Source organism: Aulonocara stuartgranti (assembly GCF_965226115.1).
Source record: "Aulonocara stuartgranti genome assembly, chromosome: 19".
NCBI classification, from domain to species: Eukaryota; Metazoa; Chordata; class Actinopteri; order Cichliformes; family Cichlidae; genus Aulonocara; species Aulonocara stuartgranti.
In genome coordinates this window covers 19,882,738-20,955,814 of record NC_138955.1, presented here as the reverse complement: position 1 = coordinate 20,955,814, position 1,073,077 = coordinate 19,882,738, and the positions used below count along the sequence as shown (strand labels likewise).

General features: G+C 44.3%; 23 protein-coding genes and 1 long non-coding RNA gene across 76 annotated transcripts; 9 read left to right on the top strand and 15 right to left on the bottom strand.

Annotated features, from left to right (window-relative positions):
* The first annotated feature begins 4,937 nt into the window (after nucleotides 1-4,937).
* lgals8b (galectin 8b) lies at nucleotides 4,938-9,023 on the top strand. Of its 2 annotated transcripts, XM_082516811.1 has the most exons (8): nucleotides 4,941-5,194; nucleotides 5,357-5,445; nucleotides 7,567-7,777; nucleotides 7,854-7,973; nucleotides 8,046-8,072; nucleotides 8,155-8,243; nucleotides 8,332-8,497; nucleotides 8,580-9,023. In XM_082516811.1, the coding sequence occupies exons 1-8, from the start codon at nucleotides 5,156-5,158 to the stop codon at nucleotides 8,727-8,729; spliced, it is 891 nt and encodes a 296-aa protein (XP_082372937.1). In that variant the 5' UTR covers nucleotides 4,941-5,155; the 3' UTR covers nucleotides 8,730-9,023. The 2 variants fall into 2 exon arrangements, with proteins under 2 accessions (XP_082372936.1, XP_082372937.1); XM_082516810.1 differs by having other exon boundaries at nucleotides 4,938-5,194; nucleotides 7,854-8,072.
* A 1,583-nt stretch (nucleotides 9,024-10,606) lies between these two features.
* On the bottom strand, nucleotides 10,607-68,477 carry LOC309695848 (palmitoyltransferase ZDHHC14-like). Of its 5 annotated transcripts, none has more exons than XM_082516794.1 (10): nucleotides 68,420-68,477; nucleotides 65,486-65,780; nucleotides 46,730-46,890; nucleotides 31,331-31,483; nucleotides 25,422-25,559; nucleotides 21,702-21,750; nucleotides 19,631-19,733; nucleotides 17,708-17,817; nucleotides 15,772-15,877; nucleotides 10,607-11,599 (listed from the first exon to the last, which is right to left on the bottom strand). In XM_082516794.1, exons 1-10 carry the CDS (start codon nucleotides 68,460-68,462, stop codon nucleotides 11,129-11,131), a joined length of 1,629 nt encoding a protein of 542 aa, XP_082372920.1. In that variant the 5' UTR covers nucleotides 68,463-68,477; the 3' UTR covers nucleotides 10,607-11,128. The 5 variants fall into 5 exon arrangements, with proteins under 5 accessions (XP_082372920.1, XP_082372921.1, XP_082372922.1 ...); XM_082516795.1 differs by having other exon boundaries at nucleotides 10,607-11,554; XM_082516796.1 differs by lacking the exon at nucleotides 68,420-68,477 and adding an exon at nucleotides 66,365-67,113.
* Nucleotides 68,478-74,577: 6,100 nt separating this feature from the next.
* LOC309695839 (AT-rich interactive domain-containing protein 1B-like) lies at nucleotides 74,578-264,055 on the bottom strand. Of its 12 annotated transcripts, none has more exons than XM_082516764.1 (23): nucleotides 263,907-264,055; nucleotides 259,679-259,782; nucleotides 209,363-209,566; nucleotides 190,615-190,794; nucleotides 176,956-177,060; nucleotides 125,134-125,431; nucleotides 113,793-113,879; nucleotides 109,825-109,998; nucleotides 100,750-101,071; nucleotides 99,699-99,839; nucleotides 93,082-93,206; nucleotides 91,498-91,601; nucleotides 89,481-89,675; nucleotides 88,718-88,933; nucleotides 87,442-87,664; nucleotides 83,553-83,694; nucleotides 81,248-81,417; nucleotides 80,293-80,425; nucleotides 80,064-80,183; nucleotides 79,878-79,953; nucleotides 78,411-79,137; nucleotides 77,988-78,118; nucleotides 74,578-77,761 (listed from the first exon to the last, which is right to left on the bottom strand). In XM_082516764.1, exons 3-23 carry the CDS (start codon nucleotides 209,555-209,557, stop codon nucleotides 75,977-75,979), a joined length of 5,649 nt encoding a protein of 1,882 aa, XP_082372890.1. In that variant the 5' UTR covers nucleotides 209,558-209,566; nucleotides 259,679-259,782; nucleotides 263,907-264,055; the 3' UTR covers nucleotides 74,578-75,976. The 12 variants fall into 12 exon arrangements, with proteins under 12 accessions (XP_082372890.1, XP_082372892.1, XP_082372883.1 ...); XM_082516766.1 differs by lacking the exon at nucleotides 263,907-264,055 and adding an exon at nucleotides 263,517-263,785; XM_082516757.1 differs by lacking the exons at nucleotides 259,679-259,782; nucleotides 263,907-264,055 and adding an exon at nucleotides 244,514-244,631.
* Nucleotides 210,542-271,617, bottom strand: kbtbd11 (kelch repeat and BTB (POZ) domain containing 11). 2 transcript variants are annotated; one of them, XM_082516793.1, is made up of 3 exons: nucleotides 270,827-271,617; nucleotides 268,269-270,286; nucleotides 210,542-210,615 (listed from the first exon to the last, which is right to left on the bottom strand). In XM_082516793.1, exon 2 carries the CDS (start codon nucleotides 270,193-270,195, stop codon nucleotides 268,282-268,284), a length of 1,914 nt encoding a protein of 637 aa, XP_082372919.1. In that variant the 5' UTR covers nucleotides 270,196-270,286; nucleotides 270,827-271,617; the 3' UTR covers nucleotides 210,542-210,615; nucleotides 268,269-268,281. The 2 variants fall into 2 exon arrangements, with proteins under 2 accessions (XP_082372919.1, XP_082372918.1); XM_082516792.1 differs by lacking the exon at nucleotides 210,542-210,615 and having other exon boundaries at nucleotides 266,826-270,286; nucleotides 270,827-271,615.
* Nucleotides 271,618-273,387: 1,770 nt separating this feature from the next.
* Nucleotides 273,388-318,961, bottom strand: arhgef10 (Rho guanine nucleotide exchange factor (GEF) 10). 3 transcript variants are annotated; one of them, XM_082517202.1, is made up of 30 exons: nucleotides 318,673-318,961; nucleotides 312,013-312,122; nucleotides 307,815-308,165; nucleotides 305,765-306,109; nucleotides 304,952-304,988; nucleotides 304,764-304,852; nucleotides 304,422-304,478; nucleotides 303,906-304,093; nucleotides 303,454-303,570; nucleotides 302,737-302,848; nucleotides 302,426-302,535; nucleotides 302,261-302,338; nucleotides 302,001-302,180; nucleotides 301,135-301,251; nucleotides 300,815-300,907; nucleotides 300,155-300,325; nucleotides 299,513-299,658; nucleotides 299,236-299,420; nucleotides 296,216-296,331; nucleotides 292,950-293,077; nucleotides 291,637-291,737; nucleotides 291,290-291,411; nucleotides 288,880-288,966; nucleotides 287,963-288,189; nucleotides 287,716-287,873; nucleotides 285,128-285,270; nucleotides 283,704-283,878; nucleotides 275,703-275,825; nucleotides 274,235-274,729; nucleotides 273,388-274,151 (listed from the first exon to the last, which is right to left on the bottom strand). In XM_082517202.1, exons 2-29 carry the CDS (start codon nucleotides 312,047-312,049, stop codon nucleotides 274,248-274,250), a joined length of 4,275 nt encoding a protein of 1,424 aa, XP_082373328.1. In that variant the 5' UTR covers nucleotides 312,050-312,122; nucleotides 318,673-318,961; the 3' UTR covers nucleotides 273,388-274,151; nucleotides 274,235-274,247. The 3 variants fall into 3 exon arrangements, with proteins under 3 accessions (XP_082373328.1, XP_082373327.1, XP_082373329.1); XM_082517201.1 differs by having other exon boundaries at nucleotides 305,765-306,112; nucleotides 318,673-318,960; XM_082517203.1 differs by lacking the exon at nucleotides 303,454-303,570 and having other exon boundaries at nucleotides 305,765-306,112; nucleotides 318,673-318,958.
* A 918-nt stretch (nucleotides 318,962-319,879) lies between these two features.
* Nucleotides 319,880-323,624, bottom strand: cln8 (CLN8 transmembrane ER and ERGIC protein). The gene is made up of 3 exons (XM_082515075.1): nucleotides 323,518-323,624; nucleotides 322,603-323,228; nucleotides 319,880-322,256 (listed from the first exon to the last, which is right to left on the bottom strand). Exons 2-3 carry the CDS (start codon nucleotides 323,140-323,142, stop codon nucleotides 321,930-321,932), a joined length of 867 nt encoding a protein of 288 aa, XP_082371201.1. The 5' UTR covers nucleotides 323,143-323,228; nucleotides 323,518-323,624; the 3' UTR covers nucleotides 319,880-321,929.
* Nucleotides 323,625-325,338: 1,714 nt separating this feature from the next.
* On the bottom strand, nucleotides 325,339-666,875 carry dlgap2a (discs, large homolog-associated protein 2a). 13 transcript variants are annotated; one of them, XM_082517190.1, is made up of 16 exons: nucleotides 531,944-532,099; nucleotides 519,286-519,340; nucleotides 518,816-518,863; nucleotides 471,741-471,794; nucleotides 379,288-380,432; nucleotides 368,418-368,632; nucleotides 359,758-359,826; nucleotides 358,563-358,722; nucleotides 357,708-357,924; nucleotides 350,904-350,963; nucleotides 343,292-343,677; nucleotides 334,885-334,973; nucleotides 333,585-334,024; nucleotides 333,417-333,508; nucleotides 330,124-330,276; nucleotides 325,339-330,012 (listed from the first exon to the last, which is right to left on the bottom strand). In XM_082517190.1, the coding sequence occupies exons 1-16, from the start codon at nucleotides 531,959-531,961 to the stop codon at nucleotides 329,806-329,808; spliced, it is 3,408 nt and encodes a 1,135-aa protein (XP_082373316.1). In that variant the 5' UTR covers nucleotides 531,962-532,099; the 3' UTR covers nucleotides 325,339-329,805. The 13 variants fall into 13 exon arrangements, with proteins under 13 accessions (XP_082373316.1, XP_082373317.1, XP_082373318.1 ...); XM_082517191.1 differs by lacking the exon at nucleotides 350,904-350,963 and having other exon boundaries at nucleotides 531,944-532,100; XM_082517192.1 differs by lacking the exon at nucleotides 359,758-359,826.
* LOC309695974 lies at nucleotides 452,362-454,843 on the bottom strand. Its single transcript, XR_014273277.1, has 2 exons — nucleotides 453,165-454,843; nucleotides 452,362-452,998 (listed from the first exon to the last, which is right to left on the bottom strand). It is a non-coding gene; the product is annotated as an uncharacterized lncRNA (long non-coding RNA).
* On the top strand, nucleotides 532,236-540,269 carry erich1 (glutamate rich 1). 2 transcript variants are annotated; one of them, XM_082517205.1, is made up of 6 exons: nucleotides 532,236-532,854; nucleotides 533,446-533,586; nucleotides 533,667-533,813; nucleotides 537,645-538,031; nucleotides 538,452-538,649; nucleotides 540,028-540,269. In XM_082517205.1, exons 1-6 carry the CDS (start codon nucleotides 532,836-532,838, stop codon nucleotides 540,162-540,164), a joined length of 1,029 nt encoding a protein of 342 aa, XP_082373331.1. In that variant the 5' UTR covers nucleotides 532,236-532,835; the 3' UTR covers nucleotides 540,165-540,269. The 2 variants fall into 2 exon arrangements, with proteins under 2 accessions (XP_082373331.1, XP_082373332.1); XM_082517206.1 differs by lacking the exon at nucleotides 532,236-532,854 and adding an exon at nucleotides 533,010-533,065.
* LOC309695073 (uncharacterized protein) lies at nucleotides 543,442-547,038 on the top strand. The gene is made up of 2 exons (XM_082515482.1): nucleotides 543,442-543,664; nucleotides 544,491-547,038. Exons 1-2 carry the CDS (start codon nucleotides 543,614-543,616, stop codon nucleotides 544,773-544,775), a joined length of 336 nt encoding a protein of 111 aa, XP_082371608.1. The 5' UTR covers nucleotides 543,442-543,613; the 3' UTR covers nucleotides 544,776-547,038.
* Nucleotides 548,534-561,100, top strand: LOC309695072 (uncharacterized protein). Of its 3 annotated transcripts, none has more exons than XM_082515479.1 (12): nucleotides 548,534-548,771; nucleotides 549,325-549,458; nucleotides 551,249-551,845; nucleotides 552,085-552,137; nucleotides 556,657-557,198; nucleotides 557,453-557,549; nucleotides 557,663-557,726; nucleotides 558,267-558,327; nucleotides 558,494-558,590; nucleotides 559,659-559,775; nucleotides 559,857-559,916; nucleotides 560,008-561,100. In XM_082515479.1, exons 2-12 carry the CDS (start codon nucleotides 549,419-549,421, stop codon nucleotides 560,095-560,097), a joined length of 1,818 nt encoding a protein of 605 aa, XP_082371605.1. In that variant the 5' UTR covers nucleotides 548,534-548,771; nucleotides 549,325-549,418; the 3' UTR covers nucleotides 560,098-561,100. The 3 variants fall into 3 exon arrangements, with proteins under 3 accessions (XP_082371605.1, XP_082371606.1, XP_082371607.1); XM_082515480.1 differs by having other exon boundaries at nucleotides 548,534-549,147; XM_082515481.1 differs by lacking the exons at nucleotides 559,659-559,775; nucleotides 559,857-559,916; nucleotides 560,008-561,100 and adding an exon at nucleotides 558,714-559,629 and having other exon boundaries at nucleotides 558,494-558,630.
* On the top strand, nucleotides 562,103-578,420 carry LOC309695071 (CD109 antigen-like). 2 transcript variants are annotated; one of them, XM_082515478.1, is made up of 33 exons: nucleotides 562,103-562,207; nucleotides 562,340-562,494; nucleotides 562,579-562,607; nucleotides 562,705-562,938; nucleotides 563,040-563,162; nucleotides 563,252-563,291; nucleotides 564,066-564,147; nucleotides 564,239-564,329; nucleotides 564,443-564,566; nucleotides 564,646-564,755; nucleotides 564,832-565,023; nucleotides 565,265-565,366; nucleotides 565,447-565,509; nucleotides 567,423-567,593; nucleotides 567,687-567,839; nucleotides 568,466-568,532; nucleotides 568,617-568,701; nucleotides 572,015-572,132; nucleotides 572,269-572,382; nucleotides 572,579-572,797; nucleotides 572,926-573,067; nucleotides 573,506-573,682; nucleotides 573,831-573,912; nucleotides 574,015-574,246; nucleotides 574,353-574,524; nucleotides 574,637-574,827; nucleotides 574,983-575,132; nucleotides 575,219-575,284; nucleotides 575,727-575,863; nucleotides 576,321-576,477; nucleotides 576,691-576,793; nucleotides 576,865-578,109; nucleotides 578,156-578,420. In XM_082515478.1, exons 1-32 carry the CDS (start codon nucleotides 562,128-562,130, stop codon nucleotides 577,050-577,052), a joined length of 4,149 nt encoding a protein of 1,382 aa, XP_082371604.1. In that variant the 5' UTR covers nucleotides 562,103-562,127; the 3' UTR covers nucleotides 577,053-578,109; nucleotides 578,156-578,420. The 2 variants fall into 2 exon arrangements, with proteins under 2 accessions (XP_082371604.1, XP_082371603.1); XM_082515477.1 differs by having other exon boundaries at nucleotides 567,423-567,839.
* A 1,757-nt stretch (nucleotides 666,876-668,632) lies between the features above and the next one.
* col12a1a (collagen, type XII, alpha 1a) lies at nucleotides 668,633-721,562 on the bottom strand. Of its 5 annotated transcripts, XM_082517185.1 has the most exons (67): nucleotides 720,925-721,562; nucleotides 720,195-720,296; nucleotides 717,172-717,277; nucleotides 713,667-713,786; nucleotides 713,440-713,583; nucleotides 712,924-712,977; nucleotides 711,576-711,839; nucleotides 711,322-711,486; nucleotides 710,921-711,094; nucleotides 710,527-710,817; nucleotides 709,824-710,426; nucleotides 709,084-709,362; nucleotides 708,728-709,003; nucleotides 708,365-708,637; nucleotides 703,834-704,103; nucleotides 698,708-698,974; nucleotides 698,400-698,592; nucleotides 698,167-698,291; nucleotides 696,711-696,860; nucleotides 696,493-696,612; nucleotides 696,246-696,410; nucleotides 696,010-696,156; nucleotides 695,605-695,744; nucleotides 694,948-695,077; nucleotides 694,127-694,272; nucleotides 693,500-693,629; nucleotides 693,276-693,412; nucleotides 692,457-692,586; nucleotides 692,228-692,367; nucleotides 691,889-692,021; nucleotides 691,696-691,719; nucleotides 690,856-690,995; nucleotides 689,271-689,400; nucleotides 688,986-689,125; nucleotides 688,771-688,900; nucleotides 686,981-687,123; nucleotides 685,705-685,834; nucleotides 685,461-685,603; nucleotides 685,243-685,372; nucleotides 684,570-684,689; nucleotides 684,295-684,441; nucleotides 684,103-684,219; nucleotides 683,867-684,019; nucleotides 683,686-683,760; nucleotides 683,469-683,608; nucleotides 683,235-683,358; nucleotides 682,992-683,135; nucleotides 682,605-682,769; nucleotides 682,333-682,371; nucleotides 682,073-682,211; nucleotides 681,351-681,493; nucleotides 680,884-680,993; nucleotides 676,953-677,111; nucleotides 676,662-676,739; nucleotides 675,880-675,966; nucleotides 675,373-675,426; nucleotides 674,977-675,072; nucleotides 674,572-674,625; nucleotides 673,614-673,667; nucleotides 673,301-673,354; nucleotides 672,712-672,783; nucleotides 672,595-672,630; nucleotides 672,451-672,517; nucleotides 672,179-672,361; nucleotides 671,934-672,011; nucleotides 670,689-670,859; nucleotides 668,633-669,439 (listed from the first exon to the last, which is right to left on the bottom strand). In XM_082517185.1, exons 3-67 carry the CDS (start codon nucleotides 717,239-717,241, stop codon nucleotides 669,312-669,314), a joined length of 9,333 nt encoding a protein of 3,110 aa, XP_082373311.1. In that variant the 5' UTR covers nucleotides 717,242-717,277; nucleotides 720,195-720,296; nucleotides 720,925-721,562; the 3' UTR covers nucleotides 668,633-669,311. The 5 variants fall into 5 exon arrangements, with proteins under 5 accessions (XP_082373311.1, XP_082373310.1, XP_082373309.1 ...); XM_082517184.1 differs by having other exon boundaries at nucleotides 720,195-721,562; XM_082517183.1 differs by lacking the exons at nucleotides 720,195-720,296; nucleotides 720,925-721,562 and adding an exon at nucleotides 718,624-719,154.
* A 539-nt stretch (nucleotides 721,563-722,101) lies between these two features.
* LOC309696091 (cell cycle control protein 50A-like) lies at nucleotides 722,102-727,340 on the bottom strand. The gene is made up of 7 exons (XM_082517204.1): nucleotides 726,858-727,340; nucleotides 726,039-726,158; nucleotides 724,935-725,042; nucleotides 724,757-724,844; nucleotides 724,475-724,618; nucleotides 723,755-723,964; nucleotides 722,102-723,107 (listed from the first exon to the last, which is right to left on the bottom strand). Exons 1-7 carry the CDS (start codon nucleotides 727,098-727,100, stop codon nucleotides 722,914-722,916), a joined length of 1,107 nt encoding a protein of 368 aa, XP_082373330.1. The 5' UTR covers nucleotides 727,101-727,340; the 3' UTR covers nucleotides 722,102-722,913.
* Nucleotides 727,341-728,211: 871 nt separating this feature from the next.
* Nucleotides 728,212-753,929, bottom strand: LOC309695152 (filamin-A-interacting protein 1-like). 3 transcript variants are annotated; one of them, XM_082515639.1, is made up of 6 exons: nucleotides 753,699-753,929; nucleotides 739,545-739,822; nucleotides 739,058-739,231; nucleotides 738,649-738,827; nucleotides 729,499-732,304; nucleotides 728,212-728,827 (listed from the first exon to the last, which is right to left on the bottom strand). In XM_082515639.1, the coding sequence occupies exons 2-6, from the start codon at nucleotides 739,815-739,817 to the stop codon at nucleotides 728,621-728,623; spliced, it is 3,639 nt and encodes a 1,212-aa protein (XP_082371765.1). In that variant the 5' UTR covers nucleotides 739,818-739,822; nucleotides 753,699-753,929; the 3' UTR covers nucleotides 728,212-728,620. The 3 variants fall into 3 exon arrangements, with proteins under 3 accessions (XP_082371765.1, XP_082371766.1, XP_082371764.1); XM_082515640.1 differs by lacking the exon at nucleotides 753,699-753,929 and adding an exon at nucleotides 752,682-752,872; XM_082515638.1 differs by lacking the exon at nucleotides 753,699-753,929 and adding an exon at nucleotides 742,480-742,551.
* Nucleotides 753,930-759,901: 5,972 nt separating this feature from the next.
* On the top strand, nucleotides 759,902-787,011 carry tfb1m (transcription factor B1, mitochondrial; the record flags this gene model as incomplete). Of its 3 annotated transcripts, none has more annotated exons than XM_082517178.1 (8): nucleotides 759,902-759,983; nucleotides 764,186-764,332; nucleotides 764,854-765,005; nucleotides 765,189-765,297; nucleotides 765,398-765,549; nucleotides 765,874-765,993; nucleotides 785,062-785,189; nucleotides 786,056-787,011. In XM_082517178.1, the coding sequence occupies exons 2-8, from the start codon at nucleotides 764,200-764,202 to the stop codon at nucleotides 786,342-786,344; spliced, it is 1,083 nt and encodes a 360-aa protein (XP_082373304.1). In that variant the 5' UTR covers nucleotides 759,902-759,983; nucleotides 764,186-764,199. The 3 variants fall into 3 exon arrangements, with proteins under 3 accessions (XP_082373304.1, XP_082373306.1, XP_082373305.1); XM_082517179.1 differs by lacking the exon at nucleotides 759,902-759,983 and adding an exon at nucleotides 761,104-761,173; XM_082517180.1 differs by lacking the exons at nucleotides 785,062-785,189; nucleotides 786,056-787,011 and adding an exon at nucleotides 776,526-776,789.
* Nucleotides 776,862-778,855, bottom strand: LOC309696086 (claudin-20; the record flags this gene model as incomplete). Its single annotated transcript, XM_082517181.1, has 2 exons — nucleotides 778,414-778,855; nucleotides 776,862-777,769 (listed from the first exon to the last, which is right to left on the bottom strand). Exon 2 carries the CDS (start codon nucleotides 777,588-777,590, stop codon nucleotides 776,862-776,864), a length of 729 nt encoding a protein of 242 aa, XP_082373307.1. The 5' UTR covers nucleotides 777,591-777,769; nucleotides 778,414-778,855.
* Nucleotides 787,012-792,922: 5,911 nt separating the features above from the next.
* Nucleotides 792,923-867,898, bottom strand: tiam2a (TIAM Rac1 associated GEF 2a). 5 transcript variants are annotated; one of them, XM_082515065.1, is made up of 28 exons: nucleotides 867,808-867,898; nucleotides 867,607-867,704; nucleotides 832,528-832,621; nucleotides 830,628-831,809; nucleotides 827,481-827,925; nucleotides 827,041-827,213; nucleotides 826,508-826,732; nucleotides 823,798-823,983; nucleotides 823,425-823,568; nucleotides 820,716-820,772; nucleotides 815,598-815,774; nucleotides 815,021-815,125; nucleotides 814,849-814,927; nucleotides 814,674-814,763; nucleotides 814,372-814,590; nucleotides 812,391-812,485; nucleotides 802,570-802,803; nucleotides 802,042-802,110; nucleotides 800,440-800,565; nucleotides 799,580-799,688; nucleotides 797,588-797,767; nucleotides 797,281-797,399; nucleotides 796,864-796,972; nucleotides 796,518-796,576; nucleotides 796,321-796,423; nucleotides 796,011-796,104; nucleotides 795,177-795,331; nucleotides 792,923-794,921 (listed from the first exon to the last, which is right to left on the bottom strand). In XM_082515065.1, exons 4-28 carry the CDS (start codon nucleotides 831,801-831,803, stop codon nucleotides 794,218-794,220), a joined length of 5,232 nt encoding a protein of 1,743 aa, XP_082371191.1. In that variant the 5' UTR covers nucleotides 831,804-831,809; nucleotides 832,528-832,621; nucleotides 867,607-867,704; nucleotides 867,808-867,898; the 3' UTR covers nucleotides 792,923-794,217. The 5 variants fall into 5 exon arrangements, with proteins under 5 accessions (XP_082371191.1, XP_082371190.1, XP_082371192.1 ...); XM_082515064.1 differs by lacking the exons at nucleotides 867,607-867,704; nucleotides 867,808-867,898 and adding an exon at nucleotides 853,635-853,892; XM_082515066.1 differs by lacking the exons at nucleotides 867,607-867,704; nucleotides 867,808-867,898 and adding an exon at nucleotides 835,904-838,263.
* On the bottom strand, nucleotides 855,641-900,430 carry scaf8 (SR-related CTD-associated factor 8). Of its 5 annotated transcripts, none has more exons than XM_082515071.1 (20): nucleotides 899,875-900,430; nucleotides 898,885-898,968; nucleotides 882,603-882,647; nucleotides 882,330-882,491; nucleotides 881,942-882,098; nucleotides 881,708-881,835; nucleotides 881,430-881,606; nucleotides 880,991-881,070; nucleotides 880,548-880,887; nucleotides 880,279-880,388; nucleotides 879,961-880,154; nucleotides 879,745-879,845; nucleotides 879,384-879,497; nucleotides 879,067-879,223; nucleotides 878,617-878,747; nucleotides 878,273-878,414; nucleotides 878,147-878,194; nucleotides 877,810-878,031; nucleotides 875,961-877,710; nucleotides 855,641-855,803 (listed from the first exon to the last, which is right to left on the bottom strand). In XM_082515071.1, the coding sequence occupies exons 1-19, from the start codon at nucleotides 899,902-899,904 to the stop codon at nucleotides 875,975-875,977; spliced, it is 4,158 nt and encodes a 1,385-aa protein (XP_082371197.1). In that variant the 5' UTR covers nucleotides 899,905-900,430; the 3' UTR covers nucleotides 855,641-855,803; nucleotides 875,961-875,974. The 5 variants fall into 5 exon arrangements, with proteins under 5 accessions (XP_082371197.1, XP_082371196.1, XP_082371198.1 ...); XM_082515070.1 differs by lacking the exon at nucleotides 855,641-855,803 and adding an exon at nucleotides 874,571-875,323 and having other exon boundaries at nucleotides 899,875-900,429; XM_082515072.1 differs by lacking the exon at nucleotides 855,641-855,803 and having other exon boundaries at nucleotides 874,571-877,710; nucleotides 878,273-878,435; nucleotides 880,548-880,679; nucleotides 880,776-880,887; nucleotides 899,875-900,428.
* A 1,050-nt stretch (nucleotides 900,431-901,480) lies between these two features.
* Nucleotides 901,481-943,660, bottom strand: LOC309694831 (connector enhancer of kinase suppressor of ras 3-like). The gene is made up of 25 exons (XM_082515074.1): nucleotides 943,390-943,660; nucleotides 929,167-929,330; nucleotides 925,574-925,776; nucleotides 924,595-924,682; nucleotides 921,198-921,239; nucleotides 920,259-920,378; nucleotides 920,044-920,103; nucleotides 919,415-919,483; nucleotides 919,174-919,320; nucleotides 917,793-917,917; nucleotides 917,258-917,439; nucleotides 917,069-917,155; nucleotides 916,600-916,850; nucleotides 914,458-914,495; nucleotides 911,119-911,161; nucleotides 907,070-907,123; nucleotides 906,638-906,677; nucleotides 906,012-906,181; nucleotides 904,850-904,923; nucleotides 904,650-904,721; nucleotides 904,481-904,545; nucleotides 903,358-903,482; nucleotides 902,531-902,873; nucleotides 902,060-902,250; nucleotides 901,481-901,951 (listed from the first exon to the last, which is right to left on the bottom strand). Exons 1-25 carry the CDS (start codon nucleotides 943,439-943,441, stop codon nucleotides 901,751-901,753), a joined length of 3,006 nt encoding a protein of 1,001 aa, XP_082371200.1. The 5' UTR covers nucleotides 943,442-943,660; the 3' UTR covers nucleotides 901,481-901,750.
* Nucleotides 943,661-945,600: 1,940 nt separating this feature from the next.
* qpct (glutaminyl-peptide cyclotransferase) lies at nucleotides 945,601-954,614 on the bottom strand. Its single transcript, XM_082516617.1, has 7 exons — nucleotides 954,396-954,614; nucleotides 952,217-952,363; nucleotides 951,613-951,894; nucleotides 949,471-949,638; nucleotides 948,778-948,877; nucleotides 946,895-947,011; nucleotides 945,601-946,802 (listed from the first exon to the last, which is right to left on the bottom strand). Exons 1-7 carry the CDS (start codon nucleotides 954,525-954,527, stop codon nucleotides 946,621-946,623), a joined length of 1,128 nt encoding a protein of 375 aa, XP_082372743.1. The 5' UTR covers nucleotides 954,528-954,614; the 3' UTR covers nucleotides 945,601-946,620.
* A 973-nt stretch (nucleotides 954,615-955,587) lies between these two features.
* mocs3 (molybdenum cofactor synthesis 3) lies at nucleotides 955,588-961,744 on the top strand. The gene is made up of 13 exons (XM_082516283.1): nucleotides 955,588-955,808; nucleotides 956,898-957,030; nucleotides 957,103-957,195; nucleotides 957,518-957,638; nucleotides 958,763-958,837; nucleotides 959,014-959,131; nucleotides 959,209-959,317; nucleotides 959,401-959,463; nucleotides 959,908-960,071; nucleotides 960,250-960,297; nucleotides 960,849-960,945; nucleotides 961,049-961,156; nucleotides 961,539-961,744. Exons 1-13 carry the CDS (start codon nucleotides 955,716-955,718, stop codon nucleotides 961,694-961,696), a joined length of 1,380 nt encoding a protein of 459 aa, XP_082372409.1. The 5' UTR covers nucleotides 955,588-955,715; the 3' UTR covers nucleotides 961,697-961,744.
* A 404-nt stretch (nucleotides 961,745-962,148) lies between these two features.
* On the top strand, nucleotides 962,149-998,094 carry prkd3 (protein kinase D3). 2 transcript variants are annotated; one of them, XM_082516282.1, is made up of 19 exons: nucleotides 962,149-962,575; nucleotides 963,241-963,872; nucleotides 980,658-980,796; nucleotides 984,646-984,777; nucleotides 985,307-985,464; nucleotides 986,346-986,538; nucleotides 986,623-986,700; nucleotides 986,778-986,964; nucleotides 987,807-987,930; nucleotides 988,134-988,211; nucleotides 990,759-991,035; nucleotides 992,117-992,169; nucleotides 992,558-992,630; nucleotides 992,717-992,823; nucleotides 992,934-993,095; nucleotides 993,913-994,011; nucleotides 994,101-994,368; nucleotides 994,763-994,848; nucleotides 995,293-998,094. In XM_082516282.1, exons 2-19 carry the CDS (start codon nucleotides 963,597-963,599, stop codon nucleotides 995,464-995,466), a joined length of 2,664 nt encoding a protein of 887 aa, XP_082372408.1. In that variant the 5' UTR covers nucleotides 962,149-962,575; nucleotides 963,241-963,596; the 3' UTR covers nucleotides 995,467-998,094. The 2 variants fall into 2 exon arrangements, with proteins under 2 accessions (XP_082372408.1, XP_082372407.1); XM_082516281.1 differs by having other exon boundaries at nucleotides 962,150-962,575; nucleotides 986,343-986,538.
* Nucleotides 998,095-1,007,534: 9,440 nt separating this feature from the next.
* foxa2 (forkhead box A2) lies at nucleotides 1,007,535-1,010,173 on the top strand. Its single transcript, XM_082517001.1, has 2 exons — nucleotides 1,007,535-1,007,935; nucleotides 1,008,606-1,010,173. The coding sequence occupies exons 1-2, from the start codon at nucleotides 1,007,864-1,007,866 to the stop codon at nucleotides 1,009,773-1,009,775; spliced, it is 1,242 nt and encodes a 413-aa protein (XP_082373127.1). The 5' UTR covers nucleotides 1,007,535-1,007,863; the 3' UTR covers nucleotides 1,009,776-1,010,173.
* The last annotated feature ends 62,904 nt before the right edge of the window (nucleotides 1,010,174-1,073,077 follow it).

The following is a 1,073,077-nucleotide window of genomic DNA, read 5'->3' as shown; positions in this document are numbered from 1 at the left end:
TAGTCAACAGGGTCGCAAGAAGTGTGTGGAAAAACCAAGGCGCCAAATAACTGCCCATGAACTGAGAAAAGTCAAGCATGCAGCTGCCAAGATGCCACTTGCCACCAGTTTGGCCATATTTCAGAGCTGCAACATCACTGGAGTGCCCAAAAGCACAAGGTGTGCAATACTCAGAGACATGGCCAAGGTAAGAAAGGCTGAAAGACGACCACCACTGAACAAGACACACAAGCTGAAACGTCAAGACTGGGCCAAGAAATATCTCAAGACTGATTTTTCTAAGGTTTTATGGACTGATGAAATGAGAGTGAGTCTTGATGGGCCAGATGGATGGGCCCGTGGCTGGATTGGTAAAGGGCAGAGAGCTCCAGTCCGACTCAGACGCCAGCAAGGTGGAGGTGGAGTACTGGTTTGGGCTGGTATCATCAAAGATGAGCTTGTGGGGCCTTTTCAGGTCGAGGATGGAGTCAAGCTCAACTCCCAGTCCTACTGCCAGTTTCTGGAAGACACCTTCTTCAAGCAGTGGTACAGGAAGAAGTCTGCATCCTTCAAGAAAAACATGATTTTCATGCAGGACAATGCTCCATCACACGCGTCCAAGTACTCCACAGCGTGGCTGGCAAGAAAGGGTATAAAAGAAGAAAAACTAATGACATGGCCTCCTTGTTCACCTGATCTGAACCCCATTGAGAACCTGTGGTCCATCATCAAATGTGAGATTTACAAGGAGGGAAAACAGTACACCTCTCTGAACAGTGTCTGGGAGGCTGTGGTTGCTGCTGCACGCAATGTTGATGGTGAACAGATCAAAACACCGACAGAATCCATGGATGGCAGGCTTTTGAGTGTCCTTGCAGAGAAAGGTGGCTATATTGGTTGCTGATTTGTTTTTGTTTTGTTTTTGAATGTCAGAAATGTATATTTGTGAATGTGGAGATGTTATATTGGTTTCACTGGTAAAAATAAATAATTGAAATGGGTATATATTTGTTTTTTGTTAAGTTGCCTAATAATTATGCACAGTAATAGTCACCTGCACACACAGATATCCCCCTAAAATAGCTAAAACTAAAAACAAACTAAAAACTACTTCCAAAAACATTCAGCTTTGATATTAATGAGTGTTTTGGGTTCATTGAGAACATGGTTGTTGTTCAATAATAAAATTATTCCTCAAAAATACAACTTGCCTAATAATTCTGCACTCCGTGTGTGTGTGTGTGTGTGTGTGTGTGTCCATATATCACTGACTTTCAGCTTGTTGTGTGTTTGTGGACATATGACTGACTTTAATTATTAAACATTAGCACATAAGTGTCGTCATATTCAGTACTTTTGACAGTTCACTCTTCGGCCGCTCCAACTTATTAGGGAAATTCCACATACATAAATGTCAATTTCAAAACTAAACCCCATCATTTAATTTGTTTTTGATTGAAATTGAATATTACTTAAACTCTTAAACTTTTTTTATTGGAAGTTAATTTATCATTGATTGAAATTCATTCAGAAATGTTTAAGGAATGAGCTGTCACAACTTTCAAGTACAAAGTTGTTATGAAGTCTGTCACATTCCCCCCCTTTTTTCTTTTTTTTTATCATTTATTTATTTATCCTTCTTATTTCATTGTACTGTATATTGTTACTCTTATTTGCCTTGTATGTCTACTGTACAAACTGAACTGGAATGACTGACTGTTCGCTTTATAATTTCAATAAAGTTTTGAAAAGAAAACCCCTCTTCGGCCGCTCCCTTCTGCCGTAATTTGCAGCAAAATTATCCACACCCACCGCCACGCTATGAATTGTGGGATATATGGGACCACGAAGCGTGCACCGGACCACGCTTGATATTTGGGGAAATCGACGGCGCATTTGGAGTATGCATTTGAAGCACACTTCGAATTGGGACAGCCGTCGTCGCGTGGCGGTGACGTAACCGCACTTAAAATGCGTACTTCATTGGGACACAGCCCCTGAGTTGGGACACAGCCGTTGGCACCTGCGTGAGTTCATCTCCATGAAGGATGTCTGCTTTGTCCAATCAGGATGAGCCTTCCACCTGTCAGGAGCCTGGTGGCTTCGGAGACAGATTTTTCTATCCTCCAAAACAAAGCATGGCAAAAAAAAAGTTGGATATAATTTAACAAAAGTCTCATATGTTGAGGGTGTCACGAACATATTGTCTTGATTTGACCAGGTTGGGTCTTCTCAGTGCTGTTTGAGCTCATTAATAAAGTGTAGGCTGGTTTGGTTCAGTAGGACATGATGAGTGATGACTGTGTGTCTTTAAATAAGAAACAACTGACAGGAGGCGATACGGTGTGAACTGCTCTGCATGAGACAGAAAATCATTTTGATTAAACATCTGACCCACCGTCACATCTCCGTCACCAAACCACATGTGATAAAGGAGAACCTGGTGTTTATATGAGATGTCCTTATTGTTCCATACTAAGGCTCTGTGTGGGGAGAAGAGGTGAATCCTGTGATCACAGGTCGTGGTTTCTCCTGATGATGTGCCACGTCCAGCACAGCTGAGGTGCTGCGATTGGCCTGAGGGACCAGATCTCCTCCACTCCTCTTTGATGGTCTCAACAGAGCCTGAGGAACTCATTCATTTATTCTGCAGCTCTGTTATCTTTTCATCAGCTTCACCGTCTCCTTGAAGACTGAGATGAGAGCTTCACTGATGGCTCTTGATTGTGTTTTTTGAATTTGATCTCTCGTTGATTTTATCACAAATATTATGAATGATATTGTTTTGGTCTTAGACACCTGAGAAGCTGCTCGGGTAGATGATGTTTCTTTGTGTTTGACACACAATCGTCCAATCTTAGATTTGCATTATATTTATATTATATTTATATTATATTATATTATATTATATTATATTGACCTATCATGAATAAATGGCGCCCTCTAACGGTCACTTGCTGTAACTGCTGCAAACGTGTTAATGCTTCATGCATGATCCTGCCGGGATTCCGTAGTTTTGCTTCCACATGTCATCAGGACGAACCGGCAGCTTCATACAAAAAGAATAAAAACTCAGAAATCTTGTTTAGTTTAAAAACACGAGACGTTTAAACTTCACGTTAATATTTTTTAAACTAACAAAAGTTATAAAATTATTAACGAAGGTTTGTTGTACTAATGTTGTACTAATGTTCGCTCAAACACACGTTTTAATATTTGGTTTGAAGACTTTATACAGCCTGAACATCATCATCATCATCAGCATTATTATTATTATTGTTTCAAATACTTCCCGCTGCTCGTCTTGCCTGCAGGTGAGGACCAGGTGTTCAATTAATTAATTAGACTCTTTAAATCCTTTGAATGAATCCTGATATTTAATTAAAACACCGGAGATCACGTGGGTTATGTTCTCTTTTTTTTTTTCAAACTTTATTGAAATTACAAAGTGAACAGCCAGTCATTCCAGTTCAGCCTGAACAGTAGACATACAAGGCAAATAAAAGTAACAATATACAGTACAATGAAATAAGAAGGATAAATAAATAAAGGAAAAAAAGAAAAAAAAGAAGTGAAAAAAAAGGGGGGGGGGGGGGGATGTGACAGACTTCATAATTTAGTACTTGAAAGTCGTGACAGCTCATTTGTTAAACATTTCTGAATGAATTTCAATCAATGATAAACCTTTTTTATTGGAAGTTAATTTAAGAGAGTTTAAATAATATTCAATTTCAATCAAAAACAAATTAAATGATGGGGTTGAGTTTTGAAATGTACATTTATGTATATGGAATTTCCCTAATAAGATATAAACATTGACAATGGCACATTTTTTTTCTTTAGTTTCAAAATAAGTGATAATGTTCTTCCCTTCAATTTTGATTTCGTATGTTGTCTTGCACAGTATATAATTTTCAAGCTCTCTCCAAAATGTAGCACTATATGAACAGCCATAAAACAAATGAGTAACACTTTCAAGTTCAGTTTTACAAAAGGTACATTTTCTATCAATGTCACAGAATCTTGAAATGTACATGTTGGATGGATATATGTTATGTAATATTTCCAAATGTAATTCTCTAACTTTGTTTGTAATACAAAATCTAAAAGGAACAAGCCACGCTTTATCCCAGTTGATATTATCAAAAATAGCATTCCAAAAAAACTTCCCTCTTGGAGTTATTTTCTTTGCATTATACAAACATTCTCTAATATGTTTATTGGTGCATTTGTTGCTTAAGAAATCAATACCATTTATATAAAGAGTGTTAACGGATGCATGTGGTGTGTTCTGTTTTTGTAGCTTTTCATCAACTCAGTCAGTCCGCTGGGAACGGACTTTATTACAGAGCTAAAATCTTTAAATTTGATAGGGAATGTTTTTTCTGTAATAAAGTCATTGTAACTAAGTAGCTGGCCTTCAGAGTCAAATAAGTCTTTTAAATAGATTATATTTTTATCAATCCAATTCTGCAAATATAGTGATTTGTTCCTCTTAGTAATACATTCGTTATTCCAGATAATAGATCTATGTGGAGAAAAGTTATGTGAATAACATAATTTCCAAGCCAACAATGCCTGTTGATAAAATGCAGACATTTTAACTGGTAACTTTGATATACTGTAACTACAAGACAATAGGAAGTGTAAACCTCCAACATTTCTAAAAATGTTATGTGGAATGAAATGCCATAATGATCCAGGAGATTTTAAGCGTTCTTTTAGCCATTTCACCTTAAATGTATAGTCCAGGACCCATGAAGTCCAGAAGGCCAAAACCACCTTTATCTTTAGGTCCACAAACAATGATTTTTTTAGATGATGGTGCTTATTCTTCCATACAAAGTTAACAAATAAGTTATTAACATTTTTACGTGGGTTATGTTCCCAGGTTCTCAGATAGATTATGACTGACGTCATGTACTTCCTGCAGGTTCACGTGACGCTCTCACGGTCACGTGGGTGGGCTTCATCCGTGTTGTTGTTGATCGGGTGCCGATCACATGGTAGGATTTTGCGCATGCGCGAGCTGTTAATGGCTGATGGAGAGAAGATGCCCACTGCCTCCATCCCCGTGTAGCGCAGGAGAGCTCCAGCCCGCTCCCGTTTGGCGCGCATTGCGCAGACTGCCGTTTTTCTGCACAGCTGCAGGCCGCAGTCCGACACGAGAGGCCCGATGTCCGTGGCTAACGCTAAACACACGGTTCTGAATCCGGTAAGCGGATTATTATTATCATCATCTCAATCAGCCCTCTGATGGCTGCATGCTCTGCTGTCTGCACGCATGCAGTTTCTAGCGCTGTCCGCACATCTGTCTGTCTGACCACACTCGAATGAAGACACGAGGCTCTCTGAGGTTTCCATGTCCGCTCTGCAGGTGATCCCATACACTGGACCCATACCTGGTGGCCTGCACCCCGGGGAGATCATCATCGTCCAGGGCACCGTCCCCCCCGATGCTGACAGGTAAGATTCAAATCAAACAGCAGCAGTTTGTTCTGTTCATGCAGGAAAACTAACAAAGAAAAAATCTCCCCCTGCAAACATTTTCAGCTAAAAGAGAATGAAAGTTGACCCATGACGCTGTTTTCAGGTGTGTGTGATATTTACTGTATTACTGAACTCTTCCATACCTGCTTTGCTTGATTTAAAGTCCACAATAATCCTTCTGTATATTATTCTGGGACTAAGTGCAGCATCTCAGTCCATCCTGCCTGAAACAAGCCCCCTTTGTTCTGATTGGCTGCCCCTCACCTGTCAAGTTTGGTTTATGGATTTTGCTGCAGATTCAAAAACTTCATTTTGTGTTGATTTGTAAAATTATTTATACTTAATAGTTTCACAAGTTGTATAATCAAAGGATATTTAAAGTGCTTATTATAAACTGTGGCACCTTTCACAATCATATAGATTATATTATTGAACCATAATTATTGATCTTTGTATAACTTTAATGTTCTAGCTGCTGCTGATTGAGATGATTTTTATATTGCAGGGTAGCTTGTATCTGTGCAGGTGTGCTGTCACATGTTACCGATGCTGCTCTGTCACAGAGGGGAAATGCTCGAGAACCTGCTGACGTGAAATATTCAGTAATTCATATTTTGGTGAAAGCAGCAGCATTACATGTGAAGCAAATGAGTGAAGCTGAAAAGAGGAAGTGATGGTGAATAGTTTGTTTTTATTGAAATAGTGTTTCCACACACAGCGAGGCCTCCTGTGGTTTGTTGTTTCCAGATGTTACAGCTGTTTTATGTTCGCTGATAAAACGAAACTTAAATCTTTCTGCTGTGAGTTTGTAGCACAAACGTCTCTGACTGCAGGTGCTGTCCGTGGTTCTGATCAAAAGGTGAAACGATGTTGAGGTTACTGGTTATTGATATGTGATATTATTTTGGTGTGTACAGTGTGCGTGGGGGGTTGTGTGTCTGTTTAGGTACGATGTAGCAGCAAGGACCCAAAAACTCCGGAGCCTCTCACAGAGCTGTTCACTTCTCACTCATGCTGGAGACCCAATCTGCTCAGTTCTGTTTCTAGATTAGAGATCAGCAGGTTTGAAATCATCGTCTGCTGGCCAATCAGAAAAGTGCCGCTGTTCCTGGACCCTCACAGGGTCTGACGGTTTTTACCATCCAAAGTCTTTATGTCATGAGCATCAGTGAGAACTATAGAAACTTAATTCCTGATTTATTTACATTTCCTCTTTCCTTAAACAGCTCCGACACTGCAGCTCAATCAAATGTCTCACTCACATCTAAATGTTCCTTTAACCTCCTAGGACCTCCATCCACATATGTGGACATCACATTTTGGGTTATTTAGACCAAAATACTCAATTTTGCTCTACGAGGGCCTGATATCCACTTACGAGGACATTATGCTGCCACTGTTCTATCAGAATTTTAAATGAATATCCTCATATGTGGCTCTGATTTTTCTTAAAAACAAAAATAAGGTAAAAAAGAAAATCTGGTAATTCTTTGTTTTTACATTCATCGGGCCCCAATGAGCCCAAATATCAAAGAGAAATTAAAAATGCTGCTGTGGAAGAGTTCAGGTCTTAGGAGGTTAATGAAGATCCGTTCACTGCCAACTCTTTCCTTCCTGATTCAAATAAACTTTATGAACACAGACTGACTGAGCAAAGCTCTGGATGCTCACACACACTCAGTCTGTATTTAACTCGTCAGCTTTGTCTTCATCTGTACACTCAGCCACTTCACTGTCAGTAAACCTGATTGGTCAGATGCTGAAACCCCGCCTCCTGCTGGGTTTACTGGGATCGCTGAGAAGTTACCCTGGATGTGCTGATCTGTGCACATTCAATTCCAGTTGCAGAGAACAGGTCCAGGATCAGTTTGGCTGATATCAATGAGGTTGTTATTCTCTTCGGTGATCATGCATCGCTCCCAGCTCTGCTACAGTCAGACCACTCAAAGTCTCTCTCTCTTTTCTTTAAATCACATCTGAGAGCTCAGCTGTTCTGCCAACTGGGTTCAGAATAAAAGGATGGAGTTACATCCACGTGGAGTTTAAGTTAAACGTTGATGCACGACATGATTTAATGGGCAGTTAAACTTTGTGCAGGTTTCAGATCGACCTGTCGAGTGGCTGCAGCACCAAACCACGCTCTGACGTCGCCCTCCACTTCAGCCCTCGCTTCAAGGGCTCGCCCTGTGTGGTGTGCAACTCCCTGCTGCAGGAGAGCTGGGGCAGAGAGGAGACGCTCCACCAGCTGCCCTACAAGCGCGGCGCCCCCTTCGAGACGATCATCCTGGTGCATGAAGACGCCTTCAAGGTCTGTGAGCCCGAGCTGGTGGAGATGGTAGGCCTGCATGTGGAACCGAAAGATAACGCTCCTTGTTCACCTGCAGGTGGCGGTAAATGGAGCGCACCTGCTGGAATACAAGCACAGAATTCCTCTGAACAGGGTTGACACCTTCTCCATCTGTGGGAAAGTCAGGGTGAACGCTATCGGCTACATCCCAAACTCAGTGAGTACATGTCTTTCTCATATTTCAGGTTTTTTGCAGCTCGTGTCTAAATGTGTGTTTTCTCCCTCTCAGGCAATATTCTCAGAATCAGGGGACCTGGTGAGTTTTTACCTTTAAACTGCTAAAACTCGATCACATGTCCAAACTCTTATCAGACGTTTAGGTTTCACTGCTGTTTCAGAGCCTCCCTTACAAAGGCAGCATCCTCAAAGGCCTGAGCCCAGGACAGCACATCACAATCAAAGGGCAGGTCAGCATGTATCCTCACAGGTAAACATTCAGACACGTATATGAATCTGTGTGCGAGTTATCCAGGACCGCCCATCTCACAGTGATGCACGCTCATACGTTGCTCCAGTTTTACCGTGAACCTCCGGAACAGCCGGACGGAGAACATTGCTCTCCACCTGAACCCCCGCATGAAGTCCAGCGTGTTCATCAGGAACTCGTACCTGGGTGAGTCCTGGGGTCAGGAGGAGCGGGAGCTGCCCTTCTTTCCATTCTCCTCAGGAGAATACTTTGAGGTAAGGACCACCTGCAGCTTCTCAACGCTTTTAAAGGCCTTCTGCTTCTTCAGAGACTCTTTTTTTAAAATTTCTTCCTCAGATCCTTCTCCTCTGTCAGCCACATCGGTTCAAGCTGGCGGTGAACGGCTCGCACCTGTTCGAGTTCAGACACCGGGTGCAGGACCTGAGCAGCATCGACCAGCTGGAGATCATGGGAGACCTGGAGCTCACCGACGTCAAGCTGTGGTGACTCGCACGGAAACCGGCGTCACCGATGCTCCTGGGTTCTGGTTATCGTGCTAAATTAGCTTAGCCACAGCAACCTGGGCGTGGATGGTTCTAAGCTAGTCTGGCACGGAGGCCGTGGACGGGTCTTAAATGAACGGTTTCCAGCTGAGACTGGATGATGCATGACAGTAAGCCGTGCTGCTGCTGACTGTGGTGTCCCTGGACCGTTTCTTTTCTTGTCTCTAGTGCATCTCTGCTGTGATACAGCCTGTGTAACTAAACCCGGAAATAAATGTGAATGTTAAGAAGCTCTCGACACCTGGCTCTGCTTACGTGTTAATTATAAGACTGTCAGCAAAACAGTGAAATAAATACAAGGACTGCATTCTTCTGTACAGCTCACATAGAAAACAAAATCCAGGAAGTGCAGTTTTTACTGCATCATTGAAGTCACAGCTTTCATTTGCATTAGTTTTTAATCACTTTAAAATAATATTTGAAATACATGAAAATGTCCCACACACCTGACAGGCAGCACTCTGTGCAGCGCGAGATAATAAGATTTAAATAACTGACAGGTCCGTCAGAGGAGCGAGTCCTGCTCCAGTAATCTGAGGTTCCCTCTCGTCTCCTTTATAATCACCTGTGGTTAAAAATGTAACCCAGTCAGGCTGCATGTGTCACACATTATTTAATGACAAACGTGTTCCTGTTATCCTGCTGTTATCATTCAAACCTGAGGATGATCAGCAGCCTTCAGCGATTCTTCACCTCCTCAGATCCATCATCGGGAGCCTTTTTTTAATTTTATAGCCTCACATGTTCGCCGGCCTCCGTGGATTTGGACCCCCATAGCAAAGATTTAAAAGTGTGCTCTCCATAATTGTCTCGCCAGTAATAAAACACGTAAATAAAAACAAAATAAACCTGAATTTCATTCATAACAGAAAGGAAAACATCAAATGTAAAGCTCATTTTGAATTTGATGACAGCAAAACGTCAAAGAGAAAAAGGTTAAAAAGCAGCTGGAGGAACATTTTTCAGCAGCGCAGTCATGTGACTGGGTACTAAAAAAAAAAAAAAAATAAAATACACAGAACAGAGGTTCACAAAAAACAGTTTATAAAATGTTCCTGACACAAATGTGAAGATTTCAAACGTGTGCAGACTTTTAGAAACATGTTGCTGCCCTCAAAATCAAAATTAGCCAATGCGCTTCATCTTCTCAGTTTGAATATTTGAAATGTTTTTTTGTTTATGTTCTATTATGAATAAATTATGGGTTTAAGAAGAATATCCTTAAATCTTATTATTTACATTTTAATTCCTCCCAACTTTCAGGAATTGTGTTTGCAATTCTTTAACTTCCCAAACACAAACATGGTTTTACTGTAACCGCCCACAGAGGGGTCACAGACTGATGACAAGGCTCAGATATTTTTGTGGCTTTTGTTGGTCAAAAACTGAAATTCAGGGATCCTTAAATAATAATGTGATTTTTGTTCGTCTCAGCAGACCAACAGAGAACTGTGAGTCATCACGCCGTCTTTTAGCCTTTAAAGTCAGCCTACAGCTGGTGTGACATCACACTAATGTTAGTAAAGATGAGGCTGATATCCTTTCCTCTTGGTTTCATAAGAGTATGTAAATTTAAATCTTAGCTGCAGTGTTTCTGCTCGACCACAAGGGGGTGGAAGAGCATTAAAGTGGGAGTGTCAGTTTCTACCAAACCATCAGCGTCTTTGGCCACAGACTGACCCTCTGAGGTGTGGACCCACAGCTCTTCTGTTTCAGGCCTTTTCTGTGCGTCCAGCTAAGAGCTCAAAATCATCCATAAATGTTAAAACGTCAGCATCACATGACTGTCACACAAACGCCTTCGATAGAAACGCAGCCGAATGTGATAAAAAGATGGTTTTATTAATATCCACAGGAAATATAATCTGTAAGTTGTAATAACCATAGTACAATACAACAGTCTCTTTTACATAGAAAAGCCTGATGATATGCAACATGAAGACATCAACCATCGCACTGCTGACCATGTCCAAGAAAAGAAGGCAAGAAGACACCGTCCAATCAGCAACGGGCACACAGGAGAAGGTTTTAGAAAAGAAGTGAGTCAGAGCTGCGACGCTCAGCCTTCTCACCCAAACTTTTATTTTGGATTGAAGTGGAACAAAAACCTGAAACGTCTCCTGTGAAGTTTCCAAAGAGTTAACGGATTAAACTTCCCCGGAGTTTCAAACAAAAATAACAGGAAGGATCTTCCAGCTCCAGCTGCAACGTTTGGGAAGAAAAACGTCAGAAGACAAATCTGATTTAGGTCCACAGGTTCCAACAGCTGAGTTTAAACCACCACCTGTGAGCGTGGGTGGGGGTCAGCAGACTTCGGTGATCTCAGTGTTTTCATTGGGGGCGTCAGACGGAGCTGAGCTTCACCAGCCCTCTGACGGAGTCCTCGTGCAGCGAGTCCTGGCTGGCCGGGTCGTAGAAGCCGGCCTGCGTGGTGTGGCTGTGGCCCATGGGGCTGCCGCAGTGAAGCATGCCGGGCGGCGACGGCACTTCCTCTGGCGTAAGGAAGTGGTGCTGGAACAACGACTCCTGCAGGGGGTTGCTGTGGTTGTGTGTGAGGGTGTGTCCATGGACCGGCAGCTTGTCGGCGGCCTCGTGGCAGCTTAAGCTGGAGGTGGAGGTTGGAGGGGTGGGCTGGCCGAGGGGCAGTGAGGTGCAGGGCCCCGTCAGGGCGAGGGAGGCGCGGCCAGGTAGCGTCCCTCCGTTTTCGGGGGATGTGGTTAGGATGACAGGCTCGCTGCTCTGGTGCTGGAGTAGCGGGGTGGCGGCGGCCTGCAAAACGAATTTGGTGCTCTGAATGCACTGGTCTTGGTCACACTGAGAGAAAGCGCCAACGAGGAGAAGGGAGGAGGGAGGGGGTGTGCGGGTCAAAGCAACAGACATTGGGGGGGAGAGATGGCAGTGACGCAGAATTTGAAAATTGCAAAGAAGAAAACACAAACGAAAGGAAGGCGTGAAGACGACAAAGGAGGGAAGGGAGAGAAAGAAAGAGAAGGTGTTAGTGTCCCGTTAGGTTGCAGAGCCACAGCCGCTCAGCTCAATACACAGAGCTGCTATTAAGTCCCTGCTTCATGGCCTATTGATCGCCTCGCTGTGGATGTGTCAATAACGAGCGGTAACTGGGTTAGGACGCCGAGTCGGCGATAACACACATCAGCCACAGAGAGGTTAGCTTTAACCCTGTTAGCCGTTTGTCACCACAAAGTCATCAATATTACAGAGCAGCTGCAGATGAAAAGCCCACAGGGTGTGAGAGGTACCAGAAATTAAAAGCATAATCATCAGGAAGAGCCCCGTGACGCAGCCTCCCGCCCCACACCACCCCAAAGCCTCACGGGGAGGAAATGGGAAGCACAGAGGTTCGTCCTCCACATCTCACCTTTCTGCCTCAATCTCACTGACCTGAAAAGAGCAGATTACAGACATGATGTAAACACAGGCCGAGCGACCTTTGACAGCAGAACAGATGTGCTTTTAAGTGTTATCAGTCCTCCATGTATCGACTTATGGAAGCTAGGCTCAGGTTGTTGCACTGCAACGACAGGAAACACGCTCACCTCCACGTTAGCGCCAGGCTACGTCATCGGTGTTTGATGGAAAATAGAGTGCTGTCAGGCTTTGTGAACACCGACTGACTCATTAGCAGCAAGGCAGAAACAATACCTAGACGGGCTGCTGACCACAGGCCGTGTTGGGCTTTCACATTCCTGTAATCCCAACATTCAGCCCACATTTACTCTGGTTTTGCCTCAGTAGAAGGATACTATGACAGGAAGACAGTCATTTCTCTGTTCCTGAGACGTCGTCAGGAGACGCACTGCTAGGTAAACAGTTTTTGTGTCAGCTCTCGCAGCGTGCTGTACAAAGCTGATTCTACTTGTGTTTCATATTTAAACAAATCTGAAGAGGACTGGAGAGATTAGAGTGACGCGTGTTATTCCCGACAACATTAACGGATAATAAGTCACACAGTGGTCTGGGACATTCGAACATCTGACCCGAGCGCTTTAAAGTCCGGAGATGCTTTGTGAGATCTCCCCTCCTTAAAGTGGGAACTGATGTGAGCCTCTCAGGGAGGCCTGTGATGACTGCAGTCAGTCTCTCTCCTTTTACTGAGTCAAATCCAGAAAGCAGGGTTTGTTCATCAAAGTGCAATGACATCGTTTCACACGCAGTTACCGTGGCAACAGCTTAAAAAGTCTCCGTCGATTTAAAGCTGCATCACAAAGAAACAAACGCGCCTTTGCCAACACGGAGCTAAAAATGCCCGGCTTAACGTGGGACACACACCAACAACTGTTTGCTTTTAATCAAAAATCTGATTTAAATACTCGTTCACACACACACACACACACACACACACACACACACAGGTCCCAGACCTGGACAGCTACACGTTAAGCACTGACGGCGTCCAGGCAAACAGCCAGGACGACTGCGGCTGCTCATCATGACCGCTACAGGAGACAGATGGTGGTTATTTGTGGACGTGCTAACATTGGGGAATGTTCCCGTGGCTTTCAGCCCAACGGTCCATTCAAGAGATCATGACTGATGACGTCAGCGTTTAACATCTCGGTGAGAATAACCAGGACGAGGTCGAGCCTCTGTGCCAACAAGGACACGGCAGAGGGAAAGGTGTTCAGTAGCTGTGTGCGAGGAGGTAAACTGGACGCCACGAGTGTGTCGGGACTCAGCCTGACACTGCACAAAAACCTGTTCACGGCCTGCGGCGTGATTTCGATTCTCATCTTTTCATGAGCCTGCTGCAGTGACAGATGACAACCCCTGGCAAGAGTCAGCGAATCAACACATTTGGATGATGTTCATTCAGCCTCAAACACATTCAACACTTTTCTTTTTTTGGGCAGTAGAAGAAAAATAATGTTGGAATCACTTTGCGGTTTTCATTTCTATCTGCACAAACCTGAATATGAAAGAAGTCTGCAGAGCCAAAATAATGTTTCTTTGTTCCCTGATGATGTAATGTTTCATATCAAGGGCCAGATTTACTCAGCGGGTCGGTTAGGTGTGGTTAGTTTGGGTGACATACAGAAGTTAGTTTTCTAAACACAGATGATCTTCATGTCAATATCAAGCACAAAAAATAAGACGTGCTTTTTTTTTGCACCTGCTGGTGCAATTTGCAGTAAACTGCATCTCAAACTTTGTAACTGTTTAAACACTTGATTTAAATATTTTCTTCTCTATATTTTGTGCAAAGGAAACTCCAAAGACCGCGTCCCTGCCTCCTGTGGAATCTTGGCTCTGTGTTTGTCCTCAATACTGACAGTATTTTGTGTTAGTTTGTGCACAAAGCGTTGGCTAATCTGTAACATAACATAAACAGGTGACAAGGCATGAGCTTATAAGCACATAATGTGCAACAATTAAACTGTAATCAATCAGCTGTTTTAGTTTTTTTTTTTATCATATTTAGATTCAGCACAACAAAATCCATTTGAATAAAGGAAATCATCATTTTTCCTTCACTTAATTTGGAATAAATAGCATTATTCAAAATAATCTGACAGCCAGAATGTTCAGGTGTATTTAATAAAAACAACTGCAAAGTGAAAAAGTTGAACAAGCATCCTCCAAATGTGCCGATTCCAGGAGTTTCCGTAAGATTTCAGAGTGAGCGTCTTATGAGCAGCTGACCAGAAATCAGAGACTCCAGGCCACCACATCAACATAACCCCCACCTGCCGACCTGATTTAAAGAAACACGACGTGGTTCGTGCAGACTCTGAGAACTCGCCTGCTGTAATCTAGAGCAGCTTCATCCATCTCAATCTAGCGATGAGAGACACTAACTGGATTTACTTTCCCAGACCAGAAAAAAACCAAGCTGTGTGTGATTCAGCGGCGTCCAGCCTCCGTGCCTGGGCCCAGCTATCCGGGCCAGCGCGGGATGCCTCTACATTCTTAAATCTGAGATCATCATTAGAGAGTCGACCGTCGGCATCGTTCACGGCAGCCGCACGAGGGCAGGACAACCTGATCCACGCCAGGAAACCAGATTTGTTCTACACGTGTGCGAAAACAGACGTACTTCCTGTCAATGCTAAAATTACAAAAATAATTAACTCATAATTTTTTTTTTTTTTCATGCAAGAGTCGGATTAAAACTATTAAAACTGTTTCTACCTGACAGCTGTAACTTTATATTACTGAAGCACGTCTCCCCTCTCCGAGTCAGTTTATTAGGACGTTTCAGATTTTACAAATAAAGCAACATTTGATCTTCGTTGGTCTAATTCTCCAGCCATACACACTGATAAAATAATCTATGCTAGACCTCTACAATAATAATAATAATAATTATTATAATTATAAACTTCACAATTTGTGTACATGGATCAAAAAGTTCACTTGAAAAGGAGAATTTAGTTTGTTTAATTAGTTCCATATATGAGAAGTAAGAAAAAGTAATTAATTTTTTATTTATAACAATAATAAATATTCTATTTCATAACCAGTGAAATCAAAGTTAAAATTGTATGTAATGCTTAAACAAGCCATTTCACCTTACAGCAGTCAGTGTGTAAATGCTAAGGGCTTTTACTGTGAAAGGAAGGAACAGGAAGAGGCCTTTTCACACGTGCAGAACAAATCAGGTGCAGATTTCAACACTCACTGCAACTTTATATAAACTCTAACGTTAGGAAGCAGCTTGAGGATAAAATGAACCTGAAGGCAGACTCTTTAAAGTATTTTAGCTCATAGTTGCTGAAATCCTGCGTGCTTTATTATCCTGCTCTTTGCACAGGGTGGCTCTTATTGTGAAGCAGTTACAGGTATACACGTCTAAACAACATGACAAAAAACATGAATTTCGTGGTTTAGTTTATTTGGTTATCGTTTCACCATGAAAAGAGATGAAACACTGTTCTGTGCCATTTCTGACAAAGTGATGCATAAAGCTGCATTTGGAGGGGAGAGGGAGGTGGGAGGGGGGTGGTGGCGGCGTCGGTCAACAGTCTTACCGTGTGGCTCTGCTGAGACTGGGTGGAGCCATATATAGTGATACCATTGGTTGGTGGTGCCAACTGTGGCACGTCTGCCTCGACGAAGCCGCGTCTGTCGATGAGACTAATGGGAGAAAAGCCGAGAACATCGTTACCGTCAGCAAACATTACACAGCAAAGGTCACTCAGCAGCACAATAACACAACACACAGCTCCGACAGGCCCGTCCTGCTTTAACCAGAAAGGAAAAGGTCGAGTTGATCTCGCTGTGGGTCAGCAGACGACCAAAGAAAGAAACGGAATGAAACAAATGAACAAAAGAACTTTGTCGCTCTAACAGAGAGACTTTTATTAAACTCTGACCCTGTGGTTTTACTGTTGACAATAAAAGCAAAGATAACTACTGTGTGCGGTGTGAACTATTTTCTGATACCACTGCTGCAGGTCAGGAAATACCAGCTTCTAAAATGATTTAAATACAGTCTCAGATGCACAACACATGACCCGTTCCAGCATGTCATCATTTAACAAACGGCCCTGTGAAAAACTGAGCCCGCCCCATGATTCAGTAGCTTGTGGCGACACCTTTGGCTGCAGTAATTTACAGTAATGATTTTCTGTGACAGTGTTGTCCTCTTTCTTTGCAGCGTTGCTCTCAGTCAGTTGTGCAGACATCTCTCTGAAGGTGCCACTACAGCATTCAGTCAGGGTTGAGGTTGGACTTTCACTGGACCGTTGCTGCCGTGTGTGGGATCACTGTCCTGTTGATGACCTCGTGCCGATACCCTGTGGCTCTGGGCACATTGCCCTCTGACACCCTACTGACAATCGGTCATGCTCGGATGCTTCAGATCAACAAACCACCAAAACTTCTGCTTTTATCAAAGTGCTCACACTGCTGGCTGTTACTTACAGAAGGGATGGTTTTAGTTTTTGTTAAATAATTACTGAGACCGTACTATGTCACCTGAGGTTGTATTTACCTCATTTTAAGAGCAGCTAATCTTATTATGTCCTGATATGCAGCACCTTGGAAGTGAATGAGGGCGTACTTTCTGTTAAGTGTGACTATACAGTCGCTCATCTGTGGAGTGAACCATCATTTCCAACCCAAGGTTAATGCTGCACAGCTCTGCTGGTTAGAGAAGAACCTGCTGAACTTTGCACAGTGATGCCTCCGTGTGATGATAGGGGCTGTTTATCAGCCAAACACAGGCCGATCGGACACAGCTGAGGCATCAAGCTCGATAAGAATTTAACACAAAGTGCTGACGGTGAGCTCCAGCAGGACTGAGCTGGAATGAAGCAGAAACCTGCAGTTTGATGCATTTGAAAGTCTGAGTGGAGAATCTGTGCAGGGAGTAAAACACAAAAGGCTTTTGTCTCTGTGGGTCTGAGCTCGCTCAGTCCAAGAGGCAGGTGAGGCCAGCTGTGCGACACCTGTGGCGCGCCACACACACACACACACACACACACACACACACACACACACACACACACACACACACACACACACACACACGGCAGCCACCTGTGAGCCGAGGACTCACATAAGAACAATGCCGGGGGGCAACGTGCAGTCGCACAGACACGAGCTGACAGCTGCTGTGTTTTTGTTCAATCACATGGGCAGAAAAGTATAAAAATCTAATCAATGTGGGAAACTTTGATCTCGGATTTGGTTCAAATAGGCCTGAAATGCTTTGCAGTATCTTTGCTATGTTTAGAGAAAAGGCTGCAGGCAGGCTCATTTCACAGCAGCTCCTCACATCAAACACTTCTGAGTAACAGTTTTATTTTTGCCTCTGGAGAAAATGGGAAACTACGATGACACCGAGATGGCTTTTTCCCCCCAGAGCAGGGAACGATGGGCTCTTTGTCCTCATCTGACCATCGAGGAACGAGGAATGCGTACATCGCCTCACAGAAACACAAACACCCACACCCAGCCTACCTCGGTGGCAGGGGTCCACACAGCGCTGCGCAGCAGTTGGTGAATATGTTTCCATAGCTGTAGGGGTTATAGTTGTCCTTCCCTCTTTTAGATGACCATGAACCTTTTATCTGCAGAGATGCAAAGCTTCAGTGAGACAGATAAATATCCAAAGTGTCATCGATAAACAGACGCTGCTGTTTGTGTCTAGTCTGGAGCTCAAGCGGGCCGTGCGCACTTCTGTCCCGTGACCTTGAAAATTATCATCGCCATTCTCGAATCAGCTGAGCTCACCAGCGAAGCTCGAGCACCACTCACTCACAGTCTGAGGTGAAAAGGAGTTACAGCTGTGAGTCCATGCTTCTGTGCAGCTAATGAACACACACCATACAGATGAGCAAATAATCAGAAACTCCATTAAAAACGCTTCTTTTAAAAGGATTAAAATGCACACATCAGCGTGTTTGTAGTTCCCAGATTTTCAGGCTAGCAAGGAACCAACGTCACTGAGAACTTTAAAGAATGAATATTTAAAAGTATTTGCCTGTCATATGTAATCAGTCCACAACCACTAGATAAACATAAGACTAGAAAAATAAAGATAAAAAACACAGTGCCGAGGTCCATAAGGGAAGGTAAGGGAAAAAGGGAGGGTAAAAAGCGGCGAGACGGACGGCAAGCCAAGTGCACCGGCGCCATCTTTCAGATTAAAACCTGAAAATAATTGAAACAGTAAAAAATAACAACTACATGTGATGAGCTGGAATTTTAGAAGCTAATTTTGAATTGTATGCTGGGAATATGCTTCTGAAAAAAGTTGGGACGCGGACGTGTTTATGTTGTTTTTTTGCAGAATGTGAAATAAGCCACACCCACACTTCAGCATTAATGAGGCCATTACACGTTTGATTCAAGCTGCACCAACGCACACTCACGGTGTCGGCTCCTGAACTGTTCGCTCTCCTCTTTCCCAAATGGTCCAATTTTGTTACCCATAAATATTTGGTCCAGAGGTCAGTGTACTCAGTGACCCGATGGCTCAGGGCCAGCTACTGGCCTTATGTTACTTGTGAAGCAAACCGGCTTAAACAACTCATCAATATTTTTGATCATTTCTATCAGAATTTAAAATTGAAGAAACCGTTTCAGGAAAATGAAATAAAGAAACGTTGCTTAGTGTTGAGGAAACTGCAGGAAGGCACCGCGTGTGCTGCAGGATGTGAGAACGAGCGTTTCCCCTCACATTTGTGACAACAAATAGAAAAGTGTTCTCTGTGAATAACAACTTTTCAAAGACTTGGCTTCTGTTTCTCCACAGTGAAAAGGCGATCACATGTGTACTTTAACATGGAGACGGAGCCTCTGTTACCATCCTGGGCTAAAATTCAAAGCAGCTGCTCAGTCAGCTTCAACATGAAGAAAAAGTCTTTCACGCATAAATTAAAATCAAGCCTAACCCTGCGAGCCCTCCGCTAAATCTACTTAAAATCTTTCGATTGAAATGATTTGGCAGATGTAGAATATGACGATGAATAAAGACGCTGTGTTGTTGTACTATTACAAAAATGGGCTCGTTTTCTTCTCTCGGGCCAGTAAAGCTCTGATCCGCTGCCTCGGGCTTCCTGTGGGGAGCCCCTCCCCCACTGAGTCTAATCACGTTAATATTAAAACTAACGAGCAGTTCGACGCTGCAGCAGGTGTGACGCTTTAGTATCACACAACTTTTCTCGTGTCGTGTGCCCGCTACTTTCCAGTTGCTGGCACCGAATTGAAAATGAGTGAATGAACCAATAAAAAGATCAAATGGTTTTAGTGCCGTTTCAATTTAAAATAACATTTTATGGCGTTCCTGCCCTTTAAATGGAGTCTGTTAGCACACGACACGTGAACATTCTGCCTCGTTTCTGCAGCGTGTGGTGTAATGCACTTTGTGTCCATACTCACGTCTTCATTGGTGGTCTGGTTGGAGCTGATCAGGTAGGTATGGAAGCCTGAGAGGCCCACGATGGACCACACAGAGAAGAAACACACCACCACTTCCAGCACAGTGACACAAAGAAGTCAAGGAATAACTCTGCTGTGGTGTTCATGCAGTGACAGATGATAATATGAAAGCTCATACAACCCACGGAGCCAGCCCGAACACCGAGGTGCTGCCGTAGCAGCGAGCACACTGACCCACAGCCTGAGGGCCGCCCTCCTCTCGCCAGTACTTCCCAGTTACCAGTTCGTTTGGCTCGTACTGCTCATTTTCTCTACTCCACATACACGCACTGTTCGAGATGAATCCTCTACACAAACAAACACCGCTGACTCTTAATGTGCACTACCTCCAAGGATGACACATACAAATACCCAGACACCATAACTAAGTGCCTGAAGGGCTGCTGGAAAATGCTCAGTAGGTTAGCATCATACTGCATCCTCTCAGAAACTTTACATAATGCCCTCACGCTTTTCTTCTCTCTCCTCCAATCTCTTCCTCCTCAGCAAGGACAAAACATGTCATCATTCTTCGAGCACAAAGGCCTGCTGCGATAGTATCGACTGCAATTCAGCTTTATTAAAGCCCTGTAGGACAGCAGACTTTATCAGCGTGGCTTGGCACATTTCTCTGCCTCAGAAAGTTATCGCACTCAGGCACAGAGAGAAGGGCAGCGAGAGAGCGGCGGTGTGGCAGCCCGTGCTCTGAACCGGATTTGTGTTGTACACCGAGCACTGGGATCATTTAGAGCCGCTCTTCATTTCTACCTCTGAACGGGCTTATCAGTCCTGACCTCGCACGACCCCACGCCGTATTTAAGTGAGAGAAGACATCAAAATGTTTAAAGCAGAAGAAAATGCATTAAAGGGCTGCCAAAATAGTCACGAGCTGCTTCATGATTAAAAGCGAATAAAAGCGAGGCTCTGCTGCCTCCACCTAACCTTCTGCAGTAGAGGCCACATTAACTCCAAATCATCATGTGAACAGTTCACAGCTAAAAGGCTGCGATGAACCTCTTTGCTCAACTTTATCTGACTTACAACAGTCCAGACGTGGCTACAATAAACACAATAATTGTAACAACACCCACACACACCGTCTGAGTCACATGACACAGCTGAAGAGCGACGCAGAGACGAGTCAGAGCCATAAAAATTTCGCTGTCCTGCGTGCCGCGTAAGCCCCGCAGTACAAGACTAATCACATGCATGTAAGTCATGCAAGAGACACAGCTGGAGAAAATAGCAGAGCGATGGAAGGCATGCAGATAAATCTGACCTATGGAATAATCTGCATGTGTAACATCAGAGTAATCATTGGGAATATAAATGTTTGTGAGAACGCTGGCCGAAATTCAGGTTTATACAGAGCCAGTTCACCACAGCGTTCACCTCAAGGAATTTTATATAGAACAGATCCAACAACCAGAGCAGCGCTCGGCATCCTGGGAAGTCCCAGAGCAACCTGAGCCTCAGAAAGACAACCAACGGAGTCACCTGATCCATAAGCTTTAAAACAGAGTTTGAATCTTAAAAGTAGAGATAGTGTCTGCTTCCTGAATCCAAACTGGAAGCTGGGTCCACAGAAGAGGGGCCTGAAAACTGAAGGCTCTGCCTCCCATTCTACTTTTAAATACTCTAGGAACAACAAGTAGGCCTGCAGAGCGAGAGCAACACGCTCTGTTAGGATAACAGCTACGAGTTACTGAGGTCCTAAAGATATGACGGGGCCTGATTATTCAACTAAATTCAGCCAATGCAGAGAAGCTAATTTGGGATAAATATGATGTCTCATGTTCTCTAGTCCCAGTTAGTGTTTAAGATCACATGAAGGTTTTTCTAGTCTGATGATGAATTACAATAACCCCCACGACAATAATCAGCAGTTCTCCAGCATCACTCAGGCAGATGTTGCCATTTTTAACAACGCTGATGAGATGAAGGACAGCAACGATACATGTGTGATTAACGTGACTGCTTAAAGAAATATCCAGGTTTAAGTCGACACCGACGTGGAACAGTGAAAGGATATCTGGCAGGACTGTTTTTGAGCGCGCTGAGGAAGCCGTTTTGATGAGAGCCTGTGAAAGGGAAAAACAGTTTCTGTTAGAGCAGCACGCAGCTCGTGTTTGCTGTTTGCAGAATGTGGGACTTGTATGAGATACTGAGCACTACGCCATTACCTGTTGCAAACACTGTCCTGAGTAAAGGTTAAGAGTTGACAAGAAGAACTGAGCTCAGCCGAGTGTGCCGCTTTAATTGGCTTTCCAATTTAGCTTCCAAGTGTGTAGAGAAGCGGCACAGAGCCAGATGAAGGAGCTGGCCCCCAATAAGTGGTTATAGGGAGCATCTCTACCTACTGTGTTCTTCATTCATTCAGACTTACAAAGTGGATTAAAGGTTACAATCAGTATCTATGAAGGACTGCAGCCACCTGTATACCCACTCTGAGCCAGGAACATTTTTAATCATCCCTACAAGCTAATCCTGACCCACGCTGCTGTTCCCAGCACTCGCAGTCATGTATCCATGGCTTCAGAGGACATTAGTCCAAACTTCGTCTAACTGTAACTCAACCTTAAGCTAACTGCATGTAGCCTTTTAAATAAAAGGGAGATTGCACGTTAACATGAGCACGTAGGTCCATCTTGTAAATTTGCTGCAGTCCCTGAAGGCTGGTGAGGTCAGAATCATACGAATACCACAAAGACACGATCACTAAACCACAGATGATCTGTAGAAACAGTGACTTACAGGATGCTGTTTCACATTAAGACAGATTTAATTTTCCTCTATTGTTTGACAGTCTGGGAGAAAGATGTCAGAGATATGTCGTCAGCTGTGTGGGTTCAGTATTTTTCTCAAATCTATTTTACAGTCCTGTCTGGTAGATGTGGGCATGTTGTGATTCGCTTTAACAAACTCATCTAGAGCAGGTGGATGCCACGATATGAAAACTCAAACACAACTATTCTCCCAAATTAAGAAACACATGCAGATATAATTTTACACTGATATGAATCTGTTGCTTACAGATTCAGTCTGTTGATTGTAATGTTGTCCAAACTGGTGAGACACAATGTTGATGTGCAACTTTTTAGGCCTTGCTAGTTACAATGTTACTAATGTCTAAAATTTGCTCAACAAAATTTGACACAACTTTTCTAACTTGTGTTTTAAAAGTAGGGCTGCCACAAACGATTATTTTGACAGTTGACCAGTCACCGATTATTTTTGCGATTAGTCGACTAATCAGATCATCATCCATTGGACGTAAAACGAACAGCTTATTGCACCAGCAGCATCTGCTCTTATATAACTATCATTAGCTTACAGCTTTAAGTGTTTAAGGTATGTGCTAACTAAAAATAAAGACAAGATGGTAGTTTATTAAACTTTAATGAAATTTGCAGATTGTTTCGGTGAAGTTTAATAAACTCCTTGCTATCTAAAATATAACAGGACACCTATATTCTCCAGCATCTCACACTTCTGATAATCAGCTGTTTATTCAGCTGTGTAAAAACTATAACTTTAATCTCAGCCAAACAGATTTACTCAGGAACAAATAAAATACTGAAAAAAAAGCCAAACAATAACATTTTTAAGTTATCTAAATGACTTGTATATCATGTTTAACCTGAGTAGCGAAAGACAGCGGTGGGTTTGAAAACGATTTGCCAGGAGTCCGGTGTTCTCACGGGCTCTAGTGAGCCTTGACCCCAGCTAGCTATCGAGCTAGTGGGTAACAGACGTCTCCGAAAACGTCGGAGCGCTTTTGAAAATATGTGGTGTCTTGATAACCTGAGCAGATATTTGAGGTTTACACAGTTACATTCTCACCTGAAAATATGTTAAACGTTTATTTTGTGACCCAGAAAGAGTAATATTAAAACTAACTAGCTGCTGCCATTGTTGGAAACTGAGCAGAGCTGGGCCGCGCTATGAATTCTGGGTAGAGCTGGGCGATATGAGATTTTTTCATATCACGATATGTTTTTTTCATTTCAGGCGATAACGATATCTATCACGATATAAGCCAAATAACTATATTTGTAAGATTTAAATGTGCCGTTGCTCACGAGTAAAATGTGAAATAATCAGCAGCTTATTTTGATTGAAATATTTATTTCCCCATAATAAGTTCAACAGGGGAGATGTACTTAAAAAATGAGACTTTTTCAGATAAATAAAGGCAAATATTGCAAACTACACAAAAGGCAGCCGCTAAAGCGTTTAAGTTTCAAAATAGAACAAACAAAAGACTAATAAATTGTCAATTCCACTTAGAAATTATTAATTATAAAAATAAATCTTAGTTTGTTTTACAGAAGAACAGACAAAATTGACTAACTTTTGTCAATATCAAATAAACTGAGAACTAAAAGGAAATTCTCAATCTCTCCTTGTTGTATAGCTGAGCTTTTCAAACAGTTTTAACAGTTACTTTAATCTGACAAAAGCCGAATGACGAATTAGTGCTTCCAGTCAGAGATTGAGCATGCACCGCTTTATTGTATTTCCAGGCTTGCTTTCGACACAATTTACAGTGTGCGCTACTCTGTTTGACTTGAAATAGCCGAAATACCTTCACACTACGGAACTTCTATGGCTCTTCTGTTCGACAATCTCATTGGAACCATCATCTGTTTTATCTTCGGTAACCTTCGGTCACGCTCTCAGTTGATTTTTCTCTAGTCGGCACACTCATTTCCTCCATTACCGGGCGGCACGGCGACTGGCTGCTTTCCAAAACAAATACACATGTGCGGCTTGGCGCTTGTGCTGTACGTAAGAAGTCACGTGACGTGACGCTGCAGCTGTGATTGTGCACTACTTAATTTGGATTGGCTGTTCCTTTTTTTTTTTTTTTTTTTTTTTAAGAGGACAAGAGCAGTGAGGCCTATCGCAATAGTTTAATTTTTCTATCGAGAAAAAGTTATTTCGCAATACATATTGTTATCGTTCTATCGCCCAGCTCTAATTCTGGGACAGCTTCTTCTTCTTCGGGGTTTAACGGCAGCTGGCATCCTTGTAAATGCAGTGCTGCCATCTTCTGTTTCAGTCCGTTATTACACTCTTAAATCCTACTACTTATTCCTGCATCTTTTGGGATCTTACAAAGCTTCAAACGACACGTCGACTATTAAATCAGTCGTTGACGATTTTGATAGTCGACGTAATCGTGACTAGTCAACTAATCGTGTCAGCCCTATTTAAAAGAGAGCAAAGTTCCAGTATGTCCACATCAGTCATTAACTAAACATCAGAGGACCTACAGCTCAACCTTGAGGTTCACCAACAATGTTATTGTTGTACTGCTAATATGTATTCATTTTCTGTCTTTAAGACATGATTTTATCCACCTGATTACACGAGATGAAAACAGTAAACGTCGATAATTTGGTAAGGATTAGCTGTATGAGAAGCTCGACTACACATCTACGATCCTACTTAACGTCCACATTTTGGTCAAAGAAAAAGACCAAAACTGCAAAGGATACAATAATCTGTTTTGTGTCCCCATAAGAAAGGCTCTGTGATATGTCTCGCTCCCCACAACATGAGCAATACCTGAAGACACACACATGGAGCCCAACAACCCGCTGCCTGCTCCCAGCTGGAAATATGGTAAAGAGCCAGAAAGCTGCAGCTTTTCACGACGCCCACTTACAACCTGCTGACTGGAAACAGCCCGGAGGACTGTGCGTCTGCACTACGCCTGAGAGCACGCGTCCTTGTGGATACTTACTTAAAATGATGTGCGTGATGACGAAGGCGAAGATGAAGATGGTGAGGAAGGAGAGCGAGAGGATGAACATGTAGAAGAAGCGGTAGTTCCTCCTCCCCACGCAGTTCCCCACCCAGGGACAGTGGTGGTCGAAGCGCTCTGTGTGGAGAGGGAGAGACGAACAAGTTTATTCCGGTTTCAAGGACAAGCGCACCTAACGTGGCGATCCTCCAACGCTTCGGTAAAACTGGCTGAGACATCACGTTTCTCATAAAGCACAGATGTTCACAAACAGAACCAGGTCACTTCAGTGCAGATAAACAGCACAAATCCTGAACTGTGGGAAACTGGGGGAAAGGGGAAGTGTCCCTCTGGGTCTTGGCATAATAATATAAAACATTTTCACAAAGGACAACCTTCCTATTTATATAACGAGCTAATAGAGAAATGATGTGTTTCTTACATGACTGAGTAAAACTCTCCCTGCCACAGTGGGACGAGGTTAAAGCCAAGAATGTTTGAAATCGACTGCTTGAATAAAATTGCTGGTAATTTTTGATAAACTGCTCTGTAATTCTTGATGTAGTTTGAAACCTTCAGCTGCTTGTGAAATCCTTACCATTAAAAGTCAGCCGGTGACATTTTATTCAGCCAAACTGAAAGCAGCTCCAGGGCACCAATCATGTCACTGATTGCTGTTAGAGCTGTTACTTCATCAGTCTCACTCCACAGTCCCATGTCTGAATGTGGAACACTAGCTGTGCACAGTGGTAGCCCCTTAACTAATTAATCAGAGCCATTATTGGTTTAGTGAGATGACATGACCTCGATTTGTCTCCATGAATCAACGCCTGGTTAAACCGGTGCCTCCCTTTAGACAAACACTGTAAACACTAACAGTAAAAGCTGCCGATCACAAAGTCTGCCCCCGATCGTTACCGTTAGGTGACCGATGATTGTGGAAGAAGGAAAAACATGTTTTATATGGTAATTGTGGGCTCTTTGGCTCAAGGGATACCACAGGGTCGCGACACTGCTTTTTCAAGAGTGTTTTCAGATCTAAATAACATAAAAACAAAAGTTAAAATCCATCCTCGATACACGACTTGACTCTCTTTATCATCTTTGAAAATCAAATTTAGAACTTAAAAATTCAAAGAATCTGCAGAAATGCAGATCCCAGCGCACGAAACAATATTCTGCAGCGATTAAAGGATGAAGTGTAAAATAGACCCGTTTCATCTCGTTACCTTTACACTTTATGGATCAGGTGGAGACTACGGCTAACACAAGATGAGACGGCAGTGATATTAACCTATAACGAAAACTAGAGATGGACCGAGCCGATATTACGCATCGGTCCAATACTGACCTAAATTACTGGATCGGATATCGGAGAAAAATAAAAAATTTAATCCGATTCATTAAATATCACAAAAGCACCTCACAAAACTTGCGACATGGCATAACTCAGCTCATAACCTTAGCACGTCGGAGCAGTGTGCTCACGTGATAGAGCGGCTGTGGCGTGCGAGACCTGTCAGCGGTCTGGTTGAGCATTTGTAGCCTCGCTACCAAATCATTTCATCTCCAAGAAAGTGATCCCAGAGAGAAGTAAAGCAAGTGTGTAAGTCCATCTCTGAATGTTTGTAAAGCATTCCCACATTAAGCTTAATAACTGATATATGGAGCGACTGCCTCTCCCTCCCTATCCTGCCGCTACTTCAATCGTGAAACTGCTTAATGATCAGCTGATCGGCTTTTCTGTCGTGACTCCGTCTCTCTTCTTTGTTTTTGGCCCACTTCGCGCCAGAAAGAGGAAACCAGCGGCTGAACAACAGCAGCACTATTAACTTTGATAAGCTGTTGTAAGAATTTATTTAATATTACTTTCTACACCAGGATCTTTTCTAAGTAGCTGACGGCTGGTAACTGTGCAGGGGCCGATCTAGCAAAGTTTAGCCAGGGGGGCCGATAGGGCATTAACAGGGAAAAGGGGGCACAAAGACATACTTTTCTTTCTTATTCTCAGATAAAATGTCGAGCTTTTAATAAATAATTATCTGAATCTTACACCCAAAGTTTTAATCTGATGTAAAATGTATAGAAGTCCATTACTGTATATAGTAACTGTTAAGTCTAATATACCCTAGTAAGCTATAGTACTTTTTCCTTTGGGAAGATGCCATCTGTGCAGTCTGCAGTTCTGTTGAAGAAAGATGTTGAATCTATTTAATTATTGTAGAAAAATTATTGATTTCTGTGCATTATGGGGTTTGTTTGTTTTTTCGTGCATTAAATTAAAGTTGATTACGTCAATTAAGCATCACGAGGCGGAGGGTGGGGGGTGTTTACTTTTCTTTTTTTTGCTGGGGAGTTGGCAACCCCATTAGGTAGGTTATTTAATATTTCCACTAAGTACTCTTTAACATACCAGAATAGGGAGGATGGAGCAGGTTTATTAGATTGATCAGTGTTGCTGAACTATGAAATATTTTGGGTGCAGTGTATTTTTTTGCATAGACTAGCTTTAGTTTTGCTTGTTTGTTTTTTTTTGTTTTTTTAAAACTTGAGTATCAACTTATACAAAATGCAGCAAGATATTTTTTTAAAAACCGCTTTATTCATTATAAAACACACTATATCGGATTTATATCGGTATCGGCAGATATCCAAATTTATGATATCGGTATCTGACATTATAAAGTGGTATCTTGCCATCTCTAACGAAAACTATCGCCCTCTTGTTTGTTTTGCTTACGTAGTAATGTCATTTCCCTAATGGGGTCATTAAAACTTCATCTAACAAAATAAGCATCAGAAAAAAATGAATCACAGCAAACGATCCTGAAGTCCACCTTCCACAGCATCCACTCACAGCTCAATCACAGACCCCACTGTACACACTGTACAGAAAACAACAGAATACGACTGCAGGGAAAAGGAGGTGGCATCTGTGTGCTTCACTTTTATAAGCTTCCTCTATGACTCCCGAGGGGATAGCCCTCTTAAAAGGAAGTGACTCTGCCATCCTCCTATCCTCCGCTTGCACCAGGGAGGGCCTATCCATTCTGGCTCCTTACTTATTTAAGAGCTTGTTATCCCCCTGGCTTTTAGAGCAGCAGCGGCGGGGAGCGAGAGAGTCGAGAGGCAGGGAAACACTGCCAGAGTAATCCCCATTTACAGTTTAAGAATAAACGCCAATCGAGAGAAGAGGTCCCAGAAAAAGTCTTATCAGTCATCCAGCTCCCAAACCATTTTTCATCATTAGTCGGGTGGAGGCCGAGAGCTTAGAGAGCAGCCTGGAGAGTCGAGTTTATCACCCACACCCACCTGCAGCGTGGAGCCCAACTCTTTGTCCCGTTTCACTTCCCTCCATCTGTGACTCACAGCTGGAATCTAAACGGCGTGTTTAGAATTCATAACCAAGGATCTTTATGAGCCGCCCTGCTCTGTGACCATGTTTGGTTTGGGGAAAGCTTTTTGATTCCATTTTCCGCTCATTTACTTCGCTGTGTGTTTTTGGGCCTTTTCTGCTACGTTTCACAATGTGATTGCGTGCATATAAAGTGCACACATTCATTAAAACGTGCCCCTCTATTTGCCAGGATACCTGCCCTTTTATATCTGCGCTCAGCTTCCAATCTTCCTTCCTGTCAGCGTGCATCTGTCACATCTGCTTACCGCCACATCTTTTTCCCGTGTTTACTACTTCCTCATCTTTGTCTCCCAGGTTTTCAGTTCCTCTTCTGACAAGGAAACAGACAATTCAAAGACTGAGCTGTCTCTGAAGAGTGAGGCGCACAAAAACCCAGATGAGACAGATACAGACACAAAGGTCTCTGCATCTCTGTCTCCATCTTTTAATAATTACCTTGCTGTGCCTCGGTTCTCTCAGGAGACGCAGCATGTGGTTTTATAGAGCAGCAAAACCATCTCAGACGGTTGGTTTCTAATTCCCGTCTACTCTGTGGATGCCAAACACCTCCAACCACACAGTGTCTGCTGTATATTCCCAGAAGGCCTGCATCACTAGCTAAACATTTATATATACAGGTTCATATATGTTCATATGTACAGGTGCAAAACTAAACTGATTGTAAAATCATTTTGAACCAAACAATTTCCAGGATGTAGTTTCCTGTTGGAAAAAACAGGTTTGGTCTGAGTCAGAGGACAGCAGAAGCTGAACAGTTTGCTTTTATCCTCGCGTGTTAAGCCTCTCCTTTTCCATGTTTCTGTGTCTCTTCAGTTCACCAGGAACTAAAATAGCCTGGTTTTCTATACAGAGAGAAAAAATAATGAGGATTGGGGACAAAAACACTAAAACAACAACAACAAAAAAGGAAGAGCCGGACTTCCACTGCTTCTAAGTATCGTCTATAATGACGTGAGACAAAAGGCAGTTGGAAGTGACTTGAGTTAAATTTAAAAGAATATACCAAAGACCTATTGCTTTCAATCCCACACAGGCACACAGCACAGAACAGCTGTTTTACAGCTCTCTGATGAAACACTTTGGCTTTAATGAAACATCTTTACCTTCGTAAACTATTATTTCTTCTCTGCAGGTTGTAAAACTCCCAAAAACACTTTAATGAAACCCGATCTAGTTTTGTTGGGGTAATAACATTTTTTACAAAGTGATGATTTGACCTTTTCACACATTGCTGCCCAGAGACAGCTAGCTTCCACATCTCACTTTAAACCTACATTTCTACTAATAGCCACCAGGGGGCATGCCGGTCTTATTGGCTCTCTCCATCTTTTTATACAGCCTATGTTGCTGATCTGTTCTGCTATTATGTTTTAATATTTTTATTTCAATAGATCCTACTTATTAAGCTTCTCACTGAAACGTATTTAGATTTGATTTTTCTCCATCCATCCATCTTCATCCGCTTTATCCGAGGCCGGGTCGCGCGGGCAGCAGCCTAAGCAAAGAGGCCCAGACCTCCCTCTCCCCAGCCACCTCCTCCAGCTTATCCGGGGGAATACCAAGGCGTTCCCAGGCCAGCCGAGAGATATAATCTCTCCAGCGTGTCCTGGGTCTGCCCCGGGGCCTCCTCCCGGTGGGACATGCCTGGAACACCTCACCCAGGAGGCGCCCAGGAGGCATCCTCGTCAGATGCCCTAAACCACCTCAGCTGGCTCCTTTCAATGTGGAGCAGCAGCTGCTCTACTCTGAGCCCCTCCCGGATGGCCGAACTTCTCACCCTATCTCTAAGGGAGAGGCCAGCCACCCTTCGGAGGAAGCTCATTTCTGCCGCTTGTATCCGTGATCTCGTTCTTTCGGTCACTACCCACAGCTCGTGGCCATAGGTGAGGGTAGGGACGTAGATCAACCGGTAAATTGAGAGCTTCGCTTTTACACTCAGCTCCCTCTTCACCACGACGGACCGGTGCAGCGTCCGCATTACTGCAGCTGCAGCCCCAATCCGTCTGTCGATCTCCGGCTCCCTTCTCCCATCACTCGCGAACAAGACCCCGAGATACTTGAACTCCTCCACTTGGGGCAAGAACTCATCCCCGACCCGGAGTGGGCACTCCACCCTTTTCCGGCTGAGAACCATGGCCTCAGATTTGGAGGTGCTGATCCTCATTCCCGCTGCTTCACACTCTGCTGCGAACCGTTCCAGTGCGAGCTGGAGGCCCTCACCCAATGAAGCCCGATTTGATTTTTCTATTTGAGCTTATTTTGTGATCCTGAATTTGTTTATTGACCATGCCTGGATTTTATGTTTTGGCTGCTTTAACATAAGACTTTCCTGATTCTTGGATGAATAAAAGCTTGTTTCTGACCTCACTGACCTTTAATTAAAATACATATAACCCAGGAAGTGGATAGAGAGCGAATAGATGCCCCAGGCTTGGTCTCGACACTCCAAATCCCAAATTCCTAATCTGCAAACAGCATAACTGCCACTCACCCACACAGTTGTCACAGAGGCTGCAATGGGAGGCACGCGGTGGTCTGAAGATCTTGCAGGTGAAGCAATACTTCAGTTTGACTGTCTGGCCGTTGATGACCACCTCCTTAGTCCTGGGAGGGGGCCTGTAGCCGGTACCGCCATTAGCCACATCTTGGGGAAAATAAAGGAGAGAGACATAAAGATCAAAGAGAAAAGACACCTGATGTCAAAGCTCCCACATACGCTGCAGCGTGCACGTGGCGTTATTGCTGTGGGCGTGTTATCACTACTGCACTGGTAGGGTGACACCAGATTCAAATACATTAAAAACAAGGAGAATACTTGTCACAGGATTACTACTGAAGTGCCAAAATTTAACTCAATATTAGACAGAAAATCTAGTGCATGATGCATGTTATGAAAGGTGATCCTGTCCACTACTGAACTGATAAATCCATTGATAATCCTGGTCTTTACATTTAAAATGATCCAGTTTGCTTTTGAGTGCCTGAATATGAGTAACTATAGATGGAAATGGTTGTAATTCCTAAACAGTTAAAGCAACACTTGCTGAATCAAAGCTGAAAGTCTGCACTATAATCACGTCTTGATCCTGTGTGGTTAACAGAGGCAAAACTACACACCGTGTGTCGCTGTTCAAATACTAACGAACCTGACTGTAAAACTGCACCCAGGTCAGGCACTACTAAGTGGAATTAATACAACAATGCTCAGATTCCATTATGAAAAGAAAAAAGAAAACCGCTGCCAAGCTGCTCTGAATGGCTTCTGGTGGCGGAAGACAGCGGAGATGACAGGCTAAACGGTAAAGATGAGCGCGATGGCGGTCGTGAAAAGGTATAGACTGGATCCCATTATTGCTCTGCTTGCTTTGAGCACTCTTACACATGCTGAGAGCAGGAGATTGTGTGAGTGGGAAGATAATTTTGTGATCATTTACACAGAAGCCTGTAGCATTGCCAACAGAGTGGTGTGTGTGTGTGTGTGTGTGTGTGTGTGTGTGTGTGTGTGTGTGTGTGCGCGCGCGCGCAGGGGGTACGGGCTGACAGGCTTATGTGGGTGTTTGACATTTCTAAAGGCAAGCAGAGGAAATGCAGCCACAAAGTTCTCTTCTATTGAATTTGTCTCATTGTGGTCGCTGCCTACAGAGCGCCATCCCAGTCTCATACTCACACTCGTCCCGTTTCTCTGCCGACTCAAACAAATGAGGGTGAGAACAACTCAGAGCTCTGTTCACCTTCCACGGCGTTAATGCTGCATCGTTTAGGTATTCTTTGCACAGTAAAATCTATATTTAAATTAGCTCCTATCAAGCCAAATAAAGAACGATGATAAGCGGAGGGTGTTTCTGAAGCATCAGAGTAAAATCTTTGTCAAGCACATTCTCTGATCTCTGTAACGCTGGAAAGAAGAGAAAGGCACATACTGACAGACTCGTGTCACGTCATACAGTAATTTTTAGCAGCAGAGAGGCAGAATCAGAAAGTCAAGCACACATTTTTAAATCTGAATATTGTGAGTTCTCTTTCAAACATTCACTTCGGTGTCTCACTACGGGGAGCACTCTCTCAGCGTCATCCTCTGAAGTTTCTACATCATTGCTCCAACCAGGATCGGCTGGCAGTCGTGACGCTTGTGTCACAGAGGGGCCACCCTCCTTCCTTCTTAGAAACCCCGTCTCTCCTGACTGCTAACCTGAGAGCTAGCTTGACGGTCCACTCGAGCAAGCTAACACCTTGGTCATCGGGCGCTAGCGTGGCTCACATTGTCAGTCGCCTGCTCTTCACCATAGAGCCAGGTTGGAGAGTATGTTAGCTGCCACCACACACCTACCGCTAGAGCTGGGCCATATCATACTGTTCACAGTAACACCGGTATAATGTTGGGCAACGATAAGAAAATGAGATATCACGATTAGGGATGGGTACTGGTGTCCGGTGCCATGATGGCACCGGTTCTGACATAAATGGTAGTAACCAGACCGAAAAGCAGCGCACATTTCGGTGCTTCTTTTTCCTGAGCTGTGATACACTTCTAGCCAATCATTTTACGTTTCCGAGGATAGTAGGCGGGGCCAGGTACGTACGTTCTTTTATGCAGAGCTACAGATTAAAAATGCCCAAGGCGAAGCGGTCAAAAGTCTGGCTGTACTTCACAGCAAAATATGCAAACTCAGCAGCCTGCAACAAGTGCTTTAAGCTGATACTGTGATACTGTCAAAGGAAGTAACACCTCGAATCCGATGAAACACCTGGCGACGCATAGCGGGTTTTTTTTTTAAAAGCCGAGAAATGCGCCGTATTTGATGGCAGCAGCAGCCGTTCTTCTCTGCGTGAGTAGCTTAATGTTGTTCGTGTGTAATTTACGTTGAATAGGCTAACCACGTTATTACATTAATGCATGTAAGGTGAACTAGCAAACATCATCATAGCTACATGCGGCTGTCTTCTTGTTTGATGGCAGATACTCCCTTCACCCTGGCCAAAAAGGCTAAAATGACCAAAGAAAAAGAGGGAAACAGCTAAACATAAGAGGTTTTTGGACAAAGTTTGTGTTTTTTCCATTGTTTAAGCACTGCTTCCAGCCAAGAGTGATACCATATATGCCCCATAGCTGCAGAAAAGGCTAACATTGTTATCTTTTTACAAAAAACAGCTGAACATGAGAGGTTTTTGGACCAATTTTGTGTTCTCCATTCTTTAAGCACCGGTTTGAGCACCGTTTGAGCACCGGCACCGTTTCAAAAGTACCGATTTGGCACCGGTATCGGATAAAACCTAAACGATACCATCCCTAATCACGATAGAATAGTGATGTGTCGGTCGCGAACGAAATGGCTCTTAGAGCCGGCTCCTTATCGCAAGCCGTGGGGTTCTCTCTCTCTCTCTCGCACTTTTTTCCCGCTTCACTCCGCACGCGAGCCTTGTGCTTTGGGCTGAACAGAGGGGGGAGGGGCGGTAGTTACACTCGCAGTAGCACAGGAACAGAGCGGGAGGGAGGGAGAAAGAAAGAGAGCCAGAGACAACATCGTCACATTAGAAAGGTATAGTAATCATCCACAACTATTTTCAGTTGCAGATGATAAAGGATTCAGAAAGTTTATTCATGCAGGTCCATATGACAGAGAATATGCATGTTCTTTTTGTTTTCATATTATAATTTATATTTAATTGTGTTGTGGTTTGCAGCGTTTTGTGTTATTTCATTTTTAATTTGTTTTAAAAGGAAAAAGCTGAAAATTTAAATAGTTAAAAGTTGAACTGTGACTAGTTGGTTTTTGCATTATACGATTTATTTATTTCATTTTATGTGGAGTGCATAAATAAAAGTATATTTACAGTGGCCCCTACAGACAAAGCAGCACGCAAAAACTCCAAAACACATAAAAACACAACAGAAGTGCTCCAGGATGCTGGGCGCAGTGTTGAGCTTTTGTTACCTAGTGGCTACACAAGCCAGCAAGTACCAACGACCGGATTTGGTGTGTGGTAGTAACCGGTAAATGAACTTTTTTTTAAAAAATTATTTGAATATATATATATATGAGTGCTTGTGTATAAATACACAAACAATACACACATGCTTTCAACTGTGTAATTTAAGTGATGTAGGTAGCTCTGTTTTGAAGTTCAGTTAACACTAGAAATGTGTTTTGGAGTTTGTACGTGCTTTGTCTCTAGGGGCCACCACATATATTTTTATATAAACATATATAAATAAAACCACTTTTTTTAACATTAGTAATTCCTTTTGTGCATAATTGTATATTATTGTTAATAATAAATTAATTAGAGCAACAAAACAACCTGAAGAGCCGGTTCGGAGCCGAAAGAGCCGGTTCTCTAAAAAGAGCCAGAAATCCCATCACTACGATAGAATATGGGTAAAACGCGTATGTGCAGTGCCTTTGTTTTCATACACACATGGCGGAAAAGCATGGCGGCGACGGAGAATGACAAGGGCGAAACCGGATCGTTGAATGAAACTGATGAACCAGAACTGGTTTGTAAAAATGCTGCAGCTTCAGTGGTGTGGAACTGGTTTAGCTTTCGTCCGTCAGATACACAACAAAGCACTATTTTTGGTAGAGCATGCTAGCGGGCCGTCGTTATTACCGTGCTTTTCAGAAAATACGGCACACTTAAAAATCAATCCTTTGATTTTCTGTAAAGTCGACAGTGCCCCTTATAATCCCGTGTGCCTTATGTATGAATTCTGGTTGTGTTTACTGACCTCGAAATGGTTTTATGTACACGGCGCTCGAAAATCTGTCAAAATGTTTTAGTCCGACTTTGCTAAGCTACGAAGCCGCACCGCTTGATGGATTGTCGGAGCATTACGGCTATCGTAGGCGGAGCGATACGTGCTGTGCTTCAACATACCGTAATATTACCGTATTGTGTGTGTATAAGCTCTTTTTAAGTGTTGTGGATATTATACATTGTTATGCTGAGGATATGTCGGCCAGTTTCCACTGGAAATGTCTTTTGGTTAAACTGTCAGCAAGGAATTTGCATTTGCACTGTTACATTTGTATATTACTGTAATGCACATAATACAGCTGCTTGTTGAAGTGAAAATATATTGAAAGAGGTTTATTGCACTAATAAAGTTGTGGAGTAAAGTATTTTGTCTTGTGTCAATTATATTGTTATCGCAAATTTTCAAAAATGTATCGTGATAAATATTTTTGGCCATATCGCTCTGCTCTACCTGGCACAGCACCTAGCTCAGCAGTCGACACCCCCGGCAAAATCTATTCTGACCCCTGAACCTGGAACATCAGGCACTAAGAAATACTCCAAGTTTACAGTTTTTTCTTTAATTATTTTCTTGCTCAGGTTTCCTGATGTGATTTCCTGTGCTCTGTAAAGTACTGTCAGCTACTGTGACAGTTTTGAAAAGTGCCATAAAATAAAGTTTTATCCTTCTTCATGTTTTCACACAGATGCCAATCTACTCACCGCCCGGCCTTAATCGCCACTATTACTGCAAATCGACAGCATGCACACCTTAAGCAGCCCATCAACATTCAGTGCACGCTACACTCAAAGCAGCTTTTCTGCTGAACAAAGCCGTTCTTACACTCGGCCGACGGGGCAGCCGAAGCTTAGCCTTACATCAGTGTCTAGTGGGAGATCCCTCAGAGAGATAGGCCGGGTCTAAGAGCTTGAAGCGAGATAATAAGGCAGACTGGAAAGTGATGTAACACAACACACAAGCATGCACACGTACACAGTGTGTGCCCACTTACACCCTCACACTCAAAGTTAAATGAGGATTCAATGTCAGCCAAACTGGGCTTGGTGCTGCCTGCTGAGGTATAAAGAGAATCTAATCGCCATCGTGTTGTGTACACGCAAGAGGAATCTGCACAAGGTCTGCTGGAAAACAACTCCGGTACAAAACAAAACAAAACAAAACACACACACACACACACACACACACACACACACACCTCTTTATCTGAAAGCCAAAATTTAAAACTAAAACCAGGTGCAGCACAGAACTAAGAAATACAAAGGTGCAAATAAAACAATGATATAACCCGTTCAAATAGCAAAAACAGGCTTGTCTCAGCAGTATTAAAACACAAAGCTCTTTTTAAAAACATTTGCATCTGTTTGCTATGAGTTTTATAGCAAACGAGTTAAAAACAACAATCCAGTGCAGAACAGAGTCTGTGATCAGTTTCTAAAGGATCAGTATCAGCTGTTGTTAAATATTTGGTCTAACTACAGCCTAACACTTGATTTTAATATGAAACAGCTGCTGGTATGATGGCCGCTGCCATTGTTGTGGTCACCGCGCACACTGAGGCAGGACCAGCGCTTTGTTTCCATTTAACCAAAAAGCAGTTCTGGAACATTCAAGCACGCTGTGGTGATCCTGGTTTGACTTCATCAAGCTAAATAATGATAATAGTAACGGTTAAGATTTTTTGTGTATGTAATATCCAAGTTTGACATTTTTGCTTTTATGAAGCTTTGATGATTTATTTTCACACAGTCTCTGTACTTCAGTCAGTTATAAAAAGACTCTTCAGTGCAGCTACTCTGGACTTTGTGAAGTTCACCTTCTGCACATCAAGTCAAACTGTCATGTCAGACAGTTAAAACCGAGTGGATATTTTTCAAAATGGAACTCCTTTAAAAACAGCCTCACACATAATAATTTAGTAATTACACTTTCCACCTTCATCCAAAGCAGCAAAGCGTCAGTTCAGGACTGACAAAATGACACAAAGTTTGTCGAGTGCATTTCAAACCTAACATCCAGCTCCTTTCCTGGAACATCTGCTTATTTTTGTTTGCCACACCAATCTGCTTTTACTCAGGCTTCATACAGGGAGTGCAGAATTCTTAGGCAAATGAGTATTTTGCCCACATCATCCTCTTCATGCATGTTGTCTTACTCCAAGCTGTATAGGCTCGAAAGCCTACTACCAATTAAGCATATTAGGTGATGTGCATCTCTGTAATGAGAAGGGGGGTGGTCTAATGACATCAACACCCTATATCAGGTGTGCATCAGGTGTGCATTAGGCAACTTCCTTTCCTTTTTGCCAAAGGAAAGGAAGTTGCCTAATAATTCTGCACAGTAATAGTCACCTGCACACACAGATATCCCCCTAAAATAGCTAAAACTAAAAAAACAAACAAACTAAAAACTACTTCCAAAAACATTCAGCTTTGATATTAATGAGTTTTTTGGGTTCATTGAGAACATGGTTGTTCAATAATAAAATTATTCCTCAAAAATACAACTTGCCTAATAATTCTGCACTCCCTGTATGTGTGTGTGTAATACAACTGCTGTGGTCTCTGTTCAGGGGACTGAACTCCATGTTCCATGTTCTTTAACAACTTTTCAGAGTGGATTCTTTCGTCAAAGCTCGGTCTAGAACAATCCAAACTGTTTGCCAGAATGAGAGGTTGACGTGCATGCAGCCTTTCACAGTCACACCTATGATATCTTAGCTAATCTGGGAGGAACAGAGACCACCTACACAGACCCGTGGAGAGCATACTTGTGTGGGTCTAAGACTGTTAGTCTTCTAGACTATGTACTGTGTCTCCGAGGTAAACTAAGAAAGACCATGAAGACTCGATTCTGCAGAGATGTGACCTCTGCCTGTGTGAGATATGACAACTAGGAAGGAGACTGCTGCTGCTTCACCGAGGACTCCTGACCGGAGAACAACGAGACCACCGGGAAAGACCAGGCAAAGACTAGTGCTAAAGTCATTCTTAGGCACGTGGTCCGGCCTGCACCGTGTATCTAAGGGGACAGGGTCAATCCAGGCCAGTGTAACGGCTCCACGCCAAGTTTGTTTGTCACTGTCTGTTATTTCTCTTTTCTCCTGTGAGCTTCAGTGAAACAGCTCTACAGTGACGGCTCTATTTGTGTGCACTCCTTTGTTAGAGTCCCCTGCAGCTCTGTCATCGACTCATCTCTTTCTCCTCACGTCCACGTCACTGTAGATCTGCGAACGAGCCATCAGCAGCCTCGACACAGAGGAGACAAAGACTAGAGAAGATGGCGGTTTTACATCAGCCCCAGTGAAACGACTCCACAGCACACTTGATCATGACACAAACTGTCAAGGGTTTGGATGAACCTGTGTGTTTGTTACATAACACTGCCCTGGGTCTTTGCACGCAGATGCCACATGTAGAAACCGTCACTTCAGACGACATTTAAACACAGGCAGCACCTGTGGCTCACACCTTTGGTCAGTTCTGTTTCTTCCCAATTAGTCGTCTGCACACCTTCCCATGCCTCCGAACAGTTTCTCTGTGTCTCGGCGTGATGATGAACCCTGTTGAGCTTTTCTTTCTTTGATGACGTCCCTCCTTTATCAGGAGATCCATGTAAAAGTAATTCACAGATGCTGAAGTGAAGCTTTGTAACAGAGCCTCTTTCCACTAGCTGCAAACCTTATTACTTATGAGGCCAATAACAATGAAGTCAAACACAAATGTGATCGAGGGCGCTCGCCACCAATGAGCAGAGGGAGGTGAAGCGTGCGGCGGCTTAAGTCTGAGCGTGAATGATGAGAAGACCGTAATTTAAAACAAGGTATTATTCATTCATCCTTGAGATGGGGCAGACGTGTCAGCAATACTGCAGGCAGACGTGGGGTATTTTGAAATTCAAAGAGCCAACCAGGCTTCGGGATGAATTAAACTAGCTCCCAATACAGCAGGTCACTGCGAGAGCATCTCTGATCTCTTCCTAAAGCCTCTGGTGTATTCTGGCTCATTTATCCCCACTTTTTACATTTGGCGAGTTAGCGGTCAAGACTGGGTCAGCATCGACACTGCTCTGTGGACTTCACCATCTATGACCAAACAAATTCAAATCAGTTCCAGCTTTTAGTGGCATTTAACGGTGCAATGGCCAGGATTGAAGGGCCAAATACGCCAGAAGGGAAGAGACGAGCCGTGTCAGACATCTTATGATGCTCAAGAAGCAGCTCGTGATCATAAAAATCATTTCAGGGATAAAAGCTCTTATTTGTGGTGCAGTCTCAAAATTTGCTACCAGCCAAAATACATGAAATGCTCTCAGCAGACCTAAGAGGTGTTAAAAATCCGACGAGCATGTTTGCAGTGTCTTATCACTGCAGACAAAGGAAGCTGTATCTAATGTGATTAAGCTGGCTCCCTTCATAGAGAACGGCTCGAGTTAGTCTCTCTCTGGTAATGGGGTGTGTGTTTGAGCTTGCCATCTAAATCAAGGTTTTGCCAAAGGCGCAGGCAAAGAATAAACACAAAGTAATTAAAAGCAGGGTGCAAGTCAGAAGAGACTTGAGAGTATAATGTGGGTTTGGTGATAAGATTACAGGAAATGTGTTTAATAACTGCAGAACACTTTAGGCCTGTTGTGCTATTACAAACAGTCGTAGTGGACTACTACAGGGTGTGAGCCGTCAACCTCAAAGCATAAAGCTTCAACCTAAGAACATAAAGTGTAAAAATAGAAACAACACAGCACAGTGGAGAAACAGGAGGCACCTCAGCTTTGACTAAAATCGAGTGAACCAATTTGAAATGATAAGTGTTGGATATTTCCCTATGAAGGATCGCGGGCGGATAAAACTGTGTCATCTGCATAACAGCGACACTGACTACTGAAGGATAAAACGAGCTGTGAAATGTGTATCAAGAATAGGGATGGGTACCGGTATCGGTTCTGACATAAACGGTAGTAACCAGACCAAAAAGCAGCGCACATTTCGGTGCTTTTTTTTTTTCCCTGAGCTGTGATACACTTTAGATTCTAGCCAATCATTTTACGTTTCCGTAGGATAACAGGATAGTAGGCGGGCCCAGGTACGTACGTTCTTTTAGAGCTAGGGCTGGGCGATATATCAAAAATTTATCGTTACCGAAATTTATGACTCTCATCGACGTCATTTTGCCCATGTCGGTAAATTCGGTATTTAAAAAAAAAGAAAAGGCATGTGCAGGTTGGCAATGTTCATGTCCCTTTAAGACGCTGTGCTACATTACAGACTTAACGGGGTGGAGTCACATGACTCTACTACCTGTAACAAGACGAGACACGGGTGAACAAATGGAGGACGATTTAAATGTTGAAGCAGCAGCGACAGAGGTAGAGCTGGTGGAGGAGGAAGAGGAGATGGTTGTTTTTTGTTTTTTTTTTGTGTCCCGTTTGGATCTTTAGCCATCAGAATTGTTGTCTTAAGGCCAAGAAAGATGCCAAGCGGATTTATTTTACCAAGTGGATCATCATGGCCTTGCCATATTGGTCCATTTGATTGACCTTTATTATAATTATGAATTTATTTTATTTTCAGTTGCTACAAACGGGACAGACATGACTGGGGGATAGGACAGGGAGAAAGAATGAAAGAAAGAGAGGGAGAGAAAGAAAACCAAAGGGGAGAAGAGACAGTGAGAAGGGGGGAGGAAGAAAGAGAAGAAAGAAAAAAGAAAAAAAAACACCTGGGTCACCTGTATGGAGAAAAAAAAAACAGAAGAGAAAGCAAACAACAAAGAGCAACATAATAAAAAAAAAAAAAAAGAGGACATGGTTGTTAACAAAAAAAATGCATCATCAATCGTTTGGCAACATTTTGGATTCAACAAGGATGATATTGATCAAAAAATTGTTAAATGTAAACTCTGCAAAAAGACTGTTGCGTCAAGTCAAGGTAACACAAGTTCAGTTCAGTTAATAAATCTTAACCACTAAAAGTACTTACTACTATTGTCTTCATTTATTTTCAGTGACATTTTACAGTCCTTTAAAGTGGTAATAATATAATTGCAATGAATAGGTCTAGGGGGAATAATATTATCAAAATAACTGGAGGAACTATGCTGCCTGCCACAGCCCCATCAAAAGAAAAAGAAAAAAACGTTTGTTTTTTTTTGGGCACTTGGGGTGGTTATCGTCCATTTATCGTTATCGAGGTTAACTGCTCAATTTATCGTGATACTGATTTTAGGCCATATCGCCCAGCCCTGTTTAGAGCAGAGCTACAGATTACAAAGTCTGGCTGTACTTCACTGCAAAAGATGCAAACTCAGCAGCCTGCAACAAGTGCTTTAAGCTGATACTGTGATACTGTCAAAGGAGGCAACACCTCAAATCCGATGAAACACCTGGCGACGCATAGCGTTTTGTTTTTTTTTAAAGCCGAGAAATGCGGCGTATTTGATAGCTTGCTGCGAGACCTCACACCGAGCGCATCTACTGCGGGTGTGGTGCCTGTTATCGGACCCGGAGTTAGCAACATCCCCCAAAAACACGAAGAGTAGAGTCCTGGCCCCTAGCCCTGCCAGTGTAGCAGAAATGATGACTGATGATGATGGCAGCAGTAGCAGCCGTTCTTCTCTGCGTGAGTAGCTTAATGTTGTTCGTGTGTAATTTACATTGAGTAGGCTAACCACGTTATTACATTAATGCATGTAAGGTGAACTAGCAAACATCATCATAGTTACATGCGGCTGTCTTCTTGTTTGATGGCAGATGCTCCCTTCACCCTGGCCAAAAAGGCTAAAATGACCAAAGAAAAAGTGGAAAACAGCTAAACATGAGAGGTTTTTGGACAAAGTTTGTGTTTTTTCCATTGTTTAAGCACTGCTTCCAGCCAAGAGTGATACCATATATGCCCCATAGCTGCAGAAAAGGCTAACATTGTTATCTTTTCACAAAAAACAGCTGAACATGAGAGGTTTTTGGATCAATTTTATGTTCTCCATTCTTTAAGCACCGGTTTGAGCACCGTTTAAGCACCGGCACCGTTTCAAAAGTACCGGTTTGGCACCGGTATCGGATAAACCTATACGATACCCATCCCTAATCAAGAACAAAAGGACCTAGAATGGATCCTTGAGGGATCCCGCCTTTAGTGGAACATTTATAACTTCATCCATTAAACTGAGCACAATTCGGTTTTCTGAGTGCTTTCAAACTTTTTTCTTCTCCTGTATAATCAATTAGTCAATCAGACACGAGGAACATCACAGGACCATACACAGAGAGATATATGTACAGCGATAAGGAAAATAAATCATGTATTTCATGTGGTTCTACCTTCAAACATCTAGCGAGGAAAAAACGAAATGTGGCTGTATCCCCTACTGATGTCCCCATCCTTCCTCCAGCAGTCCACGCTTTAAGCCTTCCAAAATCTATTTCCTCTGCTGGCCTTGAGTCTGGCTGGTAGCTTTGGAAAAACAGCGAGGCTGTCCTGACATTCACCAACTGGCCTGGACCACATTAAGTGGGAAAAAGGAAACCGGCAGCTCTGACCATCCTTCCCTCTGATTAATGCTTCAGAGTCTTTCGGATTTGGCATGTGATAGCTGAACTGATGCCAGCCCGTCTAGTCCTGACATATTGGGCAGGCAGGCAGACATGCACACACGTCAAATGTAGCAAACTGAAGAGAAATCAGCTCTTGTCTCAAGTTCAGGTTGAGATAAACAACAAGCTGTGCTGCCTTTCCTGACCTCAGACGTCCTCCTCCAATGATTAACTGCACTAAGCAGAGTGACAGGACAGTGAGAATGTGGATCACAAAAACTGCATTATGTCTCATAACTCTCAAATGTCTGCTTGTCCAAACATGCCGCATATTTGATTCAGGAATTTAGGCCGACCACTCTGAATATCCGCTCACGACGATGGCATCACAGGTCGAGCATCAGCATCGTGAATGCAGGGATGCTGAGAGGCCTCGTACCGTACACACATCTGCCCCTCTGGTGTTGAGCCAACCGATCAATAAGAGCGGTGTCATTTTTGACCCTTGCAGTACTTTAACCTGAAAACATCATTATTTATGTATGAGGTAAGGGATTTATGGCGCTATATGCACTCAGAACACAAAACATGCAATGCATTCAAAATTTCCTGAAATATCTAGTTCTGATTTATATTTCCGTTAACACAATTCGTTTTAGCTTTGGTTACTTTAGTGCTCAACACCATCACCTTGTTTTACCTGGGATTCTCTCTCTCTCTCACACACACACACACACACACACACACACACACACGGCTCGGTCAATATACAAACACAGGTGTCCATTTCCAAAAACATCTCAATTTCTGCTCATTCATAAAACTGAGTCAGCGCCGTTTGCAGAGGTTTGATTTCATGTATCCTAAAGCAGCGTAGTACTGTGGATACTGAACATAAATGTAGTAAATGGTTAAAAAAAGAAATAAGGGTGGATGTAGAGTTGGCTGTAGTAATGCTATAGGAAAAAAAAGAAACCAAAGCAGCACCTGAGCACATGGGAAACAGGCCTGGAGCGGAGCAGAGACATTACATTATGGCAGCGCATGTGAAGTTCCCCCTGCTCACAAAGCTGCTTCGCTATTATGAATATCTGCACAGTTACATAAGCACATATTAGGTTTGAAATAAAAAAAAAAAAAAAAAAAGAAGAGAGATGAGAGCCGTCTGAATCAGAAGATATAGCTGCCAGGAGTGAGTCGTGTTGCAAGTAAGAGAGGAGGAACTGAAGAAGGAGCGCACGACAAAAGCATGGCTGTGGAAATTCACTGACACCTGAAAACTAGACAAAAATGGTTTTGTTTTTTTGCTTTTTAAATCTCTCTTTTAAATCCCAGCTGTGAAGATGAGAGTGCCTGAAAGAGACGGGCACATGCTGGGCTAGTTGTTGCTGGGACTTGAAAGGGATGATCAAGTTAAGAGCTAACACATGTGGCTGCTAATGTCTTGCATATCAAGCTTCCACGCCATCGCCAGAACCAAAAAAAGAACTGTGAGAGCATGCACCCAGGAGGAGGAGATGATAGTGTTTAAATGGAAAAAGTAACAGGAGGCGTGAGAAGAGACAGGAGCTCTATGGAAAACACATTTGAACAAAGTTTTTACCACGTATGAAGCGTGTGCATGTGTGTGAGACCCTCATGCCATTACAGGTGAGGTTCTTTCAAATTGCACATAATAAGATCTACAATGGTACCAATAATTAGGCAGCCTATTAATCTACTGTCATGCAGAGGATTGGATGGAATATAGACTACAATCCTGGAACGTAAAAATTAAGGTGAACACTCTCGTGGCACAGCAATCTTAATATACACCCATAGGTTACCTTAGTGAATGACCGAAAGACATTTCGGCTAATGATTCTCATGTCTGTCGTTTTTTCACTTGGGACCCGCGTAGAGATTTGACTGTAATATTGTTTGAACCTATCCTAATTCATGCAAATCCTGCATCTACAGGTTACAAAGAAGAGTTAAATATGATGGGAATGAATACCAAAACAAAAAAAAAAATTATCGTATGCTGCTTCATGCCTCTAATCATTTCACAACCTGTGCACAAAGAATCAGCCAGACATCAATCATCAGTCTGTGAGTAAGAGGTTCCAGTTTGGAGACCGCCTGCTTGGAAATGCACAGCACAAAAGCCAGTTGGGTGGGGGTAGAGGGGGTAAAGAGGTATTTGGGTCAACATTTTTCATATTTTCGGCCTTTCATTTGTTTATCCTCTGGAATACCAACATAACATACTTCTGCACAACTCTTTCTCAGCCCCGCCGCTCCGAGCTCTCTGTACTGTACCTTCCCTCCAAAAGCTTTTAAGTCTCCTAATGAGATTAATTAAGCCGGTCCAGAGTTTGTTTAATGAGGCCCTAGTGGCCTGAAGCACGGAAAAAGACCCATGGCTGGGAAACGGGAGCTTTGCATTCCAAATACAAAACAAAAAAAGAAAAGAAAAACAGCAGAACTTTAAAGAAGGCTTTAAAAATAGGCTTTGCAAAGTTAAACCATCAGTTAAGTGGTGGTAATCCATTTAGCTACAGAGCAGCTGGACACATTTACAGATCAGTGAGTCAGTGACTAAAATGGATACAGTTTCCAGTGCAAATTCCAGTCTGGAGGACCCTTGATTGTTTCCTTTCCTTCTCTGAATGAAGCCTCAGGAAGCAGACTACACTCCCACCATCGTTGGACAAGTTTAGTGACTTCCATCAATCTTTGTCTAATTCACTTCTGATCAGGTCAGTTGCCTCCCTTTACATTTTGCTTGGATCAAGCTACAAAGCACAACTTCAGCAGCTCTAATTTAAATAAAAAGAATTAATTTCAGTGACTTCAGAGCTTGCCATCACCTTTGATGTGTAATCAAACGTTTGCTACTGCCACCAAGTCTCTCAGATGGGAGAAGCAGCACTTTTAGGCGTGCTCACAGCGAAGTGGGCCTTCATTTTTAACTGCTGTCCACGTTTCTCAACATTGCCAGCAGCCTCCTAGCACTAGCTTGTAGTAATGCACTCGTACATGCATCGCCTCAGTATCTGTGCACCGATACGACATTACGCACGCGGGTTTTTTTTCCCGCATATCAGCTGATTTTGCAGTTTGCTTTGGTGACAAAATAGAATCAAACAGCAGGAAAAAAAACACTCAGTGACACAGCAACAAATTTCATTAACAGGTCCACATCTCAAAATAATCTTGGCTGTTTTTTGACTCATGCTTGTGCTCTGCTGCCAGTAATTCACTTACCTCATATCAAGTATCTCCTAATGCATCAACAGTCTTATCTTTCATATGACAAATTAGATTTGGAACTTATCAAAAGATAATTTATGAGTAAGCGTTACATCAAAGCCCATTTGGTTAAAGTAGCGCCAAGAACTCATCTCATCCTGGATGTAAAGTGCTGTTACAGTCAGTCGGAGCTGGATTCCCGAAAACAAACACTACACACACAGAATGCTCATGAGCCACGTGCTCATGTACCTATAATCTAATCAAATAATAACTAAACAGTGTGATGTGATCAATATAGGTCTCCCTTTATTGTAGCACAAAAATGCAAACTTCAGTTCAGTAACAGGTTTTGATCCCAGTGTTTTGGGGGTTTACCTATCTGCCTCTCCAGGTCGGCGGCCTCGTCTGGGCTGGCCCTGGGCAGCACTCCGGGGTCACTGAAGCTTGTTCTCAGGAGCGTCCCCAGCACAAACAGAAACAGCACACCTCCTATGACCGGGATGACTGGAGTCAACTGCTGCGCCAGGAACGGACAACTGTAGGACAAGGAGAGGCGATGAGGAAAAGATGAGCAACAATGACGGCAGAAACGCAGTCTTGGTGTAACACTGGACAAACGCCGGCAGGCTGCCTAGCTCGATTTAATCGTTAGCACATAACGGACACCAGCGGAGACGAGCGCGGAAACTGATGAAGTGGAAACACCAAACTCTCGCTGCTTAATGACCAGTAAGTGGATATGACCGCTTAATAGACCGACACACATGTAAGAGTCAGTCCCCTGTGTTTTAATCTGCTTTAATGAGACAAACTCACATAATCCCATTAAACATCCAACAGCGCAGGTGGTTATTACAGTAATCACATTTAGGTCCCACAGAGGCAGGACACAGGCTGCTGCATCCCATTTCATCTGTTACACTGTGGTCTGCTGGATCAGATTTGAGGTCCGCAAAGAGGAACTACTCCAGACAAGGACGGCTGAAGGAACATGTGGCAGCCGTATGCTGTGAGGGATGTTGCTGAGGAATGCAGAGCAGCACTGCCACACTGGCAGGACTGAGCACATGCCGCCGACATGTTATGCAGTTTATGGAAACAGCAAACCATGCAGCGTGCGTGTTTTTCCCCCCGTTATCTTTTACTCGCTGTGTGATGTCACTCACCAGTTTTGTGCTCTGTATTTTGAACACATTTTTGGGTAACTGAGCTGTACCCATAAACTTCATGGGCCACTAAGTAAGCACACACACCAGCGAATCAGTAAACATGGTTTTTCATGCTGTACTATGCAGCTCGACTCGTCTTGGAACCAGCCTCGAGCGGCCAGCAGAGAAAGTGCAGATGTTTAGCATCGGCTTCTTTTTCCAGCTCAGGTTGGTTTTATCACGCTGGTCTTCAGATGAAGCACCTTAGGGGTATGATATGTGCCAACACCAGTTAATCTGGAAGAAGGGCGACCGTGGCTCAGGGGGTTGGGAATCGCATCTGTAACCGGAAGGTCGCTGGTTCGATCCCTGGGCTCTCTGTCCTGGTCATTGTGTCCTTGGGCAAGACACTTTACCCTACTTGCCTACTGGTGTTGGCCAGAGGGGCCGATGGCGCGATATGGCAGCCTCGCTTCTGTCAGTCTGCCCCAGGGCAGCTGTGGCTACAACTGTAGCTGCCTCCACCAGTGTATGAATGTGAGAGTGAATAAATAGTGGTATTGTAAAGCGCTTTGGGTGCCTTGAAAAGCGCTATATAAATCCAATCCATTATTATTATTATTATTATTATTATTATTAATCTGCTGAACTGGGCCATATTTAGATTTGCCATGCTGGGTTCTTCTAACGATAGTGGTCTGAGTAGACGCACATTTGAACTGGGATCCAGCGTCTTCTGTCCTCTCATAAGAAAAGAGTGTAGAAGTTACACATCCTGCCGCCATCAGTTCATTTTGGTGTGAAGTTAAAAATAAAATCTAGATAAGAGGCTCTGTGAGATGAATACCAAGTAAAAGATTTTATGACTCAGAAAGACTGAAGCTGACCTGAGCTGTACCCTGGCTGAGTGCAGACAGTCCAGTCCTGCTGCTCTCTGCATCCACAGCGACACAGAGCTCAGCAGAAAACTCTCGACTGTCAGTGGGAGGCTGCAGACGGCACGGCTCCCAGCAGGATGCCGTTTCTCCTGCTCTCCTTGGTAATTCATTGCTTCAAATTTGAATCTCATTTCTTTTACGTCAATATAAGTTTTGAATGATTTAAAAACGCTGCCTTCTCTTTTTAGGACGTGGACACTCTGTGTGCTTCACACCTCCTGCTTCTACACTCACCACAGCAGAGATATCATCCTCTAACACCAATCAAACAGAGCATGTTCTCGTCACGGGACGAGGCAGCAGTGCAGCCCACTTTTATTTATAGAAATCTGAAAAAATATCATCACCAATTCAACTGTAAATATTAAAATGTGCACAAATCAGGCTGCTCTTCACCTCCATGTGTGTTTTAGTGTTTAAATACTCTCATATTGCTCATTGTGCTGTATTTATCACATAGATATGTATGAGTAGTATAATATTTTTTTCTATAAAAACCCAACTAGGGCCTATGCTATAAATTGCAGGTTTTAAACATAAGGCCAAGAGGCAAAGAGGCCCACAGGACATCTCTGCAACACGTGAAGGAGGACACAGATTTTGGTCTTCTAACTGTATTCTCAGTTTAGGTTTTACTGCTCGTCCTGCTGATGAGGACGTCCCCACAGTCTTTCACACTACAATGACAGAAAAACAAATGACAGAAGTTGTCCACCCCCCCCCAATAGAAATTTATGTTTTGGTTTGTTTTTAATAGCGTGTCCACAGTAAAATCCATGAATGTAAATAAAAATAAAAAAAAAACAGGGTATTTTTGGTGAATTACCGAAACCTTTCTGCTTTATAATTCCAGGACAGTGAAAAATGAGCACTGAGAAGGGTTCCTGTAAATCTACAGATCTTTTTACAGTTTAAGCTCACATAGTTGTGCCGACAGATTTCTTTCATTAAATCGAGCAGCATTTTTTCCTCGTGTAGTGAAACACACGTGCAGTTAAATTCTTTTCTTATATTGAGCAGCACAGTGATTAAATGTGCAGCTAAACTGACAGAGGGGAGCATGAGGGGCGGGGACAGGAGAACTGGACTATGGAGCCGGCCCTGCCATTGATCCCTCTGAGCTGGGAGACACAAGCTGACTGGGAAACTGCTCTAAGTTGCTCTACTGCTAAGAAGCTGCAAAATGTGTGTTTTTAGAAACTTAGCTGTAACTGAAAGACTGGAAACAAATCAAACTGCACCGAGAGGACTGTGCTGGTGCCAAAAACACATTTTTAGCAAAGAACATTAAACGTAAAAAATGTTTCCATCGAGCTCGTTCTCGTGTTGACATTCAGAACTTTCCCATGCCGTCCAAACTGCTTTTTTCTCTTGATGGTTTGTTTAACCTTGTGGTGTCTAAGTAACTTTTTCACTTTCTTTAACCTAAAATGCACAAACTAGTAATCTACTCTAAGCTCATTTCAAACACATCCTGGCAGTTTATTCAGGACTCTAAGCCATGTACTTCCCATAATTCAGTAGGGTGTATAACCACGTGTAGCAGCAGCGAGCTGGAGCAATCAGTGACTTTATCGCTCTCTCATATAACTGTGGAGGCGACCCAGCAGTTATTTACATGCAGCTCTCTTTAGGTTAAACTAACCTTAACTAACCCTGGTCTAAACTTCAGTCTCATGGTGACAGACCCTCTCTGTGGCAGGTCCCAGACTCTGGATATCAGATTTGCACAAACGCTCAAACATCATAAATCGTTACTAAAGACACATTTTTATAGTCTGGCTTTAAACACACATTGACCTAAACATTTTGGTTTTAACAGTCGTTGTTGTTTTTGTTATTGACATTTTATTTATTTTTCTATATTTTACTGCATTATTGTTGTGCATTTTATTTATTGTAGTGGCATTTTACAACCAGTGTAGGCCGAGCTCCAGCTGCCAGACAGCTGGCCTCACATCTGACTCTAGAGAGGAGTTCATGGTCTGTCAGGTGCTTAAATCATCAGCCCTCCACCACCGTGCTGACAGCTGGTATGAGGTGTTGGGTTTTCTCCAAAGGTGCTGCTGTTCGTTCTGGCAAACCAGCCATACTTGTTCATGCTTGTAAACAACAGCACTGACGTGAATTGTAGTCTTTAACATGCCAACTTAGGACCGTCTTTTTTGTATTTCTCTGAGCTTTGCAGACTGAGGGGAATTTGCTGTGACATCCACCCAGGAGTGGACGTCACACACGTGAATCCTCCAGATCTGCAAACTGCTACAACATCTGCTTACACTTAATGATAAGATAATCAAGGGTATCTGATTATCCGCTGATATTCTGTCTGTATAACTTCAATAAGCAATAAGTTAAGCTAATAAAACAATAGCATAGCATACAGGGGGATTGTTTTAGCCATTAATAAATGAGCCTGCAGCTTGATGCTGGAGGGTGAATCACAGCAGCTGACAGAGACCCACAGCCTGCCTCTGTCAGTCTACATCTGTCCCATGGAAACACACAATTTCAAAGTCTTGTGTCATTACAGAGCATCTTTTCATCCGCCTGCTCAATCTTGCCTCTATTCACTATGATTGGTCACACACCACATTAATGAATCCTCTAATTAGAAGTGCTAATGGGAAATCGTTACAGTTGTAAAAAGCTTGGCAGACCTCGTGTGAGGGTGCTGCATCTGTAACAATTAACCCAAAGCTGAGATCTGCACAATTCTGAAGTAATCAAAATCAAGCTGAAACGATCATTTAGAAATGAATACATGCTGGACTGCGGGGAAGGTTCTCTTTCTGCTGACCAACAAAGTGCACGTGAATGTGCGCTCTGTGGCAAACAAAAACATGTCTTACATTTCAAAACTTGTCATTCAGCGAATGCCTACAGAGAAGTCTGAGAGAGCAGAGCGAAAACCTGCTGCCTGTGTCCTCAGGTGCTGTGTCTCAATGTGTCAGACATGGGGAACATAATGAAAAGGCAGTCATGTGTGATAGAAAGTGACAGGTGGTTAGAGCTGGGCAGAGATTAAGCACTAAAGCCATTAGAGGAGCAGGACAGGAGCGACATGAAGCCTGCCTCTTCTATCCACATGGATCGATAGAAAAACACGGACATGCTCTAGGCAACCAACATCTCGCCTGGTTTAAGATCTTCCTGACAAAGTCTTTAAAAAAACCTTTATCAGCCACCGAACACGGAGCGTAAAGCCTACAGGCCACTCTCACTGCCTTCAAGCTTTGAAACGAGCAGAAATTCACAAGGAAATTCAAATTTGCATCTTTACTTCTCTTTACTTGACACAAAATCTTATATTTAACTGGGCCTTTGTTGCCATGGAGACGGACAGTATCCAATGTCAGACATGGTAAATTTCGAAGGGGGATGTGGTTACCCTGGAAACAGCCACAGGAGTGAGGCTGAAGCTTCCAAGGAACAAGAAAAAAAACCCACAAAAATACATTAAAAAAAAAAAAAAAAAAGAGACAAGACAGCACGATTGCTTCGATACAGCCCTTTTAGGTGTCTCAAGAAATCGTTTGATTAATAAAGACAAAGAACTGCTGTTGATGTGATCCACAAAGACCACAGGTGAAATCTCAATACATGTGCCTAAATAGGAACAAACAGTGACTTATCTGATGTTGGTATCATCGCAGTGACAGTGAAACAGAAAAAATGCCTGTTATTTATTACAACCTACGAGTTTATGGGCCTTTGACGAAGTTTATGAGCAGAGTGAACTCAATGCTGTGAGTTCACCCAGCTCGCAGTGAGTCTGTTGTGTTATTTTACAAAACCTGTTCATTTCCTCGTTTGTCATCTATACTAAAAAAGACTAATCCTGATAAAAGACGGTGAGCAGTACGGGGGGGGGGGGGGGGGGGGGGGGGGGGGGAATTAACTTTCACTATTAAACGCAAGTTAAAATGAACAGCTGCCCTGTTTGTTTAAACATTTAAAAGGTTTCCACACCAAAGAGGACCTTTGTAAGCTGGCGTCTAGTGAACTGTACAGCAGAGTTTCATATGTGAATGTAAAAATCAAAGCTCAGTTTCAGCTCCTGTTTACAGAAAGTCGGCTGTGTCCACTCCGACACATCAGTGCTGTCAACTAGGGCTGCCACGATTAGTCGACTATCACAATCGTCAACGACTGATTTAATAGTCGACGCGTCGTTTGAAGCTTTGTAAGATCACAAAAGACGCAGGAATAAGTAGTAGGATTTAAGAGTGTAATAACGGACTGAAACAGAAGATGGCAGCATTGCATGTACAAGGATGCCAGCTGCCGTTAAACCCTGAAGAAGAAGAAGAAGAAGAAGAAGAAGAAGCTGTGTCCCAGAATTCATAGCGCAGCCCAGCTCAGTTTCCAACAATGGCAGCAGCTAGTTAGTTTTAATATTACTCTTATTATTCTTTCTGGGTCACAAAATAAACGTTTAATATGTTTTCAGGCGAGAATGTAGCTGTGTAAATCTCAAATATCTGCTCAGTTTATCAAGACACCACATATTTTCAAAAGCGCTCCGACGTTTTCGGAGACGTCTGTTACTCACTAGCTCGATAGCGAGCCGGGGCAAGGCTAACTAGAGCCGTGAGAACACCGGACTCCTGGCTTCAAACCCACCGCCCTCGTTCGCTACTCAGGTTAAACATGATATATAAGGCACTTAGATAACTTAAAAATGTTATTGTTTGGCTTTTTTTTTTCAGTATTTTATTTGTTCCTGAGTAAATCGGTTTGGCTGAGATTAACGTTTTTACACAGCTGAATAAATGTCAAGCAGACAGCTGATTATCAGAAGTGTGAGATGCTGGAGAATATAGGTGTCCTGTTATATTTTAGATAGCAAGGAGTTTATTAAACTTCACCGAAACAATCTGCAAATTTCATTAAAATTTAATAAACTACCATCTTGTCTTTATTTTTAGTTAGCACATACCTTAAACACTTAAAGCTGTAAGCTAATAATAGTTATATAAGAGCAGATGCTGCTGGGTCAATAAGCTGTACGTTTTACTTCCAATGGATGATGATCTGATTAGTCGACTAATCGCAAAATTAATCGGTGACTGGTCGACTATCAAAATAATCGTTTGTGGCAGCCCTAACTGTCACCCATACGAAGGTAGAAATGATACGTTTTAACAACAAATGATCCGACCCAGTCAGTTCCACTGTGGTTCAGCAGCTGCTAGAGGCCCGCTAACATTTCTGCAGGCCCCTCCAGCATTCATGTACATACAACTAAAGAGGCTGAGGTACAAATATAGGGAAAGAAAAACAGTCTTCCTGAACCTCATTTCTAATTTACTAACATCACTGAAGTAAGAGCAGTGTGCTCCTAACAGGCAGCAGGGAGTAAATCCTCTCACTGCACAAAGTGTATGTGAAAATCCGACATGTCACTGATTTCCAGCAATGCCTCTACTGTGAGCTCACTGATGTTATAAAATGATGCTCATTTTGTTAGTTATGCTTCCTTTTAAAAATAAACTAGATAATAAATGCAGGGAAGCTTTACTTCGCTGTGACTGAGCCATGAATATGATGGCTAAAACGCAGAAGTTAGGACCTCAAAAGAGGACTTGACAAACTACCAGGTGATGTCATGGTGGTTTAGATACAGCCTACGCACCATCTGCAAAGGTGACAGATGACTGCTCTCTTTCCAGCTTATACTGATAATTATTTATAGGGACTGTCGGTGAGTGAGTGTACAGCTTGATTTCTCCATCTCTATATTTTGCCGGCAATAAAACTAACAGGCAACTCCTCAGGCAAACACTGTAATGACATGACAGGCAAACAGCCACATCACACAGTAACTAGTAATGAGTTGAATCAGAAGATTGTTACAAACACACAATATCTGTTTCACATTAAACACGGACGCTCAACTTTTTGACCTTTGTCCCTAAAATGCTCTCACGTTGTCCTTCACATACACACATACTGGACGGGGAAAACCAGTTAACTAATTACTTTAAATACTCCCAGTTTAATCTATGACACAGCATATTTTTTGTATTGATAATAAATAAATAATAAATCATGATTAGCAGCTGAAACTCAGCTCTGCATGCTGCAAACATCACTTGTAGAGACAGTCGACAGCTGCTGTCAGATTCATACAATTATAAGATTTCTCCAAACTAAACAAACAGTTGGTCTGCAAACAGACAGCTCTCGTTTTAGCTGCGATGCTCTGTGTAGCACCACTGAATTAAAGGCTCCTCTGTGCAGTTATTATTTCCACAGCATGCCAAAGCTACAATCAGGTATATCAAGCACGCCACATGTAAAACATGAGGGACACAATCTTATGGGAGGAACATGTATGGCTGCCAGTGGAGCAGGTCTGTGCTCAGATTCAGTCACCTGATCTCAACCCAACAGAGCAGCTTTTCAGTTACTGAAGACAACACTGAAGGAAGAGCTTCTCAAGGGAGGACGCACACAACAGTTTTTCATCCAAGTATTAAAACTGCCACTCTATTTAAAATGATCTGAACTCCTTTTGATCCCTGAAAGTTGGGGCTGTAATTCCTAAACAGTTAATAGCTTTTCACAGCTGCTCCCTTAATTGCAAGAGGTTACCACAGCAGATGGATCTGCATGTTTGATTCACCAGATTTTTACTGATGCCCTCCCAGAGATGTATGCCTCCTCCCAGTTTCAAACTGGGGCTCTTTCACGTGTTAACCACAAACTACAGGGGATCCCTAAACAATTTATGCAATTCTTTCATTAAACCCCAGGAATTCAAGCTGAAAGTCTGCACTTCAATCTCATTTTAACTGATGGGATTTAGAATCGCTGTGCTCACGGGCAAAAATATAAAGGCAAACTGTCCAAATACTTTTGGGCCTTGTACCTCAACAGAGCTTTTTCTACTCATTTGCCTCTCAATGGGTGTACTAATCTTAACAATAATCCAATCCAGATTTACCGTTATCACATTTCCCATTAAATCCTCTTATGATGCCGACCAGTTTTTCAAAACTCAGCTGAGAGTTAAGCTTGGGGGACTTTCATCTCTGCTTGATGTGACCATGTGACTCAGCACTGTTCCCTCGCCGTCCTTTCACTGTCACCTGAGATAAACCCCTTTTTTATTTCTTCTTCTGTCATGCAGCTTTGAAGGAAATCTATATCCTGTGATCTAAAAAAAAAAAAACAAAAAACAAAAAAAAAACACGGACATCCTCCTGCACATACGATACCTGGACATTTTTTGTTTTTAAATCTGTGCTTTCACGAAAGGAGACTATATGGTACTGCTGTGCCCCGAGATATCCTCCATGATATCGCAGCACCAAAGTGTCCAGTAATGTGCTTAACAATGTGTTAATAATGCACTTGGAGCACTTGGCTTTGTGGCCTTTCATTCTAAAGTCTCATTACTCATCTGGGCTACATGGATACAAGGCTTTGTCAGCTTTGTTTTTTTATTACATTTTGATTGCTTTGGATGGAGGCAAGGGCAGAACGTGAACCTCCACTTAGCTGCAGGCCAAGTCATTTGTCAATGAAACAACTGAACATGACAAGCTTCTGCAAATGCTTACATTTTTGCCCAGACTGCTTCGTGCATTCACCACTTTCTGCTACACGCCAGAAAAATGTCAGCAGTGAGCGGCACAGCTTCGGTCAGTCGTGCTTTAGAGAAACATCTACAAGAATAACCTTTAAACATGTGCCAGAGGTCCCGTCAGTTACCTCTGGCACAGGGAGCTGGTGCCAGCTCAGAAGAGTGGCATGAAAAACAGTGGGTGCAGCGACGACTAAAGGCTTGACAGAATTCAAAGCAAAGCCTGGACAGACTTGGTGGTTTGAGCGCAGGAGAAAGGCAGAAGAGACAGCTATGATTAAAACGTATGCAGAACACATTTACTTCTAAATGACCCACATCAGACTGTCGGGTTTTTCATTGGGCAGCGGCAACCTGATAACTGGATCGGATATCGCTCCCATCCTGGCTCTGAAAGCCGGAGCAGCTGATCCGTGTCAATGAGACGATCTATTGCTGATCCATTTACTAAACATACAGCAGCAGCAGCGTTGCTAGCAAGAGAGCTGAAACACTAGGCACACGGGACTAGAGACAGGTTAGCGGTCATCTGGCAACCACAGGTCACCAGGGAAAGATGTGTATTCCCCACCCGGGCGGTGAGCGGCAAATTGCTGCCTGTGGATTAAATCGGAACCTACGAAGTTTTTTAGTGATAGCCAAAGAGTGTACGTGGAGTGACAGGAGTTACTTGCATGAACTTACCATTTTCTCCAGCCACACAATAGTTTCAGAGAGCTCCTCCATTTTTGGTGGTGTCATGAGAGTCCCAGCTGATAAGTTTTTACAATGAAGTCTGAACAAAATTTTAAAGCTGAAGTTGAAACGCAAGCCCATCAGGTCACCTCGCTGCATAAACTCTGCATTCTCACACTGAGCTGAAACAACCCAAAGAAATAACCTGAATAAGCTTTTTGTTTCTAATGTATTTTTGTCCCACTGTCTGTCGCATTTCATTTGCCTTATACATAAGGATTTATTCCCAGTCTCTTCCGAACATTGATGAACCCAGCTGATTCATTTAACTCTGGTATCAAATCAATATTCAGCACTGGCAGACGCCTGAGGATGAGGTATCTGAATCGGGGCTAAGATGGAAAAAGTTTTACTCATCACTAAAACAGTCCAGTACGACCTGCCCAGTGTCTGTGTTGTAAAACCAGAGTATCGTGCCGCCAAGTGAACCGTTTCATTTCTGCCAATGAGCTGAGTGGAAGCCAGGGAGGGTAAATCTAGAATGGCAGCGCACTGCTGACAGCTCAGTTTAAGGAATGCTTTTCCTGGGAAAGCTTGTCTACACTGGGTGTGACTGTGGACAAAGACTGTTGTGCAACAGCTCGTCTTGTGACACTCCAAAAAATGACTTTTCATTATGGCCCAGAATGCAACAAACACTTACTATTCTTCTAGGGTATTACTCAGAATCAACAGCGTAGAAACAGACCGTTAGCATTTCATCGTTCTCACTAGGGCTGCACGATTTTGCATAAAATGAGAATCACGATTTTTTGGCTTTGAATTGAGATCACGATTCTCTCACGATTCTCTTTTCCAGTATAAATATTTATTGCATTTATTAATTGCACATCAACTTCGTAACAGTTGAGACTGAACATAAAAACAATAAATAAACATAAAAACAACAAATGTCTCACGTTTTGTTGTTGTACTGCTTGAAATTCCGTCTCCACCGTTGCTCGACGCTGCGTGTATAGAGCAGGTAGTGCAACAATAGAAAAATAGTTGCAGGACGGCACTGTGTAGCGTTTGTCTAGGGTGTTGATCATTTTCCTAAATCCCTCGTTTTGCACCGTGTTGATGGGAGCCATATCTTTGGTCAGGTGATAAGTGATAGCCTCCGTAATTTCTTTGTGCCTGCGGGAGTTCGACGGGTATAGGGAAGCGCTGTATAAGGTTCCCGTTATTGATGTTTGGGTGGTTGACCGGGACGGATTTTCTCCTGTCACTTTCTCGTCATCCCTGACGTGCTCTCCGTTGTTTTTTCCCTGCTAATTTTAGCATCACACGGCACAGCTTCTGTACCACGTGGTATAAGGCTCCGCCCTTGTCATTTGTTGAGCAGGAAGAGTGAGCGCTTATTTTCATGCAGAGTACGTCCCGGATCAAAATGCGGTACAATCGTCGTCGTCTTTTTTTTTTTTTTTTTTTTAAATCGTTGTCATTTGGAAATGAGATCGCGATTTTCTAACGATTAATCGTGCAGCCCTAGTTCTCACTACATTAGATTTGTAGCTACAGGGCACCAACATGGCTTTTGCTAACAAGTCTGATGTATATACATGTATGAGCAGTCATACAAGCACTGGTGGATTCATGAAATGGCAGAAATGCCCGAACGGAACCAGATCCCAGCCTGTGTGTTTGTTCAGCTCTTAATAGGTCGTTGTATAAACCCATTAAGAGAGAACGATTATTTTGGATTAAATGTTTCAGGTCTCTGTACAAGATCCCACTTATGTGCCACCAATTTAAAAAGGACATATTTGTGTCGTGTACACATCTGTGTGTATTTAAGAATCAGTGTTTTTGTGTCCTTAGATTCTTTTCTTAAAGAGTATTTTAATCACAACAATAAGAGCTGTGTGTTTCAGTACCAGCTATAAATAAACCTTTGCAAATCTGAGATTGTAATTTTGGTCCAGTATCACAGATTCAGCTGACAGCAGGTCTCCAGGCTGGTGCTTAGCTAACATTATTGTTACAGTGTTTAGTTTACAGTAAAGTAGTGCTTAGCTGTAAATAAATGAAGGATTTCTGTGAGTAAGACGCTGTGACAGCCACAAAGCAGGCTGGACGGCTGCTCAGAGGCAGCTGGACTTGTTTCTTCCACGGGTCATGTGATCGGCTCAGTTTACCTGTTTGTGGATTTCTCAGCTGACTCACTTTAATGATGAATTTACATGAAATTCGAGGTGTGACTTGGCTAAACTTTGGAGTCAATCCAGGAATTTTGAAAAGGATTCTTTACAATTACAAGATGGAGCAGAATGAAATGTTTCACCTCGGCCTTTAAAAACACACATTAAATGAAACGGAAACTTCAGAGACATCGCGATGATCAGGGGAAAAACATTTAAAAATCAAACCAGTCCATCTGGATCCAGGGATTTAGTTCTTGTATGTTGTACAGGGACCTGTCTGATCTGAGTAGAGTTACACAGCACTCCTGCTGCACACTGTAATTTTTTGCTTCCCTGAGAGCATCCGCTCTTTTCTTTAAGATCTAAATTAGATGTGACTAAACATGTCAAACAGCTAAATCAGAGCCAAACGAATAGCTGTATCGCTGAAAAGAGCAGCAGCCTGCATATGCCAATATCAAGTAAATGTGCCGCCTCATTTTCCTGACCACATACTTGTGTTTTGGCGATTACCTTTTTCTAAGCATTTCCACATGGTAACAAGTGAGCCGTGTCCAATGTTCTCACTGTAAGACAGCAATAACACCACTCGAAAGAAAGGATTAAAGAAGACGGGTACGTGAAAGCTGTTTTCCACATTGTTTTGCTTAAAGTGAAATTACAAAGTCAGTTTGAATGTATGCAAACTGCTGCAGGTTCACATTCCTGTAATAACAAAATCAAACTGTTTCACTGATTTTCACTAAATCATTTTCACCCCTGGTGAAGCTTGTATGCCTCAGCCTTACTGCTCATAGGTACTAAACACAGTACATACATTTATTTAACCAACACACCTGATGGACAGGTGATAAAAAAAGTACAAAAACAACCTGACTCTTTCACCAAAATCAGCACGAGTTTCAAGACAGACAGGGCCTCTGTACTGACAAGAGTAACTTCCCATACATGACAGATAAATGCAAATCAATCATTTCAATGGAACACAAGAACAGCCTTAAACAGTCCAGGAAAAGACACAGCCGACCATTCAAACATACAATGGCGAGCATTAGTTTTAAGGGTTGTAATAAGCCTCCACTGCATATAAACAATATCACCATCATTCAGCAGCAATATAAATACAGAGGCAACAAATGTCTTCCACGCTTTATTGTGCTGCACAGGATTTTTTTTAAGTCTGTCCAATGTGGATGTTTCTGATTTGTCTTTTTAAATCACCATCTGCTTCAAACTGTAATCTGTCTTGAATTAACTCGCCAACTTGGCGTCATTGTCCAGGATGATTTCTTTGTGAATGAATGGAAGCAGAGCTGTAACATTCAAATCTGATTTTACTACAACAACAACAACAACAACAACAACAACATTTTTGTGACTTTGGACTAGTGCTGGGCCATATCATACTGTTCACAGTAACATCAGTTTAATGTTGGGCAACGATAAGAAAATGAAATATAGCGATAGAATATGGGTAAAACGCGCATGCGCAGAGCCTTTGTTTTCATACACACATGGCAGAAAAAGCATGGCGGCGACGGAGAATGAGAAGAGCGAAAGCGGATCGTTGAATGAAACGATGAACCAGAACTGGTTTGTAAAAATGCTTCAACTTCAGTGGTGTGGAACTGGTTTAGCTTTCGTCCGCCAGATACACAACAAAGCACTATTTTTGGTAGAGCGTGCTAGCGGGCCGTCGTTATTACCGTGTTGTTTGGAAAATACGGCACACTTAAAATCAATCCTTTGATTTTTCTGAAAATCGACAGTGCCCCTTATAATCCTAAGCTACGAAGCCGCACCGCTTGATGGATTGTCGGAGCATTACGGCTATCGTAGGCGGAGCCTCGCGGAGTGATACGTGCTGTGCTTCAACATACCGTAATATTACCGTATTGTGTGGGTATAAGCTCTTTTTAAGTGTTGTGGATATTATACATGGTTATGCTGAGGATATGTCGGCCAGTTTCCACTGGAAATGCCTTTTGGTTAAACTGTCAGCGAGGAATTTGCATTTGCACTGTTACATTTGTATATTACTGTAATGCACATAAAAAACAGCTGCTTATTTAAGTGAAAATACATTGATGGGGTTTTTTTTGCACTAATAAAGTTGTGGAGTTGCAAAGTATTTTGTCTCGTGTCAATTATATCGTCAGTAATATCGTTATCGCAAATTTTCATATGTATATCATGATAGATATTTTTGGTCATATCACCCTGCCCTACTTTAGACCTCAATATTTTTAAACGATTTTCACACTGTTACACTACAGCAGCAATAAAAATACAGACTAAGTCCACTACCCAACATGTGTACTATGATAACAGCAGATATGCCTGCGACCAACACAAATGACCTGCATGCTTTGATTGGTTCTTTGGGCAGAGGGAGGACAATAGCCACCTTTGCTGTTGAAGAATTGCCCGTTAGATTTTTAGCTCTAATGTCACCAAGACTATATTTCTGGTGGCTCGGATAGTAGAGCAGCTGTCCTGCAGCCACAGAGATGTTGGTTTGATTCCTCATGCACAGCACCCTACATAATGGATTTATCTTTAAAGGTCATTCAGTATTCAACAGATTGCTCAGTGTCACAACCCAGTCCTGTGTTAGTACCTACATTGCAACAGTCTATAGTTTTTCAGCTGCAAACAGTACTGAAGCCAATTTGTTGTCCTCTATTAAAGCCCCAAACTGTGCTTCAGAACAACCCTTCAAACATCTGCCTGAGTGAACTTTTACGAGACATAAAGGAGAGAAGGCAACATGTGGAACAACAGCCCACATGTACGTCTGGGGGAGCCAGCAACAGAACAATAAACAGAGCAAAGTCTGCCGGTAACTAACAGGGTTTATTGTGCATGGCTGAGCACCCCTCAGACAGACACTAAGAAAACAAGCAGGAAAAAGGAAATATGGTTAATGTAGTGTACACGTCTGCAGCCCTCACTGACCATCTGCTGACTCTTTCTGGGCCCCCGAAATAAGAACGTCTTTAAATACATGTAAAGCCCGTGTTATCAAACCCAAGGCTAAAATGAAAAAACAAGAAAGAACTAATAGCACACGAAGCAACAAAGACAGCAAAAGCCACTAGAAAGCAAGTGAGTAGATGTTCCTCTCTATGCTGACAACCGGGAGCGAGGGAAGGAAAACACAACTAATCGAAATGCATTACAGTTAATGACAACAGAAGCCAATGTGCAGGTCTGCTGACTATCACCCTGTCTGATAAATGTCTCCTTTCAGCTGATGGGAGAAAGCTGGAGGAGGGGAGGCAGGAGGACTCGGCCGGCCTGCAGGCAGGGACAGTTAGACAGGGTGGACAGCGTGAAGCTCAACGTGGCCTCGCGGTTACACACTGAAGTTTGTTTTTTGGTCAGACTGAAACATTTGATTGCTTTGCTCATTTTTATTTATTCATTCATCTTTTTATGGAAGTGAAACTCGTGAGATTAAGAATGTTTGTGCAGGAGCGCACTGAGCGTTGATGTCTGACACATCAAATGAGTATGAACTGATATGTTTTGGACTAAACTGAAGAGCCTACCATCTCAAGGCGCTGCTCCCATTAACCATGTCCTTCTAGCCGACAGATTGATTGCATCTCTGGCACTGCTCTCGAATGGTTTTTATACTTATCCCACATAAACTTCAGCGATAGTATTAAGATCTGCACTACATGTTTTCATCTGCTACTCCAATGTGGCGTCCCTCAGGCTTCAATCCTTGGGCCACTTCTGTTTTCCTTATATGCACATCACCCCACAGCACATTACACCTTTTAATTCTCCCCCCAATTCTAGTTTACTGTGACTTTTTCACCCATCAGATCAGAGACTTTCAGATGTTCCACCAGCTTATTTCAAATCCACAGCCTTCGCAGTTGTAGCCCTTTAACCGTCCTCCTTACATCAGGTCAGTTTACTGAAAACTTTCACTTTGCAACTGTAAGTTTTAAAAACTGCTTTACAAATAAAGAGCTAAACACGTTGTTTGTTTTATCTGCATGGTTCATATTTAATACAGATTCTAAAATCAAGGACTCACTTCCTACTTACTTTCCTGTGTAGTCATCCCCCAAAGGCTCACTTTGAGGCAGGAAAAACCCTGATACCGTCCCTGAAAACTGCCCCCTCTCGTCATAACAAACAGGACAGTGCCCGGCACCCGGCTCCACTTACTGCACCGCGTAGGAAGCAAAGCTGTCCGGTGGGAGGGAGCGGTATCATCAGGAAGCACCTTGCATCCTACATGTGGGTGCCGAGGGAAATCCAGGTTCAAACGGACACTCCGGCGAGTTAACCTCTCATTATGGTATTTTATCAACTGTGTCACTGTACAGGGAGCTGGGTGTTTTAAGTCCAGACCTCCAGCTGTCTGCCCTTTGGTCTTGGGTTAAGTCTGTATCTGCTGAAGTGACAATTTATTGAAAGATGAAGTGGTCCAGAGGTTACAGATGTGTAGCACTGCAAGGGAAGGAGTTCCAATAAAGGGCACACATAAAAATCCATTTCAACCATTCGTTTAGCCAAATATTAGAGCTGAAAATTAGAGTCGCTTCAGTTTTCAACAGATAACATTAATTGCTTTTCAATTAAATCGTTAGTACTATAAATTCTTAAAAACACTTGTTTTCCGGAGCAGATGGGGATATTTTTAAATGTCTTGCAATTCATCTACTCTAATGCAATGCTTCCTTTATGTTTTTTTTTTAATGCAGTTTATCGTAATAAGTGGATATTGTATTACAGTGAAAACTGTTTTTAAGATTTCAAAACTCCATTTACACACACAGTGGACACAATATTAGGAACACTATAGTGTAGATAACATTAACCTCTGCATTTTGCCTATAGAGCATTCTTTAGCTGTGAAGCACTTTACCCTGAGGAAGACTATTTTTGGACTGAACAGCAAACGTTAGAGCAGGACTATTATCTAGCATAGATGTGTTTCAGAGATGGCAGACGACACAGGGACTGTTAAGGGCTAATGAGACAGCTGAGGTCAGAGTCTGTGTATGTGCTGCATTGTGCACTTCCACCACAGCGGGTTTAGTCAGTGATGAGGTGAAGATGAAGGGTTGAATGGAGAATATGCTGACGGTTGATTACAAGTTTTATACAAACAGTAAAAAGAGAGGACTTATTTTAGGATAGTCGGGCTGTAATTCGAGACAGACACTGCGGTCGATTAGCGGTTAGACTGAGAACCTTCACCTGTAGTTAAGCTATCAGTGGTGAGGTTGCCGGCAGCAAAAGTTGAATGATGAGTTGTTCCTTGATAGTTGATCAAATACGTGTTTTTAAACATTTTGGTTATCATAACCGCTTGTTCTGTTTCCAAAACAATCTTTGGCTGCTGTATAGAAATGACACACCAATCATCACTATGACCAGTGGCACGTGAAGTGAATAACACCGATCATCGTGGCACCTGTTAGTGGGTGGGATATATTAGAGAACAAGTGAACATTTCAGCCTCAAAGACGATCTGTTAGAAGCAGGAAAAATGGGAAACTTAAGGATCTGAGCGACTCTGATAAGAGCCAAACTGTGATGCCTATACAAATGGGTCAGAGCCTCTCCAGAACCACAGCTCTTGTGGGGTGTGAAGTGGGCAGTATGTATCAAAAGCGATGCAAGAAAGAAACAGTAGTGAACCAGCGACAGAGTCACAGGCAGCAATGGGGAGCAAAGGCTGGCCCTACATGAGCTGCTGTAGCTCAAACTGCAGAAAAAGTTCATGACAGAAAGGTGCCAGACTCCACATTCACCTGATTTGAACCGTGTAAAGAATATTATGAGTTTTACATATCTATAGATCAGACATCAGTCCCCTAACTGCAAAAGTGCTGTTTCTACAGGTCTCCAAATCTGCTGACAGAGACTGGACGTCCAGACAATTTAGAGACTTCAACCTGTTACCCCGAGGTCCCCTCCTGAGTGTCCATAATCAAAGAGCCATAGCTCCAGATATTTACCCTGAAACACTGCAATGACAGCTCAAGGAGTGTTGTTCATAATGGAATTTTAAAATGAAGACTAGCGACAGCAGGGACCTGATTTTTTGCACAATTCCCTTTGAGAAGGGTAACTTATCACTGGAATTTCATCGGGCAACTCTAAGATGATCAGGTCATTCCAGCTAAATGAATGCCTGCACACAACGACCTGAAGAACTCTAGCTGTAGAGTTACATGAAAATAGTGACGCCGACACTGAGCACTGCCTTTCACCCCTTTAGGCTGAAATCATCACGCAAACCACGTAAACTATAACCTGTAAACAGATTAAGACCAAGGAAACCCACACCCTGTACTTGGCGAGCTACACCTCCCACATAAATAGATAAAAAAAACAACAACAAAAAAAACCCAACATGGATGCCTCCACCTCTCCCATCGGCTTATAGTAACATTTTCCTGATACACCCACTCCACGGCGATGCCGGTGACATAACTGAATTGTGTCTTAGACGTTTCTCTGGCACCTGCTCTTATGAAATGTAATCCTGAATGTTGCTTTGCACAAATAGAAAGCAGATGGGAGCAAATGGGAGACCGCACATGCTCAGTACTTACTCAAAGCTGAAGAAAAGTCCACAAGTGACTAGAATGAGGATAAGGGTGAGGTAGAAAACCCCCGTCTGCTTGGCCATCATAATCCTGCCATCGCAGTAAAACTTATTCCGCCCCGGGAAGATCTCCCACTTCCTCTTCTTTGGGGTCCTTTTCTTGTACGGGGTCTCCATCGGTGTCGAGCTGCGAGTACTGATCTGGCTGTACTCGCACTCTCTCATGGACTCTGACACCCCGAGATGCATCAACAGCTGATTAAAATCCCCAGAGCTGAACAAATCCCGGGGCAGAGCAGCCTCTGTGGAGGAAATACACCAGTTCAGTTTAGCATTCAGGCTAGGAGAGCAACTTATCCGACACAGAAACACAGGGTGGGGGTGAAGAAAAAAAAAGTTTGTGAGGGGTGCAGCACACACTTCCTGTTATTAATAAAACCTCGGCTAAAGCTCACTTTACACCTGTGTAGCGCCCCAGGTCCTGGCTATGGAGCCGGGTTCGTAAAAAATGCAAATTTAGCTATTAAAAAAAGTTAGCTAACTTACGCTCATATTTCACAGCTTAACGTTAACAGCCCCTCTGTTAGCAAGCAACCTGGCTAGCTACGACACGGCAACCGAATCCAAAGTGTCGCTAAGGAGCTAACATGGCTAGCAAGTTGCTGAGATAAGTTCTCGTTATACACGTTGGCCAACTCTGGCAATTAACGACTAGCCCTCTGGCCAGTCATCTCACCCACACACAGTTACAAGTACTGACTTCGATGTTTTTACTCCTAACTGTCCTGCATGGTCCCTGGGAACCTTTGAGGGCACTCTTCGGCTTAACGGTCACAGACATCCCGGGTGGTGTATGTCTGCTCCGCCCGCCGCCGAGCCGACTCACCGAGGGAAAGTCGTCGTGCTGTCGCGTAGCTTCTCCTCTCGTTACCCGGGTTTGTTACGAGCCGAGGACAAAGCGAATGACACCATCTTTTAAAAAAAAATAAGTTTAAACAAATGAGTTTTTAATTTGGCTCGTCGGTTTAAGAAAAGAAAAAAATAAGTTGGTTGTGGAAGCGAAGGGAAATCCAGACACGGTGGGGTGCTCTCAGACGAGCTCCAGCATCCTCAACGAGTCCCTGCGCTCAACACCGACCGAGCAGCCATATGGCCAACTGTTTCTACAGCAACCATCCGCGGATACCGTCAACATCCAGCCAGGGATTTGGAAGAAAAGTTACAGCTTTTCCCGGTAAACGCGCTGCCAGGCCAGTCGACAGCCCTCCGCTCACATTGTGTTCCTATCCACGCACGTCGCTGCCACCCTCGCAAACAACAAATATCAACATGGGAGCAGAGCACACAGCCTCAGCCTGCTCCTCCCCTTCCACCCAGGCTGGAGCCCGAGTCACCACACTGATGAGATGCACAGGGAGGAGGAGCCGATGAAGTGGGGCTTCCCAAAACGGGCTCCGTAATCCTCCGGGTGGTTGTTTCGCGAAAGGTGCGGAATAATGAATCCCCGAGAGCAGGGGTGTGTCCAGAGGGGAAGTGACCGTGGGTGCAGTTTGAACCCCACCGTTGCGCTGTGTCAATAGACTGTATAAAAAGGTGGAGTTGGCTTCAGGAAGAGTAAAACCCAACTCTGCATTCTCTTTAGTGGTCACCAGGGGGCGATACTTGTGGTTGCAAATTAGACAGATTCTATAAAAGTCTATGGGGAAATGACCCTCTGTCCCTCACCTCTGTAAACATTTACCTGATGAACTGAAGGCTCCGAAAAACGCAACTTATTCAATAAATTATCATCATTGAAGGTATCAGAAAGGAGGATGATTCAGGCTATGCTCAGTGATCCAGTTCACCTCTCTTCCCAATCACAAAACACCAGACATGGCAAAACCAAAGACACTGAGCTCAGAGTTGTTGTGATTTGGTGCTGTATAAATAAAGTTGAATTGAAATGTTATTGTCTATCCGATTGTTCAGTCTGACGTCACTAGCCGTGTCTGGGTCTAAACTCCGCTGCAGCTCCATATATCAAACGATCACTGTGGCATTACTGAGAGTTGAAAAACTGTCTAAAGTCTTTCATCTTTAATAAAATGATCAGCGTTCTGCTCTACCAGGTGTAACAATTGAGTTTAACATCCAGGCATCCATGAAAACGGAATTTATGACATTTAACGGAGTTAGAAGTTAGCAGGGAGTTAGCTCGCTAGCTTCTATCTAAATACAATATAGCATGACTGTGGGGTTTTGGAAACAAATTAAAACGTACAGCTCTGCTATCACTTCCAGCATAAATGAAGACAGAAAACTAAACAGCAGTGACGTTTGTAGGGTTACTGAAGTTGGGCTAGCTGGTATATAATGATGTGCTACGTGACCGCTAGCGACACAGCTATGTTAGCATAATATAAACAAGCTAACTTTTTTCCCACTCGATAAAAGTTAATGTGAGTGTTCTCGGTGGTCAGGAACAAATGTAATCGCATGGCAGGATGCTGTAAAAGGACCAAACTTCAGCCAGGAGAACAACTGAGATAATCCATCCACAATACGAGGTTAGTCATTCATATACTGCTGCATGGGCTGGGCTGTAGTTACATCCTAAGGTTTTAAAAACTGAGCTTAAATAAATGATTAGCGGTAATAAAAGCCGAGGGAGGTCAACAGTGATCACTGACTGTTTTAGGAGCTTTTTGAGATAAAATAGAAGAAAATACATAACATTAAACATGTTAACAACACAAAAGCCATATTAAACGCAGACTACTTTAGACCCGGAAGTAGGATTCGTCGCGTCATCACTGAACAACCGGATTGTTCCGTTAAAGTAGGCCCATCTTATTGCATAGCCTGCTGTATTCTCCTTCTTGATACTAATGTGACCTTAAACCTTAAATGAGACCTTAAACTAGCAAGTCAGACCATAAAGTCATGGAAAACGTCTCACTGAAGTCATAGATTACAGGAGCACAGGCTAATATCTCATGCATGTGTACAGAATCCGACTTTTTATTTGTAACACAAAACGCTGCCCCCTGCTGGCCATTAGAAAAATCCTGGTTTAACTTTTCAAACACAGACGCTGGTTTTCCTTCTGTTATCAGATGATAGCTCAAATGTTGCCAGACTTTAAAAACCCAACCTAATGTTGGGGATAAGTTGTACTTTGAACACCTTGCTGTATTTCCAATACAGTAGAAAGATAACAAATAAAGACAGCTATAGTTTTGATCCTTTTAATAAGCACTGGCAGTGTAGGCTCTAGCCAAGGCCTCATTAACTATATTTCTTTGTGCACAGCTCCACCATAACACACCAAAAGCCACCGGGCAGAATAATCCTTTAAAGGTGTGAATACAGACAGCCTCAGTTATTCAGACTCTGCTTAAAAACTATATCTGAATGGCTAATTGGACTGATAGGATCTATTTTTGAAGATTAGTACATTGCTAAAATTGAATGGTGATACAAACCACAAGTGGGCTGAGGAAATCCGATTAAAGGTGCCTACACACTGTGAGACTTTAGCAGTTTTACAGGTTCCTCCAGTGAATCGGGGCCAAGAGGCATGACTGTTTCCTCTGACGTTCATTTCTGCGCTGCAGCTCCTTTGCAGCTGTTGTGATAGGAGTCAGACATCGAACAAACAAGCTTCTGCTGCACCAACTCAACTCAATTTTTTTCTTTGTTGGCATCTCAACCTTTTACCTTCACTTGTGCCACTAGGGTTTGTTTTGGTTTTTTCCACAGTGAGTACTCAAACAGCAAACTCCACTGCTGAGGAATGAAGCCAAAGTGCCAAAAGCTTCTCTTCCTCCAGTCTCGTTCTAAATGAGTGTGTTACTGAGCACTAATTAGAAAGTATCTGTGCCTGAGCAATGCACCCGTACAGAGCTTGCTAATTTAATGTAGCGATCCACCCACTTGTCCTATGATGGGAGCTTTTGGCTCTAAAACACACATTCAAAATCCTGCTCCTCACATACAAGGTCTTAAATAATCAGGCCCCATCTTATCTTAATGACCTTGTAGTACCACATCACCCTATTAGAGCACTTCGCTCTCGCTCTGCAGGCCTACTTGTTGTTCCTAGAGTATTTAAAAGTAGAATGGGAGGCAGAGCCTTCAGTTTTCAGGTCCCTCTTCTGTGGAACCAGCTTCCAGTTTGGATTCAGGAGACAGACACTATCTCTACTTTTAAGATTAGGCTTCAAACTTTCCTTTTTGCTAAAGCATATAGTTAGGGCTGGACCAGGTGACCCTGAATCCTCCCTTAGTTATGCTGCAATAGACGTAGGCTGCCGGGGATTCCCATGATGCATTGTTTCCTCTTCACTCACCTCTCACCTTCACTCTCATGTCTGTGTTCAGATATGAAATTCATTTTTTGCATTTAGTCATTAGTTGTTTGCAACTTTATAAATAAAACTGAATTTAACTGAAATAAATTCAAATGTCAGTCGAACATTGTTAGCCAATGAGCACAATTGTTTAGTTTTTGGTGGCCACTGAAAAGAGTGCAGGTTTATTTATGTTCCTACGGCTGTGATGACTACGTGCAGTGTGAGTGTATACACAGCTCAAGGTGGACCCAGAGAAGCAGATCCAAGTGGCCTGCTGTGGTACTGCAACAAGCAAAGAAACTGAATAAAGGAAAGTTTCACCATAGATTTCTATCATGACTGTTTCTTTAAAACTGATGACAGCACAGCTGAAGCAGCATTTATATATAGTCACTTCATATTCACTGTGTTGTTACTTTGCTGCAGTTCCAGTCAGTTAAATGTGTACTGGTCTTTTGCGCAGCTGCAGGGTGAGACAATAATTCATATACGCAGTGCATATAACACAGACCATTGATATTAAGGTTCTCATATTACACTGATGATTTCAGCCAACTCTAATAAAGTGGTCAGTAAGTCAGTGAAATATTGTGTGTCACAGGTTTAAGTGTCCTCCAGCAAACTCCATATAGTAGGTTGTCTTTATAGTCCTCACCTGCAAAGTGACATCAACCTTCAAAAATGTCCCACAGCATGTCCTCAGAAACGTCCTAACACGCAGGTTAACCAGGAAGGAAGAGCGCTGAAGACAACAAACATTTGCTGAGAGTAAATTGTTTGTTAAATGGAGCCACCACTGCTCATATTTACTGTTTCTACTGAAAACAGGCAGCCATGCTGCACATAACTCGTGCTTGCTGAGATGCCAAGTGCAGTTCAGCAGTGATGCAATTTCCTGTTCGGCTAGATTAGTACAGATGATTTCATCATCAGCCCACAGTTCTTCTGCCATCCATGCTCCCCTCTCACACACACACACACACACACACACACCTCCTCATCATCAGTCACTGGCTGCAATTATCCACTTTCTCTGAAAGGAGCTCTGCTGCTTTTCCTCTAATGTGAGAAGACTTAATTGGCCAGAATCAAACACCATGCAAAGAGGGAAACTGTGTGTTCTCGTTGCACTTTTCTAGCCTGCAAATGCATTTTTGATGTGAAAGCTGGGTGTCGTGTTAGCCATGCCGCGCCCGGTCTCAGGCTGTAGGTTTAACACGCTCCCCCCCGTGTGAGTGCAGAGTGAGCAGCCACGGTGTGCTTTCCGAGGAAGTGGTCTTTTACCCTGCTGCGACATGCTTCCGTCATGCATCTGCAAAGCTTCCACCACCGGCCATGTGAATCCACCAAGTGGCACATGCCACACTTGATCTGCTGCAAAGCTGTGGATGTTTGTAATGGCTGCTAATGATCTGTAAGGCCTCCAGACTAATTCTTTAACCACGGAGCTCGTTAAGCAGCCCGATGACATACGGCAGGAGCCGTGTTTGTGTTGGCAAACGGGTGGACATGATAGGCCCCTTGAGTCAGAGTCCAAGAACAACATAGGCTTGACTTACATCCTGCCAAGGCCTCGTGCTGACAGTATTGTTTAGTTTAAAAAGCTGGACTGGATGAAAGAACACGGCGAGATCAAAGCCTCATCAGGGGGCTAATATACTCTCTATAGTCAAAATTACCGGATGAAGTCAAACCTGACTCATCGCTGCTGCCTTACGTGTACTGTAGCACATCACTAGAAAGGTCAGTCCTGTCTGTTTTGTTTCCACCCAGTGCTCATTAATTTACCTACAAGAGCAGTGAGAGGCAGCAAGGCAGCGGACCCCAGCCAGCGGTAGCCAATGACAGGCTCGGTTTCCTCCCGGCCACCACATCCATCCTGTCAGAGCTCAGTGACTCAGCTTTTCAGAGGCACGGGAGAGTGGGAGGTTTTCTCCTGCGCTTGGCTGCCTACGTGAAACACATCCTCCATCACCAAAAAAGTACAGCAGCCCACTTTCCCTCCAAACTCTGAATGACGGGCTGAAATCAAAAACACTCTGAAGTATGTGGGCGCTATTTATAATGTGCAGGTGTGTACCTGTAAGATGCGCTCAGAAGCATATCAGTCATTTCCTTCTCTGCAGAAACTGGCTTCAGTTAGAGATCAATCAAACTGTTAACCATGTCTCAGGCAGGCTGTAATTAATTTCAAAGTGTCAGTAAGAGTTAAATAAGACGAAGATGAGTGATCACGCTTCTCTGCTGCCAAGCAGCCAGACTCGCTCTCATTCTTTGAAGCCAAACTTGTGATGGGACCACTTATCGGCTGTGTTGTTAACCTCAGGAATGTTATTATTAAAATCAGCCTAAAATAGGACTTGATTTCATACCCATGTTTCCCCTGGCAAAGGAAGACAAGAGAGAGACGTCAAATTCCAACTAAAGAGGAAGTAACGACACTGGGGAGACACAAAAAAGAGAAAACACCAAACAAACTGTAGACTCTATTCAGTAAAAACTCAAACACCCTTGGATAGATGAGTGGCTGATGGTTTGTGTCCTTCTTGGAAACGCTGCAAGAGGACGCATTAAAGTCAGGGGGTACACAGAGTGCATCAGTCATGAGTTTCTGCTCCTAAAAGCACTTCTGATGATCGTGTTTGCACATGTGCATGTCTTCATTAACAGAGGAACCTTTATAACCTGTGATAATTAATGAAACACAGCAGATTAGCAGATTTCTGCAGAGAATAAGAAATTAGCTTTCCATCATTCGTCACAACATTATCATCTTTGATGTAAGCTTGAGACGTTTCTGTGGACTCGTAAAGTAAAAGCTTGTAAAGCTCAAGTTGTTTAAGGTCAAACACAAACTGTGAGTGTTTTAATGTGAAAAGCTTGAAAACAGGGGGAAGCACAGAGTGACTGTTCCTTATATTGTCGGACTAAACTATGATGATGATATGCACATATGTAAGGTTTTATGAGCTCAGTGTTCCTCCTCTGAGAGCAGATTAGAATGAATATAATTCCATCTCTAAAAATACTTTTTCAGATGCTACAAATCTAAATCCAGCTTAGTTCTTTGATTTGTGCTGGTTAATTTTGCACATTTTAATGAACTAATTCCAAAGCGAACTGTAAAATAAATGAAACCAAAATGAGTGAAACTGGTAATTATGGAGGCTTTCTGAAAGCGAGGGAGTAATGTGTATAACAGATGGGAAGCAGCAGCAAAGAGACGGGGTAGCTGTACCTCCCATGTTCCATTGATCTAAGTGTGCAGCACAAAAACAGAATATTTTTAATCACAATTAGCAGAGTTAACTAAGAAAATGGGTGTAAATAACTGAGCTAAACCCTGCATGGTGTCAACAGGCCTGATTTTCAGTGGCCGTGCAGCCACTGCTCGATAGATCTGTTTGGGCTATAACACCTTCATCCAGGACCTCAGTTGTGCTAAACAACAACGTGACAGCACATAATGCCAGGACAAATATGAGAACTTAGCATTGTGTGTGTAGTGGAAAACAAACCACAATAAAGAATAAAGACAAACAGCTGTCTTTTCTCCACGGCTATGAGGAAACGTCCAGACGGAGTAATACAACTGTTCTCATGGCACCCAGTAGTACACTTTCTCCTTGATATTAATACTTATAAATACTTGTATGTTTACCGGATCAAGGCTGTGAGATGAAGTCTTTGGAGGACATTAGTTTGGCTTTGAGTCCAGTGAATCTGAGAGCTGGTGTTTCTGCAGCGCCTGAAGAGTGAGATGATCCATGACACAATAAAATCTGACTCTAACTGAAGGGCGGGACTGATGCCAAGACCTGCGTTAGACACACAGCCCGAGAGCTGCTGTGATGTACAGTTTGTAACGTTGTCCAAGGAACAGTCAGCTTTCAGGAGAATCATCACATTCTGCTGTTTACTCTTCCCAACAGCAACTTATCACCGTGCTCACTTATACACTTTATTAGGGAAACATTGGATATTTTTGCATTAACACAAAGATGTAATCAGCCAATCATATGGCTGCACTTCACAGATGCTTTTGGGTGGTGGTGAGCTGCTGAGGTGTTTTGAATGTGGTGAGGTTTTTGGTGCCAGGCGGGCTGATCTGCTGGACTTTCCCAAACAACTATGGTTAAAATCCAGTGAGCAGCAGCTCTCCAGGAGAAAATCCTTGTTGATGTCAGAGGAGAACTGGAGCTACAATTCACACAGGCTCGCCAAAACTGGACAACAGACGATGGAACAACGTTTCGGGATCCGATGAGTCTTTCTCTGCTGCAACATTTGGATTAGAGTCAGAGTTCGGTGTAAACAACCAGAAGCATGGATCCATCCTGCCTCGTACCAACAGCTGATCATTACAAGGATAGGATGGTGGGGGTGTGACGATGTGGGGATATTTTCTCGGCACAGTTTGGGCCCCTGAGCACCAGCTGAGCATCATTAAAGCTCCACAGCCTACCCGAGCAACGTCCGTCCCTTTAGACCAGTCTACCATCTTCTACACACCAAGTCATGAAGCTCAAATCCTCTCGAACTGGTTTGTTGAGTTCACTGCACTCAAATGGCCTCCACAGCGTCCAGATCTCAATCCAACAGAATCAACGGGGGATTCTCGCTACGGATGCAAATGACAAATCTGCAGGAACTGTGAGACGCTACCAGCTCTCAGCTTGGACCAAACTCTCAGATGTTTTCAGCACCTTTTTGAACCTGTGCCACGAAGGATCCGGATGCAGCCAATAAAAGACAGCCCACGTAAGCAGTTGATGTTTGTTTTATTGGCCTAAGATTGTCTGGACATAATGTAACGTCTCCAGTGCTTAACGATGTTCATCGTACATTTATTCGTGACATGTGCAGCACAGAGTATAAATGTGTATACTGAATAAAAGACAGGAGTCATATGAAAAAAGGCATTTTTTACAATGAGCTTTCAGGATGTTTTGATCTTTTCACGTGTTTTGTTTTCGAGCATCGTGTAGATTCAAAAATATGCCCACTGACATGAACGCAGGACGTGAACAAACAGAAAGATGTTCGGTTCCCTCGCATGGCGTCTCCACAGTCACCCCCTCACCCTGGCACTTCCACGTTTCATTACCAAAGCGATTGTTTTCTCAGCTATAATACAACGCATACAGGATTTTTTTCTTCTTTTTTTGTTGTTTTTGTGTGTTTTTTTTGAACGGTGAAACATCAGATACATCTGCCATGTTCAAATATTTGACCCCATTAACAAAATATGTATAATAACAATACCAAATTTACCAACAATAAAAGCATTTGTTATAATAGTCAGAAAGTCCCGTCTCCTGCTATGCTAGATAAAGACCGAAAGAATCGTGTGTACAACAGTTTATATACACGGTGATGAAAAAATACAGACATAACACAAGTGATCAGGAAACACAAAGTTCATCTGTGAAAGTCATTGAGGCTATGATTGATAAATTAGACGCTTCTCTGACGGATGCTCTTCTCTGATGTCGATTGGCTGGTGCAATGCTGCCTCCTCGTGGCCATGAGCGCACACTGCAGGTGTCAGAAGCTTTTACATCCTCTGGTTTTCAAAGGGACAACTTGCTCCAAAGTCCTATTGCACAACGTATGTTCCAGCGATGGAGACGTTTCAGTTTAAAAACTCTGTGTTTTCTCTGTGTTTTTTTCCTCCACCGCTGTTGGCAAAAAGTTCAAACTACTGTACAGTGTCACATTTTAAATAAATACTCTCCATTAACAAAAAGTTGATGAGCATATTGGCGTTTATAAAACTGAAAAACATCTCATCGACTCTAAAGGAACCACAGAATCGAGCACCAAGATCTGGTGGCAGCTTTGGCTGAAAAAGTAAACAAAGGAAGAAAAGAAAATAATGCCAAACCAAACGCAGCAATCCGACACCAGCAGGTATTAAATATTTGTATTAAAACGAGCTTTCAAATCCCGACATCGCCCAGAAGCTATACATATATATATATATATATATATATATATATATATGTATACATATATATGTATATAGATAGAGACATTTTGTTTATGCAGATACTTCTTTTAAAAAAACACAAACATTTTCTGTCATTTTAATAAATAAAAATAGAAAAACCACAGAAATAGCCTCAGCGTGTGCCGCGCCAGTCCCGCCTCTCCTCATGTCATAACTTCCCCAAGTGAAACAGGACTTGGCAAATAATGGCGACCACTCCCACATTGAGCACCGAGGAGATGGAGATGTCTAATAATCTGCTTTCATACAGTACAAACTCTTTCTTGTTCTCTTGCACTTTGGCCATAGCCAGCAGGCCTTTAGCTGCTCTGCACATCATGTTTATACTGGGCAGGTCCATGGGAGGATGGCCCATGTGCAGCAGGCTGTGAGGGTTCTGCTGATACTGTGCCATGCTAACGCCGTCCTCCAAGAAAACTACCAGGTTACCCACGCTGCCCTTCTGCATGGCAATGGCACGCGCCGCTGTGGGGTCTCCCTGTGCCAGGTGGGAGAGCACAGCCACCGCCATCTCCCTGTACACCTGGGCCTTCCTCTGACCCACGTAGCGCACCAGGACCGTGAACAGTTTCTCCTGTCGGCTGAACGGCGGCGTCGCCAGCAGGAGGTCCAAGTTGCCCTCCTGGATGCTCAGCTTGCAGAGGCATTCCAGCACCAGCCTCTGGGGGGTGAGCTGGGAATGAGGTCCTGCCGACGGAAAGGGGTCCTGGGCTTCGGTTGAGGGGCAAACCATCCAGTGGAGGAGGCCGTCCAGGATGGGAAGGCAGATGGTATCTGGGTAAGTGGAGAGATCCAACTGGCCAGCGATGTTGGCCAGAGTGACCATGGCGTTCTCCCTGAGCAGACTCAGACACTCCCACCACCACTCGTCCTTACTGCTCGACAGCCCCCGCTCCTGCTGCTCGTCTCTTTGGAAGCTGGGAGGTAACCTGTTCCTCTCAGGGTGCACGTGGTGCAGCAGAAGCAGCCTGCCCAGCAGAAGAACCAGAGCAGGGTGGCGGGACATGTCCAAGTCATTCCCCGGGATAAAGGACAGACTCCGGACGATGTTGGAGACGCAGGTGCACCGCTTGGACAGCGAGTCCTGCCAGGCAGATGTGGTGGTGAGCGGAGCCTCGTCCAGGCAGCGTGGCTCATCCTCCAGCAAGGTGATGTGGTCCTCCTCCCCATCTGGGTGCACCCTGAAGGGGTAAGAGGGCAGAGAGCGCGCGGGATGGCCGTAAGCGAGGGCGTCAACGCGGGCGCACAGAACGTCGTCGATAGTCGCGGTGATGTGTTTCAGAGGTTGCTTCTTTTCGTGGTCCATCTTGCTCTCCTGTTTGCTCTCGTTTCTCCTGCCTTCATCCTCGGGCGCTTCGCTCCGGGGTTCGAAGTGTGTCTGAATGTGTGCCGTGGAGTCGCCTCCACCCGCCTGCCAGTGCAGCAGCCCGCTGGTAAACTCTGTGAGGTAACCGGACATGTCATCGGTCAGGTTCTCTTTGTGAACAATCTTGATGGGGAACTTGTCGTATTTGCTGGCTTGTTTGGGTTTATGCTCCGCCTCTGCTACGGGCCGATCCACGGTCTCTGCTTCACACTCTGCTGCCTCCTCTTCTTCTTCTTTTCCCTCCTTTTCACCATCTTCTCCACTCTTGTCCTCCCTGTTAACGCTCATGTTGGACTCCTCTGTTTCGCCGTTCACCTCGGCCGGCTCTGCAGCAACAGGTGTCACTTCCTCGGTGACGCCCTCGGCACGCTCCACCTGGGTCTCCTCGGCTTTAGAGAGCTCAGGCTGGACAGGAGAGCCAGAATCCCGCTCAGGTCTTTCGTTCTGTGCAGACGCTGGACTTGAGGACAGTTTCTTAGTCCCCACCTCAAACTCTTCCAGGATGCCAAAGATCTCAATCAAGCAACGGCGGAAGTACTCGACGATGAGCTCGAGGAATCCAGGCAACTGGACAGAGAAAAATAAAACGTGATCAATGCTGAGCAGAAAGAAGTCAGACGAGCTATCAAGTAGTCCCAGACTCTGAATACGAGCCAAGAATTTTTAAGTAGATATAATACTGCAAAACCTCAGAGGTGCATAACTAACTTGACTCTCGTGGAGTTTTATTGCAAAAGAAAAACAGGATCTAGATGATGATAAAGACAGGCTCTGTTCTGTGGGTTGGTTTTACCTGGGAGAGGTTAAAGGAGGCCACTGTGCTGTCATCGTACAGCAGGATATTGATGGTATCTAGCGCCCACGTGCTCTCTGCCAGCAGGCCAGACTTCAGAGACATCATCACGCGCCAGGCCTCAGGCGTTCCTGGGATTAAAACAGTGGGATTTTTGGAACCAGGAAGAAAAAAAACTGGCAATCAAACGTCCTGAAGATGAGAGGGACGCTAACCAAAGTAGATGGTTGTAATTTCTTTGATAAAATTTGGCTCATGTTGTGCTACCGTTAGCTGACAATGAGCTGCACCAGTGCAGCGATAGGGGAGCTAAAACACCGTTTCTTTTACAGCTGGAAAACACGGAAAACTTCCACCGGAGAAGAACCAGGTTTAAACAAGCTGCAAATATGCTGCTGCTGAGAACCTAAAAAACGATCTTACCACTGTCCTTGGATGTTAGCTTGCGTCGAGGCTTGAGAATCGGCAGGGTGCCCTCCACTGAACCCGGTGGGTAGTTGAGGTCCCTCCTCAGATTAGGAGGAAACTGCCCGATGGGTCCACCGCCCTGCGATCCCATCATGGCCAGGCCGGGTTTAGGCATCTTCATGGGGGACATGAATGGCGCTTTGCTGGGCGACATTCGAGAGTCCATGGAGCGCTGGAAGGCCCCTGGGCTCGGCGCTCTGGGCAGGTGGTTGGCCATGGACGGGGAGTTGGAATAAGACGACGGCTGACGCGAGGACAGGGGGGGCATGCCGCCTGATGATGACATGTACGGAGACTGACGGTGCCACTGCTCCGGCCCGGGCCGCCCGTCCATGTCGTCTCTGCCTATCGAGCCGTACGGGGGCATTTGTGATCCCGGCCTGCTGGGGTAGGGGTAGCCGAGGTCTGTCCTCGAAGGCCACATGTTGGGCCCGTCGGCAGCGTGATTAGGAGGGGGCCCCCCACCCAGCATACTGTGCTGGCTCTGGCCCGAGGGGGCCATACGGTCGCGGGGGTACGGGTAGGGGAACTGTCCCTGGAGCGGTCTGTGTTCAGAGTAACCGCTGCCGTAGTGGTTGTACATGTCCGGCTGCTGGTTGGTGTACTGCATGGCGTACATGTCGCCCTCGTGTCTCTTGGGCGGGGGGCCGTACATTCCATCCAGCGGACGCTTGTAGCCCTGCTGAAGCAACGGGGGAGATCGTTAGCGACGACGCTTAACAAAAAGCAATCACACGATGAAAACATGCTTCCATGAGACGTGCACACAAAGCTCACGAGAGCATCCATTTTTCTTCACATCCACCTGTCAGTGGGCGAGAGGTGAGGCGCGTGGCTCGTACTTCCATTACCATAATTATTTTACCGCGATGCTCCATTACACCTCCAGCCGGGAGCTCCGCCGATCTATCAAAGACTCAGAAATATTCTGAGTTGTGAACTAAATCTGAAACCACGCTCGTGTGGCAGAAACGCAGCAGGACGCTGCAAAAACACGCGATGGCTTCTGCTCAGAGCGGTCACCTAATGGCCAATTACCTCACACTATTTTCCTCCGAGACACAAAGAAACAGTTCTACTCGATACCATAATTACGTGGCTAATAATCTTCAGTTTGACAAATGACGTGCGAGAGAGGACCATTGATTGGCCCATTCATGAGGGTCATTATTAGGACTCAAAACAAGCAATCATCGCTCTGCTTTACTTCATTCTGATGGTTCAAAAAAGCAGAAATTGATTGTGATCACAATGACAACAAGAAACAACCACAGTCACAAAACACATCCCACCCACTGTGCTGTTATCTTATTAATTTATTATCTCTGGGCTGAGATTTGACACTCTAATCAAACGTCTTGTTTACAGCAGGTATGATTACGGTAAAGCTCTGACTGAGAGCGCCGTGACGAGCTGTCTCACCTGCTGCTGTGGGTACATCCCAGATGGATGCATCCCGTACGGCATGCTGGAATACTGCTGACCGTAGCCGTCGTGTCTGAAGCAGAGGACAGAGGGGAAAGAGAGTATCACTCACTGATTGTTACAGAGCACAGGCCTCCAGAGAGGCACGCACACTCTGCTGGAGACACGTACGAGAGCGCTGACCTGTGCTGTGAGGAGTATCTGCTGGGCGAGTACATGCTGCCCTCACTGTTGGAAGGTCCCATGTTGGTCTGACTCCCAGGGGGGCCCATGGTCCCCTCCATCCCCATCATATGGTCCGGCCTAAAGACAGCAGGACATGCTTTACTGATGCTGTGCAGTACACCACGCCTCGACGTTCAGGACAGAATAAATAAGAGGAAACTGATTCCCCCACTTTGTGTTTTTTTACCTCCTGTCGTAGCCCGGCCCGTACGGGTACTGTGACCTTTGGCTCATGCTCAGGGCTGATGGGGGTCGACCATACATGTCCTGCATACCGCTTCCGGGCATCTGGGCTGGAATATAAGGATCGGCTCCTGCCACTGTGGAGGAAGGAAAGCAAAGACCTTAGACTGGACCTAATAATCTAAATTGTATGAACGCGTTAAAGAACAAGGAGGGGAAATGGTTTCATTCTCCTGGAAATATCCAACAGCATCTAAATGTGCATTTCTGAATGCACGAACCATGTTTCTGCTGACCAGCAGGTGGCAGCATGCCTCTATGAATATTCTGCACTTTGCATGATTAAACCTATTGTTCTGAGTTGTTATGCAGCTATCATCCACCATATTATTCATTCAGACTCCATTCTCGCCAGCCTTCAGAGGAGCCGCCATTCTTTCTAAAACTCCCGTTTGTTCTGGAAACCAAACCGCACGAGTTGGTCGAAGCAGGTGCTTCACAGCGGGGGGAAGGATGAAAGGTTGGAAACAAGAGGATGAAAAGGAGGAACAAAGTTAGGATGAGACGCAGACTAAGCTACAAGAACTTAAAACGAGCTGGTGTGTTTTGGATAAAGCGACAAACAGTTCTCATTTCGATTCATACTTCTAGTAGGAAAACACACACACACACACACACAAACACACACATCTGTCCTGATGTGAGATGACACAGTGACAAGATAATGAATTAGACCACTGAAACAGATGAAAGCCCAATGTCTTTGGGATACACGATTCACTGAAATGAAAGCTTTTGCACAGTTTAAAGATGAAGTTGAGAACGACCCCCCTAATTTGTCGTACCTGTGGATTAAATGAATCTCAGAACAACGCTGTTCCCTCAAAGTTCAATTAAGGACAATAAAAATGGAGAATCGGGTTTGGGTGAAGGTTTATTACTGCATGTGTCTCACTCACTCTTCCTCATCCCGGCGAAGGGGTCCTTGGCATCGTACTGCATCCTCATCATCATGTCAGGCATGCTGAGGCCCTGCTGGTACGTAGCCGAGGGGGGCAGGGCGGGAGTCCGCTTCTGGAAGGCCGGGTCGCTCACCTCTGAGAAGGGGTCCTGCACGCTCACACTGCTCCTGGAAGTGAGGGGGGATGAGAGGCACCGACACAACACACTGAATGCTTGGATACAAAAATAATAAAGTTGTCAGTTTCATTTTTTAAGAGCGGGAGTCAATCATGACATATACTATTTGGTCATTTTATTATTTGAGCCGCTCCTCGTGTATTTTTTAATTTTTCCTTTGAAAATAGGAAAAAGGTGCAGAGATGTACTGAAACGTGCAGACATACACAGAAATGCAGAATATGAAACAGTTTGCACATTTCTAACGGTCATCATTTGGTGTGAGCGCTTTTATCCTTCAGCACAGACTCAACTCTCTCTCAGGTGGGTTCTCCAGGATGTTTTAAGCTCTTCTTTGGATGTTTCTGCCTTTTGTTCTCTATCAGGATGATCCCACACTGCCCAAGTAATGCTGAGGTCTGGGCTCTGGGGACACTGATGGTGTTCCCCTGTGTGCCTCACTGCCATGCTCTCCACATGTTACTCCATGGTGGATCAAAATCTGATGGTACTTTTCTGCATTCATGACAAGATCCCAGCACCACTGGCTGAAATGCAGCTCAACCCCCCACCCTGCTTCACAGATGGCTGCAGACTCACTGTTGGACCTCCCCCTGACCTCCTTGTACATACTGACCATGATTTGAACCAAACCTTTTCAAATTTATATTCCTCACACCGTCACACCCATTGCTCTGATTTTCAGTCCAGTTCTTGTGTAATTTAATACCTCAGTCTTGGCTTCTTGACAGCTGAAGGAAGCTTCAGTGAACAGCAGATGGATCAGCTGAAGGTCCAAATACATCTTTCAGGTCCTGAATCAGGTCTTTACTTTTTTCCTGATTCTTGTTCAGTTTCCTCAAATTTTTTTCTGAGATAAGCCAGCTCTTCAGCTCACAGCTATTGAGCTATTTTGTTGGTACAAAAATACTATTTCATGTCAAAGTGTGTTATCTTGGGTACTTTTCACAGATTCAAGTGAGGACAGTAAAGAAATGAGACCAAATGTTTTTGTGACATGAAGAGATCATCTAAAATAGTCTCTTTGCTAGGTTGTCTGTTATGTGTAGAGACAACACAGTTTCATCTGCAAGGAGCTTTTTTATGCATGAATGACTCAGAGGTCAGAGTTATGCAGCTGAACTAACAAAAACATTGCTTTAAAAAAAAACAGGTACGAGGCCTGGATTGAAAACGAGTGAAAAAGCCGTCAATGTCAAAAAAATAAAAACAATCTGAAAGACCTTCAGAGAACTCAGGACCACGTTACAAATGACAAGAGAGTCTGCTCCATGGAAACGAAGCAGAAAGAAATAATGGGCGGCTCAGGACACAGAACAACACAAAATCAACATTTAATTTGAAAAAACTTTTTTTAGGTTTTTAATGTGGAAACAAGGACAGGTAGGTCGCACGCAGCCATCGATGTGTCACATTCAGGACTGTGAAACAGGAACTCGGAGACTCAACAACAAAACTGTTTTATTTTGTGTGAATAAATCGAGTCGATTACTTTTTGTTGGCTTTTGTTGACTTGACTGGGAGGCCTGTGAGGAGGCTGTGGGGGACATGCTTTTTATATTAGATTAAAACACATTAATTAACTGTCCAGCGTGTCCCAGTGTGGCCCTGAAGGAAACGGAGTTTGACAGCCCCGCTGTGATGCGCACGAAAAAACCTTAAATTTAAATGTGACAAGAGGCCGTCAGTCAACTGTGTGCAAAATAAAACCTTTGATCTAAAATAGGAAGCATAATAATGACATCCAGGTAAAGAGCTCAAACACAGTGCTTCTCTCAGGCTCAGCAAACGTGATTGTTGCTGTTTCTAATTAAAACCAGCAGAGATGAAGGCGTGCGACTCGAATCGTCACATAAAGAGCAGAAAGAACCAAATCACACATCCCAGTCTCACCTAAACATAGCAGCACACTGAGAGCATCCCCTTTTATTTCAAGCTCGCTCCACTACGCTGTTGTTTAATTTTAGAGACAATGTTCACACTTTTGGATACCACACATCAACAAACAGACTGCTGACACACAAACGATATCACACAAACACACAACTTATTTAGAGAAAATGAGTCAGCAGCACACGTCAGTAAATGCAGCACCAGGAGCATCATGCATGCGTCTGTGTGTACCTGTTGGGGGGCAGTGGTGTGACCTGTCCCAGGGGGGTGGTGGCAGGTGTGGGGGGCTTCAGGTCCCCCGCTGCCTCTGCTGTAGAGCTGCTGCCAGAGGACTGAGGTGTCTGTGGGCCCTGGAGGGAGCCGCCTGAATGAGCTGGGAGACACAAGTAGGAGTATTAGTTCTGTATCATAAGAACACGTTGACACTGTTGGTCTTCCACAAGTCTTCAGATACGATCTGAAGGTTGAGTTAGAGCTGGTTTTACTGCAGCAATGTGCCGTAATAGGGAGATACCTTTGGGCTTAAGGCCAAAGCACTCGCAGCGATGCCCTACACGAGACATGAGCCTACAGGAGGCGAGCGGAGGAAGAGGAGGCAGGAGGAAGAGGGAAGGATGCCTCCACTCACAGACCTGTTCTTAATGTGAAAGCTGTCTGAAGACGGTTTAGCTGGATTTTTTTGTCTTTGTGTGCCATCGACTTCAAGTGGCGAGCTAAGCTCGAGGCCACAGATGTATCAGATGTAAAATTAAACAGCCAATGTGATGGAATCATGACATGTTCAAGCTAACGCTTCAGAAAGCTTGAGGTTTCACACAGAAACTCTGGGGTTAAGAGCGGGTTAGTGCAAACTTTTGTTATGACACCTAAACTCCTGATGATGAGGAAATCAGAAGAAATTTGAACCCCCAGCCCGATAAAAGCAACGAATCCAAATTCCCAGGAGCAGGTTTAACAGAAGACGTGGACCGTTCCAGTGAAATCATGACAAAGACGGAGACAGAGAGAATATGAAAGTGTCCTAATGAGCATTTAGTGTAAGAAGCCTTTCTCTCGAATATCCTGAGTGGCCTTTCCCTGCACCACACGTTTCCATAGAAAGACTTAAGCTTTAAAAATTCATGCTAATTCTGAATTATTCAATGATACCCTCTGCCTCTACATCACAGGAGACGGAGAGAAGGAGAGCGAGATAGGGAGAGATGGTTATCCCATGATTATGAGCAGGAGGTAGGAGGGGGCAAAGAGGGGTCAGCGAGCATTAGGGATTCTTCACTTCCTGGGATATCCCGGCGTCAAACGGAAAGCACGCGTGGGGAAGTGCAAACAATTGCGGGGTCAGTCGGGGCTAAGAGGTTTACCATTCTAAGAGCGGCAGCGGTGGGGGTGGTGGCGGTATGAGGACGGAGGACAGCGTGAACTTAAGTGCCCTCTGCTCGTCTTTTAGAGCGAGACGTAAGGGGGGAAAAAGTGTGTGTGGCTGTTTGATGTGTGCGCACACAAAAGCGTGTGTGTCAGCGGGTGACATAATCCAGAGGGGTGGCAGCGGTTAAGGGGGAGGGTGGGGGTGGGGTGGAGAAGGGGGGAAAAAAGTCAGTCAGCTGAGCTGTTTTGTGAATGAAAGGTGACGGCGAGGTCGGGTTTGTTTACGTTCTACATTCCAGCCCTCATTAATCACTCCCCACACCCCACCGCCACTCACCCCCACCCGCCCTGCTGGACACGCTCCCTCAGTGACATCACTGGGCTGTCAGTCTATATATAGGCTGGCAGGGAGTCAGTGGGGCAGTTCAAAGCGCACAGAGGCAGAGAGCGCATTAACACCGAGCAACATGAAGGACAAAAACGGGAGGTTTTCCTGGCGTGTGCACGCGCGATACGCACTTCTTTTCATAACACAATTTTCCCTTTTTATGTGCAAGTGCAGTAATTAAAAAGTCTTTTTGCAAATTTATAAATACAAAGGTAATTATGCATATTCAGTCTGCTTCTTAAACATCAAACATTATTGCACGATGGTTAAATTTATTACGTTTCTTTCACTTAAATTAAACTTTGTCTATATTACAAACTGCAAACATTTCATTCTATTCATAGTTTTCAAAACAGGGAAAAATGAAAAATGCCTTGAGTGCATCACTGAGTGGATATTTAATCATAAAACAACCAAAGTGAGCCCTGCAGGGCAAAGACGAACCGCAAAGTTAGTGTCTACAGGAGATCACTCTGTTTTTTAAAGGTAAAGCTAATCAGAGGGCAAGCTTGCCCACTGCCACATTTAATGAAATAAAACAGATAAAAACAGAATTAAATGCTAAAAAAAATCTCTTTCATTTTCTTTCTTTTCTAATAGTAAAGTTGTTCATTAAATACACAGATATGAGCTGGATTGTAACATAAATTGGGGGCTCGTCCGGGCTCCTTTCTGGGAGTTTTTTCGAGGATGAACGATGGCTGACGACAGGTGTTCACAAACTCTCTGCAGTGTGTGGCTGTGCTTGTTTTGCTCGTCTGTTATCCTGGGTGTGGGTCTCACGGTCCTATGATCACTGCAGTTTCAGGGGTATGAGTCTGGCTTGGTATATGAGAGGTCCTGAGTCCTGGATGTGTTCTGCCTCTCTGCTGCTGGTTGGAGTGCAACAGTCTTTGGGCGTTACCTACACCTGACAGGTTTGGGGTAAAGGTCATCTGTGGTTGGCTCCTTTTGCTCTACTGGCTGCTGTTTTTATCTTGATATTTAGAAACAATGTATCCAAAAACTCTGGCGTCACTCTTTGTTTCATGTTGTTGCTTATGGTTCATAACACATTAGGTCAAAGTAAAAAAAAACAAAGCATGAACAAAAGAAAACTGACTATCAAAGTAAAACAGGACATGAACAAATGACCAATACTGAAAATGAAACATAAAAATCAAATCCTAACCATGAAGGAGATGATTCAGGAGGAACACGGATGGACATGATATAAAGACAGAGGTGAAGGAAAACAGGGAAACACCGAGGAGAGAAAAAAATGCAACGACAGAATCAGACTCAGCAACACGATTGTAAAAGTGAAACTCAAATTAGAAACACATGCTTTACTGTAGTCTGAGTGCACTGTGGGCACACTGCTGCACAGACACGTCTCTTGGTCTTCAGAATCGCAGTGCTAGCTGCAGATGCTGCTCTCCACCCACTCTGATGGTGGTGCAGGAGTGTCGTAGCGCGAGCAGTTCACAGTCGAGTGCTGCATACCCAAAAGCCAACCTAAACGTCACGAGCGTCGACCTCTTCGCGTTTTACCTTACAGACTGCATCTCAGATGACGTGCACCATCAGCTGGCAAAATGAGTTTGTGTAAAAACTGAGATGTTTAAATCCCCTCGAATAGATGAGAAGGCACTGAATTATGAATTGTAAAACTTTTACGTGAACTTCTCGCATGTGCATGCATGCATGCGTGTGTGTGTGTGTGTATGCAAATGATGGCTGGTGCTCTTTTCCGCCCACCAGGAAAAGCAATCTGTGGCGTCGCAGGCGGGTGAAGTGCTCCAATGTTCTATTTAAAAGCAAGGGTCACTTTTCTCATCTCCGCTGCAAATTAGAGACGTGACTCCTTCTCTCTCCCGTCCTCGTCCTCCCGTTGTAATTGTGCGCAGAGGCACATGGCTCCAACAGGTAATTCGCACAAACAAAAAGCAACCTTTTGTGTTGTGCTAGTGCACCAAAACAATATTACTTAACCTTCCGACGCAGGGTAATCAAATAAAGGCGAGGCTCCGCGTGGAGGCACAAGTGGCGATCATATCTCGCTCACCTCTATTAAACCAAGACTCATCTCACCAAAGCAGTGTTAATGTTCACTCATCTCTGCGGGGTTCCAGTTGTGTACGTGTAATCAGGGCGTAATGTTGAGCGCTATTTCTAATTTTAAATGTAATCCTAACTGTAATCTAATATTCACTGCTATCGGAGGGTCGTTAAGGAGTCAGATTCTTAGACTTATAAAAGCATCCAATCTTCTAAATGTATACTTCAGATTTCTGCCATTCAGCACGGCTACAGAGGAAGGTCTGAGTCTCTGCACCCCCCATGCTGACAGACTGGAGGCTGAGGCAGTGTGTTATCAGGACTTACCAGGTGAAGGCGGCTGGATCTTGACCTGCTTCCTGTTGTCCCCTCCAGCCATGCTGCTGCTACTGCTGCTGTTGTCCGCTGGCGGGTCTTCTCCCCTCTCCATCTTGCACTCGTAGGCAAACAGATACTGGATGTACTGCTTCTTCAGCGAGCTGGCGGTGCTGCTGGATGTACCCACGTTCAGGGTGCTGGACAGCTCACGCCACTTCTTGTTCTTGTTTACCTGAGTCAGAGAACAACACGATGTTAGGAAGCGAAATGATTGGCACAGATCGTAACAACTGAGATAATTTCTCGGCGCCATCCTGGTAGTATCAGCTGCACACTTATAATTTCGCCTGGAGAATGGGCGATCACATCCTGCTAATCTAATCAGAATAATCAACCCCGCGGCTCAGCGCTCCGTGTTTGCAGGAGTTGCAGGTCACTTGCAGATAATTTTCACGTTGTACGTTTTAATGTAAAAGCGAAAAAATGCACTGTGTTACACAAGAGAAGAGTATGTGGGCCTGACCTGAACACACAGCCTGTTTTTCACGGTGTAGAAAGATTTGCTCGACTAAGGACCTGATTTTAGCTGAGAATTAAACAAACTGAAAGTCAGCAGTAGAAACTGAGGAATGCAAAGGTGATGGGTTAAGGTCAAAAGGGCAAAAATATTACTGGTTTACTAAAGTGGTGAACCTGCTAAAACTATGAAAAGCTGATTCTAGCTGACAGGAAAACACATCTGAAGACTGTCTGACAGGTTTTAGGTGTAAAACAACTACAGATTTGCACTTAGACGGCATCTTTGTACACATAAAGAAAAAAAAACATGTTAAATTTTATGTTTCTCCAAAGCAACGAAACATTTTTCCTAATTTTGTGTTGTTGAACGTCTGCAGAGAATCTGCCTCTCAGGTCCATCAAAGAGCAGAAAACGCCGGCCGCTGTGTAACACGAGTATCTGTCAGGTGTCCGTATACTTTTGCTTCCTGTTTTCCGTCCTTCTGCCCAACCTGACCTTGCCGGTATATTAATTTCACATTTTTATCACATGAGGAATGACATGCTTGGAGCTGGTTTCAGGACGTAGGCAGCTTTCTCTGAGGTTAATTTGATGTATCTCATTCTCCTGAGAACATTTCTCAACATTTACAAGCTCGCCATATGCCGTGGAGATTTATGAAGAATACTAAGCAGCCAAAGAGCGAGCGGAGCGAAATGATTTGGCTGTGTGAGAATACGAGCTCCTCCACATTCAAGTCTGTGTCTAACGCTTCCTGCGCCTTACCATGGCGAGGCCTCCTATTTCCCGAACAGCCATGTAGAGCTTCCACAGGTCCAGCGGCTTCTTGCCCACAGTGGGAAGCTGACTAACAGGTGTGCCCCGCTCCTCCATGAAGTTCAGGTATCGCTCCACCCAGCCTCGCCTCTCCGGCTCTCCACCGAGCTCGTACAGCCGTGCGATTCGGTCGCCGCTGAAGGGAGAGGCGTTAGGGTTGGCTTTCTGGAGATGCACATAAGCAGAGGAGAAAAGTACCTGATTAAACTCTGAATCTGAATATGTGACATTTTATTTGAATACAAGATGTATAAAAGCACTACGTCAGGTAGTTTTTCTGCCTTCTCATGCAGATGCATAATGTAAATAAAGACGTGCTAATTAGGAAAACTCAGAGTCAGTGTATGTTATATGTGATATACAGTACATGCTCTGTTCTACAGGATAGTGTTCTTTTCCACAGTAAGCCACTCTTCCCACGGGCATCATTAAAAATTCATTCCTTATTTACACATTCTGAGTCGGCTGCTGGTTGAATGACCAAGTAAAAATAAATACTTGTCGAAAGCATTTGGTTTAGCGTGTGCAGCCGGAGCCTTTACAGACTTCCTGCACAGAGCATTCAAGTTCAAACCGGTGGAGTTAATCGCACCAAACTTTAATCCTGCTTCAGGAGGTTGCCCGTGCTCTAACAAGCAGGTTTCCAGTGACTACACGGAAACACGCTTTTAGTGCATAAATGCATCCATGCAGGATGGTGTCTGGTTCTTACGGGGCTGGAGGGAGTCTTGAGAGGCCAGGGGGGGCTGCTGATGCTGTCGCTGTCATCTCCGTGGTAGGAGGAGAGGCTGGCGGGGCTGGGTGAGAGGGGCGAGGGCACGGGTAGGGCGCCGCCCGGAGTGGGTGGCTGGGACACGCACTGCTGGGAGCCGCCGCTGCTGTTATTGTTGACGTAAACGTCCGGGAGCTGTTAAAGAGAGAGCAGCGGGATTACTGCTCAGCGCTGCACAGAAACATCTGATTGGCTGAATGCAGGATAACAGTCACTGTGGAAGGCAACAAAAGAAGGCAATTCAAAACCATCAGCTATCGCCTGACGATGCTTTAGCTTTGTATTATAACTGATCCTCATTCCTCAGTGGACCGTGCACACTGACAGAACAGAGGCCTCCGAGGTCAGATGATAGCCGCTGGGTTTCTGGACTGTGGATACAAAAACTACTCAAGGATATTTATGAAATAGGAGATCATTAGTACAGAGGTGCACTGATTAAAGGGAAGACCTTTACAACATCAGAGAATTTGATTTTGAGTGTTTTCCTGACTTTATGAGTGTCGCTACTCGGACAAAAGCATTGGGTCAGACCTCCCCATCTTTGAATTCAGCTGTTTGCAGACATCAATCAAGCACAGAGCCATTCAGCCTTTACAAACATCTGTGAAAGAACAGGTCGATCTCACCGGATGAATCAGAGCGTGGTGCTGTAACAGGATACCACAGATGCAACCAGTCTGCATCCCCCCGAGTTTGTTTCATATCCTGAAGCCAGATCGGCCAAACTGATCCTGACGAATAACGAAATATCAGCGCTAGTCTGTGACAGCACCAAGCGCGCTGTTTAAAGACACCCCGAGCTTCCAGCGGCATTAGGGATTGGTTGTTTTTAATGAAAAATATTATAGGAATTTCCAAGAATAGTTCCTCTGGAATTCCAAAAACAGGACTGAGGTTACAGCAGGACCACAGAAACTGAAATATTTCACAAAAACGAGCTGAAAGGAATTCTTCTCATTCCGAGAGCCGAGCTGCAATCAAACAGTTTACACGGGGCCAGCCTGCAAAACCTCACACACCCAAGCTGGACCTCTTCTGCTTTACTGAAACCATAAGTCTGTGCAGTGTGTGGCAGAGGAACAGCAAGGCTTCATGCATGTGTAAGACGTCTGTATGTAAAAGACTCTATAATGAATTTAACATGCATTTAGTCTCCCCAGTTTAAATGTGTGTCTGTGTGTGTGAGAGGGAGAGTGTGTAAAAGAGGGAACAACAGCTTGACAAGTGCTTCTGGACTGTGTGCAGAACGCTCATGTCAGCAAAACCTTATCGTTCTCCCTCCTCTTCCCTCTCTTGGCAGACAGATCATCTCTTTCGGGAGCACCGGGGGTCTTTCTGGCTGCTCTGACTGCCTTAAATAATTCAGAAGACCTACTACCATAATCAGCAAAAGAAAAGACAGATTTTTGAGGGAAAAGATGTGTAGTGGATGTGATGGAGGCAGTGTGTGTTGTTGTTGTTAAGGAAAAACAAGAGGAGGGGGTAGAAAAGAGCAAAGAGCAGAGTTCTGCTGTTGCTGAGCCGCTATTGTCGGGCAAAATGAGAAGTCAGCAGTGGGTGTGTGACACAGACGGAGAAGGCTAGTTAGAGTGCGTGTTTTCCATCTTTGCGTGCATGTTGTGTGTGTCGGCGCTGTGTTTGCTTGCGTGTATGTACATGTGTGTGCTGCAGATGCCAAGCCCCCTCTGTCTGTGCAGCTTTGGCTGCCAAAACATCAGCAAGAAGAGAGTGCTGAGGGCAAAAACAAAGCGAGGAAAACATTAGGAATGGTAAATGTTAAACAAATCATTAAATATGGTGAGAAAACAACAGCGAGACGGCCCTCTGCGCTGAGGCAGCATCCGCTGATCGGGACTGGTCTGCTTCGTTAGCGGAGGAAGATTAGAAAGAACATTTACAAACGAAAGAGAGGGGAGAGGAAGTGGGAGAATGGGGAAGACTGTCAAGGAGTTACCTTTGGTTTGTGGGGCTCGTTGGCGGGGCCACCGTCATCTTTCACCTCCGTTTTCGGTTTGGCATCTGGGCTCATTATCCCGTCCCCTGACATTCCCGTGGATCCTTCAACAGCAACGAGCAAACGCTGACTCGAAGTAGTTGCACCAAACTTCTCACAAACATAAAATATGCTCTGAATTTGCACATTTTTTTTTAAAGTTTTTCCACGACGGAGCAGAATAAAGAGTAAAGAGAGATTTCAGGCATGTTTGTGTATTCTGCTACATTCAATTGGGTTTAACTCCTTAAATGAATGGTGCCTTCACCGTGTGGACTGAAAGCTGCTGCACAATGGTCTGTATAATGTCACAGGCACAGTCAGACAATGGAAAATGCTTTAATGTCTTTCGGCTGCTGAGCTTCTTTGCTTTTGTGCTCTCAAGGCCTCCCTAAAGCCTGTCCGCCCATTTATCCTGAATGGAAGACAGCCGTATAAAAAGACTGTTTCTTAAGGAAGACGTAGAGAGAGAATAAGATAAGAATCCACTAAAAGCAAGCCGGTGTCAACTTGGAAGAAGTTATTCATGTTCTCACATATTCAAAGTGCGGAGAGAATGTAAAGGTTAGCGTTGACGAGATGTTGGCTGACAAGACGTGTTTCTGTTTTCTAAGATGTTTGTGTGCCTTCATTAGGTTTATAAGTGAAGAAGAGTTGAGATCCTTAAGACTACTTTTCAAAGTGCGAGCTGCATATTTCTTATTAGCAGAAAGGAGAGGTCCTTGGGTGCAAGGCTCCCCTCTGTATTTCCTCCGGTGTACGCTGTGCCGCGGCGGGCAAACCGAAGGCTTTTTACGTGCCCAGGGGCAAACCAGATGAGCTTTGAGGAACCTTGGCGCTCTAATTTGTCATGCGTTCTGATGTATGGCTTTAAATAAGAGCTTCATTTTGGAAAATCTCTGATGTGTGTTTAGCAGCAATGCAGCCGGGCAGGAAAGAAAAACCGAGGCACCGCGTTACGCTCTCCTCGCCGAAGGGCCAGCTCTTCAGAAGAGCGTCATAACGAAACTCTTTAGTCTTTGACTCTGTCATGTGACCTACGCTGTGTCTCTGAGTAGGTGCACTGATAGAAACGTCACTTCGATGCTGCCGTAAAGGTTCGACATTATTGTATCAACATGTTTTCTGCTGATTCAAGACGAGCCAGATTAGATCAGCTGTAACTTCATCTAAGTATCAACTTAATTTAAGCTAAAGTAAAGCTAGGAGGGAAGAAGGAGCGATCCCAACCCTTGGATATGTGTTGAAGGCGGCCTGTAGGCGGGGGTACACGTGTGGATACAAAAGGCTCATTTTACATGTTTTGGGCCAAAACAGCAAAGCACAGAAGCCCGGGAAGCGTTACGAGAGCCATGTGGGGATTTCAAGGTTTCATGCTGCAGAAACACAACTGCATGCAAATAGTGCAAAGATTTAAAACTGCAGCTCAGCTGCGTTCTGTCCTGAAGAAGACGTTGAAGAGAATGTCCTGCAGGGGATGGCAATGTTTGTGGGCCTGTGTTTACGAGCTTTTACCTCTACAGCACGCTGGCATTAGTGAAATACCTGAAGGAGGCATGTTGTAGCCCGGACCTTGTGCGTTGCCTGTGGCTGCGGCGTTGCTGCCCGCCACCTGACTGTAGGGGACAGCGCTGGCTTGGCTCATGCCGGGGCCTTGATAGTTGCTCTGCCTACAATAGAAAGAAAAAAACGACATTGGGAGATTTAGTCGGGATGACTCCAGCTGGATTCACGATGTGGAGAAATAAGCGAGTAACAGTGAAAGCTGCAGAGGAACAGAAGTCACATAATCATACAGGGATGATATTTGGCAGCCTGTCACTGCTGCGCTGCTTTATTGTTGCAGTGAAAACTGAGCTGCATGTATATCTGAGAGTCACGATAAAAAGCAAAGAGCGCAACAGATCCCTGATCAAACACACAGCTCTTCCAAAAGATTGAAGATGAGCACCGAACATCAGAAAAGGAAAAGCTCTCCTATCCTCTGTCTCCTCCACAGCCTCCCTCCCTCTCTCTCTTCCTTCCTCTCCATCACACAAGTCATAATTTAACTAATTAAGGTGTGCTTTTGGAGAGGATCATGTTATTTGTTGCCATAGTGACAGCAAAAATCAATGCCGCTCAGCCTCCCCCGTCTCTCTCGGGCGCTCATCACATGGTGTCGCGAGTGACATCAGAGGGGCTTATCTGCAACCTGCTGAACACCAGCCATCCATGTGCGTTTGATTGAAGGCGGCGTCTATCATTGCATGCCAGGCCGGTGACACAGAGGCTGAAAGGGAACACCGTGTTTGGAACAATTTGCTCTATCTCCTGCTGACTCGAGATTATCTCCCGGACAACCGTATGAAGAGGGAGAAAAGGGACGTGAGGTGAGGAGAGGCCTCAAACACGGGAGGAAGAGTTGCGGGAGGAAGAGAGGTGAGCAGAGGAGGAAAGGAAGGAAGGAAGCCACAGGTAAAAGGCCGGAAAACGTAAAGAAGGAAAAATGTTTATGCGGATTTCTGTCACTCAATCCCCCTTAACTGGCATCGTTCTCTCTTCCACACAGACACATAATGTAATACCTCGTGTTGGAACCGATACACATTGCCTGAGAGGAGGGATTGGCTTGGTAAACCTCCCCATAATCTCATCTCACAGATGTAATTAGTCATAGAGCACGGCTGATGATACATATGTAATCCCTCTATGGGGGCTGAGGTGCACAGGGGAGCTCCGTGGCAAAGAAACAAGCACACCAAATCCACGCTTATCTGGCCCCATTTCCCTATAATGGGGTGGGGCGGCGGCGGGGGCATAGACTCCTTCGTTCGCTGCCTACGTGTTCCCTAAAAAGCTCCGCGTGAGTCAAGTCACAGAAATAAATGTACCTTTTGATCGCTGCACCTTCTCAAGCAAGCAAAAATGTATTCTGCATGCAAACTCCCACAAAGCAGAGCAGGCGACAAGAAATGAGTTTAAACGCGCCAAAAGCCTCCGAAGCTCATTTATCCGCATACTGTAAAAACGCCCCTCACCAGAACTTAAGCTATCTCGTGTGAACGGTGAAAAATCCAAATCAACTACAACAACAACAACAGTGGTTGGTGGTTTTCGACTGTGGCGCTCTCCCATTATGACTAATTCATGTCATAAAAAAGCCCATTAGAAAGCACTTGATGGAGGCACCGCACAGCGTTTAATCACACTTAATATATGCATGTGCCGCCATCGGGGGTTGGGGGGTGGGGGCAAGCACGGCGCATTCATCTTGCTCTTGGGCACCTTTGTGCCGGGTGAAAAAAAAGCATCCTGTTGCCGCAGAGAGAGCGAGAGGGGGAAGAAAGGAGGGATGGAGAGGAAGGAGAGAAGAAAGGAGGCAGGAGGAAATTAGGGAAGAAGAAGCCAGAGTGTGTGTGTGTGTGTGTGTGTGTGTGTGTGTGTGTGTGTGTGTGTGTGTGTGTGTGTGTCCCCGGTGGACCGATGGGGGGCGTATTTTCAGCTCAGGGCCCCAGAGCTGGAGGTAATCGCTGTTCCATGAGACTAAACTGAGGGAACGCACACACGGAAACATCCATCCTAGCACCATCAGTCCACTGCACTCGCAGTTTGTTGTCGAGGAGTGGCCTGAGGAAAAAAGTAGTGAAACAGTGAAGGGAAAGTATGAGTTTACTCGACGAGTGCTGGCTAAGTTGGAGCGCTCTCGTGCTAAAAGGGAAACACATGAAAATGCAGATTTTTCACTCAAGCTTTTGTTTGGGTCTCCAGATTTTAAAAAAAATGACTCCTGTCACTTTAAGAGCGGCAAGAATCCTATCTGGTTAAGTCTGACGTCACTAGCCGTGTCTGGGCCTAAACTCTGCTGCAGGTCCATATATCAAACGATCACTATGGCATTACTGAGAGTTGAAACACTGTCTAAAGTCTTTCATCTTTAATAAAATGATCAGCGTTCTGCTCTACCAGGTGTAACAATTGAGTTTAACATCCAGGCATCCATGAAAACGGAATTTATGACATTTAACGGAGTTAGAAGTTAGCAGGGAGTTAGCTCCCTAGCTTCTATCTAAATACAATATAGCATGTCCTGACTGCGGGGTTTGGGAAACAAATTCAAACGTACAGCTCTGCTATCACTTCCAGCATAAATGAAGACAGAAAACTAAACAGCAGTGACGTTTGTAGGGTTACTGAAGTTGGGCTAGCTGGTATATAATGATGTGCTACATGACCGCTAGCGACACAGCTATGTTAGCATAATATAAACAAGCTAACTTTTTTTCCACTCGATAAAAGTTAATGTGAGTGTTCTCGGTGGTCAGGAACAAATGTAATCGCATGGCAGGATGCTGTAAAAGGACCAAACTTCAGCCAGGAGAACAACTGAGATAATCCATCCACAATACGAGGTTAGTCATTCATATACTGCTGCATGGGCTGTGCTGTAGTTACATCCTAAGGTTTTAAAAACTGAGCTTAAATAAATGATTAGCGGTAATAAAAGCCGAGGGAGGTCAACAGTGATCACTGACTGTTTTAGGAGCTTTTTGAGATAAAATAGAAGAAAATACAAAACATTAAACATGTTAACAACACAAAAGCCATATTAAACGCAGACTACTTTAGGCCCGGAAGTATCACTTAACGACCGGATTGATGCTCTACCATCACTGTCCTTCACTAACCCCCCGTTTATTCCCTAATTACACACACACACACACACACGCACGCACGCACGCACGCACACACACACACACACAAACACACACACGCGCGCAGAGAGAGCTCTCGTCTATTCAGTCTACATGTGTGAAGGGCATCGGAGAAGGCCACTTTCACACCATGGGTGAGTGTGTGTGCCGAAGAGTGTTTGAGCGTGTCCTTGTGTTCGGGTGGGTGCCGTTGCCAAGGGGATGCCATGGTTACGAGGTGCCAGCCAACCAGCTGACGGTGTCTCTCTAGAAGTGGCGGCGCCTTTGTCCTTCATTTGCAGTGACAGGCCGCGCTGACGCCGTCTCGGCTCGGCTAACCGGACAAGACATTGGCGGTGGCGGCCGGATTGCAGGACCGTGTGACGACTGAGCGGCCCTCTCCATCGATCCCTGAGCTCGCTGCGTGTGTGTGTGCAGAAGGAGGCGAAAGAAAGAGCCGGAGAGGCTGCTGGATGGAAGGATGGAGTGGATCGACTGGAGGCTATGAATTATATATGGACCCAATCTGTTGTCAGGGCAGCTTGGGCTCATTGCTCCTCCAAACTCCTGACTCAACTCCCCCTCTCTCACACACACACACACACACACACACACACACACACACACACACTCACAGGGTAAACCAGAATAAACCCCCAACAAAAAATAAAAGGACAGCTTTTAACATATTAAATCCAGAAAAAAAGCTACTCTTCCCTTCTCCCGCCCCTCCTTCCCAAACATCAAACGGCTCAGGATGGATGGATGGAGGAGAAGCCATTTATTTTACCCATCTAATGAAAGCAGAGCGCTCCGCAGCGCTGCCAAGACTGCGAGCGACAAAGCGCCACAGGCAGCATCCCCCGTTCTTGACATTCAAGCGCTGCTCTTATTTATTTAGCAAATTTACTTACTAAGGAGGTCAGAAATGAATTATTTGGCGAGGATTTGCCTGGGAGCACTCTCCTCTCTTCTCTTCTTCCCTCTTCCAACATTTTTCTCCCTTCAATTTCCTTTTTATTTACGGCTCCTTTTTTTTCCCCGAGCTTTGCTCTTCTTCTGCTAAGTGCTTATTTTTCCGACAGTTCGCCGTTCCTATAGCTCCGGGAACTTTTTGTAGAGTGTCGCCAGCAGCGTTGGAAAGTCATTTGAAAACCCAATTCTGTCCTCAGAAGCTGCTGCCAAGAAAAGCTTATACCTTTTAATACTTTGTGTTTGCCTCTTTTCCAAAAACGAAAAATCCCTAACATCAATCTCCCCCCCCCCCAAAAAAAAGTGTACTGGTGCATTTTTCCAAACACACTCCGACCTCACTCGCCTTATTTGAACGTAAACTTTTCACCTCAGCGTTCTCCATGAGACCCACTGAACTGCATCGTCACCAAACTTTATTATGAGGTTCAACAGGAACATCCCTCGACTCTGACTCAGACCCACAAAAGTGCAACATTTGTTTCTGATTCGTGGAAGGCTCGGGGGGGGGGGGGGAAACGCTCCCTATTGTACACTTTGCAAAGATTTAAACGCAGCTCCAACCTGCAGCTGCACGCGGCCCTCTCTTCAAAATTCTGTTGGTTGGTGTAATGAAGCCAGAGTGCGTGAGCCAGCAGAGGACGAAGATGAGGCATGAGAGGCAGAAATGTGGAGGATTATTAGTGGAGATGTAGTGAAGGCATGTGTTAAAGGAAAAGAGGAAAGGAAGCAGAGACCAGTCAGTGATCTCACTGCTCGACTAGCCCCTGATTTGGAAGGTTGGAAGCGGGTGACTGTGGCAGTCCCGGTTAATGCATCAAAGAGCAAAACTAGACACGCGGTACGACTAACAACTTGTTTCTCAGACAGAGAAGAACCGGGTTTGACAATGTTTCACAATGTTGCACTGAGCTCTGGAGCGCAAACAGGGTGCTGGAGCCTTTAACTGCAGGTTTTTCGGAGGCCAATTTTCTCCTGTTCTCCCTCAGATGTTCTAAAGTGGGATCTGAGGAAGAAAAACATAACAAGGCTGTGCTGGAGACAGCGGAGAAGAAAAAGCAAATTGGGAGGAAGAAAGACTGAGCGAGATAAAACAGTCTGGGTAGGAGAACAGAGCTGCACGGAGACAAAGAGGGCGATACAGTTGGTAAAAAAGAGCGAAACAGGTGGGAGGAGAGGGAAGAGGAGCAGACGAAGAGGGATGAAAGGATCGGAATGATCGACAGCAGATGAGAACAACAGCGAAGGTGAGACAGGCGCCAGGCGCTCTGCAAAAATGTCCATCACGACAAAACATTCTGGCACATTTTAGTCTGAAATAAGTCAAAAACACACTTCTGCCAGCAGAGGAGACTAATTTACGTTTTTATCCGAACAACTCGGTATTCTAAATAAAGAAGGCAGCAGATTATTCACATTTGTGAACACCGATCTGCTTTGGAAACCAATAGTTTCATTTGTTGGCACATTTCTCTTTTTTAACACTAGCTAGTTCATAAAAGTCTTTTGTTGTTCTAAGCATCCGGCGTCTGCTCCATTATTTTCTCCAGCGCCGTGGAAGTGATGCTGCGGTTTAAATAAACGCTAACGACTGGCGAGCCGGCACACGTTTCAAAGAGCAGAATCAAAAGGAGACGGCTGTCACTGCACCGGACTCTTTGCTTCCAGTGTGATCTTTGCAGTGCAGCGAAAGAAGGAAAAACACACATTAACGATGGCTTAATGCTGGAGATGGAGATGAAACGGCAAACGAAGGAGCCCGCGGATACTCGCACAGCTGACAATAAATCAAAATAGGTTGAGACACAGATGAAGACGTGAACAGACTTTACAGGCAGATTTGTAAACACGATGCGAGAGAGCGAGAGAGGCCCACCGCAGCCAGCGACACCTCGCTGCTGTCTGAGGGGAGACTGACAGGCCGTCTGATTGGTCCCAGCAGTGGGGATCATGTCGTGCCACTTCTTATTGACAACTCAGCCATCTCTTAACGGCTCAAGTAGCATTTGCATTGCTGCAAGTGAGTGAGTGTGTGTGTGTGTGTGTGTGTGTGTGTGTGTGTGTGTGTGTGTGTGTGTGTGTGGACAGCATTGGGCCTCCCGGATGCACGCAATTAATCACCCCCCTGTCAGACTCCTCCCCTCCCCTGCCTTTCCCCCCACGATGCTGTTACAGTGCACGCAGCCCCGAGTATCTCAGTGTGTGTGTGTGTGTGTGTGTGTGTGTGTGTGTGTGTGTGTGTGTGTGTGTGTGAGATACTGGGGCGCTCACTTGTTGTTGCCATTAGAGTGACTAAGAGAAGCCTGTGATGACTACAGTGATGATGATGATGAAGGTGATGATAGCAATTACAATGGTAATGATGATGACTCTTCTTGTTTTGCTGTCAGACGCAGCGCCGAGAAAAGCCACCATGGTCGTTTTAGCGCGGCTCGGTCACATGACACACCGACTTCCACACACAAACTGATTTTAAGGCACGCACACACACAAGTGTGGTGATGGACGTGGACCTACCTATGTTGATGCGAATGGATGCATGGAGGATGAGGTCGGGGTGGGGGTGAAGGCGGTGGACAGGTGGAGGAATGGTGGGGTGTGGGCCAGCGGGTGGAGGTGGGCTGCGTCTGGGCCGGGGGCCTCGCGCACAGAGGCGTCCTGCAGACCGCCGACAGAAAAGAGAAACCCACACGATGAACACTGGCAAACGCTAATCTGAGCGCCGCCGAGGCTGCTCCCATGATGCATTTGTTAGGAAAAGCGCACCCAGAATGGCGCGAATGCAGAAAGCCATCTTTCCTCTCAGAAGACTGCGATGTTTTCACAAGTTCCCCCGGCAGGGTTCAGCGAAAGTTTACTGCCCACACAATCCCACAACAACCCCTCTGCCTCCAACACTGCGAGCGCTCGTACAGTCAGAGCTCCCGCCCTGATGGAAAATAATACCCTGAACTCACACGCTGTTAGAGCTTCAAAGAGCTGTGCATGTGCGTTAAGGTGCTCGGTGTCACTGCGGTCTCTGGTGTTTTTACAGTCAGTTTGCATTTTTCTTCTCTTATGTTTCGACGGTGCTGCGTCGAGACCGCGCTGCCTGCTCTCGTGCCAATATATCTCTTTTTGCAAGGAAATGGCACTCGGTGCACAGAGCCAGATATCAAAATGTCAGGTACTTTATGAGATGTGTGAAAATAGGGACAGTTGCACAAGTGGCTCATAGAAGAGCGGAACCCCTGAGAACAACTCTTGCCTGCACGTCTGAAAAGAGTCTCAGAGAAAAAGAAAGTGTTTGGCTCAGAAAGCCTCTGCGGGGCTTTTCAGCACACAGACGACCGGCAGATCGATGCCTCTCGTTAGACGCTAACGCACGGCAGAGAAGCTCGACGGCCCAGAATTGTAGCGTACAGTAACCATACGGCACAATTCGCACTAAAATACATTTTTCACCATCAAGACCACTTACAGCTACAGCTGGGATACGTTAGCTCGCATGCACATTCACTAACTCACATGCAGCATATGCACAACTAATGTGCTGAGTTTGCAGCCGGAGCCCTTGCCGCGCTCTTACCTGTTGTGCACTGAGTTGGCAGATCCTGGCACGGCAGCCGCTGCTGCCTCCTGGATCTTGCGATTAGAGCTACCCAAAGAAGGGGGACCCATCCCGGGCCCAGCTGGCTGGGGTACGCTGGGAGAAGTGGGACCGATGGCCGGGTACACCCTGTTCTGGCTGCCTGGGCCGTGGCCGCGTCCTCCGGGCATGGGCTGGCCGGGCCCCTGACCGTGCATGGGGCTGGTAGCGTTCATGCCCAGGCTGTTGGTTATGCCAGGGCCGGGGCCACTGTAGCCGGTGCTGGCTGTGCCGCTGTAGTTGGAGGGCCGTGGGTAGTTGCCTGGAAGAAGACGACATGTGAATCAGCCAACAAAAGCTCATTAAGATCACAGAAAATCAGAAGCTACACAGACGGTGTCCCTGAAACGTAAAACATGGCTCGCTGTCGTTTCAGACGTCCTCCTAAATTCCACGATTTGGCTATGAGAACGGCACAAAATAGCTTCAGTGACATTATTAACAGCAGTCTGTCTTCTGGTATGGTTCCTGCAAATTTCAGACATGCAGTAGTACAGCCACTGCTTAAGAAACCTGGCCTTGATCACACAGTTTTAGCGAACTATAGGCCTATTTCCAATCTGCCTTTAGTCTCCAAGGTTTTAGAGAAAATCGTTTTTAGTCAACTGAAAGATTTTCTAGATGAAAATGGAATCTTTGAGGTTTTTCAATCAGGTTTTAAAACCTTTCACAGCACAGAATCTGCATTATTAAGGGTTTTTAATGACATCCTTCTGGCATGTGATTCTGGTAACCATGTTGTTCTTGTCTTGCTTGACCTAACTGCTGCCTTTGAGACCGTAGACCACAATATTCAAATTTCTCGATTACATGATGTAGTGGGTATTGGTGGCACTGCACTTAATTGGTTTAGGTCTTATTTATCAGATAGAACTTTCTCTGTCAGCCTTCTCGGTTACGAATCGTCTTCTGTTCCTCTGTCATGCGGCGTCCCACAGGGCTCAATTTTAGGGCCACTGCTCTTTTCACTGTATCTACTGCCTCTGGGTTCTATCCTTAGAAGGCATGGGATCTCATTTCATTGTTATGCCGATGACTGCCAAATTTATTTGTCACTAAAACACAAGAATGGCATCTCCATAAAACCTCTCTTGACATGTCTAGATGACATTAAAGCTTGGTTGGCTCTAAACTTTTTAAATTTTAATGAAAAGAAAACAGAAGTGTTGGTGTTTGGATCCAGTGGTCCCTGTGAGTCCACCTCTGTTGATTTAGGATCCCTGGAAGTCTATTTTAAACTTGTTGTTACTGACCTTGGTTTTAAGTTGGACAGTGATTTTAAATTGGACAACCAAATCAGAGCAGTGAAGTCCTGTTTTTATCATTTAAGGCGACTGGCAAGAGTAAAATCTTTTCTTTCGAGGCAGCACCTTGAAACAGTGATCCATGCTTTTATTTCTTCCCGCCTGGACTACTGTAACTCACTTTATGTGGGGGTCAGTCAGTCGTTGCTCTCATGTCTGCAGCTGGTTCAAAATGCGGCTGCACGACTCCTAACAGGAACTCGAAAAAGAGAGCATATAACCCCCGTGCTGGCCTCTCTGCACTGGCTGCCTGTGTCTTTTAGAGTTCATTTTAAAATTCTTATGTTTGTTTTTAAATGCCTTCACAGTCTTGCCCCGCCTTACGTCTCTGAGCTTCTTCATCCCCACATACCCTGTCGGTCTCTCAGGTCAGCTGACCAGCTGCTCCTGGAGGTACCGAGATCCAGGAGGAAGCTCAGAGGGGGCGGGGCCTTCTCTATTGTGGCTCCAAAATTATGGAATAATTTGCCCATGCATGTTAGAGAGGCCCCGTCACTGTCCACTTTTAAATCACATCTTAAAACCCACTTTTATTCCTTGGCTTTTAACCTCAGTGAGACTTAGTTTCTCTTTTAATTGAAGTAGTTATTTAATTAATGATTTCACTCTTTTTTTATTTGTTTTTTATTTATATCTCATGTAATTTTATTTTACAGTTCCAGTGTACAGCACTTTGTGTCAGCTGTGGTTGTTTTAAAGTGCTTTATAAATAAAGTTGATGATGATGATGATGATGATGACAAACTGGAGCTGCAGATGGGTCTTATCAATCACCTCATTTGAGACAAATGGGGTGTGCTTGTCAGCTGGTACTCATATACCTACCACAGTGACACATACAGCAATTTCATCCATCAAGAAAATAATGCCGCGACAGCCGCGGAGCGTAAAGAGCGGGATTACACCGTGATTCACGGCCGCCGCCAACCTGTGTATGCGAGGAGACCCTCTCTGAGGTGTGGCCCGGTGAGTTGTGTGGCCCTGGGAACAATTGGCGAGCTTAAGGCTGACTTTGTGAAACACTTGAGAGGAGCTCTAATCTGCAGTAAATGCTTTCTTGCTGCCCTGGAGTGCCACGCAGCCACGATGCCAGGAGCTTTCCTAAGGCACACTTAAACCCCTCCATTTTGGCTTTAAAAGCCTCGCTCGACTCCAGCCTCAATAACAGCTGAAAGACAACACGCGCATGCAGCAGACACAGCAGCAGGCACCTATACATGTGAGAGCCGTCCACACCCACGGCACGCAGCGCGCATAACAGCGTATTCCCTATTTGGGCACTGAGATTTTTCCACAGGGGACAAATCCCCCGCAAAATAGAAAAGTGGCATCTTCCATTGTGAAGGGGGCTATTTATTTTGATTTGATTAAGGGTGCTTTAGTTGGGCCTCACTGCGTAATCCCCTGAGAATATGTCTGGAAAAGGGGATCAAGTCTCTTTAAAACCTGAAGGCTTTTCTGTGCGCTCAAACGAGGGAAAGTTAGATGACAATGTTCCACGGGGGGGGGAAGAGCGATACTGAATATGGTAATGGCTTCACAGTGTCCTCGAGCTGCTTCGGCAAAGACACTTTCCACACGACATAAGACCGCTTGTCCAACAGAGATGGAGGGAGCACGAGGGGGCGGAAAGAGAGGAAGACAGACAGACTGCGAGGGAGGGGGAAACGCTCCCACCCGCCAACCCCCGAGATAGGATTTATACTGAATCAAAATAAAAGTCTTTCCCATAAAAGTCAGCAACTCCGCCTGAATTTGTCCAGAAATTGTGATGAAATCTACTGTGGGAGATGGGAAAAGAAAAAGCGGATTATTTGTGGGGAGGCTCTGGTGAGTCGGTGAGCTGAGTACAGCTGACACCTGTCAAGGGTTTTGGGGCTATAATAGGGAAGCGTTCAGGAAGAAAGGATGCCTGCTAACGAACACAGGAGGATATGTATGGTGCGCTCTGTGTGTGTGTGTGTGCGTGCGTGCATCTGCTTGATTGTGTGAATGCATGTGTAATACTTTGGAGACCTTGCGAGCACTGAAACACGCATTTCCACGTTTCTTCCACTCATAATGAAGCGGAGACGCTGTGGAAAATCCTGGGAGCGGTGCCCTGCAGCCCGACTGCTCAGCTGGATGAACAAGGCCCCGGTCAGCAACCTCTCTCAGCCCTCTCTGGACGGCTGATGGGACCCACGTCATGGCCGCCCGCCATCTATTCCAGGGGTTCGTTTATAGCATCTGGACTCTGAATTCTTCTGCCTGAAGTCCTAAAAACGAGGAAGCGTCTGGAATTTTCCATCTCAGCGTGTTCACTCGCTGTCTTAGTATTTCTTCTTTTTGCGAGGTGCTAAGCTAAATCTGTTTTGAAAAACTGTGTCATTAAGTCGGCACGCCGCACTGAGGGAACTTATCAGTTTTGATGTACTACCATTCAAAGTGATGTGGGCTCAGTCGCCTCGGCTGACAGCAGAAAGACAGAGTAACTGCGGGATGGGGTTAATGTAAAGCTTTCCTATGAGAGCCTTTCTCTGTCCTGACAAGAATGATTCACTTCCTGAAGGATTGGTGCCGAGCCAGAATGCTTCTTCAAGGACAGATAGCACGCTAACCCACTTTTTAAAATGACTGAGAGCTCAACCTCAAAATCCTATAGTAGGTGTTTTCATAAGAGACATTCGGGCTTTCAATGACTTTGGAAGTGCTGTAAGATTACATTAAAAGGGGAAGATGGATTATTGCTGAGGTAAAATTTTGTCCAATTTAGAAAAAAGAGAAGCAATAATGACTCTGTGCTGATATATTTAAAACGCTTCAGGGGGAAAAGAGAAAAAAAGTACAACTTAATGTTAACTTCCAAATGCTTCCAGAAAAAAGCACATCCTGTCAGGAAATTCATATAAAAATGTGCATCTTTTCTGACTCTGGTTTTATGCACGAGAAACCAGGTTCAAAATGTGCAGTGCTAGCTTTCATTATGCACATGCATACGATGTTAGCATTAAAATGCATTCACAGACGTGGCTCTGCCTACTCTGACTGTTACTCCTGCTGCTCTGGAAACTAAAAGGAGGACAAGGAGGACGAGGAGGATGCCATTTCTTATTTGCACCTTCTCGTGTCCTTGTAGCTCAGTCTTGGTTTCTCGCCTGCTTCTCAGCACTTGTGCCTTTGGGGAGTCTTGGTGGTATTTATAGCGCGATAGAGGGGAGGAGAAGCGCTCGTGGTGCTTCGTTCACAATTACATGGAAATTCCCGGCACGGTCACGCATTTGTTGGACGCTATATCCTCCGCCGGGTTTAATCCCCGCAGTCCCGCGGGAGAGCTGGAGCGTGACCGAGCAGATTACCGTCGACTGCTTCCTCAGCAGGCCGGACCCGCCGACGCTAACGGCCGAGGCGGTCGCTCTGCCGTCTGCGGCGGAGCGAGGTGTGATGGTGCACCCTCTGGACCTGTGAACTCCATCAGTGAGGAGTGGAATGCAGATTACATGGCTACATGCTTGAGCTGCCAAGGACGGGAGCGTGGGCAGGCTGTGCACATGTGGCTGAACACAAATACAAAAATTCAATAGCATTTTTCCTCTTTTCCTTTCTGTGAATGTGGTGGGAGTGAGCTGGGAGAGTGGGGCTTAGTCGGGGAGTGTGTCAAGTATAATCAAGCCGGTAATCATACTTTAGGAAGCAAGGATGTCTCTGTTTCCTCCTCGAATCGTTATGAAACTGCTTTACTTAATAAAATAACTGTAAGTCTGTTTAAAGCTGTTTAATCAGCTTTAGCACTTCCAATGTTTGACATCAGACGGGTCAATACAGACACAAAAAACAGATTCCTTCCTTGCTTCACACAGCTCACTGTTACACTGCAGCTTTCATGTACAGCTTGGTGGGATGGATATATATATTTCTTTTTTTTGCAGCATCCCCTCTTGCCTGAGGCCCCCAAATCTTCTACCAGCCACCTCAGCACCTTCCCCGGCAGGGTTTCTGAGCCTGAGCCGGGCTGGGGTGCGCCTTGGGGCTGCTGAGCTCCACATACTGTCAATTTCCTCCAAAAACATCCACTCGCTCCCTTAGGCATTGGCTTGAGTCATGGCTTTTTTCTTTCTTCTTCTTCTTTTTTTTTTTGGCTGAATTACTCTGTGGCTCCGGCAAGGCACCAAGGCTTAAAAGTCCTGTCTGAAGCACGGTCATTACCAGTGGAGTGCTTAACCCCTGGAGGGGGGTATGTGGTGGAGGGAACTATGCGATGGGTGGGAGAGAAAGCAGAGCTGAGACAGTCTCTGAATCTTTTTCCTGTAATAGCATAATATCCTCCTCCCCCGTGTGTGTGTGTGTGTGTGTGCTTTTCTCAACATGCTGCTCTGCACCGTGTCCAAGTGCAGGTCTTGGAAACAGCTGCTGAGGACATGTGAGTCTCGAGGAGAGCCTGATATCAGCTGAGATCAGGTAAACTTGGGATATAGCGGCCTTTCAAAGCACCACGATAAACACGGAGCAGCTTAAATGTTTGGACCGCCTCACTGCAACAGCTCTAACACACAGTCACAAACAGCAAACCTCTGGTTAGTGTTATCTGATCAAAGATCGCTTGAAAAAGCAGAAAAATATGTAAGTACTATTTGCAGAGAGGCCGTGTCCTCCGGCAGACTCATGTATCACATTAACTGTGTGCAGGATGGAGCTTATGTAGCTGATTACACGAGTCCAGCTACAGTCGTTTACCCGCGGACAACAAAAGCAGTCTTGTAGCCTTTAAAGTTACAGACACCAGACTGTTTTATGTATTTTGCTGAGCTACAAACTGCTTTAGTGTGTGTGTGTGAGAAATGGCTGAAAGACAAAATGCTGTTACCCATTACACATGGAAACAACCTCTCCCAGCACAGACAGGCCAAGAGAAACAGCAGAGCAGAGTTCAGGAACTTGGAGCTAGTTTCTGTGTTGGCTAATTTGCTGGTTCGCTCGGGAGAGGGAAGGGAAGCAGATGGAGCTGTCATTAAGAACAATGACCAACAGCTGTCTGGCCTGTTCGCTCTGCTAAGGACCGGGGCCCTGGCTATGTCCTGGACTCAATATGAAGCTTAAGACGAGTTTACATCAAAGTAAAAATAAGTAATATGAAACATTATGATGTGAAAGTGCACGTAAGTGGTAATCTGAACTCGGCTGTTTACCTGTAAAAATAACCACAGACGGCCACAAAAGGAGTAAATTAGGGGGAAGCTGAAGAATTACAGGACAAGGGTGAATTAAGGGTGTTGGCTTTGGCTCTCCAGCAAGTTTGCATAAAGAAAACACCAGGATACCTGCACGTTTGCTATATCTGCATGCATGAAGCACACATGTGCAGGTCTGAGCAGCTCCTTCTGATTTTGATGGAACATCTCTCCTGACGTCCAAGTGAGATTTCACGCTCATCTGCCTCCAGAGCTTCTCGCAGGCTAGACCGCCTCGCTGTTGCTCTCTGCTTACTTCATTTCTCTTTCTCCTCTCTGCTTACTGGGCTGTCAGCGCAGCCAAAGTCACATTAGGAGATAAGAGTGGGTGGAGAAGGAGGACCAAATACCAAACGCATTAGGGCTATTAATCAAGATTAACAAATGCGAGGGAGACGCCGCAAATTTGGAAAAACACACGCGCGGATGGGTGCATTTATCAAGGTGACACATTAAAACACACATTTACCAAAAAAATACCATAATGTTTGGTCTGGTGTGGCGCCAAAGGCAGAAAACGAACTACAACAGCAGATGTCGACGTTTGCCGGCTGGCTGGGAGTTTCATGTTGGAGAAACAAGCGAGCGCAGAACGTTTAATTACACAAAGCGATCCAAACTTCTTTTTTTTTCCAGTTTTCCTGGAATCTGAGACTCGTCATTTTTCCAAGTTTTTTTTCTCCTGAGAAAAATCTGAAAAAGCTTAGACTGATGGTCAGTGCAACTGGAACGCCACAAGGCTCGTCAGACAGGCCGAGAGAACGTGGCGGAAGATCTGATTACTGCTCAGAGGCCAAAGAAACAATAAATACTCAGGAAGAGATGGATGTGGATTTCCTGCACTGATCACTGCACATTTATGTGACCTCAGGACGACATATGTACACACACAGCACAAAAAGAGATAAGAAAGCCGGTCTCGTGATCTAATATGTTATCAGGATCTTGATCATTAGTAAAACTACAGTAAAAGTAAGTCCTCTGCTTGACTAGGAAAAAACCGCAGATTGTAACTTTTTTTGCATTTGGTGACTGATGGCAACTAGTTCCCATCACCTACTGGTTGCCTGTAGGTTGCAAATTGATTGCACAGGTCACCTGGTAGGAGGCAACAATCGTGGTCCAACTGAGGCTGACTGCAGACTCTCAGACAGACACGCTGCACTCTGCAGAGTCCATCTGCAACTCGACTTTATGTATTCTTTTAACTCTTGAGATGTTTCTAGATGAATATTTCAGCTGTTAGCATTTGCCCTCTCATGTTTGCATGCTGTGCATTTTGCTCCAAAAAGCTTCTTCCTCTGGTTTTTGTGACTCATTCTTGCAGCCGTCTTGTTCTAAACTAAGATCTCCAGTAAACATGAATGAACTGGTTCATTTTATGCACAGCATGTGTCTCATTAGAAGACAGGCCGGCCCCCATCAGAACGAGGGAAGCCATCGTTGCGATCGGTTAAAGGAACACGTTCAGCTTCTCTCTATGGACATGATAACCTACTGCAGGTGTGACACTGGACTGTATGTATTTGAAAGAAATGAAGCTAAAACAGATTCATTATGTTCAATTCTTTTAAAAAACGACTCATTTTTCTTTGAGGCCGATATTTCTCCAGATCATGATTCAGTGGATGAAGCTCGTGACGTGTCAGTCTGGAGCTCATAATCTTATCACGAGGAGGGCCAAGAGGTGTGTCCAGGGTTCAAGTGTCTCATGAATATAGTCTGGCTTTGAATGCCCACGATGAGACCTGCCACACAGGATGATAGAGGACTGTAACAGCTGTGTGCGTCGAGATTGTAGGAAACAGCCAATGGAAACGTCTTTCAAAAGGACTCTTTTTGTATTCCTCATTAGCAGACTGTCTTTGACACCAGTGACACCGAAGTCAAGCCCGGTGTGACGGTGAGCGCGAGGCCAGCGGTAATCAAAAATGACAAATGTGACTCTCCAATCTGGGGCCAAACTCCTGCGTAACCCCTCTGAATGGATGATAGGCTGGACTCGCCCTCCCAGCGGACCAGTCAGGAAGCAGAGGCTGCTGCACAAATGTGATGTCCGTTAAAGTCAGCGTGGGGCCTGTTAATGCTTCTCGTGATTATAATTCAGCACGAAGCCTGACAGCAGTCGCAGTTTTCTCTGCTTTTTTTAAACTATCGCCTGAAAGTTAGACTCTCACGTTTGAGGCGTTCGTGCTCGCTCGACTTTTAACAGAGTTTCTGGTAAACTGACACGTGCTAAATATAGACTCGTGAATCAGCTCTTATGTCTTCGGCAGATTAGGAGCTCAGAGTAACGCGAAATTGCCAGTTTTAGAAAACATTAAACAATCATGATTTCAAGGCTTTTCCACAGCTGAGCCCGACATCCTGCTTTACAATTTCTCACCTTGTGAGAAAACTATGTGAGATCCTTGTTTCCTGTAATAATAAAGGACAAACAAATATTCCAAAATCTTCTGTTCATTTAAATGTTTTCAGACGATCACATTATAGCAGGCACCAACCTTGGTGTCCATACTGAGGTGCGTGTGGTCCGTAAGGGCCCGCGGGGCCACCCTGGGAGTACGGACCCACTCCAGAGTAGAGGGGGCCCCCTGGCGATGGGTGGGGGGACATGGGAGGTCCGGTCTGTGGAGAAGCAAACTGAGAGGCAGCCTGGTTCCTCTGCATGTTGAACCCTGAAACACAAAAACAGGCATGAAAGCAGCAGAACCAGCGGAGGATTTGTCTGAAGCGGTTGTGTAAGTCAACAAAGTGGGACATTTATTCAATTTCCTTGTGTAAAAAGAGCCGTGTTCTGATAACGACCCTAATCTTTTACCTCAGCGCTGGCTCCTGTTACTCGCAGATACACTTTGTGGAGTAATACGGCGCGGTCCAGGTGTTAGACGGCGCATAAAGAAAGCGGCAGGCTGACACAGGCTCGCTCGCTCAGAGAATTTTAGCACGGGCAGAAGCAGAGGGTCAAGTGTACGCATGTTCTGAAAGACGCACGCAGCCCAGTCTGTGCGCAGGGTTGAAAAAAGCCAACCGTTTGCTCGACTCTTCACAGAATAGCCGGCGATTTGACCGCAGCTACTATGTTTTTCTAAACCGTTTTGTCAATAGATGTGTCAGAGCCTCTCAGGCCCAAACTCGCCGGCACCATTCAAATTGACATTTGGAGAGATCCTCGCCTGGGCTTCGCTCTTTCAAGCTGCGCCGTTGGTTTTTAAACCCACAGAAAGGTCTCCCGATCCACCGCGAATGCGGAAAGGTCGCCGGGCGGCCATTCAGAGAAAAGAGAGGTTGCGTGGGTGTGGAAACGAGCGCGTGCGGTAGGGGGATTGCAGATTAGGGCGTAAATGGATCGGGCCCGCTCGACTGTAAACTGTGATAGCGATCCGCTTTGCTGAATGGGCGCCGACTCTTTAGCGAGTTTGGGGTTTAGGGAAAAACGATAGAGTTGGAAAAGTGCAAGTTGACACTTGTTTAATTCCTTGTTTCTGCTAAGAGAGCATGAGAAAATATGAGGAGAGGGAGATGGAAGTTTCACTGCATGATGGCTGTGTGCGCACACACACATGTGTTTGTGTTTCTCGGTGTGTGGGGGAGATAACAGAAAAAGAGAGCAATAAAAGTGTGTGTGTGTGTGTACAGCGAAGAGATGAAGGCCAAGACAGAAAGAGAGGCAGTGAGAGAGAAAGTGTGTGTGGGAGGAAAGACAGTGTAACAGAGGGAAAGAGCGATCGGGGCCTGAAAGTGCTTAGGCTGCGAGTGCTGGGTTTAAGGAGCGAGGACATTATTGTAATGTTTTGCTTCCATTAGGGTAAGGGGATTCTGGGAGAGCAGGAGAAAAATACAGTGTGTAATACCGCACTTTAAATTGCCTGGAAAATGGATGGGGAGAGGAACATTGTGCAGACAGTGCTAAAAGCAAATAACACATTCAAGGATTTTTCTGTCTCTCTGCTTCGTTCGCTCTCCACACTCACACACAAACACACAACACGCACACAAACCTTTCTCTCTTTCGGGCAAAGTGGATGAAGCTCTCAGCCGGACAACAACAGGCGAGCGGCGGAGCACGCGAGAGAAAGCGGGGGGGAAAAGGGACATTCAGCGGATTTATGGAAATGAAGAGTGGAGAGAGGCTCTTAGGGAGGCAGCCACTTGAACAAAGTGGGGCGTGCGTGTAGAGGAGGACGAGGGGGGGCGGTGGGAGGTTTAATCCTAGCTAGGGAAACAGCAAAAACAACAGCCAACCCTGTTAACCTCGCCGTGTTTTCCTGGACTGGGCTGGGGAGGGCGTGAGGTTTACAGGCATTAGAGAGCAGCACTAAATTTCCGATTTGATTTCATCATGTTGGGAAATAACCTTTTACAGTGCCGCTCCCGCTCTCTCCGTCTTCATCTATCCACTCCCTCTGTCTCTCTGTGATGTTAACTGCTCTTTGGTGGGTGATAGAGAGGGAGCATCGCAGTAATTCCATTAAGGTTGCATCCCACTCTTTCAGGGGTTTTTCAGTGTTGTGTGGATGCAGATTTTTTTTCACATGAGCAATTTTGCTGTTTTTAGTAATAGTTGAGAAGTGGCCATAATTGCTGGAAACAATTTTGCAGTTTGGCCAACACATGTGGCTTGTGGGTGAGCGTTCGTATTACGAGCCTTTGGCAGCGAGTCGGGGCCAAAGCTGAAGTGGCTCCATCGGCAGAGCGCACGCTCGGGTCTGAATGAAAGACTTATCTCAATGTTTACTGTGACATTTTTACACAACCGCAATTTTACCATAAGAGTGAAGTTAAAACATGTTGCTGCGTGTGTGTAAACTACATGAAGTGCAGAATATTTTAAACATATACAAACAAGTGTTTGTTGTTTTATTTGCATATAATATTAAAAACCTGATAAACCAGCAGGGACTAGAAAGAGGAACATGAAGGTTTCCTCCCACATTATCTTCTCTTCACTGGCTCCCTGTCAAATCCAGATTTCTTCTTAAATAATCACGACATAAAGACCTCGGTGTTTCGTATCGTCACTCTCACACTGCAGGCTCACTTGTTGTTTCTGGAGTATTCAAGGCCACGCCCACACTAAGCGTTTTTGGTCAAGGAAAACTGAGCTCTTTGAAAACGCTCTCCAAAGCGGATACATTTGAAAACGCCGTTTTCTTGTTGCAGTGTGGACAGCGTAACCGCAGGCTTTTGGAATCGATGACACATTTTAGTCATGTGATGCAGACATGTGACCAATTAAACTAAGACAGCGGAGGGCGTTATACAGCAGCTGTTTGACAGCCCTATTAAAGACTAATATCAGTCTGTACATGCTCCACAGAGCTTTTCTTCAAATTCTTTAATTCTCACTCGCTTTTGCAACTTTGTACTTTTGTGTTACTCGCAGCAACAACTCCACCTCATTGTGAGTCCGTTTAAAAAACTCAGTGGAAAGTAAATAAGTGGCAGACAGAAATGAGGCAGGTCGAATCTGGAACGTAAGTGTTTTCGACCGTTTCAATGTGGACGCACAACTCTGTGAAAACGACTGAAAACGACAGTGTGGACGCGGTTTTCAGAGGAAACGCCGTTTTCAAATGTATCCGGATTAGTGTAGACATAGCCTAACAGTAGAATGGGAGGCGGAGCCTTCAGCTTTCAGGCCCCTCCCAGTTTGGACAGTTGGCCCTGTTCACATTTGTCTTAGCTGATACCATCCTATGCATCCACTGGGTTGTCGCCTATCATAGAAGGTTAAGGCAGTATTTAATAAGCTTGAGCCAGCCTACTGTGCTCAGTGCCTGCAAGCTGCTTTGCAAACCACCTTAGTGTCGTGCAGCGTGATGCTTGTTGTCACGGATGCCTGCTCAGGTCTGGAGGTCTTCCTGCTGCTCTACCTGCCTACAGCTTCTCAGTTATGCCCATGGAAGAGCGACGAGGTCTCCTAGAACAGAACCACAAATCACTGCTGAAGGAATGATCTTCTTAGAGAGAAGCACTCACTATTGTGGCGAGTGGGAAATTCCCACAGTTCTTTCTCTGTCTTTGTCTTTCTTTGTAGCTGTGTCAAATGACTTGTTTACATCTCTTTGCTAACATCTTAAACTCCAAGTCTTCATATTTCCTAAGAAAATCTTTCATTACAGTCGCTGGTTTCGTCCGTGGTGCACTAAGATATCGTTTTGGTCTTCTGTTTGTTACGGCCTCTAATCCTCCTGCACCGCTCGCCTGTGTTTCATGTAAAGAAAGAAATTATTTCTATTTCATCGTCCGCTTTGTAAGTATACAAGCTCTTCATCTGAGCCCGATGCACAATGTGGATTTTCTGTAATATATATTTCTGTACTGTACAGAGCATGTGTGCTAGCCACTAAATGTTTCTGTAAAACATCCTTAAACATTGGGTAAAACAACGATTCCAGTCCTTTAACTTAAGCCTGGGGTAGCTGTGCCCCTGGTAGGCTGACTTACGGGCTAACACACACAGACATACCTCTCTCCTGAGCCATAGGTGAGCGTGTGATTGGCAGGTGACCTCCATCGGGTCCGTTTCCAGAGCTCTGCGGGGCCATGGCTGAACCTGCGGACATGGATGTGACATCTTTGACGTTGTTGTTTTAAGAAAAGCTTTGACATTCAAAGAAAATGTTTAGTGTCATTTAAATTCCGCTTTCTGCACAAAAACTGAAGGAAACAGAAACGGATTCATATTTGTTTTCTGTCTGCTTCAAAATCGATGCAACAATTAAGCCCCGAAGGTCCGCTTTTGTCTCAGACGGACAAAGTTCTCAAAAAGTTTTCTCCCGCTTGATTGACGAATAAAAAAAGGAAAACAATAAGGGCTGCGTATCAAGCTGAAGGTTATTTTTTGACTGCCTTTGTTTCTTGAGCAGCGATTGATCGGGTCAGAGGGTCTGATGCCAAATTTAGCCTTTGCAGACGCACAGCGGGCTCAGCACAATTACTACACATGAAGCTGTTTGTGATTCACTATCAGCTAAATGACAAATGCACTTCCAGGAGACATATCAAGTCATTGGACCCCGTGCCACTTCCTTGTGTAAGCATTAAAGCTGCAGCGATCCCCTATAGAAAACCGGAACCATTCCAGGAGCATCGATCAGGTGGTTGTGCGGGTCTTTGGGCTGCGCCTGTTCCATTGAAATCCAATAGCGAGTTGAGGGTCTGATTAGGACAATGGCAGACAGAGACTACGGCGGATTGATTTGGCCCAGAGGAAGGAGAGAGATGGCAAATTAACCTTTTATCTTCGAATTCAGGCTGGCGACGATGACGGGGAGAAAGGCGAGGGAAACTCGCCGCTTCTGTCTTTCTGTGGATACGATGTGCAGCGAGTGACAGGCAGCGAGTGCAATCATGAGGGAAACATATGTTCTGTGATGACTATCGGTGCGTGTTTTCAAGATTACAGAGTACGGGCTGACCCGTCTCAGTGGGAATATATGAAGAAACTAAGTGTTTCCTCAGGATGACACATGATGAAGTACAAACAATTCTGTCGCTGCTCCCGAAAACTCACATTGAATATAAATCCCTTATTATAGAGGAAACACTTCCCATTATTCAATCACTCAGTAGAAAAGTGCTCTTTCCACAAGTGTGTGTGTGTGTGTGTGTGTGTGTGTTATATGTCTGTCCATAGCTGCGGTAATACATGACTGGAGGTGACACTCTCTCCACATAAACAAACCCAATTAAGTCAACATAATTGCTTTGCATAAAAATACATAAACAACATTTCCATCCAACCCCCGCCCACACACACACACACACACACACACACACACACACAGAAATACTTCCACAAACAAGTGTAAATAAACAGAGTGAAGTGCACAAAGACATGCACGTGAGTGCACAAAGCCACATAGGGTACGCAGCGAAACGTTCGCGCACACTCGCACACAAAGACCTCCTGCCTCACGCATGAATAGATCCAGCGGCGCTGCTTCAAAGAGAGAATATTCGATTAGTTAGTCTGTCACCGTGTTGCAGGAGAGAGGGGGAAAAGTTAGCACGCGAGTGTTGAGGCGACTCGGAGATAACGCTAAAAACACCAGCTGCACGCTTTTATGTGCCGGCAGAAAAAGACAGTGTAGAAACACTCGATCCATTCACAGCTAAATGTACGCAAAAGAAGTCATTATGTGCAATATTACAGCAGCAGCACTTGTAACAGTCTAATAACAGGATGCTGTCATAATCTAAGTCCATCTAACAACAACGTTTCTCTGTACAGCAACTCGACCGCCATCATCTCACAGTGATTCATACGGCTCAATAAATCACTGCCTATTGTATTTATATAGTGGTTGGAATAAAGGGAGTGCAGATAGAGCAGACTGCATGTTCTACTCTCCGTGTGCATCAGTGTACAGTTTATGTAGTAACGTGAAGGGTCACTGCAGGTTAGAGCCGGAGGAGCATGTTCAGCTGCAGTTCTGGTTTCCTCGCTTTAGATTGGCTGGTGGGGAAGACGAGGTAGTCAGCAGGAGTTTAGTGAACCCCTAAACTACGGAAGTCGACCCAACGATGGAGGCCGGCCTCGCTGTGCGTGTGTGTGTAGGGATGCATGCCAGGCACCAGCTTTGCTGTCAGCCTCTGTTTGTTTGGATGGCAGAGCCTGTGTGTGTGTGTGTGTGTGTGTGTGTGTGTGTGTGTGTGTGTGTGTGTGTGTGTGTGCACCACTACCAAGGTAGACCCAGGGAACGCTGCCCTGCATGCTCCACTACTCTCTCCACATACTCATGTAAACTGTCACCAGAGATAAATTAATGCGAAGACAAATGTGTGCGTGAGAGAGGAAGACCGAAAAATAAAAGAAGATTATCGACAAAAGCAAACTGCTGAACACGAGGCCTCAGCTCCGCCCGCTCTGCAGCAAAGACTAAACTTTGTGCACTTTATAATTATTTCACTACCAATTAATGTCCAAACAAAGCTCCTCTCGTCTCTTCTCACATTTTTTCCCCCCTCTTCCCCTCCTGTCTCGGCTCTCGTCTCTCCCCTCCTCGCCATCATTTTTAACAAGGTGCCATTAAATAATTACGTCCAAATAAAACAAACAGGCGCCACGGCGAGTCCTGGCACTTTTAATCCACGCCATTAATAATTCATATGCTCAATCTTTGACGTGCAGCTCTTCCCCGTGTGCTGCCGAGAGACGGAAGAGAAAGCTAAATGTCAGCAGGAGCTCAAAGTATAGCTTCTCCGTGTCCGCAGTCTTCCAGCTGTGGATGAAAATGTAAAACGAATGAAACGATGAAGAAATGATGCCGAGTTCAGGCGATCCTGGTACACGTGTGTGTGATTTAACAACGTTGTTTCCTCTTCGGTGGGAGAGACGGTGATTTTGAAGAAGAGCAGAATTCATGTGTTCATCTGCATGTGCTCCAACAGTCTGGATGTTTCTGGTGCAGGAATATCTCTGCTCTCATCCTCCACTTTCACCCTCTCATCTGCAAATTACACTCTCACAAAGAAATCAGCTCCAATGAATAAAAAAAGGCTTGTTTATCAAATCCATGCATATTCCCTTTAAAGGTTGAGAGTATCAAAGATGGATCGGGCTCTTATTTTTAATTCTCTGTACTTTAATTCTTTTAGACTCTTCTTTGATTGCTGCCTTCAAACACGACTCATTCATAAGAGATCTGACTGCACCTGTGCCACTGTTTGTCTTTAACTCTGACCCTCGGGGCTTTAAGGACTTCACGCCGATTGTGCCGACGGAGAAAACACTGAACCTGCGGCAGGAAGAACCAGGAGATCTCTAACACGGGAATGCTCTTTGGAATGCGGCGGAAAAGTCGAATAACTGTAATTTCCTTTTTCTGTAAAAAGCCACTTAGCAAACACATCCATTTTTGACTCTTTCCTCATGATACAAGGCAGCCGAGCCAAGAGTAATGGGAGTTCAGTGCGTTTTTGGAGATAATGCTCCTCGCTAAAACCCAATCCACGTTTTAAATTTCTCTTCCACGAGGACTGTTGAGGCAACCCCGAGTCTCCTTTGAAGAGAGGGAGTGTGGTCTTTGAAGCTTTTTTCATCAGGGTTTCAAACACAAATGCTGTTGAAGTTCAAAGCTGAGGGAGAGCACTTGTGGCCATATTTCTGTTTTGTTTTCAGGGCCCTGGAAATATAAAGCTTAGGAGTTATTCTGCATGTGTGTGCGTGCGTGCTAATGAAGTCAACCTGAGATTCAATGAAAAAGCTTTTAATAATTGCCAGAGAAAGAGCCGGTGCATTAGCAGACGTGTGTGCACGCTTGCACGTATCAGCCACGACATTAAAACTGTGTAATACTAAAAGGAAGGAGCTCAGACCTGCAGCACCTTTGAGGTGGGGGTTACTGGTGTAGATCGGACTTGTGCACATCCTGCAAACGCTCGAGTGGATTGGGAGCTGAGTCAATAGCTTGGGCTTTTTGCCATCCATCTCCATCTGGGGGTGGGGGGATGGGGGGGGTGCTGCTTGGCCTGCTACAATTTTAAGGTGCACGTGTCAGAGAAGCACCCGCCGAGTGGCACTGAGACCATGACTGTTATTCACCGCTGGTGGATTTGAGGTTGTGGCCGCTCGGTGCGTGAACACACACAAACACACACAAACGTCCAAACTGTTTCTTACAAATAGCCGACCCCCGGAGCAACGAGGGCTATTTTTGCTAAAGTGAGGTAACTGTGTTGAGCACTAATAGACTGACACAGAATACAGAGAAACGGCTGCTTCAGCACCATCTCTTAATACAACCCTCAGGCTATAAATGCACACACACCTGCACCGCCCTGCAAACACACACACACCCAGGTAATATCCCCTATTTGCCGTGTCTTTAGGGGAAAGAGGCAGATAAACAGCGGGCTCCAATAATGGTGGTTTAGATCTCAATGGGTGCGAGTCAATGCCTCTCCGAGCCGGGGGCTAATGTCAGTTAACACTCCCTGTAGGGGACAAACGCAGGCCTGCAGTGGCTCGCAAAACAAGCCCTCTCCCAAGATCCTCATTACTTCCAACGCTGAGCAGCAACTGTAAGTAAAGCAAAAGTGCAGCTTAAGCTAAAAACATAGCGAGCGGGATGCGGGGGGAGAGAGAGCGCGAAGGAGTGGAGAGAAAGCAAGAAAATAGGTGTTGGGGAGGGAAAATAATTGCACACTGTGCTCCGGTTAGGGTTTTCCAGTCGGACAGAGTTAGAATGGGATTTCTCTAAATGGCTAACGCAGCAAGCAGGTGCTGTTTTTCCCCTGTTTTGGCCGACGCTGTGCTTTGTGAATATAATGCTTGCAGGGAGCGCGTTTAGCCGTTTCACTGCGAACACGAGCAGCCTTCAGGACGACAACAGGCAGACAGGGAATAGTTGGCTAGATGGCAGCGGTTGTGCTGCTAGTGGTGATGGATGAAGAAGAATAAAAGGAGGACAAATTCAGAGAGAAAGAGCTGGAGGAGAGATGTGGAGAAATAAGAGAGAGGAACCGAGGCAGAAATAAGGATGGAAAATTCAGCCTTGTTCCTCGGTGGGAGTCCTGTACCACAGCAGCGCTCTGAGCCAAGAAAGCAGAGACAAACAGAGCTGGGGAGGAAAGGGTGGGGACGAGGGAACGCGAGACACAAGAGGGAACATGAGAGAAGGCGAGCACGATGAAAATAATGAGAGAAAGAGAGAGGGACAGGGACAGCCAGCGGCGGTGTTCCCACCACGCAGCCTCTCAGGGAGTGGTGTGACTGGAAAAGTTGCCCAGCAAAACACACTTGCACAAAAACTCGCCCCCACCCTTTTACCCATGCTTTCTTCTAATAACGTGCACCACAAGCAGAGGGGAAATCGAGCTATGGCTGAGCACCCCTGCAGAGCCTGCTCTGGGCTCATGGTTTGCAGCTTTTTGGGGAAGTCATTTAACCGCACGTCCACCTTTTTGCATGCAAGTAAGCGCTCAGGTACCTTTGGGGCATCGCTGCTTAACCTCTGACCCCAGAACAGGGAAAAAAAAAACAACCATCTGTGGTCACTGCCATAATTACAGATATAAAAAAATAACCACAGACTAGGCCGCGCGATGATGTAAAGGCAGGAGTGGATATAAAGCATTTTTCAGGAGATTCACATATGAAAGGACGCTCGAGGTAACATACTGGACAGATCTGGCCTTCCCTCTGTCTATCCCCCCTTCCCCTCTCGCCTCCCCTCGCCCTGACCTCTCTGTCCTTTTCTGGGCCCCGGAAGCTCTTGAAGCGAAGCGCAGATAAACAGCTTAAACTCTCCTGAGCGCTCGCCCGCAAGCTCCAATCACCTTATTAGAAGAAAATAAAAACTTGGAGGGGCTGAGGAGAGATGGAAGAGGGAGGAGGGAGAGCAGGCAGACACTGTTAGCGGGACCTCGGAGGACCTCGGTGGAAGCACAAAGAGTATTTGTGATTTTGTGCAGCAGACAGAGCGAGCCGGCCTGTGCAGGAGTGTGGATGTGCTCTGTGTCAATTAGTAGCTGCACAAAGTGAAAAATATTGCAGTTTGGCCTTCAAAAGCAGCCGGGCACACAGACACAGTGTGCATACTTACAGCCACTGTAGTTTTTTTGCATCACTTTTTTTCCAACAATTATCCCAACAAGACAAAGCTTTAATAACACATCATCACCTTCTTTTTCAGCAGCATGAAAGATTCATCCAAAGTTTCTCTGACACCTGAATGAATTATTAGAAGTGCACATTCACTGCAGAATACAAGACCTTCAGAGTTACTGTGAGGGATTCATCGGAGCAGACCCTCTCGGTTCTGTGAGGTTTTGCTATTTTGTGGCGGATTTAAAAGGTCAGGCCTGTCTGAACGTTTTCTGGAACACGGTGACCTGACAATCTTCTGCCGGGCATCTTTTGGTTTCAATCTGTGGAGGCCTCAAGGACAGAGTGTGGGGAAGGAATAATAAACGTGCGTGCTGAAACATATGTGCTCATCTCTGATCACCTACAGTGGATATCAAATATTTCTATGTCAGATTCTGTGTTGCCTCTTCAGTGATCTTACTAAAGAAGACAGCCACACATTTACATCCCCAACTCCAAGGTAACAGCTGCATCTCTGACACATCTGGAAATGCTCCATCAGTGCTAAAAGGTAGATACAGATTTTAGAGCAACATCTGCTTCATCCAGACATCTTTCAGGGAGGCCCTTCATATTTCAGCAGGACGATGCTAAACCTCCAGAACATCTGCAGCATTGTGAAACCAAAACCAGACAAAGAAGATCCAGGAAGCCTGAGCAGCTCGAATCCCACATCAGACAATGGGACAACATTCCTCTGTTAAAGTGCAGCAGCTGCTCTCCTCTGTCACAGACTGTAGGAAGCTGCAGACCTTTACAGACATGCTGTTGCCATCAAATTCATATTTTCTTAATATAGTTCATTTTTGCACTTTAATGCATCCTGGGGATTTTGCATTTTATAGTGTTGCAGCTTTTTTGGAATTGAAGTTGTACACCAGGGGTCCCCAATCCCAGTCCACGAGGGCCGGTGTCCCTGCAGGTTTTAGATCTCATCCTGGGTCAACACACCTGAATCACATGATTAGTTCATCATCAGGCCTCTGGAGAACTGAAGACATGTTGAGGAGGTAATTTATCCATGTAAATCCGCTGTGTTGGATCAAGGAACATCTAACACCTGCAGGGACACCGGCCCTCGTGGACTGGGATTGGGGACCCCTGGTGTACACACATGATTTTTACAGTCTCCTTCCAATCAGGTCCAAAGGCAGAAGAACAGTGTATTGTTTGCATATGTGGTGATTGAAGAAATGTTCCCTTCCCTTCACTCACTGTCTGCACACCAAAGGAAAGCAAAGAGGAATCGGGGCTGTGTTTGTGTGAAGTTTGATACGTTTCAGATGCAGTCTGGTAATGAACATGTCTTCAGCTCGTTGTTTGGGAAACACGACAGTCAGCCTCATCCTGACAGGAAGTGACGCCACACTGACAGGCTGCCAACCTGGAGACAACCTGTCACACCAACCTGTGCATGCACACAAGCCTAAAAGCAGCCGCTGCGTTACCCACAACTCGAAATCTGCAGCAAATGCAAGTTTTTAGAGCTTTAAACATGCACATAAACGATGCAGCATGTCTGATGGATTCTGGGGCTGCTGGGGTTTTATTAACATAGAGACTAGTCAGCGAGCTTTTTAAAAACTCTGCTCTTCTACTGGATGAACTCGGCTCTCCTTCCCACAGCTAAGAGTCAGCTTTGGAAGCTTTAACACTGGCGTTCCCATTCCGCCACACCATCCATCCGGATGAGAGAAAAATGTCTGCCCGCCTCGTCCCCAAAGTCTCATATAGGGAGAAAAATATTCTGAAGATGCTCTGAATTGCTTCTGAGACACTGGGAGCAAGGAGATGTGTGTGTGTGTGTGTGTGTGTGTGCATACAAGGTAGAGGAAGAGGAGGTGGAGGTTGGCGGTTGAGCAATGTGATTTCTGCTTGACTGTCACAAATCTAGCGCAACAGGAAAATCAATTTATCCCTGTGTGTGCCTTTTTGGCTCCGGGAGAGAATCCAAATAGCAAGGCGAGGCCCGGATAATGTTACAGTGTATTGGATTTGCTTCATGGAGAGACAGCGAGAGGGAGAGAGGGAGAGAGAGGACAAAGAACAGGAGAAGCGAGGAGACGAGGGAATCACAGGCGTGCTGCGGAGCTTCGACAAGATAGATTTGTGCAAGTGTATGGGTGTATGATAGGCTGGCAATCTGTCAGTCTCCACCTCTTTTCACCCCGACTCCTTCTTATTTTCTCTCACACACACACGCGTGTGCAGATGACACCGTCAGTCATCCGAGCGAGCGTATATACAGAGGTGATTTATGTGTTCAACAATATATGTAAAGTCAAACCATGAAATCAAGTTTTTATAGGTATTCGTGTTCTTATGTGCAGCTGTGCGCGCTCACTCCGGTGTTATTCTGCTGGTGTGTGTGTTTGGCAGCCAGGTGAAAGGATGACATAATGAAGTTGCTCTCCTCCGACCGTTGTCAGGGGTAACGTGTGTGCTCATCCATGTGACGTGTCGCATCAGTCCACCGAGTGGGGCCGACAGGTGACAAATAAACACGGGGCACACGCACATGCATGTGTGCATGCGCGCACGCACACTTGAACCTACTTTTTTATATTTTTGTGAATAACTGCACACACTATATAGACCACGTAGAAAGATGAGTGTATTCCAGACCTGCATTCTTCCTAATGGCCAGCAGCTGGCGTCAGCACAAGTCCAGCTGTTTGGCTGCTTTTACGCCTTACTCGCTGCAACATGTCGCTAATTTCAGTCAGAAAGAGAGCTGATCTCATTCTGTCTGCAGTAATCTGTATTTGATTGTGTTGGGACGTCACACAGCAGAGAGCAGGGTCATGATAGACGGAGCTGAGGATGTGCATCAGCTGACCATCAGCTGATCAGTAGGAACTATCAGCTGAGTCCCTGAGTCCTCCTTCCTGCAGTTTCAGATGTGACGACCAAAGTTCTCTCGTGTGATGTCAGGGTAGCTACGTCCACCTAGCATCATGACACAATGTGCTGACATATACAGCACGCCTGTAAATAATTTAATAGGACGAAACCATCAATGCCAGCAGCGCACACTGACGTCAGCCGAGGGATGCAATTTATAAGCGGCTGCGATGTTTCCGCTGACAGCGGCCCTAATGGAGCAGAATGGAGCAGAGAAACAAGTCATGTTGTGTTGTGACTTCTTGAGTGGAGCTGAAACTACTGCAGACAGGTTTTTCACACTAATTAAAGCGTTTATTAATGCTTGTGTTTTGTTGTTTTTTAAAGGGCACTACTTTGAATATTAAAGAGCACGATTTGATGGCACCGGAGCAACACTCTGGGAACAGCGCTCCCATCTCTCCTCGCCGACTTGCTCCGAAATAAAGAGACAACGTTCGCTAAAACGTCCCAACTTGTGACAAAGTGTTAGAAAACCGGGCGTTGGTAATCAGATGTGTGCTAACCACATTAGTTCTCCCGTGTCTCTGCGAGGCTGGCTGCTCCTTGATCTAATCCGAACTGATTGTAGTACAGCCTCTAAAACACGCCAGATGTTGCTCACTGCTCCACGCTTTATCGCCATTTATTTGGCACAGGGAATATTTTTGAATATTTTCTTATTAATCACGTCCCAGCGATCGGTTTCGCTTCCCATCTTTGCCGCTTCACTCCGGATTCTCGTCATGATTCTTGGCACGCGCGCCTGGAAAACCACTGTCCCAGTTTTTCATTAGCGTCAATCACTCCGGTAAGCGGCTGTGAGGGGAACAGCAGGGGGAGGAGGAGGTGGCGGCGGGATCTCGCTCAAGACATTTCGCCCCGCCTCGTCAGAGTGACTGACGGGTCCGAGACATGCCGATGTGCCGGTCAGCCGCTCAGCTGTGAGGAGAGGAGGCGGAATGACAGCGAGGCCGCGCGCACGCTCGCGCGCCTGTTCCAGGCAAATCAAATCCACACTCTGTGTTTATCTAAATGGTTATGTGCTCCACTATGGCCTCGGGAGACAGACAGGCACACCGTGCATTGTCTGATAATCCTGTTGGTGCCTTGTTTAGCCTGCCATATCTCAGATAAGGCTACAAATCAGATGGGAGGTCCTCCACTACCAGTCGCTCTCAATTCATTAAGGTTCCGAGTGGATGGGAAATATCGCCCGGACGTGGATGTCGGATCCACAGGTGGAAGGAAGACGGACGTGATTAAAATTCCCCCGCCATGTAGGGACGCGTTTCTACAACGCTGTGATCAAAGACTTAACAAATGTCTAGTGTGCTAGGACAAAAACTGTGCAGGAAATGAACAGGACATATTCCTGTGCCATAATATTCCTCAGCACTGTGAATTATGAGTTCAAATGGGCCCGAGATATCAAAGTCTAGACGTGTGGGATTGATATTATTTAGTCTTCTGCTGCAGCTTCATCCCGACTTCTACCCGGCAGAATGAAAATTGATCTGGATGGATTACATGCCGAGTTGGAGACGAGGGGAAGAAAGAGATGCTATTAAACAAAGATGTTGGCAGATTTATGCGACGGGTTATCGGCGCCACTCTGAGAAAGAAAGGGGTGAAACTGCTCTTCAAACACCTGATAACCATCTTAAACGAAGACGCTGATTAGGTTCAAGTTTTTGATGCGAAAGCTTTATCCTCACCTCCAAATGGCACGCTGTTATTTGTGAAATCGCGGTTCCGCTTCGGGGTCAGTTTTCTACATGACCTTTTTAAAATCCTATTTAAAAACAAATGAAAACAGCAGCATCAATGTAAAGGTCAAGCAGAGAGGTGGGCGTGATGACTGGGATTTTCTCCAAGAAGCAACAAGTGCAGTGACGGAGCTGCTGTAAAGATGCTGCACAGAAAAAACTCAAACGGAAACATCTAAACACGATCCTAGCCACGCCCCAATCAGTGATGTCACAGCTGCTCGTCTTCATCAGCTGTCAAAGTGCGCATGGCCCGGGTCGTGTTTTGACAGTTTTTTTTAATTTGCTTTCCAACAACAGCCTCGTTTGGTGGCACAAAGCAATTTCCCTTTAAGCTGTAAAGCAATTTTAGGAAATTTCCCAGGGAATCCAAGACGGAGGTACAAGATGTAAAACGCGGCGTAGCGTCTGCTTTCAGCTGCAAATCCTGTCAGTGACAGTTTTGTTTGTTTGCAGTGATTAAACTAATACAATTATCAACTCTAAGTTGCACATTTCATCAAGACGAGATTAGATTATCAGGATACGGATGCGCGTACTTTCTGCTCTAATGGGAACCCTACCTGGTGCAGAGGTGTTGGCAGAGGGTCCGCTGGCAGGTGAGATGGGGCCTGAGCCCGAGCGGGACTGCTGGGACTGAGTGGAGCCGGCCGGAGAGCCGACAGGGGATGGAGAGGGCCCGCTCCTCTGGCTGGGGAGGTGGGGGGAGGCGTGAGGGGAGAAGGGGGACTGTCCCTGGTTACCGGTGCTTCCCTGCTCCCCTTGGCTACTGCTGCTGCTGCTGGAGGAGCCCCCGGCGCCAATGGCCGAGCCCAGGCCAGCCTCCCCGGTGGGGAGGTCGTCGATGGAGCCGGAAAGATCCTGGAACAGAAGAAAAGACTTCCAGTGAGTATTTACAAAGCTCGCTCGAGCATTTGATGAGAGCTGACGTGCAGCAGGTGGCAAATGTAAATGTAAGCTTCAGCAAGCGCAAAAGTTTCCACCTGCATGTCAGAAACGCACAACTGTGCTGCGAAATCCTCCTTTACAACAAAAAGTTAACAATGCAACATATTTCACAGGATTTCATAAGGTGGCAGAGGTTAAAGGTTTAGTTTGCGTGTGCACGAACAAGAGCTGGTGGCTTTTCTGGGAGCTACTTTATCCCTGAGAAAAAGTCACTGCAGTCTTAACGACGGCGGTTAACACGGCAGAGAAAAAAATCCCACAGAAGAAACCGCTACACCGGCTGCTGCGGTGAAAATGAATTGTAATGGGCTTTGGTTCAGACCAAGGGTGAGTTCATATTACAGTTTGCATTCCCTGTGGTGAGTAGAGCGAGTGTGTGTGTGTGCACTTAGCAGATACCCCCCCAAAACAATTCCAGGGAATCCCCGGGAATATCGCTGACAGGATCCTGACAACACAAAGGTGTGCAGGAAGCGGGAAGGACAGCAGACCGGGAGAGAAGGAAGTAGAGAGAAGACCGGATGTGATGTGAAGTGATGAGCTGTGATGGAATGTGATGGCTGCCACACACACTCGGAGGACGCCGGCTCTGTCCCAGCTGTAGATATCTGTGGGGGAAGTCACCTGAATGACCTCGGTTTTCTGGCTGGTGCCTGCTCGGAGAAGGGGAAGGGTGTACGCCAGCTGATCCTACCTGCAGCGCCCGGCCTGTTGACCAATGTACTCGTGAACCACCTGAGCCCTGCGTGCACAGCCACGCCTGTCACCGCACACAGACGGTGAATAAACCCAGATCTATGCCTACGAGCAGAGAGGCTGTCATATCTGACATGTTTGCTGTAATGTGGTCCATTCTACTTAAAGTGGCTTCAAATCATGTGAAAATGGTTCGGCGGTTCCAGTCGAGCCACTCGATGATTTTTAGGGGTTTTGCTGTTTTTCACACCAGCACGCACCGTTTTGGAAGTTGTTAGGAAAGTTTTACAGCCTTCCTACTGACACTGGCGATGGTTAAGATGTGCTGACATGTTGACTGTGGAAAATCTAACACAAGGTGTTGAAACGGCACTTTCTCCTAGGCTAGTCATCAGCTCATTTGCACACGTATTTTCAGATTGTGTTCACTTAAAGAAAGCACGAAGCTTGTTTTTCTACATATGTCAGAGCGAACTCGAGAAACGTGGGCTGAAACCAGCACGCGTGCTTGGAGTTTATCTGCAGCAGAGGCTCTTTGTGTCACAGCGAAACGACTTTTTTCTCCTTCCTCTACCAGCGTGTAAAATCTCAAAAACCGAGACAGGCGTCCCCCATCTCTCTCCATCCATCAAGCGTGGCTTAGCCTGTGGAACTGACAACCAAGTCAGTGTGGCAGTCTGTCCACGGCTGCTTGTTTTGGTTAATGCGATCTCGGCGCTGACACACAAAGCCTTTGTTTTCCATCATGCTGCTGCGAGTGCCCACCCGCTCTGCCAGCCTGCCAGTCTGTCGCCTGGCATTATCTACCCCCGCTCAACTGAGCACACGGGGCACTTGCTTTCCTCTCTCATGCTCTCTCTCCTTCCCTTTTCTTTTCCTCGCCCATGGTACCACTCTGTGTCCCGGCCAATCACGTCAGCCAGTGTTCTGAGCGCAGTGATGTAACGCGCCGCCTCCGCCAATGGGACCGAGTGTTATTTTTTGGCTGACCGGCTGCCTCGGGTCCATGCCGTTTGACACGGAGGGGTTACCGTGAGAGTTGATGTAACCATGGTGATGGCTTTTCCAAAACACTGAGAGCTAGTCGGTCGTACAGCTATGTTGTTAACCCACAGGCTAATTGTGTGAATGGATGGGAATAATTGCATTTCACCTAATTGGGAGCTGTTGCCAGCTTTTCCAGTGGCAGTTTCGGGGTGGGAAAATGCGTACCAGTAATTCGTTTAAAGACTGTTAGGCTCATTTGGATTATACACACACTTGAGCACAGCTGTGTGGCCCGAGACCAAAAAGGAAGAAGCACTATGCAGCCCAAAAAGCCGGGTGCGCTTTACTATAGAAACGCGCATTTTAAGGGACGCTTTAATCGACGTCCTCACCGTCAGCGTTCACGGGGCTGCGTGCTACCTGGCTAACTGGCATGTGCAAAGAATCAAAGGCAGCCAGCGAGTTAACTAGCCAGGCAGGCACGCGGTCGGGGGATCCAAACGCCCAACAATCTGGGGCCCCAATCCAAAGTGGCCCAAATCCAATTTGTTTGGCTCAGGGCTGCAAATTGCTCTGTGCATTGAGTCTCCAAATAGCTGTCAACCACTCCCGCTTGGCGTCCTGTATCGCTTAATTCGCTCCTGGAGCATGTAATTGTCATAATAAGAAAAATATTGAGGTGATAATAACCAGTTACTTTGAGATGCCCCCCCGCCCGGCCTCGAGACACACACACACGCACGCACGCTCGCGTAAATGCGGTCGCATATACGCACACATAATGGGCCGAGACCGCCATCTACACATTTCACACAACATTGGAGAGGCAGTCGCTCATGACCCTTCACCTCGCTGGTGTCGGTGCCTGCCTGCGCTCTCGTTTAGCGCTCCTCTGTTTGTGTGTGCGTGACAGGAACACAGGCTGCCGGGCTGTCACAGCAAGACATGCTTGAGCACTGATGCGGCCGAGGGGACAGATGAGGCAACGCGCACACACACACACACACACACACACTCCCCCATTCCTCACTCATACTATTGACCTGCTCTCACTCTCACACACTCGCACACACACCCTGGGAGGGGATAAGGCATCAGTGTGAAGCAGGGAGCTGTCACATCCAGCAGACTGCAGGCCTTTTCCCCTGACCATGGTGCTGATGTTGTCTCCTCTCACCACACACTGGGAATTAATCAAAGTTGCTATGGAGGAAGGCACCGAGTGTGTGTGTGTGTGTGTGTAAATGTGCTTGTCTGTCTAGACAGGGAGGAGCCAATGGCTGCAGCTTCCTGTGGGCTACAGGAAAACAGAGCAGTGAAGAAACTAGCCTCTCTCCTCTCTTTCCCGTCTACACATAAAGCCTGTTTTTTCTGTCTGCCCCAGTCAGAGGTGCAGCATGGCTCAGGGCTCTCCACCAGCTGGCTCTCCAGCTAACCCGAGCCTGAAACACACTCAAACACAGCAACCGAGCCTTCGAAAACAACCTCCCTCATATGGACTTTTATAACTCGGCACCAAATATAAGAACACGGCTCCTAATATTTTCCTTTGGTCCAATACAGACTCGTTGTCGTTAGCGGTCAGCTCCGTCAAATTACTACACATAAATATTTGATCTCGCTGCGAGAGTCTCTGGGCACACAGGTTGTGAAATATCTGCACAAATGAAGGATTACATTTTTAAAAATTCAGCAGCAACATCTCTTGAAACAGGCTTCCTATTACTATAGATAATCAGAGAACAGCTGTCAGCAGTGTTCACGGGGACTCTGTTTCTGGAAATGATGTTTTTGAATTATTTAAATGTCACTTCTTAATGCTGTTGGCACCACAGATCGAAAGCCCTTCACTGCACTGGGGGAGGCTGTGGGAATACTTCCTATTTGGTCCCTCAGTTCTTTCCGCGGACTTTTGTGCCGTGAACATCTCTCTTCACAGACGTGTAAAAGACTAAAGAGAACCGATCAAACCTTTTTCAGCGGGCGCGCAAACCCGGGAGTATCATTTCAATGTGAAATGTGAACATTACCTTGAATTCTTTTCAGTGTGCATTTCATTACAGCGCTGATGTTTTTTACCGGTGTGACTATACATCCATACAGGACTCGCTTTCACAGGTCAAGAGTGAAATCCATTATGATGTTAAACCTTGAAAAAATGCGCACTCGGCTTCGCCGTGCTGCAGCGTGCACTGAAATAACACCTCGGTGGGCTCGGAGGCCGGTTTTATTCTCCGTTTCTCTTCTCTGGGTAAATACGATGATGTAAACTGTAATTAACTCCAATAGTTATCGTTTGCAGGCCTGAGGGACAGGTCTTCTCACGGCAGCGCCGCGCTCGTTTATCGGCTCCGGCCGCAGTACTTTCTATCTTTATGGTGCACTGGAGACGAAGAGGAAACGCTATTACACAAAGATGCTTTTTTATCCTCTCCCCAAACCGTAGATTGAGGCAAAATCCAAATGAAATGCCATGCAAATGAATCCAAATGGACTGCTGAATGTCTGCGCTCGTGTGTGTTTGAAAGAGGGTTTTAATGCGATGCTCCATGTAGAGCACCAAACCGTAATACCCTTCAATAAGTGCTATTAAGCACAGAAATAAGAAGAGAAATGAGAAGAAGAGAGACACTTTGTGGAGGAAGATTTAACATAACACCCACTCCATAATTTCCCTCTCTGATGTCAATCAGCTGGAATGTGTACCGAGGCTGCGGCGATGATGGTAATTGGTGACGATGATGAGAATTGATAGAAATGAAGATTATTTAGACACTCGCTAGCTGCGCATTATCATACATCGTGCCACCGTTTTAATATTTTTCTTTCGTTCACGCAGGACTGTGCAAACAAGCCTGTGCAGGATACGTGCACGTGGGTGTGCTGATGTATTTATGTGCGTGTTTGTGAAGAGTCTCTGCCACTTCCCGAGGGTATCAAAGTAAAACCTTCTGTGAGGACGAGAGGCAGACATGGAGACTCCAAATACACTCGGGGGAACTCTTTGCAGAGATGTTTGCCATGCTTCAGGCTTGCCAAAAACCCATGTGGGCTTTAGGCTAGCACCCAGCAGGCAGTGAAATATGTTAGCGTGCCAGCCCACAGACCTCTGCCTGGTGCCACGAGCTTCGAGGATGAGTCTCGAGCGCCTCGAGTTTCAAACTGCCAGTCATTTACGCCTGCCCTGGACCGCCACGGCGCCTTTCATTTGTCCACTGACCATGACTTGGCAACAGTCAGACCACAGCACGGTATTTAGGGTGTTATGCTAAAGCACATTAGGATACTCTGCATAAAGTCCTCCATGTTGGTTTGCACGGAGGTTTTATCAGGATAGTGACCTGAGTTTCTTTGTTTCTTTGATCTCCCAGCTGTGGCTTGAATGGTTTTATGCCAAGAATCGTGCATGAATCAGCTCTGTGGATTCCAGTAGTGCATTTTAGCCCTAAGCTCCCGGTTCAGTAAAACCAACCAGATGTCACAGGCGAGCCGATCTGATTTGGAAACACCGAGTCGCTTAAATCCTACTTTGTCATGTATTTCACTCCTACTGTAATCTGTGACCGAGGCTGCGCCTTCATCGTTCGTCGAGGTCACAAATTACACAAGAATTATTATTCCAACAACTTTTCCTGCTGGCGGTTCATCTTTTCTATACAGTCAACGATCAGGACACTTAAAGTCAGTGAGGATGTGATGGTAAGATTGATGCACAAACATTTACAGGTGTACAGGTGTTTCTTTGCACACCTGGCCTGCTGGGCAGCATGCTGTGGAGCTGTTTTAGGTGTAATTAGGTTTTCTAAGCAGTCATAATGCTGCATTTGTAAGGTGGAGCGATGATTCCCGGCTCTAATGTAAATATATGCAGAAGCAACTCTGCACGTTGTTCACAGGACACAGGCCTGTATTATTGAGCAAAACACTAGTTTGAACCACAATTTGTGAATACAGAGGAACTATTTTGTGGTTTAAAGAGCAGCCTGCACTATTTGGAAGTCTACATTGTTAAAGACAGTCCCTTTGCTCTCTGTCTGTTTTTGTTATCCGGAACAAAAGACGCCTAAGAACAAACCGTTCAAGGCTTCCCAAAGTTGTGCAGAGGAGAGCCACAGCAGCACTAAAAAGAAATTGTGCTTTTCTTTTCACTCCTGCTCCCGCACACTTCACAAAGCCTCGACAATCTCTTGATGATACCGCTGCATCTTGATAAGAGCGAACGAAAGCTCTCTTTGTTTTTCAGCACCGGCGCCGGGATGAAAACCTCAGAGCGGTCCTGGAGTTAAGGGGTCAAAGAGTCGTGCGGACGCCCGATACAGGATACCAGCAGAGTCGCCGGGCTGGGGGTCGACGCTGACATCGATTTCACCGAATTAACAATTACTGCTTGTCGTAAGATAGGATGGGGGCTCGCTGAGTGATAACTGCCCGGCTCTTAAGCTTCTCATACTGTGGAGATACGGGGAGGGCCACTTTGAAAGGGACATTTGAGGCCCTATTACCCCTAAGCTGTTAAAGACGCTCCAAATCTAGCACCGCTTGTCTCCAAACCAGAGGGATTAGTGTTGAGTTTCATTCCGATTCCCCTGATAATATGCCAAGCTGTGGCAGCTAGAAGTGCTTAGCCACTGGGTCGTATTCACTTAACGCCCCCCACGGTTCCCAGCACCGGGCGTAATGACAGGAAAGCGATTCGAACGAGCGACATCATCCTTTAAGTGGCTAAATGCACACAGAGGCCGGCCATCTTTGCTCAGGTACAAAGTGGAAGACGCCGCAAACACCGACACCTTTCACGCCACGCTTGGTCATCGGTATGCTGCGGCGGTTTAACGGCGGCCGAGCCCGCTCACTGTCAGAGCTGCTGAAAGTTTTTTTCATTAGTCCGCAAAGGTTCTTCACACTTTAGTTCTTAGTGCACAAGCCGACCACGCACACACACACACACACACACACACACACACACACACACACACACACACACACACCCTATTTGTTCTGCACGTATTGGTTCTGCTAATGTTTTTATTTATGGCATTCCAGCATGACATCCTGCCATCCACCCTCCCCCTCCTCACCTCTCCACTCACCCAAGAGAGAACTGAAAAACAACGCATGACACACAGTGTGCATGTGTGTGTGTGTGTGAGAGAGAGAGATGGAAGGAGAGGAGTGAAATAAAGAAATAAATAAAGGGGCCCAAATTCCTCATTTCTAATTCAACTGCTCGTTCAGCTTAACCTCTCTCTCCTCAGCAATTAAAGCGCACGCCACATCCTTCACGCTGCGTACAGCCGAGGCTAAATAATGCAGGGGGCATCCAGCACCCGCATCCTTTATCATCCCAAATGACAGCCATTTGCATATCTCCCCAGTCAATTAGAGCGCGGCGGAATAATCAGCCCATAATTGGGGGAGAGCGTCGGTAATCACCCGCCCTGGCACACCGACAGGGCCATTGGAGGAGTGAGGGGGGAGAGGTTGGGTGTGTGTGTGTGTGTGTCGGGGAGACAGTCCACCCGACTGCAGACTCTTCACTTCAAACTAACACGTCCAAACAACGAGCCCAACTTCTCCCTGTAATGCTCTCGTCCTCGCTCTTCGCTAATTTGCACGTAGCAGCTGCCTCGGTCTCTCAGACTCGGCCACATTATTTCTAAGCGATATCTTTCATCAAAATGGGCCAGTAAGGAACTTTAATAGCATCAAAACACAGGTTTCGTTCCAGATGTCATTTCTACATCAAAGCTCTGCTGGCGTCCAAGCGGGATTCGACGCTTCGCGATCGCTGACGTCAGTAATATGTTTTATTTCCGTGCCAGCGATTCGGTGCACGGATCTGCCCAAGGTAACGCGGAGCGACATGTTTCTGCCTGCCTGTGAGTCTTCAGTGAAAGCTTTTAAATTCACACCCTTTTCCTTTTATATGGCAACAAAGCAGAACAAGGACCAGCCCAGAACATTGTGAGAAAGACCGCTGAGACACTGGGAGGAAAATCCCTCGCCTGTCCCCTTTAGATGCAGACAGAGTCGTTTCATGGAAGTTTTCTGGGCAGCTTTGAAGTGCAGCAGCTTCATCGCCTGTGTATTTCCTGCTGAAAGGGGAATGACCATTTTTGTCAAACAACGTTTCCTTTAATACACTGTAACCTCCCTTTCCTCAGATGCTTTGGTGCTGTCCTCTGAACATGACAAACAAAAGGATGACTGGAGAGAGAGAGGGAGAACGAGGGGTTGACAGTAATGGGTGCAGAGTGTGTGTGTGTGTGCGTGTGCAGAGTGTGCGTGCACGTGCAAAAGAACATCAGAGAAACCCAGGCAAGGTTAGTTGCCGTCTGCAGCTCCATCCTTTGTGTTTCCCCAGCTGCTTTCTTTTACCCCGTGCCTTTGTGTTTACTCTACCCAATCCAGTTCAATGCTAGCCAGCGCCGCCTCTGTGGCTTTTCAGGTCTACTGCTGCTTTGGAGAGATGAAACACTTCTCCTTGATAGAAGTTGCAAGAAATAAAGACAGGAAGTTGGAGCCTGGGGGGAGGGGATGGAGAGGGACAGTGCGGGGAATGACGGCGGTGAGGATTTGGTGCAATTTAACCTCCACAGACGGGGCAGAGCAGACGATCTGTGAGACAAAGCAGTTCAAACAGAGACAAAAAAGACGTTTGTGAAGAGACCACAGAAAACACAAGAGTGGCAGCGTCCTTTACCGGCTCTCGCCGTCCACAGGAGGAGGAAACATCGATTTCCTTTTCGCTCGCTCTCTCTTTTTTAAGGGGGTGTCTTTTTCTGTTTAATCCACCATTCCTCTACTCTCGGGGGATCTGTGGCATTTCCTGCCAGCCAGCCAGCCCTGCGCTGCATCACTGTCAAAATGACTCTGATCGAAACAGGGGCGAGGGAGGGGGATCTGGTTTAAGAGTCTGGCTTGATTGGTGCATGGCTAAACTCTTCCCCCATTGGACGTTCCGCCTGTCGGCGCGTCTGCCTCGGAAATCTATCAGCCCGAGCTGCCGATCAATAACGGGAACGGTGGAATTTGGAGACATGTCTTATCGTGATCTGTGCACACTAAGAATTTCTGTGCTGTAAATTCATCATTTGCTGCAGCATCAAGGCAGAAAATCACAGCAACCACTGATTATTCTGAGGAACAATATTTGCTCTGTTTGACCTTCAGCTGGGATTATTCTGCAGCTCAGATTGAGGAACGTACATCCATGATTTGTTCACAGAGCTTATTTCTAACTGAAACTGACCCCAAAAACTTCAAAAATCAAAAATGTATACACAGTTTTACTTTTGCTCATTATGAGAATGAAAAATAAAGTAAAGCGAGGTCCTGAGGGCACACGTTTGATCTCTTATGTGGTTTCTACACTGTCTCCATATTCATAAGGAGACCGAGCAGGTGAAAATTGTCGCCACAAAAATTAAGAGAATTATTTGAATATTTAAACTTTTGCGGGACGTTTAAATATGTAAATGTATCGTCTCATTAATTATGCACTCATCTGCATAAATCTGTAATTTGGAAAGAGCAAAACAAAATATAAAAATAATTGTGCTAAAAGTATAAATTGAGTTTGATCATTTGAGTGAATGTTTGTGAGTCTGCGTTCACGAGTTTGTGGCCGTTTGTCGTTACGTCCGCACGCAGGCGGATGACTCCATCTTTCCTGTTGTAGTATCCGTGCATCCTCACGAGGAGCTTTCTAAATGACCGCCGCTCACTTTGGCTGCTGACAGAGGAATAAAGGAGGATTCTCAGGTCGATCAAGTCATATGAGGTTATTACGGCAGACAGACAGACAGACAGCGGCCCTCTCGGGACAGGCCCTCCTCGTCAGCCCACATTTCAGAGCGTTCAAACAAACTTTTTAGCGGTGAAAACAAATTGGGCTCACCATCAAAGAGACTTTTCAAAAAGCCATTTCTCTATGCCAGTTCAAAAGAAGCCCGGTTGGTAAACAGGCATGGAGAATTCACAGCGCAAATATTGCAGGAGGTCCAAACGGCTGGAGCTGCACCACAACAAAGGCGCGGGGAGAAGAAGTGGAGGGGTGTAATTCATCACACGCTCAACAAAAGCAAGTGTGACTGACTGTCCATGACCAAAGAAACAAAACAAAACAAAAAAACTTCTCCTTAATTGGAGAAGCCGTCGTTTTTTTCCATTCCAAAGCCTCTCCATCTTTGCTTTTTTCTCTCCATCCAATTTCGCGCTGCTCAGTCCGTCCTCGCCCTCTACGCCTCCTCCCCAGTCTCCTTCTTTTTTCCTTCCCCTCCCTTTTCCCCCGTTTCTTCATTAAAACAGCTGTGAGTTATTCTGGCCTCCGACTCAAATTAGAAGCCAGACAGCAGGAAGAGGGAGAAAGAATTAAGGGAGAGGAGGCTAAAGAAAAACGGGCCGGGAAGAAAAGGGATGGTTGAGAAGCAGAGAAACCTCTGGGTGCTATACGGCTTGTGAGATTTCTTAACAAACAGACAGGCGGGCAGAACGAGGCCTCGCCGCGCATACCGCCTTCCCATCTACCTCGGGCAAAATCTCATTTGTCGGGGATTCGGCTGAAGACCGGAGGATGGAGAGACAGAGATCGAACGAGAGCGGCGGCGGCAGACTCGAGCCGTCATTAGCTATGCACGAGACAAACTGCTGACACAAAGTCACACGGCGTGCTGAGCGGGGGATTGTGGGTAGGCAGGAGGAATCCATCCCTTCGTCCCTCCACCTGCCTATCGACATCTGCGGCTCTCCCTCGTCTGCCTCCGGTTTTTGCAATTACAATCAAAAGACAGCATCCCGCCCCCCCCGAGCACCGACTGACGGCTTGGATTAACCGAGATGAGGCGAGGCCTTGGGATGCTGTGTGTGTTTGCATGCGTCTGTGCCTGTCAGCAGCCCTTCCTGTCCGTCTCTGCCTGCATCCTGTATTGTTTTGTATGTGCGGCATGCTCCGCCGTCAGGATTGATGTGCCAGCTTCTGCGTTTGTGTCTCTGCCTGTCTATCAGGTGATTGTTGCTTAGATATTTGCAGTGTGGGCTTGTACATATCTGCACTGCTGCATTAGCATGAATCACAATGCAATTATGCATTTCAATTAAATCCCACAGTGTGGATCACTTGGAGGGTTTTTTTTTTTGGCCAGAATCTGCAAACATATAATCAACTGATTTTTCTTTTTTCATCTTCAAAGGCTGATCGATATTAATATTTGATTTAAGCAGCATCTTAACAGCTACAGACAATTTTAAAGAGCACGCTCAGCGCTGTGGCTCTACGTTTAAAAGACACGACAAACACAGACACGGAGAAACGGTACGAATAGTGACAACACAAGCAAATCAAAAATTTGAGGATATGGAAAGAAATCACAAAGCTGTCAGAGACAAAAGAGCGTACACACGCACCCTCCGAATTAACTTCAGTGTTGCGCCGCCACGTCAAACATGCAACCGTACAGAAAGCCGTCCCTCAGAAGGCAGCGGGTAAAGTGAGAGGAACAAAAACACGTCAATCTGCTTTGTCCAAAAGAATCCGAGCTGCTGCGTCTTCTGCAGGATTGTTTCTTTAACTCTTCCCTGTTAGACATCGACCGACGTCATCCATCAGGAACGACAAACGTGACATGACAGCTCTGCTTAGACAGGAGACGACGGCGAGGCCGCGGCGAGAGCGGCGCGCCACGTGCTTCAATCTGCTAATCTCACTTTTTCCTGAAAAAAGGTCGAACGAGGGCAACTCTGGAAATTAACCGCTCTGGCTTTATTTGTTTTTAGTGCTCAATTTTGCCAAGAACCCACAGAGCCCGCCCTAAAGGATGCTCTTAATCTTAGAAATATGCCAAAGTTGTCATTTTTAATTTAATATTTTCATTTGAACTCATTTGACAAATTGGTAAATTCACACAGCAGGCCCTCAGGACATCTGCAATAATTGGATTTTTAGAAACAAAACATTTTTGTGCAGATAGCATCGTGCTTGTGCTGCATACTTGTTTTAGTCTTTGTCTCAGAGTAGAAAGCAAAAAGCTCGTCAGTGATTGGTTCACTGTTCCAACATTTCCAACATGAAGCGGCGCCGGTGATAAGGACGCGGGAGGCCGGACTGACCTGCGAAATAATACACAATCTATAAATACGCCGGCACCACACTGATTCCTATTTACAATTCATACGAGTCGAGCTCCCAGGTTGCATATTCGCACTCTGGTCGGAGACGGAAAGCCATCCCAGATGCTCGCGCTCTACCCGGAACAGACACCGGCCAGCCAACCAGAACGTCCTCACGGAGCCGACGAGCCAATGGCCGCCCGGCTGCGTGCGCGCGAGGGCGTGAGCGCGCGTGTGATGTAAGCGCGGGGAAAGCAGAGGTGACAGCGGCGCGAGGCTGATCTAATAAAGGGAGAAGATGAAACGCTGTCAGATGCTGCGGCGAGCAGCTCAGAAGCCAGCAACGTTTGGTAAAACACACACGCGTCTCCTCCAGACTGGCTGCTCACACACGCACGCACACATTCTGACACACACGTTTCGGCATGATAGACAGTTTCATAGTGTCGTCGCTGAGGTGTTGGCCTATAAAAAGCAGTGCTGATATGATTTAATGGGCGAGTCTTATTATAAGACTGTCGCTGGGCCAGTGTAATCTGGCTAGCGCTCCGGGGCACGGCGCTCAGACACATGCACTACAATACTCGGCAGCAGATAATATTGCCATGTGCTACGTCGCTATTATAAGATAGAGCCATTTGCCACAGCGATGTGCCGTGTGTAAGACTGTCGTTTGGGAAGGAGTGATTTATGACTGTGAGGCAGGAGAATAAAGACAGATTATTTTTATTCATGTGTCTTTAGAGGCCAACTTCATTCCTCTTTTGTTTGTACTGCACTTATTTTTACACCGAATCAAAGGGAAACGGTCCTCTGTGCGAAACGCACTGAGCACCATATGGGCTTTGGGGTATTTATATAAGCTCCGTGGAGTCTGGACCACCCACTCAAAAACTGCACAGTGTCACTTTGACATTGATTCTGAATCTGCACTTAATGGAACGAGATCCTTCTGTTAGCTGTCTTCCAATTTTTGCTGGGACTAAATTGCTATTAATTATAAATAGCGGAGCAGCTGTCTTAAAATATATGACATATCTACGAGGGTATTAGAAACTGCGGCGATATTGCCTCTCCTGCCACTTTTAATATCAGCGCCCTGGCTCCAATCACGGCCTAATAATGGCTTCTCATTACGAGGTGTGTGTGTGTGTGTGTGTGTGTGTGTGTGTGGGGGGGGGGGGGGGGGGGCTTCAATTTCACTACTTAAAAGCCACAGATGACACCTTGTAAAAAGTTAATTTCATTTTAGACATTTGCAGAATAGGGCTGTAAATTTAAGCTCTGGAGGTGCACCGTGAGGCTATCAGCTCTGATAATTGAGATATTGAATAATTAGATGTAAGCAATTTATTATGCGCATAAATGCAAAGCAGGTGAGGGGAGAAGAAGAAAACAGCGAGGCGAGTTTTCAACCATTGTTTCCCGGGTGCAACGTCGGAGCTCAACAGGAGATGGCGCCGCGCTCGCTGCGAGCACAGACGAGCATGTGATCAGATTCAGGAGAGCAGAGGAGGGGGTGCGTTCAGGATCAGGCAACATTACTGACTGCTTCACGAGGCGATCGGCTCTGCTGACGCGCTCGGTTATTAGCAACAACAAAAGTCACAATGTGATCCTTTCCCATGAACACGAGCGCCATCTCTGATGGGTTTATGGATGTTTGATGGTTCACGACGCCATTGCAACGTTCCTAAAACACTCTCAGACACACTTGGAGCTGGCAGATGCTTGCAGCATGCATCCAACATTTTATTATCTGTGTGTGAGCGTGTGTGTTTCAGGGATTATGCGACGCTTATAGTAAATCACTTAAGATGATTTCATTTGTACAAACATAGCTCTGCACATCATAAAGAAATGCATCTTCACACAGCGTGAGTCTGCAGTCAGTGAACAGCAGAAATGTGCTCGTGTCTCCCTCCTGAGGTTTTCTTCCCCACGTCGTTACTTTTTTAATGCAACAAAGGGACTCGCTGCCAGGTCCATCTTTAAACTGCTTTCATTTTTTGCTGTCAGATAAGATTCAGTTGGACGAGAGGAGAAAGGAGAAGAAAGCTTCCACCTGACTATATAACCCCCCTCCTCCTCCGCCCACACACACACACACACACTCACAGCGTCCCCGCTCCCCCCCCCTCCCCCGTTTCTCTCTCATGGCCTCTGTCTTAATTTCACAGGGGAATCATTTGACAGATATTGCCCTTGAAGAGGCAGCCTGTGCCTCGCCATTGAGAGCAATGGGGGGTTGAGGGTTGTTGGGGAGGTGGGAAGAGGAGAATTGAAGGGGGGTGATGGAGGAGAGGAAGCCACAGAGAGTGAGAGTGATGGGGAGAATGAAGGAGGGGGAGTGGAGGGTAAAAAGTTATTAAGTGGATGTGAAAATGCAGCGCAGCCAAAAAGGTTAAGTCTGGAATAGGAAATTAAAACTTGCATCGCTTTTGGCTTTAAATAGATTTGGTTTCATTACGGGCGCCAAGGCCAGTTAGAGTCAAATCCCTCTGGAGGGAGAGGGGGAAGGAAGGAGAGAGGAGGAAGAGAGACGGTGACACGGGAAGACATTGGGAGGCAGAAAGAGAATACGGAACAATGGGAAAGAGGAAGGAGGCAGACTATCATGCAGTTCACATTCATTTTCAATCTCAGGCTGTTTTTCCCCAAACCCCTTTCCACAGTCAGGCGAATACCAATTCTACATACCATTACTGATTTAGTACTTAGACTTTAAGTGGAATCCAAGGCCGCTGCAAAGCATGAATACAAAGAACGCGAGTGGCATTGGCTAACAGGTGTGTGACTATTTTTCTCAATCCGCCAGTTTTTTATTTGCATCGACGTTTTATGAGCCTTCGGTGGCTCAAGTTAATTTTCTGACCCTGGAACGTACGAAACCTGCTCAGACCCGTCGCCAGCCGTTACCGAGGTTCGCCGCGCGGGCCGCTTACGTTTCAGATTTCTGCACTCGAAGTGCGCGTGCACGCCAACACACACCTGCACGGGTTACGCAGACTGACCCTCTCAAGGCTCTCTGGTTATTGCCTTCATGGTCTCCCAGGGAAGGACACAATAGAGGCGCGAGATAGATTGGAAGAGAATGGATGAAGCCGAGGAGGGAGGGGGGAGAGAAAGTAAAAAGAATGAGAAAAAGAAGCAGAGAAAATGTGATAAAGATGGTGAAACAGAGACGGGAGAAGAGGAGACTGAGGGAATGAAAGAATTAGAGATGGTAGATAGTCCGAGGTGTGTGTGTGTGTGTGTGTGGAGGTTACACTCTCTTAAAAGATCTTTATCGTTTGCTACCTCTGGCTATGCAAGTAAACAGCAGCAGTAATGAAACAAAAGTTGGAGCATGCATGAATAAATAGGGCATTTCAGCAGAGTTCAGCTCATGACCATTACGGTTCGGATGATTAACTGTAGGCTACTCGCTGCCTGCAGACTCACATCGCTGCATTTTTCACACTTCTGATTTGTCAGACGCTTCGTGTTTTTAAGCTGAAAGGCTCGTCTCTGCATGCACGCTGACCCCATTTACACCTGTCGCACCTGCGCAGGGATTAATGCAACGTGAATCTATGCAGGCCGCATATCGATATCGGATCAGCAGGTGCGAATGCAACAGTTCTGAAAGCTGCTGCAGTCGATATTTTTATATTAATATGGATTAAATGACTCAGCTTAATGTGAAAGGAGCTGCTTGCAGTGATAAAGCCGTAGAAAATGATCACCTGATTGTGCGCTCGCTCTCAGCTCAGCAGAGACGTTTTTTTAGCCGTTAGTGTCAAGATGCTCGAGATGGTAAGAAAGCTTATTGATACCGCCGGGATCAGATTCCACTGTCTAGATTCAGTCCGCCTGTTCCTGTTAACCTGGTGCATCTGTGCACAATATCAGCACAAGTATTCGACTTATCAGCGTGAGAGGGGAAAGCAGGGGAAGAAGGATGTGAGAGGAAAACAGACGAGCAGAAAGGGAAGCCATTTTCTTCTCTTACTCCGACCTCCTCTCTGGCAGGGACAACAAACGCCTGGAAATAAAAAGAGAGGACAATCTCCCCTCTTTGGCCTTCTCTCCCTACTTGCCTCTCTACTCCAGATTATGAAAATGCGCCAGTGACCCCACAGCTTTCATTGCATATTCAAGGAGGGGGGGCAATGACACACTCTGGATACTTATAAATAAAATAAGAGCGAGAGCGAGAGAGAGGCCAGAATGGACGATTTAAGATGACACACTCTGGTGCCGCTCACACCTTCACCCTGAGAAGGTGGAGAACGGTCCAAAAGTGAGACGCCGTCGACTTGATACCAGATGATTTTTACTGTTCATCCTCTCCAAAGAACAGGTGGGAAATACTTGATGAGAGCAATGTGTGCAAATCTAACAGCAGAGGTGGAACGCTCAGCTGCAGCATAACAAGCTCACTGTTCCAGTGCACGGCTAACGCACCTCACACATATACACTTGCATAAGCTAACGTGTCAAGTACTGCGTGGCTGTCCCATTTTCCCAGGAGTCAATCTGAGCCTGCACGTAAGATTCAGAGAGCGGGCTTGCGTGTGCACGCTCTTTCTGCAACGCTTTATGTCTGTTGTCAGCGAGACATCTGTAGCATCTCCGGGGCGTACCACAGGGTAGCTAGCTACGGTGGCTCATTGGCAAACATGAGGCGTGCTGCTGTAAAAACACTCACTCCAGACAGCAGGGAGGGAGGGCTTTACACTGCTGCACAAGGGTTGAACGGACAGTTTCTGTGTGAATGTCAGCGCGAGCGAGCAAGAGGGTTGGAGGGGGGGGAGAGAGAGTGAAAGGAAAAGGTGCTGAGACAGAAAGTGAAAAAGAAGAGCTGACAGCAGCAGGCGTCACAGTAACACATCATTTCTGAAGACATTTCTTTTCAAACTCGGTCTGACTGAGTGACCAACTGACTGACTGCACACGGCTCAGGTGAAACTAAACCTTTCTTGAATGCTCTGTGATGCATATTGTGAGCTAAATAGCAGGTTGGAGCTGTTGGGAAGTAAAGGTTGCCAGCAGATTGGCAGATACAGGCTCAGGTGCACAGCGCCCACAGCAGCAGGTAGAGCGGGTGGCATCGCATTTAAGGTTAGACCTCAGCCGCCACTAAACTGCTGAAAAACTTTAATATGTTGTTATGGTTAGGGCTGCCACAAACGATTATTTTGATAGTCAACTAGTCACCGATTATTTTTGCGATTAGTCGACTAATCAGATCATCATCCATACAGCTTATTGCACCAGCAGCATCTGCTCTTGTATAACTATCATTAATAATAATAATAATAATGGATTGGATTTATATAGCGCTTTTCAAGGCACCCAAAGCGCTTTACAATACCACTATTCATTCACTCTCACATTCATACACTGGTGGAGGCAGCTACAGTTGTAGCCACAGCTGCCCTGGGGCAGACTGACAGAAGCGAGGCTGCCATATCGCGCCATCGGCCCCTCTGGCCAACACCAGTAGGCAAGTAGGGTAAAGTGTCTTGCCCAGGGACACAACAACCAGGACAGAGAGCCCAGGGATCGAACCGGCGACCTTCCGGTTACAGATGCGATTCCCTAACCCCCTGAGCCACGGTCGCCCTAAGCTTACAGCTTTAAGTGTTTACGGTATGTGCTAACTAAAAATAAAGCCAAGATGATAGTATATTCTCCAGCATCTCACACTTCTGATAATCAGCTGTCTGCTTGACGTTTATTCAGCTGTGTAAAAACTTTAATCTCAGCCAAACCGATTTACTCAGGAACAAATAAAATACTGAAAAAAGCCAAACAATAACATTTTTAAGTTATCTAAGTGACTTATATATGTTTAACCTGAGTAGCGAAAGACGGCGGTGGGTTTGAAGCCGGGAGCCTGGTGTTCTCACGGGCTCTAGTGAGCCTTGCCCCGGCTAGCTATCGAGCTAGTGGGTAACAGACGTCTCCGAAAACGTCGGAGCGCTTTTGAAAATATGTGGTGTCTTGATAAACTGAGCAGATATTTGAGGTTTACACAGCTACATTCTCGCCTGAAAACACATTAAACGTTTATTTTGTGACCCAGAAAGAATAATATTAAAACTAACTAGCTGCCGCCATTGTTGGAAACTGAGCTATGAATTCAGAGCTACTTCTTCTTCGGGGTTTAACGGCAGCTGGCATCCTTGTACACGCAGTGCTGCCATCTTCTGTTTCAGTCCGGTATTACACTCTTAAATCCTACTACTTATTCCTGCGTCTTTTGGGATCTTACAAAGCTTCAAACGACACGTCGACTATTAAATCAGTCGTCGACAATTTTGATAGTCGACTAATCGTGGCAGCCCTAGTTATGGTACAATAAGAATGAGAACCAGGTGTTTAAATGAAAGTTTCACTGCAAATGTCGCTAATTTGACCTTTTGTAACACCTTTATGGGGTTGATTTTTTTTTAAATAATTACGTAAGCTGTTACATTTTTAGCTTAAAAGCTTAAAGCTGGCATTAATAGGACGATCAGGCCGGTGCTGATTAGACCGCTAAGTGTCTGCTAGGCTTCACCTCCTCTGATTCGAGCCCCTGAACTGAACCTGTCCACCATTTTTGTGCCGTCGGCGCCTTTTAAAGCATTTTTAATGGAATTATCTGAACAATAACGTGGCTGCTGTGCTGTAAACTGTGCTAACAAAAAGTCGTCACTCGAGGATTTTATTTGGATGTTACTGGACACTAACTAGCAGGTTTCTGCAGTCCACCCTCCACCCATGTATGTGTAGTGACTTTGGCTCCAGAAGTGCAGGATGGGGCCCTTAATGCTGCAAACGAAGCTTCAAAACTCCACAAACTGCTGGGTGACGGTTCGCCCTGTGGTTTGTGTGCAAACTGTGACTGACAGCTTTTATTTTTCACCTCTTAGAGCAGGACAACTTATTATTTACTCTGCCAGCTTTGCCTCGAAGAATTTCCAATAGCTCCGAGGCAATGAATATGAATGAAAGGTGTTGTGGTGCCAACACACAGGGACTATTTCTTCTGCACAAAGGTAGAAATCTGCATGGCTGGAGCTGTTTTTCGCTCAGCGGCCCTCTGCCGTACAAACAGGTCAAGAACATTTTGGTCAGTTTGTTTGGACGTGATGAGATGATCACGAAACTTTGAATCCGTCCTCGTCTGCGATGTCATTTCTATTTTCTCTGCTATTACCAGCACATTGCCTTTGTGTGTCTTTCATTTACAGCAAGTAATGCGGTGAATAAAGCAAACACTTTGTAGAGACCTTACTCAAAGCTGAGTGTTATTTATTCACTTTCTCTCCTCGCATATTCCAGGTTTTAAATTTGTGACCTTCCTGCTACAGCTACAGAAAACTGTTGTCTCTCAATCCACTCGGAAAGTATGACTAGAATTCAGCGAGAAATGAATTAGCTTATCATGCAGAAGGGTAAAATCAGACGCTTCAGATATGAAAAGGAGAGATCTTTTGATGTTGCAAATATCTGCAAACTGCTCAGCATTGTCTGGACACACACACACACACAAACACACACACTTAGTGAGTGCTTCTCTTGTCTCTTGGCATCCCGTTGAAGGCCAAAGCCAAACTCTAAGTGCACAGCTTTCCATTTAGGTCTAAAATACGACTCTTCTTCCTCCAGCGAGGGAGGCCAGCGCTGTAGCAATGATGAGTGCACTAAGAGAAAATTCTGGTGATGTAGTCTGTGTGTGTGTGTGTGTGTGTGTGTGTGTGTGTGTGTGTGTGTGTGTGTGTGTGTGTGTGTGTAAGAGACAGGAAGTGCACAGGTTAAAGATGGTAAGATGTGATGGGCTGGCTGCCTTTCAAGGCCTATACTTTGTAGCCAGGGAGCTGAGGCTGTGTGTTAATGTGGATGTGTTTTTCTGTATACATCATACATTTTTGTGTGTGTGTGTGTGGTGGGGGGGTATAACCTCACAGCAGAATGGAGAGAGCGAGCACTTCAGCAATGACAAGTAGGTAAACAAAATCATCCGTGCAGAAAAAAGAGAGACCGAGATGGACCCCTAAAGAGGGAAGATAACTGGGATGGAAGCGCGAAGAAAGATAGAAATGGAGGGATAACACGGGAAGACTGGGAGGAGGAGAATATGAGGACAGACTTAATGCAAGAACCAACAGCAGGGAAACTGATGGAAGATTTTAAATAGAGGAAAGTGAAGTGAGTGGCTTCACTGGGATGTATGGAAACCAGAAAAGATTCACTGTTACAAAGAAGGAAGGACGGCGAGAAACACTAAAGGCTAGTAACAATTCAATATCTCGCTGTATAAATTATACAAGCGCCTGCTCCATAATGCATTCACAAACAAATGCAACAAAAGCACAATCGCTGCTGCTCAGCGCTCCAAACGTATCGCTTTTGCATGACAGATGGCCCGTACAGGCGGCAAATGCATTGTGGGAAATCTCAGCGTGTCTCTGGGTCACCGGGGGCCGTCACGTATGGACGCCGGCGTTTTGTGTTTACGGCGTCATCGACAGTAACACGAGCACAGTTACTAATCCAGCCACTCGAGCTAAATCACCGGAGTAAGTAGTTCGTGTTCATGAATATTGACAGAGCGTGCAGAGTTATTATGTTTGAGCATGTTTATTTTATGCGTGTGTGTGTGTAGCATGTGCTGTGCGCGACTGAATTGTTGAACATCTGTATGCACCTCTACCTCCCCGCTCCTATTCCTCCTCTCAGCGTTTCCTCTCCGTCACGATGAAGTCCGTCGCAGGGTCCCCGACCCAATATCCAACGCCTAATAAACTAATACATCATTAATGAGCAGGGAGGGACGGATGCAGAGAAACACAGACGAACCGAGTCCACTGCCAGGCTATAGCAAGCTATTGTGCCACAGCTCAATAGGCTTTCTAACAAGGCTCTGTCCTTGAGAGAGCCTGCATACTAAAAACTTCTCCATCGGCCGCCTCGCCAAGCAAGGGGAATTCATAAGTAGAGGACGGAGAAAGCGAGGCAGCGAAGAGGGGTGGGGGAGGTAAAGGAGGGCAGATGAGAGAGAGAGGTTCTCAGAAATGGGAATGAGGAAGAGAGAGAGAGAGAGAGAGCGGAAGGGACATGAATCAGTCGGCTTTAATTGCCCTTCCTTTATCTTACTGTTTGGTTTGGGTCAGACTGGCTGTCTGACCGGCTCACGGTAATGACACATGATCAATAACCGGTTTATTAGTGTGTTTGTCTGACTGTGCCAGCGCCACGGCTGCTCGTAGTTGCAGTTGGACTCCTCGTGCCAGTGTGTGCATGTGTGTGTGTGTGCATGTGTGTGTCAAAGAGAGAAACCCCGCGGGCGCGAGGGGCCGTAAAAGAAAAAACGGGGCATCGCTTAGCTTTACGGCATCTCCATAAAGATGAGGGAGGGAAGCCCTGGATGCATCCTCTCACAGGTAGGAACAGTGTTTACACAGAAATGACTCAACTTAAACACATCGCTGGACACACACACACACACACACACACACACACACACACACACAGCAAGTAATTTGGAAGGAGAGAGCCGAGAAGCCCTTCTGTCAGTTACGTAGGCTTGCACTCGTGCACATGTGTGCACACCGGCGGGCACGCACAAACTGGGCGCCTCTAAGCAAACAGTGCCGCAGGCCTAATTTGAATGGAGATAATTGAAAATCAGACTTGTTTATCAGGTTAAACAGAATGACAGACACTCACAAAAGGAGGCAGAGAGAGCGAGCTTAGCGAGTATTAGCATAATGCTCACGGCTGAATGATTTCTAGGTCCATTAGGCCAGGGAAGGACATTTGAGAAGTTCACTCTTCATAGCTGAGGCTAAATGCTGAAATATGACTTAATTTCGAGGTGTTATTCTAAAATGATGTATTGGCATTTTGGTGCTGACGCGACGGCCGTGCGGCGAGTTTGAGAGAACACTGCAGATGAAATGAAAAAGAAAGGAGCACAAATACTCGGGAGAGATTTGGGAGTCTGTCCAAGACTTTCATTATCTTTGATGCAAATGATCAGACCCCATAATTAGGCCTCTCATATTCCGCTCCTTCTTTTTTCTCTCCGTCTCCTTGTGATCAATAAAGCACAGTGTGCAGCCGAGCGGGGCGGCGTACCCCTCTTATGGTGTTTACTTCTCTGGAGGCCGCTGTCGTGGCTCCGAGCCGGGTTGTCCCATTCAGAATAAATCTCTCTCTCTCTGATTCACAGGCACACAAAACGTGTTAAACAAACTGAACGAAGCACACGTTCAGCTGAGATGAAGCAAAACAGTGTAAATACTGAGAAACAGGCAGATGGAACCAAAAGTATTAGCAAGATACACAAGAATTAAAGCACGCTTTCAGAAATCTCACATTCAAATAAAGAATGCAATCAATTCCATGATCACCTGAAATCCACTGACCGCCCTGCGGATCCTCTCAACACAAAGCTTTGAATCAGCAAGAGGAAATACAGTAAACAGCAGAAATCCTCGGGCCGCAGCCCAGATCGCCTCAGGACAGCCCTCAGATGATACAACGCTGCCCTCGGCCTAACAAATTAGAACTACACAAAAAAGAAAACACACACTACCTGGAAGGAAAAGCACAACAAAAAGCCCGTTTTGACGCTTTCAGCATCCTAAGTGAAGATGATACTGTGTTAGATTACATGACAGCAGGGAAAACTGGAAACTTAGCGAGACACTAAACAGAGAAACAGAGCAACAAACAGTCTGGGAGAGCGCACACGCTGTGTTCTCACAAAGTGACGGCCACACGTCCTCCCGCCCTGAACCCGACCTCCCTGAATAACCACAAATACAAAAACGTGCAAGCTTCACGCCGGCAGCCGAAGCCCAGCGTTTACCACAGGATACTGCGTCAGAGGAAACCCGACGACGGGTCCAAACTGTAACACGGGGACAGCCTGCATGGGCCACAGATTCGATTCCACAGGAGAAAATAACAAGTCGTGAGAGTGGGGAGCTGACACACACGTGGATGCTGAGGCAGAACGTCTCTCCACGGTGACGGCCTGCTAACAGCTGATTTCACTACACAGATTTAAACATTTAAGTCAGGTTGATGTGATTTAATACTTCAGTAACACAAATGTTTTTTTCCAGGTGGAAAATGGAAGATGACCACGAGACTGGGCGTGGTCAGGGAGGTGTGGCGGTAAGCCTCCTCTGCAGGCGATGGTACACGTGTTTAAAATTAAACAGGGTAACGACCTCAAGCCACTGACACGCACAGACCGGCACGATAACTGTGAACAGCACCGGAGAACATCTAAGGACTCGGTGCAGTTCATCTAGAGGGCGCTGTGGAGCGCAGCCTCCATTAAAACAATGAGACGCTCGGGTTCGGGGTGATTAGGTGTGCTCCACTGAATGCACCTAATCTCTGATGCAGCTGTTTATTGCAGCTGATGTGTAATAAATGCTGCATGTTAAACCTGTAAGAATAAAAAACTGCACTACGGCCCGATTCTTCAGTTTTTTCTTAATCTCACAGGATTTCGGGCTCTTACTCCTCCGTAGCAGCACTTCAGATTAACAATAAAGACCAACGCGTGCCGCGCTGAAAGGATATGCTGGTTAGATGTAGCTCTGCATGACATTCAGGTCAACATCACGACATTAGAACGTTCTGTTTAAATAAAGGTCTGTGTCAGCGCCTGAATGTGCACTGCAGATGATTAGAGAGGTGAAAGGCAAAACACAGGTCATCAGCTGTGTGTGTGTGTGTGCGCGTGTGTGGTGGGATTCCCCTTCTTATCCCTGCGATAGGTTAATGATGGGATTAGCTGCCTTTGTGGAGGAAAAAGAGCACCGGGAGTCATCTGGAGGACTTGCTGTTCGCTCTCTCGCTGTTGTTTCGGATATTTATAGTTTATTAGGTTAAAATACGACTTTAATCAAAACTAGATTTCAAAGGAAGTGCTCTGAATATGACAGATTGACAACACAAAAGTGAGCCAGATAAAACAGGCGCGTAGGCAATAGATCAAAGAAAAAGCACTTCTATACAAGTTAATATCCTGGCTCACTGCCCTCGTGTCAGGTACAGACATCCAAAGGTAAAAGTCAAAGTCAAGCTTCCCATCTCCACGGTGAGGCGGCGTGATTAGCAGAAGGAAGCAGAGTGGGAGGCTCAGCAGCACAACAACCAAAAGGTAAAAGTCAGACATTTAAAGGTCATTTATTGTAAAACTGGAACTAAATTTGAAGCCACGTGAAAAACAAAATCACGCCTGATTTATACTCGACTACTTCCTGCTTTTGGTTGCATGATCTCAGCTCTCGAATGCACAATCAAGTCGCATATATCATCGGCGTGCAACAGAAGCTGTATGACTGTAATGACAAAGGGAGAAAACACACATTTAAACATTAGAACAACACTGGAGCCTCTCAGGTAAACTCAGCGCGCCACACGGCAGAAGACGAAACACGTTTAAGGTACAAACCTCAGAAAGGAGGGAATCTACAGCAAGACTCATACACCCAGAAACAGCAACGAGCCGCTGTTTCACAGACCTGCACGCAGAGTCATTAACAGCAGTTAAACAGACCTGGGAGAACAGCAGCAGTTAAGTTTTAAATGCATGCGTATAACTGCAGAAGACCTCCTATGCAAAGCTTGTGAAAGTGTTACGTTTGCTCCAGACGCGTAACAGAGATATTTAAATACTTTTAAATATCTCTAATATTGTACTTTGATGTTTTATATTGGCAGCCAGTAAATCAGCTGTTAGTCATGTACAGGAAACAGCTTCATTATTTAGCTCTTGTTTAACACTTTAAGGGGATTTTAGAGGAACAGATAGTGAGAAAGAGCGAAGGTTGCAGCTCGTTGACCTTAAAATGCCTCAACCAACACTGATGCGCGTGTCCCTGGAAACCGAGCACGTGGTGATAAGGCAAAGGACACAGGGAGGAAAAAATAATAAAATAAAAGCAGAGGACATTGACACTTAACCTCCTTTGGGAATGAGGGTGTGCAGAGGAGGCGAGGATGAGGACAGGAGATTGGGAAGGAGAAGAAGAAGAGGAGGAGAGGGCAATTTGGTTTCCACTCTCCTCTAATCTAATATGTGTAACTGTGACTGATTCTCTGTCCTAAACCAGGACCCCAGACGGAGGGAAAGGGCACCTAACTTCTCCACTCGCCTGAGGGAGATGAACCAAGGAGGGAGAGGAACTGGAGGAGGAAGATGGAAGCAGAGCGAGGGAGAGGGGCACAATAACGTGTCAGCTCTGGTGAAAAAAGACCGATAGAGCCAATTCCAGAAACGGGAGAGAGATATTCCCAAAGCTTGTGTATTATTGCCGGGATGTTGGACAAAGCAAATATCTAATATGGCGCAGTAAATCCTCGGAAGGTGTCAACGAACACGAGCGCGCTGGCACCAAAGGACGAGGGCTCCTCAGAGAAGCACCGAATCACAAATTTTTCACACCGCCGTGGGAACATGCTGACTGTGAGGCGAAAAATATGTGAGCCCGTCTGAAAGAGCAGCGGTCTGGTCCTGTTTGGCAAAGCTAAGGTTAGCTATTTGCTCTTTTCACAGTTCACAGGGTACAAGAAGACTCGGAAGCAATGGGGGATATTCCGCTATTAAGACTTCCCAAATCCTCCTTTTCACCCTGGGGCAATATCCAGTATGGCTGGCCCCTGCTTTGAGACACTAATACCTACCAAACTGATGCACACACACAGTCATGGTCCTTCATTCTCCATTAGCTTATTGATTTTGGGAGGGAGAAAGGGTTTAGGGTGAGATCTCTCTCTGGGCGATGGCTTAAAAGGCAAGGTCAGCAATGCAGCACAAAATGTTTATAACTGTTTATCTGTAGACGGTGAGAAGGAAAGCTTTGTCATTAAGGCCCAAATTCCTCAAAATGCTTCATATTTTTTAGAATAAATGATTTTTGTTATTTAACAGAACAAAAACAGATCTGAAATAAAGGTCCCCCGTTTTTTGTTTTTTAAAAAACTGCTGCAGCTAATCTGCACATTTTCAGAGGTACAAACAAGCAAACAAACAGCTTCTCACGGTGCTGACTTCAAACACAAGAAGAGCGCTCTGCGTTGGAGTCACTCATCAAATACAGACGCAGTGAGCACGAGGACGAACACAGAAAAAACTGCATGTGCAAATATTTCCATTGTTTCAGCAGCACAGCTTGGGTCTTTAAGAGAACTAAGTGAGGACATGTTAGGCTTCTTTCTGACGGGGTTATCAGCAAAGCTCAGCTCGCACGACTGGTTTTTACATATGTAGCAGGATTTTGCATATCTGGCTGTTATTTTTATTATATGATCAATGTAGCTGCAAACGTCACAGCGACCTTTCTCTCCACAGCTGTGCAGCTCTGAAGCCATCGCAACAGATAAATCCAGGATCTGTGACACATCCACTTGCTCCTCCACAAGTGGCCAGAAGCCCACACATTCTTTACCCGCAGCCCCACATCTGTCCCTCACAGCCACTCGCACATCCTCACGATGCTTTCTCAATGTCAAACCGCAGCACCATCCGACCGCGCGCCGCTGAAGAGCAGGGAGGGAAGCGTTTATGCATTTAGTGTGAATAATGTGGAGACGCACTTAAGCAACTGTGTGTGTGTGTCAGAGATGAGTAGCCATGCACGCTCTTAGATAAGGCCCGCTACGGAGTCCTGAGAGGGACAAGCAGAGCGAGGGAAAGGCAATCAGAGAATCCCTCACTCACACAGCAGCTCTCTCACTCTCTTTATCCCCCCCCCCCCCCACACACACACACACACACAGCTTACATATTCTTCTTATTCTCCTTCAGGGGGAAATCCCTCTGTGGTGTCTTTCTGTCCATGTATGAAGACATATTGCATGACCTAAGGTTGCTGTGCATGATTTCCTCCTGTGTCTGCTGTTTGTACAGCTGAGAGCATAAAAACAACATTAAGCTTCTATTTGCAGATGTAATTAGGACGGACTATTTTCCTGTTTTTGAGCCGCTTTAGAAGACGTTAAAGTGACTCTCTTGGCTGTTTTAATCAATTTAGTAGACTTTGGGGAAAAACAGCAATAAAGCACATTAAAAATCACTTACCTACATGATGAAGGTGCAGCGCATCCAACGGCGACAAAGACACGGAGAGAAAAAAGGAAAAGGCCATAATTAGAATGCGATCAGTACTGTGATATCAGTGTAATTACTCATATATTCCATAGCATTTACATGTAATTATTTCCATGCAAAAACATGCAATTCATTAATTTTACATGGCTGCGTTACAGCCGGCGTTTGGCTTTTAATTACATATATTCCCAGCAATGTGTCCCAACACTGGCGACACTTTAGTGTGCGATAGTGTGTGTGTGTGTGAGAGAGATGTGCTCTATTTAAGAGGTTGTGGGATCATTAGTGCTATTGAGAATCACAGTAGATTTCACAGTCTTATAATGACTGTGTTTGCACATGACAGAGCCCGAGAGGGGGGGTCAGAATTAGTGTTATTACCACAGACATGGAGGGATGGCTGGAGTCGTGCACAAATACATACGAAGAACTTAAACTATAATGAAAGGAAGACATGTCCAGGGCACCGATTGGCTGCTGGGATGACAGTCACCGATTCTGGCCAATAGCGCGAAAGAAACCATCCACCATTACATATGATACGCGCCTGCCACGCAGCCTCTCAAACTCCCCCGTTTCTCTCCTCGCCTCCCTCTGCCGCCCCTCCTCTTCCCCTCTTCCTATTTTCAATCTCTGTGCTCTCATTTTAATTACCCAGAACGACGGCGAGAAGCCTTCGCGAGAAATTAAAAAGGAAAATGGAGAGCAGCGAGGGAGGGAGGGGAGTGAAAGGTAAATAATGGAAGGAGGGGGGAGGTTTTGTAGCTTCAGATGGGATGATAAACAATCCATCGCTTTAAGTGAATTAGAATCGGAGTCGGGGAAGAAGATGGGGGGGGGGGGGGGGGGGATGAGGATGGAGGGAGATTTTTATCATGATGGCAGCGAAAGAAAAAAGGAAGAACAGTGAGGTCACTGAAGGTGAAAAGACTGAAGTGGGATGGAGCAGTCGGTGTAGTGTTAATTCTGTGACACACACACACACACACACTCACACGCACACACACACCCCTTATGGGTGTTGAGAAACCACAGAGATACATTTTGACATTTCCTTCTAAAGATCTATTTCTGTGGAGTGTGTGTGTGAGTGTGTGTGTTTGTGCGTGTGTTATACAAGTGCATGTGTCTCACAGGGACGCTGTAACGTGTCCTTCAGTCTCCCAGGGTGAATGTGCCCCTGCTGTCACGCAGTGCACGTACATGTGTGCGCCTCCCTCCGAGCTTTGCTGCTAGCCTCTGGATTTCTATCAGCACATCTGTGTTGCTGCCACTGTTAGCCAGGCGTGTAACACACGAGCACACACACACACTCAGTGAAAGGAAGGAAGCAAAGCGGAGCACGGAACGGGGACATGATTTCAAAAGCGCTGAAACGAAATCCTCCAGAGTTGAGATCACAGAAACACTAAAAAAAGAAAGAGATGAAAGTGCAGTCACTCTCTCTCTGAGCTCCTCTAACACACAAAACATCGCTGTGCTTTCGTTTTACGGAAGGTAAAAACTCCGCCATCAGTTGTGCGTTTGAAATCTCTGTTCGGCTAATACTTTTTTTCCAGCCGGTCCTCTTAGTCTTGTGTTGGAAAATGATTCGCCGCTCTCATCCCCCTACAGACATTTTAATAATTCTCTCACTTGCCATTCACTCTCTTTCTCCTCAGCCTCGTCATTTCTTCCACCCTCCTGGCTTCCTCCTTCACTCGCTTGTAATTTAAATATTTTGCCTTTCTCAAGTGCAAGGACAAAGTTATTACGGCCGCATTCTCTTTGCCCCGCTTCCTCTCGTTTTCACCCAACCTGCCTTTTCCTTGTCTTCTGGAGAGCGAGAGAGGCTCAGACAGAGGGAGAGAGAGATAATGAGTGTTAAATGAAGAGAAAAAAAGGCTCGAGCGGTGATGAATAAAAGCTGCTGGACAGTGAGATAAATCAGACGCCGAGCAAAAGGAGGAAGGTGACAGACAACTGGCAGAAATGTGCACAGAGATGAGAATGAGGGAGTGAACGAGGAGGGAGATATAAAAAAGAGAGACGGCTAAATCACAGAGATGCGTAAGAACAAAGAGAGAGGGAGTGAAAGTAGCCTGGCTGCAGATCTCCACATGTCATTGAGCCAATCAGAGTTGTGTTTGCAGGAGGAAGAGCAGAGACATCATCTTCCTGCGTCATAAAATCCAGGCCAAAATGTGGCTTGTAATAAAATGAGTCATAAACCTATATATTCCTTAAGTGCTCCTAGACGCCGCTAACTCACTCTGACGTCGACGGGGGCAGATCTGTCAATCTACGGCGCAACAACAGACGGCAAACAGTAAACACGAACACTGTTATTCTGCTTCTGAGCGTTCCAGCCTGGTTTGGTGTCAGCTATGTCAGACTGAATAATGGGGTGAAAACCAAATGGCAATTCGGTCTGATTATCAGGGCGACGGAGAAAGAAGTAACAATTCTTGAATTTAGAGCATTAAAAGCAATTATAGAGAGAGAGAGAGAGAGAGAGGGGAAAATGACGGCCACAGATTGAAAGACAAACAGGAAGAAAGGCGCAGACACGCGGCGTGATGGAACGAGGGGCAGCATGTATGCGCAGACTGCAGCGTGGCGCGCTGTCTGAACGCAGCAGGAAACTCAATGGACTGGGGTCCTTCATTATGCAGCCCAGGCACGGCTGACTGAGGAGCTGCCTGCTTAAACAGCTGAACCAAAATGCATAGCTGACTTGTGACACACTGCCTCACACACACACACACACACACACACAGAGGTTACTGTCTTTAATGCAAACAGAAGCGCTCGCAGTGTGTTTACATCTGCTGATGAACGAGAGCACACGCGGCCATGCACAAATAAAACCGGCGGCGGCGTCACCGATACGCTTTCGCTCATTCTTTCTTTCTTTAATTAAAAGTCAAAAAAGAAGAAGAAAAAGAGGAAGAATGACTCGCACATGTAAAAGCTGGACTGCATAGGAAAGCTGCGACGTTACGAGGAGGGATTACAGCGCAGTGCAAACACTGGATCATCATCGCAGTTCTTCTTAGGATGTTTACATCTGAGTGTGGGCTGTTTCTCCTTCAGCAGCGACGGATCTTTGTGTCTTTAAATTCACAGCTCATTTCCCAAGAAGCTTTCAGTGAGATGAGGAACGAATGGACACCCGTGCTATGCTAACAAACATGCTCATGCTGCCAACTGAGGCCTGTAGGGTCCAAGCTCTGACCTTTGCTGGGACGCCCACTCCTGACTGGATCTCAGTATTGTATGAACACACGTGACCGCTCCAGCTCAGCAATCTGCCCAAACACCTGCTTTTACAGACTCTGCTGCTGATCAGTGCTGACCCGCTTAATTCCTATGGAAGCAGGAAGGCCGTACAGTCATTTGATAAGTACCACGACCGAGCAAGAGTCATGAAGCTGGCTCTCAAATCTAAAGATCTCAAACTCACATCTGCAGAGAAGAACCAATAAAAACAGAAGACAGAACATGACTCGCTCACTGATGGAGACCCAGAGCGTCTTTAACAGCTCACGCCTCAACACTCAACAGACGACGACCTCTGACTGGACCTGCTGCTGACACTGTTTACTTCCTGCAGGCACGTTGGTAACACTGCGCCTGCTTCACTTCTTGCAAACACTGAAAGCTGTCCTCTATAATAAACGGAGCGCTATTATAACACTCCACCTCCTTCCTTTATCTCCTATAGACGACTTTCACCTACAGACCCGAGCGGCTGGAGTCACTGTGACGGCCTGAGAGACCCAAACGTTGAACGCTGTCGTCTTCAGTCGAGCGACAAAACAAGCTGGGAAAGCTGTGAGAGGCTTTTATTTATTCTATTAAATGATTATGATTAGTGCAGAGCTGTCTGCAGTGTAAACACACAGATGTAGAGTAAAATACATGTTTTTGAGTGTGTATAAATACATGGAAATGCACCGGGGACTAATTCGTATAGATGATTCTAAAGTTTACCAGATACATCAGAATCCATTTCTGATTTCATTATCTGACCTTAATTTATTCCAATAGATTTTTTGGGGAAAAATAACTTTCCGCCTTGTTTACATATTCTAATCCCTGAGATGTAGCGGGCTGGGTGTGTGTCTCCGTGCTGGCGGATGCGTCTAATGAGCGATCCTTTCCTTCCAGCGCTCCCAGTATGAAACGTCTCCTTCCACTCCAGTCGTTTACCCGGGGACTGATTCTCTATGAAGTCAATGCTACTGCTTGTTCCAGCGCTTCAGCTTCAAACGCCAACGTGCCTTTTGGGGCTGCGCGCAAATCTGCTCTCTTCCTCTTCCTCTCCTCCTCTTCCTCTCCTTCCCTGCTTTTTGTTCCCCTTTTCAAGTCTTCCCAGGCGTCTACCAGGCTTTGTCTTCTCACTCTTTCAAGTCAAGACAGGTGGGAGCAAACAGCCTGGCAGTTTCTCCTTTTTATCTGCTTTCTTGCTTTCTCTCCGTGGCTGCTCTCTCCATCTTTCTGTCTTCTCCAAATTGAACTGAGAGAAATCCTTGATCTAGCATTTTGAAGGAGGTAAGTCAGTCTTGGTGTATTTTCACACACACACACACACACACACACACACACACACGGGGGGTTGGTCTACTATATGTACACAGACACTCCAGCACCATAAACAAACAATGAGATTAAGCCAGGCTGAATCAGAGAGCTGTGCATCAGGCCTCCTGCACACAAACCAACGACACACATGTTGAATATGAGAGCCACACAAACATCTGAACACAGTGACGCCGGGCCCGTTAGTGTGTTCGTGATGTTGTATTAGAAAAATATCTGAAATAATATGATTCTTTTAAAAAATAATAAGAATAATTTAAACCAATTAAACCAAACCAATTAAGTGTGAAATACTTGTTGATGTGATAAGAAGTGCATCCAAATGTGTGTGCTTTCCATTTTTATTAGAACATGCAGGTGCACACATATCCATCCTGCTTCTTTCTGACTGTCTATATACTGGATGTAATATTTGATGATGGATGATTCAGACAGTATGAACAGTAATTTTACACTCGGAACATTTTTTTTTAAAGCAATCGCACTATAATTACAGTAAAAGACAACTTTGGTTCGTTAGCTCTAATTTTTTTAACTGTACTGTAATTACGACCGAGCTCAGCTGGATCATTTTAGTCACAGGTTCATATTAAAGGGCTAATTTGTATGATTTATCTGTGCAGCACTGCCGCAACGAGCTACGAGGTCACAAAGGCTAAAAGTTCAATTTTATTTCAAAACAAAACTAAAAATTTGCTTTATTTAATGTGTGATGCTCTAGATGGCTTTTACTTTGAAAATACAGTATGGGGATTCTACAGGTGGGGCCCACCCTGCAGTCCCTCTGACTGGATTTTATTTTGTCTTATTTCACAGTCACACAGACACCGCCCTGTGATAGGTTGCCCTCTGCGACGCTTAACTGGATGAGCAGAAGAAAATGAATGGATCGAAATTTCTAAAAATAAAATACAATTAAAATAAATAAAAATCTAAATATTTCCGACAGAAAAAAGAAGGAAGATGTATAAAATATAATTCTCCAAGAGCAGGGATGCTCAAAATTTGCAAAGAGCACAATGACTAGCAAATCTGATATTTTGTTCACAGCACAAGACAAACGTTAAAACTGAGACTTTTTATTATTTCATGAAAACGAGTCATTTTGAATTTGACGGCAGCAACACGTCTCAGAAAAGCTGGAATGGGGACAACAAAAGGCTGGAAAAGTAAGTGGCACTAAAAAGAAACAGCTGGAGGAACATTTTGCAACTAATTAGGTTAATTGGCAACAAGTTAGTCACAGATTAGGTATAAAAGAACATCTAAGAGGCTGTGTTTAATTTCATTGGTCAGGTTGGGCTGATGCTCTGCCAGCTGAGCTGTAGCAGTGACCCTCACCTTCAATATTACTGATTAAAGGTTAGAGGAGGACCTCTGAGGAGCACTAACACTACATATATTCACTTTTACCTCTTAAGGTGGTATGGGCCATGCTAGCTAGTTAGCATGCTAGCTTCAAAGCTATATTGGTGCATCTACACAGAAAAATGTTTCTGCTCCTTTTTAATGGTAAAACCTTTAATGTTGTGAGGTTGCACCTGGTCCTTGGTTTTCTTTCACTGCAATGTCAAACATTCAGTTTTCAACACGTTACACACTCGTTGCCTTGGATGGCCTCATTTGCATGAACTCCAAGCTGCACCTCTCTGTTTGCAACCATACACACTGCAGCTGATGTGGAAACAGCAAAGTGAGACAGAGTACATTTGAAGGTCAGGAGAAGCCTGCTGTCACTGCACTGCTTGCGCTAGACTTTGCATTACTACAAAAATACAGAAGAAGCTTTCAAATCTGACTTTTTAAACCAAGAACATGGGATGGATTTCAAACATACATATATATGTATTATGTTTGATATAACTTCAGCAGAATTTTATTCTGGGCAAAGTAGGGAAGCTTTGGTAGAAAATCAAAAATATTTTAACTGCAAATAAGTCGTAAAACAAATAAACTCTAATAACAGAGGAGTGAGTGGTCAAAGAGCAGAAACAGTCCTACAGCGGAGCGAGTTCATTTATAGGTGAAGATCCTATCAGCACGTGTCCATCAGATATAAACAGAAAGGAGAACGCTCGAGGGGGGGGGCATTCACTCTCACTTTCATTGCTTCCTCTGAATATCTTTATTACTCCCTTCCAAAAATCACCCAATTACAGATCTAATTTTAGCCTCCAGTTGGTGCGCGTTGGTGTTTCTACCTTTCCAACAGATATAAAAAATACAGGTTTAATACAGCACGCAGAGGTCGAGCTAACTAACCTTTGTAGGCTTCACACGGCTCACAATGCACAATCCTGAGCTGAGTACTGTGTGTGTGAGTGTGTGTGTGTGCAGAAAAAAGAGAAAAGAGCAAGAGATGTAACAGCATGCTCTCCCAAAAGAGTGTGTGTGTGTGTGTGTGTGTGTGTGTGTGTGTGTGTGTGTGTGAGAGCAAAGTCGACAGCTTGCATGAAAATCCCTACATTTGTGATTGTGCCTGTGTGTGTACTGGAGCCTAGTGCATTATGTTGCGGTGTGTTTTTCAGTGTACACAACTGCCAAAATGTCATTCCCGTAACACAACGATCATCAAAGCCGTGCTAGCTATCCTAAAGACCATCGAGTGATATTCATAAAGAGCATAGCAGATAACAGCCTTGTCATGTTAGCTTCTCTATAATCCAGACGTCTAGCCTTTCATCTACACCAGTGCGTGTGTGTGTGTGTGTGCGTGTGTGTGTGTGTGTGCGCGTGTGTGTGTGTCAGAGAGAAGATGATCATATATGCTCCTGTTGTTAAGGCTTATCTCTGGGATCAGAGTGATGTCAAAACAGCTGCGTGCTGGCAGGTGACGACGCGTACGCACAAACGCACACGCACGGGCATGTTATCGTTGAAAGGGTTCACATGTTCACACGCCGCGGTGACAAACACGACCACGTGTCAACAGCACGCACACACACACTCTTTACATCTGTAGGAAGCGCACACACACTCACGTGCACGCACGCGGTTTTTCCCTCCAGACAGGTGTAGCAGAGTCAGTCCAGGTATTTGAGCTGCTGTAGCACAGCCAGCAACAGCTTCAGTCTAATTACCTCTGGGACGACAACATCACGCCAGTAGCAAAAGCAGGTGTGTGTGTGTGTGTGTGTGTGTGCACGTGTGAGAGGAAGTGAGAGTCATGACTCTGTATTTCTTTCTGAAGTCACTCCAAATTGAAATGTATTTGAGGAGAGAAATGTTAATAGCAGCCTTGATCAATATTTCACAAACCACCGCTGATTTTCTTGCTAACAGGTCCTCACAGGTAAAAATGTTATGAATATTTTTAACTGAATCCCTCCACACTGACATTTTACTACAAATACATGTCTGCTGTGATCCTTTGTCACTAATCACTGATGCAGAGCTGATCAGCTGCAACATGGACCAGTGGTACTCATGTAATCACATCACAACATTACCTTGTGTTACAAAAGGTTCATATAAATAAATACTAAACACTTTGTGTCTCCTGATTGGAACGGGGGGTGTTTCACTCAGCCTCAGGTTTATATGGTTAACTGGTAACATGAGTAACGAGAAACGAGTAGTGTAACAAACTACTCTGTCCACAGAGTAACTATGTAACTGTGTACACCGAAGGACACAGCGGCAAGACTGGTGGGAGCCAACATGGCCGAACAAACAATGACAAGATCTCTGACTCTCCTCACAAAGTGCAGAGCTACAGCACGACCACACAAACGTGCACAAAACAAAACGCACAACCGCTGCAGCTTCATCTACTGATTCATTTATTGTGTTTTCATTACTCCATGTGTGTCTCCATCTCTGCTTCAGCATTTCCTGCTCAGTCCAATCAATAACTTGTTACTGCAGCATAATGCCTTCCACACACCCACACGGGCATACATCAACATGTACTTAGGATCAAAATGTAAGTGGGGAAACACATGCGAGAGTAATGCACATGCACACATTTAACTGTTTAAAGCGATGTTTTTCGCCTTGTGAAACATGCTAATTTCCAAGGTCTGCAGTAAACAAAAGCTCTCGAGAGGCAGCGTTTCAGCTTTAGAGCCTAAACTCTGTGAGCCCGGAGGAGAACGAGAGCAGGGAAAGAAAAACACGAGCAGAGATATGACGGAAGGGGAGGGGGGAGAAGAGCAGCCATTAGTATCCAGAGAGAACCCAAGCAGGAAATGAAAGTTTAGATTGTGCCCTCATCTGCTGAGATGGGCCTGCTGGCTAACACCATTGGACCTGTCCTTTCATTTATATAGTCAAGAGGAGATGGTGCTTTTCTTTTGTTATTTCACCTCTAAGTGTTCAACATTTACAGAAAGCACAAGAAGAGGAAAAGCTTCAGTTTATTGTTTTGATGGCTGCTTGTGAAAAAGGTCAAAGGTCAGGCTGTCTGGGGTTTACGATATTGCTGTGATCATGAACGATAAAGTAAGACAACGCTGCCGAGACAAAGCATCCCCACTCCAGACTGACACAAAACCATGGGTTGTTTTTAGGAGAAGTTAAAGTGAGTTTGGGGTCCATAACAGCAGATGCTAAGCGACCGCTCTGCTCTAACCGGCCTTTTAAATTCATTTCTTCGCAGTAAACGAGGTAAAGCGAGTCTGCGTCTGCAGCAGCTGTCCGCCGCTCGGATGAGGACTTACAGCGGAAAAGACAAACTTGAGCACATTTTTCAGAGAAGTGATTGCTGTAAACACAGCCTGACTGGCTACATCGATCAGCACATATGAGATCAAAGAAAAAGTTTTTGTGAAGATGGTTTTATGTGGACGTCCACGGCGGCAGGGCGAAATGCCTCCTGGGAAACACGATGCTAAAACAACAAAGTGAGAAGTGGATCGTTTGGACAGTTTTGCATGCATACATTATCAGATTGAATCAGTTCTGCAGCTGATTCACGTCTTTTACCGTTCCTTTTCTCAGCAGCTTGAATCCGGTGACCTCTGACCTCCCCCTGCAGCCAGCCATTGTGCTCGGTGTAGTAACAGTGGGTTTGTAAAAATACAACACGCACAAGAGCCCTCCTGCACGCACACATCCACTTGTGTTTGCACTTCCACTTGTGCACGGCATCCTTTTGTTTGAGCCTTTGTTTTGCTGTTTCTACTTTTTCCCTGGCTGAGGGTTTGAAAGTGATTACTGATGCGGTCCACTTCATTAGCATGAGAACAAAAACAGTGTGGGGAACACATTATCACTTCACAGAGAAAGACCGAGAGCTGTCTGCCCGTTTGTTTACGCTGTTGCATTCGGACATTTTCTGCCAGCGTTGCCACTGCCGTCTCACGAGGATAGCGTTTTCTGCAGGAGGAAGCAGCAGCAGAGCCGGGAGGGGCGGGAGCAAGAAAACACTGGCGGGCAAAGAAGCAAACAGAGACCGAGGTATATTACTCTCATTTGTGTTATGCAAAACCAAGAGTATGCATCCGCCGTGGAGTGAATATTCCAGTTATTTTGCACAAGTATTTTCTTCTTTGGACTGAAACTTGCTTATCAAATACAAAGGAAATGAAAGCCTCCATCGCTGTGCAAAATAAAGCAACAGCCAATCACGTTATGGACATCAACCAATATTTGTACAAACAGGTGGAGCACAAAGTTATCCCAACCATCCACAGGCTGGAAGAATCCACAGATACACACAGCTGCTAATCACTTCAATACTAGTACACAGTTGAATTTCACTCATCTAAGCAGGAGCAGAGACTCCTTTGATCAGGTGTTAGTACAATTATTAACAGCTATTTGTCAGATATTTGCATTAAAAAGCTCCAAAGGGCTCAAATCACAGATATTCCACTGACACGGTGAGTTTATAGAGACTAAAACTGATTTGTGCTCCAGGATGTTTGATTTTCTGGGCACTTCGGGGCGTCTGTGGTGACGGATTTACGTCTTTGCCAGCTTCAGGTGGCCATGTGAGGAACTGCAGCTTCTGGCACTCCTCAGGCTGCCTCTCGGTCTGCATGTTCACAAGCTTTGGGCTGACCCTCACAGACACATGATGAAATTTATGTCTTGCGGTGGCTACGCAATGTAGATGATAAGCAGAATCTGACCCAAGGTTTCTTTGGTTGTTTAATTCTTTCATCATCCAGCAACAAGACCGGCTTTTCGACCGGGGAGTCAAGGCTCCAAGGTCAACTCTGCCAAAAGGTCCTTAAGCAGCACTGCAGCCCCTTTAGATCGTACTCATACTAGATACTCATGCATGCTTGAAAAAGAGAGGTGCATCAATTCTAATCAGGAGACTGGAGGAAAAAAGCAAATGCAAATTGATTCCAGTCACATCACACTGCAGGAGAACCACAGGTCCAACCTGTTCATTGATCGGTGTGCTCCGACTGTGCCGTGACTTGTACAGGTATGTACGCCGCTCTAAATGTTGCTTACTTAAGCCTCGTTGCTGATATCATCTGGCAGGACAAATATGAACCGTAATGAATACTGTAATGCAATGCACATAAAAGCCAATTAACTTTATAGTCTAATAAAATCATGGGTCCAGCCACAGTGTAGCGTTTCTCTGCCAGAGGGACGACAGACCACAACCTGATATTATATTGTCACTAGATTCCATATGGAGATCTTTAATATTTATTGAAACACTTGCAGCACTGCATGGAGAGAGAGCGCATGCACCTTCATGCATGCGTGGCGTTCTTATAAAATCTTCTAGAGAAATAAACTGGTTTTGCCAGAAGGCCCCTAGAGGCACATCAGCCCTGTGGGACGTCCATGAGTACGTAAAGCAGTCCTGAAAACTTGTGTTTTTAAGACTTTTGCCTTTTCTTTGTCTGCCTTCATCTCCTCTCTCACCTCCTCCTGCAGCCTGCAGGGAGGCGTGCAGCCACAGAGGAGAGAAATATAGAGCGGAGCACACCGTGGCACTCCAGAAAAAGCTATTTGGAGCTGGATGACCTCGGGGTCAGCCGGCTGGCCGGTTTCCTGGTTGAAGGGGATTGGTGGGAAATGGAGGCAGCTCTGGTTAGCCAACCACAGCGCACCAAAAAGAAATCAATGACGTTCCATTAAAAAGGTCAGCTGGGACTGACCTTTATGAGCCATCCTGAGTCAGAGAGGAGGAGAGCAGGACAGAGGAGGAAGAAAATGAGAACACCAGACGGAAGGATGAAGCCAAGAGTAATGATTGTTTACAAGTACAGAAAGCATACAGCGTGCCTGTGTTTCACTGTCATTTTATTCACATTTTCCTGGATCTTAAATGTGCATGATTGAAACGAAACACCGAGTCTGATTTCAGACCAAAGCTGTGGTCCACCAAATGAAGCACTTCCGGATTCATGACTTTTCCCGTGTGTCTGTGCCAATCTGTCTTTATTCTGACACTAAGCATTTCTTCCAATAACGGAGCCAGAATTAAGTTGGCCGAAGAGTTTGAGTGGAAATCATTTTAGAGATGGAAAGAAGGAGGAAGAAAATGACGAGGTGACCTTTATTGTCTCCTGCCCTGCTGCTTCCTCATCTTCAGCCAGCCTCTGTGGACCCAGAAGGAGTGAGAATGAAAGAGAGCGGGAGAGATGGGGGAACGCGCTCTCCATCTGGCCTGGTGCTGATGTGAATAATTCTTTTGTCGAACTAATGTGTCTTGGTTCTAATCCTTCTCTTTACACCCTGAGATCTCTAAAGTCTGCTAACATCTAACAGTATTTTATCCCCCTGTCATTACATCCTTCCAACTTCTTGTGATTTCCCTCCATCCGTCTTGTCAGAAACTGACAGTCGAACACGGAGCGCGGGAGACATTAATCATGTTTGATTATCCTCCTGCAAAAGTCAACAGTGAATATCACATATTGAGCGCTAATGTGAAACTGTCATTGCTTCCAGTGGGTGACCTTTAGGTCAAATGCACCAATAGGATCCACAGACTGCTGCTGCAGGATTCTGTGTGTGTCTGTCTGAGCTCAAGCTGCATACACGTGCAGAAGTATAGCCCCCACAGAGGTGCATACATTAATACCAACATGCAAGTGCTAACACAACAGTAATGCAGATAAAAATGCTAAATTAAAATGACAAAATGCTCCATTTTAGCTGAAAGTGGGAGATAATGAGCATCACTAGATTAAAAATCCCCACTCCTAAAACAGAGCACCGCTCACAGTGTCCACCCTGCTGCTTATTCTGAGGTCAAAGGTCACCGAGGCCCAAATGAATGCTGATTTCTCCATCCTGAGTTGACTCACACCGTCGACCTTCTCCTCTGTCCCAGGTTGTTTTTAATTGGGAATGGGGGCGACGGGAGAAGGACGAGCGCTCCTCTAAGCCTGGCTGCTCTTTGATGATGGAAGGATGGCGGGGAGGGCGATGTTAGAAGAGTGCAGCAGCAGATCCTCCTCTCTTTTCCCTCTTTCCATCTCAAACCCTGCCGTCATTCCTAACACACACGCACGCACGCACGCACAAGAAGGCATTTCTCTTTGAACTGAGTGCTGCAGCGTGTTCAAAGCAAAGACGACGGCAAAAATACGGGGGCGGCGAGGGGAGCGAGAAGGACACTTCAAGGTGAATTTGATTTCCACTCCGTTTTAACCGCCGCACGCGCGCCCAACACACGCATACAAACACACGTGCTACCCAAGCCACGCTGGCGAGGAAGTGCAGAGATACCACTGCGCAGCCGCCCGAATACATTCATGCAACGACTGACACGCACGCCGGAGTGTGTGTGAGTGTGTGTGTGTGTGTGTGTGAGTGCAATGCATATTTATGAGATTATCTCATAACCGAGGATCACCTTTAAACTTCTCCGTACTCCAAACTGTCTGTTTGTATATGCATATGTGCGAGATCGAGGTGTGTGTCTGTGTACATAATATGCATATTGAGCGTGTAGGAGCAGAATGACTCATGTAAAGTTGAATACTGCACAGTCCCACGTTCCCAGGACAAAACATCACAACAATACGGTGCACGGCAAAGACTGCTTTCACCTGTGTGTGAGTGTGTGTTTTGCAACTGTGTCCAGCCAATTAAAGCAATCAAGTCGAGTGCAATCCACCCACCAGGCTGGGAGTTCAACATGGGGGCCGGGGCCACCGTGCCAAAATCCTCCGATCCCTGCGTCCACTTCTGCCACCCGCGCTAACCAAAACCGCAGCGTAAACACTTTACGCCACTTCGCTCCGCCGCAGTCCACGCACACGCAGAGGAACACAGGTTAGGTGCAAACACTGGCTTGACAGTATGACAAATATTGCCTTCCATCCAGAACGAATGAGGTAATGACAGGAAAAAAAAGAATCAACGGCTCATTAGAAAGATAAAAACCTTCCAAAGCCCAGAGGGTGAAAGAGAAGGGGGTGGAAACAAGAAATGAAAAAGAAGAGAGGGGAAAAGACTTGAGAGACGACAAATCATAACAGCTGTAACTCAATTCGGAGGCCCTGCTAGAGAAGGCTTCCTTTATGTCTTTCGCTCTCTCTCTCTTCATCTTTTAATCTCTCACTCGCTCCCTCTCTCCCCATCCCAGCTTCTTGGCAATTTTTCCCAACAACCAATAAGCCATTATGTGGCAGTAATATGGTTGCTAATGGATGCACCGACCTGGGAGGAAGCACGCAGCACGCCATTAGCCCAAATGCTATGCAAAGCTATCACAAGACTTTCAAAATTACTCAGACTGAGTATGTGTGTGTGTGTGTTTGCATGTGCGTGCTGATTTATGTGCGAGACGCCTAATCTTCTTGGAGTTCTTCTCATGCGTTTATTGTTTTGTTGAATAAACTGACATTTGCGTTGGTCAGATCGCTTTCAAATCGAGGAGCGACAACACGACGACAGGACGCTATCGACAAAAGCACGAGACTCAACGCCGTGCAGGAAATCCTAAATTTAAAAAGATGCCCGGTTTAAATGCTGCACGCTCCTTGAGCAATGTTTGAATCGCATGTTTCTACAACTTGCACGTACATGAGAGCCCTCGGACCTTAAACTGTGCAGAGAGCAAACATCAAACCGATCACACTTTCGTGTTGCGACGTTTTTAAGCCTCACGGGCATCGCTCACACCGACGCTCCGGTTCTCTTTGTTCCGGGATCAACACTTCAGCACCTCGGGAGACACGCAAGAGGTCACGCTAGGACTTCCATGACTAGGCCACATGTAACAGGAGGGGTGGCAATGATGCAGAACAGAACCTGCTGATTGTATTTTGTTGTGACAGCAAAATGTGCTCAAGGTAATTTTACTACAGTAAACTTTGTTGGTCGCAGCAGTTTTTTGTGTAAATGGACATAAAAATTTGGATTTGGTGGCACACTGAGGCGTTCCCAGGTTTAAAAATAACTCCCAGGAGGCCTCCCAGTAAGATGTTCAGCTAGCTCCTTTTAACATACAGATACCACAAACAGAGATCGACTGATAAGTCCGGTACAACAGCCACATTACTGCTGATGCTGCTGACGGTCCACCTCCTGGTCACCATAACTTCTGAAGAATCTCACGTTTGCAGACTCCTTAAATCTGTCAGGTCCTTGTTTAACCAAACTGAGAGCTGCGCTGTCAGAAGCCTAACCCTTCTCCATACTGCTGCACATACTCTTTATAATATTATATTACTAATGATTCACAAAACTGCATTTAAAGATGGTGTAAAGTGGTAACAAATGCTACTCTGCCATTCGCCTCAGCACAAAACTCTATTGCTCAGGAGTTTCCTGCACAACTGCCAAACACCAAACAGCACACAAAGCAACATGCAAGAGTCGCATATCTGCAACAGGCCGACTCCAAAAACAGAGCCGGCGCAAGGAAACTATGAATATAGCTGCTATGAATATGCAGTTTTCACAGGGTGGAGCAGAATACAGTATAATGAAACGCTCAAGTGAAAGACGATTGTTTCAGGCTTCGGCTAGTTGTCTTAGTTACCATCTGCCACTGCGTTTGGCATTTTTGTACACAGTCCTTCATTAACACAGCAGGTCACATGGGAGAAGTGGACTCGGAGGACTTAATACATAATGAAACAACCAAAACAATTACTCAGTCCACAGAGAAGCATCAATTAAAACTTTGATAAAAATCAATTAAAACCAACATTACTCAGAACTCACAGAATAATTTCCAAGAATTGGAGCTCATAATGAAGCGATTAAAAAGACGATGTTTTCTCTGAACAGAATGGATAATGTTTCTTAATTTCAAGCGCTCCACATTGTTGAGAGGGGAGCTTCATCTCAGCAAAGCACAAGAATAGACACGGGCGACGGGCACGAGGCTCGTGCCTTAAAAAGCCCCGAGCACGCCGGCAGAGGGGATTTTCATGCTTCTCCGAGGTCACAGGTTGCCGGTATGTGCAGAGAACCCAGTCGCACACACTCGGGGAGGAAAAAAAACAGAGCTAGGATTTGTTTAATCGTCTGGCCAACTCTGACAGATGGTCGTACATTTGCAAAAGAGCAGTGCGACTGGAAAATGGGCCATCGGTGACCCTCGTGGTGCGCCTTAGTGTGAGCGCGCTTACGAATGTATGACAGTGTTACAAAAGCAAATGTTGGACAAGCATTGTTTCAGCCCTACTGTAGCCCACTGCCAAGCTCTGATAGTAATAGGCTGGCAGGATAGTAAACAGCAGAAGTGGGCTGAAGAACAGACATCAGACAGGCCTCAATGCCACGAGGAAAAAACCCTCCACACCCCAGTGCTCTCTTCATTCCCGCCTTTCCTCGCCACCTCCATCTTTCTCCCACATTCTGCCTTCTTTCTTCCTGAACCTTCCACACACTGAATCGTACGTCTCCTGTGGTGTTTCTTTCTTTTCCATCATTCGTTACAGAAAATCTGTCCGAGCAAAGCTGGTCTACCCATTCTGCACATACAGTAAATACATACATGTGTGATCTCATGCACATACTGCTGGGACTAACGCTTTGCAACATAAGCAATTAACACGCTGTTGAACTGGCCTTGACATGAGCAGAGAGCTCAATTACAAACACACAGAGCAAAAGATCACACGCGCACGCACACACAAGGGTGCAAATATGAAGCACACACACACACAGACACACACTCTGGCAAGCGTCCAGGCTGAGTCTCGTTGCTTGTGTCCATAAAGCCCTGAGCACCATATCGACAACTGTAATAACTGTGGCTGGCAGGAGACAGCAGATTACAGTAGCAATCATAGGCCCCGAGCACGCACCACACACACACACACACGCACACACCTTCTGGTGTTGTCCAGTGTTTCTTTTCATCAACCAACACAGACACACACATTTCCAGGTCCGTGCTGTACTGTGTGAAGTGATAATACTGACACTGTTAGAGGAATATGACCGACACACCTGCACAGTCTGTGTGCAGGAAACTGTACATTTGAAAATATTTGAGACTAAATCCTAAAAATCACGAGTTATTCTTTCAACACAATTATTTACTGGTGTCATCGTGATAAATAACAACTCTTCTGGAAATGACAGAGCTAAGCTTATCACGAGATGACTCACACACGAGTGTTTGGGGGCATTAGCAGCTAAAGTCACCAGTGGGAAATGAAAGTGGGCAATACTCTCAATGCACTATAAGGTGCACAGGCCAAAAGAAAGCCCAGAAACAACCTGGAAATGGAACCTTTACACATCATGTCCCACTGAGAAGCATTTAGTATTATGCTCTGGATTTGTACACATTACCACACGGACGCTGAGGGTGACTCAGACGTGCATACGCCGGTCACAACAAGTGCTGAAATCAGGCACAGACGGCTCGGCTCTGAGGAGTAGCTCGGCTTTATTCCTCACGTTCCTCGCAATTATCTCATTCTCCTTTGGTTTTCCACCTCTTCTCGTTCCTGCACCGTTGTTGCTTCTCTCTTACCTCTTACTTGTGCTTTCCACCAGCCCCCGACCAAGGAGAAGCAATTTGCAGAGGCAATCCGTCGCTAATTCTCACTCAGAGTTCATGAAAAATGTATAGCAGGCTGACTGTAGGGAGATGCAGATTGGCGCTGGGCCCTCAGCAAGAGCCGAGCTCTGCATTAATGGAACATTATTTTGCACCCTGTTCATACATCTATCCATCTATCTTTGCTTTTTCGCTTCGCTTACCGAGTTTGACCAAACGAAGTTCATAAATATTCCACATCTTAGTAGAATATTAGCATCTTAAACAACCCAAACACTGCTATCTGCAAATCTTAACAACTCTGCATGTGTGTGTGTGCGCGAGTGTGTGTTTGCGTGCATTTGCCTGTGAGCACAGTGTGCAGCCAGCTAAACCTTCTCAAAGATAATAAGAGGAAAAAACTTTATCTTAATCTTTAAAAGGCACGACATGAAGTTTGAATCCAGCTGTGAAATGGGTTGTGTGTGCGCGTCTGAATGCGTCTTAGCATGAATTCGCAGATATGTTTGTGTGTGCACGGGGATGTGTTTAAAGTACACATATCTTATGAGAGTAGATTAATAACAGCACAGTAATGCCATCAGGACTAGTCACAGTGTGGATCATGCATAATAAACCTCCTGAGGAGTTTACACACACACACAAACCCGCACGCACTCACTCTTCCCGTCACTATAGCAACACTGGCGATGCTGCTGCCCCAAACTTCAAAGTCAGATGTAATTTCAGCCTCCCAACAGCCAGAGGGAGCCATGGTGATGACAGACTATTCCCCCTCTGATGGCTCCTTCCTCCCTCCCTCCCTCCCTCCCTCCCCTTCAGTTCTTCCACTTTGCCTCTCTTCCATTCCTCAGCTGGCTCCCTCCTCCCCCTCCTGCCTAGTTAGCCTGCTGGGAGTCCAGGCATCCAGGACCCGACGTAAAAATAAACCCAGAAATGTCAGAAGCGGACGTCTGAGGCTGGGGAAACAGGGAGTGAAAGGAGAAGAGGAGCACAGACAGACAGAAGGCTAGAGAGAGGAGATGTGGCGATAGATGAAGATGAGGGTGGAAGGAAGGAATAAAGAAGATTTCATCCTTTACTTGTTCTTTCCAAGTACAGACACTCATTTCACTTTCTGCCCTTTTTCCTCTGCTGAGGTGGACGTGAGAACAAAGATGCTCAAAAGAGGCAAAAGTCAGTGAGCTCCCAACATTTTTTATTTCAGGCCTCATCACTATCCACCGAGGGAGGGAGATTCTTCCAGATTCATTCACTGAAATATCATTTGGCAGGAGATGTCCGAACTATTAATGAATATAAAATAGATGTTTCCAATCTTCGGTTCAGATTGGCTCAATAAGCCATTTTAACAGTTAATTTAAATATTAATGTGGTAACAGAAAATCACCATTTATAATGGAGGGCTCGGTGCCAGAAGGGTGTATCTGGCCATAATGGCTCACGAAAATGAAATCTATACATCACTTGAGGAGAAGTGTTTGGTGCTCTGACGTCGGTATGAAAAAGTGTTTAATCAAGCGCAGAGCGAACGACCGAAGCGAGGTGACGTCCGGTCGACGGTTTGGGACGAGAGCTTCGCTTCGCATTTGAGAAAACAACGTCGGAGGTAACACCTAAAAAGGACAAGCAAAACCGATAAAGCACGCAGAGTGTCACGTTGGCTTACAGTCGACATGCTGATATAGCGGCGTCTGCTTTCGCACACTGTCACGCCGCAGACCGTACCGCGGACGAACGGGGAGGACAGTTTGGAAGGTGTTAACGCTCGAGAAAATCACGCACGACAAACGGCGAGGGCTCCAGACGTTAACAACATGCAGATAGTAGTATTTAGTATTTATGCAGAACTGTGTGTGAGACCAAACAACAAACTGCTGCTTGTTCTCCGTCCTCTTCGTCCTGAATTTGAACTATTCTGCCAAATCTGTTAGAGGAAATCAGCTTTGACAAAAGCCACCAGCCAGAGGGGAAACTGACGGGCAAAGGATTAAAAAAAAGATGCAGTTGGGGAACATTTCTCTCCTTCTAGGGTCAGTCCACGCTCACCCTCCTCCTCCTCACTTATCTCCCCCTCTGCCTGTCTCTCCTCCTCTGTAGGAGAGGTTGGTGGAGAGGCGCCAGCCGAGTCGCTCTGCTGTTTTCTTAACCAAGTTCATCCCTCTCCATTTCCCTCTCACTCTCAAATCACAAAGCCTGACGCACTTGGAGTGCACGTATGTGTGAGCATAGGGGTAGGTGAGCATGTGTGTGTGTGTGTGTGCGCGCACAGGTTTGTTATCTGCCCTTCACTCTGCTGTGCAGGGCTTCTGTGAGCCAGTCTGTTAAGGGTGGCTGGGTATAAACATGCCCTCCTCTGCAGCTGAAGCTCCCCCCACCACCACTGCTGCTCAGCCTTGTGTTACCAGTTTGTTTAACAACCTGCACTGGCCAACATAGTTCCCCGTAGGTGGAGCAGTGTGCAGCCATCAAATTTTGCCATAAGAAACAAGTGAAATCCTGCAGGCAGAAATGCTTTATTGATCCCCAAAGGGAAATTCTCTTTCAGTGTGTCTGTCTTCTGCAGGAGGATGAGAGTGCAGTGTCAGCTGCTGAGGAGAGCTGCTTGGGATGCAGTGTCCTGCTAAAGGACACTTCAGCAGTCTCCGTGCTTGACACAGAGGAGATTTGAAATGGATGTTGCAAACCGATTGGCTCCTCTCTATCTTTTACTTTACAGTAAAAATGAAGAACACGCCCGTGAGTCCGACTTCAGATGCCACTGCAGGTGCGTCCTCTGTAGGTTAAACACGATACTGGTGATGTACAAAGATGAAAGACCTCCAGAAATCTCCCCACCGATCAATTCCGCTTCCTGTGCATCTGTGTTTTCGAGCCGTAGGGGAACGAATGGTAAACCCCGGGAAAAACACGTGTTCCCGGCTCCTGAGGATCAAAAACACCAGGCGTGTACATGAAACTGTGTGTGCGTGCTAAATGATTCATGAGGAGCAAACGAAAACAGGTTGGCATACAAGCGGAAAAATAGCCTGTCTGCATTTTAGATGAAGTCAGGGTCCGAGGTGAAAGCAACGGTTGTGTACGTGTGCGCGGCGGCATGTAGGCATCCTATGGAGCGTATAGGACGAGCCAGCAGTGTTGGACGAGCGGCACATACGGCGACACCTTATCAATCACTCCTACTCACACTAGGTCTAAAGGTTGAAGGCTGGTGTGACCTCAGCCATCTCCTGTACCTCAGAGTGTGAAACCTGCTTCAGATTAGCGGTCCTATTCTCAGAGCAGCTATGTGCTCACAGCAGTGGCAAGGAGCTGCTCTGGCCTTCAGTGCTGCTGTCTGTTCTAAGAATAGGCTGCAGGGTCCAGGGAACATCTCTGCGTCTGCCTGCCTCCCCCTCCCCACACACTGTTCTCATGTAAACATATAAAAACGAGACCTTCCTCCATAAAATACAATCGATTTATGCTGAATAATTTGCATCGTCATCACGTTTAACCTCACATCTAAAGCCATAATATAAGAGATGTGCTTTTTATTCCACATAAGCGCCACCTTTCTTTTCCTCTCCCCCCATCCCCGTGCTCCTTTCTTCTTCACCTCCCTTGTATTTCGTTGCTTTCCTGCCTCCTTTCCTCCTCTCCTCCCCCCTGCGTGCACTAATGTGGAGGCTGAATCTAACCCTGCTGGATGACATTACTGTGCGCTGCCTGCTGGCCTGTCTGCCTGCCTGGGGACTCTAAAATAAAACACAGCAGTAGGGAGAGCCAGAGTGAGAGCACATACTGTATAGGCTGCCTGACTGACATGCTCCGATAGAGCACGCACAGAAAACGGCTCGCAGAGGACGGAGCGTGCATCAAAGTATGTGCCGAATGTGTGTTTGCGAGTAAAGACTTGTGTGTGTGTGTGTGTGTGTGTGTGTGTGTGTGTGTGTGTGTGTGTGTGTGTGTGTGTGTGTGTGTGTGTGTAGTGAGGGGAGGCGTGCAGGCGTCTCCAGCTGTGCCCTGTCAATCATTTATGACCTAACGCTCGGAAAAGCAGAGCAGGGCGAGGTGGACAGCACTGAGAGGGAGAGATAGTGTTTCTGAATTTTCCCTTTTGTCTGATGGAAAATAAGTAAAGGAGGGGCAAATGAGCACTGAAAGACTTACAAGAATGTTTCTCTGTGTGCGTGTGTGTGTTTGTGCGCGCGCGCTAGTGTGAATAACACACCGCTGCCGGAACCTCATAGCCTGAATTCAACATCCCTCACCTCGAACAAGTGACAAAAAGATAACCACGTTTCACTTCATCGCTTCACGCCCTCCCTCTCTCTCTCTCTTGCATTCTCTTCACCCCACTTCCTCACCTCACCCTCCCACCCCCAGCTCTCACTCTGTCTTTCCACATGGGTGGCCATCCTCTCCCATGTCCCAGAGGATGGGAGGCTGCGCGGCAGCTTGGCAGGCTGTCAGGGGAACGCCAGAGAGCAGGGAACATGAAGTGACTGGAACAGGGATGGGGAGGATTTGGGGTGGGGGCAGCCCACTGTGGAAAGAGCAGCTTGACTTAGCAATGTTAGGCGAAAGATGCAGAGGGCTGCTGACACAGATGCAGACCCCCCCCCCCCCCCCTCAATAGCAAAAAATAAAAAACCTCAACTGCTGCACATAGCTGGAAATAACAAGGCAGCAGATGACATGTCATCCTGTGCCAATCACGCGGGCCGCCTCTAACACGTTGTCAGCCAAAAACATGTCACGATTTATTGACCTGTAATTGCCCCGCACATCCTGCAGAAATCAGAACAATTCTGGAAGAAGACAACACTCAACCGAGAGAAGCACGATTTCATCAAGTTTCTGTGCAGGCTCGGCGGCGGCGTCTGCTGCATCAACACATAGGAGAAAAAAACCCAAAGACAAGAGCACTAAATTACTTTCACATAAAGTCAAGTCACAGCTCCTGGTCACTGAATTATGGGCCAAGTTCATCTGGTCACAGGATGCTCTTTGCTCTGATTTCACCAGGTTGAGTTTAACCAAAGCTAATGTGAAGAGGCTAGTTTTAATTATACGGCGCCAAATCACAACAAACAGTCGCCTCAAGGCACTTTATACACTGAGGTACAGACGACAATCTGACGTCCCCCTATGCCCAAGCACTTGGTGACAGTAGGAAGGAAAAACTTCCTTTTAACAGGAAGAAACATCCAGCAGAACCAGACTGGTTCACACGCTGTGGAAGAGAAGCAGAGATTAATAATAACTGATGATTAAATACAGAGATGTGTATAAACACACAGCATCATGGGACCCCCCCCCAGCATGACTGAGGGAGGATTCAGGGTCAGGAAAGGACTCAATATGTGACTCAATATCAGGACTGAAGCTACGTGGAAACGCACACATACGACCAGCTGCAGGATGCAAGCTCCCTTTTCTTCCCCAACCTACCAGAAACATTAAAGGGACGGTGATTTCACATTAACAATACAGACACTATACAGCGATACAGAATACAAGGCGCTCCATATCTCCAATACATTTTCCGAGTCCCGAGGGGAATGTGATAAGTCACTAAAGCACTTCTCCCTTTGGTCTTCCTTCAAAAATCCCGCCACATCACACAGCAGCCTCGTCCCAAAACAACAACATGACACTCTGCCGACCCGCGCTCCCTCCCTCCTGACGGAGAGAAAGGGGGGAAAAGATGACAGCAGCTTTAGATCTGACATCAAATGCCGGTGAGAGAGTGAGAAAGAGAGGGGAGGAAAGGGGAAAAAAGCGGTTCCATCTCTGCCGTGACAGCTTGCTGGAAGAGCCGAGCAATTTCTCTCTCCTCTTCTATCTATCCATCTCTCCCTCTCTGTGTCTCTCATCAAAACTTGCCGCCGATTAGGATCTGGGCGAGCCACACGCTTTGGATGGGATGTGAAAACACACGGAGAACCCGAGGGGTAAAACGCCGGGATTAAAGTGGCGAGGGAACGCCGGGTGATGGTGGTGCTGGTTCAAATAGATCGGCCCCCGCGACTGCAGTGGCTCCTCGCCTCGTCTCGCTCTCTCGCTTCGGATTCACACACCGATACATCAAGGCCATTTCTCATTATAGCACAAGGGGGGAGAAAGAGCTTTCATGATGCTGCTTTAGAGAGAAAGACAGAGAGCGAAAGGGAAGGAGGCTAAAGAGTGTGGGAGAGTGAAAATGAAGGAAAAAAGACGAAACGGGCCACATACTGTTAGCACATTATGGACACGTGTGCACGAGGAGGATGACAAATAAAGGGCCGGGCAGACCGTCAGCACACACAGACTTCAGAAGTGTCCGTGCACCAAGAATATTACGGCTCAACTCAAGTTCAGACACTTAATTTAGCTTTTCTTGCAGTTTATTCTGCCGTTCCTGGGGCTGTTCCAAAGTATCGAGTAAATTAAACTGCACACACCTCAAGCAGTGCCAATATTTGCAACCATTTGCAAATGTCTATTTATTCTATTCTTGAAAATGCTGCAGAGCTGCAAGCAGAGAGAGATGATGGAGTAAAAAGCGATTAGGTTGGCCAAAAAAAAAAAAAAAACTAGAGCAGCCCACATCTCTCCCTCCGTGGATCAGCCTGGTCTCACCATTTCTTCTCAATTACTCCTCCGGCCAACCTGCTCCATGCTTTTCAGCTCGCCCATACGCCAGCAGGCAGCGCTTGTGGGTTTGCATGTGTGACTGCGTCGTGCACGTAGAAGCAACGTCTGCGTCGGTGCATATGCTTTTCTGCGCTCGTGGCTGTATGTGCGAGCGAGGGGACGGCACTACAGACCAGGACGCGACACATCTGGGCCTTTACGCCTTTGGCGTGGACGCCAGTCAAAACACAGACGTGAGCTCTGAAATGAGCAAACCCCCTGAGACACCAGAGAGAGGGGCAGGTCACAGGGTGAGTGGAAGAATCTGATTGGACAGTGAGGTGGACGTGCAGTCAAAAATGACCATGCATCTTTGAGGTTTGACTGAACGATGAGACTTTTGTGCAGCAGTGCCTTTTTGCACTTTGGTCCACACGACTGTCAATCACTCACCGGCAGACTAGAGGGGCGGTCGTGGGAGACGTTATCCTCATTGTTAGCCTTCCCAGAATTCCCTGGGGTAGGACCCCTGATGCTGTAGTTCTCCTGCTGGGCCTCCTAAAGAGAAAGAAAGAAGAAAGAAGGGAACGCAGTGTCACTGAGGAAAAGGTTAAAAAATAACAGATTTTTTTCTGCGTTTGTTGACGTTACTTTTCGGGCACTGTCACAAAGTATCCACCCGCTTTTCTAAACCGGAATCGCACAAACTCAACACCCGCTTTGCCCGATGGTGGTGATGGACGTTGCCACATAAAGGTGCTCGTTTCAGAGCAGTCTTGTTACAACAGGTGCAAAACACCGTGCCTTTGGGAGACGCTCTCCACCACGCTCTGATATTCAAATGTGGATTCTTGTTGAAAATAGGATTCCTGCTTAAATGCACACGAGAAAAAACTGAGTCAACACATCTTTGTTCTCCTCATTAATACTGGTGGCACGAGCTAAACCGCTGAGTATCCTGGAGCTGACGTATCAGTTACATCACAGATTGAGCGTCTTCAGCCGTGATGACAAGAGTCTGCAAGCGAGAGTGTGCAGAGCGTTGGGTTTGCAGGACCGCAACAAACATTCCCAGTTAGATCAAGTCTGAACACAAAGAGGCCGTTTCACAGGGAGCGCGAGCGTTACAGTACAGGCGGCTGGAAAAGCATCCAAACACACACCCATCAGCACGCCATAGCCACCAATTCATTTCAACCAAATCCTCGCCTAACCACCCACTAATCCTCCAGACATACGCACGCTCGCACAAACACACACCCGTGCACACACTCCTATTGTTCAATCCAAGTCATTTTCTTTCCCTCTGTAATCACGAGCCTATCTAGTGTAAACCAATTTTCTCGCCATTGTCGGAGGTGTTGCCCTCTCCCTCCCTCTGCATCTCTCCCTCCTTCACTCTCACTCTTCTTTTCATTCACCACGACGGTCGTTCCTCCATCACGTTAAGCGTCTGCGGCACAATAGCAACTTGTTAAAGAGCTCCGAGTGGAAGGATTAGTGATAACTGATCGGCGAGACACAGCGAGAGATCACGCACAAGTGCCCGCGTGCACAGTCCCGCGTAATATACAGTACACGCACGCCGCACGCAAACACACGTCTTTGGGTATTTTACTTTGAAAATCCATTTTTCCCCACAGTTTGATTTCTTATCTGTTGTGTGATTATATTGTAGTAGGTGGGCAATATTCCTGTCAGAAAGGTGATATGATTTTGTAGCTGGAGATTATCCTCCACAGCGAGAGATGTATCATGAGAAAATTGATCTATTATTAGAGCATTAAATGTGTAATCGCTTGTGGATCCAGGCTAGAAATTATGTAGGAATAATACGGCACGTCTGGAGATCCTTAAGAAAATCTGATATGGAGTTGGTTTCTTAAGCTTCTGTGTGGAGGCTGCTTTAACAGCACACAGGGAAGGTGACACACTCACTGCAACTTCTACCGTTTGCCTAAATGACTTTTTATACATTGCTTATTGATGCTTACTTATTTTACCTTGATGCCTTTTATATATAAAGTGAAGCACTTTCATTTTTCCTTTTATTCTACGTGGAACACAATTGAACTCAGCTCGCCTCACGTTTAAATACATATTTAAATGATTAAGTTCTTCACTAATGCACCAAATCAAAAACAGCCGAATGCTTTTTAAACACCCCGATGTTTCCTGAATAAACTCCACAGACATTTAAAGTACGGCTCCTGAAGCTGGTCCTGAAGCGTCGCTTTGCTTCATGTCCCTCAAACTGCTTCACATGTTGTTAATATTTCATCACATAATCCTCTCCACAGCTGACAGGCTGTGATTGTTCTGATTTCACAGTTTTACATATTTCACGTTCTCAAAATCGAAACTGGAAACGGTCCAACTGAAAAAAGCGATGCATTATGAAGTAACTGATTGCTTCTTATGGAAACAGGAAACTCGAAATAAGAACGTCACAAAGTGACATTTTTAAACAATATGTTTCAGTTCACATGTTCACACTTTGTGTAGGTGACAAAACAAAGGAGACTGATTATTTCAAGAATTTTAACGGATAACTTGTGTTGTTGTTTTTTATTATTGTGTCTCTGCATGTGGCAACTCTGCAGTCAGAGGTGACTGGATCCATCCAAACATCAATAGCATCGATACCGGTGCTGGTATTGGATATTTTGTTTCAGAATGTAGCTTTAAATAAATTAGTTCTTTTAAATGTAGAAACAAAATCTTTGAACTGTCGCGTCCATTTTATTTTTCATCTAAAACACATTTAAACAGTCTAAAGTATCCAACAGCACTATGCTCTGCGGCTGATGTCGCTTTTTTCATCTGGAATAATAAAAACAAAATGAAATCAGTCCCCGAAATAAATCAAACACGGAGCAATGATCACGCCCCACCAGCTCATCGCTTCATACCAGCACCCCTCCTTAGCTGGAGGGGAAACCCCTGAACAGCACGATGGGACCAATCACTGGGTCACGTGTCCTCCCAGATGTGGGTGTGTGCACGGAGACGTTAACAACAGGCTCACAGCGAAGAATGGAGGTGCTATTTTAAAAAGAAAGCCATGCTAGTTTCCTTGTCAGGGCCCTCGGCAAACCATGTGTTTGTGCACGACCCCCCCGTGTTTGTCACGAGGGGGAGGGAGGGCTGGATGCACGCCAAACGTCAGGCTTTTATTACACAGAGACCCAGCTTAGACACAAGCGCACCTCCACAGGTAAATAACGGCCCGGGGAAGGAGGGAGGAGGAGGAGCGGGGGTTTGGGAGAGGTGGACACGTGCACAGATACAGACGCTCACACACTGAACAGAAGAGCGGCTGCTGACCCAACTCCAATATTTACTCAGGCATGAGTCTCTAGTGTGAGCGCGCGCATACTCGGGGGGATTTCTGTTTTAAGTGGGTCAAAGTGAGGTTCATACTACTGTTTACACTCATGTTCTTACATCATTACTGTCAACTGTAATATGGACCGAGAGGGAGGGAGGGAGGGAGGGACGGGGAAAGGAGACGCAAAAGAAGTGGAAAAGGAAAAAAGATGAAGGCTGGAAAAAAGTGAGAGCGGAACAACATCAGAGGCAAATGAAGGAGTGCTGCGAGTGCATCCTTTCATTTGAGTTTTTTCCAGTCCATTGTCTCAAAATCCCATTTCCCAGCTAATTTAGAAGCTTCTAAAATACACTCAACTCCATACCTTAAGCCTAAGGCCACAGCTAATCCTGTCTTCACACACGCACACGCAGACACGCTCATTCATCCTCCGTGCTTTTGAAAAGACTTCATCTTGGCATAGTAGACACGAACGAAGGATATTGAAGGCAAGCGTTTGAAGTACATGAGGGAATGCAGGAATCAAACTGTGAGTTAAATGCTATTAGACAGCTGTGTGGAGAGGCAGTGTAATATTAGATTTGATTGAATAGATGACTGCTGAATGTGGTGTAATATATAGAGCCGGAGAGGCTTTATGCAGACGTAAATCAATATTGCAGCACCACCTTAATCCCAGCCACTCAGGAGCGCGAGTCAGCCGGCGAGCGGGGAAACGCGTGGCTGTTGCGCGCCGTCGACTTGTTTTCCAGACTTTCGAGCGCTTTTAAAAGTAACTCGCAAAAATTCCAGCCTGGGATTTATTCTGTTTCTATATCGAAATGCCGCCTCATACGGAGGCCGCACTCAAACGGTAATCACGACACGCATCTTACGCTTTCTTTTCTTTTCGGCTCACAGCTCATTTAAGAAGGTTGTATCGGGCCTTTTTGGTTGGTTGCACCGCACACTTTCCGACTCTCTATTCCAGCAGGGAGCAAGGTGAAATGTTGCCTCGCTTTGCTTGTATGAGTTTGATTGTCTGTCTTGGGAAAGAAAGAAATAAAATAAAAAGCAATGAAGCTCGTATGACAGCGAGCAAAAGCTATTTGATGGCACGGCGGAAACAACAGAGAGCGAGCAGAGCCAAATTCAAAGCGTTTAAGTGAAGCTGATTTTGACTGACAGCCGTCTTGATCGTTGTTTCTTTTTATTCGTTCTTGAGCCGTGATGAAAATATGTGGCTTACTTAATCTACGCTGTACATAACATGGATGTGAACATCTGTGCAGCTGTGCCCGCTGTGGGGCCAGCCGTGCCCGCTGTGGGGGCAGCACAGTGTCCTGCTCAAATCCAACCCTGCCTGCTCAATACGGGAGGAAAATGATTTCTCACCAGCATTTTATTTCCACTCTGCTTTCCTCCCCTAATATATTCTATTTATTTCTACTTTTTCTGCTAACCTTCACTCAGAATCTACCCTCCTCTCTGTTTATATTTGCAACCCTCCTCTTGCTTCGTGCTTCATCCGTCGCTCTTCCTGCTTCCATCTTTCCATCCCACTGACACGTCTCCATCACCACCCCTTCCTCCACTCTGATTCCTTTCATCAACATCACCTCCACACCTCCTGTTTCTCTTCTTCCCGTCTCCTCTGCTCATGACTACCAAATAAATTAGTTACCCCCCCAATTCCCCTGCACCTTAGCAAATGCACATCTCCACAAAATCTGACGCTAATGCCATTAATATTCATTAAAAATTAAGCTTAATTGCATGTCTTTAGGAGAGAGGCCCTATTTCTGCACGCACACGCACACGCGCACACACACACACACACACACACACACACACACACACACACACACATGCATTTGGCCACCACCTCTAGCCAAATTACAGCAAGGACAGGGCATCTCTGTTGTCCACATGCACACCCACATACTGTGTCAGTCTGTGAGACCATGTGATGCAAAGGTCACGCTAACCCTCAGCAGAAAAATCACCTGGGAGAAGCTTCATAAAACCCAACCAAGTGGTTCCTGTGGCTTAACATAAAAAAGAAATGAATTATAATAATAATAAAGACATAAACGGAACAGAACAAGTCACAAAACGAGAGAAAACCCACCACCTCACTGGTCCCCGGAGTAAAAGTTGTGTGTGTCATTTATACACCATCACAATCACCCAGCTGGCCTCCAGCCGTGGACTGAGCCGCACTCGTGTTGTTTTGCGAGTCACTGACAATCAAACTGTTGTGCTGTTCAGGTTTAAGGACGTGCTGGTCCGCGAATGTCTTGAATGTCAGTAATTACAGTTGAATACAGTATTTTTTTTATTCATTTGTCTGAGCTGTTAACAAAGGAAACGTTGGTTTAAAAAAAAAAAAAACATAACACACACCCGGGAGAGGCGGGGCGGGGGAGGTGGGGGAGGGAGGCAGGACATCCATATTCAACACCCCGCGTTCGCACACACACACACACACACACACGCGCTCGCACCAATCAGGCTGACTGAACTATAATTGAAGCAACAATCAGCAGTGAGAGCAAACTCTGTGCTACAAAATGGGACAAATCACTGCCGGTTATCATGTTCTTGCCTTTCATATTTTCTTGACACTTGGATGTTTTGATCCATTTTAGAATATTTGAAAGACACTGCTGTTACACGTGCAGTTCAAATGCATTGCTGCTTTTGTCACTGTCAGTCCATGTAAATGATGAACGTTTATTCCAACATACAGCCTGTTATTATCATCAGGGAAAAGGTGACCATTTGAATGGAAATAGCTGCGTTCGCGACGACGTGTGTGCGCTCGCCTATATACTTGATGCAAACACACACGCTCTGCTCACAAGTCTATCTTAATAGGTCCATTTGTAGCAGGACCTGTTCTAGTGCTGTGTCCTTCAGATTGGATTCTATCTCAGCAATCCCCCTGACCTTTAGCACAAAGAGACGACAAGAGAGGACCACACACGCGGACACACACGTGTGCACACACAGCCTCAAGTAAGCTTTCCTGTTTCACTTATACAAACACAGACACACACGCGGCTTGTGTACAGGCCTTCCCCCAGGAGTGATGTCACAGCTAACAGCACTAGCTGCCACTGCCAGGGCTTTCATGTTTTATTCCTCTACACAGGCTAATCAAATAAAAGCCAGTCTTTTTAACCATCTTCACTTCATACAGTCTTTGCAAGTCCCTGTCACCGCCACCCCCGGCCGCCCATTCACTTCAATTGCTTTGGCTCACATTTAAAAGAGGACATCCACCCAAACCGGTGTACACCCACATGACTTTTGCTGAAGCGCGGAGGAACGCCATCGTGTTGGCGAGCTCGACTTTGACTGTGACATTCTTTTTTGGTGTTTTCTCTTTTTCTCCCTGTCTGTGAAGTCTGTATCCAGGAACAAATGTAGCGGCATTTCCTAACAAATGGCAGCTAAATGAGGCCCCTAGGGTGCTGTGCCGCTAACTACCGGCCCCCTTTCTTTCTGAGCCATTATGATTGTCCTAACCGTTCCAAAAACACCTCTCCTGTTCTCGTTCATTTGCATTTGAATTGCAGCTCCGGCTGTACAAAAACAAACATAAATCAAAAAAAAAGAGGGAAAAAAGGGAGAAAAAAAACATTGGCGGATTCTGGCCGAGCAATTAGCGAGTGTCAGTCAATGTGGAGGTAAAAGAAAAAAACCACACGCCCGCACGCACGCACACTAAATTAAAAACATTGTCTCAAACACACGCGGACGCACTGTCACACATGCTCGTACACAGAAGAACGCGAGCTGACATACTGTATGTGCTTTAAATATATATTTTCAAATTTATCATTTAGTTTCGTGCTGAAAACTCATCAAGCTTAAGTGCTCGTCAGCGGTGGCCAATCACAGTGTGGCAGGCCCAGGGTTGCCGTGGCGATATGCGGGGACATTTAGAGGACTCCGATAAACTCTGCCATTTAAAAGGTTATGACAATTAACGCGGCTCTCCGCAAATTACCACTGCCAGACCTTTACCCACGGACGTCTCTCTCTCCCTCTTATCACCTTGCGCCCAGCCTCGCTCGCTCTCTCTCTCTCTCTCCTCCTCCTCTCTATCTCGCCATATGCCCTCCATTTCCGCAGCCTACCCCACCCCTCCCTCCGCCCGCCCCCCCTTCCAGCCAGCAGCACTTTTAATATCCCGTTAATTAACAGAGTTCTTCACTTAATATTCAAATGGTGACCAATTAATGACATTGAACTTTAGGTGCCCCACCCACCCACACACCCACCCACCCACACACCATGCCACGCACACCTTTTCCTGTCACTTCCTATTGAATCTCACACACACACACACACACACAAACACACACACACACACAGCTTCACGGCTCTCATTTCCTCCTCTCCTTCCCCTCAACCTCTCCGCCATCACCAAGGTGAGCTCCCATTTCCGTGTGATTGAAAGAGTTTCGTGAGGCAGCTGAGCAAGTATACAGCGAGGGGGTAATAAAGTCAGAGGGGCGGGGGGGCCACAGAAAGGCACCGTGGCCTTTTAATTAACCTGGTGTGATTAAAAGCGGGGGTGGCGGAGGGTGGGGGAAAGGGCCTGCTGCTGTAGCCGGGTGGGGGCAGAGAGGTGACAGACAGGAAATAGGAAATGACAAACTGGAAGTGGGCCCAATCGATGAACCCGTATGTGGGAATTTGACATGTATGCAAATCTAGTGTAATGTGTTACAAAACGGTGCATTAAAGTAATCTGATTCCTTTGCGTTTGTAAGGTTAGTTTTTCTGCTCGAGATGCAGTTTTTACTTTTTCAAATAAATGTTTACACATTTCCTTCGTCCTTATTTTCTCAACCTCGACTCTTTTGTTCTTTGGTCGTTCTGTTGGAGCTTTGCTGCCGTGCTGGGATCTTTGTCCTGTCGATGACCCAGTTTGAGCCAAGCTTTAGTCACACTGATGGCCTCACTTTGGTATACAGAGGAGGTCCTGGTCCACTCAAATCTTCATCCCTCCTGCACCGTGCTGACAGCTGGTGTGAGGTGCTGGGTTTCCTCATCACAGACAAACATCTGCACTCTGGTGTCGTCGTTGTTCCTGCAGTCTTGTGGTTCTTTCAGATAAAACTTGCTTTCTCCAGCAACCCTACCAAACAAGTCACACCTGCTCAGGCTCTAATTGTACTGACATGAACTTTAACCCCGAACACGCTCTTGGGTTTTTGCAGTTTCTCTGAGCGTTGCACAATCTGACCTTGGGGGGAATTTGCTGGAATGTGCACTTCTTCAGTGCAACAAACTGGCAAAACGTCTGCTTTTACAGATGTGCTCACGCTCTCTGATAACGAATTCATCCAGTGCAGCACCTGGATTAGCAGCACCGGGCTGCTACGACTCTCTGAATTCCCATGGAAGCAGTAAAGCTGGACTTGCCTGTTTTGAATGTATTTTGGGAAACACAGAAACACTCTGCAACGCTCAAAATAACCGGTAAAAGAAAGTAAATGCACTGCTTAACACGCAGAATCACTCAGGGAGTTCTTTAGATATAATTTAAATATAGTTTGGTGTCAGAATATAACATCTGCATCCACCTGGCTGTCTCCCAGTTTTCTGTGCTACTTCTGATATTTTACAGATGCATACACGTCTCTCGCAAGGTTTTGCTGTTCACCTTTTCAGAGTTTTGATGAGTGACGCAACGCTGCACAGCAGGCACACACGCAGCAGTTACTATCCAATTCAAGGTAAAGCTGAAGGAAAGTGCGTTAAAAGGGAGACCTGCAAGCCTGGTCGTGTTTTTCTTCTTTGCTCTGACAGCTGACACGGATGGAAAACCGTTGTGCTCAAGTCACTAGAAAGCATCTAACCCAATGAATCAGCTTCCTCCCATGTAGGTCCCTGCAAAGAGGCCGCGTCTCCTCCAATCAGCTGAGAGTTCATCTATACTAAAGCATCCCTCCCCAGGGGCTACTCTCAGGCAGGAAGGGGAAACAGTCAACAGAGAAATTGGAATCAGTTTCACAAAAGAGAGTGGGATGGGTAGTATTTTTTTTCCACTCACTTCCTTTTCCAAAGGCTAGCAGTCAAATCCAGATGACTCCAGCAGTCACCCACAAACTGCTGAATAGAACATGCAGCATAGAGTTTAAACAAGCCTATATTCTGTTGCATGTAATTACTCTGCAAACATCAATTTAACACACTGTTCCTCAGTGAAACATTAAATAGTGTGGCTGATCAGAGCCTGCACCGTGTCCTTACAACGTTATGGAGTTTAAGTCTGGCAGTTGGCCAACGTTGCATTTCACCCCCTCCAGTCTATCCTGTCACACTGTGCTGTATACTACCCAATAAAGCAAACACGCCATAAAAAATTATCTCCAAATTCTTGAAATTATAGCGCTCTCATTTTCGTTTTTATGAGGCAGAGTGTGTAACACGGTAACAAAATATCACTCGCTTAATCTGCCGTGCGTCAAGCGTAATACAGCCATCAAGAGAAAGAAAGGGCACACGTTTCCTCCTTTAAGTGATTTGTCTCACAACGGAGCTGGCGCTAACACTCGGGTTCGCCATATTTATAGGGCGTCTTTAAACTTTAATTCCAGAAAAACGGGCTTTTGAATATTTTTCCACATAGCAGGAGTAATTCTTGTTACAATTAGATTTTTTAAAGAGGATTAATCCCACAGGATTTGGTGGAAATTGACACGCTCATATAGGAACAATCGAGAAGTTCATGTGGTAAAAACAAGGGTCAAATAAAGGACAAACTTCACTGTTACTCATAATCATGGCTTTAAAAATATCTGCCTTTCTCAAACAGCCATTCAAAATCTACCAGCACATGCACTTTTATTTTTTCAAAGCGCACTCCTTCCCTGGTGGAAAATATATATATATTTTTACTTTTTGTATGAGCCTTGATGTCTTCGAAATGCCTTTTTAGCCTTCTTTGCTCCTTGCAATCAGATGAGGTCACAGCAGTGCAATAGACTCAAAGAAAGGCAGCGTTTTCACTTCGATTTGTTACAAAACCAGCTAATAGCGGTCGGTTGCAGAGCAAATTCTGTGTCAAAGGCAGCTGGAATGGTTCCATCAACTGGAGGATGTCCTCTGGCTAGGGTTAATGGGAGTGGAGTGGGGGAAAGGAACTGCGGAGAGTGCCAGAAGAACAAAATAAAGAACTTTTCAGCTTGGATTTCTCAGAGTAATGGGGGGTCAAAAAACAGGGGTCAATACCACAATGACATCCTAATCTGGCGTGCGCTGGCGATGGCGCGTATGCGTGTAATCCGCTCTGTGCGGCTCGCATCATGTCTCATTTCAGCCCAGAATCACAGACAAAGGTCACCATTTGACCTTTTCGCAGCTCCGAATTGCCGCGGCGCACTCGGCTGATTAGTGTACACGCAGACACAGTGTACAAAAGTGACAGGAAGCCACACGCTCGCTCAGAACAGAAAAATGAAAGCGATGCAGCGCTGAGCTGAAGGCACGCAAAACCTATTTGTAATCTTGGCCGAGCTCGCCGCGTACGTTCAATTTTCCAAACGTGTTTACCTCTCGGATCCAAAATCAAAGCCGGCGACCGCCTTTCTTTGTTCTTTTAATTTATTCTGGTGTTTCCTGGTATTTTGTTTCCCTCTCGAAAATCCTCTCTCGCTCAATCGATGACCAATTAACTTTGTCTTAATGCCACCGCGCTTGCTTGGTTTTGTTATGTTTAAAATGTCATGTTTTTTAATGATCAATATTATGAATTTTCAGTAATTACTGCGGCACAAACTGCTGAAATAATGGAAATGTTTGGCCACTTGCACATGTATGCCTGTACATGCTAAAGGCCCACTTTGTTCCTAATAATATGTAAAGTCTGTCTGTAAATGGCTGCAACATAACTGCATCCAAGCCAGGAGCTTATTAGAAGATGGAAAGAATAAATTTAGCCGGGTCTTTAGTGTGACAGACAGGCAGGAACCAGGAGGTGGCGACTCACTGCCTGCTGTGCTAAAGCAACATTAAATGCTGCACCGTTGTTTCAACACGCAGGAAGGGCGCCGTGATTACAGGTAAAGATGGTGGGAAGCTGCCGAAGGTATCGAGGCTTTCATGTAGCCGTAACAAGCTTGTGCGCCTGCCCTTAAAGGAGCACACTTGCATAACAATGAAAAACAGAGGGAGACCAGCTCCCCGGTCAGCGCAGAAGTTGGCATAGCAACCAATACGGGACTTATCAGCACAGGTGAAATGGCTTTGGCCAATGGGAGGACTCGAGCAGAACTACCTGGTAGCGTGGGTCAATTGCCGCCGTGTGATCAGCAATGATGAAAACACACCATTACTGTCACCAAATGTCAACGCGGCCATGGATCTCAGCCGCTCCCAGTTAGAGTGACTAACGTTTGCTCAGCAGGCTGCACGGTCTGTGTGTGTGAGCATGTTAAGTGAGGAAACAAGAGTAAGAGCGTTTTCAGCGTGAGACAAAAGGCGTGCTGGCTGAAACATTCACTCAGCATGAAAATGACTATATGCTAACACTGATGATTTCCTTTTTTGACAACCTGCTTTTGTGCCAACGATGGCTTTTTGCTCAGCATTCTGTCTCGGTGCGCTCGGTGTTCAAGTCTGCCGAAGAAAGTTTTAATTACGTTTCGGTAAATGATAGTATAACAGCTAACCGCCGCCGCCAAACGGCAGTCAGCCTGCGCAGATACTGAACAACTACTAACGGCCTATCCAGTGCATGTGCTGGATGACGTCTCTTTGCGTGGATGTTCTCTGTAATGAAGGATAACATGCATCATTATAGAGGGAAAGCATCCTGATCCGTGTTGCAGTGTGCAGTGCTCAGTCATGCACTGGCTGCATGCATATCATCACCACATATCTGCAGCTGCACTGTGATGTTACTGGAAATGCTCAATCCATATTAATGCACGCTATTTTATGTACTTTTTTAGTTGCCACTTCAGCCTTTTACCTCACACTGAAGTGCTCTTTTTTTAGGCAATCCTGACTGAATTCAACTAAATGCCTTTATCAGCTACGATCCTGCGGAAGGGCTCGCAGCACCACCGTTTCCATAATCTGACATATCCAGTTCAAACTGATCTTCTTTCCTCCTCTTCAGTCTGTCCTTTCCCGTCCACTTCTTCTGTAATCTCTCCCGTCTTGTCCCGTTTTATTTTCTTTCCTTTGGTCTGTTTTGCTCTCTCTGTAATGATCCAGGGCAACACTGCGAGCCAGAGTCACTCCATGCGGGCTGATAGATAGATCCCTCTGGCTGCAGAGTGGATGGGAAACACATGGGCAGACTTCACTCAAATCTGAAAAAACAACTGCTTGAAGCCAGCTTCCCAGTGGAAATCTTCTACAGAACATCACGCTAAAACTTGGCAGGACGCGTCTCGATCCATATCTGCAGAACAGGCCCTTTGTTGTTCTGAGAATTCGGTTTGCACTGGCAGGCCTGTGCTCATTGAAAATATACAATATGTGTTTATAAGCTATGATTGTCCAATCTCCGAAACACGCATTGCATGCAAATGTCTCTGCACAGTGTGCGTGCTTCGAGAAAACAGTTAAATATTTGAAAACGCAGAGAGTGAGCTCTACCTAAAATATGTCTCATGAATAATGCGAAAGTGTCACAGTACGGCTGTGTGGCAGGCAGGAGAGGACCCAAACGCAAACTCACAGAGACAAAAGGTAAACTCAAAAAACACAGCTTTATTGCTGGCGTGGAGTGGGACACGAAAAACAATACAAAATAAACTAAACTGGAAAAACTAAAGCACAAGGAGCCACAGGGAAAAATCACACAGCTATGATGGAGACTACGACACTGACAAAGAGAAACACAGGGCTTAAATACACAGAGGGATAACGAGGGAATGAGACACAGAAGGAGGGCACAGCTGGGAGAAATCAGGACTGGACGAGACAGAGACGCAAAACTAGAAACACTCACATGAGGCATGGACCTTCAAAGTAAAACAGGAAGTATCACACAGAGACGCGAACTAGACACAGTGGAGACAGCAACTAAGAAACAGAGACAAACCATAAGGCAGAGGTCTAAGAACCAAAATACACAGAGGGAAATACTCAGCTTTGAACACAAGAGACTAGACTAGAGAGAGTAACAAAAGACCAACCATGAGAACATAATGCACAATGCAGGGTGACAGAAAACAAGAAACTCCAACATGCAAAGACACACCATAAACAGAACAGAGGGGGCACAGAGAGACATGAAGGGCAGGGGAGACTTAACATGGGTTGAAACACAAGGGGGAACTAATAAGCAAATCAACATAGGAGGCCTAATGAGCTAAACATACTATAAACATCAAAATGAACTAAAACTCAAAACACTGGGTCCTAAGACCCAGGATCGTGACAGAAAGAGTAATGGGCCTGGACCACACACACACAAACACACACATGCATACACACACACAACTCGGGTTTTCATATCTTGTGGGACATCTAATTGACATAATGCTTTCCCTAATCCTAACCCAACTGTATCTTCAAACATGTGGGGACCAGCATTTTTGGTCCCCACAAAGACATGAATACATGTGCACACACACGGTTTCTCTGTTAAGATGCTTTTTCCAATCTCAGCACAACTCAAACATTAAAAAGATTTGGATGAAACCTTGTGGTATTGATTAATTATGGCTACTATTTATTTTTTCCTCATGTAAACGTGAACGTGTGCACAGCTGTTTCCTGCAGGAAGCACCACTGGTCTCAGTTTAGGGCCCGTGTGCTGGTACCTGTTGCAGTGGCGGCCGAGGCTGCAGGTAGGAGCTCGGGGTTGGTCCTGGAGGAGTCTGATGAGGGGGGCTGAAGTACGGAGGGGTTCCCTGCTGCCCCCCTTGCTGCTGCTGCTGCTGCTGCTGTTGCTGCTGCTGGCTGTACCCAACCATCCCCTGTTGGCCATATGGCACCACCTGCTGAAACAACCAACCACATGACAGTTAGAAGGGAGGTATTAAGGTCAGGACTGAGAGCAAGACTTTCACTTTAAATTAAAAGCAATGCAGAGAGGGTGCCAGGTGCAATTAGTAGGATATCAAAGCAGGTGGCAGGTAACATACTGCAGTAGTCAATCATACATTTGCCAAAAGCAAAAGCATCCCACACAAACTGTCCCTTATCTTTTTTTCCAATTCATGTGATTGTCCCTCAGCGAGAGGCTCTTAATTTAGCTCCGAGCAGGCTGACACGCGCCTCCCAGCAGCGCTCTGCCTAATGAACTCACGCTGCAGAAAACACTAACTTTATGTCCTCTGCCTTGCCAAAGCATCCTGCTCTCTACATTAACTCCGACTCGGACAGCTCGCAGATGGGATGAAGTGCGCCGGATATTACTGTAGTCCCCGTCCCAGGCCGTGACCTTAATGAGGGCCACGCGGATGAGCCACGGCGTTCCAGAGCAAGAGCGGTTAAAAAACTAACTCAGGAGGGCGAAGCCATGCCAAGTGCCAATGCTGCATTACATGGTGGTTATGAGAGAGAATGTGAACAGGGGATGCATGTAACAAGCTGGCACAAATACAAATCTAGCCTTAATCCCTTCTTGTCATTTGTTATGACTGCAGACAGCGCCAGGTGCTCCTCGCTCCTCTGCGGATTTCCTATGGAGGCTGGGGTTTTCTCATCACATGCACACACGCATGCACATAAACACACATTATTAAACAACATTTACGACCACGGGTGAAGCAATATGACAGCACGTTTCATGTCATATTTCTTCCCCATTATGTCATGTGGCTTATTTTTATTCCGCCAGGAGCTCTGCCGCAAACTCATTAAACGCGCACACAGGCTGTAATTTGGGGCGCGAGCGAAGCCGTGCGCCCCGAGTCCTAAAGTTTAAAATGTCCCTTTAAATCTCCTGTGGCAGGCTTGGCAAAGTAAAACTCAAACTCACAGTGATTTATAGAGGATGGCGTTAGAGGGGACTCCACCGTGACGTAACCGCCGCACTGCTGCCTCGTCAGATTAAAAGCAAGGCTGGAGTTTTACTGTGACTCTCGTGAGCGAGGAAACCCACTCGTAAAACTGATGGCTGGTGCAAAAATATTAAAATCTGATCTGGCTGCAGAGGAACAGTTGAGATTATTACATTTCAAACACTTTTGAAGAGTACCTTCCTTTGAGTGGGTCGTAAAAAAAGAAATATTCTCGCCGCACCGGCAGAAGCTTTTTGACTCTCTGAATGGAGATGATTGGACAATGTGGAATACCATTCACTTCAGTGGAAATTTGATTAGGAAGGACAGGTTTCTGCGCACGAGTGTGTGTGAGTGTGTCATTAGGCCGATGAGACAGACAGACAGGGTGAGATCAGTCTAGCTGGCAGAGAGGTTAATAGCATGGCCCCGCTCATGCCAACAGCACCACTGGATTCATTACTGCAAGCCGGGGAAACACACACACACACACACACACACACACACACACACACACACACACACACAGTATCTGATTCCAACATACTCAAGTGAATGCACAGTCGTCTGTTCGCAGGGATTTGCTAAAGTAAGAAATACAAACAAACTCTCTCCCTCTGTCTGTCACACACGCCATTAGCTGTGGATCAAAGCCACTCCGACTTAGCAGAAGCAACTCTATCCCGCGATCAGTGATGACAGGCCGCCGTAACACTGTGGGTCTCGACTGGAATGCTGCTGTTCCGGGATTGGTCAGGATCGGGTCGCCATGGAGATCGAGACCAGACAACCACGGGTGGGTTTCTTTCCTCCTCAGACAAATACGATGACAGGCAGGCCGACGGATACGGACAGACAGTGACAGATAGACGGAGGAGCAGACAGACGTGGGCAGCGTGACAGACAAATCACAGAAAAACAGGTCCAACAGAGAGAGCGTGTTTCAGTTCGCACCTCCAGAAAAGATCCTCTTAGTGCTACAAATACCCTCCTTACAAAGGATGGAAAGCTAAGGAGCAGATAATAAACTACACCGGATTCGGTCTGGTCTTTGAATTTGGATATAAAAATGCAGTTTGGACCCATCAGTGTCACAACTGCTAACTCTCTTTGTTTTCTATTAGAAGGAAGCTGCTGTAAGGGTGTAAATACACTTACAGTTTGAGTCCTGTGAGGCTTTACGAGGTGCATTCCTTTTTATCTGAGGCTACCCGGCTGATTACAGCACTAACAGTGGCTGCATATCATTTAGAGGCCTTGTATTGTGCTCACAGAGACCCTTACATGGATCAAAACCACTGTTAATGTAATTAGTGCTATTACAGCTTCTCCTGCTAGGACTGGTCAAAATGTGTGCTGTGAACAAACTGATTAAATAACTGCACATTTTATTTTTTAAAGCGATGGTTCATTTTTAGTGTGGCTCTTATTGTACTGCTGAGTACTTGGATAGCCCACTGTCCTCCACTGCACTGATTATGAAGTGTGGACACGGATGATGTCGTGGAAAAGTGTGGGATCACCTGTGTGGTGCTCTCAGGTAGGAATCAGGTTCATAAAAACACGAGAATGCACAAGAATTGATATGAATGCATATTCATTCTTTTCATTTATATGTAAATGAACGATGTTTAATAATGTGATAGATAGTTATATATGTGCTCAGGTCAGCTGTATGGTGTCCCTGCGATCCTGATCAGAACAATCAAACGTACATTCATGTGTGAGAAATGATACCAATCGATTCATAGATGAAACAAATCGACACAAGTGGCAGATTTTACAGGTTTGAACAATGTTGGAAATATTTGGGACAGTGTGACAGTTATTAAGGCAGCCTTCGTAAGCACGTCACTAACATCAATACTAACACAAATGTTTTTCAGATACGTATCATGTGGTTCACAGAAACACACACTCTGTCCACAGCGAGCCACTTGGACAGTCTGTAGAGGAATTAAGACTGAATTAGACTCCACAAGAAGTGCTTCATTCAACATCATCATCATCGTATCACAAGCATTAGCAAAGCGAGCAGTGGACTTTCATTGACAGGAAGTGTAAGAGGCTTTAATTGCTGTGAATGGATGGATGGCTGTGGCTGAGTTTCTTCATCCTCTTTCATCACCGAATGCAGAATATGTGCTACTTTCAACAACACCGCTCTCCCAGCTGATCGCCCATTAACCAGCAGCACTGCCGTCTGCATGGGCCGCTCCTACATCAGCCCACTGTTTAAATGTACAGCCAAGGAGTTTATAGCGCCATCAATTCAATTTTATTTTATTTATACAGCGCCAAATCACAACAACAGTCACCTGAAGGTGCTTTATACTGTAAAGTAGACCCTACAATAAAAACACAGAGAAAAACCCAACAGTCACATGACCCCCTATGAACAAGCACTTTGGTGACAGTGGGAAGGAAAAACTCCCTCTTAACAGGAAGAAACCTCCGGCAGAACCAGGCTGAGGGAGGGGCGGGGCCATCTGCTGTGATTGGTTGGGGTGAGAAGGAAGATGGGATAAAGACAAAATAACAAGTATTATTCAGTGCAGAGAGGTCTACTAATACATACTGAATGAAGAAGAAACACCCAGTGCATCATGGGAATCCCCGGCAGCCTACATCTATTGCAGCATAACTAAGGGAGGATTCAGGGTCACCTGGTCCAGCCCTAACTATATGCTTTAGAAAAAAGGAAAGTTTGAAGCCTAATCTTAAAAGTAGAGATAGTGTCTGTCTCCCGAATCCAAACTGGAAGCTGGTTCCACAGAAGAGGGGCCTGAAAACTGAAGGCTCTGCCTCCCATTCTACTTTTAAATACTCTAGGAACAACAAGTAGGCCTGCAGTGTGAGAGCGAAGTGCTCTAATAGGGTGATGTGGTACTACAAGGTCATTAAGATAAGATGGGGCCATCAAAGGTGGTTATTCTGAAAAACAGATTTTCTGTAGTTAAATGAACATTTGAGAATAGCTGCTGCCAAAAACACAAGCAGGTACACAGACAGTCGGGGAAGGCAGCAGAAGAGCCAAACGAGAAGGAGGCAGAAATGCCGACAGTCAGTCAAATGAGTACACAGAGGCAGCAGGCTGACTGGAGGTCTAACAAGTAGCAACCTGTCACTGTGGCTTTGGGAGGGAAGAGAGAGTCATTCAAATGCAGCTTCTGTTTGATTGCTGGGCTCGACTGTATGAATGTACTGTACCTGCTGAGTACACACCAGCTGTCTGAAACCTGATTCTCTTTGACTGAGAATATGCTCGGTGATAAACAGACTCGCTGTGCTGCCGGTTACAACAATAAAAATAACTGCTGGAAGTAGAAAATAAGACCATTTTCTGCCTTTTCCCTCCACTCAGGTGTGTGGAAGCCGACAAAATAACAGTGTGCTTTATCCAGAGTCTTGGCAGGCACACAGTGTCAAATAAATGTCTGTAATGAAATGACAACAGATGTGAAGTGCTGTAGGGAGAAATGACGCAGAATAGACGTCCTGTGAAGCAAATAATTCACCATAAACTGCAGAAACAGTGTGATGAAAACAAAAGCCTTGGCGGCATATTAAGATACAAAGACACAAACACGAGCGCAAACACTGAGAATAACTCAATCAAAAATCTATCAAAACAAGACTCGTATGAAAAGGCAGACAATATCTTCCTGCTCTGCAAATGGTGGGAATAAATAGCTGCGCTAACCCTCATTCAAGGCGGCTGTGTGTGTGTGTGTGTGTACGTGCACATGTGCCTTAAATCAGCCGTTTAAAAACCTTGCACGGAACAAGGCGCTGCTTGTAATTCAATTGGGCCAATGAGCAATAGACAGGAATTTTCATAACACTGTCAAAGCGCCGCTACGGGTGGCTGCTGGCCGGGACCACAGGTTGCCCATTTTTGAGTGACAGATGGACTCAGCCAACCAGAGCGCTAAGCGGTGCCACCACCCCAACCCCTAAACGCACTCATACGCACGCACTGACAGGCCTGACAGGCCCGCACATCACAGGCTCGCCATTAACATTCACGTGCCATTGTGCTCGTCGGCCAAGAAGCTGCTGCTTAAAATGGAAAAGTTAAAAAGTGTTGCAAGAAGCGGGAAGTTCGATGAGCTGACAAAAGACTGAACCAGAGGCTGAAACGGCAAGAAAAAAAAGCAGATACAAAGTGGCAAAGGAAGATGTTTAGAGACAGAGATGGATAGATAGTCGGAGGGGAGATAGAGGACGGGTGTTACACTCTGCCATACTTAAAGCCACAGATAAAGCGATGGTTCACGTGATAAAGACGGAGAGGGACAGATAGAGAAAGCGATGCAGACGCACAGATATGTGGAGAGAAAAAGTAAAGCACAGGAAGGAAGATGAGCCTGAGAGCAGGGATAGGGATAATGCAAAATAGCAATAAAGATAAAACCGTATGAGAGAGGAAGGGCAGCAAGACGGCAGATACAAGAACAGCTCTGGATACGAGGCCTGCGCACGCTTTAAGGATGGATGTGATGCACAGCAGCAAGAAGTCAACAGGCTGGACAGGGCGGCAGCTCAACGAGGCGCTGCTATCATCATAAAGTGACCAAAGAGCAAACGTGAAGTATCACCAGTATGCTATCAGTGTATGAAAATGCTTTATCACATTAGTTTAACTATAAAAAATACCACAGAAAAAAAACAGTTTTCCAAATATTTAATGTTGTTTTTGGCGCCGTTTCATCATCAGCCTCCAATTTTAATTTTTTCATTCTGGGATGAAAAACTCCTTAATTTCCTCTGCATGACGCATTGTGTCCACCAACTAAAAAATCAAGTGGATTCAGCATAAATATTCTGAATAGTCACCAAACAGGCTGCTGTCCCTCTGAGGCCTCCGATCTATACATGCATCACAGCACCAGCCTCACATCATCCAATCAGGACATCATTTATCAATAAAACTGATTTGACCATAACCTAATCCTATAATGAAAGCTGCTGATCAAGGTTGGTCCCAGACAGAGTTAATAATATTAACCTAAATAAACTAAAACTAGGTGTTATAATAATAATAAAAAAACTGTTTGGTAACTGAAATAAAAGAGCAAAAATTCAAAGTTATAAAATGAATGAAAATGAAAGTAAAATATGGAGGAAATGTTCCCAGTTTGGTCTGAAATACAAATATAAACTAAATTACTTTAGACACTTTAGGTCAGCACGGTGTTGAAGTGAGCATACAACAGTCCAGAGACAGGCCTGTACGTTTAACTGGTGATTCTAAACTGACCACAGGTGTGACAGTGAGTGATGGTCTGTGTCTGTGAGTGACTGGGATCGACTCCAGACGCCCTGCAACTCTGAGCTGGCTGACCGGCTACGAAAACGCATGAAAACTGCAGTAACTGCGTTTCCAGCGGTCATCGTTTTTCCTTTTTTAAATGACAAAAGTCTTCTTTAACGACTCCACGGAGCTCCAAATCCCTTCTGTAACACCTCCGAGTCGCTACAGTGTATCTGCATGCTTGGCACCTTCTAACGATCGACGGCCTTTTCACAGCTGAATTACACTCACGCTGGTTAATCATAGCATCATTCAAAGACTGAATGTGACTATGCAAAAGCTGGCTGCATTACAATAATGACATTTGTAAACACAGCGCAAAATGAAACATTGGATATTTCCTTTTCCATATTTACATTCTCCAGCAGGTCGGCAGGTCTTAAAGCGAACTTAATGGCAGATAATCAAAGGAAATTTCAGCGAGGGAGCACAGCGGGGAAAAGGTACGAGAGAAATGGCAGTGCTGACAGATCTGTCAGTCAAAACAATGAAAACGTGCAGCGGTATCAGGATAACTCTCAGGACTGCTTTCTCTAACGTGGAAATAAAAACATTTCAACATCATTTAAATGCTCACACAGAATCACAAAGCCAAATTAGAATTCAGAGGCCGTTATTTGTTGTTGAAATCCTCCAGAAAATGCTACACTTTTAGGAAAAATCACCATTTCCTAATTGTTTGACTCTATCTCGTCATTTTTGGAAACGCTCGGCTCGTTGCCGCCTGTGGCTTGAGCTAAAGATGCTTTTGTTTCATGTTGTGCAGCTGATGCTTTCGACTCAAACTCGGCTCTGATCTTTTGCGGGAATTTGACTTTTTCTCTCATTTTCAAGATGCGCCGACGTCTAAAGCGCCGTAACCGTGCACACGTTCTGCTGCGGCACAAGGACGTGAATATCGCCTCCTGCCATCTCTGCAATGCAAAAGGCTGACGTGCAAAGAACAGCACCGGGCTGCAGCCGTCAGGAGCTTATTATTCCACTCCGGACCAAAACAAATCAACCGGTGTCTCCAGCTTTGTGTGGTGATAAGATCAGCCACTCGGAGTCAATACCACATCCAGCGGTGAATTGCAAACGAAGGTGAGTCCCTTAATGAAATGCAAAGTGTCGGAGGCGAGGATCAGCACCAACGGGCTCATGATTAAACATAAGGGAGAAGGAGAGGGGACGCATCATGGCTCTCGTCATCGCTCTCCTATCTCTCTCCCCCCAAGGTGACGCCGCTCTCCATCTCTCTCTCTCCATACTTCTCTTTGATCTCTGTCTTTGGCTCCTCCCCCTCCTCATACACTGGGAGGCCCTTGACACCTAAGCTCATTCCTCGGGTGCCGGGGGAGAAAAAACTGAGGGAGAGGAGGGATATGCAGCACTCCCATGCCAGCAAATATTAAAGATACAAAAAATAAATTCATTTTAAAAAAGGCACGTGAATTCGCCGGCATTTTTCTGCACAGTGCACTTCATATAGTGCAAGATTTTTCTCTTCCCAAATGAAAACATAAGCCCGTCTTTTGAAGGAGTGTGACTTCTTGACCCGCTGATAGCATCAAATCGCTCTGACGGGCGAGAGAACGCGAGCAGACAGTGTAGCCATCAACTGATAGACGCACGGCGAGCTTTTTTATATTTCCATCTTGGATCCTTTTCTGAAGGCTGCTCTCTGCCCCTCTTTATTTTTCCCTCTCTCTAATTCTCAGTTTCTGCTCGCATCAATTGATGGGGGAAAAAAAACATGCACAAAGGGAGCGCTCGTCGCTGGCGTTTTATTGCTGGCTGACTAGCAGTGGCTCTGTTGTTCTAGACAGAGTGGTAATGGAGACATTTGGAGAGGCAGAGCAGGTGAGGTTAATGCTCTCCGTAATGTGTGTGTGAACAGCCGTTTATTTATTTCATTTTTTCTTTTTTTTGCGAGAGGCTCTGGGCCCTGCGCCACCGGCTCCAAATGTTTTTCACCTACTAAACTCCTGACCCCAATCTGACGCCAAGACAGACAGAAACGCGAGGGGAAATTGAGAAAGAGGCAGTGAGAAAAAAGCAAATGTGATTCAGCGAGGGTCAAACATGGACCTAAATAAGCGAGGGAGGAGGAGGAGGAGGGCGAAGAGCGGGTGAAGTGAAAAGGATTCAAGTGCTGATAATGAGGGAGGTGCAGCCAGTTATCCCAAAATAAAAAGCAGATCGGTGCGATGTCTTGACACAGAATTTCTCAATGATTATACTGGAAATTCAGAAGGAACGCGAAATAACACCAGCTCAGACTCAAACTCGACTCCGTCCTGACAGATAGAAAATAATCATCATGAAATTACCAAGAAAAGAAGGCTCACGACACATGTAAACATCACAACTGAGCGCAAAATAGCCCCGAAACGTCTTTCAGATCAATCATTCCGACGCACGCCGGCTCGGCTCATTTTTCACCGCTTGCTGTGATGACAGGCTTGAACTTGTGTAGGAGTCATGTCAATTACATCTGAACGAGGAGAAGGTGGAGGGGAAGGGGAGGGGTTGCTTTGAGTTGGGGGGGAAAAAAACGCTTTTTCGCCATTAGCGGTCACCGTGAGCTCAGGAGATTATACTCGTATTTTACATCCCCTGCTGCGAGGCTGTCTTTCCGGGATGCTGACACGACGAGGCGCCGCCTTGTTAAATGACAGCGACACAATGGATGGCTGAGCCGCTTCTGTGCGCCGCAGATCAATCAGGAACTGGCGGCGTGATGATGATGGGGTTAAGGGGTTAAGGGCAGGTAGACATTTTTGGAAGGATTGGCTCTTCAGAGGACGAGCACGCAGTGCCTTTAATAACTTATGTCGCTGAAGTCGATCCACGCTAACGCACTCGTAGGCACGCCGCCGTCTCCCTGCTGCCATAGTTCACGGTGCGTGATTTGTTATTTAAAATGTGTAAAGACTACAAATACAGGACACCTGCTCTGCTGTTCTTGGACTCTGCGGGATTCCATAGTTGTGTGCCTACAACTACCATATTAGGGATATCCCCTCTCTATGACATCATAGAGATCCAAGAGCAGAAAAAATGTTCAGAGACCAAACGTTTCGAGCAGCCTCATCCAGGGATCAAGTGAAATGCTGGCCAAGTTATATATGAGTTAAGTCAGCGGTCCCCAACCTTTTTTGTGAGACGGACCGGTTTGTGTCCGACAATATTTTCACGGACCGGCCTTTAAGGTGTCGCGGATAAATACAACAAAATAAAACCGGTAATGGTACCAAAAAAAAGAAGATTTATCCATAACACACCAGGGAAACCGAGTTAACGATAAAACCGATAAAAACCCTGAAAACCATACATTTCACGCCTGAGCCTCAACTCTCGCGGCCCGGGACCAAACCACTCTGTGGCCCAGGGGTTGGGGGCCGCTGGGTTAGCTGTTTCCATGATGCTGACCTCTTTTGATGGTGTGTGTCTGTGCGTGTGTTGGTGGGGGCCCTGAGCTGAGCTGTAATTTCTGTTTGGTGGATGTAGACAGAAAATAGTTCCTCCATCCCAGTTTTGTAGCTCTTCCTTATTTGGGGCTAACCAGGTTATGATTCCTGGAAATGCTGCTGCTAATTTGTGCCCTCTGGTTACATCCTATTTAAGTGAAGGCAGCAAAAGCATGAGATGGATGAGCAGGCCGAGAGTTTGAGTTTGTTTGGAGGTAAACTGACCGTTTACATAAGTAAATATATTTTTAAAAGCTGCTCTCTTGAAAACATTCAAACTTAGATGGACGTTTATTCGCTTGTTTAACATCCAGGCTGTACAAACAGGCCCCATCTTCGGCTGCTCCTGTTACAAAGCAGCAGCCGAATCCAGGTAACAGCGTTATTATGCTGTGCTGTCTCAGATGTTGACGGCGTGTCACATCTCAGCACTTCCGCACTCCGCAGTACAAATGAAGCCCAGAAAGTGAGATGCCAGACTTGACCTGCGTAAGAATCTATCTAATCTGGATGGAAACTGAGATGAATTCTCCGTGAGCCAATTAGAGCAGCCACTAATCCCTCTGTAACTCGGCAAAGACGTAAAGCATCCCCTTTCTTTTCCCTCTCTTTCGCGCTCCCTCCGTTTCGCTCTGCTTTCATCTCCCGGCTCTTTTATCTTATCAGCAGGCACGTATAGAGCGCCGCAGACTCAGAGCGCCGAGCCCGGATCTTTCAAAAACACACCGTTTGTGACGTTTTACACCCGCTCGCCGCGTTCAGCACAAAATAATATCAAATCCCAACATTGCTTCACCTCTCTGAGCAAGAGCGATGGAGGACTAATGCAACAGCGAGAAATAACTGACAGCTGCGTTTGTGAAAAAGTATAATCCACAGGCTCAAATATAAATACACTAATAACTGTGGATAAAACATGTTGCTATGTGTTTGAGCGTAGACACAAGTCCATCTTTCTTGTGCTACAGAGCATATAGAAGCTTTACAGTGACATAACTGATAACATCACTTAAACCACTCTGGATGGGAGGGGTTTTCCCCCACCCCCTTCCAGTTAATGACCATGTAGCATGGGCTCCACGCGGCATTTGATTGGCTGAGAGCCACTCCACAGCAGCGGGGTAATAAAAGTTACAAATGAGAGCAGGCTATTAGAGCCATTGACGTGCGTAGGCTAGCTTGCTAATTAATTGATCCTGAAACTTCATCTGTTCTGTAGCCAGAGAGGAACCCTTAATTAATCAGCCTTTCCATATCGTTGTCTTCCTGTTCTTTCAATCCGGCTCGCTGTTCTTTACGCCCCTTCCTCCTCGTTCCCTCTCTCCTAATGCCTGTTTTAATTGTGAGGTGAGAATGCTCGGGGTCCTGTGGGTTGGTGTGGAGAGCTGGTCTGAAGGTGGAGGAGCTGGAACAAAGACAGTGCGCGTCATGTGCACCGGCGTGGATGACATTAGCGGGGAGCCTGCGACGTTTCAAGAGCTTTTCAAAAGAGGGAGGGCTGTGATGAAGCTGGAGTGGTCCCCTTTGCACCCCACCCCTCCTCTCGCTCCATCTTTCCTGGCAGAGGGGCTGATTTAGTGGGGCTTCCCAGCCATCCGTCAGAGCCGGCACCACAGGCTGCATTAACCCCAGAGACACCCGGGGCCCCTAAGTGCTTCCGAGTGGCCCTCTCTCTCGACGTCGGTGAGGCCACGGACAGATGACTTCTCCACATCAGGACGTGAACGGTTAATGACATCGGCAGCTTTTGGTTAAAGAAAGTGCGTCTGTGTGGAACTTGACGGCAACATGGTGAGGGAAAGCAAAAGACATACAGAGGGCTGAGGGTAACCGATGAACTCGCTCCTTCCCCCTCTGTCTGTGCCTCTACATGGAGACAGAAGGAAACAGTGACTGGATGGAGTCCTTACAACGATAGTTCTGCCTTCAGTTCAGACTGGCTAACTCTGATGCGACACCTGTGGAATATTTGGCTCACAGTTACCGCCTGTGTTGTCCACGTGCACGTCACTTTAACTGACTGACCTCTGAGCACGTCCGCGCTTAATAAATTGCTAGTTGAGATTCCCGTCACGACGTGAGAACTTGCAGTTCTTCAGCTCTTTCATCAGTTTGAGATGTTTTCAGTCAAAAATACTAAAGCAGCGGGGGGTGTAAGTATGAATGTATTAGCCAAAAAATCATTTTTCACCCTGGCACTAATGGATCGCTTAAAGTATTATCTGTGTTAGGTCGTTTTCACAGCAGACTTTCTGACTTGTCATACGAGGACAGGCGTTATTAATGACAATCTTGGATTTTCCTCCCGTTTCCAGCAGTTGGAAAGCGAGCACAAAGCCACCCTGAAACAGAAGCTGCCGACGTTTCTTTGATTAATTACACACAGGTGAGTTTGATACGTGAAGAACGTCAATAAAGTCACTGTAAAGAAATAAACTAAGCTGCGGAAACTTCAACTGATTTCACTTGAAATGAACAGTTCAGGAAATTCCACAAATATTTAGCACGTTTCTGCTAATGTTTCATCCCCAGCATGTCCAAGCTCTTTAATCTAAATGATATTTCTAATGTTAAAACATAATTATTGTTGTTGTCTGTGAATTATGATAATAGAGTATTTTAAAAAAGCACAAATAAACAGTAAAACACTTTATTATTTTTTGATTAAGATAACAAATTACAGTTATTTGCTTCCTGAACAGAAAAAAAATTGTTTCGTTGTTGAAATGAATTTCTGACTTCTCAGACAAGTCCAGCATCTCGCCTCACATTAAGCAGGAAAACCTGAATAAGTTCAGTAAATTGAGTAGTTTAAACCAAAAAACATGAAACAAACGATAAATAATCGACTCTGAGGCCTTGAAATAAAATCAGAGTCGGCCTTCATGCTGACACTTTTTCCTGCGTTGAATTAAAGTCTTCTCGGGCCTATTCTTCCAAAGTCTGCAGCTCAGACGTCTTCGTCTCTGTTTACATGTTTCAGCGTCATCTGTGCGTGTCACTGTGCGAGGCAACGTTATCACAAAACATACGAATCATTTAAAGCCATAAAACCTCCAAATCTGCAGCTCACAGATTATTATTTTGTTCTTCATCACTGCTGAGCGATGGAGGATGCTACCTGGCTAGCTACTTGACTAGCTGCCATTACCCAGCATGCCGTTCAGCAGTGTAATTCTGTAAACGTGCAGTTATTACTGTTGGTTTCACTTTTCACAGATGATTACAGTGTTTGCTCTTCTGTGTTACATTAATGTATATAGAAGACAAATGAGCATAAGCTTGAGTGAGCGTTGAGGACAAAACATAGAAAATAAATATTTTCTCATTAATTATAATGGATGCATCAGGCTCGCAGGGGGCTGGAGCCCATCCAGGTCTGAGGTGGGGGGCACCGAGAGGCGAGCAACCACTCACTCTCCACGAGCGCGTCCTCGGACAGTGGGAGTAAGCTGCAGTACCACAACTGAAGGCCCCACGCAGGACCCCTCGTCCTAACGAGGACTCGAACGCCACGTGATCGATCCAGTATGAACACAAAGCTTTGTCTTAGCATGCTGTGTTTGCAGACGCTTGCAAAGACCTGATGCGTTAGCAGCAGTGGATAATCGCCTCTGGCCCGTGCTCAGTTGGCTCTTTTAAGCAGTAAAATTAAAAACAGTCTTCACATCCTCTGCAAACTCTTCAGCCGTTTTCCTCCTTCGTGCACGTGAACTGAAGTCAGGCCTGCAGCACGAGTGTGCAGGCACCTTTGTAAAGAGCTGCATCCAACACTTGTTGGGGTGTGTTGTCATTATTATAACACATTGTGTCATATTAGCTCGATGTGTGTTTGTTCTGTTAAACTCATCAGGCTGTATTTCAACTGTATGTGAAATGAGATTTGACGACCGTCATCGTAGCACACACAGGAGAGCACAGAGAGCCATGTGAACTTTTATAAAAGTCATGCTGGCAGAGTGTGGGAGTTCTTATTTTTTAATTTAAAAAGAGAGTAATAAATGCTGCCTTTCTTTAACATAAAACAGTGTGCGTTTTAATTATTTCTCATTTACATTAACTTAATCAAATGGAGGATGCAAATGAAGAAATATGTCGTATTAAATGAAAATATCTGAGTTGACTTCATACTGCAGGAAGGCTTTTTTTTATTTTATGGGTTTACAGTGCAGCGATTTAATTCCAATAAATGCTCGAATGTCTACAAGTATTTATAAAATGAAATTAAATGCAGTTGCTTCACATTAGCTTTGTGGTTTCAGCTGTTTTTAGAAGCGCTGTAGGACACACTGCTGTATAAACGTGACAAATGAAGCGAACTAAAGCGGAGACGCGCCGTCTCTGGATGTTGCTTAATATTTAGGAATGTGCACAGCTGTTGCCCAGATGAAAGAAATGCAGCCAAGCTTTTTAAAGAACACTGATGCATTATTGTTCTCCTTCTTCCCTCTGATGATTACTGTGCAAAGACGAGGCCCAAAAAATAATCTCTGCAAAGTGAGCGTGGTGATAAAAGCTATAAAAAGCCCTGAAAGACAGACTGTTTGTGTGGAGCTGCTGTGGTGTGTGCGTGCTGAACAGGTGGCGGGTCAGCCACATTTCCACTTGACTTTAAATGCTTGGCTTCTATTAAGTTGGCCCAGTGTGTAAGGAACAAACAGCCAGCACTGGTAATGGTTTCTGCCTGACCTGCTGACACTTTCACCCCCCGCACGCGCTCCTGCCTTCTTCTCTTTCACTCTCTTTCATTTCCCAGGATATTTTTTTCTCCTGCTCGTTCTCCCACCACATCACTCCTCCCCTCTTTTCACATCAAACACTAATGTTTCCTTCAAATTCCTTTTCCTCTCCATCTGCCAACTTTGACATCACAGGAAATTACGCTTAGAATTGGCGGCACAGTTTTCTTTTTCCGTTCCTTTCCTCGTTTCGACTTCATTCCACTTCCACCAAGCGGACGTATTTTTTTCCTGTCATCCCCAAGACACCCGCCCCCTTCTTCTACTTCCTCCTTCCTCCCCTCCTTCTTCTGCTGATATATTTGTCCTGGCTCCCATCACTCCACGCAAACGTCCTTCGCTGCTTTACATGCGCGCTCCGTCTCTCGGCCTCTCTAACACACTCAAACTGTCTCACACGCATGCAGACACAGCATGACACTAACTACACCTAATGCAAGTTCTAGGCTTATTTGCTGGAGGCTCGTCGGGGTGGAGAGGATTTTTTTCCTTCTCTCTGAGACATCAACATCGAGACTGGCGTCTGTGCGCGCCTCCCGTGGCTGGATTAAGGAAGGAAGCCACGAGAGGAGAATTGAATTGGTGAAATGCATTGTTAACAACGTGTTGGTGTGTGTACGTGCACGCACAATTGCATCGGCATGCCTGCACATATCCGAGCCGGAGGTAACTCCTGACATCAGGCTTCGTGGCCTGAACAGGTAATCGAGGTCACACGGAAACACCGACTCGTCTCAAAACGCACCGAGTGGGTTTGCACTGATAACCTTCCATCAGTGAAAAAACAGATTAAAGATGAGTCGAGATGTTTACATGAATGTTCAGAGAAGGGTTTGTATATGCTTTTAGCTTCTCACCTCTGTCTCCACATAAGCTTTTAATGTGTGTGTGTGTGTGCAGCGTGTAGGTGTAAGTGTGTTTAAATGTCGCTGTGCAAATATGACACCTTTTTAATTGCATCTGTATAGCAAATGCAAACACACATAAACATAGTTACATTTCTATCAAAATTACTACTAGTAACAGAAATAATAACACCGACTTATTAATCAGCTTTAATTTTAACAGCAAATTTTTCATTTTTGTCATAATTTCGGCTTCTAAATTCTTTCACATTTATTAGATTTATAATAATTAGATTATCGCAGACTAAAGTTGATTCAGTAGCTAAAAAATAAATTCTAAAGTTTGTTTACAAACATATCAACTCCTCTCTTCCCAACACGCGTCTTCATGAGAAACAGGAAGCGTTTCCTGGGGAACATCAAATGTGCTCATCGACCTTCCTACACCAGGAGCTTACTTCTGATTGGATCACTTCCAAATTCACCCCGCCCTCTGCACAGCTTCATTAGATGTGATTGGAGCTCGTCTCTGTAAAACGTTTTCATCTCGTTTTTATTCAGCGTCAATAAATTTCATTACGGTTTTTGTCCTCGTGCCTTAGTTTTTATTCAAGCATTGATTGTTTTTGTCAGAAAAAGAAAACTATGATGAAACAAAATTATCGCCGTAATTAGTGGAAATCTAACCGTGCACAGGAGGACACTGTTTTCACTCATTGACATGTGAATTAATGAATTTGGGGGAAGATGGGGGGACTTGAACTGTCCAAGAGCGACCTGTGCTTTCACGCTGCCAGTACCACAGATTAGATTCCAGTAACATCACCAGTAATCAAACCATTATGTGTCAAATTATGACAAAATGGTTAATTACGTGAGCCTTATGCAAAGGATAGAGGTGAGCCCTTACACATATCCAATAACTGCACAGGATGAAATATACATATTACTGTGGAGTTCATATTTAAGACGAATGGGGCTTAATTTTTTTGCAGAGTTTAATCATAATAATGAAAGAAAGTCAAAGAAGACCTTTTAGTCTGGTGTTAAAACCCCCGACACACACACACAGACACACACACACACACACACACACACAGTCGCTCAAGTCCCAGGGAAATCACAGAGATAGACCAACGCAGGTCTTTGTTGACGTCACGTTGCCTGGCAACAACCCAGCAGCTTGGCTGTGACAAGCCGAGGTCTCAGCCCCGAAGTGCGATGCATCATGGGGGATTGTGTGCGCTACGTCTTACATCACCCACAATCCCCCTCGCTGACGCAGCTGTAGTCAGGACTGCTGTTCGCAGCTGATCCCGAGGTTAGGAAAGAGGGCGTGCTGAGAGATGCAATCACGTCCATCATCAGTGCAATTCACGCATCTTTTGATTTTTAATTACCAGTCGCTTCAGGAACAGATTCACTGTATATGTTCCAGTACACATTTTTTTTTACCCCTCCCTGCTCCTCCCTGATCAAACCCCTGACCGCCTTTCTGTAGGTAAGGCTCATTACGCTCATCTGAGAGAGTGGAATTAAACCTCCTCCTCCAAACTCATTACTGTGAGCTAGATTTCACCAGCAGCAGATAGGCAATGCAGCGGTGCTGCTTTTAAAGCCAGAGCCAGATAATTAGAAACTTTAGAAGCACAGTTCCCATGGCTATAGCCAGAGCGAACAACTAATTCTATTTGAACTAATTACATTCCATAATGCTAGGCAGTGATTGCTACCCCAACCACAGCCTCCCATATGTAATCCAGCAGAGGATTTCATCACAAAACACAACCGGGGATGTATTTTTCTGTGTGTCATTGGCTGTATGTTATTACGCATTGGCATCACACCCCCGCTCCCTCATAGCTGTTTGCATTTCATGCTACAAAACTCCTCCCGGGCCTTGATGAGACCAAGTCTCGCAGTGCTGACGCTAACCTCCCAGGACAGCACCGCCTCAGTGCGAGAGCTCCCAAAACATAATAAAAAAGATACAAATCGATGCCTCGATGTATCGTTTTATCAGAATTTATTACCCCTGACCGCCTTTCTCTGGATTTAGACAAATGAGAGCAGCTCCCACAACCTGAGTGGATCAACAGTAAACAGACATTTTTTATGTTTTCAAATGACACATTTTCATTGCATAATAGGAAAGATCGGTCGGAGAATGTGTGTGAACGTGTGTGTGCAGGACCATCTCCTCTGCTGCTGCCTGTACGCACATTGCACAATATTTTTAGACAATACAGGAAGTCTGCCTGTTAGTCAATATGTGTTTCTCCCCTTCTCTCTCTCTCTCTCTTTTTATACTCTCTTGCTATGTGTGGAAGCTCGCTCGCCCAGTGAGAGGTGTTCAAGTCCAGACCAACAGACCAGGCAGACTAAATATAGCCGGCAGTGACAGCAGGGAACACTGTGCTCCCCCCTCTCTCGCTGTGGTGCTCGGCACTGCTGCTTCACTGCAAACTACACTGGTGAATTTAAACTGCTATCTGCACGCACGCACACACACACGCACCGAAGAAGTTCACTTTCTGCCAAAACTGTGGCACACACGTATCATTCACACAAACGCAAAGATAAAAGGGACGCAGATTAATACACACACACACACCATACCAGTCCAAATGGGATTTACTTAAGACTCAATAAAGCAGACAGAAGCACTATTGTCTCCAACACAGACCTATTGTGCTGCACAGAGACTGTGACGTGGGCCGACCGCGCTGCGTCTGTTTACTACACAGAGAGCATTCCACACACACACACACACACACACACACACACACACGTACATGCCTCCAAAAGTAAATAGAGATGCAAAACAAAGTGCACAAATGCACCATCAAACAAGCATTAAGAAAGAACTGGCTTGCACGCACACGCTCACACACACAGCATCAAACCCATCTCGCTCCAGTGGGAGTCTAACGGGAACTGAGTGATGAACAGGAGTGACACCACCACATGCCAGGGTGTGAGATGCGCTGCCTGGTATTTTAGGCTGCGTCTCAAATTGAACATGCCAAGCCTTCAGGGGGAAATCGTTGGATAATGTTCGTGCGAGAAGCAAATGTCCCATTGCAATATCGCTTATAAAGGCAGCTGTGATATCTGGAACGGCACTGCAGAGAGGGCCGACCTATCCGCGATGCACGCCGGAGGACGAACGCGGGTGCAAAGATGCAGTGCTCCGGTTTGTTTGCGTACCTGCTGCTGAGGATACTGCATCCCACCCATGCCCATTTGACCCCTCCCCTGTAGGCTCATCGGGTATCGATGCGGGGGAGGCGATGCGTAGGGCTGGCTGGGGGGATAGGGTCCGGCCCCCGGCTGCTGCGGGGCGGAGTAGGGATTGTTGGCCATGCCGTACAGCTGCGAGCGCTTCATAGCCATGAAGTCCATGGAGGAAACCTGCAGGGGAGAAGAAGAGGGGTTATTAATGCATAGTCAGCATTTGGTTTTTGGCTAATACTTCATTCATGACAGTGCATTGTAATTGCCCGAGAGGCATTCAAATTAATTCATCTGCTATCTGCCAAGTTGGAACCCCTAACTGAAGTCCACTTAGTGCACCACTCCAAACCACAGCCATCACTGATTTATTTCATAATTGCACAACAAGTGAAAGCTTTAAATTAATGTCAACAGATCATAAATGAACAACAAATGGAATTAAATAAGCAAAGATGTGTATTGAGTAGCTATTTGGAGCAAAACTCTGCTGGAAAAGAGCCAAAATAAAATGATTTAATTAAAACCTAAAAGCTCGTATCTTTGTTTTAATGTCTCTGAGGCTTTTACAAGTGTTGTAAATGTTGTTTAAAGCAACAGGAGGCAACGGCAATAAAAACCTATGGCCGCGTTCCTGCAACCAGAGCCCCGCGGTGCCAATAACCACCGTACGACTCGTGCTATACGGCTGCTTACAGCAAACTGGCAGATAAAGCGATAGTTATTCTATTACTGCAGTCGAGTTTATGTACTTCCGAGTTTAAGTAAAGGTTGTGGGTGCAGGGGCGTGGATCCAAGCTTTTGTGACGGGTCATTTCAAACTCGCGAGCTTGAATCCCTGCTCTCCAAAGCCACACCTGGAGAGCTCGCTTCCCGTACGAGCACAGAGGAAAACCAAAGCCAGGACAGAGAATATGTCAAGGGTAATTTATTCCATTGTAAGTACTTCAGAGCCCTTTTACGGGTTGTTTGGGGTCCCAGTGAGCCATTGGAAAATTCCGGTACAGTGCATCAGGCTAATGCTAATCCGTCACCCGCAGCGGCATGTTTGTCTGTCTGCTGGGCAGATAATGCAGACTTCTTCTATCTTCCCTCTTCTTCTCTTTTGTCTGTGCCGCGTAGGATCATGAGTGATTTATGACACTTTGTTCCTACTGTGTCTCTCTCTCTCTCTCTCTCTCTCACACACACACACACACACACACACACACACACACACACTTTCACCACTTCTCCTCTCTCATTTCCAACTAACCGCCACCGACCCCCCCGCACCGCCTCTTCTTTCTCTTCCACCACCAACTCCCTCCTCAGTTCCCTCCCTTCTCCCCAACTCAATATCACCTCGTCTAGAGCGGAGGAGAAATTGCCGCTGCCTCATATTGCCAGGCTAATATCAAGAAGACATGTCAGGGGATGGGAGCACTTTATTCAGCAGGTTACGTGGACAGTTATGGCGGTCCAGCGTTAAAGCGTTCGCGCCTACTGAGGCGTGCACGTGGAATAGTTTGGAGGGGAGAGAGAGAGGGTGATAAAACTGTGTTTGGGCGGGGAAAGAGGGAGCGAGAAAGTTAGCGCTCTTAAAGTAATTTCACAGCAGGTGTGTGAGGAGGGGGGGCTTTCCTGCAAAGGTCTGCATCGCCGGATTTGTAACAGTATAATAATGAACTGCAGACACTCGCTGCCCTTTGCTTTTCTTCCTCCGTGCATGAAAAAACGAAGTGAATCATCCCCCGTGTGAGGGAGGAGGAAGTCACCGAGTGCACCAGCAGAAAGGATCGACAATGAAACATTTAAGCAGAAGAGGAAACGCGACATCTAATCTGACAAAATGATTGCCAGCATTAAACTGAAGAACATTAGGGAAGAATTAAAGTTATGAACCATTGTGAGGAGAACAAGTTTTAAGATGTTTCTGATAGAAAAATCTTTTTTTTACTGACAGACGGAGCGTTTTCAGAGAAAAGTTTGACTCATCGTATTGTATGCTTTTTCTTCTTATTGCTCAAAGAGACAATAAAGAGCATGACTGAGTGAGCTGCTCAGAATACTACAATACAGCTAAAGCAGAGTTAGCTCTAAGTGCATCAGCGCAGTAATATACAGAGTTAAACCAGTTGAACATCAAAGGGGAGATTTGTTGCGAGTATTTTGTTGATATGCTCAAACTGATGCCGGTCATATGTTTCAAATAATGGAGCGGAGGGCAGCGCATGACCCGCTCGAATGTTTGCACACCCACAGCACACAGACAGCACTAAGCGATGAAACGTCCTCGAGTTTCTGAAAAATCCAGGGCACTGTGCCACCCGTGATATGGGACACACACACACACACACACACCCTCCCCAACTCCATCCAGTTCACCAATCCAGCTCAAGAGGTCCTCGGTTTGCCAAAAACGCTGAGCGCAACACAAATAAATCCCCCACACGCCGCTGCCAAGTGTGCACGCGTACAAAAAACATTAAACGCTGCACTTACAAAGGTACTGAGGACGGAAAATAACCTCAGAGTTTTTGGAAGCGGAGAAGTGGACACTCGATTTTACACACACGTGCACATAATCCACGGCTTCAGAGGACACTGCGCTGGTTTGCACCTTCATATCTGCTCATAACTGTGGACATAAACACTGTGCAGCTCTGCACCTTCAAAATGTGTCTTTTTACAATTATTTGTATTTTTTAAATAGTAAAAGAGGTGATGATGACGGGTGCAGACGTTAGTCCTGATTAGGGTCTAATTCCTGCCTCGCAAGCCCACTGCAGGTCCTTGAAGAGAGGCCAGGGCGACAGTGGACTCAGGAGACCCACTTCCACTCGCCGGATCTTGCAAACTCTTTCACTTTCTGCCATCTTGGCTTGTGAACCAAAAGGGGAGTGAGTCTGCATTTTATAGCCAGAATTAAGTAAAAAATTCTTTTTTTACCTGATTTTTGTTTCCCATGAGGCCAAAAATCAGACGTGAAATTAAAATCTGATTACTGACTGAGCCCTCCTCACCTCGTTATAAGGACGACACGTCTCCGTAAGAGTTAGGCCTCCCTGTGAGCAGGGCTGGGAGCACAGACTCACACAGACACACACACAGACACACACAGACTCACACAGACACAGTGGCAGATTCTGCTGATGGCTCTTTGTGTTCTCGCTGCATCGCTCTCATCTCTCTCCAACTTCCTCACACACTTTGGGGGAGATCTTAAATAAAACAGCCACAATCAAATTATATCAGGTACCTCGGTCCACCTTCGACGCACGGCGTTACCACGGGCAAAGAAAAGAAAGAGTATTTTCCGCCTCCCCAAACGGAGCCTCAAATCTGCTCTCATGACAGGTTCCACTAAATGAGATTTCAGCCCACTGCAGCCTTTTCCTAGAGATATGCCCACGATTCCCCTCACAGCACCAGGCACAAAAAACGACAACCATTCCTGACAAATTGAAACGTTATTTTTTTTCCCTTCCCGGAGAGAAATGACTGTACTTAGGAAAAAAATTATGAAAATGACACGAAGTGAATCTTGTTTGTGCCAGGAGGGACAGCAGATAAAAAACTAGAGGGAATACACAGAAATTGTTTTTTATTTTCTTCAAATGTGTTTTTCACTTTGTTCATCTGGGCATGCCATTCAACGGAGGAGGGGGAGGCGGCACGGGAGACAATAGTAATTCAACTGCTAAATTTAAAATTCAATTTATGAACTCCTCTCCAGCGCTGCGACTCTCGTGAGCTTTTTAGTTTTTTTTTATTTTTATTTTTTTATTTTGCAAAACAAAGCCATTAAAACAGAACATGGGTGAAATTACTGTGGGGTGAAACCTGCTAAATTGCTTTTCTGAGCTCAATCGACAACATTTTTATGTTGCGAAAATGATTTTACTCCTTCTTGCTTTAATGTGCTAAGTTGTTAATCAGAAAGAGACAAAACGCTCGACACAAAAGCCTCGGATATGTGGATTATGAGACACACACTGGGATCAAACGAACATAAAACAATATTAGTAAACGGTTATTATTCCAGTCCCATTTCAAATGGAGGAATTATTGGGGAAAACTGGCCCATTTATCCGCCGCGGTGAGGGAATGCGCACGCACGCCCGAACAGGTCCACGCTGCCGTGGCTCGCCCTCACCTGAAAAACAAACTACAGAGGGAAAAATACGCTTTCCTATTCAGCAGGTGCAGGAACGCTCCTGACGCTCGCCTTCAGGGCTGCAGAGTTTCCACTAATATCTCCACTAAGGCAGTTTCCATCCAAGCAACAGTGGAGCAGAATGTGTTCCCTCGTATGATGTTCTTTATGGTCTACAAGCTGCTTTATTGAGACACAGCAACTTGTGAAATTATCTGACCATCAAAGAGCAATTCGCTGAACTATTACGATCCTCGTATCATCTGGCGGTTTAACGTTTTCTCGAGCAACACATTCCTGCAGGTTGGATGGGAGCGTTTCATTTCAGGCCCAGTGCACTGGGGGCTGCAGTGGGTGCTGTCGGGGTAAAGGTCCATTTGGCTGGAAAATCAGTGCCATGTGAAAACTGTAAAAAAATTGCACCTGTATGAAAATCATTGATTATCGTCTGTTTGTGTTGGGAGGACTTGTGCAGAGCAGCAGCTTTAATTCCTGCGTAATGAAAGCGTTTTAGCCTGTGTGTATTTGTGAGGAGAAACAAATAAGGATAATTATTGTCAACGGATCCTCTTTATCCTCTGCGCCGCGCCGGCCTCCGGAGAATCAACGCGCTGCAGCCAGAGCCGGTTGGTCTGCTGGGACAATCAGCCTCGTCTTTTATGTTATTTATTTGCACCGTGCAGCAGAGCGCTCTCCAGCTCCTATTACACTGCAGGGCCCGGCGTTGCCCAGGCCTCCAGAACAAAGCTCCGCATTTCAGGCTTGAAACCCAGCGCGCTTTGGGCCTACTGCTGCACACAGAAAATAAAATGGAAAGGGTGGAAAAAGAAAAGATGGAGGCGGAAAGACAAGAAGAGAGACTGCAGCAGTGGGCGAGTGCAGATCGAGTTCCATATTAATGTGTGCAAATTCCCCCGCTCCTGCTGACTAAGATTAGAAAAATTAATTTCATGGATGCAGAGACAATACTGATGTCATCAAGCGGAGAGGAGAGGAGCAGCACGCCGTTAACTCCTCCCTGCCCGGGCTCCACGAGGAGCACATCAGCCTTTAATATCAGTTTATCGCCTCGTTTCGATGCCAGATCGAAGGAAACACTGACAACAAAACGCCACACTTAGCCCTGACATTTCTTTCTTATCAATTCATCTCATCCTGAAAGCAGAACTGCGGCTGAGCGGCGTGCGCGTTGGCATTCCCGTGTGTGTGTCGCATCGCTTAGAAATTCACTGAATTATGTCCTGAAACACAATCTCATCCTGCATCTCAGCACGCACGCCTTGTTAGTAAAAAGTCTCATAACGAATGACAGTGTGAAGAGCAGTACTGGTCCGCGGGGAGCTAGGTAGAGCCAAATTGCGTTTCCTCAGCCCAATATGCCTGTACGGCACAGGCAGCTAGGCGTGAAGGCTGGCTAGCGATGAGAGGCATGAAATTGTCTGAGGAGAGAGAGGTGCAGGGCGCGACAGCCGTAGAGGAGGCGAGGGAAACGTATACACGCACGGCGGATGTTTCCCAATGGTGCCGTGAGTCGAGGAAGAAAAGCAGACAAAGAGAAGCCAGATAAGAGGTTGTTGTTATGAGGCCGACCGGCGGGCTTTTGTGTTTGGGGCAGCGCGCATAATAGCTCTCTCTCCTCGGAGCCAGCGATCGGTGCGCCCTCCACGATTGACACCAATATTTACACCACGCACACGCACGCGCTCGCACGCACGCGTTAGAGCGCTCAAAACAAACCCACCCCCTCCCGCGTGCTTCGGGAAAAGTTGCAGAGTGTTGTGTTTGTCACGGCCGGCACAAAGACGTCATTAACAGAAGGGGGAGGAGGGGAATGGAGGAGAAGAGAAGAGAGGAAAGGGAGGAGGAGGAGGAGGCGAGCGGCTGCTTCATCTGTCTCAAGTGAGATTGAGGTCGCGGGGTCGCCGGAGCCCTTTTCCTTTGCTGAGACTGGGAGCTGAAGAAGCGGCGGTGAGAGAAAGAAAACAGAGAAAGCCTCGATGACAAAACGAGACGCGGCCGACATGCCAGCGACACGCCATTACAGAAGGAAAACAAATAAAATGCCATCGTCTGCAAACAGTCAAGGAAGCATGTGTGAAAGAACACACGCTGCAAATTTGCCAGCCGCGTCTGCTGCCAGCGTGCAGTTTTCCCAGACTGAATCATTCAGGTTTTCACTGCATAACGAGGAGAAAAAAGACGCGAACACGGGCGGGTTCTGCTGAGAGCCAGGGCCGGACTGGGACATAAAATAGTCCCGGGCGTTTTGACTAGAGACCGGCCGCCATTATAGGAAAAATCATAAAGCCTTTGAATGAAAACAAACGCTGATGTGACAGTGATGCTCACTGTTCTGATGGTATATATGCATCAATCGTTTGTTGTAAGACTCGGATAATTATTTATTAAAAGCGAGACATTTGAAATGAGAATAAGAAAGTATTTCTTTGTGCCCCCCTCTCCCTGTTAATGCCCTACCTGGCCCCCTGGCAACACTTTGCTAGACCCGCCCCTGCACAGTTACCAGCTGTCAGCTACATAAAAAAGGATCCTGGTGTTATTTGTCGCTCAGAAACAGTTCATAACTTCCCTTCAACTCATTCATGTCACCTAAAAGGTAAACCTGTTTCTCCATCACCTGCTCAGCTCTGATGATTCAGTAAGGACATCTCCTGGTTTCATCTTCATGTTTCCCTCTCACCACATATCCAAACCGACATCATGACCAGCAGGTTTACAGCTGTGGCTCCAGCAAACATCAGCTGATACTAGAAAGTAATATTAAATAAATTCTAACAACAGCTGATCAAACGTGCTGCTATTGTTTAATGCGACATCTGCCGGTTTCTTCTTTCTGGCGCAAAGTGATAAACAAACGAGAGAGAAAAGCCGATCAGCTGATCATTGATCAGTTTCATGATTGAAGTAGCAACAGGAGAGGGAGGGTGAGAGGATGAGAGAAAAAGAGGCAGCTGTGCAGCAAAGACAGAATAACTCCAGCTTTGTCTTTTTCATTGTAGCTGAAGTCCGGGACAAACTGTGTTTCTTTTCACCTCAACACCAAACGCGTAATTTTTTCTCTGAATACGAGACGGGACGGTTGGAAACTCTAATAACTAACCTTATAAATAAAATAAGATAAAACAAGTTCAACATCAGTAACATCATAGCACCCGCCCAGCTGTATAGAAACTCCGTCATGCTAGCTAGCACGCAGTACGAGTTATTGTAACTGACTGTAAAAAGTCAGCATAACGAAAATAAACTCCACCTAAACTTGGTTCATATCTGACCCAGATAGACTGCAGGGTAGGGCTGCACGATATTAGGAAAACCTACGATGTGCGATAACTGTGATCAATACTGCGATAACGATATGACTTGCAATAAAATAAATAGCAAAAAACAAACAAACAAATACATAATTTCCGTTTTACTGCAACAGTTTTATTTGATGAAAGCTGCTGTATTAGCAGTGTAAGAACAAAGTGCACTTTAACATTGAAACATTGCTCCCATAAAAAAACATTTCAACTCTTCAAACAGCTCTCTGTGGTTGTGTTGAAGATGATGGTGGAGATTAGTCGTGTTTCCTCTGGTGGTTGCCACGAGTGTTCGGCAAGTTTTGCAGAGCACCTGTGTTTGGAGAATGTCGTCTTTATCAAATCCAAAGTACCTCCAAATAAGCGAGGTACTATTTTTCAGCCTTTACAACTCTGACTCGTTGCTGCAGCGTTGTTCGCTCCCCGCCTGCGTAGGAGGCGGGCCTCTAATCCATTTGATTGGTTAATGCCGTGAAGGGCTCTATTCGACTGGTCAAATGTATAAAGGGGTTTCTTTGATTTGTAAATTCTTTAAAGCACGTGTGTAAACATTTTAAGGTACCCAATTACCGCAGTTTACGTCGTCTTTTGCGATGGGCCCATCGCGCAGGCTGATATCGCGATGACAATAAATTTTCGATTTATTGTGCAGGCCTACTGCAGGTCATAACTTCTTACCTGAAGTTCAGTTCACCGCCTCGGGTCTCTGCTCCTCCTGCCTTTCCGTCATCCACCCGCCAACGTGTTGCATCTGCTGGCCTCCACCACTTGCTAATGTTACTGAATCTGTGGAAGCTCCACAATAGCCAGCACCAAACAACTGAGTTATTTTTACACATCTCCTAGCATCTGGCCAATCCACCGCCTTTCAGTGTTTATACCGTTACGGAAAAAAAACGAAAAAACCCATCGGCCCATAAAAACGAGCCAGCCCATAACCAACTATGCTGAGAGCACAAGTCAAAGGTCAAGATTCCTTTTCTCCTCACGTGTTGAGCATGTTTTTATCAGCTTGCAAGCTCAAATGCTACAAATCAGCATCGTACCACCTTAAAAAAAAGCTTCTCACCGGGCACAGAGCGCACTGAAAAGCCTCGAGGTAAGACCATGTACAGCTACTGCTTTGGACCCAATGCAAATGCTTTCAGGAAAGAGCACCTCCAACAGGGCTGCTTGCCTATTTTCGCATTACTAGGAGGTCTGCTATATTTCCAGTCTTTTCTCATCGCCAGGCGGGACTGACGTCTTTGGCCGGTGCCTGGCGCGACCCCGGGAAGGAGGAGGGCTGCTGAAAAAGCCCATTTCATCTCAGGGCCACAGTGGAACGAGAGGAATGCGCTGCTCTAACTTCGCCGGGCTGCAGAACCCCACGGAGAGCTGCTGTGACACGACCGAATGAAAGAGAGGAAAAATGGGCAGGAGGGAGCAAAATAACAATAACTCTATCCGCCCCCCTCTCAAAAAGGACCTGGCTATTAGAGTAAATGTGCTGCCCTTTTGCTTCCCACGTCTCCCGGTGCCCAAAGGAAATGCTGGCATTAAATATGCAGGCCAGAATCCCCCTTATTCAAGGAAATCACCACCTTTTTAATGGAATGCTGTTGGAGAGAAACTGCTTTTCTGCAGCTCGGATAATTACGAACGAGGCCCCGTATCACAAAGTGTGTTTATGAATTAGCAATGGTTATTCATGATATTGTGCTCAGAGTAGGGTGAAACTACATAAGCGAATACTAAGCGAGCGGACCGACAGAAATGATGCTAAAGGGTCCTGAGGGGGCATTCTTTGCCATCCATTAGTCTTCCCTGTAAGGCAAAGCTTAACGAGCTCCTACAGGCTGGGAAGCTGGCCACTGAAGGAGAGGGAGCAGCGTAAATTATGAATATGAAAGCATGTGAAGCAAGGCCACAATAAGTCCCCCCTTCACATTATTGAGTTCTTGTCTGATGCTTCCTCGTCGATTTCTGACACACAGGTGTAGCGCCTCAAAAACGTCTTCGTGAAGGAATTAATAGCGATAACAATTCGACAGCGTCTAAAAAAGGAAGTTGACAGAAACTAGGTCATCCCTGTGGTGCAGTTAAAGAGCTGCCCAACTAAAAACAAGGATTTACATTCAGCCAGTTTGTTTTGGAGGACTGCCCAGTCCTCCCAGGGTGGAAGCATCCATATTTCTCCTGCGGGTGATCCATCACTTAAGCCCCCCCCCAAGAAAACACAAATACAAACAACAAACAGATATCCTGACCTTCCTTCCTCAGGCAGATATTAAATACTCATTAAAAGTCACCTGAAACCATTTGAACCTAATTGATTTCATTATCGGACTCTGCACGACGCACAAGGTCCCCACGTCTGATAGCTCAGCTGGAAATGTGCAAAGTTAATTAGAAAAAAATTGATTTTCATATCATTTTTTTCCCCTCTGCTCAAACGCCGTGAAGTGACGTGGAGAGAGACGCGCTGATGGAGCTGCGGCGATATTCAGCGTGGATGGGAACATGACGTGTTTATGCCTGCAGAGGTAATGTGTGTGTGTGTAGCTATGACAGATTGTGTACTAGCGTGCTAAGGTAATGTTCTAGCCCCCCCCACACCAGTACCTCTTAACCCCTTCACCTACAGCATGTCTACTCTCCAGCACGACCCCATCTCGCTCCCCACACGGCGGTCAAGGCAGCACCAGCAGATGTGGCCTTCATTTTCTCCCGTGATGAATGCGAGTCTCTGTGCTTCCTCCTCGCTGGGAAGACTTCTCCCAAACATCTCCTCGAGTCTGGAAATAGGCTCCCCTCCCTGTGGCCCCTCCGGGTCACCCTCTGGGAGGCAGAGGCTTTGTCAGTCCAGGCCAGGCCTCCCATCTCCGGGGCTCTGACTGGGAATCAATCACTGAAGTTGGCTGGGAACATGAGGCGGGGGAGCTGGATCGATCAATGAGAGGCTCCAGGCCTGTGGGAGCCCTGATGCATGGCCCGACTGCACACACACACACACCTCTGACTCCAGCTGAACTCCACCATTTACTCCCATCATTGCTAAGCCCCAGGGCAGTTGTGTTTACGATGGCCTGGCTGCACCATATGAATACCATGTGACTGGTAAAACTGAGCGATATTTGCAGTTAAATGACCTTAATTAGATTTCAACGTGAAGTCTCCAGCACTCCTGAGTGTGCACAGAATGAGTTTTCATTTTGTTTTTGCTGCACGAGGAATGAAAAACGGGGAAAAAGCCGCTGAATTGCACTTGTTGTGTCAAGTTGGACATTTGTAAGAGCGCAGCAGATCGAGCCAGAATAACTACCCCGATTGCGACTTGTTTTACACACCAAACCCTGACCGACCTTTAACTCTCAGGTTTTTATTAAGAGCCAGACATATTAAAGGAACGCGTACATATTTCCCAAGAGAGGCTGCGGATCCTTGGCTGCGACACACGGACTCCACCATGTGACCAAATCTGTGAAAGAAAGTGTGCGTTTGTCTGTTCTTTGTACTGAGCTGCACGCCATATATATGACTTTACACACTGTGGATGCAACTTAAAAGGATTCTGAAAATGGCCGTGTGCTAACCATGTTTGAGTGTGTGTGGAAAGGCAGGAATTCACACACACATCAGTATAACTGTAAGTGCACAGCATGCTGCCGAGTGTCTGCCAGTATGAGCGAGAAAATGTGTGCAAGCATTTTGCATGTGTGCGAGCAGTGTGTACCATCTGTGTCCAGATGTTGAGTAGAGAGCAGCCTGCATGGACAGCCAAACAGTTGGCAGGCCTTCTGACAGGCCTGTGTTCCTTATTGATAGAGGGATCACAGAGACAGAAGAGTCAGCCGTGCTCAGCTAGACCACAATATTGTCCTCTCTGCTGTTATTCATCCCAGTCAGCCAGGAGAAAATGGGATGTTCTGAGCCAAGTTTGGAGCTGTCAGATCTGGGCCAAATAAGAGTTGAACGGGTTTCAAACATTTGGAAAACAGCACGAGGAGCGTTTGATTTGTCACACGCACGCAGCCAATTTCTCGAATGTAGAGCAAAAGAATTTCATTGTGTTTCAGTTCTGACACACGTGTTGTTAATGCAGGTAGAAATACGGCTGAACCTGAAGTGCACATCGGGGTGAACGGCAGCAAGGACCAACATGTTTGCAGAGCGGTTGGACTGGTTCCTCGGTTTTTCCTTGACTGACTGCAACACTTAATCTGATAATTTCAGTGTGCTCGCGAGGCCGGCGTGCAAAACAAAGCTGAAGGAATACAGCACTGCAGACAACTAACAAAAAATAATTTCCCCCAGGGATCAATAAAGTATTCTGATTCTGATTCTGATTCTGAACTACACTGCAACAAAGAAGGTGACGTGACAACAGGAAGCTCCTCTGCTGCTTCATTTCTACGACTGCCAGGCAAAAACCCCTTCCCTGACCCCTGACCCCTGTGCCAGACTTATGAAGCAGAGCCGACATTTATGGAGGGCAGACCCTTTTCTGGGAGCTTTCAAGTTCTACAGCCGACAGTTTTGCGAGGGTCATCCGAGAGGAGCAGCCGCGTGTGGAGGCGAGAGCACGCCGAGCCGCCCGTTTTAAGAGCGGCCTCGAGCCTCGGAGGATTCGAGGCGTCGCAAGCTGCATCTGCACGTGTGCGGAAGTGGCACGCAAAATCACGCAAAGATAAAAACAAGTGGCGGAAAACAGCGTATCAGAGAGCGTCCTGAAATTTTATCAGGCGATATCGAGGCTCTCATATCTGTCATCTCTCTTTCATCAAACTCCTCCGTCCCGTATACAAATTATTCATGCCAGCAGCTAAATGTATTCATACCATTCTGTTTACTTTATTACTCCACTTTTATTCTGCTCTTTTCCCCACATTTGTTTACAAGAATAAAAGCCTACTCTGACAGAATTATCCCTCTGCACAACAAAAATAAATCACAGCGCTTGCACACACATCATTCACATTCAAAGAGCACAGCTAAATTATAGATGGCCCCTTTCTCCCCAAATATGCATTTCATTAGCATTTCCTTCGCCTGTTGTCTTTTTCCCCCTATTCTGCCCGCCTGCACACGACCCACTCGTGTGTGTGTGTGTGTGTACATGACTGCAGAACGGGAACAGCCTTGCAGCAAAGCAGGACGCGTCCCCTTTCCCAAGCCTAATTTAGGATTCAATTACAATACTCTTTAAAAAGCGTCGACTTCGCAATTAATTATTTTAAGATTAGCCTGACAGTAATGGGCCTCCCACCGACGCCAGGCAGCGTACGACTGCCCGCCTGCACCCAGGACTGCTGTCTCTTCATTCACTACACACACATGTCTACACACACATGTGCCTTTACTCTTTCATTCTCCGTCCTCTTCTTCCGAGGAAACGGACGAATCCTCCCCCTTCTCACCTCTACCTGCCTTCTTTCCTTCTACCTGGCCTCACAGTTGCGTTTCACTTTGTTTCTTTGCGTTGTGTCACACAGCTCATGTTGCTTCGGCACAGCGGACTGCTTTTCACGAGCCACCGGGGCCTTCTCCCACATCCTCCCGCGTCCCCGGGAAACGTTGACGGATGAGCCCCGCAGTAATGCGCGCACGCACGTCAGCACTCGCGCCCGAAGGCTCACGCACAGCCGTCTGTCACTGCTGCTGCCAGGCGTAAGCGAAAAAACACGCCGCCCTCCGCCACGCTTTGATTGGAGCCAAGCGAAGCATTTTTCCTCCCCCTTCCTCTTCACTGCCGCCGCTGCTTTTTTCTCCCACCCTTCACCACCACCCCCCAAACCTGTTTTTTTTCTTTCCTCGTTTCGGAAATGAATGTCATCATCCATCCCTTTACTCCCGCCGCCACGACTCCCACCCGTCACCCCCGGGCAAACCTCAGCCGAAGCCCCCGATTCTGTTTATTTAAATATTTGATATGTAAGCAGTCATAAAATAAATGTCAGAGAGGGGAAGGGAATGGATATGTGGGGAATGAGGCCATTACGGGTAATGGTTTCTGATGCTCGTCACCCCCACAGTCTAACACCCCCACCCCTCAACCCCACCACACGCAAACCTCCACATGACAGAGCCTGCAGTCGCTGAAGCAACAGGGGAATACAACAACAGGGAGACGGGGCCTGAGCAGTCTGAGTGTGTGTGTTTGTGTGTGCATCACAAAAGCATAGACGCAACAGCTGCACACACACACTCACACACGCACTTGTTCGACTAGCGATATGGAAAATAGGCCCTCCCATGCACAATTGACTTCTAATACATTGTATACTCCTCAAACCATCCATTTGCCAGGCATTGCAATTTCAGGGGCCCTGAAAGCAGCACTTTGCCAGCACTTTGCAAAATACCTTAAAAAATCTGCAGCCTTTACAAACGCGCTCTCACAGTAACTGCCAACTCGAACATGTCTCTTAAAGTGACAACACAGCCGCGTTCCTGGGGATATTGAACGCCGCTTTATCGACTCGCCAGAATTTTCATGTTGGACACAAGACCCCACGCTACCTGCTGTTTAGACACCTCGTCCGCCAATACCATTCCGTGCACGCTCACGTGTACGTCTCCCAGCTAGTGGCACCCGAAGGATTACATGTCTGTGACAATTTCACCCAGGAACTGATAAAAAACGAGAGGTAGGCGGGGTGAACGCATCAAGCGCAGCGCTGAGAGAGAGGGAGAGGCTCTGATGGTGTACTGTGAACAACCTTGAGTTTCTCCTTGATGCTGAGATACTCAAATACTGCAGATCAGCACAAAAAAGAAAAGATCTCCAATTAAGAAGAAAGAAATCACAGCAAAATGTTCATTAGTGCCGATGGTGTATTGGTTTGGCATTTTAGGGCCTTTTATTCTCAGACCTTTGCCTAACAAGCTCCCCGGCCACACCGAAGGGCTGCAGGGGGGACAGTGACATCACATCGGGAGTCAGAAGTCAAGGAGAGGTGTTGCCGGCTCTTGACCTCGTCACCTCTAATTGCTGAAACGTGCTGTGATTTTCCCATTTGTCAGCATGCAGGAATGTCTGCAAGCATGTCCAGCCTTGCCTTGTGATGTAAATGGAGCACACACACTTCTCCAACACCCCCAAACTCCACTTTTAGCTTTCACGCTCCTAATCGTGGCATAAAGAAGCCCGTCCCCACAGCACTGCACATACATACACTCATTTAAACACTCTGTGTCCCTGCTGTCCACACACATGCCTATGATCGCCTTCCTCAAATGCATACCTGCATTTCCTTCACACACACAGCCCTCTGCCCCTTCTGTCTGGGTCAGGGAGCCCTCCAGAGCACCTCGCCCTCTCCGCTGTTAATTACCACTAATTGGCCCTGCTCGTTTTTTCCCCCCACTATAATGAAACCATTCATCTTTACTACTTAATGAGTAGGCAGTGTAGTCACCAGCCAAGGTCACTCACAACTCGCATCCAAACGACAGAAAGAGACTTTGGAAACAACTGTGGGGGAAAAAGACGAGAGACAAAAGAGCAGAAAGAGATAAACGGGCTGTTTCAAACACAAAACGTGAACTTGCACCAGTTTGCATACATGACTTGGCTCTTTGGAACGAAGCCAGCGTGTAAGAAAAAGTTGAGAAACGTCTGGGAGCTGTGGGAGTCTGCAGCGTCCGACTAAAACCACAACACAGAGAGGGGATTTCCAAAGACAGACTAATTAAAACGGGGTTATGTGAATGAAAACAATAGCTCTCTAAAAGCGCCGACCAAAGCCGTAAATATAAAAATGCATTTTCCAAATAAATTAAGAGCCTTCTCTCTGGCTTTAGCACACATAATTATCAAAACAACCCCCCCCCCCCAGTGCAGGACCCCGCCCCGGCAGGTGAGAGGGCAGCACGTTAGGACGTCTCAGCCACCATAAAACACCTAATTAATACTCAACGCCTGAAATATTAGTCAAGGGGTTGTGTTGCAATCGTATCTCGGGAGATTCTAAAAGAAGGCAAGTTATTGCTGGGGAGGAAATAACCACACAGAGTTATGAATATCTGGATAATGATGCCCAGGAAAGCTGTATTTAAATTCCCTTAAAGACACTCGAGTGAAACTCAATTCAGGTCTTCCTAAGGAAAGATAAAACTCTGCACGTCTATATTTGTCTGATGCTGATAAATTACCTGGAAATAAAGTTATAACTCAATGAATGAGAAGAAGATTTTATGGTACAGCATGTTTCACATGTGCAGCGCGGGGTCAGCGGGTCAGACGGGAGGAAAATATCTTTTCTGCGTGAGCCAGGAAGATGCCAGTCTTTGCCTGACAGCCAGCAATTTCTTTTCAGACCTTTGGTCTTTCCCTCAGAGAAGAATGGCCGTGTTGCGGTTTCTCCTTTCAGCCTCGTGCAGCGCAGCAGAAGCGCGAGCGGTCACGTGCTCCGGCGTGGCGATCAGCCCGGCGCGTCAGTGTTTATAGATGGGACGCTCTTCTATGGATTATGTTAATGTGGTATTCCACGCTCCCCTCTGGCATGTGTCTGACATTACAGTAACCTTTGCATGTTTAGCCAACAGTAACTACGGATGTTCATCGAGCTGGGCGGCGTGCACGCGTGTGCACACGCTCAGAAACGCACAGACATGCAGGCACAGCAGCACGGGGAGATTAACTCCACACAGCAAACAAATGCTCTCGCCATCCGTATTGATATTCTTTGAAGGAATTAACATCTTAAAGAAATAAGACATTTAAACACCAAAATAAAGTTCACTCATGTTGTCGATATCTAATCCAGTTCATCCGGTTTGTGTCAAAGGAGTGGCTGGAATGTAGAGCGCACACGTCCGGCTGCATCACGCTCACAACAACAAACTACATTTTCAACACAACCTCTCATCCCACAGACACCAGCTCCAAGCAGTGCGAAGTATGCATCTGTGTTGTGCAGCCACTGAGCATGCATCTCTGCACAGAAGAGGATGTGGTGTGAATGACTTCCTAAATTATTGAGAGAAAATTGATCTAAATGAAGCAGAGTTCAGCCAGGAGTGACCGAGAGCATCCTGTTGTGACCAGTGTCTATAAAGTCCCACAATTTGGGGTTTGGAGAGGTAAAAGATGACAAGATTATGCTGTGGCTCTGAAAAATATATCCGCGTGGTTGAGTGCACGTTTAAGGCCGAGCGCATGTGTGGAAGAGAGGAAAACCAGAAACTCGGAGCATCTCTGCGTTGCATCGTTTTCCTATTTCTGTCTTCCTTCACAAACGACACGCAGCACCGTGCTGGCCGTGTTTGCTTTTTGGTTTTTTTAGCTGAACAAATGGTCCCACCATGCCAGAGCTGATTAGGATCAACTCAAACCAAACAGCAAGATGTGTGACTGGAGAGCAGAGCCTACAGTGTGGTGGAAACAGTGAGAAGTGCAGAGGCTTTGATGTGGAAAGTGACAGATGACGGCGATGATAATTTTGATGATAATGATTTTCTCGCAGGCTGGTAAGAGGATGGTGGCAGCACGCTATTCATACATGAAGTCACACACACACTGTGTGTGTGAACCAATCATTTTTCCTGAGCAGTAAATAAACGCAGGCCTGCATCCACTACTCTCACCTTCACATTATTATAAACAGAGTATCTATGAGCAGGGCTGAAGACAAACCTCAAGGTAAAGAAAAAAAGGGGGATTCTCATGATACAGTGGGAAAATAATGTGCACCAAAAATCTTCTGAATTCCTGAAAACACTGAAGATAATCTGCCAATTAACCTCCTCTCCTCTGCTTTTGTTGCACTGAAATGTTGGACCATTAGCTCTATTGTACAGAAGGAAGTGAGGGAGACTTGAATCTTAAAATGTCACGCTGGTATCTTAAAATTTTCATTAATTGCAGCAATCACAGAATTGCTCATTTCCGAAGGGACCGGCGGCTACGCTTCCCGTTTCCTCTTCTGCTGCCCACAGAGGGGAGAAGGGAAGAGGAGTGTGCAGCCCACAGATCTGCTCAGGATTGTGTATAAATATTCGATAGGACACGCTTACTCTCTAAATACCTCTGGCCTGACCGCTGGTCCCCCGGGAGACCTGCAGAGCTACTGAGAGCGAGGCACAGAAAAGCAACAGAGGAGAAAATACAAAACGAAGCATCTCTCTAAGCAATAAGTGCATCAACGTATCTGTTTACCCGTAGTTACATTTATGTTCCTGAGCAAGAAAGAAAGAGAAAGAAGGAAGCCCCCTCCTGTGGTGCTCGGGGGGTCCGTCCATTCAAGAGCCGCACGTGGCTAATTAGCATATTTGAAAGTCAGAGCAGCGGGGTTGGGGGAAGCTGGGGCGCCACGCCCCCCCTCACATACACAACAGTAAAAAAGAAGGAAAAGAGGAAGCCCAGTGTCTGTGTGTTCGAGTCAGAAATAGTTCTTTTTCTTCACATTTTCATAAAGCTGAAGTCGGGAGGCGACTGGAACCGTGCTGACATTTCCCAGAGTTCACACACTCATTCTCTCGGTAAACTCGGCCAGGCCAACTCCACAGAGGTCGGCGGGCCTCCGTGTGACTCACAGCAGATATCGCCTACATTTCTACACGTGCAGCCTTCCTATGGGCCGTCTGCCTCCTCACACGCAGACAGGACAGCAGCAGACTCTGTGTTTATGTCAGTGCCAAAGGACCTCACGCCTCCTGCAGCAGCTCTGTGTTTAATTCTGCGATTATTAAACAATGAAAATGGTTCAAGTGGCATTAATACGTCTGCGTCTGGTCCATCAAACCTGAGGTGAAGCCTAACAAATAACAAGTCCTCAGAAAGAAATCCAGAACTTCTGACTACTTCATCCACCTCGAAGTGTCAAATCTCCCATATGAACAATTAGCCGTCTTCCCCAAAACTGCTTTGTTTTTTATTTCACGGCCGCCCCCTGACGCCGGCAGCTCGGGGAAGACGGAGCTGAGAAACAGCTGACACAAAATCAACACCCGCTCACAGTAATTAAATCCTTTCTTCAGGGCATTTACTCACCAACCTTTGACTCCAGGGGATGCTGTGAATGCATAGCAGGGCCGGAAGGGGAAAAAAAACAAGTACAATCATTTTATTAGCCGGTTAATAATACACAGGCTTTACATCCAGTGATGCAACTGGGCAGTTTTTTTTTTTATTCTTATTATTTTTCAGGATCAGAATTAATTGGTGTTTTGTGGAAACCGCATGTAGACCAGGGAGAACCCCGGCCTGCCAATTACCTACGCCGGCTCCACGTTTCATCCAAGGAAGATGAAAAATGCTGCGCAGGCCCTTATCGGACACAACAGAGCAAATTAAAATTTCACTCTAGTGTTGCTAATCAGCATCGCGCTGGCTGGCCGAGACAGATGTAAACAAAACAACATAAACAAACGGCAGGCGGGGGGGGGCTGAGGTTGGACTGCTTACTGCTGACGAAAGGACTTCAGCCTGCCACGGCCAGCACATACAAACAGAGGAAAGAAACACAAACACTCAAGGACACCCACACACACAGAAACATCTAAAAGCACAAAGCCCACACACACACACACACACACACACACACCTGCGTGTCCATTTCCTGACCAGACCCCGTGGGCTGTCCATCTGATGCAGAACATGTACCATAAATTAAATTCCAGCAGCCATACTCAGGCCCATCACTATGCACAAGGCTCCCCGAGATAGCCGCATAATACAAAGTGACATTGATGCATTGCTCCCATTATAAAGTCTTTGTTCGTATCACACTAATAATTCATAAGAGAGAAATGTAAACAGTATGCACTGGAGAGCACTGCGAGCAGGGATCATTTCAAGGTAAGCACATTACCCAAGGATGGGATTCGGTCGAGCCTTTGATAACGCAGAGCTACCGAGCTTTGATTTCAATTCGAAGAAGAAGAAGAAAAACACACACAAAGGAAAACACTGAGCATAATAGTGACAAATTAGTGGAAACTGTAAAAATCCATTAATTTTTGTTTTATTAGGTCAGATTTTAAAAGAGTCGCTGCTGTAATTATCTCAGCAACACTATCTCCCTCTTACTAGGCCCTCATTATTATCTGCTAATTGCTTTTTTCCTTCTGTGTGTGTTGTGTGTGTTCTGATTAGGAGACAACAGACGGATGCTCGTCACATATAGGACGAGATAGAAAGAATTTTATTTGCGACGTAAACTTAAATAAGTCGTTAAAATTGCATGTGGTGTTGTAGCGGTGCAATAGTTGCACGGTGTGTGTGAGGAGGAACCACAGGCAGCAGAGAAACACAGGAGGAGACATCCCAGCAGAAAATCTCAAACTACAGCCACAACAATGCTCAGCTGCCCTCCAATCAAACGCAACCCGGGAATTAGAAAAGAAGGTTCAATGTCATTTTCAGGAGTGTCGACACGCACCTGTACACACACACAGCCTTCAGTTTGGTGAATGGCCACTGTAGTGGGATGTTGTTGTGGGGGGGGGGGGGGGGGGGGGGCAGCAGTGTAAATGAGGTGCACTCGTTTTGTTCACAGCTTGCTCCTGAAGAGAGGCAGTGGGGAGGGAAATTGAATTTGAAAGAGGGGAAGCTGTGCCAACAGGTGACAGAGGCGTGCTTCGACCAAACGCACTCTGAAGTGAGGCGCAGTCATATCACGGGGCCAATTTGGAGGCAGTATTATGCACTACACCGCTCTGCGTTTTTCACACAGCCTGTCACAGCGCGCAGGAGAGCACCGCTGCCACTCCAAATATGAATTAAACATAGGCCTTTTGTAGCGTGAATATACCGCTGCTGAAATGTTGGTAGAGTCAAGAAAAAAACAGAGTAGCACACTCACTTACTCCCAGAATGGAAAACTGCGACATAAAACTGGTAAATGTGAGAGGAGTTTCGATGCGTGGTGTGTCAGAATGAACAAAAATGCAGAAGGAATGAAGCTCATGCGCCTGACTGATCTGTCTGTCTGCGATTTAATAAATAGAAGTCATGCAAACAGCCACTAATAATTAGCTATTGTGTTACAGAGTTAAATTGCTCTAGTTTTCTGGTGACCATCTTATCAGTGCATAATTTGCTACGATCAACACAACAGCAATCCCTCCCACGCTAAAACATTCACTTCATTTCCTCAGCATCTAACACAAATTGCCTTTGATTGAAACAATGTAGGCTAATGAACTGCTTTTGTTTTGTGAGAGGCAGACACTATAAGCTGTGCTCAGCCACCTTGCCCTCCAGTCGTCCAGATGTGCCATCCAGCAGTGCGCATAATTTAGTGCGTCGAAAACAACCTCACGATAACGGCTCTTCTGGAGAAACTCTATGATGTTTAGGTTCGGGGTTCTCGACTGGCAGCTACTCCCTCGCCTGGCTGCAGGTCTGCAGGCAGCAGAAATGTTGGGGGGCGGGGGGCACTTGCTCCGTCTCCAACACTGTCACTGCTCATGTCCCCAGGAGGAAAGCATTCAGCCTCAGCTGCAAGAGCATCCAACAGCTTCAGGGGCTACAGGGTAAAAGCTGAAGGAGGGCTTCTGCAAAGCCTTTTATTTCTAAATATATCTATTATTATACTGCATTATATATTACATGGCAATTAAATAAAATAAATAAAAGTGTTGTACAATTTTTGACAATTCTGTTTAATCAGAAAAAATTTAGCCCAATAATTCATTTTTTAAAATCTTCCACACTGAATTCAGCGTGTGTTTTCTTCTGTTGTGGCAGACACTGCAGCCTTTTGCATGTCTGCTCAGCGAGGAGAAAAATAATGGAAATGATCAAGAGCAAGCTAACCTTCAAAAAACTTCAAATATTACACTGGAAGGTCTCCAACGCCACAATGTTCCCAAAAGACGCGAACGCATCACCACTCCAGGAAAAACACCCCTGCAAGAAATCCTCCGGATTTTTCCTGAATGCCTTCTGCCCAGCGGGGCCACAGGGAGCCAATCAGATGGCTGACTGGGTGTCAACTGTACGCCTGGAGTACACAAAGCTTTTAGCTACTTTACCTCCACTATTCAAATTCCGAACAGGGAATAAACAAGACGCGCAGGAGCGCTCCAGCTCCACGCAGAGCGCGCAGAGGAGGACAGGCGCCTTTTCCATGGGCGCAACGGCCGATGCCATTTCAACTGAGCTAACAGACGAATGCTGTAGTTTGTTAGCATGTTATCTTCTACGTGAATTTTTCACGGGTGCTTCGAACACAGCACCACTTCAAAACAGGGCCTTTGGCACCACGTCGGCACAGAGGTGAACCTTCCAGCGCGGCCGGGTTTTAGTTTGGCGCATGAAACTGCAAAACTGAGGAGTACACAACTGCAGTGTGGACATGTAAGCTGTGGTGACAGAACGCGGGCTATTAATGAGCCCATGTGAATTTTTAAAAAAGCAACTCCAATGCGTCTTCAAAAAAAAAAAAAAAAAAAAGAATACATGAAAGAAATACATGCGCGCAGATTTCTTCCCACTGTTCATATTAAAGCCTCAGTCAGAGGTCTGTGCGTATGTGTGTGTATGTAACAATGTAACACGATTTTAAAGGTCACTCACACACACACACACACACACACACACACACACACAGCATCATGAGGACACCGGGGGGCCTCACACAAGTTTCTTAAACTCACCTGCGTCCTGCCGAGGCCCTGCGTTGCGTTGCCAGGGTTCATTGCGTGTGGATGGCTCCTCTGCTGCCCTCCCCAGTGGGCCGAAGTGGCTCCATACTGGGACCCCACGTCTTTTCCCGGGCCCATGCCGGCTTGCTGCTGAGCCGTAGGGCCGCTGTAGTCCTGATAGGCACCCCCGTAGCCCCGCATCATCGGGCTGGGGGACGTCAGCAGTTGGTTGAGGGTCGGGGTCGCCCCCGAGGGATGCTGCTGCTGCTGTGGCTGCGGCTGGGTTTGTCCCGGGAACCTCTGGAAGCCAGCCGAAGCAGCTCCCAGAGGAGACTTGCCGTGGCTCGCAGAGGAGTTGCTGCCCATCATCATGTTCCCAGGTTGCCGACATCCAGAGGGGCCCATCATCCCGTAGCCCCCGCCGCCGTAGCCCGCTCGGTAGGCGGGATACTGGCCGTACTGGCTGTTGTGGTACCCTGCTTCGTGGGAGTTCTCCATGCTGTTATGTGCCGAGGAGTGCGTTATCCCCATCCCGCTGCTTTGTTGCTGCTGCCCGCCATGTTGCTCGTAGCAGGGCCTCGGAGTGTAATAGTTGTTATTGAACTCGGAGTTGTTACTCGGTGGCCCCAAGTTCGAGTGCTCGTACCTGGCGGCCATCATCCTCTCGGAGGGCTTACAGGTGAGCTCCCCTTCACCTTTCCCTGTCATGTGCTGCTGCTGTGGCTCCTCCTGGCCCCCCAACAGGTTCTCTTTGCCGCTGTGGTGTTGGTGATCCGCGCTCCTGTCCCCGCGGGGAACCTGGCCGTTGTTATTGGCGCTGTTGTTACTTTGGATCTGCCGCTGCTGATGTGGCGCAAACTGGCCGAATTGCGGCGGCGGCTGCTGCGGTGGCTGAGACTGAGGGGGATCTCCGCTCCCCGCACATTTCAGCTTGTGGTTCGCGATCAAACTCGACTCCATCGAGGAAGGGCTCGAATTAGTCGACGCCGTGGCGGACGCGAGGTTATTCCCAGCCTTGTCGTGTCCGTCCGGAGCGCCGTGACTCGTGGAAGTTGAATGGACCATGCTGAGCTCGTTCCGGCGGTGATGATCTACATTATTCAGAGTCCCATCTCCAGCAGCCAGCATCGGTCCCGTTCGCTGTCCTGTACCTCCTCCTCCGGATTTCCCCGAATTGAGCTCGGGACCCAGACCGCCGGCTAGTTTCTTATTTTTGCTGTTGGTTCTGGTCGGAGCCGATGCCACTTGCGCAGCCATGGTCACTCCAACATCTCAGCGCGCAGTGACAGCGAGCCCCGACCAGCCGCGCGCGCACAAAATAACACAGAGGGGAGAAAACACGAGCTCAGGGGTCAAAAATAAAACCCGCGGAAAAAGCTTCGCCTGTCTGTCGCGCTGCTGCTGCGGTGGCGTCAGCGAGGCTTCATCTTCAAAGTTTCTCTGGCAGGTTTAAAGAAACTTTTTGCCTTCCCCCCTCCGCCTCTCCTCCATCCCGGTTCTCAGTAATGTGTAGCAGCGTCTCCTGGAGCCCTTGTGGCCCAGCATGGCATGAGAGAGAGCGGGCTCTACCAGCTTATCCACCTCCAGGGCTCCGGCGTGCCTCACATGGAAAATCCGGACTGGAGTAGCGAGCCATTAGGCACGCCGCGTAACGGTCTTTCCACGTTTACAATAATTTGCGAATCGATTTCAGGATAAAAAACGACCCGCGCGGTGCCAAAACGGTGCTCGCAATACACAACATGCCCCCGGAGTCATCACAACGCCTAGCTTTAATTTATCAGCACATCAGGAAACCAAGACGGAAAAGCCGACCTTTAACTTCAAAGTTTGTTTCGTTTTTGGATGAATTTACAAATCACGTCCTCGCGTGCTGCTCCACTCCACGGCGACCCTCCAGACGAGCGCGCTAACGAAACATGAAGTTAGGCTTTGCGAGTTTCTGCGCCATTATCCAGATCAGATTTTCCCTCTCCCCACCCTCCTTCCCTGTCCCTCGGCTCAAGCCAGTTCTCTGCAGCTCTGACAGCAGTCGGACACGCAACCGCAAGCGGTGCGCAATAATGTTGCCATCCGAATAAGAACGTAAGCTCACTTTATAACAGCTTTAACGCCCCAACACCTCCACCACGGTTCCCATCACAGTCTTGTTTTCAACCCTAAATGATCTACTACCTCTCCAACAAAGACACACGGTAATCCCGTAATAACAGGAAACCCAGGAAATCTGTAATAACTATTAATCTATAGGACTAACTGATGCGACAGCAGATAGAAACCGCATTAAACAGGATTAGGTAACTATATGGATGGAATGGAATATAAGTGTAGATTAAAGCTCTTCCTCATCAGGGTCTTATTTGAATACAAGTCTACATTGTTTAATTTCCTTTAATGGATTTACTTTGTCAGAAAAAACTTGTCTGAAATTTGAATGAAATAAAACAAAAAAAAGAGGAGGGGGGGCAACCCCGGTTGCAATGTAAGACCACACGAAACCAAAGTCTACAAGATATGCTACCCCATCAATGGTAGTCAAACATGAATGTAAAATAGTGCTTAGTAAAGAAGCCAGGGTGTCTGCTGGGACTTGAATGAGCAGAGGGTCTGCTTTGATGAGATCAGATGCATTTGATCAACAGAGGGAGCTGCGGATGAAAGAGAGGTGGGGGGGGGGGGGGATTTGGAGATGAGAGTTGTGCTGAGGATGGCCGCGGTAATGATAATGACTGCTGGTGGTGGGAACAAATGTGAGGAAGCCGAGGATGATGCTGACGGTGGAGGTGACTGACTTACAGGCGCGGCGATGCTCGTATTTTTCTAACACATAATTGATGCCTTGGGTCACACGGGTTCAAGCGAGGAGACACAGTTTGCTCCGCCTGAGAGTGTACTCTGTGTTCAGAGTGGGATAATTCACTACCAGCCATGTCCATGACAATGGGAAGACCCCTGCTGGAGGTACAGCGTCAGTACAAGCTGTAGGTTAAAAATATAAACGTTTAAAGATACAAGAAAAAAAACACATAAAAGTGTACATTTGTGGTTCCACCCTCACGATGCACGCACGATAAATATAGCGTGCGACAGCAAGAGGCCCAATCCCACTTTTACACCTGGATGCTCGCTCACGGAGGCAATTTAAACCGAGTGACATCCCTGGAAACCTTCACCAGCCACTTGCCTTTATGAGCCCATACCCAGGGCCTAAAAGCTACAACTCCGAGCCTCTAGAGTCTTCACTATTCAGTATGGTCAGGCCCAGCCTATAGCACCTACAGGCACAAAGACGATGCCATGTTTACATCCTGTGTGCAGGTGACAGGAAGGACCTGTACCAGTTTGTATTAGGAGAAAAAAATGCAGACTTGGAAACCTTGTGTGATTAGAACGAGCCTCATCCCCATCCTTCCCGCTTGCCGTACTTTGCACACATGACGTTTGTGGCTCCCATCAGTGTCCCAGATCAAAGCACTGATCTCATCTAGAGCAACAGCACCACTGACAGTGAGGGGACCTGGGGCATTAGCATATTCTATGATGGCGCCCGGCTTTTCAAGCCGTTGCCTCGGCTGCAGCTCTGGGTGTGCCGCGCTGTGGCTTTGCAACTGTAATTTCCCTCTCTCACTCATTAAAAAAAGCCCACTGTTCTCCTATTAATTCGCAGACACACTGATCTGTTTGAATGGCTAGGATGGGTGTGTGTGTGTGTGTGTAGGAGGAGGGAGGTGGAGGAGGGCAATGGCTCAGCGCATTTGCATTTATGTTTAATTTATAACCTTCAGGGGCCCCCTGATGCAGCAAGATTGAAACAATAACTCCAGACAAACACGGGGAAGAGAGGAGGAGGAGCTGGAGGAGGGTGGATGGAATTAAAAATATACAGATCTGGGATGGTATGTGCTTTGAATGTGTGTGTTTGAGCATGTGTGTGTGTGTGTGTGTGTGTGTGTGGGTGGAGAAGGATGCTGCTGCTGTCTCTGCACGATATGCATACATTTTTGCAAGTATTCGTTGGTGCATCTGCATCGCACACACACTCAGGCTCTCTGACAGAGAGACAGAGGTCTCCAATCCACGGGGGATAACATGCCACGGTGAGTGTCTGTCAGGAGGAGAGCTGGAGCCTGTTCTGGGAGAGTCTGCAGGGATCTCCCCCTTAGCAGCACAGAGCAGCACAGCACAGCAGCACAAGCCTGGCCAAGCACAGAAAGTGGGTCAGCCCGAAACGCACGCATGCACGTATGCACAGACACACAAACACACACGCACGGCTAAGATAGATGCAGCCCTGGTGTCACGCTGTGGGTGTATTTGAAAGAAACAGAGTGCAGAGAGAGAATGCACACATAATGTTTGTGCAGATCAGAGCGACCGCCGTGGTATATTTTGCATTAGCGATGTGGAGATGGGCGCCGCGTTTAAGACGAGGGGTAGATGGCTAAGGAGTAAAGGGGGGTGGGGGGTGCAGCTGAGACAAAAAGCCAGCCAGCCATTGTGAGCACACCCTATGGAAGTGCATCAAATTGATCCATAGCCTTTTCATTTCAGGCTTGGGTAAATAACAGAATTTGCATTGATCATTCTGCAAAACCAGGCAACGACGGGCTTGGGAGCGTACGGCATGTGTGTGTGTGTGTGAGTGTGTGTTGGTGTGGCCGCTAACAAAACACATCTCTTATTCCTTTCAGCTCCTTGCGGAGTCGAGGGCCTCACCAGAGCCCTACAAACAGCTATGATGGATAAAATGTTTTCAACAACACTTCAGAGGAGTGGATGCTATTGTGTCCGCCTGTATACTGAAACACAGAATCATAGAATTCCCAGGACACCGCATGCTCTATTTATGTGTTATGAAAAACATGACTCAAAAGAAAACGGAAAACAGCCATGCTCTACTTTCACTGTCAGCTATCATGTGAAGTGTGAAGAGGAGGAAGCGGATGAGAGCGAGATAGAGACGGGGAAAGGAGAGTAGAAGAGAGTGATTTTCTTCATCCGCAGATCCTATCCTGATGGTGACAGGGGACTGGGCTCTCAGAAACACACCCCCACTTTCTCCCCCTCCAGTACCTCTATCCCCCACTCCCCCCCTCTGATGCCTGTCACTGCTACTCTCTCCCTCCCTTCTTCTGACTGGAGGAGTGTGTGAAGTGTCCCCCGAGAGGCACCGACTCAAAGACGGTATTTACAAGATCCACACTGAGCCCACTTTTAACTGCCTGTGAAGAACTTCTCCCGCCGCCTTTGATGTGCCAACCTAATGGGGAATAGCTTGCCGGCAGTCATTGCATATGTTAGCGAGGCAAAGTGAGCTAATCCGCTAGCATTGCAAGGTAGATTTCAAGCTGCTTGTAGTAACGCTGAATGCTGTATAGTTTTGGTGCATTGCTGCCCCGAAAAAAGAAAAATCTCCACTGGCAAACAGACCCTGACAGGATGTGTGAGCTTTTAAAGAAGGAGCAAAAGGCAAACACTTTGCCTCTTCATAGTGCGTTTAGCACATCCTGACTCGAGGATAAATGTACAAGGTTATTGTAATTTCACTAGCACGGCCTACAGTTAAACTTTACGCTGTTTGAGTCACCTCCATTTGGTATTTGTATCAAAGTGTGTACATGTGCTTTCTCTAATGGCCAGCAGGGGGCGACTCATGTGGTTGACTGTAAAGAAGTGCATCTCATTTTCTCATTTCAAGAATGTTGTTTTGGTAGCATGTAGGGTAAAACATTTAAACCACAAAGAAGCGTATGATTTCTCAGCCAGACAAGGGTCCAGGATGAGCTGGGGGGAGACTCACAGACTTCCCTCCTTTATGCTCATGAGCTCTAGAGACTCAGAGATGGACTCCGAGCAGAGCCACACTGAAAGGAGACGACCGAGATGTGCGGGCGTCCGACTAGGACGCCTCCCGAGTAGCTCCTAGGTGAGGTGTTTTGGACACGTCTTGTCGGGAGGAGGCGCTGGGGCAGACACGGGACTCAGTGGACAGATTTTATCTCTCGGCTAGCTTGGCAGTGACTCAGTGTCCAAATGTGGGGACGTTCGGGATGCTGCTGACGGTGGAGGTGATCTGACTACAGGCATAGTGATGATCATATTCTTCTACATGTACATAGTTGATGCCTTGGGTCACACGGGTTCAAGCGGGGAGACTGAGAGCGTACTCTGTGTTCACTGCAAGCCACGTCCGTGACAATAGGACAGTGGGTGTGGACTCGGTGTCCACTCGGATGAGCTGGAAGAGATCACTGGGAAAAGGAAATCTGTGCTTCTCTGGTGAGACTGCTGTCCCTGTGACCCAAATGGCACAGCTCCCCTGTGACTGACACTTTCTACTGTATGACTGTGCACCGGCAATAGTGAAAATGACCAAAGGAACAACTCAAAAACACGGCTGACCATAAAACAGTGGTCGACATCCTGCTGGCTACGCTCATGTTCTGTTTGATATGATGTGATATCGTTTGGAGAGACAAGGACTGGATTGGAAATGAGTATTTCAGAGGGACAGATCAGGCTGAGCGGTTTGGACATGCACAGAGGACAAAGGATGATGAGGACGGAGCTGCCAGGCAGGAGGAAAAGAGGAAGACCTCAGAGGTTCATGGATGAAGAGAAGGGGGACATGCAGAGGGTTGGCGGGATCGGGAGCAGGCAAAAGATGAAGAAGATGATGATTTTTACCGAGGTGGTAGAAATGTTTCTGCCTCCTTCTGCTAATTGAAAGTTTAAAGGCCATGTGACACTTTTGGGGCCTCGTTTGCTGAGTTAACCACAATTGCACACACATGCACACAGCAGCAAATATCCAAAGGTAAAACACAGATGCTCATCCAACTTAGTTTTACCTTTAACAACGGCAGAGAGAAGGAAGGCTTTCATAACAAACAAAGGCATTTGGAACGATTTTGAATTAGGCTAATTAGGTTTGTGTTTTGTTTGTTGTTCAGGAGGCATGATCAAAGTGATATTTCAGCAATTTGTGTCAGCTCGGGAGAAGGGGGGGAAGAGTTTGGAGAATTCTGCCTATTAATCTCCTCAGGTTCGGCGCTCGGTGAGTTAGGGACGGTAATCAAAACAAGAGAATTATGAATAATGAAAAGCGTTGATCAGAAAATGAAACAAAACTGTAGATTTGTGCTTTATTATAAGAAAATTGGACTCTACCATTTTCCCCATTTTCCTGTTTCCAGCCCCTAAAAGGAGGGGGTGTCACAGTTTCAATGCATGCCAAATCCTTCGTGCTCAGTCTGAGGGGAAGAAGAAAAATCAAAGAGATATGGATGACTTGACCCAGGAGCTCAAAGTCTGAGAGCAACCGGCTGTTTTGATCTTATCTAATATTTATGAATAACTTCCTTGATATTTCCTTCACTCCATGAAGCCGTCCGCTTTTACACTGTTACACAATGATGTCTTAGAGGGGCAATGACGGAGATCAGACGGGGCCCCGGCTCAGAATACTGAGCGCGCTCTCTCAATAGCCTGGGAGGAAACGCAGCAGCGAGCTATCTTACACTCTGTGATTAAAATACAAGCTCCACTAGACTGCGGCGTGTGTTGTGATGGTATTTGTGTCTCTGTCAACGAAGGCTAGGCACAGAGAGGGGAAAACGCCGTCGCCATTTGAGCATGAATATGAGCGTCTCCGTGTTCGTGCGCGCGACTGCGTCCTTTGCGTGTCTGCCCCTACATATGTACGGGTACGATTCTGCAGTGGGCCTGCCTGCGCTTTTCAGAGACGCAGCTGCCGTGGAACCATTCAAGGCTGTTTGGATCGGTAATGGCCTCTGATGCTTTTCACTATCTCTTCACAAAAGTCAAGTGTTCTCAACGTGTTATTTGCCCAAAGTGGCCTTGTTCCAAGGCTCTATTGTTAGCCTAATGGAGGCGAGACGACACCAAGACTCTAATTACGGACACCGACGATCAGCCCTGATAATATTGAGAGTAAAGTGGGTAATTTGTGGCTGTTGTGTTGAAGGCTTGACGGGAGGCAAAGAGAAGGGAGGGGGCGGCGAGGAGGAGAAGGAAGGTGGGGAAGTTGTTTCCTCGTGTCATCACCCCGTCGTCCGTCACCCAATTATTCCCCCCACGAGCAGAGAGTGGAGACGTGGGCACAGCAGGAGAATATTAATGGGATGTGTGACATTACGGTTCCTGCCCATTCAAAAGAAATGTTCTCTTACATTATGGGCCATCAACAGGTGATTTCTCACCGCTCGCTGAGCTTCGTGGAAGTATATCCCTGTTTCATAAAGCGCCGGCACGCCGCAGCTGTGCTCGTCCGTCTTATTAAACACAGATATTACAGTGGGCCTGCTTTTATAGATCCCCGAGCTGGCAGCGTAGATAACCTTACATCCACCTGAGAGATTAGACGTCAATAATAAAAAGTCACGTGCCCCCAACTTTGGCCTTTAGCTCAAGTGCGGCCCGAGGTAAACACCCCATCAGCGCCTGCAACGGCAAGACAGGCACCAAAGCAACTCAGCAAGCCTGTGCCTATTCTGTCAACACCCAAAATCAAAGCCCCTCTCCCTTGAGTGATCTGTCCAAACAATTAAAATGGAACCTCTTTGTACCATCACACTTAACATGTCAGACAGAAAAATGAAAGGAGCCTCGTGTACTGGAGCCGCGTGCCGTCACGCCTCCTGTGACAAGCCCCACGGAGAGAGCGGCACGCCACAGGACTGACAGCACTGTTCAAATTTTAAATATGTTTTGACACAAAATCAAAAGTTGCTCACCATTACGGGGGAGAGATTCCCCCTTTTCTGTGTGATCACTTATTAGACCCCTAGGTGAACGAGGCAGAAATACTGACACCTGAATATTCTCTTTGCGCTTTCTTTGACATCTTGGAGCAGGTCTGGGGATCGTTTCTCATTGTGAGATATCGTTTCGTAGTGAGATTGAAGCTCTGATCTCTCCACATCTGAGGCTCACCGAAAGCCACCAGTGATCAGTGAGGATTCCTGCCTGAGTTGCTCGGTTTTATCTGCCTTCTGCTGTCCAAAGCCAGGTTTGCTGCTGTTCCATCTCTGATTATTATAATACAGAGGACTTGACAGCTTTTGTGCAGCAGCTCTGACAGCCAACGCCGGGTTGTGTCTAGGAACCTGAAAATACGCAGAAGAAGAATCGCTAGGCTTTCTCTGCCTGCTCCAAAGCCAATCGGCTTGATGAATTTGATCCCAGAAGCGCACCGAGTGGACGAGAACTAATCAGCCGGCCAATCCCATCAATCGAACGAGCTGCCATCTGACATTTTCTTGTCATGTGACAATGGCGAATAATACATTTTCCTTTCACATTAATGAGCTCGAGTGGCTTTAAACATAATGGAAAGCGAGACTGTTTCACGGGTCTCGCCGTACTCTACGCATAATCCTGAAGATGAAATTCCTAATCTCCTTCCAAACAGGGAAGAGGTTTTTAAAGCAAGACCCCAATTATGCCCAGCCACAAATTAGCATGTTTAATGCAGCAAAATGTTTTAATAAAGAATAAAAGCAAAGCAGCAGAAAACAAAAGCCAACTGGGTAATAAGATTATCTCTGCCAGGCGCCCAGTGCACATCATTGTAGTTCACACAAACGGAAGAGATTATAAGTCACATTGAAAACAGCCTAATCCGTGAAAGACTCCCGATATGATTACTTTCTATTACGTTTGGTGACTGAGTGCCATGGATTTATCTCAAATCCTGAGGAGTCTTTAAAGTACAGTTGGACATAAAGGCAAAGAGCCAGTTGAAGATTAGTCGAATCCATCTGCGATAAGCTTCGGCAGTTTGGCCACAAACAGAGATAAACACCAATCTGAAGACCAGATGATGTAATACGCATTGGACAGCTATAGATTATCCCCGCAGATCGCAAATTTACATAATGTATCAAAGACGCCGGCGAGTTCCAAAAACCCAAAATGCATCATTTCTGTCGGAGCGGCGACTTAAACGCTGCCGTTTGGTTTATCGCCGTCTCCTCGGTCTCTGCCACAGGTGTGCATCCGCCGCGTCCCGTCTCTGCCGGAGTCGTTATCTGACCTCCTCTTAGTTCCCGACAAGGTCAAACATCTCTTCTTAGGGAGAACCAGGCCTCGTCTGTTGCCGGAGAAGTATCCAAGTCGTACGTGGTGAAGGTCAGGGGCTGCATAATGAACTGGAAAATGTCACTTACATTACTCCCCATTTAAACAGCGGATTTTCCAGCACCAGGAACAAGGGTGATATTTACCCTTTTTCCTGCACAGGCCCGGAGCAAAGAGCCCTCTTAATCCAGCTCGGGGTGTGAAATTGAGTCGTATGTGTGAGGGAATGTGATTTCCTGCTCCCAGAGTTTAGTCTGTTACACCCCAACCCAGCTGCCTTGTGCATTACAACTACACGTGGCTGCTAAAATACAGAAGTGACGGCGCTGACCTTATGATGGAAAATAACAGCTAAATACGATAATAAATGTATGATTGATATTTGTCTGATGCCAAAATATATGCCCGCTGCGGTGACGGAGCAAATCCTAATTATTAGACTGATTATTCACATTTCCCAGCACATTTACGCAGCGACAGGAATGTCAACGCCTGCATAAATTAGCGTGAGAATAAAACAAGAGAGGCGACAAGGCAGGGATGACGAAAGGGCATCCAAAGGAGAATGTTAATAATGATTCCTCTAAAACAATTTCCATTAATTATCAGCCTTCTCGCCAGGGAGTAATATCTACATGCCCGAGGCAGGTTTAAATTGCATAGTCTGCCTAAGAAAAGAGACAAAGACTCCCCAGTGTCCAGCTACTCTCATCCGAACAGGAAGGCTTGAGGAACGCCCAGGAGACAGCGCCACAAAAGCAGAAGCTAAGCTATTAGCACAGCGTCACGTCGGCAGCTGGATCTACCCGATGCTCTTTGTGTTGAACGATGCTGCGCAACAACAAACGGGAGACATGAACGGGCTAGTTTTCACTTGATGATCACGCACACGCCACCTGAAGTGGACAGCACTGCCAGATTGCTGCTGAGTCTGAGCTGCCCGCTGCACAGCTAACAGACAATGTCAAAGGTAGGACGTGAATAATACCATCATTTCATATTCCGACTCCCTGCCAAGGAACGTGTCACTCGGACACCAGGTCACATACCCAGGCAGCATGTGAAGGCAGAGGTGGGGCCGCGAGCTTTTCCGAGAGGAGAGGGAAGGCGGCCAGCTAATGTCACGCACGCTGGCGTCGGGGATCTTCTCGGCCCTCCCCCCCTGACAGTTATTCTACAGCCAAGCTGGCATCTCGCCTCTCTTCGCGGCCTACGTGAACCTGCTTTGCTCGGTGACACCGGGCGTGTCTCCTGGGTACGGGCACACCTGGCAGACTGTCAGCGGGCACAGGTTTTAAGAGAGGGCAAAGAGGGCAAGGCAGGGAGGGGCGGGCGCTCTGGGATATCTTCAGGCAAGAAACGACAGCGCGTAATAAACTCGGAGAGCGAGTCAGCCTTCGCTGCAAGCCTGCGACTGATGTGACACACAGTAAATACTGATTTTATCCCAAGTTACAGACACTGGTGCTTTTAAAGCACCATGCTACAGATCATAACTGTTTAAAAAAGAATTCAAGGATCTTTTTAGCTTGTCATTAGAAAAAAATGAACACCAGCATGTTAGAAATTGACACGAGAATCAGAGTTTTCACACTGATATGAAAACAGTGGATGACAAAAAGATCTCGACTGACGGAACACAGCTTAAATATGAAAAGCTCATTTCTTAAATACATTTACAAATATGCAAAGAAAACAGAGCTGAAGCAGCACACATAACGAAAGCCAACGTTCCTCTCGTTAGAACCTTTCTGATGTCCCAACGCCCGCCGCTCTGAGAGGCCGGACGTCTCATTTGCAAGCGAGGGCCTGGAGAAGAAACGGCTGCCCACTGGCCTGTCCGTCAGAGGGCTCACTGGGGAGAGTGTGTGCGTGAGCTTCAAAGCGTGCATGTGTGTGTTGATTAATATCGGGAGGGCAGGGCAGTGCTCAGGCTGTCGGTGAGAGCGAGAGAGGACAGTTCTGTTCACTGCCGCCCAGGGAAAAGTCTGCTGGCGGAGGGGGTAATGAGCCAGAAACAGGCTGAGAGGAGAGGAAGAGGCACAAGGACAGGCCGGCACACTCCACCACCGACCTCACACATGCACCCTTCACTCAATCTCTGCCTCTGCCATCCCTTACACCCCCCCCTCCAGGAAGCCAAGCACCATCAAGGCTCCTCTCATTTTCTCCTTCTCATTTCACCTTCCTTCCTTCCTTCCCTTTCTGTTCTGCTCTACGTCACACTCCACCTTGAAAAACACATTTGTATGTTTCTGCATGCACACGGTCACAGGTTAAGCATACACGCATCCTTGCACTCTTTTTCACGTGGGCCGTCCCCATTGTGCAAGGTCACTGTGGACATGACAATACATCCAATTACTGTGAACGAGGCAGCGGGTCATAAGGTTACGTGGATTAAAAACACCGAAAAGGCTTTTAAAGGGTTTCTTATTTTGCAGTCCCCCCGAATTCTAATCATTTTGTTAAAATCCTTTCAGTAGGAAATGTTAGTGGTTTATATACAAATGTTATTGAGCTTTTTGTAGTGGATATTTTTGTTTTTATCCAAATATATAAAATCTTTCATTCATGCATCCATGTGCACATTTTATGAACTGCTTACCCACCTCAGGGTCGTTCTGCAACCTGAGCCTGTCCTCACTATCAGTGGGTGATAGGCGGGATGAACCCCGGGCAGCTCGCCAGGCCATCACAGGCCCGTACAACAAACATCATTTGATTTCTTATCCGGTCGTTAAGTGATGACGTGATGAATCCTACTTCCGGGCCTAAAGTAGTCTGCGTTTAATATGGCTTTTGTGTTGTTAACATGTTTAATGTTTTGTATTTTCTTCTATTTAATCTCAAAAAGCTCCTAAAACAGTCAGTGATCACTGTTGACCTCCCTCGGCTTTTATTACCGCTAATCATTTATTTAAGCTCAGTTTTTAAAACCTTACGATGTAACTACAGCACAGCCCATGCAGCAGTATATGAATGACTAACCTCGTATTGTGGATGGATTATCTCAGTTGTTCTCCTGGCTGAAGTTTGGTCCTTTTACAGCATCCTGCCATGCGATTACATTTGTTCCTGACCACCGAGAACACTCACGTTAACTTTTATTGAGTGGGAAAACGGTTAGCTTGTTTATATTATGCTAACATAGCTGTGTCGCTAGCGGTCACGTAGCACATCATTATATACCAGCTAGCCAAACTTCAGTAACCCTACAAACGTCACTGCTGTTTAGTTTTCTGTCTTCATTTATGTTGGAAGTGATAGCAGAGCTGTACGTTTTAATTTGTTTCTAAAACCCCGCAGTCAGGACATGCTGTCACAGGCTGGGTCTTTGACCCAGCGCTCTGAGTTCATTTTGTAATTGTCTCATTTTAGATATGTGATTAGTTTGTGTCATTCCTATTTAGCTTTAGTTAAGGAAAGGCAGTTATTATTTATTGTTTCCTTGGTTTCTATGTTTGAGTTCTTGTATCGTTCATCACGTGTTAGGTCTGTTAAGCTTGTGTTGTCATGTCTAGTTTCAGTGTTTCCTGTTTTATTTTGAAGGAGTCGTGTGTTCTTTGTTCATTGTATTTAGTTTCACTTCCCCTGTCCTGTCATTAGGTTCATGTCAGTCAGCTGTTCCTCCATGTGTTCCCACTTCCCCTAATCACCTCCTGTGTATTTAAGTTCTGTGTTTTCAGTGTGTCATTGTCAGATCGTCTGCCTTGTTTGCAAGCCAAGAAGTTGTGTCAAGTTTCCTCATGTTCCTGTTGTAGGTTTTTAAGTTAATTTAGCTCACCCAGTTTAGTTTATTGTTAGCCTTGCATTTTGCCTTTTGTTTACAGTTATTTTGCCAGCCTCAATAAATGGCTCGTTTTCTGTTATTCAAGTCTTGTTTCACATTTTGTTTCCGTCTGCATTTGGGTCCACCCTTCACTCTACACACAGTCAGCCCTGCTGATTGTGACAGAACGACCTGACAATGACACACTGAAAACACAGGACTTAAATACACAGGAGGTGATTAGGGGAAGTGGGAACACATGGAGGAACAGCTGACTGACATGAACCTAATGACAGGACAGGGGAAGTGAAACTAAATACAATGAATAAAGAACACACGACTCCTTCAAAATAAAACTGTAGTCAGCAGTGCTCAGTGTTTGATTGTATGGTAACTACCATCACTATGATGTTAGCGGTTTAGCACACCGTGAACATGGAAACATCAGAAAGTCTAAACTGTGACTGGCTGTTTGTCTCTCTGTTAGCCCTGCAATAGACGGTCGACCTGTCCAGATGCACCCTGGCGCTCTCCTAGTGACAGGTGGGATAGGCCCCATCGCCCCCCTGGACTGTGACTCGGATAAGCTATTAGGGAAACGAAAAAATTAATATTTGTTGGGTCACCTTAAACGTCACTCTCAATGAATGATACTCTTACTCAGCGTCTTCTGGATGTGCAAGACGGCAACATACTCACGATGTGAAAATACAGCACGGCACTGTTGTGTTTATGCCTTCTTGTACTACCCCCAAGTGGCCAAAAACCGGATTAATGCAGGTTTCATCCATCTATTTCTCTTATCCCCTCTCGCCACAGGGCGAGTGAGAGGCTACACCAGGTTTCAGCTTTGGCCAAATTTAATCCAAATCAAAGCCCCAAAACAGGAGCAATACTTCACCATTACATGAAAAAATAATGTTTTGATAGCAAGTAAATCTCTCTGACCACATAAGCACTCAGACAGTGCTCATAACAGCGCCAGCCTCAGAGAGGTAGGCCATAAAAACACACAACCACAGGACAAAATGGGCCAGCGTGTGCCTTTTCACGGTGGCCGGAGGATGATGAGGTAAACAAGAGACCACGGGTGGAGATTAAGAATAGACGGTCGGTGTTATGGCCGGGTCACGGTGTCAGGGGCTGCTCGTCCTGTCGAGGAATATTACTCTCCGATGCATTTGTGTGCTGCGTGCTTTCTGGGTGCAGGATCGAGCTGTGTGGGAGAGAGGACACATCCACTAAGACTTATGAGGGAAAGCTGGGCACAGAGGGTGAGGGGCAGGAAATAACATGAGCAATTTCATAAATGGAAGGGAGAGGCTGTGACTTCCTAAATCGTCTGTGAAAGACAGGGGGAGGGAGCGGCGAGGTAGGGGGAGATGGGAAAGGGGACATCAGGGAGAGAGATGGAGGGAGCTGAGAGGCGGCGTGATGCAGAGTGTGAAAGAGAAAGAAGAGAGAGGAGGGGGAGTCGGAGGTTGGTGGTAAATGGATGTAACTGGGTGAAGGAGGCAGGGGCGATGTGAGAAAGAGAGAGGCTGGAGAGATGAAAAGATGAAGAGGGCAGATTTCCCACCAGCTGAGTGAGCACCTCTATTACCCTTTCTCTCTCCTTCTGCCGCTTCCCTCTCCTCCTCTATCTCGGTGTCCTATCAGCCTCGGTGTGGCATCCTCTCACATCAGATTAGCTCCAGCCCAGAGAGACGGTTCAAACTCCTCTGTCAAAGTTATTTAAAACACATCCGACGCCGAGGCCTCTCCGCTCCCTCCCGCCGTCTTCCTTTCTCCCCGTTCGTCCTTGTCACGGCCCAAAGTTAGGCTGAGGCTGAAGCTCCATCCGTGGCAGCTCAGCCGGGATGCGTATCTCCCCGTGGTGTTGAAAGTCACTCTCAATCAAACATGAGAGTGCTGGGGAGGACCTGGGTGTGGCAGGAAGGGAGACTGCTGGAGACCAGCTGATATAAGTGTGACCCACATGTTTATGTCAGCGAACTTTATCCATCTGTATGTTCAGACTCATTTAAAACTTTATTGTTTTCATGTCAGAGAGACTTTCTTTTAGTATAAGTGTTTGCTTGGCATCCTGTCCTGCTTTTTTCTTTTAATTCACCACAAATCAATAAAAAAATGTTAGGTGAAAACAGAACACGGCGATCCAATCGAGCAGCTGAGGAAAGCATGACTGTGCATTGCCCAGCAAGCTACGGATGACTCCTGTGAGTAAGAGGAACATCTCACGCTACGAGCCATTGTGTCAAGGCTTCATCCCTCCTGATGAGCGAGGCCAGGTCGGTGTGGTAAGGCACAGCCCATTTTCTGACAGAGACGGCTGTTTGAGCTCTCCAGTCATGGCCTCGGTGATGAATGGCCTTCACTGCCAGAGAAAGAAAGGAAAAGGGGGCCTGGGAGCCCTCCGAGGATCGATACGAACGCACACGAGGACCTGCCTCGCATGTTAAAAACCCTGATCCGGCCCCAGCCCCCCGCTCACTCTCTCCGCTGTCTCCTGCATCACTGACGGACAAACCTCTGGGAGCTTGTGGGCGGGGAGCTGAGGCTGGGGAGGAAAGCTTTAGCGTGTGTGTGTGGAGGCATGTGTATCTACATGACGTGTGTCAGCAGGTTTCCAGAGGGGCTGGCACATCAGCAAACTCAAGGTCGACACACTACCCACAGGTGCAAGACGCACACAGACACACGCGACTTCTGCAGCCCACTGTTGATGCTGTGAAAGGGGCCACACTGTGACATGGTAATTCAGAGGTGTCTAAGGCGATGGATATCCTATTAATGAGCCCAAAACAATGACTAGACTAATGAGCTTATAATGGGAATATTGAATGCATGGGAATGGGATTGGGCCTTGTGTGAGCCAAGAAGGGGACCGTTGAATGAGAGCCAATGCACAAGGGCTAGAGGGCTAAAAGCTCGAGACGAATACAAACTGCGAGGGGCGTCACTGGGGCTAAAGGGGTAGGGCTGCGTGGAGAGGTGCACAGTCAGCCCAAATCAATACACCCCCCCCCCACCTGGCTTGCCTTGTTGGGCCCGTGATATACGAGAGCAGGCAGCTTATCTGAGTATAAATAAAACATGAAAATGCTACAAATTATCAGGCCGAATGGACATAGATCTATTTACTGGGTAATGTTGTATTTTTTATTTGTCAGATCAGTCTGGGGTAGGAGGGCCTGATTGTAACTCTTGCATCCAATTTGAGTCGAGATGCGATTCGGCCCATTTGCGAATTAATGAATTAATCAAAGACTGGTTGGTTTGAGAGGAGGACGAGAAGCCGACCAAGTAAAGCTGTGACGGGCTAATAGCTAGGAAAGGAATTACAGTCCAATCACTCGGTCCTATTCTGCCTTTCGCTGCGAGCCCGGCAGCCCCCTCCGTGTGATTTGATTCCATTTGGAGAGCCTTATTTTCCTCTTGATCTCACACATTAAGGACCTTTCTATTCACCAGAGCAGGAAACGGGGGAGGAAAGTCAGGGCAGCGGAATGGATTAGCACACAGCTGTTGAGACCGGGCAGGTCAATGTTTTAAATCTCTGGCCCTGTCCGGTTAAATCTGCTGGCCTGTACTTCACAGATACTCGGGGATCTAAGAGGGATAAATAGCTCTGAGCAAGATGGTTGACAACATAAACCTCTGGTCTAGGAAGGGGTGAGGTCGTGCCCTGCTAAAAGTGCGCCTTTAGTTGCCAAGTTAGATAATCCTTAAACATGGTTTAAAAACAACAGAGGCTACAAGGAAAGGATCCTAATAGGGAACAGCTGACTGCGTAAAGAAAAACCTTCCTGCGCTTTTGAAATGCTTGAAAGTGTTTACGGCACATTAAGAATAAAATCTACTCCCCAAACGCTCCGCTGCAGGACCAGCACAGATCAGCTGACCTTCAGTGGACAGATGTGTCGGCTGTGTAGTGTGTGTGCAATGCTGAGGTAGGAGATGGAACTTTACCAGCTGTGCATGTCTGCCCAGAGTGCAGCCAGCCAATTATCCCTCTTAATTATCTATTGACAAGATGGAATTGATGTTTTTGGAGTGCTGATTGGATAATCAGGAATTTTGGCCACAGTTATTCTCCTTGGCTGGTCTCACTCATCTGTCCAATCTGGTCTTCTTGTTTCAGTAATTTGCTCAGTTGCACAACATATTCCTACTGAACAATAATTTACGATCGCAGTGAAAGGCGTGGGAGATGTTGCATTTTGCTACCGAGGTTAGCACGAGTGCACACCGTGCAGTGCACGGGTTTAGCAAAACACATCGCCGGGCTTCTCTCCCAGAGGAGCCGTGTTTTCAGGAGCACCAAAGGCAACCTTTTCCATTCTGCTCCTTCATTAACCTCCACCTTTATCTGCAGACAGGCCGATGCTTCTTACGGGGCTCCATTTCCAAACCGGCCTTGTTCCGAACAAAAGATCATAGCCACATTAATTTCTGTCCCTTTTCTCTTTTCACATCAGCAACTCTTCCCCCCCCCCCCCGAGTCTGTTGGAGAGCTCGCTGGCACAGGACCAGGCAGGCACCGGGAACAGGAGAGCACAAGTCTGGAGTGACACTGATTGTGCCTCCTCTAATTAAACCCTACCTGACCCCGGTGTTGAGACATCATTAGTTCTCCGTCGTAATCATCGCAGAGCAGCAATTACATTCTGTTTGGCCCCATTTGCATTTCACAAGATTTCCTCGAACAATCAAAGATGGACTGGGAAAAGAGGAGAAGACAAATAAAGCACAGAGTCCTAAAAAAGCAGCTAAGCTCAGTTTCACAACAGCGTGCTGCAATGGAGCGTTGCAAAATATCACGGGAGCATTCAGATTAAAGGTTAAATATGTTGAGTCTTGGAGGCTGGGATTGTAGTCTGAGAGCATTCTCCCACTGTGCATTAATGCTATCCTCATGTTCTCTGCAGGGACTGGAAGGTAAGCCTCTGAACCACGAGTGTAAAATTCTGCCAGAAACCAGAAACAGGTTTATTGTAGAGAAGCCTGCCTCAGTTTGGTAACGCATGGTGACAAAGAGAAACTGAGACACCAGAAATAATCGCACTCCAGAATACTCTGCTGCAGTGGCACGCTTGCAAAAAGTGCACTAGATAGAAAAGACACACACAGCAGTGCAGAATAGAGCCATCTATGTAAGCATGTACTTCAGGTAAAGTGCACAAGGGCACATCCTCCATCTGTATTCTGGGTGACAGCAGCGCTGTGTCGGGGTAGAGTTTCTCTCCCTGAGATGCCATCTACACAGAAACAGTCGTACGTCACGGACATGAAGGAGCGCCCTCTGAAAGCTCACATGCACATTCGAACACGCCGAAGGAGACTTTTTCCTACCGGCTCCTCTCGTGCCTCTGCCGTTACTAAATCTGACAACGGCAGCAGAGTAAGGTCGTTGTTTTAAGATGAGAATTATGCTGGCAAATACCCTAGGGGCCTCCCGCTTTCTAGGCAGCAGACGATCGGACGTGCAGTCTCATTTCCACGGCGCGGTAAATAGAAATGTTGTCATTCGAGTTCAGTCAACTGAACGGATGCAAAATAACACACAGAAATATGTGTACGCAAAATATCTGCAGCAAAATAAGCACAAGAACATCAGCTCATATTTAGAGCATCCACAAAACTTTGCTCATGACGCTCGCATTCGTGCAATAAACATCGCAGATTATAGTCAGTTCGCTGATCCTCACCATGCAACTCTACAACTTTATCCCCCCTGTGGCCCCCCCCAACCCATCTCCTCTCAAGTGTTTCTAATCTCTAGAAAGTCTGTGGAGAGACACTGCTGTGAGACGCACTCTTCACTGTGACTCCAAACAAGATTATCTGACTGATACCAGGAGATGCATTCACTGTTTAGAGTTTGCAATAAAGCTTTATTATCGCATCATGACGGGGACACTGCAGAGCAGGGGTGTCAAACAAAAGGCCCGGGGACCACAACGGGCCCAGAAAAGTCTCCAACCCAGCCCCACTGGATGGCTTTGAAAAATGTGAAGAGCATAAATTTTGCATTTTCATAAGTTGTGCAGCTTTTCCTGCTGATAGAGACCTCACCACTGCCATTCCCAACTATTAAATAAACAAAAGTTTGCACTTTTCTCTAATTCTACACATTTATTTATTCCTGCTTTTAAACCAGGAGTGTCCAACTCCAGGTTTCAGATGTGTCCTTGATCCAACACAGCTGATTCACGTGGTTAAATGACCTCGTCAACATGTCTTGAAGTTCTCCAGAGGCCTGGGAATGAACTAATCATCTGATTCAGGTGTGTTGACCCAGGGTGAGATCTAAAACCTGCAGCACACCGGCCCTCCAGGCCTGGAGTTGCCCACCCCTGTATACAGAAAGGGGAGTCTCACTGGTCCGGACCCCTTTAGATCAAAGATCAAAATATAATACATAAGTGGAAATATTTTCTGAATTTCAGGAGCGGACCACGCCTCATTCACGCCCCTTCCGGCCTCAGGCTATATAACCAATACCTGCTGTTCTCGCTTTCATGCCCCCCCCTCCTCCTTTCTTCTCTTCTTCCTTTCATTCACTTCTCACTAGTGCACGGGGATCTGCCCGGCCCGGGAACCATTGCCAGTCCTCTACGAGGCCTTCCCCCAAACACAGTAGTCCCAGCTAATGAAACTAAAGTACTGCTACCCTCCACATCACCCCTGCAGAAGCTGCTCAGCCAGGAAAACTCGCGCCACGAAGCTCCCGGTGCAGTTTTTGTGCTGATGTTAGTGCCAGACAAGGTGGAGCTCTGAGGTTGAATGTTGCACACAATGCTCCTCCACATTCAGCAATCTTGATTGCTTTCATAATGCCTTAAGTTAGAAAAATGATAACAACAATAGATTATAAAAGTGCTATCACTCTGCTCAGAGAGAGTAAAAAATGCAGAGTTAAAAACAATAATAAAATCACACTCAGTTTGATGAGCGCTGCTATGAAAATTGTCTTTATATTTTCACTTGACTGGCCCACAATAAGCCATACAATAAAATCCACCTCTTTCTGAAATTGCAATTACTTTGTGAGGAAATGATTCATAAAGGAACAACGTGATAAGAACTGCTAACAGGTTATTTAAGCATGCAGCGTTCGTCGTGGATAAAAACTTAGCTCGTACCATCAGGAGAGAACAAAGTGCATTCTGGTCCAGATTTCACATTAAGGCAATTTAAAATATTCCAGACTGCCTAATTTAGGGGTCGGACTTCTGTGTAACTTAATTCGACAAGATTAATTATACAATTAAATCCAAACTTCTCTCAATTATGCGGAGAAATACTGCCTGCCTGCTCGGGCCGACCCTTCACCTTTGCTGAGGCGAGGTACCTGATAAGCATAATTTTCAACAGGAGAAGAAGAAATTGCTGCCTATTTTGTTGCCGCGCTCGACTCAGCACATTATAGTCCTTTAATTGCCGGCAGACTTCGTCGCCGTGCCCTTGACACGGGAAAGCAAAATGTTATGCTATTCGCCGGCACGTTAGACAACGTGGGGAGCGCGCTGCTGATTGACAGGCCGATCCACTGAAACAAAAGACTTAATTGTGTCAGTTGATTCTGTAATTACAATCGGCAGTCTTGCCACTTCAGTTTCACCGATTCATCATCTGCGACAGGCAAATGCCTGATGACACAATACGGAGCTGGTATCGGAGAAGGGAGCGCCGTCTCCAAACAGGTGGACTCGGCCTGGTTAACCTGACTGAGGCTTAACGGGACGTTACTGCCCAGGCACACTCTCTTTGAAAATGTAGTCCTCTGCTGTCCTTTTATTCACATTGTACCCTTTGCAGCTACACTAAAGGGTCACCGAGAAGCACGGCGTAGGGCCGCTGCTAACCTCCCGCCTGCCTTCCTTTTCATATTTATGTGGAGGCTGCGAGCTTGAACCAGTAGGACGGACTTACAAAGAGCAGGTGGGCTCATCCTCCTTGACAAGAAGCCATTATCAGCACAGTTCTTGGAGCGAGAGAGCGAAACCACCAGGGATGGGTGTAAAACCTCAAAGACCTTCAAAATCCCACTTTCTCCCCTCACTCCCTCTCTCTCAATCCCTCCTTGTCATCATTTTATTTGCCCTCTGTCTGCTCTCTTCAGAGAAGGGGGGGAGGCGGGTGGGAAAGTGGGGTCTACTTGACCTTAATCTGCCCAGGAGTGAGTTTCAGAGAGATGACATGCAACCTCAGAGGTAAAGGGCAATTGTTTTTCCCCCTCTTCTGAGAGCCAATTTACAGACCCCGGGGAGTTTTTCCTGAAGCTGGGAACCATTTCAGGCTCTGCCATTGTTTTTGATTCACTCAGCTGAAAGGGGCTAAAAGAGCAGCCTGGCTTTTCCTTACTCTCGCTCTTCCCCCGCTCCATTTAATTCCATCCACCGCTCCTGTAATGCACGGCGGTACACGGAGAGACGTCTGCGCCACCGCCTAAGAGAACATGTTCCTGCTTCACAGCAACGTCGCAGACGCCTGACAACATCCAGCACGAACACTGATAAGTAAATAAGTCCAAAAGGTGAGATTCAGCCTGAGGAAATGATGATGACGATTGCCCGACTGATGGGCGCTCCGATCAGATCCGCCTAATTAGCTCAGACGTGAGTCAAACGAGGACGACGTGAGGACGTGGCTTAAATGACAGCCGCTGATCGGCTGTATCGACAGAGGCCGCATCAGCATAACGTGCAGAAGAAAGTGCATCCATCTCCCCAGCTATAAACAAAACATCAGTTAAACTGGAAGGGTCCAATCAGCATGCAGCAGACAAATCTGAGGCTTGGATTTTCTCACAAACGCTCTGACAGAAGCGCTCGTATAGAAAAGTCAAGAAGTGCTGCATATTTAACAATGTATAAAGGCAGAGAAATTAGCCACCAGACGACTGTTTTGCTGAGCCAGTGCGAGCCATGAATTAATAATTCGGAGCAGAGTTATAAAGTTATTTGTTAACAGTAAATATTCTGTATGTGTCCCTGAGAGCATGACTTTTTAATAATTTGGGATTGTTAAACTTTAATGTTTAGCTCTATTCTGGAAACAATGGTGCTTAGGCGTAATTGATTCTTCTGGTACGGAGTAATTATGATGGCTGTGTCGAAGTGAAGCCTGATCCACTTGGCCCTGGGTGAGAGGGGAGAGCGAGGGAGGAGATTTGAAGGCGAGAAGGAAAGGTTTGGATATATCTCTTGGCAGACAGCCCGAGTGAACCAGAGGCAGAAAGCAGCACAGCGCTGGGAATAGCCACCAACCCAGAGCTATCGTCTAATCCTGACTCTCTTTTTTGGCCCGTTCGTTCCACGTCTGCTGGTATTTTTTGTCTAAATGTTCTGGGACTGCTAGACTCCATCGACGGTTCTTCCCGGGCCTCTTGCACGTGTCACTCTCCGTGACACCTCTCTGCCATCCGTGTCCCGAAAGCATCTCGCGTCTAGCACGTCACTGCGCCAAAGGCGGCAGACAGTCGATCTCAGCAGGGACAGCGTTTAATCCGTCAGGGCTCGGTGTTAATTACTCACACGTCCACGAGGCTCTGAAGTCAGGCCGAGTTGACGTGTCCTGGCGCTCCTCTTCAAAGGGAACGATCCCACGACCGTGTTTGTCGAAGGCGCGTCAACTTGGCAGATATTAATATGCGATGTAATATGCTCACAAACACATTTGGTAGTCGGGGGTCAGAGACGAGCGGGGTGAAAACAAACAGGCGGCGCAGTCCCTCCTCAGGTAAAGGTCGACTGCCACTGATGGGGTTTCCCGCGGGTCAGTGACACGTACCGCTTCACGGGAACCGCCAGGAGAAAAATGCCAATTGTCTCGTAGGTTGAGTCTTTTTAGCAGACGCACAGTCATAGACGGGTCCCATCTAGAAGTGGCGTAGCAGGCCCTGGTCACAGCTGCTCTCCCCTGCCTCGGGAGGAATTGCTTCCATTTGGCCTGTCACTTTGGCCAGGGCCACTGTGGCTTTTCTCATTTGTCAGCAAGCGGGGCGATCCTTTGGCTCTCATGGTTAATCTGCAGCCGCGGGCTACAGCACGCACACACACTGTTTTCTCATATATAGGCTTTGGTTCACAAGGGTCTTTTTACTCTCCGTATTCAGCAGGGGGAAACAACAGCAACACGGAGGGGACAGACAGAGACGTCAGAGCCATCAAGGACAGATGTGCAGCCTCTTGTGGATCACACAGATATTATGTAGAGTGATGACAGCATTATTTTCCCAGAACCTCTGCAAAATCCTTTTTCTGCTCACTTAGAGCTACAAACAACACACAAAGGTAATTGGACACGGTTTTAGTAATTATCCCCCGACGGAGGCAAAAGCATTGCTTTCACTGTGACACCAGTCTGAGTCTGACTCGCTCATTCTCTTACATGCATGAGCGCTCAGTCAGCACTTGATTACAGGAAGGAATGACTCTCAGAGAGGGATATGAAGGTCCAGATGAACATTCATACACAGAGGTATGGAGCTCTTTCAGCTCAACTTTGTCTCGCTTGCCTTTATTATGATTTAAAGAAATGTGGTGTAATTATGGCACAATAACCCAGCAATAGTAACACGTTAAAGCACAGAGAGAATGGAGAAGTCCAATTAAAGAGCTGTCACACAAGGCTTTGAGGGAAACGTGGCCAACGTGCTGTGCCAAGACCGATCCTATCATTAGAGGCTGGCGTGGCTTTGAGGTACAAATGCTTTCAAGTCTTTCTTTCAGCGAGCTTCCGCCACAGTCAACAGGTGATGGCTCTACTTGATTATTAGCCCGCCTTAAGCCTACTAGCATCAATATGCAGCTACCTGTGAGATCTATATTAGAATGAAAATTTATTCCGATGATCAAAGGCAGTTCAACACCACTTTGTCTCTCATGATAAAAACAAGCAAGTCAAGGCTTCCTTCTTTTAATGCTGAGAGACAAACCGAGCAGCTCCACATGTGCTCAGCTGTCAGAGCAACACCGGATAGACGTACTTTAGAACTCAGGTACTAGATGTTTAGAATCATCCATCAACAGTTTATCCAAGTAAGGGTCATGTGGGTGGAGGGGTGGGGGGGTGGAGCCTAGGACACCCTGGACAGATTCCCGTCCATCACAAGACTAACACAGAGAGACGGGCGTTCATTCACACCTATGGCTCAGTTAGAGTCACTAATTAACCTAAAGAGTACGTCTTTGGACTGTGGGAGGGAACCACGCAGACTCGTGGAGGACATGCAAACGCCACACAGAAAGGCGACAGTGCTAACATCCTTGTCTATAACCACACTACATTCACACGCTTAGTTTAGAGCCTGGACTGTCAAACATGCACTTTATTGAAAAATTCATTTTTTTATTCTCTAATTAAAAGTGCTGTTGCTTCCAGTTTGGATTCGGGAGACAGACACTATCTCTACTTTTAAGATTAGGCTTCAAACTTTCCTTTTTGCTAAAGCATATAGTTAGGGCTGGACCAGGTGACCCTGAATCCTCCCTTAGTTATGCTGCAATAGACGTAGGCTGCCGGGGAATTCCCATGATTTTTCTTTTCAGTCACCTTTCTCACTCACTGTGTTAACAGACCTCTCTGCATTGAATCATATCTGTTATTAATCTCTGTCTCTCTTCCACAGCATGTCTTTATCCTGTCTTCCTTCTCTCACCCCAACCAATCACAGCAGCTGGCCCCGCCCCTCCCTGAGCCTGGTTCTGTTGGAGGTTTCTTCCTGTTAAAAGGGAGTTTTTCCTTCCCACTGTCGCCAAAGTGCTTGCTCATAGGGGGTCATATGACTGTTGGGTGTTTCTCTGTATGTATTATTGTAGGGTCGACCTTACAGTATAAAGCACCTTCAGGCGACTGTTGTTGTGATTTGGCGCCATTGGTCTTTACCTTTAACACCAAGTAGAATCAACCATATTCAGAGTGTATTATGCCGAGCACCACTCTGTTACAGAGCAGCTGTTCATTCCACAATTAAAATCATTAGAGTCTGTTCAACTTTCAACTGATTTTCAAATGTTTTAGATTCTGATTAAATCATCAAATTTCTTATATACGTATATCCCCCCCCCCTCCCCCCCGCCTCACCAAAATTAGGCCTACTTGAACTCAAACTGGGCAGTGTATGAAGTAAACACAGGCTTAATTTGGACTTTAAACCCCCCACTGACTCAGAGTGTCTGACTTTTATCTCAATTTTTAGCATTCAAAGACAGACGTCCACATTCATGTATACTGCTGAAGTCTGCGAGGCTGCAGAAGCGAGCAGCTCCAAGAAGGACAGGCGCTAAAGCAGAGGCTCCTTTACCGCAATAAGACGCCGTTTCTGAGAGCGTCGTCTCTGAAGAAAAAAACGAACCAAAGATGGAGTGTTCCTGTAACTAAGTAACCAGTATCCAGTTTGTCGTACACATTGATCAAAGTCTCATCTTTAATTTACAAATCATTGCAAAATATATTATAGAAAACATCGTCTGAGCGACGGTCATAACTTTTTAAGTATTTCTGACAACCTTAATGTATTCCCAAGTTTAATTATTTCTTAATATTGACATTTCTAATTAAGCGGCATAATTGGAAAGCTTGTGCGCAGTGGCAATCATTTCGGCGTCCGCTGAAAAATTAATATAAAAATTATTAATGAATAGTAGCGCTTTTAATTGCTGTGTACCCATATTCATAATTGCTGCAGCATCCTCCTTGAAATGACATGATGACAAATACGAGTGTCATGTCAGCGCTTTGCTTCTTCATCTCACACCTCAATCAAAGCTAATCCATTTCACCTAGCTATGAACACTGAAACAAATTAAAGCCCCATTTCATTTTCCACCTTCATTAATGCATCTTGTTTCCAAGGTTACAATCGTTTAGCAAGTGTGCAACAAACAAATTCAAAGAAGCACACGCTTTGATATTTGGAGAGGAAGACATGGATGGAGCTTACTGGGAAAACAAATCGGCACAGAGTCTTAATCCTCCCGGATCCAAAGTGTTCTGCACGTGTTTATCACCAAACAAAGCCTTTTTCATCTGAACAAACATTTTAATATTAGACTTCAGGAGCTTATGCCCACAAAATTATGTTCGTTTTTTAAACTTTGCCTTGCTAAAGCTAGACCGGTAAGCGGCTAGGAGTCTGTATGCGAGCGCTGACAGGAGGCAGCGTGAGCAGTAGCTGCAGAGTGTCATTACGTTCGGTGTGTTTCCTCCTGCAGCGTGATGTGACAGTGCCAGACACAATGACCCAATTTGCCTGAGTGGCTCTGGGAAGGAGGACGGGGGGAGCTGCAATAGTAGGCTCCTGCATAAATACTGTACAAAGACTTCAGGCTCTTAGGTAACAATGCAATTTCCTGTATGTAATGCAGTCATGCAGACTGTTTACACACCGCACTTCCCTCTTTGCTCACACATAAAGGAAAAAATAATGAAGAGCCTAAAGAAATCCAGGGGATGGAGGTGGCTGGGGCAACGATGAGTCCTCCGACTAGCCTCTTTCGCATGCAAATCATATCTGAATTTCTCATTAGCATAAATGCATGAGCAGCTTTAAATGCTTTTAATTTTCAATCTCGCCAAGCAGAGGAGTAATTTGTCACTGTCAAGATGGGAGACTAAAAAGAGGAGGGGGGGCAGACCGGAGGGAGCCATGGACTCCACACTAAACTGGAATCACAGAAAATTTCTGATTTACTAATTGACTGATGTGCAGTTCAGTCGAGTTGCCTTGAAGGTGTAAATAATTCTGTGTATATTCAAATGGCAAAAATGAGAGAGTGTGGGGTGGATACGGAAAAGCACATTACATGATGCTTCTCCTCAGGCCATACTTTTCTCTGGTGATTCCAATTTCCAGCCTTTTACGTTATCACTCTGTCTCTCTAAAGGGGTGCGAGTTTGCTGTTTTAGCACATAATCACAGATAATCAACTGGAAATTAAAAACAAAATGTCACATTTTTTACATCTCGCTGCCATTACAGAGAAAGAGGCTGCTCAAAGCTATTCATCAGCGAAGCACAAAACATTCCTGCAGCTTATCACATAAGCAGTTGTAAGTCATTTAAAATTTTATCTCCTTTCTTTCAAGATGTGAGATCAATTGACAGTGCACTCTGAAGTCTAAACCACTAATGCCTCGTTTTTTGAACAAAGCAGTTCAGATTCACACAGACCTTGTTAGCTAAATTTAGCTGTAGGTGAAAACAGGGGGAAAAGATTTAACAAGCTCCCCCATTTAAATGACTAAAACCAATTATGCAAACGTAATTAGTATTCCATAAGAAAACTAAAGGCATCTGCGGCGCGGGGCGAGCTGCTTACCTCCGCACCAGGTTTCCAGAACCGTGCTGCGGCTCGCCAAATGAATTCACTCACCTCATCAAGTGAGCGCCTGTATCACACTTCGAGCTCCAGAAGCTTCAGAAATTTAGGAGACCCGATCAGTATGGTTCCACCTTTATGTGTGCTGTGGGGAATTACTGCAAGATAAAAGAGACAGTGTTTTAAAAGGAGAGAGAGGAAGATGCTAAAAAGGTGTGACATAACAGTAATTTAAGGGTCTCTGTTTTTTAGTGCTGCAGTTAAAAGTTATGGCCAAAGATTATTGACAGGACATCCCATAGCAACCGTACCAACCACACCATCGCCAAAGATGATACCACCTTTTTAATATATTCACTAAAAAGCTGCCCAGAAAATAAAAACTTTATTTGGCTGAAAAAAACAAAACAAAACAGAACATAAAAAGGCAGAGGAAAGAGGAGCTGACAGAGTCCGTCCATCGTCCATCCATCATCCACCCATCCGTCAGTCCATCCGTCCATCGTCTGTCCATCCGTCTGTCCCCATCCATCCATCGTCCATCCATCCATCCGTCAGTCCATCCCTCCATTGTCCATCCATCCATCCGTCAGTCCATCCATCCATCGTCTGTCCGTCCGTCAGTCCGTCCGTCTGTCCATCGTCTGTCCGTTAACCCATCCGTCAGTCCGTCCATCCATCCATCCATCCATCCATCCATCCATCCATCCATCGTCTGTCCGTCCGTCTGTCCATCGTCTGTCCGTTAACCCATCCGTCAGTCTGTCCATCCATCCATCGTCTGTCTGTCCGTACATTCATCGTCTGTCCGTCCGTCCATCGCCTGTCTGTTCATCCGTCAATCCATCCATCCATCCGTCCATCCATCCATCATCTGTCTGTCCATCCATCCATCAGTCCATCCATCATTGTCCATCCGCCCGTCTGTCCATCCATCCATCATTGTCTGTCCGTCCATCTGTCCATCCATCCATCCATCCATCCATCATTGTCTGTCCGTCCATCCATCCATCCATCATTGTCTGTCCGTCCATCCATCCATCCATCAGTCCATCCATCCATCTATCCATCCATCCATCCATCCATCGTCTGTCCGTCCGTCTGTCCATCGTCTGTCCGTCCACCCATCCGTCAGTCCATCCATCCATCCATCGTCTGTCCGTCCGTCCATCGTCTGTCTGTCCGTCCGTCCATCGTCTGTCCGTCCGTCCATCACCTGTCTGTTCATCCGTCAATCCATCCATCGTCCATCCATCCATCCGTCAGTCCATCCATCCATCATCTGTCTGTCCATCCATCCATCAGTCCATCCATCATTGTCCGTCCGTCCGTCTGTCCATCCATCCATCGTCTGTCCGTCCGTCTGTCCGTCCATCCATCCATCCATCGTCTGTCCGTCCGTCTGTCCATCGTCTGTCAGTCCACCCATCCGTCAGTCCGTCCATCATCCATCGTCTGTCCGTCCGTCAGTCCGTCCGTCCATCGCCTGTCTGTTCATCCGTCAATCCATCCATCCATCCGTCCATCCATCCATCATCTGTCTGTCCATCCATCCATCAGTCCATCCATCATTGTCCGTCCGTCCGTCTGTCCATCCATCCATCGTCTGTCCGTCCGTCTGTCCATCCATTCATTCATCCATCCATTCATCGTCTGTACGTTCGTCCGTCTGTCCATCCATCCATCATCTGTCTGTCCATCCATCCATCTGTCCATCCATCATTGTCTGTCCGTCTTTCCATCCATCCATCCATCGTCTGTCCATCAGTCCATCCATCCATCCATCCATCCATCGTCTGTCCATCAGTCCATCCATCCATCTATCCAGCCATCCATCCATCGTCTGTCCGTCCATCTGTCCATCCATCCATCCATCATCTGTCTGTCCGTCTGTCCATCCATTCATCCATCCATCATCTGTCCGTCTGTCCATCCATTCATCCATCCATCGTCCGTCCGTCTGTCCGTCCATCCATCCATGCATCGTCCGTCCGTCCGTCCGTCCATCCATCCATCCATGCATCGTCCGTCCGTCCGTCCATCCATCCATGCATCGTCCGTCCGTCCGTCCATCCATCCATCCATCCATCGTCCGTCCGTCCGTCCGTCCATCCATCCATCCATCCATCGTCTGTACGTCCGTCCGTCTGTCCATTCATCCGTCAAATCATCCATCAGTCCATCCGTCTGTCCATCTGTCCACCCATCGTCTGTTTGTCTGTCCGTCCATCCGATCGTGGCTCAAGAGTTAGGAGTTCGCCTTGTAATCGGAAGGTTGCCGGTTCGAGCCCCGGCTTGGACAGTCTCGGTCGTTGTGTCCTTGGGCAAGACACTTCACCCGTTGCCTACTGGTGGTGGTCAGAGGGCCTGGTGGCGCCAGTGTCCGGCAGCCTCGCCTCTGTCAGTGCGCCCCAGGGTGGCTGTGGCTACAATGTAGCTTGTCATCACCAGTGTGTGAATGGGTGGATGACTGGATATGTAAAGCGCTTTGGGGTCCTTAGGGACTAGTAAAGCGCTATATAAATACAGGCCATTTACCATTTATCCATCTGTCCATCCCTCCTTCCTCCTTTTCCATGTATCCACAACCAGAGAACTGAGAATGACACACTGTCTCAGGTAAGCACAGGTAAGAGTTGGGGGAGATGGGGAGGCGGGTTACACCCCAGACAGGTCGTTCATCCAGGGATAACACAGGTGGATTCAAAGCGTTCTTGTTGTGAGGCAGCAGTGCTAACCACTGCGTTGCCTAAATCCAAAGAACATCATCATTTTTAATTTAAAATTCAAAAGTTTTAGACAATAAAGCTAAAATATAACCCTTTTCCAAAAAACTTAACACTACAGTGAAAACATGAAGCAGAACTCAGGACCATGACATAGTCTAACCAGCCACTTCATTAGTTACACCTTGCTGGTACCAGGTTGGACTTTTTGCCTTCAGACCTGCTGTAATTGTTTATGGTACAGATTCAACAGGCTGCTGGAAACATTCCTCTGAGATTTTGGTCCATATTGACAGAGAGCTTCACACAGCTGCTGCAGATTTGTCGCCTGCATCCATGATGAGAATCTCTCTCGTTCCACTGCATCCCAAAGGTGCTTAATTCGACTGATATCTGGTTGTAGTGGAAGCCATTAGGGTACACTGAACTCATTGTCATGTTCAAGAAACCATTTTGAAACAGTCTGAGCTTTGTGACATGGCACGTTATGCTACTAAGAGAAGATAAGTACTGTGGTTATAAAGCCGTGGTGTTTAAACGATGCTCAGTTGGTACTAAGAGGCCCTAAGTGTGCCAAGGAAATATCCCCCACACCTTCACACCACCAGCAGCCTGAACTGCTGATACAAGGCAGGATGGAGCCATTCTTTCATGGTATTTACACCAACATCTGAACCTACCCTCTGAAAGTTGCAGCAGAAATCAAGCATCTGAAAGCAATGTCCATGTGAACTGTAGCCTTAGTTTGCTGTCCTTCCCTGAGACAGCGGGTCATTCTCAGTTCTCTGGTTGTGTGAGAAAATCCCAGCAGATCAGCAGTTTTTAAAATACTCAGGCCCTTCCTCTCCAAGCTGAGGCTCCATTTGGACTTCGGCAGCTTGTTGTGACCATGTCTGCATGGCTGAACACGAAGAGCCGTTGAACAGATGCACCTAATGAAGTGTAACTAGCATTTTGACCGATTACAAGCTGTTAAAGCAAAGTTAATGTTAACCTTTAAGTAATCAGTCTATGATAGCCCTGGACCTAGCAAACACTGTTTATTAGCTACATTAGCCAGTAGCCAGGGATGATCTCCAAAGTAATGCTACATTGAAACAGGAATTAATAAAATAATAGCGTTCTGTAAAAATACGTTTAAAAAATAAACTGAAGTAACAACTTACATTTTTGCTGAGTTGCAGATGATTTTAATTGTGTAACTATGAAGCTATACATTTATATAAATTATTCTTTTTTTTTTTTATCTCTCTGTCATGAACTAGATTTTCTAAAGCTTGGGAACAGATCCCTGAAGAACATCTAGTTCCCTCTCAGACCAGCTTTATTATAGCCCTGAAACTAACATCTATTCGTTGCGCAGTTAACTCAGATGAGACAATAAATGAGCCAAACGTCATTTGGTATTAGAGGTTTTAGCAACCAACAGCCCAAACGACGCATCAGCCGGTTCTCTAACCACATTATTACATTTCTGACACGGTTCCGCCCTAAAGGTGGAGCAGGCCCACAGGTAATGCAGGATTTTCTTATATAAGTAAGTAGTCGTGCCAAACCTGTTTGAGCCTTCCAGATGATAGTATCTAATTGTAGGTTTCTTATGCATTGTTGGTAAATCCAATTTTAAGTGAACTACACATGAGGGGCTACTTGTTCTGGCTGCAGCCCAACCTGCTTGTAAAGTAGCTGTGACAGTCCAGCAGCAGCTCAGGCACGGCAGGAAAAAGCTTGGTTTTCATCAGGCTCACACTGCCCTCCAGTGCCGACAGAGCGAATTTCAAGAGAAATGTGAACCAATTTCATCCAAAATATGGAAAAACATTATGAAAGAAATTATTAAAATGCCAAAAAACAGAACAATCACCAATATTTCGCCACAGATAAAATTTAAATGCATAAAATATTTATTTACTCCCACCCAAACTCTGGATTTCATTTATATAAATGAAGGCAAAAAATTATTGTTGTTTTGTTGATTGTGCATATAAACAACATGTCTTTGACCCATTTATGTTACTGATGACCCTGCTTTGATTCATGTGGAAGTAACACAGCGGTGACGTCCTTTGGTTCATGCTCTTAAACCACGTTACAGGTTGCTCTGACACAACAAAAACACGAGCAGCAACTGGCGATATCGGCGAGGAAGAACTCCATTTCAGCAGGATAAGACTTCCAATGGAACCAGGCCCTACAGCAGGTGGACTCCAGGCCTCGAAGGCTGGTGTCTGGCAGGTTTTAGATGTGTCCTTGATCCAGCACAGCTGATTTAAAGTGCTAAATGACCTCCTCAACATGTCTTGAAGTTCTCCAGAGGCCTGCTAATGAACTGATCATTTGTGCCAGGTGTGCTGATCCAGGGTGAGATCTAAAACCTGCAGGACACCGGTCCACGAGACCTGGAGGTCCCCACTCCTGATCTACAGGGACAGGCTGGGCACAGGAGACACACCTCCAGACATGCATTGGTATATCTATAAATGTACCAGATAATTGGATTTTGATTTGAGCTTTTCTCAGCACATGTCCACATGCTGGTGCTGTTTGGAGTTTTAAGTGGACCACAGTACACTGTAACTTGTAAGCTGTGTTTATTGATGCAGTATATGTGTACTGTATTGTATTTCATCTGTTTCATAATATTTTATGTAGAATGATAAAATGTCCCCTCATTTCACGAGTAAAATGTTTTATTCAATTCAGTTTTATTTACACAGCGCCAAATCACAAGAACAGTCACCTCAAGGCGCTTTATACTGTAAGGTCGACCCTACAATAATACACACAGAAAAACCCAACAATCAGATGACCCCCTATGAGCAAGCATTTTGGTGACAGTGGGAAGGAAAAACCTTTAACAGGAAGAAACCTCCGGCAGAACCAGGCTCAGGAAGGGGCGGGGCCATCTGCTGCGAGCAGTTGGTAAATTATCATCAGCTCATTCGGGTTGTTCCCACCACGTAGAGGCATTTCCTCTTCCTGTTATTTTTTATTATTTAATTTTTAATTGCTCTTATGGTTTCAGTGATGTGGAGAAGTCTTCAGTCATCCCTCGTTTCTTCACATTTTGGTAGAAAAATCTGAAATAGTTGCAGTGATTTAGTGAAACATGGGAAAACATGCATGACGTTTCTGCATTTCTAACAGCTTTGAAATATTCTATGACCACCTTTATTCTTCAGCGCAGCCTGAACCATCTTAGGTAGATTTCTTTAAGCAGTCATCTCGAATAGCTCCCCGGACTTCTTGAAGGATAATCTCAAGCTCCTCTCTGGATGTACACTGCTTTTCCATTCCGTGTTTTCCTGTTCGGCAATGTTTTTATTGCATCAGCAGTGTGTTTGGGATCATTGCTATGCTGTGCAGGGGTTACCTGCATGGTGGATCACAATCTGCTGGTACTTTTCTGGATTCGTAATTTCATCAACTTTGACAGAGCAAATTCTATGTGTCCTGTAAGTCGAGTCCAGTCAGAGTTATTTCTGTAGCGCATTTTAAATAACCTATGTTGACCAAAATATACACTAGCAAATATACACTATATATATATAACTGTCACTACATAAACAATAAAACTCAAATAAAACAATTTTAAAGACTACGTTTGCATAATAACAGCCAAGACAGTCCACTCAGCTAGTGTTTTAAAGTGAGTGAAAGACTGGAGGGCTCTGATGTGAACAGGTAAGATTGGGAGCCACCACTGAAAAGGCTCGGTCACCTCTGCTTTCAAGCCCGGATCTACAAATATCTAAGAGCAGCCAGTTCGCAGACCTCAGGCTCGGGTAGGATCGTCGGGTTGTCAGGTAAAGGAGAACCAAACTGTGGAGACTCTTAAAAACAAGTCAGAAAATTTAAACTGGATCCTGACCACAGATTATTTATATGACATTAAAATTATACACACACTGCATCAGTGTTTTTTAATACTTGTGAATACAAACAGGCATATCACTGTTGCTTTGTTTAATAACAATATTAACATGGAAAAACTCTTGATAAGGTTTAATAATATAAAAAGATGGTAAATTGTCATAAATATATTCAACACTTCCTGTTATATTGAGAATTAAGTTTGTAGGTCGTTCAGTAATAACTGAATTATGATGAAATCTGAAGGTGATGGAAATTTAGATACATTTATATAAGCCTAAAATAATAACACAGGGTTTCCTGTAATGCCGGGGTGGGGGTTTTAGATGCGTCCTTGATCCAACACAGCTGATTCAAATGGTTAAATGACCTCCTCAACATATCTTCAAGTTCTCCAGAGGCCTGGTAATGAACTAATCCAATTTGTGTTGACCATGGTTTTATCTAAAACCTGCAGAACTGTTCCCCACCACTGCTCCAAAGGTCATAGATTTGGTGCTATTACAGCAGTGTCCACAAGATGGCAGTGTAGCTCCATGGCAGATTAACCAGAAGGCTGGCGCCCTTCCCCATCACCACAGAAACATATTCAAAACACCAGATCAGTTTCAGACATAAAATATTTTATTTGAAGCACTTAGTTCTGATATACATTATCCCACAGCTCGTTTCTCAGCCCACTCCAAATGCCATGAACAGGAAGCCGTTGCCTTGTGTTGCATTAATTCACCGATCATCACAGCAGCAGATTCTAACTACCAAACGCCCCACATAAATTCACAAAATCTACAGGTTCCAGCCGTCCAAATATCAAGACCACATCCATTTTTGTCTGAGTCGCACTGATTGCTCAGAGACACTTCTACAAACATTATCAAAAGCAGTTCGATTTTAGGAATATATCAGCACTAGCTTCCGTACAAAACACCCACTGTGTTACTGAAGCAACCACGAATGCTGTAAAATGTCCAAAAGAAGAGTAGCGTGTGTATTCACGTGCACAGATGCAAGAACAACATGGCTTATTAGCGTTGGTGCAGAATCATCAGGATCTCCTTTTTACTAGACTGACTGAAGGCAATGTAGTGTCAGATCTGACCTTTGACCTGAAAGCTAAGCATGAATTAAAGTAATCAGCTGGCATGTGAATACAAACCTGTAGCAGAGGGTCTTTGTGCACGGGGAGTAACCTGCATCCTTAAACTTTCCTGAACCTGCCTGTGAGCAGCAAACCACAGGCCTGTGTGCTGTGCAGGAATGCTATTGCTTTAGGTTTTTCCTGTAGTGACAAAAGTAGTGAAATCCTTTAAAAAAAAAAGAAAAACAAAAAAAGAAAAGTTAGTGTGTTGGTTTTAATAGAGCCTGACGGGGTAGTTATCTTTGGCTAAATGTAGAGTATGCACCATATGCAAAATAGATACATGTAATTTATACATATTTGATCATAATGGCTTCAATTTCTGATTTATAAATATAAAGCTTTAGCTTTAGTGTGGCGGGGACCTTATTGGGGTGGTTTCGAAAACTTGGTGTTTGAAGAGAACTACACTTCTTCCAGATTCCACTCACAATAACTACAAACAGCATTACAGCAGAAGCACTCGTTGCATAGAACCTGTGTGTGTCGTTCATAAAGCGCACTAGAACAGCTTCCAGCTTCCATCAATAAAACACTCGCTTATGTTACCAGTCACAGGTCAGCTAGTTAATACAGTAATATCTAAAACTACAAAAAAGTCACCAAACAAAATATTAGCGCACAAATTAATCACTTTCATCGTGTCATTATCTGCAGAAACTAATATCGTTGCATTCGTTCAACATTAAAAAAAAAGGTTTGTTTTTAAGGCTCGACCCTGCAGATGCATTACTGCGCCATGCAAATACACACATTCGATTGCAAGCAGGCAATGAGACACTGAGATAGGAAGCTGACATTGAAGAGTGTACATAAGGTCTTCTGCTTATTGCAGGCTTACTATGACACATTTATTGTGTTATTCTCTCTCTCTCTCTCACACACACACACACACACACACAAACACACGCACAGACACGCTACGCAACTCTTTCAGGCTTTTCGGGCAAAGTGAGAACAAACGGAAAAAGAACGCCTTTCGCCTCCAGAGGTGCCCTCAGCGTCTCCTCAACAAAGTAGGCGTTCTCCTCCTCCACTACAAACTGGAGAGTCTGGCTTTTGTTCACGCAGTAGATGCAGTTCCCGATGACGGCACACCTGAAGGGTAAGTGACTCCCGAGCCTCTGCGACATGCAGTCGTGCCACATTTTCACGATGGTGTTGTACTTGAAGACGTTGATCCCCTGCTCGCGGCTGACGTCAAAGCGGTAGATGAAGCTTTTCAGCGCCACCATGTCGGTGGACTTCTTCCTGCTGTTGTTGTAGGGGCACTCCTGCCACTCGTCTCTCTTAGGGTCGTACTTGAGGAGGCGGTAGAAAAGAGAGCCGCCCGATACGTAAATTTCTCCACTGCAGGTGGTCGCCTCGTGGGCCACTGCAAAGGCTCCCTTGGGCAAGGGGGCTACTGTCGTCCAGCGGTCCATTCGAGGGTCGTACTTTTCCACCGTAAACAAACATTCCCCTCCAATGGCATACAGATAGCCATCCATAGATAGGAGCTTTAGCTGGGCACGGGCCTGGTTCAGAGGTCTGACCTCGGCCCAGCGGTTGGTTATAGGGTTGTAACAGAAGACCTTGTCTGAAACCTTGCCTTTGTCCCCGTAGCCCTTTATTCCCCCGGCCACAAACAGGTAGTTATACATGGTGCAGATCCCACAGCCTTTAGTATTTACGTCCTCGGGCATGGCAGTCAAAGGTCTCCAGTCATTTGCTGTCTCGTTAAAGTGGTAAATCATATGGTTCTCCTCCAAAGACCCCACCGACAAGGGGCTCTGTGGCCGGCTGCCACAGCGACTCGGCGGCCGGCTCCCAACTCTGTCGAACACGTCGTTTATCTCTGCAACCATCAGAGTCTTCCTCCCCTCCATTCTCTTCTTCAGAATCAGATCCCTCTCGGATCCCGTCAAACGCCCGTACGCGGCGGGGTCTTTGAGGACCTGGAGGAAGTTGTCGCTCATGAATCCGTAGGCGGTCTCCTTCAGTTCACTCAGCCGCTGCTTCTTGGCGATGGTGAGGATCTCGTAGCAGTTCTCCGCCGTGATTTGTTCAGACATGGAGTCCATAGCTGCCTGGACGGCACAGGGGATCTGCAGGATTTTAGCCCCCGTGATGACATCGACTACATTGTCTTTGCTAACACTGATGTTTGAAGTGTACACATAGTCTATCAACGTGGACAAAGTCTTATAACTGATACCCTTCACTTTCAGGATGTTGCGTGACAGCCGTGCTTTGAAGTAGTCACTCTTCTCAGCTAGGACAGACCTGTGAGCGTTGATCGTCTGCCCACCTACCTCTATGACTAAGTCGGGCTCACTGTGGGGCTGTGTGTTTCCAGCTTCCTGGCTGCCGTCCCTGTGCGCCAGGATTGAATTTAGAGCCGGCTGATCGGCTTCCTGTTGGGCCTGGCTGGGCAGGTGTATGGAGGAACCTGCACTGTAGGACACTTTAGCTCGGGCGCCGTTGGGGATTTCGCCACCTGCACAGTTTTGCTGCATGCCAGCAATGTGATTGGAGCCAGTGTGAGGTGGGGCTTCTGGATTTTCCTTGTCACCTGAAAGGTAAAACCGATCAGCACTCGAGATGTACGAGCTGCCACCTTTCTGGTTATCAGTGTGGTTATTCTCCATCAGGCTTCCATCCAGCAGGTATTCCTTTTCAAACCCTGGAGGAGGGCTGAAGCCGGGCTCATCTTGCAGGAATCCCTGGACGAACCCTGGACATAAATTCCTGTTTTTGTCAGTAAGCGTGATAAAGTCCGAGTTCGCCGTGTGGAGAATGGCATCAGCCTCCACAGTGACAGCCCCTCCTCCCTGCCTGTGGCCCTCAGTCATCTCAATGTACTCACTGGTGATGGGAGACGGCGTTCTCACTGATCATGCTGAGCGGACGGACAAAGCTGTGAGGGGATTCCTCTCTCTTCACCTACAGTTGGAGAAAACAAAGAGGGAATTCAATCAACATCCAGTGGACTAGAACAAAAAGAACCCGTCTGGAAGCTGCAAAGACTTTCTCGCTCTCTAAGGGGCGCCCTTTCTCTAATATCTTGAAAACATTTGAAGGAAAAAGACTTTTGCTGCCAGTAATGATTTGCCATCACGCACAGCCTTTGAGCAACATCTGCAGCTCAACAAAGAAACACAAGTAATCCCGACATGCAGCTTCTGCAAACTGCCCACTGCAATAATCACCCTGTCCTCTCTATGTGGTAATCTGTACACATGCAGAACGCATGCGCATATGGTGGCACTCCGATGGAATAATGTTTAATAGGAAGGAAAACGTTGATTTTTGGAATTGTGTCCAAAACTCCTGTTTGTTTCCTTCAAGGATAACGTCGCTCGAACGAGCCATAGCTGCTCATTCATTAGAACTGAGTCGGATTTAAAGCGTTTTCGTGTAATTGCAACACAATGTGAAATCAAAGCATGGATTTTTGCGCGTTCTCGGTAAACTGCGACCTACCTTCGTTTTCTGGCTGTGATCAACAGCTCGACACCAGCGCTTTCCCTGCTCGTCCCTGCACAAAGCTCAGTTACGTAAGACAGTCCCGATGAAGCTGCGAGCCTGAGCTCCCCGGGACGAGTTCACCTCACGGTCGATTCCGATTCACGGTCACCTTTATTTCTACCTCCGGACACTCCGGGCTGCCGTTTCATCCGCTCATCCTGTAAAATGTGCCGGAGCTCCGCGGCGGAGGCGAGGCAGGGGGACGATCAAACAGTCATCTCAAGTCACACCTCCTTCAGATCAGCCGTGGACGTGTAATTTCCTCCGGTGGAAAGTGCGGAGAGCCGATGCGCGCGTCCAAGCTGGAGCAGAGGACCGCAGTGATAGGCTCCCACCTCCACGAGCACTCCGGATGTTGATTTTTGTTGTCTTTATTTATTTGAGGAACAGCTGGCTGGAGCGAGGTGGTTATTATTGACCCAGACCACGCCCTCATCGGTCGGCGTTAACCCCACACTCAACGGCGCGTGCCTCCATCTGCTGTGCGCGCGCGCTGGACACAGCATTCCTGCACATGATCCGTGTGAGGGGGGACCGCGGGGGGTCAAATATAAGTCCATGTGCATGTAACATCTGTAAGCTCATATAAGCATTACACACACACACACACACACACACACACACACACACACACACACACACACACACACACACACCCCTACTAAAAAGACCGCTTCGGTATAATTCATATGTGATAATACAGAAATAATGAGATCTGCGAAAACTTTGTGACAGTGGGTACAACCTGCAGAGGGTCAGCCGTGACGTCCCCACACTAAGACGTATGGAGGAAAAAGCCCGTAGAGGTCCTGGATGGCTGGGCTCATCCCGGGTAGCCAAAGCATGGCATCATTCCACATCAGAGATGCAGCTCACAGCTGAGCGTCTTTAAAACTAAAACACTGAAAATATATTCAAAGCATTCACCAACCTGTCAACGGAATGACCGCTAACATCAAAAAATGTGAAAACAAATCCAAGAGGCTTTCGCTGCATGAGATACAGTACAGTACAGATTTCTTACACTGTGTTTATACACAGTGTAAGAAATCTGTACTGGTAATTACCAGTGCTGTTGATTCGGGGCAGATGTGGCTTATGCCACATCTGCCCCGAATCAACAGCACTGGTAATTACCAAAGTCATGTCTCATGTTTCTGTTTGGGCTAATCCACCAGTATGCACAAGCTCTCTAATCAAAATGATATTTTTAATGCTAGAACATAATTGTTGCTTTATATTTATTGATAACTACAGTTATTCATTTGCAATCCTGAACAGAAAGATGAATTTCAGCGTTTGAATGTTCAGCTTGATTAATTCCCGACTTCTCATTATGTTCCCACTCAAACCCTGCAGTGTGCACGTGGCAGAACATATACAGGCAGGTGAATGAGCCATGCTCTCTGAGCTCATCTATACAAAATGACAGAGCTCTGTCAGATCAGTTCAGTCCCATTACATTTATGTAACACAGTTTACAACTGATCTCAAGGTGCTTCATACTGCGAGGAAAAGACTCAGAGATAACTGTGTTTGAAGATGTTTCAGTTACAAGCTTTTAACATGGAGAAAGGAGCATTTACTTCTTCCTGAACGGGCTTTTATATTGGTCGCTAAAGCACTGCACTGTTACAGTATTCTTTGCTCATATATATAAAGGTCTTTTTAGTCAAACCGTATAATATTTCATGTTTTTGTTTAAAAGAAGACAGCCTCACAGAGCAGCAGCAGCGTGGGTCTGTGACCTCTCCTCCACGGAGGCTGCATGTCTTAACAACTGACCTTCAGATATAAAAATAGAGGGAAGCCACGGCGAGGGCATCAAACAAATATCAACCCTGTGAGATTAGAGGGCATTCAGCTGGGAGTTTTAATGCCAGATATTTTCAGAACAAAGCCTTGCCGAGGACTGATACAAGCACATGAAATGAGCGTCTCCATGGAAACCTCAGGGTCAGACGGAAAACAAAAGACTTCCCGTTGCAGAGCTGTCAGACAGCCTGATAACTGGGTTACTTACAATGAGATCATCTGTGTTTGACTTCTAGTTAATGCAACATTCTGTAGGTGCAGCATATAAGATACTACCCAGAAAACTCAGATCAGTATTAGCAATCAGGCCGGGCTGCTGAGGATTGTGGGAACATGTCCAAATGTCTATTTTTGTTAGAACTCATAGTGAAACCTGGTTGTGCAATGGTGGACGTGGGCGTTATGAGAGAAAGTGCCTTGACCCTCTCTGCTCCGCAGCAGGAGAAATCCCGGAAGAGCTGCATCAGGCTCAGTTCCTGCCGCCCCTCAGGCACATTGCTAGTCCTGGCATGTACCGATAGCTGCACACAATCACAGCGCAGTGCAAGGTTAGAGTCGAGCACAGAGGCACGCCGACACCCTTTGGCCCTCTGATCGTCTCCGAGTCGTCTCGCACACTGTATGTCTTCACCACCATGTGACCGCCTGTGTGTTAGTGTGCTCCTCTGTAAACCTGAACAAGTGACAAATCTCCACTAAACTTCAAAGGAAAAAAGTTTACTCAATAAAACAACGTTTATAGATTTGTTAATAAACATAATTACATAAAAGGCACGAGAAAAGTATAAATCTTTTATATATATTTTCTTAAAACATTGTTATGCCAGAAAAAAGTGAATTAGGGTAAAAAACAAAAAGAAGAAAATCTGTGGTGTTGGCAGCAAGTCTTTCCTCCCTTTAAGAACAGAAACCTGGCCAGCAGGGATCCTCATCAGGCCTTCACAAACTCTTTATTCATCTGAAGTTTACCTTTTTAAAAATCCCTTTTCTCTGTTAACATAATAGTCTGAGCATCAGAGATGGTACAAGAGGAAATCGTTTCCATAAGGACACACACACACACACACACACACACACACACACACACACACCAGCTCTAACCTTACAACAAACGTTCACGTGACAGCAGATACCTCGCGCGTCTTCAAGCAGTCTGGACCGCCGCTTGTTATCTCCTAATTTCTTTTCAACACTGATTTAAATACTGCAGATCCAGACGTTGGACCTGAAACACTGGAGAGCACTGAAATGTGTTAGCTAGGTTACAGAGCAACGTCCAACACTCGACTGTTTCTGTTACAGGTCCGTCCTCAGTACGACCTTCGGTAGCTGTCATTTCCTCCTGGTTTTTCGGATCTTTGTCCCGTTCCAGTTTAAATAAGACACTTAGTTGCTTTGATTGATCCCAAATATTCTGTCAAGTGTTAACAGTAGACCTTGTTGTGTGCAGCACTTCTGGATTCACCTGAGGAAAACAAAAAGGTACATGTAAGGTTTTCTATACTTCATGTAGACATTACCTGCTGATGACTAATGCTAACCTCCCACCTTGGTGCTGGAGTCACATGTTGAGTAAGGGGATCTGCCAGATCATGATGGTAGAGGTGGTGTCCTCATGGCGAGACTGCTTGGTCTTCTTGTTGACCCTGCGGTGTCCCAGACCTCCAGAGACCACCAAGAGAGAGCTGACATCCACCTTACTTGAGCGGCGGCCTCTCTGGTGATGGGCCGGGTCGTGGAGCACATCATAAAGGGCCCCGTCCTCAGGCCCGTGCTCCAACGAACCCTGGGATGGAGCCAGCGAGCCACAGGACGAGGAGGACAGGGAGTCCTGGAGAGCCATGGCAGTGCAGCCCGCCTCTCCCAGCCACACCCCTCGTCCCTGCGAGGGGGTCGGGGCTGAGTCTGATGGAGGCTGGGTGCTCTCCACATCCTTTGACTCTGCAGGCTGCAGTGGGCCTGACGGCTGGTTACACACTGCAGCGGCGGCGGTGAGGAACTTCACCGGTCCGCTGTGAGCATGTAAGGACACCATGCCCCGACCTAAGAACGGGCACGAACATTCAAAGTTAATCTCAGACTTGAACCTGGACATGTTGTTTATCATAGATGCAGGTACACTCCACAGTACACTATGAACCTGAGTGACACCTCGTTCTAAATGTGATGTCAAACCAACCTTTGTAGCTGTAACAGCTTCAACTCTTCTAGGAAGGCTTTCCACAAGGTTGGGGAGTGTTTATGGGATTTTTTAAAATTTCTAATTCATCCCAAAGTCGTTCTATCAGGACCCTGTGTGGGCCCAGTCAAGTTCATCCACACCTGCACTGGTGTGCAGTCGTGCCATCCCCAAACTGCTCCCACAAAGTTGGGAGGATGCAGTTGTCCAAAGTGTCTTTGTATGCTGAAGCATTAAGGGTTCCTTTCACTGGATCGAAGGGGCAGAGCCCCACTGCTAGAAACCCCCCCCCCCCACCAAACTCTACACTTGGCACAGTGCAGTCAGATGAGTACCGTTGCCCTGGCAACCCTCAAACACAGACTCGTCCATTGGATTGTCAGATGGAGAAGCGTGATTCGTCACTTTGAGAAAACGTCTCCTCTGCTCTAGAATCCGGTGCTTTACTCCACTGCATCCGATGCTTTCATTGCGCTTGGTGATGTAAGTCTTGGTCACCATGGAAACACTGTTCCTGAGCTAATATGAAGGCCACATGAACTTCGGAGGTCTGCTATAATCCCACTAACAGCTGACTCTGGAACATTTAGTGGTGAGGAAAGTTCATGACTGGATTATACACCTGTGCCATTGAATTGACTGGAACACCTGAATTCAGTAACTTGAATGGTTGACTGAATCATTTTGGGACTATAGTGTTGGTCTATTACTGCACCTTTAATGTCTCACAGCAGAAATGAGGACAAAAGTTGCACAATGTAACTTTTGTAGTCAGTGCACTACAGGTCCAAACAGCTGCCCACATACACCCACCATGCAGTGATGTTAGAGTGTTACCTGTTACTTTAGGGATGCCCTGCAGCCTGGGGACAGAGAGCGCTACAGTCACTCCCAGGTTGGTCCCTACCAGCAGCAGACCATGACAAACCAGCAGACTGCTCACCGACACTCTCTGGTTCCCTACAGAAAAGGCAGAAACATCAGTTTAGTCACACCTAAATGAATGAATGCTTTCTGGAGTAAAACCACAGATAGGTGTTTATAATGAGACGCAGCTTAGCAAACGCATCCTCCCACACCGAGCGCACAGTCACAGGGTCACTTTACCAGGCTGCATAACAACAAACCACAGTGCAAAGCAGGGAGGGAGGTACGAGGCAAAATCTCTGCAGCCATCATGTTCAACGCTCACTTGTCTCCAGGGCAACGTAGAGAGGAGCCTAAATAAAAGCAGCTCTTTTCAAGTATTTGAACAGAGTAAGTGAACTATTATAGTCGCTTTGAGTCAAACAAACAAACACAAAAGTGTTACGTAACAGAAGGAGTGAGGCGTAATGCAGCAATTAGCGAAGGAGCTCTGCCTCTATTCAGAAAACTTCGGGCGGTTACAATAGAACAATCTGAGCCGACCTTTCCTGCGGTCACAGACATCGCTGTGAGGCCACTTTGCAGGCTAAAAGCTGCGATTGTTCGGTTAACCTTTCAGCAGCAATAAATTCACCGCCTTTGTTAAGTGACTTATTACGTGGAACCTGGAACTCATCTCAGAACATCTCCACTTGGTGCCGTGAATGCAGTCAGACATATTTATCATATTTTTTATGACTGTAATAAGGATCTGGGGTTTTTGTAAAAACACTCTTCCAGTCCTGCTATGTGGGCGGCGAGACTGTCGTGAGTCATTACTGCTGCAACAGCTTGACTTGAATTTCCTCCCTCAAAGTAATCCTCTCGGGCCTTTAGCCAAAATTACTGCCAGTCTATCTGCCTGACCCTCCCCACTAGAGCTGACCCCTCGCATGAGGCGCACGCTCCACGCTGCCACACTTCCCGGAATCCTGCCAGATATGCGGGCAGGTACTGGGCCTGCGTCTTACCACATGTGCTTCTAATGAGAGTCCAGAGTTAGCAGAAGCACGCAGACTGCCGGTTGGGGGTCTTGCTCAACTTCCTTCTTTCATAATATTTGGAGTTCCCCACCCAGAGGGTGAACTAAAATAAACCCGGAGTGAACGGCAACACGACCAGGCTTTGGCCTTCATCCTTCACCAGAGCACTTCTTTGATCGCCACTTAGTCTTGACAACCAGCAGCAGGACGCCGGAGTAAATCCCAAACACTGCAAAAACACCCTGCATCAGTCTTTCAGCCTGGAAAGAACTCCGATCAGCACATTGTGAGTAACAGCAGCGTCAACTTCTTCTATCGCGCACCCTGAAATGCTGAAGGCAGGTTTGGTCTGATTCATACCTGCAGTCATCAGTCTGTAGGTCTGTGATTGTTAGCCAAAGATCTGGAGACATTAATTTTAGACCTGTGGTGAATCTAAACGAGAAGTCATAATTACAGTTTCTCTCTATTGGCAGAGACATTCAAAGGACGTGATGATAGAAAGGCTTAAAAATGGCCACAAACCATTAGCTAGAAGGTAATGTGGGACACACATATTATCATTTACAGCTTATCAACACAAATAATCCCTTAATTTCAGTGCTAGTCTAGCATCCTGCCAAAGAGAAGAACAGATTAAGACAAGTTATAACAGGAGCTGTTTCATGTTCAGCTGCACAGTTTTCTCCTGTCCACTCGGGCCTTTCAGATCTGAAATGTGCGTCTTTATTCAGCAGTTTGTGCAAAACAAACAAAACAAAAAAACAGTGGCACACAAACGAGAAGAACTGAAGGTGTTATTTACCCCCCCCCCCCCCCCCAATGTTTGCCTGCCAATAGGCCACGCATGGCTGCCTATTTAGGTCACCGAGCGGCAGACAAAGGCAGGCTAGTCCCTCAGCTCAGCAGCCAGCCAGTCGCCACCATCCTCTGAGACATCATCACAGGCAGCCTGCTCCCATGATGGAGTACCACCCTTTGATACGTTTACTAAAAATATTACTCTCATTTTCACCAAGCACTAACTCCATTCACTCTTCTCACTGGGTTTTTCCATATTTCCTTCACTTTTTTACTTCTCACATTCCAGTTTACTTAAGAGGTGCAGCTCTGCACCGAGCTGCCCGCTCACATGTTTAATCCCGAGCAGATCAGGGAGACATGACAGGCAAAAACAGGTTTTTGTTCATGCAGTGTAGATTTTAGGATTTGACTTCTGTAATGAAAAAAGAAAAAACAGAATTCAGAAAACGTGCAATATAACAAATAATTGCCTCCATGCGAGCGATTAGCTGGGGAATTTTCCTACAGGGAACATTTACATACAGTGGGGCAAAAAAGTATTTAGTCAGCCACCGATTGTGCAAGTTCCCCCACCTAAAATGATGACAGAGGTCAGTAATTTGCACCAGAGGTACACTTCAACTGTGAGAGACAGAATGTGAAAAAAAAATCCATGAATCCACATGGTAGGATTTGTAAAGAATTTATTCGTAAATCAGGGTGGAAAATAAGTATTTGGTCAATAACAAAAATACAACTCAATACTTTGTAACATAACCTTTGTTGGCAATAACAGAGGTCAAACGTTTACTATAGGTCTTTACCAGGTTTGCACACACAGTAGCTGGTATTTTGGCCCATTCCTCCATGCAGATCTTCTCGAGAGCAGTGATGTTTTGGGGCTGTCGCCGAGCAACACGGACTTTCAACTCCCGCCACAGATTTTCTATGGGGTTGAGGTCTGGAGACTGGCTAGGCCACTCCAGGACTTTCAAATGCTTCTTACGGAGCCACGCCTTTGTTGCCCGGGTGGTGTGTTTTGGATCATTGTCATGTTGGAAGACCCAGCCTCGTTTCATCTTCAAAGTTCTCACTGATGGAAGGAGGTTTTGGCTCAAAATCTCACGATACATGGCCCCATTCATTCTGTCCTTAACACGGATCAGTCGTCCTGTCCCCTTGGCAGAAAAACAGCCCCATAGCATGATGTTTCCACCCCCATGCTTCACAGTAGGTATGGTGTTCTTGGGATGCAACTCAGTATTCTTCTTCCTCCAAACACGACGAGTTGAGTTTATACCAAAAAGTTCTACTTTGGTTTCATCTGACCACATGACATTCTCCCAATCCTCTGCTGTATCATCCATGTGCTCTCTGGCAAACTTCAGACGGGCCTGGACATGCACTGGCTTCAGCAGCGGGACACGTCTGGCACTGCGGGATTTGATTCCCTGCCGTTGTAGTGTGTTACTGATGGTGACCTTTGTTACTTTGGTCCCAGCTCTCTGCAGGTCATTCACCAGGTCCCCCCGTGTGGTTCTGGGATCTTTGCTCACCGTTCTCATGATCATTTTGACCCCACGGGATGAGATCTTGCGTGGAGCCCCAGATCGAGGGAGATTATCAGTGGTCTTGTATGTCTTCCATTTTCTGATGATTGCTCCCACAGTTGATTTTTTCACACCAAGCTGCTTGCCTATTGTAGATTCACTCTTCCCAGTCTGGTGCAGGTCTACAATACTTTTCCTGGTGTCCTTCGAAAGCTCTTTGGTCTTGGCCATGGCGGAGTTTGGAGTCTGACTGTTTGAGGCTGTGGACAGGTGTCTTTTATACAGATGATGAGTTCAAACAGGTGCCATTCATACAGGTAACGAGTGGGGGACAGAAAAGTTTCTTACAGAAGACGTTACAGGTCTGTGAGAGCCAGAGATTTTCCTTGTTTGAGGTGACCAAATACTTATTTTCCACCCTAATTTACGAATAAATTCTTTACAAATCCTACCATGTGAATTCATGGATTTTTTTTTCACATTCTGTCTCTCACAGTTGAAGTGTACCTCTGGTGCAAATTACTGACCTCTGTCATCATTTTAAGTGGGGGAACTTGCACAATCGGTGGCTGACTAAATACTTTTTTGCCCCACTGTATATCAGAGTTCACGGAACGCTTTGTTTATGAAAATAACAGAAAAAATTGAAATTTTACGGCTGCTGACAGGAAAATTCTGGATTCTGAACCCGACTTCGTCCAATATTCAGACGGTTTTATAGAGAAACTTTATGTCCAGCAGCGTCTCCTCTCATCTGTCTCATTGAAATGAAAATATCCAGAATAAAACTCGAGCAGGCTTCCCAGTGTGGAAACTACCACTACTTACCTTAAATCTCTTTCAGAAACACGAGCTACAGTATACGTTACAGGGAAAAAGATGATGCAATTACAGCGCATTAGCCAGACGTGCGTAAAGAGCTCCCGTTCAAAGATGGGACTCAGCAGAATTGCTCCAACATGCTTGAACATGAGGAGAATAACCCCACCTAGAGCAAGTCCTACTTTCAACACTGCTCCTTTGATCGAGTCAGCCCCGATTCCATCTCCACTCCTGCATTCTGAGCTGCAGAAAAGCCCAAATTGCATTAGGACCTTTCACAGTAAAATGAACTTCCTGCTTTCTGATAAGCTGATATCATTATGACGACTCTGTAAATAAACATTACAGGATGGACAGAATTGCAGCTGAATGAGCGCTCGGTCTAAAAATATCGACGGCCGTCGTGCTGACCGTTCCAAATAGAGTTTGTGCAGAAACGGCACATTTCTTGGTTTCACTCTGTCCTCCAGCAGCAGCCTGCAGGGATAAATGCTGCCACGAAACACAGAGTGGAGTACAGGTGAACTCCTCCGTGTGACTGCTTTATTAAAAGGACGTCGCGACCACACAAGCCGGCAGAGCTCGATTTGAATGCTCGCTGACAGGCCAGAGACTCGGGTTTTTATCAGAGGAAGTCGGCTCTTAATGGCGAGGCCCAGAGGATGAAAGCGCTTATGTGCTGCCGTCTGTCCCACAACCAGCTTCCTCTGTGGTTTCATGGCTTCCATTAGCTAATATGGATAGTGAGGTCCAGAAGCAGGCTGCTTTTATTATTTACATCTGTTAGATAATGAGCACTCCTAACACTGAATGTGAGGGGGGGCTCTCACTCTGATAATGTTATTTGTGATTAGGGATTTCCTTGAGTACACTTTGTTTTTCTAAGTTCAGTGTTTTCAGTGAGCTGCTTTGATTTCTGTCTGAAGTATGATGGAGCAGAAATGCAGTTACGCAGCGCAGCACAGAGTAACTGTGGACGGTGTCACAGCTGTATGTTTCACAGCAGTCACTCACCAACTTTCTCCATCTCAGTTTTTACTCCTTTGATTGGCTTGTTGTGTCATTTGTGTATTTTTCTTTGTGTCACGATTTGTCTTCGTGAAGGTTTCGTGCCAACTTCAGATGTTCTTTGTTATTGCATTTCTGCAGTTTGTTCAACGAGTTTGTTCTTTTGGGCATTTCAGAAATAAAGTTCATCCTTGTATGTGTACCTGCCTCCTGCTGTGTGTGTTCAGGTGCTCACTTTGGCTACAACATAGCATGATCACCTGCTAATCACAGAACACGCCGTCAGTGGAAGAAGAGGTTGGATGCCATCCATCCTTTTCAGGGTCGCTGGAGCCTATCCCAGCTGTCTTAGAGTGAGAGGCGGGGTCCACCCTGGACAGGTCACCAGTCTGTTGCAGGGCTAACACACAGACCGGAGACAACTAGTCGCACTCACATTCACTCCCAGATTCACACATGTGGGCAATTTAGTGTTTCCAGTTAGCCTAACCCCACCAATTGCACATCTTTGGACTGTGGGAGGAAGCTGCAGGACCCGGGGAGAACCCACGTGAACACGGGGAGAACATGCAAACTCCAAGGTTGGATGCTGTTCAGAGAAATATCACAACATTTTAGCCATGATAGAAAAATCAGGTCCCAGGACTAAACGCACACGGGCTCAGTAACACCACCAATGCTGAAGCTGAGGAGTAAACGCAGACAGGTGGATTCACAAAAACAACACAAAAGGTGGAACATGCAGTTCTAAAAGGAAGCCTGACTGTCAACATTTCTAAAAAACTTTCAGCCCGCGGCTGTCGGTGTTTCTCAGGACAAAGGAGGGAAAAAGTGGCTGAAAACTGTTCTGATTGGACCGGATAAATCCCGACTTCGCAGCCCACAACAACAGCTCCCATCATTCTTTGAGGCTGTGTGTTTTTGGGTCACGCTGACATAACGCAGCAGATTACAAGAGTCGAAGAAGCAGGTCACTGATGACTGCGGCACGCAGAGATGATTTCATCTGACCTCGACATCATCAGCAGCAACGTCTGCCTCAAACACATCTGCAGCAGAACGTCACCGAAGGTAAGGACAGCCTTCGTCAGTCACAAAGCTTCCTTGCTACAGGACACGTACAGTAGACTCACTCAAAGGTGTGTTGGGAGTGATGCAAACTCATTTGTTTCTGTGACACACGCACAATAACTGTAACTCCTGTTTTCTTTGATACAAGTTGCTGAACAAATATTTGCTCTGCTATAAAAACTCTGCGCTCAACTGTGGACAAACTGTGCATGAAGCACGGCTCATTTAGAACCATTAAGACCGCTCAGGTCATCAGCTGCAGGTCTTTGAACTGCACCCAGGATTAGATCTCAGCGTGCCGAGGGCGCTTTCTGTTCTCTGGAACACGCTGCATGTGTCTGCATTCACAAACCTGTGTGTGTATAAAGCTTTCTTTTGGTATTTTTATGGTCTTAAGATATTGTGGCCCTACCTAGGGTTTCATTTTTTATGTTTTATGGGAATCACAATGATAAAGCTGCAGATTCACAGCATGTGAAGGAGTGGTTCAGTCTGCAGTGCTGTGGTGGAACCACACAATAACTCTACTCACTCTTCATGACACTCCCTCATAGTTGCATTTAATCTAAAGTGCAAAGATTTACTCCATCATGTTTCTGTCAAAGCAGCTGCCTTTGATTGTATTTGCCATGGTCATGTTGAAGTTCAAAGTATTCTGATTACTCAGGATTTAGCTGTAAGTTTGAGTTGTGGGGCGAGTCAAAGCAAACTCTTCAGTTCGGGATCAGCAACTGGCTCAAGCAGCAGCTCAGCCACAGATACACCATGTGCTGTATGTAAATGTGACGTCACGATCGTGTGACTTATTAAAAGGATGATCCTTTATTTGTTTTTAAAGCGTTTAGATATGGCCTGGATTTCCTTTTAACACACAAAGCTGCCTTAAAATCAACTTGACAAAGTCCAAAGTGTTTTTATGCGGCACCATGAGCAGACAAACTGAGAGGTTTCTGTTTCCTTGTTTAGACTAAGGAGCTTTTGGAAAAAGGAGTGTCACAAACAGAAGCTGCCTGCAGCGATGTTTGCTAATAAGTGGAAGACACCGAGCGTGGTGATGCGAGGTGACGGGGCATGTATCACAGGCCGCGGCTGCTGGGCTGGGCTGGAGCAAATATATCTGATGGGATGGTCACAAGATTAGAAATCGGCAGATTTTGTCAGGCAAACTCACATTACCGAGTGATGCTGAACACACGGGGAGCAGTTCTCACTGTGGTAAAGGTGGCGAGCCTGAGAATCACAATCAAACCACGCGGCAAGGCGGGGCTTCTTAAAGTCTCTGAATATAGTACAAAATGTAACATTCACTGGTCACTGCGTAGAAGAAAGCAAAGAAAAGAAGCAGAGCAGCAGTTTAAGCAGCACATTAGCTGCATGCAACATGTGCTGTTCAAGTTTTCATTGGATAGTGACAGATGGAAGAGGAAGGTCCCAGCTAGGTTTTATTGGTGGTCACCAATAAAACCCCAAATAGACTTGAAAAGTTAAAGTTATTAACTTTATATAAGACTTAAATTATTATTTAAAAAACAGTTTAAAGCTGATCCGTGCTCAAGTCGGGGGAATACGAGCCCAAGTTATGCAAAATCATGCAAGATACTGTATCTAAAAATATGCATGAAACAAGTTGAATTTCAAACCTTCCACTGTAATATTTAATAGTCTGTGGGGATTTGAAATGCTTTGCCAGTCTCAAAGTGAAGATTATGTCTTACCTGGAAGTATACTGTGGACAGGTGTGGCGATGTTGATGTCCTGCAGGTGCTCTAGGGTTTCGGTGTGGAAGAGGCGCAGCGTGGAACCAGAGCTGAAGGCAATCCATATGCCCACCCCGGCCACCACCATGTGTGACACCACCATGCCCTCATCTTGGTGGGCCTCTAACTGCCTCTGAAGGAGAAGAAGGTGACACGAGTTCCTCGTTATCTACTGCAAATTTACTGGAACTGAGACCGAGGGGAAGACCTGAAGACCAGGCGTGCATTCGTCGCGTGACGCCATAACTAATTTCAATTAAGCACAGTCTACATGACGTAAAGGCCAAGAAGCTTTTTATGAGAATATATTTCACACGTCTCAGCAGGTCAAAGCTGTTGTTGTTTACAGTGCACAGGCTGTCACATGTTGGCTGCGTGACTATGAAGTGGAGAAAGCAGCACTCAGCCCACAGAAAGTCTGCCTCACACTGGCTGCAGCAGCCCACCCATGCAGAGCTCTGCCTGATTATGCTTCAGGTGCAAAACCAAGGCTCACTACACGCAACAGCACCAGAGAACGATTTGTCCGACACACGAAGGCGTGTTATTATTTGTGCTGTAAATGCTTTCAGTCGCAAACAAATACGTTTCATGCACGTCTGCTTCACTCTGGATCCTTCTTTCAGTTATTGAGCTGAAAAAAAAAAATTCGTTTTAAATATTTGCAGAGTCTTTGTGAACAGAGACCAATAAACTAGACCCATTCCACCAGCGTGGATTGCATAATCTCACCGTGTGGGCAGGCTCGTATTTGGCTAAGCAGAGTTCATTCAGTGTTTTAGATAAATGTGGAAATGAGGAAACGTGCAAATAGACTTCTGTGTTTTGATTTGATTAATCTTATATTTATCAGATGATTAAAGTTTTAGAAGCTCAGTGCTTCTGCTGCTCCGTCTGACTTTTAGTTACCTCTGTGGACAAAGTGTAAGTGTGCAGTGAGGAACAGAGAGCCATGCAGGCAGGTGGGCCGACATAATGAGCTTAATGAGGCTAAACTGATTATGAGTGAGTGCATGTCAGAGGAAAGTTACTATTCCTGGATCCGCAGCAGGCGCTTCCATTCCCTGAATCCGACCGGGACACACACGGAGCACCATTCATATTCCCGGACTCGGGAGGGAAAGTACTGGGAACGGTATTAAACATTTAGACATGATGGTTTTTCTTTCATTACTGGCGGGCACAGATACTACTAACTTATTTATTTTCTAGAGACACAGACTCTAAAGAGCGACTCAGATTTCCCACAAACATGACAGAGCGATACGAGGCGGGCTGGGGCAGAGACGCAGACAGGAAGCTTTGTTTCCTCCACACAGAGTCTATCTGCCCGTTTCTGATGGACATGTGTTACTACTGTAAGAGAAGCCTGGGCGACATACCTCTACAGAGTGTGCGTGGGTGCTGATGATGAAGACCTGCCCACCCGACGAGGCCCAGAGGTGCTCCTCCACAGCTAGCATGGCCTTCACAGGGAGCACTCCCAGCTTCAGTAACTTGGGCTTGTCGCTGTTCCACGATCCATCTGTGAGAAGCAACGCAACAGTCAGTTAAACTCACTCCACACAAGCTACGCACAAACGCAGGACGCACACATCCAAACATCTAAACATCTGAAGTCGGTTAAACTGCACAACAAGTAAAGTGAAACGACCGACCCGCCTTAAGATTTATTGCAGCTACATTTATTTATTTATCATAGGGACCATAAACCGAGACCTATTCTTCTTTTAGTGGTTAAGAAGAACATTGCACAGTCCATAAACAATCCCATAATAGTGTGTCTGTCTTCATAAATGTCATCTGTAAAGGTCGTCTGCATCTGTAACTGCTCCTGCCGGTAGAGTGGCCATTGATGGTTTCTCCATCCTTCACTATGAATATAGATGGGCTGCGAGCATTAGTCAGAGCTGCGCCGAGTCCCACACACACCTCCTACACACTCTGTTCTACATGTGCACCTACAGCACCAGCTCTGCTGCAGTCAAACACCCCCCGCGGTGGCTTCATAAATCAGCAGCTTGCACTTCTGCAGCGCTTCTGCTTTCATCTAAATTCAAATATTGAACTTGTAAACATGTCTGAGAGTATTTGATGCAAAAGCCTCCGAATGAACGCGAATCCAGAGAGCCTCCACCAGTCCAGATTCCACATTCCCTCGGCTAATCTAGACCAGGAAGCGACTGAGGCCGCCTCGCCGATATTGTTTGTTTAACAGAAGCACAAAGGCAGCTATTGAAGGGAGAGGGATGGTGTTTCAGAGGCGGTGAGGGTGCCTCAGAAAGACTCAGGAAATAAGGTGATATTCCGCCGAAGGAGCTCGGCGTATGTTACTGTAATAGTCACGCTGTGTAGGTGAGTGTACGAGAGAAAAAAGGCAAAAGAAAAGACAGCAGTGCCAACTTGCAGGCTTATGTAAGTCTTCTCTGCTGCGCGTCTGCCCACAGCTCTTCTTTCTTAAAATGAAGCATTTCCTCATGTTAATGTCAGCTACAACAAAGTGTGCGCACGAGTGCACGCGAGCAAACGCTGAACGCTCCAGAAGCAAACCCATCGTTTGCCTTCTAACAAATATCACTGTGGACAGGAGAAAGTGGGTGACGGAGGCACACGTCACAGACCCGTCTGTGACGTGTGACCTTTGCTGAGTCACTGCCTCCTTCCTCCGTCTCTCTCGCAGACAGAAAGTGACTGCGGCTGGACCAGGCCGACTCCACAGCACAGCAGCTCAGCACTGACAGCTTTAAAGACGAGAACATTTCAACCTGTTTGCTTTTTAAAATCTTTGATTTTTTTAGGTTTATATCAAAGATTATAAACTCATAAGCTCTGTGCTTCTCTGGACGTTTGATTTAAATGCTAATCAGGCACAAGCGCAGTCAGTCACCGTGACAAAGCACTTGAGCAGCATTACAACACGAGTGTGGGGAACAGTTTCCCCACCAATGTATGCAGGGTGAGTCATCGATTTAGCATCGAGCATCATGTTCCTGAGACAGTGACGGAGCTGCTGATGGGTAGAAATCATACATATCAAACTCTGAGGGCCTGGCTTTGCTTCTGGGAATTCATTTTAACACACAGGAGGCGATGAACGCTAACAGGCAGCGCACCATCATCCTGGTAACTGACGCGAGGACAACGAAGGGAAACGGCTGCGTACGAAAACAAAGTCTAATGAGGAGTCAAAAAAAGAAATTCCTGAGCAGTTACACACACGCCGAGTGTTTCTTCCAGGGAAACTGCAGCATGGCAGCGAGAATAGCTTTCCTCGTGTTTCCTGTCCTCGGGCCATCATCCATAATCTTTCTATCACTGCTTCTATCTCAGTGCACACAAGCACAAGAAAACAGCAAGAGTTTACTGTCGTTTGGGTCGATGCAGGGCAGCGACTGAGTCACAGAGGTGAATCAAACACGCCTCAGTACAGTGATACCCACACGTACATTTGGCAGCCAAGAAGCACAAGGACTGTTCCTCCCGTTGGGCCTAAATTTGTACTCATTCTCTATCTGATGTGAAAGAAACAGAGACAGAATTAGAAAGAAGCTCATGCTCCCTCTGTTTGCACCGCTATGCAAGCCAAGAAGAGACGGAACAAAAGAGAGAACGTGCAAAGCTGTGGGAAGAGAGCAGCTCATCGCTGCTCGTCAGCGAGGGAAGACGTTAAATAGGTCACTGCTGGAAAACAGACAGCTTTCTCCAAGACTACCAAGCAAATGGAAACAGAATCTCAACGTACAGCAGAGGAGACCCTGACCTCTGACCTCAAGCCTCACAGTTACCCCGGGATTTCCTCGCCACCGAGTCTCCACGGTGCTGTTATTCAAAACTGAGTCACAAACTGCAGGTCTTGCACAAACGTCACATTCAGCCATCACCAAATCCATTTACAGCTACTTAGAAGTATCAGTGAACAAAGTTTTACACAATTTGAGAAGTCCCGCCCCAGGACAGGTGAAACACACACCTTTTGATCTGGAGTAGATTGCCACGGAGCCGCTGACCAGCCCAGCGTACAGGCACTGCTTCCTGTACACCAGGCTGGTGACAGTGGACTTGTCTGGGGTGAAGAAATGCTGTAGACGCACCTTCTTAGACCGCTGGCTGCTCTTGTACACAATGATGCTAAAAAAGATAACATTATATGAATAATCATATTCCACGATGCAATTCTGGGACACGTCTTCGTGAGTTCACTCTGTAAGCATCTGCACCTCCCCTCCTCCATGCCCAGGCAGACGCTGGGGGCATCGCTGGCCTTCGCCGAGGACACTTGGTTATCGTCAGGGACGTTTTCGCCGTTCTCCTCGCGTTGCTCAGCTGGGACGTACGCCATGCAGAGAATCCGGGACTCCACGTTGAAACACTCGGTCACCTTAGGGCTGGAGTTCTGCATGGCCACTATGGCAATCTGTCCCATCTGGTTGGTGCAACTCGCAACCTGGACCAAGATAAAGAGACCTTACAGTTTAACAGATGATCTGTTTCATCTTGAACTGTGCAAAGCTATTAGCAGGAACATGATTTGGCCCAGTTCTGGCAGAGCTGCTTACTAAAAATAGTCTCCCAGTAGTTCAGCAGAATATACGGCCGAGGACAGTTTGAATGTACTGAGGAAAACATGTTGAAGTCCTGAAATCTAAAAGTCTTTACTACAGATTATTGTAGTAACAGTTTAATTACCTCACCCTGTTTATATATCTGCCAGAGCAAAGGCTGCGTTCGCTGTGATTATCATGGTTAGCAGAGCCATTGTTTGCTTTCGGGAGAAAACTTCAGTACTGACGTCATAACTTTGAAAGCCAGATTGTCTTTCTCAAGAAGACGTTTTAAGACACACACAGCAAAAACCCACCATCTGCTGTGCTGACGCATTATAGTGGACAAAGCTCTGTGCCAGGCCTAAGAGTCAGACTCACAGAGACGAAGTTAAAAACTGTCACCTGCTGGAGATAAGACGACTGGAGGACCATTTGGCAACACAAGCTGAGACACACTTAACGCGACTTTGTGCTGCAGCACTCAAGTTTCAGTTCGCGGCTCAGCCTCCATCCACCCTGGCGTGCAGTCGTAGGTTAGGTAAGCTAACTCATGACTTCATTTCTGGATTGTGCATAACAAAGCGTCTCACCCAGACACATCCATGTCCCACCACTGGAGTGTCTGCTGTGCTGTCTGTGTTGATGTGGGGCTCCGGGTTGTGGACAGCACACTCCACCTGCCACAGAACAGGAAAAAACACCAGAGTTTATCTGACACGTTCACAAAGAAATGACTTGACAGTCTCCGCGAGGTCCTCCTGAGAACAAGCGTGAACGTGTTGAAGAGTAAGGACATGTTCATTTAAAAAGTGTGTTTGTCATGAGCTGGCTGTGTAAAAAACACAGCTTTATTAGCTGAATGGAAAATCATACAAAAACACACTGGGACACACCGAGAAACACAACCACGCTGACATATACAGGATAACAAGGGAAGCGAGAACACACGGGGAACACAGCTGACACGGATTAGCATGACGCTGCAGGGGAAGCGGAACTAAACACACGGAACATGGACACACGAGACTTTCACAATAAAACAGGAAACGGTGGAACATGAAGGGGAAACAAAACCTCACACCACAGAGACACACAGACAGAGAGAGACACACACACACAGACACACACAGACAGACACAGAGACACACACACAGACAGACACACACACACACACAGACAGAGACACACACATACAGAGACAGAGACACACACACACACACACACACAGACAGACACAGAGACACACACAGACAGACACACACAGAGACACAGAGACAGTCACAGAGACACACACACAGACAGACACACACACACACACACACACACAGACAGAGACACACACATACAGAGACAGAGACACACACACACACACACACACAGACAGACACAGAGACACACACAGACAGACACACACAGAGACACAGAGACAGTCACAGAGACACACACAGAGAGAGACACACACACACACACACACACAGACACACACACACACAGACACACACACAGAGACACACAGAGACACACAGAGACACACACACAGAGACACACAGAGACACACACACAGAGACACACAGAGACACACAGAGACACACAGAGACACAAACACACAGAGACACACAGAGACACACAGAGACACACACACAGAGACACACACACAGAGACACACACACAGAGACACACACACAGGGAATCTAATAATCAAGGTGCTAAACAGAACAACGTAGACACTATAGAATAAACTCACGGTTAACAAAGTGAACAACAACATAAAACATGATACAAAATGACATCAACATACGAGAAAACTGGGAACTCAAAAAGCTTCGTATCGTCCTGAGATTTTTCCCACCCTCCTGTGCTCTCTGTGTCAAATCTGCATTTCTTTTCCCAAATTCAGTTGCTTCCCATTTGTTAGTCTTTTGTCTGCTTTGGGTTTAGTTTCCTTTTTCGTTCTCTCGGTGAGGCTCAGCCGTCCTCCCAGGTGTCTCCGGTCTGCCCTCATCCCTCATCGCTGTGCGTGTCCCTGGATTTTGGATTCCTTGTTTCTGGCCAGCCTTTGTGTTGTGTTTTGTTGAGAGCAGCGTTCATTTCCTGTCTCCCGTGTCCAGCATTTGTGTCCAAATCCTGCCTGCCACACGGCCGTCTGTGACGGCGTCGCGGTGTGTGAGCGGTGAATTAGACGTCCCAGATTACTGCTTTTTCCCACCAAAAATTCATCACAAGTCAAGTGTAATTAAACTTTGCTCTGAGCAGTTGAATTGTAGTAAGAGAAGTTTAAATAAATCTGATGACGCTGCAGAGGAATTCTTCAAAACAGGAAAACTGTGTTTCAAAATGACGACCACAGCGTTGTTCCACCACAGTGGGAAAAAACCAGTCATGACATCTTTGAGCTAATTTCTCAAGTTGACTCACACAGAGGGATTTATGTGTCTGCTTCCTGAGCAGATAATCATGTATTTACAGTATTATTGATCCAGCTGGTCAATCAATGACAGACAACACCAGGTAAAGTGTTTTTATAATATTAAGAAGGTGAACTCATACTTTGAGTGATTCTTCCACCTTATTGGCTGTTGCATCCAAACTGAGCCCTGACACTGAAGACTAAGTCAGAAGGTATGAACGTTTACAAGCTACAACTTTTTAGCTTCATTTTCTACTCTTGCTGCAATATCACATATTTATAGATAAATGAAAAGATTAACTGCTATTTTCACACCAGCAGCAAATCAGTGAACACCACAATCACATGCAGTGTGCTATTTTTCACTGAGTGAACTAACACGACCAAAATAAAACGACCTCTAATCCATTCGGTCAGGTGAGATTATTTTAGCCAGCGCTGCAAGAAACACCGTATTACTTCAGTGTGGCCTGTGGTACCTGTGAACTACACCTGCCACAGTTATGTGGCATCATTGTGACACAGCTCGAACCAACTGATCCACCGAGTCGCTGCGCAGATGATCGAAGGGGAAAGAAAACAAAGCGCCTCACCTTAAACTCCTGCAGTTTGGACATGACCACGGGCATTTGTCGAAGCAGCAGGGGGTGTTTCTGCTTCTTCATTTGATTTCCATCATCCTCTGCAAAGAACCAGCCCTGCACATTGTCCTCCTCTGACACACACACACACACACAGTTCAATGATGTGAACCACGCAGTGAGCATAAGGAACTGTGACACAGCTTCCTCGCTCTAATATATCTGAGCAACTACTAGGCAGTAATTTATAAAACAGATTTAACATTGCATATCTAATATTTACGATTAATAAAATGAATGATCATCATGTATAGATGCAGAAAGAATAAAAAAAGTAAGAGAGAGCAGGTGTACTGTACCGAGAGCCAGCTTCGCCATCTGCAAGTTGCTGATCCATGACTGTTTGATGGCTGGGCTGAGGGTATTGAACACTGCACTAAAGTAGGTCGGCTTCCCCGCCCTGCAAACAGAGACGACCAAAACACGCATGAATAAAAAAAATTATTACTCGATTTTTTCAATTTTATTTACATAGCGTCAAATCCCAACAGCAGTTGGCTCAGGTTCGGACATGTGCAGAGGGAGAAGGGTGGATGTATTTGACAGGGATGATGAAGACGGAGCTGCAGGCAGGAGGAAAAGAGGAAGACCTCAGAGGAGGATGATGGATGTAGTGAAGGAGGACATGCAGAGGGGTGGTGTGACAGAGGAGGATGGTAGGGCCGGGGTGAGATGGAGGAAGTTGATGCTCTGTGGCGACCCATAAAGGGATCAGCCGATGAAAAAAAGGAAGATGTTAAAGTGTCGGTCTGCAGACAGAGATAACAAGATAACATCCGATTTGTGCCCAAAAACCTTCAGAGATGTTTTAGCGAGATTGTCCTCGATCACGTGCATTTACATTCCTCTAAGCGGCACTTTAATGTTTGAATATTCCTGCAAACAGAGCAACTGAGCAGAAGCACTGCACTTAAACACCGCCTGCATCACAGGAGAAGGCCCGCGTCAGGCTTGAACGATGTCTGCCTGATTACCGAGCGCTGACACGAGGACAGAGCGAGAGGAACGCAGTGGAAATCAATACCAATGATCACTTCTGTAAGGATCTGGTGCGCACATTATACATTTATATATATTCTTGCTGTGTGCGGGTGGAGGGCTCACTGCTGTCAGTGCCTGATGCTGAGATGTGTTTCTGAGAAACGAGGGGAGGGATTAGAGAGCTACAGCTGCCTTTCCAAACATACCCATGGATAATCTCACCGGGTAAATGTAGTCGGGAGAAAGCGAGAGGGCGAGCCAGGAAACAGTTACGCTCACAGGGAATGTGAAAAAGCCAAAACAAGGTGCACCCTTGGGAGGCCACGTGCAGACTATAAGACGGCGTGTAGACGTATGACATGAGCGTTTGTATTCAGCAGCAGCTGGGCAGACTGTGACTGCTAGCACTGATGCACATTTCCACTGCTGTGATTCATGCCTCAGATTAGAGCTGGTGCAGAAACCTGTTTATCCAAACAGGCTCGAAATACATCCAGAGATTGGGGGGGCAGACGGGGAAAGCAGGGTAAAGGGGGATAAAGGCAAACCTAGGATAAACATGAACTCCTGGGGGGGTGAGGAGGATCGAGACATTGAAGCCTGAAGCTAAAAATGTGAGAAAAGCACAAACTTGTCTTGTTTGCCAGGCAGCTGGAGCTGGATCCTACACCGGTCAGCTGCCCTGATCTCCTCCTCCTTCTTCAGTATCAGCCTCTGGAGTCCTGATACCCAGTCTTGGGCCACGGTGGGATTTACATTCTGCAGAAAAGAATAACGGAGAGAGGAGAAACAGAGAGACAAAGGCAGAGGAATGGAAAAAGATTTAAGAGGGAGAAGGAATGGGAATAACAATGGGCCATGGAGGTAAACGAATCCACCTCAGAGTATCACGTCATCAATAAATCATAACAGCATTTATTTAGAGCCATTAGTGCGATTCAAGTTCAAATGAAAGCTATTCCTAAGAGAATCCGCTGCTAATACTGTTATCTGCATTGACTGAAGCCAAAATAGAAAACAGCTGTCACTCTAATGCGCTCTAACACAGAGCTATTACTTATGCAACTTTTGACACATCTACTTTCTAATTCTCGTCGACACGCGCTCGAGGAGACTTCCAGTTTTCGACGCTTGTTGCAGCGGCCAAGTTATTATCATTAGTTTGCTAAATAAAATGCTTTGGATGAATCAACACGTCTACAAATGTTGTCTCTGGCTTAATGTCTCATAAATTATTACAGCGGCACAGATTAGCTCGCATACTAAGCATCTGCACAAACAGGCCAAGAATAAGATTCTACGACAGGAAAATCAGGAAAACCCTGAAGTGACATCGAGACTTGACACGAGAAGAGTTTTGGTAAACACTTCTAATTAAGAGAAGCCTCAACATTTAGAAGTTTGTTTTTAGCCGTGCTCACAAATATCAGACTTTCTCTCCTTTCCCTTTGCATCAGTGTCCAAAACATTTTGAGTCTCAAAAATGGCTTCAAACTCGTGGGGACGGCATTTTGTCCCCATAAGTACAATAACATTCCAATTTGTGGTCCCCACAAAGATGTCTAAACAAGTACACACACAGAGACACACACAGTCTATACTACATCTGATTGTAATGACTTTTGTTAATAAGGTCGCTGCTGTCAGGTCAAATATTTCTCCATCATCCTCCCAGTATCACACTGACACGCTGCTGATACCTGCTCCTCTGTTACTCCTGTTACCTTACAGGACATCAGTGTCTGCTTGGTCATGTGAAACTGACTTCAAGCCACCTTGATGTACGTCCTCCATCATTTTTCATTGGTGTGTTTGACTCTATTGACCTCTGTATTCTGGAAATAATGAATACTTCTCTTTATACTGGCTCAGTTTCCAGCTATTTTAAACAAGCTATTGTTGAACCAATATTAAAGAAACCAAATTTGGACCAAGCAGTTACAGGCCAATATCAAAATGACCGTTGGTGTCAAAGACCTTGGAAGAAACAGTTGCAGAACAACTTAACGTTTTGGAGAAGAACAATGTTCTGGACATTTTCCAGTCTGGTTTCTGCACATTAAACTCCACTGAAACCGCTTTGCTTAAAGCGTGTGGTGACACTGATGGCAGCAGAGTCAGGAGAGTACACCGTTCTGGTTCTGCTGGATCTCAGCTCTGCTTTTGATATTGTTGATCACAGCATCCTGATAAATAGGCTGAAGGACTTGTTTGGGATTACTGGTGTTGTTTTAAATGGTTTATGTCGCAGCTATCTGAGAGATCCTTTACTGTCTGTATGAATCATGTGCTGTCGGAAACATCAGTTCTGCCTTCTGGGGCACCTCAAGGATCTGTTTTAGGTCCTATTCACTTTTTGCTGTATATCCTCGCCTCTGTCAGTGCGCCCCAGGGCAGCTGTGGCTACAATGTAGCTTGCCATCGCCAGTGTGTGAATGTGTGTGTGAATGGGTGAATGACTGAATGTAGTGTGAAGCGCTTTGGGGTCCTTAGGGACTAGAAAAGCGCTATACAAATGCAGGCCATTTACCATAGGCCAAATTATCAGACGTTACAATAATATTTCTTATCATCTCTATGCTGATGACATTCAGTTATACTGTTCTTTCAAAGCTTCTGAGTTTTATAAATTGCCGTGTTTAAATAATTGTCTGTCTGAGATCAAACAATGGTTAAATGACAGTTTCCTCCAGTTAAATGCAGATAAAACAGAAACCTTGATTATTGCACCTGATCACATGCTCTCAGAAATTAGGCAGCATATCAGTTTTTTAGACCCTTCATTTCAGTCGCGTCTCAGAAACTTGGGTGTTATATTTGACAGTTCTTGAGAAACACTCTAAAAAACTTGTCCAGAACTGTTTTTATCATCTAAGAAACATTTCTAAACTCAGACTGGTGTCAAAGGCAGACCTTGAGATGATTCATGCTTTTATGTCTTCTCGTTTGGATTATTGTAACGGTCTTTTTACGTGTCTCAACAAACCAGCTCTGGATCGCCTTCAGACTGTACAGAATGCTGCGGCAAGACTTTTAACTGGTACAAACAAGAGGTCACACATTGCTCCAGTTTTGGCTTCTCTTCATTGGGTAAATTTTAGGGTTCATTTTAAAATTTTAGTTGTAACTTTTAGAGTTCTGCACGGTGAAGCTCCCCAGTACATCTCTGACCTGCTGAAACCTCATGCTACATCTCGAGCACTCAGGTCGTCAGGTCAAAGGTTACTGGTGGTCCCTCGTACTGGGTTTAAAACACGTGGGGATCGAGCTTTTCAGGCACCGAGGCTGTGGGACTCCGTGCCGTTGACTCCTTTAAAAAGCAGCTGCAGATGTTTTTATACAAACGAGCTTTTAATTAATTTTTTCACTGTTTTATATTATTTTATTTGTATTTCTGATTTTATTGTGAAGCACTTTGTGATTTTTATCTGTGAAATGTGCTTTATAAATACATTTTACTTACTTACACACCTGCTTACACCCCACGAGCACAGGCAGGCTTGTGTGTATGCGCAGCTACACGATATGACAGGTTTGAACAGTACAAACCAGGATGCAGGAGACTCCTCATCCTCCTCAGACAAACTGCCCACAAAGGCACATTTTACAGCATCATACAAACACAGAGCAAACTGGTCCTTGTGGACATGTGAGAGGAGGCTTCATGAATATGATTTTAGGTCCCTAGGTACATCCATTAAAAGAACATTAGTGTGTGTCAACTCTCACAACCTTCCAAGAGTATTAATAGACAGGAAATCCCAAAAAGCTCCCATGTTTAAGACTCATGTTCAGTTTGATTTTACCTAAAATGTCGGGACTTTACCTCTGAGACCCAGATTTTTCTCAGACTGACTCTATTTTAGACATAATTAACTATATCATGCAGCGGAGTACCTGGTAGTTTCCCTTGAGGCTGCCAATCATGGTGGAGATCTGGTTGACCAGGCTGAGATCATGGATTAGGTTCTGCAGGTCTTGGTACAGCTGACCGGGGCCCATGTACAGTTTATCTACACAGAAACACATTTTCAGGCGGTTGATTCACATCAAATCAAATGTAATAAAAGTGTAATAATGGCTCATACAGTAGCAAAAGAGCAGCAGTGACTACAATCCCAAATTAAAGTATTACAAACGGACAGACAGCATGGCTCAGAGGAAGCTGAATGAGCAAAGTCAGGGTGATTAGATAAGCAGTTGTCCTCCCACACGGACAGTGACAGCTCTGCAGGCGTGGCAGTAATTCTCACCCCTGTGAACCAGCCAGCGTTAGCTTTCAGGGGACAAACATCTAATGCTGTTTGTTGATGCATGTCAGTGTAAATCATCCTCTCTGTTCCTCCCACCTGTACCTGCTCTATGTGGGCGGAAACAGGTTTCCAGCTTCCTGTCTGCCCCTTGTGGAAGCTAGTAATCCAACGTGATGTTACAGCAACTGTTGCAGTTCTGCATCTATGGAAAAAACACTGCAGCACAGACCGGATTAAAGGTCTGTCAGGGCACCGGCCTCCATCGCTCTCCGTCAGTCAGCTGATCTGCCCATGAAGAACAGCACTTGCAGCAGAGAGCAAGAGGAAAACACTTGCTAAGTCTGCGTGTGAAGGTCTGCAGCGAACAAAGAGTTAAACTGCAACTCTGGGAGATCCAGAATGCCTTCAGCTCTGTTTGCGTCTGTTATTCTTCTCTCCTCTTTCATACTCTCGTACAATAGTCACAAAGTCTGACTCCGACTGCAGCTCCATGGTAACCCGGCCCGGCTCCCTCACGACTGGGCGTTCGGGGGAAATCTTACCCCCGTTTGTACATGACCAGTTCGTTGGTGGTCTCTGTAAGAGTTACTCTGAAACGTTTCCCTCCGAGTTTGCCTGCATGAGGCTGTTCAAATACAGCCATCTTTACACATGCGTGAGCACTACTGCTGGGCCTCCTGTAGACTATATTGGTTTTTGGTTTCACTGATGTTTGCATGACCTCCAATTCAATCGCAGTGATCCCAAAATATATTTCACATGTTTATTTACTTGAAACAATCATGATATCAGATGAGGAATTTGCTCTTGGAGTGTTTCTGGTTTTGGTAGCGTCTGTGCGTGGGTGTCTTTCTGTCTGCAAACACAACAAAAGGTTTGAAGTTTTATCAGAATTTATTCAAAGTAGAAACTGCTTCTTGTTGTTCCAGGCTCGTCTAAGGCAGCTGCACGGCTCATGTGTCTCTTTAAACACTGTGACCAGGAGGCTGAATGCAGGTCGGGACAGGAATAAACCTTCATCATTGAAACATTAAAATTTCTACATGATTTAAATGTCTTTGTTTTTATTGTTATTGCTAAGAAGCCCTATAACCTGCATATGACTGGTCTCTGTGCTAACTTTCTCACACCATCAGTACCATTACTTGCTGTTTATTACGTGTATTTACTAGCAGAAGTAATAAGGCCCAGGCAAGAATATAACCCCATCACAGCAGCGACCATTCCCACAGACTAGACTGGCTCTGTGTAACCCATTTCAAACTGGGTCCAACCTCGTGAATGGCTCTTTGTGAGAGCACCAACTGCCCAGATTTTTCTAACAAAACCGGCCCAGGAGCATCTTCAGAAGCAGGACAGTCACCCCAGCAATTACACGCTTCCTAAAAACAAACACAATATCTACAAATGACACACCGGCCGTGAGAGCCGCAGGAAAACAACTCCAAATGACCGGTGTGCACGGTGGTCTAATTGCAGTGCAGCGTAGGGAAGAGATGACTTAAGCAGAGAGACATGAAAACGATGACATCATAGCTGGAGAGTCCCTGCGTTGCCTTCACTGCAGGCTGGTCTGTGAGCGGATTTTTGGCTGCACACACGGGGCTGAGAAAACAATTGTTTCCACTTGTTAAAAGTTCCTGGATGATGCACACACACACACACACACACACACAGTTGTCCAGGAGCTTTTAACACACACACACACACACAAATCAAGTTATTTCCAGACTAAGTGCATCACAGCGAGGAAACTCTGATGTATTAATGTTAAGTAATGTAGATAATCTCAACATTAAGTTCCATTACATCTGATTCTGTCTGCAAGAACAGCCCCATCATCTGTTAACATGCTGGACTCTCCATGGGAGGCAGATGATGTGAAACAGTGGAGCGCTCGCTGAATGCAGCTTACACTCAGGGAAAAAGTAAAAGCACATAAATAGCAGGTAGAGAAAAGAAGAAGGTGTTTAAGTAGCTGGTGGGCAGCAGGTGTGGATCAGAGATCGATGACAGTGTGACCACTGGCAGGAAAAGTCTGACTGTTATATCAAAGTATTTGAGAGAAGTGGAGAGTCAGTGAGCTCCGGAGCGCAGTGTGTAATCAGCGGCAGTAATTACAGCGCTGAAGGAACCAGCCTTTGACCTCTGCTTGAATTCTTCAAACTTTGGACAAACCAGGGAAAATACGTAATCAAAGCATTGCAGCAGACACCCGGCAAATTTAAACACAGATCGAATCCTGAAATAAAAAGTGCAGCGCTGCGACCGCAGAATGCGACGCTGTTTTTAGGCCTGCTGTTTGTCTGGTCTGGGCCTTTTAAAGTGGCCGAGCAGCTGTGTGTGACGGGGAACCTACTGGAAAGACTGAAATCACCCGACCGGCAGCCAGCAAAGCTGAGGACTGCAGAGGGGAAAAAACACACATGTGCTGGCTGGGAAATAAATATTTCCACTGATGTTTTTAAGAAACGGTGACAGTTTTCAACTCGGTCTAAGGAAGTCGAAGCAGATGCAGTTCCTCATGTCAGAGGACCGACCCTCAACTGCTGATACCGTACGATCCACTAAACTAATGAGTTACTAGATTTGTGCCAAACAGAGACACAAATAAGGTGACGGGCGAGCAGACACAAAATCCCTGACTGTGAAACTGCGTCGTACTTGGCTTGGCGCTGATCACCACTTTCTCGCCCGAATGAGGAGGAGGGAAGCGGCCGGTGTCGGCCATGTCTTCGCTGGACCCGAACTCAAGCACCTCCACGAAGCTCAGAGGCACGCTCCACTTCAGAAGGAACTTCTGGTCAAGTGTTACGCTTCCGCTGCCACTGCCGCTGCCATCCTGAAATCTGAAAAAGAAACGAGCGATGAAAACGCTTTGATATGAAACCCCCCGATTCTCACACAGGTATGTAACTTTGTGGGTTGTGGTCTCCCTCACCGGATGTTGGGCGTGGCACACATGAGCACATCGTTGAGCAGGAACAGGCGTCGCTCCTTGGTTTTGATGATTTCCCCACGCTCGTTGTAGACCGTTTCCACCATGTCGTCTGAGCGGATCAAGTAGCGGCTGCCGTTACTTAGAAGCTGATGACAGAGATGATATGCTACATTAATGCTCTGAAGACGCTAAACAAAAACCCAGCTCGGAGAAGGAATACAGAACAAGCAAAGACTAAGAGTCCTCGTATTTCATTTGGCATTAATGGCTCATTTCACTCTTGCATCCTCTCACTTTGGATAAGAGTAATGCAGCGACTCTGAGAATATCCAGGCTACGGGGAACTCACAGCCTGCCCCATCCAGGCCATCCTGTAAACACGCCTGTGCACAGATGCCAGAGTGGGTGGCTGAAGACAGTCGAATAATTATACCTTGGGGAAAGCTGGTGTTTTTGTGCAAACGCTGTGCTAAGCCATGCACTAAAAATAAGGTATTCAGTCAGGAGAGAAGCTCCAGTGTCTGATGGCCGCCCACACTGGGACTGAGAGAAATGCCACAGCATATGCTAAAAAATAAATCAGCCAAAAGCAAAGTCTCCACCGATCAGTAGACTTTTGGTTCGGCGCAGAAACGTGCAGACCTTGTTGAGGTAGCGCTCGTTCATGGCCTTTGCGATGTGACGGATCTCGCAGCGCTGGTCGGCTTCTCTCTTCTTTTCATTGAGCTTCTCAGCCAGAGTCTCCAGTTCGGTTAGGGCCATCTGCAGGGGCAGGCGGTCTGGGTGACCCACTGGTGTGTTCTTCAACATGTCCTGATGAAGACGAGAGAAAAAAGACACCAGTTTGATGCTTTTTCACCCCGTTTTCAACAACTAATACCAGCCGAGCCCTGTTCTGCCCCACTCCATCTTTCTACATATAACACACATCCTCATAATTCATCCTAAAGATTTAAGAATCGATGGAGAGCCCTTCTACGAATTATCAAGCTGTCTTGATTGCTATTAAACTGGTGTAAAAAAGAAAGAAAGCGGCCCAGTGTTCCACATTTTCACTGATATTTTCCTGCAGCAGACATTAATAGTAAATATGCCGGGGCAACGGGAAGCAGGATTAAAAGAGACGAGGAAAGCAGGTCTCTTCAGAGCAATTCCCCTGCCTCGCTTTGAGCCGCAGCTTTGAAAAACAAAGTGCTGGGTTTATGAATGCGGCACTCCCTCTGCTGGTGAACACATGAACAACACTGCCTGCTGCACATTGCATTTTACTGTGAAGGAGGTGAAAATAAGAGTGAACTATACCTGCAGCAGCAAAATGAACTGAGGGAATCTCTGGATAGGCTTCATCATCAGGCCGTACAGAGTCATTCGGTCACTGCTGGTTTCCTGACGATGCTGTCGGCGACAAGATGGCCAATTGGTGTAAAGACTTTCATTTTGTAAGAAAATCAATATACCAATCTGTTTTAATGTGAACAGCTGCATTTGATATCAGATATATAGCAAAACAGCTTTTTTTATTCAAATGCACAGCAACAAAATAATGAAACAGTTTAATGAGAAACAAACTTCCACTCTGTCCTGTAAGATTAATATTTGACATTAGTGTGTTGGTCTCAAACCTTGAGGAATTCCAGGAATGCTGGTTTGGAGGCGCACGTCTTCCTCACGACTGCCATCGCAGTGCTGAAGTTATTCACATACTCGCGATAGGCGTCCAGCACCATGGACTTGGAGAACTGCACATAAACACAGGGGTTACTTACTGCATCATGTGCTTCAGTTACAGGAAATGACATCATCCAAACCTCTATAAAGATGCAGACCACAGCAGCAGTACCATTAAAAATGTGAATTCACTTTAACTTGTCTATGGTGCTTTAATAAGGTGCAAATATGCTTTTTATAAATTAGGTCTAATAATGCTCATGCTCACAAGCAAAGAGCTGTGTGATATAGTTATGTTACATAAAGATTTACATAAAAAGCTTTTCTGTCTAAGTCATGTTCACCAATAAGCGGTAAAAGTTCCATCAGACGGAGAACTATTTATAGGAATACTGAAAACGATTGATGCTGGTCTGCTGCTGAAAACGGATTTTCAGTGTTTTGTCCATCAGTTTGTCCAGACTGAATCTCCTGAGTGTTGGCTGATGGGCAAAGCGAGACTCAGACGTCATCCTTTCAGCGTGCGGGACAGAAGACGCTCCCTCTGAGGGCTTTTATCGCTTTTTTAACCGCTGAGTGGCACAGCAGTGAGAACTTTAGCTCCAGTGTTATTTAGGTAAAAAAAAATGAATCTCTTCAAGGTTCAAACTTGCCTATGAGGTGACATTTTTTTTGTTTTACTCTAAAAATACTTCAGGTCCAAATAAAGCTTTTAATGTGAAATCCTGTGGTTTTATTATTTGAACTGTGGCGTGTCACATGACAGGCTTTAGATATCTCCGTGAGACGTCTGACAGGAAGTAAGATGGCACGAGCTTACCGACGCCACAAAGACATCCCCAATCATCTCCAGGCTGTCCCACTCCGCCACGCGGCTCGCCAGGGCGATCTGGAACAGGAAGTGGCACTGCAGGATTTCACGCACGCGATAGAAAGTCATCTTCAGTTTCCTGTCACTCAGCAGTCTGGGCTCGATCTGCGACAGGGGCTTCTCGTATTGCTGACGAAGGAGACAATACAAACTGTAATAAGATGCACTTAAGAACCAAAGCGCCAATCACCGCAGCTGTACTCGCATACCTCTAAAATCCTCTTGAGAGAATCGAGATAATTCTTCTCGCTCTCCAAAATAGATCCCAGGATGCATCTTCTGACCAGCTGTGGATCAAACACAGGTTTCCTTCACCAGCGATTTCACAGAGTTAAGCATAACTGGATTAGGTTAGAGTTGGGAAAGTTACAAACCTGCTGCTGTGACAGAGCCTCCGGTGCTGGACACAGTACTGGCTCAACATTGAAACAGTCCACCTCGATGAAGAGTCCAGACTCCTCATCCTCAAAACAGGCCGACTTCTCTAAAAGATTCGAAACAACAGGAAGTAAAGCACTAAAGTCCACCTGAAGAGCAAAAAGCTATGACTCAGCCTCCTAGAAGCACCAAGTGACCACATTTACAAGATTTTCAGAAAACCTGACCTCTGACCTTGAGGCTGAGGTCAATGAGATTTGAACTCCTAGGTAATTGTGTATTTTAGTGTAACTTAAGCAGCACAAACCCTGACAGAAAGACTTGGTTTTGATGAAGGAGCGTCCCTTCTTCACTGCAGCTTTGGTTTTCTCCAGTCCATCTTTGGTTCCTTCCTTGGCAGCCTTCACCAGCTTTTGCATCTTGGATGAGACAGAATGCACCATTACTAGGATTTGAAGAGTCCTTTTTAGTCCAGGTTTGGTTTAGTCTGTCTAAACCTACGGCTAAAGAAGAGCTGAACCGATCTACAGGAGCAGTGTTAGAGGAGGGATGAACAGAATGCGTAACACAAGACGACAGAAGAGCAGAGGCGACCACAGGAGACAGAAACTGGGACATCAGCTAAAAGCAACGTGGTGCTTTTAAGAACATAATGCGAGATCGAGGTTTAAATGTCACAGACATCGCAGTCTGTACAATGGAACACAAAGGTTCAAATGCTTGGGAGACACGGTTGCTGGTGTCTCAGTTTGCTGAAGAATAAACACGTGTTACTTTAAATGTGTCCTTTCGGACGTCCGACGCACGAACATTCAATGAGACAGGTCGACGTGGCAGAAAGGGATGCAAAGGAACTGCTCGCACTCCCACCATCACCACCACCACAAGTTCATTCACGTCACAGCAGGATGAAGGTACCAAGTCAGAAGCAGGACGCCCAGAGTGGAGGTAGCCAGACTGAGTGTGAAGGGCTGGGACTACTTTATCTAGTACAAACACATGAGGTGAGCCTCAGCCAGTTTACCTTCTGCTCGTGTTTCTGTTTTAACTGCTGCAGCTCTACCGTTCCCACTGTGTTTGCCATTAGATCTTTCATCTTTTTCTCATAGTGTTCTTTCAAGCGTGTCAGATCTTGAGAGAGCTAAACAAAAGCAAAGCAAGCGTTACTGGTTACACAGACTGGGAATGAGCAGGAGTCCCACCACGCTCGCCTTCGTGTCGACGTGGTGGTTTTTTAAATAAAGTGATTTTGAAGTGTCAAAACCACGAGGCAAATCATCACAGCGTGCAGGAAGACGACTAGGAGAAGCGAATGGGCTGCATCGAATGCACGAGTGTGCATCGCTGTAAACTGGAAAGAATAAGCACAGTAAAAAAGACACTTTCATAAACTGTATCAAAGACACGCTGCGTTATCCCCGCTATCCTGAGCTGCATGTTTAACGTGCTGACGAGAAAAGTAATCCTTATACACACATGAGTCTTCCTCTGGGGCGGCTTCCCTCTCATGAAGGCGTGGGGCAGGCCGTTCTCAGGCCGACCTTCCCCGTCGCTGGCTTCGTCGTAGCTTTCAAACTCGCTGGAGCTCCAGCCGTTGTCGAGGGAGCTGTTGCAGCCGCCCTCCTCGCCGAGCTCCACATCGTCGTAGATCATCTCATCTGGATCTGTACGAATGAGAGCGACTCGCAGTGATACTCAGAAATACTACAGTCTGGCTATGACCTTAAATGAACTTGAAGTTTCATGATGCAAACGAACACGTGAGAAGTCCCAAGCTTCACTGAATGCAACACTCATCTCATCAAAATATCTAATTAGCATTGATTAGTGACATTAAAGTCAATAAACAAGTCAAACAGGAGTTTTTGAGCCTAAATAAAGTCAAACGGTGACTTTTAAACGAGAAGAAAGAAGCGAAAGTGGACGGGATCAAAAACAGGAAGCTTGAAACTGAATGTGTGGAATGAGAAAAATAAAGTATAGTTCACAAACCTGTGTTGGAGTCGGAGTTTTCTCTGGGCACATCATCATAAATCACCTCATGTGGATCTGAAAAGACACGTGCACGGTTTTTACACACCACGTAACCGATCCAGTAACGCGACAGCCAGGATGCGATGCAGGGAGAGAGCTAGAAGACAGGCAAACGCAAGGCTGTGCTTCCTCAAACGAACGGGGAAGGAAGTCTCCGGGAATCCAGTTGTGTCATAAGAACATTTTAAAAAGATGAGAGCACCCTGCGGGCATGTCGTGACTGCGCAGAAGCAAACGCAGAGAGATGACACCGCAGCAGCACCGCGGTAACTTTGACCTTACTCGGAATTGTTTCCTTACTTTCCATCCATGCGGTGTTGGCAGGATCTGCTGCCCATTTTGCCAAAGCATCCTCTTCTCTGATAGGTGGATACTCTTCACTGAAAACACTTGGAGAACACATAAAAACACATTTTCAATGTAACATGTCCCCGACGTTGCTGTCGATGCACTCTGTGATGAGCACAAACGGCTCGCATGTGACTCACCTGTCAGCTGAGGCATTCCCAGTCCCAACCAGCATCACTGCAGGGAAAATGAACTGTGGTGTGAATCCTGCAGGAATTATTTTCCCCAATCAAACATTCCAAACAGCACATCACAGAACTGCAAAGCTTTTCCACACGTGCCACCAGGGGTCACTGATAATTCCACGGATAATTTAACCTGGATATGTTTTAGAGTAAATGTGCTTCCACAAAACTTCATCTAACATATGTGTCTAATTGAAATTCCTTCTGCGTGCTTCTGTTTTCCTTGGAAGATGTCATAACTTCAGCAAAAGGCCCGTACTGTGTGCATTCATCAAAAAACTGCACAAATGAATATCATGGTTGCACTCTCTGGCTTTGTAACATCTAAAAAGCACAAGTATTTCAACATGGTGTGACCTTGTTTAGATAATTACAGTGTAATTAGGCTCCTGGGACTGCCAGGCCACAAGCTTGGGCTCAGTTACTGCAAGATTTTAGGGAAACCGGAAAATCCTTACAGCCAGCACGGATCTTTGGGGAGGGCTAAATTTAGACCCTACTTCCTTGTGGCAAGGCTTTAGGAAAAACAAGAGAAATAAGAAAGGCCGGGGGGATCGCAGCAGCCGGGACCGCGTTTACGTGTCATAGCTGTGCATCCGTGAGTGAGAGCAGGGAAAAAGGGATTAAAAAACAACTTCACTGCTAGGGAAGATTCAGTTATGGATATAATTTGATAAACATTTGCTTTAACTTGGAAGCATTCGCTCTTAATTTAGCAGCGTTTATTAAAGTCTCCTCCGGGTTTCCCCTGGTGCTCGTTTCATTTACCATCTTCATCCACGGAGAGGTGTCGAATGATGACAGGTGTGGTGTAAGCTGGGGTGATGAGCGGTACTCCAGAGGGGGTCGCATAGCCACACGGGACAGGCACCGAGTATCCCGAAGCGATGCCAGCAGGGCTGCCGGGAGGATCCTGGCCGTCTGCCTCTCGTTCTTTGGGCTCCGTGGGCGAGGGGGTGGGAGAGGCGGGTCTGTGCTGCTGGTCAAGCTGCTGCTGCTGGAAGGAAGTGATGTCAATCACAGAGTAGGGGTTGACTTTGCCCTGGGAGGAGGAACCGGGGGCGACGTGTGGAGCACGAGCGTCGCTGACAGATACTTTCTGGCCTTCACTGACTGCTGAAGGAAAGATCATACAGTTAGCTGACAGTTACAAATACAGTTACATTTAGACAAAGATGGCCTCAAATTATTATATTTATTTGCCTATATAAACTCGACTACTGCACACATTAGAAATGAGCATTAAAAACCTTTTAATGAATGAAATCTTACTTTTTCATAGCTGTCTGATTATTTTGGTGTCTCTCAGTTGTTCATATAAACATTATTCATTATTTAAATACTCTGTTAGACCCATTTCTCCTTCAGAACTGCCTTAAATCTTCAACAAACTGCTGGAAACATTCCTCAGAGATTCATGGCCACCACATCCTAAAGGTGGATTGAGATCTGGTGACTGTGGAGTCCGTTTGAGTACGGCGAACTCATCGTCATGTTCAAGAAACCAGTTTGAGACGATCTGAGCTTTGAGACGTGATGTGGTCTCTGTGCTCACAAAGGCACAGCCATGATCTACACTCCGGTAAGATGTGGTGTTCAGACGATGCTCGTTTGGCACGACGGGGCCCAAAGTGTGCCGAGAAAATTTCCCCCCAGCCGCTCATAGAAGGCAGGATGGATCCATGCTTTCATTAGATTTCCTGTTCTGAAAGTCACAGCAGACACGGAGACTCATCAGAACAGGAAATCTTTTATTGGTGAGCCTGTGTGAACGGTGGCCTCAGTTTCCTGTCCTTAGCTGACAGGAGAGCCACCCGGTGTGGCCTTCTGTAGCCCATCTGCTTCGACGTTTGACGTGTTGCAGTTTCAGAGGTGCTCTTCTGCATACCTCAGGTATAATCAGTAGTTATTTGTGGTTACCGCTGCCTTCCTATCAGCTCGAGGCAGCCTGGCCAATCTCCTCTGACCTCTGGAATCAACAAGGCTTTTTCTCCACTTACAGAGGAGCAGCTGAGGCTCAGGAGGAAGAGCTATGAAGGGTTGGTGCTTTGATCCATAGTTCCTGCATCGGTTAGATTAAAAGGTAAGAAAGCACTTTGAGCACTCAGACTATGAAAGTCCCATGTTTCCATTTAACTGCTGCTCACTGGACATTTGCTATTTTGCATCTCTGTTTTGGGAAAATTCCAGTCCAACCTGAAACAGCTTAGATGTTCACACTGGGGACACGTTTCTAAAATCTTGACTGCTGCTGTGATTTGGTGCTACTTTTATGCAGCTTTGGTTAAAGCTGCAGTGGCATTGTGCAGCAGTGAGCAGTGCTGAAAGTATGAAAACCTGAATGGGGGAACATCACGTAGCGTCTACGCTAGAAGACTTCTGCATGTATGTGGATCTTGCATCTCTCACGAGTGCAAACGATGCTCAAACGGTGAAGTGTAGTGCAGTGGGAACATCTCATCATATTTCAGAATGACTGAGAATAAACAGAGCCCAGCCAGACCGCTGCTGCTGCTGTCGTGCCCTTCAGTGATAAAAGCCAGAACATCTCCAGCTACAGGCAGCCAGATATACAAGGTGTCACCAGAGAGACAGACTGCCCCACTTTACGATCTCACTCGCGCTGGAGCTGAAGGGGCGTGAGCAGAGCCAGATAGGGTACGCACAACATGACAGGGCAATGCAGAGAACCTTTGTCACTGCCAAAAAACAAAACACACACTCGAGGCATTGTTTGCACTTAACTGATTTCCAAACACAACTTTAGTTGGAAGGACTCTCTGTCCTAAGGAAAGGCCAGCACTTCTGGACTGCATACCTGTTGCTGCAGGACGTGTCTCCGTGTCATCATCCAGAGGAGGGAGCGGAGGCGGAGGCAAATCATTCTCCCTGTCATCAGTCCCCTCAGCAGCAGATGTCCCTTCAGCTTCTGAAGCTGCGCCACCTGCTGTGGCAACTGTTCCATCTGCTGATGATGGAGCTGCGGAGGAAGGCACCGGGGGGTCCGCAGTGGGGAAGAGGTCCGAGCGTTGGCTGTTCACAGTGCTGTCCTTGTTCTGATCCCTACTGACGGGGAGCGCGGGCGGCGGGCAGGCAGCCTCGGGGATGTCGTCAAAATCGAAGGGTTCCCCCTCATCTTCATCTGCAAAAGAGATGTCACCTGCCAACACTGGACAGGTTCCAGATGTGCCAGGTGTTGGATTTTAGTTAGATTTAGAGAATAATAGCTATTGCTTTATTATCTTATCATGTAGTGCAAAACTCTGAGGTGACAGACACACTAATTATGAGTTTACCACAATCAGCTAAACACTTTTTGACTGCATGATAATAGTAATGATACTTAAAGCGCTGCTTTAACATCTGTAGCATCATGGGTGGTGCTGCAGCTCTGGAAAAAGAGGCTGAGGACACAGACACAGATGCGCTCTGGGTGGCATTTGAAATCTGCAGGACTGAGCCACATACAGACTTCTAATTAAGGATGGGCTTGACTTTATTGCACAAGCGTCGGCATTGGGGACTGGCACCGAAGCAGCACATGCACTGGTTTTACAGCAAAAACAAACTGGGGGGTTCCAACGCACAGCTAGCATTCAAAGGCATTCACATCAGAGCGCTCAGCTGACAGGAGACAGGAAGGGAACTACAAATATCTTTCCAGTTTCCACACTGCAATTAGGCCAGCAGGAAAGAGAGCTGTTACTCCCTTCAGCGAGGGCTACAGCCTGAGTTTGTGCATTATTCCTGGACGGGGTCCCAAAGAAAACAGAGCACGGTCTCCTGTGTGACACGGTGAGGCCCCCCGACAGCACCAGAGGCCGAAATAGCTCAGCTGGGTGCGCGTTAGACTGAAGATCGAAAGGTCACTGGTTCGATCCCACCGCCACAGTTTTTATTCTTTGCTGTCATGTTTGAAGTCCCAACATTTACACATACTTCTTTGATCATTGTATAGTTACTGCTTACACACAGTCACCATCTAATTAACCACATTCACCTCCAGGCTAGTGGCCAGCTAACGGGCTGAACCCTAACTTTGGTGCACACAGCTGTGAATCAGGCTCTGACAGGTAGTCGTTCCACCTCCTCAGTGTGAGAGAGAACAGCCTGTGATTAATGTTCCCGCTCAACTTTGTCAACCCGTGTCCATCTCCACCCACGGCTCATGAAAACAGAAGTGCAAAGAACAAGCATGGGAACAGAGATGCTATCTGCCCGTTTCCATCGGTGGAGCTGAATGCTGTGGGACGCCGTGATAAAGCACGGACAGCCTTTGGAAACACTGGGATGTAGGATGCATGATCACATGCTAAAAACTGCAGTAATCGGCACTTTGGTGAAACACTCGACAGTGTCACAACAGAGTTCGTTTGATTGGATTTTGCCAGAGCAATAATCACAGATGGCCATTCAATAGTACATCTGTAACTGTGGGCCGAGGAGGTCATTGATAGCTGGCTCGGTGAGTGGCTGTGCATGTCAGAACAGCTTACTTACAGACTGTGCACACACACGATTATCATCTAACGTCTACTTTCAGCTCTTAAAGGGAAATAAAATCTCCACTTTGAAGAGTTTCTTTCAACTTTGTAGTGTTATAAAAATATAAGACTACAAAGTTGAGATATATATATATATATATATATATATTAGGGGTGCAACGATACACAAAATTCACAGTTCGGTTCGATACTTTGGTGTCACGGTTCGATATTTTTTCGATACAAAAAAATGTTCATGCCTTTTTAATTTGTCATTTATTAAATTTTCACGGCACATTCCGCACCACATCTCTGTGCGTTCATCATTTGTTTGAAGCCAGCTCACCTCCTGCAACTACTTTTCCGAGAATACGTGCTTCTTTTGTGGTTCGGACTCCTGACATTTCTTTGGAGGTGGAGGAACATCACAGTAATTGCTTAAAGGAGCTTCTTCGACATCTTTAAGAGTTCTAAACAAATGTCTGTCCTCCTCCTGAAAATCTTATGTATGCAAACACGCGTTGCAACTTCTTATCTTGTGCGCGTTTTTTATTTTGACAGCGAATGCGCACCTGCGGACCACTTATGTGCAGCCCTGGTTATTTAGCTCGTCATATTGCAGCCACAGAAATTCTTTTGTCCATGAAACCATAAAGCTGCACTTTCTTTTTGCCTTATAGTCTGATTTGTCATAACTTCTCCGTTTTGTGGTAAGCTTTTCTTTGGCTGTAACTTCTTCACCCTGACCTGTCTTATTTGGCTCAGCAGAACTGAAACATATATCCTGCTGCTTTTACACACGCACTCACATAAGCTCAGCGATTCTCTGCGCGATCAACCTCTCACATGTTTAAGCTTGCTGCGGGAGATTTCACTTGTCATGTTTGCGTAGTAAGCTAACGATTAATAAGACTATGTCAGAGGAATTGGTGTACAAATTCAAACGTGATTTCAATATGTCACATATTGACAGTGGCTCACCGATGCCAATGACATAATTACCCAGCTACATTTCCGAAAGAATGCAAAAGCATTGACATATATTTTTTCCTTCCTACGATAGGCCGACGGGCAGGGCAGAGATAGATTTTGGTAGCCCGACTGGAAAAATCGCTAGCCCCGGGACGTCGGGCTAGCGATTTTGCGAGCCCTGTATCTGATTGAGGAATCACTCATCTTTGGAAAAGAGAGTTTATTACAGAGAAATGTCTCTTTCCAAAATAAAAGCTATACTATCCGCTATTCTCAACACAGACAGCATCGTCAGAAGGAAAGTTGATAAAATAAATTAAAAATTTTGTATTGTTCCATACATATGCATACCGAACCGAAAGCACTGTATCGAACGGTTCAATATCGATACGAGTATCGTTGCACCCCTAATAAATAAATAAATATATATATATATATATATATATATATATGCATGCAAATGTGGCAAGGAGGCGAGCTGTTCACGCTGACAATATGGATGTTGTTCTGAGGACCCCTCAGCTCCATAACGGTCTGCTTAAATGACTCACTGCTTCTGTTTCGCCTCAGCAACAAATCGAGCGAGCGGCCAGCTGGAGACGAAGGATTTCTCTGGCCTGCGTCTACCCCGGAGGCTTTGTGTGCCCCTGTGCGCGCTGCTGCATCAGTATTCTGCCTCATACTGAAGCACATTGTCTGCTATTCACAGTAGCGCAGCACATTTTACTCTCCTTACTCCCTCATTCCTCCGCCCACGCACGCTACAGCGGTGGATGAGCGGAGGAGAGGAATCTGCGCTGTTGACTCGAGCTGCACAGCTTCATCAACCTCTGAGAAAATCATCTAACCTTACGATGACCTGCAGAAGTGATCAGCTGACCAACACCTGCAACCTCTGTGAAACAAAGTTTCCTCATTTTGGTTAAAGTGGACGTTTTTGTTCATTTTCTGTCATACGTATACACATTTATAAACTATGACAGCTGTGGAATTTTTTAATGATCCCTGTGAGCCAAACTCTTCTTTTTCCTCGTTGGATTTGGATGATGTCAGAGAGAGAAAGGATATCCTTTATATAGAAGCTCCACCCACCTGCCTTTCAAACCATCTTCTTACAGAATAGAGTAGCATGTCTATTGTCATTGTACATGTACAACGAAAGAAAAGAGCAAAACAAGACGGTGGTCTTTCAGGACGAGGCGCTAATAGGAAGTGGATGATTCTTAAACTCAGCTCTCTTCCTCAGTGTGTCTATTGTCCTGTCCCTCATCTCCCCTCCCCTCACCCAGTTGCAGCAGATAGCCCCGCCCCTCCATGAGCCTGTTAAAATGGAGTTTTTTCTTCCCACAGTCACCGAATGCTTGCTCATAGGGAGTTTTGATTGCTCAGGTTTTGTAGGGCCTGTTGTTGTGATTTGGCACTATGTACATAGAATTGAACTGACCAACTGAGCTAACCGGCCCATGAAAACAACACTTTCCACCATGTTTACCAGTTTAAGCATCGAGGAAGCGGACACATGCAAATCACATATGAAGTACGAGGATTTGTTGACTTTACTTTCAGGAGGTGGGGGAGGAAAGTCTTCCATGTCCATGCTTACTGCTCTTCTCCTGCTAAAGCTCTTCAGACATCAGCACGCAGAGGCTCAGTTACACCAACGCACATTCCTACAGGAGAAAAGGACAAATGTCGTTACAGTCAGTTCAAGGAGGCTCATACAACAGAAAAAAAGAGGCCGAGTTTGGCATTTCTAGGTCAGCATATGTGAGCCAGTCGGTCCACAAAAGACCAACCACTTGTTATTCAATGTTACTTAAAGCGGCAGACAGCAGCGTGGCTGTGTTGTCACGGTCTGCTACCTTTTGTATCAACATCTGATTCTGAACCAAAGCGAATTCAGACAAATGAAGAGTGAGAGAAAACAAAGGAAACACTCGTAGAGCTCCCAGGGAGAGCTGATGCTGGCGTGTGTTTATGTGTGCCCGGCATTGTCATATGCTAATGCTGCGTGTGTGTGTGTGTGTGTGTGTGTGTGTGTGATGCCATGGTATGCACAGCCTGTGCTACAATTGTAATGGACACATCACACCCTGCTGCGTGTCCACGAGGAAAACAGAAGCTGTGGAGCTTTGCAGCTAAAGCAAAGTTCATGCAAAGCAGGATTCAGCTTAGATTTGAACTCATTTCTTTGGTTTCAAATACATTCAGAATGCATTACACGAGCAGACTATCAAAAACTCACTTTAACGCTCCAGGATGTGAAATATGTGCTGCTGTAAATTAAAACCCAGGCAGGTTATCATGCAGAGGCACAGGTCAGTGTTGCACTTCTGTCTCAAACAGCAATTATCAGCCACACATTTTGGTCCTTATTAGCATGCTGAGGCAGGAGACCTTTGGACCTGCATGAACATAAGAGGCGTTACATTCCTGAGCAGCACAGGGTTCCTGTCTGATGTGCAGCTTTTATCCAGAGGTGACAGTTTCTGTCAAACAAAGCTGAGCTATTTACTGGACATCTTCAGCTCACTACTGTGCACAAGGACAGATGACAGTGTGGTGACATCATGCTGTGGCATAAAGCAGGCATTGTAGCGCTGTGTGTGCACCATTCTCTATCCATGCAATCTCCACAGCCAGCGTAGCTTCACAGCAGTCTGCTTCTGACTAAGACAAACGTGCAGCAGAACAGAAAACAAGAAGGATAACTCATTCTGAGTCTCAAAGCTTGTTTTGTCTAGAAATAATGTGAAATCCTCTCGCGTTGTCCTCCACTCTGTTCACTGGGCACAAGGCCAGGAGAGAGGATGTCTGCTACGGCTAACAGTGCTAACACAGACAGGTAGGCTGCACTGAGCCTGAGGAGGCCCTAGCTTCATAATGGAGTACAAAGAGACAGGCAGATGCAGCTGCAGCATTAACATATCTTACATCTGTCCATCTTCAGGCTCTACTGTGCTGAAGAACAGTGATATATAATGTTTGTGTTTGATCTTTTTTTAATTATCATGGTATGAAATATTTTTCTTAGACTGAATAAAATCATATTAGCAATTGTCACTCATGTAGGGCTGCCACAATTTTTTGATAGTCGATTATTTTTGCGATTAGTCGACTAATCACATCATCATCCATTGGACGTAAAACGAACAGCTTATTGCACAAGCAGCACCTGCTCTTATATAACTATCATTAGCTTACAGCTTTAAGTGTTTAAGGTCTGTGCTAACTAAAAATAAAGACAAGATGATAGTTTATTAAATTTTAATGAAATTTGCAGATTGTTTCGGTGAAGTTTAATAAACTCCTTGCTATCTAAAATATAACAGGACACCGGAGTAAATTCTCAAGCATCTCACACTTCTGATAATCAGCTGTCTGCTTGACATTTATTCAGCTGTGTAAAAACTTTAATCTCAGCCAAACCGATTTACTCAGGAACAAATAAAATACTAAAAAAAAGCCAAACAATAACATTTTTAAGTTACGGTATCTAAGTGACTTATATATGTTTAACCTGAGTAGCGAAAGACGGCGGTGGGTTTGAAGCCAGGAGTCCGGTGTTCTCACGGCTCTAGTGAGCCTTGCCCCGGCTCGCTATCGAGCTAGTGAGTAACAGACATCTCCGAAAACGTCGGAGCGCTTTGGAAAATATGTGGTGTCCTGATAAACTGAGCAGATATTTGAGGTTTACACAGCTACATTCTCGCTAGAAAATATGTTAAACGTTTATTTTGTGACCCAGAAAGAGTAATGTTAAAACTAACTAGCTGCCGCTATTGGTGGAAACTGAGCTGGGCTGCGCTATGAATTCTGGGACAGAGCTACTTCTTCTTCTGGGTTTAACGGCAGCTGGCATCCTTGTACATGCAGTGCTGCCATCTTCTGTTTCAGTCCGTTATTACACTCTTAAATCCTACTACTTATTCCTGCGTCTTTTGGGATCTTACAAAGCTTCAAACGACGCGTCGACTATTAAATCAGTCGTCGACGATTTTGATAGTCGACGTAATCGTGACTAGTCGACTAATCGTGGCAGCCCTACACTCATGTAATCTCAGTGAAAATTAAAAATAAGAACAATCCAGTGTGATCAAACTGAAAACAACTAAAACTCTGAATCTTTATTTTTATTCCAGGGGCTTCGTACTTGGGTTTCCTTCCTAGTTTTGTGAGTCAGCTGTAACTGCTGTGAGCAGGTAACTACACGACAAACACGCTCGTAACTCGGCTGACACGTTTTAAAGCGAGGAACTGTCAGCCGAAGCCAAACAGAAGCTTCAAAGCGTGACTCATCTCTCCCGTTAAAAGCATTGTTTGAGGTTTAGGAAAGCAGGAAAAGGATGGAAGGGAGAGGAAAGGGACTGAAACGTGTTCTTCTTCCTCCAAAGGCACTAAAGAGAAAAGTGGTTAAAAAAAAAAACTTGTTACTGAAACAGTTTCGTTTCTCATGTTTCTGTTTATTTGTAATATGTGTGAGTGAAGCTGATCTTCTGTCGGTCAGCCTGCAGATTCCTGCATTCCTCCCTGCTCCTGTAATTACTCCCACTTTGGTCCTTCTGCTTTCTTTTGGAGGAAAACTAAACACATTTCCAAATTACACCCTGCGCTGCTTGCGGTGTAGCGTGACTTCAAATGTGGTCTTCACCAAACAAGCACCTGTCTCACCCGTGAAGATGACCTGTAGCACAAACACAACATGACATCTGCAGCTTTGGTCACCAGCTTTGGACTGAGCCACACGAGCTGAGTGTGCGTATCTCACAAACCCTCGCTGAGAGGCCAAATACAGTCACAGTAATTCATTTTTAATTGTACCGCTAATCTATTTGGTGTTTAATTAAAAGGCAGTGCATTGCTGGCTTATCTCAGAGCCGTGATTTAAGGCAGAGTGGAAGACAGCAGAAAAGGTAAAATCCTCTCCACAGTTGATGATACACTCAGCTGAGCGTGTCATTACATGCTGGGGCGGCTGAGCAATGCTGCGCAGACAGGAAAACAGTCATATGGCTTACAGCGTAATGCAGACAATTTGCTCACCTGTGTGCTCCTAATAACCTGCACATGCTACATAACAAACAGCACGTATGTTGCACACAGCAGGAGGCCGAGTGCAGAGGATTAGCTGTGACCTGTGTGGAGTGAGACAGAAACACCACAGCTGTCTTTGTCTTGATCTTAATTTTAAAATTACATTTCTATTAAATCGTGTTTCAAACATGTGAAACTCTTATAATCTTATTAACTGAAGCCACACCCAACCTGTGTCCATAGATGAGGCAGGGTTTCTTATCATGCACTAATCATCTACAGAAATCAAAGAATGACTGACTTGCATTTAAGCTTTTAAACACATATTTATTATAAAAAAGCCACTAACCCAAACACAGAGACCAATCAAAAATATGCGACGCTGAGAGCTCGGCAAGAGGTTTGCAGCCGAGTCTTCTAGTGCGCACTTAAAGACAAGTGGCATTCCACACACAGGCTGAAAGTCATAAACAAAGCCTCAGGGGGGGCGGGTGCTGGGAGAGACAGGCGCTACGGGTGTCTGAGCTTTGCTCTGCAGCTCTGGGCAGAGCATCCTTCTGTTCAGATTACTGAACACAAGATCCCAGGCCTGCAAAGAGAGGCCCAGCAGTCTTAACAAAGTACTCGAAGATGTTTGTGAGGACGTTCAGGGCGCTGCAGCTCTTCATGATCAGAATTCAAGAGTAACAGCAGAGTTAAAAGGATGCTTCTGCTTCTCACATAGGTCACCCTCATTAACACACTTTCAACACAGCTTACTTATACTTTGAACCACACGGTAAAAAATAAAGCGATGAGCATCCAGTAGAGCACCGGGGCTCACACAGTATGTGGGCCTCAACAACACCACCCACTCCAACCACAAACTCGGAGTCCTGACTGCTGGCAAGTTGAAAGCTCAGATCAGATCTGGGACCGAAGGAAATTCACAGGCACATATATCACTACCACAGTAAAGCAAGCAGTCCTCCCTACTGCTCACATGGCCCACCGTTTACTCCTCTCCAATGAATACAACCTCTCCTCACAGCAGTGCAGGATAAAACCCACACAGAACACAAGAAGATAAGTCTGGTCCCCGTCAGCTACTACTTATAATTATAATGCAGCGGCGGTCGATTGTAGGGAGTACACTTCAATAATCAGATGCATGGGGCCGCAGGACTTTGATCTGATTACAGACGTGATTTATTGGGCTTGCCATAATGATGCATCACCCCACCATACAGTATGTATGAAGCGGTCTTTTGCAGGCAGATTCTGTTTTTAATAATACAAACAGCAAACACTGACATGACTCTGCCAGCCTGGGAATCACTCAGCAAAATAAAAGACTGCATTATGTTTCAAACGTGGTGTCCATTTGAAGACAGAGACCGTAAAGTCTTGGCTGTCACTCGTAACTGGTCTCCACCCACCCAGCGAGCCACACCAAAGCTCCGAGAAGCCAACATGTCACCAGAAACACACTATTTAGTGAGCGGTGATGAGCAGCCACTCTAAGGCGTTTTTGTTAACTGGCTGGATTTCAGCTCTGAAGGAATTTTAATGTGAATAGAGCAGCTCAATCAGATTACAATAAAATGACCACAGGAAACCATGCCACTCCTGATCATCAGTGGGCTATGCATGGACTTGAAAAGGGTGGAAACAGTTCCCAAAGCCAAGAATATGAGTGACTCTTAGCTTTACTCATCCCTGGGCAGAGTCCTGAGCTACAGCTCATCTCACAGAGCACGGTGCTATCGCACAAAGGAAGGTAAAGCTCCCTAACAAGCCAGCGCTGTGTCAGTTTCTCTCGTCCACCTGCACGAGAGCAGCGGCCTTTCTTTCCCAGCTGTTGGCGAGCTATGCTGCTAATCCACGTCCCGTCTCGGTGGATGTTTGGCCGAGTTGTGGGTGGACAGTGACTCCATTAACTGCCTTTCGAAAAATGAATGGTATGCTCCTCTGCACGACCATTGTGTGCTCTGGCACCCCCGAGCTCAGTCACGGTAAACAGTAGCTGCTATTGGCAAAGCGGCGCTACAGGCTGCCCTGTCACAGTTACTTAACTAATTCCTGGTATTTCTCCATTAAAACGCACCTGTGTTCACAGACTGCTCCGAGCACAAGTGAGGACACTGAAGTCTGTGCTCTGTGTTCTCATGTTTGCGGCAAAGCTGGCTGTGATCTACAAAAGCATCTTCATAAAGGATTCTACGTGATGTACACGACATTAAGTGACAGCAGGCAGTTTAAGCACAGTAAAAACAGCCCACACTGGTGGAGCTATTAAGCATCTGTATTTACAGGCAGGCCTCTCCAGTTATTTGCCAATCAAATTACCAGCGGAGACTCTTGTGTGCAAGCATGTGCATGTGTGAGCCTTTCTTCCACCTCACCCTCGTCCTGGCTGAATGAACTGGACATGCACGACACTGGACAATACAAGCAGTGATCAAAGCATTCTTTGTATTTCTAACCATCATTGGAGATCTACCAAACCTCGGAGGGTTCCTTGAGGAACTTGACTTTTGTAGTGCAGATAGGCACCTACTAAACCTACCAAAGGCCAAACAGATGAATTAAACTGAGGTTTCACAGCCTGCTCAGACCAATCTTCCACTTGGCTGAAGCTGTGCAGGGCTTTGGCTGAGGAATGCTATGCATGACTACTTGGATCTGCAGCTCTGATTTATCCAGTTATGAATGATTTTTCGGAGTGTCAACTCCACGGGTGGTGCAGTGTTTTCAGTCCACATTTTTGTGTTCATAAAGCTGTTTGTTATCAGTTCTCTCAACCTCATCAAATCAGTCCTAAAACAGCAGTAAGATCAAAGTAAGAAGAAGAAACGTATGAAAATCTTACACGGCAGCTCAGAAACTTGGTGAATTCTTAAACAAACACAGAGGAGAGTTTGTTGATGTAATTCTTGTTCTTAAAGCAGATCGTTTCCGGATTAGGGTGCACAAATTGGCATAAATGCGCATAAAAGGCGCATTAGTGACTGTGTTATTGCAGGTATCTGACAGGGTTTGGGATCTTCTCCGTGGAAACTGACACGCCACGTTATAGCCAACATCTTCCAACACAGTTTCTGCTTCAGGCTGACATCACTGCTCACTTCACCTCACAGTTATCGGGACACATTTGTCAGGGTTATTCAGAACTTTGTAAAAAACCTACAAATGACCTCAACTTACCGTTCTGTGACGTGCTCCCAGGTGAATGACGTAATCCTTTCACAGCAAGCGTTAAACGCAAAACACTTCAGACTCCCGCACAACTTCAAACCTATCAAAACATCCACTTCTCGTCCTTTTTACTTCTCTCCCTTCGGTGCAAGCTGACTTCATCCATGAAAACCCTCTCACCCCCCGTCTCAGACGCTGATTGGCCGCCACAGCGCCACTAAGGGCTCTGATTGGCTGCGTAGAACGCCAATCAAAACTCCGCCGTCTTCTCCGGATTTTATGGGAAAGAAGTTCGAGCAAAGCGGACACGTGACGTGTGAGGTGGCTCCCCCCTCACAGCTGTCCGGAGATGTTGAATGTTGATGTTGAAGGAAGTTTTTAGCTTATCCGTTAAAACCTGAACCGAAAACAACGAAGGAGGGATTTTTGTCCCCGGGAGGCACCGATGTCCACGCTGATGAAGAGGCTGGACTGCTGCTTCACGCGTGATTTACAGGAGCAGACACATAAAGTTAGAATAACGAACTCTGAGCCTTTAACGCTGAAACTTTCACTTTTTTTTTTAAGGACACAATGTTTTTAAGCATTTTTTTTTATAGATCCTTAAAAAATCTTGAGTAATTTCTCGTTTCTCTGACGGAGCTTTTTTTTTCATGTCTTCACTTTAAAATGAAGTATCGCAATAAGCAAAGTGACTCTTCAGACTGTAACATCTGTGTACGAGACAAACCTGCTGCAGCCCTGTGCTGCTGTTCAGGGGGAAATCATCCTTAAATATGCAAGAATGTGCTGACGGTTTATGGCAATGTTGAAAAAGAAATCAATTGAAAACTGGAGGTAATTATTCCCATTGCGCCACCTACAGGCAGATCCTCTGTTGCACATCTTACAGTCTAAGCTAAGCCCACCTCTTTCATTCTCCTCCCCCCTCAGCTCACACTGAGCTTCCCACCCGAAATGTAAGAGGGGGAAGGAACAGCCCTACAATAAAATCAGACATCCTCCCCTTTGAGCAAACATGTTGAATGGCTGCCAGTTAAATGTCACAGCTGCAGCATCTGCCTATCAATTTTGTTTAAAGCCTACATTACAGGTCCTTCAGTGCAACGTCACCCTCTGCTCTCCAGACCTGTGTGAACATGCCCCACTTACATGAATTTCTGGGTCACATGCAGGAGCATGGTGACAGGAGACAAAACAGAAGAAAGAGACACAATAACCAAGGAAACACTTTATTTTGAAACTCGGTAGTTTAAATGAATGCACAGTCCAACATAGATAACACAGAAGCTGTTAGTATATGGCACTGAATTAACAGGACATCTGTCCCACGGTAGTTCCCTAATTTCACAATCTAAATCTAACATGATCAGATTTATTTAAAGTGAGATCAGAGCTACAGCTAAAACAACATTTCACTCTTTACGAAGATGAAATTACTGAAGGTGTGAAAAGCAGAAAAGTTTTAATCTATTGGACTGAGGCTTCGAAGCGTTTTCCACTTTATTTAACACACAGGCAGGAAAACATCTAACGAGGGCTTCACTTATTTGCTGGGCAGCTTTTGTGCAGGCCGAGCCAAAAGGTGTTAATGTGCACGCTGTAGAAAGAAAATTACAACTATGTGCACAATTAAAATGTCTTAAAAAATTAATGAATATAACACATAATTCTGTTTCCCATGTACAATAACAACACAGGGCTATTCTGTTAATGAGAACTAAAAGCAGAGCTGTTAAAGTGGGATATTGTGGAGAAGTTGAACATTTGCAGCGAAAGACAAATAAAACCTTTCCTATGGTTTAAATACAGGAACACACACAATCGCCATTAGTATGTTTTTATAAAAATCCCACACACATAAAATAAAACTCAGTGGATTTTAGAATACACCATAAATAAAGATGGGCTGCAGGGCTGCACCAGTTTAAACCACAGTTATCAGGGTCAGAGGTTTGCTTAGTGTAAGCACTAGTTCAGTATTTTTTCAGCACAGTTAAGCCTTTGTGAAGCGGACTGCTGTGACTCAGTGTAACTCCGCCATGATACATGCTTGTTTCTCTGCTGATGCAGTCCAAACACACCAATCTGATCAACACTTAGTATCTAATAACTTCAATGAGTAAACCTATGAGAGGTCATCCTCAAACATGATCCAGTTTTACCCCACTCAGGCAGCAGAGCTGTGTAACAAAGGGTCCACTCTGGAGTTCACAGTGCTTTGATTTAGAGACACTTCATGCTCACCTCAAACTTCCCTAAACAGACGGAGCAAATTTCACTGTCAATATGTACACAATAGAAACAGCTGTGGGCCGACAACATCTACTCCCAACTCATATTTAAGTCCAGTTTAATTCTGGTCTTTATCTCAAAGCAGATTTTGCTTATTAAAGCTTTTGTTGATCTTAAACTTACTGATTTTTAATGCAGGAGCTGCTCTCATACATATTTTATACTGAAAAAAAGTAATTTATTACTTTAAAAGTGGATACTTGCAACACTTGTTAAAAGGTGTGAAATCGCACCATTGCCAACTCTTTGCTGCATCGATAATACTTGTGTGTATAATGAACCACAAAGTCCTGTTATGAGCCTGGAAAAACCCAGACAGTAATACCAGAGTCCTGAAATAAAACGAAATCGAAATAAAAGCTGTGCAGTGAAAGATTCTGTTTCACACTCTGTTGTGATCATATGTAAACCTTTGTCAGGAGCAAAGTCTCTTTATGCCCTTTTTCCACTAGCACCTACACAACTCAATTACTTAGTTTAAAGGGTTTCCATTAGGTGAGTTTGTGAGGAGCTGAGTCACACCAAAAATGTGACATTGGGAGACTTCATGCCACCGATTGGCCAGGGAGTGATGTCACTGGATGAGTCATGAGAGCGACTCCTTCACAAGAATCAAATCTGCCATTTTTCAAACCCAACAACGAAGGAAATGGAGACACAAACTTCTTTTACCTGAAGTCTGACAAGAAAACGCAGACTGGGACTTTCTGCCCACCTTGCTATGATGACCCCGCCCACATTGAGGTACTACACAATTGTAAAAACTGAGTAGAGTTGAGCTGAGGTGGTGCTAGAGGAAAAGATGCGTTACAGAACAAAGGACTAGAGAGCCCAAGGGGCTTAAAAAGAAGTCCCAGTCTAACAAACGTAGAATTTAAAACAAGCATCCATCAAAAGTCAGCTCCCACTCAGTCTCAAATAATAAAATAAAAAGCCATAACTGAAACAGGAAATGACACCGATGATACTCCTTAACTGGCATGAGGTTTTCCAGAAGCCTCAGGCTGACCGTCGGTGGTGCCGTTCAGTGGGATCGCCTTGTTGCCAAAGTTCCAGTCCACAGGATTAAGAAGCTGCATTGTCTTCTTGTGGGTCCATATGGGGTTGAGGATAAGTGTGAGCAGAGTGAGGCCGGTGAAGAAGAGTATTAGCGGGGGCAGGGGCGCATGGGTCCACAGCTCCACCCGGTGGGTCAAGGTTACCCACCACATGTAGTAAGTGAGTACCATTCGACAGTGAAACATGTGAATCATCACCCACTGGTTGGCTTTCCAGAACAGAGTGCATGCCCAGCCAGCCTGTCAGGGGAGACACAATCTGTCAGACACCTTCTCTTTACTTCACATTCATGCAAAATCTGTTCAGTAAACCAGTGAGCAGAAGGAACAGAGAAAACTGTGGTTAGTGCTTCAGGTTTTTGTTGTTTTTAAAAGGGAACTTCCTCTTTCTAAGAACGTTCTGGTACAGTGAACATAATCACAAGGTGCACAAGACTTAGGAGGAAGCAAAACTTACAAGTCAAGCAAAAGGTCAAGCCAGTGAGATGCTACAGAAAGCCGGGCCTGGACTTACCAAAGATTACGTACAAATACAAGTCCGGAGAATGAGATGAAAGGTACGTGCATGTGACACGATCATGCTTACCTTCAGCAGCATCCAGGATATACAGGTGAATGGCGTGCTCATCTCCAGCAGGAGGGTGACCATGGGCAGGAAGTGGCCCAGGGAATCCCACACCACCGCCCCCACGTATCCCGACAGGGCGAAGAAATGGTGCGTGGCCAGTGGGAGGTCGAATGACCAAAATACCACACTGGAGGCGTGAAGTGCAACATTCTCAAATGCAAAAAAGCCCGTGGCTGTGAGCACGTTAAACCATGACCAGTCTTCCTGGCCCCTCACTTTGTCTCTGGTGATTGAGGAGTCTTCAGTGAGGGCCCGGAGACCGGCTACTGTACTCTGGATCCCAAACACTGCCCGGGTGGCAGCAAGGTTCCAAAAAACCTTTTCTTTGGCCAGCAGGGACTTGTAGGTCTGGCACAGAGACACAGACAGGAGGTGACAGAAGAGGAACACTACAGTATAGAAGCAGAAGCCAAGGCCGATGAGCTGGAGGCGATAGTCCCATAAGAAGTACTCTGCACTGGGCTGGGAGAGGCGGCCGGTGTGCTGCTCGGAGGCCATGGCGCTTTACGGAGGATCACCGAACCTGAGCGCGGGGAGGGTCACCTGAAGGTGGAGCTGCTAGGAGCATGGTGTGTGTGGCCCACCTGCAACAGACAGACAACACACCATCCATTAACGCAGCACTGTGCCTGTGAAAACACTCCACGAAGCCGTGGACCTCGGTACACACGGATCATTTTATTTAAACTCTATGTAAGCCTTCAATCTGTGTTCATTTCATCCGCCGGTGACAAACTTTCACTACAGAGTTCTTCGAAAGAAGAGTCAGAGAAAAGTTCGATGTTAACATCGCGACATATCTCACAGAATATTTAAAAATGATTAAATCTAAAGCAGTTTACTTACTAACTAACACAGAAACGTGTAACTTACCGGACAGAAGCGTTTCCAGGGAGTACAGCGTCCCTCTGTAACCGATAGTACCCCCAAACAGGAAAACTCACATCATACGACTCCAATTTGGTCATGTGACATCCACACAGGAAGTCCAGCCTCGCTGTACTTTGCAGACATCCCATTGGTCAGCGCTGATCAGCCGTAGAATCCCATTGGTTGCCTCTTATTTATATTTTCTGTCTGGAAACAGCCTCTTTAATATTAATCACGATTATCTATTATTACGACCGGATTCCTGTAGAAGAAGTCGCAAGATTCACCTGAATAAACCGCTTAACAAATAGTAAGATAAACAAATAAACCCTCACAGTAATAAATAATATAGTCATGTCAATAAAATGCAACTTTCTGCTAAAAAAAAAGAGAGTAATAAACGTGTGCACAGAACTGCATTTTTAACTATTAGAGGTGTGCTACTAGAACATGGCATGTGTGTCTATCTCCGTCCAGCAGAGGGAGCCCTTGCATTGTGAGATTCAAATGAAGTGGCCTCGCTTACATTTTTCGTGGTTTTGTTTTTGAGGAGTTGATGTGCTAAAGCTTTGATTTATTTTATTTCACTGTATTATTAATGTGTTTTATTTTCATTTGTTGCAAGAGCCGTTTAACAAATAGGAGCGGACCTTGTGTTCTACTCTCACTGGACTCTTTCTCAGCTTCCTCTCAGGTTTACTGGGTAAGACAAATTACCCATTGTTGTTTACCTGGCAAAGAGCTCATAGGTCAGAATTCTGCAGGAATGAAAAGCATTAAAAACATGTAATATCCAGCATATCTTTGCCTGACTTCGACCTTTATGGCCATTACAAGGTCTTTGAAACATTTGGACACGGATCATCTGAAGTTTAGAGTACTGATACTGTACCAGTGGTCGCATTCTTGCAGACAGTCAGCCTGCAGATCTGTAGAATTTATGGATGCTGCCATTGCTGTGGTGCATGAAATGCATTACAAGAATATAACCTGCAAATTTTAAAATGTAGCCATGCTGGGATATAGATTATGTCAATGCTGAATATAGAACTCTTTAGTGCCAGAAGCATTATGTGGGTTGCTTTAAAGAATGGTGTTCAAGGGTAAGCTGAACACATGGGCACTGTCGACTCGCATCAAGAAGCACCTGTGTGATGTTGCGTTTTCTCTCCAAAGGCGTGCATGGGGTCAGGTTAATTGCTGGTTCTAAATTGGCTGTAGGTGTGACCGTGAGCTTGAAGGGTTGTCATCCTCTGCGCGCAAGCCCAGCGACAGACTGACAACCTTTCCACGGTGGACCCTGTGACAGCTGGGGTAGGCCTCGGCTCCCCCGTGACCCTGAATTGGATAAGATTGATTTATAGTAAGCTGACGCACGCTGATCGCTTTTGTTAGATGTGAAAAAACAAAAGCCAGTTCATTCAGTTATTCTTTTATATAAATGCCAGTTCTTTGGTGAACCTCCTGACACACTATGAACATCGGAAAGTAAGTGCACCAATTTCTTTGACTGATGATTCAGAGCTACACTTCATCTTTATTTCACTGCTATTTTCGTTAGCGGGCCACAGATCTAAAATGCATGAAATGTCAAGAGCAGTTTGATGAATTCGTTTAGCTCCCCTCCGGTGAGAGAAAATCCCTCCGCTGGAAGTACAGTTACTGTTAGGAAAGGCATCAGAAAGCTGTAATTCTGGCATACCCACTCCAGTGGATTAAATGCAGTGTAATGTATAATGTCTAAGTTTACGTGAATACTTTTGCTGTGATGATCACAACAGCAGCGAGTTACTGTTCAAAGTAAAAAGGACCACAAAGACAAACTTGTCTCAAACGTTTTCTCAAAAAATTTAATTGCAGAATTATTTACACTGAGTGAACTAAGCAATGATCAACGAGTCAAATAGGCAAAATCTCCCAACAGCTCTGAAAGAATGGAGGAAAATGCATATGGTATAATAATAATACAAAATAAATTAACGATAAGGTAACTTGCACTGAAAGAACGCGCCTTGAGAGATGCACGTGTGGCAGACTTAAATAAATACATAACAAATGTACATCAGTGTGACAGTGTCATAATTCTTAAAAACAAGAATAAATAAGCCTACATTCAAAATCAGTTTTTTTTTTTGCATGCCATCATATCAGCTTAGAAAGGAACCATAACAAAGTGAGAATAACAGCAAAACATGAGCAAGTGCAGAAAATAGTTGTTTCAATGAAGCATATATTTTATATTTATATATCTATATATATATTTCTTTACAAATAATGAATATTTGGCATTATATTCATCCTTCCTATAGATATGATATACAAGAGATGAAAATAGTTTTAGCTAAACAACTACCTTTTTTCATTTTGTCTAGTAATTATAGAGTTGTTTCACATTCCAACTTCTAGGAAGTGTTGTATCAGTGTGTTTCTTTCCATGGCACGATTACCAAAAAGTCCCCTTGAAATAGTTCACGTCATGGGTTCTAGAGTTTAAAGCGCATAGACAGTCGTACCAGAAGTGAGGCCACAGAATGTGTAGATACAAGCTCAAACCGCATGTTTGGAGATGGGTCGGCGACGGCAGTCATGGTTTGATTACGTAAAACTAATGTGCAGTAAGAACTTTACAGTTTGCTGGATAAGTCAAAGACATTGCACTTGCAGTTGGCCGCTGCCCTCCTGGCACTGAATACAGCATTGTTGAAATTTTGTACGCTCGGGGTTCACACGAGGTTTCAGCGGGCCACCTAAAGGAAAGCGCTGCAACTGCATCCTCAAAAGAAGACTCCCTTGGCGCTCACAGTATCGGATTCATGCTGCGCGTCATCCAGAAGGATTCAGCGCAGAATAAGCGCTACAGTCGGCTTCGAGGGAATACAAGATCGCTCTGTGAAAAAGAGTTCATGTGAGAATGCGTTTACACCTCAAAAGAAACGGTGTCATCGATGGAAAACGATTTTCACTGGGAGACAAAACCCAGCCGTCAGAGCAGCGAGGTTTGTCTGTGGGGGGATGAGGGAGGGATGATTTCTGCACAGTTCTTATCTCTAAATGCATCTGTAAATTTACTCACACTCGTCTCCTTATTGCCCTTTTCCATCTCCCCTGGTTCCTTCAAGATCCGACTAGAAAAAAAGGCCTCCTGGCAAATTATGCGATGCGTCTTAAAGGTGCAAATGAAATGCTTGAAACTGAATCAGGTGGCGGTTATACTACGTTTTTCACGGCCCTGCTCGAGATACGTAAGGGAGAAACTCCTCAGTCGTTTCAGCCTCAGCCCAGCAGAAACATGTAGTGCTGATGCTTAAGTTCTACAGTGCAGGCCACAATTCAGCAATACATTTATCAACACAAGCTTTGAAGGGCCTTAGAGGCAGTTTGCTTGATCTCACCAAGGACCCAAAATCTTACATAAGCTGCTTTGCTTAGTCAAAGAGAGGCTAAAAATGACCCGGCGCAGCAGCGAGCGATCCTCACATGAACAGCCTTCCAGCTACAGAACAGCACACAGCACCAGCAGTTTGGGCCTCAACGCCGAGCTCTCGTCTCCTCTAAGCCAGCATATGTCAACCCGAGTCTGTCTCTCTGCCGTCTGTCTGCCACTGTGGCAACAGCAGGGGAACGTCCCCGCTCTGCCAACTGCCTGGCATCGCACACCCAGACGCTTTCCAGATACCCACTGTCTCACTATTAAAGCTCCCTGCCTCTGCAATGAAAAACCCAACAGAATTCGAGCTCGCCGTGTTTTCTTGTTTCATTATTGAAACGCTGTCACTCCATCGCAGACTTTGGTTACCTGGTCATTCTGTAATGTGTTGTCTGAGGTTTGCTACAAGAAGTTTGGCAGATGAGGAATGTGTCATACATGGTAGCTTGAAAACAAGTGTGAATCCCACGTATGCTCGGAGTTTGTCTTCAAGGATGCGTATGGTTCAAAAAATACTGCGTTTACTCAAAAGTACAATTCGCAGGAGCAAAAAGTAAATCAAGGTATCTAAAATACAATTTATCAAACAGCTGATGGCACGGCGATGGCGTGTAGATCTGTGTGGGGGTGCGGCGGGCGATGGAGGTCAGGCCACAGCTGGGTAGTAATAGGAAAATGACGCGCAGACCTTAGATTGACTTAGAGTCAGCATTGTGCTACAAAAACAAGATCCACGCTCACACATCAGCAACAGACACACACACACACTATTCAAATCCAGGGACTTTGTTTTTTTACTGCTATCATATGATTCATATCCCTGAACCCACCCATAATGAAGCCAGGCACTCGGGCACAATTAGTCATAAAAATAGATTTTTAAAGTGATGTACCGTTCAGTGGACAGCGCATTATTTCGACTTGATTATTTGTCTAGTACTGTACTGATTAAATAAAAAGCAGCACCATTTAGTGGGTTGATTATCCCAAAGGTTTTACTAATAGACTTCAGTCTTTAGGTCAATGATTTGACAGCGACATCAGCAACACAGTGGAGCGAACGTCGAAATCACCGGCACCAAAGTTTCATAATTAAGCAGCAGAATTTTAGCGTTTTGCTCAGAATGAATTTATGAGGAACACAATCACGGACCAGGATTGGATCAAACCAGCTATTCCTTCACTGATTACAATAGTTTTACTGGTGTGTATTGCGCCCGTACAGATTGACAGCAAACTATTTTGAGTCGTGGACCCCTGGAGGTCCCCGAACCACACTTTGAAAACCCCAGACCTCTGTAACAGTTGCATATATAGATGTAGGTGATCTTTAGCTTTTGTTTGTGTGGAATTTAGGATTGTGCAAATCTCCATTCACTACTTAAAATTGGCATCGGTGTGCACAGCCCGTTCTTTCTGTTCAGCAGGGCTCTTGCAGAGTTTTAGCTATTTGAGACTTGCTGCTTGCATCCCTCTGGAAAAGCCTTTGCCCCAATTTCATTTCATTATTCCCCATCTTTTCCTAAAGGGTGTCAGCCACAGGGAGACTTCAAACTACACTGAACTTTTCAAGAAATGGGAAAAATTACAAAGTACTTCATAGATTAAAGAAGCGCGTATGCAGATATTTTGTTTATGTTTTGACATTTTTCTCTCCATCACTCCTCATTAACTGTGGCTGAGGGTGCAACTTGAAAGGGCCTGACAGAAGCATGGTGGATGAAAAGACGGCCGTGCGGCGTAGAGTGTGTGCGCGATCAAAATGACTGCATGTGTGCAACAAATCCAGAGGAGTCAAGAGCAAAAGAAAGGGCGGAAAACAGTGGAGACGCAGTGGGGAAACACGATGAATATTCATCCCACTCACAATTCAAAAATACAACAGTACTATTGTGAACTGGGGTATGTACATTTCCCTTGGAAATACAGAGAACTGTAATAAGTGCATAAGTGCATTTGTCTACACATTTCAATCTAAGGAGTTACAGACACTTTCATACTGGTTTCTACTGCATTGACATGATGAACGTGTTGGCACAAGACTTGCATGTTTTCAGCTTCAAGTAAATGTCGATATCTGAAAGTTGGCAACGTGAGATATATAGGAAAGATGTTTGAAATGTGCGCGTTGATGAGCTGATGTCATTCTTCCACCAATCCAGCCCATGAAGAATGTTTGACTACAACCAGATTGGGTAGAAAGCTGCATTTTTCAACACTGACCAGTCCAGAGCTTATTTAGGGCTGCCTGAATAACCTTGGATGTGTAACCAGTGCCACATGCACACAGTTGAGGTATTTCAAGCATTGGCACTTTGCAAAGACTTGAACTTACAACAATTTAGTGATACTTAGCTTCTTATTCCCCAAAAGAAAAGAAATCATAAGGTAATTTTCAAATGATCAAAAAGTATCGAAGGGCTACTAACTTTAACCATTTTTGAACAACTTGAAATAAATAAATCTCTCATTTACTCTTTTAGCTCAAAGGCCTGGTTGCTGGTAGGTTCTCAAAGCTGCACTTTTTAAATGGCACTTTGCAAATGCTGAAAAACTACAGATGTATCCATCCAGGACACTGGATGAGAGAGCTTGTAGGTCGGGTGTCATGAGAGTGAGCTAAGGAGAAACCCAAGCGACTCATGTCAGACATACATTTCTGCTAACACTCGCTCTGGATGCAGGAGTATAGCCTTGGCGCATCCTACAGTCCGCTGGGGTTTTGGCGATGGGCACTGAGGATGGCTATCAGATCAGACGACAGATGGATAAAGGAAGAGTAGAGAGATTAGCAGTCTAGAAAAAGGCTAGTTTTAAAGTTTTGTTTGAAATAGGGAGACACGTTAGCCCCTGACCCGATCCTCTCAAAGTCTAGTCTGAGCCTCTGGAATATAGATCTCGATGCTGTCCGCTCGCTCCGAGGCTGAGTTTTGCCGGAAAGAGGCCGCCCGCTTGGCTGCCATGAGCCGTCGGCGGGCTTCCTGCCGGTGCCGATCTGGGAGGTCCAGGGATTTCTCCCTCGTCATTGCACTCTTCTGTCGAATTGTCTTCTTTGGTACGGGAGCTGGTGCCTTTAGAAAGAAGAGAGAAAGATTAAAATGCAATTTTGCGATTTATTAGAAAATCCTTTTTGTTTGCTCCACATTTTTTTAGGAATCAGTCTGCAAGCAGTGAGTCCTCACCTTCTTCTCTGGGCTATCCACAGGCCTCCAGTTGTTGTTCTTGATCTGCTGCAGCTGGTCAAATTTTATGGTGACGTCATCGATGGAGAGCTGCAGCAGGTCCCAGAACCCAGCCAGGTCCTGAGAGGTGGGTCGCGGCATGGCACTGGGGTCCTACGCAGCACGGGCACAAGAGGAAAGATCAAATACTCTTAAGAGTGTTCAAATGGTGAGGTAGATACTATAATGTAACACCGCACATGTGGGCCACCCTGCTTACTGCACTTCAGCTCCAGTCCACTAGATGTCCTCGTCATATTCAAAACTAGTGATTGAAACGAGGGGCAACAGCTTGTGTTGGAGAGCGGTCCCGTCATTCGTTCATGAATGGGGCCTGAAATACTAAGCCGACTTTGTCGGTGCAGACCTATTCATCACTTGATATCTGAAATGAAAGGAACATCTGACTGAAAGGTGCCTCATTGTCTCAGTAACTGCTGCAGGTTAATGAGTCATGGGTTTGAGTTTACCGTGTGCTGGTCCCTCTTTCTTTCATTAAATTAGCTTCTTCCTTCTTCCAAGCTGAATATTCTTGCGAAGGCTTTTCATGATAAGGAAGCACAACCTGCGTACGCCTGAACAGAATTTCTGAGCTGATTTTATGTGTTGATCGCCGCCAACGAGGACCCGGGTACACAGGTTTGTGCTCTAGGACAATAACGTCTAAAAAACATGATCATGAGAGGCTCTTAAACTGATGCAGGGAGAAAAAAGATTGATGGTCTTGAGGTAAATGTGTGCATATTATTAACCTTTGTTCATTACAAATTCTAATTTAATTGCAAATTTCTTTATTCCCAAATCCAACGCAGAAATGCGATTAGAAACAGGCTCTCTTAGGAGGCTTTGTTTGATTTCAGGGCTTGATGGTGTGGAGCACAACACTGTCACAGCTCAGGCTGCAGCACACCCTGCACTGTATTCAGGATTTTGTTTTTATTCATATATTTCCATCCATGTTTTACTTTATAACTTCAACTATTTCAGCTCCATGGTTTCATAAACTTTGCACCGACCAAACATCTGTGCTGTGACTCGACAACCAGAGATGGTCAAGCTCTAAAACATTATGACATTTGAAGCGTGCAGCAGAGTAGATGTAGTTTTTTATATGATGGGGGCTTGTTATTTAAGTTTTGAAGTTCCCAACTCATTTGGTTTCTTGTGCATTAAGTAATCAGATAATTATTTTTAGCCAAACAAACAGCAAGGAGTCGCTAAAAGGATCTCAAAAATATCATCTTTGGCCCCAAGTGTAGAAATTCATTAACCAATTAAAATGTTATTTCTTCAGCTCTTTCCTAAAGTTGTATCTGTTGCAACATCACACACAGATATTAAACTTACAGTATTGCTAATCATACTTTGCTTACTGTGACTCCATAGGGGTTACATTCGGCTTTGATATTTGTACAGTATTATGAGATTAGCATAATTCTCCTTCATAAAGCAAGCCATTTGAAAAAAACAAAAACCCTAAGATTTCAAACATGAGTGTCCACCATGTGAGGAATGCCAGAAACAGAATTCACTCCTGTTATCTCTAATTACTGAGAGATGGACTCAGAACTCCATCAGCTTTATTCTGACCTCTGTGCCTGTGATGTTCGCCAAACTCCAAAGTCTCAAGGCTTCAAATATTCAGAGCTGGCAGATTTGGAAGGAGTTGGTGAGTTTTAAGCTTCGGCTGTGCCTGTGTGTGCTTCAAATCCTGGAAATTCTCCCAGAGAAGCACTCTGTGCACACCGTTCGTTTTAATTCAGGCTTCCTAAATGTTGATTGAGACGTTAAAGAAAAGCAGGCTCCTAAAACAAGATGAGACATCCTTTTAAGTTTCTCATTTGTGGACATTTCACAAACCAAGGCGGTGTATGAAATATTGTTTCATATGGATTTATGGCATGGTCAAGGTTGCTGGTTTGTTGAGTAAACATTCATAACACCGTCTCCTTCAGGAGGAAATAGTACCTGGCCTCTACCTACCTACCTACCTACCTACCTACCTATCTAACTGTATGCCAGGTGTGAGGGAGACATCAACTCACAGAAGGTAAGACAGTTGCAGAGAAGCCAGCTGAATAGTAGGAATAAGATACAAACCATCAATGCATATGCCTTACCGGTCATCAGATAAACAGCTGGAATAATAAGATGCCCACAAGAGGAGGAGATGTCACAAATGTCAAGACATGAAACCCCTCATTCAGCATGGAGGTTTTCACCCAAAGTCCAACATCCAGACACTCCATGAGCTACAGAAAGTGGGAGGGCATGGATCACTGAGTGTCAGAGCCACAATACAGTATGAAACTTGGAGCACTCACAAGGGCTGCTCCATGAGAGCCTCAGGCAGCTAAAGACAGACGGTGATGCGGAACAGGAGGTGGAAGTGTATTGGATGACCAAGCCCCTGCATGGGATATATCTGCACCATCTACCTACATCTGTACCATCGACAGACAGGGGAAGCGGCTGACTAAAGAAATCCTACCAGTGGCTAGAAAAGGCCAGCTCAAAGGACAGCACAGAGGCTTGGATCACGTCAGCAAAGGAACGGGCCCCGAGATCCAGAACCATGGAGGCAGGAGCTACCACAGCCAATAGGACGCAAGTTACAGACTGTGCAAAGGTTCCCTGGAGACGATCCAGGACATAGCAGGATGCAAGCCATACACTTAGAGGCAAAACCAGTGGCTGTGATAGTGCTGAGGAACATCTGTGCCACACGCACTGCTGGTGTCTCAGATCCATTTCAATAGGAGCCTGGTTCTACCATTACTTCCTCTGTTCCAGGATAAAGCTGCATCACACACACACACACGCATGTATTGTTTTATTTCAGAATGCTCAGGTCACATATAAATGCGCCGAATAGCTATTGATTCTCAATGTTGCACTTTTCCACAATCAATGACATTTTCAGGCAGTTGGATTCAGTTTGTTAGCACCAGCTAAAGTATTAAACGTGTATTGAAGGTTGAAGAACAAAGTGTGGAACTGTTTCTAATGACAAAAGTTCATTCTACAGCACGATCAATATTTTGAGTCTAACACCTTTGTGCCAGATGTAGCTGTGTCATTCTAATTTCTCTCTCTCTTACCTTCAAGCACAGATGTGGTAGGCTGGATCACATGCAGTGTGGATGGTCATGTTATTTGTGTGCTGCAGTTAATGTCACCTACATGTGAGTTATGATGTAAACAGCAGTTTTATTTGTTCTTTACCTACAGACTTTAATAAAATCACATCTTACCAGGTTTTGCTGACACAGCCAGTAGAATTGCTGGAATTTCTGAGACATGAGCAGCTGAGCACTTCCCACTGCACTTCGGATTTTCCCTAGAACTGAATGACACGCAGCATATCAAACAGAGCACATGCAAACTGTTAATTCTGCTCAAAGGATCAGAGATTCACTCACTCTCCTCTGACAGGTCATTTTCTTCAGCTTCTGCCTCCATCTCCTTACACCAGCCCTCCATCCTCTTTGTTTCATTGTGGAGCAACTGCATGAACCAGCTCCCGTCCCTCCGCAGGGAAGGGGACGCCCTCCCCGACTCGCCCGGCGAAGCCGCGTTCTCCCGCGGGGAGGGAGGTTCTAGCTGCCAGGTTGTTTCGCTGGTGGTCTCCCGGGGACTGGGGGGTTCAGCAGGGGTACGATAATCCTCCCGGTAGCTGAAGAGCCCCTGGGTGCGCACGGTCCGCACTGCCCCGTACTGGGTAGGTGTGCTGGGCTCTGAGTGACGCTGGAATCCCCCACCAAACTGCAGGCCTTTGTCCTCCATGGTGGGAAAGCCCTCCAACTCCAGGTCGGCCTGCACAGCTGCAGTCACGCTGTTGGAGCGTTTGAACCTTCCCTGTCTGACGGGCGAAGAGATTAACCTTCCTGCCATCCTTTAAAAAACTCACACCCATCACCCTAGGGACCATTCTCAGCCACGCCATAAAAAGACCATATATCCATATTTTATTCCACTTTAAATTAGCCAACCTTGTAAAACTACTTCTCCCTGAAATATTCATGTAAAGTTTTAATTATATTTTCATTGTTTTAACCCTTCAAATCCCAGTGTTATTACATGAGCGCCCTGTGTTATAAGCCCCAAAAACCAAAAAATGAAACTAAATATTTCCACAAAAAACCAGTTGAAGTAATATGTGATTGTCATTATAAGTAGGCCTTTAGATGGACCAAAGATTGGCACCAACATACATTTTGACCTGCCATTATTTTTTTTGCATTTTTTTTGCAATTTAAAAATTAAAACTTCAAGGCCCTGAGTCTTCATTGACATCCAAGAAAAGAAGAAAAAATAAAATCATATGATGATAATTTGGGGTTGAAAAATAGCGTTTATAATGGAAGTCAATGGGCAGAAAATGGTCCCCAGGGTGATGGGTGTGGGGATTTCTGCTGCTCAGCCATTTTAGGCTGATTTAAGGAATTCACACTGGAATATTAACATTGACAGGTAAAAACTATCCTGTGGCAAGTTTGGTTATATTCCACTGAACACAGTGGAAATGGCAGCCATTTAACACATAGCAGTGGCACAAAAAGGTCCCAAGAAGGCAGGAAGGTTAAAGGCACGGGTGAATGTACACATGCCAAAATGACGAATAATGGCACTGACAGTGGGGCTATTTTCTGCGATACCGAGATCAAACATCAAACCCTGATGTTTTGTAATGATGTGAAAATCCCAAAGCCATTATCTTACCCTTTCTTTTCATCCTCTACCTGGATCCCAACAGAATGGTACTCCCGTGAGCCTTTGCTTTCAGATTCAGAGTCCGTGGCTGCTTCCACCTAATGTGAAGAAAAGATACAAACAGTGCTTCTCATTATGTGAGCTGCAATTCCCCAGTGTTTCTGTGTTTATTGGGTTGGGACTGGACAGAGCAACTTAACGGTGCACAGCGTGTCAGAAAGTAAACATTGTATGATTTATGGAGGCTGCGAACGGAAAAAGACTGAGGTGGTTTTTAGGTTTGAGCAGAAATTAGGCTAAAGAATGAAGCACAGTGTGCTATAGGGTACATTCTACAACGTAAAATGTCCAATAAAGCATTTGTAGTTGCCCAAAAGGAAGCATTAGATTTAATAATGGCACCACACAGCGCCAGCTAAATGTTTGAGAACAACTCGTTCGATGCTTTGCTGTGCAACTATGCAATAAGCATAGCAGCTTCAAATTAGCCACCTTTGCACTCACGCTGCAAGAGCTCAACACAAACACCTCTGAGTTTAGGTCGGGTCAACGTGAAGGCGCTCCATTAGCATGTTTGCCGGACACCCTTACAGAATGTGGACGTGTGCTTCGGGTCATCTTCCTGTTGGAAAACAAATGATGGTCCCACCAACTGGAACCAGATGGGAAGCTGAGCCGCTGTGAATGTTGTGGCTGTTCTACATAAATGGCCAACAGTGTCACCAGCAACATTATCACACCTCCTCTGCCATGCTTCTCAGTGGGAAACACACTTCTCTCACCATCCGTTCATTCTCTCTGCATATCACAAAGATGTGGAACCAGAAATCTCAAATCTGGACTCGTGGGAGCAAAGCCCAGATTTCTGCTGGTCTGCTTCCTTGCCTTTCATGACCCGAGCAGTCTGCTTTGTGTTTGTGTTCCTCTGTGGGCTCAAATTGTGGTCATAAATATTTTGTACTTGTAAATAAGGATTTGTATGTGTAAAAAGAATTTGTGTGTGTAAAAGAGATTTGTGTGTGGACTTAGCCAAAAAATACGTGTGAAACTCTGGACTCAAGTTTCAAGTACGAATTTTGACCCTGTTTTTCTTCCTTTCATCTGATTGGCCAATGTCACGTGAATCACAAATGTAACTATCCAATCAGAGAACAGATGGGTTTGGCTGTTGGAGGGGTGCTTTTTTGAACTGCAGGTCCTTGAAGGGTAATACAGTTTGAAGCTGGAGGATCTCTATGTAAATATCCGATAGCAGCTAGGTCCCCTAACTTTCAGTAGCTGTTGAAAGGATAAAGTTGTGCTATATCAGTGGTTAGAAATACCATTATTACTTTAGGATTAGTTTAACACAAAGTCAGGCCTGACCCGGGACCATGGCTGTGAGTCACAGGCATGAAGGTCCTTTCACATCAGACGCAGCATGTGATGCTAATGCTAACTGCTAACTAAAAGCCAAGGATCCAGAATTTGTTGCGCTGGCTGCTGAGCTCTGTGGGTTTTTGCAGCAGCTCTACCTGTACTAGATGCTAGTCCCTGTATTAAGCAGGTAAACCTGTGACACAAAAATCACCAAACTCGGACGACCACAGACTGTTTTTCTTCGTGGTGATGAAGGAAAACGCTGGGCTGGCATGTAAAAGGGCATTTATTCCCTTCAAGAACCTGAAGCCCCATAAAGCACCCCTCCAATAGCCAAACCCATCTGTTCTCTGATTGGATAGTTAAATTTGAGATTGACATGACATTGGCCAATCATATGAAAGGAAGAAAAATGGGGTCAAAATTCATACTTGTCACTTGAAACCTGAGTCCAGAGTTTCACACGTATTTTTTGGCTAAGTCCACACACAAATCTCTTGACAATGACAATAAATAATAAATACTAAATACTAAATACTAAATACACACACAAATTCTTTTTACACATACAAATCCTTATTTACAAGTACAAAATATTTATGACCACAATTTGAGCCCATACTCCTCTGTGCTTTCTTTCTCACATTTCAGTCATAAAAGCTTGAGTCATGCAGGCTCCTCCAAACAGTTTATGTGGAGGTGTGTTTGCTACTTGAACTCTGAGAGGCAATAATTTGGGCTCTACGTTGAGTGCCACTGACTGCAGAGTGCAGAGCTACTGCGACTCTAGGACTTCCAGCATGTATGCCAGGTGAGGCTGTTTCACAGCGCCTGGTGTTTTTTGGGTTTTTCTGCACTGCAGGAAACAGTAAAATGTTCAGGTTAATGGACTCTAATTTCTGAACTTACTGATGCAATGTCATTTCTCTGTTCTTGGCCTGTGTTTTCTGTAGAGTGGCCATTGTGCCTCAGGATAAAGGGATGACTGCAGATAGCAGGAAATACATTCGAGGCACAACCGTTAGCTGTAGGTGATGACCTCATGAAGGTCATGAAGATAATTTAAATAGTGTGAAAAGCCATCATATATGTGTATAAAGATAAGGTTTCTTTTGAAGCATTTTTAGTCAGTTATGGTAGACTGGATGCTGTGGAACCATCCACAGTGATAGAAATGAGGACATTAGTTTTTACTATGGAGGAGGAGGACAGAGCGGCGGATGATAATGGCTCCTGCGTGGCTACAGTCGGTGGAGCCACATTTAATGACACCTCTTCAGTGTTGACCATTTTGCTCTGCTGTTCTTCCTCCATCCGTTCTTCTTTTTCTCTTCTAATTTCTTTCTCTCACTTGTCTCTCTTTGTCTAGTTTCCACAATGTCTGCTTTGAGTGATCCAAACACAAGCTGACAGCTCTAAGTATACCAGTTCACAGCTGGCAATAAAATGCATCTTGAGTGACCACTTATGATTGGATACGACTTCCCCCGCTCCTCATGCAAATAAAAAAATAGATCGTTTTCTGTTTGCAAAAAGCAGATTACAGCACTCACATCTGCCCTGCATACACATACCTCAGTGCATGACCAGACGCAGCTGCTGTGGCTCCTACAGCGCCCGCTTCAGTCCCTCTCCATGCTTGTATGTTCATGTGAAGTGCGTTTGCTCAGACTTGGTCCCTGATTGATCACATCATCGAGTTATCTGTTCCAGCCTATCAAAACTGTAAACCCCAGTTTCTTGTTTACTGCTTTTCCTCTGTCTACCTGGGCTTTCTTAATAATAATAATGGATTGGATTTTATATAGCGCTTTTCAAGGCACCCAGAGCGCTTTACGATGCCACTATTCATACACTCTCACATTCACACACTGGTGGAGGCAAGCTACGGTTGTAGCCACAGCTGCCCTGGGGTAGACTGACAGAAGCGAGGCTGCCATATTGCGCCATCGGCCCCTCTGGCCACACACCTTACATCACACCTTACATCACCCTCCTCCAATCAGATGCTTGTCTGCCTGCACGTCTCAGCCACTCCTTCACCCACAGCCCACTCAGCACAATCATACCATCTTCCATCTTCTCTCCAGCGGCAGTTATCTACCCCTGCCAGCCAACGCTTATCATCTTCTTCATTACCACTCATCTATCCCCCGTATAGGACTGTCTTCCTGACCTCATTTTTCCCAACACCGACCCTTACCTGAAGTCATCTCCTAGTGAAATATGGATCCACTGTGTCGACACATAAGCTACACAAACATCTGATCTATCCTTCTTTATTTTTATTTGTCCGGTAAAGACTACGGGAAATGAAAGCCCAATCACAGCTGTGATTACTGGAGAGCTGAGTAAGTGGTTCTTTAATGAGGCCCAGGGCACATGTTGACCATATTTTGGACCGGATGACTTTGGATGTGTTCTGAGCGATCAGCTCTCTATTCTGTCGGGTGTATTTATAACCTGAGCGGTGCAGCTTTGATAAGAGCTGAGCGGAGCCTTATGTTCCCTGAGAGAAAGAGAGAGTGCTGTTCGTCCTTTGGTCACCTGGGTTTCCTCGCAGGGTTGTTTAGAGTCAGCTAATCATGGGTTAAATATTTCAGGAACACATTTACAGCATGCATAGGTCAGAAAAATGACTCGTGGCTGTGCCCTGGTTTTTTTTAGCTGGTTCTACTTTGCATTTACCCACAAACTTCCCTCATCATTTACTGGGTGATTTTAAAATTAAAAAATGTTGATCCAGTCTTTGACAATATACCAAAATGTGTTTTTATACTGTGATTTTTTTAAAGGTTAGACAAGCAGGACTTAATGTGAGCATTGCGTCCTCCTCAGGATGAACTCTAACAACTCATGATCCTAGTATGTGAATTTGAAATACCTGCATAGTAAATAATGTTTGTCTGATATCAAAGCACTGTGCTATAGTGCACATAGCTGTAAAAAAACGAGTGCATTTCTCTGCCAATGATATCATTCCAGCCCTCAGGTGTTTCAAAGAGCGCCCAAAATGTCTATAAGAGGCCTTTTAAGCATCTGACATTCATAAATCTCCGACTCAGTGTAGCATTATGACTGTGAGAGTGAACCAAATGCATTGGTTGAGAATATCGTGCAGTTCTGTTGTTTGGAAATGTCAGCCCTACCTTTGTTGTGGAGTGGTCAGTATTAAAGCTCAGGAGTGACATTTTTGGTGAGCTATTTTGTATTCTGTCAGGCTGTTTGGAAGAAGCTATTAGCAGGGAGGAAATGTGCACGGAGCAGCCTGCTGAGGTGACCTCCATTACTCGCTTTGTGTTAGAGGCAGAGCCCAGTCCACCTCATGATAGAGTTTCATGTCTGTGATGGATGAGAGCTGAAAGAAGGCAAAACATCCAGGATGCCGTGCAGTTTGCGTCCAGCAGGCTCTTTAGGCTGGACATACTTTGGCACGTGCATGCAGAAATACAAGGGCGTGCATACATCATCACAGGCACAGAATCAGCACAGGTGTGGAAACTGAAAGCTGCACGGAGCGACTCAGCCTTTCATCCACAACACTCAAACACCACCTGGTGACTTCCTGGAGCCAATGAGTGCGTTTAAGGTTAAAAGCTTTGACTCCTTTTTTCATACGACCTCATTAAGGCTCCAATTAAAACTCTTGCTGTGAATAAATCAATCAGACTTTTGGAATGTAAGCATGTCTGAGTTCTAAAGTGGGAAAAGTGCAGCCCAGATGGCTCTAAAGTGGTCCCAATGGGAGGACCGGAGGAAGTCAAGTCAACACCGAGTCCACAAAGCCAATAATTAACATTTAAAAAATGTGCAGAAATGTTAAAAGTTGACCTCCTGTAGGAGAGGCAGGCTGAGAGGGTGAAATCAATGCAAAGGAAGGATAATCCAGGTTAATTACAGGACTGGGTGAAGCACGTGGATGACGAAGAGGTCAGCTGAATATAATAAATGAGTATTTGCATACTGTAGTTCAAAGACTTCTGGACTATGACACATTATCCAAAGTCATAATTAAAAATATGCTTTGGTGAACTGACACTAAGCTCAATTTCTTAAATTTGTACAACAGCAATTTTGCTTTTCGAATAAAAAATCCCTTAATTGTAAAATAAGAGACTCCCTGGTATTACAGCTTAGTGTATTCAATAATATTTGAGTCTTTCCAGGAAAGGTTTCTGAGAACTTGTTAGAAATTATGGCTCTTATAAAATAAAGCTTTAATTCTCCAACATGAAAGTCCAAAGTGATGGGATGAAACCTTCTGCATCGCTGCTAGGGATACTTAAAGAAACCTGTCTGTCTCAGGCTATATACGGTATATTTCTCATGCTATGATTTACTCACCACAGAGGACCCATTCAAATTGTTCTCATGCAGTACAGTCAGAGTATAGGCAGGTAAATATAATGTTGTTAAAGATGAATGTGAGAATGAAGCATATAAGTCTTCTCAGACTGTAATGTTTTCAACCTAAACATTTATGATTAGATGAACGAGAAATTCTTCTTTCTGCTTATTTTATATTTGAGTCCAGAAGCTTAAATTACCTGCACTGGTAATTTAACTGGACTTTCCACACATCACTGGAGGCAATTTCAATGTCAGTATAATTCTCTGTTACACACACACACACACACACACACACACACACACACACACACACACACACACACTCCTGCATTTTCACCTTCACTTTCATCAAACACACAGCACTAACAGTGGACTCGTTCTCCCAGAGGGTTTGATCGCCACCTCACTGGTGATGGATGGGTCAGATCGCTCACGCACATGTGCTGAATGTGTTGCTTTGCATTTTTCTGAAGTGTTGCAATGAGATTTGGATGTTTCACTTCTGTTTTCTTTAAATGAGCAGTTGGGTGGCCTGTTCATCTTTAGATGGCAGGCTTTGACCCTGGCTAACAGGAAACAGAAAGTGCCAGTACTGCAAATGTGTTGGAGATGAGGAGAGTAAGAATGTGAACAAGGATATCTGAACTTTGCTTGAGTAATTGGGTAAATCATTTCTGGAGCAAAGAGTGAGTAAACCAAGATGTTTACATGAGTCAGGGAAATGTAGCCTGGTTACTGTGAGACCTTCATTAACACTGAGCTCATTTCTCCTCCTAAAGCAACCATTTTTAATGCAAGGCTGGCATTTTACACACAAGATGTTAGCAGCTGAAAGCTGCTTTTAGCAATGCACTAATAACTGCAGATGGCTCAGATGTATATATATAACTGACAGACCCTGGCGTTTTTGCTCTGTCTGCTGTTTATAGTCTCCTAACATTATCACTATGCTTTTATCATTGCATCTGAAAGAATATATATAGAATATGTTAAAGGCTAAGAGCCAGTGCAGCCAATCAAAATCAACAGATAGATCAGAGTGGAATCGTGACTGGGTGGGAGGTCCGTTAAAGGATCACTGTGGGCTGAAGTGGAAGACCAGCACAGAGGCTGTGTACAGACAGGGGCTGAGCAGGCTCTACTCCCTAAGCAAGCTGAGATCCAGGAGATTTCCTGCCTCTCAGTTGTGGTGAGCACCGGGTACTTCACTGTGGTCTGCTGAGCATCAGAGCTGTGAATAAACTGATTAGGAAGGCTGACTTTATGACTGGAGAGGAGGTGGCTGAACAAACTGTTATCCTGACCATGCACCCTCTGGGCCGGTTACAGGACAGGCGGCAGAGCTCGTTCTCTCACAGATTCAGCTCGGCTACTACAACAGCTCTACAGTCACACACACATCTGTCTAACAGAGACTCGTCGGCTCTGCTACGTTTAACATTTTAACCCTGCACTCTTACAATACAAATGATATTTTTTACACACTGACACCACAAACAGGGTTGAGAGGTTGAGTTTAGTGACTTGATTTAGCCATTTAGCATGTGAGTCTGCGGGTTTTGACCCGTAGACCCAGATCAGTGCCGGCCTCCAGAAGCCGTTTGAGGAGCTCCAGCTTTTGTTGCTTCTGTCATGTGTTTTTGGGTTTGTTTGTTTTTACCAGTTTCAGTCTCTTATCATTAAAATCGCTAATTTTTGATGGCAGTAAGAAAACGTTGGAGGCAATTTAGACAGAACAGGGAAATTTGCCAAATGTTCTCCTGCAAATTCTCAAGTTTGGATGCGTGGAAGAATCTCCTGACTACCAAAGGATTACTGTTTGACTTCCCCGTAATAATATTTAACCCCAGCTCAAACCAGTTACCTCTTTTAATCTAATTTTGAAAGAAAACACTGCAGTTAGGATGCACTTAATTTCTTTATCAAAGAAAGATATTCAAACACAGGCAGAATGAAATCAAAAGGTTCAAATTTTATATATGAGCAGGTTTGAGTTTGCAAACAGTTTAGCAGGAACGACAGCCAGCAGAGTGGATATATGTACGTGCACATATTTGTGTGGAGGAAGAATAAACAGGAAAGATCCACTGATTAAGGTAGACAAGTACGTAATAATGAGATGAAAGCAGAAAACCAAAAACTCCCTACATGCAAACTTTAAAACTTTAATAGAACTGATATTCTGCTTTAAATGGCTACGAAGGCGGAGTGAACTGACTCCTCAATCTTTTAAGAGCATCAAAGCAGACACCTGCAAAGGAAGATCAGCGACAGCAGAACCTCGGCTACAGTCGGAGCACGAGTGAGACAAATCCAAAGTAAAATGACTCTGAAGCGGGAGGTGGAGGGAGAAAAAAGGCACAAAGGAAGCGAGAGGGAGAACAATTAGAAAGGGGACCGAGAGAGTCAGTGGGGTTAGACAGAAAGAGAGGCAGGTACAGTAAGAAGAGGAGTGAATGAACCGTGGAGTGAACTACCATTCACTAAAACCTGCTCCAGCATGAGTTGAATCTTAATTAACGGATTGCAGTAAGATGACTCACTCCTGCTATTTTTAGCCCCTGAAATGAGAACGCTGTTTCTCGGCTGAATGTATGTGTGGGAAACTATTCTTTGATGTTATATAACCACACACAGGTTTGAGCAGTGCGAGTTTTAGGACCAGTGAAATGGCATTTTAACCATGCACGCTCATTTGAAGACTGACCTGTATCCCTATAGATGATCGAGGTGTTTTCAAGTACTCCTCAGCCTTTGACACGAGGACGGCCTTATCGCAGGTGAGCACTGAGCTGTGAGAGTCTGTGGACGGGTGTCTTTTTCCAGCCATGACTCTGGCCGCCTCCATCGCTATAGTAACAGCTTTGGTGCTATCCAGGCTGTCGTTGGAATTGTAGAGGCCTCTGCCCGGGGTCAACCCCAAGCTGATGCCGTCGGACGCCCACATCCCACCATGAGGGTGCCTCCCCTCGTGGTGGGCGTCCTGGGTGGACTCGGTGCTACTCTGGGCCGTGATGGAGATGAGCGGTTTGGAGGTGGTGCGTGGCGGGACTGGAGGAGGGGTCTTCTTATAGCTAGGTGTGTAGGTGATGGCTAGAAAAGAGGCAAAAATGAACAAAGCCATTTTCAGAATATTAACATTTTAAATTTACATTAAATTCCCACTGTTCATACTATATGTTTATAGTATAGCAAAGATTTTATGATGCAAGGCAATGATGTAAAAAGATTTGATTTTATTTTGGGAAAAATATGTCAAGGTAACTATAAACTACAATGCACATGTTCATAATAGTGAAATAGTGACGGATGATTTTATTTGATTTGTTTTAATGTTATTCTAAGTTCAGTGTGGCCATAAGTCTGTTTTTAGTTTGGTCTGTTTTCTGTTCAGGTGTGTGTGTGCCTGTTTAGACATCATCGTGGGGACCAAAAATTGGAATGTTACTATACTTGTAGGACTTGTGAGGACGCACACATGATTGGGATTTTGGTGTCAGGGTTAAGGTTAGGTTCAGGCTAAGGGTTAGGCATTCATTTATGATGGTTAGGGTAAGCATCTAGGGAAAGCATTATGTCAATTAGATGTCCTCACTAAGATAGCAAAACCAGAATTTGTGTGTGTGTGTGTGTTTGTAATTCATAGAAATGATCCGTAAATAAAAGTTAATCATACATAAAATCCAGAAATAGAAAAAGAAACAAACTTGGATGTAATAGAAGCAGAAGGCCAGCATGATATTGATAAACACATGCAGATGGTTTGTATCGCACAGATTACTAAATGTGATTTTAAAAAAAAGAAAAAAAAAGTGCTTTTTTATACTACAGTGTATGCTTTTTCATACATAGTATACACAGTACCATAGGCAAAGTTGCCTCCATTTTTTGTAATTTTTTTTAATCAATATTCAAGGACTCTATTTTTGGAGTGTATTTTACACATTAAAAGTGAACCTCTGTCCAAAAAATGCACTCAGTTTACTTCTCATTTACTGTAAGCATCATTTTCTCCCAGTAATTACGGTTAGGATATGTTTGTTTTTTTTATTCCAGTCCATTCTTCATTTGCAGCATTTAAATAACCTTTATCAGATTTGATGGTTTTGTTACATACTTTAAAAAAGTGTTTTGCTTTTCGTTTACAACTGTGGGGATTAAATTGTGTTAAAATGTACAAAACAGTGATGTCATGTTTTGAGACGAGGACCCAGGCACAGAGAGACTTGATGAATTTAAGAATCTTATGATTTAATAAAGAAATTTACAGACTTGCACGGAGATGGTAAAATTATGATGACTGATAACGGAGATGAAGACAACAGACGATGAGGACAGGGAGGAACAGGGGTTTAAATGCACCAAGGAGACACTCAGAGGGAACTCAGGACAACTGGAGACATTTAAGGATGCAGGGACTGACAGAGACGGGGAAGAAGTCTCATCGTGATGAATAAAGTTTATCTTGCCTGGCTGGGCAGCTGCTCAGCCCCCCAAAGCTCTGATCCTAGAATCGCCCCAGTGGGGCATTACATTTGGAAGAAGCTAGCTGCTAAAGAAACAGGTTGCGGGTGAATTAGAGGTGCAACAAATTGAACAAATGAAGCCTCACAGCTCTGCCCAGTAGCCTGAAGACAAGCAGAGAGAATAATGGCTTGTTGTCCACAGACCCATCCAGGGTGTACTACCCACCCGAAGCTGAGACTGAAAAATACTGGAAGAACATCCAGGAGAAAGAAGCGTCACTGGTGGATCTAAGAGCAGACGAGAGCAACCTCCCAGAACAAGAGCCAGTGAACGTCACAAAGACAGCCATCCAACCACAAGAATGAGCTGGACCAGTACCTGACATGATCCATGCCTGCTGACTGACGAAGCTCACAGCACTCCACGATCGCCTGGCAGCACAAATAAGGGTCACTGCTAACAGCAGGCTGGCTAACACAAGGCAGAACCATCCTGACCATAAAGGGTCACCATCGAACTACCTGCCTCTCCACTACGTGGAAGCTCCTCTCAGGTATTGTAGGAACTAAGCTGAGCAGGTACATGAGTCAACACATGAGCACAGGTCAGAAAGGCTGTATAACAGCAGAGGGCCACAGCACCAGCTCCTCAAATACCTCCAGAAGCAGTGCAATGTTAGGAAGCAGTGATCTGATACCCAGCTGGAGTAATAAACTCACCCAGTGCTGACAGGACTGCTGGGATTGGCTTCAGAAGAATTCAGGGACAACTGGGTTGTATTAAATTCAGTTAAACTGGATTGAATTCAGTTTTATTCATATGGCACCAAATCGCTACAACAGCCACCTCAGGGCACTTTATATTGTAAGGTAAAGACCCTACAATAACACCAGCCCTCATCACCACAGCCTCAGGTGTTCAGAGACTGGTTTTTACACATGAAGTAATAACACAGTAAAAAAAAAAAAAGCCGTTGTGAAACGTGAGACTGATCTGACATGGATGAAAACCAGAGAAGTAATCAGGAGTACTCATGTGGAGGATTCTGCTAAAGGAAGGCTGACACGTCTCGTCTTCTTATTCTGCACGTTTCACAACAGAAGGAAGGAGGATTACTTTCTTTCAAGTGCAAATGAGAATATGGACTTAATCCACAGAGAGATGGACTGGGGAATGGGTCACGAATGCCTTCTGGGCTTTGACATGTCTTTATTTTCAGAAAGCTCATCGTAGTTACAGGCCCGAGCATCTGAAGCACGAGCTGTGAGCCGGCCACCTCAGAGCCAAGAGCAGAAGGAAGAGCGACGGCAGAGCGGAAGAACACCGAGTCACGCTGCGGGGCAAGTTATGGGTTATCGTTTTCCTCAACAAAGAGGCAAACTGAGCTGAACTCAGCGTTTCTTGTGTGCTTACATCACACAAAGCCACTTCTTTCAGTTCTAATGAGCTGCCCCGTCCACGCAGGCCCCCCAAACACTAATGTGTAGAATTAATAGCATTTCACAAGTACAGAGCAAACACAAACCTTTTTGTTTGCATTTATCTTAATAAAGAGAGAAATTTCTTGTAACCATCAAAGCCAGCGCTTCACCTGAAACCTACAACAACTTTTGGCCTCTTTCTCACCCCGACTGCAGCTGTGTATAAATAGCTACAGACGTCTGGTCTATGGAGAGTGTTCTGCTCCAGGGACTAAATGACTCACACTGACGGCCATTCACAGAATTAAGTCCTCGTGGATGAAGAGATGCGAACCCGAATAAAGACGGAAAATGGGAGAGAAGGAAAATGTAGAGGTAAGAGAGAAAGAGGGAGGGAGAGTAAATCATTGCAGATATAAAGAGGGATGAAAGAGGGTTTTGTGTGTGTGTGTCATAGAGAGCAAGGATAAATCAGGGAGTGCGGAGCGATCGAGGGAGGAAAGAGATGACCCATTGAAGGGGCATGATTCAGCAGGAGGACCAAAATAGAGCCATTATTAGCCAGCCAGTCGTGCAAAGGGGAGTCATAACTCTTGGTCCCATCTTGTCAGTGGCAGTATTACTCAGCATGTAGATGAAGTGAACACCAGAACATACGCACTGCTCGCTCACTCATTTCAGACAGAGTATTTAACACTATTATTATACATCATGTTCCAACATATGAAGCTGTGGTGATGTAGTGCAAACTGCTCTCTGTGTACGTGAAGCCGAGTGATGTGATGCTCTGTGTTTAGAGGTTGGCGACGTGTCGGGGCGCACTTTGTGTTCTGTCTCCGAACTTTCTGTTTTTTATTCTTTGACTTCATCACGTTTTAAATGTTGTTTTGATTTGACTTTTATTATTACCTTTAACTCAGGGGTGTCAAACTTCAATTTGAACGTTTTTGTTAAAGATTAAATGACTGTTTTTATTCTAGTGGGGGAAAAACAAAAATGTGTGAATGTGTCACAGGGCAGAGGAATGAGCTACCAGAACCTTTTCTGTCTTTTTACACATTCAACATACACAGAAATGCGTTGTTGAAATCGCAGTTCTTTTAAAATATCTCAGGGATTGAATGTTCAGCTAAATGTCGTTACACTGACAGAAAGGGCAGTTTCAGCGATGGGCTGCATGTAGCTCACAGTATAAAGTGATTTTGACGTTCCTGTTTGAAATTACAGGTTCTTAGTGCTTTTTCTACTCGCCTTGAGCACTCAAAGCGCTTTTACAATATGCAATAAATTAGACGTGACTGTAGGGTCCTTTACAAACATCTGCATGTGATGAGCTGTGAGTGAAACCAGGAGGAAACCTCGTCCTTAGTCAAGAGAGCAGTTTCTGATGCTTCAAGAATGGGAACATGAGAGGCTTGAGAGGTGCAACAGACCCATTTTTAACACCGCGGGTGTTTTAAGAGAACATTTTGTGCAATTAGCAAAGCAGCAAGACTGCCAGCTGAAGCAGGACCATCAATCAGGAAACGCAGGGAAATGCCCCGTGCGGGGGCATCAAACCTGAAGGCCCGGGCTCACTGTGTGCTCTTTGTGTTTTTGTATGCAGTTTAATTAATTTAATTTAACCCTTTCAGGCATGAATTATGACAACCTCAATCAGGATCTTTCTCTTAAGTATTTTTATTCATCTTTAAAAATATGTATTTCTCAAAGAGTTTTTTACATGTCCACTTAGGTGGACAACATACGTTTTGACAAACAAATCAATAATATAATATGTCTGTTGTGTTTATGTGCAAGTCTACCATCAACACTGACACAAATACAAGAAAACAACCTTTGAATCCACTGCAGTGACCACTATGTGTGAAAGGGTTAATTATTATTGTTAGCAGTGTTAATGTTAAGGACATTTTATTTTTGCTCTTAGGTTACATCAGTGGATCTGTAAAGAGAGCACACGTGGCTGAGGGGAAAATATGTGAGTGCCGAGGCAATCAGTAGTGCAGCGGTCCCTCGTTTATCACGGCGTTACGTTCTGAAACTAACCAGCGACAGGTGAAATCCACGAAGTAGCCAACTTTATTTTTTACAGTTATTATAGATGTTTAAAGGCTGTAAAACCCGTCACTACACACTTTATACACTTTTCCCAGACAGGCACGAACATTTTCACACTTTTCTCTCTTGTTTAAACTCTCAAAGTTCAAACCTTCGTAGAAAAATAAGTCCAGGATTATAGAAGGAAACCAAAGGAGTGCAAAACGTTTCTTCAACATTGTTGTGTTTGTCGTGGAGAAAACTTACAAACCTACAGTACAGTCACACTTCTAGCATCGAAGATTTATTTGACAAACTGAACGCATTCTGTACTGTACAGAAGACTCGCGGAGGAGACTGATTGACAATGGTCTACAGCCAATCAGGACGCGGATCAAAACAACAAAACAAAACAAAAAACATGGAAAATTGCACAAAAAAAGGCTGCGAAAGGTGAACCGCGTTATAGCGAGGGACCACTGTATCTGTGAGAGAACATCAGCTAAACATGTTCAGGTAGACCTGGCATCAAGTCTGGTATGGCTGTTTTTAGTGGGAACACAAAATCTTCCAAATGTTGCAACTAAACTAAGAAGGTTTAGTTGTGCTTAAATGTTGCATGCATGCATTAATTGGAACATGCATGGTGCAATAAATAAACTGTGACACAAACATGTAGAAACCTGGGAGGATGTAGTCCTCGAGCATACACGAGTACAAACGGACTATATTTGTTTGGGCCTAAATCTGCTGAACCTGTCCATCGCAGCGAGCAGACAAAGTGCAACGCAGAGTGCTCATTTCTAAAAAGTAATCGATGACAGAACCTTCAGAGGCGGCTAAATTTATTCAAAGTAAAAACCATTTTGTTTTCTCTACGCGCAGCAGCCAGGCTGATTAACGTGAGACACAAAGGCAGTGAGTCAACCACTCCATCTCTGTTAGGACCTCTCCATCTATCAGGCTGGCTGCATGCTAACATGGGCGTGGAGTTTGGAAGAGAGTTGAGTGACACGTTGTTAAGAGTCTTTCTCTCCGGCTGGATTTATAACTACGAAGGAAATGCAGCAGTTTGTTTTGCAGTAGGCTTTTAAGAATATGTAAATGATCTGAAGGGAGGCTGGAAGACGAAGAATGATGGTGGATTCCATTATTGGCACTATCACAAGCACTGCAGACAGAAACATTAAAGAAATGAATATAAGAATAACTCACTACAGATAAGAGAGAGCAGACAGGGTGAGTCATTACTCTGACGTACTCAACCACACCTGGAGGGTTTGTTAAAGTTTAAAAGCGTCCTGAGGAGCGTGATGGCTCATTGTGGACAAAAACATTGTTCCTGATAAATAAACCACACGAGTGGCTGCAGACAGTCATTTTATAACCCGTTCTTGATCTGTGGATCAGACGCTCTTCTGTACTTGATGGAAGCCACACTCTCGTGGTCGTATTTAATGGCTTCTGCAGTCAGAAACGGTGCCACCGCTCTGCATTAGCATCCAGAAGAAGAGCATCTGCAGGGCAACAGTTAGCTGCACGCCACTGTGTGTTCTTAGCCTCACGTGTCATGTGACACTTCATTAGGAAGATCGTTAAAACATACAGAACAACAGAGCTTTCAGAGGTGAGCGTGTCCATGTGTCTGTGTGACGTTTGAGAAACTGGTGCACTCATAAATATGCCAAGCAGCAGCAGAGAAAGCACTCTCAACGATTAAGTCTGCCTCAATCAGAATATGCAGGTTTGTTTTAATGGGGCTGTAGTGAGGAAACTGTCCTCTAGTCAGAGCCATCCCAGTAAGCACCAGCCTGCTAGCCATAAGGGTCTGTATCAGCTAGATCAAACCCACTGACTCCCACTTGAGACTAAGGCTACAGAAGGTTTATCACCCATGTCCAGATCGCCCAGTTTAAGAGTCTGCTTTTTGCTAGGCTTGGCTCCAGACAAAACTAACCCCAGCCCATTACTCATGCTGCTAACAGCCAGCCAGTTTCCTGCCAGTTAATTTCCACTCAGTTTTCCAGTTCACCAGTGTAGAACCTCCAGAACCCAACAGTTCCCTGCCCGACCGTGTCCCCACGTCTTTGCGGTCCATTTTTCCATGGCTTTATTTGGCTCTTTGGTTTAACTTGTTCAAGTTGAATTAATTGACTTTGACAGGTAGCTACGGCTGTAGCCTCCTGTGGACCGAATGAAGTTTGTGATGCCATGAATGTGAGTTGGTGCAGATCCTCAACATTATTCTCAACAACAGAAACTATATATTTCTTTCTCTCTCTACTTTCTCTCCTTTTTTTAACAGTGTGCTGCAGGACAACTCATGTTTCATTAAAACAATATGTCACTTTGAAACGGAGCAACAGAGAATGCCCCAGGTAGACAGTTTACCTGGGGTTTGTTGGGGTGTCCAATCAATGCTGCAGGTGGAGGGGAGGCAGAACTGGATCCCTGAAAACAAGGGAGCGATGGGATATTCAGAAGAGGGGGCGTATTTGCCCAAACACACAGTATAATGGATTAACAATACAAAAAGCCATACTTAGATTGGATCCAAGAACAAACTGCAGGATATGAGGATCATCTGGCACAGTGGGAGTTTGTGCTTTATGATTGCTCCTATTGCAGCAGGATGAGCGTCGTGATAGAGTACCATCATTATAATAGTGTAGAAGTGCCCGATTGTTCTCGTTAACACCAAGCAGTAAGCATCTTCTTTACTTCAACTCATTTTCTGATATTTGCTGGGTTATCAGTTATTTCCAGACTTTATTGAGGACACAGATCATGAGTGGGTCCACAGAACAACAATGATCATTTGTCTTTTATTTACGATGACAGCATGACCTCTACAGTTTATCACACTTTATCTTAAATCATAAAAAAATACTAATGCAAGAAAGTGAGGTTGTGATAACCCCGTCTAATGTAAAGTACCCGATGAAGTGAAAAATAATGATCGTATTTGTCACCGTTTGACTCGCTGTCAGAAAAGGTCTCAGCGCTTCCATCCAATTGAACCGACCTTCATCTTGATGAAATTTGAAAATGAAATGAGTCTACAGCAGGAAGCAGTCGAAGCCATTTTGTAAATTAAGATTGGGCAGATAACTTGAGGCCACTGGCTTTTTTTGGTTTGTAATAATATAACAGTAAATACCGTGTTGTGACACACTCAGGTCGGCCGGCGCGTTAGCCGAACACACCTGCATCATTCTGTCTGTTCCAGCAGGAAAAGCCTGGCTTTACGTGCCGTTGCACGCTGCATCCTACAGCACTTTATTTTTGGATTATATGCTACAAATAAAAATATTACCATTACAGTGCATAATAAATAGTGAGCTACTTCTAGTTACGATCTTTGCAAAGGTAAAGGAAGAGAGCCAGGAGAAGAAGAAAAGTGGAGCACTTTATGTCAGTAAAATGAATTCAACAGTAGAACCTAATTAACTTCCCTCCCCTTTGAAAACCTCTCACATTCATCTAATTTAGCAAACTTTAATAAAGTGCTGTGCGCACATTCGACTCAAAACAACAGACGAAAATCCTTTTCTGGCAGCTCACTGATGTTCTGCTGAAAGATCCTTTTTATTCCGTGCACTTTATCAGAGCGCAGACTTCAGTGGGCGACTCCACATAGAGCGCATTAATTGGACAGAGAGCGCAGATATATCTTCTGATTTTTGCCTGGCTGTTCGTTGCTGGTAACAGAATTCTGCGTCTTCGGTGGTACGTAGGCTCCTTTCATTGCACTGAATGTCGAAATGAAGCTATGAATAGAACCGAGTACCTACAGTGAAGCACTGCATATGAAACACAAGGAAATATGGAGGCCATCTGTCATGCACCATTACTACATTATTTTCATCAGTCAGTATCACACATGTGGAAATGCAGCACTACGGCGTGACACATACCTCTTTTCAGGAAGGAATACAATTCGGCATGTCATCACACTTATGTCCCAGTACATTCTCAGTCTTTGATTCCTGAGCGTTAGGATGATAACTTACAGTAAAAAATACATCATCACCTCTGAGCAAAGCCTGTTATTCCAGTGTCAGACAAATGTAATAATTTAGAGCGTCTCTGATGAATTCATCCGTACAGTCCAGAAAATGTGTGCATGTTTGATAGCAAACTGTATGTGTATGCAGGTAACGGTAGCTACATACTGTGACTCTACTGGTTTGCAATTTTAGTTGGGAATGATTGTAAATGCAGAATTATTTTCCAACAAAATGCAGCTGTATGCAAAAGTCTGCCCACACCTTATTTTACCTAATGATGATTGTTAATGAATCCAGACGGCTGAGACGTCAGTGATGTTAGCAGATGCAAACCTCTGCATGTGGCACATTTGATATTTTTTATTATTTTTAAGCCACTGAATTTAAAAAAGTTATTTTTTCTAACACCTGTGCACCGCTGAGGTTGCATTCACTGTAAAATATCAACAGAATAAACAATTTGCTCAAACTTTTGCAAACAGCTGTAACAGTAGAGGATCCCAGTTCCACTCAGCATTGTGCAAACATCATTTCTCATGTTCTTCTCTCTTTAAACCCGTCCATCCAACAGCTCACATAGTAAACAGTATCTCTTTATATAGTTATATGATAACTGCCAATATTTACTTCACCCCACTTTAGAGTGACAATGCAAGTAGAGCTCAAAATAGGTCAAAAAAAGGAAAGTTGCCATAATCATTGCAAAGACGGCTGTGACCTTGTACACTCTGGACTGTTTCTACAGTCTATTAGTGAGCTCTTAAAAGAGTCTCTTAAAATAAATGTGTACAGCATTTGTTATGCAGGATCATCCATTGATTTGAACCAGCACTCTGAGGATGAGGAGTCCTTTCCTGGGAGATGATTCACATCAGAGATGACAACTGCTTCAGAGAGCTTCGTACTGCTATCAGTGAATGTTTATGAAACATTATTGTTCAGTGCATTTATCACTGCAGGAGTTTATGACATTCTCGCACTGTGTTGCAGTCCATGAAATGCAGTTTTGCTGCTACCAATGCAGTCTTTTTCCATGGACGATGTAGAAGGAAGTTCTTGCTTGAATGCCAACAATCCCATGACATTTCGATGTGCACGTCGCTGTAAGTGCACTGGCAGCTACAAACCAAAAGCTATAAATATAATTTTCAGCTACATTTTGCCTGCTGAGAATGAGGTATGAGCTCACAGAGTGAGAGACACATATGTGATTTCTGCGCTGTTGTACTCGTATCTGCCACTCCACAGTTCTACACTCGCACTCCTGTACATCGAGTCTCGCCTGTGGCCCCTCTTCTGCCACCTGTACCACAAAAAGGCCTGCTCAGATGAAGCTGCTTCTGGACTGCCTGGGACATCCTCCTCCACAGGTCCCACAGTCATATGGGATACAGCCACACACTCCAGTATCTCTCCTGTAACATCATCTGACTCCATGGATAGCAGGTCCTCTGAGGTTATCTCTTGGAGATCTGGGCCTGATGATAGAACAGGTTCTGAGGCTGGACTTGTGGGTCCAAAGTCTAGTTCCAGTGATGTATCAGGAGATACCGAACTAGGAGGGGATATTGTGACAGTGACCTGTGGTAGGATGTCATGTAATCCCGAGGCTACGTCCTGAGACATGTGATACTCCGTAGCTGGGTCCAAACAGACAAACTCTGTTGATTCTGAAGGATCCAAAGGGCCCATTGCAGCAGGGTCAACAGATGGTAGAGGTGAACTTGAACTGTCTGACTGGTACATGGGTGGGTCTAAATCCTCTACATTTGATAAAGAGTCAACACTAATGTCAAAAGGCTCTGGTTCAGGATCCATAAACACTGAGTCCAGATCATCTTGATCCAGGGAAGTCAGCATGACCAAGTCAAAATGGACCAGATCAGCGTGATATATAGTGGTGGTGTCCAGTGGTTCTGGAAGAGGTGGCCAGTCTGAGTCTTGAGACTCTTGAGATTCAGGGTTTGGTGGAGTTTCTACAGAGCTGGAAGCAAAAGTTGAGACGGATGTTTTCTCCTCATCAGGGAGGTCGGAAGGATGATCGGGAAAGGTGATAATGGGATCTGGATCTGTGACACTGCCGGGTGGACTCGCAGGATCGTCCGAGTCAAGATACTCTGACACAACAATAGAAGGACATGTTATGCCGCTATCCAAATCAGACAGTGTAACAGGATCAAACTGAGGAGTTGGTGCATCACAGACTGAGGTTGAGCCTTGACTAATGGATACGGGCGATTCTGATGGTTGAAGTTCTTCTTGTGTTGGGTCTGAGGAATCTGTATTTTCCAGTGCTGAACATGTTGAGGACGCAGCAGTAGGATCTTGAGGGCCTGAATCTGGTTTGTCCACAGTGACAACATCTGGAGACTCTGAATCTGACATGATGTCATAATCCTGTTCATCTGGTGGTGACACTGTAACTACAGGGACTGGGTATGGCAGCTGTATCGTATCCTTGTGAATTTGCTTGGAGTCTGGGGGGTTTGTGTTATCTGTGAAAGATGGTTCAGATTGGGGTAGGGAATTATTACGTGGACCTACATCTGTTTGTTGTGGAGTGATTACCATTTCCTGTTCAGGTGTTAATGAACCCTGAGGACTCTCAGGGGCTGTTTCTAAAGAAAGTGGCGCTGTACCGTGGGTGGTGAGTGTTGGCTCATTAGTGGCCATGTCAGAGGAGCTTAGAACTGCACCGTCGACTGCAAGCTCCGATTCAGCTCTGGTGAGCACAGCAGTAACATCAAGTGTCTCTGGCTTGACTGCTCGAACAGAGACAGGAAGTATTGGATCCAAAGAAAGTGGTATGGCACTTTCTACGTACATTGACTGTGGAGAGGCAAGAATGCTCGGGTCCATCGAGAGCTGTTTTGGCAGGCCTCGGCGGGCCCCTTTCTTTTCGTCTTTTTCTTCTGGACAATTAACAGCTGCATCTGCAGTGCTCTGCCTGACCAAGACTTTGCTGCGGGCCTGGGTCCCCACCGATACCTTGGATATTTGGGGCTTTTTCTCTCTAGCCCCCCCAGCGCCTCTATCTGCAGTGGAGGTTCCAAATCTTCCTGCCCCGGGCCCGGGTCCAGGCCCCGATCCCGCTCCAGGCCATGCCCTTGTTCCTGTCCCTGTACTAGGTCCAGCTCCTGCACCCAAGCCTGCCCCAGCTCCAGCGGCCATGTTGCCTCCCTGGGGAGACCATGTGTTATAATGCTGCGTGAAAGTGTTGAAATTACTGTTGAAAGCACGAAGTTCTTTACAGAGGTCCCTCCTGAGTTCAGCTAGCTCTCGACGCATGGCCGAGACCTCTTCCTTCCACTGCATGCTGATAGCGGCAGCCAGTGTAGCCGACTCTTTGATACTGGCCTGGATGGCCTTTGGTGATGGCCGTTCTGGAGCACTAGCTCCAGTGGATCTGAAGAGGCTCGGAGAAACAGGTGGTCCAGACAAGGGTTTGGCTGTAGCCCCCGTGTTGTCTTGGTGGTAAAGCCTGTCTCTTCTGATGGGGCAGCCTAGATCATCATGAGTCAGAGGGACTGTGTCTGCCAAATCCTCATGTATTCTGTCCTGGTCAGGTAAACAAGAGTCTTCCTGCACATAATTTCTGTCTGGAAGACAAATGTAGATATATATATCTGTAATATGGCCAAAGGTGTGAGCAGCTGGAGAGAATGTGCTTTTTATTGTCACAATGCAGTAACATCAAGTCATGCACTGAATGCCATGAGTCAAAATAAGATAATAGCTGAAATGTACAGCAGTGATTATTGTGCCAATCTCCTCGTGTGACTCCCACAGATGTATAGCAACAATATGTCATATTAGCATTTAGACAGCACTCCCATTTTGACTCATTTATGCTGATGGTTTACACTGCCTTCTCATCCTTAATTTCTAGCATGCATTCTTCACATCTTTTCAATGCACAAAGCTGAAACTCCTAGCTCCTGGAACACATCATAGAGAATGGACAATTTCGTCTAATCAGCGAGGTGTGCGAACAGTCCTTGCGTGCTCTTCGGCTTCCGTTTGAGGTAAGGAAATGTGAACTTTGTGCAGTGAAAAGAGGCAAAGATGAGCAAATATTCCAAAGCTTTTCTCATCAATCAGGAAGTACAGTATGAACCCTATTGAAAATGTCAAGTCCAGTTTGACTGACTAAATCGAGTTGCCCCATTTCCAAAACTGGGGCAAAATGCATTGCACCAAACTCTTAAGAGATCTTTGAGTTTACTGAGAAAGCAGTGTAAGCAAACATTTATAGGTATGAAGAATTGATCATAAGCACATCTCCAGATGTCCACACCTCTAACTCTCCCTATTATAGCCCATATAGTTGGATCATGAATCTACTGCGGGAGGAGGTGGAATCCACTTGGACTTCTTGTCCGAGCCGTTTCTCTTCTGTTCTTCCCACATTCTTCATCTGTACAAGGACGTATCCTTTCCTCTGTGAATCCAGCAATCAGGGAATTGTTGAAACCAGCAACAGCTTACAATTTGTTATAATGAATGCTCAGTATCAGAAGTAAATGCATGTTTCAGCTGAGTAATTTGCACGTATGATACATATGACTAACTAGTGCGACAGTTCGGTTACCGCTGTAGTCAGCTGATCCGAGTGTAGACACAACTGTCTGCAGCTCTGTAATATCATCTCGTTGTGCGTAAACGTGAGCTTGAGACAAAATAACTTGTGTGAATTAAACAGTCTGTGAGTGAAAAGCTGCTTTTGCAGCACCGTGTAAACTCGCTTCAAGTAAAAACTTCATGTGGTGTTTCCAGCGAGACGATAAAGCTGCGTGCTCACTGTCACCATGTGGCACAACAAAGAAATATATGCAGTGGAAAAAGCAGCAGGTGTCCTTATTCTGACCTGATTTTTATTTCAGACACTTTCCATTTGTGATTTTCAATAGGGTTCATAGCTTTACTCTTTGATGCATCCAGTGGATGAGCAGATGAAGCACTGTATCCAAAGTACGAACAGCTCACAACTGGTCACTACAAATGCCTCAGTAAAAATGAACACATACAAGAATGATTCATGCAAATATTCTGAAACTGTTTGACAGTATGAGTTGGCACTAATAGTCTTTATGTATCCATAACCACACATCCTTGTTAAAATAAAACGTATTAGTGTCACATGTCCACTAATATATTGTGCAGATTTATGTTTAACCATGGTTACCTGTGGTGGACCTGATGGTGGAGGTGACGGTGGAGGCCATGGGGGGAATGCAGTCGTCATCTTGGGAGTAGCCAGCCTGGATGGCTCGCAGGTAGCTGTGGCTCCGGGTTCGGAAGCAGCCGGGCAGGTCCAAAGCGTCCATGGCCTGGGATTCCACCTCGCTGAACACAGACTCGCACACAGACTCAAACTGGCCATTAATTTCTGTTTCACTCACCTGAGAGAAACAAAGCCATAAATAAGCTCCATCGATCGAGGGTAGTGAGGATACATATTTTTATCGGTTGGCTGTAAACCTCCACTTTTTCTCACTTTAAAATCATAAAGAAGCAGAGTCTGTGAGAAGGTTCGTGGAGTCAAGGTCGTACACTGTCAGAGAGTTCGTGACACATTTGTTGTTGGATTTGATGTGAATGCCTTTAAAACAGCAGAAACTGTTAAACCGTTATCTCTCCACTCTCATTTGGCAATATCAGGAATCAAAGATAAACATCTTGTTCGACTGGGATTAGGAATTAGAGGAAGTTTAGTTGAAATGCTGGGACTCCAAGCAAATCAATATCTCTCTTTTACTAAGGAGATGAATATCTCAGCAAGCCCCACTGGAATCCTTTAATTTGTCCAGATAAACAATGTGCAGTAAAGTGTTGAGACTAAATTTATGTAAGAAAAATTATGCCTGGGCTTTGAAAACAATACTCAGTGCCGTGACAATGAAACTGGGAGAATCGGCCTCTTTAAGTGGGATTTTAAATGAAATGACTTTGTTAAATTTTCCTGGAAATTAAAGCCAACCCCTCTGGCTCCCTCGGGGATCCAGGAAAATCTGTGCAAACCTAAAGGATGCGCACTCACCTGGCTCACTTGGCTAACACAGCTAGCCTGACTGAGGGTGCTGACAGCCCGCATATAGCTCTGATTCCTGGAGCGAAACTTGGGTGAGTTGTAGTTGGTGGAGGGATCCAGGGCAATGCTTGGGTGCATGTCCCTGGTGGCTTGCAAGTGGTAGCTCTGACTGAACAGAGAGAGAGACAAAGAAAAGCAGGACAGGAGTGGGACTACAGCCATAAAGCAAATCAATTAAATATAATCTGACTGATAAACAAGCATTTTGTGTAACACGATGAAGAATTACTAAGCACAGCTGGCTGAGCTTGAGAGGGAGGCTGGATGACACCGTGGCTCTTAGGCTGTCTCTTCCTGTTCCCCCCCGCTACATTCATTCGTGTCCTTAGAAAGGCACTTTGATTTTTGTCGTGCTGAAACATCCAATCAGTGCTTGGAAATGAGGGAAATGCAAATCAGGGGCTAGTTAGTGAGCAAGCACTTTGGAGAGCACCCCAGTGTCAGCCAGGTCAATTAAACGTGCTCCCCCAGCAGTGCAGGAGAGGTGCTCAGAAACCCACGGCTGGTTAGGAATCTGCCGAAGAGAAAATGACTCGGAAGAAATGTGCTTTAAGTAAAATAAAGAATACTATGTGAGCCGCTTTTGGAATAGCAAAGTGAGGTTGGGTTCCCTTCGCCAGATCTATTTCTAATGACAGGCCGGGATGAGTAAGCAGTTTCTGGGCTTTTTATAGAGATAAACGCTGGTGTTTGGCAGCATGAAAATGCCAGTGTGATTAAAAGTCTCCCAATCCATCTTGTGATGCTGTAGCAAGGCCCTGCGTATTTGCAAAGTAATATCAACTTTCTGAACACTCAAAGACATGCTGGGGTAGAAACACCCAGCGATTAAGTGTAAATGTTGTGGTACAAGCACCACATATCTTATTTTTAGCACTATATTTAAAAAAAAACTCTAAAAGCACGCTGATGTAAAGAACAGCAGGAAAAATCAAATCTGCATTGTGTGCATCATTGCCTTGTGCTTTGGCAGTATGAGCAGATTGCCCCAGGTGACCTTTCATTGACTGGTCTTGAGTGTTTGCTCTGTAAGGCGTCCATATTGAATATGTCAGCAGGGCGGCGAGCCAGCTGGCTCTGACATCTGACCGCTGCAACGTGGCAGCAACAGAGAGGCAAGGGGAGGAGCTGAACCTGTATTCACCTCAAGTCTGCAGCAAAATTGGTGATGTAGTTACGCATGTCACTGTTGATTTTATCCAGGCGGTAAGAGCTGTGGGTAGAGAAGAAAACAGAGTTACTGGGTCCCACAAGGAGCTGTTGGATGGATGTGACATCACGGAATGTTTGCTTGGGAATTCTCACCAAAGCGCCGCAAACATTAGGGTGACACCGTATGACCATCATGGCGTTTGTGTGATGAGGAAAGTGGGTGGATGCTACAGTTAGAGTCAGCTGGCAGGTTGAGACAATGTAACACGTTCACACAACGAATGGCAACATGAGGAGTGCGGTACGAGTTGGTCCACAGTCGGTGAAGAAAAAAAAGGATCTGATGATGAATGCTGAACACCACAGCTACAGTGAAGCATCAATCACACTCTCTTTCTCTGTGTGGCTAATTACATTTGGTTAATTGAGCTAAATGAGGACAAAAACACTTTAAACTTTAAAGCTTTTAGCTGACAAGATCAGATAGAAGTGCACCGGCTGATGCTTGAAATGTGCATGACTTCGCCCATCGCTGCCTGTAGAGCTGTCTATTATCAGCAGCAGAGTGAAGGGAGGCTGTTTTGAGAATGCGTCGGCCCTTTATCAAATCATGCCACAGCAAATTTCCTCTAATGTTTCTGATTGGTACTAATGCACTTCCATTGTTGGCCAATATCACAACAGGGGATGATGGGAATCTCACACTTCCTGCTTTTTACGCTGCCAGTGAAAGTGCTGTTAGTGGTTAAACAACGTGCATTTTAAGCCGAAACCATTTCATCCTGGAGCAAAAATTCAAATAATCATTTGATTTAAGGGAACATTAAAAGAATGGGGACAAAAATTGGGAAACATGCTTGGGCGTAGGTGTGTTTGATAAAGAGCAACGCCCTGCAGAGATCTTTACTGCAAATGTTTTCTAGGGTTTTGTCAGTGTGGTGCAAGAAAGCAGCAATCCTGAAATACCTTAAAGAGGTGAGAATGTGAACAGCAGAAAATTGAGTTTAATGCACCTGCAATCGCCGAACCAAGACGACTCACAGCTGTCTGTGATAAGCTCTCGTATATGCTGTTTAAGCCATGAGCGCCAGCATCCAGGAGGCTGCGGTCGTTGAGAACGAGACGCTATGTCGTGGAAGATTAAAAACGCTCATTTTGCTACAGTGCTTTTGTTATACTAGAAATAGAGACACAAAAGTGAAGAGACGAAGCTCTGGAAACAGAAAAGCAGCATATCTATGCATGACACGTCCCACGCAGCCACGAATCAATGAATTGGAATTCCGCTCTTACCTTGAGATCTGAGGGAGAAACGCTCAAACACAATGCCATCTAAATGAGTAATTACAGTATGTTGAATCAAGAATTATCGAAAGCTTTGCCAGTGTTAACTCTGATTAATTATAGCAGCCGGGAGCCAAACAAATGCGAGTTTTTTTTGGAAAGTGCCGTAAATGCGCGTGATTGATCAGCTTGTGCGATCAAAGTCAAAGTGTCGTTTAAAGACAGGGTGGCGGCGACAGATGTCAAGTGGAGAGGCGCGTGTGCGTGTGCACGCGTGTCAGCGCACCCCGTTATCAGATGTGACATATGATTACTGATTGACTCATTATGCTAATGACTCATAGTGAAGTTTGCCACATGCCATTCAGTTCATCATCATTAATACTTTCTTTAAATATCTTTGGCAGGTCTGACCACGGCACAAACAGCCATTCATATTCATTTCATCGCAGCTGTCAGCTTTACAGGACGCGTGCGGCCCGGGCAGGCGTGGGGCGAGCGGATGATCATCTAAAACAATCACCTATCTTCACTTCTCGGCTCCACCCGCTCAGCGAAGCAGCGATGCATTCTTTACTGGTGAGGCGAACAAAGAGGCGACCCCGTCAAACACGAGAGCCCGGAAGAGTGAGGCGAGGTGACACGACTCGACAGGCTGTTCTCGCTTTAACGTGATTTGCTTCAGGGACCTGGTGCTGTCAAATTTGTGTTTGGCCAATCTGTACGCCCCCAGAGGGACATCGAATTGGTACGAGTGCAGAGGAAATCCAACCTGCGCCACTTCTGTCTTAGATCCAATCTAATTCCATCCCACGAGGCCGTTGAACCACAACAGCCTCAGAGCTCTCACATCTTTGACATCATTTACAAACATGGAGCGCAGCGCTACGGTGACACAAGCTGAAAGTGGTCAGACTTTGAAGCACCTCTTGAGATATTAACGTGCTCAGACAATTAAGAAGTATCACTGGTTTAAAATATCACCTGGTGGCTTAATTATGCAACCAAATTAAGTCTTCTTCAGGTCTAATTTCTTTTCAAATTATTGACTTAAAGTGTTCAAGTGTAAAAAGCATCTTTGTCAGTGCTGCATGCAGAGTATAGGCCAGTCAGAAAAACACTTTGAGGGCTGATTTATAAACCTCGGCGCGCTCTTTCATATACAAATAATACACAAAACTTTCAGTCATGACAGTGTTTAGATTAAAGCTGCAGGTCGATCCGTGTCTCCAAGCTGACCTTCTCACATGTTCTTGTGCCTGAAAAAACTTCAAGAGGATAATAAAAATAATAATAATATATAATAATAGTTCAGGTCTTTAAATGTTTCAGGCATCTGGTACTACGGGGTCTTTTGATGTCTGATCTCTGTAGATTTGAAAGTCTATGAAAAGCACAGTTTAGAAGTTCGGGGACTGATCTGATTTACTGCTTTACTGCCACTTTATTAGGTACACCTTGCTAGTACCATGATGGACCCTTTTTCTTTAATTCTTCGTGCTTCAACAGGTTGCTGGAAACATTCCTCTGAGATTTTGGTCCATGTTGGCACGACAGCATCACACAGCTGCACTTCCATGGTGTGACTCTTCTGTACCACCACAACCCAAAGAAGCCAGTCTGAGATGATCTGAGCTTCGTGACTCGGTGCGCGATCCTGCTGAAAGCATGTATCAAAATATCCGCCACTACACCACCAGCAACCTCCACCAGTGAAACCAGGCAGGATGGAGCCATGCTTTCATGGTCTTTACAACAGATTCTGACCATGCCATATAAATGTTGTAGTAGAAATCAGAATTTCGGCATCTTTTCTCTCTCCATCGCTCTTCTCCTCTATTTTTCTTCTCCTTCTGTTAACTGTCTTCCTAACCTCTCTTTCTTTCTCTTCCCTGTCCCCCGGTCCTGTCCTTTCTGATTGTAACAACTCAAAATGAAAAAAATAAAATAAAACCTGAAAAATAAATTATAATAATAAAGGTCAAATAAGATAAGACAATCAAGTGGACCAGTATAGCAAATGCTGTAATGTCTACTTGGGGAAATAAATCTGCTGGGCATTTTTCTTGGCCTTCAGGCAATAATTCTGATCCACGTCCAAATCATATCTGACAGATATTAAAACTTAAATATGTAAAAACACATTTTTATCCAACAGTTTTATTTATTTACTTTCATCACGTTTATATTTATGGTTCTTATTTGTTTGAAAAACAAAGTGAACTCGTAAACAAACACTGTGATTGTATTGTTCTGTACTCAAACCGTAATTCAATCATTCACAGTGTAGGAATTAGTATGTTAATGTAATTGAAAAACCTATGGCCATAACCCGAGGTTAATGGCATCATCAAAAACTAATTGGGGTCACGAGTTATCAAGCCTGGTGTCCAATCAATGACACAGGCTTGCAGGAGTGGGTCAGAGCTACTGTAACACACTCGGGCAATTTCAGTGTGCTCTTCTCAAGGATGTGAAGTGCGAGTTGGCTTGGAGGAGAGAGATCTCTGAAACGTTGGCTACAATCTTCTCACTGAGGGTTTCAGTATTAAACAAGCTGTATATAGAGACAGTTTAAGGCTGGGGCTACGCGCCCCACATGTTGGGATAGCTAACGATAATTATTTTCACTATAGACAGATTTAATAAAAACAACACACAGCATTACGTTAGCATGCAAATACCACTGACTGCTGATATACATCAACTAAGAAGCGGAATATTCGTGTATTTGTGGCAGTTTTGCCGTTGTTTGCTCACACTAAGAGTAAACTGAATTTGTCACGTGTTTTAAAGGTTAATATCAGGGTTTAGTGGCGGCAGGCTGATGCAGCAGGACAATAAACCTTGAACTAAAATTCCATCTTTTGAAGCGGAGCGGTCGGAGCCCTAACCTTAACCTGACGTAGATGTTGTGGAATTACCTCAGGGAGCCGTTCGCACAAGATTAAAGCGCACTGCTGATTGGAGCATTTTCTGTCTGGACAAAATGTTTCCGTTACCTCACACATCTTTGCCATTTCTCTACTGCAACTTCACTTCCAGTATAACGCATGTACACCTGCTCATATAACCAGGCTCTTTTAGTGCCACGCTAAATCAATGCCAAGCTGTTGGATGCCACATTATGATGTTCTCAGAGCGCGCGATCAGTGGAGTATTAGTACTCTTCAGTAATGACACCTTTGGGGACGTTCCTGGCATTTAAATGAATGCACCGACCAACCTTCTCCCGCAGACTAAATGCCATCAATGGACTGGGAGTCAGGGCCCACAGCCTGATCCATGAGTGTCAATACTTTTCTTTCAGCGGAGCCCAGCAGACTCGGTCTAACCGCTGAGAGGGCTATTATTCAGAAGAGCCTTGGAGGACAATAACTGCAACTGATAGCCCTTCCTGCTGTTGCATCTTCATAAATCATTCACTGTTTATGTCTATTTAAAACGGACGGTGATGAAAGCTTTGCAAGGTGTGACAAAAGTTGCATATCTCACTGATTACACAGAAAGAGCTTCTGAGGTAGATGTTAACATGGCCAGACTCCTCATATCAGCATGATCTTCGCTGATCACCAACCATAACATTTCATTTGTCAGTATATATCCTCTGGATCACATATCTGGCTTATTATGTAGTCATGAAAGAGAAGTATTTAACAGTAGAAGCTGGTTTCTGGATATCTGCTGACCTACTTCCTGTTCTGTTATCCTGCAGAGAGACGTCGCAAACACTTTGCCAGAAAAGCTCGCAATTAATCCTTCTGCTGTGCGTGTGTGTCTGTGTTTTCGCGAGGGTCGGGTTAATAGTGGCGAGGTGCATTAATGGATTCCGTGGGTGTTGCCCATGGACGTTTCCACGCTTCTGTGGAAAAAAAAACAAAACCGTGTGATGGAAAAGCCTTTTAAAAACCTGCCTGAAGAGCGAGAGTAGAAGAGCGAGGGACTCATCGGTGTGTGTGGGTCGTGCATCTTACTGTGACTTTCTGACAGTGCATACCACAAACTACGGGGCTGTCACCGGCCACACTGCACACTGAGGTCAGACGCAAGGTCATCTTTGCATAATGCCTCCAATTTATGTCATTATTTGCTTTTAGGCTTGTGCAGACCCGAAGCTGAGCAGACAGACAGTGTGATTTATGCAGAAGTCTCAGCAGCCCTGTGATGAATTTTTCCTACCCGCTCGTCCCCAAGTGGAACACATGGCGCGAAGGAGAAGCTGAACAGGATATACTTACATTATGCAGCAGAGGCAACATCAACCCTGAGCCACAGGGGTCGTAGTTCTGCCCAAATTTCAAATAAATTTAGCAGAAAAGGTGTATTTTTTGTTAAGTATTACAGCTCTATAAACAGGCTCCTCCTATTCAGGGTTTATGTCTTTATTTAGCAGGGTGCTGGACAGTAGTGCTCATCCACCTCATGTTTAAGGTGCAGATAAAACTGAAGATGAAAAGGTGAATGGGGCCGGTGCAGAAGCCCCACCCACCAGTCACTAGTTAACATACCTGCCCCCCAAGCCCCAGGGTAGTTCAGTATTAATCCTGTTACCTGGGTAAGTTTGATCTAAAAATAAGTGTGGTCAAACAAGACCTCATTTTTCCTGCAGCATCACCTGCTCTGAGTGGCTTCTTCAGAGTTTAGTCCACCTTCCACATTATCCCCAATTTTGCCTCCAAGGTTCTTTCTGTCGTCACCTGAACTGAAGAGCACTCGAAGTGATTTTAGTTAACAGGAGAGAAAACAAGTGAATTAAAAGTTAGGTTTAGAAGTAAATCTAAAATGTTTTTACTCTTAAATCAAAGTCTTACTGGAAACACATCACAATCATCGGCGTAGATCACAGAACTACCGCAGAGTATTTGCCTTTGATCTCGTCTGCACATTTTGCCCCAAAGTCTTGATAAAAGGAAAGAAACCATCGAACTGTCTGAAAATGAGAAAGTAAAATCGGGCTTTCTGCGACTGAAGTTGAGGCTGCGGGTCTTTAATGGATCCCGCTGCACTCGACTCAAACCTTGGCTGATAAATGCACTCGATATATGAGAACAGAGGCAGATAAAAACACTGTGCTTTGGAAAAGCAGGTCTGGGATACCCTTTAAATTGTCACATTATTAAAATACACTTGTGAACCTCAGCTATAATTACAGTTTTCACATTCTGCAGAGAGAAAAGAAAGATGGCTCCGCTGAGCGAGATGCAAAAGTGAATCTACTTTCTTTTATTGCCACCTTTTAGAAATGACTGAAAACGGGAATCTGCCAAACACAATGTCTTCATTTAGTGTCTGGAGTACTGTTAAAACACAATTTCAAAACATAAAAGGCAGTATAGTAAAATATGCAAAAAAGGAAACACTGGATAGAATATACAATTTAGTAATAGAAAGGATGTCGTGTGGTGCCTCTCATGTTTATCCAGAGCTGTGTTCAGGTGAACACCTCGTGAAGGACGAGGTGAGGCAAACAAAAACCGACAAATACCTCGAGTCTGTTGGTAACACAACCTAAGACTAAACGTTTAAGGACACAAACAGCACTCTTTAGTACAGGTGTCCCCAACTCCAGGCCAGTTTTTAGATGTGTCCTTGATCCAACACAGCTGATTCAAATGACCTCCTCAACATGTCTTGAAGTTCTCCAGAGGCCTGGTAATGAACTCATCATTTGATTCAGGTGTGTTGACCCAGGGTGAGATCTAAAACCTGCAGGACACCGGCCCTCGAGGCCTGGAGTTGGGGACCCCTGCTTTAGTAACTCATTTTATTCTAATCTGATGGGTTTGTAAAAGCAATAATCAAAGTAACTCGTCTCGCGTCTCTCTGTAACGTAATTGTTTGAGTGAGTTTTTCGCGTGTCTTCAGCTCATCTTATCTTGTAATCCTCTTATGAGTGTTTTCCTCCACCGACAAGTTATCGAAACAAAAGCCCTCAATTTCCTCACCATTTAATAGGACACGTCCCAGAAGAGTGCGCCTAACATGTTCTCACAGCTGATATGAAAACCCATGAAGGAATTCTGATGACTACAAGGTTCAGCCATCAGGGGCTTGACACCGACGTGCTGGTGGGTCAAATATGGAATATTAAAACTGGTGCTCGGGGGATTGTGCACGAGAGAGGTAACAGTGAGGCAACAATTGCTCCTAAGAACACAGATCCATGTTCATGATCTGAAATTACATCAGATGTCAGGAAAATGAACTCATTTAAAGAGGTTTTATGAAGCAATAAAGCTTCCAGAAGCTGGAAAAACTACACTTTTATATGAATGTCAGCTACTTTCAATCAGTCATAAATACAAAAAAAAATAAAATTAAGTGTAATCATTGGGCAAACAGTGGTTTATCCAAGCTGCAAGGAGGCTGTTGTCTTATTTTTACTCTAATTTGACTGATGTATCTCCTAACCGGTCGCAGCAGATGGCCCCGCCCCTCCCTGAGCCTGGTTCTGCCGGAGGTTTCTTCCTGTTAAAAGGGAGTTTTTCCTTCCCACTGTCGCCAAAGTGCTTGCTCATATGATTGTTGGATTTTTTCTCTGTATGTGTTATTGTAGACTCTACCTTACAATATAAAGCACCTTGAGGTGACTGTCGTTGTGATTCCGCGCTGTGTAAATAAAATTGAACTGAACTGAATTGAACTAAAATATAAGGCACTCCTACTCTGACTTCACTTTTCAGACCTCTAACCCAAACCCCATCTGAAACATAAATGGGCACAAAACCGATAACCTCAGAAATAGTAACACCGTTTTGCATTTAAGTCACATTTTTATTTATGTTTGAATTTGAGTTTTCATTATTAGCAGACAGCTCACAAAGGTACGACTGTACCGGGGTTACAGTACGTAACCAATGGTTGTTGGTGACCTATAATGAATTAAAGTGAGAGGAAATAAAGGGATTTTTAGACTGTGGGTGAAAACAGCTGCGGCACGCAAAGGAAACAGACAGAAAGCATGCAAGTCTATTATAATCAACCCTCAAACTAAACTTGTGAAAGTTTAAATAATAATTATTGTTCAAAGTTTTTATGTTTGGCAGCCACAGCGGTATGAACCTCCACAGTTGGATCCCAGAGAAATACTGGTGGACGTTGAGACATTGAACAGAGTGGGATCAATACTTAGAGTTTGACTGGTATCATCATGTTTTTCTTTCTTATTTGCAAACATAAGAAACCATGTGTAGAATATGTGATTGCATAAACATACATGTTTATATTCAGGACATCAGATAGATGTTTGCTTTGTGCAGCACTACAGGGACACTGACTCACTAAACACGACCCTGCAAGGAAAAACTAAAACCGAAAAAGAGCCAAACAACATTAATTACTAAAACTTGTAGCTAGCATGCGTCATACCTCTGGGAGTCCAGCAGATCCCTGGGTCTGATGATGGCCTTGACCAGGGCGTCTGGCCGCACTGACTTCTGAGGCGACATCTTGGGGCTGGAGTCTGACTCGCCGCTCTCCTCGTCCCCCATGGCTTTAACATAGCTGCTGCTCCGCATCCGACGGCAAGGTATCTCATCGTCCTTCCCACCTCCAGGATAACCCCCCCACTCATCCTGGGGCACCTTGTGGGTAGGGGGAATAACAAAGACACATAATAGTTGTTTTTGCTACTTGGGAGCAGAGCATTAATACGCTTTCATCTTTTAAAGCTTTTAAAACAGTGAGCGTTTGGAAGCATGTTTGAGCCGCTCCATGAATGTATTATTCATGATGTTTTTAGCTCCGCTTGTTCCTCACTAACTTCCCGGTTTCCTCCTTTAGCTGCTGATTGCTCTGTACTACAAAGCTGCTAACTTTGTTTTTTTACAGACTTTAAAATGCCCATAAATCTGAACCAAACCTCAGACCTGTCACTGCAGATGACCTCTTATGTATTTGTATTGACAGAACATATTTATTACTGCAACTTTAACAGCCTTTTCCTCTCAGTGTGGCTCTCTTCAGCATTACAGATGCCTGCTTTACAGAGTTCTGCTTTGCTTATTAGAAAAAGTGTATTCCTGATACTTGGTGTAGTAGCATTCATTATGTAAAATTACATTTAAAACACTGAATTCACTGTATTAAATATTTTAAACAATAACAGAGGACAGAGGTTTTTCTTAAATGACCAAGTCAAATATGCAAATCAAACGTTTATTACCATGAGACTAAAAACTGATTTGCAAAAACTAAACATTTCTTTCAGCAGTTTCACAACAACAATAATGAAACAGATAAAAACAAAACCGCGAGCACCCTGCAGCTCAGCATGTAGCACCGACAGAATTAATCTGTTAAATCTTGATTTTCACTCCTGCATATGCCGTCAGACTCCTGAGCCATCGTCTGAAGACTCTCTGAATCCATTCTGTACCAGTGAAAGTGTCACTCGCTGCAACACAACCCCCAGTCACGCACCGCCCTACAGGCTGAGCGGAGGCATCTCCAGTGGTGAGGGAAAAAGTGTGTACTACTATAAGATAACAAGCGGTTGCTGGCAATAGCAACATGAAACTGGTTGCAAAGAGCTTTGTGGAAAACCTGCGGTTGCTTGTAGTTTGCACAGAAGATGCTGATTTGTCTCTAAATATTTTTACTTCTGCTCATCAAGTGTTTGCAGACAAGTGGGTGACCTCTGTACAAACATCAGGCAACCCTGTGATCCTCTATGGGACCAGCCAATCACTGCTGGACAGGGAAAGCATTTTTCCCTTGTTACTGGTAGTTGTGTGACAGGTCTGTGGGAGTGGGGCCTTAGCCGGGTGTACTTCTCAAGAACTTCCACACCGTTTTCCTGGTTTCATCAGGATTCTCATACTGAATTCTGTGGAGTGGATGCAGGGAAGATTAGTGGAGATTATAACCTCGCTCCTCCATATTTACCTGATCTCCATACGTACTCGCCCCCTCGTACACTCCGCTCTTCTTCAGCTTCTCTTCTGCTGTTCCACCTGCTCGCCTGACTACCACAGGAGCCTTTAGCTTCCACTGGATCTCCGGACTACAAACTCTCTCCCTACTTTTGAATCGCATCTTTAAAACCATCTATTCAGAAATGCATATCCTTCATCATGACTCTGTCTTCGTCTACTTTTACATTGTTTAGTTTTTGTACTTTCATGCTTGTTTTTATTTTTCATTTACCTTATGTTTTTATGTTGTTGTACTAACAACATAAAGACCTTGAGGGTCTTTAAAGGTGCCTGTGAATAAAATGTATTATTATTATTGTGTCAGTGAACAACAGATGATTGCACCTTTACTGGACACTGCAGAAACGTCCAAATGTTACTTCTGGTGTGTTGTTATAGCAAACCAAAAACAGGTTCCTGAGTATGCAGCTACCCAAACACAATCTGCCGTCTTCTTGTACTTTCTGCTGATTTTTGGAACAAAGTTTGGCGAGTATTGGTAAGAATATTCTCATCTTTCCTTCCGGCTGTGAACGAGCCATAGCGGTGAGATATTTTCACCAAGTTAACAATACAGAATAACAGAATCCTGACCCCGGTGTCTCACCTTTTTATGTAAATGTAGTTGTTTTAAAACCCTGAAGCCATAAAAGCAGCGCTATAATATTTCCGTCAATGAAGCAACATGCCGCTTGATAGACACTTGAACTGAACCCCGACCTCTGGCACAGTTTGTTCCACCCATTGAGCTATGCAGATCCTTTCTTGATTTCTCGATGAGTCAACACACATTAACGCCTTCACACAGCTGTGCGGTGTTTTAGTATTTCTGCAGTTTGGCCAGGTTACAAACTGCTCAAAACCTCGACTGAAAGTCGGCTGTGAATTTGACTGGGCTGCTGATCATAATTACCGCTGGAAGAAAAGCTCGAAACCAGAGGAGAAAAGGAGCTGCCTCTGCTCGCTCTGTCGTAAGCTATCGGAAGTGGAAGCCTGTCATCGAAACGAGCAGGGCACTGCATATGTTGCAATTTTCATCCACTTGTTAAACCAGGTAATTGAGTATCCACGTGAGAATCACCATTTCCCATTCAGAGCGAGAGCACTCATTGGCTGTCTTTATTGCATACGGAGCAAACAGTTCACACTGAACACACAACATCATGGAGGAAAATTAGTTTCTGAATCATCATCATACCACAAAGGAAAAGCGACTCCATTATGGTACATGCCGTTACACAGCACACAGCAAAGCCATTAAAAGGCTCTAATAGGTTTCTGTATTGAAGACAGTGGTGCAGCTTATTAAAATGTGCTGGGCTAACTTCACCCACTGATATAATGAATCAGTGATGATTGTTACTCCCTCTCTCACTCGCTCTCTTTCCTGCACACATTTTTCTTTAAAAAAAACAACAGAACTGAGTTATTGTGTTGATAACAGCTGAGTCAGGACCTTAGCCTCACTTACAAACACACAGCTGCAAACACAAACCCCTCTTACTCCAGCTTTTCTATTTTGCTTTTTAGATTAACCTCGCTGCACTCTGTGATGTCACAAGCTTAGCTAGCCATGCTTTTACATGATACGACACCGTCAGTCATCATTCTGTGTGGAAGCTGGACTCACTTTCACATCTTTATGGAGATCTCGAGTTTTTATTTTGTTCAATCTGACCGCTGAGCAGTTTTCTTTGATTTCATAGTAACTCTGCCGCCCTGGTTTTAACATGTCCTCAAACCACAACTGAAACACATACACAAATACAAAGTTTGTGTTTTCCTCCAACAATCAGATGTTTCTGAAAATGAACTGGGTGGCAGCTGACTGACAGCGGCAAATGTCAGGAGGAGATGGGCTACATGCAAATGTCATCAATGCATCAGGTAGATGACTGTAATCACTCCCTGATACAAATGCCATCAGCAGGAAAAATAGCAAGTGAAATGTGAATTTTATTCAAACGGGTATTTGCTGCAAATAAAAGAGTTATCAGTTTTATATGGAAAAAATAGAAAAACATCAAGAATTCATCAAAGGCATTAAAGCTGATGTTATATTTATATTCTGGAACGTAAACGGCACTAATCCCGCAGCGTTAACGTGCGCACACTCACAACTGCTAAACTAGTGAGTGTCATCAGATCAAAACATCTTGAACAATCGAGCAATTATTTCCTCGATCATGATCCACGCTTTGTTGCAAAAAGCTGAATACAAGCATAATGTCCTAACGACACGTCCGTGATGTGAGTCAGCTGTGCCAGGCTCTGGGGACGGAGATCTGGTGAATGTGGAGGCCATGTGAGTACAGTCACGGTCATGTTCCAGGAACCAGTTTGAGACGGTTTGAGCTTCGTGGGGTGGTACGCTACGCTGTGGTCATGAAAGGATGGACGTGGACGACACTCAGGTAGGCTGCTGTGTTTGAACGATGCATCTTGAACACCATTACATCGGCCTGAACCACCGATACCGCTATTACGTTGCTTACAACAGTTCTGACCCTACCATGTGAATGCTGCAGCAGAAATCGAGACTCAATCTTCTATTGTCCAGTTTTGTTGATCCCCTGTGAACTGCAGCCTCAGTTTCCTGTTTTTAGCCCCTCAGTGGTCTGCTTCATATCAGCACTTTTATTTCTGTGCTTAATTGCTTTCTGTCTTACATTCACGCTCTGATGGATGCATCGGAAAGCAGCTTGGGGTTAGTGTCTTGCCCAAGGATATTTGGCATAGAGACTGGAGCAGCTAGGGATTGAACAGACAACCGTCCAATCAGATGACCTGTTTTACCTTCTGAGCAACGGCCGCTCCCAGTGCTCACTGGATAACTTCTGTTTTTTGGACGATTCCCTGTAAACTCTGGGGATGTTTTGTGGGAAAGTCCAAGGAGATTAGCAGTTTCTGAAAGACTCACAGCGGTCTGACCGACACAAACAGCCACACCACATTCAAAGTCTCTTAAATTTCCTTTTGTCCCCATTCTGATGCTCACTTTGAACTTCAGTGTCTACAAGCCCAAAAGAGCTGCTGCCAGCTGACTCAGAACCAGGTTACCCAATAAAGTGGCATTTTGTGATGACATCACTGAGGAAGTTGTGTTAGGCTTGAGGTGTTTGGATGTGCTGCACAAAATGCCTCTCGAACACTAACATGTACTCGTGTGTGAAAGGAGTTACAGAAGCTTACTGTGATGCAAAACACACAGTTAACTGGGACATGTACACAGCCATATGGATACACTCTCAAACACACAGCGATACAAGTCATTCATCTCCCCTCCAAAGACAGACAGACACCATCTACCAAATGGAGTCAATGGGTTAATTAAGTCTTGGAGGGGTTTGATATTTTTAGACGTCTAATTAATGAACGGAATGCCAGAGGACAGGCACAAGCTGTGGTGAGATTTGTTTAATTTAAATTAGCTGATAAAGAGGATAGATTCCAGGGTGTCTCCCTGTGAAGATAAAAAACAGTGAGTGGTCAGTTTCTGATCGTACGAGTGCTTCGCTGCTCACCTTGACCTAAAGATCCCACTAAGAGAGGAATTCAGAGGTGAGCATCCAAAAATGTTCCACAGGGAAACTTTGATGAAGCTTCTGATGCAATGATGTGAATACGAGCCAAGATTTGTGGGAGCTGTGTGAAAATTCACAGTGGGAAATTTTACATTTTAGCTTTTCTCTTCACAATAACGGAACTTTAACTTGATTTAATCAACTGGATTCTGCTCAAAAAATAAGAGACGCGGTTCGGGGAAAAATTTTTTTCTCGTACTATAATGAGATTTTTATGACCACAACTCCTGGTACGTGCCCAAGCTGCTCTGACACTTCAGCAATGGCAGCAAACAACCTTGCCTCACCAGCATCTCGTAGCAGGATTAAGCAGACACTGGCACATTTGTGTGTCTACTTTTACTTTGTCTACTTTTACTTTCACAGCTTTGATCTGTGGCTCTGTCGGAGGCCAGAGAGAATGCAGTGTGTATATGTGTGTGTTTGTGTGCTTGTGTGCATGCTGGTAGTGGGGGTAGCCAGGCCCCGGCCAATGCTCCTGCAGTGCTGCAGTGCATTTCATTGATTAACTCTGCGGCTCTATCTATACACCCACTAAGAGACATAAGTCACTGGTATTAAGTAAAGAAATACGCTGGGGCAGACAGAGGGAGAGAGAGAAAGAGTGAGCAATGCACTGTGCAGAAATATGGAGAGATGGCTGATACCTATTGGTTGATGGGAGTTAGAGTGCTCTTAAAGGTGCAATCACTGGTAATCCCATCCACCAGCCTCCCACTACACACCAACGTGGACTCCTCATGTCTCGTGCTGCTTTTGCACAAACATGCAACATTCACAAATCTGCAGTCTCAGTTTTGTTGTTTGTTTGTTTACTGCCGCTTTACATTTTCAGACAAAGTCGTAAAAGTGTAAATAATCGTGCTCAGTAACAAAACGACAGCAGTCATGCCCCGGGAAGATGAAGAGAATAAATTTGTCATTTTGGCTGTAACAGAATCAATCTCATGAATACCAACAGCACTTCTCAGAGTGATTCAAACACTAAAGCTGCTGTATGAGCATCAGCAGAGCTCACAGGGGCAACGAATGATTCCAAGAGCTTAACAGGAGGGTTCTAATCTGCAGACGTGCTGGCAGCTCTATGAACCTGAACTGTGAGCTAAATGGTAACTTTATAAAAAAAAAAAATGCTCACCGGGGCATTTACTCAACGGAGCGCGCTCCTGAACTTGAGATGGTTAACGAGCAACAGCTCAGTCGCTGTAGAATAAAAAGAAGATGTCAGTCTCCTTGCAGCTAGAACCAAATCTGTGATTGCTGAGGGGTTTTTATTTCTGCTGTTGGAGACTGATTGCAAGAAGTTGCAGCAACTGTTGTTTGCCTGCAGTCATTCTCAGCAGATTAGAAAAGGTCTGCAAATAATTACTGTTTATTCTGGTTATATTTCTATAAACAAGCTTGCTGAATGCCTGGGTCATTTTGCAGTTTTTGGGTTCTGCAGGATCAGGATTTGTGGAATAAAAGTAACTGATGTGATTTTCTGTGTAGATAAACGGCAACACAGTTGCAATTTTTGGAATCTTACTATAGTTACATTATCACAAACATATTGCAACAATTAAATTGTTAGATGGTAACCAACTGATCACAGACAGTCCCCGTCTTCAAAGCTAACAAGACTGCAAGTTTACATGGTTGCAATAATTGTGTAGCACTCTAGCATGAGCACATCTGCCACATCAACACTCTACTGATTTTTAACTGATATTCAGCAGCTCGTTCCACCTTTTAGCATGCTTTCATGAAGCTGCTGGCTTTCGGTTTAAGGTTTTGTGCTTTATGAATAAATGCACAAAGTTTGCAGCAATCATTTGAGTAAACGTTGAGATATTTCACAGTGAAGCAAAGCTGTGGACTGACATTAAAATCTCTGAAATCTTGAGGGCCGCAGCATCTTTGTGATGATAACTCGATGTAAATGAGACTGCCCAACATTTCTGCACTAAAAACAGAAGAAAGACATTCAACCAAGACTTTTTCAACTCTTCACCCTTGTTCTGTTGCTAAGAGGTGTCTCAAACAAACAAAAAACCTTTCAGATCAACAAAAGGAAGAACTTCTTACAGAAAGTACACACAAGGACAGATTTTCCTTTTGAGTATTTTGATGACAGATAAAAGAAACGGCATGAGGTTCTCTTCTGTTGTGAGGGGGAAACCTACCTACGCTTTTCATCCTTCACCTACACCAGCATTACAAATACATATTCTTCTCTCCTTCTTATTCATCAGAACTCTGTGCAGTCTGTGATTTTGCTTCCACGTTTGTCCCCTGTGGTAACACCTGTGCTGAATGCTGAATGTACTCATGTGTTCATGTTCATGTAAAATGAACAATATTACTTTTTTATTACTGCACAACTGGTTTATCAGAGAATTCTTGCTTGCGACGAAACTTCTCCAAACAGACTGTTAGACACTGCATATGGAGTGCTGGGGTATTTTGCACCACATGGTAATAATACACTTAAACAGTGAAGAAGTCTTGGCAGGAAACGCCTGTAAGGCAGAAAATATGGCTATTAAACCTCCCAAGAATTAGGATGGCATCATAGCTGGCTATTATTATTGATTTAGCCTGGCTACTGGATCAGAAAAAGGCATTTTGCAGATTGCAGCTTAACAAGTGACTATTTAATGTTTATACCCTGAAACAATCACATTAAAATCAAAAGAAACTTGAGGTTTGACATAATAACACGACTGCAATAAGATGCACGCTGTCACAGTGATAATCCACATCGTCGCCTCCGGCAAACAGAGACAGACAGTCGTCTGATCTTCGGGTTCCTGGGACGAGATCCCTCTACGTAAGGGTTCGTGGCCCGATTGCTATCTGGGAACTCCTTCATAAAAATGCTAGGAAACCCCCGAGTGTGTGTGGGTGTGCGTTACTACAGCTTTCCATCACAGTGCCAGTTTTGTTTCTGCTGCTTTGCACTTTGCTTTTGTATTTTAATCAGCAGCCTTTCTGCCTCTCAAGCCCCACCTTTGGCAAGCCAACATGGCAGTTAATTGGCTTATTAAATCCCACCGCAATGCCCTATCAGCAAAACTATCAAAGACTAATCCTTCCTTTGTACAACGCTACTGTACGAAGGAAGAGGAAGGAACTCTATTTGCTAGAAAAGCTCACTTAATCTGGGCTGAGAGTTGTCAGTAACGCAGAGTTATTGGGTGCAGTTTAATAGACGGTTTTACTTAGAAAGGCTCCAAACCAAAGTGATCTGGAAGTATCTGTGTAGCTGACATATTAAGAGCTGTTTGAATTCTCTAAATCGTTAGGAAAGGTTCTTCAGTTCTTCCTTTATGACCTCCTTTAGTGGAGGATACACTGAGGATACATCCTTCGTGAAAGGAAGGAGATAATTCCTGGCCATAATTCACAGCGATGCAGCATCCGACCATTCATGGAAAACAATAACAAAACCAACAAAGTGTTGCAAAATTAATTAAAAGTGTGTTTTGCAATGCCATAAGATGCTGATACATTTTGAACATGGATTACAGCGTCTGCTGCACACTGCAACGACGGACAAAGGCTGGCCCACACACCTACACGCGCATTACAGTAGATGGTTCAGTGGCTATTAGTGTGTACAGATCTCAGAACGGGCTAATTAGGGCTAATTTGAGAGATGACAGGAAGAGATGCTAATGCCAGGTCTGATTCCCCACCACTTATCATTTTAGAGAAAAATCTTCTATATGAACCCGTCTGTCTTCCCTAATGTCCAGTTCATCCGGCTTCCACGCACAAAGACTCGCACAGACCTGCCACGTGCACAAACATTAACATTTAACTTTATTACCTGCAGTAGGATTTATGGGATTGATTTGTTACAAAGTTGCAAAGTTAGATTACTTTAATAAGTCTATGATAAAAGTCTGTGTCTATAGTTCTACCAAACTTTCAAAGTTTCTCACTCTCTCCGTCATCACCCAAGGACGGCAACAAGGTGACTAGCACCTCATCAAACCATCTGGTGTGTGATAAACAGAAAAAAACACACTTTTTCACGAACACTGCCACTCACACACTGACAGGTTCGGCACACACACTCTCCCTGGATAGGCTTTATGCTGCTGCTGCAGAGCAGACAATTGTGGGTAATCCCAATTCAGCAGCAGCAGGATCCGAGTACTTCTCAATGTGACCCCTCAGTGTGTGTAGAGTATCATTCCTGACTATTGGCTCCATCTCTCTGCCTGACTGCTCCTGTTGATGAGCAACAACAGCAGCCACGGGGAGCATTGCTTTGTTTCCTCTCTTCTGTTTCCTAAAGTATCTCAGCACATCCACAGAGCCATAAACCTCAGCCATATATACGCATCTCCAACTTTCTCTCTCCCTCTCCTTCAATACGTTGTCTCCGAGCGTTCCCTGAGAGCGCATTGATTTTCCTCTGGGGAGGGAAGATGTGTCAAGCCCTGTACGGATCGGATTGATAACGCCGGTCTAAATATAGCCCTGCGGCAGGATATTTTTAGAAGTGTTTATAGTGCTGTGACTCGGACACTACCTCAGCTGAAGACGGGAACAGGTGGGGGTGCCAGCACTGCAACTCTCTCTTTAAGAGATTACTTTCCTTATTGGATATGCAAAAAAACTGGAGTGGATGATGCACCGTCTGCCTGATTCTGTGCTGAAAAACTCATCGTAAAACTCTCAGATGATGACGTGTCGGCTTTTCATTTACAACATTAGGCAATCATACGACACGCTCTCTGCTTAGAGCAACGAGTCTCCAAGTCTGCTCTTTTTCTTTGCGCTGAACGATCGCTTTATTTTGGCTACAGGGAGTACTTACATGATGCAATCACATTTCACATTGTTATATTTGCAGCAGCACGGTTACATAATGTTGTTTTTCTGGCTTGAGTTTGCAATTTGGGATTGAAAGTGTACTTTCTTATTCCATATACCCTGCAGCATGCTTATAAACCCATGAGAACCTTTTGTGAAAAGTGCTGACTCACTGAATTGATCCCTTCTGTGCTATAAGGTCTCCTGCAGAGCCGATCATGGGTCTGAGCTAAATGCTAAACTTTTCCAGACTGAATCCTCTGTGAAATCAGAGAAAACAACACAGTAAAAAAAATCCAGATTGATTTCTGGCCTTTTATTCTCATACTGCCAGCTCTTCCCCTCCAGCACAGATCATTTACAGAGTTAATTGATTTGTCCTGCTGTGCTAGTCCTTTCTATTGCCAGCCACATGCTGAGCCATAGGACAGGTTCACAATGTAATATCCAGGGCAGTGACAAACAAAACACTGTCTTTCAGATCAGCTTTTAAAGCCAACTGAGACGAGCAGCTTTTCTTCTCCTGTGAGCGCAGGCTTGCTCGTCTTTTCTACAAAGCCTAAAGTTCTTGAAAACTCTATAAAACGACACTCAAAGCACTGCAGTGACAGAAAACGAACGCTATCATCGCTCCTTCTGTTGCATCAACATACAAATCAGAGCATTTCATTTAAAAATAAACTCTGTTTGGCGGCATGCAGGTTTGATTTTGTTTGGTCGAAATCTGATGGCCCCGCTTGTATCCCAGCCGGGATGTTGGGGAGTCATAATGGTGCAGTGCAGCTCAGTGCACCAGTGTAACTACAACTATACTACTGCGCTCACTGAAGATGCAGAATAATGCGATGATGTCAGGAGTTCTGAAAAATTACTCGTTTTTGCGTCTGCTGACTAGTCCCTGTTCTTAAACCTGACCAAAGCCAAACTCACCTGTAGATAGTGGCAGGGCCTGAGGTTGGGCTTGAGATCCGTGGGCATCATTGGCTTTTCCAAGTTGAGTGAGGACTTCCTGTAGGCCTCCTTGGCCTGGCTAACTGTCAGCGTTGACCAGGAGCTTCTCTTCATGAACTTGCCCTCTGGCGCCATGGCTATGCTTTCGCAGGCTGAGCACTTCACGTCGTTGTTGCTTTTGGAGGTCTTTAGCGACAGATCTCCCACCATGTGGCCGTGCACAGACTCGGGGTAACAGTGGCTGATGTGGTCGACTGGATGCCGTGACATGACGCTCGGCGTTCTGTATGTGCTGTCGCTGTCAAGGTTGTCATCCGAACTCCACCAACCTCCCGAGCGCTGCTTGCTGCTGTCGGACTTGCGCTCTTTGCTCTTGCTGCGTTTGCTGTGTTTGTGGTGGCCTTGGTGGTGGTGATGGTGGTGGTGCGAGCTTTCCCTGTGTGAGTCACCTTTGGTGCCGTTCATCTTGGAGGAGCCCTCCAGGGAGTGTGACTTTGTGAAAAGCTTCTGTACTGAGTGGACTAAGTGGCGTATTCGCCCGGGGCTTTCGTTGCGCTGCTCTGTAGTCGTGGTCGTGGTGGAGGTGCGCTGGTACTGCAGCGTGTGGAAGCCGTCCCGGTGCAGTGGCATCTGTTTTTCAAATTGGTCCAGGAGGTTTGCTGGGATTCGGTTCATTTTGCCACTGCCGCCGTGCGAGGATGAGCCGCCGTTGTCTCGAGATTCCCTGCCACCCGAGGCGTTCCCGCCACTGTCCCGCGAAGCGCTGCCGTAGTGCATGCGGGGGAAAGTGCTACTGGAGATAGAGTGGTCAGTGGCCGACATGGACATCGGCATCACCATGCACTCAGAGTGGATGGAGCTCCGTGGGGAGCAGCGGTGATGACCGTCAAGGGGGCAGCTCTCAGTGGGGCTGAGGAGATAGGAAGGAGGCCGTGAGTCAACATGGTGGTGCAGGTGGTCCAGGGAATGGTCACAATCAGCCAGGCCGCAGATGTGGGCAGAGGTGGGGGAGGTGAGCTGGAGGTGGGCAGGGCGGCCGCCGGAGAGACCCTTCATGTTCCTGGGTGGAGGGGAGTAGCTGTCCTCATCGAAGTACTGCGAGGGGGACCATGAATACTGTTGGTCTGAAAGCAATAAGCAGAGACAATTTCATCAGAATAAGGGTAAAAAAAGCAGCTTCCCAAAAAAGAAACGCATTTCACACTTAATGATGGGGGAGAAAAAAGCCAAATAACACACAAGTTGGTCGTTATCCAGCTTATTCTCACTCTCCAAACCCACTTTGGCTGCAGGGAGGAAAAAAACAAAAAGTCAAAAAGCAGCAGAGCTGAAATGTGGAGGAGAAATCCACAAATTGCTCTGATAAAATCTCAGCACTCTTAGTTTTCACCTTCTATTCCCGTCTGCGGTGGCATACCGCTGTAAAGATGGGACAAGAGAACAAGACAAAAGAAAGAGAAGGGCAGGCGACAGGTAGGATCCCGCATTGCCATTTATCCAAAGCAAAGTGAAATAATAGCCTATCACTCGCCGGCGCTGGTGTCATCCGTCAAAGCCCCGAGGAGTGTGCCGTGAGGCGTAAGGCCGGGAAGGAGACCTTGGAAGGTGATCTCCAGATGCACCCTCCCTCTCTGCTTCTGTTGGGCATTGTAGCCAAAGATTAAAAACCAATTCTGTGCAATCGGTCACCGAGGTCAAACGTCTCCGCGCTCTATTCCAATGTGTTTAACTTAATCAGAGGAAAGGTTTGCTTTTATGCCTCAGCACTGCATGTTCTAATTACAGGCTCCTTCCTTTAAACATGTCGGGACAATGTCGGTTAAAACTCAGCTTTAGTGGAACGCTTTTTTACAAATATAATTTTTTGGCCTGGTCCTCATTTCCACGTGTGCCAAAAAATGAATGCTTATCAAGTTATACAGGTAAAAATATATTTTTGAGCCTGTGAATTATGAGTTTGCTCTTTTTCATAATATATTGATAATTGCGACTGTCCTCCAAACCTCCTGGTTTTCAACGAGCAGCTGAACAGTGCAGTGTGATGTCATATTTCAAACTTATCTGCAGCCTGTCTTGTGAAATAGGAAACAAACAAATAAGCATATCTCAGTCCTCTTGCCAGCCATTGCTACGCCTCATAAAGCCCATGCACTTTCACTCCCGCTGTAACCCCATAAAATGAAGGAGAGTTTTTATGAGCTACTGTGGAACGGGAGAGAGTGAGGGAATGGGACAGTCTCATATCAGCGTATTAACAACTCTATAAATTCCCAAAACATTTCCATAAACTTAATTCTGATACCTTGATATGAATAAAGGACAGCTGGACCCTTAACCGTCATTAATGCCTCAGTCCACAGGACTAAATCTTCAGTGTGAGTGAGCAGAGCACCAGCAGATGTTGGAAGCTGATAGCTGCCTGTTGCACTGACTGAACGTTTGGAAAATGGTAAGCAGACTGTACTTAGTGTTACTGGCCTCTCAAAACATTGCACCTTGAAATTAAGACTAATAACCTGCAGAGCAATTAAATAGTTGTATAAGCTGCACCGTACAAATGATCTCTGTGTGGTACTTCCTGGCACTATACAGAAGCTGCTGTCTACACGAGGTAGAAATAATCCAGACATTTTTACCTTGCTGCCCACTCAGACCTCTCTGCATCACATTCACACACCAAATGATGCATCAGGGGAAATTTTGGCATTCAGTATCTTGCCCAAGGACACCTGACTTGAAGACTGAAGGAGTGCTGAAGCACAGACTTCCCTTGTGTAATATTAGTTTGTTTGATGGTTTTTTGGAGGTATTGTTATGGGAAAAAGACCGTTTCACAGGACTCTATGCAATACAGTGAAGTACTAAGTACACACTCTGATTGAATAGCTTGTAGAACAGGTGAAATCTCTAACGGCAAGGTCAGGCAGAAACAGCAACTTTTAACCAACATAACTTCATAATGTGTAACTGACTGCAACATTAAACTATGACTTTTATAATGCATTGCTCTTGTGAAATGTCTCCTCTCATAGAGACAGGGTCCTTTAACAGGGTTCAATGACTTCTGCGTTTCCGTTTTATAACCTGCCTCTGTATAAAACTGACTCAGATTCATCTTATCTACATGTTCCTTGTAACGTATTTTGTGAGCACATAGATCAGAAGCCCAGATGTGCTGCACTTACAATAAAATTATGAGAGTTTTGAACTCCAACATCTGCCAAAATCAGCCGAGGAGCGTTTATATGACTGATGCACACTGAGGTCAGCGAAGGCACCACGTTAGTGGATTTTCATGTGCTGACAGTGAAACATTTGAATATCCCTGCAAAAGCTTCACAATCATATAAACTTTACCTGCATCAGTTTTATCTGTGAAATTCCTTTTCAGGTCTTTTCTCCCGGTTAAGGGACTTTCCCTGGGAATATTGAGGATTTAGATTATTTTGTCAATAGTTTGATTGAGTCTCGTACTCGTAGATCAAAAACCTGAGCAAGATCACGAGAACGACTTACTCTGCTGGTAGTGGCTCGTAACTAAGGGTGGATGTTCCCTTTCATCTTTCAAATTGGATCAAATTTATTCAGTTCAAAATAATTTTTAATGAGGTCTAAGATCTCAACCCCTGAGGTGCAGCCGTGCTCTTCTGTTGCTGCCGTCCTCCATCTGTCGAGATGAAAACAAATTCTCGTTGTTTACCAGTCTTACGTGAGGATGTCTTCTTGGCAGCCTGATGTAAAATTAATCCAGGCTACTCTAAGCACGCCCGAGGGAAGAGGTTGCTTTTGTATGGCTGCACAGAACTACGCTGAAAAAGCTCATCAGACGCATTACTGCTGAATGCATTTGAATGGGATAATTCAGGTGGACTTGCTTAGCTTGAGTCCAGATCATTCCCTGCTAGCATGTGAAACAGGAGGATGACGCTGCATTATTGATTGATGCGATGCTACGTTTCTATCTGAAGTTATGTCACTGTCTTACTCCAAGGCTTTTCTTTGACAGCTCACTATTCCTTGAGGTATCTCAGGGAGCTGCACTGAATAAATTACCTAACCGCAGAGTTATGGTACTTCCTGGGATTATACGACAGATGACAGACTCATCTGCCCTCAGTTTCTCTTTCTTCTTTTTCACCTTCTACCAGTGCTGATACCAAATTTATCATCCGCTACAAAAAAAGACAGAAAAAAATAGATTTGTGATCAGAAACATTTGAAAGTTGACTTAATTTTTAGCCAAAGCACCCTGAGCGAGGCAGACAGCTCTCTCAGTGAGTGCACATCCTTCTGGCAAGTACTTTGCAAACAGGGAGACAAGTATCTGTGACATCTGTGGACAGGGAGAGGGCTTGTTGTTTATACACTGATACCAGCACCTGCCATCACATTATTGGCTTCCTGGCAAGGGTGCCAACTGCTTAGAAGCACTGCTAGGATGGAAGCTGAATCCAGAAGTGCAGTGGAAATAGTGTTTGGGGTACAACCATCAAGCTACTGGGCTTTTAGTGTTGATGTGATGATAATAACGACACTGACTGTGCACATGAGAAAAATTAAGAAAAGCTGATATTTGAGAAAACAGAGACCTTTGCTGTTACTCCAGACATGCTAACTTATTAGAGATCAACTCAGAAAAAGGAAATGATCGTTCAACTTAACGCACACACCCTCCACAATCATCCAATATCTGTTTCACCCCTTGACATAATACACATGTCTATAATGCTGTCACAGGCTCCAGGGCTCAGCTGTGATAAACACACCTTCTACCTGACATTAGGTGTACACAGACAGGAAACAGATTCAGAGGAAGACGCTCATTTATTAAGGCCTTCTGTTCTGTGCTGCCACCCCGCCCGCGCGCACAGTGTGAGTAAAGGTCGTTTTGCTCCTCTTAACACATTAGCATTTAAATAGCATTATATCTGCCCTCAGTATCAGTGACAGCTTCCACTCTTCCACTGGCTCAGGCCCTAACTGGAGTTGAAAACAAAGTTAAAAGTTAATAAAGCGCTGCACTAGACTGAGAGATCAAAGGCATGCGACCTTCAGCCTTGGAAGTGGTTAGCGTCGTGGCTAACCGCAGCGCTAAGCGGGACGGGATTTGGTTACGGGCGACTGTGAAGAAGAGTCCTGCTCGTGAAGCAACGTGCGAGGAATAGTTGCAGCATTTTGCATCAGTGGAAGAATCCGTCCTTTCTGAGATGTCAAAAAGCCTGAACTACTTTAGTTCTTTTAATGTGGTTAATTTGGTTGTTTACTGGTTTACCGCTGCAAGAGCAATGAAGACGATTTCCTTAAAGATGGATCGTTTTCCCTGAGAGATAGAGTTTTAAATGATGTAGAAAACAAGTTCAACTTTAACTTTTAAATCGCATACAAAAAAAAGAAACAATTTGTAGAATAACTTCAAAACAACTGCTAAGTTCATTTTAAACCTACATTATTTTTTTATTTTACGATGGGCTCACACCAGCTGTGACACCCATCGTCATGTTGACCCATCAGTACTCGGCACACATTTAATGATTCAGTAATTACTAAATGATTACCAGCTGCAGCAGCCCGGATGGTTTCCACCCTGCGAGTTGTGAGTACTCTGAAAAATCCTGCTACAGTAGGTGATTCCTTCCTTATGACACGCACACACAAAGATAGGCTCATGAGGTGAGTATACATAGTATTGTTTGAAATGGCCTTATCCAGCAGTATCCAATCCAGCTGGCCAAAGTAAAGTCACACCCCTCATTTTCTGAGCAAAACTAATCAATAGAGCAGCTTCCTTATCCATCTCCCAAAGGTTAAATGCAGTCTCCGTAGAATTCTGGCCTTTTCTTCGAAAATCAAAGGAAAGGGAATTGCGTCCTCAACCCTCAGGGCAAATCAGCAATGACCTGAGCTATTCGATTTGAGAAGGAGCTAATGGACAAGGAGACAAAGTAGTAAGTCTGTCAGCTCTGTCAGCCTCGTTATATCTGCCACAGCAGCTCAGATCAAAATAAGGCTGCGACTTACATCTTTGGCAGACATCCTGCTCACTTGTCCATCAAAGCGACAGCACTGGACAATTCATGCGTAGGTCTCGAGTGTAGCATGTGAGCTAAATCTGTACCAGCAGCATTGTAGCTGCTAATGTAATACTCAGCTAAGTGAGCTTTTTCCATCTGACACAGCAATTGGGGACCAATCATTTGTCACTCGTATCTTTTCTCACTGACCATCTGTCTTTCTCCGGCCGTAACACTCGAAACAAACTGTTTCTTTCATGATCGCCGCTGTGACTGACACCTAACGCGGAGACACGAGATAAAAACAGAGCGTCGCAATCACAGCGCCGCGTGGGTCACATGCGGACATTATGTTTGCACGGCTGCTCAGATAGGAGATGCATTGGCTCTTAAATTGGCGTGAGAACGAAATGAAGTAAAATCGTCACGTGACTTCATCACTGATCGTCTGTTGATCTCAGTTCAGAGAAAAAAGAGCTACATTCATGCTGCTTTTATTATCACCGCTGACTAAACACTCCATTGCATAAAGACAGACATATATGATCACTTCCTGATATGTGTGCATGAAAAACTAAAGCTCTGGCACCAAACTTCTTTCACATCGGGGGCCACAAACAGCCCACTTTGACGTTAGTGTGTCAGACCAGTGAAACTCTGTCAGGGAAAATAAGTTTAACTCCACATTCGATCATGAGATATCTGCTGGATCTTCTGTGTTGGTGAGCTACAGTTTTGATTTTCTTTGTGTCTTTAGGTTCATTGAGTTTTGTGTTTGGCCTCTTTCTGTTTATGTCCTACTTTCCTAGTCCCTCTGAATGTTTATCTGTATTTCCAGTTCATGGTTTCTTGTTTGGTTAGTTCAGTCCCTTTTGTGTCCTAGTCTCTGTGTCTTTTACTCAGCGTCTCCTGTGGAAATCAGCCTTGTCTCCATGTTTGGTGACCTTTCTGTCTCCCTGGTCGTGTCCCTGGTTAGTTGTGGTCAAGTTCATTTGTCTTAGTCTTGGTCTACTTCCTGTTTTAATTTGATAGTTCCTTGTCTTGTGTGTGCTGCATTTAGTTTCGCTCCCCTTGTCTTGTTAGTTAGATTCTGTTCACCTGTGTCTTGTTTTCTGTATTCTCGCCTCCTAATTACCTCGGCCCTTTCTCAATTCTCAAGTACGCGAGTCCGTACTCGCATTCTCGGCAAGTACGTACTCGCCGAGAACGCGAGTACGGACTCGTGATTTGTACAATTGGAACACCAGCATACTTGATGATGTCACACACAGGTCCGGAGTTTTAACTGCCGTCCCCTCTTAATTTAACTGTGAGTAATATGTTATGAAGCTGAACTTTAATCACAGCCAAACCAATTTACTCAGGAACAAATAAAACACTGAAATAAACCAAACATTAACATTTAGAAGTGATCTAAGTGACTTATACATCATGTTTAACCTCAGTAGTGAAATCTCTATTAATAAAAATAGTGTACATGTACATACGTGTACATACCTTAATAAAAACAAGCAGGTGAGATGTTAGAACGCTTTTATTTTTATTGTAGTGGACACTCAATACAATAGACAGCTGCTGGGGTTTGGGGTTTGTTTAACCTGAGTAGCGAAAAGACTGCGGAGGGGTTGAAATGATGTGCCGGGAGTCCGCTGTTCTCATCGGCTCTAATAACCCTCGACCTCGCTGTCTGCTATGGAGCTGGTGGGTCACAGACGTCTCCGAAAACGTCGGAGCACGTTTGGAAATATGTGATATCTTGATAAATCAAGCAGATATTTGAAGTTTACACAGCTACATTCTCGCTTGAAAATAACTTAAAAGTTTATTTTGTGACCCAGAAAGAGTAATATTAAAAAGTTTTTAGCCCCGCTCGTCCGCCATTGCCGCGTTTGAGTTTTGGAGGAAATGGATTCTGGGATATTTAGCTGTACCAAGTCCACACAAGTCACCACCGATGCATGTTCGATAAAACGGGCAGAGCGAGAACACATCTGGGACTTTTCCGCGTTCTCGGCTTGATGCGTACTTCGAATTGGAACAGTACTTGGTCTCCGACTGATGACGTATCACGAGTACACGAGAACGCAAGTACACACAAGTACGCATATTGAGAAAGGCCCCTCGTGTGTATTTAAGTCCTCAGTTTCCCTGTGCTCTTTGTTGTGATGTCCCTCATAGGACATAGGATATAGTTTTCCTCCTTAACGATTTGGCATTTTGGTTTCCTCGTTTGTGACCTGCATTACTTTGTAGTTTATTTAAGTTTAGAAATACAGCTGCTTTTTAGTTTACCCACTTTGTTTCCGAGTCCTTTGAGCCCTACTCTTTCTGCCACACAGACAGCCTTGAAGAGTGTGTCTTGTTTTCTGTACACAATAAAGAAATCTGTCAGTTCACCTCTTTGAGCCTAAATTGTAAGAAATAAATACGTAAAATTACAGAAAAAGTTTCAGGCTGAACATTTTTGTTAATTCACAGAAAATGTTGTAAAAAACAGGAACTTTTCTGTCATTTAATTTTTAACTATTACTTAATTTTATTGGTGTAGTATGAACAGCTGTAGGGAAGATCGTTATGTAGGATTCAGTTCAGTCTCATTTAAATAGCGCCAAATTACAAAAACAGTCACCTCAGGCCACAATCACACATTAAAAGTAAAAAATACACAATTTATGTGCTTACACACATTTTCCAAACTGTCCAGTGGGCAGGATTGAAGTGTTTGCTGGGCCAATTCTGGCCCCAGGCCTTATGTTTGACACCCCTGATGTAGAGAGAATCTGGCTAAATTCCTCAATCATAAAAATACCTGTAGGGTACATGGATTTTTAGCTTGCCTACACCTGTGTGATTAACAATGATGCAGTTCTACAATAAAAATAATAGTATGTACTGAAATATCAAAATAATATAAAAGTTTCATAGGTCAGTGACTCTAACAGAATCATTTTTCAGTTATTGACTTATAATGTGAACTAAATGAGTGATAGCCAAGCTCAAAACCTGAAAATATGTTATTACAGCTACAGAACAGCTTATGAAAGATTAGCAAACATGAAAATACAATTTTTAAAAATGTCAGAGGTTAAAAAAAACCTCCCCAAAACTCGTAATTCACAAGTTTAGTTTTCCCAGGATATTAGCAACAAAGTGCTGGGAAGCAGCATGCAACATGCTCACAGCAGATGTAACAGTAGGTGTGTGTGTTTGGACTGTCACACTGTAGCCTCCAGTGGATTGTGTTGCACCGAGTTGCATGTGGTTGTGCTTACACACCTAGATGTGCTGCCTGGATGTGAGAAACGGCGGTGAGATAGAGCCCCCTACCTGCATCCCTCAACAGCAATCAAAGCCTACAGCCTACTATCTTTCTCCCAGCAGGGTGGAGGTTTTCCTGAGAGGATGAAGGAACAGATTATAGTGAGCAGAAGCTAGCGGAGGTTAGAAGGTATTGTCTTCTGAGCTTCTGTAAACAACATTAAGGATTAAGGAAAGACAGTTTGTGTTTGGCTATATGTTTCGGGAGAGTCTGGGGAGATAACGGGTGCAGAGACTGTAAAATGATACCGTCAGAGAGTGAACAGGAAGTATACCGGCAGCTATGCATATTCCCGTAAACCCCAGGAGGGCTCTGCACACAAGTCTGAGGCACTAATCTCTTGAAAAATTATTAGGTTATTGGCAGGCTGTACCAACAGACGTAAAAGGACTATTTCTCTTCTGCGGCGGCGATTTGCACCTACGGTGTGGCGAGCTAAACGCAGCCTTAGTATTTAGCCGCTGAGAGATTATGGAGGCCAGATAAGGAGAAGCCGCTGAATGTCTGAATACTTATCGTGAGCCCGTTAATGATGAAGAGTGTTATCTGTGCTGTGCTCAGCGCTCCTTCGCGGCTCCCTTTCTCTCCGACAGTCAAAGTGGGGAGGGAGCGAGAGGTGACAGAAAGAAATTTAACAAAGTGTCAGGATCAGCGTTCTTTATTCCTCCGAGAACGACAATCCTCGAGGCTTTTGTGCTTCACCAGGTTCCTGCTTCCTCTTTGCTATTTGGATTTTAACGCAATTAATACTTTTGCCGGGAAAGTGAAGCGCACTTCGCTTTGTTCTCTGCTAATTTCATCCCGCGCAACATCACAGGCCAAATCGTCTTGCTGTCTTTGCATCATTTCTTATTCAAACAACAATCTCCTCAATCTAAATCTTTTCATTTACAGCAGCTACAGAAATGGACTTGGAGTGCAACAATGCCCCCACACAAATTCCTGCCAAGTGTGGTTGATTGCATGTGTTTGCATTTACATGGTGGAATCATAAATCCAGCGCAGCAATCCAGCTATGAATAAATCATGCTGAATGTGAATTTCTGCCACAGGAAAAGCCCTGCGTGTGAGAGAGAACCAGAGGCAGAGTAAGCCGCATCTTATGTAACAGCCGGTACTCCATTCCCAGGCAACTTGTTAGACGAGGCCTCAGAACTGCTGTTGCTGTAGCAACGCGCTCTGAAGTTCCCATCCTTTGCTGTCTTTGCAGCCACTGAGGAGTTTCGGGGAAAACAGAGATAATTTGATATCGTCGCACTGTTTATTTGCCGCGACGACACAGAATAAACAAACAAACACGTCAAAGGCAGCCTATTAAAAATCAGCAAGTGTATCAAATGTTTTTATTGCTCGAGTCAGCAGCAGTTTATCGCTGTATCAACTTCCCAGCTCCAGATCGCTGACTGACGGGAAGGTCCGGACTAGCCTCCGAGTCAATCCCATCTCGGAAGCGATTTTTAAAACGCTACAGGTCTGCAAAGCCCGGCAGGCAACCGCGCTCCTGAGTCTGAAGAAGACAATTGAAATCCTTTCCCCTCTAATGTAATTTTCCTCGCTGCAGACCACAGCAGCCCGGGAGTGTGGAGGGTGGGAGCCTAACATAATGATTTTTTTGGAGATGGAAGAGATACCAGCAGTCCACTTCAGATCTTTGTCTCTCGCTCGCCTTTTATTCTCCAAAGTCAGCTGGAACATCAGAAGCACAAAGTCAGTCAGAGTGCTGAATGATTAGCTGTGATGTTAATCTGGACAAAATCAAATCAGAAAAATTAGGCGATAGGAGCAACGTTTACGGGCTGCTACTGATAGACTATTAAATTAATTACCCTTTGGATCAACTGTATGTCGGAGGAAAAGTTCAGATCGGCTACAAACACCTGTGGGTGGATTTGGATGGAGGAAGGTTGAATGTCGCTCAGAGGTGAAACCGGACACATCTGACAGTCAAACGTAATTAGTGTGAGAGCCTGATTCACAGCAGTGCTTCAAACAGCTCGCTCTGTTATCACTGATGTTACTATACAGCTTGTGTTGTTACAAGCCAGGATCTAGCCAGGAGTGGATGTCCCCAGCATCTCAGCACAACGTCAGACCCAACAGCTCCATCTCAGACTTTACAGGCGGCAGTTAGCATGGTAAATGTTAAAGTTCATGCCGGTACGACTGGAAAAAGAAACTGAACAAGCATGGATAGATTGGAAGGATTGCAGGAGAAAACATCTTCCACCTTAAGAGAACGAGGCAGAACGACTTAGCTGCATCTGAACAAGCCACAAGACTTCTGGAACAACCTGAGATCAAAGTGGTGACGTTTGTCCACAGAGCAGCACATTCTGAGGAAAAGGCTGAAAAAGAAAAGAGTCAAGGTGCTGCAATGACCAGAGTCCAGACTTTAACCTGATGCTGATGTGGGACCTTTAGAAAGCTGTGCATGTCACAGTTTTTCCACAATAATGTGACAGACTGAGAAAATCGTATAGAAAACGATTACTTCAGGTTACCGCCACTGAAGCTATTCAGTCATTGTGTTTTTCACAGGGCTCTGGGATTCCTGTGAAACCTTTCTTTGCATGACACAGTCCCGCAGAAAAAATAAATACTCAGAAGATGCTGTGCAGTTATTTGTCTATTTAGTCTGCATGAGTCTCTTTAGGTTTTAGACATGTTTGCTGAACAGTGCCTCAAGTTTGAAAGCAATTAATCATTAAAACAAATCAAATTTCTGTTTCTGAATCCAACAGCTATTTAATCTCAAACACATTTCAGTCAAAGCCAAATAAGCCAAACGAGGATTGTTTTTCAATCGGCAGTAATTTATTTTTGGCAGAATAACTGTTCTGTGACCTTCTGAGCACAGAGGTGATGAGCACGAGCCAAAACCCCGACACCGTACAGAGCAGGCATCAGGGACAGCAGACTCTTTGCAGCCGTCTTTGGTGGGCTGCAAAGAGGCTTGCAGAGGCAGCACTAGCTGCAGGTAGACCTAAACTAATTATCAGCTGATTTGCCAGGATTGAGAGATGACCTTTACCTCAACCAAACTCAATGAAAGGATAAATAATGTGAAATAACCTGTGGGAAGGACACAGTTGATTTTGAACTATTTCTTTGTGCTGGCCTTGACTGATCTTGGCTGGCAGGTTTCATGAATGCCTCCTACAGTACAAACTAAAGCCCCAACAATCGACAGTAATGAGAAGGCCGGTCAATAACAGAGCAAGCTTGGTCCAAAAATGACCTTTGAGGGATGAAAATGATTACACTACAAAAGGTCAGACCACACTCAGATTTTGCATTTTGATAACCTGGACTTTCCATTTTGCTTCATAAAACATTTTATACGCTGTGCAGAAGTTCTGAGAACTTTCGGTTTTTATTAGTCACGTAGAGCCATCGGGGAGGCATCTGATTCATTCTGCAGCACGTTAACGAGCCCAAACACAAAGCCAAAGTCATAAAGAACTGACTTCATCAACAAGAACTGGACAGATGGAGGCTCCCAGATAGCCCTGAACTCGAAAGCATGGAGCCAGGCTTTCTGGGATTACATGCAGTAACAGAAGATATTAAGAGTGCCTGAATCTACAGCACAGCTTTTAAGATGCTTGAAACGGCCAACCTGCTGTTTGCAAACAGTGCTGAAGTGTGCCTAATTTTAAAGGCAGACGATGCTTTTTATTGCCCTTTACATAGGGTTAATAGACAAATAAGCTTGTGAGCTGATGTTATCCGCTTTTACTGTGCACATCTCATAAAGCTGTAATACCCATCTGATTTAAATAAGCAGCGTAGATCAGATATGTAAACTCCCGCCGCCCTGATAGTCAACATCTGAGCAAAGTCACTCTTACGGGGCCTGGCTGGTTTTCATTTGCTTCCCCAGGCAGTCACTAAAACCACATGATTCTAGTAATAATTCAGTGGAGTGAGTGGGCTGATTGAGTTGATGCAATGGTGGAAGGAGACATGGAAAACACGGGTGCAATGCCTGACAACAGCCAGGCTGGATTGGATTTAAGGAAGGGGGGTGTCACCTGATGTTTCACATCTAGAAGACTGACAGAAACCCAGAAACAGTCACAAAGGATGAAATTCAGCAACAAGAAGAAGAAGAGTGATAGTGTCACACGTTGTTTTGAATGTAAAGATTTAAAAACACACAGACAGCAGGGTTCGCTGACTGGTGACAGGTCAACCATGGAGCCCATTTTCACTGGATCTCCCTTCTTTACTCTATTTTTATTTTCATCCCTAAGGGGTCTCTCTGTAGCCTCTTCCACCGAGTCTCATCAACAAGCCATTTTTGAAACTCTGTGAGGTGAGTAGAGATAATTCATCATGTCAGACTGGTTAGCACGCAAGTGTGTGTGGGAATCTGTGCGCTGTCAGAGCGGCAGGCATGTGAGGAAGGAAAGAAAGTGAAAGACAGGTGAGCGTGCAGTTACAGCAACCTAAACTTTTGTCATGAGCGCTCACGCTGTAGAATAAAAGGTGACTCACAGGTACAGTATCACTCTAGGTTCAGGATACACAGGCAATGCAAATACTCGTTCAGTGGGAGCACGTTTGCAGCTTTCTGGTAAAAATAAACCCCTAAATTTCGACTGCTTGCTAAATATTCACATGTATGAGCTGCTGATAAAGATGTTTGCCAGCACTTACATCACAGCTGGGAAGCTAGGCAACTCAAGGTTCTGCTCAAGTTCAACAAAGCTGACATAACTGCTTCAAAAGCAAACCCTTTAAGTGGAACCACTAACACAACAGACCTCCATCCACCCACCCCATCTAGACTCTCCAAGCTTTGAGCTGGGGTTGCTTAGAAACAAAGCTCATGCACATCACAGCCAGGACCAGTGTTAGCCTTAGCCCGGGGCCGTGGATGGGAGATGTGACAGTCACATCTGCCACCATAGCTGTGTCCTAATTCAGGAGTCTGAAGCTCAGTAGTCTGCAGTTCTGGAAAATACCACACAATACGAGGTTTAGTGGTGTTCTGTCGCGAGAAAATAAACCACGGCAATTTAAAAAGTCCCAGCAGCGCTTAACTAATTGCAACCTACTTTTAACTTCATCTTTCTTCTTTCTCGCATGCTGGATAGTGGAAACGGAACAATCCTCTGCATGCTTTATGAAAATATATTTTGTTGTTTTGTGTCAGTTAATTCAGGAAAACGTAGCTTTCACATGTAAGACCTGAAGATCTGGATTGAGACACAGTTACTGCCTCAAACACTTGGTGACCGTCACCATGAATCCAAAGAATTAATACTGACAAGGATTTTTGATGACGAGCGCCTTCAAACGTAAAGAATGAATCCCGATATCTCACAATGACTTGTTTATAATTCCACTCTGTAACATTTCCACATAAACATGTTTTGCATGTGTGCAAAGACAGCAGCCCTGCACTGTGAATACATTTCACAATAAAAGAACAAAATTTGAGGTGTTTTCTTTACTTGCATGGATATCGATGTTGCACGACACAGTCTGCCGCTGTCATGTTAGTAATGCAGGAAGCAAACCCTCACAGGGTAACGACTGCATCGCTGCATCATTGCGCCACTTCCCGATTGGCCTCTTACGTTCGTCCTTGAGGCTCGAGCTTTGAACAACTCCTACACGCTACGTGTAGGCCCCCTGAAAACGAATGAGCCCACAACAATTACTCTCCACCATCGTAAGACAAACAACAGCGTTTCCGGAGCATGGCTGGTTCACCCTTGTTAGCTTTCCTTCTCTTTTTTTTGCCTCCTGTTCTTTGTCGGAGAGATTACTCAAGTCTGAGACAACATGAATTACAAAGTGTTCAATATTTGCAGGAGTGATTCAGAATCAGCAAACTGTTGCACTCAGTGAAGTCTGCGCGGGAGTATGTGAGCCTACTATAGATGAGAACAAGTGCTCTGCTGTCTCTCCACATTCAGTGTTCAGAAAGGGCAGACGGGGGGTTAGGGGAATTATCACAAGACAAGGTGAGAAAAAGTGATGGATTAATGCTGTTTTGCACGAATTAATGAGGGACGTACGAAACATGCTGCGAATCTGTTACACTCAACGGTCAATTTAATACAATTTAATACCTAATTATGTTTCACTTGTCATACTTTAATGCCGCCTGAATGTGAACAATGAGAGGTGCGGATTTAATTGATGTGGGCAGCCTCATTCAGCGCCCCGTTAATGCCACGGGTTTTGTCAGTCTGATAAAGGCGATAGATAATAAGTCATTACCTTGTGTTATTGATGTTGTGTACTTTCAGAGAGTGCGGGGCATCACTCCCCGAGTCTTATTGCGCAAAACACGATTATCAACAGATGACGAGGGACGGGTAGATGAAACTGCTGCGGCCTCGCTGCATTTACATGCGGCGAGCTCCACAATGCTGCAGTAATGAACGTGTTCACGGGTTTTCCCATAAGGCCGAGGAGTTACATGGACTGGATTGATGGCGAAGATCAGCGTGTGCCGCTTTCTCGACTCTGCAGTTCATATCGTGACATTTTGAAGAAAAACCTATAGGGGTGATTTATCAGGTGGCGGGGAACATTGAACTCGGGGTGATTTAAAATTGCTGCAACTGTTTGGAAATTGGTACGCTGCTGTCACTGCGGGCTTGTGTCATCACATGGTGGACCTCATGGAGGGAGACGGACAGATACAGACACCCGAGACAAGTCTCGTTCAACCATCGGCGCGCTCGTTAAAAAGCGCTCAGCTGTCGGCTCGCGTTCAGCTGCTGCACGTCACACGCTTGGTGGGTTGTGATGAGATTTTAACACTTTTGGGGAAGCGTACTGCTGCAGGTGTCAGAGGAAACACCACAGGTTGCATTACCTGCGTGGGCGAACAGTGATGGATTGTTTGATTTGTAGAATGAGCATTAAGTGGGAGTGGGAGTCAGAGTGCTTGGTATTTTTCAGAATAGCTTAAATTAAGGATCTTGGTGGTCTTTGAAAACACTTGAGCTCAAAGGAGTGACCCCGCTGTGATAAAATGGGCGCAATAAAACACTGTTGTTGTTACTGGATCATTTTAAATTCACAGAAACAGGCTTAATTCCCTCATCACATGGTGACAACAGATGTGAGAGAGAAACAGAGTATGGGCACGAGCCGTGGATCCTTCTTGTCATGAAGGTTAACCCACAGTGGCCTGTACTGACTGAGGGATGAATGTTTCCTGTGTTTCCACGTTGGACCCAGGCGCCGAGTTGTTTTAAACACCCTTCAGGGAAGTGGGGTCCATCGGGGTGAGGACACGGTACACACTATTAACACTCCCGCCCTTTCTTGGATTACTGCCATGTCAGACTGATGCCTGTCATCACGCGCGCCTGCCCAAAAAGGCCAGCTATTGCGTCCCGAGGTCAGCTTGCCATTAAAGTCTCTGTGATTAAACACAGCCAACAAACAGGTGTGCTGCTTTCACTTCGGTTCAGGAGCACAGGACGAATTTCCTGAACAAAGAAAGGAACAAAAGGAAGCAAATTTGAGGCTATCACACAGCTACGGTGACTCACATCGCTCACAGTCAGTCAAAGCAACAATCCCCCGGCAGCTGCGAGAAGGACTTCTAAACTGTGTTATCAATAAATCATTTCTATATTCAGTTTTCTAAATAACACTCCTCCAAAGCTCGTGTGGGAGGAGAACGTTTGTGAGCGAATCAGCCTCGCTCACGGATGATTCAAACGGGGGGGGGGAGTCGCAGGAGTGCAATTCTGTCATAATTGTTGTTGAAAATAATGACGGTCCCTTCCAGCAGTTCAAGCTGTGAGCATTGTTCCTTCCTCCCTTATTTATACTCCCTGCTTGAAAACTAGGATGAGGGGGGAACAGGTTTATTTTTAGAAATGAAAAGTGTGTCTCTGGCTCCAGGAGTGCACCTCCGAGGCACGGAGACATGCCTGTCATGGACCGGAGTTAAAGATTTCTGTTTAAATGGACGACGAAATCCAAAAAGAGGACCAACGTGCTAGAGAACATCAAATTAGAGACCGCGGTCACATATTGACCTGAATTGTTGTGTGAGGTGGTTTCCTCAGCATCGCTCAGTTTTCCCAGCCAAACTTTCCATCCCCTGAGCCCGTGTTTGTCATGTCGCTCGTAACTCCTGCAATGAATTCTGGGCCAGTGGGAAATCTGTCCGACTTGCTCAACTCATTTGGTGTTCACCTGAGCTGCACTGAAGTTAACAGCTAATAGAGCTACACATCGAGTGGTCACTGAAGTACTGCGTCCCCAGCTCCCGCGGAGTCGAAAACGTCCTTATTAAAAAAACACTGTCATTAGGGGAGACGAGACAAGCCAGATAGAGAGAGACGCCTTATTTCCTGCTTGCTGATATGCTTTCAAGAATCCAATGTCTTCCCCCAGTGCTACTGAGCCAGATATGTGGCTAAATGAAGAGGCTGCAGAGCATGATAATGAGATTTTGGTGCAGGCTCAGGAAATAGAGGGAAACAACACAAAGTGAGAGGTGGAGTTTGGCAATGGGGGGAAAAAATAGGCCAAATGTTCTACTGTAGGATGTGCGCTGTATTCAGTATCTCCCACGTCACGGTGATTCAGTGTCAGTGAAAGGCTTACCGTCTGTCAGAGGGCACAGAGCGCTGAGTCTCACTGTTACGTAAGGGATTCACGCTTCTCTCTGACCTTAAGCTGCTGGAGCTTATCAAGTGGTAAACAATGCAGCGCAGCAATAAACAGATGAGCGTCGGGTCTGCGGCTCCGCAACCGCGATGTCAAATGTCAGCGACGTCGGTTTGGGCTAAAACGGAAAGACGTGACTCACCCTCATCCCGCAACGTTATACCAAAATAAAACATTGGTACAAAGGAGACAACTGTTCAAGCAGGAAATGTTCAAGAGGGGAAACATTATGTGGAAACTCAGATGGGTGAAAATAGTCGCGCTCATGATTGACCCGTGCCGCTGGCTGACAGTAGCCATCAGTCTTTCGCTCCCGATCCTTTCCTCAGAGTACTTGCAGCCTATACATAGCAACAGGGTGCTTGTGATTCAGTAGCGGCCCAGTGCATCATCCGCTATCTCTGGCCCTGTCTGACGCTTGGCTGGCCAAGCGGTGCATCTGTGGAGGCTTCATGAATAAAAGTGTGGCAATAAACTTTGATTTCAATCAAAAACCCATGCAGACCTTAAATATGGTGAGTTTGCAGTGTGCAGTAATCACCAGCATCTCTAAGGTGCCATCATTTCAGAGAGCAGTGATTCATTTCTTTGCACTCGAGGCTCTTGATCATACAAGCAGGCCCTGGCTGACTAAAGAGAAAAGCCAGCAGACAAACTGCGTGAAATGAAGACGTTCTGCAAACCAGTCTTGTTACAGTAATTGGTTCCTGTTGCTGAAAAGTTCATGGATGACTGGGATGGAACCAGAGAGATGTTCCCACCTTTGTCCTCACGTGAAGCGAACAGAATAAAGAGGCAGAGACGGGGAAAGACATCCAGAGGCCAGAGTGAGGCCATGTTTGGACGTTTGGGAGGAAATGACAGCAACAGCGTGAAGCGAGCACACACTCAGGGGAGAAGAAGACGAAGGCAGGAGAGACAAAAATAGAAGAGAGGAAACGAGACGTGTTCGGTGCCATGTTTTTCTGGTTTTGGTAACACAGGCAGCGGTGAGATATTTAATCATAATTAGGATGTTCCAGTTTGCTATCTCGAGTTACAAAATGTGGACGATGAAGACAGCGAAGGAAAGAGAAGGAGCGAACGGGAGAGAGTTAGACAGCCTGCGAGCGATCATAATAATAATAATAAGGGCCCGGTGCCTCATTAAAGATCGTTTTCCCTCCTAAATCTAAATGTTAATGTTTGGTTAGAGCTGACACTGAATTTGACACAGCGCTCCACTTTAGAGTGTCTGGAATCAATGTTGTCACATGGATTCATAATACCTACGGTGTTATCCTAATAACAAACCGTGGGTAACACAGGAAGTCAAAGCTGTCCTCAACATGAAGAAGAAGGCTTTCAGGAGCAAAGTGAAGGAGGAGATGAAAGCAGCACAGCGGGAGGTGAAACGCTGCCTGAGGGAAGCAAAGGACACCTACAGGAGGAAGGTGGAGCAGAAGTTGGAGAGGAACAATATGAGGGAGGTCTGGAATGGTGTGAAAACCATCACAGGCCACAACACCAAGAAAAGCACAGTGGGGGGGACTGTGGAGAAGGCAAACGAACTCAACAACTTCTTCAACAGGTTTGACCAGCCCACAACCCCCCCACCCTCACCCTCACCTTCACTACAGAGTCCTCTCCCCACTCTCCTGCCTCCCTCGCTTCCCCCCCTTCCTGACACCATGACACCCCCCTCCTCGAATCCCTCTCTCAGCAGCAAGACATCTCCCCCCCTCCCCTCCTCCCAAACATCTCCCAGTGTCACAGTGGATCAGGTCAGGAGGCAACTGAGGAAGCTTCGCCCCAGAAAGGCAGCAGGCCCAGACAAGGTGTGTCCTAGGATGCTAAAGGCGTGTGCTGCTGAACTTGGGGAGCCGCTACAACGAGTCTTCAACCTCAGTCTGCGACTGGGGAGAGTGCCCGCCCTATGGAAGACATCCTGCATCGTCCCGGTCCCCAAAAAGAACCGGCCCAATGAGCTGAATGACTTCCGACCGGTGGCACTGACGTCACATCTTATGAAGACTCTAGAGCGGCTCTTCCTCAACTTCCTCCGACCACAGGTACAACATGCCCAGGACCCACTACAGTTTGCATACAAGGCGGGTGTCGGAGTGGAGGATGCCATCCTGTACCTCCTACACAGAGCCCACTCACACCTGGATGGGGGAAAAGGCACGGTCAGGATCCTGTTTCTTGACTTTTCCAGTGCCTTTAATACCATCCGGCCCTGTATGCTTCAAGAAAAACTGAACAGGATGGAGGTGGACCCCTGCCTGGTGGCTTGGATCTCCGACTACCTCACCGACAGACCACAGTACGTCAGGCTGAAGGACATCACGTCTGACACTGTGGTCAGCAGCACAGGAGCACCACAGGGAACTGTGCTGTCCCCTCTTCTCTTCACCCTGTACACCTCTGACTTCTGCTACAACTCTGAATTATGCCATATTCAGAAGTTTGCAGATGACACGGCCATCATGGGGTGTATCTGGGATGATCAGGAAGAGGAGTACAGAAGTCTGGTGAGGAACTTTGTCGCATGGAGTCACACAAACCACCTGCAACTCAACACCTCAAAGACTAAGGAACTGGTTGTGGACTTCGGGAGGTCCAGAGAAGGTCCACTGCCGGTTCAGATAGAGGGGGAGGAGGTGGAGGTGGTCAACAAGTACAAGTACCTCGGGCTGTGGGTGGACAATAAACTGGACTGGTCATGCAACACAGAGCACCTGTATAAAAAAGCCCAAAGCCGACTGTACTTCCTCAGGAGGCTGAGGTCTTTTAACATCTGCAGGAAGCTCCTGAGGATGTTTTACCAGTCGGTGGTTGCTGGAGTACTTTTCTATGCTGTGGTGTGCTGGGGGAGCAGCACAGCAAAGAAGGACTCATCCAGGCTGGAGAAACTGATCAGGAAGGCTAGCTCTGTGGTCGGCATGAAGCTGGACACTCTGGTGACAGTGGCAGAGAAAAGGACATTAAAGAAACTGATGGACATTATGAACAATGCTGGGCATCCTCTGCACACGGCCATAAACAATCAGAAGAGTCTGTTCAGTGACAGGTTGCTTCTCCCCAAGACAAGAACTAACAGACTTAAAAACTCCTTTGTCCCACACGCCATCAAACTGTTTAACTCCTCTCTGGAGGGGAGAGGGAGGGGAAACAGGAGGACAAAGGAGGGGGGAACAACTAAGCTGTAGTGCCTCTTCACCTCACTGTACAATACCTTGTGCAATACTTTTTGTAAATAGTCAACAGTGCAATAGACTCAATACTTGAAATGTGCAATTCACTTGTATTTTATTTTTTATTCCTATTTATTCTATTTATCCCCTTCGTATATTTTATTTATATTTGTCTCTGTATTTATATATGTGTGTGTGTGTGTGTGTGTGTGTGTGTATATATATATATATATATAACAATTCTGTAACTGTAACTTCGGTCGTTGCTGTGCTTTTTGGAAGTCGAATTTCCCAGAGGAACCCACCCGAGGGATTAATAAAGTTCTATCTTATCTTATCTTATCTGAGTCGGTGTCAGCGTTCCTGTGGAGATCACAGACGGCACACGCTGAAATAAATAAGCACTTTGGAAGTAACGCAGAGAATTTCTGGTTATTTATTGATTACTGATTGCCTGCTTTAATAATCAACTGAAAAGTTATAGAGTTTGTGTGAAAGTGAAGCCTTAAAAGTCACTTCTTTAGAAAACAATTCACAGGCTGTCCTTCGTCCTGTTTGCCAGTTTCCAAGAGGTCAACTCTAATCGGGCCAAATGAGTCGTCCTGGGTTTTACTGGTATAGAAAAGTCACTGAAACATTGTGGATTAAGTCCATCCATCTTCTGCTTATCCAGGCCGGGTCACGGGGGCAGCAGCCCAGACCTCCCTCTCCCTCTCCCCAGCCACCTCCTCCAGCTTGTCCGGGGGAACACCAAGGCCATCAGAGAGATATAATCCCTCCGGTGTGTCCTGCGACTGTCCGAGGGCCTCCTCCCAGTGGGACATGCCCGGAACACCTCACCCAGGAGTAGCCCAGGGGGCATCCTCGTCAGATGCCCGAACCACCTCAACTGGCTCCTTTCGATGTGGAGGAGCAGCAGCTCTACTCTGAGCCCCTCCCCAATGGCCGAACTTCTCAGCCCAGCCACCCTTCGGAGGAAGCTCATTTCCGCCGCTTGTATCCACGATCTCGTTCTTTCGGTCACTACCCACAGCTCGTGGCCATAGGTGAGGGTAGGGACGTAGATTGACCGGTAAATTAAGATGTTTGCTTTTACACTCAGCTCCCTCTTCACCACGACAGAACAGTACAGCGTCTGCATCTCTGTGGATCCGTCTGTCGATCTCCCGCTCCTTTCTCCCATCACTCGTGAACAAGACCCCGAGATACTTGAACTCCTCCACTTGGGGCAAGAACTCATCCCCGACCCGGAGTGGGCACTCCACCCTTTCCGGCTGAGGACCATGGCCCCAGATTAGGAGGTACTGATCCTCATTCCTGGCGCTTCACACTCGGCTGCGAACCATTCCAAGGCGAGCTGGAGGCCACCACCCGATGAAGCCAACAGAACCACATCATCCACGAAAAGCAGAGATGAGATTCTGAGACTACCTAAGTGAAAGCCTTCCACCACTTGGTCACGCCTAGAAATCCTGTCCATAAAAATTCTGAACAGAATCGGTGACAAACGGCAGCCCTGGCGGAGCCCATCACCCACCGGGAACGAGTCCAACTTATTGCCGGCTATGCAAACGAAGCTCTTGCAACGCTTGTACAGGGATCGAATGGCCCCTAGCAACGGGCCAGACACCCCATACTCCTGCAGCACCTCCCACAGGACCTCCCGAGGCACACGGTCAATGCCTTCTCCAAGTCCACAAAACACATGCAGACTGGTTGGGCAAACAGGAAGTTTGAAAGTCATTCCTGAAATCATTTGGTCAGTGAATATTTAATAAGCTAAAAGAGGTGCTGAGGCTCTGTGTGGGTGTTAGCATGCCAAAATAAGAAGCTCAGTATGTGCCTCTGGCTGCACAGTCCATGGACTCCAATTCTGCCTCTGTGTCAAAGCCGATGGCATCTCACCCTCCTTTGGTGCCACTGCTGTGACGCACCAGGTTTGTCACTCCCCCCTTGTCTCATAAAAGACGCTTGTGTGTAATGTACTGTGTGAGCATCATTTTCCTTCTCGCAGGGTAATCATGTGAAGTGGGACATTTTAATCCAAGCCGGAGTCTTCTGAGACCGGGCCAAGCAAGTTTTAAGTGATTACAGAAACATAACCTAAAAAAAAAATGGAAAAAAACCCCCCACAAAGCAAATCCAGCCCCGTCACCCTACACGTGTGCACCGTTACCTCCGTGCTGCGCTTTCCACGGACGCTCTGCAAGTATCTCAGCGATGCCAGCGGCATCAGGGCTGTCGTTCTTTCCTGCTGACTGACAACCAGACACATTTTAACATCTCTGTGCTAATAAAACTTGCAGCCACACAAATCCACGTGACAGCTCTCAAGTTTGAATGAGAAACGAGATAAGCGAGACTCCAATCACGGTGAGCGCTTTCTGCAAATCCAGCCGGCCTGGCAGACCAGTCGGCATACGGCGCGGAGCGTTTAAACAATAACGAATAACGAGTCACCGCCACTTGAAACTGTCAAACCTTGTTAACGCCACTGTAAGCCTCACAGTGTGTGGATATTAGATGGATTGGATTGGTGCATTTGCTCAAAAACAAAGTATGCAGCATGCATGTATTAGTCCTCACAGCTGCCGATAGCCTTCCTTTTACAGCAAGCATGAAACGGGAGCCGGATGACGTGTGCGCCTGGATAAGTATTACAGCACCTCGTGGGAGCATTCCCTATAATGAGACTATTTGCATGCTGATGGTCAGGTGTTCTTGTTATCACCCCCAAAGTCCCATTAAACCACAGGACCTACAGCAGAGTTATAAACAGAAATGAATCCAACACTATCATTCTCAGTTTTAAACGCTGTACTCGGCCTTCGAAACATGATGTTTACGGGCGATAACGATACAAATATTTAAAAGTGTATTCATTGTGAGGATTTCACTGGGAAAGTATTTGCTAACAAGCTGTAGCCGTGTGTGTTTTTACATGAGTTATAAATGGGAGCATTCACAGAAAAACACATCACACGAGGCTTTCCCTTCTGAGGCGCTTCAAACTTTCCCCTGTGTTTCTGCTGCTCATCAGTCTTTTGCCTGGAGTGATGTCGAGCTTTCCCCTCGCTGTCCCATGAGTCTCTGAGCAAAACTACTCTGCGTGCAGACCCCTGCAGCTAGTACCTGGACATCTGCACACACGGGACACGTGCACACCTGCAGATGCTGGCACACACAGAACCTGAGTGTTGCGACGAATTGCTCTGATAGAATCAGAATCAGAATCAGAATACTTTATTCATCCCGAGGGAAATTAGGGAGTTCTTGCTAGCTCTCCCCGGTAACGCGTCTGTATCTTTACGTTCTCATTATTTCAGCCACTGATTTTGGCATTCATGGGGACTCAGACGGAGACAGATCGATGGCGGCAGTTTGAGAAAGCTGTTCCCTTCAATCTTCTTAACAGATACATCCCCACACATTCTCCATGCCTGCACTCAAGCTGAAGCTAGATTAGATGGCATGTAATATCTGAGGGAGCGCCAGTAATGTGACACAACTTTCTCCTTGAAGCCTTCTTCATTATGTTTGCCTGATGAGATTTTATATGTCACACACCCAGCTGCAAGGCTCTTTCTCTCTCGCCATTAAACATTTATTTCAAAATGTTGTGAATGTTAAGTGTAAAACTATCAAAGCTGCGGAGGACTGTGAATGTCTGCGTTTGGCTGTAACTCAAAAGGGGACGAGGGCTCGAGAAAGCAGAGAGAGCAACTTTGGTTACTTGCGATAAGCTCAAAGGATTGACTGCCTGCTGCACTTTTCCTCGGTGCCTGGCAAAGGAAGAAAAAAATTGCTTGCCGTTTAAATAGCATGTTTTGTAAATCCCTCTTCACTGGGCAGCTGCAGGCAATCTTCAGATGTTATATTTTTTCTTCCTCTCCCTGTTCCCTCCTTCTCCGTCTCCCTCAGATGCCTGTTAGTGACATAAAGCTGCTGCTTTGCCATCCTCTCAAACACTAAGCTGCTGAAACGTTGTGTCGCCGCCCGGGGCCGGGAACAGCGCTGCAATCTAATGCTGCCCTGTTGGCCGTCAGGCTGCTCGGCTTCCTGACTGTGTACAGTATGTATTTGCTGTAGGATTAAAGGGACGCCCTATTTAATTTTGGTAATTCCACTTATTGCAGGAAACCCAAACAAAACATGCATTAAGAGGCTCTGACCAGAAATCTGAGGTTGCAATGCAAACTCTGTTTGCCAGCAACCAAGCTGCTCTCAGCATCAAAAGAGTCCAACCTAACGAAACATCTGGAAGTAAGCTCTTTAAAAAATTAACATTAGCCTACTGCAGCTACCTTGTTTTAGTTGTGGTAGCTGCCTGGGTTCTGTGCCACTTCAGCATCTTTATGTACTACTGCTGTGTGATTTATTACTATTACTGAAGGCTGCATTGCGACCTGCTAGCTGCAAATAATCATGTGCAGTTCTGAAAGCAGACAGAAAGAAAACATATTTCTATACGAGATCACTACAGAAAGTGATCTATCACCCTACTGTTACTCATTTTATATTCAAATTTAAAAATCTAGTTGGTGTTGCTTTCAGAACTGCACATGATTATATGATTAATGCTTTCCATCAAGTCTAACAGTCTGCAGTCTATGAACTAACCTCAGCTAACGTCAGCTAACAGTGTTAGCTCAGTGGCTTCAGTAATAGTAATAAATCACACAGCGATAGTGCATTCATGTAGCTTTAAAAAGCAATGACAATATATGAAGTACTCACATTAAGTAACTTAACGGAATACGTAACAAACTACATTTTGGGACATGTAATCTGTAATCTGTAGTGGAATACATTTTAAAAGTAACCTTTCCAACACTGCAGGTGGGAGGCAACGCGTCTCCAAATAATCGAGGACAGACCCGCACTGACTGAACTGTCTCCAAACAGCTGATTCATGAATGGAGACAGGCTGCTAACACGCTGCTATTAATCTGAGTCCGTCTGCACAAAATCCCTCTGCAGTGGAAGCCGTCCTGCAGTTTCTATATGTCATGTTGCAGCTAAATTGCCATCCGGCAGCAACTACGTCAGTGTTTCAGGAGGACTTTCAGTGAGGACTCTGGATGTTAATATGAACGTCTGTGTATGTAGACAGCAACAGAGTTGTGATGTGTGATGATTTATCTCAGTTAATCTCTGCATTGTCACAAACTGCAAACTTGACCTCATTTAATCTCAAACTGATTCCATCATGTTGGCATTTTCTTGCTGTCTTGATGCTTCAAAGTCGCTTTGAAGATGACAGCTGACTGCGACTGGTCTCAGGCCAGGTTCCTGTCACCTCTGACCTAAATATGATATTTATTTATGACCATAATAAAGCAGCCCTAGTGCCTAGAACAACAGAAAAGCATGAAAATACAAATGACTGTCTTGGGTGGTTCCCAATGACAAGTCTGGCATAGACTACAGGAATATTCATATATGTACTAATTGAAATTAGGACTTTATATGGATCATACTGGAAATCTGAAGTTAGTAGCAGGGTTATGTATCCTGAAATTGGAAGATTAATGTTAACTTGGTAAAGTTAACAGCTGTTCTGTACAGAGTTTTCCGTGCAGTAGTGAGGAGATTAAGTCTAAGGAATGTGTTTGCTGAACAACGTACACTACTGACATGGTTGTCAGCACAGACATCTGGAGAACATTGCTAGTAAACCTTAAATTAATTAATTCAGTGATTACAATTTTGTGCAAAGACTAATTTTAGATAAAGGAGAAAGTCCAGGAGCAGAAGGTGCTCCTTATGAGGCTGCTGAGGCTCCGTGTTGTATGATGTGCAGCATCAGTACTCCCCTCACACCTACCAACAAGCTCCTTCTGTATTGGACACTGACCTTGGCCAGTGGTCTGGCACACCGCACGTCCTATTTATCTGGCTAACATACAATGTAAGTGGCTTTGTGAACATTAAAAGGCACATACGCTGCCCGCTTCAATACAGGACAGAGTTTGTGGGCACAGAAGGAGTACAGGAGCCTATCAGAGCACAATAATGTTACTGATAACGTAGAATGTGGCTTTGCTCTCCTGCAGGCTCATGGCTGAAATTGTCCAACACAAAATTACACTAAAAGACATTCGTAGCGTTGATACGATGCAGTTAAGAATAAGACCCGAGAGCCTGATAATGCTTATTGCATTGACTAATGTAGCATGTAAAAAACTGGCTACCCAGAATGAATAATACATGATTTATCCACCAAACCGAACCTCGGATTGTGCAGTATCAGTTTGCAAATTTCCCTCTTTGTCTCTTTTTAAATTTATACACTAATAAAACGGTTTAATGGTTTCTTATTTATTTAAAATAATGAGATCATAAATGTGCAATCCAACTTGAGGCAGCTCATGTGGGACTGTGGGCTGTTCAGTGTCAGGGTCCTGTGTTTCCATGCCCACCATGTGCTCAACAACCTAATTACTAGAATTGCTACCCTGTAAAAACATAATCAAAGACACAATTAGGCTTCACATCAAAACATGTAAAGAAAATAACAATTTCTAAACAAAAAATCCCAGAGGCGAGCCAGCCCAGTCTCCCTTCTGCTTTTCATCTCTTTCTCTAACAGATGCGTGGCTTACCCTTCACCTCCCCCTGTCCTCCTCCTGTCTCAACCATTTTCTTTCATTGTCTCCCTCACTGTGAAGTTCAGGGTCTGTGTGAAGGTCCGGTTAATGATGAAATGCTCCCTTTCACATTTGCTGTCAGTGAGCAAACTGCCACGCATCACCAATGCATCAGCTGAAGGACGGGGCTCTAATTTTGACTTGAAAACAGCTGTGTCTGTGCTTCCTTTGTCCCTGCGCTCAATATGAGACTCTGTGTTAGACCTTGGTGTTAGGTTTTGTATTGTTGATTGTCATTTATGCTTAGAAATATCTACTTATATATGCTTAGAGTTTTATAATTAGTTTTAGATTGGTAGAGGTTCGATCCTTAATAGTCTGCAAACTTTGTGTGCATTCCACTCTGGGAGCATGGGAAGAGGTCGTACCTTGTCTTATTGTTTTATGGTAGGATAAACGTGGCTATATCTGTTTTAGGCTAAGTGCCTTTTGTTTAGATGAACTGTTGGACTTCCAGACCAGCAGGTTTAGGGAAGTCATTTATGGGGTCACACTCTGACCCCACACACACACACACACACACACACACACACACACACACACACACACACACACACACACACAAACACACAGGCAAGGTACTTTTTGTTTGTATGTAGACGTCATATGTTAATGAACCTATGCATATTCATGTAACCTCAATAAAAGAGCAGTGTTACGGGGGAGCGGACGAGAGCAACTGGGGTCAAGCGAAGGAACGTTGTTTGTCCGGTTCTCTCCCGTGCACGAGAAACATGAAGAACTTTGCCTACTTCGTGTCTTGCTTGCTGTGTAATTATATTGTCGTCAACGTTCCAGCGAATAGGTTCAAGCTACAAACCTATCATTAATTGGTCCTTCGAGAGCCGGAGCCCTGGAATCGACATTCACCGAGGGGAGAAGAGACACGCTGAAAGACTGAGTCAGCCAGGAAGTTCTTGTAGTAAAGTCCCGAGACGTGAGAATTCGTCATCGGGCCGGTGGATTAGCTGTCTGTTTTCTCTCCTTGATGAATGACGATCGGCGGGATCCGAGGCTATACTACACGCTAAGCAACACCGAGTAAGTTTAGAGTCCAACTCTATAACTGTACGTCTTCGCCGCTCAGTGGGACGTTGTCCGTGGCCGCTTAGTGGGGATAAAATTCGCCGTCTTAGTGGGGCGATGTACAAAGCCGCTCAGTGGGGTTTTTATGTACAGAAGCATTAAGTCGCAGAGTTGCGCAGTTCGAACTTTTTTGGTTCGCCGTCTTAGTGGGGCGAAATGTAGACCGCTTTGTGGGGTCCGATGCTTTGTGGGGAATTGAGAAGTTCCGCGGGGTCCAGATTGTGCTGGACAATAGGCCTATTTTGTGTTGTTGTTGTTGTTGTGTGAGTGGTGTTTGTGTGAGTGAGTGTGGAGTAGAACACGTGGTCTGTGACGCCAGCTGTTATTGTTATCATGGGTTCCTAAGCAACCAAGAGTGAGTCAGAGGGTGACAGACGTTTATGCTGGACTTTGCTCCTGGCAGCGCAAAGTATTTAAATAAAAGAGAGCGACGGCTCCTTAGCTGTGTGGGTTCACGCGAGCACGGTCGCGCGGGTTTCACGCAGACCTGAGCCGTGCAGTTAATCGCAGGCTTATAAATGGAAGAGATTCAAATGTTAGAAGTTTTCAGAAAACACACCAGCCTTGAAGAGCGTTTGGAGAAGGCCAGCTCACATCAGCAGCACTTAAGATATGCTCTGGTGAATGGCTTTCCCCCACCCCTTACTGACACAAAATGTTTATTCTTTAGCTTGCCCTGTTCGACAACAGCCTGTGCTCCAGACCATAGATTTAATTGAGGTGGATAGTTGTTAAAAGTAATCTGCATTAAGCTTAGGGTTGCTCAAATTCAGTACAATGACATATGAGATGAAGTAAAATAGGTAAATATTTTAACTAATGATGTGCATAGAGGCACTTGACCTGTTTGAAAGACTGTCGTCTTAATATGAGCCATTGTTGAGATATAGAGCACACCTGTGAAAACAACTAATATGCTGAACCCTGTATGAAACATCTAAAACTACATGATGGAGAAGCTGAATTGAATATGAAAGTGCAAGTCTTTGCCACTGTGGGCAAAGCACGCAACCACTGTGTGAGGTTGCGTTGCGGTCTCTTCTGAGCTGATGAGCAAGCTACACATTATCAGATCGAGAGCTGGCTGAGAACTCCTCAAAGAGAGGGAAACAGAACAATGATAACTGTGATAACTGGAGTGTGCAGCGTTTCCGTGAGCAGTTTTCCTGCATCTTGACTCATGTGTGTAGAGTGTTCATAGCATCAGCATTATGTTTTTGTTATTTGTTTTGTTGGGTTGAAAAAAAATTAACTTGTGATCATACTCATGGATCACCATGGCACATATCATCAGCCATATGATTTATTTATGCACATGAAAAAAGTGAGTGTGAATGTGTCTCACGTCACAGTGTTTTTGTGCGCTGTGTAAAAGTAATTGCCTCTGATTGTGAGAGCGGTGATTCTGCAGGTCACCAGCTATTGTAAAGAAAAAAAAAGAGGAAAAAGAGACAAAATTTACATTGTAGATGAAAAATAATTATAGGAAAAAGGGTTTGTGTTGATCAGCCAAGAACAACTACAATCTCATTTTCTGCTTTTAAGAAAGGACTGTTCACAAAAACAGAGAGAGAGAGATGTGTGTTGATTAAGCAGTGAGGATAATAATGAAAATGTTTTAGTTTGTCACTTTCAGGTGAAAAGCAGACCTGAATCAATTTTCCACATGCAGCGGTCGGAAGAAAGTTATAGGTTAACATCATTGGAAACATTCAGGCCAAGTTTCTGGCTGACTTATTTACAGCACCGTGTGTCTCTCAAACTCACAAGCGAGCTCTCACTCCTCCCTGAAGACAAGGAATGCAGCTCCAAAGAGCAATAGCATGGCAGATGAAGAGACAGCAGCAAAGTCCTGAGCAAAGAGACCCAGCAAGCAGCAGCAGTGTGGACAAACAGCATCAGAGAAGAAGAGCAAACCCATCATCCTGCCTGATTGGATGAATGGCACTGTGTTTCCAACAAGCAACTTCACTGTGCATGTGACAAGAACGTTTGAGGAGAACTGAGGAGACTGTAGGAGTTTGACATTTGCCACCTTTGGATTAAAATGGCAAGAAGAGACAGTGGAACATGGGACAAAGCTGAAAGAGAACTGCCGGCTATTGGACTGTTGAAGTGGGAGAGGACACAGAGTGAGAGGACAACAGAGTGAGAGGACAACATATTTAATGTGGGAAATCAAAATTTGGGTTAGCAAACCTGGGGAAAAGAAAACTGACTGCTTAAGTTGGAAAACTGAGAAGGAGTCTGGATATATGCAAAAAGAAACATATACAAAATCACACACACAAGCAGAACATGCATTAACCATACTAACACTTCAAAACACAAGAGAGCTCATGAAGATTAGACAACATCTTAAGCATGTGAGTCTGTTTATTATCTTGTCCAAGTCACTTAGTGTGATGCAAAGACCAGTGGACTCATAGCACATTAGTTAAGAAATGATCAAATAATAGCAGAGAAGTGTGTAGGAAAGGCAGCTTTAAGAACATGTCCTGCTGGAGATGCAGCTCCACAGACATTGATTAAACCTGCCTAATAACACAAACACACATGTAATGAAAATCAGCTTGTTATCTCTCATCAGTGTTAAAATAGTGTAAATTTAACAGACACTTGTTATCAAATGCTGAATTTATCCAATGCTGACAATTGACTCTCTAGGTTGCAGGACAACAGTTTAACTTTCGTGGGAAAAAAGATTCTGGTTTGACCAACCAGTGATCAGACAATAAATTTAGTCGTTGATGTAGTAAATTGGGAGATGCTTTCTGCTTGATTGATGCAGCACAAGTAATTTACTGTATGAGGGAAATTCTATTTTTGTGATAACATTTTGAACATGCATTTCTGTTGTCCTGTCATCCTAGTGGGTTAATAGCTGATATGCAAATTAGTTGATCGTTCTTAGATTAATGAAAGGTGACTGAATTCTAGCACAAGTGAATGGAGTTTGTTAGAGTGGAGACTCTAAAACACTGAGTTTCCTGTTTTGATGTGCGAGTGAATCCTGTATTTAGATACACAACTCTGAATACGTCAGAACAAACTTCTTTTGTGAAGTGCATGACAACATGTCACATGTTTTATGATGAAGGGAAAAAGGAAAACTGAATAAAATGGGTGTGTGGCCTAAATGAGTGAAGAGCACAGACCTGGGGATTAAACTCATAGCTAATAAGACATTAGGCTTATGTTGTGTGTTGTGCAGCTGATGGTTGGTTTGGAGTTAATCTAGCTGATGATTTTTCTTTTGTTGTGAAGTTGAGCCTGCCAATTAGTATGATGGTATGATAAACCATGCTAATGGTATGATTTACCATCCTGAGATGAGGAGCTTGTGTCATGACCTAACAAGGCCTTTTTATTTTGATACTTTCACAGTGCACTGAAAGTTTTGTTCGATAATCTCTGTCGTTTGAGCAGATCTGCACGATTAGAACAGAAAGCGCTGTACGACACGTCGTCGAGAAAATTGTTACAAGTGAGCTTCTCCACATTAAAATGGGCTCAGGAGAAAGCCACCTATCTGAGACAATTAGAAAGTAAGTTCCTGTCCAAAAGGATTCAGCGAGGTAATCCGATCTAAAGTTCTTCTTTTTCTTTTTGACATGACGTCATTTTGCTGAGAGTGGAAACTAAATGTGACGATAGGTTCCACTATCAGCAAAGAAACAATGAATGTATGAATGAATGAGTGAAAGAGAAAAAAAACTGACTGGTAAAAGCTGACAAAAGCTGACAAGACTTTACTGATGTAACACGACTGTGCGAAGTTAACCCCCACCTGACAAAGGTGCAGATGAATCTATGTGTGTTTCCTTTGACAGCCGCAGAAAGATGACGGCAACATTCGAGGTTGCATGACGATTTAACCTTTTAAGTGCCACTTTCTGTGTCTGTGCATCTACCAGGGGGTGTTATTAATGGCTCGAGAGTTGGCAGTTCGCCTTGTAATCGGAAGGTTGCCGGTTCGAGCCCCGGCTTGGACAGTCTCGGTCGTTGTGTCCTTGGGCAAGACACTTCACCCGTTGCTTACTGGTGGTGGTCAGAGGGCCCGGTGGCGGCAGTGTCCGGCAGCCTCGCCTCTGTCAGTGCGCCCCAGGGTGGCTGTGGCTACAATGTAGCTTGCCATCACCAGTGTGTGAATGTGTGTGTGAATGGGTGGATGACTGGATATGTAAAGTGCTTTGGGGTCCTTAGGGACTAGTAAAGCGCTATATAAATACAGGCCATTTACCATTTATTCACTACCTTGTGTTGCTCACAGAGGAAACTGTGAGAAAGTGTGTATACATCTGCGCAGCGCTAACATTTGCATTTTCTTTTCTACAGCATTACAGTTCTTAATGTGGTTTGATCATGTGATTTATAAGAGGACTAGTTAATGTTTTTTTTTTACTACAGGATTTTTGGGTTTATGTGTGAAGAAAACTGTGTTTACAGGTTATGAGTTGGTGATGCTGTTACACTGTGTTGTTGGGAAAATGTGAAGGTTACTTTGACAATGTGAATAACATGTGAGAAATTAGTGTCACTTCTTTCCACAGCTATGGATGGCTAACTTTATGGTGTTTTTATGGCACCTCTGGAACCTGTCGGCCTGCGTCTGACCACCGTCTGACCACGGTCAATGTGTGTTGCTAATGTTTGTTTTTCTAAGAGTGCATGTAGAAGATTCAGCAGAAGCGGACAAGTGACATGAGAAAACAAATAAGAGATGCAGTGTTTATGGAATAGTTGAATATGGGCTCATTAGCTCACCACTTTTGAGCCCATAGTGATTGATGAGTTGAGTGACTTTGCTTAAGAGAAGTCACCGATTACATTAATGTGGACTGAGTACATGGGATGATCCATGTCTGAGGCGAATTATGGAAATACAGTGGGGCAAAAAAGTATTTAGTCAGCCACCGATTGTGCAAGTTCCCCCACTTAAAATGATGACAGAGGTCAGTAATTTGCACCAGAGGTACACTTCAACTGTGAGAGACAGAATGTGAAAAAAAAATCCATGAATTCACATGGTAGGATTTGTAAAGAATTTATTTGTAAATTAGGGTGGAAAATAAGTATTTGGTCACCTCAAACAAGGAAAATCTCTGGCTCTCACAGACCTGTAACGTCTTCTGTAAGAAGCTTTTCTGTCCCCCACTCGTTACCTGTATGAATGGCACCTGTTTGAACTCATCATCTGTATAAAAGACACCTGTCCACAGCCTCAAACAGTCAGACTCCAAACTCCGCCATGGCCAAGACCAAAGAGCTTTCGAAGGACACCAGGAAAAGTATTGTAGACCTGCACCAGACTGGGAAGAGTGAATCTACAATAGGCAAGAAGCTTGGTGTGAAAAAATCAACTGTGGGAGCAATCATCAGAAAATGGAAGACATACAAGACCACTGATAATCTCCCTCGATCTGGGGCTCCACGCAAGATCTCATCCCGTGGGGTCAAAATGATCATGAGAACGGTGAGCAAAGATCCCAGAACCACACGGGGGGACCTGGTGAATGACCTGCAGAGAGCTGGGACCAAAGTAACAAAGGTCACCATCAGTAACACACTACAACGGCAGGGAATCAAATCCCGCAGTGCCAGACGTGTTCCGCTGCTGAAGCCAGTGCATGTCCAGGCCCGTCTGAAGTTTGCCAGAGAGCACATGGATGATACAGCAGAGGATTGGGAGAATGTCATGTGGTCAGATGAAACCAAAGTAGAACTTTTTGGTATAAACTCAACTCGTCGTGTTTGGAGGAAGAAGAATACTGAGTTGCATCCCAAGAACACCATACCTACTGTGAAGCATGGGGGTGGAAACATCATGCTATGGGGCTGTTTTTCTGCCAAGGGGACAGGACGACTGATCCGTGTTAAGGACAGAATGAATGGGGCCATGTATCGTGAGATTTTGAGCCAAAACCTCCTTCCATCAGTGAGAACTTTGAAGATGAAACGAGGCTGGGTCTTCCAACATGACAATGATCCAAAACACACCGCCCGGGCAACAAAGGAGTGGCTCCGTAAGAAGCATTTGAAAGTCCTGGAGTGGCCTAGCCAGTCTCCAGACCTCAACCCCATAGAAAATCTGTGGCGGGAGTTGAAAGTCCGTGTTGCTCGGCGACAGCCCCAAAACATCACTGCTCTCGAGAAGATCTGCATGGAGGAATGGGCCAAAATACCAGCTACTGTGTGTGCAAACCCGGTAAAGACCTATAGTAAACGTTTGACCTCTGTTATTGCCAACAAAGGTTATGTTACAAAGTATTGAGTTGTATTTTTGTTATTGACCAAATACTTATTTTCCACCCTGATTTACGAATAAATTCTTTACAAATCCTACCATGTGGATTCATGGTTTTTTCTTTTTCACATTCTGTCTCTCACAGTTGAAGTGTACCTCTGGTGCAAATTACTGACCTCTGTCATCATTTTAGGTGGGGGAACTTGCACAATCGGTGGCTGACTAAATACTTTTTTGCCCCACTGTAATTGTACACAGCAAAATCTCCAGTGTTAAATTAACACTAGAGAGTGTCTATATGGGTCCACACCTCTGAGTGTTAAATACAACACTGTTGAGTGTTAAATTAACACTTTTGACAGTGTTATATGTTTAAAAGTAACCTAGTCAGTTTTGAAGGTTAACAATGGCTAACACTGAGCAGTGCTGATTTTCTAACACTGGAATATTTCTAACACTTTGAGTTATTTTCCAGTGTTAGAAAATCAGCACTGCTCAGTGTTAGCCATTGTTAATCTTCAAAACTGACTAGGTTACTTTTAAACATATAACACTGTCAAAAGTGTTAATTTAACACTCAACAGTGTTGTATTTAACACTCAGAGGTGTGGACCCATATAGACACTCTCTAGTGTTAATTTAACACTGGAGATTTTGCTGTGTAGTTTACTGATTTGAGAAAACCTGCACATGATATTTGTCTTGCTGATGCTGAATGCTTTATTACTCTTCTGATACAATTGTTTACAAGTGTGAAGTTTGATTTCACTTCCAGATTTTGCTTTCCAGGCCATGATGGTGTGTATGCAGGCTCCTGGCAGAGCCAGGTGTTAAGCAAACTTGATATGCAAAACACGCTAACATCTTTTATTGCAGGTTTACGGAGCTACTCTGGAGGAGACACCCTGATGTTGCCTGGGACAGGATTTAGCTAACCTTTTTCTTTAAGACAGGAATCCAGGGTTGATGAGTTGACTCATGGGAGTGTCCATGCGTCAAGAGGAGGGGTCCAGGATGAACATGAAACAATGTTTTTTATGATTGTTGCAGTGATTTGTGTGATTAACAGTTCATTTACAGGTATTAAACCTATGCAAGTGGTGCATCCATGTTCAGATGAGCCTTTGATGGCCTATAAGTGAAGTTCACTGAACTAAAGAATGTGGTTTGATGATTGTTGACATGCTCTCCAAATAGAAGTTTTTCCTCCTAGCAAGGGAATACAGGTGCAGCAGTCAGAGTATTGCTGAAAGGGATCTCCTGAGAAATCTTAAGAGGCCCAGTGAGAAGCGAGAACCATTCCAGGCATAGCTGACAGCCCAGGCAGTGGTTGAGGTCAAAGGTTGAGCTGGTTGGAGCCCATCATGAGATCAGACTTTGGAGCCACAGCAAGGACCATGAAGCTGCGTTGGAATGAGAGCTGTGCCAAGGGGGATTTCCAGAGGCCAACAGAGGAGATTGTGGACAACAGACGGGCACCTGAAGGATGAGGGGAGCGTGCCAAGCTCCATCGACAACGCAGAGGGAGTCTAAGGATGGCATTATGATTCTGTGGAAAGCACAGGAACCAGAAGCTATGGTGGTGATGACAGCAGTTTCATATGAACATCACCTAATGCTGTGCCACTGTACTGTGCATATGATGACACTCTGAAGGCTGCTGGGATCATAACAGCAGTAAGATAACTGGACCCAGCACCCTTTCCACAGAGGGGTTTTTCTGCAGAGCGTGGACAATGGAGGAGTCATAAGTACCCCCCTCACAGGACGAAGGCCTGAAGTGAGGTAATGGGGGTTGGTAGAGGCCATAAAACTAGAGTGCTGAAGAGGTCTGCAACTTTGGAGATAGCTGAGACCCGTGTTGACAAACAACAAAACCAACTGGTATGTTTGAATGTTTATTCTACATACATTTGGACTCTGGTCCTATGGACAATGATGGAAACAACTGGAAGAGACATTTATGACGCCCTGCAGAACTTAAACCACTCTGCAGAGAGACATGTGATTTGCACACCCGGAGGAAGCATCACCAAGCTGGAATGTTTTTGAAAATGTTACTTTCTTATTTTAACTATTAAATTAACAATTCATTTGTTTGCTCGTAGGATGCAGTTTGCCATTGGATGAGATCAATGAGGAATGGGATAACTGCTGATACATTTGTTAAACTGTGTGCTTTTACAGTAATTTAGGGTGATTTGACGTATGCTGAGTATAAAAATGTTTGCATTGACACTGTCAGACATGAGGTATTCATAACTGGGAACTTTTCTAGCATAAAGGTCAAAAAGGGGGGAATGTTAGGTTTTGTATTGTTGATTGTCATTTATGCTTAGAAATATCTACTTATATATGCTTAGAGTTTTATAATTAGTTTTAGATTGGTAAAGGTTCGATCCTTAATAGTCTGCAAACTTTGTGTGCATTCCACTCTGGGAGCATGGGAAGAGGTCGTACCTTGTCTTATTGTTTTATGGTAGGATAAACGTGGCTATATCTGTTTTAGGCTAAGTGCCTTTTGTTTAGATGAACTGTTGGACTTCCAGACCAGCAGGTTTAGGGAAGTCATTTATGGGGTCACACTCTGACCCCACACACACACACACACACACACACACACACACACACACACACACACACACACACACACACACACAAACACACAGGCAAGGTACTTTTTGTTTGTATGTAGGTGTAACCCAGATCATTGTTTGAGTATGGGATTTCTGATTATTTGTGGTCACTGAACGCACCACTGTGCCGTGCGCATAGCCACTCTCTAGTCCAGCTACAGAGTTTTTCCTTCCGTTCGTCCGATGAGGCGCATGCTGCTCTCGTGCCCTCTACGAGCTGGAAATTCGGGAAAAAGTCTTGTAGCGGTTACAAATGTGAAGCGGAGCTGAGTCCGACAGCATTCGCCATTACACGAACTCCTCTGGTGAGTTAGCGTGCAGCTCATGTTCGTATGAAATGTTTTGTGCCTTATTATATTGCAGCGAGGTATCAAATCTACTGCTGTCATGTTGTTAAGAAAGAGGCTAAATATTGTATAACGTGTGTTATTGGCTGACTGTTAGCAAGCTAGCCGTTAAGTGAGCCTAGCTAATGTCCTGAAATGGCGGCCGACACGAGGTCAGTTACAGTGTTATTATGTTATGCCTAAGAGAACAGCATTAATAAGCATTGTTAACAGCATTTATGTTCTGTTATATTTTTATTTTGACAAACCTGTATTATTATAATGGTAAGTCTGTTAAATAAGCCGTTAGTGACATGGACACTGAGTCAGTGGTACTGAGACTTATGAACATTTCAGTTAATTCTTCTGCACACTTGTGTGTAGGCTGGTTTGTTTGCCCTTTTGGTGCCCTGGATCCTACTGGATGAACTGCCTTGTGGAAGTCCTCATCTGATGACTCTGCCGGACCGTCCTGGCAAATAGATGGTCGTTGCTGCTTGCTGGATGCTATTATTGGATGCTACACCGTTCCAACAGAGCGGTAGGAACAATTCAAAGGGCCCCAACGATGCGCTTTATTTTTCCCTGAGCTCAGGTGATTTTCTTTTGGCCAAAGGACCTTAAAGGATACATATTTGTTTTTATTTATTTATTTTATTTTTCTTATGACACTGAGTGGAAAGACACCACAAAAAAAAAGGGGTTTATTATTTAAAATTGTGTCTAATAAATGTGTTTATGTTAAGTAAGTGTGGTGTCCATTGTGTGCTGGAAGCCTTATTGTTCCTGTGGTGGAGCAGCTACTACCAATCTCCTTTACGAAACTAGCTTCTGACAGGATATAGATATTTGGGATACATTTGATTTCTTGTAACCTATTTTTAGAGAAACTGTGATTCTGGGTTAAACATCGGGGTGAAATTGATGACACCGACACCTAGTGAACTGCCCAAGGTCAACAGTCCTGATTTCCACGCATTAAAGGTTTGGCGTAAGTACAGATTGCGTTACATAGGCGTCATATGTTAATGAACCTATGCATATTCATGTAACCTCAATAAAAGAGCAGTGTTACGGGGGAGCGGACGAGAGCAACTGGGGTCAAGCGAAGGAACGTCGTTTGTCCGGTTCTCTCCCGTGCACGAGAAACATGAAACGTGTGTACAGCGTCTCTTTATGTCTGTCTCCACGTTGGTTGAGTGTGGAGTAAGTGCATATGAGAGCATGAGGGTGGGAATGGATGTTTGTGTCTGTGTGTGCCTGTATGTCTGTGTCTATATGTCAGGTTGGGTGTCAGGCGCCACCTCTCTGGGGACATCTCAGGCCCTCCAAGGTTTGGAGGCCTATCTCCACCCACCACCACTTCCCCTGCCAGTGGCGGACGCCCTCAGGTGTCGGTGCGTTGGTGGTTCTTTGTGTCTGGGGGTGGGCGTCCGGGTACACACCGGCTCACTCCTTGGCGGCCGCTTATCGGGGCCTGGAGCCTGGGGCTCGCTCGGGCCACTTCGGAGGTGGGGTGCCCCCGGCCTCTCGGCCTGGGGCTCGGTCACTCAGGCACAGCGGGCTGCCGGCGGAGCTCACGGGCGCGTCACGGCAACTCCCCCTGGCTTCTGCTCCGCGGCTGCTGAGTGAGCCCTCATCTGGGACTCTCCTCAGCTCTTACTGGGACAGTGGCGCGGCTGCCCCTCTGTTGGTCTTCCTTGGTCTCTTGTGTTCTGGGGGCCTCTGGATGTCTGGAGTTTTGATCTCCTCCATACCTGCTTCATGCCCTGGAGGACGGGGCTGTGGCTCCCCACACTCCCTAGCAGATCGTTACATGGAGAAACCTTTGGAATACAAGCATGCTGATCCACACAGGTATGCACACAGGTGTACACACGGGTATTCACAGACGCGGACTACAGCTTTCTTGGCTGCTGCCTCAAAGCACATTGTGCGCTGTCTATCTTGCGTGCTGCACAATATCGTTTATTATTTAGTATCTACTGATATCTACTGCTAGCTAGTTTATTGTGATGGTGCCGTTTTTTTTATTATGTTGCTCTTTGTTGTTTGCTTTCTCTTCTGTTTTTTTTCTCCATACAGGTGACCCAGGTGTTTTTTTTTTGTTTTGTTTTTTTTTCTTTCTTCCCCCCCTTCTCACCGTCTCTTCTCCCCTTTGGTTTTCTTTCTCTCCCTCTCTTTCTTTCATTCTTTCTCCCTGTCCTATCCCCCAGTCATGTCTGTCCCGTTTGTAGCAACTGAAAATAAAATAAATTCATAATTATAATAAAGGTCAATCAAATGGACCAATATGGCAAGGCCATGATGAGCCACTTGGTAAAATAAATCCGCTTGGCATCTTTCTTGGCCTTAAGACAACAATTCTGATGGCTAAAGATCCAAACGGGACACAAAAAAAAAAAGACGTCATATGTTAATGAACCTATGCATATTCATGTAACCTCAATAAAAGAGCAGTGTTACGGGGGAGTGGACGAGAGCAACTGGGGTCAAGCGAAGGAACGGCGTTTGTCCGGTTCTCTCCCGTGCACGAGAAACATGAAGAACTTTGCCTACTTCGTGTCTTGCTTGCTGTGTAATTATATTGTCTTCAACGTTCCAGCGAAAAGGTTCAAGCTACAAACTATCACTTGGCGAGATTATTTGAATTTCCATTAACACCAGTAAGTGCTTCTCTTCATTCTTTGAGAAAATGTCCTCCCTCTTGCTCTACGTCAGCTGTAGTCACAGCTTAGTAAACGTCGTTTTTTCTCTGAGCTGCACCACAGAGCTCTCTTATTTGGGTGCTTGGAGCCACGTCTTGGAAATTTGTGGGCATCCTCTAATTTTCCCAGCAGCCAAAGAAAAAGCTCTATTTGGTGCATCTTTGATAAAAACTGGAGGAACAATACTTTGAGAGTTTGCACATTAAAAATGACCTAAACAAAGAAATATTCTGCATCAGTTTTTCTGCATGTTCACTGAGCAGCTGCGCTTGTTCTCGTGCCTGTTTCGCAGACTATAAAAAGAAATGTGTGGAACAGAGAGATGAAGAAAACTGCTGCAGGATTATTTTTACTGACCAATTACTTACTTTTTTCATGTAGTGTACAATAAACAAACTGAATTTAAGAGTTTATAACAAACATCTGACATGCTCTGCTACTGTACGGTTTCAGAGTGGGTCCAATCATTTTTATGTGTTGGTGTGAGCTACATATTTATGAGATAAGGAGTTAAGGGTTCCAGTGGGATCTGTAGACCCTGGCTCAGCATTCAGCTCAAACACAAGAGGACAAGATGTGCAAATGTGCATGTTTGCACTTCAATGTCTCTGTATCGCTCTTCCTCACATCACATGCCTGCTTTCTGCCCTTCTCGTGGGATTATCACCTGCAGGCGACGAAGCCTCGCCTGGCCTTGTAAATGCGCTAAATTCCTCTCTGACAATTCTCAGAGCAAACACACAAACACAGAGATAAGAGCTGCGTGTTTTAAGTAGGTTTAGAGTCTGGTGACTGGTATGAAACAAGACGAGTGCGCCAGGCAACAAACGGCAAAGACAGACATTGCTGTGCATTCAGGAATTTAAAGCAGCAAAATATATTTTTTTATTTATGAATTATAGAAATATGAAAGCAGTTGTTCACCAAGAATCACCACGTCACACTGCAGCTCACACTCCCTCCTCTCAGGACTGAAACACAACAGAAATCAGATTTTTACAATCTGGGATTATAAACCTCAGATGACTGATTTACATCAGTTCCTGTCCAGACCTTCACTTCTTGGATATTAAGTATCCGTTTTTCATTAGACATCTGTGGGAGTTTTGTTATTGTAAGCACATGAATTCTAAAGTTTCTTTTCTTGATATTTGCCACCAAAATCTAATCTAATCAAAAAACGAATTTGTGTCCAAGTGAAAATTTGTGCCACACCTATCAAGATGTCAGGCTGGCTGCAGACATGAAGCCTCTCGCTGCGGCCGCCACGTGCAGAGGTACGACAGCAACGAGCTAATGGACATGCTGATGCTATTAGCCGCTCAACACCCAAATGTTTCTGTACTGATAGGACTCATATGTGCTGTACGTCCAAAAACGCTGCTTTAAGTGTGTTCACACATGGTAATGTAAACAGAAATGAATTTGTGTTTTCATTTGACTTTAAATATTTCAGCTTCATCAAACACACTGTGGTTTCTCTCCTGATGCCACCGACAATCACAAATGCAGGAAAAAAGGAGAAGGCTCATGAGTTCAGCTTGATTCCAGCTATCAGCTCAACTCCTCCTCCTCCTGTTGGCTGTTAGGGGCGAATAATCCTGGTTTTCCGACTGTTTATCCAAAACTTTACATTCCTTACATCTGATGTGTATGCATCATTACTGAACAGCTCTTAATGTGTTCTAAATGAAATCTACATATTAAAGAACTTTAACTAAAAAAATAAGTTCAAATGGGTCCAAAATGGGAAAAACCATAATAATAATGTAAGTAATCAAAGAATAAGATCAGGAATCAAAGTGACCATTAAAAGCCGTTTCTCAACCAACCACACGGATGCTCCAGGGCTGGTTTCCCCTCCGGAGGTTCAACAGACACCATCCTGTGCAACATGAAGCAACAGCATGGGTGCCTCTGGAGCTCTTCTGCCCAGATCCACACACACACACACACACACACACACACACACACACACATACATGTCGGGTATTCATATCTTGTGGGGACACCTAATTGACATAATGCTTTCCCTAACCCAACTGTAACCCTGACACTAACCACATTTTGAGTCACAGAAATGCCTTCAAACTTATGGGGACCAGGATTTTGGTCCCCACAAGTATAGTAAAATTCCAATTTTTGGTCCCCACAAAGATATGAATACACACTCACACACACAAACACACACACACTCCCTGTCCTTCCCTCAGGCCTCCCCTCCCGTCTTTGCTCGTCTCAGTGGGAAGGTCAGAAGAACACAGTTATCATGCTCGATTTGATTACGTCTTAATCCAATCAAGCAAAGCAGAGAGAGCAGCATTGATTTTTGAGACACAGAATAATGCTTATTGGGCTTAGAGGCACATGGCTGATTCCTGGACAAGGTTAAGTCCAGAGGGAAATATCATATCTGTCACCGAGCCCATCAGCGAGCATGCTCATTTCGAGGTTTACCCCTCTCACTGCGAGATGCAAAGCACTCTAAGCGCTTTCTATTCACCCATAATTTCCAGTCATTTTTGTTTAGAGAGACTGTTAGTTACAGCAATCTACCAGATAAGACACCAGAACAAAACACATGGAGCACAGCTGTGCAGAGACGGAGGGTCACCTCTCAGAAGTAAAGCATGCAAAAAGGAGGCGATGGTTTTGGACGGGAGTGGAAGGAGACATATGGGAATGATGCAGAATGAGGAGGTGGCAGGAGCTTGAAAAGACCTCTTAATCTAACAGCAGGCTCATGAACTAAGCAGATTCCAGGCATTGAAATACGCCACGAGCATGTTGCACACACACAAGCTCACAAATATGTCTTTGCTCAACTATGTGCGCAACATTGGATGAGATGTGAAGCAGAAACAATCGTGGTTAGTCATCGCTCCGAACATGTGCCCTTCAGCCTTCATGCTGTCAATTAGAGTATGTGCAAAAACATGGCTGCCTCTGGAGTTACACTGTGCGTACACACCCCAGCCTACACATGTGATACTTTGAAATTTGCAGCGCTGCTGTCGAAATGCTGCACAGTAAATAAATAAAAACCAGGGAGCGCTTTCTCACTCTGTGCAGTGCATTTTTGTGTCTTTTATTATTTTTGACACGGAACCTAAAAAGCTGCTCCACACCATTGCTTTGCTGAGATGAAGACTGAAGAACAGGGTGTCTGCAGCAAAGCCTCGCCCCCGCTCCGCTTCCCACCCTCCCCTAATGGCAAACAACAAGCTGGGAGATGACGATGACACGAGCATTTCGGGGAATGGCGAAGCCCACTCACCTTCTGGTTCACCACACAGTGTGCACTGTGATTCTAAACAAGGACCAAAGAGAGATAACAGGAGATTATTAACAGAGGTAACACATATGCGAGCATATATGCTTGAGCATGTGTGTGTGGGGACAAACATTAGCATCACCAGGCATTAGGAAAAAATGGAGGTTGAGCATCCCTCTGCTCTCTGTCACAAACAAAATGAAACATTCAAAGTGAGCAAACAACAGAGAGCCACAAACATTTTTCGAGCTGCTGATGTCCTTGCAGGGCGGTACCCATGTGCAATACAATAGAAACCCAGCAACCATGCATAATACAACCGTGAGCCACACGCGGCCACATAAAAAGGGGAGAAAAAAGAAAGAGGATCATAATTCATCAGTGTCATGTGACAAAACTGCAAACACATACACAGCATTAAATGAAACCCTGAAACAACATGAAATCATGACGATTCATTGCTATAATTATTTGAAAGAAGAGGGTATAAGGGTTAATATGCACCATGCATTTCAGGCTAAACCTAAATGACACATGCAGGTCATGCAAACTAATCATCACCCAAACACACAGTACTACAAGTGCGTGAATCCCAAAACTCAGTTTAAGGGCGTTAAAGTTATCGATCAATCCTTCCTATGAGCCAGGAAAGTGTTGGCAGCTTCCAGGAGTGCAGCGGGATTATTTTAAATGGCCCAGATTAGCAAATATGTTGCTTTGCAGAGGCAGACAGTGGGCTTAACAAGCAGAATGATGATGAAAATGTTGTGTCCTCAGGCCCTGGATTCAAAACAGCTGTGCTGTGTCACTGCGTGTCTCTCTCTTTTCTCTAAAAGTGGCCAAAATTGGCCATGCATGCTTTTTGTTTTTGAAATTTTATTTTGCTGAAGTGCTTTGTCATCTACTCTCCACTAATTAGGGGCTTAATTAGACGATCAGCAACCTTCCATGACTCGTCTTATTTTGTAGTAATCGGTGAGGCTGGTTCAAATCCTTACATACACACTCAAATTAAAATTGCCCCCAAATGCTCAAAGCACTAAAGCGCGACTGCCTTTCTGCCTCGTTGTTCCCACATGAGCTGTCTCACAGGTGAAGAGGCTTACACAGAGCAGTGCTCTCTTTAAAGGTTTTGTCACGGTTCTGGGTCCGTTGGACCCAGTATTTTGAGTTTATTATGTTTTGGTTTATTTCTGCTTCATGGATTGTTTTCTTCTCGTAGTGATGATGATGATTATTATTTCTTGTTTCTGTTTATCCGTGCTTAAGGATTTGTTCTCAGTTATATCTCACGTTTAGTTTAGTTCAGATTCCATGTGTCATTCTGTCTGTCTCTCAGTGTAAAGTCTGCATGCTTGTTTTGTAATTCATGTTTCCTGTTTTATTGTGAAAGTCTTTGTCTTATGTTAGTGTGTGCAGCTTAGCTCCCCCGTCTCGTTAGCCCTGATCTCTCCCAGCTGTGTCTCCCTCCTGTTGCCGATTCCCCCGTTACTACCCTGTGTATATAAGCCCTGTGTTTTCCCATGCTCAGTGTCACGTCGTACCCTCAGAATTATGCCTGTGTGTCCTTGGTCTCAGTGTTCCATCCTCACTCCATGTTTGTTTTTCTGCCAGCAATAAAGCTGAGGTTTTTTGAGTTTCAATTCTGTGTTTGAGTCCTGCATTTGGATCCTCATCTCTGCCTGCCCGCACACAGAGCCCTGACAGGTTTGTTGTTGCTGTCAGTCTGGTTGTAACACAGTCACAAAACTGCCCATAGCTTCTTGTCTGAGCACCGTGGCGGCAATTGGCTGTGCTAAAATTTTATTTACTCTTTCACAACACCTTCCCTGTAAAGCCAGTATGTCTCTTCGTTTATGCATAAGTGTAGCTCAAAAAGCCAAACGCAGAGAGAACTCCAGCGTGCACAAGTCCCTGCGCTGTCAGTAGTGTTTGGGGTCTGTGGGGTTAAACCAGTCACAGTCAGTGCAGGGCTCCCAGCGAAGTGGCAGACAGCAGAAGCCCAGAGAGAATTTACTGGTTTAATTAGCCTTTTTTACTCCCCACTCCCTACAGTGTAATTCCACAGAGTCAAAGCAATTGGCTCTATTAGTTTGTCCTGCCTGTTTAAATTTAAAATGCTCTTGAATTTCCCTGTGTGGGGCCCGTATTGATCAAGGTCAGGCAGTTTTTACAGTATGGAACTGTTCTTGGGTAATTCTTATTTGCTTTCCAATTAGATGTGTGAAGTAGCTGCCAGCATAGCATCAAGAGAAATGATCATGGCTCTGCTTCTCAGGTACAAGAATAAGACTCAGAGCTACGTTGGGTTAAAACGTGGACGATGGCCGTGACACTCAGCTTACATCCTACGGGCCACGTGACGCCCGCCACAGGGTGCCGGCCGGCCTGCAGACCCATACGTTTGATGAATGAGCTTCCAACTACGTTCAATATGGAAAAAGCACATGAAGTGTAAAGTGTGCGTGTTAGTCCCCATAAGGAAATAGTTCCTCTGCATTTAACCCATTCACCCAGTGAAGCAGTGGGCAGCCGCCAGTGCAGCGCCCGGGGAGCAGTGTGTAGGGACGGTACCTTGCTCAGGGGTACCTCAGGGTAGCTGTTCAGTGGAGTCGAACCCCCGACCTTCCGATCATGGGGCCACCACTCTACCTACTGAGCTATCCCTGCTATTGATTGGTGTTAAATCCAGTCACAGTAAAAATGCCAAAGGTGGTTCTACCCAATCGTGGCTTAGCTTTGGGTAAATTAATAATGTCTTTTTGTTTATCTGAGGCTTTATGTACCTAATTTTACATCGCGTTCCTTTCATTATGTCCTGACATGTAAAACTTCCTTTTTGCAAAAAGTCGGTGGTGTGAGAATATAAAAAGATAAATTATCGGACTTTGTGTCTTGTGCTCAATCATCCAGGTAAGTAAATCCCCAAAAGTTGATTCTGTTCATTTGGATGTTTTCAGTAACGAAACGTTTCGTCACTCATCCAAAGGGACTTCTTCTTCTTCTACGTGAAAAGGGAAAGACCATCTCTGAATCGAGGAGGGGGCCTAAGGGTACATCTTTCGCCATCTTACATGCTGTGCTTGCAGCCATTCCCCAACTCTCTGTGAATGCTACTCATGGCCATTGATCAGTGGTTGTTGATCAATAGTCATGAGAATTTGCATAATTAAGATTAAGGAACTGACCTCCCAGCCCTTTGTTCCTTCTGTGGTGCTGCTTTCAGTCATTATGCAAATGTACTGATTATAAGTTTGGGTAAACCTGCAGTCAGCTGAGATTGAAGAAAACACAACGTCCAGATGAACAGAATCAACTTTTGGGGATTTGGGACTTTTGCTATCGATTCATTTTATCCTTAAATATATTTAACTGACTCCCGAGTCGCATTCATTTTAAAACCTGAAGAACAAATCATCACTAAGCTCTAACTAACTTTGTGTCGGGCTGGGACAAAGGCCAGCATCCATCCAAATATAATACTGGGTGTGAAAAGTAACTGTGCATCGCGAAAACAATACAAAAAAACACACCAGCAAAAAGCATTCATCTTATGGCTCTGTGTGGAAGTGAAACCACAAACAAAGTGAGAGTTTTTCCACTGTATCACCAAAGATGCTGAGAAAAGGTTTTGTAGCCAAAGCCCAAACTGCACACTCAACCATGTGAGGAGGAAATAAAAGCTACAGAGGAAGATGACATAACTGCAGCACTTTACAGGCCATGATCGTCGTCACATTTCAAGAACAACTCCAAATGTAGCTAAATAACCAGCCATGTATCATCATCTATACCCGGAGACACGTGAGCGTATTTCAGTGCGCCAGTCTGGGCTTGAATGCAGACTCCTCGCTGCTCTGGAGTAAACCAACTCGCTGTTATTCACAGGGGTCTGCGGCGTCCCACGATATCGCCAAACACAACATACACGAAGAGCAAATCCTTAGCCTTGATCTGATAATGTATTCATCCATAATTAAACACTTCATTTCCATATCAGCGCAGCTTGCTCACACCTTCCCCGGTGGCTGATCTCTCTTTTCCCCTCACTCCCTGCCTTCTCTCCGTTTCTCCCAATCATGTGATGTGTGAGAGATACAGGTGCTAATTAGCTAGTTTTCTTTTTTAATACGAACGCTGTGTTTCTGAGAAAACACTCAGTTATATAAAGGAAGGTGAGATGGGGCATGAAAACTGTGCAGCACAGGTGTGAGGGTAAAGAAAAGCATATTGGAGTTGGCGTGTTTTATCAATGACTCGGGATTTACTGGAAGGAACAGCCTATAAGCTCTGCTTGTTTGCTCTGAGTTGGGCCGCGCACTGATTGTGAGACACAAGCCAAATAAAGGCTTGTTTATTGGGGGCAGAGTCAATCGGCTGTCAATAAAAGGGAAGTGCACAGAAATGTACAGATCATACAGATGAACCCGCAGAACTGCACTGACAGGCTAAAGATAGACCACGTCCCACGTGCTCAGCTTGTACTCTCATCTGTGTATTCGGTTACCACTTTCAGTTTACTTTTTCCTTGAATGGCACGAGCCATCTTCAGCCCCCTGCACACAGCAGCCTCCCCCCTGGAGCTGATCTAGCACTTCTCAGAGGAGAGCGTGAGACTGAAGGCCTCTCACTAAGCTCTGTCTGTGTCTGCAGGGGCTAATTACACTGGACTTCCACATGCTATGCTACTTAAATTATGCGATCTACATGAAAAAGGTTATAAGTAGGCATAGAGGAAGTGCTGATCATACTTTAATGGGTTGATACTTGTGTACACAGGCAATAATGTACCTCAATTTGCTCCTTTTGAATGTGCAGGAGCAGCAGCTCCACTTCGAGTCCCGCTCCTCCAGAGCTCAGCCACCCTTCATATGTGAGCTCTGATGGTTGCCAGGTTTGCTTCATTATGTCAAAGACATGAAACTGGCTGGTGATTTGAAAGTTTGTTTTTAGTGACATAGAAGCAAATAGAAGAAAAAAAAATAGACGCAGTAAATGTCACTTTATAAGAACAGACAAGGAATCAGAACCTCAACATTGTGCAATAATGAGGAGCTCATTTTCAAGAACACTCTTAATTTTCCCTCCTTAGAAGGAAAACAGCAGGTGTCTGACATCAAACAGTTTGAAATCAGGCCTGCCGTCAGTGTTTGTGGATGAAGAATGCTGTCAGAGCGCTACGAGCAGCTTTACTGGTGTGCGACTTTCAAAACAAGGTGCGTCGGAACAAATGGCTAAAAAAGAAGCTTTAAAGCTTTGAGTCCTCTCCTGTGGCTGTGCTGTGAAGAAGCAGTGGATGGTTCAGTGTGGCAGACATGCAGGGATCCAAGCACGACCTTCAGTTATAGGCAAACGCTGTCATTCTGTGGCGAGTAAAAAACTGTCACATGTCAGGATGCATCGCTCGTCTTTTCGGCAGATCTCCGTGGGTACATGTGGTGCTATGAGGCCGCCGATGCTCGAGGCAAGCACATCTCCCTGCAATGAGAAATCCAAACCTCCGCTCCACCAATTTCTGATTTTTTCATGTTTATTTCTGTACAACGAATACAAGACTAATATCCGGTACATGGTCTCGCTGACAGTTATTCCTGTATGTATATGTTTATGAGTCACAATCACCTCCTCCTGTGGAAGTCTTCACAGGGGTCTCTAGATTGTTAGGTAACAGTGACTGGGGACCAGTGGAGTACAGCAGACCTCCACTGGGATAAGGAAGCCATTCTCCTTCCTCTGTCACACTCACGCTTTCATCGTGTCAATGGGTGGATAACTGACAGCGACATCATAAAAAATTCTCCCTGACTGTCACTGATTTGCAGCTTCTGTCCGTTTTTGTCTTGAGCCTGCAGCACATTTGGTGTAAATCTGAATCCAGTGTTGAATTTAGACATTTTAAGCACAGTGAACACCTGCAGCAGAGACAAACAGGAAGTCAGGGACAGAGCGGAGGGTGATGACATGCAGCAAAGGCTTTAGAGTGAAGACTAATCAGAGTTAAAAGGGGACGGCAACCTCCTCGCATTTTGGGAAAATTGGTGTTTGCTTAATGATTGCAGTAATTTCTTTGATGATGGTGATGACCGATTGTAAAAAGTTGTTGTGGCCAAACTCTTCACCCAGAGGCTGAAGGTGCACTGTAATCACCACCAGACTGGCCAAAGAGCAAGTAATTGCTGTCTAAATGCTGCTTTGCAATAAGAAACTCGACTCAACAACGACTGAAAAAAAAACAAGGTAACAACATGTCAGTTGTACGTGTTTTGCAGTTAAATAACTGCCCTGCAGCAATTACATCACTATTTGTGGAAGAATACATTAATTTTTATTTCAAACATATGAGTGTGCTGAATGTAAAGAAGCAGTGTGACCTATTTAAAGTGAATTTCTGTGGATGTCAACAGCAAAAGATTTGCACTTTTGTCATTTCATCAGTTTCTGCCATTTGACCCCACTGACTGCCAACTGACAGCAGACTGACAGCAGACTGACAGCAGACTGACTGCAGACTGACTGCCAACTGACAGCAGACTGACAGCAGACTGACAGCAGACTGACTGCAGACTGACAGCAGACTGACAGCAGACTGACTGCAGACTGACTGCCAACTGACAGCAGACTGACAGCAGACTGACAGCAGACTGACAGCAGACTGACTGCAGACTGACTGCAGACTGACTGCAGACTGACTGCAGACTGATACTGTCTTCACACACCAAAGTCATTCTGAAGGTGGCAACTGCCTGCAAGTGGTTGCAGACCTGATCTCCGTCTTCCAAGCAACAATTTCAAAGGCAATGAGATTGCACGGTCATTGCACACGGTCGCAGTAATTTTAGTTGTGCTGCAGTCTTCAACCACATTTTTCCCTAATGCGACTACATAATTAACCATCAAACCATTGGGTTACTTCAGTTTTCAATACTTGCAAATGAGGTTCTGATTGACAAGCTCATATTAACAGGACATAAACATGTTTAACCTGACTGACCAAACGACCCGCCCCGAGGGTGTTAAGCTGAGGTTTAGTTGAAGTTTGCTGAGTGCATCAGATTTTATGTAAATGAGTGCGAGTCTGCAGGGCCTTTAATCTTTACATATATGCTGTGAGTGTACAGTTTGTAACATGGATGTGTATCCTGCATACGTATCATATGCAAGCATGCATGCTGTAGTGCAGTGAGTGTGTGGGTGGGTGGACACACCGTGTTGTCACAATGAGTGTTTGCACATTAGAAGCAACATTTCATTTTGCAGTTTGTTTCCCATGTTAGTCCCTGAGCCTCACACATAACAGCCTGACTGTGCCGATAAGATGCACACGCCAGACACACGGAGGTGGGAGGGTAGGAGGGATGGATTTGGTGCATGTAGGCAAGAGAAGGTTGGTTTGAAAAAACCGAAGCTAAAACCCATCGTTTTTCTATCAACCCCCCAGGGTCCCGGGTCAGATTTATACTTGGTTTCTCTGAAGTCTCAGGAGGCGAAGGCAGACGAAAGGAATAGGGAGATAAATATTTTAGGGAGCAGGAGAGGATTGAAGTATAAGGGTGAGACTTTATTTGAGTGATTTGCTGCCTCTAAACTGTGCTCAAGTGTGGATGATGGCAGGGAAAGAAAGGAAGACGCGTGTGAAAGAGAAGGACAAGTGAGGTAGGAAAGATGGAAAATGATGGAAGGCCAAAGAGAGCGAGCGAGCTGTGCAGACAGACGCAGACAGTGAGAGTCATGCAGAGAGGATATTGATGGCCTCCTTCACGCCCCAGCAGCCCTCTGTCTTACTAAAGCATCTATCAGGACGGCCGGGCCTCGTACATGGTCATATTGACACCTGCTGATGGAGGGGGGTGTAGCCATAAATGGCACATCACTTACTTAACTTTCCCTTCGCTTTGTCCTCTTTGCTCACTATGTCCTCCCAGCTCATTCATCATCAGGTCCTTTAAACTCTTCTTAAATTTTGTTTAGCTCCAAACTGAAAATGTCTGCTTGTTGTGGAAAATGAGCAGACATTTGGTGTTTTTCAGCCAATTGGAGGGCGACGGAGACCTGATGGGTCATATCACCGAAATACCTGCAATCTCGAGTCCTTTCAGGCAGAATCAGTATAAATCACGGAGAACCAAATGTTATATCTGCACATCTGTGTATTACGACAGTCGTGAACCAAGAAAATGAAATGCTGGAGTCAATTAAGTTTTAATTTTACCCACAAAAATCTGCAGAAATTAAAAATAAATCTGAGAAACACTGCTGGGAATCTGCAGCCATCTTTCACTGCACCAACAGGGAAAGCTTAAAAAGCAGCAGAAGATAGAGATAAACTTTTGTGGATTTTACAGTAGCAGGTGGAGGAAAGGCAGAAAATGATTCTTTTTTCATTTTAACAAAGAATTAAAGTCAGTCTGTTTCGAAAGGAACACGGTCCACTCGTCAGAAATCCCCGCTGGGTAAAAGTGGACCAGCGGAGAGTTCTGGTGCCTTCACTTAACGAACAATTAAATCTGATCGGCGGGTGATGCACATCACTCTGGATTGAGTTCATTTTTGTGTGCTGGCATTGCTTCCAGCTGATGGCATGGACATGTGCAGCTCAGGTGCATCGTGTGAAATGCTTTTCAGAAATTTTTCAAAAAGCTCAAAAATATCAGGAAGCACACAAACTGGTTGCGTGCACTTTAATGACACCTAAAGGCGGGACAGGTAAGGACAGCTCACCAAGGTAACGTCATTGATTTTAATCAGATCTACATGCGTGGCTGAATTATATTTGTGGAAAATATTACAAAACTACTATTCAGAGGCTGCATGACAGTCTTGTAGGCAGTTTGTGCAGATTCCACTGGCTAGTTTGCAGAGAGAAGGCTGTGCTTTTCATGGTCAATGTTACATCACAGGTAGCTGACATCGATTTATACTCATGCAGATGATGGTGGTTAGACTCCCTGAATTCTAGCTTTTATATGGATGGCTGGAAATCAGCTCACAAAGCATCAGCTAATGTTTTAGCTTGGTTATTTGGCTGAATCCAAAATAGCAGGAAATATTAGAGTAACAGCACAGGTCAGCTGATCACAGCCTGCACACACACACCTTGGGGTTCCCCCACCTGCCAAATCTCTCGTTCACCCCCCACCTTTACATCCCATGTACGCAGCCTTTTATACATCTAGCTAACGGTTCTTGTATTTACAGATTAAACCAACAACAGAGGAAGTTCAGAGAATATTTGGCACTAAATATTTAACATGTGCATGTCCCACGGCCACGAGAGGCTTACTTCTGAGCGTGCTAGCACATCAGAATCAGGCGACTCAATGTAAATAACAAAAAAATGAACTTTCTGAAGTGATGTAAATAAAACTGAACTGATGCTGAACCTAAACAGCATCGCTGTTTGTTTTGTGTGTGATTTAGTGACTCATCATTTTAAAACCTCTCCGAATGTGAAAGACATTTTCCCACAGAGAAAGCTTTAAGAGCAAGTGGGAAGGATGGTGTGTGGAAAATCAGCCACTGATGTCTTATGACTGTTATTGTTATAAATCAATAAATGTAATCACTGTCATGCTCTGTTGCAGCTCATTGCCCCCAACGTGTGCGCAGCATTGTGCTCAGTATCAGCAGACGAAGAAGCAGAAAAGAGTCTGTCGAGCATGAAAGTAATCGGCCAGGTCAGTGATGGCGGTACTCAAGCTACTGTCTGTTACTCTTATTCCTTTAGACATTTTTGTTTTGTAGATTCAAAGCAAACAAGACACCAGAAAAGACAAAAATGGGAGACGGGGAGAGAGCTGTGGGAATACTGCGTACCGGTTATCTGCAGGCGTGTCTTTATTCGTCTCCGAAACTACAGAAAAATATTGCTGTGTTTGTTTTCCGTGGAGTTTTCCTTGTTTCAATAATTTTCAATTAGGAAACGAGACAGAGCTGAGCAAATCGTTCCGTTTGCATCCTGAAAATGAGTCTTGATTGAAGTCGGTAATTTGGTTCGAATTGGAAGCTCGTCTGCAAGCACAGGCAGAATCTGTCAGCTGTTAGAGAAAACTCAGACCCAACTCTAGACAAAAGGAACTCGTTAAAATGCAAGCTTTTTGCAGAACATACTCAGGCTGGGTGAACACAGATCTCAGGGGATACTGAGGATGTACAGTAGGTTGGCTGTGTGCCATTAATTTACCGACTAAAGTGTCTCCATTGGAGTTTGAGCGCATGCTAGCTGTCTGCGTGGCTTTTATTATACGTTCCAGGTCATCAACACGATCACAGCGATGATGATTTAATCCTGATATTTAGTGTCGTAGTTTAGCACTGAACAGGACATACAGCAAGTGTGTTTTAGCAACTTAGACCAAAGTAATGGGCACAATTGAGAACAAGCAGTCCAAGCATTATTTCACAGTAATGCCTCCAATATTTCTTGGCTCTTTCAAATGGAACCACAAATATTAACCACACAGCAGGATACAGTCATCCTGTGAGACGGAAAAGTTTCAACAGCTGGATTTTAGAGAAAAGAAACACGACTTTTTCTAAATTACCTAATTTGAAATGCAAACTAGCTTATTTGTAACGCATTAACCAAATTCTAAGATACTGTTGAATCCTCATGCATCGTCAGTCTGTCTTCACTTCACCATCTGCAACGTCACTCAGAGCTATGTCCACAAAATGTTGCACAATCTGCAAATAAACAGCATCAAAGTTTGCCTCAGATCCTCGTCAGGCAGAAACGCTCAGCGCAGCCTCGCACGCTTTGGAGTGGAACCTGGCCATGTCCCCCTCAGCGACGCTGCTGGTGACTTTTCATCTTTAGCCTGCGGTGAAAACGTCGTGTGGAACGTGATTAATCGACAGTTTCTTGTAAACCTGCTGGAGTTTCATCAATCAGCATCATCTCTAAACCACAATAAGTCCAAGAACAAACACAGTTTGACATCATCATGAAAAATCAGCAAAGACCAATTAAATTTGATTTTTAATTTTAGGAACTTCAAAATAAATCAGTTGCACTTTAGCTACATTGTCACTTGGTGTTTCTCATACAGCAAGATCTACCTGTCATGGTACCACATGGTATTTGACTATAACTATTTGGACACTGGTATTTTTCTCATGTTGCCTCTGTACAGCACTACAGCGGATATTTAAATCAAACAATCAGTATGTGAATGAAACGGAGCCTTTGAGCCACTCTAAGCCAGGTTTGATGCCAGCCATCCCAATGTGTTTTATGCTGTAAGGTATCAAACTCCAGCGATATGACGACCATCAGGACAAGTAAAGGTGAGTGTAATGACACAGCTGCGCTCTGTTTGGATTTAATGTCTCTACTGTCTGTAGAAACAAGCTTTTAATGTATCACGGCTACAATAATATAAAGTTACAGACAACTCGCTTGTGTTCCTCCACAAGAGAAAACCAGACATGCTGCATACTTTCTCATGTGTAAAGACTTGATAAAGAGGTGTGTGTGTGTGTGTGTGTGTGTGTGTGTGTGTGTGTGTATATACGTGAATACATGACTGTGTGTCTGCCTTAGAACCAATGGCACAGTGTCACTGCGCTCATCAATCTACCCGCCTTCCCCAAGGATGATGTCACTGGCACCAAGCCTGGCTGGTGGCCCACTGGACTGAGGGGATCGACTCTCATTATCTCCAGTCCAGATTTATAAGGCTGCTGTGCTCATATTTTACAGAGAGGGACATGGAGGAAGCAGAGGGAGGGGATGAGGGAGCGAAGAAAGGATGAGGACAGAGAGATGGAGAGAGTGGGACTGACTATCGGCTATTTAAAGAAAATTCTTCTGGCAATCAGCACGATGAGCAGCATAAGAAATCAAAACCTGTGTGCATGTGTGCATCACTCCTTAGATGCCATATGCTGTCACTGCAAATAGGAAGAGGCTTCACTGGATGCTACTTGACAAAGCAGAGACATCCAAGATAAAGACAAGTTACTCGATTTCTGCTAATTTCCCTCTGTCTCACACACAACCAGCAGAGATCACCACCTGTGCAGATGAGTTATGAGTCGAGCTGTTTGGTAAACAAAAACACATATGTGCTGCTTAGCATACGTCCAAGTGCAGGAGAAAAAATGACAAAAAAAGAGCTGCAATCATAAAAAAATGAAAGGAAGAAAAGAGGGAGCCAAATTCTCTGCATCTTGGAGGGAGATCGGTAAATTGGCACGGCTGGGAAACACCTCTCCTCACCCTCTCCCTCTTTTAGACTCCCTCCATTTCTCTCCGTGTGTCTCCATAATGTCACAACATTGTTTCATGTGATTGGGTGTCTGTATAATGATGACAGATTGGCACCTGGTGTCTTCACAGAGCAGATTTGAGCAGCTACACACCTGCTGTCTTTGGCTCAGACCGCTCTGCCAGGGAACGTTCACGTACAGATGTCATAGCGCACGTGTGTATTTATGTATGTGTGCGTGTGTGTGTGTGCTTTACGAGCGCTGCCCGGGGTATTGCATTATGCTTCATCTCCTGGAATGGACCTAATGGGCCGTGAGGAGAAAGCAGACGAAGCAAGCCCAGAGGCAGCGTACAATGTGTCTAACACCTGGTCAGCCATGTCACCGGGAGGCCATATTGGACTCGTTCCCCATCCTTCTGTCTCTTTGTTAACTAGTAAATGCATCTTGGGCCGTAGCCGGGGTAGCTTTGCTCACAGCTAATTATCCAAGCCAATCATATGCAGACAAGCAACGTGACTGGATTCAGCAGATGAGCTGACGGTCTAGTGGCAAGAATCAGAATAACGATGCATATTTTAATCTACCTATATTATCCTTAATGCAACTCAACCACTGACAGCTCTCTCACCAGAGATTGTGGGCTCTATATGAAAGACAGCACAATGGGAATCGGTGGGTTGTGGGTGCAATCTGTAGCTTCAGGTCTTACCCTGAGATCATACTCTGAGATCTTATGAGAAGTTATCAGCTACACTATCCGGTCGTTAAGTGATGACGTGACGAATCCTACTTCCGGGCCTAAAGTAGTCTGCGTTTAATATGGCTTTTGTGTTGTTAACATGTTTAATGTTTTGTATTTTCTTCTATTTAATCTCAAAAAGCTCCTAAAACAGTCAGTGATCACTGTTGACCTCCCTCGGCTTTTATTACCGCTAATCATTTATTTAAGCTCAGTTTTTAAAACCTTAGGATGTAACTACAGCCCAGCCCATGCAGCAGTATATGAATGACTGACCTCGTATTGTGGATGGATTATCTCAGTTGTTCTCCTGGCTGAAGTTTGGTCCTTTTACAGCATCCTGCCATGCGATTACATTTGTTCCCGACCACCGAGAACACTCACGTTAACTTTTATCGAGTGGGAAAAAAGTTAGCTTGTTTATATTATGCTAACATAGCTGTGTCGCTAGCGGTCACACAGCACATCATTATATACCAGCTAGCCAAACTTCAGTAACCCTACAAACGTCACTGCTGTTTAGTTTTCAGTCTTCATTTATGTTGGAAGTGATAGCAGAGCTGTACGTTTTAATTTGTTTCCAAAACCCCGGAGTCAGGACATGCTATATTGTATTTAGATAGAAGCTAGGGAGCTAACTCCCTGCTAACTTCTAACTCTGTTAAATGTCATAAATTCTGTTTTCATGGATGCCTGGATGTTAAACTCAATTGTTACACCTGGTAGAGCAGAACGGTGATCATTTTATTAAAGATGAAAGACTTTAGACAGTTTTTCAACTCTCAGTAATGCCACAGTGATCATTTGATATATGGACCTGCAGCAGAGTTTAGGCCCAGACACGGCTAGTGACGTCAGACTTAACGACCGGATTAAGCTTGGGTAGCATGTACTGTGGCATGAGGTAACACCGTAAACATGAGAGGTCCAGGGCAGTGACTCCAATTAGAGTAAAACACGACTTTAAGGCTTCATAAAGTTTAAACCATAGACACTTTATTAGCTGTACAGTCGGATGTTTAACATGGGAGTCTGACTCACTGCTGGAATCAGCCTCTAGTGGCCGCTCAAAGAACTGCAGTTTGTGACACTTGTGGGCCGGCCTTATTTTTCAGCCCTGAAGGCTGCTGCTTGGTATCAGCTAACACGGCTCCCAGCAGCTGTCCTCGGGCTGATATGGGAAGCAGGCCACAGCAGCCTGATAAGCTTCTTTCAAACTCCACACTCCCAGATTTTAACATTTTTATTCCATTTCTAACTCTCACTTCTTAGCCATAGTAGGCGATGACAGAGGTGACATCCTTTCGGGCTGTTTATAAATCATTGCCTTCTGGAGCCACAAAAGGTTTAATACAACTGCTTTTCCCCCCACACACTCGCCCCTCAAGATCTACAAATAGAGTTTGATGTGCAGGCTTCCTTTTAAGATCTGTTCATCTTTCTCTGTTTGGTTCATCTGACAACTTTAAGTTCAGCACTCATTCTGCGTTCAGCTCTTTTTTGCTTTTCCACCAACTCCTGAGTTAAATCTGTGCCAAATGCTGCACAGTGTTCACCGTTTTTGTCTCTTTGTTGTTTCGGCTCTTTGCAATCGGTTTTTAAAGATGTCTTTCCTTAATTGCTTGCTGCTGGAAACAACATTATTAAGAGCAGGGAGAGTGAATTAGGTTCTTAAGCTGTGGGCTACAAAACCAAAACAGAGAAAATGGCAAAAAAAACCACTCGATAGACCTGAAGGCAACTGTAGTGCACAAACTTCATCCACTCACAACTCAAAAATAATACCACCCAATAAGGAAACACATAAAAAGCTTTTCTTAATAATGCAAATCGCAAATTAATTCAGCGTGCACTTTTTTTTAGTTAATCTCAGCTGCAACAGCGCAGGCACCTCAAACGCCACATACAAATTTGCAAAAGATCGATATCAACTCGCCAACAGCCTCAGGCAGGTAGGGAAGAAGGGATAAGGAACTACATCTGACTCACAGATGCATAAATAAATCATGCTGGTCCAGAGAGAGGTGCTTGCTTTCAGCATACTCAGTGAATAAGGATGTACATCTACACACTGACACCTGGGAATAAAGGTAAACACCATCACACTGTTCACTGGGCTTTTCCTATAGCATGCTGTTACCTCAGCTGACCTTATGTCTCCTGGAATTAGTGGAGAATGAATCTGCTTCACGGCAGAAAATACAACTACCGTCTTGTGATGTAATGTACTTAGTCAAGGTACACTTAACCACGTGTTCATATGCTGTGGCACTTTTTCTACCTCCAGTTTAGAACCTCCAGTTAAGCTAAAATGCATGTGTTTAGACTATAAGAGCTATCAGGAGTAGGGATGGGTACCGGTATCCGGTGCCATTATGGCACTGGATAGCAACATCCCCCAAGAACTCGAAGAGGAGAGTCCTGGCCCCTGCCAGTGTAGCAGAAATGATGACTGATGATGATGGCAGCAGTAGCAGCCGTTCTTCTCTGCGTGAGAAGCTTAATGTTGTTCGTGTGTAATTTACGTTGAGTAGGCTAACCACGTTATTACATTAATGCACGTAAGGTGAACTAGCAAACACAGTCGTAGTTACATGCGGCTGTCTTCTTGTTTGATGGCAGATACTCCCTTCACCCTGGCCAAAAAGGCTAAAATGACCAAAGAAAAAGTGGAAAACAGCTGAACATGAGAGGTTTTTGGACAAAGTGTGTGTTCTCCATTCGTTAAGCACCGGTTCGAGCACTGTTTAAGCACCGGCACCTTTTCAAAAGTACCGGTTTGGCACCGGTATCGGATGAAACCTAAACGATACCCATCCCTACTCAGGAGTATCCAGGGAAAACCCAAACAGGCATGCAAACTCCACAGGTGGGCCTTGAACCAGGTGCTGGGCTTTGGACTCGAGGTTTTGTCAGTCGTGCTTTGTATTAGTTAGTTCTACTTCCTTTGTCTTGGCTTGATTAGTTTCAGCTGTGTTCCCCACGTTTCCACTAGCTCATTGCATTTTGTATTTACTGTCTCTCTTTGTCCTTTGCTGAGTTGTCCCACGTTTCTGTGTGTCCCCTAATGTTTCCCAGGGTCCTGCATAAAAACATGCTCTTCATGTTTACCTCTGTCCCCTGTAGGGCTGCTCGATTATGGCAAAAATGATAATCACGATTATTTTCACTGAAATTGAGATCTCGATTATTTGACGATATTTATTTAACCCTTTAAGAACTACCATAGAACCAAGTCCGCCAGAGCTTTCTTTTACATGCTGTAGTGCCATTTTTGGGAGCATTTCAAGTTGCTATACATCAATACAACTGTTATAGCCCATATTTTAATAATATGTATGCATTAAGTCCATAGTAATTACATTAATTGCAAAAAAGTGCAATAAACTACAAAAAAATTGAAAATAGTTTTTGTTTTTTTTACATATATTTCTACTTGGGGAAATTTAAGAGGCTTATCCCTCAAAACATTAAATACAAAAAAATTATTTTGGAGATACAGCAATTCTTATATACTGCAGGAAAAACAAAAAACAATCCTATGATGCAAATTTGCAAAGAAAACAGCATGTGCATCAAAATAAACTATTTCCAGCAGTGCAATATGAGTTCTAAGCATCACAGAAACTATTCAGAAAAGTATAGAGTCAAATATGACTTATAAAAACACCAGTATAGGCTTTTAAGGCCTACAATTAAAAATTACTACGTCACTTCCAGTTTCAGACAGGAAATGGCGGACATGCGATAGTTCGCGTTGACGTCTTTTTCAATGTGGGAAGTGTTAGGAACAGCTGATGTGTCTATATGTCAGGTTGGGTGTCAGACGCCACTTCTCTGGGGACATCTCAGGCCCTCCAAGGTTTGGAGGCCTATCTCCCCCTGCCAGTGGCGGACTCCCTCAGGTGTCGGTGCGTCGGTGGTTCTTTGTGTCCGGGGATGGGCGTCCAGGTACACACCGGCTCACTCCTTGGCGGCCGCTTATCGGGGCCTGGAGCCTGGGGCTCGCTCGGGCCACTTTGGAGGTGGGGTGCCCCCGGCCTCTCGGCCTGGGGCTCGGTCACTCAGGCACAGCGGGCTGCCGGCGGAGCTCACGGGCGCGTCACGGCAACTCCCCCTGGCTTCTGCTCCGCGGCTGCTGAGTGAGCCCTCATCTGGGACTCTCCTCAGCTCTTACTGGGACAGTGGCGCGGCTGCCCCTCTGTTGGTCTTCCTTGGTCTCTTGTGTTCTGGGGGCCTCTGGATGTCTGGAGTTTTGATCTCCTCCATACCTGCTTCATGCCCTGGAGGACGGGGCTGTGGCCCCCCCACACCCTCTAGCAGATCATTACATGAAGGAACCTTTAAAAAAAAAAAAAACAAGCGCGTCCATGCTCACAGGTGTACACACGGGTGATCACACCCACAAACTACACCCTTTTTGGCTCCTACCTCAAAGCACACTGTGTTCTGTTGATCTTATGTGCTGCACAATAATGTTTAATATTTAGTATTTACTGTCATATTCCCATATATCATTGTGATGTTGTTTATTCTATTACTCTTGTTCTCTTCTGCTTGTTTTCTTTTTTCTTTCTCAGCAGGTGATCCAGGTGATTGATATATGCATTTTTTTTCTTTTTTTTTTCTCTGCTCATTCTGTTGGTTTTTGTCTTTTGCCCTTCTCCCCCGTCCCTCTTCTCAGCTGTTTCTCTTTCCCTCTTTCTTTCTCCCCTTCTTTCCCCCAGTCAAGTCTGTCCCGTATTCAGTAAGTGAAAATAAAATAAACAATAAAAGGTGAATCAAATGGACCATTACGGCAAGGCTGGGATGGTCAATTTGGTAAAGTAAATCCGTTGGTCATTTTTCATTGCCTTTAGACAACAATTCTGATGGCAAAAGAGCCAAACGGGACAGGCAAAAAGGAAAAAAAAAAAAAAAAAAGGACGTGTTAGGAACAGCTGATCGGATCGGCAAAGCGTGTTTCTGGAATATTATGTTTTGGTTCCTACAAGCGCTTTTTATGCAATTTTTGCAAAGCTTTATGTGGAAGGAAACCGTGACCGAGGACAAGCTGATGGCATAAGATGTAAGTACAACTCCTCCAGTTTCATATGTAAAACAAATTATTGCGCTCGGTTACGGTTCTACAGGGATTTAAAGGGTTAACAATAACAATGTATTGAATAATGACTTTAAAAAGTAATATAAAATAGTGTGCAAATACTGATAACAGTGCAAATGTTTGCAATATAAAAAATAAATGAAAAATGTAAACATCTATGTTTAGTGAACTTTGCAGTGTTGCTCTGTGGTGCAGCTATGACACCATAGCAAAGTTTACACACTATGTCTACTTGATCCACGTCTGACTCCGCGAACCCATAATGTTTCCACACCACTGAAGTTTTTTTTACCTCTTTTCAACCAACGGCAGTCACTCTCCTCTCCAAATAACTTCTGCCTAGCTTTCTTAATTGTTGTGCGCTCGATTTGCCACACGGTGCAGCGCAAGAGTAAAGCACGAGGGAGGGGCTAATAATCGGCTCAGTCATTTTTAATGATCGTTGAAAGCCCAGATCGTAATCGTGATTAAAATTCGATTAATTGAGCAGCCCTAGTCCCCTGTGTTCTGCATTTAGCTCTGCAAACAACAACTTTCCACACCGCTGACCGTGACAGCAGGAACCTTCTTGCTGTGAGGTGACACTGCTACCCACTCCACCATCATGGAGGCTTATACACATCTGAGAAACAATCAAACAGGGTTTACTCTTCTGTTGCACGGTAGCGCCCATTCCTCTTCCATCCAGCTGCCAGACCCCAGATCTCTCATTGCATAATAAATGGATAATAGAAGTGCAGCAGCTCAGTGAATGATTCGAGAAGCAGAAAGCAAGCTATAGCCAGCAGCAGTCAGGCAAGCTTTGTGATTAAATACCCAGTTTAACAGAGTGCCTGTTCAGAGATTTAAACATGTTTTCTGTAGCTGTAAAACATGTGTGTGGTTAAGAAATGGTGTTCGGTCGTGTGCGTGTAATGATATGCTAATTACCTCTGCAAAGGAGGTTGATAGGTTTTCTAAATGTTTGTGCGCTTGTTTGTTAGCTTTGTTTGCTTCTTGAGGAAAACTGTAGCAGTGATGGTCCAGTTAAATCTGGATCCAAGAGTTTGGGAAAAGTGTCTTGACCACAGGGCAGGGCAGCTCTGAATATTTTGTGTTTTCTCTTCGGAAAACAGTTTCAGACTGAGATAAGAAAAATGAGGTAGAATCTCAACCAGATCACCAACTAATCTGAATCCAGATGTCCAGTCGGATTCAGCCTTGGCGGAGGGAGACAGTATCCGCCGTGTGCATGTGTGGCAAAAAACTAAACAAATAAAACAAAAACGTTGCCCAGAAATTGAAGCATGAACCAAACTGTGGACATGGAGTCGTTACACCCGTGCAAGAAAGCTGACACTCGCTCATATGAATCCAGAAACACTGAAGAATAACCAGCACGTAGCAGACAAGCTTTTGTTTCTGGATTTGTTTAAAAAATGATGACATCAATGCTCTTTAATGCTAAAGGCCATCTAATGTGACAATTCATAAAGGAGGAACTCTTCACAGATACTCCTTGTCCGTCTGTAGCCTAGCAACTAACAGACCACAGCACATTTTTCTTTTTTTTTTTGCTCTGCAGTGTTGTACGTTACAGGGAAGGAAACGCTAGGACTCTCCTAGAATTAGAAGACAGATGAAATGACATGTGAGAAGAGAAAAATCATCACCAAAGAGTGCAAACAACTCAGGACAAAGGAGGATCAAAGGGGCTCGCAGTAACTAAAAGCAGCAAACAAGCCCCAAATCACTATTTTGGGTTTTTTTTTTCACTTTATCGCACACATGTGCAAAAAGCCAGTCCACTGAGGAAGGATAAACACTGAAACCTTAAGTCTCCCATGTTTGAAAAAGCCCGTTGCCATAGTAATGGGCAGGGATGAAGAGGAGGTGGTGAGGTGTTTGTGGATTCTCCTTCCTGTATGCAAAGTGTTATCCCTCACACTCCGTCTTAGAGCATATGGATAAATAACCGCCTGGCCGCTTCTATTCCAGACAGGAAGTTGCCCATGACGTGAGGAAGGACCTCCGCTGCCTGCTCGACCTGCGGCCCTCTCTAGGATCACTCGATTATACTTGAAGTCAGAGGCTGAGGCCTGGGGAAGGGTTACCTCTGACAGAGAGATGAATATTACATGGTGTGAGGTCACCCTCAATAGATATGCATATGACTCATGCAGTTGTAGCAGAATTGTATTTGCAAATGCGATAAATATTACATCAATGGCCTCTTTTATGTGCTCGTTACGACTTCACAGCCTTGGCCATCTATCACAGTGTGTTATTTCATTCATAGTCTGATGGCAAAAGAACTGCAGGGATTAAATCATTGGCTTATTCATGCAGCCATTTATTTGGTTTAATCTCTTTGATTCGAACAGTATGAGCTCCTCGCGAGGAGCGGTGGGCAAGTGATAAATGTGGGAATAGCATGCTGATGCAGAGTCTGCTCTCGAAAAATGACCACTGTTCCATCACGGTAGGCCTTGTGGATGGACGAGCAGTGGTGTGCAACCAGGCATGGATTCCCAGATGACTCCCCCCCCCCCCCCACACCCATATTATAATATCAGCTGTAACACACTCTGAGTCATAGTGAATACACACACATAACAACATATGTAATCATTTCCACCCACGAGGTAAAGTGGTGCGGTCATGCAGGCTGTTTATCACCTACAGGTGCACATAGCTCACATGACCTCCACACAGCTAATCTATTCAAGGCGTACATTTGAATAGTGACAGGCTATTGTTTCAGCTAGGCTCCTTAATTGGATGAGCGTGCTAAAAAATGACATCCGGGGTACATTAACCCTGACCTTGTGTTCAAAGTCCCTCGGTTAACAAGCTTTAACCAGTGGACTGACAGCACGGGAGTCCATCAGAACTGTCTTTAAGCAGCCATGACTAAGTGGTAACTGGCTGTGGGCGGGGCCAGCTCAGGTATTAGCAACACTTTGCATTTTCCACTTGAAAGAGGCAAAGAACTACTGACAGAATGGAGTGAATGAAGTACTAAAATAAAGCACAGAAATATTCATCAGTGAGCAGCTTTCCAAAGTGCGGCTGATGTGGAGTCCAGCCTGCACAGAAATGTCAGATAACTCCAGCGAGCCGCACGAGTATTAGCCGATGGTCAGCGTGGCATCACCGGCTCAGCACCTGCAGCTTTTGTAGGTGGACACGCCGGCAGCCGGGTGTGTTCACACGTTTCTGCTTTGTTTTAAACCCACTGCCATGTTTTAGCAGGCGGCCACAGCGAGCCTGGAGAAAATCTAGTTTTTTTTATTCAAAATGAATTGTACCTGATTTTTGAGGACCAGGGGAGCACTTGTTGAATTTGAGTACATTTAAAGCTTTTAAACGGTGGCACTTGAAAGCATCTGAGCTCAGCAACAAAGTCAGCTGATCCCTCTCCTCGTGTTTGCAGTGGACCGGCAGAACTAATCTACTCAAATAACTTTAGTGATTTGATTTTTCTAGTTTCTTGACTAAGCTTGAGGCAAATTTCATGCGCAACATTTCTTATGAAGCAAAGAAATGCATGGAATTGCTGCTGTCTTTACGGTCTGTGACACTAAATTACACGATATTTTGGCCATACTGGTGTCTGCAACAAGCTTTCCCTCCATTTTTATAGATTTAATAACAACAAAAACAACTGACTCAACAAGCGGGATTTCAAAAAGATTTAAAAAGATGAACGTTTTGGCCATTTTCTGAAATAAATAACAATAACATACCTGGCTTATGTAATGTGATTTAAGACCCTTTAATAACACTTAGTAGCTCAGTCATCACTTTCAGCGGGAGAAAGAGATAAAAAATGTTGCGTTTCATCTCCATTAGTCAGTCGTCTGTTTGGAGACAGCAAAGAGAGATTGATGGCCTGGCGAGGATAAACAGCTGGAATTCACAAGGATAAAAGTCAAGTCATGACTCGATGGGTTAAGGCCAAAGACATGGAGCAATACATCGAATTCACAAAGCGACCCGGTAACAGAGTATTAACTTGAGGACAAATCGGTAGAGCAATGATCATAACAAACACATGATGGCAATTTAAATGAATAAGAGGGGCGCTTGAGTGCAAAACCTTAATGTTTAGCATGTGAGATGCATGAATCTGCGTGAGATTAAAGCAAAGAGCTGCTCCGAGTCATAAAATATAGACCACGGCTGCAAAGAGACATGCAGTTTAAATCATGGTGACGGAGCGGTACCGAGTAACTCCTTCCTATCAAAGAACACTCGGGGGACAGGCGCCCTTTGCTTAGGCATCATTTGCATTTTTCCCCACAATGCCAGTGATTTATGCCCCTCAAATAAAAGCCATCATCCACTGGCGGTCTCTATCCCAGAGTGATTTAATTAATGGCAGGCACATCAACTCCCATATGTGGAACATGCCTGGGAGTTTGCTTGTCGATCAGCATCTGCCACCCAACAAAATATGATTCCAATCAATGCTGTAATGGTTTTGAGGCCGAGCATCTAATCAGCCTGGCAGGAGCCACAGTGGTGGCAGGAATGATGGAACATTTGGTGTTTGTTATAGTGTGTGTGTGTGTGAATTATTTCTGTTTCATAACAAGACGGCCTTTGCTGCTGCTGTAAAGCTCGACATCACACTGTAGGCCACAGTGCAGCAAGAGGTGGGAGATCAGGTGTGTGCTTCCGCCTGGAAAAGTAGAAAGTGCAGCTGAACCCGAGCTATTTGCTATTGCTCAAAATGTTGCCTGTCAAATCTGGGCCACTAGATTACCCACAATGCAAAGCAACCACAGAGAGGTCAAAACTTCACACTGAGTGCTCATAAGCTTCTTTTCTAACATAGCACAGACAGTTTTTTGGCCTCAGCCACCACTGCAATTATTAAATGTCATGCAGCTCCCTCTGAAGTCAAAAGGCTTTATGATCCTTAAGATGTGTAAACAGAACGACGTGTAAAGTCTTCAACATTTCCTGTTTTAATTAGTCCCCACGTCACCCTGCTATGCACCAGACGCTGCAGGACAACTTCAAGGATAAAGATTGAATGATATGATCGCCTAGACAGTTCCGAAACAATTCACCTTCCTGTCCCCGAGCAATAGCCAGCCGCTCACCGATGTAAAAAAGTATGCTAGTGATGAGCTCGTAACCTCACGTACTCTCAAATGATTCAGGCTGGCACATCACAGCGAAGATCGATCTCGTCTCTGTTCTATTCATTAACCTTGGTAGGACCTGGGACCATTTCGTGGCCTTTGCGTTTTTTAATTCCACGCCATTTCCACTGTGTTTAATGGAGTATAGCCAAATTTTCAAACATGTATTTTTTTCCCATTTTATTTTAAAATTTCAGTCTGAGTTTTTTAAATGCGCTTAAATGGCTGAATAAAAGGCATACATCCACTATCGAACCTCGTGGCCGATTTGTGCCCCATTGAAACCCATTATAAACGCTATTTTTCACGCCAGAAAAATTACGGTCAAAGGGATCGTCAGGTTTCCAGCTTAGGTTTCGTTTTGGACTACAGGCCTTAGAGTTGTAATTTTTTTATTTGTCCACCGGGTGGCGCCCTTGCTCCACATGTGACGCCTGCTGGAACATACACATGTTCTCCAGCGGCCTGCTCGAGACAGATACCCGGAAAAGGCAGACTAATTTCCCGCGTACAGCAGCAGCTTGGCCCGCTGCTCGTTCCGGACCATTTTCTGACCTTAGGTTCGTTTGAGGGTGCATTAATTTTTTTTAATCAACAGGAAATGACGTATTTGTTTTCACGTGGTAGCGGAAGTGTGTGCTGCAGACACGGGAACCGAACCATATGCTCCGGCGCTGCGCGAAACACACCCGCGGCAGAGGCACTCCTCCCCGGGGGAGCAGGAGCAGTAGCGCCGCCTGGGGACATTTTTGGCTTCTGCAAAAAAAATTAAAACCGGATCGAAATTAATGTTCGTGCCAATCTTTTGTCCATCTAAAGGCCTAATTATAATAACAATAAAATATTACTTCAAATGTTTTTTTTGGAAAATATTTTATGTTTTATGTTTTATGTTTTTGGGGCAAAAAAAGCAGTGCGCTCATGTGACGAAACCGGGATATAAAGGGTTAAAATCCGCGAAATGTAATTAAAACTTGACATGAATATTTCAAGGAGAAGTAGGTCTAAAAGATTGGCTAATTTAAAGTGGAATAAAATATTAATATATAAATTTTTTATAGCACTTTTTGGGCATGGTTGATAGTGTGCATTTTATGAAATGCGCTCCTGGAAAAAAAAAAAAGGCGATCGAAATGACTGTTGGTGCCAATCTTTAGTCCATCTAAAGGCCTAATTATAATAACAAACAAATATTACTTCAAATGTTTTTTTTGGAAAATATTTAGTTTTTTTGTTTTTTGGGGCTAAAAAAACAGGGCGCTCATGTAATAAAACTGGGATTTAAAGGGTTAAAACAATGAAAATATAATTAAAACTTGACATGGATATTTTAAGCAGAAGTAGTTTTAAAAGATTGACTAATTTAAAGTAGAAAAAAATATTGATATATAACATTTTTAGAGCACTTTTGGGGCGGGACCATTTTTTGGTCCCGAGGTTCACGAAAGGATGGGATTTTGAGGTTCTACCAAAGGTTAAGAAAATCAAGACGGATGCCCTGTGAGAGATCGACCTTTATAGGCTCTTGAAATCTTCATGTTAATGTGCAGCAGTGGACGTTATCCTTTGAATTCATTTGACACAACTTCTAAAACAATGTTGGCACATTAGAGATAAGATGAAACAGGCTCTTATTGCCAGCCTGAATCATATCCTAAATGCAAGCTTTCTAAAGCCCAGTGGGCACATTGAGACTTTGCTTCATATGCCTGCTAATAAAAAAAAAGGACCAGTGCCCATCTGTACAGTGCATCTGTTCCCTGAAATCACTCAGACAGTTCAGGACGCTGACACAGCTTCCCCATTGTCATTGACAGAGCTGGTTTACACTTTGGCAAGCAAATCGAGAGCTGTCTTTGTCTAACAACTCTTAGATGACACCAACAGTTGTCTCATTTATCCAGTGGATCTGGATCAAATGAGTTCATCATTTCTCGCAACATGCAACAGCCAGATTGGAGCTCAGGAGACAGAGCATCGTGAAACCCAAACACGGGTCAAATCCAGCGATTACACGGGGCCCGGGCTGTCTGATATCCTCAGCATCTTCAGGTCACTATATCTTTCTTCAACATTAAAATTGCAGAATTTGAATTTTATTTTTAAGTCCTTCTGACTGTACTGAAAACAAGTTCCTGCTTCAGTACGTCTGCTCTGCAGGTTCTGCTGCTGTGGCTCTGAGGTTTCCTGCTCTTTATAGATTTATCCAACTGCATTCTCACATGGCTGCTTTCCAGAATAAAGTGCCACGAGTGACAAGAGCAACATCAGCTTACAAAAACCCACCAAGCTGTACACTACACTGGACCTAACCTAACAGGTGGCACATAAAACTACGCTGGCATTATTCAGCTTTCAAACTTCTTACATTTTATATTAATAACCATTTTTAAATTAGACTTTGATCTTACCACATACAGTATTAACAATAATAACACACTGTGACATAGAGCCAGGGCTCGATATCAGCAGTTAAGAGTGACATTTGTCCATCTCGGTTTGAATCTTTATATTTGAAGTGAACACTTATTTGTGACAAGTCGTTCCTTCTGGCTAATACCAGCCTGGAGAGGAGAGCCTTCCACGGCACAACAGGTGAAGACCTGATTGCAGTTTACTGGAACAATGATTAATGATCCGAGTTGTGCTTATCTATAGTCATGTCTGTAGGTGTTAATGCCAGACATGTGCTGCACAGCAGGTATCACAGCAGCACCACCTGGCCTAATGACCCTGCCTCTTACTAGTCAGCAGGTCTCTGGCTCCATCCTCTACAGATAAGCTGTGAGCAGGAGGATGAGGGGGTGGGTCAGAGGGTTGAGGGGGTGGTGGTTGTCGATGTGTTTTGCTCAGCTCACGCCGACCTGGAAATGAAGGTGTTAGATCGCCACCGGATCGTCCCAGAGGTGTCACGTTCCTACAGAGCCCACGTGGAGAAGGCGTAAATGTGAAAACTGTTTGTGTTTTTTGTTGGACAATAAGATTTGATTTGTTCGGGTCATTGCCATCATTGCTCATCTGTATTGTCGAACGCATTGATGATTTATCTGCAGCTATTAATAGGAGCTTTGGGGGAGTGGGTGTAATTGCATTCTTGTGATGACTGACTGTGAAGGCCAGGAGCAGCTGAAATAGATGGCACTAAAGTGACTCATATATTCTGCACTGCTGTAGCTCGTGGCAGCACATTTGGTCACTTTCTCGGGACAATTATCAACAACCTTCTCTCTAATGTGAGGAAAACAAACGGTGACAGTGGGCAGTCTTGGTCAGGGTTTAGAAATGTGGCTTGTGGATGTTTTTCAACATCTCATTCATTGAAAAGGACTAAAAGACATGTTTTGAACACCCCGGGTGGGGTAAAATCATCCCGCCTGTTGATATGTGTGCTCCTGTTGGAAATGAGCTTTCTGCTGCATCTGCACCCATGCACACAATCCATTATGAGGAGCCACACCATCAGTCTACATGTATCTCATTTCTGCTCCAGTTATCTGCGTGTTTCACCAAATCACTTCTAGTCCAGAGGAAAAAGCTCTCCAAAGTGCTGGAAAGGACTTACTGGACCACTGACTGGAAATGAAAAGTTCAGCTACTGCAAGCGTTTGGCTTTTTACTTAAATCTTATTACTTATGAAAAGCTAATAATTACTACAATTACAAAGACTCCTGATTCGACACAAGTCCATTTTTCCTTTTTGTTTTTAGAAATTTGTAGAAAACGTGAAACATCAGCAGCCTCACAAAGACCTGGAGGCGCAAAGCATAATGCCTTAATGTAGCCATTACTGTAAAAAAAGTGCCCATTAAACACGTGTTAGGTCTGGAGAAAAAGAACGGGCTATTTTAGCTTCATTTTCTCAGGTAAGATGCTGAAAGTGAGCAAAGTCTCCAGTGCCCTCAGGATGTAGAATGCCTTCCTAAATATATTTATTATGTATTTAGCTATTATTACTGGGCTTCATTCTGGTTTAATACTCCTGAGACAGACCTGGGCATTTTCAGTGCCTCAGCCAAGTCATTTATCTACTCTTCCTGCCTTGGCATAGTCATCTCATCCATTAGGACTGTCCTGCCATTCCTCTAACCCAATTGTCCTTGCTACTCTTAGAATTTAGATTCAATTTTGCCTTTACTTTAAATATCTTACAGTTTTCTCTCTGGGCTCTCTTTCCACCCTCCATAGTGGATTTGACCTTTTCACAATGGAGAAGACTGGGTCTGAGGTATTTCACAGCCCTCTGTGATGCTGACCACTTTTCCAGCTTTGACACTTTATGGAAGAAATATGATCTGGCCTGTTCTAATCTCTTCAGGTACCTTCAGATCTGTCACTTTATGCTGAAATGGTCAGAGGTGTTATAAGCGAGAGAGAAACCTCTCGAAGAACCCTGAATAGCAAGTATATGAGCTGACTGTAGACTGCATGGTGTTGAGACTTTATTTTAGACCATTTTATTTTACTCATCATTGATTCTAAAACTTGTGAAAAGATCCGTATGTTCTAGATAATAACTAGAAAGAACTAGAAACTCTTTGGGAAATTGTCTAATGAGGTCATAGAATTAATATCTATTAAACTAGGAAACATAAACCAATCATATCGTTGTGCACTTTGTGTCAGTGAGCAACCTGCTGCTAATACTGCGTATGCCCTCTTTGGCCTTCAGAACCTAATTCTTCAAAGCACAGATTCAGCAAGGGGCTGGAAACATTCCTCAGAGATTTTGGTCCATGCTGACATGACAGCATCTCACGGTTGGTGCATTCATGATGGGAATCTCCCATTCCACCACATCTCAAAGGTGCCTCTAAGATCTGGTAACTGTGGAGGCTGTTTGAGTACAGTGAATTCCTGCTCGAAGCAGCCGTCAGAAGATGGTACACTGTGGTCATGAAGGGATAGGCATGATCAGCAACACTCAGGTGTGCTGTGTGTGCAGCTGGTACCAAGTGGCCCAAAATGTGCCAAGAAACTATCCCCCACCCACAGTACTAAACCACCAGCAGCCTGAACTGTTGGTACAAGGCAGAATGAATCCATGCTTTCACACTGTTTACACCAAATTCTAACCCTACCATCTCAATGTCAAGACTCATCAGACAAGGCAGTGATTTTCCAGGCTCCCGTTGTCACCTTCTGGTGAGCCTCTGTGATTTGTAGCCTCGGTTTCCTGTTCTTAGCTGACAGGAGCGACGGCCGATTTGGTTTCCTGTTGCTGCAGCCCATCATCCTCACGGTTTGACACGTTGTGCATTCAGAGATGCTCTTCTGCATACTTTGGTTATAACAAGTCATTACTGGGATTACTGTTGGTTTCCTATCAGATTCCAGTCTGGTCCATCTCCTCTGACCTCTGTGATCAGTCTATATGTCTAAGTGCACTGTTGATGCCACGTGATTAAGAAACAGTGAAACAGGCGTAACTAATGAATTACAATGTGATGCTAATACATCTGCAAACCTGCTGTATGCAGACTGCAAAGTGAACCGTCTAACTCTACATTAGGGCTGAACGATTATGGAAAATAATCTAATTGCGATTTTTTTGCCCCAATATTGCGATTGCGATGCGATTATTTTTTAAGGTCTTTGTCTTCTGTATTATTAAACAAAGACAAGCAATACATCATATAGTATGGCCAATACTATATTACATTAATTTTAAACTGTTCTTTCCTGGAAGACAGACCTCTGTTATGATGACATGAGGTGATGCATGAATTGATGACTGACATTTTTATTTAACTTCTTCAATCACAACAGTATATTTGAACATACACAATAGTTTATTTTTAGCTTACAAACATCTGAGCATAAAGTGCTGACAAGGAACCCTGGTGTAAACATTAAAATGAAAGTCAGTACAATGTGCAGATTGCAGAAATATACATAAAAAAAAATCAGTGGCTTTACCACACTCAGTTTTTCGACATCTGTGAACTACTAGACAGTCATTCAATTAAAAAATAATATTAAATAAATAAAACGAATAAATAAAAAATACACACATCTTACTGATCTCTGCAGTCAGTAACATTACACATAAAGTGCAAACATAATAGCAATTGTATAAACACACACACAAACACGCCTTTAAAATTTAAAGGCTGTGAAATTGGACGGTCTAGCCTTCTGATCTGCGTCACCGCTGTCTCGGTGGAGTTTAATAAACTCAGCCATCTGCTCCTTGCTATCTAAAATATAACAGGACACTGGAGTAAACTCTCGACCGTCTCACACTTCTGTTTAATAAGTTTTTTGTTTGACGTTTAGTCAGCTGTGTGAAAACCAAGGAGGAACCCACCCGGGGGAACCCCTGTGTGGCCCTGGGACCATAAATGGTCCCTTTAGGTTTTCAGTTACAAGCCATTTGCACTGTGTTGAATGGAATATAGCCAAATTCTCTAAAAAAAAGTTTGGCATAATTTCATTTCAAAATTCAAGTCTGACTTCCTTAAATTAGCTTCAGTGGCTAAGCTAACAATACACATCCTCTTAGAGCCCTGGGGACCATTTTTGGTCCCCATTGACTTCCATTATAAACGCTATTTTTCACTGCAGAATTATTACCGTTAATGTCTTGGTGATTACTCATGTCTCCGTCTCGTTTTGGTCTATGAGCCTTAGAGTTGTAATTTTTTTATTTGTCCACCGGGTGGCGCCCTTGCTCCACATTTGATCCCTGCTGGAAAACAGCGGGCTGCTTGGATAGACCTGCGGGAAACGAAGCCTCATTTCCGGCGTGCAGCAGCGGCTTCGCCCGCTGATCGGGCGGGACCATTTTTCGGTCCCTAGGACCGTTAGAGGGTGCTTTTTTTTTTTTTTTTTTTAGTCAACAGGAAATGACGTATTTGTTGTCACGTGGTATCGGACGTGTGGGCTGGAAAAAGCAGTCCCCGGTGATCGTGCCCCGGTGATCGTCGCGACTTACCCCGGCAACATGCACTTATTTCGGCCTAGAGGAGGAGCATTTGCCGCCTGGAGACCATTTTCTGGTCCTGAAAAAAAAAAAAAAAGGCGATCGAAATGACTGTTCGTGCCAATCTTTAGTCCATCTAAAGGCCTAATTATAATAACAAAGAAATATTACTTCAAATGTTTTTTTTGGAAAATATTTAGTTTTTTGTTTTTTGGGGCTAAAAAACGGCGCTCATGTAATAAAACTGGGATTTAAAGGGTTAAAACAACGAAAATATAATTAAAACTTTATATGAATATTTCAGGGAGAAGTAGTTTTAAAAGACTGACCAATTTAAAGTGGAAAAAAATATGAATATATAATCTTTTTATTGCACTTTTGGGGCGGGACCATTTATGGTCCCCAGGGCTCGGAAGGGGTGCATTTTTAAAGGGCCACACAAGAGTTAATAAAGTTTTATTTAATCTAATAATCTAATAACTTTAATCTCAGCCAAACCGATTTACTCACGAACAAACAAAACACTGAAAAAAGCCAAACAATAACATTTTTAGGTTGTCTAAGTGAATTATATATTACGTTTAACCCGAGCAGCGAAAGTCCGCGGTGATCTGAACATGATGTGCCGGGAGTTGTGCCGTTCTCGGCCGCATCAGTAACCCTCGAGCTCCCGGCTAGCTATCGAGCTGGTGGGTAGAAGACGTCTCTGAAAACGTCGAAGCACTTTTGCAAATATGCGATATCTTGATAAACTGAGCAGATATTTGATGTTTACACAGCTACTTTCTCGCCTGAAAATATGTTAAAAGTTTATTTTGTGACCCAGAAAGATTAGTAAGAGTAATTTTAAAACTTAGTAGCGGCCGCCATTGTTGGAAACTGGAGTTTGGCTGGGCCGCGCTATGAATCCTTCAAATTCGGGGAAAAGGAGGACGCATTTGTCGGCTGCATTCGGAGGAGTCTACGAATTTGGACAGCCCTCGGCGTGTCGCTGTGACGTAATCGGTCTACAAATGCGGCCTCAGGAGGATGCAGCCCATGAATTTGGACATGTCCAGAGTATAATCGCAGCCTTTGCGGTTAGAAAATTGCACTTGATCATGTCGCGATATTATCGCAAATGCGATATATCGTTCAGCCCTACTCTACATCCCCTTTTGCGTGGTCATGACAACATCACACAAACATAAATCAACTTTATTATTTGTTGGAATTTCAAACAGTTGATTTGCACATATTACATCCACCTAATTAGTCAGTTTATCACGTAGCTTAGTGATGTGGCAGCAGCAACCGTTTGCTCATTAACAAACAGGCTAGATCACAATGTGGCACTTCATACAGCATTTAGCTGGTCTCACATGCACCATCTGTGTGTTAATGTAAGATTTCTGAAGGCATGGACAGAGAGCGACACGAGCAGGGCTTCTGAGGGAACATTGGATTACCTTTGAAGAGATCTGGATGGTCGGTTTGTGCGATTTGATGTCTGTTGTATCAAAACTGCACACTTGCATTAAGTCCTTTCTTGGCCAAAAGTCAAAGGGAGACTTTCAGAAAGGATTTACAGGAGTAAATAATTTCCCAGGAAAAAAACAAAACCAAAAAAGCTTTGCTTATGCTGCTGAAAAACTCACTGAGTAAACAAGAGGAAGAGATACTCAGGACACAGAGGAAGAATATGTGCAGAGCTTTGTGGACGTGGGCAGATAAGAGAAAACATGTACAAAGTAAATGAGGAATAGAAAAAGTCTTCTGGATAGAGGACAAGCAGAAAAGGTACAACTACCAGTCTCCTGGGGACAGTCTAGCTCCAGAGGGTCAGTGTTCATAAACTATTTGGATGATGACCGCTTTCAGTGTTCATTAAAGTCAATGTTGGCATACTGTAAGCTCCTTACTTTGCCCCTGAATGTCGCTGCGTTCAAAGATAGACACGCTTGCATCTTTGGGGTTCTTTGCCTTATGATTAGTTATCAATCTAAGCTAGTTAAGCAAATGCATGATGAAAGATGCTGGATTTGGTTTGGTTTAGCTATCAGTACGGTTAGTGTAAAAACGCTCTCTGCATTACAGCGTTCACAGCTGGAAATATAAAACGTTCCACGTTTCAGTCAGTGGACTTTAACCTGGAAGACACCCCTGACCAGGCTCTTTGTTATCTCGGCAGATGACAACACTCACACTTCCTTTGCTGCTCTCTGTCTCTTTAATTCTCAAATCCTAGCTATGATGACTTCATTTTCTCCATGAGTGTGCAGTCTCACCTTTGACCCACAGAATCTCCCCTGGCTGCCTGTCTATAGGGAGCACAATGGGTCCTCAAATCAGAGTTCATACTGAAATGGTTGCCAGAGCTTAGTGTCTCAATTCAACGCACAGAAAAAGACTGATAGCAATAAAAGAGCAGCAGCTTCAAAGGCACAGTAGTCCATCATGAAGGCTGCTATAAATTTAAAAGCCAATTTCAGTTCTTATGCACGACCAATTTTGACCGTTGGCCTTACCAAATGAGGAAGATCAAAGCATAAAAATACACTCAATGCTTGTACAGTAATTGTACAATGTTATGAGACAGCAGGAAATGGCGTGTCACGAATCTAGAGGATCATCATTTAGCCTGGAGAAATAGTTTGCTGCTTTATAAGAAAGCCCTCCGCAAAGCCAGAACATCTTACTATTCATCACTGATTGAAGAAAATAAGAACAACCCCAGGTTTCTCTTCAGCTCTGTAGCCAGGCTGACAAAAAGTCAGAGCTCTTTTGAGCCAACCATCCCTTTAACGTTAACTAGTAATGACTTCATGAACTTCTTCACAAATAAAATTTTTATCATTAGAGAAAAAATTACCAATAATCATCCCACAGATGTAATATTATCTGCAGCTACTCTTAGTACCATCGATGTTAAGTTAGACTCTTTTTCTCCAATTGATCTTTCTGAGTTAACTTCAATAATTACTTCCTCCAAACCATCAACGTGTCTTTTAGACCCCATTCCTACAAAACTGCTCAAAGAAGTTCTGCCATTAATTAATTCTTCAATCTTAAATATGATCAACCTATCTCTAATAATCAGCTATGTACCACAGGCCTTCAAGCTAGCTGTAGTTAAACCTTTACTCAAAAAGCCATCTCTAGACCCAGCTGTCTTAGCTAATTATAGGCCAATCTCCAACCTTCCTTTCATATCAAAAATCCTTGAAAGAGTAGTTGTCAAACACCTAACAGATCATCTGCAGAGGAATGGTTTATTTGAAGAGTTTCAGTCAGGTTTCAGAGCTCATTACAGCACAGAAACAGCTTTAGTGAAGGTTACAAATGATCTTCTTATGGCCTCTGACAGTGGACTCATCTCTGTGCTTGTCCTGCTAGACCTTAGCGCAGCGTTCGATACTGTTGACCATAATATCCTATTAGAGCGATTAGAACATGCTGTAGGTATTACAGGTACTGCACTGCAGTGGTTTGTATCATATCTATCTAATAGACTCCAATTTGTGCATGTAAATGGAGAGTCCTCTTCACACACTGAGGTTAATTATGGAGTTCCACAGGGTTCAGTGCTAGGACCAATTCTGTTTACATTATACATGCTTCCCTTAGGCAGGATCATTAGAAGACATAGCATACATTTTCACTGCTATGCAGATGACACCCAGCTCTATCTGTCCATGAAGCCAGATAACACACACCAATTAGTTAAACTGCAGGAATGTCTTAAAGACATAAAGACCTGGATGGCTGCTAACTTTCTGCTTCTTAATTCAGATCAAACTGAGGTTATTGTACTCGGCCCTGAAAAGCCTAGGAATATGGTATCTAACCAGATTCTTACCCTGGATGGCATTACCTTGGCCTCCAGTAATGCTGTGAGGAACCTTGGAGTCATTTTTGACCAGGACATGTCCTTCAACGCACATATTAAACAAATATGTAAGACTGCTTTCTTCCATTTGCGCAACATCTCTAAAATTAGAAATATCCTGTCTCAGAGTGACGCTGAAAAACTAGTTCATGCATTTATTACTTCCAGGCTGGACTACTGCAATTCATTATTATCAGGATGTCCTAAAAACTCGCTGAAAAGCCTTCAGTTAATCCAAAATGCTGCAGCAAGAGTCCTGACAGGGACTAGAAAGAGAGAGCATATTTCTCCTGTTTTGGCTTCCCTTCATTGGCTTCCTGTTAAATCCAGAATTCAAAATCCTGCTCCTCACATACAAGGTCTTAAATAATCAGGCCCCATCTTATCTTAATGACCTTGTAGTACCATATCACCCTATTAGAGCACTTTGCGCTCGCTCTGTAGGCCTACTTGTTGTTCCTAGAGTATTTAAAAGTAGAATGGGAGGGAGAGCCTTCAGTTTTCAGGCCCCTCTTCTGTAGAACCAGCTTCCAGTTTGGATTCGGGAGACAGACACTATCTCTACTTTTAAGATTAGGCTTAAAACTTTCCTTTTTGCTAAAGCATATAGTTAGGGCTGGACCAGGTGATCCTGAATCCTCCCTTAGTTATGCTGCAATAGACGTAGGCTGCCGGGGGATTCCCATGATGCATTGAGTTTTTCCTTTCCAGTCACCTTTCTCACTCACTATGTGTTAATAGACCTATCTGCATTGAATCATATCTGTTATTAACCTCTGTCTCTCTTCCACAGCATGTCTTTATCCTGTCTTCCTTCTCTCACCCCAACCGGTCGCAGCAGATGGCCCCGCCCCTCCCTGAGCCTGGTTCTGCCGGAGGTTTCTTCCTGTTAAAAGGGAGTTTTTCCTTCCTACTGTCGCCAAAGTGCTTGCTCATAGGGGGTCATATGATTGTTGGGTTTTTCTCTGTATCTATGAAGCGCCTTGAGGCGACTTTTGTTGTGATTTGGCGCTATCTAAATAAAATTGAATTGAATTGAATTGAATAGTCTGCACCAACTGCATCCCCTTTAAGATGCATTAAAATAAAGGGGAAGGGGTCACATCATGAAGAGCAACAAACACAGACAAATACAGATGGGAAGACACTGCTATATACACACAAGAGGGCAATTAAGGAAAGTAGAGACAACTGGGTAATGAAACGCAGGTGACAACAATCAAAGTCAACATGAGAGAAAGTAAAACTACAAATGACTACCAAAATAAAAAAGGTGATAAGCAGTAACTAAATAGGGAAATCCAGATAAAAGACTGAACTAAACAACAGGGGAACTGACAAAGAGAAAAAATAAACTCCAAAACAAAAGAAAATAAGGATTAAAGATTAAATACACTACTGAAAGTTAACAATATGCAAACTAAGAAGCAAACTAAAAGTCCATAAACTCGCAATAATAGATTAAAGACCCAGGATCATGAAATCCAGTCTAGAAGTTATAAAATGAAGTAATATTTTTGGCATCACTCTGGGACAAAATGTTTCTGATTTTAGAGATATTGTGCAGATGTACGATAGCATTCGTGCATATTTGAAGGACATATCGTGGTGAAAAATGACTCCGAGATTCCTCACAGCGTTCCTGGAATCCAAGGTAACACCATCCAGAATAAGTGTTTGGTTAGATGCCATGTTATTAAGATGTTTAGGGCTGTGTAGTTTTATCTGAATTTAGAAGCAGAAAATTAGATGTAATCCAAGTCTTTATGTATTTAAGACATGCCTACACTTTAACTAATTGATTTGTGGCATCTGGCTTCATTGGATCATCTGCATGAAAATATATGCAGCGCTTTCTAATAATACTGTCTAAGGGAACATTGTGTAACGTGAAAAGTACTGGACCCAGCACAGAGCCCTGTGGAACTCCATCACCAAGTCTATCATATATACACAATTCAAACCATTCCAGCATATTTCCTTTAATAGCACCAGCGTACTCTATTTAATATATTAAAATTTTATGATCAGCAGTATCCAATTCTGCACTGAGGTGTAGCAGGACAAGCACAGAGATGAGTCCACTGTCAGAGGCCATAAGAAGACCATTTGTAACCTTCACTAAAGCTGTTTCTGTGCTGTAATGAGCTCTGAAACCTGACTGAAACTCTTCAAATAAGCCATTCCTCTGCAGATGATCTGTTAGCTGTTTGACAACTACTCTTTCAAGGATTTTTGATATGAAAGGAAGGTTGGAGATTGGCCTATAATAAACTAAGACAGCTGGGTCAAGTAAGTCTTTTTAAGTAGCAGTTTAATTAGAATCCCCTGAAAGCCTGTGGTATGTATCCTTTTAATAGAGAGAAACTGATCATATATAAAATCCTAGTATTAATTCTCCAAAAGTTGATTCTGTTCATCTGGACGTAGCGTTTTGTGGGAGAAACGTTTCGTCACTCATCCAAGTGGCTTCTTCAGTCTCAGCTGACTGCAGGTTTCCCCAATCTTATAAACAGTATACAGTATAAATATTGTAGTTCAGAAAGGCGTAAAGGACAGGAGGACTGTAAATAAATATTATAGGTTATTAAAAATGTTGTAGTTAACATTATGTCTTACAATAGTCCTTTGAGGGCTTCTGAGTATTTCACAGATCAAATGAAGATCATCTCAATTAGAACAACAACATACCTTCACCAGCTTACATGTTATCAGGTTTAAGGTGTGTTTTTGTGAATTATAGCAGGGACTCCATCCCCTCTCATTACCTGGTTTATTTTTAAAAGGAGCTGTGTACTGATATACTGGAAGTGCGTCAGTCCAACACAAACACAATAACAGGTATTTCTAAAGTTTTTGGCAGAAAGCCTAATCATTTCCAGTTTTTGCTGCTGCAATCTTCTGGAACAAGTACTGTGCCATCAAGGGACCCTGTCGTCCTGCACTTATAGACTACAGAGAGAAAACCAGCTCGTCTATTTTCATATGCATCTACCAAAGCGCCACAGCTTTGGTCTCCATCTCTACATTATATCACATGGTGGAATCACACACTACACTGCTGATCTTGTGACAAATCAAAATACAATAAACAAATGTACATATAAAAAATTAAGGGAAATGTCTTCAGTTTTAGTCAGTTGGGTATATTTTTATTTCTACACAACCAGCAGAACTAATGTGACTAATGTGTATTATTATTTTCTCTTCAGAACTTAAATCTGCTGCTAATCAATACCACCCACGTTTATTACAACAATAATGAAAGTAGCTGAACTAATGCTAAAACTAATAAAAGGAAAGGGAAATTAAACCATTAAAATTAACTCTTGGCTGCTCCCTTATTTCCCAAAGGGTTACCACAGCAGATGGATGAACACGTATAATTTGGCACAGATTTTACGCCGGATGTTGTTCTTCTCACAACCCTCCTATTTGTCTGTGCTTGTGTCCCCCGAGGCTTGGTTTTTATGACAGACCTTTCATGTGCTGGCAAATGTGTTAACCACTACACCATCAAGCCACTGAGTCCAAACTGAAAAGGCAAAAACAAAAACACTAAACTAAATCTACTGCAGGGCCAACGCGGAGGTCAGCCAGCCACTCACAATCACACCCTATTATGGCCGATTTAAAATGACCAGACAACCCAACATGCATGTCTTTGGATTGTGGGAGGTAGCTGGAGTGTCCAGAGAAAACCTATGCAGGCACGGGGAGTGCACGCAAACCCCACACTTGAAGACCTCACCCAAGCTCATAGATTCAAACCCAAGACCTTCCAGTGTTAACCACCACAGCACCGTGCCACATTTACAGTGCTTTCATGAAATGTGTCCAACAGTGTCATCTGCTGACCAAAAGCAACAATGCATGCAAGACAATGCAACACAGAAGATTTCACTGTGCACATATTAAAAATATTAGGCTGAAAGTCTCTTCAGACATCATGCAAACCTGGTAAGCCAGATTTGTCCTGCAGAAACATAATATTTTAACACATCGCATCTGATTAACACATCTCTCTTCAGTCATTCTCACTTCAGACTTGTAGCAGAAGAAGAAATCAGGCTGATCTGTCTTTCAGTAATGAACGTCAGGAAACAGCTGCAGCTTGCGAAAAAAAAAAATTGGTCCTCTCCAATAATTATTTGCATTAAGGGAAATAGTCTTATGGGACTAGTTTAAGCCTATGAAGAGAAGTCATTTCCTACGCACGAGTAACTGAATGAGCCCTTTTTATGCTGCGCTGTGCCATACATCAATATGTAGCCATTCCTCTCATAAAACAAGTCGTTACACTTTTCAGGAATCTGAAAACCACTGGAGTCATTATCAGCTTCTCGTCCGCGACAAAATTGGAAGCGAGTTTGCATTTGGCATCATACCATGTGAACCGGCTTGAAGTAACGCAGTGAGAAGCTCCCGTGAGGGGGCTGCAGGGATCAAACTGAAGGCAAAATAAGATGCACTGTTGCGGCATCCCTCCACCCACACAGTCACCGTGCTCACTCGCACGCGTGTACTCCAGTCATGGCTGCTGGGGGGCGTACGTGCACAGCTACTGTGTGTCTGATCAGCACGTATATGCCAGTGCACGTGCGTGGGTGCGTTTCCAGTGCACTCCATCATTCATTTCTCTCCTTGTCACTCTTTCGCCCCTTTTTTTGTGTTAATTTTCTCAATCCCTCCCACCTTGTTTTGATCTCTTTCTTCTTTTCTCTCCCACTCGCTCTCAGTCACAAAAACATGCACGTGCACCCATCTATCCACCCACGCACGCGGTTGGCACGGGCGAGTCCCCGAGAACCAGCACGGTTTGGCATGGGGTTATGCAAAGAAATACAAAAATCGTTGCGGCACCACTGCCTAATGGTGTCTCCATGGCAACTAAGGGAGCAAGGCCCTGCGTTGCGGTGTCAAACAAACACGGCAATTTAAACTTTAGTGAAGAAACGAGCTGGATGATGGTCTTGCATCATTACTGTATTTGACACACTTTAGGTGGCGGATATTTCACACTCATGAGTGCATGATGTTTAGCATGGAGAAAGCAGCCTGTGCAGCACACAGTAATACACACTGACTGTGTAGCATTCAGTACAACTCTAACAGACAGCCTGTTATATATGGGCTCAAAATGTGGTCATAAATATTTTGTACTTGTAAATCAGGATTTGTGTGTGTAAAAAAGATTTGTGCATGCGTAAAAAAGATTTGTGTGTGTAAAAAAGATTTGTGCATGCGTAAAAAAGATTTGTGCATGCGTAAAAAAGATTTGTGCCTGCCTTAAAAAGATTTGTGCATGCATAAAAAAGATTTGTGCGTGCGTAAAAAAGATTTGTGTGTGTGTAAAAAAGATTTGTGTGTGGACTTAGCCAAAAAAACCCTGCAAGTTAAAACTACGAATTTTGACCCTATTTTTCTTCCTTTCATCTGATTGGTCAATGTCGTGTCAATCACAAATGTAACATTCCAATCAGAGAATAGATGGGTTTGGCTGTCGGAGGGGCGCTTTTTTTGAACTGCAGGGGTCCGTTCTTCGTACCTCGCTTACTACATCCAAGATCAAATCATCGCGCTAACTTTGAGCTCGCTATCCCGGTTCTCCGAACACACCTGTTGTTGACGATTAGTACAGCTGGATGAAGTAATGTGAGATCACCGGGTGGCTTAACAGGGGCTACGCATCGATAGTAGAAACATTGATCGGCAACCCTCTGATTGGTCGGCGAAAATGTCGAAGGAGCGCGCTCTGTATTTTTCGGCAGCAGAGCAAGAACTCTTGATTGAGGGATTTCAGGAGTTTCAGAGTTTAATTAAAACGCAAGGGAACACTGCAAAGGCTGCAAAAGCAAGGAGAGAGGGCTGGCAGAAAGTTGCTGACAAATTAAACTCGTAAGTAATTTAATAATAATAATAATAATAATGGATTGGATTTATATAGCGCTTTTCAAGGCACCCAAAGCGCTTTACAATGCCACTATTCATTCACTCTCACATTCACATACTGGTGGAGGCAAACTACGGTTGTAGCCACAGCTGCCCTGGGGCAGACTGACAGAAGCCAGGCTGCCATATCGCGCCATCGGCCCCTCTGGCCATCACCAGTAGGCGGTAGGGTAAATTTATTATATTATATTACATTATATCCTCTTTCACATTAGAGCCACAACAGGACCCACTAGAACATGGGAACAAGTAAAAGTGAAATATAAGAATATTCTACAGAATGGTAATATTTACTTAGCGAGGTACGAAAAACGGACCCCAGGGGCCTGTTCTTCGTACCTCGCTAAGTAAGTTAGCTGGATTTGATTGTTGACGATTTCGCGTGATCTTGGATCGTTCGGTTCCCCGAAACTCATCCGGGACTTGCTGTCATAGCAACAGAGCCGTAAGCGTAAACCTGCTCGGGAGCAGGTTTACTTTATGTAAACAGGATTAGATCGCGGCCACGCAGGTATGTCCGCTTCATTTATACGAAAGCAACAGCGATATTCCACCACTGTTTCACCATAAATAAATAACATCAATGTAACTAAAGATAATGCAGCACTTGATCCTTTTATTGATGTCACACAGATACATACAGGTCATTTCCTAAAAAAGGGAAATGTACTATTAACATTCTATTACATGTATGTGATTATTACAGATGTAATTCATATTTCAGAGTAGTAATTGCAAATCACTTCGTGTAATCAAGATGAGAGACCACGGCTATAAAAGCGAAGGTGGATTTGGGAAGCCTGTCGCAGCCATGTCCTGTCCGTTTACGCGAGAAACCCATTGCGGAAGGTGCAAGATTGATAAGGAGAGTCCTCAGAATCCAGCGTATATTGCGGGACAGACAGGATCCTTTAGCTCAGCGCGACAGTGTGCTCATTGAGAGATATCGATATTCCCGTGAGGATATTATTTACTTAACCAACTTGTTGACGAGGGGGTGCAGGACCACCACCTGTCTTTTTTTTGCTCTGCCCTTTTCTTGGTTGCTGTTATGAACAAACAAATAGATTATTTCAGGGTCTCTTTCCAAGAGACGAAAAGCAATATAAGTGATAAATATTACCATTCTGTAGAATATTCTTATATTCCACTTTTACTTGTTCCCATGTTCTAGTGGGTCCTGTTGTGGCTCTAATGTGAAAGGGGATATAATATAACAATATAATATAATGTAATATAATATTGGATAATATAGTGTAATATAATAAATCTATGAATAAATAATAAAGTGACTGAATAGTGGTATTGTCATGCGCTTTGGGTGCCTTGAAAAGCGCTATATAAACCCACTCCATTATTATTGTTATTATTGAATTACTTACGAGTTTAATTTGTCAGCAACTTCCTGCCAGCCCTCTCTCCTTGCTTTTGCAGCCTTTGCAGTGTTCCCTTGCGTTTTAATTAAACTCTGAAACTCCTGAAATCCCTCAATCAAGAGTTCTTGCTCTGCTGCCGGAAAATACCGAGCGCGCCCCTTCGACATTTTCGCCGACCAATCAGCGGGTTGCCGATCAATGTTTCTACTATCGATGCGTAGCCCCTTTTACGACACCCAGTGATGTCACATTACTGCGTCCAGCTGTACTAATCGTCAACAACAGGTGTGTTCGGGGAACCGGATTAGCGAGCTCACGGTTAACGCGATGGTTTGGTCTTGGATGTGTCATTTGATCTTGGATGTAGTGAGCGACGTACGAAGAACGGGCCCCTGGTCTTTGAAGGGAATAAATGCCCTTTTACATGCCAACCCAGCGTTTTCCTTCATCACCATGAAGGAAAACAGTCTGTGGTCGTCCGAGTTTGGTGATTTTTCTGTCACAGGACTACGTGTTTAATACAGGGACTTCTACAGCCTTTTCAACAGCGCTGCGGACGCGGGGGGGGGGGGGGGCGGCAGCGCAGTGTTTTCATTACAAAGCTTTCTTCGTTATGAATTAGCATATATGTTTTTATTGAACATTTGAAGAACTAGCAAAAAAAACCCCACAAACTCTTGTAGTTCACATAAAGTCAGAGATAAAAACGACAAGGAGCAGGTGCATCTAGTACAGGTAGAGCTGCTGCAAAAACCCACAGAGCTCAGCAGCCAGCAACAAATTCTGGATCCTTTGCTTTTAGTTAGCAATTAGCATTAGCAGCACATCCTGCGTCCGATGTGAAAGGACTTTTATGCTGCGCACTGTGACTCACAGCAGTGGTCCCGGGTCAGCCCTGACGTTGTGGCAATCCTAAAGTAATAATGGTATTTCTAACCACTGACATACCACAACTTTATCCTTTCAACAGCTGCTGAAAGTAAGGGGACCTAACTGCTATCGGATATTTATATAGAGATTACCCTTCAAGGACCTGCAGTTCAAAAAAGTGCCCCTCCGACAGCCAAACCCATCTGTTCTCTGATTGGATTGTTTAAAGGAAGAAAAATAGGGTCAAAATTCGTACTTGTAACTTGCAGGGTTTTTTTTGGGCTAAGTCCACACACAAATCTTTTTTACACACACAAATCTTTTTTACGCATGGACAAAATTTTTTTACAAGTACAAAACCGATTTACAAGTACAAAATATTTATGACCACATTTTGAGCCCATAGGTTATACACATTTTTATTGTTTTTGAATTATACTGTGAGCATTTCCCCAATTAATCACATTTTCTATGTTTTGGGAACATACTGGACACTCGTCTGTAATGTCAAAGTGAACTTTTTTGCTTCAAACGAAGGTTTTTGCACTGGATGACACATCTCCAGGACAGCAGGAGGACAAGAGGATAACGCAGAAGTGGCTCTCTGAAATAAAACTGTTCTCACATGAAGAAGAGCATTAGTCATTCTGGCAAATTCCCAAAAATGACATATTTTAATATTCACTGGAGTAATAATCACTCTGATCTGTGCGGTGTAACCAGAGGGAGCCCAGGTGGATGTATGAGTCAATAAAACGTCACATAGTTGTTAATTTCTCAGCTTCGCGCTGACGCTGGTTATTATCATTGCCATGGCAATGAAGTCTCCCCAATCGATGACAATGTGATGATGAAATACTACATTAAACTGCATTTAAGGTGCTTTAAATTAACAGAGCAGTCCAAGTACCAAATAGCCCCAGGCTGCCTAAATATAACCCAACCTCACCCATAATATATGATGGAAATATGTGAACGAAGGAGCAAAGATCCAAAGCTTAGCTAAACCAGAGCTACAAAGTGAAGGCACTGGCATGACTGTGCATTAGTGTGGATTTAAAATAATTTTATATAAACTGGTTATTCATGTTCTTTTCTAATAAGCTAGAAAGGTAGGAAGCCAAGTGTAATGAGTTCTGTGCAATAATCAGCTTAATACTGTATTGCACTTGTGATCTGACCAAATTGCCTATTTAAACTCCGAGTCCAGTATAGTCAGGTCGATTTACTTACAGGGCACATTTATTGAGTTTAGCAGAACAACAAGTGAATGCAGCATCAGAGTGATCCATCTCAAGACGTCGTGTTAATGGTAATAACGATAAACGGTAAGTTATTTTTATTCTCCACCTAATAATTCTAAAAAAACAAAGAAAACAAAAACTGTAATTCATGTTTCTACACACACGCACACACACACACACACACACACACAGCCCTTTGTGCTACCTCATCCTTTGACTTTGAGGCACAAAGGTGTGTCAGCTAACTGTCGGTGCAGCTAAAGGGAGAAAGCATCGCAGTTGGAGCAGCTTATTCAGGTGAAACTTTTAAGAAGCAAGCCCAAGCAGTGCTTTCAAGTAGCAAAGAGCTTGTTCTGTTTCAGTGCATGAGTCATTTGGCTTTAATGCTTTACCTGTGGCTCAGAGGCTGGGCTCTGGCACGGACTCAGGATGCAGTGCAACCTATTGACTGCCCAGGGACAGAGAGAGAGAGAGAGAGAGAGATAAAAGCAGAGCTATAGTGGACTGAGAGCGCTGGTGAGTGACAGACACACAGAGAAGGAGAAGGGGGAGAGATGCCAAGGCAGAAGAAGAACAGAAGGCTTTCTTCTTCTCTTATTTTTGTTTTTGGGCTCAGTTCAAGATTCTCTGTTGGGAGAGAAGCCTCCTCTGAAGAGGCGGCTGCTCAGAACCTCAATAGCATCCAGCCTGTGTCCTTGTGTATGTGTGTTTTTGGGTAAGTGTTCCAAAATGAGAGCGCTGATGGAGTCAGCTGGACTCTGATTGGAGTCAAAACCATTATCCCAGCAAAGCCATTATCCCATTAGATAGCACGCCTCACGCAAACACATTCACGACCAACAAAAAGGACACAACTCATATCAGCAGCTCATCATCTGCAGCAAGTGGGATGCCCCGCACTGACTGGTGACTTATTGTCGGTGCCGGGCCACCATCTGTGCGTCAGTTCACACGTTCATCCGGAGCATTATCCTCAGCGACTATCCTAAGCACAGCCCGGCCACAGCTTTCATCCATGTCAGCTGCTGAAATGATGATGCATAACAAATGAAGTCTTCAGAGGAATGCATTCCTTTGCAGTAAAGTCCCCGAGGCTGTACCGCATTAAATGTATGCAACCACTTCTCCTCTCCTTCTCTGTCGTTCCAGTAACTGGTCACTATTGGACTGTGGCAATATTTTTCCTTTTTGAAAATCAACCTCCAACCTTGAAATCTGGGCACTGCAAACTTGATTTGTTACTGTAGCATCAGTGTTTTCCAAAACCTGTCTGCAACCTTTGCAGGCGAATAATCATTTCAAGCTCCCTCGCTTCCTGCACAGCGTCTGACTGCCAGGCCTTTGCACAATTAAATTAAAAGCTCCTTGTTACAGCCATTATGGAGTTTCCTAATATGCAGTACAGTAGAAGGAAATGATTGACATTACAATGTGCTGATGGTGATATTCCATACTGCTGCAGCTACATGTCAAGACAGAGAGATGATAGGCTGCAGGAATCCTTCCATGCTGTCATGTTCCCTCTGATTTGTTTACAGCCGGCGACTGTTTTAAGTGTTTGATTGTATCTGACGCGAACCGCCAAGATCACTCAGAAGGCTTCTGTGCAATCTTTACTGCACTTATCATTTTGCATGTGTGACAAAGTGGGTGAGAAGACCATTTGTCTATATTCTTAGTTAACATTCTTGTTTTGATTTAACCATATTTCACATGTAATCTGCAATAGGCAAACATCTACTATCCCGGGTTTGTTTATGTTTTGCACTTTTACAGATTATATAACATCTTGGTTTAAATCAATTCCTACAAGTTTGTTAAGTTAACATGTTCTTTATTTCAACTGTTAATTTGTATTGTTTAAACTTACCTTACCTACCTGTCTTGCAGAAACAAAAGGAGGAAATGTAGTTTTACTTCCTGCTTTATACCTGCTGGGGGAAGGGGAAGAACTCTTATAATTTTATAAAGTTGATTTTAGAGGGTTTGAGAAGAAATAGATTTATTGTTGTAATATGTATTGATTACACCAGAGTTTATGTTGCCAGTAAAGAGGAGTAGTAGACGTTTGAATATAATCACGTTCATCTTACCTACCTACTGAATGGAATAGTCCAGAGGAGAAATTGTTTGGTTAAGTGGACTATTTAAGCAGAAGAACTCAGGTGTTTTAGGAGAAAGGTTCAGGTCAGTGTAGCTGTGTGCAGTTTGACCTTAATTTCTGTTGATTTAAGTTCAGTTATGTTTATTTGAACTGAGTTAATTATAGAGTTGAGTTTCTTATTTGTTTCTTTGTAAATATTGTTTGGGCCACAAAATGGTGAATAAATCACTTGCTACACTAGACAGCATCAGTCTCCTGCACTTCTTTGCCCGCTTAAGTCGAGTCCTACCACAGCATGTAAAATAATACCCACTGGTCCATTTTTCATTCTTTACTGGCTTCTTCTGGAAAACATTTGCTTAATTCATGCAGGCGCTTTGAGACGGTGCATCAAACAGAAGTGAAACGGCCAAACTAGCTAAGATAAAAAGACCTCAGCCCAAACACAGGCCACGCCAATCATCCTCAGGAAACAGCATTATCATTGTGTAAAAAAATAAAAAACATTTTGTGCAATAAAATGGTTTTTGCGGGGCTAACAGCTGCATCTGTCTAATTCTTGCTTCATCCTAATTTCCTCTAAGGGTGCTGAAAGGGACAAGCCACACCGAGCAGTTATCTGACAAGACAATCTACTATTCTCCGTGTTATTGTAAGCCAGGTGACATACTACAAACACGATTTCTCAAGTTTAGTGCTTGCCGAAAACAAATTGGTACTGAATAAAGTAATGGCCCAGCAGCTTAGCAGAGCATGAAGCTGGTTTATACATGGGTGTTGTTATTAACATGCATGAACCTTTCAAAATATGGGAAATGATGGTGTCGGTGCAGGTGGTGGATCCACTTCTGATACTAAAGCAAAAGATCAGTGCAAACTGCTTCACAAAGATGCTGGCAGCTTGTGTTTCATTACTTGGGCTTTGTGCAAAACAGTTTGTGAAGGTGATGAGTGGAAGCGCGTGTTTAAACACATGTGCTAATCATGGAGGCACATTAAAGCGCATTAAGTAAAAGAGAGGTAAGAGCAGATTGTGTAATCTTATCTGTAGTCACTGCGTTCGTTTGAAGAGTTTAAGAGTTTAAGAATGAGTTAATGTTCAATTTACAGAATATGGAGTTAAATTTGTTTTTCTTTGGATACTGTTATAAATTCTGCTGCTGCATTTTATTCTGGTCTAATAAATATGGCAAAAAGACACATTCCTTCATTATGGTTAGTAAGGAAACTTGTGACTTTGAAGTCTTCAAGCTTTGCATATGTGTGCTCATGTACTCTACTGATCCATGAAGAAACTCAATTATTTATGGGTCTGGAACATGAACTGAAATTCACTGACACTTAAACTGGTTCCATGCATTGAGTCACTTGGTTGCTTTTTTTCCTGTTTTAACTGCAAAGGCTGAAAATCAAGCAGGTGAGCTGAGGGTGAATGCATACAGCTGCAGTACAGTGACACTTCAGTGTGACATGGAGTCCTGATACATGCACACACAGCTTGCAGCATTATACACAATAATAATATACAACAGAGTACATGTGTGAGGAAAATCCTGTACAAGTAGTGAGCACTGCCCGGGGGGAGGGCATGGCAGACGAGCCAGAAGAAGCATTTAGTGCTTATAGTTCACACGTTTAGATTATGTCATTACTTAGCATAGTGGCATTATGTGCACAGTTGTACAATGGGTGATAATTCCCCGGGGATCGGTCCACCTGCATCTGCAAAAACACCACACAGCCTGCTGGATGTCACTTTGGATTACAACCATCTGTTTAAATACTGTGAAGTGATAGATAAAGAGCCTCTTTACTGAGCCCACGCTGTCTGTGGCTGAATAACATCGTGTCTCTAAGTAGATTCAGTGTGAGAGTCTGTCTGCAGTGCAGCAGTGAACATCCAAAGCATCTCCTCTAACTGGCTGCTGTGGCTCTGCGCTCCACCAAGCAGCTGATTTACACCAGTAGGTGAGAACCTGGGAACCCAGGTTGTAATTCGTCACCAAGTCACCACCCACAGCGGAACGCCACCCAATACCTGATGAGGAGACGGCGCTGCGCCGCGGACGAGTGTTTCCCAAAAGAGAGCGCGTGCCCTTACGGGCACAACCACAGTGAGCGGAGCAGCGACAAACGATAGCGTTGAAAGGGAAACACACACGCAACAGTACAAGCACGCATGCACACGCATGCATTCAGACTAAAAGCACTTCATTCACAAAAGCCGCCCACACAGAGCCCAGCCCGCTGAAACTTTACATTAGACACATACAACACTGCCCCACACCCACATGTACACGCTCACACACCCACAGCAGTGCCCTCTCCTCACAGCGCTGTCACAGAATCTCATTGTTATCATCCCTGCTGCACCGCACTGTGTATGCACTACCTCTGCCACTGCTTCCCCTCCCCAAAAACCACAGTGAGGGACTCAAACACACATTTATGGAGCTACCGTCAGTCCACATCATTTATGGCTGCATGTGGAACGTGCAAACCATTTTACAGCACCAGGAGGTAAACAGAGCTGCCTCAGTCTTTGAACTAACAGTTTTAAGTTGCTGCAGGATTTTTTTTTTGCACAGAAGCTCAGCTGGTCTATTAAAAGCACAAAACTGGAGACAGGTGCACATATGTTACATACAGCCTGTGTTGGACTTGTGTTTGTACATAACTTCCACCAACATATCTCCTCATGACAACATATCAGCCTCCTTCAGGGAGAAATGGGTAAACGGAGCTTCTCTGTAACCTGCCACAACAAACACATGACGAACATGAATGAACATGAAGCCAGAGAAACAACTTACCTGGCACACAGTCTAAAAGCAGGAGGCATCTAGGACCACAAGCTTCTCTGTCATCTGGAGACAGCAGAAGATTAGACAGTCATAGTGCATGAGATTAAAGACTTCCTGAGCTCTCTCATCTATCCTATGACTTTTGCCTCACATTGATCCAAACCTTCTGAGAAAAGGTAAGGGGCTGGCAAAAGGAACGGCTAAAAAGGCAAAGAAGGGTGGCAAAACGGCTGCGAGATGCTCAGATCTCCTCCACTAAGACGAGTTGCGAGCGCAACGTGAGGACCATCCACTGCAGCAGAGCAGAGTAGCGCGCAGAAAAGGAGGAGAGGGAGGGAGAGAGGAGCGAGGCAGGCAAAACAGGCATTTACTGCTGCTGGTTCCAAAAGCACGGCTGGAGCGAAAACCTGGGACTGGAGTGTGGATCCTGCTCTTTTGCTTTCATACAGATGGAGAGTTATGGAGAGCATAGACAGAGCAGAGCATCGTTGTAGGACGTGGTGAAAGGCTTATGTCTGCTGCACGACCTCCATCTGACTTCTCTTTTGCACAACATTTAATATTTTCCCCTTCTTGGCAACAAATATTTCATGTTTGCTATCATTCTCCAGCTTCTTCAGAGTTGCTGTGGACAAACTATTGAATCATCTCTAACAACAGCTGTCATATTCTTTTGTTTCCTTACTTTATTTCTCTTTATTGTGCTGTCTCGGTCATTTTCCAGCTATATAAATCTGTACAGCGGAGATCCAAGGTGATGACGGACACTGCATTCCCACAGGAAGTCAAATGATGCACAAGGAGTATTCATTCTATTAACCGCACATGGATATTCATGTTAAACTCTTTCTGACAATGTGGCACATTTTGCTATAATCTCTCTTATGGAGCAGTTGGGCCACCTGGCTAAAGTGTCTCTTGCTTGCTGTACTGTAACAAGGGAACAGGCTTTTAGTTAGAGTCCTTCGGCCCCAGCAGGGCTCAAGGTCGCTTGGCAGAGCTGCCTGCCGGCAGCCGAAATCCTTCAATGATTAACAGCGGCAGACAGGATGGAAAAGCTGTCATTTCAAATCTATAGTCTTGGCCAAGAGAGCCGGCCAGCTAACCCACGTGCATTCTAACAGCGCTCGACCAGGTAGAGCGGGGAGATATATGAACCCACAGAAAAAAGTCAATCCCCTCTCACCGAAAAGGTGGGTACATACAAAATACTGATATTGTTCTGCAGCTCACCAGGGGACACGACAAGGTCAGAATGGCTGTTTGTCTGGGTTTATAATGAGCTCAGGTCAGAGCAACGTTTGATCACATGTTACCTGGTGGATTCATGTTTTCATAGCTTCATTTGATCTTTATTGTAAATCGGTTGTCAAAACACACAGCTGGGGGACGGCTGTTGTACCGGGGGGCACCCCGGAGACATGACCAGCGTGACCAGAGAATTTGATTGCTTAAACCGTGCTTTATTAAGAGGGCAAAGAAACTAGGAAAACACCAGACTAACCTTTAACGCTAATTCAGGAAGTCAGAAACAAACCTTATCCTTAGCTATGAAAGCATTCAAGAGAACTAGAAGTGAGGCACAACTCAGAATTCCTATATTACATTGAATGCCTCACCAACAAAAGACTTTAATTGAGTGAATTCTTTAGTTTCAACCGTCGCCAGGGTTTCCTTAGTTCCTTCTGATCTGTTGCATTGTGTAAATAAAACGCTGCTGTTGCATTTTCACTCCTCGCCTCCGGGTGGCATCTGCACTTGGGTCCACAGCTTGTCTACAAGCCTGGCGGCCCAGGAGCTTCTTCCTGTGAGGTGACAGTGCTAGCCACCGTGCTAACAAACCAATACTGGACTTATGAACTTTATATTATTAATTTATTAAAGCTGATAACACGTTACAGTGACATCAGCACACATTATATTTTATGAGACTGATGTTTTCATAAAAGCATTGTTACATGTTACAAATATTGGCTTTCCGTGCTGACTTATTTGTGGTAAACAGAGCAGGGCGATATGACCAAAAATGTTTATCGTGATACACATTTGAAAATTTGCGATAAAGATATAACTGACGATATAATTGACACTAGACAAGATACTTTACAACTCCACAACTTTATTAGTGCAAAAAATCCCATCAATGTATTAAACAAGCAGCTGTTTTTTATGTGCATTAAAGTTATATAAAAATGTAACAGTGCAAATGCAAATTCGTTGCTGACAGTTTAACCAAAAGGCATTTCCAGTGGAAACTGGCCGACATATCCTCAGCATAACCATGTATAACTTAAAAACAGGTTATACACACACAATACGGTAATATTATGTTGAAGCACAGTACGTATCACTCCCGCCTACGATAGCCGTAATGCTCCGACAATCCATCAAGCGGTGCGGCTTCGTAGCTTAGCAAAGTCGTACTAAAACATTTGATAGATTTTCGAGCGCCGTGTGCATAAATTCATTTCGAGGTCAGTAAACACAACCAGAATTCATACATAAGGCACACAGGATTATAAGGGGCACTGTCGACTTTCAGAAAAATCAAAGGATTGATTTTAAGTGTGCCGTATTTTCCAAACAACACGGTAATAACGACGGCCAGCTAGCATGGGCTACCAAAAATAGTGCTTTGTTGTGTATCTGACGGACGAAAGCTAAACCAGTTCCACACCACTGAAGCTGCAGCATTTTTACAAACCAGTTCTGGTTCATCCGTTTCATTCAACGATCCGCTTCCGCTCTCCTCATTCTGCGTCGCCGCCATGTGCGTATGTGCGTTTTAACCATATTCTATCGCGATATTTCATTTTCCTATCATTGCCCAAAATTACACCGGTATTACCGTGAACGGTATGATATAGTCCAGCCCTAGTGGTAAAAATAACTGTTGTTGTTTCTCACTGCATAAATTAATGCTGTTTGACTCAAAATGATCTTTTTATTTTTTTTTCCTTCCCCAGTTTTAGCAAAAACACAGCACTGACTGCCAAGCTCAAGATTTCTTCAGATATTCTTCCTGCAAGCCTTTCAAAAGTTTTAGTGGACTAAAAATATGTTTATTGATCATTTAATACTAAGCTATAATAATTATATATAATTAGCATTAGCTTTTGCGTGGTTAAAGGTATAGTGTATAATTGTTCACAACTAGATGTCAGTAGATTGCAGTCAACTCAATTCTGCCCCCTGGCTGCTGTTATTTTTGGACGATGTCATTACACACTTTGCATTCCTTTATATGACTTTACTAGCAACAGGTCGAATATTTAAGTCCATCTCTATCAACGACAAAGCAGCAGCCTTATTTATATATAAGAACATTATATATAAAGGTGCTAGCTCTGCAACCTAAAATAACTCTTTGTTAGTCAGTCAAAGGATTTACAATTGCTTTTAAATTTAACACATTTTTACCATTAATTACAAATACTTAAACATCTTTATTGAATTTGGCCAGAAATAAAACACTGGAGTAAATTTTGATAAACAGCCATCAGATAAACTTTGATTTCTCAAAGTGTGAAATCAGGAAGGAAAAGTGTGACCTTGAAGCTCACAGTTCATCTGCTAACCAGCCGAGCATCTCGTGCTCTGACTGTGGCTGTTGCCTCCTCGTCAGAAAATCGCTTATTTAGTTTGATTCAGTCCCTTTGCGCAGGAAAAATTTGGGAGCGAAATAAAGCGATTTGTTATATTTTACAAAGTCTGATGAGAAACTGCAGCTCAGAAAAAATACTTACAATATGTGTAAGCGCTCATTAGCGTCCTCGCCGAAAGATATTCATGTTTTCCAGGAGCAATTTGGTCCAGAAGGTAGAATATATGATAATGTAGCTCCTCAGACAAGTTACAACTCTAAACTGGTGCAACATGGAAAGACTGACAATGAAGACTGATTGTAAATATGTGCTTGTTTGGTTTCTACAAATTTACAAGATTTTAAAAAAATCAATTTTCAATGTGAAGTAGGAAAAGAACGCGATCGATTACGTTCGCCCTGGACTAATAACGCTGGTCTGCACGTGCATCCTGCTCATTGCACTGCAACATTTAGTTTGCAATCTGCGATTTTGTTTTTCAAACTAGGAAAATGATAAACAACAAAAAAACAACAACAAAAAAAAAAAAACGCAGAGCGCAGTGTCACCAAATCCCCAACCCGCCTGCAGCCTCTTCATGGCATGAAGGCCATTCAGAGTCATAATCTTAAATACTCGGTCAAGTCACCAAATATTTCATCATTATTTCTACTACCTGCTTTAAAAAAAAAAAAAAAGAATTCTCAATAAAGCATTTATAAATTATACATTGTATCTATTATTGCAAGTTTCAGTATTTAGAAGGATTTTTAAAAAATCAGTTCGTTTAATCACAGTGAGCTGTGGGCGCTTTTGTTTACAGCTTATTTTTGAATATGTTTTTAAAAAGAGTCTTTCTCTCTTCCAGAGAAAGACTAATGGAGCTCTCGTTCTCCTAAAAGCATATATATCTGAAGAGCAATTTTCTTATGAATAAATGTAGCGCTATTTTAAAATCACCACTGTTCATTAAGCAAGTCATTAGTTCACTCAGCTACTTTCACAAAGCATTTGCAGAAGAAAAAATTATGCAGAACACTTGACAGACTTGCACAATCTGCTACATCAGGTAGAAAAAGACAGCTTCAGATTCTCTGTGTAATCTTATGTAAGCCCAGTTTATTTCCTCCCATCTCTTCATCTTCTTCCTTTTTCGGAAGTATTGTCATTCTCCGAGCTCGACACGTCGTGAACGTACAATACCTCTACTCTCCTGTGTCGGGACTTCCTCTTTGTGTATAACAAATCTCATCTCACAAAAATATTCATTTCACGGGTCGCTGTCCCACACAAGCCAATACCCACAGAGGGAAAGGCATTAAGCATTACTCCTTTCTCTATTCAAATTCAAGACTGCAAAGTGCGCCTGTGCAAGAGATATCAGCCTCCCGCCGAACGTGGTTTGTCCTCGTAATGAGGTTTGCGGCCACATCTAACCATTCATTCAAGCCATTCACCAGCAGGCTTATCATTGCTCTCCAATGACTTTGGCTAAATGACGTGCAAAGGAGACACGTCTCACCTGTCTTGTTGCATTGGACTGATGTGCTCTGGGCAGTTTGTCATTGTTTGATGAAGCCCCATGAAGGCCACTCAGTGTTGAGGGAATTATGCATGGAAGGAAGGAGAAAAATGAAAATCTATTGCCTAATTTGAACCATGTCCTCAAAATCAAATGATCTATATATATCTTACTGTTTCACATATTTTGAAACATCCTTGGTAAAGTGATAAAAGTAATAAAGTGACAGAGACACCAAAACAAACAACAACAATCACCACAAAACACACATAAGAAATCTTATAAAATCTACAAAAATGACTTCAGTAAAAAAGAAAAGTAATGAAATTATATTAAAACAAAGCAAACAAATCCATAAACAACAGCAGCTGAAATGACCTTCGGATTAAGGCGAGGGAAGTTTTAGATTCTTCGGCATCTTATTCCAATTAAAACTGGACTTACCAAGCTCATTACAAACAGCAGCACCTGCATCGTATCACCTGAAAGTGTTCGATAAGGCCCCACATTTAAGAACAGGAACAAAGTGGGTGAAAAACACAGGAAGGGTATTATTTAATGGGGAAATATCATCCACTTGGCATTTCTCTGACATTTTACTCTCAGATTTAATCCACACAGCTATAAAGTTTATAACTGTGTAAAAAAAGCTAACAGAATTTATTTTCCCTGCACTAAACATACAACTTCCTGCTGAACACATGCTGCCCCACCACTGTTTATAAAACTGAAATTATAAACGTTACAGGGCCTGTGTAACATGGATGTAAGAAGACTATGCACTAAGTGCTGCACACAGCGGTGCACTAAGGGTGGCGCTCATAGCAGCATGCTCACAGCATCAAGCTAACATGTGGCAGGTATAATGGTTACCATGTAGCATATCACCCCACTGAGGCTAAAAGGTCGTTAGTTTTTCTTTAATTTTCTACCAAAAGTGTAACGACAAATTCAGTGTTAAGGCCTCGGTCACAGAGACCTATTGGTCTGTTGTTTGGGGAGTGGTTGCTGACTGTTGCTGGGTAAAGTTGGCCACAAAGCTGGTGATGGACCGTAAACCTCCTTGTGATTGCTTTGGTGCCTAGCATATTGCGGTGATCGTCCACAGCTTGCATGAAAGATGCAAACTTGTCTCCAAAGACTTGCTAACTAACCACCGAGCAGTAGGGAAATGTTCAAAAGTACGATGCAAACCAGAAACAAAAAATGCTCGCTTTCAAAGTAAAAGCTGTGATTGTTGAAACACATTTAAAAAGGTGCGACTGCTGCTCTGTTTCCACTTTGTGTAACACTTGCCAGTCTGCTAGCAACCAAAGCAAATGCTAGGACGTTTTCAGTGCAACGCTATATTTCTCTGTGCAACCTGTTTCAGCCAGGAAGTTCCAGCAAACCCTCAACAACCAGTAAAGGAATAGACAACTTGTGTCTAGGCTCGTGTGACTGGGGCCTAATATAGTAGTGAAGAGACTCGTGTGAGCCTGCAGGAAGCATGAAAGCAAAGGGTGAGTCAATGAAATGCAGCATAGTGGCAATGATACAGGCTAACTACTATAGCTGTGGGCCTTTTGTCAGAATCTACAGGAGCTCTTCCAGAGCCACGGCCAACGCCCTGCAACTTTTTTCCTTCTGTAAGGTGGTCTTAGTAAATTAGCTTTGAATAAAATCACTCCAGTAAGTCAGCTTCACCTGGACTCACCGTTCTCAGGGCCCCACTATGAGCTGTTCACCTGTTAGGCATCACAAAATAACAATTTGTGAGTAACACAATTTAGTAGCCACTGTTTTCCAGTAAATATCCAACATCTGAACTTAACCAAGCCCACACACATGCATTACTGTGGCAAATTGTATACAGTAGACCATGCGTTACCTGCACAGCATCAAAACTTCTAAACTACCATGACATTAAATGTATCCAAGAGGAAATATCTATCAGACAAATCAAATCCAGAGATAATTTAATACTGTGTCTGTATTCCTGGCATATCTGGCTCTGCTTGCAGCTGGAATGATGGCTCTCCTAGGCGATCTGCTTTCTCAGATCTCATTTGCTGCTAGTTTTGTTTGTGGTGTGGTGTGTGTGTGTGTGTTATGTAACCACTGTACCCTCTGCTAAACACTGCTATAGTTGTTCAAGGTGATATCGTCCACAGTATTGAAAAGCATTTCTCACACAAACCTCACAACCCGGCAGTATGTCTGCATAACAGCGCAGATTCACACCTCAGAATAAAGCAACTATGTAACAACTGAATCATTTACAGTAGATTTTAAAGATATAGGGGGTGGTGGTGTCTAGAAAGGCTCCATTAATATCAGTCCACACCCACTTCAAATTATATGAGGCGTTAACCAAAAGGAGGAATGTTACCTGCGTGCATTTTTCATGTTGCTCCCTAATTCTTATCGCCTGCCACCTGAGCATTGACTGGGTCAGCACAAAGCTTGATGAACGACGCCTGGTTAGCTCTAAGAAAAACAATGTGCTCAAAATGCCAAGTTGTTCTGTTTGCAGCTGACGAATGCATAAGAAATGACTCCAAGCAGGTGATTACTTGACTGAATTAAGTGGTGTGATGGATTTTCCCAAAGGTAATAACAAACCCAACAAAGACGAATGTGTGAGCAAAAGTCCTCCTACTGCAAGTGGATAATGAAGAGGTAAAACACACATGCAACACTCAATTTCTTAAACTGCAGTGCTACTTTACTTCCAGAAGCAGACAATAAATTGTTGCAGCTACAGTTTTATTTGGGGAATTCGCCTGAAACCCTCAGAATGAGCTGAGACGTGACACGTGTTAACGTTTTAATGTCTATAATCCAGAATACAAACAAATTAATCAAAGGAAACTTCTAAAAAGTCCTTTTTGGGTCCATTATAAATGATCATATGACCGCGTGGGATAGGTCATCGTCTAGCTTCTTTCCATTTGAAAATAATATTCAAATGCAGTCATTTTTAAGCATTTATGAATTTGGAGTCATCAGAAATATTAGAAAAAATGAATTATTAAGATGCATGTCTTCTTTCTAATCACCTAGAGCTATTGTAAAAGATGTTAGCCAAACACTGACCAGTGTTAATTTGTCACTGTAATTTCCTCTCCAGATATCTTGCTGGTTCAGAGCTTAGTTTGATCAGCCCCTTGGGAGTTCCTTGGACTGCTTTCATGGATTCAAAATGTTCCTTCTACTTTGTCCTGCTGACATCATCATAATCGTTGCTACGTTCCTACATTTCCTTCACATACTGTCAACTTTTGCCGAGGATAATTTGTGCACACATCTTTGTGATACCACCAACTTAAAAGTATCCAATCACCATCGTGCACGGCCATCCACGTGATGCAAAATGACATGAATCAGATGACGAGGCCACCTTCTTCCTCTGATGGAATCTGTTATGATCTTTAGGGTAGCACGGTCGCACAGTGGTTAGCACCTCACAGCTAGAAGGTCCTGAGTTCAATTCCACCATCAGGTCGTTTCCAGGTACTCCGGCTTCCTCCCACAGTTCAAAGACATGCAGTTAGTGGGGTTAGGTTAACTGGAAACTCTAAATTGCCCAAAGGTGTGACTGTGAGTGTGAATCGTTGTCTGTGTGTTAAGCCCTGCGACAGACTGGCGATCTGTCCAGGGTGTACCCTGCCTCTCGCCCTATGACAGCTGGGATAAGTGGAAGAGGATGGATGGATGTTATGATGTTTATCTACATTTTAAAGTTAACCAACCTCCAGTGGTTGTGTGCAGAAGTGTTTGAAGCTAATGCTAAGACTCAATTTATGAGTTCAGAATTCAAGTATTAGCTTTGCTGTGGATTTAAAAGCAAATGGATTTGTCACCACTGAATAATACACCTTTCTCTTGTAAGCTTTCAAAAACATCTCCACATACCACCTCTGAAAGAATTGTTATAAACAACACTGGAGCACAATGTCCATCTCACACCGACCCGCTATCCCAAGGCCTGCTTTCATGCAATCTTTGTAAATGATGTTTGCCTATTTAGAGTCCTGACTCAGCAGGGCACTTTGTGGCTGTGGCCCAATAGAAAGGAGACCTTCAGCAGTTTGTCTCTGATTCATCTAAATCATTAGTTCTTTAAAACACTGTGCTGGAGGGCGGATGTTTATGACCTGCGGACATCAAAGGTGTAAATCAGGGTTGGTGCTGGCTTCTCCTCAGAGGCATCATCAAAAATGTGATGAACAGTCAGCACAGTCAGGAAAACGTTTCATCTGATAACATTTTACCACATCATGAAAGCATGTGTGTGTAAAAGATGACATGAAATGAATCACTGCATACCTGCAAGTCCTTGTATTTCAATTACGAACAGCTGTATTACCTGTTTTTGCCAATTCTAGCTTTCAGTGGGCAAAAGCTTCCTGTAAACCTTGTGTTACGTTTTCTTCGACTGTTAATAACAAGTGTGAAGCAGGACTTTGTCAAACATGCTTCTATAATAGCTTGATGTGAATTGGAAGTGTATAAACTGTAGGGGTTTAGACCATGACCCCACATCTGTAGTTCATGCCTGGCTTGGGGCATAAGCTCTTCTGCAAACAGCACAGCAGCTGACATGTGCAACAGTCGAATGATATTTTTTGTCTCTCGATTGTTGACCCTCTAATAAAAGCTTGAAAACTATGCAAGCAAAGCAAAACAAGGTCAAAATTACTAGGCTCATTCTTATTATTCCGAATAAGAATGATAATTCTTATTATACCGCCAACGTTGCAGAATGTGTTTTAAAACAAAATTAACTCAAATCTGGTAAATTTACAAAATAAGCACATAGAAAATTGTATGCACAAGGTCACAATAGTAAATAACAACGTTTACGCAAATGTGTGTACCTGTTGTAATGCGCCGTGACATGACAGCATGGTGAACCAGGCCCAGCTGCACACATGCAGGCCTACCTGCTGCTTTTATGGCTCTTCCTAATGCTCAGACGACCACATCTGTGAGTCCAGAAGCTCAAAATGTGCATTCTCAGTGGCACAGTGTTAGCAATTCCTCCTCAATAATGTGACACAAGCCTTGGGAAAGGACACCCTGAGTCATGACAAACATTCTCTCAGGATGTTGTTTTTTTCCAGAAAATGGTGACAGAGAGAAAAAGATGTACACAGCATCAGGAAATGAGATGCATTAGAGATTGAGCAGCGGTGATTACTACACTGCCGGGGGGGGGGGGGGGGGTGTACCCATCCACTAACCAGTGCTGGACTGAATAGAAAGAAGAAGAAGAAGAGTTGCGATGAAATGCTCACAGGCTGCGAGTCTGCACAACACTACGGCATATAGATTGTAAGGAGCGTGAATAACCTCACTCAGAGAGAAGACGACTAGTGAACTCAATAAAAACCAAATCAGGGAACTATGCACATGGGGACCGGCTATTACAGGTTTGAATCATTCCCACACTGGTCTCGACTCTATTATAACAGATAAAATGAACTCTGTGATTTGCAAACGTGATTGGCACTAATGTTAATCAAATAAGTCACAAAATTGAGAAATACTCCCCCAAAGTGTGATTGTCCAGTTTTAGGTTAGGAACCCTAATTAAGTGTGGCAGGCAAATGTCTTCTTTCTTTGTAAATGGTGGGAAAAAGTTCCCCCGATCAAAGAAAGAGAAAATGTTCAAATGACGTTTAAGTTATTTCCTTATTAAATTCAAGAGCAAATGTAAGGACTGGGTCTTTGCTGGGCTAACTGCAGACACCAGTTAGTTTACTCGCTGTTACCAAAGGCCAGTGGGATTTCATATATGCTGAAAAGGCTCAGTTCACATGAGTCATCCAATTCTTTAACAAATGTAGTTTGCAAAAGTTGACACAGATGCAAATATAGAAGACTGAGATTTTCACCAATGCAACGTAAATGAGACTTCTCAAAAGATTCTTATGAGAAGTGACGTAGGCTCCACATCACGGAGCAAAATCATTGGACCAATGAAAGAGCTCTCATAAACCGCTAAAAAACAGTAAACAAGCAGGACTTAGCACACAGTCAACCTTACACTGGACATTTGAGCTACCGTCGTCATCATCTTCTCATACTATAAAGTTTGTATCTGTACATTTTACAGCAGACTGCGTCCACTGCGCACACGTTTGTTGACGTATGTCTTTTGGTTTGGGGACGCTCTACACTTGTGCAGCTGACTGCTCCCTGATTATCGATAAAGTTATTGAAATAGAACAGTGACTCCCAAACTGTGGGCGGGGCCCCCTGGTCAGCTGTGAAGGTACATTTACAGTTATTTATGTGAATTTATTTACATTAAAAGTGAATTAAAACTGGTAACTGTGATATTACTCTGTGATGGCCAAACCCGTGGCCACACTAAAGTCGGTAACTTTTGTATTTTCATTCTTCATTTGAACATAGTAATATATTTTAGTTACCAATAACTTTATTGATTGGTTTGGATACATTTGTCCTATTTGTAAGCGCGTACATTTAGTTTACTTATGTATTCATACCACTTCATTTCTTTGTCTTTTTATTTCTTACCTGCCATCATCCCTGGGAGTTGCTGGACAAAAGATGGTAGCCAGGGTTTGAAACCATTAAATGCAAAGGTAGATAATTGGACCACACCACCACTTCCTGCTGAAGGGGAGAATGTGTGTTTTCTTTCATTTAAAAATAAAGTATTTGTATTTAATTAAATATTTGAGTTTAGGGTTTAATGGTTTTTGGTTTTCTTCTTTAGTGTTTAGTTTATTAACAAACTAGATTGTACTGCATCGTTTGTGATTTATGATTGTGTTTTGTTTGTTACCCCTCATGTGTCACAGTGGTCTGATCAGCCATTATATATACCCTTGTATGTCACTTCATGTTTAGGTCAGTTATGTTTGTTTGTAGCAGTCATTTGGGTCGTTAGGTTTGCAGTCGTTGCCTGAGTTCAGTTTTGTTTCTTTGACCTCTTTTATGAGCTCAACATTTATTACGCTTGTAAATATAATTTTTGGGGGTTAAATAAATGGAAACTACTGTATATTTTTCTAATAATTCCTGGGACGACTCCTGTTTTTTCAACTCGGTCCATCACATACTCATTACTCTCGCCTGATGTTACTGCTCTGTACTGTAGTCCCAATAGTAAGGCTACAGTTTGAATAATATCTCCGTCCACATGTAAACGCCAAAAACGCAGGCAAACGTTGTCCAGACCATGCAAAACCCTACCTGTGAAATGTCGGCCAATCAGAAGCCTAGAAGCCTTCATCATTTCAAATGTTAATAAACAAAACAGTATTTTGGCCGGTGTAGACTCACAACTTAGGAATGAACAAAATGCAAACAGCATGCATAAATTTAATTTAAATGTTTTTATTTATTTATTCAAAACCAACGTCAGCATCGGGATTGCAGAAGTTCACTCTGACGCCTCTGTCTTTGTAAACGGAGGGACAGTAACTGCGTGTGTTTATGTAACTGTGTAAAAACTGCAGATATTCAGATTAACAGCCACAGCATTTTGTGTATATCTGCCATTGTAGAAATGTATCTCATGTAAACAATAACGTGGCGCACACCTTTGATGTTGCGTTACTAAATCTCCATTTTCTTCGCCCTCACGTACACGCAAAAACTGAGTTTTTAAAAATCTCTGTTTTCAGTGATCAAAAACGCCGTTTACGTGTGGACGAAAGGTGCAAAAATACCTGTGTAGGTGTGGTTGTAGCCTAAGTCAGCCACACATTGGCCTTAACGCTTTGCATATGACTGAGGAGCATTATCAATCTATCCTGTACTGCTTAAGATTTTTAAATAAAACTTTGAAGGGAACGCATCACCTCCTCTTGTTTCTGGATTAGAGGGAAGATTTAAGATTGGGCACTCCTGACGTTGGGAATGGCTGGTCTAGAAAATCTGGCCTATGTAAGTTACACCAAATTCTGATCCTAATATCTGGATGATTCCGGTCAATTCCAGTCTTCTATCGTTCAATTCTGGGAAGCCTGTGAGCATTGTAGCCTCATGTTCTTACTAACAGGAGTGGCGCCTGGTGTGGTAACCCATCTGCCTCAAGGTTTCTTCCACAGCATGTCTTTACCCTGTCTTCCTTCTCTCACCCCAACCAATCACAGCAGATGGCCCCGCCCCTCCCTGAGCCTGGTTCTGCTGGAGGTTTCTTCCTGTTAAAAGGGAGTTTTTCCTTCCCACTGTCGCCAAAGTGCTTGCTCATAGGGGTCATATGATTGTTGGGTTTTTCTCTGTATGTATTATTGTAGGGTCTACCTTACAATATAAAGCACCTTGAGGCGACTGTGATTTGATGCTGTATAAATAAAATGTAATTAAATTGTTCAAAGATTGGCTCTTGAGTTTCTCCCATGCGACTGGATGATTCTGGATGTTTTGGAGATCTGTGTGTATACTGGGATTTGTTCTCACCTCCCTCAAAGCACAAATTAACTTCTTGTAATTAGCATGTGACTCATAGTCATTTCACAGGCCCTCTTGCAGAGAAATCTGTCTCCACATGTATAACCCTGCATCTGGTACAGCAGAAAAAAGACAGATTAGGGGTCATCTGCTGATGTTTGCAGAGGAAAATTAAAACAAAGTGCGCACCCGCTAAATTAACTTGACCCACTGCGGCAGAACTGCGCACATATGTGGTCGTTTTTCCCCGACGTGGAAGACAAAAACACACCAGCTGGCTCGACGGCTACAGAGTGCACACACGTGTTCTCCCATGAGCTGGATACGATGTGTATCTGTGTGTTTGCTGTTTATGGAATTAAGCTTTCTTTCAGCTTGTGACAAGGGAAATTAATTCTACTAAGTGGGAAAACGACATTATAACACCGGCCCCCCGTGCTAGTCATGAAACCTATTCATCTCACCAGGTGTGAAATATCACCGAGCAGAAAGCGGCAGGTTTAAAGAAACAAAGATCTCTATTATCAGCTAAAGACATTGCTGCCAGCAATATTTCAGGCAGTGACGGAAACAACTGGAATATCCTTCGTATTCTCTCAGCTAAGCACATAATCCTGTGCTGTAATGTGTAAAAACTGCCCTCCTCCTATCAACGTGGTAAATCTTGTGTATATTTGCCTGCTTATTGGATATTACCAGCAACACAGCCCACAAACTGACTAACGTGGAACAGCAGGTTATCTGATCTCTGACTGCAAGAGCTCAGACTGTACAAATCGAAATGGGGATGCTGTTCACTTTACTGTAGTGTGCACAGCTGATAACTGAAGTAGTACTTAGCAGCTTAAAGGCATATTTTGTTTTAACATGTTTTATTGTATTTTACTTCTTTTATCTTATTTTTTATTTGTATTTATTTTTTTGTTCTTACTTTGCCTATGCTATTTGCATATGTACAGCACTTTGTGAACCCTGGTTTTATGTTAAGTACGTTACAAATAGAGCTGGTATGGTATATGCAGACTGATCATTCAAAAAAAATAAGCATATTATTCAAAATATCTGATTTTCATTGTTAAAATTAGGGAATAAAAACTTTTTATAAAATCTCTTCATTCATTCATTGAGGTTTTTTAGATATTTGTTTATTCACAGCATTCAGGTACTCAGGCATTCTGTTGGAGATGTTGGATGACCCGGTCTTGGCCAGGTTTGGCCTCACATTTGACTCCAGAACACTTTGGTATACAGAGAAGTTCATACAGGGAGTGCAGAATTATTAGGCAAGTTGTATTTTTGAGGAATAATTTTATTATTGAACAACAACCATGTTCTCAATGAACCCAAAACACTCATTAATATCAAAGCTGAATGTTTTTGGAAGTAGTTTTTAGTTTGTTTTTAGTTTTAGCTATTTTAGGGGGATATCTGTGTGTGCAGGTGACTATTACTGTGCATAATTATTAGGCAATTTAACAAAAAACAAATATATACCCATTTCAATTATTTATTTTTACCAGTGAAACCAATATAACATCTCCACATTCACAAATATACATTTCTGACATTCAAAAACAAAACAAAAACAAATCAGCGACCAATATAGCCACCTTTCTTTGCAAGGACACTCAAAAGCCTGCCATCCATGGATTCTGTCGGTGTTTTGATCTGTTCACCATCAACATTGCGTGCAGCAGCAACCACAGCCTCCCAGACACTGTTCAGAGAGGTGTACTGTTTTCCCTCCTTGTAAATCTCACATTTGATGATGGACCACAGGTTCTCAATGGGGTTCAGATCAGGTGAACAAGGAGGCCATGTCATTAGTTTTTCTTCTTTTATACCCTTTCTTGCCAGCCACGCTGTGGAGTACTTGGACGCGTGTGATGGAGCATTGTCCTGCATGAAAATCATGTTTTTCTTGAAGGATGCAGACTTCTTCCTGTACCACTGCTTGAAGAAGGTGTCTTCCAGAAACTGGCAGTAGGACTGGGAGTTGAGCTTGACTCCATCCTCAACCCGAAAAGGCCCCACAAGCTCATCTTTGATGATACCAGCCCAAACCAGTACTCCACCTCCACCTTGCTGGCGTCTGAGTCAGACTGGAGCTCTCTGCCCTTTACCAATCCAGCCACGGGCCTATCCATCTGGCCCATCAAGACTCACTCTCATTTCATCAGTCCATAAAACCTTAGAAAAATCAGTCTTGAGATATTTCTTGGCCCAGTCTTGACGTTTCAGCTTGTGTGTCTTGTTCAGTGGTCGTCGTCTTTCAGCCTTTCTTACCTTGGCCATGTCTCTGAGTATTGCACACCTTGTGCTTTTGGGCACTCCAGTGATGTTGCAGCTCTGAAATATGGCCAAACTGGTGGCAAGTGGCATCTTGGCAGCTGCACGCTTGACTTTTCTCAGTTCATGGGCAGTTATTTTGCACCTTGGTTTTTCCACACGCTTCTTGTTGACTATTTTGAATGAAACGCTTGATTGTTCGATGATCACGCTTCAGAAGCTTTGCAGTTTTGAGACTGCTGCATCCCTCTGCAAGATATCTCACTATTTTTGACTTTTCTGTGCCTGTCAAGTCCTTCTTTTGACCCATTTTGCCAAAGGAAAGGACGTTGCCTAATAATTCTGCACACCTGATATAGGGTGTTGATGTCATTAGACCACACCCCTTCTCATCACGGAGATGCACATCACCTAATATGCTTAATTGGTAGTAGGCTTTCGAGCCTATACAGCTTGGAGTAAGACAACATGCATGAAGAGGATGATGTGGACAAAATACTCATTTGCCTAATAATTCTGCACTCCCTGTAGTGGACTCAGTGACTCTGAGGTTTCTACATCATCATCCCTCCACCGCCGTGCTGATGCTTGTCTGAGGTCTTTGGTTGATGATGTGCATTAAACATTACTCTCCATAGTCTTGTGGTTTGTTCAGATGCAGCTTTGCAAACCTAAGCTGTGCAGCCATGTTCTTTTTAGGGAAAAAAAAAAAGAAAAAAAAAAGGTACACAGACCTTTTGGAAGGATGACCAGTGACCGGAAAACAGGGTCATGGGGAGCTTAGGCTCAGTGACACTCTGCAGAACTAATGTTCAGCACTGCAAACTTCAGTGTTTGCAATGACGGAGAGATTTCAGAACATAAAGTGCAACTTGTTCTGAATCGGGCTGCATAGCTGCAAACCGGTCAGAGTGCCCATGCTGACTGCATAGATCGCCTGCTCTGATGAATCGCATTTCATTCGCATCATTTACCAGGGGAAGAGATGGCAGCAGGATGCACAATGAGATGAAGGCAACAGAGGAAGTCTGATGCTTCTGACTGTATTGTGCTGCAAGTCGTGGCATTCATGGATGTTATTCAGACAAATATCACCGAGCAAAACATTTCTGAAGAGTTTAAATGATCAGGCTGATTGGTGTGTTTCACAGCAATATCACATATGAGCCAAGCAGGCTCATATACTAATTAAAGCCATGACAGTGATGAAGCAGTAGACCTCGTGTGTTCATTATAATTGCCAGGACATTTCCACAGTGCCATCAGACAGGAAAATCATACAAGCTTCACTCACTGGGGTTGTTTCTTTGGTTGTGAGAATGACATATAAAAGGTGATTTTGCAGAAAAGCAAGCATGACAGGACATAAATACTTTGAAAGTGATACGACGGTAAATGTGTTGGTGTGTTGATGTGCAGCGTATGAACAGGGATGTCCCCGCTGCACCCACACGCTTACAAATGGACTCGCTGGTTGGAATTGACATTTAATTTCCAGCAGCAAACATCCCAGACCCTCCAAGACGGAGTCTGTTTGCGACGGATTTCCAAGCTTGCATTTTTTAATATGAGACATTTAGGCAGGTTTTATGAAAGAAAATTCACCTCTCAAAGCTCCAGATTCTCATTAGAAGTGAGACAGAAGGTGACGCTCAGCGCTCTATTGAAAAAGGAAAAATTAAAATGAAAAAAATAATTGGGTGGGTGATAAGCTGGGGTTATGTAACGTGCATGTGTCAATCACTGATTGGAAGTCATACAATGCAATGCCCAAAGTTAACAAACACCAGTGCATTAAAATTAACCAACTTGTACTAATCTAAATGGCACTGTATGCCAATAAATGTTTTTAAAAGTGCTAAAATCCAGATTTTTGCAGACACATCTAAAAATGCATGGTCTGTCTCTCAACTGCAGGCAACCATTACTTTTATTTGTTTCTATAGCCTGGGCTCTCTGGAGAAAAGAAGATCAGAAACAGAGTATGACTATACCACTGTTCATTCATTATTTAACAGCAAACTGACACAAAGTCTGTGATGGCTCCAATCTGAAATAAACTAAAGATAGTGTGCGTTACACCCTTTATATCCATCCCTACGTCACATAAACAGAGAATAAATCTATCTGGAAGTGAAACTGTCGTTACAAATGGTGCAGATATACTGCGGAGGGCGAGAAGAATCAAATAAAAATAAGACAATACAACATTACTGATGCTAAAACAGAAGCAGTGCTTTGTGACTGGGCTGTGGTTCAGAAGGCGGGCAGCATGAAATTGCCCTCCATGCAACTACCAAATATCTGTGCATTACCAGTGTGAGACTCAGCTGTGAGAAAGGTCAGTCTTCTCAATGGGGAAAGCCCTGTGAATTCACTCCAGGCTTTATCAATAATGCAGCGGGTGAATAAGAAAGAGAGAAAGAATCTACGGCGTCTGTGTCCTCAATGTCACGTTCAACGTCCAAGCAAACCTTTTATTATAGTGTAAATATATACATTCCTATAGATTCGCTCTTCCAGGTTTGCTCAGATCCACGTCAGGGCCCGATTTGTTTCAGCTGAGCAGATTTCACTTGACACTTTTTGCTGATAACAGATTTACAGACAGGAAGATGTTGAGCCACCATATGCTGCCAGAACAGCTTCAATTTAACGGAGGGATGGCACACCATTGTTCTAAAGAATATTTCCTCGCTGTGGGGAGATCTGTTTAACATGCTTGTCCAAGCCCTCCCTCAGGTGTTCAGCTGCTTTAAACCTGATGACTCTGGATGGCCTTGGAGTAAGCTGTAGTAGTTCCCTGGTGATTGCATAGATTTTTTTTGTGTGTGTTAAGATTAGATTAATTGCAAGTACCTGAGACAACCGACTGATCACCCAGAGGTTGAGCATGCAATGCAATGCCACTCACTGCAGGAAGGTTTAACTTACTGTCACTTGTCTATATCTACATATATTGACTCAAAAGTACCAAGAAATAGACACAAGTTTCTTTTATTGTTTTTTTCTACTGTTAGTTTTGAATGGTACTACTTAGTTTGGTGACTTGTTTGTCTGAATATATAAGTTAGCAACCTTAAAACGTGCAGTGGTCATAATAAACTGACATAAGGGGCTGAAATGCTACAAATACTTCACAGCTGAGTGGAGATTCTGGACTCTGCTCTCACTTTCTGTGACTATTTCTGAGTTCCCTTGTAATAACTTTTGCATTTCCCCCGACCAACAGCGAAGGCTGAGCTGTATTCTGATAGGGTATCATGCATTATGTAGTAGGCTGCCACTGGTTGTGACTACAGTGAGTCAGTGCAGCCTTACTGTAGCTGTGGCTGTCAGGCACTAGCCTGTCCCGTTGCATTTAGAAAACAGCTGGAGGAGCTCTCTCACTGACTGCTGCGAGCACAGACTGCAGATCTCATTATGACTACAGCCCTGGGATGACATCGCTGTTTCTGTGACTGTAGCCATGGCTGTGCTTTGTTTGTTAGAGTTACAGCGGTGACACATTAGCTCTGGAGATACTGTAGTGCTGGCGACATAGCGGTCAGAAGCAGGAATAGCTGGTAATATCCATAGCACGAGGTTCATCCACATTATCCAGTCCAAACATCTGGCCACATCTGCATCCTCACAGGCAGAACATGCTACAGCTGGATGCTGTCAGGGACTGACCTTTTAAAAGGAATAATGGCCACCAAGTGTCACGTCATCTGTCCTTTCTGAGTTTTTCTCTTAAATATTCAGTAAGAGAAACGGGATTCAGGAAAAACATTCTTCACTTCACTTTTCGAGACACTTTGGGACCGCAGAAAATTTTCACTTTGTAAGACTGACATGATGATTAGAGTATAGAAAGAGGAGCATAAATCGAAGGTGGAAAGGTTGACATGTGCTTCTTAAAAGGCCATATAAAAATGCACGTTAGGCTACAATAGTTCCTAAAATATACGTGTTACATCTTTGTTTCATTTTTAGTGTTGAGTGTTAAAATTAATAAATTCTTTACTTTACAGACTGAAATAAAACAACCAATATATTTTTCCCCATTTGAATGTCCATGTCATGATTTTGTGACCTTAACAACAAACATGCACCAATGACATTTACATTACTTTATGGTAACTTTACTTTATTACTCCTGAGTGCAACAGGAAACACGTTATAGCTGCAGAAGGCCCAGCGTGTATGTATACTGTAAGAAGATCCACTCACACGAATAAATTACAGGTTTCTAACATTTTACTTTCCTGGCCTTTTTATCACAGCCAATAGCACAACATTTTCTATACAAGTGAACATTTATTTAAACTGCAAATCCATGAATTGTTCCAGCGAGCTGAAAGGACCTGAAAGCCTAAAACTGAACGATGCTTCTGTTATCAGTGGATCTCGGTTAGAGCCAGAATTTCTGTGTGAAAATCTGTGTTCATACATGTACCCTATCGAGTGCATCTCTCCGCTGCTGCTTACTCTTGTATCCGCCTGTTCTCCCAGCTACCGTCCAGCACAGAGGGCTGTGCTCGGGAGACCTGCCTTCCTCCACACAGTCTGTATTTGCCCGTTCTCCTCTTTCTTTGCAAATGCTCTGTCTCTCCCCCCTCCTGTGCTTTCATGCCGATCCGCCTGTTCATCTCAGCGCCCAAATGGCAACAGGCAAACCGAGCAGCATGACTCTGACAATATTACAACACTAACGGAGCATTTTTGCCAGAGATCTGGAAGACTCTGATTTTAAGTGAAGGTTGTGGCTTTCTGCAGGTTTTGAAAATGGAGGGCAAAGGTTTGCGCTGCAGGACTGTACAGTAAACACAACATGAGGTGGTGTAGAAATATAAGTAGAAAATGTAAGTCTGCATGAAATTCACAGTACCAACAATTTGCAAAAAGACAAATTTCCCTTTGGCTGAGACAAAGGTCAGAGGAGTGCTGAAATCCACAGAAGAGGAGAGGACAGCCACTCTACGAGGACTTACTATAATCCTTCAATTTCATATTTTAGCTGAGTGCGATAACGGGGCAGCGCTATCTGCCACACGCTGCTGGTACTGTCAGAAAACAAAGACAGATGGTCAAAAGATCACTCTCCTGCAATTAAGATTTTCCTTCAAGGGTCAAATGTGGTAAACGTGAGTGAGTGCCAACGTGAGGCCGTGCGGTACAAATATAGGCACTGTATTCTGACGTTGCTTGGAATAAGAGATTAGAGCTCCCCCATGAGAAAGGACGTTAAAATGACATGAAAGCAAAAGAACATTTAGAGAGACAAAGACGGAGACTCAGACATGCGGAAGCCCGGCTGTGCATCAGTGCATACGTGGAGACGCAACAACAGTGTTTTAAATAGAGAAAAGGGAGAGCCGAGTGGCAGCATACATCTGAATCACGCAGGGAAGGAAAAACCCAACAGCGTGAGGAAAAGGAAGTGGTAGATAAGATGAAGCGCACAAGGGACGTTTGAAAAAAGCAACGATTTGAAAATAGGTTTCAGTCCAGGAGCATTACTGAGGTGTATCCCACTGTGAAAAGAGTCGTTACCGGCTGCAACAATGCTGCCGCTATTGTTTTGACCATACCAAAATGTGATTTTAGAGATACTCACAAAGGCAGTTATATCTGTGTGTCTATGGACAGACGTCACAGTGTGCAGTGAAGGGCAGAGTTCAACCACTGAATGCTGAGTACCGGACATGGGACAGGCACATAACACGCTCCTCACCAACGCGATGGCTGATTTTGTTTTCAGCTTGAGCATGTGTGTGTCTGTGTTTACAGTCACATCATGAGGATTTCTTTCCTTCAGTAGAACATGTTATTAGGTTTGGTACGGCCTCAGTCACACAGCCTTAGAGACCAGTTGGCATCCAAACGGTAACCATCAATTACAAGGGAAAAACATTTATATTCCCCAACCGGTTGGCGAGTGAATGCTGCAGGCAACTGTCATTCGCTGTGAAATGAACCAATAAAACCCCATTTAAGTGAGTCTAAATACCTAAGGAAAACCCGTGCATTCATTGGCTGGCTGCCGAGTGGTCGCTGGAGGTTACCAGCAGTCACTAGCTGTGATTATCAGCAGTTTGCACAGTGGGCATAAACATGTCTGCAAATACTCACAAACTCCTGCAAAACAGAAACAGACAGTGTTGGCCTTCAAAGTAAAAGCTGCACATTTTAATGATTGTAGTGGTAAGACACAACTTTTACTTTGAAGCCTAATGTTCTCCGTTTCTAGTTTGCAAACTTTTTCAAGTTCCTCCATCGCTCAGAGAGTAAATGCAGGTGTCTGCAGACACATCGCCATGTTTTATGAAAACTATGTGTGACTGCGGCAATCTGCTAGTGAACAACAAAGCAAAGCAATCAGACTGAGGCTTTTGATGCAACACCTTCTTTGTAACCAATATTACCGATTTCACATAGCCACACAAATTTGCTACCAACTAGTCTCTGGGCCTGTGTGCCTGAGGCCGAAGGTAAGGAAAGACAAAGAGACGCAGTACTCAGATAATACTGAATTTAAATGTACAGACAAAATTCATAATGAGAACAAAGGTTGGCTGTCACACCTACCCCCAAGGAGCCAATCAACAGCTCCCTTCTGATTCATTTAAGGAGCATTTTCAAAATATTTGCCTAAATATCTGTCTAAAGGCAAGACCCTTAATAGCTACAGAGAGACTTTGGACAGCTCAAGTTTAGGTTTAATTTAGATAAGAGTCACAGTTCTGTCAGATAGTCCTTTAAAGTGTTTAAAAATGTAGTAATTACGAGAGTTTTGCACGTGTACTCAGCACGATGATGCGCCCTGTGGCTGATTTTAGCCCACCACAGGAAGGTCCTTTTTTTTAGTTCTCCCAGAAGAAATAGATTTACAGCCCCTAGCCAGACACTTCTTCTTTTCCCTTACACACAGAAAAAAGCCACGCAGCCAAGCCAGCACTTTTCATCCTTGCACCCCTTCTCTCTGGGCCTCGGGCCAGCATGGATGAGTGGCAGCTACAGTCATCTCTAGCATCCTCATGTTCCCCCTGCATGGAGGCTTGTTCCATTACAAAAACTGGCTGGAAATGATGTGAAAGTTCGTTTCTGCAAAGTACTCTTCCTAGAATAAGTCTTTACACCTCAGCAATTTCCCAAATTCCAACACAACACCTGATTTCTACAGTGGGATGAATCTATGGGATTAAATCAGAAAGCATCCGTGCTTCTCTTATCAGCGAGAAAACAAAATGCATTTTGCAGAAAGGAAATGAGTAAAGGCTGCAAGCTGCAAAGACAGAAGTCGCTGCGGGCTTGTACTCAGCCTCTGTCCTCTCATTATGTGCATCTTCTGCCTCGTTCTTTCTTTTTGCTGAGGAAATCCCCGGCTACAGGGCTTAGGCGTAAGACGGCCTATTAATAAAGTATTTAAATGGACTTTCACCAATATACAGTGGGGCAAAAAAGTATTTAGTCAGCCACCGATTGTGCAAGTTCCCCCACTTAAAATGATGACAGAGGTCAGTAATTTGCACCAGAGGTACACTTCAACTGTGAGAGACAGAATGTGAAAAAAAAATCCATGAATTCACATGGTAGGATTTGTAAAGAATTTATTCGTAAATCAGGGTGGAAAATAAGTATTTGGTCACCTCAAACAAGGAAAATCTCTGGCTCTCACAGACCAGTAACATCTTCTGTAAGACGCTTTTCTGTCCCCCACTCGTTACCTGTATGAATGGGACCTGTTTGAACTCATCATCTGTATAAAAGACACCTGTCCACAGCCTCAAACAGTCAGACTCCAAACTCTGCCATGGCCAAGACCAAAGAGCTTTCGAAGGACACCAGGAAAAGTATTGTAGACCTGCACCAGACTGGGAAGAGTGAATCTACAATAGGCAAGCAGCTTGGTGTGAAAAAAATCAACTGTGGGAGCAATCATCAGAAAATGGAAGACATACAAGACCACTGATAATCTCCCTCGATCTGGGGCTCCACGCAAGATCTCATCCCGTGGGGTCAAAATGATCATGAGAACGGTGAGCAAAGATCCCAGAACCACACGGGGGGACCTGGTGAATGACCTGCAGAGAGCCGGGACCAAAGTAACAAAGGTCACCATCAGTAACACACTACAACGGCAGGGAATCAAATCCCGCAGTGCCAGACGTGTCCCGCTGCTGAAGCCAGTGCATGTCCAGGCCCGTCTGAAGTTTGCCAGAGAGCACATGGATGATACAGCAGAGGATTGGGAGAATGTCATGTGGTCAGATGAAACCAAAGTAGAACTTTTTGGTATGAACTCAACTCGTCGTGTTTGGAGGAAGAAGAATACTGAGTTGCATCCCAAGAACACCATACCTACTGTGAAGCATGGGGGTGGAAACATGATGCTATGGGGCTGTTTTTCTGCCAAGGGGACAGGACGACTGATCCGTGTTAAGGACAGAATGAATGGGGCCATGTATCGTGAGATTTTGAGCCAAAACCTCCTTCCATCAGTGAGAACTTTGAAGATGAAACGAGGCTGGGTCTTCCAACATGACAATGATCCAAAACACACCGCCCGGGCAACAAAGGAGTGGCTCCGTAAGAAGCATTTGAAAGTCCTGGAGTGGCCTAGCCAGTCTCCAGACCTCAACCCCATAGAAAATCTGTGGCGGGAGTTGAAAGTCCGTGTTGCTCGGCGACAGCCCCAAAACATCACTGCTCTCGAGAAGATCTGCATGGAGGAATGGGCCAAAATACCAGCTACTGTGTGTGCAAACCTGGTAAAGACCTATAGTAAACGTTTGACCTCTGTTATTGCCAACAAAGGTTATGTTACAAAGTATTGAGTTGTATTTTTGTTATTGACCAAATACTTATTTTCCACCCTGATTTACGAATAAATTCTTTACAAATCCTACCATGTGGATTCATGGATTTTTTTTTCACATTCTGTCTCTCACAGTTGAAGTGTACCTCTGGTGCAAATTACTGACCTCTGTCATCATTTTAGGTGGGGGAACTTGCACAATCGGTGGCTGACTAAATACTTTTTTGCCCCACTGTATGCTGACTCAAGTCAATTCTTGGCACAGTTTAATGGTAATAAAGGGCGTCCCTACCATGATTAATAGCCTTAAATCTGCAAGTGGTTTAGCTACAGCAGCAGAGTAAATTCAAACGTGTGGTCAAAACACTGAATAACAAACAGGGGACAATATAGAGGATTACTGAACATGAGAAAACATTATGACCTGTTAAAAATGATCTAAGAAGCCGTGACATTCGAAATGAGCCTGACATGAAATCAAATCCTTCCTGCCTGTCACTTCTGCCGTTTTACGCCGATCACTCCTCCAAACCTGCACACGACACCTGACAGCGTGCTTAAATTCACTCTTCTGCAGCGCTCGTGTTGACCTTGCAGTGTTTAGGCAGGCAACTAAAACCTCTTCAGGTAGCTGTCTGCGTGCAGCTGGTGGGGGGGCTGAGTTATGGAGCTGATGTGTAGTGATGGCACACAGGTGGAACGCTTCACATATATATGCCGGTGCTTTTTCCTCCCCAGTGCTCTGTGCCACGAAAAAGTGATGTAAATCTATTGCAAAGGCCTGTTCGCTGCAGCCGGAGATTCACCCTCTTAGTCGTGCAGACTAAAGATTAGCTGACTCACAGTGCATGATAGGTGAATGCTAAGCAGCATGGGTGAATCTTATTATGGGTCTGGGGGAAGAATTGGGTAAGAGAGGTTTTTGTCAGCAATGCAGGTCCACATATCCTTGCAGAGTCCTTCACCTGCAGCATGCGCCTATCTAGTTGGATCATATGCAGAAAAAACAGACATGAATCCTGAAATCAAAAACATGTGTATCACTCAACTCGAGCTGGGGATCACTGACGTTATGTGCACCATGTATTTCACTGTGATGACTTTTTCCCCAGTTTAGACGCATAGCACCATCTTATGGTCTTACACAGAAATTCATCTTTAAAGAGAGATGTAATGCAAACAGCCAAGAGTGACACTCGTGTTTAACAGTCTCCTTCTATACTGAACTCGCTAAAGCCAACTTAGCTCCTCCAGCTTTAATCTTTACAGGTCAAATTCAAGAGGTTAAAACTTCCTCCAACAGCAGTTACACACGCTTCTGTTCACCCTGCCATTTACATCCCACTCTTTCATCATGTGAATACAATCCAGCATCTTTAAACAGTCTTTCAATATTTACGATACGATATTAAGAATCTTTTCGTCTGCCATCTCACAGACTTTGAAGCCCTATCAAAGCTGCCTGTGCTCACGCTGCCATGCAGCAACCTCAGACACATACAGTAAAGACAAAAGCAATACGGAGAGCTAAATTATTCACTGCTGTGCCTAAAGTGAGGCAAGGACACAAAGTAATTTAAAAGCAGGAGGTTCAAACCGTCTCCGAGCTGAGGATGTGTCAGCTTGTGGAATTACATAATCTGCCCGGCGCAGCCTGGAAATACTGGCAAAGATAAGATGTCACCTTCTGATGAAAGTAGGCTTGAGTTAAACTTATAATAGTGTAGTAATGTATGGGTTGGTGGTGCAGAAAATTAAATAGATGTTGATGCAGCTTCTTGGGTAACGCATGGACTGCAGACGTGGAATATTTATTTAATGTTAAAAACCTAATTATAAAGGAGCACCATATTAGCTATAGGTGATGATTCTGTGAGGTGCTCAGCGTGTGATCCAAATCGACATTCATCTCTTGACACTCTCCTGCTGTGAGTATGATGGCAGCTGTACGCCAGGCTGCCTGCTGTCTGTGCCGTCCAAAAAGAGAGCCGTCAATCCCACAGATTGGATGTCGACTGCAGACGCATTATGATGCACGAGCCACTTTCCCATTACCGTTAACTTGGACGTATTTTGTGCATTCTTTACGCATCTACTTCCTCAAGATGTCAGTGCACCATTAGGAGAACACAGTGAGGTTTGAGCTGCATCAGAGCTTCATCTTCAGCATGCGGTAACGTAGAGCCGGGGAGTCTTTCCACTGATTAGCTGTGATGCAGCGCAGCAGACAAACCAAAGCTGTGAATCACCAATAATGAACTCTCTCGCTCTAATCCCCAGCACATTCTGCTGAGGCAGGTGTGCAACGGTGAAACACCATTACTGTCGTCTTAATGAGAGTCCCGTGTGCGTTTCCCCATGTTTTGGTCCCAGCAGAGCTTTATCTGGGACCGCGCCGCTGGACACGCTAGATGGGACAGATAACCTCCATCTGTCTTCATGACTGTCTGGGCTCTATTGCTTTAGAAGAAGTGCTGCTACAAGCTCTTCCTCTGCTTGGCCAAGAAAACCAATATTTGGTTTGTATCTGACCTTGCGCAATTTGTAACAGGAGAAGTTACATCATTTGAGTCACACACACACACACACACACACACACACACACACACACACACACACACACACACACACACACCTTTAACGTCCTCTCGCCTCATCATTATAGCACGCTGACCCAGGTCACACATTAACTACACGATGATTAAAAAACATGCTTCAAAATGGTCTGTTGCCTTGTTTGTGACCAGAAACATGCACTCATACATCAGTGAGGCTTTAGGCTGCTGTTTCAAACTTCCAGGTTATTGTACAGTTTGTTGATGTTACCTTTCAAATGGACATGCACGTCTGTCCATGAAGGTCTTATATCTTACATCTCTTTTTTTAGAGACATGGTCAGTCTCAGTGTCTGCTGGGTCTGACCGCTACCTCTGACCTGACCTGGACCTCTGACATGTTTGGGTTGATGTTTCTGAAGCATTTTTTATTAAAATGACCTGATAAATAATATGACTCGTAGTGCAGAATGGTAAATGGCCTGTATTTATATAGCGCTTTTCTAGTCCCTAAGGACCCCAAAGCGCTTTACACAACCAGTCATCCAGCCATTCACACACTGGTGATGGCAAGCTACATTGTAGCCACAGCTGCCCTGGGGCGCACTGACAGAGGCGAGGCTGCCGGACACTGGCGCCACCGGGCCCTCTGACCACCACCAGTAGGCAACAGGTGAAGTGTCTTGCCCAAGGACACAACGACCGAACCAGCAACCTTCTGATTACAAGGCGAACTCCCAACTCTTGAGCCACGATCACCCCCTAACGGGGGAAACAGACTACAACTAAAGAATTGTGTTAGTTTCTTATTCAGCACCAATTAGCAGGTATCTGTTGTTGTGCATTGCACATGAATGCAACTTTCTAATCAAGCTTGGTAGTGTTAGCTCACAATTCACCCTGTCATTCAAATATGAGGCACAACTACAACTTTAAGACAAATACAGAGGCATCTATGTTCTCTTTTCGTGCAGTCCACAGAGATCTGTCAGCTAACTGGCCAGTTGCTAATAAAGTGTGAGCGAGGAAGTCTTTAGGGTTCACTCTTGTAGCTAACGGGAGAAGACCTGGTGCACTCTCGTTTTAGAGACCGGAGACAACTGTGCTGGGGAAATAACGGCAGGAATATCAAACTAGCAGCTGTGCAGATCTGCATTTCCCACATCAATGTCTCATCAGATTTAATAAGACTGTTAAAACACAACTTTCAATCTGTACCTTTTCATGTATATTTGAAAACTAACAAACTATTTATAAGGTTTATTCAACAATTTAGGAGATTGTTATCAGATATAATAAATAAATCCAAATAGTTGGTGTTCCTACAGAATATCTCCGTGGCCGCTGATGCTGGCTGAACGTTGTGTCTTTTGAAAAAGGCTACAAAGACATGACTTCACTGTTAACATCACTCACTCTTCAAGACTCTTCTAATCAGATGACTCAACGGGCTGCATTAAATTAACAGCCTAACATAATATATTTTCTCTTTCCCACACTTAATTTGTTGGTAAAAGCTCTGAAATTTTCCACAGACAGTAAAATGAAAACATCAGGCTTTTTTTTCTCTTTTGTGCTGCTCCACCTGTTTGGCTAAAAGGGAGAAAGAGAGAGAATAATCAAGGATAATGTAGAGTGACAGACAGAGTCTCATCTACATAACTTTGGGTCACATGTGCTAAATTTCTGCATTAATGCAGAGCAGGTTGTTTTTGAGAGCTAAATGATTAAGACAGACAGAAGAAAACAAAGTAAAAAAGATCCATTAAATGACTGTTTGGATTGATGAAGTAATACTTTGCTCTTTCAGTGATGATGTTTGGATCTTTTTAGCCCATAACTGTCATGGCTACAGCAGCAGACGTGTGGAGTTGTAGAAGGACCCAAAATGCAGCCACTGGCTGAGATGCGAGTGAACTTTATTCCAGAAGGGGTGAAAACACGAACAGAAGCGGAGCTAGAACAGAACTAAGAGCGACCTAGACTGGGGATAACTAACCAAACCAACCGGAAAACATGAAAGCAGAGAAACACGGGATGGTAAGCAGACGATCCGACGACAAACAGAGCTAACCACACACTAAATATACACACAAGGTAACAAGGAAACGGCGCACAGGAGGGAGACATGCCTGGACCTAATTACATGAGACAGGGAGGACGCAAAACAGAACACACGGACGTCAGACAAAACCCAGAAGAAAACAAAGATTAACAACAACAACAACAACAACAACAACAACAACAATAATAATAATAATATTATGCTAACCACCGTGCAGCACGGTGGCACGGTGGTTAGCACTGTTGCCTCACAGCAAGAAGGTCCTGAGTTCAATTCCACCATCAGGCCGGGGTCTTTCTGTGTGGAGTTTGCATGTTCTCCCCGTGTTTGCGTGGGTTCCCTCCGGGTACTCCGGCTTCCTCCCACCATCCAAAGACATGCAGCTTGTGGGGATAGGTTAATTGGATAATCCAAATTGCCACTAGGTGTGAATGTGCGAGTGAATTTGAGTGTGAATGGTTGTCTGTCCCTGTGTGTTAGCCCTGCGACAGACTGGCGACCTGTCCAGGGTGTACCCCGCCTTTCGCCCTATGACAGCTGGGATAGGCTCCAGCGCCCCCCGCGACCCTGAAAAGGATAAGCGGAAGCGAATGGATGGATGGATAATAATAATAATACAAAAAGTCAAAACACTGGGTCACCGGCCCAGGACAGTAACAACTGGAGATTTTGTTATACGATGTTTCATTTGATATGTTAACTGTGACATTTACTTTGTGATAAAGAGACCATGCAGGTACATCATTCAATACATCATATGTCTTGATGTATGCTCAGTCATCCCATACCCAGGAAGTTGATTCTGATCATGTGACTGAATCTCAAGGTGGTGATAAAAGATACCTCCAGATTAACAATCAGCTCTCTGGGATCCAGTGATAGAAATGATTAAGTAAAAAGTTTGGACAACTGTGTGTTTCATAGATATGTAAACACATTTCTGAACTGCAGGGCTTGTGCCAAGAAAACGGCAGCATTCAGTCACCATATGTGATCATGATGACTGCTTATATTCATCTCATTACGCTAACTGAAAAGATAGGAGTCAAAAATACAACTGTAGCTTTACTAGAAGTACCGACGCTTGTGTTGAACCATTCTCTGGTGAGTTTTTGACTTTTGTACTCAAAGTATAAAAGTAAAAAGCTCATTACTCGAATATTAATGTCATATGAATATAATGTGAAAATCAAATGACATTCTAATTCTAATGAATGTGCTCAGCTTGAACATTTTCCTTCACAAGTAGAGAAAAACGAGCAAACAGCTGCGTCTGTTGGTGCCTGCATCGTAGAGAAATGATTTTCCCTTCACACCTAAACAGAACAACGAGTACGGTCAGAGGATAAAGTGGTGCAAGTACGAATCACTTCAGAACCACGTCTGCTGTGGGCAGCAGGGTTAGAGTACACGCTGCATTTACGCACTGCAGCACAGCAGTTTCTCTGCTAACAGTAAAAACTGACAAACACTCAAATAGAAGCACAGATCCCTGAAAATTCTGCTTCTTACATCGTACTTTTCTACTCTGCTTGAACACTCAGAGTACTTTATATAACGTGCCTCGTTCACCCATTCATGCAAACACAAACACTAAATGCTTTCTATGTAACACTCACACACAGTCGCACTTTAGCATGCACCTACTCCACCGCCTGAGCCTCAAACACCCCAGCTCTGAAGTCCAGCCCTACTTAAGAATAGTAACTTTAGAAAGTTTTGGAGTTGTAGATCTGCTTTCAAACTTTCTTGGTGATTCCAGAGTGAAACGTCATAACACCAACTCATTCACATGTCTGCGAAATGACAATGTTCCTCATGCTCCCGTCCTCCCAGATATTATTCTGGCCCTTACATATGCAGACATTGTATTCAGGAATGCCAAACTATAGGCTTCTTTTGTTGCACGCCTAAGCCCTCGTGATATCAAAGCCTTCTCCGTGCATGCGTTTATGCTTTTTCATCCCTTCGTCCTCTGATCTCAGCAGGGGTATATCACAGTGAGTCTCACAGAAGTTTGGATGGAGGGAACGAAAGCCTGTTGTCAAACATCTGTCGCATCGCAGCAGCAAAGGAAGTGAATTTGCTGCTCCATAATCTTCTCCCCGTTATCTCTCCCAGAGCATTAATAAAGCATCAAGCGAGTACTCTAGCAGATTTACTTTCTAAAGCAATTTGATGAAGTTCAATGCGGCCTCTGAACTACTGAGAGCTTGAAAAGAGCAACTGCTGTCGGTCATCTCTTTGTCCTCAGTGGCACTATAAAAAAGTGCCAGATTATAAGCCTGACATTTAGCCCGTCCACTTTTAACGTCGACTTTGGTGATCCACATAACCGAAACAAGCTCTGGCACTTATATTAAGTGCCACTGAATTTTCTCTAGTACTCTTTATAATCATTTCACTTTCACTCCTTTAATAACGAGCACCAACGTATGTGTAGTTGTCCAGTTTGAAGTTGAAATTTTGGAATCTGATTTGGACGTCCGAATGTCAATTTTTTATTTCGACTGAAGAACATTTTCAAGTCAAACTCTTGAATCTCCCGTGTGGCGATGAGATTACAGAACATCAGTGCTTAATGAAAAATGTCAACACTAGTGTCTTGACGAGATAATGCTGCCGCTCATCACAAAGACAACTTCAGCATTTGTCCCCTACATGAGCATGTCTGAGCTTCTCCTCAATAAATCAATTATCAGAAACATTTAACTTCTGCTTTTCGACGGATTTAAAATAAAGTTGATTATGTTCGATGATGAATCTGGTGTCTATTTCAATCCCAAACTTCCTGCTGTCTCTCTGTCTGCTCCATCCATCCATCCATCTTCATCCGCGGCCGGGTCGCGGGGGCAGCAGCCTAAGCAGAGAGGCCCAGACCTCCCTCTCCCCAGCCACCTCCTCCAGCTTATCCGGGGGAACACCAAGGCGTTCCCAGGCCAGCCGAGAGATATAATCTCTCCAGCATGTCCTGGGTCTGTCCCGGGGCCTCCTCCCGGTGGGACATGCCTGGAACACCTCACCCAGGAGACGCCCAGGAGGCATCCTTGTCAGATGCCCGAACCACCTCAGCTGGCTCCTTTCGATGTGGAGCAGCAGCGGCTCTACTCTGAGCCCCTCCCGGATGGCCAAACCTCTCCTATCTCTAAGGGAGAGGCTAGCCACCCTTCGGAGGAAGCTCATTTCCGCTGCTTGTATCCGCGATCTCGTTCTTTTGGTCACTACCCACAGCTCGTGGCCATAGGTGAGGGTAGGGACGTAGATCGACTGGTAAATTTACACTCAGCTCCCTCTTCACCACGACGAACCGCTGCAGCGTCCGCATTACTGCAGCTGCAGCCCCAATCGCTCTGTCGATCTCCGGCTCCCTTCTCCCATCACTCGCGAACAAGACCTCCTCGTGCCACTTCTTCTCAAATACAGACTCAGCTTTAACCCTGAGCAGTGACTCATCGCGACGAGCTGTGGAACGAGGTCGTCCTTTATCATCTGGCCAGTTGGAGGTCTGACTCTGGCCTTAAGGCCTATCAGGCAGGCAGGACATCATTACAGAAAGAGAGGGTGATGATGCCGCCCAGTTATTCCCGACATCGCTCTGCTTCAGAGCTGAAACAGCACACACCCGTCCTCTCCTATTTAACTTCCTGTCATCACTCTTTAAAGGACCGTCACTGTAAGCCACAGCTTCACACCTTCCTCTTGATGTTGTTATATCGAGAATTTGTCATGCAAGTCTGCTATTAGTTTTTATTGAAGTCCAAAAAAATTCAATTCAATTACAAAGAAATGAGAAATGTCTCTATACTCTGTTGTGTCTGGTTTATTTTTCTAAGCTGAAATAAACTGAGCCACTCACCCTGCAACCTTGAAAAAGGTATTTTCAGAGGATTTCTCCAAAGAAGCAAAAATGCTGATTTGCATGTGGAAACAGTTGGAAGATGCGGGGGATCACTACAGACAGAACGATTCCCCCACCTCCCTAATAAAGAGGAAGAAGAAGAAGAAGTGATGACACGTCAAGAAAAATGTGAGGAAATCTTTGAATTGCAAAGACGAGTCCGTCAGAACTTCAGCTGATGTCTTTCTTTCTGTGTCCTTGAAAACAACAAGTGTCTCTCCATGTGTGTTTCTCATTAGTGAACAAACAGCATCAGCTGAAGAAATGCTAATGAACAGTGTGAGGGATGATTTCCATGCTGTTTTCCTGATTATCATTTTCAAGGGGGAGCAGTAGAGGAATGGGCTCGATCTTCTGCTCCCTCTAGGCATAAGCACATTCAATTATCATCAACAAATGGCATTTGGCTGGATGGATGAGGAGTGCCCCGATGGACTGACCCCAAGAAATCATTATGGTCAAAGAGTTAAGACAGGCAAGGAAGCAACAGAGAGTGGAGACTACAGATGGTAGACTCGAGGTGAATTTGGCTGAGAGTATTCTAGAACAGCAGTCCCCAACCCCCGTGCCTCGGACCAGTACCGGTCCGTGAGTCGTTTGGTACCGGGCCGCGAGAGTTGAGGCTCAGGTGTGAAATGTATGGTTTTCAGGGTTTTTAAATCGGTTTTCAGCGTTATTTTGTTATCGTTTTTATCGTTAACTCAGTTTTCCTTGGTCTTTTCACGTGTGTTATGAATAAATCTTTTTTTCGGTACCGGTACTAGTTTTATTTTGTTGTATTTATCCGCGACACCTTAAAGGCCGGTCCGTGAAAATATTGTCGGGCATGAACCGGTCCGTCGCGCAAAAAAGGTTGGGGATCGCTGTTCTAGAAGGTCGATGAGAGACAAGAAGGGAACGAGAGAAAGTTTTAAATCCCATAAAATTCAAACACTGCAAAATATCAGCCATATTAAGACCACAAAATGTGGCAGGAGACCTGGAAAATATCCAGATTTGATTCTGTCCATCTGGATGTTTCATCACAGGGTCGGTCTGAGTCTTCTTCCACTGAAAACACAACGTCCAGATGATCAGAATCATCATACTGGGATTTCCTTATCTGGATGATCGAGCATGCATCAAAACACCAGGGTCCTACAGCAAGCTCGGACTGCCAGCATACAAAGGCTGATCAAGCAAACCAAAGGCGCTGATCATGTGAAACATGGAGGGCAGAATCCCCAAAAAAAACTGGTAACTGGTGCCAGCCACGAGGGGTACCCACAGTTAAAATTCAAGGATGTATGTAAGCATGAAAGCATGCCACATCAACATGGATGCTGGGAAGAAGCAGCTTCTGATCGTGCAGAATGGTGGACTATCAATAAAGCTGGCATGAAACCTGCAGAGGAGATAAGGACTAAAACAACACAGCAAAAGAGCGAAAGCAGCAGAAGAGAGCAAGGCAAACCCGATCGTCATTTGAGTGCATCTACCACAACTGCATGAAGGATGACCCTTCCACGATAGGCCTACTTAGTCAAAGCAGTCATTGCAGAGTCCATCAGACAGGATGGATCACCGACTCATAAGACAGATGGATGTCAAGAAAAACCATTTCTGCTGAAACTTGATCTTAGAGTTACAGAACGAAGCTGGTGGTGAAAGTGGAAATAATCCAGTCGTTAAGTCTGACGTCACTAGCCGTGTCTGGGCCTAAACTCCGCTGCAGGTCCATATATCAAACGATCACTATGGCATTACTGAGAGTTGAAAAACTGTCTTTCATCTTTAATAAAATGATCAGCGTTCTGCTCTACCAGGTGTAACAATTGAGTTTAACATCCAGGCATCCATGAAAACGGAATTTATGACATTTAACGGAGTTAGAAGTTAGCAGGAAGTTAGCTCGCTAGCTTCTATCTAAATACAATATAGCATGTCCTGACTGCGGGGTTTTGGAAACAAATTAAAACATACAGCTCTGTTATCACTTCCAACATAAACGAAGACAGAAAACTAAACAGCAGTGACGTTTGTAGGGTTACTGAAGTTTGGCTAGCTGGTATATAATGATGTGCTACGTGACCGCTAGCGACACAGCTATGTTAGCATAATATAAACAAGCTAACTTGTTTTCCACTCGATAAAAGTTAACGTGAGTGTTCTCGGTGGTCAGGAACAAATGTAATCGCATGGCAGGATGCTGTAAAAGGACCAAACTTCAGCCAGGAGAACAACTGAGATAATCCATCCACAATACGAGGTGAGTCATTCATATACTGCTGCATGGGCTGGGCTGTAGTTACATCCTAAGGTTTTAAAAACTGAGCTTAAATAAATGATTAGCGGTAATAAAAGCCGAGGGAGGTCAACAGTGATCACTGACTGTTTTAGGAGCTTTTTGAGACTACATAGAAGAAAATAGATAACATTAAACATGTTAACAACACAAAAGCCATATTAAACGCAGACTACTTTAGGCCCGGAAGTAGGATTCGTCATGTCATCACTTAACGACCGATTAAGTTAGGAAACCAAAGGTTTGCTTTGTTGGCCTCTGTTTCAAAAACAACCTGAACTTTATTGATGGACAAAAACGTGTTTCATATACCAAATAGAAACATTTTATAACAAAACCAGGAAGCGAAAGAAGATTCACGGATGTAGTGAAGCAGGACATGTAGAGGGTTGGTGTGACAGAGGAGGATGATCTGCTGTGGAGGACTCTAAAGGAAGCAGATAAAAGAAGCAGAAGCAGATAAATGTTCAAAAATGATTTGCTACAACTGCAGTACTGATGGTCTGTTACAAAATGAGAGACCAAAGAGCATTAACTACTGGCACGACATTTATATCTACATTATATCCCAAAAGAAAGAGCAATAGAAGAAACCAAACAAAAGCAAAGTTGTTCTATTTGGTAACACAAAAGTTAATCTATACCTATATTCAATTCTTCACTCATTTATTTTTAATACACACCAGAGAATTGAGGTCAGAACTGTGTAAGGTGTTGCTATTTGACTTCCTGCCTTCTATTTGTTGTGGCTGATAATCAAATCACAGCTCGCAGCCAGTTCACGCCCGCTGGCTACAACTCCTCCACACATAATGTGTGTCCTCTGAAAACAAACCGATGTTGCGGTCACTGCTATTTGTCACAGCAACAGCACAAAAAAAATGTAATTTGAACTGTGGTAAAAAGCAGAAAGATAAGAATGGTGGGCGACAGGCAGAGAAAATGTTTCTTTGGGTAAAAGTTAATAGAGTGAGTTATGAGTACCTGAACGCCTGACAGAGCACACGGTCAGACAAATGTTTGCATTGACATCGACCCGTGTAGCTTTAATATTTCACTTATTCTAGAGCGCTGGCAATGGTTGCACACACATCAGCAAAGAGAGACAAGCGCTCATAAATGCAAAGAGACGAGACTAATAAAACACACTGTGCATAAACAGGAGAAATACAAGTGTTTGCCTGCAGCAGGTTCAGACAAACAGGTGGAGCTCGGTTAGACTCGCTCGCCAGGTTTCGGGGAGCTCCGGCCTGCCAAACGACTGCCATCTATTCAGCATAGCCGCTGTGCTAATAATGAGGGCTGAAATGGATGGCGTTGCTTTGGTGTAATTGCAGCAGTGGGAGAAACATGTTCGGAACATTGGGTACAACAACAAGACGGGCAACAGGGGAACCAAAGAGACAGAAATAGAGGTGGAAAGCACAAACGGGGATTTTTGATGTAACGTTTTCATCTAAGGCTGAACTAGGCAGCTGTTCAAGGCATAAACCTTCAATGACAAAGTAACTGGCAGAATATTTACAGTCCCATCTGGATGTTGTGGCGTGCAACTTTCTAGGCTACAGTAGTTTGTGCTGTAAAGAGGAGGTTCATCAAAATGTCCTTCTTTGTTTTCTGTCTCTGCTTTCAGAAATGATACCATACATGGTATATAAAAGAAAGTAGTTTCCCAGTCTAGAAAGGGAGGTACCTGAAACATGTGTTCTTTATAATCACCGACCCCTCTCAAAAGAGGCTTGATAGTACAGGACTCTGAGAAAATGGCACCAACGCTGACCTCAGCAAACGCATCTCTCAGTTGCTGGATTTAAGTCTGTCTGTCTCGGTCCTGAGTCTGTGGACTCAGTGGTTTTGATTATCTTATGTTTCAGGTTCATGCTTGTTGCCTTGTTCTGTTTTGTATTTAAGCTCCCTCGGTTCTGTGTCGAGCCTGCGTCCCTTTACCTGCCCACATGTTCCTTCCCTGTTGCCATGTCTGATGTGTTAGTGTTAAGCTGGTGTCTGTGTGTGCCTGTTGTATTTCCTGTTTTACTTTGAAGGTCCAGGTCTCATGTCTATGTGTTCTGTTTCGCTCTCCCCGTCTCGTCTGTGTCATTAGTGTCATTTGTGTCTCTCAACTGTTCACGTCTGTATTTAGTGTCTAATCTTTGTAAGGACAAGAAAGACATTGTGGACAAAAACAGGACACCCCACCCCCAATAATCTTTAGTTACAATATTATAGTTAGTTAAATTGTTCTGATTGTTCAAATATGTATTTTCTTTGATTGTTGTAAAATAATGTGTGCCCCAGTCTCCAAAAATGACATAGTGCAGGAAGGGTAGTTATTCCTCCGTTACACCACAAGAGGGAGTATCCCATAAAATGAGCAGCTCTAGCGGGAGTAAATAAGCCCAGCCACTAACCATAAGGCAGTGCGCCTGTAAGAGTTGTGTGAGACTGCAGAAGAGTGTAACGTTGTGCTATGTCTACATATATATTTGCAGATACAGTAAAGGTGAACTCACAAAGCCACACTGGTTTCAATTCATTTTAAAGTGTGCAACATCTTCCTACTGCTCGGTGTCGTGTCGTACCCTCAGTTCGCTGTGTGCTCTCTCGTCATGTCCTAGTTGGTTTTTCCTAGCGTGTGACTGTTAGCTTCCGGTTCCTGTTCCCAGTCTAGTTTCTAGCTCTGCAGTTGAGGTTTTGATTTGTTTTTGTAACTTTTGTTTTTAAGAGTTTCCAGAATTAAGGTTAGTTACTAAGTTACTCCCTGTTTCTGAGTCCTACATGTTGGGTCCTTCATCCTGCCCGCCTGCACACAGCCATGACACTAATGCAGAATAATCTTCATCTTGTAAAATGTGTTTCCATTTAGAATCAAAGAGACGATATAAGAGCTTAACCATTGGTTTTAAATTGGCTACAGGTAATGATGTGTGTCCATCTTTCTGTGATGGACTGGTATTCTGTCTGAGGTAGATTACATCTTTCCAATATGTATTTACACTGATCAGACACAAAATTATGACCAGTAACACTGATCATCTCTTCACCAGGGCACCTGTTGGTGGGTGGGATATATTAGTAAAGATTATATCCTCAAAGCTGGTGTTTTGGAAGCAGGAAAAATGGGTGACGCAAGGATTTGAGTGATCTGAGATTGTGATGGGCAGACGACTATGTGGGGTGTTCCCAGTGTGCAGTGGTCAGTATCTACCAAATATGGAACAGTGGTGAACCAGCGACAGGGTCATGGGCAGCCTGGGCTAACTGATGTGCATGGGGAGCAAAGGCTTGACCCTGTTGTCTGATCCAACAGACGAACTTCTGTAGCTTAAACTGCAGAACAAATTCGTGCTGGTTCTGACAGAAAGGTCAGATTACACAGAGCATCACAGTGTGCTGTGCACGGGGCTGCAGCAGACCCATCACTGTGCCCATGCTGACAGCTGTCGAGTGCCGAAAATGTCATCAGTGAGCATGTAAACATCAGAACCGGACCACGGAGCAACAGAAGAAGGTGGGAACACCTGGCACCAGGATGCACTATGGGAAGAAAGCGAATGATGCTTTGGTCAATGTTCTGCTGGGAAACTTTGGGTCCTGCCATCAACGTGGATGTTAGGTTAACACGTACCGCCTACCTAAGCACTGTTACGGACCACGTACACCCTTTCATGGAAACAGTATTCACTGCTGTGGGCCTCTCTCAGCAGGATAATGTGCTCTGACACAAAGCAAAAATGGTTCAGGAATGGTTTGAGGTGCACAACAAGAAGTCTGAGATGTTGACTTGGCCTCCAAAGTCCCATATTTCCATTCAATCGAACAACCTGCAACATGTTGGATAAACAAGTCTGATCCATGGAGGTGCCACCTCGCAGGATGCAGGTAGCACAGCATATGGATGGATGGTCGTCTCCATGTGTATATGTATGCATGGTTTCTCATTTTGGTGAAAATAAAAAATGCTGCCATAAACTGACAGTCAAGACTTCAAAATTTTGCTAGTTGTGTTTATCTTTTATGTACAGTCTTTGAATATTTCTCATCTCAGCTACATTAAGCAGGCTCTGCTTCCGAGGAGGACTGAAGTTTTCTGTTTCTGCCCCACAATGTGATTTAAAATGATCAGGAGAGTGCCTTTTACATAAATCTTGTTAGGTTCTGCTAACCAAGGATCACGGGTTTGGTTACAGTTAAGTGGAGAAATAATAAAACGTGATTTAATAATTTAAATTAATCTATGTCAGCTATAAAAATAATAAATTATGATGAAAGTAGTTATTATACTTTCTATAATATTGTTAGCGTAGCAAAAAAAAAATTCTGCATTATGTTGCACTAAGAAAATAATTGAGTCAATTAATTTGATGAATGACCTTTTTTCAGTCTCAACAGTGAACTTTTAAACTCAGCTAGAGAGAAAACGATGTCCTTGCAAACAGCAGAGAGGAAGTACCAACTCTAGGTCTTTATTATTTTAAAATGCCAGCCAATAGGAAACCTGCACATAATCAGAGACAACAGGACTCCACTGAGGAGAGAGCTGCACAGACAGACAGGGATGCTGAACGCTACACACATGCTGTGAAACGTTCCATTAGAGCCCAGCCTGGCGGCTTGAAGCTACTTCTCACTATCACCTCCGTGCACACACAGACTCTGGCCGACTTTCTTCGGATGATCTATCTGGTCAAGCACTACACAGATTTCTGATAAGCTTTTACAATCACCCCTCTCTGTCACCGTGTGACCCCAATTTTTTTCTCAAGCTATTCCACGGAGACATGCAGGAAGTAGGCGGCAGCTTTTCCTAAAATTTCCTTATGGAATGAAAAACATCTATACGTGTTTTCTTTCTTCTTGCATATACAGTATTGGCCATGCTACCTGCATGCATTAAATTGAACATTAAGCATGCAATGATCGCTAATGCAGCATCAAAGTATTAGTAGTCTCACTTGTTTTATGCTTAATTATTCAGTTCATTCAGCTTCAGCAGGTATGAGATGCTCCCGTCTTACAGGGCAACCGGTCTCCATGCAGAATTAAAGGTATAACTGAGTGTCTGGATAGAGTCGACAGCTCCATCTACATCTCCCATTAGTTAGAATAAGGCTGTGAACTGATGTTTGTGAGTGCAGTGTGTCATCATAAACTATGATTATGTGTGTGTGACTTCTGATTAAAAAGGCAAAGGGGGAAGGAGAGTTTATTAAAAGGAATTAAAGGTTTGTCAGCACAGAAACAGGGAGAACCTCCCATTTCCTTCACTTCCTGCCACCGTCATTCATCCATTAACGAGCAAGCTGGAAGTGAGTACTCAGCGTTAAATCAAAGCTTTCTCCCAGCTTGCCCATTATGTCAGGGACAAGCTGAGACAGACAGTCCACGGAGACCAGCTGTCCTCCAGTCATATACTATACAATTCAATGACAGGAGTCCCCACAGACAGATGCAGCACATACTGAAACACATTCATGCCAGGTAAGTGGGCTGCACACAGCTACACACCGAGAGTGCAACACTGTCCAATGACACAACAAATAGTATTTTTTTTTCCACCATGTACATGTCGTGAAAACACGGGAGGTACTGAATAGTCAACATTTTTATATATTTATCTTTTATTAGATTAGAAAAATAAGAATTAGTTTCCACAATTACGGTCTGCAAATCCAGTCCCATAGTCACAGCGATCGTCGTGCTTAGCTTGTGAAAGACATGCACTTCAGTGCAGTCGTTGCTTGTAGAGAGCATGCATTCCAGACAGTCAGGTTTTTGGCTCGCAGTTCCTCACACAGTTAAGTAGAGGTGAGTAGTAACAGCTGGAAGAACCTTCTGCCAGCACAGTTTGGGATTTTTACTGATTTTTTTTGAGATCCTTTAAAGAATCTGCAAGTGTGCCTGTGCACAGTCTGCAGGGTCACCTAGTGGCCACTTCCTGGTGACTGTGTGAGCTGATGCCAGGGTGAAGATGAAGTTAATGAGCTCCAATATGTGAGGTGACAACTGCCAGCACAAGCAGCATGAAGTTGTCTGTAAATATTCAACACCAGAAGCAATCGCCCTGTTGCTATTACGAACACGTTTCCATAATGTGTGCATTCAGCGCAAATACACACACACACACACACACACACACACACACAAAGAAACTATGGCCACAGTGTGCTGAACGGCATCTTGACCACAAGACACTGAAATGTTCCTGAACTCTCAGGAACTTAAATTCAGAGTTTGCATAATGAATATTCAACTTGACCAGCATGTCCCACTTTGGAGATCTCTGACACCTCGTGGGAGACCTTCAAACAGTGGAGCAGAGTTTCTCTCTAATACATTATGTTTCTGTGTCACATTTGTTTATGATCAACTTGCTGCACTTGCTTGTTAAGGAATAAACATATTGTTAATGCTTATTTTCTGATTATATTGTTTTATGTATTTTAGTAATAAAAGCTTGTAAAGCAAGGCCAGTTTGACTCAGACTAAGTGCTCAGCCAGACTGGAAAACAGGAAGTTAGTGTAGAGCTGTACAAGCATATAAATAAAAACAGGAACTAGTAACATATAAGGAGTTGTTTGTATCGAGGCTGTGTGTGACGTGTAAAGTACCAAAATAACACCTATGAGAGACACATTTTTAGCTTCTAATGTTAGAGATTCTGCAACTGGCTTTGGGCTGTGCAGGGCTCTCTCTTCCCGAAGATGATTGAATAAAGAATTATAAATGTTTTGACCACCGAGTCGGGTTTTCTCTGTTCTATCATGGGGATCAAAGAATCGGGTTTAATAATCTATAGCAGCTGAGAGTTTAGCAGGCAAGAGAAAGCTGCTGATGTCCTCCAGCACGCGCACACTTTCATATCTTAGTGAGGACATCTCATTGACATAATGCTTTCCCTAGCTACTCTAACCCTAAGTCCTAACCCTCAGCCTAAACCTAATTGTAACCCTGACACTAAAATCACATTTTGAGCCTTCAAAGTTGGGTGACGGGTGTTTTGTTACCATAAGTGACCGTTGGTCCCCACAAGTAAACTAGCATGCTACTTTTGTCCTCAGAAAGATGTCCAAACATGTGCACATGCACACACATGCCGTCAGCATTCACTTATTAGCTCCTTTCAAAATGCAGTATTTGTATTTTTTTCCAAGTAATTTTCTCTGTGAGTTTCCTTCTGATGAGCAGGTGTGATATACAGACCTGCCATCGAGGTATCTGAGAGCCATCAGAAGGAGACAGGCTCTCCCTCGTTGTCTCGCTTTGCTGCAGACTGATATCAAGTGTGTTGAAGGACACCATGTGTGCAGCGGCCGGCTGTGCACGTGTCCAGTGTGTGTGTGCGCGCATTTAGGAAAACAGGCCGGGCACACTCACACGGAAAGGGACAGCCTGCCCGTTAATTACGAAAGCTAACAGAGCAGCTGCTGATTCACTCCGGTGTCAGTGAGATTCACAGCAGGACGGAGAAGCTCAGGCGGGACAAGAAGCATTAAGATGGACATGCTGTGACTCACATAAAGTGAAGAGTAATGCTATCAGCTCATGTAGTTCAGGGACTTTAGCTGTTTTAGACGGAGACGCATCAGAAACTTCTCATGCGGTGCAGATAGCTTGAACTTGAAATGTGCCCAATTTCAAGTGTACGCATGAATTTACTGTTTAGAATCTTCTCTGCCAATCGAATAACATCTTGAGACCAAAACACTCAAAGCACTGTTTACAACAAGCCTCATTCACCCAATCATACACACATTCATACAGGTGCTGTTTGTCTTCATCTTTCTTGTACTTAGTCTGATATTTGAATACACATCCACACTCTGACGGATGCATCAGGGTTCAGTATCGTGCTCAACGATGCTTTGACATCCAGACTGGAAAAAGCTGGGAAATCGATCCTTCAACCTTCCGATTGGTAGATGACCGTACATCACCCATACATGTTTTCTGTCTCAACATAACACCTGCTGTAAAGTTGGTCTGTTTTATACATGCCATGATAACAATGATTTTCCTTACTGCTCTCATACAAAATATGATGGGCTTGTGTGTGTTACTGCTATCAATTCATGCATTTAAAATTGTGTTTAATAAGGTAAGTGAACATCTATATGTAGGAATATTTATTACTATTATTAACAGCTAATTTTCTACTAATAAAATGCAGAAGACTTGGGGTGAAAACTGAGAATGAGTAGTGGAAATATGTGTGTGTGTGTGTGTGTGTGTGTGTGTGTGTGTGTGTGTGTGTGTGTGTGTGTGAGAGAGATACTGTTAGAGAGTCTCGTGAAGCTCGAGGAAACTAAATATGAATGGATGCAAAACATTAAGTGTCCAAACGCTGCAAAGGCTGATAGACGTTTGTGTGTTGTGACTTTTATGTATATATTGTGCTATTCTTAGTTAGTGTATTGTCTGTCTTTATTAATGTTTGTTTATAATGGAGCACTGTAATGAAAAATTATTTCCCCTAAGGATCAATAAAGTATTCTGATTCTGATTAGACGGGCTTCCCAGAAAGAAAGCTTTGCACAAACCTCAGCGATCGTAAAATGTTTGCAAAAGAGAGAAAAGCGAGAGCAATGCAAGACACCGTAAACATGCCATCTACAACAAAATCATCCTAAAACTCATTCAGTGGATGTGAAGATCGAACCAGTTTATGTACCAGTTGCTAAAGTCAAATATGGAGGTTTTATAGAGAATCACATAAAAGGAGCGTTTAGTTACAATGCCAGAGTACGAATTGGCAAGTGTCTTTAAACCTGGGATAGTACGAGATGATAATAGGAGTACAGATATGAATGTTGAAACAGTCTCACGCTAATTAATGTCTATAAATAGGACAAATCTGTGAATGTGTGGCATAGAAATGCTGAGTGCTCATCAGCACAAGGGCTTCTGCTCATGGAGTACTGCAGGAGCAGAGGGACACGCTGATAACAGTGAGAGTCTCAGATTACGATAAGCCTCATCCTTCCAGCTTCTACGCACCGGCTTTCACCGAGCAGAAGCCGGGGACAGATGAGAAAAGTGTTTCTGAGGACGAGGTGGATTTCCACAAGGAGTGAAGCCGCCCAGGAGAGGGCGCCCCTCGCTCAGTGAAGTATACCAGAGCTGAGCGCATGCACCAGGACACGAAAACACACATACACACAGTGCAGCATCTGTGTTGGAGATATCAGTCTTTTTATGGGCATTACTTCCTCCTCGAAACATTCGCCCTTCTTACTCTGTGCTCTTCTAATCCAAGCCCTACACCGAGTGTTTCCACTCACGCTGCACCTCAGGCGGCCCGACTCAGTACGGACGAACTCGCTGGAGAGCGTCCTCACTCAGTGCCTGTATTCATTTATGCCATCTGTTTAGCATATGCAAACACACTAGCACTACATCGTCCTGTCGCTGGAGAGATGACAAAATACAGTATCGTCTACTGGCACCTTGTGTTGCCATGGAAACAGGATGCCAAGGTAGACATTAATCTGCAAAACCTCTGACTCGCATTTGAGATGGAACCTGTGGCTGAATGATCGGTGAACTTTGGTGGAGGTGCTTCTCAGAAAATCAGAGGTTTGTTGATGTGGCGCCGCCGAGGATTCAGGAGAAGCGCTCTGCACTGTGTCTTCTTGACAGCGCCATCTTTCAGAACGAAGACATTTGCAGAGAAAGGCAATGACTTTTTTTCTGTGTGTGCATTTTGTTTTGTGTTTTTTTATGAAATTGAGTTTTTGGGGGGAAGTAATACTGTTGTCAAGGTACTGTAGACACACAAACACAGATGCAAACATCATGAAATGAACTCTGTATCCCAGACAAGTGTCTCTGGAACCCTCAGTGGAATGGTTTCAGAGATATCCATATTAATAAGGTTATTATACGGTTATTTTAATGTGTGCTCACTCTGTCAGGACACCTTGTTCTAAGACCAGCGCATAGGTGTGTCCCGGGGGTCCTCCATATTCACGCGGTGATTGCAAGCAACTAACAGCAACTTATTAAGATGTGGACGTTGACTCTTTTTTAAAAAAACATTTCCCTAATATAAAAAGAGGGCTGCCACATGCCTGCAAGCATCACCTATCTGGCATCCTTTGAGCAAGGAGATCCTGTGGATGAGAGTGGAACATTTATGCTCAGAATAAAACTACAACTAGTGGTTCACAGGTTTGTAAACTTCCTTATCTGCTTAAGTGCAGATAATCTTGTCTATATGGACCATCAAACATTAATTTCACGCTGCAACAAATCACTCACAGCGATCAGCTATAATTCAGGCCATCAGCTGAAACTTGTACGTTGCCAGGTCTCTCTTTCCCCGAGGTTGCTGTGCCCTCGCTCTACTCTTAAGCACATGTGTCCCACCCAGTGTTGGTCAAGTTACTTGAAAAAAGTAATCAGTAACTAATTACTGATTACTTCCCCCAAAAAGTAATCCCGTTACTTTACTGATTACTTATTTTCAAAAGTAATTAATTACTTAGTTACTTTTTAAAAACATGATTTACAACCTGAATAGGTGATAAAGTGATAGATCTCTCAGCCCAATTCTACTTTTTCTACATAATCCATCATACAAAATGTAATCAAATGGAAAAGTCTCCTTTTAACTTGTTTTATTAGTTTTAATCTTTTAACTTTATGCATCAAGCAAAAATTTAATTATATGCAACATTCTCTGACTGGAAGAAATTTGTTTAATATTTAAACTTATTTTCTGCACATTCCAGCACATAAATTTTATTTTTTTGTGTGTGTGTTTACACTCAGTCTTTCAAATAGATGCAAGTAAAACACAGCAGAAAATAAATAAAGTCAAAGACTCAGCGGTCCTTTTGCTCTATTTTCACCTGTAAAGCAGGAGTGGGGTAGGCGGAGGTTTACCCTGGTGCAGGTGTGCCGCAGCGGTCAGTGGAAGGATACGGCAGTTTCTCTGTGAATTTCCCATTACATAATAAAGTATTCTGATTCTGATTACGTGGTAGCGCACTCGGAGCTTGCTTGGAAGTTTAGGGGTTTTTGTCGCTGTAAAAAGAAGTTTTCTTCCCACGCACAACGCACGCTAATGTTTTTGTCACTTTTTATGGAATCAGACTTAAAGGTCAGTACTTCCACACTTTAAACGCTGCACGCTCATACTCTCTCCCGTACTCGATATATGATCCACTGTTGATCTGCACACAGCTGTTGTCACGAACGTCACACTTGCTTACCTCACTGTCATGAGACATTCTTGCAAAAAAAAAAAAAAAAAAAAAAAAAAAAAAAAAAAAAATCACGGTTTTAGTAACGCAGCGTTCCTACGGGAAAGTAACGGTAATCTAATTACCGTTTTTGCAATAGTAATCCCTTACTTTACTCGTTACTCGAAAAAAGTAATCGGATTACAGTAACGCGTTACTGCCCATCTCTGGTCCCACCTTGAAAAGTCGGGCAGGTAGCTTTTGAGCCATGTGTCAGACAAACAGAAGGTACAAAGTGCATAACAGCAGAGGGAGTTGATGTTAACGTGTCAAAATGTCCACGGCGCTGATAAATTCACATCAGAGTAGCACTAACGAGCTTTTGTTAGTGGGATGCATGTGCATGCAGTCTCGGTGCAGTCGAAGGAAAAAACGCACACAGAGGTAGAAGAAAAGTCATTATTGTGAAAGCTGCGGCCAGGTACCTGAGTATATCTCCCTGCTCTTCAATTTCATCAGCAACCTCTTCACACCTGCAACGATGTGAAGAAGCCCATCACCATCACACGTTCCAACAACTGCTCCCCGAACTTTTCCCTTCCCTCAGGCATGTAGGTAGAGAAAGTTAATACACACAGAGAACCCCATCAGATCTGACACATGTTAATGTTGCTAGGGGTAGCAGTGAGGTGGGAAAAGAATAATTTTATGTAAGAAGGATAAAGTGAGCAGTTTGTGGCCAAACAGTGAGGTCAGGGCAGGTCAACACTATGTGAGAAACATGGTCAGCTCCGAGATGTAGAGCACGCAGACAAATATGACCCCCCCACTGAGTCGCCATTCCCCGGGATCACAGCCTGCTCATTACTCTCACAGACTGGCTCTCGCTTTCCATCTCAGCACTGTGTGTGAGTGGTGTCATTAGTGGAGAGGGGGACATCTGTTAGGTCCTTACCTGCGTTCCTGTCTGGTAAGATACAGCAATGCTTCTGCAGTATGCCTGGCAACACCTTCCAGGAAACAACAGAAGAAGAGCAGAAGAGATGGAAAAACGTTAATATCACAACAGCTCAAAGCAGATAAACAACTCAGGGCTCAGCGGAAATGCACTGAGCCATGCTGAGACCCACAATTACAGAGAAGCAACAGATACCCATTTCTCACATCATTAGCATCAAAAGGAGCAGCTCCCACCTTTATCTGCAACCTTTCTTCTGCAAACTGTGGGAGGTTCATTTTAAGCTCTGAGTCAACAGTGGAGGTGCAGAAACATTAAGGTAAAGAGTGGCAGTGGGATCGGTGAATCCGACACAAATAGGAGCTCTGCTCCATCGACGTCTGTTCCACAAAGTTTTAGCAGCCATTGCTATACAACAGCCAATTATTAGATTGCTCCAAAGCCTGAGGCTGTTATCTAATCAATAATTTATGCCAACAATCTATTCTGTGAGGATTCACCACAAATTTAATCGATTCAGATTTTATCTGAACTTCGAATGTTTTGCTATCATCTCCCGTCCTCTGTCAGTGACCGTTTTGTTCTTGGGAAACGCTGCTGAATCATTTGTGTGCAGACCTGAAAAATCACTGGGTTTTGTAATGATAACAGCTTTGTTCAGCTGCGACACTGAATATCATTACAGGCATTATTATTGCATGATTTCTATCTGGAAAAAAAGCTCTTGGAATGTAAACAAAACCTGAGATTCGGCGGTGACTCAGCAGGTCCCATCAGTCTCTTTTTGTCTTTGCATCTGACTGACAGGCTGATTGTTACCTGAAATGGCTTTAACAGGCGACAGGCCTCTTCTTTATTTCTTCAGCTCCATTTTTTCCTTGTCATTATGTTAACATCCCTTTACATTTGCGCTCACTCGTTATCTCGGGCTGCTCTGTCTCGCAGAGTTATTTCACTCTGCTTTGGGACTGAACAAGCCAGATCAGATAAATGTTCTTTTTAATTAAATGGGGGAGCATATATAAAGGTACTTGAAGAAAAGCGAGAAAAGCCTGAAAAATAAAAACGAACCCTTCTAGCTCATCTGTAGGAGACATTGAATGAGCTAGCAAGAAGACACTACATCATCCATCCAAGAGCAGGGCAGCAGACATACTCTTATCTTGGAAACTCACTTACTGCTAGCAGAGCAAAGGTAGGCATGTCCTAATTATCTGCATCATTAAAAACACTTAATTTTGGATTTTCATTCAAAAACATTACTTTCTGAAATAACCTGAACATGTATCTCCAAAAATAAACATTTCCAGTCCACCAACACCAAAATTACTGTCATGTTCAGCGATTCTTCACACAAATTATTTAGAAACAGAAAAATGAACAGTTAACATGTGAGAACTGAGGTTTACATACAGTAGGCAGAATAAGTATTGAACACCAATTTTCTAAGGAAATATATTTCTAAAGGTGCTGTTATCATGAAACTGAATGTCAGTAACAACTCGACCAGTCCACACAAGAAAAGAAACCAAACCACAGATAAAAATAAGAAATGGCACAGGGGGAAAGTGCTGAACACAAGAGGAAAGGGACATCATGAATTCTTTGAGCTGTTAGAACACAATCCTGCCACTTAGTGCAAATGACTATAATCTGGTTCAGTCCTTAAAACAGGTGTTTCATTACCAAAAAACATCCCACGATGGGTAAAACCACTGAACTCTCTCAAGACCTTTGCAACTTTATTGGTAAAAAGCATACTGATGGCACCGGTTACTGGTTTCTAAACTACTGAGCACTGCTGGAGCCATAATCTGGAAGTGGAAAGAACATCATTTCCCCTTAAACCGACCACGAGCAGCAACTCCCCGCAAGATTTCAAACAGAGTGAAAAGAATGATCAAGAGAGTCCAGGAGCCGGGGAGCACCTGTGGCTACAGAAAGACCTCAGTCGGCAGGTACAATTATTTCAAAGTAAAAAAAACAAAAGAAGTAACACACTCAGCCACCATGCCTGTACGCACACTCACTACACAAGACTCCACTGCTGAAAGTAAAGCATATGTTTAAAGTTTGCTGAACAACATTTAGACATGCCTGAGAGTTTAGTCTGGTCAGATGAGACCACAACTGAACATTTAGATGCAAAATGTTTGAAGGTGAAAGGGCGCTGAATACCACCCCAAAACACCAGCAGGAAAGCTTGGAGGTGGGAACATCATGGTGAGGGGCTGTTTTCCAGCATACAGCACTGACACGCTGCGTATAATTGAAGGAAGGATGAATGGAAAAATGTACGGAGACTAAAAATCTGCTTCCATCTAACAGGATGATGAAGATGAAACGAGCGTGGATGTTTCAGCGAGACAGTGATCCCAAACACAGCCGAGGAAACTCTGGTTTCAGAAAAATGAAAATAAAGCTGCTGAAATGGCCGAGCCGATCACCTGAACTGACTCCAACTGAGAATCCATGGAGAACTGCAGCAACCTGCAGACTTTGTGGAAGAACGAGCCAAAAATCACAGCTGAGCTGAATGTGTGTGACTCGTTACTCCTTACAGGAGGGGAAGCTGGTATGACCAACAAAGCCTTTTGTGCAAACACATAACTTCATTCATGGACATCTATGGTTTGATTTTTTTCTATGGATGTGGATTAGATGGGTTGTTACAGACATCCGGTGAGAATTTAACGTCAACATCAGCTTTAGAAATATATTTACTTTGAAAATTGGTGAGTTGTTCAGATAGTACTTTACCCGTTGTAGATGATGGATGAGGAATGATTCATCAAAGAACTATGACAGGGCTATAAACACACATGGTAATTAGGGAGATGGGAAACACCAGGGAATGCAGCTGCAACTAATCAGACAATGGAAGCAAATCCAAACCCAACAGACACAAGAGGGACAATGCACAGGAAACACCGGGAGGCTGGGTAAACTGGAAGAATACAATAAACACAACAGTACGTGAAATGACAAAATAACTGAGAACCCAACAAAAAATGGAAGATCTAAAAGACCAGATACAAATAATAATGCCGTCAAATAAAGCATAAGAACCTACAGAAGCACTACGAAAAATAACAAGAACTGAATAACCTGGAAACGAAATACTGGCAAACCAGGGATGACCTACAAACTGTGGACTTACAAACTGCTCATGACAGTTATTTTACTGTGTACATGCAACTGTAGTTTGTCCTGCTGAACATATAATCTGCTCAGTCTGAAGTCTCCGTAATCGAGGTTCTGCACGTAAAAGTGGGAAAGAAAGTTCAGATATAAATGGATAGCTCTGCAGAGATTATGACAGAATTATTGGTTTGCATTACCCAAAACAGCTGCATGATGCACAGATTTAACTAATGCTGGGAGCTGGCTGCCTGGCAGAGACTCGCTCTGGAGGAGGGTGGAAAACAAGCTGTCAGGGACACTCTTGGTACTCGCTTCTCATTTACGCTTTAAAAGGATTGGAGTCGGGAAACAAGTCATCGAATTTCACAAACCAAAACGCGTTAGGCATCTGTTTGTTTGTCTTTTTAAGCTTGTGTTGAGATGAACGCAAGAGAGGATTTATGTTCTGTGTTTTAGGAAGACAGATTTACACACAGCAGAACAATCCCACGGACACGTGTAACTGGGGCAGCTGCAAAAAACACACGATCGATAATCAAGTTTCGTAAAGCAGACTTGCTTTCTAACGTACAAACATTTGACTAGCCGGTCTGAATTCATGCCAGCGCCAAACATAAATTATAAAAATAACCTTAATTAGATAAAAGCCAGGTAATTATAATCACGTGTTACATCAATTATTTCATTTGTTTTACAGCTTGCTTCAGTCAGAGGAAAGACGCTGTCCTCAAGACTAAAGGCCTAATCCTGTGCATGAGTCCTCAGTCCCCACTGAGACATAAAAAGCCTCAATTGGCTCAGTTTTTATAACAACCAGCTCTGTGGAGATGATTTAAGCTCTAAAATCAGTCGATGCTTTCACTTGATCATTTTTTTTCATAAAATCATCTAAAACTCCACGAGATAATCAGGTTATAATAACAGAAAAGAGTGAATTTATAGACAGTAGAAATCCTTCTTACAGAAACACACTGTGCATCTGTTCGTTTTGGGAGGTTTTTCTTTGGTGTGTCTGTTTGTTTTCATGTCTGCATGATGGGAAAAACAGAGCTTCTCTTTAAACCTCAAGCTTGTTGATTTAAATATAGTTTCACGTCTAGGACAAAGCAGACACAGAGCTACGTGCCTCCTCTTACAAAGGCATACTTTACAGTGTTAAAGCACTGATGAGACAGTGGCAGAAGAAGAGAGAAATAACCAAATGCATGCTCATTAACTGAGATGAACAATCAAGTAGACCAACTCAGGTGAGTCACTCACCACCCAGCATCCGTGGAGAAACGTTCTTCTTTGATATCAGCTCTCTGTGAATGACCCCAGGACTTAAAAGTACCGTCATTTATCTGGGAGATTGTTTTGTCTGATGCTGATGGAGCCTACGTCACGAGAACAGAGGATGTGAACTAGCTTTCATAATTGACTAAAAGTATAGTTATGAAATCAGAAAAGCCTGTGACCTGGATGACTCAGAACCTGCACAGACAAAAACAAGTCTGAGCTTTACTGCTGAACTTCTACTTTTCTCCTCCACACTGGGAGCCGTGTACCCTACAACCTGTCAGCTCACAGCGGCTGAACCGGGCTGGTGTACGTGCCTCCAAACAGGTCAGGCTCCAGCGCACCACTGTCATTTCATTCTTCTGCTCGTGATCTGAGGCTGACCATGTCAAAGAGCACTGAACTACTCTTAACCTAATGCTGCAAGACTCACTACCTTTAGTACAGGCAGTTATCACAAGTGGCAGTATATAACAAAAAATCTTGCCGCCTGCTGCTGAGGGACAGAGTGCAACCCATGGCGAGCTAATGGAGATCTGAGCAGATAGACGGGAAGCAGACTCACTCCAGCCCATTTCAAAGCGCTGCCTGAACACTGTCTGCTCGCTTTCCATCTGGTTAAATGCAGCGGTGCACAGGCTGAGCAGATGATAAGGTCTGCACCTCCCAGCAGTGGCTTTTAGGACACACACAAACATGCAGCATATTTAAGACTCCTTCCAGTGTAATGAAGTCCAAGTAAACAACACAAAGTCAGGTCACAGAGCTGAATCAACAGCAGTTTCAGCAGAAACGATTCGTTTTATAGCAATAGTTTTATTAGAGGAGAGTGCGGCTGTTTGAACAAAGTATGAAAGTAGCTTCATTCTGCTGATGTTTTTTATCACTGGTGGTAGGATACATCAGATTTCATTATACATAAATAAAACATAATTGTCCCCTTGTTGAGCTAGTAATAATTCTTATTATATTATAATAATATATCTATTTATTACTACTACTATTATTATTATCTATTTGTTGTTATTATATGTTTAAGACAGGATTTACCACAGTTCAGAATATCTCTGCTTGTTTGCCCACAAACTCGTCCTACACCATCAGGAGCTGAGCTACCAAACTGGGCACACAGGTGCATCGTCTGCCTCTGACGGTTCTTATCTATAGCAGACATTATTACATCATCATTATGCCTAACAGCCACCTCCCTCTTCAGCTGCTCCCTTAAGGGGTCGCCACAGTGGATCACCTGCTTCCATCTCACACTATCTCTGGCACACCAACACTCTGCATGTCCTCCATCAACACATCCATGAATCTTCTCCGAGGACTTCCTCTTCTCCACCTGTCTTGCAGCTCCATGTTTAATATCTCCACCAACCCTCCTCTGCATGTGTCCAACAATCACCTTCCAACAAGCTAAAATGACCTTTGAATTAAGCATGACATCATCATGTTGCCTAGCAACCACCTAACAAATGGCCATGTCCACGTTATGTTAATTCATGTATTCAGCAGGTTACTTAGTCACTTCTATCCACACAAGCCTGATATGGTATAAACTGTAAATGTTATAGTTAAAAGCTCCCTGTGATCACATCAGTAGATATCACATGAATCATATCATACACTCAGATATTTCAGCTAAATTAACAATAAAGCACTGTTACAGCAAAGCGACCTTCACTTTGCTTCTTCAGGGTGAAGTTAGTGGCACCAGAGAGGAAAACATGTAAATGAAAAGTAAAAGGCGGGGCCAGAAAAACAGGCACCAACTGCAGGGATGTGTTTGCAGGGTCAGATGAAGGACAAAGCTTTATATAGATATATAAAACAGGCTTTGATACTTGTACGTGAAATGTAAATAAGTCGGTATACAAGAGCAGATGTATGGCAAAGACTTCTGATGGAAAAGCACAGAGTCAGCCTGTGCGTGTCAGAAAGCCCGACAGAAAGACGCCATCCGAAATATCATAAAACTAGTCTGACAAAAAAAGATTATAGCTTTGCTTCTGCTTACTTTAAATCCAGCTTAACTTACATGAGATGTTTCTTTTACTTTACACTATAAATTTCACTGTAAACATCAGACTAAACTTTTCTTAGCATTAAGTTATCATTTAAGCACCGAGCACCTGGAGAACAACTCTCCAGAGGTGAAAACAACACGATGCACAGTAATCACGGCATGAATTGTCAGGTGTTGCTGTGTGCAGGCAGGAATAGGACCCAAGGTGCAGACACTCGGAGGGAGAACTTGAACTCAAAACAGCTTTAATGCTAAACTAAAAAGTAACATAACTGGAAATATCAAAATAAACTTACACCAGAATACTGACAGAACACACAGCTAGATAAACGGTAGATCACAACACAGACACAGAGAAACACAGGGCTTAAATACACAGAGGGAGCAAGCAGGGAATGGGTAACAGGAGGGAAACACAGCTGGGGCAAATCAGGCCTAACGAGACAAGGGGAAGCAAAACCAGATACATTAACATTAGACATGGACCTTCAAAATAAAACAGGAAACATAACACAGACTGAACTAAAGACACAGAGGCTGTATCCCAATTCAGGGTCTGCAGCCTTAAAGTACGCATTTCAAGGCCGATTACGTCACAGCGGCGCGCCGAAGGCTGTCCCAATTCAAAGGCTGCTCGAAATGCGGCCCTGAAATGCGTCCTTCATTTCCCTGAATTTTAAGGCTGTGGCAGTGTAGACTTCGTAGCCCAACATATCCCAGAATGCATAGCGCGGCGATGGGTGTGGATAAATTTGCTGAAAAAAAACGGCGGATGAGGGGCGCCCGAAGAGTAAACTTTAAGTAAGTACTGAATATTATGTCACTTATTTATGTGCAAATGTGTAATAACGAAGACCATTAAAACATTGCTGTTGGCCACATGTCGGCAAAGTTATGTGACATTAGTGACGTTTGTACGAACTTGGTTTTAGAGCCTTTACTTTAAAATATACGCCGTTCAATAGCTGAGCTTAATCTTACAGAGAATGATCAAAGATCATGTAGAAACAAACAAACAAATGAACAAAAGATTTTCTCCTTCATTTCTGTCAAACAAAGCTGTATGACACGTTTCCAGCTGTTAGTATCATGGTTGCTAGGCAACCTGGGCAGCGCAATGGAGACTAGACCGTCCCATTTCACAAGCCTCGCACTTCCGGCCTTAGCGGTCTTTGAGTACGCGGCCCTTGAGGATCGTTGAGCCTGCGTACTTTAAGGCTGCAGACCCTGAATTGGGATACAGCCAGACTCACATGCAGGCACTTCAACAGAGGGAACAAAGACATGGGACCAGGGCAGACAGACACTGACTGGACACGGGGATATAGCAACTAAGGATAACACAGAGACATAAGGCAAGGCAAGGCAAGTTTATTTGTATAGCACAATTCAACAACAAGGTGATTCAAAGTGCTTTACAGAGACATTAGAAACAAGAACAAATAAAAAGCATGATTTAAAATTGATTAAAACAAGCAAATAAACTAACTAACTAATTAATAAACAAACAAACAAACAACAGTATATAAAATCAAAACAGATAAAATCAGAGATAAAATCAGTAGTTAAATGTAAGTTTTGAAATTTAAGCTTAAAGTGTGGATTTGGTGCTTTATTCAAATGCAGCTGAGAACAGGTGAGTCTTCAACCTGGATTTAAATAAACTGAGTGTTTCAGCTGATCTGAGGCTTTCTGGGAGTTTGTTCCAGATATAAGGAGCATAAAAGCTGAATGCAGCTTCTCCGTGTCTGGTTCTGACTCTGGGAACTGATAAAAGACCGGATCCAGATGACCTGAGGGATCTGGATGGTTCATACTGGGTCAGGAGGTCATTGATGTATTTTGGTCCTAAACCATTCAGAGCTTTATAGGCCAGCATCAGAACTTTAAAGTCTATCCTCTGACGGACAGGCAGCCAGTGTAAGGACCTCAGAGCTGGACTGATGTGGTCCACTTTTTTGGTCTTAGTGAGGACTCGAGCAGCAGAGTTCTGAATGAGCTGTAGTTGTCTGACTGATTTTTTAGGTAGACCTGTAAAGATGTTGTTACAGTAATCAAGCCTACTAAAGATGAATGCATGGACTAGTTTTTCCAGGTCCTGTTGAGACATCAGATCTTTTATCCTTGATATATTCTTGAGGTGATAGTAAGCTGACTTTGTTATTGTCTTAATGTGTTTTTCTAAGTTTAGGTCTGCATCCATCACTACACCCAAATTTCTCGCCTGGTTTGTGGTTTTTAGATGTATAGATTGAAGTTCTCTGGTGACCTGTAATCGTTTTTCTTTGGCGCCAAAGACTATTACCTCAGTTTTGTTTTTGTTTAGCTGGAGAAAATTGTGGCACAACCAGTCATTGATTTCCTCAATGCATTTACCAAGAGCCTGTACAGGGCCTCGGTCTCCTGGTGACATTGTGATATATATTTGTGTGTCATCTGCATAGCTGTGATAGTTTATTTTGTTGTTGTTTATAATCTGTGCCAGTGGGAGCATGTAGATGTTAAACAGAAGGGGTCCCAAGATGGAACCATAAGACATAACTCTAACGAAGAAACCAAAGAATAGAAATGATAAATAATACAATAAACTCAAAACCCTGGGTCAACGACCCAGGCATCCTAACATGAATAGCCTACAGCATTCACTGCTCCTCTGTCTCGCTCTGTCTGCAGACCTGCGTTTGGAGTATTTGCAGCAAAGCAACTTAAAAAGAAAATCTGAGCAGCCCGGGTTTAGAAACATATCCTAACAGCTTCACCACACGAAACTTTTTCTGGCTCTTAATCAAAATCCTTAAACTTTGTCCCAGTTAAAACTCGCTCTGCCTTGATTGTCCTTCATTAAGGTCGGGTGCTTTTTTTGCAGCTGATATATTCAAGTTCACTGCTCGGTGAAAAAAGGCCCGATAAAGATTTGGTTGTAAAGAGCTTTGGCCAGCTGTAATGGTTCCACACTCCACAGGCGAGACCAGTTGAAATGGGATGGTGTGATGCTCTTGCATTACTGTGAGATTTTATATTATGACAGAGTGTTAACACAAGAGGTCTTTGAGGACATATTTATAATTCCATTTAGAGCATGAGATGATTTACCTTTGTCTCTAGTCAAAGAGTTTCAAAGGCGCACAGCTGACAAGAGACACAGCCGCTCGACTCTCTGCTCGGCAAACTCTCAAAGGACAACCTTTAGAAATCGTCATCAGTGCTGATATCAAACTATTTCTATTTACCGCTAGAGAGAAAAGGTCACTCAGGACACCGGCTCGCCATGCCTGAGGGCTACGCATCGGTACAGTAGCACTGGGAGAATTCAGGGACGCCCGTCTGTACGCGTTATCCCACCACAGCACAAAGGTGATTAAATGACTGCGGCTGCTTTGCAGGTATGCACAGATATCCCCAGACACAAAGGACTCACACACACAAACACACACACACACTTGGATCTCATGCCTCATGTTTTATATTCATAAAGCAGCGTCTCATCCATCCCCTGCACTCACTCTGCATCCCTCTACTCAAGCCAAAACTATTACAGGTTCATTCACAAAATGATCTGAGGTATAAAAACTGAGGCAAACACATGGAAAGAAGTTGGATTTGTGTGCACGGGCTGGTAAGAGAAAGTCTTAAAGTGAGAGAAAATGCTGGGACATGCAGGGGGAAGCGGAAACACATCCGTCATAGAGAGCGGATGAATAAGAAAAGAACCTCCTGAATGTTTCAACGTTTACTTTCAGTCACACTGGTCTACATTCATCGCTGCTCTTCTGCCTCTGCGTTCACCAAAATGACATCACTGCATGCAGAAATGCAACGTCTGAAGTTTGTGCTGCATCTTCAAATAGATTATGAGAGCCTTATCGTGTCACTGCCAAGGAGCCAAAGTCCACACGAGCCACTCTTTTGTGTGGGCGCAGAAGCGGGTGCACGCTTGTGCATGCAAGAAAAACAAGAAAAAGCGACCTTCAATTTTCAAAGTGCTTCTGGGAGGAAAACAGTATCAGTTTCCAATTACTTTTTTTAAAAATGCAGGCAGTGGATTTTAATTAGGCACCCTCCTTTTTAAGTGAAGAAATTGCCTGTTAGGATGAGTAAAGATTTCTCAGTGAATCATCGAGCTCTCATTGAAGGGCTGAATTGTCGCCGGGGAAAGCAGAGGTGGCGGTGTGAATGGGGTAAAAGGTGGGGAAGTGACATGTCATTTTTCACTCCAGGCCTTACAGTGGCGACCTTACATTTCTCATCTGCCACCAGCCAGGATGGACAGGTAGGACAGACGAATTATGGTTATGGTTAGATACTGCGATCCACATGCAAATCTGCACACAAACAGATACTGACACTTGCATTTCATGCAGTTAGTTTGGTGTCACACCGCTTGCTATTTTCAATGAGAGAACACGGGGCGGTTTGCAAAGACCCCACATAAAACATTCAAAAATCACATTTTCCACATATGGCCTGCTATACTATGCAATGCACAGACCTTCAGCTCTTTATCTTACACATCAGTGTCTCACCCAAGAAGCTGTGTCACTGAAGGAAGACTAGCTGACCGCTCACATCCTGGCCACTCCCTGTTCGAACTGTTGCCCTCAGGCAGACGGTACAGGGCAATCAGAGCAAGGACTAATAGACTCAAACACAGCTGTTATCCAACTGCAATAACACATCTGAATACTACAAAAAAATGTCCATCACGCCACTCTTGTGTTAATCTATGCACGGTCTGAAGCATGTGTGTGGGAATGTATGTGAATGTTTTACTGTTATATCTTATTAGTATTTTAAGTATTCTATCTATTTTATTTATTGAATTTTATTGTTTTATTTATATTTTGATATTGCTAGGGATGATGCAATGATCGGGGACCATTCTTAATTTCGTTGTTCTCATGACAATGACAATAAAGTTTCTGATTCTGATTCTGATTCTGATACTGTCTAAAAATAAGTGCTTTTGTATTATTGAGCAGGACAGGAGCGCAGCATCGAAGAGTATCCTGGTAAAACTTTTAGCCACTTGTGCGAACAGCAGTGACTCCATTGAGCTTCTGAAGCATTCCAATGAACATGGTCCCCTATTTTTAGCACCTCTGTGATTATGATGTCTGACTATGTGAGCGCTGGCAGCCAGCACTTTGTCACTCACAGCGCGTGCTGAGTAGTCTGCATTTGCTATGGATTCAGCAGCAGTGTCGAAGCGGGCGTCCTATACAACTTTCCTTCTTTTTGTGCTGCTCAGTCAGTGGAATCTGTCAGAGCTAAGACGTCAATACTTGCGGCTGCACTGAGTCTTAAACAACATCATTTGTCAATGTACACCGAGAGTGATGACAAGCTTCTTTTTTTGCACAAACATGCAGTTAGCAAGTTCTTTTTTCAGCATGGCCAGCGCTGTTAGAGGATGACTGCTACACCACGAGCAGCCTGCAAATCTTACTACTTGTTCATTAAGAGGGCTTGCAGGAGGTGTTTATGTGCTATTCAGTGTGTTGTTCACTGCAAGGAATTATGCAACATGTTTACCTAAATCAGCATAATTTACTACAGAGTAAACTCATCCATTGGCTCGTTTTTTGCAAGCTTTTTGGAGCTTCACTATCATTCAGGGTTGCCAGTGTCGGGCTTTGGCTCTGTCAGACACAGTCAGTGAAGCTCATCCACCCACAGAGATGGCAGTCAGCATGGCACATACAGTACTACGTGACAGTGCACAAAAGGAGGAGTCTGGCTGAGATCAAACCTGACACAATATCTCTTTGAGAAGTTATCCTAAGCTTTTCTTGCCTGAAGTGCTCTTCGTGCAAGCCTCCTCAGGGATAAATGCAAGTGGAATGACATGCGAGAGCTATAGCAGAGGAGCAGTGATCAGATTCCACATGCAAAGCATGCAGAAATCATATTATACTTGGGCAACTGTAATCAGTGGTCATGATTAAGCAAACCAGCACTGTGACACTTAATATACTTTAAAAATAAGAAGAAGAAAGAAAGCCAGCCGCTTAAAAGTCCCACACTTCTAAGAAAACCTTGCTACTGAACTGCTCACACACACACACCTATTTGTCATCACTGCATACATTTTCCCATTTACTGTAAGATGACTGTATGCCACGTTTGAATGCTGCACATTGTCACATTTCATGACTTCAATGTGTGCTGAAAGATTAAGAAAAGAGAGAGACAGGGAGGAAATACCTTTTTCAGAGCTGACATTCTAGGTGGATCCTCCTCCTGCAAAGCCCGTTCACATGCTGAGGTCCCAAGCCAAGTTTGATGGGTGCGCAAATCTGAACTCAGCCCGGTGCTGATGCTGAGCCATGAGGCGCCTGTTTAGTATTCTCATCTCGCCTGCACCCCGTCCTACAGCTGGCTTGGTGTGCGCACGCCCAAGCCGCTGTTATTACAGCTTTCAAACGCAGGGGGCGCTGTAGCCCCTTGGAAAGAATAAAAGTGGACATTAAAAAAAACCGTATGTTGCTCTGTTAGTATGATACACCTGCTCAGATAATTAATAATGGTTTTATAATAATCATTTTAGCTGGAGTCATTTTTAAGTTCGCTCTACAAATCCAGACCTTCTTGAGTCTTTTTCCTTGAAATACGCAAGGCTAATGAATATTACACTATAAACGAGGTTGATTCGTCTGCCGATGTGAAGAATAGATTCGAGTAATCCCGTAAATACATATCATTAAGTATATACAGAGAGTGTTTGTTTGTGAGGACTGCGTGCATTTTAAATTGGCCGGATTTTGAATAGAAGTTGGCGCAAAAGGAAGCGGAGTCTCTTGGTCGTCACAGTGCGCGTGTGGTAGCCGGTGAAGTGCGCGGTTCAGCAGTTTTGCGCATTACTCTGGGTTAGTGGGCTTTGCTGAAGAAGCTGGAGCTCTGTGGCGATGATACTGACAGATGAATATCTCTGATCTTTAAGTTGAGCGGGACGTGCGCGTCAAGCTAGCTCATTTAAAAAGCTGCTGTAGCATACTTGCTAGCTAACTCAGCTAGCTTGATAGCATAGTAACTTCCTAGCTGAGTGCAGAGTTGGAATTCATGTTTTCTTTGCTTCGACTGTGGTGGATGTTTGAATATGGCACATAGGAAAGAAGGTAAGCACCGCCAGAAATGACTCATCTCATACAAAAACACACACAGAGCTCGTAACTCTTTAGCTCGCTAAAGTACCCAAATAACGTAGCTAGCTAAATCTCGCGTTGGTTTCTGTGTTGTAAACAAAAGCACGTGCTCCTCTGTCAAGCCCTAAAATCACTCCTTGACTTTGGTAGACGTACCCGAGAAGACAGGAGGTTTTGTTTTTTGGTGATTCATATTTGATCAGCTTTTATTAGTTTTTATGTGGTCACGATCGTGTGGACATCTCAGTCCTCTATGTTCTGAATAAATGTACTCACTGACATTTCCTTCTTGTTTTGATGGTTTAGGAAAATGACAAAGACTAAAACTAAAGACTGGCAGTGTACTCTAAGTTTATCTTAACTGTTTGGCATCACAATAAGTTTGTAAACACAGTGTTCATTGTTAGGCTGTGTTATTGCAGTCACAAACAGCATGAACATCACCTGTTTCAGTTTTCAAAGTCAGCGGGTTACATCCTGTTTTCATGCTTCATTCCCACATGGACTAGATCACATGTAGCCTGAATATGCGTAGTTAACACAGCTTGTCTTTGTGTCACTCAGTATTCCAGTCAAAAGTTCTCCAGAAGCTTTACCCTGCCATCCAAGAAGTGGTGACGGAACAGAGCCCACCACATATTGTAGAAGCTCTAGGCAAAAAGAAACATCTGAAAAGCAAAGCTCCTGGAGAGGACACGGCCTCGGGTAAAGTCATGATAATTACTAACACGTTCCTCCCTCCTTTGTGTTTCAGTGCCTTACATTATTTGCCTTATGTGTCTCAGGAGATGCAGTGAAGAGACAGAGCGCAGCCAAACCAGGCAGGCGGATGTACACGGTCCTTCCTCCTCCTGCAGACTATGATATACATTCAGAGGAATCGGTCTCACTACAGCAGCTAAAAAGCATAAATAGCGTGGAGGAACCAGCTGGTACGTCACCTATAATCTTACATTTATGGACTTGGCGCTGTGCACCATAAAGCTAGGAGAGATTTATCTCATGGGCCTCCTCCAGGTTGGCGCTCTGTAGTAATAAAGTTACTCTTTCTGATTGTCTCTGCCACTGTTGTTGGGGAAACAGACAGTGAAAATCAGTCGTGTTCTTTAACTGAGGAGAACTTGTGCAGATGGTGAGTGAGCCTGGGTGGCTCTGTTTTCACTCCGATAGGCCGATTAAATGTGCTTGTCGGGGCAAACTTGCATAATTTATAAAGGAGATATTTAACTATTATTAATAACATGTTGGAGGCTGAGTTGTGAGCTGATTTATGCCGAGCTAAAATCTTCTTGACCTGCGATGAATCGAGCTGTCTGGCAGCGGTATTCAAGGATGAGTCACATGCTCTGCATTTGATATGGATCATTTAAAGACTGTTTGTTTTATCTCCTCTCTCTATTGTCATGAAGTACCAAAGTCATGAGGCTGTAATAAAAGCGCCGGCTCGTTACACTCATCATCTTCTGTAACTCAGACCGTCGTTTAGCTGAAGAGCTTCTGCTTTACCTCAGTGAAAAAAGTGATTTGCTGGCTTACACAGACCATCGTCTGAGGGTGGCCGCTGGAATGACTGACAAGGTTAAGTTTGATTAATTGCACTCGTAAGTGTAGCAGTTCCTAATTGAACACATTTTCGATTTAGTGGGTAGCGAGCCTTCAAGGGAACTGCAACCCAGAGAGCTGTTTAAGGTCAACTAGAGTTTGGGTTCTGCGGAGGTTCATAAAGGCTTCAGTGTAATATTTTACAAAGAGGAGAGTTGATGTAGTTGATGTGGTGTAGAAAGAGAAAAGCTGTCCTAGTCTTGAATGAACAGATCTCTCTTCACATTCACGTTAGCTGCAAAATGTAGAACCGTATTTCTACATGTTTTGAGAAACGGACATCTATTTTAGTTCATCTGATTTTGGGTTTTCTTTGGATCCTCGAGAAAATCTTGTTTCTGAACAATCAAAAGGAAAGTTTATCGTAACCTGTTTTTTTTCTTTTAATTGCATCAAATTCTTGTTTTTTTAAAAGGTTCCTTCATGTAATGATCTGCTAGAGGGTGTGGGGGGGCCACAGCCCCGTCCTCCAGGGCATGAAGCAGGTATGGAGGAGATCAAAACTCCAGACATCCAGAGGCCCCCAGAACACAAGAGACCAAGGAAGACCAACAGAGGGGCAGCCGCGCCACTGTCCCAGAAAGAGCTGAGGAGAGTCCCAGATGAGGGCTCACTCAGCAGCCGCGGAGCAGAAGCCAGGGGGAGTTGCAGTGACGCGCCCGTGAGCTCCGCCGGCAGCCAGCCGTGCCTGAGTGACCGAGCCCCAGGCCGAGAGGCCGGGGGCACCCCACCTCCGAAGTGGCCCGAGCGAGCCCCAGGCTCCAGGCCCCGATAAGCGGCCGCCAAGGAGTGAGCCGGTGTGTACCTGGACGCCCATCCCCGGACACAAAGAACCACCAACGCCCCGATGTCTGAGGGAGTCCGCCACTGGCAGGAGAAGTGGTGGTGGGGGGAGATAGGCCTCCAAACCTTGGAGGGCCTGAGGTGTCCCCAGAGAGGTGGCGTCTGACACCCAACCTGACATATAGACACAGACATACAGGCACACACAGACACAAACATCCATTCCCCCCCTCATGCTCTCATATGCACTTACTCCACACTCAACCAACGTGGAGACAGACATAAAGAGACGCTGTACACACGATCACACTCCCCAAGCGTACTCTACAAACCGGGTCTAGGTACCCTTGCCCCTGGAGGGGGAACTGCACCCAGACCCAGGTGGTGTTACCCTTTTCCCTGCGGTGGGGGGAGGCAGACCGCCCCGACTCCGCAGCAGCAGGGAGGCCCAACACTCCAGACCGCAGTCGGACGGCCAACTCCTCCTCCTCCTAGCCCCCCCGCTCCAGCAGGTCGCAGAGAACGGGGGTGAGAGAAGACTCCAAACCTCCCTCCACCCGCTCATTGTAGTGTTGATGCATGTGTGTTCTAAGGTGCATTTAAATCTTCTTCTTAAGCCAGTCACTTTCTGATTGGTTGACTGTCACAAACAGAGGTTTGAACAGCACATGGGTGGGGCTGCTATGCTCACAGACAGAGCAGTGTGCCTCCAAGCTTGGGTCCTCTACCACAGTGGTCCCCAACCCCCGGGCTGGTCCTTGAGTTGTTTGGTACCGGGCTGCGTAGTTGTGTGTCTTATTTTGAAAGAAATATTTACGCGTTACCATAGCGACCAGAGAGCATTAAGGGGCAGAGAGGAGGATGTTACTCTCAATGTTGTTGGCGCATTTCATTTTATTTAGTTGTATTTATCTGCGACACCTTAAAGGCCGGTCCGTGAAAATATTGTGTGACATTAAACCGCTCCGTGGCGCAAAAAAGGTTTGGGGCCGCTGCTCTACCAGAGGCCTGGGAGCTTGAGGGTCCTGCGCCGTATCTTGGCTGTTTCTAGGACTGTGCTCTTCTTGACAGAGATGTCCGATGTTGTTTCTGGGATCTGCTGGAGCTGCTCGCCGAGCTTGGGAGTCACCGCACCTAGTGCTCCGCATCCTATTCATGTAACCTCTTCCGCTGGGGTTACTTGCGTAGTAGCATCCCAACAACACCCTGTTTTTGTATCTTGCCCACCGATGCCTTCTTGTTCCAGTAGCTCACTTCTCGTCAGGGAGCCCTGGTTCCTCAACACCTGATGCAGACCTTGTTGATCTGGGCGGCGTCCGAGCCGGCCTGACTTCATCTGTCTCGCTCATGGCTGCAGTTGGCTGGCTTTTAAATATATTTATATAACAAAAAACATAATGACTTGAAGTAGTCTATCATTTCAATCTGTCACAAAATAATAATTTAAAATGTCTGTGAAGGTTCTCAGTTCCTTTGACAATAATTTAAAATGTTTCTAAATGTAAAAAAATGGATAAATGGAGTATTTGCATGTCTGATATGAGCAGTAGCTTCCTTGGTTTGTGTTTTCCTTGCACTATGTCGGTCAGTTCTGCACTGCCACTGTCACTTCTGCTGCTTTGTGTTCTGGCTCCAGTCCACTGCTCACAAACGGGTCGCTGAGAAGTCAGCGCGAGCTCGTTTCTTTGACCTCTCTGTGCTTCGTGGGTTTTTTAAGGAAAGGGGAGATGTGGCAAGCTAGAGAAGATCCAAGACTGCTGTTTGTGGACGGGTTCTCTTTTGAGGTTTAGTCATTCGGTAATGTGACAGCAGAGAGATTTTAGCAATGTGATAATTGCAAAAGAGAAAAGCTGAAAAATGGAAAGCCCAATGAAGCTGCTAAACTAAAGGATGATTTCCATAAGGTGGGAGGAATGTGTTAATGTTCTTTCACTGTAAAAGCTCGTGCATCACCTGAGCACTGTTCTGTTAAATGTTCCCTTTTATTTAATGGAACATCTCAAATTGCCGGGCTCAGAACGAGCGATGTTCGCACTTGCAGATTTGACCGTGTCTTTTCAATCAGAGGCCACACCAGATGATTTTGCTGATTGAACTGCAATCAGTGAAAAAGAGGGAACATCTAATTAGTGGAATTAGATTGTGCAGTGATTGGCTGAAAGGAAAGCAGCCGTCTCCCAGCTTTCACCATAATGGACGATGCCCACCTCCTGTTTTAGCCATTAGGCCCAGAGTGCAGGTGGATACACGATTCATACTTTAACAATGTGAACACAATCTGACCTTTTAAAATCCGATCTGTCCGGATCACGGGATCGTGAATCAGTTAAAGACTGTTTTTAAAACTAATGAAGAGTTTAATCTGTTGTTGCTTATAGAGGGGAACAACCACGAGAGCGACAAAGTGCTGGATGAAGAGCAAGAGGCAGAGGAACAACGGAGGAGGAGGAGGAAAAGGAAGAAGAAAGCAACCGTTTGTCAAGACTCTGGGAATGACGAGGCAACTCTAGGGAGCGAGTCCGGCACAGGTCAGAATCAGACGGCGGGGGATGAGGGGGCCGAGCGAATTAGCAGGAACAAGAAGCGAAAGCTGAAGAAGAAACGGCACAAACAGAAGCTGCTCTCCATGGGTCTGATGCCTCGGGCCGCTGCGCTGGAGTTCACGTATCAAAAAGATGGAGAGGAGGAGGAGGAGGAAGACGAGAGGAGAGCAGCTGAGGTGTCAGACTTCCTCAGGACAACGATGGAAATGTATTTGTCAGATTGTAAGTAGGGACCACTTGTACTTGCCTTCTTGGATGAAGCTCATGTTCTCAGTATTACACCTTGTAGGCATTCCTAATGCTCACGGTGATTTTAGTTTCTAATGTTTTGTTTATTTGGATATATTTTGGATGCTAATGTGCAAAAAACCCTACACTGCATTGTTAAATGCCCATTACTGAGAAATGAACATGTTTTCAGTGAAAATGAAAGCCTTCCATACGTGTTAGAAAAGCACTAAAAATGAGAGAAACTAGTAAGTTATTTTTTAATGTAAATAAAGTTGAAGAGTCTTCTTTATATTTGGTCAGTGCATGAGTCACATTAAAGAAATAGGCATTTATTGGTCCTTTTGATGTTTTATAAAATGCTTAATTTGATGTTGAAGGCTTCTTTTTAACAGACCACTTGTCCCTCCTCAGCCTCGTCTCATGCTTCCACGATCCCTGACCTGTCTGCTACAGTGGACGGCCTTCTGGGCGCCATAGACAGCGGAAGCAAACCTAACTCAGTCCTGAAGCAGCTGTACAGTCTCAAGACACGTGTTCAGCAAACGGATACAGAAAAGCTAGAAAAAGCTCTGAAGGAGCTCTGCAGCAACTCCTCCTGCATGTCTGCAGGTCAGTAAAAATTCACAAATAAAGAGCTTTTTTCCTTTGAATGACAGGCCTGTGTTTATTGTTGTGTCTCGCTGGTTCATGCATCCACGCCTACAGTAGGCTCTTCTTGCTGGAACCTGCCCCGAGCGCTTCGTCGGGCCCGTCCCAGCAGGTTAACGCTCGCCTCCCAGTGTTAGGGGGCAAACGCCGATTAGGATTGTTTGCCGGTTACCTGCCCTGACTTGTCTCATTCAGCCTTCACCTGTGCGTACCTGCCCCTGACTTACTCGAGCTGACCGTGAGTAACGAACATGTTTTAACTCGCCTCAACACTCTCAACAGTCAAAATAGCTCCTACATCCCCCGACGCGGTTTCATCTGCCGCTGGCTGCATAATAGGATCAGCAGGGACTTTTCTGCTGTCACGCGCACAAGTGCAGGCATGTGAGAATGAGACTGAGAGACGAGCCAGGGGATTCAGGCCAATGCCATGTCGGCGGCCACAGAGTGACGCTTGTCTGCCCCTTCCCGTAACCCTGACGACGCTGTGTAAAAACCAGTTTGCTAGAGTCCACCATAGATCCTGCCGTCCCCTCTCCATACAGCTGCTCCACAGCTGCCTGAAAGCTTTTCTAACCCCCCCGTACTCCCAGCTCTCTCATAATGAGTCATGCTTCAGTTCACTGTTTTTTATTTGCTGCCGTTTTTAATTCCGGCGTGCCAGCAGATCGTGTCGGCGCAGACGAGTTTTTGTCGCACGTTTGATTCGGCAGCTATGGGTCAATTCCACTCAGCTTATCTGAGTGTTGGAGGCAAAGGCCCCAGCCTTTCTGCTGCATCTCGCTTCACATTTATCAGTCCCCACAGTATGGAAATTTAAAATAATTAAACTTCTTAATAACATCCACCTTGTTCAGGGAGCATTTGGTATTTTAAAGTAACCTACATTCAGTGACTTGCAGGAGCTAATCCATGTGCATGCGTGCTTTTAAAGCCCCTCAGGTGAATTCACTAAAGCTCTCCTCACTCTGTCTACCCTTGTAGTGGCAATCAATTGGCTGCAGGAGCAGCTCTAAAGCAGATTTCCCTTAAGCATATTTTGCTGCACCCTGGAGTTTCTCACAAATGACATTGGATTGACTGCTCCGCCTTTTGTATTGTCCATTTTGCTTTCTGCAAAGGCTAAATATATTCTTCTAACAGTAGCGAGTAAAAGGAAAGAATTTGTCTTGTTAGGGGTTTGGATACGTACATGCGGGGGGAAGGAAGCAGATTTTGATGCATTATGCCAAAAATACACCAGCAAGTGAATCTCTTTTGTGAAAATACTGAGTGTTCCTGTGGTTTTGTGTTGTCAGCAGTAACTGAAATGTTTCGCTCTGTCTCCTTGTGTTTGTAGAGGAAACCACGGCAGTCGTTACACTCTTCCAATACTGGATCACAGACATTCTTCCCATGCAGGGAGACAAGAAGACTCGTGCTTTCTCCAACACACCCATGAGACTGCCAGTCGAACAGACGCAGAGACACTACTGAAGAATCATTTCTACCAAGAATTTTCTTTTTGCTCATACACAGCGTTTGTAAATGATGGACTTGCTTTCAATGCATGAAATGTTTTATTAAATTCTAAATATGTCAGTTTTGGTTCTGTGCCCAGTCTATTCTTACACCCCGTCTCCTCCGTTTGCAAGAGGAAAACAAAGCCGGTTAATCCTGAGCCAGACAAATCCTTCCGCCCATCGTTAGTAAGGCCAAAGTTGTCTTTATCGACCAAACTTTTACTTTCCTACGCTTGTTTAGCGTTTCTGTATGCATTTTAAATAAAGGAAACATTTTATTGGTGTTAGCCTGACAAACCCCCATCACATCTTACCCCCTAATTGCCAGAAGAGCAAATGTCAGTTCTACCTCGAGCATCAGTATTGTTTGCAGATGTTACGACATTTAAACCCAGCCCGTTAACCTAATAGCTCCTCAATTATCTCCAGTACACTCCCCACCAATCCATTACTGCTCAGCTGTGCCGTGCGCCTCTTCATATTTGCACTTCTGGATGACTACACTGAAATGATGGTCTTCAGGGCAGTTCTACTAATGGGGTGTATGCATATATTCATTATGCTGGTGAATGATAAGGGACAGTAATTAGTGCCATTACATAATCCCCAAAGCTACTCTCCTTTATCTAACTATATGCTAAATATGCCAGCACATTGTTGTTGATGGACCTTTTAAACCAGTACCACCTAGGGAGGTAGCTTAACCTTCTGCATCACAATACCTGTCTGCAGCTCAGGTAGCCTATTTTAAACCCATCATGCAATGCCAAGGGACGAGTTCAGGAAAAGGACAAAGATTTATCTCAGCTGGACAGTGACTTTTTGATGGCATGAGGGAGAGCTGTCTGCCATGTTCCGGCTTTAGAGGAACAATTGCTCCAAACCGGGAATGCACCAGTAGACACCGACAGGTTATATCATACACTGTAATACACACCCTGAGTGTATGCGTGTATGACTGAACAATTAGCACGAGGGCTGCCATCTGTGGCCTCCATTCATGGATGGATGCACCAGGTGCTGCATCCGATGGGAGCTCATGGGCTCATTATGCAGACATTAGCCAGAGGAGAGAATAAGGGCACACATGCTTAAGATAATATAACAGTGATCATTCAGAGATTAGTGCATTTCTTCAGCCATGCTTAATGGCTCCAAGGATTGCAGTCCAGACCCAAACATCTCAAAGACTGTAAGGTGGATTGTTTTTAAGTTCAGCTCAGTATAAATCCTAACATCTTTGATAATCCGCAAGGATTTCCTGCACTTCTGAAAGCAGGTTACTTTTTCCACACATCCACAGAAAAGTTTAAACTTCTAAAGAATTGAGAGATATCCCTGGATTCGAGACAGCGAGGCTTACCATTTGGCTATCCTCTCAAAAGTGGCCCGTGAACCAGTTGCAGACCTTTTAAGGGAGTTTTTGTGAAGGTTGCGTGTGTAGCTACTCAAAACAAGACTGAGGTAACATTTGTGTTGTAGTCATCAAAGCAGAGCTAACCTTAATAATATTCATAAATGCAGCTGATGTGAAGAAAATGGGAAGAGCAGGACATCTGCTAATCAGAAGGTTGGTAGTTTGATCCGTAGTTGCTCCAGTCTGCATCCTCCTTTTCCCCAGATTTGAAGGATGGGTCGGGTGTATCCTTCGTGGCCCAACCTTTCCCAGAATTCAGCCAATTCCAATGGCGGCAGCTACTTAGTTTTAATATTACTCTTATTACTCTTTCTGGGTCACAAAATAAACTTTTAAGATATTTTCAGGTGCGAATGTTGCTGTAAACTTCAAATATCTGCTCAATTTATCAAGACATCACATATTTGCAAAAGTGCTCCGACGTTTTTGGAGACGTCTGCTACCCACTAGCTCGATAGCTGACAGGGAGGTCGAGGCTCACTAGAGATGGTGAGAACACCGGACATCGTTTTCAGACCCCCCGCAGTCTTTCGCTACTCAGGTTAAACATGACATATAAGTCACTTAGATAACTTTAAAAAGTTATTGTTTGGCTTTTTCCAGTGTTTTAATTGTTCCTGAGTAAATCAGTTTGGTGAGATTAAAGTTATAGTTTTTACACATCTGAATAAACGTCAAACAGAAAACTGATTAAACAGAAATGTGAGATGGTCGAGAATTTACTCCAGTGTCCTGATATATTTTAGATAGAAAGGAGCAGATGGCTGAGTTTATCAAACTCCACCAAGACAATCTGCAAATTTCATTAAAAGTATAATAAACTATCATCTTGTCTTTATTTTCAGTTAGCAGTCCTGGTTTAACCCCATCCTGACATTCATATTTGAGGTTTCCTGGGAAATGTCTCTAAACTCTAAATATTCAATAGAATATCAGTTTGTGATTTGACATTTTCTCACATAGCATTTTAAGTGGTATATTGTCTCTGTGCTTAAAGCCCAGTGGGCATCACAAGTTTCCATGACATCATGACTTTGCAGTATTATTGCCAGAGTTTGAGATTATTCGCGGATGCGTGAGTCAGGAGGCACAATTGGTTCCTGTTACTAGAGATGGGAAGAAGGTCATTGTTGGTAACTCTCACCGGAGAGAATTCCTCCCATCCACCGAGAGCGACGTTATCAGCACAGCTACCTCATTATAAGACCTCGCTCTGCACCCGGGACCCCGAAGCCAGGAAGGATATTAAAGCTTAAAGAAAGTTGCTGACACAGCTAGAGAGGCCACTTTCAACATCAACACACAAAAAACATTCAAATCAACTAAGTTGGCAGATTTAAATGGGCTCTGGACTGTAAATGACTTCACCTCTTCAGTGTGGGCCTTTTAAAGGAAATGCTGAAGTCAGAAGTCCTTTACACCTGATGCTAATGTGCCTACATAATCAACAAGTTCTTATTCATCATTTTTGACTTTGTTTTGGCATCAAACTGGAAACAACTCTGAAATTATCCATACATATTCTGCATATAATTCAGACACATATCACTACACTCTATACATTTTATAAAAACCTTGATTATGTTTATAGTTTGATTGAGGTGCAGAAATATGCAAAACAATCGCACATATTTAAATATGATTTCGCTCAGTTTGTATTCTTTGGCAAAAGAAGAAGCGAGGATCACCTTTCCCTACACGTCCACCCTTCCTTCTGTGTAGTCTGACTTCTTTGTCCCTGTGTGCCAGCTCATGTAATCCCCTTAGGCTCACCACCTGCAGCTGTCCTATTATGTAAAGTCAGGAAGGAGACGTTATAAAGGCTGACCAGACTGTCCTACCTCAGACAGCTGAGCTTAGGTGTGCGAACACCCGGACGAACCCTCTATCTCAGTGGGTTTCCCGTCCTGGGAGTCCAGGGAGAGGAGCTTTAGATAGAGACTGCCAAGAGTCATCTGGCCTTTAATTCATCTGATTTAGCAGGAAGACCAGCGTGGGAAGCTCAGATGTTTTTCAGGCTCCCAAGACTCACTCCTGGCTACATCAGGCTGCTGCAGGTGAGTGTGAGCCTTTGGTAGGTTCTAAAGGTTTCAGGTGAATATTTAAGAAAATAAGTTTTTCTTTTCTTAGATTTTAAGTTTTACTGACAAATGCAAGACCTTTAAAATAAAAAGTAGTGCTTTAGTCTGGGATTCATACAGGGGTTAGCATGCTCTGTCTCTGCTGAACCACTCCAGAGGGAGGCAGGGGAGAAACTGCTGATGAAATGTTTGCAAGGTGCTGTTTTCATGGGTACGTGCAGAGTTTTATTGACAGTTACAAATCATACAGCACACTTGCTTCGCTAAGCCTCGTGCTGCTATTGTGCAGCCATTTTTCTGTGCATTGTCTCAACAGATTCGGTTGTGACAAGATGATGAAACACAGTGCTATCTTATTATATACGCACAGACCACAATATTTCCAGGCTGCTGTTCCAGTAATTGTAGAACGGCTTATATTTTAGCTCAATAGTAGTAGCGTTTATCACAAACAATAGAGAAAGCCTGCGACAGTCCATTGCATTGTAAGTGGAAATGGGAACTGGTTGAGCGAGCTGCAGGAATGGCTTCTTAACTGCCTGGGACACAGCTCCATTAGAAACTATGAAGTTAAGTTTCTATTATTTGCTCCTCCACGTGCTTTATAATTGTCAAGGGCCCACGGAGGAAATTGTCCATGTCGCAAAATTGATGAGCTTTTTGTTTGTCAAAAGAGACGGGCCACAATTTAGTAAATGAGAAAAGATGGGGTTTTAATTTCTCCAGGATTGCTGGGAGCACCAGCTGGAGCTGAGGTGTGCATGTTGTGCCTCGCTTATCGCATTCGTTACTTTTCTTTCAGACGCAGGCCTACCATAATGTGGCCGTGACGCCTCCGGCGGAGAAGACCGTGCCTGGTATGGCTATGCTGCTGGGAGCCGTTGGGATCGGGATGTGTGGCTACAGCTCCAAGCAGTTGGCCCTCTACCATCGGCCCTCTTCCCGTGTCCTGCAGTGGATCGGCACGCACACTGATGCCAGTGCAGTGGCACACAGGATCCCCGTCCTGGATGCGACTCGCCGGGCCGGTGCCTGCCAGGGGATCCCACCTCCCTCGTTCGTTGGCGACAAAGTTCCCTCAAATTAGTCTGTGGTGATAGTTTGGCCGGCACCATAGGTTGAGTTCCGGTAACTACGCTCGGTCATGTCTAAGATTGTAGCTATGCCGGCCCATTGCACCAATGCGGCCCATGTGCTCTCTGAAGACATGCTGCTGTGGATATCTGACTGAACCTATGTGTTGGCGTGAAATAAGAAACAGTATCATAGAGATATGGAGTTCAGTAACAATAGTTCACATTCTACTGGATTGGTTCACTTATTCACTAATAACTAGGCTGTTTAATGCACAGAGAGGGCACTAAACAGCATGAATGATGGGATGAGTACGTAACTGGTGCTGGAACTTCCCAGAAACTGTGGCTGAATGTGGCTTGAATGAGCTAGCATGACTAATTTGGAGGCATTGTGTGTCTTTTCGAGTACTGAGGTAAAAAGAGAGTGATGCTTGGCAGCGCTCCTCTGTACACAGATGGTTGGCATCTCTCTCTCTCTGACCTCCTTTCCATCTTTTCCCAGGCAGAAAGCCATGTGTAAGTGCTTGAGCAGCCCATCCTTGCCCATGACTTCAATTGATTTCCTCTGAGGAGGAGCAGGTGCCATCCATCAACAAGCCTTGGCATCTTTTGGTGTATTCTGCATTGGCTGTCAATCGAAAGAGAGCAGTCGAAGACATAGGTTGGCTTTGGGGCTGAGTCGAAACCGGTGCGTCTATTCTGAGGACTTTAAATTCTCTGAGGATTCGGTCAGAGTGGTAAAGCAGAGGATGCTTTTGTGGCTTGAAAACGGCTCTTTTATCAGAAGAAAGTGGATCTGTTATCAAAGCGTGGGCCGTGTAAACAACAATTGCACAAATACACTTTGATGAGACACCGCAGGTGGCGGGTAAGCAAGGTAAAGTGGTGATTTCTGCAGGATAAGTCTGTGCCCTCCGTGGGGATTAACCCTGGTGGAAAACCATTCCTGGTGCACACACTCATTAACCTAATCTGGTATTAGAGGGTCAAGGACCCGTAAACAGTTCCTGTGCGTCCAAATATTGTGCCATTCCCCCTGCAGTGTCCACCGTTTGTCTCGCTGTCAGATATGGATGGACGAGTCTAGACGTGGTGTTTTCATTCGTGTTAACACCAAAAAAATGTACCAGAGAGAGCGGAGCTGAGACTCGGCGAGACACTGAGCGTGGTTGAGAATGCGCGCTGTGCCTTATGGATTGCACAAGGTTATACTGTCGTCATTGACCGGCTATTAAATTGAGCCAGTATACTTGAGATTTATCAGATGTGGAGATGGTACAAGGTAGGCAACAGAGGGATTCTCCAAAGGAGGATGTAAGAAAGTTTAGTGTTTCGTCAGTTAGAGGTCAGCCAGACCTTGCAGTCCACATTCTCATAGCCAAAAAGCCGTCCTTGTCGCTCTGCCAAATTGGACAAGTGGCTAGTTGTGGCAGGTTGGGAGTTTATAATGGCCCAGTAGTGACCCACCAGTATTCTAGCACAGAGGGTCACCAACAAAATGGTCGTAATCCACTCAGGAGCGGGCTAATGGCTCCAACTGGCATCGGATGTTGGACAGTTGCTCACCTTATTCTGGACTGAGGCTGACACCTATAAACAATTTCATAATTGGGTTATAAAGAGCAGGAATGCTCTGGAGGAAATGTACAGAGTAAACCAAACAGATAGCGCTCAGAATTACAGACACGTTTGACTAAAATGTTCTCCACCTGTTTGAAAATTCGGATCGGAAATAATTGGCCGTGCTTTCACTGAACTGCAGACTGCGGTCGCATTCAGGCATTGCCCTCCTGGGAGTTTCAGAATCAATGTGGACATGGGCTGGAAGCTGTGTAATGCACCTAGCTGCTTTTGATGGATTCTCTTTATACTGCAACAGTGCACAGTGAGCACAGAGAACTGCGAAAACCTATTGATCTCAATAAGAGAGTGAAGGAGGAGAGCTTGTCTCCTCGCTGCAGCCGGTTCCTGTTTCACTCGGCATTGTGCAGTCTATGAGGAGAAACTGCCGAGATAGTGCACTGAATAATGGCGATGCTCGAAAACACGTTAGCTCTCGGATTAAAAATGCAAGGGATGTTTGAAAGCACAGTATTCATCTGTCAGTGTGCTGGATGTCACACATCAGCGCTCATCCATTAGCGTCTGTGAAGCTCTACAAACTTGACTTTAGCTGTGCCCATTAAAGGAGACTTTTGTTCTGTTAGTAAAGTCATTAATATTTAATGAAAAGATGTTGGACTAGATTCATGAAATAAAAGCACTTTAGTCACAGCTGTGGCTCAGATTGTTTCTGTGCAATTATGTGAGATGAAATTGTTGAAGAATTGTTGTTTTTGACTAAACACTGAAGCAAACTTGTCATCAGTGTGTGGTGGATTTTGGGGATTCTGCTAAACAACTAAGATCAGTGATGTTACCCCCCTGGCAGTGAGAGAAGGGTTACCAACAGATATCTCAACAATGTCATTTCATGTGGAGTCACGATAAAAGTCAAACTATAGTTGGCCTTAAAAGCAGCTACGACCTACTTACAGATTATACAAATATCACTTTTTTATTACTAATGCAACAGTTTATCAGTGGGGCTCATAGCCCGTCCACGTTTACAAGCCACATTGTAGCATCAGTGTTGTGCAGGCTGAATGTTCAATAATGTGATAAAGAGTTCAGTTTTTTTTTAAATAATAAAGAGTTCTTTGTTTTTCTGTCACCGCAGGAGGAAAGTGACAAAAAATGAATAAATGAATGCAAAAACAAATAAATAATCAGCTAAACTTCCATTTAAAAAAGTAGCATCAGCTCAGAATTTCAGTCTTTGTATCTCTGCTTACTATGAACTAGCCCATCTAAGCACATGCTGCTTACATGTGTTTGCCCAGCATCTGTAGTTGTGGTCAGAAGTTTGAATGCACTCGTTAGCATGAATTTCATGGTAATTTTGGGGCATTTAATGATTTCTTTAAAGTACCATTTTTCCACGGTGGAACGACTGTACAGCAACTTTCATGAGTTAAAGAAAAAAAAACAATAATTAACTGCACAAGTTTGAGTTTATTTGGGATTTTTTCTGATCCACAAAACCTCAAATATACAAGTACACCCCACTGATAATATTTGGTTAAATGCATCTTAGCAAGGTTGACACAGGTTAATTTAATTTGAAAAAAAAAATTATATATATATTTCAAAATTTATAGATTCAAAGATTTGGCCATATGGGCGATTAGTTTAATTAGTAATCTCCTGTGTATGCCAGCTTTTAAATAAATATGTCCAGACCAGAGCTGCTGTGTCTACATATGTGATCTTTTAATGTTTTTGTCACTAATGTTTATGCGTAACTTTAGTTTTGCGTAACTGTGGTTTATTTCTTATTGTGTGCATGAGTTAGTCAGAATTAAACTATAAAAAATGACTGCATTAGTGCAAAAGCGTAACCAGGAAATAGTTTGAAACACTCAGAACTGAATCATCCCAGGACTCACCGGAGTTATGTGGGAGCTAAACTCTCACCGGGACCGCGTGAATAGTTGGAGAAATATTGGTATGTAAAGTCGGTTCACTGTTCAGCCCGGGGCTGTATGGCACAGCAGGTCAGTGGGTCATCCGCTCGAAGCAGTGAGAGGACAGAAACCAACCCATCCCAGAGGCGACAGCAACAGGTTTGTCCTTTCACAGCCTAACTGTGCCCTCCAGTGGACACGTCCGGTGGATATCGGAGACATTGGTCATCTGCGGTCAGAGTTCACTTCGACTCTTTCTGAGGACTTCTTTATCGAGAAGCTCCCAGGAGTAAAATGTTGCTTGGACCTGACTTTGTCCAACAGCTGCTGCTTTTGCGTTTGTCCATCTGCCCTCGGCGCCTCTCCGTGAAGGAACAGCGGGGCAGTGCGCTTGGCTGAGCAGCGCTGGAGAAAGCGGGTCGTGGAGAAGAAGAAGAAGAAGAAGCAGAGTTTCCAAAACGCAGAACCGGACGATCTGGGATTGATTCTAATCTGTCCAAGGTTTGTACCCACTATTGTTGCCTTTTCACATTGAAGATGACTTTTGAGTGACTTTTTTCCACCCTCAGTGAAGAACTTATATCGAGTTTGTGGCTGAAAGTTTTTCTCGCGCGTCTGTGGCGCAAACCTGTGACTCTAGAAGAACGATGTTACGTCTTAGTGAACCTCACTGGTTTAACTGCCAGTTTAAACTCGTGGGTGCTTCTCGGTGACTCGGTTTGCAGTTTCTGTGGATCTGGGGCGCGTTTCTCGTCCTTTTCCACTCACCGAGCACTTACACCGACGTGCCAACAGCTTTCTGCCTCATGTGGCCACACTGTAGCGTCCTGCCTGTACGTCTGATCTCACTCTGGTGTTTCAGCCTCATTATGTAAAGGTACTGATTTTACTATCATTCAAATGAGACTCCATGTAAACTTCCTCAGTCCGCCATCACTGTGAGCGAGGTTGTGTTCACTGGATTATTTCTCAGCTGGATAAAAGTGCACGACTTCATCCTTTGCTGGATGTACTCTCTCTCTCTCTCTCTCTCTCACTGTGTGTGTGTGTGTAGGTCACCTCCTCTCTCTCTCTTTGGTCTGGTCTGAGTGAAAGTGCAACAAGCACCTGCAGGGCCACATCACTGGCCCCATCCCTATTACTGCAGAATGGGCAACTTTTCCACCAAGGACAGCCATGGACCCACAGGTAGGTCATCCCTCAAACACACACACACTTAATTTACTTTCTTTAAACCAGCTCTGGCGGAATCAGCTCCCTTGAACTTTCCATGCTGTGTCTGAAAGGTTTGGCAGTGCGCACAGATGGCTGTGTTGTGTTGGCCTCGTGTTTTGAATTGTGTTGAGAAATTTCCAGGAAATCACAAACATCTGATTCATGAAGTACACGGAAGTCGGAAGCATGATACCAGAAAAGTGCACGTACTAGAATTCCCAAAAAGTGAAGGTGGATGAAGAGTAATCATGAAACTGAAGGCAGCAGAGAGAAGAAAGTGGAAAAGCTGTAGGTGTGTGAATGTGTGTGTGTCTGTGTGTGTGCTGAGTTGCAGCAGGAATCTTGGCAGCTCTCCTGTGTTGCTCAGTGAGTGGTCATTCTCCTCGCGTCCCCGTGTGATTCGTTCTGGCCCTGCCGGGCCAGCTGTGATGAATCGGCAGAATTCCCCAGCTCAGCACAAGGGCAGCGGATTAATCATAGGAAGTCTAATGCCATCTGACACACACACACACACATCCACTCTCATTCAGTCAACTTGCCACCCATGCACATGGTTGGACGAGCGCATTAAGGTCTGGAATGAAGAAATAAAGAGAAGGGTTGGCTTGAGAGTCCTATTAGACAGTCCTGTCATTCTTTCTCGGTGACTTGGCCGTGCAGCAGGTGGTGCATAACTTTGCAAATGTTCAAGTGCTGATCTTACATCACTAAAGAAAAACGAAGGAACAAAAAACATTCATTTTGTTCATAGTGAAGCTTTTGTCCAAACAAGAAAAATGAGCGGGGAAGAGAAGGAAACGCTGCCTACGGGTTCCCACAGCCTCTGGAGTTCTTAACGCTGGCGTGCTGTGACAGGAACTCATCATGTGTCAAGTCTGAAAATGAATCGGTAACTGAGTGCTGCAAATACGTGGGAATTGTTTGTCCTGTGTCTGCATGTGTTCCTGAATCGGGAGCAGTGGTATGGATGAGCAGCGCTAGAGGAATGCTTGTATTACAGCATTCATTGTCAGGGGCACGGCCCGGGCATTGTGCTGGTCAGCATCTAGCGAGTTCCATCAACTCGCTAGATGATGTTTTCAGCGTCAGCATGCCTGACTGCTGACGACTGACTGCTTTCTTACTTCGTTCTGTGTCCGCTTCAGTTGTTCAGTGTATTCCTTCAGTCTGTGTGACCGAGTCACAGATGGAGGCTGTTATTCTGTCACACATGTATGCGATGACTGCTCATGGTCAGAGTTTCAGATACGGAGGTCGTCGTATGTGCAAATACTCTCTAAGAGCTCTAAACTGCTGTAAACACCCATACTTGGACTTGCGTGATGTGAAGAGATCATGATGTGAGGACGTGTGCTCCACCCACCTGTTCTTCAAACCTTCTGTTCACAATCAGGAGCAAAGTGTCTTAAAGAAAGAGGAGTTAAAACTGCTTCTTTCAGATAGCGGGTGAGCTAAGCAGCTGCACCAAGGCTCAGTATAAGAAAAGTGGACTATTTTAAACAAAGTTATTTCAGTACGGTCCAAAAATAAAAGTCGGGCCTGGAAATGAGCACAAACTTTAAAGTCCTGCTCCACTCATGAAGTTAAAACCAGAGACCAGGATATGAAATTATTTCAAGAATTGTTCTTAAATTGATGTCTTGTGTGGAAAACGTCTGACAGAAATGATTATTCAGCTCAGTTTTTCCCCTTTTTCCCATATTTAGATGCAGTCTTCAAACACAATTTGCTTTTCTCATTTTCTCTCAAATCTGTTTTTTTAGGGGCTCAGGTGGACAGTTTTCACACTCCACCTACTACGCCACAGAACGATGGTGCTGTTTTCACAACCAGTGCTCCCCAGCTTCCGTCTTCCCCTACGATCTCAGTTTCGTCTCTACCTCCAGTACCGGCGACCACTGGCAAGAAATCGCAGCACGGCACGCCAACTACTCCCAGCGCTCGCAGTCCCCCTCCAGATTGGAAGCCTTGTCCGCCGGTCAGCGCAAACAGCTCCACGGTCAGCGCTGGAGTTAACCCAGTGAACAGCAAGCCAGCCGGTGCTGTGGCCGTGAGTGAGAAAGCTACTGTAGGGAGGAATGGTGGTCCTCCTACTTCTACACCCAGGATTCCTGTTACCCCAGAGAAGAGTGTGCCTGTCAGTCCTATAAAGAGCCCCTCGTCTCTGTCTAGTGCCTCGCCTGTGGTGGGCAGCTCTTTGGGGCAAAACTGGAGAGAAAGGGACAGTGGTCTGAGTCAGTCTCTGCCGCAGTGTCAGGAACCGAAGGATGGCCAAAGCGAGGAACTGGAGAAGTTGCTGGAGGAGTGTAAGCTAGCTCTGGGAATCCCTGCCAGTGAGGACGGGAGCACAAACACAGCAGGTGAGAGTGAAATCAGTCTTATTATTATAGTACTAGTATTTGAAATTTCAAAATATCCCCTCCCTAAATAAGCACTGCAATAACAACCCCAGCAGGCTTGTTGTTTGAGTGCTACAACTCTGCATTTCAATGTGGGCCAAACGTTTGTCTGTTTTAAGAAGGGCAAGTCAATTTCCTCGACATTTTTTGTGTTTTATATGCATGTGATGCTGCCTGACATTTCTGTGACCTTCCTTCAGAGATACTGAAGCATCTGCTGACAGAAGTGAAGAGTCTGAAGAGTACATTAGAGGTGAGATGAGCTTGAAAGTTTTCTCCTCAGACACCGACCGTGCACTTAACTCTTCCCCCCCAAAGAGACGTTATCCGGTCATTCTCTATAAACTAAAGTTTGCATATGAATGTGGCAACATTTTGGAGTGAGGAGCTTTGGTACTGGATGCCTTCTAGTCGTAATGACCAGGTTCCAGTCCCCGTGAAGGATGCGTTTGCCTAAACCCCAATAAATTGACTTTTTAAAATTCTTGTATGATGACAGGAAGTCTTTGCTTTGATATACACCGGCTAGATTGTAAGCTGTGACCGTAAACGTTTCATCTGGGGTCCCACTGCCAGTCTTGTGTTGTTTAAAGCCTCTTTTTTCATCAAACTTCATCCTGTAATTAGTCCTGTGTTTTATATACACGACGCACCTTTGTTGCAGCATAACTGAACGAGTAAAGTGCATGCATTTGTAAACAGGAAGTGATGTACAGGTCAGTGTAATATGACCTGTGAGCCGAGAGGTAACAATAACACATACTGTACCATCACAGCCCACACTTTGTTCCCCTTTAACAACAACAGAGTCTTCAAGTGGAGTCTGCTTCACCCCCTGGGGGCTGCAGCTGTGCTAATGAAGGTCTTCCTGTCCTTCCACAGGAGGAAAGTCGTTGAGATCATTTTCTGTCCAACAAGATAGTTTATCAAGGACGCTCGCCTTTGGTATCACAGGCAGCTGCACCTTCTGATGAGACAACATGTGACTGTTGTCGGTGCTGTGTAAATAAAAATGAACTGAACTGAATGGCAAACACAAAAGGGTTAATAATAATGAAGAAGTGACTTTCAACCTGAAAGGTGGTGCTTGTTCACGAGAGACTCTCCGGCTATGTTCGATATGGATAAAATCAAATTCTGCAGCACTTCTTTAGTTCATTTTCTCCTTCATTCTGCGATCTTAGGAGGACGGTGATATTCTTGAGTAATTTCCTGTCAGTTACTCGTTCCGATTCCTGACCCTCCCTTATGAGGATTGTAGCCAGAGGCTTCCAGCTTCCTCTAGATCTGCCACAGATTACGACAGCTGGACTATGACAGAACGGCGCCCCTCCCCGTCCCCGTCCCCATCGCCTTTTCTTCTCTTTCTTCTATCCTCCCCGTCCTCTCGTCTGCTCTTTTATTTTTCTCATGTATTTGAATTATTTTAATTGAACTGCGACTGACGCACGTCGTCCGTTTTTATCTTCCAGCTCGTCTATTCCGCGCCTCCTTGATGTCAGCTCTGCCTATTTAATATTCAAACTGTCCAAACACTCCTTTCTTTACTTTGTCTTTCTTCCACTTTCCCACATCCTTGTAAAAGACCTAGAAATATAAGCCTCGCACGGTCCAGCTGAAGCTCAGAGGGACTGTGGTATAACACAGCGAGAGGGCTCAGTGTTATGGAAATCATGGCAATCCAAACCCGTGTTTACATGAGCCCTCTGTAGGACGATATAAGCTAGCCGGAGCTCAGCTTTATGAACCCTCCCTGCCTGCTCTGCAGTGCCGAGATCCTTTGTGTGGAGAGCCGGAGAAGGGGAGTGCAGGGCGGAGGAGGGGGTTCACATTCGGCTGTTTCCAAGACAAAACTTGTTTTGTTTTGTGCTGTGGTGAGGTAGAAGGGCTGCAGCTTGCAGTGACCCACTGGCCATGTTTTGTGCGTGTGCACACGAAACAAAAGACTTACAAACACATGCACCAGGAATTCTTCAGAGGCCTCCCCCCTCCCCTCAGCCCCCAGCTGGGCCTGTTGACCGCTCCACCCCGAGCACAAGACTGAAATGAGCGATGGCTCTCCCTCTCTCTCTCATCTCTTCCTTCCTCTGGATGCCTTCAGCCCCCCCTCTCCTCTATTCTGCATTCACCATCCATCTTTTCGTCTGACCCCACCTTGCTTAAGCCGTTTCCTCTTCAGATCTGACCCCATTTTTGACCCCTTTTTTTCTTGTAATTTAAGTAGCTGTTATTTTTCCAGTCACACTCAGACAGATAAGCCTCCCTGATGTGCTTTCTTCATCTGTCCTCAGCACTGCTTTTCCTAATGCTCCTTATCTGTCTCTGTCTACCCGGCAGCAATAATGTATTTTCCATTTCTTTGTAGTTAAACTGAATTCTAAAGAAAGCCACATGATTGCCCATTGTGCAATGAACTGCTAAGGATGTTATCAAATGTACCATCTGTTTGTGCTTATGAGCATGACAAGCTTTCAGTTTTCTTAACCAGCAAAAATGAAAATACTCCAATCGTGGCTGTGTTGTGGGGGTGGATGGTCAGATTTGTGTTCCCTGCTGGAGTCGATCTCAAAGCATTTGGAATCAGTTCCAGGTGAGCGCTGGCCGAGATTTCCTGAAATGATCTCCAGGTTCTCTCTGTTCTCTTTGCTCCTTGACAGTCTGCTGCAGTGAAACAGGCCGTGCATTTGGACGCCACAGATCACATGTAGACTGATGGAAGGATGGGAGAAGGGTTCCCGACTCCATTGGGAAGCTTTTCTTAAATATGCAACTCTCTTGTTAGCTTATGGTTAAGTTATGTTTGAGCATCATTTGCAGAGTTTTTTGGCCATTTTGCACTGCACATCTGGGAGGCAAATGTGTCTTAATAAATATATTTGAATTCACACCACAGCTTGGAGAGAGCAGTAATCACTGAGTTGGGATGATTCCCCAAGTTAGAGTGGGCGTGGAGGTGAAGTAGGGACACATAGTAGTAAACACAGCACAAATCTTCAAGTGCTCCTTCCTGTTTCCTTAAACAGACACGCTCCAGTTGGTGTCCACATCTAGATAACAAAGACTCTGCAAAGACAAGATTCTTTAAGTCCACGCGGGTGTTTTTAATAATCCTAAATATAGACTCGGAGAACTCCAAACAGGATTCACTATCCTGCTGATTTCCAAGGAGAGTGTGCTTCGGCTTAACCTGAGTATATGTATGCGTGTTGGAGAATGAAACGGTGTGGTTTGGTGTTGATGTGAAAGAACAGGGGAGGTGTGTGTCTGTGGGAGAGAGGAAAGCAACGTGATATGCATGTGTATGTGTGCGCGCATGCATCCAGAGTAATCAGGTCCAGCTGTGGTCTTGAGTCAGTGGTCAGATGAGGGAACGGCTTGGCTCAGACTCGCCTCCTCCTCCACATCTTCATCCATTCTTCATCTAATTACCACCCTTCCCAATCCCTCCACTCCTCCACACTCTCGCAGTTCCCCAGCTTACATTTCTCCACAGTCTGTGAACTCCCTTTCCTTAAATCTGTGTGTGATTCCAACAACTTCTATTGTCCTCCCTGTCTTCTCTGACGTTTTTCCACATCCCTCTGTTTTTCTTTTATGATGTTGGTCGCTTAACATTTTTTAATAGTCTGGTATCGTTTACCTCTTGGCTTCATTGGCTCTGAGTGCCTGTTTTGATGTCTGGGGGTAGTGTTTGTTCATGTCTGCTGCTGCAGGACTATAAGAATGAAAGCTGGAAGCGTTTTTTTACATCACGAAGATATGAAACTGAATCCGAGTTGGGATTTGGTTTTCCCATGTCCAAAAAAACTGTTTTTGGATCACAGCCACACCGATGGTGTCGCAGAAGGCAGTTTCACAATGTAATCTTTGGTCCGGCTCCCAAAACGTTGCTTACATTTGCTTTGTTTTTCTGTTTGTGTCGGAGCTTGTTCGGCTTCGAGTCGTTTTTTTTCCCTCCAAGAATGATTTTTAAAAACGAGCAGACCACTTTTTGTTCTCATGATCGAGTTTTGCCTCATTTGAGTTGGCTTGCCAGCTCCACTCCCCCCCTCGGCTTGCTGAGGCCTGCTGCTCGCTTCAGCTCAACTTGTCGTCTAATGAGGGCGAAATGGATATTTGATAGTTTATTTGATTGCAGTCATTCTCTGCGGAAAGCTGAGCTGTTTCTTTTTGTCTGTCTGATTAACTTAAAGCCAACTTTAATCATCTGGATTCTTTATGGCATTATTGTGAAAATAATTTTGATTGCGTGGATTATCCGTTACATTTTTATTATATTTCTCTCAGTCCTGATCAAAGGTTTAAGGCCACTTGAAAGATGGCAAAAAAAACATATTTTGCATGGTTGGATCTTAACGAGGTTCCAAGTCAAGCTTCAACATACAACAAGAAGAAAGAGTGAGACAAAACATTTTGTTGAGCATGTAATTTATTGAAACTAAAACAGGCTGTTTTACAGCTGCTCAAAGGTTTAGGGCTACATGCCTTTAAAGGGCCAAATCTGTGCAAAAATGTAGATTTTCTGTCATGACATTCTGATGGCAAAGGCAAAAAATCTTTCCCTTAAGCTCCCCCCTGTGGTTTGAACTTTTGATCGGGACTGTATGACAGATTATTTACAAAATTTATAGTCAGCTTCTGCTGCACTTGTGTTCAGCTTACCAGTCAGCTGTGCTAGCGTATGCCCACACAGAACATGGGTGCTGTTTCTTAAATTAGTTGGACAAACTGAGATTTTCCTGCTAATAAAGTATCCTCTGTTTGCTTTCCAGTCAGAGCGTGGCGAATGGCTGCAGTTCCAGGGTGACCTGCAGGTGGCGGTGGCGGTGGCAGATCGCCTGAGAGCTGAGGCAGAAGAGGAGTTGACGGCGATCCGAACAGCCCACAAAGACATTGAGAAGGAGCTTTCTGCTGCCCAGCAGAGACAGAAAGAGGCTGATGTGCAGCTGGTTACTCTGAGGGAAGAGTTGAAGGAGAGCAGGCAAAAACTGGCTAATCTCACCAAGGTCCAGGGCAAAAGTGAAGCCCAGGAACCTTGTCATGACCCTGAGAAGCCAAATGGAGAATCTAACAAGTCTGAGAGCAAGGAAGAAAGCCACAGAGGCAGGGAGAGGGTGGTGTACAGGTTAGGAGGAGAAGGGCTGGATAGTAAGAATCAGAACGAGGTGGTGAAGAATGTCGCTGACGAAGAGGCGAAAACAGACTGTAAAGATGTGACTAAGCGCTACCTGAGAAATGTGACCAATGAGGACAGGAACAGAGAGGGGGTGCGATCCAGTGAAACACGCAGGATGGTGACTACAGAGAGGTCAAGGTGAGAAAACGGTTCGAGCCTAAGCGTACGTCTGTGGAACTGGACAGAGATTTGAAAACAAACCTTCTCTGCTCCACATCATCTCTGCTAACAATCACCAAACTTGGTCAGGACTGCGGCTGTGCTTTCTCTATAACGTACTGCATTAAGTCGACCGCTTGAAAAGAATTTAAACAGTCCAATCTACAAGTGGAGCGTGAAGCAGCTGTGTGAGGAGAGTTGATTTGGTTTGTTTTATCCATTCTTTGCTGCAGAAGCCTGTCCAGATTACCCAGCTCCTCAGAATCCAACACCATGCTGAACGGAGCCTCCCAGTCCAGTTCTGCTGCAACAGCTGCTGCTGCAAACAAGGTGAGACTCATACACAGGAAGTGGCTTCATTAGGGTCTGCTTGTTAATGAAGACATGCATACTGTATGCACACACAGCTATACCTAATTAGATACTTTTTTTTTCTTTAAAAGAACTTGTTGCAATTAAGAGGTCGAAATCTGGACTGGCAGGACGGCAGGTCAAGTAGTGACGCAGGTGAGCCCACCCACGCCTCATACTACTAAGGAACTATGTTTTTAACCATAGTCTCCATGTAGACGATGGAATTAAACCTCATTTTGTTAATTCATTCATAATTTTTAGAGCCAAAAGTGACCATATTGTAAATTTGTAAATTTGAGCGTCTTAGAGATCTGAGAGCGAGCCTGAAGTAATGACTAGTTTTTTGGTTGTCGAGGTTTGGTTTGGGAAAATAAAGGCGGCGCTGATGTGCTGCATAGTGTTGTGGTACAAACTAATGACATGAAAGTACAGCCCTGTTGTTGTTTCTTTTCAGCTGATATCTCTTCCACACAATATATTTATGTGTAAGTCATAGCTGTTCTTTCTTCATATTCTAATTATGGCGTTAGGTCGTTTTAAATTACTTTTAAATGCACACATTTACAAAAAGAGCCTTTAACCGTGTAGATGTTTGTGTTAAGTTAAAATGTGTTGTGCTGTGACTAAGCCTTCCTGCACTGGATGCTCATAGCTTGCTGGTGTGTAACGCAGGGTTGTTTCTTGTCTGTGCAGGAAAATGCGAGGAGTCTTTAAACAAGTACAATTCAGCCCTCACCGAGTTGCCGCCCACCAAGTGAGTCCACAGCGACGCTCTGTGAACAGTCACATCCTTTATAAATCGAACGACTTGTTTGGACTGAAGCAAAATAGATCGTGAAGCTTAAGTAGAGGAAACACTTCTCGTGCGACGTTCAGTTTGCTCTACTGTAACTGACTCGAGCGTGCGTGCACGTTTTCAGGTCTCAGGATGGATTCAACCTGCTGCTGCGTCGCCATGGAGGCTCAAAGAGAAACTCGCTGCTCCGCTGGTGTCAGAGTCGAACCCAAGGCTACAAGGTGACCCTCAAGATGCTTTTATATGTAGTTCAGTTTACAGGTGTGGTCATTATCTCTAAATCTCCACCAAGTATTCCAAACTCTGATAAATTTATTTTTTTATTTTTTTATTAAACATTCAAGAAACCTGGAAGGCTGCACCTGTGCTCCCACTCCACAAAGACGGGGACCCGAGTGATTTAAATTATTATTGCCTGTCTCAAATTGTCCTCCCCTTGCTAAAATATTAGAGCTCCAGCTGACACTGGTTCTGGAATCAACTTTTACCCTCAGGATTAAATCATGTGACAGATCAACAGCTCCATTGAGTGTTTCCAGTAATATAACTGAAACTCTCGGTAACCATTAGTATTGAACCTGTCAAAAGCATCTGATCTAGATTTTAGATTATCTTTCTGGTAGAACTACAGAGGTGTCACGTAACCTCTGCTCACTGTTTGCAGAGGTGTTCCACAGGGGTCCATCCTTGGGCCCTTTGAATTCACTCTGTATACAAACAATATTATATCTGCCCCTCATAAAAAGTTTTGTATACATTCACTAGTCAAAAGATCATTGTAATAATTCATAATTTGTGCACACTTAAATATGGTGATATTATTGATATGCATCTTTCTTCATCTGCCTTGAAGCCTCTTGATTCTGTGATTATGTGAAAAGTGAATGGCTCGCCTTAGGTGAGAGATGAGAGCTGAACTGTATGTTTATCTACAGCTTACTAACTTCTGACTACAGTTAAATACATGTTTACAGTATCAGGTCACATGCATGTTAACATTAGCTGGCCCTTTTATTCACACTGAACTTGAAAAACTAATTTAAATAAGGGATGAGCTGCCAAAACCTATGAGACTACCCTCTCTGGTTTCATTTAGACATTTTAAAAAGGTTGTACTTGGACGTGCTTTTCTTATAATAATCAGTGAACACGTGTAATGTGTTTGAGCTTTTGCACATTTGTTTATAGACCTGTTTAAATAAAGGACTTAATAACAGTGGTAGTCTAACAGGTTTTAACACTGAAGTAATGAACATAATAGATTTTTGTATCCTCTCCTCTTCATGCAGAACATTGACATCACCAACTTCAGCAGCAGCTGGGCCGACGGCCTGGCGTTCTGTGCCGTCTACCACACCTACCTCCCCTCACATATCCCTTACAGCACCCTCGGCCCCGAGAACAAGGTAGTGCCGGTTTCTGTGTGACTGATGGGATGAAGCTACTCGTTTGTGTTAAACTTATCGATTTTACTTCCTTCGTTGTAGAAAGAGAATCTCAGTCTAGCGTTCAAAACAGGAGAGAGCGTTGGGATTGCGCAGTCTCTGGTAAGACTTTGTGTTTTAACCAATTTCCCATTTTACACACACACGAAACAGATTTTTGTTTGTTGTGCTCATAAATGTGTCTCTTTAACAGACAGTGGAGGAGATGCTGAGGGCGGGCGGTCCTGACTGGCAGCGGGTTCTGAGCTATGTGGAGAGCATGTACCGCCACTTTGAGATGTAACTGTTGGAGGTACTGTCAAACGGCCCCGCCGCAGATGACACTTCAGAAACGCTGTCAAAGAAGCATAGTTCATCATAATTGTTCCCTGAATACTACTTTTGCTGGGTGGTTAAAAGCGGATGACTTTCAAAGCTACAGATTGTAACTGAAATAGACTCAGAAACAGCTGTCACAAAAGCCTGTAACCAAAGGATGTAAGCACAGATGGGTGTGAGCTGCGTGCACTCGTTTCTGTTCAGACAATAAAACGGACATGCAAAAGTCACATTTTAGCTTTTAAAGTGGATATTATCGTGACCGCCTTGTGGAAATTTCGGTTATGTGGAACCTTTTTAGCATCTTTCTATTAAAGTGTGTACACGAGTTGCTGTAAATGTCTCCACACTGGTACTTTACAGTCAAAAAGTACTGTATTAGGTCTTCCATGAAATCTATAATCTTTGGCTTTTATATGTGATGCTTTGCAAAGATTCCACATGTGTTTGGACATTTGAGCACTGTGTAAATACGCACTTTTGTCAGCACTTTGTTGATGTCAGAATGTAATGTGCAGTAGTTTTGTAAAGGCTGTGTGGGCATTCAGCTGCAAGGCCTCAGTCCAGGCAGAAACGTGTCTGATGATTTATCTTAGATAAAGTTTCAGTTTTTCAGTAAAAGTTGGCGTTTCCTCACATAAAACACATGTAATCAAAATTTCAAAGCGCTTCCGTGATGCTAACGAGAGAGCCGGTGCTGTTAAGTTGCTCAGGGATGTGTGTTAAAGAAGCGACACAGCTAAAGCAAATACAAGCCTCCACAAGACTGCACATCCGGTTTCAACATCGTCTCGCATCACACCTGCATCCTCGCTGATGCGCATCTGGTATTTTTACGACATGTTGGAAACTGTTGACAAAGTTGTACGTGCCAAAATGAATCAAGTGCTCCTTACATTGTAAGATATGTTTGTATTTAACTAGTGTGAAGAATTATACCAAAGAAATAAACAGTTTATTTGGATGAAGTGGTGCCGTGAGTCTTGTTTACTAACCCCACTGTTAGGATTGAAAAGAACAGACACGAAAATCCATTTATGGGCTTTTGGCTCAACATTCTCATCTCTTCTGTTTTGAACTGGGAGGAGCTCATGTTTGAAATTGGCTTAACCTTGGCTTTACTGCCACCTGCTGGTGAATATAAGGTTATGCATGCTTCTGTTTGCCTGCATCATGCTGCTATTCCTCAGTAAAAAAATTTTAATTGCCACTTAGTGGCTACAGCACGGTCAGTGTTGCACCCATCATGTCAACTCATAATCACCGCGATGCTATTTTTACCTCGTTTTCTTTGTCCAACCTGTATTTATGTCTATAAACTTCTAAACAAGCAATTATAAAGACAAAACTCAATGTTTGAAAGCGCCTGAGATCAGCGGAGAGGGAGGGTTTCAGACAACTGTCGGATCAGTTTCATCACTTCCTCCAGAGACGCAACACCCACTGCCAGCCTGTCGTCCTTTGTTGTCACGAGATAATTAAAATGTCAAGCCTGTTTATTACATAGCTGAATTGTGCTAATATGGCTTTGTATTCAATTAGTAGGCCACAGAGTCCTGTAATGTAGCAAAATATTTCCTAAAACAACAGAGATTTGATTGGTGGTCTCCGTTTTCAAATAATATGGTCGTTTTGTGTCTAATACACATGCAGTTTTCTGTTCCTTGTGACATTTAAGATGATCTCTCCTAGTTATGGATACAATAACACCTCGGTGTGTCTCTCCGGGCTTTGGAAGTGGATTGGAATTGTCTCCACGGACAAATGATGCTGGTCTCTCCCCAGGCAAAGGTGTCGAGTGTGTGCACACCCTCCTGCTATGCTTTGTGTGCTGCGTGTGATATGCTTCCTAATCTTCCTATGCGTGTGAGAGGAGCCCCCTGGGGCCCTGGCAGGAGGACAGGAGGAGGAGCTTGGTCACTCAGGTACAGGTAAAGTGACGCGTTTGCTGTCAGTTTGGAGTCAGAAGCAAACATTCGAAGCGTGACTGTGAACATGAACGCGATCTGGACCCTAGCTGTTTGTTTCAAAGTTGTGAGTTTTGCCGTTTCTGGTCGGACGCAGAATTCATCCAGGTAAGTGGTGGAATTTGGTATGAAGGGAGTCGCATTCGTTTCCTGAACGAGAACGCCTGCATTCGTGAATGAATTGATGGCGCACAACCACCTCCGTTCGTCAGTAACGCACCTTTCTTTCCTCTGTGCCAGTGCTACGTTGTATCTGGTCTCAGGTCCAGAGGTGGTGCACGCTGGCACGCCGACTCCTCTGGCCGTCACCGTGTTCGGAGACTTCCCGGGCACGGTGACAGCTGAATTGGGACGTGGAAGCACCAAAGTATCGCTGACCGAAGACTTCCAAGAAGGTGATGTGCAGTCACAAGCCGATTCAAGCTTGAATTAGTTTCTTTTAACTTTCGGGAGGGTTAAAAGGTCATTCTGTTTTAAAGGTTTGACGAGTGTCCTCACGCTTCCTCCTGTAAGTATAGTTTTTATTTCTTCTCACGGCAGTAGAGGGGGGAAAAAAAGTCTTTCTGACTGGGATCACAGTGTTAACACTTATGTCATCGCTCCAGATTCCTGACTCCTTAACCCAGAATTCCCTCTTAAACCTGACGGTGCGGGGCTACAAAGGAAACACTGTCATTTTCACCAACACCACCACCCTAACCTTCAGTCCCAGGAATGTGTCCACCTTTATCCAAACTGACAGATCCCGCTACCATCCAGGGGACGCAGTCAAAGTCAGAGCCGTGTGTGTTCAGCTGGATAACCATCCATACAAGGACAGAGTGGATCTCTCTGTACGGGTGCGTCTCTATTGTCTGTGTGAAAGAACAAAGCCACAGGAACTCTGTTCTTTTTTCATTGGTCACTGGGACCTTGACTGATATTCCTTTCTTACATGCAGGATCCCAGTGGGAATATCGTTGACAGGTGGGAGTCCACGCCCAATCTGGGAATCGTGTTGCGAGAATTCCCTTTGTCCCAGACGGCTGCTCTTGGACGCTGGGTGATCGCAGCTACTGTGAATGTAGGGTTGTTGTTGTTTTCCCCTCTGCACGCTGTGATGGACTAAGAAGGAATATCTTCTCATCCGAGCTTCCCTCTTCTTACATGCAGGGTGTGGCTGACGAGAAGCAGTTTGTTGTGGAGCTTCATGGTAACGTGCATATCGATTTATTCCAAAATAACGGTGATGGTTTATGTTCGATCGGTCAGTTTGAGGATAGACGGCACTGGTTGACCTGAACAACATCAGTGGTTCAGAGTGAATCATTCTGACAACAGCTGGATGGATTCCTATTACATTTAATGCCTAGGATTTATCCAAATCCTTTTGCGATGCCTTGACTTTCCCTCTAAAACGGGAATGTCAAACTCATTTTGCATTGTGAGCCACAAACAGCCCCTGAAGTGGGTCGGACCAGTGAAACTCCCCTTTCTGTCGGTGTAAAGAAGTTTGACTGCACATTTGATCCCTGAAATATTTTGATATAGGAAAAAAAGACATGCAGTTTCAACTACATGCTGCTGTAGTAAATGAAGGAAATCTGTCAGCCTGATTCTTTGGGCTTAAATTGATTCCCTCTTTCATATTTTCCATCCTGTCGGGTCAACTGTAGTCTTCGACGGGCCGATTCTGGCCCCCAGGCTTTATATTTGACACCCCTGCTGTAGAATCGCCACGTACTTCAGCTCTACATTTTCTAAATGACTTAAAGTCACAGTTCCCAAATGGCAACGTCTGTTCCCTTTGGCGATCTTCCTGTCACGCCACTCGCTGACATTTTTGTTTTGACGGATCTTCTAATCTTCTTGTTGAGTCTCAGGTCAGCTTGTAATTTTCCCAGCGTCCACTTCTGCAGTGCTTTGTTCTTGGTATCGAAACTAGTATTAAACTGAGATCTACCAAAATGACCATCCTGTCTCACAGAGCGCCCACACTTTGACGTTCTGATCAAGACGCCGTCACACATCCTTGCTGGAGATGACGTCTCAGGATCAGTGAGAGCACTGTGAGCTCATCTGGATCATTTCAGCCAATAACATATTTTCATACATATAAGTGAAGCAAGTGAAGCAGCATTAGTGTGTTTTTCCATTTAGGTACCCTGGTGGACGACCCTTAGGTGGAACATTAGTTGTTTCTCTGGAGTCTGCTATGAGCAACACGACCTCTGCTATGCAAACTAAAGAGGTGAAGCTCTCCATGTCCCCTTTTCTTCAGTTTTTCATATCTTTAATCATAAACTGAAACAGCAATAGAAACTATAAGAGACACTATCTGTCATTTTTAACCTTCGCTTTCAGTTCTACGGATCAACACAGTTTTTCTTCAGCAATGATCAACTCCAGGCTCTGCATACTTCATCAGTTAGCAGTGACGGTCGTCCCACTGTGCACGTTACTGTCTCTGTTAACGACAGCACCACAGGTATGACGCATTTTAATAAACCAGCGTTGCTGCAAGTATAACTTTAACTTCACCAAACAACATAATGTTCTTTGTTAAGGGTTTAAAGTGAACAAAACCGTGAAAGTCCACCTGATGCAGAATGTATTCCAGCTCACATTCCACGATTTTCCACCCACGCTAAAGCCGTCGTTACACTTCTCTACAAACGTGAGTTATTATTATTATCATAACTCACATGTCAGAGCCTTTTGGACACAGTATTAGTGCCTCCTCTGTTTCACAGCTCAGGATCTCAAGATACGACAGGAAGCCGCTCAGCTCAGTGGATCTAAAGCACTCTGCTGTGGTTCAAATCAATCAGATAACGTCTGTGAAAAACGCAGAACCCACAGCTCTGATACTTCCTGTGTCTGAGGACGGGGACGTCCGCATCAGGTTTAAATTACAGGCTCAAGTTGTGACGCTCTTTATTCAGGTCAGTAATGTAATTCTCCAACACGCAAAGGTGGACTTGCAGAACAATCACAGTTCTGTACTTTTGTTGCTTGTAAGAGTTTCAGTAGCGTAAAAGATGACATTAAATTTAAGAGAAATGACTGAAATTAAAAACACGACCTCTGATGTGTTATGTTTTCAGAAGAACAAAGAAAGATGGAGAACATCAGTTCATAAGTGCACATTTTCTTTATCTTACTGCTATAAATACTGATTTTTAGGCCAGATTTCAGTCCAGTGAGGAGACTCTGAAGATTTCCAACAACTTCTCCTCTCCGAGCGACTCGTATGTTCAGATCGCCCCCGGCAACACATCTGCACAGGTATTATATACAAAGTTAATATTTTTAATATATCACAGCTGCATGTATCCAAAATGTAACTATATTTATTTAATTTCCAGACTGGCTTGCCTCTGCAGATAAATGTAGAGAGCACCTTTAACCTGACCAAGCTTCACTTTGTGGTATGTTTGGTTACATACACAGTGTGTGCATTTGATTTTCTGCATCTTTTCTGCATTAAGGACAAAATGCAACATATTGTAAAGTAAAATTAATCTTATGAATTGCAAGAAAATCTTACAGTGGCCAGCACATAAGTGTCTAAGCTTCTAACTGTAAATCATTTCTGTGGCTTTGTTGTGTTACACACAATTACTCATTAATGCAGAGTACTATGTGTGTGTTTAAACACTGTTACCGGAAGTTGTGCACCTGTCCGTGACACTTCTTCAACCCAACAATGATTTAGTAATGTATGTACAGTGGGGCAAAAAAGTATTTAGTCAGCCACCGATTGTGCAAGTTCCCCCACTTAAAATGATGACAGAGGTCAGTAATTTGCACCAGAGGTACACTTCAACTGTGAGAGACAGAATGTGAAAAAAAAATCCATGAATTCACATGGTAGGATTTGTAAAGAATTTATTCGTAAATCAGGGGGGAAAATAAGTATTTGGTCACCTCAAACAAGGAAAATCTCTGGCTCTCACAGACCTGTAACGTCTTCTGTAAGAAACTTTTCTGTCCCCCACTCGTTACCTGTATGAATGGCACCTGTTTGAACTCATCATCTGTATAAAAGACACCTGTCCACAGCCTCAAACAGTCAGACTCCAAACTCCGCCATGGCCAAGACCAAAGAGCTTTCGAAGGACACCAGGAAAAGTATTGTAGACCTGCACCAGACTGGGAAGAGTGAATCTACAATAGGCAAGCAGCTTGGTGTGAAAAAATCAACTGTGGGAGCAATCATCAGAAAATGGAAGACATACAAGACCACTGATAATCTCCCACGATCTGGGGCTCCACGCAAGATCTCATCCCGTGGGGTCAAAATGATCATGAGAACGGTGAGCAAAGATCCCAGAACCACACGGGGGGACCTGGTGAATGACCTGCAGAGAGCTGGGACCAAAGTAACAAAGGTCACCATCAGTAACACACTACAACGGCAGGGAATCAAATCCCGCAGTGCCAGACGTGTTCCGCTGCTGAAGCCAGTGCATGTCCAGGCCCGTCTGAAGTTTGCCAGAGAGCACATGGATGATACAGCAGAGGATTGGGAGAATGTCATGTGGTCAGATGAAACCAAAGTAGAACTTTTTGGTATAAACTCAACTCGTCGTGTTTGGAGGAAGAAGAATACTGAGTTGCATCCCAAGAACACCATACCTACTGTGAAGCATGGGGGTGGAAACATCATGCTATGGGGCTGTTTTTCTGCCAAGGGGACAGGACGACTGATCCGTGTTAAGGACAGAATGAATGGGGCTATGTATCGTGAGATTTTGAGCCAAAGCCTCCTTCCATCAGTGAGAACTTTGAAGATGAAACGAGGCTGGGTCTTCCAACATGACAATGATCCAAAACACACCGCCCGGGGAACAAAGGAGTGGCTCCGTAAGAAGCATTTGAAAGTCCTGGAGTGGCCTAGCCAGTCTCCAGACCTCAACCCCATAGAAAATCTGTGGCGGGAGTTGAAAGTCCGTGTTGCTCGGCGACAGCCCCAAAACATCACTGCTCTCGAGAAGATCTGCATGGAGGAATGGGCCAAAATACCAGCTACTGTGTGTGCAAACCTGGTAAAGACCTATAGAAAACGTTTGACCTCTGTTATTGCCAACAAAGGTTATGTTACAAAGTATTGAGTTGTATTTTTGTTATTGACCAAATACTTATTTTCCACCCTGATTTACGAATAAATTCTTTACAAATCCTACCATGTGGATTCATGGATTTCTTTTTTCACATTCTGTCTCTCACAGTTGAAGTGTACCTCTGGTGCAAATTACTGACCTCTGTCATCATTTTAGGTGGGGGAACTTGCACAATCGGTGGCTGACTAAATACTTTTTTGCCCCACTGTATTTTGTAGGTGAGCTCTAAAGGCCAGGTGGTAGCTGCTGGGACCCAAAACTCCTCGTCCTTCTCTGTGACCCCAGCGCTGTCCTGGGCCCCTGCGGCCTGTGTCACCGTTTACTGCATCCTGTCTGACGGCGAGATCATCAGCGACGCAGCACAAATATCCATCAGTCGAGACAGCTATGTACAGGATCTCGTTTTATTATATTGCTCTAATGAATTCCCAACAGTAATCCTCTTCATCCTGTGCCGTACTCTGTGTGCGTGCTCCCCTCAGGTGTCATTAAAGTGGAGCAGTGAAAGCGCCCAGCCAGGTGAGCAGGTATCGCTGACTGTGACCGGTCTTGAATCCAGGTCTCAGCTGGCAGTCACGGTAATGGGGACACACGATGACGCCCTGCAGCCCGATCTGAACTTTAAAGAGGAAGGGGTATGACCGCAGTAACCATGCTTCCTTCTGTATAAATGCTGATTATGTCTGCAGACAAAAGCTTAAAATTCATCTGTGAAACATGAGCTCCTGCGAACCTTCGTCAGAAAGTCACCTGTTTTAGATACTGCACGATTTCCTTCATATTGTTCTCCCAGTCACCCCAGTCACCTCAGTCCCCCAGCACACTGTTCCCAGTTAGATACTGCACGGAAATTGAAAAAGTGATCACTAAACCGGCTCGTCCAGATATAACATATCTGTCTGCTTTGTTAGGAGGTGACTCCTGTTTCTAAGAGCTGGTAACCTCAGTGCTCTGGATTCAGGACCTGAGGCTTAAGGATCGCTGCAATAGAGGAAACCAAGTGTCACCTTTTCTCACCTCCAAAGCTCTGACAGTCTGTAGAGAGTGTGTGTGTGAGAGAGAGTGTAGGTGTGAGTGTGTGTGTGTGGTAGAATAGATCATTTAAAAACTGCGATCGCCTCAGATTCCTATAAAGACGCTTAGACTTTACGTCACACCTGACTTCTAACTCATGTGGTGATCTGACAACAATCCATTTAAAAACTTTCTCGCCCAAACAGATTCACTGTTACCCATTTTTCCTCTTCCTGTCCCACCACAGGACTGTGATCTTCAGATCCTGACCAATACGAAATTATACAGGAAAAACCAGCCTGGACCTAAAAATGGTAAAACGGCTGTTTTTTTTGTAGTTACGATACTGACTTGACTTTGCATCTTCAGTGCTATAAATACAATCTCATGGCTTTCAGAAGGACATGCCCCAGAGGTGCACAAGGACTGGCACCACTGGATGGATGGTGCTGAAGCTTTGCTGTGGTTGAACACTAACGTTAGGTAAGGGCTGAGAGGGGAAGGTGATTCATCTGATCCACTACAGGGAGTGCAGAATTATTAAGCAAATGAGTATTTTGTCCACATCATCCTCTTCATGCATGTTGTCTTACTCCAAGCTGTATAGGCTCGAAAGCCTACTACCAATTAAGCATATTAGGTGATGTGCATCTCTGTAATGAGAAGGGGTGTGGTCTAATGACATCAACACCCTATATCAGGTGAGCATAATTATTAGGCAACGTCCTTTCCTTTGGCAAAATGGGTCAAAAGAAGGACTTGACAGGCTCAGAAAAGTCAAAAATAGTGAGATATCTTGCAGAGGGATGCAGCAGTCTCAAAATTGCAAAGCTTCTGAAGCGTGATCATCGAACAATCAAGCGTTTCATTCAAAATAGTCAACAAGAAGCGTGTGGAAAAACCAAAATAACTGCCCATGAACTGAGAAAAGTCAAGCGTGCAGCTGCCAAGATGCCACTTGCCACCAGTTTGGCCATATTTCAGAGCTGCAACATCACTGGAGTGCCCAAAAGCACAAGGTGTGCAATACTCAGAGGTATGGCCAAGGTAAGAAAGGCTGAAAGACGACCACCACTGAACAAGACACACAAGCTGAAACGTCAAGACTGGGCCAAGAAATATCTCAAGACTGGTTTTTCTAAGGTTTTATGGACTGATGAAATGAGAGTGAGTCTTGATGGGCCAGATGGATGGGCCCGTGGCTGGATTGGTAAAGGGCAGAGAGCTCCAGTCTGACTCAGACGCCAGCAAGGTGGAGGTGGAGTACTGGTTTGGGCTGGTATCATCAAAGATGAGCTTGTGGGGCCTTTTCGGGTTGAGGATGGAGTCAAGCTCAACTCCCAGTCCTACTGCCAGTTTCTGGAAGACACCTTCTTCAAGCAGTGGTACAGGAAGAAGTCTGCATCCTTCAAGAAAAACATGATTTTCATGCAGGACAATGCTCCATCACACGCGTCCAAGTACTCCACAGCGTGGCTGGCAAGAAAGGGTATAAAAGAAGAAAAACTAATGACATGGCCTCCTTGTTCACCTGATCTGAACCCCATTGAGAACCTGTGGTCCATCATCAAATGTGAGATTTACAAGGAGGGAAAACAGTACACCTCTCTGAACAGTGTCTGGGAGGCTGTGGTTGCTGCTGCACGCAATGTTGATGGTGAACAGATCAAAACACTGACAGAAACCATGGATGGCAGGCTTTTGAGTGTCCTTGCAAAGAAAGGTGGCTATATTGGTCGCTGATTTGTTTTTGTTTTGTTTTTGAATGTCAGAAATGTATATTTGTGAACAGAGGTGTGGACTCGAGTCACATGACTTGGACTTGAGTCAGACTCGAGTCATTAATTTTATGACTTTAGACTTGACTTGAAAAAATGTTCTAAGACTTGTGACTTGACTTGGACTTTTACACCAATGACTTGGGACTTGAATTGGACTTGAACCGGTTTACTTGAAAAGACTTGATATTTTACCCCAAATACAAAATTTAACATGCATATTATATAGAGATTGAAAATGTGACGTCATTCACGGGTAGAACCGCAAAGGATTCTGGGAACTCGTGGCAAGCGGTACTAGCGCACGCAGGCTTTCAATTAAAATCAGTTATACAGCGATAAAAAGAAACACAAGAAGCTGTTGTATTATTAACTGCAATAGCCGGTCGCATGACAGCCACGAGAAGCTGACGGGTAAAGAGATCGGTTGTTATCGGATTACCTCGTTGAAGAGAAATTGTTCGAGCCATGTTTCCGAAGTAACAAAGAGGCGACGGGTGGCCTGGATTGCAGCCATTCAAAGGTCAAATATAACGTCCCAGAACACTCCAGCTCACAGGTTAGTCTGCTCCAAGCATTTACACAAAGGTCAGTGTTTTTTAGTAGTTAATACGTCACTTTCATAACATAACTGGTGATATAGGTTACAAGCAAGTCTGGCGCTGAACAGAAATTGTCGCGCTATGCTCCTTTATTTATTGTGCATAAATAGTGAATTGTCCTGACACAATATTGCGTTTCGCTTCTGTTATTATGGTACATTGACAAAAACATATACTTTTATTCACAGGATAAAACAGGTTTTTTGTATCACTAATTGCCCAGTACGATTACAGCATACAGTATTATTGTCACTGCTACATTTCTGTAACGCGTACCAGAAATTATTTCCACTACTAATTAATTACCGTTGAGCTCAAAGGTCCTATTAATAAACGGTTAAGGAATGTGTATTTATGACGACAATTTGTGAGACTGGTAAACTTATGATACGTACGATGGTCTTTCGTTCTACACGGTGCATTTCAAGGTCCTGTACCCATCCGTCGGTAAACTGTACCTGGGCTTGTTGCAGTGACCTGAAGTTACTAAACTTCATGAGTGTATGCACTCACTCCAAGAACCGTATGATTATAAATATGCATATAAATATGCTACGATGAGATAGCTGACTTCATCTAACTAGCAAATGTTGTCCAGGCTACGTTGGTGATACAGTTTTTTTTAATGTGTATGATATTTTTGTCATGCGATTTTAAAGCCGGTCCTACAACCGCATCCAAGAATAACATGCAGCTTATCTCAGAACTGTCGGTGAAAATTATTATTGGAGCTAGGTTTAATTGAGCTGCATTTTAAAGAGGTGCAATTTCACAATTTGTGTATATTTTCTAAGTTAACTATTTTGTCATGTGTTGAGAAAAACACAGATTTTAAAATTACATGGTCTAATATTTACATTTAGCATAACTGCAACATTATTTTTTCGTTGTTTTTTTTTTTTTTAAAGACTCGAAAGGACTTGAAATTCAAAGTTTCAGACTTGTGACTTGACTCGGACTTTTACACCAGTGACTTGAGACTCGACTCTGACTTGCTTGACATTACTTGAGACTTGACTTGAGACTTGAGGATAAAGACTTGAGACTTACTTGAGACTTGCAAAACAATGACTTGGTCCCACCTCTGTTTGTGAATGTGGAGATGTTATATTTGTTTCACTGGTAAAAATAAATAATTGAAATGGGTATATATTTGTTTTTTGTTAAGTTGCCTAATAATTATGCACAGTAATAGTCACCTGCACACACAGATATCCCCCTAAAATAGCTAAAACTAAAAACAAACTAAAAACTACTTCCAAAAACATTCAGCTTTGATATTAATGAGTTTATTTGGGTTCATTGAGAACATGGTTGTTGTTCAATAATAAAATTATTCCTCAAAAATACAACTTGCCTAATAATTCTGCACTCCCTGTAGTTCACTGAATATTGCTGCTTTTTCCTTTCTCTCAGCAATCGGACTTGGACAAGTGAGAAAATACTCGTTCCAGATGGCATTACTGCTATGGGAGCTTTAGCACTGGTGATGTCGAAGAACCTGGGCTTGGTCTTCACTCCTGTGCTGCAAAAGGTAACAAAACACTCTTCACATTTCTGGTATTCGTGCTTCCTTCTTTTACGAACGAGGAGTTTTACGAACTGAGATGCTGAGGAGTTATCTTCCCCGACCTTCTTAATAACTCTCGCTTATGTTGTTTCATCGACAGCTGACTGTCTCCAAAGATTTTTCCTTGTTTCTGGGCGCCCCATCACTCCTCATCAGAGGAGAGGAGATTGTGTTGGAAGTGAAGATCATCAACCATTTGGAGCAGGAGATGGATGTATGTAGGACGCACTTTGTGGTACATTGTAGCTGAATAAGGCTGAGTTTGGTAAATAATCTGACATCTATTGACAGAGATCCGAGTCTCTCCCTGTTGCATGAATTATTGCTCACTTCCATCATTTCTGGCACGGCATATTTTCCCTGTTTTTAAAGATTGCGCTTTGCTGTCATACGTTTCTCTGCATATGTAGGTCATCGTGCTGCTAGCACAGAGCAAGTCCTTTGAGTTTGTTCTGACACACCGAAAAGATGCATCTGTTATCAATGCTCAGAAAGTCACCGTGGAGAGTCACAGCTCTGCTTCAGCTCTGTTCCCTGTGAGGCCTTTGGCTCTGGGTGAGGTGGAGATATCTGTGGATGCTGTGTCTGCAGAGGCCTCAGACAATCTTGTTTGGAGAGTGATGGTGAAGGTATGATAAAGCAGGGAGATGTCTGAGCATAGGACGGTGCCTGCAACACGATGTCGCTACAAGATGTGCTTTTGAACTTATGCGGCACAGTTATTCCTATCATAACACTGAAATGCTTGTTCCTGAAGCCCGAGGGAGTTGAACAGTACTTCTCTCAGACGCTGTTCCTGGAGATGGAACCGGAGAAACGGAACAAATCCACAGCCCTCTCCTTCTCCTTCCCCCCAAATGTGGTGCCCGGCAGTCAGAGGGCCCGTGTGGTACTGGCTGGTAAGTCTGCCGTTTGTCCTCTTACTGTTCGTGCATGCAGTTTGTTTACTTTGAGTCATTTAGGCATGTATCATAGCAGAAAAGCAAGCGTCGGGATTTTCCTCAGCTATAGATTTCAGGTTCAGCTTGTCTTGATAGTCAGCTGCAGGATAAACGTTTCATCTTGCAGAACTGCGGCTTCCTGCTCAGTGAGGCTGTTTTTTTTTTCCATCCTTCTGTAACGTGTCATTTAAGCCACTTCCCCGACTTTCAAGGTGCCCATTTAAAAAAAATACTCTTTATATTCCATTCAAAAGTTACCTTATTTGAACACTCGTCTGGTGAAAGAGACACTTTCTGTTCCCATTCCGGTCTCACCTTCCAGCTCAAATTGCTCAAAAACAAACATGTTGTTCATGCGTTAAATCTTTCCATCCTCTGTCCTGCTGCTTCTCGCAGGCGATATCCTGGCTTTGTCCATCAACAACTTGGGTTCACTGGTTCAGCTGCCGCTTGGATGTGGGGAACAGAACATGATCCACTTTGCTCCAAGTGTATATGTTATCCAGTACCTGGACACTTCAAACCAGGATGACCAAGAGCTCAGGAGAAAGGCTCTAGCTTACATGATGGAAGGTTAGATGGACCTCGGTCACTCATAAAGATCACTGACCTGGAGAACTAGTTATCACAATATATAAGAACGTCTTCTGAGTGTTAAATTGAAGGTTCTCTGAGCCCATTAAGGGGTTTGTCACAAGCATTTTTGCTTTTTTGCTGTAAGGTTATCAGAAACAGTTGTCCTACCAGAGAGAAGACGGTTCCTTCAGTGCTTTTGGAAACAGCGACACCTCTGGCAGCACATGGTAAGGTCACCCGTGTGGTCCATTTTCATAAATGTTTTCTCTAAAATCGCAAATTTTCTGATGCTCCTTCTTCTCTCTCCTCTCTTCTTTCTCTGGATCCAGGCTGACGGCCTTTGTGCTGCGCTGCTTCCTCCAGGCTCAGCCCTACGTGAAGATAGACCAGAGCATCCTGGACAGGGCTGTGTCTTGGCTCTTAAAACGCCAGGGCCCCCAAGGAGAGTTCAGTGAGGTGGGCAGACTGATCCACACCGAGATGCAGGGAGGGCTGGATAAGGGCCCGGTGGCGCTGACGGCTTATGTCCTGATTGCACTTATGCAGGATGAAATCTACACAGTGAGTTAGGGCAGAAATCTATTTTTAAGCTTTCTAGAAGCTGATACTTAAATGGACAGGATGTCTGCGAATGCTAATAATACTGTATTGGTTTCTCTGTATGAAGGAGATACACGAAGCCAGTGTGTCTCTGGCCAGAAAGTACCTGGAGGACAAAGTGTCCAGTGAAGTGATTAGTAACTACAGCCTGTGTCTGACGGCTTACGCTTTAGCTTTGGTCAACAGTCCCGTCTCTTTCACCGCACTGACTCAACTCGGCAAGAGAGCGGACTACATCGGTGACTCAGCCTTTTTTTCTATCTGAAGCTTTTATAAAAACAGCAACATCCCATCCTTTACTTACCGACTTATACAGTGGCTGTGTCAGTTAGCCTGTGGTTATTCTCTTAGATGGAGTGATGATGTGGAGTTCGTCTGCAGGCCCGAGGTCACGTAACCAGAAGCTGCCCTCAGCACAGATCGAGATGGCCTCGTATGTGCTGCTAGCTCACATCAACCGTGGCTCACTCTTTGATGGCATTACACAAATGAAGTGGTTAAGCACACAGAGAAACCATCTAGGAGGCTACGGAACAACACAGGTGAGACAAACCTCTTTTCCTCTTACTGATTCTCACCTGTGTACAGATATACAGCATATTTCAGCTCCGCCATGGATTCTCACAAATATTCCCACATTCTGCCCCTAAAGTCGATATTTATCCACGATGGCTGCATCTTCTGTTCCCTTCCTCAGGACACAGTAGTAGCTCTCCAGGCTCTGGCTTCCTACGCAGCGTTCAGCGGTGCCAATGCCATCAACCTCATGGTCAGTGTGTCTTCTCCAGAATCTTCATCACTGTTTCGAATCAACGCCACCAACTATCGAACATATCAAAGTCAAGAGGTGCATCCGTTACCTGGCGTTAGATGGTTGATATGTACAGTAACTGAAATTTATTTAATCTCCAATTTTCATTTCATGTTTCTCAGATTCCTGCTGAAAACAATCTGCATCTAAAAATATCCATGGAAGGCAGAGGCTTTGCCACATTTCAGGTGCAGTTGTACGGCTTCTCTGTTTCTGTGTACCGCTGTGGTTCCATTTCAGGAATTATTTGTAAGGTACAGATTTGATGAGAAACTGGAACTCGCCCTTACACATCAGGAATGTTTCCTCCATCGTGTTGAGCTCGACAGACGGTTTAACCACCAGCACGCGAGCAGCATAAACTGCAGCAGCAGCTGTGTGCGATAGCTTCTCTTAGCACAACGTTGTGCATCATAAATGAAAATGCTGCATCATAATGGATCCCAAGCAATTAACGTCAGACAGCATCTGTCTGCACTGCAGATAAAATCGCTGAGAGGAGAACTGAGGTGAAAGGTTAATCTCTCCGTTGTGCTGTTAGTTTTTGTATGAGACGTGTGTTTTCTTTTAACTGTATACTTCAGCTTTTAATCGATAATCAAACATTTGTAACTGTTTCCATGACTACAGCTGAACGTCTTTTACCACTTGGAGAGGGAAACTTTTGCAGAGAACCACCAGCAAGCTGCGGACGAAGCTTTCTCATTACGCATCGATGCTGCTGATGGCAGCGACCGCAATCACATGATGTTGTCTGTATGCACAAGGTGAGCGGTTCACACATGGACAGTGCGTTTCTATGTACTGTATTTATTTTTATTTGGTTAACCCAGCCTGAAAGGATGGATTAGAAATGAGTAGATCAGAGGGACAGATCGGATTTTGCTCTTCTGAGTTAAAGTCAGAAAGGCACAGCTGAGATGGTTTGGACACGTGCAGAGGAGGGATGGTGGACGATGGAAGACCTCACAGAATATTCATGAATGTGGTGAAGGAGACCATGCAGAGGGTTAGTGTGACGGGGGAGGATGCTGGGACAGGGGGAGATGGAGGAAGATGATTTATCCAAGGAGCTTGAAAACAAAATCAAGTTTCTTGAAGACGTTTTGAGGTGAAACATCCATTACTATGAGCTGGATGACTGAGAACCTACGCAGACAAAAAGATTTATCATCATTTGGTTACTATGCATGTTAAACACTCTGAAAATTTTGTCCTCTCCAGATTAAAGGACAGTCAGCTGATACCTCACACAGGTATGGTTATATTGGATGTAGGCCTGCTCAGCGGGTTCACACTCTCTCCTGAGGCTGCTGTCCAATCAGCTGTTATCAGGAAGGTGGAGACGGCACCCGAGAAAGTCATCCTGTACCTGGATTCAGTAAGTGTTTGAAGCAGCCTAACGGCAATCAGCGTGAAGCTTTAAAACCCGCTCTATGCGTATTATTTGGGTGTGATATTAACCCCTTTTCATTTGCCCTGCAATGCTTCACCAGCACTGGTTTCCTACATTAAATGAAAATGCATGTTGATAAAATAGCAGGAATCCGATTACATCACGTGCGTAGTGACATTATTCTGGTGTCATTTGCAGCTCAACAAGTCAGAGGTTTGTATCAACCTTCCCCTCGTCAGAAACTACAAAGTGGCCCGCGTGCACGACGCTGTGGCCCGCGTTTACGACTACTATGAGCCAAGTGAGTACGACTGTGAATAGTGTCGTTTTTAAAAAAATATTTAATGTGAATGATCGTATTTTTAATTTCAGCGAGAAACGCGATGAGCACGTACAATTCGCGAGGTCTGCCCGGCATGGACTCCTGCTTCTTCTGTGGTGCAAACTGTGATCTCTGCAGGCCTGGAATCACCATCACCATGTCCGCTCAGTCGATGGCTGCCTACAGCTTCAGCTGCCTGTTTCTCGGACTCACTGTTTTTCTTGTTTTCGTCGGTTAGATGGACTTGGACTCACACATTCATATGTACTGGATATATATGTGTCTTTTACACAAAACTCATTTTGGCCTCGTTCTATCCAGTGGACTGTTCCTTTGTTTAGTGCTCTCTGCTGTTAACAGTGTCTTCTTTTTTGTAAAGATGTGAATATGAAATGACTGGTAGTGGAAACGTGTTAAATTTCTTTTTATCTAACACATACTATCTAAAACAGATGCATTTCCATTTAAAGCTTCTTTAAAGCTACTATGATTCCATAAGTTGAGAAAAATGAACCATTAAATGAAGGAGCGCTGTAGCCGATAGTAGCAAACAGAAAAATTAAGGTGACGTTTTCCCTCATTTGCACACATGCCCTGTTGTGTCTCTGTTGGCAGGAAATGCGGATGTACTGAGCTGCCCAGAGTCATATAAATGCTAAAAAGGATTATTGTACAGCTCTGCAGACTTCCAGCAAATGTCTGACTTGTAGCTTTAATGTTTTTAATCCCTGTTGGTATTCAGTTGAATAACCTGCTGGATTGAAGCAGCACTCACCTCACGGAGTTTGCAGGTACACTGAAAAAGGGGAAGTAACCAGGTTTGACGTTACTGATGGAATCATTAAAATAATTGTTACTGTATCTCAGAACAAATGCATGTTTAAGTTTGCACCACATAAACTCTCTAATAATCATCTGTTTTATAGTGGCAATAATTCACACCACTTTAACACTTACTGGATTGCATAAAATCTGAAGCTGAACATGACCTTTGACCTCACACTTGGTGACTTGTTCTTTCTTTTAATAAGCTAGCGTTGTTTTTTGCATTTTAATGGAAATGCACGTCTGGTTTTTATGTAAAATGTTTTTTGAAAGGCTCATTGGCAAAGTGGTTTCCCTCCAGGGACAATGAAGCTTTTCGGTTCATAAGTAAAAGCAGACATGGAAAGCAGAACATTAGATGTCCCACAAAAAGGAAACTGACTCACATCTGGACCTTCAGCTGTTGGCTGTGCAGCCTGTGAGAACATCTCATAAATTCTTTCCTTGCCTTAATTACTCCCAAGCTAAAGGTAAAGCTCCTGTCGTGCTAAAGGTAAAGCTCCTGTCGTGCTAAAGGTAAAGCTCCTGTCGTTCCATTTTTGTGCAGTACATTACATATCCTTAGTGTCTGCACGCTCTTGTGCTTATCCCACCGGCTCCTCCCCCTAATGCTCACATATGTTGCTGTTTTTAGTCATCATATAATCCAAAATTACTGAAGTGTGGCAGCACACCAGGAGCTTTCAGCAGTTTAACCTAAACTTACGTAAACCTCACCAGTTACCATCACGTTAACCTGAAAGCTGTTCCATAAAAAGCTCCAAAGCTGCAGTTGTGAATGTCAAACACTAGATGGCAGTCTTGGTATCATAATAAAGATGGTCTCAAAGTTCAGGCTGGAGCCATAAAAGCTACATTTGTCTTGTTTCTTTAACATTTAATATTGCCAATAAAGTCAGCAGTTCTCATGATACAGAGAGGTGATATTAGATATAAAACACCTCTGCTTACAATAAATGCACCCGTGAGCATTTTAACAAAGTTACAGGATGAAATGTTGATGCATCGACCCTGCTGTGTCGTGGGTCATGCTATGAAAACAGCGTCGGGAGCGCATGCGGTGCCCATGATGTCATGCACGTACTATGCGTCAGGCCTGACGAGTGCCTAATGTCCTTAACTGACAGACAGCTTAGGATCAGCAAAGCATTCGGTTTTACATTAGCTGCGAGGAAAGAAGCACTTGGTATGGGAGAGAGCTAAGAGGATTTATAGCTTTAGGAGAATTTCCCCACACCTGGTTGTGAGCAGAAGCAGAAGATTAAAAAGCACACCTTTCCCCCTGAAATCCCTCCTGTCTGCTTTTGCAGAAGTTTCTGGAATCCATATTTTGGTCTTATCATACCCAGGTCAACATCGAGCCCCAGACTCATAAATCAGATTCGTGCTGATTCCTTCTCCTCAGTGTGGCTGTACAGAGGTATAACGCTGACTACGCGCCTAGGAGATGCAGATGGGTTAAACTCAGTGAAGGAGATGGTTATTTATGAGCTCCATCTCCTGATGGGAGCTAATGCAGCTGCTGCTAGACAGAAGCTGAGTGTAGCTCCGATCAGCGACAGATTTTTTGCATATGAATCTTTCAAACTCTCCCATCAAAGTGGAAAAGTTAGATGACAGGGATACACACATTTAAGTGCAGTAACCATGTTGCTTTGTATACTCAGCAGCGGTTGTTATATGATATACTATAATATTATAATGATAAATTACACGATAACCGCTGCTTTTGTGACCGCAGTTATTCACTTTGGGATGGCACAGTTAGGAATCGCATCTGGTGAGTTTGATGCTTTAATCCGGCACAAGTTTTCTTCCAAAAACAGGCAGATAATTGCTCCCCGTGGTCCAGCTCCAGATGACATCAGTAGGAAACAATTGCCATCCAAACAAACAACGGCATCATATGGAAAATCGCTGCTGTGGGTGTTGTGACTAAATTCGCGGTGGAAGCAACAACAAAGATGAATGGAAGCTTGGTGTCCCTGGTGATGCTACCTCAGTGATTCCCCGTCTGCGCGGAGAGGAGGATGCTGCGTTTGTTTGGCAAGGAATGCTTCATTCACCAGAGTAGGTCATGGAAAATCCCTCGGAGCTTTCTTCCCACCCGTAGCGAGTGAATATTTACACAACCCCCACGCGACCCCGAACAATCCGGCTCAGACAGACAAATCCATGCAAGAGCGTGCAGGAGAGGTGGGGGGATCCCGGGCAGCAGAGCAGAGGTCCACTTAGTCAGCCTGCCCGTGGCCTAATCTGAGCATACCAGCATGATATGATCCAGGTAAAGATGATATCAGACATCAGAGGAGTCTGGTTCATACTTTGTCACCACCAAAGATTATGTTTGGCTACTCGCTCATGTGAATCATTGTCTGTTGATGTTTGTGTCTGCAATTCACTCTTATTTGTACAAATACGAGCTGCCACAAGCCCAGTGAAGCCACAAGCTATTGCCCAAATCTGGGGCTGTGGATGCATGTCTGGGCATTCTGCAAGTCTAATAAAAATTCTTAATAAAAACAAATCTTGAAGCAACTGACCGGAGGGTAGAAAGATAAAAAAAAAATGTTTAAAATATGTGCACAATGACAAAAGATAATCAGTTCCATTCTTTTTATGTATCTTTAATAAGACACAGAAACAATTCTCAGTGAGCTGCTCATTTGATGACAGTGGGGAGAAAAACATTCCTGAAAGAGAGAAACGTCCAGCAGAACCAAACAGGGAAGGAAACCATCTGTCTGGTCTGGTTGGGGTGAAGAGAAAGTGGAGATAGAAAATATAAGCAGTGAGAAACAACAGACAGAGCAGGCAGATTAAAGCCAGAGCTGCGTTACTCGCACCAGGAAAAAGGAGACAGAGTTAATGACTGCTGCCTCGTGAATAAGCAGACTTTTAGTGTCTCTGGACATCCAGAGGAATGAAAGGTAGGAGTGTTGAGTGTTGGCTGGACTGAGAGGCCGAAGTGATGGGATGCTTAAGCAGACGGGATCAGGAAAGGTGAAAATGATGATGAATGATGCTGAAACTGTGACTAAGGTGTGAAGAAAGTGGGTCGATTTTGGAACCACTGATTTACATTTCTTTACTCTGACTGTGAGAGAATAACCTCTTCAGCTGGTTCCAGACCTTTTAATATCAAATTATGCTACAAAAGTAGTATTTTTTTCTTATTGTGGTGAAAGAGCATCACCGGGAAACGCTTCAACAAGACTAGCTTCTGGATTATGATTTATTGATTCAGTCTGGCTCACAATGACTTCTTGACTCATCTCCGGACTTCTGTTAACTCTTTGCGTGTGAGCTAAAGAGGCAAATGATTCAAATTAAAAGCCAGACATAACTTAACCAGTCATGCACACATGCAAGTGAAGCAAACCCAAACTGCAGATGCTGGTGTGACCTCAGGCTCTCGGTTTTCAACTCAGTTTTCACCAGGGTCGGTTTAGCTACCCTGTATTCAACTGTCGCACATTTCCTCAAACTCTCTGCCCAATTAGAGTAATCAGAAGCAGATGGATTCAGGTTTCCACCTCGGCTCCTGTATGTGCGTGGGCTAGAGCCTTTGTATTCTCTGTGGACATGAAGGAGAGCCGGACAGAAGTAAAGTCAAAGCAGTATGTGTATAGTACAAATGTATGTAAAAGCCCCTAGAAAGCAGCACTGTGTTTGCACAGACATATCTAACTGACACGGGTTATTTATGTGTCTAACCCACAGAAAGAGCGGGAGTTCCTGCAGTCTGACGAGGAACCAAACACTGTCTGACTGAGCCGTCTGAATCTGCGCGATAAACTGCTGTGATTACTTCATACCGAGGACACACACATGCACACCGGCCGTGCATCCCTCAGCTAAACACACGTACACACATGCGCATGTTCCTGCAGAAGCAGGGATCACGGGACCGACGAACGGCACGAGCTGAGAAAACCCCCACTTTTTTACTCACATATGACACGATGATAATGAACGCTGGAAATGCTGCTGGAAATACTCCAGTCAGAGTTGAGATGGAGTGTACAGAGTCTGATACGAGCTTCTGTGTTTCGTCGTCTGACAGCGCCTCATTAACTGCACTTTGAGCGATGCAACCTCACATTTTCTCTCAGTTATAAATCACTGATTAAAGTCAGCCTCACTGAAGGATGGAAAGGGACTAATGTCTTTATCTGACATATTTCTACTTTTAATTTACTGTAGCGAGGATGTGCTGTGAGAGAAATTTATACATATATACTTGTTTAAGCAGATTTCAGAGGTATTGCTGTACTTTCGCCTGCAGGAAGGTGCAAAGGTGACAAAACATGTGTCAGACTTGTTCCTTTGTCCATAATAGTCCACGATGCACTTTTAGCCCTGTTTTTGGAGTCTGCCATCTTCTTGTTTTGTTTTGTGCCCACAAAAATCTGCTATCAGAGTGATGCACTAAGCCCAATAAGCAAGAAAGAGCTGAAACTCAAAGCTGTTTACGGCTTAAAACATATGGAAAGGTGCTTCAGCCCAAAGATACTTGTGATTGATAAACCGCAGCAGCTACCCCACAGCTTTTATAATATTACCTCTAAGGGTTTCCATATTATTAATACATGGCCTGGACAATATTTTTAAAAGTCAAAAACTGGAGTTTCTTGAGGGTCTACCTAAAGTTAGCTCCAAGTATAATTTCCCATAGATTCCCACATTAAAATGTTCACCTGTAATGAGCACCAGTTCAGCTTGCTGGGTTGACGAGTCGATGCATGTTAGGTTACTTGATGATTCTAAACTGGCTGCAGATGTTTGATAAACTGCTTTGTGTAGAGAATAAAATGGTTAAAATGTGACTTTTAGTCTAAAGTGTTTAAGTGGTCATTAAAGAAAAGGAATATGTAAGTAACAACAATTATTGGGGGTTTGGCGACTTTCAGTCACTTTGGTGCCCCCAGTGGTTGCTTTGAGAGAGTAAAAGTGTTTTACCATCTTTTTTTATATGTTGGTGCCTATCAGTAGGGATCTGTTGGTGTTGGCATCACTGCACACTGTGACCGAACTCTATGCACCGTTAGAGAGAACATCATCCCACCTCTACAAGTACAGCAAAGCAGAAATGCAACTTTGGGAGACATCAGTCAACTCCCATTTGCATATTCCCAAACTGCCTCAAAACTTTGGAAACTTTATATTTTGTGGTTGTGCAACTGATTCTTACACGAAAGAAAGCCCAAAAATCCCCCCTTAAGATCTCTCTGCTGTCTTTTTGTGTCAGAAAGGCTAACAGAAAATGTCAAACTCTGCCTACTATGTGTAAGCTCTGCTGCAGACTTGGCTGGTCAGTACCAAGGAAAACATTCTTATGATTTCATAATGTAGCAGTCCACAAATTACTGTGCAGTGTCCACAGCTCTGTCTGGTCTCACTGGGGCTGTGATTTCACCAGAGCTGATCTCGCTGTCTAAATATTTCCTTTCAGTTTAAAGACTTTTCCTGCAGGGCAGACGGTATAAAAGTCAGACCCCGAGCGCCGTGCCCCCACATAACAGTCAGTCACAGCGTTACGGGGAGGCCTCCTGAGCTGACACAGACACGATAAGCAAAACGGACTCTTTAAAGTGTAAAATGTTATCACTCCACTGCGATTAATGAGCGTGGACAGACTTGGGTGTAGATGTTATTAGGCAGTGGCACTCAGACACTTTGTCAGCAGGTCATAAAGGGCATGAAGTCCAGACACATCTCAGGTGTAATCTTTGCGAGTCTGCTTGCCTGAAATGAACGGAGCTCCAACATTATCTTCAGGCTGGAATCGCCGATGTCCACATTCAGAGTCAGGGGTTCATAAATTTTACAGCCTGGCCTGAGACCTCATTGCTGAGGCCGCACCGCAACTTTAGCCATGTGGCGGTCCAGGAAAACAGCAGGAAAGGAGAAAAGGAGATTATGTGACAACCGCCGGCGTTATGATCTAAAGTGCGCGTCCATATTTTTCTCTTTACAACCCTAATGGAGCATGTAATGACAGTCCTCGCTCATCTCGGCTCTTACGTCCCATTAAAATGTATTTATTGGAGATAAAACACAGATTCTGATCTCGGGTGCAGAATTTGCTGCTTCCTACGGCTAAATTGAGGAAAATGTTTTTCTTATTGTTCTACTGGTAATACAAGCTGATTCAGTCAGTCTCTGCTTGATAACTGCTGTCTGGGGTGCTGTTTTTGAATCTCACTGACTATCTGTGATATTCAGCCTGGAGCAGCTGAGCAGTAAAGAGTCATATAGGAATCACTAAACAAATAATTACTCTGTTCTTCTGCTTTGAAACGTAATATTTATTCCTTTAGCCGCAGACAGCATGTGTGTGTACATGTACGAATGAATGAGTAAAGGAAAACTCCACCCACGTGGACGCTGCTGACACATCAAACACCTTAGAGGTAAAGATCACACCCAAACTCATTTTTAATTCCTCCTTTGTCTCGTTGTGCTGCTTGGAGACGAGCTGAGCTCCGGCTGTGACAGACAGCCCAGGAATGTCTGTCAGGACAACATATGGGAGCAGCTGGAAGGACACCAGGCTGGGGGCCGGCACACCAAAATTAGAATCCTCGAATTCCTGTTTCGGAGTATTCCTGCACTCAGGTTTGAAGCACACATTCCAAATAACAGGATTTATGTGACGTGTGCTATATAAATGTCACAATATATAAAAGCTCCTGTCATGTAAAAATACTATTCAGCTGCCTTTAAAGGGCCACACCAGTGTGTCTGCAAGCAGTTTGTCTTCAATTAATAGAAAACATGTTCCCAGTACACATTTTGCTGACCCGTTTGAGTGCATTCAGTGCACTTTTACGATGCTGGTTTTATTCTTCCCCACATTCAACAGACTCTCGCATTTTCAGCTGTGTGATTGAAAATCAGCCCTGCATTAGCTGCTGTCTGCATTACAGGAGCTTTGTGTGGAGCTCATTTATTCTTGGACGCTGAAAATGTGCATTGCATGACATTTATGATATTGATCTAATGACACGGGAGGAAATAAAGTTTGGAGCAGTGGGGAAAATACAGAAAATTGTCAGTTTATAAGACGATAAACAACAGATAGGTTCAAATGTAGTGTTTCCCAGACTCTTTTTCCACCATCAGCAATTAAAAGTAACACAATAGGCACCGTGATAGACGTCTTAAAGCCACAATTGCCACTGTGGCTGCATGCACGCTTGTTAGCCGTGTTAGTGCAGTGCCCAGACTCTCAGTCTGAAGCTCCTGGGTTGTGTTGACAGGTACAGCCTGCACTTAAATCTCTGTATTTCCAGGATGGATGGTCCCAAGTTTACGATAAGACTCTGACCTCTACGTGCCCGCATCCTCCACATCTGAAATGGCCTGTCTGCTGAAGTCTTCACTTCAGATGTCAGAAGTCCCTACTGACTCCTTGTGATCTGCCCATAGCGTACCCTACATGTCAAACTGCTGCATTGCTGGCTGGTGTTGTGGAATTTTACTTTTTCAAACATCTGAAGTCCACATGAAGCCGTCCGCTGCCGTGGCTCTTCTCCAGAACTGCGTTTCTATAGATGCCTACGTAGCTGGAAACATGCACGCTTGACTTGTGCGCATGAAAGCACACTCGGAGGATATTTCTTTTGGAATAAGCGCGATGGAATCATTACAGTCGACTGCTTCGGCACAAGGTATCCAAAATGGGATGCTAGCACCGTGACAAATTGCAGCAAGTGATGATTTCTTGTGATTATGAGCTCAGCCGTAAAAGTGAATAATTTGTCATAGAACAAATATAACTAGGCTGTGTTATGTTAACGATGTCATTTCCGTCCAAGCAGTCAAAAATGAAAAATCTGCATGTAAGAACTGTGCTCTTACCTGTTGCTGAAGCATCTAATTTACGCTAAGATTCTTTAAGCTAGTTGTGCATACTGAGCCAACCTTTAATGCTTAAAACCTTTTCATTTCTGTGTTGTACCACTGTCCTGCTTGTGTCCTTTAAACAATTTTTCATGCAAAATATAGAAACATCTACTGGATGGAGACAAATGGAGTCGGGGTGCTCGGAGCCCCTTAAATTGCCGAGACAAAGAACAAGGCTTGAAATGTAATAGGTCTGACCTAAATAGATTTTACAGTCGCTCCGTTTGAGCTCGGGGAGCCGACATGTGCAAAAAACATCGAGCAGAGGTAAGAGGCACGGCACATTATCTTCCTCCTCCTTTACATAGCCTCCCGTGAAATATAGTTGGGCTAAGCTCAATGCCATGCAGGCTGCAGCCTGTGGAGACCAGGTGGGAGCTGTGAAACGCAGTCATGCAAAGTCTTACATAACCCTGCACAGACGGGCTGTATTTCAGCTTGCACAAACCTAAAGCCCAGCCCCTTTCATCCAGATAACTTTGTAAAAAACAAAGAATGTGCAGAAGGTAACTGTGAAGGAGACGGTAAATTACAGATGAAGTGATGGAAAGTGAGAAAGCTCAAAGGAGAAGAGCGAATGAAAAAGGTGAGGATGTATGGGAGAGGAACGTGAGGCTGGAGATAATGAAAAAAGTCTGAGCATCGTTTATCCTCACTGAAGCAGGAGAATTTATGTTGTCTAGAGATGTATGATGGATGCCTGAACCACCAAACCCCGGGGAAGTGGGATGCGCATCCATCTATGTCAGAAACCACCATCTCCCTCTCTCGGGCCTCTTTCCAGGAGACGCTGCGGAGCCTCCATAGTGAACACAGAAGCTGCTGAGATTAAGTCATGGAAAATGCGGGACCCCAAAGTTTGTAATTGCTTAATTGTATAGCCTCTCTCTCCCCTCCACTATTCCTCGGGCTGCTCTCTATCACTGATGCGAGTATGAACTAGAAGGCTCTGCCTGAGAGGTGTGCATGCATACATGTGCCTGCACATGAATCCTAGCAGTGATTGTTGGAAGTCAGCTGTAGCTCGCCTGTGACTGGCGGTTCTCTGATTTAGAGCCATTTTTCCACTTCAAACCACAGGACTCACATTCTGGTGTGTTGTTATACAGCCGATGGGGGTGGAGTTGTGTGTGTGTGTGTGTGTGTGTGCAGGGGGCGATTCGTATGTTTTCTCTGGTGTGTAACACATCCAGCTTCTCTGTACACTGACAAGAACAAATGTGCAAAGAGCAGCTCCATCAGCACAGGTTTGGTTGTCAGTTCTCAGTTGCAGTGACTTTATTTGCCGTGAGCAATAAAAGTCGGTTTTATTGCCTTGTAAAGCTGTCAAATTATCATTCTTGAGTAGACTTCAATTATTTTTCATATGCCAGTGTGGCGTTTAAATGATTTTTAAACATTCTTTGGCTTTTATAAACCCACAGAGGTGCTCAGCCTCACAGGAGCCCACCACAGAGGGAAACGCCCAGGTGAGCATCTGCGTTTGCCAGGTTTCCGTGCCATCTGAGCCCTGGATGGCTGTGAAAGTCAGCACTCCCTGGAGTGTAGTCCAGCAGAACAGTAAAGAAATGGGAAGTATTCATGTTCGCTGGCCTGTGAGATCTCATGATACATACGATTGCTTGTTCTCAAAGACCGAGGCTCACCAGGAGGAGTGTTTTTTAAATCAATCTCCCCTCAGTGTCTTAACGTCTGAAGGAAGATGAATTCTTTAATAATAATCAGCCTTCTGTGACCGTTGGGACTCTGCTGGGCTCATGAAACGATTAGAGGGCCTTAGCTGTCTTATAACACAAGAACATCCTCGCTCATCCACCGTGCAGGCTCTGAGCATTTAAACAGATGCACGAAGGATTTCCTCTCGTCCAAAATTTCCGCCATCCCTGTCAGTTCGGACAAGAGTTACGATGACACACGTCGCTGCTGATGTCATGATTGTGTAAAGATTCCAGCAGCAGATTGAAATACCTGCTGCAGACAAACAGCAGGGCTTGCCAAGAACATATGACTTAATTTCATAGAATAATATTTACTCTCACTGTGCTCTTCACTTAAATGCAACCTGCAGGCTTTTTAACATGCTTCAGCCCACACGCCAACCAATTACAATCACTCTTTTTATTAAAAGCACAGATCATGTAACTGTCGTTCTCTAAACCTAAAAGAGAATTATGGATTTGATCAACTGGTCCCTGAGTGCTATTGACACCCTTTTCTCAACGAGAAGTCGGGGCTCGGGAGAGCCTGAGTGCCCTGGAGGGACTTTCCCTGCCGGTTACACGATGGACGGGTGGCAGAACTGGAGGACCGTGTGCCTGGCGGGACTGTCGATCGAGGACGCTGAAGATATCTACCTATTCGGAACCATGATAACAGGGTTCATGCTGATCGGCGTTGGCCTAGCCCTGCTTTATCGGAGAAATAAGAGAGCGGAACCGGCTGTTCAAACCCCCACATGGCTGCCCGCTGGATTCGAAGCGCGGGGACGAGGTGCGACCTCTCACAACGAACGTAATATGGTCAACACCTTGGAGACGCTTACAGCTGCTGTGAAGGCTCAAAACAACACCATTGAGCGTATGAGGGGAAACATCAGAGAAAGGCCTGCTCAAAATGACACCCTTGAGCGACAGTTGGAAAACATCGCAGAACGGATCACTGCAGTTGTGAAGTCTCAGAATCAAAAGACTGACAACACCTTGGAACTGAAGTTTGATACCATCATGGGGAGGCTCGCAGCTCTTCAACGCGAAGTTGAGGGACCTGTCTCAGAGTGCTAAAATTCGAGCTGCTCACAAAACAGAAATTAACAATATTCAACATTCGGACACCACGGCGCCAGCTGCAGGCCCAAGGCTGGAGCCCACCAAAACAACTCCCTGATAACGACTGTGTGATGACTATTCTTCCCGTCCCATGAAGGCCACCTGGGTTGGCTGGCAGACTGTTTACTTAGCCTGATAGAGCGAAGGACACTGTCTCCGCTGAACTCTGGACACGCACACACGTACACTTACACTGATAAGCACACACTCATCCCCCCTCCCTTCCAAACGCCTTCGATGCTTGTTTCCTGAAGGGGCAGCACGGCGGGTCTGTGTGCCGCGCTGGAATGGTAGCGCTGTGCAGGGTGGCTGCTGTGTTCGCTTCGGATTACTCCTCAACCCCCACCCACCCCTGTGGCTTGTCATGTCTTCACAATGTTGTGCTGTGGACATTTATGTGCTTCTTGTGCAGAGGAGTTTTTTTTGTTTCCTGTTCTCATGCTGTCCTACCATGGAAGCATAGCATGAGTAGGGGTCTCTTTTTTTCCTCTTGTACTTTCCCCAGTGTAGTGTACATTTCAATGTTTTTTTCTGATTCTACCAATCTCTGACCTGTATCCCCATGTAATGTTTGTGCTATATGTGTAAGGTCGGGGGGGGGGTCCTATTTCACTGCAGGGCAACCTGCATGTGACGAATAAAGCTTTGATTGATTGATTGATTGATTGATTGATTGCTGGATGAACCGTGATGGGCTCTGAAGTACCAATAAAATCACAGCTACTCTCAAAGCTGCTCTGCTAACAGTGATAATAAGCTTTTGGGCTTCAAGTAAGCAACGACAAGTTTAATGCCATCATGCTGCAGATTGTAAAACGGAGAATTTTCCTCTGCACAAAAGCCAAGGCAACATTATTTTTGGTATAACAGTGTCGGGATGCATTTCCAGCGTTTCCACAGTAAAACGATGCGGTCAGCTTCATCGCAGACAGATTAACATCTCTTCTGGGAAACAAGGTGTCAAACCTATCAGCATCGACATGTGGAGTAAAAGCAAACAGCCTGAGAAGGAGCTAACAGCACGGTGAATTTTACGAAAGAATAACTTGAACATTCAACACTTGTGTTCACGTGTGGTCCCACAGGTCATCGTCTTCTGAACAGACTAAATAGAAACCGCTCAATAACATCAGAGACAAACAGGAAGTTTGAATCACATGAGCATTTATTTAAGTGTGTTTGTGCAAGTGTGCGAGAGGAATTACTCACTCCCTGGGAATAAATGGACTAAGCACAGATGTTCGTACCAGTAGTTTCACTTTCATATTGAGGGTTTTCTCATGACTGATTTTTTTATTGGATTGGAGTAATATGAGAGGATGAAGGGGCAGGATGTGATGAGCCGGAAACACTGCAGACCGTGGTGCAAATCACCTTTAGTCTGACGCTTTATTATCCCCGACTGGTGTACATGTTACCCTGGTTCATGTTTCAGATTTGCTCCAAACCAACATTTTATGGTGTGATTTAGTGCTTTTTGTGTTTTTTCTACTCGCAGTGGCTTGCAGAGCTGGTAGTGTTACGATTAACTAAACACAGCCTTCTCCTCAACAGGAAATATAATATCTTCTTAAATGACAGCAGGTATTAAAACTGCATAAAATGTTACTTGCGTTGCATATCAGCAAAGGGCAACATTTTTAATACACTTTCCAGACTCGTGGTGCAGTTTCCAGGCCTCAACATCTGGAAACAGTCCATCTATTTTCCACATTTCACCTTTCAGACCAGTCAGGAAAATTCTTGAGTTCACCATTAGCTCGTAGCACAAATGGCTGTTTATCATTTAGGTTAAGAACCACAGTCAGACAGACGTGTAGGAAAAAGATCTCTTTCAGGAGATCCTATGTAGGCCTCTGAAAAACTTTTTAAGAGGTTCATTAGCAGCGAGCATCGTTAATCGACTCTTCTTCATTAACTGATCATCATCAGTGTGAGACCTCTGCATTTATGTGCATTAACACAATCCTACAATCTTCTCAACTATCAAAGTCAATCACTCAAGAAGTTGTGAGCTCTTTCAGGAGAGGGCGTAACAGCAAATTCAAATTGTAGAAGATGGCAGCGTGGTTTAGATTTGTGGAGATGTTTGTCCATAAGGCTCATCACCATCAGCCACCTCATTCCAGCTGTCAGCACGGTGGTGTAGGGCTGATGATTTGGGCTTCTTGCAGTCACTGAGTGGACCGTGAGCTCCTCTCTATACCAAAGTATACTGAGGCCATCTGTCCCACAGCTAAAGCTCGGCCTAATCTGGGTCACAGCAGAGTTAAACCCTTCCCATCGCAGCTAAAATGCTGTGATGGGACCTTCAGAGAGCTGTGCATGAACAGATCCCCGCAAGCCTCAATGAAGTGAAGCAGCACTAACACTGAAGGAGACTGGACCAGAATCCACAGCGATGTGAGAGACTGACAGTCACACAGAAACCGTAACTCACTATTCAAAGGCAGCAACCACTTTAAAACACAACATATTCACTATAATTAAAATTCTAATTATTATACTCAAACCTTTAAAGCTGTGCTGCATGTTTGAGAAGTAGCAACAGAGAAAGTTACGGAGCAGTAAATCGTTTCAGGGTTTAATTTGCTGTTAGCGACAGCTGATGCTTATCTGAGTGCCACCCCGCAGCCTTAATGTGATTATGAGTTTAACAGGCTGGTGTTTTCTCTGCACAGCAAAGTATGCAGGGGTGGGGAAAAGGTGAAATCATGATGTCAGCCTGACGGAGTCTGCCACATTAACGGTCTTTGCTTCTGACACAATCCGTCTGCTGAAACAGTGACCTCATACTTAATTTAACACATGGTGCACAAACCCAAACGGAAGGTGCCGATAGCACCGGCGCAGATGATAAAACGGCCTTTTCCAAAGCAAAGTGATGAATTGATGCCACTCGGTGAGGTCACGTCACCATTTCTTTCTTCGTACATGTGCAGAAACTTGTGCTGAAAGCAGTTTATCTTGGAAATCTGACACCGTGCCGACTACACACAGCACAGAGCTCCTGTGTTTTCAGCGCCCACCAGGCTTCGTGATTACTTTCCAAGCCTTCCATGCATGCAAATTCAGCTCCCAGGCTTCACTTTCCGCTCATTAAAAGCGGGCCCTCAAACTCAGGTTGAGAACGACAAATCTCTCCGGTCATCACATTTCTCCGCTAAAACAATACTGCAGTGTGTCGACTCAGCACTTCCTCCTCTTCCCACGTTTGGGGGCAGGAGCGGGCCTCGCGGTTCTTGTGCTGGGACGTTTTATTGACTGTTGGACAAAAAAGGTTTGGAGGCGTGTGCGTGCTGCAGGTGGGGATTCAAGTGCAAACACACACACGGGAACACATTACATCACGGCCGGATGCTCATACTCTGGAGGTCGGGTTACCCGGTGTTGCCCTCGTTAAAGGTTCTCCTCTTTTTCCTTAAAACCCAATTGTGGCGTTTTCGGCTTCGTTTCTCAGTCACGGTGTCCTTTACAGAGGTCAACTCAAAACCTGGACACAACATGGCTGTGAGACTGTTTTGTGTCCATCAACAGCAACAACAACATAACCATGAACTGAAAATGGCGTTGCATGAAGTGGGTTTAAAGGCATGACCTAATTTGGTTGTAGCCAGCCAGCGAAGGATTGCCTCATTGGAGTAAAGTTCAGGCCGCCATTAAGAGCTCATAAAATGACTCGTATGAGATTTTTGCACACCCTGAAGCACCAGGTCACCACAAATAAAGAGTGTATGTCCCACTGCCCATTTCTTCTTTTTTCAACTCCAATAACATCTGAAGATGCAGACTGGTTCACCCGAGAGAGAAGAGCTGTTTATACAGGGTGTGAGTTCAGTGGCTCATAGGTTTCCATGTGCTGACCCAAAATAGTGATGACAAGAAACTTGCTGTTGTTTTGAAATAAGTGAGGACATACATCCTCGTTCATTTCAGCCAGGATGTAATTAGATTACATTGTGTACACGGCACAGTTTTTCCTCTGAGTGGTTCATGAAAACAGAAACGCCGCCTCGCTCATGCTCGTGTTTTTGTTGTGAATGATTACACCACATATTTCAGAGTCAAACCCAGAGGGTCAAATGACTGACGTGCAGGGAGGACGCAGGAGGAAATGATCACTTCAGAACAGAACAAAGAAGCAGGCCTCAACATTGACGAGATAATTTGGGGACAGTTTCATGATCCTGCGTTTCAGACTTTCAGTTTCTGTTGAATGTTCTCTGTTTGTGTTCTTGTTCATATTCTGTGTTCGTAGTTCTCATTGTTAGCTATGTTGTAAGCTTGTGTTCCTGTGTTCCCTGCTTCTAGTCTGTGTCTGTTTGGTCTCCCATGTTTACTTCCTGGCGTCCTGGAGCTGCTCTACAAACAGCGATACTGTGCTGTGTTAAAGGTCCGTCTGCAGGTAGATTGTGTTACACGTCTGCAGGACTGACACAGCTGTTAGCATGTGACGTGTATCGATGATGAGCTAACCTGCCGAAGGTTTTAGCTCTGATGATCTTGTTAGCGGTGGCATGGTCCTGCAGTGATCGAGCATTTGTGGAGTTACTGTTTCCATCTGTGTGTGATTCAGACCCAGGAAGCCAAAGATATCTAAAATGATAGATAAATGAAAGGCAGTAAACAAACACGGCCTGATTTGTATTAAAAAGCCACATTATTTCTTTTTTAGGATTATTAAATTGTACTATGCTCTGTTCTTGTTTTTTTGCATCTAATTCAAAGTTACAGAAAGTGCCTAAAGAGGGTCCACGGCATCTGAAATGTCTTATGTGGAAACAAAGTGTGCACACAAAGTTTGTGTTGTTTTTTCTGATTTCATTGACTTGATTTCAGTTAGTCTGGTGCTGATATGACGATGAGAACCTGGTGCAGGGACTGCTCTCATTTCTATGCTGATACACTTCACGCTGCCACGTCATTTGTTGTAGATTTGCAAAAGCAAGGAAAGCAATGAGCATCAGTGAGCCACGCTATGTATTCACTATAATTTCAGCTGTCAGGTTGAGCTGTAAGCAGTGACCGGAGGCTGAGGCAGAGATGTTGGTGCTGAGCTCTTTATTCTTTCTATGGCAGGATGTCAGTAAACTCATAGAAACGTTGGAGGCATTTCATGAAGAAACAAGTTAAACACAGCACCGCTGGGCGTGTTCTCAGGTTGGCCGGACAATTGATTTGTTATTCTTTGCTTCTCCAACTTTTTGAAGAGGTCATGGGTCAAAGTGAGAGCCTGGGGAGAGATGCAGCCTGCTGATTAGATAAACAGTGTGGTGGCAGGATCAGGTAAGCCCTGAGAGATGGAGAGACGTTGCAGACTCCCCAGAGGAGGAGGTGGGGGGAACCAAGGTCTGGTAATGGGATCCAGAGTGGTGATGTCATGAAGAAAGGCAGCCATGTGCATCAGTGTGTGGATGGATATGTGAAGAAACAGCAACTCGGGGAAGATGATCACATTTAACCCTCTAACACTCTACTGCAGCTTTAATCCTGTTATTGCTAAAACAGGCTGGGTGAGGTCTGTTACAGAGTAAGAGGTTCACACAGAAGCACTCATATTTCTGCTTCTTTAACCTCAGCAGCTAAAGTGGTGGAGCAGTCCTCATTCTCTAAGGTTTTTACTCAAGTTATTAAAAGCCGTGTACGTTTTATTTGATCATAAGCACAGACTGAGTCTGAGGAGGTTTTTTGGGGGGGGTGTAAACATTTAGCCAGCAGGTGTCACTGTTCACCTGCAGCGCCTCTGTCACAGTCTCAGTGCGTAGCTGTTCCCTGTCCAGAAGATCCTGCAAGAACTACCCCCTCAGGCAAGGTACAGAGGTCAGCGCTTTCATTTTTCACTTTCACCCTCATTTTTCTTCTCTACGTTTCCTCGGTGATGAGAGACGATAGGTGACAAGAAAGCCTTACTCTTAAATTGGAATCTAGGGTTTGAAAGGAAGGGTCATCTAAGGGGCAGAGGGCCAGCTTTGTTGGAAGACGCTACAATATTTCAAATTTGAGGGAAAAGGAGCAAACATTGTGAAAGCAGATGCACATAAAACTGACTAAACACGTGGATATTCGTCATGCTGAGCAGCAGGCTCGCTCGTCCCTCCAATGACATCACTGATGATAGTTTTCTATATCACAAGAGCAGCGGTGTGGTACAGCTGGCACAGTGTCCAACCTTTCCAGCATTTCTAAAGCAGTTATGTCATTTGGTTTTATTTGAATTCAAGCTGACCGCATTTTATTAGACACACAATAAAATAAAAAGCATTAAGGACTCGTCGACCGAATGCTGCGTAGCCGACCGCTTTGAAACTGCACTGTGAAAATTATAGTAAAATCCAAGTAAATGCTTTTCAGATGACGTGTGAATATTCAACAAAAGGCAATCTTTAGTGTTAATTTCATTACGGTAGGAATTAAATTCTGGAAAAAGAGCGGAGAGGTTTTCTGCCATTACATTTCACAATCTTACACTTTGATCTGACCCACCGTGAAATCTGGGTCAGGATAGTTATTGAAAAAAATGCCTGTTTAAAAGCCAACTGCAAAAAGAGTTTCACACAAGTGCTGGAGGATTTCTTTATAACCAGTAGATGATGATGGCCACTTAATTTGGAAAGACTGTTGCTGTGGAGAAGACTATTCCAGATGTGATCACCTTGAATTTGAATGAATCATTTGCCTCATTACTTGGACCCCTGGGGGGCTGGGGAGCATTTTGGACCATTTATATGCAAAGACTTCCAGTCACACAATCTTTTGAACTCACGTTGAGGCTGTACACTCACGCATTGTTTCCTATGAGTGTCTGGTTGCTTCAGGGATAGTAAGCCTCCTTCATTCCTCCAGCTTCTAGTTATTTTTCCAAAGTAATGGGCCTCTGCTCTCTATGCTGGATAACTGTTCTAACACAGCTTATGATTAACCTGCTGCTTTCTTAAGTTGTGCGTGTTCTCAAACATATTGTAGCTCCAGCTGACGACACCCTATCCCAACACTAACCATTTTGTGGGCTATTCATCGCAGTCAGCTGATGCGGGAGAGGCTGAAAATGTGACGACATGAACTGCAGAATGAGATGGATGTTGTGTTCTATTTATACACAACTGAGTGACATCACATACTACGTGTGGGTGGGCAGTATAGTGGCTCTCTCATCAACTTTACAGGTCACATGAAGGTTTGGGCATCCGGATGCTGCAGGATACACTTACACACATTTTGGCACCAGTTTGACACACCTATACTTAAAGATGCTTCTAGAGATTCTTAATAAAGTTAAGCAGCTAAAGCTAAGACGAGGAGCTCAGTCTTATTTACCCTCACGATTCCCTGAACCTCTCATTCTAAAATAAAAACCAGACAATCACCTTTCACTTCCTGTACCATACTAAAACTTCAATAGGAAACATCTGTGTTCTCACATCTGCCTGCATTCCTCTGTGTTTGGGATATAACTGCTGTTTTTTATTTTTTACGTCTCATACTCAATTCTATCATCGTCACTTTGATCCAGTGCTTTTCTTTCTCGCTCTCTGTCATCTTCTCCTCCAGCACCAGTCTTTGGATTCTGGGAGTCGCGTCCTGTTTCCCACATTCACCGGCCAAATGATGTATCACTAAAACTCTGTACACCCATGAATAGTTTGCTACTTGAAACTGATCTCTCCTTACTGACGTAAACGTTTCTTTGAAATTTTATGATCGTTAGTCTCACCGTTTGTTTTAGCAGCATCATGATGACCAATCTTACATCTGTGTGATCAATAATTACAGAAACACTTCAACGAGCTTGCCATTTGCCTACTTCTCGTGTCGAATAATTGCAGGAGGCACAGATACAGAACATGTCTTTAAAAACAATTTCCAAATCCAAAGGAGCTCCTCCCAGTAAGGAAAGAACACAAGAAAGCAAAACCAGGAACATACACAGACGACACGACAAACTATACACACTCTGGAGGCTAATTAGGGTTAGACACAGGAGTGAAACAACGCACAGGTGAACACAGTCAGGAGACGACAGACAGGAAGCACGACTAACACATAAAAGGAAACGACTAAAACACAGATACGACTGCAAGCACTTTACAAAGCATCACCATGGACATGAGACATGGACATGAGACATGGACAGGGGAGGGAGGGACAAACAGAAGCACTAATATTGATAAATATAATGACTGGTGAGAACTGAAACATAGAGAACGAGAAAACTGAAAACCAGATGAACACAAAATCACAACCTTAAACATAAAACAATAAAACACAAATCTAAAAATCCAAAAGCAAACTGTTGACCACACAGTTTAGGGGCTGACGTGGTGCAGTTAAAATATGTGAAGTGTGTTTGTAAATATTCAGCATAATTAACAACCCCTGGCTTGGTATGTCATTATTTTTGATGCAGCATGGGAGAAGATGGGCAAAGATGCAGAATCCCAGCTGTTCACAGAAACAGGAGAGCGATGATGGGATCAGGAACAACCAGACTGGAACGTTTGTCGTTTAACTTCAGCGTCTGCAAATGTCTCTCTAACCAGAAATTTTAATTTCTCACTGTTTCTGCAAAGAAGAGACCAAATCATCCCCTTTGAGACTTTTCCATCTTTAGCCTGCCTCATTCGAAGGTTTTCTCTAAGCCTAGCACAGGTTTTATGACAAATGTAATCCTTTATGAACAGGCTTTGAGCATTTCTTCGTTGCTAAAATGGAAAAATTGACAGTTAAAAATTCACAAAAAAAATAAAACAGAAATGAAAATGAAATCAGTTTTTTGCGCTGCAAATGAAACCAAAAACGGACCCTGTTATTTATCATTTTTCTGTACTTGCATAAATGTGTAAAAAAGCATTGATATTTCTAAGAACAGGGCAGTGAAATGTAGATAATTCTGTAATTAAAAAAGGAAAAAAATCTTTTCCTCGAGTATCCTGTTGGACATTTACCTTTAGGTCACAATGTGATCTTTGGCACACGGGCTGGTTTAAATCTGCCCAAAGGGAGAACATTCCTTCGTTTCAGATTCCCAACATACCAGAGGTCGGATAACCCCAGCACAATACCCCATTATGGGTTTAAAGACTTCTAATGGTCCATCTCTTTGAGTCGGGGCATGCCAGAGGACTGATCAGAATGTGCAGGACTCGCATGCAGAAACTTGCATGGAAACCAGCACATTGGTTCATGTTTGTACACAGCTACAACACTCGGTTTATTTGGCTGACTTCTCAGGCTTTCATCACAGCGGCCACAGATCTCCTCGATGCTATTTGGGTGATAAACAATATGAAGAAGATCTAATTAATCCTTGTCAAACAATCATGAGAAAAGGGATGAGTAGGCTATTAGAATGTAATTAAATAATCAAATGTTTACTGTTGTAACATTTTCCAGAAGCTCTCCGAGGAAGACAAGTTGTATTTTTTGTTCTTTTCCCCAGAGAGTAAAAGAAAAGTAAAAGTTTGAACCGGATGATCCCCAGAAAGCATGTTGAAGAGGATGGGTAATACCAGAGGTCGTCTGTGCACCGATTCCCATGGCAGCGTTTCACTGTTTAGTCATGGAACTGCAATAAAGCCACAATGGCCTCAATGCTGACTTATTATACCAGTAAGCAAACACCAGTGCTACAGTATTCAGTGTTACGCCCACTATTTACCAATCTAAATGGAAACCCCGACTCTCTGCGGCCCTGCTTCAGTGGCTTCTATATAGGGGACATCAATCCATACCAGCAACCAAACCAAAGGGGATTTGTGGCCTTCCAGCTCTTAGTTGTGGCAGCGGAAAGGGTTTTAAATGATCCCTTATCCACAAACCCTGAAATTTGCACCATGTAGGCCTCTCCTTTTCTGTCTGCATAGCATTTTTCTAACTGTTGCAGATGCTCAAAGGGCAGCAGAGCCGAATCCATTTGGCTTCCAGCTGCCAGTCTATAAATTAGCATTCTTTACATTCTGTTAATTTATCGAATAGACAGAAGTTGTTTCTCTAGACTGCTCCTAGATCCCCTTCTGCATGTTCATTCATCAGGACTGTGGTCTGGATGGAGCACACGCACACCCTTTGTATCAAACAAGGACAACTGGAGGTGGGGGATTCGGGCCGAGCGTGAGGCTTGGCTCGTTGAAAGACATTTTCCATTCCTCTGGATATGCAGGTCCGGCTCCTCTTTTGCCTGCTTTGTATAATCGGCACCAACACACACAAAAGCTGAGTTTGTTCTCACAAATCCCACATATCCTGGAGTTAAACACTCAAATGTTTTATGTGAGGACCATTTATGATGTCAAAGCAAACGTCTAAATTTAGCTGCTTGCTCTATTTAAAGATAATGTGCTGTTTATAAGAACAATAGACACTTATCCCCAGTTTATAGCTGTGATTTTGTGACATAATTACTGATTAGAGCTTATCATTTAGAACCTACTTTTGAAAACAGTTAAAAGGTAAATCTGCTGTAATTCATAACCTTCTGCTCCCATATATCTCATGACTACACAAGCAGATGATTGTTACCTACTTATCGCATTTGCCTCGGGCTCTCAGAGCATTTAAGCATCTTGTAAAGTCTTAAACTTCTCTTACTGTTGCTTTATCTGCAAACGGAGCTATTTTTACATTGAAAAAACTATGATAACTCTACTGTAGCTCAAATGGCAGACAGATGTATGATCTCAGGCGTCCAGTCATCCTCCAGCTCTCTTTCACAACATTGGCACAGCCAACGGTGCTAATTTGTTTTCAACTCTAAACGATCAGGGTAATCAAGCATACTGCAAAAAACTAACAAGCCTGAGTTAGTGTGATGTTAGCAGTCAGATAGCCAGCAAGCAGATGATCTGGCTATTTCTAATGCTGCTGCACATTTTTGTTAGAAATAAGGTTTCTGAGAGTTCACAAACTGAAGACACCTAACTGACTATGACCTGTCATCCTCTGGATAGATGCAGCAGAACTGTGGGTCTAATAAAAGCACAGCATCACTGGAGCTTCCTCCTCACTAAGCTCTGCCATCAAACTGCCAGAGCTGAACTTAGAGGAGGTTTTGTTGTACTGCTTTCTGCTTAAGCTGGGCAAACACTGTGCAATTATTTCAGTCCTGTTATTCAGGGTTAGAAGTTCATAGGTCATGATGCAGGGTCTCACACTATACCGCCCGATGCTCTGATGTGACCTGAGTGCTCACACTGTGCGTCCATAACATGAAGCTTACAACACAAAGTCTGTCTCTCCCTCTCTGTCTTTCACAGACACGCACACCACCACCATCAACTTTGCTAAATTGCTAATGAAAAACATTGATCAGGCAGCTGAGATTGAGCAGCAGTGTCCATCCAACTCTTTTCACGGTTGTTGCGGTCGTGATAATTTTGTGAGGCCACATTAAAAAGGCTCGGATGAGCCAAAGTTCTACAAGTTGTGCCTCCATCGCTTGTGTCCAGATCACACGCTGCACTGCCGTGCTGCTCCGTCTTTTTCACTTTCATTTCTGTTTGCGTGTGCGCAGCGTGAGAGATTACGTTGATAGCCTCACGAGGATTTCAAACAGGTTTGATTTTCTTGCGACCATATGATTGATGATCGGGAGCTTGTCATGAGGTGTTAATCGCCAGAGGTGGGACCAAGTCATTGTTTTGCAAGTCTCAAGTAAGTCTCAAGTCTTAATCCTCAAGTCAGAGTCGAGTCTCAAGTCACTGGTGTAAAAGTCCGAGTAAAGTCACAAGTCTGAAACTTTGAATTTCAAGTCCTTTCGAGTCTTAAAAAAAAAAAAAAACGGAAAAAGAATGTTGCAGTTATATGCTAAATGTAAATATTAGACCATGTGATTTTTAAATCTGTGTTTTTCTGAACACATGACAAAATAGTGAACAAATTGTGAAAACTGCACCTCTATAAAATGCAGCTCAATTAAACTTAGCTCCAAGAATAATTTTCACCGACAGTTCTAAGATAAGCTGCATGTTATTCTTGGATGCGCTCGTAGGACCGGCTTTAAAATCGCATGACAAAAATATTATACACATAAAAAAACTGTATCACCAACGTAGCCTGGACAACGTTTGCTAGTTATATGAAGTCAGCTATCTCATCGTAGCAAAAGAGAAGCACCACATACCGTTCTTTATGCAACTTCAACTGTCGGACAAAGTTGGAAATTGTTCCATCTCTGTCTGTGATTCTCTTCTTGCATGTTTTGCATATTGCATTTCGTTTTTTTGTTGACTACTTCATAGTTTATGTACCTGAAAGAAATAACTACTTGCAGCATTTTTTAGCATTTTTTTTTTCTTTTTAAAAAAAATCTGGTTAATTTGATTGGCTGTGCTACAGCTCACGCACTCATACATACGGAGTGTGGTTTGAATAAATGAATGAATGAATTGAATTAATAGTGCACACCTTCTATATAATATGCGTGTTAAATTTTATATTTGGGGTGAAATATCAAGTCTTTTCAAGTAAACCGGTTCAAGTCCAATTCAAGTCCCAGGTCATTGGTGTAAAAGTTCAAGTCAAGTCACAAGTCTTAGAATATTTTTTCAAGTCAAGTCTAAAGTCATAAAATTAATGACTCGAGTCTGACTCGAGTCCAAGTCATGTGACTCGAGTCCACAACTCTGTTAATCGCTTCTCGTTACCCCACGTATACTACACGATGCACGACTTATGATTAAGGCGAAACTTGGGTCGATTCCCCAAAACGGTCGCACAACTGAAAACTCGTCTCAAAATGGGCCAAAAATCGCACAGTGTATGCCCAGCATTACACGTGCACTGATGTGATCTGGTCTGATGGGACCTGGGACAAGGTGGGGTGCAGGTGTCCCCTGGAAATGACCAAATGACAGCAAGAGTTCTCAGATATATTAGAAATCTTTTCATTTTGGTCTTTGCTAAAAACAGAGCCGTTGCAGAAAGATGCCGTTCCCTGGTTTGTGTCATACGACGTCTGCAAACACAAATCTTACACCAACATTTTCCCTTTGACATCAGGAATGTTATATTATATCGGTAATCATGGCTTTTGCACACAAGCTAACAAACCCGTCAGCTCTTCAAGTGGAATTAATCAAGCAACAATTATCCAACACTCCCCATAATCATTCAGGTCTAAATATTGAAGATTTAAAGTTTACTTAATCTCAAAATTGAATTTCCATGCCTTCTTATTCCTGTATATACTGGAGTAACACAATGGAACTAATGTATTGACTATAGGGATGAATAACAACTGACAATGTGCTCACACGATTGGCTCCAACTGTTTCTCAAGGTCTCCAGAAATGTTTCTGCACTGCAAAGAGGATTTACTGCTTGCTATAGAAAATAAGTGATGGTCTTTGTTTAAAAAGCAGAGCAATGACTCAGAGGTCTCGGCCTGTTCCCTTACATTAACTTACTGTTTCACAATGGTGCGCTGTCTCTGCAGCTATCGGGCCACGTTTCGTGTAAATAAACAGTGTTGGGAAGGTTACTTTTAAAATGTATTCCATTACAGAATACAGAATACATGCCCCAAAATGTATTCTGTAACGTATTCCGTTACGTTACTCAATGACAGTAACGTATTCTGAATACTTTGGATTACTTAATATATTATCATGATTTTTACAACAACGTGAATGTACTATTGCTGTGTGATTTATTACTAATACTGAAGGTCCGCGACTTCGAACTGTAGTAAAGGGACCTCTGACTAATACGGCGGGGTCCCTGTCGGCTCGTAGCCGAAAAATAGCTTTACTTTGTTGTGTGGGTCAACTTTTCTTGCGAGACACAGAGAGAGGCGTTGAAAGGCTGTGTACATGTATTCCGTTACTCCCCAACACTGTAAATAAAGTATATTGTTATTGCTCACAGTGTTGCAGCATTAATGAATATTAACACACTGCGAGCCCATGGGAGCTGTTATCCTTTATTGCAAAAGCAAGAGATAAATAAAGTGGTTTGCTATAAGGACAAGCTCTTTGTTGCAGAACAATAAACTTTATTTATTGTGATCAGTTACGTCTGGGCAAACGGGCGGGTGAAAGTCGGCAAAGCTGCTGGATAAGTGCAATCACTCAGCAGATAATACAACTGTCATGTTGTAATCCCAGACACTGTGAAGTTTGAACTCTGAGCCCTGAAGCTGAAATGCACCCAATATTTGGAGTTGTGGAGCCAATCGACAATCAATCTGCCACTCAAAGCCATGGCTGCTGATCACAGCAGGAGCAGCTCTCCTCACTTCAGCCGCGGACACGTGGCACACAGAAGAGGACGGTCTTGGACAGCAGAGATCGGCCTTTTGCAAGCTATGACTTCCTTAAAATTCATGAAAGCTAAAGACTAAATCTGCAAGTGTTTAAGCTGAAATAATCAAGTCATCGACTTAATATTTCTCCTTAAAAAAAGCACACATTGATCTTTATATGCAGTAACCTGGTGGTAAGACACCAGTTTGCAGAGCAGATCCGAAGCCTCTGCATAGATTTTGCCGTGTGACCAGAACATTTGGCTTGCATTAAAAAGAGTCACTTGAGGCGAGTCTTTATGGAAAGATGATACAGTAATTGTCAGTTTAAATATCTCTGCTGCTTCCCCCCACAATTCACCTTCAGACGTTCTCCGCTGCTGGCAGCAAAGCACAGAGCTTTTCCTGGTTTCTCTCTTTAAAACTCCAAACCTGAGGGAACATTTCTTGCCTGGAGTTTCTGGCACAATAGTTATGTTTGTGAACACAATATAACACTGTGGCAGGACGTGCATTTAATCCAGCATGTCAAAACTCCTGAGTGAACGGAGGAGCTGCCGTGTTTTAACGCTTTGCCCGTGTTCTCTGTTTGACATGTGAAGCAAGCGCAGCGAATCACTCCCCTGTTACAGGACTGGTGAGTAATCCACCTCATGTTTTCTTTAGTCAATCAAAGTGAGACATTTCCAAAACTTTTCAACTTAAATTAGTTAATGGAGAAGGTTCTACAAGCTCTTAACAATAATTGGTGTGTAAAGTAATTTCACACTAATGACTGTATCAGAGGGAATCATTAAAACGTCAAAAACTAAAAACTGATTCTGTTTTAAAGTACTTGTTATTTTCATTACGATTATAATCCAGTTACTCATACAGTGCATTCACAAAGAGGAAGAGCGTTTTAGTGTGCAGCATATGTTTCTACAGCTCAGTAGCTACAGATACAGCGTGTGAACATTCTCAGTCAAAATAGCATCGTCTTCTTTTCTGTTCCATGGTGTAGCTGCAGGGTGATGGGAAAAAGAAAGTACCCCCCGCCTTTTAACCACCTGAGTCACATTTCTAAACTGGGACGGCAACACGGCTGTGGAGTTCTCTATCGTTGTCTTTATGCTGTGCAGACTCTTTTAAAAAGCAGCTGAAGACTTTTCTATATAAACAAACTTTTGATTAATTAAAATCGTTTTATGTTATTTTTTCATTTCTATTTCTGGTTTTATTGTGAAACACTTTGTGATATTATCCATGAAACTGCGATAAAAATACATTTTACTTACTTACTTCCCTTTTTCGAGGGTAAATAAATCATCTGGTTCTTGACAGGTCTTAAATTATGCAACATACAACTTACTACATTTACTTACTGTGTAATTATTTATTTATTGAATGGTTTAATGGTTTAATTATTTATATAGCACATTTAATTACAACAGGAGCGTTGACCAAAGTGCTGTACAAGAATACAACATATACATAATAAAATAACAAATAACTCTCATGCTGTATTAAAAGCCAGTAAATAAAAATGCGTTTTAAGATAAGGTTTAAAAAGATTGACAGTGGGAGCCTGTCTGATGTATAGGGGTAAATTATTCCACAGCTTAGGCGCTACGACTGCAAATGCTCGATCGCCTCTATGAACCAGCCTCGACCTTGGTACAGCTAAAAGCAAAAGATCACTTGATCTAAGAGATCTAAAGGGGGTATAAGTCTGCAAGAGGTCAGACAAATACCCGGGAGCCTGTCCATTCAGGGCTTTGTAGGTCAACAATAAAATTTTAAAGTTAATTGTGCGGACAGGGAGCCAATGAAGAGAGGCGAGCACCGGGGAAATGTGTTCACGTCCTTTAATACGTGTCAGAAGATGAGCTGCAGCATTCTGGACCAACTGAAGCCTTGCCAGGCAGGTCTGAACCTGCAAAACAAAATGCTGAAGCGCTGTGTGGAAAACTAAGTACACTCCATGACTGATCACCTTATAGATAATATCTTCTCCCACAGTCTCCCACAGCGTTATGTTGCAAATGCTGCTTCAGGTTATTGAGGTTTGTGAACACTTGATGATCCCTCTACAGCAGAGATCTGGGGTTTGGTTGGGCTGTTGCAGCACCTTGACTCCCTCCTTGATCCTTTCTCTAGTAGATTTGCGACTATGCTCGGGATCGTTGTCCTATTTTATGACCCAGTGTTGGTCAAGCTTTAACTGTTGGACAGATGGCCTCGACTCTAAAACACTTTGGCACACAGAGGAACTCTTGGATTTTTTGCAGTCTGACCTTTGGGTGAATTTGCTGGGATGTCCACTCCTGGGAATACTGACAAATTGCTGAATGTTTTGCACTTCAGATGGTCTGAAAGCCGTGCCCAGACTGATGGGCAGCAAAATAAAATCACTCCTGATGTCGGCTCTGCACACACCTGAATCCTCCAGACATGCAAACTACCAACGCATCTGCTTTTATTAGATGATCAGCTGATCAAGTGCAAAGTGCTGGCTGCTGCTTACACTCCTTTCTATTTCGTTAAATAACGACACGGTGTAAAACGGCACGTGCCGTTGTTCATCTGAAGTTTTATTTGTTCTTGTTTTTGCTTTTTTGTGATATCCTGAAATGCAAAAATGCAGATTTGGAAGCAGGTGTTCCTTCTTTCTATCATGACCGTTCGTAAGGACTCGAAGTCAACGACTTTAGATTCCTCTGTTGCAATGACATTTGTGTGGAGTGCTGTTTTCAGATGGTCTTTTTCTGTTAAACTATTTAAATAAACTGCCAGTACTACAGTAGTATACTACACTGATAGTGTAAGCTTAACATCCAGCAGGATGTGATTGTGTGAGGAAACCGTGGTTCCACTTCAGCTTTGTTGGTGGGCTTTAAGATCTTCTATTGTGTTTTTATTTATCGTCTTTAAGAGCCATAAAGAGGAAACCTCAGCACTCATAATGGTAAATGGTCTGTATTTATATAGCGCTTTACTAGTCCTTAAGGACCCTAAAGCGCTTTACACACTCAGTCATCCACCCATTCACACACACATTCACACACTGGTGATGGCAGCTACATTGTAGCCACAGCCACCCTGGGGCGCACTGACAGAGGCGAGGCTGCCGGACACTGGCGCCACCGGGCCCTCTGACCACCACCAGTAGGCAACGGGTGAAGTGTCTTGCCCAAGGACACAACGACCGAGACTGTCCAAGCCGGGGCTCGAACCTGCAACCTTCCGATTACAAGGCGAACTCCGAACTCTTGAGCCACGATCGCGACGTATTCAGCCATACTTCTTGCTTAGACACTGGAGGCACTGCTCACCTTGCATTAAGGTCTAACATGTTTACACGATTCATCCACTTGCTGTCTTGCCAACATCAGACACTCAGCTTTTCCACCTCTAAGCCTTCCCTGTGTATCCGGCCTCAGTTTGTGACCCTGCCCAAAACTGGTTGCTGCGAGTTAGGAAGAGGGCAACAAAAGATATTTAACGAGATAAATGCATTAAACATTTATAAACATTTAAAACTTCCTCACTTAGAGAACAATGAGCTTAGTTTTACCTGTCAAATCTACTTGGGCATGAAAATCCGTTCATTATTCACAGAAATGCGGGACTTTCATTTAATAAATGGCATTGCAGTATTGTAACTGTGCATGCAAGTAATTAGTCCTATTTATCTACCGTGCAAATGTTCAGATAATTAATGTTGCATGTCTCCTGTCCACTGTTTGCTGCAGCTGTGGAGATGTAGTCTGGGGTGTATTTTTAACCATCCAGATGTGAATGTTTAAAAGCCATCAGGATGAAGCTTCATCTAATAAATAACAGTCATAAGCTGCAGGTACACACCGTTTCATATTGTCTTTTGTCGTGACAACATGATAGGCATGGAGGTCTTTGCACCCCAGGACCAGATGCAGAACAATTTATTTAAAACAACACTGCATGAGGCATTTTTTAAAATATGAGTTTTCCTGTTTAAACTTAACGGCAGGGACATTTAGCAAGTTCACCATGTGGAGCGTTGGCTTCATGACTGTTCACACTGTTGCACTACATGTGAACAGTATTTAATTCCACCCCCGAAGGCTTTATATTTGAAGTCGCTTCAAAAAGTCCAGATGCTCCCCACATGCAAATCTTGCCATAATGAATTAACGGTTATTTATTTTTCTTGCATAGATCCTGCTGTAATTGTCCTTTTTAAGAAGACAAAGATCTTTGGAACACAGAGTATCAGCGCTGAACATCAACCAAGAGCCTTCATTCTGCATTTTTGTAAAGAAACAAAAGAGAATTCTGTTCAAGTCAGATTGAATAGACATAATAATCAGAAACCTTCAGATCCTGTGCACGCAGCTTTTTAGAATGATGGCCAGCACTCTTATTAAGGCTCCAAATTTAGTCACTGAGTAACTTACGATATCCAGAGAGAAGACGATGGATGTCGAGGGAATTCTTGGAGCCTTGAGGAGACTTCAACCTTCAGGAGTTTGAATAAGTAACTCTCTCATCCTCTGCTTTGTTTAAGTCTGATGATTTAAGGTTGCCAGCAATAAAAACATGCCAGTTAATGGATGCTGTGATTATTTGGTTGTCAATTGATGACGTATGGACCCTGCTTCCAGGTCCAAACTACTCTCTTTATTAAGGCTGTTGTGTTTTTAACACATTTTAATGCTTTGTATTTTGTTCTATTTAATATGAACAAGCCCCCAAAACAGTCAGTGATTACTGTCGGCCTCTCTCAGTTTTTATTACCACTGGTCATTTTAAAGCTCAGTTTTTAAACCCTTACAACGTAGCTACAGCTCAGCCCATGCAGCAGTACATTAATGACTAACCTCGTATTGTAGATGGATTATCTCAGTTGTTCTGCTGGCTGAAGTTTGGTCCGTTTACAGCACAGGTGTCGAACTCCAGGCCTCGAGGGCCGGTGTCCTGCAGGTTTTAGATGTGTCCTTGATCCAGCACAGCTGATTTAAATGGATAAATGACCTCCTCAACATGTCTTGAAGTTCTCCAGAGGCCTGGTAATAAACGAATCATCAGGTGTGCTGACCCAGGGTGAGATCTAAAACCTGCAGGACACCTGCCGCCGAGGCCTGGAGTTCCCCACCCCTGGTTTACAGCATCCTGCCATGCGATTGCATTTGTCCCTAACCATCAGGAACCCTCACGTTAACTTTTATCAAGTGAAAAAAGGTTAGCGTTCACTTTTGGTTTCACTTTGGAATTATTCTACATATAATGCATCTCTATAGACTGATGGGTTTGTAGACGGGCTTGTGTCATGTGACGTAATACTTTTGTACTGCTGCTACATTTATCTACAAGAGTCATTGCTCTGCTAATATCCTTTCTCCCGTCCTTCATACAAACACCTGTGTGTATTTTTATTGTCCTTCGACCATAATTCATTTAAAAACTGACTCATTGTCATGGTCCTGGGTCGGTGACCCAGCGCTTTTAGTTATCATTTTCTAGTTTATGATGATGATGATTATTATTGTTTGAGTTCTGTGTGTTATATTTGGTCTGCCTTTGAGTCTGTCTCTGTCTATGGTGTCACCCCATCTGTTTGTGAATCTGTCTGTTTAGTTCAATGTCTTGTCTGGTTCCATGTGTCTGAGTTTCCTGTTTTATTGTGAAGGTTTGTCATATGTGAGTGTGCTCAGTTTACGTTTCCCCTGTCTCGTCAGCTGTGATTTCTCCCAGGTGTGTTCCCCTCCTGTCTCTCATCCCTTGATTACTGCCGTCTGTGTATTTAAGCCCTGTGTTTCTCTGTGTCAGTGTCGCGTCGTTCTGTCATGAATCGCTGTGTGGCAGGCAAGCAGGAGTGGTGGACCCAAAATGCAGAACTCAGACACGGAAGTGAAACTTAAGGCGCAGCTTTATTGCTGGGAAAAACCACGTACAAACTAAACTCACCAAAAGAAAACCAAAAGTCAGAACAGAGGAACCAAGGACTGAAACACTGGAAAGAAACACTAAACTGGAGCAGGAGACCAAACACTAGGAACATAGAAGCAGAACACACAGCTAGTTGAGGGTACGACGCGACACTGACACAGAGAAACACAGGGCTTAAATACACAGACGGCAGTAATCAAGGGATGAGAGACAGGAGGGGAACACACCTGGGAGAAATCACAGCTGACGAGACAGGGGAAACGTAAACTGAGCACACTCACATATGACAAACCTTCACAATAAAACAGGAAACTCAGACACATGGAACCAGACAAGACATTGAACTAAACAGACAGATTCACAAACAGATGGGGTGACACCATAGACAGAGACAGACTCAAAGGCAGACCAAATATAACACACAGAACTCAAACAATAATAATCATCATCATCATAAACTAGAAAATGATAACTAAAAGCGCTGGGTCACCGACCCAGGACCATGACACTCATTACCCCCAGTGTGCTCCTGCCTCCTTTTCAATTCTGACAGTTGCACACAACTGTTTCCTGTGATTAATCTGAAAGACTGAGATGTCAAAGAAAGTTTTCACATTTAAAAACAAACCAAGCTATGGTTGAGTTTCATTCCAAGAACTGGCTGTTTGGTTATTTGGCCGTGCCTGTGGTTCGAAGCAGACACGTTGTGTGTAAAAACACCGTGAATTATCATTTGTCTCCTCTCCTCTGTCCTGATACTTTTTTCTATGATTTTTAAACTGCCGTTCAAACGCTGTGGGTAAGCTATTAATCAATTCATAACTATGCCGAAGAAAAACAAACAGAGTCCAGTCATGAATCTTCATGGCAGACCAACCACATTCACTGCACTGCAGATTTATGGAGTAATTAAGGTCTGCACAATTTCTCTGAATGGAAAATGTATGAAGTATTGTGCTGTGCTCTTTAGCTGAACACGCTGTTAACTAAAGAGGTAAGTGCTTCCTTAAGATCATTATTATCGTCAAAAGTTGGTTTATTTCACAGGATGAAATTGTGATATTCTAAGAAGAGCAAAACCAGCAGTAACACTTTGTCTGCATAACCAGGACCTGAAATATCACATTTCCATGTGACCCAGATCTTTATAGCTGTAGCTATCAGTAGCTGGTGTCACGAAATTAATATATTGTTAGTGCTTATTTAGTGCATATTGTTACTTGCTTTTAATATAGTCTAAAAGGGCCACCTCTGAGTCTGAGCCCAAAAGTACTGACAGGAAACTGCATGCTTTTGCAGAGCACATGAGGTGCAGACAGAAAGTGAAAAACATGTTTGATCGAAACTTAATGTGTGCGCGAAATATGGAGAAATATTCATTTGAGTCCATCCACATCAAAAAGCCCAAGTTGGTGTCAGGATGTCAAAGTGGTCTTTGGAAAAATATTTTTCTTACTTCTAAGTTTTTGGACCTATTTCAACTCACTGTTTTATGTACAAATGCACATTAACTGCTGGAATACACCATTTATTCCAGTTTGAACAGTGTTTGCTAAAAACTACAGCAACACTTTATAACACAGGCCGTGACTAAGAGCATCCTTCTCCTGAAATGAAAATTCATTTCGATGTAATTACATTTACATATATATTTGTAGTATTTTACCTACAAATATTTACAGTAGGCACTAGAATAAAGGAGCAGCAAATCAGGTCTTTACGGGAAATAAAGAAATAATTATACTCTAAGTAAATTTTAGTAAGTAGTAACTAACTTTTAGTGTGGCAAAACAAACACTATCTCCCCATGTTACATATTAAATACACCGAGCTTTTTGGGCCGGGGCCGTATTTTTTACAGGATTCATCTTTACTTTTAAGATCTTTACCTTAAAAATCAAAACATCACAATTTTGCAGTGACCTTAGAATGATGGAACCAATCATATTTGAACAATCACAGTTCAAATATAACATTCAAATGGTGTATTCAGGAAATTAGACCTGGACGTTTGGCAGCGTTAAGCCACTCCATAATATGGCCCAGGACCCGGCACACCTATGACACCTGGCTAATCGGAGGTCAGGGTAGAAACGTGCTATATAGGGCTTTGGAGTTGACGTCACGCCGCAATGCATTGTGGGAGCGCAGCTCCATTTTCGGGGTCTACGAATCAAAACAAACACACTGTGTTGGAACGACGACGACAGGAAACATGCTTAAAAGCAGCTCAAAAGAAAACGGACGGTATAGAGACCGATTGCGTCCAGAGGCGAAGCAGCGGTACTTGAAAAAAAATAGAGTGCATCGCAAATCTGGACCCATTTGAAATATGGCAGTGGAGTAAAGACCCAGACGACTTACCGCCACTGTCCTACCCCGATATCTTCACGTATCTTGTTTGTGGAGTAAGCGCTTACACAGCGAACCAGTTTCGTAATTACAAGTCACTGGAGGCGCACATCCAATTTACAAATGGCTGGGTGCAAGATTTGGCTATTTTCAAGCCGCCAAACTCTGAGTACGTCGTCAAAGTAAGTCAGCTGGAGTGCACCGAGTGAAATAGCCATTTTCCACCCCCCACCATAATTAATGTTACACATTTATCATTGAACTGCTAAAATATCGTTATCATATTATATGCCCATAATTGTAAAGTACATGCAAGTTAACACATTGATAATCGGGTAAATTATTAACGCCAATTTGTGTCCTTCCTGTCTCATTTCATTTATTGTCTTTACATCAACCAATCAAGTCACTCCATTCTATGTTTGATCGCAATTTCTATAACTTCTGAGACCACCAACGATGATATTATTCAGCTATAAAGTGTGATGTGAACATATTTAGAACTTACCGGAATGAAAATGTCTTGAGCACACCAACTGATATCTGGAGACGTAACAGAACTTGATATCAGCTCGTCTCACGGCTGCTATCCAGGCTAGACGCCTTCGTTTGGTAATATCCGATACATGAGCTCCTTCATGTTGCTTCCAGGTTGGGAAAGCATAAAAAGACAATCCAAACTTATTCCCGTGCCGGTCGTAAGATCGAACATTGCAGCCGACCGCACAGCAAGTACGAACCATGGCTATGCTTTCGCTCCTTACTTAGACCCCCAAAATGGCGGATCGGGCCAAAATCCTTTCCACGCCCACCCCCGTGACATCACGCTCCAAAGCCCTATATGAAACAGTCCATTTACTATTTGTTATAAGAGCAGGGTGCAAGATGCTAGCAGGCAGGATGTCATGGAACGCCATAACCAAGTAGCCAGTATAGCATGCAGAAACATCTGTGCCGAGTATGGCCTGGAAGTCCTGAGGTCAAAACGGGAGACGGCCCCCTGGCTGGTGGAGAATGACTGGGCTAAGATCCTCTTACAGTGCACTGCAGCTATTCTGCAACTCTCTAGGCAGAGATCCCACCACTAATCATTAATGGCGACTGTGTAGAAAGGGTGGCAAACTTTTGATTCCTGGGAGTCAACACTGAGGAGTACCTTTCCTGGAGTGCGAACACCTCTGAGCTGCTGAAAAAGGCCCAACAGAGACTTCCTGAGAATTCTCAGGAGGAATAACATCACACAGAGACTGCTGGTGTCCTTCTACAGCGCCACCATTGAGAGTGTTCTAACCTATTGCATATACATCTGGTACACTAGCTGCACAGTGGCTCAGAGGAAAGCACTCCAAGGGATCCTTAACAACGCCCAAAGGATCACTGGCTGCTCTCGTCACACTGGAAGATCTACACAACACCCGCTGTCTTAAAAAAGCTCAGAACATTATGAAAGATACCAAACATCCTGGCAGTTTGACCTGTACCGGGCAGACTGTACAGAGCAATCAGTGTAAGGACAAATCACTCAAACACCACTTTTACCCAACCGCAATAACACGTCCGACTGCTGCTACTGAAAAATGTCCATCACGCTACTCTGGTATTGATCTATGCACTGACTGAAGCATGTATGTGAATTTGTGCTCATACTTTTCCTATTAGCACTTTAAGTATTTTATTTATTGATTTTATTGAATAGTATTGTTTTATTTATATTTTCATTGTTTTAGGGATGATGCACTGATCAGGGACCACTTTTAATTTCCTTGTACCTGTGACAATGACAATATAGACATTCTGTGAATGGAATCACACTGATCAATGGTAACTGGTCTCCCAGCCTATTGTTCATTCAGTGGGCTGGTTTCAGTTATTGTGCAAATTAAACAGTTATAAGGTTGGAAACCTGCAGTCAGCTGAGACTGAAGAAGTCACCTGGATGATGACGAAACGTTTCTCCCACTGAAAACATCCAGATGAACAGAATCAACCTTTTGAGGTTTATGTACCTCAAACAGACGCAACAACATTGTCATCCCCTATGTAGCCGGTGTATCAGAGAAACTCAGGAGAGTTTTCTCCAAGCATGACATCCCGGTGCATTTCAGACCCAGCAACACGCTCAGACAGAAACTGGTTCACCCGAAAGACAAAACGCCAAAACACAAACTTAACAATGTGGTGTATGCTGTACAGTGCAGCGAGGAATGCCCAGACCTCTACATTGGAGAGACCAAACAGCCACTTCACAAGCGCATGGCACAACACAGAAGAGCCACCTCCACAGGACAAGACTCAGCAGTCCATCTGCATCTTAAGGATAAAGGACACTCTTTCGAGGATGCCAATGTTCACATTTTGGACATAGAGGACAGATGGTTTGAAAGAGGAGTGAAAGAAGCCATCTATGTCCACTATGAGCGACCATCTTTGAACAGAGGCGGGGGTTTACGACACCAACTCTCTGCCATCTATAATCCAGTTTTGAGATCCCTTCCCAGACGCCTTAACGCCCACTCACATCCTGGGCCATCTGCCCTCAGGAATTCGCATGATAAGGTGGGGCCAGGTTTCACAATGAACACACCCGAAACTCTGGCTGATTGGGACCCACGCCCAGTTTCACACCTTGGCTCAGGCGATTAGAGGATCATCAGGGGGTCCTTTTGTCCCTCTGTGGGGGGTCACTCCCACTAGGTTTATATCTGGGACTCTCCACCATTTGACCTTAGAACTGAAGAAGCTTCTCAGATGAGAGGTGAAACGTCTTCAAGTAACTTAAAGAAGTCCAGACGCTTTTCTTTGCAAGCTCCTTTGACTACGATGACCTGGATGACTGAGAACCTTCACAGACATCAAGACAAGATCCTGTGGCATCACAGACTGGTGATGGCTAACCAACCAAACATAGTAGTGGTGGCCATGCAGATGAAGAACATTAAGAAGAAAGAACAATATCGGTCCCAGTGGCAATCGGAGCACTCGGTGACCGATTGCGAGCCATAAGCCGGGTGAGCGGCTCCAGCAGATCCCAGGAGTGAGACTCAAGATCTCCCCCCAGAAGAGCGCAGTACTAGGAACAGCAAAGGTGCTGCGCAGGACCCTCAAGCTCCCCGGCCTCTGGTAGACTGCCCACAATATTATACAAATATAATATTAACTAAAAGTAACTTTACCATAAATGCCAAATTAAATACCAGTAAGTTACCATGGAAACTACTGAAGTTGAGGTCTATTTTGTATCTCTTTCCGTCCCAGTCAGTGTGTGATGTCTGTCAAATGAAGAAAAGTGTTGGCTGCACTTTAAGAAGAACACACATTATCTCAACAGAGACGAGTTTAGCCTGAGGGAGCGAAATGTGCTGCTCAGAGGTTTAAACAGCCAAACCTTTGGAGCAGTGGCGCAACATTTTGACTTACTATACAAAAATGGAGAATAAAGAAGTTTCTGATGGCATAAAGGTGCCATCTAAATTTATTTATGAGTTATTGTTGGACAAAAATCATATGAAAGTTGTTTGGACAGTTGTGAACCTGTCATAGATGAGCCCAATCGACTCTTCCTAAGAATGTGGGCCCTTTCAAATAAGCTCGACTGAGTCTGGGTGATTGATCACGAGAGATGGAGAATAGTTACCTGCATTTCATAGATGAAGCAACAGTTATGCTCATTAACGGCTGCTGCCATATTTGTCTGCCTCGACGTATTTCTAAAGAATTTTCCACGTGAAAGCGTTGGCACAGTCTAGCAAAGGGGAACAAAGTCCGACCTGTCTGTTTCTCTTACGCCATTTCCAGGATTTTCTTTAAAACAATAAATTAGAGCTGACTGCTCCATTGCATAAGTAGATAGGTGGCCTTGCTGAAAAGGAATTATCCAGTAACGTCTGCAGTTACGCACCCGTTTGAGTGAAGTAAAACACAGATGTGAAATCTGTAGATCTTCAAAGTTGGGCTCGACTTCTAGACAAAAATCAAACGAGCTGAAGCTCACAAAAGTTTCTTAAAACAAAACACCTGAAAACTGCAGTAAAGCTTTAAATGTTGTTTTATATATCGTAAAGCAATCCACAGGAGACTGAGATAATTCGTTCCTGCTTCAACACAATTTAGTTTCCTAAAGTGTTTCACACATTTCACTGAAGATCGCAAATCATTATTATTCAAGGAATGCGGGGCTGTAACAAATTTACTGTATTGAACGTGGCTTCAATTAATATCTTTTTATATTTCCTCTGTGGTCTGTTTCTTTCGTGCTGTTGCTTCACTGCAGCAGAGCGATGCTCGGATGCCAGAGTGTATTACTCCACCGTACTGTCCAGGGATCTTTTTTTCTAAAGGAGTCAGCTCATTAAGTGTAAATGATGATAAATGTATTGTTAATGTTGTGGTTTCTTTCTTATATCTGTATTTGCCTTTGGACCATCTGCAAAAATACCCGATAAATCACTAAAGAATGACTTTAAGTATCACTGAAAATAGCATTAATGGATAAAAGGAAGAAGAAATAAATAGGAAGCTCTTTAACAAGCTGGATTTTCCTCCTGTATAGATAATGCTGTTTCCAAGTGGTTGAAGAAAAGCACAAGATAAATGCAGTTCATTCATCATTTTCAGTGTCAAAGACCAAAGTGCACTCTGAACCGTCGGAGTGCTGCATGACCCCAGCAACACCTCTGCAGATCTGTCAAGGGTTGAAAAAAGGAGCGGATAAACTCCTTAAACTGTAAATAACCAACGAATGTGCGGCTGCGTTGTTGTATGTGAACTATACACAATGTAATCAGCGCGTTTACTCGTGAGCCTCAGCTGCTTTTGTGGGGCTTCCACGTCCTCACGCACACAAGCCGCTGAGCACATGGCGATGAATGACAGCAATCACAGACGGTTATTTCTGGAACCAGTACCAAAAGTGCATCGAGCACAAAACAAATGGAAATATTAGCAGGAAAGCATATGTGAAAACTAAAAGGAAAGAAACCAGTGATTACATTTAGGCTTTAATCTGAGATTCTGTTCAGTTTCCAAAGACTGATCGCCTGCCAGAGTCCACTTCCTATGTGGTGCCAGCAGATTTCAAACACACACAAACCCAATGACATGTTTTTATCAGTGACAGGGGAAGTGAATCCCTCTCTGGAAACACCTTTGTTGTTGCTCTAATTTTTATTCCCTTGAAATAAAAAGATTAAACGATGGGTTTTATGCTGGCGACTTATGCTAAGACGAAAATGACTCCAGACTCATTGCCTAAATTACCACCATGGTTTAATTACAGACTTCCTCCGCGTGGTGGTTGTTACGGTTTGTTAGTACAAGCAATTGCTGTAAATGAAAACTATTTTAAGGTCATTAAATTGTTTTTTGAGTACTTTAGGAACTTTATTTCCATAACGTGTCATCGTTCAGCTTAGATAAAGATCACAGCCGAGTTACACAAGCCCGGATAACCAACTTGACCGAGAGGCCCCAAGATCACTTTGTGGTGCAATGATTAGTCTGTATTTTTGGTAATGAGCATCACAAGAGTGCAATAAACAAGACTGAGAGCCAACAGCCAGCTTTGTTTTTCACCGTGCTGTAATGAGGCAGGACCTACAGGACTGTAGCATCAGGAGTGCAGAGAGAACGGCCTGGGCCACACAGGCACGGAGTTAGCATTTTGTGGATGGATGGGAAATATGGATGCCGATGATGTCACCATGGCTGTGTCCATCTTTTATATACAGTCTATTGGAAAGAGATTGAAGAAGATTGTTTTTAATCAGGCAGGAGAGTATTTAGTATTTAGTATTTAGTATTTATTTATTTATTGTCATTGTCAAGAACAATGAAATTGCGTTTGGGGCTTCCATACAACCCAAAAAAAAAGAAGAAAATAATAAATACCCCTTAAAACCCAAGTGTACATATTTAACCCAGTGTGACTCCAATGCAATAAGACAATCCTTAGCAATAATGTTCGTAGAAATTCAGACAAAGACCTGAGAAACATGACAAAATACAACAATGCAACCCATTCAATATTATTGTACTGTGAGATATGATATCAGATATGATAGTTATCTATTTAAGAAAGAGGGGGGGGGGGGGGCAGGAGGGGGAAGAGAATAAAGATATGATGCACCAATGCAGACCAGTTCATTGCTATTAAGAAGTTGGATATGGTTATTGTCCGTGAGAGGGGGGCAGAGAGTTCAGGAGCCTCACAGCCTGTGGATACAGGCTGTTGGCCAGTCTGGATGTTCTGGCCTGTATAGACCTGTACCTTCTCCCTGAGGGCAGCAGATGGAAAATGTGGCACGCAGGGTGATGTTGGTCCCGCAGGATACTGTGCGCCCTCCTCAGACAGCGAGTGGGGAAGATATTACTGATCTCTGGCAGACTTGTTCCAATAATTCTGCCAGCTTCTTTCACCACCCGCTGGAGTGCTTGCTGATCGGCCTTGGTGCAGCTGGGGAACCACACTAGAAATCCATACGTCAGAACGCTGCTGATGGCACAGTTGTAGAAGTTCAACATCAGAGATCTGGGAATGTGTGCGCTCCGCAGTCTCCTCAGGTAGTAGAGGCGCTGTTGGGCCTTCCGTACAACTGAGGTGATATGGTTGCCCCAGGACAGGTCCTCGGTCACAGTTACCCCCAAGAATTTAAAACTGCTCACCCTCTCCACCGCCTCACTGCCAATGAAGAGAGGCAGATGGTTGTTATGACCCCTCTTCCGGAAATCTACAATGATCTCCTTGGTCTTTTTGGTGTTTAAGACCAAGTTATTGTCGTGGCACCATGACTCTAGTTGTTGCACCTCTGTCCTATAGTTTGTCTCATCATTGTTGGATATAAGTCCGAGCACTGTAGTGTCATCTGCAAACTTAACAATGAGATTGGACGCGCAGGAGGAAATACAGTCATGGGTGAAGAGAGTGTATAGCAGAGGGCTCAGAACACACCCCTGAGGGGCACCGGTGTTGACCACAAGGGTGGAAGAGGTGTTCTTACCCACTCTGACACTCTGTCTACGGTTAGTGAGGAAGTCCACAATCCAGTTGCACAGAGAGGAGTTAAGTCCCAGTTGGTGGAGTTTGGGACGGAGTTTGTATGGCCGGATGGTATTAAAAGCCGAGCTGTAGTCTACAAAGAGGAGCCGTGCATAGGTGTTCCTGTGTTCCAAGTGCTTCAGTAATGTGTGCAGCACTGTGGCGATCGCATCCTCGGTTGACCGGTTCTCCCTGTATGCAAACTGGTGCGAGTCCAGGGATGGTGGAAAAGCAGCTCTGATGTGTTTAATGACCAGTCTCTCCAGGCATTTGGCGGGAATGGGGGTGAGTGCCACAGGTCTGAAATCGTTCAGACATGTGACATTTGACTGTTTTGGGATGGGAACGATGGTTGCTGCCCAGATGCTGGTTGCTAGCGCTGCTCTGTTTTGCTCTGTTTTGTCTTATTGTTGACACGGTTGTTGTTTATCTCACTCAGTCACCAGGACTGGTGGCTTAGCTGGTTGGTATCTGGTACCCTGGGCAACACAGATTGTGGAAACAGTGGGTGAGCAAGTGGGTTATTCCAGCGCTGGTTATTATGAGGCGTGGCATGAAACAACTGCCATGTTTTCAACATGTTTTAGAGAAATGTCCAAAAATTAATGTAATATTTAAGTCAAGCGTGTGCTTCAAATCTCCTAAGGAAAGAAGTGCGCAAGCTCTCTTTGCTCCAAACAAATTTTGCACCTGCAGTTTATGAATCTCAAAAATGTTTCAAGCTGTCTTCAGTATGAAATGCAACTGCAGAATGTCAGCTTACAACATGCAGAGGCAGAGCAGATACTGGGCAGTCTCAGCGGTAATAAGCAACAGCCATGTTGACTGCTGGTTGTTATACATCTGCCCGAAGCTGTGAGCGAGACAACATAACATCTCATCATGTGAATCACCAGGATCGTGTTCAACATGGGGGGAAAGCTCTGTCAAGCATTACCTGTTAAATCCGTGAATGTGCATGAAACGGAGCTGACAGGTCGCAGCTTCATTTCCCATCATGCCTCCCTCTCTTTCACGCAGCAACAAAAATGGGGAGAAATAGCCAAAGAAGAAAAAACAGAACTGAGGACATCTGCAGCTCTTAAATGTCCATATGAAAAACTGCTGAAAACATTATTTTCCCCTTTTATTTGTTCTTTGCAACCAGCGACTTTTAAACACTTTGGAACATGGAAAATTTACTGAGCTGAGTTATTGACAGAGTTTGTTTATACTACGTTTGCACGCAGAATGTGGAAGGACTTTCAGTTTCTTTAATATCTGCCTTAAGCCTGCAAGTTGAAGCATAATTCAAAACTCTACAGGGAGTCTTCTCCCCCAAAGCCCGCTCAGTGTCGACAGAGCTGCAGCCGAGCGATCTCAGCCTGGATGAAAATGTGTGAAAAAGGGGGTCGAGGGAGTTCGGTCCGCTCTATTCTGGTCAGGATCAGGTTGACTGTTGGCTGAACGATGTTGAGGGGCGCGGGGAGTTTTGATAGGAGGCAACCGACATGATGCCCAGAGCCAGCGATGGATTATATATCTCACACATCTGTGGAAACTCTTAAAGGGACTCGCACACCAAGCAATTTGGAAATCCAGAGAGTCCCAAAGCCCCGAGGCCAAGCTGAGCCATCTAGTTGTGTTATTCTCCCCTCACTGTGAACATTATGTCCAGTACAATCACCTGGGCAGACGTTTGGAGGAGTGCCACTGGAGGGTACATTTAAAATCGTGTTTTTGAAACTCAGTCAGTCAGTTTAAAAGCTGCATCCTGAGTTACTGGACCAAAGGTGCGGTATCTGTGTGGTGGAAAATTTGGAGCTGTAAAACACAGAATTTCCTCAACACAGTTTCAAAGAGGAAGACGAAGAAGTCTCAAGTTCCTGTGTTGGAGAGAAGAAGTGGAAAAAGCTGGACATGCCAAGCTAAGAAAACACCCCAAGAACACAATAAAAAGTGCAGATATGGCTTTGAAGTGTTGGTATATGAATATGTTACGAGTGCAGTAAGATGTAAGTAAGAAATAGACAAAAAGTTAGACGAGTAGTCTTTAATTTTGTTTTGTCAAACTTTAATCTCGATCAAACTCATATTTTCATTAACAAGAAAATAGTGATTATAATAAGTGACAGTGGAGAAAGTTTAAAAGAAATAAGGGAACAAATATTGAGGTTTTGCAGACACATGGACGAGCCACGTTACATTAACTTATCCACCTTTTTGGACGTGTGACAATGGTGACACTGCATGATCCCAGTCACACTGAGAATCTCCCACCAGTTGATGAGGTTGATGGTGAAACTGATTGTTAAAGCCCCCACTTGCAAAGGCCAGTCAGAGATCAACCTCCAGCTGCCAGAGAAAAAAGCATGTTCAGGTTGAGAGAGGGGCTCGAGCAGATGTGGAGAGCAGCCTGACAGGTTGGAAAAAGCCTTGTTGCAGTTGCTTTGGTTGCGCGCACATTGCTGCAGTTGCCTATAGTTTGCATCGAACACGCGAAATTGTCTACCAGCGCTTGCCAGCTGCTCTCCGAGTGGTAGTCAAACTTTATTTTGCCTTCAAAATAAAAGTTGTGACTTTTGAAATGTGCTGAAGTGTTAATGCACAGCTTTTACTTTGAAGGCAAACATGGTGTATTTCCAGTTTCCGTTGCACTTTTTCAAGTTTTACTACTGCGTGCTTAGTTGTTAGTGAGTGTTTGCAGACAAGTCAATGTGTTCAGTGTGCAAGCTGTGGGTGATCACAACAATCTGCGAGTGCTCAAAGCAACCACGGAGAATCATGGCAGTGTTTTTGCCGCAGCACCTCTTTGCGACCAGTTGACCTGAACGTTCGCCAACGTTTTAGGCAATCTGCATTTTTGATAAAACACAGCTGATTCTGTGTGCAGGGTAAAGTATAGGTTATATGTTTGCACTATTATCGTCTTAATAATCCAGCCCACTGTGCTGTCGTCAAGATCAAAATCCTGTTTTAGCTGTTTGTTTTTTTTAGTTGATTTTCAAAACCTAAATCTGGAAATTACACACGTGGTTATAGATTTTCCTGAAAGTCCAATCCCCTGTACACAAACAAGTAAGAACAGAACATCCAAAAGATTTGGCTTCAAAGTCGGAAAAGCACTGACATTTATTTGGTTTTAAGGCAAGGCTGCTTTCAAAATATACCTGCGAAGATCATTAAATCATCGTGTTTACTTTGGATGACTCGGAGGAACTCTTTCCTACCATTCTGGCAAACAGCGCAGTAATAATATTGCCATATTTCATTCTGTCTGTTTACTGTGGAATCAGGGCTGATATTAAGGGACAACCAATAAATTGGGGAAGAATTACAAACAACGAGAAACACCAGAGGCTGTCAGAGAAAAGGAAAGCTTCTGCTGGTACTATCAGAGCTGCTGGTAGCCCATTAAAAAGGCCAAGAATCTGTAATGCTTTGCATTTATTAGTGCGGATAAAACCCACAAACCAAAAATGTTAATGGACCAGTCTGTAAAATTACGATGGTGTATTGGATTCTTCATGGCGCCTGAACATCATCTCCTTCCTCCGCTGCCATTTTTGCCTCTGGTTGGTGGGACTTTGTGCCGATTGAGTGCGTTCGCCCGCCGTTCTCTGATTAGGCTTCATATTAGTTTCAAATCCACTTGAGGTGTTTCCAGTGTTTGTTCGTAGCCTCAAACAAATCTCCTGGAAATGTAAGCCGTAAACCGCAGGACAAAAAAATGGAGGGAAATGTTTCAGCACATGGCTGACGCAGGACGGAGAAAGAGAGCGGCTCAGCAGCTAGTATCCAGATTACCCTGCTCAGATTGCCAGAAACCACTAAACATTATATATTTACGTATATATATTATTCAAAGCAACTAAATCATGGTATTTAGTATAGTAATGAGATTGTTTGTGATACAACAGGAAATGAGGACAGACAAAGTTGACCCACAGTGAAAATGGGGAAATATTATGGAAATACTAGAGATGGGCAACTTCATAGTCCAGGCATCCAGCTGCCCCATTAAATCATCATCTTTACTCTGGATGACTCTAAAATGTGCGCTCTTGCTACTTCTTAACTTAGTGGCCGGCTGACACCACGACACGTCACACAAGAACCCAGAACAAGGCTCGTCTCACATCTGCTAAAAACATCTGGATCATCCTAAAGACTTCTGCGTAATATTCTGTGGACTGACGAGACAAAAACTGAGCTGTGTGGAAGGTTTCTGCATCAAACTAAAGAGAACATCACAGCAGCAGTCAGACATGGTGGTGGTGGTGTGACGGTCTGGTGTGGTGTAGCGATTCATGTTGGAAAACCCTCCAATGTGGCAGAATTAAAGTAATTCTGCAAAGAAGAGTGGGTAAAAATTCCTCCACAGTGATGTGAAAGTCACAGGGTGGAACAACCTATTGGTTTAGGGGGGCATTTACTTTTCACACAGGGGAGGAAGGTTTACTTTTTCCTCTTAATAAATAAAATCATTATTTAAAAACTGCCAAAGTTTCGTCTAATATTCAAATGTGTTTGTTTGTCATTCATATTCAATGAATCACTCAAAACACAAAGGTTTTCTTCCCAAATTTAAACCGAGTATGTAACCTGTGGAAAAAGACATATTTCTGCTTGTGAAGCAAAGTGGATATGAGTTTCTCAAAGTGTGAGCTCTCCTTTGCTGGCGTCACAAATTTAACCACATCCAACCCTCAGACTCGTCGCTTTCCTTCACTACAACTGATGCAAGCTCATGATGAACGACAGCGGTCGAAGCGGCGGTGAGGAGATGAGCGTAACGTCCCTGGCGTGCCAAAGCTGGAGTTATTGTTTATTTGATTTGACTGATTATTAGTTGAAAATCGCAGGTTTTTGGCATAAAACACATTAAGCAGTGGGTACAAATGATAGGCCGACAGTATATCCCTCAGCTGATGAGCCACAGAATCCACTGCAGAATCTGTATGTAGGGTCTTTGTTTCCTCTGGAAAGCTGCCACTTTTATTCTAATCTTTCACATCTGCTTTGTTTAAACATCTATTGCCGTCTCGTCTCACATGGAGGAAAATCTTTCCCGCAGAAAGTTATACTGTATATTTTATATTTACCGAAATAAACAGTCAAACCTGTAGCCGAGCCGAGCCGTATCTACAAAACGTCGCGTTTTATCAGCAAGAAACAAATGAAGAAAAAGAATCTAACACTGAACACATGACTGGAAATCTCCAGAGTCAGAAAACAACTACTTAACTGTGAACACGACTGTACAGAGTCTCCGTGCTGACCTGTGCTGGGCCAAGCGAGCGTTTTAGAAAAGCGTTCATCGGATTCACTTGCAGGGTCAAAGAAAATCCACACAAATTTAACATACTCGTTCATGTCTGCTTGGGTGGAGCAAAGTCTATTGTAGTTCAGAAGGAGCAGATTCTAATCCTTGACTTTAATCCAACAGAACCATGTAAATTATAGTTGGAACGTGACAGCTGACAGGCCACGCCCACAATCAACTGAGCGTGCTCTGTTGTGGTTATTATAACGACACTCGGGCCAGCTTAAACTTTCACACACAAGCGAGATTATTCTCCTCGGTGTGATTACTCTTCCTCTCATTGCGGTTGTAATGTAAATTAACAAATCACATCTATTAGAAATGTTCCCAAACAGAGCCTGATTTTTCATCGCGGCACCCGTCCTCCATCACTTCTCCAGGAGCAGAGCAGTCGTTCAATTTTCCATTCCAACAAACTGAACAGTCTTATCAAATACCTGCATAAACTCCAGAAATCTGCACGTCATTTGGAGCTAATGCGGTTGCCGTGTTGATTTGTTCCATGCGTGTATTGCATTTCCAGTCTGTTTATCATCTCTGTTCATTGTGCATGACCTCATAACTGGCACAAAACAACCAGAGCCAAGAAGTAATAAATGCTGATTTTTAGCAACGTGTCACGGACCGCCGGGGCAGACCGTGTGGAGTGAGTGGAGGACCCAAGAGCAAACAGAGGTGAGGACACAAAACCGGACTTAACAGAAGGCGAGCCTTTATTTAGGGCCGAAAACATAAGGAACAAGGCAGCAAAGGAACTGAGGGAAAACCTGAACATAGACTGGGAAAACTATGGCTAAACAAGGTACAAACTAGGACTAGTTGAGGCTGGGGAACTATGACAAGGGGTAGGGGAGATAACACAGACGACGCGACACAGACTACATGAAACACAGAGACTAAATACACAAGAGGGATGATCAGGGGAAGTGGCCACACATGGGAACACAGCTGACACAGATAAACATAACAAGACATGGCAGGAGTAAACAACACTGACGGGAGACTGTCAAAGTAAAACAGGAAGTACACAGAGGTGCAAACAGGAGGAGAGAGAGAGAGCACGGGCATAGTGGGCTGGGGAAACATGGAATAAAACATAAGGAGAGACGAGGGCTCACAGATACACAGAGGGGCACACAGGGGGCAAAAGCCACGAATGGAAAACACTAAGGGAACAACACAAGAGGGCAACTCAGAAAACGTGGCCTAAAATAAGGAACGAAATACAAAAATACAAAGAACTAAGAATACTGGGCCCACATGGCCCAGGACCATGACACAACGTCCATTAACCGAGGCCGTGTTTCAGATTTAGACACAAATGTCATTAAAAATATCTCAAAGATGATGCAGGGACACGGAGAACCATCACAAAGGGATGCAGTGGGCAGCAGTTTGTCTCAGAACCACATAAGCAAGATATTACAAAGTGAAAGATTTGCATCGTCTCAGTTTGGAGTCAGTATAGTTGCTGCTGTACGTTATACTGTAGACGCAAGTTTCAAACAGTTAAATCAGCAGCCTTCACAATCAAGATGTGATAAAAAGAAAAGTACGGCCTCTTCTTATTTACACAGAGGTTTGGTCAGCACTCGTTGTTTGCCAAAGTACTTAAAGTTAAATTAACTTAACTTGATTGGACCCTTTGTGAGGTCTCAGGATTTCGGTATCAGGGCACAGTAAAATCATTTTCTGGTCATTAGCAGCTGTTAAATACAACCTAAGCTGAACAACACATGACATATGGCAAATGCAGAAGCAGTGTGTGATCTCCAAACAGTGCTTTTGCAGCTTGCTTATATCTTGAAAGACCACCTTTAGCAAGAATATCTTGAAGTCATTCTTTTGTGTTTATCGGTCTCTCACATCACTGTGGAAGAATTCTGGCGCCCACTCTTCTTTACAACATTCCTTCAGCTCGTTGAGGTTTACGGGCATTTGTTTATGCACAGCTCTCTGAAGGTCAAACCACCAACTACGCTGAGGTTTGGACTTTGACTGGGCCATTGCAACACCTTGATTCTTTTCTTTTCAGTCATTCTGTTGCAGATTTGCTGCTGTGCTCAGGATCACTGTCCTGTTGCATAGTTTCAGCCAGGCTCTGGCTGCGGGACACGTGGCCTCACATTCGCCTTGAACACATTGGTACAAGGAGGAGCTCACGGTCAAGGTACCCAAATTATCAGCCCTCCACCGCTGTGCTGACATTCTCCACATGAACTGTGCAGAATGGACAAACGTCTCCACTTTGGGCTTGTGTGTCTTTTTTTGCTTATTCAGATGTTGCAATGCATCCAAACAAGACATAGTTGGTCAGCCTTTGTCTAACTGCACTGTCACAAACTTTAACCTTTAACGTGCTAACTCAGGCCTGCAGAGTCTGAGATGAAACTCTTTCTCTGACCATTACATGCTCTAACCCTGGGGTGAATTTGCTGGGAAGGTTGGCAGCTGCCTTGAATGCTTTCCACTTCTGAATAATCAGTAATGGTGAACTTAAACAGTTGCTTCTCTGCTGATGTCCTTCCTCTTTGGCATTGTGTTGACACAAATCTGAATGCTTCAGACCTGAAACAGCTAAAACGTTTATGGAGGTGCTCACGATCACTAATTATCAGTTCATCAAATGCATTTGATTAGCAGCACCTGGCTGTTACGTATCCTCTTAATCCCTGTGGAATTAGCAAAGATGGACTTTTGGTAAATAAATATTCCAAAATGCAGACGTATGCATGACAAACAAAGAACCACATTCTTTTTTCCCCCCATGTATGTAAAGCCTTAGAAATAAAAGAGGGTTACTTTCTTTTTGCAAGAACTGCAAGGAATTTATGTTATTTCATCAACAGGCAAAAGTAAAAGATCCACAGATTCTACTGTGATTCTACTGCACGACCACCCTGTCAGACAGATTAGCAGGCTTGTAGACCGGAACAGCCAGGCTGGGATTCAGACTGTCAGCTGTAGCCAGGGCACCTCTCCCTGCTGATGCGAGAGGATTATCGCAGACTTAGGGACAAACTGTGGAAAAATCTGCACCTCAATAATTCATCTGTAAATTCTAATGATGACTATCGCTAATATCTACAGCTGTTGTTAACACGGTGTCTGCAGGATGATGTCATTGCCGAAATGACTTCACGTCTGCTTCAGACGAGAGGAGAGTTACGGTTTTAGTGGCGAGGAGCGATGCACGTTTAGACGACTTTAGGAGGAGATGAAGTGAGGATTGGATCTCTGGGATGTTATATTTTCTTAAATATTTAATTTTGACTTAATAGAGCAGGATTTAATCCAGTAGCCACATCAGTTTCTGTCTCCCCAACTCTCAGGCTTCCTCCTTTCAACCCCCAAGCACATATGTTGCAAATTAGCCTTTTGGCAGCAAGCGTAATCTGGAGTCTTCCTCCGGTGGATGCGGCCCAAGCAGACTCTCGCTCATCCTCGCTGACAGATCTCAGAGGAAAGTCCAGCTTTGCTGTAAAGACACTCAGAGGGCAGAGCGGAGCTGATCGGAGAGAGGAGCGGTGAGTGACGATGCTACCACCGTGGCATCAGGAAGGAGAGCACCTCCGCTTAATTTGATTTGATTTTACACAGACTGGCTGCTCACATATATCTCTAATATATGCCAGCTGTCAACACCAATGACAACAATATTAATTTCTACTTAGTTATCATGACTTTGACCTGATCTCTGAGCCATGAGGAAGCATGTGTTTGCAGTTAATCTGCTGTGCTGCGAAGAAAAACCTTGATTAGTTTACGACCAAACTGTGAGATGCAAATAAAAGAACAGTCATGTTCAAGCACGTTCAGACCAGGATCCTCAGCTGTGCCTCCATCCTGCTGCTGCTGATTCACAGCGTTTCTGCAGCGCAGATTTCCAGATTGCATTTCATTTTCTCCTAATTGTGATAAATCATCGCCCGTCAGTCGATCGAGACAATATGTGCTGTAATGTAATGTATTTGTAATGTACATCATAATGAACACACAGTCATAAATCCCCATTAATAAGCGTTCATTAATCAAACTATGAACTATGTTACTGCACGTGGCTTATGCACATTTCTCCTGGGCTAAGGACAGATATTAAAGTTTATGTCACCGTATTTCTAAGAGGTTTTAGGCTTTTGTAGATCTTTGCTGTGTTTGCACTCTGCCAGAGCGACATCTACATGTCTTCTGTGTTCAATAGAAACACGGTTAACAAGGAAGGAACAATCATACATAAAAATATACCTCAAAAATATCAAGACAGCAAAACTTCACAGTACGTAACATAGTGTGCACAGTTACAGCAGAATGTTAACTCTGTGTGAGCATCCCAGACGTCTCCTTCGCCGCTCCCCTTGATGGCTGTAACACAGAGTATATCCATCCTGGTAATCGCCGGGAGGCATGTGGTAATTTCATTTCTGAATCTTATGGTAAACCACAAGGAAGAAACTATCTGTGCTGGTCTGCATTTCTCTTGTTATGCGATGCTTTCTTGATGTCTACTTAGACATGTGGCAATGCTTAAGACATCTTTTTCCACTGGTGTGAGAATCTGCCATGCATTTTCTTTCCCCTTTCTACTTCATGGAGTTCAAGGCCTCAGGTTTTATTGAACGTTATGGAAATGTAAAGCTGAATATTGTAAATATGAGTTATTTACAGAGGTAGAATAACTGTGGCAAAGCTTTACAGTCGAGCAGACTATACTGCCCGGCTGAACAGAGATCGCTTTTCCTCGTTTTCCTTTTATAGTACTTGGCAATATTCTTGTCTTTTTTTTTTAATCTCCAAAGGAAATTAGTGGAGACTTTGTACAGGTAGAATGTGATTTATTGCTAAGTTAATGTGGTGAACTGAAGTTTATTATATAAACCGGTACATTTCATACCAGTACTTCAAAAATTGTTTATTTTCTTAATCAAATTGTATCAACTTAGTAATTTGACCTTGATATATACACATTAACAGAAGTTTGATATTTTGCATCTTACACCAGGAAATAATTACTATACTGTACTAAACTGTACCTGGGCTGTGAAATCTTACTGTAATAGTGTAAACTGTTAAAAACTGTTTGTATTTTTGGACTAAATGAAGACATGGATAGGCTCAACACAACAGGAACTCAGCGCAATTGGCAGTCCACAAATATAATCAATCAGTATATGAGCGACTTTGGTCTTTGCGATGCATGGCGCTCTCTTCACCCCACCAGTAAGGAATATACTTTTTTCTCGCATGTTCATCACTCTTACTCTCGTTTGGATTATTTTTTGGTCAGCAGCTCACTGCTGTGTGACATTTCAGACACTGAGATTCATCCTATAGCTGTCAGCGATCATGCTCCCGTATCCTTAACACTAATACACAAGAATAACACTACGCCAAGAAAAAACTGGAGATTTAATATATCACTACTTAAAGATGAAGACTTTATTAAATATTTTAAAAAGGAATGGACTTCATATTTAGACTTTAATGACACTCCCGGAATATCTGCTTCTGTTCTATGGGAAGCAGGTAAAGCTGTGATGAGAGGTAAAATAATTTCTTTCTCATCACACAAAAAGAAAGAAGAAAACAAAAATATTCAGGAATTAGAAAAAACCATCAAATCACTAGAAGAAGCCTACGCGTGTGACCAAGATCAGGAAACATTGAACAAAATATGCAAAACAAAACTAGAATTAAATGAAATTATTAATAAAAAAAACACAATTCCTTATACAAAGACTACGCTTGCAGAATTTTGAACACAGTAACAAATCAGGTCGATTTCTAGCTAACCAGCTAAAAATAAATAAAGAAAAAACCACTATATGTGCTGCTAAAGATTTATCGGGGAACACAATATATGATCCTGGAAGAATAAACAACATTTTTAGGGATTTCTATGAAACTTTATACTCACCACAAATAAACCCATCTAAAAATGAAATTGATCTGTTTCTTGACAACGTAACTCTTCCAAAATTACTAGACAGTCAAGCAATGGAACTGGATTCGCCACTGACGCCAAGTGAACTCCAGGAAGCCCTGATAAGTATGCCCAATAATAAGGCTCCAGGTCCAGACGGCTTCCCTGCAGAATTCTACAAAGAATTCTGGACAATTTTGGCACCAGTATTCCACGGCATGTTGCAGGAAATCGAGGAAAATGGCAGACTACCACCAAATATGAATTCTGCCAACATTAGTCTCCTGCTAAAACCAGGCAAAGACCCTTTATTTCCCTCAAGCTATCGTCCAATTTCTCTTTTAAATGTAGACCTTAAAATAATCTGCAAAGCTCTCTCAAAGAGATTAGAGAAAATGACCCCCCTCTTAATTCATCCTGACCAAACTGGTTTCATAAAAGGTCGGCACTCCTCAACAAACACTCGTAGATTACTTAATTTAATAGACTACTCATACGATAAAAACATCGAAACCATAATATTATCTCTAGATGCAGAAAAAGCATTTGACAGAGTTAATTGGAAATTTTTATTCGCAACTTTACACAAATTTGGTTTTGGAAACTCTTTCATAAACTGGATAAGAATATTATACAACTCCCCAACAGCTCGTATCAGAACAAATGACCAGACATCCTCCAGCTTCTGTCTCCTGAGGGGCACCAGACAGGGATGCCCACTCTCCCCTTCACTTTTTGCAATTTTTATCGAACCTCTAGCAGCAGCATTTAGACAGGCTACAACAATTAAGGGCATAAAATGTAAGAACATAGAACATAAAATCAGTCTCTATGCGGATGATGTGTTGCTTTTTCTACAAAACACACAAACCAACCTCTCAGAGGTAATTACTTTAATAAACTGGTTTTCAAGAGTTTCAGATTATTCAATTAACTGGCCAAAATCTACAGTTCTCCCCATTAACTGCTCCTTCCATAATTCTTCCTCTGCCCCACTGCAATCCGGAAATATTAAATATTTAGGTATTAATGTCTCTCCTAAGCTTTCAGACTTAACTAAATTAAACCACATCCCACTTCTAAAGAAAGTAGAAGGCGATCTGACTAGATGGAAATCTTTACCCATATCACTCATGGGAAGGGTCGCCACTATAAAAATGATGATCTTGCCAAAAATAAATTACTTATTTTTGATGATCCCTAACAAACCATCACAAGATTGGTTCAGATCTCTGGATTCATATATTTCCAAATTCCTTTGGAAAGATAAACCCCCGCGTATCAGCTTAAAAACGCTACAAAGAACCAAGGATAGAGGAGGATTAGATCTGCCTAATTTTTACCAATACTTCTTAGCCAACAGGCTTCAGTTCATCTCAGAATGGTTAAAACATACCTTCTTAGTTGAGCCCTGGCTAGATGTTGAACAGGCACTATGCAAGGATCTAGAGATTTCAGACCTACCATTTATTAGCTCAAACATCAAAAGACATGAATGCTTTAAAAGTATTAACATCAGCTTTTCTCTAACAGCATGGTGGGAGTTTCTAAAAATAACGGAGTCTTCATTAATCCCATGCAAACGTACACCTATCTGGAATAACCCTGACATATTACAAAACAATAATATGATTAATTTCCCAGAATGGAGTTGTAAAGGAATTAAATACTTAGAACATATATTAGAGGGAACAGAATTTATTCCATTTGACAGACTAGTTGCACAATATGGGATCAACAAGACAAGATTTTTAGAATATCAACAAATTAAATCCATAGTAAAAAAGAAATTTAACCTCAGTCAAGTTGAATTACAAACACCACTAAGTGCGGCACATTTTCTTACTCTTAAATCCCCCAAATTATTATCTAAAATATACAGAACACTTTCTAAATTAGATGAATCAATATCCCTTCCTATTGCAAAGTGGGAAGCAGATTTATCAGTCGGCTTAGACCAAAACTTCTGGTCTCAGATTTGCTTAAAAACCTTTAAATTAATTAAAAATCCCAGTCTGCAATTAATACAATACAAAATACTTCATAGAGTGCACTATACAGGTCATCGGATGTTCAAGATGGGCTTTACATCTTCCAACAACTGCTCACACTGTCAAGGCAATACACCAGACAATTACATCCACGCTCTTTGGTTCTGTCCACCAGTGCAAAAGTTTTGGCGCGAGATATGTGAAGACTTATCAAAATGTCTGAAATGTAACATTCCATCTTCCCCCTTAGTGTGTTTGTTGGGCAGCTTAGATAATGTCACTACAGAAAAGAATATCGCCCATATGGTTTTCACTGCCCTATGCATAGCCAAGAAAACGGTCCTCATGAACTGGAAAAATAAAAATAATCTTAATTCTAACCAATATAGAAATTATCTATTAGATTACATTAGTCTTGATACAGCCTCAGCCACCACATCAGATCAATTGCTCTGGGCTCCTTTTATCAGCTCCATCACCTAGTGGGGGTGGGGGGGTCATAGTTTGGTCCCGCCTTCACTGTTGTGATTGGTGTGGGGGTAGGGACAGGCTTAGGGCGTCGGGGGGTTCCCCGGAGGCATCTTCCTTGGGGGACTCAACCCGGGGTAGCGGTCATGTCCGGTTGGGGGCTCTGTTGGCTCTCAGGTGACTGTTTCCTCGCGGCTGCGTGCAGCGGGGCTAGGGGAGGGTCTGTGCTGACGGACGTGGGTTACTGACCTGGTAGCCTGGCTGCCCCTGGGTGGGTCCGGGATGGGCGCGAGGTTGTGGGGGCGCTCCGTCTCCGGGCTGGGGCCCGGGCCGGGCCTCGGGGGCTTGGGTCCTGGTTGGTGTGTTGCCGGGTTTGTGGGCGGGTGGGTGCATGGGGGCCCAGCCCTGGAGCAGGGTGCCGCCGGTGCGTCGAGCCGCCTGGGGGGCTCTTCAACTGGTGGGGGAGATGGTCACATCTGCAGGAGCTTTCCTCTCTTCAGGGACTCTCTCTGCAGGAGGGGGAGACACAGGAGAGGTGGAGGAAGATCTCAGCCTGGGCGTTTACTGTCTTATGTAGTCTGGAAGATGAGTGGATGGTGGGTTGGGTGCAGTTTTCTCTGTGGTGGGGTTGGGTGAACTGTCCCGGGCTCTGTGGGGCCGGGAGGCGCTGCTGCACTGGGCCCCGGTCTGGATGGGCCTGGGCCCTCTTTCCCTGGCGGGTCGCGGAGTGTGGGAGTGCCTACTGGGGTCAGCGGGGGAGCTGGCCCCAGGGAGGGGTTACCTTGGAGTAGGGGTATGTCACCAGGGTGCAGAGGAGGCTACCCCCCCCTCTGTCCCCTTCCGGCTGCCTCTGCCTCAATTTTATCCCACAACTTAGACATTCACATTATTCACACTCTCATTACACATACATATAGGATCTTGGGGGTGGGCACAATCACGGAGTCCATATTACCATCAGGGTGTACACCTCACCCCTGGCATCGTTGCCCACCTCTCAATTTTAAATAAACTTAGACATTGAGGGCTATCAGGAGGGACTATGCGCTTACCTGCTGCTTCTTGGCAGGTAGCTCCATGCCCTCCTGGGTTTTAATTGCACCTTAGAACACACATGCATCAACACTACAATGAGCGGGTGGAGGGAGGTTTGGAGTCTTCTCTCACCCCCATTCCCTGCGGCCTGCTGGAGCGGGAGGGCTAGGAGGAGTTGGCCGTCCGACTGCGGTCTGGAGTGTGGGGCCTCCCTGCTGCTACGGAGTCGGGGCGGTCTGCCTCTCCCCACCGCAGGGAAAAGGGTAACACCACCTGGGTCTGGGTGCAGTTCCCCCCTCCAGGGGCAAGGGTACCTAGACCCGGTTTGTAGAGTACGCTTGGGGAGTGTGATCGTGTGTACAGCGTCTCTTTATGTCTGTCTCCACGTTGGTTGAGTGTGGAGTGAGTGCATATGAGAGCATGAGGGGGGGAATGGATGTTTGTGTCTGTGTGTGCCTGTATGTCTGTGTCTATATGTCAGGTTGGGTATCAGACACCACCTCTCTGGGGACACCTCAGGCCCTCCAAGGTTTGGAGGCCTATCTCCACCTACCACCACTTCCCCTGCCGGTGGCGGACTCCCTCAGGTGTCGGTGCGTTGGTGGTTCTTTGTGTCTGGGGGTGGGCGTCCAGGTACACACCGGCTCACTCCTTGGCGGCCGCTTGGGGCCTGGGACCTGGGGCTCGCTCGGGCCACTTCGGAGGTGGGGTGCCCCCGGCCTCTCGGCCTGGGGCTCGGTCACTCAGGCACAGCTGGCTGCCGGCGGAGCTCACGGGCGCGTCACTGCAACTCCCCCTGGCTTCTGCTCTCCTCAGCTCTTACTGGAACAGTGGCGCGGCTGCCCCTCTGTTGGTCTTCTATGGTCTCTTGTGTTCTGGGGGCCTCTGGATGTCTGGAGTTTTGATCTCCTCCATACCTGCTTCATACCCTGGAGGACGGGGCTGTGGCCCCCCCACACTCCCTAGCAGATCGTTACATGGAGAAACCTTTGGAATACAAGCACGCTGATCCACACAGGTATGCACACGGGTGTTCACTGCTCGTAGACTTAAATTATACCTTTCTTGGCTGCTACTTCGAAGCACATCTGTCCTGCGTACTGCACAACAACATTGAATATTTAGTATTTACTGCTGTTTACACTTAGCTAGATTAATGCGATGGTGTTGTGTTTAGTATGTTGCTTTGAACAGAAGTAAAGATGGAAAGAAAAAACATCCATTGTGAATAACTAAAATAAGAAGAGAAAGTCACGTTCCTGATCAACAAAAAGCCTAAAACTAAACTTTTCCAAACAAGAACCACAAAAAATCCAGTCTGGAAACTAAACTGAATTAAACACAAAACGTGTCACAGTGTCCGAAGCAGACTATACGTGTTGTGAATGAAGGACACAAAAGCAGATCAAAAACAGAACATGAAACATGACTTAGAATTAACAAAAGGCGAGCTGTTTAATAAGGCTGATAAAAAAATTTAAAAAAAAAGGTGCAAACAAAAAGCAAGACAACTGATGCAAAACTAAATATTGACCTAAACTAAAAAGCAACACTTGACATAAACCTGAACATGAAACTTGGAAAAATGGTGAGAAATAAAAGACAAGCTGACAACAAGTGAAAGAAAACATACAGATTAAATACACACAGGAGGCGATCAGGGGAAGTGGGAACACACGGGGAAACAGCCGAGGCAATCTGACAGAAGGAGACAAAGGAAGCAAAGCCAGCTACACTGACATAGGACACAGACTTTCAAAATAAAACAGGAACCAGCATGGAACAATGTAAACATGATAACACAAGCTTGACAACACAAGAAGACAAGAAACATGACTAACACAGAAGACCTGAGTGAAACATAACTAGACTGAACTCAAGACAACCAAATGACAATCCTGTTACTCAACATATTTAAGGGGATAATTTAAGAACTCAAAACGTAAACAGATCAGAGACCCAGGATCGTGACAGAGCATCAAAATGTAATCAAAATAATTCTAAAATACAAATCTATACTAACTCTGCTGTTTCGGGATTAATGGCTGTAACACAGATTATATTCATCCTGGTAATCGCTGGCAGGCATAATTTAATCTCCGAATCTTATGGTAAACCACAAAGAAGAAACTAGCTGCGCTTGTCTATATCTATAAGTTTCAACCTGTAGTGGCATTAAAGGTGGACTTTTTATCAGACATTCCTTTTCTGTGTCCTGATGTTTGGAGCTTGTACCTATTAAATCACCTCTGTGACAGGTTAATGTAAAGGAACTAATTTTACAGCATTTCAGCTTTACACCAATCATCCCAACAGCTGACGTTTTCAAAGCACGTAAGAAGTTCAGACTGTTTTAGATTCCACGGCTGCCCAGACTGTTTACACCGTGGAAAGTTTGGGTCCTTTTAAATTACAACAGTGCAAATATTGTTTGAGGGGAATGCTGTGAATCATCTCTTCCTGATCATTTATTGGAAGCCCTATTGCTGATGTACTACCATTCATGCATAAGCTTCACTACTGCAGCAAAGCATGTGTGCAATGATTTACTGCTCCTGCTATGAATGTGAGTGGAAGGCATCTCAGCTGTGGACACAGTGAGTCACGAAGCCCAGACCGCCCTCGGTTCCTTCTTCTGCAGGTAGCTGGGCCCAGCGCTGGTAGAACTGGCTGCCCGAGAGGTCGGCACCATGGAAAGTGTGGTTTTTGTGGTTCGTTTGAAAGGACAACAGTGCAAAGCCAGCAAAGGCACCTTTAGTTTTACTGCCGCTTTGGTTACAGAAGAGTCTGAGCATCTCTACCCTGGAAAGCCCTGAGACATACAGACGACGCCTTTGCCACATTGTGTTTTTGTCTGCAGACTTCAGAACCTGTCCCGATGCTCAACAACAAGCCTCGTATCATATCTGCTCTTCAGCAGGATATTTTTATATTTATACAAACGCTTTGGGATCATGACGTTAAGGCGGTTAAAGTTAACACCAGAAAACAAAGGAACGTGCAACACTCTCATTTCTTTGTCATGAAACAGTTTCCATCAATAAAATCAAGTTCCAGGAAGCAAAAGCCTTGTCTGGGCTCCGTGAACCAGTGGAACGTGACCTGACTGTTGTGCGTTGCAACACGTACATTAACATGTCATATTAATCACTTTTCAGAAGAAGCCGCTTTCATTGTCTTTCTGTGTATGAAACGTGATATTCCCACGAGTCCAGAAAGTGTCGTCTCCACTAAACAAAATCGACTTTAAACAGTAACACAAACTCTGGCAGCACTCATTAGTCATCTGCTTCATTAAACTCCTGTGTTTATTTTGGTCTTTTCATTTTACAGATTTGCTTTAAGCGTCATGTCCTGTTCACTGTTATTTTCTAAAACTCTGAGGACTGCCGGTCAGTTTCTGCACCTTCACACTGTTTGTGCTTCTACACTATTTCTATAAATTAAACTAATCGGTCGCATCTGCACTCTAACTGAAAGTAAAAATAAGTTAACACTGATTGGACTGATCAGGTGGCGTTCTAACTTTAACGTTACATTTAACAATAAAGTTATAATCACCTCCCGCGTGTGGAGTGGATACGTATGAGGAGGAGCCCCGAGTGTTTGGGTGAAAGCCCAACTTCCTGTTGAAAACATAACCTGTAAATTACAGTAATACAAACTGTTACATTTTGTGTAGTTCTGGTTTAAGTTCTATTCTTTGATTTGTTTGGTTCTCTTTTTATTATATTTATAGTTTCTAGTTTTCTGTCACTGCGCCTTCTCCGTGTTCCACGTTTAGTTACTCTTGTCTCCGTGTTTTATGTTCCCTTCCATGTTCTGTGTTCAGTATGTTGAGTTTTGCTTCTTCTTTGTCTCGTTAGGTGTGATTATTCCCAGCTGTCTTCTCCCCGTGTGTCTCATTCCCTCGTTACTCCAGCGTGTATTTAAGCTCTGTGTTTTCCCTCTGCGCGTTGTTGTGCTGTATCCTCATATACTTTCTCAGTGCTGTGGTTCCTCTGTGCGCCTGACAAATTCCCAGTTCTAGTTTTGTTTTCTTGTATTCAGTGTTAGAGTTTTCCCAGCAAATAAAGCTGCTGCTTTGAGTTTCCCTGTCCGAGTCATGCAGTTGTGTCGTTCATGCTCCCTCCCACACAGAAACTTTAAAAACTTTAAAATGCTTGAATTTCCTTTACAGATAATCTGTCAGATTATTATTGCACAAGTGGAAGACAACCCATCTCAAAGCAATCAGTCTGACTTGTACTCACTCGAGTCACAGCCTTTACACACCACAAAATCTGAGTAAATATTTTGTGGATTAAAATATTTTCAGAATTTCTTCTTTTTTTTTTTTTTTTTTTTTTTTTTTTTTAACAGTCCCAATTTTGCAGAGCAACTCTCAGAGAATCTGAATATCAGTTGCTAATCTGAATTTCTGTTTATGAAAATGGGAACAGAGTTACAATTTTCACCAACTTATCAGAGTTTATTGCCATGTTATCAAATGGATTGCAACAGAAAACAGACCCACGCAGTCGGATGCACCAGAGTAACTGAGACCGTCTGCAGATCTGGTCCTCGTCTTCAAAGCACAGTTTCATCCTGCGGCCCTCCAACCAGTGCATGATTATAGACATACTGGTCCTGCGCTCTGTTACCAGATGAAAACATTTTTGGTATTAAGTGCAGAACACTTAACTGCATAACCATAGCAACAGATGCTAGGACACCCTTCGGAGACCAGGCAGCATATAACTCAATTAAGAAATCGAGACTAGTCATTCCTTTAACCACAGCTCAGGGCAAGAAAGCCGACTGATTGTCCTTGATTTAAGCACAAATAGACCACTCTGCGCTATTTTCAGCATTACAAGCTCCGTCCTAATGTTAAATTAAAGACTGAGTCAGGATGTGCTATTTACACTGGCTAATGAGAAGCATTCCCCGACGCTGTAGCTGACCGAGAGCCAGCAGACTGTTAACTGCACTCACACAAGAAATCATGCGATGATTGTGATAATCAGCGCCCGATGCCTGAACACGGCTCCTGCAGCCTGTGAACAGATGAAAACATTTGGTCATTTAGGTCATCCAAAGATGCAAACCGCAAGCACGATAAAAGCGATAACAGGGGGGCTTATTAGATTTTACTGCCTGTGATATTGAGGCAGTGTACTGCTCTGAGACTTCTCAGACGCCAGCGCTCACTGCTCAGAGCGCGAACTCTTTACCTTGTCACAGACGTTTTTGCTAATGCTGTGATTGTACGTTCGTCGTGTTGGATGCTTAAACCGGTCCAGCTTGTGTTTTTACATCAGAGTTTCCTGTTATGATAGTATTTTCTCCTTTGGATGAGATTTTTATAACAATGACCTCATGTTGATGATCTCAAACTATGTAACAAGGAGAAAAAGTCATAAGGTCAACCAAGAATTCAGACTCAGACCACCAACAGAGCCACCGTGCTTTGTTTCACTGAACAACCTCTTTGGCCACCGTAAGCATTAAACCCTGAGCATGAGTTACAACTGCCCTGAGGCTCGCTGGTTGCTGAGTGGCACTTTTGTGGTTGCGGTTAATGGGCAAGCGGCGCTCAGAGAGGGAAAATTGGTCATGCTTCTTATTCTCTGTGTTGGAGGCAAAATCACAGGGATTCCTTTCTCCTTATTGCAAATTCTCTCATTGTTAACTGGTCCTATAAGAGCATATTATTGTTCTTGTGGCAATTTTAATGCTCACTCTAACAGTATAATGACCCAGTACAAAATAAAGCATCTAACCTGTTGTGGGAACAAGTTTTTCACTTGTGCAGACATATTCTTTCAGGATAAAAAGCGTAAAATAAGAAACATCAAGAAGTGAGGATGAACACCTGTATGTACAGTACGTGTGGCCACCCACAGTTTTTAATGCTTCCTTAAACGTTTGCTGCTCTTTTACACATGAGAAAACAAACTGAGGTCCTCTGCTCTGCTTTCTGACATGGAGGTGTCCACAGAAGCTGCAGCAGAGCTCCCGAGGTCATCGACAGAGTCGTCTCATCCTGTTTCACAACAGCGTATGACATCTAAAGACCTGCTGTAATAATCCTTCACATTATAAGATTAGATTTCACACAGGCATGTGAGTTGATTAAGATTAAAGCAAATATCAATCGCAAACCCTGCTTGTTCTAAAGTGTGATAACCTCAGGCTTCATGCTGAATGAATGTTGGTTTTAAGAGCCTCTAATTACACATCAGGATCATTTATACAGGTGCTGTCAGCTCAGCTGACGGATGCGCAGCGTGCCAAAGCAACGAACTCTCACTAAAGAACATCCTTCCTCTCCTAAAAGTATCCTCTCACAGCACCCTCAGACCCCTCCCCGCGTCATCCCCCCAAACTGAGGTTTAAAGTAATTAGGAAAAAATGTTGGTTGTCTCGTTCTTCTATTTGCAGCTGCTGAATGGTCTTGGCTTGGAAGAATGTGATCTTCCACCCTCTGCTCAGTGTTGCCTCGGCTCATTTGGGAAAGAGAATAGCAAGAACCTTATGGTTTGAGACAAAAAGCATAATTCTGGCTCCTGGCAGCAGCTCCTGGAGTGGTGGTATTGTAGCCCCTCAGTTTACGAGCTAATGCTGGGGACAAAGAGAAAAAACGTCCGGAGCTGTTTGACGCAGCAGAAGTTGGTTTGCAAATAATTACACACAAAAAAGCTCACAATCGCTCTTATTTTGAATCATTGCCATGTTCCCACACAGTACAGTATTAATCATCTACTGTACATGCCAGACAACACATTATATTGAAGTTTTTTTAAACAGGAAACAAAACTGGTCAAACTCGCATAAATAACTCTGCTCCTGTGTTTGCTTTGCCTCCAAGTCCTGCATACCTTGTTATTGAGGAGCGCTGTCCTCAAAGTTTTAGTCCTACTTTGGACATTTTACAGGAAATCGTTAGAGATTAGAGATTTTGCCTCTGACAGAAAACAAAAATTCGTGCAACCAGATTTAAAATTCATCTAAAAAATAAAGAAGACAAAGTTTTCCACTCTGGGTGTGTTTTCCACATGAGAGTGACAGTTAAAGCCACCAAAGGGAGTAAAATCAATAAAGATCATCGGAGCCACACTTTGCTCAGACCAAACCCAGAAGGATCCAAGCATCCCCGTCCAGTTTGACTTCATGTGTCAGGTCGATGCCAAAGAAACATTCACTCTTTTGCTATTTCTAGTTTCGCCCCCCAAAAGAAGCTTTTACTGGAATGATTGTGGAAAATGACACAACAGAACCTCTTAACAGTTTCCAGTGATTCATAAAAAAAATTTCTGGTGCATAATGCGATGGAATGGTAATTGCAAAGCATCTGTAAATGGGCAGTTAGGAGAGGTTTTTAAGAGGGTGGAAAGAGAGGACAGATGCTATAAAAATATCAGACACACAGCTGTGCTTTATAGCTGTTCATGTAAGCACAACTCTGAAAACTCACATTCTGGGGTAACCGTGCCCAGCTCGGGTCAACTTTTTATTATTACCTTGCGAGTCCACCTCAGGCGGATATGGCAGATACTAATTAAAATATGGCACCTTTGTGTCAACTGGCAGACTGTTCTTTCTTTTTGAATAAAGGACAAAAAGAAAGAACTCCCTGCTCCCAAATACTGGAACTTAAGCTTTCCTAGCAGATGGAAAATGTGAGTGGAGGAAGAGCAAACAGTGGGGAAAGAAAGTTCCAGCAATGGTTTGAACATTTCTAATTGAAGCAGACAGTTCCCGACTGCTCGGACAAGGATCTCATTTTCTGTACATACTTCACAGCAGGAGTGGCTTTCAGACGTTTAGCCCGTGGATAAATAAATCAATAACAGCCTAAAGGTGTAAATTGTCGGCCACCTCATTTAACTGAAAGCATAGAGGATGTAGATATGTTTAAATGAAAGGAAAAGGTGTCAGTAAGTGGCTTAATGACAGACGGCTGTTTCTCTCTGTGTCTACTTCAAACCCCATCAGCAAGGCTTGTTATCCCTGGTTTAGCTTCCCTGTTTCATCCTCTTTCCATCATTCATACAACCTCCTGCAAAGTGTTCCCGGCTGGAATGTTTTCTAAGGATTGTGTTTACTGCCTTTTATTTTACTGTAAAATATAATCAGCATCAGCTGAATTAGCATTAAGAAACAAATACCAGCCTTCCTCAAACTGCCTCTTTATATGATTTGATTCGGTTGACTTAACAGCTCAGAACTCCTAATTTAATTACGGATGGGCTTGATGTGAAAACCTGCACTGCTGTTTGCACTGGGGAGACTTCAGCTTTTACTTTAAACTTTCCTAAAACACTGACTTTTCCAAGCAAAACTGCTGATCAACAAAGTAGCCCGACACTTGCACATGTCGCACACTTGTAAAGCGCTGATTTTTTGTGGTGATGAACGATAGCAGATGTAGCATGTTGGACCTGCACAGCCTCACAGAGAGGTGCTGGCTGAAGCTAAAGCTGCACTACGCACATTTTAAAGAAGGTTTTAACAAATGCACGCACAGCAGGAAAAAGCACAGATGTCACTGGTATCATTAAGAGCTGCTCTGCTATGCTCAGGTATCCCATTACGTCATTAAACCGCAGCAGCTAAGTGGAGTTCAGGCCTACACCTGTGCATTTTCAGCTGTCGGAGTGGGCTTGGTGTCAAAGCCCCGCCGGCGAGCTGCCGCTAAAGATACCCTGCAGAGTTCTCTTGTAAACTCGTTATCTTTACTCGGTGCCTCGCGGGTTTCCTGGAGCATTAGCAAATATGTCGAGTGGAAAGTACTCTGTCAGTGGAGTGACGTCTTTTTCACGCTACTGTGACTGACTGTCGATCAGCCACCTGACAAATTGTAGTTGATCGATCTGTGGATGTACAAAAGACCTACGACACAATCTGGAGCCTCTTCTTCATCTAGTCACATGATTGCATCCTCATTCATGTTCTCCTACATATCCAAGTCAGGGTCACTGGGGGGCTCGATCCTGTCCCATGTGTGCTCCACCCTGGACAGGTCGCAGACTGACGCAGGGCCAACACAGAGGACCATTCATCCTCACATTCACACCTACAGCCGGTTGAGAACCACCAGTTAACCTAACCTCACTAACTGCATGTCTCTGGGTTGTATGAGAAAGCTAGATGACCTGTGAGACAAGTTCCGGGCTGCTACCCTCTGTGATCATGTTCATGGAAAGTCACCGTGGATCTTTTATGTGGTAGCACGAGTCACTTTTGTTTCACTCACTTACCAGACTCGTACACCAAACACACAGTGGGATGGTTCGAGGCTTGAGCTGTGTTTTGGTTTGCTGTTTGATTTCCTCTCATTTGTTCACTTGGCAAAGTTTAGGCACTAAAAATAGGCACGGTTTGAGTTCAACACTGTTATGGTCACTGTGGTTCTCTTAGTTCGGAGTCATTCTTTGCGTAATTTTCTTCCCCTGCCCGATGCGTTTCCCCGTCTGTCTCCATGTCTTGGTTTCTTCTGCTTCCCTCCTTTGTGATAGTTAGCCTCGCCACCATTTCCACCTGTTTGATTGGCTCCACCTGTGTCTTGCAATTAGATCTCAGATAAATTCATGGCGCTGGCAAGAATCAAACTTCCCACTGATATTGGCTTAAAAGGAAAAATATGCACTTGTAGATAATTCATAAGAAAACACAAGTAAAGCATTTTTCTTACTTTACAATGCTGAGTTTTCTTTTTGAGTTGCAGCTGCACAGATTTTTGAGGGCAGCAGGGTTGGTCTGAAAAGCCGAAGGTTTGGATGACAGATGAAATCTTGTGTGCAACTATGTTCTCTCTCTCTCTCACACCCACACACCCAGTGACTGACCGGACTTTCCCAGTCACTGGTTGCATGGAGGCAGCATCGATCCTCCAACAAGCAGCGTCTCAGCGGCCTCCATCACACACTCGGCCCGAGTCGCCTCCATAACGTGGCTCGCGGCCAGAGGACCTCGCACTCTTGTGGAAGCACACCTGAAAACTCGCTGGCCCAAGAACACTGCAGCTATGACGCGCATGCAATTACTTCGATGCACATAATTATCCAAAGTAAGCAGCTGCACAAATTAATAAAAATAATAAACATGTTCTGGAGTTGAGCATCTGAGGATTTGCAACCACCATCAATCTTGTACTACACTTGCAGTGTTAATGCTCAGACTTCTCAGAGATTTGTGTGACTCATATTGAGAAGATTTAAATTACTGCCATAAGTCTTGATATTGCAGTAAAAATTCTCCTGAAGATTCATGTTAGAATCCTTGATGTATTGGGGATATCTAGTGATATCTGAGCTCAATTATTTAGTATATTTTTAGGAGGTTTGATAGATCAGGGAGATTATCAGCTAAGGCCTCAGTTACAAAGGCCCACAGGAAAAATGTGTATTGGCAAGTGTTTCACCTCCACTTGGAGAGTAAATAACACGTTTTTCATGAAAACCGATGATCACAGCAATCTGCTTGGATTCAAAACAATCACAAGGTGACGGGTGTGTAACTAAGGCCTCAGACTTTAGGCTAAAACCTGGAAAAGTCTCTAGTACTCCTACTGGGACTGGAAGGCTTTAGTTTCAATTTGAGTAGACGTGCACTTCAGCAGATCGCCACTGCTGTGCGCACACAGTTATGAAATGCTTTTGACCTGTTTGTCACATCATTGTTTATGAGGAAAGATTCTGAGCAGATGCTGTGGATGATCTGTTAAGTCCGGAGTTATTTAAACGAGCAGCCGAAGGATTGTCTATGAAGCAGAAAAAAACACATACAATCACTCTTCAGTATTTGCGGCATGTTTCTACGGTGCTGTGGGAAAGTAAGAACGGTTTGTCATGATAACTTTTTAATTGGCAGGAAAATGAAATCACAAGCTTGGCGCTGTGAACAGAGTTTTTCTTGTAAAAGTATATGGGAGGCCCGTTACCTTAGAGGAATCCCCGCGATCAGCCTGGAACTACCTTCATGCAAGAGCCTATTGTTGAGTTCCCTCATCAGCTCAAGAGCGATTACTATCTAACTATGCAGGATCTGAGCGATGCCAGAAAGGGAAGCGAGACGCTGGACACTACCACTGCACTCTTTCCAGTCTAATCAAGACTGTAAGCTCACCAGAGCAGACGAAACCAAAGACATCTGCCGAGACCTGGCTGTGGACCCTCAGTCACATCACTGCTGAACTAGCCAATGCTAGAACTAGCGTTGGGTAACGGTGAACACATGCAGAGGGGTGTGTTTTCATACGTAGGTGAAGTAAACATGACAGTGGATCCAGACCATGAGTGATGAATGGAAGAGACTGCCATCTGCAGCTCCGTGCCGCCTGTTTATAATGCGACCAGAGCTCAAGGCTCAATCTGTAATGCTCTGGCTGTCACTGAAAGCACAAACGCCAAAATCTGAGTCATGTTTGCCAAAGCAGAAACACCCTTGTTCAATGCAGCTGCGTTTTGACATTAGCAACATCCTTAAATCCTAATCACTAGACCCGATCAGAAAAAACACCCAGTGCAATGAGCTCCTTTAGCACTACCACATGATAAGCAACAGGTTTCTCATGTTTTATTTATTATTGCAGTTTTCATCCAGCGAATAACCATAAAGTGTCCAAAGGTGGGCAGACATTAATTTCAGGTTAATCTCAGCCTTCTTGGTTAACTGGTTAATATCAATAAAAGTCATTTAAGACGACATTAAAGCAAATAGTTCTTGATTTACTGCAAACTGTGACTGTGATGGCTGGTCTGATGCACAGCAGGAGGTCCTAAAGGTATCCTGCCATCAAAATGGTGAGAAAAGACGAGTAACAAAGACAGATTGTTTTTCCTGCGTTCATCTCCAACAAGTTCAACGACCTAAAAAACAATGACTAGAAAAAAACCGAGGCAGATCAGGATAGACCCATCAGGATAGCTGGAAAGTGAAACAGTGGAGATAAACTTTCCAAACAATGTTTCATTTGTATTGTAGAACCGCAAATGTGTTTGGCTCCTGAATGAGTCCGAATTAGATGAATACTCTGTCTGTACTCTAAACAGAGAGCTACCCCAGAAATAAATGAGCTTAGCTTGCCAAATATGCAGAAATCAGTGGGGAGCTACTTGTCTTACTCTGCGTAAATCCTTCAAACTCTTCTGAAAGCATTGATTGTTACATTTTAAAGACAAAATGATGATCAATGATGTTTGTGAGCTTTAGCATTGAGCTGTAGCTGTTTTCACCTTCCAGTCTTCATCATGAGCTTACGAACAATCTTATAAAGTAGCATTTACTAATCATATTAATTCAGTATTAACATAAATTTGAATAATTAAACTTGACACTAATGTAAGTCTTCAGCTTCAAGCTCCCTGATCACTTTTTCGTGCTCGGCTTGTTTGACTCAGGAGAACAATACAGCAGAAGGTGGTAGCTGCAGATGATATCATGCTGCTACAAGCAGCAGTTAAACAGAAACCGCAAAATAGACTCTGTGGCAGACATATGAATTTGCTGAGTCCAAGTTACCAGGGAGCACAACTTTTGCTGTTACATGAAGATGTCTGCACAAAATAAATGGTTACGTGTTCTTTTCTAGGTTTTCCCTCCAACAAACTCAAAACTACACTTTACATGGTGTCCACCTCACAGTAAAATCACCAGGAAATTTTAAATGAGCAGAGATAATTTTCACCTGGAAACTTGTCCAACAAGCCTTTGCAACTGAAACACGATCTTTGCAGCCCAGAATAAAAGCATTAAACCCACAAGCTTAGCAAGAAAGGTTTGCAGACAAGAAAATTGCCTCTGCTGTCAGGAGTCTCTGGTGCCTGCACCTAAAATCTGCCTGAGGAGAGAAAAGTTGGGACCAAATTGGAGTTACAGAAAGTAAAACAGCCTCGGTGAACTCCAGCGAACCTTCAGCCATGGAGTAGTTTGGCCCAGAGCTCTACAACAATCTATGAATTCTGACAGACAACAGGGGAGCCTGAAGGGCTTTGACATGCAGGCCATCAGGTTATCGTCTGTCAGGAAAACCCTTCACACCACATCGTAGCCACCTACACACTGGGAGCAAATGCGAAAAGCAGACGATTCCCGACGGCAGTGCTGCCATGAGAAAACTTTGAGGGTGTTCACGAACTCGGGCTGAGACTCGTTTGTTCTTAACAAAGACACAAATCTCTAGAAAATGGATAAAAATTTAAGATTATAGGAGTAACAGCAGTGCGTTTATTCTGGGCTTTTTCACTCGCTGATTGTTATATTTTTTTTATTAGCTTTTACAACATGACTCAAGACAAACCTGTGTGTGTGTGTGTGTGTGTGTGTGTGTGTGTGTGTGTGTGTGTGTGTGTGTGTGTGTGTGTGTGTGTTCAGGCTAATGAAGGAATTTATCACCCAGTGGAACGATGTAATGATGTGGTTTAACAGTTTTTGGACAACGAGGGAGCCGCGATATCAGGTTTTAGTTATACAGACAATACTCATTAGCAAGATAATGTCATTATTCCAGTGCTTTTCATTAGTTTTTGTTGCTTCTGGTGTTATTTTCTCCCCATGCTTGCTGTGTTCACCTCTCTCTCTAATCATGATTAATGTCAAGTCCTCATGTCTCCATGTTAGCTATTTTTCTTTTGGTTAATTTGGTAGACTTTTCCCATGTGCCTTACTTAGATTTTACTTCATGCTTTCGTTTCCCTTCATTTATGAATGTCTGGCTCATTCTCACCTGTGGTTTGTTCTTCTCACCTGTGCCCCCTGTCTCTGTGTGCTCGTCTGCAGAAGGTTTCTAGACCAGGCAACTCCAGGCCTCGAGGGCTGGTGTCCTGCAGGTTTTAGATGTGTCCTTGATCTAACACAGCTGAATCAAATGGCTAAATTCCTCATCAACATGTCCTGAAGTTCTCCAGAAGCCTGCGAATGAACTAATCATGTGATTCAGGTGTGTTGACCCAGGGTGAGATCTAAAACCTGCAGGACACCGGCCCTTGAGGCCTGGAGTTGCCCACCCCTGCCTTAGACCATCGTCTGAGTTTGACTCCCTTGTTTCCCCAACGCATGCCTTCTTAGAGAGTGCAGGCAGGGTAGAGTGGGTGGAGACGAGTGTCAGGGGTGATTTAATGTGATGAGTAGTTGATGGTGGCGATAACAAAGCCAGGATTGGAAATGAGTACATCAGAGGGACAGCTCAGGTTAGAAAGGTGAGGCTGGGATGGTTTGGACATGTGCAGAGGCAGGCAGTGTTGGGGAGTAACGGAATACATGTACCGCCGTTACGTATTTAAAATACAAAATATGAGTAACTGTATTCCGTTACAGTTACCGTTTAAAAAGGTGGTATTCAGAATACAGTTACTTTGTTGAAATAAATGGATTACACTGCGGTACTTTCCTGTTTCATTTTGTCGCGGGTGAGGACTGTTTGGGTTTTGTTTGACAGCTACGTTCTGTTGTTCCAGGCGGCAGCGTTACGGTTGCCATGGTTACAGGGCGACTCTCTCTCTCTCTGCGACTGTGTTTCCTGGGTGAGAGAGCGCCTTTTCGTTGTTGTTGTTGTGCTAAGCTAACAGGCAGAATGCTACAAGCATAGCTCTAAAGAATGTAGCATCATAGGCAATGTAGTCCGTGTTGCAGGGAGAATGGACTGCCATACACGTTATGTGTCTGTGAGCGCGAGGAGGGAGAGAAAGGGGAGTGGAAAGGTACGAGTTGTCATCGAGGAAAAACGGGAGCTGGAAGCATGTAAATATAATAATAACCACTGCAGCCAAGAAGAGTGCCTGACGAGCCCAGTTGTAAGTAAGCTATTAAGACTCGACTGTACACTGTGTTCGTGTTTTCCTCCGAAAACAATAAGTTCCGTTGGAGCAGCCTTTCAACGCCTCTCTCTGTCTCTGGCAAGCAGAGTTGACCCACACAACAAAGTAAAGCTATTTTTCGGCTACGAGCCGACAGGGACCCCGCCGTATTATGCTGGGCTTACACTGTGCGATTTTTTTCAGTCGCGCGATTCAGCTCCTGCTCAAACTGTACGATTGACTCGCAGGGGTTAGAAGTTCATAGGTCACGATGCAGGGTCTCACACTATACGACCCGATGCTCTGATGCGACCTGAGTGCTCACACTGTGCGTCCATAAAATGAAGGTTATAACAGAAATTCTGTCGCTCGCTCTCCCTCTGTCTTTCACTCACACAGGCACGCCACCACCACCATCAACTTTGCTAAATTGCTAATGAAAAACATTGATCAGGCAGCTGTGATTGAGCAGCAGTGTAGATCCAACTATTTTCAAGGTTGTTGTGGTCGTGATAATTTTGTGAGGCCACATCGAAAAGGCTCGGATGAGCTTTCCATAGTTCTACAAGTTGTGCCTCCATCGCTTGTGTCCAGATCACACGCTGCACTACCGTGCTGCGCCGTCTTTTTCGCTGACATTTGTGTTTGCGCGTGCGCAGTGTGACAAACTGCGGTGACACCCTCACGACCAAGCGATTGATGATCGGGAGCTCGTCGTGAGGTGTTAATCTCTTCTCGTTACCCCACGTATACTACACGATGCACGACGCATGATGAAGGCCAAAATCGGGCCGATCGCCTAAACGGTCGCACGACTCAAAAATCGGCTCAAAATGGGCCAAAAATCGCACAGTGTAAGCCCAGCATTAGTCAGAGGTCCCTTTACTACAGTTCGGAGTCGCGGACCTTCAGTAATAGTAATAAATCACACAGCAATAGTACATTCACGTTGTTGTAAAAAGCATGATAATATATTAAGTATTCCAAAGTATTCAGAATACGTTACTGTCATTGAGTAACGTAACGGAATACGTTACAGAATACATTTTGGGGCATGTATTCTGTATTTTGTAATGGAATACATTTTAAAAGTAACCTTCCCAACACTGGAGGCAGGATAGTGGATATACGGGAAAGTGATGTTGAACCCAAGGACCCGCTCAGCGGGAAAAGAAGAGGATGTAGCTGAAGGACATGCAGGGGGGCTGGTGTGACAGAGGAAGATGGTAGGGCAGGGTGAGCTGGAGACAGGTGATCCACTGAGGTGATTGTTGAAAGAAGCAGGTTTCCCCCAGCGTCCCATCTTAGTTTGTTTTAGACTTTGTAGTTTTGTTGTTCCTTTCTCAAACTTCTTTTTTAAATCACGTTTTAATAAAGCTGACCTTTTTGTTTTGGTTCTACCTTTGCAGGAATCTTAACAGGATCATTTGTAAGGATGGTTTCATTAAAATGGAATCTCCCCACCCACTACCGTCCTTGAACTAACTTGCTTTATATAAATTAAAGTGGATCAGTGTTGAGTGTAATGTGGCGCCGCGCTTTGTGGAGAGCTTCAAATCTGGCAGAAACACAAAGTCATGCGATAATATTTCATTAGTGGTGCCACTAGGATACATTTAAAGGCAAAACCAAAACCGCGCAGCCACTGACAGCCTCTCATTCAGCAGTCGGTTGGCGTACAGGCCCAAATTACAAACTCTGTAGGACGTGAAAAGCTTCCATACACGATTCATCCTGAAAGCGTCGTGAGGTACGAGTTGCGCTGACAATGGTTTGACTATTTTATTCAGTTGCGATGCAAAAACGTTGAACATAAAATCTAATTAGCTCTGGCAGTGAAAATGGCACGGGGCTCTCGGTCGTCATCTGTTCAAACCGGTGATTGAATTTCCATTAAATTATGCAGCTATGTTCCCAGAATCATGCAAAAGTGTTTGGATGTAAGTTGCTATGAAAAAATGTAAACGAGGCCATGTTGAAAGTGCCGCAGAAGTTTTCTTCTCATCAAATATAAAAAGACTAAATGTTTTGTCAGTTTTATGTTCAGCTGCAGCTGAACCTTAGTTATCAGACTGATTCTCATTTTGTTTGGCATTGTTGTAATTACAAATAACAATAACAGACTCAGAGTTGTGCATCTGCATCTGCGCTACCTAAGAAAGGGAGAAGGAAACGACTCTTTGAAGATGAAGATTTATTAGGCAATTAAAGATCAGTGAGTAATCTGGCTACAAAAAGAAAAAACTGGCTCTAATTGAGTAAATTACAAGGATATTGTTGCATGTTTGGGTATTCTGTTCACCTCATACAGAAACAAGACAAGCAGCGAGCGTCATGAATCAGATGTTTCGTCTGCAGCCAAACTAAACAGTTTACTGACCGTTTCCTAAACCTCTCCCCCCGAAACAGAAATGTCCTTTCAACCACAGATACTGTTTTCTTTTCCAAATCATCGTTCGCGATCGCAGTGTGAAAACAGAATTGACTGAATTCAACATATTTCAGCATAAAGAGGTACGTCTGACCGCTGGAGAGCATACTCAGCATGTCTGTTTTACATTAACCTAAACACTGTCAGTCTTTTAAATCCAACCCGGGGCGCGCTGCCATTTCACATTATTTGGCAAGGACATGCATTTCTTGAGGGGGAACAAACGGGAAGGGGGGGATGGAAAAAGGACGACTCCTCCAGTTGTCGTCCGGTTTCTCTGTAACAGCGCAGCAGTGGACCGCAGACAGTGATAGTCTGCGAAATCCATCACTGATAGGAACTGGATTATAAAACCTCTGCTTGGAATGTCCCTCCCACACAGACAAAGACCATCACGCTTCATAGCACCTCCAGCACGCTGCCCCCACCTCCCACCTCCTTTTCCTTTACCATCTGAGGAAAAAATTACTCATGTCATCAGCAGGGAGTTCAAAAGAGGGAGAAGGAGAAGGAGAAGAAACACAAGTTGATGTTTTCATTTGAATGCATAGATAAATTTTCACATACAAGCTGAGGCGGGATTTTATCATGGAAACAGCTCTGAACTCTCTAGACTTAAACTAATGTGTCCCATCAAGATGTTTGACGGTCATTTCAGTGTGAAGCTGTAAAGTGACTTCAAATGACCAGTGGGGGACACATGGAAGGGCCGCTGTGCCTGCAGTTTCATTCCTCTGGCTGAGCTGCAGCAGTATGGATGGAATTAGGGCTGTTTTCTCAGCCTTAACTCAAACGTGAGGATGGAAAGAGCTGCCTTCCTGCCTGAAATCAAAGTTTAAACTTGTTATGATTTCAAGATTGGCCTTCCCGAGTCAGTTGAAGTGAGAATAAATAAGTGACAATTCAATTTAGGCTCAGCTTGGTTATTAATTAAGACTTTTTGGACCTGCCAGTCAAATCAAGCTTGAATGTCTGTCTAACGGGGACATGTTTAGAGTATAGTGGAAACCAAAACTCTTCTTTTTCTTTTTCTTTTTTTTTTCCATCGAGGGATTTGTCAGTAAGTAACTTGGATGATCCAAAATACAAATGGTCACCATAACTTAAATTCGTGTGACTTGAGAGGTTTCCCAGCGTTTGCTCCAGCATCACAGTCCTGAAAAAGCCAAATAGTTTTCTGTTTTGTGCGTTGCCCACAGGAGAAACTATTTGTGACCTCCTGATCTTTCAGACCAAACCTCTATCCATCTCTTTTATGACCCTTCTCTGAGACTTGGGTCACAATGACAGCAGGCTCCTCCAGCTCTTCCCAGGCCACCGCAGTGCTTTCCCAGGTTACACGGGCAACACATATGATTTCAAAGAGAGAAGGTCATTGTTCTATTCTGAGAACCTTCCAGATGTCTGCCCCGGGTAAGCCCTGCTACCTCGCTGTTTGTATTCAATATGTTGACTAAGCTCAAGAATCACTAATGTGCCCTCACATCCAAAGATAATGTGCTGCCATATTTGGCCTGCTACGAATATCAAATGATAACGAGCAGTTTGCAGTGGACTAAAGTGAGATGATTTACAGCCTCTGAGAAACGAACCCTTCTAGTCTGGACACTCCATGAATTCAAATTAACAGCTGGCTCTAGATATTTATGATCCTCTGACTTTACCACGAGACATCATCACAAGACTTCTCAGAATGTAATAGGCAGGGATGATATTTGATCACTATGTTATATTACAGCACTGAGAATAAAAACTGTAACCTGGACCAAAGACTGTGACATGTGTTTGAAAGGTCTGCAAGACCTACTGAGGGCAAACTGATTAAGCAAAGTTTACAACACAAACTACAAAATGCTCACAGACCCCAAACTTAAGATTAATAATAGGAAATTCCTAATTTTAAAATCCATAGTTCCAGTAAAAACACAGCGAAACTTCTTAGTAGATGAGTTCATGATGTTAACAGGTTTTGTGGTCATATTAAAACAAGACAAACCTTCATTTAATGTTTTTCATAATTACTCTATAACCCTGAAATACCAACAATTAAACAGCTCTCGTCATTTTCAAGCAGCTTTTCACAATTATCTCTAAATAAGTTTATTGTGTTTTTTTGCAGTGCGTTCATTTCCTTTCAGGAAAAAGAAGTAACGGGCAACATAAGCCATGCTTACAGATATTTTCTCCTTCTTTTTTTGGCCTTTCCCAGAAAAGCAGGCTGTATTCCTCCCATTACTCCCATTCAGAGACTCCTGTGAGAGCTGAGTCATGCAGACAACTCCTCCGCTGGGGTTTGCCTCTCTGACAGCTGCTCTGGCCTGAAGGGGAAACTGGAGATAATTTTCTCAAAGTTGCTCCACAAGGAGAGAGTGACACAGCATTTTGTTCACCCCAACATGTCTCTACCAGCACTTACCATCCAGGCCCATACATTCGGTAGCAATCAGTAAAGTGGGTGGCTGTAGCTCAGGAGGTGGAGCAGATCATCTACTCATCAGAAGGTTAGTGGTTCGATCCCTGGCTCCTCCAGTCTGCATGCCAAGTATCCTTGGGAAAGATTGATCTCTGATGTGTCCATCGGACTATGACTGGTAGTTAGGAAGCACTAAGAAACCTAGAGTGAATGTGGCGTGTTGTATAGAGCACTTGTAGGAAAGAGGAGCCCAGTAAGGTGGGCCTTACTCTGAGGTTTGACCTGATTTCTATCTATTATTAGACTCAATTGGTTTCTTTCAAAATGTAAAAGAACCCACCCAACACATTAATTGCAGTCTAGATCTCGTTTTAACATATGACATAGAAACTGAACATTTAACAGTGTTGCCTGAAAACCTTCTCCTGTCTGATCATTTCCTGATAACATTTAAATTTAGATTAAGGATGACACAGCAGTGGGGAGCAGTCAACACAGAGCAGAGCAGCTATCTGAATGCTGCTCCCACAGAAGTCGATCATCTTGTTAATAATTTTACTTCTTCAATATGTATGACTCTGGAAGCCGTACCTCCTCAAATCAGAAGTACTTCACTCTTTGCCATAACTCTCAAATATTTTATGACAGCGATTAGAACATGCTGTAGGTATTACAGGTACTGCACTGCAGTGGTTTGTATCATATCTATCTAATAGACTCCAATTTGTGCATGTAAATGGAGAGTCCTCTTCACACACTGAGGTTAATTATGGAGTTCCACAGGGTTCAGTGCTAGGACCAATTCTGTTTACATTATACATGCTTCCCTTAGGCAGCATCATTAGAAGACAGCATACATTTACACTGCTATGCAGATGACACCCAACTCTATCTGTCCATGAAGCCAGATAACACACACCAATGAGTTAAACTGCAGGAATGTCTTAAAGACATAAAGACCTGGATGGCCGCTAACTTTCTGCTTCTTAATTCCGATCAAACTGAGGTTATTGTACTCGGCCCTGAAAATCTTATTTAAAAGTAGAATGGGAGGCAGAGCCTTCAGCTTTCAGGCCCCTCTCTTGTGTTGAACCAGCTTCCAGTTTGGATTCGGGAGACCGATGTCCACTTTTAAGATTAGACTTAAAGCTTTCTTTTTAGTTAGGGCTGGATCAGGTGACCCTGCATCCTCAGCTGCACTGCGCTGGGTGTAGGCTGCTGGGGGATTCCCATGATGCACTGTTTCTTCTTCAGTCATCTTTTTTACTCACTATGTGTTCACACACATCTGCAGTTAATCATTAGTCATAATGTTTGTCTCTCTTCCACAGCATGTCTTTGTCCTGTCGTTTTCCCTTCCAGTCACCCCAAACGGTCGCAGCAGATGGCCCCGCCCCTCCCTGAGCCTGGTTCTGCCAGAGATTTCTTCCTGTTATAAGGGAGTTTTTCCTTCCCACTGTCACCAAGGCACTTACTTATAGCGGGTCATATGATTGTTGGGTTTTTCTCTGTTTTCTTTGTATTATTGTAAGATCTTTACCTTACAATATAAAGCGCCTTGAGGTGACTGTTATTGTGATTTGGTGCTGTATAAATAAAATTCAGTTGAACTGAATTGACTGTATTCATTTCCCACATTCTTCAGTAAGTAACATTTGTAACTTAATCAATACAGTTTGACACAGAAGAAATGTTCCCATAAAATCTTTCACACCTCATCTTTGACTTCATCTTGACATGCAGCTGTCTTTGGACATCTGATGTCTTTAGTGAAAAATGCTAACAACACTCACTGTGCGCAGCCACTGTGGGGTTACACATCGCTTCGCTTGCAGTGCTGTTAGATTTCACTGGACTGAATGTGCTGGGGGAGAAAAAAGGCTGAAATACATCAGCTCTGATTGAAGCAGATGAATCATGTCACAGGATGAGGTACTTATCCAAAGTCATTACTCATAGCTACCCAGGAGCATTTAAACCGCTCTTCGAGGACGGGAAGAAACATGTCAGGTATTGACGTCAGTTGAGTTAATTGGGTTATAAATGGTTTCGTGCACACCTATGCACTTGGATGATCCAAAGATATAGCAGGATTGGGATTTATGTCTTCAGCTGTATGCCCATAGCACTCAACAACTGTCTAACCCTTTGATGATCATTAAGGCCTCAGTCACAACCCCAAAGTGTCTGAGACCACCCTCAGGTCTTCATAAATATACCATCACGTCTCACTCTGCTTAAAGGTCAGACTTCTTGCACATCCTTTTCTGGGATCGGCAGAGGAATCAAAACACTTGTTGGCTCCCGACCCGTGATCTCCGCAGCTGTGCTCTACGTTGTGTTGCAGGAAGCAGCACATGCAGAGCAGTGACCCGGGTGGGGGACGTCTGCTGAATCGCCTTCCTTGCAAAACAGACAAGTTGCCCAGCATGGAAAAATTTGGACCTTTTCTATTGCATTGGAAGTGACATATATTTGACAGAAAAAGATATTCATGATCAGACTGGAGGTGAAACAAAAGTCGGGGGATCACCTGATGGATACTCCAAGACTAATGACAGTAGCTTTACCTGAAATCCTTTCAGAAGGAGTACAGATGTTTTTGGCCGTGTGCATAGCAGTGAACTGACCCTCTGTTGGGACTAGCAGGGACTAAAACACTAAACACACTGAGCAGAAGAATCAGAGCTGAACAGTGACTGGGTGTCGATGCTGAGACAGGTTATATAACAAGTGTTAGAGAAAGCAGTGTTTGTCATTAGGATTTAAGTGATTAACTGGGACTATTTTCTCTTTAAGTTGTAGTTCTTTGGTTCTTGTCTGTGGGAAAGAATTCACAAACAAAGACCTTTTTTAAAAAAAAAACAAGGTCAGCGGGAGAACTGTTGGCGCTCCCTTTCCCTTCCCATATTCAAAGAGGAGCAGTGCTCAACTGTTGCTTTTGGCATCTCAGTCAGTCAAAACCTTCTGTCTGTATGTTCTCTGAATATTTGCTCTTTTAGGAGTCAACATCCCCCCCATCCCCTTCAAGTTCAAAAGGACTACTCCGTTCCTCCCTCAGGTTTTGGTTGGAAAACCGCGAATCAAGGGCCGTCCGTTATAATGGGTGGCTGCTCAAGGGTGAAGCAATTCCTATACATTTGTGTGATTGTATCTTTATTTATTTCAGACATAATAAAACAAACAAAAAAAAAACAATATATACTCGTCTACATGTATTTTCATTTACGAATATGAATATATGTGTAGATATACACACACACACACGTATTTGTACAGACAAACAAGAAAAATATAATAAAATAACAGTTGTCTGGTCTGAAATGTGGTTCTCTTTGAAACCACATTAAAGCCAAGCTAACGTTCTGGGCTTAGAAAGTCTGTGATGAGATGATACAATTTACAGTAAGCCCATGAGTAAATAGCTTTGCTTGTATTCTAGAGAGCTTTGAAAGGATGTTTATAAATCCATATATATCCATAATAATAAATTATTCTGTTGCATTTTCTTGGAAAGTTGGACTGCCACACAGTCTGAATGCTGGTTCATGTTCACAAAGCTAATAATACCTTATAATTTAGTGGGAAGGTTAAAAAAAAAAAAAAAAAAACTAAAGAAAACCTTTTTAGTAATACAGCATTCAATGAAAAGCTTTATTATTGGTCTCTAAGCATCCATACTGGTCAGTCCCTCCCAGAAATGGTGAGCTTTGCAACCTCACTATTTCTGTAATACATAGATGCCACAGAGCAGCTTCTGTGTCCCGAGCATGGATCCTAAATGTCTGGAGTCCAAAAAAGGTTTCACAGTATTATTCATGAAACCAGTAACCCCCTCATGTCCCACTGATGGAAGGATTGGCATCCTAGCAAAGACAGCTCTCAAAAGGGTAGAAGTGTTTTCATTACAGGATAAACGAGACAATGTTACCACCCTGCTGAAGTGTCCAAGAGCAAGGCAGGGCTTTATATACACCTCACTGACATCTGACACATGAACGGCACCACAACTGATGATTATTGAGACTACAAAGGTTAGGAAACCTCCTTTTAATGTTTAGCAGTGTCTGTTTTAATACATAGTGGTACACAGTACGTATGCACAACTATTAGTTGTAGGCATGTTATGGAGCACGGAGTGAAAAGCACTAGTGGACCAGAACAACGAAGCTCACTACAGTAGAAGAAAAATAGCTCTTAATGGCGCTCAGCATTTGCTCTCTGTGCACTGACTTGATTGTTGATTGAATACAAACGTAATAAAAAGGTGTTGATTGATAACAGTGTTCCGAATCACAGGTGGTGGTTGTCACCATTTCCCGGTTCAGTCAAAACGGCAGTAATTGAAATTTGGCAGAATATCTCAGTTCCGGGATTGGCCCATCCTTTCATGTGCATGCTTGGAGCATGCAGCAAAACTAGCCAGGTATCTGGGCTAGCATTGATCTCTCTTATCTGCCGATCACAATGATTAATATCATCACACGGCGTGCAGATCAATGCTTAAAGCCTGATTTTAATAAAAAATGTAAATGGCCCATATGTTTCCACCTTCCACTGCATGTGATTTCCATTATTTAGCTGTCAACCCAGAAATTCATCTCATGCTATCACAGCAACCCTAAAAGTCCTCATAAAATTCTACTTTTCAGTCACTGATGACGACTTTTCGATAAGAGATTCCTTTCTTATTGTGATGATGTTAAATGCTCATAAAATGCTGTGATTAACGCCATGAAATGAAGAAGTTGACACGTCTCTGCAGCGTTCTGTAACGTTTTACTCCCACAGCTCTGTTATAAATCAACAGGGTCGAGTGGCTTTGGTGGGTTTTTCTTTCTCTAAAGCCAGTCTGTATTTTTGTTGTATTTTAGTGTGCCAGTGCTGATGGAACACAGCTCACAGGAATTTGACGCTGCCATATTGGACCATTGTGAGAAGAACATCAAAGCATTTTTTTTAAATAAGCAAAACATATCTTTATGTAACATCAATGTCTCCTCGTGACACCCAACATTTATTACATTTATGGAGCATATGGTGAGAGTTTGGCTTCTTCTCTTCTTGCTGAGAGTTAGATGAGAAAGTTGGTATCACTGTCATGTCGGAACAGACAGGAAATGAGAGAAAATGAGTGACTCACAGGTGCCGGCACCTTTTGATGTCATTTTCTAGCTTTTACATCTGATTGACACATTTGGATTGGATAGTCCTCTTTTGTGACTCTAATAATGGCCATACTTTACAAATTAACTTCCCATTTTATTCACATTGACTTGAAACTATCGGCTGAGGTCACAGAGCAGAGCGGGAGCCGAGGGCTGTTTTCCCGTAGACTTCTGTACAAATGGAAGTTTTTTTACGACCAGATGAGTCGCCCTTGACTGTCCATTAAAAATGCAGGTTTGAGCACCAGTTCAGCTCGCTGGTCTGCCTTATGTCTAAAATGTAGCAGCCTCGCTTTGAGTCTGAGAATAAATCTTTTTAAAAATGCAGGTTTACGTCACTGACTGCAGACTGTTGGCCTTTTATGCAGTTTATAGTTTAAACTCTTGTTTTGATTGTCTGCACTTTAAGGCTAATTCTTTCTTTTATTGACTTAGCTTCACAGTGATGGGAACATGTTAAATGTGGAGGGAGGGGGGACTGTTACTGGGAATGGAACATTGTAACTTTGTATCTAAATTTTGGTTTTATTTTAGCAAATCTAATCAGAAGCTGACCAATTAAGAATATTAATGAAGCCATAAAACGCAGCCATGAATGAAATTCTAAGCACCCACATTAGGCCCCACCTTCAGAGATTGACAGACCACGTGACTTTCGCGCATTGCATGCCGGGAACTCGTGGCAAAACAATCCAAGTACCGCATCAAATGCAAGCATTTGCAGCACCGCAAAACTTTCATTCTCCGGTTCCAATGAATTCTTGGTTTTTCTTTGTCCCCCCAAAAAGTTATGTACAAAACGAAGGAGAACAATGCCGGTCCGTACAAAGACAGACTCGACGAAAAGTCAAAGAAAAGATACGAGGAAAAAAAATCCTCGTATCTTTTGTGAAAGGGTTAGACCCTTACGAGCACACAGAGTGGACAAAATACTGTGGCGAGCTCAGACAAGGAGGAGACGGAGGTATCGTTTGGTCTTGCTTCCCGTGAGTTAGCCAGGGAGCACAGCCGTTTATTGACATCTGCAGAAGAACACTGCTGCTAGCTAACTGCTCAGCGCGGCAACAACACAGCAACAACAACACACAGGGCGCCCTCTGACCCCGGAAGGACACACCGCCGCAGCGAGAGGGCGTCACCCGTCACTATGGCAACATAAACAAAACATAACTGTACAAACAGAACCCTGAACAGCCCTGACCCGCTACAATACGTTAGCGTGCTGCCCAACTTTCACCACGCTCATATTTATAATTATACGGTTCTTGGAGTGAGTGCATACACTCATGAAGTTTAGTAACTTCAGGTCACTGCAACAAGCTCAGGTACAGTTTACCGACGGATGGGTACAGGACCTTGAAATGCACCGTGTAGATCGAAAGACCATCGTATGAACAAAGGTAAGTTTACCAGTCTCACAAATCGTCTTCATAAATACACATTCGCTAACAGTTTATTAATAGGACCTTTGAGCTCAACGGTAATTAATTAGTAGTGGAAATAATTTCTGGTACGCGTTACAGAAATGTAGCAGTGACAATAATACTGCATGCTGTAATCGTACTGGGCAATTAGTGATACAAAAAAAACCTGTTTTATCCTGTGAATAAAAGTATATGTTTTTGTCAATGTACCATGGTAATAACAGAAGCGAAACACAATATTCTGTCAGGACAATTCACTATTTATGCACAATAAACAAAGGAGCGACAATTTCTGTTCAGTGCCAGACTTGCTTGTAACCTATTGTGGGACTCATGTAATGGGTGGGCACAGATGGAAGTATTGTAATAGATATCGCCCCCCCCCCCCCCCCATAATCTCATGCATTCTTATCATTGTTATGTTATGCGTTCAGTTCTGTATTACTATTTCTGACACATACTGTGATAACTGGCAATATAGCTAGGATACTCTGATCAATGATGATTCCCACGGGTGGTGCTCACGCAGGCACTGAAACGGGCAGCTTCGGGCTCACGCAGGCACTGAATCGGGCAGCCTTGGGGTCCTGTGTGTTCTACTGCACAGATAGCCTGCAGAGCGCAGCTACGCTGAACTGAAGTGCTTGTGTTTTGTATTTGCAGTTGCAAAAGAGCAAGTAAAGAGAACGATTCTGAACTCATGCACGCCTGGAAGTGTCATTTGTCCAAGTGTGCAACAAATTTTGGAGGCACCGCTGGGATTATTAACGCCGTGTCCAGCGTGATGAAAATAAGGAAGGGGCGTGGCTACAGCAACCACGATGGACCTCGAGGAGCTGGCAGAGACTGTGTCCCAGACACTCTGGAACCTACAACTCGACCAACTCAAAGGGGTATGTGCTGAAGCTAAAATCCCTAGTGGAAATGTCACAACAAGACGAGCGTTAATAAGATTAATTACAGAATCGATGGACAAGGTTATTAATGATGAAGAGCAGGATGTTGCGCTCTGCTATCTAAAGAAAATGTTAGAAAGTGTCGACCCAGCGATAGGGAGCTCCAGAAGCACAGAAAGTGGATCAAATCCAACGAGCTCGCCACAGGGGGCTCAGGAAATAAGGGAAGAAGTTGATTTAGCAGAGAGATACGCACAGCTCCAGAGAAACAGCGAAGCACTGCAGGAAGAAATTAGGAGGCTGAGTGGAAGGGTGGAGAGGACACCACCAAATCAACCAACCACCCCACAAAATGTGTTTCCTGTCGCAGCCAACCGCCTTTCGGAAGTGACGATAAGGAGGGAATTCAAAATCTGTGGTCAAATTGGGGAGAAGGGCCAAAAGGACAGACTCTCATACACCAACCTGATGCATCAGATTGACAGAGGTCTGAACAAAGGACACAGTGAAGCGGAGGTTATAGAGGCTGTGGTGAAGTCTGTCAGCCCAGGTTTGAGTCTTAGAGACATGCTTGAGATAAAACGTGACCTCACCCTCCCCCAATTGAAGGCCATATTAAAGGGGCATTTTAAAGAAGATCGCACCACAGATTTGTATCACAGACTAGTGAACGTCACACAAGACAGCCGTGAGTCTCCCCAAAACTTCCTCTTCAGAGCAATTGAGTTAAAAGAGAGGCTGCTGCTTGCATCGGAAGACACGGGGTCCAATGAACAATACAGCCCTGAGCTCATCCAGAAGAAATTCTTGAGGTCGGTCAGTACTGGGCTACTGAGTGACCCTATCAAGTTTCAGCTCAAGCCCTATCTGGATGACCCTCGGGTGACAGATGAAATCCTCATTGATAAGATGAATGAAGCAGCTAGTGTTGAATCAGAAAGACAATTGAAGCAAAAGAAAACTACAGGCAGCAAATCTGTGAAAGTAAATGAACTCCAGACGGAAAGGCCAGCCAGTCAATTGGGTCTGGGTGTAGCCGAAACTAGGTTGGGGACTCAAGAGCAATCAGCTGAAGTGGTGAAACCCAAGAACCGCAGAACACCTGTTGTAGCTGCTTCCCGAGAGTCGGAGCTGCATGAAGCGGTCAGGCTGCTGAGAGAGGAGATGGCTGAATTAAGGAGGAGCATCACCACCCCTCAAGGCCCCACTCGCCCACTAAGAACCAGTGGGAGGAGGGGATGTAAGGCATGCCAGGAGCAGGGAACCAATGAAGGGTGTGAACACTGCTTCAAGTGTGGCCAGCCAGGACACCTCTCCAGAGGCTGTAGAGGGCGAAGGGGGGCAGCAGAAAGATCGGAGAGCACTCAAGTGGGAATCCAGACCATCGCCCCTCCCAAATCATTAATTCCCATCCATGCTGAAGCAGATGACAAGTTGCATGAACTGCTTTGGAATCGGATAAGACAGCTGGAGGCAGAATTAGAGCAGAGTGGCAAGGCTAAAGAGACTGTGGGTGCCACGTATGCCAGTCATCTCTCACTACGCTGTCAGGCTAAGCTGAGAGCCCTGATCGGGAAGAAGTGTATGGTGGATTGTTTCTTTGAAGGTGTAGAAACACAAGCATTGTGGGATACAGGCTCACAGGTGACTATCATTAATGAGAACTGGAGGAAGTCCTGCTTTCCACATATCCAACTGAGAAGCACAAGTGAACTCCTAGGTGAGGATGAGGCTCTGGTGGGCAAAGCAGCGAACCAAACACCCATACCCTTCGCAGGTTGGGTTGAGCTAAAATTTAGACTGGGGTCAACTAGAGATCCACAGCCAGAGCTAGTTGTCCCCGTGCTTGTCTCAAAAGAACCAGGAGTAGCAGAGCCACCCATCATTGGCTATAATGTGATTGAGCATTTTGTGAAGGATGGAATGGAGCAGCATCCAGACGTTACACCTGCGGTGGTAAGGGAAGCCTTCTCGATTGATTGTAAGAAAGCGGAAGTGCTAATTAACATCGTGCAGCGCTGCCACAAAAGCGACGAGGAGGGTGTGGTGAAAGTTGGGAGGCAAAAGATAGTGATTCCAGCGGGACAAAGCAGGGAGGTTAAGTGCAGTGTGAGGACAGGTCCCCTTCGCCTGAAACAGGAGGTTCTTTTTGAACCAGAGGACATTTCAAAACTACCAGAGGGGGTTAACCTGAATGAAACTGTCATTGGACTGCAGAGGGGAACCCGGTCCAGGGTGGTTATTCCAGTCACGAATGGCAGCAGCCATGACATCACCCTCCTCCCTCATGCAGTGTTGGGACGGCTACAGCAAGTGAAGGCTATTTACCCAGTAGACGTAAGACCAGTAAGTGCTGAAAACATGGGCAAGTTGACGTGTGCTAGTGAAAACACAGGGAGCACCATCAGCGCCCCAGAACAGCACAAAGGGGAGTATGAAGAGGTGGGCAGATGCAGCCAAGATTTATGGGACCCACCGGTGTCAGTTGATCACCTGACCCCAGACCAGCAGGAGCAGGTGAGAAAAGTCCTGCGTGATGAGTGTGCTGCATTTTCAAAAGATGAGAGCGATGTGGGATGCATCCCCTCCCTGCAGTTAAAGATCAGATTGAATGACACAACCCCAGTAAGACGCACATACATCTCAGTCCCCAAGCCACTCCACAAGGAGGTGAAGGAGTATTTGGAGGACCTGTTGAATAGAGGATGGATTCAGAAATCCCGTTCCCCCTACTCATCGCCCATCGTCTGTGTGCGCAAGAAGGATGGAAGTCTGCGTCTCTGCGTGGATTACCGTGAGTTAAACCGGAAATCCATTCCTGACCGTCACCCCATCCCTCGTGTTCAAGACATGCTAAACAGCCTGACTGGGAGTGCATGGTTCTCAGTGTTGGACCAGGGCAAGGCGTACCACCAGGGTTTCCTGGAGGAGAGTAGCAGACCCCTCACAGCCTTCATCACACCTTGGGGCTTATATGAGTGGGTAAGGATTCCCTTTGGTTTGTCCTCGGCTCCAGCAGAGTTCCAGCGCAGTATGGAAGAGTGCCTGGCAGGCTTGAGGGATGAAATATCTCAGCCATATCTGGATGACAATTTGGTCCACAGCAGATCATTTGAGGACCACCTGCGTGATCTGAGGGAGGTCCTGCGCCGCTACCAAGAGCACGGGGTGAAGCTAACCCCCAAAAAGTGTGAAGTGTTCAAGGACAAGGTGAAATTCTTGGGAAAAATTGTATCCAAAGATGGCTACTGCATGGACCCTGCTGAATTGGCACCAGTGCAAGCACTAAAAAACCGCAAACCTGAGACTGTGGGAGACCTAAGGAAAATGCTAGGTTTCCTGTCATACTACCGCCCCTACATTCCAAACTTCTCACGCACTGCCAAGCCACTATACCAGCTGCTATCGATCGGAAAGAGTCAAGTGATTACTGACAGAAGATCAACGGTAACAAAGCACAAAGGACAGCGGAAAAAAGCAGACCAACGCCACTCAAGCCAGCCAATCACATGGACAGAACAACACCAGGCAGTGCTATGCCAACTGATAGAACACCTGCTGAGTCCACCACTCCTGGCATACCCTGACTTCGAAAGGCCATTTGTGCTGCACTGTGATGCCTCTCAAGAAGGGCTTGGTGCAGTCCTGTACCAGAGACAGCAGGGCCAACTGGTTGTCATTGGGTATGGGTCGAGAACTCTAACAGCTCCAGAAACCAACTACCACCTCCACTCTGGAAAGCTAGAGTTTCTAGCAATGAAGTGGGCAATCTGTGAGAGGTTTCGGGAGTATCTGTACTACGCACCTTCGTTCACAGTGTATACAGATAACAATCCGTTGACCTATGTCCTGACTACAGCGAAGCTAAATGCTACAACACACCGGTGGGTTGCTGAGCTAGCCGATTTTAACTTCTCAATCAAGTATCGGCCGGGAAGGGCTAATGGCGATGCTGATGGTTTATCACGAATGCCGCTAGACATGGAGGAGTACATGCGCACATGCTCGCAGGAAATGAAACCAGAGGTAATCACCCCTGCGACAGAGGTGCTTCAGTTGAAAGCCCATGAAGATGAGCCATGGATGTGTCCAGCTACCATAACCACAGCATGTGCTGATGTAGAGCTTGAACGAGTAATGGCCCCAGTGACACAGATCTCCAAAGAGACACTAAAGAAAGCACAGGAGGATGATCCAGTCATTGGCAGGGTGCGAGAATGTGTTATGACAGGAAAATGGCCCCCTTGGAGAGGAAGAGACAGGGGGGAAGACACTTCCGTTCTAAGCCGGGAAAAGAGTAAGCTGTACCTCGACAAAGATGACATCCTGTACAGGAAATCAGCTGCGCGAGCTCAGCTAGTGTTACCCAAAAAATTCCATCAGCTGGTGTACAAGGAGCTCCATGAGGAAATGGGACATCTCGGAGTGGAGCGGACACTCGCCTTGGTCCGTGATCGATTCTATTGGCCACATATGCAAAGACATGTGGAACATTATGTGACTAAGGTGTGCAGTTGCTTGAAACGGAAACGTCCCGGCAAACCAGACAGAGCACCGCTGGTCAACATTGTCACCACATACCCTTTTGAGATGGTCTCAATAGACTTCCTGCATCTGGAGAGTTGTAAAGGAGGATATGAGTACATCCTAGTCGTGATGGATCATTTCACCCGGTTTGCACAGGCATATGCATGCACCAACAAGTCAGCAAGAACAGCGGCAGAAAAGATCTTTGGAGATTTTGTGCTCAAATTTGGATTCCCTGCCCAGTTACACCATGATCAGGGAAGGGAGTTTGAGAACCAGCTGTTTGCCACCCTGGAAAAGTACTGTGGAATCCAGGGGTCACGCACAACACCTTACCATGCAGCGGGGAACGGCCAGGTGGAGAGATTTAATCGGACACTCCTTTCCATGTTGAGGAGCCTGACAGAGGAAGCCAAGGCGGACTGGAAAAACTCCTTGAGCAAAGTGGTGCATGCGTATAACTGCACACGCAGTGAAGCAACAGGATATGCCCCATATTATCTTCTCTATGGCAGAAACCCCCGCCTACCAGTGGACATCATGTTTGGCCTGGTTCCAGGTGACCAGAGTACTTCTCACAGTGATTACGTCCGTAAGTGGAGAAGTAGGATGCAAGAGGCATACAGACTGGCATCAGAAACAGCCCAGAAAGAGAGGAACAGAGCGAAAAAGCAGTATGATCGGAAGGCTCATGGAGTGGAACTGCAACCGGGATGTCGGGTGCTAGTACGGAACTTCAGAGATCGGGGTGGGCCCGGAAAGCTAAGGTCTTACTGGGAGGAGCGAGTACATGTCGTGTTAGAAAGAAAGCACAAAGATAGCCCTGTCTATGCCGTACAGCCAGAGAGAGGACCAGGGAAAGTGAGAGTTCTGCACAGGAACCTCCTACTGCCCTGTGACTTTCTCCCCGTCCAGGAGGAGAAGCTGGAGAAAAACAAGAATGGGAAGGAGGATGCCAAACAACAAAGAAAAGGAAAGACCCAAGAAAAGCAGCAGGAGAGTGACCACGACAGCGGTTCAGAGGATGAGGGTGACTGGGGAATTATCACCACACAAGCTGCGGAATCACCCACCCAGATCAGGAGTCAGCTGAGGGCAGAGGAGTTCCAGCCAGAAGAAGCTAACGGAGAACTGTCAAGTGGTGGTGTCAGCAGCGAGTGCCTAGACGAGGGTGGAAAAGGTGGACTGGAGTCAAGTGCAGAGGAGGAAGAGGCAGGGCGAAGTGAGCTGTCTGGGGAGGAGAACAGAAGAAGTCAAGGACAGGTGTCGTCATCTGATGAAGAAGACGAGGGAGAGCCCAACTCACAGCCAGTTCCCACAAGAAAGTATCCTTTCCGATGCAGAAATCCACCCAAGACATTCACGTATGACACCTTAGGTCAGCCATCAGTCATAAACAGACACAAGTGATGTCCACAGCTAAGAGGAAAAAACTAAGTTCATTGTCACATGTTGAGTTTACTGTGGTGACAGTTTAAACAGAAAGGGAAGTGTTCACAGTAGCAAATGTTAAAAAGAGCTAATTTGACAGAGCAACAACTGCATGTATTTGTTTAATAGTTCACATGAGTTAAACAGGGAATACCAGAACCAGACTAGCTACACATAGAGAGATACTGGCTTGTATGTGAGATATACAGCAGTAAATGTGTGTCTGTGTAAAAGGTTACATGGTAGAGTGATAGGTCTACACCTTCAGCCGGATACAGAGCACGCCTGAGTGGCGGAGAGACTTTACAGACATTGCCTGGCCAGTAGTGTCTGTTGCTGGTACATGACATGAAGGGGGAGATGTATGTCATGCCAAAGACTGTTACCGGACAGAACGTATCTTGAGAGGCTGACTCCCAGTGAAGCTACTGCTGTAACCTTCTGTTGAAGACATGCATTCTGGAAAAAATCTCTAATGTCAGGATGACATTCATTTTTGGAGGGGAGAGAGTGTGGGACTCATGTAATGGGTGGGCACAGATGGAAATATTGTAATAGATATCGCCCCCCCCCCCCATAATCTCATGCATTCTTATCATTGTTATGTTATGCGTTCAGTTCTGTATTACTATTTCTGACACATACTGTGATAACTGGCAATATAGCTAGGATACTCTGATCAATGATGATTCCCACGGGTGGTGCTCACGCAGGCACTGAAACGGGCAGCTTCGGGCTCACGCAGGCACTGAATCGGGCAGCCTTGGGGTCCTGTGTGTTCTACTGCACAGATAGCCTGCAGAGCGCAGCTACGCTGAACTGAAGTGCTTGTGTTTTGTATTTGCAGTTGCAAAAGAGCAAGTAAAGAGAACGATTCTGAACTCATGCACGCCTGGAAGTGTCATTTGTCCAAGTGTGCAACACTATATCACCAATTATGTTAAGAAAAATGACGTATTAACTACAACAAAACACTGACCTTTGTGGGAATGCTTGGAGCAGACTAACATGTGAGCTGGAGTGTTCTGGGACGTTATATTTTGTCTTTGAATGGCTGCAATCCAGGCCATCCGTCGCCTCTTTGTTACTTCGGAAACATGGCTCGAACAATATCTCTTCCACGACGTAATCCGATAACAACCGATCTCTTTACCCGTCGGCTTCCCGTGGCTGTCATGCGACCGGCTATTGCAGTCAAGAATACAACAGCTTCTTGCCATTTTTTGTGTTTCTTTTTATCGCTGTGTAACTGATTTCAATTGAAAGCCTGCGTGCGCTAGTACCTCTTGCCACGAGTTCCCAGAATTCTTTGCGGTTTTACCCCTGAATGACGTCACATTTTCAATCTCTATGGTAAAACTTGTTTTGGAGATGAAGTATCAGAATTTCAGGAGCAGGACCTCCAAACATGCTCCTTCCAGTTCTCATCTTTTTTGTTCCCCAGTTCTACAAGCTGTTTGTTCTCATTCACGTGCCCCACCCTCCCTCCACTTATCAATTGTTTAACTTCTTCACTTGTATTTATAACACGGGGATCTGCCAGGCCCGGGAGCCCCTTCGAGGCCTTCCCCAAACCGCAGCTCAATTCACATCCAAGCCTTTCAGCTTACCTACTAAAACGCTGTCAAACCTAAAGTGAGGACGTGAAGTGTTCAGATGAACAGATATGTTTTAAAGAGCTTGGAGAGTGTATGAGAAGTCTCAGCTTTGCTGTTCATCCTTTCAGCAAATATGTACATTTTCCAAAACCTTTTCCCTGAAGTCATAAAATGCTACATAAGATTACAAATATTTCTTCCCACTGTAGCCGAAAAAGTGCTTTGTTTGCTGTTTTTCAAGAGGACATCCAGAGATAAAACAGAAGTGCGTAACAACCGCTAGAACAGCCCACTTGAAACTCTGGCCACAAAGTGAACACAGATGGACGCTGGATTGCCATCAAACTCAACCAGACCAGGTGGATTACAGTGAGGCATCAGTAAGTTTGGGGGGAAACGCGGTATCGTTTGGATGTGGTGGAAAAATGGGGGCAAATGTAGCCTCAGAGTTTGCTTGGACGGCGTCGTCGAATGATGTTGAGATGATAATGTGTTTGCTGTATGTTGAAACGCAGTGTGAACTCTGTATGGCGTAAAAACAGGTGTGGATACATTTCCATATGTCGCAGTAAACATGTCTGTAAGTACTATAAAATAAAAAGGGGAGGGGCTTAATAGAGAAATCATGTGATAACTAAAGCAGTGAGAACCATCAGCTGTGGGTCCTTTCACTTAAGCCTTTGTGTAACATGTAGCAGCTGTTTTACACCTTCATGCACTTATCATCAGGAAATAAAGGTAAGACACATCCAGAGTGGAATGTTTCCACGTTTGTGTTGCCGAGCTTGACCTCGGGACATTACTCGCAGCTCTTATCTGTGGCATTTGTGCAGAACCCCTCCTCAGACATGCTTTCCCTTTATCACAACAAACAGAAACTTGTCAGTTGTTGCTTACCTCATACGTCTCTTATTTCACCATTAGACATGCTTGAAGGGCATAAATCTTTGGGTTTTTCCAGTGCTGGTATTGGCCCAGTTACCACTACATTGTTTCCTTATGGATCTCTAAGCTTAATTGTTGCAGTCTGATAGGATAAAAGCCAAGCGGTTTCATGTCAAAGACTGTGAAGTAGCTCAGAAGTTGAGAAAGCTCTTTCTTTCTTTCTTTCTCTTCTCGTTGTCTTGACAGGCTCAAAATATCTTTAGCTGTCAAAATAAATAAAGTTTTCCTCTTCAAAGTCTTTTCCTGAAAGTCTCATGTTGAGGAAAAACAGGTTCTGTCGCTCAAATAAACATCTAGAGGAATTTCGAACAGACAGCAGCTGCGGCTCAGACCTTTGACGTTTCTGACTCAAAGTTCAGTTTATAGAAAAACGATAAGAAAGCTCAAACAACTGTTACATTTTCAGTAGTTTTATTGAAAAATGCCTCTTTCGTTTCAGAAATAAATAAGAAAATAAGGCTGTGTGGAATTCACAAAATGTGCAGTTAAAACATGAAAATAGCAATCCTATGTCCATAGTCTTGCAACCAAATTGAAACTGCATCGATAGGAAATGACAACTATATTCTGCCTTAGAAATCCTCAGTAAATATACAGCACAATTATGCAATTCCACCTTTGGTAAGAAAACAAAATATTTAAAAAGAAATGCTGCTTGTTACAAAGAGTCAGAATGTCAGCGGGTTTACAAATTGGTCACAATGTCACAGGGGCGATGTTTTTTAACTGAAACGGCAGTACTTACTGAAAACGACATGGGTAGATGGAAAGTGTTCAAAAACATACACGATGTACATCTCTGGACGGGATTTTACACGATTAGTGCACTGAAGCCCGATTAACACTTGCGGTTATATTACAAGCAGACACTTGGCAAGCACACAGGTTTGTAACATGTACATTTGTATTCATCTTCCTAAAGTTTGTCACATCAAAAAAAAATATATGTTCATTATAGCCAGGGGTATCAAACCCATATAAGTACTAGTTTTGCTCTGGATATCGCTTCATCCTCACTTAAGTGTTCCTGTAAGTTATTCAATAGTAGACTTTCTGACCGCTCCTTAACGTAGCTATGATGCTAGTGTTTCTGTATTGTCCTGTGGTAGCGATCGCTTTCCTCTGGGGTTTCGTGTCTCAAACTCTCCAGCTGGCTCCACAGGTATATTCACTACTTCGGGTTCAGGTGGGTACTGGTTGGCTAGAAACATATTGAGGATGGCCAATCAAAAAACGGGCTGCTTCTGCAACTTTTCACATGCACAATTTTAAATTATATTGCACTGTGGACTTTAAAAAATGCCCTGTGTCAAACTGCTTCTCTCTAAAGTAACAAAAAGAAGTTTTAAAAGCTGTGATGACATTTACAATAAAACCCAACAAGATATTGAATAAAAAAGACATAGTAACATAACCAGCTGATACTATAAAAGACAAATGGAAATAGCAGGAAAGCAACATTTAGCACCATTTTCACCAATGTACACAAAGAGCACGATGATTAAAAAGTACAAATGAAACATGCTTCAGTCTGGACCAGAGCTGTTTAGGGCACTCAGGCGTCATAAACAGGGGTTATGCTGATGTAAGTAAGCAGAGGGTTACAAGGCACGAGCTCAATACAGATGTTAACTTGATTTTTAGTGAAATGTCTCGTTTCATACAATCATTTACAAGGCAAAACATTAGTTTTATTTACACGTGTCACCTCTACATTAACGCTCCTCTATGTTAGTACTTGTTTTGGGTGGTATTTGTACATGCTCCTTCCTCTGTAGAAGTGCTCAGTCTCTGCTTTCTATCTCCCAACGGTTTGTGGTTCAAGATGCAAACAGACCAGCAGGTTGCCATCACCGTAGCTTGTAGCTGTGAGATGATGTTAGTCCGCTCCATTCGTGTTTTTTTTTTTTCTTTTTAAATGTTCAATAATCATGTCCGTGGCGATTTATCCTTACATGCCCCATAGCAAACGGCCAAACATCTCAGAAACGGGACTTCAAAGTGTAAGCAGCACAGTTGACTTAGAACGTTTACTATGCAAAACCTGAAAATAGTTCAAACAAGGTGTGAGTTTTCTGTGGAACAAAGTAAAAAGCATCTCATTTGACCAATAGCTAGAATGCTTTACATGCCAGTTTCAAACCTGGACATTAAATGTATGGAGGTATTTAAATATACAAGTTACAAATTATTTGACCGCTTCTTCAAAAGTTGCTATTTTTGAAAATTTGTCACACGCAAACCAACAAAGCTCAACAGAGCAGCATGAGTAACTGAAAACGAATCCCAGGGAACAAAACTAATAGTTTTATTCCGATATCAACACTCTGCTGCATTCATACCTCCATCCATTGAATTTGTCCAATGAGCTGCCAGTCTAATAATCGTGCATACACTTGGAGTTTCCTCTGATGTAGCACCATGCAGGACCTACAGCGCATCAAGCGTACCTGTGTAACCTTGTCCGTTGTAAGGAATGCCAACACACTGAGAGGAGTCGCAGTACCCAGGTGGTCCCGGTGGTCCCCTCACGCCTGAAGTGCCCTGACGACCTGGAGGGCCACGAGGCCCAGCGGAGCCAGAAGGCCCCGGGGATCCGGTTCGTGACTCTCCGGGTGGCCCTGCAAATGGGAGCGAGAAGGCGAGTGAAGCCAACCTGAGCAGGGAGTCTCTACAGCTAAGCACAAAACCCCACTGACATCATCCGCAACCCGTCTGTGGAAACGGTGGGGGTTCACAGGGCAGCAGAACTGTAATTTCAACTTTTCAGTGGCTCAATTAAAGAGAGGGATGCAGTCTGGGCTGTTTGGAATCACCCCGGCCCCGTCTGTCTAGACAGCAAAACTCACGGTGGAATTTTCCCCCCTCTTTTTTCTCTCCTTTAAGTGAGCCCATGTGTTGTCAATGAAGCCACTAAAGAAAGCTCATTGTACAACAATCTGACCCCCCCACTCACACCCACACACATACACAGTGCGTGTGAGTCATCAGCGTGGACTTCCTAGTTGTTTCTCAATTCATTCACAGAAACAGAGATGTCAGTGTTCGGTGTGGGGTAGACATCAATAGGAGGTTCCTGTTGTTGAGGAATCACTTCCCAAGGGAACGGAAACTTTCTCGAGCACTTTTATAAGCCGCACACCAGATCTCATTTTCACCTAAAGAAAACTACAAGCTCATTCAAACTAATGACATTTTCTCTTTTTCTTGAACTGCAACACAGTCTAAAGACGTCCTGGGTGCTGTCTGAACATCACATGTGGAAATTCTTTTTCCATTTACCGTGGATGTCTTTGTAGATGTCTAATATGCACACATCACATAAATCTTTAAGAAAGGAAAGAATTGGGAAAATGTTTGGGGCCTCTCCAAAAAAATTTATGTAGCGCAGCTGCCCAAACCAAAGATCCTGAGCCACAGTTACTGTAGGTAAATTTCAGCCTCTTGCTGAAATGTGTCGTTTTAATGGGGCCAGTGGGAGTACTCGGTCCTAGAAAGGTCCACCAAGAAGGTTGGAAAAGGCTGTCACGGCGAAACTGTGTTAGAGTCAGGATCGAGTTGTAAATTTGAACAGTGGGAGAGCAGCAGACTGTCTGCAGCTGCTGGAGAACAATGTTCAACAGAAAACAAGCTTAAAGCAGCTCGTTTTCTTCTCGCTATGGCCTACTTCACTTCAAAAAGATGAATTGTGTTACCTGGTGGTCCACTTGGACCTCTTTGTCCTCTGATACCGGTTCCTGGAGTCCCTCGCTCTCCTTTATCTCCTGGCAAACCTACAGAAACATTAAAGAGTAGAACTCACTTTCAAACAAATGAAAACAAGTTCTCATATCTGGCAAAAAGGAGAAATGTTCAGGGTGTCTATGAAACACAACTGAGGTGACTCTTGATTAAAGTGTTTGCTTGGAATTGTGAATAAACCACAGAGTTGGTATCGCACCTCTTTCTCCTTGATTTCCAGGTAAACCAGGGTTTCCAGTGAAACCAGTTCGGCCAGGCTGTCCGGGCTCTCCGCGGGATCCCGTGTTGCCAGGAGGGCCCGGAGGCCCAGGTGGTCCAGGAGTGTTGCTACGATATCCGGAAGGAATCTGGTTGAGCAGCATGTCGACTCTGCTCATCTGACCTTCAAACAAAGAGGACGCATCAAAGAGATTTAGGACAGAAATATCATTTAAGATAAATTCCCAGAGTTATATGAAACATTTGACTCACTGTTCACAAGCTGTTCACAAACTTGTCGGGCAATGGAGCGCATCATGTTCTGGGATGCAAAATCTCCCTGGAAAACAAAGATGTTGTCATGAAGCGATTGTTTCCTAAAGCATTACAAAACAGCGATGAGAAGATGATACGCACCCTCTCTCCTTTCTCTCCTTTAAGGCCAACAGGTCCCTGTTAATGAGAGGAACAACATGAGAACAAGCGTACCACGTCCTGGACCCCTATATTTGTGCCACGTTATTCAGTACGTACTGGACTTCCTAGATCTCCTGGTTTTCCTGGTTTTCCTGTTATTCCTGGAACACCTGGATTTCCAGGATTTCCCTAAAAAAAAAAGGAGAATTTTCAGAGAAAAGCGGTTTGTATTTGAAATGACTGCACAGTAAATGTAATCGTAACATTTAACTTCTGCTCCCTGTTAATAGCTGCATAACAAGCTTTAGGTAGGGAGCTATACTTTAGCATCTGCAGCGGGTTGGGGGGGTGTAGGGGCACGTGGCACAAGCTGCCAAGAACAGATTGAAACACACACATGCACACAAACACACTCGCCAGCCGGTGCTAATGGCTCTTGGAGCACTCAGGATGGTATAGTACGTGTGCGTTCTATACTGGCTGGCATGGCGGCTGGATTAAGTGGATTCAGACCTCCTTAAACCACAGAAAAAGGAAATGAGATGCACGCACGAGCCTGGTAACAGTGGAGGAAGCTACAGACTACAGCCTGCTTTTCATGTGCCGTGGAGCCAGAGGAGTAATTGTTGCAGATATATCAGGAAATAAAGCACACTCCACTGAATATTTATTTGGCTCCTTTCAACACAAACAATTCCACACTCACCATGGGTCCTGGTGGGCCTCTGGGTCCAGATGGTCCCTCCTTTCCTGGTGGCCCCTAAGCAGAAACAACATACAATCACACATGGATAACAACACACTGGAGACCCCTGCAATACATCAGCCTGTGTGTGTGTTTTTACATTAGGCTTTTAGGCAGTGGCTCAATGGTTCTGGCTGACGTAAGTGAGAACATGGAGGCAACATCAAACATGGGACCGTGTATAAGTGGCTGATCGCATGTAAAACATGTGCTTGAGTATTTCTAGGCTTTGAACACAGTGTGAATACAACGCATGTCCAAAGATCGATCTTACCCGCGCTCCGCTCGGTCCAACGGGGCCCAGAGGACCGCGCTGTCCAGCAGGACCCTGGGAAAAAGGCAGACACACTTCATCAAATGTGAATGATCAAGAACAGGACGTTTATAGAGCTCCCCAGTGGCCCCGCTGACCTAGAATTAACAGAAAAATCCTGCATTTTCCTCAGTGTCGAGCCAAAAACAGTACATATTTTGGTAGGAAAACCTCTCTCTTGTCTCTTGACGTAGGACATCTTGTAGAAATGTACATAGGCTGTTATAATAAGCTGTATTACGTAAGCAACGATCACAATGCTGCCAACAAGCTCTGGGACTTTCTCTCATGTCTGAATTTGCTTATTCAAGGACCAGAATGGCCAATAGTGAGGTTCTCTCCAACTGAACGGTGGGAGTTGGCTGGATGAGTGAAGCGATGATGGCTACGCAATACCAAGCCTCTCAAATCCAGAAAATTCCTAACTATTATATAAAATGGATTTGGCCTAACTTCATATTTGCTTCTGACAGTCAAAAAAAATCCGTGCAACCTCAAAGAACTCCCAAGAGTCTGCTTTTATTTGACCTTCATTTTCATCCACAAGCTCAGCAGGATGTCTTCTGCCATAAGTCAAAGATGCTCAAACTTCAGACAGAGTGCAAGTCTTTACCACGTCCCAATCATCTTCAGTTACAAGGCTGGAGAAGAACATGTTCCATTCCCCATTTCCCCTTTGGTAACATGAGCCTGCACTTCATAATAATTTAACTGCATCAGCGGCCTTCTACCGTTTGTCAATCAGTGGGCTGATCTGAGAGTGTGGGACTCCCTGAGGATGGCATGGTAAACCTCCCACTCTGAGTGTGGTTTTCATCCAGCCATATGGACTAAATCCAGGCTCCAGTAGCAACACCGCTCTCTGTGGATAGTCTCCCGTTTCCTGCTCACAAACCACAAAATAAAGAGAAGTACGTACTTGCAGACCGGGCATGCCTGGGTCTCCGGGATCTCCCTTCGGTCCTGGGCGACCCTGAAGATGGAGGATGAGAAAAGACAAGCTTGCTTTAGTCTTTGGGGTTGTTTTCTTTCAGTGAACCTGTGATTGTGATTGATTTTGTGTTTTCACAAGAACATCTGCAGGTAAAAAAAAAATCCTAAGCGAGCCCTCTGGTCTTTCTTCACGTCGAGGGGAGTGTGATGTGTTTTGACATTAGTTATAAATCCAACTCACTGGCAAAATGTAAACTACATCAGCTATTCATCAACTTTCACACAAACTTCACTTATCAGCACATGTGAACGGTAATTTAAAGAAAAAACAGTGATAGTGTGGAAACGTACATCTACTCAGAGGATTTCTTTGGAGTGTGGATGAACTTACTGGTTCTCCAGGCAGAGAGAGTCCGTTAGGGCCTTGTGGACCTGGTGGTCCCATCGAACCTGGAAGTCCTTGCTCACCACGTGGACCCATCGAACCCTAAAGCATTAACCGAAACATACAACGAAATGTTACACAGCCTCTGGCAACCTAAAGCAAACCTTTAACTGCACATATAGACAATGATTGCCTCGGGAAACGAGCCTTTAGGTTACCTAACATAGGCCCCTCTAACTGTAGCTGTGGAAAAACATACAGTCGATAACTGACTTCAGATGTGTGCAATTTGCAATAGCTTGCGAAATACCATGGCATCGCGAAGCATATTTATCACATATCTAACTTTACTTTAGGAGCCTCATAAAATCAAAGCCTACAGTGATGTCAAGTTTAACTTACAGGCTTGCCAGGATCTCCTCTGTCTCCTCGAGGTCCTTTGGTGCCCGGGCTTCCCTAGAAAAGTGAGGAGCCAGAAATCCGAGTGAGTGTAACAACAGGAGCAAGTTCCAAAACCCCTAAAGCCCCAAAGCCAGCGAAATCCTTGCATTGGCTTAGTGAGGTTACCAAGCCCACATATTCCAGACCTCTCCTCAAGACGTCTGTACTGCCGTTTTTCCGACAGGCATTTATCTTTTGACACTTTTCCCCAAGCCCACTTTTTTTTTTTTCACATGTGCCACTTGTCTCATCCTCAAATGCTCTTTCCAGAGATTAAAAAAAACATCCTCAGTGTGTTTGAGTACAAATGTGAAGCTGTATGGTCACTGTAACAGAGAACGGTCTGGCTTTATCATCATCATCTCTGAAATATTTCTGTCTTCTGAGAAAACTGCTTTATCAGGTGAAGACACGCAGAGGAAGAGGAAGTGAAGGCAGATTAAGGGATGATGGAGGGAGTTTCTGTACCAAAGGTCCAGGAGGTCCCTGGGGGCCGATGCTGTCCTGCGTGCACGTGCAAGAGTGAGGAAGGGATGGACACTTGGCCTCATCTCTCTGAAAAGGACCAAAGTTGAGCAGAAACACACATTATTATTGCATATTTAACACCAACTGACAATCGAAGGCTTGTCTTTGAAATCTGTAGCATACAATTACACAATTAGGCAACAGTATCCCAACAAACTCTGGTCATCGTGAAGCTTCAGGACCAAACGCTGTCCACGTATGGAAATGATTGGTTGATGTGATGTGTTATATAAGACTGGAATCATTGACATGATGGATTAATATGTGATGCAAATTATACAAGAACTACTTGTAATTGCCTAAATGTGCATGCATCCGGTTTTTACCATAATGCATCAAAGTAAATGTGATTTAGTGAGTGCTTGGTGATCTAAAGGAGCGTTTGTTTTCATGTAATCGGGAGGTCATGATGGCAATAGTGCGATTAGCACAATTACACAGGATACAAGGTTCCATTGAGGCCAGCTGAGGCGCTTTCTTTTCAAACAGCACTATAGCGTTTTGCTTAATGACCACATACCAGCAAACGTAGACTTTGGGCTGTAAACCCAGGATAGTGTATACAGTCACAGTGGACCTCTGGAGATGTGTTACAGCTAACAGCAAAGATTAAAGGCTTCAGAGAGAACATGGGAAGCAAATGTGGCAGAATAGCCGAACAGTGCGCATGTATGTCAGCGGCCTTCTGGCTTGTTTACGACACGATTCTAAATTGTTCTTACTGTTGCAGGCAGGTCGCAGCATCTGTCTCGGCTGATCCAGCTCAAACTGCAGACGATATCGAACATCTGGAGCTGGAACTACACAACAGAAGAAGCGAGGCTGTTAACAAATGGCTCCTACGCTGTTAAAAGACAGACGCATTCGGTGGGAGCAGTTAAAAGTGAATTGTGCATCTATGGACAAGAAGTTTTGGATGTTCTTTCTTTGGAAATTTAAGAGATGATCTTCCAAAAGCGTTTTTCCAAACTTTTGCAGTTTTAATGAGTCCCAGCTCGTTTTTTTTGACTTACTGTAGCAGACTGCCTCCTTCCACCTCCAGACTTGACCATCTTGCCAAGCACTTCATAGCCATCCAGTGTGATGTTGTTGGCCTCTTTGATGGGCTTCTCTGCCACCTCTTGGCAGTCAATGTTGAGCTTGACTTTCTCTGGAGAGACGGTGATGTGGAGCTGCAGGATGGACGGATGAAGAGAGGGCACCATTAACATCTTTGTCTCCTCAGCTGCCAAGTTGGTTGCAACGATTATTTGGCAAATATTTCTAAGAACATTGGCGCTTCTGAAAAGCTGGTTTGGCATTTAAATCTCTTTGGCTACCGTTTAAATATTAATCTTTTCTTTATAAGAAAGTGAAACCATTAGACTAGAAATGTTTAGTCTTTGAGCTGCTGTTTGATGCCTCCACAGATAAATGGACAGTAAAGTGGGAATATACAACACTGGCATTTCCATGTGGTATTAAAGTGCTAGTCAGTGATTGTATAACAGCACAGAGTGACAAAGTGCCAGTTTCTGAAGTTTCCTTTTCAGAGGACCCGGCTCCACATCTTGAAATAATATCTTTTGCGGTGTGCCATCAAAAGTCCTACACTTTCCATAGTTTCCCTTCAGAGTTGCACATTTTCCTCTGCCTATCAGTCAGACAAGCTTTCTTTATGTCAGGAAAAGCAAGCTACCAATTCTTTCTACAAAGCTATACCAACCACAGACTAGGCCATAGTTCTTGGCAATCAATCTTAAAATTATAGTTTACTTCCTTGGAAACAGAACAAACTATCTGGTGAGACCACATAGAGAGAGGGCTGCCGTTTATCTCCAGGTCCTGGCGTGGATATAATTCGCCACGATGCTCCTGAGGGCTTACCAAAACATGGTTGGATGGTATACTGTACACATTACCTCACTGACCAGCAAGTAAACACAGTAAAAAAAACAAAACAAAACACAGTGTCACTGGAAATTGAGGCTTCAGGAAAAATAATGACCAGCGCTCCCTCAGCTGATGGTTGCTGTTAAATGATTTTGTCCAGATGCAGCAAAGCGTTGACAGACGAACAACTTTCATTCATCAATTGTTAACACAGAGGGTTTCACTGTGCTCTGCTGTGTCAACACTCCACAGTCACAGCACATATGGTGAGATTTCAAGCTGACACCGTCGCCGCTCCAATGCACATGACATCCGAGATTGATATAATATCACATTTTGTTGCTCTAGGCTCCGTCCTCCGTCTTCCTCCATTTTTTTTCCAATCCTGAACCTCAAAAGACTCAAAGCCCTGTTAATAAGCAGGTGTAAGTCTTCTCTATGAAAAAAAAAACTGAATTATCTTTAACTTTGTCGACTTTTTTGTCAGAAATGAAGATTATAAACAATTTGGCATTGGGCTCACAAAGAGCGGTACACTGGCACCGCCTTCATGAACAAAGACAACGCAAACTAAAATGTACTTTTCACTATTACAACAACTTACATGATCAAACTTTAAGCAGTGAACACGCGATTGGTCATCATGACATATGGAAAAAATCTTTGGTTACCAGCAAGGTTCCCATCAGTCAAATGTGGTGGGGGGCGGGAATTCCCCAGTGGGGCTAGTGAGTGGTTAGCATCTGCTATAGCCATCTCAGAGAGTGATCCCACATGTTTAAGTAGCAGTTGACCACGACCTCCCCAGCTTGGGTTACTCTTTATTAACTAGCCTGAAGGACACAGAAAATACTCTAGAAGCGAGTCAAAAACCTGATTACAAGACACAAAGTGCTTTCTGTCTAACATTCATGCACATCCAGACTCCACTGAAAGCATCGGGACTGGCTTGCAGACAGAGATTGATTCAGTTCCAGTTAGCAGATGATATCCTCTACCAGCTGATCCAATGAAAGCTGAGGTGTAAGGTTAGAAAGTAAGTCTTCACTAAATCTGTATTCACTCCGTATTTCAGATCTCACTGCGTTTCGCTTTTCTGCACACCCACAAAAAAACCCAACTATCATTTGTGACAGTCTCATCAGTGGTCACTCTGGCTGAGCCTGCGCACACTCATGCTGAGGTCAGTCTGTAATAGCCACAAAGTGTTGGAAAACCACTGACAACATGTAAACACACTCCACCGCAGCAGTCAGCAGCGGCATTTACTCAGCAGACCAGCAAATAAGCAGCTAGGTAGACCGCTGCAGACTCGCCAGCTCATGCAACGCACATGCACGCGCAATCGCACGCACCGAAGACTCGACCGACTGTGATGCAATTAAAATCCAATCCTGACCCAACATTTTCCAGGGTCGCATTCATTCATAAAGTCACCCTGCAATTAGCTGTGTAGACGCTAAACGGTCAAACTAAAAAGTAATTTGCTGCAGGCTCTGATCTCTGGGCCAGTACATCACGCTGAGCTCTTTCATGTCAGGAAGTGGGGTGGCAATCTTTGATGTCAGATAAGATGTCTGTATGTCGAAAAGGGTCGTTTACTTCGATGACCTTAGAATAAATGTACAGTGTACTAAATAGAAATAGCAAATGCAATTGGTTGTGACTTGGAGTACACCGAAACCAGCTGCTTTCCCCCCGGTGATCAATTTAGCATCATAAATCTTTCCAGGTTTGTAAAATATACCGTCTTACTGTGCTGAAACAGAACAGGGGATGTTTTGAAGTCACTGATGCTTTGCACTGGCCACAAAGACAGTCCATGTCTCTATTTACCGCTTTCTGTAGCCCAGAGAAAAAGCATACGATACAAATGGTGTTTATCACAGTAGTAAGCCCGGCATGTGTTCCTAATATAGCGGCTAAACCGACGAAGGGAAAGAAACAGTCTGAAACACAATATCGCCGCTGTTGTTGATATTCTGTGTAAGATGAGAGGTTTTGGCCGATTGTTTGAAGAGTTGATGTTCACGAATCTTTAAATACATGCCACTTTAGGAGTTCTGGCTTAATTTCTCACAGGAAATCTGGAGCAGATGATGGTTTCAAAATAAAGAAAATGTTTCATCAAGACAGTTGCAAACATCTGGATCCTGGAGCCTTAAATCCACCGCTCACTGTCCTTGCAGCATTCCGCCAATAATGTGTTTCCTTGCTTTCACAATGAGAAAAGTACACATTCCAGCCCAAATCTCCACCGATCGCACAAGCAAATTTCAGCCGATTCATCACGGGGGCTACTGATTTTTATATCTTCAGCGTTAACTTAAACTCGTCCTGAAATTTCAGCTTTTAGTTTGAAAACGGAGAACATTTAGCAGACGGAGAGGTCAGGTGAAAGACGCTTTTTCATGCACCTGCAGGAATGTCTTTTGGGGAATTAAATGAAGATGTTTCGTGTTGTTTGTGGAAAAAATGCAAGCAAGTCAACTGAACCCACATAAAAATTGATACAGCGAGGAGCAGATTGGTTTGGAATTCATCTAACAACTACCAGGAAAGCTTAGAGTCTTGATGTGGTCAGACCGCCATGATTCACTCTAACAGTCTGCAGCAGAATTTCCCTCCAGCCAAAGTTTTTAAAACTTATTTATAGCCTCCACAGCCCATTTGTCATATTCACTGGCCGTGGCTTAAATTAAAGAATATATATGTGTGTGTGTGTGTGTGTGTGTGTGTGTGTGTGTGTGTGTGTGTGTGTGTGTAAAAAGGGGCCACTTTGACAGCAGGTTGCCACTTTGAGATTGATAGCAGGAACCTTTTGATACGGCTACATGACCCTGAATGTTTTGTCACATCTTCGCATTAAAAGGTAATTCAGCCAAAAGAAAGGAGGCATAGAAGCCACAGAGTGTGAAAGGATGTAAAAACAGACGTGAAAAGACTGAAAACACAAAAGCCTTCAGAAAGGAGAAGCAGCGCTCAACTCACAAACAAAAGACTCCCAGTCTTTCGCATTAAAGCCAAAATGTCACTTTGCTCCTCTCTTTAAGAATCACGCCCGATGTTTACCTTGTGGAAGCTGCCATGGAAAACCCGCCTCACTTGCTGCTCGTTAAATGTGGCTCTCTGGATCTCTCCTCGGGTGTCCTTGTTGTAGAACGTGACTGTTTTGCTGGAAGCTGAAAAGAGAAGAGCCTTTGATGAATCCCTGACAGTGTGTTACAGCGCAGTGGCACGCAAAGCACAGACTATAGAGAACACATGCTCGCAGAGAGGGAAGGATAAAGGGAAGGATAAAGGGAAGGCTCGGAGGGATTAGGACAATTCCTGTGGTTATGTGCATGCACATGGTTTGAACAAGGTGCTGTTTTAAGAGTTAAAGCTCCCAGCGAAACAACAAAAAAGTCCAATTGTATTTCAAGCAGTATGTCCTGAAGCTTTGCAACTAGCACCTTTAGTGATTTATACAAAAAAACAAAGTATGATTTTAAAGAGTGTACAGCTCAGGGTAAGAATATTCAGCAGGGGAGACTTACGGTTGACCGTGACCCCGACTTCAGGGTTGTTGTTTTTGTCGGCAATCTGCCAGATATCAAAAGCTTCAGAGGGCGTGTCGGGCAAGAGGCGGAAGAGCAGGATGATGGTGTAAGAAGGGGGAAGACCATCCGGATGGATCTCCCTGTAATTGTGAAAAATCACACCCTGTGATCAGACGCTGTGCGCTCGTTACTGTAGCAGATTAATAATGATATGCATAACAAATGGTCTACTGTGTGACACAGCCGGCACATGTTTTTCCCATGGCCTTGATTAAATTGTGCACATGTTGAAAGGATTTTCTGTCTTCTTTCAGGTTGAAAGTGTTTCCACTTGTGTGCATAAGACAAATGCTGCACTCACGCACACTAAAGTCGCATCATTATAAACATATTAAGAAGACTTTTGGACACTACAGCTGTTGTGCAAGTGTTTAACAACGTCTAAATGGTGCCCAATAAAGAGACAAAGCACTTGACTCAGCGGTGATTTGTTTTCTCCTTGTAAGAAAAAGGTGGGAGGGTGGGGGTCCTGGGGATTAAAACGCTACACCCAAAATGTTCCTGCTAACACCTCATATTCTATGAGCTGCAGCAATAAACAGGCCTGAGCATCGGGGAGACCTCTGTGACTGCAGAGGCTGTTGAACTTTATTACGAATAATGAAGCGTGCAGGCGATAAGGCCAGTAACCTGCGATTATGCACACCCTCAGCTCTTACTTGGTGGGCTGGTTCAGGAAGGAATCTTTGTGCAGCCTGTAGGCGATGTAGCTGTTAAAGGAGCCCGGCTCCATGGACACACCGTTCATGGCAGCGAATGTCTTGTCTGTGATATTGAACGCCTCGAGCATCCTGAAGCCTGGAGGGGAAGAACAACGAGAGAAACCTCCTAGTGTACCACATAACAGCATTTAGCAATGTCAACAAACTCTGCAGGGATTATCTGCTGTGTACACTGCATGGTGATGTTGTGTGCTTACCAGGCGTGGTGAATCCATTGATGTAGATCAGAGGGCAAGCTGAGACACAACGAAAAGATACAATGAGTTGGAAAAACAGATTACGGCAGAAAGAATGTGATTTATATGCCTTTATATATTTCCCCAGGCAATGGATCGGTAGGAGCGCGCGACAAAGGGAGAGCTTCCCCTTAACTCCACCGTTCACTAATCAACCCGTCTAATAAAGTTTTTGTCTGCGCCTGCGAGTGAAACTAAACTTTAGTTGTTGTTTTCTGATACATGAAACTTACTGGAAGTGGCTGTTTCACAAATGAAGGTGATCAGGTTGTCCTGGATTTTGGCAAAAGCGTCGTAGTCGTCTACCACAAACACGTGTCTCTCGCTGGGCTTGCTGCCGATGCTTCTCAGCTCGGTCATATCCACGTCGGCCACTCCGACCACAAACACGCTGTAGCCTGTCGGCGCAAAACACAAACACACAAAAACAAACAAAGACCATTGTTAAGTCTGCAACAAAAACCCGCTGCGGGGATTAATACAAGAGTTTATTAAACAGGCCAGAAAGTCTGGTTCAGATGAACTAAATCGACGTTCAGGAGCAAATGCTTCCCCTGTTTTACTTCTTCTATAGCACAAATGCAAACACACGAGCCAGCGATTCATATTTCCACACATACCAGAATGCTGCAGCTTCTCTGCACTCTTCTTGACCTCATCCTGGGAGCGTCCGTCCGTGACGACCACCAGCACCTTCGGGACGTTCCTCCTCATGCCGTTGTCTGAGGTGAACACCTTCTCATAGACGTGCTTCAAAGCAATGCCTGGACGAAGAAGAAAACGGGAGAAGAAGACCATCGAACCTCAAACGTTCACTACAGTCAGAACTTTAAGTTTGCAGCTTTTTTTCCCCAGAGCTTCACCTGTCTTGGTGTTGCCTCCTCTGTAGCGGACGCCCTGCAGAGCTGAGATCACGATGCCTTTGTCGTGGTAGGTGTTCAGTTTGAACTCGGTCCTGGCGTCATCGCTGTACTGCACAAATGAAACCTGTTCACCGAGAACAAAAATAAGAGGATGGTGACGACGGTGAACACAGATATTAGGAAATATGTGCATGATTTTTTTTTTTTTAAGAAGCCACCGAAACATCAGCTGACCTGCATGCCTTTAGGGCTGATGACATCGAAGGCTGCAGTCATGCTTGTAACAAACTGGAGGACTTTATTGAAGCTGTCGTCTCCAATACTCCAGGAACCATCGATCAGGAAGACCAGGTCGGCCTTGGCACCTTTGCACACTGCGATGCAGGTAAAGCAACGTTAGAGGCTGATCGCGCCTGGACAAAGTAAATACATTGATTAAAGCTATCCTTACCATCTAACGCAGGTGGGACTGTTGCTGGAGGAGGAGGAGTGGGAGCCTTTGTTGGCACTGGGGTGGGTTTAACCACTGCAACGCAAGAAAGAATCGCATGTATGAATTCATCATAGCTGGTAAAATGACATCTTTGTAACATCAAAGAAACAGGAAGTTCCAGCAGCAGCCGTTTCCTTACACGTCCTCTCTTTGATACTGACTCCAGGTCCCTCGAGATTGGGCGTTTGCGTGTACACGGTGGCATTGTAAAGAGTGTCGGGGGTTAAGCCGTCAAAGCAGTAACTGTTCTCTGAGCCTCTGACGGTGATCTCCTGAGCCCCGCTCCTGGAGGCTAAAGGAGAGGAAAGAGGAGAGCGACTTAGCAACTGATTCTAAAACGTTACTGTGACGTGTAACCGGGTGAACTGAACTTACTATCAAAAGGATTGACTTTGAGTCTGTAAGAGGTGGCCGCTCTGTGAGGGGCCCATCGGAGGCAGAAGGAGTCGTAGCCAACGTTGTAGGTGTTCAAGTCCGTCACATTCAGATACACTAAAGACAAGCAAACGCAGCTCATTACAAATCCATCCGATCCAGACATCAACCATCAGGTAGCAGCGTACTTACAGGTGGTGCCTTGACCGACCAAAGGTGCACTGTCACCCGTGTTGTACTGTGCCAACACCTTCAGGTCATAGGTGGTTCCAGGTTTCAGGTTATGGAGCTGGTGGGAGGTTACGTCTCCAACAGACACCTCCATGGACTCATCCGAGCCTGAAAAGCAACATTAATATGACTTGCATGTAAGCAATGAGGCTTTTTGCCTAGTAACAACTCATACAACTAGAAAAACAACAACAACGATATATAGTTTTTGATCCAATGCTAAAGCATGTCCGTACCCTCAGGTTGGTAGATAATCTTGTATCCGTTAACCCTGGAGGGGGCGGGGTCCCAGGACACCCTGAAGCGGGTGTACCACTCATCAGAAACACGCAGATTCCTGGGGCCGAGCATTCCCACTGCAGGAAGCAAAGACAGAGCGGCGCAGTCAACACAGGATAAGGTTCACTGTAATGGGATGCACAGGATCTGAGTTTTGGTGATCCATCAGCAGCTGGGTAATTTCTGCATTTGACTTCACTGCTCATAATAACATTGAGTGAAATATTCTAATGTGCGATTAGCGGGATGATAAATTCCAGCACATGAAAGAAAGTAAAAAAAAATCATAATAAGAATAATAATCTGCCTGAAGGAGCGGAGCGGCATTACGATACGCAATAGTGTTTCTTTTGTTTGAGAAGCAAAGTTAGGCAAGACTCTGGCCAGCACTACGAGGATACGATCTCCTTCACTGGAGTGCAGGCAGCTTTTCTGCCAAAGGCATTTTGTGCTTTTGGCATTCTTTAAAAGTCAACAATATCACTTATTCCACGTTTGGTATAATGTTCAGTTCCTCAGGAACCTCATTAGTGAATCAATCCGTTCGGATTTTCTGCTCGCCGCTGATCAATAACACTCGCTTATTGAATAAAAACTCTCACAGGGTCGCACAGATGGAACAGCTTGTACCTGTGCGTCCGTCACCATCCACCTCTCCTCCTGCTCCATCAGCATAGATGGCGGTCACTTTGATGTTATACGGCGTGTCCGGGTCCAGGTTCTGCAGGATCACGTTGTTTCGGTTTCCTGGCACTGTAGTCTACAAGCAGAAGAATTGGATGCATAAACAAGTGCCTTTGTTATTTATGGCCACAAAAACATCGCTGTCGAATTATAAATATGCTCACATATCCCTCAATCGGGTCTCCTGTGATCTGGGCGTAGGTGATGCGGTACTCCATGACAGGACCATCTGCATGGTCCCAGCTGACAGAGAGGGTAGTGGTGGTGGGGTCGTATACGCGCAGGTTCCTCGGGGCACTTCGAGGCACTGAGCACAGAAATGGGAAGAAGAATATGGTTTTGCATTTTTGTTGAAAACACCTGCGCGTCTCAGAGCTGCTAACAAAACACACTGGCCCGGGTTCTTACATGTCTTTCCTTCATCCATGATAGCAGGTCCTTCGCCATCGCTGTACAGAGCAACAACTCCCACATTGTAATCAGTGTTTGGAAGCAGCTGCTGCAACAAGGCTGTGGTGGTTGACCCTGGTACCAGAATCTGTGCAGAGACACAAAATAAGTGAGCTTTTATGCACACATGCACCAAAGGGCCAAATCCAACATTCACGCAGCCACAGACTCTGCCCCTCTCGTCTGGCAGCTGCTTGTTTTCTACACCTGCCTTTTACTGAATGGCTCCTTGTTGTCAGCAGCAGTGAAAGGAAGAGCCAAACAGTCCTTTGATGTTCAGAGGTGTGATAGTGGTTTAAAAAAGGACAGAAAAGGGGGCTAGGTGGGTGACAGCCAGCACTGATGGAGGTGACAGCTGATCGTGTGTCCTTAGCCTCAGAGCGGTTATCTGGACAGGCTAAGGTCAGCGCTCTGGCCTGGTGGAGGTTCAAACATGTTTGTGGGTGTCTGAATCATGCCACAGTGTCTCCTGGTCAAACTTAGGCTTAGGACTCAGCAGCCAATGATGATGAAGCTAAAAAGCTACGCTGCAAATTTCCAGCTGGCGTTGGATTTGGTGGTGCTGGCTGAAACAGGCTACATTACCACTGACCCGCATAATTAGCTCTGGCCATGCAAAGGGCACGATCCTGTCCTAAACGTGCTGACCAAAGGGGGGGAAAAGAAAGCTGAGTGCATGTCTTTATCAATATGCTGGAATTTCTATCACCTTCTTAAAGACACTGTCGTTAGCGACCCAGTGAAGAAACTAGTGGTGCAGTCCATCTGGCATGGATGTTGAAGAAAGCTGATGCAAAGAGACGCTTTAAAAGTTTTATGGATTCTTTGAGCTGCCCAGAAATCTTTAACATATGAAGATGTGGGCCCTCTGATGCCAGATGGCACGCAGCACGGAGAGAGCGGGAGCTGCAGCTAAAGAATTTCTGCTTTAATGAACGTGTTTGAAACTCCAGCACTTATTTACACAAAACAATCCAAATGGCAGAAAGTGCACACATGCAAACACGCTCGCACCAATGCGTTTGGTGAGCAGGCCGAGTGCTTTTAAAAGTAATTGCACGGTAAACTGCAAATGCTCCCACTTCCAGCTCCATGTGGTGATCCTCAATATTTGTGCGCATTCTGTATGATTGAAGGCATTAGAAATAAACCTGCTCTCAGTTAGTTTTCTCAAGTATAATCTAATAATATAATTTACGTATCAGCCATTCCCACACAGCAGTTGGAAACTCACTGATTCTGAAGGCCTGGCACCGTTCAGAGGAGAGTAGACCACCCGGTACTGCTGGACTGGACCTGTGGCAGCTTCCCAGCGAACGTTCAAAGTGTTGGTGGTGGGGTTGTAAACCTGGATGTTTCTGACGGGGCTGCGCTCCACTGCAGGGACAGGAATATTGCTTGGTAAGAAGGAATTAAAGAGGGGCAAGAGAACGAGGACGAACGGAAAGGAAAGGCTGACAACTGTAAAAATGGCAATAAATTAAGGCTAAAAAACCAACAATTAAACAAAACCCATAAGAATGAAGCACAAATGCATAACTGGGGTTCCAGTACTGGTAAATACTCCAGATGAAAAGGTTTACGAGTATCTAAATAACACCTCTGTGAATCTCCTGTAGTCCTGTCATCCTCCCTTTGTCAAGGTTTATAAATCATGGTCTGGACTCATTTTATGGCCAGAACAGGACAACATGAGAACTCTCCAGTAAAACTCCCCCAGCAGCCAACAGAGACGAGTTTAGGATGCTATTTAACAATACAGCTATCAACAGGGCACTTCCTGTCAGTGCCCTGAAGGTTAATGAAAAGGATACAGAAAGGCCTATGTGCAGCTCTGTGTGAAGCTAGACTTCTAAAAAACCAAAGCAGATGTTTGGAGGTTTTGTGCTGCTCTCAATTATAACCCCATAAACGCAGGAGAAAAAAAAGTAAGCAAGCTTCCGTACTTTAAATGTTTTACAGACCAACGCTTGTTACTTTTAAGATGCTGTGAATGCTCGCCGAGCAGCTTGTTAGCTCAAACGGTTGAATCAGACGAGAGCCGATTCAAGGCCTGACGTTAATGAACATAAATATATGTACACAGGCAGCGTGAGCTTTGACTTGTCCACTGAAAAGCCACTGAACATGATGAACTATTGCTACAGAAGGGAAAATGGGGGTAACAGTAGCTGGCACGGCGCATGACCCCAGCAAAGCAGGCTGAGAGCAATTATACATATAATGCTCTCTATTCATTTCAAAGCCCCTGTTTCTTTTTCCCAGAGAGGAGCCAAATACCCCAGCCCCGCCATTACCCTGACCGCTAGCCTTCACTCAACCTATAAATGGACAATGTTACAGTAAAGAGAGAGGAGACACCATTATAGTGCTGCCAGGCCAGAGGAATTCCTTCCTGCGCAATCACCCCACAAAATGCTGACTAATTCCCAGCAGAGTTCGGTGGTTCAGCTGTGGGAGAAACTGGAAAACCGATGTTCACTCAAACTAAGCTGACTGAGCTCAATGCTGTCATTTATTTTAAGCTTTAAGTTCCAGTTTGCAGGTAAGGTTTAAAGCTCTGTCCCAGCGAGTCAGCTGAATGCTCTCTCTGATGGACGTTTTTCGTACCCGGGACGTCGGGTAATTGCGGGTACCCCGGTTCAGACTTATTCAGGTATTTTTTCACTTCTGGAGAAGGAGATGGGATTTGAGCTGGCTGGATTGCAGATTTTCAGAGGATTTGGATGATATTTTTGAAACAAATCAGTTACAACTGGCTGCCTTATTGAAGGTTTCTGACCCAGCAGGCCAGCAGCCGAGGCCACTCGGTTCATTCCGGATAGACGGGAATTGATTCCTGACACTGGAAAATAAATCCCACTGCCACGTCACGGCATCTCATTCACAGGTCTTCTTCTTGGTCTGCGTGGGCTTTTCTATACCCTGATGACACAGAGGTGGCTGTCGCTGCCTAACGACCTCGCGTGGATCTGCAGTGGATCTCGTTACCTACAGCAGCAGTTGCATGCGTGCAGTGCTTACATGTTTTGCCGTTCTCAGACATGCGCAGTCCTTCTCCAGCAGCATATACGGGAACCACAGACACAGTGTACACAGTATCAGAATCCAGGTTCCTCAGGACGGTACTGTAGGTACTGCCTGATACCTGCACCTGTGCAGAAATACAGAACAGCATACATCATGTCGGGGTTGTTCCACTGGAGATGGCTGAATGTCGTTGTTAATGTCTTGCTTACCATGTCTTCCACTCCTCCAGCTGCAGGCACATAGAAGATCCTGTACTGACGGACGCTACCCTCAGCAGGCTCCCACTGGACGGTCAGGGTGCTGGTGGTGGGGTCAGTTACCCGCAGGTACCTAACACCACCCAGAGGCTCTGGAATAACATAAAGATATGATAACGTTGCATCCATCAACAAGGCTGAACACCATGTGTGAGCTTTTTTAAACTGAGAGACTTTCCATGAGTGTGATGTATTCATATATCCAAGACTTGGCTGTCATATTTGTTCACAACTCACTGGTCTTTCCGATGCCCTCCAGCGGCCCGCTAGCTCCTTTGGCATAGACTGCCACCACGCTGATGGCGTACTCGGTGTCAGGCGTCAGCTTAGGAAGCAGGACTGTAGTCTTCTTTCCTCCAACCTGGGTCTAGTTAGGGAACAACAAATGAAACATAGTTACCTAGTTTAGTAAATTTCACTTGGCTTTTCAGTCCTTAAAATATTTCTGCATTTCCTGTCTCTTTTGCTGTAGCTTTAAAAACAACTCTGCAGCTCTTTTATGTGCTGAGGAGGAGGTATTTCCTCTGTTTTAGATGGAATAAAGTATCCTCTGCGGGGTTTCTCAGATTGATAACCTGATGGAAAGAATTCTACCTGAAAGCTTCCAGGTGGAATGCTCTGAGTGTTTTTGGACAAGGTTAGCATACAGTACAGTGGCCAAGGTAAATATGTCCGCTAATGGTGGAAACAGTCAGATGTCTTGTTGTGACTAATGATGGATTTACTGCAACGCTGTTGGCTTTTGCTATAAGGAGTAAATATTCTTAGAGAGTGTGTGTCTGTTTGCATTTGCTGGATTTGTTTTATCACTGCGTTTCGGGTCAAGACGGCACTTATTATTTTTATTATTTGGCACTGTGGCAGTTTTTTCTTCTTTAAGTACAAAATGTGTGCAGCCCATTTCCAAAAAACACACTTATTTAACTCAGGGTTACTCATACACGTTGAAATCCGGACACTGAACCAACACGTAAGTAAGCGTCCGCTTTTCCATTAGCACAATTACATTTCATCAAGAACCAAAAGAAGAAACCTCACCGAGCCGTATTTTAAACATACAAACAGTTTGATGAACTTCCAGTCTTAGTCACCTAAAATGACAAATTCTGGATTGCACCTGTTAAAAGGTGGCTATAAAAGTGTGAAGGACCAGTGCACGGCAGCACTTTAAACTTGATCTGCAGGATAATATCTGACACCAGTGACCGGACTCTGCCTCTTCAAACATCTCAACTTTTTATGACGTTCAAGTTTGATCTCTTTTAATCTCATAAATAAACGATCAGACGCTTCGCATCAGCGTGAAATCTCGTGTGTAGATATTTGCTCGTCCTCAGGCTTCTGGTTCTCATTTTAATTCTTGCTCGTGGAAGCTCTGAGAAACGTCTGACAGAAAATTGAAACCAAAAATTCAGCTGTCATCCAGAAAGACTTTTGAAAATTCAGCGAGACGGCCAAAAATGCACGACCAGTGGGAGACAGTCTGCAGCGTCAGGAAATACTGAGGAAAGAGTAGGAAAGGTTTTGTCCACACTAATGCCGCTGTATCCAAACAACAGATTATGAGATTTGACTCGGAATAAACTCAAATAATTGAACACCGATGCCACAGCTGTATAGATTTCTTGGAAGCAAAGTCGCTGTGGAGGAAGAAACAAATCCACCGACTGAGTTAAAGCCATAAACTATAAACCGCAGTTGTCTGGATTATTAAAGCGAGATTGAGAAGGAGATGAAAAGAAAGGAGACACTAGCTAAAATATTAAAGCCTGTCACTGCTGCTAAACACTGACAAACACGAGCTAACTGTTGTGTGACTTACAGTCTGAATCCTGCCTCCAGATGTGGGGACGTAAGAGATCTTGTAGTTCTGGACACGGCCCGTCGGTGGAGTCCACATGGCGTTCAGAGTGGTGGTGGTTTCATTGTACACAACCAGGTTGGTGGGCGCTGGAAGAGGCACTGCACAGTGCAACAGGCAAGCACATATATGACAGTTAAAGCTACGCCAACAGCAGTTATACGGTTTCCTTTGAAAGCGTTTCTGATATCACTGAAATATCTTTTAAAGACACAGTCCTTGAGATTATTGGCTGATTTGAGTTCAGATGCCAGTTAATTTTCTGCCTTTTGTTTATGGTTGAAAGAAAATAGAGCAATGAGCGTTAAACAGGACTGCAGCTTTAAAAAAGAAAAGACAGTCGCTCTTCGTCTTTTCTCAAGCAGGTGTCTCTTGACGGACAATAGATGGAGGAGGATGATAATGATATGATGATGATGATGAATGACAAATGCATGGATGAATGAATGAACATGGATGGATGAATGAACTGATGGTGGCTGATGGAACGGGCTTTGAAAACAGGGATTGAAATCCTTGTTTTGCCAGGCATGCATGGTGGAACTCCATCCAGCCATTTCATGTAACCGAGTAAGGACATGAAGAAGCCGTGGGATGATGGCGTGGACAAACGCAGACAAGCAAACACGTAAGAATAAAACCGGGCTGTGACAGCATCAGCACCACTGGAGCGATGGATGGGTTAAGGGTCTTGCTTGATGATGAAATAACAACGGTTCTGATGACTGGTTGCAACAATAAAACATGCTTTTGTCACTTGAAAGAAAAAGCATCCCTTTGGTTTGCTATGAACACACTTACGTGGGGAACCATTTTGACGGCGCACTATAGAGGCAGAAATAGAAAGGCATAATGGGCAAACCCTTGATCGAACACTTCACACAGCATCAAAATGCAAAATTAACACCAAAAGAAGAGAAACTGTGACAAATACTTTAAGCATACAGTGTTAGCTAGAGTTATTACTGAGTCGTCATCACTGTGTGCGTCTTACATGTCCTCTCGGTGCCTAGCAGGTCCTCGCTCTCCGACTCATCCGGGTAGATCGCAGTGACGGACACGTCGTAGGGCGTGTCTGACTCCAAGTTCTCCAGCAGGTGGGTCGTCTCATCATTGTTCAGAATGGCCTGATGAGGAAAACACAAAGACAGCTTAGCCAATAAAAACCAAATGTAAGCCATGTAAAATTCATCGTCTGTTTTTTAGATGTTCTCCCTGCCTCCACCGGAGGTCTTTCCTAAGCAACGCCAAACGCCTACTGTGGGACTCATCGTGAAATACCTGCATGATTTATTCCTAATATAAACATCCCGGACATCTGGTTTTCTCTTACGTATTGGGTGTTGGCATCTCCCTTCTTAACCCAGCCAATGCGGTACAGAGCCACGTCAGGCGCTCCATGCTCCCAGTGAGCTACAAAGCTGGTATGCGTGACTTCTGTGAATCGCAGGTTCTTTGGTGCTGGAACCACATCTTTAGAGCGGAGGAAAGAAAATGCAATTATGATCTCCATCTCGGTCAGAAGCAGCAAACGGGGCCGGCGCCATGGTAACGATTCTGACCTGTGATGGCCTCTCCCAGCATCGGCTGTCCGGGACCTTCGTCGTAGACTGGAGTAACAGCTAAAGCGTACTCGGTCTGAGAGATCAGGTTATCCAACTCTCTGCTGGTCACGCGTCCTCCCACTTCCAGCTGTAGAACAATAAAACACAGTTGTTAAATGTTATTATACAGTATCAATAAAGAATATATAGCGCTTAAGAATCACTTTGCGCGTTTGGAAAAGTGTAAGGCTTCGTTCTCAGGGAAGGTTTCCTGGAATTCTGGTGACCTCACTAATCTGCACCTCATAAAACCGGTAGCAGTGTGACCAGCAGGTATAACACTAAAGCAAACAGGAAGAAACTAAACACACGAAATACTTTGTGCTCTTGGTTTCACTCGTTAGCTGAAAGTTAAGATGTTGTTAGTGGCGCCATGTCTCTGTGTTGCATCACATATCTTCAGCTCAGTGTGTTTCCACCTTTAGAGCACCTTAATCTTCACTTCCTGCAGAATGTGCTGCTGTAGCCCAACAACTCCCACATGGGGACATGCAACCATAAAGTATTCCTCCAGTCCCCAGTACCAGAACCAGCCTGTAAGCCTTGCAAAATCACATTCAGAGAGTTTCATAATATTTCTTTAGACTCCAGAAAATCCCCTGATGTCCACTCAAACAGCTGCAATCTCCACAATGTGATAACGGATCAGTCGAGAAATATCCAACAACTTAATCATCATAAATCCTAATGACTATAACAGACAGGAGGTTCTGCAATAGCAGGAAGGGACTGGTCATAACAGCGGTTGTAATACCATGAAAGGAAAGACGAACTCACTTCTTTTGCATCTCCACTCTCAGGCTTATAGGTGATGAGGTACTTGCGAACGGGACCGGGAGCAGCATCCCAGTCAAGCGTCATGGTGCTGTGGGTAATATCCCGAACCCTCAGTTCTCCCGCAGGTGGCATGGGCACTGCACATGAGTTAAAAGCTCTGTTAGTTTATCAAAAATGACTCTGAATTTGTGCTGAAACATTGAAATGATAGGCTGGTTACGAACATGTGACTCCCTGTTTGGTCAGTGGTTCGCTGGCTGATTCTCCATGGAGGGCAAATAGGGAAAGCGTGTAGGCCGTGTTGGGGAGCAACTTCACCAGCTGGACGTCGGTTGTGTCGCCGCCCACTCTGATCTGGAAGCGGACCAAACCAAACAAACAACACAGGTTGAGAGGGGAAGCAGATGAGGGGGACTCCTCGCTGGCTGGGAAATATGGTGAGGAGAAATACTGGAGCACATCTGCTGCATCTGGGTTTGCCCCACTGGGGTTGACACCTCATGAAGAAATGATGATGATGTTCCCTTGGCAGAGTGAGCTCATGGTTCAGCCACCCCTCTGTGGCTGACAATGTTTCTTTGTATTTTTTCCTGTTGCCTTGCTGCTGAGTGACGAGGCAAACACTGGTGTCTTTGTAAAAAGTTATTTCAATGTGTGACATCTGCACTCAGTCAGAAATGCTGACAGCAGGTCACTTTGTGCTTTTAGCGAGGCGCTGCGTGTGTTTGGTGCTCGTGTATGCGAGCAGGCATTCGTGTTATGAACCTACAAACACATGTGAATGTGTCCATTTCAGTTCTATCCACAGCTGATTGGCTGGATGCCTTCTGGTTTCCCAGAATGGATCTTACCTCCTGCTCTGTAGTGGGCTGCGTAGCATTGATGGCGCTGTAGAGCAGCATGTAGCCTGTGGCTCCCGGTGCCCTTTCCCATCTCACTCTCATGGTGGTGACCTGCTGATCGTAAATCTCCATCCTCCTCACGGCACTCAGAGGAACTGGAAAACCAGGAAACAGCAAATACTTGTTAACCACTGCATTTGTATAGCCACAATTATAATTAATTCTTTGATTGCATAAAGTTTGCATTTACACTATATAATCTTTCTTTCAAATTTGGACCTAAAACCAAATTTAATCTCTTAATTTGCATCTAATCAAGATTTGGTACTTTCATCTTTTTGCAGCCACATATGGTTTCACAAACAAGGTGCGTATATATGTGTATATATATATATATCCTTTGAACCTTTTATTAATGGAGACCACACACGAATTACAGTCTCTGAGTTGCATTACGTTTGTGTTACGCAACCGTGCCGGAGAGATTGCATGATGGCGGCTGACTCAAAGGGCAACTGCTCGTAAAGCAAAGACTCAGGGTTCGTGAGAGCACCAGAGTCTGCTCGAATTGAAACCGTAGCTCTCTCAGAGCCCCATTTATCTGGCTTTCCTAATAGCGCGAAAGGTCTGTTTGAGTTAGACTCTAAATGATAACCACTTAAGAGCGTGCAATAAAATACGGTCACATCTGCAGTTCATCATCACGTACCGATTTAGCTCATTTTTACTAGTGTCATATGCAGCGCTGTTTACAAAGTTAGGTTTGCATTAACGTTGTGTGTGGAGTTTTAGTCACTCAGTCTCTTTCAGTGAGCTGAGGTGGGACATACGTGTGGTCTCTTTTCCATCCAAAGCATCACTGCTCTCCTCTCCCACCACGGAGTAGACGCTGACCAGGTACTGTGTGAGAGGGTTCAGCCTCTGGAGAACCACAGTGGTCTGACTGCCGTCCACGATCACCTAATAACAGACAGGAGGATCAGAGGATTGATGAAGTTTTACTAATGTGCACCAGAACTGTGAATATCTTCACAGACATTTCCAATCAATCCCAGAAAACAATCTGTAAATTTTTACCAGGCTAAAGGTCAGCCTCACCATCTATAAACAAATCCACAATGTTCACTATTCAAGCAAACCCTGGGAGCTGCAGAAAAACAAACTTCTGCATATTTGTTTCAGACTCCAAAAACACATCCACGCCGTGGAGCCGAGACGCTGCCGGCCAGCGGGGCCATCTCTCATTCAAAGTCACGAGATTTTCTTACTAATCTCTGAAACTGAGACGGCTGTTTTTGTTTCCTTGGCCTGTGTCGAGCTGCAGTGTAATCAGACACCCAAACAGCAAGAAGCCAACACAAACAGGTGGCTGGAAATAGAAGTTGTTTCCCAGTAGCATCAGGGCAGCATTAACACTCACATACTGCACTAGAATTACTTGCGTGTGATTGAAGCAGAGCAAGTTTTTTGGTGTTTTTGGCAAATACCTGTTGTGGGGCTCCCGATAAAGTCCTGTACTCCACACGGTACTTTTCTGGTTGGTCGTCGGGGCCGTCCCAGGTGACTCTGAAGGACCGGTGAGTCACCTCTGATGTCACCAGATTAGTGGGTGCATCTGGAGCGCCTCCTGTTAAGATGCAAGCATAGAATGCTTGAAACCGCTGCGTATAATTAACTCTAAATCACTGATTTAGGGTGAATTATATGTAGTGAAAAGCTCTGAAACTGGCCAACTTTCTCATTTCATAGCTTCATAGCTTTTCCACGTATGAGGGAGTAAATGATGCTCATGCAGGGGTCGTTCTTTGCATCTAATGTGGCTTTTTCACGAGGATCCTTGATGCTGTCCACTATAATTATACTGCTTATCAAACACCTTGGACTTCACACACCTGGCCCTTTGACACTGTTACACAGGTTGTCAGAAACCCGGTCCACAATGTCCAGCAGGAAGGAGAAATCGGCCACGTTGTACATGTGAATGTCATTCGGCTCAGAGGCGATGGACCTCAGCTCGTTCTCGTCTGCATTCTTAATACCTAAATAACAATGATATAAAGGTCAAGGGTCAGCAGCAGCTTTTTAGATGCAGGAAAAGCACAAGTTAACTGCACCACTCTTTGCTTACCGATGGCATAGAGCTCAATGCCCTGATTGCGCAAGTTTTGAGAGTTGGCAATGACATCATCCTGCGATTTTCCGTCAGTGATCAAGACGCCAATCTTTCGAGCGCTGGGACGCATCCCGACGTCCTCTTTGAAATTGTTCTGGAGGATGTAGTTCAAAGCCAGACCTGCCACGAAGAAGGCACAGAGTAATGCGAAATGCTCGTTTGCGTCTACAAAAGCAAAAAGATCAGAAACGAAGCGAATCACCTGTCATGGTGTTTCCTCCCTTGTAGGGCAGGTTGGACACAGCATCCAGGAGAGACTCTCGGGTTCGGTGAGCATTCAAGTGCCATTCGGTCTTTGGGTCTCCGCTGTACTGAGCAAGCCCTAAAGAAGCCGCCAAATCTTAGTTAGAGCACCTCAAAGAAAACCTTTGCTGTATTAACAAATACATACTTTATCATTCTTATTTTGATTCAACGCACCGATTTGGACCCGATCAGGGCCGATGTCAAAGACGCCCACCATACGTGCAATGAAGGCACGAATAGTCTTGAAGTTCAGACGTCCGATACTCCAGGAGCCGTCCACCAGAAGCACAATGTCAGCCTGAGCATTGGTCCTACACATCGTATCTGACAGGGCAGAGGTTCACGTGTCACGAAGGATCCCAGGTGAACGTTACAAATGAGTTTCAAATATAATCAAAAATGCTCTAGTGTAATGGTGGAAGAGCTTTCAAGGACGTGTGAGAAGAAAAGAAGGGAGGAAAGAAGAGCTGACGGCAATAAATTTCCACAAAAATCCAAACAATTTCCTGAATGCTTAACAATCTCTACATGCACGCAACAAATAATTCTGCTCTTTCTTTCATCCCTCTGTGGATAACAATTATTTTCCAGGTGGTATAATTATGATCTTCTTCACTCGGCAGCATGTGGAGGCAGTAATTCTTTCAGTGGTTTTCCCATCCACGGGGTACTCCCAGGAGAATGTGCCCTTTATATTAAAGGCCTCCGCTGAGGAGATTATTGTGCCCTGCAGAGCAGCGAAGAAACATTCACATCCTGTTTTCCAAACATCTGTGTGATGAAAAGGAAGTCATCCGATCCTTTGTACCTAAAAGAGAACTGCAGATGTCGCACTAACTGCTGCTGTCTGCAACTGAAAACAGGTTACATGATTTTACACATTAGAAGTACACACAACATCTCCAATCTGTGGGCAAAAAGCCCAAGAAGTGGTATGTGGAGGTAAAATATGATTTTCTAAAGTCATTTGAAATAGTTTGTAACAATAAAGATCCAGGAATAAGTGCCTTTAATGTGCAGACACTTACTCGGTAGATGTACAAGGAAACGCTGATTATGTCACCTCACCGAGTCTACATCTGCCTCCTTTTTAGGAGAGGGCTTGCAGCTAACTGGTCACGCTGACCTTTCCTCGCAGCAAACACAACTTCTTTCCTCGTCTCACACTTGCTGCCTGCCACGCTCTGACTCACTGGATAGTAAAACGTTTTATAAGTGCAAACAGATTATACACGCACGGCTCGTATCTCCGCTGGCTGGACTGGAAATAAAGAGCGGAAGCCCAAAGTGACACGGCGAAGAAAGCAGGGAAAGGGCAGGCAGATGGAGTTGCCATTACATCTGTTATTTCGTGAGACAATTCGCTTTAAAGAAAGGTATTCAGCTTTTATGTGGCTTGGATTTACAGAGGGGTTTTTCCCCAAACAAAAATGTAATATGTGACACACTCTCCGATGTTTGACAGAGAAACAAAACATACTGGAGACACTGACTTAAACAGGACGACAGATACAGTAACAGAATGACTAAGACTTTTTCATTTGTTTTTGCATAGAACGTGCTCTGCGCCTTCTCTTATTCTTACAATGACCGTGTGCAATGTACATCACATATATGTGGGTAATATTACTTGGCTTGTCAAAATTTGGAGGATCAGGTGCGTCAGAGTAGGTGGTGTACTCCTCTCCAGCCAACGGCATGCTCTCCCCTCCTTCAAACATACCGAACACACTCACTGTGTATTTGGTACCAGCTCTGTCAACCCAAAAAACAACTTTCATTACAAAATATGCAGGAGAACATAGTCCAAAGTCCAAACGAGTCTGATAATAAACCGTAAAAACACGAAAAAGTGGGACAAACCTGAGTTCTTCCAGCACCACAGTGTTATCATAGGGACCAACCAGAAGTTGCCCCAGGTCGATGTCATCCTCCACTGGGTGGTAAGTGACTTTGTAGCCCCTAACGTCACCGGGAGCGTGGTCCCAGGTTACACGGAAACTGGTCTTGGTGGGCTCTGAAGTCTGGAGGTTCCTCGGGCCTTTGTAAGGTGTTACTGGAGGGGAAGGAATACACAGACTGATCGGGGCAGATGTGGAGGGTCTTTAACGACTTTATAATAGCCTGGATTTACAGTGTCATGATGTGTAGTGAACAGCGGGCCAACCTACATGTAGTTCCTTCCCCTTGCCTTGCTTTGCCTTCTCCGGAGCGATAAACGGGCACCACAGTGATGTCATAAGTGGTGAGAGGGGTAAGGCGTCTCAGCACAGTGGTGGTAGTGCCACCGGGCACTTTGGCCGCCAGCTGGCGCCCTCCTGCCTGTGGTTTGTAAGTGACGCGGTAGTTGACGACGTTTCCAGGTGCCGGCTGCCATGTCACCTTCATGGACTTCTCCGTCTCCTCTGAGACGACGATCGATCTGCCAGCAGCTGAAACTGCAACGAAGGAACAAATATCAGAGAGAAACGATGGATAGATGGCCCCGGGGGAATAAAATCACCAAGGCTTTCCTGCTGCTAAGGAAACGGCGCAGTTAGCTACCTCGCAGTAGCTTTCATCGGCTCATTTTCCACGCGTCTGAATACAAACCTACTCACTTTAAACAGATGCAAAGTTACATGATTGATTGTGTTTAATAGGTGGTTTTGGGCGCCAAACTTTGATGTCTTGCCGTGACATCTTGAGGAAATTCTTTGTGTGTCTGTTGAGTGCTTCTTACTTTCCCTGCAGGAAGGGCAAGTGTGGGCAAGTGTGAATTCTGACCACGCTCATTCGCGTGGTCACGTGGAAGCAAGATGGCGCCGGTGTGCATGGCTGACCGTCTCCGACCACGTCTTCGCCTTGGCGTTGTACTTCTCGTTGTTTTATCTTTGGTTTTATGTTCTCTAGGTGATTGTACACTAATAACTTATGACAGAGACACGCTCCTGAATCTTCGGTTTTCCTGTTCTCAACGACCTGACTGCCTTGGGACCGCCGGTGCCGCTATCCCCCTGATGCCTGTCTCCCCTACCTATGTGACCTATCCTCCTCTTCCCATGCTCCGTAGGAAACGCCTCAGGAAACGGGGTAGGAGGAGCGGCGTCCGTGTCCGCGTTAAGGCTTATATCAGAGCCATGGCTATGGACTTCCCTTCTACAAGCCGTGAGCTATCCTGTTTCTTCCACTATCTCAGCAGCCACTCTGCGGCTAGATTGCTAACCCACCGTTGGATTTGCTCCGTCGGCCTTCAAACCTACCCTGCTCGCCCAGTGGCTTACCACTCTGCCCGATTTTGGATAACACCGCCTGGCCGCGGTGTTCAACATAACAACCTTTGCTCCTTGCGACGGGCTACTACAAAGGTCCTGGCCCCCCGGATTCGGTTGGCCTTATTTAATGTCAGGTCTCTTTCAAATAAGGCCTTCCTCCTAAATGACTTTTTTCTCACCTCGGGACTGGATGTCCTATTTCTAACGGAGACCTGGACTTCTCCGGGTGAGTTCATCCCCTTCTCTGAGCTTCTACCTCCTGACTCTGCCTTCTTTAGCTCACCTAGGCTAACTGGTAGAGGTGGTGGCTTAGCCTCGGTTTTCAATAATAAACATGATGCACGGCTGCTATCCTCTCCAACCTATTCCAGTTTTGAAGTTCAGCTATTGGAACTGACGGGCTCTCGGACCACTTTGTGTGTCGTGGTCTATCGTCCGCCTAAATATCATAAGATGTTTATCTCTGAATTTGCTGATTTTTTGGGATCCGTTCTTTTTAAATATGATTCTGTTATTGTTTCTGGAGATTTTAACATTCATGTCTGCTGTATGAATGACCAATTGGCTAAAGACTTTCTTGTGCTGACTGATTCTTTTAATCTTATTCAGTGGGTGAATGAGCCTACCCATGTTCAAGGCCACACCCTTGATTTGGTTTTTTCATTCAATGTGGACATTTGCATTAAGGAAATCAGGAATACTGGTCTCTCTGATCATTCCCCGGTCATCTTCGATGTAGACCTGGGTGATACTGGACAATACCTAAACTCTCCTCTTTATCCTACGCGCACTATTAATGCCAATACTGTGGTCAACTTTATTACATCTTTTGTTAACTCCCCATTTAGTATGCTGGATTGTTCTTCCCCACACACACTTGAGAACTCTACTAATACTCTTTTTACCACCTGTTCCTCGATTCTTAACATTGTTGCAACCATCAAAATGAAACGCCCTAGAACTTTCTCACAATGCTGGTTAAATGATTCTGTTCGTGCCCTACGACGTATATGTCGGCGTGATGAGAGGAAGTGGAGGAGTGATAGACTTCAGTCTTCTTATGATATTTTACGTATTAGCCGCTCGAAGTTCCAAACTGCTGCCAGAACGGCTAAAGCGGCTTTTCTCTCTAAAATTATTACCACTAATGGTGATAATCCACGAATTCTATTTAAAATTTTTAACTCTGTGGTGAACCCCCGTCCCTCTATGCCACTGCTGTCTTCCCCGGGTCTTTGTGGAAAATTCTCAAACTATTTTTTAGATAAAGTTTTATCCCTTAGATCTACTCTTCCTCTGGTGACTGATTGTATGTCTACTCCTGATTGTTCGGCCACTTTTTATCAATTTGAACCCGTTTCTCTCTCCACTCTGAAGCGTCTAATTGATAAATTGAACAATACTAACTGTGTACATGATGCTCTCCCATCCCGTATTGTTAAGGATTGTTTCAGTGTAATTGGACCTTGTTTATTGTCCATATTGAACTTCTCCTTGCTTTCTGGCTATGTACCTTCAGCTCTCAAGCATGCCATAATCCAACCTGTTCTAAAAAAAAAGGAACCTTGAGCTTAGTGATTTTGCCAATTTTAGGCCAATTTCTAAGCTTCCCTTTCTGGCTAAAATACTTGAGAAGGTGGTTCTGCTCCAACTGCAGACCTACCTTGATGAGAATAATATAAATGATAAATTTCAATCGGCCTTCAAACAACATCACAGCACAGAATCAGCATTGCTTCGTGTTTTCAATGATCTCCTACTAATGGCTGACAACGGGCGCCCCTCAGTCTTAGTGCTTTTGGATCTATCATCGGTATTTGACATGGTTGACCATAATATCTTATTAGCGAGACTTGAGCACACTGTAGGCATCAAGGGCGCTGCCCTGGATTGGTTTAAATCCTATCTCTCCAATCGGCTCTCTACGGTACATCTGGCTACATCCTCTTCCTCGGCTGTACCTGTTTGCTGTGGTGTCCCCCAGGGATCTGTGCTGGGCCCTACCCTTTTCTCATTATACTTGCTTCCTTTAAGTGCCATCTTTGAGAAATACCATATTGCTTATCACTATTATGCAGATGATATCCAGCTCTATTTTGAGCTAAACGACGATCTTGCTCTGTCTCTGAATAGCCTCCGAGAATGCATGTCTGAGGCCAAGAAGTGGTTGTTGTCGAATTCTCTTATCCTTAATGAGAAGAAAACCGAGATTATGATTTTTGGTAGTAATGCCCTTCGTGCCAAACTCCGGGATGCCTTTGGTTTTCTTAGTTGTTCTCTCTCTGATACTGTCAGGAATCTGGGTGTCTTATTTGACAGCTCCTTTTCACTTGACAAACAAGTGTCTGCTGTTGTCAGATCTAGTTTTTACCAGCTTCGTCTTATCTCTAAGGCTAGGCGCTATATCCCGCATAAAGATCTCGAAAAGCTCATCCACGCCTTTGTAACGTCGAGGCTAGACTATTGTAATTCACTTTATTGTGGTCTCCACTCTTCCCTTTTACAGAGATTACAGACAGTTCAGAATGCTGCAGCACGCATTCTAACTAAAACCAGCAAGTTTGCCCACATTACTCCTGTCCTTGCCGATCTGCACTGGTTGCCTGTCAAATATCGTATTCAATTTAAAATTTTGTTGTTTACTTTTAAAATTACTAACAACACTGCACCCAGCTACCTTAAGGACCTTTTAAACCCTTATGCTCCTGCTAGGGCTTTAAGGTCATCGTCACAGTTACTGCTGGCTCAGCCCAGATCTCGACTTAAGACTAGAGGTGATCGATCGTTTGCTCTTGTTGCACCTGTGCTGTGGAACAATCTCCCGATTGGCATCCGGGCATCTGATTCTATTCATTCTTTTAAATCACAGCTTAAAACATATCTTTTTAAACTTGCCTTCTCCACCTTTTAATTGCTGGTTTGTTTGTTTGTTTGTTTGGTTGCTGTGACCTATTGACCTCTTGTATTAATTCCCTCCTATCTTTCTATTGGTGTCTTTTATTATGGTGGTACAGCTTTTATCTTGCTATTACCCATGTGCTGTAGTCATTCTTATTGGTAGCTTTTATCTATGAACATAACTCGTTATTTTTATTTATCCGTTATCAATGTTTGAACCTTTTATTGTTTTATGTAAAGCACTTTGGTATGCCCAAGGCTTTTAAATGTGCTCTATAAATAAAGATTGTTGTTGTTGTTGTTGAATTGTCAGAGGATTTAAAATGGGCTGAGGAAAATATTCAGAGCCCTCTGCATCGGTGGGAGCACGTTTATTAATGGAAAAGGGAAGCACATCCAAGTTAGCTGCGTGTCGCTTCGGCCCAGGGAGGTTCTAGATAGGATGGTTGTATTTGGTGGGTATGCCCCCTCTCCTGCTTGCCAGAATCAATAAACAATAATAGTGTTTGGAAATCTTTTTCCTTGAAATCTTTTTTACTAACTCTTGAACTAAAATCCTCCCAACTGGTGCAAGTTTCTGCACAATATGCATGAGTGAGGCCTATCTGCTCTGGATCTCCCATGAAAATTCGTGCAGGTGTCCTGGACATGACATCACCTCTGCACACATATATAACATACATGCACAGCCTCGAAGACGTGCGTGTGAAGTCTCCAGATTCGTTACTGCTCAGGCGAATGGCATCAGCTATGACGTTATCTCTGAGCTCAACAGAATGAACTGAGCAGTAAGCGCTGATGACAGCTCCCTTTTTCTACAGCTTACAAAATACCACTTTCAACACTATTTTTTCCTGGACCACTTTTAAGCCTGCGTCACTGACCCAGAAAGCTCAGTGATGATGCTCCTGGACCGTATTTGGAGTTTAACAGATGCAAGAAGCCCTAAGGCTTTGTTTGTGTTTTAGGTGGGGGGAAATATCTGAAGGTCCCTTTGTGTCTTCTGTGGTTTTATGGCTGTACGGTGACATCACACATACTTAGCTTCACACTTTCTAGGCATGACCGAGATGAAGTCTTCAGACTTCACACAGAAAGCCTATGAAGAAAGCGAAACAGACCAAGAAAAAAGAAGAGTAACTTACCATCTGTGGTTTCTTCTCCAACCAATGCCTGGCCCGTTCCATGGCCGTAGACGGCAAACACAGACACCTCGTAGCGTGTCTCTGGGGTGAGACCCTGCAAAACTGTGGTGGTGCTGCTTCCTGGTATTACTGCTTCCCCAGACTCCGTAGTGAACAGAGACTTGTACGTGACCCTGTACTGACGAACGTTACCCGGGGCCGCGGTCCAAGACACGGCAAAACTGGTGTCTGTGACGTCACTGGTCACCAAGTCTCTGGGTGAGCCGAGCTCTGGGGGATGGATTCAAAGGCAGAAGTAGATCAGACATAGAAGTTTGTTTTGAGTTGGTTCAGTACTTTATATTTGGGCTGAGATGCTGTTAGTACTGCTAATGCAGACATATAAAGATCTGACGAAAGGGACGGAATGAACAATGGCGGTGATAAACCACCAGACATCACTCATCTGTCTCCACCTTAACCCCTGAGGATGTGTTTGAGCACCCACAGTTTTCTCCCTTCATAATAAGAGACGGTTGGAAAAACTTCTGCAGAACTAATCACATATCCTCAGCACCTCTCCTGACAGCTCTTTAATTTTCCATTGAAGCAGAGGAAACCCGATCCAGAAATGTGCGCTCACTACAATTGCAGATGCTGTGCTCGCCGTTTTTCTCCTTCACTCTCTTTTCCTAGGAGACTGTCATGAGAGGAGAAAGCTGCAGAAAAGGCAGGGAAGGGAACTTTGCGGTGGCGTCTCGCAACGCACGGCCAGCGCACGCCTGGCTGAGAGGGACGCTCGTGTTGAGACGGCTCTTCAATCTGGCCGCCATATAGAGGAGCTGGATATCTCACAGGAGGATGAGGATGAGCTGCCACGCACAGCCTCCCACACAACCTCCGGGATCCTGATCCTCATTCAAACACCTAACCCACTGCGGGCGAGCAGAGCAGAGCTGACCAGCTGGGTGGTCCCACTCAAACCTCATCTATCAAACCTCACCAAATGAGATTTAATAAAAGCAAAAATGCAGTTGAAAAGAATGTAATGGAACAGAAAAGTCCTATAAATGAAATGCATGATGATTTCAGGCCCTGCGACTTATCCAGTCTGGCTGAATTGGAAAGCGAACGGAAGTAACGGCACCGGGCGTGCCTGCCAAGCAGAAATCTGCACCTTGAGAGCAAAGAGAGGAGGCACTTGTCAAGCGCAACGGCCACGGCCACAAATTAATGAAGAGTTCCAGATTTATGGATACCATGAAAACAGCGTGGACCGCTCATAAATACCCAGATTGTTCCATCAAAAGAATTATCTTTGCCAAGCAGATGAACTTGACTGACTTTACCGGCTGTGCGTGAACCAACGGTGGAAAAAAAAAAAAAAAAAAAAAATCACAACATAATGGTTTCTGCAGACAGCGGCTCACTTTTCATCAGCACTTGCAGACAAGCTATAGAGAAGGGGAAACACATGCTCCAGTCCAAGCAAAACCTCTACAGCAATGCAAAAAAACAAGTTTCACTTCTTTTCTGCACAGTTTGTAGTTCAGTGCTTGGTTACAAAACACATGTTTAGATCTTGTTGCATTGTTTACAGTGCCACCTATCAAAATAGAACAATTATAGCCGCCTCTATATAACACCCCACCCGCCTCCTGAGCATCCTACCCATCAAGGCGAGGAACTCTCAAATTAAGATCTGGAACGAGGGTGGCTCACAAAATAACAGTAAGGCCTCACCCATGTCTAGAAAACCGCATATGACACAACCGAAGCTCATCTGAGAGATTTCCTGCAGGGCATGTGCCGACATAACCTTCACATCTGCAGCCAACGACGTCTAAAGCTCGAAAATATAAATGACTGCAGACGGCACTTGAAAGAAATCAGTCGTGCCAGCAGGCAAGAGAAATTCAGAGGAAACACGACTAACCTGCCAGCACTGTCCTAATCATTTTACGCAGCTACATAGACTCAGGTGGGTCACTGTATATATTACCTGACTAGACTGAGCACGCTTGCTTTCTCTGCAAATTCCTTCAAAATCACATCGGGAAATACATTGTGCCATCTCAGCACTGGCAGCCAGGTTCAAGCTTCCTTCGCTTTATTGCTCTTGGTCAGCTAAGACGTACACGTGGGCCACGAAGATCAAGCCTTCAGTGTCTGTCAGCCAGGGTTGCCTGTCCCTAGTCTTTTTACCTCAAAGGACCTTTTACAGTGGTGGAAAAAAATATGTGGCACGCCAAAGAGTCTGGCACTGCACAAAATTCATTAAAGGGATAGGTTAGAGGAAACCGAGCCAAAGTGCTACAACCTCACCTGGTGCCGAGCTTTTGTGCAAGTCAAAGCTCGAAAGTCCTTCATGGCATAAACACATCAGAGGTGTCATGCAGGTAGTTAAGCATTTGATAAATGAGGGGTTGAACGTTTGACCTCTTAGGGAAGAAACAGCCCTTTATCCCACCAGGTCACCCTGAGGCATTGTGGTTCACATTTTCAAGTACCCTGTTTTCCCTCTGCCTTTCTCTCTGCCCCTGCCTGTCCTTTGCCCCACCCTGGAGGAAGATGAACAGACGGCTCTCCCTGAGACGAGACAGACAGCTCACCCAGCTTTCAGGGTCCTCTTAGGTAACATCTTCCACATGCCGACTAACACTCCCACTCCTTAAGTAAATAGTTAGTGTATAATATCCACATTTAACACATTGATGTAAGCATTCTGTGTCACACCTTCTCTCTGCTCCCACTCGTTTCAGGATGATTTAATTCTGCTCTGCTCAAGGCTTCTGTATTGTCTACCATCCTCTGTTGGCCGTGAGAGAGGCCTTTGTGCGAGCCACTTTCTTCCAGTTCTTGCCTACATGGACTTCACAGAGTGGGTCACTCAAAAAGAGTGGCACACAATGAGATCAGTGTTTAGGCATGCTGATATCATGACAGCTTAATAAAAAATGCCTAAACAGAGTGCTTTGTCATGGAGCTTTTTCCTGTGGGGGTGTGGGGCTGACTGCACAGATTTGACCTGTGGAGACGGCTTTAATCCAGACTGGGCTCTCCGGTCAGTGTGGGAACAGCAAGAAATAAAGACGAGACCACTTTTCATCCACATTTTTATGGTCACCGAAATTTACACAAAAATGCTTTGTTGAAGTTGTAAATTCAAGACGGAAATTTAGTTAATTTTTTGCACTCGAGTCTTCTTATTCAACCTGCACTGGGAAGCCTATTAAAAGCAGATATATCCAGCACGCAGGACCTCGCCAGTGGTTTCAATGTAACAACATAATTGTAAAGACCAAGAAATGTACTCTTTAATATGTCCAAGGGCTTAAATTGCTTTCAGAGAAGACTCTGATTCAAATGAGGCACAACTTAGATGTGATGAAAAACAGCCACCGTGCCATTTTCGTCTTGGCACTCGACAAGATGAAGAAAACACAGTCCCACTTTTTCTATTACTGCAAAATTCATTCTCTGATCTTTAACTACCCAAAAAGGACTCATAAGTGAAATCGGCCAAGTCTACTTTCTTTTTTGCCCTTTTATTAACAGTTTGGCCAAAACAACAGCAGACTTTATCTCTTCACACATTATTGAGATTCAAATTATTGTCCGTTTAAACCACAATTTGGGCCAGAACAGCTAGCTCCCCAATAAAACTGAATGCACAACTAATAAAATTCCTGATTTTATAAACAGAATTTGCAATCAGTAGCAATTACTGACAGAGAGACAGCCCCGCTGAGCGACTCTAACACAATCATTCGCGTGTCATAGAGATGCAAAGGTCTCAGCAGGCGAGCATATGCCTCTCAAAGTCAGTTCCAAGTCATTCCATAGGTTTACAAGCATTCCACACCCACTCATTTCCATCTTACTGCCTTCATGGGTGGCAAAGTCACCCCGAGCTAGGAGTCCAGCCCGTTCTCACTCCTGAGACGTAATATGCTGATGATTTGTCAAGTCCTGAGGCGTTCCTGAGGAACACGAAAGGTGACCACCCGCGTTCTTATGCTACGCGCCGGGTTACGGATGAAATCCAGTAGAATGACACTCCCGCGGTATTCCAGCCCTAACCTTAACCCTAACCAGCACTTTAATGACGTTTTAAACAGATTTAAGTAAAACGAACATACATGTGTAGATTGATTCCAAACGGTTCTCATGTTTCCTCATTTTTCAGATCTCGTAACATAGAGACGTGTTGGGTGCTCGGAAGCGTAATATATCGATGATTTGTCACGTAGCGTGAAATATTACGCTTTAGGAGTGAGGACGTGTCGGGGAGTCTGTGGTAAAAGAACGCTTACACATTCCATATTTTTCACACCAACCTTCCAAACGACTACACAACTTTCACTTTATTGGTGCAGGGACCTTTAGAGGACAGGAAACAAGTTCCCAAATGCGTGTAGTTTCACAATAGGGGGCCTGTTAAGCTGGAAATACTAAGCACATCTACAAAGCATGCTGCAAACACTGGAAATAAACATGATCCGACTGTGCTTCAAAGGCTTTAAAGTACCAATATGGCAGCGTCTCTTACCTTCTAAGGTGGTTCCGGTGCCCAGGAGAGGATCGCCCAAACCAGAAGAATAGCGAGCGCTGACAAACAGCTCATACTCAGTGGCTGGCTGGAGGTTCTTCAGTACAGCCTGGGTGGTGTCTCCTTTGACAGAGATCTCCTTCCTCTCACCTCCCTCAGCAGGTTTGAAGGCAATGCGGTATTGAAGAACATTGCCAGGAGCAGACCTCCACGCCAGTTTCATCGTAGATATTGTTTCATCGAAGACACGCAGGTCACGGGGAGAGCCGCGGACTGAAAACAGATCAAAATGCATCATTTCTCAAAATTCACATTTCTCAAAACTTCAGTTTGACAATAGTGTCAGCAGTTGTCCTCGCTCACCCTCCTTGGTGGTTCCATCCACCTGCATCTCGCTTCCAAGGCCGGATGCGTACTCAGCAGACACAGACACACGGTAGGTAGTGATGGGGAAGAGCTCCTGGAGGACTATGGTGGTCTCTGGGCCAAGGGTCTGAGCCTCCAGTATCTCTCCTGTGCCGCTCAGCGGGACGTAGGACAGGCGGTATCTGATCACTGAACCCGGCGCGGCTTGCCACGACACCTTGAAACTGTTGGTTGTTTCTTCTGTCACTCGTAGATTTCTTACAGCTCCTTGTTCTGATAAGAAAAACGCAACTCTTAGATGCTCAGTGTTTTTATTTTGATTACATTCTGTTAAATTCAGGTAAATCTCTTACCTTCGAGAGTTGTCTCTTCACCCGTCAAAGGGAAACTGTCTCCTTTATCATACTGAGCAAAGACATTGACTTCATAGGTGGTGAGGGGATAAAGATGGGGAAGGACAGCTGTGTTGGTATCGCTGGGCAAAGCCAGGGAAATGTAGTCTCCGGTGACATCTTCCGCCTTGCGGAAACGTAGCAGGTAAGACAAGACATTGGCAAGAGGAGGTACCCAGGTGGCACGGAAGCTTCGGGAGGTAATTTCAGAAAAGCGCAAATCGCTCGGTGGAAGCAAACCTGAAAATCAAAGAGGTAGTCAGGTAGTTAGAGCCTCACCTGCACGTGACTTTTATAAAGCTACTGTAGTTTAACAAATATGGATTTCAAAAGTTGAGATCTTGAAGCACTGGACAGCACACTGGCTGATTGTCGAGTGTTTTGGGCTGCAGCTCTCGGTATCACTCGAGCTCATTCAAGAGGCACGTCCGTGGTTTTTGTGGTATGTTTATTGGCAACTCTGATGAAATGATTCAATTTTGCCATGTCTGACAGCAATTTACAAAATATGTTTCTCTGTTTAGCTTTTCCATGACTGCTCTGGCTATTTGTCACTGCGTCAGCGGCTAAAAATGCAGTCACATTTCAGGGTCTAATATCCTGTGGACCAGTGTGAAGGTGCTAACACATGGAAACCATCAGAAAGAGAAGTAAATCTGAGCTCCAGATCATAGTAAAGGAGTTGATCTTCTTCTACTTACTTCTCTTTTTGATGTTGAGCAGCTCCTGTTCAATCCTCAGACAGATGGACTGAGTCAGCTCCTTAGAGATCCTCTGAAAAGCGTCAAAGTCCTCCACCTCATACACATGGGTGTCAGTCGGTGGATTAGCGATGGCCTCCAGCTCTGATCTCACCGCATCCTTCACGCCAACAGCAAATATTTCCACATCAATATTCCTCAGTTTGGTGGCCGCATCCCTAAAAGAGTCTGACGACTTTCCGTCTGTGATCAGGACCATGACGCGGGGGACGTTCTGTCTCGCTCCACGAGCTGGGACGAAGATCTTCTCCCTGACGTAAGTCATGGCCCTGCCGGTGTTAGTGGAACCGCCGCGGTAGGGGAAGGTGCGCACAGCTCTGACGACAGCGTTAATGTCATGGTGAGTGTTGAGGGCAAACTCGGTGTATGTGTCGCGACTGTACTGGACCAAGCTAATCTGGATTTTGTTTGGTCCGATGTCAAAGGAGTTGACCAGAACCTCCAGGAAGGCACGGACTTTTGCAAAGTTTTGTAATCCGATACTGTACGAGCCATCGACCAGCAGGACTACATCGGCCTGCACATCCACTCCCAGTGAGCACTCTTGAAAAAGACAGGAAACCAAGTCACATGACTGCCTGTGATTCATTCACGAGTACATCAAACTTAAAAGCTGACCACACATGACAGCAAACCACCTCACCTGTTGACACCTTGACAGGCTGCGTCTTCTCCAGTTCAACGATGGGTTCACTGGGAGTCAGACCTTTGAGTGCGTACAGGCTGATTTCATACTCGGTCTCGGGGGAAAGGTCACGGACGTTGACGGATGTCTGTCCAGCCCCAATGTACAGCTCTTGGCGTTTCATGCCGGGCAGCATGGGATTGAGGGTTAGCTTGTAGCCCGTGATATCACCCAGAGACGGGGCCCACGTCACCCTCATTGACTTGGATGAAACTTCTGTGACCTCCAAGTTGGAGGCTGGCTCCACCACTGTGGGAGGCATCAAAGTAAACAAGATGCTGCACATCAGTATACTGTAACAGCATTTTAGATGAATCCTGCATGGGCATGTATTAAATATCACTTGACTCACTCTCCTCTCCGCTGACCAGAATGTTCAGCTGCTCGTCAACACCGGAGCACACTTGTGTTATGATCTCTTTCTGGACCTCCTGGATCATGTCAAAGTTGGGCACATTGTACACGTGTTTGCTGTGAGGCGTGGAGGCTATTTCCCTGAGCTCATCCTCATCTGCTCCTTTGATACCTGCGAAGGAAAAACAGTAACTCATGTGTTAGGACTGTCTGCTTTACAGATGTGATTTAGGGCATTGCTTATGTTAGGCAATACAACAGTTTGACTTTTACTGGGGCAAAACTGCATCTTAAAACGAGCCATCGATGGAAAATCAAATGGTTTCTGAGAACAGGCAGACTTTCACATGGGAAAGCACAAATCAGAAAGGAAAAAAAACACTGAATAATAAACCATACCTAGGACAAATATTTCCACTCCAATGTTCCTAAGTCTTCTAGCATGCGCCTCCACTGGGTCTTGGGATTTTCCATCAGTGATGATCATGGCTACCTTTGGAAAAGCTTTCCTGGATCCAGCTGCCTCAGTGAAAATGTTTCTCACCAGGTACTCTATGGCATCGCCTTTAAAAAGAAGTTCATGTGTATTTTTAAGTCCTCGCTCGCAATCAGGTTAAAAAACGTGATTCAAAGCCTCCTGATAAACATCGTACCTGTCATGGTATTTCCTCCTTTATACGGAAGTGAGTTGATAGCTTGGAGCAGGTCTCCTCTCCTGGTGTAACGAGTGAGGGGGAACTCTGTACGAGTGTCTGAGCTGTACTGAACCACCGCCACACGGGTTTTGTCCTCGCCAATGTCAAAGGCCCCTGCCAGCGAGCCGATAAAGCTCCGGATGTGTTTGAAGTTTTCTCTTCCTACACTCCAAGAGCCGTCCACCAGGAAAACCAAGTCGGCTATCGCACTGACCGAACACTCTGAGGACAGACGGCGGACAGGAAAGACCGTCAATCAGGAGAACAGTCGATGAGAGAATGAATAAACACACTTTAACTGATTCGTATTAGGAATGGATTGGCTTTCAACTTTTGGTGAACGATGGGGTTAAAATCTCAGAAAGCAGAAAACTACATTCTTTACATCTCACGGTGATATTTTAAATCATGGCATTTCTTCTGTCCGTCTGAATAAAATAAAATCTTTGACAGGTAGTTGGACGACTGAGAGATGTGCATTCTTGCATCAAAGGAACTCTGAGCCATTGCCAAAAGTGGGCTGGTGCAGTTATTCCAGCAGACTGAGGCAAAAATGTGCCTTTGTAGACTAAATATTCAGCAGAAGTTCCACTGGTAATATCTACTTTTAAACACTGAGATCCTCAAGCTTTTAAATCACAGATGCAACAGAACATTTAAGTTGAAATGCTAATTGGCAGGGCTTATGTGGATGGACTTTAATCCTCGCTCCCTGCACTCTCATTGACTCTAAATGCGATTCCTCCTGTCTCACATGAAACATTCAGAAAAAGGCATCTTCAGTCAAAATGCTCTGACTTAATGTTTCAGAGGATCTGCACTCATGGTTGCAGTTTCCAATCATCATATGAGGGAAAAGTGAGCACGTCTGCCCATCAGTCACCACGGACAGTTTGAATAAGCTGAGGAAAGTTTGCAATGGCGACGCTTGATCAAAGCTGAACTCGTACTTCAGACCTGCCTCCTGCTCCTTTCCCCTCCAAAATCGTTCTCCTTAAGGGTTGAAGCTGAGAGCTCAAGGGAGCTTTTCTCTTGCAGCTTCAAGCCTTCCTTTACTTTTTTTTCTTCCTAATTCTAACCAGGCTGCTGGTTAGAATTAAAGGAACCAATGTGCCTTTCCACTCGCTGCCAAAACCCTGTCTGTCTACCCAGTTAGAACCCAGTAAGATGCCTGACCAAATTATTCCATGGGAAAAATATTATGATGACAGTCAAAAAGGAAAAAATACATTTTAAAAGTTCGGAAAGCCCTGCGAAGGGTCGGGTGTGTTTGGATTTTGGCCGACACTGCAGTAAGCATACTCACTGATTGCATCTGCCTGTGGCCTCCTGACTCGTCCGCTGCTGTTACTGGACTGGACTGAAACACAGGAAACACTCGGTGAGTTAGCGCCGCACATTGAAGCCTCACTGTGTACTTTTTCACAGCGGAAAAAGGCAAGAAAATCAACACATCATAAAAGCAGCTCCGTACGCACACAAACGCTGCATTAACTACAAACAGCGAGCAATTCAAGAGTCGGTAAACAGATGTGATTTTTCCCTTTCCTAGATTTTTTATGGCTGGATGGAAATGCTATTACTTGACTTTTACTAGCATATTATATGATTAAATTCTCTCCGTGTTGCCGAGGGAGTAAATGCTTTGTATCAGTGAACATAATTCAGAGGTTTCAATAGCCAGCAAGGAAAAGTGATTTCCTGATGTCCTGAATTCACATCAGGACACAATAAGAACATTATAGAGCGTAAAAACATACACTTACTTTTTAAAAACCTGTTTTCCACTGAAAAATATGTTTATAAAGCATAATCAACTCACTGGTCAGTTGTCCAAAGATGGGGATGCTCTCCTCTGAGCCATAATAGGAGCTTATTGACACAGAGTAGTCCAAGTCAGGGGTCAGGTCAGTGAGCAATGTCATAGTGGCAGATGCATCTAGGGTAAAGTCTCTGGTCGGTTCATCTATGAGGAGCAAAGCAGGAAGTTAGAAAGCTGCTAGGGTTTCAAAGCGTTTGTAGTGTCAGCACACCAACACACGCACTGACCTCCATCCGGCACTTGCACTTGTATTTTGAAGCCCTCTATCGTTGCCGAGGGTCTCATCCACGACATTTCCACTGTATTCTCATTTAGAATGTGAAATTTCAAGTTTGAGGGCGGCTCCACTGCAAATAAGAGACGAAACGCTGTTAAAACACAAGACGCGTGTGACCGTGGGCGTATTTCTGATCAAATGAAATAAAAGGGCATCTTTGATTAAACATTCACATTAATCCCAACGACAAACACTTCGTGGCTGAAGCGGACTTGTTCGTTGTTGGGGCCAAACACACAACACGTCCCTCTGTGAGGGTGACAGGTGAGCAACACGTGACAATGGAAAAGTGTGAGAAGCCATTTTGGAGCAAAATGGCGCTTGTTTGAGTTGCCCAGCCGAGACGGCCCGGCAACTCAAGCACTGGCATACACGTCAGTCTGTGCACGAATCCACGCAAACGCCACTAAAGTGCAGACACTGAGTGAACCATCCAACACATGCTAAGTGCAGTTACAACGCATGCCCCACATATTAAACTGCCTTTATGATGGAGCCGAGCTCAGAGTAACAAACACAACAGTGACTTCATTCTTAAGTTACCGATTATACAATGGAATCAACGATGCCATGTAGCTGTTGGAGTGACAAAATGAACACCATATGTTATATACACAACGTATATAAACATATCTGAGGGACAAAAAAAAAATACTTTGTTTATTTGCTTACGACTCTTTACAAAAGCGTGTGGCACACATCCATTGCAAACCTTTCAAAAAGAATACACAATTCGTCACCGGCGACTCTTGTGTACTTTTTCCAGCAGCAGCATAAATGCACAAGAAGGTGTGAGAGAACAAGACTTCCTCAGACAACCAAATGTGCTTTTACAGAGAAAGGTGTACATGTAAAATAAATATGAGAAGACATATACAGTGTGAGAAGACCGCAGGCCTTTACATGGAGCTGACTTGATGACAACATCATGCAGTGTGTACATGAGAAAGTTGTTTGACTCAACAACTTTGACCGGCTGGACATTAGTTTCCATGTACAGAGACAGAGATGACAAACATATTTTAGAATGATATTCTTTCTTACGTCTTTAGGCTGCAGGCAGGCAGAGTGTTAACGTTTGAGTACGTGAGTACCACACATGCATTAAAGTCACATCAGAGTATTTCAGGAACTAGCAGCAAACTTCTGACTGCGCTTCTGTCAACCAGGTTAACCACTGTTAGAGTCGGGTCACGGTATGGGTGTTAGTTCATATTTTGTGAGCTCATCTTTCAGTTACTTCTCATGTAATCATGCAGCTCTGAAAGTCTTTTCACTCAGTAAATTAGTGTCAACAACACAATCAAATTAATTGCCGTGAGGTTAATGAGGTTAGCGCAACCAATCTTACGTGGTCCTCTGGTGCGGGTCCTCGTTTGTCCGTGTAGTGGCGGGGACGCGAACATGCATAAGATGCCACGGCATGCGGTACTGGGTGCATGCTTCATAAGAATATCATTGTAAAATATACTATGAGGAGGAAGCCATAGCTTGGGACACACTGAGTGCACAGGCAGATGACAAAGAGGAGCCCACCAAATATTTAAAAACTGGCATTGGAGGATCACCAACCTGGCATCTCAACTCAAGGAGCCCCGGTGGACCATGTTGCCCCTGATTTCTCCACGAGTACTCATCTCCAACACCAAAACGGTACGGGTGTATAGTGTGTGTTGGTACTTGGGTGTGGATGAGTTGGGGAGGGGTAGTGAGTAGCACAGCGTGGACGATGAGTGGAAAATTCAGCTGCAGGATGCGCCTGCCGCTCCCACGTTTGTTCATGGCGAGCTTGTCTGAGCATCTTGTTTTGATTTGCTACAATTCCTTTCACCGCATGTCTGTCTGCTCTAAAAAAATGTAGCTGAGGAACAAATGTGGTTTTGTCAAAATAATCGCGGGTAGGTTATTTGGACTTTGCGGTTGTGTTTGTTATATGGACGTCTGTCCCATCAGCTCATAATAAAGGACACTTCTGTCTTCCAGGGGCCAGAATCTGGCTCCCGTTGTGTTACCTCAGTCTCCAGCAGTCAGCCAGCCAACCAGCTATCCTGACCTGAGCTGCTGCCAATAGGAGAGACCAAGAAGAGGAGGAAAGAACACTGACTCTCCCAAAGAGGCAGGACAGATGCCAAAGTAATTCCACAGCCTGTGCTGACATTAAACATTACTGCATATTAACTTTCCATATGTCCTGCAACTCAGCATTTTCACAAATGCCCGCAAAGAAGCTCGAGAAAGGCTCTTTGTCTTTGAGCTGTCTGAGGATTAATTGGCTATTCTCCTATTTCATCTTTCCACTCGGTTAGCGGAGATACCCGAGCGCAGACTCCTCTGCCGTGCGAGAGCAGGATTTCATACCCCCTCTCTATGTGTCATTATTTTGGACTGAGATGTTTGAATATTTAATTACATTAAGTCATTTTCTGTCAGAACTACTCCTGCTACAACCGATTCCTAACCGTTGATGATGTTTTACATCATGTCGCATGTGGAGCGAAATCATTTAGTTTCTACTGAAACTGTAACGTAGAAGCGTGAAATCAGTGTTGGGAAGGAAAAAGCCAGACACTCGAGTTTTAATCACTTGCATTTTTCTTGCACAGATCCACTTCTGTCCACTAAATGACTCTACTCCAGTACTGATGCACTTTTCACATTTCTATTTATTATTAAAACTGAAATGACTGTATTCTACTTTATCTGTTGTGCTTTTGCTGTCATGCACAATAATCTAATGTTTTAACAGCTGTTAGAACCACTGCAAAAGAAATTTGCATATGTTTTAGGATCTTTCTGCACCTTTAGTGTAATGATGATAACATTTATGTAAGCCAGATTAATCGGTGCGTAACTACCTGGTTTGGGCCATCTTCCCATTTTTGCTTTGGAAAAAGTGTAAAACGGAAATAGCAAAAACTGTGCTAAAACATTTATAGGGAAACATTAACCACAAAATGCCTTTTGTTACACTTGTAGTCTGTGCCTCGCTGTTTAATACATTCAGTTAGAAACTGGAAATTAAATAAACTTTCGTGTGCACGGTTTCTCACATGTGCCAAATGTGGATGAGAAACTTGCTCGTGCATTATTGGTTTAAAACTCCTAAATTACAGTTTAATTCCAAGTGAGTGGGATCTGGATTTGGAGTTCACATCAAAGCAAACAATGAGTCCTGATAGATACATTGGGAAAATATGCCACTACTGAGGAATAAAAGCATGACAGACATCAAGGAATCAGTCACATAGTCAACATATCATACATATGAAATAAGATTAACTTTATTCAGTCAGTACAAACAGTTCATGTTTGGTTGTGATGAATCGCTCACATTAATTCCAGTAGCTTCAATAAGGAGTGGAGATAAGAGGTAAAAATAGAAAAGGAGGAGATAAAGACTGGACAGAGTTGAATAGTGTGTGTGGGGAGAGTGAGGCCAGATGCTTTGTATTTACCTTGAGCATCTATGGAGGACAACAGGGCCGCCAGGAAGGCAGCCGTGGCCAGAGACAGCCCTATCTTCATGTTTGGCTCTAAAGGGTCAGCAGCGCATCAAAAAGTCTGCAGACAACAACAAAAAAGGACATTTGCACATCTCAGCTCACTTTTACACTGTGGTGTAAAGGCATCAGCTTTACACCTAACGTAGAGCTGCGTCTAAAGCGTGACCTGAGAGCCTTTACAATTAGACAGCGTGCACGCAGTTCTCCCTGGATCGTGTTTCTTTGAATATAAATCTAGATAAATAACTTTAATTAGTCAGTCATCGCTTTCAGTCCCGACACAAAAAAAACTGCTGGATCCACCTAGACTCCTTTACACAACCAACCACACCTTGCTGCCTTCAGTTGACTCCCATGGCCTGAGGGAGCACTTTTCTTACCACTGAATGAAGCTCTGCAGTTATTCAGTAATAAGAGAATGAAAGAAATATCCAACACATGCAATTCAGTTTTGATTTTCCAGTGCATAAACTGGAAAATGGATGTGTTTCTGGTTGTTTGCTGACTTTGGCAGCTTGCTGTGCGGATCATTACATCCAGCATAGACTCGCTGGTTCTCGTTCACATAACACCTACGGGGATGAAGACTGGATGATTAATTTTAAATCATGCTTTTTATTTGTTTTTGTTTCTAATGTCTCTGTAAAGCACTTTGAATCACCTTGTTGTTGAATTGTGCTATACAAATAAACTTGCCTTGCCTTGGAGGACCTCATAGCATCACTAAGTCTGTGATATCACGGGCTACTCTGTGATGATTCATTTTCATGTATATGAAAATATATTACTCCTCTATCCTTCCCTAAATCTTCACTATGATCCTAAGGGTTCCCTTGGGAAAAGAGAAAAAAAAAAATCACAGAAGCAAAAATTTGTTTTTAATACATTCATTTCCTGTTGCAGATTTACTTGGATGTGATTAATTTGCATTTTTGACATTATTTTATTATTATAAACTCATGAGTCGCCCTCACACGGGACACTTCAGGCTGAACTCGAGTTCTTTAAACTTAACCGCAGGCTGTGCGCTCCGCCTGGTGCACATGTGAGGACACTGCAGCCCTGGATCCAATCGGATATCTTGGATCATATAAAACACAAATATTAGGCTAAATCTAAGTTACTACAGGCTTACCTGCCTCTCGCGGTGGCTGCATTTAAATCTGTTCAGCTCAACAACAAAAAAATCGAGCTCTTATCTTAAATCTTCTAATCTCAGATCAACAACTCATTTCAAACTTCTATAATTTGCTTTAAGAGCATTCAGCTTGGTTTGGTGATCAAAGCGCATTCAATTGAAAAAGTGTCAATAAAATTTTTAAATATCGTATCGAAATTTTGTGAGGAAAAATAAAAGTTGATCTTTATAACGTAATTGTTAGAAATAAAAGTTTGTCTACTCACCTACTGAAGTTCCCCCAAAATTCTGAACGGACCAAACGTGAGCGCAGCCCGCTTGAAGCCTCCCCCCTCAGGAAAGTAAGAAATTTCAGGAGCTGCTCCTGGACCCCCTTTCCTCTCTCTCTAGCTACTGGAAGCTCCACCAGCAGATGTCCAAGAAAGGAAAGCCTCTTTCCAAGTGGGAAGAATCTTTCCACCATCGGCTACTTAATAAGGGGGGGAGTTCCCAGCTCTCAATTTACCATCATATGGGCTTCTTACGAAAGCTCCGTCCTTCACTTGATGTATGTCCCCCGCTAAGACCGACCGGGTGTTCGGAAATTACATTTTTCCCAGCATTCGTTCGGTCTGGCGACGAGTTTCCAGCGCCAATTGTGACTTCACAGCAGGGGCACCTTTGGCCAGAGCGCACCGAGGGGAACTTTCTTATTTGCGCAATGAGCAACTTTATCCAGCTTATTTACACAGATGTCAGCTGAAATTAAAACTTCACCTTTTCATTTATAAACAATAATTTTTTTGTTGTCATTCTCCCCATAATGCGCTCAAGATGCTTAAAGAAACAAAAGCGAAATCACATCAGTCCGTTTGTCTTTCAAGTTTATTTAAACTATAAAGGACTGAGTTTAGTTGGCTTTTATTGGGGAAGCCCTGGATTTTGAGCAGCAGCTGCTCCTGAAACTGAGAGTCGAAGGTTTATGGCGCCCTCTAGTGGTCATACTAGAGATAGACAGCAGATACAGGCTTGGGAAAGAAGTCTAAAACAAGGGTGTCAAACTCCAGGCCTCGAAGGCCGGTTTTAGATCTCACCCTGGGTCAACACACCTGAATCTAATGATTAGGTCATCAGCAGCCCTCTGGAGAACTTCAAGACATGCCGAGGAGGTCATTTAGCCATTTAAATCAGCTGTGTTGGATCAAGGACACATCTAAAACCTGCAGGACACCGGGAAATTCTTGGGATATTTTCCCATAGAATAAATGATTTTGTAGGTTTTAATTAAAAATACCAACATTCCTTTAAAAAGAGAGTGACTGTGATTTATCTGCACAATAAATAAGCAGTGATCTCAAGCATCTGATACTGAACTTTTACAGAGTTACACCATGAGACAAACACCCAGGAGGGTGCTATAACAGTGATCAGACAAGAGACAAGAGGATGGAAAGGGGTCTGCATGGGATCCTACAGCCATGTTGGTGTAATTAACTGGGAATGCTTTTTATTGATCTTGTTTCACTGTGGCTTCCTGGGCATCACAGCACTAACAGCTCAACATATCCACTCCTTGTGAGGAGATCAAACAAGAATTACAGATGTAACTGAGATACAACACAAGTTAATAATCTAGACTTTAAACAGCCTCGATGATGCATCGTCAAATTACAGGCATTTATCTTTAGAAGACAGTTTGGGTTAAAACGCTGGGGTCGGGACGCGGGCGTGTTTTATCCAAAACACAGAGTGAGACATCTGAAATTAGCCTGACTCATCAAATCTCAGACGAGAGCTGACATACCAAACACACTGAGACTTATTGCGGCTCTGTGGAGCGGAACGTCCTTTGACCCACCCTTCAGATGATGATGGGCATGCTGTTGTCCTCCTGATCAAAGAGGGGGAGGAATGAAAGCACATTATTGCTTCAAAGGCTTCAGTTTCTGTGTTCATGCATCTAAAAAAAAAAACAAAGAAATAATATAAAAATGATTTGAGCAAATTTCTCCCAACAAGAATGTCTAAAGTTTGCTTGCAAAGAGCTCGACTCTGGTTAACCACAGCAATCAAATGATGTGCTGGAACAGTGTTTGTTTTGGGCTCCAGATTTCTAGTATTATGGAAGACCAGCAAAGCCTGGCACACTCTGAATGTTGACTTTGCAAGATTTTTTACTTGCAGCACACAAGAATAACTACTAAAGCCCAGCTCCCCTACAGGCGGAGATCTTTCAATAATGCAGCAGGTATCTCACATATTTATCCTCCAGGCTACAAAAACGTCAAGGTTCTGTCTCCAGAACCTGCAAATCCAAAGAGACCCTTTCATTTTACTGTAACTCACTGAGAAATACAGCCTGTTATCCTGTACCTCCATCTAAAGATTCACATAAAGTAAAAACAATATTTCAAGCAAACATTTGCTTGTAATTTACTTATAATAAGTTTTAAGACGCCACACTGCTGGAGGAGTCTTGTGATCACAATGATGCACAAAACAGCAGCGTTGGTCAAAAGTGAACCGACAAGAAACAACTTCACTTCAAATCATCCCAAAACCACACAATAATACTGAAAGATCTTCACCTTTTCTGCTTCTGTGCTCGGTCTGTCTGTGGGAACCACCGGACCTACAATTAGGCCCTTAAAGGCTGATAAAGCCAAATGGCGACACCTGCTGGTCAGCCCTGTCCGTTGCAGTGAGTTCAGTTAAAAGATGAATTCAATGGTATATACCAGGTTTAGGCAATGCCAGGCCCCGAAGGCCGGTGTCCTGCAGGTTTTAGATCTCACCCTGGGTCAACACACCTGAATCAAATGATTAGTTCTTTACCAGGCCTCTGGAGAACTGCAAGACATGTTGAGGAGGTCATATAGCCATTTGAATCAGCTGTGTTTGATCAAGGACACATCTAAAACCTGCAGGACACCGGCACTCGAGGCCTGGAGTTGCCTACCCCTGGTATATACAGTCCATAATTCATATAACGTTAATTAGGCATGATCTAATTACTGATAAAAGTCTTCTTAACAAAAGTTAGCTCCCCATTTTCCCCAGTTCCCAGAGATTATCAGCATGGTGTGTTATTGATGATCGTCTTTGTTGTGTATTTCAATGTCTGAGACAGATTTCATTTAACGTTCTGATGATGATGATGTAATCAGCTGGTAAGACGGGCGCGACTGAATCCAGAGCAGTGAGAGGAGCACAGAAGCATTAAGAGTAGGAGAGTGTATAAGAGACACATTAAACACAACCTCCTCCTTACCTGGATAAGTGGTGCAGTCCACACAGGTGAGGCTTTAAGTACAAGGACTGTTTTTTACATTACATTTTACAACATCACACCATTAAGCATTAGTAAGGTATGAGATAATGTTTCATTCATATATCATTACTCCTCCTTAGTATGCCATTTATCAATACAGATGTGTTACTGTTGCACCACACAGAGCTATCGCTGCTGGTAATGATCATAAAATATATCTGGATTTATAAATGACATACTAAGGAGAAGTATATAATGATGTATATAGTGATATATAATTGACAAATTAAGCACTTACTAATACTTTACCAATAGTGTGACATCATTATAAAGTGCTACTTTTTATGTGTTTAAATTCTTGAGGGGATTGTTTCCCCTTATTTCATTAAGTTAATAAAGGCCAATAAAACACATCAACATCCCTACAAATCACAGTAGCATGGATAATGGAAGCAGTGGGAGTTCTACCATTATAATCACAAATGACAGCGATACATTGACCAAGTTCTTTAATTGGACCCTACAAACCTTATAAAAAGCCAAGGAGCTCAAATTGAAAGTTTTAACAGCATTAAAAACCAAGAACAGTCCAGAAGGGCGAAACAAGGGGGAACCGAACAAACGGGACACTTTTAAAGTGCATATCGTTTGGTCAACATTAACCAATCAGACGATTTCACACTCTGGCCGAACCACTAACAAACAATAAATTGAGAATTCCTGTGCTCCACCCACCCAGAGACACCACCTTTGAATTAGGAATACTGTATAAAGTAAGTTTTATGAGTGATAAATAAAAGACTGGCTCCTCGGTCACAGTGGAGGGCAGAAAAGCATATTTCTGTTATTACTTCTTATTAATGCTTTATGACTCTTGAATATCAGTATTTATCCAAGCAATCATAATCACCTTCAGTATTCAAGGTAATCCCAGAACCCACAGAGGTATGTCAACGAAGTGTTACGGTACATTCATCAGCAGGACATATAACTTTACATAATATGGACAAAAACTTGCATTAAAATTACATACATCCTTCAATAATTAAGCCATTCGCAAAGCACTGCTAAAATGAAACAGGTACTTTGATAATGTTCAGATAAATAAAAGACTGCAAACCTGAAGACAAAAAAAAAAAAAGACATTCTCAGCAAATCGGCCTGAAGCTATATACACAGAGACACACGGAGACGCCTCGCTACGCTTAAACACAGCTTTGATGAGAAACTGGAGACGCTACCGCACGACAGCCTGGTACGGCGTACGCACTCGTGCATGCAGAGGCCCGAGCGTGGAACGCGCCGTTTAGCTTGGGATATCCGCACTGGTGTTGCGGTTGTCGTATTTGTGGTGGATGATGAGCAGAACCACACCCAGGAAGAAGCAGATGGAGCCCACGGTGATGTAGGCGATGCCCAGGAAGGGGTTCTTTCCTCCCATCCAGGAGATGGTGCTCAGGATCATCCGCTTGCGACCATCAAAACTGAGTACGGGGTAATCTGATTACATGCGGTTAAAGAGAAACGACAGAGCGCGCGCACACACACGAACAACGATACACCCTTAATCTACTGAGATTCGAGAAACCAGAAAAATGATCTTTTTAAATATCTTTACACTCAATGGACACTTTATTAGGTACGCCTTGCTGTTGTCTTCACAACAGACTTAATGGCACAGTTTCAACAAGGTGCTGGGAACATTTTGATTTTGGAGATAAGGACAAACTCCTGTTTCACCACATCCCAAAAGTGTCTCTATTGCTTTAAATCCATTGACTTTGCAGGGCATTTGAGTGCACTGAACTCTTTATCACATTCAAGGAACCAACTTTGTGACATGGCGCGTTATCCTGCTGTAAGGGCCAACAGAAGATGGATACACTGTGGCCATAAAGGAATATAAAATAATAATCTATTTGTGGCCCAGAGTGGATACTTGAGTATATGTAGATGTGTTTAAAATATTTATATCTGCACACCTCTTGAATCAAAAGCTTCTCCGTGTGCTAATCAAAGAAGCAGAGATACTGCAAGTAAAGACCGTCTGATCTGTTAAGCTTTATAAGACACAAAAAACTCACGCTAGCCTGTTCAAAGCAGCATGTCTAACTCTAGTAATGAGATTACTGGAATGTAAAGGATACTGTAGGTGATGTTCAACATATAATTCCCGTTGGGGAGAGTTGGGGTGGTGCCAGACTTCTTCTGGATGATGCGATAGAGCTTCCGAAAGGTGGGCAATGCAGCCGTGCGCATCCACACGATGAAGTCCTCATTGATAAAGCCGTTGTTATCAGGATCCGACGGGTCCAGCTCGTACACCGGCTTCGCCCAGTTCACCGGCTTCGCTGTGTCTGAGAGAGATGAAGACAAAACCCAGCTGGTCATTGCAACTCGAACCTGCGAGCCTACAGGGTAGGGATGCACCGATACCACTTTTTTGGAAACGAGTACGAGTACTTGCATTTCAGTACTCGCCGATACCGAGTACTGAATAAAAACATGATTTAAATTTACAGGTAACAGCTTTAGTCCTATAATTTAACAAAAAATAAAACAAGGGACTGGCTTGGAATTAAGAATTATTATTTAAAATGAAAAGCATGTTGTATGCAACATATTACAGAATAAATAATTATGAAAAAAATATTTAAACAGTGACAGTGCAACTCACTCACTCGGCCCTTGTGATTAACCCCTTACATGCTGCTCAAACATAGACAGGTCTCAGACCGTGGTATCGGTCCCCGGTATCGGGGGACTTTTAACGAGTACTTTAGAAAATGTGGTATCGAGGCCAATACCAGATACCGGTATCGGTGCATCCCTACTACAGGGGCCTGTGAACTGTGTGCAGATGTCACCTCGGAAAGCTAAAGTCAGGTTGCTGTTTCCAGCAGGATTCCTGAATTTCACATGCTTGTCCGTCCACCACGCAATGCCTTTTTTTACCAGAGGAACTTCAATTTTGCTGTTGTTGGAATCGACGTAGTACAGCACCAGAGTGTCTGAAACACATAATCAGTATATTCAGTACAGATATCAGGCTCTACAAAGCTTTAACACAGCAGTTTTAAACTGTAGATAAGACTCCAGTTAAGCTAAACAGCTGAGAGAGGGAAAGTGAAGTTTTTCAACACACTCACCGTTGAAAAGGCTGTTAGCTATGGCCCCACACGGAGCAATGGACACATCTCCGCTCTTACGGTACGGCTCACACTCCTTGCTGGGATCCTGGAAAAAGGACATAATGTTCACCTGATGGAAGAAACATTCACTGGATTCTCTGAATTATCTATAGGCACAAAAAGTACAGCAGCATACCGTCAGAGCAGACAGGTCACCGTTCAGCTGTCTGTCATCTCTGGACTTCACATAGCGTCTGTGGTTCTGGTAGAAGTTGGACAAGCCGTAGTACATGAAGACGTTGCTCTGTACGAGAGAAAAGACGGCATCGCTGACAGAATTAGGAATCAGTAACGACCAGGATGAATGAGCAGCTTTTCCGTGACAGGGTCTTACACACAATCTCTATGATCAACATAAATCATCAAGAAAATCATCAAGATTAAAAGATTCCTGCTCGCTCTCCCTATTTTCTCTGCTGTCTGTTAAATGAGGACTAAAAAGCCCTAAAGTAAATTTTAAATAACCTCATTTTATACCTGTATAAAATGTTTTATACAGGTATAAAATACCTGTATACCTACTCCAACCAGAGACAATAACAGGTGCTGGAAATCTACAAGGAATATAAAAATAACATGGTACAACGCAATAGTGCTGCTGCAAAACGACAAGAGAGCAGCACTCCAGAAAATCATTAATCTTGCACATTCATAAGCGTTTGATTTCAGTATGAAGAGAACGCTGAAATAAACATTTAAAGCCCAGCTCATTTATTTTGTTGATCAGTGCTGCTGTTCGTTTCTACACAACTCACTTCATCAGGTTTGTTAAACTGAAAGAGCACATGATTCCATTTTCTGTTGAACGTGAATAACTTTGTTGACAAAAATACTTCACCTTCAGGTGATTCACTGTTCAGGATGCAGTGTACTTAATACAAATACTTCTTCTGCTTCTCAGAAAAGAAGCACGCAAACATTTTAATTTAAAAAAAAAAAGCTATTTTACAAGCTAAATGCAAGCTGTTAAATGAGACGAGTGCAGACGAGCAACTGAGAGCTTTTTATAAATAATCAATGAAGCCTTCTGAAAGCTGCAGAGCATATTTTAAACCTACAACAATCAATAGTAAAGCAGCCTCTAAACAAACCTTGAGTGTTTTTTGTTTGTACTCAAAATAGATCTTAATGGACAATTATTGTTAGGATTGCACAAGCAGCACTCTCCGTCCTGCAGGTAAATGCATGCATTATTCATTAACTTCCAATGCCTGGAAGCTGGTGGGGGATCTGAGCTCACCTCAAACGGCTGGAGCAAAGTGAAGTTGACGGTGCAGACACAGGGCTCTGTGGTGTTCCAGGTGAAGTTCTTTGCACAGTTGTAGCACGGGCTGTCACTGCTCACACCAGTGTAGTCGATCTGAAGCAAAGAGGAAATAAACTGATGTTGAAATACACTCAGTGCTCCGTCTATTCAGTGCAGCAACATGACTAGAAGAAGGTACAGACTTGAATCAAATACAGGAACACTTTGTTTAATGCACAGGCAGCAATCACTTATGATCACAGCAGCCCTCAAAGGCCCACTGCGAGGCAGGAACCCCGGACACATCCTGTGTTTCTTACCTTCTAGTCCAGCTTTGTTTAGACTGTTTTGAAGCCATGTGAAAGCCACTTTAGAGGCTGTGGTTTGTGGTGCTGTTAAACCACACTGCCCAAACTATGATCAGCCACACTGATATAAGCCGTGATTCTGATCACTTTCTAGCCTCATTAATATTAAATATGTGGTGCCGACTCCCCATGTCTCTGATGTTTTTACCATCTAATATCGACCTTTGATACAAGTGTGTAGCAACCACATTTAAAAGTAACGTCGAATGAATGCGCTTCAAACTGAACTTCAACACTATGTTGTTCATCTTTACAATTAACATTGTTAACATTGGCGTGACGTAAAGAAGCTACGTCACTTATCGAAGAACCACTTATTCCTGTTTAGGGAGCCTCCTTCAGCAGGTTTACTGTGTGTATAAACGGTGTGTAGCTACACCGGGCTGTGTAGGAGAACCGAGAAGAAGCCAGAGTCGGTTAAAGGCGGACAGGAGCGCGACTGTACCTCAAACTCTTTGATGTTGTTCGATGTGACGTACAGGCCGATGCCGATGGGGATAAAGATGAGCCCAATGACGAAAAAAGCCGGCAGCACACTGCCTGCAGTGAGGATGGGCTGCCAGGCTGGAAGTCTCTGCTGTTTGAACGCCGTGTTGTCCGGTTTCTTATTTTTCGAAAGGCCAGTGCCGCTCGAAGCGCCGGAGTGGTGTCCGTCCTCTTCCTTAGCGTTGTAGCTCGACGCCATCATGGCTGCGGTCAGCTTCGAGTTAAATAATCCTCTCTGACAGACAGCCGAGCTGCTCCGTTAATCCCACACGTCAAGTAAGACACAGAGCGGTTAGGCAAAGGGTAAAACTGTGAGCGAAGTGAACTTTACCCCCAGTCTAATGAAAATATCTGCTCATTGTAGCGCTGACTTCTTGTTTGCCTTCAACTGCGGTTCTCTCTCCAGAAGAAGAAGCCGGAAGCTTTCGAACCAATAGCAAGAAGTAGCGTAGTAGTGACATCATCGCAAACATTAGGGTAACGCCCCTTTGTCACTGACAGCTGATAGTACCTGTAGGCGTCTGTGCTCGGGTTTTAACGTGAAGGCTCTACATGTTTGACTGTTTTTAACCTTTTTTCTCTGTCCTCTGTCCCTAGAATCCTCCTCAGTTACACCAAACCTCTGCACGTCCTCCTTCACTACATCCTTGAAGCTTCTTTGTTGTCTTCTTCCTTTCTTCATACCTGATAGCTCCATATTTACCATCCTTTGTCCAGTGTCTCCTCTGTCCAAGCTATCTCAACCTCACCTCTCTAACCTCACTTCCTGGTCACTCCCAATGAAAACCTTCAAAATCTTCAGTGTCACCATCTCCAAACCATGCATCACAGCAGGTCTCACTGCCATCTTGTAAACTTTCCCTTTCCCTCTTGCTGCTATCCTTTTGTCACAAATCACCCCTGGCAGTGCTTTCCGGATGATCTGATATCATCGTGTTGGTGTTGTTCCCACATCATCATAATAAATGTTGTTCCGGGTTTCTCCTTCACCTCTCTTTGGATGCTTGACCCCAGGTGTTTAAGCACATCTACCTTCACGACCTCTGCTTCTTGCACCGTCACTGTCTCATTGTTTTCTTTGTCTGGCCTCGTGCACATTGCTTTTTAAAGATTTCTGTTTATATTACAGGAATCAACCAGAATATTTGTTATTCCAAAAATATTTACGTAAAGCACAGGATATGAATTTTTTCATTTCCCTCAATCCTTGGATGCAGGCCCGGGCAAGAAGCACTGGTTGTCACAACTGCAGGTACACAGATGAGTTAACATAAGTGTCTGCATAAATGATCACACCACACTTTGCTCTAATATCACTTTTATTTACAATATTTTCAATACAAATCCTTTAGAAATGCACCAAATTTTCACATAATTGTGTACTTTTTGTGTCTAATATAAAACAAATAAACTCATTATAGATTAAATATCCACCCCAAGAAAGAAGCCATTGATAGCAGCAGAGTCTTACCCAAATGCCCATCACAACACACTGTAAAAAACAACAAAACAAATCATGGATGTTTCAGTCTAAATGGCAGAAATGCAAATAAGAAGTAAAGAAGTAGAAAATACCTTATAAAAAGTATAAAATCAGTCTCCTGCTTAATAATAATAATAAAGAAATGCCTTGTAAACTATAGTTGAGTTGTACTCAAACACCACAGCTTTTACTATGAATCTCTCTGAAGCACCATGTAGATACGTTTGGTACTGTGTCTCTCAGGCTTTTCCTCCATTCTGTAAAGTACTGCTATTCACGCTGGATTTCTTAACTTCTATCCTCATAGACTGACTCTCAGCCCGCGACTCCAGTTTCACTCCACCGGAGACCCCCAGGGATCCCAGCGCAGCCTTTCCCGTCTTCAGGCTCTTGGACATTGGGATGCGGGTCAGCCCTGAGCGCGGTGGCTGGGCATCGTGCCCGGTCTGTTTGACAATAGAGAGAGAGTACAGTTTCTCAGGCAGGAGAATGAAAACAGTTGAGCCACACCGACACTAAGTTATGGATTCATGGTAAAAATCATGCAGGAAACAGGAATTGTAAATTAGTGCAATGTAACTGATCTTATGTGCTAAAAGAGCAGCACAAATGAGAAATGTAAACATTTATTTTTCACTGAGCGAGCGAGTGCTTGTCCAGGCCAGGTTTCAGTACGCTGCTGACGGTGCCAAGCTGTTTTGTGTCAGCCAGAGCGCGGAGGGCCCCGAGCCACGGCTGTTTGTGAATGTAAACAGTAAACACAGTGTAACAACTATAAATTACAGCCTGATTAAAGCAGGGTGGCAAAATTCCACCTCATTATCTCTGCTGCTCTCAGACCTGCACATGGCCCCGTTTCTGTCACACTACCCATCGGATCCACAAAGAGCAGAGTAAAAGGGGTCCCGGGAAACACCACACACAGTGCTGCATTATCTCTCATCTCCAGAGATGTGAAAAGAAGCTCATGGTGAACTTAGGAAACCGCTATCAGCTTGAGTGTTCCTATCAACTCTTTGATCCAAAAATGTAAAAGAAAATGAAGAAGGTAAGGAAAAGAGATGATCCAACTTAAAGAAAACAGGAATTATCCAAAGCTGGATGAAGGAAAACTTACCATGCCTTGTGTCGTTCTGGAAGAGGAGGACGTAACAGGAGAAATTGTAATGCTGCTCATCACTTTGCTCTGCGTGCTCCTGGTAGTAGTGGTGGTGATTTGACGAGGCGAGCGCAAAACTGTCCCAGTCGATAAGGTCATTTCCTTGCTCTCTGTGACAGCAGCCACCGGCCTGACGACCATCTTTGGGGCGATGTTGTTGCCTAGATGAATGTGGATCTTGCTATCGTCAGTCGTGGTGATGATACTCGTGTTGCCGTGACCCTTTCGTACAGGCGATGGGACCATCTGCTTCTCGGGGGTAACCTTGAACACGGCTCGGCCCATGGTCATCTCCTGAGGTTCTGGGGAGGCAGATGCTTCGCACGCTACAGCTGTGCTCACTGTCATGATGGAGACAGGGGACAAGGGTCTTCCTGAGTTAGTGGAGGAGGTTCGGCTGGTTTCTGGAGACTTGGCTCTAGATATAGCTGTGATAGTGACTGGAGACTTGGCCCTTTCGGGGCCCTGAGACACAGCAGGGGACTTTCTCCGCTGGGTCGGAGCAGCGCCGGTGGGAATGATGGTGATTCTGGATTTGGGTTGAGATGGATTGGGGCTGAGGGGAGCGGAACTAGAGAAAACGTCCCCAGCAGTCGGGCTTCTGATTTCAAGAGTTGCCATGTTGTTTTGGTGATCTGGTGTCACTCGGATGTGGAAAGGCTGACCTGGCTTCTGGGGCATGGTCAGCTCAGAGGAGAAGCTCTCTCCATTGTGCAGTGGCTTCTCCAGGTGGGTCTCTTGAGGGCTGTTGTCCTTTCTTCTCATCCAGGGAATCCAAGATCTCTTGATACCTAAATCACTGCCAGATGAAGGTGAACGCTCAACAGAACTGCCTTTCTCTGCTGGCTTCTTCAGGCACTTCTGTCTTAAGTTGTTCATAATGTGGTTCTCTTCTTGAACAGACTTTCTTATAAAGCCAGCCGGGGTATCCTCCTCTGCTGGCTCGGAGGACGACGCTTCTGTCTGCACGCCAGTGGAGGTCACCGCCACGTCCACTATTCTTCTCCCATTCAAGCTGGGTCGCAGCGCTCGACTTTGACGCTTAGCCATCTCCAGTTCTTTGGTGAGATGGAAAACTTCAGTGCTCATGTTCTTGGCTTTCTCTTCTTCTTCCAAGAACCTCTGCTGCAGGACGGAGAAGTCCACTTGGAGCTGAGAAAGCTGGTCTTCTTTGTGCATGAGTTCGTGGATCTTCTCCTTGAGCGCTACCACGTCACCTTGCAGTTCCCTGGTTCTGGCCTCCTCTCTCTTGCAACGTTGACGCAGATCTTCCTCCTGGCTTTCCTCCTCTCCTTTCTCGATTGCTTTATTCCGTGCTATCTGAGTCCGCATTTCCTCCACCTGCTGGGACAGAATGTTGGCTTTGTCCTGTTCACTCATGAACTTTTTCTCCAACATGTCGTACTGATCCTCTGTCTTGAGAAGATCTCCCTCTACCACTTCGAGCTGTTTGAGACGGTTTTTCAGGCGCTCAATTTCAAACGTCAGCTCCTTAACTTTGTTGTCATCTCTGATGATGGGCTCAGATGTTCTCTGCATGTCACATTTCACTGAATTCTTTCCAGAAAGTTTTTCTGCTTGCTCAAATCCATCTAACTTCTTTTTCATTTGGTTGACTTTAGAGCTAAGGTCCTTAGTTTTATCAATTTCATAAGCTAGCTTAGTGCTAAGCTCGCCCTTTTCATTCGTTAAAGTCTCTATTTTGGTTTCCATCTCTGATTTCAATTTTAGGAGCTTTTTGCTTTCTTCTATCAGCTTCTCTGTCACTTCCATAACTTTATTCTGCTCAGCTTTGACCAGGTTGCTTAAATCGTCCTTTTTCTCCTCACATGACTTCACTGTTTCCATCAGGGTCTTTCGTTCTTCCATCAATGCGACGGTCAGTGATTTAAGCTTACTGAGGTCATCCTTAAGGCTCAGCTCAGACTTTTCCAGCTTTATCTCAGATGACTCGAGCTCTTTCATACGAATCTTGAGAGCTACAACTTCGTCTGAAAGCTCTTTGGTCAGGCCCTTCTCTTTTTCTAGAGCACCGTGTAACTGTGCACACTCGGCTTTGCTAACGCTAAATGCTCCCTCGAGTTTTTCCAATGCCATGATTCTTTTTTGGAGCTTCTCCACTTCCAGTCTGAGGTCTTTACTCTTATTGTCCTCCTCTTGTAGCCTCTTCCGTAGCTCCTTACACTGATTTTCTGTTTTAGTAATCTCCTCATCCTTTCCTTCCATCTCCAGCACTCGTTTTCTCAAGTTCTCTAATTCAGCAATCAGGTTTGAGTTGTCACACTCCCCCCTGCTGATCTTCTCCCTTAGCTCATGCAGTTCCTCCTCAGATCTCCTCAGTGCTCTGTTGCTTTCCTGTAGCTCCGCAACCTCATTCGTGAGGCCTGAAAGTTTTGTATTTAGTTGACGATTGAGAAGCTCCTGACCGGCTAGCTTGGCACTCATCTCTTCGTGTTGTTGCTTGAGCTTGTCGGCTTTCTCTTTAAGCTCGGCCTCGAGGCTCAGCACCCTGTGTCCATCTTCCTGAGCACGCTGCCTGGCTTCACTTAGAGCCTGCTCACGCTGCTGCAGCTGCTGGCTGAGCTCCTGGACCCGCTGGCTCTGCTGGTCTATTTGTTCCAGGTGCTGCTGCCGCTCATTGACCAACATCAGGGTGAAAGACTTCAGCTTGACCAGTTCCTCTCGCACCTTGGTCAGACGTTTGGCGTGTTCGTTCTCCTTTCTGAGCTGGTAGGCTTTCTCGTTCTCAAGCAACTTCTTCAGTCTGAAAGGAACAAAAAAAGAAAGGGCATTATTCTGGAAGGTCACTGACTTTAAACTTGAAATTTGCATGTACGGGAGGAAACTAGAGTCACAACTCCAACAGAGTGAATCTAGGAGCCTGTGGCAGGGATTAAGGACAATAACGGATTATGAAGCATCAACAACCGGTATGACGAACGCAGACTGGCAGACAAGCTGAACACTTTCTATGCTCGCTTCAAGGCTGCATCATCAACAAGTGCCCAGTGGAGAGAGTGGACAACTTCAAATACCTCGGAGTTCACATCACGCAGGACCTGTCATGGTCCTGCCACATCAGCACCGTGGTGAAAAAGGCCCGACAGCATCTCTACCAGCTCAAACGCTTGAGAGACTTCCGACTGCCCTCCAAGGTGCTCAGGAACTTTTACTCGCGCACCATAGAGAGCATCCTGACGGGAAACATCTCCACCTGGTTCGGGAACAGCACCATGCAGGACAGACGAGCTCTACAGAGGGTTGTGCGATCAGCTCCGCTCCGAGCTCCCTGACCTGCACTCAATCTACAGCAGGCGGTGCTGGACCAAGGCCAGGAAGATCGTGAAGGACCTCAGCCATCCCAACAATGGACTGTTCTCTCTGTTAAGGTCAGGAAAGCGATTCTACTCCCTGAAGACCAACACAGAGAGATTGAGGAGGAGCTTCTTCCCGCAGGCGATACGGTCTCTCAATCACACCACCACACAGTACTGACCCACACATATAGTTCTTACACACACACTGGACATTCTGGACATTTGTTTACACCAGTGGCCACTGCACAACTACACTGCGTGGTCATCTAATCTAATCACTCTATCACAAGTCACTTAAATAAATCACTTTAAGCATATTTGCACTGCACAAGACACTTACATGTGGATTGCACAGCCCTGGACATTATATTTCTTGATACCATTTAGTACTTTTACAGCTGCTGGTATTGTTCTATATTTCTTCATATATTCTTATATATTTCTATATTGTGTAATTTGTTGTACAATTATTTTATTTTTAACTTTAATATCAATATTTTATTTTATTCCTTCCAAGCTAAATTTACCCTTCATTTTAATTTTCAGATTTATTTCCTATCCTATTCATAGTCTTTTTTTCTTTAGGTCACGAGCAGTTGTCTAAGCATTTCACTGCATATCCTACTGTGTATGACTGTGTATGTGACAAATAAAATTTGAATTTGAATTTGAAAACTTTATGCACTGACTCCACACTCTAAATCAAACAGTGGTATAAACAAGCCCAGCACTTGAAGCTATCTAGAAAGAACACGGATAAAACAATTATCAGTCACAGTCCTGGTAGAACACATAATTCATGCTACAGTGTCCCAAACAAGCATCCAGAGGAAAACCTGTCAGAATGAAACACTCCAACATTCCTACTATTTTCAATCCTGCCAAAGCAATAGTACAAGAGAACAAACTGCTACTGAGTTTCACCAACACCCCCTCACCAAGCAGTCATCTTTTCTCTTAGCTCCTTTCTATGCTGCTCATGTCCATTCTCATTTCCAGCTCGAAGAAAATCCATACAAAGCAGAATGCATGCAGATGCAGTTCCTGCCTGTACACTCCCGGGGATATTGTAATACAATATTCAACCTGAACCTTTTTGCATTGCAAATTAAACCAAATTACAAGAAGCATCAGCACAACAAGGATGACTGTGCATTTTAAACAACTCGTAAAGAGACTAAATGAGCTCCATTCAAAATGTATGTGGTCACAAGACCTCAGAAACTTGCTAGATTTAAAACTTACCCACTATTGATGCTCTACAAGTAGCACATGAACCCTGTTCTGCCTGTGCAAAAATCCACAGTAGCAGCAATAGGAGTAGCAGAGACCTCCTGTCACTTAAATCTTCCACCGGCACACTCCAGGCGTGGCATGAGGGCAATGAAAGGTGAATAACTACTGCGAGGAAACAGCAGACTTCTAGTGAGTGATGCCACCTCATCCATGTAAAGCAGTGTGAGAGTGTGTGAGAGAGAGAGCTCTGCTTCAGACACTGTGAAGGGGGTGGGACCCTTCCACAGAACCAGTGTTTTGCAAAGCTCCCCTCAGTTTTAATGCTTTTTATAAAAATAGAGATTAGCCCAATATAACTTTGTTTCCAAGTTTACTCCAAAAAAAATGAATTAGTGTTAATGCTTTCTGAGGCTCACATTCAAAGTTATATCATTGTTGCTCCATTTTCCATTCTGTGTGCAGGATAATGTCTCTGCTGTGAGCTCACTGGTACAAGAGAGAATGTCTGCTGCAGTTGCACTTTAGGGGAACCTGGACATGAATGAGGCTCCCTGCAAAGTCTACATATGATGAGGAAACCAGATATGGAAGAGTTGGATGCCTCCCTTGAGGTGACGGAGACATGGGAGGATAGAGACATGGCAATAAGAGTACGAAGCGCTACATCCAGACTGCAGCGCGGGGCCGTGTAGCTACAGTTAATCATTTAAACAAAACCACAGTTTAAAAAAAACCACGTCTGCCAGTGAACTTGTAGATAAACATCGACATTGATTCATAATGCCAGCAGCTTCCATTGCCAAGTGTGTTTAGCATACCTGGCTACTGTACAAAGAGGCCGTCCACATGTGAAAGTGTAGCTCATAACATTTCATACTTACACAGTCAGAAGTCACTGACACCCTAGAAACTGGAACTCTAAAATTACTTTCATGCAAAGGTCAGAGTCATGATGTCAGAGGGGTTTGGCACTTGTGGCCAAGTCATGTAGATTTCTAGTTTACTGTTACTAAGGAAGAAATAATTGTGGTGTACAATGTCCAAAATGGGAAAATACAAGTGTTTGTGTTACCGTTTCTATGAAGCACAGCTTAGCTTGTGTTTCAACTTTGCAAGAAATTGCTTTGCGTCCATGTAAAAGTGTGTGTGATCTAAAAGCCTGTGTCAGTAGGATGAAGATGGATGTAGAAAACAAGTGGCAAAAGGTGCAGAGCCTGAGCTCTGTGCACTCTGACTTGGTGTTAAAGGAGAGCAGACAGCATGCTCGATAACGGCAAACAGTTTAAGTTTGGAGGCCACGTCTTCATTTTGTGTGCGTGACTTTGCGCTCTTTGAAACTCCCGTCAGGAGTGGGAGCTGCTTCCTCCGTCAGTCTGAACACATTCCACTGTGCCACTTGAAATATTTAACATCTTGACACATAAATTACTTGTTGTCTGAGAGGGTGTTAATCGCTGATGGCTGCCGGTCTGAAGGAGCTTCTTCTCTGCCCATTTTCTGCATTCCTCAAGGTGTTTGGCACAAGAGCGTTTGACTTCTCTCTCTTCACTCTCATCTAGATGGCTGGAGGAGATCACATCCATAAGGATGAGAGCATGACACGCTTCCATCTCACCTGAGAGAGTGAATGACTGTCTGTTTGCATGTTTTTGTGTAGCTGTTAGCACTTGTGTCATGTTCTCTTTTAAATCTGTTTTTCCTGTTTATGTTAACCCCTCCAGCCCCTGGCTACTTTTTTTCACTTTCTAGGTAAAGTTTTAGTGAGTAAAAACTCCATAAATCTAAGGCCTAAGGGAAAAACCTGCTACTGTGTGGACAGCAAACGTCTGTCCCATCTCTCAGTGCAAGTGAGATTTGAAAAACAAAATTGGAAGTTTTACTTCCGGCTAAACAAAATTGATGTAAATTAGACAAGAATAACACTGCGTGAGCTTTACTGCGAGCTCCGTCAGGCTTTCTCTTTAATGAATATACCATGGACATGTTAGATTTCCTCCTGGAGTTGAGCTGTTTTCGCATCCCTGTGTATGGTGCAAATAGAGGAATCTGAAACGTGCAGGTGTTGACAGAGTAAAGACCTGGCAGAGTTCATCCTCTCTGCTCTCTCTTTGGGGTGACAGAGGCCGCCATGTGTGCGAGCCAAGGAACCTGCTGGAAACCACCTGGCATGAGATGGGGATCAACAAATGATCGAGTAGAAGTAAATTAACCCGTTTAGTTATGATTTGGTCGCTATTACCAACCGCAGCACTTACAGCTAAACTTCACTTATCCTTATCTCTCTCAATAAAGGTTATCTTATCTTATTAATTATAAAGTTTCAGATCAGATTCTTTTGGAGTAAAGTTGTGGAATGTCACTCAAACAACTTCACAAATATCAATTAGTTGTTTTCCTTCAGAAATGTTACAATAACCTCATTTGAATATTTGCAGACTCCTTTTGGTTCATGTCGGTGGTAAAGACGGACAATTTTATAGGTGTGGTCAGGGTGAGACCACTACCTATGTACCTCACTGCTTATGCCAGGGGTCTCGAACTCCAGTCCTCGAGGGCCGGTGTCCTGAAACTTTTCCATGTGTCCCTGTTGCAACAAGCCTGAATACAGTTAGTAGGTCATTAGCAAGACCCTGTAGAACGTGACTGCATGCTGAGGTGACAATTCAGCCATTTGATTCATGTTACAGCAGCTCATGAGTGAATGAACATGGTGCAATAAAAGTACTGTTAGAAGTAATTTTTCCACTTCAGCACGCAGTCAAGTTCTATACTCTTACTAATGACCTACTAATTGTATTCAGGCGTGTTGCAACAGGGACACATGGAAAAGTTTCAGGACACCGGCCCTCGAGGACTGGAGTTCGAGACCCCTGCTTATGCAACACAGAAGAGCTCGACCAGTCCAGCTAACACAGCAGGATACACCACAGACAGGTCAGCAGTCCCTCTTTCCTGTTGCTAAAACTCATGAAATACATGCAGTTTAAGCTGGTTGTGTGCACTCTTTCACTAGGGCTCTGTTTAAAACAGGGGTGGGGAACTCCAGGCCCCGAAGGCCGGTGTCCTGCAGGTTTTAGATCTCACCCTGGGTCAACACACCTGAATCACATGATTAGTTCATTCGCAGGCCTCTGGAGAACTACAAGACATGTTGATGAGGAATTTAGCCGTTTGAATCAGCTGTGTCAGATCAAGGACTAAAACCTGCAGGACTCCGGCCCTCGAGGCCTGGAGTTAGACAGTGCTAGATTAAAGTATCAAATTTCACATAAATTTACTTTAGATTAGTCTTTCTCAAACTGTGGGGCGGGCCACAGTGGTTGGTTACTGCAGGTGGTCGTTTCTGTGGGTAAATTCAGCTGCTTATTTCCCAGCTGTGTCTTTTTTGTGTGTGTGTGTGTGTGTGTGTGTGTGTGTGTGTGTGTGTGTGTGTGCCCGTGCCCGTGCAAAGAGGTAATGTCACAGTTTTAAAGCAACTTTTTCACAGTCATTATAAATTGCCACATAAGTGCTCCAGTCTGTCTTACAGATGATTATGTCGTCCACATATTTTGCTGTTATTTTTATTTTGCAAACTATGAGTGCGAATAGCTTTAAATTATGCATCGCCGTCCGTTTGTGGAAGCTGCAACAAAACAATAACAAAAGAATAATCTCCAACAACCAACAGTCAATTAAACCCTTTTATATGGGAGTGTTTGCAGTTAGCAGGGCCTTCTCTCTCATACACTCCCATGGCACAAATACGCTCTCACATACAGGCTTGCTTTATCTCTATGAGCCTTCTAAACACAGAATTTCACCATCTCCCCTCCTGTGTTGTGTGTCCATGCAGCCGCTCTGAGGTTGCGAGCCCATGTCACAACCTCAGCAATGAAGCTCTGACATGTCCTTTAGCCCTGCGCTTGTCTTTCCTGCTGTTCTTCCACCCCATGGCTCTGTGTCCTCTTCTCTCAATATCTGACCTGTGTCTTTCCCACAGCAGTCCAAGTCCACCCTGCCTCTGGCCTCTCTTTCCTTGAGCTGCGTGACTCTCCCCTGCATACAAAGCTATGCGAGGTTATCATTCAGTAAGCGGCACCTCCCTGTCTTCTCCCATCTCGCTTGCGTCACAGGTTCGATGAAGCCATCTTTCATGCAGTCTGAGATGTTTTTCAAGCATTCCTTCCCTCGACTCTCTCCCTTGAGCCACTGGATGCACTGGCTTCATAGACTACACTGGAACTGCACTTTATGCTTTCTTCTTCTTCCCCTGCTGCTTTTACCAGGTTCTCCTTCACAGTTCCTCCTTTTACTTCTCATACCTGTAAAATTCTGTATGAGCATCACATGATGTTTGCAGTGCTACAGCAATAAATTTACTTTCTGTACACCATTTTTTCACTTTATGTGCATATTGCTTTCTGTTAAATGAACATATTTGTAGGTGCTTCTCTCAAAGCTTATTTACCAAATGATTTAAAATAGCGGGGCAGCTAAACAGTGTCCAGGTTCAGATAATGGTGTTGCAATTTTACAGCCGCTGGCTCTTGCATTCCTTTCCTGATCTCCTCACCTTTCTCTCTCCTGCTCCAGGAGGTTGGTGAAGTCGTCGCTCTTGTTCATGTAGTCGGCGTGCTTCCTCTTCTCTGTGTCCAGCTCGTGGATCGTTCGCCGGTGGCACTTTTCTGCGAATAGCAGCTGACCCAGCATCCGCCGGTACGTCTCCTTGTGCTTCTCCTGCAGACGCTCGAGCTGAGACGGCAAAGACGAACACGCACACACAGAAACAAATAATTCCAGTTGCTGTGGTGCAACATGCCGAGTGTTTTGTAGCAACAACCTCCTGCCAGGTGGTGACAAAAACATTACTTTTATTAGTTTCTGTCTTGTGATTTCTTGGATTTCGAGGGTCTTGAGGCCTGTTAATAAAAAAGTAATTTTGATCATCCCTCAGGGTTTGTGACTGACACTCGCCTACTAACCTCAGTCATCGGTTTCTGGTAGACACTGTGGTTGTGTGGTTTGGTGCCTGTGATGACGCCGTCTCTCTGAAGGGCCTGGAGGGCCGAGCCAGGGACCGCAGAGCCATACTGTGACTCAAGGGCTTCTGGGGAACTCTGTTTGGACTTCAGCATGCAGATAACATCCTCTCTGGCCTGAAGTTACATGGAAATGATACAGAGGGTGTTAAAAACTTGCTAGTCTTTGCTTTGTGGATCACCAGTTTACCTTTCAGAGTTCTCTAAAGTACCAACTCGATAAAGTCTAAGTGTGGTTGTCAGTTTTCTCTGGTATGTTACATTTTAAACCACAAGAGAGAGCTGTTGTGCAAAACTTGCAGTTACTCAAGCCAATAATGTTCAGGTACTGCGCTCATCCACCTTTTCTCTTATCATTGCACTTGTCCTGCTTACAGCTGCAGATCACATACAGAAAGCTAAACACAAAGGGAAACAATGCCTCGCCCACCTGAATCTCTCCTTCCATGATTCCCAACAGTGTCAGCAAATCCTCTTTAGACAGATCCAGGATGTTCTGTCTTTTATCTCCAGCCTTGGAGGAATCCAACGGTTTGTCTTTGTCAGAGATCACCTCGACCTCCACTGTTTCCTCACCATCTTTCTGCTGGACTTTGGCCTTCAGGGTCTTCACAGGCAGGCTCACTTCCTGTTCTTGGTCACCCTGTGGAACTCCAAGTACCCCATTGGCTGGGGTGTCCACCCCACTGCTTTTGGATCTCATCCTACCTGAACCAGAGAGAGAAGGAACAGGTTTCTCTGTTTTTAATTCAGCCTTTTATTCGGTTGCATCCCACTACCATTCATCTTTTTCCTTTCATAGGTATTTTTGGTTCAGGAGTGTGTTGTTTGAGTTTGGCTTCCATTCCTGTTCACATTAACAGACCTTCTGACCTGCACTGATCCGATGACAAACACAAGCACAATCATTGTGTTTGTATTAAAACTGGATAAACATGTCTTCTGTTAACATCCCTAATCTGGAGTGAATATCAATAATTACCCACCTGTGTGTGTGTGTGTGTGTGTGTGTGTGTGTAGTCCCAAAATCACAAAGGCATATAAGGGTGAGTGTTGGTAGAAGTGCATGTACTTATCACTGGTTCACAACTTCTGCTGTCATTTCTGAATGTTTTAAATAATTTAAAAGTAGTTTGCAACTGAGCCTGTGCACAGCATGAGTTCATTTGTATTTATGAGTCAAGTTTACAGTTGTCAAAGGTTGGAGACACAGCTACAGTCAATTTAGAATAACCAATGAACCAAACCGCCGGTGTGGCTTCTCAGTCACAGTAATCCACACAAACTCCACAGAGAAAGATTCAAACCCACGACCTTGGTGCTGTGAGGTGACCATGCTAACCACTGAACCACTCTGCCACCCTCTTCAGTTAATATCATTTTTTTAAAGTTATGAAAGCAGTGGGTACAACTTTTGGAGGACATGGATACACAAACTAATTTATATTTATCCTCCTACGACCTGGTGTCCACACATGTGGACGTCACATTTTGGGTTATTTAGGCCAAAATCCTCAATTTTGCTCTTCAAGGGCCTGATATGCACTTACGAGGACATTATGCTGCCACTGTTCTATTGAAATTTTAAACAAATATCCTCATATGTGGCTCTCATTTTTCTCAGAAACAAAAAAAAAAGGTCAAAAAAAAATCTGGTAATTCTTTGTTTTTACATTCATCAGGTGCCAATCAGCCCAAATATCAAAGAGAAACTTAAAATGCATGTTGTGGAAGAGTTCAGGTCTTAGGAGGTTAAATTAGTTACAAAAAATGGCAAAAATGTGACATTAAAATTTCCACATTTCTGTGATGCTAAAACAAAAGCTAGGGGCAAAGACCTCTACCCAGTTCTCAAGCTGGGAGCTGACTCCACACACGAGAACAACAACCAACAATGTTAAGAGACTGAAGAGAAGTTTGTTTCTCTGTCTCTGTGAATGTGAAAACGTGCGTGTTCTTGTGTGTGTGTTCACGTTCTGTACGAACAGAGTGCTCTTTGTGATCGGTTTCAGATATGACATCAGCAGCTCTTTATAATTACAAACAGAAAAGCACCCTGAGCACCTAGAGTCCCCCTGTAAGCCCACAGTGATGTCATAGCGCCCTGACCTCTGAATCATCCCAAATAAGCCGTCCAAACTGTCAGGACTTCTCTCTGGTGCACGTTCATGGAAGTGTGCGATAGAATTCACACATATGCTCTACTGGAACATCAGTAACTATGCGTATCAGTCCAACCTGATAAAAAAGTAAAGCTCAGTTAGATTTTCTATACAATTTCGAGAAGTTTGAAAGAGAGTCTATCAAACTGCTGCTTCACATCAAGAGAAATGCTTATCTTCTTCAGTAATAAAGGTCACCAAAGTCAAGACTGCAGTGAATTCCAATGACGCTTGAAACCGATCTCTTTGAATCCCACTTGTTTCGGGGAAAAACACCCATGTACGAAAATTGGGGTGCAAGATAACAGTGGCAGCATCTCTCAGTTCAAATAAAGAGGAAAGAAAATCAAACAAACGGACCCATTAAGTGCATCCTTTATCTCGGAGTTCAGAGAGTGCACTTTGGCTCCGAGGAGATCTGGTTCTTAACTGGAGATTAATGGCGGTGCCTTCTTTCCTGCTCATACCTATTAGTTTCAGCTGTAGGCTCGCTAACGTTCATTCCAGTGTTGTGGTGCAGCAGTGTGCGCGAGTGCTGATAGTGTTGGGTCCACCATTCAAACTGTGCCAGTGTTTCTGAATGATGCCCAGAGGTCGAGGGCATTAAAATGACCACCTCTGGGACACGAGCGTGACGAAACACAGAAACATGTGTAGTGCTGCAAATGACTCTGGCAGACTTCCTAAGGACAAGATGGTTGACACCGAGTGAGGACCGTGATGGTTTATTTTTAATTTCTGGGCCGACGCCATGAAAATCCAGCTACTGTAACAGCTCGGCTCACTTTGCAGTGTTACTATCGTTCAGCAGAGAAGGCGGGCGAGTGCAGTTAGAGCTGACAGATGTAAGAATAAAAATAGCTTCAGGTCAAATTCAGTCTTGTACAATAAAAATTCATATGAGGAAAATGTAAGAATGCATTAAAAGTAAAGCAAACAATCAAAACAAGGTTTCAGACAAACTGCCCCAGAACACAAACATTAATTCTGATCTTATTGTTGAAATGCAGCTCACTTGACTTCACGGCAACTATATATGTTTTTATCATGTTTAGCTCTGAATAAAGGCTTTTGTCCTTTTTCCTAATAGGGGGCGGGACCCTATCTCGCTACTACAGGCTCAGAGGCAGGTCACACCCCGGGCAGGTGACCAATCTGAAGCAGGGCTTTGAGTAAAACATACAAAACTTTATTTAAACCTACCAGCTAATGCAGGGGTGGGCAATCTCAGTCCACGAGGGCCGGTGTCCCTGCAGGTTTTAGGTCTCACCTTGGGTCAACACACCTGAATCACATGATTAGTTCATTACCAGGCCTCTGGAGAACTTCAGGACATGTTGAGGAGCTAATTAGGCCATTTAAATCAGCTGTGTTGGTTCGAGGACACATCTAAAACCTGCAGGGACACCAGCCCTCATGGACTGAGATTGCCCACCCCTGAGCTAATGCCTTTCATTTAGGTTTTTGGAAATAGCACATCATTTTCTACTTAGTTTAGCACTGATTTACAGTACTAATTATCCTCCTCATGAAAGGCAGTATTCACTCTTCTTTTATCTCTTGTTTGGCCTCCACCAGCTGAATATACAACTGTGTCCTCACAGGAACGGTTCTTGCAAAACTAAAACACGGATCGTAAAGAAAGCTCAGATGAGTCCATCCAGCACTCCGTGGCTCCCGCGCCGCCACCCGCCTCGTCCGCTGGGGGTTCTGGCGAGTCCGTCCAGCCTCCCGTCTCCGCTGGGGGGCCCAAGGGGCCCGTCCAGCCACCTGTCTCCGCTGGGGGGCCCGAGGGGCCCGTCCAGCCACCAGCTGCTCCACCGGCAGCCTCATACACGTCTGCAGTAGCAGTGTCATCCACGCCGCCGCCAGCTGCAGCGCCTCCGTCTCCGGCTTCATCCTCGCCAGCTGCAGCCTCCGCGTCTCCTTCCTCGTCAGCTGCAGCCTCCGCGTCTCCTTCCTCGCCAGGTGCAGCCTCCGCGTCTCCACCCACGCCGTCGCCTGGTCCAGCTCCAGCATCATCAGCATCATCAGCTTCATCCCCGTCTGTAGCATCAGCATCATCAGCTTCTGCTTCCGCCTCGTGTGGTCCATCCTCGTCTGCAGCGTCAGCTGCTGAGCTGCCGTCTGGTCCTGTGCCCACCGAGCCTCGGCCAGTACGCCTGACACTTAAGAGCCGCCGCCGCTTTCCGCGGCCGGCCCCCTGAACAGCTCCGTCGTCTCCTTCGCCGCCGCCGTTGCCTTCCGCGCGGCCAGCCCCCTGAACTGCTCCGTCGTCGCCGCCGCCGCTGCCTTCCGCGCGGTCGGCCCCCTGAACTGTTTCGCCGCCGCCATTGCCGTCCGCATGGTCGGCCCCCTGAACTGCCCCTGTGTTTGGGCTGTTTTCTTGGGCTCCGGTGTTTGCTGTGCTCTGCTTTTGTTTTCTGTTCCGAGCCCTCCGTCCTGGGCCCCCGCCGCCCGCCCTGGGTTGTTTTCTGTTTGGTTTTGTTTTTCTGAGTTTCGGTTGTCTGGAGCCAGCCCTTAAGGGGGGGTGGTACTGTCACGGTCCTGGGTCTCCTGACCCAGCGTTTTTAGTTCTTTGTGATGTTTGTATTATTGTACTTGTGTGAGTTATTCTATGGTTTCTAGTTTCGATCCCTTGCCCTTCATGTTTCTCTGTGTCCCCTCTGTTCTGTGTAGTCTGTGTCTGCATGTTTGAGTTCCCCTCTGTGTCTCTCGGTTCTTAGAGTCCTCTGCCTTATGGTTTATGTCTCTGTGTTTCTTGGTTGATCTGATATCCTCGTGTTGGTGTTGTTCCCAGATCATCATACTAAATGTTGTTCCAGGATCAACATTGCAAGTGACCAATCAGAATGTTGTGGCGTCATACTTTTGCGACTTCGGGAAAAACTGCCTCTGTCCGCCGATCAACGGACCCTGACCCTAACCCTAACCGTAACCCTTTAATAAACAGTAAGCAGAATTGATATTGTCCTTGCAACATTGGAATTTCATAAATGCACGAATGGCTTGGCGCGCAAAAGAATAACGTCACAACAATGTGATTGGTCACTTGCAATGTTGAACCTGGAACAACATTTTCATGATGGTCTGGGAACAACACCAACACGAGGATATCAGATCATCCGTGTTTCTTAGTTGCTGTCTCCACTGTGTCAAGTTCGCGTCTCTGTGTGATACTTCCTGTTTTACTTTGATGGTCCGTGTCCTATGTGAATGTGTTCTGCTTTGCTTCCTTGTCTCGTCAGTCCTGATTTCTTCCAGCTGTGCCCTCCTTCTGTGTCTCATTCCCCTCGTTACTTCCCAGTGTATTTAAACCCCGTGTTTCTCTGAGTCAGTGTCGCGTCGTCCCTCATGCTGTGTGTGACTCTCCCCGTGCCTTCTGGTATGCATTTTAATTAGCTTTTCCCAGTTTAGTTTTGTATTGCTTGTGTTCTATTTTCCAGCAATAAAGCTGTGCTTTTGAGTTCAAGTTCTGTCCCCGTGAGTTTGCATTTGTGTCCAATCCCTGCCTGCCACACAGCCGAAACATGACAAACACTGCACAGAGTGTTAGAAAACTAAATATATCTCAACGAGAAATGCATTTGTCTTTAGAAATCAACTTTTAATTTATTATTATAACAAGTCCAACATTCCTCAGCTGCACAACCTGATGACATTTAATATCCAACACTTCCTGGTAGCAGAAAATAATAAAATCATTACAGTTTCACGGCCTTTGCTGATTACAGTTTAACAACTTTTGCAGAGTCCATAAGTATTTGGACTATTTGACCAGGTTTTTCTCCATGTGCAACCACAGCTGATCTGAAATCTTGCTGTTGAAACTGCCAGAGGTGGGACCAAGTCATTGTTTTGCAAGTCTCAAGTAAGTCTCAAGTCTTTATCCTCAAGTCTCAAGTCAAGTCTCAAGTAATGTCAGGCAAGTCAGAGTCGAGTCTCAAGTCACTGGTGTAAAAGTCCGAGTCAAGTCACAAGTCTGAAACTTTGAATTTCAAGTCCTTTCGAGTCTTTAAAAAAAAAAAATGAAAAAAGAATGTTGCAGTTATGCTAAATGTAAATATTAGACCATGTAATTTTTAAATCTGTGTTTTTCTCAACACATGACAAAATAGTGAACTTAGAAAATATACACAAATTGTGAAATTGCACCTCTTTAAAATGCAGCTCAATTAAACTTAGCTCCTAGAATAATTTTCACCGACAGTTCTGAGATAAGCTGCATGTTATTCTTGGATGCGGTTGTAGGACCGGCTTTAAAATCGCATGACAAAAATATCATACACATTAAAAAAAACTGTATCACCAACGTAGCCTGGACAACATTTGCTAGTTAGATGAAGTCAGCTATCTCATCTTAGCATATTTATATGCATATTTATAATTATACGGTTCTTGGAGTGAGTGCATACACTCATGAAGTTTAGTAACTTCAGGTCACTGCAACAAGCCCAGGTACATTTTACCGCCGGATGGGTACAGGACCTTGAAATGCACCGTGTAGAAAGTAAAGACCATCGTACGTATCATAAGTTTACCAGTCTCACAAATCGTCGTCATAAATACACATTCGTTAACCGTTTATTAATAGGACCTTTGAGCTCAATGGTAATTAATTAGCAGTGGAAATAATTTCTGGTACCCATCACAGAAATGTAGCAGTGACAATAATATTGTATGCTGTAATCATACTGGGCAATTAGCAGAGGTGGGACCAAGTCATTGTTTTGCAAGTCTCAAGTAAGTCTCAAGTCTTTATCCTCAAGTCTCAAGTCAAGTCTCAAGTAATGTCAGGCAAGTCAGAGTCGAGTCTCAAGTCACTGGTGTAAAAGTCCGAGTCAAGTCACAAGTCTGAAATTTTGAATTTCAAGTCCTTTCGAGTCTTTAAAAAAAACCCGAAAAAAAGCATGTTGCAGTTATATGCTAAATGTAAATATTAGACCATGTAATTTTTAAATCTGTGTTTTTCTCAACACATGACAAAATAGTGAACTTAGAAAATATACACAAATTGTGAAATTGCACCTCTTTAAAATGCAGCTCAATTAAACCTAGCTCCAAGAATAATTTTCACCGACAGTTCTGAGATAAGCTGCATGTCATTCTTGGATGCGGTTGTAGGACCGGCTTTAAAATCGCATGACAAAAATATCATACACATTAAAAAAAACTGTATCACCAACGTAGCCTGGACAACATTTGCTAGTTAGATGAAGTCAGCTATCTCATCGTAGCATATTTATATGCATATTTATAATCATACGGTTCTTGGAGTGAGTGCATACACTCATGAAGTTTAGTAACTTCAGGTCACTGCAACAAGCCCAGGTACAGTTTACCGACGGATGGGTACAGGACCTTGAAATGCACCGTGTAGAACGAAAGACCATCGTACGTATCATAAGTTTACCAGTCTCACAAATCGTCGTCATAAATACACATTCCTTAACCGTTTATTAATATAACCTTTGAGCTCAACGGTAATTAATTAGCAGTGGAAATAATTTCTGGTAGCATCACAGAAATGCAGCAGTGACAATAATATTGTATGCTGTAATCGTACTGGGCAATTAGTGATACAAAAAACCTGTTTTATCCTGTGAATAAAAGTATATGTTTTTGTCAATGTACCATAATAACAGAAGCGAAACGCAATATTGTGTCAGGACAATTCACTATTTATGCACAATAAATAAAGGAGCATAGCGCCACAATTTCTGTTCAGCGCCAGACTTGCTTGTAACCTATATCACCAATTATGTTATGAAAATGACGTATTAACTACAACAGAAGACTTGCCTTTGTGGAAATGCTTGGAGCAGACTAACCTGTGAGCTGGAGTGTTCTGGGACGTTATATTTGGTCTTTGAATGGCTGCAATCCAGTCGCCTCTTTGTTACTTCGGAAACATGGCTCGAACAATTTCTCTTCAACGACGTAATCCGATAACAACCGATCTCTTTACCCGTCGGCTTCCCGTGGCTGTCATGCGACCGGCTATTGCAGTTAATAATACAACGGCTTCTTGACATTTTTGTGTTTCTTTTTATCGCTATGTGACTGATTTCAATTGAAAGGCTGTGTGCGCTAGTACCTCTTGCCACGAGTTCCCAGAATCCTTTGCGGTTCTACCCGTGAATGACGTCACATTTTCAATCTCTATATAATATGCATGTTAAATTTTATATTTGGGGTAAAATATCAAGTCTTTTCAAGTAAACCGGTTCAAGTCCAATTCAAGTCCCAAGTCATTGGTGTAAAAGTCCAAGTCAAGTCACAAGTCTTAGAACATTTTTTCAAGTCAAGTCTAAAGTCATAAAATTAATGACTCGAGTCTGACTCGAGTCCAAGTCATGTGACTCGAGTCCACACCTCTGGAAACTGCTACATATTTATCATCCTCATGGCCAATTACAGGCAACTCATGAACACAACTGTCATGTGTCAAAGCCCACTGTCTTCACAGTTTTGAGTCACCTTGACTGGTCGCTGCAGTCTTTATCAATTTAATTCCGCAGAGAGACAAGCTGGGATTCCTGAGTCACGTGACCTGAATTCCTCCCTGCCATGAAGCATTCCCATTTGTCTTTATGGAAAAGAAAGGAGAGCATGCAGACAGTAAATCTGTACTCTAACATCAATGACCACCTGTCACAATGTCCACACACACTCACAGCATCTAAGCCATCACCACTGATGGTGCGGCATCCAGTACTTCAATCTAATAAGAAATATCCTAAAACCCAAGTCCAAGGCCTGAGTCTAAATTTAAAGTGGGACCCATATCTGCCCCAAGGCTTGGGCAGGTCCAGCTGTCACACACGTGTATTTATAGGCCCCAACAAAGCACGTGCCTCCATTCCAAAGTGATAAAAAGAAACTGTAAAAGCTAATCAGTGGTCCGCACCGATGTTCACTTTATGGCTTACATATACCTTTAGTCCGAATGATGTTTGCTCCCAGCACGCTCTAATAAAATTTAATAGGCATAATGTTGTAGCCTGTGCCAGATACACTAATTATGTTATGGTTACACACAGAGTTAGAGTTGGAGAAAATGACTGAAAACTTATTAAATAAATGAGTCATTTATTTGCCAGTGGTTGGTCTGCTTGGGCAGATACGAGCCCTCAATCGCACAAAAGATGGTGGAAAGTCAACTACCTGCATCCTGTGTGTGTTCATTTGCAGATATTCCCCTTAAAGACACCATTAGCTGAAATAAAATTATAGCATGATAAGGTCACGAGGCTACTGAAAACTGAGCTTGTATGTGATGCTCGTATCAAGAGGTTGGGCCTGGTGGCAAAAAACTGGCATATAACCAAATTGATCTGCCGGATGAGGACGGAGGTGATGAATAAGGAAAAATGACTTTTTTGATTTGGTGTGATTTGATGTATTCACAGCACAAACCCAGCGTGACCAAAAAAGGAGAGAGAACTGCACGAGAGCATTAGGGTACCAGTTCTGCCAGAGAACACAGATAAAATGCAGCGTGCTCGAGCAGCAAGAAAAACACACCAGCCCTGCCAAGACATGAAAGCTCCAATCAAAACCGTCTCTGCGGATGGCTTTCGAAGCTACCAGTCAATCCATTTATTATTGAAACTTTTGTGAGGATGCAAGGGTACAAAGCCGCAGTCTGCTCCAGGAATCCATTTTGGGAGACGGAGCCTTCGAGCCGAGACGGCCGGTGGCCTTCACGGGTCAAATTTTACATAACAGTCTTTTCCTGGGAAAACTAAAGACTCTGTTGGCAGAAAAAGTTTGGAGTGATACTTGTTCACATTCCTTAAAGATTCTGCTTTCATAAACGTTCTTCTTGTAATGTTAAACTGAACCATCAAAAAGATTTTGTGCACATAACGCGAGCATTTACAGCTTGTCTTACTGTAATCATGGCTTCTATTAATACTTAACTAATGCTGGCATAGCACACTGGAGCAAAATGTCAGCATAGGTGGTGGGTTTCATCTTGTAGTATTCTCCTGATGTCACATTAACCTGATCCCCTCATGGGAACCAGCCGAAGCTTGAACAGTGAGCAAACCGAGAAGAATGCAGGTGGCTCTCTAAGTAAGTCTTTGCTATTAGAGCAAACACGCTCTTTGCTTGATAAACACTCAGCGCAGGTAGGCCGTTAATCAGTCACTTATAAAACAGGACGCATTCGTGAGAGTTGTTGTGAGGGCACTTTGTTAAATATTCACTCAAGCTGTTTATTCACTCTTACTGTGTAAATCCACCGGCGAACCTAGCGAGATGAAACATGCTCAGATTTGGGTCATGCATTATAAACACTGCTGCACATGAAGCACACTTAGATTAGACATAGTCTATTAGAAACATAGTTTCAAACACGACGATAAACGTTCACATTTTAACGATTCCCATAGCAACGGCATTTAGTAAGAGTCACTTGACTCTCGTTGCTAAAGTCTAGCGGCAGCATCGGTAAACCAACACCAACTAATGAAACACTAGATCTTTCTAGATCTGGTTATCATCTTTACCCTCTCTTAAGGAAGATATTAAGTTCTGAGTGTGCTATGAATAGAAACAGCAACATATGGATGAAGCACATTCAAACGTGGGAAAGAGACATAGGCTCGGCCATTTGTCTAAAATCCTCTGAATGCCAGCTGAAGTCAGCGCGGAGCAAAAAATGGGCGACTGAGAGAGAACTTAGAAAGTCATCTTAAAGCACACATCAAACGTCTGTTTGGTTTCCATAACATGTTTTCATAGCTGTTCAGAGAACAGTGTTTTTGTGCTAACTTGCAGCTCTTCTCCAACCATTAGAGTTCTGGAATTTATTGGGAATTGGACTGGTACTGATATGGTGCACTGGAGCACTCCAAGTCCTTTTCTACTGCAAACCTCATTCACCCAGTTTCATACATATTCATGCAAACACTGTTTTCTATACCTAAGAGCTTTGTCTGACAATTGTGCACACACACACTGGACTGGAGTAGCTGTAAAATAAACATCGACCTTCCGACGGGTAAGTGACCAACTCTACTTCTTGAGCCCCTGTTGATCCCAGCTGTATGCCAGGGTGGCGACTTGCAGAACAATCACAAAAACCTGGCAGGCACAAAGGCTCCTCCCTCCATTCTGTCCTGCGTCTACTATCCTCTTCAGTCACACCAACAGCACCCAGAAGCTTTTTTAATCGTTCAAATTAATAAAAGAAAATGTTGATAAAAATGTGTCACCGCTACCAAAGGTGTAAAAGTAACTGTTGCTGGAGATGAAAATTGAGCTTAGCAACTCAGCGACCCAGATATTTTATCTGAGGAGGGTGTGGAGACCAAAACAGAGGTAAAAAGGCTCCAAAGGTCAGAGAGATTAAATATGTGTGGACGGGAAAACAGTGGGCAGAAATTTCAGCTTTAAAGTTTAAAGTTTGCAGCTGGCCTTCCAGTAAACCTAAGCTATCGCACGTCGCAGCGCTCGGAATGATAATGTAACACATGGCTAACCACAAATCTCCAAACTGCTACCCATTTAAGTTTGTAAGTGAGCATTTGCATTGTCTTGTGCTGGTGCCATTGTCAGTTGTTTACCTTTTTTACAGATGGGAAAAAATGAAAAGCATTGTTGCAGGTGAGACAAAAATAAACTAAAGCATAACACGTCTGTCAGAGAAGAGCTCTGACTCGCTGAGAGACGTGTGGAGTCACAGAGTGATTGGTTCAGGGACAAAGACGGCCTGTCTTAGTCACAGAGGCCAGTCATCTTCATTCTAAAGGTGCCTTCAGATGTTTTACTGTATATGCTGGTTTGTTCTCTCCTGACCAGTAATATCACTGGAATGATGAAGGCTGGTGTAACTTATCACACAGGAAATCACCAGGAAAGTCATGATTATGTCACTACTGGCAAACAGGGGAAAAGTTTACAGAATGGGTCGTGAGGTTTGTTCCCAGCTGTGAAATTTGAAATGTCTCCTGATGCAATCCATATTTAATGCCAGAGCGGTCCAGGCACATCATGGTCCAAAGATCCGAACCTAATGAATGACATCACTCGTCTTATTATCGTTAAACATCAACAGCCAGTTAACCAGTCCCCTGTTTTTAGCACGTATGCGTCGCCATTCTGACCACAACATATCAAGTGCTCTTTAGAATATCTTGGGTTGCCATGGAGTTCTGGGCTTATTTTTAAATGAAGGGCACATGAGTTATAAGTGCCGCTGTTCTGCGAAACATCCCGAAGTATCTAAACTGCATTTTTGGAATTCAAGACCAGGGGCATTTATACGACTGTAGCTGTGCATGTGTCGGTGACAGCTGTTGTCGAGGCCCCCCAGACACGCAGGAAAGACACCGGCTACTGGCGGAACAAGCTCCGCCTCCTGTTTCTGTTAGTGTACGTGTCATAAAATGAATTAGCCCACATGAACACGAACACACAAGATAGAGGTACAGGTGCATATCGATGCAAGTATAAAGAACGGTATCATGATAAGCAGCATTTACAGGGTGCTGAGGTGTCGGTGTCAACGTTTAATCCTGGAACAATGCTGTTCTGTCATGTGTACCACTGTGTACTCACTGCTAAACTATGTCACCTTGTGCATGAGAAACACCTTAAGTGACATAGAGCTCAAGTGATGTCGTGAGGTGACACACGAATCAATGCTGCTCTGGCGGAGACCCAGCCTCAGCTTAGTTTCAGTTAATCAGAGACTGCATTATTGATTTACACAAAGACTGATCCATTAACAAGCTGGGACTGATTACAGTCACAGATCTGTCTCTTCTGATTGCTCATTCAGCTGACTGAATTTCTACAGTGGCCAAATGTAACTGAGTACATTTACTCAAGTACTGCATTAAAATACATGTTCAGGGTTCTTGTTCTACTTTAGAAACCTTTATGCTTCTGTTATATCTATTTATATATTAGGCCAAGTCTGTGTATGTTTTACATATAAAAAAATAAAAAGTAAGAAAAAAGAGTTAAAAACAATCCCGAATTGAATCAGCTTTATTTCTATGGCGTAAAATCACAACAACAATGTTATATTGTAAGGTAATACACTGCATGATAATACAGAGAGAACCCCAACAATCAGATGGCCTCCTATGAGCAAGCACTTGGCAACAGTGGGAAGGAAAAACGTCTTTTTAACAGGAAGAATCAAACTCCAGCCCCAACCTGCCACGGTCACGTGCGAGAGGAGGAGCTTAGCCACTCCATCAGCAGCATGCAACATACATAGTAACACTGCAGGAATAACAATAACGCACTGCAGTGACTGTGTGACCACAGAGTAGCTTTAAGTATGCTTTACTATCAATAACCCACGAAATATCATTAGAACTCCTTCCATCGGTGAATTTCACAGACTATCCTGAGAGTGTGCAGGAGTAAAGAGGACTTACAAGCACAGAAATGTTAATGAGCAATCTCTCTGCACCGGGTCTCTCTGTCCTGAGGCAGGGCTGGTACCACTGGAAGGCAGGAAGGGAGAGGCTGCGCTGCGGTCTCGAACACTCAAGGAGGAAAGAAAACCCTCGACTCATCAGCGGGAGCTGGCCTTGAAGAGACCGAGGCGCATTTCACATTTTTCTTTTCAGTTTACTGAGACAGGGTGACGTATGGCCTGACAAACAGCGACTGGCAGGAGCCATGTGTCTCCTCCTAAACACTGGTGACTTCATGTGAATGAAATGGAATTCATTTCGGTGTCATTACATCCCATAAATATTCCAGATGAAAGATGTCATCGTGCTGCAGCTCGTCGGGCCTAAGCTTCTTAATGCTGAGCAGCGCAGCAGTGAGAGCTGCATGAGGAGGCGAAGGCGGCGCGTGTGGGAGACGTCGGGGGCAAAGGTCGACTGTGTGAATGTGTACGATATCATTCTCATTTCTTTGCAATATCTCAATAAACCACCATGCCCTGCTGTGTTGTGGGTGTTTCCTCCCACATGCCCACATTCTTTACAGTAAATGGTCTCATTCACACAGTAACAACGTGTAATTCATTGAGAAATGTTTGATTCATGACTTTCTTTTATCCGAACGTGCTTCATTTCCATTATCAGCACAGAGACTAGTCGTGTGTCTGCTCGCACACTAATTAATTCAAAATGTTTAAACGCTCATTATTTGGAATTAATCACACAGGAATGTGGGGAATAGTGTTTTCATTCACATACTGCAGAACAAATGAAGCCAGGAGACTCTTTTGACCAGTGCTCTTTACTGGCTCAATAAAACTGATGACAGCCGAGCAGCAGCAGCACCTGCACTCAGCCATTTCATTCACTACAGCCTGAAAGCAGAACAGCTGATAAGCTCCACTCTGCTAGAACCGCATGTTTGTCATTGGCTCTTTCCCTCTAAATAGCAGAGATTTTTTTTCTCCAGCATGAGAGATGCAAGAGATGATCACTCACCTGCCGCTCTGATGTTTCCAGAATGTTTAACCAGTTAGTAAACACAGCAAGTAATCCTAGAATCAAAAATAATAAAAGGCAAGAAGGAAATACAGAGTCCACTCGTATCCTCTGGCTTGTGTGGTCCACTGGTGGTGTCTGCTTCCCTGCTCTCTCACTCTCTCCCTGCCTCTCTTCTTTTAGGTCGTCGGGTCAAGAAGGGAATGGTAGAGAGCAATAACAGAGGACTGTAACTTCCCTCTCTCTCACACACACACAGATACACACAGATACACACACACACACGCCCTCTCTCGCTCCCACAGCCTATCCAGTTCTGTTTCACATAGCAGGCTAGCACACACCTCTCATTTTCTTTCCCTCCTATCCCTTCAAGAAGCCAGTTGATGAGCGGTGTGTGTGTGTGTGTGTGTGTGTGTGTGTGTGTGTGTGTGTGTGTGTGTGTGTGTGTGTGTGTGTGTGTGTGTGTGTGTGGAGGGGGGCATGCGCTATTCTCTTCCCGCTCTGTCTGAAAGAGGCCGTTGCCTGGTGAGGTGGACTGTGATGTCCTTTGTCACAGGGCCAGATCTTTTCTCCAAGCCACATCCACCATCATCCCTCTCTGTGCTTTTTGACCAGAGTCACAAAAGCCAGAAGTATACTTCTATATTTAACTCATCCACTGCTGCCAGCACGGGTGCCACTAGCAGCTGAGGCTAGCTGAATGCTAGATGTTTTGGCCGGCCATTCAGAGAGCCAACTCTCCCCGCTGACCCTCGGTGACAGCTGAACAGTGCTGTGCCATTCTCACAGGCTGGGAAAGTCCAGTGACAGCAGCCACCCAAGCCCTAACAGTGGCCGAGTAACCGCCAATTGCCGTCTTGGGATGGTTGAGCGTGGCCAAACTCTCCAGGACTTTGGCAGCCAGGCTGTCTTTTTGGCCCTGCTTGCAGAAAACAATCTAATTTAGGGAGGCGAGCAGAATCTGAGGTGCGGTAATTGTGCTCTGCATCAATGGGAAGAGCTGCTGCCAGGGTGCTGCTGAGTCAGAGTGAGTAAATGAACCTAACCTTGGTTCACCTACCTGTTTTATATGTGGGGTAGTTCGCTCTCAAGTCCAGCATAAATAAATATATACTGAAAAGCAAAGACAACATCTAGTCCATGTAGTTTAGATCATAACTGAAGAGCTCATTACTGCTGGGAACTGTGCATCTTTACTGGTTATAAAAGCCCGGCACCAGTGGCACATTTTCTTGACACGCTGATTTGCGATGATGAAAAAGAATAAGTAAAACATGGCGTAGGATGGAAGGCTTAGAGACAACGAAATAGGTGAGTCTGAGCTGGTTTGGATCTGGGCAGAGGACATCTAAGGACAGGGATGCCGGAGATGGGGCCAGGCAAGAGGAGAGGAGCAGTACGGATGGAGGAAGATGAAGAGGATGGGAAGAGGAATGCATGATTCCCAACAGGAAGTGAAAATGAAAAGGGCACCTCACTCTAGAATCAAGCACGAAGACAGATGTGACCTATTGAATGAAAAGGAAATGCCAAAATGAAAGGTGTCTAGCAGCTCTTCTAACTCTGCACTGAACTTTAAAACTTTGTCTTAACTGTAAAATATCTAAGCAGTAAAACTATATTTAAATATTTGCAAAATCTCATCGTCTCTCCTTTCAAAACAGTACATCACATTAAGGACATAATGGTTCCTTTTCAATGCTACAGTTCATCACGGCTCATACAGATGGTTTTGTAATATCTTGCCAGCAGTAGTCCAGTATATGCTCTCAGATTTGATATCATATACGCTAATGTAAGGAGCATAAACTGTCCTTTATTCTGCATGCGTGTAAATTATGATAATGTAAACAGTGAAGTGAAAGCACTTTGCATGTGGCCCATGGCAGAGATCAGCAGTGAGTGATGGTAATGCTCCGAAACATAAACCCAGAGCTCCTCTGCTTTCTTGTCTGACCAGGACAGAAAGTTTAAAGATTTCAAATCACAGTTACGGGTGATGCACAAGGAGTCATGGCGGTCTGCGTCTTTCTGTTACTAAAGTGAAAGTCCTGTCTGGTCACCAAGGAGCAGGGCTCGGTGCACATAATGACGCTCTTATCTCTATGTGGAAACCAAAGCAAACAAAAGAGGCAGCGGCGAACAGACTCACGTACTCCCTGAGGAGTTATGTCAGATGGACACTGATGCATTCACTCCCTGTTTGTCAGAGCAGTTGCGTTCAGGAGTAGCAGTTGCTGGATTATCTGGGCGTGGTGCTGATGTCATGTTTTGTTCCATAAAGTGAAACCTTGCTGCAGCGGACATAAACCCATGCATACACTTCTCTGCTTCTTCAGATTCCTTTACTTCTGTTGTCATGAATCATTTCTCCAGGCGGCCTATCTGAAGATGCAAAATCACCTTAACGTGCACGCGCTCTGCAGCTAACCCAAAGCTTTGAACTTTTTCTCATCCTTATTTGTGACAATCAGCATGAATGAGCGCAAAGAAAAACAAAGCCCATTTGTTTGACAGGCCTCTTCCTCCTCACATATGAAGTCATTCCTCTCCGTTTGGTATCGGAGAAGAAGCTCTAGCCAAACTGAGGTCATGAGAAGGTTATTTTGATTGGATGCCATAATTCCCACACCCAGAATGAAGTCATGTGGTGGGATTCTGTGAGGAAGAGGTTTGTTATGATTTCAATCTGTACACAGAATGCCCGGAGGACGGTGGGCCCGTCAGGGCGCTTTGGGCTGTGGTTGTTATGAAACATGTGGGCTGGTGGAAGGAGCTGCCATTCCTGTACGATGTGATCAGAGCGAATCGCACTCACGTCTGATAAATACAAGATGGGTGATAAAATTTTGCTATAAGATGTCAGCTTCATGACCCAGGTGGAAGCAAAAGTCTTGGTTTGAGGTTTAATCGAGGGAAACGTAGGCAGAGAAGATAACATGACATCTGCACTGTATGATGTTACATACCAGACTCTATTATGTAAGTCTTTCATATCTCCATTTTTCACACCGGTCTTTCCCATCCAACGGTCACGGCTGTCTTCACATCACTCCACCAGCATTAGCGAGTCTCTCTTCACTTCTACTTCTTCTGATCAGCCGTCACCTCGGCTCTCCCGGGTCGTTTTTAGGTTTGGCCTCGCTGAAGGATGCTGATGAGCTGTCCAAGCAAAGTGAGATTAGGCTAAACTGAGAAAACAGAGACAGTCGTATTCTGGGCCTGAAGCCATGAAGGGACTGAAGATATTTTTAGATGAAGGGATGAAAAGACAAAGAGAACGGCACTGATGTGCAAACCTAAGGGACAGGAAATGCACCAGTCCTGCTTGAAAGCATTTTGAAAAATTCTAAAATAATCTACAAGACATTTTGTAACACAGCTGTGGCTCAGTTATTCAACACTGCCTGGTATAAGGTGACCGAGAGTTCCACTTTAGGCAGTCATGTGATTTATGCCAAAACTTTAATCTGCATAGTTTTTTGTTTAAGCTTTCAGGAATGCATTCAAATGACCACAGTGTAAGAAAAAAGCTGATGGTTTCTGCATGATCCAAAAAGTGTTGCCTGAAGATTTGAATGACCTGTGGCAACACGAAAAGTGAACCTGGAACGCTTAGAACAGGTGAAATTCCAAGAGAAAGCTTCCAGAGCTACAATAAAAATATTTTGCCAACTGTGTTTCTGCATAAAATTAAAAATATTTGTTAGCGTACTGCTACCTGACACATGCACATGAGTAGGCTGCTGGAGGTCACTTCATGGAGCTCTGGTTCCATGTGCTCCTCCTGTTGCCAGGTTATTGGCCTTCTACGGCCCTGTCCAGCTCTCTTCCTGATATCCTCCACACTATTGTGACTGTGCTGTGAGACACAACAAATCTTACAACAACACAGATGGATGCACGGAGAGGTAATTCCATGGAGTTCTGGCAGTGCCTCCTGTTTCTCCTCACACAAAAGAGCAGATAGCAGTCATGCTGCCGGGTCGATGGCCTTCTACAGCCCCGTGCAGCTTCCTATGGTCTGTGGCCTCCATCTGCCAAATCCCTCCCTTTCTGCAGGTTGTCTTGTTGCTGCCTCTTTGGTGCACCTGTTGCCACTTTCATTTACACCAAAGCACATGAAGGTTTCTGCTTCCTAACTGAACAGATTGACATCCCTGAAGTTTAGCTGACTTTGAGTGTTATCTTCATTTTAATTCAATTTGATTGGTTTGGTTTAGGAAGACAATCTTTGTTAGCTGCTACTTGCTGAAAGGTTTAAAACATAACCCTTCATAACATAACAGATTGTTGATCCTTGAGTTTTTGAAATGATTAAACTAAATATGTCTGACAGACCAGCTGAGCCCCTTTGTCTCTAAGCTAACGGGTATTTAGCTGTAGGTACATGTAACAAGAAAGCAAATACATTTACCTTCCAAAATAGCTGCTTTACTCACTGCCACCAATCAAAGACAAACCTCAGTTATTTGTTAAAGGATATATAATCAGATTAACTTCCCTGCAATGACAAGCAAGCTTTCAGTATTTGAATTCACGTAGGAAACCTTTTTACAGTAAGACTGCTCACCAAACATCTTATGGTAAATTATCCAGAAAGGGCCAGCACGTCTCAGGATACCACAAAAATACCACACCACATGTATCCCAGGATCACATTCATCACCACAGGAATTCCTCTGCTGAAGTACAGCTACCTCTTTCATGTGGTGCTGTATCACAGGAATTCCAGTACGGCCGATGTTTGGTCTGTCTGTGTAAAGTCTGTTTGTATTTTTCGCTTCCAAACACAGAAATTGTGACCTGGCATAAAAATGATAAATGTAACATAATTTTTCTTTCATAAGAACAATGAAAATGACATCACGCTGCTGTTTGAGTCAAACTACTCATCAAAAGACTTCTAGAGCAATTTGAAGGTGGTTTACTGTAAGCTTGGACGTAGATCATGTTTGACACCAAATTTCAGCTCAGTAAAAACGAAACAACATAAACAGAAAATCAGCCACAGGCGTCACCTTTGCCAAAAACTGGCATTCATGCAGTCTCAGACCAAAGCGACTCTTTAATTTAAATTAAAAAAGTAATAGTAAGACCATAGCACTCAGTGGAATCCAGTGTTGCCATGATAAACAGGGTATTCATAAGAGCGTGCATCTGGTTTCACTTTTTGGGCTTTTAACCCTGCTGAACTTGTTACATCACCCGTAACACATCCAGATAAATATAGGGGAATAATACTGACTCAACTGTGAATTATCATCATAACAGAAGTTATTGCTGTACATCTCTTGTGGTTTTTGTGTTTATTGATGTGAGCCTGTGTCTAAAGCCTAAATTGGCTGGGAAATTACATGCTGTTAAGTATTTCTGCCTTTGTTTTTCTTCTCGTGTTCCCATTCTGGTGATGAGTTACCCGCTCAGAAATGTTAATTACTTATGTTTCATTTCCTGTGTGTCCTGATCACACACTATAGAGCTGCATTGAGGAGGTGATTCTCTCTCACACACCCTCCTGCTCCCAGACTGTAACAATATTCAATAAAGTTTGAGTCCAGCTCACACAAACGATTAAAAAAAGTGATTGATATTTTCTGGCACAATCCAGTTTAAAGTAGTTTCCATAGCAGCAAACGCAGCATGACTCTCACCCACCGACACCGCCGCTGGTTTTCTCTCTCAAGGTCAGCCCCAGCAGGAGTCAGGACTGCCAGTCATGTGCCAGACTTTCTGGAGGGGAAGGGTATTTCCATATGAGGCTCAGATGCCTATGAGCCAGCGTGTCTCATGAACAGAGGAGGGAGACTGCAGGGCCACAGGGTTCATTCCAGACAACAGCTGGGCATCACTCAGTGTCACAAAATACTCAAACAATGAATAAATATCCTACAGAGCTCTAATAGAAGCATATAGCCTGCCCATCAATGGAAAGGATTCAACAAGTTAAGAATGACTCTCCCATCTTTTGCTCTTTTAAAAGCTACATTTGGATTTTTAAGGGTTGTAGATTCTCTTTCAGATCTGATTAAGAGAAGAAATGGTGTAAAATTAGGACTACATGAACCACCAGGTGCCACTGTGTGCGCTGAAATGTCTCCCCCTTCTGGCGAAGAGGCGTCATTCATCAACACCAGCCGCCCTGTCAAGGGCACAGTGGAGCTCCGCCTACTTTAATTTGATTGGGTGATACCGGTGTTCGACGAAGTTTATTGGATATCTGGTCGTCAATACGATGACGAATAAGGAAATTCAAGGAAGAGAGCACCGCCGGTGACAAACGTGGGTAAACTCCTGTGTGTTATCAGTCTCGTGTACTCGTTGTGTGTCATTGTCATTTTTATCTCGATTTTTGGAGAAAACGGTCACGTGTTTCGTGTAAATTGGCGGCTTTCCCACGAGCTCTGCGAGCTGCATTTTAGACAGCAAGCTAACATTAGCTGCAAATGTTAGCTCCTGTGTTAAGAGTGTCACAGCAGAGTCAGCTGTCAGCTTCAGAGTGGAGTTCATAAGTCCAGTTATTCAGCTCCAGTTTCTCCTCCTAAGTCGTGGATTTACGTGACGTTGGCCGTCACAGTGAACGTGTTTTCATAACGTGGAGAACGGCACATAACTGTGTGCGGGTGTTTTCATTTAGTTTTCTGCTCAAAGGCCACAAGGAGGCGCACACAAGACACGGAGAAAAAACCTGATGTGCATCTGCTCCCATAGGTTTTTGGAGAGTTTCTGTAGTTTTGTCTCTGTTCCACCAGCACAGTGGATTTTAAGAATTATAATATCACGGTGTGGTTGAAGTGCAGGATTTCAGCTTTAATTCAAGGACGTTTTATACATAGTCCCTCATTTTCAGAGGATCTAAAGTAAATGGACAAACTAAAAAAGGTTAAGGGTGAATATTAGTAGTTCAAAGTGCTGGAGGCTAGACATCATGGACATCACTAGGTGCTGTGTTTCCTGCTTGAGATGCTCTGCAGGCCTTTAGTGCAGCTGCCTTCAGCTGCTGCCTGTCTGTGAGGCGCTCTGCCTTTTAGTTTTGTATTCAGTGACTGATAAGCTGCTCTCCTGGGCTGAGCTCAAGTGACTGGCTTGCTGATTGTAGAATACCCCATTTCTTTGCCTTGAGAAACTTTGCAGTTTGCTTTGGGCTATTATCCACCTGCACTGTGGAGCTCTGTCTGATCCACTCTGCAGCACCTGTCTGAATCTGAGCATAGAGTATAGCCTTGAACACTGCGCGGTTCATTCTGCTGCTTCTGTCAGCAGTCAGATCATCACAGAACAGTGACCTGTCATACATGCTCTTTCCTTCTACATCATTCTAGTAAAATTCACTCTATGTATCATCTGTCCAAAGAGTTTTCTTTTAGATGATTTTTTTATTTTTTATTTTTTTGGGAAAAAGTCGAATCTGGTGTTCGTGTCTCCCCCCAGTTGGCTGTAGCTCAGGAGGTCCTTTAGGTCTGGCTGAGCTGGTCAGTGCATTAATTTTTTTTTAGTTTTGTTGCTTTTTATTTTATTTTTTTGTTCTGTGACAGGTTTATGTGGGTTTTTCAGCGATTGCCTCCTTCTCTTGTATCAACATCTTTTTGTACTTCATATTCAGAGTTCCAGTGGAAAAAGTACCAAATACAAGTTCGGTACTAGGACTCAGCTCCTGGTCTTTTATCTGTTAAACATGCCACCAAACTGTAAAGAAACAGGTCTCACCTGGTCATGAAGCAGTTTATAAGTCCATGGTTCAGTTGAGCTGAGACTAGGGGTGGGGGAAAAAATCGATACTGTGTAGTATCGTGATATTTTGTTTGCTAATAATGTATCGATACAGGGACAGCAGAAATCGATATTTTGTTACAAAAAAGGTTTTTGTGCTCTGACTTCAGATAGGGTTGCCAACCGTCCCTTAAAATACGGAATCGTCCCGTATTTAGAAACAAAAGTACACGTCCCGTATTGAGCTAATAAGGGACGCACTTTGTCCCGTAATACAGTGAGAATCAAAAGTAGTCTATAACTTTTAATGGAATTAACGCTTTGTTTGAAAACATAATTCCCAGCCCCTCTCCTGCTTTGTGACCAATGAGCTGACAGCACACTTATGACAATTTGAGTATGACAATTCAGATTACCGCTCATCTCATTGGTCGAGGAAAGGTCGCTTGCGGAGAAAATACCGGAAGACAACAGATGACCACAACAAGAAGCATGGCCAACAGGGAAACAAACGCCGACACTGCGGTGCAAGTCTCGGACGACAGTAAACCTAAAGCTGGGCAGACACTGTGCGATTTTTTCAGTCACGTTATTCAGCTCCTGCTCAAACTGCACGATTGACTCGCAGGGGTTAGAAGTTTGCAGGTCACGATGCAGGGTCTCACACTATACCGCCCGATGCTCTGATGCGACCTGAGTGCTCACACTGTGCCTCCATAAAATGAAGGTTATAACAGAAAATCTGTCGCTCGCTCTCCCTCTGTCTTTCACTCACACAGACACACCACCACCATCAACTTTGCTAAATTGCTAATGAAAAACATGATCAGGCAGCTGTGATTGAGCAGCAGTGTAAATCCAACTATTTTCACGGTTGTTGTGGTCGTGATAATTTTGTGAGGCCACATCGAAAAGACTCGGATGAGCTTTCCAAAGTTCTACTAGTTGTGCCTCCATCGCTTGTGTCCAGATCACACGCTGCACAGCCGCGCTGCTCCGTCTTTTACACCGACGTTTACGTGTTTGCGCGTGAGCAGTGTGAGCGGCCGTGGTGAGACCCTCACGAGCGATTGATGATCGGGAGCTGGTCGTGAGGTGTTAATCGCGTCTCGTTACCCCACGTATACTACACGATGCACGATGAAGGCCAAAATCGGGCCGATCGCCAAATCGGTCGCACGACTCAAAAATCGGTTCAAAATGGGCCAAAAATCGCACAGTGTAAGCCCAGCATTACACTCACACAGACACACCACCACCATCAACTTTGCTAAATTGCTAATGAAAAACATTGATCAGGCAGCTGTGATTGAGCAGCAGTGTAGATCCAACTATTTTCACGGTTGTTGTGGTCGTGATAATTTTGTGATGCCACATCGAAAAGGCTCGGATGAGCTTTCCAAAGTTACCCCACGTATACTACACGATGCACGATGAAGATCACTCAAAAATCGGCTCAAAATGGGCCTAAAACCGCACAGTGTAAGCCCAGCATTAGAGCAGCAATGTTTGTTCCCCTCAGAGAAGGGGAAGAATGGGAAAAGGAAAACACCTGGCTGGAAAAAGTTAATATGGGCATGTGCAGTGAATATCAGCGCTATGTGGCCAGAAGTGTGATAATATAATTTATTTTGTGTAATAAACAACTGTAAGGATAGATGATTACAACAAATAGATGACTAATACATAAAAGTAATACATAGATGAATAATGATGATGAGTTAAGATGCGTAATCATGGGAACAAGCGGGTTTACAAACAGGAGCAGCTGATTAGCATTAGAAAAGCTGAAATAATACCTCAACTGAAGCCAATTGTACTAAATGCACTAAATGTGCACTGTTACAAGAATGTTTTTCTTTCTATTGTTTTCTATTATTTTAAGTTAAGCAGGACAGAGTTCTTTTAAAGAAAGATTTACTTATATTCTCAAAAGTTAAGCATGACAGGCTTCTGTTTAAGAAGGAGACCTGTTTTACTGTGTTAATGTTGTCATTTTGAGCTAAAAATAAATGGCTAAATGATCATTTGTTTCACATGTGTTCATATCACAAAGAATAAACATCTACTTAAATCAAATTCAAGTCAAATGGTTAAAAAAATAATTTCACACACAAAAAAAGAGCTAGAAAATTCACCACACTGGGAAGGGTGAAGACAACTGGGTCGCCCGGCCCTGGCCACGAGGTGTCCCTTATTTATTTTTCAGGGAGTTGGCAACCCTAACTTCAGAGCATGTTGATCCTTTTTCTGAGCAAGAATCCTGACATTCCTTCACTGTCCAAATGTGTTTAACTTTTTTTTTGGCAGCAATAAACATGACAGTTTACTTATTTTAATTTAAGACATGTTTTATTTTAATTAAGTTTAAAACTTTTTATTTAATGTAAAATTATATTTTGTTTTAATTTACTTTCAAATTCTTCAGTTGCTGAATGGGCTGCATAGTTATCATAAATTGCATAGTTCAGAATAGCTATAATTGTACCAGATGGTTGCATTCAGTTAAGTTGGACTAGACTTAGTTCTTATTTTATTTGTCCAGATTGGTCTTGACCCTGTTAATATATTAGTTTTATCATATTTTATTGAGTTATTCACCATTCCACTTGTTGTTCCGCTAGTCGGTTGTTTTATGTTTGTTTTTGGGTTTTTTATTGTAGCTGCTGTAACAAAGGAATTTCTTATTAATACTGTGAGATTGTGTTTTTCTTTGCTGAGGAGGCTCATCAGTCACATTTAGTCTCACAGCTTTCTGCCTTTGTTTCTCACAGCCTTCTCCCCAGTGATGGCTGCCTCGGGGAAGCTGGCTTCCTTCCGCCTGCCTCCCCTGCCGACTGTAGGTGAGCTCATAAAGCTGTACAACTTGCGAGCAGAGAAACAGCTGTCCCAGAACTTTCTGCTGGACCTGAGGCTCACAGGTTAGTCATCCAGCATTTTATTTTCTTTCTTTCATTCCTCCTTCTTCTTTTGCCCCGTCTGCAGTGTACCAAGACCCTTGAGGTCCTTCTCAGGGTACAGTAGCGTGTTACATGCACTTGATTGCACGGTGCTGCACCGCCTTGTTTGAAGGCATCGAAACCGACAGGCTTTCTTTGTAGGTGAGGTTATGTAGATCTCCTACTAATGCGAATGGACCAGCTCAGTTGTTGTAGCCCTTGAGAGCTGAGCCTTAACACAATTATCAGCGATGCAGTGCAGGTTTGATCTGCTCTCTCGTCCTTGGACAAGGTGACTGTTAGATTAATGCTTTTCATCTTCATCACACAGAGGAGAGCAGATATTGCAGCATCACACTCTATTAATCTCAATTTGGACGCCCGACTCTGATGAAAACATTTGATTGAAGAACATCTTATAATTTATAGGCTGCACGAATTGAGAATGTATCCCAGGAAATTACTATAAATGAATATTGAGTGCTCCCTCTCTGTATTCTCAGACAAAATAGTGCGCCAGGCGGGCAGCTTGAGAGATGCCCACGTGTGTGAGGTGGGGCCGGGTCCCGGAGGCCTCACCCGTTCCATCCTCAATGCTGGGGCCGCAGACCTGCTTGTTGTGGAGAAAGACACACGCTTTATCCCCGGACTGAAGGTGAGCAGAACGGCCGGATCCAGGCTGGCTGAACGAGGTCACTCTGCACACACGGCTCAAACGTCCTCACCTGCAGGAGCCGGCTCCCTCTCTTTGCAGCTGTGGCCGCTTGCAGAGTGACTGATGAGTCCTTTTATTCTTTTTAAAATGATTGTTACCTGTTTATTTTTTCCATTTGCACAGCTGTTGTCTGAGGCAGCACCGGGCAGGCTGAGGATCGTCCACGGTGACATACTCACCTACAGACTGGATCGAGGATTCCCAACAAATATCTCTAAGCCATGGGAGGGAGGTAAGAGGATGAGCGTACGTAAGCTGTTACGGCAATCAAACTGAGGGAAATACGTGTGACTAAAACGTGTGTGTGTGTGTGTGTGTGTGTGTCTTCACAGACCCTCCAAACCTACACATCATAGGGAATCTCCCATTCAGCGTCTCAACCCCGCTGATCATCAAGTGGCTGGAAAACGTAGCGAACAGAACGGGGCCCTTCACGTTTGGACGCACCCGACTCACGCTCACTTTCCAGAAAGAGGTGGCAGAGGTGGGTGAACTCCACATGACCCACATAGACCCTAAATAAAGTCAAACACCCGTGTTTGCAGATTTCCTGAGCAATCGTCACTCTGCAGACATTTTTATTCATTTCATTCTTATTTTATTGTTGTGATTTAATATTGATTCCTTGATTCATAATTAAAAATACTTTGCAGCTGAGATGAATAGATTTGGGATGGGCCTTTCATGATTCAGGCCAACAGGCTTTATTGATGTTTGCTTAATTCTTCTCTGTCTGTGATGCAAAAATCATCTTTAGGACACGTTTAATATGCTTCAGTAACTTTCAGCAGTTGTTTTTTCCATCCAGAGGTTGACGGCCAGCACACGCAGCAAACAGAGGAGTCGTCTTTCCATCATGGCTCAGTATCTCTGCACTGTCCACAACTGCTTCACCATCCCCGGACGGGCCTTCGTCCCCAAACCAGAGGTAGTGTTTAACTAATATTTGACTTTGTGACACTGAAAAAACCTCATCAGTGTGCTGCTGAAGTTTAATTACTTTAGAGCTGGAGAAAATGGTGTTGGGTAGGCGTTTGGCAAAGCACATGGCGTCTGATTCTTGACTTTGTTCCTCGTCCAGTTTGTGTACCAGCCGCTCGGATTAGGCTCTGCTTCAAACTAGTGGAATATTTTCGGTTTGTTTCAAGGTGCTGTTGAAGTTTGTGCTGATAGTTACGGTTTATTGGGAAAAGCTATAGCGAGCATTCAGATCCCCGCACGCACACCCTCGGGGGTGATGCTGGGAAAAGATTTCTTCTTTCAGAACAAAATGAAAGAAACGGTAAAGTATATTATTATTATAATAATAATAATAATGATATTAATCTTCAATATCAGTGAACAAGTGACGTTCCAGCTTTCATGACGTCAGCGGGACCTCACGGTGCCACGCTCCGGTCAGACCCTCATCATGTCACCCTGGCTCATCCCTCCACTCGTTCTTCTTGCTTTAAGGCTTCATTAAGACTGTGTTGAATCAGTGTTGTCTCACTTCTGTCTTTGGACCCTTTTTTTAGCTTGTAATGATGCCTGGTGGGTATTTGAGATGTGGCACGATCACACTGTGCCTTGTAATGAAGGCCTTGTTCTTTTTTAGGCCCAGTTTCTCTTTCTGCATCTTTCCACCCGTGTGTGAGCATCAGGGCCGATCGCGCATTTCGTCTTCAGCTTCAGTGTTTAACGTAGGACCAGAGGTGATGCATTAAAAAAAGGATCAATGCTGGCTAATACGCAGCTGGAGTTTATTTTAAATCGCACACATTCAAGTGTTTTAGAAAACTCAAGAGCTCGCTTGCATCTTTTGTACAAATAAAGCCATTTTTTTTCTTTCCCAGAATTAAAGGATAGGTGTTAGGTGGATGTCAGAGATAGACTGCTGGTCCCTCGAAGATGTCCTGGCTCTTTAGGAGACCCACTGACAGTAAATATTTAATCTCCCGTGTGGAGTAAAATGCAGCCGAGTGAATGGGACCAGTGCTGATTGCTCATTCTCTTAGAAGAGATGGATTCCAATGATTATTTCATCGCACTCAGCTGCCTTTCTGTGCATTTGTTTCTCTAGAGCATTTTATTTTTGTGTGTATGTCAAAGTGGAGCTTAATGGGCTTTAGCAGGCTTTATCTTTTGATGTAATATGCTCATATGGTATGAATACATTTGAACAGGGGAAGTTTCATGCTACACATGCGTGCAGATGAATCCGCGCCTCCCACATGCCCACACGGGCCATCTATTCCTACTAAATGTTTTAATGGGCTCTTGGTCAAATTGGTGTCATTAGGAGAGATGATGGCTGTTTGATGAGCAGCCCTCCTGCTGCTGGTGTCCTATAAAAGACCAGGAACAAGAGCACACAGAGTAGATGAAGTCTATCGTAGTAGTATGTCATGTAGTATAATTCATAAAAAGCTCAGTGGCTCTGCTTTGTTTACTGGTGCACACCAGAGTAATTACGCAGAAAAGCATGAAGAGTAAAAATGTCCTTCCATGGTTTACAGGACAGAGAGGCTGAGAGGAGCGGGACCGACTGAGGTTGTCACTCATGGGAATATTGACAGATTTCCTGCTAAAGAGAAGAAGTAACCGAGATATTGTAGATGTTGAATATACAGAAAGAAAAATGCTGCGTGCATAAATTGTTATGGTTGCTGTGCAGAGTGTTAGTACTGTACACTGCTCACAGTGCTCCTTATGAAGATGGCGATGGCTAAATACCCCCCTTTGTAGAGAGGAACTAATTATACTGGTGCTGTTAGACTGCCAAGTACCAAAGGTCTGTGTCTCTGTATCTTTCTTGCTTTCTTCACTTTGCGTGAGCCTTTTTGCGAACGTGTGTGCCAATCATTGTTGGGATTATTCTGCAGCGATGCTAATGCTTTGTACAGGACAGTAAAACAAACTACACGGTAGCAGGTGCTGTGCACACATGGCAATTAGTGAAGTGTAAAAAAACAAAACATGTGAAGTGGTTTAATACTGTGAGATCAAACAAAGCGAGTCCCAGAGAGCCGCTGAAAAAGCAGTGAACCTTTCCAAATAACCACGATGAGAAAATAGCATCACTTCAAGGAGAAGGGGGGAGGGGAGTGTGGGTTGATTGGCCGGCTGATTTGAACGTAGAGGAGGCCGAGTATTGCAGGCTGATGGGATAATGAGAAAGGAAATGTTGAATCCATTTTACATCAGCGGCTGCGGGGGCCCGTATTGACGCGGGGTGGGCAGATAGGCTCTTATCCCCGCTGCTTAATTTGCCAGTCTTGTCCCTCTCGCCTCTGCTGTGTCACATTGAGTGACTGAGATTGTCCTTGAAGGGTTTCGAGAGTGGCGATTGGCTGCTTTGATGGTGTTCCCCCAGGCTCAGGGTGCCCTAGGTCCGTCCCACTGCAGATCACACCTGTCTCCTCTTCCTTATTAGTCGCTCTCCTCCTGTTAATTCTCACATAGATGGACAGACTGAGTGATGCTTGCATCGCTTCTGGGGTTCACAGCTATGCACGTATCTGAAGGCTCCCTGAGAAAACCGAAATAGGAACTGCCTTTCTGTTTTTGCTTTTGCTTTCATACACATCTCTAATTCATATTCTGGTCAGGGGTCAAGGGGTTTCTGAGTGCACGCTGACATCAAGCATCTGCATCCTCACTGCCTGCTTACATGCAAAGGAGCTGATTTGAAAAGAGAAAAGAGCACACGTTGACTCGCTCATCTCTCTTCCCCTTTCTTCTCCCCCATCTGGGTACAATGTAGGGCTGCCACGATTAGTCGACTAGTCACGATTATGTCGACTATTAAAATCGTCGACGACTAATTTAATAGTCGACGCATCGTTTGAAGCTTTGTAAGATCACAAAGGACGCAGGAATGAGTAGTAGGATTTAAGAGTGTAATAACGGACTGAAACAGAAGATGGCAGCACTGCATGTACAAGGATGCCAGCTGCCGTTAAACCCCGAAGAAGAAGAAGCTGTGTCCCAGAATTCATAGCGCAGCTGTCAACAATGGCGGCAGCTAGTTAGTTTTAACTTTACTCTTATTATTCTTTCTGGGTCACAAAATAAACGTTTAACATATTTTCAGGCGAGAATGTAGCTGTGTAAACCTCAAATATCTGCTCAGTTTATCAAGACACCACATATTTTCAAAAGCGCTCCGACGTTTTCGGAGACGTCTGTTACCCACTAGCTCGTTAGCTAGGCGGGGGCAAGGCTAACTAGAGCCGTGAGAACACCGGACTCCCGGCAAATCGTTTTCAAACCCACCGCCGTCTTTCGCTAGTCAGGTTAAACATATATATAAGTCACTTAGATAACTTAAAAATGTTATTGTTTGGCTTTCTTTAGTATTTTATTTGTTCCTGAGTAAATCGGTTTGGCTGAGATTAAAGTTATAGTTTTTTGCACAGCTAAAACTGTCAAGCAGACAGCTGATTATCAGAAGTGTGAGACGCTGGAGAATATACTCCGGTGTCCTGTTATATTTTAGAAAGCAAGGAGTTTATTAAACTTCACCGAAACAATCTGCAAATTTCATTAAAAATTAATAAACTACCATCTTGTCTTTATTTTTAGTTAGCACAAACACTTCAAGCTGTAAGCTAATGATAGTTATATAAGACCAGATGCTGCTGGTGCAATAAGCTGTACGCTGTACGTCCAATGGATGATGATCTGATTAGTCGACTAATCGCAAAAATAATCGGTGACTAGTCGACTATCAAAATAATCGTTTGTGGCAGCCCTAGTACAATGTGATTAAAATCAACCTCTTTCCATCGCAGGCGGGTCTGTAAGTCGTGCAGTAGCTGCTCCGTCGCAAACAACCTGCTGTGTCCTCTGTAGAGCTCCTCGGGGGCTCCACGTTGTGCTAACAACTCGGGTATTTGCTGAATAAGGTGAGAATGAAATTGAGGCATGGGGTAGGGCATAACAGGAAATGGAATGAATAAAAGAAAATGAGCTGAGAAATAAGGGAATAAGGGTGGGTGATGATGCAAAAATGGAAGGAAATATTGGTGATGAAAACCAGAATAAATGGAAGCAGGGTTGGAGAGCAGATTATCGTCTGAATATGAGATTTGTCAAATGAAACAAAGCCCAGAGAGCACCAGAAGACAGATTCATGACAGAGATGGATCTGAGAGGAGAGCGAGGCGTACCTCCAAACAGATGGTTGTCTGGGCCGGTCATCAGCCCTGCTCTGAGTAATGGCCGTCACCCACCAACTAACCGAGCCTCACAGGAGGAGCGCCCTACAGATGTTCGCCTTGTACACAATAGTCTACCAAGAGCACAGGCCAGATGAGCAGAGGCTAAATTAAATTTGTTAATGCCGCATTGAACTTCGGTTGTAGCTGGCAGTAGTCAGAGAGCGATTGGACTTGAATTAAAGGTACTGTACATGTACTCCTCCACAGCTCCGAGTTTTGGAGACTTTTTCCTCCTCTGTTGAATTAATTTTATCCTTTTGAATTGAAACAGGTGGTTCACTGGGGAGCATGACCCAGCTCGGACCACCGTGGTGATGAATATCTTCTCTGTGATGTAATGTGGCCTCGCTGCCCGTCTCTACAGCAAGAGTGAATCTCCTCAGAGGGGCTGTGCTGCTTTCTCACCTCCCGCCACACATCCTCCACTCTCACAATTCATCTGAGCCTATTCCTATCCCATAAACGGGGTCAAACGCGGTATCAAGAGTATCAGGGAAAGTTATTTCAATGACTCGTGCCAGCCCAGAAAATGCCCGAAGGCTTGGTCTCAATACATCACGGACCCAAGGTAAAGAAATCTAAAAATACTCCCTTGCTTCTTCCTTCTCCTCTTCCTTCATTTCCGCTCACCTTAAACAAAACGCCAAGGTTGGCAGAGCTAGCTTAAGAACATCTCCAGAGAGCCACTGCCTCCTCCTAACAAGTAACTGTGCCGAGTTTAGCAAATTCAGCTCTGTTTGGTTAGTGAGCACGCAGCGGAGGGGGTGCGGTGTTTTAAAAACCCGGCTATCCTCCAAGGAAAGAAAGTTCAGCTACAAATGAGAAAAATCAAATTACAATACATTTATCATGGGGGAAAAGCCTCACCGCGATGGGAGGCATCAATCTATAAGCTATTAAGTTGAAGGCTTACTTGAGTGTCCAATTTCAACATCACACGCGGCGGTTTGTGACTTTAAGGCTTTTTATGGCGACTGAAGGTGTGGGATGGATCCCAATTTTAAAGTTCCAGGTAAAGATTTACTGGCTATATTAACTAGTTTCACTGGTGAGGTGATGAACAGCATCTTATGATTAAAGGAGCTTCTTTTTCTTTCTTTCCTTGTTGCCTGTCTACAGTAATCATCATTTTAGTCAGGAGAAATATAGATTATCGAAAAATACAAAAACCTTCAGCACCCTTGAAGCGTTTAGCCTCCCTCACCTTCAGCTTACCGAATCCTCCCGGGCACGCGTCGTTCTGCACGCTCCAAAGCTAAAATATTAAAGGGCCTCCTTTGAACTGTCACAGCGTATTGTTTTCCTACAAGCTTCCCTTTTGTCATCTTCATAGCTTTTACTGCCTCTGTCAGCGATTTACCGAGCAGCTAAGGTCGTTGCCGTTATTCCCCGGCCTCACATGTGCGCAGGGACTGGAGGAGAGCGACAAAGGAAGGTCATCCTCCCTCAGCGCTGATGAGCGCATTATATTTCCAGTATGAACCTTCATGAGCATAACTGCTGTCCGAATCAGAGAGCAGCACTTTAAGGGTTGTGACACGTTGGTGCAATTTTGAGCAATGTGGATGTGAGCGATGGCATTTCCCTAACGTGCACCGAGTCTTTTGTTCATCTTATTACCATCCACGCCTCCTCCTCCTTTTTTTCCTGTTTGGTGATATCTGGAAAGACATTTTGCTGACCAGGAAGGTCAACAAACAAATGTGAGCTCGGAGTTGAAAGAAAAGCGCGTGATTAACCCCTGCCTGCAACTGACAAGTGCTCACCTCCCCTCATTTAAAGCTCACACTCCAGATCTGTCATAGCAGCAACTCGGGGTGAAAGCCTTTGATGAAAAATGTAGGTTAAATACACAGAAGGGCAGATCTTATTAGCGTTCCCCCACGAGAGGAGTAGTTATTTGATCTGCACTCGTATTGCATAACCAAACGCAGGGAAAGAATGAGACGGGGAGAGAGAGAGGCTTTAATAATCCATGTTTGTTTCAGGAAAGCATATTTTCACTCACCCTCTGTTGATGAGACTCCAATCAGCTGTAATGAGAGCCCGGATTCTAATGTAATAACCACCCCATCTGAAGTGTATAGGCTAAATATGACACCAGCGTGAACGTGAGGGAACGTGCTGTGCAGGATTGTGATCTGAACCAAACTCCCATCAAGTCTGAGACATTTTCACAGACATTTTCAATTTTAATATTAGACAAAGATCACAGAGTTTGTTTGTTGTATGAAGGGGAAAAGCTATCCAAACCTAGCTGCTACGGTACCTTGTTAAATCATGAATTAACCACAGAAAGCTTCAGTTTCAGGCCTGATTATAGCCAAACCTGTTGAATAACATTAAATAGAACCTGTGAAGTGAATCAGGCTAAAAGAGAAACAAGTGAGAGACGAGGTCACTGCCATCTCTCAGTCTGGAAAGGGTTAAAAATCCATTTCTAAAGCTTTGAGATGCCAGTGAACCACAGTGAGAGGGATTATCCACATGTTATCCACAAACCTTGGAATAGAGCTGAACCTTCCCAGGAGTGACCGGCCTACCAAAGTTACTGAACGAGCGCATCGACGCCCCGTCCAGGACGGCAGAGAACAACCCCAAACAACACTTAAAAAACTGCAGGCCTCACTTCTCTCAGTCTGACTCACATCCGAACGGCTCAGAAACAACAAAATGAACGTTTTGGAGTGAAATAATCACAGTCTGGGTTCAAATGCAGTTAAGACGCTTTGGCGTGGCCTGAAACGGGAAGTTCAGCCTCCAGTGTGGCTGAATGCAAACAATTCTGCGAATTCCTCCACAGTCATGTGAAAGGCTCGTTGCTGGTTATCATTAAAGGTGGCACAACCAGTTATTAGGTTAAAGGGAAATTACGTTTTTAACATTTGTTTGATCTGAAACGTGTAAATGTGACAAATCTGCAACAAATTAAGAAATGAGAAACGGGGTAAATACCATTTCATAGCACTGATTAATTATTAAAGAACTGGGACAAAGAAGTGTGGTCTGCAGCGGAGGAGTAAACTAGTCCATTTTCAGTTAATCTGATTGATCAGTTGGTCTAAGGATCCTTTTTTTCTAGCAAAAATGTGATAAAATACCAAAAAGAGAGGCGGCAAAAAATGTTCTTCTTTCCACCAGTTGGCAGAAGAGTTTACATGTCGTTAAACTCGTCGCTTTGTGCGAGATAAACCAGCCAACTCGGATAACTCGCGTTCCCTTCAACTCCCAGAAGTGTCGTTATTGCTTCCTTCGTGTATTCGCTCATGTTATCACTAAGAAATAACTGGAGGAGATTGGGAGCAGCTTTATAAAACCCTTTCTTTAAGTGCGATTTTCAGAGAATCCTTTTTATTTTTTTTTATTCTTGTTGTTGGACGCACTGCTGTACTGGTGGGTGCTGCATACGAGCAGCCTGCCTTCCCTCCTGCACGCTGCACAGCCTGTACCATCCAGCAATCTGTACATTTGGCAGGAAGATGAATGCTATCGCCGTCCCCATCAGCCACACACATAAAAGCACACAACATCCAGCAGGCGCGCTGCTTTCACAAAATAGTTTTATTGGTAAAAAATAGAACTACTTGCACAAGCACATTGAGACAACTGTATCAGAACTTGTGAACTGTTTATCATCACAAATATGCTCTGGCAAAGTAAGAAGTGCTAAAGCATCCACAAAAATAAGCTGCAGTTATCAAAACCATAAATCAACGTCTTGGTACAGGATACGCAGGAGAGCTTAACTCTTTTTAGGACCTAGTCACTTTGCACTCTGGCCATTTATAAGCTAATGAAATCGCGTGCTGATGATCAAGCTGCACAGCCACAAAAAAGAGAGATTTTTAGCTAATTTTTTTCCCTGCATAATCATATCAGACCGAAAGACTTTCCCTTTTTTTCCAGAGTGCCAGTTGTGTGATGTACTTGTCCTGGTCCAGAGAGGTTGAATGCTCAGCCATTTGAACCGAACTGCTGTCAAATAACGTAAACGTGCACTGACTAGTCTTCTTATAAAGAAGATATGATATGAGCGTGGTGTATCTTATACTGAACCAGTGTGAAGGAATCCCGATCCTTCAGTAGGAAACCTAAACGTATTAAAAATCTAGACGCTTGTGTACAGTTGTCACAGACCTGCAGTAAACCGGAATTCCTGAAACAAGCGTTATTTACTTTTCACTCGTCTTCCTCCTGTTTCGTCTCGCTGTGCTTTGGGAAATGAGGAATAAAGAGGATTTAAAATAACCCTCGAAAGCCGCACCGGACTGTACACAAGCATCCAGCTGATTCGGACGAATCACAAATCCATAAAACATTTGCTAATGTAGAATTCATGTACAAACAAGTTGTTAAAAAAATAAACAAAAAGAACTTCAGATATTATTAAAACGTGTCATCATGAGACCATTTGGCACATTCTCAAAACACATAACGTGTCAGTATTACTTGATGACTTGGCACATTCTTTACTTTGTTTATTGCATTGGTAATGGTGCCTGGGCAGTGAGTCGTTGTCAGGAGGCCAGTTCCTTTGGGAGCAGTCTGAGCTGGGCAAGAGGGCTAAACCGGGGCGGGGCAAAAAAAACAACCCCGCGGGGCCACCGGCAGCTCCCACAGCGAATCCCGTGGTGTGCCGGCAGCAGCCTGCAGGTGGCGAGCTGGGCTTAGCCATCTGCTCTCCCCCAGGAAGCTGCATTCTTATGAGAGAGAAGGAGAGAATGTGCAGTTCTATACATCACTGCCAAGGCCTGTCTCAAGCACAAAAACAATATTCCTCCCATCTTCTTACCTCAGAAAATAGAGCGCACGGTAACTGTGAAAGCGTAGCTGCAAAACTGACACGAGTGCGTCTCAGAAGGACATGCTTTCAACATGCATCAGTGTTCTCTTGTCAGGAATCATATCCTGACACAAGCAGGACGGGGAGATGGAGTAAAAAAAGACGAGGGCGACTGGTAGGTAAACGAGGACAGTCTGGTGGATGAAATTTAAGACACTGAGACCCTTCTGCAGGTGCAGGCTGGTAGTGTATGCGCATTGCTGACGTACTTGAAAAACAAGTCGCATATGGAGAATGACTCAAATCATTTTTAGCCTCTTGCCACACGACTACCCAGTTGGCTGTGACTCAGGATTCCTCCTCTTATCTGCTTTGTTTTTTCCTCTGTGCCACTGCACCATTAAACATCTGTTCATCCATGTGAGACCGCATGCACGGCATAGACACCATATAGGGGTGTGTTACAAAGAAGAGCCATTTTCCAGCCCCCCCCCCCCCCCCGGACCAGGGCTTCTGCTTCATGTCACTGGTTAATAAAGGGGATTAGTGAAAGTAGTGTGAGCAGAGGCTCTGATGAAAGCTTATGGCATGCCATGGCAAGAGAAAAAGATGCCCCCTACCCACCCGCCCACTCAAAATAAAACAACTTGACTGATTGACACGCACATACCCCCAGACAATGCTTGAATTCGGTTTCCATGGCAGTGTGGAGGTGGATGACAGGAGAGAAAAGCACATGCAAAAAGCCGGCGTGTCGGAGTGTTTACTGCATACGAGAAGACGCACAAGTGCATGTGTAAATGTGTGGGCGTGATCGTCTGGGATGGATCGAGATGGGTAGCTGCTACTTACAGGCAGACTGTTTTTGTTTGGATGGAAATATGAGATGGTCCACTCTGCTGCTGAAGTATTGGATCACGCTCTTTTCAATTTCTCTCCATCTCTCTCATATTTCCACCTGCAGAGAGAGACGCAGGCATCTGTTTGCCTGCATTTTCTCTCTTAAATCCAGCCCAGCAGCCCACATCTACTCCTCCTGACAGTCCTCTTTGAACAGTTACAGCAGGGTAATGTTTCTACAGCTTTTCAGGCACAGGCATTGTGTGGCTATGTCTCAGTCTTCTACCAGGCATTCCGCTGTATTTGTACACAGGCTCCACACAGCATGCTTTAGAGGCAAAATATCAACGTCATTCTAGTAGCTAACAAAAATATGCCCATTTATTTCATTAGTCAATTCCATGTTGCATTCTAGTGGACAAGCATAGGATAAACTACAATGGCTTGCTATGTGAGGGTTTCCACCTACTGCTCTTGGGCTTTATATTGCCTGTTTTATCAAATGAGACGAAGGACTGAACGATTGTAAATAGCAGCTAAATAATCGTATGTTTTTTCCTTCAATTTAAACCTTTGGCGAGGAAAAAAAAAACTCCACTCAAGGCTTCCTTATTTGCTTAATTCATTCCGCAGGGAACTCTGTGTGATTTACTGATGAAGGATGTCTGCGTTTGGTTGGCAGCTTCCGTCAGTTCTGCAGCACCTTATCCTGGTATCCTGGCTCCTTGCACATTCACGCCGTTTGTTCCAAGGCGCTGCTCAGGGAATACCTCGACTGCTTGTGCTTGCAAAACAGAAAAAAGAAGATGGAGCAGAAGGAAAAATGTGATTTCAAAGTTGTTGCTCTCCTCTTTTTTTTTTTTTTCTTTTTTTTTCCCCCTCCAACTCCATCCTTGAGTAGATCCTAGTGCGTAGCCGTGATGTTTCCCCTCGGGCTCGTCTCCCTTTGGCGTGCACAGCACTGCGTTATTACACGTAGTCCTGCAGGCTGTAGCCCGTCTTATTGTCTAATGGGGAGAGAGAGCAGTACTGGTGCTGGAGCTCCTGCTGCTGCTGAAGCAGCTGTTGTTGCTGCTGCTGGAGAAGCAATTTGTCAGGGGGGGGCAGCAGGACCAGATCCTGGGGTCCGTGTCTCTTTCCCGAGCAGGACATACAGAAAATGGACCCCCCCACAAAGAGGAAACCTGCGGAAACAAAGGCAACGTACACGGCACCTCCAGGCTCAAACTTATTGCTCTCGGGAACGCTGGAATCCAGGAAGTTGGTGATGACCTCATTGGTAAACCAAGACGCAGGCACCAGACACAGAAAGCCTGCAGCGACGAAGCAGCCGCCGCTGGCGATGGCGGCATGTCGCTTGGAGCGCCGTCCACCTCCCCAGCGCGTGCATTTTAGTCCCAGGGAGGCGAGGCAAAGGCCCATGGCAGCCAGTACGCAGCACAGCACCATAGTGGTGCGAGCAGTCTGCAAGTATGCGGGTAGTGAAAGCACTGAATACTTAAGTGTGCAACTAAACATGCCTGTGCTGTACCATGTGCAGTCCATCCACAGTCCCTGCATCTGGGAGATAGCTGTGATGATGTTGGAGCCCACATCTGCGCTCACCTTCCAGTTAGGCAGCAGAGTGGCCACCATGGCGCCCATGATGCCCAGCAGAGCTAGGACGAATCCAAATATCTGCATGCCCGTGGATGCCATGCTGCTTTTCAAGTCGACGCCGCTGCCGCCTCAGCCGTTGTCCTCTCCGGGCAGCATTCACCCCGCTCCGGCACCGCTGCTCGTGGACCCCCGCCGCCTCCCTCCCCTCCTTTGGTGGTGCACCAGCTGCCAGTCAGAATCCCCCAGTTCCCCGGCTCCTCAGCTGCAGCTCCACTGGGCTGGAGGAGAGAGACGGAAATGAGAAATTCACATCTCATTCACCTCACACAAGCGCAGACTTTTTTCTTTTTTGGCTGGAAACAAAGGACAGCATCAAGCACTGGCGCTAAGAGCTGGCTCAGGCTCACTGTAGGTAAGCAAAACACCGCCGGTCGTTGTGCATGTGTGCTCTACTCCTCTGCTTTTACAGAGCTACTGTCTGTGAGGAAGATGAGTTTGTGTTTGAGGTATTTGCCATGCTCAGTAGTCACAGTATGTGGACTCTGAGCTGCAGTGCCTTCACTCCACTCACACAGTCGACTGTATTTTCTACCACTTTGATTTCAGCGCTGTTTACCGAACAAACTGAGACTAGCCTTTAAAGACTTGCACAGCCTCATCTAAAGCTGGAACACCAATTATTATTTACTCGGTCGCAGAAATAAACTTTGAAAATAAAGCTTTTTTTTCTCTATATTACTATTTTATTTTTTTTATTTTTTATATTTTATTCACATTTTTTAGTCGGACCTCCTGACATAACGGTTTTTCTCATTCACGGCTCGTTCCAGCTTGTAATGAACAGTAAACGCGGGCCACTTGTTTCCGTTTTGTTTCCCGGTCCAGTCTGAAAGAAAGCAGCGCTGTGGGAATGATCTCTTACCCCGGCTGGTGCAGAGCTGGCGCGTCACGGTGTTCGCAGTGATTCCGGTAAACACGGCAGGCTTCTGAGGGGGCGAGGAGCACGATTCATCCCGGACCGCGGAGCCGTTCGAGCCATCCATTTCCTTAGCAACAGAGCGGAGAGACCACACAGGCTCGGCCGGAGCCCGGAGGAATAACCGGAGCTCTCTCGCGCGCGCGCTCTCTCTCTCTTTGTGAGTCGCTCCTCGCCGGTTTGTGTGTCTGCGCGTGCGTGGGCTCGCGCGTTGGAGCAGAGCGGTCTCTGCCTCCCAACTTCAAAGACGGCTCAAACCTCACAGCTCCGCGCCGCTACTGTACTACCGACACCTCCTCCACCTTCGAGCAGCCAGAACAGGACCGGAACTACTTCTGCCGTTTCACTCGAACCGAACTCCTTTAATTACTGATTTCGCGTCATTTTCACTATTTTCTACATTATTTATCATTAATTTCACTAAACAATTACGTGACTAGTCATATATAAGTTATATATTTACATGTCTTAGGTTTATATACAAAAAATGACTTTTGTCCCCTAGAGAGAGCTTCAGTAAAATAAAACTGTCCAAACATCAGATTTTATCTGGTTATTTATTTATACATTATTTTTGTGAATTTGTTTTTGTGTTAATATTTTAGAACTGATTACAGTAGTGCATGTTGTTACAGAGTGCTATTTGTTTTTTGTTTTTTTTATTTTACAAAAGGGTCATATTGGCATATAAAGAGTTTATGAAACAATAACAGGGAGAAAAATCCTTGTGCTATGCAGTATAAACTGCCCGGGGCTTTAAAAGCGCCTTGTTTGACAGAAACCTGTACATTTCCCGTTGTTTCTGGCTGTATAATAAGCAGATTTTTGTGTCGTGCAGGATTAACTTAAAGACCAGTTACAAAAAAAATGTGTGGCTCGTGGCTCAAGCATTTATTAAAAGATACCAGAAATCCCCCCATGATGGGGAAAAATGCTGCTAACTAACAAAATAAAATGATATTCATCCCATTGTTGCACTGAGCTTCCTAGTTAATCATAATTCAGTGCTGCTGTTGTTAAAATGTATGCCTAAGTAATGGCTGAGAGGGCTAGATAAGATTTCCAATCATAGCCTGACGGTACCATGGGGAAGGGTACTCTAATTAAGGCAGAAGAAATAGCTGCTATGATTGTGGCCAGATGAGCTGGTCAGGCTTTGGTATTGTGAGGCTTTGTTTTTCTAGGTCCAGAGGCCAGAGGAGCATGTGTATCCCGCCATGCCAAAACTGACCCTCCCCAGAGCATCATCTTCATCAGCATCAGTCAGCAGGATGCTAAAATTCACAGCTGCTCCCCTGTCTTTGCCCGTCTTTCCTCCCTTCCCTGTAGAGGACATAGAACAACAGGGGGAGTGGCTACTGGCTAGGACGGCCTTGATTCATGAATGACAAAGAGGACAAAAGAGCGAGAGAGGAAGAAAATCAGGCAGGGTTTAATAGAGCCGATATCCTGATATCCTTGTAAATGCAGATGTGCGTTGCTCTTATTTTGCTGCAAAGGCACAAAAACGTCCGGCTGTGGGAAATAGTTTTGCCAGTCTCCCAACTGCAGTACAGGCCAGGTATTGGAGACGGTGATGCGTGGTCATTACGTGGAGATGGTTTGGTAGCAATTGATTTGTTTAGCTATTGATCCGGTTGTTTATTTCTACCCAGCCTCCACTGTTTTTCCTGTAAACTACCCCTCAGAAACCCTGGTCTTAAAATGAGATGTGGGGATGGTGCACACAACATTAGCTCCAGTGTGATGCCGGTGTCGACCTTCGGCGCTACATTCTTAGAATTCCTTGTGGGACGCACCTGCAGCGAGATGAGAGATTTTCCAGTTTTCTACATGCACACTGCAGTATGGCGTGTGTGACCTGTCTCCTGGTAACTGATGAGATCTTAAGTGCTGATGCTGCTGTTGTTCGCTTAGAAGCAAGATAAATAAATAAATAAATAAATGCATTATAGAGGGAATGGATGTAGGGGGAGAAGAGCAAAATGCAGTCAACAAATACCCAGTGGGTGCAGATGTGACGCTGTGATGTGTGAAGATTTTGTGGGCTATTATAAGCGTGGTCCCTTTTTATTTTATCACCTTACAGCAGAGCTCTCCAGCGTTTCTGCAGCGTAGCTGTGAGGCGCTGCCGGCCCAGCCGTGCTCCTTTTTGCCCGAGCGAGGGGCTTTTATCGTTCACTTTACGTTTTTTTTTTCCCCGTTTTATGTCCGCTCTTGCGTAATTGGTTTTCAGGCTCATCACCTTGCAACAGCGATTTGTTCACAGTTCCGATGCAAGGTGTCTTGCGATAGCTGTGATGTTGCTGTCACTGCAATCTTGTTGCAGAGCAGGGTCCAAGTCTAGTTTCACCCTACATAATATGTGCAAACCCGTCTCAGACAAAACATTTCTGACATTTTGTAAAATTACCAGCATATTAAAGACTCTCTTCGGGCTACACCGTGAAGCAAGTGGCCGAGCCTGGACTGACGTGTGTGAGGCTTTTAGTGTCCCGTATGAACTTCTTTTTCCCATGCTATCATCATTTACTGGCACAGTAAATTTCACATTTTTGGGCAAAGTTCAAGCTTTTCTATGACGAAAGTTTCTCTCCAAGGAGCTGATCTTGTCAGAGGCTAGGCTGGAGTGTCTCGAATGTCCTGTGTGCATGCCAAGGGCCAATTTCATGGGAAGTATGCTGGGCTGCCTGCACAGGAAGCCCTAAGCCCTTCCTTCTTAAACCCCTCAAGCAATATCAGCCTGGTATATTCAGTGGCATTGACTGCTGCCTTCTCCTCTCCGAGAGGCTGTCTGCCTCCTCTGATGTAATGGAGGTTGTCTTCCCAAGGTATTGTCATGATTAATGCAGCTCTTCCCTCTTCGGTTGCAGGATCTCCGTGAGCTTTTGTCTCGTGTATTCCCTGGCTGTATATAGCTTTCTTCCATCCCCCAGCTCTTTCTCCAAACCTGCCATTATGTAAGTGTCGGAGGTTCAGGTAGTGTAGTGGCTAGAGCCCGAGGGCCCCTGCCATCTCATCTTGGCTACGCTTAGAGGGACATGACAAATTACTGCTCACACGCAATTGGGTAAAGTCACCAAGAAAGACACATCGGAGATGGAAATGGGGGGGAAAGGAGAGCAAGAGAAGGAAGCTGTATAAAGTAATAGTGCTGCTTTTGGAAGGTCAAACACATGAAATATAGTAAAGTGCAAATCTTTTCATGCAGATGTCCGATTATTGGGTCAGAAAAAGGTCTGAAGTTGAGGACGAAAGCAGACGTGACTGTTCAGAACGCTCGAACCGAATCACTGTACGCTTCATAAAAGGCGCCATTGTTGGTTAATCGGATTATTTGAGTTGCCATATTTGGAATAAGAAGCAGGTTCAGAGTTGGTGTAAATGTTTGAAGTCGTTGTTTCCCAAATGTAATCAAGTTATCTGAATTAAGTGAGTCAGAGCGAGAGGAATGTTCATGAGCTGGACTAAAGATCCTTACATAACAGCTCAAATTGGGCTAATGAGTCGCTTGTTTATTTTTCTTCTTCTCCTAAAAAAAATGACTCCCACAGTCTGGCCAGCCTGTGTGCTCTTCACAGGTGATCCCCACTGCTACCTTTGTACAGCACAGGGTGAGGGATAATGGGCTCAGAGGGGGTCGGTAAGTCTGGGATATGCTTCACAGAGAGCATTGAAGGCATGTTCACAGCGCCTCGGCACAGGAGCCAGGTGACGGCACGTGATTTAAGATGGAGTTTCCTTACATGTTGGGGTTATCGAGGGGAGGGATTAATGGCAGGGAGTGGGACATATTACAGTGGTGCTACCTAGTGAAGTCATGTAGCAAGGCCACACATAAATCAAACGGGCAAAGTGACTTGGACAAGCTGATGGCTGAAATGCTGCTGCCTGTATAGTCCCAGTATCGACTTTTCCCTTGCTCCTCTCTTAAATCATGAAGTGCGGAATATAAATGGCCTAATTATTCCAGCAGAGAGTGAAATTAAAGACGTTCCTTTTTATTGCTTCTTCCTAGCAGATGGTGGTCTGATCTAGCGTCACCAAAGCACCCATACAAGTGTTTTTCCAAATTCCAGATACAAAGTCCTGACTGAATTTCTGTCGACACGACAGGTGGAGACGGCGCCTTTCATGATGCAGACAAAATACCGCAGCCCCGCCGCTGGGTGCCCGGGACGGCTCGTGGCCTTTGATTGTAAAATATTCTCTGTGTAAATGATAAACTCATTTTGAAGAAGATTTAAGATTAATTGTTTATACCCACGACATCCTTTGTCCCTGCTCCTTATGCTGCATCCAGTTTGAAGCATTCCCGTACTGTTATAGCGCACAGCCTTCAGGGCTGGTGAGACAAAGAGTCTCCACTGCTGCTGTCCCATTAAAAGCCTCTTTGGCAGGATGCTCAGCAGCAACCAGGCATCTCTGGACTACACAGGGATCTATAGATCTGATATGAGATAGAGCTGTGGTTTACAAGCGCTCCTGAACGCTACATCTGTTTTTAAAGAAAAACAACAACTCTAAATGGCTTAATTAAAATCCTTTGGTACCCTTGGACCACTTTAGCTTTCTTCCCCTAATTATCAACACCAGCCGCGACTCCCGGACAGCACGAAGCAGCTGAGAAGGAGAGTGAATCACACAATCCAGAGATACAAGCCACATGGGTGCACGAGGAGCTCCGCGGGGCACGTCGTCACCACAGGAAGACTTTGAACGGAGTTGAATTAGATGTCATTTTATTTTACCCCCGTTAAGCGTGAGAAGGGGGCGCTTATCCTTAGGGGATGTGTGGTTCACATGTTTGTATTGCCTCGAATCTTTAAATTAACATTGCCAGTCATGCACCAGCACGCTTTGCTCCTTTTGCAGCTTTTGCCATCTCTGCGGTTCCTCCCAGCGTATACCTGAATAAAAAGTCATGTGAAATTACAGATAAAAGCACTTAAGGACTACGAAATGTGTTATTATTAAGAATAGCACTCTGGGTGTGTGTCTATGTAGCTCCCCTTTTCGATGTGCTCGAGCAGTCCCACTCAGTGCTCCCTCCTGAGGGAAGTAAGGCTATTACCGACTATGGAAAGACTGACAGGCAGCTGTTGTGCTCTGCTGCCCGTAGTCTGCCTGAGCTTTAGGTCCCCACGCAGTGCAGTATCACCCTGATTGTGCAGTATCTCCTTTAACTATAACTTACAGAACTGGCAGCATCATGTGAAATGTGCTTGAACAACGATGTCCTTCTTTGCGCTGCTAAAGCAAAGATCTGGAGATTCAGAAATAGTCTTTTTAATGTATTTTGGTTCTTTTGAGCTCATCATGACATTGAGGAGATAAAGAGAGTTAGAGGATGCTTTACAGGAGAACAAGTGAAGTGCTAGAATAGAACGTGTGTACGTATAGGTGCTTGAAAGTAAAAGATCTGAGAGTGAGAAAGATGCACTCTGCTGGCTCAGACGCGATTACTTCATCAGTGTGTCATGTTAGCTTAGAGCTGACACAGGAAGGATCAGGAGGAGGCTGCCAGAGTGGAACTGGAGCCGAGAGTCCCACCACCAGTCCTTAACTGGGGTTCGCTTCAGGTTCCCGAACGGGGGGTACCTAAAGGGGGTTTGTGGTAACACTGTAAAGACTTCAGCTGACGTGAAATAAAAAAGTGCGTCCCTGGTCTCTCCGTGGGCAGCTCTGGATCACCTCCAGTATAGCTGGTCCTGCTTTCTCCTGCATCTGCGGTGTGCTGGGAGGTTCCAGATTTATGGATTTTATAGATATTATTTATTATGTTTGTGGTTTTCAGATATTTTGCTACAAGTAACAAAAATAAATTAATAGTCAGATGTATTACGGTGTAACACATGGCCTTATTCGTTTATTAGGGACTATGGGGCTGGTGTTGATTTAACCTGATTGGCTCCTAAGGTTTCAAACTGTTGCTGTAGTTTCTCCTGAAACGCTCGTGGGACCATTTGTCCAAATGTGACCTTCAAAAACAAAAACATTTCCAAAATATCTCCACCTTCCTGGGCTCCACCGAACCCTGGAGTACTTTTCTGGGACCTTCTTAAGTGAGCTGAAAGCAGGTATATGCGATTTAGTTCCCGCTGAATCATCCATGGCTGCCTGCATCGCTGCATCTATATATGGTCGGTCCTCAGTGGAAATGTTAGAGGCAGATAGTGGGATAAAGAGATGCGCTCTACGGTGAGTCAGGCTTGCAGGTATTAAGGAACTCGGTGGTGATGCAACAACAGAGACTCAGTTTCTATGGTCCATTGCACAGGTGTTACTGTGGCAACTGGAACTAGCTCGCCAACCAGCCGTGCTGCGTCATCTTATTTTCTCCCTTCCCTCCTTCTTTTATCCCGGAGTGTTGAGCCCTTTCCCTCTTTCGCTCTCTTTGTCCAGCTTTGTATCTCTCGTGCCATTTGTCAGGAAAGCTTGTTTTTTTGGCACACTTGACATTCCCCCTCTGATCACACCTGACTGCTCTTTTTCTGCCACTTTCTTTCACCACATTCCCATGAGCACACTCTCTGCAGTCTAGTTTTAAGGTCTGTGCTAACCCCCCACTGTCTGGATTTCCTCTCGTTGTAGGTTGATGTGGGAGTAGTTCACTTCACCCCCTTGGTTCAGCCCCAGATCCAGCAGCCCTTTCAGCTGGTGGAGAAAGTCGTCAGGAACGTTTTCCAATTCCGTAGGAAGCACTGCCATAAAGGAGTCGAGTAAGTACACGTTAACCTAATGAAGCTTGTAGGGCCTCGATCCACTCTTTCCCTCTTTTTACTTTTTAATCCATGCGTCATTCACATCAGTTATTCTCTCTCTACATTTTTCATGTCTGACGGCAACGTCTTCATCTCATCGTTAATTAGAGTGGCTTTATATATTTTTTATATTCACCATTCAGACAGCTTTTGAGTGTTTCTCTAACCAAATCTGAACATTCGAGTAACTTCAGAGCAGCTAGTAACAAAGCCAGACACCCACATGCGTGTGCCCATCGCCCCCGTGCCTGTTAGGGAAGCGTATGTAGGCCCGGATAACAAAAGAGCGCTGGCTGTTTGAAAGAGAGCAGCAATTATGAGTCACTGAGGTAGCATAGGAAAACGAGGAAGCATATTTTATGTAACTGCCGTGGGTCGGTGGCAGCAGCACCAAACTGGGGAGGCGGCACCAGCACTCGAGCACCTAAAAAGCATCTGCAGATTGTGTGGAGCTGGCTGTCACTCGCTAACCTGCAGCGAACGAGTCCGCAGCAACATCTGAGGCAGGGACAGCTTTCAGGGTGGGAGACGGCAAAATAAATAAAAATTAGCAATTGAAATCACAGCTGCTCTGTTTCTGATTTAGAAACTTTGTGTGAGTTTAATGGCAGCCCTGGACTATGCAGTGTGGCTGTGGAGTAAATTAACAATTCATGAGGACTTTGTGTGATTTCAATTAACTTCACCGATCTGAAATAATTGCTGAGGGATAATTTCTTTCTGTTTGAACTTTCTGATGCCATTAAACTTGCATGATCGTTAAGATATCAAAGCGGACTAAGCGCAGGAATCTGTACTCTCGTGTCGTCGCTTTTTCCCCACAGGAAGTTGTTCCCTGAGGCGCGTCGTGTTGAACTGACACAGGAGATGATGCAGCAGGCCGACGTGGACCCCATCCTGCGCCCCACAGAACTCACCATACCCCAGTTCAGGGCGTTAGCAGATGCCTACGCTCGTCTCTGCGCTCACGAGCCCGCTCTTCTCACCTACGAGTTCAGAGAGGAGCTCAGGCTGAAGCACGTTGCCAGAAAAAGCAACACGGCATCATCGCCTACACTTACGGACGCACCGAGCGGCGTGGCAGAGTCCTCTGCAACCCCGCTGAAAAAATAAAAAGCATGGACACCAAGAGAAGGGGACTAATAGCTTCTGTTAGCACAGGGAGACAACAGTCTGCTCTTAGCTGTGACATTTCCACCTGGCATAACCATGCATTTTTAAAGCATTTCCCCTGCACACACACGGCAATTTGGTATACAGGAAATACTGGGACTCACACACAGGATCCACACAGGCTTTGGCTCAGCCCCTTAACCATTTCCTGGGATCCAACAGCTACCAGCAAGTCATGTGTTTTAGGGAGGATGAAGAAAGGCGGCTAGTTCGTTCCCCACAGAAGCTTTTTAAGAGAAAGCATCTCTTTATGTCCCAGTTCTTACTTCTTATCCATCTCACATAACACCTCATCCTGTGGGACTGAAAGAAACAGTGTTTTCAGGGTGATTTAGACAAGGAGAACATGGCAGCTCCATATTCAGGCCACTTTTATTCCTTCCAGTGTGTATTGCTCAGTCTCTGGGGAGACGGCGCTTTAAGGGACAAAGAGTGCTGTGAATTTGTCAGCTCAAGAAAGACTCGTCATGCAAAAGGAAGATGGCTGCAATTAAAATATTTTTTTGTTCAAAACTTTTTGTGTTGCGTTCTGTGGGCTAATGGTGGGGTAAGATGTGCTTGTAGTATAACTGGAAAATGAGGCAAAATAATAAAATCTTACAAGTGACTGTTGTTTGTTTAATCAGAAGTATGAATAAATAGCAGCGTGTGCAGTGTTTCTCGGTGAAAGCATTGTAGTTTTAAATATTCCTCTATGAGCAGACTGTCACCAGCAGAACATGGCAGCGCTGCTTCCTGCCAGTATGGCAGATGGCGTGCTAGGGCTGAGTAGTTGCCAGAGTTAGAATTCACTCAGTTCTGATGATAGGTGGGTGATAATCGACAGCCACAATCAACAATCCGCATGACGTGCAGGAGTGATGTGATGCGCGCCGTTCAGTCTGCTCAGTCACCCCAAAATAAACTGCTCTTACGATAAGCTTTTATTTTGGTAGATGACGGCGTGTGGAGGAGGACTGAAGGGTGAGGAATTGCATCACGCAGAGGAGGAAGATAATTAGCCACTAACAAGATGCAAGGCTGCGGTCGTAGAGGCATTTGTTTGGTTTGTCTGATACCTTTGAGCATTAGTGTACGCATCATATCTCAAAGTCAATTATACTCTGAATAATGTACAGAAGCGGCCAATCAGGCACCGTGTCCACCACAGCTGTGTGAAGACCGTCATCCCGCAGCTACAGGTGAGTGAAAACTTGATGAGCTGGTCAGGAAAGTCACCTGTTATATTTTTGGATCAAAAATTTAGTTTCATTTGGTCTTTAATTAGTACACAGCGTCAGCATGGCTGCAGTAAACTTAGTACTGCAACATCATGCTACAGTAAAAGTAGATAAATATTTATCTAAAAAGAAATTATGTAATTTCTGCATCCAGCTTATCAAAGTTCTTAAAATGTGTATATTATTCATTTTTAAATGTGGGGCTGGCTGAGCTCGTGTTGGGCACCTGTATGAGTTATGATCATAAACTCGATGGTTTTGTTTGTGGACAGTGTCTGTAGTGCTGTTACTGTTACATCATCACAGTGTGATTAAAGTTCAGACTTTCAGCTTTAATTCAACGGGTCTAACAAACATTTTGCATGAATTGCATGCTTTTTTGTTTTTCCAGAGGCTCAAAACCTATTTGACAAACAGGATTATTGTAATAATTCTACATATAAGGATTGTTTTTAATACTAAGTAATTCCTGCCTGAAGTTCAGTTGCTTTTCCTTCTGGAGATGTCCTGCAGTCGCCTTCAGGTGCTTGTTTGTGGGTTGAGATCAGGTGATGCTGAAGAATATCTCATTTCTATGGCTGTATCCCAATTCAGGGTCTGCAGCCTTAAAGTACGCATTTCAAGGCCGATTACGTCACAGCGGCGCGCCGAAGGCTGTCCCAATTCAAAGGCTGCTCGAAATGCGGCCCTCAAATGCGTCCTTCATTTCCCTGAATTTTAAGGCTGTGGCAGTGTAGACTTCGTGGCCCAACATATCCCAGAATGCATAGCGCGGCGATGGGTGTGGATAAATTTGCACAAAAAAAGGGCGGATGAGGGGCGCCCGAAGAGTAAACTTTAAGTACTGAATATTATGTCACTTATTTATGTGCAAATGTTTAATAACGAAGAACATTAAACATTGCTGTTGGCCACATGTCGGCAAAGTTATGTGACATTAGTGACATTTGTACGAACTTGGTTTTAAAGTCTTTACTTTAAAATGTACGCCGTAGAGAATGATCAAAGATCATGTAGAAACAAACAAATGAACAAAAGAGTTTCTCCTTCATTTCTGTCAGAGCTATGACACGTTTCCAGCTGTTAGTATCATGGTTGCAAACTGGGGGAGGCTTTTTAAAAAATTTTTTTTTACTTTATTGACAAACAACAGTGTCAGCGCAACGGAGGCTAGACCGTCCCATTACACAAGCCTCGCACTTCCGGCCTTAGCGGTCTTTGAGTACGCGGCCCTTGAGGATTGTTGAGGCTGCGTACTTTAAGGCTGCAGACCCTGAATTGGGATACAGCCTAAGTACTGAGAAAATCTTGACTTGCTTTTGTGGTTTTCTTTGGCTCATTATGCACGTGCACTGTGAAGCTCTGTCTGGTCAGTTGTGCAGCAAGTTCCTCTTGTAGACTCAATACGCTTCCTGCAGAGTGTTTTTGTCTTGGTTAGATGTTGTAAAGTTGTTCTTATTAATCATGGAAATAATTCTGTCATCATGCACTTTAGCTCCCTACTGTGCTCTCTGCGCTCTTTTGGTGTCGCAGTCATTGTTTCTAAGATTTAGTTTTCTCTTCAGCTTAGTGTTGTCATTTCGAGAGCTCCAATGAAAGCTGCTTAAAAAAGTTTAGCACCAGTCAGCTGCAGATCTTTTATCTTCTTTTGTCATGAAATAACAAATGAACTTCTCTCACCAGGTGTAGTATTTGTAGCATGCAGTATTTGTAGCATGCAGTATTTGTGTTGAACTCCTTGACTTTAAAGCAGAAAGTCTGCACTTGGGTTACACTGATGTACAGAGGCTAACTGGAGTGTGAGTCTATTTTCCACTGATAGTAATGTACATTAAAGTAGTAATGACACCATTAATAATAATAATAATGGATTGCATTTATATAGCGCTTTTCAAGTCACCCAAAGCGCTTTACAATGCCACTATTCATTCACTCTCACATTCACACACTGGTGGAGGCAGCTACGGTTGTAGCCACAGCTGCCCTGGGGCAGACTGACAGTAGCGAGGCTGCCATATCGCGCCATCGGCCCCTCTGGCCAACACCAGTAGGCGATAGGGTAAAGTGTCTTGCCCAAGGACACAACGACCAGGACAGAGAGCCCGAGGATCGAACCGGCGACCTTCCAGTTACAGATACGCTTCCCAACCCCCTGAGCCACGGTCACTGACAAAGTCCTGCGTTTGAAATTTTTCACTTCAGTAAAAGTGCAGGAGTGTTAAGCAGGCACGTGCAGAAGGGGGGGCTGGAGGGGCTTGAGCACCCGCCCCTTTCCTGATGTGTGCCCAAAGTGCCCTTTTGTTGAGGCAACTTTAAAAATATATATATATATTTATAAAAAAATTTATGTGTGTGAGCGTGCGGAGTCCTGTCTGTGCCCCTCAACAATAATGTATACTATTAGTCACAGTTTTGCTAAATAAAAGGATCTGGCTTGCATCAGTCACATGATCACTATTAACCAATGATCGCCCTTGACGGCAGAACGCGCTGGTTACGAGCCGGGAACGAGCTCACAAAGAGCACGCGCATTTTTTGCGGTCCGGAGCTGTAGGAGAAACACAAGTTAACTCAGAGACACAGACTTACTATATTTCTTCCATACAGACTGATGCGACAAAACCAGTAAGTAGGTGTACAGCGTACACTGTAGTGTATAGCACACAGGAGTATTGGCTTATTATGTACACGTTGGTAAGTTGTCTTGTGGCAACTGACGAACAGAAAGAAATGAGCGTGCTGTGTGTGCAACAACAAACATTAACTGACCTGTTATTAACTGCACAGGTAGTGCTGGTCATAGCTGCTAGCTCACTGTGTAAGGCTGTCATGGGTCTGTAGCTCTGTCACCGTTTTAGGGAACATGTTTAGTTTTAAAGCAAGTTTCCGGGCTTTTCCTGCCTTTCTGGAGGGATTATATTTCACTAAAAAATGATCTAATATGCATGTCCACATAATTATGCATTATTATAATATTTAAAAAAAAACACATGCTGTATTTTAAAGAACATACATTAAGAAACAGATTATATTAGCTTTATATTCTAAATAAGACAAAATTTGGATTTTACAGCAGTAAAATTATTGTATCTGTTTAAAAATGTAAAAAGCTTCCCCCTGCACAGAGTGGATAGTGAAACAAATAGAATCGTCATAATGACATTATTTCATATTTATTACTTCCCCCTCCTCATTGCTTTATTATTGTAGCTCTAGTAATGAATAATAATGTAAGGATTCTGGATCAGCACCATGATGCCCATAGTATATACAGTATTCTGAAGAAGGTCTAAAATGTCACTGTGTGTGCATGCATGTGTTTGTTTTATGTATATGGATTATTTTAAATTATTACTCATGATATAACATTGTGCAGACATGGCTGGTAAGGACATGAGGAGGAAACAGTAGGAGCTGTGTGAGGCTACCAAAGGCAGTGCTATAACATTTTTCTGTCATCATTTAATTTTAGATTAAGTGCAAGAGTTGTTAGGTGTGGATAATTAGATTATAGTTTATTGCAATAGCAAGTTGTGCCTTGTTCTCAGATGGACAGCAAGTGGAGAGTGAAATATGAAATGATGGGATGGAAGGAAGAAGAGAAGCAAAGAGTGATTCACAGGCAGAGCCTAAATTATTTCTCACAGTTTTTTATTGCCTTATGGTTCCAAGCGCTGTCACCAATCTTTGCATTTTGTTATTCTCTCATGACACTTGTTGAATCAGCTACCATCTCTCCTATGGACTTTTTAATGTCTACAGTCTCAGATCAGCACAACCCTGCCCTCCAGCACCATCAGCAGCAGGAGCAGCAGAAACCCCTCAACAGCAACATTGTACCCATCAGGTAAAACATAGGCTACGTTTGCTTTGCCTTGTCGCCACCTCACAACAGTGATATAGTATGATGCGATCCCATATTAGATTCTTGATGAATGTCTGTTGTTGTTATTCAGCCTGGTTCAATGTGCCCCTTTTTAACTTAAAGGTCTCTGCACGGCCCTGGTGTTAAGAGTGAAATATTAGAGCCGAGTCATGTTCCGCTATCAGTGTTACAACAGATGCATTAATAACTTCAAATTACAGCAGCTTGAGGCGGGGTCACTTTAAATGCTGTCTATTTGGCCATTTTACTTGAGTAATTCAAAAAGAAATGTATTTAATAAACTGACTGTAGTGTAGTTTAACATAACTTCACAATATTTCTACCATTGTTGGAGTACAGTCTTCTTACCTCATTATTAAGGAGGTCTCTGCAGGATATTTGACATTAGTCATTCATGACGTTATTTTGGTCCACAGTCATTTTTAGCACGCCGTTTAAGAGCCTCTCCTAAATCACGCCCAACCAGAACCGTACACCTTGTATCCTTGTTGCTCCATCAGCCACTGAACCAGCCTCATGACGTATTCATGCCATGGTGATTTGTCACCTACTGTAAATTCCAGTAACTCTTAGGTAATAAAAGAGCACAGCAGGTTTCCTGTTACTCTAGCACCGTTGTCCGTGCACAGTTACTTGAATGATCGGCTGTGCGCTGTATCATTAAAAACTCTCAGTGAAACTCTGCAATGGCCAAAGTGCTAGAAGAGTCTTGCAGCGTCCTTTTTTCCCCTGGTGCTGTTAAAGCAACAGTATGGAACTTTTAAGCAGGAAATGTCAGATTGCTTCACCTCATATTTTCTTGCTGGACCTGTTCTGGTGTGACCAATAACCTTTTATTGTGTCTAATATCGGCCAACTCCAGCTAGAGTTTTGCATTTTAAGTCGGTTCAGAGTTTAACACCTTCAGTGTGAAATATTTTCACATCATTATCACTTAGAGGCTCGGTGGCTGTTACACAGCAGGCTTTCCGTCTGCTTTAAGCTGCTGGATTTAATTCCACATTCTCCTCTTGTTTGGCAAATGTCTCAAAAATGAAGGATCTGTCGAGCTATGCATTTAGGGCTACGTGGGGGAAATTAACAAGACGAATGAATTGTGCTTTCGGTGATGCTAAATAATGAGCAAACAAATATTTTCCCATCACGGAGATTAATTGTCGGTGTGCGTGAAGCCTTTTGCCAAGTCTTTCTTCGTGTAGCCGTGGCCCACTTCTGTCAAGTAATTATGTATTCTGAGGAGACACCGTATGCTTCCAACGTCAGGATCATATGACAGCTAATCGGGGACAGTCCATCAAGCCCAGCCCTGGGACTGAGCCTAAGATGAGACGCTTACCTGTCAATGAAACATAAAGGACATGCAAAACTGAAGTGGCACGCTTTGAAGGGCAGCCTGGAAACACTTTCCCAGATGGTTTTCACAGATATACTTTTATTTATAAAACAGTTCCATCAGAATGGAGCATTCACATTCATTGGTATGCTAGCATTAAAGGCATGGTAGAGTTCAGCTGAAAGGGTAAAGCATGTAGTGGTTTGCCTTTTTTTAGTACAAACATGTACTTAATGTAATGGCAAACGCTCTTTACAAAAATATCAACTGTGTTACTGCAAGATCCTGTTTCGTTTCTGTACAGTGTCAAGTATGTATGAGTATACATAAACGTATCAAAGATAGAAAAGATTATATATACAGGATACATACAAACATTAAAATCATCGGGTTTTAAACATTATTGCAGTTTAAATCGGTCATCTGAGTAAAAACATGGACATCCCAATGCAAGAAATTACAATCTGGAGCGAAACACAACCAAATCCAGTAGCTGCATTTAAAAATGAAGTGATTAACTCTCAAACTGTTCTCTCTCATTTAAGAGTCGACCGAATCTGTAGCCTCGAGTTCAAGCCTTAACCCAAAGAGGATAAAATAAACATAATGAAACCCAGAAATAAATTAAAAACAGCAGTAATAACAATACAACCTGTACAGATATTTCAAATATGTAGGCAAACAGTGTACTCTTAGTGCACAAAATACAGCAAAAAAAGGCGTAGTTGATGCCTCCTGTTCTCAGGAAGTCTCACTTGACCGTTGCAGCTCTGTGGGTGCGTCTGTGATCACCTTTTTCTTCTTCAGTGCCTCCTTTCATATTTGTACTAAAGTGAAATTCGTACAACGTTTGGTGTATTAATAGTTTTCTTTTGGTTTCACAGAATCGATACAAAAGCCTGTTGCCTGGCAAGCTTTGCCGAATTACCAGTGTCTGCCTGAGAAACTCAACTCAGCGTCCTGTGGATTTCACCGCCTCTCAACGTTTGGGAGTGACAGACGAGGACATTCTTCGTGAAAAAGGTCAAGAACCGAATAAAAACTGCCAATCAGCAGCAGCTGCGGGGCAAACTTGAATGGAACGCGTCGCACTGATGGTTTGTGGGGAGGAGGCAGAGCCCAGAGAGCTGAGGACGATGCAGACACACATCAGTGCTTGGCAGATTCATTGTAGTCATCATCACTGCGCTTTGCCTCTCTAGGGGAAGAAAGCCACAGTCCCAGCCGACGAGCTGCCATCAGAACACGTCGTTTGCATCTAACCTTGTGTGGGCGAGTGTGAGACTTAAATCTGTAAGGCATTGAAGTTCATGCACAGCTTCGCAGTCATCGCCTCGGTGGCCACTAAAGTAGCCCAGGTACTGTATGCCCCGTCTATGCTGACACCTGAGACGAGGCGCCGGTGGCACCGCTCTCAGCTGGGTCATAGAAACAGTCTTCGTTCACTACTGAGGTCAGACTCTGGACGCTGAACTCTCTCTCCAGCAACGTGTTGAGGTCCACGGCTCCACACGGCAGCGCTGCATCCGTCTGGCTGTCCAGTGACCTGCTCTGCTCCTTCATCTTCAACAGGGCTCCCGGGCTCCTCCTGAAACTGCACGGTTTCCTCTTAACGGCGGTGAAGTGGCCTCGCACTAGTTTGGGTTGCATCTCCGGGGTGTCGCCAACACCCTCGGGCTGAACGCGGGGGGCCGGTGCACCTTCTGATGCAGAATCCTCCGACAGTTTAAGTTGGAGAAACTGAGCTTCAATTGCACTAGTTGGGGAGCTGCTGTCTCCGCTGTCCCTCCTCGTCCCCCCCTCGCTAAAGCCGTCGTCGTCCTCGTCGCTCAAAATGTCAGACTCTTTCACAGAGGTGGAGCGGGGTTGAGAGTTGGAGCAGTGTGTCTGAGACCAGTTCTGCTGGACTGGAAAGATGGGCGAGTCGGAGGACACGCGGGCTGGAGGAGCCCCGGACAAACTGTAGGTTCCACTGCTCAGGCTTCCCTCGTCAGAGTCTGGCCCGAGCTTCGGAGCCTCGCCCTGGGTGGAGAGCTCTGCAGGCGGCTGCTTGCACAACCAGGAAGCTCTGGAGGAACCTAGAAACAAAGGTGGGGATGGAAATTCCACTGTTATCTGAGCTGAACACTTGCAGCATAAGCAGCCGAGTGCCAGCCGAGCGTTAGGCGGCCAAATGACTTCAAATTCCAGTCGACAAGAATTATTTTTATAAAGAGATGTTTTTACAGGAAACCTTCCCAGGAAGACGTGCCTGGTACTAAAAATGAGTGTGGAGTGTTTCATACAACCTAAACTGGATGAAAGATCTCCATAAGAACGCTTCAGAAACCCACCTAGCCTGGCGGAGGAAGGCAGGGTGCTCCTCAGAGGAGCCAGGTGCTCCTTACAGCTCCTCTCCAGCGTGCCCTCGCCCTTCATGTTCCTCCTCACGTTCTCCCTGAGGATGGAGCGGATCACCTTGATGATGCTGACCTTGCTCTCAGGCACACTGAGAAGAAACCAGAGGTATCGCAGTAACGTGAGAACGGGGCATGCTCAGTTTGATTTCACAAGCTAAATATAGATTAAGATTTGCGAAGGGTTCGTTGTGTCCCCGGCGAAATTACTGATGTAATTTATTAGGACTGATCCCGATTTCATAGTATGTAATGAGAATCACCGATTTAGTCACAGGCTCTCTCGCTACAGTTCCCATGTAGACTGTTTGTATGAAATGGGTCTTTTTGGGGGGCAGAGAAGAAGTAGCTTTATTTGATTATCTAACATTATGGATAAAATGTTCTATTAATAGAAAACTTAATTAACCATTTCCAGCCGATAGACTATATTCTTTAAGAATTCTGGGTCATTATTAATGTGACAGTCGTGTGAAATATGTGACGGCTCCTAAAAACCAGAGTTTATCCAAACATCTTTGGACGAGAGGCCGACATTCAATGTGATCTACAAACTGCTCATTGCAAACATCATGACAGTTTGTATCGACTAAACTAGTCTGCAGAGTTTTCCTTTGTGTTGACGACCTGTCAAAATATTTTACTGCTCGTATTTCTTTTGCTGTCTGACTTCGTTTTCGCACCATGTCACGATGCTCCCAGTGTAGCATTAACTTAAAATCGGTGCGTTTTTAGAAAGCTGTGATTTCACCTAAACGCTGAATCTCTGACCTGCTGCACAGCTGGAAGACTGTCTCTGGTCTCCCCTCCACTTCAGACCTGGAGTGAATCAGCTCCCAGATATAGCTGCTCTGCGTACCTGTTCCTAGGAGAGCCGGGAAATAAATGAGAGGCCTTTAATCATGTGGTGCGTGTATGGTTTATGGTTTCAGAGGGAGATAAGAGGGGTGGAAGCTGAATAGAAATGTGGGTGTGTGGGTAATGCGAATGGGCTGAGGGAAATATGAAAGGAGAGAGATTTAGTGGATGTACTTTGTGAGTGATTTGTTGGGGATAATTTGGAAGCGTGTCGGCCTCTTACCTGCAGTATTTCCCAATCTGACCTGCAGAGCCGAGAGCGGGATGAGCCAGCGGAACTTGAAGGGGTCCGAATCTCCGTGAGAGAGCGCCGAACGAGGGTTGGCCTGGCATTACAAGAAAAAAGAAAAATGGGGTAAGAGAGAAAATGTAACGTTTCACACCAAACTCACTCGATGTGGGAACGTGACACAAACATACCATTTTTTTCTTCAGCTTGTTGTTTTCCCTGCAGACCAATATCACTGCTTTCTTGAACACTGGTGAGAGAGCGCGAGAGAACACATGAGCGTCTTGGATTTGACTGTGCATGCCTCTTGGGGAAAGCCGACTGAGGGAGCGCAACCACAGAAGCATTTTAAATGCCAGCTTGAAGCCTTAAAGCATATATCAGCGTTACAGCTGTGGATATTAAAATTCTGTTCCTGCACACTATTCTGTGCAGCAAACCCAATACAGCTGGTTTATATCGATTCACTTTCTCTACTGCAAACATCCACGAGTGACAATTAAGGGAAATGGTGAAAAATAAAAAGGGCTGACTCACCGAACACGGTCATTTCGGGGTCTTTTCTCATGCGGCCCAGCGACGGATGAGGGTTGAGCCAGACCACAGAGGAATGCATGAGAAACTCTCCCATAGAGATCTCTGTGACCTGAGAGAGGCGTAAGGGACGGCAGACAGTTTAAGAGAGAGTCGAGGCAGGCGCTGAGCTTTTTACGGCTCAGGCTAAGCGTGTCTGTGAATGGAGTTGCACTGCACACTCGGGTTTGTGCACAGGCTCAAAGCTCAGGCAAATTTAAAAACACTGAAAGCATACGTGAACATAGAAAACATGATTTGGCTTTGAGTAAATATTACATCAATTTATAAATGTATTCAGACCCTAGAGGCGTGCGCATCACCTAAACTGCTGCGCTCTGATGTACTGATGGAAACTCCACCAAAAATACACTAATTCACCTCTTTATCGTGGCCAGTCTGCTCGGCAACAAGCTGATCGAACACGGAGCCGTAATCCTCGTAGATCTTCTGCATCTCGTTGATGTGGCTGGCCACCTTCTCCATGGCTTTCAGGGCCTCTGCAGACACAACAGAGTGTTAACAGGACCAAGTCGTGACCCTGTGGGTGACTGTGTTCACCCTGTACTGGAAAAATGCCAAAGGTTATCACTTAATGTTTCCACGTGCGACTAACGTGACACCGAAATGCCGAGTGTCAGCACGGCCTGTTTATAGCACAGCGCTTGATTGCACGCAGCCTTCCTACCGGTGAGGTGGTAGTGTTCCTCGCTGTCGCCGTCGGTAAGGGAGACCAGCTCCCTCAGCAGCAAGGGGTACTTGAGCACCCTCTGCACTGGTTTAATCAGGTAGGACTCCAGGGTGGAAGAGTGCTGCTTGGTGGGGTTCCTGGCTTCGAGGAATTCTTTGAAGGTCTGATCCGTCTTGGCTAAAGGAAAGAAACACTCAGACTTAATCTGGATCTTTTTAAGCCGTCTGTTCTCTTTGCTTCTGGTCTATGTTTCGGACCGTGGCTACGTTATTAAGCTCTAACCTACTAAAGCAAATGTGGGTCAGTGCAGAATCGCGGTGCAATAATGCGTCTCCAGCAGGGGGGAGTGTGAGCTTCTCCACCTGCTACGACCACTGTGGTATCAAAGTGTAAATCTTTGATGCTGTAACATTAAATCTGGTAAAACACCAAGTTGGGGCCGCATGGTTAACGTGAAACAGCAGGTATAAGACAGAGCAGGCCTTCGGTAAAGGTGCTGACATTTTCCCCGAGCGCTATGCTTCCACAGCGTTACCGAGGGGGGCCATTAAAGTATTAATTATAGCACTGCCAGCCACAGACGTGCAGCCACGTCGACGCCTCGCAGAGTAATTGGCAGGCAATTAACGAGTCGACAAATAAACAGAAACTAAGGCAACCCGGGCCCCATGGCGTGGCAGAAGAGGAGGGGGGATGAAGATGACAGAGATGAGTATATAATTACTTAAAGGACTCACAACAGCCGCAGATTTCTGTGATGTGTTGTGGATCAGCTGCTCGTGACCAGAGGTGCGCTGGGTGTTCTCGGTTTTGCTGAGCCAACTAGAAACTCGCACGCCGTCACTTATGTACTACTCGGCTGTTTTATCCGTACTAAGCAAATATTATGCTTCCTGCTCAAATATCAGTTTGCAGTCGTCAATTGTGAGCAGCACAACCCGTCATTTAAAGCTTTGGCTAAAAGAGCGGGTGCACAAACCCGGTGAATATCTGGCATCTATTTCCCTTACTCAAACACTTGGAACCATTTTGTGCCAAGCTAGCACCGCCCGCATGCTGAAGCACTCAGGAATAATTACTATGCCAAAATCACAGATGCTTATGGGGGGAAAATTTTACCTAATTCATCTACATATCTGAACAATTGGTTAAAAAAATAATCTGCATCTTCAAAAAATAACAGGAGGCTTTACCTCTGCAGCAAAACATCTTTTTATAGCCTGCTTTTAAGCATATCATTAACATAATTTACAAGATCAAATCATTTTGACTGTTCCTAAAACGCTTTCAAGTGTTGCTGGTTAACCATCCTCAAGGTACTTTAGTGATTTTGTCCCATCTAATCCTATTAAAGATCAGCCCTGCTGCTTCCTTCGAGGAATATCCCACACAGCCTCCCACACAGCCCCGTCAGCTAAGAAGCCAATCTACTTACACTCCTCTCTCTCTACTGGGCATTCATCCCAAATAGTGGCAGAAAGGCCAACATCTGAGGAGGCATAAATCAACTTTAAAATTTCTCCAGCGTCACATGCTGTGGGAGAAGCGAGAGTTATTGTCACGGTCACACATCTGCTGTTAGAGGACAAGGTTATCCAAAGCCAGAATATTTATATGTGCATGTATTTGTTTAAACATCATCTGTTTGAGGAGAAAAGGGCGATAATGCTTTGAAAGTGTCGATCACAAACTGAAAGGTGGAGAGCCGTGTGCTCCTTCGTGCGTGGTGCTGGAGTTGGAGCGGGACTGGTGCTAAACTGGAGAGGCATCGCTCACCTCGCTTTCACCCACCGTCTCACTCTGGGACATTTACTTTCATACATAATTGATTTGCTTCCCAAAAGAGAAGACCGAACCTTCAGCCGTGAGCGGCCGAGCTTCCTCTGACGCAACACAGGAGCACGGAAGCTAAATTTAGCGGAGGTGGATTAGTTTGTTTTTGCATGCTGTTTCTCGTTACTATGCAGAATATTAAGATGTGTGTTGTACCTCTCTCTAGGACCTTTTGGACCTTGATGTGGTTGGCACAGAAGCCGCTGTAGAGCTTGAAGTGATCGGCGTAGTAGAGGAATGAACCCCCGAGGGAAAACAGCAGCTTCTGTGAAGAGATGGGGGGGGAAAAACACCAGTGTGAACACAAAGCACGAGAGAGGATTGGAGGGTGTGAACATGTGAAGTCACGACTGAATCACCGTGCCCTCCCTTCAAAATGCCCCCTCTGTCCTCTTCCTCTCACCCAGCCTCTTCAGTACACTGGCTTTCAGCAGCTCACAATCCGACCAGTGAACCGCCGCCGCGATCGATAGACCTCACACCTCCTCACACTGAGGCCATAAATCAGCCGATGACGCTTCTGTTGCACCACCTCAATTATTTAAAACCCAACACCTGAAAGATCTCTCTTTTCTCTGTAGCCTGTGTGGATTCGGGACTGAATCTTTAGATATTTAACAAACAGCGTGACGTTTCTCTACCTAACGGAGTAACGGAATACACGTACCAGCGTTATGCATTTAAAATACAAAATATGAGTATTCTGTTACAGTTACCGTTTAAAAAGGTTCAGAATACAGTTACTTTGTTGAAATAAATGGATTACAGTGTGGTCGTTTCCTGTTTCATGTTAGGCTATGTCCTCCCTATTTTTGGTATTTGGTGGAAACCCAAACAAAACGCGCATTAAGAGGCTCTAATGTCTGTGTCTCAATCTCGCAGCCCATGTCACCTCTACTACACCCCACATAATGACGGGAAATTAAGTAATGGAAAGTATTCAGACTACGTTACAAATACATTTTGTAATCTGTAGTGGAATACATTTTAAAAGTAACCCTCCCAACACTGCTTACCTTGAACTGCGAGGGGGTCTCCAGGGTGCTAAAGTCAGGTGACGAGGCAATTCTCTCCTCCAAGGTCTGCAGGAAGACCCTCTGGAAGTCCAGCATCTCAGGCAGGCTGCCAAACAGACTCTCCATCTTTGAGGAGGCAAAAGGGAAGTAGAACAATAGTTAGAAAGAGGAGGAGAAGGAAGCGACACAGGTGACAGGTGAGGACGTATGAAAGAACATCAGAGGGTGAGAGAGTGTGTGGCAACGAGGAAAAACAGACAGGATAGCTTGTAATTCATAGCAGACGGCACCCCAGAGTGTTATAACAGCTCCACTGTGATGGCTCCATCTCTGACAGAGGCACTTAGGGACAAGCTACAGCCGCGCACAAATAAAGCACATATAAATGGACACAGTAAACTTCAGCTGTGTAACAAGCGCTATCTGACACATCCAGCCAGGGTCGCCACTTCCTTTCATTAAAAGCTCGCGTGCCCTTGTCTGTCCTGTGTCCGGTCACATTCCGGTGTCCAATAATGGCCTCTTAATTTGCCCCGATGCTTAGAGGCCCATCAGCTGGTGTGTCTTGGTAATACTTGGGAGAGATGTGCTACGTTTGAGGTCACAGAGCTGGAAAGTTGCGTGCTACAGCAACGATATATGCTGTTGAGTTGTTAAACGGAGAAAAACAGTCCTTCTTTAATGAAGAGTACGTGCAGTGGACAGCCGTGCCGTGGCATATTAAGCTGAGGTGGGTTGGCTCTTAAGCAGCCCTTTATTGGTGTGGCCCTCTGAGACGCCGGAAGGTCGGCGGATGAGAATGTTAATTTGTCCTCCAGGCAGTTGGAGCAGTAATGAGGGAGATTTGGCCCGGCAGAGTTCATCGATGGATAATAAAAGCTCCACATATTAGGTGTCCAACAGAGTTAGCATACGTAAGTTTTCTTAGGGTGGCAAAATCAAACCACATGCAGGTGGTTACAGATGGTTACAATGATTCAAATGCAGTAAGTATACATGTTTTTCATATAGTCTATAACTTAATTACTTTCTGTAGCCCACATAATTAAACACTTTAGTTACATAAAAAACGTGAGTTTTGATTTTATGTACTATATAGTCTGTATAATAAATAAGTCTAAAATCCAGAAAGCTACACAACATGGGGCGGTTCATCTACAAACACACGTCTAATTTAAGTTTCACTGTTTTGACCGTGGCTCAGGGGTTGGGGAATCGCACCTGTAACCGGAAGGTCGCCGGTTCAATCCCTGGGCTCTCTGTCCTGGTCGTTGTTGGATTAACCCTCTGAGGTCCAAAATATAACCGGACATTTTTGATAGCGTAGTGGTTTGACTACACACCTTTGGAGCGGAGGATCACAAGTTCGATTCCCACCTGGGGTGTCTGTATCCAGTAAGGGTCCAAAGGCTAGACCCCCCCCCATGCTAACCAAGCCTACAGCAGATTAGGCTGAGTGAGGAAGTAGGTATGATATAAATGCCACGGCAAGGGGGAGCCAGGACGCCAGGTCAGGGGAGAGATCACCCCCACCTGATCGGGGTGGGGTGATAGGAGAAGGATAGTTGAGTGCGATAGGAGGATAAATAATTCTCCACCTACCTCATCCAGTGTGAGGAAGGTTTCGTTCTGTAGAGGTTTCAAGTAGATCTCAAACAAACAGGTCAGGTCCTGAAACAGAAGTGGTCAGCACTTAACCTTTGAACCTCTTATCAGATCACCACCACAGCCCCTAATTCCCCCACTCCTTGCGGGGACTGTTGTACTCATTAAGTTGATATATGGGCTTTCCCCTCCCCTAGTTGCATGGTGAAGATGCCTAAAATCAGGCCACACTTTGAAGACAATCCTCTCCCTCAATTGCAGGCTGAAGAGGAGGCGTGTGGGGGGAGGAGACTAAATGAAAAATGGTAGGTGGGGGAAAAAAGGTTATAAAATGACTGGCCAGACAGGCTGAGCGACTACTCACAGCTAACAAATTCTTCTGAATGCTTGTTTTATGCTCCTGATCTCTTGTTCATCATCTATTAAAGTAACCTTACATAAAAAAAACCCCCAATTTACAATAAGGGCACAGCTTTCTAAATCATGATGTGAAGTTTAATATTAGAAATTCTTTGCTGGTCTCACCTTCACGTAGGACTTCTCCGTGTCCACCAGCTCCTGGATGACCTTGCGTAACCTCTCTGTGGCCGTCATATGCTTGGGGCAAGGTCTGAGCAGGGCAGCGTCTCCCGTAGGGCTCGAGCCCAAATCCCCTCCCTGCCTCACCGAGGGTTCCCCGCCGTGATCCATCAGAACCCCGCTGCCCGAGCCTGATCCTTCCTGGAAGGAGTGGTAGAGAGTGCACACTGTGTCCACGCTCTGTAGGGGGCGACAGAGAGAGAAGGTGGTGTATGTAGGTTAGGCAGGATTATTATAGTCAGCTGCATAAAATAAGAAGATATTGCACTGTATGATGACACGCACGGCCTGAACACAAACTCTCACGGATCCATTTAAAGATCCCTCATTTAACCATCCACAGCTAATGACTGCAGCCCCAAAGCTGTGTAAAATAACCACGTGGATCACTCCACCCTGCGCTTGGTCAACGATCCCCCTGGGTACAGTAAGAGTGTTACTGAGATTTAGTTATGTACTCTGTGCTAATTGGCTTTGCATCAAAGACTTTACAGAATTAGCAACTGGATATCCCAGCAGATAGCATTACAGCACATTTCATTATTCTCCATAATCCATAATAGACAGTTATGCAGCTTTGTGTCACGTCGATTACAGACAGTCTGACATGGCAAGAAATCCCAAGTGGTCGTATATTAGTGTGAAATATTTGGTGTTTGATGAAGAGGACGTCTCAACCTTCCACACATAAATGAGTCATTTCTTCCAGCTTACACCTTTGATGGGTGGAACCCCATGAAGAACTTAGCGTCACAGCATTTACAAAAATATTCTACAGAAGCAGATCGCTCGCATCCCATTTTAGTGGACTGTACCGCCCGGGGTGGGGAACTTAACATCAGCCGTCGGCAGCGCGCTGTGAAGTTTTGCCTGTGGCAGGTAAGACTTTCAGAGCAATCGTGTCAGAAAGTGAACTATTAGGAGCTGCTCTGTTCTACGGAAACAAGAAGCAAAAGGGGGAAAAAACCCTCTCTGTTGTTTCCAACTTACACCATTGTTGCAATGTTTGGGTTGCAGTTAGCAAGCACTGCAATACATGCAAACTATGCTCAAGTAATCAAAATCCTACCTACTAATTTCTTACCTGACAGGCGTGTCAAGCAAAACACTTCAACTGCAGCAAGCTTTGCTGCTATCAATTACCTTTGATGCTTGTGATAAAAATGGCCTCATGATGCCCAGACCCCCTTATTCCAAGTGAATGGCATGATGTAGCATTGTAATCTGTGGCCAGTCACAAAAAAATCAGCAGGAGCTGATAAATGCCAGTAATAGCAGGTTCCAGTCCGCTGCACAGCAACACAGCACGGCGGGACAGCCAAGACGCCAAACAAAACAGCTGCTCAGCACTCTCTGCCTCCTCGTGCATGTGCTGCTATTTAAAATATTGCATAAGCAAGCAGTCAGTCGCAGCTCCCTCTCAAAACTGTGCAGTAACAGACGTGGATCGATAAAACCTTCATTTTGTCACTACAGAACCGATACGCTGCCAGGAAGTGTGTGAGAGCTCACCTGAGTCACGCATCTTCTCACAGTGTGTGTGAGGTACGACCCGTAACCCCCCAGCACCACCTCCGCCCATTCCCAGGGAGACCGCAGATAATAAAGTCTGCCATTAATAAGCTTGCGACTCATCAGCTAGCTCATTATAACATGGTCACTCCAGAGACGGCCCTCCAATACTCCAGCAAAGACTGTGTGTGTGTGTGTGTGTGTGTGTGTGTGTGTGTGTGTGTGCGCGCGCGTCTGTGTGTGCGCGTGTGCAAAGACTGAAAAAGAGAGAAGAAAAAGGGAAGGGGGAAAAATTCCTCTCCATGCCCTTTATGTATGTCTGGGCTAAGCCTCTTTCAAGTGATCCACCTCCCACTGTTGCTCCACTCTGGAGGTCTTTGAATGCGGGCTGATAATTATGAGGGGACTTGAAGTCTCCCTGTGCTCTGATGTAGGGACTAATGTTCCTAGTGGAGAGCACAACACAAGATGCACTCATGCTGCAGACATACCTGTATAAATGTTTGCAGTGAGAACCACAGCAACGCAGCAGTAATGCTGCTCACAAATAGCATTTTTCTTTAGCTAAAGCTAGCATCATGTCATATTGAGCATGTTTGAGGTGACAGGAAACATTTAATGCGACTGTGCGCGTGTCATTTAGCATTTAAACGCTTTCAAATCTGAAGCGATTCAAAGAAACACGAGGATATTGGAACATAAGTAGAGCTGTTGACACAGGCTATCCCTTTAAAGATCATAAAATCCACCTCCAGCACTGATGCTGCTGCCACACACACACACACACAGCACCAGTCAGCCTTCATTCACTGATACACGCTTTGGGAGAACTCCATAATGCACCATGGAGGCAGACGGTGGGGGGGCTGCCTGAAGGAAACACAAAGGTTGAAGGATATCAGCAGGACATATTCATCAAACAGCCCGCTAGTATCTCCAGACAGGAGAGAGCATCCTTGTGCAGACAGATAACTGTGTTTTATTTCAGCTCTGGCACCCGAAGGTGAGGTTTGCCCAGGTCTTTAGAGACCTCCATTCAAGTGCCGACTTGATTCTTGTTACACACCCACACACACAAACGAGATGATGGAGGAGCCGGGTGAGGTGGGGGGAGGAGGGGAAAACACTTTCAGCTCTCACACAGGTCGCTTAGTAAGATTTTCATCAACGCTAATGACGGACGGAGCGTGATGAGAGAAGGAAAGCTGGTGGGTGGACGCCACGCAGTCATGACTCGGGAAATGCATTCGCCTCACAACAATCCCACCGACACAGCCTGACAGCTAGCCCAAATAACCAATTAAGAGCTGAGGACGTGAACCAGCAGAGGCGGGAGAAAAGCCAGGGAGCGCCACGGAAAACAAGCGGATCTGACAGCGCTGCTGTGAATTCCTGATCAGGTTTTCTTGCTGACAGGTGTCAGCCGGGGATAGTGTTTCGACTTCTGCTCAAACCAATTTGGAGAAGAATTCTTCTTATTTTGTCTGTGATGCATTTCCAGCTGCATTTCTTTTTATTTCCGCTCGTCTGCCAGCTGTCCGTTTCCTAGATCCCCGAAATCAAAGCCAGAGATTTTAATTCCAACGTCAAGTCAAATAAAAACACTTTACTGTCAATCCAAACATCCCAAACACAACAATCAAGCACAACCTACACCTAGTTTCCTTCTCCAGCGAAGCCAGACTACATCTGTTTAAATGTTTAATCCTGATGGCTCTAAAATCTCCTACTGAAGCTCATATTTTAAGGTTTAAACATCCACTACCTCTCCCAGTCTGCGAGTCACCATGACGAGCAGTCTGTAGAGCAGCCTCCATGCTGCCGTGGCCTGCTGTTGGGTCCTGCGGGCGAGCGAGCAGCTCTTCCTGCGTAGCCGGCCTCCTCTGGACATTGGCATAACAGCTCGGAGAGAGTGAGCTCTGAAGTTTACTTGACCTGCCTCGATTCTTTTTTTAATTCCCTCTGATGATCAGTCAAATACCCTCATCAACTTTCCTCCTCCTTCTTCTTCTGCGGTTTCTCTTTAGCTCGCCGTTGCCCGTCTCTCCATCAGGCCCAAGTCAGAACCCTCAGACTTCAGTGCACCTCAGCCTCTGGGGCGGAGTGGCCACTGGTCTGTGAGCGTAGGCAGAGAAAAAGTGCTTGCTGCCTGCTTGTTTTGCATATCAGTCCGTAGCAGACGGTCTGGCCACTTGGCCTGTGGGGGAATTTCTCCTCCAGGAGCTATTACTCTCTGTCGCTGCGTATCAGCGTTGCTCTTCCGATGTCTCTACCGCCACAGACTGCCATCCATCCTACTTCCTTTTGTCCGTTTGCCTCCAGATATGCCTCCTTCTTCTTCCTCCGCTTCTTCCTCTCCTGTTCGGCTCCAGGTGACCTCGCTGGTGTGATTTCCAGAGAGCTGAATTGAGAGGCTGGGGGCTGTATCTGGGTCCAGTCTCTCAATAGCGACAGTACAATGCAGACTGTTCTGGCTTGTTACCTCTACACACACAGGAATGGCTGACTCAAAACTGGGAGGCTCTGAGCGGGTGGGGGTAACAGTGCAGGAATGTTAACTATGGCCTCGTACAAGAATAAAACATGACATGCATCGCTCGCTCGCGGGCTACTACATGTGGACAGAAATAAACAGATGCTGGATGGTTTTAACAACAAACTATAATGGAACCATTTTTCTCACCTCACTCGGGTAAATAAATGTAAGGGATTACAATTAGGAAGGTTAGTTATTGTCCTATAGCTTCCTGCTACTGTTCTTTTACTTCTACTTGCACTGCAGCTTCCTGCCTGGTTGTAAAATGCTGTGTAAATGCAGTATAGACGTGTAAGACACCAAACTGCATCTAACACTGCAGACCTGCGTTTCAAGTAAACGTGACATGAACATCTCATTTTGACTCATGGTGGCGGCGCACAGCGGGAGGGGAGCGGTGGAGGAGAAAGGGAACGGCATCTGACAACAGTTCGCAGCCTGATGCAAACCAAGGCTGTGGCGCTTCCTCTTTCGCAACTTAACCCCCAGCTGTTGCTCGTTGGGCAAGTTTGTCTGCAAAGCCTTCACACCAAACTTCCCAGTTTTTTTAAGCAGGCAATCATCATCAGCTAGAGCAGAGCTTCTAGATACAGCTAATCACCTGCTTTCAGTCCTCGTCTTATATATTTGCACCAGACTCAGTGAATGCATAATAACAGACGTCTTCCTGCCAAGCCCAGATTTGAGCAGGAGCATCCTCGGCTTTGGCATATCGGGACTAAACTTTACAAACTGCACCAAACGAGATTAAGTTCTGTTTAAATTTGGACTCCTCTCACCCCGCGGTCATCCGTCTACGTCCTCAGTCTCCTTAAAGAGACAGTGTTTTCAGTTCGTGTGCACATCCACATGCACGTACAATATTTTTTATATTGAGTAAGCTAGTAAAGCATGCCGCTGCATAATTAAGTCTCACTTATTTTCTCCAAGTCTGGGCAAAAACACTTGGAGAAAACAAAATAAAAAGAAAACACAGCTGAGCTCTGTCAGAGTGGGAGGATGCAAGATAAACACTAAACAGCATCTCTATCTCCCTTTTAATGCTCCGATGGAGTCATTATGTACAGAGCTCAGTCTGCCTTGCAGATGAAACGTTGCTCAAATCAAAGGAGAAGCCTTGCGCTTTACCGGCGGAGGAGCCCCATCTTTGCAGGAATAAACAAACAAATGCGGGGAGAGAGGAGATAAGGAGGAGGGCATGAAAAACAGGCGTGTCCCCGGGGCTGGCGTCAAGCATCCTTCAAAAGAAACAGCCTTGTCATGACACCGTGAGGCCGAGAAAGAGAGCGCGCGAGAAAGAGCGTAGGCCTGTGGCCGGTGGGCAGGCCGGTGATTCATTTGCCGTGTTAGTGGGCTATAGTGCCACCATGCCATCTTCTTTTCAAAGCTCAATAAAAGAAGACGCGCACTCATAAATCAAACAGAGCAGAGGGGAGGAGAGAGAAATACGAGCGGGGAGGGCCGGCCCCGTCGCGCTCCGCTCGAGCCCATTTACGCCTTTTATTATTCATCCTAAACAAATATTATTCCGCCAAGTCTCCGAGGACTTTGAGAGAGGAGTGTGTTTTAATAATGAAGCCAGCTTCACATTAAAACACCCGTTCTGCTCAGCCCCCGAGGCTATTCACATGCACTCCACTGCATTAAAGCCAGAAGACAAAGTAATGCCACGACTCTATGCTGTTCCCTCTCAAAGGGATGCCCACAACTGAATAAAAGGTTAAGTGGCGATGCTTGTTGCTGATGTTAAACACCTCTCGATGACAAATAATTCACAGTAATGGCAAACGTCGTTCTCTAGACCGCATCCGACCCAGAAAAGACTCTGTGTGAATCAGAAGCAAAGGATCCACGATACAGCAACAAAGACAGCAACTACTTATCAACAAGTAACACTGCAAGTACACTCCCAACATAGCATTAACGCTGGGAAGACACTATCCCAGTGTATCCCAACACTATGACTCTTTACCTTCTTCCACCTGCCGTCACCACGAGCCTAAAACAGAGCTGCAAGCACACGTTGTTTCATTACTGCTAAGAGCCTCTGACAGTAAAACTACTCCATGCTTGCATTTGTTAGATTATTTTTACTGCACACAGAGGGATGTGGGCTGGTTGTGTGAAACTTTGCAGCTTAAAGTGTGAAGAGTCTGTACTATCAGCCATCCCAGCCCCACACAGAAAACCACGAGCCCATCCGCCCACAGTTACCGGCTGTTTGCCTTCCTTGGAGTCTCTCTGGCAGGACAAGCAGGCGGTCAGGTCCTGGACCACGCAGGACAGCTTGTCTTTCAGGAGCCGTCCCAGCCTGAGAAGCGCAGATCCTAAGAACGGGGATTTTTCCTCAGCTTTGCAGCCAAACGGCCAGAACCAGCAGCAGCACATGGCTGCGACTGCGCCCAAGGCCTGAACCAGCGACCGACCCCTCTGAAGCAGCTCAAATAAGATGGTGAGGCAAAGGCATGGCCGGGGATCCTCATCCTTTTCTGCTAATGCCATGGCCATGCTGGGTCATTGTGCATCGGGATCCCCGTTGCTTCCTCCGTCACTCAGTTTTTATCTCCACGTCTGGAAGTTCTTACTGTGGAGTGGACTGAGCAGGGGAAGGCTAGCATTAACTGTGCTGACAGCAGTAAGCCTAGATTATTAGTATGCTCGTGGCCAGATGGCGGCTTAGTCATAACACACAAGCACTTCCACAAATTACCCACACCTACCCACCCCTCACACACACGTCTGCTCAAGTTTAGAGGGGGGTGACGGTAGCTTCAAGGAAAACAAAATCATCTGTGAAGAAGAAGATACAACCTCACATCTGCAGGCATGTGCCAACGTTTTGAAGTTTGGGATCCATGATAAGAGGGGAGAACTGAAACATCCTCCTCACAAGCTTTTAAAACATATTAAAACACCTCAGACTCGTCCAGCCCGCAGACAGGTGCCAGAGTCCAGAGAGCTGAAGAGTAAAGATGTGAACAAACGGTGCGAGCCTGCTTATTACTCAACTTAATAACATCACTGCCTGAATCAAGCCAAATCTCGCTGCACTGACATCCAGACAGAGCATGGCTCCAGTCATAGCGCTCTTCATAAGTCCATTCAAATGCTCTTAGTGAAATGTCTCGTCTGGACAAATGCAAAGAAGCTTAATATGTCTGTCCGCTGTTTAACCTTTGGTTTAATGCAAAAGATGACTGTCTGCTTTGCTTTGCATTGCATCAAACACAAACCGCAGAATTTATTATGTCATCGTTCATATACAAGGACACATATACAATACACCTGAGCTCAAAGCTGCACTGACTGGTCCGTTTCCTTATTGATTATTTTAACCGCAGTTTTCCCAATAAGTGAAAGAAGTCGATTAAACCCTCAGAACAAACTTGGGAAACTTGAATTTAAATGATTTTAATCAATCACTTGCATGCGGACTGGTGTCATGTGGTGAAACCAGATTACTTCCCACGTCCTTCCATCTGTCTAATGGGATTGCACAGCATCCTATAGATGCTTATGTTCTAGCGCAGCAGCGCGGCGGTTAGCGCCGACGCATCACATGCAGTCCGGGGCCTTTCTGTGTGGAGTTTGGATGTTCTCCAGTGGGGTTAGGTCATTCTCTATTGACTGTAGGTGTCAATGGTTTTCTGCGGCAGATTGACTACCTGTCCTGCGAGAGCTGGGATAGGCTCCGCCTCCCCCCTGCAATCGTCTGCAAGCAGAAGAAACTGAACGGACGATGTGCGAGAATCTGCCGATCGAGGCTCCGCTCACGTCTTTCAGACCACTTTAGTTCACTTCGTCTGCTGAGTGGCTCAGCTCATTATGGTACAACAACACTGTTAAACCGATTGCAAAGGCGCTCACCATCCAAACGTTTCATTAAATAATAGAAACAATCATTAACTCAACGGTAAACAAAGCCGTTAACTTTGCCTGGTAAGCGTTTCAGCTCGCTCACACACACACACACACACACACACACACACACACACACACACACACACACACACACACACACACACACACACACACACGTAATAAGCACAAATTGGACTGCAATAGACTAATTAATCAAAAACGATCAGTCAGGTTGAGGCAGCTGATCGCATGTGTGACAAGAGGCTTGAAATTGGTCCTTCCCTTCCATCAATCTCTATCGACTGTGCGAGCAGCGTGTGCATGCACGTGTGCAGCTCTGTGCTGATGCATGGCCGGTTTTCTACCCGGTGACTCGATTTCTTTCTGCACGCCCTGGAGAACAAACTGATGGCTGCGCGTTGATTAAATCCTTCTGTGCGCAGCAGCAAAAATCTGATTTACCAGCACCGATATCTCACCCTGTATTTTATTTCTTTTTAATTTCCTTCACAGTGGTTGATTCCCACCGATGCAGAGGGGGAGCCCTTTTCTCCTTTTTCGTGGCAATGTGCACACATCCAGTGGCACGAGTGACACGGACACGCACACACTCATAAACCTCCCTCTCTCGCGCACAGCCGCACACCTTCCCATCTTCCATTCGTTCCTTGGGAAAACAGAAACGGCAGGGAGCTGAGCAGCAGTGGTGCAGTGCAGATCCCAGCAACAGGACTGACTCACGTCGCCGGGCAAACAACAAGAGACGAACAGAGAGGAAACGACAGCAAGAGTCCACCTCCCGGCTGACCTCGGGTCAAACACGTGGCAGCTACGATTAACGTTTTTTTACAAACATGTCGCCTGTATCGCCATCAATGATGCCTGCTCCCTTTTTCATTTAGTCTGCATTACATAATGAGCAACTTGCCAAACATGCACTCGCAATCGCAGCAGCGACGACTATACACAGCTTTGAAGGGCATTAAATATTAGCCGAATGATGCAAGAGGAGGTGAACATGCACGAATACGTTTAGGCTTCCAGCCATGGCTGCATCATTAACACACGGCTTTTTGCTGTGACCACACACACTCATTACTGCCCTCAATAAACACCGGCACACAAATCTTCCCGTATTACATTATCACATCACTGAAGTGTAATTCCCAGCGGAACAGGCTCGCGGTTTAATGACTTCAATAAAGTTGGTTTGCATATCAAAAACCTGAGTAGATATTGAGCGACCAATAGGACAGAAATAGGCGCACAATCTGCCATAACTCAGAAGGGACAACTGTTTGGCACATTTACAGATATGAGATATTCCTCTAAAGTGGCCTGAAAGGAAGTGTTGCATTAACTGTAGCGTGCTTAGAACAAAAACAGGACTCTTACGGCTAATGAATGCATGACGAGAAGGAAAAGTCTGCATGTAACAAGCAGGGTAGCTCTTAATAAAATGGTGCATGTGCACGGTTAAGTGAATGACAGGAGAAGCGTTCTCTTCAGAGGATTTGGCTTTGCCCCCAGGCGTGCTTGTCCTCATGTGCATGTAGACACATGTGAGTGTGTGTTTGTGCAGGAGGCAGTGGGAGTGTGACACAGCCTCCCCTCTCAGTCTGCATGCCGTCTGCGTGACAGTAATAAGCTGTGTTTATACCGGTGGCTACGATTGAGTATCCTAATTATGGAAATGCTGAGGATTGGTGCCAGTCTGGTTTCTGACAGCCCCGCAGCTTCTGCTGAGAGTGGGCACAAACACAGCACAGACAATTTCACTCACACAGACCTGGAAGGAAAGACGGGCACAGAGTGTGGATGTTTACACGTCTTTTTTTCGCACTCGGGCCCCTCCTACCTTGCTGTGCTGAACAGGCCTGTGTGCGCAGTGGGAGCGACCATCCTCCAGTCCTACGTACAGAGATTCGCCACCGCCAGCTGCAGTACAAACATCTGGAAAGAGAGATTTTGGAGAGACAGAGAGTCAGCATGCGTCTATTTGTGTTTGATGGTGTTTTAAGCTCATACCGCCCCTTGAAGCGCATCCTTCTTCTAACCCACAAAGCACAAACAATGCAGACGAGAGTCGGTCTGAAACCACTGTGGGCGACTTTGTCGTGTACACAACTTAAATATGTCTCCAAACTAAAAACACCAAGGGCATTCAGTTACCCAGAAAAGCAAAAAAGCACACGCCTGGAAATCCTAATTAAAGACTCAGTTATCTCTTTCCTTGCTCGACTGGGAAAAAAACACAACAACTCTGGAGATAAAGTTTGCTGCTAGTCCAGCCTGAAAAATGTCTGCAAATAATATTTGCATCATTACAGCATGACAAACAGATAAACAGTGTTTTGAAAATAATTTTTCAGCCTCCTTCTGGTTAAAATTCAAGGCCTGGAGGACATGCTCTCTAGCAGCTGGCACATGCAAGATTTCTGATTGTCGACCGGGAGGCAGGCCAAAGTGTCGGCGGGAAACAAAAGAAAACTTCTGGGCCTCCCATTGAGCCGAACTTGGCATTTTTTAAGACGGCAATCATCATCAGCCAATGTCTGATAGCTAGGCCGCAATTTCTAAATATATCTAATCATCTGCTGTCGCTTCTCTCGTCTCGTACATTTGCATCAGGCTAAATGAACGCCAGATGACAGACGTCTTCCTTCTAGGAACGCCATGGTGAAATCCTTTTGTAATTCATGTCAGACAAGTGTTAATTCCCCCCACTGAGGGCACATACCTCCCTGCCTCCTTATCAGCCTGCCTGGGATCATGTGCCCTCTAGAGACGGAGCGGGAAAACTGCAGGCGCTTTGATGGCACCATTTGCAGTAATGAGGTCTTCAAGTCATTAATCCCTTTGTGTTCAATTACGGCCACAGTAGAGGAAACGCTAATGAATTATTATCATTAAGATGACACTCAAGACTGTTTTTGTGCAATGAAATGCAATAAAAGCGACACAAAATGATATGCACATCTTAAAGGAGGTTTTGCTACACAACTTCTTCTTTTGTCTTGCAATGACTGCAGTTTTATTACATATGACTCAAAATAACATCAGCCATACTATTTCTTTATTATGTTCCTTACCTTGAAATCAAGAGCTGAACAACAATCGGATATTTTTCTCTTCCAGCTGGGGATCAGCTGTGCTGACACGGACGCCCTGCTCTGCTCTGACACCTCGTCTGCACCGTGAGACTAAACCAGGCTGACAGCACTCTATACATCCACAGCAGTAATGAGCCCTCTGCGGTCAAAAGCCCCTCCCGGCCCTTCCTCTCCTCCAGAACACACAGAGCTGTGAAACATCATCTAGAGCCCCCCCCTTTCTACTCGTTTAATTCGGGGAAGTGGAGCTATTAACTGAAACGGAAACGTAGTGACAGCACTCCCACCGCTTACTGGTAACAACAAGCAACAGCTCACCACTAATAACTCTGAGGTTCAAATAAACAGTAAATTCTAAAGAAGCATGGATTCTCGGATGTCACAACAATAATGCTGCCTAGATGATGGATTACAAAGATAAGAAGCGACTGTAGAAAAAGAGGAAAGAAAAACTGGAACTTTGCGGTTTCTGAGTTCTGCACAATGACACCGAATGTTTTTAGCAGAAGTAACATTTGCACATTCATACTCAGAACTGTGAAAGTGAAACTGTACGTGTCACCCTTCAACTTGTGCCACCATTTGTGTCACATAAGGTTTCAATACCAGCGTCTCTTTCTATTCTACTGTTAGCTGTTTGCAGTGAGTAAAGCTAATGTCCGATAATGACTCCATCTACATGAACGTGTGTGTGTTCAACTGTACGTTTGCGTCTGATTAAAGCACCTGAGGACGACTTGGCTCGGTGGTGTTTACTTCGAACTTCCTGGCTGTGTTTAGTGGGAGGAGCCAGATGGTCAGAGGTCACAGGTGGCAGCACGGGGCCCTCCCGCCTCAGGCTCAGGTGCACAGTTTGTTCAGCAAACAGCATTTGGATCAATGCCAGGTCCAGACCGGGGACGCACCGACCATTCAGGACCAGGATCTCATCGCCAGGACGCAGACCTGCTCACACGGGCAAACTCGTTTCAGAAAAGCCACGCCGATCTCAAACGTGACGCTCTTATTGGTCATTTCTAGATCGGCACCTTCATTGAAGGCCAGGCCATCAGGGAGCACTTCGCTGACAAAAACCCTGCTGTTCTTCTGGCTGTCTGCGTATCCTGTTACTGCAAAACCTGCCAGGAGGATTCAACCGGAGGATTACATAAAGGATCACGACATAAACTACAAACACGATTCGCCCAAACGTGCCCGACTCACCGAAGTCGCCGCTGCCGCTCTGCCTGCTCATGTGCAGCGTAAACACATTAGCCGGGACCACCTCCAACTGATCATTGACCTGCGGGGCAATATTAAACAAATCGATACACATTATAGAAAGAGCGGATAAATGAAGTGTTCGTGTGGGATCATGCGTGTTTCCCCTTCTCACCACATCACGGAGGAGCTCTCCGGGAGCCACGTATCGAACCTCCACGTGCTGCCCCGCTCGCCTGTGCAGTCGGAGGCAGTGCGCGCCCGGGTCCAGCTGTTTCACCTGTTTACACAGGAGCCTATAAATGCTTAGCAGACGGCACGCACAAAAATCATCCCACATATTTCCGCACCAGTACTTCGCCACACAGCTGCTGTGTGGCCCGAGGTGGGAATTACTCAGACTTTCCATGTAGTGATGGGAAATTTGCAGTAAACAAAAAAAATGTTTCGCCTAAGAAATTGCATGCATGTTGTTTTTGCATGTGTGAGCCCATGCATCTGCAGCCATTCAGGGGGGGCTGTGTGAAGTGTGTAATGAATTGGTGTCATTTCAAACCCTCGGGGACATAATGCAATCAAATCTGCTGCAACAGCTGTTTGAGGCCAGATTATCTGACCATTACTGAGGCTGTTCTCGATGGAGCTACGAAGCTTTGCATATATGAAACATTCAAATGTTTTTTTGCTAAAACAGTCACAGGAATATTATCGTCTGATTTTTGTCAAATGGCATAATTTCTTTGAAACTCAACCTTGCACGCTGCACAGAGAAGGTCAGCAGCTGCCTGGTCTCTTCTGATGGGAACTTGGACCGTCAGCCCGTCTGGCATGTAGACACACATCAGCGCATCTGCGGCACTGCTGACGCTGTCCCAAAGACCGCCCTCGGGGGGCGACATGGAGTATATACTCGTTAGCATGTCCAGCCTCTGTGTAGGTGCAGAGAGGGGCATGAAGGCAGGATGCAGTGAGAGGTGGGTGAGGACCGTTAGATGGAGCAGAGAGGAAAGAGAATACGGGGGAGAGGGAGGTAAACAAAGAGAGGAGAGAGAGAGGAGACTTTGAGCAACAACACACAAATCAATACAGGTCCATTAGTCTAAATGCTTGGCTGTGGATCAAGTGGCAGAGCAAAGATGTCATACAATTAGCCTTTCAGAAATTCATCTGACATCACAGACGGCAGTTGCTCCATATAATAGTCATCATAATGACCGTGTACAGGATTGGCAAGCGTCGAGTGCTGGGTCTAGACGTCCCGATGATATCGCCGCAGTTCTCCCGGACTTTTTCTTCTAAAACAACCACAGGAGTCATTTGGACTGAGGTGAAGTGCGGGGGGGACAATTTATATCGGAATCACTCAAACTTTCAGGAGGTAATTATGTGCTGCATTATTTGCGGGATTAAGAGTGAGTGGGGTATTAAGGCGGGGGCGGGTTGGCCTCACAGGCGGCCATTTAGGGGTTTTGGTCGCGACTCGGTGTCTCTGGAGGAAAAACGCCACAGCTGCGATGTGGAGCTGCGGGGCTGTGGGAGACGCCACGGTGCAGCCCGAGACCACAATTATCAGAGCTCTGGATCACGAGCGACGGCTCAGTCGCAGCAAATGTAGTGAAACACGCGGGTGGAAGAAGCCTGTGATTCAGCACTTCTGACACAGACGATATGAAACGTGCTGGTTAAACTCAGACATGAGACCAAGAGGGATAATTGCTTTAGTGAATAGGTTGGGATATAAAGCGCAGTTTCAGATGCATTATGGCATGATAAAATAAAGCGTGGTGTGTGCCTGTCTGAGGCTTTCTGTCTGCTCTGCATGTGTGTGAGCTTTTCAGTCCGTTCCAGAGTCGAGCTGCCTGATGAATCACCTCAAGAGGAAAAAGACCTTTTTTTCCTGCCAGACAGAAGGCCTAAAGGGACGAGCTACAGTCTCTGATTCAGAGCATCAGTTTGCTCCACACACACACACACAGACACACAAACATTTCCACCTTAATGTCCTTTTGACTAGCCAAAAAAAAAAAAAAAAAAGAGCCACCTGTGTTCCTCCTAAAAATGTTTCCGTCTGCATGAAGGAACACAAGGTGCTGCTTCAACGCCCACTTCTGTCTGTAGCTTTATAGATGTCAGGTCACACTCACAACCTGAGGATGGAAAAAAAAAAGGCCGACATGGTTGCGTAAATGTCCCGTTTGTGTCCCGGTGTGACTGCAAAACCAAAAACTCTGTCGTCCCGATCAGAGACAGACTAACACTGAACACTCATTCATGGTCAGAGTGCGTTCTAACGGGCCGACGGTTGCCTGGCCAACGCTCCGTGAGCCGCTGCCAGACACGCGCTGCACTTCAACAAGTGCCCTCTGTGGCGAGTGTGCGCGTGCTATTTATGTTTGCGTTCAGCCAGGTCATTCGAGCCAGGGCTTCAACGTTTCCCCTCCAGTGTGGAAATTATTTCGAAGCGAGCGGTCCTCCACCCGAACTTCTAAAGATGGAACAGAGTGGAGTAACGAACGTTTAGTGATGACCGCTGCTGCAGAAGAATAACCATCTCTGTTCCACTTAGCAACATTGTAACACAAATATTACAGTAGTTCCTCAAACAGATAGGAAAAGACTGAAAATTGCCAATCAGGTCTATTTAAAGCGTATTACTCCTTATTTCCTTAAAGCTCCACCCAGCAATCCCCTCCTTTACAGCGCAATGCCACCAGTTTCCACACTCATAACACTACTGACTGTTTCTTAACCCGAATCTTATAACTGAAGAAGGCAAAGACTCGTTTCATTTTACTCTCTTTCACCAGCAGACCTCTCAGTCTCCCTAATAAACGAAACATGGCTGCAGCTGACTAGCTGAGTCTTCATCATCTCACGGCTCTGCATCGTTCGCCCTAAGCTCTTCTGGTCAAGTTGCAATAATGTGAAAGCGTCTTTTTCAAATTCATTTCAAAGAGAATGAAAAGAATAAGTGCTGTAATTCCAAAAACATAACAACTCAACATTCCCTCTTGGTTTGGCGAGAGCATGAGACCAGGGGAGCACAAAACTCTTTCGAGGTCGCCCCTTTTCCTCGATGCTGTTCGTGATATTTCAGGCGAGCACCTTAAGGCACAGTCGGTGTGAGGGGCTCGTACGAATCACTCCTGTGCTTTTTGAAGATAATGTGGTTCTGTTAGCGTGATAATGATGCGACCTTCAGCATGCACTGGAGCAGCCTGCAGCCAGGTGAGAACAACCTGATATATTCGCCTCCAAGTCAGTTCTTTGCTATTCATTTGTGGACTGCACCATCCAGGAAAAATGAAACATAGAAATGTAGCGCGAGGTGAAGAAGACGCTGATGTGGAAAGCAAACCTTACGCTTCTGATTTACCTGGTAATGTTTGTTCCAACCTTCAGCCTTTCTGCTAATAAGGACTGAAATATTAGCCCCGCTATGAACGTTTGTTATATTTCGTTCTTCCTGTAAAACAGAGCAACAATGTTTTAAACACAGCTGTTCCAAACATCCCAGTTTTACTTTAGATATTTACATTATTTTACTTTGCACATTAAACTTGGAAACACACTGATAACTTTTTATGTCCTGATTTTTCAGCATCAACAATTCCTTTCGTCAGCTCACATCTTTGCTGAGGTTTACACTGTGTGTAATAAAAAATGAAAGCACATCATTGGTCAGTCATGATTTGTGCTGTGGCTCAATCAAAGGTCAGTTTTTCAGAGGTCTAATAATATTCACCATCATAATTTCTGTTTTTATCAGATTATAATTCTTTTATTATGTGCAAACATAAATAATCTGTGCTGGGGTGGGCGGGCTCATGATTCTGTCCTAATCTTTATAAAGAACCACTTAGCAGACAGAAGTGACCCAAACTAGGACAAGAAAGCTTTTTATTCCAAAAAGCAGCAGCTGAAGTGCTTTGGTTTGATTAAACAGCTTTCGGGAGTTTCCCCAGGAGGAAGGTACCAACCTTATTTACGAATAAAGCGTCAGGATGGATGGAGTGTGAAAATGCATAAATGAAGTTAAAGCAAAGCTGTTTTAGTAACATAAGAATAAGTAGCAAGGAGTTTTTCCTCCAGCAGTCAAAACACATCAGCTCGCTCTGCTGAGGAGTCTTAATCCACAGCAAAACAAAATCATCCCTGTGCCGTTTTCCACTGCTGGAAGCAGAGGATGTAAGGAGCCAAGCTCTGCTATGTGAGTTTTAACTTCACACCATACCAAGGCAACTCCAGCAGTGGCAGCTCGAGCCCATACAGATGTTTATCTCACCAACTGAAGGCAACAGCTAAACGTGACCTGCAGAAAAAGCTGGATGGAAAAGACCCACACAGAGAGGACACGACACGCACAAACACAGCAACACAAGGAAGCACAAGAGCGACGCACACCCTTCACTTGAAAAGATTAGTGCAGGATGAGTGCTTATTAGAGTAATTCGAGGGCTTTGAGTCCAAAGCAGCACAATAGGTGCAAAGTCATCAAGACGGAAATGAAGAAGTGTGCATGTTGACAAAAATCAAAGCGGCTGCGCAAACCTCTCTCTTTTCTAACTTCCCACACCGTGAAGCCTTAATTCCCCCGAAAAACAAAACGGATCCCTGCGACGAGCCGCTTTCCTCATTTACGTCCAAACCTGAGAGACTTTGAGTGAAAAGAGCAGAGAAGCTTCCAGCAACATGCATGAAAGCCAGTGTTGTTTCCCCAACATGCTTCCTGCTCAGAGTCCCTTTCTAGGCCCTTAATGAGGGCCGTTTTACACTTGCCACATTGACCACAGACTAATGCTATGAATCACTACATCCTGTGAAACACTGATCTTTATAACACCATTCGTCCTCTGTCTAACGCTATCCATTATACCCATCTGTCAGTGCCACATTTCATCAGGCAGGAAATATTTTGGCTTGCTGGAGCCATCAGGAGGAGGATGGACTGACTCATTACTGCTGCACTAATCTGATACTGTCACCACGCCACCAATCAGTGACCACGAATGTTTAGCTGCGTTTTTCAGGTCTGTTTTGGTCTAAATGAGCTGCTTGCTAACTTTAGCCTAGCCTAGCTTATAAAAGCTTAAAATCTGGCTCCTGTATCTGACTGAAAACTACAACATGCAGTCCAAAAAATTGAGACACAAAACAATGAAATAGAAAGTGAACAATGCAGAAATGGGATTATAATAGGTGGCGTATTTGGATTCTATTTATATTCATGTTGGGAGTTTTAAACTGAAATGGGAATTAAAAAGAGAAGAACATGTGGAAGTTGGAGCCCGGCGAGGTGAGGACCTCAAGCTCGCGCTGCTATTTTACAATTACAGCCCTCAATAACCAGCAAACGCTGGCGTTTTAAAGTCTGGCTGCTCAGATGGCCTGAATTCACACTTGTCAGTCATCCAACGCTTCACCCATACACACACATACACATTCACATACGACACCATCCTTTAACTCAATTATGGTGTGAATTGGACCCCTGTTCACGCCGGTTTTTCACAGGGCTCCATCCCTCCTGTTAGATATGCTCTCCATTTGTCTTGCAGACACCTGCAGATCAGCATGAAAGGAATCGCTGCTTTGATCCTGGACGTGTAATATACTCAGGCGGACACGTGCGCCTTGTGATCCCAATGTACGCACGCCCAGCGTGTTCAAATATCTTTGCACAGCGAACCATCAAAGCCGCGAAAGACGGCAGAGGTTAAAGTAGCAGCAGACCCGTTTCAACTGCAGCTACTTCCAACTTAAACTAATAATAGTACAGATGAAACTGTGCAACAGGATGCCCGCGACAGATGGCGGGGGAGTTTTTAGGAGATTATTTAAAAAATAAGTTACTGAAATCGGTGACTCACCTCGGTGCTCCTGGGAGGCAGGGCGCACGATTGACCTCCAGCATCGCTTTCAAAGACCTGAAACCCAGAGACAGACAGTAAGAAGTACAGACAGAGGGGCACCACGCTGACTGACTCATGAGCCATTAGCACCTAGCCATCTCAGCAACACACATATTAAACACACACGGTGCTTTTATGCAGTTAATTAAAAACTACGCATGGCGAGTGCAGCGCTTTGATACTGCTTCCAAACAGGGTCTGTGGCCTTTGAAGGTGCATTGGTGGAAATGTGCAGTGTGTGAGTGAGTGGAGGAAATGTGTGTGTGGACACTGAGTGTTTTCTGTGTAGCAGAGAGATCAAAGGGGGGGCCAGCTCCCACCTATCCGTCTCCACATCTACAAAGTTCTCTGGCTCCTCGAGTCCGTCCTGCCTGTCTGTGATTGGGAGGCGTGTTGCTAACCCTGCGGCCTCAGAACATTTCAACAACTCTATAATACGGCCGTGACAGAGCTATCCGTTATGAGGGCGTGCCTCGAGTCCTCGTTTAAGTGGACTGCAGTTATCAGGCTGTGCTCTGACAGTCTGTCAGCAGGCAGCAGAGACATGACAAGCAGCACAGCCGGCAAATTCAATTCACTATTTTGCTCCCCAAAAAGCTCCGACATGAAGTCAAAGGTGTTTGTTTTTGCTCACAAATTAAAGAGCTCAAGCGGACTTAGAGGGTCTACAGGACCAAGAAAATGTCTTTACAATCACAAAGAAACTTCCAGCTCTTGTTCTGCTAATAAGACTCTGCGTCTCTCCACAGCATGAGGACGTTTATAAAATAGCTGTAAATGGTGCCGCTTCACTAAAAAAGCCGGCTTATTTTAGAAAGCTTTAACAACTCTTCCACAAATCCTCGGACCTTTCTGGCCTACTTCCCACAAACGACTGGCGGCCAGCTCCTTATGATCCAGAGCTCCGCTAAGGCGGATGAGAGAAGAGAAAAGGGGAGAGCAGGGGGGATGACTTTGGGGGAAGGTTGTGGAGTGTGCCATCAAAGTGGTAAATGGGATTTAGGCTTAGTCAACACACATGAGTCAGTATGGAGACTGTGGGAGAAGCACCGCCAGCTCTGATGTTTATGCTCTGAGAAATGGGGGCGGCTGGAGGGGGGAGAGGGACAACAAATGGTGATAGAAATTAGGGAACCGCACAGTTTAAGAGATGGAATAAATTAAGGAGCTTGGAGAGTGTTTTTAAACTGGTAGATGGAGAGAAACCCTTGGAGATGGCACGTTTGGGAGAACCTGAGGAGCGTATGAAGACGTATCACTCGTCAGCCCAACTTGCGGAAATAGCCAAGGAGCCGATGATGTCATGTTTGTGACAGCGACAGTTGAATTTCCCACAGAGAATCACAGAAAACCAAAACTCGTGCCGCACTGACCCCCTCGCTCTGGGAAAAAGATTAAGGAAAATAGCAGATGTCCAGGAAACCCCAGCATTCAGAAAATCTCTCAGAGCGCTTAGCAGCCATTAACTGTTCATGATTAGCCTCTAAGTAAAGACGAAAACACCAGAAAACACTAAAAAAGAGCTCGTGGGCAAGAGGAAACCAGGGGGGGAATAAAAGGAGGCCGTTTAATATTTAGCGTCTTTACACCAACCATCTGCTGGTGTCTGCGGGGCTGAGGGAACCGTGGAGAACGCCATCTACCACATATGGCTTTTAATAATTCATGTGTGCTGCAGCGCCACCTCGGCCTCCTGCACTGTGAAATGTAACTGGGCCTCATTAGGCCGGCTGGCTGGAGTCCCCCCAGAAAAATAATAACACATACACGCATACCTAGCCGGTGACAGACGTGCGCAAATGCACGAGCATAAATATCACAGAGCAGGTGGCGGGATAGATGAGCCCGACGAGAGCAGGCGAAACAGGACAGGCGGCGTTTTGCTCGTAGTCAGGAGTCGGGGCTCGCCTACCGGAGAGCCGCGCTCGGGAAACGTTGGACGCCACGCTGACATTACGGCACAAAGAAACACAAAGTTACATTCCTCTGCTTTATTAGAGTCTCGACTAATGAACAGGGGTCCATAAAATTACACAAGTGTTTCCTTTGGTGATGCTTAAAATAGACCACCAAGGCTCGTCTCCAGGGCCGTATCTGCAGGGTACAGAGCGGTGGATTTCTGTATCAATAAATAACCAGCTTGCATGAGTCTAATTACTAACCTGAGAGGATTTAGATGCCCCCCCAATGCACCTGGGTGAGGAATGCTCCCTTGTGTTTACGTTGATGGGAGGTTTGCGCTCAGCCTTACAGGAAAGCAGGAGGGATGTGAGCTTATGCGCTTTTCATTTAATAAAGACTCCTCTGGGGGAGGAGGGGAAATGTGCAGAGAGCGCTGCGTGACTAAAACAGTCTCTAGCTATTTCTTTCACATTAACAAAGGCACTGCACATGCGAGCGAGCAACGAGCCAGCATGCTTTCAGGTTGCTCCATTAACGAACGTGCACACTGTGCACTGAAGGCGGGAGCATCGGGACTCTTTCTCCTCATGTACAGTAGACGTGAACACTGCCTGTAATCATGCACGTTCATGTCGTTTAAGAGGTTTTTTAGTGAATTTCAGATAAAAAGAAGAATCAGTGCATTAATGTTTAACCCGTTTAATTCTTTCTTTAAACACAGAATTTTATTAAAACATCTTCAGATGTCTGTGTGTTCGTGAATACCTGCGAGACAGAAGGTCTCTTGTCACGGCCTCTCCTCGTGAGGTTGTCGAGGCCTTTCAGGGAGGAGAACAGGCCTCTTTTGCGCTGTCTGTGAGTCAGGGACAGGGAGCGCCTCCTGACTGTGGCTTCGTCTCTGGAACAGATCTGAGCAGATACACTTTATCAGCACTACGATCATATTTCTCAACAGAAATTCCATCTAATCAAACCATCTTAATTAAGTTCATTTTCCTCCCGTGATGCACAAAACGAGCGTTTGCACGCTGCAATATACTACGCTGAATAAAGAGTTTTCAAGGTTACTGCTAGACATCAAGTAAATCCAAACGTCCCATTCAGAAGCGTCAGAATCGCCTCTTTATGTATTCCTTACCAGTGCGTGAAAGGAGGAGACTGAGAAAATCCCCAGGCGTCCCAGGGTGGTTTTGGTGGGGCGGCTGGCGATGGCGAGCAGGCTCTTCGGGTTGGGCAGCTCTCCGCCCTGCAGACTTGCGAGGTAGCAGCGCATCCTGAAGAGATCCAGGTTGAATCTCTCCAGGTTCTGCTCCCACTGCTGGATCTGAGGGAAAAGGAAAGACGCGCTTGGTACAAGATCTGAATTTGAAATTGGTGTTTGGTAGGTGAGCGAGCAGAAGAGCGCTGGGGGAAATAATAATGGAGGGAGTTGAGGGGCGGGGAGGGAATGAAAGAGGGGGATCCAGGGTCAGTCTGGAGCTTTTCAGGGAGCTGCGATTGCTTGCAGATGTTGGTGGAGGGTAAAGGCATAAGTTCTGTGGAGGTTTGATAGTGAAGGATGACTGCATATGGAGCAGACGAGAGTGTGTGTGTGTGCAGTAAATTCAAATGCCCGTTTTTTATGGACGACTTGAGAGGCTGATGATGTTGCACAGACCACCAGTTAAACCTCCACACACACACGTACAGTCCCCATGTCCCCGTTTGCACTATGTAAGCTATAAGAAAGTGCTTATTTTGTTGGCTGGAGACCATTTTTAATGAGAACACTCAGTTAAACAACGCTCCATAACAAACTGACTTTAATGGGTCTCGTCTGCACTGCGAGTTCATTTACAATAACGCACCCTATGGCGCGCTCCCATTAGGTCTCGCTCACATTGACGGCATTCTTTCGGATTAGGAGCAAACTGAGAAAGGGCACGAGGGTGGTGTTTTATGAACCCTGTGACTTCACAAACATCTTAAACACAAAGGTTGCACAGAAATTGCCGAGAGGCCGACTCGCCGCTCTGTGAAAAGCTCGGCTGGGCTAACGTCCTGAGAGCCAAAGGTTCCTGTCTGAATCTTACAAAGTCTGGAGATCAAGTCAAAGTCGAGTCAAAGGAAAACATTTTGACTCGGTAGTCAGTGTTAAACTAAAAAGTGGGTACTTCTGTGCAGATAACAGTGGCTGAAGGTGCCATTTCTATGGCGAGCACACCAGAAACCTGTGGATGGCTTTGCTATACTCATCCCTTAAAAGGATGCGTCAAACAGCTTCCTGTCTGCTGCGGCTCGTGCTGTTACTTGAACACAAGTTGGTTTTTTTATCCTGCTATTCTTGGGTCATTGTATAAAACGCAGTGTACCGTAATTTAATTCCCACTGAGCGGTTTGAAGATGACTTTAAAAGGGGGTGGGAGGCATCGCCGCCGAAATCAGATAAGCTCTTTCCTTAAAACCTGCAGGGCCGCTGCTTTGGAAAAATCCTTTTTATGTATAACATCTGACAAGATCTGTGCGAGCTCCAGATTGATGTGCCACGGATCGGTTTGTCAACAGTCAAATATCCACGTCTTTGTGCCGGGACGGCCTAAAATAGTCCTGCAGAAAATTCGATTTGATGAGTCATGCTGGGGCGCGTTACTGATGAATAGAATTTTTATATTAATGCTTGATGCATCTAGCAGGCTTGAGTCAGCGCAGGATAAAAAATGCACATCAGTGGAAAGCGAGTCATGTTTGGTCACATCTGGCCGGCGTGCACAACTTACTTCCATTTCAGAGCTTTTCTGTTAAGAGATTCTCTTTTCTTATGTTCCCTCTTTAACATCTGCCTGATCTCTCTCTACACATCCTTCAATGCTGTTTCACTGCACTCTGTGTGTGTGTGTGTGTGTGTGTGTGTGTGTGTGTGTGTGTGTGTGTGTGTGTGTGTGTGTGTGTGTGTGTGTAGACTTCAAACATGCTCTACTGGCACCATAGACATAGGTGGGGGTAGGCAGAGACATCAAAGTAGTGCCCTGTTGGTGCTCCACAACTCCCCCAGAACCTTAAATCTATCATCAGCCTCATGGCGTCTTTATCAGTCCGGTCCTGACCCCATCATTGACTCCAACCATGTCCGTCTTCTTGTCTTGGCGTACCAGCTAATTGAAAACAGACCTGAGGACAAAGTTGGGCGGTGACATCTCCACGGATCAGCCCTGCAGTGAGCTTTTATCAGGTCCTCGTGTCTAATGTGGTGCAAAAAATGAAACGGACTGACCACCCTGTCAGCCACGACAACAGCCTGACGCTGCAAAACAAACTGTTTTCCCGTCACAGTGTTTTTCTTCCTGCTAAGCTACAGGTTTGGAGCTTTTTCCAGCCCTTTGTGATCTGCTGTATGTAGGCTAAAACAGCGCTGGGTGCTTCGGATTCTCCCTCCGGCTGCGAGGAGGAGGGAGAGGATAATGCATGTTGAGAGCCCATTACCGGGAAACATCTGGAATCCCAATCACATGTTTGGGGAGAGAGCTGCTCCTCTGGGCCCCTCGCGACACGTTTGGGACTGAAGCATTTAGGCCACTTCACCCACCCGCAGACGAAAATGAAACACAGGCTCGTCACCGCAGTCCAAAAAAGAAATAATCAGAAAAATGAAGTAGGGCACATTGTGTGGTTTCACCATGAATTATGCAGGGTAACGACACGCAGATGAGTTTAAAAACTGAAACATGAAGCGAGCACACGTTACGCCACTGAATCCGTTTATCACCGCTGCGAACGAAGCAGATTTTCTCTGAGAATTTGTCTCAATAGCAGGAAGTGTGCGAGCCCTCGTAGCCAATGTCTCCCCGCAGACCTCATCGCCACCTGCTCACCTGGTTTTCGATAGCTTTGCGGTTCTTTGGATCGCTGACTACGGTCAGCTGCAGCTCGGCCATCTTCTTCATCTTCCCGTCCATGTCGATCTTCTGCAGCAGAGCGCGGACCTGGCTCCGCAGCAGGCGCACCGTATCCTCCTTCCCCTGGCGCTTGGCCAGCAGCGAGGCACTTGCCGAGTGGATCGCCGTCACCCAGTTTTCCAGGTCGGTCTGGTTGCTGGCCTGGAAGGGAAATAAAGAAACGAGGAGCTCAAACCGCTGACCAGTATTTCCATTACATGCACGATAAAGTTACTGTACCATTTATCTCAGAAAGATCATTAGGAGGCAGCTGAAAGACTCCTGCTTAAATCAAGGTTAATGTGCTCTTTTCATCCTGAGAGGAGACTGGATGAGAACTCAGTTGAGCCCTTTTTAAATGGGACTTGGGCTCTAAGGTCATTTTATATGAAAAAAGAAACCAGCGGGTGTGTGCAAAGACTTTCTGAGAAATCTTGAGTCACAAGCACAGGAGTCAGGTGACTCTTCACCTGGAAAAGGTAGACGTCTCCATACGAGTTGCTGAGGCAGAACACGTTCTCCTTCTTGGGATGCTCAGGAACAGCCTGGACGATGCTGTCCTCGGCCAGGAGGGCGTAGCGGGGCGACAGCTCCTGCTCCGGAGAGCCTTTACTGTAAGTTTCATAGAACAGCAATGTGCACCCTGGAAAGGGAAGGAAATGCTTTTACCGTGTGATTATTGCAGACACTGTGTCCTTGTTCAACATGAAAAATAATCTAAGCAATGAACTTCAGCAGAATTGGAGTTGTTGCTGTGACATTGAGACATAAAAGCACAAATCCTGCACAGAATCAGAAAAATGGCAAGAATGCGTCACTTCATATATTTTATTTTCTCTTCTGATATTTCCAACTAACCCAAACTGTGAATTCTTCATCTGAGTTTCAAGGACAGGGCACCGAAGCTCACCTTTCAAGGTCACCCAGTACTGCTTCCACTTGCGCCGCGTCACCAGCTCCAGCTTCCTGTCCTTGTGCAGAGTAACGAGGGGTTTGAAGGAAAGCCAGCCGGCCCGTCTAACCACCCCCTGCTCTTTTTCAAACAGCAGGTCGAGCTGCTCGAGCGAGCCTTCGGCAGATTCGCTGCTGCTCTCGTCTTCCTCGGTGCCGGTGGACGGCACTCTTCTCTCACCTCCTCCCTGCCCGGTACCCGTCTCCAGCTCCCTCATGAAGTTTTCATAGATGTTCTGGCGAAGGGCATCGTTGGTCGTTTGGTGAATGGCTCCTGAAGATTGGGCCCTGGAGGCTCCGGGAAACCAGAGGAGGCTGGAGACCTGGGAGGGGGAGCTGGTGTCTGCAGTCAGACCATCCACCCCACTGTCAAACGTATCACTCAGGTCCTTGTACCGGGGTTCCTGAGGAGGCACAAAAGGTGAAGAAAGTGAATGAAGAGTGTGAGAAAAGTCAATTGGAGGAAGATCAGAAGTGTGGGGCTGGCTGCAGATTACAAACTTGGCTCTGACCTGCATTGTTCCCATCCACATTTAGGCAAAACACAGCATGTTTGCCCTCCAGGTGTACAGACTTCTGTAGGTACCCGTGAGCTTACAGCGGGACACAAATCAACTCTGCTTCTTTCAATTAGCCCCAAGGCACTGCGAAACTTTTGAAAAATCGAGGCAAACCACTCGAACCTACTTCAAAGTCTGCATTACAGTCTCGAAATTCTTCCTAGGCTGAAAAAGTGGGACAAATTTCCTGTGATGGCACCTGAGAGGTTGGCACCCTCCAGGCTCAGACAATTTCACGTCATTTGAGGTCTGCTGTGGCTTCCCAATTCCCCAAATGAATACTTGATGGAATTGCACCCTTTCATGCCTAATGACAGCCTACCTACACTTCACTAGATTGGAGCATCGATTCCGCCCCTGGCAACAGAGCGGAGCGCTCTCAGCGTGCAGACGCGCACGGCGTCACGACAGAGCTCTGTCTCCATCTTTTGTTTATTAATGCGTTTCACTCCAACCTGTCTGCGTCGTCTCAGTCCTTAATGCGCATTTCGTGCTGCATCCACACTCACCCTTCTTCATATTTAGCATGCAGTTCTGCCTCCCTGCGCCCTGTAACTAGGCAGCAAAGGGTTCATGTTTAAGTTTCACAGCAGGACTGAACCCGGTGAACTCGGTGCTCACTTGAGGACAGGCTTTGTTTACCATTTCGTCCTCTTGTAGCAACCATGAAATCCACCGTTGTTTAGTTAGTAGCTGTAGATGCACACTGTGCAGAGGGCAAGCTTCCTCTAGCCCAACTCTATCCAGCCTCTCCTCACCGTCCTCCATCTGCTTTTCATTACAAGCAGATTCTTGGTCTTTGGCATCAGGGTCGCTATGTGACCTTTAAACCCACGAGTCCAGGGGAACCAGAGCTGATGACCTGCTGAAAGGAGGCACTGTGACCAGCCCGCAGAGATATTGCACACCGAAGTTTGGCATCAAAACGGCTCCCAAAGGAAAGAGGAAATACAGTTTTAAACAGCTCAATGAATTTAACGAGAACTTGTTGCATGCCCCGTTGATTACGGAGAAAGGAAACCCCCGAGCATTAATCACTGACTTGTTTGTGAATTTGCCTGATTGGTTCAATTAGTTTATACCAAACTGCACCAGAAATGCAGACTTCGTAAGTATTTATGTGCTTCACACAATTACCCGTAATCAGCATTGATTACCAGACCTCGGTCCACTTCTTTGAATTTTACTTCTGGACGAGGAAACAAAACTGGAGCAGATCGATCCTGCACCAGCACGTGGTTAGAAATTAGCGCAGCAGCTTTAGAAGGAGGCATTTTTTTAAAAACACTCAAAATGAGTCGAGTAAGCACAGGGTCAGAAAACTGCGTCACAGCAAAGCTTCTTGCATATTTCACTGAAAATAATCAAGACGTTTCAGCACGAGAAGCAGCTTACACAGTCTCCAAGAAGAAAACGCCTTCTCATTTGTTCTTCTCTGTCCTTTGTTTCGCTCCTAGACTCAACCGACTGAACACCAATCCCTATTAGCAGATTTATTCTCCGAGGAACGTGAGGGGAGACCCGAAAATCTGAACACAACAACCAGAACAAACATAAGTCACTCATTAACGTTAGAGGAGGGGTGGGGTTAAATCTTCAGCTCGGATTTAGCCTCACTCTACAGATCCTCTCAAAGGCTTACAGCTATTCTCTTGGCAGCACCCAAACAGCGTTCTGAAAACTTTTACAAGGCACAGCTAAACGAATTAATGCAGGAACAATTGCTTTCAAGCCCTCAAAGAAGGGAGGGACGAGAGTTCAGGCTCAGTTTAAGCAAATGTTTTAGGTCAAATTAAAGCTTATAAAAACCTGATGTTTGTACAACCAAAATCAGGCGGTTCCTGCGTCCACGTGCAGGCAGCGGGCTGACAGGCTGCTCTCCTCACAGCACAGGTATCGTTTTACTTACACGAAGATCAGCTGTCCACTCAAAAGTCAATGCACCTCCCACGGACATCTTCAGTAACACGATTAATCGATCCGACTTGTAAACGAACGAGCTAAATGTGTAAAAGAAAGTCCTGCATGTTGCTAGAAAACAGTCAGTGTGCAATAATACTACTTAGATTTACCCACCCAGTAAAAGTATTCGTGATATCTGATTACCAGCCCCGCACTCCTCTTCGTCGGAGCGTCGTCCATGCTTCGGCATTGTGCTAAAAGTCACTCCCATCCTTGTTCCCTCCTCACTAGAACAACTAGACCCAGCCCTGGCTGCTTTACAGATTTCATTTTGTGTCACCCCGCTGCGTCCTGTCCTCAGACAGCTGGTGTTGTGTTGCTAAAGGACCAGAGGACGGTGGTTGGTTCCCAGCCATGCCAGGACAACCACTGTGGCCCGCAATCATATAAATCTTGCCAGGAGGGAAACTGTCTGATGACCACTCCCTTCTTGGGCTAGATATGAAGATACACTAAGATTTTCAAATATAAAATCTCTATAAAATATAAGGCATGGCTCTGTATGCATCCTGTGAGTGATAAAAAGAGTGTAATTCATTAAAGAGTAGTGACTAAACCCCAAAGCCCATCTTGTGCAGGCTCACCTGAGACTGAGACTTCCTCTTCTTGCGGCTGAGGCTGCCCGTCCAGTCACTGAAGCGTCTGATGCGGTTTTTGATGGAGTCTTTCTTCTGGAAGATGAAATCCGGCCCCACCTGTTCCTGCCGTTGCCCCTGGTCACGGTACTGGTCCAGGTTCTCGCTGACGGTGTGCGATTTGGGCCTGCGACAGGGCAGGGTGTACGAAGAGTACTGGCGGGGCTCTGGGCATTCTTCTTCCAAAGGAACGTCCAGGACGGACGCAAAGGACGCTCGGTGTGGCCTCTGGCCCGGTGGAGGCTCGTGTAGCTGGGAGGACAAGTCCCTGGCTGTGGGGAAAGTCGCAGCCATTGTGGGGTCTTTATACAGATCTGTGATGGACAAAGGGGGGGACTGTTCTGCAAAGGAGACAATTTGGTGAATGGGGGAGTGTGCTAACGTTCTGCTGGCAGAGCAAGGCTGGTCCTGCTCACACAGCTCTGTGCTCGGCCCCCAGGGGGAGTCATACCAGGAGCCGTCAGAGCTCAGTGAGCTGCCTTTGCTGGTTCTGGCTGTGGAGGAAGTAGAGGCTGGAAGCGGAGCGCTGTGATGACCATCCTGCCTGCTGCCACTGGACCCAGGCAGACTGGGAGTCGATGCCGACTCCACATTGGGGGAGAACTTGAGGAGTTGGACCGGGCCAGTGGCCCCATCCAGGTGGAGAGGATTCCCCGAGGTGTTGGTGAACTCCACCCTGAGCGTGCCGTCCTTTTTGATCACCACCCGCGGGCTGCTTTGTTCCCCTAAAACCTCGTGCTCGTCATCATCTCCGTTCAGGGCGTGCCCGTTGAGTTCGACCCCGTATGGATTATCATCGTCTGACATGTGCCGCTTCCTTATGCCGCATCCAGGGGACCGATGCCAGCGGTGCTGAGCCGGGCTCCCCCTCACTCCTTTGGAGACGTAGTCACAGAGCCGGGCAGAGTAAGGCTGTCGGCTTTTAGTAGGCGACAGACAGCCACGGCCAACGCACCTGGTCTTGTACCCTGAGCCTACCGGAGCATTTTTCCACCACGAATGAGGAGACAGAGCATCACCTTTGGCTGAGCCTAGCTTTAATGAATATGGCTTCTGTTTCCCGGGGAAGATAAAGCTGGTGCCTTTGGGACCCTGAATGCTGTACTGGCTCTCTGAATTTCCCATCCTGCCCTGGAAAAAACATAGAAAAAAGGAAACAAAACCATAATGTCACGACTGGAAAATCCGTGGTTCTTACACATTAGACATGGTATGACATAATGCTGATTCATCAGAGGCATAAATTTAACTTATTACTCATAAACAATAACGGATACACACAGTCATCTGAGCTACAGTGACAACAGCAGCAGGATTAATACGTCGCTGATGTCTTCCATAGTTTATTCTGCTGCATCGGGTCACTGATGCTTAATGATGTCTCCCTCTCACTTTATTATATTCTTGCAGGAGCAGATAACTGACACCAGCAGGCTTTAGTCTGTCGTGGTCGTTATGTTGACAATTAAAAACTTTTAGATGCTTCACAGCTCTCTTACATTAGCATCAGAGAGCTGTGACAAGACTCCACACTGCCGGTAAGACTATTACCGTGTCCGCCGTCGCCCATGATGTGATTGCATAACAGGTGGAAGTAAGGCCAAACACTTCTAACAGCCTTCAAGTCTTTGAATTAGCAAACCGAGACGATCAGGAACTAAAATAAAGCCCTGCATGACGCGTGGGAAGGATGCAACACTTCAGGTCTTTTATAAGATTCAAAATCTCTTTTTCAAGAGTGACCTGGCTATTAAATAAAATGAAAGTTGACCAGATAAAGAAGACAGAAAGCTGAGGGGTTGAACTAAAGCATAATGCTGACCCTGGTCTGAAGGCTCCTTACACTCACCTCTGAAGCCTCGTCTCAGACTGGAGCTTCTATGTTCGCGCCACTCTCCGCCTCATTTCTCAAAATAAACTCATTCCTCCGTCGTCTGGCTCATCTGAAACACACAGGGAGAGGTTGGCTTAGTGCTTTCCACAAAAATGTAATTTACTTTGTGTAATGAGCAGAGGACAGCATTTGGTGCATGCACGTTTGTTTTTTCATTTTGTAAAAATGATTTAGGACCGTGTCCTCGAAAATGCAAAGTACAAGAAAAGTTCCTTCCTGTACGAGGTAGCACGTCCAGCAGTGCCACACAGACGCTACAGCGCCCCCCCCATCAGCCAAACCAAACATTTGATGCATTTTTCCACCTCCCTCCGAGTAAATGACGTCGTCTTTGATCGGGTTTGGGAAAGCATTTCAAAGCCAGCTACAGTTTACCCATCTGTTTATTTTTAAACCTTTGAATCCTCGCTCGCTCCTTTTTTCAGCCATCATCTCCAAATTCGTCCAGGGGGCCGGGATCCAAAGGAGAAGAACGAGTGCACCACGTGTCTCTGCAGGCAATGTGACTGCCTTGCGTGTATGTAACACAACACGCCTAAACGCATGCAGTAATGCAGTCTGAGAGGGCTTTCAAACGGTGCTAACTCTGCTAAGCCCTATACGTACAGCATGTGTACAGCATGTGTACGGTTACAGTAAAAACAAAGCTCGCTGCCAAGTGTCACCTCAGGATTAAGTGATCTGCAGCATTAAGAGTTTATCTGCTCCTGCTTGGGTGCACCTTGACTGCGAGGTGAGATTAAGACGTGTTGGCGGAGTAAGTGAACTAAAGTTAAAGAGCGCATTTAATACAGGGAGAAAGGAATTCCAGGAAACATCAACATTTTAAATAGAAAGAAAAAATAAAAGCCACTTGAGGAAATGATTCTCTTCTTCTGCAGCTGTTTAGAACGAGTGTGAAAAGTAGCAGCAGAAAGCAGAGTGGAAACTTGGCTGTGGAGACGAGCAGGCCCGGTAATGAACTCGAACCGCGAATCTGACACGATCAGGGTATTAACTAAACATTTGCTTCATTTCACAAGAGTTATAAGGAGAAGATGTTGAATATAAGCATGAAATATAATCCTGAGTTACTGAAGCAGCTTTTCTCCAGGAATACATTTCCGGATATATCATGAGATGCTTTATTTATCCCACAGTTGGGAAAATTGCTGCCATTATTCTTACGAACCCTGGAAAAAGTCAAGCTGGGAGCGTTTATGGAGTATATGGTCAAACCCTCGTCTTCAGTAGTAATCTGACCAATGATAGCCCGCGTTACCTCCCAACTTCTGTTGTTCAAGAGCCAAGCAGAGCAGAAGGAGCTAAAAAGCAGAGTTAGCCTGATTCAGATGCTTTCTACATGAATGGAGAGCAACTAAACTATTCTCTTTCAGGAGTAAAAGACTAAGGAAGCAGCTGTCGGGAATCAACATAAAGCTGGTTGTCAAACTTGTCACAACGACGGCTTTCTTCTAAACGCTACCACTGATGCTTTTCTTGCAAAGTTTATTCAGGGGAGAGCAGAGCTGTGGGTATGAAAGGCTCAAAGGCGTGCCAACACACAAACTAAGGCACACGTTTGCCTTCTGCTGCGCGCCGAACTGGAGCATTATGCGAATGTTTTCGGAGAACAACAAGACAAGTCTTCCTTTTTAGCTGCGAACCGCTGCACCCAGTCGTGAACTCTCCCTCCCTCTTCCCCTTCTTCCCCTTCAGTCCTCTGTTCACGTTAAAAGGCTTCCTACAGGCCATCTGCTCAAGGGCAAAGGGAGCATTGCCACCCCGTTGCTCCTCGGCACACACCCCGTGACCTGGCATTCTTCTCAGCCCGGCCCTGGGTGACTCCTACGTAAGCTCCGTGTTTAGTCTGGCACCGTGTGTGTCTTGGGTCTGCGATTCAGGATAACGGTGAGGAATGAGCCACGCCTCATTTTGGTGTAAACACAGCAGGTATGTGAATTGTCGAGGATGTAACTGCCTTTTTTTTCCTTTCACCAAGACCACCGTGCATTTGTAGCAGAGAAGCTCCAACCTCTAAACTCAAACCCACACGTGCAGAGTCTGGATTTCCTAACCTGGCCCTTCGTGTGCTTGAATCTAAACTATAGAAACAGAGCAGCAGGAAAAAACTCCAGACACAGCAGTGACACACTCCCTGAAGCCCCACGGTAACGTCACGCTGCTGCTAGGGCAGCTTTAAACCCACTCTGCCACCACACAGGAGTCCTGCTGAAAATACAGGCAAGGTTTTGTTTGAAGAAAAGAATATATCACAGTGAAAGTGACAAAATAACCTCAAATATAATAAAGGATACCAACAAGGTTTCAATCTTTCTGAATTATTGTGCACTAGGAGCTATGAGGTCATTTGTTATTGGTTGTGAGTGTTAACACAATCGCACCGCTTTCCTCCTGTCAAATCACAGCCCGTGGGACTAGTCTCTTATCACTTTCCTCTGGCGCTGCGACAGCTCGGCTCTTAAAGCAACAGCACGCGTAAAGCTTCTCTCTCAGACTCACAAATTAAATTCAAAGTCATGCAAAACACCGTCGTTTCTTTCCGGGCAAAGAAAAACAACAACAGGAAGTGAAGAAGAAGAGAAAACAGGGTGGTTGAAGCCAAAGACCACGCCGTCTCCTGCTGACTTTTTGTCATACGAATCAGATTTAAAGTATCCTGCGGTTGTTTGCTTATGAGCAGAAATGTCCATCTATGAATCACTTGCTGAAAGCCCGTAATACTGTGCGGTGGATCCAGCCAAAGCCACCAAACATCCATCAAAGTGCTTGTTAAGTGTCTTTCTGACTTTTTCATTATACATTTAGAAGCTCTGAGCCTGGCTGCCGACCAAAAATGTCATGGCAGCCTGCTGAAAGATTTATACGTGTATGCCACCGCCATTCCAGACTAATGCCAAGAAAATGAAAATGTTTCCAAACACTTTTTGTACAATCGTGCAAACATCTAGAAACTTCACACAAAGTTTAGACAAAGGAACAAGTCTGTCAAACAAAGTTGTTCTCGTGAGTCAGACGAACGCGACAACCGGCAGAAGCAATAAAGTCTCAGACTGAGAAAGATGACCTTGTTGTGTCTTCATGTACAAGGCTGCAAGCTGGAAGCAAGTACATAGAGTTAGGCCGGATACAAGAGATACAAAGCGAAGCTAGCAGATCCAGGTGGGAACTAAACAGCATTCACACATGCAAGCACACAGTGTAAACCACACCTGTGCATCTGATAATGGGGAGCACAATGCAGCCTCTCCACTCCAGGCTCTTCTTAATCCAGTAAGCAGGAGAAACAAAGGGAGACAAAGATAAAACTCCAGTCCAGAGCAGACCTTACCTCCGTGGCCCGGGCTTTAATCTAAAAGCTCTTTGAAGAGCTTGCAAAGGAGAAATCTAGCTGCTGTTCTCTGATCTGGATTCACTCTGGGGAGGCTCGTTGAGTCTTAAAGCAACACTCACACACACTGCATCTGACTCACACACACACACACCCAGGCACACTGGAGGACATGTGGAAACTCCCTCCCGGCTTTGGAGGAGCAGCGAATCACAATCCTCCGAGGGTAACCCTGGGTAACGGAGCGCCAAGAGGAAAAACCAGAGAGGAAAAAGTGAAAGGTCCTCGACAGAAGAGCTCTCTCAGGAAGAGAGGCGAGGATGTTTTATAACGCTCATCCAGCGCAGAAAGGCTCCACTACTCCAACGTGTTGTTTTTCCTACATCCAGCTTTTCCGTTGGCAAGGAGCAGGATGCAGGGTCCGCTGCAGCCCAGGCGGTTTTCCATAGCAGTCTGAGGGGATTGGCCGAGACAAGCTGGCGTGTAATGGCTGCAGCGCTGCCTGGGAGGCACTGCTGAGGGCGCAATGACTGGAGCTCTTGTCTGACCCTAAATACCACAATGACCCCAAGAGGAGGCCAAGGAGGCAGCCAACCACCCCCAAGAGAGAGATGTGTGCATGTTTAGTGTAGAAGAATATAAAAAGAGCGGGACAGCGACATGCCTGAGCCTTTTGAACGTTTCTGTTGGCCGGGAAGGAAGTCCTAATTTGAAGGGAGTTGATTTAAAAAGCAACAAAAAAGCAAAACTTCCCGGGAATTCGACTTTCTCAAAGTGTTGTGACTAAGCCGTCTCCCAGCGGAGACAAATTTGAGACCGCCGTCGGGCTAAAAACACACGCATGCCTCCATTTCTCTATGGTTCGCATAACTGTGGTCAGAGTCAAACTGGACCCATTAACAAAGCCACACCAGAACACAGCACGACATCAGAACTGGACCCTGTGTGCCAGACGGCTCTCTCACTTTATTTCAGAGTAACCGAGCGAAGATTACTGGATGTTTGGGGACGTATCAGCGCTTATAGCACATATAACAAGAACGTTCAGATGGATTCTCCTCCAGAAAATCATTGTGGTCTGAATGGCGATTCAAAGTCACGTCCGTGCACGCTGTACGAGCAGCTGTGGATAGGCTTCCATCAGCCAGCTGCTTCTGCTTGACACACAGACATCAGCTCCGGGACACAATATCAGCAGCGTTCACCAGAGCTAAACAACATTGTTAACAGCACAATGGTCCTCGTGGCCCAGTCTGAGCTGCTCTCAAAGGCCTTTGTCCGGCTATAGATGGAGGCAGCTAAAAGGTTGGTCAACAACACACTTGGAGTGACTGGGAGACGTGAAAAGAGCGAGGCAGCGAGAAAGACAGAGGAGGCAGTAGAGCTGGGCGATATATCGAGTTTTTAAAACATATCGATATATTTTTATACGAGATATAAGATGTGACAATATCCTTTATATCGATATAGTCTATGTTACGTTATAATTATAGTTGTGGAGCCGCAAGTTTGCCTCTCTTTCGTCCACTTTTGTCTCTACGCAACGTTACTCCGCCTCGCCTTCACTGAAGACAACTCCCCCTCCTACCCCATCGCTTCACGTGCAGGCAGCGACAAGACGGACACGGCAAATCTCCGTTAACGAGTTACTGCGCATCGCCCCATGCGTGGGGCTGGACGGCGTCAACGTGCTAACGAGCTAAACATGCTAACGAGCTAACCGCGCTAACGAGCTAACAGCGCTAACCCTAAAATCCTTTCATTCTCTCAAAAGTTGATAGCGCGCCTTATGTATGAATTCTGGTTGTGCTTGGTGGCCGCGAACCGATTTTATGTGGTACACGGCGTTCAGCAATCTGTCAAAAATGTTTGAGTACGACTTTGGTCAGCTACGGAGCTGCACCGCTTGATAGATTGTCGGCGCATTACGGCTACCGAGGAGCTTCGCGGAGTGATACGTACTGTGCATCAACGTAATATTACCGTATTGTGTGTGTATAAGGACCATAAATGGCACCTGTAAGAGAGGTGGTTATGAAGCGGATTTCAAACTCCAGGCTATCAGTCACACAGTAAAACTTGGGAACAGAGCAGCTGTAAAATCTGTCTGTCTTTGTTATTACGCTCAGCGTCTTTTAGTTTACATTTTGACTGCACAATTGTGAGCTCTTTGTTTAGCACAAAAACAACCTTGTTTTCTTTTATTTATGGAGCATTATTATTTAATGAATGCTCATAATTTAATTTTGAGTAATTTTTCATGTACATCTGTGCTGTATGTTAATAAAAGTGCCTGTGTGACATCTGGGACACAGCTTTGACTAAGAACTCTTTTTGTTCTTACTTTATGGCTTAAAAAAAATATCGAGATATATATCTTTTATCGCCATCCAGCTAAAAAATATCGAGATATGAATTTTGGGTCATATCGCCCAGCCCTAGGAGGCAGGCAGGGCCGCTGTGATGCATATTCATACAGAGCAGGTGCTTGGTCTAATTCCTCCCGGCCAAATGCGCTGACCCCTAATTACGATGAATTAAGGCTCCGACAAGCGCCGATCAACACAGCCAGATTAAATCCCCACACGTGCTCAAATCTCTGCACGATTTCCATTCACATCTCCAAGAGCTGAACTAGGTAGTTCATGGGGACTGTAGGTCACACTGCTCTACATGAAGACGTAACTCAAGAAAGCACCAACGCAGCTCATGTGCGCAGCAGCGCAGCTGTCGTGAAACACAAGGGAATGACGTAACTGACAGGAATACAAGTCAGCAGAAGTTTGAGAACGAGCTCCGGAGGACCCCGGATGGCCTTTCAGGCACCGGGCTCAATAATAAGAGTGTGAGAGAATCTGCACCCCCTCACCCCGGATTTAAAATCAAAGTTTAAACAATTAACCCCCCCTCCCTGGGAAAAAACAAAACAAAACATATGATGCACTCAAAAGCCCATCTATAATATCACATTTGGACAGTTCATCCCAGCAGTGTCATAAATTATTAAAAAGAGCAGAATTTGCAGCAGAAATTGAGCCTTATAAAAAAAAAACTGACTTTAAATACCTTTAAAATCAATTTTTAAAATACAGATTTGTTGATTTGCTATTTATCAACGTGTCTTTACAAAAATCAGACATCAGTCATCTCTCTCATAAACAGCATGCTGGAGCCATTCTCGTGGCTGGAGGCCGTTTATGGTTTGATGCCATTGATTATCCCGTTCACTGGGGACTGCAGTCTTCAGCAGTTTGTGAGTAAAACATCCACTGGGAGGAAATAAATAGAGCTTAATTGCTCATTTTAGCAGCAATTAGCACACAGCCTCACATTGAAACATCAATTTGGAATATTAAGAGTCTGGATTTGCTTTCAAAATAAAGCCTAGTGGGACGGACCGGGCGATGCAGGGCGGGTGTGTGTTTATTGTGTGTGTCTGGGGGATGTGCACTCACACACATCCCCCCACATAGGTGGGGTAGACTGAGGGAATTTACTTAAGCTGGGATACTTTAAGCCAGAGTGAAAGGTCAGGTCTTTTGTGCAATACCGTGTTTCACCCCAAAACATGCTGCTTTTACAAATCTATGACTGAAACAAACAAATGTATCTTTTATGTTCATTTCCACAAATGTAAAAGTCTGAAAATATCATGAAGCGCATTCAAACTCATCTCTCGGCTTCTGTGTCATTCAGAGACTCAAAGGTTATCCCTCCCACTATTAATCATCTGTTCCTCATCCCTCTGTTCCAAACTGCGATGTCCGTTTTTCCCGCCAGCTTCCCTGCTGTCAGCTCCTCTGCACAGTGGTGCTCCTGTCAGACGAAGCAGGCCTCTGCACCGAGAGTTTGGCACCAACTTTAAATAAACCGGGATGTGTGCGCCCGGGCTCTCAGCTAACAACACTGCAGGGACTGCGCTCTGTGTTCACACTGACGGTGTTAAAATCTAATGTGAGAAATGTTGTTTAAACATCTTTGGGGCCTTTTCTTTAGAGGGGACACGGGCTGAGGACATCCTCCAGGGTGTGTCAGCTTCCATCTGTTGCACAAGAGTGCGCATGTTCACATGAATGCGCACTTTTATGTGCATGCTTGGAATGGCAGAGGGACGAATAGGTTACAGGCTCTCAATCAAGAAGACTGTGTGTGTGTGTGTGTGTGTGTGTGTGTGTGTGTGTGTGTGTGTGTGTGTGATAACAAACAGCTGGAAGACTCCAGGTGCAAATCAGCTTTCCATCAGCTTCTCTGCTAATTAAGCAGCTTAATGGAAAGAGGAAGGTCATTCAGAGGTTTGAATCTGTAAAGGAAAAAGACACGAGATGCGCACACACAGCGTGCACTTGAACGTTTTCCAGAGCTGCAGTATCTGGCATTCAGGCTGATTGGTATTCTCACGATTTAGCTGGATTGATTTTCCAGTGCAATCAGCATGCTCTCACACACGTCTCAACATCTGTGCTACAGCAGAACATCTCAGCCGAGCTGCTCGATTCTCTTGTGATCGGCTCGCAGCAGAGCACCATTAGAGACTCTCTGTCTTCAAGTTATGGAGAAAACGCCTGGCGGTGAATGGAAGTAATAGCATGAGTGGCAGCAGTGCATGCAAAACATGTGGAACAAGGGCGAAATAGGAGACCCTGAGGCTCCTGGGAGGACGAGTAAACAGCCAGCCCTGCCCATGAAGAGCGGGAGAAGCACAACAGCTGACAGATATCTACACATCACATCGCAGCATTCAGTGGTAACCTTCAGGAAGGGCAGAGGCATCATCAATAAAGACAAAGTTCACAATGACTTTGTACGTCCGAGTGCAAATGTCTGCATAAAACACCGACATTAAACCCACCAGCAAACTCTATTATCTCCACTCGAATCAACTGCCGCTGTGCACGGCGAGATAATCCGTCACACGCTACGTTTCATAAGCTCTAGTGATTAATACAATCAGCCTGCGACCCACTCGCTCATTAGCACTGCAGTGGTCATTGTAGTGTACTGTGGCAGTCATGTGAGGCACACTTCAGGATCCCCAAGGTGATCCATCAAAGATCATTGACCGCTGCAGGACCGACTCAGGTGCACAGCTGTTGGAGGTCACGCAGGAAACGATGAGGCGCCGCGGATCGGGGGGAAGAGAGACGCGTGCACGTACAGTAATCGATGTTCTCGCATAGAAAGCAGAAATCACTACGGCGCACATTCAGCATCAATCACCATACCCAACAGGAAAGAAGAAGCTATTGAGGGAGCGGCAATCGATTCATCTGCGATCTGAGAAGGACAAAGTGAATTGTTTAAAAGGCCCCAGAGGTGAGCTGGCAAATCAAAATGACATGCGGCTGGTGGCTACCGCTCTATCTGGGGTAGTAGGGCAAACAACCACGGCTGGCCTTGTTCCAGCAGACACACAAGCCGCGCACACACACCTGCTAAGCTGGCCAAACCATCTGCATCCAGATGCTCTGTGGGTGTATGTCTGGGCGAATGCGTGTGGAGCCTCGTCCGATCCATCACTGCCACAGGCATGCATTAATCCCCCTCTGCATTCTTGAGGGGCTCTGACGCCAGAGGGAGTTTACCCCTGTGGCCTCCCCCATCCTCGTTTTAGAGAACCACTCACGGCTCTCTCAGTCACTTTTGGATAAGGGAAAGCCCCGATTCAAAAATCTGTTGCTGTTGGATCGCTCGTGTCCGATTCAAGCTCGAAAAAGCAGAAAAAGAAATCGTAATTCAAACTTTGTGTCCCTGTGCCAAACTGGGCCATATGTTCAGGGTGAACTCGTGCTCTAACTGGCAGCGTCTCGCTTTTAATGGGCAATTAAAGGGCTAAAGTGTAGATGCAGTCAGGCCAGACGGGACACGAATCACTGATCAAGTTATCGAGCATTATTCTTTTGTCACACAGGTTAGGACATCATCTGAGCAACAGCACAAGAAACTGACCTCACTTTTGATAAATAGGTGAAAAAAACCAAAACCAGACAACAACTGGCTCAGCACTCACCTCCATTCATACATCACCGTCATGTCTGCTGAAGCCTTAAACTGCGACACACTGACAAGCCAAAGCCAAGACGATGCTCCAAGTCTGTCAGAGGTGGTTAGACTAGCCTGGGCCCGTCTGCTTGGTTTGCTCACTGCGGTGAAGGTTAACATAGGTAACAAAGGACCTGCCGCTCAGTAAACTGTTGGGAGTCATTACCTGAAGTAATTAATGTCCTTATTACAGACTCTCTTTGAACACAGTGGCAGGTATGAAAGACTGTTTGTTTACCTGGCGGAGATGCCAGCTCATTTGACTCACCACAAAAATGCTGATGTGACATAATTAAGTGCAACTCTAGCTGTCGTGTAGAAAACCTTTCTTAACACGGCAGCACTGATCTGTTTTCCCGGAAACAAGTGAACTCCAAACTCCAAACAAGCAGGATTATCCCTCTCCTCGTGAATGGGGGATTAACTTGTTTGAAACAAGTTTCGGGCCTGCACTGCTTTTTGGCACCGACCTTTCTTTGCAGCAGCAGCATGCAAATCCAGACCACATCACAAATGCACGACTGCAGGGATGCAATTCTTTCAGTTTAAAGTGATGATTCACCGGAGAGATTTTGGTATTCGCGTCACGCTGCCGAGCCAGCGTGTTTCAAATACACATCCTCGCCTCTACCCGAGCCGAGAGGAGTCGGCCGGCCGGCTGTAGATGGTTTGATAAAGTGGTGGAGAAGTCGGCATCGTGTCATGGACCTACATCAGAGGCCTGTAAACACAGGACCACAGGCTGGAGGGCTATATAAACCATCCATCAGGTGAAATCAGCTCTGTTTAGACATGTCTCGCTGTATTTAGACCCTATACATGTGCAAGTTTATGCACAATCACATTATTCACCATATAAACGTCCTTAACCAGTCTGCTGCCTCTAATAAGGACATATCCCACAGCACGGCTTTAGTAAACAGAGCTCACAGGCAAAGAAATGTAAATTACCGCATAAAGTAACCATCCTCTGACATCATGCTCCTCACAGCAACCGACTCTTTACTGAAGAGGAGAGCTAACAATCTCTGTTGAACTCTCTGCTGATCAAACAGAGCTGACAATAAACAAGTTATGAATCAAAGCTAAGTTGGTCGAATGTTCGGGAAAGCAGACCCACGAGTCGTCCGGTTATTAACAACCTGAACACGGAGTTTTATTGGAGGCCAAAAACAGGCTAAAGAGAACTTACAGTAACTGTTACTGTCCACGGCACAGATAAGAGGAAACAAGTGTGAGCTGGACTGTCTGCTAAACATCCTGGAAGCACTGATGATGGGTGAGACAGCTGGTAGGAGCCAGGCACACACACACACACAGACACAGATATTTTATTGAGGGCGTTACAGACTGCATGGCCCAAAATGCCAGCAATCCACTTCCTCCACAATCGGCGAATGCTGTTAGCTGCACATTGCATATGGTGGATGGATTCTTGCATACGAGCCGGGACTGTAAGATGTTACATGTTTACAGGAGATGCAACTGGGGGCAGTATGAATTTCCTTACACTTTGAGAAAGTCTAAGTATCTGAAAATGAAGGAATGCAATGTGAGCTTAATGCAAAGTCATGCAGTCAAAGTCAGATTTTTATTTGCTTACATTTAAAGACTTTTTGATTAAAAGGAAATCAAACAGCCAATAAACAGCAACACCTGGTGGAATAAAAGCAGAACATGAAGCTACGATGATTTTTGTGTGTGTGTGTGTGTGTGTGTGTGTGTGTGTGTGTGTGTGTGTGTGTGTGTGTGTGTGTGCGTGCGCGCGTTAAGGCCACAGTGCCGGCTCCTGCAGCTCAACACCTACGAACAGGTTTACCACCTGTGGTGAGCATGTCCCAGTGCATGACACAGTTTCTGTCCAAAACTGTGTCAAGGGCTAGCCTGATTCACTGGAGCACAACACTGTGTGAAAATGTGCCTGCTAATGCATGCGAGCAGACGTGAATTTTCCGCCTCCTTTTCACTCTAAGCAGGAACAGATTTTGAATCCCAACATCAGGACGTGGGGTCTGCAAAGCTCGCTGAAACGGCGAGGGCCAGATTAGATCTCACTGCAGAACTATCTCAAGAAATTAGCCTTTATCGACCTATAATCCACAACAGGTGCTGGACAAAGCACTCGAGCGGCACCTGTGTTTAACTTGCAAAGTTAAAGAAAGGCAACAACAAAAGAGTGACCTGTGCAACCAGTCTCACAAGTTACGGCGATGCACAGGCACGTGAACCAATTCGATGGCTGTGAAAAAGTCAGAGGCAAATCTCCGCAAAGCTAACTCCTTTGTCCTTCTCTGCAAAGCCTTTTCAGAGAGGAATGTGGTTCAGAAAGGCCGATAACACAAAACAAGCCAAAGCGGGCACCAAACACCACCTCAGCGAAGGGCACGGCGAGGCTCGGCTAAGCACCAGCAGCTGTGCCGCATATGTGCCGCTTTTACCAACATGATTAAATTAAGGCTCCTGCCAAACTCGTTATTATCCCATTCATATAGGGTGGATCAAGAATGTCAATGAGGATCATGCTCATTATGCAGTCGTCGTGCACAATGCCCACAAAGAAACCAGCACTTTCACACGATTACACAGTAAATCTACAGCATGTTTCAGCTGGCGGCCATTCTTTTACTGACTTTGAAAAATTACAGTCCGACTCTTAATTTTTATTCAGCAAAACAAATTCCTCAACTAATCGAATCACCGCTCACAGGCAGATGTGAAAGCCCGGCGATGTCCCACGGGACGGGCCGGAGAAATCGACAGGCAGATGCTTCGACCGGCAGAGGTCACGAAAGGTCAAGCTGTTCCATTATGGGAGTACAAGGGTGGCATTTATTCACAGGCTTTCCCTCCTAAGCTGGCGTGGGCTCAGAGGGAATGGAGATGGATACTTAACCCTTGAGGCAAATAGCCAAGTACCAACAATGCAGCGTTTCTCTCATTGCTGGTGGAGATAAAGGAGCGCTCTGCCCGTGCCCACCACGAGAAAGGTATTAAAAAGAAAAGAGCGAGACATGAAAAGAAAACCAAAAACTTCAGACTTGCTCAGATCTTACTGTGCTGCCATCAATGCATGATAACAACAACAAAAGGAGCTTTTCTGACAGGACTGATGCACTGCAGCCCGCTTTAAGCAGCAGTAATGACCACAAAGGCACACAGCAGAGGCACTTCAAACACTCCGGCCTGATCCGACTTGTCTGTAGTGCCGGTGAAGCTGTTTCGCTTCACGCTACATCAAAGCGACTCTGCTGCGTGGCTGCACGCAGCATCAAGACGGCGATACAACAGTTCTTCGATGTTTTTTTATTCCATGTACAGTTAGTGGTTAGCTGAATGCTTACTGCACCTCGAGACATTAAACGTGACGGTATGGATGCTGGGAAAAGATCGGAAAAAATGAGCGCAGCTTTCCAGCTTGTTAAAATACTTGTTGGCTTAGAAAAGCCCGTGGCACTGTATGATAGAATAATTAGCAAAAGCAGCAGGCACGTCTGGGATTAAACATGAACACTTAAGACAACCCCCATTAGAGAGAAACACACACATCATCACTGCCCACTAACTAATGGCCTGTTTTACTATTCTGTTTTACTTAAGGGCCAATTGAGTGTGGAAGACAATGAAAAACAATATGTTTCCAATTACTGGAATCTAAATTTGATCAAGTACAAACGCATATATGAATCACACAGACGGGGAGGAAAAAGGGATGCACGAGGCTAATAACACAATATGACTGTAAGTACAGCTTTCGCAGCTCCTTGAACTGCAGCAATCATCTTAACTGTCAGGAAAACCCAGTTCCTGGCATTTCTCAATGTTGTTATTATTAGCTTAAGCCCGGGCATGCCAGCGTGCACCCATGTGCTGTAATATATTGTTATTAGTATAAAAAAACTGGTACCCGCAAGTTTCCAGTGAAGCCGATTTCTCCACGCGAGCAGACCGCAGGGCTTCCCGCTGGAAACAAAACCGCTCGCTCACAAAATTACTACAGAGGAGCAGGGCAAGCGCCTAAAGAGACAAAATTACTGTAATAACTGTGATATGATCTTGAAGTTATTCTGCCAGGAAGAAACAGACATTTGGGACTCGTCAACAAAAACCTGTCCCCTCTAAAAGCCTGAGCAAACGAAGCCTCCTAGTAGCTGTTTGCAATGACAGACGAGATGAAGCGCAGTAACCTGGAGACCGAACAGTATCTGCTGCATGTCGCTGGGCCGAGTGACACAACATCAGCCGCATATTAGTCACCAGTCAGGGTGTGCTCCTTGGATCACTAACCTCATGAGACTGTGAATAAATGATTTCACCCTGCAAAGTGGAAATGATTTATAATGAATGACTTCACCTCTGTACGCATTCACTTTACACCGGATCCTGTCACATGCGAGGGGAATAGCAATGAGGATATAAAAGGCTGTTTGGCGGATGTAGAAAAATCTTTAAAAAGGACTTTTTATGTTCCTTTGATATGCTGGAAGCAGGATTCCCACCATGAAAGCAGGTGAGATAGAGATCAAAACTCACAGCCGCTGAAAACCAACAGGCGCTTCGTACGCAGCTACTCCATCAACATGGATGTTGGAGGCTTTGAGAGAGCTATGCAGAGTAACACAGACTTCTCATTATTCAGCTGAGAAGAATTTGGGCAGAAGGGCTGCTGCATAGCATGGGAACCACACTGGCCTCACATATTTCGGCAGTCATATTCTCAAAAAGACACACACACATAAAGAGGATGTGTATTGTATATCGTCTGTAGCTGTGAGTCACTCGTTCCCCTAAACTGCAGCACACATAGCCTCCACATCCAGTCAGATCCATCCAGAAAGGCCAACAACGGTCCCGCTGAGTGCGACAACCCACCTGGGATGTTTGAGTGGTTGTCAGAGATAACCCATACAAGCTCCTGCTCTGCCCGTGGTACGGTGTGTCTTTAACCCGGACTCAAAAGGCCTCAACAGAGGCAGAGTCATGACCTTTTCAAGTTTGCCTTCACTCCGCGGCGTTGAAAACTCTGCAAATAAAACACCAAGAAACTCAAGAGATTTCCCATTTAGAAGAAACAGCTGACCTTAAAGCTTATTTACTTTTTTTGAAACAAGACAAATGGAAAGATTGATGAAAATGTCACAACACAAGCTGGAGCTAAGAGACAGATGGGTCAATGAGCTCTACCTTTTAAAGACAGGAACTTGGTTAAGCATGAAGCATGGAAGCCGAGAACCTGCCTTAAAGCCCTCCTTTGACTAATAAAGGTCCAGCTACCCATCCATCCAATTTCAGCCAATTATCCGGGTCGCGGGCATCAGTCTAGACTGTAATCGTCTAGCTCTTCTGTCACGCTAGCCAAGCGGCATAAACCCTCCCCATGCATGAATGTCCCACAGTGGAAGGGTTTGCATGCCCACGTAATCCAAGAGCTAGATCGTCAGGCCAATTTGCCCCTGGTAGGGTCTCCAAAGGCAAACGCTTCATGGGCGAGGGGCCAAACTAAGAGCAATTCAAAAAGACTCCATATGAACAGCGGTCCCCAACCCCTGGGTCACGGACCTGTATCGGTCCATGACTCGTTGGTACCGGGCCGCGAGAGTTGAGGCTCGGGTGTGAAATGTATGGTTTTCAGGGTTTTTATCGCTTTTATTGTTAACTCGGTTTCTCTGGGTCTTTTCCCGTGTGTAATGAATAAATCTTCTTTTTTTTGGTTTTATTTTGTTGTATTTATCCGTGACACCTTAAAGGCTGGTCCATGAAAATATTGTCGGGCATAAACTGATTCATGGGGACCGCTGCATATGAATATTGAGTCAAGAAACATGGCTGCCCTGCTGGATTTCCAGAAGTTTGTACACAAGGACTTTTTTTCCCCTTCCATATCCTCCAGTGAGTTCATTATAAATCATAAAAGAGCCACAAGATTGCCTCACTGCAGAGGTCAAAGGTTTGCTTTAATGTTTCTGTATGTGAAAGTGGAATCAGTGCACTTAAACTAGGTAAAAAACTAAATAAAAATATTCCCAAACAATGTTTAATTAATTTTTTTTGATAAGAGTTTTTTGGGTCAACTTTATCTGTGCTGTCTGACGTCTTTTCTAATTTAAAGTGCACTGCATGAACAGAGACACCAGGATCAATGACAGTCCATAAACCCGGCGCTCTAGCACCTTAAATAACACGAGGATTGAGCAGTAGACAGGTTTGGAGCTCCAGTGACACCTTAATGTCAAATACCTGTAATAGCCTCAGGTATCCCCTTCACACCTCCTTCCATCAGACTCAGACCATCGCCGCATCAAGTTTTAAAGGAAGATTTATGGATTTGGTGATATGAGTGAAGCTGCAGCAATGAGGGTGTATAGTGTCGCCTGCTCTGACTTCTTTGAGGGAGGGAAGTGTATTAAATCTGCACAGCTGTCCCATATTACAACACGCTGGACTGCAAACCGCACCCTGTAATCTGAATGACTAACCATGGAAGAAACAGCCAATACCAACCTTGACTTTATCTAAATGTTGTGTCTTTTGTGCATGTCAACTTGCCAAGGATGCATTTGTGAGATAAGCACTATGCTTGGTAGCACAAATATCCATGAGGAAATATCCTGTGTTGTTGGACGTAAAGATACGCGAACAGCGGCCCTGCTCCTCGGTTCAAGTGTTTCTCCTCTAACGGAGTCTGTACGGTCTGTACTTTCTGTGTAGATAAAGCCGCTTGGTGTTGGGCACCTGCAGCCATCAGGTGTGAAAAACCATCCCGGCAGTTTCTTGTGGAGCCAGAGTGTCACAGAGAGCCAGCCGGGCAGTGGGTACGTTTGTCACTCGCAGCCAGGGAAGCCCAGCCCTGCATTAAACGCCTCTTACGTAACAGCTCAGATCGTGTCCTGGCACTAGCCGAACACAGAAAAGTGGAGCTGGAAGTTTCTGGGAGGGAAACCCAAGTGTCTAAACTACAGTTTGAGGTAGAGAAGGGGTGCCATAGAAAATAAGCACACACAGGATCTCCTACAGCAGCCTGGCTGATTTACCGCTCGGCTTAGGTTGAGGATGTGAGGCCTGTCTTACACCATTTAGCCACAATTTCACATTAACCTGATAAAATGTTCTTACACACTCTGTTTCATTGCTCTTATTGTGGCACAATGAAGCCCTTCACTTCTACATCCTTTTCCTTCGAACAGACGAGGCCCGTGAGCCGAACAAGCCTGGATGATGATATCAGCTCAGGAAACAGGTTATTTAAAAACATTTACCTCTTCGGAAAAAACAGGATTTTAGAGGAATCTTTAATTGAGCGTGTTCCATGAGTGGACGTCAGGATTGCTGGTTACCTAAAGCAATCAGGACCCCGTCTGTGTTTACACTGGCCGCACGCCAACGTGACAAAGGCTGGAGACTAAGAAGTAAAGAATAGAGCTTATCTATCTCAGAGATCAAACCGCCAACTGTTAAAGCAGGGAGTGGGCTGGACGGGCAGAGGGGTGCTAATGAGCCTGAAAATGTTCCTCAACATAACATGAATGCAACGGCTGCCAAAGACCCTCGAAACACTTTGCATGTTTCACAAAGCCCAGGAAACTGTGCAGATAAGGACATGGACTGGAGCGAGCTTCTGAGCGAGCGAACGAAGCGAAGCAACATCAATATCCTGCAAGACTGCAGTTGTGCAATTGTGATGATTGATATTTGACTGCTGAAGGTAAGGCTGGGATGAATGGACTACCGGATACAGTTGCATCCATGTGTGCACGATGATGGATTTATGAGCATCTTAACTTTATTTCCGACGTTTGTATCGCCCAGATTCATCATTTGTCATCTTCTGAAAGGATCCCATTGCAGTTGGGTACCTGTTAGACGAGTATGACAAGAAATGTGGTGTCTTAATTAACTATAAAAAACAAATTAATAATAAAAAAAACTATTTAAAAAGAGGTGAGGGCTTTTTAGTTTTCTTTAAAACAAAAATAAAAATAGTTTACATCCACCCGCTGTTGAGCAGCTGGGACGTTGTTGTAAATGTGTACCCAGAATTTGCTCCATCCATCATGGAGGACAATGCAAGACGCACAGCGTCAGCTGAACATCCCAGCGCCGGGCACTCGTTTAGCCTGTAGCACCAGCTGTGTTTGCCTTTCCAATAGGGCCCAGATAGTAAGTGGGACCTTATGGCTACTGGACTGAGGTAGGACAGATCAATCACAATTTCTATTGTTATAAACAGGCTTGTAGCCAGTGTGTGTGTGTGTGTGTGTGTGTGTGTGTGTGTGTGTGTGTGTGTGTGTGTGTGTGTGTGTGTGTGTGTGTGTACACAGACTGGGTTATTTCCATACAAACTGGGCTGTTGATTGCTTGACAAATGAGCCAGCACGCGTCATCTTTTAAACACAAACATCATGTAAATACAGACTTCTCTCGTGTACGCAGTAGAGACGTGATGCAGCTCGACTGCTTCCAGTCTGAATATTTACAATCCAGACCTCAAACAGGGTTTACACAGAGAGCTACGCTCTGGAGGAATATGCTTTGAGCGAAGACGATCACACGCCCTCCGACTGAGGTCTCTGTAGCCGCCATACTGTCAGTCATTTCATTGTTCACACATTTAGATAATACAAACTACTGCTTTTATATTCAAGGCCTTTAAATCACTTGGTCCGCTTTCAAAATGCTGAAACAGCACCATTACCAGACTGAAATATTGCACGCCGTCTAACAAGCTTACAAGAATTACATGCACTGCTACTCAACTGCTGCCATGGGAGCTTTTTCCCTCGTGTTCACCAATCGCTGCATGATATATAAGGCCATCAATAAAAGCGTAGTAACAGCCTAACAGTTATTTCTTTGGGGTTAATGAAAGTCTGAATCACACGTGAAGAGCTACGCCATCCTCTTCTTCATTTGCACCCCAATTGTTTACATGCCTGCCTGCATTTAAAACCGTACTGCCTCCCTTTAGCAGGTGACCCAGACAGCATGAAGCTCCGTTTAGCCCAATGCATTAAATGAATCTCCTCAAAGAGAGGAGCCAGTGTGAGGAGGAGCATGAATGGGCCGGTTCAGCTGGATGAGTGTGCTGCTCTGCTGAGCTGGGCAGAAGGTTCAGTATGTGCAGCAAAGCGGGAAATTCTGTGTTAGAGCAGATACACAAAGCTGACTGAACAAATCTCACAAAGTGGATGCACGCACGCTTGTGTGTGTGCGACCACCAGCCCAGTATCCACTGCAAAACAAGTTAAATTCAGAATCTCTGAATTATGCAGCACTCAAAGTACTCGGCGGCTTCTTTTTGCCGTTTCAGCGACAGGGTTCGGTTATTACTGTTGTCCAAGCGTCCGCTGAAAGCCAAGAAGGATAAGCTCGGGTGTTGTGTCCGTGATAGCTCTTCGACCTGTAGCTGCGTGAATCCAAGAAGGGGTCAAAGCCAGCCACGTGTCTTTTGGTCAGCCTCTCGGTGAGCGCCGTATGAAATGAGAAGTCTTGGCCAAGATGCTGTCAACAGCAGCTTTTAGATCACCTGCTTTTTATAGCAACCACTCCAGACACTGCTGGCAACGGGCTACCAGCAAACACTCTGAAAGCCAAATATAAATTCAACCACAGCAGCAAGAAATAGAAGCACGCAGGCCACCATTATGCTCGCCCGACTGTGCAGCCCGAACAGAAGCCTCAAAATGGCATTTCACTGGAATCAAGAAAGCGAACGTGCCGAGAAACCGAAAAGAAATCAAGTTTTTGCTCATTTAAATGTGATCCTTTCAAATCCTTTTGTCTCCTTCGTGTGGAGTCCCTGTGGTTTCCCTCTGCAGGGCCTCTCTACCTAGAGACAGTGAAAGGCCCTCATCCCCGTGTGACAATGAGCACAGATGTTACCCGTGCACCTTATATGGAGAAAAATGTGCAGAGGAGAAGACATGAAACATTGGCGTTTCTCGGCCAGTGTGTGAACACTTTGAGAATTAATGATGACAGGCGCAGTCAGGGGAAAACACTTCCAAGTTTTTGTGCCTGACCAAGGCTGCTTTTCACACGGAGCATCAAAAAGAAGCAAAGACGAGAGCAGTCGACAGTTAGACGGCTGTTCTTAAAGTTACTTGACAAAGTGCATCAGCTGTTGATGTACTGACTGCAGTTCCAGTGGTAATTATGTCACAGAGTCATGCTGTTTCTGAGCCTGTGACTCTGTGCCACCCAAAGAGAAGCCAGCGTGGCCTCACCCTTTTATCACTTGTAAACAACTTTGACGGCCCTGCCAGATGAAACTCGCCCCTCGTGCCACAGAAGGATAGAACGAACCAGCTAAACTATCACATGTTTTCCACTAAAAGGAAATTAAGGGCCACACTCGGTCAGCTTTGCTCTGGTTCAAGACCCCGTTCCAATCCAGGGAAAAACAGAATAGTAAAAACAATATGTTCCTTGTGGCGGAGGACTTCTGTGCCGCAAAAATGTGAACCACAGAAGCCAAAATATGCACACGGTGCTTCTAACCCGGCGCTATTCTTACTGATCTCGCACAAAAAGAACAGGGAACACACATGAGATCAACGCAATTATGTAAGTAAATAACTATTTCTGGATAGTCCATTAAAGAGGCAGGGGGGCTGATAGGCCTGATGAAATATAAACCGAGCACGCAGCATGTTCCCCCTGCAGAAAAATAAACACAAGGCATTTGCTGAAGTTTTTCCTCCTGGGCATGTTGGGCTCAGCATAATTCCTGGATAAAAATGACCGGAGTAAATGATTTACATTTACAGTGCAAGCACATATCCAATCTGTCTTGCTGCAAAACACTGGACAGACTCCAGCCAAAGCCATCAGACAGATAAATGAGTGACCCGGGCGGCTGTTCGAGTCAAACATTAGCCACTGTTTCATTCTCATCTGTGGCATTTAAAGGTAGGAGGACAGTAAGACTGACACCTTCCTGTGGGTGTTTCCATGACCATCCCAAAAGGCATGCCGGGCTCTTCCTCCTTTAATCCAAAACTCTGTTTGCTCTGGGCTGACCCTTCACTCCGGGGGTCCCGGGGCCCTTTTGTTGCCTCTGTATGTGGCTAGAGCCCTTCCACCCCAGCACAAACCCAAACAACAATGCAAGTGGCAGGTAATTCACATCAGTATACATCCTGTGTGTCCCACATCTCCCAGCCTATAAATGAGAAAGAAGTTCAAAAGTTATAAGCAGCCTGTGACACTGCTGCGAGCTACAGCATGAAACAGCCACGCAGATACCTTTAGTGGGACTTTTAGATCGTGTCCAGGCACAGTTTGTGTTTATGGTGCTCCTATTTATCACCCCAAATTCTGCTTCACAGCGCACAATAAAACATAACGATTACTGCTTTTCAGGTAAGAAAGTCCAACAACATCCACAGTGAAGGCTTTAATACGTGACAGATCCACAGACGGAAGAAAGGGGAGACCGTTGTCAACATGAATAATTACACGACGGCAGAAAGCCTCAGAATAAAACAGATATCTCTATGAAATCATTCAAATTTAAAATCACTGGATAATCGGACGTGCTGCAGTTGGATTACATCGCTGCCTCAGTCACTGGTCGACTTACTGGAAATTCTTTGTTAAATTGTTAAACTTTTTCGCGCAGAGTGGGAGACGCGTTTAAGCTGAACGGCAGTCTATTAAAACAGCGTGACTGGGAATAAGTTCGTCTACAACTTACCGGCTAATGCTTCCACCCGTGAAACACATTCCCCGCAGCACTCCTGCGTCCTCCTCTCTGAAAACTCTTAATATACCAGCGCTGCATTAAAAAGTCTGCGTTTCTCGGAGCTAATTCCACGATCCCTCCGTGTCCACGCCAAACGATCCCGGGTCGGAGCGCCAAGAGACTGCGGACTCCTCGCAATGTGGGGTTAAACTCCTCCTTCCCACGGACATGGAGAGGGGGGATGGCCGAGAGCCTTGAATAGACTACAACATGGAGTACCGTGGAAGGAAATCTAACCGTGTGACGAACCAAGGTGTTTCAAACTGTGGTTCGTGGACTTTTTAGGGGTCACGAAGAAGGACTTTAGGGTCCTCAAAAATATCAGAAAAGTGTTCCTTTCCCTTTATTCAAAAGGACAGATTTTACACTTTATTCATGAGCACAGCTCAGCCTGTGAAGACAGTTAGCTTCCTGTAGTCAGACTGAAAAGAGAAAAAGACGCTGAACTTTATTTAATCTGGCTGTTCTCTGATTGTTAAATAAACTTCAATTAAAAAAACTTCTTGGGTGTCCTGGGTTAAAGCCTAAGCTTGATTTGAAGTGACTGCTAAAACCTTTTGATGGAAAGTTGGTGAAAGTAAAAGAACTGTAAAGGACCACACAGATAAAAAAATCAATCAATCAAAAGACTTTAAAAAAGAAGGAAACATCGTCAGCACCAAGATTAAAATGAGTTTGGGGATGTTATGATATAATCTGTGAAAATGATCATATTTTATACTGTGTGTTTATAAGCATCTTCTTGCTTAATGCAGTATTTAATTACACATAGAAAGCTGAGAATAACGCTGATGTAAGGGGGGCCGAGGGCTCGTCGGGGCTTCAGGTGAAGAAAATGATACTGCAGTTAAACATATGCAATTATAGATTTAATGTAAATAGCTATTAAATGTGTAGACTATATTTTAAAGTTAACTTATGGGTTGTTAGTTAGTTATTATATAAGAGGAGGTATGGGAGGCAATCGGTGTGAGAATCATCCTGATATGAATCGCACTGATTGGGTCACTGACACCAAACTATTTGTTTCCATCTGCATTTATGACCACAGTCAGAACAGGCGTGAGCATTTCACTCTTTCCTCTGAACTCTTCAATCATTCTGCAAAGGTTTAAATCCAGCATTAACGAAACTTTCTTGGGGCAAGTAGTTGAGTTTAAAGCCTTTTCTCCATGACAGTCCTTCACCTGAAGCATGTCCTGCCTTGGAAAAGGTGAAGAAGGCATCTTTTACATAACAGTGACAACCCTGACTGTCACGTGGTCTGATGAACTGATAGGCAGTGTGATAGGGAACAGGTTTGTTTTCCTCAGGAACTCAGAAATCATGCGGTAGCTGCCACTGTCGCTGTTTCTCTTGGACTAAATTTAAGTCCTTTGTTCCATTTTCTTTCTACCCTTCTTTGTCGAGATGTCTCAGATTACTGATAACATGACCGTCACGGCCTTGCTTCCTTAAAACTCCCTCGCAACTGGCACAAAGCTTGAGTTTCATAACGTGGCTCTTTGGCCGGGTGTGCCAGCCCAGCCCGCCTTGTCCAGTCTCCATATCAGCCAGTTTACAGCTGTGGCCACGGTGCCTGTCGTAGAAGCAGATACAGTATTTCTACTCCTTTCATCACAGTCTGATCAGGATCTGTCATCACAACAAGCAGCCTTTCATCCCCCTTGGTTGGATGTACATAGCCTTGGGGATTTTAGCTCCAGTTAACCAAGCATGTTGTTGTGAAATCAACATATCTTAATATGCATCTGCAGGAGTGTCAAAGGATTTCAGAGACAAATTAGGTTGTTAGGGAATGTGAATCATTACAAATGGAACTTGTTGCGTTTGAACTGATTCACATCTTTTTATTGGTAATCAAACGTAGTGCAATAATCAACTGGGCAACCATTATCAGCCTTTCCAGTGACATGCTACCAATCCCAGCACACAATGTTTCCAGGGCAGAATCCTGGATACATTCGGAAGCTCCCTGTGTCATCTGGCAGCGTTCGGGAGCTCTGGTCACTCCACATCTCATTAAACGTAATTGGCTCTGACGGTCATCCTGCCGCCCATCATCCCCTCTGTGTTTGTCTGTCGGCCTGGCACAAGACGACGGTCCTGACTTTGCCACTCCTGCGAACACACCGAGGAGTGAGGACAGGGCCGGTGAAATGAAATATTGGTATTGTCAGTTTATTGCTTTAAAACACAACGGGGAGCAAAAAGCATTGAGCTCAGCCAGAAATGTGGGCTTCCACAACACACATAGTGACACACATCCACACCTCAGTCCTCCTTCCTCGCCTCTTAAATGAGGCTTCTCAACACCCCCGGTCCAGCTATTCCGACTGTCATCGCTTTGTTCTGCCATTATGGCTTCTCTAATAGGATCGTCACAGTTCGTGCATTTCTATGTGAGTGTGTGTTACTGTACGTGAGACGCAGGGAGGGGGCTGCAGATTCCCCGATAAGCGATGCTCACACCCTTCTCATAGCTGCCTTTTGTAGGCTGTGATCTGGCCATTATTACCACTATATGAGGTGCTGAGATGTGAGAGCTGGCCTGTTCAGCGTCCATGTGTAATTACCAAACTGATTTGAGATGTGAGCCCTAATGGTTTGCTGTGGCTGGAAGACATTTTTCTCATAGAGCTGTCTGAAAGGCTGGCAGGGTTAGGCAGAAGGTGCTGGGAACACGGTTTTTGTGTGCGCAGCATTCATGAACACAAAGAAGGAGATGTCATAAGGTGCATGTGAGACAAAGGGAGGGCTATAATCAGAGCCACCACTGCCACACCCTGAAACAACTCCTTACTTGTTTCTAAATATGGCAGCCAAAATGAAAGAGGCCATGGCAGCAGCTCACGCAACAGAAAAAATATGCACTTAAAGATAAGGTAGAAAAAAGCCAGGGTGTGTTGGAAAGGCTTTTAATTGAATACAACAGGGCTGATCCAAGTGATAGCTTGTACACTCCTGAGGGCCTAACTAATGAGAAATCAATGGCTTAGACAAGCAAAGTGTGTCACAGCGGCCACCCTTTTGCAGCAATGTTATTAGGGTCTTCAAAGGACAGACACAGCACTTAAAGCCCCTGATTTACATGCACTTACATTATTAAACCCTCAGTTCTTTTAGTGTAATTCTATTTTTTTTTTGAGTCGAGCATCATTTAAAATGCTTTTCAAACTGTGGACGTGCAAGATATGTGTCAGAGTTGAAGATGATGAATATACTGTTTTTTGGCTGATATCAGACGATATATAAAGCTGCATGGATTCAGCGGTGTGGGAAACGACATATTTGACAGACGTGTCCTCCACACGTTGCATCATGTGTTTGTCTGACTGCCTGTCTGCAGCACGATCGTTCATTACCGAGCAGTGAGGGGAGCTGGATGTGTTTGCTCATCACTTGAGTTGTAGGTGAAGAAACTATCACGAGACTCCTACAGACTGATGAGCTGAATTACTCTTTTGTTTGCCTGCTTGTGAGAAAAGATTGAGACGGCCGTGTGATAAACAGGATGGGACTGTAAGATAAGTATAGAGCTAAGTGTCGGCACCTGAAGCCAGCATAACAACAAAAAGTAATAAAATGGTTCTTGTTAACCCAGTTTTTAAAAAAAGGATCTAATCCATGTTAGTTTGCAGAATGTCATCACATACAACTTCCCTAAAACTGCCTCAGGGAAAGCATAGTTTTCTTTCTGTGGTTGATTGCCTGCCTCCATCCATCTATACTTGCACTCATTACCATCTGCAAAATGAATCATTTCAAGGTAAGTGCAGCGAAGTTGTTAAAGGATATCCACAACTCCCAGAGCTTTGAAGCAGGGATTATTAAGACAGCATTATGTTATCCATCAGTCATCATTGAAATGATTACGGATTCTGCACACATACGAAATGCATGAGAGAATCACGCGGCTGTGATTGGTTATGATACGATGTAAAAAAACAACACAATACAAAGCTACAGGTTGAAAACATATAAGACATTATGTCATTTTAAAAGCCCATAAACTGCTTCAAAAGCTTACAGCTTATTATAGCATGAAGATAACAAACCTCCTGACACTATTTCACAACTGATGTTATTCGTGCACATCACAACTCACATGACTAGTTATGGTAAATACCCACAACGGCATCAGATGAGCAGCAACAAAAATAAAACACTAAGAAAGTAATCAGCCAATCGGGAGTTTTAAAACTGTAGAACAGGAAGTGATTTGTTGTGGCCATGTCATAGTAAAACGTGCACAAACCCCTCGTCAGACTACTTGTTGATGTAACATACTGTATGTACAGTATATCCAGCGTGTGGTATAACGGGATGCGTGGCCCTGTCTCAGACCTGATGAGCATCTTAAAGCTGCTCCATAGTTTGACCGTCGAGGCTGCAGTGCTGCACAAGGAGAACTTTGTGAAATACAACATCTTCTTTATCCCTTTAAGCCTCTGTGTTTGATCTAAACTGACTTTTTTCCTGTTTACCACTTTCTCTCAGGTAACCACGCCCACCTGCACCAGCTCCAAAACATTCAGCTCTCGCTTGCTTTTACAGTCAGCAGCTCCGGAAGAAAACCATCAGACCTGAAACAAAAACATGTTTGTCGTCCAGGCTACGTCAAAGTTGGTGCATGGTGGCACCGTACCATGTCTAAGCTCATGGAGGGCATGACTGATGGAGGACAATCCGGCGCGCGGTTAGCGTGACATCAGGCCCTGGTCTAAAAATGCACCAAAGTACACACGGCTGTCCTTTTCTTTGTCTGAATGTGGGGCAGACTCGACACTGACAAAGTTAAGAGCATGTTAGTGGCTGAATATATATCCCACACGAGAGAGCAAAGAATATAAATGATTGAGGGACTTTGGAGAGATTACTTTATGAAAGACAGATCAAGACTGGACAAGCCTCATCTTTTATAGACTCAGTGAAAGAGAATAAGGAAACAGTCTGTAGCTCTGGGCTGGCGTGACAGTTTAAGCTGCTTTAAACCTCTTCACTCCTGCAGCCACAGTCCTGCAGGCCAGTGGAGGGGAATCCACAGCAAACGCAGGGACGTTTGATTGAGTTATCGCAAGCTTACACAGAGTCAAATGATCGAACACATTACAAGCCAACAAACATGCCTAAAAATCAAAAGCTTCATTCAGTAAAAAACAGTAAAGGCTGATTCCAATGAGCTAAATGCAATCATTCACTCTGAAGTGTAATGTGATTTGTATTGGGCTAAATTCAACTTGCTCAAACTCAATAAGAGCAACGAGACGAGCTGAAAACAAGCAAGACGCAAACAACATCGAGCAGAAAGTCTCAGGATGGATCTTTATCGCAGCAAATCTCACCCAAAAAATTAGTCTTTTGCTAATATATGAAGTAATTAGTGTGTTTTGAGGATGTCTGCTGCAATGTCTAAAGCATGAGAACCAAACTGTTGTTGCATCATTAGGACTGTGACTGTCCCTCTGCCGTGCCCACTAAGGTAAGGTTCCCACACCCATAACCTCCTCACTCCCTGCTGACAAATACTTTCACACCCATGTGAAGGGAAGCTGGGCGCTGTTACAGTCACCTTGTTAAAAACCTGCTCATTTCACCTCTTAATTGGAAACAGATACAGTGCTCTGGGTCTTTAGCACAATATTATTAGCTACTAGTGCGATGCACTGTAACAGAGGGCACCAAAGCTAAGGGAAGGGCAGCTGGGGGGAGGGGTCTGTCTGACATGTCGTTATTAGACAAAGCAGGACCTGGAAAGCTGATACCTTCCTCCAAACCACTTGGACTGGTTTGTTTACAGGCCTTGTGGAGGGAGACATTTAGATCATCCTTTGTGATTGTAAGATTACGTTAGCATGTTTGCGTCTTTGTTTTCAGCTTATGAGCATTCAGGGATAAACTTCAGTTAGTTCAGAGGAGAAATCTGTGAAGATAAAGTTCACTAAAAGAAGAAAAGACTGCTTTGCTTTTGCCGATCCCTCCAACGAACAAGTCACACTTTGGATTCTCTACCTTAAAATGATGTGTACAGACAAGTTCGAGGCCTGGATTTATTCTGCTGCAATGGTTAGCATTTGTAGCTAACTAGTTACCTTTATCGATAACTTTTAATGGAGTAACTTTTATCCAGTGCCAGAGAAGACTTCTTTATCTAAGTGAGTTTGTGTGGTTGCAGGTTCGTTCTGCGTTTCACAAAGCAGGATTATTTATTCAGTGGTGAATGAACTCTAAGTGACAAGTCATTAGCCAATGAATGTGCGGTTTCACGGCCAAACAGGTGGTGAAGGTGGAAATGTTTATCTGGACTACAGGAAACAGGACCAATGGCTGAAGTCATGGTAGCTTCATCCATCTTTTATGCCATGTATGCTAAGGACTTCAAATACACCCAGGATAATCCTCCACTCGGACTTTTAATTGTCCAAAATGGAATCAGTTTTGTATTCACTGTGATCCAAAATGAGCAAAGTGTTTCCTGAGGATCATTTTTCCATATATTTAGGATCTGCAGCTTTTGTCTCCTGAGTTGTCATTAAAAAGTTTCATCAGGTTGACCTTCACTTTTATACACTATCATCACCATAGATTCTTAGCATTCATCCCGTCGGGATGCGTCAGCAGCACCATCAAACTGGGGACTGTAATCAAAGTATTAATCTTACACTGAAGATGGTACAGTTTGTCTGTGAGACCGGGATAATAAAGATCATTCTAGAACGTCTTACAGCATTATTCTCTTAGTCTTTCCAGGTGGAAATGTTTATTTATAGTGAGGCAAACCACTGTTCTGACTTGCAGGAGCTTCGTGAACAAAAAAGCACTCAGGACGTTTCTGTTTTGTAGCTGGAGGTCTCCCCAAGTGCTGCGGTGTGCAGACCTGGCCGTGTCCAGCTTGTAAAGCATTGTGGATGAGAATGTCAGGTCAGTTATGTGAGCCATTTGGGAGAAGAAGGAGGCGAAATTCTCAAAGGTGAGTGGTAATTATGTAATGACATCGAGCTACCTAAAGTTCATCCGTGGGCTGTTAATATTAGGGTCATAGGAGCGTCGAAGGACTGTAGAGACGAGCAGTAATAGTTTGGTAGGTGATCTTATGACATAAATCTATTTTAAATCATTTTCCAATGTCAGGCGAACCACTCATACAGATTAAATAACCGACAACTGACAGCCAGAGCTACAGTGGAGAAGGAGGGGCTGGTGTGATTTTGTCACTACATTTCTACAGCGTGTTCAGGTGCAGAGTGTTTGCGTGCAGTGCCATGCTCTACACTTTGTTTAGCAGCTGCGAACAAACCGAGAAGCCAGTCGTTAGAGTATCTGATCGATTAACTTCCTGACATTTGGCTAAATAAACCTGATAAAAATGACTAGCAGGCAGTTTTCGCCTCCAGGTGTGACCTCCAATAAAGGAGTCACATCTCTGCCTGTTGGTGTTTGCCCTAAGTGAGCACGCCCAGAACTCAACACTACAATCAAGCGCTTCTTGCTGTCCCTCTGACATTTGTGGTCTCCGTAGCAGCTCTCTGTGTGTTTACCTATTAGCCTATTTACCTAATAATAGCTAATGGATGTGTGTATGTGTGCATCACTTTTCATTTGGGCTGTGAAATCAGATTAGTTCTCCTGTGTGCTGTGTTGCATGTGCACACTCACATGTTTGATTTGAGCACAGTGTGTGTATGACGTGCACGAGAAAATCCTCCATGCTCCACAGAAACGCTTCTAGCTGGCTCCGCTTGTTCTTGTGTGCTGTTAAAAATACTAAAGCACATCTAAGTGGATAATGAAGCGGATATCTGCAGGAGGGAAACGCTCCAGGTCTTAGGGAATACGCAGGACACCCCAGACAGGTTTAGTGCTGTTGAATCACGAGGTCATGGGAACCATTTGGTTTAATTCTTGTTTTCAGTCATATTTAGTTATTTAAATCATTTTTAGGTGCGTTTATGAGACCATTATCATCTTAGCGAAGTTGCCCACATGCAACACTAAGGTTGGGATTATACTTGCATGTGAACAGACTTCTTTGTGGCCCCATAACTCAACGAGGCCTTGAAAGACAAAAGCTACTGCTTTGTCAACTATTAAGTTCAAGTGTAATTAGGTTCATATACTCGGACCGGTGTGAAACGTGGGAGAGAAGAAAGGCAGATTTATGTGGGCTCAACTTCTCCCAAGGTTCTTTGCACGTTGGTCCAGCAGCGTCATTAGAAATCTATTAAAACCAGCTTCTCTTTGCTAGAGTTTGGTTTGCTTTTGTACTCCACTAATCAAAAATAAGATCATTATGAAGCACGTGGATCTATGGCAGTGCAGCTGGTAAACTACTACTTAACAAGTTAGCTTGTTGCAAGTACTCATTAGTGACAGGGTCATTTCAGCAATCGGGTTTTGGGAGAGTTGAGTCGATTTGTGACGGTGTACTCCGATCCTGCCTTCAAACACGTGTAATGAAAGTATCGAGGCGTGGCTATATATAAACTGTGCTTACATCAGCTATACTGTATCAGCTGGGCAGAAAATTTATGAATCCATATCTGATAAAGTATAAACCACGACACAGCTCACCCACACATGAAACACTAACTGGCTCAGAGGTCACTTTGCTGATGTTTCTGACTATGTTAATTATGATGATGGAAACTAAAGTCCTCCCATAAGTAATGTTTCTGTTATTTTGGCCAGCCTTACTTGCTCAATATGACTTCATAAGGATAGGAAACCTTTACACGGTACATGTGATACCCAGTTCCCCTCTTTTCTCTGTGCAGTTAAGGTTTTGCCACCCCCCAAACCAACAGCCAGACCTCACTGACACTTATTCTTCCTAACAGAGAAACTCTTTGAGACGAGTGCAAGTTTCACGTTTCTCATTTTCTCCCACACAACAACACAGAATGTGTGTGTGTGTGTGGGTTGGCAGTAGTGTACGCTGTCTGTTTACTCATTAGAAACAAATCCCTCTGTTACCCTGTCAAACATGGTGACCCTCCTCTGCCGACTCCCACTGACGCGTTTGTTCCTGTTCTCGTCTTCGTTTCCACGTTCAGTTTTCTGCTGAGTTTAAATTCGTTTCATGAGTTATCTTTGTGACTCAAGCTGCATAAAAGCCTCATCGGATGTTGTGCCGGACTGCATTATGCTGCACAGACACTTCCTGTTTTGTCTATTGTCTGATTTTTATTTTGTTTTTTTACATGTGCTGTGCTGAAACATTGGAAATGGAATAGAAACCCCCTTTAGATTAAAGAATCAGACATTTTAACATAGAAAAGGTTTTATTGTTTCGACTCAAAAGCCTGTAAACTCCCACAGACGAAACAAAATCTAAAAATCTGATGCACATCTTCACATGTATTCACGTAGTCAGGGTATAGCATAGTAACTAAATGCAAATTAGTCAGAAAAAGCAAAGCAAATGGAAACATTTTTACTTTATATTGACTATGTAAGGTTTTTGTAATGCCACGGTCGTCTTTAAAACGCTCAAGCAATCAAGAGAGCGATCAAGCAGGGATTCATGTGCCTTCTTTGCTTTAAGTGTTGCCTTCCTCTGTTTGGTGGAGGTTAGAGCTATAGCCTGAAAGGTAGCTTTCATATATTTCACTTTTTCTTAATACTTAATATTCATTAAACCCCTTCAGTCAAGATAACACAGTAAACTACAATGTTTTGAAAGCAAATACAGCAGTTATTATAAAATTAAAGGACAGCCTTTGAGTATTAATTGTGATATTACTTTTTTATAGCATTGATATTTCTACACATCTAATCAGCCAATCACGTAGCAGAAACTCATTGACTTTAGGCATGTAGACATGGTTACATCAGCCTGCTGAAGTTCAGACTGAATGAATGCACGTGGCGCAGACGGGCGGTCTGAGTATTTTACAAACTGCTGATCTACTGGGATTTTCCTAAACAACCATCTCTGTTTACAGAGGACAGTCTGAAAAAGACAAACATGAGGTCATGTGGTACGAGGTCTTCAAGATAAGATGAGGCTTGATTGTTATTATTACAGAGCTTGGCCTTGTGAGGAGAAGGATTTTAAATGTGAACCTGAATTTAACAGTGAGCCAATAAAGAGACATTAATATGGGAGAAAAGTGATAAATGCACAAAGTAGTTTTTCAGCATCATTCTGAGAGGCGGTCAAAAAACGACTCCAAGGCCCGCCGCAGAGTTTTTGGAGGGAAAGGTAATGTCATCTGGTTGGATTGTGTATTTCTGAGGGTTTTAGAGCCGAGAACAACAACCTCAGTTTGATCTGAATTTAGAAGCAGGAAATCTCTTTATTGTATCATCTGGCTTCGTGGATAAATAAAGATGGTTATCATCTGCATAATAATGAAAATGTATGCAGTGTTCTCTAGTAATACTAGCTAAGAGAAGCATGTATGTAAGTTTGCCATGTCCATCCCTTCATATGTATGGTCATAAAAGGACACACACCAGGTATCCAGCAAGATAACGTCACAAAACTCAAATAATCTCAAACTGGTTTCTTGAAAATGACACCGAGTCCTCAAACGGCCTCCACAGTAACCAGATCTCAATCCAGCGGAGCCCCTTTGGATGTGGTGGAACGGGAGATTCACATCTTGGACGTAACCAACAAATTCTCAGGAATCGTTTGTGTTCATTAGGGACACCTAGAAAGGTGTCCCTAATGAAGTGGCCAGAGTGTGTATATATCAGTTTTTGTTGTTGTTTCTACAAATATTTGGTTAATGCCAGCATTTTCTTTCTAAAAGCCAGCCTTCTACCTGTTCTGTTTTTCCAGTTCAGATCTACTAAGAATATGAAATCATTTTAAAATCTGTGTTTATATTTAAACCGGTCCAAAAACCAGCCAACTGCTATTTTTTCCACTAAAAGCCTGACTTTGTTTGAGATCAGTTTCCTTAGTTTGCTCTTCAGCCTCACTCACACAATGCACAGCTTTACAAACTATATTTTAAGCGAGTTTTATGATCTGGGTAGCATCTCCCACTGAGAGGCTCCGTTACCAAGAAATCTGACCAGACTGTGACACGCTTCACTGGGGAGAATGGAGAGTGGAGCACAAAGATGGAGCTGCAGAGAAGTAAAATGAGACACGACTGGCCAAAGGAGTAAAAAAAAGGATAAGGGGAGGCAGCAGAGCACAATAATAATGAAGGTATGGAGGGAGACGCTCAACCACACAGAATGAGACGGCAGGCTGTGAGCAGTGCAGCATCAGTGCGCTTCTGCTCATCACTCATTTATCATTTCATTTGCAGAGGCTGTGGTGCAAAGTATGTCGTTTTTATGAGTATCACCTAAGAGGAGGGCACATCTCCGAGTCTCCGAGTTGAAGAGTGAATGATGAAAATGGTTAAAATGCAGAGTTGCAAATAAACTCAAAGGATTTTCAGCCACACAGCTTTTATTGAATAAAAATGGCAGCTTGGTTTCTGCCTGCGCAGCCGCCTGCTTAGAAATGACTACATGTCTATTTGAGAGAGAAAGGAAGAAATAAACTGGGAGTGCGCTTCCTCTAAAGCTTCTATAGGTAACAGACCACTCAACCCTGCACACACACACTGGTGTGTCTCTGCAGGAGTCGGCCATCACAGATGTTCTCAGTCCATCCCTCCACCCATGGGAGAGGCTGGCGCTCCAGAGAGACACAAAATCTGTTCTTTAACTCTTTAACAGGCCAGTGGATCGATAGCTGCACACACGAGAACTTCTAACCATCAAAAACGCTTGAAAACAAGCAACAACAAAGGGAGGGGTTCATGAATATTTAAGCCACCTTTGCAGGTAGCTGTGTGTTTATTATTCTGTGTGCAAGTTCTTGAGAGAAAGTGCCAGAAATCGTGAGCTTTAGCTTGTCTGCAGCATGTGTGTGACAGCCTGGAGACCCCTGATGCCTGCTGGTCATTAATAAACATGATGATGAATGTTTAATCCCCATCAGCGGGGCGGCATAGGAACCGTCACGGGCGATATCGACAGAGCCGCACACACGCCCACAGACTCGGCAGATTGGACAAACGGCAGGAGGGAAGTTTGAGGCGCTGAACACGGGGTTAACCACTCAGGACTCAGGATCTACTTTTCTGTGTTTGGAGAATTTCCTCTTCAGTATTTTTTTAATGCATATTAACAAAAAACAAAGGAATGATTGACGGCAAACTCTGATTTCCATGTTTTTCCTCTGTAGTTGCTGCTTATCCATCTAAAAGGTTTCAGAGACATGTGGCGTAAACATGTCTGACTCCTCTTCAATATAATGGAACTAAGTGGCACTATGCCTATGAAAAAATATATCGGAATAAAGAAAGTAACAACATCTGTTTCCAGAAATCTTGTTGTGAGCAGTTTCTTCTCCTTATGAAACTACACCTGCCAACTGCACCACCGTGCCAAAGGGAGCATGCATTTATCTGCGATGAGATGCTTGTGGTGGGACAGCGAGACAGAACGTCAGCACTGATGGTGACCGCCCTCATGTTAGCTGGCCACACCCCAACCTTTGGAGGGGAGTGAGTTGCATAGAAACAGATGACCACATGAGTTGTAGAGAGAGACATAACCAGATAGTGTTTCAAATGCATTTTTTGCACTTTGAGCAACACAGTAGCTCCAAACCTGGGTAATTCTCACCAGACCAATGTAGATGGATGAATAGCACCACACCCTGAGGAAACACGCGCACATTTTGATCTTGGGTTTAACTGAGAAGTATGAACAATCCATAAAAAATAAAACATTTTTTAAAAACCCCCCCACAAAAAAACCATTTGCTTCTAAGGAGCTAAACTGAGAAGAATTCTCTTGGTAACGCAAAGTGTCCCATATCTGAACTTTTTTAGTTTTTCAAAAGACGTGCAAAGGTTTAACGCATCAGGAGATTCTAGCTTCTAATATGATCCCATAAACAACAACACATGACATCTTACACCCGGGGTCTCAAACTCAAATGAGCCTGGGGCCCCTTCTGGCACCGTCATCTCACTGGAGGGCCACTTTAGTGTTCAAGTAGTACAAGAAAACAAACAAGAAAACACCCACTAATATTTCCTAAAATGTAGTGTTTTCTTTGTTCTATTTAATTTCAAATAATGTTTAACAAGAAAAAACTGCAAACATGAACGCAATTTTTTCTCACTCTTGACTACCTGAAGCCTTTCATTGAACTACCAAATAAACAGCTCTTTCTGGCCAGACACGTGGCAGCACTTTTGCTATAATTTTGTTTGTATTTAACAAATATGCAGGCGTAAGTATGGAAGCCCGTTTCCGCCACTAAAAAAAGGATCCATAACTCAAAATTTCGAGTTATTTTCTCAAAATTTCGACATATTAACTCGAAATTTCGATTTATTAACTCAAAATTTTGAGAAAAGTAACTCGAATTTTCGAGTTAGCGCTGCCAATCAGTAATCTACGTGAATGACGTCATTTCCTCGTTACCCGGAAGCTGAAGCCCTCAGCTACAAATGCTACAGCTAAGCTACCAGTATTACATCCAGTCGTGAATGCACAGATTGCTTTGTGTTTTCAGCCTGGCTTCACAAATGATGAAATCCTTGCGTTATTAGCTGAATCACATGGTGTTACTATCAGCAAACGTACTCGCGAAAGCGCCAATTTGTTGGGATCCGTTTTTGAGTGCGCGTTCCTCTGCGCCATATGCTTCCGAGTAACAAGAACGCGACCTCATTCACGTATATTTTTGATTGGCAGAGCTAACTCGAAATTTTGAGTTATATTTCTCGAAATTTCGAGTTATGGATACTAGCTTTTTTGTTTTTATTTAGTGGCGGAAACGGGCTTCCATACATAAGCGTACACATTAGTTTTTGAGTCAAGTGAAAATTGTTTTCTTTCCAAATAAATCTCTCACTGAACTAACACAGCCTTCAACATGTTTGCACTCTGTTACCTCGGACAGGTCCGCGGTAAGGAGACCTCCGGCTAATACTTCGGGTTCCGTGTCGGGCTCGTAGCCGGGAACTCACTTTACTGTCTGGGTCAACTTTGCTAGCGAGAGGCAGAAAGAAGCGTTGAAAGGCTGCTCCAGCAGAACTTTATTGTTTTGGAGAAAAACACGAACACAGTGTACAGTCGAGTCTTAATAGCTTACTTCCAACTGGGCTGTCAGGCTCTCTGTTTGGCTGCAGTGGTTATTATTATATTTACATGCTTCCAGCTCCCGTTTCTGCTCGGTAGCAACTCCTCGCGCTCACACACGGAGGGGCGCACGTTCTCCCTGCAGCGAGGACTACACCGCCCATGGGGCTACAGTCTTAAAGGGCCATGTCTGTAACACGCTGGTCATATTGCCTTCTAATTAAATCATTTTTCGAATAATACTTTTTAAAACTATTTCTTCATATCAACATCCGGGCTGCAAGTAGAGGTGACGTGGGCCTCGTGTCATTATTCAGGAAGAAAACGAGTGAAAAGTCCACCCTGTGATTCTGTAGCCTGCAGAATCTCTCTCAGCTGCAATAACTTGAAGTCATGGTTCTCACTCCACGAGCCGGTGTCCACCAGGCTTTAGCTGTCAGACGGATTTCTTCACATTTGACTCTGGAGTACTTTGGTATCCAGAGGAGTTTGTGGTCAACCCAACAAACTGCTGGGTGCCCAGATCATCAGCCCTCCACCACCGTGCTGACAGCCGGTCTGAGGTGTTTGTGCTGATGTGCTGAGTTTGGTTTTGTGCTTCATGGACGAGCGTCTCCACTTCGCTCTCGTCTGTCCAAAGGACATTGCTCCAGAGGTCTTTTGGTTTCTTAAGATGTAATTTTGCAAACCTAAGCCATGCTGCCGTGTTCTTTATTGAGCCCTTATAAACAAGCCAAACATGTTCAGTCCTTTCTTAATCATATTATTAACTTGAACCTTTAACATGCTATCTGAGGCCTGTAAAGTCTGAAATGGAGCTCTTGGGATGCATTTCCCCAGCTTTTTTAATGTTTACACTTGTGAATAATCTTTCTCACTGTGGAATGATGAACTTTAAATTGTTTTGGAAATGGTTTCACATGCCTTGAGAATTGATGGAAAGGTCCTCCAAGATCATTGCTGATGTCTTTCCTCCTTTGGCACTGAGCTAACACACAGCTCAGAGGTGCTCACACCGATGCAGCACCCTCGCAACTCCCATGGAAGCAGTAAAGGTGTGCTTTATGATGTCGTCAAGGACAAAACCTTAGAATTAAAAAGATGATGTACTTTCTTCTCTTTTTTCTGTCGTACGTGAACAGGAACAAAGAAAATGAACATCTGAATAAACCGAAAGAACTGATCACAAATGCTTGTATCGATTTCACGAAAATGTTATTTGCTGTATTTATTATTGTGAAATCAGACTGCAGCATATTCCATGATACCTTGTTTTTTAATTCAGATATTTGCTGCTGAGGTGGTAGGGATTTCTACATGAATGGTCTATTGCTAGAATACTTCACACACCTGGAAAAATGTTCAAAAGTACAACAAGTCGGCTTTCTTTGATAAAAACAAGAATAAATACAAGAATTTGATATTTTAAAGAATATAAATAATAAGGTACAACTGCAGCAGGCCTTTGACTTTGACATTATAAAGTAATAGATTTATGACTGTGTGGTATTCTGTGGGGGATTTGGAAAGAAGACAAAGAAGGTGCTATTCCTGATCCCAGAGCTGTTTCAGGAGCTTTGACTTTATGTTGAATTTGAAATATACTGATCCTAGCGCTACTTTCAGCCTTCAAACTCTCCATCAGGTCTACACGTTCTAACATCTACGAGTGCTGCAGTCTGTCCATGAAACACATTACCAGGTTTGATCACATGCCACGCACCACCACCATCACCCCTCGCTCCGGCCTCATTCTGGTGAGTCTGGAATTTCCTCTTTTTTTATACTTGACACCGTCTGCTCCGTCTCTTGTGCACACTTGTGAGTGACGCCTCCGACTCTCAGGAGGGAATCTGCTTCTCACCAAACAAACAGGCAGACAATGAGGAGGCCTTCAGGGCTAATTACCAGCTAGCTGCTGCTTGGAAACGGCAAGGAGGGGTGGTTAAAAAGAGTGGGGGTTAAAAGGGCCCGGGGTGGGGAACAAACAGCGACTGTTTATTCATGTGTGGGCAGGTAGACGCACACTCACTATCCTCCTTAATGGAAACAATGAAGCTTGTTTTGGCGGTTTAAGAAGCAGGTGTCACATCTGCAGGAAGAAGCTGAGTCAGCCTTTAATAAGCAGCTTTTATAAGGTCGTCTTTCTCAAATGATGACAGACCCGTGAATGGAGGCAACACCCGGCGCATGAGAGTAAAACAAATACAGAAGGCCTGCAGTGTGTTAAGGCTGCACGAATGTGTGTGTCACACACCTCGTGTCGCTGCAGACGAGTGCAGAAAAACGAGAGGCGGCTTCATAATGAGAAAACCGATCTGGGATTTGGTTAAAGAGTGCGTACGACATTTTAACGGGCTCACCCTCGTGTGTGCACCACTAATGTCAGAGTGATGGGGGCTGCATCCAGTACCTGCCTGTCTTTCCTGATACACATCTCCCAGTTTCCCCCATTCTCAGGCACAATGTGCTGCGCTGTCAAACAGCCCGCTCCCTGCTTGCTCAGCATCTTCCGCCTCATCCCTATTGCATACTCCCCAAGCACACATATATGCATATTCGTTGTCTGTGTTAGCAGATTTAATAAGCTCCCCATCACCCAGCACAACACTGTGCCCTGCTGTGAGCCATGGTTGGACAAAAAACAAAACAGAGAGGGGGAATCAGGTGTTTGTGGATTGTAATTGCCTCCATGACAACTCTCATTTTCCTATAGTCCTCCTTCTGTTCCCAACAGTGGCGCCCTTTAACATCCCCTGCCCCGATGACCCCACGTTCACCCTTCGAGAAATGCAGAGACAGCTGAAGACGAGAAGTAGAAGCACCAGCAGAGCTCGTGTAATCGCTTCAAGGCAGCCACTTTTAGCAGATACATGATCTGTTTACATGCACCTATGTTTACTGATATTTGTGTGTTTTGAAGTGAGGGTACGGGCAGGAAAGATAGGACCGCTGACAGCGTGCACGGAGGTAAGAGCTGCTCGCATCCTAAACGGCGAGGCCCGTGTCTCTGCCCCGGTGTGTTTGCACCAAGTCGTCACACTGACAGCTCCAGCACGCACACACACAGACACATACAAAGGATGTGAGTATAGAAAGGTCTTCAGTGACGAGCGTTTAACCCCCCCCCATCACACACACCTCTTCAGTATGCAAATACACACTGACTTGGCGCAAACAGGCGCTCTCTCCTCCTCTCAGCAGTCTTGGGGGGAAAAAACAGACTGCTTGCCATCAAATTTCTGTTCATCTCGAGAGAATGACACAAAAAAGTCTCATCAAAAAATGAGACAAAATGTTCCGTGAGAGGGAATCATCAGCCTTATCTAAATGTGATACATCTGAATTTACTGAATATCTTTTATTTCCAGGCTGTCTCAGTCCAGGTGAGGCTGATGGGTACAATTGCACAGACGTTTCTATCACGACGCGAGCTGTCAGCATCAAATGTGTCCGAGTAAACAGCACGAACACATAACCGTTCATCCAATTTGCAAAGTACTGACGTGCAGTCACCCGAGGCCGTGTTTTGTCTCTCTCATGATGAATTCCATCACAGCCTCGGCGTCGTACTTTCAACTTTTCCTTCTTTAAAAGCTATAAAACACAAACCCCCACCTCCCCTGTGGCTCTGCACATTAAAATTCATGCTTAAAAGAACAGAAAGCTAAAACCCGAAGAGCTTTGCTTATACCTGTATGCTGCAAGTACAGGCACTGCTGATGTGGCCTTGAGCGAATCTCCTCACCAACATCCAGCTCCGGTGCTGCTCTAACTGCACGCACACTTCCTGTGGCACAGTGGGACAGCTGTATGACTTTGCTCTTTTGCAGCGAGCCCAAGTTCCTGGGTGAGGAGAACTTTGGACGCCTCCCAGTCTAGGAGTGTCTGCTGGCCCTGATAACGGGAAGCCGGGCGGGCAGTGGCTTCTTGAAAGCAGAGGAAAAGTTATGCGCACTCCCACAGAGCTGAGTAATTACTGTGGCTGCAGACTGTGAGCTGAGATAGGGGATTCCTCTCCTGCATAACTAGGTGGATGGGAGATAGATGGCTCTCTCTCTTGCTCTGACTCCATCTCTGGTGCTCATGAATTTGTGCGAGTGGTCACACCAGCAGAGACGCTCTGGCTCTCTGCATCTGGCACAGGCTGCACAGTGAGTGAATATGATATCTGGGTATCTGGCCATGGCAGATAAAGGCTCATTTTAGTCTGGAGGCTTTAGGAGGCCTAATCAATAGCTTTAATCAATTAAGAATGCAGCAACTGGGAAGCTGCAGAAATCAGCCAAGTTTCACACTAAAAAGACCTCATTCCATTTATCACAACACGTCTGTATTGATCCCAAAAAGGTATGGAATGAGTTCATTTCAAGGACCTGGCACAATGAAGGTCCCGTATGGATCAGTGGTTTCCTTCGCCCGTATCCTTACATCAAGGTTACTGTTGTTTCAAAGGAGGGGGATTTATGTAGAGATATTTTGCCACGGTGCTGTTGAGATGGTGAAGAACAGAAGGTAAGAGAGGTGAGCACTGCAGATTTTGAGCCGTCACACTCAAAGAATCCGGTCTGCACTGAGCACAGTAAGGCCGGCGCACTGACAAGTGCTGCAGCACCACACTGACCCCAAATGGCCAGACGGAGTAATGGCACTGCTATAATACTAAGGCAGCAGGAGCACCATAGCGGTTGTGAAAATGGACCCCCAGTGTATCGCGTAATTGCTGAGAAATCCTCTTTATAGAACAAATTAGGGCTTGAAGTTTAGCCATTATTAGGGTAGGAAATGTTTATGATTCTCCCACAACACAGTAAAAAGCCTTTTACAAGCCAAAAGCTAGCACTGTGTCTAATTAACTTCCTCACAGCAGGGAACTTCTGTGTGTCTGACCTGCAGTCAAAACCACACATTAGCGCTTCTGCCAGGGTACAAACTGGAAATGTACCATTATTCCATGCCATTACAGTTTAGTATTTAAACTTTTCCATCTGCTGCCCTCAGGGAGAAGGTACAGGTCTATACAGGCCAGAACATCCAGACTGGCCAACAGCCTGTATCCACAGGCTGTGAGGCTCCTGAACTCTCTGCCCCCCTCTCACGGACAATAACCATATCCAACTTCTTAATAGCAATGAACTGGTCTGCATTGGTGCATCATATCTTTATTCTCTTCCCCCTCCTGCCCCCCCCTCTTTCTTAAATAGATAACTATCATATCTGATATCATATCTCACAGTACAATAATATTGAATGGGTTGCATTGTTGTATTTTGTCATGTTTCTCAGGTCTTTGTCTGAATTTCTACGAACATTATTGCTAAGGATTGTCTTATTGCATTGGAGTCACACTGGGTTAAATATGTACACTTGGGTTTTAAGGGGTATTTATTATTTTCTTCTTTTTTTTGGGTTGTATGGAAGCCCCAAACGCAATTTCATTGTTCTTGACAATGACAATAAATAAATAAATACTAAATACAGTTTTGGTGCCCATGCTGGGCTAAAAGGTAAAGGTCAGGCAAAGAATTTATATGCAGTATGAAGTGCGCATGGGTTGGCACAGTAAACGGCATTAGACTCAGATCGGAGGCAGGTGGGACAGCGTGCAGAGAAAGGAAACCTCACATAGGCTAGTATCCTAAATCATACCCGGGACCTATTTGAAAGCTGCAGTTCCTAAATAAATCACACTACAGTTGTGGCATGCCCTTTACCCAGCCATAGACATGTAACTGAAGCTGCTTGACCTCCGTCCAGCGAATATTTATTTTTATTGTTGTGAATGGAAGACCTAGCCAACTGTTGTGCACATGTGTGTCTGTTTGAGTACAGATAGCCATTGATTGAAAGTTCCAGGCTGTCTAATCTTTCTTTCGGGAGGTCAGCAGGAAGATGGACCTGGCTGACTGCCCAGGCTTTGGGAGGCAGGTGGGAGCTAGAACTTTATGGACTGAGTCATAGACACACAACTGGATATTCTTACCAGAACTCGGGTCTCTACATGCAATCTATTTTTGTTGACTATTGTTTGGACTAAGAGACTAAGCTTAAGTGGAGGTAGAGACATTAAGCAGCACACTGCACTGCTCTTGTCCACCATTTCTCTATAACAATAAAAAGTGCTGAGATGGTGCCAGGAGACACGCTGATGGAGGCGATTGTTTTAATGAATCCTCCAGCTCGTGTTTTTTCGGACCCTAGTGAGGCCATAAATGAGCGCAGAGGAGCTGGGTGCTAGTGCGTGCTGAGTAAGCACATCGACCAGTAGCAGCCAGCTCTCCGGCAGGGTGGGGGTATTTTAGCCGGCCTTCTTTATTAGTTTCCTTTTGTTGTGTGGATTTTTTTAAATTATAAAAAATATAAAGGGCAGCAGGTCTCGTGTGGCGTCTGCTTGGATGTCTGTGTTGCAGTGTGGAATTCGCCTTTGTCCAGTCTGTCGGGTCTCAAAATGCTATTTTGGTATTTTGGTTCTCTAAACTGATTTTTGTGATAAAAACAGCTGTGAAGAACTCAATTTATATGATTTACTCAGTTTAAACGACTAACACGCATGAAACTATTTGTCTTAGCTTCATGCACGTGTTGGATCCATCACAGGTTGTGGTCACGTGACCAAACCCAGGTGAGTTCCTACTGTTTGATGAAGAGCGGGTGGGTGGTGCTTGAAATGTTACAGACTATTGAGATGCAATCCAATCCCGTGAATTGGACTATTAATCCCAAAATAATGATTCTGGTCAGCCTGAATGGGAATTCATGACAGTAAGGAGTGAAAGTCTGATGCACCTTGAACTTTTATTCAACATCACAACTCCTGTAGTAGACATTTGGTCTGAGAGAACAGCAGACTATGGATATCTAGAGGTACGTCTCAACAGAAAACCACTACAGGTATGAAATGAACAAGAGAAGACAGAAGGTTAAAACATGGCTACAGGCCTGCATGCACAGAACGATGGAGGATATATTGTTCTCTAGGTAGGCGCTGCACAAACGGCGCAGCCACCGTTCAAACTGTAGGTCAGTCAATTCTGTGCAGGGAGCGTTCTTTTCAGTGAGCTGTCTAAAGCAGAGTTGCACGCACAGTCTGATGTACATCGCACAGTAGTGTTGGATAGCATCGTGAACGACAAATCCAGTCAAAAAGGCACAATCCCATCCTCAACAGTCACCCAGCAAAAAGCTTAGGGAAACATACAGGCTGAAGTCCTCAGACTAAAAAAACTACAAGTCCCACGGTTGCATCCAACAAAGTGCTCTGTGGATGGATGGTATAGCAGCAACTTGAGTTACAAGAACATCAAATCGACCGAAGTGACAGCACACAGTGTGTGTGTGTGTGTGCGCGCACACGAGTCTGTAAAGCATTTTCCACTGGTCCTGGGTCAGAAAACAGTCCTAAAGCAAGTGTTTTAAACAGACAAAGCATGTTTATTTCAAACTAAAACAATATGCAGCCGACATCAGAACATCCCTCTGCTCCTTTTTCTTTTTCTTCCCCCGGGCATGTAATGTTCTGTTTGTGTTCACTGGATAATTAGAAACAAATTACAGACATTTATTTTGGGGATACAACATTTTCATGTTTTCTATTTAAAATGCTCATTTTTTTTTCCAATTATAAGCAGCTGTTCTGGTTTTAATGTATGGAGGCCATTTGTTCTGCTCAGGAGAAAAAAAAAAGAAGAAGAAAAAAAAGCATTGCAAGACACCACAAAAGCATTCATTGAAAACTTTGCAGTAGCATTTTAAAAGAAGAGGAGACAGAAATTGGGCCAACAGCTGCCATTTTCAAGTATATCAATCCGTTGTCGAACAGCCAGGATTTCTTACTCTCTTCCATAGGAAGGTCAAAGCTAAATTTCCCCATATACAATTGAAACATTTTGGCAGGCAATTTGATAAAATTCACCAAGCTCATAATTAAAATGGGTGGTGTGGCATTACAACTTAAAAAAAAGGAAAAAAGGAAATAAAATACAAACAAAAGTCTCTAACCATAAATCAGCTAATGAGCCTTCTATTTAAGTACACTGGTTTCTGTGAGGATAAAATCATTTGTTATCAGACAGTGTGAGTCAGTATTCGTCATGTCCCGTGTGGTGGTGGTAGTTTGCTGACATGAGTACAGAGAAGAAGAGACAACTTTACAAAATGATCTTTTACCTACTGAGTGATGATTATGTCCCCTCAGTGTCTGTGACAGTGTCTACCACTGGCAGACTTGCAGCATCCTCCACGGGCTCACTCTGATCATTGTCCAGCTCAGGTCCACTGACCCCCGGCGGTTGGGGAGAGGAGGGTCTCTCTTGTGACTCCTCCTCATCCTTCTGTCCACTTTTCTGCTCCTCCGCAGAGTGAGTCGTATCTTCGGGGGGGCTGGCAGCTTGTGTGAAGGCCATGGATGAGTCCTGGGACGATGCCTCAGCAGGTGGTGAGGCATGGCTAGGGGTTTCACTGTCAGAAGAAGCAGTGGTCTGAGAGGCGGACTGGGCTATAGGCTGGGATGGTGAATCTGTGCGTGGAGAAGTCTCTGGTTGTGGCGACGACTCTGACTTTGGAGGCGCCTCAGTCAATGTGCTCTGACCTTCGCCGTCAGATGACGGGTCGTGCGAAAGCGTCGAGGGTGTCGGCTGTGCCTGGGGGGCCTCGGATGGAGTTGGGATTTCTGACTCAGGCTCGGGCACGGCTGCTTGGTTCTGTGATGGAGGAGGAGACCTGATCTGAAGTTGAGGCGCTGCCTGATTAAGACCCAGCAGAGGGAGCTTGCCCTGAGCTTGAGGCAAAAGCGGGGGCTGGAATCGTGGCTGAATCTGAGGGTTCAGTTTAAGCGGAGCAAGCACTTTGCCTTGGTTCAGTGTCAGGTTAGGATTGAGAGGTGGAGTTGGTAGAAGAGGTGTGGGCAGAGGGAGAAGGGGTGCTGAGCCTCCACGTTCGCGGTCTCTCTCTTTGTCGTGGTCTCGCTCGCGTTCGTGTTCTCTGGTGCGGTCGCGGCCCCTGTCTCTCTCGCGCTCCCTCTCGCGGCTGCGGCGGTTACCATTCATCTCCCTCCTGAAGTCAAAATCTCTTTCATCTCTATCTCTTTGCCTGTCCCATGGGCGTCTTCTTTCATCTAGGTCTTGATGGAGCTCGCTCTCAAAAGGAGCTGCGGCATTACCACTACGGTTCCAAGCCTGTGGCCCCCCAACAGCTCCAGCATTTACAGAAACACCGGCTGCTGTCCCGGGACGGTTATCAAAGCGGCTGGGGAAGTTCTGCCCAGGTGTGGGACCAGCCTCCGGGAAGCCCTTTGGACCACCTGGGGCCTGGGGGCCTCCTCGCATGCCATCACGTTCATCAAAGTCCCCTCTGGCTTGGTTCCAGCGGTTATCGGGTGTAAACCCTGCAAGGGCCTGCAGACGGCCTACGAGGCTTGATCTGGCTGGCTGAGTACCTGGGGTCTGGAGCAAAGGTGGTCTCACGCCTGCTCCTGATCCTGCAAGGGGCTCCCTATGCTCTGGGGGAGGGGTCCGCAGCAGACCCGTGCTCTGCTTTTCCATCGGAGGAAAGCGGTAGTCCTGGTCTTTGCCCTCGTCAGCTCCAGAGGACGACTCATCTTCTGTTTTGGATACATTTTCACTGGTTATGTTGGGGGGCCGGTGGAAGGGGTCCAGTTGAGGGAAGGGAGCCCTGGGGCGGGATTGAGCTTGGATTGGACTGTCTAGGAGGCCAGGGGTTTGCTGGGCATGGGCCTGCTGCATGAGCAGCGGGAAGCGAGCAGCGGCTCCGGGTTGGAGCAGGTTGGGGCGCACATCCAAAGGCAGCAGGCCGGGCATCCTCTGCCCACTCAGTCCAGACTGATGCAGGGGGTGGGTGAGGGAAGCTGTAGGGTGCATGCCCAGCAGACCCATTCCACTGCGGACAGCATTCTGCATGCCTGGAGATGAACACAAGTGCAGACAGAATTGTTAAAAAAAGGAGACATAAAAATGAATACTAGAAATAAAACTATTCAAACACATTAACGATGTGTCACCTTGCAGCGTGAGCTCTGCAGTAGCATCCATGCCCTCTGCAGACTGTGTTTTCTCATTAGCGGCCTGCTGAGTTTGCACTCCCACTGGGTTGAACACGCCAGCTCCTGGGATAGCCGAGGGCATGAAGCTACCTGGGATGGTGCTTGTTGGAGGAATCATAGCACCGAATGGTGAATCCTTGACAGCATCTTGGCTGGAGCCCACTGAAGGCTGAACCAGAGCTACAGGTAAAAAAAACAAAACAAAAACATATTTAAACCTGACAGTCTAATAGGGAGCTCCACTTTCAAACTCACATCCATGTACTGGTCATAGGTGAAGCATATAGATACTCACAGGCAGATGCTGAGGCCATTCCTGCTGTCTGAGCAGCCTGCATGAAACCTGGACAAGAAAGAATCATTTGTGTAAGCTGGTCAATTTTTCTTGGCCTCATCTTTTTACAACACGTGCATCATTTACCTGGCGGAGGTTGTGAGGCATTGAAGCTTGCCCTTATGAAGGGTGGCGGCGGCCCATAACCTGGCGGAGGTATGCCCATGGTGACAGGGAAGGCAGGAGGCACCAAACCGACCGCACTGGGAACTGCCTGTGCAACCGGAAGCTGAATACGAGGGATATAAGACTGTGTAAACAAAACGCTGTTAAAAGAAAAATAGTGTAACCTCCCAAGTTTTATGATACACAAATCCCTTAACACATTTCAGCAACTCAAAGTTTCTTAATGGTTTACAACAGTGTAGCTAAACTAATCAGAATCAAATCATGGAGGTGTACTCCTTTTACAGTTTACAGGCAGACTGTACCTGCACTGGCATCATGGTAACCTGCTGGTTGAAGGTCTCGGTTTGGGTGTTAGATGCTGCTGTAGTCTCAGTGCTTACTGGCTGACTTGCAGCTTCCTTGGCTTGTTCAGTATTCTTGGCAGCTTCCCACTCTGCAGACACAGACCAAAAAAAAAAAACAAAAAACAAATACTGTTCAATTATTTGTTTGGATTAAGGAGTTCAGTTCTTTCTTTCCAACTCAATCTTATTCCTCACCGAGTTTTCCAGTGGATAATAAATAAAGGGAATGGAGCAGAGAGTAAATTCACTTAGATGATGAAATGCCAAGATTTGTCTGCCTGGATAACTGTTTTGTTTTCATCATTTGTGCACAAACTCGCATGTTTGTCCTGCTTTTATTTCAACAAACACCGCCACAGAATTAACAGAGCCTGAGTCTGTGCCAAAGAAAGGCTCCTTTCCTCTTACCGTCATTGACAGTCTCCTGGTCGATGATTCCTCCTTCGGCAAAGCCATCCAGGTCATCCAGCTTTACCTTCTCCCAAGGTATGTACGTGACACCCAGGTCCACATCCCAAAACTGCTTGTACTCCTGCTTTACACCTTTGTTCAGAGCCCACGCAATCTGGATCAAAGACGCACAAAAGGTCAAGATAACAGATTATTATTATTGTTTTTTAATAGTAGCTTCCTGTAATATACAACCATGTGCACCTAAATCTAAAGCTTCACCGTGTAGAACGAACAAAGAACACAATGGAATAAACTGTATAGGTAATGTGGACCTTGATGATTTTGGAGCCAATCTTAAACGTGCCGGTGCTGAGCTTCTGACGGGCACGGTATGCATCCTGCCTGTGGACCATACAGATGTAGGCACAACCTCTGGGAGGGATCATCTGCAGAGAGACACGAGGACAGGGGAGGTTAAAGACAGCAAAAGAGTGTAGCGGAGAATACTGGCAGATTTGTGTGTCTGGTGAAAGAAGGATAGTAACACAGGCATTTAAAAAACACACAGGACAGATCATTAGGAACAGCTACAGTAATGACAGGCTGGGGCACCGTCATTACGTTTCTTGTTAAGAGATCAAAACTACACACTGCAAGAAAATTAGAGGGTAAAGGAGGGAGAGGTCTGCTTACATTGATGGACTCAATCTGGCCAAACTCTTCAAACAGATTGGTGAGGTCTTGCTGAGTGGCCTTTTTATCCACCTGGCCCACCCACAGAGTTGTGCTGCACACTAGGTAACGAGATGGGGAAAAAATAATGGGACTTTTACTCATCAGGGGAAAAAAAAGGTTTGCAGGTGGTAAACTTAAAATATTTAACAGAACAGAACAATGACTTCCTCTTACCACTGAGAGTCTTGGACCGTATGGGAGGAAGTCCTTTCTTTTGCCGCTCCTTCTCTCGTTCTCGGGCGCGTCTCTCACTAGAATAAGACCGCGAGGACTTCCTCTTGCGATCTCTAGAGCGTGACCGCGACCGTTTTCGATGCTTCCGTTTCCGTGAGCCGGAGCGCGACCTAGACCGTCTCCTCTTTGGAGACCTGGGGAGAAACAATGCCAAACCTTTTGGGAATTCTCTCCATACTGACTTTTTGTCATGCTAATATTAAACCCTGAGCATGTTCCTTTTAAACATCAAACCCATGTATCAAAAGTCAAACCAACCTGGAGCGTGACCTTGACCTTGTTCTAGACCGTGTGTTCAAGGTCTTCTTCTCTTCAGCCTCAAAGATTTCCTCTTCCATCCCATCCGGGCCTTCATCTAGATCCATGTCCTAGAAAACCCATGGGTAATTTCAGGTAAAGCCCATCTCTAGAGCTAACTAATCATTTAATGCAGTCCTGCTTTTAGACATGCATTTCTTTCCAAATATTAAGTGCATACACCAACCTCTAAGTTAGTGTAAAGTTGCAGTAATGGCCCACGGGCATACCTGCTGCTGGTTGTCTATGGAGTCGTCGATCTTATTCTCTGGCTCTGGAAGCTGAGGCTGGCTGCTGCTCTGAGCATTCGAAACTGAGTTCTCTTGCCCAAAGATCGAGTCCTGCCCTTCTATGTTCATTGCCTGCAAAAAAATGCAGAATGCAAGTTGTAGCAAATCATAAATCCAGAACAAACATAATGTTGAACAAGAAGGCCGCTCTGTGTGTGTGCGCTCTACCTTCTGCTGATGCTCCAGCAGCTGCTTCTGAAACTGCTCCAGGTTTTGCTGTTGAAGTTGCTCAGCCAACTGATGGAAGAGGGAGCTGTTAATGGGCTCCGACACCATGGGCCTGGAAGCAGTCAGCAGCGTGATTAGACACAAACTCTCAGGTGGAAGCAGCAGAATCACTATTAATGAAGGACTAAAACAAACGTCAAACACACTGAACTCACAGTTGAGATGTTGAGCTGTCCTTTTTAGATTCTTCATTACGCTCTGAATCGTTCCCAAAGTCAAAAGGACCCAAAAGTTTCTGCAACAGAAACAAAATGTGAGTAGAAGTAAAGAGAATTCAAATGAAGCAAGGATGCATGCCTTCAACAACATCCATGCACACAAGACCTTTGACTGTTTACATACAAAATTCCACTAACTTTGTGTTTTAACTCTTTTATAGATTTCTGTTTCATTTCTTTCTCGCTGGCCAATGAATTCTTACAAAAAGAAAAGTGTTTTTTGTTTCAATGAATGCAAATGTTTTTGCAAATACAAAACTCCAATAAAACCGAGATGTGCATATATACATGGACCCAACTCAAAAACATAACGCCTCCAGCTCTGGCTGCCACAGAAGCATAAAAATAAACTCACAGCTGCTGACTGCAGCATTACCTTATTAAAAGAGGAGACCCTCTGCTCCAGGGGGTTGAGGCTGTTGGCAGTAGCTGCCGCAGTGAGCTGAGCTGTCAGAGCTTGCAACTGCACCACTAGGCCAGCATCCAAGGCCTGCAGCAGGGACGGTTGGGGCTTCTGCTGCTGCATCTGCAGACTCTGCACCAGCTGCTGGAGCTGTAACAGGCGACAACAAAGTAAGTTAAACACCTTCTTACTCCGACAGCTACACATGCTGCTCTGATGTAAACACTTTTTGGGAGGATGTGTTCACTTACCTGTTGTCCCTGGGGACTCTGCAAGATCTGGGCCACAGCAGCCACAGTGTCGGTGTTGGTAATCTGCGAAGCCCAGTCAGGCAGACCCTGCACTATGTTGGCTGGAGTGGCCGGTGTAGCCGGGGTCCCTGGATACACAGAGAGAATCACAAGGTTGCCGTGTTCAGATATGTTAAACACCACAGTAGCAGTGATTAGAAGAGCAAATCTGAACTTTAATGTGCTTCTACTGACCGGGTGTAGTGTTGTTGACCGGGGCAGCACTGCTGGGCATGACGGGTGTGACACTGGGAGGAGGAATCCCCGCTGCCATATCCAACAGAGGCTGAATGATGTCACTCTTGAAAACCGCATTCTTTTGCCACAGATTCAGGACTCTCACAATCTTACTCTGGAATTTGGATGACACAAAAACAATAAGACAAATTATTTACTCAAAAACCTTCTCTCAGACACATGATCTTTAAATATTTTTGTGACCGATCACACACGAGACATTCATACTCATTCACAAAACAGATCGCACTCATTCGAACGCCCTGTAAGTCACAATAATGTCCTGGGAAACCGAGAAATGAGAAGCCACAGAGAGGAACAGAAAACCTATTAAAAATGGTCTAACCTTATCATCTGAAGGGCAGCGATAGAGGTGCTGGAACGTCGAGATGATATTCTTGCTGAAGCGCGGGGCAAATACGTCCTTCTCTGTGCCAAACTGGTGTCGGGACTGTCTGACGATCGAGTCGATGACATACAGCCCTGGGACTTTGTATTCTGGCTTGCACTGTCGAAGAAAGACAGCTGGTGTTGAGATATATGAACAGCAGAGCAACATACGAATATCTCTGCACCTGCCTGGATGTGGCTCATGGTTCTAATTAAAGCATTAACTCACCTTCTGTATGAACTTCTCTACACTCTGGACAACATGCTTGTAGAACTGAAAGTAAAGCAAAGAGAAAAAAATATTTTGAGTGACTTGAGCAACAACATCGCAGAGCACAGTAACAAAAGGGGAACAGCACTGAGGGTTAAAAAAAAACATAAAAGAGACTGGATGGAGGCTCTTAAGTAAATCGTCTTATTTCCCCGTTCCTCAGATTTACAAATTAATGACATGCACAAAAAAGAAAATAAATAAATAATTGCTTTTTTAAAGCTTAGTTCTGTTAAAGGAGGATACAACAGACATGACAGATGGAGACAGCATCATCACTTTCTTGTGGATTTAAACAAGAATTCAAAAACTAAAAGGGCCAAATAATTAAAAAAACAATTATTTTACTATCTGCAACAGTGTGGCTGTTATTATTCATGTCTGTGAACAAACATCGCAATTACTGCACGATATAAAGTCATGAAATTTAACAGCTTTGCAGACAAGATCAAAATTACGGCTGAGGGCAGGAGTGAGCAAACTCATGAATACAGATTAAACACTGTAATGATCACACCAGCCTGCAGGACACTCTGGAGTTAGACAACTAGTAGCACTACTAGTATAGATATTCTTCTATAATTAAAATACAGGCAAAGTGACAAATTAAACCCTAAAGACTAAAAGAGCAGAGTAACAACAAATGTAGATGCTTTCACACAGTCCACCGTATGGAACAATTAGGCACTAACACACTGAGCAGGAAGACTGATTTTTTTTGTCACGCTGGAAAGACAAACATCTCAGTGATTTCAGAGGTTCATCTTCTTCCAGCACAGACATAAACCATAAACAGCTCCACGTTCTATGACCTTGATGACTGTGCATTAGTGTGATATGCAAGAAAAAGCAGAAGAGCAACATTTCCTCAGGGGAGAGTGTCAGTGCAGGGCAAAATAAGACCGCGTCAGCAAAAACACTCCAACACCCACACAGAGGAATATCGCTCATGTTTCCCACAGGTTTGAATTCTATTTCTGGCGGTGCCGGTGTTGGGGCAGGCACACACTGGTAGGGAAACGCAGGATGGGAAGAGCCGGTTGTAGCGGGTTGAAAACAGCCAAACCTTTCAAATAAGACTCAGGGGGCTATCCACTAGCAATCGATCTCTGCTGCTGTTGTCTTCGTCTCCAATACGTGAAAAAAAATAAAAACACTTCACTGCCCAAGCAGATCCTGTGTGCGAAACAGATTTATAGCAGAGCTATATATAGACTGTCTAGACAGGTGTGTTAAAGTTTAAGTGTAGCTATAAATTTATACAAATGTGTTCTTAGTGAGTCCCCTCCTCATCCTACGTTGGAACATTTAGATCCTGAGTTGAAGGGTCTCTTCTTAGATGACGATGGATCAACATAGGGCTGGGCGATATATCGAGTTTTTTTAAAAATATCGATATATTTTCATACGAGATATAAGATGTGACAATATCGTTTATATCGATATAGTCTATGTTACGTTATAATTATACTTGTGGAGCCGCAGGTTTGCCTCTCTTTCGTCCACTTCCGTCTCTACGCAACGTTACTCTGCCTCGCCTCTCCTTCACTGAACACAACTCCCCCTCCCCCATAGCTTCACCTGCAGGCAATGACAAGATGAAAGCGGAAAATCTCCGTTAGCGAGTTACCGTGCGTGGGGCTGGACGGTGTCAACGTGTTAGCGAGCTAACCGCGCTAACGAGCTAACCGCGCTAACGACATGCAGCCAGGAGGGGCTGCACGGCCTAAAATCCTTTCATTTTCTCAAAAATCGACAGTGCGCCTTATGTATGAATTCTGGTTGTGCTTACTGACCGCGAACCGATTTTATGTGGTACACAGCGCTCGGCAATCTGTCAAAAAATGTTTTAATATGACTTTGCTAAGCTACGGAGCTGCACCGCTTGATGGATTGTCGGAGGATTACAGCTACCGAGGAGGAGCCTCGCGGAGTGATACGTACTGTGTGTGTATAAGGACCACAAACGGCACCTGTTCAGAGACGTGGTGCAGCTGTGAAATCTGTCTCTTTGTTATTATGCTCAGCGTCTATTAGTTTACATTTTGACTGCACAATTGTGAGCTTTTTGTTATGCACAAAAACAACATTGTTTTCTTTTATTTATGGACCATGATTATTTAATAAATGCTGATAATTTATTTTTGAGTAATTTCTTCATGTACATCTACGCTGTATGTAAATAAAAGTGCCCGTGTGACATCTGGGACACAGTGTGACTAAGAACTCTCTTTTTGTTCTTAACTTATGGCTTTAAAAAAAAATCGAGATATATATCTTATATCGCCATCCAGCTAAAAAATATCGAGATATGAATTTTGGGTCATATCGCCCAGCCCTAGATCAACATGAACTGAAGAATGACATCCTACTTTGGAAAATGTGTGTCAAGATACACTGAAGAGCTTCTGATGGCTTAGTGAGATTTTTCTTTGGATTTATCTCCCATCTTTATTTTAACACTTTACTAGTTTACACTGCCACCCATGGATGGCAGAGTGGATTATCTATGCTAGACTTCAAAAGTCCCACATACATTTCTGTAAATTAACATAAATCAAGAGCTAGAAGTAACTTAGATTACTTAAACTAATCCAAACACCAGAATGTCAAATACTTGTACTACTCTGAAACTGAAAGGTTCTTCCTTATTTACAACTTACACCACTTAGCAACTCTTAGATATTTTGGCCTGCACAGCTGACATCTATAAAGATGTGCCAGTGTCTGTTATATATGCAGGCCAGAGTGGGGTTTTTACTCCACATAAACAAATATTTGCCAAACAAAAAAGATTTCTGGGTTTACTAAAAAAAGTAACAATTTTTTAAAGTGCTATTTAGTTTAGCCAAATACAAAATTCAGGTCAGAAATATCAGCAAAATCCAGAGTTTTCTGTTAAATAAGGTAAAGCACACTGCTTGAATTAAATGTATGCAGACCAGTCCTGCAGGTATACAGCACAGGTATAACAACAAGAACAGCAACAGTCCTGACTTGTATGGCCAGTACTGCTTTTGTATGACATGTCCCAGGTTTGTGCCCCTGTGAACCAAACTGTTTAAAATCCATTGTTTATGTACTTGCATTCAATTCCCCAAAAACTCAGACCAAAAGAGCCAACAACTCAAGCTACAGGACCTTACCTGAGTAAGCAGTAAAGCACCCTGGTAACTAGTCAGGATGAGGACAAGCCTGTCCTGGCTTCAGTAAAAGGATTCAGATCATGTTTTTTAAAAGACAGTTTGCCAGTCTTGTTTGTAGTCTAAATACAGGCCAACAGTTTTGGTCTGTTGATGGGATGTCTTCCTGCGTTACCAGCACTAAATTCTTTGCCTCCCCGCAAATTAACCTGGACATTGTGAGGGTTAGGCCCCTTTTCCCTGGAGTACCTACTCAGATTAACTCGCCACAACTCGACTTGGATCGACTGCTTTTCCATTACAATAGAGTACAGCTTAAATGTGAATGGTCATCGTCATAGCAACGCTGCTGAGCGTCCTGTGGCGCATTTAGTATGCGATACGAACGCTACAGCAAAGGTGGACGTCGATCACTGCTCGGTCTGTGGCTTTTCGTCAGACTCGGGGACCACAGTGTTGTTTCAAAAATGGCGGTTTTGATTTTCGGAAACGAGAGACTCATGACTCATCAAGTGACACCACTGACCAGCCAATCGGTGGCATGCAATCTGATGACGTCACATTTTAGTATCGGATCACTTGGTAGATCGGCCGAGCAGTACTATTTTAGTACCTGGTACTATGACCTAATGGAAAACCCCAAAAACTGTGGCGAGTTAAGCAGAGTAGGTACTAATGGAAAAGGTGATTTCATCTCACAGAGGAAAAAACCTTATGGCATGCACAGAAAAACTATTTCATAAATAAATCAGAAATGTCAGAAATAGGCTTAATATTGAGAGAAGAGAGATGGGTATTACAGTGTTAGGTTTAGTTTGTTTAAATCATTATGATTAAATCATTGTACTTGCTTTCATGGACATTTTTTGGCTGAGCACTTTACACTTGAAAGTAACAGCCTCACAGGCTTTTCTCATTTAAACAGGCAGCATTTCAGCGCTTTGACAGTAAAAATATTTGCCAGTTAGGCACCTTCAAATGTACTTTTGAAACTCTGTGCAGCACTAAAAGTGACTTAGTTTCATACAGAACTTTTTGGTAGACATTACTTTTGTGCACCCATTTGCAGCAAAATCTCTTCATATCACTGACATCTAGTTTAACTAGACAGCTGCTAATGCTAATATTGTACTCATGAAAGTGCATTGACGAAGATTGAACTTGAAGATTTTTTTTAAGCTTTCTTGTGAGGTTTAGATACACAAGTGCCATGTTAAAATACAAAATCCCATCAGGAAGATCTTTGCTGGGGCTCAAAGATTTATTACTGACTAGGGCTGCACGATCAATCGTTAGAAAATCGCGATCTCGATTCATACTTATGTGAGATCTCATTTCCAAATGACAACAATTTAAAAAAAAAAAAAAAAAGACGACGACGATTGTACCGCATTTTGATTTTGATCCGGGACGTACTCTGCATGAAAACAAGCGCTCACTCTTCCTGCTCAACAAATGACAAGGGCGGAGCCTTATACCACGTGATACAGAAGCTGTGCCGTGTGATGCTAAAATTAGCAGGGAAAAAACAACGGAGAGCACGTCAAGGATGACGAGAAAGTGACAGGAGAAAATCCGTCCCGGTCAACCACCCAAACATCAATAACGGGAACCTTATACAGCGCTTCCCTATACCCGTCGAACTCCCACAGGCACAAAGAAATTACGGAGGCTATCACTTATCACCTGACCAAAGATATGGCTCCCATCAACACGGTGCAAAACGAGGGATTTAGGAAAATGATCAACACCCTAGACAAACGCTACGCAGTGCCGTCCCGCAACTATTTTTCTATTGTTGCACTACCTGCTCTATACATGCAGCGTCGAGCAACGGTGGAGACGGAATTTCAAGCAGTACAACAACAAAGCGTGAGACATTTGTTGTTTTTATGTTCAGTCTCAACTGTTACGAAGTTGATGTGCAGTTAATAAGTGCAATAAATATTTATACTGGAAAAGTAAATCGTGAGAGAATCGTGATCTCAATTCTAAGCCAAAAAAAATCGTGATTCTCATTTTATGCAAAATCGTGCAGCCCTATTACTGACTCAGTCTTTTGTATATTTGTACAAGTGCACAACAGCAATGCAGTTGTGGTTAAGCAAATGAAAGGGAGCCCTTCACCACAAGTATTTACACAGCCTGCTAAGAAAAGTCAGAATTTCTAGTTGATGATGCAATTCTGCAAACAGCCAGCAGATGGAGTCAAAATACAACAGAGGAGCTGGTCTGATGATGTTTCTTTATCACAGAGAGGACTGTGGAGGAGTGATTCCAATTACATAAGTTCAGCTGCAGTCAAAGTTAAACTTATCTAAGGTAACATATCATGTAGAGCTTTTTCTAAAACTGCCAGCATTTTTTTTAAAAGTCATTAGATATGATACAAGTGAAGCTAAACAAGTAAAGCTGGTGGTAGTTTTGAAATTTTGCCAACACATGAAGCTGCAAACTACAATATATACACATTATACATATGCAAGGGAAAGTGAAGCTGAAATAAGTCCACTAGAAATTTTCAAGACAAGAAATTTACAGCAGAAACTGTAAAGTATGAAGACTTAACATGGTGTGACTGTGAGAACTGCAGTATGCCATTTACAGACTCAAGCTTGCAGACAAACTTTAGTAACTTTATTCATTTACTTTAAAAAGCAATCGTCAGACTATTAAATAATTAAAGTAACTGCACCCTGGAAACAAAGCATGTCACCTTTGTTGTTTATCTTAGATTAATAAATGTGCACACTGAGCGACAACTTACGGCAAGTACACGTAAAACTACGAGTACTGTAACTCAACTACTATTGCCATTGTAACACTGGGCACACAGCTTTCTGGGGATAACAGAGGGCTTCAAGCCCTGTTTGAAATGATGCCACTGTTAGATCAGCCCTGCAGAAAGACCAACTATTTCCTCCTTCAGAGTTCTGTCTCTTGCGATTATCTACTACAAGAATTAAAACCTAAATACATAAATACATAAAATAAGCTCCTCCAATGATCCAGCAACCTGCTAGCGATGGTTCTTCCCTGTGATCACTAGGATCATAAGCTGAGATGCTGTGTTCAGCTCTGTCTGTCAGGAATTGTTGGCTCTTGAGTGGACCATTTAAACTGTTTAGAGGTGACTTGTTTTGTGATGTGACGCCGTAGGGAGACTGAATGGAAAATTACACATAACGAACTGAAACAACACTGAATACTGGCACCAGGACACATAAACAGTCCTTTAAAAGATTCCATTAGAAAGGAAAACGGCTTGGTGAATAAATTAACTGGGTGTTTCATCTTCACTCCATTCGTCTGCTGACGATGTATTTATATATTTTTTTTACTTTTGTATTCTCCCTGTGCTTTCCTTTAAGGTCTCTTCCTTGTACAGTAAAGGCAGACACTTCCTCTACGTGACCCTTAAACTGTGATTTAGCTTTAACAACAAAAGCAGCAGCAACTTAACTAATGAGTCAAGTTGGGTCTGGGTATGAAAAGCAAAGACAACTGTCGTGAACATTTAGCAGACAGTCTTCTTCACAGAGATTCTCCACCCTTTCCAGAAACCCTACTGAGCACATACTTTCACACCAAAGAATTAAAAAAACAAAAAAAACCCACATGCTCATACATCACCTGCTGCAGTGTGGACCAGTCTCCAGGCAACTGATCACACACTGCACAGGCTGTGTGTGAAAGATATGCACAACACTACCTGCAACTGTTACCGAACTGCACTCATCCTTGTACTTCTAGACAGAAGACATGAGCAGCACAGTAGCATCACTGTGATTATGGTGGTTTGTGTCCCTCTATAGACATTTAGAAAGCACTGAGTAAGTAAAACACACGTGCATGTTTCTGATGAACAGATTATGAATTTAGGCAAGTATGCAAACACTGTAGATAATTATGTACTACTGTCATAATACTGTGACCCCCCCACACGCACATTTTGAAAATGCTCGATGGAATAGACAGAAACTGAAAGGAGCAAATTACAGACCATCGTGCGATCAGACTACACCCATCTTCACAAGTATTACAGCAACTACTTTAAAAGCTTTTCTTCGACAGCACATGATGATGTGAGAGTGAGAAGGACTGAGACAAAAGCCAGAGGGTTAACGTCCCACTGTGCAGCTCATCCCTGCCATTCATGTTCAACCTTATCCACATATCACATAATCTAGTCTACCACTATCCATAATCAGTGGACATAAGTGGATAGATACGTTAAACCCTGCCTCGTTCTTTCTTCACTTTTTTAAACCTCTAGTTCTACCTGAGCCGTTTTATGTTTGTAAAGCTTGATAAATAATTGTGAAGCACTTTGTAACTCTGCTATAACAAAGGTTTTATCATTTATTAGTAACTTTGGTAACCTGCGGATGTCATGATGATGACGAAGAGTGTAAATGATTAGGTTATATTTAATCTGGCAAATTTCTTCATGAGACAAAGTGATAAGGTGGTGCGACAGAGGGATCATTTAAGCAAAGCTGCAATCTTCACCACTTTTAACAGAGATGCCGTTCTTCACTCGAGGCACCAAACAAGCATCGGCCACATGCTAGCACGCGTGTGGCATTTCACTGCAGATATAGAAACCAGGACATGATCAATTCATACTTCCTGAATGAAACGTCTCTCTCAAACCGACGGCTCAGCAGAGAGCTTTGTGATTTTCTATGTCAGTCAGGATCATTTAGGCTGAGCTCAAACGTTTCACAGCACTGAAATGTAGCAGCGGAAAAAAACAAACTGAATTAGTTTATTTTGTTAATGTGTAATTACATTACACCAGCAGCCACTACATGCAGTCCTCACAGAAACACCACCTTAACTTCTGCAGACTTTTCTGCCACTGCAGGGTCTCAAATATTGCAAAGTGCAAAGTGTCGCACTTTTCAGCAAGATTTAAAACATAATGCATTTAACATGGAATGTGATGAATGCTTTCATGTAGCTCTTAAAATAAACACTAAATCTTTGCTTGGCCAATTTTTTGCTTCATTCGTGTAACATGTGTTCAGATTTAAAGGGTTTCTGTCAGACTACTTAACCAGCCTAATTATTTTCTCTCAACCTGCAAATACTTCCAACATATAAAGAGTAACTTCATCTCTTTGTATTTAGCAGTCGGACTCAAACAGACTTTAAGTAAATAAACAAGATAAAACCCATTTAAAAATAAGTTACATATCCAGCAGTATTTTCTAACTGGACTCTGGACTTTTCAGATTAATATCTTTAAATTTCCACACTAACCTGAGATGATACGTAAGGGACATTAGAATCCGCTGTTACAAAGGACCATCGTGCCACATTTATAAGTATAAGGTAAGGAAATTTCCTCTGCTCCTTTACTGTCTAACAGAATTGTTTTTAAAAGCCATAACTGATCCTAGATCAGTGGATCTATTACACATTTAGTCAATGAGGCTCTCTGCTGTGTAGAAAACATCTGTTTCGAGCCTATTAGGCGACACAAATCCCTTTGAGGTTTGTGTCAGTGAGGGCATCCGGTGTAAAAGTCTGCCAAATCAGACGTGCACAACTACCTGCTGTGGTGGCCCCTGAATAAGGGAAGAGCTTCTATAACTGGTCCTCTATTAGCTCTCATAAAAGTAACCATGCTGGGTACAGCTCACTGAGCTATGCAGCTTAAGGGTCTGAATCTGCCCCTGTTTGTTTACTGTGTCTCTCCCCCAGCCTTCCTGTCCACTCTCAAACTGTCCTGGCATTATACAAATATTCTAAGAATAATAAATATTCTAAGAAAGTATCCGAGTCCCTGTGTGTGACTCTAGCAGCTAATGGCGTCAGCTTCATGAAGTAGATGTTAAATTTCTCGTTTGATATTGCAGCAAATGCAAAAAACCTAAACGAAGCAGCACGTTTAAGTTTAAAACATCCATTAAAAAAGGAGAAAATAAAAACGGCATCGAAACAGTTGCCAATAATTCCCAATAAAAGTTTTCAATACAAATTCACGTTTAATAATTAATCTTACAGCTTTCATAGCTACGTACATCTGAAGTATCCTGTAGAGTAAATCTGTTACACACCGAATGTGATGTGAAAAAACAACAACACGAAATTCAGAAATTTCCAGATCCAAACTTGTCGTGTAACATATATACACACCGAACCGGTCGGATTTTTGCTAAAATTGGTTAAAAAAATAAACAAACAAATAAATAAAGGAGTAGACATGAAGCGATCATAAGCTGGTCTTGATGTTTCCAAAAAGAAAAGGAGGAAACAGATTCTGTCTGCATCCAGTTCTCAGGAGCAGCAGCAGCATTTTAAATCAGGGGCCTCGAGGGCCAGTGTGCTGCAGGTTTTAGATGTGTCCTTGATCCAACACAGCTGGTTTAAATGGCTAAACTACCTCCTCAACATGTCTTGAAGTTCTCCAGAGGCCTGGTAATGAACTAATTGTTTGAGTTGGGACCTTATCTGAAAATGGAGAGGAATCATTTAAGAGAGAGCCGACTGACCTGGAGCAGCATCTAACCGTGCGCCTGAGGTTAAATAGGACTATTTTACCATTTCCATCTCATTGTGTATTCAGTAACAGTGCGCGATTTGAGTTACGAGCACACCTGTTGCGAAATGCAGTGATCCAATTGGTCAGATCTCAGGGCTCGCAAAATCGCTAGCCCGATGTCCCACAACTAGCGATATCTCCGGTCGGGCGACCAAAATCTATCTCAGCCCCGCCCGTCGGGTTATAGCCCGATGGGCGTTTTGGATCTGAAAAATCTAAAAGATGAAGCCCGATTCAAAAATAAATGCAGCAAATTCCTCCAGTGAAATTACAAGGCTGGACGTCAGTGGCGGTAAAATGACTTAAGATCGGGTCATTTTAGGTCAGTCTAAAAATATTTTAAACTCACAAAATATTTGCATGGATTTTATCGGTTGTATCCTGTAATAACTAATCACCTACCCTGTGTGTTGTTTCCTCAGACTGCAGAGAGGTTCCTAATTATTCCTGATCATTCATTACCTGACACACACTGTTATAGCTGCTGTCAGGTTAGGTTACTTTTAATATTTAATGTCTTTTTGGTTCAAATAATGGTAGTTTGGTGACAACTGTAATTTTTGCACCAACTTATAGTTTAAGCCAGTGCTAAAGGTTGCTGTTACAGTTCTCGTATTGCTACCTTTTAGTACAAACTGAACTGTGAATGAGAAAAATATAGTTTGTTGCAAAAGAAACCACTTGCCTGTGGGCCACACAGACGCTTGGAATTAAAATAATCCACTGAGACCAATTCATTTCACAATAATCTTCACAGGTAATTTTAGGTCTTAACGGATTCTGTGCAGATGGGGATCAGTATCACTTATTGCATGGTTTAAAGGGGAATGTTTCAGAGATTTTTTGTGTTGAAAGCTGTCCTTTTCCTGGAAGTACAGGCAGACTGATACACACAAACAACACAAAGAAAAGAGCGAGACATCTACAGCTGCTGGTGGGCAATGCCAAGTGGGTCAACACGGGTAAAATATAGGCAACCTACAAGCGTACCCAGACTGTGTAAGTGGAACCCGGCTGGTTCAAAACCATGTATTTCTCTCCTACTTGTTGCTAGTCACAGACGAAATGAAGAATGTGGCAAAAACGCAGCATTCGCTGGTTTGTAGCAAGTCGCCGGTAGCTGTGCACCTTACAGGCGTTAACGGTTTTACATTAATGCCACGCTTTCATCAATTTTTAAATAACTTGGCTGTGAAAATAATTGTCTGAACATGTGTGAGTCTGTCAGGCTGCTTCAAGAGAACATTTTAGAGCGCAGCTGATGATCATGAGTTAAGGTAACTTTTCCTTTTTTAAAGTGCAAGACTGTCTCTTCTTATCCAAACTCAAGATACGCTGAAAGACAAACTAAAATCCTGTCTTTAATCATTCATCCAATTTCAGTATATGGAGAATAGTAACAATCCAGTAAGGTTAAGTGCTCTTCAGATGCAACCTTACTCTGAGGCTGTACTGCCCATTAAACCAAATTAAAGATTCGATGCTGTGTCCACAGGAACAGTTTTCTGTGCTGGAAGTTTCGATTTTACAGTGAAGTCCTTTGCACAAAAACACTTGAAGTGCACTGGGTTGGAAGATGCTAAGTTTCTGTAGCACTGCTGTTCATTCCTCTTACAGATATCTACACTAAATAATAGCAGAGAGTAATCTAACTCTGGCAGTGACTAAAAAGACCATTTCTAATCTGGCTATGAATGAAAATTACTTTTAGAATCTTCATTCATTTTGAATGGCAGCATAAAAACTGCTGCCTGTGGACATCAGTCTCTTAGAAATTTGTGCTGAATGGGTAACATGATAACAAAGCATCTGACATTACATCTCAGATGCTTTGTTGCACCATCCCGGCTGGTCACATATGCATCGTTTTCCATTTATTATTTTTGTTTATCACGTATGTTGGCTGTTTTGAAATGATCAGCAACGTTACAGAGAAACTTCTAAAATCATGTGCCATCCTATCCTACGGATCAGCTCCAGCACTGAAGCGCCATCATCAATCTAGTTTAAGCTCTCTAAGCTCTCCTCCATCTGAGCACGACTCAACAAGAAGCAACAGCCCCAACCTTTCATTCAAATCACCATCTGAAATATGTAGATTCAACTGGATTTCTCAGTTATTGATGAAAAAGGCAAACTTCCTGCGTGTACAAAAGACATCAATTACGACTGCTTTGCCAAAGCATGGATTTACAATTTTTAAACTGTGAACCAGACAAACCTCAAGCTTCAATGAAATAAATCTAAGATTCTAATAAAAACTTAGTCTTGACATGCAAATCTGAGTATTGCTGGAGATAAAAGCACTAAACGTGTATATTTAATGTTAAAGGACTCATGCAGTTAACTGTATACTCAACATTTAATAAGTCACTGATGGCATCTTAAACCCAAAGCTAACACATTTCCGCTCCAGCTCCATCCAACATGAAGCAACACAGAAGACTGACTTTAATTAACTGCACCAAACACAAATATCTTCAAATAACTCATGAAGAAAATCAACAAGACTGCAACTTCAATTTGAAAAACAAGAGTTCAAAGCCAACATCGACCAACGCAAGACAACCAGAACAGCAAAAGCTGTGCATCTCTGGGTGTGTGGGAACAAATTCAGTTCAATTATTTTAGTCTTCTTCCATCTTCCTTGTGAAACAACCCATACTCCTACCTAAGCTGGTTAGGGATTCTCTTATCTCTTTGTAACTCTCTCCACCCCATCCTCCTGCTTCACTTTCAGTGCTTTGGGGGAGCTGGGAGAGCTGCTGAGGGAAGGGGAAACGGGTGTTATTCACAGGTAACACAAGGCATAGAAACACCACAAGAAGAGCAGTTCCTTTAGAGTGCAAACAGGACAAAGAAATATATCATGAGAGGACTTTTGTTAAAGGCTGGTGTCCTGAACTCAAAGTGTCAGGCCCAGAATTCAAATGACTAAAAAAATAACTGTCATTTTATAAAGAAGGAAACTGTGTTTTGGTCCTTGAGTATTTCATAATAAGAACAACTTTAAGCAATGAAGTCTAAGGAGAATTTGTTAGTGACTAATGATCAGCGATGCAAAAGACCCCCCGAATTATAGGCACAGTGTGCAGGATACCAGCCAAGCATGCATAATAAAAAGCACCGTTCTGGGAAAACACTTTTTTGCCCACTTTGAAAAGTAAAAATGACCTTCACCTTTTATAAATCATCTATATATAAAATTAAGTAATAAAATTTAATTTTAAAAAAACAGCAGCATTTCTTTGGGTTTCAACTGATTTTTTTTACTTCTAAAATTTCTCCAGATGTAGAGTCTCATTTTCTGCTTGGGTTTTTAAGACACACAGATTTTGCTGTGTATTGGCTACATGCCATGTGTTAAGGCCCATTTATCCCCATGAATCATCATGTGTTTATGATACACTGACAGACCTGTAAACAGGAACCAACATGCAAAACTACTAAAATATAACGGTCCACCTGCAACATGAGGACGCACAGTTACTGTTGAGTAAGCAGGGTGAGACTTTTATTGCTATTTGTTCATTTTGTGACGTTAGAACTAGTTACAAATTCAGCTAAACTAATAATAGTCAAGTACAAGAGCTTAAAGCATTTAACAGCACGCAAGAACAGAAATGGCGCCAACTACTTTCAACACTATAACAGCTAACAACTATACAGCTACGCATGTGTCTGCACTTTATTTTCAAAATCAGAAAAAACTACAAAATAAAAGCGGAGGTCGGAACTCACTGTAGGATTTTATCTTTCCTCCATCAAAGTCATTCTAGGAAGTTGTCCATAGATTCAAAATCAGACAGCAGTAAGATATATTTAAAAAGCTAATTTGGTTGCATCCCGCAATGTAACTCACTATTTCCATGACAACATTACACTCTGTTTCCCACACATGGAAAAGTATTCAAGCTCAGTCTCAGTGGGCAGAAACGCCTCCCAAAACAAATTCACTGCCATGTATCCTTTAATTTAGCCAGATTAATAACCATCTTTATCAAATTTAATTTCAGCCTAATTATAACACTCGGCTCTTGTTATTATGAGATGTGAATATTGCAAACAAAAATTAAAAAAAAACAAGTACTGCAGCTTTTACACGTGTACCACTGAACATAATCAGGTCAGAATAACAACTGGTTGCGTATCATTTTTAATCAGAGGATTTGCAGTTATGGTGCTACATCATAGGAAAATAATGATCAAAAACCAAACTAATAAGGCAGATGATGTGAAGCTGTATTCTTTTTAAAATCGTCCACACCTTATTTGATGCTCACGCAACACAAACTGCTGACTGAAGATTGTTCTGTTTGTTGTAATTGTGTAAAATACACAAAAGACTCCAATAGGACTGGTTTATACTGGGATCAGTCTAAATCTGTTACAGTGGTCAGATTAGGCATTTGTAGAGCCTTGACCGAGTGATGCATCAGACCACAGATCAATCAAAGCCAGCAGAAGGGACGAATTTGCTCCAGAATATTTAGCACAATCAGTAAAATCTGGAGATTATATGACACAACCAGGGTATACTAAACTTGTGATTGGCAAGTTGTTGGCCAATGAGAAAGTTCACAGGTTCACAGTCAGGTCCTGCTCTCCTCATTCATCATTTCGGGTTTTAAACCCGTAAGATAACAAAGGCTAAAACGCTCATTTTAAATGATGTCACAGTGGCAAGCTGCCGTAGTCTGAATGTGGCTTAATACGCTGTTGGCACCTAATACATTTACCTTAATGTTTTATGTCTAACATCTGTTTTATTTAGAATTCTAACCGATTTACTCAAGGCATCCCATCTATATTTTCCAGACCACAAGAAGTGCTAAAGCCGCTGTGCACTGCTGTTGGCTGCTGATGTGTTAATATACGTAAAAACTGATCAAATGCAGCCTTTTAAAAACTTTGTATTCACAATAACGTGTGTAGAATTTCCAATGTATAAAAGAAATCTGTTATCAGTTTGTGAATTCAGCCATGATTTCAAATAACAGCAATAAAACAATTATCTCATATGTTAAAATAACTTTGATGAGTTACAAAGCAGACTTATATAAATAAAAATAATGACTGTTACTTTAATTCCCGAGTTTCTGGCACTGTGCACGCTGGCTCACTGCTCAGGAATGAAGCTACTGTTATACTTGTTACTAACATCTTTGCCTTTTACACAACGAAAAGTCAGTTTTATTTAAAAAAAAAACTTCTATAACTAAAACGAAGAGACTTATAAATACAGATGGTGAAAAATGTCTCTTCAAGCTTGAAAATGTTATTTACTAACAGCCTAGCACATAAATGAACTTTGTGCAGTAACAGGCAACGTTGATATGTAGACATTAACTGAAGCAGGCAAAAAAACCTCAGTGTGATGTGATACATGACCTGTTTTTGAAAACAGAATAACTCAACATCACTGGGTTCAGTTACTTTTCATACACTCAAAATGTTAACTTTACCATGTTCAACACATAACAAACAAATGTCTGATTAGAAATATACTATAAGAAAACTACATAAATTGATAAAAACCTATAGATTTGATTGGTGTTCGACTTTGCTGAAACTCCCTGTTAAACTGGGATGTTTGGCTAGCGAGGTACTTCAGTCTCACTGCACCCCTCTAATCGTCATATTTCCCACACATATAAATCAATAAAGTCATTTCTATTGCATGAAAAAAAATCAATTAAAAAAAAAATTGCTTATTGCCTGAAGGCTGATGAGAAACCATAAAAGGTAGCAGAAGAGCAACACCTCATATATTTTTTAATTCTTAGGTAATTCAGCTTTCCTGGGCTTTTATTAAACTGTTCTATTATTAAAAGTTATGCAAACACCACACAGTTTTACAGCAGAGCAGATGAGTTGCACACACTGCTGTTGAGTTTATATAACCCTACATTCCTTTGTAGTTTATCCAGTAAACAGCATAAGATTAGCATAAGATTTTTTTTTTTTTTAAAGCAGCTTCTTTTGGCTGCTCCCTCATTCACACGTGGTCATTACAGCATATTTGATTTGGTATATTTTACTCCACATGCTGTTCCTACGCACAAATGTATTACCGTATGTTTCCCTTTGTCTAGAATTGGAGGTCTTACGTGTGTTAAGCCAAAGGGCATACAACCACCTGCACTGCCATTGTAGTAAAAGTCAACATTTATATTTTCATCTTTATTCCTTTAAATACCAATAACCACATATTGTTTTGGATGCTTGATTTAAAGACCAAACCAGAATGTGACTGAAGATGAGCTGAGAGTAAAAATTCAATTTTGGTCCCACATTTTCTTTACCATCTTCATACTGGATAACATTAACATACCACAACTCTAGTGGGCTGTGACCTAAATTGAGATTTAAAAATTACTTGAGGTCTATTCTACTGTAGGAGCAACTCAACAAAACTAGAATAATGTTGGTTGCTAGACCATGCATATGTTTATATTCATTGGGAGCCAAGGAACAGTTCTCTTTAATAATCATGTCTTTATTCCTCTATTACCTGCCTCATCCTATAACACTGCATACTTACTTTTATAGCCTTTATTCCAGACTTGGTGATCTGAGTCATCTTGGCCTTGGAGATGGGGGGCTTGTATTCATTCAATGAGTACAGCTGAAATATGAAAGGAAAAAGACAGAGAACAGCTTGTTTAAATACTGAAGTGATCCTATAAGAACCGTAAACTGCCACCCAATAGCTTTCTAAATGAGTACCCCCCTTCACCAACTACAAACTTTTATTAACAATTTAAAGAACCTTGGCTTTCGCTGTCATGGGGCTCAGAGAGACCCCAAGTTCACAATAAAGCGACGTCGGGGGCTTGCCTCTGACTCAGGTATTTGCGTTAGTATCGTCATTAAAACAAACACTCACAATTCGATTGCGGTCGACAGCGGATTGATTTTTTACTAGGATTAAATGCAGGTGTTATTTACAATGATCATCATGCTAAAGCAAAGACTTCGTGTTATGTAGACAAATGACGGCTGCGGTCTCCGCTTGGAGGCTTCAGATAGCTAAGGCTAAACTTAACAGTGTGGATATGCGCTGCTACTTCACATTGTTTAGGTTGCATATACCGGGAAACTAACTGTAATTTGGAAAGTACTGATTCACAATCATTTGTTGTTTCTTTCCCAGGTGAATGAGCGCTACTCTGCCCATGGTCACATCAGATAGTTAGCTCAAGCGGTTTTGCTAATTTGGAGCTAGCTAGCGAGCTAGCTATTTAGCGCTACTGGCAGCCGCTGGGTTATATTTGTTCACAGAATTTAACCCTGATTAGGGCTGTACTAACAAATTAACTCTCTTCTTGCATGATGTGTGGCCAGTTTATACGAAGTACACACTCACTGACTTTACGTTACCGCTGCACTGCTGTGCAGAAACAGCGGCCTTGCCAAACACTACCCTCTTCTTTACTAAGATGCTAACGTTAGCCGACTAGCTACCGCGACTGTGAATTAGACAACATATCCTCAATATACTCAAATCTTTTAGCGAGAATCTCTTACAAACCTCATTGTTAAAGGCTTTGACCGCCTCCATAGTGTTGTATTTCGACTGGCAGACCACAGTAAATATTTACAAACGTCTCCTCGATAACCGGTTAGAGGCGTGCATGCCCGACGCTTGCTGAGATGGAGGAGACTGCCAATATGGCGCATAACCTCAGCGGGGAATGTGGAGAGAAACCGGCGACTCCTAGCGTCAACGAGTCGTATCAGACGGAATGTTGGTGTATAATGAGACCTGATATGATGTGTGGTGACGGTGGCACTGACAGAAAGACAGGAGGCTGAACTGGAGGTGTTAAGATTTTCATTGTGACTGACCACAGTGGAGAAGATTCGGTTAGTGCATCAGGGGGACAGGTTGGGCGGTTTGGAGACAAAGTTGGGGATGCATGGCTGAAATGGTTTCAACCGATGATGCTTTGAAGAGGAGAGAAAGTGGTCAAGTTGGACAAAGGATGCCGAGGATGGAGCTGCCAGGCAGGAGGAGAAGAGGAAGACCACAGAGAAAATATATGGATGAAGCAGGACATGTTTAGTATGACAGAATGCTGCAGATAGGGTGAGATGGAGGTAGATGATTAGCTGTGACACGACCCTTAAAAAGAGCACCTGAAGCAGTACATTATAAAACCTGTGGAACCCATTGGTATCAGTGGTGACACTCCCTACAGGAATCATACAAAGAGGCTGGTAAAGTTCACTTTTCTGACTTTATTTCCCTGTATACAAACAAACACATTCATTCCAGAATTAAGAACAAACATCACACATCCCTTCACAATTATTTACATTTTTTTTAACTTATACAACAGATGATACATAAGGGGGAAAATGCCTCTGTATTCTGGTAGGTCCTGTCATATATTAAAATCCTGTTCGGCCTGAGGTGTCCAAACCTACTGTGCAGTCACATAATGTCTGAATTTATTTATAACCATCCACTTATCTAACTTGTACCAGGTCTTTCAGACTTGTTTGTATGATTCCAGGAGCGTTTTCCTGAGAGTTATCCTTAATACTGCTAAATCCCCACTTTACTTCAATATACTGTATGCACAGATGTTATCAGTTATAAAGTCTGTCACATTTTAGACAAGATTTTGCCTCATACTGTCAATGTTCATGGTCAGAAATGACCAAAAAAAAAAAAAAATCAGTGTAGCTGAAATAATTTAAAAAGTTTGTTTTGGTTTAGAAGATTAAAAAAAAAAAATCTTCCACAAAAAACGAGGCGATCGCTACATTTCAGCAGTAAATTACATTACAGTCACATGAATTTGACACTTTTGAGTATTAAAAAAGAAGAAATTCTGATTTGAGACCAACATTTATTCTGTTAGTGCAGGCCCTAGTGTTCAGTCAGCAAAGTCTTCCTAATAAGCATGAATATAGGGCGACGACATACACACATTATTGAAAAAGCTTCTGTAACACATGTGTAACAGGCACTGAAGGTGCATGGCACCAATAACTGACTGTGAATAGTTTAAAAACAACAAAATTCACTACAGATAAACAACAGAGACATTATTTCCATGCACTCCACCGTTCCAAATATACAGTTTATACATAGGTTCATAAAATTATAAAAACAAACAGCTGTAAAAATTGCTAAACCTACAAATTAAACAATAAAAATAATACTACGACACATTTCACATTTTAATGTGTGCTGCTTATCATACACCGTCTCCACATGGAACTAAAAACAACAGTTCATTCATCCAACTACTAGTTGAAAAGAACTTGAATATAAACAGAGTTCTCAAGTGAATAACCAACAGCAGTGTGTGTGTGTGTGTGCGTGTGTGTGTATTTGATGTATGTGACTGTGAGGTCCTCAGAGTCCGAACACCATAAAAAGTCATGAAGAGTCTTTATAAACTGGTCTCTACCACAGGAGCGGCTATGACCGACGCTTCAGCCTTTGCGGCCTCTGACGCCACCTGCTGGATGTGTGTGACACAGATCTCCTGCACCAGAGGTCCGTTGGCCTCCTTCCACTCTCTGAACTTGTCTGAGGTAAGCTCCGGGTCAGACAGGATCTGTTCTATTGCCTGCAAGTCCGCCTCTTTCGCCTGGGCAAAAAAAGTGAAAAACTGAATATGCATAAATTATTTAACTGTATTTTTTTGCTATTCGCAAACTAAAAAACTAAAAACTAAAAAGGGAGGTGAGAAATGTACCTTTAATGTGCTGTTGAGTGTCCTGATAAGGTGCAGCTTGTCATTGACAGCCTGGTTTTTGCAGCGTCTTACGAAGGAGGTCCTAAATTCCTTTTTCGTGGATGGTTTACGTTCTCCTATCGGCGACAGACTGGCCTCCTTCAGGTGAATATACAGCTTCTCCATCTCATCGGAGCCGTTCTCATGATTGCCTGCAACAAGACAACACACTTCATCATCATCATCATCATCATCATCCTACATGCAGTGGTTGCATTGAGTAAATGCCTGCTAAATTAATTCAAATGGCATGCAGGTGAGTCAATTAGATTAGTCACAGATAGAAAGCTCAGAAAAGGAATAAGAATGTTAACAGTCGTATATTCTGTTGATCACTGATGCTAATCAAAGTTCTGAGAAACAGGAAACGTGCTCTGCTTCTTAGAGCTGGAAGTGGGCCACGAGAAAAAACTGCATATATTAAATATTCACCTTTATTTTGCGTCCTTAAAACTTCCCTCTGATCTTCCCCCTCAGCTGAAGGCGTTTCCTCATTAGATTCAGTGCCCGAGGAGTCCTGGGTGGCCAAGTTCTCCAGCCTTGTTTCCTCTGCCGTCTCCTTTTGTGGAGGCTGATGCGAGTGGACCTGGGCTGAGCACACCACTGCTGTTTCCCCAGCAGAAGGAGATGCCTGCGAGACGAGGTCCAACCAGGACTGTCTTTGCTTGGTGAGCGAAGAGGCGGAGCTCTGAGATGTGATCGTACTGACAGGTGAGGAGAGCGAACCGTTAGCTTCGCTGGGGACTGCAGAGGAGTAAGGGGGAGGAAGGGTACCCTGAAATACAAATACATTTAAGTTAAGAGTTTTTTCTATTAATTAATCCCATTTGGTTCCACTTGGTTTTATTTACTTGTAATAAAACATGTAGTGTCCCTTAAAGACACAGCTGCCTTTGCAAAAGTTGTGACCGTGTGTTTAATCTAAACAGAATGTAAATCTTTGCTGAACATTAACAATTAAACTGCAGTTATATGCTCATTTTGAATTTGGCTGCATTGACTGCATTCAGGCTGTTTATTACCGTGACCTCACTTAGTACAGAGTCATTCTAATGTTCTCAAAGTAGCATGGCATCTTCTTGCTGAAATAAGCAAGCATCCAGCAACATGCTTGATGGTAGCATGTTTCTCCAGAACCTGTACAGGTTTGCAGATGCCTTCACAGATGTGCATCAAATTCAAAATGAGCTTATATTAAATGAAAAGATAAATGTTGGCTCTTATGGATGGATGTGCGTCCAGCCAGAACCGTTACTGACCTGATGTGTGCTACCAGGCGGACCGGAGGCATTCGAGGAGTCCCGCAGGGTCTGTTCAGAGTACGGTGGAGGAGGTATCTCTGTGGTTTCAGCTTCTTCGTGATCACTAGCTTCACTATAACACTCTGAACATGAAACATGGAGACACACAAGAAACAAAAACTTCAAACATGTAACCAACAAATGTAACCCAGGAAAAATGCCTGTGGGGCCCCACAGTGGGTAGTTGTTGGTGAACTGTGGGGCTGTAAACCCACACTTACCCCAAGTGGGCGTGCCCACCTAGATCCTGCTGCAGTTGTGCCCTTTGGGGACCTTACATGGGTTTTCTGTGGGTAAGCCCACGTGGGGCTTACAGCAGTTTTGCTCTTTTTGGGCCCCCGAGAGGGAACTTTCTGGGCAACCAACAGTTGTCTTACAGGGACCCCGAACGGCAAAACTGCAGCAGGATCTAGGTGGGATTAGTTTGGGCTTGCCTTGCCCACACAGCTCCACATTTAGACACTGTGGGCCCACACGGGCATGTTTGCTGACACATTATTTATGATAAGGAAGCATCAAAAAAGAAAATATATTGTGGAGAAGAGACAACCATAGAACATGTTTTATTACACTGTCAGAAATATGAGGCTGAGAGAAAGTGGCTGGTTCAAAACCTCAGTACAACGGAAGTTAAACTGGGGTTACACTGCAAAAGAAGTCAATGAGTGAAAGCTATAACAGGCCATATTTGGTTTAATAAGACTTTAGTGTTTCATTTTTCTCCTCTGAGAGCAAGTGGATCCACAGTGTAGTACAGTTTATCTGATCTAAGGATCAAGTGGTTTGAGAGTGAGAGATATAGATCCCCTGAGGGTTGTGCCAGGATGAGCATCTGCTGTAAAAATCTGTGGGGCCCAGGTGTGCCATACATTTCATATTGGTCTGCCCATAGTAACCCCACACGGGGCTGAAGTGGGCATGTTTGCTTGGAAAGTACTGAAGAGCTATATGACAATTAAAAACAAACGATTCCGTTGCTGATTAAAAACTTAAATAGTAAATTTCTTAAACTAAAACCCAAACAAAGTGAGATGTTGGAAAGCTTCAGTGACAGAGGCGGGGAACTGAAACAGGTGCTCACCGGCCGAAGCGTTTACTTCTGTTTGCTCATACTGAATGGAGGCCAGCCCAAGCTTATTCACCCACCTGAAACAAAGAAATGATCCAACTTAATTGCAATTCTGATAAAATATTATAATGCACATAAAATGTATACATTTCCAAACACTGTTTTAGTTGACATGACTCACAAGTTCATGTCCTCGTAGCTCTCGGCAGCAAAATAAAACATCATAACTTGCGGGTGACAAGCTTTGAATGCACTGAATAGGGAAAGACAGACGAACAGCAGTTTAGTGTTTCGAGGGTTAAAAAAAAAAAAAAAAAGACAGTTTTACTGTTATAACTGTGATTTCATAGATCACACCCAGCACTGTTTGTGAGGACTCACTATTTCTTCTTGCACTCGATGGCTCTGTCGATCATGAAGTTTGTGAGGTCGATGTAGCCTTCAGCTTTTTCTGCCTGCAACGCACAGATTGAACAACAGTGAGTATTAGAACACAACTTTCAAACCACTTCCCCACACGGACGTGCGCGTCTGAATTGCAACAGGCAACTTCTTTAATTTCCTCGTACTGAGTGGTGGTGACGTACAGCAGGTCTGACTGAAGTTATCGTGCCAGTAAGTCAAACAGATGTAGATTAGACATATATGTAGCAGCGGGCTATTAGTGACACGGTCACATTCAGGAAGCGCAGTGTCACCAGCGCTCGCTGATTCCTGCAGTGACAGACTGGCAAGGAGACAGCTGTGGAGGAAACCAGTATGACTAACCTGCAGCCCTGACTGCCTAGCGCACATCTGTGACTCACCCAGTGTTAATTCTGTGGTCTGTTACTTAAGCTGTAATAAAATTTAGTCATGTTTCATCTTTTGCTATTGTTAGCGTGAGACAAAAAAGCATAAAAGCAAATAAAAACACATGAAGCCACATCAATCACCGGATTACATGTTCAGTCAAAAACTAAAGTACACATTGTGTATGTGCCACCATCCTGCTGCTGTAAAGAGTGATTACAGCACTTAATCTGCAGCTGATACAAGTTCTCAAGAACTACCCCGATTATTTTTAACTATTTTATGATGATTAAAAAAAAGATCATCAGACAGTTTTAAGATTCTTTTAAGGTGTTTTTTTGATGACTTGGGTGTAACACTGTTGTACTTTGTAACTTTTCCTGAAATTAGCAAAAATAAAGAAGATATGCAAGATACTCTTTAAAAAGGGCAACACAGATAGGATGACACACAAAATATTCCAAAGAGTGGTGGAAAACCAAAAGAAAGAGGTGCAACTTTAATAGCTTCCTTATTTTTTCCTCTCTCTTTTGATATAATTCTCATCATTACATTATATCTTATAATCTTGCAAGATAAATTGAAGAAGTTGAAAAGCATGCAACTGATATAGAGAAGCAGACTTATCTGTGTTAAATATTTTTGTTATCAGGGATTGTGCAATTGTACACTCGCTGTGTGCAATCTCTAAATAGCAACCAGCTAGTCTAAAACCCACATTAGTCTACTAGTCAGAGGGTGTTTTACTCACCAGCTGGTTGGTATACCAGTAGAGAGCAGTCTTCTTCAGCACAAACCAGTACTTCTTCCATTTCATACCCAGAAAGCCTTTGCTTTCTTTCTTCCTGTACAGCCAGCCCTGGTGGTCTGGCTGGCCGAGCTCTTTGACCGAGATCCGTCTTCTGCTCATCGTACCATTGCCTTAACCAGACAACAGCGCATTTAGTCACAGCATCAGAGGAAGCAGAACGTTACAGATTTAAACATCCAAACACAAACAACCAAAACGTTTCCATTTCAGTCTAAAGAGCTCCCGGAGTTTGGTCGATAACCAAATGGACCTCTAAAACTAAGAAGCGCGTGAAGCATCCTGGAAGAGTCAAATCAAAAGTGCTATTCTACCTTCATCCTACCCGTTACCGATATGAGTCAGTCAGCAAAAACAGTATATATACACAAATTAGTTAGCGTCTCAGAAGAACCCAAAGGCACGGCTACACAGAGCCAAGAAATAAAAGAAGTGAAGTGAAAGTAACTGAACTAGTCTAAAATCCCTCTGCGCACGCCAAGTGCACCGCTGCTTCGCATCCACCCACTACGCTTTCTAATTGCAGCTGTAGGCTGAGATAAGTGACAAGGTGATAAGGCAGGACTCACCTCCTCGGCTCTTCTTCTTGGATTTGTGTCGGAGGGAGACCTTTGAGAGGAGTGCAGAGGAGGGGTTGGGGGAGGTCAAAAAGAAAAAGGCAAGGGGGTGAGCAGCAGTTTCAGACCACACAACTGAGAAGAAGAGGCTGTCTGAAACATCCTGTTTTCACACTGAGTGTCATGTGCATTTTCTCTATCTTTCTACATGCTGTTTAACACCTCCATTAGCATCTGTGACTTGTTTCTTATTGGTCTCCTTTTATTTGTAACTCTCTTTGCTCCCCAGTGAGTCAAACAAAACATCCACCTGGTGGTGTCTAAACTCTGGGTGTATACTGCTTACATTCAAATTAGTTACTGATAAATAGGGAAGCAGAAGTTTCTAATCCTTTAAAGAGAGAGCGAGTAAATGTTAGAAAAAGACAAAAAAGAGCTACTTACAGGGTTGTAGTCATCGGCAGCCATTGAAGGAGTCACGGATATGGGGAAAGCAGCCTGTTGAAAGAAACACCTTATTCAAAATGTGTAGGTTGGAAAAAAACAAAACAGAAATGAGCAGAAAAGGAGAAAAAAAATTTCTTCAGTGTGACAAAAGGATGTGGCGTCACGGGTACAGCAAAGACAATGTTTCCCAATCAGCTTTTTTTTCTCTCTTTCTTATTGTTGTTTTGTTTTTCAGAGGATGGAAAAAACTGAATCGAACATGCTCAGAAACAGCAGAAGTTCTGTGGAAGCAGAAGCTCAGAGAAAGGTTAAAAACGTAAAAAGTTAATGCTCATGATCAGCACTGAGTCACAGCACAAGTGTCACAATGATCAGTGTCAGCAGATTTGTTTAATATGTGACACACACAGAAAGTTGTCTCACAGCAAAATGAAAAGGACTCTTCTGCAAAACGACATCGTGCAAAAATCTATTTTTTCCCAAACAAAGAATCAGAAAGATTTTTCTCACTTTGCAGTTCAAGCTCATAAATGGACAGTAACGTTGTGAAATCTAAGTTGCCTTTATTGACCAACTTCCTCTAGGTTAAGTTCCTTTTTTTTGAAATGCCAAAACTGTTAGAGAGAAAGAACATCAGAGACAAAACTAAGCACCGTGCTGCCCCACTGGGTGTGAAGTTAGAGAAAATGAGAATCTACACTGTGGGTTACACATTTCAGAGTACTCTGAAACGTGTAACCCACAGGCATTTTTAGACTCTGTGGCAAAACCAGGCGGCGAGTTGTTCACAGGGTCCTGAGCCCTGCTGCAGCTGTCCAAGTTTAGCCACTTACCGGTACCACAGCTCGCCAAAGTCCCCAGCTAGAACAATGAAGAGAGAAAGACTCATACCTGGTTCTTTAAAAGGTTCGTCCAAACAGCTAAGTATCCTCTGTGCCTCTGACAGTGATAATAAACCATCACTAGAAGCTCTCATCAATACTTCTGTACATTTGTGCCTTGCACAACACAAATGTATCATCACTTTGCTTTCCGGGTGTCAGAGCTGAGAGGCTGAGTGTAGGAGGTAGATGCCTATCACCATACAAACCACTGCCCAAACCTGACTGAGAGTGACTGCCTGCCTATGTTTAGTAACTAACTTCCTCTTGGAGTTTTCTCTTTTGCACATGTTAAGAACCATGTGTAATTTTAGTGGCAAGATCCAGACTGAACAAACCTATCTGCAGATTTACGCAACTATTCTTTGAGGTTAGATGCAGCAAGAGATGAAAAATGAAATATTCTCTCTGTATGTAAGATGCTCTTTTATATCACCATTAAAGGAGGAAGTTGACACTTCACCTGAAAATAAGATTTTTCTTCTGAAAGTAAGCTTTCGGGAGAAAAAGAATGACGCAATTTCTCGACCACTACCTGAAACAAATACCTACAATTTCAAAAGAGCGAAAAAAAATCTGCGTCTTACAATGAAATGACATTCACAAAGAATAGAGGGGAATGTGACGTGTTTACAACCAAATACTTTTCATACTATTAGGACTATTTTGCGAAGTTTAAGACAAATTTGATTAAATGTTAAATAACGATTTTCTGACTGTAACTACTGAGTGTAGTTCAGCAGTAGCCTGACTGCTTGTTGTCCAGTAGCTTAATGGCGAAACAAAGTCAAAGAAGCCTGCGGACAAATGAATTAGCCCGAGCTGCCAGTAAAACAAACACTGTACCTTCCACCATAACCTCAGAGAAAGTAGTCTGTCTCGAAACCTTTGCTCAAAGGTTGACCAAACTTTGCCGAACATGTCAGGAACATACGCAGAAAGCCAAAGAGCACGTTCAAAGAGACGCCGGCTGGTTTCAGGTGAGTTCAGGTCCTGTCTGGGCGTTACCCTCCAAAGAAGGCACCACCCAAACTGAAACTGACAAAGTGACAAATATTTTTGACTCCCCCCAATAATTCAGATATAACTACAGGGCTAATTTTTCGCATTTCATGTTCCCCCCACTTCCCCACGCATCTTTCATTCATTCATTAAATTCAGTAAAATCCATTCGTTTTCGCAGTTACCCCACCTGACCGCAGGGTGTCGCTAAATCCCAACTGTGTAACAGCCTTGGAACCTCAGTGAGAGCGTCATAAAAGCATCATTTTTACCCAACACACACATTTGTCTTTACAGCTGTTGTTGTACTTGACGCGTAAAATGTAGACGGGACTGTTCCACAGACTTGCCTGTGTAATTCAAAACACATCATTGTATCATTGTTTCAAACAGCTGTGACATTCACAGTAACTCACGCTGAGTATGAAAAGCAGCATTTCACATGTGGTGAATGCAGAGGAAGTCCTCACTGATGCTTACAAAGCACTTTTTAAAAAAATTTTTTATTACTTTAAGAGAAGTTGATAAAAATCACCAACAACCGCCTGCAAGAAGAATGAGAAATATAAGCGGTTCAGTTTACACCCATCCACTCGTTGCTTAGGGAAGCTGTTCCATGGCTATCAACACCCTTCGCTGCCTCAGTGGGGAGCGAGTTTTTAGCCACAGCATCACTGCCTGAGCTGTATCTGTGCAGAGGCTTGGATGTTCTGGGCCACGTTTGGCGGTAAACCAGCAGACACATTCCTGAGTCCTGCGTTATTATAGTCTCCATTTTTACTAAGCCTAAATAGACAGGGGCCTCGTATTTCTTTCCACTTGCCATTGTACAGTAGAAAGTGGTGTGAAGTGACGAGGAGGCCTTCTTTATCTCGCTCACATTCGCGCAGGCTTGTGGCTTCCTCTTTGCTTCGCTGTCACCCTATCTTTCTCATCTGTATCAAGTGACTTCCTCGATTTGCCCTTAACCTCGCAGAAGCCTTTAATATTTAAATTAAACGTGCTGAACTAAACTTAATAGCTCATGATAATTCACGCCCGTCTCATTTCTGTGCATTCTACTGGAGCTATGTATTGGTGGAAGTGAGATAATCTGGCCTGCGACTCATGTCAAAGGATTCAAGGGAGTGCTGATTGGTCACACCAACTCAATCTCCCATCATGATCCGTGCTGAGAATTGTCATGGCACTTACTTACCCCCACCCAGAAACTGTGTGTGAGACAGAAAGGGGGGGGGGGGGGGGGGGGTCAAACAGAGTGGCTATTATTTACCAGGGGACTCTCACACAGTGTAAAGGGGGAAGGGTGCAGTGGTTGGAGATGATATCAGATTCTCGCTCGCTCAGTTTGATGGCGCTGCATGCCCCTCGCCGGCTGTTGTTGACTGTGCAGTTGCCGCTGATCATGTCCTGAATTTTGATTTTGGTGCACAAAGCTCTGAATTCAAGACTGAAAGAACTTAAATCAGAAGTTGGTCTGCAACATATAAACCTATATAGACACAAATAGTCTAAAAGGAAGCGGTTGATGGCCTCCCATATACCACGCCTGCATCGGCGTGGACTCCCTGTGTCCAGCCATCTTACCCCTGTGGAGGATTGACAGTAACCCGTGGTACTGGGGTGTGTGGTTTCACTGTGTGCGTCCTCAGTTAACCCCTGCAGTCATCTCATTTCCACAAATGCTAAAGCTAGAAGGTGCACGATCAATTTTCTACTAACAGCACATTCAACAGAGAACGAAGAGATGCAGTCTTCTGCAAAGTGATACTGCTAACACATAAAGATGATCTGTACCACGTTAGTTTAGAGATTTAGCACAAATTTTAATTTAGGATTTTGTAGTTTAATAAAAAAAATTAACCTGTCAAGGACACGATTTATCCCCAACATAAATGTCTTCACCAAGTTTTATGTAAAATACACTTTTTGAATTTTATTTCATATCCCAAATGTCAAATTTAAGATGCAGGAAAAATCGAGACACTTAGAAAGATTCATCCATATTAATAAAAAACAAAGAGCTTTGCAGTGCAGACTAAGCTTTGTGTGCAGTGTAACAGGTCAATCATTGAAGCTCCAGGCCATTCCTCACAAACACACATCATTCAGGTGCATGCACTTCATTTTTTCAGTGAGAGGAGCTGATTGTTATTTACTTACTGCTTGAGAAAAGGACCACGATCGTAAATGTGGATGATTATACCTGTAAGAACAAGCGAGAGACACGAAAGCCAACACATTAATAACTGAAAACACACCACATGCACTGATGTCGAGCAGTGCTTTCCAGCAGACTTATATCATACACCAAAGAGATTCATCTCACATTACCGCAGTGTATTTTGAACATTTCCAACACATACTTATTGCTTCCCAGCTAACTGCTCATTATCTTTATCTGTGTTCCAATCTGACTCTGATTTGGCAAAGCAAAAGCAGACACTTACGGGTTGGGATTTATTTGTGAGTGCTTCTGATAATACATTTGGAGACCAGTCACAGGAGCATGCTGGAGAAGAAGGTCGCTCCCAATGTTCTGACTGTTCTCAATACTGAATTGCCCTCTGCTGGGCCTAAGCCAGTGTGTTTTGTAGGCTGTGAAATGGATTAAGGCTTGCTGTCCTTCCCCTTTAATTGCATTTTTGTTTTCCTCCCTCTCAGATTATTAAAAAAGATGATGATAAAGATTGTTTGAAAAAATGGTTTTAATAGATGACAAAGAGAAATCTGATGCACCGTTACATTCCTCGCCTCACCGTGAGAAACCCCCCCCCCCCTCTTGTTTTTACAGATTGACCAGCCTAAAATTAATATGACACACGATTAAATCCGCTGTCAATCAAATTCCTTTCCCTGCATCAGTGGCACATGTTCATAACCGCCACCAGCGATGAGTCAACTACGTATCTATGAGATTTACAATAGCATCTGTCTATATATCCTAATTGTGAGTAATGTTTTTGATCAAGCGTGCAATAGACCGGATGCAGTGCGCTTGTGTGCGGCTCTTAGAATAGAAGCACCGGGCTGGGGGTGGGGTGCAAGGCGTTTAGTCATCTATTGGGGTGTTAATGTGGGGAGTCACACTTCCCCAGGCCCTGCGTCCAAGACAAGAAGAGATCTATGGGCAACGCATGAGGAGAGGGAACAGCAGTCCTCATATGTCATCATATTTGGTAGTGGGATGGAGTTATTTATAGTTGGAAGCGGATTTAGCATTCGTCATAACAGTGACATTTCTAAAGATCTCTGGGGGATCTTGGGGGTGGATGGACACATTGCTGTGTGGGACATGTTGGATGCTGAGGTGCTGAGACAGAACTATGTTAAAAAAAATAGGCCACAAATACTCTTTCAGTTTCATTATAAGCTCTAAATTAATTAAGGAACTTCAATAATGGAAAAAGTCACGTTGTATCGATAGAAATGACTAATGCTCTGCAGAGGACGTTTATCAATCTCTGTAATTAACATTCTGTTTTACCAACTACCCATCAGCCACAGCAGTAACCTTCACTTTGGAGGTAGTTCTCTACCGGGGAGCCAGTTTGCATAATCGTTCTCCAGGTTGTACTTAGACACTTTCAGTCTGGCTTTACGTTGCCTCCTGTGCAGAAGTGGCATTTCTCTGATACCTCACCCTCCCTGCAGGGTTCTCGTGACTACAGTTCCCGACTTGGTTAAGTCTGTGAGGCTTGTTCTGCACTCTGTGGCTCTTGATAATACTTTACACTCCAGTTGTCCACACTTGCAAAATCTGTGATAACTTTGTATATCCATCTCCTGCTTTGTGAGCATCTAAACTAAACGGATTTCGCTGGTTTTGCCACGATGCTTTCTCATGACACAGATCAAATCCTTACTGAAGTTTTTATACTGTGTGTAAATTAGAAAATAATTATAATCATTGCTCAGCAGTGGATGGTTTGTTTGTGATGCTCAATAAAAAAGTCAGTTTTACAGGATGCTAAGATGCTACCTATGCTTTCTAAAGTAAACTAGTATGTGTAGAAATCAGAAGTTGGTCTGCAACATATAAACCTATATAGACACAAATAGTCTAAAAGGAAGTGGTTGATGGCATCCCATGTACCACGCCTGCAAATAGTATGTGTAGAAATGCTGTGCTGAAAACCCCTTACTCTGTTAGACGAAAACTTTAGATTTCATTGGAAGACTAATAATTTGGCCTTTATTTGTAAATGACAATAATTTCTGGGGTATATTCATATATAGACATAGTATGAAGAGGTCCCTTTTTCAGTAACCATCTCTCCTCCAAATAATTCATTTGGCTAGTTGAAAATCTGGAGCATTAGCTGTTGTGTGCTTGCTTTTTGTCTTAAAATAGCCAGATGATTCATGGTTTGAGAAACTAAGGCTATTCTATGGGGTGCAACAGTTTGTGCAACACACAAAAGTGCACGCAAAACAGAAGTGAGAGTGCCCAGTGAACAACTGAGCGACAGAAATAGTGTGTCAAAGTTTCAGATTTGGGAAACTGTCTGCTCACAGGCCAACAGTGAAGAAACAACTTCCAGGAAGATTTGCAAAGAAAAGAATTTTCAGAGACGGACAAAAAAAGGAAAATATTAAGATGGGCAAAAGACCCCAAAAGTGAGGGTTTGGGGGTATTTGGAGAGTAGTTTAGTAGTGACAATGTAGGAAATTTGTTCACTGCCCTACGACATGTTATAAATATTTAGAGAGCAGTCAGCTGGTATACTGCCTGCACACAACACAGCCTCTGGATCTGAGTCTTGCTGTTGTGGTGGGAAAAATGTTGGACGTAAGAAGTGCCCATCAAACCATTCCACATTGTGGGCTGCACTTCATAAAGCACGGGCTAACATTTATCCAAGACTGCTTTAAGAAAGTGACAGTAACAATGTAAGAAGTAAGGTCTGTAAAACTGTGATGGCTGTGATTGGAAGAGTCTCTGCAGACGTTTATTTCTAAATCGCTTTTTCAATTCAGAGCTGAAGAGTAGCTGAAGCCTGCCACGGCTGACACTGGGGGAGAGAAGGGGACACGCTGGACAGGTGTGACTGCTACATGATTGTTAGGTGGCTCAGGGGAGCAGGTCATCTACTAATCAGAAGGTTGGTAAAAAAGTATCCTCAGCAGGTCACGCAGCTCCAAGTTGCTCTCAGATGTATCATCAATGTGAAAGGTGAAGATAAAAGCACTTCTGTGATAATGTGTGAATGACATATGGTGTATGAAATGCAAAGCCAGTCCTATTACAGCTGTAGCAGCACATACACTGCATCATCGTACAGGACAACATGTCCACCACAAGGGAGCCACACAAAATGATCATTTCCACTAAAACGGAAGTATTTTACTCTCACTTTGCAACTAATTTATTTAAGATGTCACAGACCTTTGACCAGCAGACTCTGTGTGTGTGTGTGTGTGTGTGTGTGTGTGTGTGTGTGTGTGTGTGTGTGTGTGTGTGTGTGTGTGTGTGTAGGAGAAAGAGGGAAGGGAACTCACCGGTTGAGGAAGTCACTGCTAGAGTGCCAGCTGGATCCCTGTGATAAATAAAGATTAAGTTAACGCATGTGTTCTCAAAGCCTCAGTCTGAATGTTGAGACGCTCTATGTTGATTAATATTCCTTTAATGATTTTCTTTAAAGTGACTGAAGATCTGTGTGCTGCGTTCTTGCAGGGCACTAAATTATGCATGGATTAAGGAAATCTACAATATTTGCTTGGTAAGCTTTGCAGTAAAATAAATGATTCTGGCAAGAATAGGAAAAACAAACGGAGAACAAAAACAAGTAATTGTGATTTTAGAGTTAATAAAAAGAATGCAATTATATAACAAAGGCAGAATTTTTATTTTTGTTTTGTGACATGCACAAACTAGAAATACTTCAGCACATCGTTCCCTTGTAACCATTTGTGATGTGTAGGCATAAAATGTTAGTGGTTAGCAAACGTATGCAGTGGGATAAACAGAGCGCAGGTAGTACTTAGGCAGACCACAGCGTCTCAGAAAGTGCAAATTAGTGAGGACCGCAGGCGACTACAGCTCAGCAAGCTTGGGCAGAGCAAGATTTTAGGAGGAAGAAGTGAAAGAGAGATAAGAAGACAGGCTCCTCTCAATCAGTAAATGCATGCATGGTGAAAACATGGGCAAAGAGAGAGGTCAGAGAGGCGGGAGTTCTTCGTGGCTGTCAGAGCTTCACCTTCACGACGAAAGCTGATGATCAGTCCCAGGAAAACGCTTTAAAATCAATGAAAGTGGCAAAAGCCATCAAGTAAGGTAATCCTAACCTGCCGTTCTAATGTTTAAAAGGCAACATATGTGCCAGAAAAGAGATGCCCCAGTGGAAAAACCTGCTTTGACCATATGGCTCCCCAGCTGGAATCAAAAGTTCAAAGAGGGAAGTGGTTACATAACCATCGCCATCTGACACCAACAAAAGGTAACTTCACGTTAGCTATCCTGTTGCACTGAGGCCAGGTTCACCTCAAAGGTCAAAGCAGGTTAGAAAGACAGCTGGCTCTACAGTTTGGTCCTGGCGTGGAAATTAATATATATATATATATTTTTTTTTACAACCAAACATGCCATTTAAAGTGTATAAACTGAGGCTGAACGGAGCTCAGCAGGGTTGCAGGAGAAGATGCATATTACAGTGAGACGTTTAGCAGCCACTCCACACGCACCAGTAAAATAAAGACAATACAAAAATTGACTGAAATAAACTGCAGTTTTTAATAAATCGCTATTCAAATCTTACAAAAGGCAGATAAAGCAACAACAGACACTCATTCCCTGTGGCTTCTTAAATAATGCCGTCATTCTGCCACTGTTCAAAAACACTGGCATAAAAGACCAGTTTACTGTCAACCAGCTGTATATAGAGGCCCTTTAGATGGGTGCTTGAGCTGAAACACAGGTTATAAAGGTTTACTGAGTTGAGTGCATAGCCTTAAATCATGCACAAATGTTTGCTAGTGACAAGATAAACACCTTTAACAACCAATGCAGCATTTTTCCACTAAAGTGACAGTAAAAATCGTATGCATAGCTTTACAAGAGGCAACCATTGGCAGAAGTTAATGTAAGCAATCACAAAAATGAATTTGTTTAAAAAAAGAAAAAAAGCAACATGACAAGAAAAACAGCCTCGCTAACAGACATGTGCTGCTTGTCTAACTTATTCTTTTTTAATAACTTATTTATGCAAATGAAAAGCAAATAAACAGAGAACCGAACTGGTCGAGAGCTTCAGTGTATTAAATAAGCGACGTGAAGAACATCTTAGCCGAAACATTACATGATATGTACAGAGATGTCCATGTACAGCAAACGAGGCCCAAAAAAGCCTAAATCTGAACACAACTGTGTCCTCTTGATGCTGAGGCTTGTGTCAGAGATGAGGGTTGTGTTAAAGGAGCGATGACTTAATGTAGTGAGTACTACAAAAGCAGGTTTGGTTGAGGAGTAGCAGTTGTAGTTGGTAGTAGTAGTAACACCAGGGAGGTATGGGAGAGAGGAGTGTGAGAAAGCCCGAGGACGTTAAATGTCAAAGGCACTGAGGAAGACAAGACAGGAACAGGAAGCCCCGGACAGGAAGCGCATCATCAGTGAGTCAATAGCTTAAGCCGCGTGATCCAACTGACCAGTAGTGAGCGCTCTGCCGTCGTGCGCTTGGAGACGGGAGCTACCGGAGCCTTTTTCGTGTCTTCCTGGTAGGGGATGGTTGCACTGTTGTGGAGGTCTGAGTTGGAGTAGTAGCGGCTGCCCCGGATGTGGTCCACTCGGATGAGATGCCGTTCCCCTGCAGGCCTGTAGGGTGGAGACACCGAGGGGACCTCCTCAGCAATGGTGGGGATCCTCTCGTTACTCAGGTATCTGTACAGGAGATCCTCACCTAAAGCAAAGACACAATGACAGGTTATTCTAAAGTCTCTAAAAATGCTTTGCAAATCTTTTTTAAATATTTAACTTGTTTTCTTATTGAAATTAACTAAGCAGCAACTTAATGGGCTGAAAAAATAATGATGTGCGATAAAGTGTAGTTCCACTAGTGGCCACTTGAGGCTGCATCCAATTGTGAGTCAATAAATTTAAATGATAAGTTGCACACACCTTTCCTTCCCTGCGCCCAGGGCTTTGCGTAAGGATCAACCACTGACAGACAGGTGTCTGCAGGCATGGACAGCGGCCGGGGCTTACCTGTAGACAAAAGTTTCAGGCTTGTTAATTGTTCTGAAAACACATTTTCTGAGTTTCTGTCAGAGGAATATTTCTAAACCACTGCGATGAGAAAGTACTGACCACGCGAGGGTTTATGCTCCCTCATTCTGGGCTGGACCACCTTTGCTTCGATGGGACAGCCGGCGCTTTGCTTGTCAAAATCGGTGCAGTGTCCTCTGCTCTCCTTGTCCAGGAAGGAGTTAGGTGACTCAGAGCCCTTTGGTCTTTTACTGATGCTGGAGAAGGCGTCTGTTCTCGCCTCTCTGGACGGAGGAACAAATGTTCATTAACTTATCTCCACAGCATGAGGAGGTGGAGGATAAAACAGTCGTAGTGTACGGACGGGTGGGAGCTGAGTGGGCTGAAGACCAGCAGAAGAGAAAGTGCAGCAGGAGGGGGTGCGAGGTAAAGTGATCACGAGCCGGGACCACACTCATTATTCATCAGCTTTAAAGCTCTGAGTTAGGCTGTAGCAAAGGTTGACTGGGGGTGTCTGAATCCCTCACAGCGGGGGGAGCAGGTGGCCTCCAGCCTTCTTGTTTTAGTACTTTACTACTTTTAGAGCTGAAGTTTCCAGTAAATTAATAATCGGTGCACATGAAACAGGATGGCTTACCGCGGCGTGTACGGCATTAGAGGAGGAGGCGGGATGTACAAGTCCAGGATAGCCGGCTTCTCCTTTTTGGTTGATCCATTAGCTGAACTGGAAGGAGACTGGGTTCTAACGAGGGACGAATTATTCTGAAAGAATACAACACAAGCGTGAGTGCCTGATCTAATCTGGAGAATAAAGTCTTCTCATTCCACCTTATCTGACTGCATGTACAGATCAGTTTGTGTTTCTGCTTATTACTGTTTCGGCTAATAGTTTTTTTTCCTCAGCCTTAAATTAAGACTTAATCTGACTTGCTGGCTAACGGGAGGAGTTTCCCAGATGTGGTGAGACATTTAAGTTCCTGTATGTCGGGCCTTCTTGTTTGAGGCATGGAAAGATTCTGAGTGTAGTCCAAAATAGCCTGACACTTACCACAGTTATGTTTCCCCAACATCGTCCTTGAGTGTTACTCTGCTATTCTCATCAGGGAAAAATTACACATCTGCTGATACAGCATTGTAAATGTGATATATGGCAAACTAAACATCCGACTGGGGATCTCGTGAAACACTGCTCTCTGCGCTTCTCCAAATAGCTCAAATAGTACAAATTATATACTATTACAAAACCAGTGTCATTCATTCTCGAGTCACACCGTATGATTTGTCTCTGTTTGCCTCTTCGGAGCCTTGCTATCGCAAATAAACTGAGACGCCTGGCTCTGATGGGCCTGGCTCTGATGGGCCTGGCTCCGATGGGCCTGGCTCCGTGTTAAAAGAAGATGCTGGTGGATGTGTAGACATTGGTCACCTTTGTGCACAGAGCCTCTTTCGTTGATTTGAGGAACCCACTCCTAACTGATATAATCTCATCCTGTCTTCTCCGGCTATAAAAGAGGCTGCGCACACGATGACGCGGTGCCAGAGCTTCAGTCTTGGTATCTACGTTTATGACAGGCTTGCAGCCTCCCCCTCTGTCAGTGGGGACTCACCTAATTTAGCGTAATGTGTTCATTTGATTATGAATCAGCTCACACATTCCCTCACAGGCTCGATATTTATCCCATTTCCCTTTAAGCTTTCTTTAACACAAACAAATGATTGTGTGTCTGTTGTTTGCTTTAAACCATGACGTTGGGCCGTCTAATAAACTAACCATTCTGAAACACTAAAGCTCGGAAGCTTTATCTCATAGACTGAATAACATCTTGGGACTTTGTTTGCCTCTTTTGTTGTGCAAGAAAAGCTGAATGCTATATTCACTTGAGCCAGCAGCACTCTTTCAGGGTGGCCCTGTCTGGACTTGCTGCTTTGGAACCAACTCCCTAAAAAGCTGGTAATTGTTTGACAATGATTAGACGAGACAATGATGAAAGGAAGCGTGCATGCATGTGTGCATGTACCTGAGGTACTGGGGGCTTCCAGCGCATGTTCTTCAGTGGGGCAGGGGTGAAACCTGTTGTGCCCGTGGGCCTCTTCTTCAGGAGTAGAACCACACCTTTAGGGTCCTCCCTCAGTTTAAAAACCAGGTTTTTTAGCTGCCAGCCCACCTGGTTAACAGGAAGCGAACGCACATGATGCTCATGCTTTTGATTAAAGATTTACAGTATGTATTTAACTTCCCACACAATCTGGGATTCTTACCACAGTCTGATGGTTGACCTGGATCACCTCGTCCCCAGCGTGGATCTTCCTCGTCAGGTCTGCGGGCGACTAAACATAATACATAAACAGCCAAGGTCAAAACCAGATAGACCGCTTTTATTGAACTATTCTCAAAATGCTGTGGAAACTGGGCGGCGCTCTGGTACCACTCGTGGCTGATTTCTGCACCAGATGGACACTCAAAGATCAGAATCGTGAGAAAAAGCCTCTCAGTGTGTGTGACTATCAGCAGAATTGTTTTTCATGTCACGAAGATGCCAAACGAGATAAACTGGTCATTATAAACGATGATTCAGGTTGTGATTCAGGAGTGGGGACTGGAGGCGTGAGGATCCAACGGTGGCTGTGATGCACGTGTGTTAGTCACTGACTGAGTGTGTAAGTGTGGTGAAAAGGTAAAACTTGTTTGTGTGGAGTGCAGAAAGAAACTATCCCCTTTGCACATGAGCAGCTCTGAACTCCCTCACATGATGTTACTCAGGGTGCCCTCAGAGAGGAGGATGAAGAGGAGGAGGATGAAACTTACAAAAGCTTGTTTAAGAGTACTGGCAGCGAATGAATGAATTTCAGCACTGAAACTGGATAAAATTGGCTCCTGTCCTACTTACATGTTCTGTGGTTCCAGTGATGACATGCAACCCATCATAAGTAGACTTGATGTACATTCCCTGGGTTTAAAAAGAAAAGAAAAATGGTGGATAACAGCGTATTACCAGTTCACACATCGAATACATTCCCAGACAGACAACCCAAGAAGCCGACCACAAGTTCGAGGTTCAAAAAAAAGAGGAAAACAAAAAAATGTTCAAGAATCATTCCTCACCAGACCCTCGCCTGGATTGATGTTGGTCAACTGGACTTCTTCCAAACAAGCCGACTGGCTCATCAGGGGGTCAGAGGTGGTTCTCACGGTCTGATCACAGATGGTGTTCAAAATCTTTGACTGCAGAAGAGAACGCCAAACAAAATGCCTCAGTGGTCAAAATAATAAGCACAAGACTTTAATAAACCTCTCGCTGTGATCACAAGTGCTGCACTTAATCATCCAAAGATCAAGTTATTGTGTGTTTTACAGGTTAGAACTGGCAGTTAGGTTACATTCCTCCTATTCATACTATATGCAAAGACCTGTGTGCCTGACATTAACCTCACTACTGTGAGGTTTAATGCTCTGCGAGGGGTCATTAGTGTGCTTTTAAGTGGAGCGACCTCAACGCATAGGACTGAAATCAGTCCTTTAAACACACCTCTTCTATGTTCCTTTCTTGGTTAATGGCAAATACTATAATTTCTCATCATTAGAGGGTTTTATCGTATATACTTTATGTAGAGTTGATCTTGAGGAGTATAAAGGCAAGAAATAAAAATAAATCGGACTCGTGCCAAATAAAGAATAGAAAAAAAAGCTGGTGACAAAGAGGAGCAATGAAAGAAAAGTGAAGAAAAAAGCTTTTAAACAAAGACGTCTGTAATATGAATTTCAAAGAAAGATAGAAAATGGTAGAGGAAGCCCAGTGTTAGCCCACAGAGTCTGGAGAGTGTCAACAACAGGAAACACTGATTGATGGCAGGGCCATAATAGACCCACCTCCTCCTCTGGTCTTCTTGTACACCCGCCTGCTCTATTCACTCAAAAATCTGACCTTGCTGCTGAAAGCAAGTCTGACACAATGCCCAATTAAAAAGACTTAAAGGCCCATTCCCCACAATACTGGAACTTCCAGGTCAGTTCTTTGTTTGCAAAGAGATGCAGAGTACTCACAACTTCCAGGATCCTTTCTTCCATCTCATAAACACTGCAGTCCTGTTGCAGAGAATAGAAACAGGGAAGAGGAAGAAGTTAGTCGATGGCTCGAGAGCGAAAAAGCAAAAGCATGAAGCAGGGTTTGGGTAAATGGGATATAATCAGAATCCTACATATAGAACTGAGAAAAATGAAAAAAGCCACAAATAAACAGCTTTTAGCTTTAAATGACCGCTTTGCTTAAATTATGTGGATGCTTTAATTACATAACACCCTTTGTGGTTCAGTTTACTTATACTGGAATGTAAATACCATAAGAACAGTCATACAGTAACTATGCGCAGATGACATGGTGAGAAACAGTCGGGAAAACATGTCATCGTGCTCAGAAAACCCTCTTCCAAATAGTCTGCTGGCAGAGAGCAAATATTTGGACGCACGGCCGCTTTCTTCGTTGCGACTGGGTGGGCTAGTGGAGGAGGGGAGGTCCTCTGAAGACAAAGCTGTGATCTTTGCAGATTTTATCAGCAGCTCCTTCACCCAGTCAGCCCAGTCAGCTGGGAAACTGTCCACTGGCCCTCTCCAAGTGTCAGCTAGACAGGACACAGCTGTGGCAACAGCCCCACTGACAACTGTGTCGCTGGCGGGGAAAGAAGGGGGGGGGGGGTCAGTCTAGAGTAACCCCCCGAGGGATAGCATCCAACAAATCACAGGTGACATGCTTCTGTCAAAACCACAGAGCACAAAGGTATCAGTGTGAGGCTCGTTCCCCCAGAACGCTCACAAGCTACAAACCTGTGGATGGAAAATAAAGGAAAACTGTTGTGATGTGCACAAAGCCAGCTCTGTTGCTCTTTGTAAATGCATTGTACAGACAGCAAATAGGGGGGTCAGCCATGTTTTTCCATATTTCCATAGCTTGCACATTCCACTGGGATAAAGCGGGGCGTTTGTTTTCAAAACCGTTGGCTTGTTTGCACTAACGAGATTTGCGCGACCGTCTGTGGCCGTGAGCGATGGCTTCGCATCAAAGCAGAATGCATGCAGTGCTCCCTAAATATTCCCTTCGATCTGCGTTTTACCGTCTGTTTGAAGGATGAAACTCATTCGGTGAAGGTTCATACATGCGGCTGCCATGTTTCCCTTACTTTGGGGAGGAAAATGAAAAAACAGTATAAACACGAGGTAGGAATAAATGCAATTATAATACATTTCCTGTGACATATATTGGTCCCCAAAAAAATCATGTTTCCAAACAATCTAATTCCAGCCAGGAATATATGGCGGTTTCAGCAAGAATTTAGCTGCTCTTCCATAAACAAACAGCTGCATATTTCTTTTACAGACATGTTTGGATCGCTGCTCTCTTAACTGAGCCAAGAAGGATGAACTAAAAATACATATTTCAACGTTTAGAGGTCGTGAAACAAAACAGCATGTCATTATCAGCTGGCACGACTCCCATCAAGCTTTAACATTTACAGAACTTCTCCATAGTATCAGATCATGAGAAAACGATATCATAGACTTAGACTCCTGGCTTTATTTCTCATTTCTGAGAACTGTTTGTGCTTCCAAAGTAATCCCACATCTTTGTCAGGACCAAAGTAGTCACAATAGACGAGGGCGAGATGAGAAAGAAAGCACTGCGGCTGAGGACAATTTCCTGGGTGTACTGATCCCTGACATTATGGACTTGATCTCACAACCAGTGTGGATCAGATGACTCTCTGAGTGCAGCTCTCTGGGCCTTTGATCAGCCACCAGAGAAGATTTGCATGGTCGGGCAGTGAGGTGCATGGCTGAGAGTGGAGCGCTGGCACGGTGCCGAGCCTGGACTGACTTCACACCTGCAGGAAACCAAGGCCACGGACTGCAGCATGTCACACCTGGGCTTCTCACGTGATGACAACGATGGACTTTATCGTTTGCAGAGAGTTGAACTTCCTTCGTCATCCAGCGGGAAGCGTAAACTAAAGACACTCGGGATTGATGAAAAATGCATACTTTGACAGAGAGTGACCTCCACGCTGACGGGTTAGCCAAGAAGGACGATGCATCCAGTGTTTTATGGCCTTGTCCCATTGTGTGTGCAAACACAGGCTTCATTCAGGCAGAACACATAAAGTGCGATCTCAAAAGCCCCGATTTCTGGGCAAACCTCACGCCGTCCTCCCCCATCATAAAACTAATCACCGTGGCAGACTCCTGTGCAACTCATTTTATTAACCAGTGCTTTCCATGCTAGCCCACTTGCTCTAAAGAAACAAGGAATCCAAACGATTCAGACAAATCGGAAATGAAACGAGGATTTCTCTGAGCCTGTGTGCTTTTTTATAAACTCGATCATGGGATTAGTTGGAAATCGCCCATCCTCATCAGCTGCTGCGAGCTGGCTTAAAACTAGCAAGTCGAACGGCATGTCTCTCCAGCTGCGAGAGGAAGCTAATCTCTCAAGCCTTGCAAGAACCTTTCAGCACCTATCAGAAGTTTATTCTCCACCATAACCTCTCCACTTCACATGGCAGTGTGAGAAATGGATACCCCCACTCCTCCTGGATGACCATGACCGATACACCCACAGTAAATCACCAGAGGCGCTGAAATCCCAGACTCTGGCGAGGAAATAGGCACTCTGGGAAAGGAATTTATTTTGATGCAATAACCCTCTGAAAAAAATGACACCTGCACTCTCAGGAGCCACTTTCGCTGGCAGCGTAAAATGAGTTTCTTATCGGGATAACCCTTGAGGGATAAAAGACAAGCGGATGAATTGATAGGAAAGAAAACCCAGTCAAAAAAAGTCTTCCCCATATGCATGAGCAACCACTACTGGTTTCATGAAACTGGCAGAAGCAGGAATAACTATACTGATGCAATTCAAGAGCAACCCTCTGCAGAAATATAAAAGGGTGGTTGCCGGTGCTCTGCGCTATCTGTTAGCCATCTTTCCAGCAGTCTGAAGGACCACCTCCTCAATCCTTCCACTAAACCTACACACAGGAAATGCTTCCAGACGGTTTGGTTTCCCACTGTGAGCATCTCGGAGAAGCAAAAACAGGAACCACATGGCCCGAAGGAGTACAGCAGCCCGGGGAATGTTGGCAGCCACCTCTAAAAGAGCGCTAGTGGGTTTTATGAAACTGGAAGCACAAAAGCAACGTTTACCATTAAACGTCCCCACACCGAGGGGGTCTCCTCATTAGCCAGCACGTGGAGGAAAAGATCCCAAGAAAAACAGCAGCATTTGCAATAATGTGCTCAGACTGCTGGCTTCAGGCTCATGTCATGGCTGCCAGACCACATTTCCCATAACACTCTTCTCCTACACATCTGTGCCCCTGAGCTGGTATGTGCTCAGTGGAAAAAAGCTATTGTGTGTGTGTGTTTCTGCTGAACTAACTAGCATGCAGACCTGCTGAACTGTGGTGGTGAGCTCCAGGCACAGCTGAATGATCTTGTTCTTGGTGGCTGTGAAGTCACTGATCCCTGTAAGAGGCGTCCTGCGAGCAGACAAAGGAGGAAAGAGAGAACATTGGAAACAAGCGATGGACTGCAGAGATGAGCTCAAGTTTATTGTACTCGCTCAGATTGCTGTGTTTGGCCACCGACAGGCTTGTTACTCGTTTCTCAAGTATGCAACCATTCTGGTGCCAGCTTATACTTTTCTGTCTTTTTCTCACCTCACTCTATCTGAAACATGTGCTTCAAAAACCAGTTTGTAGTCCTTGGAATATGTCTGACTATATTACAAATCTTGAAACAAATAGCACTTACTGGCCAGTAGCACAAAAAAATAAGGATTACTTTATTTGTGTGCCAGAAATACGTCTCTATATATTTTATTGTTAATAAACAAGAAACTTGATGCAAAATCATTAAACTGCCGTCTGACCAGAAACAGATCTAATACCAAATGTGCAAAGACTTGTTTGCTGAGCTAATGTGCTGTACAAATACATTATTATTAGAGTCAGAGAAGCCTAATGACCTACAAACCTGAACCATAAATTTTCTTTGGCTCTGCTTGCACTTCAGCATCACAACAACCATTTAAACAATGACATCAATGCACCACTTTAGCCAAGCCTGTCATAAAAAGGAGAAGCTTAATTTGAGCCAGCTAACACTTAATCCTGGCAACCTGCTTAATATGCTCGGCTTTTATGGCGTAATGTGTTTTGGAGCAGGTCAACAGGAGCGCACAGGACACTCTGCCAGCTGGATATAACGATAAGCTGACATGCAAAAGGTCTTTATAATGCTGAAAACGAACTCTTATGTCTGATCATAAACAGACTCGTTTTTTGAATATCAAATTGCATCTTTATTTCAAACTAGTGTGATCGAACGTGACACTTCCGCCTCTCATTAAGGCCGTGACAAAGTGTTACCTGTCGAGCCACGCCAGGAGGCTCTTTGCAGCACCGATCAGCTCCACCACGGAGGTAAGAAAATCGTTAGGTGGCTTTCGCGAGGCGCTTCCATCGTAGGCGGGGCTTTTCCTGCGGTCGGCCGTGGCCATGTGCAGACTGTTGGTGGCAGCTCTCATCCTCACTACCAGATTCTTCAAGTTATCTGACTCCACTCCGTAGTTCTGAAACAGCAAATTAAACATAACAGAACGGTTTAAGAGCACACTCATCATCAATCCTTCTACATAGTCTACCTGCGAGGCTTATGGTCCCACCCTGTCAAAACAAGTTGTGTCCCGTCCACTGAAAGGCTGTAATCATTGATTTGACAGATATGCTTTGAGTGCACTTGTCTGTGAACATCGTGAACAAGACATCACTCCCACCCAGCTCTAGATTTGTTCTGGGGTGTGAGTACTTGTGCCATCACCTGATTCTTATCAAGCGGTGTGAAGTTTTCATTCCTAAGTCTAAGCTGTTTCCTGCATACATTCCTCTTATTTAGAAGAGGAATGTATGCCGGTCTCAAAGATCAGGGAGTACACTATAAACCAGCTGTGAAGTGAGCTGCTGCAGGAAACCTGGGCAGCAACAGAATTCACCTTTTATCAGAGTCGGCAGTGTTTAAACTTTTGCATTCTTGCAGCTGAGAAATTGGAATAATGTGTTTTTTCCATATGTACGCAGTGGAAGGGCAGCCTGGCTCTTGTCCTGGTAAATATCAGCTTACAGGATGTTGCATCGCTGCCAGCAAACGCTGCACTCTGAGTGACATGCCAGGAGCTAAATATGCTTTGCAAGGAGTAACACGGCACGTGTTTGGCAACCAACAAACGAGATCTGCAAGTGGTTAGCGTCTCCTTTTATTCCACCGCCCCTCGCCAACATGGGCTCAAAAACATATATTTGACCAGTTTTAGTCTCCGGGGACACACTGGAATAATCAGACTAGTCAAACAGTAGCTGAAGGAAGCATTATTCACGCCACACTTGGCATGAAATGGTTTGTTGAAACACCATTAAGGAAATGCAAACATGATCAAGGAATATGTGAAAAAAGAGAGAAAAGTCACTTGGTGGTTTTATTCTCATTCGGTGTAACTTTAGCACCAAGGCAGCGTGGCTTTTTCATTAGCAGGCTAATCACACCGTCGCAGCGGCTCTGACTGGCCCACAGATGTCCGCTGAGCTAAAAACCACGTCTGAGCAAAATCTGCATTTTCACTCAACCCATTTTTCATCCTCACAACATTTCAAGTCAAATTTACATTCTTGCAGTGTCCTTTTTCACCACACCAAGCTAAACAAAAACCAAGATGGCAGATTTTATTTTTGAAGTAAGGCCTTTCTGGGGCTCTTTGAAGACGTTATTCGCTGACTTTAGGCTCCTCAGGAGAAATCAAGAACGGTTATCACAACACGGTGCTTCCTCCCCTCAGACTTGACTATAAAGGACATATCTTTAAGCAATAGTACAAACATTTGCAGCAGGCCCATGATGAAGCCGTGTTCAATGGCTGCAGCTAATGCTTATGTGATGATAGAAGTGTTGACTTTCAGCACCGACTCTGCAGAAAGCATCAAGGCTCGTGAGAAGACCAGTAAAATGAATTGATGTGTTCTTTCTTTGTCTCTAGACAGCAGTTTGGTCTTGATCTCCTTTGCACGGATGGAGGACGAGTACGAATGCTTCCTAAAGGTTTGCAGCGCTGTATGTTAGCTCATCTTTCATCATGATTTAAGTTTGTAACTATTAACGAGACAAAGATGTGCACACATGCATAAACATTTAAAAAGCGAGAGCAAAGCCTTGCAGCAAAGGGCCTCTACGTCAACAGGAAGTGTCTGACCTCCCAGTAAATTTAAAAAAAAAAAAAAAAAAGGGGAGAAAGTGTGAGAGTGTGTGGGGGTTTCGGGTGCTGCTGGGCTGCGTTCCTGTGAGTAGCAGTGACCTTGAGTAAAAGCTAATTGAATCGGGGGCCTCACTTCCTCCCATGAGCCCAGTGGAAGGTTGAGGCCCGCTTCTTAATAGGGAAACCCCAAACGGACAAAAAACATTATACTTCAAGGCTTCAATCAGGGGTGAAAGGTTAAGGACAGTGCACCAACTACCAAAGCACAAACTGGCAGCATGTTTTACCGTAAATCTTAGAGCAAAAGCACTTGAGATTCCACTTTGTCAATGCAAAAGATTCCAGGGATGAATCCAAATCTGGGCCTGGTTACTGGGATAGTGCAACACATGGTGCAAATTTTATGATAAATAAATCCAATAAAAAAACCCCCAATGAATACGTGCTGAATGCTTCCATCTGTTCAGTGCGGTGACTACAGGTAGAGCACTGATAGGAGGCAGGAGCTTATCGTGCATTGATGGAAAAACTGTCAAAAACTGTGTCAAAGGGAAGAGATTAACATATTTTGCATATCACTCACAATTAAACTGATAAATAGACAGGTAGGACATGAGATTAGATACTTCAGCGTCCTTCCTGTAGATTGTGTATATTAATAGCTCAGTTCATGTGACTCTATTCCAATGCAAAGAAGCTAAGGAACGATAATAAGATCCAAGCTAAGCGCACGTACACTTGCTTTATTAAGAATGCACGAGAACTCAAATGTGGCTTTTGTGCGCTAAGAAAAAAAAAAAAAAAAAGTAAAAGTAGCTCCAAATCTATTCTACCCACAATTTTCCATTCCGCCTCATGCAGTAGAAGATTTAACATTTAAATAGCTTTGAGCAAAAATAACCATGCCACAAATGATTAATGTAAAGTGTTTTAAGAGCGCACAGAAATGCTGACACTGATCAAAACGCGGGGACCACAAGCTTGGACTTTTATGGCACAGGAAGTGATAAAACTCCAAATCGATCCCATCTGCTGGAGAACCTGTTTCTCTTTCAGCTGGAGCGCGGAAGGTTTCATCACTCTTTACTCGCCTGCAGGTCTCAGGCAGACACATTTTAGCTGGAAGCTGTTCTGGGATCTGTGGTGATGGACAGCAGATCAGCGTGACTCAAAGTGAGCAAGAGGAGCCAAACATGGGATTTTGATACTGAACCGGGAGAGATTCAGCATGGAATTAGGAGTGAAGATGATTGCAGGAGTAAGCACGAAACCAACTTTTCATTTCCTTTGAGACTGATGAACAAACAGCTTAAGTACATATGTATTTGGTGCACATATAGCGAGAAAGGAGGAGGAGCTTCTTATTTTATCTGTCAAACACATCTAACTGCCACTGCTAGCTACATGTTGCCCATTAGGATCAGCTTCTGTTATCTCCCACATCTACAAACTGCCACACAGCTGTGACACCTGTGACCTGCTCTTCTCCAGTGTCCTCAGGCTGCTTCATGTGTCGCGATGCGTCCACACCCTGCTGAGATGTGTGGGAAACGATGAGCTCTTCTGCATCGCTAGTTCCTTTAGCTGCCAGACCAGAAACTACCAGTTGAGTTTTTAGTGAATGAGAGCGAGGGGGGAGGGTCAGGGACCAACAGAGCCTTCCTGAGGTACAGCCTATAAAATCCTCACATAGATTCAACCAGAAACAGATCTACTGACCAGAGCGCATAGCAGGTCGACAGCCTCCAGCACCAGCTCCTGGTGGCCAATCCTGGCAACGCCGAGCTCTTCCAGGTCCTGATGTGTGATCTTCAGCAGCTGCTCGCCACTGATCTTCTCCCGCTCAAAGTTGCTAACGTACTGCTGCAAGCTGTCATCCAAACCTACAACACACACAAGAAGGAAAAGGGAAAAAAAAACAGCAAATGAGGATAATCTTACCAAAGTATGTTGATGTCATTCACAAACCTTTTTGTCGCCATGCAAAACAAAACCACAAAAATCAGGTGATGTCAGGTTTTTTAGCACGTTCCAAGTGTGCGTGTGCACTGTCCAGATAAGGAGCAGGTGGGATGGCTATCTTTGCTAGATAAACAAACCATAAACAGAGTAACGGTTGAGAGCGCTCAGTCTGTTAGACTGGTTAAACAATGGGTGGCTGTATTTGTGTGTATGCATGTTAGGTCTATGTGGGTGTGGGTGTTTGCAATAAGTGCGTCCGCATCATGGGTGTCCCCTTGCTTCTATTCCAAACTCCACTAACAAATGACTTGGACTGTGACACCAACTGCTACAGTCACTGAACTTACAAGGATGCAGCTCACACAGCCTCCTCTCACACTGCATATGATTTCAAAGCTGTGCATTATAATAAACAAATGCACAAAACATGCCCTCCCTATGCATGCAATGCACCCCTCAGGGGACCAGAAAGTAAAGTTCAAACAACAGAGGAGAAAATGAGCCTTTGTGTATTTTGTGAGTGTGTGTAGCTGTGGGTGTGGAAGTAAACGCCATCGCCTCTCGCCATCAAAGAGCGTACACAGAGGCGGCAGCTGCAGCTACATGGCCCTGCGCCCCGATTCCCTCTGAAAGACCCGTCAGCTGCAAGACTCTCCCACTCTTTCAGACCTCAGCACATGCACGAAGCACAACTGACATTACTTAGCGTGGTGCATGATTAGGTGATATATTTTAAGTGGGGCATCCAAGTTCAAAAGCGACTTGACAATTTTAGCCTGGCCACGTGCGACATCTGCAGATGGGTCCTTATCAAACGTAGAGGTATGAGTGAAGTCCTGTGGGTTTATTCTGTGGTTGCTTTTGTCTTTAAATGGCACCTCATATGTTTATGTCCCTGTGGGGCTCAGTTCGTGCACCTGTTGCCGAGAGTTTGCATAAAGCAAAGACAAAGGTGTGCATGTGACAGTCACTCCTGACCAAACAATACTGAATTGCATGCAAATACTTGTAGCATGCATTCTGCATTAAAACGCATTAAAGCATGAATACAAGCACAACAGTTTAAAAAAGCCATAAAACATATTTTCAGAGTTATGGACTCAGACTGAAATTAAACCATTTTGGTGTTGTGGGCAGGGCTCAGTTTAAAAAGTTCCAGCCACCAATCAGACGACTGTCGTCAGGTGACTCAGCGAGCTCTGCAGCCACAGAGTTCCCATGAGGTAAATACTGTCAGGAGACCTCAGGACATTTTTATAATCACTTCTCATGATGTTTTTTTTAAAGTTATGTCAAACTCTTTAACACCTGTTGCATGTTTCATGGTAACATTCGACTTTAGAGCGAATCTTTCTGTTCACATGCCTATAAAAGAGCACCTTTCAGACACATTAAAACCTCATTATGGTATCAAAGTTCCCTCTGACAGCAATTTTAATCCTTCAGAAAATATAATCCATGTGTGAGAGCTCAAGTCGTCTCCACTGAATCACAGAGAAAATCCATCACGACTCGTTAACCATTAGCCTCCATACAAGTCAGGTCCAGTTAGGCTCATTACATTTTTCTCATTCCTCGGCATGCTAATCTTAGGCAAGACTTTCAGAGAATTTTTAGGCTTAACCCTCGACTGGCCGGTGTTCTGCGAGGGAATCCACTTCGCATTGTAGGAAAGGGGCTGAGCACTGGCCTGAGCCCACACTGACATGAACACAAGCCAAGCACAAACACAGGGCCAGTCACTTAATGCGATTAGATGAAAACAAAGTCGTGGGTCTGGACGGGGCAAAGTCTCCCTTTCCTGCTGTGTTAAAAAGGCATTTCCTGTGGAATGGTGCCACCGTCCTTCCACCAACAAGGGAAAGTTGTGGTTTAGGCTACAAAAAGAGTTGAAGGGGCTCCAATTGCAGGATCTTAACTGTTTGAAAAACACAGAGTAGATATCAGAAAACACTCTGGAATTAATTGATTGACTAACTGATGAGGGGCTATCCTCTCCTTTAGCTTGTTTTCACTTTCATTCTTTGGCAAGAATTTTCCTAGAAGTTAGAGCTGTAGGCATCAGGAAAATCACTCCGTGATGTTCTGGCTTAGGTTTAAAATGTTTTTATTTGTGCTAAATACAGAAAGGGGACATTTCCCCCCTCTGACACTTAAAAAAATAAAAACAGTGAGGCTTATAAAACATTTATTGTGCCTCAATCAATGGCTGTTAGGGCGTGTGTATGTGTGTGCGAGACTATCAATTTTCATTAAAGGGCAGAGAAACCAGTAAAAGAGATAGAGTGTCACGTTATTGTGAATTGAGTAAAGGGGGAAGCAGAGGGGAGGAGTGTGTGAATGCTTTTGAAAAGCCTGCACAGGATGAAATGCTGTGGAGGTTTATGGACTCTGAGAACCGCTTGGCAAATGTCCTCAAACCAGAGCGAGTGCATGTAAACTGGGAAGCAAAGCACCAAAACACCAGACAATCACTTACCTCCTTCTATTTACATCATCAAAAAGTCTAAATTACTGTGTGCATTTTGACAGCTGGTTCGTGCTTCATCATTCTTTAGCTCAAAGTTGTCCAGTGTGAGATGTGACAATCTGCTGTTTTCCACTTCATATCAGTGTAAATGCATTTTGCAGGCTAACTTAGCATTCTGAATACTTTAGCTTAAGCTGTGAAATAATAAATCTCACTTTTCTAAAAGTAAACTGAGTTTGCTTGTCAAAGTTCTCACATTTCAAAATCTGAACCAAAATCTCGCAGCACTAAGAACTCCTTCATCCTGAGTCTGCAAATAAGTGCTTCATTCCCAGCCCACAGAGGCTCGATCATCCAGGTAAGGAAATCCCAAAAAGTTGATTCTGTTCATCCGGGAACAATCAGAGAGAAGGTGTGAGAGTACCAGTGTCACAAAGAGTTTAAAAAGGAAGAATGGAGAAGACAGACTGTAATCACTGACAGTGCAGAAGATGACTGACAAATGCCAGGGTTAGAGGTTAGAGGTTAGGGGATCTGGCTGTGCCTAATGTGGCACCTGCTGTTCAATGTGGGGTCTCACCACCACACACTGTTTCGGTAAACAGTGATTATGTGCCAAACAGGTTAGCAGCAAAGGTTTAGCAGTACAATGGATAAACCTTCAGGACAGCAGGACAAGAGCTGGACAATCTGGACAACATAAATGGAACTAGACCCGCCTAGTGGCCTTTAAGCTCTGCAGCCTACTTAAAGCCTGTGTAAGCACACAGTTCTGGCAATATAAACAGAGCACATCCTTTTGCAAAAGGTTAGTTTATTCTTATCCTAATCTCAACAATTGGCTGTTTTTTTGTCTAAAGCACAAAAGAGCCCAGGACTCTGTATTTGTGATGAACAACATTAAACAACAGCAAACAGGATTGAACAGGATTTCTGAAACAAGTTCACATCTTTGTCCCAAGGAAAAAAAAAAACAGATCAGTTCAGATCCATAATGCTCTTCAGTGCAGCTTTTGGTTGCCAACTTTTCGTTCTCAGGGGTTTGATTACATTAGTAAAAGAGCACGCAGTCTTTCTCCCCCAACAGAAAGAAACAAACAATCTCCCTCCCCCATCTTTCAACCCCTCCCTGTGCTCCCAGTGGGAGCACTTGCCACCATGTAACAGACACACACACACACACACACACACACACACATAAACCAGTATCCCCACAGGGGTGGCCACTGGGAAAGCTACTGGGTGTAGAATAGCTAAGCCACTGTAACTCCGCTGTCTTTATTTGTCAGCCGGGCCTCTGAACCTGTGGGGAACGGTCAGGAATTTGATTCATTGTTCTCTGCAGAGCAGCTCCATTGTGGGAACTTGCAGCGCTTTGGCACAATGGTCTCTGGCAGGACCAGGCCGTGCAGTAATTAAAAAGAAAGAAAAAGCTCCTCTCGACTACACAGCTAAGCTATCCTGTAATGCATGACTTCACAGGACAACAACAAAGCCTGTACACACACTGGGAGCTGGGGATAGAAGTTACACAATGATCTCCGTCTCTATTGCGCCTGTTGTCTCTTCTTCTGCAGACAGTACAAAATGTTAATATTAATATAAATAATAATATTAATCTGAATATATATTAGATGCACGTTTTCCTTCAGTGCTAAAACCTAACAGGCTAATTCATTCCTGGGATTTCCTATCTTCTGATAGCATCGATTATACAAGCCGGTATAATCCATGCTTTAATCTTATCATCACTTCCTCCAGCTAACAGAGTGTTTCACTTTATGTACCCTAATCTTAAAGACAGACAACTACAAACTGGCAGCTACATGTCCCAAGTGTGCTTCGTAAGGGAGAAAAGCAGCTGAGGCTGGCCCCTCCACAGAAGACAAAAGCAGCCCTGTCTCTTACCGGGTGATGGACGATGACTGATGAGAGCTGAAGGGTCAGAGTTCAGGGGGCTGTCGTGGCTGAAGCGCATTCAGCGAGCACGAGTGCCAGCCCCCTTAGGTTCAGTTAATCCTCACCTCTAGCACAGCAGACCGAGTCACGTGACTGCTACCTTTTTAGATTTCTAAGGTTGAATGAGCTGGAAGGGAAGGAGGATGTTGGACAGCTCAGTTAATATCGACTAAGGTCTGGAGGTGATGGAGGTCTGGGCGGAGGAGAAGAGGAGGTTTGGAGAGGTATTTTTGGTCGGGCTGTTATGTGATGACTTCTGGTCACAATGACATCAGAAGACAGAAGAGAACAAGAAACAGGGCAAAGAGATAAGCACACTGCTGCGGGCGCATGAGTACGAGAGTCTTTGTAAACCTGCAGCAACAAAAACACTTGTTGCCCAATTTAGAGGCGTGGGATAAGACTCTGAAACTGACTGGGTCACCGAGTTTAAACCTAAAAATTCCTTCCTTGTATACGGTTACTCAACGCCACACGTGGAACCTCTAACAGCTGCATACAGTAGGCCTATATGCAGGTAATATTAGGGATTCTTGGGCAGTTTGAGTGAGCTACACCTGCACCTGCGCTGAACATCATTTTTGGGTTTAGATTAGATTAGACATCTTAGGTCTGAAGCTTTGAGAAGTGACGGGGACTATCCAGTTAATCCTGATTATTCCGATTAAGCTCAGGCAATTGGATGAATAGACTGGCTATCTGTGAATGGCCAGGTTCATTATCTGTTGGTGATTTACTCCGCAATATTTAAGTGATTAAGAAAGGACAGTAAGCAGTCACTGATTGGTGGATTTTTCCCATCAGTCATTATTATGAACATGTAGGACAGGCAGCAACATGGAAGTCTCCATTCTTGTGTTCAACAACTTTCTGAGTCAATAAGCTATCCTGTATTATTGCAGTGTGTTTCAGCTGTATTACACTGTTTTAATTTTCAGTGCATGCAAGACATCTTTAATCGTGCTCGTGTCAGAAAAGTTAGCTAATCAAATGTTTGCTAGATGCACTTTTGCAGTTGTTTGTAAATCACGAGACTTTCTAGGAAGATCAAATTTGTGTTCAGGAACCATTTTATGTGACCTTTTTATTGATTAATGAACAAAACGCTGGTTCTAGAGCTCATTTCTTATCCTGCAGAAGTAACGGGCTGCACACCAAACTGCTCACGTCACAGGTTTAGAATGAGGACACCGGACTGCGTCAGCCCAGATACCTTAAATTCATCATGCAACACATGAGACAGAATGTAGTAGATGATAAATCAGGAAAGAGTTTTCTATCATTCTAATAAGGCTCAGGTCTGTGTGCGTGGAAAAGACGTCGTGTGGCTGTGCCACAGACTCATGCGTTTCATTTTTTTGTCGTTGCAATAATCTCATAAATATTTTCTTGCTTTGTAAGAAACGATCTGACTGTAACTCCACCGTACATGGAAAACGTGTTCATATCCGTCTGCCTGTCCTCATGCTGGGATCCGTTTTGGCCCAGTCTGCTGTTTGTTTGCTGGGTTTGCAACAAAAACCATTTGGAGCAACAAAATCTGCGTCTTGTTCCTGTGAGTAATCAGCTACATGCGTTTCTGTCCTGGGTGATTTCTTTTGGAGCTATGCTAATGAACAAGGGTGCAAAATCAATCAATAAATAAATATGGGTGCATGGCAGAAGGTTCATCAGGCTTATAAAAGCAGATAAACTGCTTGTCTCTTGAGAAAAAGATACGAGGTAATAGTTTACGCAGGTAAGCGAAGGAGTTGGAGCAATAACCTCTCAGGCCAACATAAATACCCATCGCTCTCCAGTCGGCCGCCTGGCCACGCTGCAGCTCGTTACCGCAGGATAAACACGTTCTAAAGAAAGCAACAAAGACCTCAGAAATATCTCAAGCCGCCCCCACCTCTCTCCTGTTCCTGCCTCTCCGCCCACCACAATATTTCGTCTTCCTGGCACCACCAAGGCTCATATTGTTGTGCTTAACCTGTTGACAAACATCAAAACATAGTCACAAAGCTTTAAAGTCACAACACAATTGCCGATTTTATCATTTAAGAGCGGAGTGTTGTAGTTTTGATCGCAGCAGGTGATCAATCAGACAGAAACGAGGACGCTCACTCCGTGAAGCGCTGTTTTCGTGTCAACGCGACTTCAAAAACACTCACTTTGTTACAACCTAAGCATCACTGTCCCAAGAAAAAAATCTATAATTAAAGACTGTTGTGTTCTGCAAAGAGACAGTGATGGAGAGAAAGAGGCAAACGTGAGGGAACAAATGTCAGAGACAGAAGCTGTAAATGAACACTTTTAAAACACTGCATCCAGAGCAGGCCTGAAACACGGCTTCAAAGCCAAATGCACTAAGACACAGGCAAAAAACAGGGAACTCGGTTTAGTGTTTTCCCATTACATGTACGGTGTATGACCAGGGTGGCCCTCCATGCTGATTACAGACCAATTTACCAGCGCCATAATAGCTGCCTATGGAAACCACAATAAAGATGAGCCATGTTTGGGGGAGGAAATGAGTCCCACTGATTTAGTTTGCCATGGGAATACTGTGCTAGACGTCCTCCTGACGCTGCATGTGGGCATATTTTCTAGCAGAGACAAATTTAACTTTGCATCCATTGTGCTGTTCTGTTGCATGACAATGCTTTCTGAAACAGACAGACAGACGCCTTTAATTAAACTAAAGATATCTTCATATTGCTCCAGTGGCTCATGTGGTTGAATGTAGTCCAATCCTAATTTTGGATCGATGAAAGCATCTTTGGATAAGAACCTGCTAATTGACATAAATCTATCACAGGGCAAAGCAGTAAAAAGATCGACTTTGCTGCAAAGCCAAGCTGAGCGTTTACTCGATCTAAGCCGACAGGAGGTTCATCTCTGGCCCCGACAAGCTGGAGGTCCACAACCCTCCACAGCACAGCGTTTTACTGCGGCAGTGCAAAGTGCTGCTGGTGGTCAGCCCCCTCAGCCACAACCAGACTGGCCGAGGCTGTAAATAAAGTTAAGGTTACTATAGTGACAGGGGAAGTGGGAAGAGGTCGGCGACAGTGGAGGGTGGGAGATTTGGGAGGGTTTTGAGGGAGGGAGAAACCTGGCTCATGGCCAGGTCAGTGGAAGAGGACACGAAAAGACCGAGAGCATCATTTGTCTGTCTTACGTTACAGGCAGGCACACGTTTTAAATAGAAACAGAAACATAAGCATGATTAGAAGCGATCGGCTTTCCCATAAATCAATTAAAAATAAAGGATTAATCGTGACTAATATTCTCTTTATGACAGAAAGGAGAACTTCAACAAATTATGCAACGCAAGACATCACTAGGCAGCCTACAGGCAGTGGGCAGCTGATCCTGTTCTTCCTGCTGCAAGGGGTGAGGGAGAGGGAGGGTGAGTCATCTTCAATGAAAAGATAGCACTGAATGACAGTGTGTCACCCACAGGCCAGGACAGGGCACCCGTGACGCACGAACACACAGCATGTGATCTGTGCTGTCCTGGCTTTGCTGTCCCTACATTCTGTTTTCTTGCTGTATGAAATAAATGATAGCTTACACACACTCACACACACTCACACACACTCACACGCTACTTAACCGGTGAGCTTTGTTTCGAGTCTTGCCAGCACCTGCCGTGCATCTTCCTCACAGAAAGAGTTGTTCCTACAAATAATAAATGTGCTGTTGACTGGAAACAGCTGGAATAGGTTGTCATATACAAACAGAGAGGAAGGTCACGTGACAGAGTTTTCCCAGGTAGGCTGCACCACTGGAAACAAAAGGGAGGATCAACAGAATCTCCCCTGATTGTTTCTTCGGGTCCACAAATCTCTCAAAGAGGAGCCGCCACTCCCTGTCCAAACAGTCGAACCAACATTTGCTCTAAAATCTTTTGTACAACGCTCCGAGTTTGTGTCTCAGACAAAAAACAATGGTTAGTTCAGTATGTGGACTGGACACAAGAGGATGAGTTAGTATGATGACTGTTGGGTGACAAAAATAGTTGTTTTTCCCCCCATTCTGGGATAGGGAAGCCCGGGGAAAATGTGCAGCGTCAAGTGAAACTAAAGTCCTCGTCAGCTGGTGCAACATGTATGACTTCACTAGCATGTGTTTGTGGAATGTTTTGAAGACTCCTGAGGAGACTTTCAGCCACGATAAAACGAAAACAGAGGTTTGTCACCTGATTATGAGCTTTTCTTAATAGAACAATAGAAATCTGACCTGAAAATTACGAATAAACAAACACAAAGACTTTGTGTTTTTCGAGGAACCTTTTGTTCATCAACCCATTCAGAGCCCATGAAGCCACGCAGATAGTGGGGCTCATTAATGCTTTAAAAACACAGACTGGCCCATTAATGCTGCCTCATCTATCGCCGCTCTCTTGCGTAACCAGTGAATGAGAGCTGACAAATTAAAAAAAAACCATCACAGGCGAGTGAAAACACAAACACGAGCACGGAGACCTAAAAAAATGTGCGTGGTGATACTAGCACCTCTGTTGTGCATATATAAACAACAGTGGATCAGAAAAAAGATAGTAAGCAAATTAAAGCTTAGTCACAAGAATGTATTTCCCACAGGAATGACAATTTTATCCTGTGGGAACAGCTAGACAGGAATTCAGCCTCCACGGAGGACTAGTCTGAACATGCACAGATCTGGCGCTCGCCCAAGTGCCCGGCTAAACCCCAAAGTAGGCGACAGTTCATAAAACTACAGATCACTTTATAATCATAATGACATTACACTCCATTAGAGTGTAAGCAGGTGGCAGGATGAAAGAGCTTTGTGTGTATTTGGTCAGCGAGGGGGACCGACCTGACAGGCTGTGGCATTTTTAAATCCGTTAAAAGCAACTGGTGGCCCCAAATGCAACAAAGGACATGTGTGACCTGTTTGGACTGCTCATTCACAGAGCCGCTGGTTTGGTTTAGCAGGAGGGAGAGGAAAAAAAAAAAAAAAAAAAAAAAAAAAATCACAGCACTTACATTCCTCTCATGTTCGGAGTTTATTTGAGCATAAATGCATTAGCGGTGCTTTGATAACAATATCAACCCAGGCACACACTTCCTTTTCCCTCCTGCACCAGCGCACACAGGTCCGGTAGCATTTACAGACATCACCGGGAACAATCGTGACACATACCAGCGAGTGCACGGGAGCATTTCACATCCCTGCACGAGAGGTCGGTCAACATGTGACGCCTAAATACACACTGGCCTGCTGCGTCACCTCAGGTTGTTGCTTTCAGTCCCGTGACTTAAGCATGGCACTTCACAGGCCAATGCTCTTAGGGCAGACTGAGGCCAAACGGCTTGCAGGTCCGACTAAGCTGAGCTCATCAGGGAGATTTGCAATGCACATTTTAGATTTGAATGAAAAGCAAACTGGTGTAGCTTCGGGTTAGCTTGGACGTGGGATCAAACTCGGGCTCCTCTCTGCTGACATTGTGAGAATTAGTTATAATGTGCTCTACATGCAAATGCAAACTGATATCAGTGTGCTGATAACAATCATTTGACCTATAAAGCGCCATACGCAAGAAAGTATACCGTGTAAACACAATGTGCCGGCTGCTGGTGAAGCTGCGGAGGAAAGTCATTTTTAAGGTTTTATTTATGCAGCTGCCTTTTATTCAGACCAAATCAGAGTGTGAAAAACCCCGACGCTGACTGTGTCCCCCCATGTTGGAGCTCCTGATGCTGTCAGGCTGGGATTCATGTGACAAAAAGGCCACAGAGGCCATGACAGCAACAAAACCACAGCAGTGCCTTTGAGTAACCTCTCCCCAGGGGGAATCCTCTTACAGCACTTCCCCTAAACTCTTTTCTAAAGAAACATTGTTATGCGCGCATCACTAGAACTCAACAGGTTAAACTTAAAGATGCAGAAAGTGTTAAAAAACAAAGGCTGGACTTTACGGGAATTAAACAGTTTCACTTGAATACATCATCCCATCCTGTTACTTCCTTTTCTGAGTGAGGTCGTTAGACGGAGCAGACAGATTTCTGCAGCTTACAGAATATGTTTGGATTAATCTGACACTTGTTCTCCTGATGCATATACACACAGTTGCTCCAGCGTAAGGCTTGCTAAAAATGGATTAATGATGCTTGTGGTGGCTATCCAAACATAGACTCTACTTTCCTGATAGAGCCGGCACTAAAACAGGGGTAAAGGATGCCTTAATAAGGGTGAGGTGTCTGGACAATGTCTGTTCTTGCTCCCATATAGGAACTCTGTTTCAGTCAGATAAGGATCATGAGCCATCATTGCCCTCACCTTCCTATCCTCTCCAGAGATAAGGTTGCTGAAGGCACCCGTCAGTGAAGCTACTCAACAATCCTTTTATTTTTCCCAGGTTCGAATTTGGTGAAAGACAAAAGCACATTGAGCACGTTTGTCACCTTTCTGACAAGATAACCGACATCTCAGCCCTTTGGTGGGAGACAGAACAGTGCTTGCACATGCTTGTCATTAAGGACGTGTTGATCTGATATTTGGATAAGATATCCAAGTATTAAGTTGGTGGTGTTTCACTGCAGCTACACCCACTGTGGTCGAAGTGAACGGACGCACCTGAAAAGCTCCCACAGCGACGATGCTTTCACTGTCTTGGTCTCGCTTGGTTTGTGTTCGCTTCGCCACTTCTTTGGAAGCTCTTGCTGGACTTGATTTCACTTCAGCTGTCTCCTGTCTGCTCCAATCCACACTCGATAAGTGTGTGTGAGGAGCAGGTAAAGGATGCGCACTCAGACTGAGAGGATGTAAAGGACAAACCAGCGTGAACGCAATTAACAGCAACCTAATGACGCTCACGCTGAGCTGAAATGAGACTACCGGTAATGAAATTTAGGTGAATGAAGCTAAGGAAGCTGAGCTGAGGCATAAAAGAATTGGTCTCGGTCTGTTCCACACAGTGAGGATTTACATCTTACTAATGTAACCTGGTTATCAGATTTTTGGGTTCTGGATCGGATTGGAAGTGGAAAAAAATTGGATCAACACACACTTGCTGCTACTCTTCTACCTACTATTGAGTAGATGAGCAAAGCTTGGTAAAATAAGTCCATCACTGAAGTTTACATGTCCAACCTGCTTTACAGACACAGAGCTTTGAAATTTGATAAGCCAGGATACATTTATGGAAAACACTGCAGGACATTTCGGCTGTATTGCAAAAGCAAAAAAGCAAAAAGCCACACAGTAAGACTGTATTTACAGATACACTGATTCCTCCCAGCAGCTGCAAGGTGGAAAAGAAAAATCTGAATTACATCCTATTCAGGTGTTTGTATATATTGAATGCCACCCTCACCATTAAAACACTGCTGTTGTGTATTCAAGACTATATTTGGAAAATGACTAGCAGCATGTCTAAGCCTTAATTTCAAAATCATCACAATGAGCTAAAAATGCATTTACTGAAAACATGGTGTGTTCTCAGGAAAGTGCGGTCAGTTCCCCGGAGGACGTAATCCCACACATGACATATGGCATACCAGTCACAGAGCACTGCAGGTCCAGCTGGGAGATCTTGTGGTGAAGCAAATGTGCTTCAGGACATTTCCAGTCCCCACACATAGAAAACAACAACAACAATGTTTGAATTGAAAGGGATCAAGAGTGACAATAAACATCCACCAGCGACCACTTGATCCGCTGCAACAATGGAGGTGTTTAACAACAGCTTCAATACACAAGAGCAGCCCCTGTCCAGCTCGGGGAAACAGCCCGAGGCAAACGGGAGTAAAGGTCTGCACAGAGTGCTTCCTGAGACTTTCATTTGGCTTCTGTCACACGCACAGCAACTCTGCAAACAGCCGTGTTCGGTGTTGGTGCGAACGGTCAACAAGCGGCCGTGACCCCGCTCCGGGTGTGCGCTTTCCTTCAGTTTGACGCCGTTTGGCTTTGGTATGAAAAGATTACACAAGGTTTCCTTCAGTCAAACAACACGAGTGGTTACGTGCTGTGTTATGGCTGTGGACGGTGCAGCGGTCACTGAGGACCGAAAGAGGCCTTTTCTTCTCTGTGAAAACTGGTGGTGGCTTTTGGCCCTCCTTTAAAAAGGCTCTTTGCTTTTCTTTAACAAAGAAAATGTTGGCGCATGAGCACAGCCAACCCAGGGAGATGTTTAAAATACCAAAGGAAGAAGTGCAATATCACAACGCTTCATTTTTTTGCAGCTCTGACTGCTTAAATGCAGATCCACCTGCTTGCAAAGTTATTGTTGTCTACACCGACGACAGCACCTCTGTGCAAATGTGATTCAGCAAAGCCAGAGCAGTGACCCTGGAAGCCTCTCAAGTATAAAAACAAAACTTCATCAACCGTTTTTCATGCACCAGCTTCAGCAGGGAGCACTTCCCTGAGCGCGTCAGTGCATTTCACTCAGTTCTTCCCTTCTGATGTGTTTGCAGGAGTCTGCAAATCCAGTAGCTGGGACCTACAGAGACAACTGCTGAGTCAGATTTTCAGGTCACTGACAGTAGTGGGGCCCATATACACAACTAATCCTCCATCCACAAATGCCCGGTCAGGCTCTTTTCACAGCACACATGGAAACTAACCCCTGACAATCCCCTTTAACCCCCAACTATCGATGCGCACTAGCAGGCACGCCTCATTCAGCAGTTAATACACCACCGCCTACTAACTGTTACACTTCCATAAAAATACAGAAGTTAGCTTAAACTTACAAATCAGTATATGAAAAAAGTTTCCAAATGTCCTTCAGAACAAAGACAGACGCTTTGATCCCATCACGAAGAGCCTGCGCTTCTTTTTCCTGACTGATGACCACAAACTTCAGTTTCTGAGTTTGGCATCTCTGCAACTACTCCATCCACTACGTAGCTTCTTGCGCCGCACGCCATGCATACCTATGCTGTGACTAAAGTCTGGTTCAGAGAATATTTATGCCACTAGCATACCTCTCATTCCTCTCAGAAAATTAGAAATAGAATTTATTTTTTAATGGAGAAAAAAAGATCAGTGCAAACTTACAGACAAATTATTCGGACTTTCTTTAGAGATTTTAAAGCTCCAAAAGTCCAGAGTACAGTGACTGTTACACATCAATATCACTTTCTTTAAACAAATAAAAAAGCAGCAGCAAATATAATGAGAGACACTTGGATACTGTTTGTTTCTGACTTCGGGATTTGTGACACCAAACTTAGGACAGTCAGTGTATTTAAGAGCCAATCAAATACATTTCCTTTGTTAGCACAGTGACAAAATAAATCTCATTATCAAGTGTTATCAGTAGTACGACTGGCATGTCAGGGGACTGCTTACACAGCCAAGTGTCATTTCTTTGTCCTTCTTGTGTAAGTGAGAGTCAAAGAAATGTAGTCCCATTGTTATGCGCCTCAGTGAAGGTATGCTGTCACGCAGTTTCTACGAAACTAAGAGCAGATAACCGAGGAGCGACTCTGCGCTGGGGCACAGAAGCCTTTGAACAGCTTCTCTTTTAATGAAGTCAATGAGATTTTTTTTTTCCAGACTAAAATCTAATCTTTTCAAAGTGCCTCACTTACCTCTCATCCAGTCGACAACTTGCTTTGGCGTCCACTTGGTTATCGGCTCCATGGTGTGCTCAGAATAAAATCAGAGAAAGAGAAATGAGCCGAAATGTGGCGGCGCTGATGAAGAACTCGGAGAACTGTTTTCTGTCACATTCTTCGCTCCAGCTTCGCTCTCAGCGTCTGTTTGTGTTCACCAAATGAACAACTGTGCGCACACTCGACCGGGAGGCTGGACTGAAATCCCCCTCAGGTCCTCACCGCTCGGGTTGGGATTGATGCTGCATTCACGTACTGCCGGGAATACTCGGAAAAATCACAATTATTCCTTAAATGCCCAGTGAGCCCCGGTGATTAATAAAACACTGATACACTTAACAAATATCACAGTTTATATTTTCACATAGTGCAGATGCCTTCATAATAGTGCTTACGTATCAAAAACTAATACCGAGATATGAATTTCGTTACCATTGCATCATGTTTTTCTTTCTTTCTTTCTTTCTTTCTTTCTTTCTTTCTTTCTTTCTTGTAATAAACCAATTTTACAATTTTCTAACCAAAAACCACCAGAACGCCCGAGTGGTGATATGAATTTACGGAGAGTACCTGAACGCAGGTTTCCGTGTGTTCGCCGCCCTCATTTGAAAGTGGAGGCGTGAAACAGTGCTGACCGGTTTGTGTTGTGTTGCTTCAGGAGAAAAAGGAAAATACAGAACAATGTGAACAATCATAATTAAAATAGAACATTTTCCTCCGTTTGTGTTGAGCACTTGAAAGGCCTCATAGATATGATTAAGCTATTGACCTAATGTGACACTAGCTGAATTTGTTCTCTTATATTTGAATGAGCAGTCGTCAAAATACAACATCGTGAGACAAACAGGAGCAGCAGAGCTTTGCTTGTGCTTTCCTGGAACCTGAACATGACTCGGCACTGCTCTCTGCTGGTGTCTTGCTTCTTTGCAGCGTACACTCTGCACGCATCTCTTTATGCACACGCAATAATATAAATTAATATTCCCCATTAGCTCATTTAGAATGGACACACTTGTGCAGTGCAGAGAAAATGAAGTGCAGGCTACGTTGGGTCTGATGAGGGAATCAGTTACTTGCGATATTGTTCTTTTTCTCTCAAAAATTATTTTAAGAGCAGAAAATGACTTTTTAAAAGGGGAATTTAAATGCAGAAAAATATTATCAGGACTATGCTGAAGGTCTTCCTTTAAAAATCTTTATTTGTGATTTTTTTTCTTGCATGACAGAACTGGGACATATAATAGGTAACATGATGCAGACTGGGATTGGACAAAGCAGCTGGTTCAGTGGGTTTACAGTGCTGCAACAGGTGGACACTGCACAACAGCACAGAAAGCGTAAAGGTCACGTTATGGGGAATGTGTATGTTTAAAAGTATGAGCCAGGGGATATATAAAATTTGACCTTTCGTGGGAAAAAAGGTGCAGCATCGTGGTGGCTGCAGTACAGTGTTGCTTCTTTGTTGTGTAACCCTTTTGTGATTTTTTTTTTTTTAGAAATTTATAAAACCTCTCAGTCAAACTCCAGCGAGCGACCTTACAAAGAAAACAGCACTGCTCGCTTCTTTGTTTTCTAACCGTTTCAAACACACCTAGAAAGAGTTCGGGCCCTACCCATCAATCCACTATTGTGCAGCTGCACACTCTGCTCTCTAATCAGCTCAGATTAAAGCTCTGCTGTTATTAAACTGGGGCATTCATCAATTTGCTGTCACACATAAACTGGATGCCACAATACACTGTTATACAACTCTCAATTTGCCTGGTCTTCTGTTCTTTGTTCAGACGTGCTGCTTTCCAAAATATAGTTTGAATCCAACCCCTCTCTTTGGTTCACATATAACTAAACCTCTTCATCACCTCTGCATCATAAATATTTCTGCCTCCAGCAAACAAAAACCTCCTCGAGTGGTTACATGCGAGTGGTCCGGACTGAAGAGGATTTAGATGGTGTGGAATTTGGGGAATGGCCTCTTGATAGGATTAGGGGAAAGACTGGTGAAGCCGAGGAATCAAAAAAGTGATTTGAAAAGATGTTGGACTGGAAGGAGAGTCAAATTTTCCTTGTTGCAGGTCAGAAATACAGAAATGCTTTAGAGGAGGAGCTGCAGTACGTACAGTAGTCTGGATCTGCTTAAACACAAAGTTGTCAAATGATTAAAAATCCCGCAAAAAACCAACTCTCTCCTTTGTTTTCTGAATCAACATTTATTTCAGTCTCCAAATACAGGAAGTCCAGTTTTGGCAGAGTATATTATTCTGGCATTTACATTAAAACCAAGCTAATAACGTCATATAAACAAAGACAGGCACATGAAACACCAGCACAGGAAGTCATCCACTTCACCTAAGATGAGAGGATATAAAAGGCTAAAGATGTTGTTTTAGTACAAATTAACCACACTTCCTGCTACTGACAGGTTTGTTCTCTAAACACCGAACAGGTTTAATATAGGAGGGGAAATTTCGCACAGTGTGGCATGTGTGTCGCCATATACTCAATATGTTTGGTAGCAGCTGTGTGGGTGGTCTGACTATATTTCTCACACAGCATGCCCGACTGGGGATTCTGAATGTCATCAAATGACTATAAGCAAGTGTTTGAGGGCATTCCAAAAGCAATCCATAATGAAATTATCTCCAATTTAGATCTTAGCGGCTTCATTTACTTCATTGTTACTGAGAAAGTGTGTAAAATGAAAACTGTTTTTAACACAGCGCTGCTCTTATTTCGACTTTTTGAGGCGTGGTAAAGATCCTCGATGTTAGTGTTGGCGCTGAGATGAATCCTCGCGGTATAAGGAAGGCCTTTGACTGATACAAAGAGAGCAGTGTTGCAGAAACACACTGATGGTCCTTTGTGCTCGGATTGTTGCTGGGGGCTTGAAATGAAGAAGCTATGAAGCCTTAGTCTCTCTGATGAGCCTCATCTTTCATTTTACACGCATACAACTTTCAGACTTTCAAAATAAAAATGCAGGTTAGATCAATATTTCTAAAGATCATCTATGGAAAATGTTCTCTACAACAAGCACTCGTCTGATGCACACAATTTAACCCTTTTATCTCAGTCATTAAGTTAAGCAGTACATATGCGTCTCAGTATATAAATAGAGGTTAATGCAGTGAATGCTCTGTGTCTTTAAAGTGGCAGCTGAGGATCTTTACTACAGTGAGACATCAAAGGATGAAGGGTTTACAGGGAGCTTTAGGGGGCATTCTGTGGATTTGAAGGAACGGTGGGTCTGGCGCTGAGGTACTCCAAAACAAAAACCTGCAGGATCTTATTGAGGTTCTCAATAGTGGAACGGTCCAGGTTTTGCTCGTTGTCATCAAACGTGTGCCACACAGACGGAAAGGGGGAGGGGATAAGGTGAAGGACCCGAACACCTGGCAGAGAGGCACATTATGAGGATCACCAAAGAGAACAACACAGTAAGGGCAACTGCTGATTTAGTTGTTGTGTTGCTTGAGGGTCATACCTCTGTTTAGGAAAGGTATATGGTCATCCAGCACATGGCCCACGTGGTGATTTGGCCAGAAATACTGCACGCTGTTAGGATGGTCCACCAGCTGGCTCATGGAGTGAAGACGCTTTTCTAAGTTTAGAAAAGGCAGAGCAGAAAATAAAAAGTTCAAAGGTTAGTGAAAACACCTCACATGTTAATTATTAATAGTAAAAATAAATAAATAAATAAATAAACAAACAATTTGCTGTATTTTCTTCTTTCAGCTACTCATCTGCCTCTGTTTCCTCCTCAATTCAATTCAATTCAATTCAATTTTATTTATATAGCGCCAAATCACAACATAAGTCGCCTCAAGGCGCTTCATAGATACAGAGAAAAACCCAACAATCATATGACCCCCTATGAGCAAGCACTTTGGCAACAGTGGGAAGGAAAAACTCCCTTTTAACAGGAAGAAACCTCCGGCAGAACCAGGCTCAGGGAGGGGCGGCCATCTGCTGCGACCGGTTGGGGTGAGAGAAGGAAGACAGGATAAAAGACATGCTGTGGAAGAGAGACAGAGGTTAATAACAGATATGATTCAATGCAGAGAGGTCTGTTAATACATAGTGAGTGAGAAAGGTGACTGGAAAGGAAAAACTCAATGCATCATGGGAATCCCCCGGCAGCCTATGTCTATTGCAGCATAACTAAGGGAGGATTCAGGGTCACCTGGTCCAGCCCTAACTATATGCTTATCACACCAACCCTCTGCATCTCCTCCTTCGATACCTCCTCTCAGGTCTTCCTCTTTTCCTCCTGCTCCATATTTAGCAACCTTTGTCTTTTATCTCTCCTCTGCACATGCCCAAACCATCTCAGCCTTGTCTCTCTAACTTTGTCTCTAACTCCTCTCTCCCTGCACCAATCAACATGGCTGTATCTGTCAAGGTACGGCTGCGTGGTGGCAGGATGTAGGACCCAAACACAGGATTTACAACACGGGAAGTTAACTGAAAACGGCAGCTTTATTGCTGGAAATAATTCTACACATTTACAGAAACCATCCCAAAAACAAGGAACTGGAAACCAGAGAACTAGGAATTTACTAGGAGCACAGCGGCAACACGCAGAAAAAAGGATTTATGACATGACAAAGACAGAAGAAAACACAGGGCTTAAATACACACGGGAGTAATGAGGGAAACAGGAGGGAAACACGGCTGGGACTAGTCAGACACAATGAACGGGGAGGAAGCAAAACTGAATACACTGAACACAGAACAAGAAACTATCAAAATAAAACAGGAAACATGAGATCTTCACTGTGACAAGGAGACATGACTGACAAGGGGAATCAGACATGAAACATGGAGACAAGAGTAACTAAACGTGGAACACAGGGCAGGCATAGCGACGGAAAACTAGAGACTAGAAACTGAGCATATAACACACACAGACACGACTTAAGGAGACACAGCTGACAGGGAAGACAGATGAGTAAACATGGAGACAGAACAAAACCTAAACTATAGACGTGGAAGGCAAAGAAACAAAACCTACGAACTTGTAATCACAAAGAACTTTGGAAGCTAGAAACACAAAAGACTAAACCCCGGAAAGCTCTAAATCTAAACACTGGGTCACCAGGCCCAGGACCGTAACAGGATCCATGCAGGTTAACTAGTTTCCATTAACAACCCTTTAAGCCACAAACCCATGACTGTTATCACATTAATTTATTCATAATCTCATTGAAATGTTGCAATTAAAGGATAATGTGTTACAAAGGTGAATAGCTTCTATATGGTGATGACTAACAAGACTCATGTAGCTGCTAATGTTTGGTGATCACTCAACCTCGCTGCACCAAAGACAGCATATTATACATAAAGCATTAGTGAATGATTATTCACCGATGTGCTGAAGTCTGGAGAGCCAGGCTGTTGTGCTTGGAAACTGGTTGCCAAAGCGAGGACTGGGAGCGCCGATCAGATCCAACAACACAAACAGATCCTGGAGGAGCAGAGACAGGACGGGATGAATGATGCCCATCTCTCATGAGAAACTCTGTCTACACACCCCGGCGGTAATTCCCCGTTAAGCAGCTCATTCCCATAATAATCACACCTCAGCGGTGCTGCTTTGAGGTGATTACATCACGTGCTCCACGGTGCTGCACATAAAACACACCAATCTGTCTTTCTGTCTGTCTACACGCATGCACACACACGCTCACACACCAGCAATGTTGGGAAACTTTATCTCCCCAGTTTTTGGATAACAGTTATCTCTTTATAGCGTGGATACGGACATATATACCGGGTACAGTGACATCATACTTTTATAGAGCGTGTAATAACTTCTGCTCCATATAAAGCCCTCCGAGCCTCCCTGGTGATGAAATAAGTGGCTGTGTAATTCTTTCAAATACAAAACTATTTAAGAAATGCACTTCAGTTGTTCGAGTGTGTAAGAGGAGATCAGGGCTAAGCAGATTGTACTGAAATTGATGTTGGCTAACAAAAGGATGATCTTGAGTGTGCTTAAGTGATTATCCTAATCCTCCGTGATTTGGACAGAGAAGAATTAGGAGAAGTGATGTTTACAATGCCGTGCAGTTGGTTGGTGTCTGCGGCTCCTGGAGGATGCGCGGTGGCCTCCATCTTCTGGGCAAGGTGGCGAGAGCCATACAGGGAGTCTGTGGCGGTCCACTGAAAAAGAGCCTCCTCCCCATCAAAGAAGAGTAACTGCAGGGTCAGGTTGGAATTTAAGCTCTAAACAGTAAAAACAAAAACCAGTAGAATTACTTTTTATCCAAGAGTTTTGCTGCCATCTAGTGTTGTTTCATAGTACTTGACAGAAAACTAAGAAAAATGTTTTTCAAGGGAAATATTCATTTTATTCTTTTGCTTCATTGCTCTTTTCTAGAACAGATTTTTTAAACACACGATTTATCAGCTCTCATATTGATTATGTGTCCTCTCGTCCACAGAATGCATTTGAATTCAGTGTGCTTCCTATTTCCACCGTGACCTCTGTGACAGACAGTTGAGTGTGGAAAACACGTCCCCTGGCTGATCTCTCTGTCACAGACGATGTCACTGTCCGCCCAGCAGACAGGAGGCTGAGCTCAGCTGTGGAACAGGAAAAGGGCAGAGGAGCTAGCTGCATGAATGCTAATGTTTTTTTTCTTTTCTAATGCATTAATACTGAGCAGAACAATTAAAACGTGTATGTACTAATTAATTTAAAACATCCAGAATGTAACTTGAAATGTTGCTCTTATCCCGATCTTGAGTTGTAGTGTGGACGCCTGCAGGTTCACAAATGAATATAAAAAATATTTAGTGTTTGAAATGTGTAGGCTACATTTGAGCAACATTTAAATGCCTTTTTGACATCAGGCATAGAAAGCCAGCAGTGCTGGAGCAGTACCAATAGCTCTGGTCTCACCTAAATGGATTACAGCCTTCATCAATGCTGGTTAACTCAACGTGTCATATCTCTGCTGTGAAAAACGTCTGCATCCTCTTATTCCCTGACTCTGTGAAAGCTCTTAGCAGACGGCACTGGGCAAATTCTTATAGTTCCATCATGTAAGGATCAATACGAGCAGTGAATTGATCTTAATAAGTGTAAAACATAGTGTAAAACATAGAGCCAAACTCTCGTATTTTCCTTTTTGCAAGAGATCCTAACTGGTGTTTAAAATGCACTGGTGTACTGGTGGGAGCTGTATTACCACACAATGATGGGCAGCTACGTCAAGTCCTGTGAAACAGGTTATAGCACCACCTGTGGCGGCAATAACATGAAGTCTGTGGACATTTATGCACAACTCACCGATGGTCCCACCGGAGCATTTCAGTCAGGCTGAGTTCTGGACTTTGACTCTGCCGTTGCACAACCTTGATTGTTTTCAGCCATTCTGTTATAGATTTGCTGCTGTTCTTGGGATCATTGTCCTGATGTATGCCCTAGTTTTGGTTGAACCTTAACATTTTACATGATAACTGAGGCCTGTAGAGTCTGAGATAAAGCTCTGGGGTCTCTCTGGCCATTACACGGTCTGACCTCGGTTTGAATTCGGTGGGATGCTCCCTGCTGGGAGGACCGGCAGCTGTTTTGAATGTTTTCCGCTTGTCACTGATGTTTCTCTCTGGAGAATGATGGACTTCCAACTGTTTGGAAATGACCTTGTAACCCTTCCCAGATTGATGAGCAGCAACAGTTGCTTCTCAAAGCTCATCGCTGATGTCATTCATTCCTGGCATTGTGTTAATGCACACCTGAGTCGCTCACGCTGATGATGATCAGCCAATCAAGTGTGACTGATTAGCAGCGCCTGAGCACTTGTCTCTTAATTCCTATATGAGGACGTAGTTTAAATTGTTTTTCACAGTGGTGCGAAATCTTTTCCTAATAACTACAGAGCCTGGGTGTTTAAGATAAAAATATATTATATCAAAGTGCTGCAGGTAGGAAAATTGAATGCTCTTGGTGTTTTACCTCTGGCCAGGTTTCCTTTCAGCTTTCATTTGTGTTGTTGTTGTGTGATGTTGTGTTGTTCATCGTGATTCATGACCACAGTCAAGTCAGTGCTGATCACAACCTCTAAAACACCAAACACATTACAGACTAGCACCAAAAGGCTTGGGTTTCAATGAAACGCCTGTTACTAATAATGTATAATGTACCATTTTAGCTTACTGTGCCCTGCAGCTGTAAATCATGACTTAGAATTATACCTTGTGAGCTTTCAGATCCAGATCCAGGGCTCTTGCCAGCTCCAACATCATGGCACAGGGAACGGCAGAATCCGTGGCTCCTTGGAACTCTCTTCCGTGCCATTGTGGTGGGTAGTACTTGGAGTCGTAGTGACAGGCTAGGACCAGGCGGCGTTTGGCTGATGGGTTCAGGGTGGCAATTAGGCTGGTGAAGGGCAGAGGTCCATATGGTGTTTGTGACACAAACTTGTCCTCTGTAACGTCCCACTGTGCTCCGAGCGAACCGAGGGTTGTTTTGATGTGCTGCGGACACACACGCAAAGGTTTTTATGTAATTTAGCCTCTCCTTCATCTTATCATCTCCTTACTACTTAGCTAAACCACTGAATATACTGACCTGATTCCTGTTTTGCAGAATTAAACAGCATTTTATTATTACCAGTGGAATTGCATTTACTACAAATGTGGAAAGTGTCCTCCCAGGTGTAAAACATTGTGTTTTTTTGGAGGAAATATAACATTATTTTTACATTTTTCCTGCCATCCAGACGTGTGCACACATGATGATAGTAAAGATGACTGTTCCTCTAGTTAAAGACACAGATCTGGTATCAGATCAACTTACGTCCTGCACAGCCTGGCTGCCAGCAGACCCTGGATACCTGGTAACGAGCAGTGGTCTCAGGTCCCTCTGCCACATTTGCTCTACATCAGTGTGCGACAGGGCAGCACGCATCTCATCCTGTGTTAGCGTGACAGCTGTGTGGTACAACTGGACAGGACCAAAGAAGCAAGAGATAAAATGAATGGATTCAACTGATACTTAAAATAAGTGGTTGTCAGAAAAACAACAAAAAAGTATTGCTCAGCAGTCCTACGGCTTGTTTTTGTTCATCACTGCAGAGCATAGAACACAACAAGCAATTCATAAACATCTGTTTTCACACAGCGTGTGCAATGGTCCACTTTTTTCCTCAGCAGCTGTTTAATAGTAGCAGAGAAGCCTGTGATGGATTCAAGTTAAGTAACTGTGCGGGTGACGCATAGACTGCTGTTGTGTCATAATGATACGTTCATCCTGTCATGTGACAGGAAAGAGCGCTAAGATTACAAACATGGGGAATTTGGATGTTTCATATATGCAGGAACTTTGGGGGAGGAAAGAATAAATGTAGCTTTTTTAACAGAAAAAATAAAGGAAATATGAGCTATGAGTAACTTGATCATATGGTAAAGCTGTTAAATAAAAGACAGTGTCCTTAATAAGCTGTGAAAAAAGCCTGTCGGGACACAAGAGCTAATTAGAGCTTTGAGAAGAGACACAAGTTTACAGAGTGGCTCCTTTAAAAAAGCAAGCATCTAATGAATAGACAGGAGGCAAAGACAAGCATAGTTGTTAACATGGAATTACTCTTCTTTAGTAAAATGCCAGTTTGCTGTTTTGTGCAAACTATAAGAGTCAGTTCAATGACTGCTGATTCACAGTCGTGGCCTAAAAAACCGCATTGATCTTCCAATCAGTCCTGTTTCATTTGGTCACAAAGTTCACCTGCTGAGAAACACTGTTGTCCTGGTAACAAACAGGGAATCGGGGGGGAAACAGCTGAGAGTAAATATCAGAGACCAATCAAAGCCCGCGTCTGTGTGCGGCTCCATTTTTTCTATTAGGCCCTCAGCTAGTACTTAATTGGGAATGTGGTGGAAACGAGCAGCACTCCAAGGTTATAAAATATTTATATAGATTCAGAGCTTAAAGGAATAATATTAAGGTTATTATCAGTTGATGTGGTCATTATTCACTTAATGAATTAGTCATTTATATTTATGTTATGTTTGTTGGAGTTGGAATAAATGGCCGAAGCAACAAACTGACAGATTAACTGACTCTTTGCTTCGGCACTGCTACATCTGCAGAACCAACAACAACATTTGCTCTTCTTTGCAGACAACAACAGAAGATACGTTCCCCAGGTCTGTTTATTTCAGCGGAGGCACAAATATTCACTTACAAAACCTGCTCCCAGTACGTCTTAAGCCCATAGTGGCTGACTCATACAGCAGGCCTGTGTTTGCAGAGGGAAAACTATAATTATGTGGTCACACAGACTGAATACAGCCCTTCAAAGAGCTGGGGCTCACTGAGCTCATAGAGGGTTAAAAGGGGGTCCACTTAAGGTCTATAAATACCAAGACCCACAATTGGAGGATCAATGATGATGGCTGTGCTGCCATAGCAACCAAGCACAGGGGAGAGGAGAAGAAGAATATAGATGAAGAAGATTTATGTCCAGGGATACCCTGGTGTACCTCAGGAGAATTACACAACAGTGTTAAAAGCGCAGGGGATTGTTCTAACGTCATGAACACATATTTCACTTAATTATAAAGATGTATCCGATTACTTGAGAGCCTCTCTTTTTCTCTTATGGAGTAATGTAACAGCAGTAACGGTGCAGGTAACCACAAACAATATAATCACAATATAAAGACATTAACATGCTAAAATTACTATTATTTTTTTTCTACATGGTTAATTATTAGTCCCAAAACGATCAAATCATTCAGCACAGATGCTTTTAAATGATAAAAGCATCACAAAGACAGGAAATAATGACAGTAAGCAGTCATGCTCGTGTCGAAAGCAGGTTACTGATGGTCAGAGTAAACACAGCACGTGGTAAGTTCTTATTTTAATGGATTCATATTTGGAGCAGATTTCTCTCAGCGTTTAAACACATGACTGTGAAGCAGTACCACGGTGCATTCAGGCCCAGAACGCGAGCAGATCCTTTGAATATATTTACCTTTTCTTCTGTCCATGGGATTCCGTTGGTGTAGTGGATGAGGGTCACGCAGACAGCCACAGTGTGAAATAAAGACATTGTGGAGGCAGCGTGGCTTCGATCAGCCACTGATGTAGTCGCTCCTTTGCACATTCCTGTCTCTCCTCTGTGAAAGCTTTCAGATCATGTGAAGAGCAGGAGGGAGGACTCTAAACCGCAGCGCGTCACCGTCTGTGTGTGTGTGTGTGTGTGTGTGTGTGTGTGTGTGTGTGTGTGTGTGTGTGTGTGTGTGTGTGTTTTTTCCACTCCCAGGAACCGCATGGGTGCCTGACACAGTGACCCCAGAGTCATTTGATAGGTGCTCATTTTGAGCAGCAAACCGCACATTCTGTATGTTCATAAGCTGCAGGTCACAGCGTAAAGCCCAGCCACGTGAACGGGAGCTTTACTCTGGTGCACCCTCCTTATTGTTTTATGCACACAATTTATCGTAAACACATAACAATGAAGTATATTTATGATGCTTAAATGATGTTTTAGTTTTCATCTTTTTTAATGCATTATTTTGTTGCTCTCTGTTTTTTGATGGGATTATGAAAGCATTGCCATTTAGAGATGCAGCTGCATTGTTCCAGTGCAACTCCTGATCTGTGTTTATGGAGTCACGAGCTCTGTGCGCATTAAAATCGTTAAACTCACGTGCTTGTGTTTGGGTTTTCTCTCTTGTAGATAGGATTTCCTGGGTTCCTATGAGCCCCTCTATAACCCCCCCCCCCCCCCAATAGCACCCCAGTGAAAACCCGGTATGTTCAGGGACATATAGGAAATGAGTTATCAGCCACTTGTCACCGCACACTGGTACAGGGGTGTGTAGGATTAGCATAGTGAGCTCTCATAGCAACTTTACATTTTATTTTTCCTTCGCTTTCGAGAGGACACGTGAACCCAAACCATGACTCACTGCATTAACAGATCCTTAGGCTCCCCCCCTCCCCAATAGGTTTCTATTTATTTTAATTAAATAAATGCATAATTTTTCACCTATAATGTTTTTAAGAATACGCCCTGGCAAAAACAAATAAACACAAAAATATTTGACGAATTTCCTGTTTATATTATATTAGTATTATTATTTCTTAATCTAATTAAAATGTTCTATTATTTAGCTACTTTTTGATATTTTTTCTGACCGGCGCTCCAGACGTCATCTACCACGTGGTGTCTTTACCACGTGACCAACCCGGAAGCCTGCACCGTGTGTTTGGCATGTCAACATGTCTGAGAGGAGTCTCCTGCTTTAGAGCTTCATTTTTCTAACCGTAGGGTTTTTTTCTTTGCACCATGGCGCAGGAGGTGTGCGGCCTGAAGGCGCAGCTGCGGGAGAAAGAGGAGGAGATCGCAGCTCTGAAGAACAAACTGGCGCAACTGGAAAAGGTGCGAAAGTGAATTCACGTCTGTGTATCGGTGTGTTTCGGTGTGTGTATGTGCCTGATTTCTTGTGTGGCATTAACGGTGCAGTTATAACGTGAGCATAATGGGAGCTTAGTTTAGTGACGATATCGGGGAAGGACGTTATGTTACTCCAACACCTCAGAGTTTATCCGGCTATCACAAGGTGTCGCCACAGCAACCAGCTGCATAATTAATATTAAATGCATCATTGAGACAAGAGTTCATATTCACCTGATCCTTACAATCTCAGAGTTTAAGATGAAAAGTTTGCATTAATTCTTATAAAATAAGATTCCCCATTGTAGGCGTCTAATTATTATATTATTACCTGACGTTTTTAAACCTTATTTTAAATAAAAAAATCCCTAATATATTCATTTATGTGAGCCTACAATTTGTTTTCTCCATCTAACCATGTTTATTGATCGTTTATCTTATCTTCTAAATATGTCACCTATTTGTGCTTTACTTTAGCCTGCCTGTTATTAATTATTATCTCTTTCTAACATTTAATCTTTGACCTTTGCTGGTCAAACCTTTTTATTTCCTCCTGTTTTCACATGTTTTGAGTTAATATCATTCAATCCAAAATCATCCATTTTTTAAGAACATTTTCTGTTCGCCCAGATGATCCAAAGTTTGGACATGATTTCTTTGACATTCCAGCTTCATGGATCAAATACTTTCCTGGATTTTTTTAAAGACTCATCCAACTCACTTTCTGACCTTTTTTCATAGACTGAAATCTTTTGAACATGAATAGCTGGAAAGCTGTCATGAAAAAGAGTGAAATGTTCAAGTGAACCAGGATCTGTAATTTAATATAAATGCATAAAACATGTCTGAGTACTGGGTCTTTAACATAAGGAAAAATCAAAGTAAAAATTCAATGAGAGTGGTCACATGGTGCAGCTGTAATCTGAGTGCAGCGATACATTTGTACATCAGAGTTTATCGAAAAACACAAAATACTTCAAAACCTTAAAAAACACATCTGGATTGATTTTAGAGGGAAACTGTGGAAGACTTTGGTGAATAAAAACTATGCAAATGTATTTGGTGTGACATCAGAGCCGAGCTGCATCGGTGGAGCTACATCAGAGAGTGACGCCCCTTACTCCGCTCACAGGCAAAGCGGCTCTCACCAACGAGGACATCATGCGGTACAGTCGACAGCTCCTCCTGCCCGAGCTTGGTGTGCAAGGTACGGATGGCTGCAGATTACACTCGTCTGATGTTCAGAGCATTGTACCAAGTGAGGACTGATTATCTGCAGGTCAGCTGAATCTGTCCAAGACATCCGTGCTGATTGTGGGCTGTGGAGGACTGGGCTGCCCCCTGGCGCAGTATCTTGCAGCAGCAGGTGTTGGTAGGTACGCTTGTTGATTAGAGGACATCACCACCAAAGTAATCAGCTCATTAAAAGTGGCGTTTACTTAAAATAATGTTGAGCCATAAAAAGTTAATTTTTGGTGAGTAAAACGATTAAAGCTGAAGAGACAAGAAAACGTACGGTATAACATTTAAGATTTAACATTTAGTGAATTGAAATAAGAGAGAGTTATACTACCTGTTTTCTCAGGTGGGGTGTCAGGCAAACTTTGGATGCATAATTTAAAAGTTTGTACCTTATGAGTATACTCATTGGTATCAGTGTTTGATGAGTTTTAAAGCCTTTCTTGCCTCCCCAGGTCGCCTCGGCCTGCTAGACTACGATGAAGTGGAGCTGAGTAACCTGCACAGACAGGTGCTTCATGGGGAGGAGAACCAGGGCCAGGCCAAGGCGCTCTCTGCTGCCAGTGCAGTTCAGAGGTACAGACTTGGTACTGTTTTATTGCTGCAATCAAGTGTCTGCATGTGAACAACTGCTAATATCTATGCAAGAAACCAGAGACTGGGTATTTCTCTTTTTAGTCCTGGTCACTTTAAGGAAGCCTTGGTTGCATGCAGGTAAGCGTGAAGGACTAAAACATAGTGCAGTGGCCACAAAACCACCGTCCTTCATCCCAGCACAGTTTAAACTCTTATTCTTCATTTAGTTCCTACATTCAACAACAGTAACGACATCTTACTTTGACATTTGCTGTCGGCCCTGCAGGCTCAGTCTGACACGATAGGCGACGGCTTCCCAGATTGCTCTCTGTGTACACTGCGTATAATTCGTGGTATGCAGATGTGTAGAGAATACCAAAATCATCTAGGACTTCAAGTATGAAAGATTTTTTGAGTATACTGTTACTAATCTGTCTAAAAATGCCCTCCCGCCCCGAACTGGAAACAGAGACCTTACTGTTTGGATATTATTAGTAGATGTTCAGTAACTGTGATAATTAGTGTATTTTATGCTTTGTGCAAACATTGGGCTGCGTTATAATGCACACCGGCGCTTTCCAGTCTCACCACAGGTTATATTTGGTTTTGTATTTCACCCCAGTCTACAAATATTTTGTAAACATGTTATTTTAGAGACAGCTGTTTTTGTGCCTTTTTGCCACACAGTAGGCCTTCTGTGGTTTCGCGCACACGTCTTTAACCTACGGCCACACGAGGGCGTCAGTTCGCTGACTAGCAAAGAACTGAAACATCAATTTAATGCTGGGCTGCACTTGTTCCCCAGTTTTATTGAGCCTTGTTGTTAATAATTGCTCTTTAATGATCGTTTCTTGCATGCACGATGCAAATGACGTGCGACTGTAATGTTTGTCAGTGTTTTTCCTCTGCGTTGGAAGTCGAGATGGCAAAGATGGAGAAGGAAGGAAGCACGAGCAGGTTTCCGACAGGTCTGCTGCCACAGTCGGGACTCGCATGTTGCGTTTTTTTTGCTTTCTTGGCTCTCGTGCTGCTGCAGGACAGTTAAGGTGTTTGTATTAAATGTGCTGTTTATGCAGGACACAGACTTTATAGGGAATTACTTGAATCTGCATTTATCTCTGCAGGTTAAATTCCACTGTGGAGTGCATTCCCTACCACCTGCAGCTCTCGCCGGAAAACGCTTTACAGCTTATTCAACAGTATCCTCTATTGCACAGACCTCTACTTGTAAAATCATGAATATGTCACATAGCTGCTATCTGCCAAGTCTCGTTCTGTGATTACTTATCAGCGCACATGAAGAGAAATTCAGAAGAAGCTGTAAGTAATGCGTGTCTGATAAACCGCGAGGACGCCTTGACTTCACTGACCTCATATATGACATTGTGGCTGATTGCTCAGACAACGTCCCCACTCGTTATCTGGTGAACGACGCCTGCGTGCTCAGCGGCAAACCTCTCGTGTCGGCGAGTGCCTTACGGATGGAAGGGCAGGTAAGGTAGAAGGCAGACCCCCGTTTTCCTCATCGGTGCAGTGGGTACAGTATGCGGTATCTTTTGTGTGTCTGCAGTTGACGGTGTATAACTACCGTGGAGGCCCCTGCTACAGATGTCTGTATCCAGTGCCTCCACCTCCAGAGACGGTGACCAACTGCTCTGATGGAGGAGTGTTAGGAGTGGGTGAGTCTTGTTCCCTCACCTTCCCAGAGGCCACAGTCGGTGTAAATGATCGTTCTTTATAATATTTCCCGCTTGTATTGAAGTTCCAGGGATAATGGGCTGCTTCCAAGCTTTGGAAGTCCTCAAGATTGCCTCTGGACAGGGCTGTATCCTTTTTTTCTTCACCTTCTTGTTATATATAGTTTAGTTATTGTGCTTCTTTGCATCTGAGCTTTTTTGCTTAGTCACCAGAATTGATTAACAATGAGCTGCTGAATGATAAGGAGGGGAAGGGAGATTTTTGTTTGCATTCTCTGAGTTGACTATTTATTTGCCATTGTCATGTTCTCGTGCTGGTACTGAGAGTCACGGGAGAGAATAGACGCACCCCGTCCTGCCTTCTGTATTGCATTGTTGTACTGATGCTAACACCTCCCGTGATGCGTCAGCCGGGAAAGTGTTGCACCATATTCCCAGCAAAATCCCCGAATGTTGCTATGGCTTTTAATGTACCAGTGGGAGACGTGCCAGACTCTGAACCTCTGAATCGAGCGACACGGTGCTTCTCAGAAGTAAGTAGCCTTGTTAGTAACCTTGACCGGGCGTGCCAGCTTCCTGCGGCCAGCAGCTGGTGATGTTTGACGCCCAAGATGCCAGGTTCAGGTCGATCAGGCTGCGGCCAAAGCAGGCCGGCTGTGCTGTATGTGGAGAAAACCCCAGCGTGACCCGGCTGGTGGACTATGAGGCTTTCTGTGGATCTGCTGCCACAGACAAGGTTGGTCATAAGAGAAACTCACGGAGTTCCTCATTTTCTGCAGTCACGCCCATTTACGGAGGAATGCTGGTTTTTGAAGGTTTCAAACGTGTTTCCTAAATCAACTTGATTTATATTAAAGTGACATTTTTAAAAGTGCAAATAATTATCCCTAATTCTCTGAAAATTCTCTTTTCAGTGCCGCAAACTAAACCTGCTGTCCAAAGAGCAGAGGATCACAGTGCAGGTGGGGATTATATAGTGCAGAGCGCTCGGTCATTGCGTGACTCCCTGTATTTAGTGCTGTTTATTATATGATTACTCACAATTTTCTCAGTTTTCATGCGCATTCATAAACTGATTGCATCTCGGTGCTGACCCAGCCCCAAATGGGAAATGACTTAAAATGCGCCTGTAAATTTTCTATGGGAAAGAATAACACGTTCTCTTTGGCACCGAGCGCAGGAGCGTGGATTGCATCTGTTTATGTTTCTGCAGAACTGCTGCTTTGAAACCCACTGAGTCATTTAGCACAGAGATGGGGATCATGATTGATTGGGGTGCAGCTGAGATTGTGCAAGAGGCTGCAGTTAGAAACAGTTTTGCTTCCTGTGAATTAAGGAAAAACTGTTAAAACGTTCATATTACTCTACAATTACGAGTCCAGGCACATGAGTAATTTTGGTTTCCCTGCTTACGTAGAAATCCACGCCTTTCCCCAAAAAGCGAAGCCGCACCTCTGTAATTGTAGCAGCTGGTAGTTTAAGTGTATTAAGGGCTGTTTTAATGTGATTCCAGGACTATAAATCGATAATGGACAGTGAAGAGCCCCATCTCCTGTTGGATGTACGCCCTCTGGTGGAGGTGGATATATGCCACTTAGCCTCCTCTCTCAGTATCCTTTAAGACACAAATCGTTCTGGCTGCACCATAATCGTGTATTTTCTCTTCGTGCGAGCCTCGTGTCTGTGTGGCTGTTCGCCTTACATTGCTGCCAGATATTCCACTCTCAAGTCTGGAGGAGAGGAAGAGGGAACATCTCCAGTTACTCCGGGAGAGAATCAGCCAGCTGAAGCACCAGATGGCAGGTGACTGCCAGCCGCCAGGTAACACAGCAAAAACACCATTTAGGGTGTGTTGTTTGAAATGAACGGGCACGTACAGTCACTTGTGCATATTCAGAGGCCACTGTGTAGTCTCACACTGCTGGGCCGGAGGCTTATTTTGGACAGCTAGAAACAGGTTGTAATGGGGTTGCTATGTGAGGCCTTTTCCAAAACAAGTACAGTCAGCCTGTGCAGCTGGCCCGCTTTACAGAAATTAACATTCAAAACATTATTTTGGTGACGTTCTTTAATCAGTGAGATAAATTTAGCCTGGACTTTACTCTGTCTCGATTTTTAAATATTCACCTGCTTGTACCTGATGTTGTGTTTCAACCAATCAAACGTAATGAGTCCACCAGTCTCTCTTGACTTCTCTCTCCAGTTTACGTGATCTGCAAGCAGGGTAACGATTCTCAGAAGGCCGTGCAGATTCTGGAGAAGATGAGTGGATCAGAAGTGGACCGTGTCACCGTAAAAGACATCTGTGGGGGCCTCACGGCTTGGGCGAGGGGAATAGACTGCACTTTTCCGCAGTATTAATGCATTTATTATGTTTTTACTGTTAATAAAGGCTGCTTTCTGTTTGTTTCTCTGTTGTTCTTGGCTTTCTTTAAACTGAGCATCCTGATTAGAGAGAGGCTGTTTGTAATGTTCTCAAATGAAAAATCTCACAATGCAGTGGAACTGTTGGACAATTTCCTGAAATTTGTTCTGTAATATTCCGAGTATTAGTTAAATAACATATTAGCCCTTCAAAGTTAATCTATTCATAGACAACGTCCCTTTATCTTAAGCCGAGCGCACTTTAGGTAATAAACCTCGACTTGTATGAACTCCTTCAGTGTCCCCTTGCGACTCTTGCTTCCTACTTGGGAGAGCCATTTATTACAATTCGATCCGGGTCATGTGGAGTAAAGTTTTTTTTTCTTTTTTTTTCTTTTGGCATGACCAAGTTGAAATAACGGAAAAGAAAAGGCACATGCGCACTGGTTCGAGCTCGAGCGGAGGCGCCATTGCTTCACATGGTGTGTAGTTCAAGTTTTCCTCCCCACTCATGGAAAGTCAGTTATGCGGACATAATAAAAAGACTCCAAGCCCCAGCGACGGTCGCTGCTCTTTTTCTCGTCGAGCAGGGGGAGTAGTCACAGCTGGAAGGATAATAAGATGCGCATGAATTTACAATCTGGAATAAAAGATAAGAGAAAATTAATGCACGGAGCGGCTCGTCTCAGCGAGACTCGCTGCAAAACTAAAGTTAGTATGTGTGAGCTGTGGGCTGTGCCGGAGTGCTTTCTGTGTGACTTGTAACAAAGTGCAGAAGAATAAAGTTCCGACTGTGCTTCCCTCACTTGATGGAGTCGAAAAGTTTCTTCAGCCCTCTCACAATGGATCGAAAAGCGCCCTGCGCCGAGAGCGAAGGTAAAGTATCCTGTAAGAAACGTTTAACTCGACGTTTGGCTTTAACCCGACTGTACCGGGAGAGAGAGTGTTCAGCGGCCAGGCTCAGAAAGCGCAGATTCGGGGCTTGTATAACTTGTTTTGCTGGCATTCTCGGCTCGGGTTGTGTTCTGCCAGCGAGCCAATCGAAAGTGGGAGGGGAGCAGATGTTCAGAAGCCTCGGTTCCAGATGTTTGTGGGGTTTGAATCCGTACAAACACACAAGTGATGCCCTTTATCGACGTTTGCGCGTCTTGTGGCCTGCTGTTTTGGCGTTTTACGCGCTCGCGTACAGTCGCCTACTTACAACTTTCTCACAGTTAGCACAAGTCGAGAAATGTAGCGAGAAAATTTAAAATAATTGAAATTATAGACAAGCCCCAAACTTTGGGGGCGTGCTTTGCTCCGAACCTTGCAGATAATAATAAATGACTTTATATTTGATTTGAAAAAGCTCTGAATAAAGATTTGTGACAAACGTAAAATGAAACGTCCTCTTAGTGAATCCAGCTCAGCGTCTTTACACTGTAAGAACAGCAGCTGATTCATTCATACACCCTGAATGCTTTTCACAACTGTTTTCAGATATGAGAATGCTTCTCGTTAAAAAGTAGTGTGTGTGTGTGTGTGCGTGTGTGTGGTGACAGGCTTCCTGTGGTCAGAGTGGATTACTGACTTCACTAAGGAGAAGGAACAAAACTCCAGGATATGAAGTGTGTTGCTGTGATTTCACTGCAGAGGCCTGCGTATTGTTCAGACACTTCTCCTCCATCACCTGTCAGTCTGGTGACAGAGCTCGGGCGGTGTGAGCTCCAGCGGGTGGATAGGCTGTTAGTTTGAAAAGGACAGTATCATTTTGACAATAAACTGACTGTTACTGATGAAGACCAAAGATTCCCCCTACCAGGAGTTCATCCACAGAAACCCAGCTGTGCTTTTTTCTGCCAGCCCTCACTGATTCCTCCACTGTTCAGACGTTTACGTTGCAACTGGAAGAAACCCAATGTCTGCCTCCTCTCCCCCATCCTTACCTCGAGCCTTCCTCCACTCTGTCCATCTGCACCACCCGTCCTTGCCATCCACCCCGTCTGGACCCATCTACACACGGCTGTCCAACGGCAGTCACAGCGCCCCCAGCCCCACCAGCTCCCGCAGCTCTTTCCATGGGGTGTCCTTCCTGCTGCAGATCGGACTGACCAGAGAGACGGTGAACCTGGAGGCCAGTGACCTGTCGCTGTCTGCTGTGAAGGACCTGGTGTGCTCCATAGTGGATCAGAAGGTAGGGACGTCTTCATTCATTCTTTATTATACTTAACAGTCTATTTTCTGTCATAAAGGACGTGCTTCACCTTCATTGTTTTCTTTAATCTCTTCTGAAATGAAGTGTATTGCACAAAAACAAGCTCGCTATCTGCAGGGAGCTTGTTTTTCACAGTGCAGCCGTGATATCAGAGGCTCAAGAGGACCAACGTGACGAAGCACCAGCATGTGTTTTGCCATCTCCTACCATATTCATCTGTTTTGGTTTTGTTTTCCAAAGCAGACATCTGCGCCATGTGGCTCCCAATGAGTCAAACGCCGCAGAAGCATGCACACAACAGCATCGACGCTCCTCCAGTTACGGTCTACTAGCGCCTGTTATTTATGCTGCTGTGTAAGGTCACTGGACACGATGCAAGTGCAAGTACAAACTCATATGCACGCGCATATATGAAGTGGTTTTGTGCCCGCTGTGCATCTCGAAGCATTTTTTTTCACATGGTATTGGTGAAGGAGTTCAGCCTCAGCAGAAGAACCGGCTTTAAGCACAAGTATAGGTTGCATCTTTCAACAAACGAGTGCTGTGGCGCGTTTACCTCGCCTTACTTTCTATGTTCTTGTTGTTTTGTGGTGAAACTGGTCAGAAATTTATAGTCATACTGCATGTGCGTGTGTGGGCTCTTTTTATAATGTGTGAAGTAAGAATGAGGGTTAAACATTTTAATTTCCTTCATCTGAAACAACCTCATATAAGCACAGCAAAGCCGCAGTACCCCAGATGTTATGGCCGTCATGTGAAGTGGTTTTCTTGTCCATAATCATATAATAATTACAAAAAGGACAAAAATAGTATTTGGTATAAATTGGAAAGTTAAACACTGTATTTGCACAGTGAAAAAAATCGTAGTTCATATTTATCTGCTAAATGTGTGGCGTTTCTAACCATTTATAGGGGCTCTTATAGGTGCTGTACTTAACAGTTGTGAGGGATTAATAGTATGCAAAGCCTATTGGAATAATGAAATGGCTTCTGTGTGCATGCACATGTTTAACCTCTTGCAAATAATGATGATTACTCCATTTGTGTGTGTAATTATCATTGAGTGCATAAAAAGAGAGGGTGATTAAAAAAGCACTTTCATCAGCCACTAGAATCTGAACATTTATGTAGGTCAGAGCCGCGCTGGTCTTTGAAGTCATGATAATTACAATTAAAAAGGAAAAAAAAAGGAATTAGGAGCAAATTTGTGTGGAACAAATGGGAGACTGTGCGGGAGCTGTGTGCGCCGAGCCCGCGTCCTTTGCTTCGTGTTGTCCAAGTTGACATTCCAGAGGAGCAGGGTAATGTTGTTGTTCTTTACGAGGTCTGCTGATTCTCACTAGCTAGCTGGTTATGAACAGTTCTGGTTCACAGAGCAGAAAATCTCATCGCTGCACAAATTTGCATGGATCTCGTAACATATTGGTGCAGAATGTGCAACAGGAAAAGGTGAGGAAACACGATGCTTTAGAAACACACCTTAAAGAAAATCAGTGCAGCGCCTGCATTTTGAGTTGAGATCCAACCGAGATAAGGTCCGGCTTTATCTCTGTATCACATGCGTTCATTCAAAGATGGCGGGCAGTCTGATAAGATGTGCCAGGTGATTATAAAATTTATGGCCAGCAGTCATGCGAGCCTATAAACATCTGACCACGCTGTATATCTTTTCATCATAATATACTGTACATCATCACCACAGAACACATCCAGTCTGTTCATCCACATTAGTGTGCAGTGCTTCTATTAAACACTGCCAGAAGCAGTGCACTGCTTCAACTATTTCATGAAATCCAGCCATATGGCTTTGATATCAGTGGAAAATATGACTGTAGGCCTTGTGTGCTTTCAGTCCATCCCTGCCTTCTTTTCTAGAATATGCATGACAGCGGTGAGCGATACAGAGTCCGCTCATCCCGGCCAACTTTCCCAGCTGAGGATCTCTGACCTTAGCCGGTCTAGCCGTTGACAGCAGTCCCAGGATGTCTCCAGTCAGCACAACTTCAGGTGTCTGTCAGCGCGGCCGAGGCAGGAAAAAGCGTTCGACTTTATGTTGTAATATCTGCGCGGAGATGGAGTTTGGATGGAAGCGTATTCCCCCTCTGTGGTGCCGTTTCCTCCGCTGAGAGCTGGCCTGCTTCACCAAGTGACTCACCGCTCAGCCATGCAACAAACAGGGATGCTTATCCCAACTCAGATCTGTGCAGTTCAGTGTCAGCCTTTCTGCTGTGTCAGCTGTTGTGAGCTTTCAGTGTAGAATCTGGTTGCTTACAAACCACAGCGGATATAACATTGACGTCTTGTTAGTCGATACATTTGTATTCAAACGGCTGCACAGTCTGTCCACCTTTGTGCTGATCATCCAGGTCTGGCCGCTGTGCCAGCAGGGCGGGATGGCAACTTGGATCCACTTTTCTTTCTCAGCGGTGTCCTTGAGCTCTTTTGTTTAGATAGCATAAAGAAGTCGATGCCCTACTGTCTGCTGTCTGAGCCAGGGTTTTTTCCCTTTAGACAGCCAGCTCCTATCTCCCACTGACCGGCTTGATTAGTAAACCAGGACTTAATGAGTCCCACTAACAGAATATCTTTTGAATTATTGCTGTTATTACAGGTTGTTGTGAAGGTTTTATGTGATCTGCCTCTTTAGACACACATATTGTCTCTAATCGGTACGTTATGTGCTTTAATATTTAAGATAGAAAAATGCTTGCAGTGCATCGCTCTGCACAAACACTCTTCTGCTGCAGTTGCTCTAGGAGGGTATCGTGAAATCTGCAGTCACATTCCTTTGGTATCTCCTTAAAGCTTGTGATCATAGCTTAAGGATGAAAAACTTGTTTTCTGATCAGCAGAGTGCTTTACTTTGCTATAGTTTTCCTTTTGAGCTCACTTTTATCTGGAATATACTGTATTTCTAGTCCAGCTGTGGCTCTGAATCATGCCTCAAAGGTTAATATTTAGTAAACTATCCTTATAGTATTGAATGAGTCTCTCTGTTTCACATGGGGTCGTGCAACCTTTTATAATAGCTGCGCATTGTATAGTTTTTCTTCGGCTCATTCTTCTTCCTGCTAAACACCCGACCAACCACATGACTTGGCTGCTTCTACAGAATAGATTTTCTTTCTGTTCTCTGTGTTGATGTGAAGTTGGTTTTGATAGTAGCGGTTTGGCTCGTAATTACCAACTTATAGTGGTTAGGTCAACCTTATTCTTGCGCACCCTGACGCTGATAAGTTCAGTCTTTTAGAGCAGCTTTTGTGGTCACTGCTCTTGCGATCTGCTGAATGCTTAAAAGTGTAACATTTTTATTGTCACCACTTGGCACAAGAGCATCAACCCTAAGCCAGGCTCCTTGAAGACTGTGAGAAAGGAGGAGGGGAGCCAGCCGTAGGGTGGAGGAGACCAACCCCTGTCAGGGTACGAAGAAGCCCAGATCTAACCCCGCGATGGCTCCCTGATCACAGCCTTGTTTCACCAGCCGGGTCCCGACTCCTCTGGTTTTGGGGGTTTGATGAATGGCGTGAGATAAACATCCAAAGCGTCCAGTTGTTGAATGCTTCCTGTTTGGTGTCGCCCAAGTCCTCTCTAGCAGCCAGCAAAGGGAGCAGCGTCGGGACAAAAGTTCACGACTCCCAGTTAGCCAGCTGGTCAGCCTGGTGAGCCAGTCAGCTACAGAGCATTCTTCTTTGCCCAGGCATTTTTGGAGGATGATGTGATGTTCCTGGGTATGGGTGGGATTCGAGTGTTATGAAACTCAGACGCGTGAGGCTAAATTCTTGCTGTGGTCGGAGTGAATATTTGACAAGTTGTAAGGAGCGCTGTAATGCCGATTTCACGGTTAACACAGATTAGTTTTCATTCCTGTTCAACTGTATTTAGTGCAACAATAGAATTTTCTGATGAATGTCGGCAGCAGCACGTTTGATATGTTTGAATTTACAGGGGAACTTGGCATCAGTTAAAAGTTTCTCTATCAAAGGCGACGATAAAGTTTAGCAGGAGGAAGGAAATTAGATTTTATTTGGCACTGGAGATGGAAAGAGAGCATGTTAGCTTTATGAATACTTTAATTTAGCCCTTAGGATGTTGATGCTTTTTCACTACAGCTGAAAATGCAATGAAAGGCCTCAGCCGCAGGTTCCCCCATTGGTTTTGTCAGCACTGTAACTCCCAGTCTCTGGTTCAGAGCTCTGCAGCTGCCTCTGTAATTAGCCAGACAAAGACCTTTTTGAGTCAGAAATGGGCCGTGTTGGACAACACACAGGAAAAAAGCAAAGTATTATAAAAACAGAAGGGTTTGGATCGCTCTAAACCTTTGAGTAATATCACTTACATGATGCAAGGTAACAGCTGGCGAAGAAAACAAGATCAGCTCAGAATTCTCCTCCAAGATTAATTAGACTGAGTTGCAACAGTGCAGAAGATTTGTGTTGGTCTGCATTCGTACGTGTACGGGACAGCGAGGCCTGGGAATGGAGCCATTTTAATACCCGCGGGCTCCGCGAGATATAGAATCTGTCCCGTGCTGAGCGCACAGGAGGCCCTGTAGGAAGCATGGGCACATTATAAAAATGCTGTGCAGTGAAAGATTTGAATAATGACTAAAACTGCTGTCAGCAAACTGAGCTGGAGCTTTACAAACAATAAACCGAGCTATTGAACGTAACATGACGCACTCATGACAGTGACAAAACACTGAACAGGTTCCTGCCTTGCACTTCCTGTCAGCACTGCACAGATCTACAAACAGCTGTCTATGTAGCTCCCCCTGTTAATACTGAACTTTTTCTTTGACTGCCATTAATAATTAAGAATTTTTTAATAAATCATGCTTTGATAATTGTTTTTTTGGTGGTTTTTGTTTTAAAAACACCTTTTCCAAAGGAGCTGTTTTTTGCTTGACCAAAAAATATATATTTGTGCCTCACGGTGAAAGTGAAACAGATGATTACGTGTAAATTAGTGTGTCACCTTTGCAGTTCAAACCTTTCAGCACTGTTTAGCACTGTTATTTAGAACTTTTTTGAACATGCCATGCTTTTAGAGCCCAGCCGATGAAGCATTTTTGATTTGTTGATTTCAAAATCCGATATTCCGATATACCAACTGGTAGTGTTCTTCTTTCAGACAGATGGAACATAAACATGTTTTTCACTTAACTCGTTTACACTCGGATCAGCTGGTTTGGACAAACATTTCAAACACGTGTGTTGCTAACAGAGAAGTTATGGCGTGCCTCTGAGTGACTCGAGTCACACTGATCGATCACCAAATAGATGATGTTGGCTGATAACACTGAAACAGAATCACCATAGAGCGCTACCAGTGTTTGTGCATATGACTTTTACTGAAGCTATCCAGCTAACACATCAATGAAAAAGACTATAAGGCACATGTGAAAACATTTTAAAGTAAGCTAGGCGTTTTTTTTATTTAAAAACCCACAACGTTGGTTATTTCTATATTCACATTCACATAACTGCTTGAAAAAGATGCTGAAAATGAGTAAAGAGCTGCATGTGGCTGACCCCTGTGACCCCGGCCTAGCTGCATTACATGCCCAGTGAAGTTTACTGCAGGTCTGGTGACAACAGCAGGAATTCTGTTGTTTAGGTCAGCGGTCCCCAACCCTGGGCCACGGCCCGGTACCACTCCGTGAGTCGTTTGGTACCGGGCCGCGAGAGTTGCGGTACGGGTGTGAAATTTATGGTTTTCAGCATTTTTATCAGTTTTATCGTTAACTCGGTTTCCCTGGGTCTTTTCCCGTGTTATGAATAAATCTTTTTTTTTGGTACTGGTTTTACTTTGTTGAATTTTTCTGCGACACCTTAAACGCCGGTCCGTGAAAATATCTCGGACATAAACCGGTCCGTTGGGGACTGCTGGTTTAGACAGAAGCTACAAAACGATCGTATTAATCTGCAGTTTTTACTTCCTTGTTTGTTACATATTTAAAAACTTTCAAATGAAAAGAAAAAAAAACACTTTCTTTCTGTATCTTTCTGTCTTTGATACATTTAGGATTACAGCTACAGTAATAAAGTACAAATGTGAGACCTGTTTATTTTATTTGCTTGTATCACTAACTCATAAATACCCCTTCTGGAAGAAAAGCATTGACAGAAAGGCAGAGGAGACATAAACAGGTTATAAGGGGAAGGAAATAAGAGGTGAAAACAGCATCAAAGAAGTGCACAGATGGAAAATGGAGGCTGCAGTTCACATCGACCAGCGCTAACCGAAACACATGGGAAATAAATCACCACCGTCTCCCTCGCTGCTTTTCTTTGACGCTATAAGGCCACATGTAAATGTTCCTATGAAGCTAGCTGACATGTTTCGCCCCAGAGGACGTCTCGACATCACACGTGTGATCTGCATAGGGCCAGACGTTTCCTGGAAAGCACATTGAGCTTCTTCTCAAGGAAAAACGAGTCTCTCCAGTGTAAAGCAAACTTTTGGCTTTTAGCCTTTTCCCCAACATTTTGGTGTTCGTTTGAAGGCACGCTATCGTATTCCAAAGCCATAGAGCCAGCTAAATGGATATCAGGATGGGATTGCCGAAGAACAAAAGTCCTCCATGTACAAATCAAAAGCCAACGTGCACGAGGAATCTATCAATTTCCCCAGTCTTGGAGTAATTTGTGGAAAAGGGAGAGAGAGAAGAAAAAGGAAAAAAAATATCTCTGAAGTTAAGTGAGCTAAGTAATTTCTACCATCTGCAGTGCACATTTCTACCGCCTTGCTCTCCTTTAAATGTAAAGTGGCAAGGCAGAGCACGGGGCCTGGCCGCAAAAGTCAGTGAATGACAGAGTGGAGAAGCGTGGTCCTCTCTGGGGAGAGGGGGCAGGGGAGGCTGGGACAGCCCTTGGCAGTCCCTGCTTGGGGTGCAGAGGGGGTTGTGGGCACTGCGTGGCTGATGTTCTGTGCCAAAACCATCAGTAGAAGCCACTTCTGCCACCAATCACGGCTTCGCCTTGGGCTGTCTGTGCTTCTTGGTTGCTCAAATGTCCTTCATCATATTTTAGCCAGTGGTGGGAGATAACGTGGCATCGCTCCAATCCCCGCTAATACGGACTCAAAGAGCTCCATCGCAATTATATTAACGTGGCACGCAGGAGCACCGCAGAGCTATTTAATGCTCGTACATGCTGGTGACTTTGTCTTTGCAAAGCCAACCACATGAAGTGATTTAGGAGCACTTCCCGAGAGATTCCTCGAGTTTCCATTCATAAATTTGTTACCGTGGCATAACGGATGTCTTACTTCACCTATTCATGTATTCATTAACAGGCCTTCCTCTGTTGACCAGCTTCTAACTTGACTGCACTTGCTGACAATGTCAGCATACTTAGAGGACTTCAAGCATGACAAATGCTGAAGAGAAACAGATAAAGCCGGTGTAGTGACGAGGACTCTGCGCTACACCACATTTGTCTGCTCGACGCAGTTAACCACTAATGTCACTTCTCTGACTCGAGGAGCTCGTAAACTGAAAATGCAGAAAGTTGCTTGTTTGTGACCTTAGCAGTTAACATCAGAACCGTGTGCACGTCACTGACTGACATGCAGTGGCCGTACAGTCGTATCACTTTGGCGTTATTATCGATCCCTGCAGCACGAGCACGTCACAGAGTGTCTCGTTCGCTGCTGTTTTCTCAGCGCTCTTTGCCTTTCCTGTCTCAGTGCAGAGAGTGATCTGTCAGACTGATAGGAAGGTGGCAGAGGAAGTGAAATTACATGTTGATACAACAAGAATACAACAACAAGCTCTCCGACTTACAATTGGGAAACGTCTCAAGAAATGCACATCTATGAAAAAGCAGCACCCCAGGCAAAAGGGAAAGAAAAGTTTGGTTTGTTTGAACATTTCTGAATGCAAGGGGAGCAGCCAGCCACTTAATTTGGGCTCCTTTTGTCACTCTGTCTCGTTCTTCAGCCGTGCTTGCTGGTTAGTTCCCCTCAGAGCCGCTCCCTGTTTCCATATTCTCTCTGCTCCTGCTCTCCAATCTGCTGTGGTCGGCAGAGCAGCACAGCCCGTTCACTTTGTGTGCCTGCGTTCAAATGGCTTTTCTCTACCCTGCACTTGCTATTATTCTTGTCTGCGTGTTTAAACATTTAGAGAAATTGCCTCTCGGTGGCTGTTTTGAAGGAGGTGACAGCTAGAGTGTTGGAATTCGGCCGGACTGCTTATTTAGCTTTAGTTTTCCCTTTTCAGAGGTACATTTACGCGAAACTGTGTGAAACAAAGGCATGTCTGTAAAAGCAATTCTTCACTGTTACTCGGGAATAAAGTAAAGCTTATGCAGCTAGTCCTGAGCTACTTTCTGCTGCAGAGCCCACAGCAATTATTAATGCTTTTGTTGAGCAACAGCAGCCTGTTTCTACATCCTGCCATTATTGCACACCTTCTGACCTTTTGCTCTAGCAGAACAAGAGAAAGTGCAGTTGCCATCAATCTCACAAAAATCCCCCCCAGGTTCACCTGTTTATTTGCCCCCTGTGGAGGTGAATCTGGCGGCCCTCTCTCGCTTCTCCAGGTCACAGAGAGGAGATGGAGTATGTGCTGCAGTATATCTTTGGGGTGGAGGTGCTGGCTGAGGATCGCAACGGAGCAATAACTCATCAGTGGCGTGCGGGGGCCTGGCCAAGCATGTCTTAGATCACACTGCTGTCTTCCTGCGAGGCCTTAGATCCTGTGACTCAGCCTTCCTCTCCTATGCCTGGCCTCTGGGCGCTGTTGCATATAAAACCCGCACACAGAGATGCTTGCTGGCGCACACCCACACGTGTTGGAGATGCGTCACTGAAGAGGGATGAGGCAGGTTCTGTCATGCATGTATAAAAAAAACTTGGTGTTGTTCGGTTGGAAGCCGCCTGGCTCTCGTCGAGGATACAGTGGCTAGTAACCAAGCAGTGACCTCACCACCATTATCTCGACTTCATTGCAGCGCTTTTGTTCTTAAGGCCAAATAACGATAGAAGGGCATTGTTACTCCACATCCAGAAGAGCCTGCTGAAATTACTGTAGGATTTTCTTTGGAGTGCTTCACAGCTACGTTTGATAAAAGCAGGAGGACGTTCTGCTTTTGTGGTTGATGTAAATCGGGTAAGGGGTATAGCTTTCCCAGAGTCTCTTGGTGATTGAAAGAGGTCTAGAATGACAGGTGTAGAGTTTTCCACTGTGCTGTGGTCTGGAACAGGCAGCTGACCTAAACTCAGTGGTTAGACTTGCAATTCCTCCTAGTCCGGACCAGAAATGTAGATGCACACATGTTCACATAGATACACAGATATACGCACACAGCCTTCCACCTACAAAAACAAGAAAAGCAGCAGTGAATTAATTGCATCTGTACGTTTGGCACCAATTCAGACCCGTGCATTCATCATCTTGCAGAGCGTGTCAGCTACGGCTAAACCAGGCGCAGATTTATGTGAAAGTACACAGGGTGAAAAGCTGTTTAGTGTCCAGAGACGCTGGTCAAACTGCGGCCGCACAAAGAAGCAGAGTGAGTCTGTCTTCGGTGCAAAGTGGGGGCTGCGAGGGCTTTGAAGGAGCTGTGTTTCTGTGTCATGCATGCTGAAATTTGTCAGATATATTTAAACAAAATCAGGCATGTTTCTATTAATATGAAAAACTTGCTGCTGTGTTCCATGATGACACAGCCTCATGCAGTAAAAGCTATGAATGAACCATGAGTCGTATGCGACCACATGGAAGAAAACACGTTAGTCAGCCTCTAGAGTGAGAAAGTCACAGCTTCTCTTGCTGCTAATTCACCACGCGAGTTTCCTTTCCGTTGCATGCGGCTGCTTCTGTCGATTACCCCCAGTGAAGTCTTCCTTTTGCAGTAGAAAAGGAGCGGACGTCGCCAACACATCGTGAACATGTTATGGAGAGTGGTGGGATCCATTTGCTTAATCTGAAAAAAATGTGCAAAGATTCCTTCTTGAGTGTAAACCATTTGAGGGGAGTGCTTCTTCAGTCAGCTGCACGTACCTTTCAAATCCCTTCCAACCCACTTTTACTTCTGCCTCCAGCTGCAGCGTGTTGTTCTTGGCCTGTGCATGCAAACGGAGGAGCAAACAGTTTTGCTATAGAAATCAGGCATGCACTCGGACGGTTTCGTGCACTCGGACGGTTTCATGCACTCGGACGGTTTCGTGCACCGGCTGCAGAGCAGAAGCGAAGCACTTTCTGTGCATTCGCCTGATTCATCGTGGACCGTTTATTCGAGCTCAGTCGAGTCATGCTGGTTCTGTATAGATGACAGAGTCTCTGAAACATGTAGAAATAATCCTATATGAAAATGTTTTGCCTTATTAAATCGGTCGACTTTATACTCGGTCGTCTCCAGCTTTATTTTGAAGTTGCCTGAAAATCAGTGACGTTACAGCTTTAAGAGATGAAGCTCAGCCTGGACAGATCCAGGCTAGATTTTTCCACCTGATTCCGGTATTGAAAGTATCAGGATGGGATGTCGATCTGTTCCTTTAATACCGTGATATCAAAAGCGTCACGCCTCCTTTCGTGCAGCCAAAGGGTTTTCATTCCACTGCACTTGCTCCTTGTGTGTGACATCACTCAGAGGTGCAATGCAACATGTGTCGTTCAGCATGTGAATTTCATTCATGTGTTTGTTTGTTTATGTATTGGTGGTTATGGGAACGCTCGAATTGACTCGCAAGATCTTTTCTTACTTCCTGCATTTAGTGGGATAGACTTTCTCTGCTGCATAAACCTGGTAAGAAGCACGTTACTTAATTAGCTTGATACTGTGAGGACATCTTCACCATCAAAGTGAATCCATTCAGCTAAAGTGAATGGAAACTGTTACTGGAGGAGCCAAAACACATAATGTTACAGAAGACAGTGGAAAGCCAGAGTGTTTCCAACATGCCCTCTTCTGACGCATCCGTCCAAGTGACAAATTCATTATTTGGCTGCCGTCGTTGCCCACATCTAGTGCTCTTGTAATTTGCAGTGCATGAGTGACTTGCGCCATGCTGTGTGGAAAAAAATTGCCTGGTATTACATTAATAATGTGCAATGAAAACAAATACAATTCCACTGTTGACTTTAATAAATGAACAAAGTTTCCACACCGCGTTTGATGTGACTCGAAGAAAGTAATTACACAGCTTTCCTCCAAGATTCGTGTGAGCACATAATTGGATTTTCCAATGCAGCCGTTGGACTAGTTGAAGTATTGAAGTGTATTTTCCTCTGTTGTGGGAGTTAAAAAGCACGTCAAAGTCAAACAATGGTTTCCCCATTGTTTTGACATGAAAACACTGTTGTCCTATTTGTGAAATCCTCACTACAGTCTGTCGGTTTCACAACAGACTGCGGAGCTTGTCGGCACAGCGCGCGCTGCCTTTTAAATGTGCAACGCATCAGAATGAATCAAGTCAGGATTGTAGCTGTTAACCCAGTTTGAACAGATGCCGTCTTTTCTTATTGGCCTCTCATTATGATGCTCGCTCAGATACAGAGCAACAGAAAACATCGTCTTGTGTCTTCTGGTTCGGTGTCTCTGGGCCACAGCGATCTGTGCCTTAGCACTGTTAAATAATTACAAGGTTATCAGTCAATAGATTTATTTATCTGCTGAATAAAAGCACCTTGTATCATGCCGATCTTGTGACAGTGTTTATCTTGCCACCTCGAGCAAAATAAACAAGAGTCTTTTACCTCCTGACTCTGGTTAAATGTTATACAAGGATCCCGATGAAACGTTTTAGGTTGTGTTGGAGGTTAGATAATCTTTTACCCTTTGCTTCTGTAATGTTTTTACATATCTGTGGTTCAGTATAAGAAAATCCATTAGTTTTCACATTTACACCGGAGAACGCTGCCCTGGCCTTTAAGTACATATCTGCTCAAGGACATTGCAGAGGAAACATCTACAGTTTCCAAGCTGGATGTAAAGTTTTCCGTGCGCTCTAGCATTTTGTTTCTCTTAAGGTGACCATTTGATTGAAATGCTAAATAATAGTAACCGACTTCAGTCTCATATCTCATGTAGGGAGGTGAAGTTTGACTTTTAGAAAAGCAGAAAGAATCTGGACACCTGGAAGACCTGGGCTCTGTTTGCTTTTTCTAAACTATCCTGCTTCTGGCCATATCTGATTTAGTTATTTGCAGTGTTATAAGGAAAAATGGCACAATCGTTTGAGTCAGAGTATCCAGAAATATTCACATGACCATGGGATGCCAGATGTAACAGGACCTTTTTTTAAATTTTGGCATTTTATAATCCTTTTGCCAGGAAGAGTATTTAGAAAGCTTCTCGTGTCGGTGCCCTGAAACGCTGGAATGAGAATGAATGAAATTGGCTATAATAATTATAATGTCAGCTATTCCGTATTTTACAGTTCTACAGTTTTCCTGAGTATCCGTACATTTTGCAGCGTCGATGAGACAAATATGCGGTTTCACGTCAGCGTTGTCAAACTTTAGCCATACTTTTCTTACTTTCCATAAACCACAGCATCAAAGGATTAATCAAGAAAATGACAACTAGATGAAAATAACCGTGGTTTGCAGTTCTGCATTCTTGTGCAGTGCTGCGTGTTGCACACGAGCAGCATTGTTTCCATCGTCCAACTTTTATCTCCGGCGCTGCGATGATGAGCTGGACGTTTAACTGTCGCTGTCCTCCACGTCTGTCTGGCCCGCTGCCACACCAATAAAGGTGTTAGGCAGCCCGAGGTCAAGCTGCATGCTTTTCCTTACTGCGAACACGCGGCCATCTGTCAGAGCCTGCGCGATGCTCTTAGCGCCGCTTCACCCTCACATGCAGCGAAACACAAATGTTTAACCACATAATCAGGTGCACGCCATCCTGTTTCACAACAAACTCATTGTCCTCTGTGACTGAGGCCCTCGTGCAGGAATTGTACAGCAGCCGCACAGAATACATGAGCTACGACTTGTGATTCATTTCACTCATTTATCATTTTGTGTCTGATAGGAATAAGCATCAATATTCCTCAAAGCTACACCTTTTTTCTTTTTCCAGTCAGATCATTTTTTCTTGGCCGTCTTGAGATAATTTGTTTTTGGCTTCTAATAAAATGGGACCATATTTCAAATCTGTCCCGCTCTTTCCTTCATCTCCTGCCTCTTACCCTCTTTCCTTACAGCAGGATTTAGCATATCAATGGCGGATTAGTTCGTTTAACAAAAGCTTGTCTTTGTCTTTCCAGCCTGACTTGTGGACCTCACACAGCTTCTCCTCGCCGGGGTCTTTGGTGTACGTGTGTGGTCGCGGCTGCTCGGCTGAATGGACTCTCGTTCGAAGATGACAAAAGACGTGCTTAGTCACTACGGGCTTCGGAAATGTATGCAGCAGCATGTGTGGGTGATGGTGTGTAAGGACGTATATGTGCACAGGCACACGCTGGAGGTGAATGGTTTATTTTTACATGCGGGAAGGAGAGAATGTATAAATGCAGTGCTTTATACGTCCATCCACCCGCAGGTCGGCCTTCGGCTTTCCCTCTACGCCTGCGATCAGAACAACAAACTGTTAAAACGTTGTCCTAAACCTGCCAGTCTATTGTTCTTGTACCATAGGCTTCCTCTTACTTTAGTAGGGCATGGAAAAAAGTAATGTCCTCTGCCCTTGGAGCTGCTATGTTCTTGCCTGCAGATGCAGATGCTCTGGAATGGGACTCATTCTGTACAGTGGAAAGTGCTGCACGAGGAGCCAAGAGGAGGTGACTCAAGCTGGCTAGATATGGGCATCAACCTCAGCTTTTGTGTGTGCGTGTGTTTGTGTGTCCAAGTGCAGGCGTGTCAGGCGGGTGGAGGAAAACCCTACCGTGACACTGCAGCCGGCTCAGGAAGGATGCCCCCCTCCTCCCGCCTTTGGTGCTGATGGTTTGAGCCATACAGCATTAATCACCTGAAAGCGTGACAGGATTAGGATGTAGATATGTCAGCCGAGGCATCGAGCTGGAAAGGTTTCGTTCTACAGTCGCGTGCCTTGTTTTTACACTCTGAGCAAAATCAGCTTCTCATGCAGTTTGAATATAACTGAAATAGTCTTCATATATGGATTATGTTGCCACGTAGTTGTTGTTGTGAGGTCAGTGCACAGGTTTACGTCATGACTGAGCAGGAGTAGGGATACAAATAGAAATACATTTGTCATTCATGGAGTCATGGGGAAAATTAGCCCAGCGTGCAATAAGGAGGGAGGCGTCTGTCCTGACAGGTAGTCAGCCAACGAGAGTGTTAACGTGTGAGCAGCAAGCATTTTGTGCAAAAGTGGAACATCTGGAGAACAGGAAGAGAACATCCAGGCTGTCGCTGCACATGCTACAACTTCTTTTGTTCTGATGATTCCCAGTTTGATCAGACAGGTTCCAGATGGTGCTGCATGCTGGATCAAAATCTAATGGTGCTTTTCTACGCTGATAAGCCCACCTCCAACACCACGGGATGAAATGCAGCCAGAAACCATGACAGCGCCTCCACCGTGCTTTACAGAAACTGACTGTTGTAGCTCTCTCCTGACCTCCCCTTCTACTGAGTCGTTTCCGATGAAAGTCTCATCTCTCAGGTCCCGTGTCTGGTCTTTACTGGGCTTTATTTTTATTTATTCATAAGCACATGACCTTCAGATACTGCTGAGCTGCTGTAGGTAGGTTTTTAAGCCTGCCTGCTGTTTCATCTTTTGTCCTCCACTTGTTGTTTCCTTTCATGTTTTTAAGGACACATTTCACACCATCCTGAGATACTCCAGGTTTTCAGCAAATAGCTCCAAAAACTATTTGTTTGACTTAAGTTGTGTTATCTTTATCATTTTCCATAGATTCAGATGAAGACATGAGAACAAATGATGCGTACTAAGTCCATTTCTTGATTTAGGCGCTCTTTTTATGCTCGAATGATTGTGTGGTGCTTTAACAAGGAAACCATAACGTTCCTGTGAAAATGGACTGAAAATGGGAGAAAAAGCAGCCAATGTCATAATAAAATGAAAGGGAATCAGGGGTGGCTCAAGACTTTTGCACACTACCATATTTGAAAATTTTTGTTATTAGAAGACATTTAATTTTTTCTTGGAATGAGCCTGTTGAAAGTGCATGAATGCTTTTGTAAGCACCCCACTGTTGGGCCTTTCAGTGGAAAAAACCATTGCCGTATAATTTCCCCTGGGGGACACTGTTCCCCTCCACAGCGGGAGTTCCGAGTGCATGTTGGGGGCAGGGGTCCAGCTCCTTTATTACAATGCATCTGTATTCCACTGCTGACTGAAGCACCATCGGTTATCGGTTGCTTTGCAGAATTTACATTTTTACCTTTAGGCATTTCATCCTTCTGGCTTAGTTGACACAAGTCATGTGATACACTCGTGATTTCCCCAGGCCATCAATCTGTCTCGCTTTCTCTCTCTCTCTGTGTTTCTTGGCAGTTATAAGCCACCAGGTGTCTTATGTGTCCTGTGCCTAGACACTGTACCAACCCCTGGTACTCCCAGGACACAGTGGCATTGTTCTGTGTGGCCCATTGAATGTGACCCTGGTTCAGGGGGAAACAGCTGGTGGATTCTTCAGTACCAACCTACTTGGCATCAAGGCTGGGCTCTTGCCTTGGCGTTAAACTACAGCGTCACAGTTCCCAATCCGTGTAGGGACAGCTTTGAAAATTCATTGAGGGTCGCTGGACTTTTTCCGCCGTGTCAGGTGTGCAGATGTGTTGTTATGCTGCGCAGGTTCCTGGTATTCAAAGCGCATTTCTCCTTTGAGCTTTGAAAAGTCTGAGCAAAGAGGAGAGATCCTTGCCAAGTAGATGTTCAGTAAGTTTCACTTTGATTTGACCTTTGATGGCGTTTCCTCCTTTTAAACACGACAGACGTGCTGCGGAGCCACAGCACGACAACACTGGGCAAACTCTGCCGTTTCGCCGCATGGACAGTGGATATTTTCATTATAGGCCTATCCCTGTGACAAGAACATGGCTTTCTAAGAGGTTATGGGCTGCCCTCACCACAGGAAGTGACTCAGTATTGACTGGCGCTGCACTTCCTGTATGCTGATTCTTCTGAACTCCTCTCAGGATGTTTACCTTCTCCTTCTCCCCGTCTACCTCTCCCACCCTCTACCCCGCCCCTTTCCCTGGTCATGTGACTTTATGTCGCACACTCAGCTGCAGTTCACGACCAGCTTGTCAAGGTTTGTTTTGGTCAACACGCTGTGAGCGGTGATAGCTGCTGTTGGGCGTTTTAGACACGCTTGAATAATGGTGATTCATCTTATAGTAGAAAGCTGCTCAAATCCAGCGGAAACACTTCAACAGCTAAAGCAGACACATCATCGATTCGTCTTAATAGATGACTCAGAAAACTCAAAGTGCACAATGCAGAACACACGGGTTTAAATGCAAGCCACTCGTTTTGAATTAGTCTGTACTGAATTATTCCAAGTATATAGTGTCGATTACTCTGAGGGAGGAAAGGGGCTCTCTTCCTGAGCCACTGGGTTCACAATACTGCACACAAGCGGTGATGTAAGCTGCTGGAACTGACATAATGTGAGTGTGTGCGTGCTTGAAAAAGAATCAAGACAGCTGGCTGATCCATACCTTTTTAAATGCTCTGTATTAGATTTGAGCCACTGCAGAGCATAACCATAAATGTCCACGTACTGGGCATCGCGTCTCGGGACATTTAACTTTACCGGTATTCGTTATGCCTACAATTAAACTTGCTTATTTCTTTTTGTTGTATCTCCCTTTCTCTCCAGTTCCCGGAGTGCGGCTTCTTTGGCATGTACGACAAGATCCTGCTATTCCGCCACGACTTAAACGATGAGAACATCCTGCAGAGGCTGACTGCAGCTGAAGACATCCATGAAGGAGACCTCATTGAGGTGGTGCTTTCTGGTATGCAAAGCAGTCTGATGTCATTTCGCACCTCACCGTAAATGTGTTTGTACAGTGTATGCACATTTTCCATCCTCTAATTTAAGAGGTCAAAATAGCATTAAGTGAAATGTTAGTTGGCATATTTGTAAAGGAAAAAAAGACATTCTAGAGCTGCGCTGTTGAAGAGTAGAAAATAAAACTTCCCATTTCAGATTAGTTATCCAGATAGTTTAGCTTACGGCCACATTCAGGTGAGAGCTACATGTGGACTGATTTTAATTAAATGCAGCTGCAGACAAAGAGTGTTACAGTTTGAGCCACTGATGATGACTTTATGCAAACACAGTTTTTTCATGCAAAAGCACAGATATTCGATGATTGGACTTCTGCTCTCAAACATAATTATTTTACTGCACTTCTTCTGTTCGTTGTCTATGCAGAATTAATGTATAATTATTGAGCTTGTGCCTGATTTGCATATTTAGTGATCGTATTTAGCCTTAATACGATGATGCTATCTGTTACTTACATTTTTTTTTTCCTTAAATACTGCTTTTAAGAAAAAATGTGTGTAATTTTACAGCTCATAACTCTAAATACAGAGGCTCATTATCCAAGGCAGATATCTCACATCCATCCAAGCTCCGCAGCGTTATTTCTGTTTATATTCTCGGGATTTTGAAGGGTTTGTAGAGCTTTTATTCAGAGACGGATTCACTGAACATTCTGTTCCTAAAAACATGGTGGAAACTATTTTTCCTGCCTTTTGATATCATTTTTTATTTATGAGCGATAAAATGAGATTTTTTAAATCTTAAATTCAACAAAGGAAACAAAAAATTTTGAGCTTGGCTTCATCCAGTGTTCATATTTCTGTTTTAGGAAAATATCTAAACGTGTCTTGTTTGCAGCTTAGACATCAGCGTATTGAGTGGTTTTAATAGGACGGATGATTGTCTTAGCATACGTGATAAACTGCTTTACTTGTGGTATATGTTGGAAGTTGTGACCCATTTACCTGCAGTGACTCCCCTAATATAAACCCAGCAGCAGACTTGTTCATGTATTTAGAGGATTATACTATAAACCAAATTCTTCTAAATCTGGCAGCGCACTTCCTCCAATTTGCCCAGTTTTTTCAGTCTTTTCTTATATACAAACTGTGATACAGTGCAGTGTGTTTGCTGGCACAGTGTTGCTGCTGTTTTAGACTTCTAGACTTCCAAAACAGGAGAAAAATGAATATAAAACTCCTCCGAGCAGTATAAACCACGTGTTTGCAAAGTCTAAACAATTGTCTGAAAGTAATACGCTTCAAGTATTCGAGTCAGCTTATTTTTTTTTAATTTTGGGCCCAGCCGTCGTTGCCACACCTTCATAAACACGGTCTTTTGTGTCTTGTTCGGGGGTCCCGTTGGGGCTGAGATGCTTGTTGTGAGCGTCCGCTGTGCTCTCCCAAAATAAATATTAGTCTTGAGCAATTTTCTGTCATTAGTGAACGAATACAAGCAGACAGTCCTCTCAAACACTTGCTTTCTGTGTGACGTTTGAGTTTTTTCTTTCCATAATTTTCCACCTTTGCAAAACTACACAGGTGCTCGGTTTTTCTTTGTTATTTCCTGCGATGAATGAGCCGGCTTCCTCTGCGGTGCTGAGACCAACAAATGGCTTAGGATATCTGTTCTGCTCCAATCTGTGCTGCTGCTCCATCTGCCTCCACTGGGAAGCACCTGACACCACCTGTGCCGAGTTCCCCCCTCTCTCCTGGGCTGACAGTATTGTTTGCAGGGATTTAGTCAGGGGATGATTGTATAGTTTCAGGATCTGAGGATACTTCAGGCTGAGGAATGTAGACTAAAGACTGGAGAACTTCCTTCTTTTTGTTTCTGTCTGTGTTTGTCTTGTGCTCTCTTTTGTGTCAGTCTCTGTGGCTCGCAATTCCCTCCCCGCTTTCTCTCGCTCTAATCCCCCCCCTACCTGAACAAATCCGTCTGCAGGTGTTAGCGCCAACAGTGGAGCCAGGCGATTTATAACCTGAGACATACCTGCTGAAAACGGCTGTAGAAGATCTCAGATTTGCTACACATGGACACATGCTTCATCTCACAGTCTGTGAACGCGACCTTCTTTTTGAGAGGCGCTTTGCATGTCGGACGCTTGATCTTTGCGTGTGAAACACAACCTTTTCCCACCGCGCAGTTTCTCTCTCGTCCTCGTCTCCATTCAGTTTTTCCTCGGCGAGCTTGTTTTTGGATTGCGCGGCTGTGGGAGAAGGACGGTCTGAATATCTCCTTCTCTGCAAGAAGCAGGCAGAAGTGGCTTTTTCTTGGCTGCGAGCTCAAAGAAAAAGGCTTGTTTTTCCTGCAGTAAGTGATTGTAGTAGACCCGCGGAGTGTAAACACGCTCTGATGTGCGGGGCGGCCCTATGCAGCGGACGCTGCGCAGGCCATCTCGGCCCATGAGGTTTGAGGTTTGGCCTGACCGAGTGTCCCTTTGTTCTGTTTCTCACTCCTCCTAAATTCCCACCCACTTTCACAAGCCCCTTATTCACCGCCACGGGCCGCGTGAAATTGATATTTTACAACACCTTCTGCTTGTCATAAATATAACTAACTTGTTTTTGTGAGATGGAAACTTTTGACTCCGAATGGAAACTCGGTGCCTCCGAGCGAACAGATAGCACATTCATGCGAGCCCCGCCGCTCGTGAGAAGCGCTCTGAAAAACAACGTGTCGAGTTTATGTTTGGAGTTGTTTGATACTTATTAGCACGATAACCATTACGTAACACTGTGACTGCTAAGAAGTGGCCAGTTGTTTTGCAGACGCGTGTGCAGAAAGCTCATGAAGGCTGCCTTTCATGTGTCTGTGTGAGAAAGCTGCGCGCCTCTCGACATGTGACCTCGCTGAGCTCTTTCTCCTCTTCTTCCCAAACTGCCAACATCACCCCACCAGCCGCTGTAGTTCTCAACAGCCGCCCCGAATTGTCTCAGATCTTTAATATTCCTGCAAATGTCTGTAAATATTTTCCATTCCAGGGATTATGACATCAAAATGTTTGCTTTCCCATTTGACCTGTCCTGCATTCTTTGCTCAAATTAAGAGATTGGATTCGTTTAACCAACTGCCTTTTTGTTTCCTCCCGTCTTTACTCATATCAGATGCTGCTTTTAAGCAAAGGACGTTTCACATTTGTTTTTTTAAGCTGAAAATGCCTTCATCGGCAAACACAACGAAATGGCATTAGCACATTTGCTGCTTAACCCAAGAGTAAATATTAACCGTCCCCTCGCTGGTCACTGCTGCCACATAAGTGACTGCATAGGAACAGAGGAGGCACAGTCACACACTCAGGGATATTTGGCAGCATGAGCCTTATCTTACTCATCTTCACATCTTTGATGATTCACAGCCGTGATTAGCCAAGTCTTGTTGCGACAAACTCACTGTGTCTCATTTGACACAGAAATGTGGAAAAGATGAAGACAAATAAGAGAGAAACAGAAAGAGAGACATATTCACGGCTCTGCTGATTCGATATTCGGTTCTTAATAACAAACAGGAATAAAATGCATGTCTCTGGTGTCTTATGGGCGTGCCCTATCACTCGATCACGCTCGTGTGGTGCAGATGTGATGCCCTCTACTGCAGCAGTGAGACATAGCATCCGTGTTTATGTGCAGCAAGTGGAGCGTGTAGAGTAGATCTTCCCTGTGCAAGCTCACATGCACCTACTTACTTACATTAAAAAAATGTATTCAAAAATATTTATTCTTCATCTTTAATGATTTTCTTTAGATTAGAAGTTTCTTTGTGAACTTTTCTATTTTCTATCTTTACTCAAACAACCTCTGCTTTTTGTTTCTAGCTCAAGCCACAGTTGAAGATTTCCAGATCCGACCCCATGCCCTTTACGTCCACTCCTACAAGGCCCCCACCTTCTGCGACTACTGTGGCGAGATGCTATGGGGTCTCGTTCGGCAGGGGCTTAAATGTGAAGGTTAGACGCTCGCGCACACAGTGGCACTCACACTTGGATCAATTCTACCAAATTCCCAAGAACTTGGCCTTTATCTGCACCTTCCTTTTTATTGCATCCGCACTCAAACACAGATCCAAAAACACACCACATATCTGACCTTGTAACTGTATCAGGGAGATATAGAGGCAAACAAGAACAATGTGGCGCAGGCACAGTAGCCGTTGAAATGCTTGACATTCAGATCCCAGTGGACTCATGTCGCGCTCGCTTTCCTTACATTTTTTCACATTGTTGAATCATACTTGAAATATGTTCTTGTGTTTTCGTGTCAAGTTCTCCGCTGACAGCGAATTAAGTTTAAAGAGAGAAGATTTATTCACCAGTGAAACATTCCTGGCCATAAATTCTCGTACTAAGCCTGTTTATCCGCAGGACCATCTTGTGGCTGATTTGCAAAATGAGACGTTTCTTCACTGCATTTCTTATGATGATGTCATCTTTCCATGAGTTCGGTAACTAATGTGATCTGTTTTTTTGCTTTATTAAGGATGTGGGCTAAACTACCACAAGCGCTGTGCCTTCAAGATCCCAAATAACTGTAGTGGTGTGAGGAAGAGGCGACTGTCCAATGTTTCACTGCCTGGACCATCTCTCTCTGTCCCCCGACCTTTACCTGCTGAAAATGCAGTGGTTGTCCTGGATGAGGTAAGCTCGGATTGCTGTGAGTGTGACTGGATGAAGGTGCTCGGATAGAGAAAGAGCAGCGTAGAGGAATTTTAGTAGCTGCGAATTCTCTGAACAGAAGGGAAAATGTGAGGATTACTGTTTTATCCATATGTAAAATGAACTCACTGAAGCGTTGTCTTAAATGGAAAAAATGAAGACAAATGAGGGAGAAGCAGGAAGAGAGACATATTCGGAGCAAGTATGTGTGGCAGGCAATCCACATGCAGCTCACAGGCTCTGCCTCCACTGTTAAATGTTTCTAAACTTATCAAATGTGGCTCTTTTCCACGAGTGAACCTCCTGGGCCCTGTTGTAGAATACCACTGATGCAGAAAATTGAATTGTGCTGCACAGAGCTCTGTGGAGAGATCCTCAGCGAGGTCTTACGAAACCGTTTTTGCATAAGCCCACACTGAGATATTCCCCTCTTGTCTTTGTCTCTCCAAAAGGTCACCAGGAAATGTAATTATGTTAATGACATTAAAAGTCCATAGAAGTCCAAGTTTATGTATCTGCTCACTTGTTGGCAAAAAGTGAAGAAAACTCCATTCCTGACAGATTCCAGACTGCTCCATTTATCCACCAAAAAATCACAACTAAACTCTAATGTGTGGCAAGAGTGACAAATCTGATCGTCTGTTTGGACCAATAGAAGCGCAGACACTACTCACTTTTTTCTTTGATGTCTTTTACTCACATGTCATTACTCACTCTCTTTGTCTGTCACTCACATACTCCCTCTGAGGCTCTTCTACCTCTGTTTTTATCTTATTTATTTATCTTTCGCTTCCTTCCTGCATATGGTTTTTAATTCTTCCGAATACCCCCCGTCTTCCCCTTTTCCCATCCAACCCCAGCAGCAGAGGTCCCATCAGGAGGCAGGGAAGCGCATCCCGTCCTGGAGCGGCCGGCCTATTTGGATGGATAAGATGGAAAAGACACGGGTTAAGGTGCCACACACGTTCGCCATTCACACCTACACTCGTCCTACTATCTGCCAGTACTGCAAGCGTCTGCTCAAAGGTCTCTTCCGCCAGGGCATGCAGTGTAAAGGTAGGCTGACCAATGAAGATTCCGCTACAGAGGACGTGGAACAGCAGCGCTTTACCATAACTATCATAACATTTTGTTTCCTAGACTGCAGATTCAACTGCCATAAGCGCTGTGCTTCAAAGGTACCAAGAGACTGTTTAGGTGAGGTGGACTTCAATGGAGGTAAGTTCTACATCATCTTTCAAACTGACAGTTGTTTATTTCTCATATTTGTAATTCTAATAAAAGTTCTTGTGCAGAGCCAGCGAGCCCTGGGCCGGACTCAGACACTACCATGGATACAATGGAGGTAGACAGTAATTACATGGATTGTGGCAGAGGGATGGATGATCCAGATGAACCATCCACTCCGGATGAGAGGATGTTTGAAATGGACTCGCCGTTGCTGGACAGGGAGAAGGATGAAGAGCCCATCAAGACTATTAGGTATGAACATACTGGTTAATCCAGGCCAGCTGTAGCCCAAAACTGCAGTCGTTTACATTTGATGTTCCATGGAGACTAAGAGGCACCAGTGACACCAGGGACAAGGACGACTGCTTAACTCTTTCCTTCATAAACACGACATCTGGCGACCTCACCTGTACGCTGACCAGTTTTGCCACCTGAGTTCATGTCAGTAAAGTTGTTGTTTGGGGACCGTTAGGATAGTTTGTGGGTTTTTTCAAGGGATAGAAATCAGCCTCACTAACTTCTTTGTTCTCTAGGCAGTCCTTACATAGAACAGACACCGCTCAGTTCAGAAAAGAGCTTCAAGGATTATTCCTAGAAGACAAGTCAGACACGGGATTAAAAAGAAGAGCTAGGGTGGATTGGCCAATCAGGTGGCTAATCTATCAGCTGATGTGGGATGAATGTCAGAGTTCATGCAAACTACCCAGTCCTGGTTTCTGATGTCATTTTTGTATTTTTGTTCTATTCTACTGTAATCGAACAATTGAGTAAAAAGGGATCAGAAACAAGAAGAGGAGGGGAAAACATTCAAGGTTGCTACTCTGATCTAAACTGGGGAATTTGGGGTTATTTTTTAACTACTAGGTCTAACGCTCCAACTCCTCTGTTTATTCTCCAGCTGCAGCAGCAGAGTCTGATGTTTCCTAGAGTGTTACGTAAAACATAAAAAAAGCGCTTCACTTCGTATGAGGGATGTCTCAGGAAGTACCTGCTGTGCTCTGAATAGTGTTTCGTTAATGAAATCATAACTCTGAGTTACGGTAATTGTGATAATCATCACTAAATAAAAAAAAAACCTCCTTTTATGTTTGCAGCCCCTCCACTAGCACCAACATCCCTCTGATGCGGGTGGTCCAGTCCATCAAACACACCAAGAGGCGGAGCTCCACGGTGGTGAAGGAGGGCTGGATGGTTCATTACACGAGCAGGGACAACCTGGTAAGACTGATAACCCCAAAGCCCAACAGAGGAGCTTAGCCTGAAACGGCTCTGCCCTAAATGTATGCTGGGGAAACTGTTCACATGTGCTGAAATCAGCACACGAGGTATTTTCCTTGTGAAATAAAATTTTGAACTTCCGTAATATTGGTAGGTGGTCCATATTTTGCCACTAGGACTAACTCGGGGTTTCCATTTAACAGCGGAAGAGGCATTACTGGAGGCTGGACAGCAAAAGCCTGAGTCTCTTCCAGAACGACACCGGAGCCAAGTTCTACAAAGTAAGATTAAAACTATTATTTCTGCCGTGTTCTTGGAAAACCACGGCTTCAGCTCGATCTGGTGCGACGAACTATTATTCATAAGAATATCAGAAAAGCTGCAGCGTCCAGTCTGTGCAGAGTTATATCATGAAAATCCCCACAGTGCTTAGACAGAATTCACCCGCTCTACTGTCTTATGATTCAAACGTGTCATTTAGGAAAGATCTGTTTTCATATTCAGGTATAAAGGCTGTCTGTCATGCTTATGAGTGATATGTAAATAAAATCTACCCGGTGGCAGCCGCGTGACTCAGCTGAAGGCTGCCGCTTCACAACTGTAAACTACCCTGTGGTCACTTCGTCCCACTGAAATTCCCCCTGTGGTTTTTCACAATGCCGCCTGGTCTCTTCGCTGCTTGAAGTGAAAGGGTCGCAGTCTCGGAGTTTCTGCGTTTCATCATCCTCAGTATCACTAACAGCAGAGATGGGACATTTAAATGGGGTTTTGAAGAAAATGTCAGACTGCGTCTGTCACACAAAAGAGTTTTGATTAGCTCTTATTTTAGGGAAGGGAAAACATTTCTAAAAAGTCACGCTGCGAGCTGTTGAATGCTGGCTTTGATTCTTTTTCTAATCCTCAGTGTTCGCTTTGAGTGAAATGTGAAGATTTAAACGTGTAAATGGAGTTGAGGAGAATATGTGTGACACTTCCCTCATCGGTGGCAGCGCCGTAGTCAGTCATTACGCCGCCACAGGGGCTTAATAGCACAGTAATTACACAGTGAGGCCTGGGGGAGGGAAGTACAGGCTGCAAGGTAAAGACTTCCACATGTGTGTCGTGTGTGCTGTGTAGGATGGAGTGTGTAATTATCTTATTGTTCTTCTCGCTTTGTGCGTTTTGAGACTTTAACACCTCTTCGAATTGTGGTCAGAGGTATGTTGCAACAGGGCGCTGAGTAGGACGCGGCAGAGTTTCCACTTCGGTTGAGCGAGTCTCAAACAGGTGGTCTCGCTCACAGCTCTGCTTATTGTCCTGCCTGCCTTCTTTTTGTTTTTTCTCCGTCCGCATTTGTTGTGAAGCAAGTTTTGGAAAAACTGTATTCCTTCCCCCTTCTCTCCCAATTATTCTGTCACACCCTGCGTCCCCGGCCACTAAATCCTCGGAGAGGAAACCTCAGCGGGGACCGACTCCTCGGGTGTGTTTACAGGGCAGCTTTATGTGGTTCTTTATTATCAACTTGGCACTCAGCTATGTTTAAAAGCTTCAGGAGGCTAATTGAAGGCTTGCTGTAAATCTCCTTTTTATGCTCCAAAGTTTGGTCTTTGCCTCTTGCTTCAGAGCAGAGGATTTTTATCTGGGACAGATAACATGAAATTATTTCCTGTAGTATTTTGGGGGGAGGGGGTCTTCTACCGAAACCACTGCTTCTCCATGAGCTCCGCTGGTATCCGGAAAGCCGTCTGCCTCGAGCTCTTTCCTTTCATTCCTCCCCAGTTTCTAGCCTGCTGCTCATCAGTGTGTGGCCGCCGTCCTCCCCACTCCCCTTTTCTTTATACCTCCAATCTGATTAGTGGTGGTCGCGTGGTGGCTCGCTCGCCAGGCATGGCAGCCATTTTCACCATTTGGAAGCCATAACAGCTCCTCGTTTGAAGATGAGACCCCTGTACTTGTGGCTTTCTCTGAAGAAGCTTTCATGGGGTGAGGGGGCTTCTCCCTGTCACAGTATCACACACGCCCACTCACAAACGACCCCGTGGAGGAACGGTAGTTGCTTGGTCTTTTGTCTTGGTGGCTAGTGGTAGCGCCAGCGCCTCGTGCTCAGATGGGGCCTCTTGCTGGCCCTGCCTTGTAATCAGGGAACCGCTTGAGCCGCCGCAGAGCGCGCTCACGTGACCAGGCCCTGCTAACCACAAGCACTTCATCTGATACTGTGTGGTGAGCCACGCAGAGCAGACGGCGTGCGCCTCTTTGAGCCCCCATTGGTTGGAAATTGTCTGTATTTGTAATTTCGGCCCTCCCTCCCACCTTTGATTTGACAGTGAGTTAGACGGGCGAGGGGGGGACTTTTAAAGTGTAGTGCAGCTCCACTTTCTGTTTGTGCTCACAAGTCAAGCGAAGAGGAAGGCAGAAAGTTAGAGCGGGGACGACTGAGTGCGGCGTGTGTGTGAGTGTTACTTCCTCTGTCTTTACCTTTTGTGTATCATTGCTTAATTGTGGATTTGCTCATTTAGTAGCATGATATGTTTTTGATTGAAGAAAGTATTTTTTCATATTCTTCTAGTTTACAGCCAGCATCGGCTATAAGAGATTTTTATTTCTCCACCACTCCATCCCAGCACTTTATATGTGCAGCACTGTGTGGAGGGGGAGTGTATCTGTTTGTTTTGGTTCCTTCAGAAGTTCATGTGCTCTTGGACTTGCATAAATTGTTTACTGGCTGAAACATTAAGAAAGACAGAAAAGAAGACTCTGATTCTTGCTTGAGCTTTCATTGAGAAATGCAGATTGTGCTCTTTTATGTTTCGTCTGCTTTTCTTATCAGTTCTCCTTCACTGCTTCCACAGGAAATCCCTCTGTCTGAGATCCTCCAGGTAGAGCAGTGCAGAGACTACAGCAATCTGGCTCAGGGCAGCAACCCTCACTGCTTTGAGATCATCACAGCCACCATGGTCTACTATGTAGGGGAGAACAACGGCAGTCACTACCACAGCCCTGCTCTGGCCGCCTCTGGAGTCGGCATGGAGGTGGCTCAAGGCTGGGAGAAGGCCATCAGACAGGCCCTGATGCCCGTCACGCCTCAGCCCAGTGTAGCCAGCGCTGCCGGCCAAGGCAAAGATCACAGTAAGTAGAATTTATCAGAACTTTCTTGTGCTAAAAATGCTGCTGATATGTCTCCGGATGAAAAACTTGTTTGTTTTTTTTATCTTGTGTTTGTAGGAATGAAATCAGCTTGCATGTGTCTTTGGTTAGCGCATGAAGCAGGCTTGTTACCTGTCGCGGCCGTGACAAACGAGAACTGTTTGCTCATATAGAAAGAAAAAGGCTCTCTGTGCCCCGTCGTAGGCGATTTTTAAACTACTTTGATGACCTTAAAGTTGATGTCCTCGGTTAACTTTTGCTAGCCTGGGAAAGCCCTGACTCAGGGTCTGTAGGCCAAAGGAAGTGGGGCTGTGAAGTCACTGTTTGGGGATGACAGTAGTGTAAGTAGTGAAGTGACATAACTGTATGGAAACTGAGCTTTTGATGGTCAGGGCAGCGATAATATCTCCCAGTCGCCGAAAAAAGAGAGAGAAATGAGAAATGTGCACAGTTTGAGGTTAACTGATAACGAGCGTGACATGAGAAAACCTGAGAAAAGACGCTAGAAGCCAACCTGATAAGATAACTCAAACTCACTACATAGATGTGAATTCATTTACTAATGAACTAAGCCGCACTTTACTATCAGTAGATGAAACGTTTAATCTGCAGATGACAGCGTGATGTACTGTATGTGTTTGTCTCTGTTAATTGAAAAATCAAAGCATTGTCTAAGAGTGAAATTCCATCTTTGTGTCGAGCATTACCTCACAGAAAGTTTTCTGCTGGCTTTTATCTCCGGCTTTCTGTCCAATGCCTAGTATGCAGAATTAGTTTCTGCGGCTGTCTGAATCCCCAGTTTTGAAATGCATTGCATACTTTCAGCATTCAGTCACAGATAGCTTTCCAGATCAATTTTATAGCCAATTCATTGTGTAATAAAATGCTTCATTATGTGGGGCTGTGAGTTATTGCGTGCAGCTGTGATAAGATTGCAGGTTTTAGAAAAGTAGAGTAAGCTCTGATTACAGTTGCTTAAGAATTTAGTGTCTGCTTTGTGCATTGGCAGAGTGATGTTGTGTTACTTGTTGAATGTGGAAATATCATGTGTTTCCCTCTGCAGAAGAGCTGTCTATTAGCATATCTGTGTCCAACTGCCAGGTCCAGGAGAATGTGGTAAGTGGAGCTTCTTTTTTCTCTTAGATGCTGTTGCACAATTTCCCAGCACAGCTCGCAAATTTATGCATTCATATGCTATTAAAATAGTTGCTGTGGTTAGATCAGAAACGGTATCCTAGTGCGCCTGTCGCCGAAACATCCAGTGGAAGCTTTTACGCTGCAGAAATGGGGAAGCTGCAGACTCATTTTTTGGTCATGGAGTTTTCGTCTCAGTTCCACTTCTGCATTTAGTGAAAGTTGCCTATTTGGCAATACCTGAAAAACATTTTGGAAGGGCAGCAGTTCTGCCAAAACCAAAGATGATGTAACTGTTGCAGCATGGAAAGTTCACTTGAATGTTTCCACAAGCAGAGGAAAATTAACGGTGTAAATTACGCCCGTGTAGGATATTGCCTCGGTGTACCAAATATTCTCCGATGAAGTGCTGGGATCGGGCCAGTTTGGCATTGTGTATGGAGGTATGTTTGTGCTTTAGTTAAAAGGAACATTTTATATTCAGTGTCTGTGCTGTGAATTGATGTTTTTTTCTGTTTGGCAAACACAGGCAAACACAGAAAGAGCGGCAGAGATGTGGCCATCAAGGTTATTGACAAGATGAGATTTCCTACCAAGCAGGAGAGTCAGCTGCGGAATGAGGTCGCCATATTACAGGTAATCACTGATAACAGTTAAGAGAAAATCCCGCTCATTACATTTGTCACTGGTTTACATTTACTCTTAGCGTATTCCTCGTTTGAAGCCTTTGATCTGTTTCTCTGTAGAATCTGCATCACCCGGGTATCGTTAACTTGGAGTGCATGTTTGAGACGCCTGAGCGGGTGTTTGTCGTCATGGAGAAGCTGCACGGCGACATGCTGGAGATGATCCTGTCGAGCGAGAAGAGCAAACTGCCTGAACGAATCACCAAGTTCCTCGTGACGCAGGTCTGCACCGCTGAAACACGGCTCTCTGCCCTTTCACGCAGCCTTCTTCACCCCTCAGTTCTCAAATCAAGATTCTGTCCTAACACTGAAATAGTCAGATAATGACAGTCACTGAGAATCGAGCAGCTTTGCTGCATGTTTCATCCTCTTAGTCCTCTTAGTGCTGTGTCTTCCTTCCCTTCTCTCTCTGTGCCCTATTTTGGGGGTGTAATGGGTCTGTGCTCCAGCTCTGGGGCCTGTTTATTCTTGTGGTGAGCTGATTGGAGGGAATTGTTTACGGGATTTGGTCTGTATGGCATCACGGCCTCCTCCCTGGCTGTGGATTACAGCCTTCAGTATACTGGTGGCTCTGTGGCCTGATTAGAGGAGCAGCAGGCTCCGTGGATCTCGGGTACCAAACGGGAGCGGGGCCATTAACAACAACCCCATTAGCTGCGGCAGGCTCGGCTCAGATGTGGCCAGGAGGGCCTCTGCTAAAGCCAGGGTCAGGATCGGCGAGCCAGGCCCTCTGTGGTCTTGGGGCAGGGCCATGGGCAGACATGCATGCAGCGCTCACTTACAATAGGCCTTGTGAATATAGATGAGATGATGAGATGAGATCATGTGTCCCTTATATGGCAGTGCTGGTAAAGATGCAAGTATTTAAGGGCATTAGTATGTTTATATTGCTACTATTTTTCCACATGGCAGCACCATAGAGTCTCCTCCATACATTACACAAACAGCACTCTGTTCATAGCGTACGGTTTACAGACTTTACACTGTTTTGATCTTTTTAGCTGAATCTGTGCTTATGGGACTTGTGTGTTTGCAACAGATCCTTGTGGCCTTGAGACATCTGCACTTCAAAAACATTGTTCACTGTGACTTGAAGCCTGAGAATGTACTGCTGGCCTCTGCAGAGCCTTTCCCTCAGGTGAGAGCATATATATTTATGTGTTTTGCATGTGTGGAGCTGTGTGTCCGCAAGCGTGTGTACGTTAACACGCCGCTTTTCTTCTCCAGGTGAAGCTGTGTGATTTTGGCTTTGCCCGTATCATTGGGGAGAAGTCCTTCCGGCGGTCGGTGGTAGGAACTCCGGCTTACCTCGCTCCAGAAGTGCTGCGCAGCAAAGGCTACAACCGCTCCTTAGACATGTGGTCAGTGGGAGTGATCGTGTACGTCAGCTTGAGCGGCACGTTCCCGTTTAACGAGGACGAGGACATTAATGATCAGATCCAGAATGCGGCCTTCATGTACCCTCCTACGCCCTGGAAGGACATCTCTGCAGAGGGTATGAAGACAAAGAGCTACTTGTTTGTTTGCTTTCAGAAATGTTTGATCTAATCTGACCTTCTCGTCTGTGAGCCGTTGGCGGCCTGCTGCACCTGTAACTTAAATGATATTCACACATGTAGCTCCTCCCCACCCACACGTCTGGGTCATCTGAACTTTATGTCAGCTTTTTTATGTCTGTGGTTGAAATGAATCACTTTCAAATCTCCCCAACTGCCCAAGTTGCACCTCCTCCCACTCACTGTATATAGTATATTATGCGGTAAAAACACTGAATATATATATATATGTTGATAGATATATCTTTTTGCAGGTCTTGTTCCCTTTAACTCAAAACCACCTCTGACTTATCTTGTTCACTTACACTTCTTGTACTCTTAATTCCTCCGCAGCCACAGATCTGATCAACAATCTCCTCCAAGTCAAAATGAGAAAGAGGTACAGCGTGGACAAGTGTCTCAGCCATCCCTGGTTACAGGTATGACTCATTTGCTTTTTCCTCTCTTTAAATTGCAATTCGAGCTAATTCTCGGAGTCATAATTCTGTCAAGTCATCAATTCCCTTCATTGAAAATAATCTACAGATGAGTTGTGTGAACATTAATAGTCAGAGCATGGAAAACATGAATAGAGTTAAAGGTTCCGCCCACTTGTGGTTATGTCACCATTAAACTTCCTGGTGGTGAACTAGAAGTCAAACAACCACAACAGCGCTGTCCCTGCACATCAGTACACTGTGTCAATAACAGCGTTTGGCTTACGTGGCCAAGACCTGGACCGGGAAGCCCGAAAAGTAAAGGGAGTGAAAACTGTGTATAAATGCTGTGAGCTGAATGCAGATTTACCTCTGAATCAGTTTATGTGAAGCCGCTTCTCCACAATGAGCCAGATTTACTGACAGTTTCATGTCTGTTTTGGTCAGGACTACCAGACGTGGTTGGACCTGAGGGAGTTTGAGACGCGGCGAGGCGAGCGCTATATCACTCACGAGAGCGACGACGCACGCTGGGAGGAGTACGCGGACGAGCACAGTCTTGTTTACCCTAAACATTTTATCATGGCTCCCAACCTGGACGACATGGAAGAGGACCCCTAGTGGAGTGGGAGACTTGCTACACCACATGTATCTCACAGAGTTTTCATGAAGCTTTGAAAGTGGCAGGTTTTCCCTCCAGAACTCTCGAAACAGAGATAAGCCAGTCGGGTGGAGAGGCTGGAAAAGTGGGAAAACCCAGCAGAGGTTGTAGTGTGAAGCACCGCTACAAGCAGGCGGAGATGCGTGTCACAGAAACGCATTAAGACACTGTCACAGGAGGCGAGTGCTCCCTCTTCCTTGGTGTATAATAATACGAAAACATTCCATGAATTTGTTCAATCTTGGTTCATTTTTTAAGGACTAGCAGAACAATGTTTATGAACACGCACAGTTCTGGATGAAGGCCGTGCTCGTGATGTAAGAGAGGAGTCGCGTGAAGCGCTTACGCCGGGATTAAAGGGCACTTTTCGCAAGGGATTTACAGCCTGAGAATTAAACACACGAGTTTGTTCTCATTTCTAAACTGTTTGTGAGACTGTCCTGTGGCATGAAACTGGAACTATCACGCAGATTTGTCTGGGTTTTTTAATGTATTTTAGTAATTGTGGTAGGTTTTTGCACTATATTACCAATTTCCATAGCAACTGAATAGAAAACACTATTCACTGCTACAGAACGCAAACTGTTTTTACATTTCCCGTCAATATTCAAAGTTAGAAACGGTGTCACGCAGTATTAGCTCCTTTGTCTCAGATCCCAGCAGGTGTTTTTAACCTACGTGTGTTCAGAGTGTGATCTGTTCATGGCAGCTAGTAGTGTGCAAGTTTTATCGGCTTGCTCTCGGAGAGAGAAACCAACAAACCCTGACCAAATATGTTACATTTCATTTCGCTGTTTCCTTTCAACTGTTTTCCTTTTTTGACTTTGTGAATCTTTTGTGAAGGCCGTAACCCTGAAGTGTAGTTGAATGCAATACAACAAGGAACGGACTCTTTGGTTCGGCATCACATTTTTGTACTTTCACTGTTTTCTTGAATGTGACCGTTGAAGCGCTCCAGTGCTGGGACGTGTTCTTTGATGTTCTCTGGGGTTGCGGTCGAATAGTCAAAAAGTCATGTCCTATGTTCTTGTTTCTCTAAGAAAACATCACAAGGTGAAGGAAAGGTGTGCACGAGAATTCACAGAGAACCTGGTGTGTCCACACTAGGCTGTTTAGCACTCGATGATGAATAATGTTGATTAAGATCAAGTTCACCCTTTGCTTTCATGCTGGCTGTATAAACATAGAAAATCTTTCCATCCATCCGCCCACTGGCTGCTCCTGTTCTGAGTTTGGGTTGTGGGGGGCAGTCTAAGGAGAGCCCAGACCTCTCTGTCACCAGCAAGCTCCTGTAAGGGCTGAGACATGCCAAAGCCAGCGGAGAGATACATTTCCCCCAGTGTGCCCAAAACACCTCTTCTAGTAGGCACTAAGAAAACATCTTAGTTAGAAGCACAAACCACCCCAACTAGCTCCTGAATGACCAAACTCCTCACCCATCTCAGGGAGAGTACAGCCTCCCTTTGGAGGAAGCTCATTTCTGCCATCTGCGATCTCATTCTTACCCAGCTCGTGGCCATGGGTGAGCGTAGGAAACGTAATCAACAGCTTCACTTTTACACTCAGATTTCTGTTCGTTACAGCAGATTGGTACAGCGTCCTCATCATTGCTGCTACCACGTCAGTCTGCCGTTTCAGCAACCAGAGATCGACCCTGTGGCGCCTCCTTCGGGCGGTAGGCTCACAGGGCGGCGAGTACACGGCCAGACCCCATGGGCTCAGGCCTGAGCCATGATGTTTGTTTCATAGGGGTAAATGTAAATCTGTGCTCTTACCAAGAACCTATTTGCCTTGGGAGACCCTACCAGGGCCAAATGCCCCTGACAACACAGCTCCTGAAATCACATTTGATGAATAATATTTTTAAAAAATCGCAGTTAAACATCGCAGTGAAAAACACGTTTGTCACGTTGAGAACGGTTACTCGTCCTGTTCTCCTTTTTATTTGTTCTTCAAACTAAACAGATGTTCCAGTTTACCTGAGCTGTCTTCAGCTGTGAAAGCATTAACGCTCAGTCTGATGATACACAGTTAATAATTTTAGTCTATTCTTTATTTTCAACAAACGCTTCAAACTCACGTTAAAAAGTGCTTTACCTCTCAGCTTTAGCTTTAATATATTCTTAAAGATTCAAAACATATAAACATATTAGGATGTTATGGCATAAGATGATTTTTGATCTAATGATGCAACGCTTTGAATTATGGGAAGCCGCCGTGTCCCCACATTTCTTAAATGAAGGTCAGCGTGTGTCCTAAACGTCACCTTTCCTCAGCAGAGAATTCAACCAACACTTATCACACCCGCCTTGAAAAAAACGACTATTCGACCTCAACCCAGCTATCTGAAATGTTTCATCACCAACGTGGGCGAAACTGGCTTTTAAACAGAACAAAATATCAGGAGTTCCACGTTCATTATGTTGTCCGATCATTTCACACGGGAGCGAGTTTATATTTGCTCCGTCGGTGTGTTTGGGAGTATGTTCCAGTTTCCTTTCTCTGTCTTTGTTGCCGCTGGATTGGCAGGTGTCAGTGTTTTGTATATTTCAGTACATACCAATGAAATAAAAAAAACCTAAATGAAACATTTGGTAAATTTCTGAAATCCTCTCTGTTCACACTGCTTTCTTTAGCGGTGTATTATGTTATATACCTGCTGTCTGGAGATCACGGCTCCAGGTGCAATAAAAGATAAAGACGGGCTTTGGATGTGTGCGCAGAGGCAGCAGTGGCTCGTAGTTTTCTGTGTGATTCATCAAGATGTGCGCGTGCGTCGTGCTTTCACATGTCGGATCCCGTTCACAGCAGCTGGATGTGATTGTTGCACCACACCGAGCAGTTTACTGAGCCAGCCACTCGCCACAAGAGAGTAATGACATAGTTAAAGAGGGTGGTAGTGAGGAAGGGGGTTGTGGAAAACTCTGAAAACACTCGGGATGAAAGCTATCACAGATCCCTTCGAGTATCAGCTCCAGTGTAATGGATGGGCCTATTGTAAGGTAGGCCCACAATAAACTGCTACAGGGAACAGACAGCTGTCAATAATTTAGAAAAGTGTTTGAAGTTTCCTTCACTGGATATAGACTGTGAAGTAATCACAACTATCCCTGCTGCAGCTCTTTTTTCCTCTCTCTCTAAGGATACATGATACTGCTCACCTCTATCTATTAGCATGAATGCTTTCAAGATGTGCACTTCCTTTGCAGTCCTTATGACCCCGTTAACCTCTGAGGGGGGGACACGGAGGCTCTGATACGCTGAACAGGCCCGAATACAACAGGACCGTTTAAATCTATTCTCTTTCAAAACGCATACCGTACCTCATAATAAAGTGTAGCTCGTCTTCGTTAAATTAGAGGATACAGCGTAAGAAGAATCAGGCAAAAAACAGGCAATGTCTCCCTCGTTTGGTTGCCCAGAGGTGTAAAGGTTTCAGTCATTCATGCGTTCCTTTAACCTGTCGTGGCCCCATGCAGCACCAGCAAACCTTTGCTCTTATCTAAACACATTTTACTTTTTCAACCCTAACATTTAACCGTGTTACTCCTTTTTCTGAGCTCAACTTCATTATTTTGTAGAAGCCATTCATGGCCCTGTGTGTAGCTTACAGAGGTGTAATAAGGAAAGTACATTAAACTTTTTACAGAAGCTGGATTTTTTTGAAAGTTTTACACTGTGCTTTTGAATTTTTGTTGGAAAAATCAAACCAGAAACAAATCATTTACTCAAGAGCGACGTGCCTATAAAGTGTCTTTAAACACTTGCTGTCATATTTATTGTGAAACTGTAAGATGATTTTAGCATCAGTTGCACAGTTCTGATGGGTTTTCTCCAGGACACAGAAGTTACGTGGATGACGTTACTGAGTATAGAGTGCTAATCATACAGGGCGGTGTTATGAGACGTTATCAGAATGGAAGAACAAGACTGTTAGATAGTCTTAAGCAGTGTCAGTATTTTTACTTTGTCTGTATCCAAAGAGAAAACTGTTCTCTTTGCTGCCAGGAGGTGTCACTCTCTGTTGGTTTATCCACTCAAATTTGAAAGGAAGGCTGGTTGTGGCTATTACTGAAAACAGATGATCCTGGAACCAGCAGATTATTATTTCTTTACAAATGAGAGAAATATATAATCAATGTATTACAGTCTATAACATTAAGAATTTGCCTTTGCATATACTGAAAACTACAGTGTTATCAGTCACATATCACAGCTGAATAGAAGCTTCTTTTGGAGACTATGACACACATCTGAAAGGCTGATATAAAATTTACACATGAAGACCGAGCTACAAGATCCCTCACAGAAATAACATCTGCTGAAGGATCAGAGACAGCGATCTGTCTTTGTTGCCTTGATCCTAGCGTCTGTGTGTATTTGTTGAGCAGCTTTGCCTGGTAGCTTCTCGGCAGGTCTCTCGTCACCTCGAGGGGAGGTCCGCGTGTCACGCACCCTCGCAACCCCCATCCACGGCCGCTTCTTCTCGCTTCTGCTCCGTGTCATCCGTTCCTCCGCTTCTCCTCTCCGCTCCATGCTGGGTATCCATGAGCTTCAGACCAAACAAGCAAACAAACAGAACAACAGAAAAACCCATCACCCGGATGAGGTCGGGCTGGGCTTGGGGGGAGAGATGAGGATGGCTCTTGTTTGCTCTCTGGGCCAGTTCTATTTCACTGTGATGGCAGAAAAGGCCTCCCAGGACACTACTACCCACACTTGTGTTTGACTTCCAACGGGGATCAAGGTGGTCTTCACTCTGCACTGACACATCATCTTCTGATCCAATACACAGCTGGCTGCAGCCACAGGCCTGTAGCCTTTACCTAGGCTGGTCCTGTACTCGTTAGCTGTGGTCTTGGCCTTTATCTGAGGGACTTGTTGGTGTGGCATTTCGTCCTCACACAGCTGTTTTTCAGCCATGGCCAGCAAATAATGAACTTTAAGTAAATGTTGACTGTGATAAATAATCTAAAACACAAATGCCAAAGAAATGATCAAGATAGGTGTTTAATATTAAACTGATTAAAGTGAAATCTTTTCCTGTTTCTGCATTATGTTCTTTGTCGTATTATCAGTCAAGTGCACTCTGCCTGGAAGAGGCTGTAACCCACACGTTAGCCACGCTGCTCCGGTTTTCTTCCCGTGTCCTCTGTAAAGGGCATCACTCCCAAAAAGCACTCTTCCCTCTTCTTTTCACATTAAGACCCAGGTGGTAAATGAATGCCTCCGCAGAGAGCTTTTTACCTTGAGGCCGGTGTGTATTGGAGACACGGGTGGGGAGTGCTTCACAAGATCAACTGCATGTTTACCGTTTGACTAATAATTGAAATTTACCGAAAGGTTGTATAATACGTTAATTAAATGCTTTGGCATCACTTTAGACTGTATATTGGAGAAAAAAAAGGAGGTGAAAGCCGTGTGTGTGGTGGCTTGTAAGGACATCCAGTCATCCTTTTGTTGTAAAAGCTGTGGAGAGGAAATGAAAGCCGGGAATGGTTTCCTCGTCTGGGAAAATGCAGATGAGCTATGTAGGTATGTTTGATTTGCTGACTCCAGCTGTGCCTGGAGAATTCCCCTGACCCATCCTAAGATCTGGTTGTTGTGTGAGGCAAAATGTAGGCTGCCCCTGTTGCAAAGCAGGCAGGCGCAATACGCAACCCCCCTGAAAGGAACGGTCATTGAACTCTCAGGCAAGTGGCAATATTTGCTCACCTGAAATACTCACATCATAGCAATTGGGGTAGGGGTGGGCTCAGGGGCTGGGCAGGGCCTCCTCGAAGCAGCTGTGGCCAGACCGGGAAGTTTTGTGGCTGGAGAGGGGAAGGGGCTTTCTTGTTGGGGGGTTGTTCAGATGTGGCCGCCTTATTATGTCCTTAAGGAGGCAGGCACCATATTTGTTCGAAGCTGCAGGAGGCTGATGAGGTGCTAATCTGTTGAGTGGCTGTGTCATTGGGGCCCTGTTCCCAATGGCCTGTTAGCTGTCAGAGCCTGTAAAAAAGGCAAAATTTATTGGCCCCAGGCCAGGGCTCAGCCATCGGTGTCCACGGGTAAGCAAACACAGATTGGACACTTATGCTGTTGCTCTGGTAGAGCTGGCTTTAACACCAGGCTCCTGGGGTGACACGAAGGCAGCTCTTTCAGACCTCTTCATGAGTTGTCAGCCCCCTCTATGCTCCTCTGTAAACACTACAAATTAGCCATCTGCATATGGATGGGCCCTTAGTCCATACAGGAAGCAGACAACTGCCTGCAAGAAGGCTGAAGATATCGACTCTCTAACAAATAACCCCCCGGCCCCCCAACGCCAGCTTTTAATTTCTCATGTATGCAAAACAAAGCGTGCACAGTCAGTGTTTTAGATATGCTGGTAACGATTTCTTGCTCGAGAGAAAGATTTTGTTGTACGGAGCCTTGGAGCGTGAAGATAATGAAAGCGCTCGGCTGGCCGGTTGCTTGTGATGGGTTCGGGTCAGCAGTCAGAGGTAATCCCAAACTTGAATTTCCCCATCAGCCTGGAATACAGATAAGACTGCAGCAGATCTGAACCTCACTCTGACTGACTGAGTGATTGATGGAAAAAGGAAATGGACCACTCAGATTCAGAGATGTGTTTTCTCGAGAGGTCTCCCAGCAACAACTGCAGTGCTGCAGGTTTGAACATCATTCACAAATCAACGCGAGATTAAAATAGTTGATGAATTCATTTAACTGTCACGGAAAGGACGATACCAGAGGTCTGTCCCCTGTGAGACGCTGAGGGCACTTAGGATTAAAAAGACCATTACTGATACGCAACTTTTTAATCACGAGGCCAGGTTTGCCCTCTTGTCCACACTGACAGGGATCTGACAGCATGGCGGCCGCGTGTGAACAGCAAGCTCTTGCACGGGCTTGATTGTAGTGATATTTAGACACAGTGCTTCCCATGGGAGCCTTGCACTTTATTTAACATAGCACCAGTGGCTCTCCTCCTGTTCTAATTGCCTTCAGTCTGTGATTAAATGTGTATTGACTCTGCAGTTGGTCCACTAATGAATAACAATGTGCTGATTTGGTGATATTAAATCTTCTGGCTCTAATACACAACCCATCCACGTTTTGTAGAAAGTTCAGAAGGCACAAGGAGTCGTGGCATCTGATCAGAGTGTGGGTATATATCCCCCCCCCTCCCCCCTCAAAATAAGTATTTTAGCCTTTAACCTGCAGCTTTATATCCAGCAACCCTGTAAAGCCTGAGCAATTAAATAATTGCCAAAAAATGCAAATTTATTTTGAAAATTAAGTTTTTATTGAACCTTCTGACAAATTCAATATCTATTTGCATATATGAGTTTTAATTTATATTATATTTTTGTTCATCTGGCACTTTTTGTTTGTCAGTTTATTACTTAAAATAATTTGATCAATTTATTTTGGTTGGGGAAAAATAAAATATCACACTGATGATGTAGAAGTCTGAAAAGCTCTGAAAAGACATACTTGGTGTTACAGGGTTCAGCCTGTACTTCTTTCAGTTGAGATTAAATTGGGTTCATTTAAATAACATAATTTAAGCCCACGTGTGTCTCAGTCTTATATGACCCACTAAGTGTGCGGCTATAAGAACTAAAAACACTTAATACAGCAGTAAGTTTGTATTATTTTGCTGCTCTCACAACCTGAAAACCAAATATAATCTAGAAGGTTTTTGCAAATCATGTATTAATTACAAATAAAGCAGCTTTTTTTCTCGGTCAAATTAATTTCCAGACCTGTCAAAAGAATAAACTGCAGCAACATTAACACTCAAAATTCTATTTCAGTGCATTGGATCCTTCCATCTCTCAGGATTTCATTTTCCTCATTCTACTCCTGTGGTCCAATAGATAAACTGTCACCTTGTTTGACAGATGAAGGCCGGAGGTAAACATAGGTTCTTTTTTTAACATGACAAGAGGAAAGTATTGCATCTACAATGCCTTGGATACAGTCAACATAAAACATATCGAATGGCATTCCTCACTGCATTCCTCTCAATATCAAAAGGTGCGTGTTTGAGGACAGCCTTGCTGCGTTTACGCCTGTGTTTGCGCCCTGACCCACTGGGGCCAGTGCAATAACTTTGGACTGCCTCCCACTGCATCTCGTTGCAATGACCACTCTCAGTTTTTATTTAGCTAGGTTGTGTGCCTTCCCAGTCCGGCCGCTTTTCAGATTCATTTCCAGGTAAACACAGTGTGGCCAGCCACAAACCTGCAGCCAACAGGCGTTGTCACAGCTGTGGCAGATAATGGCAGGTCCAAACTCCAGCCCGGCTCTGGAATGTTTACTGTCACCACAGGCAAGTTGGCTGCAAACATTTTTTTTCCAGCACTTTCCAAGAGGAAGACTCTCTTGTTATTAATTTTATTTTGATGAATCACATGCTTAACCCTTTGCCCTGTGCCGTTTTGTGTGGCTCGGTGTACTCAGGAGGGTAGAAAGGCACAAAAAGGTGCATTCTTCAGCAGAGCTTTTAATTTCAGTTGAGAAAGAAATCCTTACTTTGAAAGCCGAAACCTAAAGCTAGCACATAACTGCCAACAGCTCCTGGGTGTTTGAAGGAATGTTCCACCTTCCTCTCACCGAGCAGAGATCTATCCGTTTCCATCCCCCTGCCCTGCACCCAAGAAAACTTCCTGGTGTCATTTTGGGGCCACGTGTGTGCTTTGCTTTCACCTCTTTAACTCAGTCATTACTATTTTCACCACTTAGTGGATTCCCTTATCATAACGAGTAAATGAATAACACCCAAATGTGTGAAATGTAACACCCATCATTCTAAAGGCTAATTAATCAAGAGTGTGGCAAATCTAACTGGAGGAGAAAGAGGGCTACACTGCTGCTTCAGGTGCCTCAAGTAAATTTTCACTGGAAATATATAAATTTTATAACAACACACTGAGCTGTGTTCTGACTCAATCTCATGAGTACAAGTCAATGCAGTCCTGGCCTCATTTTCAGTGCACGCCGGATTGTGAAAGCTTCAGCTGGGAACAGAAAAACTGCCAAGAAACGCGGCAGCGGTTTGTACATATTGCAGCAATGACCGTCAGGTCATTAGATTCCCTGCTCAGTGTGTTGAAGTGAACTATTAAAGTGCATATTTAAAGCTGGTGTCAATGGAATAAACCAGAGGTTAAACTGAAGGGAACACACTGCCTGTATTTGACCCAAAGGTTTACATGGTCTGAACCTCAATCATAAGCAAAATGCATTACAGTATTACTTTAATTTGAGTGTGAAACAACACAAAGACTCTGAAATCTTTGGATAAAGATTTTCATTTTATATTGCGGCTTTTTTTTAGTCCCGTTTTACATAATTACGCTAGAAGAATGGATACTTGGCATATTTTTTATTCACTAACAGACCAGCTTACAAGTATATACATGCACGTGTAATTAACCTTCTGAATTTAAGCCGAGTGTAACGCAACGCAAGATTTTCAGTCTTTGGTGATTCAATCATCTTTTCTGTACCAACCATAAAGAGGCAGTGATTAACTACTCTGGCTTTTAAAATTCAAATTAAAGCTACCACGGGAGGAACTTGTTCTGATTCTCTGGAACATTTAAACTTTGTTTCGGAGCTCACATTTCTGAAATTCTCCACATTTTGTCACTACTTTGCTGACACTTTTTCTTTACTTGTTTTTTTTGTGTGTTCTGTTTCTAAAAACTGAAGTCAGCCACCATATATTAAATTTACCGTGTGATTTCTTTGGCTACCTCATTCCACTGACACAGTCAGAGTGGGTCATAAATAAAAATGTTGCAGTTGTACAGCGTGTGAGATAGAGTCAGAGTGATATGTAGTGTCTGCTGTGGAGAGGAGGTAACATTTTTTTTGTGAAAAGGCCAGTTATTGTTCTGGGGTGAGGATGCAAACACTACACCAAAGAATAATGAAGAAAAACAAAATACACTGAATAGAAAATACATCTGCATAAAGCCCTGCACGAGTTTTTTGTTTTTCCAAAATGTGACCTTCACTCATGTCAGAGGACTCTGGAAAGTTGATGATTAACCATGGATTTAGCTTCACGTCTCGTTCAGGAACATAATGTTACACAGGTCAAGGACCCTTTTAAAACGCTCACGGTTTTTTGTTTCTGTAATTTTATAATAAGCACTTCATGAAATAATATTTTTGACTCATATATAATGGATTTAGCGGTACCAGAACCAATCCAGGTCCTTTTTAAATCCGTTTTCATACTTTTTTAAAGAAAATATGCAACATTTTTCACATTCAGCGTCACCACATCGTTGCGTAACACACACAAACATACCTGCTGGCCATGCAAGCATTCACGATCAGATTTTTTTAGCACATTTATGCAACAGAAATGCGTCAGAATATTTGTAAAACTCTTTAAAAATTATATTTTAACATCTACGAAAAATGTCTTCTCTGAAATCCAGTTACTCCATAATGAGCTCACACCGAAAATATTCAACGCGCCTAATCTTCCGCCCTCAACACTTTATAAAGGCCCTATTATATACAAATATTACATGGCTGTTTGTTTGAAGCGTTTTGTGATTTTGCAGCGACTGTCCCTTTCAAAAATAACATTTCACAAAACTTATTGTTGTTAACTCAGTCGAGCCGGGAGAGCGCAGATTTGACCATCTCCAGCTTTCTCCATTTCCACCTCTCCGCCGGTGCAATCCCAAATCCTCAAACACACAGAGCTTTTTCTCATGATCTCATTTCCAAGTTAAGCAGACTGTGTTAGTCCCTCGTCAACACGACAGGTTTACTCGCCTTTACTAATGGGGCTCTATACTGATAGTTATGCTCTTGCGTAAATATGCAGTCAAATAGATGTACAACTACTGACACGTGGCTGGCATCGCTCTGCAGCCTCACCTTGATGTTTGTGTCATACAAATACTGTACGGGTTGCGAAAATGAGAGGCCCTCAACACACAGGCCTGCACGTCTGATGAAAAACAGGAGTTTCGTGCTTTAAAGGTCCCCCAACAAGCAAAATCAAAAAAGCTGTCTGCCTATACACCCACGCGCACTCTCAAACGACCTATTTAAATAAAAGAATGTGGGCTGTAACGTCATCACTTCCGTGTTTTTTTTGATTTCGGTTATTTTTCATCTCTTCTTTTGAGTCAACCTAAAGAAAAAACACGCAGCTTTCTTTTTTAACGGGCGTTTGAGTTCAAAGGATGACTTTACGTGCCACAGACAGTAGAGCCAGTCGGAGGTGGCATCCGAGAGAGGGCGCTCTGAAGCTGTGCCTGGCGTATTCGACACTAATTAAAACATTTAGAAACAGTAATTCGGTCTCCCAGGTTAAGAAATCAGGTTAAACTGTGCCTTTGTGCAAATATCACCTACATTAGTTGGGAAAGAGGTAAGGACTTTAGTACTGACAAAATGTAAACTTTAGCTTGTAGGAAGTTTTGATATTGTTTAAAATGACCAATTATATCAAAAATGCTGCGGTCATTTACACGGATCTCGCTGCTTTTTCTGTGGACTAAGCAAAGCTGAAAGAGAAATCCTCTTCAGGTGAACATCAGAAAGGTTTAAAACTGTGTCTTATCATTTATGTAAGCCATAAACATGTGTTCTTGGATTTATATAGCAACAGAGCTATGGCAGAATAATATTTAATCCTGTATCAGTTAATGGTTTAATCTGCCTTAAATCTCTGTAGAGATTTTTGCTGAAACGAGATTTTACTTCATTTCTAAACGTTTTCGTGTTCTTTGGTGTTCTCGGTGTAAAATAGTCAAAATTTATATGTAGGCTTAGGCAATAAATTCCTTGAATGCAACGCAATAAAATGGATTATGATTTGAGCTCAGCTGAAGTGGAATAAGCACTTTGGAGTATGTGCGTAATGAAAAGCGCACCAAGGAAGAGCGCCAAACATTCCTTTTATAGTTCTCCCCCCCTTTTTCTGCCCCAACCAAAATACAATAAGATTAGTTTATAATGAAGCTTTTCATATGAAACTGTTCTTTTCAGTTAGCGCAGGTGTACAATTGGGGTGGGGGGATGCTCGAGGAGTCTCACGCCTAGGTGCGAGGAGATTATTCAAATAGGGCCCAAGGCGTAGAAGTAGGGATTGGAGGCTTGCCTAGAGCACAGAGCTATATCACAGCGTTAACAAGCAGCACGGAGCGTCATTTGAACTCCAGTCACTGACAGACGCATTTCACGGCTGGCTCCATAAGACACACATGCTCCAGTCTTCGACGAAGGGACAGACCGACGACCTAAATACACTCAGTGGTCCCCAGTTACCTGCTATTAGAGAGACTTTCGGCTTTCCCTCTGCTGGGAGACGCTTTGTAAAAGTCCTCCATGATGCTTGGAGCAGTTAAAATGGAAGGACACGAACACACCGACTGGAGCACCTACTACGGAGAGCCCGAGGTGGGTACCTTAAATATATATTTTTTTTCTGTCTAAAGCCGATCCCATTTTATACAACTCAATATTAGCCCTGAGATAATATTAACTTTGTGATCAAATATTGACTTGAGGCGCCTCCAAATCCTCCCCCATCTCCACGCAGCGCACTATCCTAACAAAGTTGCTTGACATGTAGGGGAAGAAACTTTTCGCTCGGATTATAATTTCATAAGTCTCTACGTGTTTCTACTAAATCGGGTTATTGTTGGTCAGGTTTCCACCCAATAAACACGGGTGCTGTTTGATTTCGGGGAGATTTTTCAGTGGACACACGCACACCGAGTAGTATTTTCATCTAGGCTGCACATTTTAAGAGGAATAGTCACCTCAATTTTATTTATTTATTTATGTTTTGTTGTAATACTGGCGTTAAATATATTGTTAAATATACACACCCCTGTTTTTCATTTTTAGGAAATACTTCGCGCGAGAGCAAACGCCTACAATGCCACTTCACACTTACGAAACCGGGAAGCTTTAAAATATAAAGTATTATTTATGGAGATGAATAAGGCGATTTTTATCAGGCTCAAATAATAACGATTCGCCGTGTTTAGAAATCACTGTGCCGCTTTATTCCTCGCTGCAATGCCAGATGAAACTCACGAATGCCTCTTTCCCTCACTGACAGTGTTACACCTCGGTTGGCAACATGAACGCGGGCCTGGGAATGAACTCTATGAATACCTACATGAGCATGTCCGGCATGAGCACCACTGCCAACATGACGGCCAACTCCATGAATATGTCATACGTCAACACGGGCATGAGCCCCTCCATGACCGGCATGTCACCTGGAACCGGCGCCATGAACGGCATGGGCGCAGGGATGACGGCAATGAGCGCAGCCCTGAGCCCCAGCATGAGTCCCATGACCGCACAGCCCGCGTCTATGAACGCCCTCACGTCGTACTCAAACATGAACGCCATGAGCCCGATATACGGACAGTCTAACATCAACAGGTCCAGAGACCCTAAGACCTACCGCAGGAGCTACACGCACGCCAAACCCCCGTACTCCTACATTTCTCTTATCACCATGGCCATCCAGCAGTCCCCGAGCAAGATGCTGACACTAGCCGAGATCTACCAGTGGATAATGGACCTCTTCCCGTTTTACCGACAGAACCAGCAGCGCTGGCAGAACTCCATTCGCCACTCTTTGTCTTTCAATGACTGTTTCGTCAAAGTGCCCAGGTCGCCGGATAAACCGGGGAAAGGCTCGTTTTGGACTCTGCACCCGGACTCCGGGAACATGTTCGAGAACGGCTGCTACCTGAGGAGGCAGAAACGCTTTAAGTGCGACAAGAAGATGAAGGAACCGGGCCGCAAGTCAGGGGACGGCGGCTCCTCCAACAGCAGCTCGGAGAGCTGCAACGGCAACGAGTCCCCGCTCTCCAACTCCTCCTCCAGCGACCACAAAAGGTCCCTGTCGGACATGAAGACGAGCCAGGCCCTGAGCCCGGAGCACACCGCTGCTAGCCCGGTGACGCAGGGGCAGCACCTCATGTCTCAGCATCACTCGGTTCTTGCGCACGAAGCCCACCTGAAGCCGGAGCACCACTACTCCTTCAACCACCCTTTCTCCATAAATAACCTCATGTCCTCGGAGCAGCAGCATCACAAAATGGACTTAAAGACTTACGAGCAGGTGATGCATTACTCCGGCTATGGCTCCCCCATGGCGGGACCTCTTTCCATGGGCTCCATGGCGGGGAAAGCCGGTCTGGATTCTTCATCCATACCTGACACAACTTACTACCAAGGTGTCTATTCCAGACCAATTATGAACTCCTCATAAACTCTTTTATTCCCTCATGTAATGTGGACTTTCTTCCCATTCACTTTGTACATTTGTAAAAGAAAAAGTATAGACTTTGTGTACAATATGTATTTCAGATATTTTTGACGTTTCCCACAGTTTTAGTTGTCGAGTTTGTTAGTAGCCTAATTATTTTGAGAGGATGCTGATATTAATGATTAAAAACACTGATAATGTGACGGAAATCTGCTCAGAAGTTGGTTTCAGGACTGGACCCAAAGACAACCAACAACAACTTGCTGTAAAATAGCCTGCGTCCGCATAACTGGACTCGTAAATGACTCGAAATGCCTCGCTGGATTTGTTCAATCATTTGTGTAATTCCTATTTATGGCTTGTATATGTGTATTCTTGTAGTGACAAGAACAGAATCTATATTAAAGTGTTATTGGTTTTGTTTTCTGAATGTCACGGTGTTGGGCCATTTATTATTACTATCATTCTTACTATTATTATTATTATTATTACTATTATTATTATAGGAAAAATTAGATTTTATCCAAAAAACGAACTTCAAACGGAGAATTTGCAGGAAAAAGATACAATTTGAGGCGGCATTAATTTAGTCCAATTTTGGTTTATATTATCATAACAAAAACGAATCCATTCATCCATCTTTGGGATCATAAAATACGTTTCTCACGATGTATTTATTTATTTAATTCAAATTCTGGAATTTATTCTTACCCACGTAAGGCTCACAGTCAGCTTGGATTAATAGCTTTGCTGGATAAAACCGGGAACAATGCTCCCAATTTGTCATTCAGGAAATGTAAACAACACACATATATGCTCATTAATCCCAACCACAAATTCAAATATTTATATGAAAAAAGGAGATGTAGCCAGTGCGCCACATTCTATAATATTTTTAAACTAAAGTGAGGTAAAAGGAGGTTTGAAAGAAAAAAAGCGGCAGGACAATTTAAAAATATATATATTAAAATGTTTTTTTAATTAATTAAATTTTTTTTTTTAGCAAAATTGACCCCACACAGTCGATCCAAAGGCAGAAATGCACACGTTCCCATTTAATCTCGCAATCTTCAGCTGCAGTTGGTGAGATTATATGCAGCCTACATGCATGCATTATGCCAGCTATTAAATTCCCACACATACACATACTCTCTCTCTCACACACATACACTGGCGCGCGCGCACGCACGCGCACAGTGCAAAGTTTGGATCACTGAATAAGATTAGTGTCATTGTCACATAAAACAGCCTCCCGTGGCGCAGCAGAATAGTTGCAAAAGGGGCCTGATTTGGGAACAGAGCCGGCTCAATGCGATGCTCTAACTTTTCTCCCCACAATCTGGGGGACCATTGTCTTCTGCCTATTTTTAAAGTAGTGGGACCCTCCCCACTTGTTAGATAAGATAGGCTAGTTGTCATCCAAATGACTCCAAGTCCCCTCCTGAGCTCAAATCCAAGGCCAGGGAGTTTGGGAGCATTTCTGCTCCTCTTATAACCAAATGACACCCCTTCGACTTCTGAACACGTAGGGCCTAAAGTGTGCGTTTATTCTCCAGGCCCTCTTTACAGATCGTACTTTAAACAGCGTGATCTGCGAATAAACAAAGCCAGTAAACAATAGAGTGTAGGCTATGCTCACATATAGGAAGAGTACACACACAAACCAAATTGCACAAGTGTAAACTTTGAATAGGACGCCGCAGCTCTGTAAATTTACACAGACATTAAATTTCGTTCTATTCATTTTAGACATATAATGCTAAGCTGATTTTTTTATAGCACACTGATCGATATCTCTGTAAAATAATCATTTTTTTAAACTAGCGGGGCAGTGAAATCTTTGCTTTGTGCTAAAGTCAACAGTGACAGAGTTTGAGCTCAAATAAATGCCGTGATGTCTGGAGCCCTTTGCAGAAGGCAGAAGGCGAGCTTCTACAATGGGCTCCTGTGTGGCCTGCCAACAACAAGCAGCGGCTATTTTGCGCAGGTATGAAGCTTTTATTTTTATAAATCTGTCTTCTTACATCGTTTTTTTCCTTTTACTTGGAGGGATAGACGGTTTGACAGCCGTTCCCGGGGGTGCATGGGGTGGAGGGGGCAGAGGCTGATTTCCTAAATTCAGTCGAAACGAGACGTATTTGATTTCACGACAGGGTGGTGCAAAGCTGAGAGGATATGCAGGTTGTGTGATTGCTGCAAGTTTCCCTGTCTCTGAGTTGCATGTTGGAGAGACCTTAGCGCACTGCAAAAAACTGCCACGGACACACTAGGTTGGCTTTACTCTTTCAACTGCGTAATTTTTGTTTTTAATTAAAAGTTTTCAGTTGATTAGATAATTTCTCTCGCCTCAATTGGTGGTTATTTCGCAAAAGTAAATCATCCAAATAGATGAACTCTGTCCACAATTGTAACTTGTAGCACATTAGAGAAAAGCGACTGTTTAAACTGGAGGAAACACACGAAACCAGCGGAACTCTTTCCTTGTTCAGAGACATGTGAGACTGAGTGCAGATATTTTTTGCAGTGTGCGGCTGATTGGTATCAGTGTGGCTGCTCTTACGTCCTGAAAGCGAGCTTTCCTGCAACACTGACTCTACGGCTTTTATTATTTGGTACCGGTATGTAAATACACTGAATCGATTTTTATTTTCCAGCACCAGTTTTAATCAAAAGTAAAGTAATATATGAAAATAAAACGCGTTTAATAAAATATTTTAAGAAAATTAGGATAATACGTACTTTATCTTATTCCCCCCCCCTTTTTTTCCTGGATTCAAAAACCGGAAGTCTTAATTTTAAAGCTAGAATCTTTACCGTTTTATTAAACACAAACATGTAATAATAATAATAATAATAATAATAATAATAATAATAATAATAATAATAATAATAATAATAATAATAATGACGATGATGTTCAAGACACTGCATCCAAAATACTGATTCTTTAAAATCTGAAGTAGATGGAGAGCCCTTCAAATTGTTCCTCGGCCAATATATAACAGTTATATTCCAACGCTGCTCTCCTCCGACCCTCAGAAGGCGCGGTAACCCCAGTCAAGCCCCTCTCGCGCGCACTGAGCCGGGAATGGCCTTGTGGAGCTTTGCCGGTTCAAAGGTAACCAACCTCAATCTGTACCGGCACACAAAAGTGCGCCGGGGCTCATGCATCTCCTAACTTTATTCAGGTTTTTCCATCGGGGAGGATACCTCTGGAGCTCCTGGCCGCGCCATCATAGACGAGCACATCTGTTGTTATAGCAACTGAATAAAGGATGGCCCGGCCTGTTGATCCTTTTTTTTTCTTAGCCCGCTAACCTGATTTCTCTGCTTTTTTTGTGAGCGTATTTGCATATTTCTTGATTAGGGCCTGAAAACAGGACCCCCTTTTTCTCAGAGGCACTCATCTCTGGCAGGCATTCTGACTCTCACTGCAGGTCGTCGATGGGAAATCATATATCTTTAAAAAAAATCAGCGTAGCTGGAAACAATAGACCAAATATCATTGTACTATAAAGTCTTCTGCTGTTTAATTCAGTCTTTTTTTTTTTGGGGGGGGGGGGGGGGGAGGATATATTTACTGCAACAATAGACGATTTACCTCCTTTTCTTTTTATCACTTTAAATAGCGTCTAATACCAGACCTCCAAAGTGAGACATTTTCCCTACGGCGACGTATTTTAATGCCTAGGCGAGTTTGGGCCTCTGTCTTCAATGAATGACTCAGTACCCTATAAGCCATATGCTCATCCACCCATGGGCGTCAACTGAATAGGCTATATCAGCCTGATGGGGCTCCATTTACACCATCGGTTTACGCATAAAAGAATTGAAATAATATCAACAAATTATTGGAATTATCGTATGAACACTGGGCTCGGAAGGGAAGAACAATAAGAAGTGTGTGCGCGTGTGTGTGAGAGTGGGTAGTTTTGTGATCAATCCTCCAATCGGCCTTCTAATACAGCCTCTTCGATTCTTGCCCAGTTCATCAGCCTGTGTCTGTAGGCTATATTAAATCTGGAACAGTGTTCTTTCAAGAGTCAGATGTGTTATATACACAGAAAGGTGTCTGGCGCACCTATAGGCTCTCCATGCGCTGCAGCCCGCGGACTGGAACACCCAAGTAGATCCGTCTCCATGACGACGGCGGGACACCGGTCCAACAAGCTGTAATTCTGTCTCAGCCTTTTTCAGGGGAGGGACCGTCCACACTAGCCCGACTTAACTCCTCTTTCACCAGAAATACTCCTAATCCCATATCTTAGCAAGGCAAACTGCCGTCCCTCAGTATATTAAAGAGGCCACAAAGTCAAAACTTAAAGCCACCCATGGTTTCCCAGCAGGCGGCCCATCCCGGTGTGAGCGTCGCTGCCCCGTCCCGTCCCGTCCCGTCCGGCCAGCCACTGTACGTGTCTTCAGTTTTCTCAGCGCCTATTTACAGAAAATTAATACTTGTAATCATAACTTTTTATTATGTGATTTCGACAAATTTGCGCAAATAAACCCAGAAGATTTAAATATTAATTCAACTTTAAATAAAAGAATAAATAAATAAATTGTAGAAAATAAATTCTGTTATGTTGATAAATTAATAAACATTTTACGGCTTATTTTTTCCAGAGGCGGCACTGCGGTTCGGTTTGCGTTATTGTCATTTCTGAACGTCTGCTATTTTCTATCGTTGTTAAACATTTGATTTAACAGGAATTTAAAATGAGCTCATAACCAAAATATACATTTAGAGTGTCCGAAATTTGAAATATTAAAATGTATCGAAATCACATCTATCAGTTAACCAGCTAATTTGCAATTGAAAATGCATTCCTTCTGTTGCCGTTTCATAGGCTGCCCACACGTTTGTATTTAAAAGGATATTTGCACATAAATACGCACTTCTGCAAACATATTACGGATTTCTAGCACAAAAAGGTAGAAATGAAAACAGGATTACTGCAGGGAAGAATGATTTATTAATAAATTACATTTTAATTCCACATAAGTTTGCGTTGCAGCTGTTGAAAACATTGTTTTATTGTGTGTTTGGCTTTCTAAAATGACTTTTGAGCTTCGTTCTTTCCTGTGGAATATTTGTTTTTAATAAGACAAACTTGAAATATTAAAAAGTAAAATCATAAAATGAATCTCAGGCAGACCTTCAAGCAAGGAATTAACTATTTGGCTTTTATAAATAATTTTCCTATTAAAACAGTGCAGTTAAAGTAAATGGAGTTTCAATAATTGCAAATGTTCCTTATTTTTAAAAATATATATATCAGCAAAAAAAAAATTGGCTTTTTAAAAATGTTTCTTTATGTAATTTGGGGGGTTGTGGATAATTCGTACAAACTGCATGAGACAGCAGGCAGAAACTATTTTATAGAAAAGCCTGTTTTTCTCCTCCTGACCTGGAATATAATAATATCATGAGGAATTTACAAGATGTGCATGTAAGTGAAACCTCAACTTTTATCATTTCTGACTAAAATTTGGCTTTAATTTTGCTCTGTCCCTTTTTAAAAAAATCTTTACGTATACAGATTATTTGATAAGGCAAAGCAGATTTATTCTATATTTACAAATCACTTTATTGTCATTTGTAATGCTGACATGTTTCATCTTAATTTTTTGCAAAGTCTCAGAGTTACAGACGCAGATATTATTTGGTGACTGTAGATGAACGCAGATTTGTTACAAAGATGATGAAGAGCTGGGTGTGTGAGAGCGAGCGAGAGGCAGAAAGAGAGAGGAAGGGATGGAGGCTGAGAATGCGGACGCTAACTGTGATGTGTCCGCACTTTCCTGACAAGACTGTGTGACATTCCAGCGCAGGACTCCATCATGTTCTCAGAGAGAAGGAGAGAGAGAGAGAGGGGTCCGTCAACAATGCCCATTGAGCACTGTGAGGCAGCAGCTGGTGGGACATGCAGTGACCTAAAGGCAATCTATTCAGTCCAGAACGGGGTGCCTCTCACTACCCTCCTGCTTTTATAAGGCTGGAAGTGGATGGATGGTCAGTGTTTATCCTTAAATAGTATCGCAGCACAGGTCTGTCATCATGAAAATGGAAGAGAAGCAGTCCGCACCTCACCAAACCAATCAAGTTCTCGTATGGGAACCGCTAAATATCAAGAGTGTGGAAGGTGATGTAAATTTCTGAAGAGGAGCTTTCCGTCTTATGTCGGTGGAATCGAGATAAAATTGAGATGACCATCAAAGCTTTTGTTTCTCTTGAGCGCTGACGTGAGGCTCAGCCCAGCAGCGGAGGGGAAGATTAGGTTTTCAAAGAGAAACAGAAAAAAGAAACAGCAACCCTCCACATAAGATAATAGAAGTGTGATCATCCAGGCAGAAAAAAATCATATTGGTTGGAGATTAGAGATGCTTACAATGTGAAGTTAGATATCAGTCAGGCTGACTGCTGATGTATTTGTGTACATGCACACAGTCGTGCTTTTAGCCCTTGTTGGTAATTCCTCAGACATTTCCCAGCAGATCTTTTAGCTCAAACCTTGTTGGCAAAGCCGCCATGGGCGATGTGTCGGTCAGCAGTGGTAAAGGGATGCTTGCTTGGCTGTGATTGATCTGGTGTGGAGTCTTTATTCCCCTTGAGACCATGCACCTCAATATTTTAGACCCAGCTCTTGCAGTGTTGATGGGAGGTATCGCATATAGTGCCATGTTACATCCCCTTTTCTGAACCACTTCCACACACTGTGGCATATTTAGCCATCGCACGGCCATAACATGGAAGCCAGGATGCTGCAATATCTCCTCACTTCCCCCTGAGCTCCAGTTCCAGGAAGTGAAGGCAGAGCTTTGCCAGCCAATCGCAACGAAGGACACCTAACTCATTAAAAGTTAATGAAACCTATAAACGTGGTGCGCCAGCGATTCATTTAAACCCCCAATCCAATCTCCTCTCCCAGCAAAGGCAAACAAGCCTGTGTGCCCCCAGCGCTGTCCTCGGAATAACAAACTATGGAATATTTTGTCCTGCATATGTTCTCCTATGCAGACATGTGCACATTGATAGGCTATCTTACAATGGGACTTGTCCAATTTAGAGAATGCCAGGATGGTGTTCTGCAGGGGCGAATTCTGTAATGGGCATCCGAGTTGAATTTAATGCCTTTACTTTACACTGCATAGCTTGTCGGGAATGGCTGTTATAGATATGCCATTTCAACATTCATGAGAATCACTGACATTCAAATAATGTGCTCATTTTAATACCATGTGAGTGAGAGCCAAGTCTGTGTGAGAAAACCTCTATATTCTTCTTCACGGTCAAGCGAGTGTCAAAAACTACTCTTGATCCACGCAGACAGACAAGGTGAAATCTGAGCCCTTTCCTCCAGATAAACCCGTCTCTTGCTGTCCAGTATGCTCTATCTGTTTTAGTGCCATCTCAGCTAACAGCAGTGCTGCTCTCAATTTGATAACAAACCATCAACAGCAATAAAGTGCCACCTTACAAGTGTCCAAATCTAAAGAACAATATCCCTCCTTGTCTTTCAGACCTCCATTTCAACACAGCTCCAGCGCCTCACAGTGCTTCCCTTGGGGGATTCAAATTAAATTCTCCCCGTGTATAGTGCCACTGTCAGCCCGTTAATGAATTCCCATACCCTGACTTGAATCAAATTAATCCCCAATTTAATCCCATATAAATGGCTGTGTTATTTATAATGGAAAGACGGATGCTCCGTTGAAGGATTGAGGAAAGCTGGGAAGTGTCTATAGGGCTGTTGAGCAGATTATTGTGAAGGATGAGGCCTGTATGTTCCCCCACTGCAGAGTAGTCCCCTGATACACACTATTTAACCCTCGCCTGCTTGATGCTGACAGCAACATCATGGTGTTTGTCACTTAATATCCTTTTAGATTAAGGAGTCAACTGGCAGATTTATTGGTCAGAGTCGGGTTATTATGGTGGAGTCTCAGCAGAAAGAGGTGTCGTAAAGCATTTGTGAAGGGCCATGGTTACAGTTAAATTTGCTGTGGGTTCAGACTTGTTACAAGCAACCACTGTTTGAGGTCACTGAGTCAGAGACAGCTGTATTTATGCGCTGATGCAAATTTCCCACTGAGATCCCGTCATATGCAAATGTTTCTTTGGGAACAGCTCCCTGTCAGCATGTAGATCAGACGACGCAATCCTTGATGTAGACAGTGAGGGATAGATGACAGGTAATTTGTCAAAGGGCTTATTTATACAAATAGTTTAATATCATGCAGCAAAGTGAAAAAGGACTTATGCCTTTTTGGACGCAAATACAGTGGGTGACGACTGGTAAAAAGAAAAACAACACGCACACAGTGGATCCAGGTTCAGTTATTGGTGTGTAACTCCAAGGACTGGAAGTGTCGGATTTCCCGTTGCTGTGTTGTTTTTGGCCCCAAAAAGTGAAAACGCAACATCCAGATACGCCAACATTGTGTGTTCATAAATACCACAGCATTTTTTTTAATTCCAAAAATTATGCATAGAATAATTGGGATAATTGAGATAGATACACCAGATTTAAAACAGTGAACGGAGCCAAATGTATCAACTGTATCAAGTGTTAGCTACGAATGCATTCATTGCAGGCAAAATTCATTTTAAAAAGTGGTTCTTTGAAATGAGCAGTTTCTACATGCTGCTCGGTTGGATATACGGCTTGTGGTCACTCATAGGAGTTTTTCACCTCCAAATCTATGATATACAGTGTACAGTTATTTAGCTAGCAGTATCATGGGATGGATATGAGGATGACAGACGGTTCCGAAGTCAGTTTGGCAGTTCATGGGACAGTTTGGAGCCTTTAAAGCTCGGTCCACCAAATGTCTGAGCAGCTATGTTTTATTGAGGCATCTGTAAGCTTACTAATTTTATTGCCAAGCTTGGCTCGTGCACCTACCGTCATGGAGAGGGAGAAAACACACACACACACACACACACACACACACACACACACACACACACACACACACACACACACACACACACACACACACACACAAAAGTTTTCTGTTCGCCTTCATTCCACCAAATCCTTGACAGCCGTGCTATAGCCCATCACTATTCACACCATTGTGCTGTCACAACAACTAAACACATCATTTGTGTTGCAGAAACTCATCCTGTATGTATCCAATACCAAATGTTTGGCGACTGAGCGAGGAAACGGTGGGGAGGGGGCCGCATAATTTGCTAGGAAACATTTTACCGAACATTTGGTGATAAAAACGCCGGCGTCGGCCCCAAGGCTTAAAGCAATTAATTCAGGATCCTGACATAAACTCTCCAATCCTTTGACAGCTTGGAGCTGAAATAAAAATGCTAGTTCTCCTGGGAACGGCAGGAGATAGCTGGCTCTTTTCTGGACTGTTTGCTCACTGGCCCTGAGAGCAATCTTCCCCAGTCAGAATGAAATGCAAGGACACAAACAATGTACCAGCGAGAGAATGGGAGATGGGGAATGAACAGTTTGGACTATTTGCTCAGCAGAAGGGCAGCCACAATGGCTGGCCCATGGCTTTCCCATGCATCAAGCCTCTTAGTCTTAGGCCTCCCTTTGTTGCCTGGTTTCTTCTACCACAGCCAGATAAGAGCACAGCTGCCCTATACTTTTAATTCCCATTGTACGCCATACTGTATGGTCATTTATCTGTCCGCATTCTGCCTGCCTTAATGGTGTTGTCTAATTGAATGAGGTATCACTCGTGTATCTCTGTTCACCTTAGCATGTGTACTCATTTTGGCCTCGATTTGCTCTCTCTTTACCATAAAAGGCAGCTGAGGCCTGTGGGAGGGGGATAACGGGTGACCCCTCTTCTCGTATTAGAGAAGGAAGCACAAGTCAAGCACCGACTGTGATAACGGCGCTTAGATGGTTTTAGCAGGAGGCCTAGTTTAAATAATTTTTGGGGATCTAGATTTATGGCGCAAGGAAAGCTCTAAGACAGGAGTCGTGCTTGTAGCGCCCAACAAAAAGTCCTTTTCCAGTCAAAGGCAGGAAGCTGCTGAGGGCACTTGATGCTGCCATTATATGACCTAATGGCGACTCCAACCAGAAAAGAGGGCAAATAGAGCAAGTGTAGGGGCTCTGGCAGAGAGAAGCATATTGTGCTCCTTTGTTTTGGTGTGTCGGTTGGTGTTTGCATTTACATTGACCAGTTCTCTGCTGAATGTGTATTCACACACACTCGGCCCGTGTAATGCTGCCGGGGTGGCAGGAAATGGAAGTAGCGTGCTTCCCCGCGGAATCTGCAGGGAATAAAGTAACAATGGTAAATGAATCTGAAACGCACACAAACAAACAAACAAACAGAAAAGAGCAGGAGTGGGATGTCACCGGAGGATCAATACACATAAGATGAAGCAGCATATTCATGCATGTGAGCAGACACTTGCCTAAACACAAACACACACACACACACTGAGCCCCTCCCCCTCTGTAAAGGTTGTGATGTCAGGGACCCCCTGGGTGGTCAGACGGAGGATAATTTCAACACAATTTGACATTGTGAAGGAAACGTTTAAGAAAGCTTTTCACTGGCTGTGTTTGTAAGGCCACTTTTATACAAGTGTGTGCATCTTTCTATACAGTCTGCACCCAAAGATATGGCATGAAAACTGTTCTTTTCTTCAGCCGAGTGAAAACCCAGCCCACGACGATTCCACAATGGTTTATTCTAATGGATAAGCTCTTAATCTATCAGATCAGATTTCAAAGTGCCAGTAGCTGTGCCAAGACAGGCCCCAGGAAGGAAAACCCTTTTGTTTAGGCCAGAAATTTTAAATTCAAGACCTGACTTTATTCACAACAATAAAAAGGGTATCACCTGTTACGGAAGCAATACCTCAAAGAGCAACACCATTAAGAAACAGTAAGTGCTTGTTTTCACATCCACCTTTGGTGCACCACCAGCGTTCTGCCAGCATGTCAGACCTCAGGTATGGCAAGATAAATAGCTGTCTTATTTGTGGTTGTGAGAGCCAGGCTCCTTGTGGGGTGGTGCTCTCAGCTTCACGCTCCAGCAACGCTGAAATAAAGCTCTGTTCGAGGCATTTCAACACTGCTTAAGGTTGTCCGTTACCGTGTAATTTATGAGTTGAGAGGACTTCGTTTTTAAGTTAACTACGACCTACAATCTTCCAGCATTCATGGGTGGAGAAAAGAGCCTTGTGAGTCATAGGAAACTTACAACACTCCTCCAATTACCTTAAACAATGCCAGTCTGAGTGAAGTCTGCAGCTTTCTCGCGTGTGGTTCAGTCACTAGACGTGGACGCGATGTGACCTAAAGTAATTGGGTGTACAGGCACTATAACAGGTTAGCCATTTTATCACCTGTGGGTCAGTGTGGCGAGCTGGTAGGACACGGTTAAAGTCATTCGCTTCATGCCCCAAAGCACTCGGTGGGTGGTCACACGGACAGACAGAGAGGACTTACTGAGTGTTTGCTCATGGGCACGTCTTTGACATTTGTATTTGAGACACAGAGTAAAAGACCTTTTCCAAATTTAGTATTTTCAAAAAGACGTCAGACAAAAATACAAAACATTATACAAAGAATAAAAAAAAGTTAATTTTCTATTATTTTCAAAATAAACTCTGTTCTTCATTCAGTCTCCATTTATCTGTTATAAATAAAAGTGTTAACAACCCATATCTCACCAACACGTTAATTAAAAGAGCTGGTGTTAAAATATAAATAGCATTTTTTTAAACTGTGGAAATATGATTCATAATCACACAGTTTTAAATCACTAAACATTTAGATTCACATATCTTGTGTTTGCCTTGTGTTACAGCGGCTGGATATATGACTGCATAATTGGGTTTTATTGCCGGGGAATCAAATAAGGGGAAATTAAACCACATATTATCAAGTTCGTTTTATAAGCAGATCAACATGTTACTTAATCATAAAATTTACTACTAGAGTAATTATACCTTGTTCATATTTTAACCACACACATATTAAAAAAAAAAAGCAAACAAAAACATAATTTAAATGGAAAATGGAAAACACCCCCCCCCCCTGCCCCCCACTTTTGAAAAGACAAATGTAAAACAATAAGAACATAAATTAAACAAAATTAAAATGAATATGCCATGACTTTGGAATAAAAAGATGATGCTTAATTATGATTATGTAGAATAGAACAACTAATATTAATATAAATTAAAAAAAAGAGAATTGTTTCATCATCTTTGGCTGCACTAAAAATCTTTAATTTTAAACAAATATATTTAATTATTTAATTTATCCTATAAATTAAAAAATGACACGAGAAATATTCAAATATGTTTTTGTGTCACTGCATCACTGAGTTAAAAATGTATCCAGCGTGGGGTCAGTGCGATCCAATACTGGGTGAACCAGTACCGAGCAGCTGCGGTGACACCGCGCTGATGATATTTACATGCTGGATTAATGTTGGACTGCTGGATCAAAACAATCTTTTGCGCTGACCATTTTTTACCTTTGAGAACGGGGTCGCATTTTTGTGCTTCTGCCTTATCGAGTCAGTGCTGTGTCAGTTTTTATTTACTGAATTTTAGCGTTAATTCAAATATATCTGAAAGAATAAATGAATTAAATATCAGGATAGAATTTCGAGCAAAAATAAATATAAAAATATGACATTATATAAATGTAATTTATTATTTAATCTCATGATTTTTTTAATGAAATTAATAACTTGTATTTAAGGCTTTTTGGTGAAAAGGCTGCTGTGCTAACGATTGCAGTTCCTTTGCATTTGTATTTCATTTTATTAAAAATAATTGTTTTTCTCTCTTAATTCATATGCAGCTGTTTGTTTTGGGAACATTTTTCCTCCAGATCTCTTTTATTACTTCTGTTAAAGATTCAGTTCAGCCACACACGGCTGTTTCACTGACAACACTTCTCTTCCAGTGTGTGAATGTCAGCACCCTGTAAACACCTTTGACACACATGCTTGAATGCGACGGGTGAGTTAACTAAACATTCCTGGGTGTTCCCCGTAAAGGTTCACCACTCATCCACCAGACTGCACTGACCCATTTCCAATGCTCCAAATTGCACTCATGGAAAAAGGATTTGGAATATTTGCCCCCCTTTTCCTTTTATTTATTTACTTATTTTTTTGGTCTTTTTCACATTTTCCCATCACACACACTAACACACTAAATTACAGAAAACAGCAGTTGCAGTCATTCACGATCCTATACCATATGGCAGTTTTTCTTTCTATGTAAGTGCTTTAAAATGCGATGAAACAATGCTCTATAAGGATTTGGGAATTTGGGAGTATAATTCCAGCCCCGTGCTTATCTGTGCACCCAGACTATTTGAGTGTTTTGAGATGCGGGCTCCCTGAGGACGGATCGAAGGCGTCCTAGTAGAACTGCACATCAAATAAATAGGAGGATGGGATTTATATGGAGGCTGAGTCTCTGTCAAACAGGGCTCTGCTGACTGAAGTGATCCCCACGGCCTGAGAGGAGAAGAGGAGGGAGAGGAAGCCTCAGAGGGAAGGCTGTAGAAGAGCTACACTGATGCGCTCACACACTCAAACACTCGCACAATGTCCCTCTCAGTCCTGGGTTTTGACCGGCCCATGGCATTGGCCAGGTATGTCAACTATGTTTGCCAAGCCATCTATCAGCCGTGCACCTTCCCTCCTAAAACAGGAACTTTTGTTTGAAACATGCACTTGTTAAGCCCATCCTTTGACTGTAGTCAACCTGATTTATTTCCTTATAGCTGAGACAGAGGATTTATTAGCGCCTCTGTGTTTTTCCTTATTGTGTGTTGTGCCGTGCAAATGAGTTAAAAACATGGGTGTGTTGTTACTGTGTTTGTAGCAGAGATTGCGAGCTACAGTTTGGGGACATCAGTACCTCTTATCGCCGGTGACCAGGGTTTGCAAATAAACACGCTGTAGTGAGGTCAAGCTGCACCCAAGGAAGGGAACAATTTATGGCTGCGTGACGCTCACACATGCCAAAGGAATTGTTTTTACTTTCTGCTGGCGTCTCTGCATCATGCTGCAGTCATACTAGTTCCATACACCTGAGTTCAAATAGTTTTTGTGTAGACGGAGAACGGTTTCAGGCAGGTCATTAATAACAGAACAGGGAAGTTTAAACTGCATGATAATGGAAAGGCTGAGAGGTTTCCATTAGAGATTTCAGGAAGTGTTTTAGTGATATTAACACAAACATAAACCTGAGTCATTTCGCTTTTGGTGGCCAGCTATGGAACATATTATCTAAGAGAGGCATGAAAACCATCCACAAATATCTCAGAAGAAACCTGCTATGTTTGCCAAACAACCCAAGTTGGTACGCTGGAGCCTTACATCATTCCCTGAAACACCACCTCCATTTATCTTTTGACTTCTACTTTGTGAGAGAGAGCAGATATCGCTAAAAGTGCCACGTTAATGATTGACTCTCAGCACACCAAGCATCCTGCATTGAGTGGCCACTTTGCCTGCTCTTGTGCTGCATTTTCAGCCGTAAATGTTTGTGGCCCCACTATGCTCTCCAAGTCCCATACAGTATTATTAGCACCGGGGGGGTGGGGTTAAGGTGGGGTAGGCTCTAACTTTCAATAAAGGACTGTTGGCATGCTGAGGTAAATGGAAGATAAGAGTTTGTCTCTGACCCTTTTAGGGCTTTATAAGAACGTGGGTGTGCAGACCTAATCTCTCCTCAAGATAAATTTGGCCTTGCTTTGTGAAAGCAAGTTCACGCATTGCGTTTTTCTTCTATTCTAAAGCCCACTTTGACAGGCATGAAATGAGCCCAGGACTTTTCATTGACAGTTCGAGATGGTGAGCAAACTGAGATTAGGGCATGTTAATTAATTGTGGGGTTGGTAAAACAGCCTTCAGTTCTATAAAAGACCCGTTCTATTAATTGCATTCCTGACGATCACCGACAGAGCCGTAATCATGAAGCTTGTGGCCCTTACTTGATTTTTTGTTGGCAGTACTCACTAATTGAGCTCAATAGCATTTGCTAAGCTGCTTTACAATTACTGTGCAGTTAATTAAATAGTAAAAAAAAAATCCTACAGTGTTATATAAAACTGACTTATATGTTCTCCTTGTCCTTTACAGATCCTTTTTCTTTGTAAGGAAACTCTTACCGTCATCAAGCGGCCTGAAAGCGCTTTCCTGTCCATGTACTTGGCGATATCTACGACTGACCTGTCTGCTATATGTAATATCAAAGCCTCTGTCAGCGTGGAACTGAATGGGGACAAAAGAGAGGCCTCCATTAATGATTAACTGTTCTAAAAGCCCTGGCTTTTGTATTCCCATGGTGCCCAGGCTATCTGGCCACCATGTGACATGCTCACAGCATTTTTCGAGCAGATTGGGGGAAAGCTAGTGAGCAAACACAGGTGCTTTGGAGCAGCGTTGCCGACGCTGTCAGGGACAACCACAAACAAGAGCAGCTATGCCTGGCTAAATGAATCCCCACTCCTCCCTGCACCATCACCACCCCCCTCTGTTCTGTCGCTAGCTTGTTTGCTAGCTCCCTATAGCTTTCTCCCTGCAAAGGCTTCCTTTTGGACGGTCACCACACCCCCTTGCACAAGTCCAATGTCTGCTACAGCTGGGCTCCACAACTTCTGACACCCTCCAAAGAAACAAACAAATAAAAGTGAGGACGGCCGACCACTTCTTTGAGGTGATGGCATTTGCTGCGGTCATGACTAGTGGGAGAGCAAACAAATTAACGGTGTCCGAGTTTTCACTTTCCAAACCAAACTAAAAGTCTTTTAGTTCAAGTGGGGCAATTCCACTGACCCTGGTGTCAAACGCTGCATAAGGGTTGCACACTCTTGCACTTGAAATCTTGAGAGGAGGCTGTAAGAAATTAAACAGGCTTTGAGTATTGGCCTACACGAGCCTGATGTGGTGAGGTACCTGAAAGCGGGAGAGAAAAGCAACAGAAAACATCTTGAATAAGTTGTGTTTTTAAATGCTTTTCTATCCAAGTATTGTGGCCTTTTTAACAAGATGTGTCTACAGAATTTAACCTTTTCATCCAGCTCGACTGATTGTTCAGAGTGTCTGGAGGTGCTGTGTCGCTCAACTTTGATAAGACAATCAGATGATAGGATGGCGTTATCTTAACACAGCTTTCCGGCCGGGAGACAAATGAACAGCGTGTGATAACAGGAACAAAAGCTTGGCTCTTATTGGCCGGCTCCTCCAAAGAAAGGAAAAATTATCAGAGTGGAAAATTTGCAACAGGCGCAGTTTATTTCATTTTCAATTTTCTGCAGAGGCCGGGTCACAGGAAACGCTCTTTTTTTAATCACTCAAATATTTATATTGTCTCTTATGGGCATTTTGGTTTGACAGTCTGCAATTACCTGAGCCCGTAAAGCAGTTATCACTGGAAAGATGATAAAAATATTTTAAAACAAACACTTAAATCAGCAGGAGAGGAAATTAAGTTGTAAAAGTGAGAAGCTCAGACAGGAAAAAAAAAGGTCAGACAGGAGGTGCGAAAGAAATCGAGAGAAATTGGAGAAAGGAAAGCGTGGTGCTAATGTCTGTGTGAGGAGGGAAATAATGGGTAAAGCAAAAAAAATAAATAAAAAAAGGTCAAAAGTAGTTTTCTACTGATCCATAAAACGCCACTTCTGTCAGTATTTTCTGACTTTTGCAGCCCAATTCTCAGAGCCAGAGAGGGGCGTGTATACTCAAGGATTCACTCAAGGCTTTGTTTGCTCTATTCCTCAAAAAAATGATTGGAAAAAATATTGGTGCCCTGCTATGACATTTTTGTTAGAAGTAAAAAAAAAATGTTGGAGCTGTTTAGAAACCGCATGAATAAAATATTTTTAAGGAAAGGTGTCGTGCTTCATTACAAATTGTCTATTAAAGGATTTTCATTCCGACAGTGCTTTGGATATTTAAGCCTGCTAAAACTTGCATATTTAAAAAGTTACATTTAACCTCTTCAAGCCATTTTTCCAGACATTATCACAAAGGGGTTTAAAATGAAATGGGCAGGGGATGCATTTGGAGAAGCTCGTCTCATCTTCTTCTCCGACACTGGTACCCTGCGGGGATTTAGCCTCTACTGGTCGTGAGCTGAGTTTGATCAGAGGAGTTACAAATCCTTATTTTTAGGGATCTTACTGTAATTCACCGGCTTTTTGGCCACAGTAAAGCGTGGAGGCCCAGCATCTCAAGAGGGATTTGAGACAACATCTTTGTTGCCTCCTCATTGTATTATGGTGAAAGTCGTCCAGGCCTATTGTCTGGCCAAACTCAGCTCAGACCTCGGCTCAATCAAAGAAAAGTTTTCCAGTAATGAGGTAAGACATGAAAGCTCACTGACAACAGCAACATGTTGAAAGGGCCGCTTTGATCTCACCGGGCACAATGACTAAATTTGAAAAGAGCAAAGTGTGCTTTAAGCAGCAGTGCACTGCATTAACCTCCTGCCTTTTGACAAGCCCACACCTAGAAAGACGTAATATCCAACTCTATGGAGGATGTACTTGATGAGTAATGACCTCCTAATTCTACCTGCTGCCTTAGTGATAGGCAGAAAAAGAAGAAAAATTAGACTTTTTGGCAATATAGCAACATTTCTGTCTGTTCTTTAAGTTTTATGTATTTAACTCTTTTCTGTAAATATTTCTTAGGTCTGATAATAAATGTGATGGCCACAAAGCATCATAGAAATGAAGGCAGCCTTTAATAATGACATCACAGTACTTAAAAATTAACATCAGTGAGGGCAATGCAGGGCCACGACGGCACAAACGCTGCCCATTAGCCAGCCTGACTCCTTAAAGTAAAAAAAGAAAGAAAAACAATATATACATATATAAGTGTGATGGCTCTGTTCTACTGAGTGGGAATCTATTGACATCTGTCTGTTAAAACACTGTAATACACCATAGTTTAGAAATCTTTGGTGGGTTGATGATTTTCAGGTAACATCTCAGATAGGATCAGAAACCACAGAGCAGGTGTTTGTTGGATTTAAAAGGATAAAATTAAAAACATTCTCAGCTTTTAGCCCCCCCCAAACGCACACATACAAACAATGCTCGCGATGCCTGGTGACCTGAACCGTTTCAGCTTGTATTCATTTTCCACATGGAGCTATAAGACAAAGGAGGCTCGCTCAGGTAATGGAGCGACTCAGAACAAAATGCTGCTCAGGTGGAAGACCTCAGTCCTGCCGTGGTCATGCCTGAACTGCAGTCAATGACAGACATACAACCTGACGCTTCTCTCAAAGCAAAAAAGCGTGTCGATCGCGCTGCCAGGAGCTTCTCACGACCGTTCGGATAACCCGGATTCACCGAGTCTCCCTGCTTCTTTTATGAATACAGATCGTGTCCCTCGTGTTCAATTACCTGAGTCAATACGAAAGTATTGAACCCCAACATATGAGTCAAATCATAAAGTGTATATACAAGCACAGGGATGTTATGGCCATCTCAGTGGGGAAGTGGAAATTACACTGGTGATTTGCAGCCCAGGAAGTAAACAAAGCACTCATATACGAGGGTAATAATGCACAAATATGGATCCAGAATGAAGAGCATCTGGCCAGTCGTTGCTTTTCACCGGCTGTGTCGAGTTTCTTTGCACCATCCTCCAAACGGCTGTTGTGAATCAAAAGTGCAATAAAATAAAAATCTATATGCCACAATAATGCCCGAGTGAAAGGGTTCACATGAGAGTGCATTGCGTGTATGAGACAGCTGCTGCTTTTTGGCACACACACACACACACACACACACACACACACACACACACACACACACACACACACACACACACACAGAGACACACAAATACGCACACACGCACACAAACAGATGCACTCAGGTAGCAGCTGGGCAGGCTCACCTGTCATATTAATAAAACTAGACAATCCCTTCCATCAGCAGTGCAGCGGCGGCAGAGGCCGAAGCAGAAAGAGAGACAGAACAAAAGAGCAGAGAGGCGGAGAGCCGTGAGGGAGAAAATGAGCAGGGTGAGAGGAGGAGTTTACATTTTCTGCGAAGCCTATCTTTAAAACGCCGTCTATGTAACCATTAAAAGAGCTGCTTTAACATCAACAAAAACAACACAATGTTATGTCTAATAGTTAATTATGGGGAGGTGGGTGAATATTTAAGGGTTTTTTTTCCAACAGTGGCCTCTCATGTTATCACAGCAGTATGTTTGTATACGGGTGCTTGGATTTTAAATCCATGGCATCTGCTTTAACTATGAATGCAAAAATATGAGGATATCAATAAGAGAAATTTGTGCAAAATGAACATGCGTCTTATTATTACCAATGAGTATATTGCTCACACATGTGATGATTTAGTAGTGGAGGGAACCCACAGGCCTCACAGCATATCACAAAAGAATAAACTCATGTTTTTACATATTGTATCATTTGTAAGGACTGCCAAATCAAATATGCAGAGCTACCCGCTGCGGTGACCCCTCAGCTAAACGTAGAGCAAAAATAAAACTCGCGCATTAGAATAAGTTTAAACACTCCTGTAGATTTGTTCTTTCATAAACAACTTAAAGGCCTTCTTGTGCGCCTGCTTTGATTACAAATGGTGACTTCTGCATTTTTGAAAAAAAAAAAAAACCCAAACAAACAAAAAAATGTTTTCTTCGTTTCTGCAAACTAATCTTTGATTTAGTGAAATTTCAAAGGTTTGGCTTATTTCAAACCTTCTAAGTATAAATTGCATCCATTGTTTGGGAATCACTAGGCAATGAGACAAAAGGACCGGCTGTGGATGATAGAGCGATGACAGTACTGATAAGATAAGAAGGCCATTTATTGACTTTCTGTTTGTGTGAGTCTTCTGTGTCTTGGACTGCTTCTGTCTCTGTCTTTATGAGAGTGTGTCAGTGTGAGGGTGCATGTTGCTGCTTGCTTGTGTGTGTTTTCTTGGCATCAGAAAAGGCCTTGGACAGAGTGAAGAGAGGGCCCAGGGGAGAAAGAAAAAGAGAGAGAGAGTCGGAGACGGAGACGGGGGTGGAACAATAAGGGCTGGTGGAAAATGACAAGCCTGGTAAAGGAGGTCTTCCTGAAAGCACCACATCTAACACAGGCGGCTATGCCATACAGACAAGACTGTCCGCCTCCACTTCCATTAACCCATAGAGTGCCTGGTTGCACAGGTAGAGCTGATTCATTGAAGCCACTGACAGCTGCTCCATGGGTGGGATCCTGTGTGTTTACTTTTACCTGTAGGCTCAGAGGACTGATCCTAAAGCCAATGATAGCTCCAATGTGTCATAACTGACAGCAAAATGAAAACACTCTCACGGGTCTGCACGATCATCTGGCAGCCAGGTGAGGTTAATTAAGTTTGATTAATCAAAATATATTCCCGCCATCGAAAATAAAAAGGCATTTTTATTCTTTCCCCTGTTATTGCAATAAAAGAAACGCACGGAGCATCCGCCGTGCACCGTCCTAGAAACTTGAGCTTCACAATCACCTACAAAACGCATCCAGGGAAAGAAGTAGGAAATGCCCCATAAAGAATCTTTTGAGACAGACTGACACGGCCCAGTGAGTTAGCAGCGATTTATGGATGAAGGCACAATAAAGAAAGTTCCCACTGTTCATCGGAGGCCAGTGAATCCAAAATGAACTCTTTTTATGAGGCTGACTTTGCCTCCGTGATGGTGCTTGCACAAAGCAGCCAACAAAGGGTGGCAGTAAAGGGGGAGTTGTGACAAGATCGGCGCACAATGAGAGAATCAACTTTCACGTGGCTGAATGCAGGCAGAAGCCCAGCCCAGCTGTTTTTAATGGCGATACATTGACAGGAGGGCAGGCTATTTTTAATTGTATGCACTTCTTTCAGACATGCTCACAAAACGCCCCTTTCACCAAGCTTTGTCAGTAACCTGCAGTGACCTGCATTCAAGGCTACGTCGGGGTCCCCAGAACAAAAGGCACTGGGAGACAGGGGAGTCTGCAGCTGGATGTCCAGTCCTGAGTCTGGAATTCCTCAGTAGACCCTCACAGACCTCTGGGATGGACAATACTTTGAAATCAAGGAAATATTGCAGTAAAAATAAATAGGTGACATACGATTACGTACAGAGGCATGCAAAGCAGCACTAACTTTGTTACATTTAACGCTAAATGATTGTCTGTTACCTCTCTGCAAACATGCACTTACACTACCGTTCACGTGCGCGCACAAGCGTGCGCAAAGAATGTACAAACAAGTCAGAAAACAAAGGGCTCTTGTAACAGGGCTTGGGATCTTGATGAAAAATTCAAACAATATTAAATGGGGAGAGTCAACAGCAGACACACTTCTGCTGAGGGCCCTTCAAACAGACAGAGTAACTCGGCACACACATTATGCCACCACAGTTCAGCCTCTTAGTGTAATGATGATGGCAGCTTTAGCTGGGGCACAGCTTTTAAAACGCCTCTCTTGCAAACACTCGCCTGGAATGGGGAGGGAGTAAAAGGAGTCAAGGCATGCCATTTCCTTCAGATTTACCTGCCGGTGAACGTCACGGGCCACCTGGATTCCCTGCACCTCCTCCCTCCCACTTTAGTGACCACTTCATCAGGAGTCGCACTTCTGAAAGACATAGATTAAGATATCAGTGTTGAAGGATTCCAACTGTCCTCCTGCACAACACGGAGCAGTAATGCCTCCTGACAGGAGAGCTTTAGCGCCGGGCTTCAGATTCTCACATCCATCGGTGATCCTTCACCAAACAGCTCACCTAAATATGTGAGGAAAATTTCATGACGCATTGGGAAACTAAAACTCTCACAGATTCCACCTATCCAGTTGAGTTTAGCTTTCCTTCTTACATCCATTTTATTTTTCTGCAATTACTTTATTGCATTTCAGGATTTACAGTTTATATTTATTTTTTTGTGCAAAATGAGCAAAAAAGGCAACTAATTTAGAGCACCACTTAAGAAAACAAGACGAGTTCATCGTACTCTTCAGGGTCATTTGCCAGAGCATGAAGTCTGGCATTACTTAACTGTTCTCACAGGCTGAGTTCCCCTTTAAGGCAGTAAATGGAATCGGTTCCTTATTCTTGGATTGGAAGGGGAATAGAAACAGTTAATCCTGAGTAAAGAACATGGCCATTATGAGAGCTGTTGGTAATTGTGTGTATCCGGCACCACTGCAGGGTCAGCAGCTCCACCACCACCTGTAGGCAGACAACTGTGCTGACTAGGAGTGGCTTGCCTTGCTGTGGTCAGACACAGGAAGCAGAGACAGCAGGTGCACTGTTATCACCTCCATAGAAAGGTAATGAAACCACACCACAATCAGCAGGAAATGAAGGGCACAGCTGAGCTTGATTGCCTACTCTGCTGCGCCGAACAATATTTTAGTCATGTACACGGGTCTACATACGATGGGGCGATCGATAGCGCACAAGACGACTCCCACGTCGAACTGTTTGAAGCCAACGCTAGGCACTTAACTTTCTCAATAAGGGAAATTTTCCTTAACCCTGTTCCCTGGCTGTAGTATCCCTTTTGTTTATGAGCTCTCCCTAGACTCAAAGTGGTGTGACATTTACGGGTGCCTGCTTTGAAGAGAGGCCAACTGCTCTCCGTGCTGTAAAAGAGCCACCTGCCTCCGCTCACCTGCCCTTCTGTGAGAGCTTAGAGAATAAAAAAACGCCAGAGTTGCAGTGACAGCTAGACCCTGCCTAGTAGCTACTGTACAGCGCAGCAAACCCCCACCCCCAATTTTGGCTCTTGCAGGAGACAGAAAAGAAGATATAAAGAAGGAGAGCTGTTTTCTTTTCAGTATCTCCCCTCGGCTAAGTCTGGGGTAAGCCCGCTAATCCTTCTTGGTGTGATGACTCACAACGGGTGTGTCCAATGTGTTCCCAAAGATATCTTTTCCACAGTGTGAATATCAATAGGAATGTTTATGTTGGCTTTGTGAATCATGTTGTGTGGCATTTAATAGTTTCTAATGGTGGATGAACACCTTCTCTCGTGTGTATATTTATATACCTGACCCACAGAAAACAACATTTGAATTAGTGATATGATTTTTATTATATTTCTTTTCTTTTTTTGTGCTGTACGAGTGTGTGTTTGTGTGTGTGAGTGAGAGAATTGGCCCAGTGTCCCACCTAATTGTTATTGCGTCTGTGTTTGGCCTGGAGACAGTCGATAGGAATCAGCAGTGAGCCTGGTGGTGGGGTTATGGAGAGCTGTGTCTCCCACTTCCCAGTGTCTTAGTTGTAATGCATCCCTCCACTAACAGGGATCAAGGTATTAGGGATTCAGGTTATTTGTATTGATTTTATGTGCTGTCATGCCGGGCTCGAGGACGCCCTCATATTTGTGGAAATTGCAAATTCCACCTCGGAAATGTCACCAGCGTTTAATCTTTTCTTGAGTGGTCAATATCGGACCCTCGCTCCTCGTCCGACCACGTTTATTAAACAGAGCCCAAGCGTTCCCACGGTTGCCATGACACCGAGCAGCACAGAGTGGGATTTGTCCAGACTAGATGGTAACTTGGGAGTGAGGAAGCACAACTTCAACATGAATACTTTTTGATAAGATTTGTGTCGATGGAGAGCCGACTCTGGATTAGCGCAGAGAGGACTGTTCATAGACGGGTGTAATCAGAGGTAAAGCTGGAAACTGAAAGTCAGGGTTATTCACAGTATTCTGCATTACCAGGCCTTGGATGTCTAGAAAATTTGAAAAAATAAAATTGCACAACTGCAGATTACCAGGAGCGCTAAGGTCAGTGTCAATATTCTATGAGGGCTCTTCAAGGTCCGTAAAAGCAAACTGCTTTGTTACATCTGCCAACATTTGCATGCTATTATCATCTTTGCTTTATCCGTGTCATAGCAAATGTTTCTCTTTCTCCTGTGTTTACAGGAATGGCCGAAATCACCCCTCCTCTCTCCAGTCGCCACAATCAAATTTACTCTGGCTTGAGTACACGTTTAGTGGGGACCATTTGTTTGAGGCAAACACTTAGGGCCCTCGTATGTCATTGACCAGTGTCCGCAAATATAATCCTATCAAGTTCAATCTTAGGATGTCCTGTGCCATTGTTTTCCTAATGCAATAAATGAAAATAATCCCATCTGTCTTGTTTTAATGTTCAATTAACTCCTTTTTTTGAGTGCGTTATGAAGTCTTTTTGCCTACTTGTTTGAGCCGGTATAGCAAAACATGTCAATGACATTGTGATTGTTTCACAGAAATACTGCTGTTGACATCCACGGCACTCCAAGTATTTGTAGTAGAAGTAAGGGAACGGCACAGCTAACAAACACGAACCTGTCGGGGTGGACGGCATGCGTGAAAGCACCCTTTCTTGCTTGTTGATAAACCCCTGCTTCTTCCAGAAGCCCTCGGTTGACATGTACCTACAGAGAAAGCCTTAACAAAACAAGCTGGACCCTTGTAAATATGCAGTGCCCAACAGTGGCACACGCAGTGTTGGCTTACATACTGCTAGTGGTGTTTTTCTTTTTACCTCCAAATTTGCTCGGAAAACTAATCATGGTCTGATAAAGCCCACGGTAAATACGGGAGAGATTGACACCCACATGTCAAAGTTTACATAGCCAGACCAAGTGTACATATAGGGCAGGGGAACTGTGGGGCCAACTGGGACTGAACTAGGCTGACCTCCGTGAGTCTGGACTGGGGAAAAAGACACTTTGTGACCGAAGCCACAGAAGAGGAAGATTGCTTAAAAACGTGGGTCAAAAAGGAAGGGTGGCTGACTATAAATATAATACTTGCATGATGTGGAAAGTGTATGCACAGCATCTGTGGCACATATAGTGTAGGGTGAATTTTTTAAAAAAAAGTATTTTGACATCTCTTTTAATATGCTGATAGTGCTTGTGCCATTTCCCTTCACCCCTCGCTTGAAATGCATTAAAACAAAGAAGAGGGATCGCTTCCTTCCTGCAAGCCGCTGTCAGCTTTCCAAATGCTTTATAATCCACAGCAAAGACAGTGCAGGAAACAGAAAAGGTTAACCCCTGACTGATGTGTCTGATGTTAATCTATAGATCAATTAGGTAGAGGCACACTGGGTCAAGCTACAGATATTGCAGTGGCTATTAGTTCCTCTATCTAGCCATTATTACACAGTCACATGCTCAAACATTGCGCTGGGTTGGTATGCTAGGCACAGATGCCTAGGGTAAACAGACAGGCCTACAAGGCTTGCACAAAATATTGATCTGACAGCAGATGGGAACCTTGATATCAGCCATTCACTTTTCCTGTGTCTGTACTCTTAGAGCTGGAACTCTTGTGTTTAGGAAAATATTTAAAACCATATTTTGTGTGTTTGTTTTGCCTGAAGTTAATCCAGAATATCTCACATCCAATTTCAGTCTTTCCATACAGTCTTTGTCCTTCCATCAGCAGTGCAGATGAATGCAGATGGGCTGACAGTTTACAACATTTCATTTGAAATAAAATGATTTGCAAGCTTTGGTGGAAACTTCCTTTTTGTCAGTGCTGAGATTAAATCACTAATAATATTATAGGTCATATATCAATATTTTCTGCTCGCTGCTTCAACTTGCAGAGTACAAGTTTGATTTATTATTAATTTATTTTTGCAGCCTTGTAACCCTAAAAAGCTCCTATAGTTAGATAAAATGACATTCTTGGACTGAGACTGAATTTGAACTTTGGCTCTCACAGTAATCCAAACCTGGAGGCATTTTGTCTTCTGAAAAATACCAAACAAAGCATGAAACACATGCATGAGCTTCTTTTGTTGCATTAAGCTGCATTTAAAGGAGGGAAGGGTTGTCAGCGAGAAAAGATGGATTGAAATTTTCCATTACTTCATTCAAAGCTTCTCTTTCAGTTTCAGTGAATTACCTGACGGCAAAATGACGGGAGATGAACTGATCAGCAGAATGAAAGAAAATTTTCCCAAATCCCCTTTCTTGGGAACTGAAATATTTTGGGTGATCAAAATGGCTCACGCTGGGAAAAATGTCAACAGGGCTGACCCGTTTATTGGCAAGGGATGGTTCTTTCTTTTCTAAAGCTGGCAGTAAGATTGAAGCATCACGTCATAATGAAGAAATGCAAGTGCTCTCAGTGGTTATGAATAGCCAATCCCCGTATATGAAATATTGATTTCTCGATAGGGTTAGGCTGGGTCACATATTTTTTCGGACTATCCCTGTGCACCACAATGCAGCCAACTTGTCCAAATAGTGCCGATGGGTAATCCAACATTCCTCAATCCTAAAATCTCAGGATCATCACAGCAGGGGTATGGAGGCATATTCATGACTAATTATGTTTCTATATCTTTCTTCTCCGCCTCTCTGTGTTCGGAGCTCTGTGGGGATCAATCACTCTGAGCTGCCTAGCCAAACACCGTTGACAAGGCAGACGCAACGTAAAGCTGGTCCAGCGCCTCCATGGCATGCCACCATTCAATTAGTCTTGGTCAGTAGGAGGCATGATTATTCCAAAATTAGTGATTATTTCCCTGAGTAAACAGGCCAGATTGGGGTGTGTCATCCCTTGTGATCCTTGCTGGTCACTGGGCTTCCACAAAGGGGGCTGAGGCCTAGAAGAGAGGCCAGGGTACAGAAGACCGCTTCCCCTGAAAGAGCAACCCGCTCCCCCTTTCTCATTGCTAGAGCCTGCAGCTCGACACAGCCCTCCCTGATAAAGTGGTATTTCCCGCATACAAAGGAGGCATCGGGCTTAATCCTCAAGCAACCCACACCCCCTTCTTTCTTCCCAGCAAGAGAGCACAATGAGCACGGACCTTTTCTTAATCCAAAGGTGGGTTATCACAGTAATCTGATAATACATGCAGATCAAAGTCCATTCAATGCTAATCAGGACAACAGATCAGCTTTATGATCTAATTAGGGGACGCCTATGTGCCACTGAAGTGACACGGGAGACCATTGTAAACACTAAAGGTTGGCACTGAAATCAAACCGAAAAAGGCTGAACGTGATGAAGGGGCATCTTGGTTTGACCCTACAAAAAATACCAGGAAATACCAGTGTGTTTGAAGCCTGTTAAACATTGTAGATCAAGCAATATTTTACAAGCAGTTTTACAAATGAAAAAACGTTTATTGATACTGGTTGTATTTTATTTGCATGTAGTTTGGTGCAAAGGCGGTGAAAAGGCAAGAACTGAACTAACGGCCCTCTTGACAGTGTTCAGCATTCTGTACTTGATTTTGCCACTCATGGTATGCTTAATTAGTCATGAGCTATTAACAAAGCACCAAATCAATTACCCACTTGCCCTTCGGAAGTTGTTGTTCTCCTCTGGGAGGCGCATCAGTCAGTCACGCCTTGCCTGCAAAGTCATCCCCTGAAACTCCAGAAATCTGGGTGGCCACGGTGCTTTCAAAACAGCACAATACAGCTCCTACATTTGGATAAACTAAGTCTACTACAACAAGGCTCCTAGCAATGGTTAATCCTATCAAAATGGACTCCTTTTAGAAAAACAATAAAAGCAAGTGCCCACTAACAACAGTGATATGTTACGCACGGAATGCAGGAAAGACAGAAATCAGCGTGCAATGAAAATTCCTCTTTGCGGCAACCAACATCCCTTCCACCTGGGACTAAAACAACAAAGCCGTTTTCGGATTCAGACCTGTTTAGATACTCCTTAGCTACGAAAATAAAAGCCAGATGTGCAGGCAGGAGCCTCGTGTGGCTACATGCAGGATACTTGTGTGTGACGACGCAAAGGCAGCCTTGTCGACAGCCACTGCTTTGCAAGCCGACTTTCCCTTTCACTGTACAAAGAAAGGTTTAAACCAACAGTCCTAACAAAATGTACAAACATCGCTGACAGTGTGGGAGCTGAACCTGGCAGAACTTCAGATAGACGCTGTGTTTATGTGTTTGATAATAAACAATATCTATTACATTTTTCAAAACATCAAATTTGCAGCTTGGTATTTTGGGATGGCATGTCTAGACAACAAAGCAGATTAACTGGATTAGCCATTGTAAAATCTAAATGAGTAAAAAAGAAAAAGTGTCATGACGACTAAGAGACGGCCCAGCATTTCAGTTTAACCCCTAAGCAGCTTCTTGAAGTTTAAATTTTGTCCTGTGCGGGTCAGCTCAAAGCACTGCCCCCACCCCCAGCTGTAGCTCAACTCCCACACACAGGCAGGAACAAAAAGACCCACCTCAGTGTGGCCCTATCAATGTCACAGCTTTGTGTAGCAGTCTTTCAGGGTACATGAAGTGTCTTTAGCCACAATGAGATCAATAGCGCGGCCAACTGTGCAGCAGCTAGTGGCAGCAGCAGCCGCTCAGGAGCTGCAAGACAGAGAAGATCGGGCACATTGTCTGATCTGGATCTTTGATCTGCTTGCACGCACTTTGCCTTCACACGGAACTTTTTTCATCGCATTTGTTTCGCTGAATATGAAACACTGCAGTCGAGGTGCAGTATCGACGCACCATATCGCCATTTAGACGAAAGCGTCCCAGAAGACCTTCTGAAGTTTTCTGTGTACTTTGCTGAGCCAGATCTTTCCTAACAGTGACCTCCGTCAGCTTATAGGTACACTGGCTTGGACAGGTCAGTGCCATTGATTTCCCATTGCCTCTTGGCACAATAAAGACTGTCAACGAACCACCGAGACGTGTCCTTGACTAAAGTGTAACCCACGCCGTTATATAATGTCTGCTTTGATGCTTTTAACTCAATAAAGGCCCGTTCGCGGTGCAATAACGTACAGAGTGAAACGCAGCCTTAACTGTCCGTGGCTTTTGCTTTGATCGTTCCCTTCTGTAATCACGTAAACTGTAGGTGAATATATCATTATGAATAAATGGAGACCACCAAGTTAGACTTTAGAGGTTTCTCCTCTTTTTCCCCAACAGAAAGCCTGAGCCTAATTTGCCATCATCAGCTTCTTTTGTTCAAACAGGGGCTGGTATTTGAGAATAATCCTCCTTCCATAGATGAAATAGTGTCTCGACAGGCAGCGGCAAGACTCTGTCAAAACCTTTTTGAGGGGTGAATCTTTGGAGGATCTGCAATGTTGGAGGCTGAAAAAATGTCTCTTTAATGACAAAACAAGTGATGTAAATGTGCCACCTGGCTTTGAACACAGGAAATGTGAAATTAAGCAGAATTGTAGGCAATCTTTGCTCTACTGCGAAAACCTAGTTTGCATTTGTCTAAATGACTAATGTATATAATTGCTTTCGTTTTTTTGGTTGCCTTTATTTTATATTCAGTGTATAGTTATCCTTGCAAAATGCCATGTGTAATGTCATGCAATATCTGACAAAATGACCTTAATTTAAAGGGCTGCCATTGATGTCAACAGCAGGTAAATACCAAGTTGCAAATGTGCATTGATTGTTTAGATGCTCTAGGTGACACCGTGCCAGCAGAGAGAACTTTTGTTTACATCTCAAATTTCACAGAATGTTGAAATGGCACTAAAAAATTATTGACATATTGCTAAAGTGTCTGCGCTGATAAATAAAAATTAGAGTCAAGCGCACTTGATGTATAAATTTTAACGTTTAAATAAATGATGTACTTGAAATAAAAATATCTATCTGTGCATCTCTTGCTTTACGTATCACCGATGTCTAAACGGGCCCGAGTGTACAGAGTTTACGGTGCGATTCAATGAGGAAATTAGATGCAAATTACTCCATACATCTACAGCATATTTTAGGACTGTTAGTGGTTTGATCTAGACTATCCCTTTGTTAGTTAAAATGTGCAAACTATTCAAAAGATTTCTTTTGTTCTTAACCTTTGTAAGAAAGTGGAGGAAATATTTGGAATGCATTAAGTTCTGAAAACCGCCTGTCATGGCTGACAATAAAGGGTGGCCTAATAGATGTTAGCATTGGTGGTAAAGAGGACAAAAAGAAGCGTCTCTCTGTTGTGCACAAACTGCCTGGTGCAACTAAAAATGAATCCATTTACTTCACTCTGTTTACTTTGTACTTTTGGCAAAGAAAAAAAAACACAATTCATGAGGTGCAGGAGCCAAGGCTTCAACTTCTCTTTCACGGGCCACGTTTTTTCAGCTTTTTAAAACCTCACACGCCAAGCGCCCTGGCAGCCAGCTCTGACAAGATGCGGGGGAGAGGGAAAAGACGGAGCGAGGAGACAAAACCAAACACAAAAACAGTAACATCTGCAGCCGCTTCCAACCAGACAGTTTGATGTGAATAACTCAGCACTTTGTGCCCTGACCTTGGCGAACAAAGGGGGGGGGGGGGGATGCCTCAGGAGTGAAGTGCGACGCCCTGGGAGGCGAGCGTCCAGTGAGCACCCCTGCTCGTTTCGCTGAGTTGGACTTATTGTCCTTCGGCGGGGCAGAGAGGTGCCACTGGGGCACCCAGGCACTGCATGCCACTTGGACTGTCATAGTTTCAGCACAGAGGTGGCTGCTTGACAAATGAAGCTGAGCAGTGCCTGAATAAAATGTAATTTTCCGAGTGGTTCACCGCTGAGGTCCCCATGCCATATGAATGCAGATCAGGGTCAGGCAAATAACTACAGAAGTGCCTTTAAAGCGACTGGTAAATGTAGAGATAAATCAGTCCAAAGGGGACTAGATGAATATTTATCAATCCTAGCAGAGGATGCTAATATCCACACAGATTTATTTCACCTCAGTCCAAAGTTAGAAAAGGCAAATTCCTCCCCATCGAATCAAAGAGAAACACAACAAAGCAACTGTGTACTTCAAGACTTAAATCTTACAAGTTCCTAATCCTACTGAAGTCCACACGGGACCTGTGGTCTCCATGGCAATGGCAGGGCATTCAACCAAGTGATTGCCTCCAATGAATTTCAGATAAGACAAAATGGAAGTGAATTGATGTGATTTTAATGCAGAAGTGAGCGCTGAAGGGGAGGTCCACTCGGTTCATATTTGAATAAAGCAAACAGAGCAGACAAAAGGCTGACAGCCGTAAATGACATTGTCAGAACAAAAATTATCAGCCAGTTTACAATCTGTTTGCTCATGTAGAACAAACAGAATGTGTGTGGCATCCCTGGCTTTGTGAACGGCAGGGCCGGCAGCCGGCGGCAAGAGAAAAGCAGATATCAGCTCCCCCTGCAGCCCTGCAACAATTAGATAGCAATTTGACAGGCACACTCAAAATGTGAGGTTTGTTGTTCACTTCCAAGGGCACCTCATCTTTTCTTTTTAAATCGAAAAGGAAATACATAATTGAGGCATTGAAAACAAAGATAAATTGTGTGACCTATGGCCAGTGGACTCGCAGGGTGGCGTATCACACGCACAGGGGGACACATTCCAAACACGAGACCCTCAGTTACCTAGCAAGGACTCGAATCAAGGTCTGCTTTTCTACCCTGCCTTCCTTTGGTGGTAGGGGACCAACAGGGAGCTCCTCCTTACAGACAGCCCTGTTCACTCCTTGGTGTTCTTTGTTGCATCTTGTCACTTGTTTTTGGTGGGAGATTGTTAGCTTCTCTATAGCCACACGGACAAGCGGCAGCTGGTGATCTTGCAGTGGCTGCGAGACATCAATTTTACCCGTGGGACAAAGCCAGAAAACAAGCCAGGCAGGACCTTGAACCTCCTCCCTGCAATACTATCTGTCCAGATTTCTATGCAGCGATAAGTCCAGCTTACATTTGTGACCAGAGAGATGTGCAAAGGTGCCACACGACCACAACAAGTGTCACCGGCCTGGGCAACTTAATATACTGACATTTATTTGCACTAAACCTTACATGCTGATAACGGTTCACTGGAAGGTTCTGACCAATCCGACTCAGTGTGGAAACACGACAGCAGCGTGGTCCTCGAAGCACCAGGCTGAATTCAACTGCAGCCAATAAAGCAGTTCTGGAAGACGTCATTTGAGCCGAAAAGTCAAATCCGGCTAAGCTGAATGTTTTCTTGCTGATGAGCAGTAAGCAGCCCAATTTGAAGAGGCTGTGGCCCTGTGAGTCACAGCTTGCTTGACAGATCTGAAAGCAGCAAACAAAGTCAGCTGACTGCTCTTGATACTGTGTCAAACTTTTCAGTGCAGAAAAACAGCATGTCAGAGTGTTAATTGATATTCATCCCGAGATTCTCCTCGCTGTTCTGTGAAGCCCCGCTCTGTTCTCCGGCTGCGGAGATGCCGTTTGGTCTTATTAAAAAGTTGTTTGATTAGCCGGCCCTGGAATGGAGGCAGTGGAAAGGTCTGGCAGCAGCAGATAAAAGGGGAATGATAAATAGGCGAAAAGCCAGCCGATTGCCAGTCAGCCACTAGAGCATCAAAACACATCCATTTCTCTGCAAAGTTGATCCAATTATTGTCAGCCACTCACAGATAGCTACTATGCTTTACTCCTTTCATTCCGGGCTAAATTGCTCTTCCCCTTTTTTGCCGATACGGCAATCGGTCATAAAGGGCCAGCCATCATTAGTGCTGTTTGAATTGGAGCCCTGTAGTGTTTGGTTAAGAGGGTAAATGCAAATTTGATGAAAGAATAAGGCTGCATTTACATATCAGCCTCAGCTCACATGGGGAGGGTAAACATTCTGTTTATCTCAAGTGTCATTTTATGATTTCGCTCGAATATAAAACCGACCTTGGCCCAGTCGGAGCAAAAGACCAAGGAAATTTACTGTTGTTTAAACACAATTTATTCAAGTAGAACTTGTCAACAAATCTTCTTCAACTCAGCAAATACGAGAAGAATATCAGGAGGTTTCAGTCAAAAAGCAGCAGAGATTACCTCATCAAGTACAATAGGTGATTTTATTATTTAAGTAGTAATTTAACAGTAAAAAAAAATAAAAATATTTAGGCAATAATCCCGTAAATGGGAAAATTAAAAATGCGGCACCTCTAGACAGACAGCTGAGTTTTATAATGTGTTTCCCTCTTTTCTGTTTATGTACAGTAAATAAGAAAACTGTTGCAGTCATTTTAAAAAGTACATTAGAAAATGGAAACAAAAAAAGAAACAAAAATATGGGAAAAGCTTTAGGCAAAGTGCAAATTTTAAAGGTGATTGTAACAATATGCCACCTGGAACTTTATATCATAAAGGATTTGCTTAAATCTAGAGATTCATCTCCAGTTCAGGAACAGATCAGCCAAAAGTATTCTGTGTATACATAAATGTATTATATATATATATACTGCCACCAGGAAGCATATTACACAGAAACAAAATTTAATTTCTGCACAGCCACAGAACTCAGTGGGCTGTTAAAAATAAGGCAAAACACTGCCATCTATGGCTATGTTCCTAGGACTGCTGAGGTCCTGTGCACCCAGCACAAAGGCAGTCATGTATTGCTAGGAGAAAAAAAAAGTATGGCTTGTTATTTGTAAATAAGATTAATAAAATATAATTGTAATCATCAAATTGCAAACAAATGTCTGACAATTCTCAATCTAGTAAAGTAAAGAAGTGCTCTGGAACAGTGTTAACAGCAAAGTTTCTCGCATTGCTCATGAAGCTGACACGTTTTTGGCTTCTGAAATTGACAGATTAGACTGAAACCTAGATTTTCATCCAAATGGGCATCTGGTGGCCATATCCTTTAAGCAACACAATTCTGCACAAATCAGGGGTTCTGTCAGAGCTTTTCGTACCACCTGCTGTGTATCTTCCCTTCAAAATGATTGAGCCTGCCTTTATTGTCTCATCATAATTTTATCTTTACAGTTTGTTGGCCAAAATGCAACACACATTGCACATTTGTACATAAATGGGCAGCATAAAGATACTGCCAATGTCATATACTGCATGCTGTTGTAACTCACCATATATCTTATGGTAGATACTTCATATAAAGTAGATTTTTATTGGCAATAAAGACACATATCAGGACTAAATTTTGACTGTGATTCAAGAGTGCATTAAGGCACAATAATGAAGTGCATATAGCTGCCAGACTGGGGTAGCAGGTTGGCGGTGAAACATAGAAGAAAGCCAGATGTCAGGGCTTCTATAGCTTAGGCCTTGACCAGGCCTTCGTCTGCGGCGGCCCTTTATGTAGCTCTCTGTGTGATGCACCGGTCCCCTATGGGAGCCCCGAGGCTTTACTGGTGATGAGACGCGATCTGTCCCGTCTGTCACCTCTCTCCAACTTATTCATACACCATCCATACAGTCAGTCCTCCAAGGCCTCTAATCCCCGTCTCCCGAGGTGGCGTACAGACAGGGAAGCAGACAGGCGGGCAGGTTGCAAGTCTGTTCATAAGATGTTTAACACGCTGAGCATGACAACGCGTTTCACATTTACAAAATTTCAGAAATGTTATCAGCATGAGGATGCAAAACAGTGGGTTATTTCTGCAAGCAGAATTTGTGATTCATACAAAAATGTGGAAATGCATCAGTTAGAGAATGGCACAGAGAGCGCCACCTGCCCGATTTTACAGATGCTGTGAAACAAGTTAGGACTAGGTCGTTACTTCACATTTGGACTCAACGACCAAATTTTCTTTGGGCTGTTTTTCCCCCTTTTTGAAAAAAGTACAATTCTATATTTACAATTTTAATCCCTCCAGAAAAGTTGGATTTTATTTTGTTGAAAATGTGCTGATCCATATAGTTTTTTCATGTCTTCAGTTTATGAAAACTGAGATTTAGGGAAAGCTGGAAATGGTAATATTCGGGCTGTTGGGTGGCATTATGAATTGGAGCTACTTCAGCACCCCTGTGACCACACACGAGAGTAAATTTGCTCAGCACGTCATCTCCTGATGTTTACAAACAAATACAGAAAGAGTTTATGTAATGCATTTATTTAAACAAGACCTAAGAAATGAGCAAATAGATCATTCTTAGGGATTCTTTGCTTTGCAAACACACCTATTATAGATTAAAGTTTGACAGTATGCCAAAGTTATCAAGGTAAACTAGAGCTGTGACTGACAACTGAAAGTGGTTTCTCTTTGTTCTCGTATGTGAGCGAGCGAGCGAGAGAGAGACACACACACACACACACACACACACACACACACACACACACACATACACACACACACACACACAGTATAAAGAGGTTCAGCAAGTCTTTCTATGTGGCACTTGTTTCACCTTCCTCCTTTTGGGAAGCACCATCAATTTGCCACAACTTGACCACTCCCTTCAAGGATCAGCACAAAAAGACTGATCTGGGACAGCCTTGTAGAGTTCAGCTCGGAGCCCATTAATCAAGTGTCGTGCTTGTGTGTGGATGAGGTCAGATCCTGGCATGTCGTGTCGCAACTGCTAGGTCATGTACGGGGCACTGGATAAGACGCACAATATCTTAAAGATGCGAACCCCCCCCAGAAAGTATGATTTGTGTTCCTGTTTTCCAGTTGAATATTGATTCACTATGTGTGATCAGGAATGTTTGTCAAACTCAAATAGTATTGTTTTTCCTGCAGAGATTAACCTGTTTAATGCAGAGAGCAATCATCCATTGAGGTTGCACTGCAGTGCGTTTGTGCATTTAGAGTGGCTGAGTGTGTTGTGGCGTGCGTGCGTGTGCACGCGTGAGACAAAGACCACCTGTGCAGTGGAGGGAGCCAGTGAATCTGGAGCCAGAGTGCGCTCTGTCAATTGGCATTTGATTTGTCACTCAGCAGACCGGCTGACTCACTTAGCAGGCCACACCCGCTGTTCTCCATCTTTCTCTCTGCCTTTCCCTTTTCTTCCCCCTTCACACAAGGTGTATCTAAGAGTTCACCTCCAGGCCAGCGCTGTTGACACACATACCTTATTGCGCGTGGCTCACACCCATGTCTTTCAGTGGCTGGTGTTAAGCAGCAGTGAGAAAAAAAAATCATCATGTAAACTGTTGACTGTCGCGATTAGATGTTGATGATTTCTTTGGATAATTTGAGTGCAGGAATATATCTGAGAAACTTTGAACTGCCTTCAACCAGATCACAAAGGTGTATCGTATGTTGCTGCGTGCCGCCATCTCATCACCTGTACTCTGAAATGTGCTGAGACTAAAATATTTATATTGTGTACAAATCACGAGAGATTGCATGGTCCAAAGCGGGCTTTTAGTTTTAATGCACACCTACCGACGTAATGCACGTCTGAGTCTGAAATGAGAGGACCATAGCACAGGTATTAGGAAAAGCCACATCTGAGTGGCACCACAGGGAAGCAGGTGGCAGACAGTAGCACGCTCAAAAAGAGAGCTGCATGGATAGCACCGCCAAAAAAAGATCAGATGCACATGGAAGCCTTCTTATTGTCCACACTGTGCCTCTGAGATCACTCTCTAAATAATCTGAAGGCAGAGGTAGATAACCTAGTGTATGTTACTTGAACTAATAAAACACATTTGTCCCTTTATGAACACTGAAACACTTTTTCTTGTTGTAACAATGAACCCTGTCCATATTAGCCTTTAAAAAGGTCCTAAAAGATTCCTAGTCTGTCTTAATCGGAAACAAAATGCACAGAGCTTGCATAAGAGTATTGGCATTTTAAATATGAAATATTCTTGTTGTTCTGGATCACTAAAGGTGACAAGTTTTGTGTGAAAAAGCTGGGAACTTTCATCTAGTTTAAGGAAAGAACTGTGAATTTTGTTCACTTTCATTTTAATGCACTAGAAAGGATCATATGATAGTCAGTTTGAACTATGAGTGCTTTTTTTAAAAAAAAAAAGCAACAAACACTTGTGCTTTTCCATATTTTATGACATCACAGCTAAAACAGCAGTGCAAATATATTAATCTTTGCAAAGACAACAGAACGGATTTCAGAAAATTCTTGACTGAAGCTACATTTTCAATTTGCTTCAACAGGTTCATTCATGAAGCCTCTGAGAGGGTGTGGAGCAGAGCATGAGGCCAACCACATCAAACACCTGATTAACTGACAGTGCAATGCCAGAGGGTGTGCAACAATTGTTACTGCGAAACTTCTCGCTCGGTGACTCCTCTTCTCCTGAATTCTGTCTGAAAACCTTCATCCCACACAGGGATGCATCAAAACCGAATTCCAGCTCATAGTACAACACTAACAAATAGCCCACCACTCCCTGTGGTAACAAAGCATATCTGTCTACAGAGCTGTGTGACAAAAGGGACAAAGCTGCTCGGCACTGTAGCGATGGAAGTCAGAGGCGATTGCTGAAAGAACTGAAACCTCCCAAGTCAGGTGAGTTTGGTTTCCCATGACAGAGAAGTCTTTGAAGACAAGTTTGGAAGCTTTAGACAAAAGTGTGAGGATTTTTTGCTTGTTGCTTGAGCTCGAAAAGCACAAGATGCAAGACAGAAAATCTTTTGCATGCAAAGCTCTGGAGGAAAAAGCAGGTCATTTTCCATTTGTGGAGCGATACGTGCGGAAAGGTGTCCACTGCGATAAGCAGCTAATTGATACGCTGGCTCAGACAATAGGAGGGTGCCACCCGGTCACATTCCTCACATGCCAGTCAGTCTGTCAGTGACCCTGAAACTGAGCCCACTTTCCCAATTAGGGTCATTAGTGTGAGCCACTAAGTGCCCCAGTCACACATGGCTGCAAACCAGGCCCACTTTGGCACCAGTGAAACACCACAAGCAAAACAGCATGGAAAAAAAGGCCGTCTCAGGACATCTTAGACAAGCAAGTGGTGCCTAAGATGTCCATCAAGGCCATTAGATGTTTTTAATGTAAATGCTAAATTTGATCTGCAATTCAAGGGGATCCACACAGTCCTGAGCTGCTCAAAAAAGTAAGTGGCTGTGGCTATTCCTTCAGAAAGGAAGGAATAATTCAGTCGAATCTAATCGAGCTTGTAAAGAATGAAAATGAAATAGATGCTGGCAGTTGTAAAGCTGCTTAACAGCTGACTTAAAGGCAATAGACTGGCAGTTGTGGCAGTTGCTTAATTTCTCAGTGATGTAGAAAATAGCAGACCACATGATTCACTTATGTGTTTCTATGGATGTGAATAAGTGAAACACCTCCTAACCACCTTTCTTTTTTGGACTATCTGTATGAGCTTGTTGGCCTATTATCATTCTCATGTCATATGGAAATAGATATTGATTCCGTGAATGATATTTTCCTATTCCTTACAATAGTCTTTCTAATGTCGGACCAATTTTAAATCCCAGAACTGAAAAGAAAAGGGAGGCATTTGAATCTGCGGTCACGTCTTTTTTTGTGTTGTCTCTGGAAAATGTTTCGACGTTAACGTATAGCAGATGTTGTTGCTCATTTGACTTCTAATTTGGCTAAACAGTTTAGATGCTGCTTCGAAATATCCGTTTATGGATATGAGAACAACGACGTTAATGGGCCAGCATCATCACATGTGACTGACTGTGAGACAGCTGCGGTGCCTCTTGTTTGGCCTTCTGACAGCTACAATTGGTGCTCGTTTTGAAATAAATAAATACAGAACAGTGCACCCTGGAAGAAAGTGTTTTAATGATAATGCTGGAGCATCATATTATTTGTCTGGCAGTCAGGACTGCTTTTCCCTTTGCTTTGATTTCTGTAGTGGCAGTTTTCATAGAGCATTTCACATATTGGCTGCTCGGGCTAATTTAGTTGTAATTAGCAGATTGTCCCATGTTAAAAAATAAAAAAACATTTTATTTTGTTAGGCTGCATTTCTTTAAAGTGCACAGCTCGATATCTCCTTGGTTTTAAGGATTTAGCATACACGCTTCGCTTCTCTCCGCTATAATTTGAGCACTAAGTGCACCTGCATTCAATTCAACCATTTACAGGCACTGGGGTTTTATCTCGAGATAAGGTACGCTGAGAGATTTGAAAGGTGGCAGAACAGTAAAAAAATCAGTCATCAGCTTTCACATTCAAGAAACAATAAAGCAAAATGAAAGAGAAAACAGAGAGCGAGAGAGATTAGTGCTAAAGCTGTTGCTAGGCTGGAGAAAAGAAGCCTCTCAGCTGTGCAGCAGGGAGTTGTGCAGATTCATCAGGTGAGCCTGCTAGCAAGGTGCTGAAAGGTGCTAAAGCTCACGCAGAAAAGATGGTACCTTTCAGTGTGCTGTAAAAACACAATGCTTCTTAATGCCACGAGTGTGAAGAAAGGAATAAAGGCGGCAACTTAGATCTTCTGTCATAACTGAGGAGATGATGCTGAATGTATATTAGCACCAAACAGCAGGGTGGTGAAATGCAGGCAGGTTTCAGAAAACACAAAAATATTGCTGTAAGGTGAAGATTATGTGCAGCACAACACACAAAGCAACTACATCAGCACTGTATTTATTTGTGCCAAGCTGTAATATTATACTAATGTCAATAAATTCTCTAATAACACAAACGAGATGGTACACAGTGAGTGTACTCAGTGCCTCTAGTGTGTTTGTTTGATGAGTTGTCTGGCTTGTAGTGTCTGAAGCCGCTCACCTTGCTCTCTGTCATAAAGAGGCTGTTTGCACAGCGATCCTCAGACTTACTGCACATCACACTGAAAAGTAGAGCACTCAAAAAGCTGGCTGTTGATCTGCTGATCTCAATGGCATGTTGGTAAAGCAAAGCAAAAATAATCAGAAAACCCTGTTTGTACAATTGCTAAGCCAACCACCCTGTGCAAGTGGCTGAGTGTTGTCCACAGCTCCAGCTGTGGTACCATTCAGATAATCTTGCAAAACAAAAAGAAAAAAAAAGTGAGCCATATTTGTTTATTGCAACCATGTGCTGCAAGAGAGAAGCTGTTCTTTGCAGTTCAGAGCTCCTTTGTTTAAATAGTACCTTTAAAGAGTGTCTGTTCCTTTGAAAAAAACTAAAATAAATGTGGAAAATATTAAAAGTAGAAATCAAACCAGTTTTTAAGTATGGAAAAAGGGTTTGCTGTTATAGTGAGCACCATTGCCCTCTAGTGGACAGCTTTGGCTTCAGCACAGACAGAAGGTCTTGCAAGGTTCAAGAAATTCACAATGTATCTCTCTCTCTCTCTCTCTCTCTCTCTCTCACCCACACACACAAAAACACACACTGCACTAAACCAACATGGCCATAGTCATCAAAATATTGCACTTTACTATTATCACAGCCAAAGCCAGAGCCTGGCAGGCTATCGCTGCATACAATCCCTCTATGTCTTATCGTTGTTCCGACAGGTGGTCCTACCTGGCTGCGGCTGGGAAGTACACAGATATGAAGGGGATGTGTAGGGCAATAAAACCATAACTGCTTGGTTGTACTGAGGGGACGTTACGTACAGAGCACCACCTGCTAGATGTGAGTGCTCTTTATCACCAGCTGGCCAGTGTTTTATTGCACTTGTTTTTACAGTGGCTGTGATTAGCAGAAAAGGTCAGGAGGAAAATGGAGAAGCTGTCTTTTCATCTGGACGTGTGAAACAGAGTTCATATCTGTTAAACCATGTTTTAATCTACGTGAGATAAGAAAGTCGATAAATTCTCCTTTTGTTTTCCAGCACGTCTTCCATTGACTAAATGAAACAGGGCAGCATCAAATCTTATTCTGCAGCTCCACCTTGTGTGTGATGTAGTGCACTGCAGGAGTCCCCCTTAGGATCTGAGTCCTATTACAAGCTCAATCAGAGAGAAATATATGCACGTATATGTTTTTATGTACCAGACTGCAGTTAAATAACAGCAGATAACCTGTGGAGATAACGGATCCAGTTTAAAGTAATAGAGTAGCAAACCTACTTAGATCAGAGCAACTGCCAGAATTAAAGTGCACAAGAAGCACTAAATGTAAAAAGGCTAATTTACACCATTAAGCTCTACTCTCAAAGACTGACATACAGTAACCAGGGGAGGATCTGCTGTGGTGGCATAAAAACTCCAGTGCCACCCTAGTTTTGCATATGACAATGTTGTTTATTAAAATAAGCTAGCATTAACTTTGAGCCTAGCTACAATTCACACTGAATATAAATTCTAAAACTAAATATACTGCGTAGTGTTAAACCCCAACCCCCAAATCAAAACACAGTTCAGCTCATAGCACTGACGGCTTTATTTCTTGCTGTCATCAGCAGCTGATGCCTATGAATGTGCCAGAGCACATTTTGAATCAACCCAATGGGCATTTCAACACATGTGAGTGTTATTAACCCAAAAAAATCAGGTTTGAAATTTTAGTGAAACATTTGTTCATGACTTTCTAACATTTTCTTTAAATTTAAGTAACAATTTGATTATTTTTAATAAAAAGGGCTTGAAACGTAAGTTAGACTTGTGTTTCAAACTGATACCCTCATGTTGTGTAGTTTTCTGGATTTTATACATGCTACATGCTTATCCATTATAACTACATATACACTACAAAAAAAAAAAAATCAAAATTCACATTTTTCTTATATAACTGAACTGTTTAGTTATTTGGGTTAAAACCGATAAGAAAGTTACAGACTATGTTTATATAAAACATGTGTACACTTACTGCATTTGATCTATTTGAACCATATATAACACATATTACAGAATGCAACACCTGCATATGTGTGAAATAAAGTGGCTTTAATTTTGCCACCATACTTGATTACTTTAAAGCCACCCTAAGAACATTTCTCTGGATCCGCCCTTGGATGTAACTGGGTTTATGAAATGAACGCTTAAAGCTTTAAAAACATGTTTAGCGCCATCTTCTGGCAGCACAGAACATTACGTCACTGGGTTAATTAAATAGACTTATACTAGTTTACCTTAACCAGCTAGTACCAGAACCAATAACGCGGGAAAATAAGAAGGCTAAAAGTAAAAATCAGTTGGGGGTCACTTCTGTGCTGTCTTTGGCTGTAACAACGAGTTTTATGTTAAAACAGAGGGTATACTGCCCACTTTCACTGTCTGTAGCAGTCAGTGGTTCTTTGTTGTTTGGCTAGCTGCACTGACTGGGGTTTGTAAAGCACTTTATGAATGAAAACTGTGCGAGTCTGAAACTCCAGCCTTCCCGCGACAGGCCAACCAGCTGACAAAGCACATGTTTGTAAAATGGCATCAGCTATTTAATGCAATAAATAAAATATTCTGGCGTTTCCTAAGTGCAAACAAACAGTCTACAACATCACAGGTACTACATGCCAATCACACCACAAATATAACAAAAAGAAAAAAGAAAATCACTTACATTTGGGCTTCGCTTTTCCTCACTTCTAATCCATCACTGAGATGACGTGAGAGGGAAAAGTGTGCCATCTCTTCCTCGGTGTCTTTCTTTTCCCTTAGTTTCACCTAGTCCACCTAGATTCCCTGCAGGCGTGCTCCGGTAAGAAACACGGTTCCCGCCTATGGTGTGATGTGAAAGTGGACAGAACAGCCTAAGTTTTCACATAAAAGTCGTTGTTATAGCGAGGAGCAAAAAAGTGAAGCCCTTAAACTGATTCTTACTTTTAGTGACCTTATGTCCCCGAGTTATTGGTAATTTCTTTATCAAGTTAAGCTAATTGTTTACAAATGGTAACATAATGACATGCCAGTATTATTACACACTGTAATTCTTATATAAACTGGAAGAGAAACAAAAATGACCTAAAATGAGAACAGACTTGACAACTTATTAAAATATAACCATTTAATCATGATTTTAATCCAGGGTCAATGTGAGCCTCTCCCAGATTGCCAAATGTTAGATTTGGTGTATACCAAAGACAGGTGACCTGGACCTGTCCATCACAGAGAGACAAAATTGAATCAACAGTTAACCAAGCACGGGACCTTCTCTGCCTGAGGTGACAGTGCAACATGCTGCAAAGTGTTTCGGTATAAAGAAACCATCCAAAGAAGCCTCTGTTTTCCATTAGAACATGGATCAGTCTGCAATCATTATTAATGGAATTGTTTTGCAGGCCCTCTTGTAGCACTACAGTACGACTGGTCACAGTTAGGTTGTGGAAATCACTGCAGGGAGTTATGAACTTTCTGAGACCCCATGTTAGGGAGCATAGTTGGTGGATCCATGAATGCAAGTTAAATTATTCACCTTATTTCATCTACCAAATCATGCAGGAGAGGGATGATCTGGAGTGTTATCGGCACACATTTCAAAGTCAGCATCTGTACTGAGGTGCTTTAGTGAACGTGACATACAGTGCTCACTTAAAACAATGCAGTAATTCTTGCAGTGCAGTAAATGGCTCCAAAGCCACATTTTTGGCCCCACTACTTCCCATGCAGCTCAGCTACACCCTTGCAAAGTTTTGTGACTATTTTTTTCACAGGTACAACACCATCACACTGTCAAAATCTGTACACATATGAAAGATAAACACCACTGTGGTGCCTCTGCAGATGTCTCTAGGACAACATTTTCAGATGACACATGGACTCACAAGGGGACACAAGAGAATATTAAATATTTTTTGCTTCTTCGACAGGCGTTTTCAGTGTGATGAATTAGATCTTCTCCAGAGTTGACTAGCTCCAACTCTACAGAGGATTTGTTAATGCAAACAAAAAGAACCACTTAAATCAAACACGGTTGTGTACTGAAAAATACGTCTGAACAAATGTGAGCAAGAAACAGTAACATAATCCCAGTTAGCTGTTATAGTCTGTGTTATAGGCTGTACTTATATTAGCCGGGCCTTTGCTCAGCTGTCTGTCTCCCCCTGCTACAGCTTTATTGAAGTGGTTTCAGTCATACCTCTCCAACAGATCTTTTAGTGTTTTTGCGAATCGGTTTATGTCACATTCTAAGGATCTGACATGTGGGGTACCGCAGGGTTCAGTTCTGGGTCCTATTCTTTTTCTTTTGTACATGTTACCTCTAGGACTTATAATTAAGCAGTTCCCTGAGGTGTGTTATCACTTCTATGCTGATGATATTCAGCTCTATTGCTCTTTTAAGCCGATGGAAGTCCATAAACTGTCCTCTTTAATTAAATGTTTAGCTTCCATTGAACAGTGGCTTGGTGACAACTACTTACAGTTGAACTCTAAGAAGTCAGAAACATTAACTATTGCCCCCGATAACCAGATATCTCTAATCAAACAGCATCTTGGCTCTCTTGGCTCATCTGTTCACCCGAGCCTCAGGTACCTTGGTGTGATCTTTGATTCTGCCATGTCCCTAGAACAACACTCTCGCCAGTTGATTAGGAATTGCCTTTTTCAGCTAAGAAACATCTCCAAACTGCGAACTTTGCTGTCTGAATCTGAGTTAGAAATGGTTATTCATGCTTTTATTTCTTCTCGCTTAGATTATTGTAACAGCCTTTTTCTTTGTTTGAGCAAAAGGAAGCTTGACCGTCTCCAGTTAGTCCAGAATGCTGCTGCAAGGCTTTTAACTAAGACACGAAAAAGAGAGCACATTACACCAGTGTTAAGCTCATTACACTGGCTTCCAGTACATTTCAGAATTCATTTTAAAACCTTGGTACTGACTTTTAAAGCTTTGAATTGTGATGCCCCTGCCTACATTTCTGATCTTTTAGAACCCCACGCTCCCTCTCGCAGCCTGAGATCATCTAATCAAAGGCTGTTGGTAGTCCCACGAACACGTTTAAAGACTAGAGGTGATAGATCTTTTAGAGCGGTGGCCCCCAGGTTGTGGAATGCTCTAACTCCATCATTACGATGCCTTGATTGTATTTATTCTTTTAAAAAGCAGCTTAAGACTCATTTATTTAGATTGGCTTTTAATTAGATTTGTGCTGTATGTTTTGATAATTAATGTATTTTATGTATTTCTGTTTTATATTACTGTGAAGCACTTTGTGGTTTTTATCCTGTGTAAAGTGCTATATAAATAAATTGATTTGATTTATCCTTTCTGCTTAGGTCTGTGTGTTTGTTTACTTTACATCAAACATTCTTTTTCACTCCTTCACCCTGAAGGGCGGAGTATGAAGCAGGGTTAAGGAGCGTGAGAGCCAGATCAAGCTTAAAGCCAGAGTTGTCACCGTCACAAAGGTGGCTCTCTTTTTACCCTAGCTATATCACCATGGAAACATATGCTGAAGACATAACCTGGTCGGGAGCAGATTATGTTCAGGTTTTCAGTTTAAAGTCATGTTTCCACACTTTATTTAAAACACATTTTAAGCGTGACATAGACTCTTTGGTGGGTGAATATGTTTTATTTGTGCAATTTTTGAAGCTATACTTTACTAACATCATGAATGAAGTCAACTGCAACAATGCAATGCACTGGTAAAATTTTGCACCACTTTAGGATTGCTGAAATTTATTTAAAAAGACCAGAGGACAAATATTATAATGAGTGGATTTACTGGCTTGATGTTATCACTGCAAAGCATAAAGTTTGCAGTGCCATCGGCCATCATGGGGTGTATCTGGGATGATCAGGAAGAGGAGTACAGAAGTCTGGTGAGGAACTTTGTCGCATGGAGTCACACAAACCACCTGCAACTCAACACCTCAAAGACTAAGGAACTGGTTGTGGACTTCGGGAGGTCCAGAGAAGGTCCACTGCCGGTTCAGATAGAGGGGGAGGAGGTGGTCAACAAGTACAAGTACCTCGGGCTGTGGGTGGACAACAAACTGGACTGGTCATGCAACACAGAGCACCTGTATAAAAAAGCCCAAAGCCGACTGTACTTCCTCAGGAGGCTGAGGTCTTTTAATATCTGCAGGAAGCTCCTGAGGATGTTTTACCAGTCAGTGGTTGCTGGAGTACTTTTCTATGCTGTGGTGTGCTGGGGGAGCAGCACAGCAAAGAAGGACTCATCCAGGCTGGAGAAACTGATCAGGAAGGCTAGCTCTGTGGTCGGCATGAAGCTGGATATCACTGGATATCCTGAATATCACTGCACAAGCAGGATTCACTGCACTGCTAATGTTAGCTATATTATATTGCTGCCTCTGTTCGGTGGTGTCGAGCCAAACGGACTTTAACGTGTGTTTGAACGAGCTGACGATGCTTTAATCACAGGAGTCACACATGTCTCCACTGTACCATCTTGTTCAGCACTCGTAATAACGCAGCTTATCACATTAGATTTTTCATGTGTGACAAGTGTCCAGAGTGAGGACAGACTGAGGGACCCACTGTGAGGCTTTGCACCCCTGATGATCCACCAGGACAAACTCGGCAGTTTGTGAGGAAGAGGAGGAGGAAGAGCCAGCAGCAGCTGACAGATGGAGAGAATAGACCAGGGGTGAGCAACTCCAGGCCTTGAGTACCTGCGTCTTGCAGGTTTTAGATATCACCTTGGGTCAACACTCTATGTGAAGGACTGCTAGAAAAGTTTAAAATGACTAATTGTCTGTCCTTAATCAGTCTTATTAGGTAATGTTAAAATAATTTTATCATTAAAGTGTTTTCAGTACTCTAACACTATGAAAACTCTATGAAAGGCAGTAACAAGTTTTATATTCAGAAACCTAAAGTATGTATCAGCAGCAGAATGGAGCTAAAAATAAATGTTTGTTTCAGTTCTATGAAGCTTTGAGTATTTTGGATCAGTAGTACTGCTGTGTTTGTTGCATCATATTGCTGTAATGGTTTATATGCTTTATATATTCTGAGGTAAGTTGATGAATATGTTACATCATATTCTATAAGGATGTTATGTGTTTGTATACTTTCTGCCCAGTTTGACCCATTTAGCAGAAGTCAGCCTGTTCAAGGCTCTGATATCTATTCTGTATGACTTAAAGCAGTTATGACATGGTCTGATTTTCCCACCCAGTAAAAGAATATTTAATATATCAGTCTACTCTTCATTCTATCATAAACGGTTATCACAGCTCATACATTGTCTTTGTACACATGTAAGCATTGAGCCAAGTTTAGTAATGCCAACATAATAAAATAACGTGTGTGTGTGTGTGTATACAGATGTTGTGTGTAAAGATGCTTGTCTTTGAGTGAAGATTCAAGGTGATAGGAATAATAAACAACTGCCCCTCAAGATTTGACACAGACTTCAGGCTCACTGCTGTAATAACTAATAATGATAAATATAATGCTGACTTTAATATTGGCCATATTATATTTACATGACCAAAGTGAAAAGCGGGGCAGCCGAGTAAAAACAGATGATCAAAAAAAATGTCTCCTTCATTTCTGTCAAAGCTGTATGAAACGTTTCCAGCGGTTAGTATCATGGTTGCTAGGCAACCTGAGCAGCGCGACGGAGGCTAGACTGTCCCATTTCGGAAGCCTCGTACTTCCGGCCTTCTCGGTTTTCGGATGACGCGGACTGCCACGGCCGGGTCCTCCGAAGGATGCAGACCCTGAATTGGGATACAGCCAATGAGATGTGCACACCTGAAGGGTGAAAAACCCAGGCAGAGAAAAATGACCCCAAATCACGCCCTTATGACAGGATGGTACCTTTTGATGTGATCCATCATTGACTGTGAACATCACAGCCAACTTTACTACCGGTCATGGTCCCTGGGTTTCTGTTTTCTTTTGGATTTTATGATTATTTGGAGCTCTTGGTATTTTTTTTTAAAGACTGTATAAGTTTTCCCAATATTCCCACTAGTGTAAAATTGTTGTGTATGTGTTTGTCTTAGCTTTGTCTTTGGTAGTTAGTTCCTGTTTTATTTTCACACTCATTTGTATCCTGTGTCTTGCATATAGTTATAATTTCCTTGTGTTTTAGTCTTAATGGTTTCATCTCCATCTCGCTACCCTCCTTCGTTCAATTCCCCTGATGGCCCTCGTGTATATAAATAATGGTGGTGTCCCTGAAGTCCTTGCCTCAGAGCCTGTTTACCTCCCCAGTGTGTCACCTGTCTGCCTTAGTTTGCCTCTTTGTCTGCAGGTTCTTTGTTTTTGTTGAATTCTTGAATCAGCCAAAATAACGGCTCACCTTTTGTTACCTTTTGCATTTGAATCCACTTCCTGCAGTCCATAATCGCAGTACAAATTACAACAAATTAAACAGTTTAACCTGTGGTATCTATACCTACCTGCCAAGTATAGTATTTTCATGCAACCTTTGCATAACATTAAAAAAAAATAATTAATTTCTCACTGACCACTATTTCACTGAGTCACGACCTTCCAGTCAAACTAACCTTCATCAACCGGGTACAAAACATTGTTGTGTATAGCTGAAGGATAGTTGTACCAAACATTGTTTTGTACCCGGTCAAACTGAACTTCAGCAGGTACAAAACAATGTTTATATGACGGACCTTTTTGTACAATGGAAGGTCAGTCGGAAGATCAGTAGTCTAGCATACCCCCAACCTGTTGCTGAGCCTGGTTCTGCTGGTGGTTTGTCCTCTTTAAAGGGAGTTTTTCCTTCCCACTTTCACCAAGGGCTTGCCTGTTTGGAGCTATGGGATTGTTGGGTTTTCTTTGTAATACTGTAAAGTCTTTACCTTATATGTTATTTTTTTGTGCTTTCTGTGAAATATACCAGCTGTAGACAAAGATACAGTTGATGTATTTTATATTATTTGCAGTGTTTGAAATGTTGTATTTTACAATATACTTAAAATGCAGTAAAGTGTGGTGACTTTAAGAGAAAGGAAAGGAGAGATTATCCCTACACAGAGAAACAAAAAAGATCTTCCTCCACTATTTAGCAATAATTGGACAAAAAATGGATCAGATTAAAATAAATTTGTGCTGCCCCCAAATCTTCTAAATACCATATTTTATTTGCAATAAAAAGGCAATAAAACATTACGAAAACACGTCATCACACATAAAACTGTATTATTTGAAAATTGAGCATAAAGAATCGAATTAAACCGATTATTCTCCAAAAAAAAATGCTCCCCATCAGCGTCAAATGTATTAATATAACTGCTGCATATGCTCCACCATTTTCTGCTTTACTAAACATCTTCTCCACATCACACATGTTCGCCAAGATGTTTTGCAAGATGAAACTCTTTGGGCATGATGATAAATCACTGAAGCTCATTTATTTGCTAATGCTAGCTGTGTTTCCATATGAAGCACAAATCCTAACTTGTCTCAGAGCATTGAAAGCGGAGCCAGTGGCAGCTTGCTTTACATGCTGGTCTCCCATCAGTTTGCTGTGAAACCAGAGGTTTATCCACATGCAGAAATCCTCCCCCCGACAAAAAAGCTGCTGTCCTCTCAGCTTGCTCATCTCCAGCCACTGCAAACGGGAGAGACTCATATGACAGAGAGAGCTACGGTTTCCTATGATTGTGAAGCAAGCGTATCTTTCAGTGAAAATAGCTGACCGTGGCCACAAGATGGCAGTAATATAGGGGATGTATTACAAGCTTTATGGTGGATGTCTGAGATGAAATGAGAGAGACCAATTTACGGTGGTACCACTGATTTTATGTCTACTTTTCGATTTGCAGGCACTGCTTGCCTTGCTTGTCTTAATGGAACACCACTATTTAAATGTTATTGCTTGCTTCTCCTCTGTTGTGCCAGCTATATGCTGGAGTACTGCAACCGCAGCTTTATTTACAATTGTACCATGAACACACTAGTATGTTGAGGCTGTAAGCAGCGCGTGGGACACTTTCTAATTACCAAGCAAATATCTCCATGCTCTCACTGACAGAAAAAAGCACGCGAAAAATCAACTCATTCCACAATACTAGCTATTAACCAACCCATCGGATTTAATATCTAATTAATTGAAGGTGCTAATACAACACTGGTCCACTTAAACAGTAGCAAAGAAATGCACATAATGTTCAAAGGAAGCTCTTACAAAGTCACATTACTCCCATGCAGGTACTTTCAGATTGGACCTATCATTCGGGCCCCTCCCATACGTACCGTCCAGTCCTGAGATGATGTGTTTAACCAGACTTTAATTTCAGTCTGTTCATTTTCCCTTCCTAGTCACATTCACTACATATATTTTTATTCATGAACAAAAATATGAAGCACCCCAAAAACACTTGCTTCCTAAAAAGTCCCCATATCATATTTTTCTTTCTTTTTATTAGATTTTCAAGACCACATTATTCGCTAAAACCTGTCAGCTGAAGTGTGAATACAATCATTTGTTAAGGAGCATCTGTGAATTACAATCAGTAGGATGCAATTAAAAAGCTCTTTAGCTCTCCTCCCATCATTTTTCCAACAGCCATGTTCTGCTAATAGCTTTGGATCATGGCTAAGCCTTACTGCAAATGGCTCCTAATCCAGTGGGCCTGCGTTTGGTTACCTGAGGGAAATACTATCCAGGCTTGCTGCTACCCCCACTGCAAGCTTCCAGATTAGTCCAATATATATTAATCCCTCCATTTATCTTTGTCAACTAAGGACCAAAAATAATTTAAGAGTGAGTAAATAAAAGCCACTGCAATAAAAGAGGCATGCCTCAGACAGAAGGCAGGTGCTTGCCACCTCATGCACCTCGTCCCTGCCACTGACTCTCTAATGAGCTTCTCCGTATGGTAAATATGGCTCTGCTCATTTTCCTCATCAACATTTCATGGGTTAGGTGATTATCCTTTTCAAGCAAACAGGGGATGTTTCAGAGTTTCTAAAATGGAAAAATAGTCATCAAAAACACATGACGCCTCACAGCCTTCGTGTTTGTTTAGAAGATGAAAAGAATGAAGAATTTTAGAGAAAAAAAATGTGATTTCGAATACGCTCGAAACTTGTTTAGAAGAAAATGGAGGCGACACTTAATGACCTGTTTAAAAATAGAAGTAACATCACACGTTTTCAGCGGTTAAACCTTTAGGTTGCCTAAATTATTCTCATGTGCTTGTAGACACTGATCAGCTGAACCCTGGAGAACACGTCCAAAGTTTGACATTTACTGTCAGGTGGGCGACTAATAAATACAAGAGCAAGGGTGTACCACAGAAGGAATGTGTCTGAAGTTTTTTCTGAAGGTCCAAACATGATTTCAGTCTGATTTCAGGAGGCTACTAGTCCCAAATACTTTTTAAAAGAAGCAGTAAACTTTGGAAATAGGAGGGACAGTCATCATGACATTTTTTTTTTTTTTTTTTTACAAGAGAGTGACTCAGCAGAAATAAAAGTCTGAATCGATCTGTAGATTGTCCTTATGTCCTGCTAGTGGAACTCATTACAAGTGGCACAGACCAACAGGCATGCTGTGCAGCCCCACCGTTTCATAATAGGGTGCAGATACACCATCAAAGGTAGGGTTACCTGTGTAAAAGACCTCATGAGGATCACGAATGGTGGTGGAGTCTGCTTTTAACGTTTCATGGGCTTCAAGATTTTTTTAAAGGAAAAAAATTGAAAGTTTTTTTTTTCTTCTTTAGCAGATGTTGCTTAATGGTTAAAACAAATATACAGGAAAGAAAGAAAAAGAAAGACGGAGCTTGTAGGACTTGATTACAGGAGGATGCAGACTGAAAGAGACTAACAGTGATATATCAGTGAAAGTGTGTGGTTACTGGGCTGATCTGCTGGTAACTTTGAAGTGCTGTGAATGTCAACACAAATATAGACAAACGTCATGTGTACACAAGGACACACTCGGTTTGCAATAGCAAAAGTGATCTGGCTCTTACGACTTGGCACTGGTCAGTGGTTACGATTGTGAAGGGGGGTGTTTTATCCCCCAAATCATGATCTTTTTCTAAACCCAACCAGGCGAAAGTAAAAACTGAGTGAAAAAATCTAAACAGAGTAAAAATTAGATTTGACTGATAGATTTTCACAAAGTGTTTATATACACTCAACAAAAATATAAACGCAACACCTTTGTTACTGCTCCCATTCCCCATGGGATGGACGTAGAGACCTAAAATTCATTCCAGATACACAATATAACCATCCCTCCCAAACAGTGGTCACAAATCAGTCCAAATGTGTGGTAGTGGGCACATCTGCTATATTGAGATAATCCATCCCACCTCACAGGTGTGCCACATCAGGATGCTGATCTGACATCATGAGTAGTGCACAGGTGTACCTCAGACTGCCCACAACAAAAGGCCACCCTGGAATGTGCAGTTTTTTGCGCTATTGGGGGTCTGGGGACCCAGATCCGGTCAGTATCTGGTGTGACCACCATTTGCCTCATGCAGTGCAACACATCGTCGCATGGAGTCTATCAGACTGTCAATTGTGGCCTGTGGAATGTTGGTCCACTCCACTTCAATGGCTGTGCGAGGTTGTTGGATATTCGTGGGAACTGGTACACGCTGTCGTATACGCCGGTCAAGCACATCCCGAACATGCTCAATGGGTGACATGTCCGGTGAGTATGCTGGCCATGCAAGAACTGGGACATTCTCAGCTGCCATCTGCCCTGAACAATGTGAACCATGATTCATCCGTGAAGCGCACACCTCTCCAACGTGCCAGACGCCATCGAATGTGAGCATTTGCCCACACAAGTCTGTTACGGCGACGAGCTGGAGTCAGGTCAAGACCCCGATGAGGACGACGGGCATGCAGTCAAGCGTCCCTGAGACGGTTTCTGACAGTTTGTGCAGAAATTGTTTGGTTGTGCAAACCAATTGTTCCAGCAGCTGTCTGGGTGGCTGGTCTCAGACGATCTTGGAGGTGAACCTGCTGGATGTGGAGGTCCTGGGCTGGTGTGGTTACACGAGGTCTGCGGTTGTGAGGCCGGTTGGATGTGCTGCCATATTCTCTGAAACGCCTGTGGAGACGGCTTATGGTTGAGAAATGAACATTCAATGCACGGGCGACAGATCTGGTTGACATTCCTGCTGTCAGCATGCCAATTGCACGCTCCCTCATTGCTTTGTGGCATCTGTGGCATTTTGCTGTGAGACAAAACTGCACATTCCAGGGTGGCCTTTTGTTGTGGGCAGTCTGAGGTACACCTGTGCACTACTCATGATGTCAGATCAGCATCCTGATGTGGCACACCTGTGAGGTGGGATGGATTATCTCAATATAGCAGATGTGCCCACTACCACACATTTGGACTGATTTGTGACCACTGTTTGGGAGGGATGGTTATATTGTGTATCTGGAATGAATTTTAGGTCTCTACGTCCATCCCATGGGGAATGGGAGCAGTAACAAAGGTGTTGCGTTTATATTTTTGTTGAGTGTATATAGGTTGTATAACTAAATAAATTAATAAATAAATAATCACATTTTCATTCTTTTCATGAATTCAAGCTACCACTGAATTTTTCCCCTCACATTACCAAAAAGTGAACATTACACCACCGTGGCAAATAAATCCCAAAAAGCTATTTTTTGTTTGCTTGCTTCAAAAACTATTTATTTTTCGATCCAGGATTTATAATCTACCATCTGGAAAGCTCAACTGGATTATTTACCCACAGAAAATATGCTGGTGAAAAATTCATGTCTGTGTGTCAGTCTGACCCTTGGTCATCTTCTGTCTCTCCCAGAAAAGCCTCTCGGTGCTGTTGAGTGAAAGATTTTGGAGAGGAGGGTGGCCATGCTGTCATCTCTCTGCAGCCTGTGCCTCTCCTCTCCTCCCACTCCTCTTTTTCTCCACATGAGAAAGAAGGACAGCTGCTGACAGCTAAACTTGTAGCCTCTGTAACACGCAGGAGCTCAAATGACCTTTAGTGGCAATATTTAATTAGGGTCAATATGTATAGCTATTTCCCTCCGTCTGTACATCCATCCATGGAGCCTAGCAGCTGTCATATTGTGAAAGTAGCTATGTAATTTAAAATAATTAGATATAAAAACAATTGATGGAAAAAAAATCTGTTTTTGAACACGATGAGTAGTTGAATTTCCCTTCTGAATTGTAACACCTGTCAAAAATCAAGTGACTACCCCATGTTATTGATCTCATCCCAGGAGGAAGGCTCTATTTTAGGTTCTTTGACATCAGTTGATCATAAAAAGATGTTTTTCTTCATAGAACAATAAACGGCATTCATGTGGATCCACCGTTTTTCTCTATAGTGGAGACAGATGACATGCAGAAAACCTTGGGACCTCCAACTAACATTAACTGTCAAGTTCATAAGGAAGTCAAATATTCAGTGTGAGGATTGAAACGTAGCCTTATCCATCTGCCTAGCTGAAGGGGACATTTCAAACTGCCAACAGATTTAAGTGGTCACCGAAGCCCGCATGAGGTGCTCTGTGTATTACATATGACAGCAGTATTTCCATAATCCTACATCTCTGTTAAACACTTGTCTAAATAGTTATAAATCATCACAGGATTCCAGGCTTTATTTGAAAGGACGTAGATTTCCACCCTATAGGCCAGAAACAGTTCACTAAAAGATCTGCTTTGAAGCAAAAACCTTTCAATCAAGTAAACAACAAATGACCACAATATGATTTTAATAATTACAAAGTCCAACTGTCTTGTTTATCACTATGTAATGTCTTGGTACACATCAAACATGTGCATGTGCATACAAAGACAGAGAGCAGAGGATTCTGTAAGAGAACTTACAGTTCTAGAGTAACTGTTAATTTCCTTTGGGGAGGAAATCGGCCACCGGTTAGAAGAGGACTTAGTGAGTGATCCATTTTCCCTCCCACAGATGAGAAAGTTAATAGGTTATATCCTCATCCTCAGCTGGGATTGTCATTTCCTCTGCTGTTGACCTGTACATCAGATGGTAGACTCTTACAGGAATCAAGGTGAAGAAGAACAAACATGAACGCTGGACTCTGGAAGGCTAGGGCTTGCCTGAGGTCTGGGGCTGTGTGCTCTGCTCCACTCTGCCTGCCAGCCTGTGAGGAAAGATTGGAAAAGTCATCAGCACGCCGGGGCCCTGCTTAAACACGGGTGGCCACCACACAAAGTCTCCAAACAAATGGCTTTACATGATGGGATCGGTGTATTATGTGCTGCAAGGGGAGGGGGAAACGCAACATAAATGGCACTTTCTTGTTGAAAGAAAAGTTATGGATGATGTAAGAACGCTGTGTTTGAGGGTGGCCAAAGAAACAGATGAACAGGGCTCTATTTGTCTGCTGCTCGGCCTGGGTAGCTTTTCTATGTCCACAAAGTCAGCCATAAAAATCTGAGCGAGGTGAAAGAAGTGACTTTGGCGCTTTCTTCATGCATACTGACTAAAAGGGTCAGCTAGTGTAAGGGGGTGCAGGGCACATCTGTCAAACTAAACTGCAGCATGCTGCAGAATAAATATGAAGCCCATCCACTATACATTATGTCATTCTGCCATTTGGAACAAAAAAAGCACATTTAACAAACTAATTTATGCAATTGGATCATTTGTCATCTGCATGAATGATGCCAGGGAAACAAGGAGCAGCTTGAATATGACTGTAATAAATATAATGTGTACTACTGGCTCCAGCTCACTCCCTTTCAATATGACCCCCGCTACAAGCTTGACACAGTTCCCTACAAAATCTAACAGTGACGTTGGCTTTGTGCTACAAACTTTGACATCGCACGATTTGTAAGCAGGGGTTGCCACAACTCGTGCACAGCATGCCCAGTATCATGTGGTGCTGCATATTTAACCACTGGTGTAAACCAGTTCCATATGGCAATGTAGTATGAATAGCGACCACTAGAGGTCGCCATAGTCACACCACTGATCACATGATGCGTGAGCAGCAGACGGGCCTGCACAGTGTACTCCCGTTTTTATCCAAGAGCAGTGATTTCACCATGTGAACAAAACACACACAGACACACAAAAGTTTATTTCAGTGAGTATTGATGTAGATTAAAACATTTAAAATTAAATAAAAATATCTGTGGTTTTCCCTCCTCTGAGAGGAACCCACATCTTTCACCTTCATAGACATGTTACCCCCTCCCCTACAGCTCAGTCCCTCTATAAAGTCACAGCCTGCTCTTTGTGGTTCACATCCTTGACTTTGGGTCCACAGGTCAGACCACCAGTCCCTCAGGAGGAGTGTCCTAACCTCTTTCTCTTTAAAATAACAGCAGTGACTGGGTCAAGCCCACGTCTTCTTCTTCTTCTTTTTCTTCTTTTTCTTCTTCTTCTTTTTTTGAGTAATATTTCCTCAAGATGGCCACCAGCAGAAACAGCTGCAGGTAGAGAATTAACCACAGCTGGCGAAATGTTAACACCATCACGTTCTTAAACATTTGTAAAAGTATATTTTATCCCTTTATCCCCTCTTAACATCTAAAAAGGCTTTACTAAGCCCATGTGTTACAGCCTGTATGGTCAATATAAAAGCTTAATGAGAGGGCTGGATGACTTGACTCCAATTTGTATGTTCTGTTAAGTTGGCGAGTTGGTTTACAGTGAAAGGCTCATTTGTATTTTTAGTTATTAGTGTTACTGAACAAATACGGCTTGCTGTATCTGTCTGACCCACACACACACACACACACACACACACACACACACACACACACACACACACACACACACACACACACACACACACACACACACACAGACAAATATGCTCACCCTGTTCTTTCTTATTTTTGGAGGCCCAGTGAGGTCTTTAGCCAAATACAGCTTCATACTGCCTGGTCTCCAGTCCAAATGGCTCAGTAACAGTTAAGAAACCTCCTGGGCCCACACAGACCAAAAAGAAACAGAGGAAAAAGTGGAATTGGCAGCCAACCCCACATATTCACTGAGCTCATCCCACCAGGCAGCAGTAAATCATTATGAAAGCAAAAGACATTGTGGTTGATGCTATCATCTAAGACCAATAAAGCAAGCATTTGTAGGAACAACCTCCTCGCAAATGACGGTCAATGTTATGTCAGTAGCATTTCACTCTGTGGCTTTTCACTGGATAACAGAGTTTCAGAAAATGTCTCAAAGGTGCAAAAGGGTTAGAACAATCCTCATGTACATGATGGGGAAAAAAGATTCTGGTTTGTCTCTAAGGTCTGTCTAAGCTTTGTGGCACTGCTTGACAGGAACTGGCCTGGAGGACAGTTTCAGTGTTCCCACAAAGAGATGATTCATTTTTCCTAACAAATCGGGAACCGGACTCCTAATAGTGGTAATAATCAGCCTTACAGTTTCACAGAGTGAAAATACTGAGCTGCTGTTGGTAGAACACAAATGTGGTTTTCAAAGACCTCCTGTAAGAGGCCAATTGGCTTGCTCTTTTCCATGCTCCTGGGATATTATTCCCCCTTGAAAGGTTTGATGTCCAAATAGCCCAAATAAACAAAAAGAGAGGATATGATTAAGGAGCTCTGGTATGTAGGACACAAGAGATTTGCTTGTTAGTTTACTTGTTTCGATTCAGTATTTTTACGCAGATTCTCTCAGACTACTTGAGAAGGAATCACTTGATTCAGAAAGGATTATCTGAACATGTGGTACTCTCCCAGGATGAACTCTGCCTGATGTCCTGCATGAAAGGGAAGAAAACCAAGGGCGTCATCCTGTGACAGGAGCATCTGTTGGCACCTCATTCCTTCTGGGCCTTGCTTTGTGTTTGGCTCCATAGTGGCATAAGTCTTGTCTTGAAAGACGCGGTGCTCTGCCAAGTTCAACCCAGCCCGTAGACATTGGCCACTATTAGCTGGCTTCCTTAGCGGGACAGGGAGGGCAGATAGTGGGGGATTCACAGCAAGACTAGAGGCTGGTGTGATTGCTTTGAATGTCTTCAGCCTCTGCCCTATAATCTGGAGACAAGCTGAGATAGCAGAGCCATGCCATTTGACCACAGTTTATTCTATGAGGGAGGGGAACGTGGCCGTGCAACAGTATTTACTTCATCACTGACTTCATGTGGGTGGTCCCCCCCCCCTTGCTGGAATACAATAGCTGAACCAGACACTGCTCACTCACATACTGTCCTGCCTCATTGGAAAAGCCATAAAACACGAGTCATCCAGGGCTCCCAGGCTAAGTTTTCTTTCCTCACCGGTTACCATACATGTCTTGGCTTTCTGACATTTTATCGCTATCTTTTTTTAACAGTAAGTATTTTTTTCTACAAGTGTGGTCTGACAAAACAGCTCAATATCGCAGTTCATAAGTAGATGTCTATCATTTAAAAAGCACTAATTGGACATTTTAGCAGCAGCTTGTCATTACTCCAGTTGACTGCTACATTAACCTAAATGATGATGAGACACAGAGGATGATACTGAGAGTGTGTCTGATGTGATTAGAACAGAGAAACTCTGTTGAGCGGTCTATCTATGATCTTGCTACATGACCTGCGGCCCTGGAAATGAAGCAGGCCGACTTTGTAATTCATTTAAATTGACATCTGACCAGAGAGGAAATCTGGTGAAGTATGGCTTAAATTATTTCATTTCCATTTTTTATGCCTCACTGGAGATAGGAAGCAGCAAAATAAACCAAAGACAAATGATTAAAGTGTTTGCTCATAAATGTTAAACATGTCGGAGTGACTTGCTGTCACTTGCATGTTAGATAAGCAATAAAAAAAGGCAGTGCACACGTAATAAATTACACTACTGATTATAATGTTGATGGATGCTCAACAAGATTCTTTATTCAACAAACGTCAACATAAAATCTAATTTTTTACAGGCTTCTACCTCCTTTATTCTTCAACTTCACAAGTCAAACATAGAAGCATGTGCATGTAGTCGTTGCGCGCACACAGACACACGCAGTAATAGAGATATAACTGGAAGAGTTCTAGCAGCATATGGATGCCATTTGCAAGCTGCGCTGAGAATGTATAGGTCAGTCTTACCCTTTGGTATCTCTCTATCCATCTGTTTTCACATTACTTGCAAATTATAGTGTCCTCCAGACCCAAATGAACATAAATCAGGCCGGTGAAAGTGCAGAAGTTTTCCCATCTGTCATAAAACAATGATTTAATGTACGGGTTGTCAAAATATGGCGCTGTGAATTCGCCCCGCTCCCCAGCAGTAGGAACACAAAGGACCATCTCATCGGAGTAATTTATGGCCTCTGAGGGAACAGTGGGTGATTAGGGCTTAGGCCACCAACAGCCAGAAAAACAGTAGGAGCTCCAGTAAGGATGGTTGGAAAACCTAGACCAAATTTATCAAACAATTCAGCAAAATCTATTTCTGTTTGGAGAAGAGAGCAAGATATATGGCCTGTTTAGTATACTGGTACATCTTTGGAACGTTTGGTTGCACTGCATTTGTGAGTTTTGGAGATTCTACATTAAATAGTTGCAGACCAGACGTGATGTATTGGTCAGCTGAGGGGCCTGAGGCCAAATCAAATATACAAAAGACCTTGTTGGATTTTGAACAACGTATTCGTGTAAATGATGTCACTGCGTCGCTATAAAATTATTTCTTCTTGAAGGTGGAGTTTTAGGGTGAACGCGGCTCTGTTCAGCAGCGGGTGCTGGCATCCAACAACAACTGGACTAGTTTGAAAATGCTTGCGTGAACTGCCTTTACCTTAAATGGCCTTTAAAGCCTGAAAGACATACATGGTAACTATAACTGCACAGAGGGAAATGGCTTCCTGTATGGTCAGTTAATATATTATGATTAGCTCCCTACCCCAGTCAGGTTGAGGAAATGCAGGGGTATGGCGGCTGGAATAACAGAGTAACTGTTGAGGGGAGGCTCGTTGGCTCCCAGTTACTACTTAGGGTTATTATAGGATTATTGGTACTCACATCTGCCTGTAAATAAATACAGATTTCCCGTGAACCTTAAATGGGAGCAATAAAATCAGCCTAGGTGGTCATGCTGCTATTAGGTAGCTTCATATCAACACAGTCGTTTTTTCATCTCAGAGATGCGAGAAAAGACATTCAGGCTTCAGCAGCTGCAGTTTGATTGCTTGATCTTTTGCAGATATTTAGAATTTCATATTTACCCACTCAACTAAAAAACTAGTTCATCTGCAAGGATCCATTCAGCCCACGTCACATCGATTCATTTTCACCTGTTTTTTCTTCATGTGCGAGGGAGACTTCTTTCATTTCTGGGCAGGTATTTTGTTTTCATCTGTTTTTACAACTGTTGTTTTTGGTCCCTGGTCAGTCGTTGGCTCTGTGTGGGAAGATTCATGCTTCTGGCCCCCACACGGTGGGGCAGGTGTTTGCTTGAACCTGATTCAGAAATGAAACTGTTGTCATTATATTCCCACTACGAGCAGCAGCCAGGAGTTTTTTATAGCACTTGTAGCATCTATCATTCATATCACGTTGATGTGAAATATTGTAAATATTGTTTGTGGTATTGAAGAGACTGTGAAAGTGAGGCTGTAGGGAGTTGGGGGCGGGACACTAATGTGCATCTCTTGTGAACTGCTGCAACAGTAGATGTTCTCTGTAGTTTGTATACTCAGCAAGGGCCTGACACACATTAAGTAATTCTCCACAAAGCTTATTTGAGTTAATTGCGCGGCTGCCTGGCAATCTCCTGAACCACCCAAGCATCCGCTCCCTGGAGAATGTTCTGCATGTCTGCTAACCAATCAGCAAAAGGGTTCTGCATCGCCGCTGGCGGTCCATCCCGGGATCCAAAGGCTGTTCTGGCCAGATAGTTCGTTATTTCTCAGGAGAACTGCCAAAGCCCTCGCTGGGACTTTTAAACATCAGAAGTGGAGCGAAGTTCAGGGGCCTTTCCAGCCTCGGCCACACAGGCCCGCTATCTGTTTAAACAGCAGGTAGTCCCCAACTCTCCTCTGTTTGTGTCCGTGGCTTCCTCCACCAGTTAGGGGGGATTTTCCCATGCAGTCCAGGGCCCTTGAAGTATATCTCTTTTCCAGGATGGAGCTTGATTGAAAGAAAAACACAATTTACAAATTGCACAAGAATATAAATTTCACTTATACCCTTCCCCCATCGCCTTTTTTCTTTTAGCAGAAATAGTTCACAGAAATTCTGTGTTGTGTTAAAAAAAACAAAACCAAACTCCAAAACCCTCCTTATGATGTGTTTTCCCATGTATTGTCGACTCAAGCAAAGTCAGTCCTATTGATTTTACATTGCTTAGGTCTTTTTTTGCCAGTGAAGTAAACAAAATAAGACTGTAGTACTGTAATACTGTAGGAACTGGCTGGATTTGGCAGGAATGTCTCTCAGAAGCTTTATTTGACCAGCAGACACATATGACTTTTACTGGAGGTCAACTTGCAATCTAACATATTTGAAGGTAAAAAGTTTAGCATTTGATAACAAGTCTCGCAGGATATCTTTTAGCACAGTAGTGCACTGAGCTAACTAGCAAGTCAACACATTAAAGGAGCGACTTTGAGGTCTCAGTCTCCAAAAGGCAGCTGGTGGTATTAGAAGATTAAACATTAAAGAAAACAAGATGAATTTTGGCTTCTAATACTTTCCATAGCTTCAACTCTGGAGATTAAAAATGCAGCGCCCCTCATGCCACCTTTGTACTATAATCTATACAGAAAGATGGAAAAATTGCATAAGTTTGTGCTCTAGCACCTTGATGGACTGCCAGTGGCTATATTGGATAATGAGCTGTTTTATTTGCTCTTGGTCTTAATAATGGTTAGGGTTGCATTGAATCTGTTTACAATCCTGCATATAGAAAAAAAAAGTACTGACTGTGTTTAAGTGCAAGGTGTCCAGCCTATTTGTTCTTATATGAGGAATGTAGAGTGACACCAGGCTCTAGTATTGAGTGGGATGTGTAAAAGATGGGGGCTAATAATAAGTCATTCATTTAAAACAGATTTGGTCACAGAACTGCAAGTATTTACTGCAGGTATGTAGGTGATGTAGGAGTCTGACAATATTTGGGTCTATATTGATAATTTTGTTACATGACAGTAAAATGAGGAAGAGATGGAGAAGAAAAAAACAGAGTGAAAGACATGAGTGGGAGTTGCTGTCCACACTTTAAAAATAATCTGAATGAATGCACCATATTTCCATCTAAAAACTTAAACAAAATACATCAACCAAACTTAAGTTCTATGAACATGACACACATTTGTTGGTTAAATTTCAGTCAATTAGCTTTTTTGTAGCTTTAATTTATTGACCTTTTTTAACCTTTCATTCCAAATACTTGGATTTAGTAAATCAAAAAGTTTTTACATTCATTTACTCATAAATCAAACACATCAGAGCAACAAAATGTTGCCTTGTTATATAAAACTATTATGTACTTTGTGTAACTAGTGTGTGTTGTTGAATGAACTAATACATGGTTAGAAAATATTGTGACTATTAAGCTTATTGTTTCAATTCAAATTCATTTATTTAGATAACAAAGTTTACCACAGATAAATTACATTATTAACACATCCAAAGAAATGTAACTTTTTTCTGTAACTGGCAGCAATTAACTACTGTTACTGTTGTAACTAGTTCTTCCTCCTTCTTTTATGCTAAACTTTCTTTAGGTCTGTGTACATCCCCACAAACATGTGACACATGGCTTCATCGCTGTTATCTTCATCGTGCCTTTAGCCATGTGTGTATGCTCTTTGATTAAAAACATAAATCTACTGTTAAAAGAAGAAGCACATTATAAGAGTAAAGACATTTCAACAAACACTTGAAGGCAAGACAAAGTTTTCCTATGAATTCTCCAGAATCCCACAAATGAAAATATAGCTTTAAAAATAAAAAATACAGTTTTCACATCATAAGCAATATAATAAATTTAAAAATTGCACTGCAAGAACACAATTCCCTTATGAACACTCACACTCACACAAACACATATATATTATACTGTACGTAAACATGTCATCCAGTTTGGTTACTAATATAGATCTAACCAGACTAATACACCCGACCAATTTGAACCAAATGAAACTCTCTATTCATATCTTTGATTGGTTTACTCAAGCTATACCGTTACATCGGTATATCATGTAAATGCATAGTAATTATGTATTAGTTATTGCATATGTTATTGTCACTATGCACTGTGTACAATATCCATCCAGGAATAATAATAAGAAGCTTACTCTAAGCCTTAGTACATACATGTGCATCGTCTTAGAAATGTGTAAAAACGTACTGTGGATTAAAGAAGATGGGCCCACGAGCAGATGAAGGGGGCTGTTTTATTTTGTGATGTGCTTCTAGTAAAGACAAGAATATTACAACACATTCTACTTACATTTCCACTGTAAAACACACACAAAGAACCCTAATTTTAAACTGGTTGCATCAGTTGTTTAGTTATTAACCAGTCAGAGGAGAGAAAATCAGAATATTTTCACGAATATAAAACATTTAGAGCAAGATATCAACTACCATTAAAGGTAATTAATGATGGTAAAATGTCGACAGCAAAACTAATGTGCTAACGCAAGGCTGAATACCCCCAAAACAAAACCACTACTGCCTTCTAAAGTTTTCAATATAAGAGTAAAAATGTGCAAATGTCTTCAACTAAACAGACATGTTCTAATATTTTCTAGTTGTGTTTGCATTGTTAGATAAGAAGTGTAAATTTGTGTCAGTGTGGCAGAAAACTTGGACAGGAATGACAAAACTCACTGCCTTCTGAGACCTGAAATTGGCTGTTTTATATTGATGGAAAGAAGATGTCAGAAATACATATAATCAGGTCTACTTTTTTGCATCTGTTCTGCAACTGTTAGCTCTGAAGATGTGTTAGTTTAACAGCCTTCTG

Coding starts and splice junctions, on each gene's coding strand:
- LOC309694831 (XM_082515074.1), bottom strand. CDS start 943,441: ATGGAGCCGATAACCAAGTGGACGCCAAAGCAAGTTGTCGACTGGATG. Junction 907,124..911,118: donor CGTGGTCCTTTTCTCAAGCA/GTAAGTAAATAA, acceptor TTCTTTCAACAG/GCTGCTTTCCCCATATCCGT. Junction 903,483..904,480: donor AGAAGTAAACGCTTCGGCCG/GTGAGCACCTGT, acceptor TTTCATGTTCAG/AGTGTTATAGTGAAGCTAGT.
- prkd3 (XM_082516281.1), top strand. CDS start 963,597: ATGTCTGCCTCCTCTCCCCCATCCTTACCTCGAGCCTTCCTCCACTCT. Junction 986,965..987,806: donor GAGCCCATCAAGACTATTAG/GTATGAACATAC, acceptor TTATGTTTGCAG/CCCCTCCACTAGCACCAACA. Junction 992,170..992,557: donor GCCAGGTCCAGGAGAATGTG/GTAAGTGGAGCT, acceptor ACGCCCGTGTAG/GATATTGCCTCGGTGTACCA.
- foxa2 (XM_082517001.1), top strand. CDS start 1,007,864: ATGATGCTTGGAGCAGTTAAAATGGAAGGACACGAACACACCGACTGG. Junction 1,007,936..1,008,605: donor CCTACTACGGAGAGCCCGAG/GTGGGTACCTTA, acceptor CCTCACTGACAG/TGTTACACCTCGGTTGGCAA.
- cln8 (XM_082515075.1), bottom strand. CDS start 323,142: ATGGCCTCCGAGCAGCACACCGGCCGCCTCTCCCAGCCCAGTGCAGAG. Junction 322,257..322,602: donor TATCCTGGATGCTGCTGAAG/GTAAGCATGATC, acceptor CTCCCCTGACAG/GCTGGCTGGGCATGCACTCT.
- kbtbd11 (XM_082516793.1), bottom strand. CDS start 270,195: ATGACTGAGGGCCACAGGCAGGGAGGAGGGGCTGTCACTGTGGAGGCT.
- LOC309695848 (XM_082516794.1), bottom strand. CDS start 68,462: ATGCATGAGATATTAGCCTGTGCTCCTGTAATCTATGACTTCA. Junction 17,818..19,630: donor ACCAGACCACCAATGAAGAC/GTGAGTATGGAC, acceptor GCATCTCTGCAG/ATAAAAGGTTCATGGTCATC. Junction 11,600..15,771: donor AGTCTCAGCAGAGCCACACG/GTAAGACTGTTG, acceptor GCTTTCTCTCAG/TGTGACCAAGACCAGTGCAT.
- scaf8 (XM_082515071.1), bottom strand. CDS start 899,904: ATGGAGGCGGTCAAAGCCTTTAACAATGAG. Junction 882,648..898,884: donor CTGGAATAAAGGCTATAAAA/GTAAGTATGCAG, acceptor CTTTACTTTCAG/TTCTACAAGCATGTTGTCCA. Junction 882,099..882,329: donor GCTGCCCTTCAGATGATAAG/GTTAGACCATTT, acceptor TCCAAATTCCAG/AGTAAGATTGTGAGAGTCCT.
- lgals8b (XM_082516810.1), top strand. CDS start 5,156: ATGTCCGTGGCTAACGCTAAACACACGGTTCTGAATCCG. Junction 5,446..7,566: donor GTCCCCCCCGATGCTGACAG/GTAAGATTCAAA, acceptor AACTTTGTGCAG/GTTTCAGATCGACCTGTCGA. Junction 8,073..8,154: donor TCTCAGAATCAGGGGACCTG/GTGAGTTTTTAC, acceptor CTGCTGTTTCAG/AGCCTCCCTTACAAAGGCAG.
- erich1 (XM_082517205.1), top strand. Junction 533,587..533,666: donor TGGAGAGGACACGGCCTCGG/GTAAAGTCATGA, acceptor TATGTGTCTCAG/GAGATGCAGTGAAGAGACAG. Junction 538,032..538,451: donor GGAAATGTATTTGTCAGATT/GTAAGTAGGGAC, acceptor GTCCCTCCTCAG/CCTCGTCTCATGCTTCCACG.
- tiam2a (XM_082515065.1), bottom strand. CDS start 831,803: ATGGGAAATTCAGAGAGCCAGTACAGCATTCAGGGTCCCAAAGGCACC. Junction 827,214..827,480: donor GTACTGGGTGACCTTGAAAG/GTGAGCTTCGGT, acceptor TTCCCTTTCCAG/GGTGCACATTGCTGTTCTAT. Junction 799,689..800,439: donor AGACCCCCTCGCAGTTCAAG/GTAAGCAGTGTT, acceptor ATCTCTTCACAG/AAGCTGCTGTTTTCCCTCGG.
- dlgap2a (XM_082517188.1), bottom strand. Junction 380,433..471,740: donor GCTTTTAGACTGTGTGCCAG/GTAAGTTGTTTC, acceptor TATTGCTTTCAG/ACCAACAGTATTCATGGTCC. Junction 358,723..359,757: donor AATTTTGCTGCAGACTTGAG/GTGAATACAGGT, acceptor CTCTCTGTTCAG/TCAGAGCTACCACTTGCAAG.
- LOC309695839 (XM_082516756.1), bottom strand. CDS start 232,678: ATGGCTGCGCAAGTGGCATCGGCTCCGACCAGAACCAACAGCAAAAAT. Junction 91,602..93,081: donor CTACAACATGCCTCCTTCAG/GTATTTCACTAA, acceptor TTGCTGTTGAAG/GATCCACGGGAATGTCAGGG. Junction 83,695..87,441: donor GATCCAGCCGCCTTCACCTG/GTAAGTCCTGAT, acceptor TGTGTCTCCCAG/CTCATTCAGGCGGCTCCCTC.
- LOC309695072 (XM_082515479.1), top strand. CDS start 549,419: ATGGGCAACTTTTCCACCAAGGACAGCCATGGACCCACAG. Junction 559,776..559,856: donor CCCTCGGCCCCGAGAACAAG/GTAGTGCCGGTT, acceptor CCTTCGTTGTAG/AAAGAGAATCTCAGTCTAGC. Junction 559,917..560,007: donor TTGGGATTGCGCAGTCTCTG/GTAAGACTTTGT, acceptor TCTCTTTAACAG/ACAGTGGAGGAGATGCTGAG.
- col12a1a (XM_082517184.1), bottom strand. CDS start 717,241: ATGAAGATAGGGCTGTCTCTGGCCACGGCTGCCTTCCTGGCGGCCCTG. Junction 704,104..708,364: donor CACCGGAACCACCTTAGAAG/GTAAGAGACGCT, acceptor TCCATCCCCCAG/AGCTCGGCTCACCCAGAGAC. Junction 682,372..682,604: donor TTGTGAAACAGCCACTTCCA/GTAAGTTTCATG, acceptor GTTGTGTCTCAG/CTTGCCCTCTGATCTACATC.
- LOC309695073 (XM_082515482.1), top strand. CDS start 543,614: ATGTTTTTCAGGCTCCCAAGACTCACTCCTGGCTACATCAGGCTGCTG. Junction 543,665..544,490: donor GCTACATCAGGCTGCTGCAG/GTGAGTGTGAGC, acceptor CTTTTCTTTCAG/ACGCAGGCCTACCATAATGT.
- qpct (XM_082516617.1), bottom strand. CDS start 954,527: ATGTGCAAAGGAGCGACTACATCAGTGGCTGATCGAAGCCACGCTGCC. Junction 952,364..954,395: donor TCCCATGGACAGAAGAAAAG/GTAAATATATTC, acceptor GGTCCTGTCCAG/TTGTACCACACAGCTGTCAC. Junction 946,803..946,894: donor TATACCTTTCCTAAACAGAG/GTATGACCCTCA, acceptor CCTCTCTGCCAG/GTGTTCGGGTCCTTCACCTT.
- LOC309695152 (XM_082515639.1), bottom strand. CDS start 739,817: ATGAGATCCAAAAGCAGTGGGGTGGACACCCCAGCCAATGGGGTACTT. Junction 738,828..739,057: donor ACCAGAAACCGATGACTGAG/GTTAGTAGGCGA, acceptor TTGCCGTCTCAG/CTCGAGCGTCTGCAGGAGAA. Junction 732,305..738,648: donor CTGGAGCAGGAGAGAGAAAG/GTGAGGAGATCA, acceptor TGTTCCTTTCAG/ACTGAAGAAGTTGCTTGAGA.
- arhgef10 (XM_082517201.1), bottom strand. CDS start 312,049: ATGGACATGGAAGACTTTCCTCCCCCACCTCCTGAAA. Junction 308,166..312,012: donor TCCTCCCCCACCTCCTGAAA/GTAAAGTCAACA, acceptor GAACCTGTCCAG/TGTTGGCAGGTGACATCTCT. Junction 275,826..283,703: donor TGTCCACAGTATACTTCCAG/GTAAGACATAAT, acceptor CCTTTTCTGTAG/GGAACCAGAGAGTGTCGGTG.
- mocs3 (XM_082516283.1), top strand. CDS start 955,716: ATGGCGCAGGAGGTGTGCGGCCTGAAGGCGCAGCTGCGGGAGAAAGAG. Junction 957,196..957,517: donor TCTTGCAGCAGCAGGTGTTG/GTAGGTACGCTT, acceptor TTGCCTCCCCAG/GTCGCCTCGGCCTGCTAGAC. Junction 961,157..961,538: donor AGGTGACTGCCAGCCGCCAG/GTAACACAGCAA, acceptor TTCTCTCTCCAG/TTTACGTGATCTGCAAGCAG.
- LOC309695071 (XM_082515477.1), top strand. CDS start 562,128: ATGAACGCGATCTGGACCCTAGCTGTTTGTTTCAAAGTTGTGAGTTTT. Junction 562,208..562,339: donor CGGACGCAGAATTCATCCAG/GTAAGTGGTGGA, acceptor CCTCTGTGCCAG/TGCTACGTTGTATCTGGTCT. Junction 572,383..572,578: donor ATTTGGAGCAGGAGATGGAT/GTATGTAGGACG, acceptor CTGCATATGTAG/GTCATCGTGCTGCTAGCACA.
- LOC309696091 (XM_082517204.1), bottom strand. CDS start 727,100: ATGATGGCGTCGAGCTACAACGCTAAGGAAGAGGACGGACACCACTCC. Junction 724,845..724,934: donor GTGACCTGTCTGCTCTGACG/GTATGCTGCTGT, acceptor TCCTTTTTCCAG/GATCCCAGCAAGGAGTGTGA. Junction 723,108..723,754: donor TATGTTGAACATCACCTACA/GTATCCTTTACA, acceptor GCATGTAATCAG/ATTACCCCGTACTCAGTTTT.